This window comes from Bufo bufo, chromosome 6 (genome assembly GCF_905171765.1).
Source record: "Bufo bufo chromosome 6, aBufBuf1.1, whole genome shotgun sequence".
NCBI classification, from domain to species: domain Eukaryota; kingdom Metazoa; phylum Chordata; class Amphibia; order Anura; family Bufonidae; genus Bufo; species Bufo bufo.
In genome coordinates, this window is record NC_053394.1 from 166,788,855 (window position 1) to 167,897,464 (window position 1,108,610).

At 44.7% G+C, this 1,108,610-nt stretch overlaps 17 protein-coding genes and 3 long non-coding RNA genes across 47 annotated transcripts; 13 read left to right on the forward strand and 7 right to left on the reverse strand.

Annotated features, from left to right (window-relative positions):
* Positions 1-34,281: 34,281 nt before the first annotated feature.
* Positions 34,282-739,313, forward strand: LOC121004097 (gastrula zinc finger protein XlCGF26.1-like). Of its 9 annotated transcripts, none has more exons than XM_040436187.1 (10): positions 715,475-715,553; positions 721,244-721,367; positions 730,132-730,320; positions 732,309-732,420; positions 732,843-732,994; positions 733,960-734,151; positions 734,233-734,356; positions 734,671-734,762; positions 734,931-735,075; positions 737,187-739,313. In XM_040436187.1, exons 1-10 carry the CDS (start codon positions 715,546-715,548, stop codon positions 738,467-738,469), a joined length of 2,421 nt encoding a protein of 806 aa, XP_040292121.1. In that variant the 5' UTR covers positions 715,475-715,545; the 3' UTR covers positions 738,470-739,313. The 9 variants fall into 9 exon arrangements, with proteins under 9 accessions (XP_040292131.1, XP_040292123.1, XP_040292121.1 ...); XM_040436188.1 differs by having other exon boundaries at positions 737,190-739,313; XM_040436192.1 differs by having other exon boundaries at positions 734,970-735,075.
* On the forward strand, positions 76,751-100,831 carry LOC121004140. Its single transcript, XR_005779663.1, has 4 exons — positions 76,751-76,875; positions 80,664-80,714; positions 88,554-88,634; positions 98,598-100,831. It is a non-coding gene; the product is annotated as an uncharacterized LOC121004140 (long non-coding RNA).
* Positions 108,886-116,629, forward strand: LOC121004129. 3 transcript variants are annotated; one of them, XM_040436265.1, is made up of 9 exons: positions 108,886-108,969; positions 109,319-109,369; positions 109,437-109,555; positions 110,260-110,329; positions 110,646-110,892; positions 110,987-110,994; positions 114,455-114,512; positions 114,670-114,865; positions 116,466-116,629. In XM_040436265.1, exons 1-9 carry the CDS (start codon positions 108,911-108,913, stop codon positions 116,597-116,599), a joined length of 942 nt encoding a protein of 313 aa, XP_040292199.1. In that variant the 5' UTR covers positions 108,886-108,910; the 3' UTR covers positions 116,600-116,629. The 3 variants fall into 3 exon arrangements, 1 of the variants encoding a protein (XP_040292199.1); XR_005779660.1 differs by lacking the exons at positions 108,886-108,969; positions 109,437-109,555; positions 110,987-110,994; ... (1 more) ...; positions 114,670-114,865; positions 116,466-116,629 and adding exons at positions 109,951-109,998; positions 110,131-110,181 and having other exon boundaries at positions 109,158-109,369; positions 110,249-110,360; positions 110,487-110,892; XR_005779661.1 differs by lacking the exons at positions 108,886-108,969; positions 109,437-109,555; positions 110,987-110,994; ... (1 more) ...; positions 114,670-114,865; positions 116,466-116,629 and having other exon boundaries at positions 109,158-109,369; positions 110,249-110,360; positions 110,487-110,892.
* LOC121004142 lies at positions 112,561-116,554 on the reverse strand. Its single transcript, XR_005779664.1, has 3 exons — positions 116,476-116,554; positions 114,459-114,812; positions 112,561-112,867 (listed from the first exon to the last, which is right to left on the reverse strand). It is a non-coding gene; the product is annotated as an uncharacterized LOC121004142 (long non-coding RNA).
* LOC121004127 (zinc finger protein 79-like) lies at positions 117,407-123,248 on the forward strand. Of its 6 annotated transcripts, none has more exons than XM_040436258.1 (5): positions 117,407-117,468; positions 118,007-118,071; positions 118,170-118,209; positions 118,290-118,333; positions 121,515-123,247. In XM_040436258.1, the coding sequence occupies exons 2-5, from the start codon at positions 118,041-118,043 to the stop codon at positions 122,399-122,401; spliced, it is 1,002 nt and encodes a 333-aa protein (XP_040292192.1). In that variant the 5' UTR covers positions 117,407-117,468; positions 118,007-118,040; the 3' UTR covers positions 122,402-123,247. The 6 variants fall into 6 exon arrangements, with proteins under 6 accessions (XP_040292192.1, XP_040292197.1, XP_040292193.1 ...); XM_040436263.1 differs by lacking the exon at positions 117,407-117,468 and adding an exon at positions 117,482-117,616 and having other exon boundaries at positions 121,515-123,248; XM_040436259.1 differs by lacking the exon at positions 117,407-117,468 and adding an exon at positions 117,622-117,642 and having other exon boundaries at positions 121,515-123,248.
* LOC121004101 (zinc finger protein 883-like) lies at positions 150,409-189,087 on the forward strand. Of its 4 annotated transcripts, none has more exons than XM_040436205.1 (3): positions 150,409-150,467; positions 151,633-151,791; positions 186,722-189,087. In XM_040436205.1, exon 3 carries the CDS (start codon positions 186,835-186,837, stop codon positions 188,737-188,739), a length of 1,905 nt encoding a protein of 634 aa, XP_040292139.1. In that variant the 5' UTR covers positions 150,409-150,467; positions 151,633-151,791; positions 186,722-186,834; the 3' UTR covers positions 188,740-189,087. The 4 variants fall into 4 exon arrangements, with proteins under 4 accessions (XP_040292139.1, XP_040292136.1, XP_040292138.1 ...); XM_040436202.1 differs by lacking the exon at positions 186,722-189,087 and adding an exon at positions 176,044-179,523; XM_040436204.1 differs by lacking the exons at positions 151,633-151,791; positions 186,722-189,087 and adding an exon at positions 176,044-179,523 and having other exon boundaries at positions 150,418-150,467.
* On the reverse strand, positions 243,465-246,221 carry LOC121004115 (oocyte zinc finger protein XlCOF8.4-like). The gene is made up of 4 exons (XM_040436242.1): positions 246,160-246,221; positions 245,357-245,517; positions 245,034-245,277; positions 243,465-244,722 (listed from the first exon to the last, which is right to left on the reverse strand). Exons 2-4 carry the CDS (start codon positions 245,489-245,491, stop codon positions 243,665-243,667), a joined length of 1,437 nt encoding a protein of 478 aa, XP_040292176.1. The 5' UTR covers positions 245,492-245,517; positions 246,160-246,221; the 3' UTR covers positions 243,465-243,664.
* Positions 264,905-272,774, reverse strand: LOC121004117 (oocyte zinc finger protein XlCOF7.1-like). Its single transcript, XM_040436245.1, has 5 exons — positions 272,711-272,774; positions 268,816-268,942; positions 267,769-267,951; positions 267,181-267,307; positions 264,905-266,257 (listed from the first exon to the last, which is right to left on the reverse strand). Exons 2-5 carry the CDS (start codon positions 268,885-268,887, stop codon positions 265,248-265,250), a joined length of 1,392 nt encoding a protein of 463 aa, XP_040292179.1. The 5' UTR covers positions 268,888-268,942; positions 272,711-272,774; the 3' UTR covers positions 264,905-265,247.
* Positions 315,274-325,465, forward strand: LOC121004099 (oocyte zinc finger protein XlCOF7.1-like). Its single transcript, XM_040436198.1, has 3 exons — positions 315,274-315,532; positions 322,336-322,405; positions 322,573-325,465. Exons 2-3 carry the CDS (start codon positions 322,372-322,374, stop codon positions 324,810-324,812), a joined length of 2,274 nt encoding a protein of 757 aa, XP_040292132.1. The 5' UTR covers positions 315,274-315,532; positions 322,336-322,371; the 3' UTR covers positions 324,813-325,465.
* On the forward strand, positions 365,279-371,741 carry LOC121004123 (gastrula zinc finger protein XlCGF8.2DB-like). The gene is made up of 2 exons (XM_040436252.1): positions 365,279-365,382; positions 369,097-371,741. The coding sequence occupies exon 2, from the start codon at positions 369,204-369,206 to the stop codon at positions 370,335-370,337; it is 1,134 nt and encodes a 377-aa protein (XP_040292186.1). The 5' UTR covers positions 365,279-365,382; positions 369,097-369,203; the 3' UTR covers positions 370,338-371,741.
* On the reverse strand, positions 403,546-419,948 carry LOC121004095 (zinc finger protein 665-like). The gene is made up of 7 exons (XM_040436185.1): positions 419,393-419,948; positions 412,132-412,200; positions 410,912-411,045; positions 410,076-410,347; positions 407,531-407,622; positions 407,265-407,441; positions 403,546-406,849 (listed from the first exon to the last, which is right to left on the reverse strand). The coding sequence occupies exons 6-7, from the start codon at positions 407,328-407,330 to the stop codon at positions 404,312-404,314; spliced, it is 2,604 nt and encodes an 867-aa protein (XP_040292119.1). The 5' UTR covers positions 407,331-407,441; positions 407,531-407,622; positions 410,076-410,347; positions 410,912-411,045; positions 412,132-412,200; positions 419,393-419,948; the 3' UTR covers positions 403,546-404,311.
* LOC121004143 lies at positions 408,067-409,300 on the forward strand. Its single transcript, XR_005779665.1, has 2 exons — positions 408,067-408,871; positions 409,194-409,300. It is a non-coding gene; the product is annotated as an uncharacterized LOC121004143 (long non-coding RNA).
* Positions 419,674-481,228, forward strand: LOC121004093 (zinc finger protein 420-like). The gene is made up of 12 exons (XM_040436180.1): positions 419,674-419,771; positions 430,253-430,396; positions 430,520-430,711; positions 431,080-431,203; positions 431,897-431,994; positions 433,355-433,412; positions 435,360-435,526; positions 435,841-435,960; positions 436,041-436,164; positions 436,262-436,359; positions 436,615-436,726; positions 478,895-481,228. Exons 2-12 carry the CDS (start codon positions 430,319-430,321, stop codon positions 480,808-480,810), a joined length of 3,087 nt encoding a protein of 1,028 aa, XP_040292114.1. The 5' UTR covers positions 419,674-419,771; positions 430,253-430,318; the 3' UTR covers positions 480,811-481,228.
* LOC121004092 (zinc finger protein 420-like) lies at positions 505,780-572,701 on the reverse strand. 3 transcript variants are annotated; one of them, XM_040436178.1, is made up of 12 exons: positions 572,653-572,701; positions 548,648-548,799; positions 548,334-548,525; positions 548,128-548,251; positions 547,908-548,005; positions 547,716-547,812; positions 544,474-544,637; positions 533,780-533,971; positions 533,579-533,699; positions 533,378-533,466; positions 532,958-533,069; positions 505,780-508,973 (listed from the first exon to the last, which is right to left on the reverse strand). In XM_040436178.1, exons 2-12 carry the CDS (start codon positions 548,753-548,755, stop codon positions 507,031-507,033), a joined length of 3,240 nt encoding a protein of 1,079 aa, XP_040292112.1. In that variant the 5' UTR covers positions 548,756-548,799; positions 572,653-572,701; the 3' UTR covers positions 505,780-507,030. The 3 variants fall into 3 exon arrangements, with proteins under 3 accessions (XP_040292112.1, XP_040292111.1, XP_040292113.1); XM_040436177.1 differs by having other exon boundaries at positions 547,908-548,008; XM_040436179.1 differs by having other exon boundaries at positions 547,908-548,008; positions 548,593-548,799.
* On the forward strand, positions 551,376-973,672 carry LOC121004114 (zinc finger protein 566-like). Of its 5 annotated transcripts, none has more exons than XM_040436240.1 (6): positions 951,539-951,672; positions 966,330-966,505; positions 966,624-966,809; positions 967,882-968,005; positions 968,092-969,036; positions 973,291-973,672. In XM_040436240.1, the coding sequence occupies exons 2-6, from the start codon at positions 966,413-966,415 to the stop codon at positions 973,359-973,361; spliced, it is 1,419 nt and encodes a 472-aa protein (XP_040292174.1). In that variant the 5' UTR covers positions 951,539-951,672; positions 966,330-966,412; the 3' UTR covers positions 973,362-973,672. The 5 variants fall into 5 exon arrangements, with proteins under 5 accessions (XP_040292173.1, XP_040292174.1, XP_040292171.1 ...); XM_040436237.1 differs by lacking the exon at positions 973,291-973,672 and adding an exon at positions 965,623-965,891 and having other exon boundaries at positions 968,092-970,193; XM_040436239.1 differs by lacking the exons at positions 951,539-951,672; positions 973,291-973,672 and adding an exon at positions 551,376-551,498 and having other exon boundaries at positions 968,092-970,193.
* On the forward strand, positions 769,331-786,578 carry LOC121004104 (gastrula zinc finger protein XlCGF26.1-like). The gene is made up of 8 exons (XM_040436214.1): positions 769,331-769,369; positions 772,233-772,372; positions 777,090-777,213; positions 778,884-779,072; positions 779,156-779,261; positions 779,377-779,453; positions 782,542-782,653; positions 784,762-786,578. The coding sequence occupies exons 3-8, from the start codon at positions 777,136-777,138 to the stop codon at positions 786,129-786,131; spliced, it is 1,932 nt and encodes a 643-aa protein (XP_040292148.1). The 5' UTR covers positions 769,331-769,369; positions 772,233-772,372; positions 777,090-777,135; the 3' UTR covers positions 786,132-786,578.
* LOC121005598 (gastrula zinc finger protein XlCGF66.1-like) lies at positions 824,080-835,567 on the reverse strand. Its single transcript, XM_040438377.1, has 8 exons — positions 835,490-835,567; positions 827,922-828,110; positions 827,740-827,863; positions 827,527-827,627; positions 827,290-827,398; positions 825,247-825,303; positions 824,787-824,939; positions 824,080-824,502 (listed from the first exon to the last, which is right to left on the reverse strand). The coding sequence occupies exons 1-8, from the start codon at positions 835,565-835,567 to the stop codon at positions 824,426-824,428; spliced, it is 888 nt and encodes a 295-aa protein (XP_040294311.1). The 3' UTR covers positions 824,080-824,425.
* On the reverse strand, positions 873,889-880,699 carry LOC121004100 (gastrula zinc finger protein XlCGF26.1-like). 3 transcript variants are annotated; one of them, XM_040436199.1, is made up of 8 exons: positions 880,563-880,699; positions 880,156-880,334; positions 879,969-880,080; positions 879,748-879,845; positions 879,553-879,646; positions 879,216-879,313; positions 878,892-879,015; positions 873,889-876,592 (listed from the first exon to the last, which is right to left on the reverse strand). In XM_040436199.1, the coding sequence occupies exons 2-8, from the start codon at positions 880,273-880,275 to the stop codon at positions 875,037-875,039; spliced, it is 2,202 nt and encodes a 733-aa protein (XP_040292133.1). In that variant the 5' UTR covers positions 880,276-880,334; positions 880,563-880,699; the 3' UTR covers positions 873,889-875,036. The 3 variants fall into 3 exon arrangements, with proteins under 3 accessions (XP_040292133.1, XP_040292134.1, XP_040292135.1); XM_040436200.1 differs by lacking the exon at positions 880,563-880,699 and having other exon boundaries at positions 879,969-880,072; positions 880,156-880,284; XM_040436201.1 differs by lacking the exon at positions 880,563-880,699 and having other exon boundaries at positions 879,969-880,069; positions 880,156-880,256.
* A 26,102-nt stretch (positions 973,673-999,774) lies between the features above and the next one.
* Positions 999,775-1,038,925, forward strand: LOC121004090 (zinc finger protein Xfin-like). The gene is made up of 13 exons (XM_040436176.1): positions 999,775-999,941; positions 1,000,078-1,000,255; positions 1,003,415-1,003,559; positions 1,008,487-1,008,678; positions 1,013,395-1,013,488; positions 1,017,598-1,018,443; positions 1,022,275-1,022,372; positions 1,022,459-1,022,543; positions 1,025,210-1,026,055; positions 1,029,828-1,029,925; positions 1,030,012-1,030,123; positions 1,032,298-1,032,387; positions 1,036,531-1,038,925. Exons 3-13 carry the CDS (start codon positions 1,003,431-1,003,433, stop codon positions 1,037,571-1,037,573), a joined length of 3,633 nt encoding a protein of 1,210 aa, XP_040292110.1. The 5' UTR covers positions 999,775-999,941; positions 1,000,078-1,000,255; positions 1,003,415-1,003,430; the 3' UTR covers positions 1,037,574-1,038,925.
* An 18,077-nt stretch (positions 1,038,926-1,057,002) lies between these two features.
* Positions 1,057,003-1,067,951, forward strand: LOC121004121 (zinc finger protein OZF-like). 2 transcript variants are annotated; one of them, XM_040436248.1, is made up of 5 exons: positions 1,057,003-1,057,082; positions 1,063,186-1,063,386; positions 1,063,501-1,063,601; positions 1,063,676-1,063,781; positions 1,066,219-1,067,951. In XM_040436248.1, exons 2-5 carry the CDS (start codon positions 1,063,356-1,063,358, stop codon positions 1,067,319-1,067,321), a joined length of 1,341 nt encoding a protein of 446 aa, XP_040292182.1. In that variant the 5' UTR covers positions 1,057,003-1,057,082; positions 1,063,186-1,063,355; the 3' UTR covers positions 1,067,322-1,067,951. The 2 variants fall into 2 exon arrangements, with proteins under 2 accessions (XP_040292182.1, XP_040292183.1); XM_040436249.1 differs by having other exon boundaries at positions 1,057,021-1,057,055.
* Positions 1,067,952-1,108,610: the final 40,659 nt, after the last annotated feature.

Sequence of the window (1,108,610 nt, forward strand, 5' to 3'; positions counted from 1 at the left end):
GATCAATGACTGTGGTGATCACCCCATATAGACTCCCTGATCACCCCCCTGTCATTGATTACCCCCCTGTCATTGATTACCCCCCTGTAAAGCTCCATTCAGACGTCCGCATAATTTTTACGGATCCACTGATAGATGGATCGGATCCGCAAAACGCATCCGGACGTCTGAATGAAGCCTTACAGGGGCATGATCAATGACTGTGGTGATCACACCATATAGACTCCCTGATCACCCCCCTGTCATTGATTACCCCCCTGTAAAGCTCCATTCAGATGTCCGCATGATTTTTACGGATGCACTGATAGATGGATCGGATCCGCAAAACGCATCCGGACGTCTGAATGAAGCCTTACAGGGGCGTGATCAATGACTGTGGTGATCACCCCATATAGACTCCCTGATCACCCCCCTGTCATTGATTACCCCCCTGTCATTGATTACCCCCCTGTAAAGCTCCATTCAGACGTCCGCATGATTTTTACGGATCCACTGATAGATGGATCGGATCCGCAAAACGCATCCGGACGTCTGAATGAAGCCTTACAGGGGCATGATCAATGACTGTGGTGATCACACCATATAGACTCCCTGATCACCCCCCTGTCATTGATTACCCCCCTGTAAAGCTCCATTCAGATGTCCGCATGATTTTTACGGATGCACTGATAGATGGATCGGATCCGCAAAACGCATCCGGACGTCTGAATGAAGCCTTACAGGGGCGTGATCAATGACTGTGGTGATCACCCCATATAGACTCCCTGATCACCCCCCTGTCATTGATCACCCCCCCTGTCATTGATCACCCCCCTGTCATTGATCACCCCCCTGTAAGGCTCCATTCAGACATTTTTTTGGCCCAAGTTAGCGGAATTATTATTATTTTTTTCTTACAAAGTCTCATATTCCACTAACTTGTGTCAAAAAATAAAATCTCACATGAACTCACCATACCCCTCACGGAAACCAAATGCGTAAAAATTTTTAGACATTTATATTCCAGACTTCTTCTCACGCTTTAGGGCCCCTAGAATGCCAGGGCAGTATAAATACCCCACATGTGACCCCATTTCGGAAAGAAGACACCCCCAGGTATTCCGTGAGGGGCATATTGAGTCCATGAAAGATTGAAATTTTTGTCCCAAGTTAGCGGAACGGGAGACTTTGTGAGAAAAAAATTAAAAATATCAATTTCCGCTAACTTGTGCCAAAAAAAAAAAAATTCTATGAACTCGCCATGCCCCTCATTGAATACCTTGGGGTGTCTTCTTTCCAAAATGGGGTCACATGTGGGGTATTTATACTGCCCTGGCATTCTAGGGGCCCCAAAGCGTGAGAAGAAGTCTGGTATCCAAATGTCTAAAAATGCCCTCCTAAAAGGAATTTGGGCACCTTTGCGCATCTAGGCTGCAAAAAAGTGTCACACATCTGGTATCGCCGTACTCAGGAGAAGTTGGGGAATGTGTTTTGGGGTGTCATTTTACATATACCCATGCTGGGTGAGAGAAATATCTTGGTCAAATGCCAACTTTGTATAAAAAAATGGGAAAAGTTGTCTTTTGCCAAGATATTTCTCTCACCCAGCATGGGTATATGTAAAATGACACCCCAAAACACATTCCCCAACTTCTCCTGAATACGGCGATACCACATGTGTGACACTTTTTTGCAGCCTAGGTGGGCAAAGGGGCCCACATTCCAAAGAGCACCTTTAGGATTTCACAGGTCATTTACCTACTTACCACACATTAGGGCCCCTGGAAAATGCCAGGGCAGTATAACTACCCAACAAGTGACCCCATTTTGGAAAGAAGACACCCCAAGGTATTCCATGAGGGGCATGGCGAGTTCCTAGAATTTTTTATTTTTTGTCACAAGTTAGTGGAAATTTTTTTTTTTTTTTTTCATACAAAGTCTCATATTCCACTAACTTGTGACAAAAAATAAAAACTTCCATGAACTCACTATGCCCATCAGCGAATACCTTGGGGTCTCTTCTTTCCAAAATGGGGTCACTTGTGGGGTAGTTATACTGCCCTGGCATTCTAGGGGCCCAAATGTGTGGTAAGGAGTTTGAAATCAAATTCTGTAAAAAATGACCTGTGAAATCTGAAAGGTGCTCTTTGGAATATGGGCCCCTTTGCCCACCTAGGCTGCAAAAACGTGTCACACATCTGGTATCCCCGTACTCAGGAGAAGGTGGGGAATGTGTTTTGGGGTGTCATTTTACATATACCCATGCTGGGTGAGAGAAATATCTTGGCAAAAGACAACTTTTCCCATTTTTTTTATACAAAGTTGGCATTTGACCAAGATATTTATCTCACCCAGCATGGGTATATGTAAAAAGACACCCCAAAACACATTCCTCAACTTCTCCTGAATACAGAGATACCAGATGTGTGACACGTTTTTGCAGCCTAGGTGGGCAAAGGGGCCCATATTCCAAAGAGCACCTTTCGGATTTCACTGGTCATTTTTTGCAGAATTTGATTTCAAACTCCTTACCACACATTCGGGCCCCTAGAATGCCAGGGCAGTATAACTACCCCACAAGTGACCCCATTTTGGAAAGAAGAGACCCCAAGGTATTCGCTGATGGGCATAGTGAGTTCATGGAAGTTTTTATTTTTTGTCACAAGTTAGTGGAATATGAGACTTTGTATGAAAAAAAAAAAAAAAAAAAAATCATCATTTTCCACTAACTTGTGACAAAAAATAAAAAATTCTAGGAACTTGCCATGCCCCTCACGGAATACCTTGGGGTGTCTTCTTTCCAAAATGGGGTCACTTGTGGGGTAGTTATACTGCCCTGGCATTCCAGGGGCCCGAATGTGTGGTAAGGAGTTTGAAATCAAATTCTGTAACAAATGACCTGTGAAATCCGAAAGGTGCTCTTTGGAATATGGGCCCCTTTGCCCACCTAGGCTGCAAAAAAGTGTCACACATCTGGTATCCCCGTACTCAGGAGAAGGTGGGGAATGTGTTTTGGGGTGTCATTTTACATATACCCATGCTGGGTGAGAGAAATATCTTGGCAAAAGACAACTTTTCCCATTTTTTTATACAAAGTTGGCATTTGACCAAGATATTTATCCCACCCAGCATGGGTATATGTAAAAAGACACCCCAAAACACATTCCTCAACTTCTCCTGAATACAGAGATACCAGATGTGTGACACTTTTTTGCAGCCTAGGTGGGCAAAGGGGCCCATATTCCAAAGAGCACCTTTCGGATTTCACAGGTCATTTTTTACAGAATTTGATTTCAAACTCCTTACCACACATTTGGGCCCCTAGAATGCCAGGGCAGTATAACTACCCCACAAGTGACCCCATTTTGGAAAGAAGAGACCCCAAGGTATTTCGTGATGGGCATAGTGAGTTCATAGAAGTTTTTATTTTTTGTCACAAGTTAGTGGAATATGAGACTTTGTAAGAAAAAAAAAAAAAAAAAAAATCATCATTTTCCGCTAACTTGTGACAAAAAATAAAAAGTTCTATGAACTCACTATGCCCATAAGCGAATACCTTAGGGTGTGTACTTTCCGAAATGGGGTCATTTGTGGGGTGTTTGTACTGTCTGGCCATTGTAGAACCTCAGGAAACATGACAGGTGCTCAGAAAGTCAGAGCTGCTTCAAAAAGCGGAAATTCACATTTTTGTACCATAGTTTGTAAACGCTATAACTTTTACCCAAACCATTTTTTTTTTACCCAAACATTTTTTTTTTATCAAAGACATGTAGAACTATAAATTTAGAGCAAAATTTCTATATGGATCTCGTTTTTTTTGCAAAATTTTACAACTGAAAGTGAAAAATGTCATTTTTTTGCAAAAAAATCGTTAAATTTCGATTAATAACAAAAAAAGTAAAAATGTCAGCAGCAATGAAATACCACCAAATGAAAGCTCTATTAGTGAGAAGAAAAGGAGGTAAAATTCATTTGGGTGGTAAGTTGCATGACCGAGCAATAAACGGTGAAAGTAGTGTAGTGCCGATTTGTAAAAAAGGGCCTGGTCTTTAGGGGGGTATAAACCTGTGGTCCTTAAGTGGTTAAGGCATTTTATTCATATCGTATCACATAGAATTCATGATCCAGTAGTATCTCTGAAGCGCAATTGATTATGGGTATTAGATTATGTGACCGGACGTTTCGGCCTGTCAAGGCCTTCCTCGGCGGTCTATTATCTATGGTAAAACAATATAAATGCTATGAGACACTGGAAATATACACATTCAGGAGGACAAAAACAGAAAAAAGGGGAAAAAAACAAGTGCATGATCACATAGGTCAAATAAACTAAACATATAAACATACACTCACCTAAAGAATTATTAGGAACACCTGTTCTATTTCTCATTAATGCAATTATCTAGTCAACCAATCACATGGCAGTTGCTTCAATGCATTTAGGGGTGTTGTCCTGGTCAAGACAATCTCCTGAACTCCAAACTGAATGTCAGAATGGAAAAGAAAGGTGATTTAAGCAATTTTGAGCGTGGCATGGTTGTTGGTGCCAGACGGGCCGGTCTGAGTATTTCACAATCTGCTCAGTTACTGGGATTTTCACGCACAACCATTTCTAGGGTTTACAAAGAATGGTGTGAAAAGGGAAAAACATCCAGTATGCGGCAGTCCTGTGGGCGAAAATGCCTTGTGGATGCTAGAGGTCAGAGGAGAATGGGCCGACTGATTCAAGCTGATAGAAGAGCAACGTTACTGAAATAACCACTCATTACAACCGAGGTATGCAGCAAAGCATTTGTGAAGCCACAACACACACAACCTTGAGGCGGATGGGCTACAACAGCAGAAGATCCCACCGGGTACCACTCATCTCCACTACAAATAGGAAAAAGAGGCTACAATTTGCACGAGCTCACCAAAATTGGACTGTTGAAGACTGGAAAAATGTTGCCTGGTCTGATGAGTCTCGATTTCTGTTGAGACATTCAAATGGTCCGAATTTGGCGTAAACAGAATGAGAACATGTATCCATCATGCCTTGTTACCACTGTCCAGGCTGGTGGTGGTGGTGTAATGGTGTGGGGGATGTTTTCTGGGCACACTTTAGGCCCCTTAGTGCCAATTGGGCATTGTTTGAATGCCACGGGCTACCTGAGCATTGTTTCTGACCATGTCCATCCCTTCATGACCACCATGTACCCATCCTCTGATGGCTACTTCCAGCAGGATAATGCACCATGTCACAAAGCTCGAATCATTTCAAATTGGTTTCTTGAACATGACAATGAGTTCACTGTACTAAAATGGCCCCCACAGTCACCAGATCTAAACCCAATAGAGCATCTTTGGGATGTGGTGGAACGGGAGCTTCGTGCCCTGGATGTGCATCCATCAAATCTCCATCAACTGCAAGATGCTATCCTATCAATATGGGCCAACATTTCTAAAGAATGCTATCAGCACCTTGTGGAATCAATGCCACGTAGAATTAAGGCAGTTCTGAAGGCAAAAGGGGGTCCAACACCGTATAAGTATGGTGTTCCTAATAATTCTTTAGATGAGTGTATATACATATATTCATGTACGGTATAGGCAGGAGTACATGTGGTAACCAGTACTCGAATCAAATACATTGCAGAGTTAACCGAAGGGGGAGAAAATGTATTAACTTGTCATAATAGGTCTAGAGGCAAAAACACATTATTTGTACAAGAGGTATAGAATTTGGAGTATTGGATGTACACAGGGGTATTCCCAGTGAAGGTCCACTGGGAAAATATAATGTGGATGAAGTGGGTGATTTAAAAGGGAATCCAGGGGTCCCAGGTTGGTGGCCATTTCTAATATATCTGATGGCTGTAAATGGTAGGGGGTCCCAGGGTCACATGCTCCTGGCAGTTTGTGCATTATATGATGGTCATTAGTGGTACATATATTAAGTATGAATAGCCAGGGGTCCCGCAGTCTAACATACATGGCCGTACATACTGGCTAGTAAAGGTATATATACTAAGTGTAAATAGTGGGGGGTCCCAGGGTCTCCTGTTAGCTGTCTTAAATAAGTAGTTACCTTTATGTGGCTTCAATGCGGTCTCTGCGCTGGATCACAGTGTCTGTGTCCGTATGCGCGCCTTATTTCAAGTGTATGGGCTCCCCGGAGTGGCGATCACGTGACCCGGACGTCATGTGACATGGGCGGCGCAAGTGTGCGTTCCACCTAAGCGTCTCACGGCTCCGGATCCAGCGATCGGCAACTGCAAGTCCCCATAGGCGGAAATAGATGCAGTATGCCTCAAATTAGATATTATTGGGTGATTCTATATGGCGATAAAGGTGTCCTGAAACTATGTATTTGTATACTAACGAAAGTAACAGCAATAGGAGTGGCATGGATATGTCATAAAGTATTGGGTGTATATATATGTATTTCTCACCCTCACTAGATGTAATAAACGTATCATGAGCCTGGAAAAGAGATAAAGATCGAGTTAGTATCTTAATATCATAAACCCAATTTATGCATTTATAAAGAAGTCACATTCACAATTAAGTCCCTTTGGTGACAAAGTACCAAGCTTGTAAATTCAGTGGGTTTCCCAGTGCTTTAGGAATAAGGTCCGATTACTGCCACGTCTGGGTGGATCAGTCTGTTCCAGAATTTGAAATCGCAATTGCGAAATCTGATGTTTCTTTTCAATAAAGTGGTGTGGGATTGGTAGCATCACATGTCCGAGTCTGATTGTGGATTTGTGCTTACTTATGTGGTCACGGACATGTTGTGTGGTCTCACCTACATATGCAAGACCACACGGGCATTTCAGCAGGTGTACAACGAAACTAGAATCACACGTAAAGAATCCTTTGATAGGGTATGGTCGTCCGGTTCGCGGGTGAGTGACATATTAACCCCTAATCACACTCGAACATTGTGCGCAATGAAGGCAGGGGGATGTTCCTTGTCTTTGGCTTTTGAGGAACATTTGTTTCGGCAATCTGGTGAAACTACCTATATCCGCTTTAACGAGTTTATCCCTAATGTTCTGGGGCCGTTTGTAACATGTGAGTGGTGGCTGACGGAACTCTTCTATGTCAGGATATGCTTTCGTGAGGATTGGCCAATTCTTTCTCAGTGCCTGATGGATCTTGGGTGTGAGGGGATGATAAGTGGTGACACATGCCACTCGTTTGGATGCAGTCGTCTGTGGTGGACTTGCTGTCATCAAGTTGTTTCTTGGAGAATCAAGGAGATATTTTGGGTACCCCCTGGTTTGAAACCTTTGTGTCATCTCGTCTAGTCTCGCTATTTTTGTGTCATTATCAGATACAATGCGGTCTACCCACATGTACTGTGATTTAGGAAGGGAATTTTTGGTGGCTCTGGGGTGACAGCTATTATATTGGAGAAGACTGTTGCGGTTGGTGGGTTTATTGTAGAGGTCTAGTGTGATGTTGCCTAAATGGTCAACTTTGACCACCGTGTCCAGGAAACTGATTTCCTCTTGGTTCCTGGGCATGGTGAAGCCTAGTTCAGGAAATACCTGATTAAGGTCCTGGACAAAATCATCTATGGTAGATATTGGACATGCAAAAGATATCATCTATGAAGCGGAGACAAATGGCAGAAAACTGTTGGAACAAAGGGTGTGTATACACATGGTTCTCTTCGAATGCCATCATGTAGGCATTTGCATATGGAGGGGTCACATTCGACCCCTTCGCTGTGCCCCTTCTCTGGCTGTAGAAAGTGTCCCCGAACATGAAGAAATTCTCAGTCAGTATGATTTTTAATAATTCTTTACAAAATTCTTGTTGTTGGTCCTGTAATCCCGATTGTGTGTTGTGTGAGTAAAAGTCTAGTTGTTGCTTGTATCCCTTTGTTGTGTTCGATGGATGTAAACAGGCTGTTGACATCTAGTGTCAGTAGTACACAGTATGGTATATTGTCAAGTCTCTGGAGTTTAGAAATGAAATCAGACGTGTCGAGGAGAAAGGATCTAGATGTTTTGATAAGTGGAGTAAGAACTTTTTCCATGTAGACTGCAAGTGGAGAGAGGATGGAATCAGTGGAAGCCACTATAGGGTGTCCTGGAGGGTCATTAAGGTCCTTGTGAATCTTAGGTAGTGTATAAAATACTGGGATGATGGGGTCCTGTTTTGTAAGGAATGTAGCTGTTTTAGAGTCAATTATGCCAAGATTGGTGTATGTTTTAAGGGTATTTGATATCAGTCCCTGGATGTGTCTGGTCGGGTCACGGCTCAGGATTTCATATGTCGTGTTATTGCCAAGTTGTCACTCAATCTCCTTTAGATACTTTATTCTATCCATTACTACCAGGGCCCTACCTTTATCGGTGGGTTTAATAACGATATCCCTATGTGTCTGTAGGACATTTAGGGCCATTCTTTCTTCTGATGTTAAATTATTGGTGTGTTTGAATTGGCCTAAGACAGGCATGCTCAACCTGGGGCCCTCCAGCTGTTGTAAAACTACAACTCCCACAATGCCCTGCTGTAGGCTGTTAGGCATGCTGGGAGTTGTAGTTTTGCAACAGCTGGAGGGCCGCAGGTTGAGCATGCCTGGCCTAAGACATTCTCATTTAGGATTTCTTGTACCATGTTTTGGGAAAAGGAGATGAAAGTTTTCACTGGGTGTTTGTTCCGGGGGGGCATGAATGAACTTTTATTCCTAAGGCCTAGTGTTGATATAGATAAAGCGTTAGGAGATTCCGTGCTGGACGTAAGCTTTAGGTCTGTCTCGTTGAAGTGAACTTTCAACCTTAGGGTGCGGTAAAATCTTTGGAGTTCCTGTTGTAATGTAAATGTGTTTGGGGTGGGGCAAAATGACAATCCCTTTTGTAGTACATTAGTCTGTGCTGGAGAGAGGTTAAAGGAGGAGATGTTAACCACTAGGTTGTGTTCTCATTACCTGGGATCTCGTTTGGACTTGTTCTCCTTGCTCGCTTTCTACCCCCTCTCTTAGGCTACATACACATGACAGTGAAAAATGGCCGTGTGTCGGCCATCTAAGTAACAGCCGCCACGCGGCCATTTTTATCACCTGTGAAAGTCTATGGGGATATTCACATGTCCATTCTTTTAACGGCCAGTGAATAGCGTCCGTCCAAAAATAGGACATGTCCTATTTTTGGCCATTTTCATGGCCGGACGGACCCTATTGAAATCAATGGGACCATTTTTATGGTCGATTGACAGGAGTGCACCCGCCTAACGGCTGTTAAAAACGGATACACAGGCCATTTAGGGGTTAAAAAAACACATCATCCACTTGCTTGCAGTGCGGCAGTCTCTTCGCTGTTCATTCAGCAGGACCTGCGATCTGCGTGGTGACATAACCACGTGGGAGCGCGCAGTGACGTCATCGCACACCTTCGGCAGGTACCGTTCTGTGAAGAGAGAAGAGACTACTGCAGCGCCAGCAAGTGGATAAGGTGAGGGTTTGTTTTTTTGTTTTTTGGGCTGCGGGACACTATGGGGGCATTATATAAATCATGGGGGACATTATAAAGCTGGGGGCCCTAAAAAAAAGCAACACACACTATGGGGGACATTATTTAAGATGGGGCCCTACATTGGGGGCATTATTAAAGCTAGGGGCGGTTAAAAAAAATATATACACAGTGGGGGACATTTATTTAGCTGGGGGCCTACATGGGGGCATTATTAAAGCTGGGGACACTATAATTTTTTTTTATATACACCGTAGGGGACATAATTTTTGTTAGGGGCAATATGGAGGACATTATGGGCACTATTGTTGTGCATTTTCATAAGTGTACAATGTATCTGATGATACCATATTCAATATGGATGATCATTGCCTTTAACAACATGTGATCAGCATGAACCTGAAAAAAACCAAGATGGGTTCATAGCAAGTTCAATGTGTTAAAAGTGAATATATAGAGAAGACTATACTTTTATTATTGTTTAGAGACATGGATTTATCTACAGTGGTTTCTCTAAACTTGTCTGTCTGAGGAACAATGGGTGTTTCATGGCTAAACCATGATCTGATAAGAGACGTCCATAAAACACATCTGGTGTGTGCATTTATTTAGCGTTTGAACTTATTAATGATTCATATATACTATGTGATATTGATGTATTATAACCAAATATTATTAATGTATCTTTATATGTCTGTATCTCACTGAGAGGGTATATTCCAGGGGATATAAAATGTGTTTAAGTGGAAATTTCTTAAATAGGGTTTATTTTAGAGGAGCTGATGTTATCTCAAACATCATCACTCAATCGCTGAGACAGTTAAGATACACAAACCAGAAGAACTCCTATCTGCCCCATAAATTCAGGGATTAGGAAAACTTCTGATACCGCCAGTCAGTCTGAGCAAAGTGTCAGAAAGAGCCCCTCCTAATTGATTTAAGGTGTGAAAGGGCAAAGTTTAAGTAGTAATAAAACAAGCAATATAATATGTTAATTCTTAAAATATTCAAAATTGTTATATGATACAACAGTGCCATCAAGTGGTAGATGGGCAGAAGTTTCCTAGGAATGTCAATTAGTGACATCATCCCCATGTTTAACATACGTCACACCCACCTTATCTAATTGGTAATCCCTATTCCAAGAGGGGATGGGCATAGATAAGGATTGGGATATCTGATCCAGTTTTGGGAGAGCAGGAAAAAACTTCTTCAAACACTTCACAAACTTCACAAAAAGAAAAACTTCACAAGGACTTCTTCACAAGGAACATTTCACAAAGATTCATTCATCAGCATCACTCACACGTCAGGAACATACTGCAGGACGGGACATATCTAAATCTTGGAAAGCTGGGTCCATTCTAAAAGTTCTTTATCCCAAAGCCAGGGGTAATGTATAATCTATTTCATTTGCAGTAATTATAAATCGCTCCAATTGGCATATAGTTGAGACCCCATTATTAGTGGGTCAATAGTGTTAAAACAATAATTTTATGGGAAATTTTAATGAACGTGCACATCATTAGAATTCTTATAATATTGCTATCAGAGTGGAATCTCTGAGCGGATTTTATTATCCGTAGTTAGGCCAACGGGCGTATTTATAAGATGTCTCTTACTGCCATATTCTTTGATTGAGCATAAGGGATTTTCCACAGATTCATTTCTATTGTTTTATTGTCGTTGTTACATTATAATAATTTGATGATAATTTGAATAACATTATATTGTATTTGGTGTACTAAATTAAGTGAGCCCGGCGTAAACGGCGGAGCATCATCTTGTGGTCAATTTTGATATTATCCTTGTATTCATTTGTATGCCATTTTTACTGCATGTATTTATTTGTAATAAATTATATTTTATATAATTAATTGCACCCTGTTTCATTATCTGCACAAATTAACTTTAGATCTCATCAATAAAAGAACTGGCGTTTATATGTCCGCCAATAAAAATTTTAATTTTAAATTTTTCATATTTCATAAAAATATGAAATCATAATTTTTATGATTTCATATCTTATATGAAATAAATACCCGACATATTTTGGAGGTCCCACCGAGATCGATTGAGATATTTCTATAACCAATTTGTGCAATTAGTGAAAATATTCCTTAATCCTTATTGGCAAGTCAAATTGTTGTTGTTATTGATTATTGATCAAAATCATGAGTGTAACAGGCAGCGACCCAGGTAATGGCCAGGTTTTAGCAGATAGTCCATCTGACCCAGGAAAGATAATCTCTAAGGTTATCAATTATGTTTATTCCCGTTTGAAGTTAGATAAAAATATAGATGAATGGACTAATGAGCTGCAGGCAAGAGCCTATGAAGAACGTGGAGATATATGGAAGTTAGGTGGCATGGTTGATAGATACCTGACATATATGGATTTGGCAACTGATAATACCAAAAGGGACCAACACCTCTTATGTGCATTGCCACCTGTTTTGTATGCATTGTTGGCAGTCAGTACTCTCTCAAAAGTTAGGTATGAGTCTATAATGGGTACAAAAATATATGTATCCAAGATAGAATCAGAACTACAATCCGCAGAAGCGAAGATCAAAGACTTAGAGTACAACCTTAGTCACAGCCATGATGCATACCAAAAGGCAAAAAGTGATTTAGAGGATTTATATCTCCAGTATTCCAAAATTAAACAGACAGATGGATCAGCCCATAATATAGTCAATGCTGAAAGGGATCCATCTAACGCTGTGGGATATCCTGACCCTCCATGTCTTACTCCCCACTATCCAGACATGCCATCACATGCTCTTAAAGCAGACCCCATCCAAGATACTCAGCAACCTGAAAGTGTTGGCATGGTTACACGGGAGGCATTCACCCAATTGAGTCGGGCATTCCAAACTGCAACCGCTTTACTAGATGCCAATAACATGGAAGCCCCTAGAAGTTCCTCTCCACATGTTCCCCTGAGAAGAGATGTTAGGGTTAAATCACCTGTGCCGTATAAGTCTCATGAAAGTTGTGAAAGTGCATGTGAGTTTGACAGTGGTGTGGGGAAGCATGTGACTTATTCCTTGCCACAGGATCACAGGCGACCAACATATGCTGAGGTGGTTTCAAGGAATAAAAATTCCCAATATTCAGATAAAGATCAGAGCTCCGCCAGCATAATTAAATTTTTGAATACTACAGTATCCAAATTTTCCAAGAAAGGTTCTTCTCAGATAGCCAATCACTTGGAACTGTATGAATCCACTATGGATTCTTTAAAATTATACTCTGATGCTGACAGGATCAGATTCCTTCCATGGGCATTTGATGATAAGTATCGTCATTACTTTACCTCATTTGGGGAGAGAGGCATTCAAGATTGGCCAAGTGTTTTGCATGAGGTTAAATTGGAATTCGGACCGTACCGAACCACCACCGCTGCAAAACGGGACATATATAGCCTTACGTGTAGACCCAATCAGAGTCCCCGTGAATTCCTCTCTGTCCTCAAAAATGCCTATGGGTTGGCATATAGATCCCCAAATTGGGAATCTGAAGAATTCAAACAGTTATTCTATGACGCTATGCCAACCCAGATCAAATTTAACTTAGCCAGAGATCTGGATATTGATGCCCCCCTGGATTGGTTGGTGACGGCTGCCACCACGCTGTATAATATCAGTGAGTGCCATGCAATAGAGGAGAGAAGGTTTAAAAAATCCCCAGAGCAAAAGGTAGCTGAAGCTAAGGTAAACCCTAGCTTGGGATTTGAAAGCCAGCCACGAAGGTTCCCTCAGTCTACAGGACCTGCTCAACAAGCCAAGCAACAACAGGTAGGACCGCCCAAACAGACCAAACCCCAAAATACTAATGGATCCGAGGGGAATAATTCAGGTAATGGGAGGTCTAACTACCGTCCCTATTACAATAGAGGCCCCCAGGGGTACGGGCCCTATAACTATAGGAATTACCAGGGTTACAGGCGCTGGGATAATAGACCCAGACAACAGAGGGAAGATAGGCAGGAATCCTCAAATTCACCCAGGAGTAAGTCACCTACCAATAACCAGGGTGCCCAGCAAAGCCAAAATGTGCCCAGACCAAACAGGTTTGATCAGCTGGCAGAACAAGTGGCCCAGCTGAGCGACATTGTGAAAAAGTTGGTATCTCCAGGAAAACAGCCTGAGCCTTTTTTAGGGGCAACTCCAGGTCCCAGCTCAACATCATAAAACAAATTGGGCCGGGTCAGAACCCAGGCCACTGTAAGGATATTAAGTTGATTGTGGTAGAATCTGATATGATTCATAATTCAATATTTCCTTGCAGTACCTCTGACCCTGAAATTAGGGCCAGGGGGGAAATGTCTAATATGTCATTTGTCTTGCAGTCTAATGATGTCAATTCATATAACCAGATGTCTGTTCCAGTGTGTAATCCCATCGTTCCAGCATCTAGCCGTGAGCCAGCTGTGACTTGTGGTGTCACACAGCTTGTCCCAAAGGCGGGGGCTGATGCTGCTCCTTCAGCTTGTCCTGGGAGACTCAGGAATGCAGAGGTCACGGAGCTGCAAAGAGGTCAACCTCTCAGACAGCAGATGGGTAAACATCCTAACTTTCTCTGTGATTTGTTCCAGGTGGATGGCAGATACTTTATGGATATATATCTCCAAAATGAACTTATCGGACCAATCAAAGGATTAATAGACACTGGATCACAAGCCACCATTTTATCTTATAGTTATTTCCAAAAGACTTTGAATTTAACATCAAAGAAGCCACGATTAAGGTCATTTGATGGATCTTTGATAAGTGTAGGTGGAGATGCCTTACAGGTAAAAGGAACATCCTGGTTGACATTTAAGATTGGCAAGAAAACAATTAGACATCCCACATTGATTGTGGATCTTCCATATGATCGGATGATCATAGGAATCGATTTATTAAAAAGATTGAGTCCCGTAATTGATTTCATTAATGAAGCAGTATGGACTCAGGTGAAGGCACCCATTGCCTATGAATACTCTTGCAACACACAAGCACAACACAGTTGTCATGTGATTGAAGAGAAACCTAGCTCTATTGAAGTGCATTTCAGGAACAATCAAACACCGGAGGTCACAATCCTGAAGAATGGTAAGCCCGAGGAAGATGTCAATGGTGCCGCTCACATCATTACTATCCAGAGGGATAAAATCAAAAAGGTAACTCTGGATGATGATATATTAACCATTTCTCTTGAAAGAGGTAATCACGAAGTCGCGGACCTGACAAGGCACATTCAATCGATGGTACGGATTAAAAATGTCAATGACAATTTATTGATTCCCGTACAGGTAAACAATATAGCCCGGGTAAAATTTGCCAAGTTGGATTTGAAATCCGAAGCAAGTTACATAAGCCTAGGACTCTTGAAACAGATCACCAATCCTAAAATGATTAAAAGTTTCTCTCCACAGGACCAATGGGTTCATGATCTGGATGGAGATTCCCAAAGTCATAATGTGGTTGCAAGATGCGTTTTGTCTATCTCCATAGGAAACAAAACTACGGAGCACGTTTTCATCGTGATAAATGAACCACGGTATCAAATGTATATTGGTAATGACCTTCTGCACCGATTTGCCGTACAAATCGACCTGGTGAATAACACCTTATGGTCCAGATTGCCAGGAAACCCAGAGGGATTCCAGGATGTAGAACAAGCCTTACGATGGGGACAACAGATGCCCTATGCCGTAAGTATCATGGTTGCTGAGAAAGTTGAAATTCCTGAAGGATGCAAACCATTTCTTCTACCCATTAAAGTAAAGAAGGGACAGAAGCTGAAGAACACAGACGCGTTGATCTGTTTATCCAACAGAATACAGCAACTCGGCCTAAAGGTAAAGCCTACTCCCCTGATCAATATCCATCAGGATCCGTTACATATGGTAATTCATAACATGGTTTCCCATAGCATATCCCTACAAAAGGACACTGTAATTGGTTTGGCTATGGATTCGGAATACTACACATTTGGATTCCAAAATTATGTTATTGGAATAATTCCTGATGAATACCTGACAGAGGAACAAACAGTGGAACAACATTTTTCCTCAACCCCTGAGGGGTTATTTAACATCCACTCTGTTTATCCTTTCAGCTCTGAAGAAGGTACATGCCTCATCGAAGAATCATCATTGGTTTTCAACCATGAGATCGATGAAAAAGAGTATGAATCGTACCAGCAAGGAAAGGATAAGGTATGCTACACCCAGAACGATTTAACTAGTGAGCTTGAAGAAGCTTACGAGTTAAGTCAGCCTGAGATTTTCCCAGAATTTCAGGAGCGGGTGGAAGAACAAATCTCCATGGCTGACGCATGCTCCGATGAGTCGAAGCGTCAACGGCTAAAGGAGCTCTTCGCAGAGTTCCAGGAGATGTTCGCCAAGGATTCTTATGACTGTGGGGAAACAGACCTACACGTTACAAGAATCCAGACAGATCCCGATGCACCCCCTGTTTTTGTCAAACAATACCGACTTCCGCTGGCGGCTTACGAGTCACTATCGGAAATCGTCAAAAACTTGGAGAAGAAAGGTATCATCCGTCCAGTACACAGTTCATTCAATCATCCGATACTTGGAGTCCTCAAACCTAACGGTCAATTTCGTCTCTGCTCGGACCTAAGACAGTTGAACAAACGTGTTTATATGTCCGGATGGCCCGTGCCATATATTGACCAGTGTTTGGCACAAATACAAGGATCCAAAATCTTCACTGCCCTTGACTGTGCACAAGGATATTGGACGATTAAGGTAGATGAAAGGGATCAGTACAAACTGGCCTTTACATTTGGCAAACGACAGTATGCATGGACCCGACTGCCCTTCGGGTACATAAATGCGGGCCATGAGTTTGCAGTGTTCATGCATAAGGCAATGCCTGATGCCACTGAACGAGGTACCTTGTCTTATGTGGATGACATCCTGATAAAAAGTACAACTTTTGAGGAACATATTCAGGAGTTGAGGCATGTACTAACCCAGCTGAGGAAAGCAGGTGTAAAACTTTCTTTGCAAAAGGCTCAATGGTGCCGGAACAAGGTTAATTTCCTAGGTCATGAAGTCACTGCGGATGGAATTAACCCACAGAAAAAGAAGGTGGAAGCAGTGACTAATACAAAATCTCCTACAAATCTCAAAGAGTTGAGATCATTCCTGGGCATGATGAACTATTCACGTAAGTTCATAGATAATTATGCCGAAATTACAAAACCTCTTTTACAGTTGCTAAAGAAAGGAGTAAAATGGGAATGGAGTGAGCGTCATGAGCAAGCTGTAACCGAGCTCAAGGCCAAACTTATTCAGGCTCCATGCCTTGCTTATCCAGAAGGGGGAAAACCTTTCTTTGTGGAAACAGGTTTCACTGATAAAAGCATAAGTGCAGTTCTTTTCCAAAAACAGGAAAACCGAAACAAGATCATCGCCTATGCCAGCAAGTCCTTGTCACCGGTTGAGGTAAAATTCAATGATTGTGAGAAAGCATTATTGTCAACTGTGTGGGCTTTGCAATATTTTAGGAGTTTCATTCAAGGCGAAAGGATCATTGTGGAGACCGCACATCAGCCACTGCAATACTTGCAGAGTGATCGTATAAGAGATGGAAACTTGTCAAACAGCAGGATAACCGCCTGGACAATGTCCTTAATGGGATGGCCATTGGAAATCAGGTACAAACAAAATAATAAAAACCCAGTTGCTCAAGGATTAGCAGACCTCCATGACTGTATCCATACGGAACGTAAAAGTGAATCAACGGAAAATGATTTCCTGGATGAACAATCATCATCACCATATAAATCCTATGAAGAGGAGTATTGCAAATTGTTACCATGTGTGTACGTAGACGGCTGCTCCTTCCATATCGATGAAGGATCCGAACGTACATTGGTTGCAGGTATTGGAGTCGTATGGAATAATACATTCCTGGATGTATCCGTTGGATACAAGATTGGTTCCAAAAGCAGCCAAGTTGCAGAACTTACTGCTGTGTACAAAGCCGTACAAATGGCTATCGAATATGATGTTAAGGAATTTGTAATCATCACAGATTCTGACTATATTCGTAACAGCTTTGTGGAGTACTTTCCCGGATGGAAAAGGTCAGACTGGATGAGAAGTAATAACAAGCCAGTGAAGCATGGTAAGATGTTTTGTAAAATTGATGAGATGGTTACCGCCCACAGTCTTACTATTTATTGGAAGAAGGTAAGAGGTCATTCAAAATATCCAGGCATGGATAAAGAGGGGAATGACCTAGCGGATTCCCTTGCCAAGCAAGCAACCATTGATGGAGAAGTCTTTGACGTTGATGACCTCATGGGAACTATCCAAGTGGATGCTATGACAAGGAGTCAGGCCCAAAAGGGAGCTGAAGCCAATGTGGCGCAGTGGAGCCAAAATTTCCCTAGTGAGGATCTCATTGCAAGCCAAAAGGGGGATCCAATTATTGGTCTCTTTTATAAGCACATTGAGGATCCACATAGCTATCCCATAACCACGGAAGACTGTGTGGGTAAGGAGGAGTTACGAATTTTGATGAAAGGTAAGTCCCAATTTTCATTACAGGATGAACTGCTGATAAGAACCTCTAAGAATGGTATCACGCAATGGATAGTACCTGCAGCATACCGAGGTCTGATGTTACAACATGCACATGATGCCCCAACAGCTGGTCATCGAGGTGAGAAAATAACGTACGAGTTACTACGGGACTACGCTTACTGGCCACATATGTTACAAGATGTGCGAACATATTGTCAGGGATGTCTAATCTGCCCTCAATTCCAGCCACAAGGACCCACTCATCGGGCACCATTGATGAAAAGGGGGATGTCCATGCCATGGTCAGACATCCAAATTGACTTCATTGGACCAGTAACAACCTCATCAAGAGGCAACAAGTATATGTTAACCGTAACTTGTTTGTTCACCAAATGGGTGGAATGTTTGCCGTGCAAAACATGCAGTTCAAGCGCATGTGCATCTCTACTCATTAACCATGTATTTTCTAGATTTGGTCTTCCCCAGCGCATCGAATCCGATCGTGGAAGTCACTTCACCAGTGAGGTGATGACAAAGATGTGGGAAATCCTGGGGGTAAAGAGGAAGCTACATATAGCTTATCGACCAGCCTCTAGTGGTGGAGTAGAACGTTACAACCAGTCCATTGTGAACATCCTGAAAAAGTTTGTCAATGAATCTGGTAAGGACTGGGATGTCAAGTTGCCTTTGGTGCTTATGGCCATCAGAGCCACCCCAAGCACAGCAACTAAACTTTCTCCCTTCGAGATGATCACGGGAAGGAAGATGGTGTTACCCCAGCATTTACTTTACAGGACAACAGACCATAACTTGATCAATGCTACAACGTCGCATCAGTATGTGGAAAATTTACGCAAGCACCTTCAACATGCTTTTGCGTTCGCCCAGAAAAATATAGAGAAAGCCGCAGTGAGTGCTAAGACATACTATGATCTGAAGACTACACAGAAGGAGTATCAAATTTCCGATCGGGTATATCTCTATAACTTCGCTCGGGATCAAGTGAAGGAGAGAAAATTCCTACCTTCCTGGAAAGGTCCCTATGTCATCACTGACAAATTATCTCCAGTGGTCTACAAGATCAAAATCCCTAAGGGGGGTGAATTTATTGAAAAATGGGTGCACATTAATCAGCTACGTGTTTGTCATCCCAGTGCACGACTTCGAGAGATTGAAGGAGTTGGATGAAAAGAGGTGAAAAGACTTTATGGTTCCAGCTAAAGACGGAAATAAGGATTGGTATCGTATGAACGGAAAAACGTTATCTGTTATTCTACATCTTTAACGCATACTAACCCATCCTGATGTATGTTTCCTCTGTAACAAAATGTCTCCTAACTCACCTCTGAAACCAGAACTTACTCTGTCCAAGAAAAGAACTTATGCCAATCAGAGGTATATGGTATTAGTAACTCTTTTCTTGCAGGATAAAGTTAAAAAAAAATGTATATACTCATATGTGTCATACAATATTTTATAGACGTAAGATGTCATCAAAGATGATTGCCATTATCTACGTCGTCCTGATCTTGGGGAAGGAATTCCATGCAGAGCCGATTGCTGTGCCAGGTGCTTCGTCGGGGATCATGCTACAAGATACAGCGGGGTTCATCTTGACGAACAAGAGGATATTATCCCAGAAGGTCTACATCAGCCTGGATCCACGCGTTTTCGTCGAAAGGCAATTCAACATGTCCGAAATCCAGTCTCCGGAAATCCAAGCCTGGTACCAGATGCACATCGGATATTCCCAAGAACGGATTACGCAAATCCTGGAGCAAGCAAGGAAGACTTTGACCAGAGAACAGTTTTCTACAAACCAAAGTGATTCATGTTTTTGCAGTCGTAGCCGCCATAATCTTTGGCGTAGTGGGCACTGTTATTACTACCGGTATGACAGTTGCCGATTCCATCTCCATCAAGATATTGGAACTTGAAATTGGTTCATTGAAAAGGAACCTATTAAACATTCACGTGGAGATGGAGAATCAAAACAAACCTTTATCGAACTTATATCCTGTTTTGCAGGATCTATGGGATGGTTGAGTTTGTTGACCATCCAAATCATGCGTTAGATAAGGTTCTCCAGAAGAACTTTAGTCAAGCTCTGGTTGGAACATTATAAGCCAAGTCTACGCATCGAAGAAGATATATGAAAAGCCCTTTTAAGCATTCCAAATACATTCACATTTTATGGAATATTTTGGAATGAAGGGGGATTTGTTGTGCATTTTCATAAGTGTACAATGTATCTGATGATACCATATTCAATATGGATGATCATTGCCTTTAACAACATGTGATCAGCATGAACCTGAAAAAAACCAAGATGGGTTCATAGCAAGTTCAATGTGTTAAAAGTGAATATATAGAGAAGACTATACTTTTATTATTGTTTAGAGACATGGATTTATCTACAGTGGTTTCTCTAAACTTGTCTGTCTGAGGAACAATGGGTGTTTCATGGCTAAACCATGATCTGATAAGAGACGTCCATAAAACACATCTGGTGTGTGCATTTATTTAGCGTTTGAACTTATTAATGATTCATATATACTATGTGATATTGATGTATTATAACCAAATATTATTAATGTATCTTTATATGTCTGTATCTCACTGAGAGGGTATATTCCAGGGGATATAAAATGTGTTTAAGTGGAAATTTCTTAAATAGGGTTTATTTTAGAGGAGCTGATGTTATCTCAAACATCATCACTCAATCGCTGAGACAGTTAAGATACACAAACCAGAAGAACTCCTATCTGCCCCATAAATTCAGGGATTAGGAAAACTTCTGATACCGCCAGTCAGTCTGAGCAAAGTGTCAGAAAGAGCCCCTCCTAATTGATTTAAGGTGTGAAAGGGCAAAGTTTAAGTAGTAATAAAACAAGCAATATAATATGTTAATTCTTAAAATATTCAAAATTGTTATATGATACAACAGTGCCATCAAGTGGTAGATGGGCAGAAGTTTCCTAGGAATGTCAATTAGTGACATCATCCCCATGTTTAACATACGTCACACCCACCTTATCTAATTGGTAATCCCTATTCCAAGAGGGGATGGGCATAGATAAGGATTGGGATATCTGATCCAGTTTTGGGAGAGCAGGAAAAAACTTCTTCAAACACTTCACAAACTTCACAAAAAGAAAAACTTCACAAGGACTTCTTCACAAGGAACATTTCACAAAGATTCATTCATCAGCATCACTCACACGTCAGGAACATACTGCAGGACGGGACATATCTAAATCTTGGAAAGCTGGGTCCATTCTAAAAGTTCTTTATCCCAAAGCCAGGGGTAATGTATAATCTATTTCATTTGCAGTAATTATAAATCGCTCCAATTGGCATATAGTTGAGACCCCATTATTAGTGGGTCAATAGTGTTAAAACAATAATTTTATGGGAAATTTTAATGAACGTGCACATCATTAGAATTCTTATAATATTGCTATCAGAGTGGAATCTCTGAGCGGATTTTATTATCCGTAGTTAGGCCAACGGGCGTATTTATAAGATGTCTCTTACTGCCATATTCTTTGATTGAGCATAAGGGATTTTCCACAGATTCATTTCTATTGTTTTATTGTCGTTGTTACATTATAATAATTTGATGATAATTTGAATAACATTATATTGTATTTGGTGTACTAAATTAAGTGAGCCCGGCGTAAACGGCGGAGCATCATCTTGTGGTCAATTTTGATATTATCCTTGTATTCATTTGTATGCCATTTTTACTGCATGTATTTATTTGTAATAAATTATATTTTATATAATTAATTGCACCCTGTTTCATTATCTGCACAAATTAACTTTAGATCTCATCAATAAAAGAACTGGCGTTTATATGTCCGCCAATAAAAATTTTAATTTTTAATTTTTCATATTTCATAAAAATATGAAATCATAATTTTTATGATTTCATATCTTATATGAAATAAATACCCGACACTATGGGGGTCATGATTATAGTTGGGGACCAAAAAGGAGGACATTATTACTGCTAGGGGTCATAAGTAATGTTTACGGGGCAGTATGGGGTCTAACCTACTGCTTAGGGACAGTAGGGGGCTAAAACTACTGTGAAGGGGGCAGAGGGACCATAACTGCTATTTTTCAAAACCAATGTTAAATTGTTGTTATCTCTTTTATTTTTAACAGATCTGCTTTCGGACTACGACGGATTTGCTGGACTACATGAAAGAGTCATGTGGAGTTTATTGAATAAAATGGTCAAAGAGGGCTGTAGTTGGGGCGTGTTTATTTAAATAAAGATTTTCTTCATTGTGGTTTGATTTATTTCCATTTAATTGCTGGTAGTGGTAATAATGGAGGTATCTAACAGACGCTTCCATAACTATCACTGGGTCTTATTGTCAGCCAGTGGTGTTCTTCCACCCCAGAGCTGACATTAAACCCCCCTCCATTACCCCAGTACCCAAAGCCTCAGGGGTGCCGGGAAGAGCCGGGTTGCCGTCAGGGGTGGAACCATTTTGTATGATGGTTCTGCTCTTGAGGCGGCTGTGGGCTGGTGTTTTTAGGGTGAGAAGGGGCTAAGAACCATGGACCTTCTCATCCTGAAAATGTCAGCCCCCAGCTGTTGGTTAAACTTTGGCTGGTTATAAAAAAAAGGGGGGGGGGGGACCCTATGGCATTTTTTATTTTATTTGGGGTGGTTAAAAAGAAAGCTTACTTCTCTGTACAGCATTAAAATGCATAGGCTGTGCGTATGTGTAATGAGTTATCACCAAAGTCTCAGTAAATATCTTCGGAAATCGATTATTAAAGGGGTTGTCCAATATCTAAAATATACCCCCAAATGCCAGGTCCTCTTGTATGGATTATACTTACCTGCTCTCCAGCACTCGTGTCATTCCTTTTTCACTGCACGGACGCTGCTGCATCTCCCCAGGAGACCACGACGGGGACGAACCTCCCTAGCGTCATCTTCACCTGCTATTGGCTGCTCCCCCCGTCGCCGGATGTTTTGATCTAAGCAATGGGGAGATGCAAATAACAGGAGCGATGTGTGTGCCAGGGAGAATTCGGACAACCCCTTTAATAATTGATTTCCTTAGTTATTCACCAAGACTTCGTGATAACTCATTATGCATCCGCGGTGCCCATGCATTTTAATGCTGTACGGAGACGGAAGCTTGCTTCATTTATCTCTAGAACTTATGAAAAAAGTGGAGCCCCACTTCTTTTTAACCCAAACCAAAAAAAATTACATAGGGTCCCCCCTTTTTCATAACCAGCCTAGGTTTAAAGGGGTTATCCAAAACTATAAACTGCTCCCCCAAATGCCTGGGCCCCTCACACAGAATATACTTAACCCGCTTCCTGCACCGCTCCAGGTCCCCGTACTGCCGCTGCTGCTTTTTCCCCTGCACCTATGAAAACATCCAGTGTCGGGGGGGAGCTGCCAATGGCAGACAGGAACGAGCCTCCCTAGCATCATTGGTAATGTATGTATACATGTATTTTGTATCAACTTTTTCTATAAAACTTTATTAAATTTTTTTATTTTTTATTCCCTCTATCTGTTCATTTTTTTGTTTCTATATGTATATATATTTTTATACATATATATATATATGTTTTTCTCATGTGTATATTTTTTATATATATGAGGTTTTTGTATTCTTTATATATATATATATATATATGAGGTTTTTGTGTATTTATCTCTTACATATACTTCCTTTATTTATTTTTATAAAAAAAAAAAAATTATATTAATTTTTTTATATAAAAATTTTTTTTATATTTATTTTTTATATTAATTTTTTCATTTACTTTTTCTCTTTATTTTTTCTTTTGGTTAGGGCCTCCTAACGGATGTTTGTCCTGGTCGACATAATTATAATTATTATAATATATATATATATATATACGTATCTATCACACTATATTGTTCACCTATCTACTGCTGGTTTTTTATGTTCTAAATATTTATGGCATATAGGCAGCTCATTTTCTGTAAGCACGATCAACCGTGGTGGAACGCATCGCCTTTGATGCGTTCCATGCACCGGAACTTCCGCTTAATATGTTCTTTATGTTTCGTCCCAATTTGTTCATATCAGCATTTCCCCTATTCCTTAGGTCCCCATATACACCCTACCACCCGTTAAACATCCCGTTTCACTGTTATTCTCAGCCCTTGCTTGCCTTTTGCGACGGGCCCTTGGAACGCACTTCCGGTTCTTGCGTTCCATACACCGGAAGTTCTTTCTGCTGGGTTCGCATTCATTCCGACACCTTTTTGTGGCCCTTAGAATACTCACACCAGGTATTATTGGGACCGCTAGAGACGTATAAACAGTATAGAGTATATATGTTTTTCTATTTCTCTAATATTTGTATTATTTTTATGTTTTACATTTGCTACTAGTGAGGTCACTTCCGGAAGTGACACGTACGACTTTTTTGGCGCCAAATACGCCCCTTATTCTATTCTGATTCCGCTATTTATTGATGTCTGTTTGTTTTAACCCTTTGTATATGCCTATTACTTACTCTGCTCCTGAGGAAGGGGTTTATGTATCCCCGAAATGCGTTGAGCCCACCTGATTTATTTACCTATTAAAGGGATTATACCAGAAGACCCTTGGTGTGGACTACCGTATTTTCCAACCATTCTACATACAAACCAGGCGAGGGAGGTGGTTGTATTGGGTGTTTTGAGCTTTATCCCTTTACACCCCTCCCTGGTGAAGTGAGTTTCGGTGTTATTTCACCTTCTACTTTTTATTACATGTTTTTGCTTTTATGTACTTTACTGAATATTGACTTGCTGCTTTTGCGGCTCTATTTTACTAGACGTAGCATTGCTGCGTTCCGCCCCTATATCCTAACAAGGGGCTCATATTTATTATATACACCAGTTTTTATACTTTTTATATATACACTCACCTAAAGAATTATTAGGAACACCATACTAATACTGTGTTGGACCCCCTTTTGCCTTCAGAACTGCCTTAATTCTACGTGGCATTGATTCAACAAGGTGCTGATAGCATTCTTTAAAAATGTTGGCCCATATTGATAGGATAGCATCTTGCAGTTGATGGAGATTTGAGGGATGCACATCCAGGGCACGAAGCTCCCGTTCCACCACATCCCAAAGATGCTCTATTGGGTTGAGATCTGGTGACTGTGGGGGCCATTTTAGTACAGTGAACTCATTGTCATGTTCAAAAAACCAATTTGAAATGATTCGAGCTTTGTGACATGGTGCATTATCCTGCTGGAAGTAGCCATCAGAGGATGGATACATGTTCTCATTCTGTTTACGCCAAATTCGGACTCTACCATTTGAATGTCTCAACAGAAATCGAGACTCATCAGACCAGGCAACATTTTTCCAGTCTTCAACAGTCCAATTTTGGTGAGCTTGTGCAAATTGTAGCCTCTTTTTCCTATTTTTAGTGGAGATGAGTGGTACCGGGTGGGGTCTTCTGCTGTTGTAGCCCATCCGCCTCAAGGTTGTGCGTGTTGTGGCTTCACAAATGCTTTGCTGCATACCTCGGTTGTAACGAGTGGTTATTTCAGTCAACGTTGCTCTTCTATCAGCTTGAATCAGTCGGCCCATTCTCCTCTGACCTCTAGCATCCACAAGGCATTTTTGCCCACAGGACTGCCGCATACTGGATGTTTTTCCCTTTTCACATTATTCTTTATAAACCCTAGAAATGGTTGTGCGTGAAAATCCCAGTAACTGAGCAGATTGTGAAATACTCAGACCGGCCCGTCTGGCACCAACAACCATGCCACGCTCAAAATTGCTTAAATCACCTTTCTTTCCCATTCTGACATTCAGTTTGGAGTTCAGGAGATTGTCTTGACCAGGACCACACCCCTAAATGCATTGAAGCAACTGCCATGTGATTGGTTGACTAGATAATTGCATTAATGAGAAATAGAACAGGTGTTCCTAATAATTCTTTAGGTGAGTATATATATATATATATATATATTTACTTATCTCCAAACTCTTTCTTTGGGATACATTTTACTTTAGCATCTACTAGATTGCATTAAGCGATGGCGGTGTGGGGACCAGGAGTGGCACAGGGAGGGAGTGGGGTAAGTATATTCTGTGTGAGGGGCCCAGCATATGGGGGGGGGGGAGCAGTTTATAGTTTCAGATAACCCCTTTAACCAACAGCTGGGGGCTGACATTATCAGGATGAGAAGGTCCTTGGCCCCTTCTCACCCTAAAAATACCAGCCTACAGCCGTCTCAAGAGCAGAACCATCATATAAAATTACTCCACTCCTGACGTCAACCCAGCACCAGGGTAATGTGTGTGTGTGTGGAGGGGGGTTAATGTCAGCTCTGGGGTAGAACACTGCTGGCTGACAATAAGACCCAGTGATTAAATGGAAAAAAATAAAACCACAATGGAAAATATCTTTATTTAAAAAAACACACCCCAACTACAGCCCTGTTTGACCATTTTAAGCAATCAATTACACAAGACGCATTCATGCAGTCCGGCGAATCCGTCAAAGTCCAAAAGCAGATCTGTGAAAAATGAAATAACAATTTAACAAATACGTTAAAATTATAAACCTTTGCTTGCCTTTTTCATGATCTACTGTATTTTTCGCCCTATAAGACGCACCTAGGTTTTTGAGGGAAAAAAAATAAATAATTTTGAACCAAAAGGTGTGCTTTTGGTGGGTTTTGAACTAATGGTGGTCTGTGGATGACACTATTATGGGGGTTCTGTTGAGGACACTGTTATGGGGGAATCTGTGGGTGACACTGTTATGGGGATCTCTGGATGGCTCTTATTGGTGCCTCTGGATGCCACTGTTATGGGGGGGATCTGTGGATGACACATATATAGCATCTTATGCTATGTGTCATCCACAGATCCCCTCCATAACAGTGTCCCTGTAGTGTGAATGACCCCCAATACAGGGGGTGAGGGTCACATCTGGTTTTATAATAACAGCGGGGCCCGTGCAGTGACTGTATTCTACTACACGGGCCCCGCTCGCTGTATATAATCGGATCTGTAATTGTAGGCATTGTTAATGTATACAAATTCTGGGTAATCAGCGCCTGTATTACGGTACTTACAAGCGCTCGGTAGCAGAGAGGAGGGAGGAGGCAGGCCGGGTGCTGGCAGCGTGAGTCACTAGGTCACGCGCCTGCGCCGCCCACTTTATGAATGAAGCCGGCGGCGTGGGCACATGACGTAGTGACTCACGCTGCCAGCTCCCGTCCTCCCTCCTCTCTGCTACCGAGCACTTGTAAGTACTGTAATATAGGCGCTGATTACCCAGAATTTGTATACATTAACAATGCCTACAATTACAGATACGATTATATACAGTGAGCGGGGCCCGTGTAGTAGAATACAGTCACTGCACGGGCCCCGCTGTCATTATAAAAGCAGATGCCAGCTGCCAGCCCCTCCTCCCTCTTAGCTGATACACCCGCATCGCGGCATGGCGTATCATTGAAAATTCAGCAAAATGCAGCATTCGCCCCATAATACGCGTCTTATAGGGCGAAAAATACGGTATATGGACTAAAACGTGTATGGCCGTATCTGCAAAACAAACTTTCACCAGATAATTATTTGTTTAGCTACTGTTCAACTATTAAACAACTTGTGTCTAATGTGTATGGCCACCTTTAGATCTTGTACGTGTTTGCCCATTGCAGCTTCTTCTTGGATAGTGCACCTCACCACCACTGAGTAAATGACCATAGCTCAATAACTAGAAGAGTAGAGAGTCCTACTTGACTATTGACTTGATGAAAATGTCAACCCGGCATCTACCTGCATTATCAATAAAGCCTGACATCTACACAGGACCAGTCTTATGGCTGTGAGTAGAGCTCCCTACTCTAGCACCTATTCAGTTTTGTATTCTTGATATCATACAGGTCAGGATTAAAGTACTTCACACTTTTGTTGATGTCTGTACCGAAGACAGGAACCTTATTAGTTACCTAAAAACTTCTGATGAGTTTTGTGAGAGAGAACCTTCGACACACTCTTGTCTCCGAAGCTATCATTGTCATGTTTTTACCAAAATAAAGTCAGTTTAGTGACCATGGAGTTGGTGCAGTTCATATCATCTAATACTAGACTCAATGGGGGAGATTTAACAAAGAAATCTCCTGGGCTGCTGGTGGATGCGCCTAATTGTATGTGCCAGAATTAAATATACAGCTGTTCGGACCTGCCATAGATTTCTATCTTCATTTGTGCCTGAAAACAGGAGTACATGAGGATAAACGTGGTGGACTTGCTGACCATGCCCCCTTTTCAGAAAGTGGCAAGGGCAGTGCAGAAAAGCCACTTGCGACAAATTTGGCAATTAAAAAGTCGCAAACCCTGGGTTTGCGACTTTTTAGCACCAAAAAAGAGGTGCAGGGAAATGATAAATCTCCCCAATGTCTCTTAAATCCCACCCCTCAATGTGGATGTACTTTGACACATTTCAGATAGCCCTAGAGCTGTGATGGCTAACCTCCGGCACTCCAGCTGTGGTAAAACAACAACTCCCAAGATGCACACTTGCTTGGCTGTTCTCAGAACGCCATAGAAATGAATGGAGCATGCTGGGAGTCGTAATTTCACCACATCAGTGCCCTAGAAGATTGCGTAACTCAGTGATTGGATATGCAATTTCTTGTCCTTCTGTGGGGTGCCTGAAGTGAAACTCTTGTTTCTTCACCAGATTTTTCTAAATATGCTACAACCATTGTGAGGAAAAAACTGTTTTTATGCGTGATATGCAGGAAGTTCTTCAAGCAAAAATCCAAACTTCCAAGATACCAGATGATCCACACTGGGGCAAAATCCTACACATGCTCCAATTGCTCAAAATCCTTTGTTTGTAACGGAGATTTTGCTTAGCATCAGAAGGTCTACGCAGGAGAGAAACCATTCACTTCTTCTAATAGTGATAAAAGCTTCAGTCACTACTGTAACCTTAAAGAGGTTGTCTCATCATGGACAATGGGGGTATATCGCTAGGATATGCCCCCATTGTCCTATAGGTGCGGGTCCCAGCGGTATATCAAGAACGGAACCCCGAAAGGAGGAGCAATCATCAGGGGGAAAAAATGGCCGCCATCCTATTAGTACACACAAAACCTGTCCTAATCATACAGGGGGGGACAAGTTACTTCACAACACTGAGGTAAAGAGCTGCTTCATCCTCATCTCTTCTTGTCATAGATGATGATCCTGAATACAGATGATAAGATCTTCAGCTCAATCTCTGTGGGAATGGAGTTCATGAGGAGACATGAAGTACAGAGAGAACAGACAGATGGTGGTAATGGAGACTGCATACAAGTTCTGCTGCTCATCAGCCACATCCCCACCTTCCTCTCTGTACTTCATTCCCCAGAGATTCAGCTGAAGATCTTATCAGCTGTATTCAGGATTATAATCCCTGACAATTAGGAGAGGAGGATGAGGCAGCTCTTTACCTCAGTGTTAGGCTACTTTCACACTAGCGTTGTTTAAATCCGGCGTTCAATTCCGACACCGGAACTGCCCGCTGGATCCGGAAAAACTTGTGAAAACTGATTACATTTGAATCCTGATCAGGATTTTGATCACAATGAAAAAATGCATTGGAAAAAACGGATCCGCCATTTATGGACTTTAAAAATGTTTTCACATCTTTCGGGTTTAAAATGCAAAAGCCGGATCCGGTTTGACTGAACACACAGCGCCGGATCCGGCGTTAATGCAAGTCAATGGGAAAAAGACCGGATCCGGCGTTCAGTCAAAGTGTTCCGGATTTTTGGCCGGAGGTAAAAATACAACATGCTACGGTTTTCTGAAAAGCCTGATCAGTCAAAAAGACTGAACTGAAGACATCCTGAACGGATTAGGGCTCTTTCACACCTGCGTTATTGTCTTCCGGCATAGAGTTCCGTCGTCGGGGCTCTATGCCGGAAGAATCCTGATCAGGATTATCCTAATGCATTCTGAATGGAGAGTAATCCGTTCAGGATGCATCAGGATGTCTTCAGTTCCGGTACGGAACGTTTGTTGGCCGGAGAAAATACCGCAGCATGCTGCGCTTTTTGCTCCGGCCAAAAATCCGGAACACTTGCCGCAAGGCCGGATCCGGAATTAATGCCCATTGGAAGGCATTGATCCGGATCCGGCCTTAAGCTAAACGTCGTTTCGGCGCATTGCCGGAGCCGACATTTAGCTTTTTCAGAGTGGTTACCATGGCTGCCGGGACGCTAAAGTCCTGACAGCCATGGTAAGTGTAGCGGGGAGCGGGGGAGCAGTGTACTTACCGTCCGTGCGGCTCCCCGGGCGCTCCAGAGTGACGTCAGGGCGCCCCAAGCGCATGGATCACGTGATCGCATGGATCACGTCATCCATGCGCATGGGGCGCTCTGACGTCATTCTGGAGCGCCCCGGGAGCCGCACGGACTGTAAGTATACCGCTCCCCCGCTCCCCACTACTACTATGGCAGCCAGGACTTTAATAGCGTCCTGGGTGCCATAGTAACACTGAAAGCATTTGGAAGACGGTTCCGTCTTCAAATGCTTTCAGTACACTTGCGTTTTTCCGGATCCGGAGTGTAATTCCGGCAAGTGGAGTACACGCCGGATCCGGACAACGCAAGTGTGAAAGAGGCCTTACTCTCCATTCAGAATGCATTAGGATAAAACTGATCAGTTCTTTTCCGGATTTGAGCCCCTAGAACGGAACTCAGCGGCGGAAAAGAAAAACGCTAGTGTGAAAGTACCCTTAGGCCTCTTTCACACGGGCGTTGCGGGAAAATGTGCGGGTGCGTTACGGGAACACCCGCGATTTTTCAGCGCGAGTGCAAAACATTGTAATGCGTTTTGCACTCGCGTGAGAAAAATCGCGCATGTTTGGTACCCAAACCCGAACTTCTTCACAGAAGTTTGGGCTTGGGTTAGGTGTTCTGTAGATTGTATTATTTCCCCTTATAACATGGTTATAAGGGAAAATAATAGCATTCTGAATACAGAATGCATTGTAAAATAGCGCTGGAGGGGTTAAAAAAAATAAAAAAATAATTTAACTCACCTTAGTCCACTTGATCACGATGCCCGGCATCTCCTTCTGTCTCCTTTACTGAACAGGACCTGTGGTGAGCATTCATTACAGGTCAAGGACCTGTGGTGACGTCATTTCGGTCATCACATGATCCATCACCATGGTAAAAGATCATGTGATGACCGGAGTGACGTCACCACAGGTCCTTGACCTGTAATGAATGCTCACCACAGGTCCTGTTCAGTAAAGGAGACAGAAGGAGATGCTGGGCATCGCGATCAAGTGGACTAAGGTGAGTTAAAAAAAAAATTAACCCCTCCAGCGCTATTTTACTATGCATTCTGTATTCAGAATGCTATTATTTTCCCTTATAACCATGTTATAAAGGGGAAATAATAATGATCGGGTCTCCATCCCGATCGTCTCCTAGCAACCGCGCGTGAAAATCGCACCGCATCCGCACTTGCTTGCCATTTTCACGCAACCCCATTCACTTCTATGGGGCCTGCGTTGCGTGAAAAACGCAGAATATAGAACATGCTGCGATTTTCACGCATTGCACAAGTGATGCGTGAAAATCACTGCTCATGTGAACAGCCCCATATAAATGAATGGGTCGGTATTCAGTGCGGGTGCAATGCGTTCAACTTACGCATTGCATCCGCGCGGAATACTCGCCCGTGTGAAAGGGGCCTTAGGCCTCTTGCACATCAATGCGCATGTTACCCGCGTGATAAAAACTGAACGCAATCGCAAAGAATACTGACTGAACTTGCTTGCAAAATAGTGCGAGTTTCACTGAACGCATCCGGAGCCAATCCGTCACGCTCATGTGAAAGAGGTCTAAGGGTTACACAGCATTATAAGTCAGTATAATGCTGTGTGATCCGGTCAGAGGAGCAGAGGCCAGAACAGGACCTAACATGCAACTCGGTCGTGTGTGCCTGGCCTTATAGCATCCATAGACACCTATAAAGTGCAAATTCAACTTAAGAAAAAACATCCAGCAAGACTAAGGCCTCCTGCACACGACCGTATGGCTTTTTCAGTGTTTTGCGGTCCGTTTTTCACTGATCCATTGTTCAGTTTTTTTGTTTCCGTTCCGTTTTTCCGTATGGCATATACAGTAATTACATAGAAAAAATGGGCTGGGCATAAAATTTTCAATAGATAGTTCCGCAAAAACAGAACGGATACGGAAGACATACGGATGCATTTCCATATGTGTTCCGTTTTTTTTTGCATACCCATTGATTTGAATGGAGCCACGGAACGTGATTTGCGGGCAATAATAGGACATGTTCTATCATTCAAAGGAACGGAAAAACGAAATGCATAAGAAATACATTTCGTTTTTTGGCAGAACCATTGAAATGAATGCAAAAAACGGTCAGTAAACAGGAAAAAAAAACAAAAAACGGTTGTGTGGCCCCCCCTCACTCTCGCAGACTGCTCTCCATGGCCCCCCTCACTCTCGCAGACTGCTCTCCATGGCCCCCTCATAGACTGCTCTCTATGGCCCCCTCACTCTCACAGACTGCTACCCATGCCCCCCCTCACTCTCACAGACTGCTCTCCATAGCCCCCCTCATTCTCAGACTGCTCTCCATGGCCCCCCTCATTCTCAGACTGCTCTCCATGGCCCCCCTCATTCTCAGACTGCTCTCCATGGCCCCCCTCATTCTCAGACTGCTCTCCATGGCCCCCCTCATTCTCAGACTTCTCTCCATGGTCCCCTCACTCTCACAGACTGCTACCCATGGCCCCCCTCACTCTCACAGACTGCTCTCCATGGCCCCCCTCATTCTCAGACTGCTCTCCATGGCCCCCCTCACTCTCACAGACACAGACTGCTCTCCATGGCCCCCTCACTCTCACAGACTGCTCTCCATGGCCCCCTCACTCTCACAGACCGCTCTCCATGGCCCCATCACACGCACAGACTGCTCTCCATGGCCCCCCTCACACGCACAGGCTGCTCTCCATGGCCCCCCTCACTCTCACAGACTGCTCTCCATGGCCCCCTCACATGCACAGACTGCTCTCCATGGCCCCCCTCACACGCACAGACCGCTCTCCATGGCCCCTCACACACACAGACTGCTCTCCATGGCCCCCTCACACGCAGACTGCTCTCCATGGCCCCCCTCACACGCACAGACTGCTCTCCATGGCCCCCCTCACACGCACAGGCTGCTCTCCATGGCCCCCTCACACGCAGACTGCTCTCCATGGCCCCCTCACATGCACAGACTGCTCTCCATGGCCCCCCTCATTCTCAGACTGCTCTCCATGGCCCCCCTCACACGCACAGACTGCTCTCCATGGCCCCTCACACACACAGACTGCTCTCCATGGCCCCCTCACACGCAGACTGCTCTCCATGGCCCCCCTCACACGCACAGACTGCTCTCCATGGCCCCCCTCACACGCACAGGCTGCTCTCCATGGCCCCCTCACACGCAGACTGCTCTCCATGGCCCCCTCACATGCACAGACTGCTCTCCAATGCCCCCTCACACGTACAGACTGCTCTCCATGGCCCCCCTCATTCTCACAGACTGCTCTCCATGGCCCCCTCACACGCACAGAATGCTCTCCATGGCCCCCTCACACGCACAGACTGCTCTCCATGGCCCCCCTCACTCTCACAGACTGCTCTCCATGGCCCCCCTCACATGCACAGACTGCTCTCCATGGCCCCCCTCACTCTCGCAGACTGCTCTCCATGGCACCCTCACTCTCGCAGACTGCTCTCCATGGCCCCCCTTACTCTCAGACTGCTCTCCATGGCCCCCCTCATTCTCAGACTGCTCTCCATGGCCCCCTCACTCTCGCAGACTTCTCTCCATGGCCCCCCTCACAGACTGCTCTCCATGGCCCCCTCACAGACTGCTCTCCATGGCCCCCCCTCACTCTCGCAGACTGCTCTCCATGGCCCCCCTCACTCTCAGACTGCTCTCCATGGCCCCCCTCATTCTCAGACTGCTCTCCATGGCCCCCCTCACTCTCACAGACTGCTCTCCATGGCCCCCTCATTCTCACAGACTGCTCTCCATGGCCCCCTCACTCTCACAGACTGCCATCACTATTGTCCCGTCACTCCAAAGAGTAGAACTATGGTTAGCCCCTCCCCGTTCGGTCCGGTCTATGTTGGGAGACCGGCCAGAAAGTCTAGTCCAGACAGGACATGTGGAGTGGAACGCATAACCCGGAAGTGTTGTGATGACGTATTTCCGATGGGTACTAATGTTCTGGGAGAAAATCAGAGGAGATGCAGGTGAGTCTTCACTGATGCTGTTCTCCTCATCGTTTTGTAGAGTTCCTAACTACAAGTTCTAGTCATGTCATCCCCTTGCAACTACAAGTCGCAGTCCTATAATCCCTTCCTATCTACAGCCAGTCTCATCATCCCTAGTATCTGCAACTACGAGTCCCATCATCTCATGGAGTTCAAATGTACTCATCATCCTTTGGCAACAAGTCTCATCATCCCCTGACATTACCAATTAATTGTCATCTTACACTGAAATTGACAACTAAAATTCCCATCATCTCCTGGTGCATACTGTCATCTTCTGGCTCTACTAGTCTCATCTTCTACAGCTATCCATGGCTACAGATGATCAACCCCTGGAATGTACTATTAGTCCCATCGTCCCCTGTATTAGCAACAATCCATCCCATCATTACCTGCTGTCTCAAACTACAAGTATCAGCCTCATCATCCTTCTTGTCTCCAGCTATGAATCCAATAGCTAAGATCTGCGGTTACAGTCATCTGCAGCTACAAGTCCCATCATCCCCAATATAGTCAACCAGTTCCATAATACCCTGAGATTTCTGGGAAGCCCCATCACCCCCTAATATATAAAACAACCGCTTCAATTGTTCACCGATATCCACTTTTACCATCATCCCCTGATTCATACATATACATACACATATATTTTCCCTGAATTCTGTGACTTCTGTTATTCTCTGGTACGTGAAACTACCACCCCCACCTCCTTCTACAAGTCCCATCATCCACTTGAAACACCAACTGCAGGTTCCTACATTACCCACCATCCTAAGTACACACAGCTCCCTGTGAAACACATTTATTAAAATCTGAAACATTTAGCCACTTAAAGGGGTTGTCCATCCTTTATCCTCAAGATTGGTCATCAGTAGCTGATCGTTCGGAGTCCAATACCCTACACCCCTGCCGATCATCTGTCGCCAGAAGTCACCACTGAACGACACAACACTGTCAACTTTGTAGTAGTATTTTAACCCTTAGAATACTGGAGTTTTTTTATTTGTTTTTTTCGTTTTTTGCGTTTTCATTTTTCTTCCCCATCTTCTTTGACCCGTAACATTTTTTATTTTTCTGTTCACATGGCTGTATAAGGACTTATTTTTGAGGGGCAAGCTGTACTTTCTAATGCCACATTTAATATGGCATACAATGGGGCGGAATTGGAAGAAAATGCAATTCCTCCACCGTTTTACAGAGTTTTTCCCCCCACGGAGTTCCATTTGAGGCAAAACTGACCTGTGCCCTTCATTCTCTGGGTCAGTACGATTACAACGATACCACATATGTATAGGTTTTTATGTCTAAATAGTGTAAAAATAAATTGAAACTTAAAAAAATATATATATATATATATATTTTTACATCACCATATTCTGACCCCCATAACTTTTTTATAGTTCTATCTACTGAGCTGTATCTCATTTTTTGCAGGACAATCTGTAGTTTTTATTGATACCATTTTGGAGTGTGTGTGTGACTTTTTGATCACATTTTATAAAAAAAATTTGGGTAAGAGAAGCGATGAAAAAATGGTAAATTGGCAATGTTGGCCCTTTTTTCCATTACGCCATTTGCCGTATTTGGTTGTGGTAATACTCGTGATGTTTATATATATATATATATTTTTTTTTATTCTGTGGAAAGGGGGATGATTTAAACTTTTATTTTTTTTATGAAGCTCGTTTTTGAGCCTACAAAATCAATTTCTTTTATTATGAAAAATCATGGATTTTTTAGATCCATTATTTGTACAGAATTGCTCATTTCTTATGTTGGCCTGCCACCTGCTGGCCAAAATAAGAATTGCAGCTTCAATGCCCTGGGTCTCTTCAGAGAGACCCAGCGCATTGAAATCAATTACCGGCATCCTCTTTGGCCGCAGAGCAGAGGTTTTTCACCCTTTAGATGCTGTAATCTCACTTGATCACAGCATCTAAAGGCTTTAATGACCCCGATCGGCATTATTGACGCGGGTCTCTGCCATGTTTGCACTTCGCTCCAGCGCCGTACATGTACGGCGCTGTAGTGAAGGGGTTAAAGGCAGGGGACCTGTACATGTACAGCGCTTGTAGTGAAGGGGTTAAAGGCAGGGGACCTATTGAAATAAATATAAAATGTTATACATACCGTTCCATACCCCATCAAATAACACCTTTTAAGGGATATTCCCAACTGAGACATTGATGACATATTGCTAGGATATGCTATCCCACTTCTGGGATGCGCTCCTATCTCCAGAACGTGGTGCCCGAAGTAAAGGGGAGCACTCCGCGCATGTGTGGCTTGCCCATTCACTGCCATGTCAGTTCGAAAATAGCCAAGAGCCAAGCTCAGCTGTTTTTGGAAGTCCTGTAGCAGTGAATGAAGAGGAAGAGTGGCCAGTTCTCCATTCACCGCTTTGGGACTGCCGGGAAGAGCCAAGCCAGCACTCGGCTATCTTTGGAACTCCCATGGTGTTCCCATTCGCAGCTGCTCTCCCTTCACTTTGGAGGCCCCGTTCTAGAGATAGGAGCAGGTCCTACAGGTGGGATCCACACACATCTGACATTGATGGCATATTCTAGCGATACGACATCAATGTCCCAAATGGGAATACCCCTTTAAGGTGCTGATATATATACTGTAGGAAGTTGTCCCTGGAGATTGACTGGCTGATATATTACTGCTCCTGGTTTCTATGGGGAACATTGCTTCCCTGCTCTGTCTTGAGTGTATTACTGACATCAGTGTTAGGCCTCTTGCACACCAACATTTTTTTTTTCCGTTTACGTTCCGTCTTTTACGTTCCGTATACGGAACCATTCATTTAAATGGATCCGCAAAAAAAACGGAAGGTACTCCGTATGCCTTCCGTTTCCGTATTTCTGTTCCGTTCAAACATAGAACATGTCCTATTATTGTATGTACACATAATGGACAAGGATAGGACTGTTCTATCAGGGGCCAGCTGTTCCGTTCCGCAAAAAATGGAATGCACACGGACGTCATCCGTATTCTTTGCGGATCTGTTTTTTGCGGACCGCAAAATACTGAAAAAGCCATACGGTCGTGTGCAAGAGGCCGGAGAGGAAATCTCAGATGAAAGCTGTAGAAGTCCCTAGCTGAAGGCTGCATCATGATTTAGACTGGGGTGGTGACTGACAGCAATCTTCCACTTAATGAGGAGCTGTCACCACTCCTGAAATGTCTGTTCTATGAAATACTTGCATTCCCCCATGAAATGAAAGTGCTGAATCATTTTTAATTACTTTTGTGCTGTTCCTCTGTTATTCCTCCTAGACGTGACAACTGATCATTACCATTTCCCTTGTCAAAGGGGTGTGTCCCTATGCAGCCTGGCACTGATAGGCCAATGTCAGATTGTGTAAGGACACACCCTTTACTGTTAACACCCAGTTGTCTTATTCATACATTTCTAGGAGGAATTATAGGAGCAACGTTGTAGGAAAAGATGCTCCAGAATTCTTCTTTTATGGGGAATACAAGTATCTCGCATATCAGGAGAGCTGACACATCCTCTGTATAAGCATAGGGCAATGAAGAAACCAATCTTCCATACTTAAAGGGGAAATGTAAAAGTGAAACCCATAGTTCCTCCTGAATACTCAGGATGTCTGATGCAGTTGCTGTCTGTTGTAGGTTTCAAATGAATTTATATAACAATTCAAGAATGTGCTGAGTTCCTCCTCAAGTCTGCCCCACCCTGTGTATTAGGGATCGACCGATATTGATTTTTTTAGAGCCGATACTGATAATCTGTGAACTTTCAGGCCGATAGCCGATAATTTATACTGATATTCTGTGCATTTTCATTTTTGAAAAAATTCCTACACAAATCTGCTGAAAATGAACATGTTTATTGTTAACGTTTAGCTTTTTTTTGTAAATCTTTCTTTTTCATTTATACTTAATATTTTGGTGTTTGTTTGTTTTTTTACTTATTTTCTTTTTTTTTTTACTAACTTTTAGCTCACTTAGGGGCTAGAACCCTTGTCCTATTCACCCTGATAGATCTCTATCAGGGTGAATAGGACTTCACACTCTCCCTGCTGCCCTGTGCATAGTGCACACAGCAGCAGGGATGTTACCATGGCAGCCAAGGCTTCAGCAGCGTCCTGGCTGCCATGGTAACCGATCAGAGCCCCAGGCTTACACTGCTGGGGCTCCGATCGGAGGAGGAGGGGAGAGGGGATCCTGTGGCCACTGCCACCAATGTCTTTAATACTGGGGTTTGGGGGGCGCACTGTGCCACCAATGAAGATAACTCGCCCATTAATTCATATACAGGAGGCGGGAGCTGGCTGCAGAATCATATAGCCGCACCCGACCTCTATGAGCGGCTATATGCGGCACCTGAGGGGTTAACTACCGCAGATCGCAGCTACCGCTCATAGAGGTTGGGTGCAGCTATGTGATTCTGCAGCCAGCTCTCACCTACTGTTGAATGAATGAGTGAGTCAACATCATTGGTGGCGCAGTGGCCACAGCCCCTCCCCTTCCTCTTGTCCTCTCTCCTCTCATTGGTGGCAGCGGCAGCAGCGGCACGGGAGGGGGGGGGGGGGAGACACTGCTTTCTTCTCCCCTGTGCTGCTGAGGGAACACGGATCGCGCTGACAGCAGCGCAATCCTTGTTCCCGATTCGTTATCGGCATATCGGCAAAATAGATGCCGATACTGATAATATTGAAAATCCTGAATATCGGCCGATAATAGTGGTAAAACCGATAATCGGTTGATCCCTACTGTGTGTACTCTCATCCTGATCTCCAGGCTGCTTCTGATTTCCTGAGGCTGATGTAAGGCCCTTGCCAACCAGTCGTGTCTACCCCTGCCCCAGCACTTGCAATAGTGACGCGCCCTTCTCTTAGCTTTCACTAGGCCAAGTGATGTTCCATTCATCGATCACATGGCCTAGGTGTAGCTCAGCCCCATTGCAGTGAATGCGGCTGAGAGCGATACCAAGCACAGCCGCTATACAATGTACAGCATTGTGCTTGGTAAGCAGGGAGAAGACGGGAACGCTAATGCGAGCACTGGTACCTTCTCAAACAGCTGATCAGCAGGGGTCGTGGGTGTCCGACTCCCACCAATCAGATACTGATGACCTATCCAGAGGATAAGCCATGAGTATAAAAGTCTCTGAAAACCCCTTTAAGATATTTCTTTCCATGTAGAGATCATTACTCCTTCCATTCCCTGCCAGCAATTGCTACATACCAAAGCATGATTTTGTTGGGGCCCCTAAATCTCATATAAATCTTTAGTTATATGAAATGTCTATCCTCTAGTACAAGGCTCCGGCCACTGTAGACCCTGCACACGATCACTGTATTCACCTAATGTGCTGTCTTGTTTTTAGTCTTCTTATAAACCAGAACAACATGGAAGAGAGTCAAATGACTGAAAAGATACTAACCCTCACCCTGAAGATCATCTGTCTTCTGACCGGAGAGGTGAGGCATTCAAGGAATTATGACATTATTTAATAACACAAATATGAGTGGAGGGTATGTTGGAAATGTATACAGAGATATTTATAAGTGTTTTTCTCTGATACAGGATTACACAGTAGTGAAGAAGAGATCAGGTGAGTGTGTGACTCCCAGCAGCCATACTTCTGGGTCAGGAGGATGGAGCAAGACCCAAAGACCCATTACAAAGGAGTCTCCACCTCATTCACTGATACATGAGAGAAGTAATGATGAGAAGATCCTGGAACTCACCTACAAGATCATTGAGCTTCTGACTGGAGAGGTGAGTGTTCCTAGGAATAGTAGGACTACTTCCAGCGCTGTGACTGTGGATGCGCCTGTACACTTCCAGGTAGTGGCACATGGATAATCGCTGCTTTAGAAGCGGAAACAGAACCTCTGCACTCGTGCCTGTAATTGAAGCAGCGGTACAGGCACAAGATTGTCAGGATTGGTCGAGATGCCCAGCCCTGTCAATCAAGTGTCAAGGGGGAGCTTCTTCAGCAGCGGAGACAGCCCCTCACAGGTGAAGAACTCTTGTTGATGAGATAAATCGGTTTGTACATCTCTACCTAGGATACTATGCAGTGACACTAAAGGTGGCCATACTAATTTAATAGCTGTCGGCCAAAAAACAGCTATTGGTCCCAACTCTCCCAAGCCATGTTTGCATGTGTTTTTAGTGAGGAATGGGAAATAAGCGGCTGGTAGAATCCTCTAGCAGTGGCTTATCTCCTGTGGGAATTAAAAACTGGGCATGTTGAAATACAGCATGCCCCATTTATCATTCCCCCAAAAGTCAGGGAAAGTCCGTAGCACCACTAAATGAGTAAGAGAAATGTTCGATCCCAATGGGTTTTGCTAACTTTCCTGTAAAGTGTATTGGTACCTTGAGGGTTAATATGTCTGGGAAATGACTATATCATTGTATGTGTCAGGTTCCTATAAGGTGTCTGGATGTCACTGTCTATTTGTCCATGGAGGAGTGGGAGTATTTAGAAGAACACAAGGATCTGTACAAGGATGTGATGATGAAGGACCACCAGCCCTTCACATCACCAGGTAGGAGACATACTAATGACCACAAAATATAATAGAGAAACTGTGTTTTAAAACATTTAACTTATCTGCTATTCTTTACTCCAGGTTTACCACCTAAGCGGATAAAAGAGGAACCAGTCTTCGGTGATGGAGAAATCCTCCCAGAGCCCACCATTTATACATTCTCAGATCATACACAACACTATGCACTGCCTCGTATTAAGGCGGAAACAGCCTCTTGGGATGAAGAAAACATGCATGATCCCAAAAATTGTTTACCTAGAGATCATACTCAGCTATATTCACCTACTCATATTAAGGAGGAACCAGACTCACAGCAACAGAAATGTATCACAGATCCCATAATTTATACACACATTATGGAGGAAGCAGTCTCATGTGATGTAGGAAATTCTACGCCTACCAATGTTTACATTTCATCAGGAAATAAACAAGAATATCTTTCACCTCATGTTAGGGAGGAACCAGCCCCACGAGAAGAGGGCCAATTTACAGACCCTGAGATTTATACACTGACAGATCATATTAAGGGAAAACCAGTCTCATGTGATGATGGTGAACATTCTGCAGCCACCAACATTTCTACAGATTGTACTCATCAATATCCATCTGCTTATTGTATAAAGGAATCCGTCACATGTGAAAGGAGAAAACTCTCAGGCCCCACCATTTATACACCACAATACTCATCTACTCATATGATGGAGGAATCAGTTTCATATGATGCTGGAAACCTCACAGACATTAACATTTATTCATCCAGAGATCAACCAGTCTCATCTGAAGGAGAAAACCTATATAACAACTATGGATATATCTTCACAGAACATACATATACACATCTCAATAGAAATATATTTCCTTTAGGAGCCGAACGTTTTGTAGATGATTTTATGGATTCCTTACCTCATGTGGTTGGGGCTTCAACCTCATTGGAGGGATTTTGTACAGAAGAGGGACTTGCAGAGCTCCAATATGTTTCTAATCATGTTAGATCCCCAGACTGGAGCCCAGCTAAGGCTAAAAACCATGATGACTTCCTTTCAAAATGTATAGAATATGAAAAACATTTCTGCAAGGTATCACATGCCAGGATCTGTGGGACTCACCTCACTGAATGGTCATTTAACTGCTCTGAATGTCAGAACTGCCTAAACACTACTCTTAAGCTCATTAGACAAAGTCTAAAACATCAAGAAGCAAAAGAAAAGCCTGTTAAGAAATCTTCATCATTTGCTGAACGACACACAGAGAAAAAAGAATTTGCATGCCTCGTCTGCGGCAAACATTTTCCCAATAAACGTTACCTTCTTACACACAGGAGAGTCCACTCTGAAGAGAACCCTTTTCATTGCCCGGCTTGTGGTCAAAACTTTGAGGATCAGCAAGGTTTTTTGGCTCACCAGACGAATCCTGGCTGTGAGAGGCCATTTTCTTGTTCCGAATGTGGGAAGCAATTTAAGAGTAAATACAATTCAGAATATCACAAAAAAATTCATACAGAAAATAAAAAATATCTGTGCCCCGTGTGTGGGAAAAGTTTTCGAAAGCAATCTTGTTTCATTGTCCATGAGAGGACTCACACAGGGGAGAAACCATATGCATGCCCTGAATGTGGACGATGTTTCAGCCAGAATGCATCATTGATCTCCCACCAGAGGCTCCATACTGGGGAGAAGCCGTTCACATGTCTTGAGTGTGGACGGAACTTCACACAACGGATCAGCCTTGTGGTCCATCAAAGGGTTCACTCTGGAGATAGACCTTATAAATGTCAGGAGTGTGGGAAAGGATTTACCCAACGCATTGGTCTGGTCCAGCATCAGAGAAGACACACGGGGGAGAAGCCGTTTACATGTTCAGAGTGTGGAAAATCATTTACACTCCATGACAGTCTAGTGAAACACCTAAGGACTCACACTGGGGAGAAACCATACATCTGTTCTGAGTGCGGGAAACGATTTTGCCAGAGCTCACAACTCACGGCTCATAAACGGTTTCACCATGCCAGCCAACACAACATTGAAGATAATGTGTAGTATTATTGCCCGTTTAGATTATGCCAACTTGGGGAAGAACACAAGAAATGTGTTGTCCTGAAAGTGTTATTACGCTGAGAGTATTGTTAGCTTCTAAGGACATGTTGTGGGGCTCATTTCATAATAAAGGGTGATGAGACACTTTGGGAACATGGTTGACTACCTTTATTTATTTTTTGTGATGTGACATGGTTTAGTTTTGTTCCCAGGGGGAGATAAGCCTCCGCCAAAGGTGTTTGGCAGCAGCTACTCTCCTCTCCCCATTCAGAACACATGCATGAGGTGGTCAGGAAGGATACCGGACAGCTGAAATAACATTCAGCCAACTGCTATCTAATGTGTACTGCCAGCTTTACGGGGTTGTCCGGACTACAAATATTGATGACCTATCCTCAAGATAGGTCATCAATATCAAATCATGGGGAGCCGATACCTGGCACCCCCACCAATCAGCTGTCTCAGGCAACCGTGGTGCTAAAAACTATACAGTGCTTTGAGCTGGAAGCAGACCACTCCGTACATTGTGTAGTGGCCGTGCCAAGGTACTGCAGCTCATTTCCTATTCATGTGAATGGGAGCAGAAGTACAGTATGCCAGTGCTGGCAACTACACAGTGTAGGAGTTTCTGCCCAAAACAGCTGATCAGTGAGGTGCCAGGTGTCGGCTCCCCATGATCTGATATTGACGATCTATCCAGGGGATAAGTCAACAATATCTGTAGCACAGACAACCCCTTTAAGCAAGAAGGTGGATATGCTTCACAGATGTGTAGTCGATTTGATTAAAGGGGCATTATGAATAAAATAGTCTATCAAGGTCATATATAATAGCAGTAGTAGTGCTCTTTATGTCTTCCATAACTTAACCCCTTAAGTAGGGGTGCACCGAAATGAAAATTCTGGTCCGAAACCGAAAATTCAGGACGCCCTTGACCGAAAACCGAAACCGAAACTGCCTTTTTGCCCAAATACTTTTAAAATACTTTTTTTTAAATGATTTTATTAATAATTCTTTTTCATGAATGAAATTCATCTGTGGGTGGCGCTGTTATGGAGAGGGGGATCTGTGGGTGGCGCTGTTATGGAGAGGGGGATCTGTGGGTGGCGCTGTTATGGAGAGGTGGATCTGTGGGTGGCGCTGTTATGGAGAGGTGGATCTGTGGGTGGCGCTGTTATGGAGAGGGGGATCTGTGGGTGGCGCTGTTATGGAGAGGTGGATCTGTGGGTGGCGCTGTTATGGAGAGGGGGGATCTGTGGGTGGCGCTGTTATGGAGAGGGGGATCTGTGGGTGGCGCTGTTATGGAGAGGGGGATATGTGCACTGTTATGGGGAAGGGAATATGTGCACTGTTATGGGCATAACAGTGCACAGATCCCTTTCCCCATAACAGTGCACAGATCCCCCCTCCCCATAGCAGTGCCATAGACCGATCCCCCTACCCATAACAGCCCCGGCCCTGCTGCTCACAGCAGACTAATCACTCACTGCATCTTTATTTTACCTTACAATCGTGACGCTCCAGTAACAACTCTGCAGGCAGAGCGGAGGGCGGCGTAACGTCACTTACTCACGTGACGCACCTGCTCCGCCCACTTTATGAATGAAGGAGGCGGAGCAGGCGCGTCACGTGAGTAAGTGACGTTACGCCGCCCTCCGCTCTGCCTGCAGAGTTGTTACTGGAGCGTCACGATTGTAAGGTAAAATAAAGATGCAGTGACTTAAAGTAAACCGCCCGCCCGGCGCGGGTGACAAATCCCAAACCCCATATTTTCTGCCGATATGTACCAATATCGGCCGAAAGATTAGGCCCATTTTCGGCCGCCGGAATTTCGGTGCACCCCTACCCTTAAGGACTCAGCCCTATTTCACCTTAAGGACCAGGCCATTTTTTGCATATCTGACCAGTGTCACTTTAAGTGCTGATAACTTTAAAACGCTTTGACTTATCCAGGCCATTCTGAGATAGTTTTTTCGTCACATATTGTACTTCATGACACTGGTAAAATGACGTAAAAAAAATTCATTTTTATTTATTAAAAAAATACCAAATTTACCAAAAATTTGTAAAAAATTGCAAATTTCCAAGTTTCAATTTCTCTACTTCTATAATACATAGTAATACCTCCAAAAATAGTTATTACTTTACATTCCCCATATGTCTACATCATGTTTGGATCATTTTGGGAATGATCTTTTATTTTTTGGGGATGTTACAAGGCTTAGAAGTTTAGAAGCAAATCTTGAAATATTTCTGAAATTTTCAAAAACCTAATTTTTAGGGACCAGTTCAGGTCTAAAGTCACTTTGCGAGGCTTCCATAATAGAAACCACCCCTCAAGGTATTCAAAACTGATTTTACAAACTTTGTTAACCCTTTAGGTGTTCCACAAGAATTAATGGAAAATAGAGATACAATTTAAAAATTTAACTTTTTTGGCAGATTTTCCATTTTAATAATTTTTTTTTCCAGTTACAAAGCAAGGGTTAACAGCCAAACCAAACTCAATATTTATGGCCCTGATTCTGTAGTTTGCAGAAACACCCCATATGTGGTTGTAAACCGCTGTACGGGCACACGGCAGGGCGCAGAAGGAAAGGAATGCCATATGGTTTTTGGAAGGCAGGTTTTGCTGGACTGTTTTTTTTTACACCATGTCCCATTTGAAGCCCCCCATATGCACACCTAGAGTAGAAACTCCATAAAAGTGACCCTATCTAAGAAACTACACCCCTCAAGGTATTTAAAACTGATTTTACAAACGTCGTTAACCCTTTAGGTGTTCCACAAGAATTAATGGAAAATAGAGATACAATTTAAAAATTTCACTTTTTTGGCAGATTTTCCATTTTAATAATTTCTTTCCAGTTACAAAGCAAGGGTTAACAGCCAAACCAAACTCAATATTTATGGCCCTGATTCTGTAGTTTACGGGAACACCCCATATGTGGTCGTAAACCGCTGTACGGGCACACGGCAGGGCACAGAAGGAAAGGAATGCCATACGGTTTTTGGAAGGCAGATTTTGCTGGACTGTTTTTTTTGACACCATGTCCCATTTGAAGCCCCCCTGATGCGCCCTTAGAGTAGAAACTCCAAAACAGTGGCCCCATTTTAGAAACTACGGGATAGGGTGGCAGTATTGTTGGTACTAGTTTAGGGTACATATGATTTTTGGTTGCTCTATATTACATTTTTTGTGAGGCAAGATAACAAGAAATAGCTGTTTTGGCACCGTTTTTATTTTTTGTTATTTACAACATTCATCTGACAGGTTAGATCATGTGATATTTTTATAGACCAGGTTGTCACGGATGCGGCGATACCTAATATGTATACTTTTTTTTATTTATGTAAGTTTTACACAATGATTTCATTTTTTAAGCCAAAAAAATCATGTTTTAGTGTTTCCATAGTCTGAGAGCCATAATTTTTTCAGTTTTTGGGCGATTACCTTGGGTAGGGTATGATTTTTGCGGGATGAGATGACGGTTTTATTGGCACTATTTTGGGGTGCGTGTGACTTTTTAATCGCTTGCTATTACACTTTTTGTAATGTAAGGTGACAAAAAATTGTTTATTTAGCAGTTTTTATTTTAATTTTTTTACGGTGTTCATCTGAGGGGTTAGTTCATGTGATATTTTTATAGAGCCGGTCGATACTGACACGGCGATACCTAATATGTATACTTTTTTTTTATTTATGTAAGTTTTACACAATAACAGCTTTTTTTTATTTTTTTATTATGTTTTAGTGTCTCCATATTCAGAGCCAGAGTTTTTTTTCTTTTGGGGCGATTGTCTCAGGTAGGGGCTCATTTTTTGCGGGATGAGGTGACGGTTAGATTGGTACTATTTTGGTGGGCAAAAGCCTTTTTGATAGCTTGCTGTTGTACTTTTTGTGATGTAAGGTGACAATTTATTTTTTATTTAGCACAGTTTTTATTTTTTACGGTGTTCATCTGAGGGGTTAGGTCATGTGATATATTTATAGAGCCGGTCGATATGGACACGGCGATACCTAATATGTATACATTTTTTTCCCGCTATTTTTTACTTTATTTGGGGAAAATGACGTTTTTGTTTATTTTTACTTGAAACTTTTAATTTTTTGGGGGGAAAACTTAATTTCTTCAACTTTTTTTTTCACTTAATTTTTTGTCCCACTTTGGGACTTGAACTTTGGGGGGTATATTCCTTTACAATGCATTCCAATACTTCTGTATTGGAATGCATTGGCTGTATGAGTAATACTGTGTGTATTACTCATACAGCTTTCGGGGCCTGTGAGATCCAGGGGGCTGGATCTCACAGGCTCTTCACCAGAAGGCAGCGCAGATGCCTCAGGAAGGCATCGCGCTGCCTTCCATGCCATCGGGTCCCCCCCACAGCCCCATGGGGACCCGATGGCACCACCGCCGCACCAGGTAAAAGCCGCAAACCGCAGGTCTGAATTGACCTGCGGTTTGCGGCGATCGCCGACCGGGGGGGGGGGGGTCACGGGACCCCCCCCCCGCGCATTTAGCCGAGGTGCCTGCTCACTGGGCGGCGGTGATCGGAACAACACATGCAGTACCGGTACATAATGTGTCCTTAAGGACTCGGGAAACATGCCGTACCGGTACGTCATGTGTCCGTAAGGGGTTAAGACATGAAAATGGGATTTATTTAGTATAATTATTAGTTTTAGTGCCAGACTAAGGATCCATTCACACGTCCGCATTCGTTGCGCAATTTTGCGTGACGGGTGCAGACCTATTCATTTTCAATGGGGCCGGAATGTGCTGTCTGCATCCGCATTTGCGGATCCGTCTTGAACACCATTGAAAGTCAATAGGGGACGGATACGTTTTCTATTGTGCCAGAGAAAATGGTTCCGTCCCCATTGACTTACATTGTGTGCCAGGATTGATCCGTTTGGCTCTGCTTCGTCAGGCGGACAACAAAACGCTGCAGGCAGCGTTTTGGTGTCTGCCTCCAGAGCGGAATGGAGACTGATCGGAGGCAAACTGATGCATTCTGAGTGGATAATTTTCCTTTCAGAATGCATTAGGGCAAAACTGATCCGTTTTTGTGAGAGTCCTTGTCACGGAACCATGAACCAGACGTACAACAAGAGATAAGTGAAAATAAGAAGGCTTTATTGAAAATAAAGCTGTAAAGCAAAAGTCCAAACGGATGGTGAAACCGAGCAGAGTCTTTGCGAAGCCAGAGGTCAGGAACCAGAAGGGTAGTCAGACGAAGCCAGGATCAGGAACCAGCAGGGTAGTCAGACGAAGCCAGGATCAGGAACCAGCAGGGTAGTCAGACGAAGCCAGGATCAGGAACCAGCAGGGTAGTCAGACGAAGCCAGGATCAGGAACCAGAAGCAGCAGCAGTCTTAGAAGCATGTGAACACAAGAGGACCAAGCAAGGAACTGAAGCCACAGACCTCCTATATATATGAGCTAGGCATCCAGCTCCTCCCAGGGGAAGGAGGAGCCGCAGGGTGGAAGGCTACAAGAAACCCAGAAACCAAGATGGCCGCCAGCACATGTCAAACGAAGGAGAGCAGCAAGCAGGTAAGACCATGACAGTACCTCCCCCTCAAGGGCCCCTCCTCCGCGGAGCACAAAACGGTTTCTGAGGGAAGCGTGCGTGGAAGGCTCGGAGCAAGGCAGGAGCATGGACATCTGCGGAGGGAACCCAGGAACGCTCCTCTGGACCATAACCACGCCAATGGACCAAAAACTGCAACCGACCGCGGACCAGGCGTGAGTCCAGGATATTGCTCACCTCATATTCCTCACGATTGCCCACTTGGACCGGACGAGGCCGAGGAACCGAGGAAGTGAAACGATTACACACCAGTGGCTTCAACAGGGAGACATGAAACACGTTGGAGATCCGCATGCCAGGAGGAAGCGCAAGGGCATAGGCTACCGGGTTTACCCTGCGAAGCACTCGGAAGGGACCAACAAAGCGAGGCGCCAGCTTGGGAGTGGGCACTCGAAGGTTGAGGTTGCGGGTGGACAACCATACACGGTCTCCGACCTGGTAGGAAGGAGCAGGCGCTCGTCTGCGATCAGCCTGGAGTCTCTGGCGCTGCGCAGAGACCTCAAGGGACTTCTGGATCTGTACCCAAGAAGCACGTAGGACGGAAAGGTGATCCTCCACAGCCGGAATATCCTGGGGAGAGAATACCTCCGGTAACACGGCAGGTTGGAACCCATAATTGGCCATGAAGGGAGACGTCCCAGAGGAAGAGTTCACCGCCGTGTTCCTGGCAAACTCAGCCCAAGGCAGGAGGTCAACCCAATTGTCTTGGTGATCGGAGACATAGCAACGAAGGAATTGCTCCAAGGCCTGATTGGATCGTTCTGCGGCCCCATTGGACTGAGGGTGGTAGGCCGAGGAGAAGGAGAGATGAATCCCCAACTGGGAGCAAAAGGCGCGCCAGAACCTGGACACAAACTGACTCCCCCGATCCGACACAATCTCCTTAGGCAAACCGTGCAACCGGAAGACCTCCCTGGCAAAAATCGTGGCCAACTCTTGTGCAGAGGGTAACTTCTTGAGAGGAACACAGTGGCACATTTTGGAAAACCGATCCACAATCATGAGAATGACCGTATGGCCTCGGGATGCAGGGAGGTCCACAATGAAATCCATCCCCAGGTGTGACCATGGGCGCTCCCCGGTGGCTATGGGTTGCAGAAGGCCCAACGGAAGGTGCCGAGGGGTCTTACTCTGGGCACAAACGGAGCATGCCGCTACATATGCGGCGATGTCGGAACGTAGGGAAGGCCACCAGAACAGACGTGAAACAGCCCAGGACAGCTGATTCTTTCCAGGATGCCCCGCGGTCTTGGAGTTATGGTAGGTTCGCAACAACAGAGTGCGCAACTCCTCAGGCACAAAACATCTGCCGTTGGGTCTCCCAGAGGGAGCACCAGATTGAGCCGCCAAAATCTGCTCACCCAGGGGAGAGGTCAGGCTGGTGCGAATGGCGGCCAGGATCTGATTCGGAGGTATGACCGAAGTCGGAATCGACTCCTCCCTGGACAGCTCGGAGTACTGCCGTGATAAGGCATCCGCCCTGATGTTCTTGGAACCGGGTAGGTAGGAGACCACGTAATTAAAACGTGACAAGAACAGAGCCTGCAGAGGAATGGAATTGGCGGCAGCGAACACACTATCAATGAACAAACCACCAGCACCAGAGTCCACCAACGCCTGGGTCGTCACCGAGCCCCCGACCCAGGAGAGGACAACAGTGATCAGTGGTTTGTCAACACGGGAAACCGGGGACGAGGAGACTCCACCCAAGATCTGCCCCCGACAGGATCTCAGGGTACGAGCGTTTCCCGGACGGTTCGGACATGCCAACCGAAAATGCCCACCGAGACCACAGTACATGCATCGGCCCTCGCGTCTCCGGAGTGCCCTCTCCCCCTCGGACAGGCGAGCAAACCCCAGCTGCATGGGTTCACCCCCAGACAAGTCATCCCCAGGAGGCGTGGGAGGAGAGGGAGGCACGGGTGGGACAGCAAACGTAGGCACCAATCTGTTAGAAGACCTCCGCAGGTTCTCCTTAAAGGAAGGTCTCTCCCTGAGTCTGGTGTCAATCAAAATCAGGAAAGAAATAAGAGACTCGAGCTCAACTGGTAGGTCCTTAGCTGCAACCTCATCCTTCAAGGCATCCGAGAGACCATGAGAGAAAGCAGCGACCAGAGCCTCATTATTCCAGCCCACCTCTGCTGCCAGGGTACGAAACTCAATGGCGTATTCAGCTACGGATCGTGAACCCTGTCTGATGGACATAAGGAGCTTCGCAGCAGAGGCAGCACGAGCCGGCACATCGAATACCTTCCGAAGAGAAGCAACAAAACCGGAAAACTCGGCAACCACCGGATTGTTGTTCTCCCATAAAGGGCTGGCCCAGGCCAAGGCCTTGTCCGAGAGCAGCGAGATCAAGAAGCCCACCTTTGATCTCTCAGTAGGAAAGGCATGTGGCAGCAACTCGAAATAAATGCCCACCTGGTTAAGGAAACCTCGGCACTGAGTTGGCTCTCCCCCAAAGCGCTGTGGAAGAGGGGCAGAACCGGTCATACCCCGAAACACCGCAGGCGCAACAACAGGTGTCGGGGTAGACTCTGGCGCAACAACCGGAGCGGCAGTAGGAGCGAGCCCAGGAGCGACAACCGACCCATCGGCAACGGGAGCGAAATGAGCCGTGCGTTCAAGCAGGGTTTGCAACGCCACAGCGAACCGACCCAACAGGTGATCCTGCTGATCAAGTCTGGCAACCAGCGTGGGTAGCGAGGATGGCCCTGTACCGTCAGAATTCATGGCTTGGTCCTAATGTCACGGAACCATGAACCAGACGTACAACAAGAGATAAGTGAAAATAAGAAGGCTTTATTGAAAATAAAGCTGTAAAGCAAAAGTCCAAACGGATGGTGAAACCGAGCAGAGTCTTTGCGAAGCCAGAGGTCAGGAACCAGAAGGGTAGTCAGACGAAGCCAGGATCAGGAACCAGCAGGGTAGTCAGACGAAGCCAGGATCAGGAACCAGCAGGGTAGTCAGACGAAGCCAGGATCAGGAACCAGCAGGGTAGTCAGACGAAGCCAGGATCAGGAACCAGAAGCAGCAGCAGTCTTAGAAGCATGTGAACACAAGAGGACCAAGCAAGGAACTGAAGCCACAGACCTCCTATATATATGAGCTAGGCATCCAGCTCCTCCCAGGGGAAGGAGGAGCCGCAGGGTGGAAGGCTACAAGAAACCCAGAAACCAAGATGGCCGCCAGCACATGTCAAACGAAGGAGAGCAGCAAGCAGGTAAGACCATGACAGTCCTGAACGGATCTCACAAACGGAAAGCCAAAACGCTAGTGTGAAAGTAGCCTAAGCCATCGTGCCTCATCAGTAGTCACAGTAATGTGACATAATGCGCCAGGAATCCTCCAAAATTTTCAAATCACGTTAGTAAATATGGACCTGTATGTTTCTTTTCAGACTGGTCTGCGGTATAGCCTATTTGGACTCTAAATGTTGGCATCTGTACTCTAAGTATTTCACATACAATTGTGCATCACTTTACTTACTCCAGTTGTAGAGTGTATATATGGGATATCATCTCAGTGAGGTTACTATAACTATTGTTGGTCTTTGATGTTACAAGAGGCTTTATAAAAAAAGAAAGTCCTGACACATGTTGTTTATGCCTCAAAAAACATGAGGAAACTTACTTCAACCCCTATAGAATGTCCGCAAGTAAAGTATAGGAAAGGAAATGTCAGGGAGCCATTAAAGCACCTTAACTTTTATAGAGCCTCGTGTCTTTACTTTTTTGGTCTTTTTTTATTAAGATTTTTATTTTTTTTTTAAAGGGAGTCTATCACCTCTATTGAGCAGTGCTATATGAATAGTACTGCTCCTGCTGAGTCAGGATCATTAATTTTTATGTTCATACTCCCCCGTTCCACTGCTGTGCACTTGCAAAACGCTACAGTAATACATTTAGAGGACTCATGAGCTCACTGTCAGGAAGTCCTCTCCATTATGTGCATGTAGTTCATGAGTCTTCTCAATTGCATCTGTGTTTTGGGATTGTAGAGCTGTAGAGCTGGGGAATAGAGGGAGGAATATGAACATAAAATTAGCGATTCCCAACTCAGCAGAAGCAATACTATTCATGTAGTACTTCTAATAGCGCTCCAGGGAGGTGACGGATTCATTTTATTACAGTAGGAACCAATGGAACAGATATATTTGCGATGCAACTGGTTTTAATAATATGACTAGCAGAATTACACTTATTTATTTATTAAAATAATTATTTAATTATATTTAGCTGTTTTGCTTGTTTTTATTTAGTTCAGTGTACTGCACTTTACAGGGGTTTACTGGGCAACATATTTGGAGGATGGCTGGGCTTTATACAGCACACCTGTCAGCAGTTTCCATGATCAGAGACAACTCCAATCACAGACTTTTCAGTCCTCAAATGCTGTGGTCAACTGCAATTATCTGAGTGGTCATTTGGAGAAGGTGGGCTTGGCTCTCTGTAGCAGTTGAGGAAGGCTGGACGGGCCAAAACGCGTCCTGTGATATGGATTATATGATGAAATAAAGCATAATTTGAAAACAGAAACAAGTACGCTGCTGGGATTTATCAGATTTTTGAATTGGGAACGATCCCTTCCCGTGCAAGCATTTTCACTAAAGAGTGGTGAGCTGTCTAATTTTGATTGGCTCTCTGTACTGACCGAACAATCCCCACCGTGACAGGATTGCGGGAGCCATTTGTTGCTGTGGCAACCAGAAGCCTTGTGAAGACCTCTGTTCTGTCTTCTTACAGTGTGCAGTGTGACATTCAGCATAAACCATTCCTGTCTTCCAAATAAGAGGACTGTTCTTTGTAGTCTAACTTGTTTATTGGCAAAACAGGATTGTTTGGTAAAACTACAAGATTACAAATAACATGTATCAGTATTAAGTTTAGATAGCATGTACTATAACATTTACAGTCATCAGTGGAGGCACATGGTAAAATGGTTGTCTGTACATAAGATTGCATGGCTAGCTAACAGTAATAACAACTCCCTGAGTAACAATTACAACTAGCTGAACAGCTCTGCATAACATAATATCCCTGAAACAAAAGGTAGATCTCTCACCAGATATGCTTTTACAAGGATGGTGGAGTTAGAGAAGGAGACATGCAAAAGCACCGTTCTGCTGATGTGTCCTGGAGACTTCTCTTTCCCAGGATGCTTTGCACTCACAGAATGCAGCGCACCACCCACAATGCAGTAGTCTTTGTAACAGGAAAAAGAAAGTGCAATACAACTTAACACCGCTAGATGGTGCTAAAACCACACTAAACACTTCAGAATTACCCTGACCCTGGAAGAATTAATTAGAATCATTTTCTAACCCTGCTGGGCAGAACAACCTCCATGCTTGCCATAGTAAAGTTCCAGTTGAGTCCTGCAAGGACTTAATAGGAATGTTGCGATTTTACCATAGATTGCAGTGGTAAGCCACTGTTGTCTGTGGTAGAAGCAATCTTAACGATCACATGCTCAACTCCCCTAGGAGTATATAAAAAAAAAGTTTGCAAAAAAGTTTTTAAAACTATATAGGAAAAACATAAAAAACTTGAATAACCCCCTTACTTTTTCCCCATATTAAAAATAAAAAGAATAAACATTACTAATAATTTATAGTAATTATGAATTATCCCAAAAATAAAAAGTTATGGCTTTTGGAAGGCAGGGAGTAAAAAACTTAAATTGTATTCAATGGGAAGGAGTTAAGAGCCCATACTTATTGTTGAGCAGACAGTCCATTAAAGGGCTCATGTACACAAACGTATTTTTGACTGCATCTGATCTGCAATATGCGGACCCATTCACTTTAATGGGGCTGCAAAAGATGCGGACAGCTAACCGTATTCTGTCCACATCCATACGTCTGTTCCATGCCATCAAAAAAAATATAGAACATGTCCTATTCTTGTCTGCATTATGGACAAGGATAGGACTGTTCTATTATGGGCTGGACATTCTGTTCTGCAAAATGCGGAAAGCACAAGGCAGTTATCCGTGTTTTGTGGATTCGCAAAACAGGCTATGGTTGTGTGCATGAGCCCTAAGACCTGAAGCTTCAACTTTACTGTATATGGTTCTTTAGGCAAAAGATACTTGTGCGTTCTCAAGGAGATATGAATCGTATCTGTACATGTCCACTCTGAGACTGAAGTATTGAAAGGAGGAAAACCTACTCACTGGCCAATTACGACAGCAGTCGGTACTTCTGATAAAGAAATATTTGTAGTTGAAATCCGCTCGCATCAGACTTTGTGTAAGGAAAGGTAAATCTCTCAACCGCAGTCAGACAAAGGTGTTACCATCTTGAATTCTTGCTGAGCACTCCTCCCTTCTCCTGTCCAGTCTCCTTCTTTATTAAGGCAATAGCACGACGCCCAGTAGGAGATGGCTTTACAATTTCAGCCAGTCACCCGAGAAAGTACAGAAACATGTCAAAGGACAGGGGAGAGTATCAACATGGCCGAACAGTGCAATGCACACACCCCATCCCTGTATAAGGAAGGATGAGTCATGTCCATTGTCTGATCAGCCAGGTGGCCGCCCATCCCCCATCATTGTCAGCATGGACCCCATTCAATACTTCATTACTGCTCAAAGTGACCAGTATCTAGTGAAGATCATTCTACTGGTTCTTATAGGTTTGAGACTATCTGCGAGACATTGCTACGGCTATTATCAGTATACGGTACGAGTATACCGACAAGGCAGATATGCATATGTATCCAGAAAGGGATAGTGAAGCCGCAGCAGAGGTATAATATGTATCTCTCGTTATGCAGACTTCACTTCTCTAATGTGTATAGACATTTGAAGGGAAGAAGCCCAGCGCATTGCACTTAGTGCTCACAAACCGGCAAACGACCCCCCTACACACTGAGAACACGTCTCCAAGCCCATGAGAAGGTTTTCATACTGACGGTTTTATCGCTGGTCCCGATTCAACCCAAGTATCCTCTGCTAGAGCGTTCTTCGGTTAAATCCGACACAGGGAGACAGATGACAATCTATAAAAATAAACACACACACATCCTAAGATAAAATGTCCGCTTAATAAAATTTCCACAACAGTCCCTCCTCTTTGTCATATGCTCCCCAGTGTCCCTCGATGAATCTCGATCTTCCTCTTTGAAAAAAACTGTCTTGTCTACGAAAAGTCCTGAATCCATAAAACAAAAGAGATGATGGAAAACAGAAAGTCAATCTTGACACGTAGCTTCTTTTCTTCGGGAGGTGACTCAGGAGGTGGCGTTTCACGTTGGTCGCCGGCTGGTTTGGAATCCTCTGCATCTGGTCCATGGTTTGGTCTTCAGTGCGTCTTGTCTGTTCGGGCTTCGGTAACTCGGTCGATTAGACATCAGGAACATCTCACTCCGGCGTATAGAAGGAATGGAAACAAAAAAACATAAGTACATGTCCTATTTCCTTTCGCCCGGATCCAATGGAAAACCAGTGAGTCCCAAAGCTTTAAAAAGGATTCCGACCCTCACTAGTCATAGCTCCGCCTCTGCCCTGCTCCTGTCAGTATGGGCCTCACCCTTGTCAATGGTGTCTGCTAGCCAGGCATAACCATCATCTAATTCACATAAACCCTCCTTTGGACGCTCTACTGACGTTTCTCGGTGATCTCTCCCACTGCCTCAACGGTTTCTTTGAACATCTCATCCACTATGGACGAGAAATTGTTCAATCGCTTCATAAGTCCAACTCCCCATCCAGTCCAGCCAGAAAACAACATCCTTCCAGCTCTCCCAATCGGCTGCAACGTAAGATACAGGGACAAGCTTCACCGGGATACATGAACCTCTGGCATTAGGGGGAATTACCTTATAAGCGGCTAGCCTGCATGGGAAATAGTCCCTGAGTCTGAACGTCACACCCTTCTTTCCAGCAGATATAATCTGGTCTATGTGTGTTATTAAAGAGATGGGGGGTTTTATTAGTAAGGTTGACCGTTATACCTTCCTCACAACTGGAGGATCCCTCTAACGTATGACCTTTACCACATCTACGGGCCGCCTAGCTGCCCAGACACCCATACAGGATTAACAAGCGAGGAGCAAGAGCCAGAGCTGTTATTAAACCTATAGCTGATATTACCCTCTAGGAATGTAAAACCAGCGCTATCATCAAATGTCTCCTTGTGGCCCTGGCTAGTTTGAGGTGCGTTTCCCTCCCTAAAAATAAAACTAAACAAATAAACAAAAGTGATACTCTTCATTCTTTGATTTAGTTGAGCAGCTTCTTGCAATGACTGGTGTGATTCCAGTTGTCTCGTCCCTCGAACTTCAGAGAGGTTGGCGTCATCAGCAGCACCTGGAATGGCCCAAGATATCTCGGCTCTAGTTCCGTCCTCGGATATTTCTTTAGCACGACCCAATCACCTGGTTGACTAAGAATGAACACTGGTTATTGAGTCTGGGTCCGGGAGAAACTCCCGAACCCGGTGGTGGACATCGGGTGATAACCCGTGGGGCTGCCTGGGGGCATACCTGATGGAATAAAGGGTTACAGCGGAACATTCAGGCCATGAGGGAGGGATGAGAGAAAGAGATATAGAGAAAGAGAAAAGCGCTTCTATTGGACTCCGTAGTTTTAGTTGGACGGGAGTACATGACAGTCTTAGTTCGCACTGTCTGGGACTTTTGAATGCCCTGTTGCTGGAGATCGATGGATTCGTGCAGCCACAGTTCTGCTTTCTGGAGGGAACCATGGCTTTGGAGTCTAGTGGGGAATTCACGGACAAACTTTTTCCTAATACAGACCTCAAAGGTCCCTTCTTTGGGGATGGTCCACTCTGTACCTACAGTCCATTGGTGCCAATCTTTGAGGGGCTTAACAACTCCTCCTCCATAGATGGATTTAATGTACTGCTTGGCTGTCCTATACTCAGAAGTGGTACCCTTCTGTTCCCTAGATTTCCCTACACCCATGCTCGAGCCTTCTAAAAGTAGGTGCGTCCACCTACAGTGTCCCGCGACACATGCCTGGACTGTCCCGCGACACACGCCTGGACGGCTGCTACTCCCCTTCGTTCGCCTCTGAGTTGCCCTAAGATTGCAGGCACCGTCACACGGACTCCATTCACCCTAGTTAGACCTCAGGAAAAGGAGTAGCAGCGTGAGGAAAAGGGCTCTCATCGACACACGGCAGCCCTCTGAGTCTCCTAATGAGATATACCAGCCTCGGTTTTGGCTCTGAATAGTGACCTGACCACAGGCTACGGCTTCCAATTGACCTGGAGTGGAAAAAGGGGCGCACAGAGAACACACAGTACCTTCTGTGGGGACGAGGGCCGCACAGGAAACACACAGTACTCCTGTGGGGGAAGGATCAACAGAGAACACACAGTACCAGCTGTTGGAAAAGGGGGTACACACAGAGAACACACAGTACCTTCTGTGGGGACGATGGGCGCACAGGAAACAAACACACAGTACTCCTGTGGGGAAAGGGGTTACTCACACAGCTATTGGTATGCCTGGGTGATATATACCACCTTGTCTCCTTAAAAAAAGCTCATCAACTCACTTTTCTTTGCCTATATTATTCTATATAGTCAAGCTGAACAGCAGTACAAAGCCCTTTTTGCAGTGACTGATCAAAAACCGCTCGCTTAGCAGCAACCCTTGAATTCAGACAGTAGTTCCCACATAATATCACGAGACCCCCAGTACTCCCAACCAAATCTACAGAGAAGAGAGAGAGAAAGAGAAAAAGAAAGAGAAAAGCGCCAAAATATGGAAAATAAAAATGGGTTAGTAAAAAGGAAAAACTGAAAAAAAAAACATGATTACATCAATAAAAAAATAAAAATACAAAAATGGGTTAGTAAAAGAAAACGTATAAAACTTCAGTTACAGGAAGTCTTGCTATTTACATTGAGATTCAGTAAATGTTAACTTAAAACCAAACCTCACATACAAAAAAACAAAAACCCTTTGGAAAACATACAACTGTATAGGACTGAATTAACAAATCAATGTTTTGGAGGGTTTACCTGAAACCGTACAGGAGAATTTCTACCCACCCAGCCATTGAAATATTAATTTACCCAGCCCCAAACCAGCTTCAGATTCATTTTACCAAAGAAGCAGGATTTAACATTACAAGGTCCCAAAACCGTTTTTTTTTTTTAGGGGAAGGGAAAAATCTATTTAAATTAGGTCTTAGAGTTAAAATGGTTTATAAAGACCTTAATTTACCCTTCTCTGGCACACAAAAATTAGAAACTCTACTGAATTCTAGGAACCGATCTCTTTCCTCTCTGAGCTTCACATTTTCACATTTTAACCGTTCATATTGGGATTTAAAATCTGCTTCCTTGATCAAAGACCTTGGCTGTCCCTGGGTTCTCTGCCTTTGCAAAGAACCATGTCTGGGACCATTACCCCACCTTGCTAAATAAACCACTTTACTTCTAGGTGTGGTTCTGGGGTACTTAACATACCTGTGTCTGTTGCCATTAACAACATCACAACATCGTGCAATGTGCCCATATTTCCTGCATGCAAAACAACGAATAGCTTGCCTCCCTGCACAATACCTTGTCTGGGCACATGGTGATTTGACTTGGTGCACAACATTAACCATCCTAGCATGACTAGATCCCACACTACTATCTGTATTGAGTCCACTTACCACAGACTCATCTGAGGAATCTTCTGGCCTTGTGTTAATGCTTCCAACTCCAGGGTCAGACACATTGTCCATCTCCATCCCTGAGTCAGATCCACTCTATGACCCACAGTCCTCAGACTTCTCCATGCTTACAGCCCATACATTTCCTCTAATCCTAGACACATTACTCTCTAACGGTTGCTTCAATACCTCTGGCTACCTCTCGTTATGCAGACTTCACATCTCTAATGTGTATAGACATTTGAAGGGAAGAAGCCCAGTGCATTGCACTTAGTGCTTACAAACCGGCAAACGCCCCCCTACACACTGAGAACACGTCTCCAAAACCATGAGAAGGTTTTCATACTGACGGTTTTACCTCTGGTCCCGATTCAACCCAAGTACCCTCTAGAGCGTTCTTCGTTTAAATCCGACACAGGGAGACAGATGACAATCTATAAAAACACACACACATCCTAAGATAAAATGTCTGCATAATAAAATTTCCACAACACTTCCAACTGCTATGTGGCAGAGGCCAAGGACTTATATATGTGTGGCAGGGAACCAGAGGTGCTTGGTAAGAGACATACAGTGTACACAGAAGAAGGAGAGGCAAGATGTAGTAGAAGGAACCTTGAGATGTTCAATCATTACTCATATTATCAGAATCTTTTATTTCATAGACTCCCATAACAAAGTAGTGGCCAGGTTGCTTCTTATTTCATGTGGTCACATAACCTCTGGTTGATGACTGAACTCACATACTCACCCCTTCAGTAGTGAGTATGTAAAATATATTTCTCACAGAACTATCTCTAAACCTGATATAAGACTCCCAATTATCTCAGTGTGTAGCCTCTGTCAGTAGGTGTGAACACGTTCCACACTATGCAGGACTGGCTACAGCCCAACACCAAGTAATGCAGGGAATTTTAGTTCCATGGTGGTGTCTTGGAGGAGGAATCTCCCCACAGGACAGTACCCAAATTACTTCCAGTATAAGATCTGCAGAAATAAGGGGATTTTGCAGCCTGGAAAAGAAGAAAAAACAGATTCAATTCAAGGCTTTCTCTAAATACTCAATATTTTTCCTATATATCCTGTGACATACATTGACCTTACTTGGAGCAGCCGAGGCCTGGGAGAGAAGGAGCAGGGAGCCAGCATCAGGAAGTAGGTAACCAGCGGAGGGCTGGCAGCCTAAGTCCTGGGGGGCAAATCCAGTCAAGTGGCCCATTTTTAGCCCCACCCATTATTAAAAGCCCCTCCTTCATATAATAGGCCACTCCCAACAAACACTGTACAGCTGAAATTCTATTGTTGAGGCCTGTCTCTACACATCATACGGAAAGGGGAGGTCTGTCCTGGCTGCACTGCCTGCTTATACAACAAGCTACAGCCAGGAAGCTCCTCCACTCTCCTCCCTCCCCAGATCCTGCTCAAGGCCTGTGGTTCCCCCCCACCATCTGCCACCCGCCCGTGGCCTGCTGCCCCCTTTGGCCATCCTCACCCAGCTCTTCTGCAAATGGCAGGGGGTGGAGCCGGAGCATCTCCTCTCCTACATAGCACCACATACCTCTTACATCCAGCGATGTCACCTTTGTTGTAGACGTTCTCTTTCTTTATCTTCTCCATTCAGACCAGACCGCCATGATGATTTTTCAGCCATCTCCCGTCTCTGCAGAGATTAACATACAGACATTAGTTTCCCACATTTCCATCATCTTCACATCTTCTAAACACCCTTTCCTGCCACCCCCAATACTATACTGCAGAAACAATCCCCCTGGACATATTACTACCACACAGATAGTGTCCCTTTCAACAATTATTGGCACACAGTGCTCTAAAAAATAACTGTGCCAAGACACTAATAGTATAAAGATAATGTCCCCCAAAAATAATTGTGCTAAGCTGATACTATGCCAGGGTGCCCCCCAAAGTAACAGTGCTCCCCAAAATCCCACCAATATAAATAATTCTCTGCCAGAGCACACTTAGTAGTAATAATGCCCCTATAGTGCCCATACTAGTAATCATGTTCCTCATAGCCCCCAGTAGTAATAAAGCTCTGCATAATACCTCCTAGTAGTAGTAATAATTCTCCCTATAATATGACAGTAAATGAAATACCCCCGCTTACTGCCCACAGTTGAGCTAATGTCCCCATAATGTATGCCAGTAAAAAATACCCCTATATAGTGCCCCACTAAATGCCCTCATAGTACTCCTCTCCCCCTTCCCCATAGTGTCCCCCATAATATGCCAGTAAAAAAATGCCCCTTCTTAGTGCCCCCAGCAGATGGTCCTATAATGCTCCTCTCCCCCATAATGTGCCAGTAAAAAATGCCCCTTCTTAGTGCCACCAGATCCCCCAATAATGCTCCACTCCCCCATAGTGTCGCTCTCCCCTATAATGCCTCCCATAATGTGCCAGTAAAAAATGCCCCCTTAGTGCCACCAGATGCTATAGTGCCCCCCATAATGTGCCAATAAAAAAGGCCCCTTTAGAGCCCCCACTTCCCCATAGTGCCCCCAAATAATGCCCCTATAGTGCCAACAGATGCCCCATAGTGCCGCTCTCCCCTATAGTGCCCCCCATAATGTGCCAATACAAAAAAGCTCCTTTAGAGCCCCCAGATGCCCCCATAGTACTCCTCTCCCCCATGGTGCCCCCCCATAATGTGCCAGTGAGAAATGCCCTCATAGTGCCCCCCCCAAAATGGGCAAGAAATAAATGCCCCCAGAATGCAACACCCCAAAAAATGGGGCTGTAAGAAATGCCAGCTCCCCCCATAGTGCCAGCTCCCCCCGCAAAGAAAAAAAAAACACTAATACTTACCTCCATCAGCAGCAATGCAATGCAGGCCTCTTCCGGCCTGTGTCCCTGCTATGTGCTGCCCAGCTCAGGTGGCACAATGTTAATGACGTCATCGGACCGCCTGAGCCGGCCTCTGATAGGCTGCAGGCATTAGTGCCTGCGGCCTATCAGAAGAACAGGGAAGGGAGACGCCTCTCCCTCCCCTGCCCTGCCGCAGCACAGGCATCTGTATCGCTGTCCTGAGGACAGCGATACAGATGAATATGGAGATGAGCGCTTCCACAATGGAAGCGCTCATCTGCTACTGCCCGCCGCCACCACTGCCGCCGCAATTACATTCACGGCCGCGCCGCCTGATCGGCGGTGCGGCCCTAAGGAATACATTTTTTTAAAATTATTATTTGTTAAAGACGGCCCAGCGGCTGTTTTTTTAGGGCTGCCTGGGGGGGCAATTGCCTCCCTGCCCCCGTCCCAGCCCGCCCCTGTAGGTAACTATGCCTCTCTTCACAAGTCTGTGATGGTTCACTGTAATTATGTCAGGGGCCCCCCAGAGCGAATAGCTTGGGGGACACATGGTGGCCTAGTCACTGTCATGATAAATTGAAGGTATAATGGTTTGGTCCATACGGCTATGTATTCTATATGGCCGGTTTGGTGTCTCCCCCCTCTCTTGTGTTTCAGTGGTACTTACCGGCCTGGTCATCTAGAGGTCAACTGTGCTTGGCATGAGTGGTTAATTCGGGTCCTGTCCAGTTCTGAGGCGAGAAGATTCTGTGTTCCTGATTGGTGCAGGAGGTAAACGGCGGGAAGATTCTCCTTTATATTGGAGTGCTCCGCTGGGGTCCGTGCCTGTGAAGAAGAGAAGACCTGGATCAGCGCGGGAGGCCCTTGCGATGGAAGACCTACGAAAGGAGCTGATTTTGCAGGCTGAAGCTGAAGGCGGTGAACAGTGGCTGCGGTCGTGTCTGGAGCACCCTCATACAGCAGCAGAGGAGTTAGAAGATGGGGCACAAGCGCAGAGGTCCGGTCCTGTCAGCGAAGCTGGGGAGATAGCAGAGGAGGAGGATCGCAGCGTGAAGCCGACAAAGCGCCTCAGACAGGCTAGGGAAGTATATTCTCCCCCTTCAGATGTCAGCAGCAGGAAGAAGAGCAGCGGAGGTCGAGTGCCAGTGTCCAGAGCCAGGGGACGTTCGGAGAGGCGCTTCCCTGTCCTGTATCTGCTGGGGATCGCAGCGCTTCTGTCAGCAGAGAGCGGGGTCCTGGTGTCAGAGCTGAGCAGCAGCGGTAGCAGGCAGAGGGATCCTGAGCTGGCCGGACAGCTGCAGTGTGAGATGTCTCCCCCTCCTCTTCAGCGATACTTCCCCCCCTCCTTCAGCTGCCCAAAGATTGGGAGAAGATTTACTTACCTCTGCGACCCAGAAGACCTCTTCAAGTGCGATCCCCTGTCCTTCTAGTGTTGCGGGTGAAGAGCCTGCACACTGTTCCTCTGGACGAAGTCAGGAGGCGGCCCCTAGTGGTGAGAACATCAATGTGCAGTCTGTCTCTAATACAGTTCTTGATTTTATGAAAATCTTTTCACAATTCATGTCAAAGTCTGTTAACCCTTCGGCTGCTGGGGTTTGGGCTGGTCCTGGTGGTAGTGACGCGTTTTTGCCCGCCGCTGGGGCTAGTTCTGGACAACATTCAGTCGGTGGGTTACCTAGATTTGATAAAAGTTTAGGAGTAGTGGAAACATCTGTTAGGGAAGTCATTCCTTGTGAGGTTTGACCGTTAGGTTACCATCTGCCTTCCGGTATTAAAGAGCGTATTTGGCGTTTGGAATTTATCAACATTTTGTCGTTATTACCATCTGCCAAAGATTGTTTAAAAGTTGATAAGAAGGAAGATAAGGATGAGGATAGGAAGCGCAGTGTGCCCAGGTCAATTAATAATTGGTTACAAGGTTACTGCATTTATGCATTAGTATTAGGTGAGCGGTTTCCTGAGAAATGTAGTAGTTTATTTCGTTTTGGAGTTAAGGACGTCGGTCTTTGGATAAATTTAAAGATTCCGCAGAGGAGCACTCATGCTAAACCAGCGAATTCCCAAGGTCAGTTAAGAAAAGGAGTTTGCTTCGAGTTTAATGAATCGGTCTGCAAATGGCAGGCGAGCTGTAGGTATAGGCATAAGTGCTCCTTCTGCGGTGGATCACCTTCAATGTCCCGCTGTTTCAAAAGGAATGGCCAAAACCCACAGCAGCAGCTCAGTGTACGGGAGCAGCTTTCAAAAAGCCTTGAGTCCAGTGAAGCTGGAAAAAATGCTCCCTTGGTTAGAAATATATCCAAACAGGGAGATAGCTGAGTTACTGTTTAAGGGTTTTAAATTCGTTTTTGATGTGCCAGAATCTGAAGTCAGTTCAGCAGTTCAAGGAGGTAGTTGCGCAGAAAATCAGAAAAGAGTTAGATGGTGGTAGGATCCCTGGCCCTTTTGATTGCCCTCCCTTTGTTAATTTCCGTTTGTCTCCTTTGGGCATTGTTCCCAAAAAGGATTCTGGTGATTTCAGGTTGATACATCATCTGTCATACCCAGATAAGAGTTCCCTTAATGACGAGGTGGACAAATCTGAAGCCTCGGTAGAATACGTTTCGTTTGATCAGGCATTGGTTTTGTTACGTCAGTTTGGGCAGGGTGCTTTAATAGCCAAAGCCGATATTAAATCAGCTTTCAGATTGTTGCCAGTGAATCGTAATGGTTTCAACTCTTTAGGTTTTCAATTTGAAGGGAAGTTTTATTTTGACCGCTGTTTGCCTATGGGTTTCTCAAAATCTTGTAGTTATTTTGAATCATTTGCTAGTTTCCTGCATTGGGTTATTTATTTTGAGTCGTCAGGTGGAGAGATTTTGCATTACTTAGACGATTTCTTGTTTGTAGGTAGTTCAGGGTCAGATATGTGTTTTCAATTGTTAGTTAAGTTTGAAGAGTTTTCTCGTTTGTTCGGTATTCCTATAGCGTTAGAAAAGACAGTTTTACCTTGTGTTTGTTTGGAATTTTTGGGTATAGTTATTGATTCTGCTAAGATGGAATTTAGACTGCCTGAAGATAAATTGAATAGGATGCGTGTGTTGTTAGTGGTTATGTTGACCAGGAAGAAATCAACTTTGAAAGAGATGCAGTCATTGCTTGGGCAGCTGAATTTCGCTTGCAGGGTGATTCCATTGGGTAGGGTCTTTTCTAAAAGACTTTATTTTGCAACAAGGGGTTTAAAATCACCTTTTTCTCATATTCGTTTGACAAAGGAATTGAAAGAAGATTTAGGGTACTTTCACACTTGCGTTGTTTGATTCCGGCAGGCAGTTCTGTTGCCTGAACTGACTGCCTGATCAGGCAAACTGTATGCAAACGCATGTAATTTTTTCTGACTGATCAGGCATTTTTCAGACTGATCAGGATCCTGATCAGTCAGAAAAATGCCTGATCAGTCAGAAAAATGCATTGCAATACCGGATCTGTTTTTCCGGTGTCATCAGGCAAAACGGATCCGGTATTAATTTTTTTTCTCATTTTTAAAGGTCTGCGCATGCGCAGACCGGAAGGACGGATCAGGCATTCCAGTATTTTCCATACTTCTTCCATCATTCCCTGGTGCACAGTACGATCACTCCCCCGGGCAGTGCACAGTATCCTGTCTCTGACTATAAATATGAACAGTGCATAGTGTCACGGATGAACCGCGAGAAACCGCAAGATATCCGGAAATAAAACGCAGTCAATCGATTTTTTGATTGTCGCATCCAGGAATTACAGATTCAATTCCTGATGCCCAGCAGATAACGCAATAAAGATAAATTACAGATGTAATTACAAGCTGTTGTCCTAGGAGGCCAACGTTCTCTTAACGTAATTACAGCTAGTCTCCTTAATTTAACCCTACACAAAGAACTTCCTTGCTGCAGAAATCTCACAGCTAGGTGCGAACCGACACCTGACAAGAACATTTGGTCTGTCACTGATAGAGGGCTTGTAAGCCAGCCTGAGTCAGACTTTCTGGCACCAATGGAAAATGAATAGGTCATATCATTTTTACCCCTTTGTACGAATATCATATGTAGGATAGATATGTAAATTATATCATTTTGTTGGTCAGGATCCGCTGAGTATTCTGATATAAAACCTATACCGCTGGGATAAGCAACATCCAGGTTATTAAACTTCTCAGTAACCGAACATGATATAGTTCTCATGTATAGTGTCAATGAGATCGATATTTTCGGAGGATCGTAAATTTGTCATTATTACTTGTGTGCGACGGACGTGTGCTGAGATATGAAAATGTCATATTTTTGGGACCTGAACTTCCCTCCGAATAACAGCACCCAGCCCAGGGGCTGAGCCTGAGATCCCGCCCTAACAGCTGGACCCTTCATAAGGCCATGAGTGAAATCTAATGGGAGTCCTCCCTTGTGTAATATCACCTGAAGAAGCCAGCCGCGAGGACCAAGGTGGGCTGGCAGCCATATTTACCGGACTTTTTATTCCAGAACAAACTGACTTTCTTGGACTTTCCACAAAGGACATTCTTCTTCTGAAACTAAGTATTCCCTTTCATCTGGTTTCCCTCTTTATTTTACACTGGACTATCCTTCCTTATAATTGTTATTTTTAATAATTTCTGTATATGTTAATCATTTGTATTGTATGTATAATAAATGACGTTAAAATCATTTTCTTCAGCCTCATACCTGCTCGGAGCACCGCAGAACGAATCCTAGCCGTTTCTGAAGAGTCGCTACCCGGATAGTGTTTAGTTAAGGGTTTCCCTTGCCCTGTTACAAGGGATGGTGGCAGTCTACCTACATACTGCGTAGTGTATGTTTTCTGTAGTCCGCACGCTCCCTCTTAGCCTGTCTGCTGCCCAAATTCCGGTGGTTTCAGTTCACGATCGCATCCCCACAGTGGACGATCTGCGGTCTGAAACGTATTGGAAGGCATTGAGCGGTCAGGCCGATAGGGGGTGTGTGATAGCAGGGGCAGCACGTGTAACAGTGCTGGCCGCTCTTGGTGACAGTGTTTGGCAGCGTTTGGGATCTGTGTTGTGCTCAAAGCATCTATACAGTGTTGAACTAATTTAACCCTGTCAGAACCGAACAAATTTGGTGGTGTTGTGGCTGAGTGCAATATTTTTATTTACATATACAGAGGGACGGTGTAGCCCAGTACCCCTTCCCAAAACCTTGTTTTCTTTATCTGTCTTTTATTTGGCGTGAAAATGTCAGTGGATTACAAGAAAATGAATGTATCAGATCTGGAAAATCTGTGTCAAATTCGACGCATTGAAATCGGCCGCAAGACAAGGGCCGACCTGATAAAAGACTTGTTCAGATGGGATACCCAGCAAATGCGGGGGCTGGATGTGTCCACTGCGGAGGGCGCAAACCCATCTGTCTTAAGTCCGGGGGAACCGGAGACTGCAACTCCTGACGACAGTGAGAGGGAACATCCTGCGGGCCCTGTTACACCCTCTGCGTGGGAGGACGTCAGTACGGACCCTGGTGTCAGAGTTTATCCAAGTACTCACCTGGAACCAGCCAGTACGGGACTGTCCACGTGTATGGATCCTATGATGCAGCAGGCCCTCCAAAAGTTAATGGACACTGACCCGGTAAAATACCTTGTCGGTGGGTAATAATTCAATTAAGAATTATTAATTATGGTCATAAAAATAATTAACCATAAAAAAATTAAATTTATAAAATTTGTCATAAATTCTTAAAATCATGACCTGGTGAATTGTAGACAACCTAATTGATACAATTCACATCTGAGTCTGACTATTTCCTCAGATAAATAAGTTCTTTTTGACGTGAGATGACGTTAATGATAAAATGTAGTTCTGCATTATACAATAATACACAGGTATTATAAAAATATGCAGATTTATTGATTACAAGGTTATAAACATAAATAAGTAAATAAACACAATGATATATGCAAATGAATATATATAGCGTTAATATAAAGCATTACAAGCTTAACAATACATGTGAGTGGAAATAACTTGTCACATTATACACAAGCTATTATTAGGTTAGGATATCAAAATATGAACATAAGTTATATACATTACTTCTGTTCAGAGAAAACCTCATGATATCAGGATGGGCATGTCTAATCCTAGACATCAATATAGAATGATAAATACATTCTGCCCCCCCTAACCAACTACACATCACATGACCTCAAGATGGGAAAATCCATCCAAGGATATAACTTAGAAGAGATAACCATATCCTTCCGCCCCATCCTGGACTATTTTCACATACATGACTTTGGTAAGACTATTAAGACAAATAACAGGGATCTAGGATTTTGCTAGACCATATCTTAAATGGAAAGGACTTGAAATAAGTTCTTCCTGTGGGAATCCATCACTTAGCTTGGCGAAGAATTTTCTATCAATATAATATATATATATATATATATATATATATATATATATATATATAAAAGCAATCATTTTATGCTTTGCTAGATTATGAGTCTAGATTCTTCTGCAGGTAGAATGAAGTCTCACAATATCCTAAGACTACATCTCAATATGGAGATGATCAATTAATTTAATCATTTATTTATTCGCCAATCTAGATGGTATAATTTCATCCACACTATCAAATTAGTCTTAATAAAATGAAATATCATTTTCTGTGTCTCTTACCAAGTCCTAGTAGGAATCTCACTTCTGCTCCTAGGAAAGCTGGGTGGTCCATCATAGCACATCTCACCATGGCTTTCATCTTGATAGACCTCAGCTTCTCCTCTCCTCTCTCTTTCTACCTTTTTTCTCCTTTCTTTCTTCTTCACCTCCTGTGTATGGCTTATGATCCCAAACTTATCAGTTAGACACACCTTCCTGGTTTGGAACTTTCCAATCATTGTCGGATGGGTGTGACCATTGATAAAAATTTGACATCATAACCTTACCCAGAATGCACTTTTGCTACAGTTGTAATGTCACCTACTGATACCTAGGTGGCACTGCTGTATAAGCTATCTGCATCATAGTATAAAGGGTTAACTTATATAAGTCTGAATATACATTTTGACCTTAGAAGCTTTAATTCAAAGCCATAGGGATTAATTCTGACACTTGTAGTAATTAGAGACAGACCTCTAGGCGTCTCTTTTGAATGTTTCTCACACTTAATTTATGGTTCGTAAATGGCTTGTTTTCTCACAGAGATATCAGTACCTCCTCTGTCATACCAAAGATGTGATTAATTGTTACAAAATACACATCTTCACAGACACTCTTCTAATGAGAAATATATACAATATACTGGATACATGTTGCCTTCGTACATATAACAATATAATATAAACAAATATATATATATATATATATATGTCCTACTGATTGTTTTATGCAAAGGACTAAATAGGGATCATTAAATGAATACATGAATTATATATTTTGCTTCATTAATAAATGCCTAATTGTATAGGTAATTATCACCAGCTGCACAGAGCTTATCTTTATTGCCCGTCATAAATTTAAAAGTAAACAAGGATGCCTCTTCTCAGACTGGTATATTCATGAGAAGAATAACATTAAGCTTTGTGTGACCTTAATTTGGCCTACTCAAGACATACAAAATTGCAACTATAGTCGAGCATGGCTCTTAAAGGCAATGAACATCTATCTTGACAATATTTGAATTGGATATCAAGGCATTTACCTATGAAAAGGCACAACAACCTGCAGTACATGGCGGAGGAACGCCGAGCTGAGAGGGAAGCCGCTGCTGCAGAAAGCCAACATCGGCATGAACTGAGCATGGCCAGAGTACACCAACCCAGCCGAAGCTCATCACCCAACTTTCCTGCAGAAGGTGCAGCATCACATGTGAGTGCAAAATTTAAAATTGCTCCCATTGAAAAGGACACTGACATAGACTTGTTTTTGAGATCCTTTGAGAAAGCCTGCCGTCAATACCGTCTGTCCCAAGACCAGTGGGCCAGACACCTGACACCCTTGCTGAGCTACAAAGCGCTTGATGCTTTTGCGGACTTACCTATGGAACAGGATAATGATTATACTGCAATCAAAAATGCCATCATTGCCAAGTATCAGATGACCCCTGAGGTCTATCGTAAAAAGTTTAGGTCCTTGCAGAAGAAACATACAGACTCTTATCCGGATGTGGTCAGCAGTTTACTCACCACATTCCGCCAGTGGACTCTAGGCCTCACAAACGGGTCTTATGACATCTTAGAGGACTTAATGGTACTAGACCAGTTTCTGTGTATTTGCCCTGCTGATGTAAGACATTTTGTGCTGGAAAGGAAGCCTGCCTCAGCGACCGCTGCAGCCGAGCTCGCCGAGACCTTTGTGACAACCCGTGTGCCCGATACGCGCAGATCTGCACCATCTAGCTGGAGAGGAGGTCAGCCGAATACACGGGCAGACCCTCCTGCGCCTGTGAGCCGTCAACCACAGAGGACACCAAGTGCAGCTGCTGCTTCCAGACCTGGGCCACCGGACGGGGTCACCTGTCACTACTGCCACAGAATCGGACACATGAAGTTCAACTGTCCTGAGCGGAGGCAGACGTCATCAGCAGCTGGACCACCTGTACCTCGCCCACGGCAGACACAGCCAGCCAGGAACTACCTCAAATGCCTTTTTCGCCGGTGGGGAAGAGATCCACCCCATCTCTAGCAATCACCAGCTTGTTACGGTGAATGACCAGCTTGTCACCGGTTTCCGGGACACCGGAGCGGATGTCACTCTGGTGCAAGCGCACCTTGTCCCACCAGCGGACATCATTCCGGATAGATATCTTACCCTCACTGGAGTGGGGGGAACTCTTTCTCACATTCCCCAGGCCCGGGTGTCCCTCGACTGGGGGCTGGGGGTTCAAGAGAAGGTGGTTGGGATCCTGGACCAGCTACCGGTCCCTGTTTTGTTGGGGACTGACTGGGGCAAGCTCGTGTCCTATTATGAACCTGCCACAAACCCCTCGGAATCCCTGGAAGGAGTCGGACACCCTGCCCACACCCAGGTACTTTGCCCACGGGGCCAAGAGCAAGGGGGAGGGGGATTAAAGGTGCCCAGTCCAGGGGTACCCGAGGTTAATGTACAACCTGTTATGCATTAAGTACCTGTTAATGTCACCCCTGCAAGGGAAGATGATGAAACTGCTAAAATGTGCCATTCTGAAATTGTACCTGTTTTAGCAGTGACTCGCAGCCGCGCTGCTCAGAACTTGAGCTCAGAACAGGTGGAGGAGGTTCCGGCCTTCTCCCCCTCCTCTGACCACCGGGATTGTAACTCTCAGCTGCAGACCTCATATGCCACAGGGCAGCTGGCTGAAACAGATAGTGCTGCCTTCGTGCAAGCGCTACAGACTGACCCTAGCCTCGGGACACTCAGAAGACAGGCTTCTGAGCCTCTCGCAGACGGGGCGGCCTTCAAGGTGTATTGGAATGGTGGGAAGTTGTACAGTGAGCCAGTAAAACCCACCGAAGGTGAAACGAGTATGAGTACCAGGTTGCTTGTGGTCCCTAGTGCATTCCGGGGGCATGTACTGAAGTCTGCACATGACATCCCCCTGGCAGGGCACTTAGGGATTCGCAGGACACTTGATCGTATTCGGGGACAGTTCTACTGGCCTCGGATGCGGATAGATGTGACGAACTACTGCCGCTCATGTACTGTTTGCCAAAAAGTAAAAAGGGCTGGGAATCCCCGCAGGGCCCCGTTGTGTCCACTGCCAATCATAAGTGAGCCATTTCACCGAGTGGTGGTTGACATAATTGGACCGCTGCCAACTCCCAGCAGCAGTGGCAAAAGGTACATCCTGACGGTAGTGGATTTCGCCACACGCTACCCAGACGCCGTGGCGCTCTCCTCCCTGAGAGCAGACAAGGTAGCGGATGCACTACTTACCATTTTCTCCTGAGTAGGGTTCCCGGCGGAGATGCTCTCGGATCAGGGACCCCAATTTATGTCTGACCTTATGGAGGCTCTGTGTGCAAAGATACGGATGACGCACATTGCCTCCAGCCCATACCACCCGCAGACCAATGGCCTCTGTGAGCGATTTAACGGGGCGTTGAAGCAAATGCTGTCAACGTTCGCTGAATCACAGGGTGGGGACTGGGAGCGATACCTGCCTCATCTGTTGTTTGCCTACCGAGAGGTGCTGCAGGAGTCCACCGGGTTCTCCCCGTTTGAACTCCTGTATGATAGGAACGTCCAGGGACCCATACAATTGATGCGGGAGACGTGGGAAGGCAAGGGTGACCCCACAGATGTCTCCGTGGTCGATTATGTCCTCAAGTTCAGGGACAAAATGGAGTCCCTCACTGCGATGGTGACAGAAAACATGGCCCAGGCTCAGGCCAAGCAAAAGAGGTGGTACGACCGCACTGCTGGAGAGTGGTCATTCGAGATAGGGGACAAGGTGTATGCCCTGCTTCCCGTAAGGCAGAACAAGTTACAGGCCGCTTGGGAGGGACCATACACCATAGGGCAGCGGTTAAACCCCCTGACGTACTTAGTGAACATGGGAGGTAGGAAACAGAAGAGCTTCCATGTCAACATGCTGAAGGCCCACCATGACCGGACCCAGTATGTGCTGCCAGTGTGCAGCCGGTTAGAGCCGGAAGAGGCAGACCCTCTTCTAGATTTGCTGGCTGACATTCAAGAGTCGGACTGCGACATAAATGTCAACCCGCAACTCTCTCCGTCCCAGAACGAACAGTTACAGGAGGTGTTGGGCCCGTACCGCCACACTTTCTCAAGTATCCCAGGGCGGACCAGTCTGACAGTTCACCGGGTAGATACCGGAACCCATCCCCCCATCAAGCAATCTGCTTATCGGGTCCCTCCAGAGGTGCAAGCCGACATTCAGAGAGAGGTGAGGGAGATGTTAGAGCTAGGGGTTGTTCAAAAGTCCTGTAGCGCATGGGCAGCACCGGTTGTCCTGGTCCCCAAAAAGGACAGGACGACTCGGTTCTGCGAGGACTACAGGAAGTTGAACGCCATCACCACTACAGACGCCTACCCCATGCCTCGCATCGATGAGTTTCTAGACAAGCTGGCAGCCGCCAGCTATCTATCAATCATGGATCTGACCCGGGGGTACTGGCAGATCCCTCTTGCACCTGACGCGAGGCAAAAGTCAGCCTTCATCACCCCATTCGGCCTCTTTGAGTTCACGATGATGCCGTTTGGGATGAAAAATGCACCTGCCACGTTCCAGCGGGCTGTAAACGATCTGCTGGAGGGAATGCAAGAGTTTGCTGCAGCGTACCTGGATGACATTGCAGTGTTCAGCCCCACCTGGGAAGAACATCTCAAACACCTGTCCCAGGTACTAGAGAGGCTGTCCGTGGCCAATTTGACAGTTAAGCCAAGTAAGTATCAAATCGGCATGCCGGAGGTGCAGTACCTAGGTCACCGAGTGGGAGGTCACACCCTGAAACCTGACACAGGAAAGGTGGACGCCATCCTGGCATGGCCTCGGTCTATCACGAAGAAACAGGTCCAGGCATTTCTGGGGACCGCTGGCTACTATAGGAAGTTTGTTCCAGCCTACAGTACCCTCGCGAAGCCCCTGACAGATGCCACTAGGAAGAAGGAACCAAAAACCATTAGTTGGACACGTGAGTGCAAGAACGCCTTCCGGGCCTTGAAGCAGGGGCTAGCTAGTGCCCCTGTGCTCCAAGCCCCAGACTTCCGTCGACGGTTTATTGTACAAACCGATGCCTCAGACTACGGTCTCGGCGCAGTCCTCAGCCAGGTGGATGAAAAGGGGGACGAACACCCTATTCTGTACCTGAGCCGAAAGCTCCTGCCCCGAGAGGTCGCCTATTCCACCACTGAAAAGGAGTGTCTAGCGATTGTGTGGGCTCTACAGAAGCTACAGTCATATCTGTACGGCCGCTCCTTCACGATCGTTACTGACCATAACCCTCTCAGTTGGCTTAACCGCACCGCAGGGACCAATGGCAAGCTCTTACGATGGAGCCTGTCTCTGCAACAGTACGACTTTACTATCCAACACAAGGCAGGTAGCCGACACCAAAATGCAGACGGGCTATCCCGTTGCGATGGGGAGCCAGACCGGTCAGCACAGGTTAGCGGCAACGCCACACGTCTTGGTGACAGATGTCTAGCCGCAGTCCCAGGGGGAGGTGTCACGGATGAACCGCGAGAAACCGCAAGATATCCGGAAATAAAACGCAGTCAATCGATTTTTTGATTGTCGCATCCAGGAATTACAGATTCAATTCCTGATGCCCAGCAGATAACGCAATAAAGATTAATTCAATTCCTGTAATTACAAGCTGTTGTCCTAGGAGGCCAACGTTCTCTTAACGTAATTACAGCTAGTCTCCTTAATTTAACCCTACACAAAGAACTTCCTTGCTGCAGAAATCTCACAGCTAGGTGCGAACCGACACCTGACAAGAACATTTGGTCTGTCACTGATAGAGGGCCTGCAAGCCAGCCTGAGTCAGACTTTCTGGCACCAATGGAAAATGAATAGGTCATATGATTTTTACCCCTTTGTACGAATATCATACGTAGGATAGATATGTAAATTATATCATTTTGTTGGTCAGGATCCGCTGAGTATTCTGATATAAAACATATGCCGCTGGGATAAGCAACATCCAGGTTATTAAACTTCTCAGTAACCGAATATGATATAGTTCTCATGTATAGTGTCAATGAGATCGATATTTTCGGAGGATCGTAAATTTGTCATTATTACTTGTGTGCGACGGACGTGTGCTGAGATATGAAAATGTCATATTTTTGGGACCTGAACTTCCCTCCGAATAACAGCACTCAGCCCAGGGGCTGAGCCTGAGATCCCGCCCTAACAGCTGGACCCTTCATAAGGCCATGAGTGAAATCTAATGGGAGTCCTCCCTTGTGTAATATCACCTGAAGAAGCCAGCCACGAGGACCAAGGTGGGCTGGCAGCCATATTTACCGGACTTTTTATTCCAGAACAAACGGACTTTCTTGGACTTTCCACAAAGGACATTCTTCTTCTGAAACTAAGTATTCCCTTTCATCTGTTTTCCCTTTTTATTTTACACTGGACTATCCTTCCCTATAATTGTTATTTTTAATAATTTCTGTATATGTTAATAATTTGTATTGTATGTATAATAAATGACGTTAAAGTCATTTTCTTCAGCCTCATACCTGCTCTGAGCACCGCAGAACGAATCCTAGCCGTTTCTGAAGAGTCGCTACCCGGATAGTGTTTAGTTAAGGGTTTCCCTTGCCCTGTTACAAGGGATGGTGGCAGTCTACCTACATACTGCGTAGTGTATGTTTTCTGTAGTCCGCACGCTCCCTCCTAGCCTGTCTGCTGCCCAAATTCCGGTGGTTTCAGTTCACGATCGCATCCCCACAGTGGACGATCTGCGGTCTGAAACGTATTAGAAGGCATTGAGCGGTCAGGCCGATAGGGGGTGTGTGATAGCAGGGGCAGCACGTGTAACAGTGCTTGCCGCTCTCCCCTCATTCCCTGGTGCACAGTACAATCACTCCCCCGGGAACTGCACAGTATCCTGTCTCTGACTATAAATATGAACAGTGCACAGTACTTCTTCCCTCATTCCCTGGTGCACAGTACAATCACTCCCCCGGGCAGTGCACAGTATCCTGTCTATGACTATAAATATGAACAGTGCACAGTACTTCTCCCCTCATTCCCTGGTGCACAGTACAATCACTCCCCCGGGCAGTGCACAGTATCCTGTCTCTGACTATAAATATGTACAGTGCACAGTACTTCTTCCCTCATTCCCTGGTGCACAGTACAATCACTCCCCGGGCAGTGCACAGTATCCTGTCTCTGACTATAAATATGAACAGTGCACAGTACTTCTCCCCTCATTCCCTGGTGCACAGTACAATCACTCCCCCGGGCAGTGCACAGTATCCTGTCTCTGACTATAAATATGAACAGTGCACAGTACTTCTCCCCTCATTCCCTGGTGCACAGTACAATCACTCCCCCGGGCAGTGCACAGTATCCTGTCTCTGACTATAAATATGAACAGTGCACAGTACTTCTCCCCTCATTCCCTGGTGCACAGTACAATCACTCCCCCGGGCAGTGCACAGTATCCTGTCTCTGACTATAAATATGAACAGAGCACAGTACTTCTTCCCTCATTCCCTGGTGCACAGTACAATCACTCCCCCGGGCAGTGCACAGTATCCTGTCTCTGACTATAAATATGAACAGAGCACAGTACTTCTCCCCTCATTCCCTGGTGCACAGTACAATCACTACCCCGGGCAGTGCACAGTATCCTGTCTCTGACTATAAATATGTACAGTGCACAGTACTTCTCCCCTTATTCCCTGGTGCACAGTACAATCACTCCCCCGGGCAGTGCACAGTATCCTGTCTCTGACTATAAATATGAACAGAGCACAGTACTTCTTCCCTCATTCCCTGGTGCACAGTACAATCACTCCCCCGGGCAGTGCACAGTATCCTGTCTCTGACTATAAATATGTACAGTGCACAGTACTTCTCCCCTTATTCCCTGGTGCACAGTACAATCACTCCCCCGGGCAGTGCACAGTATCCTGTCTCTGACTATAAATATGTACAGTGCACAGTACTTCTTCCCCCATTCCCTGGTGCACAGTACAATCACTCCCCCGGGCAGTGCACAGTATCCTGTCTCTGACTGCTCTCCTGTATGTCTGGACAGTTGCACAGTGTGACTCCTCTGGCTCTGCACGTCAGGATACACATACAGTGTGCCCACCCCTTGTGCCCCCTCCACTCTTCATGCTCCACACCCTTCAGCTCCAGAGACGAGTGAGATGGGGATGTGTCTGCAGCACCAGGGAGGGACGGTGTCTGAGAGGTCCCCTGCACCCCACAATCCTGTGAGTAACCCCACCCTGCGTGTGCTGTAGAGTCCCAGAACCTGTTGCAGCCATATATAGACATTTAGTATGGGATGTCTGGGAAGGCCGGTATAGGAAAGCTGGGTAACCGCTTCAGACAGCTTTAAAATGGTGGGACCCTGGAAAATATATCAGGAGCATGTCCTGAGGCTGGATACACTTCAGGACTACTGTAGTTACAGCAGTAGGAAATAGTTTACATTGCGGCAGAATGAAGGTACATTCACACCACAGAATATTTTCCGCTTTATCTCCACAGTGGTGAAAGATGCTGGAAACCACATTCACAAGATATGGATTTTACACAGATTTCAACGCTGAATACTCGTCAAAATCTATGTGAAGTTCTAGCGTCAGTATCGTTTTAGGATTAAAGGGTTTTCCTTATATTGCACCTGCAGATCTTGCAGGCGATTGTTGGGAGGGAAGCGTTCCTTCCCGGCAATCGCCTGCTCGTTATATGGAACGATCTTCTCCAGAGTATGGGGAGGAGCGATCGTTATGCCATCATTCATCTCCATACTTGAATCACTCTTTGCCGGCAGAAGATCGGGATTAGACAGCACAATCTGCCGCTGGCAAACGACTTTCAAACCTGGTAAGAAGTGTTTTCTCGTTGATCGGGTAATTAATCGGCAGCAGTATTACACTGCCAGATGATGCAGCTTCAGTATTATCTGCAGGTGTAACATAAGCTTTAGACATAGTTTAGATTACTATTAGGTAACAATTGGGGAAGTCTCCAGTTAAATTGTAAGTATACGTAAAAAAAAAGAAGATATTTTATAGTGACATATCAAAGGTTTTGATCAGTGGGGGCCGAGCACTGAGACCTCCACCCACTGCGAAAATGAGGAGATAGAAACGCTCGCAGAGAGCACAGTTCTCAGGGTTAGGTTACTAGAAAGTACCAGTTAGGGGTAGTCCCAGGATTAGGTTAGTAGAAGGTTACAACTAGGAGTACTCTCAGGAGTAGGTTAGTAGAAGGTTACAACTAGGAGTACTGTCAGGATTAGGTTAGTAGAAGGTTATAACTAGGAGTACTCTCAGGATTAGGTTAGTAGAAGGTTACAACTAGGAGTACTCTCAGGATTAGGTTACAACTAGGAGTACTCTCAGGATTAGGTTAGTAGAAGGTTACAACTAGGAGTACTCTCAGGATTAGGTTAGTAGAAGGTTACAACTAGGAGTACTCTCAGGATTAGGTTAGTAGAAGGTTACAACTAGGAGTACTCTCAGGATTAGGTTTCTAGTATGTAACAATTAGGCCTCTTGTACATGAAAGTTGTACGTTCCGTGTATTCAACTTGAATGGCTCCATGATGCGTCCACTCCGCAAAAAAATAGAACAAGCCCTCCGTAGTGCTTCCGTGGGGTTCCGATCCGTGCTTCCGCTCCTCATCTCCGTGATTGCAGACCCATTCAAGTGATGCGGAGTGCACACGGGCCGGTGCCGTGTATTGCGAACCTGCCATATTCGGGCCGCAATATGGCCATGGGCACACAACGTTCATATGCTCAGGCAGATTATCGTTAAGAAATGTTCATAGGAACGCTGGTTAGTGATAATCTGCCTGTGTAAAGGTGCCGCTGATTACCCGATGAACGAGCGAAAAGATTTTTTATGGGGTGATAGGGTCGTTTGTGTGGACACCTAAATTATCATTTGCTGGCATCGGATTGTGCCGTAGAAACAGCACCCTGCTCCTGGCAAACAATGATTCTGTATGGGGACAAGCGATGGCATTAGGGAACAGCCCTCCCCATACTGTGGAGGAGATCGCTTCATGGAATTGCAGATTTAGGTTAGTATTAGATAACAATTAGGAGTAGTTCCAGGTTTAGGTTTACAGTAGGTAACAATTAAGGGTAGTCCTAGGGCTCGGTTTGTAATAGGTTAGGTTTATTTCTGACAAAGCAGAGCCTAACGGATCTGTCCTGGCACACAATTTAAGTCAATGGTGACGGATCCGTTTTCTCTGGCACAATAGAAAACGGATCGGTCTCCCATTGACTTTCAATGGTCTTCATTTAGGGCTAATCTCAGACCTATGTTAGCAGTAGGTAATAATTTGTGGGATTCTTAGGATTAGGGCTATGATTTAATATTAGGTTAGGATTACATTTCATATTTAGAAATACTGGAAGACTTAATATTTCTCCCTTAGGCCTCATGCACACTACCATGTCCGTACTTCGGTCCACAAAAAATGGATCTGAAAAATACGGACACCTTCCATGTGCAATCCACATTTCTCTCACTCACATAACTAGAAATGACTATTCTAGTTCACAATACGGACAAGAATGGGATAGGCTCTATAATTTGCGGAGTGAACATACGGATGCGGACAGCACATGGATGACATCTGTGTGCTGTCAGTTTTTTCTTTTGTGGATCCATAGAAATTAAATAGGTCCGTGTGTAATGCAGATTGGACACAGATGCAAAATACGGTTGTGCGCATGAGGCCTTATTTTGAGGAGATTCCTGGACAATACCGTGTACTTTGGCAACTGTGAGAAATTAGGGATGGGTGATGTTAGGGTTTTGTAGTGGGAGATTATGTACATGCAACTGGGGTTAGGGATAGAAGTAAGGGTCTTGCAGATATTTATTGACTTTTTGCAGGTCTGCAGCAGGTAGGTTGCAAATCAATTGTTCTCTGCTTTTTCGGAGGGCTGTATTACACTGCTAGACTTAGCAGACGATTGTCGGGTAGGAAGCATTCCTTCCAGGCAATCGTCTGCTCATCAGTAAAGGAGACCGCTGTATTTACATGCAGAGATCTCCTCCACAGTATGGGGAGGAGCAATTGATAATGCCATCGCTTGTCCCCATACAGAATCATTGTTTGCCAGCAGCAGAGCGTGATTAGACAGCATGATCTTTTTCTTGAGACCGCATAAAAGATGCGATTTCCTGTGGTCTGCTTCTTTCTGGCCAGTCCTCTCCTCTGCCTATAGGGCGCCCCTTTCTTACGGCTCTTATTGGGCCAGCATGCACCCTAAATTGCACCAGCCAATGGCTGGCCACATTGGGCTACTTAAGGCTCCTTCCCCTATGGGAGGGTGCCTGAGCAATATGTTCTTGTTCGCTAGTGTCCTGAAAAGGTGTACTGCTATACGATTGCCTGATCCCTCAGTGCTTCTTGGCACCCATGGGTCAGCTGTCAACCAAACAGAGACTACTTTAGGAGGTAGCAGTCTCGTGGGTTCCCTGTAGTTAAGGCTAGATCCCCTTGTGTAACAGAGGGGATTTATAGTGACACAACAGGAAGAATGCCACCATAAAAGCACCACTCAAAGTGCACCAATGAAGTTTCCACATAAAGAACAATGACCACTTGTCATGATAAAGAGGATAGTAGAAATGCAGCAACCTGCAGAGGTAGAGCTGGGAGGAGGAATGTGTTCCTTTCTGGCCTTGGGGATCACATGATGTTCGAGTGTCCTTGCAATGTGTATAGTTAGATAAAAATAACCAAGCCTGGCTCCAGAAAGGAAGCTTTGTCTGAGATACAATGTGGCCTCAGGTTACCCATGAAAGAGAACATATTGTAGGACATTAAACATTAGTAGGTCTAAGGTCAAGGTTGGCAACTGTTCATAAATTCCTGAACATTAATCTAAGGGACTTTTTCTACTCTCTATGATGTGTCCAGAATTTTTTTAAAATGCTTTTTATGATTCATTAGGGGTTTCCGGTGTGTCTGGACCAGATAGAAATAACATAAAGAATGTTTATTTGTATTATGTTCCTCTAGAAATTGAGAAGCACCCGTCCGACAAACACAAGAGGAGATAGGAAGATGGAGGTTAGTTTTTTATGTTATCTTATAGAGAATGGGTACAAGAATTATTTTGGTCACCAAATAGCAGGACTATGAAGTGTGTGATGTCTTGTGCCAGTCAGGCTGATACATAGTAACATTATGGCTATCCCAAAGACCACCCTCTGATTCCCTGGGAGGGTGTACAGTGGGTCTAGGAAAGCATTCCCAAACCAGTGGCTTGTGATATTTGTAGATATGTTCAGTGGCGTTTCACTAAAATGTGACTAAACACCAACTGTAATATTTGATTGTGGCTCTGAAGCTAACAAAGGTTAGGTGAAGGCTGGTTTGGGGCAGGGGCAGACTGGGAACTTAGTGGCCCTGAAAAAAATCTAAAAGATGCCCCATGCTGTAGACGGGGCCAAATAGATAGCAGACAGGAGCAACACAAGTAGATGGGGCCAGCAATACAGTAGTGCAGGACAAAATAACGCCCCCACAGAACTAAATATCACAGCGCAGCACTAAATACTGCCGCCCGCGCTGCAGTATTCAACACTATCACAGTCCTGAGGAGGGCGATACGGCTGAATTCAGAAGGGCACCTGCAGCTGCCAGTCAAGTGCATAAGTACCTGATGCTCCTACATTAAAGGGCTTATCCAAACTATAAAACATGCCCCCCAATGCCAGGGCCCCTCATATAGATTATACTTACCCCAGTCCCTGGTACCTGCGCCACCCCTGATGCCTGCATGGCCGCCGCAATGCTCGGGATGCTGGTTGGAGAGATGCAGTTGTAGCCGTGCGGGGATCAGGAGCAACGCAGGGTAAGTATAAGCTATATGAGGGGCTCTTGGGCCATGCGGAAGGCTCAAGTGGCCCCCTGGGCATCAGCCCACCAGAAAATTTCCCTGTAGGGTCTATGGCCAGTCTGCCCCTGATTTTAGGTTACATGATCTAGTAGTGCTGTTAGACGCAAAATTAGAGTCAAGCCCAGTTTATGAAAGATATGATTTAGAGGCAAAATCTGCTGTGGGACTTAGAGGTCCACATTCTTCTGAGGATTCCTCAGTGTGGAGGCAATGTCTCTGGATGTTTTATCTGGACAGATCTAAACTGAGCTCAAACACTCAACCTCACTGATACTTGTTAACCTATTCAGGTTTGAATCATCAAACTGCTTAAAGGGCATCTGTCAGCAGATTTGTACCTATGAAACTGACTGACCTGTTTCATGGCAGCTGAAGGCATCTGTGTTGGTCTCATGTTCATATGTGCCCTAATTGCTGAGAAAAAAGATGTTTTAATATATGAAATAAGCCTCTAGGAGCAACGGGGGTGTCCTCTGCACTTTGACAGGACCAGTAGTGAAAACGTGATCACGCACTTACATACATGTGTGCATCAGCAGGACAAGGCGACGGCCGTTTCGCACCTAAGTGCTTAGTCGGGCCTGTCATCAAGCGGTGAATTTCACCTGCTTTTAAAAGCCTGCTATGACGCGCTTCTCTCTGCGCCGCCCAGGCATTGCGCTCACCTGGCGCCTACCTGAGCGTCACAGAGGGGGAGCTGCGTCACTATGTGAAAGACATATTACATTAAAATAATAATACAAATAAACTTGCAATGAGTAGAGCATAATCAACGGCATTTACAAAAAGACTCCCATGTCGATCTTTTCATTGAGTCCCAGCGGACCCATTGCGCCTGCGTGCAAGATCCACTTACTCTCTCTCCTTAGTAGTTCTTTATGTCTATCTCCCCCTTGTGGTAGGCTGCGTATTACCTCAATGCCTGCAAAACTAAGGGTTTGATCGCTCCCTTCATGTTCCTGTCTTATATATTCGATGAGACGTGGGCAACCCTTGCCACTGGTGAGTGAATTGATATGTTCCCTAATCCTTTCTTGGAGACATCTAATTGTTTTCCCTATATAGAACCTGGCGCATATACATTTTAGCAAGTAGACAACGTATTTGCTTTTGCACTTTATAAGGGTATTAACCTTATGTTTGATCCCTCCGAAATTGAGGGTATCCCACTGTGGGTTTAGTTTACAACATAAGCAATGGCCACATATGCGGTTACCCTTGGGGCCCCAACTCTGTAGCCATGTCTCAGGTTTTTTTCCCTGAAATCTGCTGCGGACCAATCTGTCCTTTAGAGTGTGACATTTTCTAAATGCGACAATGGGTGCAATATTTTTTATCCCTGTCAAGGATTCATCTCTTTCTAGTATGCCCCAATTTTCTTTTATAACCTTTTTGATCTGATAGGCCATTGGTCCATACTTAAAGGAAAACACAAAGGGGTCTGATCTGGAGTTGTGTTTGTCCTCTTTTTCTTTATCAACACGGGTCACTCTTGGAGGTTTTAATTGTCTTAGATGGGCAGCCTTTTTCATTGCATCATTAAGTAATTTTATAGGGTAACCCCTAGCCAGAAGCCTGTTCTTCAGGTCTAAAGCCTGTTTGTTATAATCTTCCTCTAACTTGTTGATTCGTTTGAGTCTTACAAACTCTTCGTAAGGCACAGCTTTTTTAACGCTGAGGGCATGATAGCTTGAGTAATGGAGTAGGGAGTTGGTGGCCGTGGGCTTGCGATACCCCTCAGTCACCAACTCCCCTTGCCTCACTGAAATGGCCGCATCCAAGAATTCGAGGTGTGAACCTCCAAATTTGTGTGTGAATAACATATTCATGTCATTGGATGTATTAAGATGCTGTACAAAGCGCGTGAAATCAACTTCTGTGCCTGTCCATACTATGAACACATCATCAAATGTATGAAAGGTAGGAAGGGGTTTGAAAGTGCATAAATATATCTGTCCTCAAAATTAGCTAAATACAGATTAGCAAAGGTGCATGCGACTGGTGTGCCCATTGCTGTGCCAAACTTCTGCCTCCAAACACAATACCCGGCGTGACCTCTCTTCAGAGAAAGACAATGGCCAATTGCCCTGCACAGGCACTTAACCCTTAGTCGGTCATGCTCCTCCCTCGCCCTGGGAGGATCCCTCTCCCCCTCTCTTTGGCCCTGGTAGCCAAAAATCCACAAACCCATTATGGATCATAGCTCCTCACCGGAAGGTCATAGGGAGATGGTTCTAGTGCCAACAAAAATAGGGAGATGGTTCAAGTGCCAACGGATCCGCCTGGATCGCTGGTGCATTTGAAGACCAAACAAGGGGCTGCAATTTGGTTTCTACTAGGAGTTCTCCATATCTCCCTTTCCTTGCGTCCTATAAGCAAAGGAAGACCTGGAGAACGTCCGTCTCGGTGTCAGGGTCTCAAACACGTAAAATGTATGATCATTTCATAATTTCTTATGAACTCCCAGTTCCATGATGTCTGCTGATTTCTTTTTTGTTCTAGAAGAGCAACATGGCCCCCCAGCAGGCGGTTGTCTTGTCAGTGGAGCTTGCTTCCAGCTTGGCTAATGGGAGAGTGAAATGTAAACACTTGTTCTGCTTTGAGGCAGCGCCACCTGTGAAGCCTGCTTCCTCTGCCAACTGCCCCTGACCCAGAGGAAATGGGCAGGCATTAAATGATAACTCCAGATATTCCTCACACGCCCATTGTTCCTAGAGGCTCATTTGCATATATTAAAGGAAACCTGTCATCCCTTTCTAAGCCTATTTATCCTCTCACTTTTCTAAAAATACTTTTTAATACATTAATAATGAAATTAACCCCTTAGGGACCGGGCTCATTTTCACCTTAAGGACCAGGCCATTTTTTGCAAATCGGACCAGTGTCACTTTATGTGGTGATAACTTTAAAACGCTTTGACTTATCCAGGCCACGCTGAGATAGTTTTTTTCGTCACATATTATACTTCATGACACTGTTAAAATGGAGTCAAAAAATTAAATTTTTATTTATAAAAGAAATACCAAATTTGCCATAAATTTGTAAAAAAATAGCAAATTTCCAAGTTTCAATTTCTCTACTTCTATAATACATAGTAATACCTACAAAAATAGTTATTACTTTACATTCCCCATATGTCTACTTCATGTTAGGATCATTTTGGTAATGACATTTTATTTTTGGGGGACGTTACAAGGCTTAGAAGTTTAGAAGCAAATCTTAAAATTTCTCAGAAATTTAAAAAACACTACTTTTTAAGGACCAGTTCAGGTCTGAAGTCACTTTGTGAGGCTTACATAATACAAACCACCCAAAAATAACCCCATTTTAGAAACTACACCCTCAAGGTATACAAAACAGATTTTACAAACTTTGTTAACCCTTTAGGTGTTCCACAAGAATTAATGGAAAATGGAGATGAGATTTCAGAACTTTTTTGGCAGATTTTACATTTTAATAATTTTTTTCCTGTAGCAAAGCAAGGGTTAACAGCCAAATAAAACTCAATATTTATTACCCTGATTCTGCAGTTTACAGAAACACCCCACATGTGATCATAAACTGCTGTACGGGCACACGGCAGGGCGCAGAAGGAAAGGAACGCCATACGGTTTTTGGAAGGCAGATTTAGCTGAACTGGTTTTTAGATGCCATGTCCCATTTGAAGCCGCCCTGATGCATCCCTACAATAGAAACTCAAAAAAGTGACCACATTTTGGAAACTACGGGATAAGGTGCCAGTTTTATTGGTACTATTTTGGGGTACATATGATTTTTAATTGCTCTATATTACATTTTTTTGTGAGGCAAGGTAACCAAAAGATGGATGTTTTGGCACTGTGTTTTTTTTAGTTTTTTTTTTAACAACATTCATCTGACAGGTTAGATAATGCGCTATTTTTATAGAGCAGGTTGTTTCGGACGCAATTATATCAAATATGTCTACTTTCTATGATTGTTTCAGTTTTACATAATAAAGCATTTTTGAAAACAAAAATTAGGTTTTTGTATCTCCATTTTATGAACGCCCTATTTTTTTTTATTTTTCTGCCGATCGTCTTGTGCAGGGGCTCTATTTTTGCAGGAAGAGTTGACGTTTTTATTAGTACCATTTTTGGGTACATATGATTTTTTGATCATTCATTATTACACTTTATGGGGCAAGTTGACCAAAAAATTGGTTGTTTTGGCGCAGTTTTTATTTATTTATTTTTACAGCGTTTACCTGAGGGATTAGGTCATGTGACTTTTTTTATAGAGCATATCGTTACAGACGTGGCAATACTTAATATGTCTATGTTTTACACAATAATAGCATTTTGAAACCGAATTAATGATATTTTAGTGTATCCATAGTCTGAGAGCCATAGCTTTTTTATTTTTTGACTGATTCTCTTAGGTAGGGTCTAATTTTTTGTGAGATGAGGGGACGGTCTCATTGGTACTATTTTGGGGGGCATACACCTTTTTGATCACTTGCTGTTGCAATTTTTGTGATGTAATGTGACAAAAATGGCTTTTTTTTTATACCGTTTTTTTTATTTTTATGGTGTTCACCTGAGTGGTTAGGTCATGTGATATTTCTATAGAGCTGGTTGTTACGGACGTGGCGATACCTAATATGTATATATTTTTTTTTTATGTATTTCACTTTAGCACAATAATAGCAGTTTTGAAATAAAAAAAATGATGTTTTAGTGTCTCCATGTTCTGAGAGCTATAGTTTTTTTATTTTCTGGGCGATTGTCTTAAGTAGGGGCAAATTTTTGGCGGGATGAGTTGACGGTTTTATTGATACCATTTTGTGGGACATATGCCTTTTTGATCGCTTGGTGTTGCACTTTTTGTGATGTAAGGTGACAAAAATTGCTTTTTTTACACCGTTTTTATTTTAATTTTTTATGCTGTTTATCGGATAAGGTGGATCATGTGATATATTTATAGAGCCGGCGATACCTAATATGTGTGGTTTGTTTGTTTTTTTTCAGTTTTTTTAATTATAAAATAAGGGGAAAGGGGCGTTTTTTTTTTCGTTTTTTACTTTATTAATTTTATTACTTTATTATTTTATTAAAAACACTTTTTTTAACTTTTTTTCTTTACTTTATTTCTGATGTTCACTTTTGGGGGTCTGATCCCCTCTGCAATGCATTACAATACATCTGTATTGTAATGCATTGCCTGTTAGTGTATGACACTGAGTCATACATTAACAGTGAGGTGAACGCATTGCATCCGCACTGAATCCGGACCCATTCACTTCAATGGGGCTGTGTACATGAGCAGTGATTTTCACGCATCACTTGTGCGTTGAGTGAAAATCGCAGCAAGCTCTATAGTGTACGTTTTTCACGCAACGCAGGCCCCATAGAAGTGAATGGGGCTGCGTGAAAATCGCAAGCATCTGCAAGCAAGTGCGGATGCGGTGCGATTTTCACGCATGGTTGCCAGGAGACGATTGGGATGGGGACCCGATTTTTGTTATTTTCCCTTATAACATGGTTATAAGGGAAAATAATAGCATTCCTAATACAGAATGCTTAGCAAAGTCTAGATTGAGGTGTTAAAAAAAAGAAAAAATGATATTACCTGTTCCAATTGATCGCGCAGCCGGAATCGTCTTCTGGCTTCTTCTTTCAGGACCTGCAAAAGGACCTTTGGTGATGTAATCATTCTCACCGAACGTGGTGAGCGCGGTGAAGTCAGCGAAGGTCCTGCTGAATGAAGATAGAAGATCAAAAATCAAACCGTCATCTCATGCCGAAAAAAAGGAGCCCCTACATAAGACAGACACCTGGAAAAAAAATATAATAATACGGCTTTCAGAATATGGAGACCCAAAAAAAAAATTTTCTCAAAAATACCACATGATCTAACTTGTCAGATGAACATTGTAAATAACACAAAATAAAAACGGTGCCAAAACAGCTATTTTTTGTTACCTTGCCTCACAAAAAGTGTAATATAGAGCAACCAAAAATCATATGTACCCTAAAATAGTACCGACAAAACTGCCATCTTATCCCGTTGTTTCCAAAATGGGGTCACTTTTTTTGAGTTTCTACTCTAGGGGTGCATCAGGGGGTCTTCAAATGTGACATGGCAACTTAAAATTATGCCAGTGAAATCTGCCTTCCAAAAACCACATGGCGTTCCTTTCCTTCTGCATCCTGCCATGTGCCCGTACAGCAGTTTACGAAGACCACTTATGGGGTGTTTCTGTAAACTACAGAATCAAGGCAATAAATATTGAATTTTGTTTGGCTGTTAACCCTTGCTTTGTTACTGGAAAAAATAAATTAAAATAGAAAATCTGCCAAAAAATTCTTGTGGAACACCTAAAGGGTTAAGAAAGTTTGTAAAATCAGTTTTGAATACCTTGAGGGGTGTAGTTTCTAAAATGGGGCCATTTATGGGTGGTTTCTATTATGTAAGCCTCAGAAAGTGACTTCAGACCTGAACTGGTCCTTAGAAAGTGGGTTTTGGAAATTTTCTGAAAAATTTCAAGATTTGCTTCTAAGCCTTCTAACGTCCCAAAAAAATAAAATGTCCCAAACATGAAGTAGACATATGGGGAATGTAAAGTAATAACTATTTTAGGAGGTATCACTGTCTATTTTAAAAGCAGAGAAATTAAAACTTTGGAAATTGCAATTTTTTTTAAACAAATTGGTAAATTTGGTATTTTTTTATAAAATAAAAATGAAATATTTTGACTCTAATTTATCACTGTCATGAAGTACAATATGTGATGAGAAAACAATCTCGGAATGGCTTGGATAAGTAATAAGTGTTTTAAAGTTATCACCACATAAAGTGACACATGTCAGATTTGCAAAAAGTGTTCTGGTCCTTAAGGTGAAAAATGGCAGGGTCCTTAAGAGGATAAAGATCCTCTTTAAGAAGATAGGCAGCATTCTGAATTATTTCACATAGTAGTAACTACAGACTATATTGAGATAATGATGATCTGCCAATATCCCATGTATGTATGTGGTCTTTTTAAGATACGCACCCATCTAATGTGGAACCGGAGAAAACAACAAAGAAACAAGAGATGACGTGGCCCACCATGTGGAGGATGTGGGGTAGGTGGAGACATACACTTGAAGGAAGAGAAACCATTAGGGGATTTTATCACTGAGGTCAGTCCAGTAGTGGATCTTGGTCACCAAAAAGTTCCAACCTACCCATATTTGTTTTCTCCAGATCCCTCTCCAGAGCAGTTTTTGTGCTGAATTACCCTTTAAAGTGGGAAAAACAGTATATATTATCATCAAGGGACAAAATCATGTAGAGTTTAAAGTTTTCAGATTTTTTTACACTTTAAATGGAGCCTGTCAGCACAGTTTAGCATATTGAACCAAGCACAGTTACTGGTAGGGCTTTCATAGTATTAAAACGGCAACTTTATTATCGTAATCCGTGGCTGCTTTCCACCAGAAAAACCTTGTTAGAAATCTCTAAATTCCACCGTTGCCTGGCCCTGTAATCTTGCTCCTACACCAACTACTTCTACTGTACATGCGCCAAATTTGTGGCACATGGCACAGGTATAAGATTGCAGAGCCAGGTGAGAGCAGAATTTATACCCATGACTGTGTCAATCAAACAAGGGAAGGAGGGGCTTCCTATGTACAGGTGGAGCTAGTTTTTTTTTAATAGTATCTTTTTATTTATAAATTTAGCAAAAAGCATAACAAACACATCAAATACAGACAATCATCAATTGAGTCCAGTACAAATCAAATACATGGGATCAATCATAACAGCTCCTCATGACCCAAGTTCGGGACAGAAGAAAAAGATATCACGTTCAGGATGAACAGTACCCAACATATCAATCCTAAGGAAGATTAAAAGTACTGCACACACACACACACATTCACACACGCCTTCATTGGTCAGAACAGTCTTTCAGTCATCTATGGTACTAGAGTCTGGGCTCCAATCCAGGGGTCCCATATCTTCATGAAGCGATCAGGGGTCCCTCTTCTCTCATACACAAACTTATCTAATTCAAGATCAGCATTAACTAGATGTACCCATTGTTGCACAGTAGGATTCTTAGGAGGTTTCCAGTTGAGAAGGATAGTTTTCCTAGCATAATATAAGAGTATTCTATACAGCTTCCTGCCAAATTTGGTTGGAACAATCTCGTTGGCTACTCCCAACAGACTAGTGAGCTCAGTACAGACGTTAGGAAAGCCTAGTTTATCATTAAAATATTTATGGATCTCTTCCCAGAAGCCATGAATAATCGGACACTGCCAAACCATGTGTATAAGACAACCGTTTTCATGTCCACATCTTGTACAATGAGGGTTCGGCAATTTACCCATTTTAAATAGCCTCACAGGAGTATAATAAATCCTATGAAGCCATTTAACTTGAATCAACTGATCCCTAGCACTTACCACTGTAGATCTCCATGTACGGCTAGATTCTTTAACATGAACATCTTCCAAACCTTCAATGTCCCTTTTCCACCTAACAAATGCCCTGTCTAGGGGTAAGTCCTGCAACGCCATCAACGACGCATACAGGGTCGACACTGGTTTGACCAAAGGAGCCCTCCTAATCGCTGCCTCAACTGTACCACACTCCAGTTTTAAAGGTTCTCTACCAAACTGAGCCTGACAGGCATGCCTGAGTTGAAGATATCTATACAAACAACGCTGGGGCAAATTAAATTCCTGTTTCAAACTATTAAAGGTTCTAAATAGGCCCTTATCATATAGTTGGGTAAGGTAGCGCACCCCCCTCTGAGGCCAAAATTCAAACTCCAGTAATGAGAACAGCTCCGGAAGCACTCTGTTTCTCCACAAAGGCAAATATGGCGACCAAGTAATATCATTCTCATCAGGGTTACATTTCTGACCCCATTTGACCCACATCTGTACTGCAGCAGCCATTGATTGGGTGTAGTGTACTGTAGACCTAGCCCCCCTCCTATATGCCAAGTTCGTAAGTGCCTCATAGGACCCCAATAAAGCTGCCTTTAACACCACCGCCGGGTTACCTGAGTCAGCCCGTACCCACCACGCCACATAGCTCAGCTGTACCGCTACATAGTACATGTACAGGTTTGGCAAGGCAAGACACCCCCGCAGGTAAGACGCCTGGAGGGTGGATCTCGCTATTCTGGGAGAAGACTTATTACATAGAAAGGGAGCGATTATTCTATCCAAAGTAGTAAAATGTCTCTTGGGGAGTAACACTGGGGCAGCCCTATATAAGTATAGCAATTTTGGGAGAAGAATCATTTTTACCACATTGATACGCCCAATCAGAGTTAAAGGAAGGTTTTCCTAAGCCTCTAGCTTTCGAGTAATGGATTGCATTGTAGGAGCAACATTCAAATCATAAAATTTTGCCACTTCTTTATGAACAATAATCCCCAAATATGTAAATTGCTCCACAATCTGAAGCTTATTGTTCACCGAAATGCGAGCTGGGTCAACATCATCAACCAGACAGAGACTAGACTTAGCCCAGTTCACACGGAGACCCGAGAAACCCCCAAATTGATCAACAACACCTAAAAGGGTATCCAAGGATTTCCCTGAATCTGCCAGGTATACCAACATGTCATCAGCATATAATGAAAGCTTTTCTGATATTCCAGCTATTTCCCAGCCTTCTATACCTGAGTTAGAGGATATGAGTATCGACAAAGGTTCCATGATTAATGCAAATAACAGGGGGGAGAGAGGGCAGCCCTGTCTAGTGCCTCTACCCAAGGGGAAGGAGTCCGATGTGTACCCATTCACCCTGACTCTCGCCGAAGGGGATCTATAAAGCATTTGTAACCAGCACAAAAATTTCTCCGGAAAGCCCATTTGAGTCAGCACTGCCCACATAAATTCCCATTCTACTGAATCAAATGCTTTTTCATTGTCTAAGGACGCAAGAGCCCTCATACCTCTGTTATCATGTTTGACCTGAAGGTTAGTGAACAATCGCCTTAAATTAATATCTGTGGTTTTCCCTGGCATAAAACCCGATTGATCTACCCCAACCAAGGAGAGAATTACCCCCCGCAATCTTAACGCCAGTACCTTCGCAAAGATTTTGACGTCAAGATTCAGAAGTGAGATAGGTCGGTAAGAGCTACACTGGTCAGATGGTTTCCCCGACTTGTGAATCACTACTATCGTTGCCTCCAGAAAGGACGGTGGCAACGAACCACTTTCCAGTGCATACCTCAACAGCTTCCCAAATCTACTAACCAGGTCTTTAGAAAATCGCTTATACCATTCAGCAGGAAATCCATCGGGTCCCGGGGTTTTCTTGGTTGCTAAGGAACTAATGGCCGTTTCAATCTCCAGGTCAGATATGTCTGCCGCCAGGGCTCCCCTGTCATCTCTGTCCAAAGAAGGAATATTAATACCTGCTAAGAAATTGACAATTTCCTCCGAAGTACACGTGATCTTGGGGGCATACAATGTCTCATAATAGGAGGCAAACTGTCGGCAGACATCTTTGGGCTCCCTTAATAAGAGCCCCTGATCATTCAGAATTCCCCCCACCACCGTTTGCTGTGTCTCAGATCTAGTCAAGTACGCCAAGGCCCTGCCACACTTATCACCATCTGAAAAAATAGTTTGCCTCTGATTTAAAAGTTTCTTCTCAGTATATTCAGTTAAATGCAAAGTAAACCTACGCTGCGCCTCAAGCCACAAAGTCTGTTTCTCAGGGCACGGATCTAGTATATATAACCTCTCCTTATCAGCTAGTTCCGTCTCTAGTTTTATCCGTTTGATATTCAGTTCCTTTCTATGAGTTGCAATAGCAGCAATCAATGCCCCTCTCATTACTGATTTGAAAGCATCCCATTCTACCAGAGGATTCGTAGACCCTTCATTTTCTGCCCAGTAATTCCCCATTGCATCTAGACTCTCGCTCACCACAGGTAATACCTCGAGCCACATAGGGTTTAACCGCCACTGCTTATCAGTCGAAGCCAGCGGCTGTGACAGTATCAGAAGGAGGGGGGCATGGTCTGAAACTCCTCTCGGTAGATAATCACTAGACTTGATATAGGGGGATAAATCTCTGCTGACAAAGGCCAGATCTATACGAGAGAGTGAGCCAGTAGAAGCTGAATAGCAAGAGAATTGTGCATCTGTGGGGTGGAAATAGCGCCACGTCTCTACTAAATCATAAGTATTAGCCCAATGTGATAGGACATTGTTGTGTGAGGCCTGGGGAACCCTTCTGTCCCGTATAGGATCTAAAGTGGCATTGTAGTCACCCATAATAATATAAGGCATTGCTGGAAATCCTGCTATTTTAGCTGTAATTAAGTCTAGGACCTCTCTGCGGAATGGCGGAGGAATATATAGTCCCACAAATAGGTACTGCAGGCCTCTGACACAAGCATGTAAAATCACATACCTACCATAAGGGTCTAGCTGCACACATAGTATTTGAAACGGAAGACTTTTAGCAATTAAAATACACGCCTCTAGCGTGGTTTGAGTAAACCGCATGATATGTGGGGCCTATCCATGGGCGCCGCAAAGCTAGTACTTTCTGGCCCTGCAGGTGCGTTTCTTGCAATAACATTATGTCAGGGTTATACCTCTTCAGATAATTGAACACTAAAGACCTTTTAATCTTATCATTCAGACCCCGAACATTCCACGAAAGTAGCTTAATTATCGCCATTTATTCTTCCAAAGATAACATCTCCATAGTTTCTGACCAATGAAGGCACATTCACGGACACATACAATCCACATCAAAGAACCCCTCAACAGAGAAACTCTCTTCAACCCACCCATTCCCAACCTCCCTAACCCACCCTGCCCAAACCTTCCTAACATGGTTGAGCCTGACACCCCAAACTAGCAACTCCTGGGTACAATAACCTACCCTAACTCATTAGAACATATATACCATATAGGTACGTTGGTGATAGGAAGCAAGTATATACGTCTACCCACAACAGTGCATAGTCATACAGGGTGTTGCCACCCAGCATACCAATATGGGGTTAAACATCTGATCAATAGACAAAGTCAAAGAACAGGGAATCTAACAGGAGTAATAATGGTGCATTTAAACCAGATACTCCCCCCCTCCCCCAACCATCTTGTCAGCAAAACAATTTAACATTTAATCAAGTATTATATGCTTCAGCTGCCAACACTATAGTATAAACCATCAGCGGTGAGGCCTTGCATTTAGATTTCTCTCAATCCATTCAGTAGCCTCTTCAGGAGTACTAAAAAAACGGACTGTTTCACCATCCTGCACCCTCAAGCGAGAAGGGTAGATCATGGCATATTTCACATTTTTGTCCCTCAGCCGCGCTCGGACCTCAGTAAACTGCTGCCTTTTCTTCTGGACCTCTGCAGTAAAGTCCGGGTAAAAGGACAAACGGACATTCTCATAGCTGACATTCCCCTTCTGCCGAGCAGCTAGCAAAATAGCGTCTCTGTCCCTGTAGTTCAGGATCTTCATGATGAAAGGTCTAGCAGGGGATCCCGGCGGTAAGGGCCTGGTTGGAATCCGATGTGCCCTTTCTATAACAAAGCAACTGGAAAGTGAGATGGGATGTAACACTTCTTTTATGAGCTAAAGTTTCTGGGGTAGACCCTTCTGCTCGCTCCGGTAAGCCCAGGATACGGACGTTGTTACGTCTATTGCGGTTCTCAGCGTCCTCCGCCCTGGCTTGCAGCATCTGTACCTGTTGCAGCAGCTGCCTGGTGTCATTTCCAGCTGCTCTGGACGCATCTTCCACATCACTCACTCTTTGCTCCACTGCAGATGTTCTTTCACGTATTTTGTCAAAATCGTGTCGCAAACAGCTAAGGTCAGACTGTAGATGGTCTATCTTTGATGTAAGAGCAGCTTGACAGGCAGCTATAGCTTTCATAATTTGAGAGGCTTCAGCAGAGGCACCAGGGACAGGAGACCCCTCACTTTCCTGTTCAGTTTGACTCATGGCGTCCATGAATCGTTTAACAGATGATGGAGCCACAGAAGAAGTTTTGCGGCCCATAGAAATAGTCCACAGACACTTTAAAGATCTGCTGGGTTTGTCACTCATGCAGCAAATCAAGATAAGGCTTTATTAAATTCAGCAAGTCCTGCCACACAGCCAAGTAGACTGCCAGATGGGGAGGGGGATAAGTACACCAGCACCACCACTAAACTTTCATATAAACTGTGGTGAACTCTGCAGCTTTCATATATAAGGACTCCTAACAGGATTACCACTGCAGGACTTCAGGATAATAGTGGAAGTAGGGAGATACAGAGCGTTTCGCCGATCCACTCCGTTTGCTGGGGCAGAGAGGAGCGCCGCTGCACATACACTTAACGGCAAGATGGCACCCACCGCGCGGCTTCTTCCCGCCTCGGCCGTCGGGCTCAAGACTCCAGCAGGTATCGGCAGCAGTCCAAGGTAAGTTGTTAGCAACTTTCAGCAAGCCGTACCTGCGCTGTGTACCTTGCGGCGGATCGTGCCTCGGCCTCACTCCACACTCTCCTCAGTTTGCGTCCCTCCGCTCCTCTCCCTCAATCCGTCGGCATCCACAGCGCCACAGCCAAAACTCAGCAATCCAGCACCGGGCAGAGTGTCCCCAAGTATGAAGGGGTCCAACATATAATGAATGAGCTCAAGAAACCCCGATTATGCCAGGTGTATAAAGGATATTTCACAGGATTTTGTAGGAGCACTGCAATCCTGCTTCCTCACTCCATGCTGGCTCGGCCACGCCCCCAGGTGGAGCTAGGTTGCACTGAAGGGCTAGTTCCCACCTTTGGTGCACTAAAAAGGCAATTTACATATTTGAACAAAGTCCATTTTCTCTGAAAAGCAGCAACGGATTACAATAATATAGGTGCGAAGCCATTGATGAAAGCCATAGCAGTAACTGTGCCTGGTTCAATAAGCTAAATTGTGCTGTTTCCCTTTAATATTATATATACACAGTTCAGCCATAAAATTAAAACCACTGACAGGTAAAGTGAATAACAGTAATTATCTTGTGACAATTACACCGCCAGGATGTGATCCCACAGGGTTATGATCGCTATGTGGCCTAGAACCTCCTTGGCATGCAAGTCAGTGCAGTTTTCAAATTGGCTGTTAAAAATTGATGGCAACAGTGGTCGTGACCTCCTGACTTCCACTCCATGGGACCATGTTCTCAAGGTGTTTGATATAGTAGCAGCATGTGAACAGTTGTTTTTTGAAGGTGACAGTTTGGAAGCAGAAAGAATGGGCAAGCATAAGGACCTTCGTGACAAAGTGTACAAGGAAGATCAACCAGTAAATGGGTGACGGGGTCTTGAGCACCCAAAGGTCATTGATTTGTGTAGGGAGCAAAGACAACCTCATCTAGTTCAATGTTGACTATAATAGAAAGGTGTCGGTACATCATAGTTTGCTGTATATTGGATTGGGTTGTATACCAGTCCATGCTGGCCCCTGTCCAGCAGCAAAACCACATACAATGGACAGTTGAACATCAGAACCCAAGCATGGAGCAAAAGAAGAAGAAGTGGACGGCCAAGGTGCGCGTGTATGGAATTAAAGAAGGCAGTGTGATGCTCCTGCCAATGTTCTGCTGGGAAACATTGGTTCCTGGCATTCACATGGATATTACCACCTACTATGGCCTATTTCATCAGGATAGTGTGACCTTACTGCAAACATTGTTTAGGAAGGGTTAGCCTGTATCACAGGGGCAGATTTTCTCATGATTGCATTTGTTGTAATGCTCGTTATCGATCATTTGGCAGTGTAATACTGCCACCAACTACGCGATAAACGAGCAATCTGAAGAATCTGTGGTATCATAGTTGCCAACTGTCCCAACTATACTGATCCCTGTGCTTTCCGCATCCTTGCTGCACTATGATGGTTGGTCAGGGCCAGCGTTGTTGTCATCATCATGTCTGCCACAATGAGTGTCAACCATGTCCCCCTCTACCACCAACTCCTCCTCATCCTCAAGTCCTTGCACCTCATCCTCCTCCTGCATGCAAAATCATCCATTTGGGTCCCCAAAAGCCAGGGGCAGATTTGGTATGGGGGCCTCTGTCACATCTAAGCTCCACCCTGTCACACGTTAATATGGAGGCCCCTTTTGTGGACCACCACACAGTACAATGCCCCCTTATATTCCTCCAACACACTTTGATGCCCTTTTGTGTCCCCATGCAGTATTGTGCCTTCTGCTTTGCCTTTCATACAGTATAACATCCCCTACATGTGCCCCTCACAAAGTATATTGCCCCCTACATGCTTCTCACACAGTATATTGCCCCCTGATGGGCCATCATCCAGTAAAATTCCCCCTACAAGTGCCTCTTACACAGTATATTGCCCCTGTCTGACCCTCATACAGTATATTGCCCTTACTTTATGCTGTTTATACAGATGGTCCAGCATATGCAAGGTGGAATCACAGATCAAGTGGTGCAAAGGCACACGGCTCTGGAGGGCGTTCTAAGCCACATATGAATGACTGTCCAGTGTCCCATGCCACAGTAGTGGTCCACTGCTTAAAGAGTTAAAAATGTATTTTTCTGTATGTGACCTGCACAAGGAGTTAACAGGCCATAACAACCAATGCTAGGTGACGCTGTGCCCCCCTCACCATAGAAAGGAGCAGAAACAGCTAGTGATTCCAGCCAGGTTTTTAACCCCTTCCTGACATGGCGACACCATATTTTTCGCCCTATAAGACTCTTTTTTCCCCCAAAAGAGGAAGAAAATGTCAGTGCATTTTATAGGGTAGATACTAATGAGTGCTTCCATTATGCGCACACTGTGCGAAGTCGGGTCACAGCGCAGCAGGAAGAGTACTGGATCTGAGGAGTGGTGGGGGCGTCTGGAGCAGGAGAGGTGAGTAACATTGGGGGTCTGATCTGAGGTCTAATTAACATTGGGGGTCTGGTACCAACAGTGGCACTTTCCAATTTTCTTCATCTTCTCTGGGACAAGATCCTAGACTTCCACAGAAATAATGTACTCTTGATGAGCACATGGAGGACATGGCAAAAAATGTGCCTTATTAGAAAACGCCATCCCCTTTACTTTAATAAACAACCCGAATTTTAAAAGCTCTTAACACTTCAGCTTTTGGGTTTGTCGTCATGGAGGAATCTTGAAATACGCCTATTTTTGGTGGCACTATTAGATATATGCAAAACAGTGAGTTACATGCTCGCTATCAGCACCAGGATTTCCATTTAATTACATTAAATTTTTTTATTGTCTCTTGGACACAGACTGATGACTGAAATATAACAGCACACACAGCAGTGGCGGCCGGTGCCTGTCAAGTGACGGCTACATTCACATGTGGCACAAATACCGGGCAAATCCAGATGCTGCCGCGCACCGCCGGATCCCCGTTTAGTATAATGGCATCCGACAGGGATCTGGACGCTTTCTGATGGACAAATCCTTTCCTGCTTGGGCGTATAGTGGCTTTGACTATAGTCCCTCAAGAAAAAGGCTGCCAGGCCGCTGCCCGAGGTCATGTAATCCTTGTCATCTTTTCTGTCTTTTGAGTGATTTGCACGGGATGAATCTTAAAGGTTTTGGATTCACTAAAATCCAAAGATTTTGAGAAATTCGTAAATAATCTGATTTGTGACGAATTGATTGGCTCATCACTATTCAGAGGTCTTGTGGAGGCCATTTTTCGACAGACCAGAGCTATTTTTACAGCGAGAGGGACCTATGCAATATCAGGGAAGTGGTTTTAATGTTATGACTGATTCATGTATTTATTTACTAATTGCTATTATAATTAACCCCATCAAAGCCAGGTCAGTGGTTGCTGTAACCCCCACAATCAGCTGATTGAAGGGCCACAGCATGCCCCTTTATTGGTTAGCAGGAAGAATGATCCTAGCATGGAGAGGATAATAATTCCATTGCATCTATTCCATGGATCAATAATTCAGTTGCATCAATTGACCATCTGCAGGGGAAAAGCCTGGCTGACCAGGAGGGGGCTATTGTTATTAGTACTGAATATAATTTCACTTATTTTTTCTTTCTTCAATTCTGTTTTCAGACTTCCTACTAAGATCTGCGAACGCTCACCAATCTTCTTGGAAATCGGAATTCTCCATCCTCCAAATCTCTGTTTCACCAATAAGTGAAGTGGAGATTATGTTCCTCATGTCCACTGCCAAACTGGGAATGGACTCTAACATTCAAACTATTGACGAGAGAACACCTGCAAATCTATACATGCCTTAATCATATACTATAAAATAATATAATATGTTATAGAATTGCCTTATAATAGGGCTTCAACCTTTGAATGCTGGGTTCCCACATCCGTGAATGAAAGTGCCAAAGCATTTGCCCAACACAGCGACATCTATGTTAATGTGGCTGGTACTGCAGCTCAGCCCATTCAAGTGAAGGCCACAAAGCATGGTTGAGTTGCAGTACTTGGCAGAGCCATACCCACATGTCATTTTGCCTGGTACTGCAGTGTAGAAGTCTATGAACTGGCTTCTCTGTTTGGGTACTGCCCGAGGGTGAAGCTGGCAAAATTGTGTGGCCATTGGCTGCTGCAGGTGGGATTGGCTTGGCTGTATGCTGTCAGCTGCAAAATGTGGTTGTATCATTGGAAGGTGTGGGTATTCCTGCCATAAGGTGATGTCTGATGATGCTGCAAAAATGTTTTCTTTTTTTCAGTGTTGGAACTGTTACAGATGTTTATTTTATTTTTTTATTGTAATTTTCTAAATCTTCAGATGTCTTCCAAGGATTTTCGACCTATGCCGACAACCTGACAGAATTGATGGCAACGTTCCCCATTCCCCATCCTGTGTGTTCCCTAATCTTGGCTAACCTCTACTCAAGCTTAATGTCCTCTGCAATGCCTCCTCTGTGTCCATGTAACGGTCCTCAGCTTGTTTTCTTCCGGCGCTGCATGGGCATAGTCACATGCTCCACTGCAGCCAGTGAGCGGCTTCAGCAGTGACGTGCTGCTTCTGCCCATGGCACCATTGAAGTCAGTCATTGGCTGCAGTGGAGCATATGATCATGCAGCACCGAAAGAAAACAAGCCGTAGACCGGAACATGAACAAACTGGAGGCATTGTGGAGGACCAAAGAGGCAGGGAGCAGATAAGTATGAATCTTCTGTTTACGGTAGGCTGCAGGCACTTACAGAAAAATAAATCAGTATTCCTGGAGAACCCCTTTAAAAAAAAACACTGAAAAACAATTTATTGTACCAATAAAACTGCAGCTCATCCCACAAATAAACAAAGCCTCATACGGCTCTATCAATTAAAGAAAACACAATTGTTATAGATCTCAGGCTATGGCCAGAGAAAACAAACATTTTACAATTTTATATTTTTGTATTGTGCAAAATAGTAAACCTAGATAAAAAAAAAAAACTATCACTATTGTCTAGCATAACACATGCATAAATGGAAGGCAGGAAGGTGTTTAAAAAAAAACTTAAAAAAGATGATTCATATTGAAAAGGAATTGCTTCTTTCTTCTATTTATTGTATGAAAACTACTTCGTTCCATTTATTTTTACTTTTTGTTGTGTCGATGGTGGAACGCTGCGGGGGAGGCGGGTTGTTATTTAATAATCGGTCACCGACTTTTAGTCAGAATAACAGAATTTTGGACACCTTACCCATTTCTTTGTATGTTGACCTTGACTGACCTAATAAATAAAGTTAAAACAAAACCATCACTCACCTTTTAAAGTTCCGATGCTGCAGCTCCCGGTGGTACATGGAAGTGATAAGGTCTCGTTCTTGGTCACAAGACCACTGCAGCCAATCCCTGGCTCAGTGGTCACATGTGGAAAAACGGCACGTCACTGCTAAGACTCAGCAGTGGAATGGGGCTGGAAAAGGAAGTTTAAAAAAAGTGATATTTTTTCACACTTTGTGGTATCACGAGAATGTTTTGTATGGAATTTTTTGAACACCAGTACAGACTACAGTGCTCTGCAATAGATAACCATGATGTGATCCTACCTACGATATGCCTTCATGGCTGAGCAGCCTGACAGGAACGCTCACCAATGTGTAGTATATGCAAGTGCAAGAGAGTAGTGTATAGGGAGGCCCTACCCCCTTAGGCAGCTGTGCCAGAGGACGCATCCAGTCCTGCTCACATTCTAGGATAGGTTGCTTTGTGGCCACATTAAATCATTGCCGGAGAACCCCTTTAAGGGTACTTTCACACTTGCGGCATAGGATCCGGCAATACGGACGCAAACGGATGCATTTGTCAGATGGATCCTGATGCGGATCCGTCTGACAAATGCATTGCAATACCGGATCCGTCTTTTCGGTTGTCATCCGGAAAAACTAATCCAGTATTTATCTTCGTTACATTTTTAAAGGTCTGCGCATGCATCCGGAACACTTGGGCATTAATGCATTTCAAAGGAAAATAATGTGTTAAGGATTTTTGTCCGGAGAGAAAACTGCAGCATGCTGCGATATTTTCTCCAGCCCAAAAACGTAAGAGGGACTGAACTGATGCATCCTGAACGGAATGCTCTCCATTCAGAATGCATTAGGATAAAACTGATCAGTTTTTTTCTGGTATTGAGCCCCTGTGACGGAACTCAATACCGGAAAATAAAAACGCTAGTGTGAATGTACCCTAAAGAGTTTTTCACATAACATGTATAGTATAGGTGATACTTGTATAATTGCTGCCCAACCATTGGGACCACCACCAATTACAAAAATGGGAGTCCCCAAGTCCGCTACCCTATTCTTTGGGACAGACAGAGATAGCTGAACACTGTACTCATCAGTCAAATAGAAGTGAATGGAGCAGTGGTCACACATGTATGTTATTTAGAATTTGAAATCTATTTGTCCTTTAGATACTCCATGTAATTCCATCCAAAATAAAATTAAGTTTGAATGTTTTTTCTTCCTTATAAAAATCAACACATTTATAAATATTAATTGATTTTTTAAAACATTTTGAAAGCTTTTCCAAATGTGCCAGATGGATGATGAGTGCTATTATGATATTTGATGCCAAGGGCTTTCCCAGGTGTCTTCCAGTAGAATTGTCCCCCTACTCCCAAGATTTCATATATATATCACTTGTGTGAAACTTTAAAATGCATTTACACTGCCTGACAGTCTGGCAGATTATCGGGAACAAACTTTTCCCCTCACCCATGACGGCACCCTATGCGACTCAGGACCTCCCATCTGGACAGAAAAACCTGAGAAGATAAAATGAACACACCCCCACCAAGCACCAGTTCAGGTTTCCTGTCCTCCGGATGGGAGATCCTGAGAAGCAGGGCAGCAGGGATCCGCTGCAGAAGACATACCTCATAGTCAGCACCTGCTGCTGGAGTAGGTCTGTGGCCGGTTGCTGTAGGAGACCTTTTCCCTGGGAAGCGGTAGTTCTGTGGCCGTGCCGGAAGCCGCTCCCCGCAAGTCTGCCTCCTTCTGCGCTAATTTCCGGTCCTGCGGGGAGCCGCTGTGGCCGTGTTCAGGCGGCTCCCCTCTCTTGAGCCGGCGTGAGGGCCGCCGCCAGGACCCAAGATGACGGCCGCGTGCATTAAGCGCTTGTGCGCATGCGCGCGGCCGTACACAGGTTGGCGCATCTGATGACGTCAGCAGGGGGCTGGGCCTTCTCCCGAAACCGCGGAACCGGAAGTAGAAGCCGAGGCGTGTCTTTTGAAAATATAAATGCGGCTGCAGGAGCAGGCAGCCAGCGGAGAGGCACACAGTGTTTGTGCTGAAGAGGTTCCCAGCTTGGGCAGTATGACGGAGCCCTCGGATGGACGCGCTGAACCCCTGGAACCCTTGAGGCCCGCAAGCCCGGTACGGTCCTAAGGAGTGGGGAAGGAAAATTTCTTCGCTATGGATGAGAACGTTCTTTTCCTGACTAATGGGATATTATTTAATTGTTGTAGACCTCAAAGCCGCCTAAAAAATATTCTAGCAAGACCAAACATAAAGAGTGTGCAGGATGTAAAACGGCCCTATCTGCCTCATATCTTAAATCACTGTGTTCAGCATGCATAGATAAGATTGTGGCGGAAGAGTCCCAGAGTTTAACCAGGTCCATGAGATGTTTAATTAGGTCAGAAGTGAAGGCTCCGCTTAAAGCATTCAGTAAAGGCCATACCAAGTCCCCGGATAGATCTACGGAATATAAAAGCGTAGATATTGACTCTTCTGATAATGAAGATAAAGAATCAAGACAGTTGTTTTCCAGCGACTCTGATTCCTCTGATGATTAATATTCAGGAAGATCCTTTTTTCCCCCTGAGGATACGCAGCCATTACTGAAGGCTGTAAGATCCACTATGCAGCTGGAATCAGGGCTGGGACAAGGTCCACCACCAACAGAGGCTGAGCTGCCCAAGTGCGCCCCCCCGCCATTTAGATATGTATGTTTGTTATTAATCAAACATCCACCCCAACCCCCCCCCCCCCCACCATTCCTTGTAATTTTACCCCATCCAGAACCCCATCAGACCTCAGATCAGACGGAAAAGAATATTATCTTTATTTAAGAACTATCTTACTTCACTACAGGGCAGACTCTCACGCTCTATCCCTGCTGGGGCCTGGGCTGGGTCGTGACACAGTGCTGCTGCCTGCGCTGCTCCTGGTCTCCATAGGGCGCACATGTGAACTGACTGCGTACAGCGCGTCAGGTCAAAGTGCGCGCTGTACACAGCCAGTCAGGCAAGCGACTGAGCAGAGACCAGAGCAGCGGAGCGGGGAGGGAGCACGTAAGTCAGTGCCAACTAGTGCTCACTACTCCCTACGTCCTCCAGCGCGGCCGGCAGCGCGGCAGCAGCAGCGGGGTGGTCAGTGGCCTGCCTGCCGCCCAGAGGCTGGGGAGCTGGCCTGCGCCCTGAGGCTGGAGCCTTTCCAGCCTCTGTGTCGGCCCGGCCCTGGCTGGAAGATATTAAACAAACTAGATCTGCTGCGGACCAAGCCTTCCAAGCTCTAGGCCCTAAGAAACATAGGGTTTTTACTATGCACGAAAACTTAGTCAAAAAAATATAACCTGTCCTATTTTTTTCACGGAAAACGGATCGCGGACCCATTCAAGTCAATGATACCGTGAAAAAACGCGGAGGCACACAAGATTGTCATCCGCGTCCGTTTTTTTCCCATCATTTGCATGGCAAACTTGACTTAGACTTTTTTTATCTTTCCTTCATGTCTGGTGATCCTCCAAAAATAAAGGAAGACACATGGAAACAAAAACGGATCACGGAACAACGGAATCCCATTTTGCGGAACGGAACACAACAACGGTCGTGTGCATGAGGCCCTAAAGAAAAGAAACCTAGGGAGGAAATCCTAGCATCCTTACCTACATTCTCTAAAGCTGCAGATTTTTTAACTGATGCATCTACTGATGTTATCCGTTTTACTGCCAAATCCTCGGCCATGACTAATGCCGCTAGAAGAGCTATTTGGCTTAAATAATGGAAAGGAGATCAAGGTTCTAAGGCCAGACTCTGCGCCCTTTCATGTGAAGGAAAGAGACTTTTTGGATCTTGTCTGGATGAAATACTGGAGAAGGCCTCGGACAAGAAAAAAGGGTTTCCTACACCTCAGAGGAATCCCTTTTTTCGTAAACCCCAGCAGGGTTTTAGGAGACAGAAGGGCTGGGGTGTACACTCCGAAAGAAGATACTGGCAAGGAAGGTGGGATTTAAAAACAAGAAAACTTCAAACTTCAAAGAGCTCAAAGCAGTAAAGATGGCCCTAAAAATTGCAATTCCAGAAGTCTCAAACAGAAAACTGGTCTTCTACTCAGACAACTCAACAACAGTGGCTTATATAAATCGCCAGGGCGGAACAAGAGTACCATCCCTTCTCTCCCTCTGCCAGGAGATTTTTCAGGTAGCAGAAGAGAGGAGCCTTTTTCTATCCGCAATCCATCTAAGGGGGAAAGAAAATATTCTAGCCGACTTTCTAAGTCGAGTCAAGCTCAGTCAAGAATGGAGTCTCAACGAGGAAGTATTCTCTCAGATTGTGTCAAAATTTGGGTCTCCGACAATAGACCTCTTTGCCTCCAGGAAAAACAGGAAGGTGGAGAGATTCTTTTCCCTAAATCATTCAGAAAATCCTACAGCAATAGACGGTCTAGCTCAGGACTGGAATCAGGAGTTCGGATATGCCTTCCCTCCCTTTTTCCTAATTCCCCAAGTCCTGAAGAAAGTCCAGAGGGAAAGAGCCTCCATCATATTTGTAGCCCCAAGATGGCCAAAGAGAGTGTGGTATTCAACCCTGATAAACCTATCCAGGGAGCCCCCTTGGATCATTCCTCCAAGGGAGGATCTTCTCTCCCAGGGCCCCGTCCTACATCCCAATCCAGAGATTCTGCAGTTATCCGTATGGAAGTTGACAGGGATATCTGGTTAGGAAGAGGCCTTTCCGACAGAGTGGTTTCCACCCTTTTAGGCAGCAGGAAAGTTACTACGGCTAGAAAGTATAATAGAGTCTGGAAAATCTTCTCTTCTTTTTTGGGAACCAGTCCAGATCCGTTTAGTCCTCCAGAAATCCCTAAGATCCTGGATTTCCTGCAAGCGGGTCTGGATAAGGGGCTCAGGGCCTCCACCTTAAAGGTGCAGGTGACGGCTTTGAGCTACTTTTTCGACTTCCAACTAGCTGTCCACCCTTGGGTTAAGCGTTTTTTATCTGCAGCAGCTAGACTCCATCCCTCCCTAAAGACCCCTCTCCCCTCCCTGGGATCTAAACAGGGTATTGACAGCACTTGCCCAGGAGCCCTTTGAACCTATGTCTAAAATTCTGACCCCTTCCTACCTTTTTACCTCTGACTTTCACAGGAACCAAGATATTGTAATGCCGTCTTTCTTTCCTAACCCTTCCAACAGTTCAGAACAAAAATTCCACTGCCTAGATGTTAGAAGGTGCCTGCTGGCCTATTTAAACACCACTTCCCTTTGGAGAAAGGATGAAAATCTCCTGGTCCAGTTTCTAGGCAAAAACAAAGGGTGCAAGGTGTCTTCCGGGGTCATTGCTAGATGGGTTAAGAAGGCCATAGTTAAGGCTTATGTTTCCTTAGGGCTTCCTCCTCCATCAGGATTCGGGGCCCACTCTACTAGAGCTGTCTCGACCTCCTGGGCAGAGAGAGCAGATGTTTCTCTAGCTCAAATTTGTAGGGCAGCCACCTGGAGTTCTCCACATACCTTCCTTAAACATTAAAGACTGCAGCTTCATTCTGATGCATCCTTCGGAGAGAGGGTTCTTTAGGCTGTAGTCCCTCCCTAGGTTCCAATTTATAGTCTATCTCGCATAGGGTGCCGTCATGGGTGAGGGGAAAACAACATTGATTATCGGTAATCGTTTTTCTCGATACCCATGACGGCACCCTCCAAAATTCCCTCCCTAAAAAAAATAACTACAAATAAAATTTTATATATATATATATATATATATATATATATATATATATATATATATATATGTCTATATGAGGAAATATGGATATATATAAGTTGAATGTTCTTGTACATATGCACCACTTCTCTCTCCGGAGAACAATTTATTTCTTCCACTGGTGCTTGGTGGGGGTGTGTACATTTTATCTTCTCAGGTTTCCTGTCCAGATGGGAGGTCCTGAGTCGCATAGGGTGTCGTCATGGGTATCGAGAAAAACGATTACCGGTAAGCAATGTTGTTTTGTAGGATAATTTGCCTGTGTAAAGGTGCTGACGATCACCCAAAATGCTCGTTCATCTGGTGAAATAATTGTTGGTACAGACACCTCTATCATGGCTCCCTGGCAGCAGATCGTGGTGTCTCACCAGGGATCTGCTGCCCAGAAACAATGCAGCTATATGAGGACGATGGATAGCAGTAGCCATTTCTCGTCCTCATACAGTGGCGGTGATCACTGCTTGGAAATGCAACGCTTCACCTCTGTAACGAGCAAACAGTTGTCGGAAACTAACGCTTCCTTCCCAATAATTGTCTATTCGCTGCCCCTGTGTAAATGCAGCATCAGAGACATTGGCATGGTTATGCATACGCTTAGAAATGTTTTATTCTTTATAATGTTACTAGTATGTGGATCATCACAAGGAGGAGGGAAGAACGCAGAAATGTCTTATAAGATTTGGTTGTCATTAATGAAATAAAATAATTGAAAAAAAGTGAAAATTGCATACATGGCTATAAATTGAATGGTGAGAAACTGTCAGGAGCCAAAGAGAGCTGTGTGTGTGGAGACTGTCAGGAGCAGGGGCGTAACCGGGCCTGGCGAAGGGGTGTTGGACATCAGGAGCCAGGGAGAGCTGTATAGAGACTGTCAGGAGCCAGGGAGTGCTGTATTGAGACTGTCAGGAGCCAGGGAGAGCTGTGTATAGAGACTGTCAGGAGCCAGGGAGAGCTCTGCATAAAGAATGTCAGGGGCCAGGGAGTATTGTATAGAGACTGTCAGGAGCAGGGGCGTAACCGGGCCTGGTGGAGGGGTGTTGGGCGTCAGGAGCCAGGGAGTGATGTAAAGAGACTGTCAGGAGTAGGGGCGTAACCGGGCCTGGCGGAGGGGTGTTGGGCGTCAGGAGCCAGGGAGAGCTGTGCATAAAGACTGTCAGGAGCCAGGGAGAGCTTTGCATAAAGAATGTCAGGAGCCAGGGAGTGTTGTATAGAGACTGTCAGGAGCAGGGGCGTAACCGGGCCTGGCAGAGGGGTGTTGGGCGTCAGGAGCCAGGGAGAGCTGTGCATAAAGACTGTCAGGAGCCAGGGAGTGCTGTATAGACTGTCAGGAGCCAGGGATAGCTGTATAGACTGTCAGGAGCCAGGGAGTATTGTATAGAGACTGTCAGGAGCAGGGGCGTAACCGGGCCTGGCGGAGGGGTGTTGGGCATCAGGAGCCAGGGAGAGCTGTGCATAAAGACTGTCAGGAGCTATGGAGTGCTGTATAGACTGTCAGGAGCCAGGGAGAGCTTTGCATAAAGAATGTCAGGAGCCAGGGAGTGTTGTATAGAGACTGTAAGGAGCAGGGGCGTAACCAGGACTGGCGGAGCGGTGTTGGGGCGTCAGGAGCCAGGGAGAGCTGTGCATGGAGAATGTCACGAGCCAGGGAGTGTTGTATAGGGACTGTCAGGAGCAGGGGCGTAACCGGGCCTGGTGGAGGGGTGTTGGGCGTCAGGAGCCATGGAGAGCTGTGAATAGAGAATGTCAGGAGCCAGGGAGTGTTGTATAGAGACTGTCAGGAGCCATGGAAAGCTGTGCATAGAGAATGTCAGGAGCCAGGGAGAGCTGTATAGAAAATGTCAGGAGCCATGGAGAGCTGTATACAGACTGTCAGGAGCCAGGGAGTGTTGTATAGAGACTGTCAGGAGCCATGGAAAGCTGTGCATAATGAATGTCAGGAGCCAGGGAGAGCTGTGCATAGAGAATGTCAGGAGCCAGGGAGTGCTGTGCATACAGACTGTCAGGAGCCAGGGAGAGCTGTATAGAGACTGTCAGGAGCCAGGGAGAGCTGTGCATAGAGACTGTCAGGAGCCAGGGAGAGCTGTATAGAGACTGTCAGGAGGCAGGGAGAGCTGTATAGAGACTGTCAGGAGCCAGGGAGAGCTGGGCATAGAGACTGTCAGGTGCCAGGGAGAGCTGGGCATAGAGACTGACAGGAGCCAAGGAGAGCTGGGCATAGAGACTGTCAAGGAGCCAGGGAGTGTTGTATAGAGACTGTCAGGAGCAGGGGCGTAACCGGGCCTGGCGGAAGGGTGTTGGGCGTCAGGAGCCAGGGAGAGCTGTGCATAAAGACTGTCAGGAGCCAGGGAGTGCTGTATAGACTGTCAGGAGCCAGGGAGAGCTTTGCATAAAGAATGTCAGGAGCCAGGGAGTGTTGTATAGAGACTGTCAGGAGCAGGGGCGTAACCAGGACTGGCGGAGCGGTGTTGGGCGTCAGGAGCCATGGAGAGCTGTGAATAGAGAATGTCAGGAGCCAGGGAGTGTTGTATAGAGACTGTCAGGAGCCAGGGAGAGCTGTGCATAGAGACTGTCAGGAACCAGCGAGAGCTGTGCATGGAGAATGTCACGAGCCAGGGAGTGTTGTATAGGGACTGTCAGGAGCAGGGGCGTAACCGGGCCTGGTGGAGGGGTGTTGGGCGTCAGGAGCCATGGAGAGCTGTGAATAGAGAATGTCAGGAGCCAGGGAGTGTTGTATAGAGACTGTCAGGAGCCATGGAAAGCTGTGCATAGAGAATGTCAGGAGCCAGGGAGAGCTGTATAGAGAATGTCAGGAGCCAGGGAGAGCTGTATACAGACTGTCAGGAGCCAGGGAGTGTTGTATAGAGACTGTCAGGAGCCATGGAAAGCTGTGCATAATGAATGTCAGGAGCCATGGAAAGCTGTGCATAATGAATGTCAGGAGCCAGGGAGAGCTGTGCATAGAGAATGTCAGGAGCCAGGGAGAGCTGTATAGAGACTGTCAGGAGGCAGGGAGAGCTGTATAGAGACTGTCAGGAGCCAGGGAGAGCTGTGCATAGAGACTGTCAGGAGCCAGGGAGAGCTGTATAGAGACTGTCAGGAGGCAGGGAGAGCTGTATAGAGACTGTCAGGAGTCAGGGAGAGCTGGGCATAAAGACTGTCAGGTGCCAGGGAGAGCTGGGCATAGAGACTGACAGGAGCCAAGGAGAGCTGTGCATACAGACTGTCAGGAGCCAGGGAGAGCTGTATAGAGACTGTCAGGAGCCAGGGAGAGCTGTGCATAGAGACTGTCAGGAGCCAGGGAGAGCTGTATAGAGACTGTCAGGAGGCAGGGAGAGCTGTATAGAGACTGTCAGGAGCCAGGGAGAGCTGGGCATAGAGACTGTCAGGTGCCAGGGAGAGCTGGGCATAGAGACTGACAGGAGCCAAGGAGAGCTGGGCATAGAGACTGTCAAGGAGCCAGGGAGTGTTGTATAGAGACTGTCAGGAGCAGGGGCGTAACCGGGCCTGGCGGAAGGGTGTTGGGCGTCAGGAGCCAGGGAGAGCTGTGCATAAAGACTGTCAGGAGCCAGGGAGTGCTGTATAGACTGTCAGGAGCCAGGGAGAGCTTTGCATAAAGAATGTCAGGAGCCAGGGAGTGTATAGAGACTGTCAGGAGCAGGGGCGTAACCAGGACTGGCGGAGCGGTGTTGGGCGTCAGGAGCCATGGAGAGCTGTGAATAGAGAATGTCAGGAGCCAGGGAGTGTTGTATAGAGACTGTCAGGAGCCAGGGAGAGCTGTGCATAGAGACTGTCAGGAACCAGCGAGAGCTGTGCATGGAGAATGTCACGAGCCAGGGAGTGTTGTATAGGGACTGTCAGGAGCAGGGGCGTAACCGGGCCTGGTGGAGGGGTGTTGGGCGTCAGGAGCCATGGAGAGCTGTGAATAGAGAATGTCAGGAGCCAGGGAGTGTTGTATAGAGACTGTCAGGAGCCATGGAAAGCTGTGCATAGAGAATGTCAGGAGCCAGGGAGAGCTGTATAGAGAATGATAGAGACTGTCAGGAGCCAGGGAGAGCTGTATACAGACTGTCAGGAGCCAGGGAGAGCTGTATACAGACTGTCAGGAGCCAGGGAGTGTTGTATAGAGAATGTCAGGAGCAAGGGAAAGCTGTATAGAGACTGTCAGGAGCCAGGGAGAGCTGGGCATAGAGACTGTCAGGTGCCAGGGAGAGCTGGGCATAGAGACTGACAGGAGCCAAGGAGAGCTGGGCATAGAGACTGTCAAGGAGCCAGGGAGAGCTGGGCATAGAGACTGTCAGGAGCCAGGGAGAGCTGGGCATAGAGACTGTCAGGAGCCAGGGAGAGCTGTATAGAGACTGTCAGGAGCCAGGGAGAGCTGTATAGAGACTGTTAGGAGGCAGGGAGAGTTGTGTGCAAGGAATGTCAGGAGCCAGTGAGAACTGTATAGAGACTTTCAGGAGCCATGGAGAGCTGGGCATAGAGACTGTCAGGAGCCAGGAAGAGCTGTATAGAGACTGTCAGGAGCCATGGAGAGCTGGGCATAGAGACTGTCAGGAGCCAGGGAGAGCTGGGCATAGAGACTGTCAGGAGCCAGGGAGAGCTGGGCATAGAGACTGTAAAGCCAGGGAGAGCTGTATAGAGACTGTCAGGAGCCAGGGAGAGCTGTATAGAGACTGTCAGGAGCCAGGGAGAGCTGTGCATAGAGACTGTTAGGAGCCAGGGAGAGCTGTGCATAGAGACTGTCAGGAGCCAGGGAGAGCTGTGCATAGAGACTGTCAGGAGCCAGGGAGAGCTGTGCATAGAGACTGTCAGGAGCCAGGGAGAGCTGTGCATAGAGACTGTCAGGAGCCAGGGAGAGCTGTATAGAGACTGTCAGGAGCCAGGGAGAGCTGGGCATAGAGACTGTCAGGAGCCAGGAAGAGCTGTACACTGCGTGCAGAATTATTAGGCAAATGAGTATTTTGACCACATTATCCTCTTTATGCATGTTGTCTTACTCCAAGCTGTATAGGCTCGAAAGCCTACTACCAATTAAGCATATTAGGTGATGTGCATCTCTGTAATGAGAAGGGGTGTGGTCTAATGACATCAACACCCTATATTAGGTGTGCATAATTATTAGGCAACTTCCTTTCCTTTGGCAAAATGGGTCAAAAGAAGGACTTGACAGGCTCAGAAAAGTCAAAAATAGTGAGATATCTTGCAGAGGGATGCAGCACTCTTAAAATTGCAAAGCTTCTGAAGCGTGATCATCGAACAATCAAGCGTTTCATTCAAAATAGTCAACAGGGTCGCAAGAAGCGTGTGGAAAAACCAAGGCGCAAAATAACTGCCCATGAACTGAGAAAAGTCAAGCGTGCAGCTGCCAAGATGCCACTTGCCACCAGTTTGGCCATATTTCAGAGCTGCAACATCACTGGAGTGCCCAAAAGCACAAGGTGTGCAATACTCAGAGACATGGCCAAGGTAAGAAAGGCTGAAAGACGACCACCACTGAACAAGAGACACAAGCTGAAACGTCAAGACTGGGCCAAGAAATATCTCAAGACTGATTTTTCTAAGGTTTTATGGACTGATGAAATGAGAGTGAGTCTTGATGGGCCAGATGGATGGGCCCGTGGCTGGATTGGTAAAGGGCAGAGAGCTCCAGTCCGACTCAGACGCCAGCAAGGTGGAGGTGGAGTACTGGTTTGGGCTGGTATCATCAAAGATGAGCTTGTGGGGCCTTTTCGGGTTGAGTATGGAGTCAAGCTCAACTCCCAGTCCTACTGCCAGTTTCTGGAAGACACCTTCTTCAAGCAGTGGTACAGGAAGAAGTCTGCATCCTTCAAGAAAAACATGATTTTCATGCAGGACAATGCTCCATCACACGCGTCCAAGTACTCCACAGCGTGGCTGGCAAGAAAGGGTATAAAAGAAGAAAATCCAAAAACATGGCCTCCTTGTTCACCTGATCTGAACCCCATTGAGAACCTGTGGTCCATCATCAAATGTGAGATTTACAAGGAGGGAAAACAGTACACCTCTCTGAACAGTGTCTGGGAGGCTGTGGTTGCTGCTGCACGCAATGTTGATGGTGAACAGATCAAAACACTGACAGAATCCATGGATGGCAGGCTTTTGAGTGTCCTTGCAAAGAAAGGTGGCTATATTGGTCACTGATTTGTTTTTGTTTTGTTTTTGAATGTCAGAAATGTATATTTGTGAATGTTGAGATGTTATATTGGTTTCACTGGTAAAAATAAATAATTGAAATGGGTATATATTTGTTTTTTGTTAAGTTGCCTAATAATTATGCAATAGTCACCTGCACACGCAGATATCCCCCTAAAATAGCTAAAACTAAAAACAAACTAAAAACTACTTCCAAAAATATTCAGCTTTGATATTAATGAGTTTTTTGGGTTCATTGAGAACATGGTTGTTGTTCAATAATAAAATTAATCCTCAAAAATACAACTTGCCTAATAATTCTGCACTCCCTGTATAGAGACTGTTAGGAGGCAGGGAGAGTTGTGTGCAAGGAATGTCAGGAGCCAGTGAGAGCTGTATAGAGACTGTCAGGAGCCATGGAGAGCTGGGCATAGAGACTGCCAAGGAGCCAGGGAGAGCTGGGCATAGAGACTGTCAGGAGCCAAGGAGAGCTGGGCATAGAGACTGTCAGGAGCCAGGGAGAGCTGGGCATAGAGACTGTCAGGAGCCAGGGAGAGCTGGGCATAGAGACTGTCAGGAGCCAGGGAGAGCTGTATAGAGACTGTCAGGAGCAAGGGAGAGCTGTATAGAGACTTTCAGGAGCCAGGGAGAGCTGTGCATAGAGACTGTCAGGAGCCAGGGAGAGCTGTGCATAGAGACTGTCAGGAGCCAGGGAGAGCTGTGCATAGAGACTGTCAGGAGCCAGGGAGAGCTGTATAGAGACTAGAGTTGTTGCGATACCAAATTTTTGATTCGGTTTCGATACCATGAAAAAGTATTGCGATACTCGATACCATTCGATACCACGCGAAAAAAATAAACAAAAAAAGCCACGTGCATTCCTCATTTTTAAAAATGGCGAATCGCGCAGTTTTTATTTTATTTTTTCTGTTCCGGCATTCACCACCTAGATTTTTTTTTTATATTTTAATAGTTTGGACTTTTCTGACGTGGCGATGTAATATGTTTATTTATATATTTTATATGTGAAATTGGGAAAAGGGGGGTGATTTATACTTCATATTTTAGTGTTTTTTTTTTTTTCACTTTTTATTTAATAACTATTTCCCCCCTTAGGGGCTAGAACCTGGGATCTTTCATCCCTTTTCCTATTCACCCTGATAGATCTCTATCAGGGTGAATAGGACTCCACACTGTCCCTGCTGCTCTGTGCTTTGTGCACACAGCATCAGGGATGTTACCATGGCAACCAGGGCTTCCTGGCTGCCATGGTAACCGATCGGAGCCCCAGGCTTACACAGCTGGGGCTCCGATCAGAAGCTGCCACTGCACCACCAATGAGGGGGAGTGGAGAGGTCCCTGTGGCCACTGCCACCAATGATTTTAATACTGGAGGGCTGAGAGGGGCCGGCGCACTGTGCCACCAATGATTTTAATGGGATGGGGGGATTGAGGGGGGGGGCACACTGCACCACCAATGATTTTACCCCTTTATACAGGAGGCGGGTACTAGCAGATCAGCGGCAGTTAACTGCCGCTGATCGCAGCTCCCTGTCAGGGGCAGGGTGCCGGCAATGCGATTCTGCTGCCGGCACCCGCCTCCTGTATGTGTTAAAGACTACTGTATATGAGTCCAGACTTTCACTATTAGGCCACACAGAGCGGCGCCCAGCGATGTCTCAGCACTCACCATTTAGTCCTGGGCGCCGCTCCGTTCGCCTGCAGTGCCCCATTACTGTCTCCTCTCCTGCTCCACATGCTGCTGATTACTATCGGAGCGATGGGAGGAGACATCAGCTTCACTAGTGGGCGTTCCTTCTCCCTGGCTGTAGCGCTGTCCAATCGCAGCGCAGGAAGAAGGAACGCCCACTAGTGAAGCTGATGTCTCCTCCCATCGCTCCGATAGTAATCCTATCATTGGTGGCGCAGTGCGCCCGCCCCTCCTCCGCCCCTCTCTTCTCATTGCCGCCCCTCCTCCACCCCCTCTCTTCTCATTGCCGCCCCTCCTCCGCCCCTCTCTTCTCATTGCCGCCCCTCCTCCGCCCCTCTCTTCTCATTGGTGGCAGCGGCAGCAGCACAGGGGGAGGGAGGACAGCTTCCTTCTCCCCGTGCTGCTGAGAGAGAACATGAGCGCGCCGATAGCAGTGCGCTCATGTTCAGAGATACTAGACTGCGCAGAAGCGCAGCCCAGTATCGAAAAAACGGAAATCCCGGTATCGTATCGATACCGGGACAAAAGTATCGATTGGGTATCGAAATTTCGATACCCGCAACAACCCTAATAGAGACTGTCAGGAGCCATGGAGATCTGGGCATAGAGACTGTCAGGAGCCAGGGAGAGCTGGGCATAGAGACTGTCAGGAGCCAGGGAGAGCTGTATAGAGACTGTCAGGAGCCAGGGAGAGCTGGGCATAGAGACTGTCAGGAGCCAGGGAGAGCTGTATAGAGACTGTCAGGAGCCAGGGAGAGCTGTATAGAGACTGTCAGGAGCCAGGGAGAGCTGTGTATAGAGACTGTCAGGAGCCAGGGAGAGCTGTATAGAGACTGTCAGGAGCCAGGGAGAGCTGTGCATAGAGACTGTCAGGAGCCAGGGAGAGCTGTGCATAGAGACTGTCAGGAGCCAGGGAGAGCTGTGCATAGAGACTGTCAGGAGCCAGGGAGAGCTGTGCATAGAGACTGTCAGGAGCCAGGGAGAGCTGTATACAGACTGTCAGGAGCCAGGGAGAGCTGTATAGAGACTTTCAATGGGATATTTCCGCTGCAGATTTTAAAATCCCCAGTATGTTCATCATTAATAAAAATATTTATTTATATAGCGCCACCATATTCCGCAGCACCTTATAATGCAGACGGTTCATCATGTACAAAAGACATTGCAACCTAACTGGCTAATATACAACTGAAACATTAGAATCTCTGATCTACTATAGAAATCGTTAAGACACTCTAGTAGCAGCCTGAGATCTTTTATGTCATGTACGTTACATACATGGCGTTTGTTAACCCTGGACTGTCTTTGTTGTAGGATAACGGTGCACATCAGCATTTCCACAACGGAAATGAACAGATACAAAGATTTATACTTCATATTTTAGTGTTTTTTTTTTTTTTCACTTTTTATTTAATAACTATTTCCCCCCTTAGGGGCTAGAACCTGGGATCTTTCATCCCTTTTCCTATTCACCCTGATAGATCTCTATCAGGGTGAATAGGACTCCACACTGTCCCTGCTGCTCTGTGCTTTGTGCACACAGCATCAGGGATGTTACCATGGCAACCAGGGCTTCCTGGCTGCCATGGTAACCGATCGGAGCCCCAGGCTTACACAGCTGGGGCTCCGATCAGAAGCTGCCACTGCACCACCAATGAGGGGGAGTGGAGAGGTCCCTGTGGCCACTGCCACCAATGATTTTAATACTGGAGGGCTGAGAGGGGCCGGCGCACTGTGCCACCAATGATTTTAATGGGATGGGGGGATTGAGGGGGGGGGCACACTGCACCACCAATGATTTTACCCCTTTATACAGGAGGCGGGTACTAGCAGATCAGCGGCAGTTAACTGCCGCTGATCGCAGCTCCCTGTCAGGGGCAGGGTGCCGGCAATGCGATTCTGCTGCCGGCACCCGCCTCCTGTATGTGTTAAAGACTACTGTATATGAGTCCAGACTTTCACTATTAGGCCACACAGAGCGGCGCCCAGCGATGTCTCAGCACTCACCATTTAGTCCTGGGCGCCGCTCCGTTCGCCTGCAGTGCCCCATTACTGTCTCCTCTCCTGCTCCACATGCTGCTGATTACTATCGGAGCGATGGGAGGAGACATCAGCTTCACTAGTGGGCGTTCCTTCTCCCTGGCTGTAGCGCTGTCCAATCGCAGCGCAGGAAGAAGGAACGCCCACTAGTGAAGCTGATGTCTCCTCCCATCGCTCCGATAGTAATCCTATCATTGGTGGCGCAGTGCGCCCGCCCCTCCCTTCTCATTGCCGCCCCTCCTCCACCCCCTCTCTTCTCATTGCCGCCCCTCCTCCGCCCCTCTCTTCTCATTGCCGCCCCTCCTCCGCCCCTCTCTTCTCATTGGTGGCAGCGGCAGCAGCACAGGGGGAGGGAGGACAGCTTCCTTCTCCCCGTGCTGCTGAGAGAGAACATGAGCGCGCCGATAGCAGCGCGCTCATGTTCAGAGATACTAGACTGCGCAGAAGCGCAGCCCAGTATCGAAAAAACGGAAATCCCGGTATCGTATCGATACCGGGACAAAAGTATCGATTGGGTATCGAAATTTCGATACCCGCAACAACCCTAATAGAGACTGTCAGGAGCCATGGAGATCTGGGCATAGAGACTGTCAGGAGCCAGGGAGAGCTGGGCATAGAGACTGTCAGGAGCCAGGGAGAGCTGTATAGAGACTGTCAGGAGCCAGGGAGAGCTGGGCATAGAGACTGTCAGGAGCCAGGGAGAGCTGTATAGAGACTGTCAGGAGCCAGGGAGAGCTGTATAGAGACTGTCAGGAGCCAGGGAGAGCTGTGTATAGAGACTGTCAGGAGCCAGGGAGAGCTGTATAGAGACTGTCAGGAGCCAGGGAGAGCTGTGCATAGAGACTGTCAGGAGCCAGGGAGAGCTGTGCATAGAGACTGTCAGGAGCCAGGGAGAGCTGTGCATAGAGACTGTCAGGAGCCAGGGAGAGCTGTGCATAGAGACTGTCAGGAGCCAGGGAGAGCTGTATACAGACTGTCAGGAGCCAGGGAGAGCTGTATAGAGACTTTCAATGGGATATTTCCGCTGCAGATTTTAAAATCCCCAGTATGTTCATCATTAATAAAAATATTTATTTATATAGCGCCACCATATTCCGCAGCACCTTATAATGCAGACGGTTCATCATGTACAAAAGACATTGCAACCTAACTGGCTAATATACAACTGAAACATTAGAATCTCTGATCTACTATAGAAATCGTTAAGACACTCTAGTAGCAGCCTGAGATCTTTTATGTCATGTACGTTACATACATGGCGTTTGTTAACCCTGGACTGTCTTTGTTGTAGGATAACGGTGCACATCAGCATTTCCACAACGGAGGCGATGTGTGAACCGGATAGCAGCTCCATAAGAGGTGCACATAGTAGGGGCTATTATCGCCAGAATGCGTCAATCACGGTCCCCAGATTCAGGGAAGGAGTTCTCAGGGTCGCCAGATATCTGCCCGGAAGTGATCTCATGGCGCAATCAGGAAGTAATTCTGTGGAACGCATTCACAGGACGTAAGGGAAGACTGGGCGTGGCCTGCGCTGTACCGGAAGTTGGAGCTCTGGCGCTGTATAGGCAGAACTGGAAGGTAGTAGCTTTTCGGTAGTAGGACAATACCACCATAGTGTTCCTATATAATGCGGCCATCCCGGGCTGACGGGTGAAGGAGGCAGACATATTCATCCGCTCTGAGGGAGGGGCTACAGCCGCTGACTGACAGAGAGGAGGAGCCTCAGGTGACTGACAGAATGAATGAAACAAAGTAACTGACAGGAGGAGAATCGGGACGGGGACCAGCCGTCAGTGTGGATGAGAATCGGGGACCAGCCGTCAGTGTGGATGAGAATCAGGGACTGACAGGTAGAGAGTAGGAGAAACAGGGACTGCCTGGTGATGAGGAGAATCAGTGACTAACAAGTAGAGGGGTGAGACCAAGAGCATCCTTGACCGACAGAGAAGGGGTCACAATGAGTAGCAGGTAGTGAGAAGGAACCCCCAAGGATTGACAGAATGATGACTGTCAGGAGGGAGCAGGCAGAGAGGTGGGATTAGGGTTTGCTACCAGGTTTCTGTAACACTGAGCATATTATTATCACACTGAGCATATTATTATCCATCTCTTCAAGGTAAAAGACAGAGTGAGTATTGTGTGCACAGATCATGGAGACCCCACAGCCTCTGCACTCACTAGGTACAAGCACATGTGCTCCCCGTGTACACTACATGGCCTGATGTGTCTATAGATTGTATACTATTTATTAACTTACAGTGTCTATTATTTATCTGTAGACCCTGTACCGAGGAGGGAAGGTCTGGATGTGGAGGGCAGGTAGTATGATGGGGCTTATGGCGGGTTATGGTGCTGTGTGTAATTGTATCACTCACCCATGCTTCTCTTTGTCTGGACAGATACAAAGACTTTGGGATAACTCCAGACCGGAGCCAAGTATTAGGTGAGACGTTCTTATCAAAGACAAAACATGTAAAACAATGATCAAAAATGGTCTATGTAGGTCATAACTGTGACACGTTGAGGCATGGACATCATAAGACCTCTAAAGATGACTTTTTGGTATTTGGCACTAAGATATTAACAGCAGATTCCTTTAGTCCTGTAAGTAGCAAGGCGGCCTCCATAGATTTGGCTTTTTTCAGTACGTCCCACGGATGCTTGATCAGATTCAGATCTGGAGACTTTCGAGGACAAGTCAACACCTTGAACTGTTTGTCATGTTCATTAAACCATTCTGTAACCATTTTTGCATAGTGGACAACATATTAAGTCACCCACATGATGTACCGTATTTTTCACCCTATAAGATGCACCCAGGTTTTAGAGGAGGACAATAAGAATTTTTTTTTTTTTTATTAGACCTCAGGTCAGACCAGCAATTAGACCTCAGCTCACAGCTACTATCAGACCCCCAATGTTAATAAGACCCCAATAAGACCTCAGATCAGACCCCAATGTGAATGACCCCCATTCAGATCCCAGATAAAAGCCCCATGCCTCTCTTCAACCCCCATTGCTTCACATCAGACCCCATATGCCTCTCATGGCACAGAGAACTTTAAAATAAAAAATCCACTTACCTCTCCAGCACCGGATACCGCCGCACCTCACCTACAGCGCGATCCTCTTCTTCCTGCCATCGGCTGTGCTGTGAACCAGTGCGAACAGCGCGAGGTCACAGAGCGTCCTCATGCTGAGCGCAGCAACAGCACAGCCGACTGCAGTGGACCAGGAAGCGGTGAGTACAGAGCCCTTACCGCTACCTGGTCCTCCCATACTAAGGCCGAATGCACGCGGTCGTGAGCGGTCCGTGGTATGCCGGGCTGGATTCCTGTTCAGAGCAGGAGCGCACGGTGTCATTGGTTGCTTTGATGCCGTGCGCTTCATGCCGCAGCTGCACTACAGTAATACACTACGAGTGTACTACTGTACAGCAGTGGCGGCATGAAGCGCACGGCATCATAGCAACCAATGACGCCGTGCGCTCCTGCTCTGAACAGGAATCCAGCCCGGCATACCACGGACCGCTCACGACCGCGTGCATTCAGCCTAATAAGCACTTCCATAATGGAAGCGCTCATTAGTATTCACCCACCCCATAAGATGCAGAGCCATTTTTTTCCCCACTTTTGGGGGAAAAAATGCATCTTGTAGGGCGAAAAATATGGTAAAAGAAAACATTACATTCATCTGACCAGTCTACCTTCTTGCATAGCTCCATAGTCAAGTTCTGATGTTCTCATGCCCATTGTTGGTGCTTTAACCCTTAGAGTAACTTGCAATTTTCCGTTTTCGTTTTTCACTCCCAGCCTTCCCCGAGACATAACTTTTTTTTATTTTTCCGTTTACATAGCCTTATGAGGCCTTATTTATTTTGCAGGACAAGTTGTACTTTATAATTGCACCACTTACAGTTGCATACAATGTAGTGGGAAGCTGTAAAAAATTCCAAATGGGATGGAATTGGAGAAAAAAAAAAAAGGAATTCTGCCACAGTTTAATGTTTTTGGTTTTTACGGCATTTATTATGCGGTAAAATTGACCTGTTACCTTTATTCTTCAGGTCAATACAATTACAACGATACCACACTTGTACAGTTTTTATACAAGTGTGGTACCGCTGCTTTTAATACTGAAAAATGTAAAAAAAATAATATTTTTTTTAATCACCATATTCTGAACCGTATAAAATTTTTGTAGTTATTTTTTGGGGGAGTTGAAGTGACAAAAAAAATATGGCACATTTTTTTTTCCCGTTACGCCATTCACTCTGTGGGATAGTGTTATAGTTTAATGTTATGGGCGTTTTCGCACACGGTGTTGCCCATGATATGTATTTTTTTTATTGGTTATGTAGTTTTATTTTGATTTGGGGGAAAGGGGAGTGGATTTGAGCTTTTATATATTTTTTTAATTTATTTTATATATATATTTTTTTACTGTAGGTCACTCTGGGTGACTTTACCTGGAAATCATTAGATCGCCCATTATGTTCTGTAATGGCTATATAGCAATTACTGAACACTGCATTTACAATATACAATACAGTGCTGCCACCTGCTGGCCTGTATTGGTATATTTTAGTAATAGCTACTAAAGCCTGCTTGAGGCTTCCAGCTATTCTTATAATTTAACAGGTTCCCTGATCTCAGCGGCTCCTGCTTCCGGACTGCTCAGATTCCATGGTCACATTTGTCCATACCATCTGAGAGGTTAAATCTATGCGATCAGCCTTATGGATAATCGTATACATCTGCCATGGGTCTCTGCTGTTTAAAACAGCAGAAACCCAGCGGCTATGGCACCCACTGCACGTGCAAGCGGACACCATCTTTAAAGTTCCAACTTTAAAGATGTTTCGAAGGGGTTGTCCGCTGAGGATAGTTCATCAATAGTAAAAAGCGGACAACCCCTTGTGTCAGTGGTGGATAGGTGTCAGGATGGGACTTCCAACCATTCTAAAGCTATGGTGTCCTATAAGTACTGTTAGCCAGCATTAACTTTTCAGCAGTTTGTACTACAGTAGGTCTTCTGTGTGATCAGACCAGGTGTCTAGCCTTCATTCCCCAGTCTCATCTATGAGCTTTTGGTGTCCATGACCCTGTTGCTGGTTCACTGGTTGTCTTTACTTGGAACAGTTTTGGTAGGCACAGTATTAAACTCTGCATATCAGGAAACCCCGCAAGACTTGCCATTTTTGGGATGCTCTGACCCAGTTGTGTAGCCTTTACAATTTGGTCACTTAGACAGTCATGATTGCCCACTTTTCCTGCTTCCAACATATTAACTTCAAGAACTGACTGTAGACTTGCTGCCTGCATTTCATCCCTTACCACTTGCTATTGTAACAAGATAATTCATGTTATTCATTAGTGATTTTATTGTCATTTATGGTCAATGTACCATCCATAAGGTGTCTTATGTCTACATGGGACAAAACCTTATGGATTCCATACAGGAGATAGCCAGGAATGGCCCAGCTAGAATGTAGCCTTTTCAAAAATGGTCCATGAAAGAAAAAGCTGTATAAAGAATGGTCAGATTATGTAGCTGTAGGATGTGTTATCATATCACTTGACAAGACTGATGCCCATATAACCAGAATGTTCTTGGTCTTACAGGCACAGTGAAAGACACGTTTTTGTGTGATGAAGGAAATCTGATGGATAACGGCCAGTCTGAGAAGCCAGTCTCATTGGGAGATGGAAATCTTGCAGTCAATTACCCGGAAACTCTTGGTAACAAGCAGTGTACTCCATACAAAGATGAAGACATCCTAATCCCAACCCTCCACCCCCCTAGACAACACCTGCATAGACAGAATTCCTCTATTGCAGCGGTGGACGTCAGCAAAAGCAGCAATATTTTTGAGCATAACAAACACCGATTAGGCTCAAGAGGCAATAGGTTTGGAGAGTCCTATACGGACATAGCCTCTACATCCATCCCAAGCCCCACGTACTGTTCTAAGTGCAAAAAAATGTTTGCCACTAGTGAAGCATATGGCCGTCATGAGCCAATGCACGAGTTCAACTTCAAACTTTTTCCCTGCACAGAATGCGGCAAGTATTATCGACACAACACTGCTCTTGTGATACACCGGCGAACACACACCGGGGAGAAGCCATACTGCTGCAGCGAGTGCGGGAGACGTTTTAATGCCCGGTCAAGCTTGGTTACCCATGGTAAGATACACTCCGGAGAAAAACTGTACTCCTGCTCAGAGTGTGGGAAGAGTTTCTCCAAAACCGATGACCTCTTCAACCACCAACTGGTGCATTATCGCGAAAGGAAATATACCTGCAGTGACTGCGGCAAGTGCTTCAAGGTGGAGTCAGAGCTCATAGCCCATAGGAAAAATCATCCTATGGAAGAACTGTTTCTATGTTCTTGTTGTGGCAAAGACTTTACCCAATACTCCAAGCTTCTCCGGCATGAGAAGACTCACCCAAAGCTTCCACCTGTCTTTATCACCAGTGAGAAAATGTTAAAGGACCAGGAAGCCTAAAATTCCTGATATCCTATAAAACTGCCACCCATACTCGTAAGCATTTCTGTACATTTCTGGTCAGAGGATAAGGCTTTCCTGAAGATATTCATACAATGGGGAAGAGTTTGCTTTGCTTCAGGGAAAAGCAGTCATATTGCTGATGACTCTGATGGCACCCTACCCATCCCCTTCATGAAAAGCTCACATAAGCCGGCAAACCGAAAAATATATAGTCACCAATTAGCCCAACTCCCATGGAAAAAAATAAAATCTGGCAAAGTTGGTCACTAGTTTTCTCTAGATATCTGGTCAATGGATGTTAATGGTGTGTTGTGTCTGGTATTTCAGATCAGCTCCATTGAAGTGAATGGGCTGCAATTCCACACACAGCCCATAGAGAAATGTGGCACTATTTTTGGAAGAAAGCAGCCACGTTTTTCTATTCCTGGACAGCCCCTTTAAGTTTAGTCTCCTGCTGAAGATTTCTATTGATGGAGTGGTGGGGGCAGATCAGAGGTCTGAATTCTAAATTTGAGATGACTGATTTTTGAAAATTAAATTTATCTAGTAAAGGTCCAAAAAAACATTCAGACCAGTGTATTACACGCTGGTTTTAATCTATCCCCTCCTGGCATCAGATGCACATCTTGATAATTTTCTGTCCAGGCTCGTATACCTAAATGGAGATCTACAGCAGGAAGGGAGCTGGTATATACTTCCGCTATAAACTATGGCAGTTTCCTGGCATAGATTACAATAAGGGTCCATTCACACATCCATGTGTGTTTTGCGGATCCACAAAACACGAACACCAGCAATGTGCGTTCCGCATTTTGCGGACCGCACATCACTGGCACTTAATAGAAAATGCCTATTCTTGTCCGCAATTGCGGACAAGAATAGGACATGTTCTATTTTTTTCGGGATCAGAATTGCAAGTCCGGAAGTGCGGGTCGTTGCGGCCCCATAGAAATGAATGGGTCCGCAATTCCGTTCCGCAAAATGCGGAACGAAATTGCGGACGTGTGAATGGAGCCTTAAACTGACCAGTGTAATGCCTAAAACACAACTGAAAAGTTGGAAAATTTTGCCCTAAAACTTGACTTTTTGGTACCAGCTTTCTGGCACAGAGGGGATAATGAATGTCCCCCTTAGGCCCCTTTCACACGAGCGAGTATTCCGCGCGGATGCGATGCGGGAGGTGAACGCATTGCACCCGCACTGAATACTGACCCATTCATTTCTATGGGGCTGTGCACACGAGCGGTGATTTTCACGCATCACTTTTGCGTTGCGTGAAAATCGCAGCATGCTCCTCTTTGTGCGTTTTTCACGTAACGCAGGCCCCATAGAAATGAATGGGGTTGCGTGAAAATCGCAAGCATCCGCAAGCAAGTGCGGATGCGGTGCGGTTTTCACGCACGGTTGCTAGGAGACGATCGGGATGGAGACCCGAACCTTATTATTTTCCCTTATAACATGGTTATAAGGGAAAATAATAGCATTCTGAATACAAAATGCTAAGTAAAACAGGGCTGGAGGGGTTAAAAAAAAATAAAAAATCATTTAACTCACCTTAATCCACTTGCTCGCGATGCCCGGCATCTCCGTCTGACTCTTACTATATAGGACCTGTGGAGAGCATTAACCCCTTCACGTCTGCAATCTGTATATATACGTGATAGCTGCACATGCCCCGTGCAGCTACCACGTATATAAACGTTCTGGCAGCTCTTTAATCCAAGCGCTGCAAAGCGCTTGGATTTAAGCTTCTGCCCCTGCCCTGCTGCTGTCACGGACAGCATACAGTCTAGTAATGCCGGCAAGGGGCCAATCAGAGTGGCCCCTTGCCGGCAATCGATCCGATTGGTTAGTCTGTGCAGACTAACCAATCGGATCGCGGCAGTGTTAAAGTGCCGGTTTCAGGCTCTGATCTGCGCTCTGCAGATCAAAGCCTGAAAGCAGATAGTGTAACTCATGCCCCCCGATCTGTGCCCCTCCAAGCCCTTAATGCCGATCTGTGCCCCCCCATCTGTGCTCTGCTGATCTGTGCCCCTCTCCTGCTCGGATGGCATGCGGTCCGCTCCCTCCCCGCCCCCTGCATTAATTTTCAAGCCGCCCCTCCTGCCCCAGCCTCCCTCGATATCCTCGATATTGTGGGCAGCCTCCCGACCCCCCCCCCCCCTTTCCAGCGCTGCCCCCCCCCCCCCCGATCCCCCTGCTGTGTGCGATGGCGGCGGCTCATTTACTGAGCCGCCGCCATCAGCAGAGAGTGTCAGCTCTATGCTGACACTCTCCTGTAACCCCTATAGATGCCGCGGTTGCGGCATCCATGGGGTTAACAGAGGGAGGGAGCTCCCTCTCTCCACCATCGGGGCTGCAGCGCTGTGATTGCAGCACCCGATGGTTGCCATGGCAACCGGACGCTTTGCAAAAGCGTCCGGTTGCCATGGCAAAGGCGTCCAGTGCTGCCACCTACAGGCAATCTGGAAGTACTATACTTTGGAATGCAAGAGCATTGCAAAGTATAGTACAACTATCAGCCCCACTGGATCTTCAAGATCCAAGAGGGAACTAATAAAAAAAATAGTGAAAATAATAAAAGTAAAAATAAATAAATAAATAAAAATGTAAATTAGAAAAAAGAAATTGCCTTTTCCTATAAAAAAAATGAAAAAATAAAAAAAAATACACATATTAGGTGTCGCCGCGTCCGTAACGACCATCTCTATAAATATATCACATGATAGACCCCGTCAGATAAACACCATAAAAATAAAATAAAAAAAACAGTGCCAAAAAAGATATTTTTGTCACCTTACATCACAAAAAGTGCAACAGCAAGCGATCAAAAAGGCTTATGACCCCCAAAATAGTACCAATCAAACCATCACCTCGTCCCGCAAAAAATGATAACCTATTTAAGACAATCGCCCCAAAAAATAAAAAAAGGTATGGCTCTCAGACTATAGAGACACTAAAATATCATTTTTTGGGTTTCAAAAATGCTATTATTGTGTAAAACTTAAATAAATAAGAAAAAATATACATATTAGGTATTGCCACGTCCGTAACGATCTTCTCTATAAAACTATCACATGACCTAACTTTTCAGATGAACACTGTAAAAATAAATAAATGAAAACTGTTCCAAAACAGCCAATTTTTGGGTCACCTTGCCCCATAAAGTGTAATAATGAATGATCAAAAAATCCTATGTACCCAAAAATGGTACCAATAAAAACCTCAACACTTTCTGCAAAAAACGAGCCCCTGCACAAGACGATCGGCACAAAAATAAAAAACATATGGCGTTCAGAAAACCAATCCAGCAAAATCTGCCTTCCAAAAACCGTATGGCATTCCTTTCCTTCTGCGCCCTGCCGTGTGCCCGTACAGCAGTTTACGACCACATGTGGGGTGTTTCTGTAAATCGCGGAATCAGGGTAATAAATTATGAGTTTTGTTTGGCTGTTAACTCTCAATGTGTTAAAGAAAAAAAAATTATAAAAATGGAAAATCTGCCAAAAATGTGAAATTTTGAAATTTCATCTCCATTTTCCTTTAATTCTTGTGGAACGCCTAAAGGGTTAACAAAGTTTTTAAAATCAGTTTTGAGTAATTTGAGGGGTGTAGTTTCTACAATGGGGTCATTTATGGGGGTTTCCACTATGTAAGCCCCATAAAGTGACTTCAGACCTGAACTGGTCCTTAAAAGGTGGGTTTTGGAAATTTTCTTAAAAATTGTAAGAATTGCTTCTAAACTTCTAAGCCTTCTAACGTCCTAAAATAATAAAATGACATTTCCAAAATGATGCCAACATAAAGTAGACATATGGGGAATGTTAAGTAATAAATATTTTATTAGGTATGACTTTCTGTTTTAGAAGCAGAGAAATTAAAATTTGGAAAATTGTGAATTTTTCCAAATTTTTGGTAAATTTGGGATTTTTTCATAAATAAAGGTGAAATATATTGACTCAAATATATGACTGTCATGAAGTACAATGTGTTACGAGAAAACAATCTCAGAATGGCATGGATAAGTAAAAGTGTTCCAAAGCTATTACCACATAAAGTGACGCATGTCAGATTTGAAAATTTTGACCTGGACATTGGGGCATCAATGACCCTTGGTCATGAAAGGGTTAACTATAGTTTAAGGACCTGGGATGACGTCACTCCGGTCATCACATGGTACGTCACATGATCTTTTACCATGGTGATTCACCATGGTAAAAGATCATGTGACGTACCTTGTGATGACCGGAGTGACGTCATCGAAGGTCCTTTAGCCAGGTCCTAAAGAAAAGAATACAGAAGCAGATGCCGGCTGCGCTATCAAGTGGATTAAGGTGAGTAAAAATTTTTTTTATTTTTTTTAACCCCTCCAGTGCTATTTTACTTTTCATTCTGTATTCAGAATGCTATTATTTTCCCTTATAACCATGTTATAAGGGAAAATAATACAATCCACAGAACACCGATCCCAAGCCCGAACTTCTGTGAAGAAGTTCGGGTTTGGGTACCAAACACGCACGATTTTTCTCACGCGAGTGCAAAACGCATTACAATGTATTGCACTCGCGCGGAAAAATCGCGGGTGTTCCCGCAACGCACCCGCGCATTTTTCAGCAACGCCCGTGTGAAAGAGGCCTTAAAGTGAATTCAGAAAAAAATATTATCTTTTTAATATTAAATTTTTTAAAGAATGAAGTAATACAATGCGTTTGAAAAGTCTCCAGACGCTTACACTTTTTTGTTGCAGCCTTGTGCTAAAATAAAAAAAATCAAGTTATCCCTCATCAATGCCCCATAATAAGAAAGTGAACACAGAATTTTACAAATGTCTGAAAATGTATTAACCCCTTCCGGATCGCCTCACGTACATTTAGATGTCAGCTAAATGTCAGCTGTCGGGTATTTAAAAATGGCTCCCACTCACAGTGGCAGAGGGCGCCATAGCATGACCACTGCATCTGGAGTCGCAAAATCCCTGAAGCGCGTGTTTCCGGGTGTGTTCCAGCTCCCCCTGGCGAGGATCTGGGGGGCCAGAGTGTGTGCGGCAGCCTCTGTATTCCTCAATAATACGATGCTACCACACGTTAGTTCCTATGGAGCCCTTTCCTGTGGCAGTACTCCATAGGAGCTTATGGGGTCATTTATCAAACTGGTGTAAAGTAGAACTGGCTTAGTTGCCCATAGCAACCAATCAGATTCCACCTTTCATTTTCCAAAGGAGCTATCAAAAATGAAAGGTGGAATCTGATTGGTTGCTTCGGGCAACTAAGCCAGTTCTACTTCACACCAGTTTGATAAATGACCCCAATAGTGTGTTTCTAATAGATCCCAACGCTAATACATTGGAGTCTATGAGAGAGGCAATCTGATGACTGCTAACTATAAAAAAAAAAAGTTAAAAAAAATATACAAATTCCAATCACCCCTCCTTCCCCAAAATGAAAATAAAAATCACCTCCCGCTTCCTACAAAAATTAAATAAAAAGTCAAACACTCCGTAAAATGGTATCAAGGAAAGTACTATTGCAGTCAGAATATAGTGAAGAAAAAAAAATCTTTTCAAGGTTTTTATTAAAACGCAAGAAAATATGTGGTATTGTCATAATCATACTGACCTGGAGAATGAAAGTAACAGGTCAGTTTTCCCGCATAGGAAACGCCGTAAAAATAAAACTGTTGTGGAATTGCAAGTTTTTCTAATTTCATCCCATTTGGATATTTTTTTTTCCAGCTCCCCACATTATATGCAACATTAAATGGTGAAATTAGAAAGTGCAAATTGTCCTAAAAAAAAAAAAAAAAAAAGCTCTCTTATGGTTATGTGAATAGAAAAATAAAAAAGTTATGGCCGCGCAAAAAAACAAACAAAAAACCTCTGGGTCTGAAAGAGTTAAAAAGGAAAAACGGAAATATTGCATGTACATAAGTATTCAGGCCCTTTGCTATGGTGCTATGAAATTTTGCTCTGAGGCCACCCATTTCTCTTCATCTTTGAGATGTTTCTATGCCTTGATTGGAGACTACCTGTGGTCAATTCAGTTGACTGAACAGGATTTGGAAAGACACAGCCCTGTCTATATACAGTCTCACAGTGGATAATGCGTATCAGAGCAAAAAGTAAGCTGCGAGGAGGAAACAACTGCCTGTAGAGCCCAGAGACAGGACTGTGTGGAGGTACAAATCTGGAGAAGAGTAAAAAATAATTCTGCAACACTGAAGTTCCCAAGAGCACAGTGGCCTCCATAATTCTTAAAGGGTTTCTATCACTTCGTATCACATATTTAGGTGTCAGACACTAGCGATCCGCTAGTGTCTGCTCTAACAAACCATCCTAATATATTAGGTTTTGGGGCAGCCGTTTCGCTAAAATAAGAACTTATATCTATATGCTAATGAGCCTCTAGGTGCTATGGGGGCGTCATTAGCACCTAGAGGCTCCGTCTACCTTCATAAACTGCCGCCGCCCAGCGCGTCCCTCCAGCCCGCCCATCTCCTGCTGAATGCGATCCTCCCCGTGCGCGTCTGTATTCGGCGCATGCGCAGTGAATGTCTGACCGCTTCCCTGCACAGACATCTCCACTGCGCCTGTTCCTCGGAGCACTATGATGTCATCGCGCAGGCGCAGTGGAGATGTCTGTGCAGGGAAGCGGTCAGACATTCACTGCGCATGCGCCGAACAGAGACGCGCACGGAGAGGATCGCATTCAGCAGGAGATGGGCGGGCTGGAGGGACGCGCTGGGCGGCGACAGTTTATGAAGGTAGACGGAGCCTCTAGGTGCTAATGACGCCCCCATAGCACCTAGAGGCTCATTAGCATATAGATATAAGTTCTTATTTTAGCGAAACGGCTGCCCCAAAACCATATTAGGATGGTTTGTTAGAGCAGACACTAGAGGATCGCTAGTGTCTGACACCTAAATATGTGATACGAAGTGATAGAAACCCTTTAAATGGAAGAAGTCTGGAACAACCAGGACTCTTCCTAATGCTGGCCATTCCCTCCAAGCTAAGTAATCGGGGGACAAGGACCTTGGTAAGGGTACTTTCACACTAGCGTTTTTCTTTTCCGGTGTTGAGTTCCGTCACAGGGGTTCAATACCGGAAAAAAAACTGATCAGTTTTATCCTAATGCATTCTGAATGGAGAGCATTCCGTTCAGGATAAATCAGTTCAGTCCCTCTTACGTTTTTTGGACGGAGAAAATACCGCAGCATGCTGCAGTTATCTCTCCGGCCCAAAATACTGATCACATGCCAGATCCGGCATTAATTTCCATTGAAATGTATTAATGCCGGATCTGGTACTAAGTGTTCCGAAAAACTGGATCCGGTTTCCCGATCTGCGCACTTTTAAAAATGAGAAAATAAATAAATACCAGATTCGTTTTTCCGGATGACAACCGGAAAGACGGATCCGGTATTGCAATGCATTTGTCAGACGGATCCGCATCCCAGATGCATCCGTTTGCTTCCGGATCCGGCAGGCAGTTCCGGCGACGGAAATGCCTGCCGGAATCCTCTGACGCAAGTGTGAAAGTAGCCTTAGAGTACTGACCAAGAACCCAATGATCCACTCCAAAGATCCTGTTTGCAGATGGGAGAAACTTCTAGAAGGTCAACCATCACTGCAGCATTCCACCAATCTGGGCTTTATGGCACAAAGATGCCACTCCTGAGAAACAAGATTCTCTGGTCTGATGAAACCAAGATGAAACTTGTCGGCCTCAGTTCTAAGCATAATGTTTGGAGGAAACCCAGGCACTGCTCATCTCCCTCCTTCCCAATGCCATCCCTACAATGAATCATGGTGGCAGTATCCTGCTGTGGGGGGTTTTTTAGCGGCTGGGACAGGGAGACTGTTCAGAGCTGAGATGTAGCTAAATGGAGCAAAGTACAGAGATATTCTTAATAAAAACCTTATCCAGTGTGCTCTGGACTTCAGACTGGGCTGAAGGTTCACCTTCCAAGAAGACCATGACCCTAAGCACACAGCCAAGACAACACAAGAGTGGCTTGGTTGTGACACAACTATGCCCTTCAGTGGCCCAGCCAGAGCCCTGACATAAACCCAATCAAATATCTTTTGAGAGACCTGAAAGTGGATGTCCACCACTGATCCCCTCCAACCTTGCAGAGCTTGAGAGGATCTGCAGAGAGGAATGACAGAAAATCCCCAAATCCAGGTTTGCAAACCTTGTGGCATCAAGTCCTGAGTAAAAGGTCTGAATACGTATGTCAATGCAAGAGTTTAGTTTTTTCTTCTCAATAAATTGGCAGAGATTTCTAAGATTCCGTTTTTTCATTTTGGGGTAGGGTATTGAGTGCATGTTAAAGGGACGATGGACTTTGTTTTTGCTTCATATATTGGTACTGACTGCAGATTAATGGGGAAAAACTTGATATTTTTTATTTTAACACAAGGTTGCAACATAACAAAATGTAAAAAAAATGACAGGGTCTGAAGATTTCTGAACTCGCCTTACCAGTATCAGTTCCATCATAATCCTTCCTAGGTTAATGCTGGTCTTATTTCCTGGTCGTTATTGACACATAGGAAATGCCTGCCTAGCCAATCTCCGGCAGTAGTGGTGACTAAGCTTGAGCGAATCAAGTTCTGGATCATGGATTCAAAGTCAAAACTGTTTCCATACAGCATTAAAATGTATTGGCTCCACGGAGCCAAACTCTGTCTTTGCCGAAGTACTACCGTATTCCTATCTGCGCATTTAAAAACATTTTAAAATAGAAATCCAAAGTGGGCTTTGGTACTGGATGGTACCTCGGTACCAAAGCCCACTTCGGATTATTATTTTCAAATGTTTTTCAATATGCAGATAGGAATTTTGAAGTAATTCACCGAAGCCTCGCGCAACTTCAGCCGAGACAAAGTTTGGTTCCATGGAGCCAATACATTTTAATATGGTATGGAAACAGCATTAAAGGAAATCTGTCACATGGATCATCACTAATAAAGTAAAGCTATTGCCATGTAAAAGAAAATCATGTCCCTCTGGGCACCTTATTGCCTAATTTACATATCATACAAAGATGATTTTTCGCAAGATAGAAAATAAGAAACGCCGAATGGAAGGTACATCAGGGAAGGAGGTGTTATGTTCTACATGGCAATAGTTTTACTTTATTATTGATAATCCATGTGACCACCAACGTTTTTGAACCAATCAACTTTGTATCTATGATCCGAAGCTCGATGCTCTCAAGCCTAGTGGTGACTGTTGACCAGTGATTGGTGTAGAGAGGGACCAGAAAGAACAGACCAAGGGTGCATTCACACGTCAGTATTTTTACCTTTCCAGATAAACGTTCCTGTTTTTTGCGGATCCGAAAATCTGGATGACATGAGGATGCTTTTAGCATGTCATCCGCATTTTTGACGGATCCATTGACTAGAATGGGATGACGGAACGCAAAATCGGACAAATAGTAGGACAGGGTATATATTTTTTCCAGGATCCGAATAACGGAGCCCACGGAACGGAACGGAATCACGGAATCGGAGAGCACCATGAGTGCTGTCCGATTATTTGCGGATTCCATTGAAAATGAATGGATCCGCATAACGTTCCGTTTTTAATCGGAACGGATGCGGAACACCAAAACGGAATGGACCCTCACAGGGATCTGGGACTCATCAGAACAGGAGTGCTGGGGGATTGCTGCGATGTGTAGGACTTTGTTAATGCTATTCTGACCCTTAAAAGAAATAGGCATTAGGCAACCACTTTGAATTTCCATATTTTTTAGCCTACTCTATTTTATGAAAGAAAAGTGCAGGGCTCCATAGAGTTTTTTTTCCTTAAAGATATGATGTGTTCTATAACATTTATAGGAAACCTGTTATTAACCACCTCAGCCCCCAGTGCTTAAACACCCTGAAAGACCAGGCCACTTTTTACACTTCTGACCTACACTACTTTCACCGTTTATTGCTCGGTCATGCAACTTACCACCCAAATGAATTTTACCTCCTTTTCTTCTCACTAATAGAGCTTTCATTTGGTGGTATTTCATTGCTGCTGACATTTTTACTTTTTTTGTTATTAATCGAAATTTAACGATTTTTTTGCAAAAAAATGACATTTTTCACTTTCAGTTGTAAAATTTTGCAAAAAAAAACGACATCCATATATAAATTTTGCTCTAAATTTATTGTTCTACATGTCTTTGATTAAAAAAAAATGTTTGGGTAAAAAAAAAATGGTTTGGGTAAAAGTTATAGCGTTTACAAACTATGGTACAAAAATGTGAATTTCCGCTTTTTGAAGCAGCTCTGACTTTCTGAGCACCTGTCATGTTTCCTGAGGTTCTACAATGGCCAGACAGTACAAACACCCCACAAATGACCCCATTTCGGAAAATACACACCCTAAGGTATTCGCTGATGGGCATAGTGAGTTCATAGAACTTTTTATTTTTTGTCACAAGTTAGCGGAAAATGATGATTTTTTTCTTTTTTTTTTTTTTTCTTACAAAGTCTCATATTCCACTAACTTGTGACAAAAAATAAAAACTTCCATGAACTCACTATGCCCATCACGAAATACCTTGGGGTCTCTTCTTTCCAAAATGGGGTCACTTGTGGGGTAGTTATACTGCCCTGGCATTCTAGGGGCCCAAATGTGTGGTAAGGAGTTTGAAATCAAATTCTGTAAAAAATGACGAGTGAAATCCGAAAGGTGCTCTTTGGAATGTGGGCCCCTTTGCCCACCTAGGCTGCAAAAAAGTGTCACACATCTGGTATCTCCGTATTCAGTAGAAGTTGGGGAATGTGTTTTGGGGTGTCTTTTTACATATACCCATGCTGGGTGAGATAAATATCTTGGTCAAATGCCAACTTTGTATAAAAAAATGGGAAAAGTTGTCTTTTGCCAAGATATTTCTCTCACCCAGCATGGGTATATGTAAAATGACACCCCAAAACACATTCCCCACCTTCTCCTGAATACGGCGATACCAGATGTGTGACACTTTTTTGCAGCCTAGGTGGGCAAAGGGGCCCATATTCCAAAGAGCACCTTTCGGATTTCACTCGTCATTTTTTACAGAATTTGATTTCAAACTCCTTACCACACATTTGGGCCCCTAGAATGCCAGGGCAGTATAACTACCCCACAAGTGACCCCATTTTGGAAAGAAGAGACCCCAGGGTATTCGCTGATGGGCATAGTGAGTTCATGGAAGTTTTTATTTTTTGTCACAAGTTAGTGGAATATGAGACTTTGTATGAAAAAAAAAAAAAAAAAAAAAAAATCATCATTTTCCGCTAACTTGTGACAAAAAATAAAAAATTCTAGGAACTCGCCATGCCCCTCACGGAATACCTTGGGGTGTCTTCTTTCCAAAATGGGGTCACTTGTGGGGTAGTTATACTGCCCTGGCATTTTCCAGGGGCCCTAATGTGTGGTAAGTAGGTAAATGACCAGTGAAATCCGAAAGGTGCTCTTTGGAATGTGGGCCCCTTTGCCCACCTAGGCTGCAAAAAAGTGTCACACATCTGGTATCGCCGTATTCAGGAGACGTTGGGGAATGTGTTTTGGGGTGTCTTTTTACATATACCCATGCTGGGTGAGATAAATATCTTGGTCAAATGCCAACTTTGTATAAAAAAAATGGGAAAAGTTGTCTTTTGCCAAGATATTTCTCTCACCCAGCATGGGTATATGTAAAATGACACCCCAAAACACATTCCCCACCTTCTCCTGAGTACGGAGATACCAGATGTGTGACACTTTTTTGCAGCCTAGGTGGGCAAAGGGGCCCATATTCCAAAGAGCACCTTTCGGATTTCACTCGTCATTTTTTACAGAATTTGATTTCAAACTCCTTACCACACATTTGGGCCCCTAGAATGCCAGGGCAGTATAACTACCCCACAAGTGACCCCATTTTGGAAAGAAGAGACCCCAGGGTATTCGCTGATGGGCATAGTGAGTTCATGGAAGTTTTTATTTTTTGTCACAAGTTAGTGGAATATGAGACTTTGTATGAAAAAAAAAAAAAAAAAATCATCATTTTCCACTAACTTGTGACAAAAAATAAAAAATTCTAGGAACTCGCCATGCCCCTCACGGAATACCTTGGGGTGTCTTCTTTCCAAAATTGGGTCACTTGTGGGGTAGTTATACTGCCCTGGCATTTTCCAGGGGCCCTAATGTGTGGTAAGTAGGTAAATAACCAGTGAAATCCGAAAGGTGCTCTTTGGAATGTGGGCCCCTTTGCCCACCTAGGCTGCAAAAAAGTGTCACACATCTGGTATCGCCGTATTCAGGAAACGTTGGGGAATGTGTTTTGGGGTGTCTTTTTACATATACCCATGCTGGGTGAGAGAAATATCTTGGCAAAAGACAACTTTTTCCATTTTTTTATACAAAGTTGGCATTTGACCAAGATATTTATCTCACCCAGCATGGGTATATGTAAAATGACACCCCAAAACACATTGCCCAACTTCTCCTGAGTACGGCGATACCAGATGTGTGACACTTTTTTGCAGCCTAGATGCGCAAAGGGGCCCAAATTCCTTTTAGGAGGGCATTTTTAGACATTTGGATACCAGACTTCTTCTCACGCTTTGGGGCCCCTAGAATGCCAGGGCAGTATAAATACCCCACATGTGACCCCATTTTGGAAAGAAGACACCCCAAGGTATTCAATGAGGGGCATGGCGAGTTCATAGAAATTTTTTTTTTTTGGCACAAGTTAGCGGAAATTGATATTTTTTATTTTTTTCTCACAAAGTCTCCCGTTCCGCTAACTTGGGACAAAAATTTCAATCTTTCATGGACTCAATATGCCCCTCACGGAATACCTGGGGGTGTCTTCTTTCCGAAATGGGGTCACATGTGGGGTATTTATACTGCCCTGGCATTCTAGGGGCCCTAAAGCGTGAGAAGAAGTCTGGAATATAAATGTCTAAAAAAATTTACGCATTTGGATTCCGTGAGGGGTATGGTGAGTTCATGTGAGATTTTATTTTTTGTCACAAGTTAGTGGAATATGTGACTTTGTAAGAAAAAAAAAAAAATTCCGCTAACTTGGGCCAAAAAAAAGACTGAATGCAGCCTTACAGAGGGGGGGGGGATCAATGACAGGGGGGTGATCAGGGAGTCTATATGGGGTGATCACCCAACTGTCATTGATCACCCCCCTGTAAGGCTGCATTCAGACGTCCGTATGATTTTTACGGATCCGATCAGTCTATCAGTGGATCCGTAAAAATCATGCGGACATCTGAATGGAGCTTTACAGGGGGGTGATCAATGACAGAGGGGTAATCAATGACAGGGGGGTGATCAGGGAGTCTATATGGGGTGATCACCACAGTCATTGATCACTCCCCTGTAAGGCTGCATTCAGACGTCCGTATGATTTTTACGGATCCGATCAGTCTATCAGTGGATCCGTAAAAATCATGCGGACATCTGAATGGAGCTTTACAGGGGGGTGATCAATGACAGAGGGGTAATCAATGACAGGGGGGTGATCAGGGAGTCTATATGGGGTGATCACCACAGTCATTGATCACTCCCCTGTAAGGCTGCATTCAGACGTCCGTATGATTTTTACGGATCCGATCAGTCTATCAGTGGATCCGTAAAAATCATGCGGACATCTGAATGGAGCTTTACAGGGGGGTGATCAATGACAGGGGGGTAATCAATGACAGGGGGGTGATCAGGGAGTCTATATGGGGTGATCACCACAGTCATTGATCACTCCCCTGTAAGGCTCCATTCAGACGTCCGTATGATTTTTACGGATCCGATCAGTCTATCAGTGGATCCGTAAAAATCATGCGGACATCTGAATGGAGCTTTACAGGGGGGTGATCAATGACAGAGGGGTAATCAATGACAGGGGGGTGATCAGGGAGTCTATATGGGGTGATCACCACAGTCATTGATCACTCCCCTGTAAGGCTGCATTCAGACGTCCGTATGATTTTTACGGATCCGATCAGTCTATCAGTGGATCCGTAAAAATCATGCGGACATCTGAATGGAGCTTTACAGGGGGGTGATCAATGACAGGGGGGTGATCAGGGAGTCTATATGGGGTGATCACCTCCGTCATTTATCACTCCCCTGTAAGGCTGCATTCAGACGTCCGTATGATTTTTACGGATCCGATCAGTCTATCAGTGGATCCGTAAAAATCATGCGGACATCTGAATGGAGCTTTACAGGGGGGTGATCAATGACAGGGGGGTAATCAATGACAGGGGGGTGATCAGGGAGTCTATATGGGGTGATCAGGGGTGATCAAGGGCTAATAAGGGGTTAATAAGTGACGGGGGGGGGGGGGGGTGTAGTGTAGTGGTGCTTGGTGCAACATATTACTGAGCTGCCTGTGTCCTCTGGTGGTCGATCCAAACAAAGGGGACCACCAGAGGACCAGGTAGCAGGTATATTAGACGCGGTTATCAAAACAGCGTCTAATATACCTGTTAGGGGTTAAAAAAATCACATCTCCAGCCTGCCAGCGAACGATCGCCGCTGGCAGGCTGGAGATCCACTCGCTTACCTTCCGATCCTGTGAACGCGCGCGCCTGTGTGCGCGCGTTCACAGGAAATCTCGCGTCTCGCGAGAGGACGCACCGGCGTGTCCACCCAGAACAACAGGACCGCCGCAAAGACGCAATCCTGCGTACGGCGGTCCTGAGGAGGTTAAATGGGTATTCCTTTTTCAGAATATTGATCAATATTGGTGACCAGAGTGAAGCTGTAATTTTATTACATGACACGGAGGCTCCTATTGCATTCGCTTTCTTTACTGAAATTTCTATAGCAGCACAGAAAAAGAAGAAAAAACTTTACCACACAGGGTAACCATGGCAACAAGCCCTCCCCTAACCCAGTATAAGAGTCCTGGTATCAAACATCTCCTCCTCTTTCTTTGCTGCTCCACATCAGATAAGTAGCACTTTTTTCTCTTGTGTAGCTAGATTTATATATACTGTGATATTAATTTTGATATCTGTCAGGGGGGTTTTCTCCCCTTTCTGGGGTATTATTCCTTTTATCTAGGTTCCGTTTTACTGTGCCCTGCTGTGGTTTTATTAACCTTTTGGCTGCGTTTCTGGTTATTATCCCAGGGATTATTCCCTTTAGTCTGCCTTCCCCCCCTTATTCTTATTTGTTTTTTCCCCTCCTTGACTCCGTTCAGCGCTTCCCCCCACCTCTCTTCCTTGCGGCGCTCACCTTATTCGGCCGCTGTCTTCTGCTTCTGAATCCACTCCCCCTCGCCATCTTTGCCCGCCCTTCTTCTTCCCTGCTTGCTTTCCCGCTTCTTCTCGTCGGGCGGCGCGCTCTTTTCAGTCCTACCCGGAAGTCTCGTTTGTTCTCGCGAGACTACGCCTGTCTGTCCCTGCAGTTACCGGATTCGGCTGCTCCGATCCTCTCCTGCCGATTCACGTCTGTTATTCATGCTTAGTTTCTAAGTATTTATACTTTCTTCTGTTGTTCTTACTTTATATTGTCTACAGTCGGCTATTGCCTATTTTATTCCCATTATGTCTGAGGGAAATATTATTAACCCTTCCCTACCTGGGGGCCCTGAGGAGGTTGTATCCCCTCCTTCTCTAATCCATAGTGCCCCTGCTGTTTCTATGCCTCTACAGGCTGCTGATTTGCAGCGCTCTGTTACTGCTGCCATTCAAGCCGCCATGGGCTCTGTGTCCAGCGCCATATCCTCCTCTATATCTGAGGCGCTTAGGGGTCATTCATTTAAACGTCAGCATCGCCCTGCTCGTCAGCACAGTCACTCTGTGCCTGAGCCCACCGCCTCCAGAAACCCTATGACTGGTGTGCTAAAATCCACCACTGAGAGCGCGCAGATATCGCGCAAAAGAGCCCATGCCCGCCGGGCAGAAAAGGAGAGGCCTTGGAAATGCGCCAGAGCGCAGCCAGAACCCGATTCTGAATCAGATGTATTTTCTGATGAGGAGGCTAGTTTACAGGATGTTTCTTCTGCTGAAGAAGGGCTTGATTTTGTAGATGAGGTCCTCCCGGGCACCTCTTCCACCTTGGTGGACCCTATGGTCTCTCCTGTCCCACCCCCTACTTCTACTTCAGCGGTCCTTGACCCATCCGGAGAGTCCCTCTTTGACCCTGATGCTCTGCATCACCCTCGCTCTGCCGAGTGGCTGCCATCTGATCATGTGGCTAGATACTTGGAATCCCGGGTTCGCCATCCCTTATCCAAGGAGGCGAGAAATAAATTACGGGCTGAATGTCCCAGGCCCATTATTCCCAACAAAGTGGGCGAAACACCTTCGGTAGATCTGAAAATGACCCAGTTCCTGGCTAAGTCCGGGTGGAACCCGCGTAGGGGTTTGGAGTCGGCCCTGAAGGCCTGTCAAGATAAATTGCTTGACGTTTTAGGTCCTCTGACCAAAATATTTGAGATGGCAGAAGCTGCCAGAACCCAAAACCTGGCCATTGACCCAGAGGAGCTTAGTGGATGGGTTCAGAGAGCCGTGTGTATTACCGGCAATGTCAATACCTCTCTATCCATCGAGAGGAGAAAGGCCATATTATTTAAAATAGAGCCGAAGCTCTCAAATTTGGCTCTTACTGAGGCCGGCAAGGATGCCCAGGGCCTTCTATTCGGGGACTCCATTATTAAGGACCTCGGTCGCTTTGTAGGGGCCTTCACTGCACTCCATAAGGCTCAATCGTCCATGAAACGTGTTTTCCATGGGCGGGTCTCTTCTAGGGCCGGCAGCTCCAGGGGCCGCCTGTCCGGCCGTGCATCGTTCCAGTCCCGCGGCTCTGCGGGTCGAGGCTCCTACCCATTCCGTGCCTCCCAGGACTCAAGACAGCCTCCGGCATTCTTCCCGTCCCGTGGTTCCTCTTGGAGATCCAGAGGCCCCAGAGGTTCTTCCTACCGTCGACCCCTCGGTAAGTCATCCTCTGTATTCTTCAGCAATTTGGATAGGAGGCAGACTCCATCTTTTTTCCCATGTTTGGTTGACTGTCACCACAGACCCTTGGGTCTTAACTACGGTTCAGGGGTTTCATATAGAATTGATTGTTCCATCTGTTCAGATCCCTGTTCCCCATCCCGTTTGTCTTCCATTTCAGAAACAACGCCTTCTACACCTAGAATTGTTTTCTCTTTATCAGAAGGGCGCAATAGAACGTGCTCCCCCTACTCCTGCGGGTGTCATCAGCAGCATCTTCCTGGTGGCCAAGAAGGACGGCCAGATGCGTCCGGTAATAAATCTCCGTCCCCTGAATCGCTATGTCCGCTACCGCCATTTCAAAATGGAGGGCATTCATCTTCTCCGGGACATGCTCCTCTTCAACGATTGGATGGCCAAGCTCGATTTGAAAGACGCCTACCTGACGGTTTCGGTAGCGGATTCCTCGAGGGACCTGTTGCGTTTCCATTGGTGCGGCGAAACTTGGAGATTCGCATGTCTTCCATTCGGCCTATCATCAGCCACTTGGTGCTTCACCAAGCTGATGCGGCCGGTTGTGGCCTTCCTTCGCAGTCGGGATATTCGTCTAGTTATTTACCTGGACGACATCCTTCTCATGGCCCAGGATCGCAACCATCTTCTGGAGCATCTGTCGACTTCTATGGATCTTCTTTCCCGGTTAGGTTTTCTCATCAACCGGGAGAAATCTTGTCTTGTCCCGTCTCGTTCCATGGAGTTTCTGGGCTTCCGAGTCGACTCTGCCTCAGAGTCCCTCAGTCTTCCTTCCGCCAAGGTTCGATCTATTCGCAGGGAACTTCACCGGACGTTGACTCTCCCGCAAGTCTCGCTACGCCAGCTTGCCCGAGTGATAGGCCTTCTATCCGCTTCCATTCAGGCGGTCTTCCCGGCTCAGTTACACTACCGAGCTCTTCAACACCTCAAACTTGCACACCTTCGTGCCGGTGCTACGTACGAGGACCTGATTTTTCTGGACAGAGAGACCAAGGACGAGCTTCGGTGGTGGATCCACAATCTGGAGGCCTGGAACGGCAAGGCTATCTTCGGTCCGCTCCCGGACTTCACGATAGAGTCGGACGCCAGTCTCTCGGGCTGGGGTGCCTACTGCAACGGGGTGACCACTGGCGGGCGTTGGTCCCCTGCAGAGACGAATCTGCACATCAATTCTCTGGAGTTGCTGGCTGGCTCCTTCGCGATTCGCAGCTTCACGAATGGTATGGCCAACGCGTGTGTGAGACTGCGGATGGACAATATCTCGGCGGTGCGTTATGTCAACGCCATGGGAGGAACACGCTCTTCAGCTCTTTCCCAGCTAGCGAGGGACTTCTGGGAGTTTTGCCTGGAGAAGGACATCAATGTTGTTGCAGAATATCTTCCGGGTTTGCACAACACTCACGCGGACTGGTCCTCTCGTTTTCTGGTGGATTCCAGCGATTGGAGATTAGACGTGAAGATGTTCTCTTCTATTTCTTCTCGATGGGGTCCTATGTGCATCGACCTTTTCGCTTCTCGCCTGAATGCTCAGCTTCCGAGATTCTACAGCTGGAGGCCAGACCCGGAGGCGGTGGACGCGTTTCTCCAGAAGTGGACCAGTCGTCTGTCTTATGCGTTCCCACCGTTCATGATGATCCCTCGAGTCCTTGCTCAACTGCGTCTTCAGAGAGCCGAGATGGTACTTCTGGTTCCTTTCTGGACGGCCCAGTCATGGTTCCCTCAACTTCTGGAGTGTCTGATCCAACCTCCCCTGCTCCTGCTGTCTCTCCCAGACCTTCTACTCGATCCGTCAGGTCACCGACATCCGCTCGTTTTGGACGGGTCTCTACGCCTGATTCCGTGCAGAGTTTCAGGGGTTCCTGGGATGTCTCTGAGGTTACGGAAGCAACTAGACGCCTTTTGGAGAGCGCATGGGCTTCGGGGACTAGGAGATCCTACCGTGCTGCCTGGCGATCTTGGTCTGACTGGTGCCTGGCAGGGAACTTGGATCCCGTATCAGCCCCTGTAACTGAGATCTTGAAGTTCCTCACTTCACTGTTTGAGTCGGGTAAGGCTTACCGAACAATTATCTTGTTCTTTTCTTCCATTTCTGCCTATCATTCGGGTTTTGACGGTCGCCCGGCTGGGCAACACCCCTTGGTCTGTCGTCTTCTCAGGGGTTCCCGTCTTTCCCGTCCACCTCGTCCTCGATTTTCTTGTACCTGGGACGTTTCCTTGGTTCTTTCCCTTTTTTCTTCCTGGCCCTCCAATGAGCAGCTCTCCTTGCGTCAGTTGTCTGCAAAGTTGGTCACTTTGTTTTGTTTGATTTCATGTAAGCGGGTTTCCGATGTCAGGGCCTTAGATTATGATGCTAGATCTTTTACGCCTGAAGGTGTTGTTTTTAACATTTCGCGGCGTACTAAAACCAACATTAGATCGGTTTCTTACCCTAATTTTCCCGAGGTTCCTGCCCTTTGTCCAGTTGCGTGCCTACAGGTATATGAGGCCCGCACGTTTCCTCATCGTTCTTCGGCATCGCCGGAATTATTTCTGTCGTATCGGCGTCCATTCGCTCCAGTCACTTGTGTTACCTTATCCAGATGGGTTAAGTGGATTATGTCCTTAGCGGGTGTGGATACTTCTGTGTTCACGGCTCATTCCACTAGAGGCGCTGCTTCTACATCTATGGCGGTCGCTGGTGCCCGTTTGGAGGATATTCTTCGTGTGGCTAACTGGTCTAGAGTTTCCACATTTCGTGAGTTTTATTTCCGTCCATCCACTCATGTATTTTCTTCTGTTATTCAACAACTTTAAACTTGCAATAGGAGCCTCCGTTTCATGTAATAAAATTGCATGATTTTCCTAGTTTATGACGTAAAGTCATGATTTTATTAAGGACACGGAGGCGAGTATTGCCCCTCCCATATTTATATTCTCCCACCCTCATTGTCTATATTTGGTATTTTGTGATATTCTTATTATTACTGTTATGCTATATCATACTTCATGTTGCTTAATATTTATTTATATGCTTATTCTGCTTTACTACAGTACTGATCTGTTCTTATCGCTATGCAGTACATTTGGCTTGCATTGATTTTACATCATCTATGTTCTCTTGTCTGTTTTTTCCTTAGGATAACAGCACTGGCGTTCTTGGTGCCTGAGATCAAGTTTGGCTCTGTTGCCTTGTCTCTACAATCATCCCGGTTGGATGTTTTCGGATTGGGTTCTTCGTGTTTGGATTCGGTCTTGCTGTCATCACGGTTTTGAGGATGTGCCTTCATCAAAGAAAGAGGAGGAGATGTTTGATGCCAGGACTCTTATACTGGGTTAGGGGAGGGCTTGTTGCCATGGTTACCCTGTGTGGTAAAGTTTTTTCTTCTTTTTCTGTGCTGCTATAGAAATTTCAGTAAAGAAAGAGAATGCAATACTCGCCTCCGTGTCCTTAATAAAATCATGACTTTACGTCATAAACTAGGAAAATCATGCAATTATACTGCGCCGCTGCTACTGTGTCGATGGCGTGCACTTAAAAGGGTTTTTCTGAGATTTTTATTTAACTGATAACCTATGTAGAGGATAGGTCATCAGTAACTGATTGGTGGGGGTCCAACACCAAGTAACCCTGCCGATCAGCAGTTTCAGAAGGCATCAGTGCACGCAGTGGCGTCGCGCCCCTTTTGCAGCTTTCCCTAGGCCATGGGTGTCAAACACAAGGCCCGCGGGCCGAATCCGGCCCGCCAGACCTCGTCATGCGGCCCGCGTAGCCGCAGGCGGCCCCCGCTCCTCCCGGCTCCTGTATCGGGTGTATCGCATAAGGAGCGCTGTGTATTACCGGTACTTACAACTACAAGCGCTCGCCGAGAGGAGGCAGGCTGGGAGGACGGGCGCTGGCAGTGTGAGTCATACGTCACGCGCCTGCGCCGCCCACTTTATGAATGAAGCAGGCGCGTGACGCATGACTCACGCTGCCAGCGCCTGTCCTCCTGCCTCCTCTCTGCTACCTACCGAGGGGCGAGCACTTGTAGTTGTAAGTACCGTAATAAACAGCGCTCCTTATGTGATTACATTCAATTACAATTAACTATTAGACATAGGATTATACAGTGAGCGGGGCCCGTGTAGTAGAATAGTCACTGCACGGGCCCCGCTGTCATTATAAAAGCAGATGCCGGCCCCTAGCCCGTGTATTGGGGGTCATTCACACTACAGGGACACTTATGGAGGGGATCTGTGGATGACACATAGCATAAGATGCTATATATGTGTCATCCACAGATCCCCCCCATAAGTGTCACCCACAGATCCCCCATAAGTGTCACCCACAGATCCCCCATAAGTGTCACCTCAGATCCCCCATAAGTGTCACCTCAGATCCCCCATAAGTGTCACCTCAGATCCCCCATAAGTGTCACCCACAGATCCCCCATAAGTGTCACCACAGATCCCCCATAAGTGTCACCCACAGATCCCCCATAAGTGTCACCCACAGATCCCCCATAAGTGTCACCCACAGATCCCCCATAAGTGTCACCCACAGATCCCCCATAAGTGTCACCCACAGATCCCCCATAAGTGTCACCCACAGATCCCCCATAAGTGTCACCCACAGATCCCCCATAAGTGTCACCCACAGATCCCCCATAACAGTGCGTCACCCACAGATCCCCCATAACAGTGCGTCACCCACAGATCCCCCATAACAGTGCGTCACCCACAGATCCCCCATAACAGTGCGTCACCCACAGATCCCCCATAACAGTGCGTCACCCACAGATCCCCCATAACAGTGCGTCACCCACAGATCCCCCATAACAGTGCGTCACCCACAGATCCCCCATAACAGTGCGTCACCCACAGATCCCCCATAACAGTGCGTCACCCACAGATCCCCCATAACAGTGCGTCACCCACAGATCCCCCATAACAGTGCGTCACCCACAGATCCCCCATAACAGTGCGTCACCCACAGATCCCCCATAACAGTGCGTCACCCACAGATCCCCCATAACAGTGCATCACCCACAGATCCCCCATAACAGTGCGTCACCCACAGATCCCCCATAACAGTGCGTCACCCACAGATCCCCCATAACAGTGCGTCACCCACAGATCCCCCATAACAGTGCGTCACCCACAGATCCCCCATAACAGTGCGTCACCCACAGATCCCCCATAACAGTGCGTCACCCACAGATCCCCCATAACAGTGCCACCCACAGACCACAATTAGTTCAAAACCCACCAAAAGCACACCTTTCGGTTCAAATTTTTTTTTTCTTATTTTCCTCCTCAAAAACCTAGGTGCGTCTTATGGGCCGCTGCGTCTTATAGGGCGAAAAATACGGTAACCCTTACAGTTCTGGAATGTGTTGGATAACACTGACAGCATTATGTCAGTGTTATCCAACACGTTCCAGAACTGTAAGGGTTACATAGCATCATGAATCAGTATAATGCTATGTGACCCCAGTCAGCGCTTGCAGGTCAGGCCGGGACCGGCCCTTTGAGGGGGACCAAACTGCTGATGCGGCCCCTGATGAATTTGAGTTTGACACCCCTGCCCTAGGCCATGTGAAGTCACGTTCAGTCAAATGGCCTAGGTGCAGCTCAGCACCATTGAAATGAATGAGCCTGAGCTGCAATGCCACTGCAGTCACTGCACGGGGGTCACCCCACTGCTCCCCAGTAGTCACTGCACATGGGTCACCCCACTGCTCCCCAGTAGTCACTGCACAGGGGTCACCCCACTGCTCCTCAGTAGTCACCCCACTGCTCCCCAGTAGTCACTGCACAGGGGTCACCCCACTGCTCCCCAGTAGTCACCCCACTGCTCCCCAGTAGTCACAGCAGTAGTACCATAGTCTTGGCATTCAGGAGCCTTGGAGAGCCTAGTGCTGCTGCCACCCAGTTTTACCAGGCACAGATCTCTATGGGCAGCAGGCTTCCTACTTGTGTCTATGGTGAAGCAGATCCTGGCCAATGCCTCCTGGTGCTCCCCGGCCTCCAGCAGCTTGACGATATCCCGGTGCTGCCAGCTCTTCCTGGGCACACACTTGTCAGCTGCCTGAGCTGCACACAGGTCCGGCGGGGCGGGTGGCCCATGTCCCCCTGGCACAGCCGGCAGCGCTTTCTGGGCTCTCCCCGCAGACAGGGCCAGCAGTACGTGTGCCCGCACAGCACAGTGACCGGGTCCAACAGGAAGCCGCCACAGTCCTGGCACCGCAGCACACCACGACCGAGCCCCTGTACTGCCGCAACAGACGCTCCAGGGAGGCCACGGAGTGGTGAGTGAGAGGCTTCACTTTACTCACGCTCTGTGGTCACGTGATTTAGGCCTCAAGCACACGACCGTTGTGTGTTTTGCGGTCCGGAAATTGCGGATCCACAAAACACGGAAGGTGTCCGTGTGCGTTCCGCAATTTGCGGAACGGCACGGACAGCCATTGATATAACTGCCTATTCTTGTCCGCAAAACGGACAAGAATAGGACAGGTTATATTTATTTTTTTGCGGACCACGGAATGGACCAACCGATGCGGACAGCACACGGAGTGCTCTCCACATCTTTTGCAGACCCATTGAAGTGAAGAACTGCTCCGATGCTCAAGTCAGGGGGGCTGCCATGGTGAAATTATGGGTATGTCCGTGTTCAGCTCTGAACCCCTTTAAACAGCTATCTTTGGAAAGATGCACACAGCCATGAATCCCTTGAAGAGACCAGCCGTGTATGGAGACTTACTGGAAGTACTCCATGGTATGGAGACTTATTGGCAATGCTCTGTGGGAATATGCAAAGAGCTATCTCACAAGAAAGAAAACCCCTCACCAGCACCACCTGTGGACAATGGCTCCATATAAGTCAAGATCCAACTTTCCAACAAGCCTTGATATTTAACAAGGAAATATATTCAGGCCAGATATCCATCCGTACACAGCTGTTTCAGGTGCTTGCCCTTCATCAGTACAGAGTAGGATTCTGGCTGGCTTAGGCCCCTTTCACAAGAGCGAGTTTTCCGTGCGGGTGCAATGCGCGACGTGAACGCATTGCACCCGCACTGAATCCGGACCCATTCATTTCTATGGGGCTATGCACATGAGCGGTGATTTTCACGCATCACTTGTGCGTTGCGTGAAAATCGCAGCATGTTCTATATTCTGCTCTGTTTTTCACGCAAAGCAGGCCCCATAAAATCGCAAGCAAGTGCTAGGAGACGATCGGGATGGGGACCCGATCATTATTATTTTCCCTTATAACATGGTTATAAGGGAAAATAATAGCATTCTGAATACAGAATGCATAGTACAATAGGGCTGGAGGGGTTAAAAAAAATAAAAAATATATATATATAACTCACCTTAATCCACTTGATCGCGCAGCCCGGCTTCTCTTCTGTCTTCATCTGTGAGGAAAAGGACCTTTGATGACGTCACTGCGCTCATCACATGGTCCGTCACATGATCCATCACCATGGTAAAAGATCATGTGATGGACCATGTGATGAGCGAAGTGACGTCATCAAAAGGTCCTATTCCTCAAAGAAGAAGACAGAAGAGATGCCGGCTGCGCGAACAAGTGGATTAAGGTGAGTTATATTATTTTTTATTATTTTTTAACCCCTCCAGCCCTATTGTACTATGCATTCTGTATTCAGAATGCTATTATTTTCCCTTATAACCATGTTATAAGGGGAAATAATACAATCTACACAACCTTGAATCCAAACCGGAACTTCTGTGAAGAAGTTCGGGTCTGGGTACCACATTCAGTTTTTTATCACGCACATGTAAAACACATTGCACCCGCGAGATAAAACCTGAACAACGGAACGCAATCGCAGTCAAAACTGACTGCAATTGGGTACCTACTCACGCGGGTTTGCTGCAACGCATCCGTACCTTATCCGGACACGCTCGTCTGCAAGGGGCCTTAGTGTGTTGCCTTGGAAGCAGCTTAAGTAGGATGCTGAATCTTCTTGAAGAGACCAGTCCTGTATGTAGACTTAATGGAAGTATTCCATGGTATGACTTATTGGCAATGCTCCATAGGAAACCAATATACAAAGAGGTATCTCCCCAAAAAAAGAACCATCTCGCAAGCACCCCAAAACAGCTGTCTATGGATTGATATCTGAACTCGAACATAACCCCTTCTTCACCTATTCAGCCTCTATGAGTGACACACTGGAGCATTGGGGCTTTTTCTTTCGATCTGGTGACGTACCGGGCTTCTGATGGGCATGCTACGCGGAGGTTTTCGCCTAGCAGTGACCCTGGTAACATCACTGGCACTAATGAGTGGTCTTTAGCGCCACCCTAGACTGTAAAATAACCTAGACCAGTGCTAAAGACCGCCCATCAGTGTCGGTGCACTGCTAGGCAGAAACCTCTGCCTAGCAGTGTGTCAAAGTAAACAAAACAGCCCTTGCCCTGCGCAACGCTCCACTCATAGGGGCTGAATGGGTGAAAAAAGGGTTCTGTCCAGGTTCAGCTCTGCTGGGCACTCCGCAGGCAAAACCACAGTGTAAGGGGCACTCCGCAGATAAAACCACCGTGTGGAGGGGGCACTAAGGAGGCAAAACCACCATGTGGAGGGGGCACTAAGGAGGTAAAACCACAGTGTGAGGGGGCACTAAGGAGGCAAAACCACCATGTGGAGGAGGCACTAAGGAGGCAAAACCACAGTGTGAGGGGCACTCCGCAGGTAAAACCACCGTGTGGAGGGGGCACTAAGGAGGCAAAATCACCATGTGGAGGGGGGCACTCCGCAGGTAAAACCACAGTGTGGAGGGGGCACTAAGGAGGCAAAAATCACCATTGTGGAGGAGGCAAAACCATCAAGTGGAGGGGGCACTCTGCAGGTAAAACCACATTGTGAGGGGCACTCCGCAGGTAAAACCACCATGTGGAGTGGGCACTAAGGAGGCAAAACCACCAAGTGGAGGGGACACTCTGTAGGCAAAACCACAGTGTGAGGGGGCACTCCGAAGGCAAAACCACCATGTGAAAGGGGCACTAAGGAGGCAAAACCGAGGCATTGTGCAGGGGGGGCACTAAGTAGACAAAACCACCGTGTGGAGGGGGCACTAAAGAGGCAAAACGAGGCAATGTGAGGAGGGGCACTAAGGAGTCAATATCACAGTGTGGAGGGGGCACTAAGGGAGGCAAAACCACTGTGTGGAGGGGGCACTAAGGGAGGCAAAACCACAGTCTAGAGGGGGCACTAAGGGAGGCAAAACCATCGTCAAGAGGGGGCACTAAGGGAGGCAAAACCACAATGTGGAAGGGGCACTAAGGAGGCAAAACCACCTTGTGGAGGAGGCACTAAGGAGGCAAAACCGAGGCAATGTGAGGAGGGGCACCAAGGAGACAAAATCACTGTGTGGAGGGGACACAGAGAAGGCAAAATCACCATGTGGAGGGGGCACTAAGGAGGCAAAACCACCATGTGTATGGGGCACTAAGAAGGCAAAACCGAGGCAATGTGAGGAGGGGCACTAAGGAGTCAATATCACCGTGTGGAAGGGGCACTAAGGGAGGCAAAACCACTGTGTGGAGGGGGCACTAAGGGAGGCAAAACCACCGTCTAGAGGGGGCACTAAGGGAGGCAAAACCACCATCAAGAGGGGGCACTAAGGGAGGCAAAACCACAGTGTGAGGGGCACAAAGGTGGCAAAACCACCATGCGGAGGGGGCACAAAGGAGGCAAACCCAAGGCAATGTGGATTGGGCACTAAGGAGGCAAAACCGAGGCAATGTGAGGAGGGGCACTAAGGAGACAAAATCACCGTGTGGAGGGGGCACAGAGGAGGCAAAACCACAGTGTGGAGGGGGCACACTAAGGAGGCAAAACCACCATGTGGAGGGGGCAGTAATGAGGCAAAACCACCATGTGGAGGGGGCAGTAATGAGGCAAAACCACTATGTGGAGGGAGCACAGAGGAGGCAAAACCACAGTTTGGAGGGGGCACTAAGGAGGCAAAAACACTGTATGAAGGGGGAAAGGGGAGGCAAAAACACCATATGGAGGGAGCGCTCCTCAGATAAAACCAGTGTGGGGGGGGGGGGGGCACTCTGCAGACAGAATCACAGTGTGGGGGGGGGGGGGCACTCTGCAGACAGAATCACAGTGTGGGGGGGCACTCTGCAGACAGAATCACAGTGTGGGGGGGGCACTCTGCAGACAGAATCACAGTGTGGGGGGGGGGGCACTTCGCAGACAGAATCACAGTGGGGGGGGGGGCACTCTGCAGACAGAATCACAGTGTGGGGGGGCACTCTGCAGACAGAATCACAGTGTGGGGGGGGGGGGGGCACTCTGCAGACAGAATCACAGTGTGGGGGGGGGGGGCACTTCGCAGACAGAATCACAGTGTGGGGGGGGGCACTCTGCAGACAGAATCACAGTGTGGGGGGGCACTCTGCAGACAGAATCACAGTGTGGGGGGGGGGGGCACTCTGCAGACAGAATCACAGTGTGGGGGGGGGGGGGCACTCTGCAGACAGAATCACAGTGTGGGGGGGGGCACTCCGCAGACAGAATCACAGTGTGGTATGGGGGGGCACTCCACAGGCAAAACCATTGTGTGGAGTGGGCACAGAGGAGGCAAAACCACAGTGTGGAGGAGGCACTAAGAAGACAAAACCACTAAAGAGGGGGCACAGATGTATGGTGAGCAGTGTAACTGTAGGTGACTTTATAAGAGCTTACAGCAGCTCTCAGAACTCTTATATACTCCCCTACAATCTACATATAAATACAGCCCCCAGACCCCTCACCAGAGATCACTGACCACAGCAATGGAGCCTGCACTCCCCCTGCACTGGACACAGCAGTGCTGCTCTTGCTCTGGAAGAAGCAGTTAAATGATCTAATGACGTCATGCCCTCAAAGAGGCCAATGCATTCTAGGCTTTACCGTGACAGCATACCTACAAGGGGCAACTGTATTCTAGTCATGCCATGAGTTCCCACGTGACTACAGCTGGAATGCAACTCCGGATAAGTCGTGGAACGCAAAATGGGAAGTAGATGTCAAACAGCAAGTATAATATCCGGTCCAGTGCTTTTCCACAAAGAAGAGAAAGAAGAGCAGAGCTCTGAGGATATCAGCGTTTTATCAGGGTGAGGGCGGAGTCAGCTGTCATTACTGCACGTTATACCGTTATTATACTGCGGTACATGATAGCACTGTTAGATTACACTTTCCTAGGATATAATGATGTACTTTATATGCTCATTACACCAAACCCACCTCGCATAGAATAGTATAGCACGTTACCCCATTATTATAAAACAGCCCCTGTGGGGTATTATTGTACATTATACCATTATTGTTAATCGGGGTCCTATAATATAAAATACCAGTATACCATGCCATTATTATACTACAGCTCCGTATGATATATTGTACATCATATGCCTATTACACTAGAAATCCTGATAATACAATAAACTACTGTACATTATACCATTATTATACTACAGCCCCATATAATATAGTACATTATATGTATGCAATAAGCTTCCCATTGTTTTCTCTGGGAAACTGGCTGTTAGTGCATACAGAGCATTGTTTCCATGCAGATGTAGGCTGGTTGGTAATGTACTGGGGTGGAGGAGCTGGCTGTGCATTGTGGTAGCTTATAATGTGCACAAGTAGCTGCCAGGGTGGTATGGAGCTGGATAGTCATTTTTAGGGATGTTGGGTATGTACCGGCTCTACTGGTAATGTGAGAATATATCATGGTTAGGCCTCTTGCACACGACCGTATGGCTTTTTCAGTAATTTGCGGTCCGCAAAAAATTCGGATGACGTCCGTGTGCATTCCGTTTTTTGTGGAACGGAACAGCTGGCCCCTGATAGAACAGTACTATCCTTGTCCGTTATGCGGACAATAATAGGACATGTTCTATCTTTGAACGGAAATACGGAAACGGAATGCATACGGAGTACATTCAGTTTTTTTTGCGGATCCACTGAAATGAATGGTTCTGTATACGGAATGCAAAAAACGGAACGTAAACGGGAAAAAAAAAACGTTTGTGTGCAAGAGGCCTTAGATAGATATGTGCAGGGGTGTAGCTTCCCGGGATTTTGGACATGTGTGCTGGGTGCCGGGGCACCAGCAATCTACTCTCCACGAAACAACTTTGATGTACGAGTATAGGTGGTAATGTTCAGAGGTAGCTGGTAGGGTATGGACGAAGCTGGGTCTTGTATGATGAGTAGGTGGGAGGTTTATCTGCTAATGATTCTGGACTTCCCTACATATCTCTGTGCCTCCAGAACCACCGTGCAAAGACTACCTGATGTCTTCACTTGTTCAGAGGGGTGACCATGGCCTGAGGTCCTGCCTATGTTGCTCTTGACACCAGAACCAAGGAGTTCCAAAGGATCTGTATGAAGACGTGATGATGGAGACCAACCAGTTCCTTGCATCACTGGGTAAGCGGACATGTATTTCAGAATAGCCAGAGCTCATTAGAAGCTCAGATAAGGCATGGACGTGTCCAAGGCATCACCAAGTTTAGTTTCTAATTGATAAGGAGGTCCTCGTGATGGCCAGCGGCACAGTCACTCTCACAGAATACAGTCCCTGTAAATGTCCCCTTTATTCTGCTGATAGCACTTCAATTTATTACTGTTATTGTCTGGAGATCAAAACTGATGGATGGGTTATCCTTAGGCCTAGTTCACACGAACGTATGGCTTTTATAGTTTTTTGCGGTCTGTTTTTCACAGATCCATTGTTCTGTTTTTGAGTTCCGTTGTGTTTCCGTTTCCTTTCCGTTTTTTCCGTTCCGTTTTTCCGTATGCCATGTACAGTATACAGTAATTACATAGAAAAAATTGGGCTGGGCATAACATTTTCAATAGATGGTTCAGCAAAAACGGAACGGATACGGAAGACATACGGATGCATTTCCGTATGTGTTCCGTTTTTTTTGCGGACCCATTGACTTGAATGGAGCCACGGAACGTGATTTGTGGCCAAATATAGGACATGTTCTATCTTTGAACGGAAAAACGGAAATACGGAAACGGAATGCTTACGGAACACATTCAGTTTTTAAGGAGGAACCATTGAAATGAATGGTTCCGTATACGGAACACCAAAAAACGTCCCGTACACTCGCAAAAAAAACGTTCGTGTGAACTAGGCCTTACTCCGCATCGATACTTAGTACTTTGAGTGTATAAAGGTTTCCTGATGTAAATATGTCTAGGGTCTGATTAATTCAGCCAAGGACAACTGCTAAAGATGTATGTAATATGGGATGTCCTAATAGAGATGCCACAGCTAGAATATCCGGTATAGCCGGGCGTCAAAGCTCTGCTGCACTCCGCACTTATCTTGTGGAGAGCTATGTCATGTGTTAGAGGTCCCGTAGTATCAGTTTAGTGGCAGATTAGATTTTTTTTAATCTCTCCTGAATAATGTTAGTAAATACTTATATTCCCCATGAAATAAGAATTCTGGATCATATTGTCTAACACCTCCGCATTGTGCCATTCCTCCTCCTAGAAATGTATGAATACATTGACAGGTGGGTTTTACTCTTCTCCTTGGCAGTGGGGGTATCAACAGTGACTGGGCACTGTCCATGTGTGGGACATACCCCTAACAAGTAACAGTCAGCTGTCAATTTATTTATGCATTTCCAATAGTAGTAACAGAGGAATGGCACATTTAGGCCGAGGTCTGAGAAAAGATGCTCCAGAATTATTTCATGAAGAATAATAGATAATAGGTAATAGAAGTTTTTACACAAATCTATGTCAGAAGAGCTCAGGGTAAGGCCTCTTTCACACTACCGTATGGCTATTTCAGTGTTTTGCAGTCCGTTTTTCACGGATCCGTTGTTCGTTTTTTTGTTTCCGTTTAGGTTCCGTTTTTCTGTTCCGTTTTTCCGTATGGCATATACAGTATACAGTAATTACATAGAACAAATTGGGCCGGGCATTACATTTTTAATAGATGGTTCCGCAAAAAATGGAACGGATACGGAAGACATACGGATGCATTTCCGTATGCATTCCGTTTTTTTTGCGGACCCATTGACTTTAATGGAGCCACGGAACGTGATTTGCGGTCAAATATAGGACATGTTCTATCTTTGCACGGAACGGAGATACGGAAACACGGAAACGGAATGCATACGGAGTACATTCCGTTTTTTTTTGCGGACCCATTGAAATGAATGGTTCCGTATACGGAACGCAAAAAACGGCCCGCAAAACGGAAAAAAAAAAACAGTAGTGTGAAAGAGGCCTTAGGGATTCTTATTGAAATACCTTACACAAACCTGCTTGAATATTGAGGCGAGTGAATGTAGTCGTTTGATTGTATCTTTATAGATGGCTTTCTGAACAAATGTAGATGATGGTATATTAGTAGTTTGATCTGTCAGGTTTATATTTTTTAGCAAATATGCAGGCGATAAGAAACCGCATCACATTTGTGATATTTGGGAATTTTGCACCCCTTGATCTGGTATTTTTACCATTTTATATGTAAGCCTGTGCTAATGTACTAGTTATAGTGAACACTTCATGCATTGCTTTCCTGAAGTTCATGGTTGTTACAAAGTTGCATGAAGGTGTAAAGGACTAAAGATGGGAATTTTACATTTTTCGGGCTGTTTCTTTTGAGGAGATATATAAGGTGTGGGGTAAATGCTTAGATCAAGATTTTTACTGTCTTCGATTTTGCTGATTTATATTTAGATGTATATATGTAGATATAGGCTTACGTGGCAGGTGTGAACTTTTAGATTTCGGAGTTGTGGTCTTCACCTTGGAGAAGACTTACACTTTGATGTAAAATTGCATGCAGCCACCATCAATGTAAGGCTACTTTCACACTGGCATTTCTGGATCCGCTTGTGAGATCCGTTTCAGGGATCTCACAAGCGGCCCAAAACGGATTAGTTCAGCCCCAATGCATTCTGAATGGATAAGGATCCGTTCAGAATGCATCAGTTTGGCTCCGTTCCGCTCTGGAGGCAGACACCAAAACGCAGCTTGCCTGGCGATGCGGAGCCACACGGATCCGTCCTGACTCGCAATGTAAGTCAATGGGGACGGATCCGTTTTCACTGACACAATATGGTGCAATTGAAAACGGATCCGTCCCCCATTGACTTTCAATGTAAGTCAGGACGGATCCGTTTTGACGGACTTTTTTTTTTAAAGAGTAATGCAAACGGATCCGTTCTTAAAGGATACAAACATTTGCATTATCGGTGCGGATACGTCTGTGCAAATACCAGACGGATCCACACCAAACGCAGGTGTGAAAGTAGCCTAAGGTGTTGGAAGGAATTTTCAAAATGTCCCAAATGTCTGCTTTCAGCAGTTATGTTATGGGGTATACTATGATAATTTTTACATATACAATTCAGTTGTTTTTTTTTTTGTGTATGTTAAGTGTGAAAATTGCCCAGAAGTAATAAAAGGGTTAACACACAAATTCCAAATGGCAGGTATAATGTAAGGCGTACACATATGTTACACTAATGTGCATCAGACATTTATGTGTTATATGAATGGTTGTATTTTGGTGGTGATCCTGGATTTTCTCAGAATCAAACTACACACAGCCATAAATAGACCGGCTGACCTTCTTGTTGATGGTTTCCTGACAGTCTGATTAATAGCTGGACACATTATGAACTCAAAGTACTAAACAGAAGTGCATAATAATTAGAGATCTGTCAACAGCAGATTACTGATGGTTCTCATGCAATACATAGAGGTACCAATTTTTCAGACTTATAAGACGAACCTAGGATTTAGAAAAGGAAAATAAGAAAAACATTTTTCATCAGACCTCAGATCAGACTGCAAAATCTGACCGCAAGCCCCATCAGCCTCAGATCGGACCCCTATCAGCCTCAGATCAGACCCAACCCAACCCATAATAGAAGCAGTCATTAGCATTTGGACTATAAGATGCACACATACTTTTCCTCACTTTTGGGGGGGGGAGTGGGTCTTGTAGTCCGAAAAATACAATAATAATGCTAATATGATTGTTAATTCAGTTCTTCACCTGCTGTAAAATAATCTTTATGCAACCTGCTGCTTATGACTGTTACTGTTTAGTTATGTATCACCTTTTGTCATAGGAGCTTACAGTTTAGAGGGGTTGTGGTATAGATGCAGAAAATGGAGATTGCACTTGCTGTATCAACAGTAAAATACACCTTCCTTGTTAACCCCTTCCCGACTGCCATACTGCTATTTACGTCAACAGTTGAGACTTTTAAGATGGCGCAGGGTCCCTGCTGTGTGCTCCGGCTAACCACGGGTGGACATCGGGGGAGCCGGATTGTGTTAGCAGCAGCAGCCCCTGTCCTCCTGTGTGACAGGAGGCCGCTGCTTAGTAATTTCTATGGAGCCTCTGTCTGTAGCAGGGCTCCATAGAAATACAATAAAATGGTCATAGACTACAATGATAATGCATTGGAGTCTATGAGAAAATCAATCCAATCATTGCTCGTTACTGTTCCCTATGGGAACTATAAAAAAAAGTTTTATAAATTAAAAAGAAATTAAAAAAATATAAATTCAAATCACCCCCCTTTCCCCAAAATGAAAAAGAAAACCATAAAAATGAAAAAACACATCGTAGGTATCACGGAGTGCAAAAATGCCCATAATATTAAATTATTAAAAATGTAATCCCATACGGAAAGTAGCGAAATGGAAAAACAATTCGAAATGGCCGATTTGTCGTTTTTTGGTTGCCTCTCCTCCCACAAAATAATGATCAAAAAGTTGTACACGCCCGAAACTGTTATGACTGAAAAGTATACAGATCGCCCCTCAAAAAATGACTCCTCACACAGCTGCGTACACAAATGCAAAAAAGTTATAGGGGTCTGAAATATGGAGACTAAAATAATTTTATTTTTTTTAAAGGTTTATATTTTGTTTTCAGTAAAAAAAAAAATATATATATACATATGTGGTATTGCCGGATTCGCACTGACCTATAATCTGTCAGTTTTATGGTATAGGGAACGACGTAAAAACAAAACCCAAAAAACTGTTGTGGAAATGCTTTTTTTCCAATTTCACCCCATTTATAATTTTCTTCCCGCTTCCCACCACATTGTATGCAACCATAAATAGTGCCATTAGAAAGGGCATTTTGTCCTGCAAAAAATAAGCCATCATACAGCTATGTGAACAGAAAAATAAATAAGTTATGGCTTTCGGAGGGCTGGGATTAAAAAGGGTTAAAGGATACGGACACCTTTTTAAAAATTAAATAAATACATTTTTGCACTAATTAATTTATTTTGTGGAGAAAATAATTTCTCCAATTGGTTGTGTTTATTTTTATTTTTTTCGTTTTTCCTTGTACAGCCTGTTGTGCTTCCTGTGCACAGAAGGCTGCTCAGATGACGGATTCTCTGTAACTCCTCCCGGCTCCACACGGGAGCGCGTAATGGCTTTCTCCCTCCTCTACCCCCCCAGTTCTTTTCAGGATGGCAGAGCGATGCAGACTGCAGACATAACCCCTTCCATGCCAAGGTCATTAGGGACCTCAGTATGGAAGGGGCTAACCAACGGGCTGCTGCTCTGCTGTGGCAGCGGCCCGGTGGTTAATGTGGGGAACATGCCCCCAACCCCATTCTGTTCAGTATGGCCGTCTGTGACCCCCCACCCCTTCCCTCCCGGATGGCAGTGCAGCAGTCCTGCATTCCTCCCGACAACCCCCCACCCGTCAAGGCTGGACACATAAATCCCCCCCCCCCTAGTACAGGATCGCCAAGCTGTGCAAGTAGCCCCCCTCCCCTTTAGGCGCGACAGCACAGAGCCCCAGCCTACCCTTCCCCGTCCAGGATCGCTGAGCGAAGCCTCCCTCCCCTTCAGGACGACGCGGCAGCCAAGCCCACCCCCCCCCTCCCCCATGTACAGGATTGCCGAGGGGAGCAGATTGTCAGCATCGGCCGTTTAACCCCCTTTATGCCGCGGTCCTTAGGGCCCGCTGTATGGAAGGGACCAACCATGGTAACCGGACGCCTTCACAGCTTCACAGGCATCCGGCTTGCCGTGGTCTGTCTGAGCCTGAGCTAAAGGCAGGCTAAGTATAATTGTAAATGTACTGCAGTGTATTGTAAACCATCAGACCCACTGGATCTGCAAGAACCAAGTGGATCTGGGTCAAAAAAGTGTAAGAAAAAAAAACATACTTCTTCCTATATCCGCACATATAATTGGTAAAAAATAAATAATTATAAACATGTTTGATATCGCTGCGTTCGTAATAACCTAATCTATAAAAGGACCATGTTACTTTCCCCCGCATGGTGAACGCCATAAAAAAAACTATGATAGAATTGAAATTTTGCCCACCTAACTTCCCAAAAAATTGTATAAAAAGCGATCAAAAGGGTCATATGTACCCAAAGTTAGCACCAATCAAACTGTCACCTCATTCCTGCAAAAAATTAGACCCAAACTACGACAATCGCCCCAAAAATATAAAAAATATGGATTTCAGAAAATGGAGACACAAAAACCTGATTTATTTTTCAAAAATGCTTTTATTGTGTAAAAAAATAAAATAAAAATGCACATATTAGGTATCGCCGTGTCTGTAACGACCAAAAAATATCATGTGATCTAAGGCTACTTTCACACTCGCGTGTGGTGCGGATCCGTCTTGTATCTGCACAGACGGATCCGCACCGATAACGCAAACGCTTGTATCCGTTCAGAACGGATCCGTTTGCATTATTCTTTCAACGGATCCGTGCAATTGAAAACGGATCCGTCCTGACTTACATTGAAAGTCAATTGGGGGCGGATCCGTTTTCAATTGCACCATATTGTGTCAGTGAAAACGGATCTGTCCCCATTGACTTACATCGTAAGTCAGGACGGATCCGTTTGGCTCTGCATCAGCAAGCAGCGTTTTGGTGTCTGCCTCAAAAGCGGAACGGAGACCAAACACAGCCAAACTGATGCATTCTGAACAGATCCTTATCCATTCAGAATGCATTGGGGCTGAACTGATCCGTTTTCGGCCGCTTGTGAGAGCCCTGAAACGGATCTCACAAGCGGACCCAGAAACGCCAGTGTGAAAGAAGCCTAACCCGTCTGGTGAACGTTGTAAAAAAATAATATTAAAAATGTGCCAAAAAAGCAATTTTTTATACCTTTATCACAAAAAGTGTAATACCAATCAATCATAAAGGCGACCAACAAACATGGCTCAGTTACACCAGGTTTGTCAGGAGGAATGGGCCCAAATTCCGACCAACTATTGTGAGAAGCTTGTGGAAGGATATCCAAAACGGGCAATGGTACCAAATATTAATGAAATGTATGTAAACTTTTGACTTTGCGGAAAGTAATAAAAATGCCTTAAAACATTCTCTCTCTCATTATTCTGGCATTTGGCAAATAATAATAATTATAGTAATCCTAATTGACCAAAAACAGGAAAGGTTTATTCTGATTTCATGTCAGATATTGAGAAAAACATGCATATGTGTCTTTTTATATAGTGTATGTAAACTTCTGGTTTCAACTGTATACAGTATATATATATTGTAGGAAGGTGCAAGGGTCCGTCGTTAACGGAAGGTATGTGTCACCAAGGTTCCTGGCCTTGGTGAAGTAAAAGCCGGTATTTTCAAGTCAGCGGCATCTAATGCTGATTGACACTTTGCTATTTTAGTATGACTGTATAGCTGATCCGCGATGGCTCTTACTGGGAGTAGTCAAAAGTGATGGGTGGGTGACTACTCCCCACGTTCCAGGGTGGGTCTTGACTGGCCTATAAAAAACCCAGCCAGCAGTGTCAGCTGTGAGTGATTACCTCTCTCTGACAGAGGATCTCTGGCAGTCGCTGGTGTGGGAACTGAGCCCTGTGCTGGGCTGAAAAGCTGAGTGTGTGTTGGAGAGCAGGCCACCTAAAGCCTGCATTTTGACTGCTGGAGGCAGAACCGCCGACAAGGTGACGTTTTTTTGTTATGCACGAACTTTCTACTTGGTGTGAACAAACACCAACCATGCCAAGGTTTTTTGTTTGACCTTATGTGTAAATAAACATGTACTTTGCCTCTGTACTGCACCCGCTTATCCCAACTACCAGAGCGAATCCCCACAATTGGTGGAGGATGCGTGCATTGCAGTGAGGCTGGCGTGAAGGCCGAAATATTTTTGTTTTTCTGGGCACGGTTGTATGTCTTACATCAAACCAGCGAGATTACAACCTGATACAGCGGGAGGCCAATAAGCAACAGCAGGAAACAACCCAGCTGCTGTTACAACATGTGATGGCTTTACAAGCAACAGGAGCATCCCAGAGTGTCCACAATGCCCGGAAAGCAGTCCATGCGGCGATCCCCAAGATGACCCCCGCAGACGACGTCGAAACCTATCTGGTGATCTTCGAGAAGGTGGCCGTGAGAGAGAAGCTACCCTGGGAGCAATGGACTGAGGTCATCGCTCCGTTCCTGGCATCTGGATCCCAGCAGGTGTATTTTGACTTACCGAATGATCAAGCGGCTGATTACCCGACAGTAAAGGGCGAGATCCTGGCGAGACTGGGGTGAATGTATTAGTCCGGGCCCAGCGGGTGCATCAGTGGGAGTTTAACCTGGCTGAGCCCGTGAGGCCCCAGTATTATACCCTATTACACCTGTTGCAAAAATGGCTGCAAGCTGTCGTGCTGAGTCCCAATGCTATGTTTGACCATCTGTTGGCTGATGTGTTCTGGAGGGCTTTGCCGTACCCCCTCCAGCACTGGATCGGCCAGGTGTCTCCTGGTAATGCCCTTGTGATGATGGACCTGGTGGAACACTATTAGGGTACCGGGAATTTGAAAGGGGGTTCGTTTGGGAGGGGGGCAGCCAAACCCTAGCAATCTCCATCCCAGACCCAGGGACTTGTGCCAACCAAGCCCGCCCGGTAGACCCGGCTCCGATAGTATACTGGGGGTGTCAGGAGCCTGGCCACAGAAGGGCCGACTGTACCCATCGGGGCGAACCCGTGGAGACTAACTATGGATACCGCAACTCTTTGTACGCCAGGAAGCTGTGTGCATCAGGTATCCCAGAGACTATAGACAATAACCATCTTTGCCAGGTAGAAGTGGGAGACACTCTGGCAGTGGCTTTGTTGGACTCAGGGAGTCTGATGTCTCTGGTAAGAGCTACCCTGGTGCGGCCCGATGAGTATACTAGCCGAAAAATCGCGCTCATGTGCATACATGGAGATTTAAAGGAGTATCCCACCGCCCTGGTGTCTCTATCCATAGGAGGCGGCAAGTGGACCCACGAGGTGGCCGTTGCCACCACTTTACCTTATGAACTAATAATAGGGAGAGACTTTCTGGGCTTCCCGGCCCTGTGGCCGGCTGTGAGAGATGTTGATGCCCCTGAGTCAGGGGTAACTTCAGCAGAGTGGCCTGGCTCGGGTGGTAGGCCAGAACCCTGGGAACCCGAGGCCGAAGGGCCAGCATTAGGAGTGACCACCACTTCGGTGGAAGAGGGGGAGACAACCCCACTGAGTGTGTTGGTAGGAGACGTTGAGGACTTGCCACCGGGTCCTGAATTGGCAGACCTCAATGTCTCCGGTGAAAATTTCGGAACCGCACAACACCGGGACCCAACCTTATCCCGGGCATGGGAGAATGTGGTAATAATTGATGGTGAAGCACAATAACCTGGGGCCGAGTCGATATTTCCCCGTTTTGTCATTCACCAGGAAATGCTGTATCGGGTAAACCAACTATTGAACAGCTGGTGGTGCCCAAGGCGTATCGCAAGCTCGTATTGGAGTTTGCCCACCAACATGTTCTTGGGGGTCTTTTGGGGTGGCAGAAAACGCAGGACTGGATACTACAGCGGTTTTACTGGCCCAGTGTGTTCAGAGAGGTAGAAGAGTTTTTTAAGTCTTGCCCAACTTGCCAGATACATAGCCCCCAGCCACACTTTCGGAGCCCCCTGGTACCTCTCCCGATTATCGAGGTCCTGTTCGAGCGAATCGCTATGGATCTCATAGGCCCAGTACCAAAGTCCGCTAGAGGGCACCAACACATCTTGGTCTTCCTCGACTACGCCACTCGGTACCCGGAGGCGGTGCCACTGCAACATACATTAGCCAAACTCATAGCTAAGAAGTTAAAGTTAATGGAGATGTTTTCCCGAGTGGGACTACCTAAAGAGGTTCTGACTTACCAAAGGACCCCTTTTATGTCCAAGGTCATGAAGGAACTCTAAGTTTCTCCACATAAAACAGCTACGGACGTCCGTGTATCATCCGCAAACGGATGGCCTGGTAGAGAGATTTAATCAAACATTAAAACACATGTTATAAAAAGAGTGGTGTCTAAGGATGGGAGAGACTGGGACCTTCTTCTGCCCTATCTCATGTTCGTAGTGCGAGAGGTGCCCCAGGGCTCTACTGGGTTCTTGCCCTTCGAACTGCTATATGGGAGACACCTTCACGGTCTGTTGGACATAGCCAAACAAGGGTGGGAACAACAACCCACACCACACAAAAGTGTTATTGAATACTTCACCCAGATGCAAGGACGGATGGAGACAGTGTTGCCTCTGGTCAGGGAGCATATGGAGGCAGCACAGCGAGCCCAGAGTAGGGTCTATAATCGGCAGGCTCGGGTCTGGAACTTTAACACGGGTGATCAGGTTTTGGTTCTGATACCAACCGTAGACAGTAAGTTCCTAGCTAGGTGGCAGGGGCCCTACGAGGTACTCGAGAAAGTGGTAGAGGTAAATTACAAGGTACACCAGCCGGGGCGGTCGAAAGCCGGAGCAGGTGTACCATGTGAATTTACTAAAATCATGGAAAGATAGGGAGTCCTCTACTGAAGACAGTCTGCGGCCAGGTTTTGTAGGAGAAAAGGTTCAGGCTCCTCAGTCTGATGCAAGAGAAGCAGTTTCCACAGTAAAAATTGCTGACAGCTTCTCCTCTAAACAGGCTCAGGAAGCCAGGGAGTTCATTAGTCGGAAAACAGATGTGTTCTCGGACCTCCCTGAACGCACTTCCATAATTCAGCATGACATTGTCACTGAGCCTCAGGCAAAAGTCTGGTTAAAACCATACTGGGTACCCGAGGCTCGGCGACAAGCCATCGCGGAGGATGTGCAGCTAATGCTGCAACTAAACGTCATTCAGGAGTCCACAAGTGAATGGGCCAGTCCGATAGTCTTAATACCCAAGCCTGACGGGACGTTACGGTTCTGTTACAATTTTCGCAAACTAAACACAATCTCCAAGTTTGATGCGTATCCCATGCCCCAGGTAGATGAGCTTATCGAGAGGTTAGGACAAGCCCAATATTTTTCTGTTTTGGACCTCACGAAGAGCTACTTGCAGGTGCCCTTAACGGAGGCTGCGTTTGTCACCCCTGAGGGGCTGTATCAGTATAAAGTGTTACCCTTTGGTCTGCATGGTGCCCCCGCCACGTTCCAATGACTCATTGACATTGTACTTCGTCCACATCATCGGTACGCGTTGGCTTACCTGGACGATATCATTATCCACAGTACCGACTGGGAAAGTCATCTACCCAAAGTGCAGGCTGTAGTGGACTCCCTTAGGAAGGCTGGACTGACCGCTAACCCAAAAAAATGTGAGATAGGGTTAGAGGAGACTAAGTACCTGGGGTATGTCATTGGACGTGGAGTCATCAAACCCCAAGTGAATAAAATAGAAGCGATTCGGAATTGGCCCCGATCTGTCACCATTAGGCAAGTAAAGTCGTTCCTGGGAATGGTGGGCTATTATTTGAGGTTTGTTCCCCATTTTAGCGGCTCCTTTGACAGGGCTCTTGAAGGGATGGAAGTCCGTGATGGTCCGCTGGAATCACCAGGCGGAAGAGGCTTATTCCGCGTTGAAGTCGGTCCTGTGCGGGTCACCGGTTTTGGTGACGCCCGACTTCAAGAGGGAGTTTGTGGTACACACCGATGCCTCTGAAGTAGACCTCGGAGCTGTACTCTCTCAGGAAATCAATGGGGAGGAACATCCCATTGTTTTCCTGAGCTGCAAACTCACCCCAGCCGAGACTAGGTACATTATAGTGGAGAGAGAGTGCCTGGCCATCAAATGGGCACTCGAGTCTCTCCGCTGTTATCTGTTAGGGAGAAAGTTCTGTCTGGTGACCGACCACTCCCCTCTCAAGTGTATGAGCCAGGCCAAAGAGAGGAATGCTCGGGTCACCAGATGGTACTTGTCATTACAGAACTTCAAGTTCTCAATGGAACACAGAGCAGGCCGCTTACAAGGAAACGCGGATGCCCTGTCCTGAGTACACTGTTTGGAAAGTGTTCACCCCTCAGGAGTCGTTGACGGAAGGTATGTGTCACCGTGGTTCCTGGCCTCGGTGAAGTAAGAGCCGATATTTTCAGGTGTCAGTGGCAGCTAATACTGATTGACACTTTGCTATTTTAGTATGGCTGCATAGCTGATCCGGGACAGCTCTTACTGGGAGTAGCCAAAGTGATGGGTACGTGACTACTCCCCTTGTTTCAGGCCGGGTCTTGACTGGCCTATAAAACCCAGCCAGCAGTGTCAGCTGTGAGTGATTACCTCTCTCTGACAGAGGAGCTCTTGCAATCACTGGTGTGGGAACTGAGCCCTATGCTGGGCTGAAAAGCTGAGTGTGTGTTGGGAGAGCAGGCCACCTAAAGCTTGCATTTTGACTGCTGGAGGCAGAACCGCCGACAAGGTGATTTTTTTTGTTATGCACAAACTTTCTACTTGGTGTGAACAAACACCAACCTTGCAAAGAGTTTTTGTTGTTTGACCTTATGTGTGAATAAACACGGACATTTGAATTACGAACTTGTACTTTGCCTCTGTACTGCACCTGCTTATCCCAACTACCAGAGCAATCCACACAATATATATATATATATATATACAGGACGGGAAATTACATAGGTGTCTCCCAAAAGATAATAAGACGATGTACAAGAGCGCATTATTGTGGAAAAAAACATTTCTCAGCTTTTATTTACATTTGAGCAAAAAGTGTCCAGTACAAAATTATTCATACCCTTCACAAACTGTCACAGTCTGTGGGAAAATCCAAAGTTCTATACCATTCCAAATAGTCCAAGCTGTTCTAAAGCATCCTAATTGTGGTCAGGACCTAAACGAGTGGAAGATGCCCAACCACCACCCCCCTACCTAATTGGCCTGAGGTGTGCCTTGGCCTCACTAGGTCGGTATGCCTGAAAAAGGGGGCATACCCTGAATGTGATGGTTGAATGACTGAATGAAGAATGGGAATGGGTGGGCAGGGGACGTCCGAATGCCGATGTGCTGCCTGGGAGAGCCAGACTGCTTAAGACAGGTACCGGCCCCTCCCACAAATCCAGGCTAGCCTGCGGCCAGCCTTAACACTTGTGGTCAGGACCTAAACGAGTGGAAGATGCCCAACCACCACCCCCCTACCTAATTGGCCTGAGGTGTGCCTTGGCCTCACTAGGTCGGTATGCCTGAAAAAGGGGGCAAAACCCACCAGTGAGGGAAGGATTGGCCTGAGGTGCTACTCTGCCAATGTACTGAATGCTTGGACCAGCTCCGCTTGTGGCTCCGGGATATACCGTACAAAGCACCCCGAGCGCCAGCGCCCCAAGTGTTTAATGATATGCACAGGGACTCCATGCTTGGACGCTGCGGATGCCGCACCGATGCGGAAAGAATGCCCCGAGAATTGAGCCGGATTCAATCCTACACTGGTCAACAGGATGCGAATATGTTTGATGAACTGGCTGGACGTCAGTGGACCAACAGGGAATGGAAGTAATGGGTCGGTGGGGCTGTGAAGACTAAGGGCCAGCAAGAGGTTGTCCAAGACTGTCACTGGACACCATGCGTTTGTGGTCTGGAAGAACTTAACTACATGGCCGGGACCTACCTGCCTTGTTTTGTTGTGAGGCAACTGTGAATGAGTTACTGCCCATCCTGACTAAATCTCCCTTGCGGAGAGCCACCGCCCCTTGTCTGGCCTGTGTCACTTCACCTGGTCTTAAAAACCCGTAAAACGCCAAGTACATCGCCGCCTTGATCACCAGGCTGGGAAGGACTCAGAATGGTGACAATGTGAGAACTTCCGACAGGCTACGAAACGTGTCCCCCTTAATAGGTCGACGGACCGACTTGACCGTGACCTGGCTTTTTTGAATGCCTCTGAGGATGGCCTTGATCGGGTGAGCTGAAAATATAGAGGGTCTGTCTGGCTCTTGAAGTGCCAAAAAATGCTGCACCCCAGCCAAATGTAGCCTAATGGTGTTGTAGGATAAAGCCAATACCGAATGACAATAAGACACGAAAGCCACCATATACTTGACCTGACCTGTGTCACCTCTAGGATATGCCAACTTAAAGTTCGAAAAAACCACCCACGCTCGGCGGTACGACCGCAACGTACTGGCCGACAAAGACTTGGTAATGAGTGAACTGGCGACCACCATCAGAGAGTCTAATCCAAGACCAGCAGCCGCCAGTCCGGTACCGGGGTGCCCACTGAGTCTGCTTCTGGGTTCTGTAAGAAAAAGCGAGAAAAATCAAAACGAGATAAAGCATCAGCTGCAACGTTGCTGACCCCGTCCAAAAACAGGGCATGAAAATGAAACCCCTGTTCCAGAGCTATCCAGGTCAATCTACGCATGAAAAGACATGATGAGTAACGATTTAGATCTGCCCTTGTTAATGATCTCTGCGGTCGCCATGTTGTCAGTGTGGAAAACCACCGTGTGACCCGACCACCTATGCCCCCAGACTATAGCAGCTGCTACGATAGGATAGATCTCGAACAATGCCGACATCTGAGAAAACCCCGGCAACTGTAGCACGTGTGTGGGCCATGAGCCGGCGAACCAATGTGAGCCAAATATGGCCGCGAAACCTACCGAGGCAGCCGCGTCTGAAAATACGTGTGGAAAATCAGAAGTGGCCCTCGGAATAAACATGGAAATGCCGTTCCACCCACTGAGAAATCTGTCCCACATGAACAGATCTGCTCGGGCGTTCGCAGTAAGATGCACTGATGCGTCCAAATCACTGGTCTGTTGTAATAAGACTAGCAATCTTGAAATGAATGATCTACCCTGAGGAATGATCCTCATGGCAAAGTATAACATGCCCAACAGAGACTGCAATTCTCTCTTGGTGCAAACCTGATACATGAGCAAGGAACGGACACCTGATTTGATTCTGTCGAGTTTGTCTTGTGGCAGACTGGCTGACATGGCACGTGAATCCAGAGAGATCCCCAAGAACGTGACAACCTGCGCAGGCCCTTCTGTTTTGTGTTCGGCCACTGGAACGTTTAACTCCTTGAAGACCTGCAAGAGAACCTGCAAGTCAACAGGTGCCTGTGAGGGTTCTTCGATCAACAGAAAATCATCCAGGTAGTGAATGACATTCTGGCAACCCTGTTCCAACAAAATCTATTCCAGTGCCTGCGCTAACCTGTCAAACAGACTGGGGCTGCTCTAGGAACCAAACGTCAACTTGGTGGCGAAATAGTACGCATCTCTCCATTTGATGCCATGCCACTGCCAGAGAGATGGGCTAATGGGCAGCAGTTTGAACGCATCAGAGACATCTGCTTTGGACAGCCAAGCCCCCATGCCTGTCTGAAGAATGACCTGGATAGCCTGGTCTACGGAAGTATACTTCAAGGAAATTCCTCGGACGGAATCAACGAGTTGAGACTAGGAACATGGGAAGAATGTGGAGCAGACAAATCATAAATCAAACGAAATTTATTGGAATATTTTCCCTGCACCACCCCCACCGGGCTCACCCTCCAAGTGCAGAAAGGAGGGGACTGGAAAGGACAATGATGAAACCCTTGTCCAGCTCAACTGCCAAGAGTGAATCCACCAGACCAGCATGTTTAGAAGCCGACTGCAAGTTGGGGCATTCATGAGTCTGCTGGGGCAAGGTGATGAGCCCAGTGTGAAACCCCCGTGAAAACCCTTCCACCAGGAATGTACGGAACGGCTGAACCGGATGAAGCCGCAGCAGCTGGTCTAGTGCCTCCACATTCACCCGGCTCAGTCACGCCGGCTTCAATGTGCAGACAGTGACCGGATGTGCCCTAAAACATGTGGCACAGACATGCAGGAGCCTGCACTGGCTGAAGTTGCAGATGGCGTAGACCACTGCAAACAACACAACAAACATCACAAAACAACAACAACAACAAAAAAAAAAACGAAGAAAGAAAAAGAGAAGAGGAAAAAAAAACAAAAAACCTGTTAACCCTACGACCTGCTGCCCGTAAGCTGACAAACAAGATGACGGAATCTAAGCCCCTCCCCTTCCCCCCCCAGCAGCGTGAAACGATTGAACGAAAAGCCTTCGAGGCTGACAGGGAGTATGATAGTCGTTTCCACTGACGTATGAAGCGAGCCCGAGTTTGTGTGAATCTGTGACGTGGCAGATTAATTAAAAACGAATACTGCGGGCTAAAGAACCTACAGACGTGGTAGGTGATGTATGTAAGTATAGGATTTGTGGAAAACAGACCGTATGACGTATGACACTAGTCTACGAGATGAAACGGGGTGTGTATGTCGTGCGAGCGTGTAGCTGTATTGGCGGATGTACCTATGCTAGAGGTGTATGGATGAAGCTTGGTGGATACATATTTTTTTTTTTTCTTTATTTGAACAACCCACTCTTTTTTTTTTTTTTTTTTAAACTTTATTTAACAATCCACTTGTAGCCCTTTTTTTTTTTTTGTCAAACTGCCTGATGTGCGAACTATGTGTCTAAGGTATGTATGTAGTGTATGTGATGAGTGTCAAACATGTGCACAAGCAGCAACCTTGTAAGTAATCAACTCAGTAATGGCACCAGGACCCAGCTGCCAGAGTTTAACCTGCTGAGCCCAGATGACTCGCAGCCCCTGTATGAACTTAGATACAGGTTATGCTGAGAGTGCTGAACAGGCAATGAGCTCCAACTATGTGACAATGCTGCCCATTGGTGCCAAAACTTGAATTGCATGTGCCTAAACGCAGTGAGGAGAAGCGATCCTCCGGCACACTTCCCCCTCTCTACACACCCTCCTCCACGTTGCCACGCTCCCCAAACAAACCAGTTATCTTGGAAAACGACCTGAACAGCTTGCAGACTGAAGGGAAAGGTACACCCGGCTTCTCTGAGATCCGACTCGTGCAGGACGCTTGCTGATGACGTCACACCCGGAAGTAGCAGACGTCCGAATGCCGACGTGCTGCCTGGGAGAGCCAGACTGCTTAAGACAGGTACCGGCCCCTCCCACAAATCCAGGCTAGCCTGCGGCCAGCCTTAACACTTACCCTGATTAATTGTGAACAGCTGTTTTAATCAACTCAACAAGTGAAAAACAGCAGCTCTCTGCAGTTGGTTTGTGGACAGTCATGGCTAAGACAAAGGAGCTCAGTGAGGACCTGCGGCTGCACATTGCGGCTGCTTACAAGTCAGAAAAGGGCTATAAGGCCATTTCTAAATGTTTTCAAGTTCCAGTGGCTACAGTGCAAAGTATTATTAAAAAATATGTTCCGCACTGTGGAAAATCTCAGAGGACGTGGTCGGAAGCCAAAAGCGACACCTGTGCTGGCCAGGAGGATAGTTAGAGAGGTGAAAAAGAATCCAAGGATCACCACCAAGGCCATCCTGGTGAATCTGGACTCTGCTGGTGGCAATGTCTCAAGGCAGACAATCCAACGGACACTGCACACTGCTGGGTTCCATGGATGCAGACCAAGGAGGACGCCACTTCTCCAGATAAGGCACACAAAAGCTTGCTTGGCCTTTGCAAAAGCTCATCTGGACAAAGAAGAAGACTTCTGGTCTTCTGTGTTATGGTCAAATGAAACGAAAATTTAATTGTTTGGTCACAATGATGTTATCTTCATTTGGCGTAAAAAAGAAGAAGCCTTCAACCCATAGAACACCATCCCCACTGTCAAACATGGTGGTGGGAACCTAATGCTTTGGGGGTGTTTTTCCGCCAATGGACCAGGGAACCTAATCACAGTAAACGGCACCATGAAAAAAGAGCAATACATGAGGATTCTCAACGACAACATCAGGCAGTCTGCAGAGAAACTTGGCCTTGGGCACCAGTGGACATTTCAGCATGACAATGACCCAAAAGTAGGTGAAGAAATGGTTTGACACAGCAAAAGTGGTGAAGAAATGGTTACAACAACATTAACGTTTTGGAGTGGCCCATCAGAGTCCAGACTTGAATCCAATTGAGAATCTGTGGAGGGAGCTAAAGATCAGGGTGATGGCAAGAAGACCCCCCAACCTGAAAGATTTGGAGCTCATTGCTAAAGATTCCAAAGGAGAAGAAATCCAGCTTATAAAAATCTGATCCTTTATTCCAAAAAGTCAAAATCTTTTTCCGGACACAGGATAAAAGTACAAGGTCTACATGTTTCGGACACTCAGATTACGGTCCTTACTCATGACATGGTTATGAGTAAGGACCGTAATCTGAGTGTCCGAAACATGTAGACCGTGTACTTTTATCCTGTGTCTGGAAAAAGTTTTTGACTTTTTGGAATAAAGGATCTAAATTTGTGGAAGCTGGATTTCTTCTCCTTTGGAATCTTATTCGTAGCCGAGTCCAGGCAACGTCCGTGCATCTGAAAATCGGAGATAGGTGAGCGCTGCAAAGACTTTCTCATTGCTAAAGAGGAATGGGCAAAAATACCTGTGGAGACATGCAAAAAGCTGGTATGCAATTATAGGAAGCGTTTGATTGCTGTAATAGCCAATAAAGGCTTTTCTATTGATTATTGAGAAGGGTATGAATTATTTTGGATTGGACACTTTTTGCTCAAATGTAAATAAAAGCTGAGAAATGTTTTTTTTTTCCACAATAATGCCTCTTGTACATCGTCTTATTATCTTTTGGGAGACACCTATGTCATTTCCCGTCAAAAAATTACTTGCTGGTTGAATAAAAGTAACTTTAAAGGGCTTCTGTCACCCCACTAAACTGTTTTTTTTTTTTTTTGGTTACTTATAATCCCTATACTGCGATTTATGCATACATACTGTAATTAATCATTTTGGTTCAGCAGCTTATGTTAAAAACTTACTTTTAAAATATGCAAATTACCTTGCTACCAGCAAGTAGGGCGGCTACTTGCTGGTAGCAGCCGCATCCTCCTATCCTAAAGACGCCCCCTCCGCATGTTGATTGACAGGGCCAGCGGACGGGATCTTTCTCTGCTGGTCCTGTTTGCATTCAAAATCTGGCGCCTGCGCCGTACCTGTCTTCAGTCAGGCGCATTGAGGATGGAGCGGCTGAGCGAGCGTCTGCCTCTCAGTGCGCCTGCGCCGACTGAAGACAGGTACGGCGCAGGCGCCAGATTTTGAATGCAAACAGGGCCAGCAGAGAAAGATCCCGTCCGCTGGCCCTGTCAATCAACATGCGGAGGGGGCGTCTTTAGGATAAGAGGATGTGGCTGCTACCAGCAAGTAGCCGCCCTACTTGCTGGTAGCAAGGTAATTTGCATATTTTAAAAGTACGTTTTTAAATGGAACCTGTCACCTGGATTTTGGGTATAGAGATTTAGAAACGCTCAGTGAGGGCAGCATAGTAGAGGTGACAGGTTCCCTTTAACATAATCTGCTGAACCAAAATGATTAATTACAGTATGTATGCATAAATCGCAGTATAGGGATTATAAGTAACAACAAAAAAAAACTGTTTAGTGGGGTGACAGAAGCCCTTTAAGTCAAAATTTACCAGGGGTATGAATAATTATGGGCAGCACTGTGTGTATATATATATATATATATATATATATATATAAACAATGGCAGCACATCAGGCCAAATATAAATATGGAGGTGGAGGCCAATGGATCCGGCAACAAATCCAGGACAATATAAGAATTAGAAAAAATGGCAACACTCTCACAATAAATGAGTGAAAAGAAAAACACTTTATTCACCCCTGTGGTCACAACTAGGGATGAGCGAACTTGTGCTACCACGGACCATAACAAAGGGTCTATTCACACGTCCGTATAATGGGTCCGCATCCGTTCCGCAATGTTGCGGACTAATTCATTTCAATGGGGCTGCAAAAGATGCGGACAGCACCTTCCGTTCTGCGGCCCCGCAAAAAAATAGAGCATGTCCTATTCTTGTCCGCAGCCACAGACAAGAATAGGCATTTCTATCATAGTGCCAGCCATGTGCGGTCTGCAAAGTGCGGCTGGCACATGGCCAATGTCCGTGTTTGGTGGGTCCGCAATTTGCGGACCGCAAAACAGTTGCGGACGTGTGAATGGACCCTTATGGTAGCGGAATCCATAACGGAATTCTTAGATGACGTGAGCCTTGTACGCCGAACTCGAAGCACAAGTTCACTCAACACTAGTCACAACATTTTAGCTCATAGGTTGAAAAAAAGACTCTGTGAATGAGCTGAAAACAGTGCGACCACAGGAGTGAATAAAGTGTTTGAGAGTGCTGTAATTTTTTTCTGATATACAGTACAGACCAAAAGTTTGGACACACCTTCTCATTCAAAGAGTTTTCTTTATTTTCATGACTATGAAAATTGTAGATTTACACTGAAGGCATCAAAACTATGAATTAACACATGTGGAATTATATACATAACAAACAAGTGTGAAACAACTGAAAATATGTCATATTCTAGGTTCTTCAAGGTAGCCACCTTTTGCTTTGATTACTGCTTTGCACACTCTTGGCATTCTCTTGATGAGCTTCAAGAGTTAGTCCCCTGAAAAGGTTTTCACTTCACAGGTGTGCCCTGTCAGGTTTAATAAGTGGGATTTCTTGCCTTATAAATGGGGTTGGGACCATCAGTGGCGTTGAGGAGAAGTCAGGTGGATACACAGCTGATAGTTCTACTAAATAGAATGTTAGAATTTTTATTATGGCAAGAAAAAAGCAGCTAAGTAAAGAAAAACGAGTGGCCATCATTACTTTAAGAAATGAAGGTCAGTCAGTCAGCCGAAAAATTGGGAAAACTTTGAAAGTAAGGGCTATTTGACCATGAAGGAGAGTGATGGGGTGCTGCGCCAGATGACCTGGCCTCCACAGTCACCGGACCTGAACCCAATCGAGATGGTTTGGGGTGAGCTGGACCGCAGAGTGAAGGCAAAAGGGCCAACAAGTGCTAAGCATCTCTGGGAACTCCTTCAGACTGTTGGAAGACCATTTCAGGGGACTACCTCTTGAAGCTCATCAAGAGAATGCCAAGAGTGTGCAAAGCAGTAATCAAAGCAAAAGGTGGCTACTTTGAAGAACCTAGAATATGACATATTTTCAGTTGTTTCACACTTTTTTGTTATGTATATAATTCCACATGTGTTAATTCATAGTTTTGATGCCTTCATAGTCATGAAAATAAAGAAAACTCTTTGAATGAGAAGGTGTGTCCAAACTTTTGGTCTGTACTGTATATATACAGTCAGGTCCATAAATATTGGGACATCAACACAATTCTAACATTTTTAGCTCTATACACCATCACAATGGATTTGAAATGAAACTAACAAGATGTGCTTTAACTGCAGACTGTCAGCTTTAATTTGAGGGTATTTACATCCAAATCAGGTGAACGGTGTAGGAATTACAACAGTTTGCATATGTGCCTCCCACTTGTTAAGGGACCAAAAGTAATGGGACATAATAATAATCATAAATCAAACTTTCACTTTTTAATACTTGGTTGCAAATTCTTTGCAGTCAATTACAGCCTGAAGTCTGGAACGCATAGACATCACCAGACGCTGGGTTTCCTCCCTGGTGATGCTCTGGCAGGCCTCTACTGCAATTGTCTTCAGTTCCTGCTTGTTCTTGGGGCATTTTCCCTTCAGTCTTGTCTTCAGCAAGTGAAATGCATGCTCAATCGGATTCAGGTCAGGTGATTGACTTGGCCATTGCATAACATTCCACTTCTTTCCCTTAAAAAATTTTTGGTTGCTTTTGCAGTATGCTTTGGGTCATTGTCCATCTGCACTGTGAAGCGCCGTCCAATGAGTTCTGAAGCATTTGGCTGAATATGAGATAATATTGCCCGAAACACTTCAGAATTCATCCTGCTGCTTTTGTCAGCAGTCACATCATCAATAAAATACAAGAGAACCAGTTCCATTGGCAGCCATACATGCCCACGCCATGACACTACCACCACCATGCTTCACTGATGAGGTGGTATGCTTAGGATCATGAGCAGTTCCTTTCCTTCTCCATACTCTTCTCTTCCCATCACTCTGGTACAAGTTGATATTGGTCTCATCTGTCCATAGGATGTTGTTCCAGAACTGTGAAGGCTTTTTTAGATGTCGTTTGGCAAACTCTAATCTGGTCTTCCTGTTTTCGAGGCTCACCAATGGTTTACATCTTGTGGTGAACCCTCTGTATTCACTCTAGTGAAGCCTTCTCTTAATTGTTGACTTTGACACACATACACCTACCTCCTGGAGAGTGTTCTTGATCTGGCCAACTGTTGTGAAGGGTGTTTTCTTCACCAGGGAAAGAATTCTTTGGTCATGCAACTCAGTTGTTTTCGTGGTCTTCCGGGTCTTTTGGTGTTGCTGAGCTCACCGGTGCGTTCCTTCTTTTTAAGAATGTTCCAAACAGTTGTTTTGCCCACGCAATGTTTTTGCTATCTTTCTGATGGGTTTGTTGTGTTTTTTCAGCCTAATGGCTTGCTTCACTGATAGTGACAGCTCTTTGGATCTCATCTTAAGAGTTGACAGCAACAGATTCCAAATGCCAATAGCACACTTGAAATGAACTCTGGACCTTTTATCTGCTCATTGTAATTGGGATAATGAGGGAATAACACACACCAGGCCATGGAACAGCTGAGAATCCAATTGTCCCATTACCTTTGGTCCCTTAACAAGTGGGAGGCATATATGCAAACTGTTGTAATTCCTACACCGTTCACCTGATTTGGATGTAAATACCCCCAAATTAAAGCTGACAGTCTGCAGTTAAAGCACATCTTGTTCATTTCATTTCAAATCCATTGTGGTGGTGTATAGAGCCAAAACTGTTAGAATTGTGTCGATGTCCCAATATTTATGGACCTGACTGTATATATATATATATATATATATATATATATTTATTTCTTATATAAGTAATGTAAAGTACAACTAGCTTAGTTGCCCATAGCAAGCAATCAGATTCCACCTTTCATTTTTCACAGCTTCATTGTCTGTAAGTACTTCCTTTGAATCCATTCTGTGTGTGAAGGTTACAATCCACTCTAAGGAGCAGATTTATCACAGCCCGAGGACGTATACGAGTCTATGATAACCAAGGGCACTGCTGGATGCTACGCCTGATTTATGACGAAGCGTATGCCTCATCATAAATCGGGCGCAGTTTCCAGCAGTCCTTCTGCCTGAACCGAAATCTGTGCCAGCCAGAAAACTGACATAGAAGATGATAAATGTGGCTGGGCGACCGGCCACACCCCCCTTCTCGGGAAAGTGCCAAGGCTGGTGGGGCAACGACACAATTTTTTTTGTACATCTGCCATTGAAAAACAAAATTGGCGTATTTTATTGATAAATGTGAGCTTATATATGTAGGAGGCTGAATGCCTGATTGTACACACTGGATAGCTTAAGTGGATACTAAAGTGGGAGGTCTACAGTCCCAGGAAACCAGTTATGGTAGCTCTTTCTGAGATACGGACATTGTGGATTTCACTTACATTGACGGATAAAAATTAAAATGTAAGGAACGAAATTCAAACATGCACCAAATTTCCTGCAGCGATCAAATGAGTCTATTGTGAAGCCAACAAACTAAAGAAATCTGCAAGTTCTTTCTGTTATGTCTCTGCAAATATGGATCTGTGAGAACAATAGAAAATTCTCTCCAAACCAAAAAGTGAAAGCAAACAAGACCTACAAGTAGCAACACACTGCTTTATGCACAAAGACACATTCAAACACTGAAAACGTGAATAAAAGTAGATTGCATTACTGCTATACTTACTATATGCAAATTATAAGCTGTTTGTGCACATTTTTTAAAATCAAAATTGTGTTGGGCCCATCTACCAGCGACAAGGTGGCTTCCAAAAGACGGGACCTACACTAAATTACTTGCCTCTCTTGAGCTTTTAGCCTACAAAATTCAGGGCGAAAAGTGGATTTTTTGAGAGGAACTTTTAATGGTGCAGTAAATCCTTCAATTAATAGGGAGACATCTAGTTCATAAGGAGGAAGAATAAAAGAAAATGTTTTTGATAAGGTTTCCTCGACATTTGAAAAATGACAGGATAGAAGCTGTACATATGTCCAGAATATGGTCAGTGTTGCAGAAGAAGCACCAGTCTTCTTGTACTTCTTGATGGCAAAGGGAAAAGGCTTTACTTTCAAACCACAGGATGATGGCAACAAGCAAAGGATCTTAAAGGAGCATTTTTAATCCTTCAGTGTTTTCACATTTCTTGACAGAGATACCATTTTGGCTCTGTACCTATCCAATGAGCTCATTCACAGACCGTTACAAAATACATCAATAAATGAGAATGTGTTCATTTACTTATTCTTATATAATGAAACCTCTTTCGTAGTATTAACCAATTCTATTTAGACATGGGTTTGGATTTAAGATTTCGGTGAATGCGGGTTTACTGTTTATAAGTACTTATTTTATATTTCTTTCTAACAGGTCTATGAAAGGTCATCACGGAACTGGAAGACACCATTATTTAAGTCCACTGGTAAATTGAAGGTTGGTTAATAAACAAAGAATATAAAAAATTTAAAAAACACTACAAAAATTAGCAACTGCTTTCATGCGATGGAAAAGTCAGTAGCAAATGAAGAAAAAGACCTGAATATTAATGTAACCATTAAACAGATAGAATATAACCTAAAGGAACACGTAACATTGGAGCCATATGAAGAAAAAGGCCTATCAGATGATGACCTTCATAAAAACACTGCTCATGAACACATCTCATGTAAGAATCTTAATAAAGAACCGTTCTTAAAAGATGGAGTATACCTTTCAGATGCTGACATTAATACAGCCACAAATCCTACCCAACAATATCTATCTCAAATTAAGGAGGAACCACTCTTACAGTATGGAGAAAATCTTATTAAATACAATATTTCTCTACCATCAGATGATGCAAAACATCCATCTTCTAATATTAAAGAAGAACCAGTCTTACTTGACGGAGAAAGTCTTATTGAACGCAACATTTCTATACTCTCAGATCATACAAAACAACATCCATACTCAAATATTAAGGAAGAAACAGTCGTGTATGAAGGAGGAAACCCCTCAGACCCAAACATTCTGACAACTATGGATAACACACAACATTCATCTCTTTGTCTTAAGGAGGAATCCACCTCATATGATGGACAAAACCTCACAGACCCCAACATCTGTACACCCACAGATCATGCACCACAACAGCCAGCTACTCATATTAAGGAGGAACCATCCTTGTGTAGAAGAAATGACATAGACCCCAAACTGTATACACCCACAGATCATACCCAGTCTCCATCTACTCAAGTGAAGGTGGAATTGGTGTCATATGATGAAGGCAACCTCAAAGACACAATCAGCAATGCACCCACAGATCATACAGAACAGTGTGCACTCAAAATTAAGGAGGAACCAGAATATTTTGAAGCTGAAAACCTTGTGGATGCTGTTATTCATAAACATGTAGATCATATTAAACAACAATTCAAGCTCTGTGATGACAGGAGACTTGCAAACAACAGTATTAACTCTTTTACTATTACTGGTGAGTATATTGAAGGAATTGATCAAACCGAAGAGAAAAAGAAGGGCTCTGTACTAAAATCTGCTTCTCCATCCTTTGAGACATCAAAGACCCTGTATACCTGCCCTGTATGTAAGAGAGGTTTTAATAACCATGGTAATCTTGTGAGACATCGGGAGACACACAAAGGAAAGAAAATGACTTGCACAGAGTGTGGGGCCGACTTCTGTAATAAAACTGATCTCTCAGCGCACGTACGAACTCACAAAATTAGCAGAAGTCTATACTGCTCAGAATGTGATAAGATATTTGCCAGCAACTCTCATCTTATCATCCATGAGAGAATTCACACAGGGGAGAAGCCATTTGCCTGTTCAGAATGTGGGAAACGTTTTTCCAATAAGTCCAATCTTGCCGAACACATGAGGGTCCACACTGGATCAAAACAATTTGGTTGCACAGTTTGTGGAAAATCGTATGCGCGGAAAGACAATCTTATCAGCCACCAGCGAATTCATGAAGAAGTGACATTAACGTGTTCTAAATGTGGGCGCAGTTTTGTCAATGAGTACAAGTTTATCCGACATCAGAAATTCCACACATTGGACAGACCCTTCTCTTGCAGCCTTTGTGGGAAACGCTTTACCCATAAGGCTTTGCTCCTTAGGCATGAGCGAACGCACATAGATATGAAACCATTTTTGTGTTCAGACTGTGGGAAGTGTTTCCTGAAACAAGGTGAACTGATAAAGCATCAGAGATCTCACACTGGAGAGAAACCATTCACTTGTGTCGAATGTGGAAAGTGTTTTAGCACAGGGTCAGGTCTCATAAACCATAAAAAAATACACACCAGTGAAAAACCTTTTGCCTGTTCCGAATGTGGTAACAGGTTCAAGCAGAAAAACAACCTTGTTAGACACCAGAGAGTTCATACTGTGCAGAAACCATATGCCTGTGCCGACTGCGGCAAAGGATTTACTACCAAGTCAAACTTTAACATACATCAGAGGATTCACACAGTGAGAAGACAGCTCTCCTGCCCCAAATGTGGCAAACATTTCCCATATAAAAGCAAACTAAAGGAACACATGGAAAGTCATGAGAAGAGTGATGATCCACAGCTAAACTAAAATAAGACTGAGATTTTCAACCTCATGCGCTCTTCTGTCCATATAAACTGTCTGTAGGCATTTCATTAAAACCCATAGAGATGTATCAGCAATCAGTGGTACCCATGCAGTTCTGCCCGAACTTCTACTAACATGGCTGACGAATGTTATCAAGTTTTTACCCTCAGGCGCCACTTGCATGCTCTATTATGTTTGATTCTCCATCCATACTGTAGATGCCAGACTGCCAAAAGGGCCACAGAGTGGCAATTGGTAATTGATTTCTTGGATGGAAAAACATGACTGATCAGTCAAAAGTTGTCAATTTCAGCTGATGTTTATTTCATGTCTATATCCAGCTTTACTCGATACTTTACCAATCCCTTATTTTGTATTATTATTGCTGTATTAACGTCTGCGGTATAATTGCATCAATGCTAACAAGTGATTACCTTCTTACCTTTATGACCTCCACGCAGTAATGCATTGGTATGACACATAAAACTGTCTTCTGTGATGACAATAAATCTTTTTTATAAAAAAAAAATGCTTTTCCTTGTCTGATTACCATCCTCAGGGGCGGACTGGCTGTAGACCCTACAGGAATATTTCCCAGTGGGCCTATGCCAGAGGGCCACCTAAACCCTCCTCTTGGCCAAAAGCCAGGTACAAAAAGATCTGATGCGCTCAGCATTAATTAATTTAGGCAGTATTTTGTGCTGCACTGTGTTATATGTAGTATTTTGTACTGCACTGTGGTATCTGAGGCCACTTTTAGTTTTTTTTCCCAGGGCCACTTTAAGTTACCAGTCTGCCCCTGACCATCCTGGGGATCTATATCTATGAAAATGATTTACTGCAGTAAAATAAAGCAGGTCTCAGCTGTCATATCGTGCCATCAGAAACTACTTTTTAGACTGTCTGATTACCATCCTCAGGGGCGGACTGGCCATAGATAGTCCGCCCCTGAGGATATCTCCCGATGGGCCTATGCCAGAAGGCCACCTAAACCCTCCTCTTGGCCAAAAGGCAGGTACAAAAAAATCAGATGCTCTCAGCATTAATTAATTTAGGCAGTATTTTGTGCTGCACTGTGGTATATGGTTCTACTGAGGTAGTATTTTGTACTGCATTGTGGTATCTGGGGCCACTTTTAGTTTTTTTTTGCAGGGCCACTTTAAGTTACCAGTCCACCCCTGACCATCCTGGGGGATCTATATCTATGAAAATTATTTACTGCAGTAAAATAAAGCAGGTCTCAGCTGTCATATCCTGTCAGCAGAAACTAATTTTGTTGACTTTATGATTAAAGGGGTTGTCTGGTTAATTACACTTAAAGGGGTATTCTCATCTTCCCTTTTCATACTTACCTTCTTTGAGCGCGACGTTCACTTCCTGGATTCTTCTCCCGGCCGGGCCACGCTTGCGCAGAAGACTGAAGATTTTCTCCCGGCCGGGCCGCGCAATGTCCTGAACGCGCACGCCGCCGCGCATGCGCCATGGTGACTTATTCCTGGCCTGTATAGTACAGAGCCGGCGTGCGCGTTCGCGGCTCTGTACTATACTGGCCAGGAAGAAGTCATCATGGCGCATGTGCGGCGGCATGCGCGTTCAGGACATTGCCCGGCCAGGAGAGAATCTTCAGTCTTTTGCGCAAGCGCGGCCCGGCGGGATTCGACAGGAGAGGTGGCCGTAACCAGGGGAGACCAAAGACAACATCAGGTAAGAGGGGACTTATTTTCTAAAAAAGGGTGGGAATTGGGTAATAACATTTATTAATAACATGTATTTAGAAAAAGGATCACTGTCAAATCATTAACAGATTTAACAGTGATCATTAAGATGAGAATACCCCTTTAAAGGGATTCTGTCACCAGATTTAACCCGATTAAGCTAGCTGACATTAGTGATGTGCTAATGTCAGCTAAACCTAACTAGCCTATTCCTACTTTTATCTATGCCCCTACTTTTATCTATTACGAAATTTTACTTTTATAATATGCTAATTAGCCTCTAGGAGCAGGGGAGGTCGTTGTTCCTGCTCCTAGAGGCTCCGTTCTCCCACCTTTGTCGCCTCCCTCCAAGTCCTGATTGACAGGGTCAGGCAGCGCTCGCATCTGTCTGCCAGCCCTGTGCTCTGGTGAAATCTATCGCCGTTCAGCATTCGGCACAGGCGCGGTGAGGGATAGACGCTTGCAGGCTGACAGCTTCCTCACCGCACCTGCGAGCGTCTTTCTTTCAACGTGCCTGCGCCGAATACTGAACGGCGCGAGATTTCACCAGAGCACAGGGCTGGCAGACGGATGCGAGCGCTACCTGGCCCTGTCAATCAGGACTTGGAGGGAGGCGACAAAGGTGGGAGAAGGGAGCCTCTGGGAGCAGTAACAACGCCCCCCCCCCCCCCCGCCCCTGCTCCTAGAGGCTAATTAGCATATTATAAAAGTTAGATTTCTGGCGTAACGGGGGCATAGATAAAAGTAGGAATAGGCTAGTTAGGTTTAGCTGACATACATGATAAAAAATTGAGGAATGCAGGAAAGTGAGGATTAAACCCTCTAGACCCAAGGACAATGCAGTTATCAGTGTAATTGCAGATAATACTGTTGTGTATGCAGTGCACCAGAGCAAAAAGTATAACAAGTGTGGCCCTACACACATGTATATTAGTTCGCCACAAAAGTGGCATATAAATGAAAATGAATCATCTAACAGGGTGAGGGCCACCTAACCGTAGGTAACAATATCAAATATAATGCTGGCAAAAGCATAGACAAGAGTGAGCAACATGAGCATATATATCGTAACAAACCTGGCTGGAGGAGCGGCCCAACGTCCGTTTCGCAGTCGCGCTTTTGTTATTTGCAATTACACAGATAACTGCATTGTCCTTGGGTCTGGAGGGTTTAATCCTCACTTTCCTGCATTCCTCGATTTTTTTTATCATGTATGTCATTTTATTTGTTATAATAAAGATGGATTGATTTGTCATTTGCGTGTTGGTTTAAATTATATAGGAGTTGATGGTTGTACACCACGCGTTGTATTCTGCTGGTTTCAGCAAGTGTTGTTATTAGGTTTAGCTGACATTAGCACATCGCTAATGTCAGCTAGCTTAATAGGGTTAAATCTGGTGACAGAATCCCTTTAACCTTTTTAAAAAAAAGGGGTCAGAATGGCATTAAAATAAAAATAAGTGAAACGCACCTTATCGGTCCTGGGTCCCCACTGATCTCTACTTCCTCAGCACCTAACTGAGGGAAGTGACCACTGTTTCCAATGATTGGCTGGCTGAGCGGTAATTTTCTGTGTGTTGACCAAGAGGTAGAGACCAACAAGGACCTAAGGGGCATTGGTACGGGAGCGGCAGGGGATTGGAAAGGTGACTCACTTTTTTTATGTCATTCAGACCCTTTTTTCTTTTTTTTTTATATGTTACTGGCTGGACAACCACTTTAAAGGGAATTGCCTCCTTTTGCTGTCTTGATTCCTTTTTTTCATCACATTATACACTGCTTGTATCCAGGGGTTACGACCACCCTGCAACCCAGCAGCGGTGGCTGCGCTTTCACACTATAGGAAAAAGTGCTGGCCTATATGCACTCCTGATCTCCAGGAAGGCTAGCGCGTTTTCCTATAGTGTGCAAGCATGGCCAACGCTGCTAGGTTGCAGGGTGGTCGTAACCCCTGAAAACGAGCAGTGTATTATGTGATGGAAAAATGAGTCAAACTACCAAAGGAGGCAATATGGATAACAGTACATTAGTAAGTGCCTTGCCTTGTATTAACTTTATCTACATGATAAATGCTATTTGTTGAAGTGAGACAACCCCTTTAACGCACAGAACTTTTCACATGGTAAAGCCTCCCGAAGGTACGAGTTATTACAGTGACTTGTCTGTTGGCCAGCATTGTGCCAAGCTGCAGACACTCTGACTTCTTACACTTGAAAGTACTTCTGATGTGTAGCTTGGATATGAAGGTCACTATTTTAAACCAGTGTTGGCCCTGATTCCCCTATTAGCATTTGTAGGCCAAAAGTGCATGTTATTTTAGTAGAACTGAGTGGAGGGAAGGGAGGAACAGTGGCTAGTAAACATCTCTGAACCTGAATTGTCTCGACAGTATTTGTAGGCAAAGTCTGACCTAATATACTGTATAGTAGTAACACCTTGTCTGATTTAGGACTCCAACATCAAATCCATGTATTTTTTAAGACAATAACTTTATCTGGAACTGTTTCCATGACCATGATAAGAAAACAGTCTTATGATTGTTCTAGATCTTAAGGTATGCATTGCATACACCTTCAATACTTGTCAGCCCATACAGTCTACGTTTGGTTGAGCCACGTTTTAAAGGGAACCTGTTACCTGGATTTTGTGAATAGAGCTGAGGATATGGGCTGCTAGATCGCTGCTAGCACAGCCGTAATATCCAGTCCCCATAGCTCTGTGTGCTTTTATTGTCTCAAAAAAATGATTTGATAGATATGAAAATTAACCTTAGATGAGTCCTGTCCCTGAGATGAGTCCAGCGTGAAGGAGCCCAGCACCTCCCTGCATCCTCCGAATCTCCTCCTTGCTCCCCGACGTCACAGAGCTAGAGCGCCGTAATCTCGCGATGCGAGAGCTAGCGCATGCACAGTTCGTTCCCTGAGGCTGATGCCAGGACAGGGAAGGAACACTATGCCGACACTGCGCATGCGCTAGCTCGCGCATCGCGAGATTACGGCGCTCTATGTCTGTAATGTCGGGGAACACGGAGGAGATTCGGAGGATGCAGGGTGGTGCTGGGCTCCTTCACGCTGGACTCATCTCAGGGACAGGACTCATCTAAGGTTAATTTGCATATCTATCAAAACGTCTTTTTGAGACAATAAAAGCACACAGAGCTATGGGGACTGGGTATTGCGGTTGTGCTAGTGGCGATCTAGCAGCCCATATCCTCAGCTCTATTAACAAAATCCAGGTGACAGGTTCCCTTTAACCTCTTCAGGACACATGACATACTGGTACGTCATGTTGTCCTGGTACCTAAGGACACATGACGTACCGGTACGTCATGTATGGTTCCGATCACCGCCGCCCGGTGGGCGGTGATCGGAACCCGGTGCCTGCTCAAGTCATTGAGCAGGTACCTTGGCTAGATGCGCCGGGGGGTCCTGTGACCCCCCCATGTCGGCGATCGCAGCAAACCGCAGGTCAATTCAAACTTCAAATAAGCTTTATTTTAATGTTTAACCCCCCCCTGCTGCCCTCTTTGTTATCTGCCGGCGGGCGCAGCGGGGGGGGGAGTGCGGAAGGGAGGGCAGGATGGCCGAGCGGTTTTCAGAGTGTCAGCACATTGCTGACACTCTGCTCGAAACGCCTGACATCTGTGCTGGCACAGATGCCATGCGTTTAACCTCTTCCATGCCGCGGTCCGTAGGGACTGCTGTATGGAAAAGGTTAAGAGGGAGGGAGCTCCCTCCCTCTCCCATCAGGGGCTGCTGTGCCTTTTCAGCCCCCGATGGGAGAGGGAGGGGGGCCCCCCTCCCTCCCCATCACCCACTGCTCTGCTGTGGCAGCGAGTGATGGGTACCATGGCAACCGGACGCCCTCACAGGCGTCCGGCTGTCCATGGTACTGATCAGAGGCTGTCCATGGCGCTGATTAGACTTCTGCTAAAGGCAGAAATCTAATCAGACTTTGTAAAGTGAAAATACAGTACAGTACACAATATAGTGTACTGTACTGTATTATACAGACATCAGACCCACTGGATCTTCAAGAACCAAGTGGGTCTGGGTCAAAAAAAAGTGAAAAAAAAGTAAAAATCAAAAAACACATTTATCACTGATTAAAAATGAAAAAAATAAAATTCCCTACACATGTTTGATATCACCGCGTCCGTAACGACCTGATCTATAAAACAGTCATATTACTTTACCCGAACGGTGAACGCCATAAAAATAAAAAACTATGATGAAATTGAAATTTTGCCCACCTTACTTCCCAAAAAGGTAGTAAAAGTGATCAAAAAAGTCGTATGTGCGCCAAAATAGTACCAATCAAATCGTCACCTCATCCCGCAAAAAATGAGACCCTACCTAAGATAATCGCCCAAAAACTGAAAAAACGATGGCTCTCAGAATATGGAGACACTAAAACATGATTTTTTTGTTTTTGTTTCAAAAATGAAATAATTGTGTAAAACTTACATAAATAAAAAAAAAGTATACATATTAGGTATCGCCGCGTCCGTAATAACCTGCTCTATACAAATATCACATGACCTAACCCCTCAGGTGAATACCGTTTAAAAAAAAAAAAAAGGTGTAAAAAAAGCAATTTTTGGTCACCTTACATCACAAAAAGTGTAATAGCAAGCGATCAAAAAGTCATACGCAGCCCAAAATAGTGCCAATCAAACCGTCATCTCATCCCGCAAAAATCATACCCTACCCAAGATATTTGCCCTAAAACTGAAAAAACTATGGCTCTCAGACTATGGAGACACTAAAACATGATTTTTTTTGTTTCAAAAATGAAATCATTGTGTAAAACTTACATAAATAAAAAAATTGTATACATATTAGGTATCGCCGCATCTGTGACAACCTGGTCTATAAAAATATCACATGATCTAACCTGTCAGATGAATGTTGTAAATAACAAAAAATTAAAACGGTGCCAAAACAGCTATTTTTTGTTAGCTTGCCTTACAAAAAGTGTAATATAGAGCAACCAAAAATCATATGTACCCTAAACTAGTACCAACAATACTGCCACCCTATCCCGTAGTTTCTAAAATGGGGTCACTTTTTTGTCATTCCTTTCCTTCTGCACCCTGCTGTGTGCCCGTACAGCGGTTTACGACCACATATGGGGTGTTTCTGTAAACTACAGAATCAGGGCCATAAATATTGAGTTTTGTTTGGCTGTTAACCCTTGCTTTGTAACTGGAAAAAAATTATTAAAATGAAAAATCTGCCAAAAAAGTGAAATTTTTAAATTGTATCTCTATTTTCCATTAAATCTTGTGGAACACCTAAAGGGTTAACAAAGTTTGTAAAATCAGTTTTGCATACCTTGAGGGGTGTAGTTTCTTAGATGGGGTCACTTTTATGGAGTTTCTACTCTAGGGGTGCATCAGGGGGGCTTCAAATGGGACATGGTGTCAAAAAACCAGTCCAGCAAAATCTGCCTTCCAAAAACCATACGGCGATCCTTTCCCTCTACGCCCTACTGTGTGCCCGTACAGTAGTTTATGGCCACATATGGGGTGTTTCTGCAAACTACAGAATCGGGGCAATAAATATAGCATTTTGTTTGGCTGTTAACCCTTGCTTTGTTACTGGAAAAAATGGATTAAAATGGAAAATTTGCCAAAAAATTCTAATTCTCAAATTTCATCTCCATTTGCCAATAACTCTTGTGCAACACCTAAAGGGTTAACAAAGTTTGTAAAATCAGTTTTGAATACCTTGAGGAGTGTAGTTTCTAGAATGGGGTCATTTTTGGGTGGTTTCTATTTTGTAAGCCTCACAAAGTGACTTCAGACCTGAAACTAAACTTCTAAGCCTTGTAACATCCCCCAAAAATAAAATACCATTCCCAAATTGATCCAAACATGAAGTAGACATATGGGGAATGTAAAGTAATAACTATTTTTGTAGGTATTACTATGTATTATAGAAGTAGAGAAATTGAAACTTGGAAATTTGCAATTTTTTACAAATTTTTGGTAAATTTCTTTTTTTTTATAAATAAAAATGAATTTTTTGGACTTCATTTTACCAGTGTCATGAAGTACAATATGTGACGAAAAAACTATTTCAGAATGGCCTGGATAAGTCAAAGTATTTTAAAGTTATCACCACTTAAAGTGACACTGGTCAGATTTGCAAAAAATGGCCTGGGGTTTAAGGTGAAATAAGGCTGTGTCCCAAAGGGGTTAAATTGGGAAAGAAGTGGCTGAAAGTGGCTTATCTTTCAGGAGAACAAAAGGATTGTGCATTAAAATTCAATTCTTCAGATCCATCTCTTTCACTACATCATCTCTTGGAAGACAGTCAGGAGATCTTCATACACTTTAGATTGTTGCCCCATTTTGCCAAAAATGTTAAGCCGACTGTATTGTAAGGGTTAGGGTGTATGGAGGCCTTTAAAGCTCTTCTACCTGTCAAACAGCATCACCAATACAACGTTGACACTTAGATTAGACAGATATCTATTTAGATAAAGGTCTGTTCTTCCATGACAGGGAAGCAATCAGTCTCCGGATACTGGTATAGTTGCCATATATTTGCTGCTTGCATTGAAATACTTACTAGTAGGCTATGTCTTGCAACTGTGCATCTCCAGATGACCATCTGGAACAGACTGTGTTACCTGATACAGGATTTTAGATAATCATGTAAGTAACAGATAAATATTTCTTAAACCAGTGTCATTACATCCGTTTGAAGTTATGTGTATTCATCACTGTGTATTTTATTTAACAGATAAGACCAACAATGTACACAAGAAAACTAACCTATTCATGTTTTCATGAAGTTGTGCAAGAGTTAAATGCACAAGAAAATCTGAAACATATTTGGCAAACACTAAGAAGAACATGGCTGCTGAACACACGATCTTTCCTGAAGAGCAACCCAGAAGCAACAAGACCTATTCATCTGCTCTAGATGAGGAAGAATTTCCTCATATTAAGAAGCAAGTCTCAAGTGATTCCTATCTACCAGCTACTAATATTTATACACCCACAGGACATACACTTCTTCATTCTTCTCCTCATATTAAGGAGGAAGCAGATTCATGGGAGGATGTAGATCTTATAGACAGCAATTCCTCTGCTCATATTAAAGATACCCCAATCTCATTTTGTGGAGGAAACCTCATAGACCTCAACATGTCTACAGCCACAGATAATACACAATATCAACCTACTGATATAAAGAAGGAACCAGTCTCGTGTGATATAAGTACCCTCACAGACCCTGCCATTTATAGACCCAAAAATCAATATCTATCTACTCATATGAAGGAGGAACAACCCTTATGGGAAGAAGAAAATCTTACAAACACCAGTGTTTATACACACACAGGGCATACTCAACAGAATCAATCTCATATTAGGAATAAATCAACCTCAAGTGGAACAGGTAACCTCACAGACCTCACCGTTTGTACACCAACAAACCTAATGCAACAATATATACCTACAAATGTCAAGGAGGAATCATTATGTGAAGGAGGCAGTTTGGTAGAAAATGAGATTTATGCTTTTACTTATACTGGAGAGTACTTAGAAAGTAATGAGGCTACTGTAGGAACTGAGAAACCCTCACAACTAGTGCAAGGCAGCAATTACATAAAATTCTCATTCCCATCTTCCCAAACTGCAAAGACAATGTACACATGTCCTGTGTGCCAAAGAAGTTTCAAGAATCATGGGAATTTTGTAAAGCATCGAGAAGCTCACAAAGGAAAGAAGCCAACTTGTTCTATCTGTTGGGAGCAGTTTCTCTCTCAGTCAGATCTTTTTGTGCACCAGATCAAATCCCACAACATTGACAGGTCATTGAAGGCAGGAAAATCATCTTGCTCAAAGTGCGGAGCTAAGTTTTCTTTTAAGTCAGACCTGTTGGCCCATAGGAAAGTCCATAAAATTGACAAACATCCCTATTGCTCTCAATGCAATAAGCAGTTTTCTTGTACCTCTCAACTTATCATACACCAACGAATTCACACTGGAGAAAAACCATTCACGTGTTCCGAGTGTGGAAAACAGTTTTCCAATAAGTCAAACTTTGCAGAGCATAAAAGAATCCACATGGAAACAAAACTGTTTTCTTGCTCAGATTGTGGAAAGTGTTTCTCCAGAAAAGATAACCTTATCCGTCACCAGCAGACACATAATGGAGATAAGACTTTGACCTGTTCTGACTGTGGGAGGTGTTTTGTTAATGAGCACAAATTTTTGAAACATCAGAGATTTCATGCCCTAGATAAGCCATTTTGCTGTTCTATCTGTGGGAAAAGCTTCACTCACAATGCTGGTCTTCTTAGACATCAGCATTGTCATGCTGATGTAAAGCCATATATCTGCAGTGACTGTGGGAAGTGGTTTACTCACCAAGGGGAGCTTGTGAAGCATCAGAGAATTCACACAGGTGAGAAACCATTTCTGTGCCCTGATTGTGGGAAAGCCTTTAGTACAGTCTCTGGGCTTATAAACCATAAAAAGATCCACACCACTGAAAAGCCATTCAGCTGTTCTGAGTGCAGCAGCAGCTTCAAACAGAAAAACCATCTAATCATTCACCAAAGAGTCCACACTGGAGAGAGGCCATACAATTGTCCTGATTGCGGTAAAGGGTTTACCACAAAGTCAAATTATAATATACACAGGAAAATCCACACAGTCAGACGGCAGCTCTTCTGCATACAATGTGGTAAACATTTTCCGTATAAAAGTCAATTGAAGGAGCATTCAAAGAGTCATGGCCCACAGGAATGACCAACGATATCCAAAATGTCATACATTCATAGTATTAATGTACATGGGGCAATACAGTGCAGCCAGGAACTCTGAGAAGATCTGAGACAGAATGCAATAACCTCTTGGCTAACATGATTACAATATACTGTGATCCCTCAAGATACAATGGCCTCAGGATACAATATTTTTAACATACAATGGTCTTTTCTGACCCATCGTCAGTTAAAACTAGACTCAACGTACAATTCCTCAGACTCAGATCCAACCAATCAAGGCCACTTCTCTGGTAAACTAGCTGTATTAGTTAGTAGTTAGCAGCTATTCCTGACTGTTACATGTAAGGACTTATTCTTTCTGTCTTAGTTATCTGCTTATTTTTCTTAAATCTTAAATCATTTTCTCTTATCTTGGATGACATTTCGGGGCTTTGGAACCAATTACTCAACTTAAAACGGTTTCAACATACAATGGTCAACCTTGAACCAATTAATATTGTAACTTGAGGGACCACTGTAATTGATTTTGTAATATATATACAAAATATATCTGGTTATAATAATGTGTTGCTGTACCTCCATTACTTTATGCTTGGCTCATGTCTATATTCTTTTAAGGTAGCTGTGAGTCATCAAAGAGGTTGTGCCACTAATATAAATGTATCCTGCCCAACAGATATCACAATTATATCACTTTCCCCAGATACCACCATTTATCAAAACTGTCTTATTCTAAAATTATTAGTCTACCATTGCACCCTGTGGCAAATCAGTTTCGTTTTCAGTTGCTGTTGGTTACGTTCTGTAGTGGAGCCTTGTAATACAGGACGCACATGCTCACAGCACTTCTTTTCCTTCTCTTCAATAACCACTCTATGTGCAGTATCAGTTACATGTCAGTTATAGATGGATGGATAGACAGGCAGACAGATAATAGACAGAGAGGAAGATGAACATAAAGATGAATTTTGCTCTAACAAATGATGGACGTTAAGCCAAGTTGTGTCTATTATAAACCCAGTTACACAGAGCATTTTAAATATGTGGAGGTAGAAAATGAACTGGTTAGTGTCACATATTCTGATAATGTCAGGACGCATCTCACTGCCCTAAGGCATGATGGGTCAGCAGTCCTATGACAAACCAGGAAGTAAGATTCAAGCCTGGGGGATAAGAGAAAACAATTGGAAACAATCCAATGAGGAATGGGAGCTAGAATACTTGATGAAACTAAACTTTACCCTAAAAAGTAGGTTATGGCACAGAATTGCAAGAAAACAAAACACGTCCCTGTTTTCTTGCACTACTATCTTCTTGGGGGCTCCAGGCTTCTCCTTTTGAAGATCCCTCGTGGTCCCGAGGCTGCAGACCGCCATATCCAGACGTCCAGGCTTGTTTGAAAATACCTACAATAGTGTTGTGCCTATATCCGCACAACCACACAAGGTGAGCCTTGCCAATTCTTTTTGTTCACCATTATACACCCACAGAATTACCCTATGGTGCGCCCATCTGTTTCTCTACAGATTTAAAACCAGCCTGCTATGGCACAGAATTGACAGCATATCACCATTTTACAGTGTAGGTAATAAGTGTCTGATTAGTGACAGTTTGACTGCTAGGACTAGGGTTGAGTGAATCGGGTTTGGATTGCTGTATCTGTACCCGATTCATTTAAAAACGTCATTAATATGGGTTCTGTCCTATTGTAAAATGTATGTCCTCTGCAAAGGTCTTTCCGAAGTTTCTGTAAATATTGCAAGACTTATTTCGTCCCACTTTTATCACGTGTCTATTTATTTATTCACATAAATTACTGTATCAAAATACTAAGCTGAACTCTGCTTTGTGCCTCCTTACGAAGCAGAGTTCAGCTTCGTATTTTGATACAGTAATTTATGTGCACAGACACTGTATACAGGAGCAGCAGCCCCCTCCTACAACAAGTGGGCAGAAACACTACGGCAGAAATTTGCAGAAGATAACAGGAGCAGGGACATTAAATCAGTAAGTAACCTATAATTATTACAAAGTGGCCAACCCCTTTAAGAGCCGATTGGCAAAATATGTTTCAGTTAAGGAGATGAAATTGGAAGTGTGAGTTTCACAGATGCTTTGACCATTAAATAAGGGCTGGAAAAGCCAAGAATAATGGTTAGTGTGAACCGTGGCTTGAAGACATGTTATAGAGAAGCATGATGCTGCAAAAAATACAAAACATTGCTAAAGGCCTTGGTGTTCATCAATCCACAGTTAACTGAATACAAATGGAGAAGATTAAGGACGGTTGCCACTCTCCCTAGGAGTGGGCATCCTGTTAAGATCACTCCAAGAGCATAGCAGCCAATCCTGAAAGAGGTGAGAAAGAACCCAAGGAAACAGCAAAAGATGTACAGAAGACTCTACAAACTGCCCAAACATCTGTTCACATGTCCATTGTTAGAAAACCACTGGTGTTCATGGAAGGACACCAGGAAGGAAGCTGTTGTTATCCAAAAAACATTGTGGTTTATCTGACGTTTGTCTGAGACTACATGGATGTTCCACAATGCCTTTAAGAAATGTTCCATAGACAGATGAGACAAAAGTGGAACTTTTTAGCGCAAATGCTTATACTGACGGAGATTTATCACAACTGCTGTAAAGAATAAATGGCTTAGTTGACCATAGCAACCAATCAGATTCCACCTTTTATCTTCCAAATGTGAAAAATTTAAGGTGGAATCTGATTGGTTGTTATGGGCAACTAAGCCAGTTTTCCTTTACACATGTGTTTACAAGGGAAACATGGTGTGCACACCAACACCAAAACCTCGTCTCAACTGTTGAAGGATGGTGGAGGGAAGATCATGGTTTGGGGTTGCTTTGCTGCTTTTGGAATGGCCAAGTCCCAGTCCTGACCTTAACCCTATGGAGATGCTAGGTCATGACCTGAAGAGGGTTGTGCACTCAAGACATCCCAGAAATATGGAGGAACTGAAATACAGGAAGGAATGGCACAAAATTTATTCTCAATGTTGTATAAATCTTATTTGCAGCTAAAATAAAGGTTTGGTTGAATTAATTGCTGCTAAAAGATTATCTCAGGTTGTTAAGTTCAAGGGTTTACCGTACTTACTTTTTCTCTTTTTCAAGGACCAATACTCGCTGTTCTTTGGTTACTTGTCCTGTACTGATGATATGCTGTGATCTCATGCTGCAGCTATTGATTGACTGCCTGGGTCATGTCCATGTATGGCACTTTGTCAGTGCAGGACAAGTAAACAAAGACCAGTAACGCTGGAGTTGCATGGAATTAAGCAGGAGTATGTTATTTATCACATGTCCTGCCCTTAGTCAACATTTTTAAAACCTGTGGGTTGTCCCAGCATAAGAATTTATTACCTATCTATTCAACTCTGTGGAACTGCCAAGGAGAAGCCAAGAATCATAGAGATGCATGACCATCACTGTATTCACTCTGGGAACTCCGGCACACCATTTTTTACCAATTTTCTTTTTATTGGAAGAGTAGAAAACTCACGTTCATAAAATATCATCTCGGACACATGAAACAGTGCAATGATAGTTATAGGGTACAAAACATGAAGTATACAATCGCATGGTTCGATACATGGTAGTACACAAATAGCTCTAAATCATTAAAATAAGGCAAATAAAGAACCATATTTTCAAGAGTTTAGCATACATTCGGTGTCAGAGACTTTCGAGGAGACCAAGGCCTCGGATGGAGGACTATAGGCTGCAGGTAGATTATGTATAGAAATCACAACGACAATAGACAATGGCCAATTGAAGACAAGGGGGAGAAGAAGAGAGAAAAGGGGGGGAGAGAGAAAAGGATGTACAATATTGTGTGGGGGGGTGGGGGTTTTGCGGTCGCGCACAAATCAGCAGAGGCTCCTGAATTTTTTTCCAGTTTTCCAGTTCGAGGAACTTTTGACGAGAGCCCAGTTCCCAAGAGGCCAATTCCTCAAATCTGAACAGTTGGTCAACTTTTCCCATCCCGGCCTCAGAGGTGGTGAGTCAGATTTCCAGTTTAGTGGGATTAATAGTCTAGTTGCAGTGATGAGGGTTGTCAAAAGGCAGTTCTTCGCCGGAATGAGAATTGGGACACCATAGTAGGGTCAGCTTAGGGTCCAATTGGATCGGAGGTTGTGGGGAGCATATCTGGTTTATGTATTGCTCAATTTTGGACCAAAATGGGCGTATCTTGTGGCAGCTCCACCAAATATGAAGTAGAGAGCCTGAGTCTACTCCACACCTCCAGCAAGTGTCCGGAATGTCCGGATTTATCTTGTGTAAAAATACGGGTGTTTTGTACCACCTTGTTAAGAGTTTATATGAAACGGCGAAAAGCCGTGGGAGTTGGCTAAAATTGCAGCCTTTTCAGGTGCAGTGAGCTTTATAGAAAGTTCTTATTCCCAGGCATCTAGATAATGAAGGGCTGGAGGTGTGGAGGAGAGCAACTTTTTGTACATGATGGACAGGGTTCTACGTTCGGGAGGTTTAAATCCTATTTTTCTTTCTAGCCATGTGGGGGGTCAGCGGGGGTAGGGGGTAATTTAAGTGTTTTGATGTCACTGCGAAAGCTTATCAGGTGTAGGAACATGGAGTTTTTAACCTGGGGTAGATCTAAAATGACATTCCAATCCCGAACCCCACCTGACTTGCGAATGCAATCTAGGGTGAGCCCCTGGAGAGCAGCCCATACTCCAGAAGGAGCCTCTCTATCATCATGAAGATAAGCCTGTAAAAGTGTCAATGGGAGGGCTGGATGCGGGAACCTCAAGTCATTGCTCGCATATAGTTTAGACCATTCTGTCAGCATTCCTTTCCACATTGGCCAAATTAAACAAGCAGGGGCGAATACCCCAAAAAGAGAGTTGCTCTCTATAGGAGAGAAGGGTAGTTTCTAATTGTAAACATATTGAGGATGATTGATTTGCTAATAAGTTAAATCGCCTAATTAGCTGTGCGGCCTTATAGTATAAGCAAATGTCTGGCAACCGAAAACCCCCAAACCTTTTTTCCCTGGTGAGGGTTGTATAATCTATCCTAGCTCTTTTCCCCTTCCAAATGAAGGGTGTGAACATTTTCTTGAGATCTGTGAAGTAGGAGCCAGGCAACCAGATCGGGAGTGTGCATAGTAAATAGATGAACTTGGGAACTATATACGTCTTGAGGTAATTCTTTCTCCCTATCCATGATATAAAGGGTAATTTTAATGACTGTAGATGCTGTCTAGTCTCTTTAAGTAACGGGATGTAGTTTAAACTAAACAGTTTGTTGAGATTAGCCGATTTGTGAATCCCTAGATATTGGATAGAGCGAGACGCCCAGGCAAATGGGGCCGAACGCTTTAATGTTCGGACCGCACCTGGGGGGCAGGTGACGTTAAGGGCCTGAGATTTACTATAATTGATCTTAAAATTGTATATTCCTCCAAACTCTTCAAATATGCCGAGCAGTTGACTCTTCCGGCCGGCAGGGTGGGCTCCCGCGGCCGGCAAGCCGCCATTCTGGGCCCCTGACTCTTCCGGCCGGCGGGGTGGGCTCCCGCGGCCGGCAAGCCGCCATTCTGGGCCCCTGACTCTTCCGGCCGGCGGGGTGGGCTCCCGCGGCCGGCTTTGGGCTTGACTTCTAGGCCCAGCAGGCCCCGGCCGACGGTCGGTGACGGTCGGTGGGGCTCCGTAAATTTTGGCCCAGGCTTCGCGGCCTGCTGGGCCGCAATTCCGACCCGCCCGCGGGGTGGGTACCCGCGGCCGGTTTGATGCGCCGCTCCGCCTCAGGTCCCGGCGGTATATACCGGGCGCCGCAAAATTTAGACCCCGGCTTCACGGCCTACTAGGCCGCAAAATTCCGGCCTCTGGTGGAGGGGGCGGGAACTTCTCCAGGCGCAAATTCTTCCCGCCGGGAGGTTCCTCCGCCCCAGGGGATCGCAGCGCCGCCCTCCAGGCCGGATCCATGTTAACCCTTTGGGTACAGGCCGGATCCAAATGGGCCTGTATGGCTGGCCCCCCTTTTTCCTGACTACTGTGCCCCTATATGGTGGCCCCCTTTAGCCTCAGAGAGGCTGTGTTTTTAAAAAAAAAAAAAAAAAATGAAGAAATAATAATAAATACATATATATATATATATATATAATAATAACAGATTTCTTTTGGACTGCGCAGGACGCTGCAGCCTCATCAGTAGTGCTGCATGTCTGCATGCCCTCCTTCCACAGGCGGCATAGTGTTGCGCTCCCAACCTGCGTCGCTGCTAGGGCATTTCCCCTTTTAGGCGGTTTTCCTGCCCTCTTCCAGGATACGGCGCTGGCCAAGTGCATGCGGCCCTTCCGTAGGCAGCATTCGTCATCTCTCCAGTTATGGTGCCTGCCATGTGCATCCCCCCCTCCTAGGCGGGATACTGCACTCTCCCTGGCTGCCGGCTGGCCATGTTCATGACCCCCTTTTAGGCGGAATACTGCACCTTCACCGGATACGGTGCTGGCCATGTGCACGACCCCCTTCCATAGGCGGAATGCTGCACTCTCTATGGATTTGTTGCCGGCCATGTGCACGACCCCCTTCTCTAGGCGGAACGCTGCACTCTCACTGGATTCACTGCCGGCCATGTGCGTGACCCCCTTCCATGGGCGGAACGCAGCGCTCTCACTGGATTAGTTGCCGATCATGTGCATGACCCCCCTTTTTAGGCGGAATACTGCACTCTCACCGGATACGGTACTGGCTATGTGCACGACCCCCTTCCATAGGCGGAACGCTGCACTCTCTCTGATGGGCTATGATGTACTTATGTACTATGTTACTATGCTGCACTCTCACTGGTTTCGCTGCCGGCCATAGGCATGACTCAGGCAGCATACATACATCCCTCTGTCTGTGGTTGTTTTCTCGCAGGTACGTTACTGGCCATGTGCATGTACCCCATACATGGCGGGGTGCTTGCACTCTCGCTAGATCCGCTGTCGGCCATATGCATGACCCCTCTTCCGTGGGCGGTGTACGCACTCTCGCTGGATTCGCTGCCTGCCAGGGGCATGCCTTCCTTCCTCAGGTGACATACACACATTCTCACTGACTGTGTTTGTCTCTCACCAGTACGTTGCTGGCCATGTGTATGACTCCCATACATGGCGGGTGCACGCACTCTCCCTGGATGAGATGCTGGCCATGTGCATTACCCCCCCTTTTTTTCTGGGCGGCATGCTACACTCTCACCGGATACCTTGCTGGCCATGAGCATGGCCCTCTAGCATGGGTGGAACGCTTGCACTCCCATTGGATACGGTGCTGGCCTTGTGCGTGACCACCCCACATTCCATGGGCAGAATTTGGCACGTTCATGAGATTCACGGCTGTCCTTGTATGGCTGTGCTGGACTTGTACATGTCCCCCTTCATTGGCAGAGTAGTTGCACTCTCGCTAAGTCAGTGTTGGGTGTATTATTGCACACTCACTTAATGCTAGGATAACCCTGTGCATGTTCCCCTTTCACTAGGTGGACCTCCTGCGTTCCTGCTGGATTATAGGGTATGTCCTGCTTCTCTGAAGTAGGTACGGCCTTAGGCATCACTCCCTTTTGGGACCGGCCTTTGCACTCTTGCCGACTGCAGTTTGCCAGATACAATTTCCCCCCTTTCGGGGCGGACTGCTTGCGTTCCATCGCATGCTATACTAGGCTTGTGCATAACTCCCTTGCAGGTTGCACTTTGCAATTACGTACATGCTGTGGCACTCTGTGGTGAGCCCCCTTTTTCGCTGAATTAACCTTTTTGCAGTGAGCGGACGTTCTTGTGCGTTGTTTGGGCCGTGTATGCCTTCTCCTCCTGTAGGTGGGTTGGCCTTCTCACTGCTTACGGGCTGCTCGTACGTATGCCTCATCTGCTTCCTGCGGCATACTTTTGTTTTCTTGGGATAGGATGCTTGTCGCAAGCCTTGCACTCGTCTCTAAGGAGTTCATTCTGTCCACCTGACCCGGACGGGCTCTACTTGCTCTCTGCTGCACGGAGCTGGGTGGTACTCATTCATTTAGTTGGCCCTTCATCCCAGGGAGTGTTCGTGGTTCCTAGATGCGTGCCCATTCGTCCTTCCGCGGTATTGCTTCCCTGCGCTAGTGGTCACATGGTCGAGAGTGCTGTTGTCTGGAGCGCCCCTCGAATTCTTCGTTGGCTCTGGCAGGACTGCGGTTCCCTTGCCTGCTGCAATTTCCTCCTCTTCGGATGTAGTGTGGTATGAGTCCTTCCTCTTGGTGCCTCTACGCTTCAGTCTGATCTGCTACCAGGTGCGGGCCGCTTTTCTCGGGAAGGTCACCCAAATTCGCTTGGGTGCTCGATTACCCAGGTCGGAGGACCTCCACCTTGGGTTCTTCAGGATATTCGCCTTCTGCGAGGCGGTGAACCGGGCATCTCACAGTGTAGCAGGGTTCTGCTTTTGAGCTGTCCTATGGCTTCCCTGTTGCCCACTCCTCCGTTTGGTTGGAGGGGGTTATGCCGGCCTCTGTCTCGACTACCTTATCTCGCCGGCTCTGTTTGGCTCCCGCTCGGTACAGATCACTCCGATGTGGCTTCTGTCCCGCCAGACTTCAGAGGCTGTTCCTTCACTGTCCTCCCCTCTGGGGAGAGCATGGTTGTTCATGTGGATGGTTCCGGTGTTCCTTTTGGCCTCGTACTGTCTCCCTTGTTCACACTGGCTGTATTAGCTGTGCCTATTTACCGAGTCTACCGCGTTCTGTCCTCCCGCTGAGTGCAGATTGCGTGGTCCATTCTAAGACAATGGTCCTGCTGTAGATTTACCTTCTCGGTAACTTGGGGGGACTACCTTTCGGTCCAGATTGTCCTTTGATCTCCCACACCGGGACTGTAGAACATGGCTACATCAGCATGGACTTTAGCCTGTCTTGTCCTGGCATCTGGCGGATACTGGGCGGACCCTTTGGTTCCGTTCCGTCTGTCCTTCTGCTCCCCCACTCGGGTGGATACGGGACAACGTTGCTCGGGGGCTGACGGGACCAGTTTTGTCGACTTCTGCCCGTGTTACTGGTCTGCGCCTGATCACATTGGGTTTTCGCCCGCTTGCCAGGCGACTCCAGCGGGTTCGCTACTGTCCGCTCCTGGCTGTATTTCGTCCAGGATCTGTCGTAAGACTTATGTTTTTTTTGTCTGGGGTTCTGTGGGAAGCTGTGCATTCCCCACTCTGACTTTTTCTCTCCCCATGGTTCTGTCTTTTTTCCAGTCCGGCCTGGACCTGGGACTGGGATTCCTTTACTTGAGGTGTCAAGTGTCAGCGCTGTTCTTCCTCTTCCAGCGTTCCCCGGCCCTCTGGGCCTGTCAAGACCTTCTTACTCGAAATGGCTCTTTGGTTCCTCTGTACTGTCCTTCGGTACCGCCCTGGGAACTACATACTGAGCTCTCGGCGCTCCAATCTTTTCCTTGGAGCCGTTACAGAAGTTCTCTCTACCCCGCCTGTCCTGTACGGTTGTGTTTCCGTATCAGTCGTGTCTCTGACGGGTGCCTGAATGGCCCCTTTTTGTTCTGAGCCTTCTGTCTTTTCCCAGGACAGGGCTGTTTCTACATCCAGTTCCTTCCTTCTGAAGGTGGTGTTGCCTTTCGCTTCAACACTTCACCGATTTGGACGTTGTTTGGGCCTTGCCGGTTTTACTTGGAGATCTCCGACTCTTGTCGACGTTCGGTCTCTTGGGTTTCCTGGAGGTCCGCGCTTAGAGTTGACGGACTCCAGGGTGGTTTTCCTCCGCTTTATCAGATTGGCTATTACTGAGGTTACCGCACCGAGGGCAGGATTCTGCCTTTGCTGTCACCGTTCATTTCACCAGAGCGGTCGGTGCCTCCTGGGCCGGAGGCATTGGGCTTCGGCCATGCATTTGAGCAAGGCGGCCACAGGTCTTCCTTGCACGCTTTACAGAGTTCTACAGGGTGCATACTCTGGCTTCGGCGTATGCTGCCTTGGTCCGCCTGGATCTGCAGGCGGCGGTTCCTTGATGCCTTCGGGTGCTTCGCCTTGGAGCTGTGGTCCCTCCCCTTTTGGACTGCTTTTGAACGTCCCAAGGTCTTCTGTGTCCCCCAAGGAAACTGGGCGAGAAAACGAGATTTTTGTATAACTTACCAGTAAAATCTCTTTCTCGCTCTTTCCTTGGGGGACACAGCACCCACCTATTCATTGTTTTTCTCTACACGGTTTCCGAGTTTGTGTTACCCGTTGGGTAGTTGGCTTGTTGGTTCCTTGTTGGACTTTGCCTTTTCTCACTGCTTGGACACGCAACTGGCAGTCTCTCTCTCCAGGCTGAGGGTATAGCTGTGGAGGAGGGGCTTAACAGTCTTCACTTAGTGTCACGCCTCCTATGGAGATGAGCTATACCCAAGGTCTTCTGTGTCCCCCAAGGAAAGAGCGAGAAAGAGATTTTACTGGTAAGTTATACAAAAATCTCGTTTTTTCCCATACACCCAGGACAGCACGTAGAGAGCGAATTCACAGAGAAGACTTAGGGTGGGTTGACAAAAGAAAGGACTTTCTTCCCAAAGGATAGATCTGCAGGAGAAGAGATTAAGCATATAATGTCTGAAAAAGATGGAAGGAGATGACTACTTTGCCGCTTTACAGATGTCCTCAATAGAGGCATTACCCCTCTCTGCCCAGGAGGATGCTACTGCTCTGGTAGAATGTGCTTTAACTCCCTCTGGAGCCAGGAGACCAGAGGAAATGTAGGCCAAAGAAATAGCGGACTTGATCCCCCTTGCAATTGAAGATTTTGTAGCTGCTTTCCCTCTGTTGATTCCCTGGAAGAGAATAAACAGAGAGGAGGACTTCCTCCATTCTTTAGTGCATGCAAGATAATGAATCATAGCCCTTCTTTTTTTAAATCAAAAATAATTTTTATTGATTTTAAATAAAACTATCAATAAAATACACATTTGTACACAATGACCAAGATCCTGTCAGTTATTTACATGGACAGAAACTTGATGCAATGACATTACAGAGTAAGGCCTCATGCACACGACCGTTGTTGTGTCCCATGTCCGTTCCGTTTTCTGCGGACCCATTGACTTTCAATGGGTCTATTGAAAGCTCGGTTAATGCACCGTTTGTCAACCGCGTCCGTGATCCGTGGTTCCAGTCCGTCAAAAAAATATAACCTGTCCTATTTTTTTTCACGGAAAACGGTTCGCGGACCCATTCAAGTCAATGGGACCGTGAAAAAACACGGAGGCACACCCGATTGAAATCCGCGTCCGTTTTATTTCTATCTTTTGCCATGGTAAAACTGTCTGCCAAAACTTGTGCCAATAAAATGAAAAAAAATATATATACAGGAAGTTAAAGGTCACAGGTTATGCTAATTGCTAGCCACCTGTGCCGAAAATCAGTAGTGTGGTGTGGCAGTCATTGCTGATCTATTTTCTTCCAAAATGCCACGCTGGAATGTGGAAAAATTCATAAATTTGGTACAGGAGAGGCCCGAACTATGGGACACCCGATGCAATTCTTATCAGGACCGAGTCTGAAAGGATGCTGCCTGGGAACAAGTGTCCCGTAGTATGAGACGCGCCGAATGGGCCAAAGCAGATGGCCGAGGCCGGGCAGATTTAGGTAAGTGATAGCAATGTAGTTGTACTGTCCTTGCCCTGTGTGTGCCAAAATGATGTAGCTATAAATTCCATGAGGTCAGAATACTGTTTATTTTGTGGCCCAGCTTCATTTTGCATAAAGGCCAGTACATGGTTTTTTAATGAGTAGTGCACTAAATACCATACCCCACCATTTTTAACTTTAAATGGTTGTCCCTCTCTTTGCTACAGCATACAGTACTCATGTATAATAACATGTATGGGCACTTTTTATTTGGTGACACGTGTCCCTGTTGTAATTGAGCATCTTATAGTTGTCACCCTCACATATTCTAAAATATTTTAGTCCAAATGGCTTGCATGACTAGTATCCACACACCTGCGGTACTGTACCATGTGCTGTATAATCTTGCCAATTCAGACATTTATGAGATTTGTCTCCTTGATCTAGGTTAACATTTGCACTGTGTTTATTTGTCTACTTTTTTTATTTAGTTTTTGATTCTATTTAATTTTTAGTAATTTGTATATTATGTCATTTCTTTACAGTCAAACAGACTAAAACCCGCTGGTCAAGTTGCCGGGATCAATTTAGTCAGGAGGTTACAAACAAAGGCCATATCTGTACACTGCCCAGTTGCAGTTTTTGCGGCCAGTTATGGATTTGAGGCCGTAAGTATTTTTGATGGTTTTTTTTCCATTTAAAATGTTGGTTAAAATTAGTTTATAATCTTGGTGAGCAATAGTGGAAAATAAAGTAATGGGTTGTGTTGCGTTGTACTATTGATGACCTATCCTTTGAGTAGGTCAGGCATGTCAAAACTGAGGCCCTCCAGCTGTTTCAAAACTACAACTCCCAGCATGCCATAATAGCTGTAAGCTATCCAGTCCTGCTGGGAGTTGTAGTTGTGCAACAGCTGGCGGGCCACAGTTTGGACATGCCTGGTGTAGGTGGTCTCCATCATTTTTGTGGGGGAGTCACACCAGGCACCACCGCTGATGAGCTGTTCCTGTGAAGCAATATTTTCACGGTCAAGGAACATAGATGTTTGCAATCAGATCAGGAATAGAGAAGGGAGATGGCACGTGCTCACTTCACGCATTCTCTCATCATACAGTTGATCATCGTGTTTGACGGCTGTTGGTCACACACCAATATAATCTTGTGTACCTATCCTATGGATAGGTCTCAAATCTCAAAAGGTAGGATAAACCCTCCTTTTTTTTTGGCCCTGAATAGTGTAGCCATTTGTGTATGTTTTGGTTGGTTATATATTTTCGTACATACCTGCTATCTTACTTTTGTCTGTTTTTGAATTTGATACCCATTCTGTATTGTCATTGTCATTTACATAGGTTAAATGGTATACTAAAAACCACAACATGGATTCATAAAAGTTCCCATATAAAATGCCAATAACATAATCCTATGATAATGGAGTATAATGATGCTCCAACTACGTCCGACCAGCAGATTTTAAACTACTACTCCCACCATGGGCAAGTGTTGCCTGGTACATGTTGTTTCTCTGGAAATGATGTTCTATTAGGTTTACATTACATCAAGGATGTTTAGATGGTGGAAGCAGGACACATACAGACGAGATGGACTGAATATCAGCACTGGTTTTGGTCCTTGAATGAGTAAACCTCTTTTGAGGCTGGACAGCTCCAAACGCCAAACAACGCCAAATAGTTTCACATTAGGCCTTTACATGAAATATCCCAATGTTTTACAAAAATGGAAAAACATTTTTTTTGGACTAATTCACATTGAAGGTGTTATTCCTTGTTTAAAAACAAATATGTGATGTATGCAGCCACACCGTATACACTCACCTAAAGAATTATTAGGAACACCATCCTAATACGGTGTTGGACCCTCTTTTGCCTTCAGAACTGCCTTAATTCTACGTGGCATTGATTCCACAAGGTGCTGATAGCATTCTTTAGAAATGTTGGCCCATATTGATAGGATAGCATCTTGCAGTTGATGGAGATTTGAGGGATGCACATCCAGGGCACGAAGCTCCCGTTCCACCACATCCCAAAGATGCTCTATTGGGTTGAGATCTGGTGAATGTGGGGGCCATTTTAGTACAGTGAACTCATTGTCATGTTCAAGAAACTAATTTGAAATGATTCGAGCTTTGTGACATGGTGCATTATCCTGCTGGAAGTAGCCATCAGAGGATGGATACATGTTCTCATTCTGTTTACGCCAAATTCGGACTCTATCATTTGAATGTCTCAACAGAAATCGAGACTCATCAGACCAGGCAACATTTTTCCAGTCTTTAACAGTCCAATTTTGGTGAGCTCGTGCAAATTGTAGCCTCTTTTTCCTATTTGTAGTGGAGATGAGTGGTACCCGGTGGGGTCTTCTGCTGTTGTAGCCCATCCGCCTCAAGGTTGTGCGTGTTGTGGCTTCACAAATGCTTTGCTGCATACCTCGGTTGTAACGAGTGGTTATTTCAGTCAACGTTGCTCTTCTATCAGCTTGAATCAGTCGTCCCATTCTCCTCTGACCTCTAGCATCCACAAGGCATTTTTGCCCACAGGACTGCCACATACTGGATGTTTTTCCCTTTTCACACCATTCTTTGTAAACCCTAGAAATGGTTGTGCGTGAAAGGAGATTGTCTTGACCAGGACCACCCCCCTAAATGCATTGAAGCAACTGCCATGTGATTGGTTGACTAGATAATTGCATTAATGAGAAATAGAACAGGTGTTCCTAATAATTCTTTAGGTGAGTGTATATATTGTATACAAACAGCTGTTTTAACTTAGTAAAAATGATGTACTTTTGCAATGAGGTAGTCAAATGATGTACTATATATTTTTTTGTTTCTTTCAAATACAGTACTGTGGACAGTCTGGATGCCTCAGATGACTCGGAGACGGCGGGAAGTGAAACCCCGGCTGTTTTCTCGCTGGCCACAAGTCCAGCCCCAACACCAGCGGAGGAGCCGGAAGAGTCGTCACTGGCCCAGCCCACCCTACCACTGGCGAGCCCAGAAAGAGGCCATCAGCTGCAGCCCAGGCGTCGGCGCCATGTCCCTCCCTCTTCCTCTGGCCAAGCGAATCGTGAAATGATTGACGCACGAGTCATAGAATTCCTTGCCCAGAGGAGGAGTGATGGCTTGGAGGAGGCAATGCTAAGGGGACTAGGGCCATTAATGAAGCAGGTCACTCCGGAAAAGTACCATGAGTGCCTGGGTTCATTGGCCCTAGTCAGAAAGATGTATTCCTCCCCTTACCAGGCAGACATACATTCAAAAATAAATTTATTAAAAAATGAAATATTAAATGCTGCTCAGCAGCAGCAAACACGCAGCTATCAGCAGCCTCCCCAACCAACTCAAGGGCCATCTTCCCCCCCCCCCCAACCACCATACCACCATTCACAAGATCTGACACAGCATGTGGGTCAGCCGCATTACCCGGGCACTTTGGCAACTGGGGCCACACAACAGGCCCATGTACGGCCACTGTCTTCTTTTGGTCCTGGGTCATTTACCCAAAACCTCTTTGAACTTTAAAATATGTTTAAAAATGTTTTCTTAGCACTTTTTTAGTATATGTTTATTACTTATGTACATTGGTATGGTTTTTGGATTTGTGATCCACATATTTTATTTAAAGTTTGTTTGTGAAAAAACTATTTGACTTGTGTCTATTTTCGAAATACACAAAACATTTAGAGTTCAACACATCGCAAAAACACATCAACACGCACTATAGCTCACAAAGCAACACTTTATTTTGAAGAACAACATCTGTATTTTTCGATAATGTGATCATGAGGTATTAGAAAATTTTTTGGACCATATAAGCAAAATACTAAAGATGTTAATGTCAATTAACATTTTGAAGAAAATATCTTTAATATTTATTTATATGCAGTTTAAAATATGTGATGTCCAAAAAATCGCAGCCCGCAAGCCCACGTCAAGGGTCCTCATTCTCTTGCGAGTCCCTACACTCAACTACCACAATAAATTTTGATTAGCTATCTAGAAAAAATAAAAAAAAATAACGACGCCAGAAGATATCAAACACTGCCACGAATACCGTCCCTCTGCCATGGCAAGGACCCCTCTGGGCTGTAAAAGTAGTCTGCATAGAGTTCCCGAACTGCAATGCCTGCAGTCCCAGGTAGTCTATGCAGGGTCCTTTCCAAACCCAAATCTGATGACGTAGGAAGATCTTCCATGTCAACAGAGGAGGAAGCCTCGTGAATCCTGGTGAAGTTGTGTAGAACAACACAAGCTTGAATCACCAGGGTAGCATTCTCCGGATCCATTTGTATGGATGACAAAAACACGCCTCCTGACATCCAAACCACGCTTTAAAAGGGCCGCATAACATGGGGAGTCAATGCAAACCCTTCATCCGCCACGATGACAAATGGAGCCGGCGGACCAGCATATCCGGGCAGTCTTCTGGACTCAGGCAGGGCAAGCTGGTTGGCACGAAGCCGCTCACCCATTCTAGAAGCACTAAAGATGCGAGCATCCGCAGTGCTTCCATAGGCCCCGATATCAACCATTATAAACCGGTAGTTACTGTCAGCAACAGCCATCAGCACTACCGAAAAATTATGTTTATAATTGAAGAATCGTGACCCTGAGTGAGGAGGCTTCTTCACACGGATGTGCTTGCCATCCATTGCCCTGATGCAGTTTGGAAACTGCGCAGAAATATTGAAGCCCTCAGCAATGCGAATCCAATCGTCCGTCTTGGGCTGCGGCATCACAGTCTCTCGGAGTTGCTGCCAGATGACATGGTAAGTGTGATCCGAGAGATCGTCGAGGTTCCTAAAAGAAACCCAAAATGCAGGGATGCAAAAGAGTTCCCAGTTGCCAGGAATCTGTAGGAAAAAGAAAAAAAAACAGTAAGCATCAAATCAAAGGGAACATCAGATACATGATTCGCCTATAATGTTGTATACAAGACATGATTTAAAACTATCTATGTCCATTGTCGACTAAACATAATTTAAAAAAGTGAGTTTGTGTGTATGAACCAAACACTACCAGTGATTGGGGTGTGGGCAGTACTACCACAACTAAGTTACAACAACTGTTTAGACCCTTTACATGCAGAAGGTTATGGGCGCCTTAAGAATGATGAGAACATTATGCATGATGATGACGTTATCTAAACACAAATTGCAAATCTGCTAAAAAACAACGAGCTTTAATATTGCCATGTTATGTGTCAGGGATTCAAGTTAAAAAATAAAAAGGACATAACAATGTTCGCAAAACATTATGGGCAAAGAAAGGTTACTTCAGCAAACAGTAGCACATGTCTAACAGCAGCCATTTTCTAACACATGTTCCTGCTGACAGAAGCACTGCACATTACTGTTGAAACTAGAAACGTAAAATATTGCTTATCTCAACGTGACAATGAGCCTTTCCTCTGGAGAAATGCTGCGCCTCATATTGGTATCCATGAAGGTAAGGACAGTACGTAGAGACGTCAGCAAGCGATCAAATGTAGTCACTGACATCCTACAGAAGGAAAAAAACTTCTCAGGATGCAGGCGCAGATCTTTGTAGAGGGTATGAAAGTGTCCTTTCCGGTAGCGTTGATAAACAAATCGGATGGACCCAAAATCGCCGCCTTCTACTAGGTTCCTCATCCAACAAACGAGTGTGCTGTCCCCATAGCCGAGAAATAAGCCAATGCAGTAAGACCTCTTCCTCAGAGTCATCCGCCATGGTGAAACAGCAAAGACAAGCAACCAAAAGAACCTCTGTACCCTGTAAAGACTACAGAAAATGGCCACAAAACCAAACTCAGGTGACCAGCATATATACCAGTATCCTGGGTGGAGTTATTAAAATAAATTTTTTTTCACCATTCCTTGTTTTCTGACGGACACACGGAAACATAACGGAAAAAAAAACGGATACGGAATAACGGAACCCCATTTTGCGGACCGAGAAAAACAACTGTCGTGTGCATGAGGCCTAATACAGAGATTTTGTAAGATAACAAATTTAACTTTCACCCAACTCCCCCCCCCCCCTCCCTGGAGTTCGTCTTGCAGAGAGACCACCTTACCCTCGCTGTATTATGTTAAACAGTTCACAAAGGACGTCATATCCACAAAAGATAACAATAAGTTGAACACTCGATCCTCAGTGCTCGCAAAGCTAAGCTCCTAGATTCAATCCAGCCCTGCCATATTGACCAGAATTTGTTTGGACATTTTCTTTTGACATATACCACTCTTTCAAGACGTAGAATCGTATTCATCCTATTTATATTTGTGGTCGGATCGGCTATCAGAAAGGTGAACCTAACCTATCTAACCGTATCTACAACAAGCAGTGGAGTTATGCCATAACTGCTGTGGTAGGGCAGCCTAAAGGGGGCCACCCTAATGTGAAGTGACTGTGAGATGGTGTGGGTGGGTGAAATCAGCTGAATCGGCGTGAGCCTGGGCCCACAGGTGCCTATAAATAGCCTTGTAATCAGCCTCCCCTCCCACAAATGCAGCATTCCACATAACCCCATATATACCAACAGACAACCCCTATGGCTTATTGTCCCAACTCAGAAAGTTTGTCTATAATATTGCAAGTGATAACAAAGTTACAAATAACACCCCATGAGGAAAAATTGGGAGATAATAGGATCCGCTATTTATGTATTCTCGAATTTTTATTTTTATTTTTTTTATTTCATATTACATATTGTAATTTTAGCATTGGTATTTTAACATTGTATTTTACATAGGTATTTAATGCACCAAGAATATTGATCTAAAATGATTGCGGTTATGATACAGAGTTATAGATATCACATATTACTGTGATGTCAGATTTAAAATGTTATAACTTTTGAAGGCAACCACTAATCGAAATTCTGTTCATACAAGACGTCTATAAGGACATAAGGAGTATCTAGCACAAAAAAACGCATATGTACAAAAAAAGCCGCAGGAAAAACGCATGTACAACAAAAAAACGCATGGACATTTTTCCTTGCTCTAAAAGGAATTCCAGCTGTCCACATTTTGGGTGCTCTCTATGGAATAAAAGGCGGAGGCAACAGGTGTTACGGTACCACTGATGAAGGGAAGGCTAGTTCCCGAAACGCGTCTGGGCCGGATCGTACACCTGTAAAGCAGCACCTCCGCAAGTAAAAGCATGGCCATGCTATAAACTGCTCTAAAGGACAGTTGAAAACGATCGGAACCAAGATCAACAAATTGAAGCTATCTACCTTCCTGTTGTGCCGGATGATAAACTACACGGACTAGGCATAGACTGCAGTCCCGTCCGAAGTCCCGTTTGAACTCCCGCGAGATCTCGGGTAAGTCAGCCGGAGGAGTAAGGAGCGAGACGCCGGCAGTGTCCCGCGCCGCCCGACCCTCGCCTGAACAAACCGCCAACGCTGAGGAAGGTAAGAGGACTCAATCTACAAAACTAATTACGATATATATGGGATTGAAATAAATACACTGCTCAAAAAAATAAAGGGAACACAAAAATAACACATCCTAGATCTGAATCAATTAAATATTCTTCTGAAATACTTTGTTCTTTACATAGTTGAATGTGCTGACAACAAAATCACACAAAAATGTAAAAAATTAAATCAAATGTTTCAACCCATGGAGGTCTGGATTTGGAGTCACACTCAAAATTTAAGTGGAAAAACACACTACAGGCTGATCCAACTTTGATGTAATGTCCTTAAACCAAGTCAAAATGAGGCTCAGTAGTGTGTGTGGCCTCCACGTGCCTGTATGACCTCCCTACAACGCCTGTGCATGCTCCTGATGAGGTGGCGGACGGTCTCCTGAGGGATCTCCTCCCAGACCTGGACTAAAGCATCTGCCAACTCCTGGACAGTCTGTGGTGCAACGTGACGTTGGTGGATAGAGCGAGACATGATGTCCCAGATGAGCTCAATTGGATTCAGGTCTGGGGAACGGGCGGGCCAGTCCATAGCATCAATGCCTTTGTCTTGCAGAAACTGCTGACACACTCCAGCCACATGAGGTCTAGCATTGTCTTGCATTAGGAGGAACCCAGGGCCAACCGCACCAGCATATGGTCTCACAAGGGGGCTGAGGATCTCATCTCGGTACCTAATGGCAGTCAGGCTACCTCTGGCGAGCACATGGAGGGCTGTGCGGCCCTCCAAAGAAATGCCACCCCACACCATTACTGACCCAATGCCAAACCGGTCATGCTGGAGGATGTTTCAGGCAGCAGAACGTTCTCCACGGCGTCTCAAGACTCTGTCACGTCTGTCACATGTGCTCAGTGTGAACCTGCTTTCATCTGTGAAGAGCACAGGGTGCCACTGGCGAATTTGCCAATTTCGGTGTTCTCTGGCAAATGCCAAACGTCCTGCACGGTGTTGGGCTGTAAGCACAACCCCCACCTGTGGACGTCGGGCCCTCATATCACCCTCATGGAGTCTGTTTCTGACTGTTTGAGCAGACACATGCACATTTGTGGCCTGCTGGAGGTCATTTTGCAGGGCTCTGGCAGTTCCTCCTGTTCCTCCTTGCACAAAGGCGGAGGTAGCGGTCCTGCTGCTGGGTTGTTGCCCTCCTACGGCCTCCTCCACGACTCCTGATGTACTGGCCTGTCTCCTGGTAGCGCCTTCATGCTCTGGACACTACGCTGACAGACACAGCAAACCTTCTTGCCACAGCTCGCATTGATGTGCCATCCTGGATAAGCTGCACTACCTGAGCCACTTGTGTGGGTTGTAGACTCCGTCTCATGCTACCACTAGAGTGAAAGCACCGCCAGCATTCAAAAGTGACCAAAACATCAGCCAGGAAGCATAGGAACTGAGAAGTGATCTGAGGTCACCACCTGCAGAACCACTCCTTTATTGGGGGTGTCTTGCTAATTGCCTATAATTTCCACCTGTTGTCTATCCCATTTGCACAACAGCATGTGAAATTGATTGTCACTCAGTGTTGCTTCCTAAGTGGACAGTTTGATTTCACAGAAGTGTGATTGACTTGGAGTTACATTGTGTTGTTTAAGTGTTCCCTTTATTTTTTTGAGCAGTGTACAAACAGACATTGAACTGCTTCAGCGCAAAAACATCAGCGGTTGAATATTTATGATACTCCAAAGCCAGTGAAACCCTATTTGGCAATCTATATCTACACCTATACGTGGACTGCTATCCCTACGGGACTATTGAGAACTTTGATACAATTTAGTTAGCTTGCCATGTGCAAATAAGGAATATTGCGGCAAATAACCTCTGTGGATTTTATTGGACTTATCCAGTTGTAGGAGTCTATATGAAGTGTATTTTATCTACAACTTTATATTTTTTGTATTTTATTGTATTTTACAGCATATTTTATACCATTGTAATTTGTTATACACGTGTGGATTACTAAGTGTGATTTAATTAAATTTTATTGTAAGTCCAAATGAAGTGTGCTCGCCCTTTACTATAGCTTTTTTAATCTACAATACCAGAGAGTGGGTGTCCCTCTAATTTGGGCTAGTAGCACCTGTTCCGCAATCACGTTTGAAGTGAGCCACCATCTTGAAGTTTTTATTTCTATACTATAATCACCCATTTTGAGTGAGCTCCTCCAAGCGTCATTATGGACATTTGGCATCATTTAGAAACAAAGAAAATAAGAGTGGAAACTTATAAATTTAATGATACCAACAATGTAGAATTGGAAAATAGAGATATGACCGATATTTTCCGGGAACTAGAGGGCCTTTTACATAGGCAATTAAAACAGTACTGGGAAATAAGGTCCCTACAGCAATATTTGGAAAATAACAAAATCCCTAAAGGGCTGTTACTGCAAAAAATCCCGGCACAAGATTTATTCAGTGATAAATTTGAAGAAGAGTGGAATGCACTTTTGTTTGCACACTCAGTATCACTGACTAAACTAATTATCAGGAGACTAACTGAAATGTTGGAAGATTTAAATAGTAGAATATTAAAATTAAAAGAACAAATAGAGAAACTCCCTAAAAATGAAGAATTTGAAAATTGGCAGGAAAGACTGTGCAGAGGATTAGATAGAATTGAAAATGATATCATAAATAGGAAAGGGAGGAAACATATAAATCCTCAAAAAAATCCTCAAACAATAGATATTAGTGAAAATATAAATAGATCAAAAGACAATTTTCCCAAAAATAGGGAAATTAGAGAGGAATAGATTCAAAGTAAATATACAGTCACAGTCAATAATAGATATGATCAACTGTCTAATCAACATTTTTTAGACCACACCCCGGCACATCACAGGACCCGAACGAGGCACAAAGAACACACACCCCCCACTCGCAGCAGGGAATCACCAACACACCAGTACAATTTGAGGCACAAGCACCATCACCCATTACAAATATTAGAAGATCACCATCATCACAATGCACAAGAAAGAGAACACAGACTGTACCCACTAAGAAATCACAGGGATCCCCGAAAACATTACCATCAGGAACATGTGGAAGAATCAAAAAGACAAGAAGTCACAGGAAGAGGAAGACAATACAGGAGACACTAATAAATAAAGACACCACTATAATAAACTTAAGTTCAATCACACTCACTAAGTCACAAACCCAAATATTAGAAAAAGGTCTAATATTTGCACCCACTGAAAAGTTAGACAAATTCTCTGTCTATATAGGGATTCAAAAATTTATAAGAAATCTCTGTTTAAAAAAAACATTTTTTTAAAAGTCCACTAGTGAGGACTGACTCTATAGATCAATCAGGAAAAACTACATTGAAAAATTAGTGCGGAAATGTCCACTTTCCAAAAAAATGTTGAAGTGGATATACGTAAACTAAAAAGTAAATGTTTGGGACGGGACAATCTGACCAGACAGGTATGTCATGCAATAAAACAATTACAGAAGAATGAATCGATCACTATTTGCCCCGCGGACAAAGGGGGCGCAGTAGTGGTCTTGAATACATCTGATTATAATGAGGAATGTCTTAGACAATTAACGGATGTTGAGACATATATGTTGTTGAAAAATGACCCGCTAGAATGTTTTGATCAGGAACTCAAGTCGCTATGCAAAAGAGGCCTGGATCTGTCAATTATTTCCAATCAGGAACATGACTTTATTTTGGGGACACAGAGGAGACTACCTGTCTTCTATTGTCTCCCCAAAGTTCATAAATGTTTGGTGAGACCGCCCGGGAGACTAATAGTCTTGGGTATAGGATCTATATCTTCAAACCTGTCCAAATACATAGATGTACAAATACAACCTGTTGTGAAAAAAACTAGCTGTTACATCAAAGACACAACCCATATCCTACAAATATTAGAGGAGTTAGAAGTCGAACCAGGGTGGATTATGGGCACACTCGATGTACAGTCATTGTACACGATAATCGACCACCAACAAGGTATGACAGCAGTAAAGGAACAAATGAAGAAAGATGGCGTAATGAATGAGGCACATATTGACTTTATTATGGAGGGTATCAGCTATATTCTAACCCACAACTATTTTTATTTTGAGGGTAATTTTTACCTACAGAAATGTGGGACCGCCAAGGGGACCAGATTCGCCCCGAGTTATGCAAATTTATTTTTGGCAGAATAGGAAGAAAATTACATCAAACCCAAACTGGGGGCGGATCTGGCCCTATGGCGGAGATTTATAGATGATATTATTTTTATCTGGAAAGGTAGTAAAGAGGAATTGGGATCATTCCTAAGGGATATAAATCAGAACCAACTAGATTTAAAGGGACACTGACAGGCCAAATCAGCATATATAGTTAGATATATCACATTACAGGTCTTATAGAGTCTTTTAAAAGCATAACTATCCCCCCTGTCCACCTTATAAAGAGCGAAATATAAAGTTTTATAACCTGCTTCTGCGGTCAGCAATCTGCCCAAGGGGCGGCGTTTCATGTGAAAATGCGCCCAGCCAGCCTTCCCAACCGCCGTTTGTACCCCCGCCCAGCTCATCATTATTCACTTCGGCTGCAGCCATGCACTGTTCAGAGCAGCGCTTCAGAGCGCCGCTCACTCACATCATATAAGGGGTTAATTATAGTGCGTCCGACGGCACGGCGGGGCGCAGGCGCAGAAGATTGGGCATGAACGATGCCCGGAGGATTTAATTGCGCAGGCGCAGGATCGGGACTGGGGAGAGTTCTAGCCCCGCCCAGCGAAGTGAATAATGATGAGCTGGGCGGGGCTACAAACGGCGGTTGGGAAGGCTGGCTGGGCGCATTTTCACATGAAACGCCGCCCCTTGGGCAGATTGCTGACCGCAGAAGCAGGTTATAAAACTTTATATTTCGCTCTTTATAAGGTGGACAGGGGGGATAGTTATATGCTTTTAAAAGACTCTATAAGACCTGTAATGTGATATATCTAACTATATATGCTGATTTGGCCTGTCAGTGTCCCTTTAAGGTTCACCTCCAATATTATGGAAGAAACCGAATTCCTGGACCTAAAGATTAAGAAGCAAGGAAATAGGTTTATGTGCAATACATTCACTAAACCCACATCAAAAAACTGTTTTATACAATTTTCCAGCTGCCATCTGCCAAATTGGCTGATAAATATCCCTTTCGGCCAATTTCGCAGAATTAGAAGAAATTGTACACAGGATCAAGACTGAGACAGAAGCTAAAAAAAAAATGGAGAACCAATTTTTGGATAGGGAATATTCCGAGAAGATTTTAGAAAAGGCGTTAGAAAGAACTAGGAAAATAGACAGACGGACATAGCTTTAAAAGAAAGAACCAATAATTGAGAAACAACAAGAGTGGAATAATAAACACTAGAATTATTCTCCCATTCAATAATAATCACAAGAGAGTGCAGAAAATTATAAAAACGCATTGGCACCATATTTTGAGTGACAAGTTGATAGGCCATCTTTTGCCAACTATACCATCTCTAACATTCACGAAAGCACCCAATCTAGGCTTAAAAATAGCTCTATCCATTAAATCACCAAAACCAATAATGAAGGAGAATACCATTTTGGGTAGCTGGATGGGATTGAAAGGATATTTTAAATGTGGCAAATGTATGGCATGTAAGATTAATCCTACACCAAGGAAAATAACAACAATTTCTTCCACTCAAAATACATATAAATGGGAGATTAAGGAATGCCTCACTTGCAACACCGTTGGAGTCATCTACCTGATCCAGTGTCCATGTAAGAGACAGTACATAGGACGAACAAAACGACCTATGAAAACTAGATTGGCGGAACACATAGCTAACATAAGAAAGGGATATGACAAACACTGTCTATCCAAGCACTTTAGAGATGTTCACAATAAAGACCCATCTAATCTGATCTTCATGGCACTGGAAAAGGTAGAGAGGCACTGGCGGGGAGGCGATTACATCAAACAAATGTCCAAAACAGAGTCAAGACGGATATATGAGTTCGGATCAATGCTACCAGCGGGTCTGAACGCAGAACATGAAATTTTCGGGTTCTTGTAGGCCGGGTGCCCCAAAGTCGACTCATACGTCGCAGTTTGGCCATTAATTGGCACTGCGACGTTGACTCAAATTGGGGCCTCCGGCCCTATACAACTTGATCAACATTACACATAACCCCATATATACCAACAGACAACCCCTATGGCTTATTGTCCCAACTCAGAAAGTTTGTCTAAAATATTGCAAGTGATAACAAAGTTACAAATAACACCCCATGAGGAAAAATTGAGAGAAAATAGGATCCGCTATTTATGTATTCTCAAATTTTATTTTTTATTTTTATTTTATTTTATTTCATATTACATATTGTAATTTTATGGAAAAATAAGGGGCAGTAACGTATTAAAACCTAGAGTTTATTAGGACTATTAAGATCCCGAATGGGGAAGGAAAGCCCCTACCAGACAAACTAAACAAACAACTATGCGGGACCCACGTGGGTGAGTCACCAAAGGTCAAGTCCACTAACAAACAATATAAGGAAGCGGAACTGACCAACAAATAAACACTAAATTAAGTCTTCGGCAGTGTGCCATAGACCTAAGGTTATGCCAAAGGCGGGAAAAAGGGTAGATCTTGCCGGTGGTACCAATCAGGACCTTGTAGTCCAATACACAGGAGGTGGAGGAGCTTCTCGTGCCTGAAAAACGTCCTCTGGTCAGTTGTACCTTGGTGCCAGAGGGCTGCAGGGAAAAACTGTCCCTGTTGATGCCCTACTTGGCCTATGAATCCCTAAGGTAACCTCCTAACACGGGGTCCTTTCCCCGCAAGGGGTGGCCCCATCCGGAACCTGGCCCTAATAAATGAACCCTAAATAGCCCTATAGGGACAAGGGGATTGGCCCTATTAGTGATAAGAGCTACCAGAGTATGGGGAACTAGTATAATAGTTATATTCAAGGCCCCTCCGCGTTTCGTTTTTGGAATATATCAAACTTTAAAGGGTACCTCCACTTCAAAAGGGACCCCCTAACTCTTCAGGGGACAGGGGTCATAAGTGGAGGAAAATATCTCCACTCCTAACACAGTATAATAGTTATCTCGGTAAGAGGGAGGGATGGGAAGGGGGAACCATAAAGGTTGTGCAGACCTAGATAGACCAGTGTGGTCCAAATCAGCCCAGATACCTGTAGATAACAAAATGACAAAAAGGAATCCGTTCAGATACCGAACCTAACTGCAACCTTTACAAGCATGGCATATAGTGAGTGGGTTTACTTACTGTTTAGATCATGGAGCGCGTGTGGCATATACCATGAGGAGCGGCAGTGCAGTTTGGCATGCCGCCTGTGTATTGGCGTCTGTCGGCGCTGCTATGGGTGCCGATTAATTTAAATGGATGGAGCAAGCTGGTAGTGCGCCTGCGTGAGGAGTACGGCCGCCGTCATGTGACTATGCATATGTCAGCTGACGCGGCGGTCCGCCTCCTTCCCGGCGCATGCGCACTCGTCCAATGTGCAGCCCAACTACCGCGCGGCTTCAGTGACGTCATAATAGGCGTCATAGCCTGGAGACATAATGGATGTAGGAGTGTAGTACGTGTCTCCTGGGCGGTCGTCAGGTGTCACGTTTGTAGGGTTAGAGGTGATTAGGAAGCCACCACGTGGAGGGGACTGGGATAAGAGGATTCTCCAGAGGGAGTGTTGGTGGATATTCAGGTTGAAAACCACCAACCCCCATGGATTGAATGACCAGTTACAATTTGGTTGCTTCTTGTGACTCAGTCTAGTCTCCAACATATATATATTTCACCTAGCACCATCAAGGGTTAATAACTTTAGCCTTATTCCGTGGCCGCCTCTGTTTTTTGTCCTTGTGTTTGTCTGTGGTCTACCTGGTCTTTGGGCTCTGCTCTTGTCTCTTAGTAGCAGGGGCTACTTGATTTCATGACCGTACTATCCAAATGTTGATTTCATGACTGTACCATCCAAATGTTAATATCCTCTAATAGTTTAAACTATTCCAAGTTTTATATTGTCTAAACGCCTAATCATAGTCACTATACCCTGTTTGGGTCTAAGGGGGCTGCCTGCCATTGAATGCCCCTTCTGAGGTCCCATGTTGTTGGTGATATTTACTATCGCCGCCAGCATTAGCGTGGGTGAAGTAGTAGGAGTTGCTTGTACTTCTTCAGCGACTCCTCCCACCGCCGCTACTCTCATTGTACAGCCAACGCCGCGCCCCGTCCTGGATTATGTCTCCAGGCTATGACGCCTATTATGACGTCACTGAAGCCGCGCGGTAGTTGGGCTGCCCACTGGACGAGTGCGCATGCGCCGGGAAGGAGGCGGACCGCCGCGTCAGCTGACATATGCATAGTCACATGACGGCGGCCGTACTCCTCACGCAGGCGCACTACCAGCTTGCTCCATCCATTTAAATTAATCGGCGCCCATAGCAGCGCCGAAAGACGCCGATACACAGGCGGCATGCCAAACTGCACTGCCGCTCCTCATGGTATATGCCACACGCGCTCCATGATCTAAACAGTAAGTAAACCCACTCACTATATGCCATGCTTGTAAAGGTTGCAGTTAGGTTTGGTATCTGAACGGATTCCTTTTTGTCATTTTGTTATCTACAGGTATCTGGGCTGATTTGGAAGAGTTAGGGGGTCCCTTTTGAAGTGGAGGTACCCTTTAAAGTTTGATATATTCCAAAAACGAAACGCGTAGGGACCTTGAATATATCTATCATACTAGTTCCCCATACTCTGGTAGCTCTTATCACTAATAGGGCCAATCCCCTTGTCCCTATAGGGCTATTTAGGGTTCATTTATTAGGGCCAGGTTCCGGACGGGGCCACCCCTTGCGGGGAAAGGATCCCGTGTTAGGAGGTTACCTTAGGGATTCATAGGCCAAGTAGGGCATCAACAGGGACAGTTTTTCCCTGCAGCCCTCTGGCACCAAGGTACAACTGACCAGAGGACGTTTTTCAGGCACGAGAAGCTCCTCCACCTCCTGTGTGTTGGACTACAAGGTCCTGATTGGTACCACCGGTAAGATCTACCCTTTTTCCCGCCTTTGGCATAACCTTAGGTCTATGGCACACTGCCGAAGACTTAATTTAGTGTTTATTTGTTGGTCAGTTCCGCTTCCTTATATTGTTTGTTAGTGGACTTGACCTTTGGTGACTCACCCACGTGGGTCCCGCATAGTTGTTTGTTTAGTTTGTCTGGTAGGGGCTTTCCTTCCCCATTCGGGATCTTAATAGTCCTAATAAACTCTAGGTTTTAATACGTTACTGCCCCTTATTTTTCCACATATTTCCTGTCACAGAGCAGTACATCCCGGGAGAGTGCTTGTGCATCATCTCCCCTTAGGGACCATTCCTATTTTCTTCTCTTTCATATTGTAATTTTAGCATTGGTATTTTACATAGGTATTTAATGCACCAAGAATATTGATCTAAAATGATTGCGGTTATGATACAGAGTTATAGATATCACATATTACTGTGATGTCAGATTTAAAATGTTATAACTTTTGAAGGCAACCACTAATCGAAATTCTGTTCATACAAGACGTCTATAAGGACATAAGGAGTATCTAGCACAAAAAAACGCATATGTACAAAAAAAGCCGCAGGAAAAACGCATGTACAACAAAAAAACGCATGGACATTTTTCCTTGCTCTAAAAGGAAATCCAGCTGTCCACATTTTGGGTGCTCTCTATGGAATAAAAGGCGGAGGCAACAGGTGTTACGGTACCACTGATGAAGGGAAGGCTAGTTCCTGAAACGCGTCTGGGCCGGATCGTACACCTGTAAAGCAGCACCTCCGCAAGTAAAAGCATGGCCATGCTATAAACTGCTCTAAAGGACAGTTGAAAACGATCGGAACCAAGATCAACAAATTGAACAGCTATCTACCTTCCTGTTGTGCCGGATGATAAACTACATGGACTAGGCATAGACTGCAGTCCCGTCCGAAGTCCCGTTTGAACTCCCGCGAGATCTCGGGTAAGTCAGCCAGAGGAGTAAGGAGCGAGACGCCGGCAGTGTCCCGCGCCGCCCGACCCTCGCCTGAACAAACCTCCAACGCTGAGGGAGGTAAGAGGACTCAATCTACAAAATTAATTACGATATATATGGGATTGAGATAAATACAAACAGACATTGAACTGCTTCAGCGCTAAAACATCAGCGCTTGAATATTTATGATATTCCAAAGCCAGTGAAACCCTATTTGGCAATCTATATCTACACCTATACGTGGACTGCTATCCCTACGGGACTATTGAGAACTTTGATACAATTTAGTTAGCTTGCCATGTGCAAATAAGGAATATTGCGGCAAATAACCTCTGTGGATTTTATTGGACTTATCCAGTTGTAGGAGTCTATATGAAGTGTATTTTATCTACAACTTTATATTTTTTGTATTTTATTGTATTTTACAGCATATTTTATACCATTGTAATTTGTTATACACGTGTGGATTACTAAGTGTGATTTAATTAAATTTTATTGTAAGTCCAAATGAAGTGTGCTCGCCCTTTACTATAGCTTTTTTAATATCTTGCTTATACTTGTGGTTGGATCGGCTATCAGAAAGGTGAACCTAACCTATCTAACCCTATCTACAACAAGCAGTGGAGTTATGCCATAACTGCTGTGGTAGGGCAGCCTAGAGGGGCCAAAAAGAGCTGACCTTATAGTTTAGAGTAAATATATACATACCGTTACGATACCCACTTTTGAACGCAAAAGACCTTTCACGATTAAGGTGTGGAATATACCGTATATAACACAGTGACTTCCATCTACCTTACCTCTTTGTCATGTGCACCGGCACATCGTTCTTGGAGGTGGCTAATGCTGATGCGATTGAAAGAGTGGCCAGATTTACTCCTATGTTGACTAACAACATATGAACATATTACGAGAAGGTCTGAATCCTGAGAGCGGCAGACTGAAACAAACAATGGTGAATCTGTTGGAAGGGCCTAAATGAACTCCAACCATTCGCCAAGGGCCCTGATCGGACACCAACTGTTCCTGGTGGCAAAATACTTCACCTCTACTTATTCCCCAGGCCACACTTTTTTATTTATTTATTTATTTATATATATATATATATATATATATATATAAAGGACCCAAAAGTTAGAACATGGCGTATGCCGTCTTACTCTATTAGTAGATTAAGCGAAATGTGTAAACCCACCAGGCCTGGGGAACCATAAACAGGAATACATGGCTATTTCGATTAACAAGCTAATGTTGCCTGTAATAAGGACAGAACGTACACACCATATCTGCAGTTGTGACAGGAAATAAGCTTAAGGTCGTGATAAACTATGTATGCTGCGCCTGTAGTCGTCATAGGATTTGTCGTGTCTGTAGACGTGACAGACTTCGTAAATAGCGCCTTATTACTTATTACTATAGACAGACCGATACCCAGGACTTAGGCCGGACACCAACCCCTCAGCCCGAGTTTGTAGATGAAGTAAGCATGCCTGGGAGAAAGTGATGTCCGCAAAGGCAGGCTTGGGGTGACTGCTTATAAAGAAAACAATGAAGACCCAACAACCTAGAAAATAAAAAAGTCAGAGAAAAACAATAATGTGAGTGAGGCTCTAATGGCACAAGTCACGCGTGCGAGCCACCACAAGAAAAATTGTATTGTGAGCCACAGATGACCGAGCCATGCGAGCAGGTCTGAAGGCAGAAAAAGACATGTAACCTACTTGTGGCGGGACCACGCAGCCGGCCTCGAATGGCGGAGTTATGTGTGTAAAATTTAAACGAAGAAGCCATGCGCGGGAGACTCTAATGGCGGAGTCATATGTGTAAAACTAAAATTGGAGAAGCCATGCGTGAGCGACTCTAATGATGGAGCCATGCGTGCGAGACTCTAATGGCAGATTATTATATATTTTTTTTTATATAAACCACTTATGCAGCACCAGTATGACTTGGGGACTCGCATAACCATGACCCTCTCCGACAATGAACCTAGGACGCTAACCAGCCTACAACCATATTGTACCCCTAACGAACATGAAGAACGGTCATCGGGCCCCCGAAGCCACGAGGCCCCCCCGAAGCCAAGAGACTGAACTGGATGACCTTACAGTGACGATAAGTACCGTATATACTCGAGTTTAAGACGAGTTTTTGGCCACATATTTTTGTGCTCAAAAAGCCCCCTCGTCTTATACTCGAGTCTAGGTCTGTATTATGGCAACTTACATTGCCATAATACAGACCATGACATGTTGGGGGCCGGAGAAGCTGTTACTTACCTTTACAGCTGCTCCGGTCAGCTCCCAGCACATCAGCGCGGCACCTCTGTTAAGCTCCCAGTGTAAATCTCGCGAGACACGCGTGCCGCGAGATTTACACTGGGAGCAGACCGCGAGATTTACACCGACAGTAAGTACCGGCCCCTGCACAGCCTTCCCTCCCCCTGGACAGCCCCCCTCCCTGGCCAAGTATGAAGTAGGGAGGGGGGGAACAAAAATAAAAAATAAACAACCTGATAAATATAAAAAAATAAATAAAAAATAAATGCCCAGTTGATGGGAGTCTGACTCCCTGTATTTAATGCAGAGTGTGTGTGAGTCAGACTCCCATCAATCTGAGTCACCCTCTTGCAGATGTGTGTATATAATGTAGAGTGTGTGCATTATATACACATATATATGCACACACTCTGCATTTAGGTGGTATCTATTTTTTTTTTTTAAATTTACCAGTAGCTGCTGCATTTCCCACCCTAGTCTTATACTCGAGTCAATAATTTTTCCCATTTTTTTGGGGTAAAATTAGGGGCCTCGGCTTATATTCGGGTCGGCTTATACTCGAGTATATACGGTAATTAAAACGTGAGCCAGACCTAATGGAAAATGCATAGACATTAGTGATCCGAACCACGTGCATAAACGAAACATTAAACCAACCGCGAACCGTGAAATTGAAACAGATGGGAGAAAAACAAGAGCCAGAGGCATTGCAGTTCGTTAAGAGAAGACCCTTGTCGTGACAAACGAATAAACAACTGTGAAAACATAGTAGGAACTTACTCCTATTGGCCCACTGACCGCTAGGGAGCTATTTGGTTAACTGGGGCAGGAGACCAATCTGAGTGAATGCGAACCAGAAGTAAAGGAGACCAGTCTGAGTGAATGCAAACCAGGACTAAAGAACACCACAAAATTTTTATTTTTTTTTCCTCTCGAAGTGAACAGAAAAGGTAGGCCTATGGAATGTAACAAACCACCGAGGAAAGAAACGTAAGCCTGAAAAGAAAGCAGCTATGTTTATCGGAAGAGCAGTATCAGAGCGGTGTGCTGATTGCCCTAGTAAGAATACTGAGTAACCATAATGTAGCAATGAAAAGAAATGTAGCTTTAAGTGGAAGCAGAGTATAACACATGATGTAAGAACAAGTGGGTGAATGCAGCTCTGGATGTGATTGGTGCCTAAAAACATGGTATGGGCACAGCTCTGAGTATGAGCATGAAGAGCATGGTATAAAGCAGCCGTATGAATGCAATCTGAAAGTGAGCAGAGTATTAATGTAATGCAACAGCGGACGCATGAACGCAGCTCTAGTAGTGAATGGTGTATAGGACAAAATGTAAATGCAGACACACGGACGTAGCTTTGAAGGTAACAATCCTAACAACAATCATTCAACCATTAGCGCCCAACCCCCTTCGCCCCAGAGCACTACAAGTCACGGACCATGTAACCAAGTCCCTTCTGCCATTGCCCAGGCGCGAACCTCCACATGATGCTGCAGGAGTGTTTTTTTTTTTTTTATATCGATGGTCACCACAACACCACCTCATGTTGGCCTAAGAAAAACATAAACGTGGTTGAAACATAAACCCTGATGCAACGCCAATTAATTGACATATAGTGTACCTATAAACATAGCACGGAACCGCTGACACATGCTTACCCATAAAATAATGTTTATAGAAACGGCCGGGCAACAATCCTAACCACCATCATCCGACTATTAGCGCCCAACCCCCTTCGTCCCAGAACATTGCAAATCGCGGACCGCAGTGTGAGTCCTGTGCAGCAAGTTCGATCCTACCGTGAGCGCCAGCATTAGCCTGGCACCTTTTGCTGTTTACCCAGACGTGAACGAGCTGCCACACAAAGCTGCAGGGTTTTTTGTTTTGTTTTTTACGACCATTGATACATGACCCTTACAAAAACTAAATGAATAAAATACCATCACTTAAACACAGCGTGCGTAGCTTGGAGACACTCGTCCCGTATGTAACAGGTATCAGAAAACATGCGACCATACCTATTCTAGGCACATGCTTACACCAATAACAATATGCAATAGCCCCCAACAAGCCCCTAAACAGCCGGACAAAATATACTAACAACAGTCATTTGACCATTAGCGACCAACTCTGCTTCGTCCCAGCGTATGCGCAAACCGCAATGTGGGTCTCATGCAAACAAGTCTGATTCTACCGTGAACACCAGCACTCGCCTGGCACTTTCTGCCGCTGCCCAGGTGTGAACGAGCCTCCGCACGATGCTGCTGCATTTTTTTATTTTTATTTTTAAAATCGACCATTGATCCACATTTACCATCACTTAAACACAGCATGCAGAGCTTGAGCCAACTGCAGACACGCGCCCCGCATGTAAACCAGGTATCGGAAAACATACAACCATGCCTAAGCACATGCTACCCCAATAACTGTATGCAATGGCCCCACCAGGCCTCTGAATAGCCGGACAAACAATACTAACAACCATCGTTCGACCATTAGCGCCCAAACTCTGCTTCATCCCAGAGCGCTACATGTCGCGGACCACAGCGTGGGTCCCGTGCAAACAACTCCGATACTACCATGAATACCAGCGCCCTCCTGAGACATTCTGCCGTTGCCCAGCCGTAAGGAGCCTCCACACCATGCTGCTGTATCCTAGAGCTGACTCAGAGGTAGTGAAATCAGCTGAATCGGCGTCAGCCTGGGCCCACAGGTGCCTATAAATAGCCTAGTAATCAGCCAGCCTGGGCCCACAGGTACGTATAATTAGACTTGTAATCAGCCTCCCCTCCCACAAATGCAGCAATATATTTGCTTAATACATTTCTGCTTGCTAGGAGGCCTATTTCTCATCCAATGCTTAGTGATCCCTTGCCTGGAACAACATTCTGTGAATACATAAGGATAATTTATCATTTAATCCTTTGGAGTCTAGTATACCCAACACATAGATTCTGGGATCATTGGGCAATCGTATCTGAGTTGTTACGGCTATGATTTCTCGTATCTCTTCCCAGTATTTTCCCAACTCTCGGCAGTTCCATACCATATGAAGCAGTGTTGCTTCCGTTGCACCACATCTAGGGCATGTGGAGTCCGGTCGCACACCTATTTTGAATAGAAGTTTGGGGGTTCTTTACACTCTGTGTAGCAGGTACAGCTGAGATAGTCTCTGAGATTCATTCAATGTAAGACTAGGAGATATTGCTCTGGAGATATCTGGAGATATTGCTCCAACATCTTCTTTCCATTTCCGCTTTACCACCAGGGGGGTTGAGGGGGTACTAGTGTCAAGAATATATTTATATAGTTGGGATATCGGGCCTTTGGTAACCCCAGCTTCCAGTAATTGTTTCACCACAGGAGGAGAGGCGGCAATTACTATGTTTCTTTGAAATTGCGTTTGGTATGCATGTCTTAATTGAAGGAATTGGAAGAATGCCGTTTTGGGTAGGCCAAACTCTTCCTGGAGTTGAGTAAAAGAATTAAACACTCCATGCTATTGAATTTGGTCCAAAAAGAGTATGCCCCTCTCCTCCCATGGGGAAAAGCCTTCCAGCCTTAATATCTCTGGCAGTTGGGGGTTTCGCCATAAAGGCGTAATGTCATTGAATTCTGTCAGGTTCGTTAATTCTTAAAATTTTGCCCAAACCTTGGCCAAAAGGGAAAATGTGGGAAGTTTTTTACCCAGGGGTTGATGCCTACTTATTTCCAACGAGGCAATAGGCGCTTTTTGTTTCATAGTGTGGGCAACAATATCAGCTGAAGGGTCTAAATTAGTTGTATTAATCCATCCCCTGACTTGTTGTAATTGTGCAGCTATGTAATAGGACCATGGGTTCGGGAGAGATAATTCGCCCTCTTCCTTACTTTTTTGGAGTGTTTCTATGCGAATTGTCGTTTTTTTTTTTTTTCCATATCAGTGATCTAAAAATCCCCTGAATCTTATAGAAAATCCTTTGTGGGATCCATACCGGTGAATTGTGTAATATATATAATAGCTGTGGCATGAATATCATTTTAAGTAAGTTACAACTGCCAATTACCGTAAGGGGTAGTTTGCACCAAATATTAGTTTTGACTACAAATTTAGCAATTAATGGCTCTAGATTCAGTTTTATGTATTCAGCTGGTATCGGTGTTATCATCACCCCTAAGTATTTGAATTGAGTGGTTAGCTGCAAGGGAATACGAGTGAGGTCCAATTGTGGTGGGGTAGGATCCAATGAGAGAATTGTGGATTTGTCCCAGTTTATTCTTAGTCCAGCGTATTTCCCAAAATCTGTATTATGGGGTCTATAGACTCCTGTAGATCTCCCACATACAATAATAAATCGTCTGCGTATAACAAGACTCTTTCATCCCGGGGCCCTATTGGAAATCCCTTCCAGTCTGGGGAGGTACATAAAAGACAAGCTAGGGGCTCAATTGCTATTGCAAATAATAGGGGAAATAAGGGGCAACCCTGCCGTGTGCCTCTATGTAATGGAAATTGATTACAAAGTATCCCATTTGCCCTAATCCTTGCTAGAGGGGAGTTATACAGTAAATTGACCCAAGAGACAAATCCCGGGCCAAAGCCCATGACTTCCAAAACTTCCCATAGGTATTCCCATTCTACGCTGTCAAAAGCCTTGGCAGCATCTAAGGAAATTATTGCACGGCAACCCCTGGTATTTAATGGCCTCTGGATATTCAGGAATAATCGACGAAGATTACTGGCCGTGCTCCTATCTGGCATGAAGCCCGCCTGATCCTTATATTTTAAAGGAGTAATTACTTTATTAAGCCGATTGGCCAATACTTTGGCTAAAAGTTTTACATCATTTGATAGGAGAGAAATGGGTCTATAGGAGTCAGGTCTTATTGAGTCCTTATTGGGTTTTGGAATAACCACCACTATCGCTTCCGTCATAGATGTAGGTAATATCCCAGTTTGCAGCGCATCATTAAAGGTCTCTAAAAGATGTGGGAGGAGACAGTCTCGATACCGTTTAAAAAATTCCCTGGACAACCCATCTGAACCTGGGGCCTTTTCATTAGGGAAGGAGCTCAAGGCCACTTACAGTTCCTCCAAAGTAAGGGGTTCATCCAGGTATGCAGCAGATTCTGGGGACAATTTAGGGATTGATATTCGCCCAAGATACTCCTTTATATCATCTCCTCCCATGGTCATTTTAGAAGAATAGAATTCCTTATAATATTTATGGATAGCCACTGAGGAAGAGGGAGACCCCTCGAAACGCGTCTGGCTGGTCCTGCGAGCGACAAACTACCCACCTTAACCCGAGGAAAGAGACCTATACATTGTTGGTCAATATAAGTATCTCGATGTTGATCTGGACGCCAGTGAAAGAGAAGCTGGCTTGACTTATCGCGGGATTACGCGATCCCTGCATATTGCTTCCTGGAAGTTGACACGCACAGATACCACGTGGAACGCCGAGACCTGAGAGCAACAAGCAGGGAATTTAAAGTATCGAATCTCACATCGAGTGACATAAAGGACCTAGCGACCATCGGCAGCAAAAACTATACAAGTGACAGGCATTCTGAAGGGCAAGGTAAGAGGGTTTACAGATAGGGGGACGCCCCATTCTTAAAACCCGATCACCGTTTACACTTCAACATATGCCTTACTGAACCCTGAGTGCGGACTCTGTATGCTGGTGATATCCGCTGTTTTTCATTGCTACATTAGCGCTACAATATATTGGATATAACATCTATGCAAGAAAATTAACAAATTGCTACATCAGTTTGTATGGACACAATTGTCACATAAGAAGATATCACTAAGTATCTACAAGTTTTTTTCAGCTATTTAGCTGTTTTTTTCACAAGATATATTTTTTCACAGGTTATCATTCTTTATACAGGACAATTTATTCACAGATTCTTGACTTCACTTAATAGTGTACAGCTTTATCATTATTTTTTCTCATTGATCTAACAGATTGAAGCAATTATTATTATTTCTTGAACCATACTGCTATAATGTATTCATCCTGCTAACTATATAGAGCGAATGAGATTTAATATATGTGCCAATCTCAGTGTATATTAATTTTAGGATATATTGCATTTTATTCTGTATTTTATATTTATTTTATGTGAGATTTTATTATATAAATATTCTATTATAGACATACCAGCTGGTGAGTGCCTGTTTTTATTTTTCCTTTGCAATTGAGGTACATTTGTTACATTGGATGAACAGGTGAAACATCCAAAAAACAGAGCACCCTAACCACATTAACAGACACGGGTGAGCCACGATATAATTATATTCTATCTTTGAAAGATGCATTTGCCTTTCATGAGAGACCTGCCTCGTTGGAGTCTGCCATGTCTCTAGCTGTTCGTATTGACAGGCGTCTTAGAGAAAGAGGAGAGACCACTCCTTCCTGTCATATTCAGTCCAAGGACAGTGGGGCGATCTCATTCAGTGCGCAGGGGCCTCAGTCTCTCTCAATCCCCTCTCAGGAGGAGGCCATGCAGCTGGGTTTGCTTGCCTCTGATAGTAGAGGATTCAGCTCTCAGAGGAGGGTTTGTTTCTGTTGTGGGGGTATAAATCATTTGGCAAATGTTTGCCCCCCTAGGAGATTCAGGGAGTTTTCTGAGGGTAATAAAGAAACAAAAAGAAAAAAACCCTCTAAAAACTTTCCATCTGTTACTATTGGCAGGGTTGATGCGAAAATTGAAGGTTTGCCGTTTGCTTGTAGTTCCCGTTTTGTCCTACCTGCCAGGGTGGCGCTAGATAGCAAGAACATTGTTTGTGAGATTTTTGTAGATAGTGGAGCAGCTGTCAATCTAATTGATAATCAATTTGCTATAACACATGGTTTCCAGGTATGCACTTTGGGAAAGGATATACCGGTTTTTGCTATCGATTCCGCTCCACTTTCATTAAAGGGCATAGTTCACAATATCCGTTTGACTGTGGGTGATGCTCATGTTGAGGATGTGTCATGTTTCGTCCTAGGCGGATTGCCTGCTCCTCTAGTGTTAGGGCTACCCTGGCTCACTAAACATAACCCCACCAATGATTGGCAAGCAAGGCAAATAAATGGTTGGAGTGACTTTTGCACAGAGAATTGCCTCACGGCGTCTCTTTCAGAGGTTTCTACCAAGACTGTACCATCTTTTCTCTCTGAATTTTCGGATGTGTTTTCAGAGAGTGGTGTCCAGGAGCTGACCCCTCACTGGGAGTACGATTGCCCTAATAATCTCATCCCAGGCGCCAAGCTGCCAAAATCACGTTAATATAATCTCTCCCAACCTGAAAGAGTCGCTATGCGTACTTATATCTCTGAGAGCCTGAGAAAGGGACACATCCGACCCTCGAAGTCACCTGTTGCCGCAGTTTTTTATTTTTAAGAAAAAAGATGGTTCTTTAAGACCATGTCTGGATTTCAGGGAGCTGAACTGTGTCACAATTTGTGACCCTTATCCGCTTCCTCTGATCCCGGACCTGTTTAACCAGATTGTTGGGGCTAAAGTTTTTTCTAAGTTGGATTTAAGAGGGGCATACAACCTAGTCAGGGTCAGGGAAGGGGACAAATGGAAGACGGCCTTCAATACCCCTGAGGGCCATTTTGAGAATTTGGTTATGCCCTTTGGTTTGATGAATGCTCCAGCCGTCTTCCAACATTTTGTGAACAGCATTTTTTATCATTTAATGGGGAAATTTGTACTGGTGTGTCTAGATGACATTTAGATTTTTTCTCCTGATTTCAAAACTCATAGGGACCACCTACGTCAGGTCTTGCTCATTCTGCGGGAGAATAAATTGTACGCTAAACTGGAAAAATGTGTGTTTGCGGTTCCAGAGATTCAATTTCTGGGTTTTCTTCTCTCCGCTTCTGGTTTTCGCATGGACCCTGAGAAGGTCCGCGCTGTGCTTGATTGGGAGCTTCCTGAGAATCAGAAGGCGTTGATGCGGTTTTTGACAATAATTACAGGAAGTTCATTTTGAATTATTCTTCTGTTGTTAAGCCACTCACTGATATGACTAAAAAGGGGGTAGATTTTTCCTCCTGGTCGGTAGATGCGCTTAAGGCCTTTTCTAGTATCAAAGAGAGTTTTGCTTCAGCTCCCATCTTGATACAACCTGATGTCTCTCTGCCTTTTATTGTTGAGGTGGACGCTTCTGAGGTGGGTGTGGTCTTGTCTCAGGGTCCCTCTCCTGCCAAATGGCGACCGTGTGCCTTTTTCTCGAGGAAACTTTCCTCCGCAGAGAGAAATTACGATGTGGGAGACAGGGAGTTGTTGGCCATCAAATTAGCTTTTTAGGAATAGCGCCATTGGCTAGAGGGAGCCAGACACCCTATTACCGTGTTTACCGACCATAAGAATCTGGCCTACTTGGAATCAGCCAAGCGTCTGAACCCGAGACAGGCCAGATGGTCTTTATTCTTTTCTAGGTTTAATTTTGTTGTCACGTTCCGCCCTGGGGTTAAAAATGTGAAGGCTGATGCCCTGTCACATTGTTTTCCGGGAGGGGGGAACTTTGAAGACCCGGGTACCATTTTGGCTGAAGGGGTGGTCGTCTCTGCTCTTTATCCTGATTTGGAGGCAGAGGTTCAGGCAGCCCAGGCAGAGGCTCCTGATCTTTGTCCTCCTGGGAGGTTGTTTGTGCCTCTCGCTTTACGACACAAGGTTTTTAAGGAGCACCCCGATACTGTCCTTGCTGGGCACCCGGGGAGTAGAGCCACAGTGGATCTAATTACTCGGAGATTCTGGTGGCCGGCTCTTCGTAAGACGGTTGAGGGTTTTGTGGCAGCCTGCGAGACCTGCGCTTGTGCCAAGGTCCCTCACTCACGGCCATCGGGTTCTCTCCTCCCGTTACCCATTCCTTCCCTTCCTTGGACACATCTGTCCATGGACTTCATTACGGACCTGCCTCGTTCCTCGGGGAAGACTGTGATACTGGTAGTAGTGGACCGTTTTAGCAAAATGTCGCATTTCATTCCCTTTCCTGGGTTACCCCATGCTAAAACGCTGGCGCAAGCATTTGTTGATCACATTGTCAAATTGCATGGCATTCCTTCAGACATAATTTCTGATAGGGGCACGCAGTTTGTTTCCAGATTCTGGAAGGCCTTCTGTTCTCGCTTGGGGGTTCGGTTGTCCTTCTCTTATACTTTTCACCCGCAGTCGAATGGCCAGACCGAACGCGTCAATCAGAATCTGGAGACATATCTGCGCTGTTTTGTGGCAGAGAATCAGGAGGATTGGTGTTCTTTTTTGTCCCTTGCTGAGTTTGCTTTAAATAACCGTCGCCAGGAGTCCTCGGATAAGTCACCATTTATTGGTGCATATGGGTTTCATCCGCAGTTTGGGACATTCTCTGGAGAGTGGTCTTCTGGTTTACCTCATGAGGAGAGATTTTCCTCGTCTTTGTCATTTATTTGGCAAAACATTCAGGGTAATCCGAAGAGGATGAGTGAGAGATATAAGCGTGTGGCGGATAAGAGACGTGTGCCTGGTCCGGACCTGAATGTGGGTGATCTGGTGTGGTTGTCTACAAAGAAAGTCCTAAGTTTATTGGGCCTTACAAGATCTTGTCTGTCATCAATCCCGTTGCCTTCCGTCTTGATCTTCCTCAGACTTGGAAGATCCATAATGTTTTTCACAGGTCCCTATTAAAACCGTATGTCCAACCCACTGTACCCTCCTCTTTGCCTCCTCCTCCAATTGTTTTTGATGGTAATCTTGAATTTCAGGTCTCTAGGATTGTGGATTCTCGCATTATCCGCGGTTCTCTCCTGTACCTCGTTCATTGGGAGGGTTATGGTCCTGAGGAGAGGATGTGGGTCCCAGTGGCGGACATTAAGGCCACTCGTCTCATCAGGACTTTCCATAGGTCCCATCCTGAGAAGGTGGGCTCTGAGTGTCCGGAGTCCACTCGTAGAGGGAGGGGTACTGTCACCGCCAGCTCTCTGAGAAGCTCTGGCAGACGTTCTTCTGTACCTCTTGCATGATGTTCTTTGTTTTGGTTTCACTTTGTCATCTCTATTACTTCTCCCAGCTGTCATCTATTTACACTGATTGCCTCCCTTTATATTCCCTCCCATACTGCCTCACTTTGCAGTTTATACTACTTCCTGGATTGTGTTCACTGCTAGAGGCTGCAACTGCTGGTTCCTCAGATAAGTCTTTTTCCTTTATTTGTGTTTCCGTGCTGGCTTGATTCTAGGTGACCCTGACTCCCTCCGTATTAAGTGCAGGGAGCCGGTGGTCGTGTCCCCTCACTATTGCATGCAATCATCTATCATAAAGATCTTTGCATGGGCATAGCAGTCAGGGAGAGCTCTAGGGTTTTTTATAGGGCTCACCCATATGTTCCTTAGTTTGGGATTAAGTCAGTCGGATGTTTATTTAAAACTTCCAGTTTTCTGCAACACCATCCGTGACAGAATAATTGCGTGCATCATCTCTCTGCAGGCTCTGAGCCTAAGTGAATAATAAACATAATATCCCCAACAAAAAGAACTTGTAATGGTCCCAGAACAGGACATGAGGCACAGGAAAGGTTCCTGTAACCCGCAGCATAGAAGGCAACAACATATCCGCATTCACGCAACAGGTCTAGTAGAGACCCGGGCAGCAATAAAACAATATGACAGATGGCATTTTGGTACAGTTAACTCTTGGCGTTTCACCTAAACAAATGAACAGCACAAGTGTGGCTATTAAAGTCATTGCCAGAAGATGGCACCAAATTACTACTCTGGAGCATTGTGGCAGTAGTATAAACATGAACTCTCAACAAATATGGAACATTATACTCATCCGCCCATCCCCAGAGTCCTCTATATTGTCTTCAGTGAAGACCCAGGTACAGCAATTTCCACTTTTCTATCAGTCGTTGTCATAACTTTCGGATGGATAGGATTCCATTTGTTCAATCCACTGGTTGGCATCCTCCGGGGATTCGAAGAAGTGGGTTTTCCCTTTAAACACTACTCGGAGCTTTGAGGGATATAGCATGGCGTACTGTATATTCTGCGATCGTAGTCGCTTTTTAACATCCAAAAATCGTGCACAACGTCTCTGCACCTCCGCCGAAAAGTCACGAAAGATAGAAACTTTATGTTCAGCCATAGATAAATTCTGGTGCCCTCTTGCTTTGCGGAGAATGGTATCTCTATCTTGAAAATGTAAAATCCTCATTAGCATTGGTCTAGGAGGGCCGCCCAGTGGTGGTGGGTGAAATGGCACTCTGTGCGCCCTCTCTATGGCAAAGAAGGGAGACAGAGTCTTTTCCAAATATCTTTCTAAACCAATCCTCAAAGAATTGGACAGCATGGGGCCCTTCGGCTTTTTCAGGGACCCCCAAAATGCGAAGGTTATTTCGTCGATATCTGTTTAGGGGAGACTTGGTCTTCCAGTTGGCTTACTCGCCCCTCCGCTACAGTAATTCTTTCATTAGCCTAATTCTAATAAAATACACATTTTCTTGGAGGGACCCAATGGATGTGTTGAGGGTCATCAGAGCTGCACTACATTGGTGCACGGCTGCATATATGTCCTTGATAGTAGGATCTGCCAGTAGTGGCAATGTGGGAATAGAGGGGGTAGAGGGTTGTACACTGACATTTTGCAGTGAGCCAGACTCAGCAGCAGGGCCCCCCCCCCCCCTCCACTTGCCTCCAGCTCCTCCACGTGGGATCCGCCATCTTGGGAGCAGGCGCCTCGCTCCACCAGGTAATCGGCCGAAGCTTCTGTATGTTCTGTCATCGCTTCCGACAGAGCGCCCTCATGTACAGGGTCCTCTTTTGTTGGGGGGTCTCGGGCGTATTGTTCCAGGCCCCCGCCGCTTTAGACGATGCAGCCGCGCCATGTTGCTTTGCCGGGGTCGCTCCCGCCGCTTCCTTTTCTTTTCTGGCCGAGCGGGTCATACTGGCCTGGTGTCCAGAGAGGTTCCTCAGCAAGTAGCAGTGGTGCCAGGCTGTTTTAGTGTATCACAGCCACAGGATGACGGAGGATTCTGCTAGCGCTGCCCAGATCTGAAGCGCACACGTCCTTCTACATTGCCGGCCTGGCCACGCCCCGAATCACGGCCCTTCTGACATCTAAACAATGGAGAGTCTATTCCTCCCTATTCTTTGGATCCTGAAAAAAGGCCGGGAGAACAATGTTTTGAGATCTGTGAAATTTTGAAGCTACTTTTGGAAGGAAGGCAGAATCTGGTTTTATTAGAACCCTGTCTTCCAAAATGTTGGTATACGGAGGATTAGCTGAAATGGCCTGGATCTCGTTAACTCTTCGAGCGGAAGTAATGGCTACTAACAGACATAGCTTAAAGGTTAAGCACTTAACAGAGATTTCTTCTAAAGACTCAAAGGGAGGTTTGGTCAAAGCACCTAATACTAGGTTCAAATCTCACGGAGGAACCCCAGGGATCGACAGAGGTGTAGACCTCCTAGCTGCCCGAAAAAAACCTAATAATCCATGGAGACCTCACAATATCCTGACTGAAAAGGACAGATAGGGCAGAGACATGAACCTTAAGAATACTGCAAGCCCATGTCAAGATCCTTCTGTAAAAATTCCAAAAGCAGATCTATAGGGATAACTTCCGGAACACTATCAAATTTAATCCCTGAAAACTGCAGGAACTTATGCCAAACTCTACAGTAGATATTAATAGTAGTACAATTTAAATTTTTTAGGAGAGTAGAGACTAGATTATTAGAAAATCCCTTAGTTGTTAATAACCTCCTTAAGTTGTTAATAGATGGAGATTTTTCACTGACGGGTGGAATATTGAACCCTTCCTGAGAGGGTCCTGGGTTTTGGGGAGAACCCAGGGGTCCGAGATGGACATCATCCTGAGCCACGTAAACCAGGTCCTCCTCGGCCAAAAGGGAGCGATTAGAATTACTCTTGCCTCCTCCTCCCTGATCTTCCTTAGAACTCTCGGAATCAGCGGGATTGGAGGGAAGGCATAACAGAGAGTAAAGTCCCATTTCTGTAAAAGGGCGTCTATCCCATAAGAGGATCCCCTGGAATCTAGGGGAAAAAATTGTGGAACTTTCTTGTTGTTGACTGTAGAGAAAAGGTCTATTGCTGGACAACCCCATAGAACAGAAATCTGCTTGAAAACCCTTTGGCTTAAACTTCACTCTGCCTGGGACAGGGAATGGAGACTTAGAAAATCTGCCTCCACATTGTCTACCCCTCTGATACGGACAGCTGAAATTGATAGGTAGTTTTCTTCTGCGATAGTTAGTAACTTCTGGGTTTCTATCATTAGAATCGAGCTTCTTGTGCCCCCCTGTCTGTTGATATAGGATACTGTTGTTTTGTTGTCCGACATCACCCTTATATTTGACCCTCTTAGTCACGGGAGAGCTGCAGATAGGGCTTTCCGTACCGCCGTTAATTCCTTGAGGTTAGAAGAGCTCTCTTTCTCTTTTCCTTCCCAACTGCCTTGAAGGTAACATCCCTCAACGTGAGCCCCCCAACCCCATGGGCTTGCATCTGTTAGGCAAACTAGATTTTCCAGCTTCCAAGAGAGACCTTGATTTAGATTCTTTCTTTCTAATCACCAAGTCAGACTCTGGAGGGTCTGCTCTGGGATCTTTAATTTTTCTTCCAAAGGAATTCTTCCCTTCTCCCAAAAGGAGAGAATCTCCCATTGGAGAGTCCTTGTATGAAATTGAGCCCATCCTACAGCTGGGATGCAGGCTGACTGGGTCCCTAGGATTGACATTCCCCTCCTCAGAGAAATCACCTGATGGTGAAATAAGCCGGAAAACAAAAAGTACCCTCACAATATTTTCCTCTGTTAAAAAAGACTTCTGGACCCGGGAGTCCAAAAGAAGACCCAGAAATACCTGAGTCTAAGATGGGAAAGGTCGAGATTTTTCTCTGTTCAATATCCATCCTAAAATTTGAAGAACCACTGACACCGCCCGTCTGCATTTCTTTTCCGATTTTTCTATGATCAAAAAATCGTCTAAATAAGGAGCAAAAATAATTTCCTGTTCTCTTATGTGGGCGCTCATCTCGGCTACTATTTTTGTAAATACCCGAGGGGCCATGGACAGGCCGAAGGGCATGGCCTGGAACTGTAGGTATATTAACTTTCCCTTTATCTGTACTGCCACTCTTAGAAACCTCTGATGTTCCTTGTAAACTGGTACGTGGTAGTATGTGTCTTTTAAATCTAAGACTGCCATGAAACAAGAAGGGAAAAGCAGGTTTACCACTGATTTTATTGATTCCATCTTGAACTTTTTTAGATTTAGGTACAGATTTAATTTTTAATGTTAAGTTTATAATGGTCCTGTAAGATCCATCCGGCTTTTCACCAGAAATAAATGGGAGTAGAAACCTTTTCCTTCCTCTTCTACCGGTACTGGAATTAGAACATCTTTTTTAAACAATTTTAGGACTTCTTCTTCCATGGCTGAGGCTCCTGCTTTTGATAGGTGTACCTTTGTCACCAGAAATTTGTCTGGAGGATAAGAACGAAAATCTAGTTTTAGACCAGATTTGAGGATATCCAGGACCCAGCTGCTGTTGGCAATCTGGGCCCAGGCAGGGAGAATTTTTTTTAACCTTCCCCCTACCTGATTCCTGGTGTCATTGGGGGTCTGACTTCTTTTTATCACCGCCAGATTGATTAAAGAAGAAATCTCTCCCCTTTCTTTGGTTTCTGAATCTATCTTCTCTTTCTCTTTTATCTTTATCCCTATTCCTTTTGAAGGGACGAAAGGAACGATTTGTCCTACCCGCAAAAGAAGAGGAAGAAAATAAACCCGGAAATTTTTTCTTGTTATCTGCTGCTTTTTCAAGTAATTCATCCAACGCCGATCCAAACAAAAATTCTCTTTCACACAGAACTGCAAATAACTTCTGTTTAGAGGGAAGATCTCTCTTCCAGTTTTTTAACCACAGGGCCCTACGAGCTGAGTTAGATAATGCAGAGGACCTCGCGGCTAACCTGACAGAGTCTGCTGAAGCCTCAGCCAGAAAATCCGTCGATTTTTTAATGGTCTGCAGAGAAGCAAGAATGTCCTCCCTAGGAACCCTATTGCAAATCTGATTCTCAAGTTCAGAAAGCCAAACAATCATAGATCTTGCCGCACAAGTAGAAGCAATTCCTAGCCTAAAGGAGGACGTAGATGCTTCCCATGCACCTTTAAGAAATTCTTCTGCCTTTCTATCCAAGGGATCTTTTAAGACTCCTGTGCCCTCAAATGGTAACGCTACTTTCCTGGACACCTTAGAGATCGATTCGTGACATCTATTTTTGGAGCTTTATTCCATGTCGCGGAAGCATCCTCTTCTAAGGGATATTTTCTTTTAAGATTTTTTTTTGATAAAAACTCTTCTATTGTCACACCGGTGACAGGTTTTAGAAGGTCTGAAAGATTATCTGCATATTAGTGATCTGACAGCCTCTTTTGGTTTTGGTTTCACTTTGTCTGTGTGTTGCTTGTATGTCCACACCTCCTGTTCAGGTGTGGATCATGTGACCTTTACCTCCCCCTATTTAATCTGACTCTACCCATCACTCCTTGCTCTGGATAGCTTCATTTGTTTTTTTGGAAGAGCTGGAGTGTGGTTCTAGTTGAAGTCCTGTTCATCCATCATCCTCAGAAGTTAAGTGTTTCGTTTGTTGTATTTTGTATCCCCCCCCCCCACCTTTGTTGTTTACTAGGCCTCAGCGAGACGCTGGTTCCTTCACCAGGGAAGGAGCAGGTAGTCTCTGCCCTGTCATTAACATTAGGGCATCTGAGGGCCACCAGGGTTTTCTAGGTTCCTGTGTATGGGCATCTCTACCATCGGATAGGAGTTAGGGCCAGGAGCAGGGTTTATAGGTGGTGACCCTTTTCCTTCCCTAGCGTTGAGGCCTAGTGTCTTTTCCCTTCCTTCTTGTTGTCTTTTGGTGTTCTCCCCTACTACATCCGTGACATCTATTTGGTCTTTTCCATTCTCCTTTTATGAATTGGGAAGGTTTTATGCTTTCTGGATTCCAACCCTCCAAACATAATGTCCTGCATAGACCTAGGTTCTTTAGCTTCCTCAATCCCCATAGTAGATCTTATCGCTTTGACTAGTATATCTACATCTTCAATAGGAAAACACGGACTTCCTCCTTCTATTTCTTTACCAGAAGAGGAACCAGAGGAAATATCAGAATATTTTACATATTCCTCTTCTTCGTCAGAGTCAGAAGAATCCTGACCTAATGGGGAACTGTGGTGACCCTGCCTATGGCTTCTAACCAGTGTGGCTTTTTTGTTGGCTAAAGAAGAACTAACTTCCGATTTCACTAAGGCTTGCAAACAATTGTAAATGGAAGGTGACTCTTCAGCCACAGTCCTGTCAATACAAGACTGACACAGCCTCTTGTCCCAATCACGTGGAAAAGCAGCCTTATATAAGGCACATTCCATGTTCCTTCTTTTAGACACTGCTTTTTTTAGCTTAACCTATAATATTAAACAAAAGAAATACCATAAGAATTTGACCCCCATTAATCCATTAGACTCACCCATTTACTCAGGTACCGGGGTAGGGGTATCCTCTGCCACTTTGTCCTCCTCCATGACACTGGACTTCTCTGGTAGTTTTTCGTAGTCAGAAAAGGACTCCACAACTATCGCATGCCAATCACTGTCCTCAGATGCCAGCACCTGACCGCATGAGTACAAGATCAGTGCAACAGAGAACAGGACTAGAGAAAGTGATTATATAATGGCTTTTTATGTTAAGGAACTGTAGTGGTTGTCCAGGATTTTTAATTATCTAAGACAACCGCTTTGAAGGGGTTATTCACCCCTGAGGGCCTTTCGTGCAGACCCCCCAGTGTGGCCGCACCTGTGGAGGGAATCCTACTTACTTGATCCCTGTCGCTGGGTTCCGCCTCTGCACATCAACATCTGGTTTGACATGGGTAACGTGGCAGCTATGACGTGTCCCCCATGCGTTGTGTCATTGGGTCTTGTTACACAATGGGGAATATGTCACTGCTGCAGAGAGTCATTAGCTGCAGCAGCCATGTGACCCCTGCCTGATGCAGGCAGTGCAGAGGTGTGTGGGTAGCAGCTATGATTCCCTCCGCAGGTCTATCCATGCTGGGGGGGTGGTTCTGCCCAAAAGGCCCCCAGGGATGAACAACCTCTGTAAAGTGTAACTGTCCTTTCAGGTAGGGATCGACCGATATTGATTTTTTAGGGCCGATACCGATAATTTGTCAACTTTCAGGCCGATAGCCGATAATTTATACCGATATTCTGGGTATTTTTATTTTTGAGGAAAAAAAAAATTTCCTACACAAATCTGCTGAAAATTAATGTTTATTGTTAACGTGTATTATTATTTTTTTTTTTGAAAATCTTTCATTTATACTTAATATTTTTGTGGGCTTTTTTTTACTAACTTTTAGCCCCCTTAGGGACTAGAACCCTTGTCCTATTCACCCTGATAGATCCCTATCAGGATGAATAAGACCTCACACTGTCCCTGCTGCTCTGTGCTTTGTGCACACAGCAGCATGGAGCTTATCATGGCAGCCAGGGCTTCAATAGCGTCCTGGCTGCCATGGTAACCGATGGGAGCCCCAGGATTACACTGCTGGGGCTCCGATCGGAGGAGCCCCAGCAGTGTAATCCTGCTGGGGCTCCTCCGATTAATACTGGGGGGGGGGGGGGGGCGCACTGCGATTAAGCACCAATGATTAATACTGGGGGGGGGGGCGCACTGCGCCACCAATGTTTTTACTATTGGGATGGGGGTGGGGGGCGCACTGCGCCACCAATGTTTTTACTATTGGGATGGGGGTGGGGGGGCGCACTGCGCCACCAATGATTAATACTAGGGGGCTTGGGGGGGCGCACTGCGCCACCAATGAACATAAGTCTCTCATTCATATACAGGAGGCGGGAGCTGGCTGCAGAATCACATAGCCGGCTCCCGACCCCTATGAACGGTAGCTGCGATCCGCGGCACCTAAGGGGTTAACTACCGCGGACCGCAGCTGCCGTTCATAGGGGTCGGGAGCCGGCTATGTGATTCTGCAGCTCCCGCCTCCTGTATATGAATTAATGAAAGACTCATCTTCATTGGTGGCGCAGCGGCCACAGCCCCTCCCCTCCTCTTGTCTCCTCTCCTGCTATTGGCGGCAGCGGCAGCAGCAGCACAGGGGGAGGGAGACACTGCTTCCTTCTCCCCTGTGCTGCGGAGGGAACACAGAACGCGCTGAGAGCAGCGCGTTCTGTGTTCCCAATACGTAATCGGAATATCGGCAAAATAGATGCCGATACCGATAACGTTCAAAATCCTCAATATCGGCCGATAATATTGGCCAAACCGATAATCGGTCGATCCCTACTTTCAGGTAATATGTGTGTACGGGAAGAATAACACTATTTCTGCCCATTGTATAACTTGTATTATTTCCCTCTGCAATCTGTCTGTAATTCTCAGCATTTTCAGAGCTGTTGGGCGAAGACTAGCTCATCTTAATTTCTGCCCCAGTACTGAACATAGAAAAAGAGGAACACCTGCCCACTACCTGTCTGCAGCTTACTCTAAGGAGCAGCAGCCATAATGGAGCACGTTACACAGCAGAGCTATGCAGTTTAGGTGTGAAGCCAGCAGTGAAATAAGAGAGTAAATTACAAGTCTCTTGTCGGTCTTTCTATTTGTTCCTGTGTGTAGCAAACCCCTACACCTCCATAGACTTCTATGTATTCTGATCTTTTAGTAAGCAGGCAGTCCGTCTTCAGTCATCTTCACTAAAGACTTATCTAAGCATTGAATTCACATTTAGAAGACAGAGAGCAGGAAGGGAACCTAATAAGAGAAGGAAGCATGTTTCCCTGATAAGATATATTACAAAGTTTCTTGTGTTCGCCTCTGCTATTCATTCTACAAAAAAAAAACAAAAAAAAAAACTAGTTATTCTTTAAAAAGCCAGAGTTTAACCCATCTGCTGCATTATGCTGCTTGCTGTTGATAACAGTTGATGTTTGTGGACACACAATCCCCAGAGGAAGGTATGTGGCTTGCACTGAATAAATTGATATTGCTGGAAGCTTTGAGATGAAAAGCCTGCAGGATTGTGAATACAGTGTAAGACTGGTCCATGTGACGTGTGGCAAAACCATTGCCTCAAATGCCAAGCCACCTTCACCTAGCTGGGTGAGTGGCCTTTCAGTGGAATGTACACATTAGTTTCTGTATATACAGCCTATAGCAAATATTTGTGACGGGGATCTGCTCCTTCCTCACTATTCATTTGTGTCATTTCTGCTATCATCACCCCTGTGAGCATCTTCCAAGAACATCTGCCACACAGATAAAATGTCCCTGTGGCGAAACCGACCTCGCCACTGGGTTTTGGAGAGGACTGGCTGCTGGCCTCTTGCCCCAGGATTATGGGCCATATACTAACTTTTAAACCCCTGAACCGATTCAAGTGAATTTTGGATAGGTTTGTCCCCACGTTATACTGTTTGAATTAATGTAAGTTATATGTATGGCCAATGTAAACTCACAAAGTTGTAACAATCTATAATAATTGTACTTGTCAGCTTGGGAGGAAAATGCTGGGTGTGTTTCTATTGTGCCATTGTCCCATTGTGTGTTTAAATGGTGATGTCTGTCCTGTTGTATCTACATGTGTATTGGCGATCTCCCTTTGTTCTGAGAGATAATTGGATTGCTCCAAAGGTTGTCTCCAGACAGAGGGGAGGAGACCATGATGCATTGTGGGGATATGTTGTCCTATGTCCCAGTCTTCATTCTGGTCCTCTGGGGGCGTGAACGATTGGTTGCTGTAGTTACATTGTATGTGTTGTTAATTACTGATTGGTTGTATTTCAAACCCCTGTGGGCAGTACTATGTTTTGGTTTGTGAATAAAAGAGGCTGTACGTGAAGTACAGTCAGTTCCTGTTTCACCTTCAACATAGAGCCTCGTCTCATGTGTGTGGGGATTGCTATACGTGTATACTCCCCTGGCTATAACTACTAGCTCTTTTAAGGGCTGTTCCTGATCTCTGGTTTTAGGAGAGGTCCACCCACTGGAGCCTGGAGCCTTGTCGTAGGTCCAGGGTGGGTAAGAGACGGTGAGACCTCAACCAAGCTTCGGCGGTTTGTGGGGTCTGCAGTGCGTACGGTGTCAAGTGGAGTGCTTGGAGTCCTCGGAAAGCACTAGGAGCATTCATTCAACGGAGGTACCCGGTCGGTGTACCAGGTGATCCGTTACAGTCCCAAATAACAATTGTGGTTGACCCTTACATTAGAAACTTCACATTAGGGACAGCTCACCAGCCTTTTCATCTTGACACCAGACTCTACTCATAATGTAACCTCTTATGTACAAACTGCATTATACCGACTCTTAGTCCTAAGTCACAGGTCAGTCTTTGGCCAGTGATTTCCATCAGTGATTGTGTGCCAAAACCAGGAGTGAAGCCTCCTCAGACAAGGTATAAGGAAAAGATCTGCACCTGTTTTTGGCTGTCAGTGACTGATGCAAATCACTGACCAAAGACTGACTTGTTAGGCTTCGAGTTACAACTTTCTGGTATTTTGTTGCAGCAGAGGAGCAAAACCCTGGAACCACTGTATCCGGCATAGCCGGACACCACCAGATCCCTGTTCACGTATGCAGTGGTACTTTTCCAGCTAAAAGCTGACATTCACACTGGAAATCTAAAGGATGCTATTATAGTGAAACGGGATCCAGTAATTCTAGTATTTGGAATGCTGTAACGTAGATGTGAAAATTGCCTACATAACGCTTAAGTATGATTATTGAGTGGCAAAGAATGATGAAATCAATCTGATTAGATAAATCTGGGAACGAAAATATCTAGATGGAAAAATGTATGTATGGTGAAATGTAGATTCTATTGATCATTCAGTGTGTTACACATATAAATTTACAACCAGAATTTTAATCGGTTGTAAGTGAATTATACATTAAAAAACATAAAGCACAGGGTAATCCAGCCTATGGTTATCCTAATAAATACATTTTCTTTCGTTATGTTACCCTACTAAAAATGCAAATAAAAACAAGATAGGGAAGAGCTGTTTTATATATTGATGGCCTATCCTCTGAGTGCCTTGCCGAAGCTACACGGTAATTGATAGTGGTGAGGAGTGTTGGACCCCTGACGATCAAATACTGATGGCCTACCCTAAGGATAGGCCATCAGTAGAAAAATCCTGAACAGACCCTTTAAGAGTTCAAAAGTCAGGGATCCAACTCTCTGGATAGGAGAAGACATTTGAATGTAGATCCTTTGGTACAAGCCTCAAATACAGAAAATCAACAAACAGATGATGTAAGGATTGTTATCCAGTTTTGAGCACCGCAGTTTAGACCTTGGACTTGAAACTGACATTTCATTCACATTTCATTCCAGTTCTATAATCAGCCATAAAACTGGGAATCCCAGCAGGCGTACTTGTTTCTGAATGCTTTATTATAATCCATATAACAGGACGCGTTTCGGCCCGTCCAGCCTTCCTCAACTGCAGAAACAAGTACGCCTGATGGGATTTTTTGACTTTGGAATTGGGAACCATCCCTTCCCGTGCAAGCGGTTTTACCAATCAAGAGTGGTGAGCTGTCTCATTTTGATTGAATAAAACTGGGAATGTCCAATAGTGAGCATTGTCAGATGTAGTATTTCGCCCCAAACAATCCTACCACTCCTGATTCCCCCAACTATCCTTAAAGGGGTATTCTCAGCCCAGATGTTCACTGTATATACAGTCGTGGCCAAAAGTTTTGAGAATTACATAAATATTGGAAATTGGAAAAGTTGCTGCTTAAGTTTTTATAATAGCAATTTGCATATACTCCAGAATGTTATGAAGAGTGATCAGATGAATTGCATAGTCCTTCTTTGCCATGAAAATTAACTTAATCCCAAAAAAACCTTTCCACTGCATTTCATTGCTGTCATTAAAGGACCTGCTGAGATCATTTCAGTAATCGTCTTGTTAACTCAGGTGAGAATGTTGACGAGCACAAGGCTAGAGATCATTATGTCAGGCTGATTGGGTTAAAATGGCAGACTTGACATGTTAAAAGGAGGGTGATGCTTGAAATCATTGTTCTTCCATTATTAACCATGGTAACCTGCAAAGAAACGCGTGCAGCCATCATTGCGTTGCATAAAAATGGCTTCACAGGCAAGGATATTGTGGATACTAAGATTGCACCTCAATCAACAATTTATAGGATAATCAAGAACTTCAAGGAAAGAGGTTCAATTCTTGTTAAGAAGGCTTCAGGGCGTCCAAGAAAGTCCAGCAATCGCCAGAATCGTCTCCTAAAGAGGATTCAGCTGCGGGATCGGAGTGCCACCAGTGCAGAGCTTGCTCAGGAATGGCAGCAGGCAGGTGTGAGCGCATCTGCACGCACAGTGAGGCGAAGACTTTTAGAAGATGGCCTGGTGTCAAGAAGGGCAGCAAAGAAGCCACTTCTCTCCAAAAAAAAACATCAGGGACAGATTGATCTTCTGCAGAAAGTATGGTGAATGGACTGCTGAGGACTGGGGCAAAGTCATATTCTCCGATGAAGCCTCTTTCCGATTGTTTGGGGCATCTGGAAAAAGGCTTGTCCGGAGAAGAAAAGGTGAGCGCTACCATCAGTCCTGTGTCATGCCAACAGTAAAGCATCCTGAGACCATTCATGTGTGGGGTTGCTTCTCATCCAAGGGAGTGGGCTCACTCACAATTTTGCCCAAAAACAAAGCCATGAATAAAGAATGGTACCAAAACACCCTCCAACAGCAACTTCTTCCAACAATCCAACAACAGTTTGGTGAAGATCAATGCATTTTCCAGCACGATGGAGCACCGTGCCATAAGGCAAAAGTGATAACTAAGTGGCTCGGGGACCAAAACGTTGACATTTTGGGTCCATGGCCTGGAAACTCCCCAGATCTTAATCCCATTGAGAACTTGTGGTCAATCCTCAAGAGGCGGTGGACAAACAAAAACCCACTAATTCTGACAAACTCCAAGAAGTGATTATGAAAGAATGGGTTGCTATCAGTCAGGAATTGGCCCAGAAGTTGATTGAGAGCATGCCCAGTCGAATTGCAGAGGTCCTGAAAAAGAAGGGCCAACACTCCAAATACTGACTCTTTGCATAAATGTCATGTAATTGTCGATAAAAGCCTTTGAAACGTATGAAGTGCGTGTAATTATATTTCACTACATCACAGAAACAACTAAAACAAAGATCTAAAAGCAGTTTAGCAGCAAACTTTGTGAAAACTAATATTTTTGTCATTCTCAAAACTTTTGGCCACGACTGTACAGGATATGCTATGTCTGATAGTGGCAATTCACTCCTTTTGGACCCTCACCCATCTCTAGAATGAGAGTCCCACAACCCAGTCCCACATCATCCTGTTCTGCTGGCCTTCTCTCCAGGCTGACAAGGTAGCCACACAGCAGTGAGCTTAGCTCTTTCCATAACTCGCATAGAAGTGAATGGGAGTTACAGAACCAGAACAGCAGGACCCCCATCTATGACATATCCTTTGTTTATCCCATAAACGTCTGAGAGTAAAATACCCTTTTAAACATCAGTACACATTAAATTCTTTAGTGATACGTAATATTTTTCGCCCGGCTATGAATTCTCAAGTGATTATTCAAGTTGCTCTTCTGTGTGAAAGATTTTCCACATTCGGGACACTTAAACGGCTTCTCTCCAGTGTGGATTCTCTGATGCTCTAATAGATGAGATTTATTGCTGAAGAATTTCCCACAGCCCGTACAGGGGTATGGCTTCTCACCAGTGTGTGTCCGACGATGCGTCACAAGGTGTGAAGTACTGGTGAAGCGCTTGCCACACTCAGGACAGGAATATGGCCGTTCTCCAGTATGGATCCTCTGGTGTTTGATAAGGTTGGACTTGTTTGTGAAACATTTGCCACACAATGAACAGGGGAACGGCTTCTCTCCAGTGTGAATAATCTTATGCTTCACAAGATCAGAGCTGCTGGTAAAACATTTGCCACACTCAGAGCAGGAAAACGGTTTCTCGCCTGTATGGATTCGTTGGTGGGCCACAAGATTTGAGTTTGTTGTGAAGAACTTTCCACATGTTGAGCAAGCAAATGGCTTATCTCGGATCTGGATCCTTTGATGTCTGTTACAAGTGAAGCATTTCTCACACTCGGAGAAGCTGTGCATCAATTCTGTGTCTTCGAGAAATTGGTGGTGAGACGTTGAGGCCACTTTGACAGCTTTTTTTTCTGGTCCCGTATACATGACTGTCATGTTCTTCTCACCAGCTCTTTTACAGATGGAGGAATACTCTCTGGGAGAGTAGATATCCGTGTCTGTTAGATTTCCCTCGTCACATGATTCTTCCTCCTCTTTAACATAAGTGATTATATAATCTATGGGGGAGTTGTCTGTTGGAGTGGATGCATCTGTGAGAATTCCTTCCTTGTCAGATACCACCTCTTCCTTAATGCCCGTGGTTATGTACTGTGTATTTTCAGCTGGCATGGAAGTGTTTGTGCAGCTTTTGTCCTCATTGGACACCAACTGTTCCTTTTTAAGAGCTACAGTCTGGATATTTTTGTCTGAAAACTTCTCCCCATAACTGCCCTCATCTTCCTCTATCTCCGTGCAGTGGATGTTCCTCTTACCTGTTACAAATATACAAAGGGTTATGAAGCCAAGGTTATCTGTAAGACACATCATATGCACAAGGGTCTACCATTGCCCTGGTGTTGGCCATGAGATTAATCTTGAGATATGAAGTAAAATAGGTACTGCTTTGTCATTCAGTGCACTACATTTGAACAACCCTACAGTGCGATCCCTTTCTGAACAGGTCCCTCAACACTGAGCACACTAACAACGCAATAAATTGAGGTAGCCCCCCCCCCCCCCCCCTCCAGCCCAGGTGCTTGTTCACTCTACGCCAAACGGAGCACCAGAGATAATGAAGTCTCACCACGTAATTTTAGGCAAGGTGAGGAACATCTCTGACGTCTGTGTCTTTCCAGATGTTCCAGCTTGGTAGTTAAGTCACCAGACAATTCTCCAGTCAGTAACTGAATGATCTTGTTGGTGAGTTGCAGAATCTTCTGCTCATGCAGCCGGGAATGAGGTGACGAAACCATTAAGGGGTCCTTCAGCAACCTGCTGGAGTCTGGAGAGGTGGGGTCACTTTCTTTCCTCTTCACAATAACATAGTCCTGTGGAAAAAAGAACCCTACATTAAGGAGCTGTGTTACAATGTATCAGTGCATCCTTATGAATTGGAAGGATTCTCACCTCACCAGTGACAGTGTAGATGATTTCCAATGTCAATCTTAGAATACTCCCAGAAATCCGGTCCAGGTCCTCCTCCAGCATCACTGAGCCCACTGCTGGGGAATCCCTTTCTTCAGTCTCCACATCAGAGGACATTGTGTTGCTGCATCTAAAATATAACTCTGAAGAGAAATAATTGGGGAGGTTTGGTAAAACTGGTGTAAAGGAAAACTGGCTTAGTTGCCCATAGCAACCAATCAGATTCCACATTTCAGTTTCTAAAGGACCTCTGAAAAATGAAAGGTGGAATCTGATTGGTTGCTATGGGCAACTAAGCCAGTTTTACTTTCACCAGTTTTGATAAATCTCCCAAAATAAGTTTTGGCTGGAAGATGCCAACCTCCCGTGCCAGCATGGAGATCACCTATTCTGCTCTCCTTGGAGGGGCTTAAAGGGCTGTTTATAAAAACTGCCTTTTCTTCTAACCCCTTTAAAATGTAAGATGTAATATCGGTACTCAAAAACTGCGCCACCTTCAGGAGAGTTCTATGTAATTTAAATATTCTGGATAAGAGCCCCACCTGTTGGAGAGTTTCTTGTAATAATAATATGCTGGATGACAGCGCCACCTGCAGGAGAGCTTTATGTAGTAACAGTACAATGGACAGCGATGGCTGCAGCAGACTGCTATGTAATAACAGTACACAGAAAGAGAGCGCCACCTGCAGGAGTGTCAGCAGTTCTTCGGGGTATGAAAGTCATTATCTCCCCCTGAGATGCACATCTTATACCCTTCCTCAAACGGAACTATATCCTGCAGTTACCGTCATGGACCCAACTATCAGCGACTGCTCCTCTTTTTGCCTCAGCAGCAACAGACAACGACCGGAAGTAACTACTCGGAAGTGATAACGTATCTGCGTTCCACTTGACAATTCTTTGATCAGGGCCTGTACTTCCGGTTTGTGCGTTTCACCGCTTATTCCCAGCTTTGGAGGTTTCGTTATTGGATTCATCCACCGGCAGCAAATATGAAGGGATCGGTAGCGGGGAAGCAGTCACTCGGCTAAGGCTCTGGATGTGAAGGGTATAGGGGCACCAGTTACTGGGCTCATCCTCTGGCCCTGGATGTATAGGGGCACCAGTTACTGGGCTCATCCTCTGGCTTTACATATGAAGGGGAGAGCGGGCACCAGTTACTGGGCTCATCCTCTGGCTTTACATATGAAGGGGAGAGCGGGCACCAGTTACTGGGCTCATCCTCTGGCTTTACATATGAAGGGGCGAGCGGGCACCAGTTACTGGGCTCATCCTCTGGCTTTACATATGAAGGGGAGAGCGGGCACCAGTTACTGGGCTCATCCTCTGGCCCTGGATGTTAAGAGTATAGAGGTACCAGTTACTGGGCTCATCCTCTAGCTTTACATATGAAGGGGAGAGCGGGCACCAGTTACTGGGCTCATCCTCTGGCCCTGGATGTATAGGGGCACCAGTTACTGGGCTCATCCTCTGGCTTTACATATGAAGGGGAGAGCGGGCACCAGTTACTGGGCTCATCCTCTGGCTTTACATATGAAGGGGCGAGCGGGCACCAGTTACTGGGCTCATCCTCTGGCTTTACATATGAAGGGGAGAGCGGGCACCAGTTACTGGGCTCATCCTCTGGCTTTACATATGAAGGGGAGAGCGGGCACCAGTTACTGGGCTCATCCTCTGGCCCTGGATGTTAAGAGTATAGAGGTACCAGTTACTGGGCTCATCCTCTAGCTTTACATATGAAGGGGAGAGCGGGCACCAGTTACTGGGCTCATCCTCTGGCTTTACATATGAAGGGGCGAGCGGGCACCAGTTACTGGGCTCATCCTCTGGCCCTGGATGTTAGGGTATAGAGGTACCAGTTACTGGGCTCATCTTCTGGTTTTACATATGAAGGGGAGAGCGGACACCAGTTACTGGGCTCATCCTCTGGCCCTGGATGTTAAGAGTATAGAGGTACCAGTTACTGGGCTCATCTTCTGGTTTTACATATGAAGGGGAGAGCGGGCACCAGTTACTGGGCTCATCCTCTGGCCATGGATGTTAAAATAGAGGTACCAGGTACTGGGCTTATCTTCTGGTTTTACATATGAATGGGAGAGGGGTACCAGTTACTGGGCTCATCCTCTGGATGTAAAGGGTGTTGGAGAACCAGTTCCTGGGCCATTCTCTGGCCCTGGGTGTGAAGGGTATATGGGTAGCGGTTACTGGGCTCATCCTCGGGCTTTGGATGTGAAGGAGAGAGGGGTGCCAGTTACTGGATTCACCATCTGGCAGTGGAAGTGAAGGGTGTAGGAGAACCAGTTCCTGGGCTCATCCTCTGACTCTGGAAGTGAAGGGTTTGGGAGAACTAGATACTGGGCTCTGGATGTTAAGAGACAGGGGGGAGCACTAGTTAATGCGCTTATCCTCTGGCCCTGGATGTGAAAGGTATGGGAGAACCAGCTGATTACTATGTTGCTATGAAGGTCCTTACCAGCTTAAAGGGAACCTGTCATCAATTTTATGCAGAACTCACTCAGATCAGCATAAAGTAGTGACTGACGCGTTGATTTCAGCGGTGTGTCGCTCATGAGCTAAAAGTCAGTGGTTTCCGAGAACCAGCATCATAATCATTGCAACAAAGGCCTTGAAAAGAGTCAAATCTACGCGAGAAGAGTCAGTTATTCATAATCTCCTGCTCTCTCCGCTCATCTGCTGATGATTGAGTCTTTTCCTTACTTTTCTCCCTAGGAGAGAACTGCCAATCATCAGCAGATGGTTGGGGAGAGAGCAGGAGATTATGGATGATTCTGACTCTTCTCAGGTAGATTTGACTCTTTTAAAGCCTGTGTTGCAATGATTATGATGCCTGTTCTCGGCAACCACTGACTTTTAGCTCATGATCGACACACCGCTGACATCAGCGCGTCTGTCACTACTTTATTCTATCCTAGGTGAGTTCAGCATAGAATTCATGACAGGTTCCCTTTAAAAGACTGTATAAAGCAACATGACAGACAGGGTGTGTCTGGAAGCATGTGCTGAGGGCCACACCAAGGCAGCCGTGCCCACTGTTAATATCTCATCTAGACTGTCACCATGACTAGGAACCAATATGGGATATTATTCTGTACAATAAAGAATGAGAGATATTTTCATAGACTTCAGAAACATCAAGATTGGTTTCCTAATCACCAAAAAAGTTTCAGATTCCCAACATTGTAATTGTGCTTTACAAAAATGTGAGCACCAAGGCATCTCAAATCTCGATGACCCAGCACACACATCATGGGTTCAACCCCAAAGCTCCACAAGAGGATACCAGCTTTCTAAACGACACATGAAAGTTCGGGGCCCTGTTGCACACAGAAATCCGGAGCTTTGCATTCTCATTGCCTGGTAATGATTGCCACATATTTACTGATAAACTAGGTTGGGCAAGAGGGCCCTAATCGGTGTGTACACCCCTGTCTCTGACCCATTTGGGGAGCTCTTTGGTCTTCATGTTGCTTGCTTAGTAGTGTTGTAGACTCGGGCCCTTTCAGAACATTTATAGTTACATCATGTGACACTTTGGCACAGAAGAAGGCTTATGCAGCTAAGGCTATATGCACACGAACATGGTTTGGTTCCGCATCCGAGCCGCATTTTTTGCGGCTCGGGTGTGGATCCATTCACTTCAATGGGGCCGCAAAAGATGCGGACAGCACTTTGTATGCTGTCCGCATCCGTTGCTCCATTCCGTTGCCCCGCAAAAAAAATAGAAGATGTCCTATTCTTGCCTGTTTTGCGGACAAGGATAGGCAATATTACAATGGATCCGCAAAAAAAACTGATGCCATACGAACGTCATCTGTTTTTTTTACGGATCCGCAATTTGCGGACCACAAAACACATACGGTCATGTGCATCTAGCCTAAAACTACATGCACACGAACGTGCACACGAACTACATGCACACAACTGATGATGTCCGTTTTTTGAGGGGCTACGGAACGGAGCAACGGATGCGGACAGCACACGAAATGCTGTCCGCATCTTTTGCGGTCCCATTGAAGTGAACGGGTCCGCACCCGAACCAAACCACGCTTGTGTGCATGTAGGCTAAGTATGTGATTTAGGAATGTAAATGGTTGGACCAGACATTATTTAGGTTGTATAAAGTCAGTCCACCCATCCAACTCAGGGTCGTCACTTTGAAGATGTCCACTTAGGCAACACAAGAAGTTTTCCTACTTGCGTACAGAGACCGTTTTCAGACCAATCCAGGGAGGGATCACACTAGGAAACTCTTGAATAGAGAATCCTACTGGATGTTTGTACTGGGTACTCGGAAGCCAGAGGGACTCTGGCAGGATTTAAAGGGATTCTGTCACCAGTTTTTTACCCCCCCATTTAAAAATATGGTTATGTTCATGGAGCTCTAGCGATTCCTAATGTGGTCTTATAACCGAAATCTGTGGGCTCATTTTGTCTAAAAAACGTTATAACTAACCTGTCATTCATCTCACAAAGGTGCCCAAGGGGATGCTCATGTCTTCCAGATGCCGCCCGCACCCGCCGCCGTTCGTGCCCAGCTCCTCCTTTGCTGTCATCAGCGCCGCCTCAGAATCCTTTGCTACGCCTCCGTCTCTCCCTCACTCCCCCCTTCTTCTTCTCTAACATCCCGCGCGTGCACACAGGCCTGTGAGCTGTCAGGAGCAGCACGTCCGCCCACAGCTCATTTCAGAAACCCACCGGAGGATTCAATTCTATTGCTCTATTCCCACTTCAGTATTTCAAAGGTACTAACATAATTTTGCTCCTGACAGCTCTTCAGGTCATCGGGAGGTTGAGCGCTGGCGCATGCACACTTCGCTCCATGAAGCGGAGAAGTCCGCACGGGCGCATCAGGCACAGGCCTGTGCGCACGCGCGGGATGTTAGAGAAGAAGGAGGAGGGAGTGAGGGAGAGCCGGAGGCGTAGCAAAGGATTCTGAGGCGGCGCTGATGACAGCAAAGGAGGAGCTGGGCACGAACGGCGGCGGGTGCGGGCGGCATCTGGAAGCTGTGAGATGAATGACAGGTTAGTTATAACGTTTTTTAGACAAAATGAGCCCACAGATTTCGGTTATAAGACCACATTAGGAATGTTTAGAGCTCCATGAACATAACCATATTTTTAAATGGGGGGGGGGGTAAAAAACTGGTGACAGAATCCCTTTAAAGGCTATGTACACCTTCAAAGACAATTTTTGTTTATTATTGCATTTTACAAATTTTTGGCTAAAAATATTTAGCTATTTTGTCACAAAGGGTTAACTGTTTTTCTAAAGCTACTTTTACACTGGCGTTTTGGTTTCTGAGATCCGTTCAGGGCTCTCACAAGCGGTCCAAAACGGATCAGTTTTGCCCTAATGCATTTTGAATGGAAAATGTTCAGATCAGAATGCATCAGTTTGCCTCTGATCAGTCTCCATCCGCTCTGGAGGCGGACACCAAAACGCTGCCAAACGGATCCGTCCTGGCACACAATGTAAGTTAATGGGGACGGATCCGTTTTCTCTGACACAATCTGGCACAATAGAAAACAGATCCGTCCCCCATTGACTTTCAGGTCTGTCATGGCTATAGAAGACATAATACAACCAGATCCGTTCATGATGGATGCATGCGGTTGTATTATTGTAACGGAAGCGTTTTTGCAAATCCACAAAGTTACGGTTGGTACTCTGGCACACATGGCTGACCATGTTAGGCTGCCTTTCCCGCGACCCGCGTATTATACACATTTTAGACAACACGGATTACTGGTTGTTCACTCTTCTCGACCCCCTCTACAAAGAGAACTTCTCATCTCTCATTCCTCTGGTGGAGAGGATGAGCAAAACGGTGCTATACCAGAAGGTACTTGTTGGAAAATTGCTCCAAAAATTTCCATCTGACAACGCTGGCGGCAGAGTCCGTAGTTCCTTGGCCAACCGAGGAGGGGAGACAAGGGAAACACACAGCAGTTCCAACAGAGGCAGGGCAACACTCTCCAAGGCCTGGGACAGTTTCATGACACCCGCCAGCACCCTCACCCTGATGCGCGGCCTAGTGTCACAGGGAGGGAAACATTTTTGAAGATGGTGAAGGAGTACATAGCAGACAGTGTCAGCTTCCTCAATGATCCCTCAGTGCCTTAGAAATACTGGGTGTCCAAGCTGGACATGTGGCACGAACGGGCGCTCTACGCCTTGGAGGTGCTGGCCTGGCCTGCCCTGCCACCAGCGTTTAGTCTGAGCGGGTATTTAGTGCTGCTGGTGGCATTATAACAGATAAGCGTATCCACCTGTCAACTGAAAATGCTGACAGGTTGACTCTTATAAAAATGAACAAGGCCTGGATTGACCATGACCAAAGGAAAGCTGATGAACATAAAGGCACTTTACATGTGTTGTTTTTAATGTACTGAATACACTGTATTCCCATGCACCCCTTCCACCACAAACAAGGGTATATGGTTGAATCTCCCTTTCTCATCCGCTTTTTCCTCTTCCATCATATCAATACATGCTTATTCGTCGCATATAATGTTTTACAGGGTCAGCTCACCAGCAGGCCTTCACTTACAATCTTTTACAGGGTCAGCTCACCTGCAGGCCCTCACCTCCAACCTTTTAAAGGGTCGGCTCACCAGCAGGCCCGCACCTCAAATCTTTTACAGGTTCAGCTCACCTGAAGGCCCTCGCATATAATGTTTTAGAGGGTCAGCTCACCTGCAGGCCCTTACCTACAATGTTTTACAGGGTCAGCTCACCTGCAGGCCCTCACCTACAACCTTTAAGAGAGTCAGCTCACCAGCAGGCCCGCACCTAAAATCTTTTACAGGGTCAGATCACCAGCAGGCCCACACCTAAAATCTTCTACAGCTCACCAGCAGGCCCTCGAATATAATTTTTTACAGGGTCAGCTAACCTAATTATACCTAATAGGTAATTTGCGCGCATGCTTCCTTGCTTGGATGTGGTAGCCATAGCTGTTTCTCAGGCTCCCTCTCTGGAATTGAACCATGATTCCCCATGGTCACCATGGTTTGCGCTGAAAATAACATCGAAAGTTGATAGGGCAGACATCCGAATGGTTCGTCGCCATTACGGAGACGTGCGATCGGCCCCAGGTTATCTAGAGTCACCAAAGCGGCAGCAGGCCCTCGTCCATAATGTTTTAGATGGTCAGATCAGCAGGCCTTCACCTACAATCTTTTACAGGGTCAGCTTACCTCCAGGCCCTCACCTAATTATACCTAATAGGTAAATTGCGCGCATGCTGCCTTGCTTGGATGTGGTAGCCGTAGCTGTTTCTCAGGCTCCCTCTCTGGAATCGAACCATGATTCCCCCTTTACCCATGGTTTGGGTAATGTTTTAGATGGTCAGATCAGCAGACCCTTGCTCCAAATGTTTTTGAGGGTCACCAGCAGGCCATCAATCATAATTTTTCAAGGCTGTGTATGATGCCCTCCTTTATGTGTAACAAAGGGTGTATTGGAGTGCCGGTTCCTTGTAATTTTTGGCAGCTCTTTCACTTAGTGCATAGGCTTTATGAGTGTTGGAGTCCCACTACCTGAACAATTGTACCACAATGTGAATGAGGCCCTCCTTTATGTGATATACAGGTTGTATTGGAGTGCCTCTTCCTTGTAATTTTTGGCAGCACTTGCACTTTATATACAGGAAAGAATATTTCCTAACAAATTTTCCTCTAAAATTGATTTTACCTTCGATTTGGTGCGTATTATTGTCAGTCTGTAAAAGTGGCGTACTACTCGGACAACATCGTTCCCAGCAGCGACCTGGGAGTCCAAGATGCATCCAGATATCCTCCCCATGCTGTTCCCGAACCATTTCAGTGGTGTTTTCATCAATTTCTGCCCTTTTCCTATAACCCAAGCACCCTCCCCTCTTCAGAGCAGGGGTTGTCTGCTTTAATGCTCGGGTTCTCCCATTGACTTCTATTATACTCGGGTGTTCGGCCAGAGCACCCGAGCACTTTGGTGCTCGATCAACACGATTTATAATGTCAGAGAGCAGAGATAGGGAGTCTTGTCTGTTCCTCAGATGACGGAAAACACCAAAAATCCACATGCAGCTAGTAGAGCATGTCAGCTCTGTACAGAAAAAGAACTCTGTATTTTTAATAAAGGCAAATTGTAAAAATGGTTTTTAGCTCAAAATTATTACAATGCAATAATATTTAAAAAAATGCCCCGAAAGGAGTACACTGGAGTTCAATATTGATGGCATGTCCTCAGCATAGGTCATCAATAGCTGGTAGGTCCAGGTCTGACTTCAGCCTCGTCCTAGGGCTGTGACCTCATATTCATTGACCAAATGGCCTATTTGCAGCTAAATCGCATTCAAGTTGTAGGGGCTTGGCTGCATTACCGAGCACAGTCACTATAAAATGTACAGCATTGTTCTTTGTATGCTTTGAGAAGGCCGGAGTGCTGGTCATCAATATTGAACACCCGGAAAATATCTTTAATATTGCTATTAAAACATATTTTTTTCTATTCAGACTATGCTGTGCTCATTTTTAAACTGAACTTGTACTTAAAGAGGCTCTGTCACCAGGATCAAACCTATTAGGCTGCATTGACACGTCCGTGGAACACGGACCGTGAGATACCGGACTGGCATCCTGCTTAGTGCAGGAGCACACGGCGTCATTGGTTTCTATGACGCCGTGCGCTTCCTGCTGCAACCGCAGTACAGTAATACGCTCGTATAGATCATACGAGTGTATCACTGTACAGCGGCGGCAGCAGGAAGCACACAGCGTCATAGCAACCAATGACGCCGTGTGCTCCTGCACTAAGCAGGATGCCAGTCCGGCATCTCATGGTCCGTGTTCCACGGACGTGTCAATGCAGCCTTAAACTAGACATACAAGCGCACAGGTGCAAGAACTCAGCACTAGATGTAAAGTCTAGTGCTGTCAATGTGCTGAGGATGGGGGGGGGGGGGGGGGGCATGTTTGGAGCCCCAGGGGCATTACTGGAGTGGAGCTCAAACTGCATAAGCAATAGCTTATTTGCATGCAAATAAAAGTCTTCATTTCTCCCCAACACCACCACCTAGAAAGACGATACAGGTATAGTTTTACTCAGCCAAATCAAGCATACCATGCTATATGCCTGGTCTGACAGGGGCTCTTTAACCACCTGTTTTGCCCGAGCTCAGCTCAGGCTGTGGGAAAAGCACTTAACTGCTCTGCCCAAGCCGGGCTCGGGCAGTAGGGGGCGGGCTGCTTTAGCTGCTGTTTCCTGATTGGTAGCAGCTAGAAGCATGGTTTTAAAAGCTGGCATTCTAGGCTTTCATAAAAGACCAAAATGACAGTGTTAGCCCAAGATAAGCAAGAGATATCACTATTAGTAATTGAGTTGGGAATAATCCCAGGACAGGTCATCAATATTTATTCCCGGATAACCACTAGGATACCGGAGTTTTTTTCATCTTTGCGTTTTCATTTTTCTTCCCTATCTTTCTTGAGCCATAACTTTTTTATTTTTGCGTTGACATAGCCATATGAGGGCTTATTTTTTGCGGGACAAGTTGTACTTTCTAATGCCACCACACCATTTATGAAGTGGTAGGCGGGAAAAAAAAGAATTCCAAATGGGATGGAATTGGAAAAAAAAACACAATTCCTCCACAGTTTTACAGGTTTTGTTCCCATGGCATTCCCTTTGTGGCAAAACTGACCTGTGGCCTTCATTTTCTGGGTCAGTTCGATTACAACAATACCCCATATGTATAGGTTTTTTATGTCAAAATAGTGTAAAAAAAAATGTAAACCTTGAAAAAAAAATTATATATATTTTTTTAAATCACTATATTCTGACCCCATAACTTTTTTTTACAGTTATATCTACTGAGCTGTGTGGGGGCTCATGTTTTGCGGGACAATCTGTAGTTTTTATTGATACCATTTTGGAGTGCGTGTGACTTTTTAATTACATTTTTTGGGTAAGAGAAGCAATGAAAAAATGGCAAATTGTCCATTTTGACCCTTTTTTCCATTACATGATTCGCCGTATTGAAAAAATATTTTTAGATTTTAATAGTACGGGCGTTTTAGGACACTGTGATGCCCATGACGTTTGTATTTTTTGTTATTTATGTATTCATTTTTTGATTCTACAGAAAGGGGGATGATTTAAACTTTTATATATTTTTTTATATATTTTTTACATTTTTTATGATTTAGAAGGTCATATTTGAGCCTACAAAACCCTTTTTTTTTTTTATTCTGAACCCTCATGGGTTTTTTAGACCCATGATTTGTACAGAATTGCTCTTTTCCTATGTTGGCCTGCCACCTGCTGGCCAAAATAAGAATTGCAACTTCAATACTGTGTGTCTCTTCAGTGAGAGCCAGCATATTGAATTCAATTACTGGCATCCTCACTGGCCGCAGAGGATGCTGGTAAGAAGCCCAGAAGCGCGAACTTCTGGGTTTTTCACCCTTTAGATGCCGTGATAATGCCGATCGCGGTCATTAGCTGCGGGTCTCTGCTGTTTGAAACAGCAGAGACCCGCAAGATATGATGCCCGCACTAGCGGGTGCAATGTTTGCATTTTGCTCCAGTGCCATACATGTACAGCGCTGCTAGCAAACGGGTTAAAGAAAATCTGTAATCAGAAAATGACTTATTGTTTAAATCTTGAGGATAGGTCATCAGTATTAAAATCCCAGAAAATCCCTTTGCCGTGGAAAATCTCCATGCACATTAGACTATTGATGAGGATAGGTCATCAATAAATATAACTTGGACAACCCATTTAAGGTGAAGGCACCCTGAGAACCCCTAATACTGACATGATACAGCTATGTCATATATCCCCTCGTACAGCCTTCTTCGGAACCTAAAAAATTATCATTACGTACCGGTAATGTTGTTTTCCGGAGTCCATGACAGCACCAGGAGAGAGGGATCCACCTCCCAGGACAGGAAACCCACAGGTATAAACTTTCACAGACGCCCCTCCTCCTCAGTGGTTTTCATAGACGAGACAAGGGACATCTTCAGTACATCCGGACCAGCTCCATCTCATGGTTTCGGTCATTATCAGAGTTTAGTATTATAGTTATTATATATATATATTTTTTTATTTTTACTGCACACCCAGTGATGCAGGATCCAACACCAAAACAGAATGGAAGAGTAAGGTGGAAAGGAAGCAGGGGGGGGGGGGGATTAAAGTGGTGCTGTCATGGACTCCGGAAAACAACATTACCGGTACGTAATGATCATTTATCCCTTCGTCCTATGACAGCACCAGGAGATATCCCAGAGAGTAAAAAATTAGGGGGGCCCACAGCCTGAAGGACTTTGCGTCCAAAGGAAAGATTAGACACTTCTGACAGGTTTAATCTATAGTGTCTATAGAAGGTAGAAGCAGAAGACCACGTTGCTGCTCTGCAAATGTCTTGTATAGAAACCTCTGCCTTTTCTGCCCAGGAAGTTGCTACCGCTCTTGTAGAATGGGCCGACCAGCCAGACGGGACAGGTTCCTGCATAGAAAGATATGCCAAAGAAATAGCCTGCTTGATCCAACGGGCTAAAGTACTTTTACTAGCTGATTTCCCCTTATTCTGGCCTGAAAATAAGACAAACAATGAAGAGGACCTCCTCCAACCTTTTGTAGCCTCTAGGTACCGTAGGACACAATCCCTAACATCCAAAGAATGGAAATCTGCCTCTTCCTCGTATTCTCATAGAAGGAAGGAAGAATCACTTCCTGACTTCTATGGAACTCTGATACTACTTTGGGTAAAAATGCTGGGTCTGGCCTAAGATGGACACAATCATCTTGGAAAATCGTATATGGAGGGCTAATGGAAAGAGCCTGAAGCTCACTAATTCTCCTGGCTGATGTAATAGCTACCAAAAAAATACATTTCAACGTCAGGAACTTAATTGGCAGTGAGTCTACAGGACTAAACGGAGGTTTAACCAAGGCCCTTAACACCAGATTAAGATCCCAAGGAGGAGCTTTGAAATTCCTGGCAGGGAGACTCCTAGATATTGATTTACAAAACCTTATAATCTAAGGATGACACGCCAACCTGTAATCGAATAAAACACTGAGAGCGGCCACCTGGACCTTGATAGTACAGTCGTGGACAAAAGTTTTGAGAATGACAAAAATATTAGTTTTCACAAAGTTTGCTGCTAAACTGCTTTTAGATCTTTGTTTCAGTTGTTTCTGTGATGTAGTGAAATATAATTACACGCACTTCATACGTTTCAAAGGCTTTATCGACAATTACATGACATTTATTGGGGACAGTTGGATGCTAATGTCTGTAAAGCACTGCGGAATATAGTAGCGCTATATAAGTAAATAAATAAATAAATTTATGCAAAGAGTTAGTATTTGCAGTGTTGGCCCTTCTTTTTCAGGACCTCTGCAATTCGACTGGGCATGCTCTCAATCAACTTCTGGGCCAATTCCTGACTGATAGCAACCCATTCTTTCATAATCACTTCTTGGATTTTGTCAGAATTAGTGGGTTTTTGTTTGTCCACCTGCCCCAGTCCTCAGCAGTCCATTCACCATACTTTCTGCAGAAGATCAATCTGTCCCTGATGTTTTTTTTGGAGAGAAGTGGCTTCTTTGCTGCCCTTCTTGACACCAGGCCATCTTCCAAAAGTCTTCGCCTCACTGTGCGTGTAGATGCGCTCACATCTGCCTGCTGCCATTCCTGAGCAAGCTCTGCACTGGTGGCACTCCGATCCCGCAGCTGAATCCTCTTTAGGAGACGATCCTGGCGCTTGCTGGACTTTCTTGGAAGCCCTGAAGCCTTCTTAACAAGAATTGAATCTCTTTCCTTGAAGTTCTTGATGATCCTATAAATTATTGATTGAGGTGCAATCTTAGTAGCCACAATATCCTTGCCTGTGAAGCCATTTTTATGCAACGCAATTATGGCTGCACGCGTTTCTTTGCAGGTCACAATGGTTAACAATGGAAGAACAATGATTTCAAGCATCACCCTCCTTTTAACATGTCAAGTCTGCCATTTTAACCCAATCAGCCTGACATAATGATCTCCAGCCTTGTACTCGTCAACATTCTCACCTGAGTTAACAAGACGATTACTGAAATTATCTCAGCAGGTCCTTTAAGGACAACAATGAAATGCAGTGGAAAGGTTTTTTTTTGGATTAAGTTAATTTTCATGGCAAAGAAGGACTATGCAATTCATCTGATCACTCTAAATAACATTCTGGAGTATATGCAAATTGCTATTATAAAAACTTAAGCAGCAACTTTTCCAATATTTATGTAATTCTCAAAACTTTTGGCCACGACTGTACTTAGTGCTAGGCCCTTCTCCACACCTCTCTGAAGAAAATCCAAGATTTTACTTAACTGAAAAGGGTAGGATGTGCAATGAGGGACTCCTAGAAACTTAAAAAAGGTAATCCAAGTTCTAGCATAGATATTAGTAGTCACTGGCTTCCTACTTAACAGCATGGTAGCAACCACCGATTCAGAAAGGCCTCTATCTAGTAAAAGGCGCCGTCAAATGGAGCCTTTTCACAGGGGGGTGGACAATAGGACCCTGAAAAAAAAAGATCTGGGATCTCCGGAAGGACCCAAGGATCTGCTACTGACATCACTCTCAGCCAATAGAACCACGCTCGACGTGGCCAGAAGGGAGCAATCATGATGATTCTGGCTTTGTCTTCCCTGACCTTCTTGAGAACCCTCGGTATCAACTGAAGTGGAGGGAAGGCATATAATAGACCCTGAATCCAAGGCTGAACCAAAGCGTCTATCGCATCTGGTCGATCCCTGGGAGACAGGGAGTAGAATCTTTTTACCTTCCTGTTCTCCCTGGTGGCAAAGAGATCTACTTGAGGCATCCCCCATAACTTGACAATCTTGCTGAAAACAGAAGGGTTCAGAGACCATTCCCTCTGATCCAGAGATCGACGGCTTAGAAAATCGGCCTTCCAATTGTCCACACCTCTGATATGAAGGGCCGAGAGGGAAAAGGCTGCCCCCTCCACTAGGGAAAAAATCTGAACCGCCAGGGACACGGACCGGGTACCACCCTGATGATTCAGATATGCTACGACCGAGGCATTGTCGGATAAAATTCTCACGTGTCAACCCCTGATCAGAGGGAGTAACTCCTGAAGGGCCAGAAAAACCACCATAAGCGCTTTTAGATTTGAAGAACTGTCCAACATCCGGCAGTTCCACAAACCTTGAAGCAAGGTCTCTCCCACATGAGCCACCCACCCTACTGGGCTGGCGTCCGTGGTAACTATAAGGGGATCTTCGATCCTCCATGGGACTCCCTGCCCCAGGTTCTCTAGTGACGGCCACCACTTCAATGTCTGACAAGTCTGGGCTGATATCACTATACTGCTTTCCAGGTCCTCCATTTTTCCTGACCAGTTCCCCAAGATTTCCTCTTGGAGGGCTCTGTAATGGATCTGAGCCCATTGAACTGCAGGTATACAGGCGGTCAGAGTTCCCAGTACTGACATCCCCTTCCTTATGGACACACACGGATTGTTTATCAGGGTGTGAACCACTGACCTTATTTTCTGAATTTTTTCTGAGGTTAGGAAGGATCTCCGAGACACTGAATCCAGTAAGATTCCCAGGAACTATTGTTTCTTTTCTGGAATCAGTCTCGATTTTTCTCTGTTCAGGATCCAGCCCAGGGTTGTCATGATTTCTACCACCTGTTGGACCTGAAATAAGCATCTCTGGTAAGACAGTGCGACAATCAGAAAGTCTTCCAAGTATGGGACAAACAGGATATCTCTTTCCCTGATATGGGCTGCCATTTCTGAGACTAACTTCGTAAAAATCCTTGGCGCCATCGAGATTCCGAAAGGTAATACCTGGAATTAAAAGTGCTTCAGCTCCCCCTGGAATCTTAAGGCCACTCTGAGATACTTCTGGTGCCCTGGAAAAATCAGAAGGTGATAGTAGGCATCTTTGATGTCTAAAACTGCCATAAAACAATCTTTGTAAAGAAGCTGAGTTACCGTCTTTATAGTCTCCATTTTGAAGCGTTGGTATAACAGGTACTCGTTTAGAGACCCTTAAAGTTTATGATAGTCCTGTATTCTTCACTTGGTTTTCTAACTAAAAACAGAGTAGAATAGTATCCTGTGCCCCTTTCCTCTTCCGGACACTGAATGAGTGCACCTTTTTGAATGAGTTTTGAAACCTCCTTTTCTAAGGCAGTCTGAGTTGAATGATCTACTCGCGTAATTTTGAATCGTTGCGGAGGGAGCTTTTTGAATTCTAGCTTGAATCCCTCTTCTAATGAACGCAGGATCCATGAGCTGTTGGATATTTTGGACCAGGCTGGGAGAAAAGATTGTAATCTTCCTCCCACCCTGGCGTCATTGGGAGCTGTCTTTCTTAGGGGGGTCCCTGGATTGAATTTTGAACAGCAGCCCTTTGGACCTGGAGAATTTCCATCTGTCACTTCTATTTGCTGGACTCCTGTTCCTATCCCTATTTCCTCTGCCTCTCTGGGAAAAACGGTCCTGCTTACGAAAGGACGACAGAAAAGAAGACGGGAACCCCTTCTTTTTATCCCCTGCCTTCTCTAATATGTCGTCCAAGGAAGACCCAAGCAAATATTTCCCCTCACAAGGGATACCACATAAGCGATTTTTTGACGCCACATCCCCTGACCAATTCTTGAGCCAAATAGCCCTACGAGCAGAATTAGCCATGTATGAAGCCCTAGCGGACAACCTAACTGCATTCACAGAGGCGTCTGCCCAAAAATCGGCTGCTTTTCCAATAGCCTTGACAGATTCTAATAATTTATCTCTAGGGGTCTTATCCCGGATCTGCGTCTCCAGCTGTTTTATCCACAATATTTGTGCCCTAGCCGTACAGGTGGAAGCTATATTAGGTTTAAAGGATGCACATATGGATTCCCATGTTCTCCTTAAAAAGGTGTCAGCCTTTCTGTCCATCAGATCCTTAAGATTGATGATTTGGGCAAAGGGTAGGGATGACCTTCGAGACACTTTAGCTATGGGCACATCAATTTTGGGGGCCCTATCCCATAGAGAACATTCACCTTCTTCAAACGGATATTTTCTTTTAATCACTGATGGGTTAAAGCTTCTTTTATCCGGATGTTTCAACTCTCTATTCATTATGGCCCCTACATTCTTGTGGATAAAAAAAGGCTCTTCGTTTCTTAGTCTGCAGGCCCCCAAACATGATATCCTGAATCGAGCGAACCTCTTTTGCATTCTCCAAATTCATAGTTGCCCTGACTGCCTTGATTAATTGATCTACCTCCTGAACAGGAAAAAAGCGCCTACCACTGCATTTCTTATCTGAAGAGCATGTAACGGACTCCCTTCCACCGCTTTCAAGTTCGTCCTCTGAATTAGAGAGGTCAGAATTTCCCATTGAAAAAGATGCGCTATCTTTGGCGCTCTTTCGCCTGCATTCTTTATTTGACATAAGACTTAACTCTTCTCTGATCATTTTCTTCATACATTTGACCATACTAGGGGATTCTTCCGCTATGGTACTCTCAATACACCTTTACATTGGGGCTTAGTGTATGAGGCATCTAGTTTAGCCTTACAGATACCACATTCCTTATAACATATCTTAGCGGTAGCTTTTCTGGGTTTCTCAGTTATATCCTGGAAATTTAAACAAACAAAAAATCACGATCTCTTAGAGAAAGAAGATAAATGCAGATCATTTCTTCAGGCCCATACCCATTCCTACCATAGGTGCAGGGGTGACTGGGTCCTTAGGGTTCTCTCCAGAACTCTCCATGCTGGAAATATCCCTATAGCCCTGGATCTGGAAGACCCCAGCAAAGATCACAGGGGAGACTGGCTGGATACTGGCTTTATCCTTAGAGCTGCACACGAACGCCAGGCAGAAGCTGTGTGCTGCTCTGGACGCTCTGCGCTCCTTCCTTTTCAAACTTGCCGCCTCTTCACTAAGCTCCGCCCCTTCCTGCATCCTGGATCTTCACTTCCTTGTTGTTTCTTCCGCCCTGCGCTCGCTGCCCGCGCCGCACATGTCCTCGGGATGGCCGATCCTGTTCAGGTACAGAGCGGGGAGGGTTGAAGGGAGAATAGAGAGGCCTTCCGCACCCAGTATTTCAGCCGTCCGTCTCCCTCCACGGTGTGTGGAGCGGGGTCACCCGGCGCACACCTTCTCCAGCCAGCCTGCAATGTCAAAAGGGAGAAACTACTCCCCACCGAAAATAACAAACACCTGTAGGTTGTCCTCCTAGGACAGGAAACCACTGAGGAGGAGAGGCGTCTGTGAAGATTTATACCTGTGGGTTTCCTGTCCTGGGAGGTGGATCCCTCTCTCCTGGTGCTGTCATAGGACGAAGGGATAAAAGTGTAATCTCACAGTCTGCAGTGTGTTACTGTATATACTCATGACCACAATACACCCTTATAAAACCACCACTGAGCTTCAATACAGACCTAGGACCCAAATACAGCAGAACAGGCACTGTAACCCCTGGTCAAATGTAAAAAAGACACAGAAGGAGGCCATTTATTAAACTGCAATAGTGAATATACACAATGTAGTAATAGATACACATATGTTCTGAGCACATATATCATTTGAATGAAAGTTTAAGAGGAGGCGCCAGACATCTGCTAGCATCCCAGCAAGCCTCGCCAGTCTGTGTGATAAGTGCAATCTCCATGAACAGAAAGGATTCTTTTTGGCAACAGTGGTCTTCCTAAAGGATCTAGTGACAGGACAGGCAGGAAAGAAACGGTACATATTGGGGGTAATGTAACAGGCTGGCAGTATTGTTTTGGCAAAATGTAGGTCCTTCTGCCTGTGCAATATACATATAGGCCTAGTTCACACTATGGAACCACTAGCTCATTAAATGATAGAACTGGCCTGTTGCTCTAGTGGGATAATACTGATCTGGTTTTCTGTAGGAAACTACACTGCTCAAAAAAATAAAGGGAACACAAAAATAACAAATCCTAGATCTGAATTAAATATTCTTCTGAAATACTTTGTTCTTTACATAGTTGAATGTACTGACAACAAAATCACACAAAAATTTAAAAATGGAAATCAAATTTTTTAACCCATGGAGGTCTGGATTTGAAGTCACACTCAAAATTAAAGTGGAAAAACACACTACAGGCTGATCCAACTTTGATGTAATGTCCTTAAAACAAGCCAAAATGAGGCTCAGTAGTGTGTGTGGCCTCCACGTGCCTGTATGACCTCCCTACAACGCCTGTGCATGCTCCTGATGAGGTGGCGGACGGTCTCCTGAGGGATCTCCTCACAGACCTGGACTAAAGCATCTGCCAACTCCTGGACAGTCTGTGGTGCAACGTGACGTTGGTGGATAGAGCGAGACATGATGTCCCAGATGTGCTCAATTGGATTCAGGTCTGGGGAACGAGCGGGCCAGTCCATAGCATCAATGCCTTCGTCTTGCAGGAACTGCTGACACACTCCAGCCACATGAGGTCTAGCATTGTCTTGCATTAGGAGGAACCCAGGGCCAACCGCACCAGCATATGGTCTCACAAGGGGTCTGAGGATCTCATCTCGATACCTAATGGCAGTCAGGCTACCTCTGGCGAGCACATGGAGGGCTGTGCGGCCCTCCAAAGAAATGCCACCCCACACCATTACTGACCCAATGCCAAACCGGTCATGCTGGAGGATGTTGCAGGCAGCAGAACGTTCTCCACGGCATCTCCAGACTCTGTCACATGCTCAGTGTGAACCTGCTTTCATCTGTGAAGAGCACAGGGCGCCAGTGGGGAATTTGCCAATCTTTGTGTTCTCTGGCAAATGCCAAACGTCCTGCACGGTGTTGGGCTGTAAGCACAACCTCCACCTGTGGACGTCGGACCCTCATATCACCCTCATGGAGTCTGTTTCTGACTGTTTGAGCAGACACATGCACATTTGTGGCCTGCTGGAGGTCATTTTGCAGGGCTCTGGCAGTGCTCCTCCTGTTCCTCCTTGCACAAAGGCGGAGGTAGCGGTCCTGCTGCTGGGTTTGTTGCCCTCCTAAGGCCTCCTCCACCTCTCCTGATGTACTGGCCTGTCTCCTGGTAGCGCCTCCATGCTCTGGACACTACGCTGACAGACACAGCAAACCTTCTTGCCACAGCTCACATTGATGTGCCATCCTGGATAAGCTGCAGTACCTGAGCCACTTGTGTGGGTTGTAGACTCCGTCTCATGCTACCACTAGAGTGAAAGCACCGCCAGCATTCAAAAGTGACCAAAACATCAGCCAGGAAGCATAGGAACTGAGAAGTGGTCTGTGGTTACCACCTGCAGAACCACTCCTTTATTGGGGGTGTCTTGCTAATTGCCTATAATTTCCACCTGTTGTCTATCTATTTGCACAACAGCATGTGAAATTGATTGTCACTCAGTGTTGCTTCCTAAGTGGACAGTTTGATTTCACAGAAGTGTGATTGACTTGGAGTTACACTGTGTTGTTTAAGTGTTCCCTTTATTTTTTTGAGCAGTGTATTTTGGTCTTTTTATTTGCTCATAAAGTGGAAGAAGGATTCTTTTTATTCACTAAAACCATATAAAGACACGAGGCTGAGGCCCCTGGGCTGGGTAAGTAATCTGATCCGCCTTTTAGACCCTGAAGGAACAAAACTATATACTGACAAAGTAAAACCATACAGTACGGACAACAGGTAAGGTTTTCTAACAGCAAGAACAGGTAGTGTTCAGATCTCTTACGGCAAAGAAAATTGAGCATCTTCACTGAAACGGAGAGTCAACAAGAAGGGAAGACACTATAGTCCCGAGTCCCACATGGCTGCATGACTACATTACTCCCAGCTCGTGAGCAGGGTGGTAAAATATTATTCAGCTTTGGAGCCATCCCGCTTGAAGCCGTAGTGAGTTCTTTGATGTTTTGCCACATTGGACTGGTTGGAGAAGCGCTTCCCACACTCCGGGCAGGGGTACGGCTTCTCACCAGTGTGGACAACCTGATGCTTGATGAGATTAGACTTGATGGCGAAGCCTTTACCACATTCAGAGCACAGGAAAGGCCTTTCGCCCGTGTGGATTCGCTGGTGTTTAACAAGGTTGGATTTGCTGGTAAAACCTTTTCCACAGTCGAGACAACAAAAAGGTTTCTCACCGGTGTGGATTATCTGATGCTTGACAAGGTCTGAACTGCTTGTAAAACATTTTCCACACTGAAGGCAAGAATATGGTCTCTCCCCTGTGTGGATTCTCTGGTGTGCTACCAGGTTAGTGTTTGTGGAAAAACATTTCCCACAGGAAGGACAAGGAAATGGTTTCTCACCAGTGTGTGTTCTCTGGTGGGCCACCAGCTCAGAGTTACAGGTGAAGTCCTTTCCACAGTCTGGACAGGAGACTACTCTTCCGGCGTGCATTCTCTGGTGCTTGACAATACCAGACTTGCTGGTAAATGTTTTCCCACACAAAGCGCAGTCATAAAGTTTCCGAGAAGTTTCCTGAGCCGTAGAAGTTTGGTTGGCAATGAAGACAGAATCATAGTCAATGCGAACAAAGTCTTGCTGTGAATTTTTTGTCCCATCCTGGGGCTCATCTTTAACATGAGTTACAATGAAGTCTGTCTGAGTGTGCTCCGAGCGTGTGTAAACCTTTGCATCAAGCTCCTTTTCCGTATTTATGGACACGTGTTCCTCTTGTGTTTGTGCTGTGCTTGTGTCAGAGTTTACGAGGTTATCTTCACGGGAAGCAGAGCTGTCTGCTACATATCTTACTGGCTGTCCCTTCCTCTTCTGGCGCTTGCAGATGCTTGAATAGTGTCTAATTGGATTGATGCTGACCATGCTTTTCGTTTCAGAAACCACCTTGTCAAATGAATCACCCAGATCTGTGGGAGAGGCATGAATCATATTTGGTAATAGCATTAGCTACAATGACTTAAAGGGAACCTGTCACCGGGATTTTGTGCATAGAGCTGAGGACATGGGTTGTTAGATGGCCGCTAGCACATCTGCAATACCCAGTCCCCATAGCTCTGTGTGCTTTTATTATGTAAAAAAAAAATATTTGATACATATGCAAATTAACCTGAGATGAGTCCTGGCTCTGACTTATCTCACGTACAGGACTCATCTCAGGTTAATTTGCATATGTATCAAATCGTTTTTTTTTACATAATAAAAGCACACAGAGCTATGGGGACTGGGTATTGCAGATGTGCTAGTGGCCATCTAACAACCCATTACCTCAGCTCTATGCACAAAATCCCGGTGACAGGTTCCCTTTAACTATATCCAACCACTACAATAGCAGGGACCATCTTTTAAACCAGATGTGTCACCAGAATATGCTGCCCTTAACTATTATAGGGGAAAGTCTGCTGTATTATTTGCCCAAGTGCCACCATATATTGTGCTGTTTGGTTAATACTTGCTGCCACATAATACAATTATAGTTGGGAGCACTACCTGGCTGCCATGTATACAGGCGGATACACAGTGGCCATCAGTCAGTGGTGAGTGGGATGCCAAAAGACTGGGGAACATATTTCTATTCTGGTGACAGATCCGTTGTAGGTGTAGATACATTAAAGACATAGGGGGAGATTCATCAAAACTGGTGGAAAGGAAAACTGGCTTAGTTGCCCATAGCAAACTATTCCAATTCCACCTTTCATTTTCCAAAGGAGCTGTGAAAAATTAAAGGTGTAATCGGATTGGCTGCTATGGGCAACTAAGCCAGTTCTACTTTACACCAGTTTTAATAAATCTTCCCCATAGACTTTACATGTATATGTTAATAACATCTTACCCAGTGAACTTAGTGCTTGGTGGTTCTCCATAATCATCATGTCCATGTTACTAACTGACTCACGTCCTAAACGTTCCCACTCCTCCATGGAAAAATTTAGAGTCACATCTTCATCTCCTCTTGGAACCTGATAAATTATAAACCTCATAAAAATTATAATATGCTCATTTTTAAAGAGGTATTCTGGTTGTGACAAGTTATACCCTATCCACAGGATAGAGGGGGCAACCACCGGGGCCCCTACCAATCATGAAAATGGGCAGCCCTTACCTCCTGGGGCCCACCAAAATGAATGGAGCAGCAAATTGGGCATAAACACTGCTGCTCCATTTATGCCTATAGGACTGCCAGAAATAGCTAAATGCTCGTACTCGGCTATCTGCTGCAGTCCCACAGAGATGCATGCCCAACCTGCAACTCTATTCATATTGGGGGCCCCACTGGTTAAGGGTCCCCATTCTCCTGATTGGTTGGGTTCCCCGCAGTGAGGCTCCCACTGATCTAATCCTGTGGATAGGGGATAACATGTTACAACAGGAATACCCCTGTAACCAGTTATCCAGACACAGCATTCCCAGTGGCGCTCACCTCTCCAGTCAGCAGCTCAATTATCTTGTTGGTCAGTTCCAGGATCTTCTGTTCATTGTTTTTCTCATGTATCAGTGAGTGAGGAGGGTGTACTGCAATGGGGCTTTGGGTTCCGCTGCTGAAGTCACTGGAAGTTTTGCTGTCTCCACTTTGGTCAGAGGACTTCTTCACAACAATATAATCCTATGATTTATTTATATATATATAAAAAAAAAAATCATCCTTTGTGACAATGTGAGCGAGTGTCACTTCCTAATTAGTCAATGCCCTCTGATCTCCCCATGAATCACACCACACCTGAAGCAAGCGCCAAAGTGTATTTTTGGTCTACAAGCATATAATCACCTTTGTGTCTATATCTACATGCATTAGGGTCCCTCAGACCCCATCGTACTTTGAAGGGGTTTGCCGGGACATTAAGGGCTCATGCACACGACCGTTGCCTGTTTTGCGGTCCGCAAAATACTGATACCATCCATGTGCGTTCCACATTTTACAGAATGTCCGGGCCATAATAGAACAGTCCTATTCTTGTCCGTAATACGGACAAGAATAGGACATGTTCTAAATTTTTGCGGGTGCCACAGAATGGCCATACGGATGCATGCAGCACATGGTGTGCTGTCTGCATCTTTTGCGGCCCCATTGAAGTGATGTGGACAAAAAATAAGTTTCCTATCTTTAGGACACACTATCAATGCATCCACATCACTGTTTGCATAGGCTCAGAAGCTCATCTGCATACATGACTCTGCCGAATAATGCAGCTCATATCAAGCTATTCTGCTGATAAGAGGGTTCCAAGACATCCGAACCCTCCACAATCAATCAGTGATAGCAGGCAATCGATGTTCACGTGCCAGAGATCAATCACCTCCCCCACACTGGTGTTTGAAGTCACACCTCATCTTTTTGGTAGCACAGAGTCTTCCCTTGTCTAATCCTACAGTGATATCAACCATTCTCCAGTCTGTGCAATTCTGATCTTCTCTAGTGCAAAGACCTTAAAACAACCCGGCCATATGCCACAATCCCCACAATAATCACCTCTCCAGTCAAAAGGTAGATGATCTCCAGGGTGAGGTTTAGGATCCTCTCAGGGATCTGACCTCTGTCCATCTTCTGACGTGATGAGGACCCCCTGTATCAAGTGTGAAGTCCAGATATTTCCCACCTGTAGTAACAAAAGAAATGGAAATGTGTCAGTATGTGTCATGGCACACCACCTGGCATCAGATGAGAGAGACCTAATGGTACAGTAGAATATAATTGTGCAATGTTGTATGCAAGTTACAGTTACAAAAAGGAAAATAGGAAGGACAGAAACATAAAAAATAAACTGGTTTTTCGGCAGGTGAAGCTTGGCAATCCTTCACCCTAGGAGCTGTGGTGAGATGTTGCGGTGTGGACCTGCACATACACACTCTGTTAGTCTAAAGATCTGCTGTTGGTCTACTATATGGCCTAAATGGGCATTGGGTTTATTTTACCTTCATCCAGCCAATTCTTTTGGATGGACCTGTGGCTCACACTCTCTCTGAAGACAAAGGAGACTATGAATCTCATAGTTGTCTAATGGCCTCAAAGAATATGAGGCTGAAATCAACATTGTATCATCAACTGGCAAGACACAGAGAGTCTGTCAATAGTTTTGACCATGCAAAACAACTGACAGCATTAGGTAGGGACTGGAGAGAGTAGGACAAACATTACATTTGTAGAGCTTTTATTATCAGGAGCAATGTGAATATGATGCTTTATTCTGCCCAGGAGGAGGCACACTCTACATTGTGCCATGGCCCCTCCCCTCTGCTCTGACCGACTGCTATAGCATCCAATCAGGAGACCACAAAGTGTGGAGCACCGCACAGTATCTGCTGTAAAAGTTGGATTTAAAATTTGTCCTGTCCACGCTTCTTAATATCGTGGCTGTTGGAGAAAGCTTAAAAGTTGACAATTTTGTAACAAGCCAGCACTTGTGACAAGACTTTTCAACATCGCAAAACTGGCACAGAGCCATAAAATAATCTCCCTCACACAGTTCTGATCTCAAACCTAAAAGGGCTCTTTTACACGTCCGGACGCGATGCGTCATGTGTGGACTGAATCCTGACTCATTTAATTCGGTCTGTGCACATGAGCGTCGGTCTTCACACATCATCTCTGTGTTCAAGAAAAATGGCAGCATTTTCTTTAGGCCTCATGCACACGACCATGCTGTTTTTTGCAGTCCGCAAAAAACGGAAGCCGTCGGTGTGCCTTTGCGGAACGGAACGGGCGGCCCATTGTAGACATGCCTATTCTTGTCTGCAAAACAGACAAGAATAGGACATGCTATATTTTTTTTTGTGGGGCCACGGAATGGTGCAACGGATGCGGATAGCACATTGAGTGCTGTCCGCATCTTTTGCGGCCCCATTGAAGTGAATGGGTCCGCACCAGAGCCGCAAAAACTGCAGCTCGGATGCGGACCCTGTAAAACGGTCGTGTGCATGAGGCCTTATTGTGAGTTTTTCATGAAACCCTAGCTCCATAACAGTGAATGGGGCTCGCCTGGAAAATGGAAGGCTTCCGGATGCAATGCGTTTTTCACTGATGGTTGCTAGGAGGTGTAGATTATTATTCTTCAGTTTTTCTTCACACGCATGAAAAACACATCAATAATGATTGCATCTGTGTGGAAAAACGCAAACACTGAACGCAATCGCAGACAAAAGTGATTGAACTTGCGTGCAAAACCAGCGCAAAATAAGTTTTTCCCTGAAAAGATCCTGACCCAATCCATATTGCTTGTGTGAAAGAAGCCTTAAACACCTTTGCCATGAATTTGAACTCAGACTGCGCACCTGAACTTCTCTTTCACGTGAGGAATACGTATTCTGTTTGATGCATTTTTCACACGTGAAAAAAAATGAAGAATGACAATCTACATCTCCTAGCCACCATCACTGCATCCGGATGCCTTCCGTTTTTCGCACAAGTCCCATTCATTTCTATGGAGCCAGGGCTGCGTGACAAACACACAATATAGAACCTGCTGTGATTTTTCCTGATTGCAGAGATGATCAGGATTCAGTCCGGATCTGTTCACAACACACATCACATCTGGATGGAAAACTCGCTCCTGTGAAACAGCCACATGCTTTTGACAATATAGTGAAAAATCTGATATAAAAGCAGATTAGAAAAATGGATAGGGGGGATCTATCTAAGGCTATACACACAAGTGCTATTTTGCACAAACTTGGCTTTTCAATTTTCCGGCGCAGATTATAGCACAATCTATGCCTGCTCAGAGCATTTCATTTTCTGATGTACCAAACTTATTAAGAGGCATGCGCCTCTTGTATCTGCCGCAACTTCACTCCGATGAACATCTGTCCTCATATACATCCTACATACGTCAACCCAATCCTCTTGACCGTATTGCGTATCTGTGTCGGATCTGCATTTTTTTCCCACATGAATTCATTCATTTCTATGAGTCTGCAAACAAATGCACAGCAAGCGGATGTCATCCGTGTGCATTCCACATCCGCGCGTCCTTTCCGCAAATTATAGAGCATATCCTAGTCATTTCTAGTAATGGGTGTGAGAAAAATGCAGATTGCACACGGAAGGTGCCTACAGAGCGTGCGGATTTAGGAGATATATAAAGGCACGGATGGACGTATAATAAATGTATATAAGGACAGGGGTAATGGATACATATTTACAGGAGATATATAAGGGCAGGGATGAGGAGTATACACACACCAGGTATAAATCTATAGGACATGTATAATGGATGGACGTATAATAAATGTATATAAGGACAGGGGTGTCAGGGATACAGGAGATATATAAGGGCAGGGATAAGGAGTATACACACACCAGGTATAAATCTATAGGACATGTATAATGGATGGACGTATAATAAATGTATATAAGGACAGGGGTGTCAGGGATACAGGAGATATATAAGGGCAGGGATAAGGAGTATACACACACCAGGTATAAATCTATAGGACATGTATAATGGATGGACGTATAATAAATGTATATAAGGACAGGGGTGGTAGGGATACAGGAGATATATAAGGGCAGGGATAAGGAGTATACACACACAGGGTATAAATCTATAGGACATATATAATGGATGGATGTATAATAAATGTATATAAGGACAGGGGTGTCAGGGATACAGGAGATATATAAGGGCAGGGATAAGGAGTATACACACACCAGGTATAAATCTATAGGACATATATAATGGATGGATGTATAATAAATGTATATAAGGACAGGGGTGGTAGGGATACAGGAGATATATAAGGGCAGGGATAAGGAGTATACACACACCAGGTATAAATCTATAGGACATATATAATGGCAAGGATGAGTATTATGGACATATAAAGACAGGGGTGGCAGGGATACATATTCCTAGGTAGGGATGAGGAGTATACACATAGCAGGTATAAATCTATAGGACATATATAATGGCAAGGATGAGTATTATGGACATATAAAGACAGGGGTGGCAGGGATACATATTCCTAGGTAGGGATGAGGAGTGTACACATAGCAGGTATAAATCTATAGAACAGACAAGTACTATAGGCAAACATTCATTTACATATACAGAAGGTGCATATGGACAAGGGTGACAAGTACACATATATACAGGAACTATAGAAGCAGGGATGAGGTGTGTACACATACAGGAGGTATACGAGTAAAATAGTGTGTATCTATAGGATATGTAAAGGCAGGGAGGTATGCACATATATAAATCTACAGGAGGTCCATCATGGCAGGGATGAGGTGTGTACACACACAGGAGGTATATGGGGGCAGGTATGAAGCGTCTCCACAGGAGACATCTCATCATGGCAGCAATGAGAGGTACACACATACATACGAGATATATATCAGGCACAATATATCTCATATGACTAACCTGCTGTCCCTGTTATCCGCAGACTAGGAGCGGAAGGCTCAACCGGAAGCAGTCAGTGGTAGTCCTGCCCCGTGACCCGGCTCTCACACACAGGGCTACAACAAGATGGCCGATGTGTCTGCTCTTTGTTGAGCATAGATTGAGGTTCTTCTGCAGCCTGTTCAGTAGTGTGGTGCCTAGAATGTACCGGCTCCTTTGATTCTCGGCCCATACAGTTCACCCTCGACCCTTATCCCAGCTCACCACATTACTCATCATCTTTCCAATATGTCCTCAGGGTGCAGAGAGCAAACACCAAGCTATAAAAAGTCAAACTGAAATAAAAACGCGTATTTACCTGCATTCATCTTGTCTATTATATGTTAAATCTACTTTTTATTTCATATTGGGTAAATATCAATATTTGTAATCAATGGGGTGGTCCAACCGGTCTGGACCACCACTCCCCTCCTAGAAGTAGTACGATTTTTTTTTTATGATTCCTATCAGGGCCGCACTGCCAATTAGGTGAGGCGATCGCCTTGGGCGTTGCGGCCCTGGGGATAAGTGTGGGGTTGTGGTAGCGGCAGGGCAAAGGGAAATGAGCGCTTCCATTGTGGAAGCGCTCATCTCTATATTCAACTGTATCGCCGTCCTCAGGACATTACAGTATTAGTCTCACATCACCGTTCAACCTTTCCAAACGGAAAGGACGGATTCGTCACATAACTGAGCCCACGGGTCCCATAGACTATAATGGGGTCCGTTAGGTTTCCGCTCAGAAAAAGATTTTTTGAAGCGGAGATATAGAGATCTTCTTCTGAGCGGAAAATAACGGACCCCATTATAGTCTATGGGGCCCGTGGGCTCCGTTCGGCTCAGTTATGTGGCGAATCCGTCCTTTCCGTTTTTCTGCCCCTAAACGGAAAGGCTGAACGGTGATGTGAACGAAGCCTTAGTGCTTTTTTTTTTTTTTGCACAATGTAGGAGAGGAGCACTATGGGGGTATCTTGCATATTTCCCAACTTTTGAAAATCGCCAAGAGGGACAATATATGCCGACACGCATGGCAACAATTTTTGTTAGCACACAAATCATCAGACACAAGTCCAAACTGCACCAGATTATGAAGTTGTGGTCTAATATACAGGTAGCAACAATACAGTCACTTTAGTAAGGAGCAATTTAGTACATTTAAGCTACATTCACACAAACGTAATTTTGTTTCCATGTCGGTTCCGTTTTTTTTGCGGATTGGATGAGGACCCATTTATTTCAATGGGTCCACAAAAATGCGGACAGCACACCGTGTGCTATTCACATCCGTATGTCTGTTCCGTATCCCCACAAAAAATATAGAGCATGTCCTATTCTTGTGTTTTGCGGACAAGGATAGGCATTGTTACAATGGATCCGTAAAAAAAACCCGGATGCAACACAGATGTCACACGGACGTCATCCGTATTTTTTGCAGACCGCAAAATACGGTTGTGTGAATGTAGCCTTATTAACCACCTCAGCCCCCAGTGCTTAAACACCCTGAAAGACCAGGCCACTTTTTACACTTCTGACCTACACTACTTTCACCGTTTATTGCTCGGTCATGCAACTTACCACCCAAATGAATTTTACCTCCTTTTCTTCTCACTAATAGAGCTTTCATTTGGTGGTATTTCATTGCTGCTGACATTTTTACTTTTTTTGTTATTAATCGAAATTTAACGATTTTTTTGCAAAAAAATGACATTTTTCACTTTCAGTTGTAAAATTTTGCAAAAAAAACGACATCCATATAGAAATTTTGCTCTAAATTTATAGTTCTACATGTCTTTGATAAAAAAAAAATGTTTGGGTAAAAAAAAAATGGTTTGGGTAAAAGTTATAGCGTTTACAAACTATGGTACAAAAATGTGAATTTCCGCTTTTTGAAGCAGCTCTGACTTTCTGAGCACCTGTCATGTTTCCTGAGGTTCTACAATGCCCAGACAGTACAAACACCCCACAAATGACCCCATTTCTGAAAGTACACACCCTAAGGTATTCGCTGATGGGCATAGTGAGTTCATAGAACTTTTTATTTTTTGTCACAAGTTAGCGGAAAATGATGATTTTTTTTTTTTTATTTTTTTTTCTTACAAAGTCTCATATTCCACTAACTTGTGACAAAAAATAAAAAGTTCTATGAACTCACTATGCCCATCAGCGAATACCTTGGGGTCTCTTCTTTCCAAAATGGGGTCACTTGTGGGGTAGTTATACTGCCCTGGCATTCTAGGGGCCCAAATGTGTGGTAAGGAGTTTGAAATCAAATTCTGTAAAAAATGACCTGTGAAATCCGAAAGGTGCTCTTTGGAATATGGGCCCCTTTGCCCACCTAGGCTGCAAAAAAGTGTCACACATCTGGTATCTCCGTACTCAGGAGAAGGTGGGGAATGTGTTTTGGGGTGTCATTTTATATATACCCATGCTGGGTGAGAGAAATATCTTGGCAAAAGACAACTTTTCCCATTTTTTTATACAAAGTTGTCATTTGACCAAGATATTTATCTCACCCAGCATGGGTATATGTAAAAAGACACCCCAAAACACATTCCTCAACTTCTCCTGAGTACGGGGATACCACATGTGTGACACTTTTTTGCAGCCTAGGTGGGCAAAGGGGCCCATATTCCAAAGAGCACCTTTCGGATTTCACTCCTCATTTTTTCCTGAATTTGATTTCAAACTCCTTACCACACATTTGGGCCCCTAGAATACCAGGGCAGTATAACTACCCCACAAGTGACCCCATTTTGGAAAGAAGACACCCCAAGGTATTCCGTGAGGGGCATGGCGAGTTCCTAGAATTTTTTATTTTTTGTCACAAGTTAGTGGAAAATGATGATTTTTTTTTTTTTTTTTTTTTTCATACAAAGTCTCATATTCCACAAACTTGTGACAAAAAATAAAAACTTCCATGAACTCACTATGCCCATCAGCGAATACCTTGGGGTCTCTTCTTTCCAAAATGGGGTCACTTGTGGGGTAGTTATACTGCCCTGGCATTCTAGGGGCCCAAATGTGTGGTAAGTAGGTAAATGACCTGTGAAATCCGAAAGGTGCTCTTTGGAATGTGGGCCCCTTTGCCCACCTAGGCTGCAAAAAAGTGTCACACATCTGGTATCTCTGTATTCAGGAGAAGTTGAGGAATGTGTTTTGGGGTGTCTTTTTACATATACCCATGCTGGGTGAGATAAATATCTTGGTCAAATGCCAACTTTGTATAAAAAAATGGGAAAAGTTGTCTTTTGCCAAGATATTTCTCTCACCCAGCATGGGTATATGTAAAATGACACCCCAAAACACATTCCCCAACTTCTCCCGATTACGGAGATACCAGATGTGTGACACTTTTTTGCAGCCGAGGTGGGCAAAGGGGCCCATATTCAAAAGAGCACCTTTCGGATTTCACAGGTCATTTTTTACAAAATTTGATTTCAAACTCCTTACCACACATTTGGGCCCCTAGAATGCCAGGGCAGTATAACTACCCCACAAGTGACCCCATTTTGGAAAGAAGAGACCCCAAGGTATTCGCTGATGGGCATAGTGAGTTCATGGAAGTTTTTATTTTTTGTCACAAGTTAGTGGAATATGAGACTTTGTATGAAAAAAAATAAAATAAAAAAAATAAGCATTTTCCACTAACTTGTGACAAAAAATAAAAAATTCTAGGAACTCGCCATGCCCCTCACGGAATACCTTGGGGTGTCTTCTTTCCAAAATGGGGTCACTTGTGGGGTAGTTATACTGCCCTGGCATTTTCCAGGGGCCCTAATGTGTGGTAAGTAGGTAAATGACCTGTGAAATCCGAAAGGTGCTCTTTGGAATATGGGCCCCTTTGCCCACCTAGGCTGCAAAAAAGTGTCACACATGTGGTATCGCCGTATTCAGGAGAAGTTGGGGAATGTGTTTTGGGGTGTCATTTTACATATACCCATGCTGGGTGAGAGAAATATCTTGGCAAAAGACAACTTTTCCCATTTTTTTATACAAAGTTGGCATTTGACCAAGATATTTCTCTCACCCAGCATGGGTATATGTAAAATGACACCCCAAAACACATTCCCCAACTTCTCCTGAGTACGGCGATACCAGATGTGTGACACTTTTTTGCAGCCTAGATGCGCAAAGGTGCCCAAATTCCTTTTAGGAGGGCATTTTTAGACATTTGGATACCAGACTTCTTCTCACGCTTTGGGGCCCCTAGAATGCCAGGGCAGTATAAATACCCCACATGTGACCCCATTTTGGAAAGAAGACACCCCAAGGTATTCAATGAGGGGCATGGCGAGTTCATAGAAATTATTTTTTTTTGGCACAAGTTAGCGGAAATTGATATTTTTAATTTTTTTCTCACAAAGTCTCCCGTTCCGCTAACTTGGGACAAAAATTTCAATCTTTCATGGACTCAATATGCCCCTCACGGAATACCTGGGGGTGTCTTCTTTCCGAAATGGGGTCACATGTGGGGTATTTATACTGCCCTGGCATTCTAGGGGCCCTAAAGCGTGAGAAGAAGTCTGGAATATAAATGTCTAAAAAAATTTACGCATTTGGATTCCGTGAGGGGTATGGTGAGTTCATGTGAGATTTTATTTTTTGACACAAGTTAGTGGAATATGAGACTTTGTAAGAAAAAAAAAAAAAAATTCCGCTAACTTGGGCCAAAAAAATATCTGAATGGAGCCTTACAGAGGGTGATCAATGACAGGGGGGTGATCAATGACAGGGGGGTGATCAATGACAGGGGGGTGATCAATGACAGGGGGGTGATCAGGGAGTCTATATGGGGTGATAACCACAGTCATTGATCACGCCCGTGTAAGGCTTCATTCAGACGTCCGGATGCGTTTTGCGGATCCGATCCATCTATCAGTGCATCCGTAAAAATCATGCGGACATCTGAATGGAGCTTTACAGGGGGGTAATCAATGACAGGGGGGTAATCAATGACAGGGGGGTGATCAGGGAGTCTATATGGGGTGATCACCACAGTCATTGATCATGCCCCTGTAAGGCTTCATTCAGACGTCCGGATGCGTTTTGCGGATCCGATCCATCTATCAGTGCATCCGTAAAAATCATGCGGACATCTGAATGGAGCTTTACAGGGGGGTGATCAGGGAGTCTATATGGGGTGATCACCACAGTCATTGATCATGCCCCTGTAAGGCTTCATTCAGACGTCCGGATGCGTTTTGCGGATCCGATCCATCTATCAGTGGATCCGTAAAAATCATGCGGACGTCTGAATGGAGCTTTACAGGGGGGTGATCAATGACAGGGGTGTAATCAATGACAGGGGGATGATCAGGGAGTCTATATGGGGTGATAACCACAGTCATTGATCATGCCCCTGTAAGGCTTCATTCAGACGTCCGTATGCGTTTTGCGGATCCGATCCATCTATCAGTGGATCCGTAAAAAATCATGCGGACATCTGAATGGAGCTTTACAGGGGGGTGATCAATGACAGGGGGGTGATCAGGGAGTCTATATGGGGTGATCACCACAGTCATTGATCACGCCCCTGTAAGGCTTCATTCAGACGTCCGTATGCGTTTTGCGGATCCGATCCATCTATCAGTGCATCCGTAAAAATCATGCGGACATCTGAATGGAGCTTTACAGGGGGTTGATCAATGACAGGGGTGTAATCAATGACAGGGGGGTGATCAGGGAGTCTATATGGGGTGATAACCACAGTCATTGATCATGCCCCTGTAAGGCTTCATTCAGACGTCCGTATGCGTTTTGCGGATCCGATCCATCTATCAGTGCATCCGTAAAAATCATGCGGACATCTGAATGGAGCTTTACAGGGGGGTGATCAATGACAGGGGGGTGATCAGGGAGTCTATATGGGGTGATCACCACAGTCATTGATCACGCCCCTGTAAGGCTTCATTCAGACGTCCGTATGCGTTTTGCGGATCCGATCCATCTATCAGTGCATCCGTAAAAATCATGCGGACATCTGAATGGAGCTTTACAGGGGGTTGATCAATGACAGGGGTGTAATCAATGACAGGGGGGTGATCAGGGAGTCTATATGGGGTGATCACCACAGTCATTGATCATGCCCCTGTAAGGCTTCATTCAGACGTCCGGATGCGTTTTGCGGATCCGATCCATCTATCAGTGCATCCGTAAAAATCATGCGGACATCTGAATGGAGCTTTACAGGGGGGTGATCAGGGAGTCTATATGGGGTGATCACCACAGTCATTGATCATGCCCCTGTAAGGCTTCATTCAGACGTCCGGATGCGTTTTGCGGATCCGATCCATCTATCAGTGGATCCGTAAAAATCATGCGGACGTCTGAATGGAGCTTTACAGGGGGGTGATCAATGACAGGAGGGTGATCAATGACAGGGGGGTAATCAATGACAGGGGGGTGATCAGGGGCTAATAAGGGGTTAATAAGTGACGGGGGGGGGCGGTGTAGTGTAGTGTAGTGCTTGGTGGGACTTTACTGAGCTACCTGTGTCCTCTGGTGGTCGATCCAAACAAAGGGGACCACCAGAGGACCAGGTAGCAGGTATATTAGACGCTGTTATCAAAACAGCGTCTAATATACCTGTTAGGGGTTAAAAAAAACACATCTCCAGCCTGCCAGCGAACGATCGCCGCTGGCAGGCTGGAGATCAACTCTCTTACCTTCCGTTCCTGTGAGCGCGCGCGCCTGTGTGCGCGCGTTCACAGGAAATCTCGCGTCTCGCGAGAGGACGCGCCGGCGCGTCCAGGAGGAATGAATCAACCACCTCCAGGACGCGTCTGTGCGTACAGCGGTCCGGAGGTGGTTAAAGGGCTTCTGTCACCCCCAAAACACATTTTTCATTTTTGGGCTTGTTAAAATCCTTATAGAACGACTATTCCCTATATAGGGCTCTTACCTTGGTCTGTGGCTTCTTTTCATTAAAAATCAATCTTTTAAAATATGCAAATGACTTCACTACCAGCAAGTAGGGCGTCTACTTGCTCGTAGCCGCCGCAAAAAAAAAACGCCCCCTCCTCCAGTTGATTGACAGGGCCAGCGAGCGCTCTCCTCCTCCGGCTGGCCCTGTCAACATTTCAAATCCCGCGCCTGTCTTCATTCGGCGCAGGCGCTCTGAGAGAAGGAGGCTCGCCTCCTCAGCACTCCCTCAGTGCGCCTGCGCCGATGACGTCACTGAAAGAGAAGACGTCATCGGCGCAGGCGCACTGAGGGAGTGCTGAGGAGGCGAGCGTCCTTCTCTCAGAGCACCTGCGCCGAATGAAGACAGGCGAGGGATTTGAAATGTTGACAGGGCCAGCCGGAGGAGGAGAGCGCTCGCTGGCCCTGTCAATCAACTGGAGGAGGGGGCGTTTTTTTTTTGCGGCGGCTACGAGCAAGTAGATGCCCTACTTGCTGGTAGTGAAGTCATTTGCATATTTTAAAAGATCGATTTTTTATGAAACGAAGCCACAGAACAAGGTAAGAGCCCTATATAGGGAATAGTCGTTCTATAAGGATTTTAACAGGCCCAAAAATGAAAAATGTGTTTTGGGGTTGACAGAAGCCCTTTAATGCACATTTAAGCATTAATTTCGCAGGTCAAAAAGAGGGACATTTGAGGATTAAAGAGGGACTTGGGTCAAAATGAGGGACTGTCCCTCTTAAAGAGGGACAATTAGGAGACATGATCTAGGGACACTAAGAAGGGGCATTTTTTATTGACATATTAAGGGGGCACTATGGGGAAGGGAGGACAGAAGCACTATCGGGGCATCTACTGAGGGCACTAAGAAGGGGTATTTTATCCTGGCACATTATGGGGCACTATAAGGCCTCTTTCACACGAACGATACGTATTGGCTCCGCATGCGTTTAGGGTGCGTTCAGGGAAACTCCCACCATTTTGCAAGCAAGTTCAGTCAGTTTTGTCTCAGATTGCGTTCAGTTTTTTATGAGCGAGTGCAATGCGTTTTGATGCGCTTTTCATGCGCGTGATAAAAAACTGAAGGTTTACAAACATCTCTTAGCAACCATCAGTGAAAAACGCATCGCATCCGGACTTGCTTCCGGATGTGATGTGTTTTTCACTGATGCCCCATTCACTTCTATGGGGCCAGGGCTGCGTGAAAAACACAGAATATAGAACATGCAGCGTTTTTCATGCAATGCGTGAAAAAAAAGCTCATGTACTCAGACCCATTGAAATGAATGGGTCAGGATTCAGTGCAGGTGCTATGCGTTCATGTCACGCATTGCACCCGCACGGAAAACTCGCTCATGTGAAAGGAGCCTAAAGAAGCGGCTAGAGGAGCACTATGGGGGCATTTACTGGGGGCACTTGATAGGGGTATTTTATACAGGCATATATTATGGGGGCACTATGAGGACATTAGCTCAAATTCGGGCACTAAGAGGGAGTATTTTTTGTACTGGCACAAGGAACGGAGGCATTTTTGTACTAGTTCACATAATTAGGGGGAATTTTTTGCACTGGCACACATTTTAAGGGGGCGTTTTTAGTACTTTCTACTGTCACATTATAAGAAGAATTATTCATACAAAGGGTATTATGGTGAGTTTTACTATTACTGGGAGACTATTACTACTAATTGTAATATACTACTAATATTACTAGTAAGTGTGCTCTGTGTTACTACTAAGTGAAAGAGAAAGTGTACATCAAAGATGACATCACTGGATGTAAGAGGTATGTGGTGCCATGTAGGAGAGGCAATGCTCCGGCTCCTCCCCATGCCATCAGGATTCAGAGCTTGGCAGCTATAAGCATGGTGGTGGCTGCAAATAGGGCATGGGTGCTTTGTAGGGATCAACCGATATTGATTTTTCTAGGGCTGATACTGATAATCTGTGAACTTTCAGGCCGATAGCCGATAATTTATACCGATATTCTGTGAATTTTCATAAAAAAATAAAATAAAATCCTACACAAATCTGCTGAAAATGAATGTTTATTGTTAACGTGTAGTTTTTTTTTTGGTGAATCTTTCTTTTTCATTTATAATATATATATATTTTTTACTATTAGCCCCCTTAGGGACTAGAACCCTTGTCCTATTCACCCTGATAGAGGTCTATCAGGTTGAATAGGACCTCACACTGTCCCTGCTGCTCTGTGCTTTGTGCACACAGCAGCAAGGGAGCTGACCATGGCAGCCTGGGCTTCAATAGCGTCCTGGCTGCCATGGTAACAGATCGGAGCCCCAGCATTACACTGCTGGGGCTCCGATCAGAACTGCCAGTGAGGAGGAGGGGAGAGGGGACCCTGTGGCCACTGCCACCAATGATTAATACTGGAATTGGGGGGGGGCACACTGCACCACCAATGATTAATACTGGGTTTGGGGGGGGGGGGCGGCGCACTGCGCCACCAATGATTAATACTGAGGTTTGGGGGCGCACTGCGCCACCAATGATTAATACTGCGGTTTGGGGGCGGGGGGGGGGGGCGCACTGTGCCACCAATAAAGATAACTCATTAATTCATATACAGGAGGCAGGAGCTGGCTGCAGAATCACATAGCCGGCTTCCGACCTCTATGAGCGGTAGCTGCGATCCGCGGCAGTTAACCCCTCAGGTGCGGCACCTGAGGGGTTAACTACCGCAGATCGCAGCTACCGCTCATAGAGGTCGGGAGCCGGCTATGTGATTCTGCAGCCAGCTCCCGCCTCCTGTATATGAATTAATGAGAGAGGTATCTTCATTGGTGGCGCAGTAGCCACAGCCCCTCCCCTCCTCTTGTCCTTACATTGGTGGCAGCGGCAGCAGCAGCACAGGGGGAGGGAGACACTGCTTCCTTCTCCCCTGTGCTGCTGAGGGAACACGGAGAGCGCTGAGAGCAGCGCGATCCTTGTTCCCCATATGTTATCGGAATATCGGCAAAATAGATGCCGATACCGATAACGTTCAAAATCCTGATTATTGGCCGATAATATCGGTAAAACCGATAATCGGTCGATCCCTAGTGCTTTGGTCTCATGAGGCGGCTGAAGGGGGCAGCAGGTCACAGGTGGATGGTGGGAGGACCCACAGGCTAGCCGAACTCAGGGAGGGAGGAGCTTCCAGGATGTAACCTGCTATTGTATAATGTAAACCAGGCAGTGCAGCCAGGGCATGCCCTCCCCGCTCTGTATGATGTGTAAGCCCGGCTCCTCCTCCACTCCTCTTTTGGCCCCTTCAGGACTAGGAGGGAGGAAGTGAAGCTGCAACATCTCCTACCAGAGCCTGCTACGTGGTGGGCAGTGTGTGAAACAGAACTGGATGGTAATTCCTGTCACAGGGAGGGAAAAAGAACAGTTTGTGTATAGTAGCTTTATGTTGGGGTCCTGAGTATTAAGTACAGTGTGTCTATGTAGGATGAGGGTGAGATCCTTACCTATAATAATCAACTGTATGGTGTTTGTTGGGAGTGGCCTATTCTATGTAGGAGGGGCTTATAACAATGGGCGGGGCCGCCTTTATTATCTACACGGACCCGCCCTAGACAAAATTTCTGGGTGCCCCCTGTAATCAATCAATAGAGGGGGAAAAACACTTTTGCATCTTGATCTCTGAACCTGAAAGGAGCCAGTAAATTGTAAGCACTTCAGAGCTGAACAAACTAGAATGTATAGCTAATGAGAATCTCCAAGGAGGCTGCACATTCTAGGCTCCTCAGTAATGAATAGTCTAATATCTACAGCATACCAACCAACTTTTTGGACAGTCAAAGAGGGACACATGGTTTATTGTGTTAAAGATCCACTTTTCCTACATATTTATACACTTAAATATTTTTTTTTTTTACACAATAGCGCAAAAATTATCTGAATATAAAAATTTCTAAAATCCAAATTGCAGACGGGCTTTTATATATATATATATATATATATATATATATATATATATACAGTCAGGTCCATAAATATTGGGACATCGACACAATTCTAACATTTTTGGCTCTATACACCACCACAATGGATTTGAAATGAAACAAACAAGATGTGCTTTAACTGCAGACTGTCAGCTTTAATTTGAGGGTATTTACATCCAAATCAGGTGAACAGTGTAGGAATTACAACAGTTTGCATATGTGCCTCCCACTTGTTAAGGGGTCAAAAGTAATGGGACAGAATAATAATCATAAATCAAACTTTCACTTTTTAATACTTGGTTGCAAATCCTTTGCAGTCGATTACAGCCTAGTCTGGAACGCATAGACATCACCAGACGCTGGGTTTCATCCCTGGTGATGCTCTGCCAGGCCTCTTCTGCAACTGTCTTCAGTTCCTGCTTGTTCTTGGGGCATTTTCCCTTCAGTTTTGTCTTCAGCAAGTGAAATGCATGCTCAATCGGATTCAGGTCAGGTGATTGACTTGGCCATTGCATAACATTCCACTTCTTTCCCTTAAAAAACTCTTTGGTTGCTTTTGCAGTATGCTTTGGGTCATTGTCCATCTGCACTGTGAAGCGCCGTCCAATGAGTTCTGAAGCATTTGGCTGAATATGAGCAGATAATATTGCCCGAAACACTTCAGAATTCATCCTGCTGCTTTTGTCAGCAGTCACATCATCAATAAATACAAGAGAACCAGTTCCATTGGCAGCCATACATGCCCATGCCATGACACTACCACCACCATGCTTCACTGATGAGGTGGTATGCTTAGGATCATGAGCAGTTCCTTTCCTTCTCCATACTTTTCTCTTCCCATCACTCTGGTACAAGTTGATCTTGGTCTCATCTGTCCATAGGATGTTGTTCCAGAACTGTGAAGGCTTTTTTAGATGTCGTTTGGCAAACTCTAATCTGGCCTTCCTGTTTTTGAGGCTCACCAATGGTTTACATCTTGTGCTGAACCCTCTGTATTCCCTCTGGTGAAGTCTTCTCTTGATTGTTGACTTTGATACACATACACCTACCTCCTGGAGAGTGTTCTTGATCTGGCCAACTGTTGTGAAGGGTGTTTTCTTCACCAGGGAAAAAATTCTTCAGTCATCCACCACAGTTGTTTTCCGTGGTCTTCCGGGTCTTTTGGTGATGCTGAGCTCACCGGTGCGTTCCTTCTTTTTAATAATGTTCCAAACAGTTGTTTTGGCCAGACCTAATGTTTTTGCTATCTCTCTGATGGGTTTGTTGTGTTTTTTTCAGCCTAATGATGGCTTGCTTCACTGATAGTGACAGCTCTTTGGATCTCATCTTGAAAGTTGACAGCAACAGATTCCAAATGCAAATAGCACACTTGAGATGAACTCTGGACCTTTTATCTGCTCATTGTAATTGGGATAATGAGAGAATAACACACACCCAGCCATGGAACAGCTGAGAAGCCAATTGTCCCATTACTTTTGGTTCCTTAACAAGTGGGAGGCACATATGCAAACTGTTGTAATTCCTACACCGTTCACCTGATTTGGATGTAAATACCCTCAAATTAAAGCTGACAGTCTGCAGTTAAAGCACATCTTGTTCGTTTAATTTCAAATCCATTGTGGTGGTGTATAGAGCCAAAAATGTTACAATTGTGTCGATGTCCCAATATTTATGCACCTGACTGTGTATATATATATATATATGAACCAGGGAAACATATTCTGGATCAATATTGTAAATGTAATAATACAAGTCTACACCTCAGATCAAAATGATTGACATTTAGGGAGAAAAGAGGGACTTGGGTCAAAAAGAGGGATTGTCCCTCCAAAGAACACTGTACATTCTAGGCACTTCTCTGCTGAACTGGCTAGAACTCAACAAAGCCTGTACAATCTAGGCTCAACATATTGGGGCGTAACTAACATAGCGGCAGACCATGCGACTGCTATGGGGCCCAGGGCAAGAGGTGGCTGTCACCGCCAGATCTCTGAGAAGTTCTGACAGACGTTCTTCAGTACCTCTTGCATGATGTTCTTTTGTTTTGGTTTCGTTTTGTCTTCTCTCCTCCCTCTCCCAGCTGTCATCTATTAGCAGTGATCGCCTCCCTTTATATCCCCTCCCATACTGCTTCACTTTGCGGTTTATACCACCTTCTGGATTGTGCTCACTGCTAGATGCTGCAACTGCTGGTTCCTCAGATAAGTCTATTCCTTTATTTGTGTTTTCCTGTTGGCTTGATTCTAGGTGACCCTGACTCCCTCCGTATTGAGTGCAGGGAGCCGGTGGTCGTGTCCCCTCACTGTTATAGGGTTTTCAGTTGTCACTCAGTCTAGGTATGGGGGCATGCAATTTTCTATCATAAAGATCTTTGCATGGGCTGAGCAGTCAGGGAGAGCTCTAGGGCTTTTATAGGGCTCACCCATTTGTTCCTTAGTTTGGGATCAAGTCAGTTGGATCTTTATTTGTGACTTCTAGTTTTCTGCATAACCATCCGTGACATTATAAACTGCCGAAACCGTCTTAAGCATGGATCCGGTTTCAACCTTGATTGACCGCATGCAGGGTCTTTCATTGGAGGTAGCAGATCTCCGTAAAACTGTATCTCAGTTTCAGGTGACCGGTTCTGCTTGCGTTCATGGAGTTTGTTCTGAGCCTAAGATCTCGCTTCCGGATACTTTCTCTGGGGGTAGTGAGAATTTTGTTCATTTTAGAGAGGCTTGCAAACTCCATTTTCGCCTACTTCCCCATTCCTCTGGTGATGTGGAGCAGAGGGTGGATGTCGCTGCTCAGGGATAACGCTCAGTCTTGGGCCTTTTCACTGCCGGTGCGGGCACGGCCCCTCCGATCGGTGGATGAATTTTTTGTAGCCCTGGGTCAGATATATGATGATCCGGATCGTATTGCTCTGGCTGAATCTAAACTGCGTCTTTTATGCCAGGGTAAACTGTCTGCAGAGATATACTGTTCAGAATTTCGGAGATGGGCAGCTGATACTGGTTGGAATGATGCTGCACTCCGAAGTCAATTTTGCCATGGTCTTTCGGAGGGATTAAAAGATGCATTTGCCTTTCATGAGAGACCTTCCTCCTTGGAGTCTGCCATGTCTCGGGCTGTTTGTATTGACAGGCGTCTTAGAGAGAGAGGAGAGATCACTCCTTCGTGTCATATTCAGTCCAAGGACAGTGGGGCGGTCTCATTGAGTGAGCAGGGGCCTCAGTCTCTCTCAATCCCCTCTGAGTTGGAGCCCATGCAGCTGGGTTTGCTTGCCTCTAATAATAAAGGATTCAGCTCTCAGAGGAGGGTTTGTTTCTGTTGTGGAGGTATAAATCATTTGGCAAATGTTTGCCCCTCTAGGAGAGTCAGGGAGTTTGTTGGGGGTAATAATGAAACAAAAAGAAAAAAGTCCTCTAAAAACGTTCCATCTGTTACTATTGGCAAGGTTGATGTGGAAATTGAAGGTTTTCCATTTGCTTGTAGTTCCCATTTTGTCCTACCTGCCAGGGTGGCGCTAGAGAGCAAGAACATTTTTTGTGAGATTTTTGTAGATAGTGGAGCAGCTGTCAATCTCATTGATAATCAATTTGCTATAACACATGGTTTCCAGGTATGCACTTTGGGAAAGGACATACCTGTTTATGCTATCGATTCCACTCCCCTTTCTCAAAAATCGTTAAAGGGCATAGTTCACAATATCCGTTTGACTGTGGGTGATGCTCATATTGAGGATGTGTCATGTTTCGTCTTAAACGGATTGCCTACTCCTCTAGTGTTGGGGCTACCCTGGCTCACTAAACATAACCCCACCATTGATTGGCAAGCGAGGCAAATAAATGGTTGGAGTGACTTTTGCAGAGAGAATTGCCTCTCGACGTCTCTTTCAGAGGTTTCTACTAAGACGGTACCATCTTTTCTCTCTGAATTTTCGGATGTGTTTTCAGAGAGTGGTGTCCAGGAGCTGCCCCCTCACCGGGAGTACGATTGCCCTATTAATCTCATCCCAGGCGCCAAGCTGCCTAAATCTCGTTTATACAATCTCTCTCAACCTGAAAGGGTCGCTATGCGTACTTATATCTCTGAGAGCGCGAGAAAGGGACACATCCGACCCTCGAAGTCACCTGTGGCCGCTGTTTTTTTTTTTGTTAAGAAAAAAGATGGTTCTTTAAGACCATGTCTGGATTTGAGGGAGCTGAACAGTATCACAATTCGTGACCCTTATCCGCTTCCTCTGATCCCGGACCTGTTTAACCAGATTGTTGGGGCTAAGGTTTTTTCTAAGTTGGATTTAAGAGGGGCATACAACCTGGTCAGGGTCATGGGAAGGGGACGAATGGAAGACGGCCTTTAATACCCTTGAGGGCCATTTCGAGAATTTGATTATGCCTTTTGGTTTGATGAATGCTCCAGCCGTTTTCCAACATTTTGTGAACAGCATTTTTTATCATTTAATGGGGAAATTTGTACTAGTGTATCTAGATGACATTTAGATTTTTTCTCCTGATTTCAAAACTCATAGGGACCACCTACGTCAGGTCTTGCTCATTCTGCGGGAGAATAAATTGTACGCTAAACTGGAAAAATGTGTGTTTGCGGTTCCAGAAATTCAATTTCTGGGTTTTCTTCTCTCTGCTTCTGGTTTTCGCATGGACCCTGAGAAGGTCCACGCTGTGCTTGATTGGGAGCTTCCTGAGAATCAGAAGGCGCTGATGCGCTTTTTGGGTTTTGCCAATTATTACAGGAAGTTCATTTTAAATTATTCCTCTGTTGTAAAGCCACTCACTGACATGACTAAAAAGGGGGTAGATTTTTCCTCCTGGTCGGTAGATGCGCGTAAGGCCTTTTCTAGTATCAAAGAGAGTTTTGCTTCCGCTCCCATCTTGGTACAACCTGATGTCTCTCTGCCCTTCATTGTTGAGGTGGACGCTTCTGAGGTGGGTGTGGGTGCGGTCTTGTCTCAGGGTCCCTCTCCTGCCAAATGGCGACCGTGTGCCTTTTTCTCGAAGAAACTCTCCTCCGCAGAGAGAAATTACGATGTGGGAGAGAGGGAGTTGTTGGCCATCAAGTTAGCTTTTGAGGAATGGCGCCATTAGCTAGAGGGAGCCAGACACCCTATTACCGTGTTTACCCACCATAAGAATCTGGCCTACTTGGAGTCAGCCAAACGTCTGAACCCGAGACAGGCCAGATGGTCTTTGATCTTTTCGAGGTTTAATTTTATTGTCACGTTCCGCCCTGGGGTTAAGAATGTGAAGGCTGATGCCCTGTCACGTTGTTTTTTTTGGGAGGGTGGAACTTTGAAGACCCAGGTCCCATTTTGGCTGAAGGGGTGGTCATCTCTGCATTTTATCCTGAATTGGAGGCAGAGGTTCAGGCAGCCCAGGCAGAGGCTCCTGATCTTTGTCCTCCTGGGAGGTTGTTTGTGCCTCTCGCTTTACGACACAAGGTTTTTAAGGAGCACCACGATACTGTCCTTGCTGGGCACCCGGGGGGTAGACCCACAGTGGATCTCATTGCTCGGAGATTCTGGTGGCCGGCTCTTCTTAAGACGGTTGAGGGTTTTGTGGCAGCCTGCGAGACCTGCGCTCGTGCCAAGGTCCCTCATTCACGGCCATCGGGTCCTCTCCTCCCGTTACCCATTCCTTCCCGTCCTTGGACACATCTGTCCATGGAGTTCATTACGGACCTGCCTCGTTCCTCGGGGAAGACTGTGATCCTGGTGGTGGTGGACCGTTTTAGCAAAATGGCGCATGTCATTCCTTTTCCTTGGTTACTATGCTTCAGACATAGTCTGATAGGGGCACGCAATTTGTTTCCAAATTCTGGAAGGCTTTCTGTTCTCGCTTGGGGGTTCGGTTGTCATTCTCTTCTGCTTTTCACCCGCAGTCGAATGGCCAGACCGAGCGTGTCAATCAGAATCTGGAGACATATCTGCGCTGTTTTGTGACAGAGAATCAGGAGGATTGGTCTTCTTTTTTGTCCCTTGCTGAGTTTGCTTTGAATAATCGTCGCCAGGAGTCCTCTGATAAGTCGCCATTTTTTGGTGCATATTGGTTTCATCCGCAGTTTGGGACATTCTCTGGAGAGGGGTCTTCTTGTTTACCTGATGAGGAGAGATTTCCCTCGTCTCTGTCATCTATTTGGCAAAAGATTTAGGGTAATCTAAAGAGCATGAGTGTGGCGGATAAGAGACGTGTGCCTGGTCCGGACCTGAATGTGGGTGATTTGGTGTGGTTATCTACTAAAAATATCAAACTGATGGTTCCCTCCTGGAAGTTGGGTCCTAGGTTTATTGGGCCTTATAAAATCTTGTCCGTCATCAATCCCGTTGCCTTTCGTCTTGATCTTCCTCAGACTTGGAGGATCCATGATGTTTTTCACAAGTCCCTATTAAAACCTTATGTCCAACCCACTGTACCCTCCTCTTTGCCTCCTCCTCCGATTGTGGTTGATGGTAATCTTGAATTTCAGGTCTCTAGGATCGTGGATTCCCGCATTGTTCGCGGTTCTCTCCAGTATCTCGTTCATTGGGAGGGTTATGGTCCTGAGGAGAGGATGTGGCGGACATTAAGGCCTCTCGTCTTATCAGGGCCTTCCATAGGTCCCATCCTGAGAAGGTGGGCTCTGAGTGTCCGGAGTCCACTCGTAGAGGGAGGGGTACTGTCACCGCCAGATCTCTGAGAAGTTATGACAGACGTTCTTCAGTACCTCTTGCATGATGTTCTTTTGTTTTGGTTTTGTTTTGTCTTCTCTCCTCCCTCTCCCAGCTGTCATCTATTAGCAGTGATCGCCTCCCTTTATATCCCCTCCCATACTGCTTCACTTTGCGGTTTATACCACTTCCTGGATTGTGCTCACTGCTAGATGCTGCAACTGCTGGTTCCTCAGATAAGTCTATTCCTTTATTTGTGTTTTCCTGTTGGCTTGCAGGGAGTGAAGTGCAGGGAGCCGGTGGTCGTGTCCCCTCACTGTTATAGGGTTTTCAGGTGTCACTCAGTCTAGGTACGGTGGTATGCAATTTTCTATTATAAAGATCTTTGCATGGGCTGAGCAATCAGGGAGAGCTCTAGGGATTTTATAGGGCTCATCCATTTGTTCCTTAGTTTGGGATCAAGTCAGTTGGATCTTTATTTGTGACTTCTAGTTTTCTGCAGAACCAGCCTTTACAGTGGCCCAGTTTTAGTTTGGATTATCTCCTCTTCTACTGTAGGTGAAAACTTGGTTAGGACTCTATCCTGTAAAGGAGCAACTTTTAGCAAATGAGGCAGTGAAAAAATGGCCCAAGGGTCATTGAAAGGGGTTTAGGAGGAAGCCCTTCTGTCCTGTGTGGGGGGGCCTGGATTGATTGTCGCTATGGGGCCCTTACTTCTCTATGTACACCACTGTCTAGCCTGTATATGAAGTGCTCATAATGTATCTGGTGTTCCTGCAGACCATATGGTCTCCTTTGAGGTCCTCCCTGCAGAAGCACATATTGTGACCGGTATATGAAGTTCTCAGAATGTATGAGGCTTTCCTGCACACCATATGGGCTTCTTGGAGGTTGTCCCTGCAGACCATATACAGTATATAACCTGTTCAGTAGTGAAGTGCAGCCCACACAATTTATCCAATTATTAAATGGACTGTATGGGTCCTTGGATGTTTTTGATGGTAGTAGCTACCTGTAGCAGTTCTCATAGTAGCCCATTCATTCATTTATTTTTTTAAGTAACTACAATGTGTTTGCTCCTTGGAAATATTGATGGATATACCTGTATTTCTTAATGGTTTCATTCTGGGGTACATATACTGAACAGAACAAATCTGTAAAGTTTTTTCTTTTACTACTTTTGCACAAGATAGCTCCTTTTGTTATGGTCTGTCGCAATATTCTATGAGCTACAACTTTTTTTTGTGTTGCGTGAGGGCTAATTCTTTACAGGATGAGTTGACCTTTTCATTGGCACCAATTTAGGATGCAGAGATCTTTTAATTGCTTTTTATTCTGGTTTTTGGGGAGGCCTGATAGAACAAAAAAAATTGGTTTATAGTATTGGTTGTTACAGATATGGCGGTGTTACATTCAGGGCCAGTTCCTGGCAGTTTGGGTGAGCATGGGCACCTTTCCACTCACCATGTCTGTCGCAGGTCCAGCGCTCTGTTGCCTTGTGTGTCTACTGTGGATATTCTTCATTGAACCTCACCTCATTCTACAGTATTGCAAGGGTTAATCACGCCTTGGGTTCATTGTACAGCTGCTAAGTTGTTTTTATTGTGTAATCAACTTTCTGCCTGAGCAATACGTTTACTAGCTTGCTAGATTTTGCAAGGATGCTATAATCTGCTTGTCTGTGTACTGACTTCTACCGGATTCCTGGATTTTCACCCTCTGACATTGGGCCTGAGTCTTTTCACTATACTGACCCTGTGCTGCCTTCTCTGACTTCTCACCTGTTTCAGATTTGCACGTACTCTGCCGACCATGCCTGTGGTCTGTTGATGACTATGGGTTTTGCCTGATCCTTCAGTGCTTCGCACCTGTGTCTCAGGCCCCCATGGGTCACCTGTCAACCACACAGAGACTACTCCAGGAGGTAGAAGCCTGGTGGTTCCTCTGCAATGAAGTCCAGATACTTGTTTAAAGTGTGAAGACCAGAGGACTGACAGAATAAGGACCTTAGGTTTAGCCCAAGGTAAAACCAGTTGGTTAACACAGTGGTTCCACACACACTACCCGATGCCAGTTTCATATCTTATTTTTTGGCCCTCATAAACCTTTTAAATAAGGAACAATAATATATATTTTTTTAATTTATTTTAGTCCGACTTGAATGCTAGTAACATAGTTTGTAAGGCTGAAAAAAGACATACGTCCATCCAGTTCAGCCTGTGAATGTTGTGGGATGAGCAAATCGACTTTGGGTGAAACATCCAAAGTCGATTCGCATAAAACTTTGTTCTAATACTGTACGGAGCAGGATCTCCGTACTGTATTAGAATGTATTGGCTTCGATGAGCCGAAGTCGATGAGCCGAAGTTATTGCTTCACAAAGTTTCGCGAGACTTCGGGCAATAACTTCATAAATTAATTTGTACTGTACAAAACCATTTCCCAAACTTGGGTTCGGTTCCAAGTGTTGTAGAAATATTAATAGTAGAAATCCGCTCGCATCAGGCTTTGTGTAAGGACAGGCAAATCTCTCAACCGCAGTCAGAGTCAGACACAGGTGTTACCATTTTGAGTTCTTCTGAGCAACTGCCTTGATCCCGCCCAGTCTGTACACTTTTATTGTTTACTCACAAAAGGTGTAACAATAGAAAAGGGGCTGGCCCATCACCCGACCACTTACTTCATGTAACAAGGATGCAGGAAGTGATGACATACAGGAAGTCAAGACACCATCATTTAGAATAACATAGCCAGCTAACAAACACATGTATCCTATAACCACTGGCGTTAACTTTATCCAGCCTTGCTCAGTGATCAATGCCAGATAAAGTTACTATGATCCTCATGCATGTTTATTTACAGGACAACGTCATTATCTCCAGCGGCTGATCAGGCGCACTAGAGACAACAAATGCATTCACGCCAAGCCAATAAATCTGCGTCTTGCGCGGGGGGCCCTAGCCGGCGTCCATACATCAGCCAACAAAACACTGCTCTGCTGAACACATCAGTCTCCCCCGGCCCACAGCCCAGTGCTTGGCACATGGACCATTCGCCGACGGACACTTCTGCGACCAGCAGCTGTGACAGGACATACACAGGAAGATATCCACTCCAATGGTTTACCCTGACACTGAGAGACATGATGACAATACACAATGTATTAGAAACACATCCTATTAAAATTTCCACAACACAAGGTACCACTTGGAACCGAACCCAAGTTCGGGAAATGTTTTTTTACAGTACAAATTAATTTATTATTAATTTATTGCGCAAAGTTATTGCGCAAAGTCTCGCGAGACTTCGTGAAGCAATAACTTCGGCTCATTGGAGCCAATACATTCTAATACTGTACGGAGCTCCTGCTCCGTACAGTATTACAACAATGTTTTATGCGAATCGACTTTGGATGTTTCATCCAAAGTCGATTCGCTCATCCCTAGCTGTGAATATAAAAGCACTGTGGTACTTCAGTACTAGAGCATCAGGCTCTGTCATGACCTAACAGTACAAAAAGGGAAATTCTTTTAAGGGTGTATTCAGACGACCGTAGTGTATTGTGGATCCGCAAAACATGGAAACTGTGCATTCCGAAATTTGTGGACCGCACATGGCTGCAACCATAATAGAAAATGCCTATTCTTGTCCTGATTACTGACAAGAATAAGACATGCTCTATCTTTTCTACGGAGCCGTGAAACAGAACCACAGATGCGGACAGCTCACAGCGTGCTGGTTACGAATAGTCGGGCGGCACTGCGTGAAGGTATGGGTGCGCGGTTAGCGGACGTCACTCTGGATGCTTGAATGAAGGAAGGAACAGACACTCCTTTGTACTGCAATTATATCAGGTTTATTCGCCACTCATAGAAGAGGTGACGCGCGTTTCGACACATGCAAGTGCCTTTATCAAAGCAATGTGAGCAGCTCACATTGCTTTGATAAAGGCACTTGCATGTGTCGAAACGCACGTCACCTCTTCTATGAGTGGCGAATAAACGTGATATAATTGCAGTACAAAGGAGTGCCGATTCCTTCCTTCATTCAAGCTCACAGTGTGCTGTCCGCATCTTTTGCGGCCCCATAGAAATGAATTTGTCCACACCCATTCTGCAAAATTGTGGAACAGGTGCGGACCCGTTCATACGACCGTGTGAATGGCCCCCTAACTGTTGTTACTGTGCCATCATATTCAGATTGGACATTATCGCAGCACTTATATTTCATCCAGTTCAGTTTTGAGAGTAATATTAAAGGGGTTTTCTGGGAGTTTAAAGGGAACCTGTCACCTGGATTTTGTGTATAGAGCGGAGGACATGGGTTGCTAGATGGCCGCTAGCACATCTGCAATACCCAGTCCCCATAGCTCTGTATGCTTTTATTGTGTAAAAAAAAACTATTTGATACATATGCAAATTAACCTGAGAAGAGTCAGGGACAGGACTCCTCTCAGGTTAATTTGCATATGTATCAAATAGTTTTTTTTTTACACAATAAAAGCACACAGAGCTATGGGGACTGGGTATTGCTGATGTGCTAGCGGCCATCTAGCAACCCATGTCCTCAGCTCTATACACAAAATCCCGGTGACAGGTTCCCTTTAACACTGATGACCTATCCTCTGGATAGTGTAGCAAAAAGACCGGCACTTCGCAGAATTTCAATCAGGAATTCGGTTTATTGGTCACATATTATTTTTTCATAGTGACGCGTTTCAGCACCAGTGTGCTTTCTTCAGACTATATACAAACATCTCACATGCAATCTTTAAATAGGCAAATGAAATACAGAGGAACTGACATCATCCGTAAGACTCCTCCCCCTCATTGACAATAATGGCCATATAATGAAAAGTATATAGTAGGATGTTATCCAATTCGTTTGGTAATCAATTCCGCTAGGAAAAAAGGAAAGTACATTTGTAAACTATAAACAAGCATGATACATCAAAGGAAGCAAGACACATTGTATTCACGATTGGGGCCCCTGGGTTCCATATTTGTAAACGATGGATCCAGTAGGCCTCTCTCTTTAGTAACAATTTATTTCTGTCACCTCCTCGACCGGGTAACGAAACACCCTCAATAATTTGATACCGTAATTGTGCAATATAATGCTTTTTTTCGTGAAAATGAAGGGGTATTGGAAGCAATAAATTACCTTTTCTGATAGTAGATTTGTGCTTACTCAGTCTGTTTTTCATTCTCATCAAGGTTTCCCCCACATATAATAATCCGCATGGACACTTAAGAATGTAAATCACAAATCTACTATCACATGTAAATGTACCCCTTATCGAAATCCTTTCACCTGAATGTGGATGAGAAAAACATGGACCCTTAATGACACTAGAGCAATTCACACAGTTGAGACAGGGAAACGTACCTTGTCTAGGGGAAGACAAGGTGCTTTGTCTTTTTTCTATTTTATTACTTCCCACATCCGCCCGAACTATTTTATCTCTGATATTATCGGCACGTTAATAACACATCATAGGTGGTCTCTGAAACTCACCTATCTGTGGGTAGGATTTAGATAAAATGTGCCAATGTTGATTAACAATAGTCCTCAGGCGTTGGGTCCATGGGTGGTATTTAACCACTAAAGGGATCCTTGTCTCCTTTTTATTTTTAGCCACCTGTGTAATATCAACCTTATCTTGCTGTGCCTTCAATAACTCTAGGGGGTAGCCTCTCTCTCTAAACTTATGAGTCATGTCATATAATCTTTTTTGACATGTGTCTGTGTTACTAACAATACGTTTCACTCTTTGATATTGAGAATAGGGAATAGATTGTTTAATAGATGCTGGATGACTACTAGAGAAGGCCAGCAAACTATTTCTGTCCGTGTTCTTAGTAAATAAATCTGTCTGTACCTTACCATCTTTCCCCTTGATCATCCAAGTGTCTAGAAATGAGATCCTATCCATATCTTGGTGTACTGTAAATTTCAGCTCATCCCAGATGGAATTTAAAAACGTGATAAATTCTGTAAGGGATTGAACGTCGCCCCGCCAAACGCAAAAAATATCATCGAAAAAACGGCGCCAAAATATACAATGTTGCTGATACAATTAATTAGAATAGACGAACTGGCTCTCAAAATAAGCCATATATGTATTTGCGTATGGCGGTGCGACGTTCGATCCCATCGCGGTCCCACGGCACTGCTGATAAAAGGAATCTTGAAACAAAAAATAATTTTGCTCAAGTACTATTCTCAAAAGTTTCAGGAAAAATTCTTTCTCTTTTTCTTTATATGTGCTTGTGTCTAAGACGAGACCCGCGACTGCTCTAATACCATTCTCATGTATAATTGACGTATAAAGACTGCACACGTCAAGAGTGACAAGTATGCAGCCTTCATCCACCTGAAGTGAGCCGATTTCTGACAGAAAATGTCCGGTGTCACGTATATATGATGGTGCATGTTGAGTTAAAGGCGTTAATACCTTCTCAAGGAGGATAGCAGGAGATGAGACAATGGAGTTTGTGGACGCCACAATGGGGCGACCAGGAGGATTAGTAAGTGACTTATGCACTTTCGGCAAAGTATAGAACACAGGAGTAATCGGATGTTGATTAATGAGAAAGTCACCCAACTTGGCATCCTCATTTTCAGATTAAACGGCACAAAACTTAGTATTAAATTTGTCATCTAAGAGCCTCAGTCCTGCCCAGATGAACTTATTGAAAAAAGGCTTGTCCTTTAGCCCGACCGGTAGCTTTGATACGTTCACCTTGGACAGGTGAGTTTATGTGTTATAAACGTGCCGACAATATCAGAGATAAAATAGTTCGGGCGGATGTGGGAAGTAATAGAATAGAAAAAACACAAAGCACACAGGTACCTTTCCCTGTCTCAACTGTGTGAATTGCTCTAGTGTCATTAAGGGTCCATGTTTTTCTCATCCACATTCAGGTGAAAGGATTTCGATAAGGGGTACATTTACATGTGATAGTAGATTTGTGATTTACATTCTTAAGTTTCCATGCGGATTATTATATGTGGGGGAAACCTCAATGAGAATGAAAAAACACCAAGTTGGAGCTCACCTCACCATACACCACCGAGGAGCACGGACACAGAACCGGAACCAAGGCTGAGAAGTAGAGAAAAAAGTACATTGTCCAGCTTCACCTCGCAGTGCGTGTTTTATTAGGAAACGTGCTTAAAAACCAAACATCAGGCTCATTTCATCAACATGTTTCAGATCAACATATATTACAGATCCTTTCTCGTGACGAATGAAGGACAGACTGAGTAAGCACAAATCTACTATCAGACAAGGTCCTTTATTGCTTCCAATACCCCTTCATTTTCACGAAAAAAAGCATAATATAGCACAATTACAGTATCAAATTATTGAGGGTGTTTCGTTACCCCGTCGAGGAGGTGACAGAAATAAATTGTTACTAAAGAGAGAGGCCTACTGGATCCATCGTTTACAAACGATGGAACCCAGGGGCCCCAATCGTGAATACAATGTGTCTTGCTTCCTTTGATGTATCATGCTTGTTTATAGTTTATAAATGTACTTTCCTTTTTTTCCTAGCGGAATTGATTACCAAACGAATTGGATCACATCCTACTATATACTTTTCATTTAGTTGGCCATTATCGTCAATGAGGGGGAGGAGTCTTACTGATGATGTCAGTTCCTCTGTATTTAATTTGCCTATTTAAAGATTGCATGTGAGATGTTTGTATATAGTCTGAAGAAAGCACACTGGTGCTGAAACGCGTCACTATGAAAAAATATGTTACCAATAAACCGAATTCCTGTTTGAAATTCTGCGACGTGGCGGTCTTTTTGCTACATTGTTTCATCGGACGCCAATCCATTGACACGTGCACCGCAACTTCAAAAAGGTAGTGCCGACCTGTTATCTATTGAAACCTATCCTCTGGATAGGTCATCAGTATCTGTTCAGTGGGGGCTTCTCCAGCTTTGCCTAGGCCATGTGACGCCACATTCATCGGTCACATGGCCTAGGAGCAGCTCAGCCCCATTGAAGTGAATATCGTAGCCACTATACAATGGATGGCGCTGTGCTTGGTTTGCTCAGAGAAGGCTGATCAGCAGGGGTCCTGGGTGTCTGTTCCCCTCCAATCAGATCTGGGGTCATCAGTATAAAACTCCTGGAAAACCCTATTTAAGGATAGCTGACCCCCACCTCCCCCAGTATGTTCTCTTCCCAAGAGCATTTGAAAACAAAAATTTGTAATCTGAACTCCATATTTGCAGTACTACTCATGTACAGTATAACTGTTGATAATGATCCAAAATTGGTTGATTCGCTCAACACTATAGAAGATAGAAATAGCTTATTACCGCTTCTGCCTTCTCCTTGGTGCAGAGCGCTCAACTGTCAGTATACCCTAGACACTGCCCATGCCACCCAAAACCTTACAATAATCATCAAGAAACAATTGACAATATGGAACCCATTTATATTTATTTGGGTTTCAGTTTTTAAACTTAAAAAAGGAGCTATAAAGTTAGGACCGCTAAATAGTTACGTGCGCCAAATCACAAAAAGGTGTCTGGTCTTTAAGGTCTTTTCCATTTGTCCATGATATCAACCTTGGACAAAGCTATGTGAATTATATACCGTATTTTTCGCCCTATAAGACGCACCCAGGTTTTAGAGGAGGACAATAAGAAAAAAATATTTTTCATTACACCTCAGGTCAGACTACCAATCAGAGCCCCCAATGTTAATCAGACCTCAGCTGACAGCCCCAATCAGACCCCCAATGTTTTTTTAAATCAGATTGTTTTTATTGAGATTTTCAAAACATTTTATAAGACAAACGAAACAGTCCCCCCCCCCCCCCCCCCCCATACCCCAACGTCCTGGATCCAGGCAGATACCCTCCAAAAGTCTTTTCCAGAGAGCATTCAATATAGAAATGCATCAGTTATACAGTTTAGCTGGACATCCGGCACATACACCGCAGACACATATTGTATGTCATTACTTCAAATATATCAGTACATTACAGCATAATAGAACGTATATACCATTTCCTCATTCCAGTAGACTATACCCCATACCCTTTGGCAGCACACCTCCCGTACCTCCTCCCAGTAATCTATGACACCGCTGTCTCCTATGTGTGACCTCTAAAAATATGAGTGGATCCGGGACAATGTGGATTTCAGTATTTATTTTAAGCACCATTAGTCTACAATATTGTAGTATTGCCTCCACCTTCCCCAAATCCTCTCATACTTCTTACTGTTGTTTCTCTTCTGGTATACGAAGTTTTCCATTTGTAACAGTGTGTGGACCTTACGAACAAGCTCCCCCACCTCCGGAGGATCATGATCTATCCAATGGAACGCAATCACCTTTCTTGCTTGATACAATATGCGGGTTACCGCTAATTTCTGCTCCGCAGCTAGTTGTACTGACTCAGTGCAACCTAATACACATAATCTGGCATCTGCCTCCACTCTTATCTCGAACACTTTCCGTATTAGATCTATTATACCCTCCCAATATCTCCTCAGCCTGGGGCAGTTCCACATAAGGTGCATCAACGTAGCATTGGGTGCATCGCATCTAGGACACATGTCATCCGACCTGTACCCCATTCTCCTCAAAAGGACAGGTGTTCGATAAACTCTATGCAGCAACAGCAATTGTGACATTCTATGCGTTTCGCTAACCGCAACATCTGTGAACCCATCCAATACTGCACGCCATTGCTCTTCTGTCAGGTCGTCAATATCCTCCCGCCACTTATCATACAACCGAAGAGGTTGCTTTTTAAACTTCATTTCCATAAGGCTACTATAGTGCAATGATATGACCCCTCTGGTGGAACCCCCGGAACTAGCTAAATCAATCATCGGATTTCTGGAGGCCGGCGCAACTCCCCCCGCTGCATCCTGAGCACGTATAGCGTGTCGTATCTGCAAGTATAAATAGAATTGGGAGTGTGGGAGCATAAATTCCTTTTGAAGTTGGGCATATTCTTTCAGAGTATTCCCCTCATATAGCTGGTGCATGTAAGTGAGTCCATACCTACCCCAAACCTGGACACCAGGCACTTTATGTAATTCTGCATACAGAAGGTTAGGCCAAATTGCGGTGAACCTAGTATAACCCTGTACCCCAGCTATTGACCTGCCTTTCCACCATACTTTATGAATCACCCGTAGTAGCGGGATGTCGCTTCCCATTTTATCCAATGATCCATCTTCCAGTGCCGTCATCAGATTCTTGCCTTTAAGATAGTGACCCACTATTCTTCCTGCTTTATCAATTCCTTCCTCCACTCCCCATCCCCGCAATTGTTGAAGTTGGGCAGCTAAATAGTAAATCCACGGATCCGGAGCCCCGAGTCCCCCATCCGTTTTTGATCTGCACAGCGTTGCTAGTTTAATACGTGGAACTCCTCTCTTCCAAATCAGGTCCCTGAATATAGCATTAACTGTGACAAAAAATCTGGCAGGCACCCATACAGGTGCATTATGTAGCAAATATAGGAGCTGTGGCATTAAAATCATTTTTATAAGATTAACTCTTCCTATTACTGAGAGTGGCAACTTAGTCCACGTCTGCACCTTCTGTCGAAATCGCTGTATTAACGGAGTCAGGTTTAATTTTTCATAGTCCGCTACATCAATGGTGACCTGAACACCCAGGTATTTAAAGGATTTTACTAGTTGCAAGCCCTCCGTAGAGCCTCCACCTCGCCCCTCCTCAGTCGAAAGCGTCATAAGTGCAGACTTGGACCAGTTAATGCACAGTCCCGATAACCTACTGAACCCATTTATGATGCTCATAGCTGCCGGAAGGGAGGAGTTCCAATCATCAAGGAATAGAAGCATATCATCAGCATAGAGGGCCACCTTTTCAGTTATCCCCCCATATTTAAAACCTTGAACCTCCCGCGCCTCCCTCAATGCCGCTGCCAACGGCTCAATAGCTATTGCAAAAAGCAAGGGCGATAATGGACACCCCTGCCTTGTCCCTCTGTGTAACGAAAAGGAGTGAGAAAGAGCTCCATTAACCCTAATCCTAGCAGTGGGGATTTTATATAAAAGCTTGATCCATTGGATAAAGACAGATCCAAAGCCCATCCTCCCAAGTACAGCCCACAGGTAATCCCATTCCACACTATCAAATGCTTTGGCCGCGTCCAGAGACGCGACCGCCGCATTCAACCCGTGGAACCGGCCCGCCTGTATATTCAGGAAGAGGCGTCTAATATTAACAGCCGTTGACATGTTGGGCATGAATCCGGCCTGATCCGTATGTATTAGTGACGTGATCACAGTATTGAGCCTATTCGCTAATACTTTAGCCAATATCTTCACATCGACCTGCAATAATGAAATAGGCCGATATGATTCAGCTAACAGAGGATCTTTACCCTGCTTAGGGTTAACGACTATGATTGCCTCATTCATGCTAAGAGGCAACCCATCCTGACGCTGTGCCTCCTTGAACACTTCCAACAACTGGGGGAGCAGAATAGGGGCAAATGTTTTAAATATTTCGGCAGGTAATCCATCACTCCCTGGGGCCTTGGTATTTGACATTTCACTCAGGGCCCTTTCCAGCTCTGTAATTGTAATGGGTCCGTCCAAGGCTGATACCTGATCTGCCCCTAACGTGGGGAGTTGTATCCCATCCAGGAATCCTACAATTTCTGGCACTCCTACACTGGTCTTGGACTCATATAGGGATAAATAAAACGTATGCATAATTTCCACTACCCTATCCTGAGCAGTACAGACAGTCCCCTCATTATCGCAAAGAGCAGCGACATATGCAGAAGGCTGCTGTGCTTTAGAGAGCAGCGATAGCAATCTACCTGCTCTTTCCCCTTCTTCATAAAATGATTGTCTCTGAAAGAAACGTTTGTTCTTTGCCCTGAGGAGAATCTTATCATTTAGTTTACGCTGTGTTTCTTGCCACTGCTCCCTGAGCAATTCCATGGGCTGTCGAACGTATTGGGTCTCCGCATCCACCAACAGGCGCTCCAAATTCCTAATTGTTATTCGAGACTCATTCCGTTTTTTATTGACCTCCGCAATTAGTATTCCCCGCAGAAATGCCTTCATGGCATCCCATACTATCAATGGAGAAGATCCCACAAGATTAATGGTAAAAAATTCTGTCAGCACTGTCCCAATATTTGATACTGTAGGTATCACTGACAACCAGAATGGGTTGAATTTCCACAGTGGTCTCCCACTGTTCAAGGGGGTAAGGAAGTTAGCTGACACCAAAATGGGGGAGTGGTCAGAAATTTTCCTAGGTAAATATTCAATGTTGCAGATACGACACCCCATCGCCTCATTCCCCAGCGCTAGATCTATTCTCGACAGTGTCTGATAGGTACTAGAACAGCAAGAATACTGCCGTACAGAGGGATTACGCAGCCTCCAGAAATCCAATAGTGATGCCTCCTCCAGAAGTCTCCCAAATGGCGTAATTTGCCCCCCTGAATGAACATCAGAGGTCTGCAACCTGTCCCATTCCGTACAGATCACATTATTAAAGTCCCCCAAGATCAATGCAGGTACATCCGGATAGTCTGACATAAAGGCTATCAGCTTTTTAAGGGCAGTCGGGGAATATGGTGGCGGTATATAAATCCCACAAATAATACATTGAACATTAAAAAGTGTTCCATATAGGAAGACATAGCCCCCATTCGGATCAATCCTCTTATCTATACAGTTAAAACTTAGCTGTCTATGAATCAAAATACTTACCCCCCCTTGCATATGAGGAGTAAGTAGAATGATAACATTGAGATGTCCAACTAGGGGACAATAAGTGGGATTGCTCCGGGAGGAGATGTGTCTCCTGTAGACAACAAATTACAGGATAATATGACTTTATCGTTTCCATTACTGCCTTTCTTTTGATAGCGTCTTTAACCCCTCTAATATTCCAGCTCAGGAAATTCACTGGACTAGCCATATTCAAACATGCAAACCCATATATGTACCGGATGCTGTAAAACATACTTCTTCAGTGTCGGTCTTCCCTGGATCATCATCATGGACCTAAGATCCCCTTTCCCTAACTCCCCCCTTCCCCCCCCCATCCCCAAACATTCCCTCCCTCATTACCTAACCCTGGAAGTCTCACCTTCTAACAGACCCCACTAAAATACCTTAATATTAAGGCCCGTGGGTATTCCTAAAATCTGTCAGCAAAGCTGGCCTCCCAAACCCGTGACGTCTGGCGTAATCTCAAACTGTTGTATCACGCCAGGTACACTCACGTATAAAACTGTGTACCTTCCTGCACTAACCCCAAGTATAGTTGAACATAATAGACTATGTTAGCATTGCTCACCATCCTAGTATCACGTATATGCAGCTGGACCTCTTACTAAATCATATAAAAACATGTAAAACAAATATGAAAATTTAGCAAGATTCAAAACTTCGCTGTTACACAGAACATATTCACCCTACAGTGGGTGCATTGTCCCTTCTTCCAAATGGGCCTCTCAGTCGCCTTGATTCCCTTCCGCCCGGAGCTGCCGCTCATGTCGATCTAACCATCTGGATGCCTCTTTCGGGTCTTCAAAGAAGCTTGTGGTTCCAAGAGCCACTATTCTGAGCTTCGCCGGATATAGCATTGAGTACGATGTTCCAAGTACCCGCAGACGTCGCTTTACATCCAGGAAACGGGCGCGCCTTTTCTGGACCTCCATAGAAAAATCAGGAAAGAACGAGACTCTGCGACCATCTATGGAGAGATCAGGCATATCTCTGGCCTTGCGTAGAATGGAGTCTCTATCCCTATAGTGCAGTACTTTCATCAGGACAGGTCTTGGTGGCGCTCCTGGTGGCAATGGCCTCGACGGAACTCTGTGCGCCCTTTCAATAGCGAATAAGGGAGACAATACGCCCTCTCCAAACTGATCTTTGAGCCATTTCTCAAAATACTCGGTGGGATTTGGGCCTTCCACTTTTTCAGGCACACCCACTAACCGCACATTATTACGCCTCAGGCGATTTTCCATGTCATCTTGTTTGGCAGAAATAATGTCAAGCCGGCGAGAATGTTCCGCTGTTGCTCTTTTTAGCGGCTGCACCTCATCCTCCATGTCTCCCATGCGATCCTCCAGGGATGTAGTGCGGTCCGCCAGCTTTCTAATATCATGCCTGACAATAGAGATGTCCTCTTTAATAGCCCCCACCTGCATGGTCAGGGTAGTAAGTGCCTTGCCCCACTTAGAAATGGCCTGGAGGACGTCTTTTATAGTGGGCTCCTCTACATCTGAGTACATTGCATCAGAGTCCCCAGCGCCATCTGGGTCTTGAATGGCAGCGAATCTGTTAGGGTGCTGTTTCAGGCCCATCACTTCCTCAGGCCCTTCCCCTTCAGACTCCCGTCCCGCTCCAGTCAAGGAGGACTCACTGTGACCAGCGCCAGAGGTGCAACTCTCCCTGAGAAGCTCCGGTGTATGTGCAAACTGGCTCAGCCTCTCTGCCACCTCTTGCTGCATATCCGTCACTCTGTCTTTGCGTCGCGGTGTTGCGCTCCCGGCGCCATCTTGTGAGGCCTTGCTGTTTCCTTTCCCGGTCCCCCGTCTGGACATGGTGGCCGCTGAAAAGTCACTGAAAGGGTCGGATTCTGTTCCGGCAGTGTTGCCTATGCTGTGAGCGCTGAGATCCCGATATAATATCGATACACAGGTATGTTAGGCGGATAAAAGTTCGGGGTAGTGCAGGAGCTCCGGAGATCACGTCCGCTCACATGCCTGGCAGACCACGCCCCCCCCCCCAGACCCCCAATGTTAATAAGACCCCAATAAGACCTCAAATCAGACCTCAGCTCAGACCCCAATTTAAATGACCCCTAATCAGACCTCTGATAAGAGCCCTATGCCGCTCATCAGCCCCCATGCCTCTCAGCCCCCATTATCAGACATTATGCCTTAGCCCCCATTATGCCCCCAGCAGCCTCATGTTTTATAAAATAAAAAAACACTTACCTCTCCTGCTCCTGGATCCGCCGCTCCTCACCTACATCGCAGTCCTCTTCCTCCCGCTGTCGGCTGTGCTGACAGAGCGCCCTCACGCTGTGTGCAGCCTTCACAGCCAAGGACCAGGAAGCGGTGAGTACAGAGCCTTCACCACTTCCTGGTCCTCATTACTAATGAGCGCCTCCATAATAGAAGCGCTCATTAGTATTCGCCCCATAAGACGCAGGGGCATTTCCCCCCCACTTTTTGGGGAAAAATGCGTCTTATGGGGCGAAAAATAGTACATGCTCTCATGGCTAAATCCTCATTCACACGTCAGTGTTCAGTCAGTAATTTTCATCAGTGATTTTGAGACAAAACAAGGTGTGGCTCTGAACACAGAACAGGTGCAGATCTTTCCCTTATACATTATGTCTGTGGAGGCTCCAATCCTGGTTTGGGCTCACAATCACTGACCAAAACACTGACGTGTGAATGAGTCTTAAAAGGGTTGTGTCACTTCAGCAAATAGCATTTATTATGTAGAGTAGGTTAATGCAAGCCACTTACTAATGTATTTTTATTATCCATATTGCCTCCTTTTCAGGCTGGATTCATTTTTCCATCACATTATACGCTGCTCATTTCAATGCTTACGCCCATCCTGTAATCCAGTGCTTGCACACTATAGGAAAAATTGCCGGCCTATGCACGCTTCCATGGTCTCGGCCATCAGAGAGGACAGCTCCTTTTCCTATAGAGTGCAAGCACGACCACGACCGTGCAAGCACGTAACCATGAAAAAATGAATCCAGAAGGTGAAGGAGGCAATATGGACAATCACAATACATTAGTAAGTGCCTTGTTTTAACTTTTTCTACATGATAAATGCCATTTGCTGAAGTGAAACAACCCCCTTAATGCAGGGGATATGACGTCCTTAGAAGACGATACTAGTTCTTGGAATATAGACAGGACAGAGGAAAAGTGGACCAGTTATAGGAATGTATCGTATCAGGACTTTACCGTATTAGCTCATAGGCCAAAGTGTATGTACTAAGGGTACTTTCACACTAGCGTTTTTCTTTTCCGGCGTAGAGTTCCGTCCTAGGGGCTCTATACCGGAAAAGAACTGATCAGTTTTATCCCCATGCATTCTGAATAGAGAGTAATCCGTTCAGGATGCATCAGGATGTCTTCAGTTCAGTCATTTTGACTGATCAGGCAAAAGAGAAAACCGCAGCATGCTACAGTTTTAGGCCTCTTTCACACTTGCGTTGTCCGGATCCGGCGTGCACTCCACTTGCCGGAATTACACTCCGGATCCGGAAAAACGCAAGTGTACTGAAAGCATTTGAAGACGGAACCGTCTTCAAAATGCTTTCAGTGTTACTATGGCACCCAGGACGCTATTAAAGTCCTGGTTGCCATAGTAGGAGCGGGGAGCGGGGGAGCGGTATACTTACAGTCCGTGCGGCTCCCGGGGCGCTCCAGAGTGACGTCAGAGCGCCCCATGCGCATGGATGACGTAATCCATGTGATCACATGATCCATGCGCTTGGGGCGCCCTGACGTCACTCTGGAGCGCCCGGGGAGCCGCACGGACGGTAAGTATACTGCTCCCCCGCTCCCCGCTACACGTTACCATGGCTGCCAGGACTTTAGCGTCCCGGCAGCCATGGTAACCATTCAGAAAAAGCTAAATGTCGGCTCCGGCAATGCGCCGAAACGACGTTTAGCTTAGGGCCGGATCCGGATCAATGCCTTTCAATGGACATTAATTCCGGATCCGGCCTTGCGGCAAGTGTTCCGGATTTTTGGCCGAAGCAAAAAGCGCAGCATGCTGCAGTATTTTCTCCGGCAAAAAACGTTCCGTTCCGGAACTGAAGACATCCTGATGCATCCTGAACGGATTTCACTCCATTCAGAATGCATTAGGATAAAACTGATCAGGATTCTTCCGGCATAGAGCCCCGACGACGGAACTCTATGCCGGAAGACAAGAACGCAGGTGTGAAAGAGCCCTTATCTCCGGCCAAAAAAACTGAAGACTTGCTGGATCCGGCATTTTTCCCCATAGGAATGTATTAGTGCCGGATCTGGCATTCAAAATACCGGAATGCCGGATCCGGTCTTCCGGCCTGCGCATGCGCAAGTGGAGAGAAGGATCCGTTATTGCAATGCATTTGTGGGACAGACCCGCATCCGGATCCGTCTCACAAATGCTTTCAGTCACATCCAAATCGCTGCAAGTGTGAAAGTAGCCTAAGCCTTTGTCTGGCGAGGAGGCGACATGCTTCATTTACCTTCTGTGTTACATTTGTTTCTTAATACTGTCCAGACAGTTTTGCTTTAACCTACAGTCTGTGATATTTAACAAGGAGGAACCACAAAACCAACCTAAAGGCACATTACCTGCACCCTTTTGCTATATCCAGAGCATAAGTTTACATAAAAAAATAACACACATAAAGGCTGAACTTTTATTACAGTAAAAAAAAATTAAAAAATTAATAGATGCTTTCAAAATGACACCTACAATATTAGACAAAAATATAGATCCATAATTGTATAAATACAATTTTTAGAATATTAATGATAACATTGAAGGAAATGTGTCGGCCTGTTTCTGCCCTCCAGACCAACCAGAACACCTTAGTATCATGATGTGCTTCCCAATGTTGTTCTTATTTTTTTCTGATTCTATTCCGCGGCCGCACTCTATGCTGAGGATAAAGGAGGCTGGCAACTTCTGCCATGAGGTTGGCTCCTCACCGCACACTTCGGTTCTGGAGCATGCCCCAGACGTTCAGGCCGAGCATAATGAAGACCGCCAGAATGGGTGTGCCCAGCCTTACTGCTCATGTGCCAAGAGCGCTACACAACATAACATGAACGAGATATTGAGAGGCCAGTCAAGATCTCAGGAAGTAAAAAAATAATGGAAAATAATTAGAATTTTTTTTAAATCCACAATGTGAGCAGCAGAAGTTAATAAAGTAATTAGTCAGCTATCAATTATATGCGTAAATACATTTTACCTACTGTGGAATAATAATACATGATCAAAAAAATATAAACATGATTCCTATTATATAAAATACTAGCAGAAGGACCCGGCTTTGCCCGAGTATATTTCATCCATTTTATTTTATGTTTCCATGTGTCGTAAAAAGATATCAACAGTTTCCCCCATAACAGTGACCTCCACAGTGCCTGCCCCTTTAACAGTGACCTCCACAGTGCCTGCCCCTTTAACAGTGACCTCCACAGTGACCGCCCCTTTAACAGTGACCTCCACAGTGCCCGCCCCTTTAACAGTGACCTCCACAGTGCCCGCCCCTTTAACAGTGACCTCCACAGTGCCTGCCCCTTTAACAGTGACCTCCACAGTGCCCATCCCTTTAACATTGACCACCCCTTTAACAGTGACCTCCACATTGCCTGTCTCTAACATTGACCACCCCTTTAACAGTGACCTTCATAGTGGCTGCCCCTTTAACAGTGATATCTACAGTGTCCGCCCCTTTAACAGTGACCTCCACAGTGCCTGCCCCTTTAACAGTGACCTCCACAGTGTCCGTCCCTTTAACAGTGACCTCCACAGTGTCCGTCCCTTTAACAGTGACCTCCACATTGCCTGTCACTTTAACATTGACCACCCCTTTAACAGTGACCTTCATACTGGCTGCCCCTTTAAACTCGTTTTATTGAGAATAACAAGTGAAAATTGGTACATTAACACATGTGTCAATATTACATAGTATACACGTGAAGATACATACTCCGCAGTAGAGTCTATTGGAATAAGGAAGAATGACATACATTTCCTCAATTAGGACAATAAAAGCAGCAAGAATAATATAGTGTCTCCTAATGAAGTACAATCCCTTCTTATCCTAACTTTTCCCACACAAACAATGAAACACTGAGATAAACAATGTTATGCATTTTGCACTGAGTGCATGTGAGATGGCAATGCAGTGACTGGGGAAGAGCACCAAGGTCCCCAAATTTTCTCCAATTTCTGAGGGCACTTCCTGTTACTATACATTATTTTTTCATAGGGCAAGATTTGATTTACTAACGCTTTCCACTGACCTATGGTCGGCGGTCTGTCCGCCATCCAACGGAGAGCTATTGCTTTCCTGGCTAGGAATAGGGTCTCCCTCAAAAATGTACAAACATACAGGGAGCGGATATCACTATCCAGTATCCCCAAAAGGCAAATCTTAGGGCAGCAGGGTATCATCTCTGTGATCAATGTAGATAGAATATCCACTACCTTTTTCCAAAAGGGTTGCACATACCGACAGTCCCAAATAAGATGCCAGAAATCTGCATTATTTTGATCGCATCTGTGGCATCTCGTGTGGTCTATCCTGCCCATTTTGTGCAACCTGGTGGGTGTTAAATAGCTCCTGTGAAGAATAAATAGTTGAACTAGTCTGTTACTGAGAGAGGGCGATACACTTGATGGTGCACTCAAAGCCTCTGACCATTCCTCATCAGTGATTTGTGGCAACCTCTCTTTCCACCTAGTCTCCACCAACAGAGGTTTGGATCGTATTTTGAGATCAAGAAGGTGTGTGTATAAAGTCGAGATCATACCCTTTGGCCCTTGTGTCTTAAGTATGCCTATCAATGGGTATTTGGAAATTACTCTTGTGTCCCCATGAAATTGAGACTGAAGGGCATGTCTAAGGGCTCTTTCACACCTGCGTTCTTTTCTTCCGGCATACAGTTCCGTCGTCGGGGCTCTATGCCGGAAGAATCCTGATCAGTTTTATCCTAATGCATTCTGAATGGAGAGAAATCCGTTCAGGATGCATCAGGATGTCTTCAGTTCCGGAACGGAACGTTTTTTGGCCGGAGAAAATACTGCAGCATGCTGCGCTTTTTGCTCCGGCCAAAAATCCTGAACACTTGCCGCAAGGCCAGATCCGGAATTAATGCCCATTGAAAGGCATTAATCCGGATCCGGCCTTAAGCTAAACGTCGTTTCGGCCCATTGGCGGATCCGACGTTTAGCTTTTTCTGAATGATTACCATGGCTGCCAGGACGCTAAAGTCCTGGTTGCCATGGTAAAGTGTAGTGGGGAGCGGGGGAGCAGTATACTTACCGTCCGTGCGGCTCCTCGGGCGCTCCAGAGTGACGTCAGGGTGCCCCACGCGCATGGATGACGTGATCACATGGACACGTCATCCATGCGCATTGGGCGGTCTGACGTCATTCTGGAGCGCCCCTGGAGCCGCACGGACTGTAAGTATACTGCTCCCCGGCTCCCCACTACTACTATGGCAGCCAGGACTTTAATAGCGTCCTGGGTGCCATAGTAACACTGAACGCATTTTGAAGACGGATCAGTTTTCAAATGCTTTCAGTTCACTTGCGTTTTTCCGGATCCGGCGGGCACCTCCGGCAAATGGAGTGCACGCCGGATCCGGACAACGCAAGTGTGAAAGAGCCCTTAGCTGTAGAAATCTGAAAAAATGAGACCGCAGAACCCCCAACTTCTCCTGAAGCTGAGTAAATGAGTACAGAACACCTTTCTCATACAGATCCCTCAATGTGAGCACTCCATAGTTTTCCCAGACAGCTCTACCTTCACAGTGCATCAAATGTGGGAACATAGGATTATTCCATAGTGTGACATCATCAGGAAGGTCCTGGTATTGTTGGAGCTTAGCTGCTCTCCAGACCTGATGAGCTAACCTGTGTATGGGTAATATTCGGCCGTCTATAACCTGTAGGTTTTCTAGAACCGGCCATAAGGTTGAGAGACCCAAATGGCATTTCAAATAGAATTCAGAATTCGGTATGGGAGTCTGCGTAACCCAAGTGGTGAGAATTCTAAGCTGTCCTGCTAGGAAGTAAAGAAATAGATCTGGCATAGCCGCTATATAATGTATAGAGAGGGAGGAGTGAAGGAGGGTATGTAATGTTTATAGAGGGAGGACTGGAGGAGGGTATATAGTATATATGGGGGAGGGGGGTATATAGAGGGAGGAGTGGAGGAGGGTATGTAATGTATATAGAGGAAGGAGGGTATGTAATGTATATAGAGGGAGGAGTGTATGTGATGTATATAGAGGGAGGGGTTGAGGAGGGTATATAGTGTATATAGAGGGAAGTGTGTGGAGGGTATATAATGTATATAGAGAGATAACTGAAGGAGTGTACATAGTGTATATAGAGGAAGGAGTGGAGAAGGGTATGTAATGTATATAGAGGAAGGAGTGGAGAAGGGTATGTAATGTATATAGAGGGAGGAGTGGAGGAGGGTGTATAATGTATATAGAGGGAGGAGTGGAGGAGGGTATATAATGTATATAGAGGGAGGAGTGGAGGAGGGTATATAATGTATATAGAGGAAGGAGTGGAGGAGGGTATGTAATGTATATAGAGAGGAGTGGAGGGTATATAATGTATAGAGAGGGAGGAGTGAAGGAGGGTATGTAATGTTTATAGAGGGAGGACTGGAGGAGGGTATATAGTATATATGGGGGAGGGGGTATATAGAGGGAGGAGTGGAGGAGGGTATGTAATGTATATAGAGGGAGGACTGGAGGAGGGTATATAGTATATATGGGGGAGGGGGTATATAGAGGGAGGAGTGGAGGAGGGTATGTAATGTTTATAGAGGAAGGAGGGTATGTAATGTAGATAGAGGGAGGAGTGGAGGGTATATAATGTATAGAGAGGGAGGAGGGTATATAATGTATAGAGAGGGAGGAGTGAAGGAGGGTATGTAATGTTTATAGAGGGAGGACTGGAGGAGGGTATATAATGTATATAGAGGGAGGAGTGGAGGAGGGTATATAATGTATATAGAGGGAGGAGTGGAGGAGGGTATGTAATGTATATAGAGGGAGGAGTGGAGGAGGGTATGTAATGTATATAGAGAGGAGTGGAGGAGGGTATATAATGTATAGAGAGGGAGGCGTGAAGGAGGGTATGTAATGTTTATAGAGGGAGGAGTGGAGGAGGGTATGTAATGTATATAGAGGAAGGAGGGTATGTAATGTAGATAGAGGGAGGAGGGTATGTAATGTATATAGAGGGAGGAGTGTATGTGATGTATATAGAGGGAGGAGTGGAGAAGGGTATGTAATGTATATAGAGGAAGGAGGGTATGTAATGTATATAGAGGGAGGAGTGTATGTGATGTATATAGAGGGAGGGGTTGAGGAGGGTATATAGTGTATATCAGGGATCAGCAACCTTCGGCACTCCAGCTGTTGTGAAACTACAATTCCCAACATGCTCCATTCATTTCTATGAGAGTTTTTAGAAGAGCAGGGCAAGTATGCATACTGGGAGTTGTAGTTTCACAACAGCTGGAGTGCCGGAGGTTGCCTACCCCTGGTGTATATAGAGGGAAGTGTGTGGAGGGTATATAATGTATATAGAGAGATAACTGAAGGAGTGTACATAGTGTATATAGAGGAAGGAGTGGAGAAGGGTATGTAATGTATATAGAGGGAGGAGTGGAGGAGGGTATGTAATGTTTATAGAGGGAGGACTGGAGGAGGGTGTATAATGTATATAGAGGGAGGACTGGAGGAGGGTGTATAATGTATATAGAGGGAGGAGTGGAGGAGGGTATATAATGTATAGAGAGGGAGGAGTGGAGGAGGGTATGTAATGTTTATAGAGGGAGGACTGGAGGAGGGTGTATAATGTATATAGAGGGAGGACTGGAGGAGGGTGTATAATGTATATAGAGGGAGGAGTGGAGGAGGGTATATAGTATGGGGGAGAGGAATATATAGTGTATATAGAGGCAGGAGGGTATGTAATGTATATAGAGGGACGAGAGGAGGAGGAAATCTAATGTATGTAGAGGAAGTACTGAGGAGGGTATATAGTGTATGTAGAGGGGGGAGGGTATATAATGTATATAGAAGGAGGAGTGGATGAGGGTGTATAATGTATATAGAGGGAGGAGTGGATGAGGGTATATAATGTATATAGAAGGAGGAGTGGAGGAGGGTATACAGTGTATATAGAGGGAGGAGTGTAGGAGGGTATATATGGGGTCATTTATCAAACTGGTGTGAAGCACAACTGGCTTAGTTGCCCATAGCAACCAATCAGATTCCGCCTTTCATTTTCCAAAGTAGCTGTAAAAAATGGAAGGTTGAATCTGGCTGGTTGCTATGGGAAACTAAGACAGTTCTACATTACACGAGTTTGATAAATGACCCCAATAGTGATCATAGCGGGAGTACTGGGGAGGGTATATAGAGGTACGACTGGAGGAAGGTATATAGTATATATAGAGGGAGGACTGGAGGAGTGTATATAGAGGGAGGACTGGAGAAGGGTGTATAATGCATATAGAGGGAGTACTGGGGAGGGTATATAGTCTATATAGAGGGAGTACTGGGGAGGGTATATAGTGTATATATCTACTGTGAGGGGGCATTAATGGGACATTCCTTCTGTGAAAGTGCACTAAAGGGGCACATCTACTGTGATTAGCATAACTAATGTGTGAGGGCCCTTAAAGGGCATCACAGTGTGGGTCCACTTAAGGGGTCTTCAATCTGTGAGTGAGGCATTTAAGGGGGCATCACTGTGTGGGGGACACTTAGTGAACTACCTGCTATGAAGGGGGGGGGCCCTTGGGGGCATCATACTGTGTGGGGGAGGCACAAAGGGGCATCATATTGCTTGGGGGCCCTAATGGATATCACTCTTGTAGATGGCAATATGTGGACATTCTTATTGACCGACTACTGTGTGCTCAGCAGGCAAAACTACAATGTGGGGGCACTAAGCAGGCAAAGCTACACTGTGGGAGGCACTCCGCAGGCAAAACCACAGTGTGTGTGTGTGGGGGGGGGGAGCACAAAAGGGGCAAAACTACTGGATGGGGGCACTAAAGAGGCAAAAGTGCTATGTGGGGGCACTAGGAAAGCAAAACTAGCCTTTGGGGGGCCATTAAGGGAACAAAACTACTGTGTGGAGGCACAAAGGGTGCAAAAACTACTGTGTGGGGCACTAACAAAGCAAAACTAGTCGGTGGGGGGGGAACTGCAGTCAAAACTACCATGTGGGGGCACTCCGGAAGCAAAACTACCATGTAGGGGGCACTAAGGAGGCAAAACTACAGTGCAGAGGGGGCACAAAGTAGGGAAACTACCATGTGGAGGGGGCACTAAAGGAGGCAAAACCACTGTGTGGAGTGGGCATTAAGGAAGGCAAAACCACCGTGTGGAGGGGGCACAAAGGAGGCAAAACCACTGCGTGGTGGGGGCACTAGAGGAGGCAAAACCACCATGTGGAGGGGGCACTAGAGGAGGCAAAACCACGGTGTGGAGGGGGCACTAGAGGACGCAAAACCACCATGTGGAGGGGGCACTAGAGGAGGCAAAACCACCATGTGGAGGGGGCACTAGAGGAGGCAAAACCACTGTGTGGAGGGGGCACTAGAGGAGGCAAAACCACCGTGTGGAGGGGGCACAGAGGAGGCAAAACCACCGTGTGGAGGGGGCACAGAGGAGGCAAAACCACCGTGTGGAGGGGGCACAGAGGAGGCAAAACCACCGTGTGGAGGGGGCACTACCATATGGGGGTCACTAAGAAGGCAAAACCACAGTGTGGAAGGGGCACTAAGGAGGCATAACCACCATGTGGAGGGGGCACTACCATATGGGTGTCACCAAGGAAGCAAAACGACTGTGCTGAGGGGGCACTAAAGGTAGCAAAACCTTTGTGTGGAGGGGGCACAGAGGAGGCAAAACCTCAGTGTGGAGGGGGCACTAATGAGTTAAATATACCCTGTAAGGGGATGTATGGTGAGCAGTGTAACTGTAGGTGACTTTATAAGAGCTTACAGCAGCTCTCAGAACTCTTATATACTCCCCTACAATCTACATATAAATACAGCCCCCAGCAGACCCCTCACCAGAGATCACTGACCACAGCAATGGAGCCTGCTCTGGACACAGCAGGCTGCTCTGCTTCTCTTTACAGCTCTTGTCCTGCATCTTGCACAGTCTGTAAGGGGTGGGGGCAAAAGGAGTCACGTGATCTCATGACATCATGCCCTCAAAGAAGCCAATACATTCTAGGCTTTACCGTCTCACTAATCTCTATGTGACGGCTAGAGTGCTCTGTCTACGTTCATGGGTATGAAGACACCTCTCGCACTGTAGAGTCCGTATCCGGGCTACTCCGAGCTCTCCGGTATAAACACATTGCGCTGAAAGGGCTTTTTTGGGGCCAGAAACGAGGACATTTGTATTCCTCCGAACGCAGGATCCAGAAATGTCCTGTTGACCACTATGCAGAGCAGCGGAGCTGGAGGCTGAGGTGATTCGGTTCTGGAGGTGAGAGCCATATGGCAGGCCTTTAGAGGTAGCCTTCATTTCCAACATATACATGTGTGACCATTACTTACTAACTGCTGCCCTCCTGTCAAAAGGAAAGGTGGAATCTGAGGGTTGCTAGGGGCAACTAAACCAGTTTTCCTTTACACCGGTTTCGATAAATTCCCCCCTTCCCCATAGGTTTCAGGAAGGGCCTTCAGATGTTGAACTTGTTGGACCAGGTCTGTTATGTCAACAAAGGACTTTTTCCTTTAGCTCTATGCCAGGTATTCATATTAACTATTTCTCTTTAAGAAGGATGTGACACCAGCTTTCTTCATGTGCAAAGAGGACTAAGCGGAAGTAGACTGTCACAGATGCTCCCCCTTACTCACTGATACCTGAGAAGATCCTACACCAGTTTTATAATTAGTGTTTATAGAGGGAGGAGTGGGGAGGGTATATAATGTATATAGAGGGAGGAGTGGAGGAGGGTATATAATGTATATAGAGGGAGGAGGGTATATAATGTATAGAGAGGGAGGAGTGGAGGAGGGTATATAATGTATATAGAGGGAGGACTGGAGGAGGGTATATAATGTATATAGAGGGAGGAGTGGAGGAGGGTATATAATGTATATAGAGGGAGGACTGGAGGAGGGTATATAATGTATATAGAGGGAGGACTGGAGGAGGGTGTATAATGTATATAGAGGGAGGACTGGAGGAGGGTGTATAATGTATATAGAGGGAGGACTGGAGGAGGGTGTATAATGTATATAGAGGGAGGACTGGAGGAGGGTATATAATGTATATAGAGGGAGGACTGGAGGAGGGTGTATAATGTATATAGAGGGAGGACTGAGGAGGGTGTATAATGTATATAGAGGGAGGACTGGAGGAGGGTGTATAATGTATATAGAGGGAGGACTGGAGGAGGGTGTATAATGTATATAGAGGGAGGACTGGAGGAGGGTATATAATGTATATAGAGGGAGGAGTGGAGGAGGGTATATAATGTATATAGAGGGAGGAGGGTATATAATGTATAGAGAGGGAGGAGTGGAGGAGGGTATATAATGTATATAGAGGGAGGACTGGAGGAGGGTATATAATGTATATAGAGGGAGGAGTGGAGGAGGGTATATAATGTATATAGAGGAAGGAGGGTATATAATGTATATAGAGGGAGGACTGGAGGAGGGTGTATAATGTATATAGAGGGAGGACTGGAGGAGGGTGTATAATGTATATAGAGGGAGGACTGGAGGAGGGTGTATAATGTATATAGAGGGAGGACTGGAGGAGGGTGTATAATGTATATAGAGGGAGGACTGGAGGAGGGTGTATAATGTATATAGAGGGAGGACTGGAGGAGGGTGTATAATGTATATAGAGGGAGGACTGGAGGAGGGTGTATAATGTATATAGAGGGAGGACTGGAGGAGGGTGTATAATGTATATAGAGGGAGGACTGGAGGAGGGTGTATAATGTATATAGAGGGAGGACTGGAGGAGGGTGTATAATGTATATAGAGGGAGGAGTGGAGGAGGGTATATAATGTATATAGAGGGAGGTGTGGAGGAGGGTATATAATGTATATAGAGGGAGGTGTGGAGGAGGGTATATAATGTATATAGAGGGAGGTGTGGAGGAGGGTATATAATGTATATAGAGGGAGGAGTGGAGGAGGGTATATAATGTATATAGAGGGAGGAGGGTATATAATGTATATAGAGGGAGGAGTGGATGAGGGTGTATAATGCATATAGAGGGAGGACTGGAGGAGGGTATATATCTACTGTGAGGGGGCATTAATGGGACATACCTTCTGTGAGAGTGCACTAAAGGGGCACACCTTCTGTGAGAGTGCACTAAAGGGGCACACCTTCTGTGAGTGCACTAAAGGGGCACACCTTCTGTGAGAGTGCACTAAAGGGGCACACCTTCTGTGAGAGTGCACTAAAGGGGCACACCTTCTGTGAGAGTGCACTAAAGGGGCACACCTTCTGTGAGAGTGCACTAAAGGGGCACACCTTCTGTGAGAGTGCACTAAAGGGGCACACCTTCTGTGAGAGTGCACTAAAGGGGCACACCTTCTGTGAGAGTGCACTAAAGGGGCACACCTTCTGTGAGAGTGCACTAAAGGGGCACACCTTCTGTGAGAGTGCACTAAAGGGGCACACCTTCTGTGAGAGTGCACTAAAGGGGCACACCTTCTGTGAGAGTGCACTAAAGGGGCACACCTTCTGTGAGAGTGCACTAAAGGGGCACACCTTCTGTGAGAGTGCACTAAAGGGGCACACCTTCTGTGAGAGTGCACTAAAGGGGCACACCTTCTGTGAGAGTGCACTAAAGGGGCACACCTTCTGTGAGAGTGCACTAAAGGGGCACACCTTCTGTGAGAGTGCACTAAAGGGGCACACCTTCTGTGAGAGTGCACTAAAGGGGCACACCTTCTGTGAGAGTGCACTAAAGGGGCACACCTTCTGTGAGAGTGCACTAAAGGGGCACACCTTCTGTGAGAGTGCACTAAAGGGGCACACCTTCTGTGAGAGTGCACTAAAGGGGCACACCTTCTGTGAGAGTGCACTAAAGGGGCACACCTTCTGTGAGAGTGCACTAAAGGGGCACACCTTCTGTGAGAGTGCACTAAAGGGGCACACCTTCTGTGAGAGTGCACTAAAGGGGCACACCTTCTGTGAGAGTGCACTAAAGGGGCACACCTTCTGTGAGAGTGCACTAAAGGGGCACATCTGTGATTAGCATAACTAATGTGTGAGCACACTTAAGAGACATCACATCAATCTGTGTGGGGCACTTAAGGGGGCATCACTGTGTGGGGGACACTTAGTGGACATCCTGCTATGAGGGGGGGGGGGCACTAAATGTCCCTTAGTGCCCCTAGGCACCATGATGCCCATCACCCTTGTAGATGGCAATAAGTGGACATTCTTATTGACTAACGTGCACTCAGCAGGCAAAACTACAGTGTGGGGGGAATTCCACAGGAAAAAACCATAGTGGGGGTGGGGGGTGCACTCCGCAGGCAAGACCACAGTGTGGGGGGCACTTCCGTATGTGAGGGCACTAAGGAGGCAAAAGTGCTGTGTCGGGACACTAAGAAAGCAAAACTAGCCTGTGTTGGGCACTCCGCAGGCAAAACCACCATGTGGGGGGAACTCCGGAGGCAAAACTACAGTGTAGGGTTCACTAAGGAGTAGGGTTGTTTCGGGTATTGAACTTTCGATACCCACTCAATACTTTTAGCCCGGTATCGATACGATACCAGGATTTGTCTTTTATCGATACAAGACTGTGCTACTGCATAGCCCAGTATCAGAGAATATGGATCGCGCTGCTCTCGGCAGCACAGGAAAGAAGGAAGCTGTCACTCCCTCCCCCCTGTGCTGCTGCTGCCACCAATGATGACTAATGTTTAATATACAACTACAGCCGGCGGCAGAAACACATTGCCGCACCTGAGGGGTTAACTGCCGCGGAATGCAGCGCCCTGTCAGAGGCAGGGTGCCAGCAATGTGTTTCTGCCGCCGGCTGTAGTTGTATATTAAACGTTAGTTATCATTGGTGGCGCAGTCCGCCCTGCCCCTCCCCAGTATTAAAATCATTGGTGGCACTGTGCGACCCCCCCCCCCCCCCCCAGTATTAAAATCATTGGTGGCAGTGCCACAGAGTCCCCTCACCTCCTCCTCATTGGTGGCAGTAGCAGCTTCTGATCGGAGTCCCAGCAGTGTAATCCTGGGGCTCCGATCGGTTACCATGGCAGCCAAGACGCTACTGAAGCCCTGGCTGCCATGGTGAGTGTGAGCTCCTATTCACCCTGATAGAGCTCTATTAGGATGACTAGACAAGGGATTAAAAGATCCCAGGGGGAAATAGTTATTAAATAAACTGTAAAAAAAAAATAAAGAACACACCAAAATATTAAGTATAAATCACCCCCTTTCCTAATTTTACATATAAAATAAATAAACATAAAATATATTGCCATGTCCGAAAGTCCAAACTATTAAAATGTTAAAAAATATCTCCTATGCGGTGAACGGCGTAAAATAAAATAAAAACTGCGCGATTCGTCTTTTTTTTAATTTATTTTTTGTCACCTTGCACGCAGAATTTTTTTTTGCATTTTTTTTTTATTTTTTTGAAATGGTATCGAGTATCGCAATACTTTTTTATGGTATCGAAACCGAATCAAAATTTTGGTATTGAAACAACCTAACTAAGGAGGCAAAACTACAGTGCAGAAGGTGCACAAAGTAGGGAAAACCACCGTGTGGAGGGGGCACTAAGGAGGCATAACCACCAGGTGAAGGGGGCACGACCACATGGGGATCACTAAGGATGCAAAACCACCGTGTGGAGGGGGCACAAAGGATGCAAAACACCATGTGGAGGGGGCATTAAGGAGGCAAAAGCACCGTGTGGAAGGGCACAGGGGAAGGAAAACCACTGTGTGGAGGGGGCACAGAGGAGGCAAAACCACTGTGTGGAGGGGGCACTAAAGGAGGCAAAACCACCTTGTGGAGGGGGCACTAAAGGAGGCAAAACCACCTTGTGGAGGGGGCACTAAAGGAGGCAAAACCACCTTGTGGAGGGGGCACTAAAGGAGGCAAAACCACCTTGTGGAGGGGGCACTAAAGGAGGCAAAACCACCTTGTGGAGGGGGCACTAAAGGAGGCAAAACCACCTTGTGGAGGGGGCACTAAAGGAGGCAAAACCACCTTGTGGAGGGGGCACTAAAGGAGGCAAAACCACCTTGTGGAGGGGGCACTAAAGGAGGCAAAACCACCTTGTGGAGGGGGCACTAAAGGAGGCAAAACCACCTTGTGGAGGGGGCACTAAAGGAGGCAAAACCACCTTGTGGAGGGGGCACTAAAGGAGGCAAAACCACCTTGTGGAGGGGGCACTAAAGGAGGCAAAACCACCTTGTGGAGGGGGCACTAAAGGAGGCAAAACCACCTTGTGGAGGGGGCACTAAAGGAGGCAAAACCCCTGTGTGGAAGGGGGAAACAAGGGAGGCAAAACCTTACACCATTTTTTTTAAATATTGTATTTTTGTCAGGTCCTAATTGATACATATATTTAGCATCTCCATTTAATTGGCATTCAAGTTCTTTCTGTTGGCAACAACATATACATTCACATCCAGACAATTTACCTGCAGGATTCCCCATACTCAAATTACTCTTATTCTAGAAGGAGGGGGTATCCTTTTCGGATATTCCAAACAACTTTAAGCATTAAACATACAGGAAACAATGTTATGAGACAAGACTGAGACAAAGCCTTCAGCACAGTGGATATCAATTTACTTGAGATGAGGTTCACAGACACCAGGGAGGGTGTAGTTCATGGGGACATTTGCCTGTTTGTGTGTTCCACTTTTGTTTTGCCTCACAGACTTTCTCTTCTGTCCACGTGAAAACCAGACCTACTGGGATCTCTTATACACTTAGGATTTTATATATGTAACCCTCATACATTCACACAGTGAAGAAAGTAATTCAGAGGTCCTCATATGCTTGCAAAGAACAGATATTTTGTGGCCAGGTGGGATGAACTGAGGTCAGTTCGTGAGTAACCATGCTCGCTGCACCTTGTTTTTGGACTGAATCAAGGCCGCTTGATAAAACATTACTCTCCTGGCACTTTAATGCTCGCTGCAACCTGGATGCCCAGAAATGCTTACCAAAACACAGTCCTCAAACAGTTGTGTCCTTCACCTGGGATGACCAGGACTGGATTTGTAAGATACTGTCTTAACTCCTACTTTTGCAACATTAAAAAGAAGGAAAGACATACACAAAAAGACAAGACCACAATGACAACCAAATATCAACCTATAGATGTCTTTATCAACCAGTACTATCTTAGTTATATATTCCTGTAATCTTCTCACATAGACTATGGACTGCAATTCCTACAGTCCCTGACTCTGTATACAATATTCAATAGTCTTACACAATTTATCCAATAATCCTTATCTCTTACCTCAATTCAGATGAAAGGTATCCGATTTTCCAATGACTATATATCTACGAATCCATCAACTCGCCTCAGTCCAGATGGACCGGCCTCTGTTTAATGGCAATTCAGCTGGAGGACTTTTGACTCTAGAAGTCAGAGACTTCCCTGTGCACAGTTTTCCCTGGATGAAGAAAAAAGGAAGTTGGATTCCGGCTCGAAGGAACAAGTTGTTAGGGAAGTTTTTCTTTTACCAAGTCTGGATCGGAGTCATCTGCATTTTGAAGCAGTGACACTTGTTTATTTGCTAGCTAGCAAAGAGACAGCACAGATGACGATGTCATCAAAGTGATGTCTGGAAGTAGACAAAATACATACTTTTTTTTATACCTTCTAGCTGGCAGTGACAGTTATTACCATATTTCTATTTTAGACAAAAGGTATCGATCACATATTATGCACAGCTAATTTGCGGTTAGCTTAAAGGGAACCTGTCACTGGGATTTTGGGTATAGAGCGGAGGACATGAGTTGCTAGATGGCCACTAGCACATCCGCAATACCCAGTCCCCATAGCTCTGTGTGCTTTTATTGTGTAAAAAAAACAAAAAACGATTTGATACATATGCAAATTAACATAAAAGAGTCATATCTTACTTGTGTGACCAGAGAAGAGTCATATTTTCAAGCTCTGACTCATCTCAGGTTGATTTGCATATGTATCAAATCGGTTTTTATACACAATAAAAGCACACAGAGCTATGGGGACTTGAGTCTGCATGCTGCCTGTATCATTGTGTGTGTCAGGATCTTATTAGTCATCTTTCTTTACACAGGAGTGACTGTATTGAAAACCACATAAAGAGAACGTCATGATGGAGAATCACCAGCCCCTGAAATCTCTATGTAAGATATTCTACTATCCTTTACCATACATACATCCCACATCTGCACCTTTACACATTTTAATTTCCTAATATCTGTGAATGTCATATGTAGACACTTTGCATAAACTTGGTTAGATAGAATATTGCCTTAATGTCACCTCACCTTTTTGTTCCCTCCCCCAACAGGTGGATTTAAAGAGTCTGTCATTGAATATCAAGTCACTTATATTAAAGAGGAGCCTGTATCGTGTAGAAGTCATCTTGGTGATGCTGACATTTTTGTTCATACACAACAATATGCATCAACTCATATTAAGGAAGAACCATTCTCCTATGAAGATGAAAATCTAATTTACTCGCATAAGTATACACCCACAGATGGTATACAACAGTATTCATCAACTTGTATAAAGGAAGAACCAGCCTTTTATGATGAACTAACAGAGCAAGTCGGTTCTACCCCAAAAGTCTATACACATTGCATGTCTACTCGTATAAAAGAGGAACCAGTCTCAGGTGCTCAAGAAAACAGCACAGACCCCAACGTATACATGCGCTCATGTCATACACAGCAGTGTCTATCTACTATTAAAGAGGAACCAGACTCCTGTGATGGTGAATACATGGCAAGTCCTGATAATAATAGTCTCACAGATCATATTCAACAGTATCCACTCACTCATGTAAAGGAGGAACTGGTAACATCTGATTGTGGAAATCTTACAAACCTAAACAACTATGCACACACAAATTATACACAACAAAGTTCAACCACTCATATCAAGGAGGAACCACAGTGTCATGAAGAGGTACATTTTCCAGTGTCAAATACACATACTCCTACACATTATAAATTGCAGTACCAGACTCCTCATATTAAGGAGGAAGAGGTCTCACAGGATGGAGAAAACTTTGGAGACCTTGTCCTGTATACACCTATAAATCATACACACCATACATCTGCTAAGATTAAAGACAATCCAGACTTATGTTCTCAAGAAAACCTCAGTGACCCTATCATTTATACTGCGACAGATCATACACTACATTATCTGTCTACTCAAATTAAAGAGGAACCAGTTCCATGTGACATAAACCTCAAACACTCTGATATGTGTACCCCCTCAGATCATACACAACACTATCCATCTACTCATATTAAGGAAGAACCAGTCTCCCATGTTGATGGACCTCTCAAAAACATGGAAATGCCTACACCTAAAAATCATACACCGAAAACCTCTTCCAGTTTGGACAATGAGCAAACGGATTCATGCAGTGAAGCAGATTGCACAGACATTTATACAGCCCAAGAACAAATACCAGTGAATGTTGTCATCCAGCATGTGAATAGAGGCATTGGCTTACAAAAAAATAAGTTGGAATACAGTCAAAATGGTAATTGTTCTGTTTCAACATACTATCAAACTGCTCAACCTACAGACTTCACATTTAAGTGCCTTGAGTGTGAGGCATGTTTTACTAGTAAGTCAGACTTTGAAGAACATCTCATACTCCACAGGGGGAAGAAGACCCATGTATGTTCTCATTGTGGCAAGTGCTTTTCTTACCAGTCTCAGCTTCTTATACATGAAAGGACTCACACAGGCGAGAAGCCTTTTAAATGTTCCGAATGTGGCAAATGCTTCAACCAATATGTTCACCTCGCTATCCACCTCATGAGCCATACAGGGGAGAAACCATATATGTGTTCAGAATGTGGAAAAAGTTTTAATAGGAAAACTACTCTTACAATTCACCAAAGAATCCACACTGGTGAGAAGCCATTCCACTGTCCTCAGTGTGGAAAGTATTTTAATACAAGCTCAAACCTCATAAAACATCAGCGCGTCCACACAGGAGAGAAACCATACTCTTGTTCCCAATGTGGAGAGCTTTTTGTGCACTACACCCAGCTTATCAGACACCAAACCAACCATACAGCAGAAAAGCCATTTTCTTGCCCTGAATGTGGAAAATCCTTTTCACAAAAGGCACAATTTGTTAGACACGAAAGGTTTCACAAAGCAGATAACACCTACTCATGTTCAGAGTGCAACCAAAGTTTCAAGCAATACAAGGATCTCCTAGTTCACCAATCAGCTCACACAGGACAGAACCCCTTCAAATGTCAAGAGTGTGGGAAACAGTTTGAGAACAAGTTGACTCTGGTCTCGCATCAGAGATTTCACTGTGGGGAAATAACATGTGGTAAATCTTTTGGTTTAAACTCCAACCTTGCCAAACATAAACAGGTTCATATAAAGAGGTCTTGTCCAAAAGTTGGAGAGTCCCTTGATCACGAGACTCTGCTTGGTAGCTGTCAGGTTAGCTGCTCTGGAGAAGAGGCATGGTCATGTTCCGTGTGTGGGGAACAATTTGGAGAGAATATTGCTCTTTTTGAGCACATGATGATCCACAGATAATACAAAAATATTCCTTCCATTAGAATGTAAGAATGGTGTGATGACCTGTCCCAAGCAACAAACTCAGAGACACTGAGGAATGAAGCTGCTGGATCTTTTCATATGACTGTTTACAGCGAACTATATGTATAAAATACATTCATCTGTTTTGTCATTTGTTTTATAAATTTTCAATTGACCTAATATGTCTACAGCTATTCAGTTTGTTATATCACCAGGTAGGGTAAGTTAAGGGGTTTTCCACTAAACACTCATAACATTGTTGGGGTGAGATCACACATTTTGGAATTAAAGCTGTGGAATCTGCACTGAAATTCCAAAATAAATACAATATTAGCAAATTGGGTCTTAACAAATTCCATTCAGTCACAGCATTGAAACATATGCCGTGGACTTCAAAGCTGCAGCATACCCTATTCGTTGCGAAAATAATGCTGAGTTTCACAGCGGATTTAATTCATTACCATGCAGTAAGTGAATTCTACATGTTACAACACAAGTCTTTGTATTCAGAGTTGCTTCTGGAAAAGTACTCCATTCTACACATCAAAGTACAGTACTGGGATTTTCCAGTCCCCATCTACATGCAGCAGATTTGCAAATGCTGATTGGACTTTGAAATTTACAGCATTTCCTCCATTAAATTCTATAATGTTTAATCCCTTCCTGACAGAGCGATTTTCTGTCTTTCACTCCCTGCCTTCCCGCAGTCATAACTTTTTTTAATTTTTCAATTAACATAGACGTATGAGGGCTTGTATTTTGTGGAACAAGTTGTGCTTTCTAAGAGTACTTTCACACTAGCGTTTTTGTTTTCCGGTATTGAGTTCCGTCACAGGGGCTCAATACCGGAAAAAAACTGATCAGTTTTATCCTAATGCATTCTGAATGGAGAGCATTCCGTTGAGGATGCATCAGTTCAGTCACTCTTACATTTTTTTGGACGGAGAAAATGCTGCAGCATGCATGATAAAAACCGTGTAAAAAAGCCATTTCTTGTCACCTTTACATAAATACCAAGCGATCAAAAAGTCATACGCACGCCAAAATCATACCAATCAAACCATCATCTCATCCCGCAAAAAATTAGACCCTAGCTAAGACAATCGCCCAAAAAATAAAAAAAAATATGGCTCTCAATATGGAGACACTAAAACATGATTTTTTGTTTTGTTTAAAAAATGCTGTTATTGTGTAAAACTTTAATAAATTTTAAAAAAGTATACATATTAGGTATCGTTGCGTCCGTAATCGCCTGCTGTATAACAATATCACATGACCTAACCCCTCAGGTGAACACCATAAAAATAAAAACTGTCAAAAAAGCAATTTTTTTTTGTCACCTTACATCACAAAAAGTGTAATACCAAGCAATCAAAAAGTCATACACACTCTAAAATTGTACCAATAAAACCGTCATTTCATCCCGCAAAAAATGAGACCCTACATAAGACAGTCGCCAAAAAAATATGGCTTTATTATGTAAAACTGAAACAAACAACCAAAACAAGTAGTCATATTTGGTATTGTCGCATCCGTAACAACCTGCTCTATAAAAATAGCTCATGATCTAACCTGTCAGATGAACATTGTAAATAACAAAAAAAAAATTGTTACCTTGCCTCACAAAAAGTGTAATATAGAGCAACCAAGAATCATATGTACCCTAAAATAGTACCAACAAAACTGGCACGTTATCCCGTAGTTTCCAAAATGGGGTCATTTTTTGGAGTTTCTACTCTAGGGATCTTCAAATGTGACATGGCCCTCCAAAAACCATATGGCATTCCTTTACTTCTGCGCCCTGCCGTGTGGCCGTACAGCAGTTTACAATCCCAAATGGGATGTTTCTGTAATCTACAGAATCAGAGTAATAAATATTGAGTTTTGTTTGGCTGTTTACCCTTGCTTTGTTACTGGAAAAAATGGATTAAAATGGAAAATCTGACAAAGTGAAATTCTGAAATTTGATCTCCATTTTCCTTTAATTCTTGTGGAACACCTAAAGGGTTAACAAAGTTTGTAAAATCAGTTTTGAATACCTTGAGGGGTGTAGTTTCTAAAATGGGGTCATTTTTGGGTGAGTTTTGGAAATTTTCAGAAAAATTTAAAGATTTGCTTCTAAACTTCTAAGCCTTCTAACGTCCCCAAAAAATAAAATGACATTCACAAAATGATCCAAACATGAAGTAGACATATGGGGAATGTAAAGTAATAACTATTTTTGGAGGTATTACTATGTATTATAAAAGTAGAAAAATTCTAATTTGGAAATTTTCCAAAATTTTTGGTAAATTTGGTATTTTTTTTTATAAATAAAAATGAAAATTTTTGACTAAATTTTACCACTGTCATGAAGTACAATATGTGACGAGAAAAAAATCTCAGAATGGCCTGGATAAGTAAAAGCGTTTTAAAGTTATTACCACATAAAGTGACACTGGTCAGATTTGCTAAAAATGGCCTGGTCCTGAAGGTAAAAACTAGCTTGGTCTTGAAGGTGTTAAGCTCCCACGGATAGTGAAAGGATCCCTCCTTTATAGAAAAGACTATTTTCCTGCATTTCTGAATCAATGCTAAAAACCATATTAGGGAGAGTTCACATCACCGTTATTTTTCTGTTTTTCTGATCCATCAGAAAAATAAAGGAAAAAACAGGTCCGGTGCATCAGTTATGCACATTTGGCATCTGAGCCATTTCCGTCTGAGATCCGTTATTTTAGACGGAAAAAGAAGTCAAACGTGCAGGATCAGAAGAATGGCTGACATAATTACTAAAGCAGGATTGAATCCATGCCCCACTACAAAAAGAAGCAGGAACACAACTCTTCTTTGACACATGGAGGCCAGTATTTGAATATTACCAGCCTATAAAACTAGAATCTATGCTTCCAAAGCACGATACTTAGTGAAAACCTAAACCAGAGGGAAAAAACATAATGCAACAGCACTCTGCAAATACAAATAACATACAATAATGCCATAATTATCGAAAATATTCTGGTGCTAATGCTACACTTATTTTGTAAATTTGAGATTCTTGGCAAATACATTTTGTACAAAATTATTTGGGCCCGTCTGCCAAACGTCAAGGCGATCTCTATAAGACTGGAACCTAACACTAAATACTTACTGTTATGTGCCAAAATGGCCACCATAAAATTCAGGGAATGCAGGTTACACATGCATGCTGGGTCCACTCTGCCTTTTACCATTTTTTGTGCCGTAATGGCCATGGATGCAGATACCAACATGCATGCTGAGCCCACTCTATACCTCTCCTGGTGCCAGACGGCTTACAATGAATGCATGTCCTCACGTCTTTTTCAGACTCGACTGCTTGCCAGCAAGGTCTCTCCTCCTTTACCCTTAGGGCATGTGCTCACGTCTTCTCACCCAAATGTTCTTCAGTCAATGGCTGGCACCCCTGAGGTACATCTTCCCCTGTGGGAATATGCCTGAGCAACAAGATTCTTGCTAAGATGTGCTATATCTTGTTGCCTGCCTGTGATACCTCTGCCTGTTTACTGGATTCTAATACTCCACTGCCTGCCCTGTTCTCGGACTGTTTACCGTATTGCATGCACTCTGCCTACCCTGAGTCTTTCTACACTGGTGTCTCTGTCCCCTGTGGGTCAGCTGCCAGTCAGACAGAGACTATTCTGTAGGTAGCGGTCTGGTGATTCTCCTGCAGCGATGTCCACATCACTGTACAGGGGTTAAAGGGTAAAAATCAGGGGCACTTCCAGGATAACATACTTAGGCCAAGTTCCAACAGTGTTTGATCAATGATTTCCATCAGTGATTGTGAGCCAAAACCAAAAGTCAATCCCACACAGGTATAATGGAAAGATTTGTTCCTGTTCTGTGTTTAGACCCGCACTTGATTTTAGATCACAATCACTGATGAAAATCACTGATCAAACACTGACTGTGTGAACTAGGCCTTAGGAGTAGTCCGAAGTCATATCTGTTGATTCACACAGTGGTTCCTCTCCCACTGCTGTACCAACTTCTTTTGAAGTGCACACTGTCTTTTGAAGTGCATCAACTCTCCCTCAATTTTCCAGGTAGTCGACAGCAAGGTTACTTGTCTAGTCTGTTTCCACTTCAGTGATCTACTTAAAAACCTCTTAGGAGATGCAGAGGCAGATTTACTAAGAGTAACATGAGGCCAAATTTTGGAAATCTGAATGTCTCTTAATACCTTTGGAACACTTTTACTTATGCAAGCCATTCTGAGATTGTTTTCTTGTGACACATTGTATTTCATGATAGTGGTAAATTTGAGTCAATATAAATCACCTTTATTTAAAAAAAAAAAGAATCCTAACTTTACAGAAAATTTGTAAAAATTTGCTATTTTCTAAATTAGAATTTCTCTGCTTTTAAGGCAGATAAGGATAACTCACAAAATAGTTATTACTTTACATTCCCCATATTTCTATTTTTTGTTGGTATAATTTTGTAAATGTCATTAAAAAAAATTTAGGACATTAGAAGGCTTAGAATTTTAGAAGTAATTCTTAAAATTTTTAAGAAAATTTCCAAAACCCACTTTTGTAAGGACCAGCTCAGTTATGAAGTGTGTTTGTTGGGCTTACATAGTATATAGGGCTTACGTAGTATATAAACCACCCATAAATGACCCCATTTTAGAAATTACACCCTCAAGTTATTCAAAACTGATTTTACAAACTTTGTTAACCCTTTGTGTTCCACGACAATTAAAGGAAAATGGAGATAAAATTTCAATATTTTGGAACATTTTCCATTTTGATTTATTTTTTTCCTGTAACACAGCAAGAGTTAACATTAGGGATGTCCCGATACTGATACCGGTATTGGGACCGATATCGGACATTTGCATGAGTACTTGTACTTGTGCAAATGTCGCCGATACCTGATGGCCGTTCAGCGGCGGGTCCCGTGTCCCAGATGATCAGCGGTGGGGACGGCGGCGGCGGGTCAAATTGGTAGAAACAGATATACCATGGCAAGCTGGGATGCCTGCGAAGGCGCCCGGTTGCCATAGTAACCATTGGGACACTGCCACAACAGCGCATCGGCCTGATTGGGGAGGGAGCTCCTTCTGTTAACTCTTCAGCCATCGGGGCCACAGCAGCACAGCGGCCTGATGCAGAGGGAGGGGTCTCTATGGACTGCTGCATGGAAGGGGTTAAAAGGCTGACATCGGTGCTGGTATATTACAGCTGACACTCTTCTGCCACTCGGCCTCATTGAGGACTGGTAGGGTTGCCACCCAGCCAGTATTTCACCGGCCAAGCTGGTAATTTTTTTTTTTCTACCGCCAATAATAATTGCTGGTATTTTCCTTTATGGACTATTACTAATGAACGGATAGTATATATGTAAAACGGGCACTAAGAACATAGAGGGCTGCATCAAAGTGTGAATTTTATTAAACACAATAAAATGTAATATTAAAATCGAATATCATTAAAACATGTCACTTCATAATCGAGCAAAAAAATCTAATAATCAAATAATCGATTAGGTAGAGATGATCAATAAACAGTCGAACAATAAATCGAGTGGCTGATCAGATAATTGATTGATGAGAATACCACATAGAATAAAATTTTTTAATAAAAATGTTAAAGTCCTCTGGATCTTGTTCTCGGTGATGACGTGTATAACCACCTATATTGGTGAAATATATAACCACTTATTGCTTTGATGTGATTGCCATATCAGTAGAAGAATATAGTATAGCAGGCAGACATGTAAAGATGTGAAAAAAGGAGAGAGCAGTCTCTTTACCGTATCTTCACCATCTCCCGGTGGCTGTTCGGTTGAAAAGACCGCACGCCGAGTCAACGTAGATGTCCTTTGCCATGCAAACACCGGTAGTCTGGTGTAGGTTCGCGTTCGATTGGCGTGTTGCATTCAGTCGAAACTTTCGAATGTAGGTCACGTTTTCGATGGCATCTCACGTGGCATCCCACGTGGTTTGATACGTCACCAATTTAAATTTGCAGAGTGCTGTATCTTTTTAGATTGCATCATCCATATTTTTATTGTTAAGTTGCCATACTCGTTTCGAGGTTGCACACCTCTTCTTCAGTGGCTATTATAAGTCTCTATAGATTGCAATCCATATTATATATGGTATCAAGGAGGTGGAGTTAAATCCATTGGCCAAGCTTTAATTGGGAGGAGTGGTTCTCAGCAATCTCAGCTTTTGCATAATGTGGTTCTTTCTATCTCATCAATCGACATTATAAAACGCAAGTATTAGTTAAAATTAAAATGATCTTTTAAATATTACAAAAAAGAATATAGTTAAGAATAGGAAAAAATCGCAAAAGAATCGCAAACGCATCGAAATGCACATGCGATATCCATGCGATCCATACCTCATCATACATAACATCCATGCGATTTTTCTCTAAAATAATATCTAACCCAATTTCCAAATATTAGGTGATGCAATCCAATACTTCAAGGGAATTCCCTCCAATAGAAGATATATATGTATATATACATATTTCCCTCGAGAATTATCGAAAAACATTCTTTCGAATCTTTCCTCGAAGAATTTTCCTTATTATCTTCCTTATTATCAGCATATTATGAAAAAGATGGTAAGGAATATTCAACGGGAAGTTTCTGTCCAGATTGGAGTTGAATATAACATAGAGTCGCACCAAAAACGCATGTGTGATATCTGCGCGGTTAATGTGCGGCTCCCATATCATCATTCTAAACGGCTATAAAACTTATTTCAAGCTAATCTTAAACAGATAGTACACTTAATTTTCTCCAGGGAAACTTCCAAGATTTTCTCGAAAATTTTGTTCGAAGATTTCTTGAAATCTTTTCGAAATTTTTCCGTAATTTCTCGAGGGTCTTCCAAATAGTCTCCAAAGGTTTTAATAGTTTTACTTTATCATTAAGATACCATGGAAGAAATGATGGTTTATCCTGTGAGGGGTTTCTATATGCTTATAACACATCCTAACTGGATTATTAAGCTCCCGTATTTCCGGATAAAATCTGCCCAGGAGAGGCCAATGTTTTTGTATAATGCGCTGAATTTTTGGCCCTAGACACATGTGGTATAGTGCCAATCACATGATCGGACTTCCATTGCCAGGACTTCCCTTACAACACCTAGAATAACATTGCGCATGCGCACGTACTGATGACGTCAGACGTCGCTAAAAATATCGCACGATTAGAATCCTCTATATACTAGACATGCACAGTCATCCTAGTGCAACGCCACCTCTCTTCCGGTCAACACGATTCTTGAGGTATGTACGCTGCATCTAGGACCATACACTTTATCTAATACACATGGCCATATATATGTGATTTAGCACTTTGATGATCTTGACCTCAATGAAACTATAGTCTGGAGATATGCGGTATACAGGACCCTATATCCTATTTCATGCATACACAATGTGTCTATTGCATTTCATCTTGTACCGCATTGTCTCTTGCTTTTCCATTGATTTGAATATCATATGCCTATCACCAGATAATTATCGAGACACATATCGATTTGATTAAAATTGATAAATTCATGATTAATATTCTACCAATATGCTTTGATCATATCGATAATGTAGGATTTGATGATTCTGATGATCTTGATGTTTCTTTGCCATTGTGATGACCATCCCAGGATCAGTACATATGGTTTTGCACCTGTATGCAGACAACTTCTAGTTGTATATATTGTACATACTATTTTTTTGTATTTGCTTTCCTTTGGTTATTTTATAATTTTTTACTTTTTGTATTTGATAATGTCCTTTATTTTATTTTCTATACACTTATCTGCTACTATTGTAATTAACAGGCCGTGAACAAGGTCCGGGAGGACCGAAACGTTGGCCTAATTAAATTGACAAACCACTGGTGGCTTTCAAATAAATTTATAAGTCTGATTCTGCAAAAAATTGGAGTGCTGTGAATTGATTTATATAATTATTGGGATATCCTCCATCACTGAGCACCGAGTGAACACATGATCAAGTAGGGAGCCACATTATGACATAGCGACTTAACACCCTGTGGTAAACCACGTCCCCATAACCACACACCCTTCGGGGTGTGGCATAACTTGGCTGGTATTTTTTGTTGGGAAAGGTGGCAACCCTAGAGAAGACTGACATCTTAGGCGTTTGCACAGTGCAGATTTCAGCAGAGAGAACCTTGTGATGTCAACTGCTTATGCGGCGATGAAGTCTTGCAGGTACACGTGCGAGATTTAAAGGGGTTCTCTGCGAATAAAAAAAAAAATGAAAATACTTAAATATTATTTTATAATAAATATATTCACAAATACCTTTCATTACTTAGAATGGCTTCTTTTGTCTAGGGAGCAATCATTAGAAGAAATAAAATGGCCGCCATCCTATCGGTACACACAAAACCTGTCCTAATCACACATTACCACAGCCTGTCCTGTCGTCCTCTGTACTTCATGTACTTCTATTTTGTCACTAAGGGGCTTATGTGGTCTAAAGAATATAAGTGGTATATATTGTATTTATGATAGATTTTATGGAAGATGTTTAGTAAAACCTGCTGATCTTATCATAACTCACTGGACGATGGATTTTTTCTTCTTATATATTTGGTTGTTTGTTTAGTATGTGTGTGCAGCAGTGGATTGTTCACATAGAGGTTAGCTTGATTCCTTCCATTGTGCACTACACTTACAGACCCAGGGCCATATGCATATCTAAATGGAAAAGGAACAACCAATCAATCAAATCTGATGCCTTTGTGGCATCGACCAGTTACTGTCTTGTAATGTGCTATATTAGACTATTGATTGAACATTCCTGATGTTAATGGATATCCATCATATAGTAAAAAGTAGGAATTTCATTGTTTGTTTTTGCTTTGTTTTTAAACCCCAACCCCTACAGTGACCCCAGTATAAACAATGCTGAGGACACTCGCTCTTCACTGGATGCTGCAGGACCTGCTTTCCCAGCGTGATCATGTGACTTCACCACACTAGCAGCGTCAGGTCCTGATGCCAGTGAGGAGTGAGTGTCCCTGGTTCATTCAAGTGGACACAATGAGTATTTTTTCTTTTTAATTTTAACCCCTGAAAAGCCATTTTTTTTAACACTGTACCTATTGGAGTCCGTCTGGCTGTGAAAACGGCTAAAAATAGTACATGTCCTATTTTTTAATGGCCACTATTCACTGGCCGTTCTTCACATGTGAATGATACCTAAATCATAGACTTCAGGGGTCTCATTCAGTCACATTTCCATATATACATATTACCAAACTTACTGTTTTGGCCTCCACTTGGCAAATGGGTTTCAATATAGATAAGTGTAAAGTTATGCCCTTGGGGGCTAATAATCAGCATGCAGCATATGTCCTAGTTGGAGTAAAACCGGGAGAGTTAGGCCTCTTTTACACGGGCGCGATTTCCGCGCGGGTGCAATGCGTGAGGTGAACGCATTGCACCCGCACTGAATCCGGACCCATTAATTTCTATGGGGCTGTGCACATGAGCGGTGATTTTCACGCATCACGTTGAAGTGAATGGGGCTGCGTGAAAATCGCAAGCAAGTGCGGATGCAGTGCGATTTTCACGCATGGTTGCTAGGAGATGATCGGGATGGGGACCCGATCATTATAATTTTTCCTTATAACATGGTTATAAGGGAAAATAATAGCATTCATAATACAGAATGCTTAGTAAAATAGGGATGGATGGCTTAAAAAAATAAATTTAACTCACCTAATCCACTTATTCGCGCAGCCCGACTCCTCTTCTGTCGTCTTCTTTGATGTACAGGAGGAAAAGGACCTGTGGTGATGTCACTGCGCTCATCACATGGTCCGTCACATGATCCATCACCATGGTGATGGATAATGTGATGGACCATGTGATGAGCGCAGTGACGTCACCACAGGTCCTTTTCCTCCTGGACATCAAAGAAGAAGACAGAAGAGAAGCCGGGCTGCGCGAACAAGTGGATGAGGTGAGTTAAATTATTATTATTATTATTTTTTATTTTTTTACCCCTCCATCCCCATTTTACTTAGCATTCTGTATTAAGAATGCTATTATTTTCCCTTATAACCATGTTATAAGGGAAAATAATAAAATCTACACAACACCTAACCCAAACCCGAACTTCTGTGAAGAGGTTCAGGTTTGGGTACCAAACATGCCGATTTTACTAACGCGCGTGCAAAACGCATTAAAACGCTTTGCACTCGCGCTGAAAAATCGCGCAATTTCCCGCGACGCACCCGCATCTTATCCGGCCCTCACACGCAATGCCCGTGTGAAAGAGGCATTACTTTTTAAGAAGGATCTGGGTGTACTAGTAGATCATAGACTAAATAACAGCATGCAATGCCAGTCAGCTGCCTCTAAGGCCAACAGAATTTTGTCTTGTATTAAACGAGGTATGGACTTGCGGGACAGGGATGTAATATTGCCACTATACAAAGCATTGGTACAACCTCACCTGGAATACGTAGTTCAGTTCTGGGCACCAGTGCATAAAAAGGATGCCCTGGAGTTAGAAAAAGTACAGAAGAGAGCGTCTAAACTCATAAAGGGCCTTGAAGATCTCTGCTCTGAGCAAAGATTAAACAAACAGTTTAGCCTTGAAAAAAGATGTCTAAGGGGGAACATGATTATGTCCTTTTATACAAATGTATAAAAGGACCATACAAAAAATATCAAGGGAAGCTATTCTGTGATAAACCCCCTCAAAAAACAAGGGGCAATGCCCTACGCCTGGAGAAAAAAACATTCAGTCATAAGAGGCGACAAGCATTCTTTACTGTAAGGGCTGTGAATGGTTTAGATGACTTTTTAATTCAATATAACATTGACGCTTATGACAATGTATAGAAATCATGTTCTACACACCCTTTCCCTTTGGCCCAACCCCTTTTTAAAAGGAAGATTGATATTGATCAAGGGATTTGTTCCTTGGATCAATATAGCAGGATTACAGGTTAGACTTGATGGACTTTTGTCTTTTTCCAACCTGAACAACTATGTAACCACAGGTGTATAACATCCAGCCCCTCGCCATGCCTTTACATACTATATACACATTACTCCAGGTGTATAACATCCAGCCCCTCGCCATGCCTTTACACACTATATACACATTACCCCAGGTGTATAACATCCAGCCACTCGCCATGCCTTTACATACAATATACACATTACCCCAGGTGTATAACATCCAGTCCCTCGCCATGCCTCTACATACTATATACACATTACTCCAGGTGTATTTCATCCAGCCCCTCGTCATGCCTTTACACACTATATACACATTACCCCAGGTGGATAACATCCAGCCCCTCACCATGCCTTTACACACTATATACACATTACCCCAGGTGGATAACATCCAGCCCCTCACCATGCCTTTACACACTATATACACATTATTCCAGGTGTATAACATCCAGTCCCTCGCCATGCCTTTACACACTATATACACATTACCCCAGGTGTATAACATCCAGTCCCTCGCCATGCCTTTACACACTATATACACATTACTCCAGGTGTATAACATCCAGCCCCTCGCCATGCCTTTACACACTATATACACATTACCCCAGGTGTATAACATCCAGTCCCTCGACCATGCCTTTACACACTATATACACATTACTCCAGGTGTATAACATCCAGTCCCTCGCCATGCCTTTACACACTATATACACATTACCCCAGGTGTATAACATCCAGCCCCTCGCCATGCCTTTACACACTATATACACATTACCCCAGGGGTATAACATCCAGTCCCTCGCCATGCCTTTACACACTATATACACATTACCCCAGGTGTATAACATCCAGTCCCTCGCCATGCCTTTACACACTATATACACATTACTCCAGGTGTATAACATCCAGCCCCTCGCCATGCCTTTACACACTATATACACATTACCCCAGGTGTATAACATCCAGTCCCTCGACCATGCCTTTACACACTATATACACATTACTCCAGGTGTATAACATCCAGTCCCTCGCCATGCCTTTACACACTATATACACATTACCCCAGGTGTATAACATCCAGCCCCTCGCCATGCCTTTACACACTATATACACATTACCCCAGGGGTATAACATCCAGTCCCTCGCCATGCCTTTACACACTATATACACATTACTCCAGGTGTATAACATCCAGCCCCCTGCCATGTGGTCTGCTGCCACAAGTCACTTCCTGAAATGTCTTCCCCTAATGTAAAATCATGGTGATCACATTCCCTCACACACTTTTCCCTCATACTCTTGATAAAGGGTAGAATTGCCCAAAATGTTACTTCATTGCTTTGTTTTCTGGTGACTCTGAAATCCTCAATAAATGATTTAATTGCATTTGAACTAAGGAGTTCTGTACCTCTTTCTGGATTTGTGGATGTCCCAGGGCTAAGGCTGTGTTCTGAAGCTGTGACCACGGCTGCAACCCCTCCCACATACACTGCATGGCCATGTGATTATGCAGTAAAATTGTGAGAACATTGGCCACTGCATGTGAGTCGTCTGAGGCTGCTCCACCCTGAGAACACAGCCTAAGATTGCTTGGTTCTACTTCACAGCAAGTAATACAAAGCCATAGACAAGAATATATTATTAATTCCAGATGAATAAGGCATCATAAATAAGAAGGAAGAGAGGTGACCAAACCTCTATGTGATGAGAGAGCCCCCCTTAAGATTTATCGAGCCATTTGGCCCAGGTGGTCATATATCTATCATGAGACAGAGACTCCCAACTAGACAATTCCTCGAATCTACATATTTCTTGCACTTTCTCTTTCCACATTTGTACAGTTGGGGCCTGTTCAGAAAGCCATTTTAATGGAATAAGCAGCTTGGCCGCTGCTATTAGATGAGAGAGCAAAGAGTGTTTTCTAAGGGGACAGTGAAGTTCTGGCAAATTCAAAAGAACAGCTGTGGGTGTTAGGGTCGTATTGGCTGGACAGATTCTTTTAATCTCATTTGCCACTCCGTCCCAAAATGGGCGGATACCAGGACAAGACCACCAAACATGCAGGGCTGTACCCTTTTCTGCAGAGCATCTCCAACAATTCGCAGATACCTCCGGAAACATCTTATTCAATAAATCTGGTGTGCGATACCATTTAGTTACTATTTTAAAAGCGTTTTCTTGCATAGTTATGCAGAGGGAAAAACCGTGTGAGTGATTGAGAATCCTATCTACATCAGTGTCCGAGAGGTTAATGCCAAGGTCCGATTCCCACCCAGAATATATGAAGGTCTCTTACTGCACCGAGGTTCAAGTATTTTATTGTATAGAAATGAGAGTAGTTTGTTTCTAGGGATGGGGGACTGTAAAATGACATCATACCAGGAGGGAGTATAATCTACTCGAGCTTTGCTCAGATAATCTGTGCATACTTTACTGAAGTGTAGGTAATGTAAGTGCGACTATTTGTGTAAATGATAAGAATCCTTCAATTTTTCTAACCCCGGGACCTTGTTGCCCTTCAACACGTCACCCACAGCTATGTTCCCGAAGCCAGGCCACAGATTGAAAGCGTCATCAAATCCCCTATGTAGGTGAAATGGGACTAAGCGGATAGGCATGAAAGGAGAGGGTCCTCTAGGGAGAGCCAGCTGAGAAGAACATTTCTTCCAGGCCCTATACACCCCTGCAAATATAGGATTCAACGAATTATCTCCAACAACAGCCGAGGACGAGGTCTCCCATAGTCTGGCTAGTTCTGAGGGGTCTTACGAGTCCTTGACTATCTGACAGCCTAACTTACAGGAATAAGGGTTCAGAATTTCTGAGTGCAACCTAATCAGATTGGCCAAGTAGTAACTTTTGACATCAGGGAGGCCAAAACCACCTTTGGCGATCGGTTGGGATAAGAGACTATAAGATATCCGAGGTCTAGACTTCCTCCATACGAAAGCCGAGAAGAGTTTTTGTGTCTGAGACAGATAGGAATTGGGAAGGGAAATCGGCAGGGTCTGGAAAAGATATAATAATTTAGGGAGAACGTAAGTCTTTAAAAGGTTTTTCCTACCAATCCAGGACAGGAAGGGGATCTTTAAATCATCCAATTGTGTCTTTATACCTGATAGTAGAGGGGAATAATTTAAGTGAAAAATTTGACTGGGGGCAGGTGATATATTCACCCCTAGGTATTTAATATGTGATGCAGACCATTGGAAGGGAAATGAGCTGGACAAAGCAGTGATGGTGCTATTTGGCAAATTGATACCCATGGCAGAACATTTTGGGAGATTTATTTTAAAATAGGACATATGGCCAAATTCTTCCAATAATTTCAAGACTTCTGGGAAAGCTGTGACGGGATCAGACATAATCAACAGCATGTCATCGGCAAAAGCCGCCACTGTATGTTGCGTGGTGCCAATTTCAACCCCCTTGAGGATGTCATTCTGTCTGATTTCTTGTATAAGAGTCTCCAGGCAAAGTATGAAAAGGGAAGGGGACAATGGGCATCCCTGGCGAGTACCATTAGAGATATCAAAATATGGGGAAAGTATACCATTGACCCTCACTCTTGAATGAGGGGCTGAGTACAGGGACATCACTGCATCCACAAATTTAGAGTGAAAACCAAACCTGTGAAGAGTGGCCTCCATAAACTTCCAGTCTTCTCTATCAAACGCCTTTTCGGCATCCGTGCTCAATAGGGTCAGGCTATTCTTATACCGCAAAGCATGCTGTATTAACATCTGAACTCTAAATGTGCTGTCCCTGCACTCACGCCCCCCAACAAAGCCTGTCTGGTCAGGGGAAATAAGGTTTTTTAAGAATGGGGCTACTCTGTGTGCCAATAATTTGGCCCAGAGTTTTATGTTAGTATTTAAGAGGGATATGGGCCGGTAGCTAGATGGAACTTCTGGATCCTTATTTGGTTTTAGGAGGACCACAATATGAGCTTCAAGTGCCTGTTTAGCCGGAGAAGCACCATCCAGCAAGGAGTTGAAGTAAGACACAAGGTGAGGGCCAAGGACATGGAAAAATTTCTTATAGTAAGCAATCGGTAGGCCATCAGGGGCCGGGCTTTTACCTGAGGGGATGGAGTTGAAAAATTTTTGAACTTCTAAAAGGGTGATAGGAGTAGTTAGGGATTCGCTGTCCTCTTGTGATAATGTCGGTAAATTAAGCGATGTTAAAAAATTGTTAGAAAGAATATTCCTGTCACGATTGGCAGTGGAGGATTCATTTTTACGTAAGTTGTACAGAGCGGCGTAGTATGTATTAAATATCTTGGCTATGCTTGGGGTGTCCGACACTGCTATACCTTTGTCACTACGCAGTTTGGCTATATAGGACTGATCGTTTCTCTTTTTAATAAGGGCCGACATTAATCTGTTCCCTCTGTTCCCATGGGCGTATTGCTTATGTCTAATTTTGAGGTAAGCCTTAGCTGCTTTAACATTTAAAAGATTCTTCAGTTCCTCCCTTAGAACTGACAAAGCCTCTAGGTCTGTGGCTGACATGGAGTTTTTATGGGCTTGTTCTAGTGAAGAAATTCTGGAAAGCAGTGCGTTCAGACGTATTTCACTTTTCTTTTTTAGGTAAGAACCCAAAGCTATGAATTCACCGCGCACAACGGCTTTATGAGCTTCCCAGATTGAAGCTGAAGAGGTCTCAGCCATAGCATTGAGTGTGAAATATTCTGTCAGCTTATTCCCAAATGAGTCAGCATCAGTGTGGGTATTCAGAAGCGTAGGGTTAAGAGACCAAACCCACTCCTTGCCAGAGGCCCCAGGGACAATGAGGGAGAGGGATACCGGGGCGTGGTCTGAAATTGTGATATTGTGTATTTCAGCTTTACTAACCTGGGGCAGTAACCTGTCAGAGATAAATAAGTAATCGAGGTGTTGGTAAGATTTATGGGGGTGCGAATAATAGGAATATTCCTTTCTATCAGCGTGAATGGATCTCCAAACGTCACATAGACCCATATTTCTAATCTTACTGAGTATCCCCTTCAGCGCCCCAGAGGAGACCGCGGACCTGCGAGTAGAAGCATCCAAAAGGGGATTCAAGCTTAAATTAAAGTCCCCACCTATAATCAGCATACCAGAGGTAAAAACTGATATTTTATGTAAGATCTTAGATAACCATTTTGAAGTGTTGTTGTTAGGGGCATACAGATTACATAAAGTGACTTCTGTTCCACCCAATTTTCCCTTTAAAAGTAAATACCTCCCCTCGGGGTCCGCAATCTCTGCCATTACACACAAGGGGACACTTTTGTGCACACCAATACTAACACCTCTGGATGATGCAGATATATTACAGGAATGAAACCAAGTTTGAAAGGAGGAGCGAGCAAGGCTAGGGACCTGACCTTTCTTAAAATGCGTCTCCTGAAGCATAACTATTTGCGCTTTGCTCGACCTCAACATCTGAAATATACGGCTTCTCTTAATCGGATCATTGCACCCATTTACATTAAAGGTGGTCACATTTAGTTTTAGAGCTGTCAACTGATTTGATTTAGTAAAACAAAAGGCTGTTTGACAATAGCTCTATGATCCAACTGTGAAAAACAAACAATAAGTTAAAGGAGCATTATAGAACTTAAAGCTCCATAGATGCGCAATCCAACTGTGCGCATGTGTGTATGGATTGGGGAGAACACCAACTTGTGTTAGCCTGATCTGCCCAAGCCTCAACAACCTTCGCCCATATCAAATGGCGAAGTAAATGGACTAACGCAATAAGATCAATAAACTGTCACAATACCAGAACATATAAACTCTGGTCAAACGAGTACGAACGGTCCTAGTGCCAGATACACGATGTGAGGGAATAATAAGAGGGGGGGGGGGGGGCGAGAGGGGGGGGGGGGGGAGACTGGACCTTTGTAATTGGACCTTTGTGACCTAATCACAGATGTACGACTTCAGTAGGAAGGACTAGGGTGAAAGGGGACACTAGACTGTGTCAGCATCAGATATGATGACGCAAGCAAATTCAATCATTAGTGTCCATCCTCGAGGGGCCACCATTTCTTCTGTTCTTCTGTCTTTTAACCGTGGACCATTTCGATGGGACTTGAAGCGGAGGTAAGTCCTCATCCAGGGGAACCGGCATCCAAGAAGATAGGACCATAGGCTCCAGGTTCAGTGGCTCCCAAATCTGTCTTAGGTCCTCTGGAGCGCGGATGGTGTAGCGTTTGTTCCCATGGGTGATGAGGAGGCCGAAGGGAAACAGCCAGCGGTATATAATTTTAGAGGAGCGCAGGAGATCCGTAAGGGGTTTCAACAGTCTCATTTTCTGTAAAGTGGAGGATGCAAGGTCCTGATAAATCTGAATCTTGGAGCCCATAAGCTGGATTTCTCCCATAGATCTGGCTCTTTACAGGATAGCTTCCGTGTCTCTGAAGCTTAACAGCCCACATATAACGTCTCTGGGGTTATCAGAGGGGGGAGGCTTTGGTCGCAAAGCTCTGTGAACTCTCTCCACCACCACTTGACCAGCTCTGTCAGGGCCCAGTAGGAGCTCAAACAGGTCCCCCATGACTCTGAATAAGTCCTCTTTATCTGTAGCTTCTGAGAGGTTTCAGAGTCTCCGATTTTTCCTGCGGCTCCTATTCTCCTGATCTTCTAGGAGTAATAGGGAGCAATTTATAGCTGTGCGATGGGAATCCAGGGTGACCCTGACTGCTGTATTAAAAGTTAATAGTGCGTCCTGGTTCTGTTCCAGGGACTCCACTCTCTCCCCAATATGGCGGACCTCTGATTTAATGACCGTTAGGTCAGCAGCTATAGGGGCCAGAGCCCTTGACAAAGCCTCGTCCAGATAGTTCCTGGTGAGGGTGGTGGGGTCGCTCACCTCTGGATGTGAGGAGGAGAACTCCGCTGCAGCGTCGGTGTCCGGCGCTCTACATTCAGTGAGAGGAAGCACTGTGTCTTTCAGCCGAGGCACCATCTTAGAAGCGCGCCCAGCCTGCTGGAGCGGTTGCCGGCTGACGAACTTCTCCATATCTTCCTGGGGTTGAGAGTTCTTCGGCTGCATTTTCACCATTCCGGAGTGTTAGTATGCTTAAATAGAGGCTTAGAAGAGGCTTGGTGGCGGGAGCTCTACTCTCTGGCTTCCACCATTCAGCGCGGTCAGGCTCCGCCCCCCCCCCCCCCAATGGAGTGTGATATCAATATTAAAGGGGTTGTCTCATCTCAGACATTGATTTAAATATCTTTAGGATATGCCATCAATGTCAGATATGTTTGGGTTCCACTCCTATCTCCAGAAGGGGGCCCCTGAAGTGAATGGAGAGTATGCACGGCCACCCTCCATTCTCTACTAAGGGAGTTCCGAAAATAGCTGCGTACAGTACCATAGCGATGAATGGTGCAGTGACCACGCTTGCACGGTTTGCTCTCCATTAACCGCTATGGGACTTCTGAAAACAGTTGAACGTGCTTGCCCTGCTATTTTCATAACTTTCATAGTGATGATTGGAGAGTATACCCAGCACGCACAGCATGCTCTATTTCATTTGGATGCCCCGTTCTGGAGATAGGTGGGGGACCCGCTCCAATCTGACATTGATGGCATATCCTGGTGATATGACATCAATGAGTAAGATAAACCGAACCCTTCAATGATCATATGTACAGTATATATAACGTTGGAGCCTTTGCCTATTGTATGGAAAACTTAAAGGAGTATTCCAGTTATGGAGATAACTATCAGATCAGTGGGGGTCCTATACTGCTGTGACTCAATAGACTGGAAGTGACTCAATAGGATCCTGGTAGGTTGTCATAGGTATCTGGAGCCACACTGACTGTATTGCATCCCACAGCTGCTGGAGGATCCATAGACCAAACATGGACGATTGAGTTGGTCCTACAGATGCTCAATTGGGTTCAAGTCTGGGGAACTGGAGGCCAGGGTAGTACTTGGAAGAATTAGTCATGCTCTTCCAACCAATGTCAGACATTTCTAGCCATGTTACTTGTCTCATTGTCTTCCTGGAAGATCCCATCCGACCCAGGGAAGACAATCCGCATGTATGGGTGTATGTTATCTCCAAGGATGGATTCATAACCCAATCAGTTGAGAGTGCCATCCACATGGATGAGTAGGCCCAGAGAATACCACACAAACATTCCCCAGGCCATAATTCTGCCACCACCAGCTTGTCTTCTTCCAGCAATGGTTGCAGGGTGCTTGTTCTCTGATGTTTCTCTCCTTACACGCAAACATCCATCTGGTCAATGAAGCAGAAAACGTGACTCATCAGAAAAGACAACCCTTTGCCTATCAGCGGAGGTCCAATTCCGATACTGCCATGAACATTTAAGCCTTTTCTGTTGATGGATCTTCGTTAGCAGAGATGCAATGTCCATTGTTCTGCTTCAGAGTGCCATATGCAGTAGGGTTCACTGAACTGTTGTTTTACACACGTCTGGTGGCCCCCTGGATCATTTTGGTGGTGAGCTTCTCCACTGTAGGGTGTCAGTCCGCCCTTGCGAACTTTAGTAATCAACGTTCACCGCTCACATCAATGGCTCATGGTGCTCTGCAGTATCTACATTGCTTATTTGCAATGGTGCCATTTATTCACTCACGATAGACTTTTACCACAGCAGCATGCGAACAGTTCACAAACTACAGTTTCAGAAATACTGCCACCCTTGGCGTGAAAGCCAATAATCATCCATTTATGTAACTCTGCTAAATCACTCCTTTACCCATGATAGCAACGAGGGATGTGCGTACAGATAGCCTATCACAGACCTTATATACCCACCAAGCCAGCTCACAACACATGACTTTCTTCATGGGCTACACACTGCCGACATTGAAAGTAGGAAGTGGTCATAATAATGTGACTCGACTATGTAGATTTTCCCTCTATGCCTAACTGCTCTGCAGCAATATTAGCAAATGTGCCACATTGCTCCCAGGCCCTCCATTCAGGAAATCAACTCTAGCCTCTTCTTTAAGTTTCTATGAGTAGGTCCTGCAAGAAACTCCTTTCTCTTCATTTCAACAATGAACTGTTTATATTGGAGTTGCTACTTGCAGATCCTCCCTTCAACAACTCCATTGTAGCATCCTCACTATTGAACTGTCTACAGTAGAGTTGCTATAGGGAGGACCTGCCATAGGAACTCTATTCTAGATGCTAACCTCTTGAGATGCAGTTGTGCCTAGAATGTATGGGCTTCTGAGAGAAACTAGGCACACCCCTAAATCGTTCTGAGAAATAATGTCCACCAAAGCAAACCTTACTCTAAGGGCTCATTCAGACAACTGTATGAGTTTATGCGGATCCGCAAAACACGGATACCAGCTGTGTGCATTTTGCAGAACGGAACGGCCAGCCCTATGATAGAAATGTCTATTCTTGTCCACAACTGCTATTTTTTTTAAAGATGGTATGGATATATAGATCGTAGGAGCATGTTTGATGCTCTTGAGTCATGGGAACAGATGGGGTGCTCTTGGAGGTAGCGCACACCGAGCATCTGGTTGTTACTATATGATGTGCGCTCCTACGACAATCACTCCTACTTGTCTGTATATTTTATGTACTTTATATATGTGTATGTACTCTCCTTCCTTTCCCTTCTCCCCTATTTATGTGAGGCTTTTGATTGCCTAATAGGGCAAGCCAAGTATGTAGGAGGTCCCTATTAGATAACAGGATGTGATGTTGTGCGTTCCACCCTGGAACGCACGCATTGGACATCCTGGAAGCACATGTGTGGCCACACATGATAAGGTATTTCCACAGACTTTTTAATTTACACTAATTGGGATGGTATATAAGGCCAGTGAGCACAGTATGCATTCATCCCCTGAGGAAGCGAAACACGAAACGCGCGTCGGGGTCTGAACCACACTGGTCGGTATTATTTATCTTACTAAGTACTCCTTGATGGATTTTGCATAGGATGTATTGTATTAGGCACTTCATATTCATACATTTTATGTAGCAACTGGATTTTCCCAGTTTTTTGCCTTTCTTTGTACTTGGAGTTTATTGTATATAAAGGTTTCACTTTGCGATTTAAGGTGGGGGCCTTTAGGTGGGGCAAGGGAGATTAAACATCAGCACCACCTGTCTAGGGGTCTGGTTTTTTGACATTTGACATATTATTTGTGGTTCTGTTTCTTTCCTGTGTATGTATGCCGCTGCTACTGTTTTTAATTGATACATTTTTCTAGTATGTGATGAATAAAATATTTCTTTAGATTAACTATATGCTGTGTACTGTGTTTTGGTGTTGTGGAGATCATTTATATATGCACAGCAATTACTCAGTTGGGAGCTATTGAATTTTTGGTGCTATTTTTTTTTTTTTGCGGGTCCACGGAACGAAAGTATGGATGTGGACAGCACACAGTGTGCTTTCTGCATCTTTTGCGGCCCTGTTAAAATGAATGGGTCCGCATCCATTCCACAAATTTGCAGAACGAAAACGGACTCAAATATACGGTCGTGTGAATGGGCCCTAAGCCTAAGAGCCCATATATTCTAGGCTTTACCCTTCGGTTCCTTGTCTCTTCTACAGTGGTCTGTCAAGTTACAATATTAATTGCTTAAATAAGTTAAAACCAATGTAACTTGAGTCCATAACTCTAAGGAGAACTAGTAATTGATTTCATAAGCCCAAGTGTCATCCCAAGATAAGAAAAAATTAAGATTTAAGGCTGCTTTCACATCTGCACTTTACATTGCCATTCTTCTGGTCTGTTATAGGAGCAGAAGAATGAAAATAACGAAAGTGCCAGATTCAGCACTTAACTGAAGCGGATGAAGCCTACGGTTTATGTTCAGGAGAAGGTTTTTGTAGCGGAGAGAAAAGTCCTGCATGCTTCTGGAAGAACGGAAATGTAAAGTGCAGATGTGAAAGCAGCTTTACATACATCACTATATACTCATCCTAAGAAGTTTTTTTGTCCCTTAACGGTCTGCACCTGTCCAGCTAAAAGCTAAGATACAGTAGATATAAAAAGCCTACACACCCCTGTTAAAATGTCAGGTTTCTGTGATGTAAAAAATGAGACAAAGATAAATCATTTCAGAGCTTTTTCCACCTTTAATGTGACCTATATACTGTACCACTCAATTGAAAAACAAACTGAAATCTATTAGGTGGAGGGAAGTAAAAAAAAAAAAAAAAAAGAATTTCCAAGGCATTAGATATACCATGGAACACAGTGAAGACAGTCATCATCAAGTGGAGAAAATATGGCACAACAGTGACATTACCAAGAACTGGACGTCCCTCCAAAATTGATAAAAAGACGAGAAGAAAACTGGTTTGGGAGGCTACCAAGAGGCCTACAGCAACATTAAAGAAGCTGCAGGAATATCTGGCAAGTACTGGCTGTGTGGTACATGTGACAACAATCTCCTGTATTCTTCATATGTCTGGGCTATGGGGTAGAGTGGCAAGACGAAAGCCTTTTCTTACGAAGAAAAACATCCAAGCCAGGCTACATTTTGCAAAAACACATCGGAAGTCTCCCAAAAGCATGTGGGAAAAGGTGTTATGGTCTGATGAAACCAAGGGTGAACTTTTTGGCCATAATTCCAAAAGATATGTTTGGCGCAAAAACACTGCACATCACCAAAAGAACACCATACCCACAGTAAAGCATGGTGGTGGCAACATCATGCTTTGGGGCTGTTTTTCTTCAGCTGGAACTGGGGCCTTAGTTAAGCTAGCGGGAATTATGAACAGTTCCAAATACCAGTCAATATTGGCACAAAACCTTCAGGCTTCTGCTAGAAAGCTGAACATGAAGAGGAACTTCATCTTTCAACATGACAATGACCCAAAGCATACATCCAAATCAACAACGGAATGGCTTCACCAGAAGAAGATTAAAGTTTTGGAATGGCCCAGCCAGAGCCCAGACCTGAATCCGATTGAAAATCTGTGGGGTGATCTGAAGAGGGCTGTGCACAGGAGATGCCCTCGCAATCTGACAGATTTGGAGTGTTTTTGCAAAGAAGAGTGAGCAAATCTTGCCAAGTCAAAATGTGCCATGCTGATAGACTCATACCCCAAAAGACTGAGTGCTGTAATAAAATCAAAAGGTGCTTCAACAAAGTATTAGTTTAACCTCTTAAGGACACATGACGTACCGGTACGTCATGATGTCCTGGTACTTAAGGACACATGACGTACCGGTACGTCATGTGTTGTTCCGATCACTGCCGCCCGGCCGGCAGTGATCGGAACCCGGTGCCTGCTCAAATCATCGAGCAGGCACCTAGGCTAAATGCGCGGGGGGGTCCCGTGACCCCCCCATGTCGGCGATCGCGGCAAACCGCAGGTCAATTCAGACCTGCGGTTTTCTGCGATTTCTGCAGTTTCTGATCCCTGCGGTCCCTGACCGCGGGGATCAGAAACTTTAGTATTCCTAAAATAGATCTGTATCCCTCCCCCTGCACCCCCCGAGTGATTTTAGCCCGGTGGGAGGTGCAGGGGGAGGGTTGCGGGCAGTGTGGGCGGTGCGGGAGGCGGGCGGTGCGGCAGGCGGGATCGCGATCCCCCGCCCGCCTCCCCTTGTATAATCGTTGGTTTCTAGTGGGGATACCAGGGTGCCAGCACATTGCTGGCACCCTGGTATAAACGGCTGACATCTGCGATGCGATGTCAGCCGTTAACCCTTTCCATACAGCGGTCCGTACGGACCGCTGTATGGAAAAGGTTAACAGCGCAGGGAGCTCCCTCCCTCTCCCATCGGGGGGCTGCTGTGCCTTTGCAGCCCCCCGATGGGAGAGGGAGAGAGCCCCCAGAGAGCCCCCCTCAGCCCTGTGCTTACCCTTCCCCGTCTGCGCAGTTCTGAGCAGACGGGGAAGGTTCCCATGGCAACAGGACGCCTCTCAGGCGTCCTGCTGTCCATGGTGCTGAACAGATCTGTGCTAAAAGCATAGATCTGTTCAGTGTAAGTAAAATACAGTACAGAACAATATATATTGTACTGTACTGTATTATACAGACATCAGACCCACTGGATCTTCAAGAACCAAGTGGGTCTGGGTCAAAAAAAAAGTTAAAAAAAGTGAAAAAAAAGTAAAAATCAAAAAACACATTTATCACTGATTAAAAATGAAATAAATAAAATTCCCTACACATGTTTGGTATCGCCGCGTCCGTAACGACCTGATCTATAAAACGGTTATGTTACTTTACCCGAACGGTGAACGCCATAAAAATAAAAAATAAAAAACTAGGATGAAATTGAAATTTTGCCCACTTTACTTCCCAAAAAAGGTAATAAAAGTGATCAAAAAAGTCGCATGTACGCCAAAATAGTACCAATCAAACCGTCATCTCATCCCGCAAAAATCATACCCTACCCAAGATAATCGCCCAAAAACTGAAAAAACTATGGCTCTTAGACTATGGAAACACTAAAACATGATTTTTTTTGTTTCCAAAATGAAATCATTGTGTAAAACTTACATAAATAAAAAAAAAGTATACATATTAGGTATCGCCGCGTCCGTATCAACCGGCTCTATAAAAATATCACATGATCTAACCCCTCAGATGACCACCGTAAAAAAATTAAAATAAAAACGGTGTAAAAAAAGCCATTTTTTGTCATCTTACGTCACAAAAAGTGTAATAGCAAGCAATCAAAAAGTCATATGCACCCCAAAATAGATGCCAATCAAACCGTCATTTCATCCCGCAAAAAATGAGACCCTACTTAAGATAATCGCCCAAAAACTGAAAAAACTATGGCTCTTAGACTATGGAGACACTAAAACATTTTTTTTGTTTTAAAAATGAAATCATTGTGTAAAACTTACATAAATAAAAAAAATAGTATACATATTAGGTATCGCCGCGTCCGTGACAACCTGCTCTATAAAATTACCACATGATCTAACCTGTCAGATGAATGTTGTCAATAACAAAAAATAAAAACGTGCCAAAAAATCTATTTCTTGTTACCTTGCCGCACAAAAAGTGTAATATAGAGCAACCAAAAATCATATGTACCCTAAACTAGTACCAACAAAACTGCCACCCTATCCCGTAGTTTCTAAAATGGGGTCACTTTTTGGGAGTTTCTACTCTAGGGGTGCATCAGGGGGGCTTCAAATGGGACATGGTGTAAAAAAAAACTGTCCAGCAAAATCTGCCTTCCAAAAACCGTATGGCGTTCCTTTCCTTCTGCGCCCTGCCGTGTGCCCGTACAGCAGTTTACGACCACATATGGGGTGTTTCTGTAAACTACAGAATCAGGGCCATAAATAATGAGTTTTGTTTGGCTGTTAACCCTTGCTTTGTAACTGGAAAAAAAATATTAAAATGGAAAATCTGCCAAAAAAGTGAAATTTTGAAATTGTATCTCTATTTTCCATTAAATCTTGTGCAACACCTAAAGGGTTAACAAAGTTAGTAAAATCAGTTTTGAATACCTTGAGGGGTGTAGTTTCTTAGATGGGGTCACTTTTATGGAGTTTCTACTCCAGGGGTGCATCAGGGGGGCTTCAAATGGGACATGGTGCCAAAAAAACAGTCCAGCAAAATCAGCCCTCCAAAAACCAAACGGCGCACCTTTCACTCTACGCCCCGCTGTGTGCCCGTACAGTAGTTTACGGCCACATATGGGGTGTTTCTGTAAACAGCAGAGTAAGGGCAATAAAGATACAGTCTTGTTTGGCTGTTAACCCTTGCTTTGTTAGTGGAAAAAATGGGTTAAAATGGAAAATTAGGAAAAAAAATGAAATTCTCAAATTTCATCGCCATTTGCCAATAACTCCTGTGCAACACCTAAAGGGTTAACGATGTATGTAAAATCAGTTTTGAATAGCTTGAGGGGTGTAGTTTCTTAGATGGGGTCACTTTTAGGGAGTTTCTCCTCTAGGGGTGCATCAGGGGGCTTCAAATGGGACATGGTGTAAATAAACCAGTCCATAAAAATCAGCCCTCCAAAAACCATACGGCGCACCTTTCACTCTACGCCCCGCTGTGTGGCCGTACAGTAGTCTACGGCCACATATTGGGTGTTTCTGTAAACGGCAGAGTCAGGGCAATAAAGATACAGTCTTGTTTGGCTGTTAACCCTTGATTTGTTAGTGGAAAAAATGGGTTAAAATGAAAAATTAGACAAAAAAATGAAATTCTCAAATTTCCTCCCCATTTGCCAATAACTCTTGTGCAACACCTAAAGGGTTAACAACGTATGCAAAATCAGTTTTGAATACCTTGAGGGGTGTAGTTTCTTAGATGGGGTCATTTTTGGGTGGTTTCTATAATGTAAGCCTCGCAAAGTGACTTGAGACCTGAACTGGTCCCTAAAAATTGAGTTTTTGTAAATTTCTGAAAAATTTCAAGATTTGCTTCTAAACTTCTAAGCCTTATAACATCCCCAAAAAATAAAATATCATTCCCAAATCAATTCTAACAAGAAGTAGACATATGGGGAATGTAAAGTCATCACAATTTTTTGGGGTATTACTATGTATTACAGAAGTAGAGAAACTGAAACTTTGAAATTTGCAAATTTTTCCAAATTTTTTGTTAAATTAGGTATTTTTTGGTGCAAAAAAAATAATTTTTTTGACTTCATTTTACCAGTGTCATGAAGTACAATATGTGACGAAAAAACTATCTCAGAACGGCCTGGATAAGTCAAAGCGTTTTAAAGTTATCAGCACTTAAAGGGACTCTGGTCAGATTTTCAAAAAATGGCCTGGTCCTAAGGTGTAAAAAGGCTGTGTCCTTAAGGGGTTAAGGGTGTGCACACTTATGCAACCATATTATGTTATTTTTATATTTTTTCTTCCCTCTACTTAAAAGATTTCAGTTTGTTTTTCAATTGAGTTGTATGGTTTATAGGTCACATTAAAGGTGGAAAAAATTCTGAAATGATTTATCTTTGTCAAATTTTTTTACATCACAGAAACCTGACATTTTAACAGGGGTGTGTAGACTTTTTATATCCACTGTATGTCAAAGTAAAGGGAGGAGAGTTCCAAGCGTTCCCTATCTACTGTATAAACAGCAGCAGCCAGCAACGCAACTGATCGCAGGAACATTTGTCAGGCAGCCCCATGTGGAATGCATATGCTCTGTAGCGCACACAGTTGAAGATTTGTCCAGAACAAAGTAAGGTAATACAGTGTTCCCTCAAAATGGAATGGCCTCAGGATACAATATTTTCAACTTACAATGGTCTCTCCTGGGCCATCGTATGTTGAAACTAAACTCCACATCCAATGAATTGGACACACACTCCAGCCAATCTATATAAAGTGCAATGCCATGCTACATGTCCTGTACTGCCCTCTGTCTGACAGGATGACCTGCTCCTTTGGATGTCCATTGGATCCATTTTATTTTTCTGGTACACTGTATGCTATACAAGACCATCTGCCCTCATCGTAGAAAGTGATTTAGAGCTTCCAACATCTATTACTGACTCTTATTTAAGGGTTTGCATGATCTGTCCTGTTTTTCTGCTTATTCTTCTTAGGATAAAACAGGACACGAGACAGACCTCATGATGCAAAATCAGATTGTCACCTGGATCATCAGATAAGTGGGCTTTGAAAAACATGTTTGGTGGAGTTGTGCTCTTTTTCTAAAGAGATGTGTGTATCCATGATGCAACATCTTCCTGGTTTCATTAGAAGACTTTGTCTTGAATTAGCTGTCATCAACAAGATCTATCAAATTCTAGAGATCTCGGCTATGGCTACACGGGAACATTGGTCATGTCACATTGCACTGCCAAAAATTGCAATCCTCCCTTGTTGGCATTGCCGCTAATAAAAAAAATAGAATAGTGGTTGAATTGTGACTAGCAAGTTACTGTGGCACAACATTTGTCAGACAGCCAGCTTGTGGGTCACAATGTGACCACATTCACTTTCATTAGTTCTGATGCTTTTAAGGCAACACTGTGGTCTTTAGTCGTGCTGCCAAAGCCGCCACGTAACCCTACCCTTGGTCGGCATTGAGAATTAAGAAAGTTGTATGCTCTGTTCCCCTAGCCTTTGAGCTTTTAGTTGCTCTGGTTTCTGAAATAAAGGACTATGACAGCATTCATTATCTTCCCTATGTGGAAATATTTCCAAGTTTTCTCTAACATTCAATGAGTATCATGTAATGCTTCAATTTTCCCTGCAGATTAATGCTGGCCATTGGGTCCCAGGCCCAGCAGCAAGATAACCTGTGATCAGATATTTTTGATGATCCTTCTACAAAAAAAAAGGATATCGAATGTCAACCCTTTTTTTTTTTTTTTTAAATCCCTGCCAATCAGTTGTTCTGCAGTAGCTCCGGCGCAGGAAGTAGGCGCTGGAACTACACAGCTCCGTCCGTTGTGTAGCTGGTATTACGTACAATGTCTGCTCTGTAAATGTTGCTCTTTTGGTGTGAGACTTCTGTAAACAAGTCTTAATGTGACCCACACAACCCCCCTAAGGGTCTGCCTGGGATTTCAAGAAATTTTCCCAAGAGCATGAAATTGTAAATGAAAAACAGAAAAATAAACTATAGTAATTAACCCCTTTGCAATATCCATCATACGTGTACAGTGGTTGTCAGAAGTTTAAAGGGATTTTCTGGGATTTACATATTGATGACCTATTCTCAGGACAGGTCATCAATATGAGATCGGTGGGGGTCCGACTCCCAAGACCCCCTCCAATCAGCCGTACAAAGAGACCGAGGAACTCCGTGAGTGCTTAGGCCTCTTCCTAGGCTATGTGACATCACGTTCATTGGTGACATGGCCTAGGCACAGCCCAGTCTCATTCAAGTGAAGGGGGTTGAGCTGTGATACCAAGCACAGCCACTATCAAATGTTAAGCACTGTGCTTGGTAAGCTGCAAGGAGGCCACGCTTTGGCTTTCTCAAACAACTGATCTGCCAGGAGACCCCCGCCAATCTCGTATTGATGACCTATCCCGAGGATAGGTCATCAGTGTATAAATCCTGGAGATCCCCTTTAAAGGTGGTGCCATAGCTGGTGGATGAAAGCTGTGGTACGTAGCTGAAACCCACAGGTTTGGATATAAGGATCCAAAATTTAAGTTAACCCCCTCAGATACTGCGGCCAATAGTGACTAAGCTTCTGACTGGTTAGACAAAGGGAGCCCAATTGTGGAAGACAGGGGAATGCAACCATGTATTTGTAATCGCAGCCAAGGGCCTGTGATGTCTTGACCGCCACTAGATCATGCCTGTCAGAATAACTATAATGGACTCTCTCTTTTTTTTAATAGTATCTTTTTATTTATTAATTTAGCAAAAAGCATAACAAACACATCAAATACAGACAATCATCAATTGAGTCCAGTACAAATCAAATACATGGGATCAATCATAACAGCTCCTCATGACCCAAGTTTGGGACAGAAGAAAAAGATATCACTTTCAGGATGAACAGTACCCAACATATCAATCCTAAGGAAGATTAAAAGTACTGCACACACACACACACATTCACACACGCCTTCATTGGTCAGAACAGTCTTTCAGTCATCTATGGTACTAGAGTCTGGGCTCCAATCCAGGGGTCCCATATCTTCATGAAGCGATCAGGGGTCCCTCTTCTCTCATACACAAACTTGTATAATTCAAGATCAGCATTAACTAGATGTACCCATTGTTGCACAGTAGGATTCTTAGGAGGTTTCCAGTTGAGAAGGATAGTTTTCCTAGCATAATATAAGAGTATTCTATACAGCTTCCTGCCAAATTTGGTTGGAACAATCTCGTTGGCTACTCCCAACAGACTAGTAAGTTCAGTACAGACGTTAGGAAAGCCTAGTTTGTCATTCAAATATTTATGGATCTCTTCCCAGAAGCCATGAATAATCGGACACTGCCAAACCATGTGTATAAGACAACCGTTTTCATGTCCACATCTTGTACAATGAGGGTTCGGCAATTTACCCATTTTAAATAGTCTCACAGGAGTATAATAAATCCTATGAAGCCATTTAACTTGAATCAACTGATCCCTAGCACTTACCACTGTAGATCTCCATGTACAGCTAGATTCTTTAACATGAACATCTTCCAAACCTTCAATGTCCCTTTTCCACCTAACAAATGCCCTGTCTAGGGGGGAGTCCTGCAACGCCATCAACGACGCATACAGGGTCGACACTGGTTTGACCAACGGAACCCTCCTAATCGCTGCCTCAACTGTACCACACTCCAGCTTTAAAGGTTCTCTACCAAACTGAGCCTGACAGGCATGCCTGAGTTGAAGATATCTATACAAACAACGCTGGGGCAAATTAAACTCCTGTTTCAAACTATTAAAGGTTCTAAATAGGCCCTTATCATATAGTTGGGTAAGGTAGCGCACCCCCCTCTGAGGCCAAAATTCAAACTCCAGTAATGAGAACAGCTCCGGAAGCACTCTGTTTCTCCACAAAGGCAAATATGGCGACCAAGTAATATCATTCTCATCAGGGTTACATTTCTGACCCCATTTGACCCACATCTGTACTGCAGCAGCCATCGATTGGGTGTAGTGTATTGTAGACCTAGCCCCCCTCCTATACGCCAAGTTCGTAAGTGCCTCATAGGACCCCAATAAAGCTGCCTCCAACACTACCGCCGGGTTACCTGAGTCAGCCCGTACCCACCACGCCACATAGCTCAGCTGCACCGCTACATAGTAGATGTACAGGTTTGGCAAGGCAAGACCCCCCCGCAGGTAAGACGCCTGGAGGGTGGATCTCGCTATTCTGGGAGAAGACTTATTCCATAGAAAGGGAGCGATTATTCTATCCAAAGTAGCAAAATGTCTCTTGGGGAGTAACACTGGGGCAGCCCTATATAAGTATAGCAATTTTGGGAGAAGAATCATTTTTACCACATTGATACGCCCAATCAGAGTTAAAGGAAGGTTTTCCCAAGCCTCTAGCTTTCGAGTAATGGATTGCATTGTAGGAGCAACATTCAAATCATAAAATTTTGCCACTTCTTTATGAACAATAATCCCCAAATATGTAAATTGCTCCACAATCTGAAGCTTATTGTTCACCGAAATGTGAGCTGGGTCAACATCATCAACCAGACATAGACTAGACTTAGCCCAGTTCACACGGAGACCCGAGAAACCCCCAAATTGATCAACAACACCTAAAAGGGTATCCAAGGATTTCCCTGAATCTGCTAGGTAAACCAGCATGTCATCAGCATATAATGAAAGCTTTTCTGATATTCCAGCTATTTCCCAGCCTTCTATACCTGAATTAGAGGATATGAGTATCGACAAAGGTTCCATGATTAATGCAAATAACAGGGGGGAGAGAGGGCAGCCCTGTTTAGTGCCTCTACCCAAGGGGAAGGAGTCCGATGTGTACCCATTCACCCTGACTCTCGCCGAAGGGGATCTATAAAGCATTTGTAACCAGCACAAAAATTTCTCCGGAAAGCCCATTTGAGTCAGCACTGCCCACATAAATTCCCATTCTACTGAATCAAATGCTTTTTCATTGTCTAAGGACGCAAGAGCCCTCATACCTCTGTTATCATGTTTGACCTGAAGATTAGTGAACAATCGCCTTAACTTAATATCTGTGGTTTTCCCTGGCATAAAACCCGATTGATCTACCCCAACCAAGGAGAGAATTACCCCCCGCAATCTTAACGCCAGTACCTTCGCAAAGATTTTGACGTCAAGATTCAGAAGTGAGATAGGTCGATAAGAGCTACACTGGTCAGATGGTTTCCCCGACTTGTGAATCACTACTATCGTTGCCTCCAGAAAGGACGGTGGCAACGAACCACTTTCCAGTGCATACCTCAACAGCTTCCCAAATCTACTAACCAGGTCTTTAGAAAATCGCTTATACCATTCAGCAGGAAATCCATCGGGTCCCGGGGTTTTCTTGGTTGCTAAGGAACTAATGGCCGTTTCAATCTCCAGGTCAGATATGTCTGCCGCCAGGGCTCCCCTGTCATCTCTGTCCAAAGAAGGAATATTAATACCTGCTAAGAAATTGACAATTTCCTCCGAAGTACACGTGATCTTGGGGGCATACAATGTCTCATAATAGGAGGCAAACTGTCGGCAGACATCTCTAGGCTCCCTCATTCAGAACTCCCGCCACCACCGTTTGCTGTGTCTCAGATCTAGTCAAGTACGCCAAGGCCCTGCCACACTTATCACCATCTGAAAAAATAGTTTGCCTCTGATTTAAAAGTTTCTTCTCAGTATATTCAGTTAAATGCAAAGTAAACCTACGCTGCGCCTCAAGCCACAAAGTCTGCTTCTCAGGGCACAGATCTAGTATATATAACCTCTCCTTATCAGCTAGTTCCGTCTCTAGTTTTATCCGTTTGATATTCAGTTCCTTTCTATGAGTTGCAATAGCAGCAATCAATGCCCCTCTCATTACTGATTTGAAAGCATCCCATTCTACCAGAGGATTCGTAGACCCTTCATTTTCTGCCCAGTAGTTCCCCATTGCATCTAGACTCTCGCTCACCACAGGTAATACCTCGAGCCACATAGGGTTTAACCGCCACTGCTTATCAGTCGAAGCCAGCGGCTGTGACAGTATCAGAAGGAGGGGGGCATGGTCTGAAACTCCTCTCGGTAGATAATCACTAGACTTGATATAGGGGGATAAGTCTCTGCTGACAAAGGCCAGATCTATACGAGAGAGTGAGCCAGTAGAAGCTGAATAGCAAGAGAATTGTGCATCTGTGGGGTGGAAATAGCGCCACGCCTCTACTAAATCATAAGTATTAGCCCAATGTGATAGGACATTGTTGTGTGAGGCCTGGGGAACCCTTCTGTCCCGTATAGGATCTAAAGTGGCATTATAGTCACCCATAATAATATAAGGTATTGCTGGAAATCCTGCTATTTTAGCTGTAATTAAGTCTAGGACCTCTGTGCGTAATGGCGGAGGAATATATAGTCCCACAAATAGGTACTGCAGGCCTCTGACACAAGCATGTAAAATCACATACCTACCATAAGGGTCTAGCTGCACAGATAGTATTTGAAATGGAAGACTTTTAGCAATTAAAATAGACACGCCTCTAGCGTGGTTTGAGTAAACCGCATGATATGTGGGGCCTATCCATGGGCGCCACAAAGCTAGTACTTTCTGGCCCTGCAGGTGCGTTTCTTGCAATAACATTATGTCAGGGTTATACCTCTTCAGATAATTGAACACTAAAGACCGTTTAATCTTATCATTCAGACCCCGAACATTCCACGAAAGTAGCTTAATTACCGCCATTTATTCTTCCAAAGATAACATCTCCATAGTTTCCGACCAATGAAGGCACGTTCACGGACACATACAATCCACATCAAAGAACCCCTCAACAGAGAAACTCTCTTCAACCCACCCATTCCCAACCTCCCTAACCCACCCTGCCCAAACCTTCCTAACATGGTTGAGCCTGACACCCCAAACTAGCAACTCCTGGGTACGATAACCTACCCTAACTCATTAGAACATATATACCATATAGGTACGTTGGTGATAGGAAGCAAGTATATACGTCTACCCACAACAGTGCATAGTCATACAGGGTGTTGCCACCCAGCATACCAATATGGGGTTAAACATCTGATCAATAGACAAAGTCAAAGAACAGGGAATCTAACAGGAGTAATAATGGTGCATTTAAACCAGATACTCCCCCCCTCCCCCAACCATCTTGTCAGCAAAACAATTTAACATTTAATCAAGTATTATATGCTTCAGCTGCCAACACTATAGTATAAACCATCAGCGGTGAGGCCTTGCATTTAGATTTCTTTCAATCTATTCAGTAGCCTCTTCAGGAGTACTAAAAAAACGGACTGTTTCACCATCCTGCACCCTCAAGCGAGAAGGGTAGATCATGGCATATTTCACATTTTTGTCCCTCAGTCGCGCTCGGACCTCAGTAAACTGCTTCCTTTTCTTCTGGACCTCTGCAGTAAAGTCCGGGTAAAAGGACAAACGGACATTCTCATAGCTGACATTCCCCTTCTGCCGAGCAGCTAGCAAAATAGCGTCTCTGTCCCTGTAGTTCAGGATCTTCATGATGAAAGGTCTAGCAGGGGATCCCGGCGGTAGGGGCCTGGTTGGAATCCGATGTGCCCTTTCTATAACAAAGCAACTGGAAAGTGAGATGCGATGTAACACTTCTTTTATGAGCTGTTCCGCAAAAATTTCTGGGGTAGACCCTTCTGCTCGCTCCGGTAAGCCCAGGATACGGACGTTGTTACGTCTATTGCGGTTCTCAGCATCCTCCGCCCTGGCTTGCAGCATCTGTACCTGTTGCAGCAGCTGCCTGGTGTCATTTCCAGCTGCTCTGGACGCATCTTCCACATCACTCACTCTTTGCTCCACTGCAGATGTTCTTTCACGTATTTTGTCAAAATCGTGTCGCAAACAGCTAAGGTCAGACTGTAAATGGTCTATCTTTGATGTAAGAGCAGCTTGACAGGCAGCTATAGCTTTCATAATTTGAGAGGCTTCAGCAGAGGAACCAGGGACAGGAGACCCCTCACTTTCCTGTTCAGTTTGACTCATGGCGTCCATGAATCGTTTAACAGATGATGGAGCCACAGAAGAAGTTTTGCGTCCCATAGAAATAGTCCACAGACACTTTAAAGATCTGCTGGGTTTGTCACTCATGCAGCAAATCAAGATGAGGCTTTATTAAATTCAGCAAGTCCTGCCACACAGCCAAGTAGACTGCCAGATATCTTTACATTCCTCAGGGGGGAGGGGGATAAGTACACCAGCACCACCATTAAACTTTCATATAAACTGTGGTGAACTCTGCAGCTTTCATATATAAGGACTCCTAACAGGATTACCACTGCAGGACTAATGGACTCTCTCTTACCTCCGATTGCCCCATGGCAAAGTTACGGGATAGGTTATTAATAAGAGATTGGCAGAGGTTTGGCTCTCGGTACCCCCACCAATCAGCTGTTTGAAGAGGCAGAGGTGCTTGAATGGGACAAGCAGATGTAGTTACACTGTACCTCCGCTACAAGTTAGACAGCATGCAGTTAAACACAGGAGCGCCATGGCCTCTTCAAATATCTGATCGACGGGAGTGCCAGAAGTTGGACCCCTGCCGATCTGATATTGAGGTCATCAATATACTAGAGCTGAACAAACCCTTTAGCCATGCCTGTGGCAGTGATGTCACTTTGCAAAATGTAACCTTTGCTGCAGTGGTCATACATTATTGCCATGATATCACTGCTACAGCCAGGTAAACAAATCTTGACCGGGAGGGCGGCGTGTAATCTACCCAGTAAGGAATGATCACTTCTGAATTGCAGGCGGATCCACTGTGTTGTCTGGTTTTCTTGTGAAATCAAACACCTTTAATAGGAAGACCGCACAGTCTCTATAGACTGCAATAGCAAACAATTGCAGTCTACGGTATGAGCGACTAAACAATGTTCTGGGGGGCAAAAAAAATTAAATTCAATTTAAAAAATAATTATATATATAAAAAAGTATTAGAATTAAATTCACCCCTCTCACAATTTTATATATATATTTAAAAAATACAGTGAGTAAAATACACAGTGAACAAAGTGAAAGCAAAACCCAGAAAACAATGGCAAAATTGCAGGTTTGTTTCCTCAGTTTAATCCCACAAAGTTAGTTTAATACATAGTTAGATACACTATATGGACAAAAGTATTGGGACTCCTACACATGACATCCCAATCTAAATCCATAAGCATTACTATGGAAGCATATAATTGTCCATACTGTCTTGGTATGCTGAAGCATGAAAAGGGTTGTCTCACTTCAGCAAGTGGCATTTATCATGTAGAGAAAGTTAATACAAGCCACTTTCTTATGTATTATGATTGTCTATTTTGCTTCCTTTGCTGGCTTGATTCATTTTTCCATTGCATTATACACTTCTCCACCCTGCAATCCAGCAGCGGTGGCCATGCTTGCACACTATAGAAAAAACTGTAGGCCTTTCTGGTGGCCAAGACCACAGGAGTGAGCATAGACTAGTGTTTTTAACCTACAATGTGCAATTACGACCACCGCTACTGGACTGCAGGGTGGTCGTAACCATAGAAACAAGCAGTGTATAATGCGATGTAAAAAGGAATCCAGCCAGCAAAGGAGGCTATATTGACAATCACAATACATTAGTAAGTGCCGTGTATTAACTTTCTCTACATGATAAATGCCATTTGCTAAAGTGAGACAACCCCTTTAAGTGTTCCCTTCACTGGAACTAAGGGCCTCTTTACACTGCTTAATGGAGCCGACGAATTTCAGGAAGGAAGCGTTTCTTCACGACAATCGCCTGCTTGTCAGTGGAGGAGAAAGCTGCATTTACATACAGAGATCTCCTCCACAGTATAAGGTTGCTAATGCCATTGCTCACCCCCCATACAGAATCATTGTTTCTGGGCAGCATAGTGCTGTTTAGATAATACCATTATCCCTCCTCCGCCAAACTTTACAGCTGGCACAATGCAGTTAGGCACGTAACTTTCTCTTGCCATTCGCCAGATAAAGAAGTGTGAACTGTCACTACACAGAAAATGTTACCACTGCTCCGGAGTCCAGTGGCGATGTGCTTTACTCCACTCCATCTAACGCTGGGCATTGTGCTGGGTGATGTAAGGCTTGCATGAAGCTCCCGGATGCCCCATTTTTGTGCTGATGTTTATGCCAGTAGAGATTTGGCGCTCTGCAGTTATTGAGTCAGCAGAGCTTTCATGATTTTTATGCACCATGTACCCCAGTGACCTCGCTGTGTAACTTCACGTGGTCTCCACTTCGTGGCTGTGTCACTTTGGTCCTTTTCCCCCCAGGTCCACAAAAAAGAAGAAAGACAAGCCGGGAGGCGCGAACAAGTGGATGAGGTGAGTTTAATAATAATTAATTTTTTTAACCCCTCCATCCCTAATTTACTTAGCATTTTATATTAAGAATGCTATTATTTTCCCTTATAACCATGTTATAAGGGAAAATAATAAAGATCGGGTACCCATCCCGATCGTCTCCTAGCAACCATGCTTGCTGCGCATCCGCACTTGCTCAATATAGAGCTTGCTGCGATTTTCACGCATTGTACCAGTGATGCGTGAAAATCACTGCTCATGTGCACAGCCCCATTGGAGTGAATGGGTCCGGATTCAGTGCGGGTGCAATGCGTTCACCTCATGCATTGCACACGCACAGAATTCTCGCTCATGTGAAAGGGGCCTAACAGTAGATCATGGAATATCTAGGGGGAAGAAATTTTTCAAACCCTTTGGACCCATTGACATTGTCAACATAGTAGCATAGTTTATAAGGCTGAAAAAAGACAATTGTCCATCCAGTTCGGCCTGTTATCCTGCAAGTTGATCCAGAGGAAGGCAAAAAAAAAACTGTGAGGTAGAAGCCAATTTTCTTCATTTTAGGCCTCATGCACACGACCGTATTTTTTTGCGGTCCGCAAAACGGGTTTTGGTGTCCGCCTGGCCGTGCGGAGCCAAACGGATCCGTCCTGAATTACAATGCAAGTCAATGGGGACGGATCCGTTTGACGTGGACACAATATGGTGCAATTTCAAACGGATCCGTCCCCCATTGACTTTCAATGTAAAGTCAGGAGTTAATATACCATCGGATCAGAGTTTTCTCCAATCCGATGGTATATTTTAACTTGAAGCGTCCCCATCACCATGGGAACGCCTCTATGTTAGAATATACCATCGGATTTGAGTTACATCGTGAAACTCAAATCCGACAGTATATTCTAACACAGAGGCGTTCCCATGGTGATGGGGACGCTTCAGGTTAGAATATACTAAAAGAACTGTGTACATGACTGCCCTCTGCTGCCTGGCAGGTGCTGCCAGGCAGCAGGGGGCAGCCCCCCCCCCCTGTAGTTAACACATTGGTGGCCGGCCCCCCCCTCCCCTGTAGTTAACTCATTGGTGGCCAGTGCGGCCGGCCCCCCCCCCTCCCCTGTAGTTAACTCATTGGTGGCCAGTGGGCCCCCCCCTCCCCTGTAGTTAACTCATTGGTGGCCAGTGGGCCCCCCCCTCCCCTGTAGTTAACTCATTGGTGGCCAGTGCGGCCCCTCCCCTCCCCTGTAGTTAACTCGTTGGTGGGCAGTGGGCCTTCTCCCCTCCCTCCCCCTCCTAATTAAAATCTCCCCCCTATCATTGGTGGCAGCGGAGTGTACCGATCGGAGTCCCAGTTTAATCGCTGGGGCTCCGATCGGTAACCATGGCAACCAGGACGCTACTGCAGTCCCGGTTGCCATGGTTACTTAGCAATTTGTAGAACCATGATACTTACCTGCGAGCTGCGATCTCTGCGTCCGGCCGGGAGCTCCTCCTACTGGTAAGTGACATGACCTGTCACTTACCAGTAGGAGGAGCTCCCGCACAGACCTGTCACTTACCAGTAGGAGGAGCTCCCGGCCGGACGCAGAGATCGCAGCTCGCAGGTAAGTATCATGGTTCTACAAATTGCTAAGTAACCATGGCAACCGGGACTGCAGTAGCGTCCTGGTTGCCATGGTTACCGATCGGAGCCCCAGCGATTAAACTGGGACTCCGATCGGTACACTCCGCTGCCACCAATGATAGGGGGGAGATTTTAATTAGGAGGGGGAGGGAGGGGAGAAGGCCCACTGGCCACCAACGAGTTAACTACATGGGAAGGGAGGGGGGGGGGCCCACTGCCCACCAACGAGTTAACTACAGGGGAGGGAGGGGGGCCGGCCGCACTGGCCACCAATGAGTTAACTACAGGGGGGGGCCCACTGGCCACCAATGAGTTAACTACAGGGGAGGGGAGGGGCCGCACTGGCCACCAATGAGTTAACTACAGGGGAGGGGGGGGGGGCCGGCCGCACTGGCCACCAATGTGTTAACTACAGGGGAGGGAGGGGGGGGGGGGCGGCCACACTGGCCACCAATGTGTTAACTACAGGGGGGGGGGCTGCCCCCTGCTGCCTGGCAGCAGGGGGCAGTCATGTACACAGTTCTGTTAGTATATTCTAACCTGAAGCGTCCCCATCACCATGGGAACGCCTCTGTGTTAGAATATACTGTCGGATTTGAGTTTTCATGAAGTGAAAACTCATCTCTGAAAAAGCTTTTATGCAGACGGATCTTCGGATCCGTCTGTATAAAAACTAACCTACGGCCACGGATCACGGACACGGATGCAAATCTTGTGTGCATCCGTGTTCTTTCACGGACCCATTGACTTGAATGGGTCCGTGAACCGTTGGCCGTGAAAAAAATAGGACAGGTCCTATTTTTTTCACGGCCAGGAAACACGGCTCACGGATGCGCTGCCAAACGGTGCATTTTCCGATTTTTCCATGGACCCATTGAAAGTCAATGGGTCCGCGGAAAAAAAAACGGAAAACGGCACAACGGCCACGGATGCACACAACGGTCGTGTGCATGAGGCCTTAGGGGAAAAAAAATTCCTTCCCGACTCCAATCAGGCAATCAGAATAACTCCCTGGATCAACGACCCCTCTCTAGTAGCCCTAGCCTGTAATACTATTACGCTCCAGAAATACATCCAGGCCCCTCTTGAATTCTTTTATTGTACTCACCATCACCACCTCCTCAGGCAGAGAGTTCCATAGTCTCACTGCTCTTACCGTAAAGAATCCTCTTCTATGTTTGTGTACAAACCTTCTTTCCTCCAGACGCAGAGGATGTCCCCTCGTCACAGTCCTGGGGATAAATAGATGATGGGAGAGATCTCTGTACTGACCCCTTATATATGTATACATGGTTGTTAGATTTCCCCTTAGTCATCTTTTTTCTAAAGTGAATAACCCTAATTTTGATAATCTTTCAGGGTACTGTAGTTGCCCCATTCCAGTTATTACTTTAGTTGCCCTCCTCTGGACCCTCTCTAGCTCTGTTATGTCTGCCTTGTTTACAGGAGCCCAGAACTGTACACAGTACTCCATGTGTGGTCTGACTAATGATTTGTAAAGTGGTAGGACTATGTTCTCATCATGGACATCTATGCCCCTTTTGATGCAATCCATTATCTTATTTGCAATTTTCATTTGTCTGCTTTCATTTTTTTTCTTTCCTGTTTAGTTAGGAAAGTAGGGAGGTGACCAGGAATAAAGTGTATCTCCCAAAAAAGCAGCGCTGTTCATAAAATGAGATGTCTGCTGGGGAACGCAAATAAAATGGATGAACTGGAACTTTTAATGACAGCCATAGATTATGATATAGTGCACAGAAACCTAGCTGGACTAAAGCCGGTAATAAATGTAGAGATTTATACAGCATTTATAAAGGACAGAAAAGAAAAAAGAGGGGGAGGGCTAAATGACATTATTGGGGAAGGCTCAGACATTGTGGTGTCCTTATGGGTTAATATCTATGGAGCAGGTGATAATGGTAAACTACTGTATTTTCCTGAGATCTGCAGTTACCAGATTGTCACAGTAGATGGCAGCAGAGCGCAGCGTGTGCCATACAAGTGAACACACAGAGCTGGTGACAGCTGGAACGCAAATACAGAAATAGACGGGAAGTGATTGCTGTAGGTGTGGTCTTTACAAGAAATGGCCTCCTTCTAAGGTAAGTGCTGTCATATGCAGCATCCTCTGTAACCACAGAGCGGACTTCTATGTCTGGAGGGTGATAACACATATAATAATAATATCCTGGTCAGTGTTTAATGCATACTTAAGGCCCCTTTACACTGCCCAGTGTTCGGGCAGATTATCGCTAGCGAGCATTTGTACAAAAGCTCAGTAGCGTTTATCTGCTGTTGTAAAGATGCTGCTGATTACCCAATGAATGAGCAAAACGCTCGTTCATCAGATAATAGGATTGTTCGTGGGGACACCTAAATCGTCGTTTGCCAGCAGCAGATCATGATGTCTGAACAGCCTCTGCCGCCTGCAAACAATGATTCTGTATGGGGATGAGCGATGACATTAACATTCACAGCAACCTATACTGTGGAGGAGATCACTGCATGTAAATGCAACAGTCCCCTCTACTGACAAACAGGCTATTGTCAGGAAGGAACGCTTCCTTCCCGACAATTGTCTGCCCAATTGAGCAGTGTAAAGGGGACTGTAGTCCAGGACAGTAGCAGGTAAAGAGAGACATGGCAGGTACAGTGAGGACAGTCATGGATACAGACATCACAAGCACATATAAGGTAGGTGGCAGATATGTACTTATATTAGGTAGACGTAAAGGGTACAGATATGGTAGTTATAGACATTAGAGCAGATTTATGAAACCTTTTTTAAAAAAAAAAAATCTTTGTTGCTCATAGCAACCAACCTCAGGGGCAGAATATGAAATGAAACCTGTGATGATTAGTTGCTTTGGGCAAAAGAGACTGTTTTTCTTTTGGATTCCTAAATTTTCCCCCGTCAGAATGTTATAGAGGATCGTAGTAATATGCCATAACATAACATTTAACGATAGTAAAAAAAAACTAGCCTTTTACCTAGGAAATTAATGGAAACCATACTGAGCCTCATGCACACGACCGTCGTTTCATTCAGTGTCTGTTGCTCCGTTTTTCGTAATTTTCTGCGGACCCGTTGATTTTCAATGTGTCCGTTGAAAACTCGGCTAATGCACCGTTTGCCATCCGCGTCCGTGGTTCCAGTCCGTCAAAAAAATATAACCTGTCCTATTATTTTCGCGGACAACGGTTTGCGGACCAATTCAAGTCAATGGGACCACTAAAAAATGCGGAGGCACACAAGATTGTCATCCGCGTCCGTTTTTTTCCTATCATTTGCATGGCAAACTTGTCTTAGACTTTTTTTACATTCCTTTATGTCTGGTGGTCCTCCAAAAATAAAGGAAGACACACGGAAACAAAAACAGAAACGGATCACGGAACCCCATTTTGCGGAACGGAACACAACAACGGTCGTGTGCATGAGGCCTTAAGGAGAGGATTGTGGAACATCTAAAATCCCATGGATTGAAAGATGAAAAACAGCATGGGTTTACTTCAGGGAGATCATGTCAAACTAATCTTATTGATTTTTTTGATTGGGTGACTAAAATAATAGATGGAGGAGGTGCAGTAGACATCGCTTATCTAGACTTTAGTAAGGCTTTTGATACTGTCCCACATAGAAGGCTTATCAATAAATTGCAGTCTTTGGGCTTGGACTCCCATATTGTTGAATGGATTAGGCAGTGGCTGAGGGACAGACAACAGAGGGTTGTAGTCAATGGAGTATATTCAGACCATGGTCTTGTTACCAGTGGGGTACCTCAGGGATCTGTTCTGGGACCCATATTGTTTAATATCTTTATCAGCGAAATTGCAGAAGGCCTCGATGGTAAGGTGTGTCTTTTTGCTGATGACACAAAGATTTGTAACAGGGTTGATGTTCCTGGAGGAATACACCAAATGGAAAAGGACTTAGGAAAACTAGAGGAATGGTCAAAAATCTGGCAACTAAAATTTAATGTTGATAAGTGCAAGATAATGCAACTGGGGCGTAAAAACTCAAGAGCAGAATATAAAATCAGTGATACAGTCCTAACCTCAGTATCTGAGGAAAGGGATTTAGGGGTCATTATTTCAGAAGACTTAAAGGTAGTCAGACAATGTCATAGAGCAGCAGGAGATGCTAGCAGAATGCTTGGGTGTATAGGGAGAGGCATTACCAGTAGAAAGAGGGAGGTGCTCATGCCGCTCTACAGAGCACTAGTGAGACCTCGTTTGGAGTATTGTGCTCAATACTGGAGACCATATCTCCAGAAGGATATTGATACTTTGGAGAGAGTTCAGAGAAGAGCTACTAAACTGGTACATGGATTGCAGGATAAAACTTACCAGGAAAGATTAAAGGACCTTAAAGAGGACCTTTCACCGATTCTTACCCTATGAACTAAGTATACAGACATGTGGAGCGGCGCCCGGGGATCTCTCTGCACTTACTATTATCCCCGGGCGCCGCTCCGTTCTCCTGCTATGCCCTCTGGTATCTCCGTTCCCTAAGTTATGGTAGGCGGAGTCTGCCCTAGCGCTGGCCAATCGCATTGCAGAGCTCACAGCCTGGGAGAAAATAACCTCCCAGGCTGTGAGCTCTGCGCTGCGATTGGCCAGCGCTAGGGCAGACTCCGCCTACCATAACTTAGGGACTGGTATCTCCGCCTACTATAACTTAGTGAGCGGAGATACCGGAGGGCATAGCGGCAGAACGGAGCGGCGCCCGGGGATAACAGTAAGTGCAGTGAGATCCCCGGGCGCCGCTCCACATGTCTGTATAGTTAGTTCATAGGGTAAGAATCGGTGAAAGGTCCTCTTTAACATGTATAGCTTGGAAGAAAGACGAGACAGAGGGGATATGAAAACTTTTAAATACATAAAGGGAATCAACAAGGTAAAAGAGGAGAGAATATTTAAAAGAAGAAAAACTGCTACAAGAGGACATGTTTTAAATTAGAGGGGCAAAGGTTTAAAAGTAATATCAGGAAGTATTACTTTACTGAGAGTAGTGGATGCATGGAATAGCCTTCCTGCAGAAGTGGCAGCTGCAAATACAGTGAAGGAGTTTAAGCATGCATGGGATAGGCATAAGGCCATCCTTCATATAAGATAGGGCCATAGTATTCAGTATATTGGGCAGACTAGATGGGCCAAATGGTTCTTATCTGCCAACACATTCTATGGTTCTATGTTTACCTTTGACTCTTGCAAAGACATATGGAATTTGCAGCATGTCTCCTGCATATGGCAGGGAATAAAATGCAGGGAACCTTTATGTAGCCCACCTCCACAAGCCCATGACTGACTAAGGCTATGTTCACATCTCCAGTGAAAGTTTTCAGCAGGCTGTTCCGGCAGAGAGACGAGCCTGTTGGCGTTCACTGGATCCGGCATTGCCAGATTCAATAGCCGTATCCCTTATGACTATAATAGCATGGTTTATTTCTGGCCGACAGCCGCCATTTATGCCTTACACAAGCATTCATCTTAGTATTTAAGCCATGCGGTTCTGGCAGTTTTGCAGGAGACTGCCGGCCCTGTATGAACAGGTTAGCCCTGACACAGCACAGTCGTAGAGAACCAACATGCCATCAATGATTATCACATGTTGTGTGATGTAGAGACATGCACATAGGACCCTACATTTGCTAGAAATACATGTAGAAAAACAAGAGTCCCAAAAAAAAGTGTAAGATAAAGTCCCACAACATCTGAACTTGATTAATTTGTAGGAATACACATCATGTTAGTGATTTAGTATTCTTATTTATCTGAATTAATATGAAGTTGTCACTGTATGTTTCCTTCCCCAGTTTCCAGATTCTTGAAATGTTCCTGGGAAAATGTCCTGAATCTATGTTATTAAAACTGAAAGCTACAGGAAAGTGAACAGTAGTGGCTATAAAATATACAGAACATAATGCACTATGTCATAGAAGACATGACTGAGAAGATTCCATTTCGAGAAGAAACTCATCTGAAGGCGACACACATACCCACAGAATCACAAATTGGTTCAGTTCATATTAAGGGAAAACCAGTCCCATATGACAGAGGAAACCTTTCAGACACTGGTGATAACTTTTTTACAGATCGTGTACCATATACATATGTTTGTATTAAGGAGGAACCAATCTCATGTGATAAAATAAATCTCACAGAACTCACAGATTATTTAAAGCCTCCCCCTATTCATATTAAGAAAGAGCTAGTCTCATGTAATGGAGGACAATCCACTAACCCAGGCATGTTTATTCCCACAGATCATCCACCATATCCATTTTATTATATTAAGAAAGAACCAACCTTATGTGATGGAGAAATCAGTGATCACTACATTTATACAACCACAAAGCAAAACCAACAATATCCATCTACTCATGTTAGGAAAGATGAACATTTTGCACAGAAGATAAACATTGACACCCATCAGAACATCTACACTCAGCAGAGGTCATTTTCAAGTGAGTGTGGGAATGGTTTTACTGGTAGAACCCACTATATCACCCATCAAACAATTCACACTGGAGAAAAGCCATTCTCTTGTTCTTACTGTGGGAAAGGCTTTTCCCAAAGGTCCTATTTCCTTTCACATCAGAGAATACACACGGGGGAACGACCCTTCTTTTGCATCAAGTGCAGTAAAAGTTTTCGAATAAAGAGTAGCTTGAGCAAGCATTTGAGGACTCACAAACTTGACAATCCATATATTTGCCCTCTGTGCAAGAAAACCTTCATCCACAAGGGACATTTTGTGGCCCATCAGAGGATTCACATGGAAGAGACAAGATTCTCCTGTCTTTTCTGTGAAAAGGTCTTCATTCATCATGGACATTTTGTTGCTCATCAAAGAATCCATACAGAAGAGAAAAGTTTTTCATGTTCCTACTGTGACAAAACTTTTATCCATCATGGACATTTTGCAGCTCACCAGAGAGTTCACACTGGTGAAAAGCCATTTCCATGTTCTGATTGTGGAGCTTGTTTTAGTACTCACCATAATCTGGTGGTCCATCAGAGACTACACTCAACTCCAGCCATTAGCTTTTACTGATCATAGCTTATTCTAATGATGAAAGGTGCTTCTTTCATATACAAAATTGAGCAATTTACTGGTGAACATGCATCTAATCAATATTGAACATGTCTGTGTTAAAAATATTTCTGGTACATGAATGAACCTACCGAAATGTCCTTTTCAATTTAGAAGAATTAAGTGTAAATGATAAACCAAGACAGTATTTATTAGGACACTGCTTGACTACAGTTGGATTCCTATTTATGAATCTTCTAAAGCTTAACATTTTGAGAATACATTCAAGGCTAACTCCTCTCTTTTTAACTCAAATATCCCTCTTCCTTGAATGCACCGCTTACAAGCCTCTATGATGCTGAGATATAGGGAGATGATCGTGGGGTATCACACTGTAGTACTAGTGAAGATATGCCTGTGCCATGGAGGGAACACTGAGGGGCAGTTATCAATGTATGTACGCCACTTTTTGGCATTAAAAAGTCACAAATGGTGCTATATGACGCTATATTTGCGCCATCATCTGCAACGTTTTGGGTTTCTTGACACTTTTCTAAAGTAGCAAAAAAGGGTTAGGTTTAGTGGGAGAAGTGGAGCCTATCCCTGCTCCCTAGATTTACTATCACTCACCGCAGAAGCTACGAGGCTTCTGTCTCTTAATAAATTAGGCACGTCTTACTCCAGTGCACAGGGAATCAAGTCTTAATAAATCTACCCCCCACCCCCAACTTTTTTTTAATACCTCTAACCTGCAAAACCATTGTTAGTTTAATTGACTTATGAAATCATCCTCACAGAGAGATAATGAACACACAGTTGATACATCTCTTGGTATGAAGTTAGAAACCATTGTAACAGGGTATGTTCACATCTGCACTGGATGCTCTGTTCAGCGTCTCCATTGCAGAATTTGTTAAGAATGCATGCAGGAATTTTTTCTCTGCTAAAAAAGCATTTTCCCAAATGCCAATGTAATCATGGGATCTGTTCATCTCCTTTCCTGTCATTTACAGTATGTGCCGAGTTCAACACTTCCATTATTTTTGTTGTTCTGCTCCTATAACTGAGCAGAATAATGGAAATAACTGATGTGAAAGAGGGGGCACATAACTTTTATAATGTACATAGGAGTTTCTAGGTTATAGGCAATTTTTTATTTCTTAATAGTGTCTTCCTTTAGTGTAGAAGGTTATGATCCCATTATTTAAAGGTGTATGCCACTGTAAATACTCCTGTCAGGAATGGAAGCTACACAGCTACCCTTTTACTTAGGTTGAACTGTAGTGACATCAGAACCAGGATAAGGGATCATTTATTACCAAAATAACTGATTCAGTTGTGTTTTTCCTGTTATTTGGATTATACACTCCCCATATATTCCAACATATTGTTTTGTAATGTTTGTGCATGTTTATGTGTCATGTACAGTTGCAATAAAAAGTATGTGAACCCTTTGGAATGATATGGATTTCTGCACAAATTGGTCATAAAATGTGATCTGATCTTCATCTAAGTCATAACAATAGACAATCACAGTCTGCTTAAACTAATAACACACAAATAATTAAATGTTACCATGTTTTTATTGAACACACCATGTAAACATTCACAGTGCAGGTGGAAAAAGTATGTGAACCCCTAGACTAATGACATCTCCAAGAGCTAATTGGAGTGATGTGTCAGCCAACTGGAGTCCAATCAATGAGATGAGATTGGAGGTGTTGGTTACAGCTGCCCTGCCCTATAAAAACATACACCTGTTCTGGGTTTGCTTTTCATAAGAAGCATTGCCTGATGTGAATGATGCCTCGCACAAAAGAGCTCTCAGAAGACCTACGATTAAGAATTGTTGACTTTGCATAAAGCTGGAAAGGGTTATAAAAGTATCTCTAAAAGCCTTGCTGTTCATCAGTCCACGGTAAGACAAATTGTCTATAAATAAAGTTCAGCACTGCTGCTACTCTCCCTAGGAGTGGCTGTCCTGTAAAGATGACTGCAAGAGCACAGCGCAGACTGCTCAATGAGGTGAAGAAGAATCCTAGAGTGTCAGCTAAAGACTTACAAAAGTCTCTGGCATATGCTAACATCCCTGTTAGCGAATCTAAGATACGTAAAACACTAAACGAGAATGGATTTCATGGGAGGATACCACAGAGGAAGCCACTGCTGTCCAAAAAAAACATTGCTGCACGTTTACAGTTTGCACAAGAGCACCTGGATGTTCCACAGCAGTACTGGCAAAATAATCTGTGGACAGATGAAACCAAAGTTGAGTTGATTGGAAGAAACACACAACACTAAATGTGGAGAAAAAGAGGCACAGCACACCAACATCAAAACCTCATCCCAACTGTAAAGTATGGTGGTGGGGGCATCATGGTTTGGGGCTGCTTTGCTGCGTCAGGTCCTGGACAGATTTCTATCATTGAAGGAAAAATGAATTCCCAAGTTTATCAAGACATTTTGCAGGAGAACTTAAGGCCATCTGTCCACCAGCTGAAGCTCAACAGAAGATAGGTGTTGCAACAGGACAACGACCCAAAGCATAGAAGTAAATCAACAACAGAATGGCTTAAACAGAAGAAAATACGCCTTCTGGAGTGGCCCAGTCAGAGTCCTGACCTCAACCCGATTGAGATCCTGTGGCATGACCTCAAGAAAGAGATTCACACCAGACATCCCAAGAATATTGCTGAACTGAAACAGTTCTGTAAAGAGGAATGGTCAAAAATTACTCCTGACCGTTGTGCACGTCTGATCTGCAACTACAGGAAACGTTTGGTTGAAGTTATTGCTGCCAAAGGAGGTTCAACCAGTTATTAAATCCAAGGGTTCACATAATTTTTCCACTTGCACTGTGAATGTTTACATGGTGTTTTCAATAAAAACATGGTAACATTTAATTCTTTGTGTGTTATTAGTTTAGAGGATAACTGTCGTATTTTTTATTTTTTTTGGAGTATTGGATTGTGGTGATTAATATCTCCTTGATGGCCCTATTTCAACTTTTCACTGTGTATTAAATTACCCCTTAATTCCACGTTTTGTTCCCTGTACTGTCTATTTTTACCTGTGCTTAAAATAGGGTTGCTAGGCATGGTCCGTCTATCTGTTGATAGACGGAGTACGCAGAAGCAGACTGCGTGCAAGGTCACAGTACTGACAGCCAGGGACTGTAAGTAAATGATTAAAGCCAGCTGATAACAGTGCCTGGGTTGTGTGCACTTCTCCCTGTCCCTGCGCTTGGCAGACGCTCCCTCACTCAGCAGAGCTGGAGAATGCAGAGTTGAAGCAGCGCCGACCAGGGAAGGGAGATCTGCTATCTGCTCAGTGTATAAATGAAAGCAACATGTGGTACATGTGTGTTTGTGCTGCAGGAGATTAACCCTTTAGGGGGGAGGGCTCTGGTTACTGACACTTTTGGGGAGCTATTGTTACTGGCTAGTGAGGGCAGACGGGATTAGCCTCAGGGTGAGCGCAGTGGCGGCCATCTTAACTAATAGTGAAATTGCAGTTTTATGCAGACTGGTTGCTAAGGGCTGAATCTTATTAAATATGGGGTGTGTCAGTCTAATAGTAACTGATTCTGAAATATCATGTTATTAGTAACTACATATATGAAAATTGAAATTAGGGTCTAAATGTGACAGTTATCCTTTAAGCAGACTGTGATTGTCTATTGTTGTGACTTAGATGAAGATCAGATCACATTTTATGACCAATTTGTGCAGAAATCCATATTATTCCAAAGGGTTCACATACTTTTTCTTGCAACTGTATATAATGGGGGAGATCTATCAAAACTGGTGAAAAGGAAAACTGGCTTAGTTTCCCATAGCAACCAATCAGATTGATTAGGTGGAATCTGATTGGTTGCTATGGGCAACTAAGCCAATTTTTCTTTATGCCAGTTTTGATAACTCTCCCCCAAAATCTCTTGTAACCTATATGGGCTCTGTATGTTTTATATTAAATCATCTAATCTGAACACATTTTGTGCATCTACTATTACTTTATTGTGTTCAAGAGCCTCTGTCAGCATGATCAACCCTATTAAACCATATTGCCTGGTAGGGTTGATCATGCTGATGAAACCAATATCTTTCTTTTCTCTGTAGCTTGCAGCATTGTGGAGATATTATTACTTTTATCTTTATATAAATTAGGCAGTTTGAGCACTGAGGGGCCGGCATAGCTCTTGGAGCACCACTACTGCTACACCCCTCAGTATTAAGTACACTCTCTCCTCCCCTTTGATTGACAGGGCTAGACAGCCCTGTCTAATAGTGGTGCCTGTGCTGTGGCTCGCTAATAATCATAGGTGGTCCAGCTTAATATGTTATACCCAGTCATTGGTGTCGGTGTCTTATAGCAAAATCAAGCATTCCCCCAGGAATGCATGATTTTCCTAATGAGCTGTGGCCAATATGTAGGTATTCATTCAAAACAAGGTCTAATATGTAGGCATTCAAGAGAGTGAGCCGGTTCTTAAAGGGTCAGTGCCAGGGGCGGACTGGGAACTTAAAGTGGTCCCATGTTGTATGTGGGTCCAAATTGACAAAAGGCGGGGATAACACAAGTAGGTAGGGCCAGCAACACCATAGCACAGCACAAAATGCCACTCCACGAGAACCAAAAACCACAGTGAAGCATAAAAGACTGCCCCAGCAGAACCAAGTACCTCCCCAGAAGCTGCTCTTCTGTTGTGGCCAGCACCACCTGCCTCATTCTGTCCCTTTCATCCTTCTCCAGTTGTCTTTAATTAAGATATGAAGCAAGGGGCTCTGAGGGGATGAGAGTCATCCCTACCTTCAGCATGCTGCCCGGTCTTTCAGCACTACCAAACATACAGAATAATACAGCTCAACATACCTATTACATTCAGTGATGTTTCCTCTGATGTAGATGTTATCTTTTCTCATCTTCTCCTACAAGGATGGCTTCTTTTAGCAATGTCTCGACATACAGTTCCCTATAGTGTCCCCCCAGTAGTAATAATGCCCCTAATGACCCCCAATAAGGCCTGCAGTAATAATGCCCCTATTGTGAAAAAATTCCAGTGCTACCAACCTATCCTCATGATGACGAGAGGGAAGAGAAGTTTAAAGCCACAAGGAAAGCTGGATTTCTTCTTTGGCCAAGAACGGGGCAAAGATGGCGCCAGCCAAAGGAATGAGTGCGCCGGCGCGGGATATCGGCAGCATAACAAGTTAGTACAAAGGCGGTCAGAGGGAAAGGATGGGCGGGCAGAGGGTAGGAAGGGGCGGGGGGATGCAATGAGAAGGCTGAGCAAGCAGGGCACCTAAGAGAGTAACGCCGCCCTGGGCACTTGCGAGCTCTCATTTGCATATCTTTTAAAGATCGTTTTTGAGGGTTCTATAAGTCCAGGATTGATGCCAGAGGTAACGTTTTTATTAACTGCAAGCATGCTAGGGAGCTGTGGGAAGGGTTAAAAAAGTGAAATGCTGGTGACAAACTCCCTTTAACACCCAGACAGCTCCCCGCGGCAAATTACATCAGGCAGGGTCGCAGTGGAACAGGGAAGGGGAAACGCCGCTGGTCTGAGCTCATTACAAGCGGGAACCAGAGCGCAGGACTCCCCCAGGCAGGAGCCTTCCGAGGAGGAGAATGGCGATGAACTGCGCCTTAGTCAGAAGGACTCCACTACCATAGGCATGCGCACAGGGTGTGCCTGGGCACACCCTAATCAAGCCTGCTGGCCAGCGAATACTAATGAAGCGCTTCCATTTTGGAAGGAGGACCAGGAAGCAGTGAACGTTATGTACTTACAGCTTCCTGATCCTCAGCTGTCGGCTGTGCAGGGCTGCACACAGCGTGAGGCGCTTTGTGACATCACGCTGTGTGCGCAAGTTCAGAGCACAGCCGACAGCAGGAGAAAGAGGATCGCGGGCGGCGAGGAGCGTCGTCGTCCAGGAGCAGAGAGGTAAGTGGTTTTTTATTTTATAAAAAATTAGGCTGCTGAGGGCATAATGGAGGCTAATGAGAGGCATAATGGGGGCTAATGAGGCACAATTGGGGCTAATGAGAGGCATAATGGGGCTAATGAGAGGCATAAGGGCTGATAATGGGGGCTAATGAGGCATAATGGCTGATAATGGGGGCTAATGAGGCATAAGGGCTGATGATGGGGCTATGAGGCATAAGGGCTGATGATGGGGGCCAATGAGAGGCATAATGGGGGCTAAAAATGCAATAGGCTGTGCACGCCTATGTCCACTACGCTAACAGAGGTACTGCAAAAGTTCCCCACTAATGATAAACCAGCGACAAGTATTCTTTTAAAATATATGCTAATAGCATTTAATCACTCTATGTCAACACATCTATCCCAGCTAATTGTACCGAACCAATCATCTGTTGCCGAATTGGGGAACAGGGTACAACATGTGGAAGTCAAGATGGGGGAGTTTGCGGCTTCCCACAATAACCTTATAGACTCTCATGACCTCCTGACTGAGGAGATGGCAAAACTTTGAGCAAAAGTGGCTGACCTGGAGGATCGGTTCCGCAGAAATAACTTTAAACTGCGAGGGGTGCCAGGGCGTATTCCACCTGCGGGCCTCCAAGATTACATACAAGGGCTAATTAAACTGCTCTTACCAACATGTACCGAGCAAGACTTAATCATAGATAGAGCCCACAGGATAACTAAGCCAAAACACCTGTCTGAGGACGTCCCAAGGGACGTATTGGCTAGAATCTACTTCTACCACATTAAGGAGGGTGTCCTGACCAATGCTAGGAAACTGGAAACCTTACCGGCATCTTATCAGACAATCAAATTGTTTGCCGACCTCTCAGTGGCTACTTTACAACTACGCCGCAATCTGGCCCCGATAATTTCCACCCTGAGAGCACACTCCATTGCCTATCGCTGGGGTTTCCCAATTAAGCTTCTAGTCCATAAGAATGGCTCCTTCGTGGTGATCCGATCAGTGGATGAAGGAAAGGCGGTGCTGGCCTCATGGAACATTGATGTGGAGGATTCTCAAATCTGCAAGACTCCCCCACGCATTACAGATTACAACGAGTGACACCGGGTGGATAGCAGACGCAAGAAGAAGAATCGTTGAAGGGTTCAATAACTCTAGCTACCTGTACACTACTAGAGCGGATGAGTTTCCCCTCCCTCGGTGTGCATGACTGAACTTCCCCCGCAAGTACAAAAGGGGCATTTTCACAAGCCTCTTGTTCTTTTCCACATCTACCCCTTTCTTTGGGTAGAGCGTTTCTGTTTTTTATGTTTTTCATGTTTTCTTCTCCGGTTTACCTTTTGTATCTAATGTTTGATCGAGCCTTGTCTATACAAAAATGTATGTCCATGTACTGCCTTGCAAAGAAGGGTACACCCCCTTCCACCTCAGACGAGAGCTTATCTGTTACAGCAATACTTCTATCACCATGGTGCTGAAAATAGGTTCTCTAAATGTACGCAGCCTTAATAGCCCTTACAAGCGTTGGATGATGTGGAAGGAGGCCCTCTCACTTAAATGTGATATCTTTTGTGCCCAAGAGACACATATTATTGCTACAGAAGCCGAAAGTTATACACGTTGGTAGGGATTTATTCCCCAAATGTGAGACCACAACACTTTCTAAATAGACTACTCAACAAGGTGCAGTCAGTGTGGAAAGGTAGGATCATCATATGCGGGGACTTCAATATGGTCCCAGACCCCTCCCAAGACTCCTCCACCTCAGCTAGGAATAGCCCAAAACTTTTTAACACAATCTTTATATGACGTTTGGCAAATTCACCACGCTTCCGAAAGAGACTACTCTAACTATTCGCCCGCCCACCACTCCTATTCACGCATTGACCTGATCCTAGTGGATAGAGAGACCCTTTCAGCTGCAGTAAATTCCAGTATAGGCCAGATTACCTGGTCGGATCATGTGCCCGTAGCACTAGACGTCACTGAGCAATTTACAACTCTAAAGAGTATGTATTGGCCAATACATTATACCAGGCTGAGGTGACCCAAGCCCTGGAAGAATACTTCCAGTTTAATGCCGGCTCAGTGTCAAACCCGGCAGTAGTCTGGGTGGCTCATAAGGTCTTCATCCGGGGAATCCTCATTAAAATAGGGCACAGGGATAAAAAAAACTCAGGAAGAGGTTCCAAGCGGACCTACTCTCAAATCCAAATCACTGAATCTCTAAATGAAGCCTCTCCATCATCGGAGCTTTCAGAAAAGCTGAGATCCCTTAGACTGCAGCTTAGGGAAAGTTTTCTACATAAATATGAACTTTCACTGAAGAAAGTAAAAGCTATGTATTACTCTCAAGCCAATAAGGCTGGCAGCTTACTAGCGAAGAGAATTAAATCCAAAGCCCTAAAATCACGCATTGCGTATCTTTGGGACCCCTCTAAAACCCAGTATCATCCCAAGAGATAGAGGATTTTCTAGAGTCCCTAGCACTACCATCCCTTGATAAACAGCAACAAGATTCATTATGTGACCCCATAAGCCTGGAGGAGATCACTCGAATAATAACTCAGCTGCCTCACCATAAAAGTACTGGCCCAGACGGTCTCTCCAACTCATATTATAAAATTTTCTCAAAAGTTTTAACCCCTCACCTCCACGCATCCCTGTCTCGCCCCATGACAGAGGGGAGAATGCCCAGCGAAATGCTAGAGGCAGTCTTTTTAACTTTGCCAAAATCAGGGAAAGAACCATCGGTCCCCCAAAAATTCCGACCAATCTCCCTATTGAATACAGACCTCAAGATTTACGCGAAACTACTTGCGAATAGACTAGCAAAAATCATACCATCCCTAGTGGCCCCTGACCAAATGGGATTCGTACAGCGTCGGTAGATCACAGATAATTCTAGAAGAGTATTAAACTTAATAGACTTCGTCAACCGGGATGCCTCAGTGTTTGTTACTCTGGACGCTGAGAAGGCATTTGACCGCGTTAATTGGTCTTTTGTCTTCTCGGTGCTCCACAAGATGGGATTCCCGGAACACACGGTAACGGCGATAAAAGCGCTGTACACCGGACCGTCTGCCCGAGTCCTGGCCAATGGGGTTTTGTCTGACCCGTTTATCTTGTCCAACGGCACCAGGCAGGGGTATCTTCTATCACCTCTCATATTTATACTATCACTTGAACGTTTAGCTCAAGCAATTCGCCAGACATCTGAAATAGAAGGGGTACACATTGTACGCGGATGATATCATCCTTACCTAAACCAGCCTCGCTTCGTCCTTGGAATCAGTGATGAGAATTATTCACTCATATGGGACTCTCTCATACTACAAGGTTAATGAGGGTAAATCTCAGGCCCTTCCCTTATGGCTTTCGAGTAGATCCTTGGCACACTTAAAGAAACAATTCCCCTTAGATTGGCAGGAGTCTGAAGTGTAATACTTGGGATTTAAAGTAACCGCTACTCCCCAGAGTTTATATAAAGCTAATTTCCCTCCTAACCTTCAGGCACTGCAAGCAGAGCTAGACAATATGGCTAAGACTGAAATGTCAAGGATGGGACGCATTGCTGCTTTCCAACAGCATACGCTCCTGAAGCTGTTGTACTTATTTAGGACCATACCCATACCGATCCCTTCTTCCTTTTTTAACGCAACCAATAGGATGTTAAAGGGAACCTGTCACCAGGATTTTGTGTATAGAGCTGAGGACATAGGTTGCTAGATGGCCACTAGCACATCCGCAATACCCAGTCCCCATAGCTCTGTGTGCTTTTATTGTGTAAAAAAACTATTTGATACATATGCAAATTAACCCGAGATGAGTCCTGTCCCTGAGTCCAGCGTGAAGGAGCCCAGCACCGCCCCGCATCCTCAGAATCTCCTCCTTGCTCCCCGACGTCAGAAAGCTAGAGCGCCGCAATCTCGCGATGCGTCATAGTGTTCCTTCCCTGTGCTGGCATCAGCCTCAGGGAAGGAATTGCGCATACGCTAGCTCGCGCATCGCGAGATTACGGCACTCTAGCTTTCTGATGTCGGGGAGCAAGGAGAAGATTCTGAGGATGCGGGGCGGTGCTGGGCTCCTTCACGCTAGACTCATCTCAGTGACAAGACTCATCTCAGGTTAATTTGCATATGTATCAAATCGTTTTTTTTACATAATAAAAGCACACAGAGCTATGGGGACTGGGTATTGCGGATGTGCTAGCGGCCATCTAGCAACCCATGTCCTCAGCTCTATACACAAAATCCCGGTGACAGGTTACCTTTAAACAAATTTGTTTGGAACAAAGGCAGACCACAGATAGCTAAAAGCATTATGTGTAAATATAAAAGGAATGGTGGTCTGAGTCTACCCAATATTTTTGATTACTATTTAGCCTCAAGAATAAACCAACTGAGGGACTGGTGGGTGGGTGATACAGGCAAACACTGGGTACACTTTGAGCAGTCACAAGCCCCAGTGCGGAACATGCAGGCACTTCTCATGGCCTCTATGCACAACGGTTTTTCTTGTCTCATCCCGCCTACTTCATATCGACCTCTGTGCCCTATGGAAGACCTATCATGAAAGAGGTAAAGGCACAACAGTTTCTATGGCCCACCTTACACCGAACGAATCCCTACAATGCATTGTCCCGGACCTGTCTTTGAAGTCCTGGAGGGACAGAGGAATCAGTAAAGTGGGTGACTTGCTGACTCACTCCTCCTTACAGTCCTTTGAAGAAATACAAAGGACATATAATATTCTACACCAAGAATTCTACAAATACCTAAGAATTAGGCATCTTTTGACAGATAACCCCTCATTCAAAACTAAGGGGAACCTGCAACTCCTAACACAATGGTCCCTGACAGGTGCTGTTCAATCAGGGATCAAACCAATCTACTCATATTTGGACGATAAAGAGTCCTTTACCAAAACGACCCCTTTTTTAGCGTAGGAAGCAGACCTGAAACAGAATTTCTCCCCAGCTCAATGATCCACGGCAATCAGATTTGCAGAATCCAACCTTAAATGTACATCAAACTTTGAATCTTACATGAAAACAGTGCTCAGGTGGTATTTCACCCCAATGAGACTTAGTGCAATATTTCCAGGTTCGTCTTGCATTTGCTGGAGGGGATGTGGTAGCAAAGGGTCATTTGTTCATATACTATGGGAATGTTCTCAGATATCTGCATTGTGGTCCCAGGTGTTTAATGCTGTTTCTGATGCGGCTGGATGTCAGATAGCCCCAGACCCTGCCCTGGCTCTATTGCTGATTGATCTCATAAAAATACCTTACAGATTTAGGACAATCCCGATGCACTTATTCCTCGCCACCGAGCTTGCAATCACAACAAAGTGGAAAAGCACAACTACCCCTGATTATCAGGAGATAGTGAGAGCTTTAGAAGTAACCAGATTGTACGAACAAATGTTAGCTCACAAAAATTTTACAATCAGCATGTATGAAAGGGATTGGTCATCCTGGAGCTGTCTGTATCCAACATCAACCACTGAGTCAGGCTCTGAAGGCAGGGATTCTCGGGAGGTGGTGAGGGACATGACAGAGCCAACGGACTCCATAATAACAGTTTAGTTTTATACATATCACAGATTATTAAGGATTTGTTGATGGCACTGCTCTATATGTTTTTGTTTCTTCCTGTTTATTTCTTTTTGTTTATTATGCTGAAAAAATAAATAAAAGGAGAATATTGCTCAGATGTAATCCTCTCAATTCGGGACTCGAATGATACCATATGCTTATTGTACATGTCCATGTGACAGAGCATATACTCTAATAAAAAACTATTGATCATAAATTGTCCCCTATAGTAGACCCAGTAGTCGAAGAAAGGGAAAAAAAATATTCCCCATTCGGGAGGGAACTTGTGGCCACAGGCCAGGAACATAAGTACCTGATGCTCCTAGTATTAATTAATGCTAAGACTGGCAGATTGATCTGTACCCGACCGGTGGCCATGATGAGGACTTGCATGTCATCACCTTCACTCCCAACGAGATGACATCATGTGCTTCCAGCCCAGGAAAGAGGACCATGGAGCGGTGAGTAAAGCCATAACCACTACACTCACTGCTCCCTGGGCTTCCCGTACTAATTAGCACTTCCACAATGTACACCAATGCCTCATCCAGCATGGAGGCAGGGCAGAATGCTGGATGCAGAGTGCGATCACATTTGTATTTTCCGTTTGTATATGTATTTTGCCATAGTGATGTGCACCTACATACAGGTTGTGCTGACTCAATCCCCCACATTTTTTCTTTGTAGTATATATTGGAGGCGTGGCGATCTCCTTGGAGTCATGCACACCTGACCAGTCAATCTGTCCTGGAGGCTGGTTTTAAAGTCAGTATAAAACTGAGTCTGCTTTTATAGAACCTACCAGTAGCCATTTGGCTCCAGGAGAAGTATATGGTGGGCTCAGCGTGCATGTTGGTACTTGCATCCCTGGATCTGATGAAAGCTGTAATGGCACCGGACGGGGTTAAAAGCAGAGTGTGCTTGGCGTGCACGCTGACCTGCATTCCCTGGACTTTGTGTGGCTGTCATGGCCCATAAACAGGTAGGAACTAGTGTTAGGGACCACTCAATAGAGGCGACCTTGACGTGGTGAGTGGCTTATTACGCTTTGGCCAAAATGTACACCAATGCCTCATCCAGCATGGAGGCAGGGCAGAATGCTGGATGCAGAGTGCGATCACATTTGTATTTTCCGTTTGTATATGTATTTCGCCATAGTGATGTGCACCTACATACAGGTTGTGCTGACTCAATCCCCCACATTTTTTCTTTGTAGTATATATTGGAGGCGTGGCGATCTCCTTGGAGTCATGCACACCTGACCAGTCAATCTGTCCTGGAGGCTGGTTTTAAAGTCAGTATAAAACTTAGTCTGCTTATATAGAACCTACCAGTAGCCATTTGGCTCCAGGAGAAGTATATGGTGGGCTCAGCGTGCATGTTGGTACTTGCATCCCTGGATCCGATGAAAGCTGTAATGGCACCGGACGGGGTTAAAAGCAGAGTGTGCTTGGCGTGCACGCTGACCTGCATTCCCTGGACTTTGTGTGGCTGTCATGGCCCATAAACAGGTAGGAACTAGTGTTAGGGACCACTCAATAGAGGCGACCTTGACGTGGTGAGTGGCTTATTACGCTTTGGCCAAAATGTACACCAATGCCTCATCCAGCATGGAGGCAGGGCAGAATGCTGGATGCAGAGTGCGATCACATTTGTATTTTCCGTTTGTAAAAGGAGAATATTGCTCAGATGTAATCCTCTCAATTCGGGACTCGAATGATACCATATGCTTATTGTACATGTCCATGTGACAGAGCATATACTCTAATAAAAAACTATTGATCATAAATTGTCCCCTATAGTAGACCCAGTAGTCGAAGAAAGGAAAAAAAAAATATTCTCCATTCGGGAGGGAACTTGTGGCCACAGGCCAGGAACATAAGTACCTGATGCTCCTAGTATTAATTAATGCTAAGACTGGCAGATTGATCTGTACCCGATCGGCGGCCATGATGAAGACTTGCATGTCATCACCTGCACTCCCAACGAGATGACATCATGTGCTTCCAGCCCAGGAAAGAGGACCATGGAGCGGTGAGTAAAGCCATAACCACTACACTCACTGCTCCCTGGGCTTCCCGTACTAATTAGCACTTCCACAATGGAAGCTCACATTAGTTAAAAGTAGAACTTTCTTTTATTTATAATAATCTTTATATTACACCAACATATTTGCAGCAGAATCATACATTACATAGCAACAAACATGTCAACAATTAAAACAAGAAGAATGAAGGCCCTGCTCACAACAGCTTACAATCTATGATGACGAGATGGCAGTGGCGTCTCTAGCTTTCAAATTTTGGGGGGGCACACTGGGGGCCAGTACAAAAGTATGGGGGGCAGCTATAACAACGATACATTTATACAAGTACGCTTAGAAATGCTGCGATACTTTACCCAATACCTAAAACCGCAACAGGGAAGAAAAGTCCTGCTATCTGTGGATGACACTTTTATAGAGAGGGGGATCTGTGGATGACACTGCTATGGGGGGGATCTGTGGATGCCACATACCGTATATAGCATCTTATGCTATATGTGTGATCCACAGATCCACCCTATGACAGTATTATCCCCATTTCCCCCTCCATAACAGTGTCATCCACAGATCTCCCTCCCTATAACAGTGTCATCCACAGATTCCCCTCCCTATAACAGTGTCATCCACAGATCTCCCTCCCCGCCTCTCACAGGAGTGTACATTTGACATTTCTAAACTGTAATCCATATCCTGCAGTAACTTTAACTTTAAATCAGGATTAAGCGGCCGCTCATCTCTACTAGTACCTTAACCTTACACCACTCAGCTAGCTTCGGTAACAGGGCCAGGCTACAGCCAACAGGTACTGCCTGTTAGTTGTTATCGAGCGAGTGCTGATTTCTGCAGGTCAGAGCATACAGATTACAGTTTAGAAGAAATGTACACTCCTGTGAGCGGTCCAGACCAGTGGCGGATCCAAAGCCTGGTCTCGGGAGGGGCACTTCCAGATTATTTTCTGTCCGCCGCCACAGAACAAGGGTTGTTATAGAACAGACTACACAGTGTAGAGGTATACTGTACATTCTGTGGCACAGTGTAGAGGTATACTGTGTGGCACAGTGTAGATGTATACTGTACATTGTGGGGCACAGTGTAGAGGTATACTGTATATTGTGTGGCACAGTATAGCGGTATACTGTATATTGTGTGGCACAGTGTATGCTATATGTCTATAACATAAACATATTTCACATGAAAACTTACTGTTACTTGGCTTGGCCCTTGGGGATCTCGGACACCACTTCAACACTTGGCTGGGGGGCTGATGTTGTGTTTTTATCCTAATGAGAGAGAGAAGGATTTGGAGAAGGGGCTGAGGGGTCACAGAGCAGGGAGAGGCTGGTGCTGCTACTAGGGGGAAAAAGGGTCATACCATGGGGGAGTAATAAAGCCCACCATAATGCCCCCCAGTAGAAATAATTCTCCTTATAATGTGACAATGCAAAAAATACCCCCTTATGCCCCCAGTTGAGCTAATGTCCCCCATAATGTGATAGTATAAAATATCCCTATATAGTGCCCCCAGTAAATGCCCCCATAGTGCTCCTCTCCCCCTTCCTCCTAGTGCCCCCCATAATGTACCAGTATAAAATGCCCCATATATCGTGCTCCAGTAGATGCCCTCAGTGTCCCCCATAATTTGCAAGTATAAAATACCCCTTCTTAGTGTCCCCGTAGATGACTCCATAGTACTCCTCTCCCCCCTTCCCCATAGTACCCACCATGTGTCCCAGTATAAAATGCTACTGTACAGAGCCCCCCATATAAAATACCCCTTCTTTGTGGCCTCAGTAGATGCCCCTATAGTGCCCACCAATAATGTGCCAGTAATAAGTGCCCTCAATAACGTGCCACTGCCAGTAATAAATGCCCCCATCACGTGCCAGTAATAAGTGCCCCCATCACGTGCCAGTAACAAGAGCCCCCCAATGTGCCAGTAATAAGTGCCCCCATCACGTGCCAGTAACAAGAGCCCCCCAATGTGCCAGTAATAAGCCCCCCATCACGTGCCAGTAATAAACCCCCTTCACGTGCCAGTAATAAGCCTGCCATCACGTGCGAGTAATAAGCCCCCATCACGTGCCAGTAATAAGACCCCCATCACGTGCCAGTAATAAGACCCCCATCACGTGCCAGTAATAAGCCCCCATCACGTGCCAGTAATAAGCCCCCATCACGTGCCAGTAATAAGCCCCCATCACGTGCCAGTAATAAGCCCCCCATCATGTGCCAGTAATAAGCCCCCCCATTACGTGCCAGTAATAAGCCCCCCCATTACGTGCCAGTAATAAGCCCCCCCATTACGTGCCAGTAATAAGCCCCCCCATTTTGTGCCAGTAATAAGCCCCCCATTTTGTGCCAGTAATAAGCCCCCCCATTACGTGCCAGTAATAAGCCCCCCATTACGTGCCAGTAATAAGCCCCCCATCACGTGCCAGTAATAAGCCCCCCATTACGTGCCAGTAATAAGCCCCCCACCCATCATGTGCCAGTATTAAGCCCCCCCATCATGTGCCAGTATTAAGCCCCCCCATCATGTGCCAGTAACACTATTGTAAAAAAAAATAAAAAAAATTATACTTACCTCAGTGTCAGCGATGCGATGCAGGCCTCTTCCGGCCTGTGTCCCACGCTGTATGGCTCAGGCGGCGCGATGACGTCATCATGCCGCCTGCGCCGGCCTCTGATAGACTGCCGGCCTAGTGCCTGCAGCCTATCAGAGGAAGGGACACGCCTCTCCCTCCCCTGCACCTCCGCAGCACAGGCAGATTACTATGGAGATGAGCACAATGGAAGCGCTCATCTCCCTGTGCCCGGCGGCGGCTCACTTGGGGGGGGGGGGGGCATTTTAGTTGGGGGGGGCACATGGGGGGGCACAGCGTGATGTAGGGGGGGCCGTGGCCCCCTCTGACCCCCCCCTGGCGACGCCACTGCGAGATGGGGCGACACAAATGGTAGAAAGTGCTCGTTTTGTACAAAGAGGTTTTTGTTTGAGAGAGAAAAGGAGTTTTGTTTAAGAGAAGTCTTGAAGACGGGAGTGAGAGGTTCGGATTATGGTGGATGACAGTTATAAATAATTGGCCACACAAAGAGCACAGGTAGGGTGGTAGACAGAAATAAGGGAGGAGATGTAGGGAGGTGCAGCACTGTGGAGAGCTTTGTGGGAGAGAATGAGCAGTTTAAATTGAATCCTGTGCTGTATGGGAAAACAGTGCAATGACTGGCACAAGGTGGAGACATCAGAGTAGCGGTTAGACAGAAAAATGAGCCTGGGTGCTGCATTAACCTCCTCAGGACCGCCGTACGCAGGATTGCGTCTTTGCGGCGGCCCTGCTCTTCTGGGTGGACGCGCCGGCGCGTCCTCTCGCGAGGCGCGAGATTTCCTGTGAACGCGCGCACACAGGCGCGCGCGTTCACAGGAACGGAAGGTAAGAGAGTGGATCTCCAGCCTGCCAGCGGCGATCGTTCGCTGGCAGGCTGGAGATGTGTTTTTTTTAACCCCTAACAGGTATATTAGACGCTGTTTTGATAACAGCGTCTAATATACCTGCTACCTGGTCCTCTGGTGGTCCCCTTTGTTTGGATCGACCACCAGAGGACACAGGTAGCTCAGTAAATATGTTGCACCAAGCACCACTACACTACACCCCCCCCTGTCACTTATTAACCCCTTATTCACCCTTGATCACCCCTGATCACCCCATATAGACTCCCTGATCACCCCCCTGTCATTGATTACCCCCCTGTCATTGATCAACCCCCTGTAAAGCTCCATTCAGATGTCCGCATGATTTTTACGGATCCACTGATAGATGGATCGGATCCGCAAAACGCATACGGACGTCTGAATGAAGCCTTACAGGGGCGTGATCAATGACTGTGGTTATCACCCCATATAGACTCCCTGATCACCCCCCTGTCATTGATTACACCCCTGTCATTGATCAACCCCCTGTAAAGCTCCATTCAGACGTCCGCATGATTTTTACAGATCCACTGATAGATGGATCGGATCCGCAAAACACATACATGCGTCTCCCTGGAGCCTTCCAGGGGGGGTGATCACCCCATATAGACTCCCTGATCACCCCCCTGTCATTGATCACCCCCCCTGTCATGCTGCATTCAGATGTCCGTATGATTTTTACGGATCCACGGATACATGGATCGGATCCGCAAAACACATACGGACATCTGAATGGAGCCTTACAGGGGGGTGATCAATGACAGGGGGGTGATCACCCCATATTGACTCTCTGATCACCCCCCTGTCATTGATCACCCCCCTGTCATTGATCACCCCCCTGTAAGGCTCCATTCAGACATTTTTTTGGCCCAAGTTAGCGGAAATTATATATTTTTTTCTTACAAAGTCTCATATTCCACTAACTTGTGTCAAAAAATAAAATCTCACATGAACGGAATCCAAATGCGTAAAATTTTTTAGACATTTATATTCCAGACTTCTTCTCACGCTTTAGGGCCCCTAGAATGCCAGGGCAGTATAAATACCCCACATGTGACCCCATTTCGGAAAGAAGACACCCCAAGGTATTCCGTGAGGGGCATATTGAGTCCATGAAAGATTGAAATTTTTGTCCCAAATTAGCGGAAAGGGAGACTTTGTGAGAAAAAAAAAAATATATCAATTTCTGCTAACTTGTGCCAAAAAAAATAAAATTCTATGAACTCGCCATGCCCCTCATTGAATACATTTGGGTGTCTTCTTTCCAAAATGGGGTCACATGTGGGGTATTTATACTGCCCTGGCATTCTAGGGGTCCTAAAGCGTGAGAAGAAGTCTGGGATCCAAATGTCTAAAAATGCCCTCATAAAATGAATGTGGGCCCCTTTGCGCATCTAGGCTGCAAAAAAGTGTCACACATGTGGTATCGCCGTACTCAGGAGAAGTTGGGGAATGTGTTTTGGGGTGTCATTTTACATATACCCATGCTGGGTGAGATAAATATCTTGGTCAAATGCCAACTTTGTATAAAAAAATGGGAAAAGTTGTCTTTTGCCGAGATATTTCTTTCACTCAGCATGGGTATATGTAAAAAGACACCCCAAAACACATTCCCCAACGTCTCCTGAATACGGAGATACCAGATGTGTGACACTTTTTTGCAGCCTAGGTGGGCAAAGGGGCCCACATTCCAAAGAGCACCTTTGGGTATATGTAAAAAGACACCCCAAAACACATTCGTGATGGGCTTAGTGAGTTCATAGAACTTTTTATTTTTTGTCACAAGTTAGTGGAATATGATACTTTGTATGAAAAAAAAAAAAAAAATCATCATTTTCCGCTAACTTGTGACAAAAAATAAAAAGTTCATTTGTGGGGTGTTTGTACTGTCTGGGCATTGTAGAACCTCAGGAAACATGACAGGTGCTCAGAAAGTCAGAGCTGCTTCAAAAAGCGGAAATTCACATTTTTGTACCATAGTTTGTAAACGCTATAACTTTTACCCAAACCATTTTTTTTTTACCCAAACATTTTTTTTTTATCAAAGACATGTAGAACAATAAATTTAGAGCAAAATTTATATATGGATCTCGTTTTTTTTGCAAAATTTTACAACTGAAAGTGAAAAATGTCATTTTTTTGCAAAAAAATCGTTAAATTTCGATTAATAACAAAAAAAGTAAAAATGTCAGCAGCAATGAAATACCACCAAATGAAAGCTCTATTAGTGAGAAGAAAAGGAGGTAAAATTCATTTGGGTGGTAAGTTGCATGACCGAGCAATAAACGGTGAAAGTAGTGTAGGTCAGAAGTGTAAAAAGTGGCCTGGTCTTTCAGGGTGTTTAAGCACTGGGGGCTGAGGTGGTTAAGGACAGATTGGCTTTCAGAAGGACAAAAAATGCTACACGCAACATTTTTTGTCCGACGGAAAATGGCATATATGTCGGAAAGCGGCCAGATCACTGCTGGATCCAATTACAGTGAATGGGGTCAACGGAACCGACTGCCAGCCTAATCCAGACAGGCAGTCACAATGAGAGCTTTTGTTTTTTCAACAGTAAGAAAGGGGCGGATTCGAGAGATGTTTTTGAGGTGCAGGCGGCATGACCGGGCAAGCAGTTAAATATGGAGGGTGAAGAATAGATCAGTGTGAAACTCTGGATTAATCTCTGGATGAAGTTCACATTTGCACTGGTTGTTTCTAACTGTTTGTTTATGAAAATACTGTAAAGTTAGACACACTAAACATAGAACTCCAGGAACTGCAACACAGGCCCCCATCTCATATATAGCAACCTCTCTCTACTACTCTTGTAACGTGCTTCTACAAGACTTCTCTTGTTCCTCTAATCTCCTTTAAAGTTTTGTACTTCATGTATCTGACACTTTCCAATCCTCAAAAGAATCAATCTAAGTCAAAGAATATCTCTTCTGAAAAACATATAACCTGGCCTAAAAGTTTCCCTTATCAAGTTTTCCACCTCCTCCAATTGACAAGCCTAGAGCTACTTCTTTCTTGACCTCTTGTGTCTGTTCCCTATTTTAAATTAATGTTATAATGGGTTAAATTGCGCTATATAAAAGAAATAATGTATGCAGAGTGTACTTTAACTTTGCTTGTACTATTCACAGCTATCTGTTGTGAATAGCAATTACACCGGCATTCTAGTACACTCTGAGCAGGCACTTTGGCTAAATGCACGGGGGGGTCCTGTGACACCCCCGTGTCGACGATCGCCGCAGACCGCAGGTCAATTCAGACCTACGGTTTGCGGCTTTTTATGGTGCGGCGGCGGGCGCAGGTGCCATCGGGTCCTCGTGAGGCTGTAGGGGGGACCTGATGGCATGAAGGCAGCGCGATGCCTTCCTGAGGCATCGGCGCTGCCTTCCTGTGACGAGCCTGTCAGATCCAGCCTCCTGGATCTCACAGGCCGGAAGCTGTATGAGTAATACTCACTGTATTACTCATACAGCCAATGCATTCCAATACAGAAGTATTGGAATGCATTGTAAAGGATTAGACCCCCAAAAGTTGAAGTCCCAAAGTGAAAAAAATAAAGTTTCAGGTAAAAATAAACAAAAACGTCATTTTCCCCAAATAAAGTAAATAAAATTGACATATTAGGTATCGCCGCGTCCGTATCGACCGGCTTTATAAAAATATCACATGACCTAACCCCTCAGATAAACACCGTAAAAAATAAAAAATAAAAACTGTGCTAAATAAACAATTTTTTTGTCACCTTACATCACAAAAAGTGGAATAGCAAGCAATCAAAAAGTCATATGCACCCCAAAATAGTGCCAACCAAACAGTCATCTCATCCCGCAAAAAATGATACCCTATAATAAGAAAAAACTATGGCTCTCAGACTATGGAGACACTAAAACACGATTATTTTTTTGTTTCAAAAATTATATTATTGTGTAAAACTTACATAAATAAAAAAAGTATACATATTAGGTATCGCCGCGTCCAGGACAACCTGGTCTATAGGAATACCACATGATCTAACCTGTCAGATGAATGTTGTAAATAACAAAAAATAAAAACTGTGCCAAAACAGCTATTTCTTGTTACCTTGCCTCACGAAAAGTGTAATATAGAGCAACCAAAAATCATATGTACCCTAAAATAGTACCAACAAACTGCCACCCTATGCCGTAGTTTCTAAAATGGGGTCACTTTTTGGAGTTTCTATTCTAGGGGTGCATCAGGGGGGCTTCAAATGGGACATGGTGTCAAAAAAACAGTCCAGCAAAATCTGCCTTCCAAAAACCGTATGGCATTCCTTTCCTTCTGCGCCCTGCCGTGTACCCGTACAGCGGTTGACGACCACATATGGGGTGTTTCTGTAAACTACAGAACGAGAGCCATAAATATTGAGTTTTGTTTGGCTGTTAACCCTTGCTTTGTAACTGGAAAAAAATTATTAAAATGGAAAATCTGCCAAAAAAGTGAAATTTTGAAATTGTATCTCTATATTCCATTAATTCTTGTGGAACACCTAAAGGGTTAACAAAGTTTGTAAAATCAGTTTTGAAGACCTTGAGGGGTGTAGTTTCTAGAATGGGGTAATTTTTGGGTGGTTTCTATTATGTAAGCCTCACAAAGTGACTTCAGACCTGAACTGGTCCTTGAAAAGTGGGTTTTTGAAAATTTCTGAAAAGTTTCAAGATTTGCTTCTAAACTTCTAAGCCCTGTAACATCTCCAAAAAATAAAATGTCAATCCTAAAATGATCCAAACATGAAGTAGACATATGAGAATGTAAAGTAATAACTATTTTTTTTAGGTATTACTATGTATTATAGAAGTAGAGAAATTGAAACTTGGAAATTTGCAAATTGTTCCCAATTTTTGACAAATTTGGTATTTTTTTTATAAATAAAAATGAATTTTTTTTACTCCATTTTACCAGTGTCATGAAGTACAATATGTGACGAAAATACAATCTCAGAATGGCCTGGCTAAGTCAAAGTGTTTTAAAGTTATTCACACATAAAGTGACACTGGTCAGATTTTCAAAAAATGGCCTGGTCCTTAAGGTGAAAATGAACCCGGTCCCTAAGGGGTTAAAAATTGTTATTAATATTGTGTAATACATTTTTTTACTTTCATAGGAGTTTAGAAAAGTTTAATATATTTTATATCACTCTAAGGCCTTTATTTATCAAAACTAGTGATAAGCAGGGTGTTCTAGTGGTGATAGTTAATCAGTTCTCACCTCTCCTGTCTTTATACTACAGTATAATCAGTGATAATCAGGTTGTTTTAGTAGTGATAAATGATCAGTTCTCACCTCTAATATGTTCTCTCCTGTCCCTTATACTAGAAAGTGATAACCTGTCCTTATACTATAAACAGCGATAAACAGGGTGGTATAGTGGTGATGGATAATTCAGTTCTCACCTCTCCTGTGTTCTCTCCTGTCTTTATACTATAGTCCGTGACAAGCAGGGTGTTCTAGCGGTGATAAATAATCAGTTTTCACCTCTCCTATGTTCTCTCATGTCTTTATACTATAAACAGTGATAAGCAGGGTGTTCTGGTGGTGCTAGATGATCAGTTCTCACCTCTCCTGTGTTCTCTTCTGTCATTTATACTAGAAAGTGATAACCTGTCCTTATACTATAAACAGTGATAAGCAGGGTGGTATAGTGGTGATAATCAGTTCTCACCTCTCCTGTGTTCTCTCCTTTCTTTATACTATACTCAGTGATAAGCTGGGTGTTGTAGTAGTGATAAATATTCAGTTCTCACCTCTCCTGTGTTCTCCCATGTCTTTATACTATGATAAATACAGAAAGAAGACCTTGTGTGGCCATATGCCAAGACTTTAAATACTGTCCCAATAAATATTACCTTACGTCCTACCAGCAGCACAGACGGGATTAATTGCCCCCTGTGGACTGGTAGGACTGGCGGAATTTTTAATGAGCCCAAGAACCAATAACAAAGTTCCCACTCCCTCAAAAGGAGGGAACTACCCCCCAGCCACCGTGTTTTTTTCTGTCCTTTTGGACAGGTGGACTGGCGTGTATCTCCCCCCTTTTTTTCTTTTGGGGAGAGCAAAGAATGGGGGGATATGGTTTCCTCATATATCTTTCCCCTCGTATTTAATTATCTTTAGGGCTTCTTTGTGCGATTGCCCTTTTTTTCTATCCCCCCCCACCCCCCTCCTATCTGGTTGCGAAGGGTGCCTTCTCTAGCAGGTTTTCTTTGGTCTAACCTGCTTTACTTTTGCCTCCAGGGGATCTCCGGCTGTTTACGGTCCCCTCGTCGCTCTTTTTGTTGCGAGGAGCCGCCCGCCGCTGCCTTCCCTGGATGACGTCACCAAGGACGTCACTTCCGTGTGTCTCCTCCTCTACTACTAGTAAGGGGGGGGGGATTAGATAGACTTTATATTTAGTGTTTAGGCAGGGATATTATTAAATCCCCTGTTTTAGTGGGGAATGACATCCCCATTGGGAAAAAAAAAAAAAAGAGGGAAGCTAGGCAGCTGCATTAACAGTGGTTTCATCGGCCTGTAATAGCCCTCGGTTGCCTTTACTCAGTCTCTGGTTGCGCAGCTATTCAAGCAAGCCTCCAGAGCCCTATTGCGCTGAGAGAGAATTTTCTAGTTCCTCTTGTGATTCTGAAACTTCGGAGCTTCGTTCCAGTTTGTCATGTCTTCTCCGCGAGACTCTGACCAGCGGAAATCCACCACCAAACGCAAGCACTTGGCCTGTTTAGAGTGTAATATCCCCTTGGACAACAACTGCCCGTATTCAAGATGTGACAGCTGCCGTGTTATGTGGATGACTCAATCAAGGGGGTAGTCAAGCTGTTGAATGAGAGGTTGCCGGGACCCTCCCATACCCCTATGGAGGTTACCGCACCAAGCGAGAGACCCGCTGTCTTTTCTGTGGGCTCATCATCCTCTGACGAAGAGGAATTAACCTCATGTTTTTTCCCTCCAGAAAAAACTCAAAGACTTTTGAAGTCCATCAGGTCGGGGGACCATGATGTTGACGTTGGGGAGTCCTCCGATCCCGCCGGTCGGGCACAGCGTGTCTTTAAGGCGGATGAGACCCTCCGTTCAGTCATGCATACTGAGTGGAAAAAAACGGAGAAAGGACCAGTCTTGACTCGCAAATTCAAGATGATGTTCCCGATGGCAAAACCCTTGATGGAATCGTGGGGTTCCATTCCCAGGGTTGACATGGCCATAGCCAAATTGTCTAGACGCACTGTGGTGCCTGCAGATGATGGGTCGAGTCTGCAAGACCCTCTTGATAGAAGGGCGGAGTGCACACTAAGAAGAGGTTATTCAGCCGCAGCAGCTTCAGCATCCACTGCCATAGCAGCATCTGAAGTGTCGTCCTTCTTGAGGAATAAGCTGAATCAGATCCAGACCGACGTGGATCAGAGTGTATCCCGTGATGACATCCTGGCTGCCTTTAAAACAGTGAATCTGGCTATGGACTTTCTATGTGATACTACGTAAGTACAGCTAAAGCTTGCAGCCAAGACCATGTGTTTAGTCTCTGCAGCTCGTAGACCGTTATGGCTGAAACCTTGGAAGGCAGATAATGCCTCAAAATATAATTTGTGTGGGCTTCCGTTTGAGCCCGACCGGCTTTTCGGTTCCGAACTGGACAAGATCATGGAGGGCCTCTCCGATAAGAAGGGCAAGAGTCTTCCTCAACAGCCCTTTCGAGGACGCTCCAGACAGCATCGAGGGGGCAGACAGGGCCAGCAGTCTACTTCCCGTAGAAACTGGGGGGGGGCAGTGAAGATCTTCGAGGCGCCCCCGCAGACCCACTAAGGAGGCCAATCCCTCCTGACTACGGGCCTCCCAGAGGCTCTTGGTTTCCCCCTGCTGTTCCTGCCGTTACGCCTCTGGTTTTTCCCGTACCTTCTTCCCACATCTCCGTGGGGGGGCGTCTTTCCCATTTCAAGGAGGTTTGGACCCAGGAGATAGCGGATCCCTGGGTTCTAAGCATCGTTTCCTCCGGGTACCTTATAGATCTCGTCTCTCTTCCCCAAGAAAGATTCATTATCAATCGAGGCTTTCAGCCTGCCAAACAGAGGATTTTAGAATCCTACATCCAGGACTATATTTCAAAGGGTGCTCTGGAGGAAGTTCCGGCAGGGGAGCAGGGCCTAGGGATCTATTCTCCAGTTTTTCTGGTTCCCAAGAAAACAGGCGATCTCCGGATGATAATCGATTTGAGATTTCTCAGTCGATTCATAAGAAGGCCAAGGTTTTGTATGGAAACCATAAGGTCAGTTAGCCACATCCTCAGACTTGGAGATGTGATGGCCACTCTGGATCTCAGGGATGCTTACCTCCATATTCCGATCCATCCCGTTTCTCGGAAATACCTCAGGATCGCGGTCCAGATTTCTGGGGTTCTCAGGCATTTTCAGTTTGCCGCCCTTCCCTTTGGAATCTCATCCGCCTCCCTTATCTTCACCAAGGTGGTGGTGGGCAGTGGTGGCAGCTCTGAGACTTCAAAGACTGACAATTGTCCCTTACCTGGACGACTGGCTCCTTTTGGCGGCCACCGTACCAGTTCTGACCCACCATCTTCATCTGGCAATTTCCTTTCTGCTCCGCCTAGGGTGGATCATCAACTGGCAGAAGTCGACTGTGAGCCCTTCGACTTCAATACAGTATCTAGGTTTCGTAATCGACTCTGTGGAGATGTCCCTTCAGTTGACACCAGAGATAAAACCCGGGTACAAGACCTGGCAAGGTTCCTATCGGTACCACGACGAGTATCCATTCGGACTCTCATGAAGATGCTGGGGCTCATGTCAGCGGCTGCGGACGCAGTCCCTTGGGCATTATGGCACCTCTGCCCTCTTCAAACAGAAGTTTTGAACAAGTGGGACGGCAGCCCTACGGGGCTAGATTCCCTATACTCTCTATCCTCCCAAACCCGGAATTCCCTGAGATGGTGGTTCCATCTCCCTGCAGGGAAGTCTATGACCCAACCATCTTGGCTCATATTGACAACAGATGCGTCTCTAGTAGGCTGGGGCGCTCATCTAGACAGTTCCACAGTTCGGGGAACTTGGTCTCCCATGAAGCGGCGTCTCTCCTCCAATCTCCGCGAGATGTGAGCTATCCGGCTAGCCCTCCTTCACTTCGCCCCTCAGATCCGGGGCAAAGCGGTGAAAGTCCAGTCAGACAATATGACTGCGTTTTTTTACATAAACAAACAGGGGGGTACAAGATCCCCACCCCTTCTTTCAGAGATCGGGGTAATTCTACGGTGGGCAGAGTTGAACCTATCCCATCTATCTGTCACCCACATTCGAGGGTCCCTCAACATGATTGCAGATTGTCTAAGTCGTGGATTACCGACTATGGAGTGGTCTTTGCATCCGGAGATCTTCAAGCAGATAGTCCTCAGGTGGGGATTACCGGAGGTGGATCTCATGGCAACCAGGTTCAACGCCAAGGTACAGAGGTTCTGCTCTCTATACAGGGAGGACAATCCCCTGGCGATAGATGCTCTGTCGATACCGTGGAGGTTCGGGCTGGCTTACATCTTCCCTCCCTTTTCCATGATACCGAGGGTATTGATGAAAATCCGTCAGGATCGGGCCTCGGTAATAGCCATCATTCCATTCTGGCTCAAAAGATCCTGGTTTACCCAGCTCATTCAGATGAGTCGGGGACAGTACTGGAGACTCCCCCCGGAGCAGACCCTGGTGTCATGGGACACACATCTCTGCCCAGATCTGCACAGATTCAACCTGACAGCCTGGAGGTTGATCAGTCCCTTCCCAGAGTAGAAGGACTCTCTGAGGCAGTCCTGAAAACGTTATCACATTCAAGAGCGGAGTCCACTAGGAAGGCCTATTCCAGAGTGATGAGAATCTTCACCTCATGGTGTGATTCCAACCAGGTGGCGTCTGCAGATCCGCTCCTTTCCGCCATACTACAGTTCCTTCAGGATGGACTAGACAAGGGCCTTGCTCTGGCCACTTTGAAGGTTCAGGTCTTTGCCATCTCGGCCTGTCTAAACAAGCCATATTCTCGGGATCCGCTCATCAAACGCTTCCTTAAAGGAGCCGAGAGATTGAAGCCTACAATACTGAGACCCATTCCTCAGTGGGACCTTTCAGTAGTGCTCAACGGGTTAGCATCTCCTCCCTTTGAGCCATTAGAGGAGGTCGGTTTCAAGTTTGTCACCTTAAAGACAGTTTTTTTGCTAGCTGTGACCTAAGAGGGTTTCGGAGTTACAAGCCTTCTCGGCTCTGCATCCGTATATCACCTTTTTGCAGGACCGAGTACTCTTAAGATTCTTACCCTACTTCAGACCTAAAGTTTTATCTTTTCAGAATATTAACCAGGTAATTTCTTTACCAGTTTTATTTTCTTCCGCCTCCTCCGATGCTCCTGTCAGACATTCTCTGGACATATCGAGATGCCTCCAGATCTATGTGGATAGGTCCAAGGAGTTCAGGATTGATGAGAATCTCTTCATCCTGTTTGCCGGTAAGTCTAAAGGCTGCAAAGCGTCTAAAGTCTCCATTAGTCGCTGGATCAGAGAAGCCATTAGAGAATCCTTTGTGTCTCAATCTTTAGACCCTTCGGAGTTTGTTAGGGCCCATTCTACTAGGGCCGTTTCAACCTCTGTGGCGGAAAGAAATCATCTTCCCTTAGAATTGATCTGTAAATCGGCTTCCTGGAGCTCTGAATCGACCTTTATCTCGCACTACAGAGTTGGTGCTAAGTTTGCGGAGTTTTCGGCCTTTGGGCAGACGATTCTTAATTCTGCCAGGCAGGAAGGCCCTCCCTAGGGGTTTCTTCTTATTATCTCCCCGTCTGTGCTGCTGGTAGGACGTAAGGGAATCATTCATTTCTAACGATAATTTGCTTTCCCTTAGTCCTAACAGCAGCACACAAATTTCCCACCCTAAGTACGTATGCTTGCTGAAATCACGGTGGCTGGGGGGTAGTTCCCTCCTTTTGACGGAGTGGGAACTTTGTTATTGGTTCTTGGGCTCATTAAAAATTCCGCCGGTCCTACCAGTCCACAGGGGGCAGTTAACCCTGTCTATGCTGCTGTTAGGAATAAGGGAAAACAAATTATCGTTAGAAATTAACGATTGTGGCTAAGTAAGGGGCCAACTACACAAATAACCCGGTACAAGCTCCCAGACATAGAACCAAACTCAAACAAAAAAAATGGAGCTCACAAGGTACCCATATAAAATATAATATTTTATTGAATTAATCTTCACATATAAAAGGATGTTGATGTTAAAAAGGAAAAAGTGACAGAAGAAAACACCATCCTGGTAGCACACACAATACAGGGGTATATAGTATGTGTATAATTATGTAAATACATATTAAGACATGATGCAGCAAATATAGTGATCTATAGTTGCATAAACAATCATTATACATAAATAGAGGATACTAGCCACCAAAGTATCAAGAGACAATCACCTCTCATTATATTGACCAGAATATCTACAACATGCTACATTAAAAAAAACTCACCTAAGGGTGCGGACAAAGGCACACCGAAATGCGCATCGGGGTAACGCCATCCTGGTTTGCATCTATAATGATTGTTTATGCAACTATAGATCACTATATTTGATGCATCATGTCTTAATATGTATTTATATAATTCTACGCATACTATTTACCCCTGTATTGTGTGTGCTACCAGGATGGTGTCTTCTTCTGTCACCTTTTCCTTTTTAACATCCTTTTATATTTATTTATTTTTATTTTATGCACTAAAGTGCTACTATATTCTGCAGCACTTCACAGACATTTTATGCACTAAAGCGCTACTATATTCCCCAGCACTTCACAGACATTAGCATCCAACTGTCCCCAATGGGGCTCACAATCTAAGGTCCCTATCAGTATAGAGTGTGGGAGGAAACCGGAGAACCCGGAGGAAACCCACACAAACACGGGGAGAACATACAAACTCCATACAGATGTTGTCCTTGGTCGGATTCGAACTAAGGACCCCAGCGCTGCAAGGCAACAGTGCTAACCACTGAGCCACCGTGCTGCCCATATATATGTGAAGATTAATTCAATAAAATATTATATTTTTTATGGGTACCTTGTGAGCTCCATTTTCTTGTTTAAGTCTGGTTCTATAAACAATGATAAGCAGGGTGTTCTAGTGGTGATAGGAAACCAGTTCTTACCTCTCCTCCTTACCTCTCTCTTGTAGACACATCACTACTGAATCCAGTCATTGGCTGCAGCAGAGCAGATGGTCATGCCAGATACGAAGAAAACAAGCTGCGGACCAGAAGATAGACATACGGGAGCAAGTGTGCAGGACCGAAGCTGTGGTTAGCAGGTTAGTATGAATCTTTCCATAGTGAAGGCAGGCTGTGGGCACCAGTGAAAAGTTTTTTATACTTAGACAACCCTGTTATGACAAACACTGTATATAGCAGCTGTACTTTTTACATGTTTCTTTTATTCCCCTTTAGTCTTGCACATGATTCTCTGCATTTCCAGGACATACATATACAGTTTATAGCTTTTCTAACTTTTTCTGAGGATAAATTAATAGGTTTCTTACAATTAAGGGTGCAAGTGTTTTCCAGTTATTAAATGCATAGTGTATTACCTATTTACTTACAGGAATTTTGAAAATTTCAGAAATCATGTTCCAATAAATGTGGTTTAGGTTCTATCCATGTAGCCTGATTTAATTACATGATGGTGAGAAAAAGTAAATTTGTTATTACTAAATTATTGGCCATTCATGAAGGAGCTGGAGTTGGAGCAGGATTGAGATAAAATGCAGGAGTTGCAGTCAGAACTTTTGCTGATAAAGCTCTAAAGTCAGGCCTGGTGGCCTTCAGAAGGCCCCTGATTGCCATAGAGAGGGTGCGGTTCATCAGTCTAACCATTCAAATGCTGCAGTCACTATTAACTCCGCAATCTGATAGATTAAATGGCCGAGATTGGAGTTATTTCTGATGCCAGACACTGTTGGTGTCATCTTTGTAACACACCCAGCACCCATCTAGTATGGACCGGGCTCAGCTCTCAAGCTTGCTCCAAACATTCCTTAGTGACCACTGATATACATGTAGGATCATTGGTTGCTAAGAGCTTAAAAAAATTCTTTATTTGAGATCTGTTTAAATAAAAAGCTGGTCATCATGGTGGTGAAATGTAGGAAGGTCTGGTTTAAAAAACTCCTTGCTTCAGAGGTTTGTGTCATAACTTCTAATTTTTGGTGGCCTGCTAGCAATCAAAGAGGTGATCTGCAAGCATAGAGTGATTTGTTGTTTCACATTATCCCCTTCCATCCCAGCGCCCTACATGTACGGTGGAAGGAGAGGCTTTAAATATGATGCCCACTCAAAAGCACAGCAGGCACCATAGCCACCGGGTTCCTGCTGTTTTACACAGCAGAGACCCTGGGGCTAATGTCTGCAACCGGCAATAACGTCAATTGCACACATTTAACCCTTAAGATGATGTTGTCAAATGTGACCACGCCATCTAAATGTAGAAAAACCAGAAAAGCAATCGGGAGAGCAATTCCTTGCTAAGGAGCAATGCTAAGGAGCATATCAGAACTGTAGTTCCTATGGAGGCCAGCAAATGAGCATAGATTGTATCTCTACTGAACTATAGCATAAGCTAAAAACGATCTGAAGATCGCATATTCTAACGTCCATAAAAATCATGGTCATTGCAACGTCCCAAAACGCCTGAACTATTAAAGTATATCAATATTTATCCCATACGGCGAATGGCATAACAGCAAAAAAAATCTAAATGGCCAATTCACAATTTTTTCATTACTTCACTTACAAAAAAACTTGATTAAAATATGATCACACACACTCCAGAATGGTGTCAATAAATATTATGTGGGTCAGAATATGGCAATGAAAAGAAAAAATAAATAAATATGTTTACTTATTTTTTTCTTTTTTCAGTAATTAAACACAAGAAAAACTGTGGTATCGTTATCGTACTGACCCAGAGAATGAAGGGCACAGGTCAGTTTTACTGCATAGGGAACACCCTAGAGACAAAACTTGTCAAACTGTGGTAGAATTGCATTGTTTTCCAATTCCACCCCATTTTTCCCACCTCCAACTGCATTGTATGCAACATTAAATCGCTTATCCAACCCATAAAATGCTCCCCCATGTACTTACATCGCTTTCGTTTTGTCCTCCCTGCTTTCCCGTAACAGTTTTTTTTCCTGTAACAAATTAGTTTGATTACAGCAATGCCATATTTATATGTTAGCCTGGTGGTCAGTGTCCGCCGCTGTCCTGCTTTCCCAGGCTCACGTGGGCTTCGCTCCACTCAACCTGTTTGTATAGGACTAGTGCTCAGTGAACTTTTTTTACAGCGCTTCAAGAGTTAATCCTTCCCTTTTGCTCCCCTGTCCAGCTTCTAAGGTGCTGATCCTATTTAGCTGGCTGTGGTTCCACCTCTTTCCCTGAGCTTTGACGTTTTCTAATGTCTAATAACCAGCGAAAGTGTGATTTCATCTGACTACTGTACTGTACCTTTCCTAATTGCTGCTTCTACTTTTTACTGCCTACCACGACCATGGCATTGCTATCTGCATTATGTACACACTCAGCTTGCCCCGATCTTGTAATTGTATTCAGACTATGCCTTTTGCTTGATCCCTTGGTACTTGGCACTGGTGTCTATGACCCCCAAGGGTCAGCTTCCAACTACACCAGGACTTCTCAAGGAGGCCTGGTTGATTCCCTGCAGTGAGGGCCACATCCCTGTACAAGGGTTAAAGGGTGAATACCAGGGAACAGCCAGGACAATGCCCTTAGGTTTAGCCCAAAGTCAAACTGGTTACTTTGCACAGTGTGTCCACGGTAGTTGCTATTTTACTATTTGAAAAATCAAAACCTTTAAAAAAAATTTTTTTTCTTTGCATTGGCATATTCTGGCTAATTTTTTGGGGTACATACAACTTTTTAATCACTATTTTTTTTTGGGGAGGGGGCAAGGTGACCAAAAAACAGAAAATTACATATTGGTATATTTTAATAGTTTGGGCATTTTCAGATGCGGCGACACCAACTAAGTTTATTTTTTTATTACTTGTATTTGTAAAATTGCCAAAGAGGGGGTGATTTGAATTTTTTATACTTTTGTGAGAGTTCTATTTATATATTTTAACTTTTTACTGTATTTTTCAGGGGACTTGTTCTGATTGATATCCTGACAATAAGTGTTGTGCTCAATGGCAGTCTGTATTGAACAATGTACTTACGTCAGACTCTTGGCAAAGTTCAGCAGAACATGAGACATCAGTGCAAGCTCATAACCAAAATGGCTACTACAAACAATAAGGGAGGAGGGGCTGAAAACATAGAGCACACATTCAGGGAGACAAGGGGGGGCAAACTTAAGAAGCAATACAGTGCAATACAGAGATGACATTAATGATAATAAAGTATGAAGACATGGGACATGACAGGACTTGTACATGCTATCTTCTGATAGCTTGTCCAGTAGACTGAAATAGAATACTACTGCATGTACCGGTCCATCATATTGTGTTAAGGGTTTAAAATAAAAAATCATCTTCTACTTTACCAAGCGGGGATTTGCTGGTATAGGGCATTAGGTAGCACAATGACTCAGTGGTTAGCACTGTTGTCTTGCAGCGCTGGGGTCCTGGGTTCCAATAAGACCAAGGACAACATCTTCATGGAGTTTGTATGCTCTCCACGTGTTTGCGTGGGTTTCCTCCCATACTCCAAAGACATACTGACAGGGACCTTAGATTTAGAGCCCCATTGGGGACAGTGTGATGCTAATGTGTATAAAGCGTTGGAATATGTCAGCAATAAGCAAGTATGATAAATAAAATAAATGTCACCTCTACACATTCCTCAGTGGTCTAACACTGAGGACGTGAATGGCTGCAGTGGTGATATTTTGCATACTGGAACATCCTGTAGACAAGCAGTAGTAGGAGGACTCGACCAGCACTGATAGAATGGCACAGGAGAAAGCGAGTATAAGATGATTTTTTTTTATTTATTGTAAGCTATTGCAGGGCTTGTCTGGGATGTAAATCTCTTGGACAACCCCATTAAGGTGTGCTGAAACATTTTTTTTCTAAAATAACTAGTTTTAAGTGGCCAAATGCGAATGGCTCCACTAAAATTCTAATAACAGTGTACTGAAATGTATCTCCAATTATGCAGCTGATTGTGTCTCCAGATAGAAGTAAAAAAATGCTGATGGGGGATGTGGCCCACAGTAAAGGCAGTCAGATAGCTTAGGCATTCATACAATACCTGAGGTCTCTACTGTGAAACTCTATTCATTCTCGCACCAAGCATCTTAAACTACAGGCGAAAGAGATGGTCAACAACATTTGTGCAACACCAAAAGTTTATGCTTTTTACCCATATCGATGGGTCTTGATTTTAAAAAGGTTTCATAAACCTTGAGTACATACGGGTTTTCAGTGATCTTTTGCAGGCTCTAAAATATACACAATATACGTTATTGGTTGTACATGAGATGTGAATGTCCCGATTAGTTAAAAGATATTTTTCAAAGGTGAAACAGTGGTAAATATTATAGGACACTACAGAATGACTGTAGATCTGTTCTAAATACTGCAATCTAGTCTTGGCATAACTGTGTAAGCTCTTACCAGCTCTTTAAGGGTTTGTCAATTTTTTACAACTTTTTTTCATTTGAAAAGTTACTGACAATAAGTTGATTGCAAAGGGTCCAGCTGCTTGGATTCCTTGGGAATTAACCCTTAGTGATATGGGCCAATTCTCAGTCAGATGGCACATCTAAAAAAATGGTTGTGATATTTCAGAAACATGTTTAAAGCCTGACATATAATATGTTTAGGAACATTATAATATAAACTCAGTAATATAAATCTGTACAGCAGAAAATGTTCATCTTTTATTTGGAAGAACGTCGTTTTTCCCCCTTATGTATTTTCACATGTCTATTCAATGTGCATTTCTGACCAAAAGTTTTACCGCACTCGGAACACAAATATGGTTTTTCTCCTGTATGAATTCTCTGGTGCAAAATGAGATTTTGATGAATGCTAAAACTCTTGCCGCATTCTGAACATGAGTATGGCCTCTCCCCTGTGTGTACCCTTTGGTGGATCACAAAATCAGACTTCCGAGTAAAACATTTTCCACATTCTGAACAAAAACAAAGTTTCTCTCCGGTGTGGATCCGTTGGTGTAGGACAAGGTTTTGGTGGATGGTAAATCGTTTTCCACATTCGGAGCATGGGTAGGGTTTCTCCCCAGTGTGGACCCGCTGATGAACAACAAAGTCTGCCTTACGGGTGAAACATTTACCACATTCTGGACACTCAAATGGTTTTTCTCCTGAGTGGATCTTCAGATGTTTTACCAACTGAGACTTATTGGTATAACTTTTTTCACAGACAGTACAAGGGTATGGTTTCTCTCCAGTATGTAGTCTTTGATGAAAAACAAGACTAGACTGAGTGTTAAAACTATTCCCACATTCTGAACATGAAAATGGCTTCTCCCCAGTGTGAATTCTTTGATGGGTCACAAGATGTCCTTTCTGAGAAAACTTCTTTCCACAATCAGAACATGAGAAAGGCTTCTCACCTGTGTGCGTCCGCTGATGTGCTATAAGTGGAGCCTTCTGAGAAAACCGCCTGTCGCATACAGTGCATGAAAATGGCTTCTCGCCTGTATGAACTCTTTGATGCTTGCTATAGACTGACTTGTGGGTGAAGCATTTCCCACATTCTGCACAAGAATATGGTTTCTCTCCTGTGTGCCCTCTCATGTGTAGAATCAGACTTGTTTGGGTGTTGAAACATTTCTCACAGTGAGAACAAGAGTAAGGTTTTTCTCCAGTGTGAATTCTTTGGTGGGTAATAAGGTTAGATCTTTGGGAGAAACATTTTCCACAGTCCGGACAGGAGACTGGTTTCTCCCCTGTGTGGACTCTCTCATGTATAATAAGCTGTGCTCTTTGATTAAAGCCTTTCTCACAGTATGTGCATGGATATGGCTTCTCTCCAGTGTGCGTTCTTTGATGAGCCTCACACTGTTCTTGACGTAGGAAACATCTCCCACAGAAAGAGCATGAAAATCTTTTATCGTCCGTATGGTATTTTTCATGGACAACCAGTCTTGCCTTTTGAGAAAACCTTTTTCCACAATAGAAACAAGCGAATGGTTTGTCTCCTGTGTGAGACCTCTCGTGAACAGTCACATGGGACTTCTGAGAAAATCTCTTCTCACAATACGAACATGAAAATGGTTTTTCACCAGTATGGATCTTTTCATGTGTTATGCACTGTTCTAGATGTGAAAAACACTTCCCACAATAAGTGCAAGAGAATGGTTTCAAACCACTGTGGGCTTTATTGTGTCTACAAAGATGTGATTTACGACTAAACTGCTTGTCGCACACTAAGCAAGAAAATGATTTTGTTTCTGATTGACTCAAGTTTCCATCGTCACTTTGTGACCATTCTTCATTTAACTGTGAATCTATACATTCAATGGACAAATAATTATCATTGTCTGTAGTGCTGTCATCGTCACCAGAAACCGACTCTTCTTTGATACACACTAGTTTATACTCTGACAGATTATCGTCTTCATATGAAAGTGATTCCTCTTTAACATGAACAGTATAAAGAGGTGTCTCTGTATGACATGAGGAAACATCTGTGTGGTTTTCTCCATCGCCTGACCCTGTTTCAGCCTTAATATGAGCAGGAGAGAATATTGTATCATCTGTTGGCATATCAATATCAGTGTCTTCCTCAGTTGTGTCTAATTTGTCTTTAATATGACATAATGAATATTGTGTAATAACTATAGGTGAGTCAGTATCATTGTTTTCTTTACCTGCGGCTGATTCCTCTTTAATGAGAGTAGATGGATATTGTATATTATCTGTGAGAGTGCAAGTGTTAGTGTGTTCTCTTTTATCATTTAAGAATGGTTCCTCTTTAACACAAGTAGATGACCCCTGTGTATGGCTTTTAAGCACATCAATGTCAGGGACCATGAGCTTTCTTCCATCACAAGATTCCTCCTTAATATGAGCAGATGGATATTCAATGTCATCTATGGGTGTATTAGGATTTCTGAGGGCTGTTCCATCAGAAGCGACTGGTTCCTCCTTAATGTGATCAAGCTGATTTTCTTGTGTAGGATCAGTAGGTGTATAAATATTGGGGGCTGATTCATTTCCTCCATCACACAAGAATTGTTCCTCCTTAAAATGGCTAGATAGATATTGTGTCTGTCCATGATTTATTGGTGGGATGTTGCTCTCAACAGATGAGGCGGACTCCTGACTCCCCTCATTGTTCCATTGTTGTCTGTCTACGTTTGAGCTCTGGTTAGTTGGTTCCATAACACTTTGATCCTTAGAAAACAGAAAAAGGATTGAACCAAATCCTCTAATCGGTTTTTGACAGATCTAAAAGACAGAAAATAAAAGAAATAAAAGTTGATAGGGAATAGTCTTGCATAATCTCTTTACACAAAGAAAATTTAGTATACCATGAGGGTGCGGCCACACAGTTATTTTAGACAAGGTTTGAGGAAGATTTGCGTAAAAGATTTTTTGCCAAAGTCAGAAGTGGATTTGAGAGGAATCGGAAATATAAAGGAAGAATTTATACTTCTTCCAGGTGGATCCACTTCAGCCTCAAAACCTTGTCCAAAAAACTCTGTGTGGCCGATCCCTAACTGTTGACAATGAGTATTTATCATCATGGCTTCAGCAATTGCTAGGACGAGACTTGATGGTGCAATATTTTGTTACAGTGGCGGCCTGTGGCTGCTGCTGCTGCTATGCTCACTCACTCAGAGTCCCTGTAGAGTGGACTCACCTCCTGCTCTCCTCTCCTTCCTGGCGAGCCTAGTTTCCGGGATAGCTCTTCCCCCCCTCCCCCCATAGGCTGCGGCCTGCTTACCGGCTAAGCTTCTCTCACTCTGCCTATAGGGTGTGCGTATGTGCTTCGTCTCGCACTTAAAGTTTTCATATCATATATACTTCATAATGAATGCTGTAAAATTAAAAAACATTGACAGAATTAAAATTTTTGCTCACCTCCCAAAAAAATGAAGTAAAAAGTGATCAAAGGGTCATATGTACCCCAAAATGGTACCAATAAAAACTACAGCTTGTCCCACAACAAAACAAGCCGACATAAGGGGGACACTGGGTATATTGCTTTTGCAAAGAACCTCTATAAGAACAAACCAGGAAGACACTGGAACACCAGGGAGAATAAGAATATGTCGTGTTCAGTTATGTTTAATAAAATCGAGCACACTGAGGTACAGAAGGATATTAATGAAAGTGTACCTTAAAGGATGTGCTATAACTAGATATTGCTTGTACTTCTATGATATGGTATTTGTGTACCCTAATTGTACGAGATATTGTTTAGGGTCTGCGTACTCTGCTGTTGTTATTAACAATAAAATATTATTTTAAAAAAAGCTGTCAAACAGCAATGTAAACAAAAAATTAAAAAACCTTTCAGCAAATTCTATGTTTCAAAATCCAGATGTGGCTCCTTTCCTTCTGAGCACTGCTGTGTTACAAAACAGCAGTTTATGACCACATATGGGGTATTTTCGTACTCAGGAGAAATTGTGTAACAGATTATTTGGTGTTTTTTTTCTCCTTTCAAACCTTGCAAAAATGAAAATGTGGGCTAAAGCAATTTCTATTGGAAAAAAATAATTTTGAATTTTCATGCTCCAATGTTAATTAAGTTTATGAAATGTCTGTGGTGTCAAAACCATCACTACATCCCTAGCTGAATTGCTTGGGGGTGGGGTGTAGCTTAAAAAATGGGGCTACTTCATGGAGTTTCTACTGTACTAGTACTTCAGAGGTGTTGCAATAAAATCTGAATTTCAGAAGCCAAATGGTGTTCCATCCCTTCTGAGACCAGCTGCATACCCAAACAGCTGGTTAGGACCTTATATTGTATTGCTGTACTCGAGAGAAATGGCATAACAATTTTTGGGATGCTTTTTCTCCAGTTAAACCTTCTTAAAATTTAATATTTTGAGCGACAAACTACATTTCATTGTTTTAATATGTAATTTGTTATTGTACTCCTTCAATTCTGAGGCAAGAATTTATGTTCAATAGCATACTAGGGCGACATATGGGATATATCTATACAGTACCTCCATAAACTGAAGATTCATACTTACCTGCTCCCTGTTGCATGTCCATGTTCCAGTCCCCGTGTGGTGTTTACATCCGTCAAAGCAAGGGCACGATTTCATGCTCTACTGCAGCCAATGACTGGCCTCAGCGGTGACAGGGCCACAAGCAGCATGTCACAACTGAAGCCAGGAGGACCCCACCTCAAAATATTAATGTACCACAAATCCTTACTTCCATATAGCAGCATGCAGGCCAGGAGCTGCCTTGATGACTACTGTCTGTCACTGAGATGAGCCTTTAGGCTAGGTCTACACGACGACATTTGTCGCGCAACATTTTGTTGCACCAATGTCGCGCAACAATTTTTATAATGGCAGTCTATGGTGTCGCACTGCAACATGCAACATGCTGCGACTGCGACGCAACAGTCGCAGAAAAACCAACGAGATGGATTTTTCTGCGACTGTTGCGTCGCAGTCGCAGCATGTTGCATGTTGCAGTGCGACACCATAGACTGCCATTATAAAAATTGTTGCGCGACATTAGTGCAACAAAATGTTGCGCGACAAATGTTGCGCCTTATTTGTCGCGCAACAAATGTCGTCGTGTAGACCTAGCCTTAGGCTAGGGCTACACAACAATTTTGGGTGTGACCAAAGATCGCAGGGTAGACATAGAAATGGGGTTGCAGCGAGACTCGCATGTTTGCTGCAACCACGACCCCAGAACTGAAAAAAATAAAATAAACAATTGCAATTCTGGTTAAAATGTGAGTCGTTCTGCGACCTCATTCATTTCTATGACTGCCCTTCACATCCAAGATTGCCATGTAGTCCTTAGAGCTGTGATTTAGCTATAAAATACAGCCGAATCGCATGCGACTTACATTAACGTTAAGTCATGTGCAACTTGTGAGATAAAATCCATCAAGTCTGGATCATAGTCAAAGCTAGGGATGAGCAAATCGACTTCGGATGGAACATCCGAAGTCGATTCGCATAAAACTTAGTTTCAATACTGTACGGAGCGAGCGCTCCGGACAGTAGCGTTGGCTCTGCTGAGCCGAAGTTATAACTTCATAAATTGATTTCTACTGTTAAAAAACATTTCCCATACTCTGGTTCTGTTCTGTCACTGTGGGGAGTGGGAGAAATCCCCCACCGTACAATATGGGAAATATAAGGTAGCAGCTAGGCCTGGAAAAAGGGAAAAGGGAGCTGGAAACCAATTAAGCATCCCTAAATCCTATCGCTGATCTCCTGACTATATGAGCTGCCCTCAATGGTAGGGGGGCTCATACTCTCAAACCTGGGCCCTAATGATCCTAACGGTCCCTGCAATATGGCATCAGAAGGTGGAAACAACCGATTCCTCCAAGACACGAAGGAACCGGAGTCTCCAACAGGCCTAGCAACAAAGGGTAAGAAAACAGCCAGCAGTGGACGACACGACAGGTAAGTGTCCAGAGGCAGAAAACACCACTGTCAACAGGACCAACATAAACACCTACCTGACACAGCTGCAACAGGAACTCGAGCCATCCACGCCGCTACCACTGGATCCTGGAAATGCGCATAGGCCCAAACACACACACCAGGCAGGACCCAGCACAAACACCAAACACAGAATCCAGTAGAAACAACCTGGACCACCATGAGGCAAGTATCATGGTGGCACTAGGCCGAGCTGCATGTAGTTCCCCCTCTGGGGAACTCCATGGACCCCCTTCCGGAGGTATAGGACATACAAAGGATATGTCTGGCATCAGGCATCCGTGCTGATCTAAAACACCAAACAGGCCAGACATGAAACACCAAACCAGACATAACAACAACCCCAAACATAAACCCATACCAAACATACAAGTGAGGTAGGGTGACAGAAACAAACACAAAGGGGTGACATCAGGTGACATCGCTGTCCCATAAGGTGGCCCTCAAGGACTGGGCAGATGCAAAGCACCAGCTCCTCAAGACAATCTCAAGTCAGGCTCACAACTCCAAACAATAAGAGCCAAGAGGCCACACCCAGCTCCACCTAACACACCTCTTAACCCTGTGCAAACCAGAATGGGAAGGAAGACACCTTAAAGGGGAAGTGCACACGCATGCATAACAAACAACATGTTGCCACCGGCAACAATCATGCCTGGTGAAAGTGTCACAGCAAACTACTACCAAGCCGTGACAGGTTCCAAGTGGTACCGTTTATTTGGCTCCATTATTGGCGTTTTTTCACTCCCAATATAAGGTATATTGATGTGAGCCCCATAGAAATCATTCAACTGCAGGAACAGTATATAATACATGCAGTGGACGGGGCCTAAGAAGAGAAAGAGTCACTAACCTGCTGCACATCCCCAAACACATGAAAGAGAAGCCGAACACCGGAAGCGCTTCCAGTCCACTTCTTCTTCATGCACTCCACCTGTGGGTTACCCCGCTTCCGCGTTCCAGATGCTTTGTTTTCAACTTCCAGTCCTAAATGGCGAGCGTAACTTTAAACAAACTATTGTTCTCATGATGTCTGCACACATTAATAAACCAGACTATAAGGGGCGCTGCAGCACGGTTACATTTACGTAGGGATGCAAAGGAATTATTTAACTTAGATGGGTGTGGGCCGCATTTTCCAGACTGACTGCGGCAATTTATGCTGTACTGTACTCAGATGGTGAAAGTACAGTATAACAGAGCCGCGGTCAGACAGATATTAAAGAGCTTCATAAATCAATCTGAATTTGTCCTGCTTTTACTTCAAGTTGAACCATAACAAAATGGCCTCCGTTGTGCATTACATAACACTACAAGAAAATGTCCGCTCTATTGCTTACTTTTCGATCATGCGCGTTAGTAAAGTCGAATTCAGTCGCCATTGTGGAATTGGGCAGGAACCCGGACTGTGCTTGAGTGCTCTCTGAAGCCAGTCAGGCACTGGTAGCATTTGGGTTGTGCAAAGCGGAAGTCTCAAATAAGGACAGAGGATTATTGAGATGGTGAGTCGGTGGCGGCACAGTGTGTGCTCAGTGCAATTGCGAGAGACCCGTCCTCGATAATGTCTTGTCTCATCCTACTTTCTACAGTGTCTGGTTGAGGAGTTGAGCAGCTTATGCCCGGCACCTCCTACTGCAGCAGCTTCTGCACCATTGCTGTGCTATGTTCAGGGCTGTAGCAGTAGGGGAAGCGGTTACCCATCCAGGAGGAGGAGGACTAAAAGATTTTGTCAGGGCCCCCTCAACAGTATTACACAATGAAATTATATACAGTGACATTATAGACAGTGTAGAAAACGGATGGAATAGCTGCCAGGCCTGATCTGAGAGAGTGATCTTTACTAGCCACAGGAATGGGGGCGGCATGAAAGGAAGTGGTTGCGAAAAAATTACTGAGGGAGGGGGGCCCATTCAAAAATTTGCTGTGGGGCACAGTCATTTCTAGCTACGCCACTGACTATGTTATTATGTTATAGTCTGACTAATCCATATTTGCAGATGCAAATAGGGGGGACATGGTGTCTTGAACCCACTATTTACATGCGCAAATATTACAGTTAATTTTATTACTCACCTGGATTCAGATGGGGATAGTACTGGCAGAGGCCACCACTGTAGAAACTTGATTGGATGAGACAGCAACCTATAAAAGAAGAGAAAAGACTGTTACTGCGCACTCAAGTAAGTGGAAGTGAAGAAACCTGGAAGAAGAAACATAACTTGCACTTACAAGAAAATGGAAGATTTACTACAACAATTCATTAAAAAGGCAGAAACTAGGGGGCGTGGCTAATGGCCGACATGAGCGCACGCACTTGAAGTCTGCTCCGAGCCCCGTACTGAATCCTGCAACATCCTGACATACTGGCCGCTCCGAACATCGAGTGGCAGGTGCAGAAGAGGAGGAGAAGAACTGGGAAGTCGATGATGGGTCCCAGCAAGGCACAATCAGCGGCTGAAAAGCTTAAAGAATACGTTAGGCAAAAGGCCCAAAATGGCGCCACCGCGAGCGGTGGTTACGCGAGGTCAGGCAGCGCAGCAGACAGAGGCGGAGGGCGCGGGGGAGCCAGAGGTAACCCTAAAAACTGTCTCTCATCAGCTCCTGACAGCAATCTCCACCTGCCAGACATCGCTTACCTGCAAAATAGAGGAAGTGAAGGTGGATTTGGGCCTGCTGAGGCAAGATGTGCAGCAGCTCAGGGAGCGTGTGTGCCATACAGAAGACAGGGTCTCGACTCTAGAAGATCTTACTAGGCCACTTGCAAGCAGAGTGCATGATGTGGAGAGGTCTGTGAGCTTATGGCAGCAAAAGTGCGATGATCTTGAGAACAGAGCCCGAAGTAACAACGTCAGGATCCTGGGGCTACCAGAGAGAGCGGAGGGCTCAGATCCGGCTACTTTTCTGGAACTTTGGTTCAAGGGACAATTTCCTGAAGCGCCATTTTCTGGCGCCTACGAAGTTGAAAGAGCGCACCGGGTTCCCGCCAGACCTCCCCCTCCAGGAGCTCCCCCAAGGCCCCTATTGGCGCGAATGCTTAATTGGAAAGACAGGGATCTTATCCTGAGCCAAGCAAGGAACAAGCGTGACATCAAACATGAAAGTGCGAATATATCGCTGTTTCCCGATTTTTCAGCTGAGCTGCAAAAGAAAAGAGCCACCTTCATCTCTGTTAAGCGTCGACTCCGTGATCTAAACCTGCAATACTCCATGGCCTATCCGGCACATCTCCGGATGATAGATGGAGAGAAGACGGTCTTCTTTGTGGATACTAAGGAGGAGGAAATGGGTCCTTATTTGCCTGAGGATGGAGGATTGATCTGTTTGGAGAAAAAGCTGATGAAATACAAATGGCAGATTTTAATGTTGTATCTTGGAATGTAAGGGGACTGGGTAGCCCTAGGAAAAGGATTGCTGTATTCTCTCATCTCCGACAGTACAATCCCCACATCTTGGGGCTGCAGGAAACCCACCTGACGCCAGAAACAGGGAATAGAATCAAGAAGCCATGGGTCCAGTGGTCTCTGAATGCGTTTGGATCAACGCACTCCAGAGGGGTAGCTATACAGGGAGTGCAGAATTATTAGGCAAATGAGTATTTTGACCACATCATCCTCTTTATGCATGTTGTCTTACTCCAAGCTGTATAGGCTCGAAAGCCTACTACCAATTAAGCATATTAGGTGATGTGCATCTCTGTAATGAGAAGGGGTGTGGTCTAATGACATCAACACCCTATATTAGGTGTGCATAATTATTAGGCAACTTCCTTTCCTTTGGCAAAATGGGTCAAAAGAAGGACTTGACAGGCTCAGAAAAGTCAAAAATAGTGAGATATCTTGCAGAGGGATGCAGCACTCTTAAAATTGCAAAGCTTCTGAAGCGTGATCATCAAACAATCAAGCGTTTCATTCAAAATAGTCAACAGGGTCGCAAGAAGCGTGTGGAAAAACCAAGGCGCAAAATAACTGCCCATGAACTGAGAAAAGTCAAGCATGCAGCTGCCAAGATGCCACTTGCCACCAGTTTGGCCATATTTCAGAGCTGCAACATCACTGGAGTGCCCAAAAGCACAAGGTGTGCAATACTCAGAGACATGGCCAAGGTAAGAAAGGCTGAAAGACGACCACCACTGAACAAGAGACACAAGCTGAAACGTCAAGACTGGGCCAAGAAATATCTCAAGACTGATTTTTCTAAGGTTATGGACTGATGAAATGAGAGTGAGTCTTGATGGGCCAGATGGATGGGCCCGTGGCTGGATTGGTAAAGGGCAGAGAGCTCCAGTCCGACTCAGACGCCAGCAAGGTGGAGGTGGAGTACTGGTTTGGGCTGGTATCATCAAAGATGAGCTTGTGGGGCCTTTTCGGGTTGAGGATGGAGTCAAGCTCAACTCCCAGTCCTACTGCCAATTTCTGGAAGACACCTTCTTCAAGCAGTGGTACAGGAAGAAGTCTGCATCCTTCAAGAAAAACATGATTTTCATGCAGGACAATGCTCCATCACACGCGTCCAAGTACTCCACAGCGTGGCTGGCAAGAAAGGGTATAAAAGAAGAAAATCTAATGACATGGCCTCCTTGTTCACCTGATCTGAACCCCATTGAGAACCTGTGGTCCATCATCAAATGTGAGATTTACAAGGAGGGAAAACAGTACACCTTTCTGAACAGTGTCTGGGAGGCTGTGGTTGCTGCTGCACGCAATGTTGATGGTGAACAGATCAAAACACTGACAGAATCCATGGATGGCAGGCTTTTGAGTGTCCTTGCAAAGAAAGGTGGCTATATTGGTCACTGATTTGTTTTTGTTTTGTTTTTGAATGTCAGAAATGTATATTTGTGAATGTTGAGAGGTTATATTGGTTTCACTGGTAAAAATAAATAATTGAAATGGGTATATATTTGTTTTTTGTTAAGTTGCCTAATAATTATGCACAGTAATAGTCACCTGCACACACAGATATCCCCCTAAAATAGCTCAAACTAAAAACAAACTAAAAACTACTTCCAAAAATATTCAGCTTTGATATTAATGAGTTTTTTGGGTTCATTGAGAACATGGTTGTTGTTCAATAATAAAATTAATCCTCAAAAATACAACTTGCCTAATAATTCTGCACTCCCTGTACTTGTTCACAAGAACATTAGATGGGAAGTCCAGCAATCGATGGTGGATCCTGAGGGGCAGTATATTCTTGTGTATGCATTCATCAATTGTGCTCCATATGTTGTGGTCAATATATACAGTATAATCCCCCCTGCCACTATAGCCATATTCCAGGTGGTGTTGAGCTTTGATGCGCAATATCCCAATGCTAAACTCCTTTGCATGGGGGATTTTAATCTAGTGATGCATGAAGACATGGATAGATTTCACTCAGTGGGGAGAGAGGGTGGATACACTCAGCAAGACACTAACCTATCTAGAATGATTAAAGAACTTGGATGGCTAGATATGTGGAGACTGCAGCATCCACTTCAGAGGGAGTACTCCTGCTTCACTCCAGCCAGGGGTGCACTGTGCAGAATTGACTATCTTCTTGGCAGTGCTGCAGTATACACAGATCTCAAAGATATTAGGTATGGATCACAGGGGCCCTCGGACCATGCACCGGTTTTTGCTCAACTTAGACTTTATAATGGTATCAAACAGAGTGTCAAAATGCGGGTTCATCCATTCTGGTTGTCTCTTATGACCACGAATGATAGAATTCCTGATCAGCTTCAGATATTTCTGGAAGTGCAGGATGAGATGACGGACGATTTGTTAATCTGGGAGACATTGAAAGCCTACTTGAGGGGATGCCTAAAATCTTCTATATCCTATATCAAAAGAGATTCGGCACGCAAAGAACTGGAACTACATGCTAATTGCAAGGAGGCAGAGAACTCGTTCAGGTCTAGTCCCTCTGAGGTGAATAGGCAGGACTGGATGCTTAAGGGAAGGCTTTATATGATGCATCTCAGGGAAAAGAGTGAGCGTAAATTATTCTTTTTAAAGCAGCAATCCTTTGAGTCGGGTAATCAGGCGGGTAAATTACTTGCTCACATTGTGCGTAGTAATAGTATGTCCCCTCCGGTCATCAGAATAAAGAACTCTGAGTGCGCGGTGGTAGAATCAGTCGGCGATATACTGGAATGCTTTAAGGGGTTCTACCAAGATCTCTACAAGTCGATTCCCCGTTACTGGTTATCTGAAGAAAACCCACCCATACTCCAATGGCTAGCTAAAATAGATCCTCTATAGATTTGAAGAATTAGCCTCATGGGAAAACAACAGAAACATCACATTCAAGAAATGTTGGCTACCCTGGTCTTCTTTCAGGAACTATTAACAATGTAGCAATTATACTGTATACTCTTCTTTGTGTAGATTATTTCTGAAATGAATCACTTGTCTTTCACTTAGATCCTTGCAAGATTATCCTTACACCATGATTTGTAAAACCATTTTAGTAATGTACCTGAAAAAGTAGTTTTTTCATACTATGTTTATTGTCTCTTAACAGACTTTTCTGTAATACCACAATTTTTCTACAATAAAGAAATGAAAATTAAAAAATAAATAAAATAAAAAGATATCTACAAGTCCGCGGCTCAATACACCACTCAGGAGTTAGGGCTTTATTTAGCGCAGGTAGCACACCCCCAGATTAGCGATGAGGACAGGAAATTGCTAGAGGCGGATATTTCACTAGACGAAATTCAAATGGCAATAAAGGAGCCAAAAGCGCCTGGCCCGGACGGAATTCCGGTAGAAGTGTACACTAAATATGCTGATATAATGGGGCCCGAACTTCTTAAACTATATTTAGCTTCTCAGCAAAGACATCGGCTACCAGAATCTATGTATGATGCTACTATAGTGGTGATCCTGAAGCCAGATAAAGACCCTTTGGAGTGTGGGTCTTATAGACCGATATCGCTCCTGAACCTAGATTATAAAATACTTACAAGACTACTGGCTACTAGATTAAACAAGGTAATTACCACTATAGTGCATAAAGATCAGTCAGGATTTATACCGGGTAGGTCGACATCTGATAACATTAGGAGAGCGCAGGCCATCGCGCAGATAGGTGTGGCAAGGGATAAGCACTGGGCTCTGGCTTCGCTGGACACAGCCAAAGCTTTTGATTCAGTGAAGTGGATGTACTTAATAGAAGTGCTGCAGAGTTTTGGATTTGGCCCTAAGTTCGTCAAGTGGGTGGAGATACTTTACCAAATTCCCAAAGCTAATATACTGGTGAAAGGGTCGCTCTCAGAGTCCTTCAAACTTCACAGAGGCACTAGGCAAGGATGCCCCCTGTCGCCGCTCTTGTTCGCCATAGCGATAGAACATCTTGCCCTAAGAATCAGGCAGGACCAGGTCTTTAAAGGGGTGTGCATGGGAGACAGAACAGATAAAGTTGGATTATACGTGGATGATCTCCTTCTTTTTATGGATGAACCTGACAATACGCACCCCAGAGCGATTGATATAATAGAAAGGTTCGGGGAATACTCGGGTTTGCACATAAATTGGATGAAATCAGCAATTAAGCCCCTATAGACACATTCGTGGCCCTCGCAATACTGTAACTTGCCGGTTGTAGACCACTTCAAGTATCTGGGAATTGTAATTACCAGGGACCCACAATTGGCATATTCATTAAATATAGCACCCCTGGAACCCCTGTTCGTCAATAAATTCAGAATATGGAAGACCCTACCGTTATCAACCATAGGAAGATTAAATCTGGTCAAAATGATCCTCTTACCCAAAGGGCTATACCTCCTAGCGCATGCATGCACACCGGTATCACAGGGATTCTTTGGTCGCATCCATTCACTGGTAGCTAATTTCATTTGGGGGGAGTCTAGACGGAAACTTTCCCTTAATGTTCTGCAGAGATCCAAGCTAGAGGGTGGTGCTGCCCTGCCTGATTTCTTCCTATACTATTTAGCTGGTCAGCTGAAATTCTTAACCCCCTGGATTCTAACGTCAGAATTGCCAAATGCGGAATATTATCTCAGGGAATATCCCCTGTGGCCAGTGCTGGAAGGATCACGTTCTGTTCCTATGCGCCTGCTTCCTATACACAAATTGGCTCACCAGGTATGGAGTGCTGGCAAGATGCAATCATTTAAGGATCTCCCGGATGATATACCGATATGGGATAACCCTATGTTTGCCCATCTGAAAGAATTGGAGGGAGGGAATCTGTGGAAGGCCCACGGGGTTCTTACCCTGAGAGACCTATATGTTGGGGGCACTCTATGCTCCTTTTTGCAGATGCAGGAGAAATTTGAACTACCTCGCAACTTTTTGTTTAGGTATCTGCAACTGAGGCACGCGTTAACAGTTCAATTCGGGGCAGGAGGTAGGAAAATTTCAAAATACCCCCTAATAGGTGTTCTAAGATCACAGGGTCCGAGAGGAATTATCTCTGTGCTTTATACGCATCTGCTCAACAACCGAATGCTGATGAATTCTGTTGCTGTTGAGGGAAGGTGGAGGAACTCAATACCTTCTCTAATGGCTGATGATTGAAATGAAGCCCTGATGGCTCGAGCAAGGGTCTCTCCATCAATTAATAACAGGCTGATTCAGCTGTTTATTCTGCACAGAAGTTACCTAACGCTCACTAGACTACACAAAATGGGCAGGATATCACACAATAGATGCCATAGGTGCTCGCAGGATGGTGCTGACTTCTGGCACCTCATGTGGGATTGCACGTACTTAAAAGGCTTCTGGAATGCAGTAATAGAGGTGCTGACAACTATGGTTCCCACTGCAGTGCCGTTATGCCCCAAAATTTGTGTTCTGGGGATATTAGATGAAGAGGTTTGGGGGCATCACCACAGGGTATTCTTGAGTGAGACTTTATTCTTTGCTAGAAAAGCCATTGCTCTGAGGTGGATGGCTGATAGAGCACCCACACTAGGTCAATGGAAATCATTGGTCAATCACGCTGTGAGTATGGAAATTTTTTTATTTATTCACAGAAAATGTCCACAAAAGTTTCACAAGGTATGGGGAGAATGGTGCTCATCTCCTTTGACATTGCACAATGCATGTATGTATTCGGTTGTCGGTATCGTCCATATGCCTGCTGTATGATAATATGTGGATTTCGGGCTCTAAATTAATGCCTCAATACTCCCGCTGTTTCCTTATGTCTGATCGAGAAAAGATTCCTCTTTAGACCTGATGCAAGATTCTTGAGTTATATTATGATGTCAATGTGTCCCCTGCGTGGGATTTACCCCTGCTTTGTCCTGTTGTAACATGCCTTATTTGTTAAACTTCAATAAAACGAGTAAAAAAAAAAAAAAAAGGCAGAGACTTACGGTGGGAAACAGTGGCTCCGCAGCTGTCTTCAGCAGGAACGATCCAGAGCTGAGCCTGCTCTGCAATCAACTAATCCGGTCTGTGCACCAGTCTTATGCAGGAGCACAGAGCCGGACACAGAGGATGACATCATCACTGTGCCTCAGCACAGCAATGCACCGCTCTCTCCCCTGCCAGCAGAAAGAGCTAGGAAAGAAAAGAGGAGCTACTCACCCCCTCTAGATTCAACAAAACGCAGGATAAGAAATTATCCTGCATCAGCCAGCACAAGGAACAGTTTCAGGAATTCATCTTCTCTTCACCAATGGACCCCAGCTTCAATTGCCAGGAATGCACATGCTTCCAACCGTGACAGGACCGCAATTAATCCACAGGAGGGTGAGATTACATACACTACACCCACAGATCATAGTGACTGCAATTTGCACTGCACTGACACTTTTATTAATGACACTTCTATTAATGACACTTCTTTTAATTCAATTTTTTATTTATGTTTTTGGTGTAACATACATGCTTTATGAAGAATCACGCATAACAAACAGTGCTCAAAAAGTAATAAGCCACGCAACGGCATGGATAGGGACAATTAAAAAAACATGGATTATAACAACTGATGAAATAACTTAAAGAAAAAGAGGGACAGACAAAGACAGTATGGAAGGGGGGGGGAGGTAAGGAGGGATAAGGAGTTAAGCAAAGAGAGTCACATTTGTATATTCATGTAGATTGTAAGCCTTCACGGGCAGGGCCCTCTCTCCTTCTGTACCAGTTTGTCTTGTTTATGATTAGTGCAATTGTCTGTATTATGTATGTGCACCGCTTATCATATGTACAGCACTATGGAATGAATGGCGCTTTAATAAAAAAATAATAATAATAATAATATTCCAGAACGTCTCTGAAACTCGTCTCAAGGGCCCTAAGTCTTCAAGAATCTTGAAGCGTCTAAGGGTGTCACACTAATAAGGTCCTCCATTCTCTGGTATAGAGTGATTTCCTCAAACCATTCTTCTGGTGAGGTAGGGTAGGGGGATTTCCAGTGTCGAGGAATGACTGCTTTAGCTGCTTCAATAATGTATTTCAGAAGTGAGTTTTTGTAGACAGGATTATTTAGGTCAAGCACAAAAAGTAGGAGAGCTTCAGGGGAGTTCTGGACAGGGATGTCACTTCTCTGATGGTTTTGTCTACAAAGTCCCAAAAGGGGCACAGGACAGTACAGTTACCCCAAATAAGGATCATCGTACCTTCCTCTGTGTGACATCTCCAGCAGCGGTCTGACACTGTGGGAAACCATTTATGGAGAAGCGTGGGTACCCTATACTATCTGGACAGAATTTTATAACTCGTTTCCTGGGCCTTAGTAGAAATCAGCGCTTTATGAGACAAGAGGAAACTCTTATTCCACTGAGATAGGGTGAAATGGGTACCTATATCCCGCTCCCATGCCTGACAAAAGTGGGGGAGGTGTGAGGAGCATTGATTTATTAGTAGTTTGTATATAGTTGATATGCTTCTAAACACCGCTGAGGGGGCTATGCACATTTGTTTGAATGTTGTGAGTAGGGATGAGCGAATTGACTTCAGATGAAACATCCGAAGTCGATTCGCATAAAACTTCGGTCCAATACTGTACGGAGCGAGCATTAGCCCAGCTGAGCCGAAGTTATTACTTCTCGAAGTCTCGCGTGACTGTTTTTTTATTGATCATGATCTCCAATTTCTACTCCAGAGATGTCCGGGTTGGTGCGTAATAGAGGACATAAGATGCTCCATAACAAGGATGTAGAGCAGGGGGGACAATGGACAGAAAGAGTGCCATTGATTTTGAGTCGTGCTGAGGGTTGTTGGTACATACTGAAAATCTTTGATAGGAATCCCGGACCTATTGTCACTCCTGTGACAGGTCTTAAAAGGTCTGAAAGATTATCTGCACATTAGTGATCTGACAGCCTCTTTTGGTTTCACTTTGTCTGTGTGTTGCTGGTATGTCCACACCTCCTGTTCCGGTGTGGATCATGTGACCTTTACCCATCCCTAGTTAGTCTGACTTTACCCATAACTCCTTGCTCTGGATAGCTTCATTTGGTTTTGGAAGAGCTGGAGTGTGGTTCGTGTTGAAGTCCTGTTCATCCATCATCCTCAGAAGTTAAGTGTTCCGCTTGTTGTTTTGTATTCCCCCCTACCTGGTTGTTTACTAGGCCTCAGCGAGACGCTGGTTCCTTCACCAGGGAAGGAACGGGTTGTCTCTGCCCTGTCATTATGTTTAGGGCATCCGAGGGTCACCAGGGTTTTCTAGGTTCCTGTCTATGGGCATCTCTACCATTGAGAGTTGTCCATACAGATAGGAGTTAGGGCCAGGAGCAGGGTTTTATAGGTGGTGACCCTTTTCCTTCTCTAGCGGTGAGGCATAGTGTCTTTCCCCTTCCTTCTTGTTGTCTTTTGGTGTTCTCCCCTATAGCATACGTGACACCTATACCCAGTTGAGAAAGTACAGTGTGAATAGAGTGCCAAGAGATGCGGTCGAAGGCCTTTTCAGCGTCTAAGGACAGGATCATGAGGGGGATATTGTTTGTTTTTGCATGGTGGATGATATCCAATGTTTTGCAGGTGTTATCCCGAGCCTCCCTCCCCGGCAAGAACCCCACCTGGTCAGGGTGGATGATCTAGGGTAGAAAGGCGTTCAGTCTATTGGCCAGAAGTTTGGCAAATATTTTAAGATCTACATTTAGGAGAAAGATAGGACGATAACTGGAGCATAGGTGCAGATCCTTCCCAGGTTTGGGGCTAACTGCAATATGTGCTTCAGTGGTCTGTGCCAGGAAGGAAAGCCCAGGAGAGACCGCGTTAAAGACCTGGAACAAGAAAGGGGAGAGGGATGACAAGAAGGACTTGTAAAACCTGGCCGTGAACCCGTCAGGACCTGGGCTCTTGCCACCTGGCAGGGACTTGAGGACCGCTTGAAGTTCGGTTTCCTTGAATGGTGCCTCCAAGCTAGCAGATTCCAACTCATATAGTTTGGGGGGCCGAAGGAGGGGTTCGGGCATATGGTTAGGTCGCGCTGGGGAGGAGCGAGGCGGGTTGTATAGCTCAGAATAGAAAGAGCGGAAGGAGTAGGCAATTTCTGAGGTGGTGTTTTCCAAGCGATCTGCAGAGTTTTTGATGGGGAATGTGAGAGACAGCAAATTTTCCTCAGAGAGACCTTGCCAGCAAACGCCCACTCTTGTTTCCATATTCATAGAATTTACTACGACATGCTTGGATCATACACTTGTAAGACGTCTCCAGGAGGTGTTTAGCGTCTAGACGTATGGAGATCACGGAGAGTCGTCAAGGAGAGTGCTCGCTTGTGGGCAAGCTCCAAAGAGGCGACCTTCTGTAGAGCAAGTTTCAGGGAATGTGCTCTCTCCTTCTTGAGACGGGAGCCATGTTTAATGAGAATCCCGCACCGAACACATTTCAAAGCTTCCCATTGTATTGGAAGAGGCGTGGGGTCTGCGCTGTGGTCAGAGAAAAGGTTTGTGACAGTGGTAGTCAGATCAGCAGCGCACACTGGGTCAAGAAGGAGAGATTCATTCAAGCTTCAAGTCCACTCACGTTTTGTAAGGAAAGGGCGGTTTAAAGAGCAGTATAACGGGGTGTGGTCGGACCACAGAATATTGCCTATTTGTGTGGAGTCCAACCATGAGAGGGCCGGTTGTTGAAGCAAAATATAATCTATTCGACTATAGGAGGAATAAGGAGCGGAATAAAAAGTGTAGTCTTTATCCGCTGGGTGTTGGAGGCGCCAAGAGCAATGCTCTTTTAACTTTTTTAATGGTCGAGTAGGGAAGGGAAGCGCGTCCAGTTGAATTGTCAAGCGTAGGGTCCAGGGTTAGATTAAAGTTGCAGCAAAATACGACTGTTCCGCGAATGAGGGGCAATGCCATATCAACTAAGTCCAGAATAAAGGAGGCCTGATTTTGATTGGGAGCGTAGGCATTAATAAATGTGAATGGGAATTCACGTCAATCAAAAGTATAAGAATCAGGTATCTGGCCCCAAGATCGACAGTACAGCCTAGCACCTGGTGGGGCAAAGATTTATGGATCGCTATGGCGACTCCTTTCGTCTTATTCACCGGATTATTTGCAAGGTGTCAGGTGGTATAGTGCCAATGGCGAATGTCAGGAGCCCCTCCCTTCTTAAAATGTGTTTCCTGAATGCATATAATGTGTACCTTCTGGCGATGGAAATGGTGCTCTCTTTTCTGGGGTGTTGAGGCCCTTCGTGTTGAAGGACGCTATCTTGAGTGACGTCATGCCTGTGGAGGGGAAAAACACAAGGAACAAGGGGAGGGGGACAAAACAGATAACTAGAAAAGAATAAAGGAAAAAAAAGAGGCATTAGTAACTAAAGTAACCAAAATGTCAGATGTCAGGGGTGTCGATGGGGGCTAAGTTCTCTCCCTCCATTGCTAATATTTTTATGGCATGGTGGGAGAGGAGCTTTCTCCTCATCGACACCCACCCCTACTGGGAATGCATAAGATGTTATGGTCGCTACATCGATGACCTGTTGTTTATGTGGTCTGGCGATGTGGCGGCCAAATCACACTTCACCCAATACCTCAATTCATGTTTGGAGACCATATCTTTTCATGTCCATCATGGAAAGAAGGAGGTAAATTTCTTGGATTTGCGCCTGAGGGGTGACTCCACCACCTCCATCATTCACACGTCCACCTATAGGAAACCTCTGGCGGGCAATACAGTATTGCACGGATCATCTTGCCATCCACTACATGCATTGCGGAATATACCGAAAGGCTAGATGATCCGTGCGAGACGGAATTGCTCAGATATGGAGACACTTGTACAGGAGGCGAGAGATATAACCAGTAGGTTATCTCAGAGGGCCTTTTCAGTGAAACATGTCACCAGCTGTATGCATCAGAAACTGGAACTTGATAGGAAGTCACTAGTATAACCTCAGAATAAATCAGAAAACATTGAATCTCTTATGCCTCCAGTGAATAAGCCCCAAAGCACTTTTGTGACACAATACAGTGTTGAATTTCCAGAAATCTGCAGCATAATTAAAAAACATCTCCCAATATTAGCGTATGATAAACAATGGGCGAAATAGCCCAAGGAGGTGTAAAATGTGCAGCCAGAAGGGCCCCTACCATAGCAAACTCAGTTAATCCCAGTCTGTATCAGGATGGAAAGAAATCACAATCTACATGGCTGAGTACTAAAGGCAGCTACAAGTGTGGCCATGGCAAATGTGTTTGCTGTGACCACACAGTGACTGCTAAAACATTTAAATCCACTGTGAATGGTTAAAATCTTACCTTAAAGGGTTTCTATCACTTCATATGACATAATTAGCTGGCAGACACTAGCGATCTGCTAGTGTCTGCTCTGGCCAACCATCCTACTATAATCACTTGTGGGGCAGCGGTTTTGCTAAAAAACTAACTTTTATAAATATGCTAATGAGCCTCTAGGTGCTATGTGGGCGTCATTAGCACCTAGAGGCTCCGTCTACCTTCATACACAGCGGCCGCCCAGCACGTCCCTCCAGCCCGCCCATGTCCTCCTCCGTGTGACGCAGCGGCCGAATTCTCGCGCATGCGCCGTGCGCGGCTGTATTCGGCGCATTAGAGATGTCTGAGCTCGGAGCGGTCAGACATTCAATGCGCATGCGCGGCTGTATTCGGCGCATGCGCATTGAATGTCTGACCGCTCCGAGCTCAGACATCTCTAATGCGCCGAATACAGCCGCGCACGGCGCATGCGCGAGAATTCGGCCGCTGCGTCACACGGAGGAGGACATGGGCGGGCTGGAGGGACGTGCTGGGCGGCCGCTGTGTATGAAGGTAGACGGAGCCTCTAGGTGCTAATGACGCCCACATAGCACCTAGAGGCTCATTAGCATATTTATGAAAGTTAGTTTTTTAGCAAAACCGTTGCCCCACAAGTGATTATAGTAGGATGGTTGGCCAGAGCAGACACTAGCAGATCGCTAGTGTCTGCCAGCTAATTATGTCATATGAAGTGATAGAAACCCTTTAATTGTAATACTACATTTGCTATTTATTTGATAACCTGCACAATCTGTGAACTACAGTATGTCGGTTGCACGACCAATGCGATAAAAGTGAGGGCACGCAGACACATATCTTACATGCCACACTATGGGAGCCGCAATGTGTCAGCAGTTATTCTGCATTTTGCGGTGGCTCATGGTGGGGACACATCAGGTATGTGCATACAAGGAATAGAAAGGGTTAAGATGCCAGCTAGGGGAGGTGATCACAAAAGGAAACTACTAAATAGGGAATCCTTTTGGATTTTTTAACTGGATAGCTGTCAGCCAAAAGGTTTAAACAAAAGATTGGATCTAAATTTGCAACAATGATATGATATAACTCCCACCACACATTATGTATTGATATGGTTTTCTCTGTACAAGATTTTTTAAATAGAGGAGTGTTTTTGTACCTTATTGCCGGCATGTTCTCTAGTCACATGACGCCCTAATCATAGGTGCAGCTGTGTGGCTGGCTTATATGCTGGAATCATAGGTATCCTCAGTATGTCATGAGTAAGGGCAGACATCACAACAGCCCGAAACCAGTAGACAAGGATTTTGTTTAACTGGATGTTTGATTTTTAACCGCTGAAATAAAGTACCGTTGCACCGTCTGCGTATTTAGCTGGATTAACTTTCTTTCTACTGGATTTCTACTTACCCGCATCTGCTCATAGCAGATGAAGAGCAGGTGAGAGCCGTTTCATCTTTTTTGCTGTAAATTGACCAAAAGGTCAATGAAGAAAGTCACCGGGGCCCGAACAGCCCCGGGGGAGTGTCCCAAACTATTGGGGGAAAGTAACAGCCAGAGAAGAGCAGGCCCGTACATTCCCTGTCAATATCAGGTCGATATCGCCAATTGCTGAGAAAGAGCAAGAGAAACAGAGAGGTGCAAGGCGAAGAAAGGGGAAAAGCCACTGCGGCTACAAGACTTAGTCTTGTATTAGTCCCAGTGAGGAACAGCAGGCATCCCTCAGGTGACAGAGTTGGATAGGGATCCTAGTCGGGGACCAGCTGATCGCCGTTGTACTCATCCACGAGGAGTTGACATGGTCGGTCCAGAGGTTTCAGTGCTGGCGATCTGGGAGAGGTGAGGTTGTCTCCACGTCGTTGGAGCAGGTGGAATGATGGGTCATTGGCCCATTGGTGACAGGTCTAGTTGTTGTAGAAAGTGTGGTAAGTCTGAGGGGTGATGTAGAACAGCAACCTGACCTTTAGGGCCTGCAAAAAGGGTGAATGGGTAACCCCAACGATAAGGAATTCCACGGTCCCTGAAGAGATCCAGTAGTAGGCGTAAGGCAGCTCGTTGTAATAAAGTGTGACGTAAAAGGTCCTGCAGTACCGTGATGGGGGTCCCTTCATGAGACAGAGGGGAGGATTGTCGAGCTTTGTGTAGGATTTGTTCTTTAACCATAGAAGTAAATTCTGCGAAAGACATCTCTTGGGTTGGCGCAATAAGGGTTAGGAGGCCTAAGGGCTCTGTGCGCTCTGTCGATCTCTATATGAAAAGAGAGCAGACGTCCTAGGATTCCATTAAATATTCTCACGATCGTGGGCAGTAGGTCTGCTGTCGTTACTGATTCTGGAAGGCGTCTAATCCGTATGTTGTTATGGCGACTATGGTTTTCTATATCGTCCAGATGTTATTGTAAAATATAGAGTTGCGTGTCATGAGTTTGGGCCTTATCTTGTAGAGCTTAGACGGTTGCAGACAGAGTTGCATGGTCTTGCATGACAGAGTGCAGCCAGCTCAAAGCAGACCTGAGAGAATTCCCCTTTACATTCTTGTAGGATGCTGGTAGCAAAACTGGATAGGTCTGCTTTAGAAGGTAGAGAGCAAATAGGGGTACGCAGGTCTGTCATAGTTGATGGTCTGGTATCTTCATCAAATAGGTCTGCAAAGGGCAGAAGTCTCAATGAGGGGTACAGGGGAGATCTGTAGGGACTTGGGACTAAGTGGGATTGCTCCATGTGGTCGTCCAATGAAGATCCAGTGAACCAACATGGAGATGCTGCCAGGAAGGGTCCAGGGGAGCGGGAAGGGGGGTGAGGGGGGTCTTGCATAGCGAGAGGAGAAGGGACGTGAAGTGTGACCAAAGGTCAGGGGACCTTTGGTAACGATCCAAGGGCTGTCCCTGTAGACCCAAGTGGGATGATGACTGGCCACAGAGGGGTCCCTGGTGTATGTCTAAGTTATTTAGCATGTCTGATACTTTAGGCGAATGCCCAGTGGGCCTGGAAGGGTTAACCACAGTCCCCAGGGTAATGTCCACTGGAATGGCAGGGCTAATGGCCGGTGGTGCTGCAGCCTGTGAGGAGTGGGGTGAGCTCCCAGGACTGACCTGATGCACAGCCATGATCTGTGGTGTTGTAGAGGAGTGCAGCACAGACAGCCTGGGTTCCAGCACCTGAAGCTGAGCGGCGCCTGAATACTTGTGAAGCAGGGCTCCCGGGTGCTCCTGACACCGCTGCTGTGGACTGCATGCCCTGGGTGCTGGCGCCATCTTGAGAGCGCATGGCACGGGAGTGTAGAATTATGCCCTGCCAAATATCTCCTTTTGGGCTTTAATCTTTCAAGCCAGATAAAAGAAAAAATTTGGAATAAAGAATTCATTGATATTATGTCTCTTCTCCCATCGGCAAAAGAAACGTTAAAATCAGACAATAAAGATGAGGATGAGAGAAAAAGAATTCAACAAAAAACTTTCTTTAATTGGTTACAAGCCTTCTGCATATCCTCAGCAGTTATAGGTGAGAAACATCCAGACCTCTGTTGTGGATTGTTTCATCATTTAGATAGCATATTGGAAGCTTACAAAAATTTCTGAGGTACTGTATGGTATAAATACAACGAGTCTTTCCATCAAAAACTTGCGGTATATCCAGAATTAAATTGGGGGGCAAAAAGCGTCTAGATTAAAGGGGACCTTTCATCGGTCCAAACATTGCAAGATAATTATCGGGCTACATAGAGCGGCGCCCTGGGATCTCACTGCACTTACTATTATCCCTGGGCGCCACTCCGTTCGCCCGCTGTGTCCTCCGGTATCTTCACTGAATTGGTTCGACTAGGCGGAGTCTGCCCTGTTTCACCCTGGGCGTTCCTTCTCCCAGGCTGTAGCGCTGTCCAATCGCAGCTCAGAGCTAATTTTTTGTGGGATGAGTTGATGGTTTGATTGGTACTATTTGAGGGGGGGGGAAGTAATAGGCCTTTTTGATCGCTTGTGATGTAAGGTGACAAAAATTAAAAAATTTTTACACAGTTTTTATTTTTTATTTTTTACCGTGTTCACCTGAGGGGTTAGGTCATGTGATATTTTTTTATAGAGCTGGTTGTTACGGACGTGCCGATACTTGTAACAACGTGGCGATACCTAATATGTATACTTTTTTTTTTTTTATTTCACTTTAGCACAATAATAGCAGTTTTGAAGCAAAAAATAATCATATTTTAGTGTCTCTATTGTCTGAGAGTGATTTTTTGACCAATTCTCTTAGTTAGGGTATCATTTTTTGCGGGATAATGTGACGGTTTGATTGGTACTATTTTGGGGCGCATACGTGTTTTTGATCACTTGCTGTTTCAATTTTTGTGATGTAATGTGACACCTGAGGGGTTAGGTCATGTGATATTTTTATAGAGCTGGTTGTTACGGACGTGCCGATACTTAATATGTATATATTTTTGTTATGTATTAGCACAATAATAGCAGTTTTGAAACAAAAAAATTATGTTTTAGTGTCTCCATGTTCTGAGAGCTATAGTTTTTTTTTTTTTTAGGGCGATTGTCTTAGGTAGGGGCTCATTGCGGGATGAGGTGATGGTTTTATTGATACCATTTTGTGGGACATACAACTTTTGGATCGCTTGGTGTTGCACTTTTTGTGATGTAAGGTGACAAAAATAGATTTTTTTTACACAGTTTTTATTTAAAAAATGTTATGGTGTTTATCGGACTGTGTGGATCATGTGATATATTTATAGAGCCGGTCATTACGGATACCTAATATGTATGGGTTTTTGTTTTGTTTTTTATGTGTTTTTTTATTATAAAATAAGGGGAAAGGGGCGTTTTTTCTTTTTCTTTTTTTTTCTTTATTAATTTTATTACTTTATTTCTGATGTTCACTTTTAGGGGTCTGATCCTCTCTGCAATGCATTACAATACATCTGTATTGTAATGCATTGCCTGTTCGTGTACTACAGTGAGTAGTACACAAACAGGTTGCCTAGGAGACCCAGCCTGAGGCTTGACAGAGGACAATGTCTGGCTGCAGCAGTGATGTATTCACCAAGTGGCATGTGACTGCTGCAGCGGTGCACGTGCCGTCCCATAGAAGTAAACGGTGATGCCATAGTTGTAATTAGACAGCTCGTCATTGCAGCGAGACGGTAAACAGAGAAGAGTGCTGCTTTCTCTTCAAACAGCTGATCATATATTGATTAACTATCCTGAAGCTAGGTCATCAATAGAAAAAAAGCGGACAACCCCTGTAAGTCCACTGCGTGTCAATTTATGTTGCAGAGATTTGCAGCAGATTTACCCTTTGCAATACAGGGGGTGAAATCTGTGGGTAACCCACAGTGTATCCACAGTAGTTCAGTGCAGATCTTTCTGCAGAAGAATACCGGCAGATCCACTGTGGATAATCTGCAGTGGGCTTGACACATGTGGCCAAACCCTAAAGTGGGAAAATAACATGTCAAGTGAGTATAACCATTAAATATGCAGTTATTCATTTTCTTTCTTTTTTTTCTTTCTTTTTTTTTTGCATCTAAGCATCTATGTTGAAGTTTCATATTCTGTCCTTAAAACTTGATCCTCACAATTGGTGAGCCTCTCAGGATGGAAATTGGCCAAATCAGAATATTCTACAGTATATTTAACCTCACTCAGGAGATCATCAACCTGCTGACTGGAGAGGTGAGGAAATGTAGCAGTTATTTCACATGACATCTCATCCATATTTATTAATAAAGCAACAGTGTGATTGGACTTGTGACTCTAGGAATATATATAATCCTATCGGTGTCTCTCTCAACACAGGATTACACCTTAGTGAAAACATCTAGTAAGTGTGTGACCCCCCTCGGACATCACAGAGGGTCAGGGGGATTGAGCAGGAGGACCCAGAGCTCAGGCAGAATGCATCAACTTCATAGACTGATATATGATAGAAACAATGCTCAGAAGATCCTAAAACTCACCAACAAGATGATTGAGCTGCTGACTGGAGAGGTGAGCATTGACATGACCTTCTACAATGACACCAGGGGATACTGGCCCACATTTACTAATGTGAGCACACCTAGATTTTGGCATAAATTGCTCATCTAGGGTCAAAGAAATTTTCTGCGCCAAGCTGACAAAGTGGCGCGGCCTAGTATACAACATTTTGGTCCAAAGTTAGTTCACAATTCTGGCTTAAAATTCTATCTCTAATGAAGCTAATTATTAGGTGTCAGACAAAATTGTCTAGCCATGCACCAAATGTGTCATCCAGCATGAGCCACCGTGATTTGGTGCATGTCTAGACAGCTGTCGCCTGTAGGGTTAGTAAATCTGCCCTAATGTGTCTGGATAATAACAGTATGATTGTATGTCAGGTTCCTATAAGATGTCAGGATGTCACTGTTTATTTCTCTATGGAGGAGTGGGAGTACATAGAGGGACACAAGGGTAACTACAAGGACATCATGATGGAGAACCATGAGACCTTCACATCACCGGGTAAGAGTAGCCTCTCATTGAATGGAGCAGTTTTGAGGATCATCTAGATACCTCCCTCCATCATCTGATTATTCAGATATAAACAATGTACAGGATGAGTCAAAAGTCTCAGGGCACCCTTTTATTTCAGAAAGGAAAGCATGTAATAGGTGAGGGGGCCTGTCTTTTAGGCTATGTGCAAAACATGGCCGCCATCTTGAAAGCCACCATATTGGATCAAGGGCAAATATTTCCAATGGGAAGGGGGTCATGTAATGCATCAAAGAAGACAAGAGGTTTCCAAGTAATCGATTGCAGCAATCGGATATATCTTGTGGTTTAAAAGTTATCAACACAGAAATTTCAAAACTTCAAAGTTCTGTGTTCAGCACTAGGGATATTGAACACGTCAAATAGCTGTGCATCCCAGGTAACATTCCCGGTAGTTGTTACAGCTTTCTGTGTTAATAACTTTTGAACCACAAGAGATTCTGGTCTTCTTTAGTAAACTACATGACCCCTTTCCCATTGGAAATATTTGACCTTGATCCAATATGGCGGCCATGTTCCGGACATAGCCTAAAAGATAGGGCCCCCTCACCCATAACTTGCTGGGGTATTAAGATTTTTCCTTTTCCCTTCCATTTCTGAAATAAAACAGTCTCCTGCGAGTTTTGACTCGCCCTGTATTTAGCCACTGCCTGTTTCCTACAGATGGATCCAGTAACAGAAATTCAACAGAGAGATGTCCCAGTCGGCTGTATTCCCAAGAATATCATGAGGAAAATAACAGCATCTTTCATAATCATCAGGTAGTTAGACCTTTACCTTTCCAGAGATCTTATATGTAGAAAAGTGGTGTGAACCTGGTTTATACCTTTTATATCACAGTGTATAGGGAGGGAAAATCAGCAGAATTTAGGTATCCTTTATGCTATTCTACTATTATTGACTGCAGTTAGTATTATTTGTTTCCTTAAAGGGCATCTGTCACCACATATGCCTAAATAAAACTGGCTGACCTTTGAGATGTGCACTGGTCGGCTGAACGCCAGAGTGTTTGTCCCATCTTCCTCGGTGCCCACAATGCCAAGAAAACTGCTGTTTTATTATCTGCAAGTAGGCCCCTGGGAGCAATGAGGTCAGTGCCACTGCACCTTGTTGCTCCCAGTGGTTCTACTGATTGCCGTTCATGCCGTGTCCCCACCGCTAAGACTAACAGGCCACGCAGTGAAAACATATTTACGCCTGGCCCTGAAGTATCACGGGATCGCATTTGGCATGGGCACAGTAAAGGGATGATGATTGCCCAGAAGTCTCCATCCCTTCACTGCGCATGTGCAGAACGCCTTCCCGCAATACTTCAGTGCTAGGCGTGGATATGTTTTCACTGAGTGGCCTGTCAGTCTTAGTGGTGGGGGCTTGGCATGAATGGCAGTGAGCGAAGCCCTAGGGGCTCATTTGCATGTTATAAAACAGCAGTTTTCTTTTATTTGGACATGTGTGGTGACAGAAAACATTGTACTGCACAATGCTGGCTCCAAGTTTGTTGTTCGTTGAGTGACAGTTGCAGTAATTACCCTTATGCCCCAACCTCTTTCACCTGCACAGTATACGGTACAGTAAAGGCTGTAAAATAAATTCTAAAAAGCAATCACAAAACTGTGTTTTTTTTCACAAAAAAAAATAAGTGTGTATGTTATTGCTAATATACAGGTGAAACTCGAAAAATTTGAATATCGTGCATTTAAGTTAATTTATTTCAGTAATGCAACTTAAAAGGTGAAACTAACATGTGTGATAGACTCATTACATGCAAAGCGAGATATTTTAAGCCTTTATTTGTTATCATTCGGATGATTATGGCTTACAGCTTATGAAACCCCAAAGTCACAATTTTGAGGTACCCTTTGCTCAGGGGGTATGGATTAATTAGCTGACTAGAATATTGAACCTTTTTACAAAATTCGAATTTTAAGCTGCATTAATGCAATTCCTTTTAACTTGCATTGCTGAAATAATTGAACTTTTGCACGATATTCTAAGTTTTCAAGTTTCACCTGTATATATTTATTTTATTTTATTTTTTTATTTGAATGTGCATTGTTTTTTGTCTTTTAGAAACATTAACACTTGCATGCCCTGACCAACTGTCTGTTGAATTTGTTTAAGGGTGTGAAGGTTGACCAGCAGTGTAAGAAAGGGGAAACCTCCAAAGGTGTCAGCTTAGGTGAGTGATGCCTGGTGGGTTGTCAGGGCTATGTGACACGTGGACTCGCTAATACAGTCTGGTCATGCTCCCTCTGCAGTCTGTTAACTACAGTCAACACATCCAATAGCTATTAATGCAAGGGTGAATAAATATTTCAGTATTAACAATTTAGAATCCAAAAGGGCCAATCATGGACAACATTCAGCTGGAGCTAAGGGATAAGGACAAGGTATAAGGACCAAGCAATTCTAATAAGACTGTTCCTTTATTCGCTCAATAATAGAGTACAGCTAACATCGCCATTTATTGTACATTATGGGGTCAACTGCTATAGTTTTATTTTCTTTTGACATCTTACTTTCTCTGTATTTTTAACTATAAATTTTAACAATTAACATTAGCAATTTTAAAGGGACTGTCTCACTTCAAGCAAATGGCATTTATCATGTAGAGAAAGTTAATACAAGACACTTACTAATGTATTGTGATTCTCCTTATTGCCTCCTTTGCTGGCTTGATTCATTTTTCCATCACATTATACACTTCTTATTTCAATGGTTACGGCCACCCTGCAATCCAGCAGCTGTGCTTGCACACTATGTGGCTTGTACACTAAGTGGATTGTATTAGCTCTACATGATAAATGCCACTTGCTGAAGTCAGACAAACCCTTTAAAATTGCTATTATTAATCGTTACACAGCCTGAATTAATATTGTATATGATTGGTCCTTGTGGATTTTGAAATATAGTTAAAAAATCTAGTTAAATATATAGTTTTAGTGTGCGCCATAAATATAAAAGTTAATATACAGATAAGCCATAAAATGAATAGCATTGACATGTTGTGACTATAGAACCTGTCAAGAGCTGGGATATATTAGACGGGAAGTGAACATGCAATAATAGTTCAGGAATGGTTTGAGGAACATGACAAAGAGTCCAAGGTGTTGACTCTAAATTTCGCAGATCTCAGTCCATCTCTGGAATGTGGCAGATAAACAAGTCCAATCCATTAAGGCTCCACTTTGCATCTTATAAGACTTAATGAATCTGCTGTTTGGTCTTGGTGACAAATATCATAGGACACCTTCAGAGATCTTGCTGAGTCCATCTATGCCTCAATGAGTCAGGGCCTCTTTGGCAGCGCACAGAGAACCCAAACGACATTACTTGGTTTTCATGTTACGGATGATCAGTATATCTACTTGATGGGTTCAAACTAAAGCTCTAGATTAAGCTTTGTGATCTCTTATGATAGGGATAACCATTCGGGCTTATGTAACTGTAAAACTGGTCCCAAACAGAGCAGAACACTAGAAGGTTGAGGAATGTATTCCACTTTATATGTGTGTTTCCAATGGCAAACCGATAGGAGGTAAAATGATCTTTGTATGACTATTGTCCTTAGGACTGCTTTCTAGCCAGCAGAGTGTATTTCATACCTGCAGAGTCATACATAGACAGAAATATCTACACAGAACATATGCACACACACTTTTACCAATTTTGTAAGTGGTCACATCCTATATGTGAGCTGATGTTTCGGTAGTACCATGAGTAGTGGTTGTAGGGACATCCTATACAAATTCTAGTACCAGTAATGGACCAGTTTTGAAGCAGTGGTGAAGTTCATTTAGAAACATGTATGCTATGTGCATTAAGTGTTGCAATTAGCTATGTGTATTTGATATCCTGTAACTAATGTTGACTCACACCCAGGGTGGTAGAGAGGTAGATATTCTGGTGCCAGCGAAATGTTATGTGACCATTACTAGGGCATCCTAAATTCTGACTGCTATAGAAAAAGCTCTGAACGCAAGAACTTGCCTAATCATTTCTAAATTTCTCTAGTATGACTTATATTCTCATTCCATGGTTATACCTAAATATAAGCTGATCTCATAACACGACTGCACATTCTTTTTAGTGTAATACTATATTTGTATATGTTTATTACATTCAGGTGCTTACTGTTCAAAATCCTCCGAGTTGAATTTTCCTCATAGTGTCCTCCACAAGACAGCACTCCTCTTCCATACTGACCATTCAAAAATGGAGAGGTACAAGGAGCTGATGACAGAAAGAGTGCTAAATTTTTCCTTGGAGATCATCTACCTGCTTACCCGAGAGGTGAGGGACTTCTTTGAATTATATAACATGACCCGGGTTTGGCTGTTTTCCTGCATGCAAGTTTCCTCCACCAAAGCTAGGAGAGGATGCAATAAAAATAAAATTACCAGTCAAAGACTTCTCTCATATGTATCCATAAATGATTTGTAAACTTTGTCCATCATGCTAACCTCATATTCAATAGTAGTACAGTATATGGTCAGTTATTGTGTTTTGGCTGAAAATCCTCTTTAATAACACATGAACATTATTGCAGACATGAGGGATTTTGGGAATATATATGATGATGGTTGTGATCATCTCGTTATACACAGAATTTTACAGTAGTGAAGAAAGCATCTACGGACTCCTCTCACTCACTCATACATGAGAGGACCAATGAGCCGAAGATCTTAGCACTCATCAACAAGATCGTTGAGCTGCTGACTGGAGAGGTGAGGGCTGCCACGAATGCTGGGACATTATACAGTGATACAAAAAAAAAATAAGGCTAGATGATGACTGTGTGTTTCAGGTTCTGGTAAGGTGCAAGGATGTTGCTGTCCATTTATTCATGGAAGAGTGGGAGTATTTAGAAGGACATAAGGATCTTTACAACAATGTCATGATGGAGGACCACCAGCCTCCCATGTCACCAGGTAAGATGAGAATGTTATTATAATGAAATAAAGGATCATCCAGATGCCTCCATCATCTGATCACATAGGATTTACTCAGTATGTGTTTTTCCTGCAGATGGATCCAGTAAAGAGAATCTGCCAGAGATATATCCCAGTCAGCTAAATTCCCAATATTGTTTCGAGGAAAATCACAGTGTCCCACAGGATTACCAGGTAGATAGTTGAGCCATCATCATATCCTTTTTATGAGTTGTAGAAAAGCTCTTTGCAGCTAAGTTTCAGTTTATTTTCAACATTATTTTATTATTTCTATTTAAATAGTCATATAGTTAGATAATATAAAGAATTTTGGTTTGGGTGGTTGTTAAAAATTTGGTTTCCTGGTGATTTAACTTCTGCTTTACCTTCAACTGTAACTTCTGCCAAACTTCCCCAACTTTGACATTACTTTTTCACTTCTTGTGGAAGGGTGAAGATATCATTGATCTTAAAGTTGAAATTATAGAGAGAGAAGAGGAGATGTATATGAACAGTGATCAGCAGTCCATGGAGGAGGAATTTTCTACAGACATTGGCACTGGTGAGTAATCTCTCTCTCAGGTCCTTCAGTCTTGACACACACAGTTACAACAGGTTTCCATAACAACTCAGCCATTTTTCTTCACTGTTAAAGGTCAATGTTAAGTGAGCATAGTGCTGTGGAGGTCACTGTTAAAGGACGAGGTGCTATGGATGTCACATTTTAAGAGGGCAGGGTACTATGGTAGTCTTATATTAAGGGGATTGGGTGCTGTGGAGGTCTTATATTAAGGGGGCATGGTGCAGTGGGTGGGTTCACTGTTAAAGGGGAGTGGTCACTGTGTAGGGCACTGTGAGGGGTCACTGTTAAGGAGGCGGAATGCTGCAGAGGTCGCTGTTAAGGGGGTGGACCGCTGTTGGGGGTTCACTGTTAAGGGGACGGGCTGCTGTGGAGGTCAATGTAAAGGGGGTGGGGTACTGTGGAGGTCAATGTTAAGGGGGAGGGGTGCTGTAGAGGTCACTGTTATAGGGAACACTATGGATATCTTTAATCTCATACACAAACATTAATTGAAATAGTCAAAATATACCTGTGCAAAGCCGGGTCATCCTGCTAGTACTATTTATATATAAAACTGAATTTCTGTCTGTTGAGTGTTCTTTATACACGGGCAAATGACTGGACCGAACTACACCAAATTTGGCACATAGGTACATTGGGTGTCTGGGAAGGTTTTTGTAAAGGTCTCAGCTCTCTAGGACGTACGATTCTTGAGATATTCTCAAAAAATTTATTAGCCAATAGGAGCTTGCAGCTTTATTCCTATCCTAAATGCCATTCACAGTCATATGACCCTTATTATCCAATAGAGGCTCGCAGGTCCTTCAGTCTTGACATCCACACAGGTCTACACCAGGTTTCCATAACAACTCAGCCATTTTTATTAACTGTTATAGGTCACTGTTAAGGGGGCATGGTGCTGCCTTTAAGGGGGAAGGAGTGTTGTGAAGGTCAAATATTAAAGGAAAGGGGCACTGTGGAGGTCACTGTTAAGGGGGCGGGCCGCTGTGGAGGACAGTGTTAAAGGATGGCCACTGTGGGGGTCACTGCTACGGGGCAGGGTACTGTGGAGGTCACTGTTAAGGGGGTGGGGAGCTGTGGATGTCACTGTTATACGGGACACTGTGGATATCTTTTGCCCACACACAGAAACATTAAATGAAATAGTCAAAATATACCCCTGAGAAGCCGGCTCATCCTGCTAGTAAGCTATAAGTACTAAATAGACTGAATGAATGAGTGAATTTCAGAGGTGTCCTAAGAATCATTTTTGGTTGAGATGGTCAGACATTGAAGGTTCATCATAAAAGGAAATACATGTTTCCTCTGAGCTAATAGTTTTTTAAGCTCTATGCAGCTCTTTTATTAAGATTTCTCTTTATCTATGATAGAAATTTGCAGCAAAATATAACAATTTTCACAAATGGAGACTGGAAAGGTTTTGCATTCTGAACAAGGCAGGTGGTCTAGTAGTACTTTAAGAGTAAAGTCAAGCTAAAATGATCTTCTCACAAATAGATATGTGTCATATGGTCAATGATGTTTGTGAATTCATTCACCATTTAGAGTTCAAAAGCCTGAGGAGACCTATAGGCCAGGGAACGCTGCTGGAATTCTGGGAAGAAAGGGATGTAAATGAGCTCTTAACAAGCTCTGTCTCTAATGTTAACAGATGTAAGGCAGCTATCCTATAAGTAAATTTTCAGCCTTTTAAAAGTTTTGAATGATTCAGGGTAATAGGTTTTAGTGTCAGATGCCTATTTCAATGTGTTTACAGTATTGGCCTGTGTTGGTCATATATAATTATATTTCCTTTTGATTAGTGGGTTGTCATAGAATTGAAAAGTACAGCACATACTCTAAGTAATTTGTGACCTATAAGAAGTCCTGCTTGTTTAGGGTTCTGCATATCATATTTTATATTGCAGTAATCCCTTTTGTGGATGTAATGGCAGGTTTACACAAATAACAAAAAGATGTAGGCTCCAGCACTCACTTTTGTTGAAGTGTCTTTTCTCCTTCTTTATTTAGCAAGTATTTACAGACATACAAACAGGACACAATTTCTCTCTGGTGTATTGGCTGTTGACGTGTTTCGAAAACTTCTTATTCGTAACAGCCAATACACCAGAGAGAAATTGTGTCCTGTTTGTATGTCTGTAAATACTTGCTAAATGAAGAAGGAGAAAAGACACTTCAACAAAAGTGAGTGCTGGAGCCTACATCTTTTTGTTATTTGTCGTACCTGTATAAGGAGGTTGAAAAACCAGGCACCGAGCACACGGGTATATTTCAACTGCAGACACAGTGAGCTGGTATCTGTGTTGCAGGTTTACACACCCTGATTGTCGGGCAGAATATTGGGGACTAATGTTCCTACAAATGCTCTTTGCCAATAATCTGCCCATCTAAAGGTGCAGCCAGTAAATATGAGCCTCACCACCACTGAATGAGCAACCAGTTGTCAGAAAAGGATACTTCCTTCCCGATAATCGGCTGCTTCTCTGGCTGAGTAAACCTGGCATAACTGTTAGTTTATTTTTTAACTTGTATTTATTGAAGGTTAATTCGTACATAGGAATAGAACATGAACTGTAAATACAAAAAAAGACAAATCGGAACATAAAATCTATAGTACAGTCCTGATCAAAAGTTTAAGACCACTTGAAAAATGGCAAAAAAATCATATTTTACATTGTTGGATCTTAACAAGGTTCCAAGTAGAGCTTCAACATGCAACAAGAAGAAATGAGAGTGAGACAAAACATTTTTTGAGCATTCAATTAATTGAAAATAACGATTAAACTGAAACAGGCTGTTTTTCAGCTAATCCAAATTTTAGGACCACATGCCTTTAAAAGGCCAAATCTGTGCAAAGATGTGGATTCATTGTCATTTTCTGTCAGGTAGTCACACGTTGTGATGGCAAAGGCAAAAAAACTCTCCCTTTTTGAACGTGGTCGGGTTGTTGAACTGCATAAGCAGGGTCTCTCACAGCGCGCCATCGCTGCTGAGGTGGGACGCAGTAAGACAGTCATTTGGCATTTCTTAAATGATCCTGAGGGTTATAGAACAAAAAAGTCAAGTGGAAGACCAAAAAAATTTCATCAGTACTGAGCCGGAGGATCCAATTGGCTGTCCGTCAAGACACTGGACGATCCTCGACCCAAATTAAGGCCCTTACTGGTGCTGACTGCAGCCCCATAACCATCAGACGGCATCTGAGACTGAAGGGCTTCAAAAACAAAAAACGTCTTCAAAGACCTTGTCTCCTTGAACGCCACAGAACTGCTCGTTTGGACTTTGCAAGAGAGCACCAAACATGGGACATTCAAAGGTGGAAGAAAGTTTTATTCTCTGATGAGAAAAAATTGAACCTTGATGGTCCTGATGGTTTCCAACGTTACTGGCATGACAAGCAGATCCCACCTGAGATGTTTTCTACGCGCCACAGTGGAGGGGGTGCCATAATGGTCTGGGGTGCTTTTTCCTTCAGTGGAACAATGGAGCTTCAGGAAGTGCAGGGGCGTCAAACGGCTGTTGGCTATGTCCAGATGTTGCAGAGAGCATTCCTCATGACTGAGGGCCCTCGTCTGTGTGGTAACGACTGGGTTTTTCAACAGGACAACGCTACAGTACACAATGCCCGCAGGACAAGGGACTTCTTCCAGGAGAATAACATCACTCTTTTGGCCCATCCTGCGTGTTCCCCTGATCTAAATCCAATTGAGAACCTTTGGGGATGGATGGCAAGGGAAGTTTACAAAAATGGACAACAGTTCCAGACAGTAGATGGCCTTCGTGCGGCCGTCTTCACCACTTGGAGAAATGTTCCCACTCACCTCATGGAAACGCTTGCATCAAGCATGCCGAAACAAATTTTTGAAAGTGATAAACAATAACGGCGGAGCTACTCATTACTGAGTTCATGTTTGGAAGTTGGATTTCTGTTTTGGGGGGGTTTAGTTTTTTTTTGGAGGTGTGGTCCTAAACTTAGCTGAAAAACTGCCTGTTTCAATTTATTCGTTGTTTTCATTAAATTGAATGCTCAAAAAATGTTTTGTCTCACTCCCATTTCTTCTTGTTGCATGTTGAAGCTCTACTTGGAACCTTGTTGAGATCCAGCCATGCTAAATATGATTTTTTGCCATTTTTCAAGTGGTCTTAAACTTTTGATCAGGACTGTACCAGATAGGGTTGTCACAATACCAAAGTTTTGATTCGATTTCGATACCATAAAAAAGTATTACGATACTCAATACCATTCGATACCATGAGAAAAAAATAAAACACCAAAAAAGCCACGTGCATTTCGCATTTTATTGAACGTCCGGCCCATAATAGAATAGTCCTATCCTATTTTTTGGGGGGGACAAAGTGACTAAAAATGGAGAATCGCGCAGTTTTGATTTTTTTTCTGTTACGGCGTTCACCGCATAAGAAATATTTTTTAATACTTTAATAGTTCACACTTTTTCGGGTGTGGCGATCTGTAATATATTTTAATATTGCTATATATTATATTGTAATTTTTTTTAATTGTTTATAAATTTTATATGTAAAATTGGGAAAGGGGGTGATTTAAACTGTTAGTATTTTGGTCTTTTTTTTTACTTTTTATTTACTAACTATTAGCCCCCTTAGGGGCTAGAACCATTGTCCTATTCACCCTAATAGAGATCTATTAGGGTGAATAGGACTTTACACTCTAATTAATATGTTAATTACATTCATTGGTGGAGCAGTGGCCACAGTTCGTCCCCTCCTCCTCCGTGCTATCACCCCATTGGTGGCAGCGGCACAGTGGGGAGGGAGGGAGAGACTCCCTCCTTCTCCACCACTGTGCTGCTGAGGAGAACATGGCGCGTGCTGAGAGCGACGCGTGCCATGTTCTCTAACTGATACTAGGCTGCGGAGCAGCGCAGCCTAATATTGTTATATATTAAGACCCGGTATCGAATCGATCCGGGTATAAAAGTATCTATTGGGTATCAATACTCTTCGATACCCGGTGCAACTCTAGTACCAGAGTACATTCATGCATAAATAGACATTTAGAAATATATACAGTGCTGCCCATAATTATTCATACCCCTGGCAAATTTTGACTTAGTTACTTTTATTCAAACAGTAAGTAATTTTTTGACGGGAAATGACATAAGTGTCTCCCAAAAGATAATAAGACGATGTACAAGAGGCATTATTGTGGAAAAAAAACATTTCTCAGCTTTTATTTACATTTGAGCAAAAAGTGTCCAGTCCAAAATTATTCATAGCAGCAAACAAATTAGGAAAAAAGGTTTCCGGAGACGATAAAGATCCTCTTTTAGCTCTTCTTTATTGATAAATGCATAAAACCGACACAATCACTGAGTCCACGGCATGGTCGCTAACGCGTTTCGGGTGAGTACCCTTAGTCGTAGCACCATGTTCAGTGTGACCCCATATTATAAAGGATTTAGAGTGCACCTCGTCAGAAAACTCTGAGGGGAGCATCCAATCTCATTGGCTGCCACAGCTAAAGCACACCTTTTCCTTTAATTCATCAATTAAACATACAATTGGAAACACACTGTGAAGATATCCCATGGACAAATTAACCCCATAGTCAACTTATTCTGTGCTTTTACAAGACAAACCGCACAGTGTGAATACCTATTCATTCAACTTATTAAAATCGTAATACAAACAACCAAAATGGCGGCCTTCCAGCCTGGAATATGTTACAATTGGTTCTGAACCGACAAATAATATGGAAATTTCATAGTAAATCCTTATAATTGAAACAAGGCAATTTGGTATAAAACGTTTTGTTGCAGAGGTAAGTAGCAATTAAAGTGTTCCTTGCCATCTAGCATATCTTGTGTCAAAAGAAACTGGCAAGTCCGCTTGTCTCAGGCATAAAGGTCAAATTAAATAAATAGGTATATAGACATACAGACTTGCCAGCAGAGATTGTTCTTCCGACACTTTAATGCTATGAATAGATTCTCTTATGGGAAGCCAGAACCGCACCGTGTGATCCCTGTCCTAAACAGCGTCCAGCTAAACTACTCCATTTTATCAGACACTGTGGATTGTGTCCACCTTGCCTACTGAAAAGGGAAATAGATTCAACTACGCTGGAATCGGGCCTCCATATTAGACTGTTGATAAATATCTGCCCTTTCTTTTATCCATATGTTCTCTAAGTCAATGGTAGATATACATTAGTTCTTTGCGCAGATTGAGGCCTGCTGGAATTCTAGATCCAAGTCTAAAGATCCAGTAGGCCTCCCGGAGAAGAATCTTTTTACGGTGGTCACCTCCCCTTTTGGGTGCCAAAACTTTCTCTATCCCAAAGGATTGGAAAAATGACACTCTACGGGCATGTTTCTGAATAAAGTGCCTCGCTACATTTGATATATTAAGAATATTGGGATTCCCGATGTAGTTCAAATGTTCGAGAATCCGACTCTTAAATTTGCGGGCCGTGCTACCTATATACATCAGATCACATTGGGTGCATCTGATGACATAGACTACACCCTCAGTATTACAGTTGATATAACTGCGTATTGGAAATGTGACAGTATGTGTTGAGTTGTCAAAAGTCTGAATAGGTACTACGTAACTGCATGTTTTGCAGCGATTGCTTCCACATTTAGTGAAGCCCTGATAACCTAGCCACCTGGATTTGACATCATGTTTGGTAATACTGGCAGTGTAGAGGGACGGTGATAGTGAGCAGGACAGAGTGGTTGCTCTTCTGGAGACTATCCTGCAACCAGACTTCAATGCTTGATATAAAATATTGTCCTCAAACAATATTGGCAAGCATTTTTTAATAGATGTACTAATAGCGTTGAATTCTCTGCTATACGCCAGGGATAAAGTGGGAATACTGTCCTGCCCGTCATCTCCGCAATCTCCCGCAGCATTAACAGAGGCCCCTCTACCTTTCTTATGCTTGGGCTTGCCAAATAGCATTTCCTCTCGATTTTTGAGTGAAGCAATTGCTCTTCCCCTTTTGATCATCCAAGTTGGATAATTTCTATCTTTTAGTCTTTGAGCTACCTTTTCAAACTCTTCATCTAGTTTTTCCCTGTCACTACAGTTTCTTGCTGTGCGCATAAATTCACCCACGGGGATCGCTTTAATGGTATGCATTGGGTGGTGGCTTTTTGCATTTAGGATTGAGTTGCCGGATACTTCTTTTCTGTATGTGATGGTGTGCACTATTTCTCCCGGACACCCCCGGAGCGTCAAATCCAAGAAGTTGATATGGGACTCATGTGCAGTACAGATGAATCGCAAGTTGTAATCATTGTTGTTTAGATAGGCCTGGAGGTCCGTGACGGCAGACACATCGCCCGCCCACACCATAAGTATGTCGTCGATGTATCTGCCGTACCAGACCAAGCCAGGCCCAAACGGATTCTCCAAACCGTAAATGTGCTTCTCCTCCCAGTAAGACATGGTCAGATTGGCCAAAGACGGTGAGAACTTTGCTCCCATTGAGACTCCGCGGGTCTGCAGGTAGTGCACACCATCAAAAACAAAGTAATTGTGAGTTAATAAAAATTTGGTGACTTCACAAATGTAATCTATATAGCCAAAACTGAAACCGGTATATCGATGTAAATGAAATTCTAAAGCCAGAAGAGCGACCCCGTGGGGAATAGAGGGATATAGAGAAACTACATCCGCTGTGATCCACCTATAATTATCGGTCCACACTAATTTGTACATAGCTCTTAATACATCTGAGGTATCTTTTAAAAACCCTGGAGTGCGCCTGACCAGTGGCTGGAAAATATTGTCCAGCCAACTGCCCAAGCGCTCAGTCAGGGAGCCTATACCCGACACTATAGGACGAAGGGGGGGTGGATGAGTCCCCTTATGGATTTTGGGCAGGGCATGCATAATAGGGGTAACGGGCACTTCCACATTCAAATATCTGTATTCACTATCTCCGAAGGCTCCACATTCCTTTCCCTTTGATAACAGCGAACCATAGCTAACCATATACTCTGGTAGCGGGTCTCGCAATAGTTTCTTATATGTGGAAGTGTCCGCCAACATTTCCCGTAATTGCTGGCCATACATGGCCCTGTCCATAACGACCACTGCCCCCCCCTTGTCCGCCATTTTAATTACTATAGTGTCATATTGTTGTAATTGCTGGAGAGCAAGGGCTTGGGATGCATTAAGGTTGTTATGGTTACTGGTCTTTTTAGTATTTGATTCTATATTTCTTAATTCTTTCTCCAGGACCTCCTGAAATACATCCATACTGCCCGTACGTGACATAACGGGATAGAACTTAGTATTGCGGGTACAAAATTTGTTAGGCGGTTTGGGCAGATCTCTAATCCCCTGGTCATCCTGAAGACCCTCAAGACAGCACAAAGCCACCTGTTCCTTGAACAGGAGGTTTTTGTATGAATTTTCCTCATAAGTTTCTATGTCGTCCTGAGGGGGTTCAGGAGAGGATGAAATATCATGAAAATGTCGGGATACAGTCATATTGCGTACAAATTTATTTATGTCCAATAATGTGGAAAACATATCAAAGTGACAGGTAGGTGCAAAATTAAGACCTAGTGAAAGTATGTTTATCTGTTCTCTGCTCAGAACGACACTGGATAGGTTTACAACATTTAACTGATTGGAGTTCACTTTTGTTTCCTCTGCAGCCGAGTTGATCGTTGATGCCGCTGACCGGTGTCTCCGTCCCCTCCCTGCTCTGCGTTTTTTGAGGCACTGGTCATATCCTCTTTATCTTTAGCAATTTTTGTCTTTTTATAATAAGACACAAAATTACTGGCCTCGTCAGATACAGGATGGAGTGCGGAGACATCGGATCCCGGCTCCAACTCGCTAGTCTCATGTGAAGGTTCAGTCCCCTCCATATCCGAGGAGAAACTGACCCTGGACACCCTTTTTGATATTCTCTTATGTTTGCGGTTAGGTTGGGATTTAAGGATGGATTTAGGTGTGGAATACACATTATCCCTCCTCCCCCATTCATAGACCTGATTGTGGGTGTAGTCATATAGATCACGTTGGTATTTGGAATGTTTATAGTCCATTATATTTTCTTCTAGTTTCGTGATGGATGACTTGATATCTTCGTCGATAGTGATGAATTCCTTGCTGCTGCTGTATTTTGCTAGAGATTCTCTAGTAGATTGAATTTCTTCTTGTAAAGTTAACAGCTTTGCATTTTCAAACTCTATAATAAGTTTCATCAATTCAATCGAACAGTCAGACAAAATATTGTTCCATCTCTGTACGAAATCATCCGAAAACACAGTGGTGGGTACTTTCTTAATTCTTAAGCCCCGTGGAATCATGCTTTTTTCTGTGTATTTTGTTAAGGTGGTGCAATCCCACCAAACCCGGGTTTCTTGGTTCAGTAGCCGTTCCAAATTCAACATTATGCTTTTGACGTTAATATCTCCAGAGCCAGTCTGATCATCCATAGAAAATACCGAATTTGCCTTCGATTGACGGTCAGGCAGGATGGAATAAGCCATAATGGAAAGTGTGCACGTGGAAAACACAGTGATAGTCCGTAATAAAAAATGGATACACTTGAAGAGCCAGAGGTAATGTATTCTCTTCGGGTAACCACAGGCGTAGCACGGAAATCAACACTTGTATAAATAGAAAAACTTGTAATCCAGCTCACCTTCCTGGTGTGGTATATGAACCCGGCTCCAGAGGCCCTGGGGGAGTGTTCCCGTGACAGGCAGCAAACAAATTAGGAAAAAAGGTTTCCGGAGACGATAAAGATCCTCTTTTAGCTCTTCTTTATTGATAAATGCATAAAACCGACACAATCACTGAGTCCACGGCATGGTCGCTAACGCGTTTCGGGTGAGTACCCTTAGTCGTAGCACCATGTTCAGTGTGACCCCATATTATAAAGGATTTAGAGTGCACCTCGTCAGAAAACTCTGAGGGGAGCATCCAATCTCATTGGCTGCCACAGCTAAAGCACACCTTTTCCTTTAATTCATCAATTAAACATACAATTGGAAACACACTGTGAAGATATCCCATGGACAAATTAACCCCATAGTCAACTTATTCTGTGCTTTTACAAGACAAACCGCACAGTGTGAATACCTATTCATTCAACTTATTAAAATCGTAATACAAACAACCAAAATGGCGGCCTTCCAGCCTGGAATATGTTACAATTGGTTCTGAACCGACAAATAATATGGAAATTTCATAGTAAATCCTTATAATTGAAACAAGGCAATTTGGTATAAAACGTTTTGTTGCAGAGGTAAGTAGCAATTAAAGTGTTCCTTGCCATCTAGCATATCTTGTGTCAAAAGAAACTGGCAAGTCCGCTTGTCTCAGGCATAAAGGTCAAATTAAATAAATAGGTATATAGACATACAGACTTGCCAGCAGAGATTGTTCTTCCGACACTTTAATGCTATGAATAGATTCTCTTATGGGAAGCCAGAACCGCACCGTGTGATCCCTGTCCTAAACAGCGTCCAGCTAAACTACTCCATTTTATCAGACACTGTGGATTGTGTCCACCTTGCCTACTGAAAAGGGAAATAGATTCAACTACGCTGGAATCGGGCCTCCATATTAGACTGTTGATAAATATCTGCCCTTTCTTTTATCCATATGTTCTCTAAGTCAATGGTAGATATACATTAGTTCTTTGCGCAGATTGAGGCCTGCTGGAATTCTAGATCCAAGTCTAAAGATCCAGTAGGCCTCCCGGAGAAGAATCTTTTTACGGTGGTCACCTCCCCTTTTGGGTGCCAAAACTTTCTCTATCCCAAAGGATTGGAAAAATGACACTCTACGGGCATGTTTCTGAATAAAGTGCCTCGCTACATTTGATATATTAAGAATATTGGGATTCCCGATGTAGTTCAAATGTTCGAGAATCCGACTCTTAAATTTGCGGGCCGTGCTACCTATATACATCAGATCACATTGGGTGCATCTGATGACATAGACTACACCCTCAGTATTACAGTTGATATAACTGCGTATTGGAAATGTGACAGTATGTGTTGAGTTGTCAAAAGTCTGAATAGGTACTACGTAACTGCATGTTTTGCAGCGATTGCTTCCACATTTAGTGAAGCCCTGATAACCTAGCCACCTGGATTTGACATCATGTTTGGTAATACTGGCAGTGTAGAGGGACGGTGATAGTGAGCAGGACAGAGTGGTTGCTCTTCTGGAGACTATCCTGCAACCAGACTTCAATGCTTGATATAAAATATTGTCCTCAAACAATATTGGCAAGCATTTTTTAATAGATGTACTAATAGCGTTGAATTCTCTGCTATACGCCAGGGATAAAGTGGGAATACTGTCCTGCCCGTCATCTCCGCAATCTCCCGCAGCATTAACAGAGGCCCCTCTACCTTTCTTATGCTTGGGCTTGCCAAATAGCATTTCCTCTCGATTTTTGAGTGAAGCAATTGCTCTTCCCCTTTTGATCATCCAAGTTGGATAATTTCTATCTTTTAGTCTTTGAGCTACCTTTTCAAACTCTTCATCTAGTTTTTCCCTGTCACTACAGTTTCTTGCTGTGCGCATAAATTCACCCACGGGGATCGCTTTAATGGTATGCATTGGGTGGTGGCTTTTTGCATTTAGGATTGAGTTGCCGGATACTTCTTTTCTGTATGTGATGGTGTGCACTATTTCTCCCGGACACCCCCGGAGCGTCAAATCCAAGAAGTTGATATGGGACTCATGTGCAGTACAGATGAATCGCAAGTTGTAATCATTGTTGTTTAGATAGGCCTGGAGGTCCGTGACGGCAGACACATCGCCCGCCCACACCATAAGTATGTCGTCGATGTATCTGCCGTACCAGACCAAGCCAGGCCCAAACGGATTCTCCAAACCGTAAATGTGCTTCTCCTCCCAGTAAGACATGGTCAGATTGGCCAAAGACGGTGAGAACTTTGCTCCCATTGAGACTCCGCGGGTCTGCAGGTAGTGCACACCATCAAAAACAAAGTAATTGTGAGTTAATAAAAATTTGGTGACTTCACAAATGTAATCTATATAGCCAAAACTGAAACCGGTATATCGATGTAAATGAAATTCTAAAGCCAGAAGAGCGACCCCGTGGGGAATAGAGGGATATAGAGAAACTACATCCGCTGTGATCCACCTATAATTATCGGTCCACACTAATTTGTACATAGCTCTTAATACATCTGAGGTATCTTTTAAAAACCCTGGAGTGCGCCTGACCAGTGGCTGGAAAATATTGTCCAGCCAACTGCCCAAGCGCTCAGTCAGGGAGCCTATACCCGACACTATAGGACGAAGGGGGGGTGGATGAGTCCCCTTATGGATTTTGGGCAGGGCATGCATAATAGGGGTAACGGGCACTTCCACATTCAAATATCTGTATTCACTATCTCCGAAGGCTCCACATTCCTTTCCCTTTGATAACAGCGAACCATAGCTAACCATATACTCTGGTAGCGGGTCTCGCAATAGTTTCTTATATGTGGAAGTGTCCGCCAACATTTCCCGTAATTGCTGGCCATACATGGCCCTGTCCATAACGACCACTGCCCCCCCCTTGTCCGCCATTTTAATTACTATAGTGTCATATTGTTGTAATTGCTGGAGAGCAAGGGCTTGGGATGCATTAAGGTTGTTATGGTTACTGGTCTTTTTAGTATTTGATTCTATATTTCTTAATTCTTTCTCCAGGACCTCCTGAAATACATCCATACTGCCCGTACGTGACATAACGGGATAGAACTTAGTATTGCGGGTACAAAATTTGTTAGGCGGTTTGGGCAGATCTCTAATCCCCTGGTCATCCTGAAGACCCTCAAGACAGCACAAAGCCACCTGTTCCTTGAACAGGAGGTTTTTGTATGAATTTTCCTCATAAGTTTCTATGTCGTCCTGAGGGGGTTCAGGAGAGGATGAAATATCATGAAAATGTCGGGATACAGTCATATTGCGTACAAATTTATTTATGTCCAATAATGTGGAAAACATATCAAAGTGACAGGTAGGTGCAAAATTAAGACCTAGTGAAAGTATGTTTATCTGTTCTCTGCTCAGAACGACACTGGATAGGTTTACAACATTTAACTGATTGGAGTTCACTTTTGTTTCCTCTGCAGCCGAGTTGATCGTTGATGCCGCTGACCGGTGTCTCCGTCCCCTCCCTGCTCTGCGTTTTTTGAGGCACTGGTCATATCCTCTTTATCTTTAGCAATTTTTGTCTTTTTATAATAAGACACAAAATTACTGGCCTCGTCAGATACAGGATGGAGTGCGGAGACATCGGATCCCGGCTCCAACTCGCTAGTCTCATGTGAAGGTTCAGTCCCCTCCATATCCGAGGAGAAACTGACCCTGGACACCCTTTTTGATATTCTCTTATGTTTGCGGTTAGGTTGGGATTTAAGGATGGATTTAGGTGTGGAATACACATTATCCCTCCTCCCCCATTCATAGACCTGATTGTGGGTGTAGTCATATAGATCACGTTGGTATTTGGAATGTTTATAGTCCATTATATTTTCTTCTAGTTTCGTGATGGATGACTTGATATCTTCGTCGATAGTGATGAATTCCTTGCTGCTGCTGTATTTTGCTAGAGATTCTCTAGTAGATTGAATTTCTTCTTGTAAAGTTAACAGCTTTGCATTTTCAAACTCTATAATAAGTTTCATCAATTCAATCGAACAGTCAGACAAAATATTGTTCCATCTCTGTACGAAATCATCCGAAAACACAGTGGTGGGTACTTTCTTAATTCTTAAGCCCCGTGGAATCATGCTTTTTTCTGTGTATTTTGTTAAGGTGGTGCAATCCCACCAAACCCGGGTTTCTTGGTTCAGTAGCCGTTCCAAATTCAACATTATGCTTTTGACGTTAATATCTCCAGAGCCAGTCTGATCATCCATAGAAAATACCGAATTTGCCTTCGATTGACGGTCAGGCAGGATGGAATAAGCCATAATGGAAAGTGTGCACGTGGAAAACACAGTGATAGTCCGTAATAAAAAATGGATACACTTGAAGAGCCAGAGGTAATGTATTCTCTTCGGGTAACCACAGGCGTAGCACGGAAATCAACACTTGTATAAATAGAAAAACTTGTAATCCAGCTCACCTTCCTGGTGTGGTATATGAACCCGGCTCCAGAGGCCCTGGGGGAGTGTTCCCGTGACAGGCAGCAAACAAATTAGGAAAAAAGGTTTCCGGAGACGATAAAGATCCTCTTTTAGCTCTTCTTTATTGATAAATGCATAAAACCGACACAATCACTGAGTCCACGGCATGGTCGCTAACGCGTTTCGGGTGAGTACCCTTAGTCGTAGCACCATGTTCAGTGTGACCCCATATTATAAAGGATTTAGAGTGCACCTCGTCAGAAAACTCTGAGGGGAGCATCCAATCTCATTGGCTGCCACAGCTAAAGCACACCTTTTCCTTTAATTCATCAATTAAACATACAATTGGAAACACACTGTGAAGATATCCCATGGACAAATTAACCCCATAGTCAACTTATTCTGTGCTTTTACAAGACAAACCGCACAGTGTGAATACCTATTCATTCAACTTATTAAAATCGTAATACAAACAACCAAAATGGCGGCCTTCCAGCCTGGAATATGTTACAATTGGTTCTGAACCGACAAATAATATGGAAATTTCATAGTAAATCCTTATAATTGAAACAAGGCAATTTGGTATAAAACGTTTTGTTGCAGAGGTAAGTAGCAATTAAAGTGTTCCTTGCCATCTAGCATATCTTGTGTCAAAAGAAACTGGCAAGTCCGCTTGTCTCAGGCATAAAGGTCAAATTAAATAAATAGGTATATAGACATACAGACTTGCCAGCAGAGATTGTTCTTCCGACACTTTAATGCTATGAATAGATTCTCTTATGGGAAGCCAGAACCGCACCGTGTGATCCCTGTCCTAAACAGCGTCCAGCTAAACTACTCCATTTTATCAGACACTGTGGATTGTGTCCACCTTGCCTACTGAAAAGGGAAATAGATTCAACTACGCTGGAATCGGGCCTCCATATTAGACTGTTGATAAATATCTGCCCTTTCTTTTATCCATATGTTCTCTAAGTCAATGGTAGATATACATTAGTTCTTTGCGCAGATTGAGGCCTGCTGGAATTCTAGATCCAAGTCTAAAGATCCAGTAGGCCTCCCGGAGAAGAATCTTTTTACGGTGGTCACCTCCCCTTTTGGGTGCCAAAACTTTCTCTATCCCAAAGGATTGGAAAAATGACACTCTACGGGCATGTTTCTGAATAAAGTGCCTCGCTACATTTGATATATTAAGAATATTGGGATTCCCGATGTAGTTCAAATGTTCGAGAATCCGACTCTTAAATTTGCGGGCCGTGCTACCTATATACATCAGATCACATTGGGTGCATCTGATGACATAGACTACACCCTCAGTATTACAGTTGATATAACTGCGTATTGGAAATGTGACAGTATGTGTTGAGTTGTCAAAAGTCTGAATAGGTACTACGTAACTGCATGTTTTGCAGCGATTGCTTCCACATTTAGTGAAGCCCTGATAACCTAGCCACCTGGATTTGACATCATGTTTGGTAATACTGGCAGTGTAGAGGGACGGTGATAGTGAGCAGGACAGAGTGGTTGCTCTTCTGGAGACTATCCTGCAACCAGACTTCAATGCTTGATATAAAATATTGTCCTCAAACAATATTGGCAAGCATTTTTTAATAGATGTACTAATAGCGTTGAATTCTCTGCTATACGCCAGGGATAAAGTGGGAATACTGTCCTGCCCGTCATCTCCGCAATCTCCCGCAGCATTAACAGAGGCCCCTCTACCTTTCTTATGCTTGGGCTTGCCAAATAGCATTTCCTCTCGATTTTTGAGTGAAGCAATTGCTCTTCCCCTTTTGATCATCCAAGTTGGATAATTTCTATCTTTTAGTCTTTGAGCTACCTTTTCAAACTCTTCATCTAGTTTTTCCCTGTCACTACAGTTTCTTGCTGTGCGCATAAATTCACCCACGGGGATCGCTTTAATGGTATGCATTGGGTGGTGGCTTTTTGCATTTAGGATTGAGTTGCCGGATACTTCTTTTCTGTATGTGATGGTGTGCACTATTTCTCCCGGACACCCCCGGAGCGTCAAATCCAAGAAGTTGATATGGGACTCATGTGCAGTACAGATGAATCGCAAGTTGTAATCATTGTTGTTTAGATAGGCCTGGAGGTCCGTGACGGCAGACACATCGCCCGCCCACACCATAAGTATGTCGTCGATGTATCTGCCGTACCAGACCAAGCCAGGCCCAAACGGATTCTCCAAACCGTAAATGTGCTTCTCCTCCCAGTAAGACATGGTCAGATTGGCCAAAGACGGTGAGAACTTTGCTCCCATTGAGACTCCGCGGGTCTGCAGGTAGTGCACACCATCAAAAACAAAGTAATTGTGAGTTAATAAAAATTTGGTGACTTCACAAATGTAATCTATATAGCCAAAACTGAAACCGGTATATCGATGTAAATGAAATTCTAAAGCCAGAAGAGCGACCCCGTGGGGAATAGAGGGATATAGAGAAACTACATCCGCTGTGATCCACCTATAATTATCGGTCCACACTAATTTGTACATAGCTCTTAATACATCTGAGGTATCTTTTAAAAACCCTGGAGTGCGCCTGACCAGTGGCTGGAAAATATTGTCCAGCCAACTGCCCAAGCGCTCAGTCAGGGAGCCTATACCCGACACTATAGGACGAAGGGGGGGTGGATGAGTCCCCTTATGGATTTTGGGCAGGGCATGCATAATAGGGGTAACGGGCACTTCCACATTCAAATATCTGTATTCACTATCTCCGAAGGCTCCACATTCCTTTCCCTTTGATAACAGCGAACCATAGCTAACCATATACTCTGGTAGCGGGTCTCGCAATAGTTTCTTATATGTGGAAGTGTCCGCCAACATTTCCCGTAATTGCTGGCCATACATGGCCCTGTCCATAACGACCACTGCCCCCCCCTTGTCCGCCATTTTAATTACTATAGTGTCATATTGTTGTAATTGCTGGAGAGCAAGGGCTTGGGATGCATTAAGGTTGTTATGGTTACTGGTCTTTTTAGTATTTGATTCTATATTTCTTAATTCTTTCTCCAGGACCTCCTGAAATACATCCATACTGCCCGTACGTGACATAACGGGATAGAACTTAGTATTGCGGGTACAAAATTTGTTAGGCGGTTTGGGCAGATCTCTAATCCCCTGGTCATCCTGAAGACCCTCAAGACAGCACAAAGCCACCTGTTCCTTGAACAGGAGGTTTTTGTATGAATTTTCCTCATAAGTTTCTATGTCGTCCTGAGGGGGTTCAGGAGAGGATGAAATATCATGAAAATGTCGGGATACAGTCATATTGCGTACAAATTTATTTATGTCCAATAATGTGGAAAACATATCAAAGTGACAGGTAGGTGCAAAATTAAGACCTAGTGAAAGTATGTTTATCTGTTCTCTGCTCAGAACGACACTGGATAGGTTTACAACATTTAACTGATTGGAGTTCACTTTTGTTTCCTCTGCAGCCGAGTTGATCGTTGATGCCGCTGACCGGTGTCTCCGTCCCCTCCCTGCTCTGCGTTTTTTGAGGCACTGGTCATATCCTCTTTATCTTTAGCAATTTTTGTCTTTTTATAATAAGACACAAAATTACTGGCCTCGTCAGATACAGGATGGAGTGCGGAGACATCGGATCCCGGCTCCAACTCGCTAGTCTCATGTGAAGGTTCAGTCCCCTCCATATCCGAGGAGAAACTGACCCTGGACACCCTTTTTGATATTCTCTTATGTTTGCGGTTAGGTTGGGATTTAAGGATGGATTTAGGTGTGGAATACACATTATCCCTCCTCCCCCATTCATAGACCTGATTGTGGGTGTAGTCATATAGATCACGTTGGTATTTGGAATGTTTATAGTCCATTATATTTTCTTCTAGTTTCATGATGGATGACTTGATATCTTCGTCGATAGTGATGAATTCCTTGCTGCTGCTGTATTTTGCTAGAGATTCTCTAGTAGATTGAATTTCTTCTTGTAAAGTTAACAGCTTTGCATTTTCAAACTCTATAATAAGTTTCATCAATTCAATCGAACAGTCAGACAAAATATTGTTCCATCTCTGTACGAAATCATCCGAAAACACAGTGGTGGGTACTTTCTTAATTCTTAAGCCCCGTGGAATCATGCTTTTTTCTGTGTATTTTGTTAAGGTGGTGCAATCCCACCAAACCCGGGTTTCTTGGTTCAGTAGCCGTTCCAAATTCAACATTATGCTTTTGACGTTAATATCTCCAGAGCCAGTCTGATCATCCATAGAAAATACCGAATTTGCCTTCGATTGACGGTCAGGCAGGATGGAATAAGCCATAATGGAAAGTGTGCACGTGGAAAACACAGTGATAGTCCGTAATAAAAAATGGATACACTTGAAGAGCCAGAGGTAATGTATTCTCTTCGGGTAACCACAGGCGTAGCACGGAAATCAACACTTGTATAAATAGAAAAACTTGTAATCCAGCTCACCTTCCTGGTGTGGTATATGAACCCGGCTCCAGAGGCCCTGGGGGAGTGTTCCCGTGACAGGCAGCAAACAAATTAGGAAAAAAGGTTTCCGGAGACGATAAAGATCCTCTTTTAGCTCTTCTTTATTGATAAATGCATAAAACCGACACAATCACTGAGTCCACGGCATGGTCGCTAACGCGTTTCGGGTGAGTACCCTTAGTCGTAGCACCATGTTCAGTGTGACCCCATATTATAAAGGATTTAGAGTGCACCTCGTCAGAAAACTCTGAGGGGAGCATCCAATCTCATTGGCTGCCACAGCTAAAGCACACCTTTTCCTTTAATTCATCAATTAAACATACAATTGGAAACACACTGTGAAGATATCCCATGGACAAATTAACCCCATAGTCAACTTATTCTGTGCTTTTACAAGACAAACCGCACAGTGTGAATACCTATTCATTCAACTTATTAAAATCGTAATACAAACAACCAAAATGGCGGCCTTCCAGCCTGGAATATGTTACAATTGGTTCTGAACCGACAAATAATATGGAAATTTCATAGTAAATCCTTATAATTGAAACAAGGCAATTTGGTATAAAACGTTTTGTTGCAGAGGTAAGTAGCAATTAAAGTGTTCCTTGCCATCTAGCATATCTTGTGTCAAAAGAAACTGGCAAGTCCGCTTGTCTCAGGCATAAAGGTCAAATTAAATAAATAGGTATATAGACATACAGACTTGCCAGCAGAGATTGTTCTTCCGACACTTTAATGCTATGAATAGATTCTCTTATGGGAAGCCAGAACCGCACCGTGTGATCCCTGTCCTAAACAGCGTCCAGCTAAACTACTCCATTTTATCAGACACTGTGGATTGTGTCCACCTTGCCTACTGAAAAGGGAAATAGATTCAACTACGCTGGAATCGGGCCTCCATATTAGACTGTTGATAAATATCTGCCCTTTCTTTTATCCATATGTTCTCTAAGTCAATGGTAGATATACATTAGTTCTTTGCGCAGATTGAGGCCTGCTGGGATTCTAGATCCAAGTCTAAAGATCCAGTAGGCCTCCCGGAGAAGAATCTTTTTACGGTGGTCACCTCCCCTTTTGGGTGCCAAAACTTTCTCTATCCCAAAGGATTGGAAAAATGACACTCTACGGGCATGTTTCTGAATAAAGTGCCTCGCTACATTTGATATATTAAGAATATTGGGATTCCCGATGTAGTTCAAATGTTCGAGAATCCGACTCTTAAATTTGCGGGCCGTGCTACCTATATACATCAGATCACATTGGGTGCATCTGATGACATAGACTACACCCTCAGTATTACAGTTGATATAACTGCGTATTGGAAATGTGACAGTATGTGTTGAGTTGTCAAAAGTCTGAATAGGTACTACGTAACTGCATGTTTTGCAGCGATTGCTTCCACATTTAGTGAAGCCCTGATAACCTAGCCACCTGGATTTGACATCATGTTTGGTAATACTGGCAGTGTAGAGGGACGGTGATAGTGAGCAGGACAGAGTGGTTGCTCTTCTGGAGACTATCCTGCAACCAGACTTCAATGCTTGATATAAAATATTGTCCTCAAACAATATTGGCAAGCATTTTTTAATAGATGTACTAATAGCGTTGAATTCTCTGCTATACGCCAGGGATAAAGTGGGAATACTGTCCTGCCCGTCATCTCCGCAATCTCCCGCAGCATTAACAGAGGCCCCTCTACCTTTCTTATGCTTGGGCTTGCCAAATAGCATTTCCTCTCGATTTTTGAGTGAAGCAATTGCTCTTCCCCTTTTGATCATCCAAGTTGGATAATTTCTATCTTTTAGTCTTTGAGCTACCTTTTCAAACTCTTCATCTAGTTTTTCCCTGTCACTACAGTTTCTTGCTGTGCGCATAAATTCACCCACGGGGATCGCTTTAATGGTATGCATTGGGTGGTGGCTTTTTGCATTTAGGATTGAGTTGCCGGATACTTCTTTTCTGTATGTGATGGTGTGCACTATTTCTCCCGGACACCCCCGGAGCGTCAAATCCAAGAAGTTGATATGGGACTCATGTGCAGTACAGATGAATCGCAAGTTGTAATCATTGTTGTTTAGATAGGCCTGGAGGTCCGTGACGGCAGACACATCGCCCGCCCACACCATAAGTATGTCGTCGATGTATCTGCCGTACCAGACCAAGCCAGGCCCAAACGGATTCTCCAAACCGTAAATGTGCTTCTCCTCCCAGTAAGACATGGTCAGATTGGCCAAAGACGGTGAGAACTTTGCTCCCATTGAGACTCCGCGGGTCTGCAGGTAGTGCACACCATCAAAAACAAAGTAATTGTGAGTTAATAAAAATTTGGTGACTTCACAAATGTAATCTATATAGCCAAAACTGAAACCGGTATATCGATGTAAATGAAATTCTAAAGCCAGAAGAGCGACCCCGTGGGGAATAGAGGGATATAGAGAAACTACATCCGCTGTGATCCACCTATAATTATCGGTCCACACTAATTTGTACATAGCTCTTAATACATCTGAGGTATCTTTTAAAAACCCTGGAGTGCGCCTGACCAGTGGCTGGAAAATATTGTCCAGCCAACTGCCCAAGCGCTCAGTCAGGGAGCCTATACCCGACACTATAGGACCCCGTGGGTGAATTTATGCGCACAGCAAGAAACTGTAGTGACAGGGAAAAACTAGATGAAGAGTTTGAAAAGGTAGCTCAAAGACTAAAAGATAGAAATTATCCAACTTGGATGATCAAAAGGGGAAGAACAATTGCTTCACTCAAAAATCGAGAGGAAATGCTATTTGGCAAGCCCAAGCATAAGAAAGGTAGAGGGGCCTCTGTTAATGCTGCGGGAGATTGCGGAGATGACGGGCAGGACAGTATTCCCACTTTATCCCTGGCGTATAGCAGAGAATTCAACGCTATTAGTACATCTATTAAAAAATGCTTGCCAATATTGTTTGAGGACAATATTTTATATCAAGCATTGAAGTCTGGTTGCAGGATAGTCTCCAGAAGAGCAACCACTCTGTCCTGCTCACTATCACCGTCCCTCTACACTGCCAGTATTACCAAACATGATGTCAAATCCAGGTGGCTAGGTTATCAGGGCTTCACTAAATGTGGAAGCAATCGCTGCAAAACATGCAGTTACGTAGTACCTATTCAGACTTTTGACAACTCAACACATACTGTCACATTTCCAATACGCAGTTATATCAACTGTAATACTGAGGGTGTAGTCTATGTCATCAGATGCACCCAAAGTGATCTGATGTATATAGGTAGCACGGCCCGCAAATTTAAGAGTCGGATTCTCGAACATTTGAACTACATCGGGAATCCCAATATTCTTAATATATCAAATGTAGCGAGGCACTTTATTCAGAAACATGCCCGTAGAGTGTCATTTTTCCAATCCTTTGGGATAGAGAAAGTTTTGGCACCCAAAAGGGGAGGTGACCACCGTAAAAAGATTCTTCTCCGGGAAGCCTACTGGATCTTTAGACTTGGATCTAGAATTCCAGCAGGCCTCAATCTGCGCAAAGAACTAATGTATATCTACCATTGACTTAGAGAACATATGGATAAAAGAAAGGGCAGATATTTATCAACAGTCTAATATGGAGGCCCGATTCCAGCGTAGTTGAATCTATTTCCCTTTTCAGTAGGCAAGGTGGACACAATCCACAGTGTCTGATAAAATGGAGTAGTTTAGCTGGACGCTGTTTAGGACAGGGATCACACGGTGCGGTTCTGGCTTCCCATAAGAGAATCTATTCATAGCATTAAAGTGTCGGAAGAACAATCTCTGCTGGCAAGTCTGTATGTCTATATACCTATTTATTTAATTTGACCTTTATGCCTGAGACAAGCGGACTTGCCAGTTTCTTTTGACACAAGATATGCTAGATGGCAAGGAACACTTTAATTGCTACTTACCTCTGCAACAAAACGTTTTATACCAAATTGCCTTGTTTCAATTATAAGGATTTACTATGAAATTTCCATATTATTTGTCGGTTCAGAACCAATTGTAACATATTCCAGGCTGGAAGGCCGCCATTTTGGTTGTTTGTATTACGATTTTAATAAGTTGAATGAATAGGTATTCACACTGTGCGGTTTGTCTTGTAAAAGCACAGAATAAGTTGACTATGGGGTTAATTTGTCCATGGGATATCTTCACAGTGTGTTTCCAATTGTATGTTTAATTGATGAATTAAAGGAAAAGGTGTGCTTTAGCTGTGGCAGCCAATGAGATTGGATGCTCCCCTCAGAGTTTTCTGACGAGGTGCACTCTAAATCCTTTATAATATGGGGTCACACTGAACATGGTGCTACGACTAAGGGTACTCACCCGAAACGCGTTAGCGACCATGCCGTGGACTCAGTGATTGTGTCGGTTTTATGCATTTATCAATAAAGAAGAGCTAAAAGAGGATCTTTATCGTCTCCGGAAACCTTTTTTCCTAATTTGTTTGCTGCCTGTCACGGGAACACTCCCCCAGGGCCTCTGGAGCCGGGTTCATATACCACACCAGGAAGGTGAGCTGGATTACAAGTTTTTCCAAAATTATTCATACCCTTCTCAATAATCAATAGAAAAGCCTTTATTTGCTATTACAGCAATCAAACGCTTTCTATAATTGCAGACCAGCTTTTTGCATGTCTCCACAGGTATTTTTGCCCATTCATCTTTAGCAATGAGCTCCAAATCTTGCCATCACCCTGATCTTTAGCTCCCTCCACAGATTCTTAATTGGATTCAAGTCTGGACTCTGGCTGGGCCACTCCAAAACGTTAATGTTGTTGTCTGCTAAGCATTTCTTCACCACTTTTGCTGTGTGTTTTGGGTCATTGTCATGCTGAAATGTCTACTGGTGTCCAAGGCCAAGTTTCTCTGCAGACACCAGTAGACATGTTTTCAGAAGCCACCCAAAAATGACCCCATTTTAGAAACTACACCCCTTAAGGTATTTAAAACTGATTTAACAAAATTTGTTAACCCTTTAGGTGTTCCACAAGAATTAATTATATGCCGGCGTCCCGGCTTGTGAAGTCGTTCGCGTCCCACGTGAGACACGAACGACTTCACAAGCCGGGACGCCGGCATATAGCGTGGAGCACAGATCTACTTACAAGTCCCCGCAAGGTTACAGGCAAAGGTAAGCCCACATAGTGGGTAAAGATTGTGACGTGTCAAACAAAAGGAATGTGAAAGAACTATTTATATTATAAATCACATACTAAGGACTTTCGTCATAGCGATCTAACCTGGATGCAAACATAACAGTCTTCTATTGATACAAAACAACTGGTCACATTTGCAACAGTTTCTTGTGGATATTTAAAGAGACTGGTTACAACTTACCACCAAATATAGAGGAAATCTTTTATGTGCAACTATAGAAATAGAATGTACTGAGTGGCAATATTTTTTAGGACCAATTACATCACCATAGGTATTATATGTTTTTATGAATATGTGAATATACATTGTGAAATTACAGTTAATGAACATTGATCGGAGCGGGGATTGATTACCTCATTTATCCCACCTGTATCATATTATCCAGACCCCCAGGACCTCACAGTCCTGTGAATACAAGTGGGAATTAAATTGGGATACCAACCCCAGCCCATACAATTTATATTCATTGTATCAATTATCTTTTTTTTTTATATATATTGTGGATTTATATTGTGCATGTATTAAGTTTTAATAATAAATTGTGTCCTACGTATCTCCATATACGAGTGCCCATCCACATTTATTCTATTATCTATCTGCTTTTGAGGGGTGTACTCAAATAGTGGTTGGTGCACCTACCCTGGGGGAATAGAGGTGAGCGGGTCTCTTAACCTTTTTATATCCCTATAATGTGTTTGCATAAAGGTATAAAAGTTCCTTAGGCAGCGCTCACCTGGTCAGTCTTGCAGTGGAAGCACGGACGGTGCTTGGAAGGGGCACCAGTTGCAAACTGTATGAAAATAAGACGGGATGTCCAGCTTTCCAAAAAAGACGTTGTTCTTTATTCCAAAATAACACAGGATAAAAAACAATCCAACACGGCAAGCAGGTCTACATGTTTCGGATGCTCTAATACTGATCCTTATTCATGACACAATGGTTGCTGAATGGCTACATACTTAAATAGCTGAACTTCCTAGCACTCACAGGTGGTTTGGATTAGCAGGAGTGGACACACAAATTGGGTTCTGCCTACTATCCAAATGCCATGTGAGTATAGGAGCAAAGATACATATAGAAATAAAAAGTTGGATATCTCAAAAAACACATAAACTGTTTTAAAAGTATATCTGAGCAAAGATCAGTAATGCAGGATTAAATCTTGTTTGCGATTTAACCCTGCTGGGACTCGGGAACCCATACAAAAAATCCAGTAGGACTCCCTGTTAAGGAGCTTACGCTTATAGTCACCACCTCTGGCAGGAGGATTAAACCTTCTCTTGGATCACAGCGGATGTTACATCCTTATATACGGTCATCCCCCACAATTTGGCTATGGTTTCCTTAGCTTGGTTTCTGAATGTCTATTCTGACTTTTCTCCTACTTTCCAGGATTTTGTTTGTCGGGTTGTGCTTTTTCTGTTAAAACATAATGTCTTTATGTTCTCGCAACGTTACTTCTTGCAATCGACAGGAGTTTCCATGGGGGCGAAATTTTCGCCCTCCATGGCAAACATTTATATGGCATGGTTGGAATGTCACTTTTTATTTTCAGCTGAAAATCCTTGGAGTGGCTCCCTGAGATGGTACGATCGCTATATCGATGACCTGCTGTTCGTGTGGTCAGGCGATTCTGCGGCCGTGCCATCTTTTGGGACCTTTCTCAATAATAACCATTGCTGTCTAAAATTCACTATTTTACACGACATTACCATCATTGCTTTCCTTGATCTTTCTTTGGAGGGTGACTCTGCGACTCACCCAGTCCACTCCAGCACCTATCGCAAGGACACGTCAGGTAACACAACTCTCATGGCCACATCTTGCCATCCTCCACATGTGGTCCGTAATATCCCTAAAGGGGAATTTATTCGGGCCAAAAAAAATTGTTCTAAAGATGACAAATTAAAAATGGAGATGGAGACAGTGGCCATGAGACTTGCGGAGCACAGGTACCCTCCTTGGACCCTAGATCGAGCTAGGGCCAACATATTTAATAGACCCAGAGACAGGCTTGTTTTTCCGGAAAAAGCGCAACCCGACGCACTCTCATGTATAAATAGACAAACCAATGCAACCGCAAAAAATGTTCCCTGTTTTGTCACCAACTATAGTTTGGAATTTGCGCCATAGTCACTAAACATCTATCTGTTCTAAATTGTGACGAACAGTGGTCTGACATCAGCTCAGCAGGTGTCAGATGCATTGCACGTCGTGCACCGACTATTGCGCCAAAAATTAGCCCAAGTCTTTTCACTGATAGTGACACCAGTAAAAAAGAAAAAAGTGCTTGGCTGAGACACAAAGGCACATTTAAATGCGGCCACCGCATTTGTACGTGCTGCAATTACATTAAAACAGGTTCAGTAGTTGTTTGAACAGCAACTCACAACTCCTTTAATAACAAACAATACGTAAATTGCAACACGAACCATGTGGTGTATTGCATTACTTGCTCTATATGTAGTTTGCAATATATTGGATGCACAACCAATAGTTTAAAAGTCAGAATCTGTAAACACCTTTCAGACATTCCACATACCAGAGAGAGAAATGTTTCAGCGGCCAGTCTACATTTCGCGGTCTCCCATCAGGGAGATACCGCAGGTTTTCAGGTTCAGGCCCTAGAAAGGGTTAATCCTCCTGCCAGAGGTGGTGACTATAAGTGTAAGCTCCTTAACAGGGAGTCCTACTGGATTTTTTGTATGGGTTCCCGAGTCCCAGCAGGGTTAAATCGCAAACATGATTTAATCCTGCATTACTGATCTTTGCTCAGATATACTTTTAAAACAGTTTATGTGTTTTTTGACATATCCAACTTTTTATTTCTATATGTATCTTTGCTTCTATACTCACATGGCATTTGGATAGTAGGCGGAACCCAATTTGTGTGTCCACTCCTGCTAATCCAAACCACCTGCGAGTGCTAGGAAGCTCAGCTATTTAGGTACCGTATGTAGCCATTCAGCAACCATTGTGTCATGAATAAGGATCAGTATTAGAGCATCCGAAACATGTAGACCTGCTTGCCGTGTTGGATTGTTTTTTATCCTGTGTTATTTTGGAATAAAGAACAACGTCTTTTTTGGAAAGCTGGACATCCCGTCTTATTTTCATACAATGTGTTTGCATGGCATGTCTTAGCTGCAGGAACCTATAGAATGTATTCCTGGGAAACTCATGTCTATGACTCAAGGACTCAAAATCATTAAAAACATTATTATTATAATATAAGTTCCCCAGTGTGACAACCCCATGCTCCTTCCAGAATGCACCGTCCTGCAGTACCATCTCTTGTCTGCATAGGGTGCCATTTGGCAATAGCCATGATTTTATATTTCTCAATTGCCCAGCTAGGTAATATAAGTGTATATCAGGCAGAGACATGCCACCTTCCTTTTTAAGACGCGTCAGATTTAATATAGACAACTTTGGTCTATTTGTACCCCAGATGAAAGGTGACATTAAGGATACGAGCTTCTGAAAAAATGCCTTTGGGACTACATATGGGGCGTGTTGCAGTATATATAGACACTTAGGTAGAATAATCAATTTTTATTAAATTGATTCTCCCAGGTACTGAGAGAGGTAATCCCTGCCATACCCTAAATTTATCTTTGCAATACTCTAGGAGAGGATGGATATTCATAGTGTGGAAGGATGCAGCATCCTTTGTTATATATATACCCAGGTATTTATAGCTAGGTACAACAGGTAATTCTCCCTGGGGGAATGTATCATCTAGGATATAAAGGACATAAGGTCGATTTGGACCAGTTTATCCTAAGTCCAGAATACCAGCTGAATACTTCAATTATGGTGATTGCTCTAGAAAGTGTGGCTTCCGTCTGTGACATGAATAGCACCATGTCATCAACATATAAGCCGACCCTATCCTCCTGCTCTCCTATTCTAATTCCATGGAATTGTGAATCCGCTCTGATTTGCATAGCCAGCGTGTCACGGATGGTGTACAGGAAACAAGACAATAATATAAACAATGACTCACTGGATCCACAACTAAGGAACAAAAGGGGAGACCCCTGCAAGAGACCTGCCGCTCTCCCTTATTGCTCAGCCTATGCGACCACCCCAAAGGTGGATGGGCGCATATCCACGTACCTCGACTATCTTACACCTGAAGACCCTACAATAGTGAGGGGACACGACCACCGGCTCCCTACACAGACACGGAGGGAGTCAGGGTCACCTGGATCCAGAAAACAGAAAATCATAAATACATAAACAGAACTTATCTTGCAGACGACTGGGGACTGTGGACTGGGAACAAGGAACAGCATGCACACACACTCCAGGAAGTTGTATAAGCCGCACACTACTGCATTCTGGGGAGGAACTTAAAGGGCAGCAATCAGTCCAACAGCATGACAGCTGAGATAGACTAACGAGATGAGGAACTAAACCAAAACAAAGAAATTCAAGGAGGAGGATCTGAAAGGCTCCTGTCAGAGCTTCTCAACTGTCTGGCTGTGACAGTACCCCTCCCTCTACGAGTGGACTCCGGACACTCAGGGCCCACCTTCTCAGGATGGGATCTATGGAAAGCCCTGATGAGACGAGAGGCCTTAATGTCCGTCACTGGGACCCACATCCTCTCCTCAGGACTATAACCCTCCCAATGAATGAGGTACTGGAGGGAACCGCGGACAAGACGAGAATCCACAATCCTAGAGACCTGAAATTCAAGATTTCCATCAACCACAATCGGAGGAGGAGGCAAAGGCGAGGGCACAATAGGTTGAACATAAGGTTTCAATAAGGACTTATGAAAAACATTATGGATCTTCCAAGTCTGAGGAAGATCAAGACGGTAGGCAACAGGATTGATGACAGACAGGATCTTGTAAGGCCCAATAAACCTAGGACCCAACTTCCAGGAGGGAACCTTCAATCTGATATTCTTGGTAGACAACCACACCAGATCACCAACATTCAGGTCCGGACCAGGCACACGTCTCTTATCTGCCACACGCTTATATCTCTCACTCATGCTCTTTAGATTATCCTGAATCTTTTGCCAAATAGATGACAAAGACGAGGAGAATCTGTCCTCATCAGGTAAACCAGAAGACCCCTCTCCCGAGAAAGTCCCAAACTGCGGATGAAACCCATATGCACAAAAAAATGGTGACTTATCAGAGGACTCCTGACGACGGTTATTTAAAGCAAACTCAGCAAGGGACAAAAAAGAACACCAATCCTCCTGATTCTCCGCCACAAAACAGCGCAGATATGTCTCCAGATTCTGATTGACGCGCTCTGTCTGGCCATTCGACTGCGGGTGGAAAGCAGAAGAGAATGACAACCGAACCCCCAAGCGAGAACAGAAAGCCTTACAGAATCTGGAAACAAACTGCGTTCCCCTATCAGAGACTATGTCTGAAGGAATACCATGCAATTTGACAATGTGGTCAATAAATGCCTGCGCCAGCGTCTTAGCATTGGGCAAACCAGGAAAAGGGATGAAATGCACCATTTTGCTAAAACGGTCCACCACCACCAGAATCACAGTCTTCCCTGAAGAACGAGGCAAGTCCGTTATGAAGTCCATGGACAGATGTGTCCAAGGACAGGAAGGAATGGGTAAGGGAAGGAGAGGACCTGAAGGCCGTGAATGAGGGACTTTGGCACGAGCGCAAGTCTCGCAAGCTGCCACAAAACCCTCAACCGACTTACGAAGCGCAGGCCACCAGAATCTCCGAGCGATGAGATCCAGTGTGGCTCTTGCCCCCGGGTGCCCAGCAAGGACCGCATCGTGGTGTTCCTTAAAAATCTTGTGTCTCAAAGCGAGAGGCACAAACAACCTCCCAGGAGGACAAAGATCAGGAGCCTCTGACTGGGCTGCCTGCACCTCTGCCTCCAATTCAGGAAAAAGAGCAGAGACCACCACACCTTCAGCCAAAATGGGACCCGGGTCTTCAAAATTCCCACCTCCCGGAAAACAACGTGACAGGGCATCTGCCTTCACATTCTTAACCCCAGGGCGGAACGTGACAACAAAATTAAACCTTGAAAAGAACAAAGACCATCTGGCCTGTCTCGGGTTCAGACGCTTGGCTGACTCCAAGTAGGCCAGATTTTTATGGTCAGTAAACACAGTAATAGGGTGTCTGGCTCCCTCTAGCCAATGGCGCCATTCTTCAAAAGCCAACTTGATGGCCAACAATTCCCTATCTCCCACATCATAATTTCTCTCTGCGGAGGAGAGTTTCTTTGAGAAAAAGGCACACGGTTGCCATTTGGCAGGAGAGGAACCCTGAGACAAGACCGCACCCACCCCTACCTCAAAAGCATCAACCTCAACTATGAAGGGTAACGAAATATCAGGTTGTACCAGGATGGGAGCGGAAGCAAAACTCTCCTTGATATTAGAAAAGGCCTTACGCGCCTCTACCGACCAGGAAGAAAAATCTACCCCCTTTCTGGTCATATCAGTGAGTGGTTTAACAACAGAGGAATAATTCAAAATAAATTTCCTGTAATAATTGGCAAAGCCCAAAAAACGCATCAGCGCTTTCTGATTCTCAGGAAGCTCCCACTCAAGCACAGCGCGGACCTTCTCGGGGTCCATGCGAAAACCAGAAGCGGAGAGAAGAAACCCCAGAAATTGAATTTCTGGAACCGCAAACACACATTTTTCCAGTTTCGCATATAATTTATTCTCCCGCAGGATGAGCAAGACCTGACGTAAATGTTCCTTATGAGTCTTGAAATCAGGAGAAAAAATCAAAATGTCATCCAAATACACTAATACAAATTTTCCCATTAAATGATAAAAAATGCTGTTCACGAAATGCTGAAAAACGGCTGGGGCATTCATCAAACCAAAAGGCATAACCAAATTCTCAAAATGGCCCTCAGGGGTATTGAAAGCCGTCTTCCATTCGTCTCCTTCTCTGACCCTAACCAGGTTGTATGCCCCTCTTAGGTCTAATTTGGAAAAGACTTTAGCCCCAACAACCTGGTTAAACAGGTCCGGGATCAGAGGAAGCGGATAAGGGTCACGAATAGTGATACTGTTCAGCTCCCTGAAATCCAGACAAGGTCTTAAAGAACCATCTTTTTTCTTAACAAAGAAAAAACCAGCGGCAACAGGTGACTTCGAGGGTTGTATGTGTCCTTTTCTCAGACTCTCAGAGATATAAGCACGCATAGCGACCCTCTCAGGTTGGGAAAGATTGTATAAACGAGATTTAGGCAGCTTGGCGCCTGGGATGAGATTAATAGGGCAATCGTACTCCCTGTGCGGGGGCAAATCCTGAACTCCACTCTCAGAGAAGACATCCGAAAATTCAGAGAGGAAAGGTGGTACAGTCTTAGTAGAAACCTCAGAAACAGATGTCATGAGGCAATTCTCTCTGCAAAAGTCACTCCAACCATTTATTTGCCTCGCTTGCCAATCAATGGTGGGGTTATGTTTAGTGAGCCAGGGTAGCCCCAACACTAGAGGAGTAGGCAAACCGCTAAGGACGAAACATGACACATCCTCAACATCAGCATCACTCACAATTAAACGGATATTTTGAACTTTGCCTTTTAATGATTTCTGAGAAAGTGGAGTGGAATCAATAGCAAAAACAGGAATATCCCTTCCCAAAGTGCATACCTGGAAACCATGAGTTATTGCAAATTGATTATCAATGAGATTGACAGCTGCTCCACTATCCACAAAAATCTCACAAAAAATGCTTTTGCTCTCTAGCGCCACCCTAGCAGGCAGGACAAAACGGGAACTACAAGCAAACGGAAAACCTTCAATTTCCGCCTCAACCCTGCCAATAGTAACAGACGGAACATTTTTAAAAGATTTTTTCCTTTTAGTTTCTTTATTACTCCCAGAAAACTGCCTGAATCTCCTAGAGGGACAAACATTTGCCAAATGATTTATACCTCCACAACAAAAACAAACCCTCCCATGCGGGCTGAATCTTCTATCGTCAGAGGCAATCAACCCCAGCTGCATGGGCTCCTGCTCAGAAGGGGCTGACAGCGACTGAGACCCCTGCGCACAGAAAGAGACCGCTGCACTGTCCCGGGACTGAGTATGACAGGAAGGAGAGATCTCTCCTCTCTCTCTAAGACGCCTGTCAATATGAACGGCCTGAGACATAGCAGAATCCAAGGAGGTAGGTCTCTCATGAAAGGCAAATGCATCTTTCAATCTCTCTGAAAGACCATGGCAAAATTGACTTCGGAGTGCAGCATCATTCCAACCAGTATCAGCTGCCCATCTCCGAAATTCTGAGCAGTATATCTCTGCGGATTGTTTACCCTGGCATAACAGACGTAGTCTAGACTCAGCCAGAGCAATACGATCCGGATCATCATATACAGTCAGGTCCATAAATATTGGGACATCGACACAATTGTAACATTTTTGGCTCTTTACACCATCACAATGGATTTGAAATGAAACTAACAAGATGTGCTTTAACTGCACACTGTCAGCTTTAATTTGAGGGTATTTACATCCAAATCAGGTGAATGGTGTAGAAATTACAACAGTTTGCATATGTGCCTTCCACTTGTTAAGGGACCAAAAGTAATGGGACAATTGGCTTCTCAGCTGTTCCATGGCCAGGTGTGTGTTATTCCCTCATTATCCCAATTAAAATGAGCAGATAAAAGATCCAGAGTTCATTTCAAGTGTGCTATTTGCCTTTGGAATCTGTTGCTGTCAACTTTCAAGATGAGATCCAAAGAGCTGTCACTATCAGTGAAGCAAGCCATCATTAGGCTGAAAAAACAAAACAAACCCATCAGTGAGATTGCAAAAACATTAGGCATGGCCAAAACAACTGTTTGGAACATTCTTAAAAAGAAGGAACGCACCGGTGAGCTCAGCAACACCAAAAGACCCGGAAGACCACGGAAAACAACTGTGATGGATGACTGAAGAATTCTTTCCCTGGTGAAGAAAACGCCCTGGTGTCATGGCGTGGGCATGTATGGATGCCAATGGAACTGGTTCTCTTGTATTTATTAATGATGTGATTGCTGATAAAAGCAGCAGGATGAATTCTGAAGTGTTTTGGGCAATATTATCTGCTCATATTCGGCCAAATGCTTCAGAACTCATTGGACGGCGCTTCACAGTGTAGATGGACAATGACCCAAAACATGCTGCAATAGCAACCAAAGAGTTTTTTAAGGAAAATAAGTGGAATGTTATGCAATGACCAAGTCAATCACCTGACCTGAATCCGATTGAGCACGCATTTCACTTGCTGAAGACAAAACTGAAGGGAAAAGGCCCCAAGAACAAGCAGGAACTGAAGCCAGTTGCAGTAGAGGCCTGGCAGAGCATCACGTGGGATGAAACCCAGTGTCTGGTGATGTCTATGCGTTCCAGACTTCAGGCTGTAATTGACTGCAAAGGATTTGCAACCAAGTATTAAAAAATGAAAGTTTGATTTATGATTATTATTCTGTCCCATTACTTTTGGTCCCTTAACAATTGGGAGGCACATATGCAAACTGTTGTAATTCCTACACCGTTCACCTGATTTGGATGTAAATACCCTTAAATTAAAACTGACAGTCTGCAGTTAAAGCACATCTTGTTCATTTCATTTCAAATCCATTGTGGTGGTGTATAGAGCCAAAAATGTTACAATTGTGTCGATGTTCCAATATTTATGGACCTGACTGTATCTGACCCAGGGCTAAAAAGAATTCATCCACTGAACGGAGGGGCCGTGCCCCCTCCGGCAGCGAAAAGGCCCAGGATTGAGCGTTACCCCTGAGCAGCGATATAATGATCCCCACCCTCCGTTTTTCATCACCAGAGGAATGGGGAAGAAGGCGAAAATGGAGTTTGCAAGCCTCTCTAAAACGCACAAAATGCTCACTACCCCCGGAGAACGTATCCGGGAGCGAGATCTTAGGCTCAGAACAAACTCCATATACGCAAGCTGAACCGGTCACTTGAAACTGAGAAAAAGTCTTAAGGAAATCAGCTACCTCCAATGAAAGACCCTGGAAGCGCTCAGCCAAAAGTGAAACCGGATCCATGCTTGAGACGGTTCTGGCGGCTTATAATGTCACGGATGGTGTACAGGAAACAAGACAATAATATAAACAATGACTCACTGGATCCACAACTAAGGAACAAAAGGGGAGACCCCTGCAAGAGACCTGCCGCTCTCCCTTATTGCTCAGCCTATGCGACCACCCCAAAGGTGGATGGGCGCATATCCACGTACCTCGACTATCTTACACCTGAAGACCCTACAATAGTGAGGGGACACGACCACCGGCTCCCTACACAGACACGGAGGGAGTCAGGGTCACCTGGATCCAGAAAACAGAAAATCATAAATACATAAACAGAACTTATCTTGCAGACGACTGGGGACTGGGAACAAGGAACAGCATGCACACACACTCCAGGAAGTTGTATAAGCCGCACACTACTGCATTCTGGGGAGGAACTTAAAGGGCAGCAATCAGTCCAACAGCATGACAGCTGAGATAGACTAACGAGATGAGGAACTAAACCAAAACAAAGAAATTCAAGGAGGAGGATCTGAAAGGCTCCTGTCAGAGCTTCTCAACTGTCTGGCTGTGACACAGCGGCTCTATAACTAGGACGAACAGCAATGGTGACAGAGGACATCCCTGTCGCGTACCTCGCCCCAAGCTGAAGCCATCTGACATCAACCCATTAACTAATATACCCGCTTTGGGATGTTTGTATAACATAGCTATCCATTGGATAAAATTAGGACCAAATCCAAATTTGTGAAGAACCTGAAACAAATAGGGCCATTCAACGGAGTCTAACGCCTTTGCGGTGTCCAAAGACGCTATAGCCCATCGCTCTCCTTTCTGTACTCCAATTTGGGTCACCACCTGCACCCGTCTGATATCAGTGGTAGATCTACCGGGCAAAAATCCAGATTGAACCGGATGAACCAAGGTACTAGCCACTTTCCCAAGGCGTATGGCCAAAATATTTGCTATAATTTTATAGTCGATATTCAATAAGGATATCGGCCGATACGACCCACACTCGTCTGGATCCTTGCCCGGCTTAAGGAGAACCACTATGGTGGCGTCATACATTGATGGTGGTAAGCATCTTTTATGAAATGCATCCTCATACATATGGATTAGCAATGGGTTGATGTGGGCAGCATATTTAACGTAGACCTCTAGGGGTAATCCATCGGGGCCAGGAGATTTACCCCTAGCTAGTTGTGCTATAGCATCTTCTATTTCCTGAGTGGATATAGGGGCTTCTAAACTGTCTATTGCCTCCAGCGTTAATGTAGGAAATTCCAGGTCATCAAGATACTGCATGACGTCATCCGTCTCATAATTTACTTTGGTCTCATATAAGTCCTTATAGTACTCTTGAAATCTACCCCCTATGGTTTCCGGCTCTGACAATATCTGACCATCTGAGGCCTTGATACGTAATACCGTCGGGGATGCCCGATTCTGTCTGACAATATGAGCGAGTAGTTTGCTAGATTGATTGCCCAATTCAAAATATGTTTGTTTTGTGAAGAACATTTTCCGTTGGGCCTTTTCTTTGAGTAGGGTCAAATACTGACTCCCTAATGTTAACCAAGATTCTCTATTCAAGTCATTGGGGTCAGCAACATATGCTGCTTCTAGTCTAGTGCATTCCGCTGCTAGTCTCTCCTCCTGTCTAGCTGCTGATTTTTTGATGAATGATATAGTAGATCTCAGGCATCCCCTAAGATATGCCTTCTTGGTTTCCCAGAGTAATGAGTAGTCTGTAACTTCTCCATGCCCCTCCATAAAAACCTTCAATTGGTCAGGAATGTGATCAGAAGGTCCAAACAGGGACAGCCAGAAAGGATTAATCCGTGTTGAGCGTCTGATCCCATCCCCTCCCAGCCTCAACACTAGTTGTATCGCGAATGGTCAGAAATGCCCCTTGGTCCGTACTCTATACAGTATGTCAGACAGCACATAGCCGAGTTACCAAAAGCATAATCTATTCGTGATAGTGTGTTATGGCTAGTCGAGTGGCATGAGTACTGTCTAGTATTAGGGTATTTAAGACGCCACATGTCTATCCATCCTACCTCTCCCATTAATGCGGCTAGGGATGTCTTATTACTAGGGCGGTTGTCAGAAGCCTCAGCCAAGTGATGTCTATCTAAGTCCTTATCTAAGGTCGTATTAAAGTCACCAAGACCTACTATAGGGGCCGATGGATATGAGGCTGCAAAACTCACTGCCTGCTGAACAATCTCTAAGGAGAAAGGCGGTGGAATGTAGATACCTACAATATACATACAGTATACAGTTAATGTATGCAGCTATGAACACAAATCTCCCAGCCGGGTCTATCTGGCTGGCCTCCATTTTCCACCTAAGGGATTTATGTACCAGCAACGACACCCCCCTAGACAAGCTGGTATAGCATGAATGTTGTCCCCATTGAACCCAAGGCTTTTGGGTACGTCTAGTAGTATCTGCCGTTAAATGGGTTTCCTGCAAACAGAGTATATGTGGATTAAATCTTCTGATTGCAGAAAAGACCATGGTGCGTTTCCTGGCGCTACCAGTCCCCTAACGTTCCAGGACATTATACGTATTTCCGACATGTCAATCTTGTGAAAAGGACCTTGTTGCCCTCCTGTCTCCCTCTCTGTAATTTACCCTTCCCGACCCGGCACATAACATATAACATTCGAACAATCAGGTGTACCTTGATATAAGTGATAAGTGCCTGCATGGTAAAACACTAAACCAGCTATAACACTCTTGGCTGTTAAAGACAAGACACTTCACCAGTTGTGTGGCACTTCAGATGAACAGGGTGTGCGTATGGTGAGTTACCAGTAGCACCATATAACTAGTATCTTACTTATAAAAGATATATAACATAGTGACAAAGGACCCAATCCCTAACTTCTAATGGGATCCAGACCTAGGACTCGAGTAAGTAGTCCAACAGGGACACCCCCCTCACTCACACTATCTCCGCTTTGCCCAGACAGTAGTTGTGACATACAAGATCATTACACTATCATATATAATTCCCTTGCTAATCTCACATTTCCCTTCTTAACTAACTATGGGCTTAATCACTCTATCTCTTGTGAGGTTTAGCTGAGAAGTGAAATCAATGATAAACAATGACATTAGAGAGTACTGATACTTAATCAGTGTAAGTGTCCCCGCAGGTCCCATAGTCCAGGTCCAGAGAATCCCCTCCTTGACGTTGGCGGTGAAGGACTATGCGGGCTTTCATCTTGGAGGTCTGGCGTTTCTGCCCCTGCCATCCAGCCAGTTTGTGGCCTCTTCAGGATTGTTGAAGAACCGGCTCACTTCCCCATCCACCACTCTTAATCGAGCCGGATATGCCATAGAGTAGGATAGGTTCTGCTCCTGGAGTCTTCTTTTCACCGTGCTGAATGTTGCCCTGCGCTTCTGTAATATGGACGAAAAATCATGATGTTGTTATCATACTTCAGCTCCTGCTTGTTACGCCCCATTTGCAGCACATATTCTCTGTCCGTAGAGTAGCAATCTCCCCAGTAGAGGTCTTGGAGGAGCCCCCGGTGGACGGGGTTTGACAATGAAGGCCGATGAGAATGTCGCCTCTGGGAAGGTGTTACGGAGCCAGGTGGTGACGAATGCACATGGGTTGTTACCCTCTGATTTTTCAGGTAAACCGATGATCCGCAAATTATTGCATCTTGTGCGGTTCTCGTAATCATCACATTTTTTCTGCCAGAAGTTGACTTTCTGCTCCAGCTCTTGAATTTTTGCGGGGAGAGGCTGTACACGGTCTTCCACTTCTGAGATCCTATTTTCGGTCTCTTTGATGCGTTCACGCATGGCCTGCATATCATGGCGAAGTAGGCCTATATCCACCTTCACCTCCTCCAGCTTGCCCACCATTGATGTGCGGCAGGTAGCTATCGCTTGCAGTAATTGGTTGGAAGCTGACATGAGCGGACGCACTTAGCTGAGCCCTGGACCCAAGCCCTAACTGCATCTCTAATCCCGTCCGGAGGTGGTGAACGGGAGACTGCGCTATCTTGATCTTCCACGCGGGCAAACTCCCGGAGTCGGTCAGCGGCCGACTGTGCTCTGTTACGAGCCATGGTTGTGCTGCGGGTCTTTCCCGACCTCCTGCCCGATCTGGATGAAATTTTTGCGGCAGATAAAGTACAGGATTAACATGCAGTTAGGGCTTGGGTCCAGGGCTCAGCTAAGTGCGTCCGCTCATGTCAGCTTCCAACCACGCCCCCCAGATTTCCCATTTTAATCCATTTTTTCCACTAACAAAGCAAGGGTTATCAGCCAAACAAAACTCAATATTTAATGCCCTGATTCTGTAGTTTACAGAAATACCCCATATGTGGTCGTAAACTGCTGTACGGGCACACGGCAGGGCGCAGAAGGAAAGAAGTGCCATATGGTTTTTGGAGGGCAGATTTTACTGGGATAATTTTAAGCTGCCATGTCACATTTGAAGACCCCCTGATGCACCCCTAGAGTATAAACTCCAAAAAAGTGACCCCATTTTGGAAACTACGGGATAAGGTGGCAGTTTTGTTAGTACTATTTTAGGGTACATATGATTTTTGGTTGCTCTATATTACACTTTTTGTTGTACTAGCTGTTTTGGCACGGTTTTTGTTTTTTGTTATTTACAATGTTCAATTGACAAGTTAGATCATGTGGTATTTTTTAGAGCAGGTTGTTATGGACGCGACAATACCAAATATGACAACTTTTTTTGTTTGTTTGTTTCAGTTTTACATAATAAAGCATTTTTTCAAAAAATTGCTTATTAGCGTCTCCATATTCTGAAAGCCATAGTTTGTTTTTTTTTTGAGTGACAGTCTTATTTAGGGGCTCATTCTTTTCAGTATGAGATGACGGTTTGATTGGTACTATTTTAGGGTGATCGCTTGGCATTACACTTTTATTGATGTAAGGTGTCAAAAAAAATTGCTTTTTTGAAACACTATTTTTTTACGGTGTTCACCTGAGGGGTTAGGTCATGTTATATTTTTATACAGCAGGTTATTACGGCCGTGGCGATACCTAATATGTATTCTTTTTTTATTTAAGTTTTATACAATAACAGCATTTAAAAAAATAAAAAAAAATCATGTTTAAGTGTCTCCATAATCTGAGAGCCATAGTTTTTTATATTATTTGGGCGATTGTCTTAGGTAGGATCTCATTTTTTTGTAGCATGAGATGACGGATTGATTGGTACAATTTTGGGGTGCGTATGACTTTTTAATCACTTGGTATTACACTTTTTGTGATGTAATGTGACAAAAAAAGTCTTTTTTGACACCGATTTATTTTTCTTTTTTTACGGTGTTCATCTGAGGAGTTAGGTCATGTGATATTTTTATATAGCAGGTTGTTACGGATGTGGCAATACCTAATATGTATACTTTTATTTATTTATTTAGGTTTTACATCTTGCGGGATGAGATTACAGTTTGATTGGCACTATTTTGAGGTGCATAGGACTTTTTTTTGATTAGGTCATGTGGTATTTTTATAGAGGAGGTTGTTACGGACGCGGCGATACCTAATATGTATACTTATTTTATTTATTTAAGTTTTACACAATAACAGCATTTTTATAGTCTGAGAGCCATATATATATTTTTTTGGGGCGATTGTCTCAGGTAGGGGCTCATTTTTTGTGGGATGAGGTGACAGATTGGTACTATTTTGGGGGTATACGCCTTTTTTATCGCTTGGTGTTGCACTTTTAGTGATGTAAGGTGACAAAAATTGCACAGTTTTTATTTTATTTTTTGACGGTATTCACCTGAGGGGTTAAGTCATGTAATATTTTTATAGAGCCGGTCAATACGGACGCGGCGATACCTAATATGTCTACTTTTCTTTGTTTCCCTATTTCTTTTACAATTTTTTATTTCATTTTCTGAAAAGGACACTTTTTATTTTTTTACTTGAAACTTTAAATTTATTGGGAAAACTTAATTTTTCTAAACTTTTTTTTTCACTTTCTTTTTTGTCCCACTCGTGGACTTCAACTTTTGGGGATCTGATCCCCTTTACAATGCATTACAATACTTCTGTATTGTAATGCATCATCGGTGCATACAGCAGGGGTCCGGCTATCAGTGACTGCTGGACCCCTGCCGCTCCTGCATCCGCCCGATCATCATGATGTACATGTACAGTGGATATAAAAAGTCTACACACCCCTGTTAAAATGTCAGGTTTCTGTAATGTAAAAAGATTAGACAAAGATAAATAATTTCATAACTTTTTCCACCTTTAATGTGATCTATAAACTGTACCACTCAATTGAAAAACAAACTGAAATCTTTTAGGTGGAGGGAAGAAAACAAAAAAATATATATAGTGTGGTTGCATAAGTGTACACACCCTCTTATAACTGCGGATGTAGGTGTGTTCAGAATTAAGCAATCACATTCAAAATCATGTTAAATAGGAGTCAGCATACACCTGCCATCATTTAAAGTGCCTCTGATTAACCCCAAATAAAGTTCAGCTGCTCTAGTTGGTCTTTCCAGAAATTTTCTTAGTCGCATCCCACAGCAAAAGCAATGGTCCACAGAGAGCTTCCAAACCATGAGAGGGATCTCATTGTTAAAAGGTATCAGTCAGGAGAAGGGTACAATTTTTTTTCCAGGGCATTAGATATACCGTGGAACACAGTGAAGACAGTTATCATCAAGTGGAGAAAATATTGCACAACAGTGACATTACAAAGTACTGGACGTCACTCCAAAATTGATGAAAAGACGAGACGAAAACTGGTCTGGGAGGCTACCAAGAGGCCTACAGCAACATTAAAGGAGCTGCAGGAATATCTGGCAAGTACCGGCTGTGTGGTACATGTGACAACAATCTCCCGTATTCTTCATATGTCTGGGCTATGGAGTGGAGTGGCAAGACGAAAGCCTTTTCTTACAAAGAAAAACATCCAAGCCAGGCTACATTTTGCAAAAACACATCTGAAGTCTCCCAAAAGCATGTGGGAAAAGGTGTTATGGTCTGATGAAACCAAGGTTGAACTTTTTGCCCACAATTCCAAAAGATATGTTTGGCGCAAAAACAACACTGCACATCACCAAAAGAACACCATACCCACAGTGAAGCATGGTGGTGGCAGCATCATGCTTTGGGGCTGTTTTTCTTCAGCTGGAATTGGGGCCTTAGTTAAGCTAGAGGGAATTATGAACAGTTCCAAATACCAGTCAATATTGGCACAAAACCTTCAGACTTCTGCTAGAAAGCTGAACATGAAGAGGAACTTCATCTTTCAACATGACAACGACCCAAAGCATACATCCAAATCAACAAAGCAATGGCTTCACCAGAAGAAGATTAAAGTTTTGGAATGGCCCAGCCAGAGCCCAGACCTGAATCTGATAGAAAATCTGTGAGGTGATCTGAAGAGGGCTGTGCACAGGAGATGCCCTCGCAATCTGACAGATTTGGAGTGTTTTTGCAAGGAAGAGTGGGCAAATCTTGCCAAGTCAAAATGTGCCATGCTGATAGACTCATACCCAAAAAGACTGAGTGCTGTAATAAAATCAAAAGGTGCTTCAACAAAGTATTAGTTTAAGGGTGTGCACACTTACGCAACCATATTATTTTATTTTTATATTTTTTGTTCCCTCTACTTAAAAGATTTCAGTTAGTTATTTTATTGAGTTGTACAGTTTATAGGTCACATTAAAGGTGGAAAAATGAAATGATTTATCTTTGTCTCATTTTTTTTACATCACAGAAACCTGACATTTTAACAGGGGTGTGCAGACTTTTTATATCCACTGTATGTCACTGGGCTTTAAGTCACGTCCAGATATGACGTACAGTACATGTACGTCATCGAGCGTTAAGGGGTTAAAGAGATAAAAAGTGGTGCAAATGAAAACTGACTAAGTTTCCCATAGTAACCAATAAGATTCCACCTTTCATTTTTCAGAACTACTTTTGTAAATGAAATGATCAATCTGATTGGTTGCTATGGGCAACTAAGCCAGTTTTCCTCTGCATCACGTTTGATAAATTTCTAAAATGCCTATGTCCTAATGAAGGTCTGTCTGTGACAGTTGATTTTCTTGCAGAAGTGATATACTTTACACCTCTGTGATCACTGCAGCCAATCACTGTCCTTAGCAGTGATGCTGACATATACTTCAAAAGAACACCATTACCAGTGATTGGCTACAGCAGTCACATGAGTATTTGGCACTTCATTGCTGCAGGAAAATCAGTAGAGGCCAGTGTGGACCACTGGAGTTACAGGTCATTTATCATAGGATTAGCACAAATATTGTATGTCTAATAAAAAGTTTTAAAAAATCCTATTTCCCAACAGCTGACCACAATTTGTTATCAGAGGGACATCAACTTTCATCTCCAGACTGTGAAATTGAATATATGATACAAGATTTTCCAGAAGAAATTTCCAGTGCCCTAAATGTATCCCCAGGACTTCTACATACACATCAATTCTCTGAGCCCGGTTTTCAAGAGGAACATTCAACTAATGTTACACAAAGTTCTCAACATAAAGATGATAAACTGTTTTCATGTTCTGAATGTGGGAAATGTTTTACACGTAAGTCCAATCTTTTTAGACATGAGATAACACACACGGGACAGAGACCTTTTGTGTGTAATAAGTGTGGCAAATCTTATACTCAGAAGGCACATCTTGTAGAGCATCAAGTATATCACACTGGAGAAAAGCAGTTTTCTTGCTCCACAGGTGGAAAATGTTTTACGCAGAGGGCCATTCTTTACAGACATCAGAGAATTTACACTGGTGAAAGGCCGTTTACATGTGGCAAATGTGATAAATCTTTTACTTATAAATCCTACCTGTTAGAACATCAGAAATTTCACATGAGAGAGAAACTATACTCCTGTTCAGAAGGTTGGGAATCTTTTGCAAATAAATCTGTTCTTGTTAATCACCAAGGCATTCACACAGGGGAGAAACCATATTTGTGCTTAGAATGTGGGAAATGTTTTTTTAAGAAATCAGTTCTTGTTGATCATGAGAGAACTCATACAGGAAAAAGGCTGTATCCATGTTTGGAATGTGGGAAGTCCTTTTCAAAAAAGTCAGGACTTGAAAAACATTATCAGACTCACACAGGGGAGAAACCGTTCCATTGTTTGGAATGTGGGAAATGTTTTGCTAAGAAGTCAATTCTTGTTGTCCATCAGAGAACTCACACAGGAGAAAGGCCGTATCCATGTTTGGAATGTGGGAAACGGTTTTCAAAGAAATCAGGTCTTGATAAACATCATCGGACTCACACAGGGGAGAGGCCATTTCAGTGCTCTGAATGTGGGAAATGTTTTTTCCAGAAATCAGGTCTCGATAAACATCAGAATATTCACACAAGGGGGAAGTTGTTTTCATGTTTGAAATGTGAGAAAGGTACATGTATCCTTCCTGAGAGACATCATGGACTTGACAAAGAGTATAGGCCTTTTCCATGTGTAGAATGTGGGAAGCGGTTCACCCAGAAAGCATATCTTGTTAAACATCAGAAAATTCATACTGGCGAGAAGCCATTTTCATGTTCAGAATGTGGGAAAAGTTTTATGCAGAAAGACCATCTTGAGCGACATCAGAGAATTCACACAGGGGAGAAGCCATTCTCATGTTCAGAATGTGGGAAAAGCTTTACCCAGAAAAAAACTCTTGTTCAACATCACACAACTCACACTGGTGAGAAACCATTTTCATGTTCAGAATGTTGGAAATCATTTACACGTAAATGTCAGCTGGAGATACACCAGAGGAGTCACACAGGGGAGAAGCCATTTTTATGTTTAGTATGCGGTAAATTTTTTATTCAGAAATGGGATCTTGTCAGACATCAGAAAATTCACCCAGAGAGAAAACCATCAGAAACTGAATATGGTGGTACCTATGAAGTTCTTCAGAGAAATGACTGCGATGAGCAGCTGTTTTCATGTTCAGAATGTGGGAAATGTTTTAACATGAAATCCAGTCTTGTCACACATCAGAAAATTCACACAGGCATGAAGCCATTTTCATGTTCCGAATGTGGGAAATGTTTTACACGTAAATCTCCACTCACAATGCACATGAAAACTCACACAGGAGAGAGGCCATTTTCATGTTCAGAATGTGGAAAAGGTTTTATCCAGAGATCAGATCTTCTTAGACATCACAGAATTCACACACGAGCCCCCACTGTCTTGGATGGATTTACCATTGACCTAGTACAACCCCAGATCATAGTTACATGAAGAGTATATTAAGTATAATATGAGAGGGGAAAAGAGTTAACAATGTAAGTGACTGTCCACTCCTTATTATCTCAGTAGGTTCAAAATTCTGATCTGATTCATGTCTTAAAATATCCAGATACACTATGTAGATATAAATGTATAGTTACACATGCTGGATACACTCAGCAACCAGTAGAGAAAGCTTAGGCTACTTTCACACTAGTGTTTTTGCTGGATCCAGCAGGGTTCAGCAAAAACGCTTCCGTTATTGATAATACAACCACCTGCATTCGATCTGTTTTCTATAGAGACAGATTGTGTCAGAAAACTGATCAGTCCCCATTGACTTGCATTGGGAGTCATGCCGGATCGGTCTTGCTCTGCATCCCAGGACAAAAAGCAAACTACAACATGTTGCGGTTTACTCTCCGGTATGGGAACAGAATGCATTTTGGAGCAATTGACAATGAATGGGGACAAAACTGAAGCGTTTTTTCTTTCCGGTATTGAGCCCCTATGATGGGTCTCAATATCGGAAAACTAAAATGCTAGTGTGAAAGTAGCCTTAGGAGGGTATGGCATGCTGTTTATACTGTACACTGAACCTACATTTTGACTCTGTCTATGCTTTGGATTCAGAGTTACAAATAAGAGGTTGATCAGCATGGAATTTTGCAAATTATCTGGTGTTATAAGGTGGAGATTGACTTTAAAGGGGTTATCCAATTTTAAAAGTGACCCTACAACGATATGGACTCCAGCACTTGCACGAGTGCTGCGGCCACTTTAAACAGCTGATCAGCAGGAGGCACCATACAGATTCATTTTAGTGACTATGCTAAATATTTAATTACATGCAATTAGAAAAGGTGGTGGTTTGAAAACTGTAGAATATTGTTCATGGGACAACACCTAGAAGGGTTCATTTTTTATACATTTGCCCAATGTTTTTTTTTTTTTTTCTTTTTAATACTTAATGGTACCAAAGAATGACTGGTATCTTACTTTAAAATTTGGTATGTAAATTAATATTAGTTTTCAAAAATGTATATTACAGTAGAATGTGTTTTTGGGCAAAATACATAGTCACCCTGAGAACAAAGATCCTTATATTAATTGCTTTGTATCTCCTACTCTCCTATCTGATATGTGAGATCTGTCTAAGTATATTTATTGTAGACATTAGAGAAGGTAGGAGCTGGGAAGATAATTTATGTGAGTTTTGAGTTAGAGTTTGCATGTATATTATCCAAATATTAATTAAAAAGAAGTATCAACATTTGTTTGTGATTGTGGTTTAAATAAATAATTGGTATCTGATAAATGAATATGAGGTGAAGTACCCCAGACACCTTGATTGTATGTAGGTAGGAGTGTAAAAATCATAGCATGCTCCACCGTAGAATATCAATGCTGATTTTCCCCTAGAGAAGTCATTTGACTTCTACGTTGTGAGATCATTTTTCTTCAGAACAGTAAAAATCTGAAAATCTAAGAAAAGGACTGTGTTAACATTGTGCAGCCCTTTTAGCTATTTACTGTTAAATATACTTCTAATGGGATGAAGGGGGTCATTGGTAAGTATATTTTTACTTGTACAGGTACATCTTAATAAATTGGAATATTCAAGGTTAATTTAATTCAGTAATTCAATTCAAAAAGTGAACCGCATACATTTTATAGATTCATTACATACAGACTGATCTATTAACATCGTTTATAACTTTTAATGTTGATAATTATGGCTTACAGCTAATGAAAACCCAAAAGTCAGTATCTCAGAAAATGATATGGTGTAAAAGTTCAATATTGTAGACTCATGGTGTCACACTCTAATCAGTAGTCATCACAAAATACCTGCAAAGGGATCTTAAGCCCTTAAATGGTCCCTCATTCTGGTTCAGTAGGCTACACAATCATGGGGAAGACTGCTAACTTGACAGTTGTCCAGAAGACAGTCATTGACATCCTCCACAAGGAGAGTAAGCCACAAAAGGTCACTGTTAAATAAGCTAGCTAGTAGAAAAAGGTGTTCAAGCAACAGGGATAACCACAGCCTTGAAAGGATTGTAAAAAAAAAGACCATTCAAGAATTTGGGGGAGATTCACAAGGAGCAGTTGAAGTCAGTGCTCCAAGAGTCATCACTCACAGACGTATCCAGGACTTGGACAACTGTTGCATTCCTTGTCTGGTAGCAGGATGTCAAAAGGAAGTTGAGAGACACCAGACCCAACAAACAAGCTGAAGACCATTATCATGGAAATCTGGGCTTGCATAACACCTCAGCAGTGCCACAGGCATTGATGCAGTAATTCGTGCAAAAGGAGCCCTGACCAAGTAATAGTGCATATACTCTACATAGTAAAAAAAAATCCTGTGGATAGGGAATAACTTGCTACAACCAGACTACCAGTTTAAACTGTGGAAAGAACCAGCATCAGTAGATTACTAGATTTCTTTAAATCTGTTTTCATGCTAACCTGATGCAAGTGAACTGCTTCTGCTGTCATTTGCTACCTGTTAATTGCCACCCCTCCCTCTTGTGCAAAAACACCTTTGAGGTATAAAATATTTAGCACCATCCATCTCACTTTTTCTCCCTCCCTCCTTCCTCATATTGCTGCTGCTTGTGAAATTCCTTCTTGCAGTCCTGGGATCCGGCAACAACATCATCCACTCTTCTACACTTCCTGGTGATGTCTTGTCTTTGCTTCAACACTTGATTGCTGTACAAAATGGACGTTTTGTGACTAGTTTTGCCTTTGTGGCCTTTCCACGAGTCCAAAGACAGCACAGGAAAGAGTACAGAGTACACCTCCCACTACTTAGACAGAAGAACATGCAAAATTAAGTTGTAATTAATTTGTATAACTAGGCTCCCTATACCTCCTTGGACACAAGAACCAATTCCTGGTAAGCAGTAATATTTATTGGAGTGGGAAATTGTGCTGCCTAGGACTATAGGAAAATTTTGGTCAGTAAATTGTAGCTTTCAATATCCTCCTTAGGCAGAATACAGGGACTACAAAGGGATTCAGAAAACAATAGTTGGGATGTCTTCCAAAAAACTAATTTCTAGAAGCAACACTGTCCAGCTTACAGCGCATGGTGATGCCCAGCAGCACGGTGGGCTAGCATTAGCACGGATCCGGCAGTCAGTTCCCCCGCCGGAACAGCCTGCTGGACCTGCTACTGCAAGTGTAAAAGTAGCGTAAATCGACACCGAACCTCCTTCCATGCTGCTATAGTATCTTTTAAAAAAAATAAATGTATGTCCCCCGGGAGTTCCGAATAAGGGAGATGCAATAGGGACACCAAATCCCATGGCCGTGCAAGATTACTCTCTAGGCTATAACTGGAGTGGGTGTTAGTATGACCCAGCCAATATGAGACATGTTGCATAAGGCATGCCAGATTATAGCTCCTGCAATGTAGATATCCTATGCCTCCCTGAGATTTTGGAAGTTATAGCTTTGCTATAGAGATACAAGGTCTTTCACTCTCCATATAAAGGCCGAAAAAGCCTCCTGTAAGCTAGAAACATCCTTGTGTGTGAGTAAAGGGATTGTCTGGAGAGGATACAGTCAGGCAAAAGATATCATCCTAACTAAATAAATTCCCCCCAGAAACGATAATGGCAGATTGCCCTAACCTTTGAGTTCCATCACTATCTTCCTGATTAGAGGGGGATAATTGAGATGATAAAGAGACTCTGGCGTCTTGCCCACCAATATCCCCAAATATCTAATATGGTTCTTAGCTAGGGAGACCGAAATTCCTGTTTGTGACAACTCATCACTGTGATGTTAGCCTTTAAACATAGAAACTCGCTTTTTGAGGCGTTCACTGTAAAACCAGCCACTTGCCCAAATTCCTCCAAGATCCTAAATATCCTTTCCAAATCACTAGACGGGTCCTCTAGAAATATAAAGATATAATCTGCAAAAAACGCCAATTGGACTACCTCCTCCCCACCTGCCACACCCGATAGAGAAACCTCCCGGAGCAGACACCGACCAGGGGTTCCAATACCGGATTGAACAAAAGCGGTGAAAGAGGGCAGTCCTGGCGCGTTCTCTTCTCCAGTAAAAAAAAGTATCCAAGTGGATACCACTCGTGCACACTCAAGCTCTAGGAGATTGGTAAAGGACACTCGCAACCTGACGGAAGATACTAATGAATTTCATGAAGTCCAATACCACTCCCAAGCACCCCTACCAGATGTTGTGAAAAGCTTTTTCCGCATCCAGTGTGAGCAGGGATGGCTGGGAGGGACACTCAGGATGCAATTTCACCTCATCCGACACCGTCAACACTTTTCTAATGTTGACCAATGCAGATCAAAGCCTACTTGGTGAGCTCCCACTGAGGTGGGGACGGGGGAGAATTGGAGCAAGATGGTTAGTAGCCATTATCTTAGAAACTATTTTCACGTCCATGTTAATTAAAGATATTGGACAGTATGATGCCTGAGGATAATAAGCCTTAATCTGGTTTTGGCAACAGTTAGATGTGTGCCATGTTAACTGCTTCTGAGAGGGGCTGGCCCTGTAGCAAGTCATTGTACCAATTCAGTAAATTAGGGACAATTTACTCATTTAACATTTTATACTACTCCCCTGAGAACCCATCTGGACCTTGACCGCTGGTAGTTCCTTGATTACCCCTTGTACCTCCACCAGTGTGATCAGTTTATTCAAGGATGCCGTCTGTTCAGGAGTAAGTGGAGGGAGAGACGGTCCAAAAAGCCAGTCACTCTCTGTGAGTCAAAAGAGTCTCCTGAATATAGTGCCTGGAAATAAGAATGACAGAGGTTGTTAATCTTTAGGGTTGGAGGTCAAGTGATGCTCTTCTGACCTTTAAGCTGGTCACTGGTCTAATACCAGATGCTTCCTTTGCCAGATGTGACATCATCCTACCCATTTTGTTCCCAAACGGAAAGTATTTTGCTTTTCTAATAGATCCCTTGTACTGCTGTTTATCCGTCAAAATTTGCTCATATGTCGCCTTTGCCGTGACCCAAGAAGTTTTATGAGCTGATGTAGGGTCATTTGGTTATTTGAGCCTCTCTCAATGCATTACTAGCTTGCGCATACTGCGTCTGGAGAGTTGCATAGGATATTAAGCGACCTCGCAGGACCGCTTTAGAGGTCTCCCAGAATAAGGCCGCTTGGTTACTATGGGCTGCATTGTCAGATGCATATTCCAACCACCATCCCCAGATAATATGAAGAAATTCCTCATTTTCATGTAACCACCCGGGGAAACGACAAAACATACTCCGAACTTGTGGGTAGCTGGTCCCACAGATCCATATTCACTGGGGCATGATCAGATCTATAGAGGTAAATGCTACCCTTCGTTCCAACTGCGAGCTAGAAAACAAATAATCTATTCTTGACCATGAGCTAGCTGCGTGAGAGAAATGAGTATATTCTCTATTGTCAGGGTGATCCCTCCTTCATATATCTATCAGGTGGTTAGTGGCCAAAAATGTGGGTAGAACTGTATCTCTTTCCCTCGGTACCATATTGTCTCTCAGAATCCCCCTTCTATCCTCCCTAGCATGAAGTACAGTGTTCAGGTCTCCTCCTACCACTTTAAGGGGGATTGGATCTGCCGCCACCCTCCTTGTCACCATAGAAAATAAAGATTGGTTAGATCTGTTATAGAGTAACAGGTTATAGAGACTAGAATTTCCCATTGGGGTGGATATCAGCACTTTTGCCATGCAGTCCTCCGCATCACAATCTTCCCCTAAAACATGCAATTGAGCTTATTTGTGCAAGAGAATTAACACTCCCGTCTCCTGGAGCATTGCAATATCTGCTTTTACTCGTTTTAAATGTTGCAAGGCCAGTGTGAGCTTCTGCGGGAACCTCAGCCCCTTCACGTTCCAGGAGACAATCCGTATGCTCGCAAAACAAATTTAAGAAAAACCTGATGTGGCAATACATGAGACATTGGCATTTGGACTGGTATCAGCAAACAGCAGGATTCAGGCATTATATAGGATCACTGGGGTCTTGCGCTGTTGGTACACTCTGAGTATAACTGTTTTGTCTGTGTAATCTAAGTACTGGACCATCACCTGCCGCGGTCTCCCGGTGGCTTTAGTCCCAGAAGTTGTCAAGTTCTCCTCTGAGGGTCCTTGTGGGCGATAAGGCCCCACCTGGTGTGCCTGCTCTACTCCACATTTATACTCTAGACCCAGCAATGAAGGCAAGGAGTCGCACAAATGCCACAGCTCTGAAGGCGATACTGATTCTAGTATGTTTAAAATCCAAAATAACAATAACTTTTACAAAGACAGGTGCACTCTGCGGTCTTACTAAACCCTCATACTGATGTAAAATTTAGAGATTAGCCAACATATCCTACTGGTTTCTCAAGTAGCTCGGGACCCAACGCTAAACCTACCTGTGCCGTATAGGCAATACAAGGAGCCAGTGGGCAAATTACAGGAGCGCAAGATCTGACTCACAGCAAACTCCCAGTTACCTCCAGCATGCAGCCATGCTTACAATGGGAGGAGGGATAGAGCTCTGAGCCCCACCCAAGACTGCCGGATAAAGCCCAGGCCTCACATGTGCACCAGAATGTTGCCTGTAGATGGAAATAAAATCACATTCAGACTAGATTTCACACCTCCAAACAATTCTATATATGAACTACAAATTTGTCGTTTATATGTTTAAAATACTCAAATTTATACGGCGAGACCTATTTTCTAGATCATCCACTTTTGCCCACAGTGCCCGATTCTCTTTTTGAGTGTCTTGATACGTGCATATTCTGCATCAGTCTCAGCTGTTCAAACTCGCCGTTCCAGTTCCGTTATTCGCTGCTCCTGTTCTTGCATTTCTTTCTGCGTGCTCGCCACTGTGCGGGCTAGGGTCTCTGAAATATCTGGGGCCATGCGCCGGGCTACCAGTTCAGATAGTTTCTTATAGTCTACCGGTACCTGCTGTGAATCTTCCTGCTCTGACAATTCAGAGTCTGCTTGGGTCTCCAGTAGCGAGGTCTGTGATGCCGTCAGGGAAGAAGGCGCCATCTTGGCGAGTCTTCCTGCCTTAGAGCGGCTAGTTGTTGTTGAGTTCTTTGTCCTTTTCTTCATTATAAAACGATCCATATAGCTTCGATCTTTTTCAGGATCGGGTCAGGTTTCCTCCGGTGTGGAAGATTGGGAACAGATGTATGTGTGATAAGCTGAGGATGGGCTTGGATTGGCATGGAGCGTCCTGCACCACACTCCTACATCTCTGGGGCCGGAACCGGAAGTCCTCGATACTGATTTTTATGCCAGAATTGTGGCACAATTTTGTCACAAAATAGAGTAATAACCACCTGTAAAGGTCCACCCCTTGTTGAGCATGTCTGAAAAAACTGTGCCAAACTGTTCCAATTTGCACCAATGTTTTAGACTTTTGTCACAGACACATTAGTAAATATGGGCCACTGTCTGCCACAAAATGTCCCGAGAAGAGGTCATCAATATGCCAGTGCTCACCAACAGACAACTTTGTTTCCAACTATTTCAGCCTGTCCACCAATGCACACTGAGAAGTGGCAGAAACGGCATTCCCAGAGAGGCCAACTTAGTTGGTCCCTAAAGTAAATTACAGGAACAACTGTAAACCAGCACCTGATTACTGGTGCCCGATTCTGACATAATGAGGGAATGGGGACCACAGCTACGCCTGGACACTCTTCAGATGCTGCATAATAGAAACATATAGCTTCAGAGAAGAATAAACATGACTGGTTTTTGTGTCCAGGGGAGTTTATAGGGGACCGAATTATACTAATTGATTTCTAAATAAGGCAGAGGCTTCATGCACACGACTATGTCCGTTTTGCTGTCCGCAAACAGCGGATACACAAAATATGGATGTGGTCCATGTGCTATCCACATTTCTTCATTGATTCTATCTGTATGCGGAACAGACATACATAGGTGGAGAGCACATGGATGATCCAGGTGTGTTTTCCACATCCATATATCTGTTCTGCAAAAACATAGAATATATATTTGGCTGAAAACCTTTGACTACCGACCCATTGAAGACAATGTCTGTAATTTGCTGAACACAGAATACATACGGTCGTGTCCATGAGGCCTAAGTTCACATCTCCAGTAACCTAATGCGGCAGAGAAAATAGTGCTGGAGTTCAACAGATCCTGCATTGCCGAATACTGCTAGACCCCATAGACTATAATGTGATACGATTGCTTTCCGGCATGAGTGCTGGTTTTTGGACATCAGTAACTGTGAACTCTGGCAGGCTGTTCTCGGCCAGAACAGGTTACCGAAGATGTGTACTTGGCCTAATCTGTGTGCCCTTCAGTCCTTGTAAGGGTACTTTCACACTAGCAGCAAGGAACTCCGGCAGGTGAACAGCCTGTCGGATTCATGCTGCCGCCAGTGCACACGTGCCCCCGGACTACCGCTCTGGCCCCATTGACTATAATGGGGGCAGGCCGGAGTTCCGGCGGCAGCATGGCAAACATGCCGAGAGGCGGCCAGAATAAAAATAGTTCCTGCCAGAGTTCCTTGCTGCTAGTGTGAAACTAGCTTAAAGAAAGCATATGCTTCTAAATGGTGCTGATCTGCACAATCCATGGGCATTCATATACATTTTTCAGAAAAAAATCCTTTTAAACAAAAAAAATAATACAGATACGCCATTTCCATCAGTGGAAAAAAGTTAGTGGCTGTAATACCTGGTATTTATTGGTACAAAAATGCCATACACATACATCATTGTGATCACATGGACACAGCTATACTTGCATGATCATCAGTGATTGTCAGCCACTTTCACACACTAGTAGCTGGGTTGAAAGAAAACAGATCCTCATTGTCTACCCTGTGAGCTCCATGATTAGTAATGGGGCTCCACTGAGGTTAGTTTTTAGAAATGGCTTTAGCACTAAATAACTAGACAAATTTGGCATCCAACAGTCTGGGAAAGCTAGGTAACAACTGCAACAGAGGTACACTTAGTACGTACAGTGGAATGCAAAAGTTTGAGCATGCCAATCAAAATTACTGTTACTGTGAACAGTTAAGCAAGTTGAAGATGAAATGATCTTGAAAATTCAGAAAGTTAAAGATTACACATTCACTTTGTATTTTAAGCAAAAACTATTTTTTATGTTCATCCTTTACATTTTCAAAATAAAAAAGGAAAAGGGCCCAAGAAAAACATTAGGCACCCTGCATGGTTAGTACCTAGTAGCATCCCCTTTGGCAAGTAACATCTTGTAAATGCTTTTTGTAGCCAGTCCAGAGTGTTTCAATTCTTGTTTGAGGGATTTTCATCCTTTCTTGCTTGCAAAATTCTTCAATTTCTGTGAGATTCTTGGGCCATCTTGCATGCACTACTCTTTTGAGGTCTAGCCACCGATTTTCAATGTTAAGATCATGGGGCTGTGAGGGCCATGGTAAAACCTTCAGCTTGCGCCTTTTGAGGTAGTCAATTGTTAATTTTGAGGTGGGTTTAGGATCATTATCCATTTGTAGAAGCCATCTTCGTTTTAACTTTAGCTTTTTTACAGTTGGTGTTATGTTTGCTTCCAGAATTTGCTGGAATTTCATTAAATCCATTCTACCCTCTACCCATGAAATGTTCCATGCGCCATTGTCAGCAACACAATTCCAAAGTACGATTGATCAACCCCCATGCTTAATGGTTGGAGAAGTGTTCTTTTCATGAAATGCTGTGCCCATTTTATCTCCACACAAACCTTTGCTCTTTGTGGTCAAAGAGTTCTGTTTTAACCTTATCAGTCCACATTATTTGTCTCCAAAATGCATCAGACTTGTTTAGATGTTCATTTGCAAACTTCTCATGCTGAATTTTTGGTGAGGACACAAGGGAAGTTTCCTTCTGATTTGGGTTTTGATTTGCATTTCTAGCAATCCTACGAGCTGCTGTCTTTGAAGTTTTTCTTGGTCTTCTAGACCTTCTCTTGACCTCCACTGTTCCTGTTCACTGCATGTTGTTTTGAACTGAGGAAATGGCAACCTGAAAACTTTTTGCTATCTTCTTATACCTTTCTCCTGCTTTGTGGGCCTCAACCATTTTCAGTGTTCGGCAGCTGCTTAGGAGTACCTATGGCTGCAAATTTTTGGGATAAGGTTAGAGGAGTCTAGGTATTTTTAAAGCTTTAAAATTTGCATCATCTGGCCTTTCCTAATGATGACTGTGTACAAGCCTTAAAACTAACAGGCTATTTAAGGTCTAAGACCTCGGTCAAAGTTATCTGAGCACTCAAATCTCCTTGGGTTTCCATACTTTTGCAAGGTACTCTTTTCCTTTTATTTCACTCTAAAATTGTACAAAAACCAAAAGGATACGTTGATATTGCTTAAAATGTTGAAAAGTGTGTTTCATCTTTAACTTTATGTCTTTAGGAGATCATTTCATCTTCAACGTGCTTAACTGTTCACAGTAACAGTGTTTTGACCAGGGGTGCCCAAACTTTTGCATACCACTATATAGCAGTATGTACATTCGTGGCCAAAAGTTTTGAGAATGACACAAATATTAGTTTTCACAAAGTTTGCTGCTAAACTGCTTTTAGATCTTTGTTTCAGTAATGTAGTGAAATATAATTACACGCACTTCATAAGTTTCAAAGGCTTTTATCGACAATTACATGACATTTATGCAAAGAGTCAGTATTTGCAGTGTTGGCCCTTCTTTTTCAGGACCTCTGCAATTCGACTGGGCATGCTCTCAATCAACTTCTGGGCCAATTCCTGACTGATAGCAACCCATTCTTTCATAATCACTTCTTGGAATTTGTCAGAATTAGTGGGTTTTTGTTTGTCCACCCGCCTCTTGAGGATTGACCACAAGTTCTCAATGGGATTAGATCTGGGGAGTTTCCAGGACATGGACCCAAAATGTCAACATTTTGGTCCCCGAGCCACTTAGTTATCACTTTTGCCTTATGGCACGGTGCTCCATCGTGCTGGAAAATGCATTGTTCTTCACCAAACTGTTGTTGGAAGAAGTTGCTGTTGGAGGGTGTTTTGGTACCATTCTTTATTCATGGCTGTGTTTTTTGGGCAAAATTGTGAGTGAGCCCACTCCCTTGGATGAGAAGCAACCCCACACATGAATGGTCTCGGGATGCTTTACTGTTGGCATGACACAGGACTGATGGTAGCGCTCACCTTTTCTTCTCCGGACAAGCCTTTTTCCAGATGCCCCAAACAATCGGAAAGAGGCTTCATCGGAGAATATGACTTTGCCCCAGTCCTCAGCAGTCCATTCACCATACTTTCTGCAGAAGATCAATCTGTCCCTGATGTTTTTTTGGAGAGAAGTGGCTTCTTTGCTGCCCTTCTTGACACCAGGCCATCTTCCAAAAGTCTTCGCCTCACTGTGCGTGCAGATGCGCTCACACCTGCCTACTGCCATTCCTGAGCAAGCTCTGCACTGGTGGCACTCCGATCCCGCAGCTGAATCCTCTTTAGGAGACGATCCTGGCGCTTTCTGGACTTTCTTGGACGCCCTGAAGTCTTCTTAACAAGAATTGAACCTCTTTCCTTGAAGTTCTTAATGATCCTATAAATTTTTGATTGAGGTGCAATCTTAGTAGCCACAATATCCTTGCCTGTGAAGCCATTTTTATGCAACGCAATGATGGCTGCACGCGTTTCTTTGCAGGTCACCATGGTTAACAATGGAAGAACAATGATTTCAAGCATCACCCTCCTTTTAACATGTCAAGTCTGCCATTTTAACCCAATCAGCCTGACATGATCTCCAGCCTTGTGCTCATCAACATTCTCGTTAACAAGACGATTACTGAAATGATCTCAGCAGGTCCTTTAATGACAGCAATGAAATGCAGTGGAAAGTTTTTTTTTGGGATTAAGTTGATTTTCATGGCAAAGAAGGATTATGCAATTCATCTGATCACTCTTCATAACATTCTGGAGTATATGCAAATTGCTATTATAAAAACTTAAGCAGCAACTTTTCCAATATTTATGTAATTCTCAAAACTTTTGGCCACGACTGTACACAATGCTTCTTTATAATGTATATAGAAAATAAACAAGTATAGTGTCAAGACAACAATGAGTATGCTTCATGCCCAGCATAACTCCACATTTATTGTTACACAGCTTTCCAAAGATCCTGACAGGCAAAAATGCTTAATTACATAGCAACATAGGAAGCAAGAATTATAATGGTGTAATTGGGCAGATTCACCTTTCAGGAGCTTTGGAAAGCTGTAGAGGCCACATATGGTTGTGTAAACACAGTTGTACTGATAAAATATGTGTGTACAATTACACTACTCACAAAAAGTTAAGGATATTTGACTTTCTGGTGAAACTTATGGAAAATGTAAAAAGCTCATGCTACAGTGATATTATATCATGAAAGTAGGACATTTAAGTATAAGCATGCAATGGTGATTTCCTCATCTCAAACAATTTATTGAAACAAAAGCCAACACCAGTGGTGGGTATACCCCCACAAAAATGTCAATGTCTCAAAAACTTGTCATGTGGCCTTGATCATCAATTACAGCTTGACAACATCTCAAGCTGTTAACAAGTCGACTTATTGTCTGCTGAGGCATGGCATCCTACTCTTCTTGAAGGGCAGCTCTCAGGTCATTGAGGTTCTGGGATACAGAGTTAAGAGTAAAAAATACAATGCAACAGCACTCTGCAAACCAAATAAAGGACAAAAAGGTATTCTAACGCTTATGCTATGCTTATTATGTAAATTAGACATGCTTGGCAAATACATTTTGTACAAAATTATTTGGGCCTGTCTGCCACACGTCAAGGCAAACCTAACACTAAATTCTACCTGTTATGTGCCATGACAGCTACCATAAAATTCAGGGAGTGTACAGTCGTGGCCAAAAGTTTTGAGAATTACATAAATATTGGAAATTGGAAAAGTTGCTGCTTAAGTTTTTATAATAGCAATTTGCATATACTCCAGAATGTTATGAAGAGTGATCAGATGAATTGCATAGTCCTTCTTTGCCATGAAAATTAACTTAATCCCAAAAAAAATCTTTCCACTGCATTTCATTGCTGTCATTGAAGGACCTGCTGAGATCATTTCAGTAATCGTCTGGTTAACTCAGGTGAGAATGTTGACCAGCATAAGGCTGGAGATCATTATGTCATGCTGATTGGGTTAAAATGGCAGACTTGACATGTTAAAAGGAGGGTGATGCTTGAAATCATTGTTCTTCCATTGTTAACCATGGTGACCTGCAAAGAAACGCGTGCAGCCATCATTGTGTTGCATAAAAATGGCTTCACAGGCAAGGATATTGTGGCTACTAAGATTGCACCTCAATCAACAATTTATAGGATCATCAAGAACTTCAAGGAAAGAGGTTCAATTCTTGTTAAGAAGGCTTCAGGGCGTCCAAGAAAGTCCAGCAAGTGCCAGGATCGTCTCCTAAAGAGGATTCAGCTGCGAGATCGGAGTGCCACCAGTGCAGAGCTTGCTCAGGAATGGCAGTAGGCAGGTGTGAGCGCATCTGCACGCACAGTGAGGGGAAGACTTTTGGAAGATGGCCTGGTGTCAAGAAGGGCAGCAAAGAAGCCACTTCTCTCCAAAAAAAACATCAGGGACAGATTGATCTTCTGCAGAAAGTATGGTGAATGGACTGCTGAGGACTGGGGCAAAGTCATATTCTCTGATGAAGCCACTTTCCGATTGTTTGGGGCATCTGGAAAAAGGCTTGTCCGGAGAAGAAAAGGTGAGCGCTACCATCAGTCCTGTGTCATGCCAACAGTAAAGCATCCCGAGACCATTCATGTGTGGGGTTGCTTCTCGTCCAAGGGAGTGGGCTCACTCACAATTTTGCCCAAAAACACAGCCATGAATAAAGAATGGTACCAAAACACCCTCCAACAGCAACTTCTTCCAACAATCCAACAGTTTGGTGAAGAACAATGCATTTTCCAGCACGATGGAGCACCGTGCCATAAGGCAAAAGTGATAACTAAGTGGCTCGGGGACCAAAACGTTGACATTTTGGGTCCATGGCCTGGAAACTCCCCAGATCTTAATCCCATTGAGAACTTGTGGTCAATCCTCAAGAGGCGGGTGGACAAACGAAAACCCACTGATTCTGACAAACTCCAAGAAGTGATTATGAAAGAATGGGTTGCTATCAGTCAGGAATTGGCCCAGAAGTTGATTGAGAGCATGCCCAGTCGAATTGCAGAGGTCCTGAAAAAGAAGGGCCAACACTGCAAATACTGACTCTTTGCATAAATGTCATGTAATTGTCGATAAAAGCCTATGAAACGTATGAAGTGCGTGTAATTATATTTCACTACATCACAGAAACAACTGAAACAAAGATCTAAAAGCAGTTTAGCAGCAAACTTTTTGAAAACGAATATTTGTGTCATTCTCAAAACTTTTGGCCACGACTGTAGGTTCCACATGCATGCTGGGCCCACCTTAATTTTTGTCATCTTTGGTGCCAAAATGGCCTCCATTAAATCCAGGGAATGCAGGTACCAACATGCATGCAGGAGGTATAGGGTGGACTCTCATTGCATTCGTTGGTGACCATTTGGCACCAAGATAGGTGTGGAGTGGGCTCGACATGCATGTTGGTACCTGCTTTCCCTGGATTTATTGGAGGCCATTTTGGCACCAAAGATGACAAAAATTAAGGTGGGCCCAGCATGCATGTGGAATCTACACTCCCTGAATTGTATGGTAGCTGTCATGGCACATAACAGGTAGAATTTAGTGTTAGGTTCCCGTCTTACAGAGATCGCCTTGACGTGTGGCAGACGGGCCCAAATAATTTTGTACAAAATGTATTTGCCAAGCATCTCTAATTTACATAATAGGCCTAGCATTAGAATACTTTTTTGTACTTTATTTGGTTTGCAGAGTGCTGTTGCATTGTATTTTTTACTTCGTGTTTTCAGCCATGGCAACGTGCACCTGTGCATTGGGATGTGCTGACTGACCCCCCCCCCCCCCCCCCCCCTTTTTTTCTTCGCAGTTTGTACAGTTAAAAGCCTCTACACAGCAACTCAGCTGATCACATAGATTTTCAATGGGATTCAGGTCTGGAGAGAGTGCAGGCCACTCCATTTGAGGTACCCCAGTCTCCAGCAGCCATTCCCTAATGATGCGACCTCGATGAGCTGGCGCATTGTTGTCCATGAAGAGGAAATTAGGCCTGTGTTGTTCATGCAGAGGCACAATGATTGGATTGATGCAGTATGTGCTTCTCACTGCACTATTCACAAAGTGTAGGGCAGTTCGGTATTGACTAGACACACCTGTCCACACTGTAATACCACCAAAGGCTCGTCTGGTGACAACAGTAGCGTTCTCCTCGACATCTCAAACATCACTGGCAGCCATCATTTAGGCACAGTGTGAACTGACTTTCATCCATTCAAGACGGCACCTGTGCCTGGTGGTGTGGTCAGGTACCTTTGCAGGTCGTCTAGCACGCAGACTACGCTGATGTAAAGTTTCGAATGGCCTGACGTGACACTTGGGAACCTCTCACCTCCCTTAAATGTGCCTGGGGTTGTTTGGCATTCATAATCCGGTTCGGCAGGTCATTCTTCACAATGAAGCAGTCATCAGTGTGGGATGTGGCCAAAGAACGTCCACTTCTAAACCTTTCTGTGATTCTTCCAGTCTCTCTGTTGCAACCTGCTGATAACACTCTGTGACACTCTAAGCTCAGTGGCCACTTCTGTCTGAGAACATCCTGCTTGAAGCCTTGCAATGGCTAGGTACTGTTGATCAATTGTTAGGTGTCATCTTGGTCTCATGATGTCCAAATGTGAACATAAGGAGGACTGTTTAAATACCAATTTTAATTGAACCAGTAAATTAATTAGGCACTTCATGGAATAAACACCTGTTGTGAATTTTGCTGTTAACCCCTTAATGACCGGGCCATTGTGCACCTTAGTGACCAGGCTTATTTTGACATGCATCACTTTATGTGGTAATAACTTTGGAACACTTTTACTTATCCAAGCCATTCTGAGATTGTTTTCTTGTGACACATTGTACTTCATGACAGTCATAAATTTGAGTCAATATATTTCACCTTTATTTATGGAAAAATCCCAATTTTACCAAACATTTTGAAAAATTCGCAATTTTCAAAATTTCTATTTATCTGCTTTTAAAACAGAAAGTGATACCTCATAAAATATGTATTACTTAACATTCCCCATATGTTGGCATCACTTTATGTTGGCATCATTTTGTAAATGTCATTTTCTTTTTTAGGACGTTAGAAGGCTTAGAATTTTAGAAGCAATTTTTAAGAAATTCCAAAATCCACTTTTTAAGGATGGGTTTATCATGTGATATTTTTATAGAGCTGGTTGTTACGGATGCGGCGATACCAAACATGTTTAGGGTATTTTATTTTCTTCATTTTTACCCAACTATAAATGTGCGTATATGGGAAAATGTTAGATTTTTTTAAAACTTTTTTTGCAATTTATTTTTTTTACACTTTTTTGACTCAGACCCACTTGGTTCTTGAAGATCCAGTGGGTCTGATGGCTCTACAATACACTGTATAGTAGAGTATTTTCATTCACAGTAAGCCTGATCAGATTCCTGTCTCTGGCAGGACCCTGTCAGGCTTACATACTATGGCAAGTCTGGATGACTGTGTAAGGCATCCAGTTGCCATGGTAACCATCGGGACGCTGCCACAGCAGAGATGGGAGGAGGAAGGAGGGAGCTCCCTCTGTTATGATCAATCGGGAAGCTGCCACAGCAGCGCAGCACCCGATGAGGGAGGGAGCTTCCTTCCTGTTAACCCCTTCCATACAGCAGTCCCTACAGACAGCAGCTTAGAAGGGGTTAAACGGCCGACATTAGTGCCAGCACCGATGTCGGCCGTTACAGTAGATTGTTAGCTGTATCTTACAGCTGACAATCTACTATCGCTTGGCCATCCTGAATAATTGTGGGGGCAGAGAGGGGTGGGGGTCGGCTCCCTTACTTATACCTGGTCCCACTCGGCTATCCTGAAGGGAAGGGGGGCGTGATTGGGGCACAGTAAACACAGACCCGATCGCCTCAACACTCACTGAGGAGATCGGAGCTGCACTGCGATTGGTCAGTCAAATCTGACTGACCAATCGCAGCAATCCAAAGGCAGGGACCACTGTGATTGGTTTTCTGCCGGGTGCACGGACAGCTCAGCTGTCTGAAGCACCCCTTTAGATGCCGCTGTTACCGCAAGTATACTTACAGTGACGCTTTGATCTCATGACGTACTTTGCACGTCATGATGCGGTAACTAACACTACATCATGACGTACACAGCACGTCATTAGTCACTAAGGGGTTAAGCTCCTTGTTAGAGAAGAGCAAGTTGTGCAAAAAGTATTGAACCATTGAACAGTTGGATATGTGCATTCAAAAGTTTAGACAAGGTCACATTAAGTTCACCTGTAAAGGTTAGAGTGCAGTTTATATTCATCCTGAAATTTCACCCACAAGCCAAATATCCCTAACTGAATGTACAGGGAGTGCAGAATTATTAGGCAAGTTGTATTTTGGAGGATTAATTTTATTATTGAACAACAACCATGTTCTCAATGAACCCAAAAAACTCATTAATATCAAAGCTGAATATTTTTGGAAGTAGTTTTTAGTTTGTTTTTAGTTTTAGCTATTTTAGGGGGATATCTGTGTGTGCAGGTGACTATTACTGTGCATAATTATTAGGCAACTTACCAAAAAACAAATATATACCCATTTCAATTATTTATTTTTACCAGTGAAACCAATATAACATCTCAACATTCACAAATATACATTTCTGACATTCAAAAACAAAACAAAAACAAATCAGTGACCAATATAGCCACCTTTCTTTGAAAGGACACTCAAAAGCCTGCCATCCATGGATTCTGTCAGTGTTTTGATCTGTTCACCATCAACATTGCGTGCAGCAGCAACCACAGCCTCCCAGGCACTGTTCAGAGAGGTGTACTGTTTTCCCTCCTTGTAAATCTCACATTTGATGATGGACCACAGGTTCTCAATAGGGTTCAGATCAGGGGAACAAGGAGGCCATGTCATTAGATTTTCTTCTTTTATACCCTTTCTTGCCAGCCACGCTGTGGAGTACTTGGACGCGTGTGATGGAGCATTGTCCTGCATGAAAATCATGTTTTTCTTGAAGGATGCAGACTTCTTCCTGTACCACTGCTTGAAGAAGGTGTCTTCCAAAACTGGCAGTAGGACTGGGAGTTGAGCTTGACTCCATCCTCAACCCGAAAAGGCCCCACAAGCTCATCTTTGATGATACCAGCCCAAACCAGTACTCTACCTCCACCTTGCTGGCGTCTGAGTCGGACTGGAGCTCTCTGCCCTTTACCAATCCAGCCACGGGCCCATCCATCTGGCCGATCAAGACTCACTCTCATTTCATCAGTCCATAAAACCTTCAAAAAATCTGTCTCGAGATATTTCTTGGCCCAGTCTTGACGTTGCAGCTTGTGTGTCTTGTTCAGTGGTGGTCGTCTTTCAGCCTTTCTTACCTTGGCCATGTCTCTGAGTATTGCACACCTTGTGCTTTTGGGCACTCCAATGATGTTGCAGCTCTGAAATATGGCCAAACTGGTGGCAAGTGGCATCTTGGCAGCTGCACGCTTGACTTTTCTCAGTTCATGGGCAGTTATTTTGCGCCTTGGTTTTTCCACACGCTTCTTGCAACCCTGTTGACTATTTTGAATGAAACGCTTGATTGTTCGATGATCACGCTTCAGAAGCTTTGCAATTTTAAGAGTGCTGCATCCCTCTGCAAGATATCTCACAATTTTTGACTTTTCTGAGCCTGTCAAGTCCTTCTTTTGACCAATTTTGCCAAACGAAAGGAAGTTGCCTAATAATTATGCACACCTGATATAGGGTGTTGATGTCATTAGACCACACCCCTTCTCATTACAGAGATGCACATCACCTAATATGCTTAATTGGTAGTAGGCTTTCAAGCCTATACAGCTTGGAGTAAGACAACATGCATAAAGAGGATGATGTGGTCAAAATACTCATTTGCCTAATAATTCTGCACGCAGTGTATACTGCACCTCTCACTGTATAGTCAGGAAGATTGCTTCTGCCACAAAAACACCTTGTATTATTGCCACCATGAAACAGTGAGGTACAGCTGGATGGTACTAATGGTACTACATCTGGTACTGTTTATTTGGTACTATTGGTAACTAAGAGATTCCTTCCAACAACATGGCCACGCTCACTGTACAGACAAAGTATGAAGCCTAAACCTTGCCCCTTCCTCCTAAACTGGCTCACGTGTATTAGCATCAGAGAGGGGATGGAGAGAGGACATTGCTGCAGCCTAAATTGTGTATCAGACACCCCAATCACGCAGACTATTGTCGGGAGGGAAGCGATCATTTAGCATGACAGCTACAGTCCAAGCAACAGAGGAGAAATCACTGTTAGAAATCGAGTTGGGAATAATGGCAGGTAAAACCTGACTTTACTTTCAGCTACATTCAAAGCATCCCGATTTCTATCAGTGATATCTTCCCCTGTACTGAACCTATTGCTGTCATTCTGGTATTGTCTGAAAGCATGGAATGCATGTTTCTAGCTGCTACCATTCAGGAGATAGCAGCATCTAAAGCAGCCCGCCCCCTCCAGTTAGCTACTTTTCTGGACTCAGGCAAAACAGTTAGGTGGTTAAAGGAGTGTTCTTTTCAGAGAATAGTATCCCCTATCCACAGAATAGGGAATAACTATTAGATTGGTGGGGGTCTAACCACTGGGACCCCCCACTGATCATGAAGGCCCTGTGTGATGCTTTGCGATCTCAGCAATACGAATAAATCGCGAATGAGCCCTCTCATTCACACAAAGAGTTAAAACTTTCAGTTACAGCTCACAGAACAGAGGTAAATTAGCAAATCCTTGCCAGAGATTCTTCCTGACCCCATGCCGGGTTATACATCTATCAATCTGATATTGTCTTGACAAAACCCCATAAAAGTGCCTCCTCTATAGTCTGAGCGGGAAAAGAACTGCCCCCTGTTCCAATTACACAAGGCTGGACTTGTGCGTGTCATAGCCACTCCCAGCTACAGAGTGGGTAAAACACAGCGACCCAATCAGGTCCTGGTCCTTTATCTACCATCTGAAGTCGAATAACATCACGACCGCCCGCTGGACATGGGCACCCCACCATCTTGGATTATTCCTTGCAAAGACTATCTTTTACTGGACTCTACCACTGTAATTCTGAACTTACAGACATTCTATTCCCTTTCATCTCTTACTTATTTCTATCCAACCAATCTGTTCGACTGGCAGGTATATTTACCTGTCCGCTTTAATGTATATTTCTGTGTATAGTTTTTATAATAAAACTAACGATTTAATCGTTCCAGTTTTGCCCTCGTTACCTGATTATTTGGTCTATGCTAAGAACTCTGTCCTCAGAAGAGACATTATAAATTGTTGATTTGTTAGCTAGGTTGCAAATAACTGTTTCTTCCCTTTAGGAATAGCTAGCCGGGGTATCTTCGCCTCGATTCAATACGAAGAGTGGTGGCAGCAAATTTAATTGATTTCCAGCGCAAAATCAATAATTTTATTTTACCAATTGTACATACAATCGCTATTGTATCATGTATGGGCACACCAACCAATCTTAAACGTCTAGCTGTGCTCACAGTGGATTAGCCTCTAGAAGTTCTAGTGGACGACACCAGTATAGCAACTGTGGCATAGTACGACGGGATTGGCGGGTGGTTGTCACACCCTGTACCCTGTGGGCCCCCCTGAAATGGACATAGCAGCTGGTTGGAAATGCGCGCCACTGCTCCATTAATTTTGGGTATCGCTGGTGTTCACACAACAATAAATAGAGCAACAGCGTGTTTTTATGGCCAACCTTTCCATCCAAGGGGTCTCCACTGGGTACAGGACCCCCATTCTCGTGACCCAAGGAGTAGGACCCCCACTGATTTGATATCCTGTAACCGTAATACCCCTTTAAGCCATCTTTCACATAAACATGAGATGTTAAAACCAGGACGTAGAATGAAGAAAAAAAAAAATCTCCTGTGGATAGGACATAACTTTCTCTAACCAAGATACCCCTTTAAGTTAACCCAAATCAAATTTTTTTTCAAACCCAGCCCCCTCTTCCTAAACTTTCTGTCTCACATTTTCATTCTGATAAATACAGAATAGATTAGCAGTGAGCACTACGAAAACACTGCACAAGGGAAGAAGAAAAGCATTAGCTATAAATAATGTGATACAAGGTCAATGCTTACACTTAATTCCCCTTTTACGTACACACACAAAGCACAATGCCTATACAAAGGATGAATTAGCTTTGTGGAGGAAATTTACAAGTTAGCGGAGCTGTCACCATAAGGCCTCTACATTCACACAAAACTGACTAGAATAGGGCATGTTCTCTCTCGTTTGCGGGGCCGCAGAATGGAAGTGTGGATGCGGACTGCACATGGTGTGTTCTCTGCATCTTTTGCAGCCCCATTGAAATGAATGGGCCCGCATCCATTCCACAACAGATACAGACAGAAAAATACAGTCATGTGCATGGGTCCTTATTACCCAAACGGTGCAAAAATATATCAATATGGTGATGGCCCCAAACGTATAGCATGTAACACACAATACAGCGTACTTTGTGGTGTTGATGACGGAAGTCTGCCTCACTAGTTACTGACACCTGCCAGGTATATATGTGGTAACATATCAGCTGACAATGGATAGTAGGAGGCAGGGAGAGTGCTCCCTCATTAATGCAGCACAGTGGAGTTAAAGGGAACCTGTCATCAGATCTAGGCTATGTAATTACCTGCTGCTGCTCTCATCAAACAGTTCCTATAGGTAACTATTGGTTTTATCTCCTCATAGCCGTTTTGAAAAAATCACTTTTATAAAATTTACCTGACATGCCCCTGGAGTCACTGGGATGGCTCCATGCTATCTGAGTAACGGAGCCACTGCCGTAAGCCTGTCAGGGGCGGACTGGGGACTTAAAGTAGCCCTGGAATAAATACTAAAAGTAGCCCCGTTTTGTAGTCGGGTCCAAATTCATGGAAGGCAGGGCCAACAATACCATATTGTGGAACATTATACCACCCCAACAGAGCCAAACACCACAGTCCATCACAAAATACTGCCAGCAGTACAAAATACATCCCCAAAAACTTCCACTGACCGGCCGTGAGGAGGGCACAGGTGGCCCCCTGGGCATCGGCCCACCAGAAAATTAACCTGTAAGGTCTACGGCCAATCCACCCCTGAAGCCTGTCCATCCAGCTCTAGAGCACTACTACTTGTAACCAAAATACTCTAGTCCATTTCTTGTTCTCCTGTCCCGTTTTATTCTATTTAGGCCTCTTTCACACGACAGTATGGCTTTTTCGTATTTTGCAGTCAGTTTTTCACAGATCCGTTGTTCCGTTTCCGCTTTTCTGTATGGCATATACAGTAATTACATAGAAAAAATTGGGCTGGGCATAACATTTTCAATGGCTGGTTCCGCAAAAACGGAACGGATACGGTAGACATACGGAGAACATTCCGTTTGTGTTCCGTTTTTTTTGCGGACCCATTGACTTGAATGGAGCCACGGAACATGATTTGCGGGCAATAATAGGACATGTTCTATCTTTCAACGAAACGGAAAAACAGAAATAAGGAAACCGAATGCATACGGAGTACATTCTGCTTTTTTGCAGAGCCATTGAAATGAATGGTTCAGTATACAGACTGTATACGGAACGCAAAAAACGGCCCGCAAACGGGGAAAAAAAAACGTTGTGTGAAAGAGTCCTTAATGTGTACACAGTCATACAATTAATGTGCCTAGGTGCATTACTTTACATTTATCTACATTAAAATTCATCTTTCTGTAATGTGTGACAATCAAGCTTGGTTTTAAGTGTCCCAGAAAACCCTTTTAATCCCTCGAGGTCCCGGTGATTTTTCACTTCCTGCCTTCCCAGAACCATAACTTAAATTTTTGGTCACATAGCTGTATGAGGGCTTGTTTTTTGTAGGAGAAGTTGTACTTTCTAATAGCACCATTTAATATTGCATATGACAGTGGGGAGCTGGGGAAAAATCCAAATGGGTGGAATTGGAATTTTTTATTTTATTCTGCCAGTTTTATAGGTTTTGTTGTTGCGGTAAAATTGACCTGTTACCTTCATTCTCCGGGTGAGTATGATTACATAAAGCAATAGCACATTTGTATAGCAAAAAATACATAGTATAGAGACATATGTGTTAATATGTGATACATTTTTATGGAAGAGTAGTGCGTGCATAACAGGTCATGATATCTTAGCTTCCTTAAAGAGGACCTTTCACTAGAATAAAACATCTAAACTAACTATACAGACATGGAGAGCGGCGCCCAGGGATCCCCCTGCACTTACTGTTATCCCCGGGCGCCACTCCGTTCTCCCGTTATAGCCTCCGGTATCTTCATAGTTAGGCTCCACCCAGGGGAACCTGCCGGGGTCTCCTTCTCCCATGCTGTAGCACTGGCCAATCGCAGCGCTCAGCTCATAGCCTGAGAGAAAAAAAAGCCTCTCAGGCTATGAGCTGAGCGCTGCGATTGGCCAGCGCTACAGCATGGGAGAATGAGACGCCGGCAGGTTCCCCTGGGTGGAGCCTAACTATGAAGATACCGGAGGCTATAACGGGAGAACGGAGCGGCGCTCGGGGATAACAGTAAGTGCAGGGGGATCCCTGGGCGCCGCTCTCCATGTCTGTATAGTTAGTTTAGATGTTTTATTCTAGTGAAAGGTCCTCTTTAAAATCCAGGGGGTACAAGTAATAGATGGAAATAAACATAAGAATAAAACATAAGGGGCCTCATCTGTCAAAAAAGTCTGAAAGAAAAACTGTTATTGTTACCTATAGCAACCAATTTATTTCTTAAAGGGGGTGTCTCAATTCAGCAAATAGAATTTATTATTTAAAGAAAGTTAATACAAGGCACTTACTAATTTTAGTATTATTATCCATATTGCTTCCTTTGCTGGCTGGATTCATTTTTCCATCAGATTATACACTGCTCATTTCCATGGTTACAACCACCCTATAATCCAGCAGCGATGGCCGTGCTTGTACAATATAGGAAAAAGCATTAGCCTATGTGCACTCCCACGGTCCTGGCCACCAGAGAGGCTGACGCTTTTTCCTATAGTGTGCAAACACGAGCACCACTGATAGATTGCAGGGTGATCTGTAACTATGGAAACGAGCAATGTATAATGTGATGGAAAAATGAATCCAGCCAGCAAAGGAAGCAATATGGACAATCACAATACATTATTAAGTGGCTTGTGTTAACTTTCTCTACATGATAAATACCATTTTCTGAACTGAGACAACCCCTTTAAGCTGCTTTGGTAAAACAAAATCTACACCGAGATCAGTCACTATGGGCAGCAATGACTGCCCCGAAGTTCCGATGAAAAAAATATGACATGAGTGCATTTCATTTGTAATAATGCATCCATACCACACAACATACTGTATATGTTACTCCATATCCCTAGGATTTCACCATCAATGTGTGATTGCCGAGGGCTCAACACCCAAGACCCCCAAAGATGAGCAGAACAAGGGGTAGCTTGTCATTTCATTAATAGATCCTATTACATATTGCCCATAGAAGTCTGTGGAGAGGGGAGTATGAGTGAGCTGACAATCCGTCTCTCGGTCTAGGACCATGTTAGTTTAGGAGGTAGTAAAAGAGCTGTTAAGTTGAGAAACAGACATTTTCTTCAGATATTACAAAGTTTCTTAAATTCACCTCTACTACTGATTTATGCAGAGTTGTGTGAAATGTTAGTGACCATTAAAATACCAAACTGTGAGATTCAATATGGCAGATCAAAAGGCAATGGACCTAATTTATAAAAAATAAAAATGTTTCACTCATTATTTCATTCCAGAGTAGTTTAAGACATGATGCCTGCTATCTCAGTGGATGCTACAAGCAATAAGACCAGTTTGTCCTCTTTTACAGATTTGATAAAGGTCAATCAAGCTCAAAGGCATTTTTCTATTATTACACTGAACTCATTTGGAGCTAAAAAGATTTTTTTTCAATTGGCCATTAAAAATATGGAGTCCTTTTTGTAGCAGCCTCTGGATTTTCTCTTTTGTCCGTCAGTTGAGGAGCCAACAGGCTCCTTATCTCTGCTCTCTGAAATTATAAACATTATAGCATAGCTCTTATTTTATAAGATGATCTACACAAAGTGAAAGTACCAGTCACACAGTTAGAAAAACAGCTAACCCTTTGTGACAGAACGGCTCAATAGTTTTTATATAAAGGCCAACTGAAAATATGATTTGTAGCCTAAAATGACAAAAATGCAATCATAAACAAAAATTGCCTCCAATGGTGTACATAGCCTTTAATTCTTAACATCCTTTTTCCCCGCTTAGGGTATGTTCACACACAAGAAAAATCAAAACAGGTACATGCCGGTGGAATCCACAGAAGAAATCTGAGGCTCTTGGACTTCTAGTTGTACATGCCACAGATCTATGTAGGGCATCTCAGTTTCCATCTGGAAACAGCCACAATAATTGATATTTTTTTCTTGCGTCTTCGGATCAAAAAACGACCATGTGAACAAACCATATTAAATGGGTTGTTTGATTTCAGGAAGAAACTGGACAACACTCAGGGCATGCCTGTAATAAAATATAGACCAGGGATGCTCAACCTGCGGCCTTCCAGTTGTTGCAAAACTTCAACTCCCAGCAAGCTTGGACAGCCTAAAGCTTTTAGGGCATGCTGGGAGTTGTAGTTTTGCAACAGCTGGAGGGCTGTTTGAGCAGGTTAAGCATCCCTGATATAGACAATTACTTATCTAGCAGATGCTGCGTCATTGCTCCAGTTCTATCAGCCGGGCTTTGTTGACTGGGTTGCAGTGGTGACGCCATCTGAACAACACATAACCACTGCAGCCAATCACTGCCTTCAGCAATGCACTGCTTGAGGCCAGAGATTGGCTGCAGCGGTCATGTGGTGTTGATTTGACATCACTGCAGCAGCCAGGCCAATAAAGCCCGAATGGGAGAACTGGATTGGCAATCTGCTAGTCAAGCAATGGTCTGTAAGCCCGGGTGTTGTCTGGTTTCTTCCTAAAACCCATTTAATTGTGTTTTTATGTGGCTATCATTTGGGAGTGTAGAGGATCAATGGTAAATCCATCCAAAACGGTGATATTGGGAGCTTTAGAGACACATGAAGATGTGTGAATCCTGTGATGTCTAATAAGATCTGATCTCTGGATAAAACACTTCCCACATTCTGAACATGAAAAAGGCTTCTCTCCTGTATGAGTTCGTTGATGCATCTCAAGTTGAGATTTGCGTGTAAAACATTTTCCACAATCTGGACATGAAAACGGCTTCACTCCTGTGTGAATTTTCTGATGCTCAGCAAGACCTGATTTCATGGTAAAACATTTCCCGCATTCTGAACAAGAATATGGTTTTTCACCTGTATGAAATTTTTGATGCTTAACAAGATATGATTTGTGGGTAAAGCATTTCCCACATTCTGAACATAAAAATGGCCGTTCATCTTGGTCATGTAGCCGATGAATTTCACCATTGCCAGTTTTTGAAGATCGCCCTTCTGGGTGAATTTTCTGATGTCTGACGAGATCAGATTTCTGAATAAAAAACTTTCCACATTCTGAACATAAAAATGGCTTCTCCCCTGTGTGACTCCTCTGGTGTATCTCCAGCTGACATTTCCGTGTAAAACATTTTCCACATTCTGAACATGAAAATGGTTTCTCACCAGTGTGAGTTTTGTGATGTTCAACAAGAGATTTTTTCTGGGTAAAGCTTTTCCCACATTCTGAACATGAGAATGGCTTCTCCCCTGTGTGAATTCTCTGATGTCGCTCAAGATGATCTTTTAGCATAAAACGTTTCTCACATTCTGAACATGAAAATGGCTTCTCCCCAGTATGAATTTTCTGATGTTTAACGAGATATGCTTTCTGGGTAAATGCTTTCCCACATTCTGAACATGAAAATGGCCTTTCTTCTTCATCTACCCCATGCTGTCTCACGGGATGGATACATGCATTACCTTTATCACATTCCAAACACGAAACTGTCTTTTCTACTGTGTGAATTTTCTGATGTTTAACAAGACCTGATTTTTGAGAAAAACATTTCCCACATTCCAGACATTGAAAAGGCTTCTCCCCTGTGTGAGTCCGATGATGCTTCACAAGACCTGATTTCTTAGAAAAACATTTCCCGCATTCCAAACATGGATATGGCCTTTCTCCTGTATGAGTTCTCTGGTGGTCAACAAGAACTGACTTCTTGGCAAAATATTTCCCACATTCTAAGCACATATGTGGCTTCTCCCCGGTGTGAATTCGTTGATGGTTAACAAACATGGATTTCTTGGTAAAACATTTTCCACATTCTGAACATGCAAACTTATTCTGCTCTGAGTGAAGTCTAAGATGTTTAACAAGAACAGATTTCTTGACAAAAGATTTCCCACATTCTGAACAGGAGTATGGTTTCTCACTCATGTGAAACCTCTGATGTTCTACCAAGTAGGATCTATAAGAAAATGATTTACCGCATTCGCCACATGTAAATGGCCTTTCACCAGTGTGAATTCGCCGATGTCTATAAAGAATAGCCCTATGTGTAAAAGATTTTCCACATATGGAACACGAAAATGGCTTTTCTCCAGTGTGAAACACCTGATGTTCTATGAGATGTGACTTCTGAGTAAAAGATTTGCCGCACTTATCACAGGGAAATGGCTTCTCTCCTGTGTGCGTTCTCTCATGTCTAAAAAGATTGGACTTCTGGGTAAAACATTTTCCACATTCAGAACATGAAAACAGTTTATCACTTCTATGTCCCATACTTTGTGTAACATTATATGAATTAATAGGTGAAGGTTCCTCTCCATAACAGAGCTCAGAGAACTTATGTACACTCAGAACTCCTGGGGGTACATTAGGAACAAAAAGGATTTCTTCTGTAAAATGTTTGATATTCTCTTCAATTTCAGAATCTGGTGATAAAAACAAATGTTCCTGTAACAACGTGTTCTGATCAACTGTAGGAAATAAAAAAGATATAGACTTTTATAAAATTATGCACAGAATACAGTTTATATTTCATAATGTTGAAACTCTAAAATCTTTACATAGACGGACATGTGCTGAAACATTAAAGTGGCTGTCCGAGTTATTTTTTTGTTCTTTGTTTCTAACTAGGTAAATGAAAGAGCATTACAATGCACCTACTTTATCTGCAGTGGCTCCTTTCTCAGATTTCAGAGGGTTACATGACCTATGATGTCAGCTTATCTCCCTGCTCTGATGATGTTTTGTGCACAAGCCTGAGAGAGCAGATATGTGCCTGTACACGAGAGGTCACTGTGCTGGCCAAACACCCCTGCACTTCCATCTACTGCTGTGTTTGCTCTATCTTCTTCAGGAAACTTTAACCCCTTCAGCAGCAGAGAGGGCTGGAGGCTTTCATGAGTAGCTGCAGGCAGTGAAGAGACACAGGATCTTTCCTTCTCATCCTGCAGACACAGAGCTGACAGACTGTAGGAGTTCTGCAGAGCATTGCACAAGAACAGGTAGGGGGAAGATCCTGTGTGTATCAGCAGTGTCATTGTAAAGCTGGTACTTGTAGTCCTACACATACAACATGCTGCTGAGTATCCCAGCAGGCAGACATGTCACTTAGGACAGCATTTGTATGCACTACCTTTGCAGAGCAGGGGGAGGGGCACAAACATTCATGAGGAAAACCTCAGAGATTGTTCTTGTTGCAGGTAAACAAAGGGCCAGAAGAGAACCAGGGAAATGAGGAAATATAATTTTTTTGGCCTTAACCCCTTAAGGACTTGGCCATTTTTTGCAAATCTGACCAGTGTCACTTTAAGTGCTGATAACTTTAAAACGCATTGACTTATCCAGGCCGTTCTGAGATTGTTTTTTCGTCACATATTGTACTTCATGACACTGCTAAAATTGGGTCAAAAAAGTTAATTTTTTGCATAAAAAAATACCATATTTACCAAAAAATTTAAAAAATTAACAAATTTCAAAGTTTCAGTTTCTCTACTTCTGTAATACATAGCAATACCCCCAAAAATTGTGATGACTTTACATTCCCCATATGTCTATTTCATGTTTGTAGCATTTTGGGAATGATATTTTATTTTTTGGGGATGTTACAAGGCTTAGAAGTTTAGAAGCAAATCTTGAAATTTTTCAGAAATTTACAAAAACCCAATTTTTAGGGACCACTACAGGTCTGAAGTCACTTTGCGAGGCTTACATAATAGAAACCGCCCCAAAATGACCCCATTCTATAAACTACACCCCTCAAGGTATTCAAAACTGATTTTACAAACTTCGTTAACCCTTTAGGTGTTGCACAAGAATTGTTGGCAAATGGGGATGAAATTTGAGAATTTCATTTATTTGCCTAATTTTCCATTTTAACCCATTTTTTCCACTAACAAAGCAAGGGTTAACAGCCAAACAAGACTGTATCTTTATTGCCCTGACTCTGCCGTTTACAGAAACACCCCATATGTGGCCGTTAACTGCTGTACGGGCACACAGTAGGGCGTAGAGTGAAAGGTGCGCCGTATGGTTTTTGGAAGGCAGATTTTGCTGGACTGGTTTTTTGACACCATGTCCCATTTCAAGCCCCCCTGATGCACCCCTAGAGTAGAAACTCCATAAAAGTGACCCCATCTAAGAAACTACACCCCTCAAGGTATTCAAAACTGATTTTACAAACTATGTTAACCCTTTAGGTGTTGCACAAGATTTAATGGAAAATAGAGATACAATTTCAAAATTTCACTTTTTTGGCAGATTTTCTATTTTAATATTTTTTTCCCAGTTACAAAGCAAGGGTTAACAGCCAAACAAAACTCATTATTTATGGCCCTGATTCTGTAATTTACAGAAACACCCCATATGTGGTCGTAAACCGCTGTACGGGCACACGGCAGGGCGCAGAAGGAAAGGAATGCCATACGGTTTTTGGAAGGCAGATTTTGCTGGACTGGTTTTTTTGACACCATGTCCCATTTGAAGCCCCCCTGATGCACCCCTAGAGTAGAAACTCCAAAAAAGTGACCCCATTTTAGAAACTACGGGATAGGGTGGCAGATTTGTTGGTACTAGTTTAGGGTACATATGATTTTTGGTTGCTCTATATTACACTTTTTTGTGCGGCAAGGTAACAAGAAATAGATTTTTTGGCATGTCTTTATTTTTTGTCATTTACAACATTCATCTGACAGGTTAGATCATGTGGTAATTTTATAGAGCAGGTTGTCACAGACGTGGCGATACCTAATATGTATACAATTTTTTTTATTTATGTAAGTTTTACACAATGATTTCATTTTTAAAACAAAAAAAATGTTTTAGTGTCTCCATAGTCTAAGAGCCATAGTTTTTTCAGTTTTTGGGCGATTATCTTAAGTAGGGTCTCATTTTTTGCGGGACGGTTTGATTGGCACTATTTTGGGGTGCATATGACTTTTTGATCGCTTGCTATTACACTTTTTGTAAGATGACAAAAAATGGCTTTTTTTACACCGTTTTTATTTTTATTTTTTTACGGTGGTCACCTGAGGGGTTAGTTCATGTGATATTTTTATAGAGCCGGTCGATACGGACGCGTCGATACCTAATATGTATAATTTTTTTAATTTATTTAAGTTTATTTAAGTTTTACACAATGATTTCATTTTTGAAACAAAAAAAATCATGTTTTAGTGTTTCCATAGTCTAAGAGCCTCAGTTTTTTCAGTTTTTGGGCGATTATCTTGGGTAGGGTATGATTTTTGCGGGATGAGATGACTGTTTGATTGGTACTATTTTGGCGTACATGCGACTTTTTTGATCACTTTTATTACCTTTTTTGGGAAGTAAGGTGGGCAAAATTTCAATTTTCTCATAGTTTTTATTTTTTTTATTTTTATGGCGTTCACCGTGCGGGGAAAGTAGAATGACCGTTTTATAGATCAGGTCGTTACGGACGCGGCGATACCTAATATGTGTAGTGTATTATTATTTTTTTATTCAGTGATAAGTGTTTTTTTTTTTTAATCTTAACTTTTTTCACTTTTTTTTACATTTTTTTGACCCAGACCCACTTGGTTCTTGAAGATCCAATGGGTCTGATGTCTGTATAATACCGTACAGTACATTATATAGGGTACTGTACTGTATTTTACTTACACTTTGTCTGAACAGATCTATGCCTTTAGCATAGATCCGTTCAGCACCATGGATAGCAGGATGCCTGAGAAGGCGTCCTGTTGCCATGGGAACCTTCCCCGTCTGCTCAGTTGTAGCCACAACTGCGCAGACGGGGAAGGGTAAGGACGGGGCTGTCTGGGGGCTCTCTCCCTCTCCCATCGGGGGGCTGCAAAGGCACAGCAGCCCCCTGATGGGAGAGGGAGGGTGCTCCCTGAGCTGTTAACCTTTTCCATACAGCGGTCCGTACCGACCGCTGTATGGAAAGGGTTAAACGGCTGACATCGCATCACCGATGTCAGCCGTTTATACCAGGGTGTCAGCAATGTGCTGACACCCTGGTATAACCACTGTCCACCAACGATTATTCAAGGGGAGGCGGGCGGGGGATCGCGATCCCGCCTGCCGCACCGCCCGCCTCCCGCACTCCCCCTGCACCTCCTGCCCACATAATATCATTCAGGGGCGCAGGGGGGGGGGGGTTAATAAAACTTTATTTCGGGCATTTTAAAGTTTGATGCCACGGGGATCAGAATTGGCTAAAAGCGCAGCAAACCGCAGGTCTGAATTGACCTGCGGTTTGCTGCGATCGCCGATACGGGGGGGTCACATGACCCCCCCGGCGTTGTGACAGGATGCCGGCTGAATGATTTCAGCCGGCATCCCGTTCGGATTAATCCCCGGGGCGCCGCAATCTTATTTTAAACTCATGACGTACCGGTACGTCATGGGTCCTTAACCCCTTAAGGACGCAGGGCGTATCGGTACACCCTATTTCCCGAGTCCTTAAGGACTCAGGACGTACAGGTACGTCCTAACTTGAAATCGGTATTCCGGCGCCCCAGGGGTTAATCGGAACGGGATTTCGGCTGAAATCATTCAGCCGGCATCCCGTAACAATGCAGGGGGGGGGTCATTTGACCCCCCCCGTATCGGCGATCGCAGAAAACCGCAGGTCAATTCAGACCTGCGGTTTGCTGCGCTTTCTGCAGTTTCTGATCCCCGCGGACCCTGACCGCGGGGATCAGAAACTTTAGTGTCCCTAAAATATGGATTTTACACCCCCCCTGCACCCCTGCATGAGGCGGGCGGTGCGGCAGGCGGGATCGCGATCCCCGCCCGCCTCCCCTTGAATAATCGTTGGCTACTAGTGGGTATACCAGGGTGCCAGCACATTGCTGGCACCCTGGTATAAACGGCTGACATCGATGATGCGATGTCAGCCGTTTAACCCTTTCCATACAGCGGTCCGTACGGACCGCTGTATGGAAAAAGTTAACAGTAAGAGGGAGCTCCCTCCCTCTCCCATCGGGGGGCTGCAGTGCCTTTGCAGCCCCCCGATGGAGAGGGAGAGAGCCCCCAGACAGCCCCCCGACAGATCCCCTCCTTACCCTTCCCCGTCTGCGCAGTTCTGGCCAGTACTGAGCAGACGGGGAAGGTTCCCATGGCAACATGACGCCGTCTCAGGCGTCCTGCTGTCCATGGTGCTGAACAGATCTGTGCTAAAAGGCATAGATCTGTTCAGACAAAGTGTAAAATACAGTACAGTACAATATATATTGTACTGTACTGTATTATAAAGACATCAGACCCACTGGATCTTCAAGAACCAAGTGGGTCTGGGTCAAAAAAAAAGTAAAAAAAAAGTGAAAATAAAGTAAAAATCAAAAAACCCATTTATCACTGATTAAATATGAAAAAAATTAAAATTCCCTACACATGTTTGGTATCGCCGCATCCGTAACGACCTGATCTATAAAACGGTCATGTTACTTTACCCGAACGGTGAACGCCAAAAAAAATAAAAAATAAAAAACTATGATGAAATAGAAATTTTGCCCACTTTACTTCCCAAAAAAGGTAATAAAAGTGATCAAAAAAGTCGTATGTACGCCAAAATTGTAACAATCAAACCGTCATCTCATCCCGCAAAAATCATACCCTACCCAAGATAATCGCCCAAAAACTGAAAAAACTATGGCTCTTAGACAATGGAAACACTAAAACATGATTTTTTGGTTTCAAAAATGAAATCATTGTGTAAAACTTAAATAAATAAAAAAAAAAGTATACATATTAGGTATTGCCGCGTCCGTATCGACCGGCTGTATAAAAATATCACATGACCTAACCCTTCAGGTGACCACCGTAAAAAAATTAAAATAAAACGGTGTAAAAAAAGCAATTTTTTGTCATCTTACGTCACAAAAAGTGTAATAGCAAGCGATCAAAAATTCAAATGCACCCCAAAAGAGTGCCAATCAAACTGTCATCTCATCCTGCAAAAAATGAGACCCTACTTAAGATAATCGCCCAAAAATTAAAAAACTATGGCTCTTAGACTATGGAGACACTAAAACATTTTTTTTGTTTTAAAAATGAAATCATTGTGTAAAACTTGCATAAATAAAAAAAATTGTATACATATTAGGTATCGCCGCGTCTGTGACAACCTGCTCTATAAAATTACCACATGATCTAACCTGTCAGATGAATGTTGTAAATAACAAAAAAAAAAACGTGCCAAAAAATCTATTTCTTGTTACCTTGCCGCACAAAAAAGTGTAATATAGAGCAACCAAAAATCATATGTACCCTAAACTAGTACCAACAAAACTGCCACCCTATCCTGTAGTTTCTAAAATGGGGTCACTTTTTTGGAGTTTCTACTCTAAGGGTGCATCAGGGGGGCTTCAAATGGGACATGGTGTCAAAAAAACCAGTCCAGCAAAATCTGCCTTCCAAAAACCGTATGGCATTCCTTTCCTTCTGCGCCCTGCCGTGTGCCCGTACAGCGGTTTACGACCACATATGGGGTGTTTCTGTAAACTACAGAATCAGCGCCATAAATAATGAGTTTTGTTTGGCTGTTAACCCTTGCTTTGTAACTGGAAAAAAAATATTAAAATGGAAAATCTGCCAAAAAAGTGACATTTTGAAATTGTATCTCTATTTTCCATTAAATCTTGTGCAACACCTAAAGGGTTAACAAAGTTAGTAAAATCAGTTTTGAATACCTTGAGGGGTGTAGTTTCTTAGATGGGGTCACTTTTATGGAGTTTCTACTCTAGGGGTGCATCAGGGGGGCTTGAAATGGGACATGGTGTCAAAAAACCAGTCCAGCAAAATCTGGCTTCCAAAAACCATACGGCGCAACTTTCCCTCTACGCCCTACTGTGTGCCCGTACAGTAGTTTACGGCCACACATGGGGTGTTTCTGTAAACTACAGAATCAGGGCCAGAAATAATGAGTTTTGTTTGGCTGTTAACTCTTGCTTTGTAACTGGAAAAAAAATATTAAAATGGAAAATCTGCCAAAAAAGGTGAAATTTTGAAATTGTATCTCTATTTTCCATTAAATCTTGTGCAACACCTAAAGGGTTAACAAAGTTAGTAAAATCAGTTTTGAATACCTTGAGGGGTGCAGTTTCTTAGATGGGGTCACTTTTATGGAGTTTCTACTCTAGGGGTGCATCAGGGGGGCTTCAAATGGGACATGGTGTCAAAAAACCAGTCCAGCAAAATCTGGCTTCCAAAAACCATACGGCGCACCTTTTACTCTACGCCCTACTGTGTGCCCGTACAGTAGTTAACCGCCACATATGGGGTGTTTCTGTAAACGGCACAGTCAGGGCAATAAAGATACAGTCTTGTGTGGCTGTTAACCCTTGCTTTGTTAGTGGGAAAAAATGGGTTAAAATGGAAAATTAGGCAAAAAAATGAAATTCTCAAATTTCATCCCCATTTGCCAATAACTCTTGTGCAACACCTAAAGGGTTAACAAAGTTTGTAAAATCAGTTTTGAATACCTTGAGGGGTGTAGTTTATAGAATGGGGTCATTTTTAGGCGGTTTCTATTATGTAAGCCTTGCAAAGTGACTTCAGACCTGTAGTGGTCCCTAAAAATAGTTTTTTTGTAAATTTCTGAAAAATTTCAAGATTTGCTTCTAAACTTCTAAGCCTTGTAACATCCCCAAAAAATAAAATATCATTCCCAAAATGCTACAAACATGAAGTAGACATATGGGGAATGTAAAGTCATCACAATTTTTGGGGGTATTACTATGTATTACAGAAGTAGAGAAACTGAAACTTTGAAATTTGCTAATTTTTAATTTTTTTGGGTAAATATGGTATTTTTTTATGCAAAAAAATTAACTTTTTTGACCCAATGTTAGCAGTGTCATGAAGTACAATATGTGACGAAAAAACAATCTCAGAACGGCCTGGATAAGTCAATGCGTTTTAAAGTTATCAGCACTTAAAGTGACACTGGTCAGATTTGCAAAAAATGGCCAAGTCCTTAAGGTGAAATAGGGCTGAGTCCTTAAGGGGTTAAGGACTCGGGACCCATGCTGTACCGATACGTCCTAAGTCCTTAAGGGGTTAAAATTGCTTAGCTTATATTGCTGACCGTCAGATTTACAGTGCTATATTATTTTTTTTCCATAAGTCTACTTTCACACTTGCGCTTTCCCATTCTGCTATTGAGATCCGTCATAGGATCTCAATAGCCGGGAAAAACGCTTCCATTTTGTCCCTATTCATTGTCAATACGGACAAAACTGAACCAAACGGAATGCACCAGAATGCATTTGGTTCTGTTTGGTTGCGTCCCCATTGTGGACAGAATAACACTGCAAGCAGCATTTTTCTGTCCGTGATGTGGTGCGGAGCAAGATGGATCCGTTATGACCCACAATGTAAGTCAATGGGGAAGGATCCGCTTTCTTGGAAACTTTCAATGGAGTTCATGCTGGATCCTTTTTGGCTATGTTAAAGATAATACAACCAGATCCATTCATAACGGATGCAGATGGTTGTATTATCAGAACGGAAGCGTTTTTGCTGATCCATGACGGATCCAGCAAAAACGCAGGTGTGAAAGTAGCCTAACTCGGACAACCCCTTCAACTCATTAACCAGCTCCCGATGCGTCCTGCGGGCGGCCGGGTTATTCCTCCTTGACGCATCGGCGTGTCATCTCGCGAGACTTCATGTGAACGCGCGCACACAGGATCGCAAGGTAAACAAGTTGATCTACAGCCTGCCATAGGCGATCATTCGCTGGCAGGCTGTAGATGCGATTTTTTTAACCCCAGAAAGGTATATCAGACGCTGTTTTCTTAACAGCGTCTGATATACCTTCTACCTGGTCCTCTGGTGGTCCCTTTTGCTTGGATCGACCACCAGAGGACACAGGCAGCTCTGTAAGTAGCACCAAACTACACTACAGTCGTGGCCAAAAGTTTTGAGAATGACAAAAATATTAGTTTTCACAAAGTTTGCTGCTAAACTGCTTTTAGATCTTTGTTTCAGTTGTTTCTGTGATGTAGTGGAATATAATTACACGCACTTCATACGTTTCAAAGGCTTTTATCGATAATTACATGACATTTATGCAAAGAGTCAGTATTTGCAGTGTTGCACCTTCTTTTTCAGGACCTCTGCAATTCGACTGGGCATGCTCTCAATCAACTTCTGGGCCAATTCCTGACTGATAGCAACCCATTCTTTCATAATCACTTCTTGGAGTTTGTCAGAATTAGTGGGCTTTTGTTTGTCCACCCGCCTCTTGAGGATTGACCACAAGTTCTCAATAGGATTAAGATCTGGGGAGTTTCCAGGCCATGGACCCAAAATGTCAATGTTTTGGTCCCCGAGCCACTTAATTATCACTTTTGCCTTATGGCACGGAGCTCCATCGTGCTGGAAAATGCATTGTTCTTCACCAAACTGTTGTTGGAAGAAGTTGCTGTTGGAGGGTGTTTTGGTACCATTCTTTATTCATGGCTGTGTTTTTGGGCAAAATTGTGAGTGAGCCCACTCCCTTGGATGAGAAGCAACCCCACACATGAATGGTCTCAGGATGCTTTACTGTTGGAATGACACAGGACTGATGGTAGCGCTCACCTTTTCTTCTCCGGACAAGCCTTTTTCCAGATGCCCCAAACAATCGGAAAGAGGCTTCATCGGAGAATATGACTTTGCCCCAGTCCTCAGCAGTCCATTCACCATACTTTCTGCAGAAGATCAATCTGTCCCTGATGTTTTTTTTGGAGAGAAGTGGCTTCTTTGCTGCTCTTCTTGACACCAGGCCATCTTACAAAAGTCTTCGCCTCACTGTGCGTGCAGATGCGCTCACACCTGCCTGCTGCCATTCCTGAGCAAGCTCTGCACTGGTGGCACTCCGATCCCGCAGCTGAATCCTCCTTTAGGAGACGATCCTGGCGCTTGCTGGACTTTCTTGGACGCCCTGAAGCCTTCTTAACAAGAATTGAACCTCTTTCCTTGAAGTTCTTGATGATCCTATAAAATGTTGATTGAGGTGCAAGTTTAGTAGCCACAATATCCTTGCCTGTGAAGCCATTTTTATGCAACATTGCGATGGCTGCACGCGTTTCTTTGCAGGTCACCATGGTTAACAATGGAAGAACAATGATTTCAAGCATCACCCTCCTTTTAACATGTCAAGTCTGCCATTTTAACCCAATCAGCCTGACATAATGATCTCCAGCCTTGTGCTTGTCAACATTCTCACCTGAGTTAACAAGATGATTACTGAAATGATCTCAGCAGGTCCTTTAATGACAGCAATGAAATGCAGTGGAAAGGTTTTTTGGGGATTAAGTTAATTTTCATGGCAAAGAAGGACTATGCAATTCATCTGATCACTCTTCATAACATTCTGGAGTATATGCAAATTGCTATTATAAAAACTTAAGCAGCAACTTTTCCAATTTCCGATATTTATGTAATTCTCAAAACTTTTGGCCACGACTGTACACTACACCCCCCCCCTGTCACTTATTAACCCCTTATTAACCCCTGATCACCCCATATAGACTCACTGATCACCTCCCTGTAAGGCTCCATTCAGACGTCCGTATGTGCAAAACATGGACACCGGCAATGTGCTTTCCGCATTTTGCGGATCTGCACATTGCCAGAAGTATATAGAAAATGCCTTTTCTTGTCCGCAATTGCGGACAAGAATAGGACATGTTCTATATTTTTGCGGAACGGAAGTGCGGACCCGGAAGTGCAGATCCGCAATTCCGGATCCGAGCAGGACAAAGTCTGTCCCAATAGAAATGAATGGGTCCGCAATTCCGTTCCGCAAAATGCGGAACAGAATTGTAGACGTGTGAATGGGGCCTAAGGGTCCCTTATCACCGCCAGTTAGTTAGCCACTTGTTAGTTAGCGCCCTCCGCAGTCACTGATTTGTCGCTGATTAGCGTCATCGTTGTCGCTAATTAGCACTAGTACTATATAGTATCTGTAAGTGATCAAGACTGATCCAAATCAGATCTACAGTACAGACCAAAAGTTTGGACACACCTTCTCATTCAAAGAGTTTTCTTTATTTTCATGACTATGAAGGCATCAAAACTATGAATAAACACATGTGGAATTATATACATAACAAACAAGAGTGAAGGCAAAAGGGCCAACAAGTGCTAAGCATCTCTGGGAACTCCTTCAAGACTGTTGGAAGACCATTTCAGAGGACTACCTCTTGAAGCTCATCAAGAGAATGCCAGGAGTGTGCAAAGCAGTAATCAAAGCAAAAGGTGGCTACTTTGAAGAACCTAGAATATGACATATTTTCAGTTGTTTCACACTTGTTTGTTATGTATATAATTCCACATGTGTTAATTCATAGTTTTGATGCCTTCATAGTCATGAAAATAAAGAAAACTATTTGAATGAGAAGGTGTGTCCAAACTTTTGGTCTGTACTGTATATCAGTACATTAGGGTCACCTTAGGCTCTACAAAAAATGCAGTGTTCGCCCGATCAGGCCTGATCTTGTGCGCACACTTGCGTTCAGTCCGGCCCACCGCAGTGACAGAAATGTTTTTTTTTTCTGATCACTGCAAAAACACCGTAAAATCGCTGCGGCGCTATAAAGATCACTTTTGAGCTTTTTGGATCTTTATTAGCAATCACAGCTTTTTTTTTTTTTTTTGCACATTTTTTGGCAGAGATTTTTTCATCCACATTGATCGATGCAAATGAAATCTGTGCCGTTCATTTTTTCTTTCAGCCCAGAGGCTGAACGAAAAAAAAAATCTCATTACCCGTATGCTCAATATAAGGCCTAATGCACACGACCGTGCCTTTTTTGCGATCCGCAAACCGCGGATGCGCAAAAAACGGAAGGCGCCCATGTTGACTTCCGCAATTTGCGGAACGGAACGGGCGCTGGCAATATAAATGCCTATTTTTGTCCGCAAAGTGCGGACAAGAATAGGACATGTTATATTTTTTTAGCGGGGCCGCGGAACGGAGCCACGGATGCGGAACTTGCCATGCCCCCCACGGAATACCTTGGGGTTTTTTCTTTCCAAAATGGGGTCACATGTGGGGTATTTATACTGCCCTGGCATTTTAGGGGCCCTAAAGCGTGAGAAGAAGTCTGGAATCCAAATACCGAAAAAATGTCCTCCTAAAAGGTACTCGTTGGACTTTCGGCCCCTTTGCGCATCTTGGCTGCAAAAAAGTGTCACACATGTGGTATCTCCGTACTCAGGAGAAGTAGGGCAATGTGTTTTGGGGTGTCTTTTTACATATACCCATGCTGGGTGAGAGAAATATCTCTGTAAATTGACAACTTTGTATAAAAAAAATGGGAAAAGTTGTCATTTACAGAGATATTTCTCTCACCCAGCATGCACCCCAAAACACATTGCCCTACTTCTCCAGAGTACGGCGATACCACATGTGTGAAACTTTTTTGCAGCCTAGGTGCGCAAAGGGGCCCAAATTCAAATGAGTTTCACAGGGCATTTTTTACGCATTTGGATTCCAAACTACTTCTCACGCTTTAGGTCCCCTAAAATGCCAGGGCAGTATAAATACCCCACAAGTGACCCCATTTTAGAAAGAAGACACCCCAATTTCGTGAGGGGCATGGCGAGTTCATGTAAACTTTTATTTTTTGTCACAAGTTAGTGGAATATGAGACTGTATGGGGAGCAGCCCGGTCCTTAACCACTTGCCATCTGGGCCATTTGCCCCCTTCCTGACCAGGCCTAATTTTGCAAAACTGACATATCTCACTTTATGTGGTAATAACTTTGGAACACCTTTACTTATCCAAGTCATTCAGAGATTTTTTTCTCGTGACACATTGTACTTCATGAATTTTAGTCAAAATATTTCACCTTTATTTATGAAAAAAATCCCAAATTTACCCAAAAATTTTAAAAATTCGCAATTTTCTAAATTTCAATTTCTCCGCTTTTAAAACAGAAAGTGATACCTCATAAAATATTTATTACTTAACATTCCCCATATGTCTACTTTATGTTGGCATCATTTTGGAAATGTCATTTTATTTTTTTAGGACGTTAGAAGGCTTAGAAGTTTAAAAGCAATTCTTAAAATTTTTAAGAAAATTGCCAAAAACCACTTTTTAAGGACCAGTTCAGGTCTGAAGTCACTTTGTGGGGCCTACATAGTGGATACCCCCATAAATGACCCCATTGTAGAAACTACACCCCTCAAGGTATTCAAAACCGATTTTACAAATTTTGTTAACCCTTTAGGCGTTCCACAAGAATTAAAGGAAAATGGAGATCAAATTTTTAAATTTCACTTTTTTGGCAGATTTTCCATTTTAATCAATTTTTTTCTTTAACACATCGATGGTTAACAGCCAAACAAAACTCAATATTTATTTATTACCCAGATTCTGCGGTTTACAGAAACACCCCACATGTGGTCATAAACTGCTGTATGGGCACACGGCAGGGCACAGAAGAAAAGGAACTCCACATGGTTTTTAGATGCCATGTCCCATTTGAAGCCCCCTGATGCACCCTTACAGTAGAAACTCCCAAGAAGTGATCCCATTTTGGAAACTAGGGGATAAGGTGCCAGTTTAATTGCTACTATTTTTGGGTACATATGATTTTTTGATCATTCATTAGAACACTTTATTGGGCAAGGTGACCAAAAAATTTGTTGTTTTAGCACAGTTTCTATTTATTTATTTTTACAGCGTTCACCTGAGGGGTTCAGTCAAGTGACATTTTTATAGAGCAGATTGTTACGGACGTGGCGATACCTAATATGTATACTTTTTCTTATTTATTAAAGTTTTACACAATAATATCATTTTTGAAACAAAAAAATTATGTTTTAATGTGTCCATGTTCTGAGAGCTATAGTTTTTTTTATTTTTTGAGAGATTTTCTTATGTAGGGGCTCATTTTTTGCAGGATGAGGTGACGGTTTTATTGGTACCATTTTGTGGGACATACGCGTTTTTGATCACTTGGTATTGCACCTTTTGTGATGTAAGGTGACAAAAATTGCTTGTTTTGACAGTTTTTATTATTTATTTTTTTACGGTGTTCACCTGAGGGGTTAGCTCATGTGATATTTTTATAGAGCTGGTTTTTACGGACGCGGCAATACCAAATAGGTCTATTTTATTTTTTCTATTTTAAATTTTTTTTTTTTATTCCTTACTTGGGGAATTTTTATTTTATTTTTTCAACCTTTTATTTTTTTTATTTTACACTTTTGGTCCCCCATAAGGTCATACAAGACCTCTGGGGGACATTTACTTCACTTTTTCTTTTTTTTTTCACAGTTGATTTCTCCTGTAACTGGGGCTGACATAGTAGCCCCACTTACAGGAGAAATACACCCCCCAGAGAGGCTGTACAGCATAATTCTGCGCTGTACAGCCTCAGTGCAGGGCTGACCGAGGTCTCTGAAAGACCTCACACAGCTCCTGCACTCTCCGGTCACATGACCGCCGGGCCGGAAAAGGAAGCGCATAGCATCACTCGGTGAGCGCTGTGTATGCAGCGATCCAGAAGGCAGGGACACCTAGGCACTGTCCCTGCCTTCTCTCTGGGTTGCCCTGCTGTCACTGACAGCGGGCAACCCGCTCTGCAGCTGCACGATTAGCGTGCAGCTGCACTTTCTGAATGGATGTTCTGGAACGTCCATTCAGAAATAGAGAACCACCATTATTTTTCCATTCTTTAAAAAAAAGAAAGAAAAAAAAAAAGGTCCTGTGCATCCGTTATGCACATCTTCCATCCGTTTGAGCTGCATGCAGTCCTTTTTTTTCCGTATAAAAAAACTGATCTCAGACGGAAATGGCTCAAACGGATGCCAACTGTGCATGACGAATGCACAGGATGATGTTGTTTTTTTCAGGATACGTTCAGAAATCACTGTTAGAAATCGAGTCCGGAATAATCGCGGGTAAAACCTGCTTTTACTTTCACTTTCAGCTGCATTCACAGCATCCCGATTTCTATCAGTGATATCTTCCCCTGTACTGAACATATTGCTGCCATTCTGGTATTGTCTTGGAATGTCCGCTTTCAAACAAGAACAGTTGCATGTTTCTAGCTGCTACTATTCAGGAGATAGCAGCATCTAAAGTAGCCCTCCCCCCTCCAGTTTGCTACTTTTCCCACTGCTGGACTGGCAAACCAGTTAGGTCAGGGATGGCCAACCTGAGGCTCTCCAGCTGTTGCAAAACTACAACTCCCAGCATGCCCAGGCTACCTACAGCTATCAGCCTACAGCAGGGCATGGTGGGAGTTGTAGTTTTACAACAGCTGGAGAGCCACAGGTTGGCCATGCCTGAGTTAGGTGGTTAAAGGACTTCAAAGCATAACAATGAAAAATTGGAAATAACTCAACCCTCCTGGCGTCGGGACCTGTACATTAGGAATAAATTTTTTACATTGTTATAATACATAGTATGGTTGAAAAAAGACATAGGTCCATCAAGTTCAACCAAGGGATGGGAATTTTCAGAAAGGGGCCTGAGAACCAGATTTCTACACATTTTCATAAGGAAAGAAAAGAAAGGGGAGAGGAGGGGAGATTGGATAACCAGGCAACACCATAGAGCCAAAAAGTCAATGTTTAACTTTTCAACAAGCAATGGAACATAAGGGATAATAGCCAAGCTATATATCCATGCCCTTCATAAGTTAAAGGGGTTGTATCACTTCTGCATAGAGAAAGTTAATACAAGGCCCTTACTGATGTATTGTGATTGTCCATATTGCCTCTTTTGCTGGCTGGATTAATTTTCCATCACATTATACACTGCTCGTTTCCACGGTTACGACCACCCTGCAATACAGCAGTGGTGGCCGTGGAAAAAGCACCTGTCTATGTGCACTCCTGCGGTCTTGGCCACCAGAGAGGCTGGCACTTTTTCCTATAGTGTGCCAGCACGGCCACCGCTGCTGGATTGCAGGGTGTTTGTAACCATGGAAACGAGTAGAGTATAATGTGATGGAAAAATGAATCCAGCCATCAAAGGAGGCAATATGTATAGTAACAATACATTAGCAAGTGCCTTGTATTAACTTTCTCTACATAATAAATGCCACTTGCTGAAGTGACACAACCCCTTTAAGAAAAGGATTCTGGCTAGCTGAGTGTGATGCATTAGATGCAGCTTAGGGGAGGTAATGACTCATCTTAAAAGGGTTGTCCAGTATTTTTATATCGTTGGCCTATCCTCAGGATAGGTCATCAAGATCTGATTGGCAGGGGTCAGACAGCCCACAGCCAGCTGTCACTGAAACTACACAGATCCATCTACTGTGTAGCGGATGAAGTCAATTACTGCAGCACTGTTCTCATTCAATCTACTTCAATGGAAGCAGAGGTGCAGTAATACATTCTGTCCAGTACACAATGAACAGAGCTGTGTAGTTTTGGCACCAGAGCTATTCCAGCAACAGCTGATCGGCAGGGGTTGCTGGGTGTCAAACTCCCACCAATCACACATTGATAGCCTATCCTGAGTATAGGCTATCAATATAAAAATACTGGACAACCCCTTTAATCCCACTATTATTCCTTTTTATGGCGGTCAGTAAGGGGCCTTTAGCTGGGCCCTTTTATCGTGGCCTAGTCTAAACGCTGCACAGGTCTACCGTGCAGCAGAGTGTGGGGGCTCGGCTCTCACAATAGCCATGCTCCTGCTGTAACCGCTGAGCAGAAGCGCAGATCTGGGCCATTTAACTCCTTAGATGCTGCATACGGGAAAGAGATTGTGGGGTACTGATGTCTCTGTACGGCAGGCTGGAACCTAATGAAGGCCCCAGCCAATCCTGTTGGTGGATGTGGATGTTATATAGAACTGACAGACTAATACACTGCATAAGCAACTGAAGATAATATAGAAAAAAGGTGGTTAATTCTGCAAATGTAGTAAAACTTAAAAAACCAAACAAAAACAAACCACTTAATGTATTTGGCATCACTGTAATCATACTGAACCAGAGAATAAAAAGGAGATTTTTGTATAACTTACCAGTAAAATCTCTTTCTCGCTCTTCATTGGGGGACACAGGAACCGTGGGTATAGCTATGTCCTCTAGGAGGCGTGGACACTAGTAAAAGCTTTTAGCTCCTCCCCTTGCAGCTATACCCCCTCCAGCCTGGAGAGAAAGCTTCAGTTTGTGAGAAGCAGTAGGAGAAGCAAGTAACCCAACAAAAAAACGTGGAACAGCAACCATGCCAAGAACCGAACTAGGTTCTAACCAGCAACAGCCACAACTGTGGACGAACAACAATACTGGGTGGGTGCTGTGTCCCCCAATGAAGAGCGAGAAGGAGATTTTACTGGTAAGTTATACAAAAATCTCCTTTTCTCGCCCATATTCATTGGGGAACACAGGAACTGTGGGCGTTCAAGAGCAGTACACGGGGAGGGAAAAACCACAAACCCATGGAAGCAAGCGTCCCTGCTGGTAGGTAAGAAACTACCGCCTGCAAGACCTGCGGGCTAAGCAACGGCCGCAGATGCATAAGAATGCACCTGGAAATTTTTTTTAATGTGTGTAAGGAGGACCGGAAGCCGCGTTACACAACTGCGCAGCCAAGGCGCGATGCCTCAGAGTCCAAGAAGCGTCCACCGCTCAGGTGAGCGAGCCGTGACACTTAAGGGCGGAACGGTAAGGCATTTGCAGACCGAATCAATCGTGCAATTTGCCCCTCGGAGGCCGCCAATCCTTTCCGTGGAACCTCCGGATGACAAAAAAGGGGGGTTCCGTACGCCGGAAGGGACTGGAGGCTGCCAATAATGACGTAGCTCCCTGCCTTAGGGAGTGAAGGAGAGGGACAGTGAAGGAAGGACAATTCCTACATTGAAGTGGAAGACAGAGACCACCTTCGGGAGAAAAAAGGAATGGCCCAGAGAACCGCCTTATCCTTGTGAAGACCCATGAAGGGTTCTCTGCAAGAGAGCACCCCCAACTCGAAACACCCGTCTGAAGGATGAGAGCCACAAGAAAAAACTACCTTCTAAGACAGGAGCCGGAGAGAGATGTCTCCCCAAGGGCTCAAAGGGATAAGACTGGAACTCTGAGATAACTATATTCAGATGCCAAGGCGGTACAGGACAGTACGGAGGAACCGTATGTGCCACTCCCCGAAAGAAGGTTTCCATGGGCACCAGGGGAGGCCACGCCGTCAACCAAGACCCTAAATGCCAATGTAAGACCGGACCCTAAAGGAAGGTCGTCTCTGAGATCGGCGTACCACGCGCGACGGGGCCAATCCGGAGAGACTAGTATTTGACGGAATGCCCTCCATCTGATCCTTTGTAGAACCCTGGGTAGGAGAGAAGAAACACGTAAGGAGGGATAAACTCCCGCCAAGGAGATGTCAGGGCATCCATGTCGTATATTTCCGGAACTCCTGCTCGGGAGAGAAGGTGGGGAGCTTTCGTGTAGTATACCATTAGCACACCCAGACCAATGGAAGGAGTCCCTATAGGAGGGAGGTGGAGGGGCCCACAGCCCACCAGTTGGGACCGGAGCAAGCCTGGAATGGAAGACCACTAAAAGAATACCCCGTGCAGATGCAGATGAGGGAAGGTAGTAACATAGGAACTACCAAGGCATGCGGGGTGTCTATGAATCATGATCCAGAGGAGGAAAGGGACAGGGGAAGAATAGGCTAGGTCCAAGCCCATTTCCCTTAGAGACTGGCGCTATACAGAAGTAGCCAAGGATTTCAGTTGTAGAAGAGTCCGTCACCTGACGAAAAAACTAAACAGACAGACCCCAAGTATGTAGTGGTATGCAATACCGCTCCCACAGTAATAGCCAGTGCTCGCTTGTCAGCGCAAAAAAACTGAGAGGGAGGCCTGAGACTATCTGTAGAAGCCACGTACCATACTGCCCCAGTTTAAGTAGAGCAACCTTAAGAACTCTACCTGGAAAGGCGCTGAACGGGAGCAACTGCCAAGCTGGCGCCAGGGTAGGGCCCCTACCTGAGGGGATGTCCCACTGCAGCGACCACGAACTCAAGCATTAGCGAAAGGCTGCACCTGTGGAGGAAAACACGCTGTAGCTGCTACCAGAGCGCCAGCATAACCACTTTCCCAGAGAAGGAGGAGTGGTGGATAAAGAATACGGTCAGTGAAGCACTCCCGTTGGAATGTACTCACCATATATGTGCAATGGTGTACGCACTACCACTGATGCAGACAATATCATGACCGACTGGAACAATGAAGACCCATGGAGATGGGAGTCCCTAGAACACAAGTGATGCTAGTAAACCCCCTGAAAGACAGAGGAGTTATAATCATGGCCAAAACCAGTACCAAAAAGAACACAATGAGCATAGCCACCGTATCCACTGGCGGCACTAATATAGCACTAGAGTAAGAGTACCGGGCACCGTTGAGTACCGACTGTTGAATTGCCGTATCTGAATATATTCAGTTATTCCCCCGCTAGTGAATCACTTGCGAAAGGGAGGGAGGCAGGCAGGAAGCACAGTGATGTGTAACACTCTGGCTATGGGAGGATAGCGCGACAGTCGGTCCGTATCCAAAGGTGGTGCAATTACCCTACCTATGGAAGGTGGAATGCGTACGGAGTACTTAAGCCAGTGGTAGGGAAAATACCCCACCTATAAAGGAGGGTTAATGCCCATGGCGAGAACTAGTGCATATGGCGAGTCCTGTACCCTGTGGGAGTGCAATTAGCACCTAAGTAAGGGGGTAATGCATACAGCACACCTTGTAACCAGTGATAAGGTCATCCTGCCACCTGTGGAAGGGGCTAATGAATACGTCAGGTACTGAACCCAGTGGAGATGCAATTCCACCACCTACAGAAGGGGGAATGTATACGTCCGGCACTGAAATCAGTATTATTGTACTTAGTCCACCTATGACAGGGGACAATGTATAAGGTCAGTACTGTATCCCAAGTAGTGCAATTACTCCGCCTAAGGAAGAGGGTAATGCCTACGACAAGTGCTGCTGGCCACCGTAGACGCAATCTTAGGAGATTGCTCCCCCCCCCCCCCCCCCTCGGAAGGACCCGCTCCTGTGAGAGAGGATGCGCCTGAGCGTGACCCGGGGATGAAGGGAGAGGGTGCGGAGATGTTCGAGGAGAAGATGACCTGCTATGGTCCGCTAGCACGCAGGTCTGCCCCTCAGAATCTTTCCCCTGGCAGATGCGGACTGCGCAGGAGGGGGCTTAGCAACCAAACCACCCAGGGGGTGGAATGGGAACAGAGGTCCTGTATAAAATTGCGCCGGCAGAGAATTATGAACCAAACGACCCAGGAGGGTGAATTGGGAATCCAGAGGTTCTCCACTGTATGGCGCAGGTGGAGAATTATCAACCAAACGGCCCCGGAGGAATCCTGCAGAGATCCTTCGCTGAATTTCGCAGGTGGAGAATTAGCAACCAAACGACCCGGAAGGTGGGTTTGGAATGCTTCAGCTGTCCTCCACGTGATGTACGAAGGTGGAGAATTATTAACCAAACGACCCCGGAGGGTGGATTTGGAATTCCAGAGGTTCTCCGCTATATTGAGCAGGTGGAGAATATTCAACCAAAACGGCCCAGGAGGACGGATTGGGATCCTGCAGTGGTCCGTCACTGGATTGCGCAGGTGGAGAATCATCAACCAAACGGCCCCGGAGGGCGGATTGGGATCCTGCAGTGGTCCGTCACTGGATTGCGCAGGTGGAGAATCATCAACCAAACGGCCCCGGAGGGCGGATTGGGATCCTCCAGTGGTCCGTCACTGGATTGCGCAGGTGGAAAATCATCAACCAAAACGGCCCCGGAGGACGGATTGGCAACGTGCAGAGAATTATCAACCAAATGGCCCCGGAGGACGGATTGGGATCTTGCAGTGGTCCTTCACTGGACTGCGCAGGTGGAGAAATATCAACCAAACGACCTGGAGGGTGGATTGGGAATATGAGAGGTCCTCCCTATCCGAGATAGGACATGGCCCAGTGTAGTACCACACAGACAGGTTGGTCCCGCGGTAGTGAGGGCTGAGGAGGGGGACCCGTATGGCGCACATTTATTTATTTATTTTTATTTTATATACGATGCCGGCCTCAAGCGCACAAGAGGCAGGAAAGGGTTAAAATCCTCTGCATTACCAGCGTGCACCAGGGGTGGATCCCCAGATATGCCAGCCTAAAGAGCTGGCTGGGCATGAAAGGGTTAAGGCCATTTTTTAGGACCGGGGCTTCTGGGGGAGGGGGGAGCAGGGCGGGAATAATTTGCGCCAGAGTGTCCACCCCCAGCCCCCCCCCCCCCCCCGCAGGGAACGAAGTTTGCGGCAAACCGAGCCCCTGCGCACAGCAGATTAGGGCATTGCCACAGAGACCAGAGCCGGCAACGGACGGGGAGTGCACCCGCGGGCCAGGCGGACACCAGTGCGGGCTGGACCAACAACATCGCGGCCGGAACACCAAACACATGGTCAGTTAACCCCCTCTGGAGCGGCGCGCCCGGTGTCCGCTCCCGAAAGGGGTGGTAATGTGTTAGGTACCGCTCAGGAAGATTCCTGTGGAGGTGGAAGTGGCGTCTCCATCCCGCGGGCTGGCAGACACAGCAGGGGCGGGCAAATAACATCATGGCCGGCACCGAAGCGGTGCCGGCCGAATCGCATGGCGGTTAACCCCCTCTGGAGCGGCGCGCCCGGCATCCGCTCCGAAAGGGGTGGCAATGTGTTAGGTGCTGCTGATTCCTGTGGAGGTGGAAGCGGCGTCTCCATCCCGCGAGCTGGCGGACACAGCGCGGGCGGGCAAATCACATCGTGGCCGGATCGCATGGCGGTTAACCACCTCCAGAGTGGCGCGCCCGGCGTCCGTTCCGAAAGGGGTGCAGAATGGCGGAAGATGACGGCCCCAGGAAGAGATCGGGAGCCTTCTGAGCTCCCTTCTCAGCATGTTCCTTGGAGAGCCGAAGCGCAATGCCAGTATTAACCCCTTATGTGCAGTTGTCCCGCCTGGAGGACAACAATGAGCACTGTGCCAGGGGTTATACCAGAGGGGGAGTGAGGTGCTGGGCTTGCTAAAAACCCTGTGCCTGTAGAATCTATTGCCATCAAGAGGGAGGGAGAAGACCAGACGACGCAGGAGGGTTAATCCATGTCAGAATGGACATACTTACCTAGTCCCGTGTACTCACCTCATCTTCTGACTTGCCGCCATCTTCACCCCTCTTCTGGTCCAGCAGGGTCACCCCTTCAGCTACTGGCACCGTAGTGGCAGGACGCTAGAAAAGGGGGACTTGGATGGGTGACCCCTTGGCTGGCGGGATGCAGGGGAGCGAGGCTGCCCTGGTCCACCTTGTCTTCTGTGGGGGAGGCAGCAGTGCGGGTGACCGGCACTGGCGCAACTCAACCCCGGGAGAACAGGAAGGCGAGGCGTCCACTGTTTTCCCATCTGAAAAAAAGAAGGAAAAAAATAAAAAAATCTTCAGGAGATCCCTGCAGAGCAGGGAAGTCTTGCCTCCTATTGACACTAGAAAAAACTGAAGCTCTCTCTCCTGGCTGGAGGGGGTATAGCTGCCAGGGGAGGAGCTAACAGCTTTTACTAGTGTCAACACCTCCTAGAGGACATAGCTATACCCACGGTTCCTGTGTCCCCACGGTTCCTGTGTCCCCCAATGAATATGGGCGAGAAATTGTAAAATTGTTATTTATGCTGAAAATGAACGATGCAAAATTTATCACATAAAAACTCAATGGTGGTATTGCTTTTTTTCTCATCCCCCCAGAAAGGGTTAATAAAAGTTAATCAGTAAGTTATGTGCAGCACAAAATTGTGCCATTAAAAGCTACATTATAACTACTTGTCAGCTACATCAATGGAAAAATAAAAAAGTTATAGCTATGCGAATGTAATAATTACCAAAAGAAAAATCCACTTGGTCACTAAGGCCTACAACAGGCTGGTCAATAAGGGGTTAAGGAGACCAGCTGTATATGGAGACTATGGCATTACTCACACTTCAGTGTTTGGTCAGTGATTTTCATCAGTAATTTGTGAGCCAAAACCAGGTTCGGGTCAAAACCACAGAGCAGGTGCAGATCTTTTTCTTATACCTTATCTCTGTGTAGGCTTCACTTCTGGTTTTGTCTGTAAAGAATAAATCAGGGCAACTGGACGTACTGTAGATTTCTTGAAAACGTTTCACTCGTTCTTCCAACGAGCTTTCTCAATTCTGAGTGACTGTACAAGAATTCTCTGGGAATAAATATAGCAAATTTGGCTAAATAAACGGGAAACAAGGCGCTCATAGGGTAGTAATTTTTGGTATCAGATTTAGAGAGTGTGCGGTTTCAATTGTTACACTCACCTTCTGGTGTTGTGCTTGTGTCAGTACAACACTTGCAAAGGCGGAGGGGGTCGATCAGAAGGGGGTATGCTGCCGGTATCTTCTCAATCCTTGGAGTTGCCAGCACTCCAGAGGAGTGATGTAGAATACTGTAAAAGAACTGTGTAGTAGATCGTACACAATGTGATACCTCTTGGCGCAAAACCACAATTGCGAGTGACGTCTTTTTAAAAGTTATTTATTCATTCGGGTGACAACGCGTTTCGGAGTGAGAATACTCCTTTATCAAGTCTAAAAGAAACAGTAGTATATAAAGTAGTAATGCCAAGAAGTAAAAATGAAGATAAAAATATAAATAAAAATAAATATATAATATATATTTTTATTTTTATTTATTTTTATTTTAATTATATATATTTTTATCTTCATTTTTACTTCTTGGCATTACTACTTCATATACTACTGTTTCTTTTAGACTTGATAAAGGAGTATTCTCACTCCGAAACGCGTTGTCACCCGAATGAATAAATAACTTTTAAAAAGACGTCACTCGCAATTGTGGTTTTGCGCCAAGAGGTATCACATTGTGTACGAGCTAGTACACAGCTCTTTTACTGGGAATAAATATGTAACTGAATCAACATCTGGTAATTATACCCAGCATGGGGTCATAGGTCATTATACCCAGCATGGAGTCAAAGGTGTTGATTCAATTATCCTAATTGGAGTCAGTAGGTGATAATGACCTCCCAGAAAAAGGTGTCAAGACAGCATTGTATGTGGCAGACAATAGATGTCTAACCCCCCCGCCTCTATTCAAACTTGGCTTCTCAATTTATACGTAGATGGCCTCCTTCACACCTCGTTTGTACCAATCTACAGTAAGTCCAGTTGCCTTGATTTATTCTTTACAGATATACCATGACCTGGATAAATGAGAACCTTCACAGACACTTCAGGTTTTGGCTCACAATAGCTGATGGAAATCACTGATCAAACAATGACGTGTGAACCAGGCCTAAGGGGCAATGTGAAAATAATATGATAAGAAATGTCTCTATCATACAGCTTCATAGATAACACACTCTTTGTAAAGTTTGACCCAAAAACAAAAGGATTTTTAAGACCTCTCAGCTTTCTTTTAAGCCTCATGTTGTCATCCAGTATTTAGGTTATTACTCACCAGCGCTAATATCTGTAGGAATTTTCTCCTCCACTGACTGCTCATCACAATTGACAAACATTTCTTCTTCTTCTTCTATAATTTCAACTTTAACATCAATAATATCTTCACTCTAATCCAAGATGTGGAAAAAAATTAAATTCTATTTAGACACAAAAGTTTGACGCTGGAATTACACACGCAGTTTTTGATGCTGTTTTAGTTGTAGTTTTATGAGCAAAAGTCTGAAGTTAATTTTGCAGTCCTTTCATTCTAAAACAGGATCAAAAACTTCATGTGTGATAGACTAAGGTCTGGGTAAACATTAGGAATAAAAAAACACCCAAAACAAATCAATAGGCAGAAGTAGAAGCTGAAACTCAGCTCCAAGCAGCTGCTCTACAGATCATATAAAGTTTAGGATGACTCAGCTCCATCTACCTTTGAGACACAATGATTTTCCTCTGGACAGTTCTGTGAATATAGCCGATTGGGACAGATTTCTGGTGGATTTATTTCACTGGATCCATCTGTAGGATACACACAGTGTCTGAACAAATCCTTTATATTAATGATCAGATGATGGAGGTATCTGGATTACCCTTAAATCTGCTTCTTTACTGAGTGAAAGTCTTCTCTTACCCGGTAATGTAGACGGGCAGTGGCTCAAAATAACATCCTTATACAGATCACTGTGTCCTGCCAAATACTCCCACTCCTCTATTGAGAAATAGATTATAATATCTTCACACCTCATAGGAACCTGTCACAGAATGATACAGACATCATCCAGATATCCCTTGTATTACTGCATAATATCCCAACATTCCCAGCAGCGCTCACCTCTCCAGTCAGCAGCTCAATGATCTTGTAGGTGAGTTCTAGGATCTTCTGCTTACAGTCTGTCTCATGTAGTGGTGAGTGAGATGCAGGTTCTGCGATTGGGCTCTGATTCCGGCTCAGTTCTCCTGACACATGGGGATGGCCGCTGGGGCTCAAACCCTCAAGAGATGTCTTCTTCACCACTTTGAAATCCTATGTATGGAGAGATAGTGATTAACATCATCATGCACATTGCCAGAACCTGGCATCACTTCACTTATACCCCTGTGTTAAAGATTATGTGACCTAGAACCTAAAAGTATCCCTATACTAGTGTATCAGATGTCAGAGCTATTGTCAATGTTCATTATTTCTCGTTTACTTAAAAAGATATAAATTTTATTTTTTGTCCTACTAATCCCTGTATTTTAGGTGGAAATTCCATTTTTCACTGCAGTGTTTTTTGCCAAACACAGGAACAGATAAGAAAGAAAAACGAATAGGTCCTTTCTTTATATTAATTAAACCTACAAATGAAATGTTGTTTCTACATAATATCAGAATGAATAACAAATAGTAAGTCTACTTTCACACTAGCGTTTTGGCTTTCCATTTGTGAGATCCGTTCAGGGCTCTCACAAGCAGTCCAAAACGGATTAAGTTTGCACTAATGCATTCTGAATGGAAAAGGATCCGCTCAGAATGCATCAGTTTGCCTCCGTTCCGTCTCCATTCCGCTCTGGAGGCGGACACCAATGCACTGCTTGCAGCGTTTTGGTGTCCGTTTGACGAAACTGAGCCAAACGGATCCGTTCTGACACACAATGTAAGTCAATGGGGACGGATCCGTTTTCTATGACACAATCTGGCACAATAGAAAACGGATCCGTCCTCCATTGACTTTAAATGGTGTTCAAGACGGATCCATCTTGGCTATGTTAAAGATACTACAAACGGATCCGTTCTGAACGGATGCAGACGGTTGTATTATCTGAACGGATCCGTCTGTGCAGATCCAAACATAAGTGTGAAAGTAGCCTAATATATACACCACAAAAATGTTATTAGAACATATAATAAATAATATACAACATCCATATAAAAACTGATTAAAACCAATAATTATACTGCATATTATTGTTATCAAAGAACGATTATACAAGTGCATCAGGTTCAGATCAAATCCAAGAATCCCAAGGATTGTAATTAAAAAGTCCACATACATATAATGGTATATATGAGAAGGAGCCAGTATTAAGCCTCATTCACATGTCAGTGTTTTGGTCAGCGATTTCCCTCAGTGAGGGCTCATTCAGACATTTCAATGGGGACGCAAAAGATGAGGACAGCACACCGTGTGCTGTCTGCATTCGTAGTTCCATTCCACGGTCCCGCAAAAAAGATAGCGCATGTCCTATTCTTCGTGTGGACAAGAAAAGTAATTTCTATTATAGGGCCGGCCATGTGCAGTCCACAAAATGTGGAACGCAAACGGCTGGTATCCGTGTTTTGTGGATACACAATTTGCGAACCACAAAACACTATGGCCGTCTGAATGAGCCCTGACTGTGAGCCGAAACCAAGATTGGAGCCTCCACAGACATAAGGGAAAGATCTGCTCCTGTTCTGTGTTTAGAGCCGGACCTGGTTTTGGCTCAAAATCACTGATGGAAATCACTGACCAAACACTGACGTGTGAATGAGGCATTAAGGGAAAAAAAAATCTCAAAATGCATTAGAAAATCAATATGCAAACAGACAGTTAAAGTGCATCAGTGCTTCCACAAACTCACCCAAAAAAGGGTTAGTAAAGTGAACATAAGGACTCAGACAATAAGTATCCAAAAATGCCTAACAATATACAGACCCATATGGAATAACTAACAATGCAGCAGCAGACCGACGACTTGTTACTGCTTTCTTTATATTAAACCTCTCCTTAACCTTTAAAGGACCTCGCGATTTTCAGTTTTTTTGCATTTTCATTTTTCACTCCCCGCCTTCCCAGAGCCATTATTTTTCTGTTTATGTTGCCGTATAAGGGCTTATTTTTTGCGGGACAAGCTGTACTTTCTAATGGTACTATTTAATATTGCATATGATGTAGTGGGGAGCTGGAAAAAAAAAGCAACTGTACCACTGTTTTATGGGGAGGTTACTGCATTCCCTACGCTTTAAAATTGACCTGTTACCTTCATTCTCGAGGTCGGTACAATTACAATACCACACTTGTATAGTTTTTCTTGTGTTTTAATACTGAAAAAAACAACATGAAACATAATTATTTTTTAATTTCATCGCCATATTCTGACCCTTATAAATTTTTTGTAGTTATGTGTACGGAGCAGAGTGAGGGTTCATTTTTTGTGTACTTTTCAGTGATACTATGAAGTGTGTGCCACTTTTTGATCACTTACATTTTTATTACATTTTTGGAGGGAGTTGAAGTGACAAAAATGTTTTATTTTTTCCCATTACGCCATATGGGATAAATATTGTCATATTTTAATAGTACAGGCATTTTCACATGTGGCAATGCCCACAATGTGTATTTTTTAATTTTGGGGAAACAGGTGATTTGAACTTTCATCTTTTTTTTTTTTTACTTTTTTTTTTTTAAGTCGCCCTGGGTGACTATAACTGCCAATCAATAAATCGCTTATTGTGTTCTGTGATGGCTAAATAGCCATCATGGAACACTATTTACAATATATCAATACAGTGCTGGCCTGTATAGCTGTATTCTAGTAATAGAAAAAGAAAATAAAAAAGCAGCACACAATAAACGCGGGTGCAATTCCTTGTGGGGGCCTGTGACCGAGGTCCCAAATGCATAGAGAAGAAAAAAGGCAGCACTACAAATTTGTGATGAAATAGTGGATGGTTTATTCACCCATCTAGCAGCAACGTTTCAGCTCTCTCATTGGAGCCTTTGTCTAGCTGAGTAACATGTGCACAGTGACATACATAAATAGTGCAAGCACTTTACAAAATCACAAATCCATAATTAAGTAATAAAGTGCAAATGCATCAAGATATAGCAACAATAAAAACATAATTCATCTGTGGCCATGATCATACCTAAAATAATTGTGAACATCATCTAATAAAGTGCATAACGTGATCAACACAGTAATGATATCAATGTGAATACATAATTATCAATAAATATATAAAAAGTGCACAGTGGGAATCAATATCAAATTCATTAAAACCTTAAAAAAACATTGGATCAGTCACGTTGAATCGTGGAGACACAGTGGAGTCTGCTTGGCGTCCGGAAGAGCGGTCTGAGCATGCGCCGCTACGCGTGCTCTCACGAGACACGTGACAATGTGAGAAGATGTGGGAACCACAGTAAAGGTGGCCGCTGTCTATCTTTCGTACAGGGCGCATGCTCATGCCCAAACAGGCCAGCAAGTTCCTTATACAGAATCACAAAGACACACTAAATGTGTTAAAAGCTCCACAGTATAAGCAGACAAAAGCCGATCTGCAAACGGAGGACCAGAGGGCGACCACCAGTCTCCGTGCCGGAATGTCTGTACCAGGGGGGCATCACGGAGTGTCAAACCGCACATACCTCCCTGCCCAGACCTGTCAGCATATCTGCTCCATGTCATAATCCCACAGTCATAGGGATGGGCATCAGGGTGTCACAGTGATGTGACCCCGGATCCCTCTACATGCAAGGGAAAGTCACGGATGAACTGAGTCAGAGCAATACATAATATGCTATTAGAATTGTGGACAAACCAACCCGTCGTGAGTCAGTGTCACCCAAGCCCCATTGGGGGGCAAGGGAGGCACCGAGTCAGAGACAGGGGTGTCCATGATCATGGTTCCATAAAAGTGGTATCCCAACAATACAAATATACTGCGTTCTGCTATAATAGCGGATCGCCTGCATAGTCCCTCCAGTCTTCACCAAACGTGACCATTCCTGACAATAGAATCAATGATTGCTGTCCGACAAAAAAAAGGAGCACATGTTGTTTTCCACACGAAAAGGCACAGGTAAAAAACATGCATGACTGGTGACTAAATGACCCTAAACTCTACATTTAGACTCTGTGGCTTCAGAGTTTCTAATGTGTAAATCCAGAAAAGTTCTCTTCCCTTTAATAATTTGGTCCTATCACCACCTAGTCTTAGAGAAGGTATCTGTTCCAAAATTCTAAACCGTAAATCCCTTTCTGAATGTTTCGCCTCAGTGAAGTGTTATGATACTGGAAGATCCATTTTTTGTTTCCTAATGGATATCTATGTTGGTTGAGTCAGGTTTTTAAGTCCCAAGTAGTTTCACCTATGTATAGGAGGTGACAAGGACAAGTCAATAAATAAATAACATGGGACGAATCACATGTTAGATATTGTTTAATTTTGATCATTTTGCCCGAAACGGGGTGAGTGAACGAGTCACTTCATAACATAAAGGTACAATTAATATCTAGAAAATTGGCGCTCTTGGGTGGGTTATAGAACGGGTTTTACCCGGTGGGTTAACCTCCAGAACCCACTGCTTTCAACCCATTTGTTCTTTCTTTTTGTATACCACTGAAAGCAGTCATTGGCTGCAGTGGCGTAAGTGAGCACGTCCGCACCTCAGCCAGAAGTAAACAAGCCAAGACCCAGAAGATGATCGAACAGAAGCCAGACTGCAAGACCAGGGCAGCTGGGAGCAGGCAAATGTGAGGACCTGCAAATTAGGGAAGATAATAAAAATGTAGAAGAATTCCTAGAAAACCCCATTAAGATCAACCAAATGTATACAAAAATTGGAACAGCTAACCCACTGTGGATATGCTTCTCCAGGTTGTCGGCAGTCCAGGTTATAGCGACTACAAATGGCAACATGTACAGTAAAGGAAAATTTTCATATGACCTGTACCATCACTTTTAAAATCCAATATTGTTGTTTTAAATGTTTAAAAACTTGACAGTACATGGTAGCTAAAAAAAGGTTTTACACATCTGAAATAACAAGATTTTTGTGAAACTCACCTGTAAAAGCTCTTTCTCGCGTGGTTCATTGGGGGACACAGGACCGTGGGTATAGCTTGCTGCTGCCACTAGGAAGCAACACTAGGCTGAAAAAAGCTTCTCCCCTGCAGGCTATACCCCCTCCAGCCCGGAGAGAGCATGTCAGTTTGTGCTCAAGCAGTAGGAGCAGTAGAAAACATATGTAAAAGAGAATGCAACAAACGCCAGGGGAAGCAAACCCGCTAAACACCCGAATGGCAACCAGGTGGGTGCTGTGTCCCCCAATGAACCACGCGAGAAATATTTTACAGGTGAGTTTCACAAAAATCTATTTTTCTCGCTGGTATCATTGGGGGACACAGGACCGTGGGACGTCCTAAAGCAGTCCACGGGGAGGGAAAAAAATCCACGCCCATGGAAATAGCACTCTCGAGAATGCTTAATGCACTGCTGCCTGCGAGACCCGGCGGCCCAGAGCAGCACTGGCGATGCCTAGGAAGCACCTGGCAAAAAAACTTGGTGAACGTGCGCTAGGAAGACCAAGGCGCTGCTTTATACAACCGCGAAGCTGATGCAGGGTGAAACATGTATCTCACGAAGAGCTGACCGCTGATCAGATGTCTCGAACTCCACTGGGCAGTGCCTTGCCACGGGAGCGGAATGCCTAAGCAGCCGCCACAGATCCACCTGGAACACCCCTTGGAGACCATCGAGCCCTTCCAAGGACCTCCAGGAATGACCAGGTAAAAATCCGCACGGCGGAAAGAGCTAGTCATGGACAAGCAAACCTCCGAACTCGAATTTATTCTGATGGAGAGCTCACTCTCTCTCGAGGGAGAAGGAAAAAGAAGGGAAAACAATGTCCTGTCGACGTGGAAGGCGGCGACTACCTTCAGCAAAAAAGAAGGTAATGGGCGGAGCACTGCCTTATGCGACGTACAAGAAAAGCGCTCCCAACTCCCAAATTCGTTGGGCAGAAAAGCCTGCCCCCAGGAATGCCACCTTCCCAGAAATAAAAAGGAGGGGAAGATTTGCAGGGAGGGGAAGATTTGCAGGGAGGGGAAGATTTGCAGAGAGGGGTCATGTTCCTCAATGAAACGCCACCAAACGACCCATCGGTCTTCTGGACGAAACCAGGTACTTGGCCCTAACTCTGGATGCAGAACCAAAATCCCAGACCACAGGATACCCCTCTGCAAGAGAGACGCTCCACAGAAGCTGTCGATTGGCAGACCGATGCCCCCAGAGCCGAAGAGGCTTGCAGGGAGACTGAAAAGCTGGTTGATAACCCATAGAGAAAAATGCCTGAATCAGACACGCCCCACCGCAGGCCAAGGAACCAATACATGTGAGATAGGTAGAGTAAAGCCGGAGCGAGAACTGCCGACAATGAGGAGCTCCGCCAGTGACCATATATTGACAGCGTGGCAACTCCGCTCAACGAAAATTTCGACTAGGCCAAGATAAGAGAAAAACCCCTTCTGGATGGAGTGCGATGACGACGTCCAACGCCCCACCCGTACCAGAGAACACTGGTCAGATAGGAAAAAAATGATGAGGGGAGTCCAGAGCAGTGCCACGCATGGCTACTGGTCAGGTAGATAGAAGGGAGAGACAAGCAACCAGCGGCTTGAGGAGGAAGAAGAAATAGAAAAGGTGTTCCGTTCCAGGAACTAAACGTCCATCAGCGGTGTTAAGGCATGACAGGACCCCCGCTCCGCCTGGCGTGGTGAGTGTCGTAGTCTACCCACAGAATGGGTAGTGAAAAGGTATGATCACCATCGGACTGACATGACAGACATTACTCATGCCGTAAGAGAGATAATTACAGATACAGGTAGCACACCCAGAATCAATAGGAAGGATTCACCTGTAGAAGGAGGGTGTGGAGGCGTCACAGTCCACCAGCCGGGACCAGAACCAATACCCCGTGCCAATGCAGATGAGGGGAAAGTAGTAACGTAGGAGCCACCAAGGCTTGCGGGGTGACCGTGAACCCGGAGCCAGAGAAGGAAAAAGATGAAAGGAGAAAAAAAGTCAGGGCAAAGCTCATTCCCCATCTGGGACTGCCACTATACAGAAGAAGCCACAGGATAATAGTGGTGGTGCCATCCTCCACCTAAGAAGGAACCCATGCAAGGGGAACCACAAGTATATTGCTAGCATCACATTCCAGCTGAGGAGGGGGCCACACGCAGAGGCCACCGAATGCGGCGCTAGAAGAATCCGCCACCAAACGAAGGAGCTGTGGAGGAAGAACCCTAGTATGTCGTGACAACGTAAAGACCCCTCGTGTCATTTTAGTCACAGCATGTCCCATCAATGCTGAGGGGAAGGTCTGAGGACTTGCAGTATAAGTCATGGAACCCTACTGCCCCAGTTAAGTAGAGCTAGTCTAAAGCACCCCACCAGACAAGGGCGCCGAACAGGAGCAACTGTCAAGCTAGTGTCAGGGAAGAAGCTCTACCTGAGGGGGGACACCCCACTGCAACAGCTACGACCCTTAGCACCAGCGTAAAAGGTGCACATGCGGAGGAGAACACACTGTAAAAACTTAAACTTAAGTCAGTGCGACCCTCGACTCACTGGAGCGGAATCACAATAATATGTGCAATGGAGTACGCCCTTCACCTTGTTGAGAACAAATACCATGACCAAATGAGATGTGGGTCTCTAGGATACTGAAGTGTTGCCGGGTAACTCCGAGAGGACAGAGGATGACATATTCAAGCCCCAAACCAGTACCGGCAAGAAAAAGGGCCACAACGGGGAAATAGCCACGGTATCCACTGTAGGCATCCATAGTTACCAGATGAATAGTCTAGGGCCCAAAAGCAGCTAAGGCATCTAGAGCCCTGGCACAGTGGAGGTGCAGCATCTCAAGATGCTTAGTTATCCACCCGTTATCTATCACTAACGAAAGGGTAAAATAACAGTAAGCATGGAGATGTCGATGTGACTGAAGAAATAACCTCCAGTGGTAGTGCAATATTCCACTTAAGGAAGGGGGTAGCGCAACCTTCAGAACCGTATCGAACACCACCAATGGAGTTTGACAATGCGTACGTTGAGCACTGCCTCAGTGGTAGTGCAAAAATTCCGCCCTAAAGGGGGAAAAACGCATACGGCAAGAACTGTATCCCGAAGAAGTGAAAGCAACCCGCCTAAGGAAAGGGGTGATGCATACTGCAGGAACTGAATCCAATGGCAGAGAGATTATGCCACGTAAGGAAAAGGGTATGCATATCGCGAGTCCTATACCCGGTGAGAGTGCAATTACTAGAGAGGGGTAATGCATATGGGAAACACTGTGCCATAACGCCACCTATGGAAGAGGCTAATGGATATGGTAAGTATTGTACCCATGGAAATGCAATTCCGCAACCTAAAGAAGAGGGAACACCTACCGCCGGCACTGAAGCCCGTGCTAGCGCCGTTAGTCCACCTATGGAAGGAGGTAATGTCTAAGGCAAGTACTGTATCCAGATACTCCGCCTAAGGAAGGGAGCAATGCATACGACAAATACTGCTGCCTACCGTGAACGCAAACTTGGAAGATTGCGCTGGGTAATGACAGAGTCCAAATCAGTGATCCCCCCCGGACAGAACCTCTCCAGGGAGGAAGGGTGCGTCTGAACGTGACCCTGGGGAGGAAGGTTGGGGGTGCGGGAGTGACCGAGGAGGAAATACATCCTGCTCTGGTCCGCTTGTGTGCAATCTTGACTCTCAGAGTCTTGTCCATGGCAGCCGCAGACTGCCCTGGTGGGATTTATCATCCAAACTACCCGGGGGGTGGAATGGGAACTTCCAGAGGTTCACTCAACGGACTGCGTAGACGGTGTCTTATCAACCAAACGACCTTGGAGGGTGAGTGGGAAGGTCCGGAGATGCTCCACTGGAGTGCGCAGGCAGCGCTCATCAACCAAGCAACCCCGGAGGGTGATTGGGAAGGTTCGGTGGTCCTCCATTGGATTGCGCAGGCAGTGCTTATCAACCAAGCGACACCGGAGGGTGATTGGGAAGGTCTGGGGGTCCACCATTGGATTGCACCGGAGGTGCTTATCAACCAAACGACCCCTGAGGGTGATTGGGAAGGTCCAGAGATGCTCCACTGAAGTGCGCAGGCGGAGCTTATCAACCACACGACCTCAGAGGGTGAGTGGGAAGGTCCTGCGCAGTCGGTGCTCATCAATCAAACAACTCAGGATGGTGGATTGGGAAACCACAGAGGTCCTCCTCTATCCGGGATGCACTTTAGTTTTTATTTTATTTATTTATTTTAAAATGGATGCCCAGCCTCAAGTGGGCAAGAGGCAGAGAGGGGTAAAAATGTGCAGCAATAAAACCCCTTGCACCGGAGATAGTATAATACTGTGCCAGCCTCAAAGCGGTGGCTGGCCAGGAAGGATTAACCTCCTGGAGGACCGGGGGCAGGGCTCAGCGAGCTACTGGGGGAGGGGGAGGCTAGGCGGGAAGGATTCGCACCAGACCGCGCCCCCCCCCATAACCGGACAAGGCCTAATAGGCCGTGAAGTGGGGCCTAAAGTTGTGGAGCATGGCCGACCGGGATGCCACTGCCGGCCGGCCGGAGTACAGAGCGACTTGGAGCTGCTGGGACCGGAAAGGGAAGGGAGGTAGGCTCAAGTGAAGCCAGGGTCCAGTTGTCCTTTGCGGAGTTTAACCCTTCCGGAGCAGCAGGCACGGCGCCTGCTTCCTAGAAGGGTGGATAATAGCTCTGGGGAGCGGGAAGCCTTTTCCGCTCCTCTCCCTGCATGACCGCTGGCAGTAAAGGTCCGGACTGCAGCAGCCCAGACGGCCACCCGCTGTGTGCGGACAGTGTCTGTGGGACGTGGCCATTAACCCCCTATGCGCCGTGAGGGGTAGTGGAGGGATGCCCTCAGAAATCTTGGGCACAAAAATTAGAGCCCGGTGTCTGCCAAAGAAAAAGTGGGGGGAGAGTGGAGCCCGGTGTCCTGGCCGAAGAGAGAGAGGGAAGAGGGAGTCCGGTCCAAAGAGGGAGGGAGGCAGGGAGAGGGTTAAACCTACTTACCTAGTCCCGTGTACTCACACCATCTTCCTCCTCCTCTCTTCACCCTCCCTAGTGGACCGGCAGGTCAGCTTTTCCAGCAGGGTCACCTCCTCAGCTGCTGGCACCGGAGTAGCAGGAGTCTGACATGGCCGGGGGGTCTTCTTCTTTGGTGGACCTAGGTGACCCTTTGGCTGGTGGGAAGCAGGGGAGCGAGGCTGCCCTGGTCCACCTTTTTCTTCTGTGGGAGGTAAGCGGTGGATTTTCTCACCGGTCTTGCTCCCTGGTATAACAGAGAGGCTGGGCAACTCTGTTTCCCAACCTAAAAGGAAAAATATAAAATAAAAAAAAGAATCAACTAAGAAAGCCGCCCTGCATAAAGCAGGGAGGTCTGCCTCCTACGACACTAAGATAAAAACTGACATGCTCTCTCCAGGCTGGAGGGGGTATAGCCTGCAGGGGAGGAGCTAAGTCTTTTTTCAGCCTAGTGTCGCCTCCTAGTGGCAGCAGCAAGCTATACCCACGGTCCTGTGTCTCCCAATGATACCAGCGAGAAAAAGATACTGGTTATTAACCCTGATGGTGCTGGGCCTATTAATTTTTTTCTCCATTTAAAAACCACTTTTGGGTTTGGCAAAATTGTACTTGTTATGGAACAGCAAACAGATTGAAGTTAGATAATGTGATCATTCTCAGAATCCCTCACCTCTCTGGTAAGCAGACAGAAAATGTCCAGGAAAAGGTTTAGTACCCCTTCGGTCATCATCTTGTAGCTCTCCATAGTTAGAGGGTCGGTCAGGAAGAAGGTGGCAGTCTTGTGGAAAACACTAGGAGGAAAATTCACCTTGGAAGATTCTGACCTGTTATAACCTGAGAGAGGGGTAAACAATAAATACATTTAAGAAACAAAAGAACAAGGGAGACATTTTTTGTGAACTATACACAATCAGTTTTACCCACAGGTACCAATGGCATGTGTCTATAGATGACCCTGTTTCAGCTAAAAGTTACAGATGTGCCTTTTTATGTAAGTCACGCGTCTGTAAGGGTTAGGCTCTGTTCACACATTGTGGTTTCCATAACCAGATCTGTCACATGACAGAACCAATGACTTACAATGCGTTCCTTCGGGTTCTACTGAGATGTCCGTTGTTTTGACCAAAATAGAATTTCATACAGCACAATATTTCTCATCAAATATCTGAACTGACTATGCAGATGTGAACATAACCTTCTTTACAGTGCGGTGGCATTATGAGGAGGACATACAGGGAGGGAAATGGGGAAAGCTGTATAGGTGCTAGATGTTCAGAGAAACATCTCACATTATGCTTTATTTTCTAAGTGTTAATACAGCCATACATGACAGCATGTGGCCGTCCTGATGGGTAATGTCTGACGTGCCAGAATATACACTGCTCAAAAAAATAAAAGGAACACAAAAATAACACATCCTAGATCTGAATTAATTAAATATTTTTCTGAAATACTTTGTTCTTTACATAGTTGAATGTGCTGACAACAAAATCACACAAAAATAAAAAAATGGAAATCAAATTTTTCAACCCATGGAGGTCTGGATTTGGAGTCACACTCAAAATTAAAGTGGAAAAAAACACTACAGGCTGATCCAACTTTGATGTAATGTCCTTAAAACAAGTCAAAATGAGGCTCAGTAGTGTGTGTGGCCTCCACATGCCTGTATGACCTCCCTACAACTCCTGTGCATGCTCCTGATGAGGTGGCGGACGGTCTCCTGAGGGATCTCCTCCCAGACCTGGACTAAAGCATCTGCCAACTCCTGGACAGTCTGTGGTGCAACGTGACGTTGGTGGATAGAGCGAGACATGATGTCCCAGATGTGCTCAATTAGATTCAGGTCTGGGAAACGGGCGGGCCAGTCCATAGCATCAATGCCTTCGTCTTGCGGGCCAGTCCATAGCATCAATGCCTTCGTCTTGCAGGAACTGCTGACACACTTCAGCCACATGAGGTCTAGCATTGTCTTGCATTAGGAGGAACCCAGGGCCAACCGCACCAGCATATGGTCTCACAAAGGGTCTGAGGATCTCATCTCGGTACCTAATGGCAGTCAGGCTACCTCTGGCGAGCACATGGAGGGCTGTGCGGCCCTCCAAAGAAATGCCACCCCACACCATTACTGACCCAATGCCAAATCGGTCATGCTGGAGGATGTTGCAGGCAGCAGAACGTTCTCCACGGCGTCTCCAGACTCTGTCACGTCTGTCACATGTGCTCAGTGTGAACCTGCTTTCATCTGTGAAGAGCACAGGGCGCCAGTGGCGAATTTGCCAATCTTGGTGTTCTCTGGCAAATGCCAAACGTCTTGCACGGTGTTGGGCTGTAAGCACAACCCCCACCTGTGGACGTCGGGCCCTGATATCACCCTCATGGAGTCTGTTTCTGACCGTTTGAGCAGACACATGCACATTTGTGGCCTGCTGGAGGTCATTTTGCAGGGCTCTGGCAGTGCTCCTCCTGTTTCTCCTTGCACAAAGGCGGAGGTAGTGGTCCTGCTGCTGGGTTGTTGCCCTCCTACGGCCTCCTCCACGTCTCCTGATGTACTGGCCTGTCTCCTGGTAGCGCCTCCATGCTCTGGACACTACGCTGACAGACACAGCGAACCTTCTTGCCACAGCTCGCATTGATGTGCCATCCTGGATAAGCTGCACTACCTGAGCCACTTGTGTGGCTTGTAGACTCCGTCTCATGCTACCACTAGAGTGAAAGCACCACCAGCATTCAAAAGTGACCAAAACATCAGCCAGGAAGCATAGGAACTGAGAAGTGGTCTGTTGTCACCACCTGCAGAACCACTCCTTTATTGGGGGTGTCTTGCTAATTGCCTATAATTTCCACCTGTTGTCTATCCCATTTGCACAACAGCATGTGAAATTGATTGTCATTCAGTGTTGCTTCCTAAGTGGACAGTTTGATTTCACAGAAGTGTGATTGACTTGGAGTTACATTGTGTTGTTTAAGTGTTCCCTTTATTTTTTTGAGCAGTGTATAAGCCTAAGATGTCCATCCAGTACTGAAAATATTGGGCAGCTTTACTGATGACACTGGACGAGAACTCTAGTGCACATTTAGTAAAGTGATTTTCCAGGTGTTTAATATTGAAAACCAATCCTTAGGATAGGTCATCAATACCTAATCTGTTAGTGCCGCGGCCTCTTCCTAGGCCAGGGACGTCACATTCATCGCTCACATGGCCTATGTGCAGCTCAGTCCTATTCAAGTGAATGGACCTGAGCTGCAATACTAAATACAGCCGCTCGCAATGTAAAGTGCTGTGCTTGGTAAGCTGCGAGGAGGCAGCAGTGCTCACTACAGCCGCCTTCAAATAGCTAATCGGTGTGTGGGGGCGGAGGTAACGGAATGGAAATCGGACCCCCGCTGACCAGATTTAAACACTCAGAAAACCCCTTTAAGAAAGCAATTATTCGATTTAGCGAGAAAGATGTGGCTTTTCACAAAGGAAGTGGGTATTAAAGGGGTTATCCCATGACTAATGTAAAAAATGGGACCTAAACGTTTGCTGAAACTACAGATATGCAGTGCACCTTCAGCTTTCATCGTCTCTGCTCAACTTTTGCAGCGTGCAGAGTACAGATCCATACTCCATACACTGGAAAAGCCAAGCAGAACCAGTCAAAAGTAAAAGGTGCTGAGAATTCTGAGAAGAGCTGATGCGCCTCATTGTTTCAGTAAAGGTTTAGTCATCCTTTAAACATCTAGCAGCAGTTAACAAATACAGAAAAACAATGTGCGGGATGTTTTCCATAGCACAATAGAAGGGTCATTCAGAAGTACTTCATTTTTTTATTTTTAAATAACAATGTAACTTACATTTCAGTTCCAACACGCATCATTTGAGGAGTCTTATTGGACCTAATGGTCCTGAGAGGCCGGCTCTTTACTCACCTGGGGTTTCTAACTTATGCTGCTGGTCATCCCTCACAAATGTATCTTCTTCATCTTCTGTAACTCCAACTTGTATTCCAGTGAAATCTTCAAAAATCTTAAAAAAATAAGCAACATGAGAGATGGTGATAAGGAACCCAAGTTCTGCATTAGATCATATAAGGAAGCCAGCAGGGCCTGAACTCCAAATACCTGATGATCCAGTGGGACCTTGTGATTTTCCTCTGGAAAATCCTGGGAACAGAGAAGATTCGGAAACCTTTCTGATGTTTTACTCCTACTGGATCCATCTGCTGCAAACACAAGCTCAGTGACTGAATACATGGTTTATATGTGATTACAATATGTGGGGGATGGGGAAGACTAGGTGACCTTTAAAATTGCTCCATTAAAATACAGACGCCTCTCCTACCTGGTGACGTGAGGGTCTGGTAGTTCTCCATTATGATATTAATGTACACATCCATGTGTCCTTCTAAATACTCCCACTCCTCCATGGAGAAATAGATACTGACATCCTGACACCTTATGGGAACCTGACACAAAGATACAGTCAGCAATCAGGCACTGTATCCATTAGCATTACCGTAAACACACAGCATTCCCAGCGGCGCTCACCTCTCCAGTCAGGAGCTCAAGGATCTTGTTGGTCAGTTCTAGGATCTTCTGCTTTTTCATTCTATCATGTATATGTGAATGAGTTGGAGTCTCCAAGATGGAGCTCTGGGTCCTGCTCCATTCTCCTGACACACTTTGATGGCTGACTGGTGAAGCAAACTCTCCAGACGTCATCTTCACTACTGTATAGTCCTGTTTATGGAAACTCCAATATAACTACAGATATTCCCAGGATTACAAAATCTAATCAAACTCTTACTTGTTAATAAAGAGAAGTGTGATGTCACTTGATATAATTCCCAAAAACAGCCCACCTCTCCAATCAGTAGGTAGATGATGTCCCGAGTGAGGTTAAATACACTCTTGAATATTTTAGTTTCGCCCATGTCCATCCTTAGAGGGTTGCTCAGAGAGAGGACCATGTCTTATGGAGAGACTATAAGACTTCACCATAGATGTGTCTGTACTGTAGGAATATAAATGCAAAAAATTGACTGTGTGGTCCAGGTTTTCTGTTTGTCTCCATAAAAACCTTTAAAAAAAATACATCAGAAAATTAACTACTGTTAATACAGTATATTTTTTTGTAATATCACTATCTATTAAAAACAAATTCACACTGACCACTCAAGCCCTCTATAGACTGACAATTGCTGTTATGTAAAGATCACTTCTCAGCAGTCATCTCATTACTCTCACAAGCAGGATCACAATCCTGCCTATAAAGCTGGAGGCAGCTACAATGCATTTGGAAAGTCTTCAGACCTTTTCACTTTTTTAAACTTTTATCTTGCAGCCTTGTTCTAAAAAATAAAGTTTTCCCCTATCATTCTGCATTCAATACACGTTAAAGGGTTTCTATCACTTGGTATGACATAATTAGCTGTCAGACACTAGCGATCTGCTAGTGTCTGCTCTGGCCAACCATCCTACTATAATCACTTGTGGGGCAGCGGTTTTGCTAAAAAACTAACTTTTATAAATATGCTAATGAGCCTCTAGGTGCTATGTGGGCGTCATTAGCACCTAGAGGCTCCGTCTACCTTCATACACAGCCGCCGCCCAGCGCGTCCCTCCAGCCCGCCCATGTCCTCCTCCGTGTGACGCAGCGGACGAGTTCTCGCGCATGCGCCGTGCGCGGCTGTATTCGGCGCATTTGAGATCTCAGCTCGGAGTGGTCAGACATTCAATGCGCATGCGCCGAATACAGCCGCGCATGCGCATTGAATGTCTGACCGCTCCGAGCTGAGATCTTAAATGCGCCGAATACAGCCGCGCACGGCGCATGCACGAGAACTCGTCCGCTGCGTCACACGGAGGAGGACATGGGCGGGCTGGAGGGACGCGCTGGGCGGCGGCTGTGTATGAAGGTAGACGGAGCCTCTAGGTGCTAATGACGCCCACATAGCACCTAGAGGCTCATTAGCATATTTATAAAAGTTAGTTTTTTAGCAAAACCGCTGCCCCACAAGTGATCATAGTAGGATGGTTGGCCAGAGCAGACACTAGCAGATCGCTAGTGTCTGACAGCTAATTATGTCATACCAAGTGATAGAAACCCTTTAATGACAAAAGGAAAACCCAATGTTCAAAATCTTTTCTAATTTATTGAAAAGGAAAAACTAAAGTTCCGCATGGACATTAGTATTCGGCCTCATGCACACGACAGTTGTTTTTTTGCGTCAGCAAATTGTGCGTCCGCCAAAAAAAAACGGATGAGGCATCCGTTTTTTTGGGAGGATCCGTTTTTTTCCACAGATCCCTTGTAATAAATGCCTATCCTTGTCTGCAAATGTGAAAAAAGGAGGACATGCACTATTTTTTTTGCTGAAGGGAAATACGGACAACGGACGAGGAACACAAACGGATGAACTATCAGCATTTTTTTGCTGACCCATTGAAATGAATGGGTCCCCATCCTATCCGCAAAAAAAAAAAAAAACGGAACGGAGGCCGAGAAAAACAACTGTCGTGTGCATGAGGCCTTCAGATCCATTGCAATGACTAGAAATTTAGCTCTGGGGGTTTCCCATTTCTCTTGGGGTAAATTAAATTGAATGAACATAATCTGGAAAGATACACCCCTGTCTATATAATGTCTCACAGTTGACAATGCTTATCAGAGCAGAAACCAAGCCATGAGGAGGAAAGATCTGCCTGTAGAGCCCAGAGACAGGACAGTGTGGAGGCACAGATCTGGAGAAGGGTACAAAATGTTCTGCTGCACTAAAAGTTCCTAAGAGCACAGTGGCCTCCATAATTCTTAAATTAAAGAAGTTTGGAACAACCAGGACTCTTCCTAGAGCTGGCTGCTCCACTTAACTAAGTAATTGGGGGAAGAAGGGCCTTGGTAAGAGAGGTGACCAAGAACCCAATGGTCAATCTGGCTACGCTCCAAAGATCCTGTGTGCAGATGGGGGAAACTTCCAGAAAGTCAGCAATCAATGTAGCACTCCACCAATCTGGGCTTAATGGCAGAGTGGCGAGAAAGAAGCCTCTCCTCAGTAAAAGATATATGAAAGCCTGCCTGGAGTTTGCAAAAAAAGCACCTTGCAGACTATGACAAACATGATTCGCTGCTCTGATGAAACCAATAACTTTTTGGCCTCAATTCTAAGAGTCATGCTTGGAGGAAACCAGGCACCACTCACCACCTGCTCAATGCCATCTCTACAGTAAAGCATGGTGGTGGATTTTTCAGTGACTGGGATAAGGAGGCTGGTTAGAATTAAGGTAAAGCTGAATGAAGCGAAGTACAGAGATATTCTGGGATAAGGAGGTTGGTTAGAATTGAGGTAAAGATGAATGGAGCGAAGTACAGAGATATTGTTAATGAAAACCTGATCCAGGGCACTCTGGACCTCACACTGGGCAGAAGGTTCACCTTCCAACAAGACAATGAACCTAAGCACACAGCCAAGACAACACAGAAGTGACTTAGGGACAACTCTATGAATGTCCTTGAGTGACCCAACCAGAGCCTATACTTGAACCCAATTGAACGTCTCTGGAAAGACATCTTCAGACGGTCCCCACCCAACCTGACAGAGCTTGAGAGGATGTGCAGAGAAGAATGTCATAAAATCCCCAAGTCCAGGCAAGCAAACCTTGTGGCATCATACCTGAGAAGACTGGAGGCTGTAATCACTGCCAAAGTTGCTTCAGGTAAGTCCTGAGTAAAGGGTCTGAATACGTATGTCAATGCAAGAGTTTAGTTTTTATTTTTCAATAATAAAGCAACGAATTTGATTTCTTATTATGTGGCACTGTGTGCAGACTGATGGGGAAAAACTAGATTTTTTTTTATTTTAGCACTAAGCTGCAGCATAAAATATAGAAAAAGTGAAAGTGGAAAGACTTTCTGAATTTATTGTACATTCCATTGTTGACTATGACAACGGCACTGCATGACCACACCACAATGGGGGGAATTTATCACAGAGCAGAGTAGAGTTGTTGTGGGTATCGAAATTTCGATACCCAATCGATACTTTTGTCCCGGTATCAATACGATACTGGGATTTCCATTTTTTCAATACTGGCCTGCGCTGCTGCGCAGTCTAGTATCACAGAACATAAGCGCGCTGCTGTCGGCGCGCTCATGTTCCCTCAGCAGCACAGGGGAGAAGGAAGCAGTCTCTCCCTCCCCCTGTGCTGCTGCTGCCACCAATGGGGATAGAGGGGAGGAGGAGGGGCGGGCGCACTGCGCCACCAATGATAGGAGGACCTTTTTTATGGGTTCGGACTTTGTTAAGTTAGCAGGACATGTAGAGCGGCGCCCAAGACGAAATGTCGTCTTTAACACATAATACAAAAGGCAGGTGCCGGCAGCAGAATCACATTGCCGGCACCCTGCCTCTGACAGGGAGCTGCGATCAGCGGCAGTTAACCCCTCAGGTGCGGCACCTGAGGGGTTAACTGCCGCTGATTTGCTGCCAGTACCCGCCTCCTGGATTAAAGGTTAATTATCATTAGTGGCGCAGTGTGCCCCCCCCCCCCCAGTATTAAAATCATTAGTGGCCACAGAGTCCCTTCACCTCCTCTCATTGGTGGTGCAGTGGCAGCTTCCGATCGGAGCCCCAGCAGTGTAATCCTGGGGCTCCGATCGGTTGCCATGGCAGCCAGGATGCTACCATAGTCGGCTCCCTGCTGCTTTGTGCACAGAGCACAGAGCAGCAGGGAGAGTGTGAAGTCCTATTCACCCTGATAGAGCTCTATCAGGGTGAATAGGACAAGGGATGAAAAAATCCCAGGTTCTAGCCCCTAAGGGGGAAAATAGTTATTAAATAAAAAGTTTAAAAAAAACAAAAACAAAAAAAAAACACACCAAAATATTAAGTATAAATTACATAATTACATATTAATTATATAAACAATAAATAAATAAACATATCACATATCACCACATCCGAAAAGTCCAAACTATTAAAATAGAAAAAAATCTATGCGGTGAACGCCGGAACATAAAAAAAAAAAAATGCACGATTCGCCATTTTTTAAAAATGCGGAATGCAAGTGGCTTTTTTTACTTATTTTTTTCGCGTGGTATCAAATTGTATCGAGTATCGCAATACTTTTTTATGGTATCGAAATCGAATCAAAAATTTGGTATCGCAACAACTCTAGAGCAGAGATTTACGGTACTCATGAGTAAGGATCAGCATTTCATGATCCGTAACGCGTAGACATGGACTTCAATTTTGTTTTTTAATGCACTATTTCAATAAAAGCTGCCACGTTTGTATTGGAAACTGGATCTCTGCTCTTCTTTTTGGATAGAGATTTACTCCGGCCCATGATATCCCCAGCCTATTGCAAATGTATTATTATTATTTTTTTACGCCAGAAGAAGAGAAGATATAATGTCAAAGTCTCAAAAACAGTGTTAGGCCTCATGCACACGACTGTTTTTCGGGTCCGCATCCGAGCCGCAGTTTTTGCAGTTCGGGTGCGGACCCATTCACTTTAATAGGGCCGCAAAAGATGCGGACAGCACTCCGTGTGCTGTCCGCATCCTTTGCTCCGTTCCGTGGCCCCGCAAAAAAAATATAGCATGTCCTATTCTTGTCCGTTTTGCGGACAAGAATAGGCATTTCTACAATGGGCCATCCGTTCCGTTCCACAAATTGCGGAAGGCACACGGGCGGCTTCCGTTTTTTGCGGATCAGGGTTTGCAAACCCCAAAAACGGCACGGTCGTGTGCATGAGGCCTTAGCGGATTTTTAATGCCAGAAAATGTGGGGGAATGACAAATTAGTAATCTCTAGACTAGGGATCGACCGATATTGATTTTTTAGAGCCGATACCGATAATCTGTGAACTTTCAGGCCGATAGCCGATAATTTATACTGATATTCTGTGCATATTCATTTATGAAAAAACTAAAAATTCCTACACAAATCTGCTGAAAAATGAACATGTTTATTGTTAATCTTTCTTTTTCATTTATACTTAATATTTTGGTGTTTGTTTATTTTTTACATTTTTTTTTTTTTTTTTACTAACTTTTAGCCCCCTTAGGATACTTTCACACTGGCGTTTCTGGGTCCACTTGTGAGATCCGATTCAGGGCTCTCACAAGCGGCCCAAAACGGATTAGTTCAGCCCCAATGCATTCTGAAGAGATAAGGATCCATTCAGAATCCATCAGTTTCGCTCCATTCCGCCTCCATTCCGCTCTGGAGGCGGACACCAAAACTCTGCTTGCAGCGTTTTGGTGTCTGCCTGGCGATGCGGAGCCAAACGGATCCGTCCTGACTTACAATGTAAGTCAATGGGGACGGATCCGTTTTCACTGACACAATATGGTGCAGTTGCAAACGGATCTGTCCCCCATTGACTTTCAATGTAAGTCAGGACGGATCCGTTTGACTTACACTTAGATTTTTTTTTTTTACAGGGTAATGCAAACGGATCCGCATTATAGGTGCGGATCCGTCTGTGCAGACACCAGACAGATCCGCACCTAAACGCAGGTGTGAAATTAGCCTTAGGGGCTAGAACCCTTGTCCTATTCATCAAAATTTAAACAAACAGCAATTCAACCATTTAGTATATATTCATATAATCACAATTTTTATTTAACATTTCATAAATACAAAAATCTGGCTTCACATCATTAAGAACATTTAAAATCTCATAGGTTGGAGGTATATGGTGATATTAGTTCATCAATGTAAAGTGCAAAACATATTCATAAGGTAGTATGAGCAATGCATACATATAATAGTATTGCTGACCACAGTATATAAATATCAACAGATATCAAATGTTGCTTCTACTAGGCTTACAGATACTCTGTAAGATGCTTAAATAAAGTTGTTCAATGGGCATCACAAAAACGTTGTTACATTGATGCATAATACTAGTATTATGCAACAGATAATACTGAAAGATCAGAACATTATACTAAGCCATACCAAGATACAATGTATGGTTAACATAATGCAATACATACCAACCCAAGATATACACCACACCACTGCCAGACCGTGCCCCGACGCACGTTTCGCCGTCGGCTTTTTCAAGGGGTTATAACATCTACTTAGATAGCCGGATACTTATAGTCATAGCATACATTCAACCAATGGAGCCGGATTGAGTCCGATTTGAGCTGAGTGACATTATCATTCTCACCTGAGTTAAAGCAAATTTTGTGCACCGCTGTGTATATTGAACCAAATCTAAAGCCCTATTAGGGACCCTCTGGATGTGATAATCAATGCAACATACGGTCAGAAGACCAATAAAATCCCTTTAGGGGTCTCTAACTAATATTAAAATATATCTTTATTCGTTCAATACTAAAATAATAAATTCTATAAGGAAAATCTAATGTTAAAACTATCAGAATACAGTCGAGAGGTTAAATATATGTTCTTGTCTTCTCATATATTGAACTAACCACTGTTGCTTTAAACTAGCAACAATTCAGGGATGTAGTTACATTAAATGTATATTCCTTTAGATTCCTATCTTGGTATTGCAACCATGTAGGTACTTGATGCAGGGAATCAGTTTAGTGTGCTCATGTGTGTACTGGTGCCACCAGGGATGCATATGGCTAGCACTGTCTAGTCATATCCCTCAAATATGGGCCAAAATAAGTTGGTTGATTCTGATTTTATGTGATTTGTACTGTCGCTCAGTACACCGTGTTCCTACACCATCGCCACTTGATCAGTAGAACGTGTGTCTCAACTGTTCAAACACATCCAGTGTTACTGCCACTTGTTATCTTAGAGGAGATTATACTTTGTTGCAACAACTGTCAATGTTTTGCACCAGTTGGCAACACTTCTCTCTCTTATATCAGTGATCCTGTGTGCTGGCAGTTGATTGGTATCACAGTGACTGCGTATGAAACTCGCTCTTATATTGAATTCACTCTAAACTGCGCCTCATATTGCTATTCAGCTAAGCTTAAGCTTACTGAGTACTGACAAAGTGCCTTTGCACAATCGCTATCTGGTCTGGAACTAGTCCTGTATTCACCTGCTGATTCACTCTCTGTATTCGATCTAAAACTAAACGCTACACTATGGCACCCCTCCCGACATGTTTCGCCACTGGTGTGGCTTCGTCAGGGGAAGTGGGGTCCTAAGCGTACACGCGCTCATAGTGACCACTATTTATGCATAGCAAGTCTCCACCCTACCACTACCTACAGCCAATCATCAACTTCCTAGTTACAATGGGAGGTGCGTCTACCTATCAGTTGCCGGTGCGTCACGGTACTGACATACCGTGCGCTCACTTCTCCTGGAAACGTCACCAGCTCTGCGACGCTGGAATCTCCTCCCTTCCACTCACGTCGGCCGTCCACCACAACGAGCAGACCTCAAACTCCACCTCTTGAAGTTGGTATCTCCTACCCACCACTTGCATTGGCCGTCCATCGCACTGAACAGACCTCAGACTCCTCCTCCCAACACATTTATCTGTCATCCTAGATAGGATTGACAGCAATCCATATTAGTTGTAGATCCGTAGCACTGGACTCACATAGCAAAGCTGCCTCCTATATATAAGCTGGCAGTCTCTTTTTATAGTTATATCGTATGTTACTCATCATTCTACAGGGTGGGCCATTTATATGGATACACCTTAATAAAATGGGAATGGTTGGTGATATTAACTTCCTGTTTGTGGCACATTAGTATATGTGAGGGGGGAAACTTTTCAAGATGGGTGGTGAAATCCAAAAAGGAGAAATGGGTCAAACCGACCTCTACAAACAGTCTCCTCCACTGGTCTAGTTGGCACCCAACCACATTGAAAAAAGGAATACCAGTGGGACAATATTTGAGAGCGAGGAGAAACTGTACCACCGAAAAGGCCTTCAAAAAAGAAGCCGACGAACTCTTCAAACGGTTTAGAGCGAGAGGGTATCCGCGGAAAAGTTTAAAAAGGGCATTTAATCGTGCAAAAAACGTAAAAAGAGAGGATTTACTATCCCAAAAATGACCCAAAGGAGGATACCAAAAAGGTAAAGTGCATCGGAACCTATGACTGTAATCATCAACAAATAATGACAATTTTAAAAAGACATTGGAAAATACTCACCAGTGATGGAGAACTGAACACGGTACTATCATCATACCCCAGTGTCACATACAGAAGGGGACAGAACATCAGGGACAAACTTGTCCATAGTTTTTACCTACAAGAGAAACAAAAGGTGAAAACTGGTTAAAATCCAGCATTGTGGGCTCCTTCCCATGTGGCAATTGTACATTTTGTAAATATATTCCGAGAATAAAGAAATTTAAGAACCCAGTTGATGGACGTGAATACACAATCAGAGACTTCTTTAATTGCCGCAGCAGTGGAATCATTTATGTGGCGTCGTGCACTTGCCCTAAATTATATGTGGGCAAAACTATACAGGAGCTCAGACGGAGGATATCGGGGCATATCAGTGCCATTAACACAGAAAAGGATACCTCACTGTATAGACATATTACATATACCCACAGTGGTAACTTAGAAGTCCTAAAATTCTGGGGACTGGCTAAAATTAAATTGGGACCGAGAAGTGGCAATTTGGACCAGAAACTTCTTCAGGAAGAAGCGAAATGGATCCATAGATTACAGACCCTTAGCCCGAAGGGCCTGAATGAGGGTTTCTCATATACGGCCTTCATTTAAGATGCCAATGCCAATACTGCACTATCAAGAAAATAATACAAACATATGATAAAAATTCATAATATGGGATCATTATGGACCATTGTATATTGGCAAAAATTCACACCCACCCATTAAATCTACAGTTTCTATCAATCCCATTGTTAGAGCAAAATCAGCCATATTTCCTGAGGGTAATAGTTACACACTGTACAATTGCAAAAGTAATGTATACAAAAATTACCCCGCTAGAAAGAGGTTCGGCCATTCAGGGAGTGTAAAAAAGAACTGAGGCGGTGTTTCAAAAATGATCTGGACAGTATCAGACACTGCCAGGATCAAATCTCTCCATTTTCCTGTAAACCCCCCCCCCCCCCTTCCAAGAATAAACCGTGACATGTGATTAAGCAAATTAGAGTGTGTAAACATCAAAATACTCCACCACTGTGAATAACAAGCAGGTATATCAGTATGCAGAGTGGTAAGCAGAGAGTATAGAATGATGAGTAACATACGATATAACTATAAAAAGAGACTGCCAGCTTATATATAGGAGGCAGCTTTGCTATGTGAGTCCAGTGCTACGGATCTACAACTAATATGGGTTGCTGTCAATCCTATCTAGGATGACAGATAAATGTGTTGGGAGGAGGAGTCTGAGGTCTGTTCAGTGCGATGGACGGCCAATGCAAGTGGTGGGTAGGAGATACCAACTTCAGGAGGAGGAGTTTGAGGTCTGCTCGTTGTGGTGGACGGCCGACGTGAGTGGAAGGGAGGAGATTCCAGCGTCGCAGAGCTGGTGACGTTTCCAGGAGAAGTGAGCGCACGGTATGTCAGTAACGTGACGCACCGGCAACTGATAGGTAGACGCACCTCCCATTGTAACTAGAAAGTTGATGATTGGCTGTAGGTAGAGGTAGGGTGGAGACTTGCTATGCATAAATAGTGGTCACTATGAGCGCGTGTACGCTTAGGACCCCACTTCCCCTGACGAAGCCACACCAGTGGCGAAACATGTCGGGAGGGGTGCCATAGTGTAGCGTTTAGTTTTAGATCGAATACAGAGAGTGAATCAGCAGGTGAATACAGGACTAGTTCCAGACCAGATAGCGATTGTGCAAAGGCACTTTGTCAGTACTCAGTAAGCTTAAGCTTAGCTGAATAGCAATATGAGGCGCAGTTTAGAGTGAATTCAATATAAGAGCGAGTTTCATACGCAGTCACTGTGATACCAATCAACTGCCAGCACACAGGATCACTGATATAAGAGAGAGAAGTGTTGCCAACTGGTGCAAAACATTGACAGTTGTTGCAACAAAGTATAATCTCCTCTAAGATAACAAGTGGCAGTAACACTGGATGTGTTTGAACAGTTGAGACACACGTTCCACTGATCAAGTGGCGATGGTGTAGGAACACGGTGTACTGAGCGACAGTACAAATCACATAAAATCAGAGTCAACCAACTTATTCTGGCCCATATTTGCTTTAACTCAGGTGAGAATGATAATGTCACTCAGCTCAAATCGGACTCAATCCGGCTCCATTGGTTGAATGTATGAGATCCCGCCTACTCCTATGACTATAAGTATCCGGCTATCTAAGTAGATGTTATAACCCCTTGAAAAAGCCGACGGTGAAACGTGCATCGGGGCACGGTCTGGCAGTGGTGTGGTGTATATCTTGGGTCGGTATGTATTGCATTATGTTAACCATACATTGTATCTTGGTATAGCTTAGTATAATGTTCTGATCTTTCAGTATTATCTGTTGCATAATACTAGTATTATGCATCAATGTAACAACGTTTTTGTGATGCCCATTGAACAACTTTATTTAAGCATCTTACAGAGTATCTGTAAGCATAGCAGAAGCAACATTTGATATCTGTTGATATTTATACAGGGAGTGCAGAATTATTAGGCAAGTTGTATTTTTGAGGATTAATTTTATTATTGAACAACAACCATGTTCTCAATGAACCCCAAAAACTTATTAATATCAAAGCTGAATATTTTTGGAAGTAGTTTTTAGTTTGTTTTTAGTTTTAGCTATTTTAGGGGGATATCTGTGTGTGCAGGTGACTATTACTGTGCATAATTATTAGGCAACTTAACAAAAAACAAATATATACCCATTTCAATTATTTATTTTTACCAGTGAAACCAATATAACATCTCAACATTCACAAATATACATTTCTGATATTCAAAAACAAAACAAAATCAAATCAGTGACCAATATAGCCACCTTTCTTTGCAAGGACACTCAAAAGCCTGCCATCCATGGATTCTGTCAGTGTTTTGATCTGTTCACCATCAACATTGCGTGCAGCAGCAACCACAGCCTCCCAGACACTGTTCAGAGAGGTGTACTGTTTTCCCTCCTTGTAAATCTCACATTTGATGATGGACCACAGGTTCTCAATGGGGTTCAGATCAGGTGAACAAGGAGGCCATGTCATTAGATTTTCTTCTTTTATACCCTTTCTTGCCAGCCACGCTGTGGAGTACTTGGACGCGTGTGATGGAGCATTGTCCTGCATGAAAATCATGTTTTTCTTGAAGGATGCAGACTTCTTCCTGTACCACTGCTTGAAGAAGGTGTCTTCAAGAAACTGGCAGTAGGACTGGGAGTTGAGCTTGACTCCATCCTCAACCCGAAAAGGCCCCACAAGCTCATCTTTGATGATACCAGCCCAAACCAGTACTCCACCTCCACCTTGCTGGCGTCTGAGTCGGACTGGAGCTCTCTGCCCTTTACCAATCCAGCCACGGGCCCATCCATCTGGCCCATCAAGACTCACTCTCATTTCATCAGTCCATAAAACCTTAGAAAAATCAGTCTTGAGATATTTCTTGGCCCAGTCTTGACGTTTCAGCTTGTGTGTCTTGTTCAGTGGTGGTCGTCTTTCAGCCTTTCTTACCTTGGCCATGTCTCTGAGTATTGCACACCTTGTGCTTTTGGGCACTCCAGTGATGTTGCAGCTCTGAAATATGGCCAAACTGGTGGCAAGTGGCATCTTGGCAGCTGCACGCTTGACTTTTCTCAGTTCATGGGCAGTTATTTTGCGCCTTGGTTTTTCCACACGCTTCTTGCGACCCTGTTGACTATTTTGAATGAAACGCTTGATTGTTCGATGATCACGCTTCAGAAGCTTTGCAATTTTAAGAGTGCTGCATCCCACTGCAAGATATCTCACTATTTTTTACTTTTCTGAGCCTGTCAAGTCCTTCTTTTGACCCATTTTGCCAAAGGAAAGGAAGTTGCCTAATAATTATGCACACCTAATATAGGGTGTTGATGTCATTAGACCACACCCCTTCTCATTACAGAGATGCACATCACCTAATATGCTTAATTGGTAGTAGGCTTTCGAGCCTATACAGCTTGGAGTAGGACAACATGCATAAAGAGGATGATGTGGTCAAAATACTCATTTGCCTAATAATTCTGCACGCAGTGTATACTGTGGTCAGCAATACTATTATATGTATGCATTGCTCATACTACCTTATGAATATGTTTTGTACTTTACATTGATGAACTAATATCACCATATACCTCCAACCTATGAGATTTTAAATGTTCTTAATCATGTGAAGCCAGATTTTTGTATTTATGAAATGTTTAATAAAAATTGTGATTATATGAATATATACTGAGTGGTTGAATTGCTGTTTGTTAAAATTTTGATCCATATATTTTCTATTATTGGTTCCAATGATTCTGATATTGGGTCTCATATACATACAGTGCTACCCATAATTATTCATACCCAAGGCAAATTTTGACTTAGTTACTTTTATTCAACCAACAAGTAATTTTTTTGACGGGAAATGACATAAGTGTCTCCCAAAAGATAATAAGACCATGTACAAGAGGCATTATTGTGGGAAAAAAAAATTCGCAGCTTTTATTTACATTTGAGCAAAAAGTGTCCAGTCCAAAATTATTCATACCCTTCTCAATAATCAATAGAAAAGCCTTTATTGGCTATTACAGCAATCAAACGCTTCCTATAATTGCAGACCAACTTTTTGCATGTCTCCACAGGTATTTTTGCCCATTCATCTTTAGCAATGAGCTCCAAATCTTTCAGGTTGGGGGGTCTTCTTGCCATCACCCTGATCTTTAGCTGCCTCCACAGATTCTCAATTGGATTCAAGTCTGGACTCTGGCTGGGCCACTCCAAAACGTTAATGTTGTTGTCTGCTAAGCATTTCTTCAGCACTTTTGCCGTGTGTTTTGGGTCATTGTCATGCTGAAATGTCCACTGGTGCCCAAGGCCAAGTTTCTCTGCAGACTGCCTGATGTCGTCGTTGAGAATCCTCATGTATTGCTCTTTTTTCATGGTGCCGTTTAGTGTGATTAGGTTCCCTGGTTCATCGGCTGAAAAACCCCCCCAAAGCATTAGGTTCCCACCACCATGTTTGACAGTGGGGATGGTGTTCTTTGGGTTGAAGGCTTCTCCTTTTTTACACCAAATGAAGGAAACATCATTGTGACCAAACAATTAAATTTTTGTTTCATCTGACCATAACACAGAAGACCAGAAGTCGTCTTCTTTGTCCAGATGAGCTTTTGCAAAGGCCAAGCGAGCTATTGTGTGCCTTATCTGGAGAAGTGGAACCCAGCGGTGTGCAGTGTCCGTTGGATTGTCTGCCTTGAGACATTGCCACCAGCAGAGCCCAGATTCACCAGGATGGCCTTGGTGGTGATCCTTGGATTCTTTTTCACCTCTCTATCCTCCTGGCCAGCACAGGTGTCACTTTTGGCTTCCGACCACATCCTCTGAGATTTTCCACAGTGCGGAACATCTTGTATTTTTTGCTCAAATGTAAAAAAAAGCTGAGAAATGTTTTTTTTTTTACACAATAATGGCTCTTGTACATCGTCTTATTATCTTTTGGGAGACACCTACAGTACAGACCAAAAGTTTGGACACACCTTCTCATTCAAAGAGTTTTCTTTATTTTCATGACTATGAAAATTGTAGATTCACACTGAAGGCATCAAAACTATGAATTAACACATGTGGAATTATATACATAACAAACAAGTGTGAAACAACTGAAAATATGTCATATTCTAGGTTCTTCAAAGTAGCCACCTTTTGCTTTGATTACTGCTTTGCACACTCTTGGCATTCTCTTGATGAGCTTCAAGAGGTAGTCCCCTGAAATGGTTTTCACTTCACAGGTGTGCCCTGTCAGGTTTAATAAGTGGGATTTCTTGCCTTATAAATGGGGTTGGGACCATCAGTTGCGTTGAGGAGAAGTCAGGTGGATACACAGCTGATAGTCCTACTGAATAGACTGTTAGAATTTGTATTATGGCAAGAAAAAAGCAGCTAAGTAAAGAAAAACGAGTGGCCATCATTACTTTAAGAAATGAAGGTCAGTCAGTCAGCCGAAAAATTGGGAAAACTTTGAAAGTAAGGGCTACTTGACCATGAAGGAGAGTGATGGGTTGCTGCGCCAGATGACCTGGCCTCCACAGTCACCGGACCTGAACCCAATCGAGATAGTTTGGGGTGAGCTGGACCGCAGAGTGAGGGCAAAAGGGCCAACAAGTGCTAAGCATCTCTGGGAACTCCTTCAAGACTGTTGGAAGACCATTTCAGGGGACTACCTCTTGAAGCTCATCAAGAGAATGCCAAGAGTGTGCAAAGCAGTAATCAAAGCAAAAGGTGGCTACTTTGAAGAACCTAGAATATGACAAATTTTCAGTTGTTTCACACTTGTTTGTTATGTAAATAATTCCACATGTGTTAATTCATAGTTTTGATGCCTTCCTAGTCATGAAAATAAAGAAACTCTTTGAATGAGAAGGTGTGTCCAAACTTTTGGTCTGTACTGTATGTCATTTCCCGTTACTTGCTGGTTCAATAAAAGTAACTTTAAAGGGAACCTGTCACCAGTTTTATGGTGTCCTAACTAAGGGCAACATAAATAAGTGACTGATTCTCTTAGCAAAATGCTGGCTCACTTTCTTTAATTGACCCAGTCAATCTGACAACATCTTGTATTGAAAAGATCCAGCTCATAATGATGAGTCCTGAATATTTATGAGCTCCTGACTATCCCCGCCTACCTGATGCTGAATGACAGTTATTTTCCATATGAATCAGTAGCAGGTGGGCAGGGGAGTGGCTATAGCTCTGAATAAAAAAAACGCTGGACTCAATGACATCCCGCTGGACTCAAATCAGCTCATTAGCATGCGGCATCTTTGTGTGTATTTTATGATGTAACCATCTGTCACACCAGTAAGTGAATACATCTAAGGTACTTTTTAGTAGTTAATGATTGTTTATAATTAGTTAGATTATAATCAAATATCCACATGACAGGTTCCCTTTAAGTCAAAATTTGCCAGGGGTATGAATAATTATGGGCAGCACTGTAGATGGGAAAAATATTCATTGGTTGCCTTGTCCTATTCACCCTGATAGAGCTCTATTAGGGTGAATAGGATCTCACACTCTCCCTGCTGCCCTGTGCTTTGTGCACACAGCAGCAGGGATGTTACCATGGCAGCCAGGGCTTCAGTAGCATCGATCAGAAGCTGCCACTGCATCACTAATGAGGAGGGGAGAGGGGACCCTGTGGCCACTGACACCAATGATTAATACTGGGGGGCTTGGGTGGGGGGGGAGCACTGCGCCACCAATGTCTTTAATACTGGGGTTGGGGGGGCGCACTGCGTCACCAATGAAGATAACCAATGATATAGCCGCACTCAAGCTCTATGAGCGGTAGCTGCGATCCGCGGCAGTTAACCACTCAGGTGCGGCACCTGAGGGGTTATCTACCGCAGATCGCAGCTACTTGTCATAGAGGTCGGGAGCCGGCTATGCGATTCTGCAGTCAGCTCCCGCCTACTGTTGAATGAATGAGTGAGTTCTCAGCACCTCCCCTCCTCTTCTCCTCTCATTGGCGGCAGCGGCAGCAGCACCACAGGGGGAGGGAGACACTGCTTCCTTCTCCCCTGTGCTGCTGAGGGAACACGGATCGCGCTGACAGCAGCACGATCCTTATTCCCGATTCGTGATCGGCATAATAGATGCCGATAACATTGAAAATCCTGGGTATCGGCCGATAATATCAGTAAAATTGATAATCAGTTGATCCCTACTCTAGACTACAGATTCCTATTGCCAAGTGGCTGCTATAAAGCATTTTTCTGAACTACTGTTAACAAGGCTCTGCATGTGGCTCGGGCGAGATAACTCCCCAAGTATGTAAGGAAAACAGAATCAGTAAATAAAACCAAATTAGGAAAAAAAGGACCTTGTTTAGTATATTGTTTTAATAAGTACAAACTATAAAAGAGAATAGGTTCTCATTAACCCAGGGATGGCCAACCTGAGGCTCTCCAGCTGTTGCTAAACTACAACTCCCAGGATGCCCAAACTACCTACAGCTATCAGCCTACAGCAGGGAATGGTGGGAGTTGTAGTTTTAAAACAGCTGGAGTTCCGCAGGTTAGCCATGCCTGCATTAACCCTTTCTACCCCAGGTAATTTTCTGTTTACGTTTGTTACTCCCGGCCTTCCCGGAGCAATTTTCCATTGACATAGCGAGGGCTTGTTTATTTGCGGGACAAGTTGTTCTTTCCCAAAAGTGGGGGGAAAATGCATTTCTACTCCGCTAACACTGATACAGCACCAGCTGCAGTCACTGTACTCTAATATACCGGGCCCCGCACACACCAGTATTCATATGTAAACTGTAGGCAATCCATATGTAAACTGCAAGGTAGGGCAATCCACATAGTACTCACTTCCTCACGCGCATGCTCCTCCCACTTTATTAATGAAGCAGGCACGTGAGGAAGTGAGTGACCGGCCAGGCTGCAGTGCCTGCTAGTACGGGAGTTTCATAGTGAGTACCATGTGGATTGCCCTACCTTGCAGTTTACATATCGATTACCTACAGTTTACATATGAATACTGGTGTGAGCGGGGCCCGGTGTAATAGAGTACAGTGACTTCACCGAGCTCCGCCGAGATTTCAACACCAGTTGCCAGCCTCCACCCCCTGTATTGGGTCACTATTTACCATACACAGAGACACTGTTATGGGGGATATCTGTGGATAACACATATATAGCATAAGATGCTATATAGGATATATGTCATCCACAGATGCCCCCATAACAGTGCGTCATCCACAGATCCCCATAACAGTGCGTCATCCACAGATCCCCATAACAGTGCGTCATCCACAGATCCCCGTAACAGTGCGTCATCCACAGATCCCCGTAACAGTGCGTCATCCACAGATCCCCGTAACAGTGCGTCATCCACAGATCCCCGTAACAGTGCGTCATCCACAGATCCCCATAACCAGAGGTCGCGCTACATTTTTTCTGGAAGAGTAAAAATACTCCTCTTACCATTTTTGAGGAGTATTTTTAGCCGATGAGGAGTACGAAAGTTACAGTAATTCAAATATCTAATACGAAGGGATCGGCACCACTGAGGTCACTGTTGCGCTGAGGGGTCGGTACCACTGAGGTCACTGTTGCAGTGATTTTATGAGGTTTAAAGAGTTTGTCCTAAGATCTATATTTCTCACCTGTCGTTAAACTACTTGCACCCCCCCCCCCCCCCACCTCCCATGTAATAACAATCCTGAAGCATCTATTCTTATGACCTTATGTTGCACAATTCCTCTGTTATTCCTGTTATTAGTTATGAAAGACTTGCTGGCAGTTTTCAGTGAAGGTCCAGATGGGGGTGTCCCTGCACAGCCTGACATTATTCAATCAGTGCTGTCAACAGGTAACATCCAGCTGGACCCTTATTGCAGACTACTAGTAATTCGTTCATAAGTTCTAGTGGGAATAATAGAGGAATGGTACAATATAGAGTCACAAGAATTGACTCCCCAGAATTGTTATTGCGTCATCCACAGATCCCCCATAACAGTGCGTCATCCACAGATCCCCCATAACAGTGCGTCATCCACAGATCCCCCATAACAGTGCGTCATCCACAGATCCCCCCATAACAGTGCGTCATCCACAAATCCCCCCATAACAGTGCGTCATCCACAGATCCCCCCATAACCGTGCGTCATCCACAGATCCCCCCATAACAGTGCGTCATCCACAGATCCCCCCATAACAGTGCGTCATCCACAGATCCCCCCATAACAGTGCGTCATCCACAGATCCCCCCATAACAGTGCGTCATCCACAGATCCCCCCATAACAGTGCGTCATCCACAGATCCCCCCATAACAGTGCGTCATCCACAGATCCCCCATAACAGTGCGTCATCCACAGATCCCCCCATAACAGTGCGTCATCCACAGATCCCCCCATAACAGTGCGTCATCCACAGATCCCCCCATAACAGTGCGTCATCCACAGATCCCCCCATAACAGTGCATCATACACAGATCCCCCATAACAGTGCGTCATCCACAGACCACCATTAGTTCAAAACCCACCAAAAGCACACCTTTTGGTTCAAAATATTTTTTATTATTTTCCTCCTCAAAAACCTAGGTGCGTCTTATGGGCAGGTGCATCTTATAGGGCAAAAAATACAGTATTTTCATTTTGGGGAAGGGTGGGGATTAGAATTTTTATATTTTTAATAATTATAGTTTTAAAACTTTTTTTTTTTTTTTACACTTTTTAAAAGTTCACCTAGGAACTTGCAAAAGCTATCATCAGACTGCTTTTCTCAGAAAAGATTAGAATTTCACTATGTTCCTATTAGGGCTGCAGCTATCGACTATTTTTGTAATCGAGCATTCTATCAATTAATCCAACAATTAATCAAGTACTCTAATAACATAAAACTAATTTAAAAAATGTTTTCCTTTATAAAAACTCATCAGCCCCCCACCACCCCAGTGCCATCAGGTTTCGCACCAGTGCCATCAGCTGCCCCCTCAGTGCCATTATATTCCTCCCGCCACCATACAGTCTCATGTAAATAACATCACACCATCTCTCCAGCCCCCTCCAATATACAGTCCCATGTAAATAACATCCCTCTCTATCTACAGTCCCCTCCAAAATACAGTCCCATGTAACATAGTAACATAGTATATAAGGCCGAAAAAAGACATTTGTCCATCCAGTTCGGCCTGTTATCCTGCAAGCTGATCCAGAGGAAGGCAAAAAAACAAAAAAAAAACTGTGAGGTACAAGCCAATTTTCCCCACGGGAAATTCCTTCCCAACTCCAATAAGGCAATCAGAATAACTCCCTGGATCAACGACTCCTCTCTAGTAGCCGTAGCCTGTAATGTTATTACACTCCAGAAATACATCCAGGCCCCTCTTGAACTCTTTTATTGTACTCACCATCACCCCCTCTTCAGGCAGAGAGTTCCATAGTTCATAGTTCCATAACATCACCTCCTCCCCAGCCGCCTTCATAGAAACATAGAATGTGTCGGCAGATAAGAACCATTTGGCCCATCTAGTCTGCCCAATATATCTGAATACTATGGATAGCCCCTGGCCCTATCTTATATGAAGGATAGCCATATGCCATATGCCATATTAAACAAAATTGGTCCCAGTACAGATCCCTGTGGAACCCCACTGGTAACATGACCTTGTTTTGAATGTTCTCCATTGACTACAACCCTCTGTTGTCTGTCACTCAGCCACTGCCTAATCCACTCAACAATATGGGAGTCCATGCTCAATGACTGCAGTTTATTGATAAGTCTTCTATGTGGGACAGTGTCAAAAGCCTTACTAAAATCTAGATATGCGATGTCTACTGCACCTCCACCGTCTATTATTTTATTCACCCAGTCAAAAAAATCTATCTAAGATTTGTTTGACATGATCTCCCTGAAGTAAACCCATGTTGTTTTTCATCTTGCAATCCATGGGATTTTAGATGTTCCACAATCCTATCCTTTAACCCCTTAAGGACACAGCCTTTTTACACCTTAGGACCAGGCCATTTTTTGCAAATCTGACCAGAGTCCCTTTAAGTGCTGATAACTTTAAAACGCTTTGACTTATCCAGGCCGTTCTGAGATTGTTTTTTCGTCACATATTGTACTTCATGACACTGGTAAAATGAAGTCAAAAATTTTTTTTTTTTTGCACCAAAAAATACCTATTTTAACAAAAATTTGGAAAAATTTGCAAATTTCAAAGTTTCAGTTTCTCTACTTCTGTAATACATAGTAATACCCCCAAAAATTGTGATGACTTTACATTCCCCATATGTCTACTTCATGTTTGAATTGTTTTGGGAATGATATTTTATTTTTTGGGGATGTTACAAGGCTTAGAAGTTTAGAAGCAAATCTTGAAATTTTTCAGAAATTTACAAAAACTAAATTTTTAGGGACCAGTTCAGGTCTCAAGTCACTTTGCGAGGCTTACATAATAGAAACCACCCAAAAATGACCCCATCTAAGAAACTACACCCCTCAAGGTATTCAAAACTGATTTTGCATACGTTGTTAACCCTTTAGGTGTTGCACAAGAGTTATTGGCAAATGGGGAGGAAATTTGAGAATTTCATTTTTTTGTCTAATTTTTCATTTTAACCCATTTTTTCCACTAACAAATCAAGGGTTAACAGCCAAACAAGACTGTATCTTTATTGCCCTGACTCTGCCGTTTACAGAAACACCCAATATGTGGCCGTAAACTACTGTACGGCCACACAGCGGGGCGTAGAGTGAAAGGTGCGCCGTATGGTTTTTGGAGGGCTGATTTTTATGGACTGGTTTATTTACACCATGTCCCATTTGAAGCCCCCCTGATGCACCCCTAGATGAGAAACTCCCTAAAAGTGACCCCATCTAAGAAACTACACCCCTCAAGCTATTCAAAACTGATTTTACATACATCGTTAACCCTTTAGGTGTTGCACAGGAGTTATTGGCAAATGGCGATGAAATTTGAGAATTTAATTTTTTTGCCTAATTTTCCATTTTAACCCATTTTTTCCACTAACAAAGCAAGGGTTAACAGCCAAACAAGACTGTATCTTTATTGCCCTGACTCTGCTGTTTACAGAAACACCCCATATGTGGCCGTAAACTACTGTACGGGCACACAGCGGGGCGTAGAGTGAAAGATGCGCCGTTTGGTTTTTGGAGGGCTGATTTTGCTGGACTGTTTTTTTGGCACCATGTCCCATTTGAAGCCCCCCTGATGCACCCCTGGAGTAGAAACTCCATAAAAGTGACCCCATCTAAGAAACTACACCCCTCAAGGTATTAAAAACTGATTTTACTAACTTTGTTAACCCTTTAGGTGTTGCACAAGATTTAATGGAAAATAGAGATACAATTTCAAAATTTCACTTTTTTGGCAGATTTTCCATTTTAATATTTTTTTTTCCAGTTACAAAGCAAGGGTTAACAGCCAAACAAAACTCATTATTTATGGCCCTGATTCTGTAGTTTACAGAAACACCCCATATGTGGTCGTAAACTGCTGTACGGGCACACGGCAGGGCGCAGAAGGAAAGGAACGCCATACGGTTTTTGGAAGGCAGATTTTGCAGGACCGGTTTTTTGACACCATGTCCCATTTGAAGCCCCCCTGATGCACCCCTAGAGTAGAAACTCCAAAAAAGTGACCCCATTTTAGAAACTACGGGATAGGGTGGCAGTTTTGTTGGTACTAGTTTAGGGTACATATGATTTTTGGTTGCTCTATATTACACTTTTTGTGCGGCAAGGTAACAAGAAATAGATTTTTTGGCACGTTTTTATTTTTTGTTATTGACAACATTCATCTGACAGGTTAGATCATGTGGTAATTTTATAGAGCAGGTTGTCACGGACGCGGCGATACCTAATATGTATACAATTTTTTTTATTTATGTAAGTTTTACACAATGATTTCATTTTTAAAACAAAAAAAATGTTTTAGTGTCTCCATAGTCTAAGAGCCATAGTTTTTTCAGTTTTTGGGCGATTATCTTAAGTAGGGTCTCATTTTTTGCGGGATGAAATGACGGTTTGATTGGCATCTATTTTGGGGTGCATATGACTTTTTGATTGCATGCTATTACACTTTTTGTGACGTAAGATGACAAAAAATGGCTTTTTTTACACCGTTTTTATTTTAATTTTTTTACGGTGGTCATCTGAGGGGTTAGATCATGTGATATTTTTATAGAGCCGGTCGATACGGACGCGGCGATACCTAATATGTATACTTTTTTTATTTATTTATGTAAGTTTTACACAATGATTTCATTTTTGAAACAAAAAAAATCATGTTTTAGTGTTTCCATAGTCTAAGAGCCATAGTTTTTTCAGTTTTTGGGCGATTATCTTGGGTAGGGTATGATTTTTGCGGGATGAGATGACGGTTTGATTGGTACTATTTTGGCGTACATGCGACTTTTTTGATGACTTTTATTACCTTTTTTGGGAAGTAAGGTGGGCAAAATTTCAATTTCATCATAGTTTTTTATTTTTTTGGCGTTCACCGTTCGGGTAAAGTAACATAACCGTTTTATAGATCAGGTCGTTACGGACGCGGCGATACCAAACATGTGTAGGGAATTTTATTTTTTTCATTTTTAATCAGTGATAAATATGTTTTTTGATTTTTACTTTTTTTTCCCTTTTTTTTTGACCCAGACCCACTTGATTCTTGAAGATCCAGTGGGTCTGATGTCTGCATAATACAGTACAGTACAATATATATTGTTCTGTACTGTATTTTACTTACACTGAACAGATCTATGCTTTTAGCACAGATCTGTTCAGCACCATGGACAGCAGGACGCCTGAGAGGCGTCCTGTTGCCATGGGAACCTTCCCCGTCTGCTCAGAACTGCGCAGACGGGGAAGGGTAAGCACAGGGCTGAGGGCTCTCTGGGGGCTCTCTCCCTCTCCCATCGGGGGGCTGCAAAGGCACAGCAGCCCCCCGATGGGAGAGGGAGGGAGCTCCCTGCGCTGTCAACCTTTTCCATACAGCGGTCCGTACGGACCGCTGTATGGAAAGGGTTAACGGCTGACATCGCATGGCAGATGTCAGCCGTTTATACCAGGGTGCCAGCAATGTGCTGGCACCCTGGTATACCCACTAGAAACCAATGATTATACAAGGGGAGGCGGGCGGAGGATCACGATCCCGCCTGCCGCACCGCCCGTCTCCCGCACCGCCCGCAACCCTCCCCCTGCACCTCCCACCGGGCTAAAATCACTCGGGGGGTGCAGGGGGAGGGATACAGATCTATTTTAGGAATACTAAAGTTTCTGATCCCCGCGGTCAGGGACCGCAGGGATCAGAAACTGCAGAAATCGCAGCAAACCGCAGGTCTGAATTAACCTGCGGTTTGCCGCGATCGCCGACATGGGGGGGGTCACCGCGCTTTTAGCCTAGGTGCCTGCTCGATGATTTGAGCAGGCACCGGGTTCCGATCACTGCCGGCCGGGCGGCAGTGATCGGAACAACACATGACGTACCGGTACGTCATGTGTCCTTAAGTACCAGGACATCATGACGTACCGGTACGTCATGTGTCCTTAAGAGGTTAATAGGGTTTCCATTAATTTGCCTACTATTGATGTCAGACTCACTGGTCTATAGTTGCTCAATTCCTCCCTACTACCTTTCTTGTGAATGGGCACGACATTTGCTCATTTCCAATCTTCCGGGACGACTCCTGTTACTAATGATTGGTTAAATAAATCTGTTAACGGTTTTGCCAGCTCACCACTAAGCTCTTTTAATAATTCTGGGTGTATCTCATCAGGCCCCTGTGACTTATTTGTCTTCACCTTAGACAGCAAACTTAGAACATCTTCCTCTGTAAAGATACATGCATCAAACGATTTATTAGTCATCCTTTCTAGTGGAGGTCCTTCTCCTTTTTCTTTTGTAAAAACTGAACAGAAGTATTCATTAAGGCAGTCGGCTAGCCCTTTATTCTCTTCTACATACCTTCAACATACAGTCCCAAGTAAATAATACCCCCCCTCCCCAGCCACCTCCAACATGCAATCCCATGTAAACATCACCCCTCAACATTCAGTCCCATGTAAATAACATCACTCCTTCCCTCAGACCCCTGTAACATACAGTCCCATGTTAATAACATGACCTCAGCCACCTCCAACACACTGTCCCATGTAAGAAACATCCCTCTCTTCAGCCCTAACATACAGTCCCAGTTAAATAACCACAACTCCCAGCATTGCTCTTCCTCTCCCTTCACTTACCTCTCCTCATGTAGCAGACATCACCACAGCTTCTTACCCCAGGTCTTCTCCTCTTCACTGCCCTCCTCTCCTGCACTGGTCACATAATGGTGATATCATCACAGGTCCTTCTCAACCACTGACTGTTTTACTGGTCACATGACCTGTGATGCCACCACAGGTCTTTCAGCTCTTCCAGTGCATTAGATTGAATTGTATTGCCATCCTCAGGATGGCAATATAGTTGTATCTAGCTGGCAGGCAGGACATTCGGGGCCTGGGGCAAAACATTAGGGTCCCAGGTCCCGAATGTTATAACCTAGCAAAGCCCCTGCCACGCGCTGCATTGTCGTCATAAAGTCACACAGCGTCAGGTCATAGTGCGCGCTTACGTGCACTATGACCTGACGATGTGTCAAGAGGGCAGTGCAGTGTGGTACGGGCCGGCAGGGGACCACAGAGCGTGAGAAATAGCAAGCGCTTTACTAACGCTCTGTGGTCACATGACACAAGCGAATCCTCGATGCCAAAAATTGGCATCATGGATTTTTTTGTGTCGATTTAGGCTACTTTCACATTAGCGTTTTCAATTCCGCTATTGAGATCCGTCATAGGATGTCAATAGTGGAAGAAAACTCTTCAGTTTTGTCCCCATTCATTGTAAATGGGGACAAAACTGAATTGAATGAAACGGAATGCACTAAAATGCACTCCGTTCCGTTTGATTGCGCTTCCATCGCGGACAGAATAACACTGCAAGCAGCGTTTTTTTCTGTCCGCGATGTGGTGCGGAGCAAGACGGATCCGTCTGGCACACAATGTAAGTCAATGGGGACAGATCCGTTATCTCTGACACAATATAAAACGGATCCGTCCCCCATTGACTTTCAATGGAGTTCATAATGGATTTGTCTTGGCTATATAAGACATAATACAACCGGATCCGTTCATGACGAATGCATGCAGTTGTATTATTGTAACGGAAGCATTTTTGCAGATCCATGACAGATCCGCAAAAAAACGCTAATGTGAAAGTAGCCTTTCTCGAGTAATCGTTTCAGCCCTAGTTCCTGGGGAGCCTTGCCATAGACAGGGATTCCACAACATAGCTGTAGCAGTCTGGGATCAAGAGGTTGACACAGGATATAAACGGCTCTCCCGACTGCTGCTAGGCAGAGGCACTCCAGTCCCAGGAGAGCGTGTTCCTGTTTTTTTTTAGCTCTCAGATGTTGTGGTCACATTTTACCATGGCATCTGAGGGGTTAAATGTCTGCAATTAGCGTTATCATCGCAGCTAGGGATGAGCGAATCGACTTTGGATGAAACACCTGAAGTCGATTCGCATAAAACTTCGTTCTAATACTGTAAGGAGCAGGAGCTCAGTACAGTATTAGAATGTATTAGCTCCAATGAGCAGAAGTTATTACTTTGCGAAGTCTCGCGTGACCGCATATTAACTTCATAGATTAATTTTTACTGTAAAAAAAAAAAAAAAAAAAACATTTCCCAAACTTGGGTTCGGTTCCAAGGTACCACTTGGAACCTAACCCAAGTTTGGGAAAAAAAAAATTTTTTGCAGTAAAAATTCATCTATGAAGTTATAGAATTAATTATTTAAAAATCCCACAATGTGATTTTCTGGATTTTTTTTTTAAGTTCTGTCTCTCACAGTTGAAGTGCACCTATGTAAAAAATTACAGACCTCTCCATTCTTTGTAGGTGGGAAAACTTGCTAAATCCCCACTGTATCAAATACTTTTTTTCCCCACTGTATATCAAGAATGATGCTATGTTTTGGGATCCGCCCCATTGTTCAAGAATACTGCAGCCCGAAACAGAGCATCTTCTCCATGATTCACGTATTTAGATTTTTTGCCATTACGACTGTTATATTTTACTAGTTTGCACATGGCAATATCAATTATGTTTATTGTATACTGTTGAATTTTGAATTCTTTGAGGGGGTTTATATTTTGAAAATGTTTTATTTTTTTACTTTATAGGCCTGCTAGAGGACTTATACCATAGACTTCAATAGTATAGTAATACAGTCTATAGGAATTCTCTGTTCTTCCTATTATGCTCCGCTCCTGGGCCCGCTTGATGGGACTTTCTGGTAAACCCACTTACAAATATAATATTAAAGCAGTCTGGGTTACTAGATGATTCCCCCCCTCCTGGAGAATATGACAAGTGGATTGGGTATCAATGGGAACTGTGCAGCTTCACTTTCCCTGTGATGCCAACTATGAAAAAAAACAAAAAACATTTGCCATTTTCTTTTCCAGTATATTCAAATTGATTCCTGAGGGGTAATGCAACAAACCCCTCGGATCCATCTACTAGTGTGGGAAATGGGACTGTCCAAAGCCTTCCACACTGGTCATCCCGCTGCGCCAATGTACCCTACATAAACCGGGAACTGCAGGCAACTTGAGGGCAACTACTAAAAACTATAAAAATCGGAATGTCCCCATGACAACCCTGACCAGTAGGTGCTGAGGATCAGTCCTTGTCACCCGAGCAGCTGAGAGAAGCATAAGCCTGGATGTAATGGCCACATAGTAACCCACAGAAGGCCGAGCAATAAGCATCAATTACTGAACTAATATCCATGCAACCATACACTATGACACACAGGCGGGCGTTAGGCGCCGAGCATCTTCAGCACGGCAGTCCCTAGAGCGGTACAATGCAGGGGTATGGAGGACGGGAGAACGTCTGTCAGGAGCCTCCGAGCACACTCACATACACTGAGCACTTACTGAGCGCCACTGACTCATGCCGGAAATTACCATCTCCTCAGAAGCGCAGCTTCGGCTCATTACCTAAAACTTCCTGTCTGGGCGCACCACGTGACTCGCTAGCTGTGCCTGACTGGCCTCTGACAGAGCACCGGAAGTACAGTTAGTGCTCTACCTGATCCCGCCTTGATGCGCATGCTCATTACAGTCTTTTCTAAAGGGCATTTTTGTTGTTGTAGTCTTCTCGGGGTGCCATATTGTTATGGCCACTTTCGAGACAGAGCAACTGCAGGAAGAATTGGGCATAGCAGACAGCCAGGCTAAAGGGCCACTAGGAGCCAATCCTGTCTGTATTTTCCATAGGTTATATTTATTGCTTTTAAAGGGAATCTGTCAGCACCTACCTTGGTCCTTGATGTAAATTCAGCTGCATGGGAAATGTGCCATGTAGATCCGTGTTGCTGATTCAGAGATGTGTGCTGTTTTATATTATGCTAATTAGTCCCTTGGTGCAACTAGTGTGTTGTCGTTGCACCAGAAGCTCCAGTCAGTGTATGCACCGACCATTGCCCCCTCCGCTGTCATCTGGGCGTGCATCTCTTCTATCGCTATACATGCTGTACAATAATGAGGCTCACAGAGTGGACGAAACCTGTACTGCGCATGCTGCCATCTGCCTTGCAAGCTTCATTATTACATAGTACCGTAGTTTATAAGGCTGAAAAAGACATCTGTCCATCCAGTTCAGCCTGTTATCCTGCAAGTTCATTTATAGGAAGGCAAAAAAATCCTGTGAGGTAGAAATTCCTTCCCGACTCCAATCAGACAGTCAGAATAACTCCCTGGATCAACGACCCCTCTCTAGTAGCTATAGCCTGTAATATTATTACACTCCAGAAATACATCCAGGCCCCTCTTGAATTCCTTTATTGTACTCACCATCACCACCTCCTCAGGCAGAGAGTTCCATAGTCTCACTGCTCTTACCGTAAAGAATCCTCTTCTATGTTTGTGTACAAACCTTCTTTCCTCCAAACGCAGAGTATGCCCCTTTGTCACAGTCCTGGGGATAAATAGATGATGGGAGAGATCTCTGTACTGACCCCTGATATATTTATTATATCTCCCATCAGTCGTCTTTTTTCTAAAGTGAATAACCCTAATTTTGATAATCTTTCAGGGTACTGTAGTTTCCCCATTCCAGTTATTACTTTAGTTGCCCTCCTCTGGACCCTCTCCAGCTCTGCTATGTCTGCCTTGTTCACAGGAGCCCAGAACTGTACACAGTACTCCATGTGTGGTCTGACTAGCGATTTGGAAAGTGGTAGGAATATGTTCTCATCACGGGCATCTATGCCCCTTTTGATGCAACCCATTATCTTATTGGCCTTGGCAGCAGCTGCCTGACACTGTTTTCTACAGCTTAGTTTGCTGTTTATTAAAATTCCTAGATCCTTTTCCATGTCAGTGTTACCGAGTGTTTTACCATTTAGTGTGTACGAGTGACTTGCATTATTCCTTCCCATGTGCATAACCTTACATTTGTCAGTGTTAAACCTCATCTGCCAATTCTCTGCCCAAGCCTCCAATCTATCCAGATCCCTCTGTAGCAGTATACTGTCCTCTTCAGTGTTAATTACTTTACACAGTTAAAGCTACTTTCACACTAGCGTTCGGAGCGGATCCGTCTGATGTTTCATCAGACGGATCCGCTCCGATAATGCAGACGTTTGCATCCGTTCAGAACGGATCCGTCTGCATTATAACTTAGAAAATTTTCTAAGTCTGAAAGTAGCCTGAGCGGATCCGTTCAGACTTTACATTGAAAGTCAATGGGGAACGGATCCGCTTGAAGATTGAGCCATATAGTGTCATCTTCAAGCGGATCCGTCCCCATTGACTTCCATTATAAGTCTGGACGGATCCGCTCGCCTCCGCACGGCCAGGCGGACACCCGAACGCTGCAAGCAGCGTTCAGGTGTCCGCTCACGGAGCGGAGGCTGAGCGCTGGCAGGCGGATGCATTCTCAGTGGATCCGCCTCCACTGAGAATGCATTAGGGCCAGACGGATGCGTTCGGGGCCGCTCGTGAGCGGACACCCGAACGCTAGTGTGAAAGTAGCCTTAGTGTCATCTGCGAAAATTGATATTTTACTATGCAAGCCTTCTACAAGATCATTAATAAATATATTGAAGAGAATAGGGCCCAATACTGACCCCTGAGGTACTCCACTAGGGACAGTGACCCAATCTGAGTATGTACCATTAATAACCACCCTCTGTTTTCTATCATTGAGCCAGTTACTTACCCACTTACAGATGTTTTCTCCCAGTCCGAGCATTTTATATACTAACCTTTTATGTGGTACAGTGTCAAATGCTTTGGAGAAGTCCAGATATACGACATCCATTGATTCGCCGCTGTCAAGTCTAGAACTTACCTCCTCATAGAAACTGATTAAATTAGTTTGACATGACCGATCCCTCACGAAGCCATGTTGATATGGCGTTATTTGCTTATTTCCCTTGAGATGCTCTAAGATAGCATCTCTCAGAAAACCTTCAAACAGTTTACCCACAACAGATGTTAAACTTACCGGCCTGTAGTTTCCGGCAGGGCCGCTGATAGGCCAGTACAGCTGGCCCAGTTGTACCGGGCCCGGCTGGCAGGGGGGCCCGGGCTGCCGACTCCCGAGCCATTTTAATTTTTTTGCTGTCAGTGGGCTGGCTCCAGTAACAGCAGGCAGTGTGGGGGGCGGCGCTCACTCACTGACGTCACACGCCTGCTCCTCCCACTAGGCGGCGCAGGCGCGTGACGTCAGTGAGTGAGCGCTGCCGCCCGCACTTGTTACTGGAGGGTGGAGGGAGGAGGCAGGAGCTGAATGTAAGGTAGTATTTTAGTAAAGAGATGAGCGCTGTGCCTGTGCTAAAATTAAAGTTACTGTCTGCAGCCTGCACGGCTGCACCGATTTATTAATGTATACTACTGTGAGTGGCGGGGGGGGATCTATATGGATGACGTCATGACGGCACTGTTATAGGGAGGGCGGGGGATCCGTGGATGGCACTGTTATGGGGGGGGGGGGGGTCTGTCATGTGGATGACACTTATGGGGGGGGCCGGGGGGTCTGTGGATGACACTTATGGGGGGGATCTGTGGATGGCACCATTATGGAGGGGGATCTGTGGATGACACTGTTATGGGGGGGATCTGTGGATGACACTGTTATGGGGGGATCTGTGGATGACTGTTATGGGGGGGATCTGTGGATGGCACTGTTATGGAGGGTATCTGTGAATGGCACTGTTATGGAGGGGTATCTGTGGATGACACATAGCATAAGATGCTATATACGGTATGTGTCATCCACAGATCCCCCTCTATAACAGTGCCATCCACAGATCCCCCCATAACAGTGCCATCCACAGATCCCCCCATAACAGTGCCATCCACAGATCCCCTCCATAACAGTGCCATCCACAGATCCTCTCCATAACAGTGCCATCCACAGATCCCCTCCATAACAGTGCCATCCACAGATCCCCTCCATAACAGTGCCATCCACAGATCCCCTCCATAACAGTGCCATCCACAGATCCCCTCCATAACAGTGCCATCCACAGATCCCCTCCATAACAGTGCCATCCACAGATCCCCTCCATAAAAGTGCCATTCACAGATCCCCTCCATAACAGTGCCATTCACAGATCCCCTCCATAACAGCGCCATTCACAGACGACCCCCAGCGCCATAAATATCACTTGTAGACAAATCTGCATGTTGTTTCAAGGCGGCGTCTGGGGAGGGGCCAAGGGCGGGGCCAGGGGTGTGGCTGAAGGAGGGATCAGGGGGTGGAGCTGAAGGGGGCCCCGTCATGTATGCTGTACGGGGCCCCATGATTTCTATCAGCGGCCCTGGTTTCCGGGCTCTGTTTTTGGACCTTTTTTTGAATATTGGCACCACATTTGCCATGCGCCAATCCTGTGGAACATTCCCTGTCATTTTACATATACCCATGCTGGGTGAGAGAAATTTCTTGGCAAAAGACAACTTTTCCCATTTTTTTATACAAAGTTGGCATTTGACCAAGATATTTATCTCACCCAGCATGGGTATATGTAAAATGACACCCCAAAACACATTGCCCAACTTCTCCTGAGTACGGGGATACCAGATGTGTGACAATTTTTTGCAGCCTAGGTGGGCAAAGGGGCCCACATTCCAAAGAGCAACTTTCGGATTTCACCGGCCATTTTTTACAGATTTTGGTTTCAAACCACTTCTCATGCATTCGGCCCCTAAAATGCCAGGGCAGTATAACTACCCCACAAGTGACCCCATTTTGGAAAGAAGACACCCGAAGGTATTTCGTGATGGGCATAGTGAGTTCATGGAAGTTTTAATTTTTTGTCACAAGTTAGTGGAATATGAGACTTTGTAAGAAAAAAAAAAAATCATAATTTTCCGCTAACTTGTGACAAAAATAAATAAAATTCTAGGAACTCGCCATGCCCCTCACGGAATACCTTGGGGTGTCTTCTTTCCAAAATGGGGTCACTTGTGGGGTAGTTATACTGCCCTGGCATTCTAGGGGCCCTAATGTGTGGTAAGTAGGTAAATGACCTGTGAAATCCGAAAGGTGCTCTTTGGAATGTGGGCCCCTTTGCCCACCTAGGCTGCAAAAAAGTGTCACACATGTGGTATCGCCGTATTCAGGAGAAGTTGGGCAATGTGTTTTGGGGTGTCTTTTTACATATACTCATGCTGGGTGAGAGAAATATCTCGGCAAAAGACAACTTTTCCCATTTTTTTATACAAAGTTGGCATTTGACCAAGATATTTATCTCACCCAGCATGGGTATATGTAAAATGACACCCCAAAACACATTGCCCAACTTCTCCTGAGTACGGTGATACCAGATGTGTGACACTTTTTTGCAGCCTAGATGCGCAAAGGGGCCCACATTCCTTTTATGAGGGCATTTTTAGACATTTGGATCCCAGACTTCTTCTCACACTTTAGGGCCCCTAAAATGCCAGGGCAGTATAAATACCCCACATGTGACCCCATTTTGGAAAGAAGACACCCCAAGGTATTCAATGAGGGGCATGGCGAGTTCATAGAATTTTTTTTTTTTTGGCACAAGTTAGCGGAAATTGATTTATTTTATTTTTTCTCACAAAGTCTCCCTTTCCGCTAACTTGGGACAAAAATTTCAATCTTTCATGGACTCAATATGCCCCTAAGCGAATACCTTGGGGTGTCTTCTTTCCGAAATGGGGTCACATGTGGGGTATTTATACTGCCCTGGCATTCTAGGGGCCCTAAAGCGTGAGAAGAAGTCTGGAATATAAATGTCAAAATTTTTTTACGCATTTGGATTCCGTGAGGGGTATGGTGAGTTCATGTGAGATTTAATTTTTTAGCACAAGTTAGGGCCCTTTCACACTTGCGTTGTCCGGATCCGGCGTGTACTCCATTTGCCGGAATTACACGCCGGATCCGGAAAAACGCAAGTGAACTGAAAGCATTTGAAGACGGATCCGTCTTCAAAATGCGTTCAGTGTTACTATGGCAGCCAGGACGCTATTAAAGTCCTGGTTGCCATAGTAGTAGTGGGGAGCGGGGGAGCAGTATACTTACAGTCCGTGCGGCTACCGGGGCGCTCCAGAATGACGTCAGAGCGCCCCATGCGCATGGATGACGTGTCCATGCGATCACGTCATCCATGCGCGTGGGGCGCCCTGACGTCACTCTGGAGCGCCTGGGGAGCCGCACGGACGGTAAGTATACTGCTCCCCCGCTCCCCACTACACTTTACCATGGCTGCCAGGACTTTAGCGTCTTGGAAGCCATGGTAACCATTCAGAAAAAGCTAAACGTCGGATCCGGCAATGCGCCGAAACGACGTTTAGCTTAAGGCCGGATCCGGATTAATGCCTTTCAATGGGCATTAATTCCGGATCCGGCCTTGCGGCAAGTGTTCAGGATTTTTGGCCGGAGCAAAAAGCGCAGCATGCTGCGGTATTTTCTCCGGCCAAAAAACGTTCCGGTCCGGAACTGAAGACATCCTGATGCATCCTGAACGGATTTCTCTCCATTCAGAATGCATTAGGATAAAACTGATCAGGATTCTTCCGGCATAGAGCCCCGACAACGGAACTCTATGCCGGAAGAAAAGAACGCAAGTGTGAAAGAGCCCTTAGTAGAATATGAGACTTTGTAAGAAAAAAAAAAAAAATTTTCCGCTAACTTGGGCCAAAAAAATGTCTGAATGGAGCCTTACAGGGGGGTTATCAATGACAGGGGGGTGATCAATGACAGGGGGGTGATCAGGGAGTATATATGGGGTGATCACCCCCCTGTCATTGATCACCCCCCTATAAGGCTCCATTCAGATGTCCGTATGTGTTTTGCGGATCCGATCCATGTATGTCACGGAACCATGAACCAGACGTACAACAAGAGATAAGTGAAAATAAGAAGGCTTTATTGAAAATAAAGCTGTAAAGCAAAAGTCCAAACGGATGGTGAAACCGAGCAGAGTCTTTGCGAAGCCAGAGGTCAGGAACCAGAAGGGTAGTCAGACGAAGCCAGGATCAGGAACCAGCAGGGTAGTCAGACGAAGCCAGGATCAGGAACCAGCAGGGTAGTCAGACGAAGCCAGGATCAGGAACCAGCAGGGTAGTCAGACGAAGCCAGGATCAGGAACCAGCAGGGTAGTCAGACGAAGCCAGGATCAGGAACCAGAAGCAGCAGCAGTCTAGAAGCATGTGAACACAGGAGGACCAAGCAAGGAACTGAAGCCACAGACCTCCTATATATATGAGCTAGGCATCCAGCTCCTCCCAGGGGAAGGAGGAGCCGCAGGGTGGAAGGCTACAAGAAACCCAGAACCCAAGATGGCCGCCAGCACATGTCAAACGAAGGAGAGCAGCAAGCAGGTAAGACCATGACAGTACCTCCCCCTCAAGGGCCCCTCCTCCGCGGAGCACAAAACGGTTTCTGAGGGAAGCGTGCGTGGAAGGCTCGGAGCAAGGCAGGAGCATGGACATCTGCGGAGGGAACCCAGGAACGCTCCTCTGGACCATAACCACGCCAATGGACCAAAAACTGCAAACCGACCGCGGACCAGGCGTGAGTCCAGGATATTGCTCACCTCATATTCCTCACGATTGCCCACTTGGACCGGACGAGGCCGAGGAACCGAGGAAGTGAAACGATTACACACCAGTGGCTTCAACAGGGAGACATGAAACACGTTGGAGATCCGCATGCCAGGAGGAAGCGCAAGGGCATAGGCTACCGGGTTTACCCTGCGAAGCACTCGGAAGGGACCAACAAAGCGAGGCGCCAGCTTGGGAGTGGGCACTCGAAGGTTGAGGTTGCGGGTGGACAACCATACACGGTCTCCGACCTGGTAGGAAGGAGCAGGCGCTCGTCTGCGATCAGCCTGGAGTCTCTGGCGCTGCGCAGAGACCTCAAGGGACTTCTGGATCTGTACCCAAGAAGCACGTAGGACGGAAAGGTGATCCTCCACAGCCGGAATATCCTGGGGAGAGAATACCTCCGGTAACACGGCAGGTTGGAACCCATAATTGGCCATGAAGGGAGACGTCCCAGAGGAAGAGTTCACCGCCGTGTTCCTGGCAAACTCAGCCCAAGGCAGGAGGTCAACCCAATTGTCTTGGTGATCGGAGACATAGCAACGAAGGAATTGCTCCAAGGCCTGATTGGATCGTTCTGCGGCCCCATTGGACTGAGGGTGGTAGGCCGAGGAGAAGGAGAGATGAATCCCCAACTGGGAGCAAAAGGCGCGCCAGAACCTGGACACAAACTGACTCCCCCGATCCGACACAATCTCCTTAGGCAAACCGTGCAACCGGAAGACCTCCCTGGCAAAAATCGTGGCCAACTCTTGTGCAGAGGGTAACTTCTTGAGAGGAACACAGTGGCACATTTTGGAAAACCGATCCACAATCATGAGAATGACCGTATGGCCTCGGGATGCAGGGAGGTCCACAATGAAATCCATCCCCAGGTGTGACCATGGGCGCTCCCCGGTGGCTATGGGTTGCAGAAGGCCCAACGGAAGGTGCCGAGGGGACTTACTCTGGGCACAAACGGAGCATGCCGCTACATATGCGGCGATGTCGGAACGTAGGGAAGGCCACCAGAACAGACGTGAAACAGCCCAGGACAGCTGATTCTTTCCAGGATGCCCCGCGGTCTTGGAGTTATGGTAGGTTCGCAACAACCGAGTGCGCAACTCCTCAGGCACAAAACATCTGCCGTTGGGTCTCCCAGAGGGAGCACCAGATTGAGCCGCCAAAATCTGCTCACCCAGGGGAGAGGTCAGGCTGGTGCGAATGGCGGCCAGGATCTGATTCGGAGGTATGACCGAAGTCGGAATCGACTCCTCCCTGGACAGCTCGGAGTACTGCCGTGATAAGGCATCCGCCCTGATGTTCTTGGAACCGGGTAGGTAGGAGACCACGTAATTAAAACGTGACAAGAACAGAGCCCATCTGGCCTGACGTGGTGTCAATCTCTTGGCCTCAGAAAGGTAGGTCAGATTCTTGTGGTCCGTCAGGATGAGAACCGGAACCACCGAACCCTCGAGCAAGTGCCTCCATTCTTTAAGGGCCTGCACGATGCCCAATAACTCCCTGTCACCAATCTGATAGTTGCACTCCGCGGAAGACAGTTTCCGGGAGTAAAACCCACAAGGAAGCAGAGGACCCTCTGGTGTTCTACGCTGAGACAGAAGGGCGCCTACTCCCGTCTCAGACGCGTCCACCTCGAGGACAAAGGGCAACCCAGGGTTGGGGTGTGACAGAATCGGAGCTGACACAAAGGCGGACTTTAGGGCCTCAAAAGCTCGGATGGCCTCGAGCGGCCAGACCTGGGAATTACTGCCCTTCCTGGTCAGATCCGTGAGAGGCTTGGCCAGCATGGAAAAGTCCCTGATGAACTTCCGATAATAATTGGCGAAGCCCAAAAAGCGCTGCAGGGAACGAAGACCACTGGGCTGGGGCCACTGTAAGACAGCCGAAACCTTCTCAGGATCCATGGAGAACCCCTCAGCGGAAATGATGTAACCTAAGAATGTTACCTGGGATCGGTGAAATTCGCATTTCTCAAGCTTACCGAACAGCTTGTTCTCTCGTAACCGTTGCAACACTCGTCTGACATCCAGAATGTGGGCCTCCATGGATTCAGAATATACCAAGATGTCATCCAAATAGACTACCACACACTGCTGCAACAGGTCACGGAAAACATCGTTGATGAATTCCTGAAAGACTGCGGGCGCATTGCACAACCCAAAGGGCATAACCAAGGATTCATAATGACCGGTCCTGGTGTTAAACGCGGTCTTCCACTCATCGCCCGCCTTGATCCTTACCAGGTTATATGCCGCCCTCAGGTCGAGTTTGGTAAAGACCGTGGCCCCTTTAAGGCGATCGAACAGCTCGGAAATCAAGGGTATCGGGTAAGCGTTCTTGATCGTGATGCGATTGAGACCCCTGTAATCGATGCAAGGCCTCAACTCACCGCCCTTCTTTTTCACAAAGAAAAATCCAGCCCCTGCCGGGGACGAAGACTTGCGAATGTGTCCGCGTGAAAGCGCCTCCCTCACGTACTCCTCCATGGCCTCATTCTCCGCTACCGACAGTGGATAGACTTTGCCACGAGGAGGAACGGCACCAGATTGTAACTCTATGGCACAATCGTATGGGCGGTGCGGAGGTAGGGCAACCGCGCGCACCTTATCGAATACATCCCGGTACTCCTCGTATTCAGGAGGCAACAGAGAGTCCGAGGAAGTACACAGCAACTTGACAGACCCATGGATGCAACTAGCCCCACACTGCGGTGACCACGAGAGGATCTCGACCGATCTCCAATCGAAAGTCGGATTATGCTTCTGGAGCCAGGGGTACCCCAAGACCACCGAGTAGTGTGGAGACGAAATAACCTGGAGGCAGACCGACTCTCTGTGAACGGCACCAATGGCTATCCCCACTGGAAGGGTCTCATGAGTCACGTGTGGCGGCAGAAGGGGTCTGCCGTCTATCGCCTCAAGAGCCAGTGGGGAACCTCGAGCCTGCAGAGGAATGGAATTGGCGGCAGCGAACACACTATCAATGAACAAACCACCAGCACCAGAGTCCACCAACGCCTGGGTCGTCACCGAGCCCCCGACCCAGGAGAGGACAACAGTGATCAGTGGTTTGTCAACACGGGAAACCGGGGACGAGGAGACTCCACCCAAGATCTGCCCCCGACAGGATCTCAGGGTACGAGCGTTCCCCGGACGGTTCGGACATGCCAACCGAAAATGCCCACCGAGACCACAGTACATGCATCGACCCTCGCGTCTCCGGAGTGCCCTCTCCCCCTCGGACAGGCGAGCAAACCCCAGCTGCATGGGTTCACCCCCAGACAAGTCATCCCCAGGAGGCGTGGGAGGAGAGGGAGGCACGGGTGGGACAGCAAACGTAGGCACCAATCTGTTAGAAGACCTCCGCAGGTTCTCCTTAAAGGAAGGTCTCTCCCTGAGTCTGGTGTCAATCAAAATCAGGAAAGAAATAAGAGACTCGAGCTCAACTGGTAGGTCCTTAGCTGCAACCTCATCCTTCAAGGCATCCGAGAGACCATGAGAGAAAGCAGCGACCAGAGCCTCATTATTCCAGCCCACCTCTGCTGCCAGGGTACGAAACTCAATTGCGTATTCAGCTACGGATCGTGAACCCTGTCTGATGGACATAAGGAGCTTCGCAGCAGAGGCAGCACGAGCCGGCACATCGAATACCTTCCGAAGAGAAGCAACAAAACCGGAAAACTCGGCAACCACCGGATTGTTGTTCTCCCATAAAGGGCTGGCCAAGGCCTTGTCCGAGAGCAGCGAGATCAAGAAGCCCACCTTTGATCTCTCAGTAGGAAAGGCATGTGGCAGCAACTCGAAATAAATGCCCACCTGGTTAAGGAAACCTCGGCACTGAGTTGGCTCTCCCCCAAAGCGCTGTGGAAGAGGGGCAGAACCGGTCATACCCCGAAACACCGCAGGCGCAACAACAGGTGTCGGGGTAGACTCTGGCGCAACAACCGGAGCGGCAGTAGGAGCGAGCCCAGGAGCGACAACCGACCCATCGGCAACGGGAGCGAAATGAGCCGTGCGTTCAAGCAGGGTTTGCAACGCCACAGCGAACCGACCCAACAGGTGATCCTGCTGATCAAGTCTGGCAACCAGCGTGGGTAGCGAGGATGGCCCTGTACCGTCAGAATTCATTGCTTGGTCCTAATGTCACGGAACCATGAACCAGACGTACAACAAGAGATAAGTGAAAATAAGAAGGCTTTATTGAAAATAAAGCTGTAAAGCAAAAGTCCAAACGGATGGTGAAACCGAGCAGAGTCTTTGCGAAGCCAGAGGTCAGGAACCAGAAGGGTAGTCAGACGAAGCCAGGATCAGGAACCAGCAGGGTAGTCAGACGAAGCCAGGATCAGGAACCAGCAGGGTAGTCAGACGAAGCCAGGATCAGGAACCAGCAGGGTAGTCAGACGAAGCCAGGATCAGGAACCAGCAGGGTAGTCAGACGAAGCCAGGATCAGGAACCAGAAGCAGCAGCAGTCTAGAAGCATGTGAACACAGGAGGACCAAGCAAGGAACTGAAGCCACAGACCTCCTATATATATGAGCTAGGCATCCAGCTCCTCCCAGGGGAAGGAGGAGCCGCAGGGTGGAAGGCTACAAGAAACCCAGAACCCAAGATGGCCGCCAGCACATGTCAAACGAAGGAGAGCAGCAAGCAGGTAAGACCATGACAATGTATCCGTGGATCCGTAAAAAACATACGGACATCTGAATGCAGCCTTACAGGGGGGTGATCAATGACAGGGGGGTGATCAATGACGGGGGGTGATCAGGGAGTCTATATGGGGTGATCACCCCCCTGTCATTGATCACCCCCCCTGTAAGGCTCCAATCAGATGTCCGTATGTGTTTTGCGGATCCGATCCATGTATCAGTGGATCCGTAAAAATCATACGGACGTCTGAATGGAGCCTTACAAGGGGGGTGATCAATGACAGGGGGGTGATCAATGACAGGGGGGTGATCAGGGAATCTATATGGGGTGATCACCCCCTGTCATTCATCACCCCCTATAAGGCTCCATTCAGATGTCCGTATGTGTTTTGCGGATCCGATCCATGTATCCGTGGATCCGTAAAAAAACATACGGACATCTGAATGCAGCCTTACAGGGGGGTGATCAATGACAGGGGGGTGATCAGGGAGTCTATATGGGGTGATCACCCCCCTGTAAGGCTCCATTCAGACGTCTGTATGTGTTTTGCGAATCCAATCCATGTATCCGTGGATCCGTAAAAAACATACAGACATTTGAATGCAGCCTTACAGGGGGGTGATCAATGACAGGGGGGGTAATCAATGACAGGGGGGTGATCAGGGAGTCTATATGGGGTGATCACCCCCTGTCATTGATCACCCCCTGTAAGGCTCCATTCAGACGTCCGTATGTGTTTTGCGGATCCGATCCATGTATCAGTGGATCCGTAAAAATCATACGGACGTCTGAATGGAGCCTTACAAGGGGGTGATCAATGACAGGGGGGTGATCAGGGAGTCTATATGGGGTGATCAGGGGTTCATAAGGGGTTAATAAGTGACAGGGGGGGGTGTAGTGTAGTGTGGTGCTTGGTGCTACTTATTACTGAGCTACCTGTGTCCTCTGGTGGTCGATCCAAACAAAAGGGACCACCAGAGGACCAGGTAGCAGGTATATTAGACGCTGTTATCAAAACAGCGTCTAATATACCTGTTAGGGGTTAAAAAAAATCGCATCTCCAGCCTGCCAGCGAACGATCGCCGCTGGCAGGCTGGAGATCTACTCGCTTACCTTCCGATCCTGTGAACGTGCGCCTGTGTGCGCGCGTTCACAGGAAATCTTGCGTCTCGCGAGATGACGCATATATGCGTGACTGTGCGCAGGGCTGCCGCCTCCGGAACGCGATCCTGCGTTAGGCGGTCCGGAGGCGGTTAATCTCTCGGCCTCTAGTTTGGCGGCTTTTATTTGTCTTTTACATATTCTATTATTTTTCCTTATATTTCTTCAATGCTTCCTCGCTACCCTCCTGTTTTAGTGATTTAAATGCTTTCTTTTTGTCTTTTATTGCTTTTTGTTCAGTTATCCACATTGATTTTTTCTTGTTGCTTAACATTTTAAGCCCTGCTGTGTGCCCATACAGCAGTTTACAACCACATATGGGGAGTTTCTGTAAACTGCAGAATCAGGGTAATAAATATTGAGGTTGTTAACCCTTGCTGTGTTACAGAAAATATGGATTTAAAGAGGACCTTTCACCGATCCTGACATTGTGAACTAAGTATCATGACATATACAGCGGCGCCCAGGGATCTCACTGCACTTACTATTATCCCTGGGCGCCGCTCCGTTCTCCCGTTATGTCCTCCGGTATGTTCGGGGACTTGGTTATGGTAGGCGGAGTCTGCCCTTGTTCTGCGGGCATTTCCTTCTCCTAGGCTGTAGCGCTGGCCAATCGCAGCGCAGAGCTCACAGCCTGGGAGAAAAAAAACTCCCAGGCTGTGAGCTCTGCGCTGCCATTGGCCAGCGCTACAGCCTAGGAGAAGGAGATGCCCGCAGAACAAGGGGGTGTTTCTGTAAACTACAGAATCAGGGCCATAAATATTGAGTTTGGTTTGGCTGTTAACCCTTGCTTTGTAACTGGAAAAAAATTATTAAAATGGAAAATCTGCCAAAAAAGTGAAATTTTGAAATTGTATCTCTATTTACCATTAATTCTTCTGGAACACCTAAAGGGTTAACGACGTTTGTAAAATCAGTTTTGAATACCTTGAGGGGTGTAGTTTATAGAATGGGGTCATTTTTGGGTGGTTTCTATTATGTAAGCCTCGCAAAGTGACTTCATACCTGAACTGGTCCCTAAAAATTTGGTTTTTAAAAATTTCTGAAAAATTTCAAGATTTGCTTCTAAACTTCTAAGCCTTGTAACATCCCCAAAAAATAAAATATCATTCCCAAAATGATCCAAACATGAAGTAGACATATGGGGAATGTAAAGTAATAACTATTTTTTGAGGTATACTATGTATTATAGAAGTAGAGAAATTGAAACTTGGAAATTTGCAATGTTTTAAATTTTTTTGGTAAATTTGGTATTTTTTTATAAATAAAAAATGAATTTTTTTTACTTAATTTTACCAGTGTCATGAAGTACAATATGTGACGAAAAAACAATCTCAGAATGGCCTGGATAAGTCAAAGCATTTTAAGTTATCACCACTTAAAGTGACACTGGTCAGATTTGCAAAAAAATGGCCTGGTCGTTAAGGGGTTAAACTCTGTATACTACACAATGGACAATGTAATTCCAGTGCAGATTTCCACTCTAAAACAGCTAATTAGCAGGAGCATATTGATAGGCCATCTGTTTAACCCCTTCCAGACACAGACATTTTTTACCTTCCTGACCTGACCAAATTTTGCAAATCTGACGTGTCACTTTATGTAGTAATAACTTTGAAATGCTTTTACTTATTTATTTATGTTATGCACTTATATAGCGCTACTATATTCTGCAGCACTTTACAGACATTAGCATCAAGCTGATCTATGTTCCCTATCAGTATGTCTTTTGGAGTGTGGGAGGAAACCCATGCAAACACGGGGAGAACATACAAACTCCATACAGATGTTTTCCTTGGTCAGATTTGAATCAAGGAGCCCAATGCTGCAAGGCACCACTGAGCCCTATCCAACTGATTCTGAGATTGTTTTCTCGTGACACATTGGACCACATGTTAGTGGTAAATTAGAGTCGATATGTTTTAGCTTTATTTATAAAGAATCCAAAATTTACATAAAATTTGGAAACATTCACTAGTTTCTAAATTTGAATTTCTCTACTTTTAAGACGACTAGTGATACCTCTTAAAATAGTTATTAACCTTCGCCATATTCTACTCTATGTTCACATCATTTTGTAAATGTCATTTATTTTTTTAGGCCATTAGACAGCTTAGAACTTTAGAAGCAATTTTTAAAATTTCCATAAAAAGTTCCACAACCCACTTTTTTAAGGACCAGCTCAGTTATGAATCACTTTTTGGGGCTTAGGCTACTTTCACGCTTGCGGCAGCAGGGTCCGTGCTAACGCTAGCCCACCGTTCTGCCAGAAGTCTGCTCCAGCCCCATTCACTATAATAGGAGCAGGCCGGAGGTCTGATCGCAGCACGGCAAACAGGCCAAGAGGCGGACAGACAAAAACCACCGTGTGCTGTAGTTTTTGTCCGGCCGCCTCTCGGCATGTTTGCAGTGCTGTGGCTGGACCTCCGGCCCGCCGCCATTATAGTGAATGGGGCCAGAGCAGACTTCCGGCTGCACGGTGGACTAGCATTAGCACGGATCCGGCAAGCTGTTCCCCCGCTGGAACAGTGTCACATCTGTGACAGGTCCCAGAAGGTCTGAAAGATTATCTATGCATTAGTAATCTGACAGCCTCTTTTGGTTTCACTTTGTCTGTGTGTTGCTGGTATGTCCACACCTCCTGTTTAGGTGTGGATCATGTGACCTCTACCACACCCTATTTAGTCTGACTTTTCCCATCACTCCTTGCTTGGGATAGCTTCATTTGGTCTTGGAAGAGCTGGAGTGTGGTTCGTGTTGAAGTCCTGTTCATCCTTCCTCCTCTGAAGTTAAGTGTTCCGCTTGTCGTGTTTTGTATCCCCCCCCCCGGTTGTTTACTGGGCCTCAGTGAGACGCTAGTTCCTTCACCAGGGAAGGAACAGGTGGTCTCTGCCCAGTCATTATCTTTAGGGCATCTGAGGGTCACTAGGGTTATCTAGGTTCCCGTGTATGGGTATCTCTACCATCGAGAGGTGCCCATACGGATAGGAGGTAGGGCCAGGAGCAGGGTTTTATAGGTGGTGACCCTTTTCCTTCCCTAGCGGTGAGGCCTAGTGTCTTTCCCCTTCCTTCTTGATTGTCTTTTGGTGTTCTCCCCCCTACTTCATCCGTGACATTATCCCAAGCCTATACCGCCATTTTTTTGTTCTGATCTGTGCAGCTATGGATGCTATGACTGCACTGGTCGAACAGATGCAGAATCTGACTTTGGAGGTAGCAGACCTCCGCGCAACTGTCTTCCAGATTCAGAGTCCCACAGGCTGCTGGTTCCGGTGGTGGGTCCCAGGCCTGTCCTGAACCGAAGGTGGCTCTCCCGGACCAGGTTTTCCGGGGGTAGTGACAATTTCATCCAGTTCAGGGAGTCATGTAAATTATACTTTAAGCTGCATCCATACTCTTCTGGGGATGAGTGTCAACGTGTGGGTATGATTATTTCTTTGCTTAAAGAGGACGCCCAATCTTGGGCTTTTTCTCTGCCGACCGGATCACTGTCCCTCCGGTCGGTAGATTAATTCTTCAGAGCCTTGGGTCTCATCTACGATGACCCGGATCGGATCTCTCAGGCCGAGACCAAGTAACTTTGCGCCAGGGAGATCGTTCCGCGGAGACCTATTGCTCTGAATTTAGGAGATGGGCTACCGATACTGAGTGGAACGATCCTGCTCTCTGCAGCCAATTCTGTCAGGGTCTCTCTGAGAGACTGCAGGACGTGTTGGCCTTTCATAAAAATCCTGTGTCATTGGAGGCAGCTATGTCCCTTGCTGTACGTCTAGATAGACGCCTGAGGGAGAGATCTAGGGGTACTCACCTTCAGGACGTACTGTCCAATAAGGGTACTGCTTCCTTTGACACTTATGGTGGAGAGACACTGGTAGTTGCGCCTTGTGATGAGCCATGCAGTTAGGAGGAGCTACTCCTGGCAAAAGCTTGAGTCATGTGAAAGGAGGTGTGCTTTTATTGTGGCAAAAAGGGACATTTTGTGAACATTTGTCCGTACTTGCAGCATCAAGGTGTAAACAAAAAGAAAAAAACCTTTTAATCCTCAAATTACTATTGGTGGTGTGGAGCAAGAAAACCTACATTTGTCTTTTACTGGTAGTACCCGTTTTCTCCTGACTGCCGAGGTGGCGCTAGAGTCCAAAACTGTGAAAATCAAAGCATTTATCGACAGTGGGGCAGGAGTTAACTTGATTGATGGAGAGTTTGTACGCATTCATGGGTTGACTACTAATGCATTAGAGAAAATTATTTCTGTCTTTGCAATTGACTCAGCACCTCTCACCCAAAAATGTCTGTCGCAGGTAGTGAATGACATTCATTTAAGAGTGGGTGATTTGCATCAGGAATCTATCTCCTGTTATGTATTGGAGGGTCTGCCTGCTCCGTTGGTGTTGGGCTTACCATGGTTAAGCAAACATAACCCTAACATCGACTGGCAAGCGAGACAGATTCTCGATTGGAGTGATTTTTGCATGGATAACTGTCTAAATGCATCATTCTCTATGGTGACCACTAAAAACTGTTCCCTCGTTCCATTTCAGAATTTTCTGATGTTTTCTCTGAGAGTGGTAATCAGGAGTTGCCTCCGCACCGGGAGTATGACTGTCCCGTCAATCTTATTCCCGGAGCTAAATTGCCCAAATCTCGGTTGTATAATCTTTCGGAACCCGAAAGAAAGGCCTTGCGAGAGTATATTACCGAGAGTTTGGCAAAGGGACATATTAGACCATCCAAGTCCCCAGTGGCTGCTGGGTTTTTCTTTGTAAAGAAAAAAGATGGTACCCTGAGACCATGCCTGGACTTCCGTGAGCTCAATCGTATTACCGTCCGTGATCCTTACCCCCTTCCTTTGATTCCGGATTTGTTTAGTCAGATTGTCGGTGCCCAAGGTGTTCTCTAAGTGGATCTGAGAGGGGCATATAATTGGTAAGGATCAAGGAGGGGGATGAGTGGAAGACCGCATTTAATACCCCTGAGGGTCATTTTGAAAACCTGGTCATGCCCTTTGGGTTAACCAATGCTCCTGCGGTTTTTCAACACTTTGTCAATGACATCTTTCATCATCTGGTGGGGAGGTTTGTCGTTTTATACCTTAATGAAATACTAATTTATTCGCCTGATATAGAGACTCATCAGGATCATGTGAGACAGGTGTTACAGATCCTAAGAGAGAATAAGTTGTATGCTAAGATGGAAAAGTGTGTATTTGCTGTACAGGAAGTGCAATTTCTGGGTTACCTGCTCTCATCCTCAGGTTTTCGTATGGATCCCGAGAAGGTCCGTGCCGTGTTGGACTGGGATCGACCCGAAAATCTGAAAGCGCTTATGCGGTTTTTGGGGTTTACCAACTACTACCGTAAATTTATCTTGAACTATTCATCGGTGGTTAAACCTTTAACAGACATGACTAGGAAGGGTGCGGATATTTCTGTCTGGTCTGATGCGGCATTACAGGCCTTTTCTGCTGTGAAAGAATGTTTTGCTTCGGGCCCCTATTCTGATGCAAACCGGACTTGACTCAGCCATTTATTGTTGAGGTTGACGCGTCCGAGGTAGGGGTAGGAGCAATCTTGTCGCAAGGTCCTTCACCTAGTAAATGACGCCCATGTGCATTTTTCTCTAAAAAAACTCTCTACTGCTGAAAGGGAATTATGATGTGGGGAATAGGAAATTACTGGCCATTAAGTTGGCGTTCGAGGAATGGCGGCATTGGTTGGAAGGAGCAATCACCCTATTACAGTAATTACAGATCACAAGAATCTGGCCTACCTGGAGGTCGGTTAAGCGCCTGAACCCAAGGCAGGCCAGATGGTCATTGTTTTTCACCAGATTTAACTTCATCTCACTCAACGCCCCGGGGTTAAGAACGTCAAGGCGGATGCTTTGTCGCGTAGCTTTCCTGGGGGGGGGGGGGGGGTGAGTCTAATGACCCTAGTCCCATTTTATCTGAGGGGGGTTTGTCATATCCGCTCTTTATCCTGATCTTGAGGCCAGGGTGTTGGAGGTACAGGAGGATGCTCCGGACTCTTGTCCTCCGGGAAGTTGTTTGTTCCCTCCGAATTACGTCACAAGGTGTTCGAGGAACATCACTGTACGGTGCCTGCTGGGCACCCTGGGAGCAGATCGACTGTCGATCTCATCTCTCGCAGATTTTGGTGGCCAGGGTTTGCGTAGTATGTTGAGGACTATGTGTCAGCCTGTGGTACCTGTGCACGTGCTAAGGTGACACATACTCGGCCTTTCCGTATCTCTGCTTCCATTGCCCACCCGTCCGAGACCTTGGACCCATTTGTCCATGGATTTTATCACGGATTTACGGAATTCTTCGGGAAAAACTGTGATTCTGGTGGTTGTAGATCGTTTTAGTAAAATGGCACACTTTATTGCATTACCTAGTCTACCCAATGCTAAAACTCTTGCACAAGGTATTTGTCGACACATCGTGAAACTACATGGCATTCCTCTGATGTGGTGTCCGATAGAGGGACTCAGTTTGTTTCCAGATTCTGGAAAGCGTTCTGTACTCATCTGGGTGTACAATTGTCCTTCTCTTTGGCTTTTCATTCCCAGTCAACGTTCAGACGGAGCGCACTAATCAGAATCTGGAGACTTACTTGAGGATGTTTTGTTCAGAGAATCAGGAAGAGTGGTCTTCATTTTTGTCGTTAGCTGAGTTTGCTATAAATAACCGTAGAAAGGAATCCACTGATAAGTCGCCGTTTTTGGGGCATATGGGTTCCATCCACAGTTTTGGTACATTTTCTGGTGCTCAAAATTCTGGCATTCCTGAGGAGGAACGATTTTCCTCTTCTTTGTCTTCTATTTGGCGGAAAATCCAAGATAACCTGAAAAAGATGGGCAACAGGTATAAGCGTGTGGCTGACAGGAGACGTATGAGTGGTCCGGACCTGAGAGTGAGTGATTCTGTGTGGTTGTCTACAAGAAACATTAAACCAAAAATCATATGTACCCTAAACTAGTACCAACAAAACTGCCACCCTATCCCGTAGTTTCTAAATAGGGTCACTTTTATGGAGTTTCTACTCTAGGGGTGCATCAGGGGGGCTTCAAATGGGACATGGTGTAAAAAAAAAAACAGTCCAGCAAAACCTGCCTTCCAAAACCGTATGGCATTCCTTTCCCTTCTGCACCCTGCCGTGTGCCCGTACAGCGGTTTACGACCACATATGGGGGTGTTTCTGTAAACTACAGAATCAGGGCCATAAATATTGAGTTTGGTTTGGCCTGTTAACCCTTGCTTTGTAACTGGAAAAAAAATTATTAAAATGGAAAATCTGCCAAAAAAGTGAAACTTTGAAATTGTATCTATTTTCCATTAAGTCGCCGTTTTTTGGGGCATATGGGTTCCATCCACAGTTTGGTACATTTTCTGGTGCTCAAAATTCCGGCATTCCTGAGGAGGAACGATTTTCCTCTTCTTTGTCTTCTATTTGGCGGAAAATCCAAGATAACCTGAAAAAGATGGGCAACAGGTATAAGCGTGTGGCTGACAGGAGACGTATGAGTGGTCCGGACCTGAGAGTGGAGTGATTCTGTGGTGGTTGTCTACAAGAAACATTAAACTTAAGGTACCTTCTTGGAAGTTGGGCCCAAGATTTATTGCTCCATATAAGTTCACTGCCATTGTTAACCCTGTAGCCTTCCGTCTTGAACTTCTCAGGCCATTGAAAATCCATAACGTATTTCATAAATCGTTGCTAAAGAAATGTGTCTAAACTGTTGAGCCATCCTCCTTGCCTCCCGCTCCTGTCATGGTGGACGGCAATTTAGAATTTCAGATCAGCAGGATTGTGGGACTCCTGAGTTCTCCGGAGATCCCTCAGTATCTCGTTCATTGGAGTGGGTACAGACCAGAGGAGAGGATGTGGGTTCCAGTGAACGATGTTAATTCTAGTTGTCTGGTGAGAGCATTCCACAGAGCTCATCCTGTAAGGTCGGTCCTGGGTGCCCGGAGGTCACCCGTAGAAGGGGGGGTACTGTCACATCTGTGACAGGTCCCAGAAGGTCTGAAAGATTATCTATGCATTAGTAATCTGACAGCCTCTTTTGGTTTCACTTTGTCTGTGTGTTGCTGGTATGTCCACACCTCCTGTTTAGGTGTGGATCATGTGACCTCTACCACACCCTATTTAGTCTGACTTTTCCCATCACTCCTTGCTTGGGATAGCTTCATTTGGTCTTGGAAGAGCTGGAGTGTGGTTCGTGTTGAAGTCCTGTTCATCCTTCCTCCTCTGAAGTTAAGTGTTCCGCTTGTCGTGTCTTGTATTCCCCCCCCCCCCCCCCCCGGTTGTTTACTGGGCCTCAGTGAGACGCTAGTTCCTTCACCAGGGAAGGAACAGGTGGTCTCTGCCCAGTCATTATCTTTAGGGCATCTGAGAGTCACTAGGGTTATCTAGGTTCCCGTGTATGGGTATCTCTACCATCGAGAGGTGGCCCATACGGATAGGAGTTAGGGCCAGGAGCAGGGTTTTATAGGTGGTGACCTTTTCTTTCCTAGCGGTGAGGCCTAGTGTCTTTCCCCTTCCTTCTTGATTGTCTTTTGGTGTTCTCCCCAACTTCATCCGTGACAAACAGCCTGCCAGACCCTGCTGCTGCAAGTGTGGAAAGTAGCCTAACATAATAGAAAACATCCATAAATGGCCCCTTTTTAGGACTACATCCCTCAATTATTCAATACTGATTTTAACCCTTTAATTTCCCACCAAGAATTAAAGGGTTCTCCGGGTTTAACCTTTTTTGGCTCTTAAAAGTTAACCTGTTGAGAAAAGATTATTGCTCACATACTTACCTTCCAGAGTGCAGTCGTTCTTGAGATCTGCCTCCCGATCACGTGGTCCCTCCAGATGGCTTTTCTGTGCTTCTGGGCAAAGTCCGTCTTCTTCTCTTCCTGTCTTCTCTTCCTTTCTCCAGCAGGAGACAGATTGTCACGAGTGACGTCACCGCCTCCTGCTGGAGAAAGCTCTGGCCGGCAGTCTTCACAGCGCACTAGGCTGAACACTAGTGCGCATGTGCAGGACCGCCGACCGTCAGTTGCTTTATCGTACAGGCTTCTATGTGAAGCCTGTACTGACTCCTGCACAGCGCAATGTAAGCTCTGTGCAGGAGTGACAGCATAGCGATCAACCACAGAGGCTAATCGCTTTACTGTGCATGTCACAGGGGGCACTGTATGGTAAACAGGGGCAGTGGATGGCAAACAAGGGGGCACTGAATGGCACAAGGGGGTACTGGATGGCAAACCAGGGGCACTGGATGGCCCCATGGAGTAATGTTTGGAACAATAAAGAAAATAGATGGCACAAGGGGGCAATGGATGGCACAAGGAGGCAATGGATGGCACAATAGGGGAACTGGATGGCACAAGGGGGTCAATTGATGGCACAAGTGTGGCACTGGATGACACAATGGGGCACTATATGGCCCACGGAGGCACTGGATGGCACATTGAGGGCACTGGATAGCACAAGGGGTCAATTAATGGCACAAGGGGGCACTGGATGGCAAACAAGGGGGTACTGCATGGCATAATGAGGGCAATGGATGGCACAATAGGGGAACTGGATTGCACAAGGGGGTCAATTGATTGCACAAGTGGGGACACTGATGACACAATGGGGCACTAGATGGCCCACGGAGGCACTGGATGGCAAACAAGGGGACTGGATGGCAAGCAGGGGCACTGGATGGCACAAGGGGGTCAATGAATGGGCACAATGGGGCACTTGATGGCACAAGGGAGGCACTGGATGGCAAACAGGGGCACTGGATGGCAAACAGGGGCACTGGATGGCAAATATGGAGCACTAGATGGTAAACAAGGGGGCACTGCATGGCACAATGAGTGCACTGCATGACGGTTGCTTCAGGGAATACCACACCTCCATGGGAGTACAAAATTTATAATCCGCATTCCCCAATTTTAATTCTATTTTAGCCACAGACAATCATCCAGAAAAAAAAAAGAAACTTTGGAGACACATTTTTTCTAAAATGATATTATTTTGTTAAAACTAAAATAATTTAAAAAAAGTTGACATATTAGGTATTGCCACGTCCGTAACCCCTCAGATGAACACAGTCAAAAAAAAAAAAAAGACCGGTGTAAAATAAAAAAAAATTTGGGTCACCTTACATCACAAAAAGTGTAATAGCAAGCGATCAAAAAGTCATATGCACCCCAAAATAGTGCTAATAAAACCGTCCTTCATCCCGCAAAAAATCAGCTCCTACCTAAGACAATCGTCCCAAAAAAAAACTCTCAGACTATGGAGATACTAAAATGTTTCTTTTTTGTTTAAAAAAGGATATTATAGTGTAAAACCTAAATAAATTTAAAAAAGTAGACATATTAGGTACTTGCCGCGTCCCGTAAGAATCTGCTCTATAAAAATATCCCATGACCTAACCCTTCAAATGAACACAGTCAAAAAAATAAAATCAAAACGGTGCCAAAACAGCTATTTTTTGGCAAATTTTCCATTTTACATCCATTTTTTCCAGTAACAAAGCAAGGGTTACAGCCAAACAAAACTTTATATTTATTGCCCTGATTCTGCAGTTTACAGAAACACACCATATGTGGTTGTAAACTGCTGTATGACCAAACGGCAGGGCGCACAAGGAAAGGAGCGCCATACGGTTTTTGGAAGGCAGGATTTTGCTGGACTGATTTATTTACACCGGTACATCATAAGTTTAAATCGCGATTGCGGCGCGGCGGGGGTTAATCACAACAGGATGTCCGCTGAAATCATTCAGCGGACATCCTGTCACAACGCCGGGGACCCGTGACCCCCCCCCCCCCGTGTCGGCAATTGCCGCAAACCACAGGTCAATCAGACCTGCGGTTTGCGGCTTTTACCTTATCCGGCGGTTGCGGGCAGCGGTTGCCATCGGGTCCCCATGCGGCTGTAGGTGGGACCCGATGGCATGGAAGGCAGCGCGATGTCTAAGGAAGAAGAGCCTGTGAAGTCCCAAAGTGGGACAAAATATAAAGTAAAAAAAAAGTTTAAAAAATTACGTTTTCCCCCCAAAAAATTAAAAGTTTCAAGTAAAAAATAAACAAAAACGTCATTTTCCCCAAATAAAGTTTAAAAAAATAAGTATACATATTAGGTATCACCGTGTCCGTATCGACCGGCTCTATAAACATATAACATGACCTAACCCCTCAGATGAACACCGTTAAAAAAATAAAAACTGTGCTAAATAAACCATTTTTTGTCACCTTACACCACAAAAAGTACAACAGCAAGCGATCAAAAAGGCGTTTGCCCACCAAAATAGTACCAATCTAACCGACACCTCATCCCGCAAAAAATGAGCCCCTACTTGAGACAATCGCCCAAAAAATTGGAAAACTATGGCTCAGAATATGGAGACACTAAACATAATTTTTTTTTGTTTCAAAATTATATTATTGTGTAAACTTACATAATAAAAAAAAGTATACATATTAGGTATCGCCGCGTCCGTATCGACCGGCTCTATAAAAATATCACATGACCTAACCCCTCAGATGAACACCGTAAAAAAAAAAAAAAAAAAAAAATTGTGCTAAATAAACCATTTTTTGTCACCTTACATCACATAAAGTGTAATAGGAAGCGATCAAAAAGTCATATGCACCCCAAAATAGTGCCAATAAATCTCAATTTCATCCCGCAAAAATCATACCCTACCCAAAGTAATCGCCCAAAAACTGAAAAAACTATGGCTCTCAGACTATGGAAACACTTAAACATGATTTTTTTTGCTTCAAAAATGAAATCATTGTGTAAACTTACATAAATAAATAAAGTATACATATTAGGTATCGCCGCATCCGTGACAACCTGGTCTATAAAAATATCACATGATATAACCTGTCAGATGAATGTTGTAAATAGCAAAAAATAAAAACTGTGCCAAAACAGCTATTTCTTGTTACCTGTCACGAGGGTATCAAGAGCCACGTCTGACTCCGTTATACCCGGGGTCAGGAAGTCGCAGCGGGTGGCTGCGCGCTCTATATCTAAAGATCACGTTGTTTTTTAGTGATTGTTTTCTGTGTTTGCCTTGCTATCCTTTTTGTCTCTCTCAGGGATCCGTAGCTTCTCCTCCTCAGCTGTTTCTTGTCTGCCACTCCCTACCTCCTTATATTCTCCCTCACACTTCTCTAGTTGCCAGTTATAGAGCTTCCTGCCTGGACATCTATACTGACCCACTGGAGTGGTGAATCCTGCTTGTCGTTCCTGAGTGCTACCCTCCGGATCCCTGTTGGGCTTATTGTTGTCTCCTGTTGTCGCCCATCTGGGAATATATGTTGAGTCTGTGTTGTCTGTCCTCCCCTTGGTGTTTTCCCTTAGAGTTAGTGGTGCGGACTAGTGTTCCCATCGCCCTGTTCACTACCTAGGGCTCAGCTCAGGGAAAGCCAGGGCTTTAGGCACGTGATCGGCGTACGGATGAGGAACCCGTCTAGGGACGTCAGGGCAGCCAGGTGCCAGCCGCCAGGTGAGTCAGGGGTCACCATCTTCCCTCTCACTTGGGCAGGGCCTTCCTCGTTCCCTCCCTCTGTGTCACGTATGTGATAGCCACGCCGACCGTGATATTACCTTGCCTCACAAAAAGTGTAATATAGAGCAACCAAAAATCATATGTACCCTAAACTAGTACCAACAAAACTGCCACCCATATCCCGTAGTTTCTAAAATAGGGTCACTTTTATGGAGTTTCTACTCTAGGGGTGCATCAGGGGGGCTTCAAATGGGACATGGTGTAAAAAAAAAAAACAGTCCAGCAAAACCTGCCTTCCAAAAACCGTATGGCATTCCTTTCCTTCTGCGCCCTGCCGTGTGCCCGTACAGCGGTTACAACCACATATGGGTGTTTCTGTAAACTACAGAATCAGGGCCATAAATATTGAGTTTGGTTTGGCTGTTAACCCTTGCTTTGTTAACTGGAAAAAAATTATTAAAATGGAAAAATCTGCCAAAAAAGTGAAACTTTGAAATTGTATCTATTTTCCATTAATTCTTGTGGATCACCTAAAGGGTTAACTACGTTTGTAAAAATCAGTTTTGAATACATTAAGGGGTGTAGTTTCTTAGATGCGGTCACTTTTATGGAATTTCTACTCTAGGGGTGCATCAGGGGGGCTTTTAATGGGACATGGTGTCAAAAAAAACTGTCCAGCAAAACCTGCCTTCCAAAAAACCGTATGGCATTCCTTTCCTTCTGCGCCCTGCCGTGTGCCCGTACAGCGGTTTACGACCACATATGGGGTGTTTCTGTAAACTACAGAATCAGGGCCATAAATATTGAGTTTGGTTTGGCTGTTAACCCTTGCTTTGTAACTGGAAAAAAAATTATTAAAATGGAAAATCTTCCAAAAAAGTGAAATTTTGAAATTGTATCTATTTTCCATTAATTCTTGTGGAACACCTAAAGGGTTAACTACGTTTGTAAAATCAGTTTTGAATACCTTGAGGGGTGTAGTTTCTTAGATGGGGTCACTTTTATGGAATTTCTACTCTAGGGGTGCATCAGGGGGGCTTTTAATGGGACATGGTGTCAAAAAAACAGTCCAGCAAAACCTGCCTTCCAAAAACCGTATGGCATTCCTTTCCTTCTGCGCCCTGCCGTGTGCCCGTACAGCAGTTTACGACAAAAATATGGGGTGTTTCTGTAAACTACAGAATCAGGGCCATAAATATTGAGTTTGGTTTGGCTGTTAACCCTTGCTTTGTAACTGGAAAAAAATTATTAAAATGGAAAATCTGACAAAAAAGGTGAAATTTTGAAATTGTATCTCTATTTTCCATTAATTCTTGTGGAACACCTAAAGGGTTAACGACGTTGTAAAATCAGTTTTGAATACCTTAAGGGGTGTAGTTTCTAGAATGGGGTCATTTTTGGGTGGTTTCTATTATGTAAGCCTCGCAAAATGACTTCAGACCTGAACTGGTCCCCAAAAATTGGGTTTTTGAAAATTTCAGAAAAATTTCAAGATTTGCTTCTAAACTTCTAAGCCTTGTAACATCCCCAAAAAATTAAATATCATTCCCAAAATGATCCAAACATGAAGTAGACATATGGGGAATGTAAAGTAATAACTATTTTTGGAGGTATTACTATGTATTATAAAAGTAGAGAAATTGAAACTTGTAAATTTGCAATTCTTTTACAAATTTTTGGTAAATTTGGTACTTTTTTATAAATAAAAAAGAATTTTTTTGACTTCATTTTACCAGTGTCATGAAGTACAATGTGTGACGAAAAAACTATCTCAGAATGGCCTGGATAAGTCAAAGCGTTTTAAAGTTATCAGCACTTAAGTGACACTGGTCAGATTTGCAAAAATGGCCAAGTCCTTAAGGTGAAATAGGGCTTAGTCCTTAAGGGGTTAAGGTGAAAATGAGGCCCGGTCCTCAAGGGGTTAAGGAAAATGGAGGTAAAATTAAAATATTTCACCTTTTTTTGCAGATTTTCCATTATAATCCCATTTTTCCTGTAACACAGCAAGGTTAACAGAAAAAACAAAAATCAATATTTATTACCCTGATTCTGCAATTTACAGAAACACCCCATATGTGGTCGATGAACTGCTGAATGGGCACATAGCAGGGCCCAAAAGGGAAAGAGCACCATATGGTTTTTAGAGGGCAGATTTTGCTGGAATGGTTTTTTGGCACATGTCACATTTGAAGAGACCTTCACGTACACCCTACAATAGAAACCCCCTAAAAAGTAACCCTACTGACGGAATCTATATTGGGAGAAACCATGCAGAAACTCCGTTCTAGGATGAATTTATATAGGCAAACAATGAAAGAAAAATTGGACACACCTGTGGGAAACACTTCTGTGGACCAGACCGCAGTATCATGGAACGAAAATGTCTTAGGCTGCTGCACACTAGCGGCAGCCATCTGGTAGGCTGTTTTTGGCATATTTGCTGAAATGCGCCTGGATCTCCACCGGTCCCTATTATAGTGAATGAGGCCAGACAGAGCTTTACAACCCTAGAATAGTTTGAGAGATCCGCTCACCTCTGTTACCCTCAGGGTAGGTGCACCAACCAAAGCTTGAGATCACCCCTCAAAAATGGTTAAAATGTAGAATAGGTATGGATGGGCACTCGTATATGGAGGTATAGGACACAATTTATTGATAAAACTTACAATAAAAACACAATGTGAGATGACAATATAAACATAAATAATAAATGAAATAAAACACTATGTTAAAATACAATAGGAAACATTTGGTCTTATTTGTATGTCGTTTTAGACCGAGATTGGCGGCCTAAATATCCTCAAATTGATGCTTGGTACAAGTCCTGGTTACAGGAAGAGGATAAATAAAGCAGCCAGCCTCTGTTCAATTCAGCAATACTTTCCTATAATTAAGTGCATAGGATTATCACACATTTGTCTATATATCCTATAATAATATATTTGGTCCTATTAGAATGTACAAATGTCACTGGGTATTCGATATCAATTTAAACCTATGTCCAGAAATGGCGTTCCACATATATACTGTTTCTTCTATGTTTAGCGATCTCTGCAGGATATGTATGATCTCTTTTGTATCTATAAGATACTGCTACATTTGTATCAAGTTCGATCATTGAAGGCAAGTCCTAGTATAATTTGTTATCTCTCCTAATGATGTCTTGATGTTCAACTTTACAAGTTTTGACCCACTGTGTGGGCTTACCTTTGCCTGTGTTTCTTTGCTTGCTAAATGGGTTCACACTCCGCGATGTGTGCCAGCGTCCCGGCTGTGGAGTTGATCGCGTCCCCACGTGTCTCTCAGCTGGTTGCAAAGTATGTGTAACGGATCCGCTTCCGTTAATGGACGCTCCTAGCTTGCGCCGAGGACCACAAGCACCGCACTGGACACCACAACCACCGCAGACTCCACAAACCGCCGTAGCTTAACTGGAGCCGCGCCGTCTTCCTTCCACCCTGAATGAACCTCCAGCATTCAGGACCGTGTGGGAAAGATCTCTCCTCCAGGGAATATGCAGGCATAGCAATCCCAGCGTGATGCAGCAATTCCCTCCAATAAACGAGACAAGGCTGCGTTTTGAAGGGTTAGAAAAACATGAACTGAACTGAACTCATTATTGAGGGCTACCCGCCCGTATTTATGCAGGTCCCCACAATGCATCATGGTTTCCTCCTCTCTGCCCTGGAGACACCGAAGGCAATTCAATTATCTCCCACGACAAAGGGAATCACCAATACACCTGTGGGAACAATAGGAGAGGAATCACCACCCAAATACACAAAATCCTCCCTTCTGTCTGGGATATAATTATGGATTAACATAACTATCACAGAAAGTAAAAATACAGTTTTTAAACATACACTGGGGACTTAGTCTCTGGAGCTGAAAGTTCAGTATGGAAGAAGGTAAGGGTCAGGCAGCGTTCGTGTATCTGCGCATCCGATTCCAGCTCCACAGAATCCCCAGCATACACCGCGGACCGCGTTCGGTCCCACCAACAGTCCAGACATGCGGCACAGTTCTGTCACACTGTTCCTGAAGGGCAACATGTCCCAGGGCCATAGTCGTAGGGCAGGAGGCAGCCATAAGTCCTCTACAATGCCCAGTGGCAAATGGCAGTTTGTCACACATCTCCCCTTTGGGGGAAGACTAACCAGGCACCTGACCTTCTGTCGGTCAGTGCCTCGTTAGGTCGATCCACCAACCCACAGTAACCAGATGCCCGAGTAGCCCACCCACAACAAACAGGTACAAGGGTGACCCACCCACAAGAAACAGTTACTGCACCTGGGTATTTTGCTGTGGTGATGGGGCAACATGGCTGTGGGGACTTGAGGGAGGGCAGAGGCCGACTGCACTCTGCCCAGCTGCCAGCTCTTCTGCTGGGGTGCTTGAGACCATAGTCCGCTCAGTAGCCGAGAGGGACATGGGAGTCAGCAGGGGTTAACATCACCTCTGTTAACCCTGAGGCCACGTTAGGAGTTAACTGGGGAGGGGAATTTGTACTTACCCCCTCCTCCTGCTGTCCTGGTGAGGGTAGTGGGGGATCTGGACAGGCTGTCCAGCATCCCGGTAGGTCAGGCGCAGAGACCACGGTCCCATCTGCGCCGTCTGGGCGATTGGTGTCTCCCCTTGTTATGGTAAGCTGCCGCTGGGGAGAGAGGGTGCTTCGCTCCTCTCCCTGAAACACAGGCTGCCGCTGGGGAGGAAGGACGACACCTTCAGCTCCCTGGGGTACACACTGCCGCTGGGGGGGAAGGAGGACACCTTCAGCTCCCTGGGGTTCACACTGCCGCTGGGGTGAAGGACGACACCTTTGGCCCCCTGGGGTGCACACTGCCGCTGGGGAGGAAGGACGACACCTTCAGCTCCCTGGGGTACACACTGCTGCTGGGGGGGAAGGAGGACACCTTCAGCTCCCTGGAGTTCACACTGCCGCTGGGGGGAAGGACGACACCTTCGGCCCCCTGGGGTACACACTGCCGCTGGGGGGGAAGGACGACACCTTCGGCCCCCTGGGGTACACACTGCCGCTGGGGAAGAAGGACGCCACCTTCAGCTCCCTGTAACACACACTGCCGCTGGGGAGGAAGGATGCCACCTTCAGCTCCCTGGGGTTCACACTGCCGCTGGGGGGGAAGGACAACACCTTCAGCTCCCTGGGGTTCACACTGCCGCTGGGGGGGAAGGACAACACCTTCGGCCCTCTGGGGTACACACTGCCGCTGGGGGGGAAGTACGAAACCTTCAGCTCCCTGGGGTTTACACTGCCGCTGGGGAAGAAGGACGACACCTTCGGCCCCCTGGGGTACACACTGCCGCTGGGGGGGAAGGACGACACCTTCGGCCCCCTGGGGTACACACTGCCGCTGGGGGGGATGGACGACACCTTCGCCCCCCCTGGGGTACACACTGCCGCTGGGGGGAAGGACGACACCTTCGGCCCCCTGTAACTCACGTTTTTGCTGGGGCGCAGGGACGGAATAATTCGCTATCTCTGCCCGATATTCTGATTCCTGCTGCAGATACTCCGCCAGTTCTCTCCTCACTTCCGGTACAAGTTCCTCTGTTAGGTGGGGCCTGTAGATAGCCAACCGCCTCTTCAGCATAGCGTCAAACCGTACGTGACTATACCAATAATCCAGCTCTGCTTGGTGTTCCCAGGATGCTGCTCCTCGCACTAGGGAAGCCATCCCACCGCTTGCCACCAATGTAACGGATCCGCTTCCGTTAATGGACGCTTCCTAGCTTGCGCCGAGGACCACAAGCACCGCACTGGACACCACAACCACCACAGACTCCACAACCGCCGTAGCTTAACTGGAGCCGCGCCGTCTTCCTTCCACCCTGAATGAACCTCCAGCATTCAGGACCGTGTGGGAAAGATCTCTCCTCCAGGGAATATGCAGAGCATAGCAATCCCCAGCGTGACACAGCAATTCCCTCCAATAACGAGACGAGGCTCCGTTTTGAAGGGTTAGAAAAACATGAACTGAACTGAACTCTTTATTGAGGGCTACCCGCCCGTATTTATGCAGGTCCCCACAATGCATCATGGTTTCCTCCTCTCTGCCCTGGAGACACCCGTAGGCAATTCAATTATCTCCCAGGACAAAGGGAATCACCAATACACATGTGGGAACAATAGGAGAGGAATCACCACCCAAATACACAAAATCCTCCCTTCTGTCTGGGATATAATTATGGATTAACATAACTATCACAGACAGTAAAAATACAGTTTATAAACATACACTGTAACTTTAAAACCATACATTCCATCTCCATAAAAATTACATATTTAAACTCAGCATACATCAAACATAAACACTTCCAAAAATCACACAAATCCCTCCAGCGGATCAAAAGTTTAGTGGAAGTCCTTTATGACCGACCGCAAGCACAATTTCCTGCCCAAAACAGTTCCATAGATTTGGGCTGTGCGGTCGGTCAATTTCATGCAGAAAAACAACTAAGTCCCATCTTCGAACGGGACTTAGTCTCTGGAGCTGAAAGTTCAGTATGGAAGAAGGTAAGGGTCAGCGGCGTTCGTGTATCTGCGCATCCGATTCCAGCTCCACAGAATCCCCAGCATACACCGCTGACCGCGTTCGGTCCCACCAACAGTCCAGACATGCGGCACAGTTCTGTCACACTGTTCCTGAAGGGCAACATGTCCCGGGGCCATAGTCGTAGGGCAGGAGGCTAGCCAATAAGTCCTGTACAATGCCTAGTGGCAAATGGCAGTTTGTCACAGTATGACTCAGTAGGAGGATTGCGTACCTCTCAGGCGCAGGTTAGTGACGTCTTAAGGTCTTTTTCTCACAAGTAGAGGAATTCCTTTTTCTTTACAGTGCACTTGCATCCATAGACGATGGGGTATTTATCCATGGTATTACGCCAGATGCGTTTCGGGGAAGACGCTGTCCCCTTCCTCAGTGGATACCCCAATTCTTTCAGTAGTTGTAATTTATACTAGTCATCGGTCTATCTCAAGAACCGATCTGGATTTCAATTGTGTCTCAAAAACCGGTCTGGATCTGGTTTTTGTATGTCATTGTATATCCCTATGGTTTATTTGCGATTTTGATGCAGCATTTTTTGCAGAGATGCGTTTTTGTTTTGTTTTTTTTCTTTCCAGGTTGGTAACATGATCCACTTAACGTTATTTCAAAGCTTTACAACCCTCTGTTAATGCCAGAATGCGAAGAGATCTGGCAGGCTGTTTCCCTGCTGGAACAACCTGCCGGATCGCACCACTAGTATGCAACTAGCTTAACATAGCCAATAGCAGGCCACATCGGGGACGAGCCTTCCTAGTATAGCGGGTGATTAAATTATTCTTTGTTGGTTCCATTCTTGCTTTTGGCTATATTGAAGCATAATAATATTAAAGCAAAATACTCAATATACTGCTGTGTAAAAGTGGTCGTATTTAGTACTTGGCTTCTGATATTTGTTCAGCTCTGCTATACAATATGCTCTAAAGCAATGTTTACCAACCAAGGTTGACTCCAGGGGTTCCATGAACTCAGGGGTTCCCCACAAGACTTGTCACTTTTACACCAAGCTTTGAGGAAGGGATAGAATAAATCTATCATGTTATTTATAAAACAACCCCCCAAAAAATGATATGTACCCCAAAATGCCGCTATTAAAAATGCCACTAAAATGCCTCACCCGATTAAGTCAACAAATTATGTGTGACCACAGTAGGCAGGAATACACAGACAGTGAGCCCTAATTAGAAACCCGCCCACTTTCCCTGCCTAATTGCAGTGCAAGCCCTACGCAGCAAGCCCACAACTGGTCGATGTTCCCTACTCTGCTAAAGTGCAAAACATACACACAGAGACAGAATGATAACAGAGATAGAGTCGTATGAAAATGGGTTGGAACCGAGTGGACAATACAGTATCAAATCTCAAGACTGAGGGGCGCAAATAGCCAAGCCAAATTTAGAACCAGACGAGAAACACAGTACCAAAACACAAGACAGAGAGTGGTCAAAGGCAAGCCAAAGTCAATAATAGAAGCAATCCAAACTCAGAACTATAACCAGGAGCACAGCTAGAGAGTAAATGACGAGCAGGTATAAGGCCAGGAAGGGGTTTAAATAGAGCACCGAGTCCCAGGATCAGAACCATGAATCGGCAGTCCATTAGTCAGAACACTAGCACATAGGAATAGATCAGCTAAGCAATCAGCCCGCTGCTAGTCTCCTCCAGCACATGCCCGCTGTGGGGAGAAAGAGCATTGCATATTGTTGCTAATGATGCTGCCCCGTCATCAGAGGTCGTGATTTAGCAGTGTGTCGTGGTTTAGCAGTGTTCAGTCACTCTGAAGCTGGAGATCTTGGCGCTGGAGCCCGGACAGGTAAGTGTCACGCCCTGCCCTGTGAGAGGCCTGAGAAGATCTGACAGACTTAAAACACGTGAGTCTAACTGACAGATTTTTCTGTTTCTCTTTGTTTTGGGCAGGATCCCACCTCCCCACAGGTTCTGCTCATTAGCTATTTAGTGGTGCTATTTATACCCGCCTCTCACTATAGCCCTTGCGGTTTATATTTGCTTCTGAGTTCTCAGCTGGTGTTTCGTGGATCTTCTACTCCCCGTCCGTCTTAAGCTAAGTCCTATTCCTTCCCTTTTGTTGTTCTGGCTAGGCCTCAGGAAGACACTGGTTCCTGCACCAAGCGCTAGGAACGGTTGTCTTTTCTCCAGCTCCCTAGCTGAGGGTTTGTTACAGTTTTCAGCTAGGCTTAGTTTCAGCGCATGAGCACTTCCACCTTTAGGATTTGCTCTTGTTGTCAGCAGTCAGGGAAAGACTCAGGGATTGTCAGGTGGTGACCTTTCCCTGTTTCCCTAGTTTTGGGGCCTAGCCTGGTGTGTTGTTGCTTTTGTTGTATTTGGTTTGCTTACCTTCCCTCACCTACCGTGACATTATAAATTGCCCATACCGTCATTCCCCCCTCCCCCCCTTCCTTGCTCTGTGCAAAATGGAAGCTGTTGATGCACTGGTGGATCGCATGCAGAAATTATCTTGGGAGGTAGCTGACCTCCGTAATTCTGTTGCACTGTGTCAGAGATTCCTGGCGTCTGGCTCTGCTGGTGGGAACCAGGCCAACCTTGAACCTAAGGTCGCTCTCCCAGATAGGTTTTCTGGGGGCAGTGATAACTTTGTTCTGTTCAGGGAATCTTGTAGATTGTATTTTCGTCTACATCCAATTTCATCTGGAGACGAAAATCAAAGAGTGGGGATTATCATTTCTCTGCTAAAAGGTGATGCTAAGTCTTGGGCCTTTTCTCTGCCGATCGTTTCTCTGTCCCTCTGATCGGTGGATGAATTTTTCAGAGCACTGGGCCTGATTTATGATGATCCAGACCGGGTCTCTCTGGCTGAATGTAAGCTGCGTAGCTTGAGTCAGGGAGAACGTTCTGCTGAGTCATATTGTGCTGAATTTAGAAGATAGGCGATTGACTCGGAGTAGAATGACCCAGCTCTCCATAGTCAGTTCTGTCAGGGGCTGTCTAAGAGACTAAAAGACGCCCTTGCATTTCATGAAAACCCTGATTCTTTGGAGGCAGCCATGGTTCTAGCCGTACGGATTGATAGACATCTGAGGGGAGGTGCAAGGTCCCCTCAACCAGGATGCACTATCATGTGGAGAAATTGTTCCTCCTGTCCCTCAGGGCACAGTGACACTTGAACCAGTGCCTGGGGATGAACCTATGCAGTTAGGTCAGGTCTCTATTTGCCCTGGTAATAGGAACTCTAGAGGTCAGAGAAGATTCTGTTTCTTCTGTGGTAAAGAAGGCCATTTCGTTAATGTGTGTCCTTTTAGGAAGCTTCAAAGTGGAAAAGAAAAAAAAGGGGGTTCTTTCCAATAAAACGAGTTCCATTACCCTTGGTAGCGTGAATGGGGAGTCAGAAAAGGTATATTTGTATTCTACCCACAGTAACCGATTTCTCCTGCCTGCCATGGTGGCGCTAGACTTTGAAAATATTGAGTTAGAACTATAGTTGCAAGAAAAAGTATGTGAACCCTTAGGAATGATATGGATTTCTGCACAAATTAGTCATAAAATGTGATCTGATCTTCATCTAAGTCACAACAATAGACAATCACAGTCTGCTTAACCTAATAACACACAAAGAATTAAATGTTACCATGTTTTTATTGAACACACCATTTAAACATTCATAGTGCAGGTGGAAAAAGTATGTGAACCCTTGGATTTAATAACTGGTTGACTCTCTTTTGGCAGCAATAACTTCACTCAAACTTTCCTGTAGTTGCAGATCAGACGTGCACAACGGTCAGGAGTAATTCTTGACCATTCCTCTTTACAGAACTGTTTCAGTTCAGCAATATTCTTGGGATGTCTGGTGTAAATCGCTTTCTTGAGGTCATGCCACAGCATCTCAATCAGGTTGAGGTCAGGACTCTGACTGGGCCACGCCAGAAGGCGTATTTTCTTCTGTTTAAGCCATTGGGTCGTTGTCCTGTTGCAACACTCATCTTCTGTTAAGCTTCAGCTGGTGGACAGATGGCCTTAAGTTCTCCTGCAAAATGTCTTGATAAACTTGGGAATTAATTTTTCCTTCGATGATAGCAATCCGTCCAGGCCCTGACACAGCAAAGCAGCCCCAAACCATGATGCTTCCACCACCATACTTCACAGTTGGGATGAGGCTTTGATGTTGGTGTGCTGTGCCTCTTTTTCTCCACACATAGTGTTGTGTGTTTCTTCCAAACAACTTAACTTCGGTTTCATCTGTCCGCAGAATATTTTGCCAGTACTGCTGTGGAACATCCAGGTGCTCTTGTGCAAACTGTAAACGTGCAGCAATGTTTTTTTGGACAGTAGTGGCTTCCTCTGTGGTATCCTCCCATGAAATCCATTCTTGTTTAGTGTTTTACATATCGTAGATTCGCTAACAGGGATGTTAGCATATGCCAGAGACTTTTGTTAGTCTTTAGCTGACACTCTAGGATTCTTCTTCACCTCATTGAGCAGTCTGCTCTGTGCTCTTGCAGTCATCTTTACAGGACGGCCACTCCTAGGGAGAGTAGCAGCAGTGCTGAACTTTCTCCATTTATAGACAATTTATCTTACCATGGGCTGACGAACAGCAAGGCTTTTGGAGATAGTTTTATAACACTTTCCAGCTTTATGCAAGTCAACAATTCTTAATCGTAGGTCTTCTGAGAGCTCTTTTGTGCAAGGCATCATTCACATCAGGCAATGCTTCTTGTGAAAAGAAAACCCAGAACTGGTGTGTGTTTTTTATAGGGCAGGGCAGCTGTAACAAACACCTCAAATCTCATCTCATTGATTGGACTCCAGTTGGCTGACACCTCACTCCAATTAGCTCTTGGAGATGTCATTAGTCTAGGGGTTCACATACTTTTTCCACCTGCACTGTGAATGTTTACATGGTGTGTTCAATAAAAACATGGTAACATTCAATTCTTTGTGTGTTATTAGTTTAAGCAGACTGTGATTGTCTATTGTTATGACTTAGATGAATATCAGATCACATTTTATGACCAATTTGTGCAGAAATCCATATCATTCCAAAGGGTTCACATACTTTTTCTTTCAACTGTATTTGTGGACAGTGGTGCAAGGGTTGATTATCAATTTGTTCAGAGTCATGGTTTTATAACAAGCGCATTAAGCAAAGAGATATCAGTATTTGCTATTGATTTCGCTCCTCTCTCGCAAAAGTATCTAGGTCATATTGTGCAGGATATTCATTTGAGGGGGGGTGATTCTCATGTTGAGTCCATTTCTTGCTTTGTTCTGAAAGGTTTGCCTGCTCCTCTGGTTCTGGGTTTACCATGGTTGATCAAACATAACCCTACCATTGATTAGCAAACTAGATAAATCAGTAATCGGAGTGATTTTTGTGTGGACAACTGTCTCTGTGTCAAGGGAATCAAGATAGAGCGGAGGTGCACCCCCTGAGCTGCCACCCGGTCCCCTGTCCCTGCCTATTTGCACCACCCGCCCTAGGTGACGGAGCGCAACTGGGCGACAGTCCCTAACCTACTAAGTGCAAGCAGAGAGAAAGAGACAGCAGGGAAGAGGACAGCCACTGAGAAGTTACAATAAGCGGACAAGAGGTAGAACAAAAACGGAAGGCGAGGCGGGTCAACTAGCCGAGGTCAGTCCAGGAGGTCACGTCAGAACAAGGGAAGAGGCAAAGACAAATCCGTAAACAAGCCGAGGTCAAAATCCGAGAGATAGCATCAAGGTACAGGGAGCAGGCAGAAGAGGTGTCAAGAGGCGGATCGAGGTTCAATTCCAGAGGTAGCTTAATAACAATAAAGTACACAGCCTATAGGACGAAAATCACAGGCAACCTGTAGCCAGCAGGCCACCTGTATTTATAGTGGGGAGTGAGGGTCATGTGACGTGGCCAGCGTCACATGACCGACAGACAGACAAGCCGAGCACCGAGTGATCAGCTCAGCTAAAGGCAGACCTAAGAGCAGGGAGCCTCCCAGCTAGCAAAGCCGCCCTGGGAATGAAGCCAAACACAGATCCTCGCTCCCGAAGCTAAGCAGCAGGTCTGCGGCTGATGGGAGACAGAGTGCGCCTTCGGCGCCCCTTTACAGTACCCCCCTTTTACTAGGGGCCCACCGGACCCAAGCATTGTGGACAAGGTTTCTCAGGGTGTTCCCGGTGAAATTTTGTAATTAACCTGGAAGCATGCATCTTAGACATAGGTATCCAGGACCTCTCCTCAGGTCCAAAACCTTTCCAGTGGACCAGGTATTGAAAGGAATTTCTAATCTTTCTGACGTCTATTATTTTAGAAATAATGAATTCCTCCTGACCCTTAACCTCCACAGGTGGAGGAGGTTTTTTAACCGAAACCACTGGTGACACATATTTCTTAAGTAACGACTTATGGAACACATCATGTATACGGAGGGAGTCGGGTAGCTTAAGTCTAAAATATACTGGGTTAATAAGCTCAATAATATTGTATGGTCCAATGAAACGCGGCGAGAATTTCTTAGAACATTGTTTCAAAGCAAGATTTTTAGTCGACAACCACACCTTATCGCCGAGAACAAAATTTACCCCCTTGGAACGTCTCTTATTGGCATGTTTACACTGGGTTTCCTGGGCCTTTTCCACGTTCGATTGAACCTGTGCCCAGACTGTGCACAGTCTAGAGGTAAAAGAATCCGCCTGCGGGTTGAGTGAGGATACAGAGGGATTAGAACTAAAGCGAGGATGTAAACCACTGTTACAAAAAAAAGGAGACACCCCCGTGGAAGAATTAACCCGATTGTTGATGGTGAATTCTGCCAACAGGAGGTATCTCACCCATAGGAGTTGATTATGCGATACATAGCACCTTAGAAAAAGCTCCACTGCCTGATTTAACCGTTCTGTCTGCCCATTGGTCTGTGGATGGAAAGCAGACGAAAAGGACAAAGAGATGTCGCATCTTCTACAAAAAGCCCTCCAAAAGCTAGAAACAAACTGAACGCCTCTATCAGAGATGATATTCTCAGGGACACCATGCAGACGTACCACATGTTCAATGAACAAGGATGCTAAAGGTCTTTGCATCATGGAGCTTACTTAAAGGAACAAAGTGCACCATCTTGCTAAAACGGTCAACCACTACCCACACCACTGACTTCCCCTCGGAGAGGGGCAGATCAGAAATAAAATCCATGGAGATGTGAGACCATGACTTACAGGGAATGGGTAGTGGTTGTAGTTCCCCAGCGGGATGTGTTCTTGGAGTCTTAGACCGGGCACAAACATCGCAAGCTAAAACATAAGACCGTACATCTTTAGACCAGAAAGACCTCAGCAGCAATTCCTTAGTGGCAGCAATACCTGGATGACCACAGAGCACGGAGTCATGACATTCACCCAATAATTGAACACGAAAGCATTCAGGAACAAACAACTTATCTGCCGGTGTTTGTGGAGGAGCAAGTTGCTGAGCCTGTTGAATCTCAGAGGAAAGATCCGCAGAAACTGCTGCCACAAAGATGTTTGTTGGCAAGATGGGTTCCGGGGGGGTATCAGGAGGTTGGACGGCATTAAAACTCCGGGACAAGGCATCTGCCTTAACATTTTTACTTCCTGGTCTGAAAGTAACAGAAAAGTTAAAACGAGTAGAAAACAGGGCCCATCTGGCTTGTCTAGGATTAAGGCGTTTGGCCGCCTCAAGAAACACTAAGTTCTTATGATCAGTGAGAACAGTAATACGGTGTCTAGCCCCTTCTAAAATGCCTTCACTCCTCAAATGCCCATTTAATGGCCAGTAACTCGCGGTTTCCAATATCGTAATTTCTCTCCGAAGGAGAGAACTTGCGAGAGAAGAAGGCGCGTGGCCTTAAATTAGTGAGGTTAGAGGACCCCTGTGAAAGGACGGCCCCCACACCATCCTCTGAGGTATCAACCTCAACCACAAAAGGTTCCTCGGTATCGGGCTGAACCAAGACTGGAGCCATTTAGAAATTTTTTTTAGGATATCAAAGGCTCGACAGGCCTCCAACGACCAGTTAACCAGATCCGAACCTTTTAAGTTAGATCCGTGAGGGGTTTGGCAATAACAGAAAAATTCTTTATGAATTTACTATAAAAGTTGGCGAATCCTAAAAAACGTTGGAGTGCCTTTAACCACCTCAGCCCCTATAGCTTAAACACCCTTAATGACCAGGCCACTTTTTACACTTCTGACCTACAGTACTTTAACCGTTTATTGCTCGGTCATGCAACTTACCACCCAAATGAATTTTACCTCCTTTTCTTCTCACTAATAGAGCTTTCATTTGGTGGTATTTCATTGCTGCTGACATTTTTACTTTTTTTGTTATTAATCGAAATTTAACGATTTTTTTGCAAAAAAATGACATTTTTCACTTTCAGTTGTAAAATTTTGCAAAAAAAACGACATCCATATATAAATTTTTCTCAAAATTTATTGTTCTACATGTCTTTGATAAAAAAAAAATGTTTGGGTAAAAGTTATAGCGTTTACAAACTATGGTACAAAAATGTGAATTTCCGCTTATTGAAGCAGCTCTGACTTTCTGAGCACCTGTCATGTTTCTTGAGGTTCTACAATGCCCAGATAGTACAAACACCCCACAAATGACCCCATTTGGAAAGTAGACACCCTAAGGTATTCGCTGATGGGCATAGTGAGTTCATAGAACTTTTTATTTTTTGTCACAAGTTAGCGGAAAATGATGATTTTTTTCTTTTTTTTTTTCTTACAAAGTCTCATATTCCACTAACTTGTGACAAAAAATAAAAAGTTCTATGAACTCACTATGCCCATCAGCGAATACCTTGGGGTGTCTTCTTTCCAAAATGGGGTCACTTGTGGGGTAGTTATACTGCCCTGGCATGGCATTCTAGGGGCCCAAATGTGTGGTAAGGAGTTGGAAATCAAAATCTGTAAAAAATGGCCAGTGAAATCTGATAGGTGCTCTTTGGAATGTGGGCCCCTTTGCCCACCTAGGCTGCAAAAAAGTGTCACAAATGTGGTATCTCCGTACTCAGGAGAAGTTGGGGAATGTGTTTTGGGGTGTCATTTTACATATACCCATGCTGGGTGAGAGAAATATCTTGGTCAAATGCCAACTTTGTATAAAAAAATGGGAAAAGTTGTCTTTTGCCAAGATATTTCTCTCACCCAGCATGGGTATATGTAAAATGACACCCCAAAACACATTGCCCAACTTCTCCTGAATACGGAGATACCACATGTGTGACACTTTTTTGCAGCCTAGGTGGGCAAAGGGGCCCACATTCCAAAGAGCACCTTTCGGATTTCACCGGCCATTTTTTACAGATTTTGATTTCAAACTCCTTACCACACATTTGGGCCCCTAGAATGCCAATGCAGTATAACTACCCCACAAGTGACCCCATTTTGGAAAGAAGACACCCCTTTATAGAACAAACCTCTCCTTCCCCATGGGACAATGTGCAAAGCGCAAATCGCCCAAAGATGTGGCGAAGTACGTTATGCACTTTATCCCAGGTGAAAGGAGAGGTTTGCAGCAGCTGTGAGAGAAAGGGCCCTAATAGCCCTGTGTGCCTGTCCTGTGAGATGCAATCCCTATGCTAAGTGTACCTGTGTGTGGTACTTCCGGAAACACTCTCCTAAGCATAGGGCAGGGTGGTCAGGACAGTCAGGACAGAAATAGCAGGTGTCATGCCTTATTCCACTCCTGCTACAGACACGACATTGAGGTACCAGGAACGACACTGGGTTGGGGCCACGGAACCTCCTGGATACAGGAGGTTCTCGATGATCTCTTCCTGAAATTTTAGGAAGGATCGTGTTCTCCCAGCCTTACTGTAGAGAACAAAACTATTATACAGAGCCAATTGAATTAAATATACAGACACCTTCTTATACCAGCGTCTGGTGCGTCGGGAAACTAAATAGGGAGCCAACATCTGGTCATTGAAGTCCACCCCTCCCATGAGCGCATTATAGTCGTGGACACAGAGGGGCTTTTCAATGACACGGGTTGCCCTTTCAATTTGGATTGTCGTGTCTGCGTGAATGGAGGAGAGCATGTAAACGTCACGCTTGTCTCTCCATTTCACCGCGAGCAGTTCTTCGTTACACAAGGCAGCCCTCTCCCCCCTTGCAAGACGGGTGGTAACGAGCCGTTGGGGGAAGCCCGCGCGACTAGTTCGCGCGGTGCCACAGGCGCCAATCTGTTCTAGAAACAAATGCCTAAAGAGGGCCACACTTGTGTAAAAATTGTCCACATAAAGATGGTACCCCTTGCCGAATAAGGGTGACACCAAGTCCCAGACTGTCTTCCCACTGCTCCCCAGGTAGTCAGGGCAACCGACCGGCTCCAGGGTCTGATCTTTTCCCTCATAGACACGAAATTTGTGGGTATAGCCTGTGGCCCTTTAACAGAGCTTATACAATTTGACCCCATACCGGGCACGCTTGCTTAGGATGTATTGTTTGAAGCCAAGGCGCCCGGTAAAATGTATTAGGGACTCGTCTACGCAGATGTTTTGCTCTGGAGTATACAAATCTGCAAATTTCTGGTTGAAATGGTCTATGAGGGGCCGAATTTTGTGGAGCCGGTCAAAAGCTGGGTGGCCTCTGGGACGGGAGGTGGTGTTGTCGCTAAAATGCAGGAAACGCAGGATGGTCTCAAATCGTTTCTTGGACATAGCAGCAGAGAACATGGGCATGTGATGAATCGGGTTCGTGGACCAATATGACCGCAATTCATGCTTTTTAGTTAGACCCATGTTGAGGAGAAGGCCCAGAAAAATTTTTAATTCGGAAACTTGGACTGGTTTCCACCGGAAAGGCTGGGCATAATAGCTTCCCGGGTTGGCGGTTATAAATTGTGTGGCATACCGATTTGTTTCTGCCACGACTAAGTCCAAGAGCTCCGCAGTCAAGAACAGCTCAAAAAATCCCAGGGCCGAACCGATCTGAGCTGTCTCAACCCGAACTCCAGACTGGGCGGTGAAAGGGGGAACTAATGGTGCGGCTGAAGTTGGGGACTGCCAATCAGGGTTTGCCAGCACCTCAGGGACTCTAGGGGGTCTACGGGCCCGTCTTTGCGGTGGCTGCGACGGGGTAACTACTGCACGTGCCACCTTACCAGCTTCAACTGCCCTTCTGGTGCTCGCTACTTCACCATGTTGTACGGCAGTGCTGGTACTAGGTCCAGGAAGGGCTGCGCTGCTGGTGTATGCCTCACCGCGTGATCCGACAGCGCCAGCCCCACTCTGCTGCTCTTGAAGCGGATCCTGCGCAACCTGTGGTCTAGCGACACGGGGCCGGGTACGCCTGGTTCTATCAGGGACCTCCACCTCCTCGTCCGAACTTTGGGTCAGAGAGCCACTGCTTTCTACAGGTTCATATTCTGACCCGCTATATTCGTCAGATGAGGGTTCCCATTCCTCATCCGACTGGATCAGAATCCTGTAGGCCTCTTCAGAAGAATACCCCCTGTTTGACATTTGGGCAACTCAATTTAGGGGTATTCCCTGAGACTACCCAAGAAAAAAAGCAAGCCTGTCTTACAAAGGGGAGGCTAGCGAAGTACCGGAGGCCGCTGTGGTTGATAAAAAATATCAAAACTGATTTTTTTATCGCTGCAGTGCGTGTAAAGTGAATGTGCAGTGATCAAAAAAAAGAAAATTTTTGTCACTGCGGTGGGGCGGGCGTGGGTGAACGCACGTGTGGGCGACCGATCAGGCCTGATCGGGCAAACACTGCGTTTTGGGTGGAGGGCGAGCTAAGGTGACACTAATACAATTATAGATCTGACTGTGATCAGTTTTGATCACTTACAGATACTATAAAAGTACAAATGCTGATTAGCGATACGCTAATCAGCGAATAAAAGTGACTGCGGTGCGGTGCGGTGGGCGCTAACTGACGCTAACTACCTAACCAAGGGGCCTAAACTGTCCTAAAACCTAACAGCCAATACTAGTGAAAAAAAAAAGTGACAGTTTACACTGATCACTTTTTGTCTTTCACTAAGTGATTGACAGGGGGCGATCAAGGGGTTAATTTGGATGATGGGGGTGATGGAAGGTGATCTGGGGCTAAGGGCAGTGTTTGGTGGGTACTCATAGTTCAGTCTGCTCCTCTGCTGGATCCAACCGACGAAAAGGACCAGCAGAGGAGCAGACAAGCCATTTAACACCTTATATTTACTAATATAAGGTGTTAGATGGCTTCTGATTCGGTTTTTTAAAAATCAGCAACCTGCCAGCAACGATCATTGGCTCGCAGGTTGCTGATGCAATACTCCTCGAACTTTTGCCGGCCCGCGATGCACATGCGCGGGCCGGCTGTGACCGAAATCTCGCGTCTCGCGAGAGGACGCGCCGGCGCGTCCAGGAGGAAACAATCAACCACCTCCAGGACGCGTCGCTGCGTTCGGCGGTCCGGAGGTGGTTAAGGAGGATGGTCTTACCCAGTCTTGGATAGCCTGAACCTTACTGGGATACATTTTAAATGAATGAGGAGTAAGAATATAGCCAAGATAGGGGATCTCTTGAACTCCAAATACAAATTTCTCTAATTTAACAGACAAATGGTTTTCCCTGAGGATTTTAAGAACCAGTCTGATTTAAGACACATGAGAATCCCAGTCAGGTGAAAAGACAAGAATATCATCGAGATAAACAATCATAACTTTGCCAATAAGTTCTCTAAAAATATCATTCATGAAATTCTGAAACACAGCTGGGGCATTGCAAAGACCGAATGCCATAACCAGATACTCAAAGTGTCCCTCTGGAGTATTAAAAGCAGTTTTCCACTAATCTCCCTCCTTAATACGAACTAGGTTATAAGCTCCTCTCAAATCAAATTTAGAAAACCACGAAGCATCCAAAATCTCGTTAAACAAATCAGGAATCAATGGGATGGAATACTGATTCTTAATCGTAATTTTATTCAAATTTCTGTAGTCAATGCAGGGCCTGAGACCACTGTCTTTTTAACTAAAAAGAATCCTGCTCCCAGGGGAGAGATGGAGGGCCTAATATGTCCCTTCTTGAGACTCTCCTGGATGTAGTCTTTCATGGACTTGCGCTCAGGACTGGACAGATTATAAATCTGTCCTTTAGGAAATTTGGACTCAGGTATCAAGTCAATAACACAGTCATAAGACCTATGGGGAGGGAGAGTATCTGTCTCAGTGGTGGAAAAAACATCTCAATAATCAGCAATAAAATGAGGAATATCTGATGAGACCCCAGCTTGAACTACGGTTAAGCAAGAATTACAGTTAGGCCCCCATCTCTCTTACTCGCCCGAACTCCAGTTAATAACCGGATTGTGTTGCTGAAGCCAGGGCATACCAAGGACTACCTGAACTGAAAGATTCTCTAAAACAAAGAAGGAACATTTCTCAGAGTGGCAGATCCCTACAGATAGGGTAACCTCCGGAGTACGGAGTTTTACTGTGCCCCCTAGCAGGGGGGGGTAGAATCGATGGCGACAACCTGGATCGGGGTGGGTAATTCTAGTATAGGAATTCCCATCTGATCAACGAATTTGTAATCAATAAAACTAAAAGCTGACCCTGAATCCACAAAGGCATTTCCTGACCTCCGGGAGTACCATGTCCTTGAATCCCTCAGACTTGGAGGATTTTCCAGAAGGCGGAGCTTTAGGACACTGACGGATCCAGTGTTCGGGATCCCCACAATAAAAACAAGAGCCGCGACAACGACGTAGTTCTCTTCGCGTCATCCCGAGTTGCATGGGCTCGTCCGAGTGGGCCTCCATCCTGGGTTCAAGGGGGTGGAGTCTCAGGTTGAAGAAGGGTATGAGGAGAAAACAAATGCTCCCGCTGTCTCTCTCTGATCCGTCTATCTAGTCTGATGGCTAGCGTCATGGTCTCTTCTAAAGAGTCAGGACAGGGATAACAAACCAACATATCCTTTAACTTTTCAGTCAAGCCTGCCCTAAATTGACATTTGAGCGCTGGTTCATTCCAGCCCGAAGGAACGCACCACTTGCGAAACTGCGTACAATAATCCTCCACGGGACAATTTCCCTGAGTGAGGGCCTTAAGATTGGATTCTGCCACAGAGGCTCGGTCAGGTTCATCATAAAGAACCCCTAACGCCTGGAAAAGAGGTCCACAGAGCTAAGACAAGGGGAATCTGGTGGTAAAGAAAAGGCCCATTCCTGGGGGTCCCCTTGAAGCAAGGAAATGATAATACCAACCCTCTGTGGGTCAGGGCCAGAGGAGTGGGGTCGTAGTCGAAAATAAAGTTTACAGCTTTCCTTGAAAGCTAAAAAACTTCGGCGGTCACCCGAAAACCGATCGGCAATTTAATGTGAGGTTCCACCTGAACGGTGGCGGGAGCAAGAATAGGGGGAGTTCGGACGGTCTCCTGAACTTGTAGTCTCTCCCCAAGTTCCTGTACTATTTGAGCAAGACCCTGCACATGTTCGGTGAGGCTCTGTATAGGGTCCATGCTGAATTTGGGCCTGTGATTCTGTCACGGGTAGAGTCACGGGAATCAAGATAGAGCGGAGGTGCACCCCCTGAGCTGCCACCCGGTCCCCTGTCCCTGCCTACTTGCACCACCCGCCCTAGGCGATGGAGCGCAACTGGACGACAGTCCCTAACCTACTAAGTGCAAACAGAGAGAAAGAGACAGCAGGGAAGAGGACAGCCACTGAGAAGTTACAATAAGCGGACAAGAGGTAGAACAAAAACTGAAGGTGATGCGGGTCAACTAGCCAAGGTCAGTCCAGGAGGTCACGTCAGAACAAGGGAAGAGGCAAAGACAAATCCGTAAACAAGCCGAGGTCAAAATCTGAGAGATAGCGTCAAGGTACAGGGAGCAGGCAGAAGAGGTGTCAAGTGGCGGATCGAGGTTCAATTCCAGAGGTAGCTTAATAACAATAAAGTACACAGCCTATAGGATGAAAATCACAGGCAACCTGTAGCCAGCAGGCCACCTGTATTTATAATGGGGAGTGAGGGTCATGTGACGTGGCCAGCGTCACATGACCGACAGACAGACAAGTCGAGCACCGAGTGATTAGCTCGGCTAAAGGCAGACCTAGGAGCAGGGAGCCTACCAGCTAGCAAAGCCGCCCTGGGAACGAGGCCAAACACAGATCCTCGCTCCCGAAGCTAAGCAGCAGGTCTGCGGCTGATGGGAGACCGAGTGCGCCTTCGGCGCCCCGTTACACTCGGTGCATCTATTTCTGTGGTTTCCACTAAGGCGTTACCTTCGTTCCTTTCTGATTTTGCTGATATTTTCTATGAGGGTGGAGATCAGGAGTTGCCCCCTCACCGAGAGTATGATTGTCTGATCAATCTTATTCCCGTAGCAAAATTGCCAAAATCTCGGCTATATAATCTTTCCCAACCCGAATGAGTAGCTATGCGGGAGTATATTGCCGAGAGTTTGACAAAAGGACATATTAGGCCATCTAAGTCACCTGTGGCAGCTGGCTTCTTTTTTGTTAAAAAAAAAAGACGGGACCCTTTGAACATGTCTAGATTTCCGGGAACTGAATCTCATTACTGTCTGTGATCCTTATCCTCTTCCCTTGATCCCGGATTTATTTGATCAGATTATCGGAGCCAAGGTGTTTTCTAAATTGGATTTAAGAGGAGCTTATAATCTGATAAGAATCAGGGAAGGGGATGAATGGAAGACGGCCTTCAATACCCCTGAGGGACACTTCGAGAACCTGGTCATGCCCTTTGGTTTGACTAATCCCCCGGCAGTCTTCCAGCACTTTATCAATTACATTTTTCATCATTTGGTGGGGAGGTTTGTTGTTATTTACCTCGATGACATACTAATTTACTCACCCGATATGGAGACTCATCAGGATTATTTAAGACAAGTATTATCGATCCTTCGGGAGAATAAATTGTATGCTAAGTTTGAGAAATGTGTGTTTGCTGTCCAGGAGCTGCAGTTTCTGGGTTACTTTCTTTCTGCCTCAGGTTTTCGCATGGATCCTGAAAAGGTCCGTACGTTACTGGAATGGGATCGGCCGGAGAATCAGAAACCTCTGATGCGGTTTTTGGGTTTTACTAATTACTACAGAAAATGTATCCTGAATTATTCCACTATTGTCAAGCCTTTGACTGATATGACTAGGAAGGGTGTGGACTTCTCAGTCTGGTCGGAAGAAGCATTACAGGCTTTTTCTGCTATAAAGAAATGTTTTGCTTCCGCTCCCATTCTGATGCAACCTGAGGTGTCTCAACCCTTCATTGTGGAGGTTGACGCGTCAGAAGTGGGAGTTGGAGCAGTTTTGTTGCGGGGTGTCCCTCTCCTAGCAAATGGCGCCCGTGTGCTTTTTTTTCAAAGAAACTTTTTGCTGCCGAAAGAAATTATTACGATAATTACTGACCATAAGAATCTGGCTTACCTGCAATCAGCAAAGCGTCTGAACCCTAGGCAGGCCAGATGGTCATAGTTTTTTTTACCAGATTTAATTTTGTGGTCACCTATCGCCCTGGGGTCAAAAACATCAAAGCGGATGCTTTGTCACGTAGCTTTCCTGGGGGGGGGGGAATTCGGAGGATCCTGCTCCGATTTTGGCTGATGAGGTAGTTGTATCCGCTCTTTATCCCGAACTGGAGACGGAAGTTAGGGGGCTCAAGGTGAGGCACCTGATTGCTGTCCTTCAGGGAAGTTGTTTGTTCCTTCTGAACTTCGACACAAGGTGTTTAAGGAAAATCATGATACTGTCCTTGTGGGACACCCTGGGAGTAGATCCACGGTGGATCTTATTTCTCAGAGATTCTGGTGGCCAGGTTTGCGTAAATGTGTTGAGGGCTATGTAGCAGCTTGTGAGACCTGTGCACATGCTAAGGTGGCTCACACTCGGCCTTCAGGATCTTTTCTTCCTTTGTCCATCCCGTCTTGTCTTTGGACACATTTGTCCATGGACTTCATCACTGATTTACCGAGTTCCTCTGGGAAAACTGTGATTTTGGTGGTGGTGGACTGCTTCAGCTCATATTCAGCCAAATGCTTCAGAACTCATTGGACGGCGCTTCACAGTGCAGATGGACAATGACCCAAAGTATACTGAAAAAGAAACCAAGGAGGCTGGGTCACATGGTGCATTTGGCCAATCACAGCCATGCCAATAGTATGCATGGCTGTGATGGCCTCTTGGGGCAAGTAGCATGACGCTTGTTGATTGGCTGCTTTGCAACCTTTCAAAAAGCGCCATAGAAATCGCCGAACACCGAACCTGAACTTTTACGTAAATGTTCGGGTGGAAAAAATCGTAAAGTTCAGTACGAACCCAAACTTTACAGTTCGGGTTCGCTCAACTCTATCCATGACGGATTTGTCCATGGACTTCATCACTGATTTACCGAGTTCCTCTGGGAAAACTGTGATTTTGGTGGTGGTGGACTGCTTCAGCTCATATTCAGCCAAATGCTTCAGAACTCATTGGACGGCGCTTCACAGTGCAGATGGACAATGACCCAAAGTATACTGAAAAAGAAACCAAGGAGGCTGGGTCACATGGTGCATTTGGCCAATCACAGCCATGCCAATAGTATGCATGGCTGTGATGGCCTCTTGGGGCAAGTAGCATGACGCTTGTTGATTGGCTGCTTTGCAGCCTTTCAAAAAGCGCCATAGAAATCGCCGAACACCGAACCTGAACTTTTACGTAAATGTTCGGGTGGAAAAAATCGTAAAGTTCAGTACGAACCCAAACTTTACAGTTCGGGTTCGCTCAACTCTATCCATGACGGATCCGCCAAAAATGCTAATGTGAAAGTAGGCTATTCAGTTTAAAAAAAGATGACTGAGGGGAGATCTAATAACTATGTATAAATATATCAGGGGTCAGTACAGAGATCTCTCCCATCATCTATTTATCCCCAGGACGAGAGAAGGAAAGAAAGTTTGTACACAAATATAGAAGAGAATTCTTTACGGTAAGAGCAGTGAGACTATGGAACTATCTGCCTGAGGAGGTGGTGATGGTGAGTTCACTAAAAGAGTTCAAGAGAGGCCTGGATGCATTTCTGGAGTGTAATAATATTACAGGCTATAGCTACAAGAGAGGGGTCGTTGATACAGGGAGTTATTTTGATTGCCTGATTGGAAGGAATTTTCCCCCCTAAAATAAGTAAAATTGGCTTTCACCTTGTAGTTTTTTTTGTCTTCCTGTGGATCAACTTGCAGGATAACAGGCTCAACTAGATGGACGTATGTAGCACATTGCCGTGGCCTGGACTGTGGCATGCCGGAGGGGGATCCATGGCAAAACTCCCATGGAAAATTACGTAGTTGACGCAGAGTCAGGTTTTAATCCATAAAGGGCATAAATCACCTAACATTCCTAAATTGTTTGGAATAACGTGCTTTAAAACATCCAGTGAGTGTATACGATCAGGTATGATGTTATATCGATCAGGTAGTGTAAGGGTTACGCCCGCTTCACAGTGACAGACCGAACTCCCCGTTTAACGCACCGCAAACAACCGCAAACAGTCCATTTGCACAACCGCAAACTCCCCATTTGCACAAGGTTGGATATAAAGCTAGCCATGTCCCGTTCCTTGTCCTCACTGACGTCATTGAAGGTCTCTTCCTCCACCCAGCCACGTACAACACCAAGGGTCCCTGAAAGGTGACAACAAGCCCCCTGGGACGCCTGCTGTGGTTGGTCTTCCACCTCCTCAAAGCCACCTTCCTACTCTGACTCCTCTTCTTCAGACTCCTCTCTCTGCATTGCCGCAGGTCCAGCAATCGACGACGACAAGGCTGCTTCTGGTGGTGATGGTGACCACAACTCTTCCTCTTCATGCTCATCTATGGCCTGATCCAGCACTCTTCGCAGGGGACGCTCGAGAAAAAACGCATATGGGATGAGGTCGATGATGTTGCCTTGGGTTTGACTGACCAGGTTTGTCACCTCCGCAAAAGGACGCATGAGCCTACAGCCATTGTGCATGAGCGTTCAGTAACACGGCCAAAAAATACCCAGCTCCGCAGAGGCTGTCCTCTTTTTTTTTTTTATTAAAAAAAATCAGTTCTTAACAGTTTCATCTCTGTTTTGTCCCCTATCAGGGGCCGGTGTATGGAATAGATTTTAGGAACCGGGAGATGGAAAAAGATGCTTGGTCGGTCCTCTTACTTCCAATTTGGGGCACTGCGCGTACGCCTTGCAATGTACTGTGCCACCAGATATGAGTGGTGTGTTTAAGTAGTACTATTCCTATCAGTTTAATCCCTGTTACGTCCTCTATCAGGGGACGTGTATGGAATAGATTTTAGGAACCGGGAGATGGAAAAAGATGCTTGGTCGGTCCTCTTACTTCCAATTTGGTGCACTGCGCGTGCGCCGTTTAATGTACTGTGCAATCCCAATATGAGTGGTGTGTTTAAGTAGTACTATTCCTATCAGTTTATTCCCTGTTAGGGGACGTGTATGGAATAGATTTTAGGAACCAGGAGATGGAAAAAGATGCTTGGTCGGTCCTCTTACTTCCAATTTGGGGCACTGCGCGTACGCCTTGCAATGTACTGTGCCACCAGATATGAGTGGTGTGTTAAGTAGTACTATTCCTATCAGTTTAATCCCTGTTACGTCCCCTATCAGGGGACGTGTATGGAATAGGTTTTAGACAACCGCAAAGAGTTGTCAATAGTTGATACACTGATGACATAAATGTTATTCCTCTATGCGTCAATCTTGGTGTAGTGATGACTGTGCTCGTGCGCTTGTTTGGGAGATTGCAGCCGATGGGGTTTTTTCAAAGTCTATTGTCATGCTGAGGTAGTTCAGTGACAGTTAAGTGACCCAGAAAACAATGATTCTGCAGTGTGGGCCCATTGTTGGCCTAGTAGGCTTTAATGATCACCTTAGATGATCACAAACAAAATTAATGTTTTTTCTATGCAAAATTATCCAGCCGATCGCTTTTGGTCTGTTCACAATGAAGCAATGACCTTATCATCTGGGGTGTGCCAACATTGCCATTGCCAACACACTCATAGAGGTGGTCGCTTCATTGTGATACGCAAGCCCCTTCACCACAACAAGGTAACGATCACGAAGGGGAATTAACACATGTATGTGCCTTTTTTTTTGTTTTGTTTTTGCAGCCACAGTGCAGCACCAGAGGCCAGAAAAATTAGGCATGTACACATGCCTGAAAAATTAGGTATTGTTGCAGCCGCTGCTGTTTTCCAGGCAGAAAGTGCACTAAAACATTGCGGCTTGAACCCTAGTTGGTGGCAGATAAGTCACGCAAGTCATCCGGCATGCAGAGATAAAATACAGCAGCGTGTGGACCATTTTTAGCCCAAGGCAGCTCATCTCATCACCAGGTCTTTTTTAGTCAAATGTATCGCCCACTGTCAGTCCCTTCGGGATCCATGCCTCATTCATCTTAATAAAGGTGAGGTAATCTAGACTTTTTTGACCTAGGCGACTTCTCTTCTCAGTGACAATACCTCCTGCTGCACTGAAGGTCCTTTCTGACAGGACACTTGAAGCGGGGCAGGCCAGAAGTTCTATCGCAAATTGGGATAGCTCAGGCCACAGGTCAAGCCTGCACACCCAGTAGTCAAGGGGTTCATCGCTCCTCAGAGTGTAGATATCTGCAGTTAAGGCGAGGTAGTCTGCTACCTGTCGGTCGAGTCGTTCTCTGAGGTTGGACCCCGAAGGGCTGTGGCAATGCGTAGGACTTAAAAAGCTCTGCATGTCCTCCATCAACAACACTTCTGTAAAGCGTCCTGTACTTGCCGACGTGGTAGGAGGAGGATTACTTTCACCTCTTCCCCTGTTAGATTCCCGTTGTGCTGTGACATCACCCTTATACGCTGTGTAAAGCATACTTTTTAATTTATTTTGGAACTGCTGCATCCTTTCCAACTTGCGGTAATTCGGTAACATTTCAGGCACTTTCTGCTTATACCGGGGGTCTAGTAGCGTGGCCACCCAGTACAGGTCGTTCTCCTTCAGCCTTTTTATACGAGGGTCCCTCAACAGGCACGACAGCATGAAAGACCCCATTTGCACAAGGTTGGATGCCGAGCTACTCATGTCCCGTTCCTCGTCCTCACTGAAAGTCTGTTCTTCCCCCTAGCCACGTACAACACCACGGGTACCAGATAGGTGACAACGAGCACCCTGGGATGCCTGCTGTGGTTGGTCTTCCTCCTCCTCCTCAAAGTCACATTCCTCCTCCGACTCCTCTTCCTCACACTCCTCTTCCAGCGTTGCCGCAGGTCCAGCAAGCGATGCTGATAAGGCTGTTTCTGGTGGTGATGGTGACCACAACTCTTCCTCTTCACGCTCATCTACGGCCTGATCCAGCACTCTTCGCAGGGCACTCTCCAGGAAGAAAACAAATGGGATGATGTCGCTGATGGTGCCTTTGGTGTGACTGACTAGGTTTGTCACCTCCTCAAAAGGACGCATGAGCCTACAGGCATTGCGCATGAGCGTCCAGTAACGTGGCAAAAAAATTCCCAGCTCCGCAAAGCCTGTCCTAGCACTCCGGTCATACAAATACTCGTTGATGGCTTTTTCTTGTTGGAGCAGGCGGTCGAACATTAGAAGTGTTGAATTGCAACGTGTCGGGCTGTCGCAAATCAAGCGCCTCACTGGCATGTTGTTTCGCCGCTGGATATCTAAAAAGTGCGCCATGGCCGTGTAAGAACGCCTGAAATGGCCACACACCTTCCTGGCCTGCTTGAGGATGTCCTGTAAGCCTGGGTACTTATGCACAAAGCATTGTACAATCAGATTCAACACATGTGCCATGCACGGCACATGTGTCAACTTGCCCAAATTCAATGCCGCCAACAAATTGCTTCCGTTGTCACACACCACTTTGCCGATCTCCAGTTGGTGCGGAGTCAGCCACTGATCCACCTGTGCGCTCAGGGCGGACAGGAGTGCTGGTCCGGTGTGACTCTCTGCTTTCAGGCAAGTCAACCCCAAGACGGCGTGACACTGTCGTATCCGGGATGTGGAATAGCCCCTGGAGAGCTGGAGGGGTGCAGTTGATGTGGAGCAAGATGCAGCAGCAGAAGAGGACTCAGCCGAGGAGGTTAGCGAAGAGGATGGAGTAGGAGGAGTAGAGGAGGTGGCAGCAGGCCTGCCTGCAAGTCGTGGCGGTGTCACCAACTCCTCTGCAGAGCCACACATTACATGCTTGGCAGCCGTCAGCAGGTTTACCCAATGCGCAGTGTAGGTGATATACCTGTCCTGACTGTGCTTTGCAGACCAGGTATCAGTGGTCAGATGTACCCTTGCCCCAACACTGTGTGCCAGACATGCCATGACTTCCTTTTGCACAATCGAGTAAAGATTGGGGATTGCCTTTTGTGCAAAGAAATTTCGGCCGGGTACCTTCCACTGCGGTGTCCCAATAGCTACAAATTTTTTGAAGGCCCCAGACTCCACCAGCTTGTATGGTAAAAGCTGGCGGGCTAAGAGTTCCGACAAGCCAGCTGTCAGACGCCGGGCAAAGGGGTGACTTTGTGACATTGGCTTCTTACACTCAAACATGTTCTTGACAGACACCTGACTGTGGGCAGATGATCAGGAACTGCTCAAGGCGAGAGACTGAGTGGCGGATGGTTGAGAGGGGGCAAGGAGGACAGCAGTGGTTGACGTGGCTGAAGATGCTGGACCAGGAGGAGGATGGCGGCTTTGAGTTTGTGTGCTGCTTGTACTCATGTGTTGATCCCATAGGCGTTTGTGGTTTGAGATCATGTGCCTTCGCAAAGCAGTTGTACCTAGGTGGGTGTTGGACTTCCCATCACTCAGTTTCTTTTGGCACAGGTTGCAAATGGCATCGCTGGTGTCAGAGGCAGACACACAAAAAAAATGCCACACTGCTGATCTCTGCAATGACGTCATTCTGGTGGTGGCAACAGCATGCGTTGATTGGCGTGCTGTCTGGCTGACCCCGGGTGCCGATGCATGCTGTCTGACTGTGCCACTAGCTCCTTGCGACGACCTCTCCCTGTTTCCAACTCGTCTCCTCCTCCTCTCTGTCTCCCCATCTGAACTTTCCCCCTGTTCTTCTTCTCTTCGAGCGGGCACCCACGTGACATCCACGGACACATCGTCATCATCAACCGCTTCACTTGTATCTGACAACTCAGCAAAGGAAGCAGCAGTGGGTACAACATCATCATCATCACACCGTACGTCCATATGTGTAATGCTGCCTGACTGAGACATATCCCTGTTATCTACATCCGCTGGCAATAATGGTTGCGCATCACTCATTTCTTCCAACTGATGTGTAAATAACTCCTCTGACAGATCAAGTGAAGCAGCTGTGGTGCTAGTGTTGGTGGTGGCGGCAGGCGGGCGAGTGGTAACTTGAGAGGTGCCCGAAGCTGAGCTGGAGGAGGATGGTGCGTCAAGGTTCCGAGCGGAAGCTGTAGAAGATTGGGTGTCCTGTGTTAGTCAGTCAACTATGTCCTCAGAACTTTTCGAGTTCAGGGTACGTGGCCTCTGAACAGTGGGCATTAATCTAGGGCCAAAGGGAATTACAGCACCACGACCACGACGGCCCCTGCGGGGTGGCCTGCCTCTGCCTGTCATTTTTTTTTAGATTAGTTTAGTTGTACTATGCGTGCAAGCTACTGTGACACCAGATATGAGTGGCACTGTGCACTGGCCGAAGTTGGCAGAGTAGACGCTGTAGGCCTGACACACACGCTATTACAGTCAAAATTGTTGTTGTTTTTTTAAATGTAATCTACTGTGACACCAGATATGAGTTGCACTAGTGACACTCTGCACTTGCAGGGCATGAAACACACACGCGTGCAGGCAACTGACTGCTATTATATTACAGTCAAAAAAGTTTGTTTTAAAAAAAAATGCTACTGTACCTCAAATTGCAGTCCCCAATGCATGGAACGGCCGTGTGCATGATGCCTTAGGCTGTGGCTAAACTGCAACTTTTTGTTTCGCGACTGATTTTAACTATTGAACTACAGCTGCAATCCAAATGAAAGCATTTAGTTGAATGCAATCTTATGGACTGCAGCTGTCATTCAATAGTTAAAATAAATCAGATGCGTTACAAAAGGTTGCAGTGTAGCCCTAGCCATACACATTATATTACTATGTTATTAATGTATGGGGGTAATACTGATTTTCCTACAGGGGTCTTTTAGTAACAGTACGGTGGTAATATTCATTCACTATTTAGTTGTATTGCTAGTAGTCATGGTGCGGCATTATTTGGATTGGGGGCCACTCAGGTGACGGGTGCTGACCCCCTATCTTTGCCCCGCAGTCATGCCACTGATTATGACACTCAGACTCTCTAGCCGATGACATCACAGATAGTGTTTCTAAGGAAAAAATAAGCGTTATCGTGCCAGGATTCTAATGGTGACATCACAAAAAGTGTAACCATGCCAGGATTCTAATGATGACATCACAAAGGGTGGCTTAGCATCAGAGCGGCCATCTTGAATGTAATGGGCTCACACTTTATTAACATACCCTTAATGGAGATATCACTAGTGGATAGAGTATTAACTGGGGGATCATTTATTTTGAGACTTGTACTAGTTTTCTGGCTATAAAAACAGTCACAAACTTTAGCACATGCAGATTTTGTGCAAAAATTTGTGACTTTAAATATTATGCTTTTAAAAATTGGTAACTCGCCTCCTCAGGATTCAGCTCTGAGCTTACTTAATATACCCTTAGAATACCCAGAGAAAATAGATGCTGAGTACGATTTATGCAATTTGATAATTAAGAGAAATAAAACACAATTTTTTCTTTAAAAAAACACTATTTTTATTTGTAAAAGGTTTTAGGTTTTAAATGATTTTTTTGCGGCTCTGGCTCCGTCTTCAGGATTGGCTGGATTCAGGTCCGCTAACTTGTAGAGAGGAGGTCGGGGGTCGCACCTCTGGCAGATTTTCAGGGACAGAATATTGTCACCAGTGGTTCCTGATGTTATTTTGTAATCGGATCCTAGAAGAGAAAATACCCAAATAAAAAAAAGGTTTACAAAAACACAAGGAGAAGACGGAGGGAAGCGGCCAAACTTACCGGGCCTGGTGGTGCTCTGCTCGTCTTCATTGGAATTTCAGATGGTTTGGATGGTAGAAACCATCTATAGATGGTAAGCGGGCCCCAAGGGGTAGATGGTAAGTGGGCCCCAAAGGGTAGATGGTAAATGGGCCCCAAGGGGTAGATGGTAAGTGGGCCCCAAGCTGCAGATGGTAAAGCGCCCCAAGCCGCAGATGGTAAATGGCCCCAGGCGGCAGATGGTAAGTGGGGCCAAGCAGCAGATGTTATATGGTGGCCAAGGGGCAGATGGTATAGGAAGGGCCTATCGGCAGATGTTATAGCCGGCGGCAGAGTATACAAGATGGCCGCTTTCTCTTCCGGGTACTTGAGGCCCTGATGTTGGTGGTGTTACCCGGAAGGTCCTCCATCTCCACATCGTCCGGATACTGGCGAGGGCCAACATCCATTTTCTCATCGTCATCGTGATCGGACTTCATGTCAACGTCATCGGGATACTGTCGAGGGCCGACATCCATTTTCTCTACAGCATTCACCATCGTCTTTGGCATCAACCTCCTCTTCTTCCCCATGGTGAGAGCCAGCTAGAGATACTGACACTGCTGTCAGGGCGTGACCCCAATTTATGGGATTAGACCACACCCCCTGATTATTATGTCATAAGTAAATGAGTCATGCCCCATTATGACATCACAAGTTAAAAGGTCATGCCAGAGGAGGGGGGGCCAGGGGGGCAAGCATCTATTGATGACATCACAAGAAGTGCCTTAGCATGAGAGCGGCCATATTGGATGTACTGGACTCACACTTTTTTAATATCATATCATGTACATACATGTTCTTGCCTGAAATTTTCTTCATGTTTTTTCCTTCTTTTCACATATTTGGGATGAGGGGTGGGATATATGACCCCAGAGGACTTTGGTCCCTGTAGTAGCCAATCACAGTGCGGATTTCATTTCGTATTCTGCTCTTGGAAAATAAAAGCTGCGCTGTGATTGGTCGCTATGGGCAACAAGGACTGTTTTTCTTTATGACCATTTCACCACATCTATCCCATCTCCATCTAAATCTCTCAACCTCTCAGTTTTCACTAATAATATTGCTTTGGACAAATGAAAGCTGCGCTGTGATTGGTTGCTAGGGATTGTTTTACTGTTAATCTGACCCGATTTGTGAGATGATGGGAGTAATAGATTGTGTGAGATGATAGGAGTAATACATTGTGAGATGATGGGAGTGATATATTGTGCATGAGAAATAGATGACGGGAGTGATACATTGTGAGATGGTGGGAGTGATAAATTACATACAAGATGATGGGTGTGACATACATTGTGTGTGAGATGATTAAAGATATTTAACAATAATGTAACATTTTCACAATAAAACTTTTTAAAGATGTTTCTCATAGAGTGGATTATTGCGTAATATACAGGACTATACATGGGGTGCAGTGTAATATACAGGATTATACATGGGGTGCAGTGTAATATACAGGACTATACATGGGGTGCAGTATAATATACAGGACTATACATGGGGTTCAGTGTAATATACAGGACTATACATGGGGTGAAGTGTAATATACAGGACTATAAATGGGGTGCAGTATAGTATACAGGATTATACATGGGGTGCAGTGTAATATACAGGATTATACATGGAGTGCAGTGTAATATACAGGACTATACATGGGTGCAGTATAATATACAGGACTATACATGGGGTGCAGTATAATATACAGGACTATTCATGGTGTGCAGTATAATATACAGGACTATACATGGAGTGTAGTATAATATACAGGACTATACATGGGGTGCCGTGTAATATACAGGACTATACATGGAGTGTAGTATAATATACAGGACTATACATGGGGTGCAGTGTAATATACAGGACTATACATGGGGTGCAGTATAATATACAGGACTATACATGAGGTGTAGTGTAATATACAGGACTATAAATGGGGTGCAGTATAATATACAGGACTGTACATGGGGTGCAGTATAATATACAGGACTATAAATGGGGTGCAGTATAATATACAGGACTATACATGGGGTGCAGTATAATATACAGGACTATTCATGGTGTGCAGTATAATATACAGGACTATACATGGGGTGCAGTATAATATACAGGACTATACATGGGGTTCAGTGTAATATACAGGACTATACATGGGGTGAAGTGTAATATACAGGACTATAAATGGGGTGCAGTATAGTATACAGGATTATACATGGGGTGCAGTGTAATATACAGGATTATACATGGAGTGCAGTGTAATATACAGGACTATACATGGGTGCAGTATAATATACAGGACTATACATGGGGTGCAGTATAATATACAGGACTATTCATGGTGTGCAGTATAATATACAGGACTATACATGGAGTGTAGTATAATATACAGGACTATACATGGGGTGCCGTGTAATATACAGGACTATACATGGAGTGTAGTATAATATACAGGACTATACATGGGGTGCAGTGTAATATACAGGACTATACATGGGGTGCAGTATAATATACAGGACTATACATGAGGTGCAGTGTAATATACAGGACTATAAATGGGGTGCAGTATAATATACAGGACTGTACATGGGGTGCAGTATAATATACAGGACTATAAATGGGGTGCAGTATAATATACAGGACTATACATGGGGTGCAGTATAATATACAGGACTATTCATGGTGTGCAGTATAATATACAGGACTATACATGGGGTGCCGTGTAATATACAGGACTATACATGGGGTGCAGTATAATATACAGGACTATACATGGGGTTCAGTGTAATATACAGGACTATACATGGGGTTCAGTGTAATATACAGGACTATACATGGGGTGAAGTGTAATATACAGGACTATAAATGGGGTGCAGTATAGTATACAGGACTATACATGGGGTGCAGTGTAATATACAGGATTATACATGGAGTGCAGTGTAATATACAGGACTATACATGGGTGCAGTATAATATACAGGACTATACATGGGGTGCAGTATAATATACAGGACTATTCATGGTGTGCAGTATAATATACAGGACTATACATGGAGTGTAGTATAATATACAGGACTATACATGGGGTGCCGTGTAATATACAGGACTAAACATGGAGTGTAGTATAATATACAGGACTATACATGGGGTGCAGTGTAATATACAGGACTATACATGAGGTGCAGTGTAATATACAGGACTATAAATGGGGTGCAGTATAATATACAGGACTATAAATGGGGTGCAGTATAATATACAGGACTATACATGGGGTGCAGTATAATATACAGGACTATTCATGGTGTGCAGTATAATATACAGGACTATTCATGGTGTGCAGTATAATATACAGGACTATAAATGGGGTGCAGTATAATATACAGGACTATACATGGGGTGCAGTATAATATACAGGACTATTCATGGTGTGCAGTATAATATACAGGACTATACATGGAGTGTAGTATAATATACAGGACTATACATGGGGTGCCGTGTAATATACAGGACTATACATGGGGTGCAGTGTAATATACAGGACTATACATGGGGTGCAGTATAATATACAGGACTATACATGGGGTGCAGTGTAATATACAGGACTATACATGAGGTGCAGTGTAATATACAGGACTATAAATGGGGTGCAGTATAATATACAGGACTGTACATGGGGTGCAGTATAATATACAGGACTATAAATGGGGTGCAGTATAATATACAGGACTGTACATGGGGTGCAGTACAATATACAGGACTATACATGGGGTGCAGTACAATATACAGGACTGTACATGGGGTGCAGTGTAAAATACAGGACTATACATGGGTGCAGTGTAATATACAGGACTGTACATGGGGTGCAGTGTAAAATACAGGACTATACATGGGTGCAGTTTAATATACAGGACTATACATGGGTGCAGTGTAATATACAGGACTATAAATGGGGTGCAGTGTAATATATATGCGCTGTGATTGGTTGCTAGGGACTGTTTTACTGTTAATCTGACCCGATTTGTGAGATGATGGGAGTAATAGATTGTGTGAGATGATAGGAGTAATACATTGTGAGATGATGGGAGTGATATATTGTGCATGAGAAATAGATGACGGGAGTGATACATTGTGAGATGGTGGGAGTGATAAATTACATACAAGATGATGGGTGTGACATACATTGTGTGTGAGATGATTAAAGATATTTAACTATAATGTCACATTTTCACAATAAAACATTTTAAAGATGTTTCTCATACAGTGGATTATCGCGTAATATACAGGACTATACATGGGGTGCAGTGTAATATACAGGATTATACATGGAGTGCAGTATAATATACAGGACTATACATGAGGTGAAGTGTAATATACAGGACTATACATGGGGCAGTATAATATACAGGACTATACATGGGGTGAAGTGTAATATACAGGACTATACATGGGGCAGTGTAATATACAGGATTATACATGGAGTGCAGTATAATATACAGGACTATACATGGGGTGCAGTGTAATATACAGGATTATACATGGAGTGCAGTATAATATACAGGATTATACATGGGGTGCAGTGTAATATACAGGACTATACATGGGGTGCAGTGTAATATACAGGATTATACATGGGGTGCAGTATAATATACAGGACTATACATAGGGTGCAGTATAATATACAGGATTATACATGGAGTGCAGTATAATATACAGGACTATACATGGGGTGCAGTGTAATATACAGGATTATACATGGAGTGCAGTATAATATACAGGACTATACATGGGGTGCAATGTAATATACAGGATTATACATGGAGTGCAGTATAATATACAGGACTATTCATGGGGTGCAGTATAATATACAGGACTATACATGGGGTGCAGTATAATATACAGGACTATTCATGGGGTGCAGTATAATATACAGGACTATACATGGGGTGCAGTGTAATATACAGGATTATTCATGGGGTGCAGTATAATATACAGGACTATACATGGGTGAAGTGTAATATACAGGACTATACATGGGTGCAGTGTAATATACAGGACTATACATGGGGTGCAGTGTAATATACAGGACTATAAATGGGGTGCAGTGTAATATACAGGACTATACATGGGGTGCAGTGTAATATACAGGATTATACATGGAGTGCAGTATAATATACAGGACTATACATTGGTGAAGTGTAATATACAGGACTATACATGGGTGCAGTGTAATATACAGGACTATACATGGGGTGCAGTGTAATATACAGGATTATTCATGGGGTGCAGTATAATATACAGGACTATACATGGGTGAAGTGTAATATACAGGACTATACATGGGTGCAGTGTAATATACAGGACTATTCATGGGGTGCAGTGTAATATACAGGACTATACATGGGGTGCAGTGTAATATACAGGATTATACATGGGGTGCAGTGTAATATACAGAACTATACATGGAGTGCAGTATAATATACAGGACTATACATGGGTGAAGTGTAATATACACTCACCTAAAGAATTATTAGGAACACCATACTAATACGGTGTTGGACCCCCTTTTGCCTTCAGAACTGCCTTAATTCTACGTGGCATTGATTCAACAAGGTGCTGATAGCATTCTTTAGAAATGTTGCCCAAATTTATAGGATAGCATCTTGCAGTTGATGGAGATTTGAGGGATGCACATCCAGGGCACGAAGCTCCCGTTCCACCTATTGGGTTGAGATCTGGTGACTGTGGGGGCCATTTTAGTACAGTGAACTCATTGTCATGTTCAAGAAACCAATTTGAAATGATTTGAGCTTTGTGACATAGTGCATTATCCTGCTGGAAGTAGCCATCAGAGGATGGATACATGTTCTCATTCTGTTTACGCCAAATTCGGACTCTACCATTTGAATGTCTCAACAGAAATCGAGACTCATCAGACCAGGCAACATTTTTCCAGTCTTCAACAGTCCAATTTTGGTGAGCTCATGCAAATTGTAGCCTCTTTTTCCTATTTGTAGTGGAGATGAGTGGTACCCGGTGGGGTCTTCTGCTGTTGTAGCCCATCCGTCTCAAGGTTGTGCGTGTTGTGGCTTCACAAATGCTTTGCTGCATACATCGGATGTAACGAGTGGTTATTTCAGTCAACGTTGCTCTTCTATCAGCTTGAATCAGTCGGCCCATTCTCCTCTGACCTCTAGCATCCACAAGGCATTTTCACCCACAGGACTGCCGCATACTGGATGTTTTTCCCTTTTCACACCATTCTTTGTAAACCCTAGAAATGGTTGTGCGTGAAAATCCCAGTAACTGAGCAGATTGTGAAATACTCAGACCGGCCCGTCTGGCACCAACAACCATGCCACGCTCAAAATTGCTTAAATCACCTTTCTTTCCCATTCTGACATTCAGTTTGGAGTTCAGGAGATTGTCTTGACCAGGACCACCCCCCTAAATGCATTGAAGCAACTGCCATGTGATTGGTTGACTAGATAATCGCATTCATGAGAAATAGAACAGGTGTTCCTAATAATTATTTAGGTGAGTGTATAATATACAGGACTATACATGGGGTGAAGTGTAATATACAGGACTATACATGAGGTGCAGTCTAATATACAGGACTATACATGGGGTGCAGTATAATATACAGGACTGTACACGGAGTGCAGTATAATATACAGGACTATAAATGGGGTGCAGTATATTGTACAGGACTATACATGGGGTGCAGTATAATATACAGACCTATACATGGGGTGCAGTGTAATATACAGGATTATACATGGAGTGCAGTCTAATATACAGGACTATACATGGGGGGAAGTGTAATATACAGGACTATACATGGGGTGCAGTATAATATACGGGACTATACATGGGGTGCAGTGTAATATACAGGACTATACATGGGGTGCAGTATAATATACAGGACTATACATGGGTGCAGTGTAATATACAGGATTATACATGGAGTGCAGTATAATATACAGGACTATACATGGGGTGCAGTATAATATACAGGACTATACATGGGGTGAAGTATAATATACAGGACTATACATAGGGTGCAGTATAATATACAGGATTATACATGGGGTGCAGTGTAATATACAGGATTATACATGGAGTGCAGTATAATATACAGGACTATACATGGGGTGCAGTATAATATACAGGACTATACATGGGGTGAAGTATAATATACAGGACTATACATAGGGTGCAGTATAATATACAGGATTATACATGGAGTGCAGTATAATATACAGGACTATACATGGGGTGCAGTGTAATATACAGGATTATACATGGAGTGCAGTATAATATACAGGACTATACATGGGGTGCAATGTAATATACAGGATTATACATGGAGTGCAGTATAATATACAGGACTATTCATGGGGTGCAGTATAATATACAGGACTATACATGGGGTGCAGTATAATATACAGGACTGTACATGGAGTGCAGTATAATATACAGGACTATAAATGGGGTGCAGTATATTATACAGGACTATACATGGGGTGCAGTGTAATATACAGGACTATACATGGGGTGAAGTGTAATATACAGGACTATAAATGGGGTGCAGTATAATATACAGGACTATACATGGGGTGCATTCAGTAAAGACAAGTTGGATGATATTTCATGTCTGGATCTCATTCCTTACTACCAAAGTTCCTCAGTTACTCCTACTAACAACACTCAAATTTATTGCAAGTGAGCCAGGATCCCGGAGTCCAGCCGTACCAAGGTAGGAGACACCGCGCTGGCCCCAGTTGCGTAGGGCGAGGCGTGTAGCATGGCGTAGGGCGTGCTGCGGGCTCCTCCCCCCTGCTACCTTGGGCCGCCCCGTCTCTCCTCGCCTCTAACCAGCTGATCGCTCCATGGCGGTTACGGAAGGACCGCTAGGCATCTGAGAATTCTGCACACTATTCAGCGGCATGTCCGGTATGTCCGGACCGGTTCGTGCTGTACCCCTGCCCGATGCTTGATGACCGGGACAAGCAGTTGATGAATCTTGTGGCACTGGACGGGATGATCTGCGAGCTGTGAGAGGGCATCGCAGCTGTCCCGTGCGGCGCATGAACTCCTAAGGGGACGTCAAGCTGGCTTGTTGTATGGAGGGACGCACTGCGGGACGTGAGAGGAAAACCGCAGTTGCCTCGGGAGATTTATGATCCTGCATGAACTGCTGATGAACCCCGAGCTGGCGTGCCGCCCAGGTGTAACACATGCAAAGCAGTAAAGTAATAAAGCAGCAAACCAGCAAAGCACCGGGCCATGGAGATGTTGGTGTGAGGTGTACCGCATGGACCGCGTCTGACCTGGAACCATTTCGCTGACCTTAACCTACCCAGGACGGGCAAGTTTGGTGAAAGTCATCTGTATAACTATATAACTGTACCATTAACACTTAATTAACTGAACTCTAGGCCGGACAGCCCATTAACTGTGGGGGTAAACTGGTTAAAACACTAATCCACTAACAATATTAACAAGTTGAATATCTCCGAACGACCTAAGCGACCCCCTTGGTTCAGGTAGAAGGGGCTATCAATATACTGTATGTTTGAAGCGCCACTGTGAAGTTCTTGTGGATCCGGGGGGGGCTTTGAGGATTAGGTAGAATTGTGCTCTTGGAGCTATATCCTTATGCGATAGATTCATTTTTTAGCTATAAGTTGGAATATGGCCCCAAAAGCACAAAATAGGAAATCTTTGGGCATTACGTCCCCAAAAGGCCCAGAAAATAAAAGCCCTAAACTTAACATAGAGAGGTACTTAAGATCTTCCCCCACTAAAACAAGAGGTACACTTAAACCCCTTGCCCGCCCAGAGGAAAAGGAAGAGCCTAGAAATGCCGCAATGTTTCCTGACAATATTGGAAAGGAGGCTATGGATAATCGGATACATATGCACATGGTAACAATCGAGCAAAAATTGGGGGATATTTTGGAGACTCTAAAAATCACCAACCAACCCTTAGAAACACTGACAACCACTGTGTGTTCAATGCAATCTGATATCTCTCTCATCAGGGACGATATGGACAAAATCCGCTCCAGGGCCAATGAAACGGAATCATCCCTAATTGCCACAAAAAAAGAAGTTTCCTTATTGGGCAAAAAAATTGAGACGATTGATATAGAACATAGGGCCCTTAAGGAAAAATTTACGGATCTGGAGGACAGGTCACGCAGAGGAAATATCCGACTGATAGGTTTCCCTGAAGGATCCGAGGGGGGCGACCCAGGGGGATTCATTCAGAAATGGCTGATGGACTCCCTAGGCCCAGAATCTTTTTCATCAGTATTTATGGTTGAACGGGCACACAGAGTCCCTAATAAAAAACCGCCTGTTGGAGGCCCCCCACGCAGCTTCCTTGCTAAAATTCTGTGCACCTGCGACCGGGATAAAGTATTGAGGCGAAAGAGAGAATTAGGTGACATGATATATAATGGAAACAAAATCTTGATCTACCCTGACTATTCTTTTTCCACTCAGCTTAAAGGGGTATTATCATCTTTATAATCATCTCTCATCCACCCCCCCTGAGGCTTTTCCTAAATATATTGCTTTTTCTAAATGTTATAGTTTTTAATAAAAATGAAAAATCATATTTTATTGTTTATACTCGCTGCCCATGGATCCTATCGCCGGCCGTATCCATGGGCCGCGCCTGCGCACCGCTTACCCTGGTGATCTAGTGGCCGGCTTGCATTATAAGATGTGAACGCGCACGTCGGGCGGCCGCGCATGCGCAGATCAAGTATACTTCGTGCCGCGGCTCCGAACAAGATACTTCTGCGCGGGCGCCTGAACACTTCGGTGGATGAAGAAAGGAGTCGGACGTCTTTAGAACAGCCAGCGCAGGACATGGGTAAGTATTGTTTGTAAATGCCCCACCAATTCCACCAACGATTTAATAATAAGAGCATCATCAATGGGGGGGGGGGGCATCATCCTAACTGGGGGGGGGGGCACTAATGGGGGCATTATTTTACATGGGGGCATAACAGGAGGCATCAATCTAACTGGGGGGAACTAAAGGGGGCATTATTTTACATGGGGGCATAACAGGAGGCATCATTGTAACTGGGGGGGCACTAAAGAGGGCATTATTTTACATGGGGGCATAACAGGAGGCATCATTTTAACTGGGGGGGCACTAAAGGGGGCATTATTTTACATGGGGGCATAACAGGAGGCATCATTCTAACTGGGGGGGCACTAAAGGGGGCATTATTTTACATGGGGGCATAACAGGAGGCATCAATCTAACTGGGGGGGCACTGAAGGGGGCATCATTTTACATGGGGGCATAACAGGAGGCATCATTCTAACTGGGGGGCACTAAAGGGGGCATTATTTTACATGGGGACATAACAGGAGGCATCAATCTAACTGGGGGGGACACTAATGAGGGCATTATTTTTCCTGGCTGCACTAATGAGACAGTATTATTCTTATGGGCACTAAAGGGGGCATTATTATTCTTGGGGGCAATAATGGCATTATTTTTCCTGGGGGCACTAATGAGACAGTATTATTCTCAGGGGCACTAAAGGGGGCATTATTTTACCTGGCACAACTGAAGGCATTATTCTAACTGGGGGGGGCATTATTTTACCTGGCATAACAGAAGGCATTATTCTAACTGGGGGGGCACTAAAGGGGGCATTATTTTACCTGCCACAACTGGAGGCTAGTGCTAGTGCTAGTGGTAGAGACAGATGTAGCAGAGCTGTATATGAAGTTGATCACTGCTGTGAGATCCGAGGTAAAACCGGGATGGGGAGCGGACAACCTTGACCATTTACCATTATTGCATAAATGCCACGTATTTTAACATGGAATGTCCGCGGACTGGCGGACAAGTGTAAACGGAGGGTGGTCTACGATACCATCTCCAGACATTTATCTGCTATAGTGGGGTTGCTAGAGACTCACTTAACTGCTGAAAAACTGTATTATATGCGAAAATCTTGGACACAGTACGAATATCACTCCCACTATTCGGCCTATGCGCGAGGAGTCAGCGTATACATTCATAGAAATGTGGATTATGAACCATTTGACCAATGGATTGATAAGGAGGGCAGATTTGTATTTTTATATGGCCGATGGATGGGACTGATATGCGTGCTTGCGTTCGTATATATCCCGCCCCCCCCCCCTTCTCCTCTGAGGTCTTGAGGAAGCTCGCGGAGTATGTATGCAAGAGGGATCCGTGCCCTATATTAGTGTCGGGCGATTTCAATTCTGTTATGAATAATAATGATAGAGTATCCGCCCTTAGTGGAGGGGGGAGTGTCAATGGCCCGCCCACGATCCTTAGCAGGATCTGCCAGGAGATGGGCCTTTACGGATATGTGGCAGTTTCTGTATGGGAAAAAAAATCGCCTTCTCCTGTTTTAGCAGATCTTGCAAGGCTATGTCTAGGATAGATCTGTCCCTGGCAAGCTCAGAATTCCTGGAACGGATACAAAAAATGAAGTACGAGCCACATGGTATTTCCGACCATACTCCAATGTTGTTGTCGACGGTCGACCCAGCGTCTTTAGATGGTAGAAAACCCTTCAGGTTAAATCCACACTGGATCCACTTGGTTGGTGACCAAGAAAGGATTGGGAAAGACATCTTAGAATTCTGGGCACTAAACTATGGATCCACACATGTACATTTCGTGTGGGATTCCCTGAAGGCTATGATAAGAGGGATATACTGTATGAGGATCAGAAGAAAAAGGGCAGAATATGCTAAGACTGAAAAGGAACTGGCAGAAAGGGTTGGGGAGTTGGAGGCAGATCTGGCTAGACAGAATGTGGAAACTGTTTGATTATCATTAATGGAGGCTAAGAGGAAATACCAGACCTTCCTATATGAAAAAGCGCAACATAAGTCTTTTTTTGCGGGACAGCAAGTCTTTCTGGAAAAGGGCAAAACAGGTAGAATGCTGGCATCAGTGATTGCTAATCAAAAGACCCAAACTCCAATAAAGCAAATTAAGCTGCCCTCTGGTGTCTTAACTAATAACCATATAAATATTAAATCAGCTTTTATAGAACATTTCACTAAGCTATACCAGTCGGATCTCGGGATTGACGATGGAGCCCTGGCTCTGTTTTTAGATAGCATGGCTCTCCCTCGTCTTTCCGATCCAGATTGCTTTGAATTAAACTTACCAATTACCCTCGATGAGCTAGAGACGGCTGTCGATAGTATAAAAAGTAATACGTCTCCGGGCAGAGACGGCTTACCCTTTGAATTCTATAGAGTATATCGTAAAGCGGTACTTCCTCTCCTCCTTCAAACACTTAATGAATCTTGGAGTAGTGGCTCTCTCCCTCCTTCTTTGAGGGAGGCTTCTATTTCTTTAATCCTGAAGAAGGACAAAGATAAGAATGAAATTGGGTCATATCGCCCAATTTCATTACTTAACACCGATTACAAGATACTAGCCAAACTGCTTGCTAACAGGTTGAGGGGGGTCATTCACCGCCTGATCCACCCGGATCAGACGGACTTTATCCCAAAACAAAATATGCAATCCAATATCCATAGGGCCTTTCTTAACATCTATACTGGGGACGGGGAGGACCGCTCCATCCTGTCTCTGGATGCTGAGAAGGCCTTTGACAGGGTGGAGTGGCCCTTTTTGTGGGGAACTTTGGACAGAATGAACTTGGGTGAGCACTTTACCAAATGGATACAATTGCTCTATCGTGGATCTACTGCTAGTGTTAAGATAAATGGGATTGATTCCGAACAGTTCCCCTTACAGCGAGGCACTCGGCAGGGATGTCCCCTCTCACCTTTGATCTTTGCCCTGGCCTTAGAACCCCTTGCATCCAGAATTCGACAATCTAATCAGATCGCCGGCTTCGGAGGGAGAGGAGAGGAAGATAAAATTAGTCTGTATGCGGACGATATTCTTGTATTTTTGAAGCAGGGGTGGAAAGCAGTTCCACCTGTCATGAGCATATTGGAAGAGTATGGTTCACTATCAGGATACAAAGTAAATTGGGATCAATCCGAACTCCTCCCCCTCGTTCGAGCACCCCCCGATAGCTCTTTAGGCATTAGGCCACTTGGACCTACTGATTCTATCCGATATCTGGGTATTAGAATTAGTGCGGATTTGACTAGATATAATCAGCTAAACATCATGCCCATGATCAATAAGGTGAGGGAGAAGATCCGCACTTGGCAAAAGTTGCCTTTGTCACAGGCAGAAAGGATTGCATTGGTTAGGATGGTGGTCCTCCCTATCGTTCTATACCCCCTGACAGCGTGTCCGATATGGATCGACGATACATATTTCGGGCTGCTGGATAGATTGTTGAATGAGCTAATCTGGGGGAGGGGAAGGGTTAGGATTAAGCAAAAATATCTTTGGCTCTCAGAGAGATGGGGGTCTGTCCATCCCCTTCCTTCAGGGATACTATATTGCAGCTCAGGTAATGTGGTGGGTGGGACGGGGGGGGGACGACCGCCAGCCTGCCTCATTGTTAAATATTCTGTTAAAGGATTTTCATGGGCCGTACGGGGATATTTTCTCGATCTTGGAGACTGGTCACCCAGGGAAAAGAAATAAACAGTGCTTAATCAGCGATACGTTAAATAAGGTTTGGAATAAGATTAAAAAGTTATTGGGTGTAATCAGGGGCGTAGCTAGAAATGCATGGGCCCCATAGCAAAAATAATTTTATGGCCCCCCCCCCCCCAGTGCCATCCACAGATCCCCCTCCCCTAAACAGTGCCATCCACAGATCCCCCTCCCCTAAACAGTGCCATCCACAGATCCCTCTCCCCTAAATAGTTCCATCCACAGATCCCCCTCCCCTAAACAGTTCCATCCACAGATCCCCCTCCCCTAAATAGTGCCATCCACAGATCCCCCTCCCCTAAACAGTGCCATCCACAGATCCCCCTCCCCAAACAGTGCCATCCACAGATCCCCCTGCCCCAAACAGTGCCATCCACAGATCCCCCTGCCCTAAACAGTGCCATCCACAGATCCCCCTCCCCTAAATAGTGCCATCCACAGATCCCTCTCCCCTAAACAGTGCCATCCACAGATCCCCCCTCCCCTAAATAGTGCCATCCACAGATTCCCCTCCCCTAAATAGTGCCATCCACAGATCCCCCTCCCCTAAACAGTGCCATCCACAGATCCCCCTCCCCTAAACAGTGCCATCCACAGATCCCCCTCCCCTAAATAGTATCATCCACAGATCCCCCTCCCCTAAACAGTGCCATCCACAGACCCCCCTCGCCTAAACAGTGCCATCCACAGATCCCCCTCCCCTAAATAGTAACATCCACAGATCCCCCTCCCCTAAATAGTGACATCCACAGATCCCCCCTCCCCTAAATAGTGGCATCCACAGATCCCCCTCCCCTAAATAGTGCCATCCACAGATCCCCCTCCCCTAAATAGTGCCATCCACAGATCCCCCTCTCCGACGCTCACAGGAGCACATTTATAAACTAATTAGTAACTTGAACTTTAATCATTGACATTGCTGAATGCTGATCTCTTTACTTGCATTGGATACCTTACTCTGTCTTAGCTCTGGTAACGGTACAGCAGGCAGTGCGGGCGGGCGGCGCTCACTCACTGATGTCACGCGCCTGCGCCGCCTAGTGGGAGGAGCAGGCGCGTGACGTCAGTGAGTGAGCGCCGCCCGCACTGCCTGCTGTACCGTTACCAGAGCTAAGACAGAGTAAGGTATCCAATGCAAGTAAAGAGATCAGCATTCAGCAATGTCAATGATTAAAGTTCAAGTTACTAATTAGTTTATAAATGTGCTCCTGTGAGCGGCGTGGCCCTGTATATTCTAACCCCCAGGCAAGCGTCCCTGTCACCATGGGAACGCCTGGGGGTTAGAATATACCATCGGATTTGAGTTTTCACGCTCTCACTGAGAGCGTGAAAACTCAGATCCGATGGTATATTCTAACCCCCAGGCAAGCGTCCCCGTCACCATGGGAACGCCTGGGGGTTAGAATATGATCGGATCTTCCTTACTCAGTGGCCTGGATGGAGCCTCCCCAGCCTCTGTGTCGGCCCGGCCCTGCATGCGCCCTGCTCCAGTCCAGTCCTGACTCCTCCCCAGCCAAGCCTGAGCCGCGGACCGCCCGCACCCCGCCCACTACACTAGTGTAGTGGGCGGGTGGTCCGCGGCTCGGGCCTGGCTGCCTGTTTGTAGTGTGTGTGTGTAAAGAAAATAAAAATAAAAAAAATCAACAGAAAGCGGCCCGGACGGGCCCCCAGTGGCGTAGGGCCCCATAGCCACTGCTATGGTTGCTATGGCGATCCCTACGCCACTGCGTGTAATAGGCCCTACTCACTTTACCCCACTTTGGCACAATCATAATTTAAAAGAATTTATGTTAATTGAAGATTATAAATATTGGAATTCACGCGGTATTAACCGCTTAACTCATATAATATCACACGGTAATATCACCCCCTTAGATGAATTAATAAAGAGCCCGATTGTCACGCCTTTAGATAGATATAGATATGCACAAATTAGGCACGCATTTATGAGCACTCAGAATAAATCCCTTTTGACTATTAGGGCAAATTCTTTTTTGGATTATTGTTTTAAGTTTAAGGATACACAACTCACACTTTCTCAAATATATCGCAGATTGCAGGACTGTCTTGGGGAAATAACAACATTCAAAAGCGAGGGAGGCTGGGAAGGTGAATTGGGCGATGGGAGTAGCGTAGATTGAGATATAATATACCAAAATATAAAAAAAGTATAGATTTCCCAAAAATATAGATTGATGCAGTTCAAGATTGTACATCGCCTATACTACTCCCCCGCCTTCCTCGCCAAAATATATAAGGAGAAGAGGGATGTGTGTTAGAAGTGTTCAGCAGAAAATGCTTATCTGAGTCATCTATCATGGAACTGCCCAGGAATAAGTTGTTTTTGGATCAGTATTTATGAGGAATTATACAGAAGACATACGATCAAATTGAATCGTTGCTTTATGCAGGCAATATTGGGTCTTTTCTCCCCTATTGATTTAACCCCCTCTGAGATACGAATTTACCTGGAGGGGTTCATGGCCGCAAAGGCCTTGATTGGTAAATATTGGGGCACTAAAAATAGCCCTACCTTCTCTGAGTGGAGGGCTTTGATAGATACTATCGATTCCTATAGAAGAATAGCAAGAAAAAAAGAGTGACTTTGAAAGGGTAGGTTCTCCGCTCCAAAAATCCCGGTCATAGATAGATAGAGTAATAAAGGTTTGATCAGATCACGCAGCAGTGAATTAATTAAGGGAGTGGGGTGGGTAATAAGGGTTAACTGTATTAGTCTGTGTATAACTGTATTTCATTATTTATCATTTTCAAACTGTATGTCATCGAATTTTATACACTTGGCTTAGAAAACAATAAAGAATAAGTAAAAAAAAAAAAAGTAGGAGACACCGTTGACATTATACAGAGACACTATCCCCACTCTGGCATTCCTCACCTGGTACGTGAGTTATAACATCTTAAAGGGCCCTGCAACAATACCCTGTGCAAACTGCAATTGGCGTCACGAACAAACCATAGACTTATATACACATACTCTGACCCACCGCATAATTGGCCACCGTACCAGTGTCCTGCTCATTGCATATACATGACTATACATGGGGTGCAGTGTAATATACAGGAGTATGCATGGGGTGCAGTGTAATATACAGGACTATGCATGGGGTGCAGTGTAATATACAGGACTATACATGAGTTGCAGTGTAATATACAGGATTATACATGGGGTGAAGTATAATATACAGGACTATACATGGGGTGCAGTGTAATATACAGGACTATACATGGGGTGAAGTGTAATGTACAGGACTATACATGGGGTGCAGTGTAATATACAGGACTATGCATGGGGTGCAGTGTAATATACAGGACTATACATGGGGTGCAGTACAATATACAGGACTATACATGAGTTGCAGTGTAATATACAGGATTATACATGGGGTGAAGTATAATATACAGGACTATACATGGAGTGTAGTATAATATACAGGATTATACATGGGGTGAAGTATAATATACAGGACTATACATGGGGTGCAGTGTAATATACAGGATTATATATGGGGTGAAGTATAATATACAGGACTATACATAGGGTGCAGTGTAATATACAGGACTATACATGGGGTGAAGTATAATATACAGGACTATTCATGGGTTGCAGTATAATATACAGGACATTACATGGGGTCCAGTATAATATACAGGACTATACATGGGGTCCAGTATAATATACAGGACTATTAATGGGTTGCAGTATAATATACAGAACTATACATGGGGTGCAGTACAATATACAGGACATTACATGGGGTCCAGTATAATATACAGGACTATACATGGGGTCCAGTATAATATACAGGACTATTAATGGGTTGCAGTATAATATACAGGACTATACATGGGGTGCAGTACAATATACAGGACATTACATGGGGTGCAGTATAATATACAGGACTATACATGTGGGGCAGTATAATATACAGGATAGACATGAGCTAATTTCATATTTTGAAATTTGTTCACACTTCGTTTGGTGGTAAAAGAGTGGTGGTTACCTTCTTGACCTTTTTTAAATGTGATTTTATTGTTATTTATTTTTAATATGATTTTCTGTATCATTAGGTCATCTTTGTTTACAAATCATTTGGACATATGCTCATACTATCACCCAAAAAGTTGGATTGATGAAAAATTAAAAACAGAGGGGAGGAAGTTATACGGAAGGAGAAAGAGAATAGAACCAAGGAGGGAGTTAAATGGAGAATATATACATGTATAAAAAGAAGCCGCCTTGATCGTGAGAAGATTTAATAGCAACACACTTTGCAGCATCACTAAGGATTGCAAATATCGAATATATTTATTCCTTAATCATGATATTATGTTTATACAAGCATATGCTTCTTACCTGCTTTTATCACCTGTCACTAGTTCACGCATTTTTTTAATTATTTTTTATTTTTTGTTCCTTCTCTTTTCACGTTTATTTCACTTTTTTCACCTTTTTATTATTATTTTTTCACTCACTACACTAATGAAGTTAATACACATAATCCATATAAGTGTGAATCCCCTCTTGGGATTGCTTCATTTATATTTATTATTTTTTATTTTAGTCATATATTGATCATTGTGGTATTTCATGTAATGTGTTTTAAATATGTTATTGGTTATCATATAATAATTCAGTTAATAATATTTATATTTATATATATATATATTTTTAATAACAGTGACTTCTACTGACATCTATATTTGTTCGATTGATAGTACCTCTGTGACACATTAATAATACACCCTATTGTGCCAATTGTGAATATAAGCGAACGGCAATGTACAGATGATTGCAGAGGCTCTTGCGTTCCATAGTGGAATGCATGTGGTAATCGCGTACTGCCAGTCTCGCGGGACTGGCGGCATAAGTTTCTAAGACGCGGAGGATGTGTGGGGTTGGATCGGATGCGATGCGCTCCATGGTGGACCGCATGCCGGATATCCTGGAGTGGAGTGCCCCGCATCCGCCCACCCCCCAGGATGGTTATACCGTACTTGATTTAGGTTCAACTCACATTTCTCTCCTGCGTCTGCTCCATCTTGTTTTGTTTTATTTGGATGTATGATTGATGTGAGTGTTTTTTCTGTATGGTGTCTGGACACTGAAGGAACCGGAATTGATGTTGTGCGTTCCAAGCTGGAACCAGGGCTGGGACAAGGTCCACCACCAACAGAGGCTGAGCTGCCCAAGTGCGCCCCCCCCCCCCCCCCCATCCCCACCATTTAGATATGTATGTTTGTTATTAATCAGACATCTACCCCGATTTTTCTCCTATATGTATTTTTATCTTGTGGCACTATACACTTAATGTATTGATTTAGGGCTGGGGCTTATGGTCACCCATAGCCAAGGAGAATAATTGCTAATTATATGTACTTTTAGTGACAGATCTATGGACATTATTCCTGTGTGACTAATGATGCTAATATATACAGTACAGACCAAAAGTTTGGACACACCTTCTCATTCAAAGAGTTTTCTTTATTTTCATGACTATGAAGGCATCAAAACTATGATTTAACACATGTGGAATTATATACATAACAAACAAGTGTGAAACAACTGAAAATATGTCATATTCTAGGTTCTTCAAAGTAGCCACCTTTTGCTTTGATTACTGCTTTGCACACTCTTGGCATTCTCTTGAGGAGCTTCAAGAGGTAGTCCCCTGAAATGGTCTTCCAACAGTCTTGAAGGAGTTCCCAGAGATGCTTAGGACTTGTTGGCCCTTTTGCCTTCACTCTGCGGTCCAGCTCACCCCAAACCATCTCGATTGGGTTCAGGTCCGGTGACTGTGGAGGCCAGGTCATCTGGTGCAGCACCCCATCACTCTCCTTCATGGTCAAATAGCCCTTACTTTCAAAGTTTTCCCAATTTTTCGGCTGACTGACTGACCTTCATTTCTTAAAGTAATGATGGCCACTCGTTTTTCTTTACTTAGCTGCTTTTTTCTTGCCATAATACAAATTCTAACAGTCTCTTAAGTAGGACTATCAGCCCCGCATCCGCCCACCCCCCAGGATGGTTATACCGTACTTGATTTAGGTTCGACTGACATTTCTCTCCTGCGTCTGCTCCATCTTGTTTTGTTTTATTTGGATGTATGATTGATGTAAGTGTTTTTTCTGTATGGTGTCCGGACACTGAAGGAACCGGAAGTGATGTTGTGCGTTCCAAGCTGGAACGCACCACAATTCCTCTTCCTCCTCCCTGTTTCTGATATGGGCGTTTGTTTGATTTCATGTGCTGCCAATTGACCTAATCTACAGACTATATATTACCAGTGAATACACACCACTAGTATCCCTTGAGAAAGCGACCGCAAAACACGTGTCGGGATCCAGGACTGTCTTGGTCTGTATATCTCACTGCATTTTTTATCTTGTGGCACTATGCACTTTATGTATTGATTTAGGGCTGGGGCTTATTGTCACCCATAGCCTGACAGAATAATTGCTATTTATATGTACTTTTAGTTACAGATCTGTGGACATTATTCCTGTGTGACTAATGCTGCTAATATATATGTATTTTCAACAAATGTTTTAAATAATTATATGTTCAATAAAAACTTGTTAATTTGTACTACACAATTGCTGTCCTGATTTTTCAGTTTTGGGTATTAATTTGAAGCTATAACGGACAGCTCCATACCAGGCGTTTTTCGTTCTGTGATTTGGGTGTGAATATACATCTGGTGCATTTGCAGGATTAGTCAGTGTGCAATTTAAGCTAGAAATACAATCATAATTTTCTGGCAAAATACACAATTGTACAGCCCTTGCAGCATCAGCACGTGTGAAATTCAAGGGTTATATACTACTGTCATATTCAGTTATTAAACAAACTCCCGTTTTGGGCCAAAAAGTTTGTTTTGCAGCCTTTGCTGCATATTTCATTGTGAGATTCACACTTTAGATACTGTGGTTATATTCATTTATTTGAAAAACACCTATTTTGGGCACAAATCTTTAATTGCGGCTTAGTCTGGATCAGGGCGTGTGAGATACACCCTTTAGATACTGTGGTTCTATTCAATAATTTGTAAAACAGCCATTTTTTGCCAAAAACTTTAATTGCGGCCTAGTCTGGATCAGGGCGTGTGAGATACACCCTTTAGATACTGTGGTTCTATTCAATAATTTGTAAAACAGACATTTTTTGCCAAAAACTTTAATTCCGGCCTAGTCTGGATCAGGGCGTTTGAGATACACCCTTTACATACTGTGGTACTATTCAGTTATTAAACAAACACCCATTTTGGGCAAAAAACTTTAATTGCAGACTATTCTGCATCTGTACATGTGAGATCCAACCTTTATATACTGTCGTTCTATTCTGCTATTAATTAAACACCCATTTAGGGCAAGATCCTAAATTTGAGAAATATGAGGAGAGCGTCAAATAAGGGACGTGGCCCAGTGTAACGGTTGCGTACACACACACAGGGGGGAGGGAAGTGACCACTGCGCTCCACCCTCACCCCTGGCCCTGCCTACTTGCCTCGCGAGTCCTAATGACAGGGGACAACTGGACAGCAATCCGCGCCGTGACAGTACCCCCCCTTTTATGCGGGGCCACCGGACCCAAGGACTCAGGTGACAGCTTCTCGGGATGATCCTCATGAAATTTCTTAACCAGTCTAGGGGCATGAACCTCCCTAGCTGGTACCCAAGACCTTTCCTCGGATCGATAGCCCTTCCAGTGCACCAGATACTGCAAGGAATTACGCACTCTTCTGACATCCACAATTTTAGATACCACATACTCCACAGAATCCTTAACCAGAACAGGCAGAGGCGTGGCTTGTGACGGTACAACAGGTTTGATGTATATTTTTTAGTAGGGACTTGTGAAATACATCGTGAATGTGGAACGAGTCGGGCAATTCTAACCTAAATGATACAGTGAAAGATTTTTAGAGGACAACCACACCTTATCCCCCACCTGAAAGTTCACCCCCGTGGAACGTTTCCTATTGGCCTCGACTCTTTGAGTATTTTGAGCTTTTTCCAGGTTCGATTGAACCCGAGCCCATACTGTGCACGGTTTTGATGAGAAAATTAGGGTTAGATCGTCGCTTGGACCTTAGCGTGTCTCTGCAGCCTCTCTGACTGATATTACTAAAACTAAATCTTTATTGTGACTATATTAAAATACATATAAGCTTCTTGGGAACATATTTTAAAACTCTCAGGAAGTGGTTGGGTCCGGGATATAAACGCTTGTACTTGTGTGTGTGTTCACATGTCAAACAATGTCGACCCTGAGGGGTTAGCTATCCTCTAAATCCCAAATATTCTCAGATTCTAGATCCCTGCCTACTTTTCCTGACCTAAAAGTTAAGAGCCTGTATCCCTACATGTTTCGCCGAACGATTCGGCGTCTTCAGGGGATACTATACAGGTCTGAGAATTTTTGGGATTTAGAGGATAGCTAACCCCTCAGGGTCGACATTGTTTGACATGTGAACACACACACAAGTACAAGCGTTTATATCCCGGACCCAACCACTTCCTGAGAGTTTTAAAATATGTTCCCAAGAAGCTTGTATAGTCACAATAAAGATTTAGTTTTAGTAATATCAGTCAGAGAGGCTGCAAAGACATGCTAAGGTCCAAGCGACCACCTAACCCTATTTTTCTGTATCAAATAGAGTGGCAACCTCCTGTGGGATCCTATCGTATGTCATAATAACAGTTTTGAGGAGATCTCAGCCGCCTCGGGATTACACGAGGAGACGGATGACCGAGAAAGAAAATGAGGATGAAAGCCATAGTTACAAAAAAAAGGAGAGACCCCAGCAGAGGAATTAACACGGTTATTCAGAGCAAACTCGGCTAACGAAAGGTATTACACCCACAACTGTTGATCATCTGCAACATATGCCCTGAGAAATTGTTCCACCGACTGATTGAGGCGCTCAGTCTGTCCATTACTTTCAGGGTGATAAGCAGATGAAAAGGACAGAGAAATCTGGCATCTCAGACAGAAGGCCTTCCAAAACTTGGACACAAACTGCACACCCCTGGCAGATACAATATTTTCTGGAATGCCATATAAACCTACAATTTGTTCTACAAACAAAGATGCTAGGGTCTTCACACTCGGGAGTTTAGGCAGGGGAATAAAGTGAGCCATCTTGCTGAATCTATCAACCACTACCCAAACCACAGTCTTACCCTCCGCAGGTGGCAGATCAGTGATAAAATCCATCGAGATATGAGACCAGGGTCTACTGGGAATGGGTAAGGGTCGTAGGTCCCCAGCCGGGCGAGTCCTAGGGGTCTTGGACCTCGCACAAACCTCGCAGGCCAACACATAAGACTTGACGTCTCTAGTTAAAGTAGGCCACCAGAATGATCTGGAAACCAGCTCTTTAGTGCCCTCAATGCCCGGATGTCCACAAAAAACAGAGTCATGACACTCACTCAGCAGTTGGAGACGAAGCTGTACGGGAACAAACAACTTATCTGTAGGAGTGGACAACGGAGCTAGGTGTTGTTCAGCCTTGATGAGAGTCGTGATGTCCTGAGACAAGGCTGCTAGGAAGACCTTAGCTGGTAAAATGGTTTCAGGTGGAGTCTCTGTAGGCTGGTACGCACAGAAACTCTGAGAGAGTGCGTCGGCATTCACGTTTCTACTTCCTGGTCTGAAAGTGATGGAAAAATTAAAGCGAGTAAAAAACAATGCCCATCTAGCCTGACGTCGATTTAACCTTTTAGCCGACTCGAGAAACATTAGGTTCTTATGATCGGTAACAACAGAAACACAATGTTTTGCCCCCTCAAGAAAATGTCTCCATTCTTCAAATGCCCACTTAATGGCCAGTAACTCCCGATTTCCTATGTCATAATTTCTCTAAGAGGGGGAAAACTTTCTGGAAAAAAAAGGCATAAGGTCTCAGGTTAGTGAGGGTAGCAGGACCTTGCGAGAGGACTGCTCCTGCCTCGTCCTCAGAAGCATCCACCTCCACGATAAAAGTCTTTTCCTGATCTGGCTGGGTTAGAACTGGAGCGCTACTGAAAGCCTCCATTATGGTTTCAAATGAATCTAAGGCCTCAGTAGACCAATTTTCCAGATCCGCCCCTTTCTTAGTGAGGTCGGTCAGTGGTCTAGCGATTACCGAGAAATTCTTTATGAACTTACGGTAGTAGTTAGCGAAACCAAGGAAACGTTGTAAGGCCTTTAAGGATGATGGTCTTACCCATCCCTTAATCGCTAAAACCTTGCTAGGATCCATCTTTATGGCGTGGGGAGTCAGAACATGTCCGAGAAATATAATCTCCTGCACCCCAAAGACACATTTTTCCTGTTTAGCAGATAATTGGTTCTCTCTTAACACCTCCAACACCTGTCTAACATGAAAAACAGGACTCTTAAAATCAGGGGAAAATATCAAAATGTCGTTGAGATATACAATAACACATTTTCCCAAGAACTCCCTAAGAATATCGTTCATTAAATTTTGGAACACAGCCGGGGCATTGCTGAGTCCAAAAGGCATAACGAGATATTCAAAGTGACCAGCCGGGGTATTGAACGCTGTCTTCCACTCGTTCCCCTCCTTGATTCGGATTAAATTGTATGCTCCTCTTAAATCAATCTTAGAAAACCAGGCCGCCCCTAATACCTGGTTAAATAAATCCGGAATCAATGGGAGGGAGTAAGTATTCCAGATAGTGATCTTATTTAATTTCCGGTAATCTATACAGGGTCTAAGACCACCATCCTTCTTCTTAACCACCTGCCATCTGGGCCATTTGCCCCCTTCCTGACCAGGCCAAATTTAGCAAAACTGACATATCTCACTTTATGTGGTAATAACTTTGGAACCCCTTTATTTATCCAAGTCATTCAGAGATTGTTTTCTCGTGACACATTGTACTTCATGATAGTCATAAATTTGAGTCAAAATATTTCACCTTTATTTATGAAAAAATCCCAAATTTACCCAAAAATTTGAAAAATTCGCAATTTTCTAAATTTCAATTTCTCTGCTTTTAAAACAGAAAGTGATACCTCATAAAATATTTATTATTTAACATTTCCCATATGTCTACTTTATGTTGGCATCATTTTGGAAATGTCATTTTATTTTTTTTAGGACGTTAGAAGGCTTAGAAGTTTAGAAGCAATTCTTCAAATTTTTAAGAAAATTGCCAAAACCCACTTTTTAAGGACCAGTTCAGGTCTGAAGTCACTTTGTGGGGCCTACATAGTGGATACCCCCATAAATGACCCCATTGTAGAAACTACACTCCTCAAGGTATTCAAAACCGATTTTACAAACTTTGTTAACCCTTTAGGCGTTCCACAAGAATTAAAGGAAAATGGAGATCAAATTTAAAAATTTCACTTTTTTGGCAGATTTTCCATTTTAATAAATTTTTTTCTTTAACACATCGATGGTTAAGAGCCAAACAAAACTCAATATTTATTACCCAGATTCTGCGGTTTACAGAAACACCCCACATGTGGTCATAAACTGCTGTATGGGCACACGGCAGGGCGCAGAAGAAAAAAGAACTCCACATGGTTTTTAGATGCCATGTCCCATTTGAAGCCCCCTGATGCACCCTTACAGTAGAAACTCCCAAGAAGTGACCCCATTTTGGAAACTAGGGGATAAGGTGCCAGTTTTATTAGTACTATTTTTGGGTACATATGATTTTTTGATCATTCATTATAACACTTTATGGGGCAAGGTGACCAAAAAATTGGTTGTTTTAGCACAGTTTCTATTTATTTATTTTTACAGCGTTCACCTGAGGGGTTCAGTCAAGTGACATTTTTATAGAGCAGATTGTTACGGACGTGGCGATACCTAATATGTATACTTTTTCTCATTTATTAAAGTTTTACACAATAATAGCATTTTTGAAACAAAAAAATTATGTTTTAATGTGTCCATGTTCTGAGAGCTATAGTTTTTTTTTTTTTGAGAGATTTTCTTATGCAGGGGCTCATTTTTTGCGGGATGAGGTGACGGTTTTATTGGTACTATTTTGTGGGACATACGCGTTTTTGATCACTTGATGTTGCACCTTTTGTGATGCAAGGTGCCAAAAATTGCTTGTTTTGACAGTTTTTTTTTTTTTACGGTGTTCACCCGAGGGGTTAGGTCATGTGATATTTTTATAGAGCTGTTTTTTACGGACGCGGCATGTAATATGTATACTTTTTTTTTTTTTCTATTTTTAACTTTTTTTTTTCATTCCTTACTTGGGGACTTTTTTTTTTTACATGTGAAACTTTTTTTTATTTTTTATTTTCAACCTTTTATTTTTATTTTTTTTATTTTACACTTTTTGTCCCCCATAACGTCATACAAGACCTCTGGGGGACATTTGCTTCACTTTTTTTTTTTTTTTTTCACTGTTGATTTCTCCTGTAACTGGGGCTGACATAGTAGCCCCAGTTACAGGACAAATACACCCCTAGAGAGGCTGTACAGCAGCAATCCAGCGCTGTACAGCCTCAGAGCAGGGCTGATCGAGGTCTCTGAGAGACCTCACACAGCTCCTGCACACTCCGGTCACGGCAGTCACATGACCGCCGGGCCGGAACAGGAAGCGCACAGCTTCCTTCTGTGCATACACAGCGCTCGGTGAGCGCTGTGTACGCAGCGATCTACAAGGCAGGGACACCTGGGCACTGTCCCTGCCTTGTCTTAGGGTTGCCCTGCTGTCACTGACAGCGGGCAACCCGATCAGCAGCTGCACGATTAGCGTGCAGCTGCTATTTCTGAAAGGACGTTCTGGAACGTCCATTCAGAAATAGACGTCCACCCATAGGACGTTTATATCCTATGGGCGGACGTAAAGCGGTTAACAAAGAAAAACCCCGCCCCCATAGGAGAAACCGAGGGTTTCTCCTTAATGTAATCTTCCATGGCCTCACGTTCAGGTTTGGAAAGATTGTAAATACGCCCCTTAGGAAACCTTGCCCCCTTCTCCAGGACTATGGCGCAATCATAAGGTCTATAGGGAGGAAGAGCCTCCGGGGACGATGACGAGAACACATCCTTTATGACTGCGGGTAATACCTCAGACTCCACAGAGAACCCAACCCGTATTCTAGACAAACACGAGCCGCACTCAGATCCCCAACTCACCAGTTCCCCTCTGGTCCAATCAATCGTACGATTGTGCAATTGGAGCCACGGCATCCCCAATACCACCTCGACAGGTAAATTCTCCAGGACTAACAGGGAACATTTCTCTAAGTGCCACACTCCCACAGCTAAGGAAATCTCTGAAGTTCATGACCTCACAGTACCCCCTACAAGGGGAGTGGAGTCGATGGCCATGATATGGATGGGCGTAGGTAAAACAGAAATTGGAATACCCAGTCTAGTAGCATACCCATGGTCAATAAAGCTGGCCACTGAGCCCGAATCTATAAAGGCCTGACCCGACCACTTATTAGAACCCAGAGAAATGGTTATAGGAACTAAAAGCTTACTCTTAGTAATAACAGGGAGTACCTGGTCCCTTGGTGGTTTTGTCTTGGAAGCTTTATCAGAAAGGATCCTCTTTGGACACTGATTGATCCAATGGTCAGGATCTCCGCAGTAGAAACAGATCCCACGTCTGCGGCGCTGATCCCCTCTGGTCCTGCCAATTTGCATAGGTTCTTCTGAGGAGACCTCAGCGCCACTCCTGGTACAAACCTCAGACTGGACCAGCACCTGAGAAGAGAACTGTCGTTCCTGTCGTCTTTCTCTCACACGTCGGTCGAGTCGGACTGCTAGGGTCATAGTCTCCTCAAGAGTCTCTGGGAGCTGATAACTCACTAGTAGGTCTTTTAGATTATCAGATAGGCCTGACCTGAATTGACACTTAAGAGCTGGCTCGTTCCACCCTGAGGGAACACACCACCTTCTAAATTGGGTGCAATACTCCTCCGCAGAAAGGTTGTCTTGAACCAATGCTTTCAGCGCGGTTTCGGCTACCAGGGCCCTGTCTGGTTCATCATACAGGGTACCCAGAGCCTGAAAAAAAAACTCTACTGTGGTTAAACAACTAGCATCAGGGGGAAAAGAAAAGGCCCACTCCTGGGGATCCCTCTGTAAGCGGGAAATAACAATGCCCACCCGTTGGCTTTCCGACCCGGAAGACAAGGGGCGTAAACTAAAATACAATTTACAGCTCTCCTTAAAGGAGTGAAACTTCCTCCGATCTCCAGAGAAGGGTTCTGGAAGCTTGATCGGTGGCTCCATATGAGGGCTCAAGTTCGGACCAGAGGCCTGAGGAGCAGCGGCGTCAGGTTTGACACATGCTCAGTCAGGGTCACTAGAGGATTCATGGTACAGTGGTTTCAGTTGGCCTGTTATTCTGTAACGGTCGCGTACACACACACAGGGGGGAGGGAAGTGACCACTGCGCTCCACCCTCACCCCTGGCCCTACCTACTTGCCTCGCGAGTCCTAATGACAGGGGACAACTGGACGGCAATCCCTAGCTTGGATCAAGTGCAGGGAGGACAGACCAGACAAACAACAGAATGTGAACGGACCGAGTCTATACCAGGAAAGCTACGAAGTACAAATAGAGCAAGCAGAGAATAGTCAGGAGAAGCCGGGGTCATAAATACCAGGAGATCCAAGGAAGATACAGGCGGCACTCCGCTGTCAGGGATGCGGTGCGCGTGTCCAGGGTAGGTCCACAGATACTTGTATAGAAAGGACCGGCACTCGCTTTAGTTGTAATTTTCAAATGATTTTAATGGTCACATACATGTGGTAAGTGACGCGTTTCGGCTACTATGAGCCTTTGTCAAACATGATAGTTACAGGTAACAAACAAGTTTAAATAGCCCGCGATGGAGCCGGAAATGACGTTGGTAACCATGGCAACGTTGTAAACAAAGGGCGCAACAATACAGAAATAACATATTTACAAAGGAATGTCATTGCTTGTCAGGGCACCATACTTTATAGTGCTATATTTTGCTGCACATAGTTATAATAGTGTTGACTGCTAAAAGCTGCATGCTGCAAGAAATGTGATTAATAAACAGGACACCATGCTTTACACTGCTGTAGCCTACTAGACAATATGATGATGGTACACAATACTGAATATTAAACACTATATGCTGAATGGTAAACTTGTACCATACTATACTATACTTTATAGTGCTGAACACCATGCTTTACAGTGCTATATTTTGCTGCACATTGTTATAATGGTGTATAATGCTAGATGCTAAGAGCTACATACTGCAATAAATTCGCAGGAAGAATGTCATAAATACACAGGGCACCTTGTTTTACAGTGCTGCAACATACAAAGCATTATTGTGATGGTACAGAAAACTAAATATTAAGTACTATATGCTAAATGGTGAACTTACGCCCTGATCAGGCACTAAATGACAGAGGTTTTGGAATGCATCAAGTTCTCTGTGGAAGAAAGAAAAAGGGAACATGTTGAAAGGGTAACTATACACTATACCTTAAAGGAAACTGTTTAGATCATAGTCACGATTTAACCCCGTAGGTTCTAGGGTTTGCAGGCGATGAATCCAGTAGGCTTCTCGTTTTTTGAGCATTTTAAACCTATCTCCTCCTCTCCTGGGTAGTGACACGTGCTCTAATATCTGGAAGAGTAATTGGGAAATGGCATGTCGGTGTTTATCGAAATGATACGGTATGGGAAGTAATAGGTTTTTCTTTCTAATTGTAGATTTGTGCTTACAGAAACGATCTTTCATCCTCATAGAGGTCTCGCAGACATACACAAGTCCACAGGGACACTTCCAGAGATAAACCACGAAGTTACTATTGCAGGTAAAGAAACCATTTATTTTAAATTTTTCTGGGGACGCCCGATTGTTGCACTCACAGATTCCATCCTGTCAGCCCCAGCCATTATCCTAGAAAAAGCCCTCACTCCGCTTACAAAAAAGGCACCGTCATATCTCCTTGATACCAATGATTTTTTTAAACAAATACGTGACCTAAAGCTAAGGGAGAGTGACATATTGGCTACATTTGATGTATGTAGCCTTTACACATCCATTGAACACCAGAAAGGCATCCGAGCAGTAGAATGGCTTTTGGCATCATCCACGCATAATGCTAATGAAAGGAATTTTTTCCTGAGTCTGCTCACCACCATACTATATGAGAACTACTTCCTATTTCAGGACACCTTTTTCCGCCAGCGGCGGGGGACCGCGATGGGTTCGAATGCCGCACCGCCTTACGCTAACTGTTATATGTTATGGTTCGAGAAAGAATACATCTATGAAACTAACTTATACAAGGATCACTGCATTTTCTGGCGACGGTTTATCGATGACATATTTTGCGTGTGGCGGGGCGACATTCGAACCCTCGAACAATTCATGCAGCACATGAACTCTATATGGAAAGAACTGCAATTCACCATACAATCAGATGTGTGCAGAATTAATTTTCTAGACACATGGGTCATAAAGGATGAGAAGGGTCAGATACACACAGACCTATATACCAAGAACACTGACCGTAACAGTCTGCTACACTTCACGAGTAATCATCAACCTGCAGTCAAAAAATCACTACCCTATTCACAACTTCAGAGGGTGAACAGGATAGTATCTGACACTGACATGAGAACAATACGAGAGGAAGAAATGTTGGGCAAGTTCCGTAACAGAGGCTATCCAAATGACCTATTAAATTCACAACGGGCAAAACAACCTAGTGGAACCATCACCACTAGTAATAAACAACCACGAGCTCCCTTTGTGGTAAAATACCACCCTTGGGTAAATAAATGTAAGACCATCATCAATAAGCACTGGAACATCATCAGCAGAGCTTACCCGAATGTTGCAGAATTCCAGTCCCCTCCTATGTTGCGCTATAAAAGGTCCAAAAATATCTGCGACATCTTAGAGCTGATGTAGGCAGTGACAGACTAAATCTTCGTCAGGCCACCCTCTCCACACCTGAAAATGGGACATATCCATGCCTTCAATGCATACATTGCTCCAGTGCCATCAAAGGGGAATATTTCACTCACCTGTACACAGGGGAAAAATTTAAAATAAATGGTTTCTTTACCTGCAATAGTAACTTCGTGGTTTATCTCTTGAAGTGTCCCTGTGGACTTGTGGTGAGCAGACTCAGGAAAAAATTCCTTTCATTATCATTATACGTGGATGATGCCAAAAGCCATTCTACTGCTCGGATGCCTTTCTGGTGTTCAATGGATGTGTAAAGGCTACATACATCAAATGTAGCCAATATATCACTCTCCCTTAGCTTTAGGTCACGTATTTGTTTCAAAAAATCATTGGTATCAAGGAGATATGACGGTGCCTTTTTTGTAAGTGGAATAAGGGCTTTTTCTAGGATAATGGCTGGGGCTGACAGGATGGAATCTGTGAGTGCAACAATCGGGCGTCCCCAGAAAAATTTAAAATAAATGGTTTCTTTACCTGCAATAGTAACTTCGTGGTTTATCTCTTGAAGTGTCCCTGTGGACTTGTGTATGTCTGCGAGACCTCTATGAGGATAAAAGATCGCTCCTGTAAGCACAAATCTACAATTAGAAAGAAAAACCTATTACTTCCCATACCGTATCATTTTGAGAAACACTGACATGCCATTTCCCAATTACTCTTCCAGATATTAGAGCACGTGTCACTACCCAGGAGAGGAGGAGACAGGTTTAAAATGCTCAAAAAACAAGAAGCCTACTGGATTCATCGCCTGCAAACCCTAGAACCTAAGGGGTTAAATCGTGACTATGATCTAAACAGTTTCCTTTAAGGTATAGTGTATAGTTACCCTTTCAACATGTTCCCTTTTTCTTTCTTCCACAGAGAACTTGATGCATTCCAAAACCTCTGTCATTTAGTGCCTGATCAGGGCGTAAGTTCACCATTTAGCATATAGTACTTAATATTTAGTTTTCTGTACCATCACAATAATGCTTTGTATGTTGCAGCACTGTAAAGCAAGGTGTCCTGTGTATTTATGACATTCTTCCTGCAAATTTATTGCGGTATGTAGCTCTTAGCATCTAGCATTATACACCATTATAACAATGTGCAGCAAAATATAGCACTGTAAAGCATGGTGTTCAGCACTATAAAGTATAGTATGGTACTGTCACGAGGGTGTCAAGAACCACGCCTGACTCCGTTATACCCGGGGTCAGGAAGTCGCAGCGGTTGGCTGCACGCTCTATGTAAGATAGGGCTGTTTCCTTATGGTAGCTTTCTGGGTTTGCTTTGCAACCCTTTTTGACTCACTCAGGGATCCGTAGCTCTTTCTCCTCAGCTGTTCCTTGTCCAGCACTCCCAACCTCCTTATATTCCTCTCTCACACTTCTCTGGTTGCCAGAGAACGCTACCCTCCGGATCCCTGTTGGACCTTTGTGGTCTGCTGTGGTCACCCACCTGGTGTATGTGTTTGTCTGTATTGTCTGTCCTCTCCTTGGTGTTTTCCTCTTAGTGTCAGTGGTGCGGACTAGCGATCCCACCGGCCCGTTCACTATCTAGGGCTCATTTTAGGGAAAGCCAGGGTTTAGGCACGTGATCGCCGCACGGGTGAGGAACCCGTCTAGGGACGTCAGGTGCCAGCCGCAAGGTGAGTCAGGGGTCACCACCTTTCCCTCTCCCTTGGGCAGGGCTTTCCCTTTTCTCTCCCTGTGCGTAACGCCGGTCATTACATTATATCTGGCCCTTATTTTGTGTAGGTAAAAAAATAAATAAAATAAAAATATATATTTTTTACCTACTTAGACTCCAGTATGGATCAAATTGCTGCTCTGTCCAAACAATTTCATGGCCTGTCTTTGGAGGTGGCAGGATTGAAGGCGTCGGTCTTCCAGCAACAGCAGCAATTACAACTGACCGCAAGCCCAGCGGTTGCTACTGGTAACCAGGTTGTTGCGGAACCCAAGGTCCCTCTCCCTGACAGATTTTCTGGGCGAAGGGACAAGTTTTTGACATTCCGTGAGGCCTGTAAATTATATTTTAAACTGCGCCCTTACTCCTCTGGTAATAAAGAACAGCGGGTGGGGGTTGTTATTTCCCTGCTGCAGGGGGACCCGCAGTCCTGGGCATTCTCTTTACCTACTGATTCCCAGGCTCTTCGGTCAGTGGATGAGTTTTTCGGGGCCTTGGGTCTCATATATGACGACCCTGACTGAGTCGCACTGGCTGAATCAAGATTACGGAGACTCCTACAAGGAGAGCGGCCGGTAGAGGAGTATTGCTCTGACTTCCGTAGGTGGGCTACGGATACCCAATGGAACGACCCGGCTCTCAGGAGTCAGTTCTGCTCTGGGTTATCCGAAAGGGTTAAGGATGCGCTTGCATTATATGAGACCCCCTTTTCCCTTGATGCGGTTATGTCCCTTTCTATCCGAATAGATAGATGCCTTAGGGACAGGTTGAAAAAACCGGAGCAATTGGTAACCCCTCCCAAGCAGCAGTTAGTCTGTACGGACTTAGACGAGCCTATGCAGCTAGGAGGAACTACTCGTCAGGTCCGTCCTCCTGAGGCTCGCCGTAGGCGTGGGGTTTGTTTTTTTTGTGGGGAGAGGGGTCATTTCATTAATGTCTGTCCTTCTTTCCTCAGAAACAAAAGACCGTCGGAAAACTACTAACCCCAGGCTGTGTGGAGGATGTCAGCCGGGGGGTATACGTTTCCTCCATACGTACATCGCAATTTGTGTTGCCAGCGGTTATTGTTTTTGGTGATAAGACGGAGACTATTTCTTTCTTTCTAGACAGTGGAGCAGGGGTAAATTTGATAGATGCCCATTTTGCCCGCACTATGGGTTTGTCTCTCTGTATGCTACAGAGACCTATTCCCATATTCGCTATTGATTCTGCTCCTCTGTCTCAGAGAAACCTCACCCGCATTGTTCATAATTTACACCTTCGGGTAGGGGACCACCATAACGAGATGCTTTCATGTTATGTTCTGGAGGGGCTTCCCACTCCGGTAGTGCTGGGTCTTCCCTGGTTGGTAGCGCACAATCCAGTGGTGGATTGGCAGGCCAGGGAGATATTGGAGTGGAGTGAGCAGTGCAGAGAAAATTGCTTAAATAGCAATTTCTTAGTCGCCTCCATAACTACCCTACCTACATTTATTTCGGATTTTGAGGACGTTTTTTCTGAAAAGGGTTGTCAGAAGTTACCACCTCATCGTCCTTATGATTGCCCGGTTAACCTTATTCCCGGCGCAAAATTACCCAAGACCAGGTTATATAATCTTTCGGGTCCAGAGAGACAAGCCATGAAAGATTATATCTCCGAGAGCTTGGCTAAGGGACACATCAGACCCTCTTCTTCATCCGTGGCTGCAGGGTTTTTCTTCGTTAAAAAGAAAGATGGGGGCCTGCGTCCTTGCCTAGATTTTCGCGAATTAAATCGGATAACCATCCGAGACCCATACCCTCTTCCTCTCATTCCTGACCTGTTTAATCAGATTGCGGGTGCTAGGTGGTTCTCCAAACTTGATCTTAGGGGGGCCTACAATCTGATTCGTATTAAGGAGGGGGATGAGTGGAAGACAGCTTTTAACACCCCTGAGTGGCATTATGAAAATCTTGTTATGCCTTTCGGTCTGACCAATGCTCCTGCCGTCTTTCAACATTTCGTTAATTACATTTTTAGTCATCTAATCGGCAGGTTTGTGGTAATATACCTAGATGATATTTTAATTTATTCGTCTGATCTGAGAACACATGAGGTGCATGTCAGACAAGTTCTGCAGGTCCTACGGACGAATAAATTATATGCTAAAATTGAAAAATGTGTCTTCGCCGTTCAGGAGATACAATTCCTAGGTTATTTTTTATCTGCTTCAGGTTTCCGTATGGATCCTAGGAAGGTCCAGGCAATTTTAGATTGGGATCTTCCTGAGAACCACAAAGCACTGCAACGGTTCTTGGGCTTCGCGAATTTCTATAGGAAATTCATTAAAAATTATTCACTTATTGTAAAACCCCTTACTGACATGACTAGGAAGGGGACTGATTTTTCTAAATGGTCGGACGCCGCTAAAGTTGCTTTTTCCTCTCTAAAAGAGAGGTTTACCTCGGCACCTGTACTAGTCCAACCTGATGTCTCTCAGCCTTTTATTGTTGAAGTCGATGCGTCAGAGGTGGGAGTGGGGGCGGTGCTGTCTCAGGGTCCGTCTCCTGGCAAATGGCGTCCTTGTGCTTTCTTTTCTAAAAAACTATCTGCAGCAGAAAAGAACTAAGATATTGGCAATAGGGAACTATTAGCTATTAAACTAGCGTTTGAAGAATGGCGTCACTTTTTAGAGGGGGCAGTCCACCCCGTCACTGTGATTACGGACCACAAAAATCTTCTGTACCTCGAATCAGCTAAGCTTCTCACCCCTAGACAAGCTAGGTGGTCGCTATTTTTTACCAGGTTTAACTTTGTGATTACCTATCGTCCTGGGGCAAAGAATACCAAGGCTGATGCACTATCTCGTTGTTTCCCTGGAGGGGGTAATGTGAGTGATCCGGTGCCCATTCTGCAAAGAGGAGTGGTTGTTTCTGCGGTACACTCTGTTCTGGAGGGGAAGGTGTTAGAGGCCCAGGGGGACGCCCCGGTCTCTTGCCCCTCAGAGAAATTGTTTGTACCGTTGAACCTGCGTTTCGAATTATTAAAGGAACATCATAATTCGGCACTTGCTGGGCACCCGGGTAGTAAAGCAACCTTGGAGCTATTGTCTCGTCGTTTTTGGTGGCCAAGGTTGCGTCAGGATGTATTGGATTTTGTCCCTTCTTGTTCTACCTGTGCGCGCGCAAAAGTTTCACATACACGTCCTGCAGGGTCTCTATTACCACTCGTCATTCCCAATAGACCATGGACACATCTGTCAATGGATTTTATCACTGACTTACCTTTGTCTGCGGGTAAAACTGTTATTTTGGTAGTAGTGGACAGGTTTAGCAAAATGGTACACTTCATTGCGTTACCCGCACTACCTAATGCTAAGACTCTTGCTCAGGTATTCGTCAGTGAAATCGTGAAGCTTCACTTGGTCCCCTCCAATGTTGTTTCGGATCGGGGTACCCAGTTTATTTCTAAATTTTGGAAAGCTTTTTGTTCCCGTTTGGGGGTACACTTGTCCTTTTCCTCAGCTTTCCATCATCAGTCGAATGGACAGACTGAGCGTACCAACCAAAACCTGGAGACATATCTAAGATGTTTTGTGTCTGAAAACCAAGAGTTGTGGTCATCATATTTACCGTTAGCTGAGTTTGCCATAAATAATCGTTGTCAGGAATCCACTGGCAAGTCACCATTTCTTGATGCATATGGTTTTCATCCCCAACTCTGTACTTTCAAAGAGGGGGGGTCTTCTGGGGTTCCCGAAGAGGAACGGTTTTCGTCATCTCTTTCATCGGTATGGCAGAAGGTGCAAGCTAACTTGAAAAATATGGGAGGTAAATACAAATGCATGGCTGATAAGAGACGGTCGCCAGGTCCGGACCTAGGAGTGAATGACTATGTGTGGTTGTCTACTAGGAATATTAAATTGAAGGTTCCCTCTTGGAAACTGGGTCCTAGGTTTATTGGTCCTTACAAAATTGTAGCCATCATCAACCCCGTGGCTTTTCGCCTGGAGTTATCTCAGACTTTTAAAATCCATAATGTCTTTCATAAGTCGTTACTCAAAAAATATGTTCCACCTCTAGAACCGTCACCGCTGCCACTCCCTCCTGTTGTTGTGGATGGTAATCTAGAATTTCAGATATCCAGAATTGTTAATTCTCGTCGGGTCCGCCGCTCTCTTCAATATCTGGTGCATTGGAGAGGTTACGGTCCCAAGGAAAGAATGTGGGTTCCTGCGTCTGAGGTAAACGCCGACAGGCTGGTTCGGGTTTTTCATGCCTCTCATCCTGAGAGACCTGGTCCTGAGTGTCCGGAGACCCCTCGTAGAGAGGGGGGTACTGTCACGAAGGTGTCAAGAACCACGCCTGACTCCGTTATACCCGGGGTCAGGAAGTCGCAGCGGTTGGCTTCGCGCTCTATGTAAGATAGGGCTGTTTCCTTATGGTAGATTTCTGGGTTTGCTTTGCAACCCTTTTTGGCTCACTCAGGGATCCGTAGCTCTTTCTCCTCAGCTGTTCCTTGTCCAGCACTCCCAACCTCCTTATATTCCCCTCTCACACTTCTCTGGTTGCCAGATATACAGTAGAGCTTCCTGCCTGGACATCTATTCTGACCCTCTGGAGCTGTGTTGCTGCGTTCTCTGGTTGTTGTCCAGAACGCTACCCTCCGGATCCCTGTTGGACCCTTGTGGTCTGCTGTGGTCGCCCACCTGGGTGTATGTGTTTGTCTGTATTGTCTGTCCTCTCCCTGGTGTTTCCCTCTTAGTGTCAGTGGTGCGGACTAGCGATCCCACCGGCCCGTTCACTATCTAGGGCTCATTTTAGGGAAAGCCAGGGTTTAGGCACGTGATCGCCGCACGGGTGAGGAACCCGTCTAGGGACGTCAGGGCAGTCAGGTGCCAGCCGCAAGGTGAGTCAGGGGTCACCACCTTTCCCTCTCCCTTGGGCAGGGCTTTCCCTTTTCCCTCCCTGTGCGTGACGCCGGTCATTACAGGTACAAGTTTACCATTCAGCATATAGTGTTTAATATTCAGTATTGTGTACCATCATCATATTGTCTAGTAGGCTACAGCAGTGTAAAGCATGGTGTCCTGTTTATTAATCACATTTTTCCAGCGAATTTCTTGCAGCATGCAGCTTTTAGCATTCAACACCATTATAACTATGTGCAGCAAAATATAGCACTATAAAGTATGGTACCCTGACAAGCAATGACATTCCTTTGTAAATATGTTATTTCTGTATTGTTGCGCCATTTGTTTACGACGTTGCCATGGTTACCAACGTCATTTCCGGCTCCATCGCGGGCTATTTAAACTTGTTTGTTACCTGTAACTATCATGTTTGACAAAGGCTCATAGTAGCCGAAACGCGTCACTTACCACATGTATGTGACCATTAAAATCATTTGAAAATTACAACTAAAGCGAGTGCCGGTCCTTTCTATACAAATAAATACCAGGAGAGTCGTGAAGTACCAAAGGAGTCAGCAGAGGATCGTCTGGAGGAAGCCGGAGTCAGAAAACCAGGAGAGCAGCAAAGTACACAAGGAGCAGGCAGAGGATCGTCAGGAATGCAGCAGGAGGTAAGTACGCCAGGAAAGACAAAGTCGCAGGTGGAACCTAAATAACAGGCAATCTGTGGCCAGCAGACTGCCTGTTTAAATAGGGAGCCAGAGGGGTCATGTGATGTGGCCAGCGTCACATGACTCCACACAGACTACACAGCCGAGCGCCGAGTGATCAGCTCGGCGCTCAGCCCTAAAACCATTCTCATGAATGCACATAGACGCGCGGGGGGCGTGCATAGTATTATCAGGATCGCGGGCGACGCTGGACACGCTGATGATGCGTGCGCGCTCCGGACGTGCCCGCCTCCTAGACCGCGCCGTGACACCCAGGTCGTGGTGCTGCTGCTGGAGCTCCTGTTGCAGGGAGAGGACGTGGTCAATCTGTGCCAGCTACACGCACAAGTGAAACCCCTTCCTCAGGTGCGAGGAGGCGACAGAACCTGCAGCAGTATTTGGTCGGGCCTAATGCAGCTCTACGAATGGTGAGGCCTGAACAAGTACAGGCGATAGTAGATTGGGTTGCTGACAGTGCCTCCAGTTCCTTCACATTGTCTCCCACCCAGTCTCCTGCTGGAAGATCAGAGTTGGCACCTGCAGCCGATGTCCATCAGTCTTTCACCTCAGCCCCTTGCAAATCAGCCAAGCAGTCTGAGCCCCAAGTCATGCAGCAGTCTCTTCTGCTTTTTGATGACTCTGTTAGCAGGGTTTCCCAGGGCCATCCACCTATCCCTGCCCCAGAAGTGGAAGAGATTGAGTGCACTGATGCCCAACCACTTATGTTTCAAGATGAGTACATGGGAGGACCATCACAGCACGTCTCGGATGATGACGAAACACAAGTGCCAACGGCTGGGTCTTTTGAAAGTGTGCAGACCGACAATGGAGTTCAACCGTCTTACGAAGAGCCGGCCACCAGAATCTCCGAGCAATGAGATCCACTGTGGCTCTACTCCCCGGGTGTCCAGCAAGGACAGTATCGTAGTGCTCCTTAAAAACCTTGTGTCGTAAAGAGAGAGGCACAAACAACCTCCCAGGAGGACAAAGATCAGGAGCCTCTGCCTGGGCTTCCTGAACCTCTGCCTCCAAATCAGGATAAAGAGCAGACACGACCACCCCTTCAGCCAAAATGGGACCCGGGTCTTCAAAGTTCCCCCCTCCCGGAAAACAACGTGACAGGGCATCCGCCTTCACATTTATAACCCCAGGGCGGAACGTAACAACAGAATTAAACCTAGAAAAGAACAAAGACCATCTGGCCTGTCTCGGGTTCAGATGCTTGGCCGATTCCAAGTAGGCCAGATTCTTATGGTAGTAAACACGGTAATAGGGTGTCTGGCTCCCTCTAACCAATGGCGCCATTCCTCAAAAGCTAATTTGATGGCCAACAACTCCCTATCTCCCACATCGTAATTTCTCTCTGCAGAGGAGAGTTTCCTTGAGAAAAAGGCACACAGTCGCCATTTGGCAGGAGAGGGACCCTGAGATAAGATCGCACCCACACCCACCTCAGAAGCATCCACCTCAACCATAAAAGGTAGAGTGACAGTATCACACATGACAGGATTAGATACACAGCTCAGCAGACAGTATCACACATGCGACACCAGAGCCTATCATTAAAAATTGTTGAGACAAAAAGTCGTTTGACACACATGTCGTCGTGTAGCCCTAGCATTAAAGGGGCAGGGCACAGTGGAGGTCATTGTTAAGGGGGCATGGGCCACTATTAAAGGGGCAACTCCTGTGGATCTCACTGTTAAGGCAGCAGGGTAGCCTTATTTCACCTTAAGGACCAGGCCATTTTTTGCAAATCTGACCAGTGTCACTTTAAGTGGTGATAACTTTAAAACGCTTTGACTTATCCAGGCCATTCTGAGATAGTTTTTTCGTCACATATTGTACTTCATGACACTGGTAAAATGGAGTAAAAAATAATTCATTTTTATTTATTTATAAAAAAAATACCAAATTTACAAAAAATTTGGAAAAATTAGCAAATTTCCAAGTTTCAATTTCTCTACTTCTATAATACATAGTAATACCTACAAAAATAGTTATTACTTTACATTCCCCATATGTCTACTTCATTTTAGGATCATTTTGGGAATGACATTTTATTTTTGGGGGACGTTACAAGGCTTAGAAGTTTAGAAGTAAATCTTGAAATTTCTCAGAAATTTTAAAAACCCAACTTTTTAAGGACCAGTTCAGGTCTGAAGTCACTTTGTGAGGCTTACATAATAGAAACCACCCAAAAATCACCCCATTCTAGAAACTACATCCCTCAAGGTATTCAAAACTGATTTTACTAACGTTGTTAACCCTTTAGGTGTTCCACAAGAATTAATGGAAAATAGATACAATTTCAAAATTTCACTTTTTTGCCAGATTTTCCATTTTAATATTTTTTTTCCAGTTACAAAGCAAGGGTTAACAGCCAAACAAAACTCAATATTTATGGCCCTGATTCTGTAGTTTACAGAAACATCCCATATGTGGTCGTAAACTGCTGTACGGGCACACGGCAAGGCGCAGAAGGAAAGGAATGCCATACGGTTTTTGGAAGGACTGTTTTTTTTGACACCATGTCCCATTTGAAGCCCCCTTGATGCACCCCTAGAGTAGAAACTCCATAAAAGTGACCCCATCTAAGAAACTACACCCCTCAAGGTATTCAAAACTGATTTTACAAACGTCGTTAACCCTTTAGGTGTTCCACAAGAATTAATGGAAAATAGAGATACAATTTTAAAATTTCACTTTTTTGGCCGATTTTTCATTAAAAATTTTTTTTTCAGTTACACAGCAAGGGTTAACAGCCAAACAAAACTCAATATTTATGGCTCTGATTCTGTAGTTTACAGAAACACCCCATATGTGGCCGTAAACTGCTGTACAGGCACACGCAGGGCAGGAGCAAGGATTTTTGCCGCCCTAGGCAAGATAAAAATTGCCACCCCCCCCTTATCAGATGATCTGCCCATATCATGACATCACATATGTTCCACCCCTTTCTCAGCGTTTAAATTAAAAGAACTGCTATGTTTCCCTTAGAGTTAATCCAGCTTCTTGTAGCTGTCTCCCTGACAGCCGCTAGAGGTGCTTCCGCGATTCTCACTGTGAAAATTACAGTGGAAAGACGCGGAACATAGTTTTGAATTTGCAGCAGAGAGGAGGATCAGGGAGAAGAGTTCCCAGTGTCGGCGCTGGAGAAAGGTAAGTGGCTGAAGGGGTTTTAACCCCTTCAGCCCAGTGGGAGGGGGACACGAGGGTGCCCCACTCCTAACAACTATATAGTGCCAGGAAAATGAGTTTGTTTTCCTGGCACTATAGTGCTCCTTTAACACCAGTACTGCACAGTGTCTTTTCTCTGAAGGAACAGGCTATAGACACCGGTACCACTACATTAAACTGTAGTGGTTCTGGGACTATAGTGTCCTTTTAGGCTCCATTCACACGTCCGCAATTTCGTTCTGTATTTGGCGGAACGGAATTGCGGACCCATTCATTCCTATGGGGCAGCACGATGTGCTGCCCGGACACGGAATTGCGGATCCGCACTTCCGGGTCTGCACTTCCGTTCCGCAAAAAAATAGAACATGTCCTATTCTTGTCCGCAATTGCGGACAAGAACAGGCATATTCTATTAGTGCCGGCAATGTGCGGTCCGCAAAATGCGGAACGAACATTGCCGCTTTCCGTGTTTTGCGGATCCGCGGCTCTGTGTATCCGCAAAACACGTTGCGGACGTGTGAATGGAGCCTTAATGTGAGGTAAATTAGTTTCCAATGTAGTATTAATAACTAAACAATTAAATAATAAACATATTGCATTGTCTACTTACCACCAGGACAATAAGATGATCTGGTCTCTGGCTGCAGTCTGGCTCTTGGTCTGGCTCTGGGGACTCCCTTGTCACTCTCTTCTCCCCCCTCCCTGCCTAGTTGTCACTCTCTCCCCCCCCTCCCTTGTCACTCTCATCTCCCCCCCTCCGTCCCTTGTCACTCTCTTCTCCCTCCCTCTGTCCCTTGTCACTCTCTCCCCCCCCTTGTCACTCTCTCCCCCCCCTTGTCACTATCATCCCCCCCTCCCTTGTCACTCTCATTTCCCCCTCCCTTGTCACTCTCATTCCCCCCCTCCCTTGTCACTCTCATTTACTCCCCCCTCCCTTGTCACTCTCATTTACTCCCCCCTCCCTTGTCACTCTCATTTACTCTCCCCCCTCCCTTGTCACTCTCATTCCATTTCCCCCCCCACCTCTAGTGTAGCGTGGCCGAGATCCGTTCGGTCCGCGGTACAGGAGCATTTGTTTCCTGTACCCGGCTGGACTGAAAGGAAGTGCACACTAAGTGAGCACTTCCTGTCAGTCCGGCCGGGTACAGGAAACAAAAGCTCCTGTACCGCGGACCGAACCGAGCTCGGCCACGCTACATTAGAGGCGCTTCCCTCCTGTCAGTCCCTCTCTCTGGGCAGTGCGGCAGCCGCCGTACTTAAAAGAAAACTTGCGGCAATGCTTTTTTTTAAAACCGCACTAGGTCGCCTTACAGGTGGCGCCGGCCCTGGGCACACGGCAGGGCGCAGAAGGAAAGGAATGCCATACAGTTTTTGGAAGGCAAATTTTGCTGGACTGTTTTTTTGACACCATGTCCCATTTGAAGCCCCCCTGATGCACCCCTAGAATGGAAACTCCAAAAAAGTTACCCCATTTTAGAAACTACGGGATAGGGTGGAAGTTTTGTTGGTTCTAGTTTAGGGTACATATGATTTTTAGTTGCTCTATATTACACTTTTTGTGAGGCAAGGTAACAAGAAATATCTGTTTTAGCACCGTTTTATTTATTATTTACAACATTCATCTGACTGGTTAGATCATGTGGTATTTGTATAGAGCAGGTTGTCACGGACGCGTGGCGATACCTAATATGTATACAATTTTTTTATTTATGTAAGTTTTACACAATGATTTAATTTTAGAAAACAAAAAAAATCATGTTTTAGTGTAGTGTCTCCATAGGCCCCTTTCACACGGGCGAGTTTTCCGCGCGGGTGCAATGCGTGAGGTGAACGCATTGCACCCGCACGGAATCCCGACCCATTTATTTCTATGGGGCTGTTCACATGAGCGGTGATTTTCACGCATCACTTGTGCGTTGCGTGAAAATCGCAGCAAGCTCTATATTCACATGACGCAGGCCCCATAGAAGTGAATGGGGTTGCGTGAAAATCGCAAGCATCCGCAAGCAAGTGCGGATGCGGTGCGATTTTCACGCACGGTTGCTAGGAGACGATCGGGATGGAGACCCGATCATTATTATTTTCCCTTATAACATGGTTATAAGGGAAAATAATAGCATTCTGAATACAGAGTGCATAGTAAAATAGCGCTGGAGGGGTTAAAAAAAAATGTAAAAAAATTTAACTCACCTAATCCACTTGCTCGCGCTGCCGGCTTCTCGTCTGTCTCCTTCTTTGCTGAACAGGACCTGTGGTGAGCATTCATTGCAGGAACAGGACCTGTGGTGACGTCACTCCGGTCATCACATGATCCATCACATGATCTTTTACCATGGTGATGGATCATGTGATGGACCATGTGATGACCGGAGTGACGTCACCACAGGTCCTGTTCCTGCACACAGCTAAGATGAAGACAGAAGAAGATGCCGGGCTGCGCGATCAAGTGGATTAAGGTGAGTTAAATTCTTTTTTATTTTTTTTTAACCCCTCCAGCGCTATTTTACTATGCATTCTGTATTCAGAATGCTATTATTTTCCCTTATAACCACGTTATAAGGGAAAATAATACAATCTACACAACCCGATCCCAAGCCCGAACTTCTGTGAAGAAGTTCGGGTTTGGGTACCAAACATGCGCGATTTTTCTGACGCGAGTGCAAAACGCATTACAATGTTTTGCACTCGCGCGGAAAAATCGCGCGTGTTCCCGCAACGCACCCGCACATTGTCCCTGAAAGAGGCCATAGTCTGAGAGCCATAGTTTTTTCAGTTTTTGGGCGATTATCTTAGGTAGGGTCTCATTTTTTGGCGGGATGAGATGACGGTTTGATTAGCACTATTTTGGGGGTGCATATGATTTTTTGATCGATTGCTATTACACTTTTTGGGATGTAAGGTGACAAAAAATTGCTTTTTTTACACCGTTTTTTTTTTTTTTTTTTTTTTTTTTACGGTGTTCACCTGAGGGGTTAGGTCATGTGATATTTTTATAGAGCAGGTTATTATGGATGCGGCGATACCTAATATGTATACTTTTTTTTATTTATGTAAGTTTTACACAATAATATCATTTTTGAAGCAAAAAAAATCATCTTTTAGTGTCGCCATAGTCTAAGAGCCATATTTTTTTTTAGTTTTTGGGCGATTATCTTAGGTAGGATCTCATTTTTTGCGAGATGAGATGACGGTTTGATTGGCACTATTTTGGGGTGCATATGACTTTTTGATTGCTTGCTATTACACTTTTTGTGATGTAAGATGACAAAAAATTGCTTTTTTTTACACAGTTTTTATTTTTATTTTTTTACGGTGTTCACCTGAGGGGTTAGGTCATGTGATATTTTTATAGAGCCGGTCGATATGGTCGCGGTGATACCTAATATGTATACTTTTTTTAATTTACTTAAGTTCTACACAATAACAGCTTTTTTTTTTTTTAAATGAAGTTTTAGTGTCTCCATATTCTGAGCCATAGTTTTTTTTTTTTTGGGCGATTGTCTTAGGTAGGGTCTCATTTTTTTAACGGCATGAGGTGACGGTTAGATTGGTACTATTTTGGTGGGCATACGCCTTTTTGATCGCTTACTGTTTGTGATGTAAGGTGACAAAAAAATTGTTTATTTAGCACAGTTTTTATTTTTATTTTTTTACGGTGTTCATCTGAGGGGTTAGGTCTTGTGATATGTTTATAGAGCCGGTCGATACGGACGCGGCGATGCCTAATATGTCTATGTCTTTTTTCCCCCCTATTTTTACCAATTTTTTTTTACTTTATTTGGGGAAAATTGCGTTTTTATTTATTTTTACCTAAAACTTTTAATTTTTTGGGGGGAAAACTTTATTTTTTTAACATTTTTTGTCCCACTTTGGGACTTCAACTTTTGGGGGTCTAATCCCCTTTACAATGCATTCCAATACTTCTGTATTGGAATGCATTGGCTGTATGAGTAATACAGTGAGTATTACTCATACAGCTTCCTGCCTGTGAGATCCACGGGGCTGGATCTCACAGGCTCTTCACCGGAAGGCAGCGCAGATGCCTAAGGAAGGCATCACGCTGCCTTCCATGCCATCGGGTCCGCCCTACAGCCGCATGGGGACCCGATGGCACCGCCGATCGCCGCTGCTGCATAAGGTAAAAGCCGCAAACTGCAGGTCTGAATTGACCTGCGGTTTGCGGCGATCGCCGACACAGGGGTGGTCATGGGACCCCCCCTCGCATTTAGCCAAGGTGCCTGCTCAATGATTACTGGTACGCCCTATGTCCGGAACAGGTGAAGGGAGCGGGGTCCTGTAGAGGTCACTGTTAAGGGGGTGGGCCCCAGAGGAGGTTACTGTCAGGGGAGTGGGGTGCTGTGAAACTCACTGTTAGAGGGGTGGGGCTGCTATGGAGGTTCCATTTTAAGGAGGCTGGGCACTCTGGGGGGTCAGTGTTAAGGGGTGGGGGACTGTGGAGTTCACTGTTAAAGGGGTGGTGTGCTGTAGTCGTTACTGTTATAGTGGATACTGTCGATATCTTTTAACGACACACACAAACATGAAATTAAATAGATTAAATATACCCATGCACCCTTCTGCTAGTATATATATATATATATATATATATATATATATATATATATATATATACCCACCCTATGCAGCTAAAAAAGTTTGCACACTTCTGGAAAGGCTTTCCACAATGTTTTGTTTGTGGGATTTTTTCTCCATTCACATTTGTGAGGTCAGATACTGATATTGAAAAAGAAGTCCTGTCTCGCATTCTATGCTCTCATTCATCCCATTCTGTGGGATGGAGGTCAGGACTCCGCACCAAACTCCAGCAGTCATGTCAGCCATAGACCTTGTGCACTGGTGACCAGTCAGGTAGAAACAGGAAAGGGCTATATTCAAAATTGCGGATACGCAAAAGAAAAAAAACGGATGACATCCGTATGCCATCAGTTTTTTTAGCGGATCCATTGTAACAATGCCTATCATTGTCTGCAAAACAGACAAGAATAAGACATGTTACATTTTTTTTGTGGGGCTACGGAACGCACATACTGATGCTTACAGCATGCGGTGTGGTGTCCACATTTTTTGCTGACCCATTGAAATGAATGGGTCAGCATTCTATCCGCAAACTAAACGGACATAGAAACAAACAACGTTCGTGTGCATGTAGGCTTAGGAGCATGAAATTATCCAAAATTTCTGGTTATTCTGAAGCATTAACATGTACATGACAGTGAAAAATGGACAGGTGATAGATGGTTTTTTTCACCGGCCATTACATGTCCATTTTAAAACCAATGGTAGTCTATGTGGTTATTCTCATGGTCAGGCTCGGACTGGCCCACAGGGGTACAGGGGAATCCCCCGGTGGGCCCCTAGTCTCCCACCCCCTGCACAAGTGGCACATAACACAGTAGACTTACTGCACTACATACATATATTCAATGCAGGGCACCACAACCAGCAGATGTTCATATAAAAACTTGATAAATTATTTATTATATTGGAATGTATCCGTACGGTGGGCCGCCAAAATAAATTTTACAGGTGGGCCCTAGGTACCCCAGTCCGACACTGCTCATGGTAATTCTTTTAATGGTCAGTGACGTCCAAAAAGTAGAATATGTTCTATCTGGTCTGTTTTTCACGGACAAACTGCCCCCATACAATTGAATGGATCAGTTTTTAACATCTGTTCCTCAGAAAGGCATCAGTGAAAAAAACTTCTGGTAAAAATGGAAAGTTTATCCCTTTTTAATGGACTTTTTTTGTACTGTCATGTGCATGAAGCCTAAGAATTCCTTTCACTGGAACTGTTACTTTCCCTCACCATGATCCAGACTCCACCAGGCTGTACACATGAGACAATGCAGTCAGACAAGTACTGTGTGCAAACAGAGAAGTGTGATTGGTTGCTCTTCTTTTCAATTACTTCAGTTTTGATAAATCTCCCCAACGTGTTTGGAGTATTGCTTATGTGCTGTGTTTATGGAAACTGTATGTTTCTGTGCCATTTTTGCAGATATGTCCTCATACTTTACTGTTATTACATGGGACTGCATACACTGATGATAATGATTGTGTATAAATAACATCTACATTTAGGAAATAAATGGTTATGCTTTTTTGAATTGACTATACAGTTTAAATAATCTGATGATATGCATAACAATGTAATTCAAATCAATATGTGTTTATTTTCATTCTTGAACAGAAATGGGCACGTGTTTACCGACATGGTGTATTACAAGTTGCCATACACACAAACAATGGACTTGAGCGACAGCATGAAATCCTGAAATATAGTCACCTAGAGGGTTACAAAAACTGTTCTCTTAGTGATATGATCACAGTACTTCATTCAAGTTTCTTCCCAAACACATACAAGAAGTAAGATCTTGAGCTGTTTAATCGAATGATGCAATATTCATTTTATTACACAATTTTTTTATGCTTAAAAGGGTTGTCCCATCTAGGACATTTATGGCATGTTCACAGACCCTTATCGTGTATCGACATCTCAGGTTCTACCCGGAGGGTGCAAGTGAGTGCCCCATTGTGAGCTATGTGATTTATTATCTGAACGCATGTACTTGTAGTTCTACTCACCTTTGTTGATGAGCATGCTTTCTTCTTTGTGATTGCTATGTAATCCTAACCGTCTTCTGATGAACCAGTGTCACGGCGGGGAGTGAGGGGAACCCCCCACCGTGCCTCGACGTTCGCTGCAACACAGGAAAGCAGGGAACAGGGAGCAGGTCACCACCTAGTGCAACCCTGAACTCTCCCAAGACTCCTAGCGCATGAGCCGCATCTGAAGGTAAGGGGGCTCATGCTCACCAACCTTGGACCCTGCTATCCCTGCTATGCCCTAGGCCTGATGACAGGGCAGAGACCACCCATTCATCCTACACCACGGATGAATGGTGTCTCCAGAGGCCCAGTAGCAAACAAAAAGCAAGACCATGGGCTAAACAGTACGGAAGGTAACAGCAACATAACAATGCTATGAACACTTACCTGCCGCAGCCGAGATGGGCGGAGACTCCAAGCTGGGAAACCCACAGTCTTGCCTTCGCTTAACCCCTCCGAGAAAGCACGCCCCTTTCGGAGCCATCACATCACCATGTTCACCTCCAAACAGGGACCACACCAAAACTACATACACCAGGTGGGGGAGGGAAAACAGAAACACACCGGAGGGGACAACAGACAGAGCAAGGTAGACATAATAATAAATAAAGGCTCCGCAGTCGCGGTGCCTTCGAAAGAGGGTGCAGCATGTATTGCCTGCTGTTTTCGTCATACATGCGAGTTCTCCGGAGGGAGAGCGTCAAGGGGTTCACCGTTAACGACGCGGTTAGGGGCTTTTTCCCCGCCACCTTGTTAACCGTTGTCCGTGTTGGTATCCCCTGGTTCCGTTCTCAGTAGTTCCTTGCTCTTGGGCTGGTTGCTGGCAGCATTCTTTTGGTGTACTGGCTGTGTGCTGGTTGGGAATGCTTGCTCATAGCCGCCCAGAGTGTGAACTGTGTCTGAGATGGACCCTGTGTTCAGTATTGTTTCTCCTTACTGCTTGTTGGCTGGCTGCCAGGGACCTTGTTGTTGGTCCTGGCATGCTGGCGGCAGTTTTGGAGGGATGTGCTGACACAGAATCAGCATTTTTTTTTTATTCCCCGTTATTTTTTAGGGAGGGCTTTTGAGGGGAGGGAGTGTCACGGCTGTGTCAGGGTCTGTTATTGTGGACCATGACACTTTTGCCGTGCATACTTGTTGCCGGTGGCAACATGTTGTTTTGCATGTTTTGACACTTCCCCTTTAAGTTGTGTGTCCCTTCCCATTCTGGTGTGCACGGGGTTAAGTTGTGCTTGGTAGGTGTGGTGGGTGTGACCTCAGGCCTCCTATATGTTGGTGTGGTGGAGCCTGAGTGACAGTTTGGTTTGTTTGTCAGCTTGGTGTGGAGCTCTGCTCCTGGGCTGAATGATACGGTCTGTGTGAGCCACCTTTATTTATTATAATGTCACGGCGGGGAGTGGGGGAAACCCCCCACCGTGCGGTGTCAAAGGGTAAACGGGTAGCTGCTAGGCCAGGACGCCGGGATCAGGGAGCAGGTCACCTCCTATTGCATACCCAATCCTCTCCCTAGCTCCTAACCGTATGAGCCAACCCAGATGGTAGGAGGGCTCATACTCCGGAACCTCGGGGCCCTACTAACCCTCAGGAAATCCCTGGACTAGGAGCAGGGTAAGACGACCTGTTCCTCCACAACACGGACGAACAGGAGTCTCCACTGGCCAAACTGCAAGGAGAGGGGAACACATACAGCATATGGAGATGGCAGGTAAGTGAAACCAGTAACACACCTACCTGCCACAGACACACTGACTGGAACCCGTGCACAAGTGCTGATGTCCACACCAACATAAAAGGACACAGCACACACCACAAACCACACAGGGACCCAGGACACCATAGCTGCAATAACGTCAGACACCACAAGAACATCTACTATCTTCTATTACCACAAGGGTGGCCCTCACTGGACAGGTGGCATATGAAGACCAGGAGGATAACTCCAGCATACACCATGGCTGGAGTACCCCTCAGCTTCAGGCATCCAGCAGAGGCTAAATAGCCCAAGCAGCCACACCCACACACACATAAACCCAATGTTAAAACACTAGGAAGGGAGTTAACCCTACCAACACCAGACAAGGGGAGGAAGCCACTTAAAGGGGAAGTGCACACACAAGCATGGAAAGCTACACGTTGCCGCAGGCAACAACATGCGTGGCAACCATGTCACAGCAATCACCCAGAAGGCCGAGACACTGCCACCGCATGCACACACAGCAACACATTGCCGCGGGCAACTGCAAGTGTAGCAACAGTGTCACAGCGCACACCATAGGCCGTGACAACCAGGGGGTAAACCTGTGAGCTATATACGCCGTATTTGTAATATATAATTGGGAATTTGTATGTAAGATCTGTTTCTATCTATTTTCGTAACTGTGGTTTAATTCAATGGGATTGTTGCAAACTGCATAAATCCGTGTTGTGGGCTATTTTAACACTCCTGACAACCTCAAGTGGCTTAAGAGAACCAGATTCTCATGATAGTTACGGTCCGGCACTTACAGTATAAGATAATTATAGCATATTCTGTTAATAAGTCATAAAATAAATGTCCCAAGTGGAACAACTCCTTTAGACCAGCTTTTCGGGTTATTTGTGATGCCATGCCAGAGAGAATTTGGTGTTAAAGGATAACTGTCACTTTTTTTTTTTTTTTTTTTCCAATATTGGATTTTGGTGATTAATATCACCTTGTTTGCCATGTTTTAACTTTTGGCTCTTTAGTAAATAACTCCTAAAAACCACATTTATGTCCCCAGTATATGACAGGTAGGGGTTGTTCGCTTTTTGCTTTGGACAGTTGATTGTCTGGTCTGTTTGTGTATATGATGATACAATAGTGTCAAAGGTTACTTTGCTTCAAATATAAACATGTAACATGTTTTTGTCTCTTTTTTATTCTAGATTGTCCTTTGTAATATTTATTCAGCGTGCCTGAAGAGGTCCTTGGTGTCCGCATGGTCTGGCTGTTACACTTCATCGCTCTGGACTGAATATACATCAGTGGATTTGTCTGTTTGTGATTTATTTATTTCATATTTTGCTACAATATGTTTTCTACTATGCTCCACAGGACGTTAAGTGACTTGGTACTTTGTGACTGGTAGGCATGTGGAGTGTGTTGATGTTTACCTCCAGGGATGGGGCACTAGCGTGCCTAGTCACCTGTAGACACATCTGCGTTTGATTGATTGTCCTCAACAGGATGGTCTGGGCACATGTGGTGTTTCATGTGGTGACGTGCCGCCCCGCATTGATGTATTGGGTACTTTACAATTGGGTTTCGCAGGGCCCCTTCAGTGGGTGCCCCGTGGAGCCCCTGATGCATCGCATGCAAAGCCCTACCCATATTCACTTTATTCTTCTATATATCTACAAGCGATTCCACTGATGTTATTGTATTCAGCGCCCTTATGGCATAAACTACATGGTCACCTTGGTGACCGACACACCCCTGTCTTTGATTGGCCAAGCCGTAGTCATGTGACTCGCCCTCTCCCTCTGACGCGGACTGCGTCCTCTCGTCAGCGCGTCCTCTGTCATGTGGACATTGCTGGGGAGGAGCGCCGCCGCGGCCGTGGGAGTAGGTTGATATGGGTGACTTCGCGCTTGCGCAGTGACTACAGAGGAACGTCGATTCCATGCTGACACGCTGAACCACCAATGGTACGCTGTTTTGTTATTTCTTTATATCGAATATAGGTCAGCTGTGCAAGTTCAACTGAGTCTATCCTCTTTTTTAACCCTTCACTTACTTGATGCACCAGCACTTTAGATTGTTTTATGTATAAATATCGACATTATATATGTATTTTTAATCACATCTGTAATCATGGAGATACTGTGTTTATTCATTGTAATCATGCACTTTCTATATTAATTGTTATGTTGGATTGTACAATTATATGCTGTAATTACTGATACACTGAATGGTTAAACTGTTCACTTTTATCACATGACTTGAATCGGGTATTTATACTCATGTGTGACACTATTGTAATTGCTTGACAAAGGCCCCAGTGGGCTGAAACGTTGCCTGGGAATAAACGGGTCATTACCTTTTACCACATTTGGAGTGCTGCCTATTCTTTGGATATACTGTCCCCAGTATATGCTATTCTTACCTAAGATTAAAATCAGGTTGCTATGACTCATCCGTCTTCCAATTGTGCTCAGATGGAAGACGAAGGACGCACAAGGAGGACGTCCTCCTGCGTGCGTGCCCGTTCATGTTGCTGGCCGGAACTGACATGTGAACGGCGGCTCCACCCTGAGTGCGGTAGGTGTGCGGATCCCTGTCACGCCCACTTTGCTATCATCTGATTCTAGCAGTAGACGTGTCGCACCTCCTTGAGTTCCTTCTGGTGAGGTGTGCGGGCTGGACGTGAGAGCGGTGGGCGGCCGAGAGTCAATGTGTCAGGTGATGAGGCCTGGGTGATGCCCATGATCCTGTGCTGCGGCACCGGCCGGGAGGAGGGGGAGGAGGTTTGCAGTAGCCGCACCTGCCTGCTTTGTGTTTATATACGGGAGCGGGCAGAGCCGCTGTGTGTTGCCATGGAGACACAATGCGTCCTCCTGTCTAGAAACCTCTGTGGAATGGGCAGGATGATATCCGGCAGAGCGGCCCCTTTCATTGCTACGAGCGGTCTAGTAATTGTCATGTGCGACGTTTACTGTTGTGTGGGGTAGATGAGTCGCAGATGCTGATGTCATACAAGTGCAGCAGTAGGGCAACGGTAAGTGATCGCTGACCTGTGCTGGTTGGTAGTTATGCAGTCACTTACCAGAAAGCAGGAGTGAATATGATGATGGAGAATTTATTTTGGAGCCTCCCCTCATGACCCCCTAGCAGTCCTGCCCTCTACTGACATCTTGCAGCACAGCGTCTCCTGACGAGTCTTGCCACCACTGTATATAAGTACAGGTACCCGGCCAATCCAGCCACTTACTAAAGTGTATGTGATAGAAGGAGGAGGAGGGCGTGTTTAAGTGTGGAGAGCAACCATTGGTTGAGGTGCAGAAGCTAGTGCACAAGGAGCTCAATGCATTGTGGGTAGTGAGGGCAGGTGGGATTAGCCTCAGGGTGAGGGCAGTGGCGGCCATCTTAACAGAATAGTGAAATTGCAGTTTTATGCAGACTGGTTTCTAAGAGCTGAATCTTCTGAAATATGGTGTAAGTCAGAGTTAGTGATTCTGGAATATCATGTTATTAGTAACTACATATATGAAAATTGAAATTAGGGTCTAAATGTGACAGTTATCCTTTAAGGGAAAGAAGATTGTTTTTCCTGTATGTGGTGTAATTTGCATTAGTATTCCTGAATAAATACTGACAGAACTCCTAGGATAGACAGTAAGCTGAGGTCCTCACATGACAACAGATCTGTAGCGTTTACAGTACAAGTATAGTGGATGGTTTGAACAAATTTCATCCATATTCTGCCTACAATATCAACATAGCAAAACCATCCATATTTGAAGGTTACCGAAAGTTTTTATACCCACAGCATGAATGTATACTGGGGGTATGTTTTCATAGGGATATATTAACATAATTATTAATATAAATAAATATTTCACTAAATGATTCTTGTTATAACACAGAATGAGCTTGAAGATGTTTGCAGCATGAAACTGTATATGTTAAAAAATGAATATTTAATTTAAAGTAGAGCACTGTACAATTAGCACTGTTAATGACTATTTATCTATTTATTATCTAGGTATGTGGAGCTAAATGTGCAAAGCTCCAAATATTATCGGAAGTACAAACAGGAAATTCCGAGTTTTCTGACAAATCGCCCAAGGGAAATAATTAGCCACATTATGCAAAGAATGAATAGCACACTGGATCTAACCAACATTGTATGTGTGAACAGTACTAGTGGGATTTTTAAGGTGGACAGTGAAACTAATAAAGGCAACACATATACAGTGAATTTAGGAGGGCAAACTCCATTCTGCACGTGTAAAGACTGGGGAAATTTTGTACTTCCGTGTAAACACATATGCTGCATTCTAAAATCCATCAGTGAATGGGGATGGCATAGACTGAGTAAGGCTTACACTGACAACCCACTGTTTTCACTGGACATACATTGTTTTTCCAAAGAAGTAAAAGAGGAGACATTTGAGGGCCAGACCCATTTTCCGGACTTAAAACTACCACCTGCTGAACATATACTGGACCTAGCACCTCGGCGGAGAGCATTGCTCTGAAATTGTCATATAATTATTGAACAACTAGTAGACGCCTTGTATCTAATAAAAGATGTTTGTGACTTAAATAAAGCAGAGGAGGACCTGGAGAGCTTGGTCACCAATGTGAAGAGTTTGGTGCCAAAAGATGAAGGTTTACCATTGTTAGAGTCCCCAAAGAGAAAAAATGATGCATTAGTGAATTTCGAACCACTGCCAAAGCGTGCATATGGCCGGCCAAAACATCCATCTTCTCAAAGAGTTGGTACCAAAGCTGATATGCTTAGGGAAGATGTATGGGATATTGGAGAGGAAAGAACATCCCTAAACCAGTTTACCACTTTGGACAGTGGTATCGGACAAGATACCTGCAATGACACCTGGAAAATAATAAATGGCATCAAATTAACTTACCAGGATAAGATAGATATTGAAGGGAACAAGTGGCTTGACGACAAAGTAATTAATGTTTGCCAATATCTAATTTCTGTTCAATTCCCTCATGTGCTCGGTCTATTTGACACCTTGCTCCTGGCACACAATAAAGTCGGCCAAGCTACCCAAAAAGAAAACATTATTAAAATTCATCATTCAGGAGCACATTGGCTGGTATCTCATGGATCTGCAGCTGATGTCACAGTGTATGACTCACTGAAAACAACGCTCACAGACACTTTAAAAAACCAAATTGTACATTTGTATAAAAAATTTTTTGAAGGTGAATATTCAGTGCTTGACATTCCAAAAATCAAAAGGTGCAAATGACTGTGGGCCATTTGCAATAGCAAATGCGGTTTGTTTGGCATATGGAATGAGGTTGAGCGATGTTGTCTTTGACCAAAGTGAAATTCGAGCTCATATTGTTTATTGCCTTGAGACACAAGAAATTTTAATGTTCCCCCATTCAATGCTGACAAAATCACGCACCCCAATTTATTGTAAAAAAATTACACTAAGCACCTACTGCTTATGTCAGCTTTATAACCCTAAAGATCAAACGTGGAATGCTCAGCTTGTGAAATGTGGTACCACTTTCAGTGTGTTGGAGTCAGCCAACTTTCTTCTTGCATTAAAACAAAAAAAAAAAAAATTATATTTGCAACAAATGTGGTACTTCCTGATTTAATTGTGTATGGTAAATCCATATGTTAAGTTATTACCCACAGAGGGTTACCAAATGTTATTATATGTTATATATATTTTATATAATTAAATGTTTTATAAAAAAATAAAAAAGTTTTTTTATTTTTTAAAAAATGTAATTAATTTAATTAAAAAAATAGAACATAGGGACATTTAGATTAAAGAGCAAATTTAAAAGTGGTTTTCCAGTTTATACAAGTGTGCCATGTACAGTACTGTGGAATCACTCGACCATAGACTTCTTCGGGAGAGCAATCTATCCCATAGAAGTCTATTGGAGAGTGGCTGAAGTACACAGCCATGCCACAGCATAGTTGATTTGTTTATTCTAAAAATACTTATAAGGATACTCGCTTGCGAAAACTGGAAAACATCTTTAATGATCAACAAGGTTGACTACATTTTAATGGTATGTCCTGCATAAGCTCAAGTTGGTTTTTAAATATTTGTTAGAAGTAGGATTGAGCAAGCACCTGGAAGTTCGGGTTCGCTGGGTTCGGCCGAACTTCGCTGCAAAGTTCAGGTTCTGGACCCGAACTTGTCCCCGAAACCCATTGAATTCAATGGGGACCCGAAATTTGGGGCACTAAAATGGCTCAAAAAAAAGTCATATAAAAGGGCTAGAGGGATGCAAAAGGAACCAAAATGTGGGTAAGAGCAGGACAATTGCCCTGCAAACAAATGTGGATAGGGAAATGACTTAAAATAACATAGAATATAAAAAAAAAAAGAAGGATCTAGGGAGGCGGAGGTCAAAGTGGAGTAGGAGGTTGAGGCGGCGATGGACGGGTAGGTGGAAGCGGTGGTGGAGGAAGAGGAGGTAACACCACTGTTTTTGTAGTTGTTTTATATATTTTTTTCCTTTATAAATTTTTTATAAATTTAGGAAGACACCAAAAAATTGGGAAATAGAAAAGAGAATGCAAAGAGAAAGTGTGCTGGAGTATAACAATGGCTGAGTGCGGCCGTTATACTTGTCTATTCAGCACAAGGTATGGACATGTCCTGTGGGAGCCATGCCTGGTTCATTTTAATGACCTTGAGCTTGTCCACGTTGGCTGTGCTTGTCTGTGATCACCCCCCCCTGCCGTGCTAAAAACATATTTGGACAATACAATTGCTGCAGGGCAGGCCAGCACCTCCAAGGCGTAAATGGAAAGCTCAGGCCATGTGCAGAATTTGGAGACCCAGAAGTTGAATAGGACAGATCCATCAATCAGTACGTGTAGGCGTGTGCACGCATACTGTTCCACCATGTTGCTGAAATACTGCCTCCTGCTAAGACGTTCTGTATCAGCTGGTGGTGCTGACAAAGGCGTGCTGACAAAGATTTTCCACATTTCGGCCATGCTAACCCTGCCGTCTGAGGTGCTGGTGGTGCCCCAGCTGCGTTACAGACTTCTTCCTCCTCCTCTGCCTTCGCATTGTGCTTCCACTGAGCCCGCGGTGTCAGGTGGGAATGCCATCAGCAGTGTGTCTACCAGCATGCGCTTGTACTCGCGCATCTTCCGATCACGCTCCAGTGACCGAATTAAGGACAGCACATTGTCCTTGTAACAGCGATCCAGCAGGGTGGCCACTCAGTCAGGGCCGGCGCTACCATAAGGCAGACCAAGCGGCTGCCTTAGGGCGCGCCCTGCGCAGGGCGGAAGAATGAATGAATGCCTTTTTTTTTTTTGCACTTGCTTGTGAACCCGCCCTGCGTGTGCCGGCTGGCCGCAGCGCTCGTCGTAGTCAGGGCAACATACAACCCACCCGCCCCCAGCCTGCGTGTGCCGGCCGTCGTAGTCAGGGCAACAGTAGTGTACACAACAGAAAGTTTCAAAGATGAGATAGGCATTCTTCATTAGGCTCACTCAGGCTGCCTCAAGTCACCTGCACAGGGGCCGGGCCAGGGGCGTGACTGGTGTGAGAGCGGCGCCGGGTAGCGCAGCGCAGGTACCATAGGCGAGGCTCGAGCTGACTGATTGTGTCTGAGTCAGCAGGAGACGTGGTCAGGACTCAGGACAGGACAGGTCAGGACTTGTTAGGGTAGGTCCGAATTGAATTTTGAATGTTATTTTATAATAATTAATATGATCATTTGATTTAAAATTAATTCAAAATGATGAGATGAGCGCCCATGAGCGCAAAGCGCTAGGCTAGCGCACACACTGACTAGCGCCAGAGCAGAGGCACTCAGGCTTAGCACGGCATCAATGATGTGTTTAAAAAAAATTATTACAAAACAACCCGCCCGTTCACCCCCCAATATTAATGATTGTTGTTTTGTAATAAAAAAATTTAAACACATCATTGGTGCCGTGCTAAGCCTGAGCACCTCTGCTCTGGCGCTAGTTTGTGTGACCGTGACATGATGGAGGGAGGGCCGGGGGGACAATGTAAATGTCTGTACTCTGAGTATGTCACTGTATGTGACATGGGAATGGGGCCAGGCCGCCAGGAAGGGTCGGCTGGGGGCCGGGGGGGTAAAATGTGACACAATAGGGGGTAATGATGTGATCATGGATGGGGCCATAGCCGTCAGGGCGGGGGGAATGATGTGCCATGGGGGGGAGGGGAAGAAATGTGACACAATAGGGGGTAATGATGTGATCACATTCCGGGGGGGGGGGGGGGCGCCAAAATGTAGCTTCGCTTGTGTTGGCAAAAATCCTTGCACCGGCCCTGCATCCAGTAATCAGCACTGGTTAGAATGTGAGCAACTCAGCAGTCATTGCGCAGGCACTGCAGCATGTAGTTGCTCAAGTATGCCAGGCTGCCCAGAGGCAACGACAAGCTGTCCGCTGTGTGAAGTGTATCGTCTCTGTCTTCAGTATCCCCCCAGCCACGCTCCAATGATGCCCATGAGCTGCTTTGGGTGCCACCCTGCTGTGAAAATGGTTCCTCCTCCTCAGGCTTGGACTGGCCCACAGGGGTACAGGGGAATCCCCCGGTGGGCCCCTAGTCTCCCACCCCCTGCACAAGTGGCACATAACACATTAGATTTACTGTACTACATACATATATTCAATGTACAGCACCTTAACCAGCCTATGTTCATATAAAAAACTTGTTAAATTATTTATTATATTCGACTGTACGGTACGGTGGGCCCCCAAAATAAATTTTACTGGTGGGCCCTAGGTACCCCAGTCCGACACTGCTCCGACTCCTCATCCTCCATAACTGTGCCCTGGCTGTACTGTTGTGTACCTGGCCTCTGTTGGTTCAGGAACCCATTCTCCAAGCCACTTGTGAATGACTGGCCTGATAACCATGAAAATGATCCCTCTTCCTCCTCCTCTTCCTCCTGTGCCACATCCTCTTCCATCATCGCCCGAAGCATTTTTTTCAAGGAGACATAGAAGTGGGATAGTAACGCTGAGGACTGTGTCATCAGCACTGGCCATGTTGGTGGAGTACTCGAAACAGCACAACATGGCACACACGTCCTGCATGGAGGCCCACTCATTGGTGGTGAAGTGGTGCTGTTCCGCAGAGCGAATCACCCGTTCGTGCTGCAGCTGAAACTCCACTATCGCCTGCTGCTGCTCGCACAGTCTGCCCAGCATGTGCAAGGTGGAGTTCCATCTTGTGGGCACATCGCATATGAGGCGGTGAGCGGGAAGGCCAAAGTTACGCTGCAGCACAGACAGGCGAGCAGCAGCAGGGTGAGAACGCCAAAAGCGCAAACAGACAGCCCGCACTTTATGCAGCAGCTCTGACATATCGGGGTAATTTTTCTGGAACATCTGCACCACCCAATTCAGCACATGCGCCAGGCAAGGGATGTGCGTCAAACTGGCTTGGCCCAGAGCTGCTACGAGATTTCGCCCATTATCGCACACCACCTCCCGGGCTTGAGGCTCAGTAGCACCAACCACTCATCGGTCTGTTGTTCTATGCCCGTCCACAGCTCCTACACGGTGTGGGGTTTTTCCCCCCAAACAGATACATTTCAAAACAGCCTGCTGTCGTTTACTCCTGGCTGTGCTGAAGTTGGTGGTGACGGTGTTCCACTGACCAGATGAGGAGGCGTTAGAGGAGGAAGCAGAGTAGGAGGAGGAGGCAACAGGAGGCAAAGAGAAATGTCCTGTAATCCTAGGTGGCGGAAGGACATGCGCCAAACTGCTATCCACCTAAGGCCCAGCCGCCACTGCATTTACCCAGTGTGCAGTTAGAGAGATATAACGTCCCTGCCCGTGCTTACTAGTCCACATATTGGTGGTTATGTGGACCTTATAACAGATGGCGTTGTGCAGTGCACACCTAATTTTGTCCACCACTTGGTTGTGCAGGGCAGGGATGGCTCGCTTGGAAAAGTAGTGGTGGCTGGCAACCACGTACTGTGGGACAGCCACTGCAATAAGGTTTTTAAAAGTCTCCGTCTCCACGATACAGAATTAAAGCATTTAAAAGGCCAGGAATTTTGAAATGCTGGCATTCAGAGCCAGGGATCACGGGTGGGTAGGGGGTACTTCATCTTCTGCTCCATTGTTTGGGAGAAGTGTAAGAGGCAGCCCTGAATCAACCAGCAGCATTTCCAGCACTTATTTCTATGCAGACTGTCATGTTTCCCTCCGGCCACCAGAGGCCACTGTGACTAAACAGGAATCTGAGTAGTGCTGGCCAGAGGCTAAGAAAGAGTTAAGAAGTTTCCCGGGCTGTTCCAGAAGTTGCTGGGACCTTGCTGAGATAACAGGGAGAGATGGACTGCTGAGAGATAACAGAAAAAGACTGTAGCAGCAGGAGGCTATATTAGCTGAGATTTTCCTGACAGCTGTGGAGCTGCACACAGAGGACTTCACTGTGTGTTCCAGAAGAAGTGGGACCGTGTATAGAGACCTGCCGGATCCTTCCTGCCAGAGCTGAAGATCTGCATCTGCTGTAACCAGAGAGAGAAAGACAGACAAGCAAGCGACCGGACCTGGAGCCAGACTGCATCTTATTGGATCCAAGAGAATCTGCAGAACTGTGAGTGGCACCGGTGCTTATCTGTGATAGGTTATAGAGTCAGGGACTTAGTCAGTGCGCTGCAGAAGCGTCCCCTGGGTAGCAGGGCTAGATAGGGGTATACTGTGGAACGCATTTATTCTAACTCGTGTTCATGTAATCTGTGTAAACCTTTTTATACCGATTTTCCGGCAGTTACATCTGGTTCTTTAATAAAGCCGGTTTTTGCTTCAGTCCCCTTGTCCGCTGTACTGTACTTGAATCCTGCTTTGTGGTCTCTCCCTCCTCTGACCGCTAGAAGTGGCGCTGCGAGCAGGGTACAGTCACAGAGATGGAGGCGGCTGAAGGCAATGTGCATAATGCTAATGTAAGCACCTCAGGCAATGGTGGAACCCCTGCAAGGGCCCTCCCTATTGGCACGTTGTTTAACTTGCTACCTAAATCTGATGGCCAGAACATGTCACTGTCTGACTGGGTGTCAAGATTACAGAGCGCTGCTAGGATTTACAATGTCAGCCCAGAACTACAAGTAGAAATCTCTTTGGCCGCTCTAGAGGGTGAGGACCGACAAAATGTCCTACTACAACCGGAAGCCACGCGCAATACATTAAAAGAGATTCCTGGAAGAAATATACGGGGAAACAGCCAGCACAGGGCACCTCAGGGCGAAATTCTTTTACCAAATTCAGCGGGAAGACGAAGGTGTCTCGCAGTATGCAATGGCAAAAGAGGCGGACGGAGTAACCGCCATGGGAACTGCAGATCGGATCCTGCGGGAACAATTCATTCTGGGACTCTACAGCACTCCCCTGAAACGGGCCCTGCAGGAACGAATTAGGGTGGACTCTAAACTAACCTTTAGACAAATATTAGCAGAGGCAGTGGCACGGAGCAAAGAAGAAAGTTATGTGTCCGGAGTGATACGGACCCAGACCGTCACCTCCCCCGGGGTTTCAAAGAGCGAAGAGGTCCTAGTCAGAGTAGTACAAGACTTACAGAGCTCTCTGAGTGCTATGCACAAAAAGTTGACACACCTTGAAAAACGGATGGAGTCGCACTATACCCCTGAAACTGCCTACCCGGCCCGACAACTAATTTATCAGGCGCCCCCATGGGTTCGAATATCAGAATATCCTCACCCTAATTTACCTTCTCACCAAGCTCCTCAATATCCTCCAAGGAGGCCCGTCAATCAAGTCCTAAGGGCACCCCCCATACGCCGACAAGGAGAAGGCCGTCAAGGGGCACAGTGTTGGCGGTGTGGAAATTATAGACATTATGCCAGAGAGTGTCGGAGTGATGTAGCTAGACGCCCAGAGCCACAGTTAAACTTCCTGCCCCCGCAGTAGTGGGGCGTACTGCAGGGGAGGTGGAGAGCCAAGATACCCAGTATGGCTCCGAACATCTGGTCGCAGGGTGTCCCACCATTCGAGCTGAATTTGAAGGCATTCCGTTCGACTGCTTAGTGGATACCGGGTCACAAGTAACGACTATGCCCGAGTCACTTTTCTACCGTTACTTCCAAGCGCTGGCCAAGCCAGAGCAAGAGACGCTGGTCCGGGTTACAGCGACCATTCAACAACAGATCCCTGTCACAGGAGTCGTGTGGATGAATGTACGGCTATGTGGGCAAGAAGTGGGACGGAAAGGTATCCTGGTGGTCCCTGAGACGTTCAAAGAAGATGTGCCTGTGATAATGGGCATGAACATTCTGCGAGAATTAGATCAAATAATGTTCAAACGGGGACCAGGCTATTGGAAGCAAGCCACTCCGCACAAACCTACTCAGAAAGCGTTTCAACGGCTGATCCGATTCTGTGGGACACAGAAAAGTGTCCCAGCATACCAGCCTGTGCATACCAGCACACCAGGAAAGGCTACCCTCACCATCTCCCCTGGATGGGAGACCGTGTTGACGTTACCCGTGGGATCCTTCCGCAATCTTGAAGGTGTGGAGGTGTTCATCAAACCGACGGCCCTAGGAGAGTTGGGTCAGGATGTCCTGGTAGCCCGAACACTGGGAGTGGTCCAGAATGGACGAGTACCCATAAGAGCTGTGAATATGGGACATCTAGAAGTTTCCTTGACGCCAGGAGTGGAACTGGCTCGTGAGTATTGAGTCGGAGAGAAGTGACTCTAGCTCCGGTAGGTGATGCTGTTTGGACCCTGGCAGTTACTGCCAGTGTAGAAGAGATGCCGACCCCAGAATGGAATGGGAGAACCATCTTGGATCAAATGGAAATAGATGTGAAGGCTCTCAGTTCAGACCAACGGCAAGCAGTTGAAAACATGCTATGGGAGAATCAGGCTGCATTCGCCTGTCACGCCGATGACTTTGGCTGCACGGATGTCATCACACGTGAGATACCGACGGGGGACGCTCCTCCAATTCGGGAAAGATATCGGCAGATTCCGCCCAAGTCTTACCAGGAAGTGAAAACGTTGTTGAAACAGATGATAGATTCCGGAGTGGTGCGGAGTAGCCAGAGCCCTTGGGCGGCCCCAGTGGTGCTTGTTAAGAAGAAGGATGGCACTATTCGGTTTTGTGTGGATTACCGGCGTTGAATGCATGCACCGCGCGAGACTTATATCCTCTGCCACGTATCGAGGAGTCTCTGACTGCTCTAGGACGAGCCAAATACTTCTCTACCTTGGACCTGGCAAGCGGGTACTGGCAGGTACCAGTGGCTGAGCAAGACAAGGCAAAGATGGCGTTCATACTCCCCATGGGACTATTCGAATTCAACAGGATGGCATTTGGGCTGACTAATGCCCTGGGGACCTTCCAGCGGCTGATGGAGAGATGCCTGGGAGACCTGAATTTTGAAGCCACTCTGATATACCTGGACGATATCATCATATACTCTGCTACTTTTTAAAAACACCTGAATCGGCTAGGGCAGGTACTCGAGCGACTGCGATCCCATGGCCTGAAGGTAAAGCCAAAGAAGTGTCATCTCTTCAAGAGGGAGATCGAGTACTTGGGCCATAGGGTGTCCCAAGACGGAGTGTTGCTGTCCCAAGACAAAGTGGCTGCAATACGACAATGGCTAGTGCCCAGAACGCTGCGGGAGTTGAAGGCCTTCCTTGGACTGACCGGGTACTACCGGCGGTTCATCAAAGACTATGCCAAGATAGCGGGCCCTCTGAATGAGTTGTTGAGAGGAACAGCTGGGCAACCCAAGGGCCAAAATATTCCCTGGGGGCAGAAGCACGAAGAGGCCTTCCAGGCCCTGAAAGAAGCTCTGACATCGGCGCTAGGGTTGGACGATATCAAAAATATTCCCACGATAACGATATTAAGAAATTTATCGCGATAACGATATATATCACGATAAATGCCCATTTAGAAGAAAAAAACACTTGGGGCCACAAGGAGACATTATACTGTATGGGGGCAGCCACAAGAAGAAGTTACACTGTATGGGGGCAGCCACAAGGAGACATTATACTGTATGGGGGCAGCCACAAGGAGACATTATACTGTATGGGGGCAGCCACAAGGAGACATTATACTGTATGGGGGCAGCCACAAGGAGACGTTACATTGTATGGGGGCAGCCACAAGGAGACGTTACACTGTATGGGGCAGCCACAAGGAGACGCTATACTGTATGGGGCGGCCACAATGAGACGTTATACTGTATGGGGGCAGCCACAAGGAGACGTTATACTGTATGGGGGCAGCCACAAGGAGACGTTATACTGTATGGGGGCAGCCACAAGGAGACGTTATGCTGTATGGGGCAGCCACAAGGAGACATTATACTGTATGGGGGCAGCCACAAGGAGACATTATACTGTATGGGGGCAGCCACAAGGAGACGTTACATTGTATAGGGGCAGCCACAAGGAGACATTACACTGTATGGGGCAGCCAGAAGGAGACGTTATACTGTATGGGGCGGCCACAATGAGACGTTATACTGTATGGGGGCAGCCACAAGGAGACATTATACTGTATGGGGGCAGCCACAAGGAGACGTTATACTGTATGGGGGCAGCCACAAGGAGACGTTATGCTGTATGGGGCAGCCACAAGGAGACGTTATACTGTATGGGGCAGCCACAAGGAGACACTACTGTATGGGGCAGCCACAAGGAGACACTACTGTATGGAGCGGCCACAAGGAGACGCTATACTGTTTGGGGCGGCCACAAGGAGACGTTATACTGTATGGGGGCAGCCAGGCAGCCACAACGAGACGTTAATTGTTATACTTTTATATGTCATTTTTCACCATTTCGGGTATCTGTAACTAGTCAATTGACTTCTAGTAACAACAAAAACATTACAGGGTTAATTCAGCCCCCCAGCCTCTGATCAGCCCCCCAGCCACTCATGTGCCCCCCAGCCTCTGATCAGCCTCTCATGTGCCCCCCAGCCTCTGATCAGCCCCCCAGCCTCTCCCTCTTATCAGCCCCCTCTGGTAACTAAACCCCCCCCACCTAGCAGTGTAATGCTGGGGCTCCAATCGGTTATCATGGCAGCCAGGACGCTACTGAAGTCCTGGCTGCCATGGTATGTTAGTGAGCAGCATTATACTCACGTGCGCCGTGGCCGCCGGTCGCTCCTTCTTCTGTCTGTGCGGCGCATTGCTAATGCTTGTAGCATTAGCAATGCGCCGCACAGACCTATGAGAAGAAGGAGCGCCCGGCGGCCACGGCGCACGTGAGTATAATGCTGCTCACTAACATGCTGCTCACTGCCCACTAACATGCAGAGACTGAAGAACATTACCGGCACCCGACCTCTGACAGGACGCTGTGATATGCGCAATTAACTCCTCAGGTGCCACACCTGAGGGGTTAATTGCGCGGATCACAGCGTCCTCTCAGAGGTCGGGTGCCGGGAATGCGAGTCACAGAATTCCTTCCCCCACGCTGAACTTCTAAGAGCGCCACCGCAAGCGGCCAGCAGGTATTGGGGACATTTGCACGAGTACAAGTACTCTGCAAATGTCCAGTATCGATTCATGCTGGGGCGGGCGGCCGCGGACGCAAATATAGAAGCGGTCAGCGCACATGACTGCTTCTATGACATCACGAAATACCGCGGTAATTAGGAAACAGCGATATCGCCATATTGCCGTTTTTTTAATACCGCGGTATATCGTGATACCGGTATATCGCCCAACCCTACATCGGCCCCCATATTGGCTTATGCCGACTTTGATAAACCATTTCTCTTATCTACTGATGGCAGTCTCTACGGACTCGGGTCAGTCCTGTCGCAGGTACAAGATGGACATGAGAGGGTGATCGCCTACGCCAGTAGATCCTTGCGAGAGACAGAGCGAAACCCCCATAACTACAGTTCCTTCCGGCTAGAACTCCTTGCCCTGGTGTGGGCCATGACGGAGAAGTTTGCAGGATATTTGACAGGAGCTAAGATCTTTGTACGGACTGATAACAATCCCCTGGCCCATCTGGACACTGCCAAGTTCGGAGCCCTGGAGCAACGCTGGGCAGCTCGCCTTGCAAAATATGACTTCTCAATTCGCTACCATTCCGCTACGGAGAACACTAATGCCGATGGCCTGTCGAGGGTTACTTTTGAGACCCCAATAGGGGATGTCGATGAACAAAAAGAAGAGGATGAAACTCCGGATTTCCTCAAGTTCGTTCTGCCCACAGTTGCGGCCCAGACAAGTGGGGAGGCCCGTAAGCTACCCAAGGCATTGAGGAGGACTAATGAGGACTGGGGCCGATTACAGGATGAAGATGTTGGACTGTGGCAGATGAAAAGCTGGGTAACCCAGCGAAGGAAGCCCAACAAAGAAGTAAGGACTGACCTGGATGCCGAGATGAAGTCCGTTCTACATCAATGGGACAGACTGGAAATGCACGGAGCTGTTCTGTACCGCAAGTGGCAACAGCCTAATGACCTAGAGGCGAGGTGGCAAGTAGTCATACCCGGAAGCGTGGCATGTGAGATAGCCAGAGAAGCCCATGAATTTGGAGCTCACTTCGGGCCCGCCAAGACTTACCAGTGGCTGCAGCGTTATGTGTATTGTCTGCGACTGGAGGCAGTGGTGGAGGAAGTTTGCCGACAGTGTCGAGTGTGTGAACTCACTAAAAGCATGGAACTGAGGGCACCCCTCCAGTCTATACAGACCAAAGAACCGCTGGAATTATTGATGATAGACTACCTCCTCGTGGGACAATCATCGAGAGGTCCACAGTACTGCCTGGTCATGGTTGACCACTTCTCCAGGTTTGCAGTAGTCTACCCAACTCGGGATCAGACGGCTGAGTCCGCAGCACGTGCTATCTGTCAGGATTTCATCCGGGTCTACGGGTGTCCAAAGCGGATCCACTAAGATCAAGGCGCGTGCTTTCAAGGGAAAGTAATGGAGGAGCTACACCGACTGTACGGTATTGAAAAATCCAGAACGACCCCCTTTCATCCCCAAGGGAATGGGGCCTGTGAGCGCTTCAACCGGACGCTGCTACAAATGCTGAGAACGCTAGAGGAAGACAAGAGGGCACACTGGCCTGATTACCTGCCGGAACTAGTCTGGGCCTACAATAATCGGGTCCATACCACCACCGGTAACACCCCGTATATGTTACTGTTTGGGAGAGCTGGTAGAGAAATCGTTGAATTGAACCTGGAACAGCCAGAAGACCTAATGGAGCGATCAACTACCTCATGGGTGAAAGAACACCGTCAGCGACTCCTGACCATCCGCCGTTTGGCAGGCCAGCGGTTACAGGACAGAACTCATACGGACCGTCCTCCAGTCCAGGAGGTGCCACTGAAGCCTGGAGACCAGGTCCTGGTACGAGAGAAACGCCCCAGAGGCAAATTGAGTGAGCGTTGGGAAGTACAGCCATACAAAGTGATCAAGAGAGTGTACCCGAATGGTCCGGTTTACGAAGTGCAAGTTGAAAATGTGGAGTTTGCTTCACAGACTTTTCATAGGAATATGCTACGGCCATGCCGGTCCGCAGATCCTGCACCTATTCAGAGGACACCTTCTCCTCCTGCCCCATACCCAGAATGTGTTATCTCAGATGGAAACGAATGTGAAGACTGGTGGACGGTTCCTGACACTGCGGAAGGTCCCCAGGCCGTACATGATGAGGCTCCTGCTACAGAACCACTACCGTCTCGCAGTGAGAAGGAACCCGCGACCACACCCAGATCTCCTGCTGTAATGGAAGAGCCCAGGTTAACAACTCCCAGTGGAGAAAGTCAGGTCCTAGCAGATAGTCAAGACCTCCGGAGATCCAGTAGGTCTACTGCTGGGGTTCCACCAAACAGGTACACTGCTGACGAGTTCATTTGGTCCGCCTGTAGGTATTGTGGACAATGTTGTACTGCCGTTTAAATGTTTCATTAACCCCTCTGTTTTCCATGGACTATATAGTGAGGCCGAGGACGGCAACCTTTAAGTGGGGAGGCATGTAAGAGGCAGCGCTGAATCAACCAGCAGCATTTCCAGCACTTATATCTATGCAGACTGTCATGTTTCCCTCCGGCCACCAGAGGCCACTGTGACTAAACAGGAATCTGAGTAGTGCTGGCCAGAGGCTAAGAAAGAGTTAAGAAGTTTCCCGGGCTGTTCCAGAAGTTGCTGGGACCTTGCTGAGATAACAGGGAGAGATGGACTGCTGAGAGATAACAGAAAAAGACTGTAGCAGCAGGAGACTATATTAGCTGAGATTTTCCTGACAGCTGTGGAGCTGCACACAGAGAACTTCACTGTGTGTTCCAGAAGAAGTGGGACCATGTATAGAGACCTGCCGGATCCTTCCTGCCAGAGCTGAAGATCTGCATCTGCTGTAACCAGAGAGAGAAAGACAGACAAGCAAGCGACCGGACCTGGAGCCGGACTGCATCTTATTGGATCCAAGAGAATCTTCAGAACTGTGAGTGGCACCGGTGCTTATCTGTGATAGGTTATAGAGTCAGGGACTTAGTCAGTGCGCTGCAGAAGCGTCCCCTGGGTAGCAGGGCTAGATAGGGGTATACTAGCTGAGTGTAGCTTGGTCTCTGATGTTTATACTGTGGAACGCATTTATTCTAACTCGTGTTCATGTAATCTGTGTAAACCTGTTTATACCGTTAATCCGATTTTCCGGCAGTTACATCTGGTTCTTTAATAAAGCCGGTTTTTGCTTCAGTCCCCTTGTCCGCTGTACTGTACTTGAATCCTGCTTTGCGGTCTCTCCCTCCTCTGACCGCTACAGAAGGATAGCTGAATGCTTCCATGGGACATTGTGGAGATGCTTGGTAACGGTGACGGAAATGGTGGTGTTGTTGGCAGGTGCCACTGTCACTCCAGAGGGTAGGAAGAGGCTAAGACTACAGCAGATGAGGGAGCCTGGAGATCTTTCAGGGTTTTTGAGGGGTGGAATCCACTGCAGCTCGTGCTTTGCATTTAGATGCCTGGTCATGCAGGTGGTGCTCAGGTTTAGAACCATTATGCCTCACTTCAGACTCTGATTGCGCAGCGTACAAACCGCTCGTGTCTTGTCATCAGCACATTGTCTGAAGAACTGACACGCCAGGGAACTCCTTGGAACTGGCTTTAATGTGCTCAGTCCCTGAGTGCGGTGGGCAGTAGCAGGTGTACTGGCTAGGGGACGGCCACTCTGCTTTTGCACCTTGCTCCCTCTTTTGCTCTGCAGCTGGCGCTGTGTGACCACCACCTCTTCCTCCGAGCTGCACACATCACTCGCATGACCTTGATTCCATGTGGGGTCTAGGACCTCATCACCCTCCACATCATCTTCCAACCATTCTTCACCCCTGCCCTCCTTGCCGGTCTGCACACTGCAGAAATCCGTAGCAGTTGGCACCTGTGTTTGGTCATCATCAGAGATGTGCTGTGGTGGTCCTCCCATGTCCACATCCTGAAACATAAGTGGTTGGGCAATGTGAAGTAACTGGAGGCACTGTCAGCCACCAAATCTACTACCGCCTCTACTTGTTCTGGCCTCACCATTCAATTCGTACACCGCCTACAAAATAACGCTGAACGGTCTGTCACCTACGTGCACCTGAGGAAGGCATTTCATATGGGCGTGTAGCTGGCACAGATCGACCACGTCCTCTCCCTGCAACAGGAGCTCCAGCAACAACTGCAGCACCAAGACCAGGGCCACGTCCCTTATTTGATGCTCTCCTCATTATTTGAGGTCACCCACCGATCTAACAGATGGATTAACTATATTATTTTCCCTGTCACGTATGCAGTACAGGTGTACTTCACACAATAAATTGGTATATGTCACCCACCGAACTAACAGACGGATTAACTATATTATTTTGCCTGGCATGTATACTGCAGGTGTACTTTACCAAAAAAAATGGGTATACTGTATGTCACACACAGAACTTACAGACGGATTAACTATTATATTTGTGTGTAAGGGTTACAAAGTACAATGTTGCATTGCACCCAACAAAAAATCGCTGTAGGTCACCCACAGAATAAACAGCCAGATTTATTATTATCTTTCTGTGTCAGGGGTGCAAAGATGGTGTATTGCACCCACAAAAAAATCGCTATAGTTCACCTACAGAATTAATAGCCAGCTAAAATTCCTGACACCCTACCTCACTTCAGCTGCCTGCTTCCTGTCCCTGCACTACTCAGAAATGATTGGCGGTGCTACACGTGATCCAGCTTATATAGAGGCTGGGTGACATGATGCACTGGCCAATCACAGCCATGCCATTAGTAGGCATGGCTGTGATGGCTTCTAAGTGCACACAGCTTAAAAGCTTGTTGATTGGCTGCCCTGCAGCCTTTCAAAAAGCTTTATTAAATGGCCGAACACCAAACTCGAACTCGTACTTTTCCGGCAAAGTTCAGGTTCGGGTCCGGGTACCAAAAATCTTAAAGTTTTGTACGGACCCGAACTTTACAGTTCGGGTTCGCTCAACACTAGTTAGAAGAAACAGAGGGCAAGTTCATAAAGTGTATCATCGGTGCATATACGTGCTGCTAATATTTCAGAAGATTCACGGCCTAACCACCAGCATAACATAGTCACTTCTATGTAAGCTAGCTATATCTTATCCTATAAATCAGAGGGACCTCTCCTACATGTCACCTTCTCAGTATGTAATAGATAGAAAAGGTCCTCACAGAGTCCGGGAAAGAGTCACTTTGATATGAGCCAGCTAAATCCCATGACTCAGAGGGACCTCTCCTACATGTCATCTTCTCAGTATGTAATAGATGGAAAAGGTCCTCCTGGAGTCCGGGAAATAGTCATTTCTATATGAGCCGGCTAAATCCCATGACTCAGAGGAACCTTTCCTACATACAGTCCTGATCAAATGTTTAAGACCACTTGAAAAATGACAAAAATCATATTTAGCATGGCTGGATCTTAACAAGGTTCTAAGTAGAGCTTCAACATGCAACAAGAAGAAATGGGAGTATTGAGCATTCAATTTAATGAAAATAACGAATAAACTGAAACAGGCTGTTTTTTAGCTGATCAAAAGTTTAGGACCACACCTCCAAAAAAAAAACTAAACCCCCCCCAAAACAGATCCAACTTCCAAACATGAACTCAGTAGCTCCGCCGTTATTGTTTATCACTTCAAAAATTAGTTTCGGCATGCTTGATGCAAGCGTTTCCATGAGGTGAGTGGGAACATTTCTCCAAGTGGTGAAGACGGCCGCACGAAGGCGATCTACTGTCTGGAACTGTTGTCCATTTTTGTAAACTTCCCTTGCCATCCATCCCAAAAAGGTTCTCAATTGGACTTAGATCAGTGGAACACGCAGGATGGGCCAAAAGAGTGATGTTATTCTCCTGGAAGAAGTCCCTTGTCCTGCGTGCATTGTGTACTGTAGCGTTGTCCTGTTGAAAAACCCAGTCGTTACCACACAGGCGAGGGCCCTCAGTCATGAGGAATGCTCTCTGCAACATCTGGACATAGCCAGTGGCCGTTTGACGCCCCTGCACTTCCTGAAGCTCTATTGTTCCACTGAAGGAAAAAGCACCCCAGACCATTATGGCGCCCCCTCCATTGTGGCGCGTAGAAAACATCTCAGGTGGGATCTGCTTGTCATGCCAGTAACGTTGGAAACCATCAGGACCATCAAGGTTACATTTTTTCTCATCAGAGAATAAAACTTTCTTCCACCTTTGAATGTCCCATGTTTGGTGCTCTCTTGCAAAGTCCAAACAAGCAATTCTGTGGCGTTCAAGGAGACGAGGACTTTTTTTGTTTTTGAAGCCCTTCAGTCTCAGATGCCGTCTGATGGTTATGGGGCTGCAGTCAGCCCCAGTAAGGGCCTTAATTTGGGTCGAGGATCGTCCAGTGTCTTGACGGACAGCCAATTGGATCCTCCGGCTCAGTGCTGATGGAATTTTTTTGGGTCTTCCACTTGACTTTTTTGTTCCATAACCCTCAGGATCATTTAAGAAATTCCAAATTACTGTCTTACTGCTCTCCCACCTCAGCAGCGATAGCGCGCTGTGAGAGACCCTGCTTATGCAGTTCAACAACCCAACCACATTCAAAAAGGGAGTTTTTTTTGCCTTTGCCATCACAACGTGTGACTACCTGACAGAAAATGACAATAAATCCACATCTTTGCACAGATTTGGCCTTTTAAAGGCATGTGATCCTAAAATTTGGATCAGCTGAAAAACAGCCTGTTTCAGTTTAATCGTTATTTTCAATTAATTGAATGCTCAAAAAATGTTTTGTCTCACTCTCATTTCTTCTTGTTGCATATTGAAGCTCTACTTGGAACCTTGTTAAGATCCAACAATGTTAAATATGATTTTTTGCCATTTTTCAAGTGGTTTTAAACTTTTGATCAGGACTGTATCACCTTCTCAGTATGTAATAGATGGAAAAGGTCCTCCTGGAATCCAGGAAATAGTCATTTCTATATGAGCCGGCTAAATCCCATGACTCAGAGGGACCTATCCTACATATCACCTTCTCAGTATGTAATAGATAGTAAAGGTCCTCATGGAGTCCAAAAAATAGTAATTTCTATATGAGCTGGCTAAATCCCATCACTCAGAGGGACCTATATACAGAGAGTACCCCAGAGGATCCATGTGCCAGCCTCTCCATCACTGCTGTACGCCTGCCCAGGGTCTTCTACAAATTGTGAGTACCAAGAATAACCCTCGGTCTGCTAACTGACCCCTGTGACCTCACATTCGCTCACCCTGCAGGACTGGCGTACTGCATATTTTGGCGTCACGAACAGGATGCGAAATATTCTATAGTGAAATTTGAACTATCTATGCCCTATCTGTTTATTTGAAAATTGTTGGGCCAAAGAACGGTGAAAAATCGCGGTGTGAAAACTGTATATTGTGGACTGTTTGCCGCTTCCTAAGTCACCGCTTGCTGTCAGTGAATTGACAGCCTTATGCTTAAAGATGGCTGCCTAAGCTACTGGAATTATTGCTGCGCCATCGCTGTATTTTGTTGGCGGGAAGAATTTGGCACCTTCTGCTAGAAAAAAAATGTTGTAGTACCTAGGGGGCGGCCTCCCGGAGCAGTAGGAGGTCTTGTGTGAAGTCCTACGTGCCGCCCAGTCGTGTGCAGAAAAGGGATCGAGCATGTTGCAGAGTGGAGAGTCTCCTGCCGGAATGGCCTTACCTGCAAACAAGTACCCAGAGCCTACAATGATTGAAGAGGGGGAAGCACCGCCTGCCTATACTCCGGGACCGGAGAGGCCACCCTGCTTTCCACCGTGGGTCGCAGCCTGAGCCGTGCCTTGGTTCGCGGGATAGATTTATAAAGCCCTCTGCGCAATGGCCCCTGTTGATGGCCGAGATACGCGCTGCGGCAATACAAAAAACGACCAGAAAAAAAATCTACTTCGAGGAGCTTGCGAAAACTGTCTACAAACGTCACGCGAATACTCAGCCCCGTCTGGAGAGAAGGGTGGGGGTAGTGGTGGCGTTCGACAAAAACCGGGGGTTCGGATTTGTAACGGACCGTTTCAGCAGACAAGGGGTTAAAATCCGTTTAGGCGATATGCCCCTTTCTGAGAGACAGGCACAGTTACTGCAGAACACCAAACTCCCAAACTGGATACAAAATAGCACTCCAAACTGGGACCTCACGAATAGCTGTTAGCAGACGAACAGGAATCAGCTTACACTCCTGGCAATCAGTCTCTAACAGCATACAGTGGATCCCCCCAATAATGAGACAAGGCTCCGTGTTGAGGGTCAAGCAGTGGTCTGAGGTGCTGGCACACCCAGCCTGGTTTTTATTACAGTTGTTGCAAATACAGGTCCGCCCACAGGGAGGTATAAAACAACCAAGCCCATCTGGTGTACACGCCCCTAGGGGACCAGAAGGAAGACTGGGACACAGGACAGATATGCAGCACTGCAGGATACACAGAGACAATACATCCCCACAATGCATCATGGTTTCCTCCTCTCTGCCCTGGAGACACCCGAGGAGTAATCCAATTATCTCTCAAGACAAAGGGAAATCACCAATACACATGTGGGGACAACAGAACAGAAATCACCATTTAAACATACAATGTCACAACCCTTTTCAATACACAGACATTTAACATCCCAAAATGGCACGAATTAGACCAGGAGTTCAAGTTAGTTCAAGTCCTTTGTGAACAAATGAGGCCTGGCTGATGAGAGGGCCCATAATCCTGGGGCAAGAGGCCAGCAGCCAGGCCCCTCCAAAACCCAGTGGCGAGGTTGGTTTCGCCACAGGATTCATTAAAGACTACTCCACAGGCCGAAACCTTTTTGTGAACCGGAGGTCTGTGAAGCGCAGCTACCTACCTGAACATTTGCACAACCTCCGCAAAGGAGAGGAAGTGGAGTTCACCCCCGCTGAGGGCCTGAGAGGTCCGTATGCCACAGCAGTAGTCCGTCCCAAGCCGAGATCGGAGGATTGGAAAGAGCCTGAGGAGCCCACCAGTCCGAAATGTGAGCAAGAGCGCCCGGTGGAACCGGCTCACAATACGTACCAGGAGAGGGGTTCCTTCACCGGCTCCAATGTCTTCTGGCAGCCTACAGTGCTGGAGAAATGGGCGAGTCCCTATCCCTCACCTGAGTTGCCCCGCAGGGAAAAGACACAAGCAGAGATGGAGAACATGCAGAGATTCCACGAGACCCTTGATGCCCTGCGACGAGGAAAAAGTTGCGACCCCGCACCTGAGCCTGCTGCGACAGTGCCGAATCCCTGCAGCGGAGCATCGCCCGAGAGACTGGAGGATCAGATCGCCAGGTTAGAGATCCCTCTTCATGGCCTGCGCCAACTTGCTGCGTCCAGAGTGGCACCAATACCACCGGACAATAGCGGTTCCTCTAAGAACTTTGATGTCCCCGGGCCTGCAGTAAAAGATCCCGTCGCCACCAGCTCGGCGACCACCATCGCTGTGCCCACCGTTGCTGTACCTGAGAAACTTTGCTATACCAGGAGTTCGGTCCGTCGCCTAAAGCCGGCGCCACCCAGACCTATGGAGCCTCCTGCAGCATCAACCCTCAGGCTTGCGAAGCCTATACCAGTGACAGGCCCATTTATTATACAGTTGCCTGCCAATACCATTTTGTGGGCCCAGCCAAGTATTGATCCACACAGGCCACAACTCAGAGCGGAGCCAGGATGCACCACATCTGATGACCAGTATGAACTGGATACGTACCTGTGAGTAGGCCTGCTAGGCCATAACTGCTGAAGGACCCATATATGTTGAATTTAACTGTTTCAGGACAGGAGTCCTTTGTTTTGTCCCAAAGAGCTGCTGCCAGTTACCCACGGCCCAGTGGTAGTTGAAAGACCACTGAGAATACCAAGTGCTCTACTGCCATACTGTTTACCAGGACATCCTGCCTGCCTTAGGTGCCAAATCCAAGTTGTGCCTGCTGTTGTCAGGGGAAAAGTATCCCTGAAATGTAGAGTTCTGTGTTGGGACTTTTATGTGCAATCTTGATTCAAGAACTGTGCCCAGAGATGACCACAATGCCTGTGGGCCTCTGAGATGCTATTTTATGGGACTATTGTATTTTATTATTATGGACTATCCTGGTTATTCCTGATACGCTGTACCAGGTCAGCGCCCCTGTTCCCTATATTATCCTGTGTGAAGAGAATGACGCCCCTTTTCACCGCACTTGTTCCTTTGCCAGCGGAACTGCCTGATATTTTCATTGCAAATGTAGATGTATGTGCCTACTTTGCATTTTTGTCTTTCAGGTTGCAGTTTCCAGCTGGGCGGGCCCCCTATGTTGCGCCGAGGTCGGGCAACCTCAAAGTAGCGGGGTATGTAGTGTCCCACTACGTAAGGGTGGGCACTACACAAGGGTCAATTGTGTCACGTTGTTCTCCACCTCCTGTGGAACATGGTTATGGTATTTTATATTGCATTGTAATGTATAATGTAATGTTATCTCCTGTGTACCAGGCCTGTTAGGGGTGTAGTTCCTCCTCCTAGGCAGTAGAGGGAGCTAGGGAACCCCTAGTATATATAGTCAGGTCCGGACCAGAGAGGGTGTGTGTAGTCAGAAGCCAGTGTGCACTTTAACCAGAGGATAGCTGGGAAGCAGCTTCTGACATGCAGCTAGATAGCCCAGGCTCCTAGCTTGCTTCCAGGAGAAGAGGTTCCCTCCTGAAGATATCTAGCACCTTATCAAGTACAGTGCAGAGCCACTTTTATCCAGCCAAATAGAAAGCTGAAGGGCAGAAGGATATTTAAAGTAAGAAGATATATACCAGAGGAAGTTTTCCCTACCCAAGGATAAAGCCAGCAATAGGGCATACGGGCCTTGGTGAAAGCCAGACAGGATCTGAGGAAAGTACAGCCTGATCTGTAAGTGTTATTCCCTCTGAGTATCTTGCAAAGACTTTGCCTGCCAATTGTATGAAGCCTGCCTGTATTCAACATTATACATATGGAACTAACTGAAGACTGTACATAGTTGAACTGTTCAGTAAAAAGAAGTTCTGGTTCACTGCAACTGTGTGTACCTCAATTCTTCCTACAATAAATCGGTGTGCCACCGTTACCGGCACTGACGTCACTAACTATAAGGGATCTTGCCACAGGCACACTAAACTTCCAACACCCAGGGCACCTCACCTACCACCCGGCATGGTCCCTATATACAGAGAGTGCCCCAGAGGATCCATGTGCCAGCCTCTCCATCACTGCTGCGTACTGCACCTCTCCTACATGTCACCTTCTCAGTATGTAATAGATGGAAAAGGTCCTCCTGGAGTCCGGGAAATAATAGTTTCTATATGAGCTGGCTAAATCCCATGACTCAGAGGGACCTCTCCTACATATCACCTTCTCAGTATGTAATAGATAGAAAAGGTCCTCCTGGAGTCTGGGAAACAGTCATTTCTATATGAGCTGGCTAAATCCCATCACTCAGAGGGACCTCTCCTACATGACACCTTCCCTGTATGTAATAGTTAGAAAAGGTCCTTCTGGAGTCCGGGAAATAGTCATTTCTATATGAGCCGGCTAAATCCCATGACTCAGAGGGACCTTTCCTACATGTCACCTTCTCAGTATGTAATAGATGAAGAAGGTCCTTCTGGAATCCGGGAAGTAGGAAATATGTATAAAGACTTTATTATCCACCGTTGACCGGTGTTACTTTAGGGTCCATTCACACGTCCGCAATTTCGTTCCGCATTTTGTGGAACGGAATTGCGGACCCATTAATTTCTATTGTGCGGCCCGGATCCGGAATTGCGGACCCGCACTTCCGGGTCCGCAATTCCGATCCCGAAAAAAATAGAACATGTCCTATTCTTGTCCGCAATTGCGGACAAGAATAGGCATTTTCTATTAAGTGCCGGTGATGTGCGGTCCGCAAAACACACAAGGACGTCACTGAAGCTTTACCAGAATGGTTTTTGGGGAGAGAATGGGATTTAGCTAATTCACTGTGAAGCTAAATACTATGATAGATCAGGTCCAGGTCAAAAGGAGAAAAAATGGTTCCTGCAGATTATAGGAAATAGTCGGCTGCTATAGAGCTGGCCATTCTCCATTATTAGTGAGGACCAGGTCCTTCTGAGTCATGGGAAATAGCCAATTCACTGTGCCATGGCTAAATACTGTATCTATGCAGGACCTCACCACTAGGGGGCAAAAAATTGGATTTTTTGTACTCACCGTAAAATCCTTTTCTCGTAGTAGGCATTGGGGGACACAGCACCATGGGTATATGTCCAACTACCACTAGGAGGCGACACTAGACATAAAAAGTGTTGGCTCCTCCCCGTTGGGCTATACCCTCTCCACAGACACTAGGCAGCTCAGTTTGTACCAAAAGCAGTAGGAGAGAGAAGAAAGGCAAGGAACCAACAACTCCCGTACCGGGAAAGATCAAGAGACCAGCCCGGAGAAGCTGAAGTAAAACAACATAGGGAGGGATCTGTGTCCCCCAATGCCTACTACGAGAAAAGGATTTTACGGTGAGTACAAAAAATCTAATTTTCTCGTGCATGGCATTGGGGGACACAGCACCATGAGACGTCCCAAAGCAGTCCCCGAGGGTGGGAAGAACAACCATGCCACCTGTGGGCATACAGGTGCGGGAGAACCATGTGACCCAACAGGAGAAAAGCACGGAATAGGCAGGAAGCCTCATAACAAGGGAGAAACTCCAAGGAGGCCACAGTGACGACTGCCAGCACCCCAGGACAAATGCCTGGGAGAAGGTCCCAAATGCAAGAAGAAGGCAAGGAACACCCAGCTCAGCCGAAGGCTGGAGTGAAAGTAGGACAGCATCGCGTATCGGATCTACCCAACATCCCAATTGTCTCAGGCGAAAGCACAAACACCCTGAGGTCAACCCCTGAAGGGCCAGGGGAGCAAGGGAAATTGGAACCACTGAAGGCCAAACGAGAGAGTGAAGCTATAGCAAGGCTCACATGTGAGTGGAGCAGGTCTCCTCTCACCGCAAAGCAGGTGAAAAAACTAAGCGCCCTATTGAAAGGAAAAGATCCTAAAAGGCACTAAGGGAAACAGCCAACCCCTGGAAGGGGAGGGGGTTGTAGGTAAAAACCAGGAAAAGAGAAAAGACAAGACCTGCATCCCCAACCAGGAGACGAGGAACGAGCCTCTGAAAACAAAATATCGCTGAGAAGCGCAAGACCGGAGAAACTCTGGCGAAACTCATTATCAGGGAAGAAGGGAACCAGATGCAAGCCCAGGAAATCTCAGCAGGGGCACACTGGAGAGAGGGAAGCCATAGCAAGGCTCACATATGAAGGGAGCAGGACTCCCCCCACCGCGAAGCAGGTGATGAAGATAAACATCCAATTGGAAAGAGAAAACTCCCAAAGGCGCTAAGGGAAACCGCCAACCCTTGGAAAGGGAGGGGGTAGGAAGTAAAGGCCAGGTAAAAAGAAAAAAATAAGAGAAGACCTGCATCCTAAAACCAGGAGAGGAGGAACGAGCCCCTGAAATAAAATAATCGCTGAGAAGCGCAAGACCGGAGAAAACTCCGGCCAAATGAAGTATCAGGGAAATGCAGGGCAAGGAAATCTCAGCAGGGACACACTGGACTGAGAGACATGGGAGGGGAAGGAGAGTACTCCCAAAAGTCTAAGGAGGAAGGCTCTACAAACAGGAGGAGTCCCTCCCGAAGGATACCATAAGGTGGAAATGCAAACTGTAGCACTAAACCACTCAACACCAGGTACTTGAAGTGGGAGGATGGGAAGACAGACATGAACCCCATGAGGTCCAAAAGGCTATTGGAACCCGCAAGGGGAACAATCAACCCAGGCCCCTCCCAAACAACGATAATCCTACAGAATCTGTGTGATCAAATGAACGGGGACAGGGACTCCAGAAAGGAGTTACCCGCAATGGGCTCACAAGGAACCAGGAACTGAACCACCAGAGGACAACAAAAACCAGAATATCCAAGAAAAAATGAAAAGAACCACCCTGTGGGAAGGAATTGGCCATGGACAACTAGCCATTCCAAGAATAGTGGCTAGCAATCAGCATACATTGTCCCGGGGAGGGCAAATACAGCGGCTTGGGTTGTACCACTAAAACAACAGACGCCCATATGCATAAGAAATGGTGAAGTCGCTATAAAAGAAGCGGGGGTGACTACACGAAATGTAGAAACCAGCTGTGACCGACATACAGAAGGCTCCCAGGGGGAGAGAGTACCAGATGGGCGAGGACAATAGCAAGGTCCCAAAGGACTGCCCTCTGTTAGATAGTACAACTAAGCATAGATATAAGGGAAAACCCGGACCCAGAAGGAACTACGGAACCCTGTCCTATGTCAGAGCAATCAGCAGAAAATTCACCTACCAGGCAGGTGTGTGACGCTCAGTGGTTCTGTCCCTGACTCATCAGGGAGGACGTCCAGCGAGGAAATGTCGCTGACCCCAGGAGGATTCCGTGTGGCGGAGGACATCAAGTGATGGCTGAAAAACTACCGCAGCGGCCGGAGCTCAGCAAGCTACGTATCCCAACAAGGAGAAGATCCAGTGGAGATCACTGTACTCCACGAGGAATGGTCCGCCCTGTAATAGAAAACAGCGCGGATACTCCTTTATAATATGTGGAACGCGGAGTGCAGCCGAAAGTAGTATTTGATAAGGATGGCAATAGCAACCCTAGCACAAAAACCAACAACCACCAGGCCATGGTGTAGGGAGCGTGGTTGTATGTGGACCACCCACCAGATCAGAACAGATCAGTCATATACTGGGTACACCAGAAGTAGAAGTAGACCGACAAGGAGGAGGTTGGGCTGGCCCACCCCTGCCAGATATGGCTACCATATTCGTGCTGAACCAGGATGCCGAAAAGGGAAGTAACCAACATCCGCAGCACAGAGTAGAGCCCGGGGAAGGAAGCACCCAGTAATACAGAAAATGTATGGGCCACAGATTGCACCATAGGGCCCAGCACGTGGGTACTAAAAATACACGCCCAAAACCGAGGTAAAGTGGCTGCATGTTGCACACTAAGGAGGGTGGAAACAAAACCACAGCATCCAGGAATGCGACCGCATTTGGAGGGTACAGGTAGGTCCTCAACCTGTAAGGTAGACATGAGGCTGTGTAGTGCAGAGATACGACCAGACCGGTGCAATGGGTACAGCATCTGGAGATGGCCGAGGTACTAGGTCTAAGATTAGAGCGAAGGGTCCACATGGAGCACCCTAGGACCAGAGAAGTGCAACGGCTGCCACGTTAGCTATGGCACCTATATTTCGCTCGGGAAGGGAAAAATAGGGCCACACGGTACCACAAGGAACGACAGGTGCACACCACAACAAGGTAAGTGCAATGGCAACTGAAGAATGCCCTCTATTTCACCTAAAAAGAGGGAAATAGGGCCGCATGGCACACCATAGAGCCCGACAGGTGTAACGGCTGCAGCATCAGAGACGGTGCAGGAACTCACCTAAGAAGGGAGTAAGATGGTTGTTTGGTGCACTCTAGATGAGGTTGCAGTGGCAACAGCACTACAAAGTGGCCTCAATATCTCGTCCAGTAAGGGAGAAATAGTGCCGCAAGGTACACCATAAGGCCAGACAGAAGCAACGGCAACAGCTCCTGGAGATAGAGAGGTTAAATAAAAATGAAGGGCACAAGGTGGCAGCCTGGTGCCCACTAGAACCAAACAGAGGCAATTGCACAGCAATTGAGAGTGGCCTCTATATCTCGCCGGGAAGGGAGAAATAGTGCCGCACGGAACAATAGAGCCCGCCAGGGATACTGGATACAGCATCAGGAGATGGTGTAGGGACTCTACCCATGAAGGGAGCAAGGTGGCTGGAAACAGACAGGTGCAATTGCTACGGCAATTGAAGGCGGCCTGTGTATCTCGCCCGGCAGGGGGAAATAGTGACGCATGGAACACCTAACCAGTCAGCAGGAGCTCTACCTATGAAAGTAACAGGGCAGCTGGAAACAGACAGATGTAATCGCCACGGCATAGAAGCCGGCCTGTATTCTCTGGTACAGGCATTACAAAAGAACCTTTAGAGGCCGAGAAGGGGAGCCAACCCTACAAGTGGCGTTTGCCTGAATTATCAGCTTGCCTAAAACATAGCCCCTGGATAGGGGCCAGGAAGGTCTGTCGTGCACAGCCTACGAGGGCGTACATACCAGAGACACCGCGTAGGTGTCCCAGTTGCTAAGCACGGTGACGGCTGCCTTACCTGTGCGGTAATTACCTGTGCAGGCAGGAGGGCGCCATCTGAAAGTCCACTAGAGGGGCACCAAACCTGGTAGGGTAGGTACCACCATGCACGTTTGACTTGACCACGCAGAGGGATTCTGCACGGTGGAAGACCGCCTGATGCTCTGTTCCGAGGGAATCGGTGCAGAGGTGTCCCCAGAGGCAACTGACAGAGAAGGCTTCGTCACCAGCCTCCGGCCTGTCCTGGGGGACCCGAGGATGCCGGGGAGGGGTGGAAGCTAGTTGAGACCACCCAAGGGTGGTCCATGGGCTACTCCTTGCGTGACCCTGTATCTTAGCGTGCGCGTGGCTCAGGGGGGGGGAAGGAGACCGCAATTTGTAGGTAGCGCTCCAGCCATGGAGAGAGCCCATTCGCGGGGGGGGGCCTTACAACGTGGAAACCTCCGTAGACAACGGACGCACGAAAATCGTGGCGATCCGATACGGAGGCTGGGAGAGGAGGCCCCATAGAGCAGCAGGGCTGACCTATCTAACCCCGGAAACAACAGTTCCCAAGAGGTGCTGCAGCAGCTATATAGTAGGCAGGACTGCAGGAGAATGCAGCAATAGAGAGGGGAGAGAGGGAAGGGGCCTGTGGAGCAATTCAGCCAGAGGCTGCCTACCGGACCCCAGGAGTTATGCAGCGCACCCAGCGCAGAAGCTGGTGACCGGAGATAGCAGGAGCCGGCGACCGGAGAAAGAAGGAGCCGACAGCCGGAGAAAGAACCGCCCCTCAGAGAGAGAGCAGAGAACCTGGGGCCGGCTTGGCAGGCAGAAGAGGCCCCTCCCAGGCTCCCCCCACGGAGGGGAGGAGACGGAGTAAGCCCGGGAAGAGAAGAAAGTGGGCGGGGAGTTGCGGCCTAGTAGGCCCGAAAAGCCGGGGACTAAAGTAATGGAGCGCGGCCGGGAGCGAACGGCCGCGACCGCGATAGTGCCCCAGAATTGCCGCGACGAACGGGGGCCAGGTGGGGGAGAGAGCTGAGGAAGAGACCCCCAGGGAGAGAAAAAAACGGAAGGCCAGGGGTTTCAGGGCCCAGGATACAGCTGAGAGAAAAAACCCACAAGCTATGTAGCAGAGGCAAGGCAGCTTATCAGAGGCAAGGCATTGTCCCACACAGCAATCCGGGTAGGGAACATGAGGGGGGAACGCGTCCAGGCCCGGGAAGGAGGGTGGGATCCCTAATGTAACATACTCACCCTCAGACGTCTTCAGGCGGGAACCGTGGGACTGCCGGAATTCCACTGCGGAAGCAGATTTGGGGACTGGGTGGCTGCCAGGTACCTGAGTACGCGCCCGCAGGGGGGCAACTAAAGTGGAACACGATGGAGCCACCCCTGCCGCAGGCCGAAACCTGCAGAGAAAGAAAAAATGATTAAAGAAAAAAGTAGCAGGATGACCTGCACAAAAAAGCAGGTCAGGTCTGCCTCCTATGGACACTAGAACAAAACTGAGCTGCCTAGTGTCTGTGGAGAGGGTATAGCCCAACGGGGAGGAGCCAACACTTTTTAGGTCTAGTGTCGCCTCCTAGTGGTAGTTGGACATATACCCATGGTGCTGTGTCCCCCAATGCCATGCAGGAGAAAGGTCCTTACCAGTTATGGGAAATAGACAGCTGCTGCAGAGCCGGCTATTTCCCATGACTGGGGAAGACCAGGTCCCTCCGAGTCATGGGATTTAGTCCCAACCATCATAGAACACACACTACACAAGAGTGAAGCGGTTACCCATAGCAACCAATCAGGAGGCTGCTTTATAGACCATTCAATTTATTAGCTGCGGCTGCAATACAGGTTTGCGCATGTGCAGTAGTCCAGAGCGGCACCGCGGCCATAGTGAGTTTGGGCAAATTGAGGGCGACGCTTGCAGACAATCGGACACAAAGTCACGTGTTTCCAACAGACACCATCGGGAATTGGGCGGAAGTGGCCCGGCAGAGGGGAAGATTACATCCGGGGAATGAGTCGGTGATGGTTGAGTGAGTGGTCAGTGTATGTATTGTGCTGTGTATCACATCTTGCATTGCACGGTATCCGGTGGAGCAGTCCGGGAGGGTGCTGAGCTAGTTGTGTCCGGAACCTCCTGCTGCAGCAGCAGCTTCTACTCCACTGCTGCAAGATTCAGTTATGTGTCATCGCTCATTACACAGGACCTATCTTCTGTATCACACCTTCCTCTATACACATCCCTTCCTATATAGTGCGTGGGGGAGATTTTTAGGCAAAATAAAAACTGTATTTGTTGCCCATAGCAACCAGTCACAACTTGGCTGTCACCAGAGAGACCGTTCACATTTCCCCCACAGCCTCTGTCAGGTGTATAAGTAACAGTCTGACTGTCCGACCATTGGGACCCCCAGCAATCATGAGTTTAGGTGTCTGATTGGAATGGAGCGGGGTGCGCATGTGTCCATTCACTTCTATGGAATGGATGCCAGCGCTCAGGGCAGAGTGCAGGACGCACAGACACTACCAGCCCATTCTCATGGGGACCCAAAGTTCTCGTGACCACAGTCAGACCCCCAGCAATCAAACACTTATCCTGTGGATAGGGAATAAGTGCTATTCGTGGCACAACCCCTTTAATTGCTACTATTTGGGGATAAATAACATGTATTGGGTGAAATGAAAACACTGCAATTCCACCATTATTTTTAGAATCTAGTTTTATGGCGTTTACTGTGCAGTAAAAATAACACATTAACTTTATTCTGCAGGTCAGAATGATTACAGAGATACAAAATGTATCGTTTTTATTATGTTATACTACTTTTATACAACTTGCTTTTTGTCTGACACCCATAACTTTTTTTTTTTTTTCTGTTGATGGAGCTGCTGCCTTTTGTGGGGCGAGCCGTAGTGGTGCACGGACTTCTTAAATATGTCGTATACCGAGCATGTAAGGCCCCTTTCACACGGGCGAGTATTCCGCGCGGATGCGATGCGTGAGGTGAACGCATTGCACCCGCACTGAATCCCGACCCATTCATTTCTATGGGGCTGTGCACACGAGCGGTGATTTTCACGCATCACTTGTGCGTTGCGTGAAAATCGGAGCATGCTCCTCTTTGTGCGTTTTTCACGTAACGCAGGCCCCATTGAAATGAATGGGGTTGCGTAAAAATCCCAAGCAAGTGCGGATGCGGTGCGATTTTCACACACTGTTGCTAGGAGACGATCGGGATGGAGACCCGATCATTATTATTTTCCCTTATAACATGGTTATAAGGGAAAATAATAGCATTCTGAATACAGAATGCATAGTACAATAGGGCTGGAGGGGTTAAAATAAAAAAATAAAAAAAATTAAACTCACCTTAGTCCACTTGATCGCGCAGCCGGCATCTCCTCTGTCTCCTTCTTTGCTGATTGCAGGAAAAGGACCTGTGGTGACGTCACTCCGGTCATCACATGATCTTTTACCATGGATCATGTGATGGACCATGTGATGACCGGAGTGACGTCACCACAGGTCCTTTTCCTGCAATCAGCAAAGAAGGAGACAGAAGAGAAGCCGGGCTGCACGATCAAGTGGACTAAGGGGAGTTTAATTAGTTAAATTATTTTTTTTAACCCCTCCAGCGCTATTTTACTTTGCATTCTGTATTCAGAATGCTATTATTTTCCCTTATAACCATGTTATAAGGGAAAATAATACAATCCAAGCCCGAACTTCTGTGAACAATGTTTTGCACTCGCGCGGAAAAATCGCGCATGTTCCCGCAACGCCCGTGTGAAAGAGGCCTAAGGGTCCACATGGATTAAAATCCTATCTGTATTTCCACAACAGAAAGCCTAGGCTGTACCCTCAGATTTCTGCTGTGTATGCGCTGTAAGTGTGCAGCAGATTTGCTTGAGGATTAGCACCACTGTCATTTAGGCCTCATGCACACGACCGTTGTGTGCGTCCGTTCCGTCATTTTTCACAGTTTAGCGGAGGTCCCATTAATTTCTATGGAGCTGTGAAAAAAAACTGATAGTCCTCCGTTTTTTCTCTGCGTCCGTGATTCCAGTCCGTCAAAAAAATATAACCTGTCCTATTCTTGTCAGTGGAAAACGGAGGACGGACCCATCCAAGTCAATGGGTCCGTCAAAAAAAACTGATGCACAACTGGTATGTCATCCGTGTCCGCGTCCGTGTCCGTTTTTTTCTACAAGACCTTGGTGCAATAAAATTACACTTTTCATTAACTTTCTTTTTTTTCCTCCTGTCAGACAAAAAAAAAGGAAGACACAAGGAAACACAACTGAAGCAAAATCGGACACGGACCACTGAAGCCAAATCACTGACAGTGAAAAAACACTGTCGTGTGCATGAGGCCTTAGTAGGGTTAGGGCTCATTCACACGATTGTGTGCAGTCTGGGAAACACTCCCTAAGTGTCGACCATGTTTCCTGGACCGACACCAGCTCATCTGACCTGAACTCTCTGCATCATAGTGCGTTTTGATGCAATCAAGTTCTTATGTGACCACGGGTCTGTAGTACTGTACTCATATGATGATGTGAACACAGTACAATAGAGCTATGGTCAGATGAGCTGCCCTTGTTCAGGAAGATGCAGCTCACATATGGTCTGTGTTTCCCGCTTTTAGCTTTTTTTTTTTTTTATGGTTATGTGGACCCAGTGAGACCCATCAGCCTTTCATGAAGGGGTTTCCGAGACGTTTATACAGATGACCTATCCTCTGGATAGGTCATCAGTATCTGATCAGTGGGAGTCCGACACCCGGGACCTCCACCGATCAGCTGTCTCTTGTGAGAGCTGCGGCCTTCTCTCTGCTTTTCCTAGGCCAGTGACGACACGTTCATCTGTCACGTGGCCTAGGCAATAGGGTTGTAGCGGGTATCGAATTATCGATACCCAATCCATGCTTTTGTACCGGTATTGATTCAATACCAGGATTTGACATTTACCGATACTAGGCTGCGCTACTGCGCAGCCTAGTATAAGAGAACATGACGTGCGCTGCTCTCAGTGCGCCCATGTTGTTCTCAGCAGCACAGGGGAGAAGGAGTCTCTCCTCCCCTGTGCCACCGCTGCCACCAATGAGGAGAAATAGGGGCAGAGGAGGGGAGTGGCTGTGGCCACTACTCCATCATTGAAGATAAGTAACTCAATAATACAAATACAGGAGGCGGGTGACGGCGGCAGAATCACATTGCCGCCACCCGGCCTCTATGAGAGGGCGCTGCGATCCGCAGCAGTTAACCCCCTCATGTGCCGCACCTAAGGGGTTAACTGCTGTGGATCGGGTTTCGGCTATGTGATTCTGCCGCCGGCACCCGCTTCCTGTATTTGTGTTAAAAGGTTACTTATCTTCATTGATGGCGCAGTGCGCGCCCTTCCCCCAGTACTAAAAACATTGGTGGCGCAGTGCGCCCAGCCCCCCCAGTATTATAATCATTTGTGGCAGTGGCCATAAGGTCCCCTCTCCCCTCCTCCTCATTGGTGGTGCAGTGGCAGCTTCTGATCGGAGCCCTAGCAGTGTAATCCTGGGGCTCCGATCGGTTACCATGGTAGCCAGGATGCTACTGATGCCCTGGCTGCCATGGTAATCTCCCTGTTGCTGTGTGTACTATGCACAGGGCAGCAGGGAGAGTGTGAAGTCCTATTCGCCCTAATAGAGCTCTATCAGGGTGAAAAGGATAAGGGATGAAAAGATCCCAGGTTCTAGCCCCTAAGAGGGGAAATAGTTATTAAATAAAAAGTAAAAAACAAAATGAAAAAAACACCAAAATATTAAAGTTTAAATCACCCCCTTTCCCAATTTTACATCTAAAGTATATAAGCAATAAATAAATAAACATATTACATATCGCCACGCCCAAAAAAGTGTTAACTATTAAATATTTAAAACAAATATCTTCTATGCGGTGAATGCCGTAACAGAAAAATAAAATAATAATTCGCCATTTTTTCACCTTGTTCCCACAAAAAATAAGATCGGACTGTTCGATTATGGGTTGGACGTTCCATAAAATGCGGAATGCACGCTGCACGTTTTATTTTTTTCGTGTGGTATCAAATCGTATCGAGTATCGCAATACTTTTTTATGGAATCGAAATCGAATGAAAATTTTGGTATCGCAACAACCCTACTAGGCACAGCTCAGCCCCTTTGAAATGAATGTGCTTGGTATTGTGCTCAGCCCCAGCCGCTATACAGTGTACAGAAAGCAGCAAGAATGGAGAAGGCAGCAGTGCCCACAGGAGGACCGGTGCCTTCTCCAACAGCTAATCGGCGCATAGGTCAGAAAATCCCTTTTACGTAATCCCAATTTGCCTACAGAAATGTTTCCAATATACTTACCGTCTCTAAGTTGTATGTATCGTCAGATCTGGAACATGGTCACGTGATGCAATTTAAGAAATCCTACATCCACTGATACCATGTCCTTCAGTGTGATTCCAGGTTTCCAGTCTGGTCTATGGAAAGGGATATCACGTCCACCTTCCAGGACAGAGAACGTGCTGTGGACGAGGCCAGAACCATTTGTCTCCCTGGAACATGCGCAGATAAGATGGATTTAGGAGTTTGCACATGCCCCAGGGAGATGAAGAGGTCTGGCCTGTTCTACAGCACCTCCCTGTCTTGGGCTATGGACTGGTAAAGAATGTGACGTTAGCGGATGCAGGAGTTTGCAGAGGAACATCACGTGACTGGGTTCCAGAGCAGCCGATCCACACACCTTTGAGATGGTAAGTATACTGGAAACTTTCTTCTGCAGGTAAGTTAGGATTTATTAAAGTGGGGCGATGGGTCCCACTCTATCCCGGAACATCCCTATAAAAGCAGTAAAGCATAAGGAAAAACGATGTTAATTTGGAGTTGCTGTAATTGTCCTGACCCATACAATAAAGGTAGCACAATCACCGGGAAAGCGGTAAAAACAAAACCCCAAAACAATGGTGGAATTAGCCAAGTGGTTGGTCCTACTTAGTGATTGACATCTATCTCAGGTCTTGAAGGCCTATTATGTTTATGTTCTATTATTTGATCTCTGGGTTGCACCTTTTTTTAATAGCATAGAAGTGGCATAAAAGCAATGATAAATCTACCCAAAGTCTTTCAACTCTACCGTCTGTAAAGTTTCAAATGACGCTTCTGTTTTCTTAGTAAGTGCTTGACAGAGGAGGCAGAGTTACAGAAATGGCCAAGCGGTCTGTGCTCCGCTGTTTCCGTAACTTTCACAGCAGTCAATGGGAGCTATGCAGACAGGGTAGCACCGCAAACTAAGCCTTTTCCCGTTACAGCACTCCAGCTTCCCTGGTTAGCGCTTACTACAGTGGCTGAGATGGGACAACCCCTTGAAAGGTAGTTTAGTACATGTACATTCATATATTGCACGTCATCCAACTAAGTAATGTATAGTGATGATGGGTTGAAATGACTGAACAGACACTTCATTGTAAGTACTTGGTTTTAAACTGCTGATGTTATCACTGGTTCAGGCTAAGGAACCCTGCTTTCTCACATGGCAATCATATCACGCTGCTAGGCACTGTAGATGCAGCCGGCTGTGGCAGATTTTTATATTATATATATATATATATATGTGTGTGTGTGTGTGTGAATATAGAGCAGTAGATGTGTGTATGGCTGCTATAAAGTATAGTTTAGTGCTTGTAAATCAGAACTTTTCCTAACTTTTCTTTTCCTCATAGTCTCTTTTGCAAGACAATGGTCCTCTCCCTGTCTGATCCACAAATCATGGACAACGACACGAACAGGATGACAGAGAGCGTACTTCACATCAGCCTAGATATGATCTTCCTGCTAATAGGAGAGGTAAGGAGTTCTGGCAGTGATGTCACATCACTATCTATTATCCCCTTAAAGGGGTTGTCCTACAAAAATATTCTACAGTTTTCAAACCAGCACCTGGATCTGAATACCTTTGTAACTGCATGTAATTAAAAATGTAGCATACCTACTGAGTTATTCAATAAAATATATCTGTATAGCGCCACCTCTCTTTGTTTTTTAACCCCTTTCCGACTGCCCACTGTGTATATACGTCCTATCTGCACATGCTCCGTGCAGATAGCACGTATATACATGTGCAGGCAGCGCTTTAATCCCAGCGCTGATCAGCGACGGGATTAAAGCTCCTGCTCCTGCAATCTAGCAGGAGCAGGTCGGCTCCCGGCTGACAGACACAGCAGGGACCCTGAGGAGAAGACAGAAGCAGTTTATTACCGCTTCTGCCTTCTCCTGTGCCTGCAGGAGAGCGCTGAACGAGCACATGGTGGAGGGAGCAGGAAGCCGCAGAGCTGCTTCATCTTTTAGTCCTGGCGGTCACGTGACCGCCTGGGTGTCTGGAACAGGGGCAGGAGCAGAGCTGCAGGGTCTAAGGAGACCCTGATCAGCTCTGCCTGTGTGTCATACCCCCCACAAGGGGCTGTTTTCCCCTGTAACTGGGGCTCCTGTGGATGTCCCAGTTAGAGTGGAAACAGTGAAAATAAAAAAAGTCAGTGTCCTCCAGAGGTCTTTTAATGACTTCCTGGGGAATATAAGTAAAAAAATGATAATAAAAAATACAAATAAAAAAAAGTAAACATTATTTTTTTTTAAATGCAGTCGCTAACAGAAACCGTCACCATAGTCGCCCCGTTCTCTCAAACCTATACATGTTATATATGAAAACGATCATCACAAAATAGGGAACCCATTGCAATAATTAATTTTTGTTTCAGTTTTAATATTTAAGAAACAAAAAGTTATAATTAAAAAATATATACTTTTTAATAATAATTAGCAGTTTTCTTCCAAATGAAACCTAAAAAAACGAAAAAAAAAACATTCTAATAAAAAGTGCTACGTATCAAATAAAAAAAAATCGCAAACATTATTTTGGTAGTCAAACAAATAAAAAAGCTACAGTCACTAAACCACCACTTGCACAAAATCACAAAAAGTTGCCTGGACGTACAGGCCTTTTTTGGGCCCGGTCATGAAAGGGTTAATTTCTTTGTCTTGCTCAGTTTCAGCCTTTAACTGCCTCCTGAGCTGTGATAGGGAGAGCATGGACACACCCCCTGAGCTGCAGTAGAAAAGACACTCCCCTTGTGCTGTCTGCTTGATATAAATCTAGCAGAGCAATAAATGGGGAGATCTCTGAACCTATGTGAGGTATAGGGCTGGTTCTAGCTTTGTTAGAAAGAGACTGTTATGTACTACCCATAAGACGCACCTAGGTTTTAGAGGGGGACAATAAGAATTTTTTTTTTTTTCCGCTTATATCATTAAAGGACACAGACCATGGGTATAGCTGCTTGCTGCCACTAGGAGGCGACACTAGGCTGAAAACTGTTAGCTCCTCCCCCGCCAGCTATACCCCCTCTGGCCAGGAGAGAGCCTTCAGTTTTTAGCTTAGTGTCGTAGGAGGCAGACCCCTGTTTATTTTTATTTTCTCTTTTAGGTTGGGGGTCCAGGGCTACTAAGAGCTCTGCATCCCCGGGGGGGGGGGGGGGGCTGACCGGTGACGCTTATTCCACCGCTCTGCCCCCTACAAGAAGACAAAGTGGACAAGGAGGGCTTGACCTTCCTGCTCCCCCCAGCCATGGGGCCACCTATACCCGGCCTCCAACCCGGTCCCTGTCACTTGTGCCAAGGACTGAAGAGGTGGCCCCGTTGGTTCATATCTGTTGGGCGAAGAACACAGATGAAGACATGTCTGTCTGTGTTCCCAGAGATGCTTAGGGGCTGGACTCTCTATCTGGAAATCTCTCTGGTCAGCCCTCCCCCCTCATTTTCTGACCCTGGGAGACATCTCCCATTCATTCTTTGGCCTCAGCCGGGACCCCTTCTCCCCCGGATAGCGGCAGCGGGGGACGGGGCTTCGCGCCGTCGATCCATGCTTCGGCCGAGCTGCTGGAGGGGGGCGGGGCCTAATCTTCCCGCCGCCCTTTTCACCGCGCTTCCGTCTGCCTGCTCCGTTCGGAAGTGCATCGGCAGTGTGCGCATCTCCCACTTAGAGGATCGTCCTTCTCGCCTCAGACCACCACGCCGCCGCATCCTGCACCTGGGGACACGTTCTGACAAGGGTTACTCTGCTCCACTCTGGTAGGACCAGCGCTGCTCCCCTTCTCTATACCCCCTCTGGCTCCCTGCCTCCGGTCATGTCGGACCCAGCGGATCCTGCGCCCCAGGTCCTTGGTAGGGCTACCCATTATGCCTGCTCTTCATGCAATCTGAAGTTTCCTAGGGGTCAGACGAACCCCCTCTGCGCCTCATGCCAGGCCACCCAGAGCGTGCCACCTCAGTCGTAGTCCACTGACATGCACCCTGCTGCTGGAAGTATGGAGCCGGATTGGGCCAAATCCCTGTCCTGGGCGGTGACTGACCTGTCTAAGATCTCCCAATCCACCCTTTCCTTAATGGGTCGCTTGGTGGAGACGTCGTCACCTGCGCAACCTGCTCTCTCCCAGGGCGCACCATCCAGGAGCAGGCACCCCAGCAAGCGTCCCAGGCAGGAACGCCCCTCCTACTCGGATGCATCGCCTTCTCCTCCTCCTCCCCCCGGTTCGCTGTCCAGGGCGTCCTCGTTCGTTGGGGACCATTCGTCCGGAGGAGAACTCGCCGAGTCGGACACGGATCTAGATCCGGACTGCTCATCCCAGATGGCCGACTTAGTGGACAGTCTGGTTTCAGCAATCCGGGACACCTTTCAACTTCAAGAGGAGGGCCCCTCTTCCAGTCACCAGGGAGTTTCTTTCCTGCGTAGCAAACAGGCTCTCAAGTCATTCCCGGTACATGACGACTTTTCCCTTCTCACCGCTAAAGCATGGGAACAGCCGGGTTCACGTTTCCTGATCCCCAAGCGGCTGGACCTTCTTGTAAGTGGTCTTCCCCTCCAGAGGTGGATCCGCCGGTGGCTCGCTTGGCCAAGAATACCACTATTCCGGTTGCGGACGGCTCCTCTCTGCAGGACCCCATGGACCAGCTGGTCGAATCGCTGGCGAAGTTGGTTTTTTTCCTGCCACTGGTTCGGCACTCCATCCCATTTTCGCTTCGGCGTGGGTGGCTAAGGCGGTTTCCGAATGGGCCCTGTGCTTACATCAGAATTCAGATTCGGACCTTTCCCGCACAGACCTCCAGGCTCTGGCGGCCCAGATATCCCAGGCGGGGAAGTACCTTTGCGAGGCGGCCCTGGACGCGGGCTCCATGGTCGTGCGTTCCTCCGCCTTTGCCGTCTCTATTCGGCGGGAACTCTGGTTAAAGGCCTGGCAGGCCGATTCTTCCTCCAAGCGTTCCCTTCTCTCCCTTCCCTTCGCTGGTTCTCTTCTTTTTGGGCCCAAACTTGACAAAATCATTTCTGAGGCCACGGGTGGCAAAAGCACCCATCTTCCGCAGCCCAAACCCAAGCGTTCTTCTCGACCACGTCCTTCCGCGCCTCGCCAGTCCTTTCGCCGCTTCACAGGCACCCACCCGGCGGCTCCCTCGACCGCGAGGCAGCCCACCCAGGAGCAACGGCAGAAGCCTTCGTTCAAGCCCGCCTGGCGTTCCCGAGTGCAGCCTCAGCGCTCTTCCGCTGACAAGCAATGCCCTGCATGAAGGTGCGCCCCCACCTTCCTGGGTGGGGGGTCGGCTCCTTCATTTTCAGGAGGTTTGGCAGGCCCACATCTCAGACGCCTGGGAGCTCGAGGTGGTCACTTCGAGCTACAAGTTGGAGTTCAAATCCATGCCTCCAAACAGTTTTTTCTGTCCCGTCCCAGGAAGCCGTCTCGTGCGGGAGCCTTCTTTCAGGCGGAGTGATCTCCCCTGTTCCGGCGAGGAAGCGGTTTTCCGGTTTTTACTCCAACCTCTTCATTGTGCCCAAGAAGGAGGGAGCGGTCCGCCCGGTGTTGGACCTCAAGAGTCTCTTTGCTCCGTGATAGCTTCCTTGGCGCAAGGGGAATGGTTAACTTCTGTGGATATCCAGGACGCCTACCTGCACGTCCCCATCACGGACCACTACCAGTTTGTCGCCCTGCCATTCAGTCTGGCGACTGCGCTGAGGGTGTTCAGGGGCATCACCTTGATTCTGTACCTGGACGACATTCTCATCAAAGCGTCGTCATTCCGGCAGTGCGAGGAGAGTCTGCGGATCATCTTGGACACTCTCGCCCGCTTCGGGTGGCTAGTGACCCTTCGGAAATCCTCCCTGGTCCCGTCCACTCGAATTTGGTTCCTTGGTATGATGCTGGACTCCGGGGCAGCTTGGGTGTGTCTTCCAGCGGACAAGGTGAAGGACCTTCGCAGCGCGGTGCTCCGTTTGCTTCGGCAGCGCACAGTCTACATCCGGACTTGTATGCAAGTGCTGGGCCTTATGGTGGCCTTGTTCGAGGCGGTACCATTCGCTCAATTTCACACCCGGTCTTTTCAGCGGGCGATCCTCTCGACCTGGGACAAGTCCCAGGTGTCCTTGGATCGTCGGTTTTCCCTTCCTCAACAGGTTCGGTCGGACCTCCATTGGTGGCTCTCCCCAACTCACCTGGAGATGGGGAAGTCTTTCCTTCCGATCAGGTGGACGGTCATTACGACCGACGCCAGTCTTCAGGGTTGGGGAGGAGTCTTCGGCACTCGGACTGCCCAGGGCATATGGTCTCCGTCGGAGTCCAGACTATCCATCAATGTCTTGGAGCTTCGTGCAATTTTCCTCTCACTGCGCCATTGGTCTCCCCTCCTGCGGGGCCTTCATGTCCGAGTCCAGTCGGACAATGCCACAGCGGTGGCGTATGTCAACCATCAGGGGGGGACTCGCAGCTCGAACGTCATGTCGGAGGCGGCGAGGATTCTCAGGTGCACGGAGGCCCATGTTCCGGCCCTGTCGGCGGTCCACATTCCCGGCGTTGTCAATTGGACGCCAGATTTCCTGAGCCGGACGACGATAGACCCCGGGGAATGGTCTCTCCATCCGGAAGTGTTCGACGCTCTCTGTCATCGCTGGGGACGGCCGGACGTGGATCTGATGGCCTCTGGGCAAGGGATCCTGCATCTTGCGGTGTGGATGCGCTCGTGGCGCCGTGGGACAGGTTCACGTTCCTTTATGTCTTTCCGCCGCTGTCGTTCCTGCCTCGGATTCTCTGCAGGATCAAGTGGGAGGGCGTTCAGACCCTGCTGATCGCTCCGGACTGGCCACGCCGGGCATGGTACTCGGATCTTGTCCTCCTGCTAGGGGACGTTCCGTACCCGCTCCCTCTCAGACCCGATCTTCTGTCGCAAGGGCCCGTCTTCCACCCGAGTTTAGATACTCTTCGTTTGACGGTGTGGCTCTTGAAGCCTTCCTTTTGAAACAGCGGGGTTTTTCCGATGCAGTGGTTCGGACGCTCATTCGGGCTAGGAAACCTACTTCTTCCAGGATATATTATAGAACCTGGAAGTCCTTCCTTCGTTTCTGTGAGGAGCGGGACCTATCTCCCAGATCCTTCTCCCTGCCGGTCGTTTTGGCCTTCCTTCAGTCCGGACTGGAATTGGGCATGGCGCTCAGCTCCTTAAAGGGCCAGGTGTCGGCCCTTTCCATTTTCTTTCAGCGATCCTTGGCGGGACTAGGTCCTGTCAGGACCTTCCTTCAGGGCATTGCGCACTCCGTTCCGCCTTACCGTCCTCCGCTTCATCCATGGGATCTCAACTTAATATTGGGAGTTCTGCAGGCTTCCCCTTTCGAACCCTTGCGGGAGGCTTCCCTCCGCCTGCTGTCCTGGAAAGTTGCCTTCCTGGTGGCCATCACATCCATACGAAGGGTTTCAGAATTGGCAGCTCTGTCATGCCGTGAACCATTCCTGGTCTTTCATCAGGACAAGGTGGTCCTCCGTCCGGTCCCTTCCTTTTTACCCAAGGTAGTGTCGGCTTTTCACCTCAATGAGGACATTGTCCTTCCGTCCTTTTGCCCTAGGCCCTCCCATCCAAGAGAGGTGTCATTACACCGTCTGGACGTGGTGCGGGCTCTGCGGATTTACCTTTCGGCCGTGGCCCCCTTTCGGTGCACGGACGCCTTGTTCGTCCTTCCGGAGGGGTCTAAAAAGGGATTGGCAGCTTCAAAGGTGATGATCTCCCTGTAGATTCGCTCCACTATTTTGGAATGTTACCGCGTTCGGGACAGGATGCCCCCTCTGGGAATCACGGCCCATTCTACCAGGGCACTTGGGTCTTCCTGGGCTCACTTCCACCGGGCGTCGGCGGCTCAGTTGTGTAAAGCCGCGACCTGGTCTTCCCTCCACACTTTTACAAAGTTTTACAGGGTTCACACTCTCGCTCCTGCGGACGCCGCTCTGGGCTGCCTGGTTTTGCAGGCCGCGGTGTGATGACTGTCACGAGGGTCTGTACCTTCTTCGCTCTGTTTGGTGTTACCTCCCCAAGGACTGCTTTAGGACGTCCCATGGTCTGTGTCCCTCAATGATCTAAGCAAGAAAACGAGATTTTGTGAAACTTGCCTGTAAAATCTGTTTCTTGCTTGATTCATTGGGGGACACAGCACCCACCCCCGTTTGGGTCCGTTGACCGTGGAGTTAGTTGATGTGGTTATATCCTTCTGCTTCTCCTACTGCTTTTGCACAAACTGAAGACTCTCTCCTGGCCGGAGGGGGTATAGCTGGCGGGGGAGGAGCTAACAGTTTTCAGCCTAGTGTCGCCTCCTAGTGGCAGCAAGCAGCTATACCCATGGTCTGTGTCCCCCAATGATTCAAGCGAGAAACAGATTTTACAGGTGAGTTTCACAAAATCTCGTTTTTCATTACACCTCAGGTCAGACCACCAATCAGACCTCAGCTGACAGCCCCAATCTAACCCCCAATGTTTTTTTTATTTTTTTTCAACACTTTATTGATAATCCAACAATAACCAATATATAAAACATATCATTATTAACATATATCAACATATTTTCCCTTAACCCCCCCCCCCCCCATCCCCTGCGATACGTCTACCTTCAGCCCCACCCCTCCGTTCTAAGACCGAGGAGTGGGGTTGACGGTTGAAGAGCGGAGGAAGCTTCTATAAGATCCAGTCTCCCCAGATTCCAATCCATTTTTTCCTCAGTATTTCTTTGCTTATACAAAATGTATTCATATCTCTTAGTAGTACTCACCAGATTTAACCATGTATTCACAGTGGGACTATTTTGCAAAAACCAAGAACGTGCTATCAAAAGTCTTGCCAAAAACATTATCTTAAATAAAAGATTTTTTTTTATATTGCTGACAGCTTACCTTGGCAAGCTCACCCAATACCCAACATTCAGGGGAGAAAGGGATCCGCACCTTCAATTTTCCCTCAGTATATTTATGGATAGCCCTCCAATAGGGTTTCAACTCTGCACAGGACCAAAACATATGCAAATAGTCCGCTTCAGGAGCATCACACCTAGGACAGTTGGAGTCGTTCCTAATCCCACATCTATTAAGCCAGAGAGGTGTAACATAAAGTCTATGTAAAATATTAAACTGCACCACCACGTGATTAAAATTATGTGAAACCAATTTTAAATTCAAAGTTACCTTCTGCTGGTCATCCAAATGAATCATTGGACACTCATTTTGCCAACTCCTCTGGCCAGCAGAAGAAACCCCTCCAAATCGAGTTATAAGTAAATTTTTATAAAAGTGAGAAATCTTCAACTTGTGTTCCGAGTTCCCTATCCACTCATTAAATTGTACTGAAGTGTGTATATGAAACCTAGTTTTTTCCTTTATACTCAAAAGTGCTGAATGCCAATCTTAACTGTAAATACCGAAACCATAATCATTTCTGTGATTTTTCTCTCTGTGATAATTCTACAAATGAAATATTATCTCCATTACTTACTACCTGTGTCAAATAAAAAATATTACTTTTTTGCCAGTATTGTTCCTTAGCTAGTTCATCTAACGTCCGAAAGTGCTGGTTATGCCATAAGGGAGTGCATCCCAACGAACCTTTCACTCCACACCATAGTTTAATAGAATACCAAGACTTCCTAAAAAGATTCCTAGCTGATCTAAATTCCCTATCGGAGTTGATCAATTGATCAGACTCCAGTAGAGTAAAAAAATTATCATATGGAGATCTGTTCACTAAGTCCCTGCAAAGTGGGATATCTTTCCATTCACGGAGAAAACAAAACTGTGCAGCTAGAAAGTATCCCCTAAAACAGGGGAGGTTAACTCCTCCCTTCTCCAGGGGCATATACCAATGCTCTAACTTAAGTCTTACCCGTTTCCTCCCCCAAAGTAGATCATTAATAATCCTTTCGACTACCTTAAAATATCTATCAGGGATCCAAACTGGAGAATTCCTAAAAAAAATAGAGTAACTGAGGGAGAATCACCATCTTAACTAAAGATATACTATCAGCCTTTTGACAAAGGTAAACGTAACCATGTTGTTATTTTTAACCTTAACTTATTTATCAATGGCATCAAGTTAAGCGGGATAAAATCTTGCACCCTAGGGGAGACTGAAAAAAGATATAAAAATAAGTTATTAATAATTTGATAAATGGTACTAAAAACAAGCTGTCATACTGTTATTATGTTGAAGCAAAAATAAAAAAGTGAATGCATGTAGTGTTATCAGTACCTCTTTCTGTATTCAGGATTATATAGTGGTGAAGAAGACATCTGGTGAATGTGTGATGCCTAGCAGCCATCCCCGAGGGTCAGGATGGGGCAGGACTCGGAGCCACAGCCTGGAACCTGCATCTCACCAACTGATGTATGAGAAAAGCAATGAGCAAAAGATTTTAAAACTCTCCAACAAGATCATAGAGCTGATAACCAGAGAGGTGAGCGCTGCTGGGTCCACATGGACATTAAATACTGAATGTAAACATATCATCCACCTGACTAGTAATTCAACCGATGTTACATGTCCTCCCCTTTTTTCTGAAATTCACCAACTTCAGCCAGTAATCATTCATAGCACAACTTCTTACAGTGCTTTTAATATGAAGATACAAACTACTCACAGCTGAGTAGTCATCTTCTGGACTTTTGCCTCATAAAAAGTTTGCGAACTCTGGATCATGACTATTAAACTGTGAGGTGTTCATATCTGCTCATACCTACATGTGTTTTTTTTTTTGTTTGTTTTTTTACCCAGTCAAAAGATTTCAGGGCCACTACGTCCGGTGCCTGATATACTATTGTGGTTTTCCAAGGGAGCGACCTACATTCATTTCTCAAGTGACAGTGTTTTTCACTCTAAAGATGTCCATCCTGTTGGAACAGTAGTTTGCCAGGCTCACCTTTATGCTGATACAGAGCTTCTCCTAGACAACGTCTTCTGCTACTGGATCTTCTCCTTCATGGCTGGAGATCTGTCCATCTGCTCCATGATGCTTCTGGCTGCAGTAAGAACATGACACATTGTGGTCTCACCAGATCACTTATCTTGTGAGACCATGTTGTGTTCTGTTGTGTCCAAAGGCATTGTGGAGGAAATGGACAGATATCCAGCCATGAAGGAGAAGATCCAGCAGAAAATCTGGCAGGTAGTAGCAACACTGACGGAGAAGTTCCAGCTCTGCATAAAGGTAAGTGGGTGGCAGCCCCCTTGGAAAACCACTACCTCAATATTATATCTGGTGCCGGAACAAGCAGGCCTGATATCTCAAGAATGGGTCCATACACAGCGGAAAAAAAGAAAGGAAAAATCAGAAGAACTGCTTGAGCTCATGTAGGAAGGAAATTTAAAATATTTAGATTGGTGACAGGTGCTCCCTAAAGGGGTGGCACTGTTTAGAAAACTAATTTTCATTAACCCATTAGGGAATTATGAGTTAGGCCCCATGCACATAACCACATGTGTCTCTCTCTGGGGACCTGTCATGGCCTGCATTACACAGATTTATTTCCCTTTGATTTAAATGAGCACTGTGTAATTCTAGTGCAGGTTTTCCCACAGATTCCAGCAGATTGCTGGAGGGGTTTCCAAAGCGGAAAACAGTAACACTAAAGGAAAATGTCCCACTTGTGTTGTCAGTGCTGTATTTTGCACGAATGACATGGAGAAGTTTAGTTGACAAATATTTATTAATTAATTTAAGGGTACTTTCACACTTGCGTAGTTGGATTCCTGCAGGCAGTTCCGTCGTTGGAACTGCCTGCCGGATCCGGAAATCCGTATGCAAACGGATAGCATTTGTAGACGGATCCGTCTCACAAATGCATTGCAATAGCAGATCCGTCTCTCTGGAGTCATCTGGAAAAATGGATCCGGTATTTATTTTTTTCACATTTTTAAAGGTCTGTGCATGCGTAGACCAGGAAACCGGATCCGCGGCATGGTGCGGTATTTTCTCCAGCCAAATACCATAAAAGTGATTGAACTGAAGACATCCTGATGCACACTGAACGGAATGCTCTTCCTTCAGAATGCATTAGGATAAAACTGATCAGTTTTTTTCCGGTATTGAGCCCCTAGGACGGAACTCAGTACCGGAAAAGAATAACACTAGTGTGAAAGTACCCTTAATATATGTGGTGCATTTGGAATTTTGTCTCTGAATTTCTTTTATGCCTGCTACGTGCAGCGATATATTTGCTCATTTTGTAACCTTTATCTTTGATATAAGAAGTACTTAAATACATTTACATGTTGACCACAAAGACTTTTCTTTTTTATTCACAGTGAGAAGACAAATATCACACATTTGGTACAATTTTAGATGTGACTTTTTAACCTGTGCGACTTCCACCGAAATCAGGCATAAATTAATAATGCATGTGGGCCAATGTTTGTAGATGGTGACTATATTATTCTATGTGTCAGGTTCCGGTAAGGTGTCAGAATGTGTCTGTTCATTTCTCCATGGAGGAGTGGAAGTACATAGAAGGACACAGGGACATCCTGAGGGAGAAATACCAGTCCCTCACATCACCAGGTAAGTCACACGACACTGAAGTTCTCAAAATTGATTTATGGGGGTATTTATAAAACTGTCCAAAAGAAGAAAGCCCCATAACAACCAAACACATCACAGTTTTCATTTCTTACAGTGTTCTTGAAAAATGATGACATAGCAATTTCTCTTAGTTTCTCAGAAATATGCCCAGTATACGTAATTCCCAAATGTCTCCTGTGTATTTACAGTGTTTCTGCCATGGCTGAGGGCACCATTTGATCTAAAATTATTTGTTTCCAGGCCTCCTTTCCATCATCTTGTTGATACTTCATAAATGTTGGCTAAGGAAAGGCCAGCGCTTGTTATCACTATGCGCTATGTTTTCTCCCATGTTAGAAGACTCCTATTGAACAATGGATGTTCTTTACTCTGTGATTTTCCTCCTACTTTCTTCTATTCAGTTTCTGAATACTCTGAATACTTAGAGTATCCTTACAGTCTTCTCCATAGAAGAGTGATCCTTTCCCTGACTGACCCACCATGGATAAACAAGGAGATGACTGAGAGGATATTAAGCATCACTTTGAAGATTATCTACCTGTTGAGTGGAGAGGTGAGGAACTACATCATTCTTAAAGGGGTTTTCCGTGATTTTATTATTGATGATCTATTCTCATGATAGGTCATCAATATTAGATTGACGAGGGTCTGACACTCAGCACCCCGCCGATCAGCTGGTTGAATAGAAGCTTCCCTTCATTGTTTACCTGCTGGCTGTCCACATCGCAGCAGCGATCAGGTGTAATTACAAGCCGTCCCATTCACTCCTATGGGACGGCTCATTCCTATACAGTTGAATAGGAAGTAGCGGTCCCATTGAAGTGAATGTGACGGCTTGTAATTACACCTGCTCACCGCTGCGATGTTGATTGTGAGCAGGTAAACAATAAAGAGAAGCTTCTCTTCAACCATCTGATCGGTGGGGTGCTGAGTGTCAGACCCCCGCCAATCTGATATTTTTTTAAAAATCAGATCTTATTTGTGTTTCATATAAAATAAAAGTATACACCAGACATAGTCATAAGAAGTGTAGAAGTGCACATCACGCACAGAATAAAGATATCATTTATCACAATTGCGTACTGTCATTCTTTAATCAATAAAAGAAAGAAATCCAATTACCCTCCCCCTCTCCGTGTGGCCACACTCCCCAAAAAGGAAGTTATCACTCCAGTATATTAATCACCTAATATCACGTTTAAGTGTTACAACAACCTGTTACGCTAATAGCTTCATATACCATTTGTACTTCTGTGTTCCTCACCTCAACCCTCCAAATTCCCTGAGAACCATACCATTCCAGATATGCACCAATCTGAGACCACATACCAGGGCCAGCCAACCACGTCTTCCACTGCTTCTCGAATTTCTTTACAGTGCCTCCCGCCAATCTGATATTGATGACCTATCATGAGGATAGGTCATCAATATTAGAATCGCAGAAAACCTCTTTAATGACACTGGAAAAGTGAGGAATACTGGGAATGTATTTAATACTATCACTCTTTCATTGCAAAGGATTACACCATAGTGAAGAAGACATCTGGTGAGTACGTAACCCTCAGCAACTATTCTTGTGTACCAGGAGAAAGGTACAGAGCCCAGAGACCCATTCTAAGAACTCCATCTAACGCGCCAACACATGAGGGGAACAATGATGAGAAGGTCCTGGAACTCACCTACAAGATCATTGAGCTGCTGACTGGAGAGGTGAGTGCTGCTGGGAAATTCTAGAGTAACACTAGGGTTAATGTGTCTGGATGATGACAATGATGTCATTGTATGTGTCAGGTTCCTATAAGGTTTCAGGATGTCACTGTCTATTTTTCCATGGAGGAGTGGGAGTATTTAGAAGAACACAAGGAACTGTACAAGGACTTCATAATGGAGAACCACCAGACCTTCACATCACCAGGTATGAGGAGACTTCTATATGTATGTATGTATGTATGCAAAGAAGTATCTCCCAAGGACAAGAAGCATCCTTGGAAAATACCTCTTTGCATATTTGTTTCCCATGGAGCATTGCCAATAAATCTCTATACCATAGAGTGCTTCCAGAAAGTCTCCATAAAGGATTAGTCTCTTTAAGAAGATTCAGCAGCCTGCCCAAGCCATTGTCTGTATGTAAAAGAGAAAATATATCGTTTTCCTGGTCACCTGTATACACCCATGATCTGGTTATCCCATATCAACAGTGTGTTCTGTTGCTTTTTGTATTTTCTTTAGATGAAGCCAGTAAAGAAAATCCACCAGAGAGCTGCCCCAGTCCCACTTGTTCCCAGAATGAGGAAAATCACAATGTCCTAGAGGATCATCAGGTTAATAAATCTTAGGTTTAATCTCATTTGACTATATTTAACACTACTATGAAGGGTGTGGAGACTGAAACCTCCGTTGTAACTTGGTTGTCATGGTTCTTGGATGTAATTCTTTTTTCTATGTAGTTAATATGTTGTGCTGAACTTTACTAACTGTATTGTGGTTAGTTTGTGTGTTACCAGAAATTTGTCCTGGTTTTAAATCAGGGGGAAGACCTCATTGATATTAAAGTTGAAATTATAGAAAGCGAAGAAGAGACCTATGTGATGTCTGATCAGCAGTGTGAGGAGGAAATTGGTACCGATAGCCCAGGTGAGCAATAAGCACTAGACATGAGAAACCAACAGATATTTAATTGATGACGGAATATAAAGGCCCACATACACATTAGACTATTGTTGTCCGAACTCGCTGTTTTGGCAGTACCCGACAACAGCCTTATGTGAATGGGGTGAAAATTATTGTTTGTTGTATTGGTGTCATACAACATTCAACATTTACAGTGTATATATTGCTATGATCAAATTTACTTTTGAAATTGGCGCCATGTGTACAGTGATTGCACTGAAAAGTCTATCAGATGCTCGGATTGATTTCCCAAACTACCAATTGTTTGTGAAAAATTGCAGTGTGTAAACATGCCTTAAAGGGAGTCTGTCACCAGTGACCTCCATATCCAACAAGTGGTATAGGGAACATAGTTGTGGTTCACCTGATTAAAGTGCTTTGTTCCTGACCTATAACACTTTTGGCTAACATGCAGATTAGGCCTTTGGTGCAATGAGGGCGTCACTATGACTCTCATTGTAGGCTCCGCTCCTTTCTGTGACCAGGCCCTCCCTCGCTGCTTTGCCACTGTCTGGCCCTGGCAATCAAAGACGTGAGGGAGGGGCTGGCCACAGGAAGGAGAGGAGCTTGAATGCAACAAGAGCCACGGTGATGCCCTCATTGCACCAAACGTTAATAAATAATTTGCATAATAGGAAAAGGTATCATAACTCGGAAAGGAGTCTTGGATCCACAAAAGAAAAAACGAGTTCTGAACAGGTGATCAACTGTTTGCACAGACGCATCGCTGTAGGATAGTGTGGTCGCTGGTGACAGACACTCTTTAAAGGGGTTGTCTCACTTCAGCAAATGCCATTTATCATGTAGAGAAAGTTAATCGAAGGCACTTATGTATTGTGATTGTTCATATTGCCTCCTTTGCTGGCTGGATTCATTTTTCCATCACATTATACATTACCTGTATACAGGGGTTATGACCACCACCAGCAGCGGTGGTCATGCTTGCACATTACAGAAAAAATTGCTGATGTCTCTGGCGGCCGGGATCATGAGAGCGCCTATATGCACACATGCACAGTGGCTCCTGTCCCAGCTACCTCGTATCTGCTCTGCAGCGGTGGCCATGACCCCTGGAAACAAGCAGTGTATAATGCGGCAGAAAAATGAATCAAGCCAGCAAAGGAGGCCATATGGACAATCACAATACATTATTAAGGGGGTTTTCTGTGACTTTTTTTTTGTGATGACCTATCCTCAGGATAACCCCTTTAACAACCCTATTGACGTCTATAGGGAAAACCACTCTACATAAGGTGTAGAATCACACAAACAATTGAAATGCTGCGGATTTTAAAATCTGCACAGCAGGTCAATTTTCGGGCATACAAAATATGCAACATATACACAAGATTTGGCAAATCTCATTCACTTTGCTGATACTGTAATACATTGTATTTCTGCATTAAAATGGGAGTTACAGAAACGGCATAGTAGAGCCTACTTGACTGTTTCCATAACTGTGGTTGCTGCATAAGGGTACTTTCACACTAGCGTTTTTCTTTTCCGGCGCTGAGTTCCGTCCTAGGGGCTCAAATCCGGAAAAGAACTGATCAGTTTTATCCCCATGCATTCTGAATGGAGAGTAATCCGTTCAGGATGCATCAGGATGTCTTCAGTTCAGTCTTTTTGACTGATCAGGCTTTTCAGAAAACCGTAGCATGTTGCATCCTGAACACTTTGACTGAACACCGGATCCGGTCTTTTTCCCATTGACTTGCATTAACGCCGGATCCGGCGCCGTGTGTTCAGTCAAACCGGATCCGGCTTTTGCATGTTAAACCAGAAAAATGTGACAAAAAAGTTAAAGACCATAAATGGCGGATCCGTTTTTTCCAATGCTTTTTTTCATTGTGATCAAAATCCTGATCAGGATTCAAATGTAATCCGTTTTCACACGTTTTTCCGGATCCGGCGGGCAGTTCCGGTGTCGGAATTGAACGCCGGATTTAAACAACGCTAGTGTGAAAGTAGCCTAAGATGGGTATTCCAATCTCAGCCGTGAATGGTCAAGTTGGGAATACCGCTTTTAAGAGGAAAAAAAAAAAAAAAAAGTAATAAGCTACCTTATCTCCTAGCAGATGTCAACACCAGGAGCTCAACAGGATTGTTACAAGTTTGCACAGTGGAGGATAAAAACATCAGCCCAGGTTCTTTAGAAGAAAACTCTGCTACCGTAATACCCACAGGACCTCTTTTAACGAATGCTTCTAATAATGTGGAACTGTCAATGGCCAAATCGCATGTCCCTACACAAAGAGCAGGGACGCAGTTTATATGTTCTGAATGTGGAAAATGTTTTACACGTTCCCAGCTGTTTAAATATGAGTCGGCACACACTGGACAAATACATTTTTTATGCGTTATCTGTGACAAGTCTGTAGCTCAAAAGACTCATCTTGGAGACCAGGTCATTCGGACAGTTGGCAAACCATTTTCTTGTTCAACATGTGGAAAGTGTTTTGCACTCAAGGCCATTCTTTTTAGACATCAGAAAATTCACTCTTCGGAAAGACCGCTTACATGTGAAGAATGTGGCAAATCCTTTCCTTATAAATCCAGTCTTCTCGAACATCAGAGATTTCACACTGGTCAGAAGCCATATTCCTGTGCAGAGTGTGGGAAGTCATTTACTAGAAAGCGTGTTCTTGTTGAACATCAGCTAATTCACACAGGGGAGAAGCCTTTTCCATGTCTGGAGTGTGGGAAATTCTATGCCCGTAAAAGTCAGCTTGAGATACATCAGAGAAGCCACACAGGGGAGAGGCCATTTACATGTCAGGAATGCGGGAAATGTTTTACTCAGAGGTCACATCTTGTAAAACATCAGAGAATTCATAAAGGGGAGAAACCGTTTTTATGTCTGGAATGTGGGAAATGGTTTACTAAAAAATCTAACCTTGTGGAACATCAGAAAATTCACACAGGGCAGAATTTGTTTTCATGTCCAGATTGCGGTAAATGTTTTACTAGGAAATCCGTCCTTTCCGATCATCAGAGAATTCATTCAGGCGAGAAGCCGTTTACTTGTCTAGATTGTGGAAAGCGCTTTAACCAGAAATCTGCTCTCGTTAGACATCAGAAAGTTCACACAAAGGAGAAGTCGTATTCATGTTTAGAGTGTGGGCAATGCTTTACCTGTAAAGTCCAGCTTAAAATACATCACCGCATGCACACAGGAGAGAAGGTCTTTTCATGTTTGGAATGTGAGAGATGTTTTATCAATCAGTCAGATCTTGCCAGACATGAGAGAACTCACACGGGAGAGAAGATGCCGTCATATCCAGAACATGTCAAACAAGAAGATGATTTTGATGTGGATGAAAGCAGCAACAAAGAGGAGACACCATCATCATGTTAAGAATGTCGGATTGAAAATCAAAGAATTCACACTACAGGGGATATATTCCCATGTTCAGTCTTACATGTAAAACTTATCTCGTGATGTACCTGAGAACTCACACAGGAGAGATATCATTTACATGTCTGCTATGTATGAAATATCTTAACCCTTCTCCACACTGATCAGCCTAAGCAGAGTTTGGTCAAGCAGCAAAGGACAGTATTGTTCTGGAGAACTCCAGCTTGGGCTGTGGGGCTTTAAGGGTTCCTTTCAGGCTCAAAGTGAGCTTGAGCCACAATCGGGATCTTGTTTTAAAGCCAAGAATCTTAAATGTGCAGCCAAGAACGTGGCTCTAGTTGCACTCTAGTCTGAGATAGAACAGGTTGAAGTGAGAGTTGCATATACTGTTCTTCCACCTTTCACTACAGGCTGTGTGGAGCTGGGAGTTGGAGGAAGACAAGCAGGTGGCATGGAGGGCAAGAAGGAGGCTCACAGACCTTCCTCCTGGCCCTGTATGTGTTGTTATTATTAAAGCGCCATTCATTCCATGGCGCTGTACATATGAAAAATAGGTGTACATACATAATACAAAACAATTGCAATACACATGAACAAGACGAGTTACAAACTGGTACAGAAGGAGAGAGGACCCTACCTGCAAGGCATTACAATCTACAAGGAATGGGTGAAGGATACAGTAGGTGAGGGACACCCTTCATGTTATATTATCAACCATAGGGCATAGTTACGCTCTAAGGGTCCATTCACACATCCGTTGAATGGGTCCAGATCCTTTCCACAATTATGCGGAAGGGGTGCGGACCCATTCATTTTCAATGGGGCTGGAAAAGGTGCGGACAGCACACAGTGTGCTGTCCGCATCTGCATTTCTGGTGCACGGCCCCGAACTTCCGGTCCGCAGCTCCGGAAAAAAAATAGAACATGTCCTATTCTTGCCTGCAGCTGCAGACAAGAATAGACATTTCTATTGGGGTGCCGGCCCAGTGTTATGGGGATCCGCAAAACACTGCGAATGTGTGAATGGACCCTTATTGTCACATTTATTTATTCTCAGAAAAGGAGTAAGAGGCTGACCACAAAACCTAAGTGGTTTTATAGAAAAAATTAAAACTGAACAAATAACTTTTCTCCCATATTATTTTAATATTGAAAAAGCTAAATAAAAAGATATGCCTCATCTGTAACGACCCATGCTATAAACGTAATATTTTATGTCACAGTAAACCAAAAAACTGAAAAACAATACCACAATTTTCTTTTGCATTCATCACACGCAGCAAAACAGGCCAAAAAAACTAACTGCAACTTCCCAAAAAACTCAACACCTTACACAGTTACGCCATTGAAAAAATAATATGGGACTTGGGGTGACACAAAACAAATAATTTTGTTAAAAAGAAAAAGGTGTTATTATGCAAGTATAAATTTGGCATCATCATAATTTTACTGACCTACAAAATCAAGTTATGTTATTTATACTACACAGTAAATCCTGTACAGACAAATCCCCAAAAATAATGTTATCCCCCCTAAAAACAAATAAAATATTAATAAAGTTATTTTATAAACTATCGTGTACCCAAAATAGTTCCTATAAAAACTACAGCTCGTCCCAAGGTCTTTTACAAGTACATCAATAGAAGTAGGATTGGATTGGCTCACCCTCCAATTTATACGGAATGGGTGCTCCCCCTAAAAGAAAGATATCCCCAATCTTCTAGGTAGGTAAATAAACTATATGGAGGAGAGGGGCACACCTCATATGATGATCAAATGGAACTGCAGCCAATGCGTTTGAACTATTTATTAGTTACAATAAAATAATATACGGTACCTGAATAGCATAAAATACATTCACTAAAATACAATTAATACATAAATAACTATCTGTGTAAATTGAGAAAGCCAGTATAAGTGTCACTGATATCCAATAAGATTGGTAAATTTGATGGTATTCAAGTTCAAATGCGCAATAGTATATGCGCTATATCTCTCCTATTGTCGGGAAATAACTAGCAGCTATGGCTAGTATGTTGCAATGTGATACAAAGTCTCGTATATTGCTTGCTGTTTGTTACAGCATATCAATTAATGCGATATAATGGCTGGGTGTGTATGAACACACTACTCACTGTTTGAAGCGGTATAATGTCCGGTCACTCGTGCTTGGCGTGGCGTCCCACGTGTTGCAGCACAAGAAGCCTCAGTTCCGGTCCGCTCTCGATATATGTGAGTAAGGTACTGTAGCAGGCAAAGAAACTGTCCGTTTTAGACGCCGGGGTATAATTGTTTTGACCCACTTGATTATCGGCGTTACTTTGGTGTCTGTTAGTTTAGACACAGATGGACTTGCATTTCTTCCTGATTGATATGTAGAAAGCGCTCCAGAAAAAACTTCAAATGTTGCGCAGATAATACGCTGCGGTTTCTTTCTTGCTTTACTTGAGACAAGTCTCAAGTAAAGCAAGAGACAAGTCTCAAGTAAAGCAAGAAAGAAACCGCAGCGTATTATCTGCGCAACATTTGAAGTTTTTTCTGGAGCGCTTTCTACATATCAATCAGGAAGAAATGCAAGTCCATCTGTGTCTAAACTAACAGACACCAAAGTAACGCCGATAATCAAGTGGGTCAAAACAATTATACCCCGGCGTCTAAAACGGACAGTTTCTTTGCCTGCTACAGTACCTTACTCACATATATCGAGAGCGGACCGGAACTGAGGCTTCTTGTGCTGCAACACGTGGGACGCCACGCCAAGCACGAGTGACCGGACATTATACCGCTTCAAACAGTGAGTAGTGTGTTCATACACACCCAGCCATTATATCGCATTAATTGATATGCTGTAACAAACAGCAAGCAATATACGAGACTTTGTATCACATTGCAACATACTAGCCATAGCTGCTAGTTATTTCCCGACAATAGGAGAGATATAGCGCATATACTATTGCGCATTTGAACTTGAATACCATCAAATTTACCAATCTTATTGGATATCAGTGACACTTATACTGGCTTTCTCAATTTACACAGATAGTTATTTATGTATTAATTGTATTTTAGTGAATGTATTTTATGCTATTCAGGTACTGTATATTATTTTATTGTAACTAATAAATAGTTCAAACGCATTGGCTGCAGTTCCATTTGATCATCATATGAGGTGTGCCCCTCTCCTCCATATAGTTCTTTTACAAGTACAATAGAATTTTTTTTTATTAAAGGGGTTTTCTGAGACTTAATACTGATGACCTATCCTCTGGATCGGTGGGGGTCTGACACACAGGACCTCCGCTGATCAAGAAGACACCAGTGCTCATAGTAGTGCCGCTGCCTTCTCTCAGCTTTCCGTGACGACACGTTCATCATGGTGTAGGAGCATCTCCGCCCTGTTTAAAATTAATGAGGCTGAGCTGCAATATCAAGTACAGCAGTTATACAATGTAGGGCACTGTGCATGGTGAGCACGGAGAAGGCCATGATGTTCAGAGGCGTGCCAATGCATTCTCAAACAGCTGATTCAGCACTGGTGCCCTTTCCCTGGTCTCTTGTGTCGGTGGTCACATAACCTAGAACAGCATGTCCCTAGCAGTGGTCAACCAAGCCACTTACAGTCTGGAGGAGGCCAGAACTGGATGGGAACAGGACAGTAGCATGGGAGTGGCAGAATTAGATGGGCGTTTTTTTTTTTTTTTTTTTGTTTTTTTAATTGGCCTCAGTTTGCCACAATTGATGTTGTCGGCTCCAAGGTTGGAAAACCTCTTTAGGCCTTGTTCACACGAACGTGTGAAGCCCGTGCAGTGGACCGCAAATTGCGGTCCGTAATGCACGGGCACCATCCGTGGGGCAGGCGCATGGGGATCGCAGACCTGTTCACTTGAATGGGTCTGCAATCCTTCCGTTCCGCAAAAAAAAAAAAAGAACTTGCTCTATCTTTTTGCGGTGCGGAAGCACGGAACGAAACCCCAGAAAGCACTCCGTAGTGCTTCCATAGTGTTCCGCATCTCCGGATTTGCGAACCCATTGAAATCAATAGGTCCGCATCCGTGATGCGGAATGGTGCCGGTGTATTGCGGATCTGCAAATGTGGTCCACAATATGGCAACTGGCATCACACGAGCCCTAAAGCTAAAAGTATTAATGTCAATTAGTGGTTAAAATGCACTTTTAGATGTGCGCCAACAATATTTATGGAAGACACAATTTCAAAATATATAATAAAAAGGTGAAACTTTTGGGAGGGGATTAATTTAAAATCTCTAGCTAGACACCAGAAATGTGAAAACCTATGCAAAAGTCATTGCCGTTCCTTAATTTTGAGTTCTTGTAATTACTATTGATGTCCATCTCGATGCATTTTATATTCCACAGTGGATATCAGAGAAAGGACACTCGATGGAAGAATTTATCACACTCTGCGCTCCAGAAATCTAGCTTCAAAAATGAGCTTTGAGGCTTTTTGGACTTATTTGTGTAAAAATTTGGTGAAATTTTTTACTTTGAAAAGTGGTATTGGTGAACTTTTCAAAGTGATAACTTTTGCATACAGATTTTTCTCCGCAGTTTAACATTTCCACTGTTGCTTTTAAAGCAGCTGCACCAATGATTCCTAGGCACTATAAAATATATCTCCACAAAGATGGAAGTTTTCATGGAATGAGATACCCTCTGGGGTGACCACATCCTTTTTAAGAAAAGTAGCAGTTGTAATTTATAGGTTTTTTTTTATACTAGAATATACTCCTGGACTCTGCATTAATCTCTGCAGTTGGTTTCCTGGGAGGATCTCTGATGTAACATATTTCAGTTCTTGATGTGAAAATGTAGATTTTTTATGCTGTGTTTTATATTTATTGTATAATGTGTGTTGACACCAGCTGTGGGTGCCTTCTTTGAATTGCAGTTATCCCACAATGTTTGGAAAAACTGGTTGTGAAAAATAAAGAGACATCTTTGAATGTGTTTCATCCTAAGTTATGCCTCAAGGCCTGTTTAGAAGGTCAACCATTGACCTAGCTACCTTTTTAGATGGTGGCACCAGAAGCACAGCTTTCTTTTCCAAGAAGAGAGCTAAATTGCATAGTGTTTTCACCTAGTATTATGTGTGTGGTCAGGGATCAAAAATGTTATTTAGTGATAAAAACTGACAACAGGCTGTGTAATCTATCATTTAGACGTTTGTAAATGGGAATAGGCGTCATTGTAATTCAGTGATTGGGGGAGCAGAGCTGTAAGAGTGAGCTCCCTCCACTAAAATGTTGACAGTGTTGTGTTGTGTTCTGCCGACAGAGCCACACCAAATAGCCTATTGTTGGGGGTGTTTGATTTCTGCCGATCAGTTACTGATGGCCAGGATAGGCTATCTCTTACTAAAGACTGGACAGCCCCTTTAACCAAAGTATGTTTATACTGCCAGACACCAGAAGGTGGTTTAATACTTTGCTTGGCAGTTTCCACCTCAACGTCCATTTTGCACCTCCGCAGTCTGGGCAGAATGTTGGTCAGGGACCTCTGTTCTTGCATAGATTCAGATCTCAGAAACTATTAGACATTTATGACATATCCTGTGATGGAAATACCTCTTTAATAGAATACATAATAAGGTATCACAAAATATTTTACAGGAAAAAGCTTGATTTTTTTGCTGACTTACTTTTAGTGGAAACTCGATTGGAGCAAGATGTGCCAAAAATATTAAAGGGGTTTTCCAGGATTCTTATACTGATGACATATCCTCAGGATAGGTCATCAGTATCTGAGCGGTGGTGGTCTGACACCCGGGATCCCTGACGATTAGCTGTTTGAGAAGGCACGGGTACTCCTGTGAGCGCCTTAGCCTTCTCCGTACTTACTAAACACATTGCCATACATTGTGTAGTGTCTGTGCTTGGTATCGTGCTTAGCTCCATTCAGTTACAGTATATGGGGCTGAGCATGATACCAAGTACAGCCTCTATACAATGTACGGTGCTGTGCTTGGTAAGCACGTAGAAGGTTGTGGCCCTCACAGGGGTACCCGTGCCTTCTCAAACAGCTGATCGGTGGGGTCCTGGCGGTCGGGATCCCACCGATCAGATACTAATGACCTATCCAGAGGATAGGTCATCAATATAAAAAAGCAGACATTGACAGATCATCTTAGCAAAATGCTGGGTTCTTTAATTGACCCAACCATTCTTCCAAAACGTGAGTTCTGATCCACGTCTTCTACTTGGCTGTATGGGCCTGCAACCCAGGGTACGAGCACCACCTTCTTCCGAGTGCTGACTGATTTATTTATACAGTATATAAATTGATGTATTTTGTTAGGTCCCTTTATGCATCTGTACCAGGCTCGACTCTATTGGGAAGGCTTTCCACAAGATTGTGAATTTGGTTTATTGGAATTTGTGCCCATTCACTCAAAAGATAATTTTTTAGATCCAGGCTTTGATGAAGAACAAGAAGAACTGACTCTCAAACAGCATTTGAAATTTTAACAGGCGGTGTTCAATGGGGTTGAGGTCAGGGTTTAATATAGGCTACTTGGGCTCCTCCACACCAAACTTCCACCAAAATGTTGCCACAAAGTTGGAAGCATACATCTGTGTAAGAGTCTTTGCATGCTGTGCATTAACATTATCCTTCACTAGAAATAAAGGACCTGTCCTACTGAGAAACTATTCCACACCACTATCCCTTTTCTACCACATTTTACAGTAGGCTCCATGTTTTCTATTAGATAGTGTCCGTAGGCATGTGCTAAACCCAATTTGTCTACCAGACAATGAAATGTGATTCACTGGAAAACCTGGTGTGCTTTACCACACCAGAAAACCCTGTGGCATTGTACATGGGATTGTGGGCAGCGGCTGGAACATGGAAATCCATTTCAGCAGGTTCCAGATACATAGTTCTTGTACTGATGTCACCTCCAAAAGCAGTCTAGAACTCAGGAGGGGACCTACTAAAAGGAATGACAGAATGGAATGCCCATAGACTTTAACAGGAAAGTGGAATGCCCATAGAGAATAATGGACCAGAGTGGAATGCCAATAGAGAATAATAGACCAGAGTGGAATGCCCATAGAGAATAATGGACCAGAGTGGAATGCCAATAGAGAATAATAGACCAGAGTGGAATGCCCATAGAGAATAATGGACCAGAGTGGAATGCCCATAGAGAATAATGGACCAGAGTGGAATGCCCATAGAGAATAATGGACCAGAGTGGAATGCCCATAGAGAATAATGGACCAGAGTAGAATGCCCATAGAGAATAATGGACCAGAGGGGAATGCCCATAGAGAATAATGGACCAGAGTGGAATGCCCATAGAGAATAATGGACCAGAGTGGAATGCCCATAGAAAATAATGGACCAGAGTGGAATGCCCATAGAGAATAATGGACCAGAGTGGAATGCCCATAGAGAATAATGGACCAGAGTGAAATGCCCATAGAGAATAATGGACCAGAGTGGAATGCCCATAGAGAATAATGGACCAGAGTGGAATGCCCATAGAGAATAATGGACCAGAGTGGAATGCCCATAGAGAATAATGGACCAGAGTGGAATGCCCATAGAGAATAATGGACCAGAGTGGAATGCCCATAGAGAATAATGGACCAGAGTGGAATGCCCATAGAGAATAATGGACCAGAGTGGAATGCCCATAAAGAATAATGGACCAGAGTGGAATGCCCATAGAGAATAATGGACCAGAGTGAAATGCCCATAGAGAATAATGGACCAGAGTGGAATGCCCATAGAGAATAATGGACCAGAGTGGAATGCCCATAGAGAATAATGGACCAGAGTGGAATGCCCATAGAGAATAATGGACCAGAGTGGAATGCCCATAGAGAATAATGGACCAGAGTGGAATGCCCATAGAGAATAATGGACCAGAGTGGAATGCCCATAGAGAATAATGGACCAGAGTGGAATGCCCATAGAGAATAATGGACCAGAGTGGAATGCCCATAGAGAATAATGGACCAGAGTGGAATGCCCATAGAGAATAATGGACCAGAGTGGAATGCCCATAGAGAATAATAAATAGACCAGCGTGGAATGCCCATAGAGAATAATAAATAGACCAGCGTGGAATGCCCATAGAGAATAATGAAAATGTAATATTTGAATTAGAGACAAAACCATTTGACATATCTAATAATTATTTAGCAGGCTTACTCTTCAAGTTCAGTGGGATTATTTAATGTTCAGATTAAGGGGAATTATCACGGTTTTCTGCAGAATGACGAGGGTGAATGACACAAAGGAATGCCCATAGACTATAATGGAAAGTAAAATATGAGCTCATTTGCAGGTAAATCTGTGTTATGTAGGACATTAACCTTTACCGCAAGTGTTCCCTGGGTAAAGTAGCATATTGTAAAATGAAAATTACCTTGGATTATAACCGTTTTCTATAGAATGCAAAGGTGATGGAATGCCCATAGGCTATAATGGGAATTAAAACGTGATTTGGTGCCTGAACCATTCAACATATCAAATAAATCTGTAGCAGGCTTACTCTTCAAATTCAGTGGGATTATTTTAAATTGAGATTAAGTGGGATTATCATTGGTTTCTATGATATGAGAAGGGGAATGACACAATGGAATGCCCATATATGGAATTGAAAAAGCATTCTGCCAAACGGAAACAAAAAACGTTTGTGTGCAGGAGGCCTAACTGTTTAATATCACCATAAAACATGAATCCATATCATGGACACACTTCACCCAGAGTCCTGTGAGAACAAAGTTTGAGCTCCTCTAATCACTGAGAAATGTCCGCCTTCCATTGTACGAGAAAACTAAAGTATCGGCTCAAATTTTCGATTCATCAAGAGTTATCTGTGAAATGTTCCCATCAAAGTATACACAGACTCGGGCGGTAACCTGTGATTTCACCATAATCATGATCAAAGGAAAGCTCAGCATGTTTTCCCATCAGTTTTCCTTCAGGTGAGGTCCTCTTCAGGCATGGAGTTTAGCATGCTAACAGTGTAATGTCTATTTCCCATACACCAGACGGACCTTTTCTATGTGTTATATACAGAGAGGTTCTCCTGCTGGTGAGGTCCTCTTCAGGTATGGAGTTTAGCCTGCTCACAGTGAACTGTCTATTTCCCATACCTCAGAGGGACCTTTTCTATGTATTAACTACAGAGAGGTTCTCCTGCTGCTGAGGTCCTCTTCAGACATGGAGTTTAGCCTGCTTACAGTGAACTGTCTATTTCCCATACCCCAGACTGACCTTTTCTATGTAAAAATTATTATTATTATTTTTTTTAAATGGCCTTTCAAAATGTATTCATTTATGAGGCGCAGGTCCTAAATACATTTCCAATACAGAAGAGATCAGGGCAGACATAACGGCGACAGATAACTGGCTGTGGGATGGTGATAGCGGCAGTGACAAGTTGTCATCAGCGGCAATACAGTTTGGAACATGATGCAGGCAAAGCAGCAGATGTCTGGCTGTGTAGTAAGAATGGTAGAGGCACTAGTGGTAGTAGTAACTGGTGGCAGCACAGTATGGAACATGATGGACAAGGTGCAGAAGATGGAACAGGAAAAGAATCCCAGCAGTCGTGTCTTGATGCAAATAAGGTATCTTTTTATTCCATAAATAGTCCTATAACCAGGACGCGTTTCGGCGATGTGCCTTCATCAACAGGTACATCCAAGAATAATTTAGACAAGCTATATATACTAAAGGTACCACCCACAGGGGCAGGAAGTCCATCCTGTAAAGGGAGTGGTTACAAAAGGATATAATCGACATAAATGTAATACCATGTACTATAATGGTGAACAAGCACAAAAAACAAAGCACTTTGATAAATATTCTATCTTACATGTTGATAATTTTTCTTGTGCAATACAGATATTCAACGTCTGAAAAATAAATGATAAATACATTGTAAATGCGTAACGGAATTATTTCTTTACAAATGCATAACCTCATATTCCCTATTGAGGCCTCTAGGGTGTAATGTGTCCAGCGTGTGGATCCAAAAGGCTTCCCTCCGTAGCAAAATTTTCTTAATGTCACCCCCCCTCCGTGGTCTGGTCACCTGTTCCAGAACCTGAAATTTCAGCTGGGCTATGGAGTGTCTACATTTTTCAAAGTGGCTTGGTATGGGTAATAACAGATTTTTAGTTCTAATGGTCGATTTATGTTTATTAATTCTGTCCCTCACTGCCTGCATTGCCTCCCCAATGTACAGCAGACCACAAGGGCATTTAATAAGGTAGATGACGTTTGAAGACTCACATGTAAAGAAACCCTTTACTTCAAATGGACGTCCAGTGTGTGGATGATAAAATATGAGGCCCTTTATGATGTGTGAACATTGGAGACAATGCAGGCAGGGGAACGTACCTTTGCGTGGTGTCGATGGTACACTTTGGCGCAACCGATGTTTGGTACCCCCTATATCTGCTTTAACTAACGTCCCTATAACTAGGGTTCTTCCTATTGCAGATTAGGGGTGGGCTTTTAAATTCCAAAACCTCTGGATAAGCCTTGCCCAACAAATGCCAGTGTTTTCTGACAATGTTATCGATCTGTATATTGAATGGATGGAATTTATGTATGAATGCTATCCTAGCATCATCCTTTTTATTGGGGTTTACCCTCGCAGTCGACTGGTCAGCACCACTATTAGATAATATATTTAAAGAATATCCTCGTTCTTGAAATCTAGTAGTCATTTCCCCCAGCCTCTGATTCTGTATAAGTGGTTCTGAAACAATCCGTTTCACCCGCTGATATTGGGATTTAGGTATTGATCTCTTTAGAGATGGGGGGTGTGCACTTGTATAATATAGAATGCTATTTCTATCTGTCTCCTTCCTGTAGAAGTCAGTGGATAATTGACCCTCCTGGTTTTTTTATGACCAGTGTATCCAAAAAGCTAACCTTGTCTCTATCACATGACATGGTAAACCGCAGACCCTCACATGCTGCATTCAGATCATCCATAAACGCCAACAGGGTCTCACATGGCCCCGCCCATATGCAAAAAATATCATCGATAAACCTTTTCCAAATTAAGATATTTTCACTATATAACTCATTAGTATAGACATATGCTTCTTCAAATGCAGCCATAAATATATTTGCATAGGGCGGGGCCACGTTCGACCCCCATCGCGGTCCCACGCTTCTGAAGATAATAATTATCCCCAAATAGAAAATAGTTTTCCATCAGAACAATCTCCAACAGATGTAACAAGAAGTCATGTGTAGATGGTGTATATTCACTGGTTTCCAGGATCTTAGAGACTGCCTGAATCCCCTCCCTGTAGCCAATCGACGTGTAAAGACTAACAACGTCAATGGTCACAAGGAGGCTATCCTCAGGAACATGACCCAAATCATAAATCATTCTCAAAAAATGGGGTGTATCTAATAAAAAAGACTTTGTGTTCTTAACCAGTGGCGTCAGGGCTTTTTCTAATACCATAGCCAATGGGCTAAAGATAGAATCGACTGAGGACACAATTGGGCGTCCTGGGGGGTCTATAAGGGTCTTATGCACCTTTGGCAAGATATATAGTATCGGGGTGATTGGGGATTGCTTAATCAGGAATCTACTCATATCTGAGTCAATAGTCCCAGCTGTTTCAAAACACTTGACCAGGGTGATGATCTTCTCTTTAATTCTCCAAGGTGCAGAAGATGTCTGGTTTTGCAGTTGTAGAGGCAGTTGGTTGCAGCAGTGACAGTGTGGAAGCAGTGACGAGGTGCAGGAGATGTCTGGCTGTGTGGTGCTAGTAGTTGGTGGCAGTACACTATGGAACATGACGGACTGGCTGTGGTGGGTTTGCAGTGGAGGCAGGAGCGGACATGTTACTAGTGGACGAACCTAGAAATGACTGTTATTTTCTTTTGCCAAACATTTGCTAACCAAATATCCCTCTGTCTAGCACACACCAAATCTGTCTGTGATGCAAGAAGTGTAGCTTTTTTTTAAATACACACATAAATGGTGTTTGTTCACAGCCTGAGGCAAGAAATTTAATTACCACTGAAAATACAATTTTAAAATGTAAGTTTTCTCAAATACTCACCAAAATAGCGTGTGATGATTACCTGCTGTATAAAAATGCAGCAAAATTTTTTGAAAAAGACAATTTTGTCTGGCACTGCACTAAATACAGAGCGTGCAGTCACTACAGTGTCAGATTTCTTTTGCGCAGATAGATTGTGTGGGAATTTGTGAATGTGATGCAGAGCAGTCAGTGGCACACAGCCTGTGTAAATGGCTGCTATGACCCTGCCTGGCACACTGTGCAGAAACTGCAGGGGCGACAGTGTAAATGACTGAGACTCCCCTCCCTCCCTAACACATCCCTCCCTCCCTAACACATGGGGTCATTTATCTGGTGTAAAGTAGAACTGGCTTAGTCGCCCATAGCAACCAATCAGATTCCATCTTTCATTTTTACAAAGAAAAAATGTGGGGGATTCAGTCAGCACAACCCTGTATGCAGGTGCACATCGCTATGGCGAAATACACATACAAACGCAAAAACACAAATGCAATAGCACTCTGCAACCAGCACTCTGCCCTGCCTCTATGCTGGATGTTGAATGAGGCATTGGTGTATATTTTGGCCAAAGCGTAATAAGCCACTTACCACGTCAAGGTCGCCTCTATGAGTGGTCCCTAACACTAGCCCATAAATGGCCCATAAACAGGTAGGAACTAGTGTTATGGACCACTCATAGAGGCGACCTTGACGTGGTGAGTGGCTTATTACGCTTTGGCCAAAATGTACACCAATGCCTCATTAAACATCCAGCATAGAGGCAGGGCAGATTGCTGGTTGCAGAGTGCTATTGCATTTGTGTTTTTGCATTTGTATGTGTATTTCGCCATAGCGATGTGCACCTGCATACAGGGTTGTGCTGACTGAATCCCCCACATTTTTTCTTTGTAGTATATATTGGAGGCGTGGCGATCTCCATGCAGTCATGCACACCTGACCAGTTAGTCTGCCCTGGAGGCTGGTTTTAAAGTCAGTAAAAAACTGAGTCTACTTTTACAGCACCTACCGGTGGCCGTTTGGCTCCAGGAGAAGTATATAGTGGGCTCAGCATGCATGTTGGTACTTGCATCCCTGGATCCGATGAAAGCTGTAACGGCACCGGACGGGGTTAAAAGCAGAGTGTGCCTGGCGTGCATGCTGTACCTGCGCTCCCTGGACTTTGTGTGGCTATCATGGCTCATAAACAGGTAGGAACTAGTGTTAGGGACCACTCATAGAGGCGACCTTGACGTGGTGAGTGGCTTATTACGCTTTGGCCAAAATGTACACCAATGCCTCATTCAACATCCAGCATAGAGGCAGGGCAGAGTGCTGGTTGCAGAGTGCTATTGCATTTGTGTTTTTGCGTTTGTATGTATCTTTCATTTTTGACAGCTTTGGAAAATGAAAGGACGGACCCATTTTACAGCCCATAGAATTCTATTATGATGGAATAAATAACAGAATGCCTCTAAAGGCATTCCATCATGCATTCCGTCATAGAATTGCGTTATGATCCGTGGTAACGAAATCCATAACGCAATTCACCTTTTACTACCAAACAAAGTGTGAACGAATTTCATAAGCGAAAATTCGCTCATCTCTATTTACAACGTTCCCTATGAGATAAAACTGACCTGTTCTCTTCATTCTCCAGGTCAGTATGATTACAGCGATACACATTTATATAGTTCTATGGGTTTCGTTTTTACAGCGTTCCCTATGAGATAAAACTGACCTGTTCTCTTCATTCTCCAGGTCAGTACGATTACAGTGATACCACATTTATATAGTTTTATGGGTTTTGTTATTACAGTGTTCCTTATAAGATAAAACTGACTGTTCTCTTCATTCCCCGGGTCAGTACAATTACAATGATACCACATTTATATAGTTTTATGGGTTTTGTTATTACAGCGTTCCCTATGAGCTAAAACTGACCTGTTCTCTTCATTCTCCGGGTCAGTATGATTACAGTGATACCACATTTATATAGTTTTATGGGTTTTGTTTTTATAGTGATATCGCCGTTTGCTCCTTTGTCTCGTTCTCACAACCGAAAACAACCGCCAGAAGTACAATCTGGAAATCCTTGGTGCAGTGTGCGTCGATGTGTGCGTAATTCCTCCAAAATAACATCACAGAGACGTTCTCAAGTAGGATCCAATAATGTGCCTGCTTCCAACAGCTAGGCGTGGTTTATTTATACCAGAAGATGGAAGGCGGTCTTACAATCATGACCAATGGGGAGACAGGTTATGGTATGAAATGATTGGCTGGTGAAGATGTGAATGATCGCGCAAACTTATGTTCGCACACTTATTCGCGCCCTTTTTGTTGCCGCGCTTATGCTCGTGAATGAAGAAACCTTTGTGCGACGGTCCCCATCCCTCCCGGATGCCATGACACTGGTATACTTCAGTAATACCAGGCCGGGCACAAATCGGCTACAGGTCGGGATGACCAGACCATTGTGCGAAAGTTTCTACGCGATACTAACGCGAATGAATCTGCGCATCTCCATAGGCTGATGGCAACCATACGGCGAACAATAATTTTTCCACAACAACAGCGTTCCCTATGAGATAAAACTGACTGTTCTCTTCTTTCTCTGGGTCAGCACAATTACAGTGATACCACATTTATATAGTTTTATGGGTTTTGTTTTTACAGCGTTCCCTATGAGATAAAACTGACCTGTTCCCTTCATTCTCCAGGTCAGTACGATTACAGTGATACCACATTTATATCGTTTTATGTGTTTCGTTTTTACAGCGTTCCCTATGAGATAAAACTGACCTGTTCCCTTCATTCTCCAGGTCAGTACGATTACAGTGATACCACATTTATATAGTTTTATGGGTTTTGTTTTTACAACGTTCCCTATAAGATAAAACTGACCTGTTCTCTTCATTCTTCGGGTCAGTATGATTACAGTGATACAACATTTATACAGTTTTATGGGTTTTGTTATTACAGCATTCCCTATGAGATAAAACTGACCTGTTCTCTTCATTCTTCGGGTCAGTATAATTACAGCGATACCACATTTATACAGTTTTATGGGCTTTGTTATTACGGCATTCCCTATGAGATAAAACTGACCTATTCTTTTGGAAAGGTGAGATGACAAAAAGTGCTTTTTGATGTTTTTATTTCCCCATTATGCCATTCGCCAAATGGGCTATTTTTATATTTTAATAGTATGGGTGTTTTTGCATGCAGTGATAGCTATGATGTTTATTTTTTTTAATTATGTATTTTAATTTTGGGAAAATAGTGTGATTTGAATTTGTGTGTGTGTGTATATATATATATATATATATATATATATTTTATAGTTCCCCCCCCAATAGTCTTCAAATCAGAGGTAGGGTCTTCATAGGAAGACAGCTGTTGCAGCCTTGAATCATTCAGGAGCAGGAAGGGTCAATAGGGGGAGCCGATGCATGGTCACATTTCCCCAAGGCACATGAGGGGGTTAAATGTGTGCAATCAACGTTATCGTCAATCACATACATTAGCCCCAGGTGTCTGCTGTTTAACCCCTTAACCACTTCAGCCCCCAGTGCTTAAACACCCTGAAAGACCAGGCCACTTTTTACACTTCTGACCTACACTACTTTCACCGTTTATTGCTCGGTCATGCAACTTACCACCCAAATGAATTTTACCTCCTTTTCTTCTCACTAATAGAGCTTTCATTTGGTGGTATTTCATTGCTGCTGACATTTTTACTTTTTTTGTTATTAATCGAAATTTAACGATTTTTTTGCAAAAAAATGACATTTTTCACTTTCAGTTGTAAAATTTTGCAAAAAAAAAACGACATCCATATAGAAATTTTGCTCTAAATTTATAGTTCTACATGTCTTTGATAAAAAAAAAAATGTTTGGGTAAAAAAAAAATGGTTTGGGTAAAAGTTATAGCGTTTACAAACTACAGTCTTGTGAAAAAATTAGGACACCCTTTGAAAGCATGTGGTTTTTTGTAACATTTTTAATAAATGGTTATTTCATCTCCGTTTCAACAATACAGAGAGATTAAAGTAATCCGACTAAACAAAGAAAACTGAAGAAAAGTCTTTTCAAGATCTTCTGTAAATGTCATTCTACAAAAATGCCTATTCTAACTGAGGAAAAAGATAGGACACCCTTGCCCCTAATAGCGAGTGTTACCTCCTTTGGCTGAAATAACTGCAGTGAGACGGTTCTTGTAGCCATCTACCAGTCTTCGACATCGGTCTGAGGAAATTTTACCCCACTCCTCAATGCAGAACTTTTTCAGCTGTGAGATGTTTGAGGGGTTTCTTGCACGTACAGCCCTTTTCAAGTCACCCCACAGCATCTCAATGGGATTCAAATCTGGACTTTGACTTGGCCATTCCAGGACTCTCCATTTCTTCTTTTTCAGCCAATCTTTGGTTGATTTACTAGTATGTTTTGGGTCATTGTCATGTTGCATGGTCCAGTTCCGCTTCAGCTTTAATTTTCTAACTGATGGTCTCACATGTTCTTCAAGCACCTTCTGATACACAGTAGAATTCATCGTGGATTCTATGATGGTGAGCTGACCAGGTCCTGCTGCAGCAAAGCAGCCCCAAACCATGACACTTCCACCTCCATGCTTCACAGTTGGTATGAGGTTCTTTTCTTGGAATGCTGTGTTTGGTTTACGCCAAACATGTCCTCTGCTGTTGTGTCCAAATAATTCAATTTTGGACTCATCTGTCCAAAGAACATTATTCCAGAAGTCCTGGTCTTTGTCAACTTTATCGCTGGCAAATGTCAGTCTGGCCTCGATGTTTCTCTTGGAAAGCAAAGGTTTCCTCCTTGCACACCTCCCATGCAAGTTAAACTTGTACAGTCTCTTTCTGATTGTAGAGGCATGTACTTCTACATCAACAGTAGCCAGAGCCTGCTGTAGTTCTCGAGATGACACTTTAGGGTTTTTGGATACCTCTTTTAGCATCTTGCGGTCTGCTCTTGGGGTGAACTTGCTGGGGCGACCAGTCCTGGGCATGTTGGCAGTTGTTTTGAAAGCCCTCCACTTGTAGACTATCTTCCGGACAGTGGAATGGCTGATTTCAAAATCTTTTGAGATCTTTTTAAATCCCTTCCCAGACTCATAGGCTGCTACAATCTTTTTTCTGAAGTCCTCTGACAGCTCTTTTGCTCTCACCATGGTGCTCACTCTCACTTCAACAGTCAGGAGCACACCAAACTAAATGTCTGAGGTTTAAATAGGGCAAGCCTCATTCAACATGCAGAGTAACGATCTACTAATTATGTGCACCTGGTGTGATATACCTGTGTGAGATCTGAGCCAATTTAAGAGGGAATACATGTGAGGGTGTCCTATCTTTTTCCTCAGTTAGAATAGGCATTTTTGTAGAATGACATTTACAGAAGATCTTGAAAAGACTTTTCTTCAGTTTTCTTTGTTTAGTTGGATTACTTTAATCTCTCTGTATTGTTGAAACGGAGATGAAATAACCATTTATTAAAAATGTTACAAAAAACCACATGCTTTCAAAGGGTGTCCTAATTTTTTCACATGACTGTATGGTACAAAAATGTGAATTTCCGCTTTTTGAAGCAGCTCTGACTTTCTGAGCACCTGTCATGTTTCCTGAGGTTCTACAATGCCCAGACAGTACAAACACCCCACAAATGACCCCATTTCTGAAAGTACACACCCTAAGGTATTCGCTGATGGGCATAGTGAGTTCATAGAACTTTTTATTTTTTGTCACAAGTTAGCGGAAAATTATGATTTTTTTTTTTTTTTTCTTACAAAGTCTCATATTCCACTAACTTGTGACAAAAAATAAAAAGTTCTATGAACTCACTATGCCCATCAGCGAATACCTTGGGGTCTCTTCTTTCCAAAATGGGGTCACTTGTGGGGTAGTTATACTGCCCTGGCATTCTAGGGGCCCAAATGTGTGGTAAGGAGTTTGAAATCAAATTCTGTAAAAAATGACCTGTGAAATCCGAAAGGTGCTCTTTGGAATATGGGCCCCTTTGCCCACCTAGGCTGCAAAAAAGTGTCACACATCTGGTATCTCCGTACTCAGGAGAAGGTGGGGAATGTGTTTTGGGGTGTCATTTTATATATACCCATGCTGGGTGAGAGAAATATCTTGGCAAAAGACAACTTTTCCCATTTTTTTATACAAAGTTGTCATTTGACCAAGATATTTATCTCACCCAGCATGGGTATATGTAAAAAGACACCCCAAAACACATTCCTCAACTTCTCCTGAGTACGGGGATACCAGATGTGTGACACTTTTTTGCAGCCTAGGTGGGCAAAGGGGCCCATATTCCAAAGAGCACCTTTCGGATTTCACTCCTCATTTTTTCCTGAATTTGATTTCAAACTCCTTACCACACATTTGGGCCCCTAGAATACCAGGGCAGTATAACTACCCCACAAGTGACCCCATTTTGGAAAGAAGACACCCCAAGGTATTCCGTGAGGGGCATGGCGAGTTCCTTGAATTTTTTAGTTTTTGTCACAAGTTAGTGGAAAATGATGATTTTTATTTTTTTTTTTTTTTCATACAAAGTCTCATATTCCACAAACTTGTGACAAAAAATAAAAACTTCCATGAACTCACTATGCCCATTAGCGAATACCTTGGGGTCTCTTCTTTCCAAAATGGGGTCACTTGTGGGGTAGTTATACTGCCCTGGCATTCTAGGGGCCCAAATGTGTGGTAAGTAGGTAAATGACCTGTGAAATCCGAAAGGTGCTCTTTGGAATGTGGGCCCCTTTGCCCACCTAGGCTGCAAAAAAGTGTCACACATCTGGTATCTCTGTATTCAGGAGAAGTTGAGGAATGTGTTTTGGGGTGTCTTTTTACATATACCCATGCTGGGTGAGAGAAATATCTTGGTCAAATGCCAACTTTGTATAAAAAAAATGGGAAAAGTTGTCTTTTGCCAAGATATTTCTCTCACCCAGCATGGGTATATGTAAAATGACACCCCAAAACACATTCCCCAACTTCTCCCGATTACGGAGATACCAGATGTGTGACACTTTTTTGCAGCCTAGGTGGGCAAAGGGGCCCATATTCAAAAGAGCACCTTTCGGATTTCACAGGTCATTTTTTACAGAATTTGATTTCAAACTCCTTACCACACATTTGGGCCCCTAGAATGCCAGGGCAGTATAACTACCCCACAAGTGACCCCATTTTGGAAAGAAGAGACCCCAAGGTATTCGCTGATGGGCATAGTGAGTTCATGGAACTTTTTATTTTTTGTCACAAGTTAGTGGAATATGAGACTTTGTATGAAAAAAAAATAAAAAAAAAATAAGCATTTTCCACTAACTTGTGACAAAAAATAAAAAATTCTAGGAACTCGCCATGCCCCTCACGGAATACCTTGGGGTGTCTTCTTTCCAAAATGGGGTCACTTGTGGGGTAGTTATACTGCCCTGGCATTTTCCAGGGGCCCTAATGTGTGGTAAGTAGGTAAATGACCTGTGAAATCCTAAAGGTGCTCTTTGGAATATGGGCCCCTTTGCCCACCTAGGCTGCAAAAAAGTGTCACACATGTGGTATCGCCGTATTCAGGAGAAGTTGGGGAATGTGTTTTGGGGTGTCATTTTACATATACCCATGCTGGGTGAGAGAAATATCTTGGCAAAAGACAACTTTTCCCATTTTTTTATACAAAGTTGGCATTTGACCAAGATATTTTTCTCACCCAGCATGGGTATATGTAAAATGACACCCCAAAACACATTCCCCAACTTCTCCTGAGTACGGCGATACCAGATGTGTGACACTTTTTTGCAGCCTAGATGCGCAAAGGTGCCCAAATTCCTTTTAGGAGGGCATTTTTAGACATTTGGATACCAGACTTCTTCTCACGCTTTGGGGCCCCTAGAATGCCAGAGCAGTATAAATACCCCACATGTGACCCCATTTTGGAAAGAAGACACCCCAAGGTATTCAATGAGGGGCATGGCGAGTTCATAGAAATTTTTTTTTTTTTGGCACAAGTTAGTGGAAATTGATATTTTTAATTTTTTTCTCACAAAGTCTCCCGTTCCGCTAACTTGGGACAAAAATTTCAATCTTTCATGGACTCAATATGCCCCTCACGGAATACCTGGGGGTGTCTTCTTTCCGAAATGGGGTCACATGTGGGGTATTTATACTGCCCTGGCATTCTAGGGGCCCTAAAGCGTGAGAAGAAGTCTGGAATATAAATGTCTAAAAAATTTTACGCATTTGGATTCCGTGAGGGGTATGGGGAGTTCATGTGAGATTTTATTTTTTGACACAAGTTAGTGGAATATGAGACTTTGTAAGAAAAAAAAATAAAAATTCTGCTAACTTGGGCCAAAAAAATATCTGAATGGAGCCTTACAGAGGGGTGATCAATGACAGGGGGGTGATCAATGACAGGGGGGGTTGATCAATGACAGGGGGGTTGATCAGGGAGTCTATATGGGGTGATCACCACAGTCATTGATCACGCCCCTGTAAGGCTTCATTCAGACGTCCGGATGCGTTTTGCGGATCCGATCCATCTATCAGTGCATCCGTAAAAATCATGCGGACATCTGAATGGAGCTTTACAGGGGGGTGATCAATGACAGGGGGGTGATCAGGGAGTCTATATGGAGTGATCACCACAGTCATTGATCATGCCCCTGTAAGGCTTCATTCAGACGTCCGGATGCGTTTTGCGGATCGGATCCATCTATCAGTGCATCCGTAAAAATCATGCGGACATCTGAATGGAGCTTTACAGGGGGGTGATCAGGGAGTCTATATGGGGTGATCACCACAGTCATTGATCACGCCCCTGTAAGGCTTCATTCAGACGTCCGGATGCGTTTTGCGGATCCGATCTATCCATCAGTGGATCCGTAAAAATCATGCGGACGTCTGAATGGAGCTTTACAGGGGGTTGATCAATGACAGGGGTGTAATCAATGACAGGGGGGGTGATCAGGGAGTCTATATGGGGTGATAACCACAGTCATTGATCACGCCCCTGTAAGGCTTCATTCAGACGTCCGGATGCGTTTTGCGGATCCGATCCATCTATCAGTGGATCCGTAAAAATCATGCGGACATCTGAATGGAGCTTTACAGGGGGGTAATCAATGACAGGGGGGTGATCAATGACAGGGGGGTGATCAGGGAGTCTATATGGGGTGATCAGGGGTGATCAGGGGCTAATAAGGGGTTAATAAGTGACGGGGGGGGGGTGTAGTGTAGTGTAGTGGTGCTTGGTGGGACTTTACTGAGCTACCTGTGTCCTCTGGTGGTCGATCCAAACAAATGGGACCACCAGAGGACCAGGTAGCAGGTATATTAGACGCTGTTATCAAAACAGCGTCTAATATACCTGTTAGGGGTTAAAAAAAACACATCTCCAGCCTGCCAGCGAACGATCGCCGCTGGCAGGCTGGAGATCAACTCTCTTACCTTCCGTTCCTGTGAGCGCGCGCGCCTGTGTGCGCGCGTTCACAGGAAATCTCGCCCATCGCGAGATGACGCATATATGCGTGACTCTGCGCAGGGCTGCCACCTCCGGAACGCGATCCTGCGTTAGGCGGTCCGGAGGTGGTTAAAGACCCTGCCATTTTTTATCTTAAATGCTTCTGTCACCCCCCAAAAGTCATTTTTCATTTTTGGGCTAATTAAGATCCTTATAGTGCGATTATTCAATATATAGGGCTCTCACCTTTTTCTGTGGCTTAGTTTCTTTAAAAACCGCACTTTTATAATATGTTAATTACCTTGCTACCAGCAAGTAGGGCGGTTACTTGCTGGTAGCTGCCGCATCCTCCTTTAAAAAAAACGCCCCCTCCTCCTGTTGATTGACAGGGCCAGCGAGCGCTCTCCTCCTCCGGCTGGCCCTGTCTGCAATTCAAATCCCGCGCCTGCGCCTTACGTGTCTTCATTCGGCGCAGGCGCTCTGAAAGAAGGACGCTCGCTTCCTCAGCACTCCCTCAATGCGCCTGCGCCGATGACGTCACCTCTAAACCCGAAAGAGAAGACGTCATCGGCGCAGGCGCACTGAGGAAGTGCTGAGGAAGCGAGCGTCCTTCTCTCAGAGCGCCTGCGCCGAATGAAGACACGTAAGGCGCAGGCGCGGGATTTGAATTGCAGACAGGGCCAGCTGGAGGAGGAGAGCGCTCACTGGCCCTGTCAATCAACAGGAGGAGGGGGCGTTTTTTTGAAAGGAGGATGCGGCGGCTACCAGCAAGTAACCGCCCTACTTGCTAGTAGCGAGGTAATTAACATATTATAAAAGTGCGGTTTATAAAGAAACTAAACACCCCAACAATGACTTTTGGGGGGTGACAGAAGCCCTTTAAGGACCAGGCCATTTATAGCAAATCTGACGTGTCAATTTATGTGGTGATAACTTTAAGCTTTTACTTATCCAGGCCATTCTGAGATTGTTTTCTCGTCACATATTGTACTTCAAGACAGTGGTAAAATGGAGTCCAAAAAATTCATTTTTATTTATAAAAAAATACCAAATTTACCAAAAAAAATTGAAAAATTAGCAAATTTCAATTTCTCTAAATACCTTCAAAAATAGTAATTACTTCACATTCCCCATATGTCTACTTTAAGTTAGAATAATTTTGAAAATTACTTTTTGGGGACGTTTAAGATTTTTAAGAACATTTCCAAACCCCAATTTTTTCAGGACAAGTTCAGTTATGAAGTCACTTTCTGGGACTTACATATTAGAAACCACCCATAAATCACCCTATTTTAAAAACTAAACCCCTCAAGCTATTCAAAACTGATTTTTACAAACTTTGTTAACCCTTTAGGTGCCCCACAAGAATTAAATTTAAAAAAAGGAATGACATTTCAAAATTTCACTTTTTTTTTTTAGCAGATTTTACATTTTAATCTATTTTTTCTTCAACACATTAAGGGTTAACAGCCAAACAAAACTCAAAATCTATTACCCTGAATTTGGAGTTTACAGAAACACCCAATGTATGCTAAAAAACCGAAGTATGGGTGCACAGCAGCCTTCAGAGTGGAAGGAGCACCATATGGCTTTTGGAGAGCGGATTTAGCTGGAATGGTAATTGGGAGCTATGTCACATATGAAGACACCCTGAGGTGGCCCTACAATGGAAACACCCAAAAAGTGACCCCATTCTGGAAACTACACCCCTCAAGGAATATTTCAAGGTGTGTAGTGAGCATTTTCACAGAATTAGGAAACGCTTGGCTGTGGAAAAAAAAAAATTACAATCTTTTCCAGAAAAAGTTGCTTTACACCCACATTTTTCAATTTCACAAGGGGTAACAGGACAAAATGCACCCCACATTGTGTTCCCCATTTCCCCCCGAATACGCCAACACCCCATATGTGCTCACAAAATGATGTATATATGCGCACAGCAGGCTTCAGAGTGGAAGGAGCACCATATGGCGGTAAGGAGAGAGGATTTTGCTGGAATGGTAATTGGGAGCTATGTCACATATGAAGACACCCAGGTGTGGCCCTAGAGTGGAAACTCCCCAAAAGTGACCCCATTCTGGAAACTACACACCCGTACGAACATTTTAAGTGTGGAAAGGGTACTTTTTTACCAAACAAGTGTCTCACAGAAGGCAGAAATACTAGAGAGGATTTCAAAGCAGACCCCAATTTTTCACTTTCACAAGGGATTAAAGGAGAAAATGCACCCCAGTATATGTTCCCCATTTTGCAAACACCCCATATGTGCTCGTAGCCTGCTGTATTGGCGCACAGCAGGCCTCTACAGGCAAAGTACAAAATATGTTTTTTTCAGGCCTGAATTGGCAGACATGGATTTTAGCTGCCATTCAAATCGCTTCCGGGTCATGGTGTGACTGTAAGGCCTCTTTCACACGACAGTATGTCTTTTTCAGTGTTTTGCGGTCCGTTTTTCACGGATCCGTTGTTTGCTTCCGTTGTGTTTTCCGTTTCTGTTCCGTTTTTCCGTATGGCATATACAGTAATTACATAGATAAAATTGGGCTGGGCATAACATTTTGAATAGATGGTTCAGCAAAAAACGGAACGGAAACGGAAGACATACGGATGCATTTCCGTATGTGTTCCGTTTTTTTTGCGGACCCATTGACTTGAATGGAGCCACGGACCGTGATTTGCGGGCAATAATAGGACATGTTCTATGTTAAAACGGAACGGAAAAATGGAATGCATACTGAGTACATTCCGTTTTTTTTGCGGAACCATTGAAATGAATGGTTCCGTATACGGAACGCAAAAAACGGCCAGTAAACGGGAAAAAAAAAACGGCCGTGTGCAAGAGGCCTAAATTGGAGTCTGGTAGAAAATGTCCGAACTCCAATATTGCCTAATGTTTGGCTTGTTTACTATGCCCATATGCAGCATGAGTCCCCAAAACGTCTTCATCTGAGCAATGAATTGTTGGGCGTACAAATTGGTTTGAAAAAATCTAGCTCAGTGAATCCCGCACTATCAGAATTCCTGAGTGGCCCACAAACTCAGGAATTTGGGGCTGATAATTCTCAGGGGGTGGGGTCCATGTGGGCTCACGCTGGGAGGCTGCATCAGCTGCTACCCTGGGGCGCCTTCTAGAGGGTCCCTCATCAGCAGATGATGATGATGATGATTATCAGGAGGTAGAGAAGTAGAGAAAAGTGGCATCCTCTTCTCCCTCACTGACAGACTCGGTAGAGGCAAGCATGGCGTATGCCTCTTCAGCTGAGTATAGTCGTTGGGATGAATGGGACATTTTTATTTTATTGGTGTGTGAAACGTGTAAACCTTTATTTAGTATGAGGGATGTGTATGTAGTGTTTTCACACGTGAAGGGGCTTGTAACAAATTTGAAATTAAATGTAGAAGAAAAGTTGTAAAAAAAAAAAAACTTTCTGCAAAAAATAAAATAAAAAAAATTGCAGAGCAGACGCGATCAGTAATGGACACAAAATGCACTTACGCAGATGGTGCGTTCGTGCAAAAATCTAAACTGACACTAACTGAAATTGAGATAGATAGTTTATATATATATATATATATATATATATATATATATATATAGAAAAAGAAAGTCCAGCAGGAGCACCAACCGGGATGTGGGTGCAAGGTCCAACGTAGGGTAACGGCAATACCCAATAATATAAAAGCAAAAAAGTAGGACTGCACTCCGGAATAGTGGTAAAGTGAAGGTTTTTATTCACCCATAGTATGGCAAACAGCAAGTTTGCCATACTATGGGTGAATAAAAACCTTCACTTTACCACTATTCCGGAGTGCAGTCCTACTTTTTTGCTTTTATATATATATATATATATATATATATTAAACCTACTACCACTAACTGCAGTTATTTTTTCACACACAAATGTGCAGATGCTACTGAGCACACTACTGATTGTGTGCGCACCACAGATCGAATAAAACTTTACTACATTGGCTAAAAACTTCACATATACATATATTTATATAAAGCCCTAACTACCAGTTCTTTTTTAACAAATTTAAAAAAATATATATATAGAAAATATGGCAAAAAAAACAGCACAAATAATCCGCAGGTGCTGATCAGGCAGGTACGCACTGAAAAGCACTTGGCAGTCACAGCTCGCACGCAGAAAAAGTGATGCAGAGCTGGAAAATGGTAAAAAAATAAAATACCAAGAAAAGAGCACGGACCAAATAGTGTCTGTAAAAAAAAGGATGGGTGGGAAGGGACAGAGGGATCTGGAACAGCTGCAAATGAAAAAAAAATCTTTGCAGCTTTTCCAGATGTTGTTCTTTTCAGCAGCAAAGGGGTTAAATTCGTAGTGGTGGTACAGCACAAAACCTCTGCATGCAGTCATCAGCTAGAATGGCTGCTTGCAGGGAAGTTCAGCCTCTTCCTGTGCAGCTATAGCGCTGCCATTGGCTGGAGCGTTGTTCCAGCCAATCGCAGCGCTGGCAGGGGACCCAAAACACTGGTGTCCCCTGCCTCACCTCAGAAGTGACCTGTGCTGACCAGTTCAGCACCGGCCACCGTCCTCTGATCTCCTCCCGACCCTCCCTGCAGCTGCTGACAGCTTCATGCGCTGCGATGTGACCAACACATTGATCAGCCAATCGCAACGCTTGGAGCTGCAAGGGGATGGATCAGCACCATGCTGCTCTTTCCTGGCATGGCCTGGCCTGCTAGTAAGAGCAGCCATGGTGCAGCGATTCCACCCCGATCTTCCCCCAGACCTCATGAAGTACATGTATGTCATGGGTCTTTAAGTCCCGTCAAGATATGACGTACATGTACGTCATGGGTCCTTAAGGGGTTAAAACAGCACACAGCAGCTATGGTGCTCGCGAGCAGCCGCCATATTTAAATACCCACCCACCGAGATATATTTATGTTGGGTGGTCAGGAAGGGGTTAAAGCATTGTACCCTTGTAGCAGTAAACACTGCTCCTCACGGATCAGCAGGGCGGTGTAATGTGCGCGTCTGTTAGGCCATTGTTGGTGTCGAGGGCAGTGAGCGTTGGAGGCTTCATCCGAAGTCGCTTTGTTCTAAACTTAGGAGTAATACTGTACAGTGATTCGTCTCTGTACAGTATTAGAATGTATGGGCTCCGAGGAGCCGAAGTAAGTGATTCACAAAGTTGCACAAGACTTCATTGAATAACTCAGGTAGTTGATTTTTAAAATGGAAAAACACTTTAAAACTTGAAACTGAACTCTGCTTCGGTTCAGAGATACTGTACTAGACGGGACCAAAGCAGAGTTCAGTTTATAGTTTTAAAGTGTTTTTCCATTTTAAAAATCAACTACCTGAGTTATTCAAGAAGTCTTGCGCAACTTCGTGAATCACTTACTTTGGCTCCGAGGAGCCCATACATTCTAAGACTGTACAGTATTACTCCCAAGTTTTGAACGAAGCGACTTTGGATGAAACATCTGAAGCTCGCTTCGCTCAACACTGACCATTATAGACGTCTGCGTCCATCTCTACGCACAGCTACAAGCGCCTAGAACACAGAAGAACTGCAATAAAAAAAAAAGAGAAATGAACAAAAATATATAGAATACATTTTTTTTTGGTTCAACAATAAGTTTTTAATAAAAACAGTAAAACCGGCAGCTTTCAATTCGACTTGTACAGTAGAAAATATATAAGAATAAATATCGGGTGCGGAGAAGATAAAAACCTGTTCTATTCAGTAAAACATGTCACATACAACGTGGCCTCCCCAGATAGCAGCCCGCAGACAAAATCACACTGCCCCCCCCTCACATACACCATCACACTGCGCCCCCCCCTCACATACACCATCACACTGCGCCCCCCCTCACATACACCATCACACTGCGCCCCCCCTCACATACACCATCACACTGTGCCCCCCCTCACATACACCATCACACTGCGCCCCCCCCCCTCACATACACCATCACACTGCGCCCCCCCTCACATACACCATCACACTGCGCCCCCCCTCACATACACCATCACACTGTGCCCCCCCTCACATACACCATCACACTGCGCCCCCCCCCCCACATACACCATCACACTGCGCCCCCCCCCCCTCACATACACCATCACACTGCGCCCCCCCTCACATACACCATCACACTGTGCCCCCCCTCACATACACCATCACACTGCGCCCCCCCTCACATACACCATCACACTGTGCCCCCCCTCACATACACCATCACACTGCGCCCCCCCCCCCTCACATACACCATCACACTGCGCCCCCCCTCACATACACCATCACACTGCGCCCCCCCCCTCACATACACCATCACACTGCGCCCCCCCTCACATACACCATCACACTGCGCCCCCCCACATACACCATCACACTGCGCCCCCCCCCACATACACCATCACACTGCGCCCCCCCCCACATACACCATCACACTGCGCCCCCCCCCACATACACCATCACACTGCGCCCCCCCCCCACATACACCATCACACTGCGCCCCCCCCCACATACACCATCACACTGCGCCCCCCCCCCCCACATACACCATCAAAATCCCCCCCCCTCACATACACCATCACACTGCGCCCCCCACATACACCATCACACTGCGCCCCCCCCCCCCCACATACACCATCACACTGCGCCCCCCCCCTCACATACACCATCACACTGCGCCCCCCCCCCTCACATACACCATCACACTGCGCCCCCCCTCACATACACCATCACACTGCGCCCCCCCCACATACACCATCACACTGCGCCCCCCCCACATACACCATCACACTGCGCCCCCCCCACATACACCATCACACTGCGCCCCCCCACATACACCATCACACTGCGCCCCCCCACATACACCATCACACTGCGCCCCCCCCCACATACACCATCACACTGCGCCCCCCCCCCACATACACCATCACACTGCGCCCCCCCACATACACCATCACACTGCGCCCCCCCCACATACACCATCACACTGCGCCCCCCCCACATACACCATTACACTGCGCCCCCCCCACATACACCATCACACTGCGCCCCCCCCCCACATACACCATCAAAATCCCCCCCCCCCCCCTCACATACACCATCACACTGCGCCCCCCACATACACCATCACACTGCGCCCCCCCCCCCCCACATACACCATCACACTGCGCCCCCCCCTCACATACACCATCACACTGCGCCCCCCCTCACATACACCATCACACTGTGCCCCCCCTCACATACACCATCACACTGCGCCCCCCCCCCTCACATACACCATCACACTGCGCCCCCCCTCACATACACCATCACACTGCGCCCCCCCTAACATACACCATCACACTGCGCCCCCCCCTCACATACACCATCACACTGCGCCCCCCCCTCACATACACCATCACACTGCGCCCCCCCCCTCACATACACCATCACACTGCGCCCCCCCCCCTCACATACACCATCACACTGCGCCCCCCCCTCACATACACCATCACACTGCGCCCCCCCCCCTCACATACACCATCACACTGCGCCCCCCCCTCACATACACCATCACACTGCGCCCCCCCTCACATACACCATCACACTGCGCCCCCCCCTCACATACACCATCACACTGCGCCCCCCCCTCACATACACCATCACACTGCCCCCCCCCTCACATACACCATCACACTGCGCCCCCCTCACATACACCATCACACTGCGCCCCCACCCCTCACATACACCATCACACTGCGCCCCCACCCCTCACATACACCATCACACTGCGCCCCCACCCCTCACATACACCATCACACTGCGCCCCCCCTCACATACACCATCACACTGCGCCCCCCCCTCACATACACCATCACACTGCGCCCCCCCCCCCCCACACCATCACACTGCGGCCCCCCCCCTCACATACACCATCACACTGTGCCCCCCCCTCACATACACCATCACACTGTGCCCCCCCCCCCTCACATACACCATCACACTGTGCCCCCCCCCTCACATACACCATCACACTGTGCCCCCCCCCTCACATACACCATCACACTGCGCCCCCCCCCTCACATACACCATCACACTGCGCCCCCCCCCTCACATACACCATCACACTGCGCCCCCCTCACATACAAAATTACACAGCGCCACCCCCCATGCATACAAAATTACACGGGGGACCCCTCTGCACAATATTTCAATGCCCCCCCCACCCCTCTGCATACAATATTAAACGGGGCCCCCCCTCTGCATACAAAATTACACAGCGCCCCCCCCCCCCTCTGCATACAAAATTACACGGCGCCGCCCCCCCCCCCCCCACAATATTACACTCCCCCCCCCCACACACACACAATATTACACCCCCCACAATATTACACCCCCCCCACACACAATATTACACCCCCCCCACACACACACAATATTACACCCCCCCCCACAATATTACCCCCCCCCCACAATATTACACCCCCCCCCACAATATTACACCCCCCCACCCCCCCCACAATATTACACCCCCCCCCCCCCCCCCCACAATATTACACCCCCCCACCCCCCCCCACAATATTACACCCCCCACCCCCCCCCACAATATTACACCCCCCACCCCCCCCCACAATATTACACCCCCCACCCCCCCCCCCACAATATTACACCCCCCCCACAATATTACAACCCCCCCCCACAATATTACACCCCCCCACAATATTACACCCCCCACCCCCCCCCACAATATTACACCCCCCCCCCACAATATTACACCCCCCCCCACAATATTACACCCCCCCCACAATATTACACCCCCCCCACAATATTACACCCCCCCCCCCCCCCCACAATATTACACCCCCCCCCCCCCCCCACAATATTACACGCCCCCCCCCCCCCACAATATTACACCCCCACCCCCCCCCCCCCACAATATTACACCCCCCACCCCCCCCCCCAATATTACACCCCCCCCCCCCCCCCACAATATTACACCCCCCACCCCCCCCCCACAATATTACACCCCCCACAATATTACACCCCCCCCCCCCCCCACAATATTACACCCCCCCCCCCCACAATATTACACCCCCCCCCCCCCACAATATTACACCCCCCCCCCCACAATATTACACCCCCCCCCCCCCACAATATTACACCCCCCCCCCCCCTACAATATTACACCCCCCCCCTACAATATTACACAGTCCGTCCGTCCCCGCATAAAATATTACACTCCCCCCCTGCTACAACACAGTCAGGCTACAACACAATGGCGTATGCGCGAGCAAGTTACAACACAAAGGCGCTGATCTCTAGCAGATGCTCGAGCTAGTCACGTGCTGTGTCCGGACCGGAAGTACCCGGGACATCACGGGAGTGGCGTTGGAGAAGAGCTCGTCCTTCCGGGGTAAGTCGGCAGCGGCTCAGTGTGTCACCTGTGTGATTGTCCTGACTCCTGCATTACACCGTATCCACTGGAGGAGGTCTAGAAGGCGCTGAGCGCATTATTCCTGGCACATCCTGCTGCTGCAGCATCTTGCAGTTTGATTGTGTGTGTAGTTCATATAGGAGGGCTCCACGGACCCCCGCATACAGGATGCGCTCCCGTGGCAGTAGTGAGGTTTGTGTAGGCTTTCTTCTCCCAGCCATCACTCTTCTTGTCTCCCCAGGCTATGTTATTTGCTGCCTTGAAACATTTCTAGAAGTTAAAGGGCCATTCACATGATGATTGAGAACAATTTCAGGCAAAGAGTGGCATTAATTATTTTTAGCCCATGATTTGCCATTGATGTATTCTCATTGGGGTAATTTATCGAACTGGTGTTATGGACTATTGATACAAAATAGATACTTGCTTGTTGAGAACTATACTGTGGTTAAAATGGTGGCCAGGTACCCAGCCAACGCCTAGAACAAGAATCCTGCTCTTTGCTTTATCATGTGTCGCAAGACTGTTTCCGTTCAGCTCAAGCAAGCAGCTTCAAAGAGACGGAAAGAAGCAGCTTCCCCTATCTGGAAGGGGGAGGGGGGAACTTTCTCTTGCACATAGATGTGACAGAAAATACAGCGTTTATAGCCAATAGAAAAGATGCACGCCACCTTACACCCCCCACTACTTTCCGTCCTATATACTGTCTACGGTTCCGCAATAAACCAGAGATCCTGTTATAACCCAGCTGTGTGTTGTCTCAGTATTGATCTCTCAGTATACGTATACTTTAACATTTTTTTAATTTGGAGCAGTACATCAACCGAACTGGCAGCTTGACCAGAACCAGAACACTGGTGTAAAGTAGAACTGGCCTAGTTGCCCATAGCAACCAATCATTTTTTCAAAGGAGCTGTCAAAAATAAAAGGTGAAATCTGATTGGTTGCTATGGGCAACTAAGCCAGTTTTGACAAATCCCCCCCCCCCCCCCCCCCCCCCCATTTTTCTTATGTGGACCTCTGTAATAAGTTGATCTTTTTTTTTTTTTCTATGAATGGCTACAAGAAAAAGAATATTATAGAGCGGTTAAATAAAGAAATGTTGTCCTTGCAGCAGTTACAGATGGGTAGCTTTCCGTAATGAAATTGGGAGTTTTGTTCTTTATTATGCACTAATATACCGTAATTCTTGCCATGACTACCAGAAGGTTGCTGGGCACCTATCCACATGTGTCGTGCGGCAGAAAGGGTTGCAGCTACACAGGAACATTTCTGCAACAAGACGTCGTGCAACAAAAGTTACTCAACTTTTTTTGTAAGGATAGTTAATGGTGTCGCAATGTGACGTGCTGCTAAAAATAAAAATCCGAGCATGTGGCACTGCAACACCATTAACTATCGTTACAGAAAATGTTGCGCCCTTAAGGGTCTGTTGTTGGTTCATGTGTCTGGTTTTTCTTCTCCTTGTGTCATCCATGTTCCACTTGCACTGCTAGGCTGAAAAACAGATTTCCAGAGCATCTCCTATCAATGGTCAGTGAAAACCACTGACAGAACATGGATGCCATCTGTATCCTGTCAGTGGTTCTTCACTAACCCTCGGCCTTATATGCACTTGTTTGGTTTTCATGAAGGACAGAAGTAATGCATGTCTCCGTTGTTTTTCTACTGAACCACAGTCAGTGGAAAACCGATGTATGAAAAAGCACAATAAAGTCAATGGACCCATGTGCAGTCCGTGGAGAACAGTCAGCACATGTCCGGGACTCATTGATGTGTAAGTCCTTATTCATGGATGTTCAAAAGTTATTCCTCCAGATGGTCATCTCATACTTGATCAGCTGATTTATAACCTTTTAGAGAACCCAACATTTTGGGGCAGATTCACAAGTCTGTTGATAAATTAGTTGTTTCTTGTGCTTTTTGGATCACAAACTGAAATCTGCTCCAGCTATGACCTAGTTTTCTGGTGGAGAGGTGGTCACCCATGGGTTCAGGTCTTTCTATTGTAGTTTGAGTTTAGCTGTATGCGTAACTAATGAACTCCACTGGAGATAATTGTGCGTGTGCTTCCACCTCTGCTGCCTTACTCTGGGGTGCTGGACAAGGCAGCAGGGACCCCCATTGTCCCGATAGGTGGGAGTTCCATTTCTGGGTCTCCTATTCATCACACATTTCCAGCAGTTGGCCACTTCAGAAGAATATTTCCCACATGTCCATGCTGTGGTAAAGTAAACTTACCACATGCCTTTATGTGGCTACTTTCCTGGCCATTCATGGCCGTATCTTCTGCATAGGTGCCTGAAGTAACTTAAGTGGTCCAGCATCTGCACAGAAGAGGATGCAGCCATGGGTGGCTAGCAACGTGGCCACATGGGTAAACCATGTGACCTCCTCCATTTTGTTCATGGACGGTGGTGACACTGCTGTTTGCCTAGCCCTTAAACGAGCTGTAAGGGGCCTTCAGACCAGCAGCTCAGTTGAGATACAGCATGGCCGTTTAGGATATATTCTTATAAAGAAGCACTAACCCCAGCTCAGCTACAGCCCTTTTCATTATGGGATCTAAAGTCTGACCACCAGCCCAGAGCTTGCTCTCCTGTGTCGAAAGCAGTGGTCAGTCTCTCTGTGTCAACTACAGGATGACATCATCACCTATCAGATTGCTCCTGACAGCTCTCGGGCCCCTCCCTTCCCCACCCAACTCCACCCTTCTTGTTCCTCTGTATATCCCAGTATACATAAAATTCTGCTGAAGATATATGGGAAGATTTACCAAAACGAGTGAAATCTGGCTTACTTGTCTATAGCAACTAATCAAATTCCACCTTTTATTTTTCAGAGCTCCTTTGCAAAATGAAAGGATCAATCTGATTGGTTGCTATGGACAACTAAGTCAGTTTTCCTTTAAACCAGTTTTGATAAATCTGCCCCCATGATGTCTACCTTATACAGTGAACCAGGAGTACAGATATATAGTAGGTAAGTGTATATAGTGAGTGACTGCAGAGTTTTATATAACCCTCCTGACTCGCATTACCTTTCTGTACTATCTGTGTGTGCTGACTTTCCAGTAGGGATCGACCGATTATCGGTTTGGCCGATATTATCGGCCGATATTGAGGATTTTGAACGTTATCGGTATCGGCATCTGTTCTGTGTTCCCTTCGCAGCACAGGGGAGAAGGAAGCAGTGTCTCCCTCCCCCTGTGATGCTGCTGCCGCTGCCGCCAATGACAGAAGAGAAGACAAGAGGAGGGGAGGGGCTGTGGCTGCTGCGCCACCAATGAAGATAAGCCTTTCATTCATTCATATACAGGAGGCGGGAGCTGGGAGCTGGCTGCAGAATCACATAGCCGGCTCCCGGCCTCTATGAGCGATAGCTGCGATCCGCGGTAGTTAACTCCTCAGGTGCCGCGGATCGCAGCTACCGCTCATAGAGGTCGGGAGCCGGCTATGTGATTCTGCAGCCAGCTCCCGCCTCCTGTATATGAATGATTGAGAGACTTATCTTCATTGGTGGCGCAGTGCACCCCCCCCCCCCCCCCCAAGCCCCCCAGTATTAATCATTGGTGGCGCAGTGCGCCCCCCACCCCAATCCCGGCCAATAGTAAAAACATTGGTGGTGCAGAGATCTATCAGGGTGAATAGGACAAGGGTTCTAGTCCCTAAGGGGGCTAAAAGTTAGTAAAAAAAAAAAAACACAAAAATATTAAGTATAAATGAAAAAGACTTATAAAAAAAAAAATACACATTAACAATAAACAAAAAAATACACATTAACAATAAACATATTAATTTTCAGCAGATTTGTGTAGGAATTATTTTTTTTTTTCTCAAAAATGAAAATTCCCAGAATATCGGTATAAATTATCGGCTATCGGCCTGAAAGTTCACAAATTATCGGTATCGGCCCTAAAAAATCAATATCTGTCGATCCCTACTTTCCAGTGTAGGTTTAGGAAATGCAGCTTCACCCTGCTTCTCCTGCGTGTGAGAGCTGACACGGGAAAGAGGGCAGACAGGCTCAAACTGTGTTCTGTAGGAGTACATGGAGACTGCAGTGTGAGGGGACAGCAGTGATGTGTCGCTGATCTGTCATGGCTGCCCTTACACTGGATACAGAGCAATACAGTGTGATGAGACTCAGCCCCCTCAGTCTATGCAAAGCCAAGCATGATTGGAAATGTAGGATTTATTAGGAGAACCATATCTGAGGGGAAGAAAAAAATCAAGATGACAGACAACCCACAAATAAAACAGGTATTCACAAGACAAACAGAAAAGTCTCTATCTGATTCTTTTTAATAAAGGCGTGTCCTGCACTATATAGACCAAAAAAATCAGTGCTTCTGTAAATAGTGGGGTTGTGCCATATATGGTAATACTTTTCACTCTAAAGTGTATTTTCATCAGTTACTGTAGTTCTAATTCCTCTTTGATTCGTTTTTTTATTTTACCTTATTTGCAGTTTTCGCTTATCCCCAACGCTTCAATCCTGCTTTTTTGTTTTTCATATGTCTGCTGTTCCATCATGCCTTAGGGCAGAGATATGTGTCCATTAGTAGATCATGTGACTCTAACGGTGCCACGTGTTCTTGCCAACGACTTTTCCTACGTTCTACATTACAAGGCTCCAATGCAGGGCGTAACCTGCAACCGATTTGCCACTGGGTACAATGGTAGGCTAACAACTTTAGGCCTCATGCACACGGCCGTTGTTGCGGCTCGGATGCGGACCCATTCACTTCAATGGGGCCGCAAAAGATGCGGACAGCACTCTGCGTGCTGTCTGCATCCGTTACGTAGCCCCTAAAAAAATATATAACATGTCCTATTCTTGTCCGTTTTGCGGACAAGAATAGGCATCTCTACAACGGGCCTTCCGTTCCACAAATTGCGGAAGGCACACGGGCGGCTTCCTTTTTTTGCGGACCGCAAAAAACGGAACGGTCATGTGCATGTAGCCTTAGAATAAGGCAGTTTTGATAAATGGTGGTATTTGGGGAAAGTGATTTAACAACATATCTGTTGGGCAGGATACATTTCTGTTAGTGGCACAACCTCTTTAACCACCTAAGGCTCCATTCACACGTCCGCAAATGGGTCCGCATCCGTTCCGCACCCATTCATTTTCTATGGGGACGGAATGGATGCAGACAGCACACAGTGTGCTGTCAGCATCCGCATTTGCGGAGCGCGGCCTCGATCGTCAGGTCCGCAGCTCCGCAAAAGAGAAAACACGTCCTATTCTTGTCTGCAGCTTGCGGACAAGAATAGGCATTTCTATAGGGGTGCCGGGCGGGTGTGTTGCGGATCCGCAATTTGCGGGTCCGCAACACACCACGGACGTGTGAATGGAGCCTAACTGTTCTCCCCGAGTCCAACTTGAGCAGAAGTGGGGAGGGGTAGGCTGCTTTAGCTGCTGATGTCGCCTGATTGGTAGCAGCTAGAAGCATGGGCCTGGCCTTGTTTGAAAGCTGACATTTCAGGCTTTCATACAAGACCAAAACAGTTGTGTATAATATGCAGTAAAAACCTGCTTTTACTTTCACTTAAAGCTGCATTCACTGCATCCTGATTTCTAACAGTGATATTTTCCCTTGTAGTGAAGATATTGTTGTCATTTTGGTATTGTATGAATGATTGGAATGTCAGCTTTCAAAGTATACAAACCAGAGATATAAGCAGCTAAAGCAGCCCCCTCCCACACCTTTTAGTCTGGAGGAAGAGGGCAGTTGGGATGCTGACAGCTGCAGGAGGAAAGGAAAAATAATAAAAATATATAGAAATTTGTCATTATCATCATTTGTACTGACCCACATAAAATAAAATGTTATTTATACCACACAGTGAACCACATAAATAAATTCCACAAAATGTTAAATGTTTCCTCCTAAAAATAAAATAATAAAAGTTATCTACTACACTATATATACCCCAAAATGCTTCCTAAAAAACCTACAACTGATCCTGCAAAATAAAATAAAATATTAGAAGAAGAAATTAAAAAGTTATGACTGCTGAAACACAAATGGGGGAAATATTATTGGTCCTTAATGCTAAAATTAATTATGTCACTAAGGGGCTACAATAAAAAAGTGACATTTTTGGGAGTTTTTATACAATTTTAGGCTTCATTCACACGACCGTATAATAAGTCTGCATCCGTTCCGCAATTTTGCAGAATGGGTGCGGACCCATTCATTTCAGTGGGGCCGCAAAAGATGCGGACAGCACACTGTGTGCTGTCCGCATCCATAGTTCTGTTCCGCGGCCCTGCAAAAAAAAAAAAACATGTTCTATTCTTGTCTGAATGGCGGACAAGAATAGGCATTTTCTATGATAGCGACGGCATGTGCAGTCATTTTTTTTAATTTTTTTTGGGCTAGTTAAATTCCTTATACTGCGATATATGAAAATATAATGGTCTTACTTACTTTGCTTCAGCAGTTTCTTATAAAAACGAACTTTTATAATATGTAAATTGGGTCTCTACCAGCAAGTAGGGCGTCTACTTGCTGGTAGCTGCCGCAAAAAACTGCCCCCTCGTCGTGTTGATTGACAGGGCCAGCCGCGATCTCCTCCTCCGCCCGGCCCTGTCAGCATTTCAAAAATCGCACGCCTGTGTTCATTCGGCGCAGGCGCTCTGAGATGAGGAGGCTCGCATCCTCAGTGCGCCTGCGCCGATGACGTCTTCTCTTTCGGTGATGTCATCGGTGCAGGCGCACTGAGGGAGTGCTGAGGAGGCGAGCCTCCTCATCTCAGAGCGCCTGCGCCGAATCAACACAGGCGCGCGATTTTTGAAATGCTGACGGGGCCGGCCGGAGGAGGAGATCGCGGCTGGCCCTGTCAATCAACACGACGAGGGGGCGGTTTTTTGCGGCGGCTACCAGCAAGTAGACGCCCTACTTGCTGGTAGAGACCAAATTTACATATTATAAAAGTTCGTTTTTATAAGAAACTGCTGAAGTAACACCATTATATTTTCATATATCGCAGTATAAGGAATTTAACTAGCCCAAAAAAAAAAAAAAGACTTTAGTGGGGTGACAGAAGCCCTTTAAAGAGGTTGTCTTACTTCAGCAATTGACATTATACACTGCTTGCATCCAGGAGTTATGGCCTCCAGTGCAGGGCAAATACAAGGTGGCCAGGCGGGAGCTGCTGCACATGCGTGCCTACATGCACTCCCATGGTCCCGGCAACCAGAGAGGCATGGCCACCATGATGCCATTTGCTGAAGTGAGACAACCCCCTTAAAGAGGTTAAACGGCTCTGAACCCGGACATACTCACAATTTTATCCAGACAACCCCCTGATGTTAACATTCTCTCCTTTGCCCTGCGCTGAATTGAGCAGGACAAAGGCATTTTCTTTGTGACGTACCAGGCCCTCCATAAGGACTGCTAGGCGGAGGCTTGCGCCCAGCAGCGAGCCAGGTGACGTCACCGACACTTATGGGCGGGCTATAAGGCTGCCCTTGTATGTAAAATGGCTAGAGCAGCGCTAAAGCCCACCCATCAGAGCTTCCGCCCAGCAATGTGTTATAAACGGGAAAGCACCTCCGATGCTCACATCAGAGGCTGCCTGGGTGAAAATGTGGGTATGTCCAACCCATTTAAGGCTGTAAAAACATTTAGAAAAAGATACTTAAATATATAATTGTCAATGCTGATTTTCTATTTGTGTTTCTACAGTATCTTCCATTAGACATTGCTCTTCACCCTTGCTGAACCTCTGGGGATGAGCAGACATAGAAAAAGGATGGGTGAGACAATATTAAATCTCACCTTGGAGATTGTTTACCTGCTGACTGGAGAGGTAAGGGTTTCTGGGAATTGGGTTGTACCAGACATGTGGTTGCATGTGCTCATATCAGACATTTGTTTACTCAACTCCTCTCAACTGGAAGATCAGGAGCTCCTGTAGCCAGGACACTTGTAGGACATCAGAAGTCTTTATTTCAAAACATCAGTGGGAGCTTGATAAATATAGCAGGATTCCTTTTGAGAATTTTCTGAACTTTTTATTTAAATTCCGGACAAATCTTAGGTGAGTCAAGGAGTCGGCTCTAAAAGTGATGAGCCAGTAACAGAACCTGGTTGAGAAGCAGTTGATTAACTGACATTCACCATACAATTGTCTCAAGATTTAGTTCAGCTCTACTTTGTAGTATTATTTCTCCTCTGCCCCTGGACAGGAAATGGGGGGACCTCTGCAATGCTTTCAAGGAGAAAGCCCTCTTCACACCTTGGTTCCTCTATCTGTCAGGATACCTGTAGATTTAGAGTAGACCAATTCCAATGAAGTTAGAGGGCCACCTGTGGGTATAGATCTCCAAATAGGAGCCCCCTTGGTGTCTGTGATATACTGTTCCCCTCTTTATCCCCCCTGAAAGTTTTTATGGTGTGAACACTGGGGCTGCTCTGGGGAGCTTACCTTCTTAGTGTGCTGGAGCATCCTACCATGTGGGACGCGTGCTGGAGCATCCTGACAGATCTACTGTATGCTGTAGTTACTGGTCCTCCGCACACTTCAGTCTGATGGACTGCCATCAATCGGATTAAGCAGTTTTCATCTTGCTATTCTCTCAGGATGCTATCATGGGTGTAAGGGAAAGCTAGGATTACACTTAGGGTTCATGCACACAACCGTATGTACCGTATTTTGCAGTCTGCAATAAATACGGATGACGTCCGTGTGCATTCCGTTTTTTGCGGAACAGAACAGCTGGCCCCTAATAAAACAGTCCTATTCTTGTCTGTAATGCGGACAGTAATAGGACATGTTCTATTTCTTGCGGAACGGACATACGGAAATGGAATGCGCACGGAGTAACTTGCAGTTTTTTTGCGGACCCGTTGAAATGAATGGTTCTGCATACGGTCCACAAAAAAAGCTGAAAGAACACGGAAAGAAAATACGTTCGTGTGCATGAGCCCTTAACGGTAATTATTTTTTCATGAACCCGTGACAGCACCAACCTTATACCCTGCCTTTGTATATACTGTATATAATTAAAAAAATTCACGCCACATAGAAACGATCCAAAGAATGAGGCATTCTTCATTTAAAATACAAGAGGTGTAGAATGCGATACAGGCCAAGAGGCTGGTTTCGCATATTACACCACTTGTATTTTAAATGGTGAAATAAAGAGAAGAAGTTTTTATGGTGAGTGGCGCATTCTTTGGATTTTCTACAAAGTATATATGCTGCCATCACCGAACCAATAACTAGATCTCCTGTGTGTCCTGGACTCCTAGTGACGGTTTGTTAGCTCAGCTGTGCTGTCAGTTACACATTTATTTCATTTTTGTTTTATAATAAATAAAAAAATTGTAGTAGAGAATATTTTACCTGTATATACGACGTGTTGAGTTTTATGACTGAGGTTTGGAGAGGGGCAGAGCTGGTCTCTCTCTCCAGGTACTTTCATGGGTTCACGTAAAAATGTAGCGTAATCCGAGCTCTCCTCTTACCATACACAGGAATGCATAGTAGTAAAGAAGTCTGGTGAAAATGTCACTCTATTCGACCGCCGCCATGCATCAGCAGGATGGAGCAAGACCCAGAGCCTCGTCACAGGGTCTCAAATCCAATCAGTGGTCCGTGATAGGAAAAGTAAGCAGAAGATCCTAGAACTGACCAACAAGATCATTAAACTGCTGACTGAAGAGGTGAGCGCTGCTGGGAATGCTGGGGCATTGCACACTAACACAAGGAATGATGTGTCTGGTTAATGACTATCATTTTGTGCCAGGATGTTGCAGATCATTTTTCCACAGAGAAGGGGAAGTATGCAGAAGGACATACTGATCTATACAAGGATTACATGAGTGAGGCGCACCGGCCTCTCGCTTCACCTGGTAAGAGGATAGATTGTAAAGGAGAGCAATTTTAAATGTCATAAACATGACTCCATCGTCTGCTCATAACGTATGAACAATGGTCTCAATCATGGACTGTGTGTTTCCTCTACAGATGGATCCAGTAGTAGGAGTACACCAGACAGAAGTTCCAGTCCACTATATTCCCAGGACTGTGTTGAAGATCAACAGGTAGATGGAGTTGGGATTTCACTAAATGTTCTGTATGATCTGTAGAGGAGCCTTCTGAGCCTCTCATCCACTTTAGACAACAGGTGCGAACAGGTTGTTTCACTGCTAAGTACACAACTGTAATTTGCAATAGCAGCTGGTAGTAAGGTAGTGTTGAATCATTACATAGTATCTACTAAAATGAATGGGCTGTCTACACAATGCGCAAACATGCAAAGGGAGAGGACGGATGAGAAATGGTTGTAGTAAAAAAAACTTCTACACTACAACCACAATGTAAACTTAAAGGGAATCCGTCACCTCCTCTGAACTCTACTAAATGTAGTACTGCATGAATAGTACTGCTGACTCTGAGTCCAGCTTGCTAAGTTATTTGTCCATGCTCACCCCTGTACCCACGCTGTGTATTGTCATACAGGCGCTGGAATACATTGAGAGGACTCATCCTGGAGTCCTTTCCATTATGTGAGTAGGCTAATGAGTCCCGCAGTGTATTCTAGCAGGCACACAGTGGGGGAATTGGGGTGAGTATAGACATCTAACCTAGTGATCCAGAGTCAGGGGTAGCAGTACTATTCATGGAATACTGCACTTAATAAGGCTTAGGCCTCTTGCACACGGCCGTAGTGCTCCAGTGGCCGTGTTGCGGGCCGCATACGGCGGTTCCACAATACACGGGGCACCGGCCGTGTGCACTCCGCATCACGGATGTGGACCCATTCACTTGAATGGGTCTGCAAATTGGAGGTGCGGTGAAAAACGCAACCGTTCCGCAAAAAAATAGAACTTGTTCTATCTTTTTGCGGAACAGACGGATTACGGACCCATTCAAGTTGAATGGGTCTGGATCCGTCCCGGCCGCCACACGGACGTTGCCCGTGCATTGGGGACCGCAAATTGCAGTCCCCAATGCATGGAACGGAACCAATATGTTTGTGTGAAAGAGGCCTTAGGGGGGGTGTAAGATTCCCATAAACCCCTTCCCAACATATGACGTCATATTAAGTCATAGCGGTCAGTGACTGCCGGGCCTCTGCTGTATCCACCGACATCGTTGTAAAAGCCTATGCTGGCGGATTAGCCCCTTTTATGCAGCGGTCATAAAAATATCACATGATCTAATCCCTAAAGTGAATGCCGTAAAATATTAAATAAAAACTGTGCCAAAATAACCAATTTTTTTGGTCACCTTGCCCCATAGTGTAATGTTGTGGATCAAAAAAAATCATATGTACCCAAAAATGGTACCAATGAAATGTCACCCCCTACACAAGACGATCGGCAGAAAAAAAATATAAAAAAATAGGGCTTTCAGAAAATGCAGACACAAAAACATGATTTATTTTTTTTAGATTTTTTTTTTTTTTTTTTTTATGCTTTATTATGTAAAACTGAAACAAAGAAAATGGACATATTTGGGTTGTCCATAACAACTTGCCCTATAAATATAACCCATGATCTAACCTATCAGGTGAACATTGTAAAAAACAAAAAATAAAAACTGTGCCAGAACACATACTTTTTTTTTGTTACTTTGCCCCACAAATAGCGTAACATAGAGTAATAAAAAAATCATATTTACCTCAAAATAGTACCAACAAAACTCCCGTAGTTTCCAAAGTCTAGTTGGAGCCTAAAAATCAGTCCAGCAAAATCTGCCCTTTAAAAACCATACGGTGCTCCTTTCCTTCTGTGCCTGCTGTGTGCCCATACAGCAGTTTACGACCACATATGGGGTGTTTCTGTAATAAGAGTAATAGATTTTGAGTTTTGTTTGGCTGTTAACCTTGCTGTGTTACAGAAAAAAAATTAAAATCTGTCAGTTAAATTTTGAAATTTCATCTCCATTTACCTTTAAATCTCGCTGAACACCTAAAGGGTTAACAAAGTTTGTAAAATTAAATTTTAATAACTTGAGGGGTGTAGTTTCTAAAAATTCTAATATGTAAGCCCCACAAAGTGACTTCATAACTGAACTGGTCCTTAAAAAGTGGGTTTTTGGAAATTTTCTTAAACATTTTAAGAATTGCTTCTAACGTTCTAAGCCTTCTAATGTCCTAAAAATAAAATTACGTTTACAAAATTATCCAAATGTAAAGTAGAGATATGGGGGATGTTGAGTAATAACTATTTTGAGGTATCACTATCTGTTTTAAAAGCAGAGAAATTGAAATTTTTAAAGTTGCAAATTTTTTTTTTTTTTTTTTGTATATCTACTCAAATTTTACCACTGTCATGAAGTACAGTGTGTCACAAGAAAACAGTCTCAGAATTGCTTGGATAAGTAAAAGCATTCCAAAGTTATTACAACATAAAGTGACACATGTCAGATTTGCCATGTCAAAAATGGCTCGGGCAGGAAAGGGAAAACTGGCCTGGGGTAGAAGGGGTTAAAGACTATGAACACCCACTGGCAATTTTTATTTGTGACTGCATATTACTCCTTTTGGGCTAAATAATTTTCTCAATTGTTTTTTATAAAAAAAAAGTCAACAGTTTTTGTGCTCCAGGGTTAAATTTCAGTCCAGCTGTAGAGAATCCCAGTTTCAGTTTCAGACAGAGCAGTCATGTTTGTCTTCTGAAGGTTGTGTATAGCCCTTATTTTTGAACTCCTGGCAGCTCAAAAACCATAAGCCATATTTTTAGCAGTTTAATAATAATTTTGCTTAAGGTCCCATTCACACGTCCGTAATTTCATTCCGCATTTTGCGGAACAGAATTGCGGACCCATTCATTTCTATGGGGCCGCACAAAAAAAAATAAATAGAACATGTCCTATTCTTGTCCACAATTGCGGACAAGAATAGGTATATTCTATTAGTGCCGGCAATGTGCGGTCCGTAAAATGCAGAACGAACATTGCTGGTGTCCGTGTTTTGCGGATCGGTGGATCTGCAAAACACACACGGACCTGTGAATGGACCCTTAATGAACTGTCAGGAGTTCAGAAATAAGGGCTATTACATAGCCATCAGAAGAGCAACATGAGGGCTCAGTCTGGCTGATAAGTATAGACCTTTTTGGGTTAAAGCTTTCTGTTTCGGTTGCATGTCTGATTAGAACTTTATCTAATCCGATGTCGAATCAGGCTGAAGATCTTATTGATATTAAAGTAGAAGTTATGGATGATGATGAAGACATATATCCCGTGGGTGATGTGCAATGTAAGGAAGAAGAAATACCTGTAGAAATCAGTGCACGTAAGTAATAGGCATCTGTGTTGGTCCTATGTTCATATGTGCCCGCATTACAGAGAAAAATGATTTAATATATGCCAATGAGCCTCTAGAAGCAACAGGGGAGTGGCTGTTACACCTAGTGGCTCTGCTCTCTCTGCAACTGCTGCACCCTCTGCTCTTTCACAGGGCCTGGTGGGATGTTTTCGCTGCCTGGCCTTGTCAATTAAAGAGCAGGTGATGTGGCAGAGAGAGCGGAGCCTCTAAGTGTAACCACAACGCCCAGTTGCTCCTAGAAGCTCATTTGCATGTAATAAAACATCATTCTAAATTACACCCCCAAGAGCTGAACTTGGGAAATTTGGGGTGTTCACACAAAAGTTTCTTTAAAACTGTCACAAATACATGTTGTAATATACTATATTGATTGATTTTTATTTTTTCCTATCAAAACAGGCCCCTGAAGTTCGGGCCTATCTCGAGCGCTGTTCACTGCAGCACATGCAGAATCCGTACACCACAGCCAGTACACTTTAAGCAGGGTAACTGGGACAATCCTTGTCCTTATGACAAAACAAACATTTTCTGCTCATGTGCACTCAGCTTGACCATTTATTACATGGTCGCCCTATAGGCTTCAAGAAATGAGGAGTATGCAGCATATGGTCGATCAGGAACACGAGAGAGTATCAGAATTAGAGAGGTAAATTTGGGTGTTGTGAATAAAAACACTAAATGACCAGTCCAGTCTACAGAAAGCTGACCTGGAGATTTGTATATAGATTATCACAGTCTACTTCTTACAAGTATTCTACTATTACAAGGCCACTAACTTTTTGCACAATTTAGGTGACCTTTCATGGGATTATGTATTACAAACGGGTATGCTTACAAAATGGTGCAAAGGCTTTTTTTCTTTTCAAAAATACTCCTCTATTGCCACTGTGCCCCCCACTCTTTTTGGCACCCGATATGCTAATTCAGAGTATTGGTACAGGAAGGAGCAGACCTATTGTTTCCTCGATGGCGTCTGCTTCTCCCTGGCTGTGATGCCATCCAATCTCAGCAGACCGTGTCACAGCCAGGGTGAAGGTGATCTGTTCTGGTGAGATTACCAAATCTACTATACTCATGTACATAGCCTGTTCTCGTAAATCTCACAAGAACAGCTCATCTTCTCTCTGGCTGTGTCAATATAATGGCTCTTTTCCCAGTTATCAGCTATCAGTTATCTTCCCTCTCTGAAACTAATATTCGCTGAGACAGCTTTCTGCTCACTAAAGAATTAGATTACATGTTGCCCATAGAAGTCTATGGAGAGGGGAGGTGGGAGGCAGAGTGAGCTGTCAGTCTCCATCTCAGAGAGTGTCAGTTTAGGAGTAGGGAGAGTGAAAGAGCAGAACCTCCCGCTCAATTAGGATGGAGGAACGAGACCCTTGTTCTCCCAATCGGTGGTGGCCCCAACAGTCAGACCCCCACATATCAAGATGGTCTCTCCTATCCTGTGAGTAGGGGATAAGTTTTAGAAATTGCACAACCACTTTAAAGGAGTTTTTGGAAACTTTTATACTGATGACGTATCCTCTGGATAGGTCATCAGTATCTGATTGGTGGGAGTCTGACACCCAGGACCCCCAGGCTTGCAGTAGCGTCACAGCCTTTTCTTCTCGCCAAGCACAGAGCTGTACATTGTATAGCGGCTGTGCTTGGTATCACAGCTCAGCCCCGGTCACTTCAATGGGGCTGAGCTGCGCCTAGGCCAGGTGACTGATGAACGTGACGTCACATGCTCTAGGGAAAGCTGCTAGAAGGACTTGTTTGTACTGCGAGTGCTGCTGCTTTCTCAAATAGCTGATTGGCAGGGGCATAGGTGTTGGACTTGACAGATCAGAAACTGATGACCTATCCAGAGTATAAAAGTCTCAGAAAACCCCTTTAAATCCTGTAAGTCATGTAGCTTTGTCAAGAGGTCTGCATCATACTTCCAGCAGCAGAATTTTTTTGGGCACAATAGTTTGTACAATGGCGATATACATGTCTTTTGTACACAAATCTTCATCATAGAATAATTTTTAAAAAGGACGTATGGTTGTATGGAAAAAGCAGGCATATTAAAATTCTTTTATTTCCAGCAGATGAATTCACTAAGAATTCGGAAGGAAACCTTTCACCAGATTCTAAAACAGAAGTCAAAACTACCTCACAGAACAATTCAAAAGACTGCTTGACCAACCCAAATGTATCCTCTGCCACTCAAAGCAGCAATCGGTTACCTGATCCCTGCACTTATGAAGGAACTTCATCTGATCGATCTCACAAAGCTAAAAAAAATGCCGATCCAAAAGGGGACAAATTGTTTCCATGTTCCCAATGCGGGAAATATTTTAAAAGCAAGTCAAGTCTAATTAAACATCGGCTAATTCATTTAGATAAGAGACCATATTCATGTTCGCAGTGTGGGAAAGGTTTTACCCAGAAATCAGGTCTCATTAAACATCAGAGAATTCATACAGACGAGAGGCCATTTTCATGTTCAGAGTGTGGGAAATGTTTTACACAGAAATCGATTCTTGTTGAACATCAGAGAGGTCACTCAGGAGAGAAGCCATTTTCATGTTCAGAGTGTGGGAAATGTTTCACTTGGAAATCTGTTCTTTTTGAACATCAAAAAACACATACTGGAGAGAGACCATATACATGTGCACAGTGTGGCAAGTGTTTCACTCAGAAATCCAATCTCGCTGACCATCAGAAAACTCACACAGGGGAGAAGCCATTTTCATGTTTCGATTGTGGGAAATGTTTCACCCGTAAATCCGGCCTCGTTCAACATCAACGACTTCACACAGGAGAAAATCCATGTATGGAATGCGGCAAATGTTTCACTCAGAAATCAGATCTTCTTAAACATCAAAGGACTCACACAGGAGAGAGACCATTTTCATGTCTGATTTGTGGGAAGTGTTTTACCCAGAAATCATCTCTTGTTGGGCATCAGAAATGTCACACCGGCGAGAAGCCATTTTCATGTTCAGAATGTGGGAAATGTTTTACTCGAAAATCAGTTCTGGCCGATCACCAGAAAACTCACACAGGGGAGAGGCCGTTCCCGTGTTTAAATTGTGGGAAATGTTTTGCTCAGAAATCCGATCTTGTTGTTCATCACAGAGTTCACACGGGAGAGAAACCATATACATGTAATGAATGCGGGAAATGTTTTACCCAGAAATCTTCTCTTGCTGAACATCTGAAAATTCACACAGGGGAGAAGCCGTTTTCATGTTCACAATGTGGGAGATGTTTTACCCAGAAATCTTCTCTTGTTAAACATCAGGTGACTCACGCAGGACCAGAATCCTTTTCATACTCCGAAAGTGAAATGTATTATCCAGACATTGGCTATGGTTTACCAGCAGACGATTCCGTTAAGGAAGAAGGTTTATGTAATGTTCAGACCATGGATAATGATTTGCAAGAGGATCAAAATGATCAGGACAATTGATTCTTTGTTTGTATTTTAAGAATCGTCCAAATGTTCCGTTTTTTTACCAGCACAGAGTCGCTGAGATCAAAAGAGTGGGGGTGGGATCGAGCTTAAGATTTTTTAAGCCATTTAACTACTGATATCCCATTCTCCTTCACTATATTAATAAGGCCAACAAGAAGGTACAATTTTCCTTAGCCTTCCTCGTGCACCTACAAATGACTGTTTTGGGTGTGGAGTGTTGAGTATAGCATCACCATTTCTAAGATTTCAGTTGAACAGTTTCTCTATAACATAGATAAAACTGTTATATTTCTCATTAATCCAAACAGGATTAGATTAGTTACAATTGTGGTGTCCATGCTGTACACCCATCTAGCTTCATGCTTTTTTTTTTTCTTAGATGATATTCAAATATATAAACTGTAAACTAATAGAAAACTATATATTTTTATGTGTGTGTGTATATATGTGTGTGTGTGTATGTATGTATATGTATGTGTATGTGTATATATATATATATATATATATATATATATATATATATATATATATATATATATATATATATTATATATATATATATATTATATATATTAGGGATCGACCGATTATCGGTTTGGCCGATATTGAGGATTTTGAACGTTATCGTTATCGGCATCTATTTTGCCGATATACCGATAACGTATTGGGAACACAGAACGCGCTGCTCTCAGCGCGTTCTGTGTTCCCTCCGCAGCACAGGGGAGAAGGAAGCAGTGTCTCCTCCCCCTGTGATGCTGCTGCCTCCAATGACAGGACGGAAGACAAGAGGAGGGGAGGGGCTGTGGCCGCTGCGCCACCAATGAAGATGAGTCTTTCATTAATTCAAATACAGGAGGCGGGAGCTGGCTGCAGAATCACATAGCCGGCTCCCGGCCTCTATGAACGGCAGCTGCGGTCCGCGGTAGTTAACCTCTTAGGTGCCGCGGATCGCAGCTACCACTCAGAGGTCGGGAGCCGGCTATGTGATTCTGCAGCCAGCTCCCGCCTCCTGTATGTGAAAGAGAGGTATCTTCATTGTTGGCGCAGTGCGCCCCCCCCCCCCCCCCCCCCCTCAAGCCCCCTAGTATTAGTCATTGGTGGCGCAGTGCGCCCCCCACCCCCATCCCAATAGTAAAAACATTGGTGGCGCCCCCCCCCCCCCCCCCCCCCCAGTTCTAATCATTGGTGGCAGTGGCCACAGGATCCCCTCTCCCCTGCTCCTCCGATCGGAGCCCCAGCAGTGTAAGCCTGGGGCTCCGATCGGTTACCATGGCAGCCAGGACGCTATTGAAGCCCTGGCTGCCATAGTCAGCTCCATGCTGCTGTGTGCACAGAGCACAGGGCAGCAGGGAGAGTGCGAGATCCTATTCACTCTGATAGAGATCTATCAGGGTGAATAGGACAAGGGTTCTAGTCCCTAAGGGGGCTAAAAGTTAGTAAAAAAAAAAACACAAAAATATTAAGTATAAATGAAACAGATTTACAAAAAATAAAAAATAATACACGTTAACAATAAACATTAATTTTCAGCAGATTTGTGTAGGAAATTTTTTTTTCCCTCAAAAATAAAAATACCCAGAATATCGGTATAAATTATCGGCTATCGGCCTGAAAGTTGACAAATTATCGGTATCGGCCCTAAAAAATCAATATCGGTCGATCCCTAATATAAATATATATATATATATATATATATATACACATATACACACACACACAGATGTAGCTAATGTAACATGTTAAATACACTGGTTAATTTAACATTTGCTTCAGCTGTGTATTTAACATGTTAAAGCGGTTTCTGGCCTTGATGCTGACAACCCCTAGGGGGCTCCCTCTCCCCCTGAACATAAGGAAACCATCACTGATTTTTCTGTGGTCCTGCCAACTGCTTTCTGTTCCTGCAGGACCAGGAGGTGGTTGGGTCCTGTGACTTCTGCAGCCAGTCACAGGCCTCAGCGGTCACAGCAGAGTGAATGTGACATCACAGCCGTTCAAGCCATTGAGGTCTCTGGTCGCAGTGGTCACAGTACCAAGCCAATTACTGGTCCTGCAGGTACTGGAAATGGCCAGGAACAGAGCAGTGGCAAGACCATGGAGTGAGTTTGGTTTTATGTTCTATAGGAACAGGGGAGGACCCCTGTGATTGTCAGCTGCAAGGTTGGACAACCCCTTACGGCTGTTACACGCGAGCGGATGCCGTGTGTGTCATCCGCTGCGTGAAAGAGTGCCAAGCCCTGCACAGGACAGCAGAGACACAGAGCATTAAAATGATTGATAATGCTCCGTGTCTCTCTGTGATCTTTTTACTACAAATTCATGGTGACCACTTTATCTTACTGTTATGTTGTAGTAAAAAGATCACAGAGAGGCACAGAGCATATCATAGTAACATAGTACATAAGGCTGAAAAAAGACATTTGTCCATCCAGTTCGTCCTGTTATCCTGCAAGTTGATCCAGAGGAAGGCAAAAAAAAACCTTGTGAGGTAGAAGCCAATTTTCCTCACTTTAGGGGAATAAAAAATTCCTTCCCGACTCCAATCAGGCAATCAGAATAACTCCCTGGATCAACGTCCCCTCTCTAGTAGCTAAAGCCTGTAATATTATTACGCTCCAGAAACACATCCAGGCCCCTCTTGAATTCCTTTATTGTACTCACCATCACCACCTCCTCAGGCAGAGAGTTCCATAGTCTCACTGCTCTTACCGTAAAGAATCCTTTTCTATGTTTGTGTACAAACCTTCTTTCCTCCAAACGCAGAGGATGTCCCCTCGTCACAGTCACAGTCCTGGGGATAAATAGATGATGGGATAGATCTCTGTACTGACCCCTGATATATTTATACATAGTAATTAGATCTCCCCTCAGTCGTCTTATTTCTAACGTGAATAACCCTAATTTTGATAATCTTTCAGGGTACTGTAGTTGCCCCATTCCAGTTATTACTTTAGTTGCCCTCCTCTGGACCCTCTCCAGCTCTGCTATGTCTGCCTTGTTCACTGGAGCCCAGAACTGTACACAGTACTCCATGTCTGGTCTGACTAATGATTTGTAAAGTAGTAGGAATATGTTCTCATCACGGGCATCTATGCCCCTTCTGATGCAACCCATTATCTTATTGGCCTTGGCAGCAGCTGCCTGACACTGTTTTTTGCAGCTTAGTTTGCTGTTTATTAAAATTCCTAGATCCTTTTCCATGTCAGTGTTACCGAGTGTTTTACCATTTAGTATGTACGGGTGACTTGCATTATTCCTTCCCATGTGCATAACTTTACATTTGTCAGTGTTAAACCTCATCTGCCACTTATCTGCCCAAGCCTCCAATCTATCCAGATCCCTCTGTAGTAGTATACTGTCCTCTTCAGTGTTAATTACTTTACACAGTTTAGTGTCATCTGCGATAATTTATATTTTACTATGCAAGCCTTCTACAAGATCATTAATAAATATATTGAAGAGAATAGGGCCCAATGCTGACCCCTGAGGTACTCCACTAGTGACAGTGACCCAATCTGAGTATGTACCACTAATAACCACCCTCTGTTTTCTATCATTGAGCCAGTTACTTACCCACTTACAGATGTTTTCTCCCAGTCCAAGCATTCTCATTTTATATACTAACCTTTTATGTGGTACAGTGTCAAATGCTTTGGAGAAGTCCAGATACACGACATCCATTGATTCACCGCTGTCAAGTCTAGAACTTACCTCCTCATAGAAACTGATTAAATTAGTTTGACATGACCGATCCCTCACGAAGCCATGCTGATATGGCGTTATTTGCTTATTTCCGTTAAGATGCTCTAAGATAGCATCTCTCAGAAAACCTTCAAACAGTTTACCCACAACAGATGTTAAACTTACCGGCCTATAGTTTCCAGGCTCTGTTTTTGGACCCTTTTTGAATATTGGCACCACATTTGCCATGCGCCAATCCTGTGGGACATTCCCTGTCAGTATAGAGTCCGCAAATATCAGAAATAAGGGTCTGGCTATGACATTACTTAATTCCCTTAGGATACGGGGGTGTATGCCGGTCCTGGCGATTTGTCTATTTTGATCTTTTTAAGTCGCTGTTGTACTTCTTCCTGGGTCAGACGGCACACTTTTAATGGGGAATTTATTTCAACATTCAGCATTTCATCTGACAGTTTATATTCCTCAGTGAATACACTGGAGAAAAAAATATTTAACAGCTTTGCTTTCTCCTCGTCGCTCTCTGCGAATCCCCCCTCATTACTCTTTAAAGGGCTGACACCTTCAGATTTATACTTTTTTAACATTTATATAATATTATATATATCAATCATGTTAATGCTCTGTGTCTCTGCTGTCCTGTGCGGGGCTTGGCACTCTTTCACGCAGCGGATGACACGCACGGCTCGTGTGAAACAGGGAAGAGAGATTACTTTAGTGCTTTTTTTTTTTTCACTAAGACAATGGCCCAGATTTTCTAATGTGTCTTCACCAAAAAAAAAAAAAAAAAAGTTGTCCAATTTGGCGCTTCTATGGTTTCTACACTTTTTCCAACATGCGTGGCAAGAGGACAGGGCCTAAGATGTGCCATTTTGCGCCAAAATTTCACCACAGTTCTGGGGTAACAGTCTGTCTGGAAGTAAGCCAACTAATGGTATAGAGTCAGAGAAAATTGTCTATCCCTGCACCAGATTTATCATTCAGCCTGAGCCCCTGCGATAAATCTGCTGCAGGTCTAGACAGCTGGTCTAAGATTACACCATCTATAGGATTAGGACATCTGAGCCAATGTTCTGTTGCATTTCCTACTATGATAGCAATTGGTCAATTTATGGTTTACTGTATATGTATAATATGAATTTTGTGTTTGAAGATATCAATAAATTTCCTCATCATAGTGGAGAAACTGTAGTAAAATTGAATCAAAGTTAAAGGGGTTGTCTCACTTCAGCAAATAGTATTTATTATGTACAGTCGTGGCCAAAAGTTTTGATAATTACATAAATATTGGAAATTGGAAAAGTTGCTGCTTAAGTTTTTATAATAGCAATTTTCATATACTCCAGAATGTTATGAAGAGTGATCAGATGAATTGCATAGTCCTTCTTTGCCATGAAAATTAACTTAATCACAAAAAAACCTTTCCACTGCATTTCATTGCTGTCATTAAAGGACCTGCTGAGATCATTTCAGTAATCGTCTTGTTAACTCAGGTGAGAATGTTGACGAGCACAAGGCTGGAGATCATTATGTCAGGCTGATTGGGTTAAAATGGCAGACTTGACATGTTAAAAGGAGGGTGATGCTTGAAATCATTGTTCTTCCATTGTTAACCATGGTGACCTGCAAAGAAACGCGTGCAGCCATCATTGCGTTGCATAAAAATGGCTTCACAGGCAAGGATATTGTGGCTACTAAGATTGCACCTCAATCAACAATTTATAGCATCATCAAGAACTTCAAGGAAAGAAGTTCAATTCTTGTTAAGAAAGCTTCAGGGCGTCCAAGTAAGTCCAGCAAGCGCCAGGATCGTCTCCTAAAGAGGATTCAGCTGCGGGATCGGAGTGCCACCAGTGCAGAGCTTGCTCAGGAATGTCAGCAGGCAGGTGGGAGCGCATCTGCACGCACAGTGAGGCGAAGACTTTTGGAAGATGGCCTGGTGTCAAGAAGGGCAGCAAAGAAGCCACTTCTCTCCAAAAAAAAACATCAGGGACAGATTGATCTTCTGCAGAAAGTATGGTGAATGGACTGCTGAGGACTGGGGCAAAGTCATATTCTCCGATGAAGCCTCTTTCCTATTGTTTGGGGCATCTGGAAAAAGGCTTGTCCGGAGAAGAAAAGGTGAGCGCTACCATCAGTCCTGTGTCATGCCAACAGTAAAGCATCCTGAGACCATTCATGTGTGGGGTTGCTTCTCATCCAAGGGAGTGGGCTCACTCACAATTTGGCCCAAAAACACAGCCATGAATGAGGAATGGTACCAAAACACCCTCCAACAGCAACTTCTTCCAACAATCCAACAACAGTTTGGTGAACAATGCATTTTCCAGCACGATGGAGCACCGTGCCATAAGGTAAAAATTAATAACTAAGTGGCTCAGGGACCAAAACGTTGACATTTTGGGTCCATGGCCTGGAAACTCCCCAGATCTTAATCCCATTGAGAACTTGTGGTCAATCCTCAAGAGGCGGACAAACAAAAACCCACTAATTCTGACAAACTCCAAGAAGTGATTATGAAAGAATGGGTTGCCATCAGTCAGGAATTGGCCCAGAAGTTGATTGAGAGCATGCCCAGTCGAATTGCAGAGGTGTTGAAAAAGAAGGGCCCACACTGCAAATACTGACTCTTTGCATAAATGTCATGTAATTGTCGATAAAAGCCTTTGAAACATATGAAGTGCATGTAATTATATTTCACTACATCACTGAAACAAAGATCTAAAAGCAGTTTAGCAGCAAACTTTGTGAAAACTATTATTTGTGTCATTCTCAAAACTTTTGGCCACGACTGTAGAGGAAGTTAATATAAGCCACTTACTAATGTATTGTGATTGTCCATATTGCTTCCTTTTGCTGGCCGGATTTATTTTTCCATCACAGTTTCCATGGTTATGACCACCCTGAAATCCAACTGCGGTGGCCATGCTTGCACACTATAGAAAAAAAGCTCTGACCTATATGCACTACTGGCCACTAGAGAGGCTGGCACTTTTTCCTAGTGTGCAAGCACTGCCACCGATGTTGGATTGCAGGGTGGTCGTAACCATGGAAACGCACAATATCCAATGTGATGGAAAAATTAATTCAGTCAGCCAAGGAAGCAATATGGATAATAACACATTTATAAGTGGCTTTTATTAACTTTCTCTACATGATAAATGCCACTTGATGAAGTGAAACAACCCCTTTAAGAAAGCACAGGATTGCAGCAGGGAGGTGGTAAACTGCAGGCCTATTACTGTCCTCTCTCTTCCCATGTACATCTCTGACTACAGGGAGGGTGCAGGATACATGAACTTTTCCTTATGTTCGATATGTGTTCTCTGATTGTCACAGAGTACATGGGCTTGATCTTGCTTTTTATATGTGGTTCTACACCCTTAAAGGGTTTGTCCAGGCTTCAGATATTGATGACATCCTCAGGACAGTTTGACTGGGGTCTTACTCCTGGAATCCACACCCATGAGCTGTTTGGAGGGTCCACAGTGTTGTGCTAGCACTATGTCCTCTTCACTACTTTGTAGTGGTGGCGCAGTGTCATTACACTGTACTGCCATTACAAAGTCGACGGTGTGCAGCTAAACATTGAAGAAGATGCAGCACTTCAAACAGCTGATTGCGATGGGAATCGGAAAGCTTTGGTTTTAAGCTGTATTTTTTTTTTAAAGGAACAACTAATAAAATACAAGACTAACACATCTTTAAAAGTTAGTGCACCCCTAAACCGTATAGATTCCCTGAAAGCAGGAAACCTGACGATTGTACTTGTTATTTTAGCTATAGTGCCTCTGTTGTTTGGCTTCACTCTCATGCCTTGAAAACGGTCTTTGTCCGGCCATTCCTGCTGGGTTTATATTTTTTGGAACCATCTTCCAAGCTTTTCTCCTGAGGATCTTTCACCGACTTCTTTGCTGTGCTGACTGATTCCTTCAGACTATCAGTACAGTTTCACCAGTAAAACATTGATAAAGCTTTAATAGCACCACCTACCCTTGAAGAGACAATTTTCTGCCTCGGACAACACAGAGACTCCCCATATGGAAGACTGTGGAAGCTAAATTTCTTTCCTGGAAGAAGTGGGAAAAAGAGAATCTTGACTGTGGGAAAAGCCTGTACCTTGGATCCAGTGATCGACCATATTGAAGGATCTTTCTCTGCATACCTTTTTCATCATCATCATCTTTCCTATGGATATAGGGCTAGGAGCTGCACGGTCTCTTCTATGAAATACTTGTTTTGATGGCCTGTTGACAGCCATGTCCATCGTCATGTAACAGCAATTAAAAAAACATCAAAACAAATTGGGGGTAAGTAGAACTGGCTTAGTTGCCCATAGCAACCAAACAGATTCCACCTTTCATTTTTTACAGCTCCTTTGGAAAATGAAAGGTGGAATCTGATTGGTTGCTATGGGCAACAAAGCCAGTTCTCCTTACACCAGTTTGATAACTGACCCCAATTGTGCCTAAAACTCACATGCAAGCAGAGGTTTACACACAAAACAGTGTAAAAATAATATATCCAGGTGTGCAAAGTTCATTTATACCAGAAGTGTATACATCAATAAGAACTTGCGCTCTCAAAAACATTGAAGCAGAGGCCATGCAATATGTAGTCATCATCCACATATTAAAAAACACTCTAATGTTACCAAAATCAGCATTTTTTTTTTTTTTTAGAGTGCACAATACTATATTTAAAAATACAACTTAAAAGGAACCTGTCACCGGCATTTTGGGTATAGAACTGAGAACATAGGTTGCTAGATGGCCGCTAGCACATCCGCAATACCCAGTCCCCATAGCTCTGTGTGCTTTTATTGTGTAAAAAAAACGATAGGATACATATGCAAATTAACCTGAGATGAGTCCTGTCCCTTAGGATACATATGCAAATTACCTGAGATGAGTAAGGGACAGGACTCATCTCAGGTTAATTTGCATATGTATCCTATCATTTTTTTTTACACAATAAAAGCACACAGAGCTATGGGGACTGGGTATTGCGGATGTGCTAGCGGCCATCTAGCAACCCATGTCCTCAGCTCTATACACAAAATCCCGATGACCGGTTCCCTTTAAAGGGGTTTTCTAGGAGTTTGATAGTGATGACCTCATTTATAGGGGAGCTCAGTGGTTAGCACTAGTGCCTTGTAGCACTGGGGTCCTAGGTTTAAATCCATCCAAGGACGACATTTGCATGGAGTTTGTATGTTCTTCCTGTGTTGCGTGAGTTTCCTCCCACACTCCAAAGACATAGTGATAGGGAACTTAGAATGTGACAGTGAGTGATGATAGTGTCTGTAAAGCTCTGTGGAATATTTCAGCGCTATATAAGTGCGTAAAATAAATAGGTCATCAGTATCTGATCGGTGGGGGTCCAACACACGGAACCTCCGCCAATCAGCTGTTTGAGAAGGCATCAGCAACAGCTGTGCTTGGTATGGATCCCGGCTCCATTGAAATGTACAGCACTGTCCAGTATCAAAATCCCAGAGAACCCCTTTAAAGGCCATGTACACCTTCGGGTCATTGCATTTTACTCATATTGGGCTAATAACTGTACTCTTCCGTTCGTTGGGGGACACAAGCTTGACCATGGGTATAGCTGTTACTGCTAGGAGGCGGACACTAAGCACAAAAAGTGTATGCTCCTCCCCTTCAGCTATACCCTTCCTACAGGGACTAAGCTAAATCAGTTAGTGCAAAAGCAGTAGGAGAGCAGGAGAAACAGACACCCTTTTGGGGGAGGATGTTCTGCCCGTTTTGCGGGACGGCCACGATGGGCATGCGCCCCATGATCCCCAGAGTCGGACCGGTCAGAGGACTGCCTTGCCGACAAACGCCCCAATATTTCCACAATGGCTTTATTGGTATTGGAGACATCCTGTACCACCCTAGACAGGAACGTGCCCATTCCGGTTCTACCATAGGCTGGGCAGCAGGGACCATTGGGTCCGGGCCAAGCCACTTGATGGTGAAGCAGCAACATGCAAAGCAGAGTAAGTCTGACTGAGGGGATGGAAATTTTGCGCGACCCGACGCACAGGCAAAATTACGCACAGAAGGGACCGCCTGCTTCGGGACCTGGTGTCTGGGCTCGGATATAATGACCACCCTGCCGTTCTAAATGAGGAAGAGGGGGAAGGTTAGGCCATGTAAGAAGGGACAAACAGCACTTACCCAGCCTGTGTCCCTCCAAGCAGCAAGACCAGCTTGTCAGCGTCCCGCCAGGTGCCTTTAAACACTGGATGCCCACACTCCCTCTGCTCAGCTGCCGGCGGGGAGAACACAGGCCCCGACACCAGACCTAACACCCCCCCCCCCCCCCCCGACAGAAGCAACGTCCTGGAGGGGACCAGGTAAGTTGGGGAGGGGATCAACTTTTTGGCACATTTCTTGTAAATTTAAGTTTTATTAAAGTTTTCAAAATAGTAAATTATAACATGAACCAAATCATATTGGTATAAGAAAGCAGGTATTAAGTTCAAGAATTTTCTATAATAATCATTAGTCAAAGATTCTTACATTTTGTCAAAAAGTACAATTTGAGTAGAATATCTGTTTGAGCGTTCAATTAAAACAACCTGTTATAACAGGCATGAATATCTCTTATTCTTTATCTTTATAATCTGCATACACATCCACATAAAGTGGAATCACGTTCAGCATTTCAACAATACTACTTAATCTGTTTCCAAGAAGTCTTATAGGGCCCGCTCAAGATAAAAGGCTATCTAACCACATGCAAATTTACATTACTAAATATGCTTTACCCTTTTTACCATACCTACTATGTAGGATTAGTACCTTTATTAGTTTGTATTATGTTAGTACATACTTGAACTTAACCAAACTTGTTACAATAAAAGTTTAACTGAGAATAAGAGAAACCTATCACATGTATTTCTATGTAATAGTCGCCTTGAACCTCGAACTAATAGTAGTTCTACGGAAGTACCTGCTTAGTGTGGGAAAGTAAGGAAGGAAGTGGTGGGGGGGGGGAGGGAAGATGGGGAAAGGAAGTGAAAACGAAAGATAATTAAACAGAAACAAAGAACCATGTCACATGTGTGTCATTACTTTATCACAAGATATTGAAATACGGGGATAACCCGTTAATCTAAATAATTATTAATCTTGTCAGTGGAAATAAAATCGTTCCACTTGGACCAGATTTCCAAATACTTTTTATATTTACCTATTGATGACCATTGCATTTTTTCAAAACCGTTGGTTATATTCATTTCTAATAGCCACTCATTTATAGTCGGGATATCAGCACTCATCCAATGTTTCGGTATTAAAGTTTTAAAAGTGGTAATTAAGAAGGGAAATAGTCTGTCTTTTGTTAGACGACTATCTTGATTTGCTAGACCCAATAAAATCGTATCTCTGTCTAATTTAATAGCGTTACCATAGATTTCAGTTAAGATATGGTTAAATTTTTCCCATAAAGGGACAATTTTGTGGCAGTAAACCCAAATATGTGAGAGGGATCCCTCCTGTCCTCCACATCTCCAACACTTCGCTGAAATATTCTCATTTATCCTGTTAAGAAGAACAGGTGTGCGGTACCATCTGGAAATCAATTTATAATGTACTTCTTGCAACCTAACTGAGGTGACATTAGGTATCGATGAAACCAGTATTATTTGTTTTTCTCTTACATTAAAAAACTTTCCTAGCTCCTTAGCCCAACTGTCTAGATATGATGGTGGAGGGCTCTCCTCAATAAGCATCAAATAAATAATGGAGATGCTATGAGCAATGGGACATTTTGCTAAAATCATTTTAGTAATTCCTTTAAAGTTTGAGAGTGGAGCAACTTTAGTATTTAATGACGTAATATGTTTATGTAGTTGTGAGTGTTCCTTTTCTGAGAACTGCGGTAGTAAAGTAGATTTCTTAAAGGAGTCTAGATCTAGTAAATGATCTCCTACTAAAACATCCTTTAAAGTAATATCCTGTCCTGACTTCCATTTTATGATTTTATTTCTGATAGACCTAAATTTTTTAGGAATTAAAGTAAGAAGTGGTAGATTCCCAGGATCAGGTGTAACTACACTGCTCAAAAAAATAAAGGGAACACAAAAATACCACATCATAGATCTGAATTAATTAAATATTCTTCTGAAATACTTTGTTCTTTACATAGTTGAATGTGCTGACCACAAAATCACACAAAAATAAAAAATGGAAATCAAATTTTTCAACCCATGGAGGTCTGGATTTGGAGTCACACTCACAATTAAAGTGGAAAAACACACTACAGGCTGATCCAACTTTGATGTAATGTCCTTAAAACAAGTCAAAATGAGGCTCAGTAGTGTGTGTGGCCTCCACGTGCCTGTATGACCTCCCTACAACGCCTGTGCATGCTCCTGATGAGGTGGCGGACGGTCTCCTGAGGGATCTCCTCCCAGACCTGGACTAAAGCATCTGCCAACTCCTGGACAGTCTGTGGTGCAACGTGACGTTGGTGGATAGAGCGAGACATGATGTCCCAGATGTGCTCAATTGGATTCACGTCTGGGGAACGGGTGGGCCAGTCCATAGCATTGCCTTCGTCTTGCAGGAACTGCTGACACACTCCAGCCACATGAGGTCTAGCATTGTCTTGCATTAGGAGGAACCCAGGGCCAACCGCACCAGCATATGGTCTCACAAGGGGTCTGAGGATCTCATCTCGGTACCTAATGGCAGTCAGGCTACCTCTGGCGAGCACATGGAGGGCTGTGCGGCCCTCCAAAGAAATGCCACCCCACACCATTACTGACCCAATGCCAAACCGGTCATGCTGGAGGATGTTGCAGGCAGCAGAATGTTCTCCACGGCGTCTCCAGACTCTGTCACGTCTGTCACATGTGCTCAATGTGAACCTGCTTTCATCTGTGAAGAGCACAGGGCGCCAGTGGCGAATTTGCCAATCTTGGTGTTCTCTGGCAAATGCCAAACGTCCTGCACGGTGTTGGGCTATAAGCCCAACCCCCACCTGTGGACGTCAGGCCCTCATATCACCCTTATGGAGTCTGTTTCTGACCGTTTGAGCAGACACATGCACATTTGTGGCCTGCTGGAGGTCATTTTGCAGGGCTCTGGCAGTGCTCCTCCTGTTCCTCCTTGCACAAAGGCGGAGGTAGCGGTCCTGCTGCTGGGTTGTTGCCCTCCTACAGCCTCCTCCACGTCTCCTGATGTACTGGCCTGTCTCCTGGTAGCGCCTCCATGCTCTGGACACTACGCTGACAGACACGGCAAACCTTCTTGCCACAGCTCGCATTGATGTGCCATCCTGGATAAGCTGCACTACCTGAGCCACTTGTGTGGGTTGTAGACTCCGTCTCATGCTACCACTAGAGTGAAAGCACCGCCAGCATTCAAAGTGACCAAAACATCAGCCAGGAAGCATAGGAACTGAGAAGTGTCTGTGGTCACCACCTGCAGAACCACTCCTTTATTTGGGGTGTCTTGCTAATTGCCTATAATTTCCACCTGTTGTCTATCTTATTTGCACAACAGCATGTGAAATTGATTGTCACTCAGTGTTGCTTCCTAAGTGGACAGTTTGATTTCACAGAAGTGTGATTGACTTGGAGTTACATTGTGTTGTTTAAGTGTTCCCTTTATTTTTTTGAGCAGTGTATATTAGCTTTCTTCCGTTTTTTCTGCCAAATTTTTAATGTGTGACTGGTATAAATCTTGGTTGTACGCTGTCTTCCAAGTCACATTCCACTTGAGTATTCTAGAAATGGTCGCCGCGTCTCCATATCTCTCAAAATCTGGTAGGCCAAGGCCTCCTGTCTTTTTGGGTTTAGTTAAAATATTGTAGGCGGTTCTGTGTTGACCTTTTTTCCATATGAATGAGAGTATCATTTTCTTCAACGATAAGTAGAAGCTTTTGGGGATGTTCATGGGAATACCTTGCAGGAGGTATAGTACCTTAGTGAGTGTTATCATTTTAATTAAATTGACCCTTCCTATCTCAAATTTGCTAAAAGAGGGGGAAAGTTCAAGTCATGGATATCTTTCTGGGAAGAGGCAATTTTAACCCCAAAATATTTGAAGTGTGAGATAGAAGGGCTTAAGTGTCCTATGGACCTTACTTTATTCCAAGTATGCTTTTCTATGTCAACATTGAAGATTGTGGATTTGTTCAAGTTAACTTTGAAATAAGAGAGTTTACCATATGTTTCTAGTTCCACTAGTATATTAGGGATTATTGATAGGGGATTCGTAACAAAAAATAAAATGTCATCTGCGTATGCGGCTATCTTGTGAGACATACGAGATGTTTTTATTCCAATGATATTCTCATTTTGTCTTATTTTAGCTAATAGCGGTTCCAGCGAAATAATAAAGAAGAGGGGGGGAAAGGGGACATCCTTGTCGTGTACCATTGTGTATACTAAAAGGTTTTGACATTGTACCATTAACACTTACTGAGGCCGAAGGTTTTGTATACAGGGCTTTGATTTTACTTATGAAAACCTCTGGAAGGCCAAATCTGGTCAGAGAGGCCATAAGAAAATTCCAATTAAGGCGGTCAAAAGCCTTTTCCGCATCAGTTGAAATTAACGCGGTTGGGATGCAATTATTTTTACTGTATTCTATAGCTAGCAGCGTCTTCATAATATTATCCTTGGCCTCTCTTCTCGGTGTGAAGCCTACCTGATCATAATTAATAAAGTCCGGTAAAACTTTTTGAAGTCTATTGGCAAGGGCTTTTGTGAAAATTTTTAGATCATTGTTCAAAAGGGAAATTGGCCTGTAATTTTGGCAAAGGGAGGGATCTTCTCTTTTGGTATTACGGTAATATTTGCTGTAAGAGTTTCTGATCTAAAGTCTAAATCTTGTCCAACACAATTAAAGTATTTAGTTATGTGTGGTGGTGAGAGAATCTTTTTAAATTGTTTATAATAGGCTATGCTAAAACCATCTGGGCCTTGACTTTCGCCATTAGGAATGGAGCTTATAACTTCCTCTTATTTCCTCTTGTTTCAGAGGTTCTGAAAGAAGTGTCTTCTGGGAGTCATTTAGTTTAGGGAGTTCTATTTTATTTAAGAATTCGTTAATTTCTTGGGTAGATGGAGTCGGGGTTGTAGATTCTGCGTCAATATTATAAAGTTTCTTATAATAATCATTAAATGTTTCAGCGATGTTTTTAGGTAAAAACTCCATACTACCTTTATCATTTTTAATTTTGTGGACTATTGTTCTGTGTCTCTGTTTTTGAACCAGTCTGGCTAATTCCTTGCCGCATTTGTTAGCATTTAAGAAATGTCTGTATTTACTAAAATAAAGGTATCTCTCTGAAGTATGGTTAATGGTGTCGCTCAAATCATTTCTGAGCATTATTTTTCTTTTTCTCTGGAACATGCCATTTTGTGTTATTTTTCTAGTGTTCGTATTTTAGCCATAATATTATCTACTTTAATGTTTCTTTCCTTTTTCTTCCTGGCCCCTAGTTGCATGAGGTGCCCTCTAATTACGGCCTTGTGGGCTTCCCACAGTGTAGCCCAATTAATATCTGTGGGTTTATTTTCTTCAAAAAAGTGTAATTTGAGTAGCTATAAAGTTTTGGTCTACTTCTAATTTTAGTAATGATTCGTTGAGCTTCCAAGTTGGCCCTTTGTGGGAATCTTGTGTAATATTGATTGTAGCTAGTAATGGGGAGTGGTCCGAATAAGAATAAGTGTCATATAGATTTTTTCTTACTTTGTCTAGGTTATTTTGTTTAATGTATATGTGGTCAATTATAGAGTACTGGTTTAGGGTAGACAAAAAGTGTGAATAATCTTTTTTCTCCTGGATTTTCATATCTCCAGATATCTACTAGTTGTCTCTCATGAAGTAGGTTCTTGACCGCTTTAAGTCTTTTGTAGGGAAGAGATGTTTTGCCCCTTGAAGTGTCTAGAGAAGGGTCTAAGGAAATGTTAAAATCTCCCCCTACAATTAGTACTCCCTCTTGGAATTTATTTATTATGTCAAATACATGTTTAAGAAAACTAACTTGGTTTCTATTTGGCACGTATAGATTAACTATTGTATGGAGAACTCCATTTAGCTGGCCTTTGAGTAAGACAAATCTCCCCTCTTCATCCACTACCTTGTCAATTTCAATGAAATTAACATTTTTATGTATCAAAATTGCTACTCCCTTTCTTCTTCTGAGAGGTGTGTTTGAATTGTACCACCGTGTATAAACCCCTTTTTTAATTAGTGAAGTATAGGATTTTTTAAAAAATGTGTCTCTTGGATGAGTGCGATTCCTACCTTTTCTTTCTTAAGATATTCCAAGATCTGGTTCCTTTTCTTTGGGACATTCAACCCATAACATTATAGGTTGCTACTATCAAGTCTTGCATACTGAAAGGGTAATGTAAAGATAGAATTTAAACATGTGACATTTAAACAGTAAATTAACCATTAAGAATGAACATGTAAAACCATAACAAAAGATTGGTTGTTGGGCGCTGTACATCTCGCAAATTGCAAGCCTAAAGTACAACTCTAGAACTAGAGAAAATAAGTCACCAGCAACACTTGAGCTAGCCCTTAAAGCTCAATGGATGCTGGGTTAAGAACTGACTTATAAAAGAGGGAACTTCCTGGGGGGGAATGATAATTCCCTCTAATGTTGATAGGCTGCAGCCTCCGCCTCATCTCCAACAGTTAAATGAGCGTTGACAGGAATGGGCCAAGGTCTACCAACCTACATAGGTGAGCAGGCCTCGTGGCCCTATCAAAAATATAACAAAAGAGGACTTATAAGTCCCCAGCGTCTAGTCTAGTAACTATGCATCAATTGCAACAGAAGTATAATGATATGACAAACATCTATTACCATGCAATGAAAAACATTACATCATTAGATCTATTTAAATGCCATAAAACCAGGAATGAACTTTGACCTCGATACTGAGGTCTGAATAGTAGGCATTTACAGGAAAGTGATTTATCAACCATCTCCCTCTTGGTCGTTGGCTCTTTGCAGGAGTCTTGAGGAACACTTTTTCCGTGGATCTGTGTCTTCTGGGTTGAGTAGGTCTGACAGTATTCCAATGTTCCACCTGTGGCAAAGCTGGAAACGGTAGCTCTCCTTCGTTTAATAGTGTCCAGTCATTGATTTGGATTTCAGTTAATTCCAACTTGTTGAGGACTGGGATAAGGTCTTCTAGTGTCCTTATTGTGTAAGATCTACCATGTATCGTAGTGAGTAAGCCTACTGGGAACAGCCATCTGTACTTAATGTTTTGTTTCTCAATTCGTTTGTCAAAGGGAAGAGTCTGCTTCTGAATTGAAGTGTAAATCTGGAGATGTCTTGATATAGAGTAATCTCACTTTCTACCCATTCTATTCTTTTGGCTATTCTAGCCTTCTGAATTATATTTTCTTTTGTCCTAAAACTCTGTAAGCAGCAGAGGACATCTCTAGGAATGTCTGTTTTAACATGTTTGGGCCTGTAAACCCTGTGGGCTCTCTCTATGAAAAGAGCAGTTCATTGAAGAGTTGGGTAAGGACTGAGTGTATATCCTTATCTTGAACCGTTTCAGGAAGGCCCTTAATTCTAATATTATTCCTACGGGGCCTATTTTCCAAGTCGTCTAGATGTATCCTCATGTTGTAGAGTTCTTTTCTTTGGTTGAGTATAGTTTTTTTCTGTAATGTCTGCATGAGCAATAAGCGTAGAGGTTGTTTCCTCAATTGCCATTGTTCTGGTATATATTTGACGTATATCAGCTTTAATTTCAGTTAATTCCTCTTTGATAGTGGATGAGAAATCTTTGAGTAACTATTTAATGCAGTCCTTGGAGGGAAGGGCTTTGATATAATTTTTCACCTCCGTAAGGGTGCTGGGAGTACTGTCATCCTCACTCTGAGTCTCTCGAAGTGGCCTCAGTTGTTTTGCTGATTAATTGTTTGGCAACCTCCGATGATTTTCTGGAGTATTTAGGACCCTTTGGGGTGGCTTCCACGGTAGTTTTATGTTTGCCCATCTTAAATGTTAATAGTGTCGGGTACATAAAAGTTAGTGTCTATTTAATGCATGGCAAAGTTAATCCTTTTAGTGTAGAAAAATTTGCTGTTAAGAGAAAGCATGTCTTCTTTAAATAAACAGTGTTGTGGTCATGGCCTCAGAATCTTATTAAGTCCACAGTGCCTTTTGTATTTCAGTAGCAGTTAATAGTATAGTAGTATATGGACTTAAATACAAGTTTAGCTCTTCACTATTTGATCAAATGCCAGTATTAGTGCTGTATGCTGTGATTAGACAGTCAAATATGACTCAGCGGCTCAGTCCTGAGTCAGCTGTGCTTTTGTAGCTTTAGCTAATGGATCCACACTAGTGTTAGGGATTTCTCCTGTATGCTAGCAGTCGCTTTGTGTATCTTATGCAAGCAGTCCAGTACTCAGACCTCTAGATCAGAGCCCTGTTCCCACCACTGTCTGGGTCCCTATATAAGTATAAAGCAGTATGAGCTTACCAGCCGGTCGGGTGCCCTATATAGTGGATCACCGGTTGGGGATGATGGTTCTCCTCTGGCTCTGTGGTTCCTTCAGTCGCAGATTAGCTGGGTGCTTGAATCTTTCTTCTGTCACCTGCGATCCTTTTGAAAGGTGCCGCTTTCCTTTAAATCAGATGAAGATCGCAGTCCCCGATTGTTTGCAGGGCTATTCAGCTGTGGCAGGACAATTTTTTAGTATAACGCTGTCTCAGGCTCGATTTATCTGTAGAGCTCTAGCGGAGTGATAAGGTGGCACTTATCTTCATCACCGGCTATTGGCCATGTTGCGATATTCTGCATGCGATTTATTTGTTAGCGCTGTCTGACCGTTCTTGAAGCACTATGAAGTCAGCAGTCACTTGCCGTATATACGATTTCTCCCCTGTATGCGATGCTTTGCCTGTTCTTTCTTGTCAGCGCCGCCTGATCGCGCTTGTTGCGCTGTGAAAATTATCGACCAGCAGCCTTTAATCACGCTCCGAAACTATTTTTAAATCGGATGATCTTTTCCGGAGCCGGCGGATTATCTAAATCAGGGTACGGGACCAGACTCCCCACTTAAAGGGGTTGTCCGGGATTGGGGACATTTGTCTATTAGTAATCTAATAACATAAACATTACAAACATGCATGTGGTACCTTTAGAACATATTGCTGAAGCCCTGTTTTCCTCCTTTCAATTCATGGCCGGAAGTGAGTCTTTTCTTATCTTCAGTGACGTACCGGGTCCCTAGCAGGCGAGCATAGCTTCCTCTTCCTCTGCCAGGAAGCCCGGTGACGTCACTGGCAGTCTAGATAATTATGCAGAGAGGTTGGAGGGGCGGTAACTTGTCCGGCCAGCATTGCGCTAAGCCCCGCCCCCAGTCGGTGACATCACCGGCCCTTCAGCATTACAATGAATAGAGGAGGATTACTATGCTTGTTAGCATAGAAAACTCCTCCCATCAGAATTACTAGCTAATGGGGCAGAAGGCTTTAGAAAGGAGTAATTCCTTTCACCACAGGATGACATGGCCATGCTAATTGCATATATTGCATTTAGACAATGGCATGTTGATTGTGTAAAAAAAAAAAAGATAAAACAATGGCTCAGTTGAAAGAAAAGGTAATAATAGTGTAATCAGTCAGCTTTTTTTTTATTTGAAATAAACGGATAATCCTATTTATGTAATGAGGCTGCTTTTGTCTAGTTTAAAATCATTTTTTTAGCCCCGTACTTGTGTTTTGGAATGAATCTTTTTAGCACATTCTCCTTTTGGAGTTGCAGTGTGTGCATTTCACTTTCCTGTGGTTAGGGTACTTTCACACTTGCGGCAGGACGGATCCGACAGGCTGTTCACCATGTTGGATCTGTCCTACCGCTATTTCGCCGGACCGCCGCTCCGTCCCCATTGACTATAATGGGGGCGGAGCTCCGGCGCAGCACGGCAGTGCACGGCGAAGGACCGCCGGACTAAAAGTCCCGCATGTCCGACTTTTTAGTCCGGCGGCCTCTCAACGCGAACTGCCGTACTGCGCCGGAGCTCCGCCCCCATCCTCATTATAGTCAATGGGGAAGGTCCGGCGGCACGGCGAAATAGCGGAAGGACGGATCGGACAGGGTGAACAGCCTGTCGGATCCGTCCTGCCGCAAGTGTGAAAGTAGCCTTATACATCGATTTTAACTGATTGCCAGGTCAGTATATAAGGTTTACCTTGGAAAAAAAAAAAAAAATATATATATATATATATATATATATATATATATACACGTGCCCCTTACAGTGTGACGGTGTCCGATATGTTTATGGATGCATGTGGGAGCGTGCCCCTTACAGTGTGACGGTGTCCGGTATGTTTATGGATGCATGTGGGAGCGTGCCCCTTACAGTGTGACTGTGTCCGATATGTTTATGGATGCATGTGGGAGCGTGCTCCTTACAGTGTGACTGTGTCGGGTATGTTTATGGATGCATGTGGGAGCGTGCCACTTACAGTGTGACGGTGTCCGGTATGTTTATGGATGCATGTGGGAGCGTGCCCCTTACAGTGTGACTGTGTCCGATATGTTTATGGATGCATGTGGGAGCGTGCTCCTTACAGTGTGACTGTGTCGGGTATGTTTATGGATGCATGTGGGAGCGTGCCACTTACAGTGTGACGGTGTCCGGTATGTTTATGGATGCATGTGGGAGCGTGCCCCTTACAGTGTGACTGTGTCCGATATGTTTATGGATGCATGTGGGAGCGTGCTCCTTACAGTGTGACTGTGTCGGGTATGTTTATGGATGCATGTGGGAGCGTGCCCCTTACAGTGTGACGGTGTCCAATTGTCTCTAAGCTCTGCAAACACTGAGCACATGACAGATGCCAGAGATAGAGCAAGGAGAAGTTTATGGGCGTACATATGGGGGAGGAATATGAGGCAGGAGGATGAATATGTATGAGGGGGCGGATCTAGGGAGGAGTGGAGGCTGTGCAGGATGCATGAATATATATGAGGGGAGCGGGTGCAGGGACATGATGTTAGACAGGAGAAATCAGCAGATGCCGCCCTGCACTGGGACCCACAATGCAGTGCGGCAGGAAGTGAAGGAACAGATAGATATGTAAACAATGTGTTCAGGGCTGTAGGAGCCATGCTCCAGTGTAAAAGATACCTCAAACCACCTTGGGAACATAGACTTGGCTACTAAAGGTGAGTAAGATGTTTTTAAAAAAAATAAGTTTGATCCCGGACAACCCCTTTAACAGGAGTATCAGAGTCGGCGGGCCAAACAAATTTCCCACTTAGTACCTTATGTTAATCTTTATCGGCACCGGTGTTGTCCCAATCTTCTGCCGTCCGAACGGGGGCTCCAGGCACTGTAGAGCGGTCCCGCTCTCCTTTGGCCGGCCTCGGCTCCCGGCCGGATCTTCATTCGCCGGGCTCAGCTGAGGTTCGGATCCGGGAAGAGTAGCTGTATTAATTAAAAGTAAAGTCCTTGCCCAGTACGGGGCCGTGCAGGTCAATCACTGGTGCTGTAGGAGCGGCAGTAGAATGGGGAACGGCCCCTGATTCACGGCTGAGCGCCTGATAGCTGCAGCCGGATGTTAAAATAGAGGCCGGTGCTTCAGCTTGCTCTGTAGGCCGCACAGTCTATCTTCTTCAGAATCCAATAAAATTGATATCTTTCGAATCTGTGTGATGCCTTGAGTCCTTTTCTGTTATTTTCGCAATTGTAAGTCCAGATTTTGTGGAGCTATCTTGGTTTGAAATCAAGCTACATGCAGAGCTCACACAAGCTGCTTCCACTCTTTTTGGCACATTTTCTAGCCCTTTTTTTTTTTTTTTCTTCTTTTTTTTCCTTTTTTTTTTATACTCTCCTATCCGGCGTCTTCTGCTTTCCTGGCTCCAGCCGGATCACCACGTTCGGTGTGAGGCCCCTTGGGGAGGGTCGCTACATCGGAACAAAGGGGAATTGTGGTGGATGTCTGAGGTGATTATAACGCTGGCGGGAAACAGAGGCTTTGTAGGAACCTCTGGTCCTCCTTTGCTTCTGGAAAAACGGAAGGAACAGGGGGTTTGGGGGACCCCCTGGTCTCCCGGGTAGGAGTGCAGGCAGATTTTAGGACTGCCTGACACTTCCGCTAGAAGAAAAATAAAAACCAGCAGACCTGTAATGCAAGGGAGGTCTGCCTCCTACAGATACTAAGCTAAAACTGATTTGGCTTAGTCCCTGTAGGAAGGATATAGCTGAAGGGGAGGAGCATACACTTTTTGTGCTTAGTGTCCGCCTCCTAGCGGCAACAGCTATACCCATGGTCAAGCCTGTGTCCCCCAATGATACGGATGAGAAATTATTGTTTCTGTTGATCTTCATTAAAAATGTTAATCCCTTTCTGAGATACAGGTTAAAAATGACTATTTGCAACTGTTTATTTGTGTTTTATGTGAATCACATCATTTGACAGCTCGTGTAGTTCTTATCTGTCATCTCCTGACCTAATGAACACCTATTTAGGCCATGTTCGTATCAGTTTGATAAGAATTCAGCTATGAGTGTTTGAGATTAGGAAATCCAAGATTAGAACTACACATGAGCCTTCAGATGAAAGGATTGAAAGAAAACACTAAATGACAGTTGCAAATAGACAGATTTTAACCCCTGTATTTCAGAAATGAACATTTTTAATAAAGACCAGTTAGAAAAATGGTTGAGTAAAATGCAATCATAAAAAAATATTTCCCTGAAGGCGCCCATAGCCTTTAACTAATGCACACAACCACCTTATTAATTCAGCATTGTAGCAAACAGTAAAAGTAAAAACTGCATGAAAATTAACGTTTGCAACTAAAATGCGTACTCAGGAGTTAATTCATACCACACATAAGTGCATTCACTGTTGCATGTGTTAAATGCCAAAAACCACAGGAATGTGCCATCCAGTTTTTGCATTCAAATACTGCAGATTATATAGGTAAAAATATAGAAACTCATTGAAAAAAATCTTTGATTATAAATCCCCAAATCTACTATAATGCATTAAAGGGATTGTCTGCTTTTTTTATATTGATGACCTATCCTGAGGGTAGGTTATCAATATCATCTGAAGAGAAAGCAGTGCTTGTACGAGAGCAGCCTTCCCTTTGTTTACCTGCTCACCGTCGCAACTGCAGGGGCGAGCCGGTGTAATTACAACTATGGCGTTCCCATTCACTTCAGTGGGACAGCTCCTTCTGGTTCTCTGCCAGAACGTTCCATAGTCTCACTACACTTACAGTAGTTACGGTAAATGTGATGTACTTCATTAACCCCTTTATGCGTCATGCCGTACTTGTAAATAATGCGCCCACATTTGTATGGAGCAGGCTGCTGCGGTGAGCAGGCACCTGGCCGCAATGACTAGGATCGGTTATTGCACCGAAACCCCTTATTTGACCCTTCAGATGCCGAGTTCAACGCATATTGCAGCATCTGTGAGGTGAAGCAGAGGGATGCAGTGCCTTCTGCTTACCGATTGGAGCCCACGCAGTGAAATTATGAGGCTCCAATCGGTTACCATGGCAGCCTGGACACTTCTGAAGCCTTCCAGGCCTGCCATGGTAAGCTCCTTGCTGAACTATGCACGAGGCAAAGCTCAGCAGGGACAGCGTAAGAATCCTTTTCATCCTTCTAGATCTCTATTATGGTGAATAGGACAAGTTATCAAAAGATCCCAGGTTCTAGCCCCCTAAGGGGTCTAATAGTTATTAAAAAAAAAAATTAAAAGAACCCCACCAAAATATTAAGATTAAATCCCCCATTTTGCAATTTTACATCTAAAAATATATAAACAAAAAATAAACATTAGGTATCGCCGTGTCTGAAAATGAATGTGATAAAGGAAAAAAAGTGAAAAACATGTGATTCACCATTTTTTTTTGTCATCCTGTTCCACCAAAAAACTGTGATTGAAAAGTCGTATATACCACAAAAAATGCAATAAATACTACAGTTTGTTACACAAAAAGCAAGTCCTCATACAGCTCTGTAGACCAAAATATAAAAAAAAGTTATGGCTGTCAGGATTTTTTTTTTTTCCTGTATTCCAATACAAGATATGGTGAATTACATGGTGGCTTTAAAGAAAATGCATCTTGTCACGTAAAAAATAAATAAACCCTCATTGCTATGTAAATGGGAAAAAAATAATTATGACTATTGAAACGTGGGGAGGAAAAATGCAAAAATGGTCTTTTAAGGGGTTAAAGGTAATCTGCTAGCTCTGGAACAACCCCTAAACTAGAGTAAGTGGTGTATAATGTAAGTGACACAGTCAGATTATGTAATTTTTATCTTCATACTCACCTGCATTCAGACACTGCTCCAACAAACCAGCAGCAAAATGTATTAAAGGGCATCTGTCAGCAGATTTGTACCTATGAAACTGGTTAACCTGTTATATTTACGCTTGGCAGTTGAAGGCATCTGGGTCGGTTCCATGTTTATATGTGCCCGCATTGCTGAGAAAAATGATTTCATGTATGCAAATGAGGCTCTAGGAGCAAGAGGTTCAACTCTCTGCAACTGCCGAACCCTTTCCACTTTGATTGACAGGGCCAGGCAATGTAAATGTAATTACACCTGACCTTGATCTTCTAATGTCTTGCTCTGCGTGTGAATGAAATGCCTGAATTATCCGGCAGGGGAGCAGTAAAGAAGAGAACTGCGGGCTAGCCCCTGTCTTGTACTGCACCTGTGCCAGATAATTCAGATGTTTTTTTCAGTCCCATTACCACAGATATATAAAATCCAGCACCTAACGGTGCAGTTTGCCTTTACAAACATGTGTAGAAGAGTTCACACTTGACTCTGGAGCAGTGGAAAAGTGTTCTGTGGATTGATGAACCACGCTTCTTTATCGAGCAGTCTTATGGACAAGTCACCTACCAACTGTAAAGTGTGGTGCAGGAGAAATAATTCTATGGAGTTGTTTTTCAGGACCTGACCTAGGCCCCCTAGTTCCAGTGAAGGGAAATGTTAATGCTTCAGCATACCAAATTAATTTTGGACAATAGTACGCTTCCAACTTTGAGGGAATAGTTTGGGAAAGCCCCCTTTCTGTTCCAGCAGGACTGTGCCCTAGTGTTGGTCAAGCACCAAAGTGCTTGTGTGCAACAATTCCACAGTGGGAGAGCCCGAGCATTAAACCAGGCACCCATTGCTCTGAAGAGGGGAGGGTGTCCCTGCTCTGACACCCAATGTATTTAAATCTAATTTAGCCTCTGTTTCTGAAAAGTTTCTGGCAGGATTCGAACTTACAACCTTCTACATTACGGCCAAGAATCTTAACCACTACACTATAGAGCTGCACAGCCATTTACTTAAAAAAAAATATATATATATATCTGCTGTATAGGAATACTTACTACTAGTAAGTAAAAAATGTATTTAAATCTAATAAGCTCATAGCCAGGCTATGAGCTGAGCGCTGCGATTGGCCAGCGCTACAGCATAGGAGAAGAAGACCGTGGCAGGATCAAGTGGGTGGAGCCTAACTACAAACATACCGGAGGCTATAACCGGAGAACGGAGCGGCGCCCGGGGATAACAATAAGTGCAGCGGGATCCCTGGGCGCTGCTCTACACTTCTGTATAGTCAGTTTAGAGGCTTTCTTCTGGTGAAAGGTCCTCTTTAAACACGCCTTTAGGTGCCGCAGTACTCTTGTCCATATACTGTATCTTTACAGAACATTTATACACACACACACACCATATGGCTAAGTATTTGGACACCTGACCTTTCTAAACTTGTTGGACCTCCTAAACTAAATGTATACTTACTGCAATACAAAATTGATTTATTTTTTCAACTACTTTTGCACAATAAAAATACCATATGTTTTTATGTGGCCATATTATGAGGCATAACTTTTTTAGTTCTTTATAGACTAATCTGTATGAGGGCTTGTTTCATGGGATGAACTAATATTTTCATTGGTACCAATTTAGGATACATGCCTTTGATACTATATTTTCCATTTGTAGGGAGGCAATGTGACCAAAAAAAGCTATTCTGGCATTCTATATTTCATTTTATTTTACTGTGTTTACATTGTGAGATAAATAATGTGATAGTTTTATCATTTGGGTTGCTATGGCCGCAATACAAATTTGTACAGTATTTTACATTTCCAAGGGGCTTTATACAGGCCAGTCATGTTCCTCCATGCCAAACTTGTCAAACTATGTCTTTATGGTCCTCATTGCACAGGGGCACAGTCGTGCTGGAACTAGAAAGGACTCAAAGAGGTTATCTCGCGTCATCAAGTGGCATTTATCATGAAGATAAAGCTAATACAAGGCATTTACTAATGTATTATTATTAAGCATATTGCCTCCTTTGCTGGCTGGATTCATTTTACCATCACATTATACACTGTTCGTATCCAGGGCTTGCACACTATAGGACAAAGTACATGCCTATGAGTGCTCCTATGGTCCCGGCCACCAGAGAGGCCGTCTCTTTTTTCCTATGGTGTGCAAGCACTGCCACCACTGCCAGAATGCAGGGTGGTCATAACCATGGAAACGAGACATGTATAATGTGATGGAAACATGGATCAAGTCAGCAAAGGAGGCAATTTGAACAATTACAATACATTAGTAAGTGCCTTGTATTACCGTTGTCTTTGTGATAAATACCACTTGCTGATGTGAGACAACCCCTTTAATCAAAATTGCGTCACAGAGTTGGTACTGTACAAATTCACAACTGGAAATAAGGGGCCTAGACTAAAAAAATTGAAATACGGCCACGTACTATGGATTCCAATAGGTAATATACTCCTAGAATCTATTAAACCCAAATTTAAACCAAGCTTTATAAGCTTTGATAACCTGTTAGCCCTGTTGGAAAATGGTAGGACAAAACATGGCATATTGAAAATGTATAAGAAATTATTACCGTCTTGTAGGAAAGTGGGGACCTATGTCAGACCAAGAATGGCCCAGTATGTTCGTCAACTCCATATGGCAGGGGTGGGGTGCACAACTTGTTGATCGGCGCTCGTTTGCATTGGCCTATTACACAGGCAGATGCAAAGTGAATGGGGGAGGTGGATGATTGCTACCACAATCGCTCCTCCCTCATTCGGTTCTGATTTTCAGCTGCACATCCCCTTTTACACAGAGAGATGTGCTGCAGATAATTGTGCATCTTTCATCCTGAGTGTTTTCTCATTAATTGGCTGATCGGCTGCTAGATTATATGGGCCAGTTATTGGGAATGGGCATTCTTATGAACACTTGTTCCCAGTAATTGGCCCAAAAAAAATGAAGTATAATAGGGGCTTAAAGGGGCTTTTCTGGATTTTCATATTGATAGCCTATCGGAATAGGTCGTCAATATAAGATTGGCAATTACTTATTGCATTATACTCATTTTGAGCTAAAAAAAAATATATATATTTTTCAATAAAAAAAATAAAATGTCAGCCCCTTTCTCTGTACAGGGTTGAAATTCTCTGTTAGGCTTTTTGTTCACTCTGCATACCTCTGATCTCCTGAGGGCTCATAAACACTCATTGTAAGGCTGCTTTCACATTAGCATTTTTGCTTTCCGTTTCTGGGATCCGTCATGGGCTCTCACAAGCGGTCTAAAATGGATCAGTTTTACCACGCTGCAGATTTCTAAATCCACACTCCAGATCAATTTCCGCACCTAAGAAAAAACAATACACACCAAATTATAAACTCGGACGTTAATAAATACATGGGCTGGAGGAAATAGAGTCCATGAGACAAACCCCACAAAGAATAAATTACCTCTGTCAATTTTAGAAAAAATATACTTTATTCAATTCATATAATACATATAAAAACATGTAGGTAGAATAGCAGCAGATGATACCCCCAAGAGAGGACAAAGAAGAAACTGCAGAGTCCGTCAGCCTCAGAATATGATCAAATAATTGGATCACTATCACAATATGCCCGATCAAACCATTACTAACACCCAGGGCACAATGGCCACATATAAGGGCAGGATAGAGAATCAATTCATATCAATACCATCTGTAGCACGCCGACTCTGCAGCAGCCTCCTCTCAACGCCGTTTCGCCACACAGATTTCTTCCGGGGACAAAGAATCAATAGAACACCTCCTCCTTTTATCATCATGTAACATCATTAAAAAGTACAAGGCTGTTACCAGTTCATAATGATTCAAGACGTCTGTGGCGTATCACATAATGGAGGCCATGGAATAATGGACACAGCGCATTAATAAAAACAGTCCACAATAACATATACAATTAATCAATACTATCCTGTAAATACAATTAAATCTCTAATCATGCATGTATCAAATTAATTCAACTATATCATTACCAAAAAGGGTGACATGATTGTGCAATAACATGATTATCCAGCTCTAATAGACATTTTAAACTAAAAATAATAATGCAAATATACCGTATTATATACTTTATAAGACGCACTTTTTTTTTTGGGGGGGGAGAAATGTCTGTGCGTCTTATAAAACGAATACTAGTGAGCGCTTCCATTATGGAAGCGCTCACTAGGTATGTATTAGGAGCGGGGAGCGAAGCGCCGCAAGCGCAGGTAATATTTACCCTCCTGGTCTGCGCCACGGCTCCTCTTCAGCTGTCGCGCTCCCATCTTTCTAGCCTGCGCTGCACTGTCCTGACCCCGTACAGCATCAGAACGTAGTGCGCGCATTATGACCTGATGCTGCACGCAGTCATGTGACAGTGCAGCGCAGGCTGGGAAGATGGGAGCGCGACAGCTGAAGAGGAGCCGCGGAGCAGGACAGGTAAGATGATTTTTTAATTTTAGTCTGATCTGAGGTCTGATGGGCTATTCTGAGGTCTGGGGGTACTAATGGGCTAATCTGAGGTCTGGGGGGTACTGATGGGCTAATCTGAGGTCTGGGGGGTACTGATGGGCTAATCTGAGGTCTGGGGGGTACTGATGGGCTAATCTGAGGTCTGGGGGGTACTGATGGGCTAATCTCTGGTCTGATTGGGGGTACTGATGGGCTAATCTCTGGTCTGATTGGGGGTACTGATGGGCTAATCTCAGGTGTTATAAGGCTCTGAGTGGGCTGATATGAGGTCTGATGAAAAATAGTTTTTCTTATTTTTCTACTCTAAAATCTGGGGTGCGTCTTATCATCGGGTGCGTTTTATAAAGTGAAAAATACGGTATATGTGAACGCTAATAATGCATGTGATAGTTCATATATAATAACCAATCAACACTATATACATGCCCATGATAAATAAATACTTAAAATACTGAAGGAATAAATAATAAAACAATATATAGTATATACTACTCATCCCTTTACACAGCGTACAATATGCATAATCCTAATCCGCTATTTAGCAGAAGCAAATCATATAATTAACACCTATACAAAAATACTTAAAAAAAACGTGCATGCAAGAAAATGTGAAATACATAGGAAAATAAAAGGATAAAATTAAACGGTGACAATAATCCATACTGATGTGTCATGCAGTGCAACCCATTAATAAATTGATAAAGTGCCATAGTGCTCATATATTCCGGGAATAAGAGTTCACTTCCAAAAAACATACAGTACAGACCAAAAGTTTGGACACACCTTCTCATTCAAAGAGTTTTCTTTATTTTCATGACTATGAAGGCATCAAAACTCTGAATTAACACATGTGGAATTATATACATAATAAACAAGTGTGAAACAACTGAAAATATGTCATATTCTAGGTTCTTCAAAGTAGACACCTTTTGTTTTGATTACTGCTTTGCACACTCTTGGCATTCTCTTGATGAGCTTCAAGAGGTAGTCCCCTGAAATGGTCTTCCAACAGTCTTGAAGGAGTTCCCAGAGATGCTTAGCACTTGTTAGCCCTTTTGCCTTCACTCTGCGGTCCAGCTCACCCCAAACCATCTCGATTGGGTTCAGGTCCGGTGACTGTGGAGGCCAGGTCATCTGGCGCAGCACCCCATCACTCTCCTTCATGGTCAAATAGCCCTTACTTTCAAAGTTTTCCCAATTTTTCGGATGACTGACTGACCTTCATTTCTTAAAGTAATGATGGCCACTCGTTTTTCTTTACTTAGCTGCTTTTTTCTTGCCATAATACAAATTCTAACAGTCTATTCAGTAGGACTATCAGCTGTGTATCCACCTGACTTCTCCTTAACGCAACTGATGGTCCCAACCCCATTTATAAGGCAAGAAATCCCACTCATTAAACCTGACAGGGCACACCTGTGAAGTGAAAACCATTTCAGGGGACTACCTCTTGAAGCTCATCAAGAGAATGCCAAGAGTGTGCAAAGCAGTAATCAAAGCAAAAGGTGGCTACTTTGAAGAACCTAGAATATTACATATTTTCAGTTGTTTCACACTTGTTTGTTATGTATATAATTCCACATGTGTTAATTCATAGTTTTGATGCCTTCAATGTGAATCTACAATTTTCATAGTCATGAAAATAAAGAAAACTCTTTGAATGAGAAGGTGTGTCCAAACTTTTGGTCTGTACTGTATATGCATAATTGATTACTAAATAAATACGAAGATATTTTTTTTCTCAATTCATCCGACGTTTATATGACGCCAAGAAAAGAACGCAGTCCCAACATCTCTGTGCCAGTCTGTGCTCCAGCCATTCCTAGAACAGTCAATCCTATCATATTCCAAACAGCCACCGATAGCAAAAATCACAACAGACTAAATAAAAACACAGAGTTAAAAAAACTTCAATAGACAACAAGAGAGAGGAAAAAAAAGAAGACACCAAAGAAAGAAACATCAATACAGTATTAGGCCTCTTGCACACGAAAGTGTGTGCCCCGTGGCCGCAATGCACGAACACCCACCGTGGGGCAGCCGCAGCGGATCGCAGACCCATTCACTTTAATGGGTCCGCGATCCGGCCGTTCTGCAAAAAGATAGGACATGTTCTATCTTTTTGAGGGACGAAACCCCACGGAAGCACTCCGTAGTACTTCCGTAGGGTTCCGTGCTTCCGTTCCGCATCTCCGGATTTGCGGACCCATTGAAGTGAATGGGTCCGCATCTGTGATGCGGAATGCACACGGAACGGTGCCTGTGTATTGCGGATCCACAATACGGCCACGGAGCGCACACTGTTTTTTTTTTTTTTTGTTTTGTTACTTATCCCTATACTGCGATTTATGCATACATACTGTAATTAATCATTTTGGTTCAGCAGATTATGTTAAAAATGTACTTTTAAAATATGCAAATTACCTTGCTACCAGCAAGTAGGGCGGCTACTTGCTGGTAGCAGCCGCATCCTCCTATCCTAAAGACGCCCCCTCCGCATGTTGATTGACAGGGCCAGCGGACGGGATCTCTCTCTGCTGGCCCTGTTTGCATTCAAAATCTCCATCCTCAATGCGCCAGCGCCGATGACGTCACATCTACACCCGGCGCAGGCGCATTGAGAAGGGGGACACTCGCTCGGCGCTCCTTCCTCAATGCGCCTGCGCCGGGTGTAGATGTGATAATCAACATGCGGAGGGGGCGTCTTTAGGATAGGAGGATGCTGCTGCTACCAGCAAGTAGCCGCCCTACTTGCTGGTAGCAAGGTAATTTGCATATTTTAAAAGTACGTTTTTAACATAATCTGCTGAACCAAAATGATTAATTACAGTATGTATGCATAAATCGCAGAATAAGGATTAAAAGTAACCAAAAAAAAAAAAACTGTTTAGTGGGGTGACAGAAGCCCTTTAAGTATATTTTTTTTCTAAAATTGACGGACCTAAGAAAAAAAGCAAAGTCTACATTAGATTTCTCGAATCTCATACACTTTGCTGGTACTGTATAAGGAGCGAAACGTACGTCGAGTCTTGGCTCTCCTTACACTGGTTCGTATAGCTATGTTTTGAGCTGTTGCTTGCCCTGCTGTGGCTTCAGGACTGCTGCATGTTTTTCAGTGGTAGATTGGTGATTGTGCTGACTATATGGTCTGTTCTTACACCATGTGTATCTCCCACTTGGGATTTATGATACTTCCATTATTGGAATGTCAGCTTCATATCTCCCATTGAACACATGATAACATCATGGTATTTATATACTGATTGCATATTGGCGGTGTGGCATATTTACTGTCTCCCCTGTCTTTGCTGGCTGCTTAATATACTGTTTAGTTGGTGGATCGGGGTGTTATTTTCTATGTACGGCTCATTCGGCCTGTTGGTATATATTGTATTTGGAACCCCGTGTTATTTAAAGCCACTATTGGGGGCAGCATATTTACCCTATTGACTCCAGTTTATGTGGGGAGGGCTTTCTTCCATAGCACTTTTCGCAAGGTTTTATCATTATTGCTTATGATTATGTATATGATGTTCTTTTTGGATGATTTAATAAAGATTGTATTGTCATTTGTGTGGCTCTAATTATTTAGGAGTTTTTTTTTACTATATAAGGCCTCTTGCACACGGCCGTGGTTTGGTTCCGTATCCGAGCCGCATTTTATGCGGCTTGGGTGTGGACCCATTCACTTCAATGGAGCCGCAAAAGATGTTTTGCGGATAAGAATAGGCATTTCTATAATGGACCGACTGTTCCGTTTTGCAAATTGCGGAAGGCAATTTGTGGACCGCAAAACACTGCACGTTCATGAGCAAGAGGCCTTACTCTGCGGTTTTTCTGCATGAAAATAAGCACGGAAAAACTAAGTGTGATCGGCAGTGTGTGCAGCCACCTTTATGGTATGTCCACGGTCCGTGATTCTTGTTTTATGTGGTCTCATCTAGGGGTGGGTGATATGGCCTAAAATCTATATGTGTGATATATATCGCGATATATTCTATATTTCAGGGGGGTTAAACTTTTTTTTTTTTTTTTACTTTTTATTTAATAACTATTAGCCTCCTTGGGGGCTAGAATCCTTGTCCTATTCACACTCATAGAGCTCTATCAGGGTGAATAGGACTTCACGCTCTCCCTGCTGCTCTGTGCATAGTACACACAGCAGCAGGGAGCCGACTATGGCAGCCAGGGCTTCGGTAGCGTCCTGGCTGCCATGGTAACCGATCGGAGCCCTGCAATTACACTGCTGGGGCTCCGATCAGAAGCTGCCACCCTAGGGCCACTGCCACCAATGATTTAATCGTGTGGAGGGGGGGCGGCCGCAATAAATATAATACTTCGAAGAGGGGGAGTAGAAGGGAGGGGCTGTGGCCACTGCACCACCAATGAATATAGTTAATAAGCCTGAATACAAACGTAGCCTGCATGTGCCGGCCATATTCCCATACCTGGCCTCTATTACTGCGCGTCGTGATCCGCCGCAATTAACCCCTCAGGACCTGAGGAGTTAATTGCGGCAGATCACGGTGTGCAGTAATAGAGGCCGGGTATGGGATATGGACGGCATATGCAGGCTACGTTTGTATTCAGTCCCTCCCCTCCTCCTTGTTCTCATTGGTGGCGCAGTGGCCACAGTCCCTCCCCTCCTCCTAGTCTGTTCTCATTGGTCGTCAGCAGCAGCCACACACAGTGGGGAGGAAGGGACTCCCTCTTTCTCCACTGTGCCGGCTCAGGAGAACATGGTGAGTGCCGAGAGCGGCGCATGCCATGTTCTACTGCGATATGGCCCACCCCTAGTCTCATCTATGTAAGTGAAAGCACAAAAACATAAAGGTCTGATGCACACGGAGTTATCTATCCCTAAACACTTTCTGAAGAAGGCACGTAACCATCAGCCACATGCATGTCCCCCCATTGTAGAGAGAAGTGACAGACTGTGGCTTCTGAAGAAATATTGTGACGATGGCTTCATACTGTAGACTTCAGCCAAGGGGATTGAATACTGACGCTAAAGCTTGTATTACACATGTCGATTGAGCAAGCGATTGTCGGGAGGGAATCGCCTGCTCGCTAGTGGAGGATTCCACTGCTATTACATGCAGCAATCTCCTCCGCAGCATGGGGAGGAGCGATCGGTATGCCATCACTCATCTCCATGCTGTATAGTAGTTTTCTGCCGGCAGGTCAATTTGGGCAATCGGCGTTCATCAGGCTCGTTCATTGGGCAATCAGCAGCAGTATTGATGATCGCTAGAAAGTATTCACACCAACTTTCTTTAGCGATCATCAGCCACAGTTTCATCAGTTTTGTCTCGATTGCGTTCAGTGTTTGTTTTTTCCGTGCTGATGCAATCAGTTTTCATGCGTTTTTCACGCGGGTGAAAAAAAACTGAAGAATAACAATCTACATCTCCTAGCCACCATCAGTAAAAAACGCATTGCATCTGGATGTAATCCAGATGCCTTCAGTTTTTCACGCAAGCCCCATTCACTTCTATGGAAACAGAACTGGGTGAAAAGCCCAGAATATAGACGCAGAACATGCTGCGATTTTTCCTGAATGCAGAAATGATGCGTGAAAAACAACGCTGATGTGCACAGACCCATTGAAATGAATGGATCAGAATTCAGTCCGGATGCTGTGCGTTTGCTTCACGCATCGCACCTGGGCGGAAAATTCGCTCGTGTGAAACCAGTCTGTGAGATTTTTCGTGTGCTGCAGATCCTTTTCTTATTGCGTCCATTTGGTGGATTTTGCATGTGGCAGCAAAGTGGATGAGATTTAAAAAAATGTCATCCACGTGCAGGAAAAAGAAAAGCTACTGCTTAGTGACCTGCATTGTGGATTTTGAATCCACAGCATGTAAATGTACGCTGTGCATTGCACAGGGTGAAATCTACAAATCTGCAGGTAACCGATACAGATTGTGACATAGATTTCTCAGCTGCTAATGCACGCCGTGTGGACCTGCCCTCTGGATAGGTCATCAGATCGGTGCTGGTCCAGCATTCCGACTGTTCAGTGGATGGAGCCAGAAGCAGAAGATTACATCTATTGTGTAGGGGCCATGCCGGCATATTGTAGCTCCCATTCAGAAGGATAACAAAAAGCTGGAATACTACTTTAAGGTCCTCACGTTTAACGCTGGGAGAAGAGATAGGTATAGTGAGCATGATGATTCAACGGTATATATACTATGTAATGACACTGAACGTGCTGGGAACCTGATATGTGTATACACAGCTCTCTCCAGTATCTTTCCTTCTCTTTGTATTAGTGCCCTCATACACATTGCCCCTAGTTTTAGGGCAATATCACACATGGAGCGTATTCAGTCCGTGAAATATGCTCCATGTGAGAGCAGTACCTCCCAGGCTGAACACTGCTCCTGTGACATGAACTCGCGGCATTATAATGATTTGTAATGCTGTGGATTCCTGCCCGACATCGCAGTTACTGAACTGTACTCACATAATGTCATGAGTACAGTTCAGTACAGCTGCGGTCAGACAGGAATTCACAGCATTATAATGCTTCAGCTCTCAGAGGAGCAGTGTTCAGCATGGGAAATACTGCTCTCACATGGAGCGTATTGAATACAGTCGTATGAAATTGCCCTTAGTACCAGTATTGTGGGCGGCGAGAAGCTTATTCCTTTAACATCCTCACTGGGAGCTGCTGCTGTAGAGTCTGCTTCCCAGAGGAATCATGACAGGAAATGTAGAAATGGTACAGCAGTCATTAAAACATCCCAGAAAATACAGCGACAATACAAAGGACAGTACATGAATATATTTGGGTGTTGGTAATCATGTGCCTGACCAACAAGTCAGGGGTCAAGGGAGCCTATTCAATCCTCTTGTATCTCTGGATGAAGAAGCCTGTGCCAATAAATCTATGCCAGACGCATAGAGCTTGGTGCTCATCAGTTGCATTTTCCACGTGCATACCAAGACATCCATGAAATAAGGTATGGCATCTTCAAGCTTTTAGCCCTGGTTAAAGGGGATTCTCCAGGCATAATGTAAAATGATCGCCAGCAACATATAAGAATGTGAGGAGAACTGGTACCACTCTAGGGGGCTGAGACCTTATGTCACTGCAGCCTAACAGGAATGCTCACCAATATGTAGTATATGCAAGTGCCAGAGCATAGAAAAACTCACCAATATGTAGTATGTGCAAGTGACAGAGAGTATTGTGTGGTGAGGCCCCAACTACAGTTGCACTGGGTATCGAAGTTTCGATACCCAATCTATACTTTTAGACCCGGATCGATTCGATACCGGGTCTTACTATTTAACGATTTCTGATGAATTTATGATTTTTGAAGAAAAAACTAAAGAAATTCGAAGAAATTTTAATTAAAATAAAAAAGTTGCCCTTGTCCTCACACACTTTATCCAACTTCAACCATATTTCTCACTGTACATCAGGAAACTGGTATAAATACATTGATAAAACTCCCCCATACAGCTGTAAATCATACTCGCCGCAGGTCCCTTGGCGGGTTTTCCTAAATCAAGACGGGAGTGGATGGCCGCTCTGTGAGCAAGTGGTTGAGGTATTTTTAATTTACTCCTGAAAGGCTTAATGGGAGTAACAGTTGCCGCTCATGTTGGACGTGGCATCTGAGAGGTTAAATTACAGGTGGGGGGGGGGGGGCAGCATCTGCTCAATACAATGGAAAGCGTTTTGTGACGAATCAAATTTCGGGCAAATTCCTCAAGTTCACAGGAAGTCAGCCACAGGGCATGAACCGAGTTCCTGTTTACACATTAGACTAGAGCAAGGAGTCAAACTTGAGATCACATGACCAGGTTCCTATAATGAAACTGTTCAAAATGTATGGATGCAACTGAGTTAGGTGGAGACAAATGACACTGCTAGAATACTGGTTGTGAGTTAGATATACAGTGGTCTCTCAAGTTACAATATTAATTGGTTCCAGGACAACCATTGCATGTTGAAACCATTGTAAGTTGAGTAATCGGTTCCAAAACCCCAAAATGTCATCCAAGATAAGGGATGATGAAGATTTTAGAAAAATAAGCAGATAAGATAAGACAGATAAAACAAGTCTATACATATAATAGTCAGGAATAGCTGCTAACTAGTAACTAATACAGCTAGTTTACCAGAGAAGGTATCCTTATTGGTGCATGAGCGCTGTCCCTCACACAGTATAACACACCTCTTAGCCGGCCTCGCTATCCTCTGTCTCTCCGATGCTCTGCGTCATGTCCGGTCACATGATCGGGAGCCCTAGTCGTCACATGGTCATGGTTTCCTGTCTGTGGAACGCATATGCGTGCCATTGTTTTTTTTTTTTTCTCCATGACACGCACAGCCCACCACTGATCCTCCACAGACAGGAAACCATGACCATGTGACGACTAGGGCTCCCGATCATGTGACCGGACATGACGCAGAGCATCGGAGAGACAGAGGCTAGCGAGGCCGGCTAAGAGGTGTGTTATACTGCGTGAGGGACAGCGCTCATGCACCAATAAGGATACCGGCACACCAACACACCCACCGATGGGGGGCGTTACTATACAGATGGCGCCAAAAGGCCTGCTATTTAAACTCTGCCAGAAGGCAGTAGAGGTTGCGTATCATCAGCCTCTGTTACCGCCAGAACGTATAGCCACTATCCTTCGGCTACGGATTATCAACATAGTCCCCTGACGAACCATGCTTTTGTACTTGGGGAAACGCGTCGGGACATTTCTTTTTGGACATTCCATATCGGAATTCACCATCCACAGGACAATCCCTCTTGTCCTATTTACCAGCAGCCTACCTGAGAAACTTGAGAAAGCATTAGGGTCATGTAGGGGTAAGTAAAGGGTTAGTCATCACATATCCTTCAGGATATTGAACCCTCCACACTTGCATATATCATCAAAACGTAAGTGCTGAGTCTTTACCTTCTATTATATCAATTGAACCTCCTTCACCTTGATGTTCAGGATAGGTCTGCCTGTAATCAAATCTGGCATACTAACCAATATCATAGAAATAATTGGAATGATGCTCGTTTATTACTATTGATTAAAAGTTATTTTTTAATAGGTAGCTATATAATTCTGTGATATTATTTATTGATGATAGCGTACCACTACAATATATGACACTCTGTGATTGCATATCTTGTACCTGCTGTAGCCTAGTGCATTGTGCTTGGTTACCATGGATGAAAAAGCTGTTAATATATGCATATGTGGTCTGGATAGTAGAGAAGCTCCTAATAGGTATTCATGAGAATCGCTTTCAAGAAACACAGAAATAAACTTTACACAGTAAAAAAAAAAAAAAAAAAACAACATACAATTTTATATCATTGACTTGTATCTCAATTTTTGGTAACATATTTTGTCATATGTCAGATGTAAAGATGGCCTCTCCCTTGTATGAATTCTCTGATGTTTGAAAAGATCTGATCTCTGAATAAAACATCTCCCACATTCTGAACAGCAGAAAGGTTTCTCTCCTCTGTGAATTCTTTGGTGTCTTTCAAGGTTATCTTTTCGCTTAAAGCTTTTCCCACATTCCAAACATGAAAATGGCTTCTCCATTGTGTGAATTTTCTGATGGTTAATAAGACCAGGTTTTTGGGTAAAACATTTGCCACATTCTGGACACTGAAATGGCTTCTCCCCTGTGTGAATTCTCTGATGTTCTACCAGAGATGCTTTCTGGATAAAAGTTTTGAAACATTCTGGACATGAAAATGGCTTATTTCCTAAGTGAATTTTCTTGTGTTCAATAAGAGCCGATTTCCGGGTAAAACATTTCCCACATGTGACACATGAAAACGTCTTCTCCCCTAGGTGAGTTCTCTGAGGGTCAAAAGGAGATGATTTCAGGGTAACATTTCTCTCACTTTTTGAACATAAATTGGGTTTACCACCTTTGTGATGTTTCACAAGATCTGATTTTCTAGTAAAACATTTCCCACAATATGAGCATGAATATGACCACTCATCATAAATTTTCTTGCGCTTGGATAGGTTATTTTTAAAAGGTTTACCAGATTCTGAATTAGGAAGAATGCCCCTTTTGCTATGACCTGTGCTTTCATTAACACACTGTGACATATTAAGAAAAGCTTCCTTGTGATTACCAGGATCGATTGATAGCACTTTGCTGTGACTGACTCGGGTTATTTGATGGCTATTGTGATGTTCTTCAGATATATCTTGTGAGGTACAGTTTTCTTCTGTTTCATAGTGTGGAGATAAAAGGAGATATCTCTCCGAGTCCTTAGTGCAGTCATCTGCAGGAGAAAATATAAGTTAGGGGGTATTCACACGACTGTAAGTACAGATACAGTCCCTGCACTTTTCATGGGACCCACCGAAACAAAACCTATTCTTGTCCACAGAATGACAAGAATAGGAAATGCTCTATCTTTTTTGAGGGGCCAAGGAATGGACATACGGAATGTCCGCCTTTTTTGCATTCCCATTGAAATGAACATGTCCACGTGTGATTCACACCAAAAATAAATAAAAAAAATGCAGCTTGAACACAGACCGAAAACATGGACACGTGAATGGGCGCTAACTGTAAGAATACAACACCTTCAATTAAGAATCTGTTCTCCAACATCGCCACTGTATCTTTGTTCCTAAAGCAGTCTATGAAAAAGGTTCAAAAATGAGTTCAAATAAAATCAGACCTTAAAGGGTTATTCCCATCTAGGACATTGGTGGCATATTGCTAGGATATGCTCTTAATGTCTGATAGGTGTGGGTCTAAGTCTATACTTAGTGCGCCCTCTGGCTCTTTGCGGACTCCATTCTGAGCATGCGGGCCGTCCTCCATTTATTTCTTTGGGACTGCCGAAAATAGCCAAGCAGTGCACTCAGCTATTTTTGGAAGTCCCATTGATATGAGTGGGAAGCGCATGGCGCAAGTGCGGCCACCACTCCATTCACTTCTATGGGTCTTTCGGAAATAGCCGAGCCAGTGCACGGCTATTTTCGGCTGTCCCATAGAAATGAATGGAGGCACTTTGCGGGCTTCGTTCTAAGTATAGGTGCAGGTCCCAGAGGTCGGACCCACACCTATCAGACATCGCTAGGATATGCCCCCACTGTCTAAGATGAGAATACCCCTTTAATATACCCAAATTTCTTCAGTGGGTGTAGTAAAACATAAAATATTTTATACATATACTTGGTATCACCTTATTTGTACCGACCCCGAGAACAAAGGTAATGTTATTTTTGCTGAACAATAAACAGCAAGAAAAAGGATAATGGTGGAATGGCTGGGTTGTTTTTTTCTGTTCTCTCCCAAATGAAGAAAAGCTAACCAATAAATTATAAGTATACCAATAAGGTGCCACTGAAACAATACAACTCCTAACTCAGCTATACTGATGAAAAAAATGGAACAGTTATGGGTTTTGTAATGCGACAGTGAAAAAGCAAAAACAAAAATACAAAATTACTTGGTCATTAGAGAGGACCCGTCACCGTGAAAAAGGAGTGCAATCTGCAGGCAGCATATTATAGAGCAGGAGGAGCTGAGCGGATCTCTAGAGAAGTTATGAGGGAAAAGATACAGTAAAATTTGTCATTTATTCATTAAAGTCTCTTCTCTTTCTGAGCAGAGTAGCCAAGTGGATGGTCTTATCAGTGACTGACCGCTATCTGATATGATAACACAGCCTTCACGGCTACTAAGATTGTCTCTCCTGCTCTATAACATATCATCCCCCTATGCCACGGATGTGTGTTAAAATCTGGTTTTGTAACTTTTTAAATGCCATTACTTCTAGATTTAGTTGCAACTGGCTTTTTTACACCGCCATTGCCGTTTTCTGAAAAGGAGGCGTGGTGTGCATGGGGCCATCGGCCACAAAACATTCACCATCATTTATGGCAGAAACTAGGCCAACTACACGCCGGAGTAGATTTCAGTCTTTTGCACGGCCTGCTCCTCATCATTAATTGCCTGCTCTAGCAGTGCATGGCCCAACCAGATCAGCGTACCACACGCCAGTCTTGATTCATTAGGGCCGTGGCTGTAGACTGCACTGCATTTTCATGATGACAGGTTCCCTTTTACATGATAAACAGGCCTGGTTGTTAAGGGGTTAACAGGGTGTCCATGGTGACAAAAATTAGTTAGAAAGGGCTCAGGGTGGTATAAAAAAACACTAAAGCAAGAGATACTCATCACCCTCCCTAATTCCCTGCTGTTGTTCCAACACTTAACGGGTATCTGCTGGTTTCTGCTTCCTGGTTCACTCTTGACATGTGGTAAATGCCTGTTCAGCCAATCGCTGTAGATCAGTGTTCCTCAACTCCAGTCCTCAGGGCCCACCTGCCGGTCATGATTTGAGAATATCCCACAGAATGAATACCCGTGGTAAGTCCTGATGCAGACACTAATTATATCACCTGCTCAATACTACGGAAATCCTGAAAACATGACCGGCAGGTGGGCCCTGAGGACTGGAGTTGAGGAACACTGGTGTAGATGATAGGAGGATGCCCTCCAACAGTTTCTGTGCAGTCACTTCTCAAATGTCCTCCTGCCATTCCCCCCTCTTCTGCTGGTCCTATTCACAGGATGTGGAGAACATGTGACTGTATTTAGTGGTCACTACTCACCTGTGATGATATCTACAGGATTTTTCTCTTCCTTATACTGCTGACCTCCCATCACATATGTCTCTTCTGCTTCTCTAACTTCAACTTTAATATAAGTTTGATCTTCACCCTAGATTTGTGTGTTGATAAGCAACATCCAATTCAGTATAAGTTGTAGAAGTAATATTTGTTGAAGAACAACAAAAAGGTTTTCATTCCAATAAAGATGACAATACTTTTTTTTTTACTTTCATCTACCTGATCATCTTGTGAGTCACTGTGAGCTTCTTCTGGACAACCCTGAGAGAACAGAGAACTGGAGTGACAGCTCTCTGGTGGACTTCTCTTACAGGATCCATCTGCGGGAAACAAGAAAACCCTGTATATACATTATGTGATCATATAATGGGGTTTTATAGGTGACAATCAAAACTGCTCCCTTCTTTACCATCAATGAAAGTCTCCTCTTACCCAGTGATGTCATGGGATGGTGATTCTCAATCATGATGTCCTCGTAGAGATTCTTATGACCTTCTAAATAATCCCACTCCTCCGTGGAGAAATAGACAGTAATATCCTGACACCTTATAGGAACCTGATACAGTCATTATCAAGACACGTTATCCCTAGTGTTATTGTACAGCAGCGCTCACCTCTCCAGTCAGCAGCTCAATGATCTTGCTGGCGAGTTCTAGGATCTTCTCATCATTGCTTCTCTCATGTATCAGTGAATCAAGTGGAGGCTTCAAGATTGGACTCTGGTTCCTGCCCCATCCTCCTGACACACAGGAACAGCTGCTGGGGGTCACACATGCGCTAGATGTCTTCATTGACGTGTAGTCCTAAAAATGGAGAGAAATTACAGTATACATTTCTTTGTGTTAGGTGCTTACGGTAGTACAGAGAAGAGCCCTGGAATGCAGGGAAAGAAATGCAGTCGGTTGTGGTGTGCCGAAACCGAGGACGAGGTAGGCCTAAGAAAGAAGAGGGCCCACCCAAGGAAAAGACATAAAAGAAATGAGTTGTAAATGAGTGGAGTGGTGGGAGGGACAAAGCTCAGACCTCAGACGGTGCAGGAGCCAGGTAAGGGGGGTGCCCTAAATAGGCTGGAGGCGGACCTCAGCCCCTCCCACAAATCCAGGCAAATGCCTTAATACTTGTGTTAGGTGCTTACGGTAGTACAGAGAAGAGCCCTGGAATGCAGGGAAAGAAATGCAGTCGGTTGTGGTGTGCCGAAACCGAGGACGAGGTAGGCCTAAGAAAGAAGAGGGCAAAAATGGAAATAAACCAGTTTATTTGTAACCAATAAAACATGTAAACAGCTCAACCCGACATGCTTTGGAAAGCCACCCTTAACTCTTGCGCTGGATTGGGAATGTATCGTGCGTAAGCGGACGACTTCCAGCGTCCCAATTTCTTGATAACATGGGCAGGGATGTTGGCACTGGAGGCCGTGGATGCAGCTCCGATGCGAAAGGAGTGCCCCGAGTAGTTGGCCGCGTTAAGGCCCAGTTGGGTGAGAAATGATCTGACATGGATCATAAAGGTGGTCGTGGTGAGCACCGATCCATGAAGTTGAAGTAGCGGTTGAGAGGGTAGGAACCTGTGAAGCTGACTGTATGTGTCCAGCACCCTCACCGGACACCATTTGTTGTGCGTGGGGTAATATGAGATGTTGACAGGTGAATGCTGACTACTCTTGGAGTGAGGTAAGGTCAGGACGTAGTGATCCAGGTGTTTAGATAAGTGGGAGACAAGGAGACAAGATGAGGTTTGGGATGTGGAGGTGGTAGTGAATTCCCCGGGCCTCAGGAACCCGTAGAAGGCTAAGTAAATAGCAGTTTTGATGACCGCGTTGGTATTTGTATCAAAAGGCGTGGCGTCCAGCAGGTCGGATAATGCCTTGAAAACATGACTGTTGATGGGCAGCCTTTGGGCTGGACGTGCGGGTTCCGTCTTCTGAATGCCTCTGAGTATTGTTTTGATTTGGTGGGAGGCCATGAAGCTGGTGTAGTTAGGGTGCAAGATTAGCATATGATGTTGAATGCCAGTAAGATACAGTTTGATGGTGTTGTATGACATTTTTAGTTTGAGGTGGCAAAAAGAAGCAAATCCCAAAACAGACGTCATGATGAAAGGGTGCGTGATGTTGTGTTCTACCAGGAATCTGTTGAATAGCGTGAATGCTCTGTTGTATGCTCTATGTGTATTGACTGATAGTGAAAAGTGGGACAAAGACTGGCTATGCCGCATGATGGCCTCTAGTCCAGAATGAGTTGCTGAAATGACGGGGTGCTGGAGGCAGTGGGTGATGCTGATGGGAGATCCTGATGAAAAGCCTGAAATTTGAAGCGAGACAAATTGTCAGCAGCCGAATTGCACACCCCCGGGACATGGAAACAATGCAGGAAAAAATTGTTGCAGGCGGCCAGCCAAGTAAGTCTTCGCATGAACCTCATGATTGTGAGGGATTTAGAACGACCTTTGTTTATGATCTGGCAGGTTGCTTGGTTGTCCGAGTAGCAGCGGACCGCCAGATTTGCCCATAAATGACCCCACGCCACGGCAGCCGCTACGATGGGATAGATCTCAAAAAGCGCTGAGGTAGTGGAGAATCCTTCCAGACCCTGGACCTCAGGAGGCCAGCTGCCCCACAGCCAATCGTCCCCAAATATGGCCGCAAAGCCTGTGGTAGATGCCGCATCTGACCAGATAGAGGGGGAAGAGTCCGACAGCTGAGGGAGAAACAAGCTCCTACCATTCCAGGTGGACAGAAATCTCCTCCACATTCCCAGATCCGCCGCAGCGTGGGCATCCAGGGGAAATCTGTGCGAGTCGTGTAGGAACAAGGGGAAGAGGTGCAGAAGCCGTGAAATAAACGAGCGACCCTGGGGTATGATGCGCATGGCAAAGTTCAGGGAGCCCAGCAGGGACTGTAGTTCTCTGCGGTTGCAGGTGCCGAGTTGAAGATAGCCGTCTATGTGGGTGAGGATGTCCTGGATCTTCCCGGACGGCAAACTGGCTTGCATTGAAGCTGAATCCAACTGGATACCCAGGAAGGTGATGATCGTGTCCGGCCCCTCTGTCTTCTTGGTGGAGAGGGGGACCCCCAGTTCCTTGAACAGCTTGATGGTGGCTCTGAGGCTGGAAGGAGGGGAAGTGTTTTCTTCCACCAATAGGAAGTCATCAAGGTAATGTAAAACCAGCGGGCATCTTGCTATATTCAATAGCAACCAGCATAATGCTTCCGCAAACACGTCGAAGATGGCCGGGCTGCTTTTGGACCCGAAGGTCAATCGGGAGAAAAAATAATAATCCCCAGACCACTTGATGCCATGCAGGTGCCACAGTGTAGGGTGAATCGGAAGTAATTTGAAGGCGTTGGCGATGTCGGTTTTGCTGAGCCATGCCCCCACCCCTGCTTGACTGATGGCCGTGATGGCGTGATCTATGGTGGTATACTGCAGAGAGAATTCCTCCGAGGGAATGAGGGAGTTGAGACTGGGGTTGCCCGTCCCGTGAGGTGCCGATAGGTCGATGATGAGCCTCTGTTTCTGGGAAGATTTCCCAGTGACGACGCCAATGGGGTTGGTGCGCCATGTGGCGAATGGGGGAGTCTTGAAAGGACCTAGCACAAAACCCTCTGTTACCTCTTGGGCTATGAGGGCGTCAATGGCGGTGGGGTTGTGTAGAGCGGATAAAAGATTGGGACATTCCAGGGTGCCTGTTGGCATATACAGGATGCCCGTGTGAAATCCTTCTGTCAATCCTGAAACGAGGAAATCTGATAGATGCCTGGAGGGGTGTTGCGACATGAGCGCGGTAAAAACTGGCATGTTGATGGTTGTTAGATACGGTTTTGTAAACATTTTATTTGGACACATGGACTTGGCATGTGCCCGGAAACATTTGGTGCATATATGTAACAATTTACATCCGTTATAATTACAGGACCCCTCATTGAAATTATTGCAAATCATGGATTTGCCTAGAGATTTGATCGGCCGACCCAGCTTGTCCCGGGCCAGTCTTTCCGGGACCCCGGAGGGACCAGCTGCCTGGGAGAGGCCCTGTCTGACCGACGTGTTCAGGCAGAAATTGGTGGTGTGGGCCGTGGAGGAGCAGTGCGCACAGGCTGGGGTCCTGAGGCCTGCGAAGTGGCGACAGAATATGACCGTGTCGATCCTCGCCCAGTTGGAGCGGACTCCGTACTGGGAGAAGGCCCCCGCCACCTTCGCCGAAAAAGACCTGTGATAGTCATAAAACGCTGACCCTCCGTATTTGTTGCCCAAGTCCACCAGTTTGTGTAAGTAGAGGTCGAATTCCTCCCTCCTGTTGGGGTAGACCGCACAGATGACCTCTCTATAGATTCCGATGGCCAACACGAATTCGGGAATGGTCAATTTCCTATTGAGCCGGGCATCCCTGGACTTGACCACAACTGATACCTCGTCGTAGGCATAAGTCGTGTTTTCGACCACGTCCTGGGAGGCAATCAGAAGGGAGGCCAGGTTTACATCCTTACCTTCCAGGATATCCCGTTTCAAGTGCTCAGGAATCATATGCGCCGGGTTGACTTCCTGGTCCTCCACGCTAGTGGACGGCGTGATCACCGGTAAACCGGCCGGTGCCGGTGATGCCGCCGGTGGCGGACCTGCCAAGGAGAGGGTCGTGGTGACCGATTCTAGCCTCTCCAACCTGGCGTTGACCGTTGACATAGACGTCATCAGAGAGGCCAGCATGGCATGGATGTCCCCGGTGCCGGACTGGCTGGGTCCTTCCCCCGCATCCCTATTATTGCCCGATGCGCGCAGCAGCCGGAACAGTTCAGCTTTCCTTGCCGTGGCGGGGAAGGGAACATGCCGTTTCCTCAACTCCGCCGTGATGCGTGGAATTGTCCAGGACCGGATGGACGCTGGACTGGCTAGATCGTCTCCCGGGGCGGCAGTGACCGATCTGGCAGGGGTGCCAGGTAGGGAGAAGTTGTCTAACCCATCCAGTGACATACTAAAAATAAAAAGTGGATTAGTATGAGGACACGCGGGATCGTGCTGGCTAGCTAGGCCGAACGGCGAAAAAATTATACTTGCATGGTGACAGATGAGGCCCTGCTAATTGCCAAGCGGCTTGAGAGGCTCTACCTATGATTTGGCGCGAGGGGATAATGAGGCCACTCGTGGTAGTGGCAGGAGCGTTGGCCTCTCGGTGACTGTAAGACAGGACTAGGGGAAGGGAGTGACAGGTGAGGCCCTCTCTATGCAACACGCGAGGCGGCTTACTAACGAGGTGGCGCGTTGGGCAGGTGCCTCTGTACGTTTGAGGCGGGGTGTCGGCCTCGCGGGACCACTAACTGCCGGCGAAGCCAAGAAGGGGGAGTACCTAGTGGGGTGATAGAGCCCCTAAAGCCAGCACGCTGAACCTAACCGGACCATCCGAAATGTAAGGAAGATTTTTGGTAAATGAGCAGGCGACCGTACCTGGCAGCAAGAAAAATTCTCCGGATACATGGTAGTGTAAAAACAGTATAGGTTGACCGCCTAAAACAAAAAGGGGGGGGTAGACATAACATAGTGTGATGAAAATGCGCAAATGTATATGGTACATATATATGACCCGGAGGATCATGATGGTCGTTTATGAAATGACAGCTTGCGCCTGGTGTGACAAAACCCCGCGCCGCGTAGCCATGCCCAGGTGGAATATGCGTGCTTGCAATTTAATAGAACGTTTTTTTTTTTTTTTTGTTTTTTTTGGTCTGTGTCCCTGCACTCCCCTCCTACTTATATATTATGATGCAACTTTATAATGTATATATTTTTTATTCTTTCCCGCCGATAACTCCCCCCTGTGCTTGATAATTATTACTATCTTTGTGGGGGCTGCCGGGGTGATATTTAACTTTGAGGGGCGTGCCCTCCGCATCAGATGCGGCGCGCACGGCCGCCGGGACACTGCGCATGCGCCGACGATTCGCCGCGCATGCGCAGAACCCCGGCCGCGCATGCGCAGACCAGGCACCGAGACGCGGCCGGGCGCCATCGGCCGCGCGGCAGGAGGAGCGGTGACAGGCAGGAGGCGGCGGGGAGGGTATGTCTGTGCCGCCGCAAGCCCCCATGGAGTCTGAAATGACTAGGGGGTGTGTCGGCTGCACCGCCGCTGGCCCCTATGCTGTGCACGTGAATGCACGGGGGGGGGGAGCATGAACGTTAGTTGGCGAAGTTTGAGTAATTGTGTGATCATGTTTGGAAGTTTTTTATTGTTTGTGAAAAGTGTTTGTGAATGAAACCATTTATTCTGATCCCATCCGACCGGAGTACTTCCCCCCCCCCCCCCACGCCGCCGGGACACCGCGCATGCGCCGACAGAAGCGCCGCGCATGCGCAGAACCCCGGCCGCGCATGCGCAGACCAGGCACCAAGACGCTGCCAGGCGCCATCGGCCGCGCGGTAGGAGGAGCGGAAAACAGGCAGGAGGCGACGGGGAGGGGATGACCATGCGGCGGTAAGCCCTAGTGGAGTTGAAAAGAATGGGGGGTGCCGGGTGTGCCGTAGCTGGCCCCTGCGCTGAGTACATGAATACGAGGAGAAGAGAGGAGGGCATGAATGATGGATGTGAGGGGTGAAAAGAACCAACCAGAAATGGGGAATGGGGTTGGAACCATCAGGGAGCTGACCGGAGTGACGGTCCTGTGGGGAGAAACCAGGATAGGCATGAGCAATGAGCTGCCGGTGATTGCTGTGAGAAGCCGTGACATGGGTGCAGCGTATGTGAAAAGAACAACAGAAATAAAGGGGGATTTAATCCAGGAATCATTGGCCGCATGCTGCCAGAGCTAGTGACCGGAATGGTGGTGGTTTATGAACCAATACGTATGACAGGTGTGACAGAAATGAATGCTGGTGACTTGTATGAAAAACCGTGACATGGTGCGCATTGATGAAATGAAATGAACCGTAACAGGGGCAACCGTGAGGCCCTGCTGACCCGTATGAAATAACTCACAGTTTGACGGGCAAACGCGACCCACAGTGAACCGAGTGAAGCTGGGAAAAGAACAGCAATGCTCCAAAACCAGAACCAGACGGCGACGAAAAAAGCTCTCAGAAAATCAGCGGCTCGCAGGTAAATTCCTCAGAACTCCAACAAGCGACTTCCTCTCACAAAGCTCAGACCTCAGACGGTGCAGGAGCCAGGTAAGGGGGGTGCCCTAAATAGGCTGGAGGCGGACCTCAGCCCCTCCCACAAATCCAGGCAAATGCCTTAATACCTATGGTTGTATTCCTGTTTTATAATATCGATAAAATTGATCTCCTAAATCCCTGGTCTCCAGTCATGATGGAAATGCAGAGCAGTGATGTGATGTGACACAACTAATTCTAGCAATAACCCTCTAAAATGATACACTTTAATATTAATACTTAAAAGTATGACATACGGAACACAAATTACTAAGGTAGATGCACCGCAGGCAGAATTGATAATCAATAATAGGCGGGGAAACTATCCCTATAGTCTCACCCTAGTCTTAAGCTCTGCCCAGGGACGGCCCCTGATGGTGGGGACTCCCTGTCCTCGAACCTGGACTAGATAACTCCTAATAAACCCTACTATGGATATCAAGGGAAGGTAGGGTAATAGCCTAACGGTGGGAGACAAAATACACAAAAAACACTAAACACATACACTCCCCTATAAACATAGGGTAGGTGGGTGGACTTTGTATACAACCCTATTGATACAACTGAGGATCAAAGGTACAAAGTACACCAAGGTATATGAGAAACACCCCAAACATAAAGCACAGAAAGGAACCCCAAAGCGTTTCCCCCACTGTGTGGGATCATCAGGGGGTAGATAAGAACAAGTAACCGATATCAAGGATAGCGGATACCCATGCTATATAGTGGTATCCGTCATATAGATAAGGATCACCGACATTAATGAATCGGTGTCCATTATGAATTCAAATTGACAAAGGACCATCATTTGATGAATGAAGGAGGGCGAGTCAGTTGAACTATATGGCGACCATAGAGTAGAGAGAAGGTTACTTCAAACAGTCACATTTTTAAAGACACATAATCTCAACCGAGATAAGCAGTGTCCAGCAAGGTCGCAGGTGCCAACAACCAAAAAGGATATCAATTAGTTGTCAGGCTGTTGGGTAACCATACCGGCTCCTCCAGAGGTCCGATCTGACACAATTCCCAGAAGCCCTCACCTCACCAGTCAGCAGGTAGATGATCTCCAGGGTGAGATTGAGTATCCTCTCGGTCATACGTTTTTTGTCCTTGCCCATTCTGTATGAATCAATCATGAAAGGGATCATTTCTTTTGTCAACTTCAATGGTCCTTAACTGGAAGATATAATGGGAGTGTAGTATACAATAGGAGTGTAGTATTTTATATGTATAAAAATAAATTTCTGTCTGTTCTTTATGCACGGCCAAACAACTGGACCAATCTGCACCAATTTGGTGTATAGGTAAATCAGGTGCTTACAAGGGTTTTAGCTCTCTAGGACGTACAGTTCATGAGCACATGGCCTCTATTAGGCAATATAAGCTGGCAGGTCCTTCACTCATATTGTGACATACACAGCCAAGAGACGCTCACAGGTCCTTCAGTCTTTGCCTCACTGAAATAAATGCAGTTTTATACCAGGTTTCCATAACAACTAAGTCAGTTTTCTTTATTGTTATAGGGGCTCTGTGGATGTCACTGTTGTGGGCAGCTCTGTGGATGTCACTGTTGTGGGCAGCTTTGCGGATGTCACTGTTGTGGGCAGCACTGCGGATGTCACTGTTGTGGGGAGCTCTGCGGATGTCACTGTTGTGGGCAGCTCTGCGGATGTCACTGTTGTGGGGAGCTCTGCGGATGTCACTGTTGTGGGGAGCTCTGCGGATGTCACTGTTGTTGGGAGCTCTGCGGATGTCACTGTTGTTGGGAGCTCTGTGGATGTCACTGTTGTGGGGAGCTCTGTGGATGTCACTGTTGTGGGGGCATTCTGGAGGTCACTGTTATGGAGGCACTGTGGATGTCACTGTTGTGGGGAGCTCTGTGGATGTCACTATTATGGGGGCATTCTGGAGGTCACTATTATGGAGGCACTGTGGATATCTTTTAACAACACACAAACAACAAATGAAATAGATAAAATAAACCAGTGTGAAGCGGAGTGATCCTGCTAATATATATATCTAGGTCATACATAACAGATGGGTCGGAGACTGACTTTCAGCACCCCACCAATCAGCTGTTTCAAGGGGCCAAGACACTCGTGTTGTAGCCTCCTCAATGATTACTTGGACACCTTCTACACAGTAATGGTGGTGCAGGGTAATTACATTAATATTGTGACGTTGGAATACCCCTTTAAGCAATATGTTGTATTTACGCTAAAATGGAGCCAATGAAAAGCACAATTTGTCTCACAAAAATAGTCCCCTTATACAGCTTGACATATCCAACTATACAGGCATACCGTTACACACTATTGGGGAACTTTCAGAAATGCACACCTAAGGCAGGGGCGTAACTACCACAGCGGCAGAGCATGCGACTGCTATGGGGCCCAGGGCAAGACGGGGCCCAGTTGGGATTATCACCTCTTCTACTTGGGGTGAAAACTTGGTCAGGACTCTACCCTCTAAAGCAGGGGTCTCCAAACTTTTCAACAGGAGGGCCACATTGAAGATTTTACAAGTATTCGGGGGCCGGAAAAAAAAATCAGTTATGTATTAAATTAAATGTATATATTTTACATGGATCGTTTTTGTAATCAGCATGATATGACTGAGAACAAAAGAGAAAAAACTTTAGCAAAACAACGCAAAGACACCCGTGTCCCTATCAGCGGTGTCCCCATCAGCACAAAAATGTCCCCATCAGCACAGCAATGTCCCCATCAGCACAGCAATGTCCCCATCAGCACAGCAATGTCCCCATCAGCACAGCAATGTCCCCATCAGCACAGCAATGTCAGCATCAGCACAGCAATGTCAGCATCAGCACAGCAATGTCAGCATCAGCACAACAATGTCCCCATCAGCACAGCAATGTCCCCATCAGCACAGCAATGTCAGCATCAGCACAGCAATGTCAGCATCAGCACAGCAATGTCCCCATCAGCCGTGTCACCCTTAAGCACAGCAATGTCCCCATCAACGATGTCCCCATCAGAACAGCAATGTCCCCATCAGCGGAGTCCCCATTAGCAGCTGATAGGGGCCACCACTGATGGGGACACTGCTGTTGGGGACGCGGCTGATGGGGACACCATTGATGGGGACACCCGTGTCCCTATCAGCGGTGTCCCCATCAGAACAGCAATGGCCAAATCAGAACAGCAATGTCCCCATCAGAAAAGCAATATATTACCATAAAAAAAAAAATATTCCCATCAAAAAAACAATATTCCCATCAGAAAAACAATATTCCCATCATGGGGACACCCACTGATGGGGACGCTGCTGTTGGGGACATTGCTGTGCTGATGGGGACACCACTGATGGGGACGCTGCTGTTGGGGACATTGCTGTGCTGATGGGGACACCACTGATGGGGACACCATTGATGGGGACACCCGTGTCCCTATCAGCGTTGTCCCCATCAGCACAGCAATGTCCCCATCAGCGGTGTCCCCATCAGCACAGCAATGTCCCCATCAGCGGTGTCCCCATCAGCACAGCAATGTCCCCATCAGAACAGCAATGTCAGCAAACTCAGAATACATTTTATTTTGCCCCCTCTCACTCAGAATACATTTTATTTTGCCCCCTCTCACTCAGAATACATTTTATTTTGCCCCCTCTCACTCACAATACATTTTATTTTGCCCCCTCTCACTCACAATACATTTTATTTTGCCCCCTCTCACTCAGAATATATTTTTATTTTGCCCCCTCTCACTCAGAATATATACAATGTGAGAGGGGGCAAAATAAGATATATACAATTTTGCTCCACAGGTGGGGAAAGTGGAATATCGATAAAGAGGGGAAAATGGAATATATACAGAGGGGGCAAAATGGATATAAATAGAGGGGCCCTGTATATATCCATTTTGCCCCCTCTGTATATATTCCATAATCATTTATCCCCTGTGTGTATATATTGCATTTTTGCCCCCTCTGTTATCTGTTTAATTTTTTTTCCATTTTTTTTGCCTTTTTTTCTTATTGAAATATATTTTTGTTCCCCATTGGTCCCCTGTGGAGGATTTCTTGCCTGACATTTAGTTCCATGCCAGGTGCCCCCCTGTGAGTTATAGCCAGGCAGTGGTGGTGTGCACATTTAAAAAAAAAAATACTTACCTCGTCAGACTGCTCCGCTCCCGCCTTCTTGCTCTTGCTTGCAGCCCACAATCCTGTCTTCCAGCGTGCGTTGTGTGATCCCGCGAGACCTGGCTGGCGCGATATCACAGCGCCACCAGGCCTGAATGGGTGGAGGCGGAGCCCGAATGGATGGAGGCAGGTCTGGGGTTGGTGGGGCGGCGCAACTACTCACAGAGGCCGGGGGCCCAAGCGACCAGCCATTTACATAAAAATGTTAAAATTACTTGCGATGGGGCGACGGAGCTGCGGGCCCCCCCCACCGCCGGGCCCGGTCGCGGTCGCATCCTCTGCGACCGCGATCGTTACGCCCCTGGGCGGTTGTGCGGATTTGGTTCCTGCAACCTGCCAGCTGCGGGCGGGCCGGATCGAACGCACAATCGGGCCGGATGTAGCCCGCGGGCCGGGGTTTGGAGACCCCTGCTCTAAAGGAACTACTTTTAGCAAATGAGGCAGTGGAAAAAAATGGCTCAAGGTTTATTCAAAGGGGTTTATGCGGAAACCCTTCTGGGGCCTGGTTTGGTCCTTGCTATGGGGCCCTTACTTCTCTATGTACGCCACTGACCTAAGGTAATGCCTAAATGTGGTGTAAACCTCCTCCGGGAAGTCATTTCCCTTCTTATTGATAACGTACAGACGGCAGATGGCTAAGAAGCACACTACGCAAGGTTTGTTAGTAGCCTGTAAACCTGGAGACACATAGGTCTTCATGGAAGCTGCAAGCATACCACAGCAGAACAGAATACTAGCAAAACTGGTGCTTTTCCTTCATCTTTATTTTTTATTTTAAAAAATGTTGTAAAAGTGAAGTGTATGTGAGGCTTAACAATCACCCGGATAAATCTCCTACCTCAGAAGGAAACCAACAACCACAAGGCATTGTCAGTCAAATAAACATTGCATGAACTAATACAAACATATAATATTTCCACCAAATACACAGGGCACAGTATGGGCATCCTGTATTTTGGGGACACAGTGTAGGCATCTCGTATATAAGGGGACACAGTATATCCTGAATATAGCAGAATGCTCTATATATGAGACAGCTGGGGTGACCTGTATGTAGGGGACAGTGGAGACATCCTCTATATGAGGGACAGCTAGGGTGACCTGTATGTAGGGGACAGTGGAGACATCCTCTATATAAGGGACAGCTGCGGTGACCTGTATGTAGGGGACAGAGGAGGCATCCTCTATATAAGAGACCGCTGGGGTGACGTGTATGTAGGGGACAGTGGAGACATCCTCTATATAAGGGACAGCTGGGGTGACCTGTATGTAGGGGACAGAGGAGGCATCCTCTATATAAGGGACAGCTGGGGTGACCTGTATGTAGGGGACAGTGGAGACATCCTCTATATAAGGGACAGCTGCGGTGACCTGTATGGAGGGGACAGAGGAGGCATCCTCTATATAAGAGACAGCTGGGGTGACCTGTATGTAGGGGACAGTGGAGACATCCTCTATATAAGGGACAGCTAGGGTGACCTGTATGTAGGGGACAGTGGAGGCATCCTCTATATAAGGGACAGCTAGGGTGACCTGTATGGAGGGGACAGTGGAGGTATCCTCTGTATAAGAAACAGCTGGGGTGACCTGTATGTAGGGGACAGTGGAGACATCCTCTATATAAGGGACAGCTGGGGTGACCTGTATGTAGGGGACAGTGGAGGTATCATCTATATAAGGAGACAGCTGGGGTGACCTGCATGTAGGGGACAGTGGAGACATCCTCTATATAAGCGACAGCTGGGGTGACCTGTATGTAGGGGACAGTGGAGGTATCCTCTATATAAGGGATCAGCTGGTGTGACCTGTATGTAGGGGACAGTGGAGGTATCCTCTATATAAGGGACAGCTGCTGTGACCTGTATGTAGGGGACAGTGGAGGCATCCTCTATATAAGCGACAGCTGGGGTGACCTGTATGTAGGGGACAGTGGAGGTATCCTCTATATAAGGGATCAGCTGGGGTGACCTGTATGTAGGGGACAGTGGAGACATCCTCTGTATAAGAGACAGCTGCTGTGACCTGTATGTAGGGGACAGTGGAGGCATCCTCTATATAAGGGAAAGCTGGGGTCACTTGTATGTAGGGGACAGTGGAGGCATCCTCTATATATGGGACAGCTAGGGTGACCTGTATGGAGGGGACAGTGGAGGTATCCTCTGTATAAGAGGCAGCTGGGGTGACCTGTATGTAGGGGACAGTGGAGACATCCTCTATATAAGAGACAGCTGGGGTGACCTGTATGTACAGGAAAGGGGAGGTATCCTCTATATAAGGGACAGCTCTGGTGACCTGTATGTAGGGGACAGTGGAGGCATCCTCTATATAAGGGACAGCTAGGGTGACCTGTATGGAGGTGACAGTGGAGGTATCCTCTGTATAAGAAACAGCTGGGGTGACCTGTATGTAGGGGACAGAGGAGACATCCTCTATATAAGGGACAGCTGGGGTGACCTGTATGTACGGGAAAGGGGAGGTATCCTCTATATAAGGGACAGCTCTGGTGACCTGTATGTAGGGGACAGTGGAGGTATCATCTATATAAGGGACAGCTAGGGTGACCTGTATGGAGGGGACAGTGGAGGTATCCTCTATATAAGAGACAGCTGGGGTGTCCTGTATGGAGGGGGCAGTGGAGACATCCTCTATATAAGAGACAGCTGGGGTGACCTGTATGTAGGGGACAGTGAAGGTATCCTCTATATAAAAGAGACAGCTGGGGTGACCTGTATGTACGGGAAAGGGGAGGTATCCTCTATATAAGGGACAGCTGGGGGTGTCCTGTATGTAGTGGGCAGTGGAGGTATCCTATAAACAGGGAGTGCAGAATTATTAGGCAAGTTGTATTTTTGAGGATTAATTTTATTATTGAACAACAACCATGTTCTCAATGAACCCAAAAAAACTCATTAATATCAAAGCTGAATCAAACTAAGTTTTTAGTTTGTTTTTAGTTTTAGCTATTTTAGGGGGATATCTGTGTGTGCAGGTGACTATTACTGTGCATAATTATTAGGCAACTTAACAAAAAACAAATATATACCCATTTCAATTATTTATTTTTACCAGTGAAACCAATATAACATCTCAACATTCACAAATATACATTTCTGACATTCAAAAACAAAACAAAAACAAATCAGTGACCAATATAGCCACCTTTCTTTGCAAGGACACTCAAAAGCCTGCCATCCATGGATTCTGTCAGTGTTTTGATCTGTTCACCATCAACATTGCGTGCAGCAGCAACCACAGCCTCCCAGACACTGTTCAGAGAGGTGTACTGTTTTCCCTCCTTGTAAATCTCACATTTGATGATGGACCACAGGTTCTCAATGGGGTTCAGATCAGGTGAACAAGGAGGCCATGTCATTAGATTTTCTTCTTTTATACCCTTTCTTGCCAGCCACGCTGTGGAGTACTTGGACGCGTGTGATGGAGCATTGTCCTGCATGAAAATCATGTTTTTCTTGAAGGATGCAGACTTCTTCCTGTACCACTGCTTGAAGAAGGTGTCTTCCAGAAACTGGCAGTAGGACTGAGAGTTGAGCTTGACTCCATCCTCAACCCGAAAAGGCCTCACAAGCTCATCTTTGATGATACCAGCCCAAACCAGTACTCCACCTCCACCTTGCTGGCGTCTGAGTCGGACTGGAGCTCTCTGCCCTTTACCAATCCAGCCACGGGCCCATCCATCTGGCCCATCAAGACTCACTCTCATTTCATCAGTCCATAAAACCTTAGAAAAATCAGTCTTGAGATATTTCTTGGCCCAGTCTTGACGTTTCAGCTTGTGTGTCTTGTTCAGTGGTGGTCGTCTTTCAGCCTTTCTTACCTTGGCCATGTCTCTGAGTATTGCACACCTTGTGCTTTTGGGCACTCCAGTGATGTTGCAGCTCTGAAATATGGCCAAACTGGTGGCAAGTGGCATCTTGGCAGCTGCACGCTTGACTTTTCTCAGTTCATGGGCAGTTATTTTGCGCCTTGGTTTTTCCACACGCTTCTTGCGACCCTGTTGACTATTTTGAATGAAACGCTTGATTGTTCGATGATCACGCTTCAGAAGCTTTGCAATTTTAAGAGTGCTGCATCCCTCTGCAAGATATCTCACTATTTTTGACTTTTCTGAGCCTGTCAAGTCCTTCTTTTGACCCATTTTGCCAAAGGAAAGGAAGTTGCCTAATAATTATGCACACCTAATATAGGGTGTTGATGTCATTAGACCACACCCCTTCTCATTACAGAGATGCACATCATCTAATATGCTTAATTGGTAGTAGGCTTTCGAGCCTATACAGCTTGGAGTAAGACAACATGCATAAAGAGGATGATGTGGTCAAAATACTCATTTGCCTAATAATTCTGCACTCCCTGTATAAGAGACAGCTGGGGTGACCTGTATGTAGGGGGCAGTGGAGACATCCTCTATATATGAGACAGCTGGGGTGACCTGTATGTAGGGGTGTCACGGATGGTGTACAGGAAACAAGACAATACAATATAAACAATGACTCACTGGATCCACAACTAAGGAACAAAAGGGAGACCCCTGCATGAGACCTGCCGCTCTCCCTTATTGCTCAGCCTATGCGACCACCCCAAAGGTGGATGGGCGCATATCCACGTACCTCGACTATCTTACACCTGAAGAACCTACAATAGTGAGGGGATACGACCACCGGCTCCCTACACAGACACGGAGAAAGTGAGGGTCACCTGGATCCAGAAAACAGAAAATCATAAATACATAAACAGCACTTATCTTGCAGACGACTGGGGACTGTGGACTGAGAACTAGGAACAGCATGCACACACACTCCAGGAAGTTGTATAAGCCGCACACTACTGCATTCTGGGGAGGAACTTAAAGGGCAGCAATCAGTCCAACTGCATGACAGCTGAGATAGACTAACGAGATGAGGAACTCAACCAAAACAAAGAAATTCAAGGAGGAGGATCTGAAAGGCTCCTGTCAGAGCTTCTCAGCTGTCTGGCTGTGACAGTACCCCTCCCTCTACGAGTGGACTCCGGACACTCAGAGCCCACCTTCTCAGGATGGGACCTATGGAAAGCCCTGATGAGACGAGAGGCCTTAATGTCCGTCACTGGGACCCACATCCTCTCCTCAGGACCAAAACCCTCCCAATGAACGAGGTACTGGAGGGAACCGCGGACAAGACGAGAATCCACAATCCTAGAGACCTGAAATTCAAGATTTCCATCAACCATAATCGGAGGAGGAGGCAAAGGCGAGGGTACAATAGGTTGAACATAAGGTTTCAATAAGGACTTATGAAAAACATTATGGATCTTCCAAGTCTGAGGAAGATCAAGACGGTAGGCAACAGGATTGATGACAGACAGGATCTTGTAAGGCCCAATAAACCTAGGACCCAACTTCCAGGAGGGAACCTTCAATTTGATATTCTTGGTAGACAACCACACCAGATCACCAACATTCAGGTCCGGACCAGGCACACGTCTCTTATCTGCCACACGCTTATATCTCTCACTCATGCTCTTTAGATTATCCTGAATCTTTTGCCAAATAGATGACAAAGACGAGGAGAATCTGTCCTCATCAGGTAAACCAGAAGACCCCTCTCCCGAGAAAGTCCCAAACTGCGGATGAAACCCATATGCACAAAAAAATGGTGACTTATCAGAGGACTCCTGACGACGGTTATTTAAAGCAAACTCAGCAAGGGACAAAAAAGAACACCAATCCTCCTGATTCTCCGCCACAAAACAGCGCAGATATGTCTCCAGATTCTGATTGACGCGCTCCGTCTGGCCATTCGACTGCGGGTGGAAAGCAGAAGAGAATGACAACCGAACCCCCAAGCGAGAACAGAAAGCCTTCCAGAATCTGGAAACAAACTGCGTGCCCCTATCAGAGACTATGTCTGAAGGAATACCATGCAATTTGACAATGTGGTCAATAAATGCCTGCGCCAGCGTCTTAGCATTGGGCAAACCAGGAAAAGGGATAAAATGCACCATTTTGCTAAAACGGTCCACCACCACCAGAATCACAGTCTTCCCCGAGGAACGAGGCAAGTCCGTTATGAAGTCCATGGACAGATGTGTCCAAGGACGGGAAGGAATGGGCAAAGGGAGGAGAGGACCTGATGGCCGTGAATGAGGGACTTTGGCACGAGCGCAAGTCTCGCAAGCTGCCACAAAACCCTCAACTGACTTACAAAGCGCAGGCCACCAGAATCTCCGAGCGATGAGATCCAGTGTGGCTCTTGCCCCCGGGTGCCCAACAAGGATAGTATCGTGGTGTTCTTTAAAAATCTTGTGTCTCAAAGCGAGAGGCACAAACAACCTCCCAGGAGGACAAAGATCAGGAGCTTCTGACTGGGCTGCCTGCACCTCTGCCTCCAATTCAGGAAAAAGAGCAGAGACCACCACACCTTCAGCCAAAATGGGACCCGGGTCTTCAAAATTCCCACCTCCCAGAAAACAACGTGACAGGGCATCTGCCTTCACATTCTTAACCCCAGGGCGGAACGTGACAACAAAATTAAACCTTGAAAAGAACAAAGACCATCTGGCTTGTCTCAGGTTCAGACGCTTGGCTGACTCCAAGTAGGCCAGATTTTTATGGTCAGTAAACACGGTAATAGGGTGTCTGGCTCCCTCTAGCCAATGGCGCCATTCCTCAAAAGCCAACTTGATGGCCAACAATTCCCTATCTCCCACATCATAATTTCTCTCTGCGGAGGAGAGTTTCTTTGAGAAAAAGGCACACGGTTGCCATTTGGCAGGAGAGGAACCCTGAGACAAGACCGCACCTACCCCTACCTCAGAAGCATCAACCTCAACTATGAAGGGTAACAAAATATCAGGTTGTACCAGGATGGGAGCAGAAGCAAAACTCTCCTTGATATTAGAAAAGGCCTTACGCGCCTCTACCGACCAGGAAGAAAAATCTACCCCCTTTCTGGTCATATCAGTGAGTGGTTTAACAACAGAGGAATAATTCAAAATAAATTTCCTGTAATAATTGGCAAAGCCCAAAAAACGCATCAGCGCCTTCTGATTCTCAGGAAGCTCCCACTCAAGCACAGCGCGGACCTTCTCGGGGTCCATGCGAAAACCAGAAGCGGAGAGAAGAAACCCCAGAAATTGAATTTCTGGAACTGCAAACACACATTTTTCCAGTTTTGCGTATAATTTATTCTCCCGCAGAATGAGCAAGACCTGACGTAAGTGTTCCTTATGAGTCTTGAAATCAGGAGAAAAAAATCAAAATGTCATCCAAATACACTAATACAAATTTTCCTATTAACCACTTAAGGACCACAGGTTTATACCCCCCTAAAGACCAGGCCCTTTTTTACAATTCTGCACTACACTACTTTCACCGTTTATTGCTCGGTCATGCAACTTACCACCCAAATGAATTTTACCTCCTTTTCTTCTCACTAATAGAGCTTTCATTTGGTGGTATTTCATTGCTGCTGACATTTTTACTTTTTTTGTTATTAATCGAAATTTAACGATTTTTTTTGCAAAAAAATGACATTTTTCACTTTCAGTTGTAAAATTTTGCAAAAAAAACGAGATCCATATAGAAATTTTGCTCTAAATTTATAGTTCTACATGTCTTTGATAAAAAAAAAATGTTTGGGTAAAAAAAAATGGTTTGGGTAAAAGTTATAGCGTTTACAAACTATGGTACAAAAATGTGAATTTCCGCTTTTTGAAGCAGCTCTGACTTTCTGAGCACCTGTCATGTTTCCTGAGGTTCTACAATGGCCAGACAGTACAAACACCCCACAAATGACCCCATTTCGGAAAGTACACACCCTAAGGTATTCGCTGATGGGCATAGTGAGTTCATAGAACTTTTTATTTTTTGTCACAAGTTAGCGGAAAATGATGATTTTTTTTTTTTTTTTTTTTTCTTGCAAAGTCTCATATTCCACTAACTTGTGACAAAAAATAAAAACTTCTATGAACTCACTATGCCCATCACGAAATACCTTGGGGTCTCTTCTTTCCAAAATGGGGTCACTTGTGGGGTAGTTATACTGCCCTGGCATTCTAGGGGCCCAAATGTGTGGTATGGAGTTTGAAATCAAATTCTGTAAAAAATGACCTGTGAAATCCGAAAGGTGCTCTTTGGAATATGGGCCCCTTTGCCCACCTAGGCTGCAAAAAGTGTCACACATCTGGTATCTCTGTATTCAGGAGAAGTTGAGGAATGTGTTTTGGGGTGTCTTTTTACATATACCCATGCTGGGTGAGATAAATATCTTGGTCAAATGCTAACTTTGTATAAAAAAATGGGAAAAGTTGTCTTTTGCCAAGATATTTCTACTGCCCTGGCATTCTAGGGGCCCCAAAGCGTGAGAAGAAGTCTGGTATCCATATGTCTAAAAATGCCCTCCTAAAAGGAATTTGGGCACCTTTGCGCATCTAGGCTGCAAAAAAGTGTCACACATGTGGTATCGCCGTATTCAGGAGAAGTTGGGGAATGTGTTTTGGGGTGTCATTTTACATATACCCTTGCTGGGTGAGAGAAATATCTTGGCAAAAGACAACTTTTCCCATTTTTTTATACAAAGTTGGCATTTGACCAAGATATTTCTCTCACCCAGCATGGGTATATGTAAAATGACACCCCAAAACACATTCCCCAACTTCTCCTGAGTACGGCGATACCAGATGTGTGACACTTTTTTGAAGCCTAGATGCGCAAAGGTGCCCAAATTCCTTTTAGGAGGGCATTTTTAGACATATGGATACCAGACTTCTTCTCACGCTTTGGGGCCCCTAGAATGCCAGGGCAGTATAAATACCCCACATGTGACCCCATTTTGGAAAGAAGACACCCCAAGGTATTCAATGAGGGGCATGGCGAGTTCATAGAAATTTTTTTTTTTTGGCACAAGTTAGCGGAAATTGATATTTTTAATTTTTTTCTCACAAAGTCTCCCGTTCCGCTAACTTGGGACAAAAATTTCAATCTTTCATGGACTCAATATGCCCCTCACGGAATACCTGGGGGTGTCTTCTTTCCGAAATGGGGTCACATGTGGGGTATTTATACTGCCCTGGCATTCTAGGGGCCCTAAAGCGTGAGAAGAAGTCTGGAATATAAATGTCTAAAAAATTATACGCATTTGGTTTCCGTGAGGGGTATGGTGAGTTCATGTGAGATTTTATTTTTTGACACAAGTTAGTGGAATATGAGACTTTGTAAGGAAAAAAAAATAATAATTCCGCTAACTTGGGCCAAAAAAATGTCTGGAGCCTTACAGAGGGGTGATCAATGACAGGGGGGTGATCAATGACAGGGGGGTGATCAATGACAGGGGGGTGATCAGGGAGTCTATATGGGGTGATAACCACAGTCATTGATCATGCCCCTGTAAGGCTTCATTCAGACGTCCGGATGCGTTTTGCGGATCCGATCCATCTATCAGTGCATCCGTAAAAATCATGCGGACATCTGAATGGAGCTTTACAGGGGGGTAATCAATGACAGGGGGGTGATCAGGGAGTCTATATGGGGTGATCACCACAGTCATTAATCATGCCCCTGTAAGGCTTCATTCAGACGTCCGGATGCGTTTTGCGGATCCGATCCATCTATCAGTGGATCCGTAAAAATCATGCGGACGTCTGAATGGAGCTTTACAGGGGGGTAATCAATGACAGGGGGGTGATCAGGGAGTCTATATGGGGTGATCACCACAGTCATTGATCACGCCCCTGTAAGGCTCCATTCAGACGTCTGGATGCGTTTTGCGGATCCGATCCATCTATCAGTGGATCCGTAAAAATCATGCGGACGTCTGAATGGCGCTTTACAGGGGGGTAATCAATGACAGGGGGGTAATCAATGACAGGGGGGTGATCAGGGAGTCTATATGGGGTGATCACCACAGTCATTGATCACGCCCCTGTAAGGCTTCATTCAGACGTCCGGATGCGTTTTGCGGATCCGATCCATCTATCAGTGCATCCGTAAAAATCATATGGACATCTGAATGCAGCCTTACAGGGGGGTGATCAATGACAGGGGGGTGATCAGGGAGTCTATATGGGGTGATCACCACAGTCATTGATCACGCCCCTGTAAGGCTTCATTCAGACGTCCGGATGCGTTTTGCGGATCCGATCCATCTATCAGTGCATCCGTAAAAATCATGCGGACATCTGAATGGAGCTTTACAGGGGGGTGATCAGGGAGTCTATATGGGGTGATCACCACAGTCATTGATCATGCCCCTGTAAGGCTTCATTCAGACGTCCGGATGCGTTTTGCGGATCCGATCCATCTATCAGTGCATCCGTAAAAATCATGCGGACATCTGAATGGAGCTTTACAGGGGGGTGATCAGGGAGTCTATATGGGGTGATCACCACAGTCATTGATCATGCCCCTGTAAGGCTTCATTCAGACGTCCGGATGCGTTTTGCGGATCCGATCCATCTATCAGTGGATCCGTAAAAATCATGCGGACATCTGAATGGAGCTTTACAGGGGGTTGATCAATGACAGGGGGGTAATTAATGACAGGGGGGTGATCAGGGAGTCTATATGGGGTGATCACCACAGTCATTGATCACGCCCCTGTAAGGCTTCATTCAGACGTCCGGATGCGTTTTGCGGATCCGATCCATCTATCAGTGGATCCGTAAAAATCATGCGGACATCTGAATGGAGCTTTACAGGGGGTTGATCAATGACAGGGGGGTAATCAATGACAGGGGGGTGATCAGGGAGTCTATATGGGGTGATCACCACAGTCATTGATCACGCCCTTGTAAGGCTTCATTCAGACGTCCGGATGCGTTTTGCGGATCCGATCCATCTATCAGTGGATCCGTAAAAATCATGCGGACGTCTGAATGGAGCTTTACAGGGGGGTAATCAATGACAGGGGGGTGATCAGGGAGTCTATATGGGGTGATCACCACAGTCATTGATCACGCCCCTGTAAGGCTTCATTCAGACGTCCGGATGCGTTTTGCGGATCCGATCCATCTATCAGTGGATCCGTAAAAATCATGCGGACGTCTGAATGGAGCTTTACAGGGGGGTAATCAATGACAGGGGGGTAATCAATGACAGGGGGGTGATCAGGGAGTCTATATGGGGTGATCAGGGGCTAATAAGGGGTTAATAAGTGACGGGGGGGGGGGTGTAGTGTAGTGTAGTGGTGCTTGGTGCTACTTTACTGAGCTACCTGTGTCCTCTGGTGGTCGATCCAAACAAAGGGGACCACCAGAGGACCAGGTAGCAGGTATATTAGACGCTGTTATCAAAACAGCGTCTAATATACCTGTTAGGGGTTAAAAAAAACACATCTCCAGCCTGCCAGCGAACGATCGCCGCTGGCAGGCTGGAGATCAACTCTCTTACCTTCCGTTCCTGTGAGCGCGCGCGCCTGTGTGCGCGCGTTCACAGGAAATCTCGGCTCACGCGAGATGACGCCTATTGGCGTTAGTGTGACCTGGGAGCGCCGCAGAAATGACGCCTTTCGGCGTTAGCGTGACGGTAAGTGGTTAAATGATAAAAAATGCTGTTCACAAAATGCTGAAAAACGGCTGGGGCATTTATCAAACCAAAAGGCATAACCAAATTCTCAAAATGGCCCTCAGTGGTATTGAAAGCAGTCTTCCATTCGTCTCCTTCTCTGACCCTGACCAGGTTGTATGCCCCTCTTAGGTCTAATTTGGAAAAGACTTTAGCCCCAACAACCTGGTTAAACAGGTCCGGGATCAGAGGAAGCGGATAAAGATCACGAATAGTGATACTGTTCAGCTCCCTGAAATCCAGACAAGGTCTTAAAGAACCATCTTTTTTCTTAACAAAGAAAAAGCCAGCGGCAACAGGTGACTTCGAGGGTCGTATGTGTCCTTTTCTCAGACTCTCAGAGATATAAGCACGCATAGCGACCCTCTCAGGTTGGGAGAGATTGTATAAACGAGATTTAGGCAGCTTGGCGCCTGGGATGAGATTAATAGGGCAATCATACTCCCTGTGCGGAGGCAAATCCTGAACTCCACTCTCAGAGAAGACATCCGAAAATTCAGAGAGGAAAGGTGGTACAGTCTTAGGCTACTTTCACACTAGCGTTCTGCTGTCCGCTCGTGAGCTCCGTTTGAAGGGGCTCACGAGCGGAGCAGAACGCTTCCGTCCAGCCCTGATGCAGTCTGAATGGATGCGGATCCGCTCAGACTGCATCAGTCTGGCGGCGTTCAACCTCCGCTCCGCTCGCCTCCGCACGGCCAGGTGCCCGCCTGGCCGTGCGGAGGCGTGCGGATCCGTCCAGACTTACAATGTAAGTCAATGGGAACGGATCCGCTTGAAGATGACACCATATGGCTCAATCTTCAAGCGGATCCGTCCCCCATTGACTTTACATTGAAAGTCTGAACGGATCCGCTCAGGCTACTTTCGCACTTAGAAATTTTTCTAAGGGCTCTTTCACACCTGCGTTGTTGTGTTCCGGCATAGAGTTCCGTCGTCGGGGCTCTATGCCGGAAGAATCCTGATCAGGATTATCCTAATGCATTCTGAATGGAGTGAAATCCGTTCAGGATGCATCAGGATGTCTTCAGTTTCGGAACGGAACGTTTTTTGGCCGGAGAAAATACCGCAGCATGCTGCGCTTTTTGCTCCGGCCAAAAATCCGGAACACTTGCCGCAAGGCCGGATCCGGAATTAATGCCCATTGAAAGGCATTGATCCGGATCCGGCCTTAAGCTAAACGTCGTTTCGGCGCATTGCCGCATCCGACATTTAGCTTTTTCAGAGTGGTTACCATGGCTGCCGGGACGCTAAAGTCCTGGCAGCCATGTTAAAGTGTAGTGGGGAGCGGGGAGCAGTGTACTTACCGTCCGTGCGGCTCCCCGGGCGCTCCAGAGTGACGTCAGGGCGCCCCAAGCTCATGGATCATGTGATCACATGGATCACGTCATCCATGCGCATGGGGCGCTCTGACGTCATTCTGGAGCGCCCGGGGAGCCGCACGGACTGTAAGTATACCGCTCCCCCGCTCCCCACTACTACTATGGCAACCAGGACTTTAATAGCGTCCTGGGTGCCATAGTAACACTGAACGCATTTGGAAGACGGTTCCGTCTTCAAATGCTTTCAGTACACTTGCGTTTTTCCGGATCCGGAGTGTAATTCCGGCAAGTGGAGTACACGCCGGATCCGGACAACGCAAGTGTGAAAGAGGCCTAAGTTATTAATGCAGACGGATCCGTACTGAACGGAGCCTCCGTCTGCATTAATATGATCGGATCCGTTCAGAACGGATCCGATCAAGCGCAAGTGTGAAAGTAGCCTTTTAGTAGAAACCTCAGAAACAGATGTTATGAGGCAATTCTCTCTGCAAAAGTCACTCCAACCATTTATTTGCCTCGCTTGCCAATCAATGGTGGGGTTATGTTTAGTGAGCCAGGGTAGTCCCAACACTAGAGGAGTAGGCAAACCGCTAAGGACGAAACATGACACATCCTCAACATGAGCATCACTCACAATTAAACGGATATTGTGAACTATGCCCTTTAATGATTTCTGAGAAAGTGGAGCGGAATCAATAGCAAAAACAGGAATATCCTTTCCCAAAGTGCATACCTGGAAACCATGAGTTATTGCAAATTGATTATCAATGAGATTGACAGCTGCTCCACTATCCACAAAAATCTCACAAAAAATGCTCTTGCTCTCTAGCGCCACCCTAGCAGGTAGGACAAAACGGGAATACAAGCAAACGGAAAACCTTCAATTTCCGCCTCAACCCTGCCAATAGTAACAGACGGAACATTTTTAAAAGATTTTTTTCCTTTTTGTCTCTTTATTACTCCCAGAAAACTGCCTGAATCTCCTAGAGGGACAAACATTTGCCAAATGATTTATACCTCCACAACAAAAACAAACCCTCCCATGCGGGCTGAATCTTCTATTGTCTGAGGCAATCAACCCCAGCTGCATGGGTTCCTGCTCAGAAGGGGCTGACAGTGACTGAGACCCCTGCGCACAGAATGAGACCGCTGCACTGTCCCAGGACTGAGTATGACAGGAGGGAGAGATCTCTCCTCTTTCACTAAGACACCAGTCAATACGAACGGCCTGAGACATAGCAGAGTCCAGGGAGATTGGCCTCTCATGAAAGGCAAATGCATCTTTCAATCCCTCTGAAAGACCCTGGCAAAATTGACTTCGGAGTGCAGCATCATTCCAACCAGTATCAGCTGCCCATCTCCGAAATTCTGAGCAGTATATCTCTGCAGATTGTTTACCCTGGCATAACAGACGTAGTTTAGACTCAGCCAGAGCAATACGATCCGGATCATCATATATCTGACCCAGGGCTAAAAAGAATTCATCCACTGAGCGGAGGGGCCGTGCCCCTTCCGGTATTGAAAAGGCCCAAGACTGAGCGTTACCCCTGAGCAGCGATACAATGATCCCCACCCTCCGTTCTTCATCACCAGAGGAATGGGGAAGAAGGCGAAAATGGAGTTTGCAAGCCTCTTTAAAACGCACAAAATTCTCACTACCCCCAGAGAACGTATCCGGGAGCGAGATCTTAGGCTCAGCACAAACTCCATGAACGCAAGCTGAAGCGGTCACTTGAAACTGAGAAAAAATCCTATGGAGATCAGCTACCTCCAATGAAAGACCCTGGAGGCGTTCAGCCAAAAGTGAAACCGGATCCATGCTTGAGACGGTTTTGGCGGCTTATAATGTCACGGATGGTGTACAGGAAACAAGACAATACAATATAAACAATGACTCACTGGATCCACAACTAAGGAACAAAAGGGAGACCCCTGCATGAGACCTGCCGCTGGATCCAGAAAACAGAAAATCATAAATACATAAACAGCACTTATCTTGCAGACGACTGGGGACTGTGGACTGAGAACTAGGAACAGCATGCACACACACTCCAGGAAGTTGTATAAGCCGCACACTACTGCATTCTGGGGAGGAACTTAAAGGGCAGCAATCAGTCCAACTGCATGACAGCTGAGATAGACTAACGAGATGAGGAACTCAACCAAAACAAAGAAATTCAAGGAGGAGGATCTGAAAGGCTCCTGTCAGAGCTTCTCAGCTGTCTGGCTGTGACAAGGGGGCAGTGGAGGTATCCTCTATATAAGAGACAGCTTGGGTGACCTGTATGTAGGGGGCAGTGGAGACATCCTCTATATAAGGGACAGCTGGGGTGACCTGTATGTAGGGGGCAGTGGAGGTATCCTCTATATAAGAGACAGCTGGGGTGACCTGTATGTAGGGGACAGTGGAGGTATCCTCTATATAAGGGACAGCTGGGGTGACCTGTATGTAGGGGACAGTGGAGGTATCCTCTATATAAGAAACAGCTGGGGTGACCTGTATGTAGGGGACAGTGGAGACATCCTCTATATAAGAGACAGCTGGGGTGACCTGTATGTAGGGGACAGTGGAGGGATCATCTGTATAAGAGACAGCTTGGGGGGCTTGTCACTGTACCATTCACAAAGTGTGGGGCAGTTCTGTATTGACTAGACACCTGCCCCCACTGTAACAGCACCACCACCAACGGCTCGTCTGGTGACAACAGTGGCTAATGCATAGCGCTCTCCTTGACGTCTCCAACATCGTTGGTGGCCATAATTTCTGCTCAGCATGAATCGACTTTCATCAGTGAAAAGCACTGAGACCAACTGATCCCTTGTCCAGCATAGATGCTCCCTGGCCCATGCAAGACGATGACGCCTGTGGTGTGGTCAGGTACTCTTGCAGGTCGTCTAGCATGCAGCAACGCTAATGTAAATGGTTTAGAATGGTCTGACGTGACACTTTAGTATGTCTCTCACTTTCCTTAAATGTGACTGCAGTTGTGCGGCATTCATCATCCAGTTCCGCAGGGCATTGTTCACAATGAAGTGCTCATCAACCTGGGATGTGGCCAAGGGACGTCCACTTCTACGCCTTTCTGTGAATCTTCCAGTCTCTCTATGGCAACCTGCTGATGACATTCTAAGCTCATTGGCCACTTCTGCTTGAGAACATCCTGCTTGAAGCCTCGCAATGGCGAGGTACTGTTGATCAGTGGCCACTTAAGTCTGAGAACATTCTGCTTGAAGCCTCGCAATAGTGAGGTACTGTTGATCAATTGTTATGCGTCGTCTTGGTCTCATGATGGTAACATGTGAACAGCATAATGAGGAGGACTGTTGTGTGGCATTCATCATCCGGTTCCACAGGGCATCGATTACAATGAAACGGTCATCAGAACATCCTGCTTGAAGCGAGGTACTGTTGATCAATTGTTAGGTGTCGTCTTGGTCATGATGTCAAAATATGAACAGCATGATGAGGAGGACTGTTTAAATACCAATTCTAATTGAACCAGGACATTTATTGGTCGATTCATGGATCAAACACTTCTCGTGAATTTTGCCATTAAGCTCCTTGTTACATAACAGCAAGTTGTGCAAAAAGTACTGAAACACTAAACAGTTGGACATGTGCATTGAAAAGTTTAGAGATGGTCACATTAATATGAAAACACCAATGCAAGAGCATTAACCATAGCTGTGCCGCAATCAGCGTGGACTGCGGCACTTGCAATGTCTTTAGAGGGTCCCTATCGGGTCCCCGCCCTGCGAAGATGGGGACCCGATGGTTGGGAAGGCAGCCTGATGCCTTCCATGGAAGCCTGTGAGACCAATCCACCTGGGTCTTACAGGAAGCAAGCTGTAAGTGTATTACTGTCACGCTTCTGTGTGGGAGGAAAACACCACACAGAGCATAGGAGGGAAAGGGGATACCGGAATAAGGCCTGGAAACTAGGGAAGGAAGATGGATATCTCGAGGAGAAAACCCTAACTCCAGTCCTGACAGACTACCAGTATGAACAGGCCCCAAAGGTAGGCAAGTTCATACACCGGATACCTAGAATTCTATTTACCCTATAGGACCCTGGAACTAATGTCAGGACTGAGTCTACCTGTTCCTCCAAAGGGAAGGACGAACAGGAGTCTCCCTCAGGCCTAATGACAAACAACAGGGAAAGGCAACACACACAAATATATAAACAAAATACAAAAGGGAAAGGAAACACTTATCTTCAATGACGCTTTGGTAGCACCAGGAACTCAGCCGAGAACCAAACACAAGCTAACCACAAGTCCAACAGAAGCTATAAACCGCATAGCATAGTGGGAAAAACAATAAATAGAGAACGTTAAATGACAACCATAGCCACACCTGGGGAAAGAAGGTGTGGCAATCACCAGAAACACAGACGTCATTTGATCCAAAAGGAAAACATGTCAGATCAAACCACGTGTTGCCAGTCTCACAGATCTCCTGCCACCTGTCGCGGGAACGTCTGTATGTCTTGGTACGTCCGTGACAATTACATTGTGTATTACACTTACAGCCAATGCATTACTGAGGATAAGATGCACCTAGGTTTTTAAGAAATTAAGAAAATAAAATATTTTGAACCAAATGGTGTGCTTTTGGTGGGTTTTGAAGTAATGGGCGGGGGGGGGGGTCTGTGGAGGGGACATTGTTATGGGGGATCTGTGGATTACACTGTTATAGGGATCTGTGGAGGACACTTATTGGGGATCTGTGTATGACTGTTATAGGGGGGGATCTGACCCCATTACACTGGGTCCCAGTCATAGCAGTCATCACATGTAAAGTGTATGCAGCAGCCCCTAGAAATGCTGCTTTGCTAAACTAGCAGTAATCACTTATCCGTAAGCAGTACCCACTATGCACACAGCGCACGTCACTCAGTCACGCTCCGCTTAATTAAGTGGGCGGGGCCGAAGCGTGACAGAGTGAGTGACGTGCTCTGCCGGCCTGCCCGCTGTGTGCATAGTGGGTACTGCTTATGGATAAGTGATTACCGCTAGTTTAGCAAAGCAGCATTGCTAGGGGCTGCTGCATACACTTTACATGTGATGACTGCTCTTAATGAAGTTCAGTGACTGCGCCAGGCCCCATCTCCAGTGCAACAGCTACTACCCTAATAGCACCCCTGTTTACATGTCACTGGTACATCGCAGGCTGCTATGCCTATGCAGCACAGCACGGCCTGCTATGTGCCGGCCATATAATACTGCTCTATTCGCTTTATAAGATGCATGACCATTTCCCCCCCACTTTTTGGGGAAAAAAGTGCGTCTTATAAAGAGGAAAATATGGTAAGTTATAAAAAAAAAATTGTAAAAAATAGGAAAGAAAAAAAGTAGACACATTAGGTATGTACCCCAAAATGGCACCAAACAGTCATGTCATCCTGCAAAAAATGAGACCCTAGCTAAGACAATTCTTCAAAAAATAAAAAAATATGGCTCTCAGAAAATGGCAACACAAAAACAAGATATTTTTCTTGTCAAAAATGCTTTTACTGTGATATTAGGCTAGTTTCACATTAGTCCGGCTGCCTCTCACTGTGTGCTGCCGTAACTCTGCCCCCACCATTATAGTCAATGGGGACGAAGCGGCAGTCCGGGGGCACACGTGAACTAGCGGCCGGACGGATCAAACAGGCTGTTCACTCGCCGGAACAGCCTGCCGGAGTCCCCTGCCGCTAATGTGAAAGTACCCTTAGGTAATGCTTTGTCCGTAACAACCTGCTCTATAAAAATATCACATGATATACCCTGTCAGGTGAACGCTGTAAAAAAAATTAAAAAATTAAAAAAAAACTGTGCCAAAACAGCCATTTTTTATCACCTTGCTTCACAAAAAGTGTAATACCAAGTGATCAAAAAGTTGTATGTACCCCAAAATGGTACCATTTAAACAGTCATCTCATCCTGCAAAAAAATGAGACCCTACCTAAGATAATCGCGAGACAAATAAAAAAAATATGGCTCTCAGAACATAGCAACACAAAAACAAGATTTTATGCTATTCAAAAATGCTTTCACTGTGTAAAACTACAAAATCGCCGTATCCATAACAACCTGTTCTATAAAAATATCACATGATATGCCCTGTCAGGTGAACGTTGTAAAAATGAAATAAATAAAAACTATGCCAGAACAGTCATTTGTCACCTTGCCTTACAAAATGCATAATATTGAGTGATCAAAAAGTCATATGTACCTCAAAATGGTACCAATGAAAAAGTCACCTCATCCCCCAAAAAATGAACGCCCACATAAGACTCAATCACTCAAAAAATAAAAACCAATGGCACCTGTAAACCAATCCATCAAAATCTGCGGTGCAAAAGCCATATGGCGATGCTTCCTCTCTGAGTACTGCCATGTGCCCCCAGAGCAGTTTACCACTACATATGGGGTGTTGCTGTATTCGGAAGAAAATGGGTAACAAATTATGGGGTGCTTTTTCTCCTATTACCCCTTGTGAAAGTGAAAAATTTGGGGCTAAAGCAACATTTTATTGGAAGAAATTAAACAAGTGTTTCCAAATTCCATAAATGCTTATGGAGTCAAAGTGCTCAGTACATCCCTTAATATATTATTTTAGGGGTGTAGTTTCCAAAATGGGGTCACTTTTTGAGGGTTTCGACTGTAGGGGTACGTCAAGGTCTCTTCAAATACAAAATGGTGCCCAAAAACCATTCTAGAAAAATCTGCCTCCAAAATCCATATGGCATATTTCCTTTTGACCACTGCCACGTGCCCCTACAGCAGTTTACCACCACATATGGGGTATTTCTGTAGATTGCTGTCACGGATGAAGTAGGGGAGAACACCAAAAGACAATCAAGAAGGAAGGGGAAAGACACTAGGCCTCACCGCTAGGTAAGGAAAAGGGTCACCACCTATAAAACCCTGCCCCTGGCCCTAACTCCTATCCGTATGGGCACCTCTCGATGGTAGAGATACCCATACACGGAAACCTAGATAACTCTGGTGACCCTCAGATGCCCTAAAGATAATGACTGGGCAGAGACCACCTGTTCCTTCCCTGGTGAAGGAACTAGCGTCTCACTGAGGCCTAGTAAACAACCGGGGGGGGGGGATACAAAACACAACAAGCGGAACACTTAACTTCAGAGGATGAAGGATGAACAGGACTTCAACACGAACCACACTCCAGCTCTTCCAGGACCAAAAGAAGCTATCCCAAGCAAGGAGTGATGGGAAAAGTCAGACTAAATAGGGTGTGGTAGAGGTCACATGATCCACACCTAAACAGGAGGTGTGGACATACCAGCAACACACAGACAAAGTGAAACCAAAAGAGGCTGTCATATTACTAATGCATAGATAATCTTTCAGACCTTCTGGGACCTGTCACAAATGTGACAGTACCCCCCCTTCTATGGGTGACCTCCGGGCACCCAGGACCAACCTTATCAGGATGAGCTCTGTGGAATGCTCTCACCAGACGACTAGCATTAACATCGGTCGCTGGAACCCACATCCTCTCCTCTGGTCCGTACCCTCTCCAATAAACAAGATACTTGAGGGATCTCCGGAGAACTTGGGAGTCCACAATCCTGCTGATCTGAAATTCTAAATTGCCGTCCACCATGACAGGAGCTGGAGGCAAGGAGGACGGCTCAACAGGTTCGACACATTTCTTTAGCAACGATTTATGAAATACGTTATGGATTTTCAATGCCTGAGGAAGTTCGAGACGGAAGGCTACAGGGTTAACAATGGCAGTGATCTTATATAGACCAATAAATCTTGGGCCCAACTTCCAAGAAGGTACCTTAAGTTTAATGTTTCTTGTAGACAACCACACAGAATCACCCACTCTCAGGTCCGGACCACTCATACGTCTCCTGTCAGCCACACGCTTATACCTGTTGCCCATCTTTTTCAGGTTATCTTGGATTTTCCGCCAAATAGAAGACAAAGAAGAGGAAAATCGTTCCTCCTCAGGAATGCCGGAATTTTGAGCACCAGAAAATGTACCAAACTGTGGATGGAACCCATATGCCCCAAAAAACAGCGACTTATCAGTGGATTCCTGTCTACGGTTATTTATAGCAAACTCAGCTAATGACAAAAATGAAGACCACTCTTCCTGATTCTCTGAAACAAAACATCTCAAGTAAGTCTCCAGATTCTGATTAGTGCGCTCCGTCTGTCCGTTCGACTGAGGATGAAAAGCCGAAGAGAAGGACAATTCTACACCCAGACGAGTACAGAACGCTTTCCAGAATCTGGAAACAAACGGAGTCCCTCTATCGGACACCACATCAGACGGAATGCCATGTAGTTTCACGATGTTGTCGACAAACACCTGTGCAAGAGTTTTAGCATTGGGTAGACTAGGAATGCAATAAAGTGTGCCATTTTACTAAAACGATCTACAACCACCAGAATCACAGTTTTTCCCAAAGAATTCGGTAAATCCGTGATAAAATCCATGGACAAATGGGTCCAAGGTCTGGACGGGATGGGCAATGGAAGCAGAGATCCGGAAGGCCGAGTATGTGTCACCTTAGCACGTGCACAGGTACCACAGGCTGACACATAGTCCTCAATACACTTACGCAACCCCGGCCACCAAAATCTGCGAGAGATGAGATCGACAGTCGATCTGCTCCCAGGGTGCCCAGCAAGCACCGTACAGTGATGTTCCTCGAACACCTTGTGACGTAATTCGGAGGGAACAAACAAGGGAACCCTAATTCCTTTCAGCAGTAGAGAGTTTTTTAGAGAAAAATGCACATGGGCGCCATTTACTAGGTGAAGGACCTTGCTACATGATTGCTCCTACCCCTACCTCGGACACGTCAACCTCAACAATAAATGGCTGAGTCAAGTCCGGTTGCATCAGAATAGGGGCCGAAGCAAAACATTCTTTCACAGCAGAAAAGGCCTGTAATGCCGCATCAGACCAGACAGAAATATCCGCACCTTTCCTAGTCATGTCTGTTAAAGGTTTAACCACTGATAATTAGTTCAAGATAAATTTACGGTAGTAGTTGGTAAACCCCAAAAACCGCATAAGCGCTTTCAGATTTTCGGGTCGATCCCAGTCCAACACGGCACGGACCTTCTCGGGATCCATACGAAAACCTGAGGATGAGAGCAGGTAACCCAGAAATTGCACTTCCTGTACAGCAAATACAAACTTTTCCATCTTAGCATACAACTTATTCTCTCTTAGGATCTGTAACACCTGTCTCACATGATCCTGATGAGTCTCTATATCAGGCGAATAAATTAGTATGTCATCAAGGTATACCACGACAAACCTCCACACCAGATGAAAGATGTCATTGACAAAGTCTTGAAAAACCGCAGGAGCATTGGTTAACCCAAAGGCCATGACCAGGTTTTCAAAATGACCCTCAGGGGTATTAAATGCGGTCCTCCACTCATCCCTCTCCTTGATCCTTACCAGATTATATGCCCCCCTCAGATCCAACTTAGAGAACACCTTGGCACCGACAATCTGACTAAACAAATCCGGAATCAAAAGGAAGGGGGTAAGGATCACGGACGGTAATACGATTAAGCTCACGGAAGTCCAGGCATGGTCTCAGGGTACCATCCTTTTTCTTTACAAAGAAAAACCCAGCAGCCACTGGGGACTTGGATGGTCTAATATGTCCCTTTGCCAAACTCTCGGTAATATACTCTCGCATGGCCTTTCTTTCGGGTTCCGAAAGATTATACAACCTAGATTTGGGCAATTTAGCTCCGGGAATAAGATTGACGGGACAGTCATACTCCCGGTGCGGAGGCAACTCCTGATTACCACTCTCAGAGAAAACATCAGAAAATTCTGAAATGAACGAGGGTACAGTTTTAGTGGTCACCATAGAGAATGATGCATTAAGACAGTTATCCATGCAAAAATCACTCCAATCGAGAATCTGTCTCGCTTGCCAGTCGATGTTAGGGTTATGTTTGCTTAACCATGGTAAGCCCAACACCAACGGAGCAGGCAGACCCTCCAATACATAACAGGAGATAGATTCCTGATGCAAATCACCCACTCATAAATATATGTCATTCACTACCTGCGACAGACATTTTTGGGTGAGAGGTGCTGAGTCAATTGCAAAGACAGAAATACTTTTCTCTAATGCATTAGTAGTCAACCCATGAATGCTACAAACTCTCCATCAATCAAGTTAACTCCTGCCCCACTGTCGATAAATGCTTCGATTTTCACAGTTTTGGACCCTAGCGCCACCTCGGCAGTCAGGAGAAAACAAGTACTACCAGTAAAATACAAATGTGGGTTTTCTTGCTCCACACCACCAATAGTAATTTGAGGATTAAAAGGTTTTTTCTTTTTGTTTACACCTTGATGCTGCAAGTACGGACAAATGTTCACAAAATGTCCCTTCTTGCCACAATAAAAGCAGACTCCTTTCACATGACTCAAGCTTTTGCCAGGAGTAGCTCCTCCTAACTGCATAGGCTCATCACAAGGCGCAACTACCAGTGTCTCTCCACAATAAGTGTCAAAGGAAGCAGTACCCTTATTGGACAGTACGTCCTGAAGGTGAGGACCCCTAGATCTCTCCCTCAGGCGTCTATGTAGACGTACAGCAAGGGACATAGCTGCCTCCAATGACACAGGACTTTCATGAAAGGCCAACGCGTCTGCAGTCTCTCAGAGAGACCCTGACAGAATTGGCTTCGGAGAGCAGGATCGTTCCACTCATCTCCTAAATTCAGAGAAATAGGTCTCCGCAGAACGATCTCCCTGCCACAAACTCCGTAACTTGGTCTCGGCCTGAGAGATCCGATCCGGGTCATCGTAGATGAGACCCAAGGCTCTGAAGAATTCATCTACCGACCGGAGAGACAGTGATCCGGTCGGCAGAGAAAAAGCCCAAGATTGGGTGTCCTCTTTAACCGCCTCCGGACCGCCTAACGCAGGATCGCGTTCCGGAGGCGGCAGCCCTGCGCACAGTCACGCATATATGCGTCATCTCGCGAGACGTGAGATTTCCTATGAACGCGCGCACACAGGCGCGCGCGTTCACAGGATCGGAAGGTAAGCGAGTGGATCTCCAGCCTGCCAGCGGCGATCGTTCGCTGGCAGGCTGGAGATGCGATTTTTTTTAACCCCTAACAGGTATATTAGACGCCGTTTTGATAACAGCGTCTAATATACCTGCTACCTGGTCCTCTGGTGGTCCCTTTCGCTTGGATCGACCACCTGAGGACACAGGTAGCTCAGTAATAAGTAGCACCAAGCACCACACTACACTACACCCCCCCCTGTCACTTATTAACCCCTTATTAACTCCTGATCACCCCCCTGTTATTGAACACATACGGACATCTGAATGGAGCCTTACAGGGGGGTGATCAATGACAGGGGGTGATCACCCCATATAGACTCCCTGATCACCCCCTGTCATTGATCACCCCCCTGTAAGGCTGCATTCAGATGTCCGTATGTTTTTTACGGATCCACGGATACATGGATCGGATCCGCAAAACACATACAGACGTCTGAATGGAGCCTTACAGGGGGGTGATCAATGACAGGGGGTGATCACCCCCCTGTCATTGATCACCCCCCTGTAAGGCTGCATTCAGATGTCCGTATGTTTTTTTTACGGATCCACGGATACATGGATCGGATCCGCAAAACACATACGGACATCTGAATGGAGCCTTATAGGGGGTGATCAATGACATATAGACTCCCTGATCACCCCCCTGTCATTGATCACCCCCTTGTAAGGCTCCATTCAGACATTTTTTTTGGCCCAAGTTAGCGGAATTATTATTTTTTTTCTTACAAAGTCTCATATTCCACTAACTTGTGTCAAAAAATAAAATCTCACATGAACTCACCATACCCCTCACAGAATCCAAATGCGTAAAATTTTTTAGACATTTATATCCCAGACTTCTTCTCACGCTTTAGGGCCCCTAGAATGCCAGGGCAGTATAAATACCCCACATGTGACCCCATTTCGGAAAGAAGACACCCCAAGGTATTCCGTGAGGGGCATATTGAGTCCATGAAAGGTTGAAATTTTTGTCCCAAGTTAGCGGAAAGGGAGACTTTGTGAGAAAAAAAAAAAAATAATCAATTTCCGCTAACTTGTGGCAAAAAATTTTTTTTCCGATGAACTCGCCATGCCCCTCATTGAATACCTTGGGGTGTCTTCTTTCCAAAATGGGGTCACATGTGGGGTATTTATACTGCCCTGGCATTTTAGGGGCCCTAAAGCGTGAGAAGTAGTCTGGGATCCAAATGTCAAAAAATGCCCTCATAAAAGGAATGTGGGCCCCTTTGCGCATCTAGGCTGCAAAAAAGTGTCACACATCTGGTATCGCCGTACTCAGGAGAAAATGGGCAATGTGTTTTGGGGTGTCATTTTACATATACCCATGCTGGGTGAGATAAATATCTTGGTCAAATGCCAACTTTGTATAAAAAATTGGAAAAGTTGTCTTTTGCCGAGATATTTCTCTCACCCAGCATGAGTATATGTAAAAACACACCCCAAAACACATTGCCCAACTTCTCCTGAATACGGCGATACCACATGTGTGACACTTTTTTGCAGCCTAGGTGGGCAAAGGGGCCCACATTCCAAAGAGCACCTTTAGGATTTCACAGGTCATTTACCTACTTACCACACATTAGGGCCCCTAAAATGCCAGGGCAGTATAACTACCCCACAAGTGACCCCATTTTGGAAAGAAGACACCCCAAGGTATTTCGTGATGGGCATAGTGAGTTCATGGAAGTTTTTATTTTATGTCACAAGTTAGTGGAATATGAGACTTTGTAAGAAAAAAATAAATAAAAAAATCATCATTTTCCGCTAACTTGTGACAAAAAATAAAAAGTTCTATGAACTCACTATGCCCATCAGCGAATACCTTAGGGTGTCTACTTTCCGAAATGGGGTCATTTGTGGGGTTTTTCTACTGTCTGGGCATTGTAGAACCTCAGGAAACATGACAGGTGCTCAGAAAGTCAGAGCCGCTTCAAAAAGCGGAAATTCACATTTTTGTACCATAGTTTGTAAACGCTATAACTTTTACCCAAACCATTATTTTTTTTTACCCAAACATTTTTTTTTTATCAAAGACATGTAGAACAATAAATTTAGAGAAAAATTTATATATGGATGTCGTTTTTTTTGCAAAATTTTACAACTGAAAGTGAAAAATGTCATTTTTTTTGCAAAAAAAAAATTTTTTACATTTCGATTAATAACAAAAAAAGTAAAAATGTCAGCAGCAATGAAATATCACCAAATGAAAGCTCTATTAGTGAGAAGAAAAGGAGGTAAAATTCATTTGGGTGGTAAGTTGCATGACCAAGCAATAAACTGTGAAAGTAGTGTAGTGCAGAAGTGTAAAAAGTGGCCTGGTCATTAAGGGTGTTTAAGCTAGGGGGGCTGAGGTGGTTAAGCAAAGAAATAATCATACCCACACGATGACACTATGGACGCAGCTTAAAGTATAATTTACATAACTCCCTGAACCGGATGAAATTGTCACTACCCCCGGAAAACCTGTCCGGGAGAGCCACCTTCGGTTCAGGACAGGCCTGAGACCCACCACCGGAACCAGCAGCCTGTGGACTCTGAATCTGCAAGACAGTTGCGCGGAGGTCTGCTACCTCCAAAGTCAGATTCTGCATCTGTTCGACCAGTGCAGTCATAGCATCCATAGCTGCACAGATCAGAACAAAAAATGGTGGTATGGGCTTGGGATAATGTCACGGATGAAGTAGGGGAGAACACCAAAAGACAATCAAGAAGGAAGGGGAAAGACACTAGGCATCAACGCTAGGGAAGGAAAAGGGTCACCACCTATAAAACCCTGCTCCTGGCCCTAACTCCTATCCGTATGGGCACCTCTCGATGGTAGAGCTACCCATACACGGGAACCTAGATAACCCTGGTGACCCTCAGATGCCCTAAAGATAATGACTGGGCAGAGATCACCTGTTCCTTCCCTGGTGAAGGAACTAGTGTCTCACTGAGGCCTAGTAAACAACCGGGGGGGGGGAAGGGAATACAAAACATGACAAGCGGAACACTTAACTTCAGAGGATGAATGATGAACAGGACCACACTCCAGCTCTTCCAGGACCAAAAGAAGTTATCCCAAGCAAGGAGTGATGGGAAAAGTCAGACTAAGGTCTAGTTTACACGAACGTATGGCTTTTATACTTTTTTGCGGTCCGTTTTTCACGGATCCGTTGTTCCGTTTTTGAGTTCCGTTGTGTTTCCGTTTCTGTTCCGTTTTTTCGTTCCGTTTTTCCGTATGGCATATACAGTAAACAGTAATTACATAGAAAAAATTGGGCTGGGCATAAAATTTTCAATAGATGGTTCAGCAAAAACGGAACAGATACAGAAGACATACGGATGCATTTCCGTATGTGTTCCGGTTTTTTTGCGGACCCATTGACTTTAATTGAGCCACGGAATGTGATTTGCGGCCAAATATAGGACATGTTCTATCTTTCAACGGAACGGAAAAATGGAAATACGGAAACGGAATGCATACGGAACACATTCTGTTTTTTTTGCGGAACCATTGAAATGAATGGTTCCGTATACGGAACACAAAAAAACAGCCCGTACACCCGCAAAAAAAAACGTTTGTGTGAACTAGGCCTAAATAGGGTGTGGTAGAGGCCACATGATCCACACCTAAATAGGAGGTGTGGACATACCAGCAACACATAGACAAAGTAAAACCAAAAGAGGCTGTCAGATTACTAATGCATAGATAATCTTTCAGACCTTCTGGGACCTGTCACAGATGTGACAATTGCAGAATCAGAGTAATGGATATTGAGGTTTATTTGGCTGTTAACCCTTGCTGTGTTGCAAGAAAACATTGATTAACATAAAAAAATAAAATCTACAAAAGAAATAAAATTTTGAAATTTCACCTCCATTTTCCTTTCTTCTTGTGAAACACCTCACAAAGTTTTTAACATCAGTCTTGAATAATTTGAGGGGTGTTGTTTCTAAAATGGGTGGTTTCCATTACGTAAGCCCCTCAAAATCACTTTATAACTGAATTGGTACTTAAAAAAATGGTTTGGGAAATTTTGTTGAAAATTAAAAAAATTAATTCTAAAATTCTAAAGCTTCTAACGTCCTAAAAATTTTTTATGACATTTACAAAAGGATGCCAACATAAAGTAGACAAATGGAAAATGTAAAGTAAAGTAATAACTATTTTGTGAGGTATCACCATCTGCCATAAAAGCAGAGATTCATATTTAGAAAATAGTGAATTTTTCCAAGTTTTCCAAAATTTTTTGATTTTTTAAAATAAATAAATAAATGGTAAAACGTATTGACTCAAATTTATCACTAACATGAATTACAATGTGTCACAAGAAAACAATCTTAGAATGGCTTGGATAAGAAAAAGTTTTCCAAAGTTTTTACCACAAAAAGTGACGTCAGATTTGCAAAAATTAGACTGGGATTTAAGGTGAAAAGTGGCTCAGTACTGAAGGGGTTAAATATACAGGGGTATACATTTGTCAGAATGCTAAGTGTTTGGGGATACATATATGGAAATAACCATATATGGAGTCAGGGAGGCGATTCCTTAGCAAAAGAGAACATCAGCCAACTGCATGTGAAAGGCAGTCGGCCCATTGGGAATTCCCGATAGGGAGACAGTTAAAAATAAAATCACTGTAATAATTACTATGATACTGCGCTTTTGGGACTGTGGGCGTATTAAGGTTAAAACACGGGTATCATCAGTGAGTTGTCTCCAGCACATGGGTATACATCAATACACAAGTATCTAACTGGCTTAACCAGTGTACCTGAAATGTAGACTTCTATTCATGCACTGGTGCTCCTGCTTGTGCTCCCGTGCTTGATGCGGAGGTTTGCTTTCCTGCACTCAGAGATTGTCGATTAGGTGAGTGTTGTTCGTCGAATCATCGATGCTGTAGTTCAAGGAATGAGTCCAGGTATCGTGTAGTTTGGCGTGCTGCCTCGCGCCCCGGCCGGTGGCGCGCTGTTACAGCAGGTAAAGATTGCACAGAAAGTTATTAGCGCTCGCTCGGAGCTGTGAGTGACGTCACTGCCACGGTCATCAATGACCACCGGTGCCAGGTATCTCTTCACCAACGCGTTTCGAACAGCCGCTGTTCTTCCTCAGGGAGTATTACTTGGCTGTTCACGCTCTTTCTATTTATGCGCTCATCTGAAAACCTTAACCCCTTCCATGCCAAACCTACATAGAGTTGTTTGCCTTTGAATGATGATTGGGGATAGATCTATGTAGGTTTGGCATGGAAGGGGTTAAGGTTTTCAGATGAGCGCATAAATAGAGAGAGCGTGAACAGCCAAGTAATACTCCCTGAGGAAGAACAGCGGCTGTTCGAAATGCGTTGGGGAAGAGATACCTGGCACCGGTGGTCATTGATGACCGCGGCAGTGACGTCACTCACAGCTCCGAGCGAGCGCTAATAACTTTCTGTGCAATCTTTACCTGCTGTAACAGAGCGCCACCGGCCGGGGCGCGAGGCAGCACGCCAAACTACACGATACCTGGACTCATTCCTTGAACTACAGCATCGATGATTCGGCGAACAACACTCACCTAATCGACAATCTCTGAGTGCAGGAAAGCAAACCTCCGCATCAAGCACGGGAGCACAAGCAGGAGCACCAGTGCATGAATAGAAGTCTACATTTCAGGTACACTGGTTAAGCCAGTTAGATACTTGTGTATTGATGTATACCCATGCGCTGGAGACAACTAACTGATGATACCCGTGTTTTAACCTTAAAGGGACACTGACAGGCCTTCTGAGCATAATTAGCTCTTTATATGCCCCCCTAGGTCTTATAATAAGTTCCCAATTCATATAAGTATTATCCCTGTGCGCATTATAAAACGTTAAAAATAATCTTTATAATCACCTCTCCTTTCTGCCCAAGGGGCGTTCTTTGTGCCACATTTGTGCCCAGCCGCGTCCCAACTGCCGGATCCTTAGACACGCCCATCTCATTAGTATTCACTTCGCTGGGCGGTATTTTCCAGTCCCCGACATTCGGAGATCATGCGCATGCGCCCTGCACCCTCGCTCGCCGGGATCACATTGCGGCAATTGAATACTAATTAGATGGGCGTGTCTAAGGATCCGGCAGTTGGGATGCGGCTGGGCACAAATGCGCCACAAAGAACGCCCCTTGGGCAGAAAGGAGAGGTGATTATAAAGATTAATTTTAACGTTTTATAATGCGCACAGGGATAATACTTATATGAATTGGGAACTTATTATAAGACCTAGGGGGGCATATAAAGAGCTAATTATGCTCAGAAGGCCTGTCAGTGTCCCTTTAATACGCCCACAGTCCCAAAAGCGCAGTATCATAGTAATTATTACAGTCTCTCTCCTTGTGCGGCAGACTTTGTGGTTCTGCCGCAATACCGCTGCTGCTACATATAGCGTTCACGAAGCGCCTCTGAAGCAACCTTTTAGTCTCTAAAAATAAAATCAACATTATGTAACTGCAGGGTACATAGGGCTACTAGCAATTTCCCTAGCAAGAGGGCATGGATTGTCCTCCTGAGCACCCTTTGGAACAAATCCAATAAGCACACAAACAAACTAACAGTTCATACTCGAGCAGTGCAGGGTACTTTTTCTAGTTTATACATAGTTATTAGATCTCCCCTCAGTCTTCTTTTTCCTAAACTGAATATCCCTAATTCTGATAATCTTTCAGGGTACTGTAGTCCACCCATTCCGGTTATTACTTTAGTTGCCCTCCTCTGAACCCTCCCCAGCTCTGCTATGTCTGTCTTGTTCACAGGAGCCCACAATTGTACACAGTACTCCATGTGTGGTCTGACTAGTGATTTGTAAAGTGGTAGGACTATGTTCTCATCACGTGTATCTATGCCCCCTTTGATGCAACCCATTATCTTACTGGCCTTGGCAGCAGTTGCCTGACACTGGTTTCTACAGCTTAGTTTGCTGTTCACAAAAATTCCTAGGTCCTTTTCCATGTCAGCGTAAGGCTCCATTCACACGCCCGCAAATGGGTCCGCATCCGTTCCGCAAACCCATTCATTCTCTATGGGGACGGAATGGATGCGGACAGCACACAGTGTGCTGTCCGCATCCGCATTTGCGGAGCGCGGCCCCGATCTTCGGGTCCGCCGCTCCGCAAAAGATAGAACATGTCCTATTCTTGTCCGCAGCTGCGGACAAGAATAGGCATTTCTATAGGGGTGCCGGGCGGGTGTGTTGCGGATCCGCAACACACCACGGACGTGTGAATGGAGCCTAAGGGTACTTTCACACTAGCGTAGTTAGAATCCGTCAGGCAGTTCCGTTGCCGGAACTGCCTGCCAGATCCGTAAATCCATATGCAAATGGATCTCTCTTTTTTCCAGATCCGTTAGACTTATTCATTAAAATACTGGTATCATCCGGAATAACGGATCCGGTATTTAATTTTTTCAAAGCTAGAAAGAACTGCGCATGCGCAGACCTGATTAATACATTTCAATGGAAATTAATGCCTGATCCGGCAAGTGCGGTAGTGTTCTGGAATTTTGGCCGGAAAAAATACTGCAGCATTCTGCACGATTTTGTTTGGTCAAATACCGTACAAGGGACGGAACGGAAGACATCCTGATGCATACTGAAACGGATTGCTTTCCATTCAGAATGTATTAGGACAAAACGAATGCTTTTTTTTCCGGTATGGAGACCCTTTATCGGATTTCAATACTGGAAAAGAATAACGCTAGTGTGAAAGTACCCTTACCCAGTGTTTTACCATTAAGTATGTACTAGTGACTTGCATTATTCCTTCCCATGTGCATAACCTTACATTTGTCAGTGTTAAACCTCATCTGCCACTTCTCTGCCCAAGCCTCCAATCTATCCAGATCCATCTGTAGCAGTATACTGTCTCTTCCGTGTTAATTACTTTACACCGTTTAGTGTCATCTGCAAAAATTTATATTTTACTGTGCAAGCCTTCTCCAAGATCATTAATAAATATATTGAAGAGAATAGGGACCAATACTGACCCCTGAGGTACTCCACTAGTGACAGTGACCCAATCTGAGTATGTACTGTTAATAACCACCCTCTGTTTTCTATCATTGAGCCAGTTACTTACCCACATACAGACGTTTTCTCCCAGTCCGAGCATTTTCATTTTATGTACCAACCTTTTATGTGGCATAGTATCCAGATAAAATCTTTTGGAGAGTGGATCACCCAAGAGAACCTCAGGTGACACACTGTGAAGCATTTCCACAGGTTCCATGTCCCACACTCCAGACTTCGGTACACCTCCTCTATCGCAATGGACAAGCTGCCCTGGCCTCATAGCCTATTGATCCTTCCCTGATAGACAAGCAGGCTCTGGCCTTCAGTTCATCTCCAGTGTTTTTCCCCATTTTTCTACATCTGTTAACATTTTATTAAACTACATTTTTCAGTCCGAGATACTTTTACTGATGACCTATCTTCCTGTGTAGTGCTGTGGCCTTCTCCCTGCTCACCAAGCACAACGCCGTACATTGTATACCAGCTATGCTTGGTATCGCAGCTCAGCCCCATTCACTAGGTCATGTGAACAATGAACGTGTGGTCAATCGGCCAAGGGAAAGCTCAGAGAAGGCCGCAGTGCTACAGTGGGCACCGATGCCTTCTCAAACAGCTGATTGGCGGGGGGTCTCTGGTGTCAGACCTACACCTATCAGATGCTAACGACCTATTCAGAGGATAGATCATCAGTAAAAATATCTTGTTAAACCTCTTTAAATCAGTAATTTTCTTGAGTAGTCGGCAGATTATGGGCAGAGTTATCAAGGAATATTATCCTTACTAATATATGTTCCCAATCATCCACCAGGGCTGGAGTGAGGGCTGTCTAGGGCCCCAGTGTATGCTATACTTACCCCAAATAGATTGATTACAGTGTTGAGAGCCAAGATAGCCACTTTAATAATCTGATATCCCCTGCATGAAAGTGCTGAATAGGGATTACCCCCATACAGCTTTTTGGCTTTGCCGCCCTGCTAATGGAAATATTTTTAGTGTATTCTTAAATGTTGTAGCCTAGGCTATACATACTAGGTTACAGCTCTGATAGGAGTCTTTGTAACATACATCAATAAAATTAAGTGTTTTATTACAGCTTTTCCCACTTCAGGTAGGAAGAACAGAGAAATGGTACAACATGGAGTCATAAGAATAGATACTGCAGATTTATTACGATATCGGGACATGTCACATGAGGTGACAGGTCCCTTTTTAAAGCCTTTACTCCAGAGAATCTGCCTGTTTCATCATAGCCAGGTGTTTGGTTTATAACCAGGTTGTTCTGTGGATTATATTGCTATATACTGGCTTATGTTTCAAGCTACCTTTTTCTCCTCCTGACAAGGCTGTCATCAGGAAAGCCATGTGGGCACCTCCTTCTGACATTCATATGCATAAATTTTGTGTGTCAAGCCATTTTGCCATACATATATTATGGATTAAATGAAGAAAAAAATGGTGTAATTTTTACTTACGCTGGTTACTCTTCACGATAATGTTTACTATATTGTATGGGTTATAAAGGTTACAGGGATACAAACTACTGTTTTGTTATATTTAAAGAGGACCTTTCATGTTTTTTTATTAATTGAGATAAATACCTTTACTTGGGGGAACCCCCCGGTGATGCTGCCACCCTGCCTGATTTTAAAAAATATCGCTCCTACGCCCAGCTGTGCCCCCCTGCAGTTTTCGCGCTCAGTATGCTAATACTGAGCATCGGTACAGGGAGGAGGAGCTACCAGGGTTTCTCAATGGGTGTCTCCTTCTCCCTGGCTGTGCCGCAATCCAATCACAGCGGAGAGCATCATAGCCAGGGAAAAGGAGAGCTTTTTTTTCTACCTGATCGCGGCACAGCAAGGAAGAAGGAGCCCATTGAGAAACCCTGGCGTCTCCTCCTCCCTGTACCGATGCTCAGTATTAGCATACTGAGCGTGAAAACTGCAGGGGGGCACAGCGGGGCGTAGGAGCGATATTTTAAAAAAATCAGGCAGGGTGGCAGCATCACCCCGAAAGTAAAGGTATTTATCTCAATTTATAAAATACCATGAAAGGTCCTCTTCAAGTATGCTACAAGAATGCATTTATTGGAAGGGTTTTTGCTCTGTTATTTTAACTTACAGAAACATAACTTTAGTTTACCTTAGGCTAGTTTCACACTAGTACTAGCAAACCTGCAGGCTGTTCTGGCAGGAAATAGCCTGCCGGATCACTTAGCATTAGGGCATTGTCGGAAGCTTGTAAGACTCCGGTCGGCCCCATTAGCTATAATGGGAACTGACGGAGATCCGGACGTGTTTTGGTAAATAAGCAGAGAAACGGCCAAAAGAAAACCGCTGCACTAAGAAACTAACCTCAGTAATTGTCAATGACACATCCTCTGGTTTTGATTCCAAAAAGACGACCCATCCAAGTTTTAATCTTGACCATGTTATACGATACCTGTGCATATGTGCAGTAGTTCTTATCACATCAGTTGTAACCCAGCTTTCTTTCAACTCTGTATCAGAAAATGTTGAGTTCCTACTGACTGATAGGGAAGCTTTGTTACAACTGTTCTCAAAGACTCAGCATTCCTGGAACCCAGCTATCCATCTCATTATTGGTATGTTAGTAATCTTAGACTATGGGAAGTCATCAGTTGGTAAGATTACAAAGATAATGATAATCAGTTGGAAAGCTGGGATCCAGCAGAGCTGAGTCTTTCAGATCAGATGTAACACAGCTTCCCCAAGTCTATGAAGCATTTGTAACACATTACAAGACATTCAGTGGTTAGTAGTAGGGTTGCCATCTGGCTGGTAACCCACCATCCTAACCAGTATTCCTAGCAGGAGGCTTGTGCCCATATTTAATTTTAACTGGCACTTCTAAAAAAATACCACTTTGCTACAAATGACTGTATCTCAGTCCATATAGAACCTAGAGTTATGCAGGTGCTGCAGCATTATATCTCGGGCTGTATGGCAGCTAACACTGCGATCCTGGTCTTGTTTTAAATCTTAGACCTGGCTAATACATATGTATAGGTTCTATACAAGCTGAGATATTCCAGGTTGATGCAGCTCCCACAGCCAGCCTGGAGGACAGCGGGTGCAGTGGTGCAAATGCTGACAGGCTGCAGGGACAGAAAGAAAGGTATGTGTTCTTGGATTTCCAGTAAGACTTCAGTCAAGCACCAGAAAGAAACTGACCAAGCATTTAATTGTATTGAGAAAAAAAACTACTTTTTTTTCTAATTTATTCTATAATATACCTGAAATGGTACAAACAAGCATTTAAAAATCAACTTTTAAGATATCTGTCAAAATGATGGTAGACATATTGATAGAGTTAATTTTATCAAATGTTCAACTTTCACTTGCAACAGTAGAAAAATGTCCGGTTAATGGATTTTGAACGTTACATCTATTTTGCTCCATCAGACCAAATTATAGTAATGAACTTAATGCAAAAGCATTCCAAGTTTCCCTGCTTAGGGTAGTTTACAAACACAGATTTTGTGCCTAACCAGTCAGTAAATCTGAGCAACAAGCCGTCTGACCTGGCAGAAAGTCTATTTAGTCTGAAAATCTGTCTGAAAATCATTATTATGACTTTGATTTGTAACAACAGGTTTGTATATGAACAAAGTGAAAACTTCTTCATAACTACTTTTGTGTAGAGCATTAAAATATATGTATGTGTAAGTGGCCATGGCTGACAACCATCCAGATATTTTTTAACCATTTCAATCTTGCCGTACTCTATAAATGCTATAAACCTAATCCAACAAGCATAACAATATATATCCCCCCCCCCCCCCCCCCAGGGAGTAATCAATAAAGTGGCATAAACAAATGGTAATATTTCACAAAATAAAAATAAAAATTCCCATGGAAATACATCCATATGGGGGGCAGTGCCTACCCTTGCATTGCTCCTCAGCTATATTTCATTATTTTTTGTGACTAAAACACTACAGGAATTTTTTTTTTAAACTGGAGCAAAAGGAAAGAAAGTGTAGCAGTTACCCATAGCTAATTAAATTCATGTCAGAATACAACTATTATTGTATAGCAGCGGTATCTTTAGTCTTGAAATATTTCAGGAGTGCCACATTCATTTCTGTTTAATTATGTGCTGCTGTGTGGATGGAGTGCACAGAGAACCACAGCTTTTACCTACGGTAAGTCACAGTGGAAATATCTGAAACTATATAAAAGAAAAAAGCTCCAGGAGACACCGCATATTGAGGGAAATCTCCTGGTCCCTTAAGCAGAAGTCATGGTTTCGCCACTTCAGTAAACAGTAAGGCTTTCTGCGATTCTTTATCCCTTTTTAGAGTATCATAGATCTAGATAAGTTTAGGTGTGAAAGGTCAAAGAAAATGAAACGACAAACTAAAATACAGAAATTGGCGAGACTTGATTAAGCATGAAGAATATGATGTCCTAAATCTGATTCATCCTTAAATCATTTTCCGGACTTTGATGCTTCGGTGTCTCCTCTGTGTGAGTTTTCTGATGGTCAGCAAAAATGGACTTCTTTGAAAAAAATTTCCCACATTCCAAACAAGAAAACTGCTTCTTTTTTGTGTGATTTTTTTTATGATCAACAAGGACTGATTTCTTAGAAAAACATTTGCCACATTCCGAACATGAAAATGGCTTCTCCCCAGTGTGACTTCTTTGGTGTTCAACAAGATCTAATTTCCTGTTAAAACCTCTCCTACAATCCAGACATGAAAAGCGCTTTGTTGCTGTATGAATTTTTTGATGGTCAACAAAAACCGATTTCTTGGAAAAAGATTTTCCACATTCCAAACATGAAAATGGCCTCTCCCCAGTGTGAATCCTCTGATGTTCAGCAAGAACTGACTTCCGGGTAAAACATTTACCGCAATCCAAACATGAAAATGGTTTCTCTCCCGTGTGAGTTTTCTGATGGTCAACAAGACCAGACTTTTGGGTAAAACATTTACCACATTCTGAACATGAAAACGGCTTCTCTCCTCTGTGAATTTTCTGATGTTCAACAAGACCCCACTTCTGGTTAAAACCTTTTCCACATTCCAGACAGTTATACGGCTTTTCCCCTGTGTGAAGTACCTGATGTTCAACAAGCGATGATTTCCTGTTGAAACTTTTTCCACATTCCAAACATGAAAATGGCTTTCCTGTATGAGTTCTCTGGTGATCAACAAGACTTGATTTCTTCGTAAATCGTTTCCCACAATCCAAACACAAAAATGGCTTCTCCCCTGTGTGCATTTTCTGATGGTCAACAAGACCTGATTTCTGGGTGTAACATTTTCCACACTCTGCACATGAAAACAGCTTCTCGCCTGTGTGTATTCTTTGATGCTTAACAAGATCAGATTTCAGAGTAAAACATCTCCCACACTCTGAACATGAAAATGGCTTCTCCCCTGTGTGAATTTTTTCATGTTTAGCAAGGTCTTGTTTCTGGGTAAAACTCTTCCCACATTCAGTGCATGAAAACGGTTTCTCCCCTGTGTGAATTCTGTGATGTCTTACAAGATCTGATTTATGGATAAAACATTTTCCGCATTTTAAACATGAAAATGGCCTCTCTCCTGAGTGAATTTTTTGATGTTCAATGAGACATGACTTCTGGGTAAAACTTTTGCTACATTTCAAACATGTAAATGGTTTTTCTCCTGTATGAGTTTTTTGATGCCCAAGAAGTCCTGACTTCTGGCTAAAACATTTCCCACAAAGCGAACATGAAAATGGCTTCTCCCCCGTGTGTGTTCTCTGGTGCTGAACTAGATTTGATTTTCTGGCAAAGCTTTTCCCACAGTCCAGACATGAAAATGGTTTCTCTCCTGCATGAATTTCTTGATGTTTTGCAAGATCTAATTTTTTATTAAAACATTTCCCACATTCCAAGCATGAAAATGTATTTCCTCCTGTAGAATTTGGTGTAATATCATTACCTCCTCCTTCAGAATCAGGGGATAAGAACAGGTTCTTGCTGTGACCATCTGTGGAACAAAATATTATTTTCCGCTTTAGTAAAACTTAATGTAATAAAAAGTCATTCTAAGCTCATCCACACGAACACCCTCAATGAGTATGTAATGTGCCTATAGTCTAGAGAAGGAAAGAGGAATTTCTGACTACAGACTAGGAGATACAAAGTTTTCTAGGTTAAAAAACAAAGGGCTACAGTACTTAAAGAACACACACTGCTTCCAGTGACATATTTTGATATAGTGCGATAGTGATTCACAGACTCTGACACTGGCATAAGGCAGTGAGGGGGCTCTGTTACCCAGTTTTCATGTAAGTTCCAGTACTTCAAGTAATCTGATCTTCACTACTCTCTAATTATATCAACTCTTCTTTGCCACTCTGAAATAAAAAAATTTCCCCTTTACCATGCTGTTACCTACCTGCCCAAAACCTACCTTTTTATTTTTTTCCTACACAAAGTTATACAACACATGCATAAACTATCCTATTGTTTACTATGGGTGCAATATATGCCAAAGTGTGTTATTTAGGTACCGTATGTTTCTTCCTAAATTTACACTAATATTACGCATCTTTTTTAGGATACAAATAAAGTCATGTTTGCATACATTTGCTTCCATCATAAGGAAAAAAAAAAAAGTTATTCAGAATGATTGTATATATATATTTTTAAATATGTGACAAAAAGAGCTAAGTGTACATACGCATCTGCAGCATGCTTGATCTGGCACCTAATCCAGCACAAATGCCGGCTGGACAAACATTGCACGCAACAGTATTTGTCCAACTGAAACGCAGCATTTATGCCGGAAAGCGGCCAATAACTTCCGGACCCCATTATAGACAATGAGGATCCGGCAGTGAATTGTAGGATCTTGCGAAATCCAGAAGGCTGCTTATTGCTGGAACAGCCTGCCGGATCTGCTGCCACAGATGTGAACGTACCCTAGTAAGAACGTAGTAAGGGTTGGCCTACAGTTGCACCTCTTTTTGCAGTATATCATATATTACTACACTTTTTACTTGTGGAAACCTACCCCAACATGTACTGAAATCTACATTCTACTGACAAGGAACAAGTAAAAACAACATTACATCTGCTTTGTCACCTATCTTCCCATATTCTAAAAATGTTGTTTGGACTACATTGCACCCTTTGCTCTCAGTACCTCCAGACACTGTAGACAACAGCATTGCTAAGGGTCTTTTTAGAATGGCTGCTGTGCTGCCATGACAAGCACTAATCAACAATATGACTTATACAGCCTTTTCACCAACCCATGTAAAGAGATATCCCCAAGTACATGTATGTACTGATATGTTGTAATTTCTACATGCCTGACCCTGTAACAGAAGATGCTCATTTGGCTTCCTTTGCACTTCTCTCCCCTGCCCATTTAAACAGATTCTCACTTCAGTCCATTTTTTCTCGCCTTGTTTGTGATCGGTCACCAGTTGTTACTCCCTGTTTGACTAACAATTTTAACTTACCGAAATTTTGTTTTCTTTTAAGAAACTCATCTTCAGTAACCCCACTCTTGATCCAATCTCTATTGACTATGGCCCTGATTTACTGGGGCTGTCTCACCTCATCTCTAGAACGGTGGGACTTGCACCTATCTGACATCGGTGGCATATCCTAACAATATGTCACCAATGTCTGAGGTGAGACAACCCCTTTAACACACTCTCTAATCATTTGGCTTGAAGGACTCGGTTTTCTCCTAATTTGCTTTCTATCACTGACAACACCTTAAAAGGCTTCTGTCAGAAGATCTGTACCTATGAAACTGGCTAACGTGTTGCATGTGCTCTTGGCAGCTGAAGGCATCTGAGTTGGTCAGATCATATGTGCCCGCATTGCGGAGAAAATAAAAAAGATGTTTTAATATATGCAAATGAGCCTCTAGGAGCAATGGGCTCAGCTCTCTCTGCAATGGCAATGCCCCCATTGCTCCTACAGACTCATTTGCATATATTAAAACTTTATTTTTCTCAGTAATGCAGGCACATCTGAACATGGGACCAACACAGATGCCTTCAGCTGCCAAAAGCAAATGCAACAGGTCAGCCAATTTCATAGGTACAAATTTGCTGACAGATGCCCTTTAAGGGCACACAAAGAATCCTTATGGGATTGGCCATCAATATCAGATAAGTGAGGGTCCTCCACCTGGATGACTGTGTACCATTTATTGTTCATCAGACACAGCTCCATAATTTTAGTAGTAGGTCTGTCTGGTATTACAATTCACTACATCTTCAGCCTCACATGTTTCAGCCCTTCTTTTTGAACTTGATACCAACCTACACCAATAAATACAGGAATCTCCTCCTCCTCCTCTTTACATTGCCGTTCACCCATTAAATACATCTCCTCCTCTTCTTCCTCATTGACTACTTCAACTTTAATATCAAGGAGATCTTCATCCTGATTCAACAAAAGAAAGAAATAAAGGTCTAGTACACAACAGCAACAATGACTAGATACAGGCAATAATTAAGCTTATTTGCACCAGCCCTTCTAAAGGCTGCGTGTCTTCTTCCCTCTCATTTAAGAGAATTTTCACATCAAGTGGACTACACATCTCCGCTATAGATCACGCAGCATTCATTGTAAGCAACATGTACCTGTTGATCCTCTGAAACACTGGCATCTTCATCTAGACCTTCAGGGGAACACAGAGGACTGGAACATGTCTCTGGCGGATTACTCTTACTGGATTCATCTGTAACAAGCACAAACCACATAATGAGGTGCCTGAATTATTTGTAGCCAGTGTTTGAAGCTCAGCATTTTACAATTCATGATATAGGGTAATGTCCTCAACAGTAACAGGAGAATTTGGTCCATAAATGCAAGTCTTCTAATAAGTATCTTTTGTATAGACAGCCTTTACACAATGGTTCCTAAACAATGAATTACAGGAAATAAGATAAAATTCTATATATAGCGATTATTACTCACATGTTATATTATCTGTAGGATGTTCCATCTCTATATCATATGAGTCATTTTCATCATCAAAATCTTCAACTTTAATATTGAGGAAAACTTCATCCTAAATAGTGTATATTCAACAGGAAAACGGAGGTTAAGAATCACATAGCATCTCTATAGAATAAGTATACAATTATATGGTGACACTTCTGCTCCATGTACCTGATGATTTTGAGGGTCACTGAGGTCTTCTGATGTACAATCCTGCGAATAGTGAGGACTAGAACATCTCAATAGTGAATTTTTCTTATTGGATTTATCTGCAAGAAACGCACCCACACAGTGGCTGAATTACCTTGAACATGTCTTATATGTTGTGATAGATGCATCCAAGTAACTCCTCAAAACTTCTCTCCCCTTTACCATTAATGAAATTCTCTTACCCTGTGATGTGAAGAGCTGGTGATTATCCATCATGACCTTCTTGTATATATCTTTGTATTGTTTTAAGCACTCCCACTCCTCAATGGTTCTATCTTCACGCCTTCTAGGAACCTGACAAACAATGATACAGTCATTATCCAGATACATTATTTCTTGTGATATCTCAGCATTCCCAGCAGCGCTCACCTCTCCAGTCAGCAGCTCAATGATCTGTTTGGCGAGTGTTAGGATCTTCTCATCATTATTTCTCTTACGTATCAGGGCTTTCTTAACAGGGCTCTTGGTCCTTCTCCATTCTCTTAACATACAATGACAGCCTCTGGGGGTCAAACACTCATCAGATGTTTTTTCACTACTGTGTAATCCTGTATGTGGAGAGAGACTCATAAATATCACTATATACATCCTAAGTATCGCTAACCTCTCTGGTAAGGTCACTATGATATTAAAAGGGGTGTTAAAGGGAATTTTTTAAGGGACACAAGATGTTAAAAATAACATCTTCTGGCCTTTTTTAAAAAAAATATCAGTGTAAAACCCCTTTAATACAGCTAGGATTGATGCTCTGAGACATAATTCCTAGAATCCCTTACATCTCCAGTAAGCTGAAAGATAATCTCCAGGGTGAGGTTAAATATCTTCTCAGATATCTTGCTCCTGTTCTGGTGCATCCTTGGTGGGTCAGGCAGGAAAATTACCATTTGTAGAGGATCCTACACTGTAGGAACCCGATTGGGAAAAAGAGGACTGATTCTAACACCACATCATAGACAATTGGGGGTATGTCTTACAACTTGTGCAAAGAGTGGAACAGTTCCCCACATCAACCAATCAGGCCATTGCTTTCATTTTCTAAACGATCTCTGAAAAATAAGAGGTTGGATCCGGTTCTTGTGGGCAACCAATCAGGCCATTGCTTTCATTTCCTAAAGGATCTCTGAAAAATAAGAGGCTAGGTCCGGTTCCTGTGGGCATACATAATGTCACTAACTGAAAATTCTAACAGAAATTATTTAAGGAAATACATAAGTAACTGTATATTAGTTGCTCTCTATTATATACTCTGGAGATGGAAACAATGCCATTGAGATATGCTTAAAATGTAGACTTTCAGCTATAATTCAAGGGGTTTTAAAGAAAATGTAGCACTAACCATTAGGAATTACAGCCACAGCAATTTTTTAATACTTGGATGCACATACATTACTGTCAATGACTGCCTGAAGTATGGAATGCATTATGTCACCAAATGGCAAGTTTACGCCCTTAAGAGGCTTTGCCAGGCCTTTACGGGAGACATCTTGTCTTCAGTAAGTGAAATGCATGCTCAGTCAGGTGGAGTTCAAGTTATTGACTTGGCCATTGAAGAATGTTCCAATTCGTTGCCTTAAGAAGCTCTCATTTTCCTTTTGTGGTCTGTTTTGGGTCATGTTCCATCTGTACTGATTTTGCAGCATTTGAACCTGAGTAGAAAGTATAGCTCCAGGTACTTCAGAATGTATCCTGTTGTTTCTATCACTCCATCAGTGAACATCAGTCAGGCAGTGGCTTTGGCAGCCATGCATGTCCATGCCATAGCACGACATTTGATAAATTATGTGGTATACTTTGGATCATGAAACCTTCTTTTCCCATCATTCTTGTACAAGTTTCCATAATCTTGTTCTCCACCATCTATAGAATCTGGTTCCAGAACTGGGTGGCTTTTCTAGCAACGTGTAATCTGTTCTTGAGTAATACCAGTAGTTCTCGTCTTGATACAAACCCTATGGATTTACATTCATGAAGGGGTCTCTCAAATGTAGACTTGAGAATTATACACCCCCTTCATTGAGAGCGACCTTGACTTAATTGGATGTTGTGAAGAGGTTTTCTTTACCAAGGAAGGAATTGTCTGACCATCCACTTTAACTGTTCTCCATGGTGTTCCAGGCCTTTTGGTCTTGCTGAGCTTGGCAGTGCTTCCCTTTGCTTAAGATTGTACTACATTTTTTATTACCCTAATCGTTTTTTTTTTTCAGCCTAATTGTGGTGTCCTTCACTTGCACTGATATCTCTGGGCTACGTATTTATAATCCTTATGAACAGCTACCAAACACAAAGTCACAATGACACTTTAGAAAAGTCTTCATGCCAACCACGGGGGCCAACACGTTACTACTATGAGAGACATTCTGGCTTTATAAGTGGCTATCTAGGGGGAACTGATGCAAACATAGTGGAGCGAGAAGACCCACAGCCATGAATGTTACACTGTGCAGCTGATAAGATGAACCACAGTAATCCTGAGGTAAATGTGTCCAGGACTGAGCACAGCAGTGACTGGTACGGGCTGGTTGTCAGGCAGAACTGACCCTAGAAACTAGCCCGTCTCTACTATAATACATATAATAACCAGGGGCGTGCAGAGAAATCATAGGGCCCCATCGCAACAGGGGACAGGATCTTTCTTTAAATACCAGTCCCACTTGCTACAACTTCATAAATATAGCAATCAGTAGTAACATCATATTTCTCAATGTATTTACACCAAAAAAAAAAAATCACTGATAAATCTTCTCCTTCCACCGCAAAAGGCGTTTTTTTTTCAGACCGGATTTGGCACAGCCAAAAAGCTGCTGCACAGCCATTAACTGCCACCACTTTCATGACATGTTCTTCCTTGGAACGGTCGCAGACATAAACTGCAGTCTCCCATTGGAAAACAACCATGGCTTTTTGACATGTAATCTGTATAAAATTCTGCCTGTAAAAGACTCTATGTGAATTAAAGGGGTTGTCTCACTTCAGCAAGTGGCATTCATCATGTAGAGAAAGTTAAAGGGGCTGTCTTACCAAGCCATTTGCAGTCATTCTCAGTCAGTATAGCATGCATTTTCAGGCTTGATGTGGGCGTTTTCATCACAGTGGATTTTACCTAATGGGGAGCCAGCCCTCTAATCCCCCCTTCCTCTGTACGTGCACGCTCCCGACAAGAAATCATTGTCAGACTGTATACTGAGGGAGTCTTGGAGTCTTCCTGCCACAGATTGTGACAAGCCACTGAAATTCAGCTCCAGGCACTTCAGAATTTAACAGCTGTTAACATCTGTCTTCAGGGCCATCCAAGGGCTTTTAGGAGGTTCCTGAATACGGGATCTCCCCTTATCGGGGCGGCTATTCCGTTTTATAGGCAGGGGTTTATAGAATAGGGTGAGGATTAGGGAAAGACCCCGTATCAGACCATCACCACCCTACATACAATATTGCCCTATCTTGTATTGCGGAATAGCTATGAACCCTAAGTATAATGGGCAGAGACCATGTCATCTGTCATTTTTTAATCCACTCCTGGGTGTCGGACCCCCGCCGATCAGAAGCTGATGATCTATCCAGAGGATAAATCATCAGTTAAATGAAAGTGCAGAACCCCTTTAAGGGTATGGCCACATGGTCAAGTTACCTGATGCCGCTTTGGAAGCCAAAATCAGAAGTGGATCATAACAGGAGAGCAAGTATACAGGACAGATACAACCTTCTTTCTTTAAAGAGGACCTTTCACCGATTATTACACTATGAACTAACTATACAGACATGTAGAGCGGCGCCCGGGGATCTCACTGCACTTACTATTATCCCCGGGCGCCGCTCCGTTCTCCTGCTATGTCCTCCGGTATCTCCGTTCCCTAAGTTATGGTAGGCGGAGTCTGCCCTTGTTCTTCTGTAGCGCTGGCCAATCGCATTGCAGAGCTCACAGCCTGGGAGAAAATAACCTCCCAGGCTGTGAGCTCTGCGCTACGATTGGCCAGCGCTAGAGCAGAACAAGGGCTGACTCCGCCTACCATAACTTAGTGACTGGAATCTCCGCCTACTATAACTTAGTGAGCGGAGATACCGGAGGGCATAGCAAGAGAACGGAGCGGCGCCCGGGGATAATAGTAATACATGTCTGTATAGTTAGTTTATAGGGTAATAATCGGTGAAAGGTCCTCTTTAAAATTCACTCCCGATTTCGGCATCCAAAATGGCATTAGAATACCCGACAGTGTGTCCGCACCCAGAAAATGAGAGTAAGGGCTCATTCAGACGGCCGTATGTTGCTTTCCGCATCTGATACGCAATTTTGCGGATTAGATGCAGACCCATTCACTTCCATGGGGCCCCAAAAGATGTGGACAGCACTCTGTCTGCATCTTTTCTTCCGTTCCAAGGCCCCGCAAAGAAAACAAAATGTCCTATACTTGTCAGTGAAAATCGGGACGTGGACCCACTGAAGTCTATGGGTCCGCAAAAATGTGGAATGCAATCCGTTTTTATTTTACGGACATACTGAACTGACCGCAAAAAATGGATCTGCATTTTTGCGGACTGCAAAAAGCATACGGCCGTGTAAATGAACCCTAAGTATAATGGGCAGAGTCCATGTCATCTGTCATTTTTTAATCCACTCCTAGTTTGCTTTAAAACTACATCAGGAAATCTGAATGTAGAAACCCAGCCTCAATCTCCTGCTTCCTCTGTTTGCTGCCACCACTAGGGGGAGCTCAGTGCATGTGAATTTATACAGCTCCCATTGAATTCAATGGAAGAAGTAAAAAATCTGTATGCCCTAGAGATTGCTAGGTCTATGTGTCAGAAACAGAAGGAGGCCCCCTCTCTCCATGGGTCCCACAGCTGTGGCATGGTCTGCCTCCATGGTGAGGCTGCCACTAACAGTGAGCAGCACTTGAGAAGATCTCTATAAAGCAGATTACAGGGTGCTCTGTGCTCTCTGTTGAGATGTGAATATATACATACCAGGAGATGGAGTATTCACAGATGTATTACATATAACAAGCCCATATATGTTATTTCATGTATAATACACACATCTCACACCTATAGCATATATCAGTGACTACACTCATACATACCCAGCTCACAAGCTTATCTTTATCTGTTCAGACTGGCTGAAGGACCTGTGATGATGTCATCGTCATGTGATCGGTCACATGACGGGGTGGAACTTAGCAGTGGCGGGTATAAGTAGGGAGTGAAGGACCTGTGATGATGTCACTGTGATGTAATCAGTCACGTGGCCGGGGCGGGGCTCAGTGGCTCCATGTGAGGAGCTGCGCTTTATGTAGAACACTAGGGCCATTACACGATTCCCAAATGTGAAACTAGCCATGTTTCCTCCCGGTGTAATGCTAGAACATGGCAGCCAGCCAGTGTAGGAGGAGGGGATCGGCGCAGGTTGCGTCCTTCTTGTCTGCACAGTAAGGCAGAATCCTATAGATCAGGGATCAGTTTTGAAACTACAAGTCCCAGAATCCTCCTTTACTTTTTTGGGAGTTACAAGAACAGCTGAGCAAATGTGCAGGCTGGGAGTTGTAGTTTCACAGCAGCTGAAGTGCCGAACCCTACCATAGATGAATACGTTTACACAAGCTGTCTAGACCTGCAGCTGATTTATCACGGGGCTCAGGCTGGAAGATGAATCTGGTGCAGGGTTAGACACTTTGGGGTAGATTTATCAAAACTGGCTTAGTTGCCCAGAGCAACCAATCAGATTTCCCCTTTTATTTTTCGGAGCTGCTTTGAAAAATGAAAGGTGTTAGCTGATTGGTTGCTATGAGCAACTAAGCCAGTTTTCCTTCACACCAGTTTTGATAAATGTCCCCTTTTGACTCAACACCAGCTGTATTGTGACAGATTTTTTTAATTTCCGAATTATGATGCAAAATGTAACATATTAAACACCCCTTGCTTGATAAGCCACGCCTCCTTATTGGGATAAGTACAGTTAAATTCTCTAAATTTAGAGGTGGTAAATTGCTCCACATTTAGAGTTTAGGTGCACAAAATAAAAATACTCCAAAAAATAAACATCATAGGCATCGTCTTGTCTGAGAACGCCCACGCTATTAAAATATAGAAACATTTATCCCATACGGTGAATGGTATAACGGGGAAAAAAATCAATATGGCTGATTCACGTTTTTCACTTCACCTACCCCAAAAAATTGAATAAAAAATGATCAAAAAGTCATACAGATCTGCAAATGGTATCAATAAAAACTACAGATCGTCCTGCAAATAAAAACATGCCCACACGGTGATGAAGTAGGAGCGTTCTGTGACCTCGTTGTGCATTGTCAGGTCAGCACAACGCGGCAGGAAGAGCACCAGATCTCGGGCGTCGACCAGAATAGGAGAGGTGAGTTGATGCTTTTCGTCTGATCTGAGTTTTGATTAAGGCCTCATGCACACGGCCGTTACCCGGCTGTGGCCTTATTGCTGCCCGCAAACAGCGGGTCCACAATATGCGGCCACCGGCTGTGTGCTCCCCGCATCATGGATGCGGACCCATTCACTTGAATGGGTCCACAATCCGGAGCTGCGATGCGGAACAGAAGCACGGAACCCCACGGATGCACTATGGAGTGCTTCCGTGGTGTTTCTGTCCGTGCCTCCGCACCGCAAATAAATAAAACATGTTCTATTCATTTTATGGTGCAGACGGATCACAGACCCATTCAAGTTGAATGGGTCTCAATCCGTCCCAGCCGCTGCGCGGATGTTGCCCATGCATTGGGAACCGCAAATTGCGGCCTCCAATGCAAGGAACGGCCGTGTGCATGAGGCCTAACATTGGGGGTTTGAACTGGGGTCTAATAAACATTAGGGGTCGGAGCTGGGGTCTGTTTGTGGGGTCTGATTAATATTGGGGGACTGAGCTGGAGTCTATGATGAAAAGTATATTTTTTTCTCTCATTTTCCTCCTATAAAACCTACAGTATGCACCTAAGAAAAACGATATCAATGTGTGAAGAATGCAAATAAACTCTTAACAAGCTCTGCCTCTGATGCCACCAGATGTAAGGCAGCTGTCCTACAAGTCAGTGTTCAACCCTTTAAATAGGCTGACATGACTCGGATATTAAATAAGCCAGCACCTCATCTGCAGACAGCTGTTTCGGGGTTATAGGCTTATAGGCCATACATGCTCCTCTATCTGCAGGTGGTGGCTTATTTATTATCTGAGTCATGTCTCAAGGTCTAGTTAAAGGATTGAACACTGACTTGTAGGACAGCTGCCTTACATCTGGTGGCATTAGAGGCAGAGCTTGTTAAGAGCTCATTTGCATCCCTTTCTTCCCAGAAGAGCATGTATGGCCTATAAGTCTCCTCACGCCGATTAAGACTGGGTTCACACGAGAGTTGCGAGTGACGAGCGGGAACAGATGCGGGTGCGTTGCAGGAAAATGCGTGATTTTTCCCCGCGAGTGCAAAGTGTTTTAATGTGTTTTGCACGCGTGTGAGAAAAATCGGCATGTTTGGTACCCAGACCCGAAGCAGGACTTCTTCACAGAAGTTCGGGTTTGGGTTAGGTGTAGGGATCGACCGATATTGATTTTTTAGGACCGATACCGATAATTTATGAACTTTCAGGCCGATAGCCGATAATTTATACCGATATTCTGGTAATTTTCATTTTTGAAAAAAAATTTAATTCCTACACAAATCTGCTGAAAATGAATATGTTTATTGTTAACGTGTATTATAATATATATTTTTTTTAATCTTTTTTTCATTTATACTTAATATTTTGGTGTTTTTTTTTACTAACTTTTAGCCCCCTTAGGGACTAGAACCCTTGTCCTATTCACCCTGATAGATCTCTATCAGGGTGAATAGGAGCTCACACTGTCCCTGCTGCTCTGTGCTTTGTGCACACATGGCAGCCAGGGCTTCAATAGCGTCCTGGCTGCCATGGTAACCGATCGGAGGATTACACTGCTGGGCTCCGATCGGAGGAGGAGGGGAGAGGGGACCCTGTGGCCACTGCCACCAATGATTAATACTGGGTGGGGGGGCGCACTGCGCCACCAATGTTTTTAATACTGGGGTGGGGGGCGCACTGCGCCACCAATGATTAATACTGGGGGGCTTGGGGGGGGGGGCACACTGCGCCACCAATGAAGAGAAATCTCTCATTAATTCATATACAGGAGGCGGGCGCTGGCTGCAGAATCGCTGCAGAATCGCATAGCCGGCTCCCGACCTCTATGAGCGGTAGCTGTGATCCGCAGCACCTGAGGGGTTAACTACCGCAGATCGCAGCTCCCGCTCATAGAGGTCGGGAGCCGGCTATGCGATTCTGCAGCCAGCTCCCGCCTCCTGTATATGAATGATTGAGAGACTTATCTTCATTGGTGGAGCAGTGGCCACAGCCCCTCCCCTTCTCTTGTCCTCCTTCCTCTCACTGGCTGCAGCGGCAGCAGCATCACAGGGGGGAGGGAGACACTGCTTCCTTCTCCCCTGTGCTGCTGAGGGAACACGGAGAGCGCTGACAGCAGCGCGATCTGCGTTCCCCATACGTTATCGGAATATCGGCAAAATAGATGCCGATACCGATAACGTTCAAAATCCTGATAATCGGTCGATCCCTAGTTAGGTGTTCTGTAGATTTTATTATTTACCCTTATAACATGGTTATAAGGGAAAATAATAGCATTCTTAATACAGAATGCTTAGTAGAATAGTGATGGAGGGGTTAAAAAATAAATAAATTAAACTCTCCTCATCCACTTGTTCGCGCAGCCCGGCTTCTCTTCTTTCTTCTTCTTTGATGACCTGGGAGAAAAGGACCTGTGGTGACATCACTGCGCTCATCACATGGTACGTCACATGGTCCATCACCAGAAGAAAGAAGAGAAGCCGGGCTGCGCGAACAAGTGGATGAGGTGACTTTATTTTTATTTATTTTTAACCCCTCCATCACTATTTTACTAAGCATTCTGTATTAAGAATGCTATTATTTTCCCTTATAACCATGTTATAAGGGAAAATAATAAAGATCGGGTCCCCATCCCGATCGTCTCCTAGCAACCATGCGTGAAAATCGCACCGCTTCCGCACTTGCTTGCAGATGCTTGCGATTTTCACAAAGCCCCATTCACTTCTATGGGGCCTGCGTTGCGTAAAAAAAACGCATTATATAGAGCATTCAGTGATTTTCACGCAACAGACAAGTGATGCCTGAAAATCACCGCTCATGTGAACAGCCCCATAGAAATGAATGAGTGCGGATTCAGTGCGGGTGCAATGCGTTCACCTCACGCATTGCACCTGCGTGAAAAACTCGCCCATGTGAAAGGGGCCTAAGGCGCTCTCTCCAAGGAGAAATATTAACCCCCAAATATATAAATATGGTATCACTGTAATCATACTGACCCGAGAGAATAAAGGGAACAGGTCAGTTTTATAGCATAGTGAATGCTGTAAAAACAAAACCCATAAAAATGCAGAATTGCATTTTTTACACATTTGGAATTGTTTTCCAGCTTCCCACTACATCATATGCATTATTAAATGGTGGCATTAGAAAGTACAACTTTTCCCACAAAAAAAAACAAGCCCTCATATGGCTATGTGAATGGAAAAATAAAAAGGTTATGGCTCTGAATGGCGAAAGTGGAAAAATCACCATGTCAGGAAGGGGTAAATCACTCCTGCTAATTCCAGTCACTGTAAAACATGTTGCATAACTTATCAAAGCAGGATCCTGGACTTAGAAAACCACTGCATGCACCGCTATTTGTCTGGCTGAAACCTGGCACTTATGCCAGAAAGCAGCCAGATCACATTACAGTCAATGGGGTCTAGCGGTGAATGGCAGTATCCAGCTAGGCTACTGGATCTCGGAACGCATATGTGAACCTACCCTTACTATGGTTTTTAACAGGTATGGTCATGCCGCTGCTTGCCTCCTGTACATATTCCCATGCTTTTTCTTTTTCTGAATTCTTTTCATACAGCTGACAGAGTCGGACCTCTGCTGATCTGATATTGATGACCAGTCCTGAGGATAGCGGACCCATTGGCCTCAATAGATCTGTGGTCTGCATTTTGCAGACATATTCATCATATTCTAGCACACAGATGATCCACGTGGTTTCCACATCCATGTGTCCATTCTGCAAACAGATGGAACATGTCCTTTAATTGTCCGCAAAATGTAGACCACGAACCCACAGAAGTCAATGGGTCCACAAAAAAAGCAGGTCCAACACAGACGTCATCTATCTTTTGCGGTTTGTGGATTGCAAAATACATATGGTTGTGTGCATGAGGTCTTACTCCTGGGAAAGGGGGTTCAATCTCAGGTCCAGTTTATTTTACTAATTTAGATGGCACCAACATATTCTGCAGATTGTCATCATTCACTGTCCCTATTGGGGTTCACAGTCTAATACATGCACACGACCGTATGTGTTTTGCGGTCCGCAAATTGCGGATCCACAAAAAAAATGGATGATGTTCCGTATGGCATCCATTTTTTTTGCGGATCCATTGTAATAATGCCTATCCTTGTCCGCAAACTAGAAAAAAATAGGACATGCACAATTTTTTTTGCGGAGCAACGGAACGGACATACTGATGCGGACAGCACACGACGTGCTGTCCGCATTTTTTGCGGACCCATTGAAATGAATGGGTCTGCATCATATCCACAAAAAAAACAGAACGGATACGGAAACAAAATACGGTCGTGTGCATGAGGCCTAAATGTGGGAGAAAACTGAAGTTTCAGGAGGAAACCCAAACAAACACAAGATGAACATCCAAAATCCATGTAGCTTTTGCCTCTGGTCAGGTTCACACCTAGGACCCCAGTACTACAAAATCCCAAGAAGGACGTAGAGTCCTTGCAACACAGACTCCTACCTTACCCTGGCAGCTCTGAACAAGCAGAACTCTTCTGTAGCAGCACGTCCCTGGCAAGGGCTGCTTGCATGATACAATACGTGCTCCACACCCATCAACCATTAGCAGATCCACGTGTCTGTCACAACTTAAAGTTGATAATAGGTTCCCTTTAGGGCTCATGCACACGACCGTTGCCTGTTTTGCTGTCTGCAAATTGCAAAACACGGATACCGGCTGTGTGCGTTCCGCATTTTGCAGAAAGGATAAAACAGTCCTATTCTTGTCCTTAATGCGGACAATAATAGGATATGTTCTATTTTTTGCGGCATGGCCATGCGGACATGGACTGCACATGAAGTAATTTCCATTGTTTTTGCGGCCCCATTGAATTGAATGGTTCTGCATACAGGTCGCAAAAAATGCGTCCGTGTGCATGAGTCCTTAAGGCTCCAGAATACACTTGTTGCATGGCCAAAGATCACAGTGTAGTCCTGCCTGCACTGCAGCTAATGAAGGTGAATGGGGTCCTGTTGGGACCTAAAAGTTTCAGCGCATGTGACACAGCAGTCGCAAGAAATCCAGACCTGCTGTATTTCCTTCCTGTCTGCAGTAATCGACAGTACACTGTGTTTAAAAGTCCCCAAGTGGATATACTTTAAATAAAGTACAAATTTAAAATATATCACACCACAATTAAAATAAATACAAAACACTTTTTTTTTAAAATAGATCAATTTTATTTAATTTTAAATCACAAAAACATAATATCACATACATATTATACATTGCCCCTGTCATGCTGACTTGTACAATGAAGTTTAAGGGGTTGTCTAAAGCCAGTAAATGCTATAAAGTAATACAGTATATCATCCTATACCCTGCCTTTCTCAGCTCCAGTCCTCCTCTCATGTTTGTGTAAGCCGTGTACCGGGGTCGGCTCCCCAGGATACAGCGAAGTCACAGACACGGAAAGCGACACTGACACCAGCTTCATATGCAAGAATAGAAACTTTACTTTGGAAACAGTATTAACACAAGTACAAACAGTATAAGTAATACCCCAGGCCCACAGTCACCGTCCCTGTCTGAGGGACAGGCCTAGCCCGTTGGCGCACACAGCAGAGCCTACAAGTCGTACTGTGCCGCTATAGAGGACACACCTAACCGGTGGCAGACGCAGCAGAGCCTGCAAGTCAATTACTGTGCTGCAGTCCAGTACAGTAAGGCCTAACAAAGCTATAACCCTATCTAACTAGCTAATACAAGGCCTAGGCTAGTCTGTTACTTTAGGCGCCAAACAGTAAAGTACAATTGGTAATCAGGTGTACTGACCTGCGTCCGTTCTGGGCCCTAGGATGCCGCTTACCCGGGTTGGCCACCAAGCTCTCAGCAACCGTGCGGCCTTGCTTGATGATAAGGTTTTCTGTCCATACACTGGAACTGGTCTTCCTGGGACAACCTCTCTTTCAAAGAGCTGGATCCAGAAAGGGGACAACAGATACTCTCCTTCCTTTGAGTGTCCATTCACTGCCGGACATCTGCAAGCCAGGATGGAATCGGATTCAGTCCCTTACAGCACAATCCTTCCACCATATCAGATCAACACTTCCTGGTTCACTCAGAAGCAGCCAGATGAGTCATCACCTGCTTTACATATGCAAATCCCAGAGTGTGCTGGTTGTAGCTGCAAAACAGTGGCCACTAGTGCCCGGAATGCCAAATGACAGTTTAAGTACAATTTAGGCACAAACATTATGCAGGAATAGCTGTTCCACAATCTCACATGCCACCCCACTAGAGGTTGTCGTCCTCAGCAACTCTCCCCATACAAACTCATCCTGTGCATAGCCCTGTGGAGGAACACCAGAATTGGGCCTCATTGACCTTCTCAGATTGAGGTTCTCAGAAATACTGGGGACATCAGGCATATCTGACGAGAGAGGAGCTGTTGACTGTTCAGCATTGCACCTGAGTGGCAAACCTGTCACAGCCGGAACCTCTGTGGACACCTGGGCAGGGACAACCCACCATTCCTCCTCTTCCTCATCTGAGGGACTTTCCTCCATACTCTGAGCGTGAGGAGGCACCCTCTCCACGCACACCAGCTCATCAAAATTGCAACGTCTCAACATATTACGGTGTAAGTTCCGTGAGGGTCCCCCTGTCCCTACTGGCTCTACCTCAGAGACCGGAATAGCGGGGTCTACCCTTCTCTTCACCGTGTATGGAATTGCCTCCCACCGCCCATCCAACTTCCCAGACGGCCGTTTGGCTTTGACCATCACCCGATCACCCGGGACATACCCATCTTTATGCACTGGTCTTGGGTTAGGGTGTACCACCTGTCCTAGGTGCTCCCCCACAACCTTGTGGACCACTCTCAGCCGGCGGCAGTGCTCCTGCACCCATGCGGTGGTACTTCTCGTGGGGGCTCCATCGGGTTGGGCATGTGGAGATCTTCAATCTCCCATCCGGCTCGTCCAAACATGAGCATATATGGAGAGTATCCAGTGGTACTGTGTACTCTGTTGTTATAGGCCTACATCAACTCAGGTAGGTACGCGGGCCACTGGGCTTTTTGACTGTCTTCCAGAGTCCGCAGCATCTGAAGCAAGGTGCGATTGAAGCGTTCGCACGCCCCGTTTCCTTGTGGGTGATATGGAGTGGTGTGGAAGCATTCAATCCAATGCAGTTGGTACAGTTCATTCATTGGAGTACCCTGAAAGCATGCTCCCTGGTCAGAATGTATCCTCCGTGGACAACCGAACACCTGTATAAAGTGTTTACAGACAGCTTCGGCGGCCGACTCTGCGGTTTGGTCTCTGGTGGGCACAGCCACCGCATACTTGGTAAAGTGATCTGTCATAACTAGACAGTACGAGTGTCCCGAGGTAGAGTACCCAATCTGTACATAATCGATCATCAGAAGTTCTAGGGGCGCTGAGATGCGGATGGTCTGCACAGGAGCCTGCTGTTCAGTACTCTTACTCAACGCACAGGATCGACACTTAAGACATGCCGCGGCCACCATGTCGGCCAGATCTGGACAGTATACCAGTCGTTGGAGCCACTTGAACGTTTTGTCGCTCCCACAATAAGCTCCCTTTTAATGAGTCTGTGAAGGTTCTATTGTCTGCCACATACAATGCTGTCTTGCAGTCTTGACACCTTTTTCTGGGAGGTCATTATCACCTACTGACTCCAATTAGGATAATGGAATCAACACCTTTGACCCCATGCTGGGTATAATGACCTCTGACCCCATGCTGGGTATAATTACCAGATGTTGATTCAGTTATATATTTAATCCCAGAGAATTCTTGTACAGTCACTCAGAATTGAGAAAGTTCATTAGAAGAACGAGTGAAACGTTTACAAGAAATCTACAGTAAGTCCAGTTGCCTTGATTTATTTACAGATATCCCTTTAATGAGCTTCCCTGGCGGCCTCCGGTCCCAACGACATGGGAATGACAATCTGTTGCCTATACTGCAGCTCTGACTGTAAGTATATGATCCTGCACAGGAGGCCCTGGGTAATTGTCAGCTTGTCCCACTGCCTTAACAACTTCTGACCCTCTGGGGTCAGGCGGGCTCGTTCTTCTGGCCGAGGCCAGATCTTGCTCTGAACCCATTCTTTCACTTTCCACAAATCCCGGCAGCTATCCTGGACTCTCTCCCAATCAGTTAACGTTTTCCCCAGCACCAGCGTCATTCCAGACGCCAACCCACTTGAATGTGCCACATCCAGGAACAGAGGTAAGCGACCAAGGTCAGGAGTTTCAGCTCTCTGAGTCGACTGTACTACTGGAACTCGAGAGAGTGCATCGGCGTTGCCGTTCTCCCTACCGGACCGGAACTTGATGCAGTATTGGTACTTAGAGAGGCGGGCCAACTATCTTTGCTCGAGTGCACCGAGCTTGGCATTCTCCAGGTGTGCCAACGGGTTGTTGTCTGTCATCACGGTCACTTCTGCACCAGTCAGGTATTCTGCAAACCTTTCAGTTATGGCCCTCACCAGTGCCAGTAGTTCCAGTTTAAAGGAGCTATAGTTATCAGGGTTGCGTTCTGACTCTCTTAGGGACCGGCTCCCATAGGCGATGACTCTCTCCCGTCCATCCTGGACTTGGGACAATACGGCCCCCAGACCATGTAGGCTTCCATCAGTATACAGCAGGAATGGGGTATCAAACCGCGCATAAGCCAGGATCGGGGCATTGGTCAGCGCCTCTTTCACTCCTTCAAAGGCCTCTTGTTGCCGGAGCGTTTCTTTGGGCCCCCAGCCGTGCCTCTTAGAAACTCGTTTAACAGGCCCACCAGATGAGCGAATTTGGGTATAAACCTCCTGTAGTAGCCGGCCAGTCCCACGAACACTCGTACCTCCCGTAGCGTACTTGGCCGGGGCCACTTCTGAACGGCCTCCACCTTGCTGGGGGCCGGTTTTACCCCCTCCTGGGTGACCACATGTCCTAAGCACTCTATCTGCTGTTGGAACAGCTGGCATTTTTTTGGCTTGATCTTGAGCCCATGGTCTCGTTTCCGTCCCAAGACTTGTCGCAGCTTCTGGAGGTGATCTTCAAAGGAAGCCCCGAACACTACTATGTCATCCAGGTATATCAATACTGATTCGAAGTTGAGGTCCCCCAGACAGTGTTCCATCAATCGCTGGAATGTCCCCGGAGCATTGGAGAGGCCGAAGGGCATCTGGTTGAACTCGTAGAGTCCCATAGGTAGTATGTAGGCCATCTTGGCTTTGTCCTTCTTGGCCACCGGCACCTGCCAGTACCCACTAGCCAGGTCAAGAGTTGAGAAGAACTTTTCTTGGCTTAGGGCTGATAATGACTCCTTAATCCGCGGAAGGGGAAGGCATCCAGGACGGTCTGAGCATTGAGCTTCCGATAATCCACGCAGAAAAGGAGACTCTCGTCTTTCTTCCGCACCAAGACTACCGGAGCAGCCCACGGACTTTGACTCTCCTGGATCACCAGGTTCTCCAACATGCTGGCCACCATATCTTTCACCTCCTGATACATCTTAGGTGGGATCTGCTGGTAACGTTCCCTAATCGGCGCAGCATCGCCGCTTGGTATTTCATGTTCGATGGCAGTAGCACACCCAAAGTCCTCATCATGTCTTGAGAAGGCCTCCTGAAATTCCCAGAGGGTGTCTTCCAGCAGTTTTTGTTCCCCCGGGGTCAGGGTTCTGCAGTCCACCCCCATATGGGCCATGATCACTCGACCGTTCCACATTTCCGGAGGCCGGGACGGTTCTGCCTTCATCTGGCACACTTCCAGCCGCATGGCCTGGACCCCATCCTTTAAGGACTCCGATTCTTCAGATCCCGGCCGGTCCCTTGTAACATGCTTGCTATTAACCACTCTCGCTGCCACAGGTATGGGCTCTTCCTCTCTCTCTACGGCGGCTGTAGAATGTTAGATCGGCCATTGTTCGGGTCATCTCTTGTAATTTATCTTGCAAGAATTTATTGGAGAGCCCCACTATGAACTGATCTCGTAGAAGCCGGTCCACCTCCCGGAAGGCCCCCATGGTCTCAGGGTCTCGTCGTCGTATCTCATTCAGCGTTTCCTGTAAAGCATTGGAATATTGCATCAGGGTCTCGCCCTCTCGCTGGGGTTGGTTAAAGAAGTGACTCGGTAACTGTACCACTTTGGCCCGCCCCCCTTGGGCTCTCTCTAGCAGGGAGAATATCTTCTCTAGGGTATCTCTCTGAGTCAGGCCTTACCATCACTGTCCGCCTGACGTCACCCTCTAGGGCTCCCAACGCAACCTCTGCCCGCAGTTCGGGGGTCAGGTTACACATTTTAACTGCACTTCGCACCCTTTCAGTCCACTCCTGCAATGTCATGTTTCTACCGTCATACTTTGGCAGATGACGCAGCAGTGCCCCTACAGGGATGTATCCTACTGGGGTAGCCATATTGTTGGGGGCAAGCTGGACTTGCGCCTGCGCACCCTGGGCTGGGTCCTGATCCGGCACCAATGGCGCCGGGGGATGATCTCCCGCCTCGTTCCCGTCCATAACGGTCGCTGTATCCTGCCGACTATGCCAAGTTGTAAGCCGTGTACCGGGGTGGGCTCCCCAGGATACAGTGAAGTCACAGACAAGGAAAGCAACACTGACACCAGCTTCATATGCAAGAATAGAAACTTTACTTTGGAAACAGTATTAACACAAGTATTGATGAAGTCTACTATGGAACTCAATCTTTTCAGGAGGTCGATTCCTATGATCAGCCGATCATAGGGAAGGTCCACAGTCACTGTGGGATGTCTAATGACTTTTTTGCCTATTTTAAATTTTAACCATTTTGTACCTCTTACCTGCAAAGCGTCTCCACCTACACTTATCAAATTGCCATCAAACGATTTCAATTTTGGCCTCTTTGCTGTCACATCCATAACCTGTTGGAAATAACTACAGGGAGTGCAGAATTATTAGGCAAATGAGTATTTTGACCACATCATCCTCTTTATGCATGTTGTCTTACTCCAAGCTGTATAGGCTCGAAAGCCTACTACCAATTAAGCATATTAGGTGATGTGCATCTCTGTAATGAGAAGGGGTGTGGTCTAATGACATCAACACCCTATATCAGGTGTGCATAATTATTAGGCAACTTCCTTTCCTTTGGCAAAATGGGTCAAAAGAAGGACTTGACAGGCTCAGAAAAGTCAAAAATAGTGAGATATCTTGCAGAGGGATGCAGCACTCTTAAAATTGCAAAGCTTCTGAAGCGTGATCATCGAACAATCAAGCGTTTCATTCAAAATAGTCAACAGGGTTGCAAGAAGCGTGTGGAAAAACCAAGGCGCAAAATAACTGCCCATGAACTGAGAAAAGTCAAGCGTGCAGCTGCCAAGATGCCTCTTGCCACCAGTTTGGCCATATTTCAGAGCTGCAACATCACTGGAGTGCACAAAAGCAGAAGGTGTGCAATACTCAGAGACATGGCCAAGGTAAGAAAGGCTGAAAGACGACCACCACTGAACAAGACACACAAGCTGAAACGTCAAGACTGGGCCAAGAAATATCTCAAGACTGATTTTTCTAAGGTTTTATGGACTGATGAAATGAGAGTGAGTCTTGATGGGCCAGATGGATGGGCCCGTGGCTGGATTGGTAAAGGGCAGAGAGCTCCAGTCCGACTCAGACGCCAGCAAGGTGGAGGTGGAGTACTGGTTTGGGCTGGTATCATCAAAGATGAGCTTGTGGGGCCTTTTCGGGTTGAGGATGGAGTCAAGCTCAACTCCCAGTCCTACTGCCAGTTTCTGGAAGACACCTTCTTCAAGCAGTGGTACAGGAAGAAGTCTGCATCCTTCAAGAAAAACATGATTTTCATGCAGGACAATGCTCCATCACACGCGTCCAAGTACTCCACAGCGTGGCTGGCAAGAAAGGGTATAAAAGAAGAAAATCTAATGACATGGCCTCCTTGTTCACCTGATCTGAACCCCATTGAGAACCTGTGGTCCATCATCAAATGTGAGATTTACAAGGAGGGAAAACAGTACACCTCTCTGAACAGTATCTGGGAGGCTGTGGTTGCTGCTGCACGCAATGTTGATGGTGAACAGATCAAAACACTGACAGAATCCATGGATGGCAGGCTTTTGAGTGTCCTTGCAAAGAAAGGTGGCTATATTGGTCACTGATTTGTTTTTGTTTTGTTTTTGAATGTCAGAAATGTATATTTGTGAATGTTGAGATGTTATATTGGTTTCACTGGTAAAAATAAATAATTGAAATGGGTATATATTTGTTTTTTGGTAAGTTGCCTAATAATTATGCACAGTAATAGTCACCTGCACACACAGATATCCCCCTAAAATAGCTAAAACTAAAAACAAACTAAAAACTACTTCCAAAAATATTCAGCTTTGATATTAATGAGTTTTTTGGGTTCATTGAGAACATGGTTGTTGTTCAATAATAAAATTAATCCTCAAAAATACAACTTGCCTAATAATTCTGCACTCCCTGTATATGTCAATGTAGTGACTTGTGATCCTGTGTCAAGTACACCCCTAATTGGCCCGATAAGTTAATCTTGGAGATAAGAATCAACAAAATATCGGCCTTCAACCTGAAATAAATCACATACGAAATTAGAATGTATACTCATCTGACGCTTTTTGAGGATTTGATCCTTTTGCAGCGGTGCGACTTCTGGAGAAACCCGGACATTCTTACTGCACGAGGCAGCAGCCCCCACCTTTGGGGAAGACTGGATTACATCACAGCTCACAGACGGTAGCTCACAGATTGACGCTGAGATGATGGGATCACTCATTGGAGAAGAGGCATTAGTGCACGAATCTACATGGTTAGACTGCAAGATAGACAACACGTTAGACACCTCCTCTTTGGCCTCAAATTTAGGGTCAAGAACGCTGCCAGGCATTAAAGGATTAGGAATCACATTAGATTCTTTTACAACCAGTTCGGTAGCCTTGCGTTGGCCTGTGCTCTGACCCCGCCCTGCCTGCTTTATAGGGCTGATCTGGGACCTGCAGCCGCCCCTAAAATCGGCTCAGTTTTTTTTTCGATGGACACCTGGGACATCTTATTAACTATTTCAGTTAATTTAGCCACTTGATCTGCCAACTAATCAAACCGATCATTTGATTTGTGCACAGTTTGTTTTTGTGGTGTACCCTTACTAGAGGTGGGAGACCGACTTCTAGGTGAAGTAGAGGGTTCAGGCCTACCTCGCTTCTGTTGTCTGGACCTGTTTTTCCAGCGCCTGTATCCCGAGGGACCCCTATTGTAATATTAGGGACGGTAGTTAGATCTCTTATCACCATTGTTGTCCCCCTCTGACCCGTTAGGGCTATGAGGTTTTGTTTGCTTGGGTCCTACCTGGTGTCGCTGGGTTTGTTGGAAAGGTCCTGTAGACAGAGGGTACCTGCGTGGCTGCGTTTCAAATCCCAGATTAGGGTTTATTTTAGCTTCTGCTACGTTTTGATCTGGGGACCTTTTGTATCTCCTCTCACCCGTAGCATGGCACTCACTGATATTATACAGTAAAGTGGCAACCGTCACCAATCTGTCCAATGGAGCTTTAACCCCTTAAGGACCAGGCTCATTTTCACCTTAAGGACCAGGCTCATTTTCACCTTAAGGACCAGGCCATTTTTTGCAAATCTGACCAGTGTCACTTTAAGTGCTCATAACTTTAAAACGCTTTGACTTACCCAGGCCGTTCTGAGATTGTTTTTTCGTCACATATTGTACTTCATGACACTGCTAAAATTGGGTCAAAAAAGTTAATTTTTTTGCATAAAAAAATACAATTTTTACCGTAAATTTTGAAAAATTATCAAATTTCAAATTTTCAGTTTCTCTACCTCTGTAATACATAGTAATACCCCCAAAAATTGTGATGACTTTACATTCCCCATATGTCTACTTCATGCTTGAATTGTTTTGGGAATGATATTTTATTTTTTGGGGATGTTATAAGGCTTAGAAGTTTAGAAGCAAATCTTGAAATTTTTCAGAAATTTACAAAAACTCAATTTTTAGCGACCAGTTCAGGTCTGAAGTCACTTTGCGAGGCTTACATAATAGAAACCACCCAAAAATGACCCCATCTAAGAAACTACACCCCTCAAGGTATTCAAAACTGATTTTGCATACATTGTTAACCCTTTAGGTGTTGCACAAGAGTTATTGGCAAATGGGGAGGAAATTTGAGAATTTCATATTTTTGTCAAATTTTTCATTTTAACCCATTTTTTCCACTAACAAACCAAGGGTTAACAGCCAAACAAGACTGTATCTTTATTGCCCTGACTCTGCCGTTTACAGAAACACCCAATATGTGGCCGTAAACTACTGTACGGCCACACAGCGGGGCGTAGAGTGAAAGGTGCACCATATGGTTTTTGGAAGGCTGATTTTTATGGACTGGTTTTTTGACACCATGTCCCATTTGAAGCCCCCTGATGCACCCCAAGAGGAGAAACTCCCTAAAAGTGACCCCATCTAAGAAACTACACCCCTCAAGGTATTCAAAACTGATTTTACATACGTCGTTAACCCTTTAGGTGTTGCACAAGAGTTATTGGCAAATGGGGATGAAATTTGAGAATTTCATTTTTTTGCCTAATTTTCAATTTTAACCCATTTTTTCCACTAACAAAGCAAGGGTTAACAGCCAAACAAGATTGTATCTTTATTGCCCTGACTCTGCCGTTTACAGAAACACCCCATATGTGGCCGTAAACTACTGTACGGCCACACAGCGGGGCGTAGAGTGAAAGGTGCACCATATGGTTTTTGGAAGGCTGATTTTTATGGACTGGTTTTTTGACACCATGTCCCATTTGAAGCCCCCTGATGCACCCCAAGAGGAGAAACTCCCTAAAAGTGACCCCATCTAAGAAACTACACCCCTCAAGGTATTCAAAACTGATTTTACATACGTCGTTAACCCTTTAGGTGTTGCACAAGAGTTATTGGCAAATGGGGATGAAATTTGAGAATTTCATTTTTTTGCCTAATTTTCAATTTTAACCCATTTTTTCCACTAACAAAGCAAGGGTTAACAGCCAAACAAGATTGTATCTTTATTGCCCTGACTCTGCCGTTTACAGAAACACCCCATATGTGGCCGTAAACTACTGTACGGGCACACAGTAGGGCGTAGAGTGAAAGGTGCGCGGTTTGGTTTTTGGAAGCCAGATTTTGCTGGACTGGTTTTTTGACACCATGTCCCATTTGAAGCCCCCCTGATGCACCCCTAGAGTAGAAACTCCATAAAAGTGACCCCATCTAAGAAACTACACCCCTCAAGCTATTCAAAACTGATTTTACAAACTTTGTTAACCCTTTAGGTGTTGCACAAGATTTAATGGAAAATAGAGACACAATTTCAAAATTTCACATTTTTGGCAGATTTTCCATTTTAATATTTTTTTTCCAGTTACAAAGCAAGGGTTAACAGCCAAACAAAACTTAATATTTATGGCCCTAATTCTGTAGTTTACAGAAACACCCCATATGTGGTCGTAAACCGCTGTATGGGCACACGGCAGGGCGCAGAAGGAAAGGAATTCCATACGGTTTTTGGAAGGCAGGTTTTGCTGGACTGTTTTTTTTGACACCATGTCCCATTTGAAGCCCCCCTGATGCACCCCTAGAGTAGAAACTCCAAAAAAGTGACCCCATTTTAGAAACTACGGGATAGGGTGGCAGTTTTGTTGGTACTAGTTTAGGGTACATATGATTTTTGGTTGCTCTATATTACACTTTTTGTGCAGCAAGGTAACAAGAAATAGCTTTTTTGGCACGTTTTTTTTTTTTGTTATTTACAACATTCATCTGACAGGTTAGATTATGTGGTATTTTTATAGAGCAGGTTGTCGCGGACGCGGCGATACCTAATATGTATACATTTTTTTTTATTTATGTAAGTTTTATACCTTTTATGTAAGTTTTATACCAATAACTTCATTTTTAAAACCAAAAAAATGTTTTAGTGTCTCCATATTCTAAGAGCCATAGTTTTTTCAGTTTTTGGGCGATTATCTTGAGTAGGGTCTCATTTTTTGCGGGATGAGATGACGGTTTGATTGGCACTATTTTGGGGTGCATATGATTTTTTGATCGCTTGCTATTACACTTTTTGTGACGTAAGATGGCAAAAAATGGCTTTTTTTACACTGTTTTTATTTTTATTTTTTTACGGTGGTCATCTGAGGGGTTAGGTCATGTGATATTTTTATAGAGCCGGTCGATACGGACGCGGCGATACCTAATATGTATACTTTTTTTTATTTATGTAAGTTTTACAGAATGAGTTCATTTTTGAAAAAAAAAAAATCATGTTTTAGTGTCTCCATAGTCTAAGAGCCATAGTTTTTTCAGCTTTTGGGCGATTATCTTGAGTAGGGTCTCATTTTTTGCGGGATGAGATGACGGTTTGATTGGTACTATTTTGGCGTACATGCGACTTTTTTGATCACTTTTATTACTTTTTTTGGGAAGTAAGGTGGGCAAAATTTCAATTTTCTCATAGTTTTTATTTTTTTATTTTTATGGCGTTCACCGTGCGGGGAAAGTAACATGACCATTTTATAGATCAGGTCGTTACGGACGCGGCGATACCTAATATGTGTAGTTTATTTTATTTTTTTAATTTTTATTCAGTGATAAATGTTTTTTTTTTTATCTTAACTTTTTTCACTTTTTTTTACATTTTTGTGACCCAGACCCACTTGGTTCTTGAAGATCCAGTGGGTCTGGTGTCTGTATAATACAGTACAGAACAATATATATTGTTCTGTACTGTATTTTACTTACACTGAACAGATCTGTGCTTTTAGCATAGATCTGTTCAGCACCATGGACAGCAGGACGCCTGAGCAGGCGTCCTGTTGCCATGGGAACCCTCCCCGTCTGCTCAGAACTTCGCAGACGGGGAAGGGTAAGCACGGGGCTGAGGGGGGCTCTCTGGGGGCTCTCTCCCTCTCCATCGGGGGGCTGCAAAGCCACAGCAGCCCCCCGATGGAGAGGGAGGGAGCTCCCTGACCGATGACAGTTAACTTTTTCCATACAGCGGTCCGTACGGACTGCGGTATGGAAAGGGTTAAACGGCTGACATCTGCACAGATGTCAGCCGTTTATACCAGGGTGCCAGCAATGTGCTGGCACCCTGGTATACCCACTAGAAGCCAACGATCGTTCATGGGGAGGCGGGCGGGGGATCGCGATCCCGCCTGCCGCACCGCCCGCCTCCCGCAACGCCCCCACCGCCTGCGACACCCCCCCCGCACCACCCTCCGGCATAAAATCGTGCAGGGGTGCAGGGGGGGGTGAAAAATAATGATTTTAGCCACTCTAAAGTTTCTGATCCCCGCGGTCAGGGACCGCGGCGATCAGAAACTGCAAAAAGCGCAGCAAACCGCAGGTCTGAATTGACCTGCGGTTTGCTGCGATCGCCGATACGGGGGGGTCAAATGACCCCCCCCTGCATTGTTACGGGATGCCGGCTGAATGATTTCAGCCGAAATCCCGTTCCAATTAACCCCTGGGGCGCCGGAATACAGATTTTAAGTCAGGACGTACCGGTACGTCCTCGGTCCTTAAGGACTCGGGAAATAGGGCGTACCGGTACGTCCTAGGTCCTTAAGGACTCGGGAAATAGGGCGTACCGGTACGTCCTAGGTCCTTAAGGGGTTAAGATCGAGATCTCTAGATAGGCTAAATTTATTTTGGATAGGCATTGCATCATAAAACAGCTGTTTGAATTCTGCTAGATTCCTAATTTGGGGAGCTATACGCTAACCCATAGGCATTTTTAAGGATAGAGAGGAATTCCCGGGGACTTTGATTGGGTCTACATGTGAGTTTATAAATATCACGTTTTGCAGCAGTAATAGTCCGGTAAAGGCAGAATTCTAATTTCACCTCGTGCAAAACATCCTGCCAATCCCGGATCCCCCTGTCCTTGAAGAAAATAAAGTAGTGGCGATACTTATTTTCAAATGCCCATGGTAGGAATCTGATTCTATCCGCATAGAATACAATTTTAAAGAATCCATGGTGGACTGGTACAGTTCTAAGTGACCAGCAATTTTAGGAGAACCTCTTTTAGAGAATTTAGGTACAGTGGCATTTAGAAATTTAATGATACTCGAGGAACTCTGATCCCCACCTGCACACTGAGCATTTTTCTTTCTAGAGACCACTTCAGCATATGACAGTCGCCTGGAACTCTCATCCACCTTGTGGGCAAACCCATGCCTGCGCAGTGGGGAATAAGCCACACGCTTCTCAACATCACTATCATAATTACTCATACTCCGCACACTTCCATCGTACCCACTTGGCACAGGTGACTTAACCCTAACATCCCTCTCTAGAGGAAGGTGTGGGGGGACACTTCTATGGATTTTGGCGTCGCTAGCGCCTAGTAAGGCGGTTACAGCTTGAAACGCCTGACTTAATTGGGTTAATGCCTCCTGTATAATCATGCCATCACCCTCGGGTGGCTTAGGGTCCCGGATGGATTCCGCTTTAAGAGCACGTGATGATGACATATCTATATTTTGGGGTGTGAGAGCTGGAGGATCCAAAAATTTCTCATTATCAGGTAGATCACTTTCAACATTGACTATAGAATGACTTGGTCTGTCTGTTTGCTGAAGTCTGCAATAACGGAGGTTGACCTTATCTGCCTCCCTTTTTAGTTGATGATAGGCAGCATGGCTGAGATCGAGCTCACGCTTTAAGTCATCAATCGATGCTTTTGCAGATTCGAACTCTGTTTCTATATGGGATATATTGGCCTGCATGTTCGTTATATGCACATCTCTACTCTTTAAGAGGGTAATGACTTCTAATATTACATACAGGATTGGTGGCAACATCTTTAAGAGGTGTTGGTCTTTACTGGCGTTACTTTTAAGCACACCAAAATAGGTTAGATGTCTCCTGACTGTACCAAGTGATGTCCATACAACCACACATTCTCTCTTGGCTTCTGCCTGCAGCTCACTTAACCATGCAGTATCATCCTGACCCAGACACAACCGTGAATTTACATATTCAACAATGTTATGGATTAACTGTTCCGGGCTAGATGGACTACCTCTTGTAGGTTCACCAGAACCCGCTTCACTACTGGCTGTGCTCATTTTCCCTACCAATAATTAGTACACAGATAGATGAATAATCTGGTTAGCCAATATTCATGCACAGTAAACCTAGGCCCTAGAAATCCTGAAAATCCCTAGGATTGGTGACAGGGTCTGAGACTAATGGTTCCTTCCCAGATGAACAAACCAGCGTCTCCCTGAGGCTTAGTAAACAACAAGCAAATGGGAGCAACAAAATACCAAGAGAAGTACATTTATCTTCAATAGAAAATGGATGAGCAGGAACTCAGATAAGGACAACACACCAGCTCTTCCAACTCCAGGCAGAGAATATCAACCGCATGGTATGAAGTGTGAGTCCAGACTAAATAGAGGAGCAGTAATGACCACAAGCTACACCTGAGACAAGAGGTGTGGTCATTACCAACAACAACACTGCAACAAGTGAAAACAGATAGTGTTGATCACGAATATTCAAATTTTTTATTTTTTTTAATCAGTACACATGATCCCTCACTGCTTCTAGCCTGTGGGCCAATAAGAAGGGTGCAATATACTTGACTTTAGGAGTAGTAGTGTTTGCGAATTTTGCTCTATATTCGTTTTTTTTTGAATATTCGCTATATTGCTATATATTCTTGTTTTAGAATATTACGAATATTCGAAAAAACAAAGTTATAGCAATATAGAGAATATTCTAAAAAAATCGAATAGAGCAATTTAGCTAATATAGTGATATAATCTTCTTTGTCTAATAGTTGTAAATTGAAAAATTCGCAATAAAAAATTCGAATCCGAAAATTCGCATATTACACAATCATTACTTTCCAATTTTTTGAGTAAAAAAATAAAAAAGAGAATTTTCGAATTTTCAAATTTGCGAATTTTCAACGAATATTCTACTAAATATTTGCGAAATATCGCGAATTCGAATATGACCCCTGCCGCTCATCACTAAAAACAGTCTGTCAGGTAACCTAACGTGCAGCCAGTCTCTCAGATCTTCTAACCTCTGTGTCACGGATGGTGTTGCAGAAAGCTGGAACTTATAAATAAACATCCGACTGGCTTGATCACAAACTAAGGAGCATATGGGTGAGCCCTATACAACCCCTAGAGCTCTCCCTGACTGCTATGCCCATGCAAAGGTCTTTATGGTAGACGATTGCATGCCCACGTACCTTATACTGTGTGACACCTGAAAACCCTATAATAGTGAGGGGACTCGACCACCGGCTCCTTGCACTTAATACGGATGGAGTCAGGGTCACCTAGAATCGAGCCAGCAAGGAAACACAAATAAAGGAAAGACTTATCTGAGGAATCAGCAGTAGCAGCCTCCAGCAGCGAAAAACTCATCCAGGAAGAAGTATAAACCGCAAAGTGAGGCAGTATGGGAGGGAATATAAAGGGAGACAATTAGTGTAAATAGGTGACAGCTGGGAGAAGGAAAGGAGATGACAAAGTGAAACCAAAACAAAGAACGTCATGCAAGAGGCAGAGAAGAACGTCTAACAGACCTTCTCACAGAACTGGCGGTGACAGTACCCCTCCCTCTACGGGTGGACTCCGGACACTCAGAGCCCACCTTCTCAGGATGAGACCTATGGAAAACCCTGATGAGACGAGTGGCCTTAATGTCCGCCACTGGGACCCACATCCTCTCCTCAGGACCATAACCCTCCCAATGAACGAGGTACTGGAGAGAACCGCGGATAATGCAAGAATCCACAATCCTAGAGACCTGAAATTCAAGATTACCATCAACAACAATCGGAGGAGGAGACAAAGAGGAGGGTACAGTGGGTTGGACATAAGGTTTTAATAGGGACCTGTGAAAAACATTATGGATCTTCCAAGTCTGAGGAAGATCAAGACGGAAGGCAACGGGATTGATGACGGACAAGATCTTGAAAGGCCCAATAAACTTAGGACCCAACTTCCAGGAGAGATCCTTCAGTTTGATATTCTTTGTAGACAACCACACCAGATCACCCACATTCAGGTCCGGACCAGTCACAGATTACCCTGAATCTTTTGCCAAATAAATGACAAAGATGAGGAAAATCTCTCCTCATCAGGTAAACCAGAAGACCCCTCTCCAGAGAATGTCCCAAACTGCTGATGAAACCCATATGCACCAAAAAATTGTGACTTATCAGAGGACTCCTGGCAACGGTTATTTAAAGCAAACTCAGCAAGGGACAAAAAAGAACACCAATCCTCCTGATTCTCCGCCACAAAACAGCGCAGATATGTCTCCAGATTCTGATTGACGCGTTCGGTCTGACCATTCGACTGCGGGTGAAAAGCAGAAGAGAACGACAACCGAACCCCCAAGCGAGAACAGAAGGCCTTCCAGAATCTGGAAACACATTGCGTGCCCCTATCAGAAACGATGTCTGAAGGAATGCCATGCAATTTAACAATGTGATCAACAAACGCTTGCGCCAGCGTCTTAGCATTGGGTAACCCAGGAAAGGGAATGAAATGCGCCATTTTGCTAAAACGGTCCACTACTACCAGAATCACAGTCTTCCCCGAGGAACGAGGCGGGTCCGTAATGAAGTCCATGGACAGATGCGTCCAAGTATGGGAAGGAATGGGTAACGGGAGGAGAGAACCCGATGGCCGTGAATGAGGGACCTTGGCACGAGCGCAGGTCTCGCAGGCTGCCACAAAACCCTCAACCGTCTTACGAAGAGTTGGCCACCAGAATCTCCGAGCAATGAGATCCACTGTGGCTCTACTCCCCGGGTGCCCAGCAAGGACAGTATCGTGGTGCTCTTTAAAAACCTTGTGTCGTAAAGCGAGAGGCACAAACAACCTCCCAGGGGGGACAAAGATCAGGAGCCTCTGCCTGGGCTGCCTGAACCTCTGCCTCCAAATCAGGATAAAGAGCAGAGACAACCACCCCTTCAGCCAAAATGGGACCCGGGTCTTCAAAGTTCCCCCCTCCCGGAAAACAACGTGACAGGGCATCCGCCTTCACATTTTTAACCCCGGGGCGGAACGTAACAACAAAATTAAACCTAGAAAAGCACAAAGACCATCTGGCCTGTCTCGGGTTCAGACGCTTGGCCGATTCCAAGTAGGCCAGATTCTTATAGTCTGTAAACACAGTATTAGGGTGTCTGGCTCCCTCTAACCAATGGCGCCATTCCTTAAAAGCTAATTTGATGGCCAAAAACTCCCTATCTCCCACATCATAATTTCTCTCTGCAGAGGAGAGTTTCCTTGAGAAAAAAGGCACACGGTCGCCATTTGGCAGGAGAGGGACCCTGAGATAAGACCGCACCTACACCCACCTCAGAAGCATCCACCTCAACAATAAAAGGTAGAGAGACATCAGGTTGTACCAAAATGGGAGCGGAAGCAAAACTCTCTTTGATACTAGAAAAGGCTTTAAGCGCATCTACCGACCACAAAGAAAAATCTACCCCCTTTTTAGTCATATCAGTGAGTGGTTTAAGAACAGAGGAATAATTCAAAATGAGCTTTCTGTAATAATTGGCAAAACCCAAAAACCGCATCAGCACCTTCTGTTTCTCAGGAAGCTCCCAATCAAGCACAGCGCTGACCTTCTCAGGGTCCATGCGAAAACCAGAAGCGGAGAGAAGAAAACCAAGAAATTGAATCTCCGGAACCGCAAACACACATTTTTCCAGTTTAGCGTACAATTTATTCTCCCGCAGAATCAGCAAGACCTGACATAGGTGGTCCCGATGAGTCTTAAAATCAAAATGTCATCTAGATACACCAGTACAAATTTCCCCATTAAATGATAAAAAATGCTGTTCACAAAATGTTGGAAGACGGCCGGAGCATTCATCAAACCAAAGGGCATAACCAAATTCTCGAAATGACCCTCAGGGATATTGAAGGCTGTCTTCCATTCGTCCCCTTCCCTGACCCTGACTAGGTTGTATGCCCCTCTTAAATCCAACTTAGAAAAAACTTTAGCCCCAACAATCTGGTTAAACACGTCCGGGATCAGAGGAAGCAGATATGGGTCACGAATTGTGATACGGTTCAGCTCCCTGAAATCCAGACAAGGTCTTAAAGAACCATCTTTTTTCTTATAAAAAAAAAAAACAGCGGCAACGGGTGACTTCGAGGGTCGGATGTGTCCCTTTGTCAGGCTCTCAGAGATATAAGTACGCATAGCGACTCTTTCAGGCTGGGAGAGATTGTATAAACGTGATTTTGGCAGTTTGGCTCCTGGGATGAGATTAATAGGGCAGTCGTACTCCCGGTGCAGGGGCAACTCCTGGACACCACTCTCGGAAAACACATCCGAAAATTCAGGGAGAAAAGATGGCACAGTCTTAGTAGAAACCTCTGAAAGAGACGCCGTGAGGCAATTCTCTCTGCAGAACTCACCCCAACCATTTATTTGCCTTGCTTGCCAATCAATGGTGGGGTCATGTTTAGTGAGCCAGGGTAGCCCCAACACTAGAGGAGTAGGTAATCCGCTTAAGACGAAACATGACATATCCTCAACATGAGCGTTACCCACAGTCGGATATTGTGAACTATGCCCTTTAACGATCTTTGAGAAAGTGGAGCGGAATCGATAGCAAAAACAGGTATATGCTTTTCCAAAGTGTATACCTGCGTTATTGCAAATTGATTATCAATGAGATTGACAGCTGCTCCACTATCTACAAAAATCTCACAATGTTTTTGCTGTCTAGCGCCACCCTGGCAGGTAGGAGAAAACGGGAACTACAAGTAAATGGCAAACCTTCAATTTCCGCATCAACCTTGCCAATAGTAGCAAATGGAAAGTTTTTAGAGGGTTTTTTTATTTTTGTTTTTCTTTTGTTACCCTCAGAAAACTCCATGAATCTCCTAGAGGGGCAAACATTAGCCAAATGATTTATACCCCCACAACAGAAACAAACCCTCCTCTGAGAGCTGAATCCTCTACTATCAGAGGCAAGCAAACCCAGCTGCATGGCCTCCTCCTCAGAGGGGATTGAGAGAGACTGAGACCCCTGCGCACTGAATGAGACAGCCCCACTGTCCTTGGACTGAATATGACAGGAAGGAGTAGTCTCCTCTCTCTCTCTAAGACTCCTGTCAATACGAACCGCTAGAGACATGGCAGATTCTAACGAGGCTGGTCTCTCATGAAAAGCAAATGCATCTTTCAATCTTTCCGAAAGACCATGGCAAAATTGACTTCGGAGTGCAGCATCATTCCAACCAGTATCAGCTGCCCATCTCCGAAATTCTCCACAATATATCTCTGCGGACTGTTTACCCTGGCATAAAAGACGCAGTTTAGATTCAGCCAGAGCAATGCGATCCGGGTCATCATATATCTGCCCCAGGGCTACAAAAAATTCATCCACCGATCGGAGGGGCCACCGGCAGCGAAAAGGCCCAAGACTGAGCGTTATCCCTGAGCAGCGAGACGATGATTCCCACCCGTATCCGAAAGCGAGATCTTAGGCTCGGAACAAACTCCATGAACGCCAGCAGAACCGGTCACCTGAAACTGAGACACAGTTTTACGGAAATCTGCTACCTCCAGCGAAAGACCTTGCATGCGGTCAATCAAGGCTGAAACCGGATCCATGCTTAAGACGGTTATGGCTCACCCATATGCTCCTTAGTTTGGGATCAAGCCAGTTGGATGTTTATTTATAAGTTTCAGCTTTCTGCAACATCATCCGTGACATTATAAACAGCCATAACCATCTTATTCATGGATCCGGTTTTAGCCTTGATTGACCGCATGCAAGGTCTTTCGCTGGACGTAGCAGATCTCCGTAAAACTGTGTCTCAGTTTCAGGTGACCGGTTCTGCTGGCGTTCATGGAGTTTGTTCCGAGCCTAAGATCTCGCTTCCGGATACGTTCTCCGGGGGTAGTGAGAATTTTGTTCGCTTTAGAGAGGCTTGCAAACTCCATTTTCGCCTACTTCCCCATTCCTCTGGTGATGAGGAGCAGAGGGTGGGAATCATCGTCTCGCTGCTCAGGGATAACGCTCAGTCTTGGGCCTTTTCGCTGCCGGTGGGGGCACGGCACCTCCGATCGGTGGATGAATTTTTTGTAGCCCTGGGGCAGATATATGATGACCCGGATCGTATTGCTCTGGCTGAATCTAAACTGCGTCTTTTATGCCAGGGTAAACAGTCCACAAACAGATATTGTTCTGAATTTCGGAGATGGGCAGCTGATACTGGTTGGAATGATGCTGCACTCCGAAGTCAATTTTGCCATGGTCTTTCGGAAAGATTGAAAGATGCATTTGTTTTCATGAGAGACCAGTCTCGTTAGAGTCTGCCATGTCTCTAGCTGTTCGTATTGACAGGCGTCTTAGAGAGAGAGAGGAGACTACTCCTTCCTGTCATATTTAGCCCAAGGACAGTGGGGCTGTCTCATTCAGTGTGCAGGGGTCTCAGTCTCTCTCAATCCCCTCTGAGGAGCAGGCCGGGAGCTCCTCCTACTGGTAAGTAACATGACCTGTCACTTACCAGTAGGAGGAGCTCCCGGCCGGACGCAGACATCGCAGCTCGCAGGTAAGTATAATGGTTCTACAAATTGCTAAGTAACCATGGCAACCGGGACTGCAGTAGCGTCCTGGTTGCCATGGTTACCGATCGGAGCCCCAGCGATTAAACTGGGACTCCGATCGGTACACTCCGCTGCCACCAATGATAGGGGGGAGATTTTAATTAGGAGGGGGAGGGAGGGGAGAAGGCCCACTGGCCACCAACGAGTTAACTACAGGGGAGGGAGGGGGGGCCCCACTGGCCACCAACGAGTTAACTACAGGGGAGGGAGGGGGGGCCCACTGGCCACCAACGAGTTAACTACAGGGGAGGGAGGGGGGCCCACTGGCCACCAATGTGTTAACTACAGGGGGGGGGCTGCCCTGGCAGCAGGGGGCAGTCATGTACACAGTTCTTTTAGTATATTCTAACCTGAAGCGTCCCCATCACCATGGGAACGCCTCTGTGTTAGAATATACTGTCGGATTTGAGTTTCACGTTAAAATATACCATCGGATTGGAGAAAACTCTGATCCTATGGTATATTAACTCCTGACTTTACATTGAAAGTCAATGGGGGACGGATCCGTTTGAAATTGCACCATATTGTGTCAACGTCAAACGGATCCGTCCCCATTGACTTGCATTGTAATTCAGGACGGATCCGTTTGGCTCCGCACGGCCAGGCGGACACCAAAACGACTTTTTTTTCATGTCCGTGGATCCTCCAAAAATCAAGGAAGACCCACGGACGAAAAAACGGTCACGGATCACGGAAAAACGGAACCCGTTTTTGCGGACCGCAAAAAAATACGGTCGTGTGCATTAGGCCAAAGGGACATATCCGACCCTCGAAGTCACCTGTTGCCGCTGGGTTTTTTTTTGTTAAGAAAAAAGATGGTTCTTTAAGACCTTGTCTGGATTTCAGGGAGCTGAACCGTATCACAATTCGTGACCCATATCTGCTTCCTCTGATCCCGGACGTGTTTAACCAGATTGTTGGGGCTAAAGTTTTTTCTAAGTTGGATTTAAGAGGGGCATACAACCTAGTCAGGGTCCGGGAAGGGGACGGATGGAAGACGGCCTTCAATATCCCTGAGGGTCATTTCGAGAATTTGGTTATGCCCTTTGGTTTGATGAATGCTCCGGCCGTCTTCCAACATTTTGTGAACAGCATTTTTTATCATTTAATGGGGAAATTTGTACTGGTGTATCTAGATGACATTTTGATTTTTTTCTCCTGATTTCAAGACTCATCGGGACCACCTATGTCAGGTCTTGCTGATTCTGCGGGAGAATAAATTGTTGTCACGGCTGAGGATGGGGGAAACCCTCAGCCGTGAGGTGCCAGGTGTTGAAGTAGCTACTCGGCCATGAAGCCACAGGACAGGGAGCAGGTCACCTCCTACAGCGTCCCTACCCTGACCCTAACTCCTAACCTGCATGGGCCGACCCTTAAGGTAGGAAGGCCCATGCGCCGGAACCTCGGAGCCCTATCTTACCCTCCGCAGATCCCTGAGCTAGGAGCTGGGTAAGGCAACCTACTCCTCCTTGACACGGAGGAGCAGGAGCCTCAATGGCCAAGCTGTTGGGAAAAGGGGGACAGAAACAGCAATACGGAAATGGCAGGTGAACAGACATTCACCAACCTGCCACAGCCCTGCTGACTGGATCCCTAAACAGACAGGGATCCAGAACCGTTATGCTGCACAAACACATATGAAAATCCCAACAGACAAACTTGCTACAACACACACATAAAGACATAGGCATGCATAAAACTTTAACTTAAACCTATACTATGAACTATGACCACAGTGGTGGCTCTCACTGGCGGATGACAAACACAGGAGGCTGCTATCAGCAAGCATGCTGAAGCAACCTCCTGAGCTCTGCAAGAGAGAGGGTCTTTATAGGCCCAAGTGGCCACACCCAAGGATTGGACACACCCAGTGACATCACACACACACTGGGAAGGAAGTTAACCCTTCCAGTAACACAGAAGGGAAAACACAACTTAAAGGGGAAGTGCACACAAAACATAATACACAGTGCACACAACACACACACCTAACAAAAGGGTTGCTAGGTGTGACCGCATGCCAGGGCAGCAGCTGCCTAAGAACGTTCAGGCTGCTCTGCTGCAAATTGCAACACTGGTTGTCCGCGGCAACCACAAGTGAGACCACAAACGAGCGGCCCTCACCCGTGGTTGAACGCCCATAATAAAACCGCAGGCAACCGCATGCGGTAAAGGAGTCACGGTCATGGGCATGGCCGTGACAATTGTACGCTAAACTGGAAAAATGTGTGTTTGCGGTTCCGGAGATTCAATTTCTTGGTTTTCTTCTATCCGCTTCTGGTTTTCGCATGGACCCTGAGAAGGTCCGCGCTGTGCTTGATTGGGAGCTTCCTGAGAATCAGAATGCGCTGATGCGGTTTTTGGATTTTGCCAATTATTACAGAAAGTTCATTTTGAATTATTCCTCTGTTGTTAAGCCACTCACTGATATGACTAAAAAGAGGGTAGATTTTTCCTCGTGGTCGGTAGATGCGCTTAAAGCCTTTTCTAGTATCAAAGAGAGTTTTGCTTCCGCTCCCATTTTGGTGCAACCTGATGTCTCTCGACCTTTTATTGTTGAGGTGGATGTTTCTGAGGTGGGTGTGGGTGCGGTCTTATCTCAGGGTCCCTCTCCTGCCAAATGGCGACCGTGTGCCTTTTTCTCAAGGAAACTCTCCTCTGCAGAGAGAAATTGCGATGTGGGAGATAGGGAGTTGTTGGCCATCAAATTAGCTTTTGAGGAATGGCGCCATTGGTTCGAGGGAGCCAGACACCCTATTACCGTGTTTACCGATCATAAGAATCTGGTCTACTTGGAATCGGCCAAGCGTCTGAACCCGAAACAGGCCAGATGGTCTTTGTTCTTCTCTAGGTTTAATTTTGTTGTCACGTTCCGCCCTGGGGTTAAAAATGTGAAGGCGGATGCCCTGTCACGTTGTTTTCCGGGAGGGGGGAACTTTGAAGACCCGGGTCCCATTTTGGCTGAAGGGGTGGTTGTCTCTGCTCTTTATCCTGATTTGGAGGCAGAGGTTCAGGCAGCCCAGGCAGAGGCTCCTGATCTTTGTCCTCCTGGGAGGTTGTTTGTGCCTCTCGCTTTATGACACAAGGTTTTTAAAGAGCACCACGATACGGTCCTTGCTGGGCACCCGGGGAGTAGAGCCACAGTGGATCTCATTGCTCGGAGATTCTGGTGACCGGCTCTTCGTAAGACGGTTGAGGGTTTTGTGGCAGCCTGCGAGACCTGCGCTCGTGCCAAGGTCCCTCATTCACGGCCATCGGGTTCTCTCCTCCCGTTACCCATTCCTTCCCGTCCTTGGACGCCTCTGTCCATGGACTTTATTACGGACATGCCTCGTTCCTCGGGGAAGACTGTGATTTTAGTGGTAGTGGACCGTTTTAGCAAAATGGCGCATTTTATTCCCTTTCCTGGGTTACCCAATGCTAAGGCATTGGCGCAAGCGTTTGTTGATCAAATTTTTAAATTGCATGGCATTCCTTCAGACATCGTTTCTGATATGGGCACGCAATGTGTTTCCAGATTCTGGAAGGCCTTCTGTTCTCGCTTGGGGATTCAGTTGTCGTTCTCTTCTGCTTTTCACCCGCAGTCGAATGGTCAGACCGAACGCGTCGATCAGAATCTGGAGACATATCTGCGCTGTTTTGTGGCGGAGAATCAGGATGATTGGTATTCTTTTTTGTCCCTTGCTGAGTTTGCTTTAAATAACCGTCGCCAGGAGTCCTCTGATAAGTCACCATTTTTTTGGTGCATATGGGTTTCATCAGCAGTTTGGGACATTCTCTGGAGAGGGGTCTTCTGGTTTACCTGATGAGGAGAGATTTTCCTCGTCTTTGTCATTTATTTGGCAAATGATTCAGGGTAATCTGAAGAGGATGAGTGAGAGATATAAGCGTGTGGCGGATAAGAGAAGTGTGCCTGGTCCGGACCTGAATGTGGGTGATCTGGTGTGGTTGTCTACAAAGAATATCAAACTGAAGGTTCCCTCCTGGAAGTTGGGTCCTAAGTTTATTGGGCCTTACAAGATCTCATCCGTCATCAATCCCGTTGCCTTCCGTCTTGATCTTCCTCAGACTTGGAAGATCCATAATGTTTTTCACAGATCCCTATTAAAACCTTATGTCCAACCCACTGTACCCTCCTCTTTGCCTCTGTTGAGGAAGGGTTGAGACGTATGCATATATATCCATGCATGCCTGCAAACACGTGCGGGCATGTATGGTATATATATGCATACATTAACCACCGCATCATGGGGTGATGTGCGCAGATGTGCCCAGCATCTGCGCACGTCTGCCCATGGTGATCCCCAGGGGCTCATGGTGGCCCCTGTGGGAAATATGTGGTCCCTGGAAGCTGTGCCCCTTTATAATCCCCCTTATATTAGTATATATATGTGCCCCCTTATATGTGTCCCCTTATAGTTAGTATATATTTCCTGTATGACCGTGTATATATTGGCCCTGTATGGCAAGTGGGGACATATGCATGTCCCCTGTATGTGATGCCCCAGATATATGCGAGGGTGTGTGTATATATAGATATGTGTGTATGTATTTGCACACGTGTCTATGTATATACACTTATGTCAGCATGACAGTATGTATGTGGGCTTATTGCTGCCCCTTCCTACCCCCAGTTTTGTATGTGTATGTGTTTATAGATGTGATATATGCAATTCCAACTCTTATCAACAGAGTTGTTTAGAGAAAAACTTGTGCTGATAGCCTGTAGGATAACAGCTGATTAGCATCTAGTCCCCTTTTGTTCAGGCCCAAAGCAATCAGACTCTTTGGCACCGTTTGTGAGGGGACTTTCTAACCAGAGACATCAAGAACCTGTTTTTCCACACCTCTGCCCATGGCTAAAACTCCATGCCCCTACTGCCAGCATTTTTGGGACTGGGGGGGGAGGACTCTGGGGATTGTAGGCAGGCATACGTCACAGTGACACTATGATGTCACATCCCTGAGGAAGGAGGAGGGGGGCTGGTTTTGGGCTATAAAGCCCCAAACAGAGCAGAGGTGCGGCCTCTTGCAACCAGACTAGAATCAGAAACACATGGGAGAGAGCAGCTCCATGATGACCGCCTGGAAAAGGCCTACTAACGCTGGAAGGATTAAGTATATCCCCTGACCCCCGACCGCTATATATCTCCCCTGGTTAACCCACACCCCTGGTCCTGTAACCCCTATATTTGTGTCCCTGATGTGCACCTTGGGCCCTGCCTTATAACCCTTGCCCCTGATGTGTACCCTGGGCCCTGATTTACCCTTGCCGTGTTACTGGACACCCTGATCCCCCAAACCCTTGCCTTATTGTATCCTTGTTTGTACCCCTGATCCTGTGCCACTGGTTCCCCTGATTGTATTTGTGGTTCAGTTACACCCCCCTGATGACCCCCACTGTATCTCACCCCTATTACTGTATTAGTGTCTGTGGACTACATACACTCCTGTATTGCCACCGTGTAACCCTTTCCCTACCCTGATTAACCCCTGGTGGTAACCCCTGCTCAAACCCTGCCACCCCCCCCCCCCCTCACTGTACACTTGCAGGGTATTTACCCTTGCATTGCTGTACAGTTCTGATATTATCCCCATTGTTAACCCTTTGTGTTTGTGGTCGGTTTACACCCCTGTAAGGCCACCATTAACCCTCGTCGTACCCCGTAGGGACAGTGAATAGTCAGGTGGGGTGGGCTGTTATTACTTATATGTGCGAATTGTCTAGTTAGTTTATGGGTGGAATATGGGAATGTGTAGTGTAGTTTAGGATTGTATATTTAGTGCTGTATTGCTAGTGTATTGCGTGCATTGTGTATTGTAAGTAATAAATACTGTGTTACTTGTAACTATCTGTGTAACGTGTAGTTATTGGCGATAGTTAGTTAAGCGCATGCAGCTAGCATAGTGATCAGTGTAAAGCATAGCGAAAGTATTGTTGTTATATAAAGGCATAAATGGGAGGAGTTATCAATAGACGGCTCCTCCCATTTATGAATATTAATTATCGATATTTGCATAAATATTGGTGATTAATATTCCCCCTTTACAGCCTCCTCCTTCGATTGTTGTTGATGGTAATCTTGAATTTCAGGTCTCTAGGATTGTGGATTCTCGCATTATCCACGGTTCTCTCCAGTACCTCGTTCATTGGGATGGTTATGATCCTGAGGAGAGGATGTGGGTCCCAGTGGTGGACATTAAGGCCACTCGTCTCATCCTGAGAAGGTGGGCTCTGAGTGTCTGGAGTCCACCCGTAGAGGGAGGGGTACTGTCACCGCCAGTTCTGTGAGAAGGTCTGGCAGACGTTCTTCTCTACCTCTTGCATGACGTTCTTTGTTTTGGTTTCACTTTGTCATCTCCTTTCCTTCTCCCAGGTGTCACCTATTTAGACTAATTGTCTCCCTTTATATTCCCTCCCATACTGCCTCACTTTGCGGTTTATACTACTTCCTGGATGAGGTGTTCACTGCTGGAGGCTGCTGCTGCTGTTTCCTCAGATAAGTCTTTTTCCTTTATTTGTGTTTCCTTGCTGGCTTGATTCTAGGTGTCCCCTCACTATTATAGGGTTTTCAGGTGTCACACAGTATTAGGTACGTGGGCATGCAATCGTCTACTATAGAGACCCTTGCATTGGAATAGCAGTCAGGGAGAGCTCTAGGGGTTTTATAGGGCTCACCCATATGCTCCTTAGTTTGGGATCAAGCCATTTGGATGTTTATTTATAAGTTTCAGCTTTCTGCAACATCATCCGTGACAGACTCCTTCCTTTTCATCGGATATCTCGTACGTGATCTGGTGGAGTTAGCAGACTCTCCTCCTGTTGAGATACTGGATGACACTGAATTCGATCTAGACCTTACTTAGTTCTCTATGGAGCGGCACTTATAAACACAATTATTCTCAAAGTTTTGTATATCCCTCAGAAATTTTTTGGTCTTAGTAGTTTTAATCTGTTTCTCCCAGGTATTGTAGAGATCATTGATTTATTTTTACCATTGTTCTTTATCAGTGGCTGACATAGCTGTTGTTAGCTGTTCCATTTCGCTTCTGATATCATTTTCCAGCCCACTCAACATCCTCGTATTAAGATCGATGATGAGTTGAATCGGTGATCTCGAGCATTTATTGCAGATGTCCTCCCAGTTTGTAACAAAATCCATGTCCTGACCCCCTTTAATGTTCTCTTCGGGAATATTGTGATAGTGTTTTCATTGCGGGATTACACTCTGGGGCTGGCGGACTCTGCAGTTTCCTCTTTGCCCTCTCTTGGGGTTTCACCTGCTGCTATTCTATTTACATGTTTTTATATGCATTATATGAATTAAATAAAGTATATATTTTTCTAATCTTTATGGAGGAAATTTTTCTTTGGTGGGGCTACTAGTACACAGGGGGAGAAATTCCCCTCAATATTTTTTTTATCTTGCCTTAAATTTGCATTTGACCTTATTACACTATGGGGTCTTTTTTTGACATATGATATCAGAAATAAATACCAGTATTCAACATCCTGACTTTAATCTGAATACCAACAATTCATATATAATGAATATATATGTAATACTCAGGCTACTGCTTCTCCAGAAAGGCAACAGGGATAAATGGATAGTCTGAGATATTATTTAGGCAGTACATGGGGTAATATGCAAGTTTGGTTTGTTATGTCATATTTGCACTGTACACCAGCAGGTGAGGTATGGTTGGCATCAGGAATGGGGTTAACCACCCCTTTGCTCCCCTCTTGGTAGGAGTGGACTGGTCCTACTTCCTGCCAGGAGAGGGAAATGATCTAGTAGTCTAGATAGTAAAGAAGCATATCCTATTGCTCCTGGTCCAAAGTCCTTTGGGACCAGAGAACCAACTCATCTGTGAGACCACTACTTCAGAGAGACTGCAAGAATACAAAACTACAGATATCTTCAAAGCTACAGAGTTTACAAACAGCAGAGTGACCAGCAACCATAGCTATCCAGACCATGCAGCAGGTGAGGGACTACGGCTCAGATATCCATCACCTTAGATGACTCAAAAATGCCTGCATTACACACTGGACATCTGTGGTGGCTCACTGCATGTACAGTTTCTAGACATCTGTATGCTGACGTCAGCATTGTGTAAGTGAATGAAGTGGGCACAGCTGGTGATGTTCCTCACTATTGTCTGTCCACCTACTCAGTTTTGAAGTAAAGAGCCCAAAGAGGTAAGAACTGTTCTATTTAAAAAAAAAATAGGTGTATTTTAAGGGTCAGTTTGCTTGTAATGTGTTGTGTATCTGTGTGCGGAGAGTACAGGTAGTAAGTGAATGTTAGCAGTGTCGGACTGGCCCACCAGAGGATCCTCCTGTGGGCCTAGGCTCTGATACCATAGTGGGCTTCAAAGGTCCAGAGAAAAAAAACATTTGGAGCTGCTTTGGAAACAATAAATTGCCACTACAGTCTATTTCTTTAAATCAAAATCCCTAAGGCTAGGATCACGCCTGAGCATTTTACAGCGCGTTCCTATGCGCTGTAAAACACTCAACAGGCAAAAACCAATGTTTCCATATGGGCATGGTTCTCACCTGAGCGTTTTACAGCGTGTACGAACGCACTGTAAAACGCCCTATGCCCCAAGAAGTACGGGAGCTTCTTTGGGGCATATTGTCGCGCGTATTGTGGCAGTTTTTCATTGGAGGCCTCTGTGGTTAATCACACAAAAGCGTGTACTACGCGCGTTTCCAAAATACAAAAACGCCCCAAAATACGCTCGATAAAAACGCCTGTAAAAAGCGCTTATCGAATACGCTCAGGTGTGAACCCAGACTTCATTGATGATAAAGGGGTTGGACTCCGAGAATAATTTTCTCTGATGGGCCCAAGGAATCTCAGTCTGACCCTGAGTGTTAGCAAGTGTCTTGAGTAGGGTTCAGCAACCTCCAGCACTCCAGGTGTTCTGAAGCTACAACTCCCAGAATGCTTCATTCACTTTCATATGAGTTAGAAGTATGTTTGTATGCTGGGAGTTGTAGTTTCACTGCAGCTGAGGTGCTGAAAGTTGCTGATCCCTGGTCTAGAGTGTGTGTAATGTGTCCATTGTGGGTGTTAGATGTATTGCAATTGGTAAAATCCATGGAAGACATCCGCAGCATAAATTACTATGCTACGAATTTAACATTTGCACTGCAGTTCAATTTCCACTGCTGATTTGTTATGCAACATGTGAATATGATTTTGCTACATAGAATACACTTTGCTAGTACTATATTACGCAACAAATTATCTGCCGTGTATAAACAAACCATAAACAAGTGAATAAGATGTCTCTGCAAATGTGCATGGTGTGTATGCCAGGTGTGCAGAGTGTGGGTGATGTGTGTATACAAGTGTGCAGAGTGTGTGATGTGTATATACAGGTGTGCAGAGTGTGTGTGATGTGTGTATTGTCATCACAATTCATGCGATTCTCATCTTCTTTGTGTGGTGCCAAATCAATTAGAAGTATAAGTATGCACGTGCCATACTGCTTTTATAATGAGACCAGACAGACAAAGTTGGTTTCATAGAAAAGCACTTTCTCATCCCCCTGAGCCAGAACAAGAAAGCGACCCTTTATTCAAGTTACATTCACTTAAATAGCACACATGACATCACAAAAGGGGTGTTCCTTAAGAAGAGCCTATTGGCTCCTTAACTTGATAGAAGTGGTTTCAGCAACTTCAACTCTGAGTTCATAGGGAGATTTTAAAACTGTAACCTAACTCCCCCCTTCCCCCTCCCCTAGTGACCTTAAGACAAAGGAATGCACACGTGGCTCATACATCTGTTTTGCGGCTATCTAGTGGACAAAAATGTGTACTACAGAATGTTAACATTATATATATAGAGAGAAATAAAGCCTATCTCTCACAAATCCCTCCTTTTGCAGGAAATAGACCAAAGGTGAACAGGCAAAGTGAGGTACTCTCCCAACACCCTAAACAGCGAAGAGCTGGATTTTCCTTATTGCTTCACCAGGTCCCCTCAACTCCCTTTCAGGTTTGCATTCACCTTGTCCTATTTACTCCACAACCATCAACAAGGTTTTATTTACTTCAGGATGGAATAATCTTTGTCTTTGACAGGGGCACAGCACATATACATAGTTTGGGCATGGATGTATTAAACATTTTTAAATACAATTTTCCCAAAACTGAGAACTATATATAACAGCCTGTTAAAGCCAAATGCTAAAAACACTGTAGTCACTGAACCAGTTCCCAAAACATTATTCTAGCCATGATATTATTAATTTCAGAAATTTTCCCATCAGTTCATTTGATATTTGATAAAGTCCATCAGTTTCTTCAGATCCTTGGTGATCCTTCCATCAGGGACAGTGTTGTCCAGAATGTAGATGCGGCAGTAACTTCCAACGATCTTGTAGACTCCTCCTTTTTCTGCTGTCAACGACCAGTCGGTTCTGTAGAGTCATCACTGGAAAAGAGCTCAGTTGTTCCTCCGTTCCCTTCGCAGCATCACAGGTGTCTGTTAATGACAATAGAGATGTTAATCCAATCTACATTTTTTATTTTTTTATTACTACTAATCGTGGGAATTAATAACGCAAATCCTGCAGCTATCTGACTTTTAGCTTTAAATTCGTCAGAAACTCCTTCTACAGCATCCTATGGCATCCATGTATACAAACCGGATTCCAAAAAAGTTGGGACACTATACAAATCGTGAATAAAAACTGAATGCAATGATATGGAGGTGCCAACTTCTAATATTTTATTCAGAATAGAACATAAATCACGGAACAAAAGTTTAAACTGAGAAAATGTACCATTTTAAGGGAAAAATATGTTGAATCAGAATTTCATGGTGTCAACAAATCCCCAAAAAGTTGGGACAAGGCCATTTTCACCACTGTGTGGCATCTCCCCTTCTTCTTACAACACTCAACAGACGTCTGGGGACCGAGGAGACCAGTTTCTCAAGTTTAGAAATAGGAATGCTCTCCCATTCTTGTCTAATACAGGCCTCTAACTGTTCAATCGTCTTGGGCCTTCTTTGTTGCACCTTCCTCTTTATGATGCACCAAATGTTCTCTATAGCTGAAAGATCTGGACTGCAGACTGGCCATTTCAGAACCCGGATCCTTCTCCTACGCAGCCATGATGTTGTGATTGATGCAGAATGTGGTCTGGCATTATCTTGTTGAAAAATGCAGGGTCTTCCCTGAAAGAGATGACGTCTGGATGGGAGCATATGTTGTTCTAGAACCTGAATATATTTTTCTGCATTGATAGTGCCTTTCCAGACATGCAAGCTGCCCATGCCACACGCACTCATGCAACCTCATACCATCAGAGATGCAGGCTTCTGAACTGAGCGTTGAGAACAACTTGGGTTGTCCTTGTCCTCTTTGGTCCGGATGACATGGCGTCCCAGATTTCCAAAAAGAACTTCGAATCGTGACTCGTCTGACCACAGAACAGTCTTCCATTTTGCCACACTCCATTTTAAATGATCCCTGGCCCAGTGAAAACGCCTGAGCTTGTGGATCTTGCTTAGAAATGGCTTCTTCTTTGCACTGTAGAGTTTCAGCTGGCAACGGTGGATGGCACGGTGGATTGTGTTCACTGACAATGGTTTCTGGAAGTATTCCTGAGATTCCATTCTGTGATTTCCTTTACAGTAGCATTCCTGTTTGTGGTGCAGTGTCGTTTAAGGGCCCGGAGATCACGGGCATCCAGTATGGTTTTACGGCCTTGACCCTTACGCACAGAGATTGTTCCAGATTCTCTGAATCTTCGGATGATGTTATGCACAGTTGATGATGATAGATGCAAAGTCTTTGCAATTTTTCGCTGGGTAACACCTTTCTGATATTGCTCCACTATCTTTCTGTGCAACATTGTGGGAATTGGTGATCCTCTACCCATCTTGGCTTCTGAGAAACACTGCCACTCTGAGAAGCTCTTTTTAGACCCAATCATGTTGCCAATTGACCTAATTAGTGTTAATTGGTCTTCCAGCTCTTCGTTATGCTCAAATGTACTTTTTCCAGCCTCTTATTGCTACTTGTCCCAATTTTTGGGGGATTTGTTGACACCGTGAAAATTGGAATCAACGTATTTTTCCTTTAAATTGATACATTTACTCGGATTAAACGTTTGATCTGTCATCTACGTTCTATTACAAATAAAATATTGACATTTGCCATCTCCACATCATTGCATTCAGTTTTCATTCACAATTTGTTTAGTGTCCCAACTTTTTTGGAATCCGGTTTGTACATGTGAGTCAAAGGATGTAGGGAGTGACCTCCTTAGTCATGACCGGACATTGTTTTGCTTACTGATTTGATCTCACTCAGGAGGTGAGAATAGAAAAAATGGCATCAGTACTTGATCAGAGTACATTGGCCACTTCATTCTACCTGCATCCTGGGTCAGAGTTTAAAATCTCCACACGATCACCAGATACCTGTGTTTTGATCATTTTGGTTGATAAACCAACTGTCAGGAACTATCAGAGTCGCTACTTGTTTTATTCAGCTGAATTATGTAAGAACAATATCCTGGAGGGAAAACACCAAAGGGCTTTCCTGTATAATATCCTGTCTCTAAGGCCAGTTTGTCTTCATATTTTTAAATTGGCCAAATATTTAATGCCAATTATAGGTAAGGATGTAGGAGCCACAGATGTAGCTGAACTTTGAGGTTTTTCCCTTACCAACATTCTAAATTTGCCTAGGGGATCTTTGTCACTTACACATGCTCCTAAAACATATATCCCCGAATCCTGTTGGATAGGATTTGTAATGGACAGGAACAGAGGATTACACTCATTATGTTTACAACTGTTTGGTGGTGTTCCCTTCAGGCCAGTCATTCTTTGCAACAAACCTTCAGCTTTACTGACTCTAGAGGTAGTTTCCACTGGTTTATATTCCCAACACTTCAGACTAGTACTCCATTCTGTTAATCTCCAATATCCACAGTTAGTATGGTCATATTTAAACACAATTACCATAGACTGGGTCAGTTCCAGTCACACAGATGTACTTATCAGACCAAAACCAAGTGTCCTATCTGTCATCTGTCTTACAGTCCACTATACTGCAAAAGTCAACTTAGTTGTTCCTGACTCATCTTGATAATATAACACCGTTGGAATTTGATTTGACTGTGATTTCCCCTTTGTACAATATGGAACAAACAATACGACATGCAAAAACATTATGGCTCTTATAGTCCTGGCACTTGATTGCAATATGACACGTAGATCCAATCATGGACTTTCCACACATCTCTCGTTTTACCACTACCCAATCTCCTGATTGCAAAGAATGAATTGCCTCTATGCAGTCTGTATTCTAGAAAACAACTAAAACTTGGAAATACACATTAGACAATCAATTTGTGCAACAGACAACGTAATTTGAAAAACTACTATGCTGCATCTGGAGCTGTTGGGGAAATAGAGACCTAATCTAGGGGCATTCCCAAAAAGTACTTCATAAGGTCTTAGGCCTATCTTCCGGTTAGGGGTGTACTGGATGGAGAAAAACCCCAGGGGTAGGTACTCTTACCTCAGTCAATATCTTTTAGCTGTAGCCTTTGCTACATGCCAAATCTTTGAATAAGTGAAGGGAGAGGCAGAGCAATGCTGGGAGTTGTGGTTATTTAACTGGGACTGTATGTTAGGGCTGAAGGGAGGGATGTTATTTACATGGGACTGTGTGTTGGAGGTGGTTGGGGAGGGGGTGGTGTTATTTACATGGGACTGTATATTGGAGGCAGCTGTGGGAGGGAGTGATGTTATTTACATGGGACTATATGTCAGAGGGGGCTGTGGGAGGGAGTAATGTTATTTACATGGCACTGTATATGATGGCGGCTGTGGGAGGGAGTGATGTTATTTACATGGGACTGTGTGTTGGAGGTGGTTGGGGAGGGGGTGGTGTTATTTACATGGGACTGTATGTTGGAGGGGGCTGGGGGAGGAAATTATGTGACATGGGACTGAATGTTGAAGGGGGCTGGGGAAGGGTGATGTTATTTACATGGGACTGTATGTTGGAGGCAGCTGTGGGAGGGAGTGATGTTATTTACATGGGACTATATGTCAGAGGGGGCTGTGGGAGGGAGTAATGTTATTTACATGGCACTGTATATGATGGCGGATGTGGGAGGGAGTGATGTTATTTACATGGGACTGTATATTAAAGGTGGCTGGTGGGGGAAATTATGTTATTTACATGGAACTGAATGTTAAGGGGGTGATGTTTACATAAGATTGCATGTTGGAGGCGGCTGGGGGAGGGCGATATTATTTACTTGGGACTGTATGTTGAAGGCGGCTGGGGAGGAGGTGATGTTATTTACATGGGACTGTATTTTGGAGGAGGTTGTAGATAGAGAGGGATGTTATTTACATTGGACTGTATATTGGAGGGGGCTGGAGAGATGGTGTGATGTTATTTACATGGGACTCTATGGCAGAGGGAGGGAAATAGTGTTATTTACATGGGACTGTATGTTGGAGGGGCTGAAGGGAGGGGAGAGATGTTATTTACATAGGACTGTATTTTGGAGGGGGCAGGAGAGATGGTGTGATATTATTTACATAGGACTATATGGTGGAGGGAGGAATATAACTACAGGGGGCACTGCAGGGGGCATTATGAATACAGGGGCACTTCAGGGTGAGCATTATAACAGTAGGCGGCAATATAAATACTGGGGGCACTGTAGGGGTATTATAATTCCAGAGGACATTAGGCGTTCTTATTACTACTGGGGGCTATATAGGAGGGACTTATAGATCTGCCATATTTCTACTAAGAACACTATGGGGGCCTGTAGAGGCCTTTATTACTACTGGGGAACAATAGGGGCATTATTTTTACTGGGGCCTATGTGAAGACATTATTAATACTGGAAGGCTCTTCTTCTAATGGAGGCACTCTTGGCGTAGACTTCAGGTAATAGTTTAGCCTTTACCTTCTCAGGCAGCATCAGGGCATCAAACATCTTTCATACACTCAGCATTCTGTAATGACTGGCGACACGCACAGGAAGGGAAAAGGGAAAGCCCTGCCCAAGGGAGAGGGAAAGGTGGTGACCCCTGACTCACCTTGCTGCTGGCACCTGACTGCCCTGACGTCCCTAGACGGGTTCCTCACCCGTGCGGCGATCACGTGCCTAAACCCTGGTTTTCCCTAAAATAAGCCCTAGATAGTGAACGGGCCGGTGGGATCGCTAGTCCGCACCACTGACACTAAGAGGGAAACACCAGGGAGAGGACAGACAATACAGACAAACACATACACCCAGGTGGGCGACCACAGCAGACCACAAAGGTCCAACAGGGATCCGGAGGGTAGCGTTCTGGACCAACAACCAGAGAACGCAGCAACACAGCTCCAGAGGGTCAGAATAGATGTCCAGGCAGGAAGCTCTATATCTGGCAACCAGAGAAGTGTGAGAGGGGAATATAAGGAGGTTGGGAGTGCTGGACAAGGAACAGCTGAGGAGAAGGAGCTACGGATCCCTGAGTGAGCCAAAAGGGTTTGCAAAGCAAACCCAGAAAGCTACCATAAGGAAACAGCCCTATCTTACATAGAGCGCGCAGCCAACCGCTGCGACTTCCTGACCCCGGGTAGTCAGGCGTGGTTCTAGACACCCTCGTGACAGTACCCCCCTCTCTACGAGGGGCCTCCGGACACTCAGGACCAGGTCTCTCAGGATGAGAGGCATGAAAAACCCGAACTAGCCTGTCAGCGTTTACCTCAGACGCAGGAACCCACATTCTTTCCTCGGGACCGTAACCTCTCCAGTGCACCAGATATTGAAGAGAGCGGCGGACCCAACGAGAATTAACAATTTTGGATATCTGAAATTCTAGATTACCATCCACAACAACAGGAGGGGGTGGCAGCGGTGACGGTTCTAGAGGTGGAACATATTTCTTGATAACGACTTATGAAAGACATTATGGATTTTAAAAGTCTGAGGTAACTCCAGGCGAAAAGCCACGGGGTTGACGATGGCTACAATTTTGTAAGGACCAATAAACCTAGGACCCAGTTTCCAAGAGGGAACCTTCAATTTAATATTCCTAGTAGACAACCACCCATAGTCATTCACTCCTAGGTCCGGACCTGGCGACCGTCTCTTATCAGCCATGCATTTGTATTTACCTCCCATATTTTTCAAGTTAGCTTGCACCTTCTGCCATACAGATGAAAGAGATGACGAAAACCGTTCCTCTTCGGGAACCCCAGAAGACCCCCCCTCTTTGAAAGTACAGAATTGGGGATGAAAACCATATGCACCAAGAAATGGTTGTTCTGGTTCTGGCCAAGCTGCCAGTTCGGTTGATGTACTGCTCCAAATTAATTAATGTACGTGCACGGAGAGATCAAATCTGAGACAACACACATCTCGGAGTTATAACAGGATCTCTGGTTTATTTTTCTGAAAACAGCAGACAATACATAGGTTTTACGACATGAAGAAGTGGGAGGGGGGGGGGTGTGAAAGATAGAGTATATCTTTTCTATTGGCTACGAACTCTATACTTTTCTGTAACCTTGACGGCTCAGAGGAAATTCCTCCCCCCTCCCCCCTTGCTCGTGGGTGAAACCGTTACTTCTTCTTTCTTTGTAACTGCTTGCTTGAGCTCAACGGAAACCACAAAGAAACACATGATAAAACACAAAGTAAGATTCTAGTTTATAGGTGTTGGCTGAATGCCTGGCCGCCATCTTAGCTAAACATAGTCCTCAACAAGCAAGTATCCATTTTGTATCAATAGTCCATAACAGTCCCCCCTTGGAAACTTGATTGTAGACTTTCCCTTCGCCTAGCGAATCCCCTGGGCATACCATTCGTATCCTCTTCACCCGCAGTGGCGACAACCTACCCCTTATAGGTAGGCTCCCGGTTGCTCGGACTTGTGGTAATACCCTGGGATTCATCTCACCCTATCTCAGCCAGGCATGATTGTGAGGAGGGGGAGCTGTGTTGAACGATGTTTCCTTCTGTCCTTCCTCATCGTAGAGGAGCATAATAGGTCGTTTATCAGTTTTCTTCATTCTTTTTGAAAAGCGGGTCACACAAATAAGAACGAGCTTAATCACTACATATATCACCAATATTATTAGGGCTACCTGCAATATTACTTGGACAATTCCCATGAACCAACCCCCAATACCTTTGAACCAGTTATTGGGGTTAAGGGAAGAGAAGGTATCAGACCACCATGTATCTTTATCAGCTTTATGTGCATCCAGCCATTTATCTCTTAAATCCGCCATCTTCTCTATATCCACCTTAACTTGCAAATTACCCTGCGGGTCTATGTAATGGCAACAAGAGGGTCCCACAATCTGGCACATACCTCCATCTTTAGCTGTAACATAATCTAGAACTAATGTGTGTTGGTTGGTGACGATGATTAACTGGTTTTGCACAATGTTTGAGGTATTCATAAGTCTCATCACCTCCCATATTTGGTCATCCAGGTAGTCTGTTGCTACTACCAGATGATCCCACATCTGCATTATCATGGGATATATGAAGATGGAACTAACAATTTTGTTGGTAATGCTCATCTCTACTACATGTGGCTTGCCATTTGGTCTGGGTGTGTTATCTTTGGCCCTACGATACAAGGTGTGTTTAGGTACTGCATTTATGTCAATTTCAGAGTGTGGTACTATAAAGGTAGCAGGAGTAAGCCTGGCGATGGTGCACAGTCCTGTGACATTCTCGGATAACCATTTGTATGCTTTGTGTCCATAAACTAAGTATATGTCGTCTGGAACTGCTACTGCTGTGCCATTGAATAATCGGGTAATTAGTTTGGCTAATTGTGTCCCTTTCGCCAACTCATATCCTTTTGACTGACTTTCGGTGTCGTTAGCTAATATACCTGTCCGGAGATCCTGTACAGTACGGTTGTTACAGGGCAGATCCTTTCCGTTCTCAGCATCTACACCAATACACTGCACGTGGCTGTCTGTTTTTGAATCATTGCAACCTGAGTGTATGTGTGGACTAAATGTCATACCTTTGGTTTGTACTTGGAGACAATAACAGTGTGTCCAGCTAGGAAAACATGTGACATTAGCCCAGTGTCCCTCTTGCCAAGGAGTAGAGCTATGATCTACCGAGGGTCCTGATCTGTTTATCATGAGCCATGGGGCATCTGCCCACCCTGCAACAGGTAAGGCTACTTCCCTGTCCTTGTTTGTACTGGATTTAACTTGGTGTATACTAGTGAGAAAGATGGTAGAATTAGACAGGTCAATCAGTTCAGAAAGGTCCAGGGGTATTGCAAAATAAGGCATACTGGTTGAACTCACGGGACTGTGGGTACAGATCCAACAATCTCTCAGAGTTTCAGTCTCCTTCAACCCCTGGACTAAAATTTTATGGTGCCGTATCAGTGAATTGTCCCATTCATCACCCAGTGGGGTGAATACTGCAGATATGCCCACTGTCAAAGTCATGATCAGTATGTGAATCCTCATGGCTTATGGTTCCTGGGACGGTGGGACAGCCTTCACTCTTTTACAATGTGAAGCGTGGATCCAGGTGGGTCTCCCTTCGAGTTTCACAGAGGTTGGGGTGGTCAGCAACACCTTGTAAGGTCCCTCGTATCGTGGTTCGAGGGTGCTTCTGACGTGTTTCTTGACCACCACCCACTCTCCAGGTTTGAGAGTGTGGCTTCCCTCCAGGGAGTTAGGATCTGGAATGTAAGAGAAAACTTGTGCATGTATATTAGACAATTGCTTGCTCAAGGCTATCACATATTTTGCAACAGATTCATAATGCATTTGTAACTGTTGTGGGAAATACTGTCCCATTCTTGGCCCTGTTCCAAATAAGATCTCATATGGGGTTAGTTTGTGTGGGGGCCTTGGTGTATGCCTAACTGAAAAGAGGGTTATAGGCAAACACTGAACCCAATTAAGCCCTGTCTCCCTGGTCATCTTCAGCATTTTAGATTTTAACACCCCGTTCAATCTTTCGACTTTGCCGCTGCTTTGTGGCCTGTATGGGGTATGATACGCCAGGTGGGACCCTACCATCTTCCAGACCTCTTGGGTTAGACTAGCAGTGAATGCTGGGCCCTGATCACTCTCAATGACCTCAGGTACTCCGAACCTACAGACAAGCTCCTGCATCAGTTTTTTTGCAGTAGTGGTTGCTGTCTGGTTTCGGACGGGGTAGGCTTCTGGCCACCCAGAGAACAAGTCTATCACTACTAGCACATATTGAAACCCTTGGCACATTGGCATCTGGATATGATCGATTTGTATCCTCTGAAAGGGATACAAGGCTTTCGGGAGACATTTTCTGGGAGTGGGCTCGGTTCTGCCGGGGTTACATTCTGCACAGATGAGACACGCTTGAGTATGTCTCACCAGGACAGGGGTTATCCCTGGGGCCACCCATATTTTGTCAATTAGTTCTTTCATGATGGTTTTGGATTGGTGGGTGGGCCTATGGGCCACTGAGGCTATTAGGGGATAAAGAGCTCTGGGTAGGCAGACTCACTTTCCTTGTGTCCAGAGTCCAGATTCTTCTTCGAGTGTTGATTCTTTCAGCCAGATTTCCTTTTCCCTGGGAGTGACCTGTTTCTGCATTTGTTTCAGTAGGTCCCATGTGATTTCTTCTTGTTCCAGGTCTTCCTGTGTTATCATAATCTGGTCTGACTGGACTCTTTCCTCTTTCACTGCTGCTTCCTTGGCCGCTTGGTCAGCTAGGGCGTTTCCTCTGGCCTCAGGGGTGTCAGCTCGAGTATGGGCCTTTACTTTGATCACTGCCACTTGGTTGGGCAGGAGTACTGCTGCCATTAGGGCTGCTACTGCTGCAGCATTCTTAATCGGGGTTCCTGCAGCTGTGATGTAATCCCGGGCCTTCCATATTAGTCCAAAGTCATGAACCACTCCAAAGGCATATCTAGAATCTGTGTGTCACGGCTGTATGTGAGCAACAAAAGTATACACAGTAAAAGAGCTACTGACCGGACCCAAACTAGGGAGGATAAAGGGTGACCCCTGTCAGACCCTCAAAGCTCTCCCTATGCTGCTAAAGCACATGCCCGGATCCAAATGGCGGAACGAGGCATGCCCACGTACCTAAGACTGATGACCACTGTAACCCCTACAATAGTGGAAGGGGCACGGCCACCGGTGCCCTACTCAGTATATGGAGGGAACCGTGGCCACCTCAGATCCAGTCAGAAAATAATCAGGTACACAACAATGTCTGTACACTTAGCTGAAGGTGCTGCAGCCGCAGAGAAGACGGATCCAAGGACAGCTGGCAATATCCAGAGTGCTTGCTGCAGCAGAACACAGGTCCAGTGAACTGATAGCTACAAGTGAAGATACTAAAGCAAGAGCTACAACTAAAATGAGAACTATAATCCACGCCCTACAATAGGAGGAGGGGTGATATAAAGAGAGGGAAATCAAACGCATGAGGAACAGCTGGGAGGAAGGAAACCAAAAGTAAACAGAGCAGTGAGAACTCCTCCCAGCTCTAGTAGTGACATGATCACAGGGGTGGAGAAACAGAGCTGTGAGAACGTCCCAAAGCTCTGGTAGTGACACTGTGTAGATATTGGCGGTAGAGTCTTTTGCCATGAGGCAGGCTTCAGTGAGGGCAATGAGTTCAGCTTCTTGTGCTGACTGGTCTGGGCGCAATTGTCTTGCACACAGCACTTCATGTTCACTTGTGACTGCCATGCCTGTATGGAACTTCCCCTTGTCATCGGCGTACCTTGAGCCGTCCACAAAGAGAATCCAATGAGGGTTTGTCAGAGGAGTGTCTTGGACTGATGGTGGTGTCCCTACTTCAGCTTCCATCATTGTGATGCAATCATGTTCTTGTTCCTTGTAAAGAGAGTCGGTTGAGGCCCATAGTTCTTCTTCCTGAAGATCCTCTTCAGCATGTAGATCAATAAAATCTCCATTATACTCCCCCCTTGGAAGAGGAAGGAGTGCAGCAGGATTGAGGATGTGGCACCTCTGAATGGTGACATTATCTGGCAGAAGCAAACTACACTGAAGCCGGAGGTGGCGCTGTGCAGTGAGGTGTTTAGGTTGAGTCTGCTGGAGGATGGCAGAAATGTCATGGGGAGCCAGAATAGTGAGGGGATGACCCAGCACAACGTCAGATGTGACGTTTAGAAGAGAGCTGGCAGCATGGATAGCTCTGACACAGGAAGGGGCAGCTCTGGCTACCGGGTCAAGACGCTTAGAATAGTAACCCAAGGGTCGATTGCGGCCACCATGAGTTTGAGTGAGGACTCCAGTGGCGTGACCTTGGCGTTCCATGACATACAGCCGGAAAGGAAGGTTGTAGTTGGGGATGCCAAGAGCAGGGGCAGATGCAATGGCGGCCTTCAATGACTGAAAAGCTTCTCCGGCCTCCATTGTCATCTGGAAAGGAGTAGCAGCATTACGAGGTATACAGTCATATAAGGGCTGCATGAGGACAGAAGCATCAGATATCCAAGGCCTGCAGTAGGAGATGAGTCCCAGAAAGGTTTGCAGCTGATGAGGAGTGTCCGGGAGTTGGATGTCAGAGATAGCCTTCTTACTCGCCTCAGTTAGGTGCTTGTGACCTTGAGAGATGCAATGACCTAGGAAGACAACTTTGGGGAGACACAGTTGTAGTTTGGCTTGTGAGACTCGACATCCAGCAGAGGCTAAAAACTGGAGAAGTGAGACAGATTTTGTCATGCAGATTTGGGGAGAGACCGCACAGAGGAGAAGGTCATCCACATACTGGAGGAGTTCCACATCCGGGTGATCTGCTTGCCAGGGTTGCAGAACAGAGGACATAGCCTTGCTGAAGCAGGAAGGGCTGTTTTGAGCCCCTTGAGGCATAACAGTCCAGGTGTACTGTTTGCCTGCATGTGTGAAAGCAAAAAGAAACTGACATTTCTCATGTAAGGGAACAGAAAAGAATGCATTGGCCAGATCAATGACAGTGAAAGTAGTGGCAGTGGGTGGAATGCCAGCAAGGAGTGTGTGCCGATTGGGGACAATAGGTGTCTCAAGAACAGTAGCCTCATTGACAGCTCGGAGGGCCTGCACCATGCGGTACATTGGAGGCTGTCCTTTCTCCCTTTTCTTCCGTACTGGGTAAAGGGGTGAGTTACAGGGAGAAGTAGTGATCTTGATTGCCCCATTCTGCAGGAGGGCCTGCACCTGGAGGGTAATAGCATCCTGTTGTGAGATAGAAAGCGGATATTGCGCTTTGTATGGCAGAACCTTGGGATCCTTCAGGGTCACTGTGACCGGTGGGACATTGAGGCGTCCGATATCATGGGGTCCTTTGGTCCAGAGAGTATTGGGGATGAGGTGCAAAATGGTTTGCAGCGAATCCCCTTGTTCATATGAGTCAGCGTCCTGAAGTGTGGTTAATGCCATAAGGAGGCAAGTATCCTCTGGGTGTAGGGCTGTACCGAGGGTGACTGTTCCATCCTCTTTGAACTGTATGTTAGCCTGGATTTTCTGAAGAAAATCAGAGCCTAACAGATTGAAGGGGCATGTTTGGCTGACAACAAACTGCGACATGACTCCTGCAGGGAGGTGGAGTTGGGGGGTTTTAGTCCGGGAGAATCTAGGAGAAGTGACTGTGAGTGGCTTGGTCACGGAGTTATGTTGCACAACCCCCTCTAGTCCAGAACAAGGTAATTGAATGTCAGTGAGCCAAGAATGAGGTACGGCAGTCTCACATAATACACTGCGGGTTGCACCAGTGTCAACAAGAAATGAAAGTTCCTTCCCTGCAACCTCGAGCGTCACTCGAGGGGTGGGACCGGTAGGAGGGGTAGAGACTGTCATATATGGAATGTCCCCTCCCTGCACTGGTTTGCCAGCGTCCTATTCCGATGAAGGGGGCTGAGTGCCCCCCTGTCGCCGTTGATTGGTTGGCCACAGATGTTTGCTACGGCAGTGTCGTTTTTTTGTGACCGGGCTTGCCGCACCCATAACAGACATAAGGGGGTGGGTGTTCTCCACCATCTTCTCCTGACATTACGGCTATCACTGCAGCACGGGTTTTCTTTGTGTTACTCTCTAGACCCTTTGCAATCTGCTCCAACATATCTAGTGTCAAGGATTTCCACTCGGGGCGACAGGTCACAAGGGCTTTGTTTATCTCTGGTCGTAGACCATCGACAAACGAGCGGGCCAAGAGTCTGAGATGAACAGGCTCATTCTGACTAAAACCCATGTCTTTGTAATTTTGTTTAATCCTCTGAGCAAATTTCTCGACAGTTTCAACTTTTTCCTGTGTCATATCCTGTAATGTCGTGGATTGGTCTGCTAATCTTGCTTTCGCCCATTTCTGCAGTTGTTCTATAAAGAATTCTCCAGACTCATGATCCCGGGGGTCAAAGTTAGCACCTTTAAGTTCAGGGATGTGGATTTGATCCATTATCAGTGTGGAGTATTCACCTGTCTTGTTTTCCACTATACTTTGCAGGTCCGACCATGTGCACCCATAGGTTTGATGCACTTGGGACAGTTTCCTGAAAAAGGGCATGGGATGGGTCTCAGAGTCAGGCAGTAAATTCACTATGGTGAATAACTGTTGTGGGGTGAAAGACACATATTTTGGTGGTCCCTGTGGCCGGTTAAGTGCTAGGGCTTCCGGGGTATCCCGCGAAGGAGTCTGCATATTACCCGGTGCATTTTGTATGCCCATTGTGGATTCTGCAGCACCGTCTGCATCCCCCTGTTCTGCTTCATCAGGTTGCCCTCCTACCATTATAGGAGTAAGGGTGGCAGGTGAGTGTGGTAGCATGAATGTACCGTCCGGGTTAACCATGGGGTACAAGGTAGTAGGAAGGGGCAAGGGTGACATAGGAGTGACGGGGGGGTCCGGACCGAATGATATTAAAGGTCCGTTCATGGGCGTTGCCTGGGGACAAGATGGCGCGGTAGCTAACACGGGAAGTGATGGGACGTGCTGGGGAGTAGTTACAAAGGTGTGGTTTTGTGGGTGGGGAACCCCACAGGGAAGGCACGTATCACGGGAGGAGGGATTCTGTTGACCACATGTTTTGCAGGTCCACCCACCTGCTTTCTTCCCGGCGCCATTATCGGGTGGTGGCAAGTCATGTATCAATGCAACACCAGGCTTACAGAAATATCTCTGTCTTTTCTCATCAAAATTTAGTTCCCCCCCGGTCTGTTCAAATTCTTTACTACAGTCCAACCACACACGGACCATGTCTGTCAATTTATCATCTTCTAACATCCCCCTCTTCTCGTTTAACAACACTTGCCAGGTGGCACTACAAAGGATGCCTCCTTTACAGACACTATAACTCTTCTCCAACTTAGTTAATCCTTTTATGAAACGTTTGCCTCTCCTGTCCGCCACGTACTGTTCAGGTAAACAGTAGCCCTTCGGGACACTTTCCTCATTTCCCATTATCTCTCGTACCTACTGAAGCCGCCTAAAGACCTCTGTATAGAGTAATCACTGGACGTGAAGACCTTTGAGTCCCAGTCAGCACACTCTGGGCTACCGCGAACCGCTCTCCCCCCTTCTGTGATCGTCCCTTTATGGAGATTCGAGTCAGACACCGGGCTGAACTCCGATACAGGCACACAGGAGAACTCCGTGTCTCAGTCAGTGATACTTGTCAACAGGGTCTTCACAACTTATAGGCACAACACAGTACATCAAGACTTTAAAAAACATATGGGGTTCTTACTTTCATGCCCTCGAGGACGTCCCAGACTGCTTCCGCACCCCTCCCTCAGACGAACACCAAGAGGCTACACGAGGGGACACTTTATGGGCAAGATGACTCAATTTTCTTACCTCATATCACGGGTTGCGATCCCGGTGTCCGTTAGTGCGCCTCTCCTCGTCTGGTCTCTGGGGGTACGGGAACAGAGGGTCCAATCCTCGAGCCCCACGATTGGACGCCAAAATTGTTCTGGTTCTGGCCAAGTTGCCAGTTCGGTTGATGTACTGCTCCAAATTAATTAATGTACGTGCACGGAGAGATCAAATCTGAGACAACACACATCTCAGAGTTATAACAGGATCTCTGGTTTATTTTTCTGAAAACAGCAGACAATACATAGGTTTTACGACATGAAGAAGTGGGAGGGGGGGGGGTGTGAAAGATAGAGTATATCTTTTCTATTGGCTACGAACTCTATACTTTTCTGTAACCTTGACGGCTCAGAGGAAATTCCTCCCCCCTCCCCCCTTGCTCGTGGGTGAAACCGTTACTTCTTCTTTCTTTGTAACTGCTTGCTTGAGCTGAACGGAAACCACAAAGAAACACATGATAAAACACAAAGTAAGATTCTAGTTTATGGGTGTTGGCTGAATGCCTGGCCGCCATCTTAGCTAAACATAGTCCTCAACAAGCAAGTATCCATTTTGTATCAATAGTCCATAACATGGTGACTTGCCAGTGGATTCCTGACGACGATTATTTATGGCAAACTCAGCTAACGGTAAATATGATGACCACAACTCTTGGTTTTCAGACACAAAACATCTTAGATATGTCTCCAGGTTTTGGTTGGTACACTCAGTCTGTCCATTCGACTGAGGATGGAAAGCTGAGGAAAAGGACAAGTGTACCCCCAAACGGGAACAAAAAGCTTTCCAATATTTAGAAATAAACTGGGTACCCCGATCCGAAACAACATCGGAGGGGACCCCGTGAAGCTTCACGATTTCACTGACGAATACCTGAGCAAGAGTCTTAGCATTAGGTAGTGCGGGTAACGCAATGAAGTGTACCATTTTGCTAAACCTGTCCACTACTACCAAAATAACTGTTTTACCCGCAGACAAAGGTAAGTCAGTGATAAAATCCATTGACAGATGTGTCCATGGTCTATTGGGAATGACGAGTGGTAATAGAGACCCTGCAGGACGTGTATGTGAAACTTTTGCGCGCGCACAGGTAGAACAAGAAGACACAAAATCCAATACATCCTGACGCAACCTTGGCCACCAAAAACGACTAGACAATAGCTCCAAGGTTGCTTTACTACCCGGGTGCCCAGCAAGTGCCGAATTATGATGTTCCTTTAATAATTCGAAACGCAGGTTCAACAATACAAACAATTTCTCTGAGGGGCAAGAGACCGGGGCATCCCCCTGGGCCTCTAACACCTTCCCCTCCAGAACAGAGTGTACCGCAGAAACAACCACTCCTCTTTGAAGAATGGGGACCGGATCACTGACATTACCCCCTCCAGGGAAACAACGAGATAGTGCATCAGCCTTAGTATTCTTTGCCCCAGGACGATAGGTAATCACAAAGTTAAACCTGGTAAAAAATAGCGACCACCTAGCTTGTCTAGGGGTGAGACGCTTAGCTGATTCGAGGTACAGAAGATTTTTGTGGTCCGTAATCACAGTGACGGGGTGGACTGCCCCCTCTAAAAAGTGACGCCATTCTTCAAACGCTAGTTTAATAGCTAATAGTTCCCTATTGCCAATATCGTAGTTCTTTTCTGCTGCAGATAGTTTTTTAGAAAAGAAAGCACAAGGACGCCATTTGCCAGGAGACGGACCCTGAGACAGCACCGCCCCCACTCCCACCTCTGACGCATCGACTTCAACAATAAAAGGCTGAGAGACATCAGGTTGGACTAGTACAGGTGCTGAGGTAAACCTCTCTTTTAGAGAGGAAAAAGCAACTTTAGCGGCGTCAGACCATTTAGAAAAATCAGTCCCCTTCTTAGTCATGTCAGTAAGGGGTTTTACAATAAGTGAATAATTTTTTATGAATTTCCTATAGAAATTCGCGAAGCTCAAGAACCGTTGCAGTGCTTTGAGGTTCTCAGGAAGATCCCAATCTAAAATTGCCTGGACCTTCCTAGGATCCATACGGAAACCTGAAGCAGATAAAAAATAACCTAGGAATTGTATCTCCTGAACGGCGAAGACACATTTTTCAATTTTAGCATATAATTTATTCGTCCGTAGGACCTGCAGTACTTGTCTGACATGCACCTCATGTGTTCTCAGATCAGACGAATAAATTAAAATATCATCTAGGTATATCACCACAAACCTGCCGATTAGATGACTAAAAATGTCATTAACGAAATGTTGAAAGACGGCAGGAGCATTGGTCAGACCGAAAGGCATAACAAGATTTTCATAATGCCCCTCAGGGGTGTTAAAAGCTGTCTTCCACTCATCCCCCTCCTTAATACGAATCAGATTGTAGGCCCCCTTAAGATCAAGTTTGGAGAACCACCTAGCACCCGCAGTCTGGTTAAACAGGTCAGAAATGAGAGGAAGAGGGTATGGGTCTCGGATGGTTATCCGATTTAATTCGCGAAAATCTAGGCAAGGACGCAGGCCCCCATCTTTCTTTTTAACGAAGAAAAACCCTGCAGCCACGGGTGAAGAAGAGGGTCTGATGTGTCCCTTAGCCAAGCTCTCGGAGATATAATCTTTCATGGCTTGTCTCTCTGGACCTGAAGGATTATATAATCTGGCCTTGGGTAATTTTGCGCCGGGAATAAGGTTAACCGGGCAATCATAAGGACGATGAGGTGGTAACTTCTGACAACCCTTTTCCGAAAAAACGTCCTCAAAATCCGAAATAAATGTAGGTAGGGTAGTTATGGAGGCGACTAAGCAATTGCTATTTAAGCAATTTTCTCTGCACTGCTCACTCCACTCCAATATCTCCCTGGCCTGCCAATCCACCACTGGATTGTGCGCTACCAACCAGGGAAGACCCAGCACTACCGGAGTGGGAAGCCCCTCCAGAACATAACATGAAAGCATCTCGTTATGGTGGTCCCCTACCCGAAGGTGTAAATTATGAACAATGTGGGTGAGGTTTCTCTGAGACAGAGGAGCAGAATCAATAGCAAATATGGGAATAGGTCTCTGTAGCGTACAGAGAGACAAACCCATAGTGCGGGCAAAATGGGCATCTATCAAATTTACCCCTGCTCCACTGTCTAGAAAGAAAGAAATAGTCTCCGTCTTATCACCAAAAACAATAACCGCCGGTAACACAAATTGCGATGTACGTATGGAGGAAATGTATACCCCCGGCTGACATCCTCCACACAGCCTGGGGTTAGTAGTTTTCCGACGGTCTTTTGTTTCTGAGGAAAGAAGGACAGACATTAATGAAATGACCCCTCTCCCCACAAAAAAAAAAAAAAAACACGCCTACGGCGAGCCTCAGGAGGACAGACCTGACGAGTAGTTCCTCCTAGCTGCATAGGCTCGTCTAAGTCCGTACAGACTAACTGCTGCTTGGGAGGGGTTACCAATGGCTCCGGTTTTTTCAACCTGTCCCTAAGGCGTCTATCTATTCGGATAGAAAGGGACATAACCGCATCAAGGGAAAAGGGGGTCTCATATAATGCAAGCGCATCCTTAACCCTTTGGGATAACCCAGAGCAGAACTGACTCCTGAGAGCCGGGTCGTTCCATTGGGTATCCGTAGCCCACCTACGAAAGTCAGAGCAATACTCCTCTACCGGCCGCTCTCCTTGTAGGAGTCTCCGTAATCTTGATTCAGCCAGTGCGACTCGGTCAGGGTCGTCATATATGAGACCCAAGGCCCCGAAAAACTCATCCACTGACCGAAGAGCCTGGGAATCAGTAGGTAAAGAGAACGCCCAGGACTGCGGGTCCCCCTGCAGCAGGGAAATAACAAGCCCCACCCGCTGTTCTTCATTACCAGAGGAGTAAGGGCGCAGTTTAAAATATAATTTACAGGCCTCACGGAATGTCAAAAACTTGTCCCTTCCCCCAGAAAATCTGTCAGGGAGAGGGACCTTGGGTTACCAGTAGCAACCGCTGGGCTTGCGGTCAGTTGTAATTGCTGCTGTTGCTGGAGGACCGACGCCTTCAATCCTGCCACCTCCAAAGACAGGCCATGAAACAGTTTGGACAGAGCAGCAATTTGATCCATACTGGATTCTAAGTAGGTAAAAAAAAAAATATATAATTTTTTTTTTTTTACCTACACAAAATATGCGCCAGATATAATGTAATGACCAGCGACGCGCACAGGGAGGGAAAAGGGAAAGCCCTGCCCAAGGGAGAGGGAAAAGTGGTGACCCCTGACTCACCTTGCGGCTGGCACCTGACTGCCCTGACGTCCCTAGACGGGTTCCTCACCCGTGCGGCGATCACGTGCCTAAACCCTGGCTTTCCCTAAAATGAGCCCTAGTCCGCACCACTGTCCGCACCACTGACACTAAGAGGGAAACACCAGGGAGAGGACAGACAATACAGACAAACACATACACCCAGGTGGGCGACCACAGCAGACCACAAAGGTCCAACAGGGATCTGGAGGGTAGCGTTCTGGACCAACAACCAGAGAACGCAGCAACACAGCTCCAGAGGGTCAGAATAGATGTCCAGGCAGGAAGCTCTATATCTGGCAACCAGAGAAGTGTGAGAGGGGAATATAAGGAGGTTGGGAGTGCTGGACAAGGAACAGCTGAGGAGAAGGAGCTACGGATCCCTGAGTGAGCCAAAAGGGTTTGCAAAGCAAACCCAGAAAGCTACCATAAGGAAACAGCCCTATCTTACATAGAGCGCGCAGCCAACCTCTGCGACTTCCTGACCCCTGGTATAACGGAGTCAGGCGTGATTCTAGACACCCTCGTGACACATTCATTATTGATGGGCTTACCCATGGATCAAACAAAATCTCTGCTTCACCAGATTAGACCATAATAATGAGTGATACCGAAGGCATACCTGGATTAATATTGATGTTAGCAATATTACCCTCAGCCATCTTACAAACCTCAGCGAGTGTCTTCAGCTCTGTCTCCTGCACTAACATTGCTTGAGAGAGTGGTTCTTTCTTGACAACATCAGATTAAGTAGGAACAGCATCTCCTGTCCGAGATGATCCATCTTCCAAGAACCTGAAATTATCTACCAAAAACTTAAAAATTTGGCTATTAATTGGAGACAGTCATGTGAATTTAAATTTTTATTCTTATATTTTAGAGGTGGGAAGGCACTACTACTCCCTCCCCCCTCCAGAGGCAGCAGAGTAGTCGGATCTAAATTTTTACACCCTTAAGTGATTAATTGGTGAGAGGAGTAGGAATTGCATTACTATCTACTCCTACACATGTGATACTACACTTAGCCATGAGAGATCATGGAACATGTTTGCTATGAGGCAATGGATTCTGGATTGTTAATTCCCTATGGGCGTCGAACTTTAAGGGCTGAACATTTGTAGCTCCTCCCATGGGCGAGGAAGTGGGCAAGTACATACAAAGTCTTCCTTCCCCCCTCTAGTGATAGGCAGTCACGCCCGCCTTAGGCCTTTGTTCAATTCAACTTCAACAAAATGGAGGGACAAAATGAACTTCACTCAGGCCTAGCCAACACTAGACCTTTCCAGATGATCCTTAAGACCATCCACAAATGCAGCACTTAGGATTTTCTCATACATATCTAAGGTAAGCTCAAAAACCCAAATCCACCCAAAAACTTTCCTAGAGTCTAGTGAAAACTTTCTCCACACTCTCTGCCCTGTCCTGATGCTTTTTCAGATAATGTGAAAGTCAGGATAATCACTAAAAGCTTTCTCCCTGTTGAATCCCCAGCTCTACATTGGACTAAACCTTCTAAATCTCACAACATGAGAAAACTCAAAATTTTTCCAACTGCTTCTCTACAAAACAGAATAGATAAGTCCCCTGAATTGGAAATTCTACTCATCGGGTAAAATTGATGTTACTACTGGGGATACTGGGTGCAGCAGATTTCATACATCATAAAATGGTACTAGAAATCTCACATTTTCACTCATATCTGAATAAGGACTTAGAATGGGTGCAACCTTAGATTGACTGGATTGGTCAGGGATACTTCCAGTTGGCATCATAGGAATAATCACTGCAGGCACTTTCTTAACTAGTGAAACATAGAATTGGGAAAGGTTATTTGCAGACATCATTGGATCTAATCCAATGCTGGAGCCTATAACCTGAATTGGCCCTTGCAGATGCATTACCAGCCCCCCACCCCCAACCCCCATATGGAGGGGGGGGGGGTTGAATTCCTGAGGAGGGGGTTTCAGTAAGAGCACAGGAGGGGGATGTGAAGGAAGGAGCAGAAACACAATATGGGTGGAGTTCCTGTAGAGAAGCACATTCCAAAGGGGGAAGAAAACAGGAAAAGTTATTGTGGAACTACAAGACACAGAAGAATCAGCAGATTTTGAGAAAGGGGGATAGGATGCCACATGGTTACTTCTTTGTTCTCTATAGGATTCAAAATCCTCCATCTTGCAATAGAAATGCTGCTCATTTCATTTCTCCAACTTACTTCAACTTCTATCAATCACTTTCATAGACAATTTTGACCATAATTCAGCTTGCACCAGCCTATTACTCTTTAATTAAATTTCCTTTTCCTTCAATACTTTTATCCACAAACTTTCATTTAATCTACAGGTTTCTGGCATACCAATTGCAGGCATGAACGATTTTCACTTAACTGAAACTTTCCATTCTTATGCAGTTTGATATGCAGCCTCTAGGGGGAACTCTTACACAATACTACGTATTTCCGGATAATACCGGATATCTCTGCTACACAGTATGACAAAATGCTTCCATCTTTTTAACTGAAACTTTGCCTCTCTTTCTTGCATTTGCTGAGCCGCTGTTAACAACTCCTCATTATATCCTGTAACATTAGAATTGCCCTGTTTTGAGGATACACACTGATCAAATGGTTGTCACCGCCAGTTCTGTGAGAAGGTCTTGCAGACGTTCTTCTCTACCTCTTGTATGATGTTCTTTGTTTTGTGTTTCACTTTGTCATCTCCTTTCCTTCTGCCAGGTGTCACTTATTTAGACTAATCGTCTTCCTTTATATTACCTCCCATACTGCCTCACTTTGCGGTTTATACTACTTCCTGGATGAAGTGTTCACTGCTGGAGGCTGCTGCTGCTGCTGCTTGCTCAGATAAGTCGTACTTTATTGTGTTTCCTTGCTGGCTTGATTCTAGGTGACCCTGACTCCGTCCAAATTAAGTGCAGGGAGCCGGTGGTCGTGTCCCCTCACTATTATAGGGTTTTCAGGTGTCACACAGTCTTAGGTACGTGGGCATGCAATCGTCTACCATTAAGACCTTTGCATGTGCATAGCAGTCAGGGAGAGCTCTTAGGGTTTTATAGGGCTCACCTACGGTATATGCTCCTTAGTTTGGGATCAAGCCAGTCGGTCGTTTATTTCAAAGTTCCAGCTATCTCCAAATTTATCCGTGACAATGGTATCTGATTACTATATCTAATCACTACCGAACCTACAATTCCTTTGGTGAAGACCCTTGGTTCTATTCACCTCTGTAGGGATACAAAATCTTGATAACTTCCAATTGCTTATTATTCTTCCTAATAGGGACACACAGTCCTAAAGATATGCAGCCGTTATCAACCCTTCGGGACTCATATAATCTTAAAGATATCCAAGCGATATCTTATCCTACGGAACACACAGTTTTAAAGATATTCGGCTGCTATCTAACCTAATTAGGGTACTCACACTACTATTCAATTAGTGTTAATCCTACTCATGCCCGTAATTAGCATTAATCCTACTCAATTCCCATCATGAGGACCCTTAGTCACTACTCATGAATCTCCAAAAACTCTCGTCAGAGCTTGGCTTAGGTCCAATTCTATGTCACGGATATCTGTCTCAGCTGTCTATCAATTCCCACATAGTTTCAGCACGTCCTACCACATGAAAAGCCACACAAAGAAGGAATATTCAAATGGGTTCTTTCGTTCTAAAGGACAGATCAGCTATAATTTGAACGCATCTATCGTGATAACACCAATTCAACTCTTGAGAACCCACAAAAGCAGAAGTTTCAGAGGAGACTCGTAAGAAAATAAAGCTTTCTTACCTTGCTTGCATGTGATCTTGTCTGATGGTTCAGTTTAAGTTGCTCTCGCGGCATTTGAATCGGAAGTTATGCAAGCTGTCTGCCCAACCAGGGACGCCAAAAATGTCATCGCAACTCATGCGATTCTCAACTTTTTTGTGTGGTGCCAAATCAATTAGAAGTATAAGTATGCACATGCCATACTGCTTTTATAATAAGACCGGACACACAAAGTTGGTTTCATGGAAAAGCACTTCCTCATCCCCCTGAGCCAGAACAAGAGAGCGACCTTTTATTCAAGTTACATTCACTTATATAGCAGACATGACATCACAAAAGGGGTGTTCCTTAAGAAGAGACTATTGGCTCCTTAACTTGATAGAAGTGGTTTCAGCAACTTCAACTCTGAGTTCATAGGTAGATTTGAAAACTGCAACCTAACTCCCCCCCTTCCCCTAGTGAATAAAACAAATGAACTGTTTAAGTTAAAGACTTTGTGGTTGCCTCTTTACTGCGTCCGCTAGCCTGTCTACCAGAGCAAATCCCCACAATATAGAGAAATAAAGCCTATCTCTCACAGTATACAGGTGTGCAGAGTGTTTGTGATGTGTGTATACAGGAATGCATGATGTGTTTGTACAGGTGTGAAGTGTCTATACAGATATGCAGAGTGTGGGTGTGATGTGTGTATACAGGTGTGCAGAGTGTGTGTGATGTGTATACAGGTATACAGTGTGTGTGTGAGGTGTGTATACAGGTGTGCAGAGTGTGATGTGTGTATACAGGTGTGCAGATTGTGTGATGTGTGTACACAGGTGTGGAGTGTGTGTGTGTGTGTGTGTGTGTGTGATGTGTGTATATAGGTGTGCAGAGTGTGTGTGATGTGTGCAGAGTGTGTGTGTGTACAGGTTTGCAGAGTGTGTGTGATGTGCATATTAAGGCTCCATTCACACGTCCGTGGTGTGTTGCTGACCCGCAAATTGTGGATCCACAACACACCCGCCCGGCACCCCTATAGAAATGCCTATTCTTGTCAAGCTGCAGACAAGAATAGGACATGTTCTATCTTTTGTGGAGCTGCGGACTTGAAGATCGGGGCCGCGCTCCGCAAATGCGGATGCTGACAGCACACTGTGCGCTGTCTGCATCCATTCCGTCCCCATGGAAAATGAATGGGTCCGCATCCGTTCCGCAAAATTGCGGAACGGATGCGGACCCATTTGCGGACGTATGAATGGAGCCTAAAAGGTTGTGAAATAGCAAGGGTATGTATACAGTGCTCTGTACCAAGAAACAATACTCTGTCCTCCTTCTCCTTGACGTGCCCTCTGCCTTCGACACTGTTGACCACTCCCTGTTGCAAACTCTCTTATCTCTTGGCATCACTGACCTGGCCCTCTCCTGGATCACATCATACCTCACAGAACGGACATTTTGTGTCTCCCACTCCCGCACCACCTCCTCGTCTCATTCCCTCTCTGTTGGTCTCCCGCAAGGCTCTGTCCTAGGGCCCCTGCTCTTCTCTATCTACACTTTTGGCCTGGGACAGCTCATAGAGTCCCATGGCTTTCAGTATCACTCTTATGCTGACGACACACAAATCTACCTCTCTGGTTCAGACATCACCACCTTACTATCAAGAATCCCACAATGTCTATCTTCTATATCATCCTTCTTTGCCTTTCGCTTTCTAAAACTTAACATGGATAAAACAGAATTCATCATCTTTCCCCCATCTTGCTCAACTTCCCCAACAGACCTATCTATCACGATCAATGGCTGCACACTATCCCCGGTCAACCAAGTCCGCTGCCTTGGAGTGACCTTGGATTCTGCCCTTTCCTTCCGACCGCACATCCAAGCCCTTTCCACCACCTGCCGCCTCCAACTCAAAAACATCTCCCGCATCCGCGCTTTCCTTAACTTTGAATCTGCGAAAATGCTTGTACATGCCCTCATCTCCCCCCTAGACTACTGCAACACTCTCCTCTGCGGCCTTCCATCTAGCACTCTCGCACCCCGCCAATATATCCTCAACTCTGCTGCCCGACTAATTCACCTCTCACCCTATTATTCCTCTGCCTCTCCCCTCTGCCAATCCCTTCACTGGCTCCCCATTGCCCAGCGAATTCACTTCAAAGTACTAATAAATACATACAAGGCCATCCATAACCTGTCCCCTCCCTACATCTCTGAGCTACTTTCCCGATACATCCCCACACACACTCTCCGATCCTCACAAGACCTCCTTCTCTCCTCTTCTCTTATCACCTCTTCCCACAATCGCCTCCAAGATTTCTCCCGCGCATTCCCCATACTCTGGAACTCGCTACCCCAACATAGCAGACTCTCACTTACAATGGAATCCTTCAAAAGAAACCTGAAAACCCACCTCTTCAGACAAGCCTACAACCAGTGACCCTGCTGCCTCTATACCCCCATGACCAACTTCACCCACACCTACTGTGTCCTTCTCCAATACCATGTAGATTGTAAGCCTTCACAGGCAGGGCCCTGTCTCCTTCTGTACCAGTTTGTAACTCTTTGTTTATGATTAATGAAATTGTCTGTATTACAGGGAGTGCAGAATTATTAGGCAAGTTGTATTTTTGAGGATTAATTTTATTATTGAACAACAACCATGTTCTCAATTAACCCAAAAAACTCATTAATATCAAAGCTGAATATTTTTGGAAGTAGTTTTTAGTTTGTTTTTAGTTTTAGCTATTTTAGGGGGATATCTGTGTGTGCAGGTAACTATTACTGTGCATAATTATTAGGCAACTTAACAAAAAACAAATATATACCCATTTCAATTATTTATTTTTACCAGTGAAACCAATATAACATCTCAACATTCACAAATATACATTTCTGACATTCAAAAACAAATCAGTGACCAATATAGCCACCTTTCTTTGCAAGGAAACTCAAAAGTCTGCCATCCATGGATTCTGTCAGTGTTTTGATCTGTTCATCATCAACATTGCGTGCAGCAGCAACCACAGCCTCCCAGACACTGTTCAGAGAGGTGTACTGTTTTCCCTCCTTGTAAATCTCACATTTGATGATGGACCACAGGTTCTCAATGGGGTTCAGATCAGGTGAACAAGGAGGCCATGTCATTAGATTTTCTTCTTTTATACCCTTTCTTGCCAGCCACGCTGTGGAGTACTTGGACGCGTGTGATGGAGCATTGTCCTGCATGAAAATCATGTTTTTCTTGAAGGATGCAGACTTCTTCCTGTACCACTGCTTGAAGAAGGTGTCTTCCAGAAACTGGCAGTAGGACTGGGAGTTGAGCTTGACTCCATCCTCAACCCGAAAAGGCCCCACAAGCTCATCTTTGATGATACCAGCCCAAACCAGTACTCTACCTCCACCTTGCTGGCGTCTGAGTCGGACTGGAGCTCTCTGCCCTTTACCAATCCAGCCACGGGCCCATCCAGACTCACTCTCATTTCATCAGTCCATAAAACCTTAGAAAAATCAGTCTTGAGATATTTCTTGGCCCAGTCTTGACGTTTTAGCTTGTGTGTCTTGTTCAGTGGTGGTCGTCTTTCAGCCTTTCTTACCTTGGCCATGTCTCTGAGTATTGCACACCTTGTGCTTTTGGGCACTCCAGTGATGTTGCAGCTCTGAAATATGGCCAAACTGGTGGCAAGAGGCATCTTGGCAGCTGCACGCTTGACTTTTCTCAGTTCATGGGCAGTTATTTTGCGCCTTGGTTTTTCCACACGCTTCTTGCGACCCTGTTGACTATTTTGAATGAAACGCTTGATTGTTCGATGATCACGCTTCAGAAGCTTTGCAATTTTAAGAGTGCTGCATCCCTCTGCAAGATATCTCACTATTTTAGACTTTTCTGAGCCTCTCAAGTCCTTCTTTTGACTCATTTTGCCAAAGGAAAGGAAGTTGCCTAATAATTATGCACACCTAATATAGGGTGTTGATGTCATTAGACCACACCCCTTCTCATTACAGAGATGCACATCACCTAATATGCTTAATTGGTAGTAGGCTTTCGAGCCTATACAGCTTGGAGTAAGACAACATGCATAAAGAGGATGATGTGGTCAAAATACTCATTTGCCTAATAATTCTGCACTCCCTGTATGTATGTATACCTCTTCTCATATGTACAGCGCTATGGAATGAATGGCGCTTTAATAATAAATAATAATAATAATACCTTACATATGTGTTATAAGGTACTGCAACAGCTGAGGTGTGTATTGTCAGTTTCTGCAGGAGCTGGGTTTGTAATGTAAAGTTATGCAGCAGCTGCTTGGAGGTGTATTATTAGGTTGTGTTGTAGCCAGGATGTGTGTAATGAAGTTCTGCAGCAGTTAGGTGTGTATTAAGAAGTTCTGCAGCAATGGGGTATATTAAGAGGTTTCTTACGAGGCTGAGTAGCAACTGGGGTGTGTATAAGGATGTGCAATAGCTGGAGTATGTATTATGAGAAGCTGCAGCAGTTGGCTGTGTATTATGGTATTGTTCAGCAGCTGGATGTGTCTATTATGAGCATGTATAGCAGCTGTAGTATGTAGTAGGAGGTTCTGCAGCAGATGAGTATTTCTTATGAGGCTCTGCAGCAGCTGGATGTTTATTACAAGGTTGTACAGCAGCTGGATTTGTATTATGAGGGTTGTTTGCCAGTTGGATATGTATTGTGAGGTTGTGTAGAAGCTGGATGTGTATTATGAGGTTGTGTAGCAGTCGAATGTGCATGATGAGGTTGTGTAGCTGTTGGATGTGTATGATGAAGCTGTGTAGCAACTGGATGTGTATTATGAGGTTGTGTAGCAGTTGGATGTGTACTATGAGGTTGTGTAGCGGTTGGATGTGTATGATGAGGTTGTGTAGCAGTTGGATGTGTATTATGAGGTTGTGTAGCAGTTGGATGTGTACTATGAGGTTGTGTAGCAGTTGGATGTGTACTATGAGGTTGTGTAGCGGTTGGATGTGTATGATGAGGTTGTGTAGGAGCTGGATGTGTATTATGAGATTGTGTAGCAGCTGGATGTGTGTTATGAGGTTGTGTAGCAGTCAGATGTGTATGATGAGGTTGTGTAGGAGCTGGATGTGTATTATGAGGTTGTGTAGCAGTTGGTGTGTATTATGAGGTTGTGTAGCAGTTGGATGTGTATTATAAGGTTGTGTAGCAGTTGGATGTGTATTATGAAGTTGTGTAGCAGTTGGATGTGTAGTATAAGGTTGTGTAGCAGTTGGATGTGTATTATGAGGTTGTGTAGCAGCTGGATGTGTATGATGAGGTTGTGTAGCAGTTGGATGTGTAGTATAAGGTTGTGTAGCAGTTGGATGTGTATTATGAGGTTGTGTAGGCTGGATGTGTATTATGAGGTTGTGTATCAGTTGGATGTGTAGTATAAGGTTGTGTAGCAGTTGGATGTGTATTATGAGGTTGTGAAGTAGTTGGATGTGTATTATGAGGTTGTGTAGGCTGGATGTGTATTATGAGGTTGTGTAGCAGACGGATGTGGTATGATGAGGTTGTGTAGCAGACGGATGTGTATGATGAGGTTGTGTAGGCTGGATGTGTATTATGAGGTTGTGTATCAGTTGGATGTGTAGTATAAGGTTGTGTAGCAGTTGGATGTGTATTATGAGGTTGTGAAGTAGTTGGATGTGTATTATGAGGTTGTGTAGGCTGGATGTGTATTATGAGGTTGTGTAGCAGACGGATGTGTATGATGAGGTTGTGTAGCAGACGGATGTGTATGATGAGGTTGTGTAGGCTGGATGTGTATTATGAGGTTGTGTATCAGTTGGATGTGTAGTATAAGGTTGTGTAGCAGTTGGATGTGTATTATGAGGTTGTGTAGTAGTTGGATGTGTATTATGAGGTTGTGTAGGCTGGATGTGTATTATGAGGTTGTGTAGCAGACGGATGTGTATGATGAGGTTGTGTAGTAGTTGGATGTGTATGATGAGGTTGTGTAGCAGACGGATGTGTATTATAAGGTTGTGTAGCAGTCGGATGTGTATGATGAGGTTGTGTAGCAGACGGATGTGTATGATGAGGTTGTGTAGCAGACGGATGTGTATTATAAGGTTGTGTAGCAGTCGGATGTGTATGATGAGGTTGTGTAGCAGACGGATGTGTATGATGAGGTTGTGTTGCAGGGATCAGCAACCTTTGGCACCACAGCTGCTGTAAAAACTACAACTCCCAGCATGCACCATGAGTGGCTGTTCTTCTAACTCCTATAGAAGTCAAAGGCGCATTACAGGAGTTGTAGTTTCAGAACAGCTGGAGTGCCGAAGGTTGCTGTCATCCCTGAGCTAGGGTATGGCTTATAAGGTTCTGCAGCAGCTGAGACATCTGTTACAAGACACAATTGGGGTCATTTATGAAACTGGTGTAAAGTAGAACTGGCTTAGTTGTCCATAGCAACCAATCAGATTCCTCATTTCATTTTCCAAAGGAGCTGTCAAAAATGAAAAGTGGAATGTGGTTGCTATGGGCTACTAAGCCAGTTCTACCCCACATGCACCTACTACTGTGAATGGTTTTAGTAATTATCTCAGTGACAGACTGACAGCCATGAGTTCAAGCTTCTGTGTGAGCTAGGCTCCAGCACTGACATGGTCCTCAGGCTTGTATGTTTTTTACTTCCCTGCGCATCTCCCATAATGCACTGTGACATTTCGATGCCTGGAAAGCTTATCCGTAGATTGAGGGAACACCCACTAGGCATCATGGGAGTTGTAGTCTCCCAGCCTCTGGTGGCAGCTCTGCTCCCTGCCTGAGCTCTTCAGGGTGGGATAGAGGCTTGGGTCATACAACCTGGAAGTGAAGTGAAACGCAGCAACAGGAAGTGGAGAAGGCAGGAAAAAAAGAACTTTTATCTCTCAGTGACTGAGAAAAAGGAGCTGCTCCCAGTTGCAGGTAATGTGCTAATAAAATTCTCCACATAAGATGTTCCCTCAGCCTGGTACAACCCTCACAGCAGATGAAACACATGGAATGAGAGGGGAGGGTGCATGCAGCAGCACAGTAAGCAATGAAGAGGTTAATCCACATGGTGCACCAGTCCAGGAGGTTGTCCATTCAGTGCAATGGTGCAAAGATGTCAGCTGCACTGGGCCTGACTCCTGGGGTGTCCAAAGAGCTTTTCTGAGAAAAAAGCAGAATACCGTATGTGGTTGCAGTGTGATATCATTATAATGTCACAATTAGAGATGAGCGAATTTCATATCTTGAAATTCGTTTGCAATTCGTTTTCTGGTAAAAGCGGAATTGCGTTATGGATTCCGTTACCACGGACCATAATGCAATTCTATGACTGAATGCAAAACGGAATGCCTTTAGAGGCATTCCGTCATAATAGAACTCTAGGGGCTGCATAACGGATCCGTCCCGTTTGCATTATGCAGGAGAGGACTCCCCTGCATAACGGAAATGGGACGAATCCGTTTTGCAGCCCACAGACTTCCATTATGATGGAATGATTATCGGAATGCCTCTAAAGGCATTCCGTTTTGCATTCCGTCATAGAATTGCGTTATGGTCCGTGGTAACGGAATCCATAACGCAATACTTTTACCAGTAAACGAATCGCAAACGAATTTCATAAGCGGAAATTCGCTCATCTCTAGTCACAATAATGTAATAATTCACACCTGGTTGACTATAAAAGTCTACCATCAAAGGGTTAATCCACAAGAGCTATAGGAGGCTTGTCCAGCCCTTTCAGTCACAAGTAATGCATAGTAACCAGAGAAGAACAGGTTAATCCAGTGGTAGATGCACAGAGGCTGATTAGTGGTCCATTCTATCCAGCATCTGCAATGTAAGGGGCGTCCACACGGGGCGCAAGTGCTGTGGAGTTTCTGCCATGGCTTTGCATGCGGCAGATCAACAGTGTTTTACAGTACAGGCAATGTGGATGGAAAATATCCGCAGTGTAATTGACCTGTGGTGCGGATTTTAAATCTGTAGTATGTAAATTTTTGCTGTGGATTTTTACTATGTATTTCACCCTCTGCTATACATACAGAGAAATCCACACCAAATTCGCAGCAATGTCCAGAGCAGAGTTTCCCACTGTCCAAGTGCAGCAAAGTTCATCTGCAAAAAACAAACAAACAAAAATATCATTAAGGGCTCATGAACACGGCCGTGGCCGTATTGCGCATGCGGCGGGTCTGCAATACACGGGGCACCGACCGTGTGCACCCTGCATCACGAATGCGGACCCAATCACTTGAACTGGTCCGCAAACCTGGAGATGCAGTGCGGAAGCATGGATCGGAACCCCACGGAAGCACTACGGAGTGCTTCCGTGGTGTTTATGGCTGTGCCTCTGCACCGCAAAAAAGTAGTGCATGCACTACTTTTTAGCGGTGCAGACTGTCGGATGCGGTCCACAAGGGAATGGGTCCACAATCCGCATGCGCCTGTCCCACGGTCGGTGCCCGTGCATTGCGGACAGCAATTTGGGGTCCGCAGCACGGCCCCGGCCAGCACATGGTCGTGTGCATGAGCTCTAACACTTAGGCCTCTTGCAGACGAGCATGTCTGGATTAGGTCCGGATGTGTTGCGTCTGCGATCAGGGAAAACCGTGCGAGTAGGTATACAATTGCAGTCAGTTTTGACTGCGATTGCGTTCCGATGTTCAGTTTTCATCGCGCGGGTGCAATGTGTTTTGCACAAACGTGATAAAAAACTGACTGTGATACCCAGACCTGAATCCAGACTTCTTCACTGAAGTTCGGGTTTGGGATCGGTGTTCTGTATATTTAATTATTTTCCATTATAACATGGTTATAATGGAAAATAATAGCATTCTTTAATTCAGAATGCTAAGTAAAAGGTCCATTGTGGGGTTAAAAATAAAAACAAATGTAACTCACCTCATCCACTTGATCGCGCAGGCGGGCTCGTCTTCTTTCTTCTTCTTCTTGCAGGACCTGGCTAGAAAAGGACCTTCGGTGACGTCATCGCGCTTACCACGTGGTGAGCGCGGTGACGTCAGCACAGGTCCTGCTGAATGAAGATAGATTCTTCTATCTTCAGTCAGCAGGACCTGCGCTGACGTCACCGAAGGTCCTTTTCCAGCCATGTCCTGCAAGAAGAAGAAGAAAGAAGACGAGCCCGCCTGCGCGATCAAGTGGATAAGGTGAGTTACATTATTTATTTTTTTAACCCCACAATGGACCTTTTACTTAGCATTCTGAATTAAAGAATGCTATTATTTTCCATTATAACCATGTTATAATGGAAAATAATAAATTAAATGGGGTCCCGGGTAACTCATCCCTCGTCCTCTTAGCAACCATGCATGAAAATCGCATTGCATCCGCACTTGCTTGCCGATGCTTGCAATTTTCACGCATCCCCATTCATTTCTATGGGGCCTGCATTGCGTGAAAAACGCAGATTATAGAACATACTGCGATTTTCACGCAATGCACAAGTGATGCGTCAAAATCACCGCTGATCTGAACAGCCCCATTGAAGTGAATGGTTCCGGATTCAGTGCGGGTGTAATGCGTTCACCTCACTCATTGCACCCACGCGGAATTCTCACCTTTGTGAAAGGGGCCTTAGGATACCGGAGGTTGCGTTTCCTTTTTCTTCCCTATCTTCCTTGAGCCATAACTTTTTTTATATTTCCAATCACATAGCTGTATGAGGGCTTACTTTTTGCGGGGCAAGATGTACTTTCTAATGCCACCATTAATTATGGCATAAAATGTAGTGGGAAGCAGTAAAAAAAATCCAAATGGGGTGGAATTGGAAAAAAATAAAAATTCCTCCACCGTTTTACGGGTTTTGTTCCCACGGCGTTTCGTTTGTGGCAAAAACCTTCATTCTCTGGGTCGGTACGATTACAATGATACTCCATATGTATAGATTTTTTATGTCTACATAGTGTCAAAATAAATGTAAACTTTGAAAACATATATATATATACACTGCTCAAAAAAATAAAGGGAACACAAAAATAACACATCCTAGATCTGAATGAATTTAATATTCTTCTGAAATACTTTGTTCTTTACATAGTTGAATGTGCTGACAACAAAATCACACAAAAATTAAAAATGGAAATCAAATTTTTCAACCCATGGAGGTCTGGATTTGAAGTCACACTCAAAATTAAAGTGGAAAAACACACTACAGGCTGATCCAACTTTGATGTAATGTCCTTAAAACAAGTCAAAATGAGGCTCAGTACAGGGAGTGCAGAATTATTAGGCAAGTTGTATTTTTGAGGATTAATTTTATTATTGAACAACAACCATGTTCTCAATGAACCCAAAAAACTCATTAATATCAAAGCTGAATATTTTTGGAAGTAGTTTTTAGTTTGTTTTTAGTTTGAGCTATTTTAGGGGGATATCTGTGTGTGCAGGTGACTATTACTGTGCATAATTATTAGGCAACTTAACAAAAAACAAATATATACCCATTTCAATTATTTATTTTTACCAGTGAAACCAATATAACATCTCAACATTCACAAATATACATTTCTGACATTCAAAAACAAAACAAAAACAAATCAGTAACCAATATAGCCACCTTTCTTTGCAAGGACACTCAAAAGCCTGCCATCCATGGATTCTGTCAGTGTTTTGATCTGTTCACCATCAACATTGCGTGCAGCAGCAACTACAGCCTCCCAGACACTGTTCAGAGAGGTGTACGGTTTTCCCTCCTTGTAAATCTCACATTTGATGATGGACCACAGGTTCTCAATGGGGTTCAAATCAGGTGAACAAGGAGGCCATGTCATTAGATTTTCTTCTTTTATACCCTTTCTTGCCAGCCACGCTGTGGAGAACTTGGACGCGTGTGATGGAGCATTGTCCTGCATGAAAATCATGTTTTTCTTGAAGGATGCAGACTTCTTCCTGTACCACTGCTTGAAGAAGGTGTCTTCCAGAAACTGGGAGTTGAGCTTGACTCCATCCTCAACCCGAAAAGGCCCCACAAGCTCATCTTTGATGATACCAGCCCAAACCAGTACTCCACCTCCACCTTGCTGGCGTCTGAGTCGGACTGGAGCTCTCTGCCCTTTACCAATCCAGCCACGGGCCCATCCATCTGGCCCATCAAGACTCACTCTCATTTCATCAGTCCATAAAACCTTAGAAAAATCAGTCTTGAGATATTTCTTGGCCCAGTTTGTGTGTCTTGTTCAGTGGTGGTCGTCTTTCAGCCTTTCTTACCTTGGCCATGTCTCTGAGTATTGCACACCTTGTGCTTTTGGGCACTCCAGTGATGTTGCAGCTCTGAAATATGGCCAAACTGGTGGCAAGTGCCATCTTGGCAGCTGCACGCTTGACTTTTCTCAGTTCATGGGCAGTTATTTTGCGCCTTGGTTTTTCCACACGCTTCTTGCGACCCTGTTGACTATTTTGAATGAAACGCTTGATTGTTCGATGATCACGCTTCAGAAGCTTTGCAATTTTAAGAGTGCTGCATCCCTCTGCAAGATATCTCACTATTTTTTACTTTTCTGAGCCTGTCAAGTCCTTCTTTTGACCCATTTTGCCAAAGGAAAGGAAGTTGCCTAATAATTATGCACACCTAATATAGGGTGTTGATGTCATTAGACCACACCCCTTCTCATTACAGAGATGCACATCACCTAATATGCTTAATTGGTAGTAGGCTTTCGAGCCTATACAGCTTGGAGTAAGACAACATGCATAAAGAGGATGATGTGGTCAAAATACTCATTTGCCTAATCATTCTGCACTCCCTGTAGTGTGTGTGGCCTCCACGTGCCTGTATGACCTCCTTACAATGCCTGTGCATGCTCCTGATGAGGTGGCGGACGGTCTCCTGAGGGATCTCCTCCCAGACCTGGACTAAAGCATCTGCCAACTCCTGGACAGTCTGTGGTGCAACGTGATGTTGGTGGATAGAGCGAGACATGATGTCCCAGATGTGCTCAATTGGATTCAGGTCTGGGGAACGGGCGGGCCAGTCCATAGCATCAATGCCTTGATCTTGCAGGAACTGCTGACACACTCCAGCCACATGAGGTCTAGCATTGTCTTGCATTAGGAGGAACCCAGGGCCAACCGCACCAGCATATGGTCTCACAAGGGGTCTGAGGATCTCATCTCGGTACCTAATGGCAGTCAGGCTACCTCTGGCAAGCACATGGAGGGCTGTGCGGCCCTCCAAAGAAATGCCACCCCACACCATTACTGACCAAATGCCAAACCGGTAATGCTGGAGGATGTTGCAGGCAGCAGAACGTTCTCCACGGCGTCTCCAGACTCTGTCACGTCTGTCACATGTGCTCAGTGTGAACCTGCTTTCATCTGTGAAGAGCACAGGGCGCCAGTGGCGAATTTGCCAATCTTGGTGTTCTCTGGCAAATGCCAAACGTCCTGCACGGTGTTGGGCTGTAAGCACAACCCCCACCTGTGGATGTCGGGCCCTCATATCACCCTCATGGAGTCTGTTTCTGACCGTTTGAGCAGACACATGCACATTTGTGGCCTGCTGGAGGTCATTTTGCAGGGCTCTGGCAGTGCTCCTCCTGTTCCTCCTTGCACAAAGGCAGAGGTAGCGGTCCTGCTGCTGGGTTGTTGCCCTCCTACGGCCTCCTCCACGTCTCCTGATGTACTGGCCTGTCTCCTGGTAGCACCTCCATGCTCTGGACACTACGCTGACAGACACAGCAAACCTTCTTGCCACAGCTCGCATTGATGTGCCATCCTGGATAAGCTGCACTACCTGAGCCACTTGTGTGGGTTGTAGACTCCGTCTCATGCTACCACTAGAGTGAAAGCACCGCCAGCATTCAAAAGTGACCAAAACATCAGCCAGGAAGCATAGGAACTGAGAAGTGGTCTGTGATCACCACCTGCAGAACCACTTCTTTATTGGGGGTGTCTTGCTAATTGCCTATAATTTCCACCTGTTGTCTATCCCATTTGCACAACAGCATGTGAAATTGATTGTCACTCAGTGTTGCCTCCTAAGTGGACAGTTTGATTTCACAGAAGTGTGATTGACTTGGAGTTACATTGTGTTGTTTAAGTGTTCCCTTTATTTTTTTGAGCAGTGTATATTTTTTACATCTCCATATTCTGACCCCTATAACTTTTTTATAGTTATATCTCCTGAGCTGTGTGGGGGCTCATTTTTTGCAGGACAATCTGTAGTTTTTATTGATACTATTTTGGAATAGTGTGTGACTTTTTGATCACATTTTATTACATTTTTTTTGGGTACGAGAAGCAATGAAAAAATGGCAAATTGGACATTTTGACCCTTTTTTCCGTTAAGCCATTTGCCGTATTGGAAAAATATTTTAATAGTTTTGCCATATTCGAAAAAATATTTTTATATTTTAATAGTACGAGCGTTTTTGGTCGAGGTGATACCCACGATGTTTATATGTTTTGATATTTAAGTATATTTTTTTTTTTATTATACAGAAAGGGGGTTATTTAAACTTTTATATTTTTTATATATTTTGCTTTTTTTTATTTTTATTGTAATGATCAGGGATTTTTATAATGAATTTATTACTGTATATTGCTCATTTCTTATGTTGGCCTGCCATCTGTTGGCCAAAATAAGAATTGCGGCATGAATGCTGTGAGCCTCGTCAGTGAGGCTCAGCCCGTTCAAAGCAGCTACCGACATCCCCATTGGCCATGGAAGTGTCGTTAGGAAGTGCAAGCCTCTGGGTTTTTCACACTTTAGATGCCGTGATCTCACTTGATCACGGCATCTAAAGCCTTTAATTACCGCCATCTGCATTATTGCCAGTCACGGTAATTAGCCGCAGGTCTCTGCTGTTTGAAACAGCAGAGACCTGCCGGCCTTGACGCCCCCCGGCAGGAGCGAGCGGGCACCATGTTTACACATCGCTCCAGCGCCGTAGCGAAAGGGTTAAAGGGATTGTCCCACGAAAACTATTCTGCAGTTTTCAAACCAGCACCTGGACCTGAATACGTTTGTAATTGCATGTAGTTAAAAATGTAGTATAGCCATAGTGTTATTCAATAAAAATATATCTGTATAGCGCAACCTGCTGTTTGCTCTTTTTTCTTATTTCTTTATCCTCCTCACTGGCACGGACACACATGCTCAGTTCCAACCTTCAGCTGCCTCCTGAGTTGATAGGGAGAAAGCTGCAGCGGGAAGGACACACCCCTGAGCTGCATCAGAAAGGGCACACCCCTGAGCTGCCAGCTTGATATCTAGCAGAGCAACTGGATCAATGAATGGGTAGATCTTTTGACTCATGTGAGGTACAGGGCTGGTTCTAGCTTTGTTAGAAAAAGACTGTCGTGTACTATATGATGTTTCCATTTGTTACATTAATCTTGGAATAACCCTTTTAACCCCTTAACGAGGACCTTTCACTACTCTACAAACTAAAAACTAACTATATCAGTGGTCAGAGACTGGCTATGAGCTGTGCGCTGCGATTGGCCAGCGCTGGAGCAAGGGACACGCCTCATACAAGAAATCACTCCAGTACAACAGAGGGAGCGCAGACACCGGAGCCTATACCGGGCGAACGGAGCTGCGCCCAGACATACTAGTAAGTGCAGGGGGACCCCTGGGCGCCGCTCTGCCCACTGATATAGTTAGTTTTTAGTTTGTAGAGTAGTGAAAGGTCCACTTTAAGGACTCAGCCCTATTTATCCTTAAAGGGAGTCAGTCATCAACATTTCACCTTTGTAACCCTTCCCATAGGTTTCTAGCATCCTTACAGTTAATAAAAACGTTACCTTTAGCATCAATCCTGGACTTATAAAACCAGCAAAACACATCTTTGTAGCATATGCAAATGAGGGCTCGCAAGTGCCCAGGGGCGGTGTTACCCTCGTAGGTGCCCTGCTAGCTCAGCCTTTTCTTCGCTTCCCCCCCGCCCCTTCCTTCCCTCCACCCTTTCCCTCTGACCGCTTATCTACTAACTTGTTGTTTCGCCGAGATCCCGCGCCTGCGCACTCAGTCCGTCGGCTGGCGCATGCGCACTGCGATGCCCATTCCTTGTACGGCATCACAGTAATTAATGCGCATGTGCATTAATTACTGTGATGCCGTACAAGGAATGGGCATCGCAGTGCGCATGCGCCAGCCGACGGACTGAGTGCGCAGGATCTTGGTGAAACAACAAGTTAGTAGATAGGCGGTCAGAGGGAAAGGATGGGCGGGCGGAGGGAAGGAAGGCGCAGGGGGAAGCGAAGAAAAGGCTGAGCTAGCAGGGCACCTACGAGGGTAACGCCGCCCCTGGGCACTTGCGAGCCCTCATTTGCATATGCTACAAAGATGTTTTTTGCCGGTTTTATAAGTCCAGGATTGATGCTAAAGGTAACGTTTTTATTAACTGTAAGGATGCTAGAAACCTATGGGAAGGGTTACAAAGGTGAAATGTTGATGACAGACTCCCTTTAAGGACTTGCCCATTTTTTGCAAATCTGACCAGTGTCACTTTAAGTGCTGATAACTTTAAAACGCTTTGACTTATCCAGGCCATTCTGAGACTGTTTTTTCATCACATATTGTACTTCATGACACTGGTAAAATGAAGTCAAAAAAATTCTTCTTTTTTTTATAAAAAAATACTAAATTTACCAATTTTTTTTTAAAAATTGCAAATTTCCAAGTTTCAATTTCTCTACTTCTATAATACATAGTAATACCTCCAAAAATAGTTATTACTTTACATTCCCCATATGTCTACTTCATGTTTGGATCATTTCGGGAATGATATTTTATTTTTTGGGGATGTTACAAGGCTTAGAAGTTTAGAAGCAAATCTTGAAATTTTTCTGAAATTTTCAAAAACCCAATTTTCAGGGACCAGTTCAGGTCTGAAGTCACTTTGCGAGGCTTACATAATAGAAACCACCCAAAAATGACTCCATTCTATAAACTACACTCCTCAAGGTATTCAAAACAGATTTTACAAACTTTGTTAACCCTTTAGGTGTTCCACAAGAATTAATGGAAAATAGAGATACAATTTCAAAATTTCACTTTTTTGGCAGATTTTCCATTTTAATAATTTTTTTCCAGTTACAAAGCAAGGGTTAACAGCCAAACCAAACTCAATATTTATGGCCCTGATTCTGTAGTTTACAGAAACACCCCATATGTGGTCGTAAAACCGCTGTATGGGCACACGACAGGGCGCAGAAGGAAAGGAATGCCATACGGTTTTTGGAAGGCAGGTTTTGCTGGACTGATTTTTTTGACACCATGTCCCATTTGAAGCCCCCCTGATGCAACCCTAGAGTAGAAACTCCATAAAAGTGACCCCATCTAAGAAACTACACCCCTCAAGGTATTCAAAACTGATTTTTACAAACGTCGTTAACCCTTTAGGTGTTCCACAAGAATTAATGGAAAATAGAGATACCATTTCAAAATGTCACTTTTTGGCACATTTTCCATTTTAATAATTTTCTTCCAGTTACAAAGCAAGGGTTAACAGTCAAACCAAACTCAATATTTATGGCCCTGATTCTGTAGTTTACAGAAACACCCCATATGTGGTCGTAAACTGCTGTACAGGCACACGGCAGGGCGCAGAAGGAAAGGAATGCCATACGGTTTTTGGAAGGCAGATTTTGCTGGACTGTTTTTTTTTTTACACCATGTCCCATTTGAAGCCCCCCTGATGCGCCCCTAGAATAGAAACTCCAAAAAAGTGACCCCATTTTAGAAACTATGTGATAGGGTGGCAGTATTGTTGGTACTAGTTTAGGGTACATATGATTTTTGGTTGCTCTATATTACACTTTTTGTGAGGCAAGGTAACAAGAAATAGCTGTTTTGGCACCGTTTTTATTTTTTGTTATTTACAACATTCATCTGACAGGTTAGATCATGTGATATTTTTATAGACCAGGTTATCACAGATGCGCCGATACCTAATATGTATACTTTTTTTTTTTTATTTATGTAAGTTTTACACAATGATTTCTTTTTTGAAACAAAAAAAATCATGTTTTAGTGTTTCCATAGTCTGAGAGCCATAATTTTTTCAGTTTTGGGGCGATTACCTTGGGTAGGGTATGATTTTTGCGGGATGAGATGTGCGTGTGCGTGTGACTTTTTGTGATGTAAGGTGACAAAAAATGGTTTATTTAGCACAGTTTTTATTTAAATTTTTTTACGGTGTTCATCTGAGGGGTTAGGTCATGTGATATTTTTATAGAGCCGGTCGATACGGACGCGGCGGTAATATAATATGTATAATTTTTTTTATTTATGTAAGTTTTACACAATAACAGCTTTTTTAAAACAAAAAAAATTATGTTTTAATGTCTCCATATTCTGAGCCATAGTTTTTTTTTTTTTTTTGGGCGATTGTCTCAGGTAGGGGCTCATTTTTTGTGGGATTAGGTGACGGTTAGATTGGTACTATTTTGGTGGGCAAACGCCGTTTTGATCGCATGCTGTTGTACTTTTTGTGATGTAAGGTAAGGTGACAAATAAATGGTTTATTTAGCACAGTTTTTATTTTTTATTTTTTACGGTGTTCATCTGAGGGGTTAGGTCATGTGATATGTTTATAGAGCTGGTCGATACGGACGCGGCGATACCTAATATGTCTACTTTTATTTTTCCCCTATTTTTTACCATTTTTTTTTTTACTTTATTTGGGGAAAATTACGTTTTTGTTTATTTTTACTTGAAACTTTTAATTTTTGGGGGGGAAATTTTTTTATTTTTTCTACTTTTTTTTTACTTCATTTTTTGTCCCACTTTGGGACTTAAACTTTTGGGGGTCTAATCCCTTTTACAATGCATTCAAATACTTCTGTATTGGAATGCATTGGCTGTATGAGTAATACTGTGTGTATTACTCATACAGCTTCCGGCCTGTGAGATCCAGGGGACTGGATCTCACAGGCTCGTCACCGGAAGGCAGCGCAGATGCCTAAGGAAGGCATCGCGCTGCCTTCCATGCCACCAGGTCCCCCCTACAGCCGCATGGGGACCCGATGGCACCGCCGCCCGCCAGATAAGGTAAAACCGCAAACCCGCAGGTCTGAATTGACCTGCGGTTTGCGGCGATCGCCGATGCAGGGGGGTCACATGACCCCCCCCCGCGTTGTGACAGGATGCCCGCTGAATGATTTCAGCGGACATCCTGTTCCGATTAACCCCTGCCGCGCTGTAATTTTAAAGTTAGGACGTACCGGTACGCCCTGGGTCCTTAAGGACTCGGCAAACATGGCGTACCGGTACGTCCTAAGTCCTTAAGGGGTTAAGGCCTATATTAGACGGGCACATTTTTCCATCCGTGTGAGCAATGCATTGCACAGATACGGTAGTGGTTCAATTTGCATAGTCCAAAAAATTTGCAGCATGCACTGGTTTATTTTCTATCTAAAAAGACTATTTCATTCATTCATTCAGTGTATGGATGCACAAAAAAAAAAAAACTACAGATGCCATACAGGCTTCCACTCGGTCTGACATATGCCCATTTTTTGCAGATGTAAATCGGAATGGTAATCTGAATCAGGCCTTATTCCGCTTTCACACAATCAGTGTTCAATAAGTAATTGTGAGCCAAAACCAGTGAAGCTTCCTCAGAGATAAAGTACAATGGAAAGATCTGCTCCTGTTCTGTGTTTTGGACACACACCTGGTTTTGGCTCACAATCGCTGATCAAACACTGAGGCCTCATGCACACAAACGTATTTTCTTTCCGTGTCCGTTTAGTTTTTTTGCGCACCGTATGATGAACTATTCATTTCAATGGGTCCGCAAAAAAACGGAAGTTACTCTGTGTGCATTCCGTTTCCGTATGTCCGTATTTCCGTTCTGCAAAAAAATAGAACATGTCCTATTATTGTCCGCATTACGGACAAGGATAGTACTGTTCTATCAGGGGCTAGCTGTTCCGTTCCGCAAAATACGGAATGCACACGGACTTCATCCGTATTTTTTGCGGATCCGTTTTTACGGACGGCAAAATACATACGGTCGTGTGCATAAGGCCTGACTGTGTGAAAGTGGCCTTAGGCAGTAATTCAGAGTGCAGTGATTCAGTGCAAATGTTATTCAGACCAGGCCAAAAAAAGTCAAGAGAGATATGAAGAAACTGAAAAGGTTGTCTTGTGAAAAGTATTGTTTATAGTTAAGAGCCAGATTAATCCAGCAGAAAATTATGTTCTCCCATACTTCATAATGAGAAAATGAAAACAGTGAAAACTGAATGTTAGAAATGTGTGCAAATTTATTAAAAAGGAAAAACCAAAATTTTGCATGGACATAATTATTCAGACCCTTTGCTATGACACTTGAAATTTAGCTCTGGGGTCTCCCATTTCTCTTGATCATCTTTGAGATGTTTCTGCACCTTGACTGGAGTCCACTTGTAGTAAATTCAGTTGCTTGGACATGATTTGGAAAGACACATCCATGTCTATATAAGAGCTAACACCTGACAATGCATATCAGAGGCAGGATTGTGTGGAGGCACGGATCTGGAGAAGGGTTAAAAAAATATTCTGCTGCACTGAAAGTTCCCAAGAGCAAAGTGGACTCCATAATTGTTAACTGGAATACTTTTGGAACAACCAGGACTCTTCCTAGAGCTGGCCGCTCCACTTAACTAAGTAATCGGGGGAAAGGGGCCTTGGTAAGAGAGGTGACCAAGAACCCAATGGTAACTCTGGTTTCAAAGATCCTGTGTGCAGATGGGAGAAACTTCCAGAAGGTCAGCCATCACTGCAGTACTCTACCAATCTAAGCCTTTTGGCAGGATGGCCGTAAAGAAGCCTCTCCTCAGTAAAAGACACATGAAAGCCCAAAACAGCACCTAAAGGACTCTCAGACTGTGAGAAAGAACATTCTCTGGTCTGATTGATTGGACTTTTTGGACTCGATTCTAAGAGTCATGTTTGGAGGAAACCAGGCACCACTCACCACCTGCTCAATACCATCTCTACAGTAAAGCATGGTGGTGGCAGCATCATGCTGGGGGGTGTTTTTCTGCAAATGGAACAGGGAGATTGGTCAGGGTCGAGGGAAGGCTGAATTGAACGAAGTACAGATATATTCTTAGTGAAAACCTGATCCAGGGCACTCTGGACCTCGGACTGGGCCGAAGGTTCACCTTTCAACAAGACAATGACTTTTTAAAGGATAACTGTCGTATATATATATTTTTTGGAGTATTGGATTGTGGTGATTAATATCACCTTGGTGGCCCTATTTCAACTTTTCACTGTGTATTCAATTACCCCTTAATTCCACATTTTTGTTCCCTGTACTGCCTACTTTTACCTGTGCTTAAAATAGGGTTGCTAGGCATGGTCTGTCTATCTGTTGATGGACGGAGCACTCAGCGTGCAGGCTCACATTACTGACAGCCAGGGACTGTAAGTAAATGATTAAAGCCAGGTCCTCCCCAGCAGCTGATAACAGTGCCTGGGCTGTGTGCACTTCTCCCTGTCCCTGCGCTTGGCAGACGCTCCTTCACTCAGCAGAGCTGGAGAATGCAGAGTTGAAGCAGCGCACAACAGGGAAGGGAGATCTGCCATCTGCTCAGTGTATAAATGAAAGCAACATGTGGTACATGTGTGTTTGTGCTGCAGGAGATTAACCCTTTAGGGGGAGGGCTCTGGTTACTGACACTTTTGGGGGGCTATTGTTACTGGCTGGTGAGGGCAGGTGGGATTAGCCTCAGGGGGGGCAGTGGCGGCCATCTTAACTGAATAGTGAAATTGCAGTTTTATGCAGACTGGTTGCTAAGGGCTGAATCTTATTAAATATAGGGTAAGTCAGTCTAATAGTAAATGATTCTGGAATATCATGTTATTAGTAACTACATATATAAAAAATTGAAATTAGGGTCTAAATGTGACAGTTATCCTTTAAGCATACAGCCAAGAAAACACAGGAGTGGCTGAGGGACAACTCTGTGAATGTCCTTGAGTGGCCCAACCAGAGCCCTGACTTGAACCCAATCAAACAGCTCTAGAGAGACCTGAAAATTTGCTGTCCACCAACAATCCCCATCCATCCAGTCAGAGCTTGAGAAAAACTGCAGAGAAGAATGGCAGAAAATCCCCAAGTCCAGGTTTGCAAACCTTGTGGCATCATACCTGAGAAGACTGGAGGCTGTAATCGCTGCCAAAGGTGCTTCAGGTAAGTCCTGAGTAAAAGGTCTGAATGTCACTGCAATATTTTAGTTTTTCCTTTTCATAAAATTAGCAAAGATTTGGAAAATTTTGTTTCCACTTTTTCATTATGGGGAAAAACTAGATTTTTCTATTTTTGCATAACAAAATGTATAAAAAGTAAAAGAGTCTGAGGACTTTCTGAATGCACTGTATTTACCAAACCACCACTACTGGGATCTGGTGTGAGAGGGATCTGACAGCATAATCATCAAGTCAACACACAGGCGGCCTTACTTTTTTATGCCTAGCCTAGGGAAAATAATTACATATTGTTTGCTTTGGACAAACCATCAGTTTTTTGTTTTTTTTTGTAGATGGTGTCCTTTACATTTATAGATAGAGCTCTGAGTGAACCGTATATATCACATTTTGGTTATACTAATATTGTATTTATCACTTTAAGGACTCAGAAAGTTGTCTCCAGCCAAGGTAAAATCAAAGTGAATCCTATGTTCATGCTGGACAGCCTTGTGGACATCATCTGACATGGATGGACAGAGGATAGACAAGTACCAGAGCCACCTCACTAACAGGATACTAAACCTTACACTTGAGATAATCTTCATTCTAACTGGAGAGGTAAGGGATTATGTGAACTGGGTCATATGGCACCACTTATCTTCATCAATAACTTGATAGGTAATGGGTTCTGCGAATGTATATAGTGATTTTGATCAGCGCCTTTCTCTATACACAGGATTATGCAATAGTGAAAAAGAAATCTGGAGAGCATGTAACCCCAAAAAGCTCACCCATTATGTTAGGAGGAAGGAGTAAGACCCAGTTCACAGACCCTTCATCTCTCTTGCTGATACATGAGAGGAACAATAAGCAGAAGATCCTAGAACTAACCAGCAAGATCACTGAGCTGCTGACTGGAGAGGTGAGCGCTGCCGGGAATGCTGGGACATTAAAGTAATCCTAATGGTGTCTTTACACATTGGATGAAAGACGGCAGGACTGACCCATACCAAGCAGCGGATGTCAGGGGAAAGAAGGATCAGCTATGTTAGCTTTCAACATGCCTGATTCTTGTTCTCACCAGAGATAGGCCGTTGCCAGACATATTTTGAAGATTCATACTACTGGCTAGACACACCAATTGTAGGTTCGCAGTTTTTGAAGGAGGTTTTGAGGCAGATTTTTCAGCCAAAGCCAGAAGTGGAACCATCAGGAAGAAGTAAAGGTCCTGTGTTTATACTCCGATTCCTTTTGAATCCACTTCTGACTTTGGCTGAAAAATCTGCAAGAAAATCTGCCTCAAAAACGCCTCCAAAAAACGCAGTGTGAACTTACCCTAAGATGAAAAGTCAGCTGAAACCAAGAATGAGCTGACAACCTTATGTGTATGGTGGTCTCCTGACATATGCACTCAGGAAAAGGGGGATCCGCATGTTAGATTTCACCATGCCCAATCATTTTATTCCAGTGGGAGATAAGCCTCTGCCAGCGGGGTCTGGTAGTGGCTTTCCCCCGTATCTTCAATGAAAACTCATGCTGAGCTGAAAGGGACAACTGTTGGCTGACATCTATATAAAGTATATATGGCAGCTTAAAGAGGTTGCCTCACTTCAGCAAATGGCATTTATCATGTAGGCAATATTAATCTGCTGTGATTGTCCATTCATTAATTTTTCCATCGCATTATACACTACTTGTTCCAGGGGTTATGGCCACCACTGCAGCACAATCACAAAGTTTCCTGTATGAGAGCTGCTGCACATGCGTGCCTATGCACGCTCCACTACTTCCTATAGCAGTGGTGGCCATAACCCCTGGAAATGAGCAATGTATAATGCGATGGAAGAATGAATCAAGCCAAAGAAGGCAATATGGACAATCACAATACATTAGTAAGTGCCTTGTATTAACGTTGTCTACATGATAAATGCCATTTGATAAAGTGAGACAACCCATTTAAGAGAGGTATCTGAATGCTACATTATGTGTGCCAGGTCCCTTTAAGGTGTGAAGATGTTACCGTCTATTTTTCCATGGAGGAGTGGGAGTATTTAGAAGGACACAAGGATCTCTACAAAGATGTCATGATAGAGAAACAACAGGCCCTCACCTCACCGGGTAAGAGAACTAACCACCTTCAGTAGAATCTGTATAAACTGAATACAATTGTAGATGTTTTACCTTTTTTGCTTTACTTCCAACAGATTTACCAAAAAATGTCCAATTTGAATATCAATGGGCTGATCGTAAGAATAAACCAGTCCTGTGTGATGGAGCAGACACTAGAGACACCAAAATTTGCACACCTAATATACCTTTAGATGACTTAAAACAATATAAATTTCCACATATTAAAGAAGAACCAGTGTCATTTGAAGAGGGAAGTCTTCTACACTCTGAAATATATACACCTTCAGATCGTATACATTATAAATCATTTCATATTGAGGAGGAGCTATGTGATGAAAGGTACCTCACAGCCTCAAAGATGTTTACACCTACAGAACATATCCAAAAATTCTCATCTCCATACATTAAGGAAGAACAAGTCTCCTGGGAGGAAGATCATCTTCTAGACATTGACATTTATACTTCCAGAGATCATCTGCAATACCCACCTACTCTTGTTAATGAAGACCCAGGTTCATTGGAAGAACGGAGGCTCAGAGATGCCAACATTTATACACCTGTAATGAACACAAAAACGCGATTTATGGCTGTGAACCAAGCAACTCATGCCTCAGGTCAAACATATTATATCTTTGAGGATCAAAAACATCTCAATGACAGCTCAGAGTTCTTAGGACATAAAGCTTCTCAACTTTTTGAATGTTCCAAATGTGGGGATTGTTTCAGAACAAGGTCACTCTTTGATGTCCATCAGAGAATTCATAAAGGGATGAAAATATATCCTTGTCAGGAATGCGGAAAATGTTTTAGTTGCAGTGCCCACCTTACACTTCATCAGCGGGTTCATACTGGGGAGAGACCTTTTTCCTGTTCGGACTGCGGCAAATGTTTCAACCGTAATGCTCACCTGACGGTGCACCGTAGGATACACACAGGAGAGAGACCATACTCTTGCAACATATGTGAGAAGAGTTTCAATTGTAGCGCCAGCCTTATTGTTCATAGGAGAATTCACACAGGTGAGAAACCTTATCCTTGCCTTGTATGCGGTAAACGTTTTTCCACCAACTCTGACCGTGCAAAACATCAAAAGGTCCATACTGGTATGAAATCTGTCTCTTGTTTGGACTGCAAGAAAAGCTTCAATTGCAAGTCGCATCTGATTAAACACCAGAAAATTCACATTAGTGAAAAGCCTTATTCTTGTTCTGTCTGTGGTAAACGTTTTGTCCAGAAGCCACTGCTGACGTTGCATTTAAAGACACATACAAACCAGTGACTACATCTTATTTCTCCTTACAAAAATGTAAACTATATCATACCCGCTGTAGAATGCTTTAGTAAAGCTATTAGGGGTAATTGCTCCTAGTAAATGCCTTCCGAGGTCCTCAGCAGGAAGCCAAAGTGAGGCCTCTAAGTACATCAGAGCACTTTCTTAAGCGTCATAAGATGCCCTGCGTTGTGTATGGCGATGTGGCATGTGCTGAGTTGAACTATATACAGTATATGGGAAAGGAAAGATGCTCTGCACTGTGTATTTGTAGGTCTCTGAAGAACCTTATCTTATGCTTGGCAGACATGAGATGCTTCAGACTGTGTATTCTGGAAAATATAATGTAATGGGAAAGATAACAAAAATATGGTGCTTCTGGCTGGTCAACAGGGCTCTCTGTAGGGCAGAATAAGTCATCAATATCAGAAATGCGGGGGTCCGACACCTAGGACCTCCGCTGATCAATTGTTAAAAGAGCCCAGGCTTTCTGTTAATGCCGCAGCCTCTTCCAAGACCAGTGACTTCACCGTACAATGGTCACATGGCCAGCTGCAACTCAGCCCCATTCAAGTCCATGGGGCTGAGCTGCAATACCAAGCACAGCCGCTATACATAGTGCAGCATTGTGCTTGGAAAGCTGCCGGGAGCCCACAGTGCTCACTATAGCTAGGGTGAGCACATTGGCTCTCTGAAACAGCCGATCGGTGGGGGTGCCGGGATCTGGACCACAGCCAATGTGATAATGATGACCTATCCAGGGGATAGCTCAACATTATCTTTTCCAGGATAACCCCATTAACATTTAGGGAGCATTTAGGTGGACAATTAAAGGAGTTGTCCACCTTTTAGATATTCATCATGACCTGCCTTCAGATGTTATTAATATCAGATCATTGGGGATCCAACACCAGACATCCCAACCTGCAAAAACTCATTTCAGGGAGGTGTACTTCTCATTTCAGGGAGGTTTTCTTTTTTTTTCTTTCACAAACTTTTTATTACATTTTCCAAACATATGCAGTATCTGCACACTTTGCTCTATGGTGTGGAGGACTGGGCTCATTACCCTGCCCCAAATTATTATATTTATGTATATGATTAAAGGGATTCTGTCACCACCTAGAAGCCCTGTGAGCTAATCATACGCTCATGTCCAGGGTAGCATTCTGATTTCTAAGGTGGCCTTATAAAAGCTATTTGTGGCTTTATTCTGCAGAAAAACAGGTTTTACTAACCTGTCAATCATTGAATTAAGGTGCCCAAGCAGGGGAGGTCTGTGGATGCATGGTGCCCGGCCGCACGCATCGCCGTTCGTGCCCAGCGCCGCCTTCTACTCCTCAGTGCCGCCTCGCCCTCCCCTCCTCCCGCTTTGAGATCCCGCGCGTGCGCACAGGCTCAGCCTGATGCGCCGTTGCGGACTGCTGGCATCGGCTTCTTCTTGCACTGTGCGAACGCGCCGAGAAGGGGACACTGCTACAGGTTGCCGGAAAGGTTTACTGCGAGTAAACTAGAGATGGGAAGTTCGGATCTTTCACATGAATCGGTTCATTTGAATCAGTTCATTCAAATGAACCGATTCATGAATCGAATCTTCGGTTCATTCATTGAGCTGACAAGAAGCAAGTGAACTGAAGCTTAGGTTGCGCAATGCGCATGCGCGGATGCTTCCATTCACTTGCTGACTCGCTGAGTCGGCTCTTGGTCTGAGTCAGGAAGTTTATTCTTTAAAACCCTGTGTGTAATTATCTACCCCACTGTAGGAAAAAACCAAGTATCCAGGGGGGGTGAATTTAACACTGGGGTAAATAATATAATTAAAATGGAGGGTTAAATGTGTAAATGTATTTTAAAAAAATACATCTCTCTCAATAGTTCTATAGCTACTGAATGAGACAGAAGAAGGGATGCCTTTAACATATATATCTCCTTGAGAAGCCAATTTGACCCTAAAGGGTTAATTCAACCTGTAATCTAAACTCTGTCCTGTCACTTCTCTTATCTCTCTGCTCTGCTATCGGTAAACCTTTATGGGATATATTGTCTCACATGGGGTGTCAGGGAGCCGCTATCTAATAGCGGGAGACTCCCTGAACCTCCGGGAGACTTGAGATCCCTGCAACACCCAGCACCTCAAACGATCACCTGTTTCTGACTAACTCTGGAAACAGGGCAGAGCAGGAAGCAGAGGGCTCCATTCACTGTCTAGTGGCTGTGCCAGTGTACTGTTTCCTGTGGCAGCTGGAAACGGCTGATTAGTGTGGGTGCTGGGTGTAGAACCCCCACTGATTTGTTCATTAATATCTAAAAGGTAGATGCCCCCTTCAAAGGGGTATTCCAGTTTTGCCATTTTCAGCATCAATTGACAGGAAACAACATGATAACACTTACTAATGGTGATTGTTTATCTGTAATGCCTCATTTTCCTGCACTGCATCGTGGTCACTGTGTTGGTTCCCTATCATGATGACATCACGTCTACATCTGAGGCGTGGCGAAGCTTGTAAGGCTGTACCTTATAAAGACAGCATCATCAATGATTTTGCCTCTCAGGGCGGTGTTCTGTCCTGTAGATGTGATGTCAGGAATGATTCTGGGTCTTAGGGCTGGGTTTTTCCAGCTGGGCTTCAAGCAGGCATGGATCTGTGACATTCGAGCTGGGGGGGGGAGAGGCAGAGACCTGATGCTACAGATACCATGAGTCTAGCGCCGGGAACACAGGGTGTGCGTCACAGATCACAATTATGCTGGGGGAGTAAAAATGCACTCACATTACAATATTATCATAGGACTTATATAATGCAGTACGGTTAAATGCTGGTGTTATTATTTTTTGTGTGTGTGTGTTTAACCGGAAAATCCCTTTAATGGCTCTATTCCTTTAGCTTTATTGAAGCATTCTACTGATATTCTAATAATAAACCTAAAACAATTCCACCAATTTTACCTCTGTTCTTACATTGTTTGGGCTATTATTACATTTTGTTTCATTTTGACAAACTGCAGATCTTTAGCTGCTAAGGCTAGTTTCACACTATTGCTAGGGAGTTGGCAGGCTGTTTCCTGTCGGATCTCTCTGCATTGCTATACTTGAACGTCTCCATCCGGCACCATCAACTATAATGGGGACCGGTGGAGATCTGGCCGCACCCCGGCGATAGTCAGCCGCAAGAAAACTGGAAAGACGGCGGGCTGTTCCCTGTCGGATCCCTAGCGCTAGTATGAAACTAGCCTAAGCAAAGTGTCATGTAGAGCTTACAGAAGTAATGAAATCCTTGCCCTTTCTTTTTGAAATCTGTTACAGAATTTGGCAGAAAAACACTGGGGTACATTTACTAAAATGTTTGCACCTTTTTTCAGTCTAAAAAATGCTGTTGTAGACAGTCTTATTGTTTTAATTGCATTTACTACTGAAATTGAGCCTGTTTTTGAGGTTTTTGCACCTCGTTCGCCTATTTTGAATTTTAGACCAATTCTAAAGTTTTGAGCCTTTTTTCTGACCTATTTATGTAGGTGCGCCTTTTTTTTAACCTGAATTTGTTCCAAAAACTCTCTAATTTCTACTCCAACCCCAGGGCTGGCATACTTTTCTTTGTCTGTTTTCAGTGGTGAAGAGCGACTTTCTATTAAAAGTCCCAATTTCCTGGAGACATGCGACTTTTCTCTGCAAAGATGCAACTTATTTCATGCGCAAAAAAATTTGGCCAGTCTAAGTGAATATGAACCTGTCCTACTGAAAAATAACCACCAGAGGTCAGACAAATAGCAATACGCCGAGTCTAATTCATCAACGGCTGTGCGACTTTAAATAAATACTCAGCAAAAGAAAGATAGATGACTGAAATACGCCTGTATAATTTTAAGCCTGAAAACAGACGAGCTTGATAAATGTGCCCTATTTCGTTTTAAATATGCAAAATGAAATGTTCGGTGCACCAAGGGCGGATGGCCCTCCATGTAGTCCAGTTCTGTTCTTCACAGTAAGCACTTCCTTTCCCAACAGGACCAGACGCCTCTATGCTGCTCTCGCTTAGACCCATAAGCTTTTGCCTGCAGAGTGTGCCAGAATTTTAACGTATGCTCAGCACTATTCTTCTCCAGGGCCCGCCCTTGTACAGAGAACATCTCATTTGCATAATTAGCATAAAATGCTAAGTGCAGCAACCGATTTCAGAAGGAAAGGTAATGATTTAATTAGCTCTTCAAGCCATACATGCCACGTAGCTTAGTTTACTATGGCAAAACAGCCTGATGGTCTACGAGGATGGTGACTGACTGCAGCGGCAGAAGGACCGGACCAGCGCCACACAGAACGGTATAAAGGTATAATATGATTTTTTATTTTAGCCAATTGAGGGGCTTCTCTGATACTTTTAATTTTCTCTGACAACCCCTTCAATGTAAATATGTTGATATATACATATTTTACCTAAAACAATAAAAAGTAAGGTTTAAAAGGGGTTTTGAACGTGTGTTTCGTTCTGTTTTTATGTCAAGTAGACACAAAGGTCTATCCTTTTTGAATAGTAAAATTTGTCTGACCTGTAATTCGATGACAAAATAAGCATACAACGATCAGCCATAACATTATAAACACCTACCTAAGGGCTCATGCACACAAACGTATTTTTCTGTTCTGTTTTTTTGTGAACTGTATGCGGAACCATTCACTTCAATGGGTCCGCAAAAAAATGGAAATCACTCCGTGAGCATTCTGTTTCCGTATGTCCGCATGGCCATTCCGTGAGGGTCGACCAGGGCTGTGGAGTCGGTAAGCCAAAGCCCCGACTCTGACTCCCTTGTACATGGCTCATGTTTAAGCGATAACTTAATTTAAGCTTTTTCCTATTTTGTGTTTCTGTATTTCTGAATTTGAGATGTTAGAAAACCGTTTTCCCCCTTATATTCTACTAGCTGAAGGACCCGGCTTTGCTCGGGTATATTTAATCTATTTCATTTAATGTTTGTGTGTGTCGTTAAAAGATATCAACACTATCCACTATAACAGTGACATTTACAGCACCCCACCCCCAAAACAGTGACCTCCACAGCCCCCACCCCTTAACACTAACGTCCCCCACAGTGCCACGTCCCTTTAAAATTGGACCTCCACATCAGCCCACCCCCTTAACTTTGACAGCAGCCTTCCCCTTTAACAGTGACTTTCACAGCACACCACCCCCTTAACAGTGGCCTTTACAGCAATCTGCCCTTTAACACTGACCTCCATAGCAGACCATCCGCTTAAGGCCGAATGCACACGGCCGTGTTCCGCGGCTGAGAGCGGTCCGTGGTATGCCGGGCTGGAATCCTGTTCAGAGCAGGAGCGCATGGCGTCATTGGTTGCTATGATGCCGAGTGTATTACTGTACAGCAGCGGCGGCATGAAGCGCACGGCGTCATAGCAACCAATGACACCGTGCGCTCCTGCTCTGAACAGGAATCCAGCCCGGCATACCACGGACCGCTCCCGGCCGCGGAACACACCCGTGAGCATTTGGCCTAAGGGTCCATTCACACGTCAGTATTTTTACCTTTCCAGATAAACGTTCCTTTTTTTGCAGATCCGTTTTTCAGTACAACCTTCCGTTTTTTTACTAAAGTGCTTCCGAATCCGCTCCGTGTTTCCGTTATTCCGTTTTTTTTTGTGTTTTTTTCATCCATTTTCCTGCCACGGATCCGCAAAATCGGATGACATTCGGATGGTTTTGTGCATGTTATCCGCATTTATGCGGATCCATTGACTTGAATGGACAACGGACCCGAAAAACGGACAGAAAGTAGGACAAGCTTAATTTTTTTTCAGGATCCGCATACTCGAAAATAGGAAAACGGAACGGATTCCGTGATTCGGACAGCACTATGATTGGTGTCCGCATTTTTGCAGAGGCAATTGAGATTAATGGATCCGAAAAAACGTTCCGATTTAAATCGGAACGGAAACGGAGTGTTATAACGGACGTGTGAATGGACCCTAACTGTGACCTCCACAGTAGCCTGCCCCTAGGGTGGCCAGAGTTCCAGTTTTAGGCGGGACAGTCTGGCTTTCAGACCCCATGTCCTCCGTTGGCTTTACTTCAATAGCGATTATCCTGGTGACAGATTTTCTTTAAAGCTCACCTACAGCAGTGAAGAAAAATAGCTGGGTTGTTATGGAAACCTGGAGTAAAACTGTGTATGTGGAGGATAACGGCCTGTGAGCTTCTATTGGCTGATAAGGGTCATGTGACCAAGCTTCTATTGGCTAATGCATTTTTTGGGAATATCTCAGGAACAGTACGTCCTAGAGAACTGAGACCTGGCCTAAAACATTCCCGGACACCTGATGTACCTGTGTGCCAAATTTCGTGATTGTAAATGCGACGGTGCGGATTCCTTTAGCAGACATACATACACACACACAGATACACTCAGCTTTATATATTAGGGTACTTTCACACTAGTGTTAGGCCTCTTTCACACTTGCGTTGTCCGGATCCGGCGTGTACTCCACTTGCCGGAATTACACTCCGGATCCGGAAAAACCCAAGTGTACTGAAAGCAGTTGAAGACGGAACCGTCTTCCAAATGCTTTCAGTGTTACTATGGCACCCAGGACGCTATTAAAGTCCTGGTTGCCATAGTAGGAGCGGGGAGCGGGGGAGCGGTATACTTACAGCTCCAGAATGACGTCAGAGGGCCCCATGCGTATGAATGACGTGATCCATGCGCTTGGGGCGCCCTGACTTCACTCTGGAGCGCCCCGGGAGGCGCACGGACGGTAAGTATACTGCTCCCCCGCTCCCCGCTACACTTTACCATGGCTGCCAGGACTTTAGCGTCCCGGCAGCCATGGTAACCATTCAGAAAAAGCTAAACGTCAGATCCGGTAATGCGCCGAAACGACGTTTAGCTTAAGGCCGGATCCGGATCAATGCCTTTCAATGGGCATTAATTCCGGATCCGGCCTTGCGGCAAGTGTTCCGGATTTTTGGCCGGAGCAAAAAGCGCAGCATGCTGCGGTATTTTCTCCGGCCAAAAAAACGTTCCGTTCCGGAACTGAAGACATCCTGATGCATCCTTAACGGATTTCTCTCTATTCAGAATGCATTAGGATAATCCTGATCAGGATTCTTCCGGCATAGAGCCCCGACGACGGAACTCTATGCCGGAAGACAAGAACGCAAGTGTGAAAGAGCCCTTTATTCTTTTCCGTCCTAGGGGCTCTATACGGGAAAAGAACTGATCAGTTTTATCCCCATGCATTCTGAATGGAGAGCAATCCGTTTCAGGATGCATCAGGATGTCTTCAGTTCAGTCTTTTTGACTGATCAGGACAGAGATAAAACAGCAGCATGCTAAGGTTTTATCTCCGGCTGAAAAAAACTGAACACTTGCCTGAATGTATTAGTGCCGGATCCGGCATTCAAAATACTGGAATGCCGGATCAATGCGCAGACCGAAAAAGAGGTGAAAAATATAAATGCCGGATCCGTTTTTCTGGATGACACTGGAAAGACGGATCCGGCATTTCAATGCATTTGTAAGATGGATCAGGATCCTGATCAGTCTTACAAATGCCATCAGTTGGCATATGTTTTGACGGATCCAGCAGGCAGTTCCGTAGTGTGAAAGTACCCTTAGGCTACTTTTACACTTGCGGCAGGACGGATCCGACATGATGTTCACCATGTCGGATCCGTCCTGCGGCTATTTCGCCGTGCCGCCGGACCGCCGCTCCGTCCCCATTGACTATAATGGGGACGGGGGAGGAGCTCCGGCGCAGCACGGCGGTGCACGGCGAAAGCCGCCGGACTAAAAAGCCTGACATGCAGTAATTTTAGTCCGGCGGCCTTTCGCCGTGCTGCGCCGGAGCTCCGCCTCCGTCCCTATTATAGTCAATGGGGACAGAGCGGCGGCACGGCGAAATAGCATGAACAGCATGTCGGATCCGTCCTGCCTCAAGTGTGAAAGTACCCTTAGATGTATAGCATATAGAAGCCATAAGAGCAGCTAACCTCTCCAAACATGACCTCAGAGGAAAAGCAAACTAAAACATAAAGCATACAGAGAGAACATGCACTGGACAATTGATTGATGCACAGTTTATTGAAAGTTTAGATATACAAAGTAGTACTTGCCTTTAAGGGGTTTTCTCAGCAGTTGGCTGACAGTTTGCACTTACTCTGTCTCCTCAGGCTGTGTGTGTGGGGGAAGGGGGGGGGTCTCCAGCATATATTAAAGGGAACCTGTCACCGGGATTTTGTGTATAGAGCCGAGGACATGGGTTGCTATAAACTATTTGATACAAATGCAAATTAACCTGAGATGAGTCCTGTCTCTGACTCATCTCACATACAGGACTCATCTCAGGTTAATTTGCATATGTATCAAATCAGTTTTTTTACACAACAAAAGCACACAGAGCTATGGGGATTGGGTATTGCGGATCTGCTAGCGACCATCTAGCAACCCATGTCCTCAGCTCGATACATAAAATCCCGGTGACAGGTTCCCTTTAACTTACTCTGACAGAGCAGGAGATTGAGATCTCTAACACAATTGCAGGTAAAGCCATGCTTCTTAGTCCTCACAACACCTGGACCTTTTTGCTTACTGTAGGTAACCTTGCTAAACCTTATTAGGCTACTTTCACACTTGCGTTTTGGGCGGATCCGTCATGAATCTGCAAAAACGGATCCATTACAATAATACAACCGCATGCATCCATCATGAACGGATCCGTTTGTATTATCTGTAACATAGCCAAGATGGATCCGTCATGAACTCTATTGAAAGTCAATGGTGGATGGATCCGTTTTCTATTGTGCCAGATTGTGTCAGAGAAAACGGATCCGTCCCCATTGACTTACATTGTGTGCCAGGACGGATCCGTTTGGCTCAGTTTCGTCAAGCGGACAGCAAAATGCTGCAGGCAGCGTTTTGGTGTCCACCTCCAGAGCGGAATGGAGACTGATCGCAGGCAAACTGATGCATTCTGAGCGGATCCTTTTCCATTCAGAATGCATTAGGGCAAAACGTGCAGTGTCCCACTTGGTACCCGTGGCAACTGCAAAATAGCTTAAAACGGCATTATCCTACTGCATGTCATTTTGTATTGCAAAACCTGTTTTATCCCAGTTCATAGGCTGGCTAGGTGTAATTTATACATCCCACCACTAGATGGGGATAGCACTTAGGTCATATAAATACTTAGGTCAGGCCTAGTGTAGTGTGGAAGGGGAGAAGGAGTAAGAGAGTAGTCAGTAGAGAGATAGAGTGAGAAGCAGAGTCAGGGGGCGGAGCCTGACCTCGCTTCATGGTGGCTGCATCTGAGTAGAGCTCCTGCCACAAAGCTCTCCATAAACCTATTATCAGCACGTTCTACCTACTATGGTGAAGATACAGCCTAAAGAACTAGCAGTGGCGATGTTCAGCACGGGCAAAAGCACCAAACAGGACAAATCCATGGAGAAATTCCTGAATAAATCGAGACCTCGCGCAGATAGAGGACAACCTAAGATGGCGCAGGCCGGTGCACCGCCGCAAGATACAGAGGCGGGAGGCCGATTAGACGGCTCAGATGTCGAAGATGATCCTACTGCTGTCTCTTTGGGGGTGAGTGTTGAGGTCCCCCTAACCACAGCTTACCTAGACAGATCCTTGAGCAGGGCCTTAGCCCAGTTGGCTGCGGATCTTTCTCACATAAAAGCTGACGTCCGCCATATTGGCGACAGGGTAGAAACCCTGGAACAGCAATGTGAGGTCCAACTGCAGCGTACTCAAGTTAGGGTTAATAGTGTTCCTGGGTGTTGTAGTGCAATAGACACTAACCTGAGACGGCTGACTCTCTGCAAGGGCAGGTGATGATGAGAAATGTTCGTGACGCCAGTGCCAATTAAACGGTGGCACGCCGTTTGCTGATAGCAGGAATAATTGAGGAACCACGTGATGTTAAAGCAGAACTCAAACTTTAGTAGTCATCATATAGGGACATTAACGGAAACGCAGTTCCTTTGCAGACAGTTGATTTTCAATACAGTTGATGCAGGCAATATATGTATAGCAAGGTGACTTCAGAGTGTTAAACACAGGACTTGTAGTACAGGCAGCTTGCACTCTATTCCTGACTGATCCTGGAACATATAAACTCTTCTCCAAGGTCCAATGCCCTAGCTCTGGCGTATATCCTTGGTTTTATCTTTATCAAGTACCTCCTCTGTTGTCTTGAGTACCTCTTGCTTTCCTTGACATGCCTCTGTCTCTCTCTCAGCTTCCTCAGGCTCTAGAAACTTCTGAACTCCCAGGCTGTTTAACAGTGGTCTTCCTGCTCCTGCTTCTGCATATATAAATTCAGGAGGGGAACCTTCTCCTTGGATCTGGAACCCGGTTACAGGGACTGCAATACCCTCTCCTGGTCCGCAGGCTTCAGGCCTGGACTTGTCTCTGACATAGTCTAAGCTCCAACTTCAGACTACAGGCTGCAGCTTTAGACTCCCACTTAAGACTGACTTTCCTTTCCCTGACTGGGCCTTATATAAACTAGGGCTCCCTAGCTCCCTCTAGTGACTAAGAGCTGGAATGACACCCCTAGCAGGCCTGTACATGCAAGTTTCACAGTAACAGGGAAATACATAGCATTACATTACATGACATTTTATAAAGATGACATATACCAACTTCCCCATAAATAAGGGGGGACGACAGAACACCAAGTGACCCTTTTGTAGTGACGGGCATTACAGTCCCCGTACACTACATACCCCACTGCTTTAAGCTGAGTACGACCTCGTACTCCATCAGGGCTCGCCCAACTGGAATCTCTACCTGAAACAGAAAAAGAGACATGCAGGCATACATATATGTAATTCATCTGCATTTACATTCATATCAGGTCCAATTGGCAAAGGTGAAGGTTGGTGACAAGGGGCGTCGTTCTCTTCTTCTCAGGATAGTAAATGGAACTGGGGCGCTGACCTGGCACAGCGTAACATTATAACCAGGATAGTCCATGACAATGAATAAGTCCATAATAGAACAGCAAAATAGATAAAACAGTATAAAAGTTCTTGGAGGCTCAAAGAACAAACATGAGTCCGTACCCAGGTTATTTTCCTATTAAATCACAGAGGCTCTCGTGCGGTGGAGTCCATCTCTGGGCACATTTCCTTTAAAAAGAGTAAGAATCTCAGAGGCTCAGGTTCTTTTGAGTCTGTCTCCGGGCACGGTTCCTTAGTATCAAGTTGCACAATAAAGTTGTAGAATATAAAACAAGTGCTGTAATACCCCTGATCAACCTGAAAAGGGGGTTAAGGTAAAAGGTGCAACAAAGGAACAGGCACAACTTGGCGTGGGATAGCAAAAGCAGGCAGGAGATCCTGGAAACAAACTTGGCTTTGTTGACCTTGTGATTTCAGTGGTTAACACCTACCACTGAGCCGTGGATAAACTGGCAGCAGCAACAAACGACCAGGAAACATAGGACTCCTGTCCTGGAAGGGTTAATAACATCATTCTTTGGTGAAATAAATCAAAGGCCTAGCAGGCTGATTCACAGGGGTATATCGTCATTACCCGGCTCTGCTGGCAAATACGGCCTGTAGTAGTCCTCTACGGGAGGATGGGCCCACATAACGGTGTTAGGGGGCAGCTGCAAGGTAAAGGGGCCCCTAATAGGTATTGGCCCCATGGGCCTAGGGGTAAACCCTTGGGTGGACCGTACTGGTCCCGGCATGATAATGGTGGGATGTAAGACAGTTGGTACCGCCGCCGCAAGCGGTCCGGTGGGCTCGGTGCAGCAACTCACAGGAATAACGGGTCTTCCTTGGGGCCTTGACGGAGCAACATTAGCAGACGGTGGTTTACGGGTGGTGACAGGCACCCTTACCTCGTCCTTCTTTGGCGGCGTCTGGATCCTGGCGGTCGCGATCTTGCGCAGCTCCCGCAACTTCTCCTCCAGCCGGACAATCTGTTCACCGATGCTCCCCGTGTCAGAGTCGCTGTCATCTGCTGGCGCCGCCGGCGCAGGTACAGTCAACGATGGCGCGGACTCGGCCTCTGCAGGTTCTGGTGGTGAATCGGGTCTCCGACCCCTCCGGATGTTCTCAAAGGTATTGCGAAGTCCTTTTAAGTTTTCCATATCTTGTATGGTCTTCTCCCGACGAGGCAGCTCGGGGGAAGGATAGGGGCTCACCCATTTTTCCAACACGGTTGGCTGCCAGAAGACGTTAGGCCCAATGAAGGAGCTCCGCTCCTGGAAGGCGTGATGGGCCGGCTCTGGAGAGCGCTCCGGTTCCCGCTCGCAGCCAGAGTAGTCTTCTTCTTCTGCCTCCCAGTCCTCAGGTTCTCGCTTGGGACGGGTCACAGCAGTCGCATAAGGGCCTCTCAGGCTCTCGGCAGGGGTGAACTCCACTTCCTCTCCCTCGCGGAGGCTGTGCTGATAGGAAGGGAGGTAGTCTCTCTTGACAGATCTTCTGTTAACATATAGATCTCTGCCAGTCAGGTAATCTTGTATGAACCCGTAGCCACGGGTTTTGTCAAAGGACACCACCAACCCCTTTCTCCTTTCCAGGCGGGGTTGGGTGTTGGTGTGTCGTTCATGGATAGTCTTGGTCAGTTCCTCATAATAGATTTTAGTCTTTGTATTCCGCTTTATAGCGGCCTCCCGGATCTCTGCCATTAGTGAAGACCACTTGAAAGAGGGCTGAAAGAAGTCTCTCCAGGAGCCATAGCAGGGCTCCGGTTCTTTCTCCCGTGGCGGGCAGGCGGGTTTCTCCGGTCCCGGAGAGTAGGCCGGTGGAGCCTCCTCTGGCTCTACACCAATATCACTCCTTTTTGGGATCTCAGGCGCGGACGTTGCAGCAAAGCTCTGTTCACTCTACAACATGCTCGATCCTTCTCTGGAGAGCGATAGGGTGGCGCCAATAAGATCAGCCAGCTCCTCCCCTTGCACTGGGAGGCCGCCCCCCAGGTATTCCAGTATATGGAAGGCGGAGTCCATGCTGGCCGACATGCAAATGTCCAGATAAGCAGTGGCGCCTGACCTTGAACTCCTTCCCGCTATTTCCTCAGAAAGGCGCAAATTTTTCCCGCCTTTTCGGGATGAAGATGACGCAGCAGCTATTTCAGTAGCCTCAGCGGCCATCTTTGGGTATAAACGCTGTCTATTCACTGACAGCAAGCAGGATGATGAAAAGTCCATAAAACCACACTCCGGTGTGGCGATTTCTTTCCTCTTGATAGCGCAACACTGTACAGCGCTTTTTGGAGGTTTTTGGCACACTTTGGGTAGGATTTTCAGTCCACAAAGTCCACTTTAATAAAACAGGCAATTTGTCACTTTGGTCACAGGGCAACTGTATAAGGCACAAAGTTCACGCTTCTTGCACTAGAAAGCGTGCGTATCCTGTTCGTGACGCCAAAAGAGAGGTGCAGCGTACTCAAGTTAGGGTTAATAGTGTTCCTTTGTGTTGTAGTGCAATAGACACTAACCTGAGACGGCTGACTCTCTGCAAGGGCAGGTGATGATGAGAAATGTTCGTGACGCCAGTGCCAATTAAACGGTGGCACGCCGTTTGCTGATAGCAGGAATAATTGAGGAACCACGTGATGTTAAAGCAGAACTCAAACTTTAGTAGTCATCATATAGGGACATTAACGGAAACGCAGTTCCTTTGCAGACAGTTGATTTTCAATACAGTTGATGCAGGCAATATATGTATAGCAAGGTGACTTCAGAGTGTTAAACACAGGACTTGTAGTACAGGCAGCTTGCACTCTATTCCTGACTGATCCTGGAACATATAAACTCTTCTCCAAGGTCTAATGCCCTAGCTCTGGCGTATATCCTTGGTTTTATCTTTATCAAGTACCTCCTCTGTTGTCTTGAGTACCTCTTGCTTTCCTTGACATGCCTCTGTCTCTCTCTCAGCTTCCTCAGGCTCTAGAAACTTCTGAACTCCCAGGCTGTTTAACAGTGGTCTTCCTGCTTCTGCATATATAAATTCAGGAGGGGAACCTTCTCCTTGGATCTGGAACCCGGTTACAGGGACTGCAATACCCTCTCCTGGTCCGCAGGCTTCAGGCCTGGACTTGTCTCTGACATAGTCTAAGCTCCAACTTCAGACTACAGGCTGCAGCTTTAGACTCCCACTTAAGACTGACTTTCCTTTCCCTGACTGGGCCTTATATAAACTAGGGCTCCCTAGCTCCCTCTAGTGACTAAGAGCTGGAATGACACCCCTAGCAGGCCTGTACATGCAAGTTTCACAGTAACAGGGAAATACATAGCATTACATTACATGACATTTTATAAAGATGACATATACCAACTTCCCCATAAATAAGGGGGGACGACAGAACACCAAGTGACCCTTTTGTAGTGACGGGCATTACAGTCCCCGTACACTACACAACAAGCCTTTAACGTTGCGGTCAGTAAATCCCTGACCTCATATCAGTCAGCCCTGAACGAATCCTTCGCATTGATAGAGGACCAAGAAAATAGGAGCCGTAGGAAGAACTTGCGGATAAGGGGCTATCCGGAGGCTTCTGATAAGAAAAATTTGGGCAAAACTATGAAAGAACTCTTTACTTTCTTGGTGGGAGCTGATCGGGCCACTTCCATAGTGGTGGAACGCGTTCACCGAGCCCTCAGGCCCAAGCCTTTACCCTCGGACAACCCGAGAGATATCATATGTGGACTACTGAGTTATAGGGATACGGAGGTCTTATTGGAAAAAGCGCGGGACCTACCTGACATCTTTATTGGTGGCGCAGAAGTCCAAGTGTTTCAGGACATCTCGCCCGCCACGCTACAGAAGAGAAGGATGATGAAGCCCTTGACTGTAGCATTGAGAGAAGCTGGGATCAATTACCGCTGGTTGTTCCCGTTCGGTCTCCTGATCATCGCAAGGAATAAGAGATACACCATCTGAACCCCGAGTGATCTGGAACAACTTTGGGAGCCCCTGGGACTAACTCCGATGAAGCTTCCTTCATGGCTACCGGTCCCCCTTGACAGGGCCGGATTAACATAGGGGCTGATGGAGCTGCAGCTCCAGGCCCCTGAGTGAAAATAGGCCCAGCAGTGCTGCCAACACATCAAGCAGCAGCCCGCAATTGCCCCTCTTCCCGGCCGAGCTGGCGGTGCGGCCGCCCCGGCCCTGGACCCTGTTGTCCCTCTTGAAAACTTGTGTGCGGTGCGGGGCGCCGGCACAGGGAGATGAGCGCTTCTATTGTGGAAGCGCTCATCTCCATCTGTATAGCGGCAGGGCAGGGGAGAGGCGTGTCCCTCCCCTGTGTCTCTGATAGGCTGCCGGCCTAGTGCCTACAGCCTATCAGAGGCCGGAGCAGACGTCATCGTGCGGCCTGAGGCCTGCATCGCATCGCTGAGGTAAGTATACGTTTGTTTGTTTTTTGATAAATACTTTTACTGCCACTTTTACTGACACATGATGGGGCCATGGGGGGCCCTCTTGTTATACTGGCACATGATGGGGGGGCCCTTCTGTTACTGGCACATGATGGGGGAATGGGGGGGCCTCTTGTTATACTGGCACATGATGGGGGGGCCCTCCTGTTACTGGCACATGATGGGGGCATGGGGGGGCCCTCTTGTTATACTGGCACATGATGGGGGGCCCTCCTGGTACTGGCACATGATGGGGCATGGGGGGGCCCTCTTGTTATACTGGCACATGATGGGGGGGCCCTCCTGTTACTGGCACATGATGGGGCATAGGGGGGGCCTCTTGTTACTGGCACATGATGGAGCATGGGGGGGTCTCTTGTTACTGGCACATGATGGGGCATAGGGGGGCTCTTGTCACTGGCACATGATGGGGGGGCTCTCTTGTTACTGGCACATGATGGGGCATAGGGGGGGCTCTTGTTACTGGCACATGATGGGGGGCTCTCTTGTTACTGGCACATGATGGGGCATAGGGGGGGCTCTTGTTACTGGCACATGATGGATGGGGGGGGCCCTCTTGTTACTGGCACATGATGGGGGGGCCATCTTGTTACTGGCACATGATGGGGGGCTCTCTTGTTACTGGCACATGATGGGGCATAGGGGGGGCTCTTGTTACTGGCACATGATGGATGGGGGGCCCTATTGTTACAGGCACATGAAGGGGGGGTCCTCTTGTTACTGGCACATGATGGGGGGCATCTATGGGGGCACATTTTACTGGCACATTATTGGGGGGCATCTATGGGTGCACTTATTACTGGCACATTATTGGGGCACTTTTTACTGGCACATTATTGGGGGCACTTTTTACTGGCACATTCTTGGTGGGCACTATAGGGGCATCTACTGAGGCCACAAAGAAGGGGTATTTTTTATGGGGGGCTCTGTACAGTAGCATTTTATACTGGGGCACATTATGGTGGGTACTGTTGGGGAGAGGGGTACTATGGGGTTATCTACGGGGGCACTAAGAAGGGGTATTTTATACTTGCAATTTATGGGGGACACTGAGGGCATCTACTGAGGCATTTTATACTGGTAAACTATGGGGGGCACTAGGAGGAAGGGGGAGAGGAGCACTATGGGGGCATTTACTGGGGGCACTATATAGGGGTATTTTATACTGGCACATTATGGGGGCACTATGGGGACATTAGCTCAACTGGGGGCATTACAAGGGTGTATTTTTTGCACTGTCTATTATAAGAAGAATTATTACTACTTGGGGGGGGGGGGCATTATGGTGGGCTTTATTACTCCCCATGGTATGACCGCCTAGTAGCAGCACCAGCCTCTCCCTGCTCTGCTATCCCTCTGTCCCTTCACCAAATCCTTATTATGAAATCTTTCTCATTAGGATAAAACACAACATCAGCTCCGCCGAGCCCCCCAGCCAAGTGTTGAAGTGGCGTCCGAGATCCCCAAGGGCCAAGCCAAGTAATTGTAAGTTTTCATGTGAAATATGTTTGTTATACACATATAGCCTACACTGTGCCACACAATATACAGTATACCTCTACACTGTGCCACACAATATACAGTATACCTCTACACTGTGCCCCACAATGTACAGTATACCGCTACACTGTGCCACACAATGTACAGTATACCTCTACACTGTGCCACACAATATACAGTATACCTCTACACTGTGCCACACAATATACAGTATACCGCTACACTGTGCCACACAATATACAGTATACTGCTACACTGTGCCACACAATGTACAGTATACCGCTACACTGTGCCACACAATATACAGTATACCGCTACACTGTGGAGTCTGTTCTATAAGCACCATTGTTTTTGCCCTGTGAGTTCATGCCTGCACCTTCTTTGACACACACACATCCCGTATGCGCTGTGAATGGGGATTGCGGTGCATGCACAGTCTCAGGTTCCTACAGACTCCACATTTGTGTACCACAATCCCCGTTCATGGCACATGCGCAGGATCTCAACACGTCGCCGTCAAGTGAGCCGTTGGTGTCAACCAAAGGAGCGGGCATGACTTCACACGGGAGAGGTGTTACGGTCTGGAGGACACAGAGGACCCCCTACCACACCTCTTTTGACACTCTGGGCCCCCATAAGTGTTTTACTTAAAAAGGTATGCAAGGTATCAATACATCAACATCTATTCAGCTATGCTGGTGATTTCATATGCATAAAACATATGACAGATGCACTTTATTTGTGTTATAAAAAATTGCTCTGCATTGCGTTTTCATTTTCTATAAAAAAGGCCCATTAAAATCTTCAGCACCAGGCCCATGATGCTCTTAATCCGGCCCTGCCCCTTGAGCCCGACCTACCTGCTATCAAGATTCCGACCGACTGGTCCACGGTCAGGAGACAAAGGCGCCTCAAATTTCAGCGCTCTTCCCTACCAGACTCCAACGACTGAGCAGCGGGCGGAGGTGTCCTACGTCCATCTTCCTTTCTGAAATAGCGGAGATCCAGAGTTTCGTTTTTTCCTGGTTAGACTCTTATTGCTAATTATACGCCTGAGTCAGCTACTTGTGGTAGTATTGTCAGTCATAATGTTCCTAGTATCTCCGTATAAGGAATCATAGAAAGTAGTATTTGAACTACTGTTTGTCAACAGTCACTGTGCTTTATTTGTACCCTGTTTGATTTTTATATTATTAAGTCGCGACACAGCTCATATAGAGCAATATAATGTGAGTTGTTTAACCTTTAACATCTCATTGCTTTGTCCATATCGAGTCAGATAGTAGGGAATCATACAGGTCCCTCTCTCCCTTTTTGTCGTCGTTGTTGTCCCCCCCCCCTGTTTCTCCCTTCTTCGCCCCCCCCCCCTGTTTCTCCCTTCTTCGTACCCCCCCCTGCCCCTAGCACCATCATTCCCTGTATACCTATGTGACCTGAGCCACCCTAGAGTTGTGGATTCGATCTAAGTGCTTAAAATAAGTGTTTTATATACATACCATAGAGGAGAACTCTTCTTATAGCTAACATTAGCGGGTTTATATGTGGAGAGTTTGGGCGGATCAGGCCACCTTTCTCTCTCTCTCTCGTATTATTTGCCCCTTCTCCAGCTCCATCGGAGCCTTGTGTCTTATTAATCACCTACTGTACTGTTCATTATGTTCATACTGTTTACACTGTTTATCTATGTGTTAACACAGTTTAGGATCACTTCTGCGGTGAGCATATCACTGGCAAGCGGAATCTTTTCTGAGAGACCAATATGGCCCCAGTGAATTTAACAATAGCCTCCCTTAATGTTAAGGGCTGCAATCACCCTGTCAAAAGGAGCCGAATTATGCAGTTGTTGAGGAGGGAGTCGGCAGACATCCTACTATTACAGGAGACCCATTACAAGAAAGGACGTACCCCCAATATGAACAAATCAGGCTACTCCACTTGGTACCATGCCTGCTTTGACACAGCCTCCAGAGGAGTCAGCATAGGTATTCATAAAAATCTACCATTTGTTATGACATCTATTATATCAGATCCGGAGGGGAGATATATTTTATTAAGAGGTAAATTGGGCTCCAAGGAGCTTACGATCTGCAATTTGTATGCGCCAAATAATGGTACGGTAAGTTGGCTGTGCAAAATGCTCACCACCATTTCGCAGTTTTCATCAGGTCTTTTACTAATAGGAGGAGACATTAATCTCACCTTGAACCCAGCACTTGATTCCTCAGCGGGTAGATCAACTGTCCCACTTTCGTCATTGAGAAAATTAAATAGGCAATTACTTGATATGGGGTTGTGTGACGTGTGGAGGTCTACACATGGTGACACTAAAGACTACACGTTCTATTCGGTCACAGATTGGACTACATGTTTATACCTGACAGAACACTTATTAATGTAAGTAGGTCGGACATACTTGGGATCACAGTTTCTGACCATGCCCCTGTAGTGTGTGTTATCATCATTCCAGGAACGGAGGGGTGTGAGTGGACCTGGCAGTTAAACCCCACGATTTTAGAATCCACTTCACATGTCACAGCTTTATGCGAGAAACTGTCAAATTACTTCCAGACTAACGAAACACCCGACGTCTCCCCAGCTTCCATTTGGAAAGCCCATAAAACTGTAATTCGAGGCGAATTGATCTCCCTAGGCTCTTATCTTAAAAAGAAGCGACAGGAACAAGTCACCTCACTACTTACTAAAATTTCAGAATTAGAAGCAACCCATAACAGTTCTCTGACCTCTGAATTGCTTAACAAGCTGTCTGAACTGAGGAATGAGTTAAAATCTGTCTTAAATGTGAAAGTAGCTCAAGCTTATTTACGCCTTAGGCACAGACAATATGCTCATGGCGATAAAGGCAACAAGCTCATGTCAGCTCTGGTAAAGAAACAGATGCAACGCTCCTTCATTAGTCAGATGGTAGACGCAGAGGGCAAAAAACACACCTCTTCCTCAGGCATAGCAAATATCTTCGCTAAATATTACCAGTCCCTCTATAACATTAGATCGGGAGACCGTGAAGTTGAGACTACTCTCAGATCCCAATCAATAAAAACCTTTTTGGATGGCCTCGATCTACCAGTTGTACCCGAAGAAGCCAAAGGCCCTCTAGTTGCACCAAGTACCAAGAAGAAGTTAGCAAAGTTTTATCCTCTGTCCCTAAAGGCAAAAGCCCGGGCCCTGGTGGGCTACCTGTGAATTATTATAAGAAATTCTTTCCAACCATTGGCCCCTATCTAGTTAAATATTTTAACTCGCTGCTCTCAGGAGCCCTCCCAGCGAAACAAATGTTGGAAGCTTATATAGTCGTCATACCTAAACCTGATAAGAACCCCGAATCTCCAGCAAGCTATAGGCCGATTTCGCTGCTCAACGTAGACCTGAAGTTATGGGCAAAAATCCTGGCCCACAGGGTAGCCCCATGGTTGCCTGGATTGGTGTCACCGGAGCAAACAGGTTTTGTGGGGGGTAGGGAGTGCAGGGACAGTACATTCCGTGTTTTGCAGGCCTTCGACTTTGCGCTAAAATTTAGAACCCCTCTCGCTCTGCTCAGTACGGATGCTGAAAAAGCATTTGACAGAGTGGATTGGGGTTTTATGCAGGCTGCCCTGCTTAGGTACGGCTTTCCCCAAACCTTCGTCTCTGCGGTGCTCTCCCTGTACTCCTTCCCCCATGCAAGAGTTCGAGTGAATAGGCTACTATCCCCCTCGTTCCCTATAACTAATGAGACTGGGATTTTTAAATGCCAATTTTAAAGAGCGTGTTTGTGAGTATGTGCAAATAAATTTTTTTTATCAAACACCAACGGAGCTTCACTATTGCAGAAGCCATTTTTATTCACAGAAATCTCTAGGAAAAGAAATCGAAAGAAAACACAGCAGATTCACCTGGGGTATATCTGAATTAAGTCCGTGTGCAGATCCTGCGGTATTGCATGAGAACGTGGATCTCCGCTAAAATAAGAGCAGCAAGCTACGGAGGGATTATTAACAACGCCTTGGTTGACATAGCGCTGTGTAAGTATAATCTGTGCAGCGCAGGTCACCTGTGGCAAAACCAACCTCGCCACTGGGTTTTGGAGAGGACTGGCTGCTGGCCTCTTGCCCCTGGATTATGGGCCATATACTAACTTTTAAACCCCTGAACCTATTCAAGTGAATTTTGGATAGGTTTGTCCCCAAGTTATACTGTTTAAATTGATGTAAGTTATATGTATGGCCAATGTAAACTCACAAAGTTGTAACAATTTATAATAAGTGTAACTTGTCAGCTTGGGAGGAATATGCTGGGTGTGTTTCTATTGTGCCATTGTCCCATTGTGTGTTTAAATGGTGATGTCTGTTCTGTTGTCCTCACATGTGTATTGGTGATCTCCCTTTGTCCTCAGAGATAATTGGATTGCTCCTCAGGTTGTCTCCGGGACAGAGAGGAGGAGACCATGATGCATTGTGGGGATATGTTGTATCTGTCCTGTGTCACAGTCTTCATTCTGGTCCTCTGGGGGTGTGAACGATTGGTTGCTGTAGTTACATTGTATGTGTTGTAAATTACTGATTGGTTGTATTTCAAACCCCTGTGGGCAGTACTATGTTTGTGGTTTATGAATAAAAGAGGCTGTACGTGAAGTACAGTCAGACCACTGCTTGACCCTCAACACGGAGCCTTGTCTCGTTATTGGGGGGAATCACTGTATGCTGTTAGAGGACCGATTGCCAGGAGTGTAAGCTGATCCCTGTTCGTCTGCTAGCAGCTATTCGTGAGGTTCCAGTTTGGAGTGCTATTTTATATCCAGTTCGGGAGTTTGGTGTATCCTGCAGTAGCTGTGCCTGTCTCTCAGAAGGGGGCTTATCGCCTAAACGTATTTTAACCCCTTGTCTGCTGAAACGGTCCGTTACATCACCTAATCATACGGACTTACACTATTTTAAACTTTTATTAGTTGCAGGATATCCACATATAGGGTATTTGCAGCCCTTGGTTCTCTGTCAAAAGGCAGAAGGGAGAAAGAAAAATTGTTTGCATACTGACCTTGATGATATGCGCGGTCCGAACTCTATATTTTTAACTAATGAGACTCGACAGGGTTGCCCACTGTCTCTCTCGTTTTTTATCCTCTGCCTGGAGACACTGATCCAGGCGATACGACAGGATGAGAAAGTGGCAGGCCTACACGTGGGCCCAGTGCCGCATAAAGTGGCAGCATTTGCAGATGATATGCTCCTGATGCTGTCGAATCCTACTGAAGCCTTCCCAGCTCTACTCAAACTGCAGGAGACATTTGGGGATATGTCCAACTTTAAAATAAACTTGGCAAAATGTAATGCATTAGCCATTAATATTCCCCAAACTACCGTTACAAACTTAGGCTACTTTCACACTAGCGTTCGGAGCGGGTCCGTCTGATGCTCCTATAATGCAGACGTTTGCATCCGTTCAGATCGGATCCGTCTGCATTATAACTTAGAAAAATTTCTAAGTGTGAAAGTAGCCTGAACGGATCCGTTCAGACTTTACAGTGAAAGTCAATGGGGGACGGATCCGCTTGAAGATTGAGCCATATGGTGTCATCTTCAAGCGGATCCGTCCCCATTGACTTCCATTATAAGTCTGGACGGATCCGCTCGCCTCCGCACGGCCAGGCGGACACCCGAACGCTGCAAGCAGCGTTCAGGTGTCCGCTCACTGAGCGGAGCGGAGGTTGAACGCTGGCAGACTGATGCATTCTCAGCGGATCCGCCTCCACTGAGAATGCATTGGGGCCGGACGGCTGCGTTCGGTGCCGCTTGTAAGCCCCTTCAAACGGAGCTCACGAGCGGACACCTGAACGCAGGTGTGAAAGTAGCCTAAGCTGCTAACTACCCATTTCAGTGGGCTACATCGCATATTCGATACTTGGGAATAAATATCTCCTCAAAACCTTCGCAACTTTGTGACCTCAACTATACCCCTATCCTGAAAGAGGTTAAAAAACAACTGGATGACCTGCGGGTTCCCTTCATGTCCTGGCTGGGTAGGGTTCACATGATTAAGACTTATATTCTCCCTAAAATCCTTTATACTATACAGACGCTCCCGATGTTTGTACCCGACCCCTACTTCAAGGCTTTGCGCAAAATTCTCTCTTCCTTTATCTGGAAACAAACCAAACCACCAGTGGCGTAACTAGAGTGTTATGGGCCCCAGTGCAAACTTTGGATCGGGGCCCCCCCCCCCCTTTTTACAAAGAAGCGGCAGATTTTCTTACGAAGGGCTCTTTCCCTTGTGGTTAGTCCGCTGCGTGAATGAGGGCCAAGCTCCATTCCGGACAGCAGAGACACGGAGCAGTAACATGATTGATAATGCTCTGTGCCTCTCTGTGACCTTTTTACTACAAAATCACAGTGAGATAAAGTTGTCACTGTGAGTTTGTAGCAAAACGATCATAGAGAGGCACAGAGCATTATCAATTATGTTACTGCTACGTGTCTCTGCTGTCCGGAGCGGGGCTTGGCACTCTTTCACACAGCGGATTAGCCACACGGGATCCGCTTGTGTTAAAGAGCCCTAAGCCCAATGCATGGCTACACTAACCCAGTCCTAATAAAATCTGGTCCTACCTCATCCAGGGTGTCGCTGGCTTCGGCGTGATATCCACTGGATCCAGAACAAGGTCCCTGTGGTGATAGAGAAAAAAATGAATAATCACATAAGGAAGGGATGGTGACTGCCCCTATGAAATCACCAGCAGGGGGCGCTGTGCTGGCCTGGTAGACTGAGCTATGCCAATGTATAGCAGGGTAATTTAGGACATTTCCCCTAAGTGCTACCACACAGTACTAATGCCCACATTGTGGCCCCTCACAGTACTAATGCCCACCTTGAGGCCTTTCACAGTAATTAAGCCCACCTTTGTTCCTGTCACAGTAGTTATGCCCAGATATGTGCCCCCTAACAGTAGATATGCCAAATATGTGCCCCCTAACAGGAGTTATGCCAAATATGTGCCCCCTCACGGTATTTATGCCAGATATGTGCCCCCTTCACAGTAGTTATGCCCAGATATGTGCCCCCTTCACAGTGGATATGCCCAGATATGTGCCCCTCACAGTGGATATGCCCAGATATGTGCCCCTCACAGTGGATATAGCAAGATATGTGCCCCTCACAGTAGTTATGGCCAGATATGTTCCCCCTCACAGTAGTTATGACCAGATATGTGCCCACTCACAGTAGTTATGCCAGATTATTTGCCCCTCACAGTAATGACCAGATACGTGCCCCCCTACAGTGGTTATGCTAGATTATGTGCCCCTCACATTAGATATGCCCACATATGTACCCCTCACAGTGGTTATGCCAGATTATGTGCCCCCCCTCACAGTAGTTGATATATGTGCCCCCTCATAGTAATGCCTTTATATGTGCCCCCCTCACAGTAGTTATGACAGATTAGGTGCCCCCTCAGTAGAGATGCACACTTTTGTGCCCCCCCTTCCCCTTTGCCCCCAGTCTGCAAAAAAAAAAAAAAACATACTTATCCTCTTCCCTGATGTTTCACTGCCACACTCACATCGCGCTGCTGGCTGTACTGAAGGCAGTTTCCCGGGCCAGCAGCGCGATGTGCGGCAAGCAGAGGGAGCGCTAGAGCTCCTGCTTCACTGATGATCTGGAGACAGCCCGGCAGTGACAAGAACTGCCGGGCCGAGTGTATATGAGTGAGTGCGCGCGTCCCCCCTCTTCCTCCTCCCCCTCTCTGCGCAAACCTCCCCCACCTTGCCTCATAATATTAAACGTGTAATGGAGCGCCCTGACGGGGCTGGCATTGTCACTGTACTTCATGCCGGGCCCCGTCACAGCTCTTCATTACATGTTAGTACAGCGGGCCCCCTCCCCCCGCCGGGCCCGGTCGCAGTCGCACCCCCTGCGACCGCGATCGTTACGCCCCTGCAAACCACGTTTATCTTATAATTTGCTGATCCGCCAGAAACACAAAGGTGGTATCGGCATGCCGGATTTTAAGTTTTACTATTTATCCTCCTTCCTTCGGCTACACTCAGAAATATTAAACCCTAATAACCACAAATTAGGCTGTCAAATCGCAAGACAGGTTCTCTCCCCAACTGACGTAGCTAGCTTATGGAAGGTTAAGACTGCCACCACCCCAATCACACAGGGACACTGCCGGGCCTTCTCAAACGCCTCACCCTTCTATCAGGGTGTCCTCTCTACATGGCAGACTCTGTCGACCCTATTCGATCTCCAATCACAACCTTCGCCTCTCATGCCGATTAAACTCCTCCCATATTACCTGCTGAATGGATACTCTGATACATACAACATGTGTATGAGACTTGGAAACTATACTACTGGTGACATACTGAAAAACAGATTAGTCCCACAGGAAGGTGATCTCCTGGCGTCACTCAAGTTGGACAACTGGTCCACACTGCATTACGCTCACTTTAGTTTTTTCTGCAGACAATATTTGGACCTGACTCACCTTAATTATCTCCCCTCCTGGTATGATGTCCTTTTGACATCTGGCTCCCCAGCGAAGAAAGTACTTTCCTTAATATATAACAAAATCCTAGCGGCTAACTCTAGGAATATACCCCATTTCATTTCTCAATGGGAAAAAGACATGGGAGTCCCCTGGTGGCAACAGACATAGAGGAGATTCTCCGACATTCCCACAGCTATTCTAGATAGTCTATGTAGTATTTGCTTGAGGGAGTGGCACCTTCAAGTGTGAATGCGCACCTATTTTATCTTGGCAGTAGCATATGTGCGGCGTCTGTGCTCCTGAACATAGAAGCCCAATGGCTTAGGTAGGTTTAGCGTAGGACTCGCCTGACCTGAGACCACCTTGGCGCTTGGTAGGCGGGCTTAGATGTGTTTTGATCAAAATATATTGACTAAGTGTCTCAGATATTATCATATCAGAGTGAGGACTTTGTCCATGTATAATGTTTGCATCTACTTTACTAAGTGCCTTATTATCTTATTTCTGTGGTTTTCTTGTCACGACAAATACCATCAAGGGACTCAGCTGCAACAAGCACCCTAAGCACCCCTAACATCAAGGGCACCTCAACCACCATCTTGGCTGATGCCTACCACAGAGCATGCCCCGGAGGATTTCGTGCTTTCTTCCTCAAAACTGTGCTGCCAGCCCAGGGAGGCTTTCTGCTAACCGTGAGTAAATCGATGAACTGTGTTATTGTTTGGCCCCTCATCGGCCCACCGTGCACCTCACGTGTTGCCCCTGCGCTACTGGCTGGCTGCAAACAGATCAGTTTTGGACCACTTGTGAGAGCCCTGAACGGATCTCCCAAACGGAAAGCCAAAACGCGAGTGTGAAAGTAGCCTAAGTTCCCTCTGAGCTCAGTCCCATCATTCCGTGGGGGTGAGGTCACTTGACTCTCAGCTAATCAGATAACAGTCTTTCTGGCATGCAGGTTACCATAGAAACCGGTGCGCAGTGAGAGATCTGCTGAACTGTCCAGACTCTACAGTTCATGACTAAAGTAAAATCTACTGACCAATGGATTTAGAAAATGTCTTCTTTTAAAGGGCTTCTGTCACCCCCAAAACACATAATTGGGCTTGTTAAAATCCTTTTATAACGACTATTCCCTATTTAGGGCTCTTACCTTGTTCTGTGGCTTCTTTTCCTTAAAAATCGATCTTTTAAAATATGCAAATGACTTCACTACCAGCAAGTAGGGCGTCTACTTGCTGGTAGCCGCCGCAAAAATCCGCCCCCTCCTCCAGTTGATTGACAGGGCCAGTGAGCGCTCTCCTCCTCCGGCTGGCCCTGTCAGCATTTCAAATCCCGCGCCTGTCTTCATTCGGCGCAGGCGCACTGAGAGGAGGACGCTCGCCTCAGTGCGCCTGCGCCGATGACGTCTTCGCTTTCGGTGACGTCATCGGTGCAGGCGCACTGAGGGAGTGCTGAGGAGGCGAGCGTCCTTCTCTCAGAGCGCCTGCGCCGAATGAAGACAGGCGCAGGATTTGAAATGCTGACAGGGCCAGCTGGAGGAGGAGAGCGCTCGCTGGCCCTGTCAATCAACTGGAGGAGGGGGCGGTTTTTTGCGGCGGCTACCAGCAAGTAGACGCCCTACTTGCTGGTAGTGAAGTCATTTGCATATTTTAAAAGATCGATTTTTAAGGAAAAGAAGCCACAGACAAAGGTAAGAGCCCTATATAGGGAATAGTCGTTCAATAAGGATTTTAACAAAAAAAATATGTGTTTTGGGGGGTGACAGAAGCCCTTTAACTGTCCCTTTATGTTGAAAGTTAATATTTGTAACTAGTGAGAAAACCTCTTTAATCCTGTTTTCTCCAGTAGATCTGAGTGCAGCCATTCCTTCCCAGTGCCTTTTTCCTCAGAGCTTCACTACTGAGCATCTACATAAAGGGCAGCACACATTCATCTCAACTAAAAGCCTAGATCCTTAGGTCAGGAATAGAACAGACATTTATAGGACATTTCATCATTTTCCCAAATTTTTATGAAAATATATTCAGCTCATGCACATAAACGTATTTTCTTTCCGTGTCCGTTCAGTTGTTTTGCGAAAAATGGTAGTTACTCCGTGTGCATTCCGTTTCCATATGTCCGTATTTCCGTTCCACAAAAAAATAGAACATGTCCTATTATTGTCTGCATTACGTTTAAGGATAGGACTGTTCTATTAGGGGCCAGCTGTTCCGTTCCGCAAAATACAAAAAATGCACAAGGATGTCATCCTTATTTTTGCGGATCCGTTTTTTTTCAGACCGCAAAATACATACGGTCGTGTGCATGAGCCCTAACACTTCATTGTACTAACTTAACCAATTTATTATATATTTTTGGAGTCGGTCCATTTTATAACGACTCCGACTCCACCAAAATGGACTCCGACTCCACAGCCCTGGGGGACATCCTCTGCGTCTGGAGGAAAGAAGGTTTGTACACAAACATAGAAGAGGATTCTTTACGGTAAGAGCAGTGAGACTATGGAACTTTCTGCCTGAGGAGGTGGTGATGGTGAGTACAATAAAGGAATTCAAGAGGGGCCTGGATGTATTTCTGGAGTGTAATAATATTACAGGATATAGCTACTAGAGAGGGGTCGTTGATCCAGAGAGTTAGTCTGATTGCCTGATTGGAGTCGGGAAGGAATTTTTTTCCCATAAAATGAGGAAAACTGGCTTCTACCTCACAGGGTTTTTTGTTTTTTTTTGCCTTTCTCTGGATCAATTTTGCAGCCTTATAAATGTTTTGTTATTATCCATATTTCTTCCTTTGCTGGCTGGATTCATTTTTCCATCACATCATACACTACTCATTTGCATGGTTACGACCACCCTGCACTCCAGCAGCAGTGGTGATGCTTGCACACTATAGGAAAAGGTGTCGGCCTCTCTGGTAGCCGGGACTGTGGGAGCTCGCATAGGCTGGTGCTTTTTCCTATAGTGTGCAAGCACGGCCACCGTTGATGGACTGCAGGATGGTCGTAACCATGGAAATGATAGCATATGTGGCAATATGGACAATCCCAATACATTAGTAAGCGCCTTGTATTGACTTTCTCTACATGATAAATTCCACTTGCTGAAGTGAGACAATCCCTTTAATACTGACAAATTGACAGGTTACAATTCTGCTGTAGTGACTAGTTAGTTCACTTTTAGCCATGTTGTTGTAAGTGGCCAAATGTGGACATCCCTTTTAATTTTTACTGATCAGTCAGCCCCTCTCTAAAGAATCTGTACAAATCTATAAAAGTCACCTACAGCTCAAAAGTCTGGAAAATAGTTTTGGTGTTTAATGGCCATTGCAGGCAGGCAGATGTAATCATCAACCACTGGTTGAGATGAAGGCTGACATCCTCAACTATTTACTATCCATTTCTATGAATGGTAGGATGGGGTGCGTACAACACTGAGAAGAAACCATGGGCTGAATATGGCAGCAATAGACCTGTCTCTCATTTAAAGACGACCTGTCACCACTCCTGATGCATTCCCCATATAATAACCATCCTGGAGCATCTATTCTTATAGCTCTGCTATGTGCCATTCCTTTATTATTTCTGCTAGAAGTCATGAATGAATTGCTAGCAGTCTGCAGTAATGGTACAAAAGGGGTGGGACCAGGGTTGACAACTGTCCAAAAATTTCTGGACAGTCAGTAAAAATAGGTGACTTTTTCCCTGTGTCTGCATTTTTATATATTTTTTGAGGCTGGAGGTTCTTGATTAGTTTATTTTGGTGGTAATTATCATCATTTTACAGCTCACAGTAAATGAGTTATTATCAGTATATTGAGCTGGATTACTTATAATTTTTATCATTCATTATGGTTTTCCAGTTTGTCCGTGAAAAATGTTGCCTGTCCGTGATTTTGGGATAAGTTGTCAAGAAAAAAGAAAAATTTTGGGTGGCAACAAGTTGGAGGTGTGTACCTCCACAGTCTGAGAATGGCAGCACTGAATGAATAGAGTGAGCCTGTGCAGTCACACCTCCATCTGGTTACCAACTCTCTGTACCCTTACTGCAGACTGCTAGCAATCCATCCATAACGTCTAGTAGAAATAATAATGGAATGGCAGAACACAGAGTCATAAGAATAGATGCTCCAGGATTGTTATTACATGGGGGATGCATGAAGCTATTAAAACCGGCATGTCAGGAGTGGCGAAAGATACTCTTTAACGTGTAAGTTAATAAGTGATTATATACTTGTGACTAACGTTATTACAAATAATGATAGTATTCATGTTAATAACGGCCCTTGTCATCTTGGATTCAGCAGATGGTCTTGGCTTGGAGGACTTGTTCCAGGAATGGCTGTCACTGTTAAAGGGGCATTCCAACATGTATCAGATATCCGTAGGGTTGCCACCCAGCTAGTTGGTATCTCACTGGCAAGGCCGGTATTTTTGTGGCCCTGCCGGTATTTTCCATTATGGATCGCTCAATAGTGCAGCCTTTACCCCCCCCCCCCTTTCCTTGTGTTAATAAAAAAAAAAAAAACGCTCTCCTCCTCCATTTGCTTGCACTGCTCACTGGATGTACAGGACAGGACCTGCGAGACGTCATCACGTTGGAGCACAGGTCCTGTCCGGAGCTTCCAGTGAGCGTTCACCGCAGTGCGAGCAAATGTAGGAGGTGAGTGTTCTTTTTTTTTTTTGCAGACGCAGAGAAGGGGGCATTATTTTTCCTGGGGGCACAAATGGGTGGCATTATTCTTCCTGGGGACACAAATGGTGGAATTATTCTTCCTGGGGGCACAAATGGGGGGTATTATACTTATTGGGGCGCACTAATGAAGGCAATTTTTCACTGGGGGGGGCACTAATGGGGCCATTACTCTTATTGGGGGGCATTAATTCTGGAGACCAGTGCTTGTCACGGCTATGGGGCAACTGTGAGTGAGACGCTGTCATTGAGAGCTGGGAGACAAAAGAAAACTACAATACCCGACAGCCTGTGCGCGCAGCCTGCCGCTGACGTCATTAGTCTGCGCGGTAGCGTCCGCCGACGGGCGGGACAGAGACGTCACCAGGGAAGCGATGATTGGATAAAAGCTGACCGGGGCGGAGCGGTACGCAGGTCAGTGCTCGGTGGCTTTATCTGCTAGTAACTTCATGCATCATAAGCCCTTAGAATGATGCGTGGATGGACGTTGTATATAGAGGTCACCCCCTCCAGACTGTTCCGGATGCTGCCGGATTATAAGGCTGCATGATCGAAATCTCATTTCTCAGGTAGGGGTGCCTTACCTACTGGACAGCCACTGACATGGGGTCCAGGGACCTCAACAATAAATAGAAATATAAAAGTCATGAATTCTAGTCCTAGATTTACTATAAATGAACCCTTTCTTCTTCTTCTAACTACCAGATGCCGTGCGGAGCATCTTCCCGGCCTCTGAAGCGTAGAACGCGATCATGGAGGGTCTGCAGAAGCCCAGTGCTGCACGCTGCTCATGTAAATGGACGTCGTCCAGACAGGACAACGAGACGCAGACTGAAGCCTCATGGCTCCGACTTGGAGGCACCTCATCGTCCTCCTCCAAGGAAATGGTAAGAACCTCTGACAATATACTGTATACTATACTTGCTGTGCTGATGGGGACATTGCTGTGCTGATGGGGACATTGTTGTGCTGATGCTGACATTGCTGTGCTGATGGGGACATTGCTGTGCTGATGGGGACATTGCTGTGCTGATGGGGACATTGTTGTGCTGATGCTGACATTGCTGTGCTGATGGGGACATTGTTGTGCTGATGCTGACATTGCTGTGCTGATGGGGACATTGCTGTGCTGATGCTGACATTGCTGTGCTGATGCTGACATTGCTGTGCTGATGCTGACATTGCTGTGCTGATGGGGACATTGCTGTGCTGATGGGGACATTGCTGTGCTGATGGGGACATTGCTGTGCTGATGGGGACATTGCTGTGCTGATGGGGACATTGCTGTGCTGATGGGGACATTGCTGTGCTGATGGGGACATTGCTGTGCTGATGGGGACATTGCTGTGCTGATGGGGACATTGTTGTGCTGATGGGGACATTGCTGTGCTGATGGGGACATTGCTGTGCTGATGGGGACATTGTTGTGCTGATGCTGACATTGCTGTGCTGATGGGGACATTGCTGTGCTGATGGGGACATTGCTGTGCTGATGGGGACATTGCTGTGCTGATGGGGACATTGCTGTGCTGATGGGGACATTGCTGTGCTGATGGGGACATTGCTGTGCTGATGCTGACATTGCTGTGCTGATGGGGACATTGCTGTGCTGATGGGGACATTGTTGTGCTGATGGGGACATTGTTGTGCTGATGCTGACATTGCTGTGCTGATGCTGACATTGCTGTGCTGATGCTGACATTGCTGTGCTGATGCTGACATTGCTGTGCTGATGGGGACATTGCTGTGCTGATGGGGACATTGTTGTGCTGATGGGGACATTGTTGTGCTGATGGGGACATTGCTGTGCTGATGGGGACATTGCTGTGCTGATGGGGACATTGCTGTGCTGATGGGGACATTGCTGTGCTGATGGGGACATTGCTGTGCTGATGGGGACATTGCTGTGCTGATGGGGACATTGCTGTGCTGATGGGGACATTGCTGTGCTGATGGGGACATTGCTGTGCTGATGGGGACATTGCTGTGCTGATGCTGACATTGCTGTGCTGATGGGGACATTGCTGTGCTGATGGGGACATTGCTGTGCTGATGGGGACATTTTTGTGCTGATGGGGACACCGCTGATAGGGACACGGGTGTCTTTGCGTTGTTTTGCTAAAGTTTTTTTCTCTTTTGTTCTCAGTCATATCATGCTGATTACAAAAACGATCCATGTAAAATATATACATTTAATTTAATACATAACTGATTTTTTTTTCCGGCCCCCGAATACTTGTAAAATCTTCAATGTGGCCCTCCTGTTGAAAAGTTTGGAGACCCCTGCTGTATAGAATATATTAAGCTTCTCTAGGTCAAAACAAACAAACGTATTGTTCAGATCCCAGACTGAAAATGGGAAGTCTGGTGGGTTTTCAGGGTCCAAGCAGGCTTTAGTTTGCCACAAGATGTCTGTGGCCATCTAGTGGCTGTGATGTGAATTGCAGCCTGGCAAGGGTTTTTCTTTTACTAGCTCATGGAAATATTTTATTGAATTTGTTTTGTAAGTGGTTTTAATCAACTTGATGCATCTGTAGTTTCCCCTTTGAGAACTACCACTGCCTAAAAAAATTATCCCAGATCTAGTGCTAGGAGGATTGTCCCTGGCTGTCTGGAAAAGCAGTCATGAGTCGTAATCTGCAGAGGTATATTGCACATGCAGTTCCCTAGAATAGAGTCACTGAATTGCTGTAATGTTATACTGTTAAGCAAAATGCTCAGATTTAATATATTTGCATAACCAACAGCATTGTATGGATATGTCAGGGTTAACACCTGGGTCTGCCCCTGTGTTAGTGCAGCTAGCGTAGAGTCTAGTGCTAGCTGAGGAAGAGATAGGCCCTACATGTGCTTAATCCTCAGCTCAGAGATTTCTACATCCAGAGAACACCTTCTGCATTAAAGGGGTTGTCTCACTTCAGCAAATAGCATTTATCATGTAGAGAAAGTGAATACAAGGCACTTACTAATGTATTGTTATTATCCATATTGTTTCCTTTGCTGGTTTGATTCATTTTTCCATCACATTATCCACTGCTCGTTTCCATGGTTACGACCACCCTGCAATCCATCAGTGGTGGCTGTGCTTGCACACTAGAGAGGCCGGTGCTTTTTCTTATAGTGTGCAAGCACGTCCACGGCTGCTGGATTGCAGGGTGGTCTGTAACCATGGAAACGAGCAGTGGATAATGTGAAGGAAAAAGGAATCCAGCCAGCAGAGGAGGCAATATGGACAATCACAATACATTAGTAAGTGCCTTGTATTCACTTTCTACATGATAAATGTCATTTGCTGAAGTGAGACAACCCCTTTAAGGAGAGAAGAGGAAGAAATTAGAAGGTCTAGAGTCTGCAAGGTATTTTGCCCATTTATGTCAAAAGAGACTTTGCTGCTGTGAGAGGGGATACCCTGCGAACGCACCCGTCTACACTTGGGCACAGTTTGACCATCTGTATCTCAATTCTGTACCCCTCAGCACGGAAATTACAGAAACCTCTGCTAAGATCTTTATTGCCAGCCTACGATTCTACAGAGAGGAGTACCACAACTCCCATCATTGCTGGAGGGGAAGAATTGCACTATGATCTGCTTGATACTGTTGGATGTATTACTACTCCTATCCTGTACTTTAGTAAAGAGAGACTTATTGATTTATAGCTACTGACTCCTCCATCATCCGCTGGGCACCTAATTCACATTCCTGCCTTACCCCCTGCCAAAACACGGGCACCCAGTCACCACCAGGCCGGAGCCCCAAGACCAGGGTGTGCCCTTCTGTCACTGCGCGGTCAGAGGGGGAATTGCCACTGTGAGTACTACTACCACCTTCAGGGCCAAAACTGCCATCCTTGGCACCCTTCTCCTAGGCGGTCTGCTGCACACGAGACATCCACTTTATTACCTCACTTGGTTCCATTGTTACGCCGTCTTCTCTATGGCTGATGATTCATAGGACTATATGTATCACTGATACTGTGGCACATTCCGAACCTTTAATGGCCCCACTTAAGACTGTGCTCATTAGGTGTGTTTTGTATTGTACTTGTAGACGTCCTCGATGGCTCCGTCATTCCCATCCCAATTAGAGGACATCAAAAGAATTCTAACGCTTGAACAGGACCACAGTCATTTTACTGAGGAAATATTGAAACTGGCTCTGAAGATCATCTACCTGGTGACTGGAGAGGTGAGTGCGTCTGGGAATGTTATTGCACGGCATCACCCTTATTTCTAATAACAGTACATCTGCTCCTGACTCCCAAAACTTTCCTAAGGGTGCAGTCACACACAGCTTTTGGTTGAAGTCAGTTAGAATTAAATGAGAAATATATATAGGAAGTATTAATTCTTCTGGCTTTGGCTCAAAAATCTTCATCAAAAACTGCCATAGAAAGCTGTGTGAGAACACCCTTAACCCCTTAAAGACACGGCCATATTTCACCTCAAGGACCAGGCCATTTTTTTACAAATCTGACCAGTGTCACTTTGTGTGAATAACTTTAAAACGCTTTTTCTTATCCAGGCCATTCTGAGATAGTTTTTTCGTCACATGTTGTACTTCATGACACTGGTAAAATGGAGTCAAAAAAATTCATTTTTATTTATAAAAAAAATACCAAATTTACCAAAAATTTTGAAAAATTAGCAAATTTCTATTTCTCTACTTCTATAATACATAGTAATACCTCCAAAAGTAGTTATTACTTTACATTCCCCATATGTCTACTTCATGTTTGGATCATTTTGGGAAAGCCATTTTATTTTTTGGGGACATTACAAGGTTTAGAAGCAAATCTAGAAAATTTCTAAAACCCACTTTTTCAGGACCAGTTCAGGTCTGAAGTCACTTTGTGAGGCTTACATAATAGGGTCATTTTTTGGTGGTTTCTATTTTGGAAACTACACCGCTCAAGGTATTCAAAACTGATTTTACAAACTTTGTTAACCCTTTAGGTGTTCCACAAGAATTAATGGAAACTAGAGATAAAATTTCACTTTTTGGGCAGATTATCCATTTTTCCAGTTACAAAGCAAGTGTTAACAGCCAAACAAAACTCAATATTTATGGCCCTGATTCTGTAGTTTACAGAAACACCCCATATGTGGTCGTAAACTGCTGTACAGGCACACGGTAGAGCGCAGAAGGAAAGGAATGCCATACGGGTTTTGGAAGGCAGATTTTGCTGGACTGTTTTTTTGACACCATGTCCCATTTGAAGCCCCCCTGATGCACCCCTAGAGTAGAAACTCCAAAAAAGTGACCCCATTTTGGAAACTACGGGATAGGGTGGCAGTTTTGTTGGTACTAGTTTACGGTACATATGATTTTTGGTTGCTCTATATTACACTTTTTGTGAGGCAAGGTAACAAGAAATAGATGTTTTGGCACCTTTTTTTGTTATTTACAACATTCATCTGACTGGTTAGATCATGTGGTATTTTTATAGAGCAGGTTGTCACGGACTCGACAATACCAAATAATTTTTTGGGTTATTTGTTTCAGTTTTACATAACAAAGCATTTAAATAAAATAAATGATTCTTTAGTGTCTCCACATTCTGAAAGCCATAGTTTTATTTATTTTTTGGGCGACTGTCTTGTGTAGGGGCTCATTTTTTTCGGGATGAGATGACAGTTTGGCACTATTTTGGGGTGCGTATGACTTTTTGATCGCTTGATCGCTATTACACTTTTTGTGATGTAAGGTGGCAAAAATGCCTTTTTTTTTTTTTTTTTTTTTTTTTTTTAGTTTCTTTTTTTTTTTTTCTACGGTATTCACCTGAGGGGTTAAGTCATGTGATATTTTTATAGAGCAGGTTCTTACGGATGCGGCGTTACCTAATGTCAACTTTTTTATTATTTATGTAAGTTTTACACAATGATTTCATTTTTGAAACAAAAAAATGATGTTTTAGTGTCTCCATATTCTGAGCCATAGTTTTATTTTATTTTTTGGGAGATTGTTTTAGGTAGGTGCTCATTTTTTGCGGGATGAGGCGACTGTTAGATTGGTACTATTTTGGGGGGCATACGCCTTTTTGATCACTTGGTGTTGCACTTTTTGTGATGTAAGGTGACAAATGGCTTTTTACAGCGTGTTTGTGTTTTTTGTTTTTTTTTATGGTATTTATGGGACAGGGTGGATCATGTGATATATTTATAGAGCCTAGGGGAAAGAGGTGTTTTTTTTTTTTTTGTTTGTTTTTTTTTCCTTTATTAATTTTTTTACTTTTATTAACTAACCCTTTTAAAAAAAAAATGTATTTACTTTATTTCTGATCACTTTTGGGGGCTGATGCATTACGATACGGGGGGGGGGGGGGTGTTTCACTCTATTAGGGCAAATAGGACTTGACACTCTCCCTGCTGCCCTGTGCATAGTGCACACAGCATCAGGGATGTTACCATGGCAGCCAGGGCTTCAGTAGCGTCTTGGCTCCATGGTAACCGATCGGAGCCCCAGGATTACACTGCTGGGGCTCCGATCAGAAGCTGCCACTGCGCCACCAATGATTAACCTTTAATACAGGAGGCGGGTATTGGCAGTTAACCCCTCGGGTGCGGCACCTGAGGGGTTAAGTGCAGCTGAACACAGCTCCCTGTCAGAGACAGGGTGCCGGCTATGTGATTCTGCTGCCGGCACCTGCCTCCTGTATTAAAAGTTAAAGACCACCTTTCATGGGTTCGGACTTTAAGCTAGCAGGCTATGTAGAGCGGTGCCCAGGGATCTCCCTGCTCCTACTATTATTCCTGGGCGCCTCTCCATTCGCCCGTTGTGCCCCCGTTACCGTCTCCTGCTCTATATGCTAATTACTACTATCCGAGTGATTGGGAGGAGACATCAGCTTCTCTCCTGGGCGTTTCTTCTCCCTGGCTGTGACGTTCTGCGCTGCGATTGGACAGCAGTACAGCCAGGGAGAAGGAACACCCAGGAGAGAAGCTGATGTCTCCTCCCATTGCTCTGATAGTAGTAATTAGCATACGGAGCAGGAGACGACGGTGACGGGGGCACAGCGGGCGAACGGAGCGCCCAGGAATAATAAGTGCAGGGAGATCCCTGGGCGCCGCTCTATGTAGCCTGCTAACTTAAATTCCGGACCCATGAAAAGTCCTGCTATCATTGGTGGCGCAGTCCGCCCGCCCCTCTCTCCTCATTGGTGGCAGCGGCACACGGGGGGGGGGGAACACCTGCTTCCTTCTCCCCTGTGCTGCTCAGGGAACATGAGCACGCTGATAGCAGCGCGCTCATGTTCTGTGATACTAGACTGATACCGGGACAAAAGTATTGATTGGGTATCGAAATTTTGATACCCGCAACAACCCTACCCCTGACGCTGTAAACCATTTTCATTTTTCACTTTGTTTTTTGTCCTCCCTGTCTTCAAAGAACCATCATACCTGTATATTTTTTACTTTCCTGTTCAGATAACTTGTGTGTATGTATGTATGTATGTATGTGTGTGTGTGTGTGTATGTATATATATATATATATATATATATATGTATATATGTGTAATCTTTTTTTTTTTTTTTATTGAACAAATTACTTTATGATATCATGTACTGAAAAAATTCTTTGTAGGTTGAAAATGGGGGAAAAAACATTGTCGTCATTGTTCTTGAGTTTTGGTTTTACGGCATTCAGTGTGTGCCAAAACTTTGGGAAAAAAATGTGCCTTATGTCACCATAACAGTTTTATATATCTACAAAGCTTTGTGATCTTTTTTTTTTTTTTTCTTGGTGGCATTTTGATTTTCTTTCCATTGCAGGGTTCACTTTGCAAATACTTTTTGGAATTTAATAGTTCAGATGTTTTTGGACCAGATGATACCAATTATGTTTATTTTTTGTTTTTGTTTATTTCTATATGTAAAATTAGTGCAAAGAGGTGATTAGAATTTTGAATACTTTTGATTTTTAAATATTTAAAAAAAAAACTTGGGCTTTATAGTAAGATTACAGTAGCAAGCTTCACAAGGCCCCAGGCTACACGACAACCAGTCATCAGAGAGGTTAAATGTCTGATTGCCTGCCAACTATGGTTACGGCTTAGACACAGTCTCCAAATTCCTAAAATTTGCCATAAATATACTGTGGATGTTGACAAGGATTTAAAGAAAGCAGACCTTTATTTTCTAATCCTATAAACCCCCTTTTAAAGGGAATGTGTCTGGTAATTATGGTGCCCTATCCGAGAGCATGATATGATAGAGTAAAGCCTGACAGGACTCCTCGGAGAGACAGTGAGTCCTGATTACCCCGCCCGCCTAGCATGATTGACAGCTCTTCATGTATCGGTGAGAGTACACAGCAGGCTGTGAATCCTGTGTGGGAGGGATAATCAGGACTCTCTGTCTCTTCTAGGAGTCCTGTCAGGATTTACTTTGCTTTTTACTCTGAAATCCTGATCCAAATCCAGTAATGCATATCACAGACCTCAGGTTCTCTCCTTCTTTCCTGCTCTTAGATGGGACAGCAGAACTCACCTGACAGGTTCACTTTAATGATTGGGCAGAGCAAACTTTTCTACCCCAATATCAGGGTATGGGTGGGTGTAGACAACTTTATGTAGCTCCCTGACAGAGTTTTAAGAGACACCACTAGGGTCTGCGGAGTTGAGTCAGTTGTTAGACCTCGTCCCGTCACTACCCTAGACCAAGAGGGATTTTGACTTCAAAGCTGTAAACCACGGTTCAAGTTGGCATTAGCCAGGGACGTTGGCAGTAACCACAGTACTGCCCTATATCAATTGGAAATTTGAATCCCTTACTACCATAGACAACTAGGAATTTTAATAGTAACTACCTCACACTAGGCAGCCAGGGTTGTGAACATTAACAATTTATCTACCCAGACTACCAGGGAGAACACCATCAACTCTTGATCCACTTAGACCACTAGAGTGGCAATATTATGTTGTGTGTGTGACATGGTGTATCGCACTGCTGTATGGCTAATACTATTGGCATTATATGTCAATATCTATCTGGTGCTATTTTGGATTAGTACATTGCCCCAAATTTTACCGCTCACTAGCTACGAAGCCTTACACACAGTAACCATTGCTTCTTGGAATGCATACAATGATATTGAGCACGCTCTCTGTACACAGGACGACACAGTAATGAGGACATCTGGTAAATGTGTGATCCCCGGAAGAAGTCCCCAAGTGTCAGAAGGATGCAGGAGGGCCCAGAGCCCCATCACAAAGGAGTCTGCACCTTGGTCACTGATACATGGAAGGAAAAACGAGCAGAAGATTCTAGAAGTGACTTACAAGATCATTGAGCTCCTGACTGGAGAGGTGAGTGCTGCTGGGACATCATGTAGTAATACAAGGGATGATGACTATCACTGGGTGTCAGGTTCCTGTAAGGTGTCAGGATGTCACTGTCTATTTCTCTATTGAGGAGTGGGAGTACATAGAAGGACACAAGAACTTGTACAATGACGTGATGATGGAGAACCACCATCCCACCACACCACTGGGTACGAGGAGACTTCCATAATTTGTAAAGAACAGCACAGATTTGAGGGTCAACTAAATGCACCCATCATCTGATCATCACGTCATGTATGTTTCTACAGATGGATTCAGTACCGCAAATACACCAGAGAGAAGTCCCAGTCCTCTGTATTCCCAGGAATGTCCAGAGGAAATTCACTGTGTCCAACAGGATAATCAGGTAGATGGAACTGATGTCTTACATAGTAAGGCTACTTTCACATCTGCGCTTTCCCTTTCCGCTACTGAAATCCGTCATAGGATCTCAGTAGCGGGGGGAAACGCTTTCGTTTTGTCCCCATTCATTGTCAATTGGGACAAAACTGAACACCAGAATGCATTCCTTTCCGTTAGGTTGCGTCCCCTAAGCAGCGTTTTTCTGTCCGCCATGTGGTGCGGAGCAAGACAGATCCGTTATGACTCACAATGTAAGTCAACGGGGACAGATCCGTTTTCTTTAACACAAAAGAAAACGGATCCGTCTCCCATTGACTTACAATGGTTTTAGAGATGGATCAGTCTTGTCTATTTTACAGATAATACAACTGGATCTGTTCATAACGGATGCAGACGGTTGTATTATTATGACGTAAGCATTTTTGCTAATCCATGACGTTTCCAGCAAAAAACGCTGGTGTGAAAGTAGCCCAGCCAACGCCATTCTACTGCATATGATCTGTCTACATACAGGATTGCATATGCACAACCCTTTATACAATTTTGGGCTCTTGTACGTATTGAGCTCTGTAGTTCTGAGTTGGTCCTCCAATGCTAACTAATACCAGCAGCGGGGAATCTCATATGTGAAACACGTCTGACCCTAACCTAAACAGAGTTTGTGTTTTACTTGAACTTTGGGACGCAGTAAGGGTACTTTCACACTAGCGTTATTCTTTTCCGGCATGGAGTTCCATCCTAGGGGCTCAATACCAGAAAAGAACTGATCAGTTTCATCCCCATGCATTCTGAATGGAGAGCAATCCGTTCAGGATGTCTTCAGTTCAGTCTTTTTGACTTTTCAGGACTGAGATATTACCGCAGCATGCTGCGGTATTATCTCCGTCCAAAATTACGGAACACTTGCTGGAATGCCGGATCTGCACATAGCCGTCACTCTCATAGAAAATGGCTATTCTTGTCCGCAGTAGGACATGCTCTATATTTTTTGTGGGGCTGTGGAACAGAACAATGGGTGCGGACAGCACATGGTGTGCTGTCCGCATCTTTTGCGGCCCCATTGAAATGAATGGGTCCGTAAAGATGCGGAACAAAACATACGGCCGTCTGAATAAGCTTTAAAGGAAAACATTGTGAAGGAGACACAGCACTTAACTGGTACTTTAACCCTCCATTGTAAGGATCATGGGGTCCCTGAGGTCGCACCCTCACCCATCATAAAATGATGGAATATCCTAATGATGTGACATCATGTACTATCCATATACTAACTGTATTGATGGATGAAAGTCATGAAAATAAAGTGCTTGTTTTACAAAATTATAATTAATCCATTTTTATAATATACATTGGTCAATGTTTAAGGGTACTTTCACACTTGCGTTGCCAGAACTGCCTGCCAGATCCGGAAATCCGTGCGCAAACTGATAGCATTTGTAGACGGATGCGGATCTGTCTCACAAATGCATTGCAATAACTGTCATCCAGAAAAACGGATCCGGTATATTATTATTTTATTTTTTTTCCCACATTTAAAGGTCTGTGCATGCAGAGACCGGGAAACTGGATCCGTTTTGCTAGAAAACTTGGTGCCGGATCCGGCATTAATGCATTTCAATGGAAATTAATGCTGGATCCGGCATTCCGTCAAGTGTTCTGGAATTTTGTCCGGAGAAAATACCGCAGCATGCTGCGGTATTTTCTCCGACCAAATACCGTAAGAGTGACTGAACTGAAGACATCCTGATGCATACTGAACTGATTGCTTTCCATTCAGAATCGGGGTGGATTTGATTTAAATCACTAGTCAGTAAGGCTTGATTTAAATCGTAGTTTTCTACATAAAGACTAATTCTTGCTGGTATAACTTATAATATGCAAGTAGATGAAGATTTAAACAACTTTTCATATTAGTTTGATTAGGTTGATTCTGTATTCATAGGTTTGTAGATGTTAGGATTAAGGTCTTTTTCTCAACTCTGTTCATGTTATAACATTTTTCTGTGAAGAAGAGGCATGTGATCTCTGCTGAGTCAAACCAAGCATCTGTGATAATATCTTGTAGGCAGAGAAACTGCCCAATAATCTTACAAAAACCTCTGGAAGAGCATGACATTGTGAATGGATTAATGGAATTTATTTACCAAAAAAAATACACATATAGAAACATAGAATGTGTCGGCAGATAAGAACCATTTGGCCCATCTAGTCTGCCCAATATGCTGAATACTATGGATAGCCCTTGGCCCTATCTTATATGAAGGATAGCCTTATGCCTATCCCATGCATGCTTAAACCCCTTCACTGTATTTGCAGCTACCACTTCTGCAGGAAGGCTATTCCATGCATCCACTACTCTCTCAGTAAAGTAATACTTCCTGATATTACTTTTAAACCTTTGCCCCTCTAATTTAATACTATGTCCTCTTGTAGCAGTTTTTCTTCTTTTAAATATTCTCTCCTCTTTTACCTTGCCGATTCCCTTTATGTATTTAAAAGTTTCTATCATATCCCCTCTGTCTCGTCTTTCTTCCAAGCTATACATGTTAAGGTCCTTTAATCTTTCCTGGTAAGTTTTATCCTGCAATCCATGTACTAGTTTAGTAGCTCTTCTCTGAACTCTCTCCAAAGTATCAATATCCTTCTGGAGATATGGTCTCCAGTACTGAGCACAATACTCCAAATGAGGTCTCACTAGTGCTCTGTAGAGCGGCATGAGCACCTCCCTCTTTCTGCTGGTAATTCCTCTCCCTATACACCCAAGCATTCTGCTAGCATTTCCTGCTGCTCTATGACATTGTCTGCCTACCTTTAAGTCTTCTGAAATAATGACCCCTAAATCCCTTTCCTCAGATACTGAGGTTAGGACTGTATCACTGATTTTATATTCTGCTCTTGTGTTTTTACGCCCCAGGTGCATTATCTTGCACTTATCAACATTAAATTTTAGTTTCCAGAGCTCTGACCATTCTTCTAGTTTTCCTAAGTCCTTTTCCATTTGGTGTATCCCTCCAGGAACATCAACCCTGTTACAAATCTTTGTGTCCTCAGCAAAAAGACACACCTTACCATTGAGGCCTTCTGCAATTTCGCTGATAAAGATATTAAACAATATGGGTCCCGGAACAGATCCCTGAGGTACCCCACTGGTAACAAGACCTTGGTCTGAATATACTCCATTGACTACAACCCTCTGTTGTCCCTGAGCCACTGCCTAATCCATTCAACAATATGGGAGTCCACGTACAGCCTTATTCTACATAATTAAAAAACTAATCTTTATTTCATGATGGAATAACCTTTGGATGGTAATATATTTTCCTCAAAAAGCATTTTATATAAAAAAAATCTGATTTAAATCCAAAAAAAAAAAATCTGATTTAAATCAAACAAATCTGATTTTTTTTTTTTAAATCATTGATTTTTATCCTCCCTGTTCAGAATGCATTAGGATAAAACTGAAGCGTTTTTTTTCCCAGTATTAAGCCCCTAGGACGGAACTCAATACTGGAAAACTTTAACGCAAGTGTGAAAGTACCCTAATAATGTATATGTATACCACACAGACATGTATATGTGCATACACACAGGAACATTTATACTGGAGATTGCTTCCAAATGGAAACCAAACTAGGAGTTACCATTCTCCTTTGTCAGTGGGGCATGTGCAGACACCGTGACTCCTTATTGACAAGGAAAATGGTAACACCCTTTTGTCAGTTAATTCATAGATTTTCCATTGGTCTATGGGCAGATTTTCCAGCATTGTTGTTTTTAAAGGAATACAAGCGTTTACTGAAGCAGACATGTCAGGAGCACTGACGGGTCTCCTTAAAGTGTAACTGCTGTTTTATTTTTATTTGTGTAATGTATAGGGGCAGTGATACTGACCATTTTTGTAGCATACTTTTAATTACTGAAATCATACATTTCTTTTAGAAAAGTAGCTCTAAAGTGGCCCATTTTGAGCCTCAGCAACGCTCCTGTCTTCTGTTTACATAAGTCAGTGTTAGCAAGTCTCCACAGTTATGTAAACAGAAGACAGAGGAGCGTTGCTGAGGCTCAAAATGGGCCACTTTAGAGCTACTTTTCTAATAGAAATGTATGATTTCAGTAATTAAAAGTATGCTACAAAAATGGTCAGTATCACTGCCCCTATACATTACACAAATAAAAATAAAACGTCAGTTACACTTGAATTGGTGGCCGTTCTGTACATGGACATTGATGCAGTGGTAATTTGGCTTACAAGGTTGAGTAAGGCCAGATAAGTTATCTGGCAAGTACCGTATATGATAAAACGTATTACAGCTGATGCACTGGTGCTCTTATTTTTAGGGTGAAGATGAGAACAGTATAAAGGTTGAAGCTACAGAGGGAGAAGACACTTGCCGTATCGACGGTCGGCAGTCTGAGGAGGAGATCCCTATAGGTATCGGCAGAAGTGACTAATGAAATTGGTTTATTTATGCACCTACCTGTGTCATTAAAAAAAAATAATTTAAAAGGTTTTTTTTCAGAATATAAAATTTTTGCTTATTCTTAGGATATGCCATCAATGTGCCCAGCAGCCATGGTCCTTTATCTGTAGTTACCGATAAAGTAAGGCTAGGCACATTAGACCGCTGTCATTCAGCCCTCAGCCAGGCTTTCAGGTATCCTGATCTCAGAAAGAAGAGGAAGCCATATCTGTAACCTCCCGCACTGATTTATATCCCCAAGAACAAAAAGATTGGGCAGTTGAAATTCATCTGCTTTCAGTAGACTAACATGAGATGTTCAGCCGCTCCCCATGGGTTTGGACTACATGTATCTAATGTGTACGGACACCTTACTGCCCTACCTATAAACTCTTCTTTCTTCTGATCAGTGAGGGTTCTGGGGTAGGACCTCCACCTGCACTAATTGTACATGGGGTTTTCATATAAAGTTACAGAGAGGTATTTTTCCTTCATGATGTGACACCCATGTATCAACTCATGTTTGTCACTGTGCAGGTCCAGGTCCTTTATCACTCGGCTTTTCTATAAGCCCCCTCTATTACCTGGAGCAGAAAGAAATCTGTAAGAATCAAATCTTTATTTAGTAATGTAGTACAATTTGTTATCTTTCCCAGCAAATGGGTAAGCAGGAGCCAAGCTACTTTTTCTGTAGAAACATATCTCCGGCCATGTGCCATCCCTTTAAATTCTGTGACTGCTTTTGGAGGGCTGTGACTCATTCAGCCATCTGATGGCTGGGGTAGAACTTTCTGGAATTCAGCCCTTCATACTGTGACGAGGGGCTACTTTGCTGTTATTACCTACAATTAATCAAGAATGACTATACTGTGGTTAGCCCTTCACAGCAATACCCTGGAAGGCTAGGAGATGGTTTAAAGGGGTTGTCCGAGTGTTTTAGAGGAATGACATCCTGAGGCTAGGTCATCAGTATCTGATCAGTGGGGTCTGACTCCCGGAACCCCCACAGTCAACTGCTTGAAGAGGCTCCAGGTCCTCTCAGCTTATCCTAGGCCAGTGACATCATGTTCATCATCGGTCATGTGATCTCAGCGCAGCTCCGTTCCATTAAAGTGAATGCGGCTGAGCTGTGATACCAAGCACAGCCAGTATCCAATGGACGGCTCTGTGCTTAGTAAGCTGCAAGGAGGCCACAGCGCTCACCTTATCACGGAGTCCTCCTCAAGCTGCTGATTGACTGAGGTCGCGGGAGTTGGACCCCTACCCATCAGATACTGATTGGCCTCAAGCAACCTGCCCTAGAATGTGAGCAGTACTGGTGCCTCCACTTGCTGAGCGGGGTGAGGGGACGAGGCCACACTACACTGCTCTACAATGGATGGTAATGATGTGATCCTGCCTACGATCTGCCATCATAGCTGAGCAGCCTGACAAGAATGTTCACCAATGTGTAGTATATGCAGGTGCCAGAGGGTAGTGTGTAGTCAGGACCTGATCCCTCACCCTCCTAGGCAGCTCTTTAAGTGGAGTCAACCAGTCCTGCTCACATTCTTGGGGTGGTTGCCTGCAGACATTTTAAATCATTACTGGAAAACCCCTTTAAGCACCAGTGCTCTGTGACGTAATAGTACATCACAGAGCATTATTGTCTTAAGCCATTGCCTCTGCGAATCACTTTGTAAATGGCCACTATTGCCCCTTTGCCACATTGTTGGGTATGATTGTGAGATTTTACCTGCTTAGCTTCCTGATCTGTGTATGCTGTTTGCTTATATATGTTTCTTTTTTTTCACATATCCCTTAATATATTGTCTAATTTTTTGTCATGCCTACAAATATCTAAAGAAATTACCGTATTTTTCGCCCCATAAGACGCACTCCCCCCCCCCCCCCCCCCAAAAGTGGGGGGAAAATGCCCCTGCGTCTTATGGGGTGAATGCTTCCATTTTACATCGCAGTCTGCAACGCTGCAGCATCGCAGACTGCGATGTATGAGCAGGGAGAGAGGAGGGGCTGGAGTCCGTAACTAGGGGCGGGGCCCGGTGCAGTCACTGTACTCTTACATCGGGCCCCGCCACTCACCGCAGTATTTAAAAACATGATTCCTTATCCTGTTATTAAGTTTAACTAACGCTGCGCTCTCCCCTGTTCCCATGTCCCCCCTGTATCCCCACAGCACTTACGAACACGCTTCCATAGCAGGCAGAGCGGACGGCACCAGTAACGTCACTCACTGACGTCGAGCGCCTGCTCCGCCCACTTTATGAATGAAGCAGGCGGAGCATGCGCGCGACGTCAGTGAGTGACGTTACTGGTGCCGTCCGCTGTGCCTGCTATGGAAGCGTGTTCATAAGTGCTGTGGGGATACAGGGGGGACATGGGAGAGCGCAGCGTTAGTTCAACTTAACAGGATAAGGAATCATGTTTATAGATAATTCGGCGAGCAGAGGGCTGGTGTATTTTGGGGGACACTGTTATGAGGGGGATCTGTGGATGACATATAGCAGTGTCATCCACAGATCCCCCATAACAGTTCCATCCACAGATCCCCACCCCATAACAATGCCATCCACAGATCCCCCACCCCATAGCAGTGCCATCCACAGATCCCCCCACCCCATAAGTGCCATCCACAGATCCCCCCACCCCATAACAATGCCATCCACAGATCTCCCACCCCATAGCAGTGCCATCCACAGATCCCCCATAACAGTGCCATCCACAGATCCCCCATAACAGTGCCATCCACAGATCCCCCATAACAGTGCCATCCACAGATCCCCCATAACAGTGCCATCCACAGATCCCCCATAACAGTGCCATCCACAGATCCCCCATAACAGTGCCATCCACAGATCCCCCATAACAGTGCCATCCACAGATCCCCCATAACAGTGCCATCCACAGATCCCCCATTACAGTGCCATCCACAGATCCCCCATAACAGTGCCATCCACAGATCCCCCATAACAGTGCCATCCACAGATCCCCCATAACAGTGCCATCCACAGATCCCCCATAACAGTGCCATCCACAGATCCCCCATAACAGTGCCATCCACAGATCCCCCCATAACAGTGCCATCCACAGATCCCCCCCATAACAGTGCCATCCACAGATCCCCCCATAACAGTGCCATCCACAGATCCCCCCATAACAGTGCCATCCACAGATCCCCCCCACAACAGTGCCATCCACAGATCCCCCATAACAGTGCCATCCACAGATCCCCCATAACAGTGCCATCCACAGGTCCCCCACAACAGTGCCATCCACAGGTCCCCCACAACAGTGCCATCCACAGGTCCCCCACAACAGTGCCATCCACAGGTCCCCCACAACAGTGCCATCCACAGGTCCCCCACAACAGTGCCATCCACAGGTCCCCCACGACAGTGCGTCATCCACAGGTCCCCCACGACAGTGCGTCATCCACAGGTCCCCCACGACAGTGCGTCATCCACAGGTCCCCCATAATAGTGTCATGCACAGACCACCATTAATTCAAAACCCATCAAAAGCACACCTTTTGGTTAAAAATATTTTTTTCTTATTTTCCTCCTCAAAAATCTAGGTGCGTCTTATAGGCCGGTGCGTCTTATAGGGCGAAAAATACGGTATATCAAAATAAAAAACCCACAATTTCTTTACACCTACAAACAAAACTCAAATTTTGATGTAAATTACCATCTGGACAAAAACAAAGAAAATATACCGTAATCCTTTGAATCCCAACAAATAGTGTTTTTTAAATCAGCGGAGAATGCTATAAAATAATAGAATGGATGCCTTATCAATACGAGCTGCTCCTGTTTAAGCACTTCTGGGGTCCTCTGCCCATCTCTGTATCCTGGCCTCCAGCGATGGCAGGGTGACAGACATGTGGCTGCAGCAGCCAGTCACTGACTATAGTGGTGACCTGACAACGCCATTGCTGGAGGCCAAGGGACTCTGTGTTAGAACAGCTGCAGTGTGGGTCGTCAATGTATTACTAAATAATATAATTATTGACCATTGGATAAAATTAAAATACCTTTAAAATTTTTGCATTAAAGTGTGAATATTTTCTTATCTCTAACAGTTCCACTAATGTGTTCACCTATCTCCGAAAGACACCCTGTTTGGTCTCCGGACATTGTAACCGAACACAACATTGATGTCCAAGATTCTTCTAGAGATATTCTCACTACTCAAGCTATATCTCCAGTTCTTCACAAAGTTGATTTATCATCTGATCCTTCTAATCACAAAGAACATTTTCCTGAAGTTTTCTCTGTTAAGGCGGAAACCCCCATTACAAAAAATATACCCTCAGTCCTGTACCCTGGAGATCTATCTTCTGATCCCTCTCATGACCTGTCCCATATTTCTACCGGAAGCACAGGTCAAAGAGGGGGGAAAAGGTTGTCATGTTCAGTATGTGGGAAATGTTTTACACAGAAATCCAATCTCATTGTGCATCAGAGAATTCACACAAGAGAGAAGCCATATTCCTGTTCGGAATGTGGGAAATGTTTTAGTCACAAGTCAAATCTTGTTCAACATCGGAGAATTCACACAGGCCAAAGACCACATACATGTTCCGAGTGCGGCAAATGTTTTATTAAAAAGTCTGATCTGGTTAAGCACCAGAGAACACATGGAATGGGAATGCCATTTACTTGTTCAGTGTGCGGGAAATGTTTTTCTATGAAGTCAGACCTTGGGAGGCATGAGAGAATCCACTCCGGCCACAAGCCCTTCTCGTGTTCCTACTGTGGAAAGTGTTTCACCCTCAAATCCAATCTTCTTACACATCAGAGGATCCACACAGGAGAGAAGCCATTTTCCTGCCCCGAGTGTGATAAAGCTTTTACTCACAAATCAAATCTTGTTCAGCACCAGAGAATCCACGCAGGAGACAGGCATGTTCCTTACACTGAATATGGTAATTGTTTTATTCAAAAAGTTGTTCTTATTCAACGTCCGAATAGTCTGAGTCTAGTGCAATACTCACCCAGTCCTTTCTGGTGTTATATATATATATATATATATATATATATATATATATATATATATATATATATATATATATATTTTAATATAGTAGGAGGAGGTTGAGGCCCTTATGCCTCATTCACACGTCGTCAGTGATTGTGAGCCAAAACCTTATACCTTATGTCTGTGGAGGCTCTAGTCCTGGTTTTGGCTCACATTTACTGATGGAAGTCACTGACCAAACACTGTGTGAATGAAGCTTTACTGTCTGGTTTTCTGCAATGCTTCATATGTGAAAAGAGCAGGACGCTAATGTTAAAAAGACGTTTCACTTGTGCCATTATACCAGGCACTCGGGTTGTGGGTTTAAATTTCTGCCATTGTGTTAAATGGCGGTTCATGTTGCCACTGTTCTGTGTATTCTGGCCTGTTAGTTTATGCCTATGTGCTTGTTATTTCTCCTCAGTTCTATATTGCGAGGGTTAGTCTTTCCCTGGCTGAGTGTGTGTGCGCATCTGCCTGTTTAATGAGTTTAAGCTATATATTCCCTGATATCTGTGTCTGTCTGGTATATGTTAAGTTCTGTGACCTGCCCTGGTTGTGCAACATGTTTTCCTTGAATCTGCTTAGTTCCTGTCTGTGTCCTGTGTTGGGCTTTGTCTGCCATTACCGGTAGAGTCTGAACTGTGTATTATTGACAGTGTGGGTGTCTGGTGCTTCCTCCCACCTAGACATATTGACCTCTGCTGTCCAGTATCTACTGTGTCTGTATGAGTTCCAGTAGTCCGTATGTCTAGTTGTTGTACTCTGTTTGTTTGTCTGGGTTCTTGATCATTCTGTCACCAGTGCTCCATGTTTTGTCGAATTCCTGTATCTGTGTTTGCCTTGGATTCACCTGTATTATACCTGGTTCGGATTTAGTGCCTTGTCTGTGCCTCTGGTGCACTAGTGTCTCTGACCTCCATGGGTCAGCTGCCAACTACACTGGGACTATTCCAAGAGGTCATGGCCTGGTGGCTTCCCTGCAGTAATGTTCAGATCCCTGTATAAGGGGTTAAAGGGTGAATACCAGGAGACTGCCAGGAAAACCCCCTCATGTCTAGCCCAAGACAAAACTGGTAACTTGGCACAGTAGTTCCACAACCATTTTCTGTACACCTGTCTGTAACATTTAATATATGCTTTTTAAAGGTCTTATCAGATAAACATATGTCTTGTATATGAAAAAACATAGGTCGATACATAAACCATAAAGCTGCAGATTGATGATTAAGTTGTGTAGATCACTAGATCTATGTTACCATTTATGTATTGAAATGGATCAATTAAATTGATTGTGCATTGGCATAATATTGATGCATTATCTCCAGGATAGTTAAACAGTATGGTGGGGGGGGAGACTAAGACATATGACTCGCAGCACCCACAAGCAATCTGCTGTTTAAAGAGATCATGGGGCACCATAAGCGCTGCTTCCTCTTCAAAGTTTACGTGCGCCTCATCTACTTTGTAGTGGTGGTGGTACTTTCATGGGATTGAGAAGTTGTAATTAAACCACTACAAATGACACAACATGCAAGTGAATTATGAAAAGGAAGCGGCTCTTACACGAGTGTCGCAACCCATTCAGACAGTTTATTGGCGGGGGTGCCAGGAATCTGACCCTGCAGATCTGATATCGATGTTACCTATGGAACTCCAACTGTGGTAAAACTACAACTCCCAAGATGCACACTTGCTTGGCTGTTCTCAGAACTCTATAGATATGAATGGAGCATGCTGGGAGTCGTAGTTTCACCACAGCTGGAGTGCCGGAGTTTAGCCATCACTTGTCCTATACTGAGGATAGGTCCTCAATATTATGCCACTACACAATCCCTTTAAGTAATACAACTAGAAGAGCCAGGCAGGAGAGATGCCCAGTTCTTCTGACTTTGGGGGTACTTTCTACATGGCTCATACCACACTTTTGCAGATATACTAAAACTCATTGCACGACAAACCTCATTAAACACACCTTATTTTTCAACCAGGTTTCTCACAAGGATGTCATTTGAGATAACATTCTTTACGATATTGATTTTTGTAACCATGGAGTCATATGCCTCGTCATAACTTGGCGGCCGCCTCCTGCAATGTGCGGGGTTATCATGGATAAATCAGGGCCTTTAGCTTTATCTGAAATTTTTTATTTTTTTTAAATGTATACATTAGCAGTGGAGGGGATCCGTAAGTTGAGTATTTCGTTTTACACCATTCTGAATATTGTTTTGTTAATGTAATTGGTCGGACAACCCCAATAATGTAAAGCTAAATCCCTGCAGAAAATTGAGAAATTAGATAATAGCCATTAGGGATCGACCGATTATCGGTTTGGCCGATATTATCGGCCGATATTGAGGATTTTGAACGTTATCGGTATCGGCATCTATTTTGCCGATATACCGATAACGTATGGGGAACATAGAACGCGCTGCTCTCAGCGCGTTCTGTGTTCCCTCCGCAGCACAGGGGAGAAGGAAGCAGTGTCTCCTCCCCCTGTGCTGCTGCTGCCGCTGCCACCAATGACAGAAGAGAAGACAAGAGGAGGGGAGGGGCTGTGGCCACTGTGCCACCAATGAAGATAAGCCTTTCATTCATTCATATACAGGAGGCGGGAGCTGGCTGCAGAATCACATAGCCGGCTCCCGGCCTCTATGAGCGATAGCTGCGATCCGCGGTAGTTAACTGCTCAGGTGCCGCGGATCGCAGCTACCGCTCATAGAGGTCGGGAGCCGGCTATGTGATTCTGCAGCCAGCTCCCGCCTCCTGTATATGAATGATTGAGAGACTAATCTTCATTGGTGGCGCAGTGCGCCCCCCCCCCCCCCCCCAAGCCCCCCAGTATTAACCATTGGTGGCGCAGTGCGCCCCCACCCCAATCCCGGCCAATAGTAAAAACATTGGTGGCGCAGTGCGCCCCCCACCCCCACCCAGTATTACTCATTGGTGGCAGTGGCCACAGGATCCCCTCTCCCCTGCTCCTCCGATCGGAGCCCCAGCTGGGTAAGCCTGGGGCTCCGATCGGTTACCATGGCAGCCAGGACACTATTGAAGCCCTGGCTGCCATGGTAAGCTCCATGCTGCTGTGTGCACAAAGTGTGAGATCCTATTCACCCTGATAGAGATCTATCAGGGGGAATAGGACAAGGGTTCTAGTCCCTAAGGGGGCTAAAAGTTAGTAAAAAAAAAAACACAAAAATATTAAGTATAAATGAAAAAGACTTATAAAAAAAAAAATACACATTAACAATAAACCAAAAAATACACATTAACAATAAACATATTAATTTTCAGCAGATTTGTGTAGGAATTTTTTTTTTTTCTCAAAAATGAAAATTCCCAGAATATCGGTATAAATTATCGGCTATCGGCCTGAAAGTTCACAAATTATCGGTATCTGCCCTAAAAAATCAATATCGGTCGATCCCTAATAGCCATGATAAGAGTCAAGAGTAGATTTACAGACTGATGTTCTGCCATTACTGTTCACACTAGCTAAAGTCTGAGAAGTGAAAAAGATTGAGAATTTTTTTTACGCTGCCCCAGCTTTGTCTTGCATAATGCTTGCGTTAGCTTTGCAGCAGTCAGTAAAAGGAGATGCCTCCTATTTTCAGTGTGCGTAAAACAATGTACAGGGCCTAATAGACTTATGGCACCAGGTTGCCCTTGAACTTGTACATCCACAGTCTGATAATCGCCTATAAACAATGCAGTCAGTCACTGTGTCTATTCACTGCAGATGGAAACCGTAAGCGACATCCACCAGAGAGATGTCCCACTCCTCTCTACTTCCAGGATGGTTCACATGAAAATCACAATGCTCCTCAGGATTATCAGGTAGTTTGATTTGATGTGTGAATATGTACTCTATAGAAGCGGTGTGATTCTTAAACAGTATTTTTCTGTTAAATGTCTGTATTTAGAATGAAGGTTTCCTCAATATTAAAGTTGAAGATCTAGATGATCATCAGTTTATTGAGACTGAACATCCTTCTGATATCAACAAAGGTGAGTAATAACTGCTAAATGCAGAAATCATTGTGGTCTCTCCAGTGCTTCCTCTTGTCAGGAGCCATGATGTACCACTGTCATTGAGATCCAACATTTATTATGAGTTTTATTATGTTAATACTTTATGAATGACTAAAGGCCCCTTAACACGGGCCAGTGATGGGAGCAACTATCGGGGTGGAGCGTTCTTAGGAATCCTCCTTCCTGATAATTGCCCTGTCTAAAAGGTGCTACTGATCATTTGATGCTCATTCATTGGGTGAAGGCATCACTGGTGCACTCACCCAAATCATTGTTTTAGGCAGCAGGAATCTGCTGCCCAGAAGCAGTGTATGGGGATGAGCGATCTCCCTGTCCCATACAGCAGAGGTGACTGCAGAGTTCTTGTGCCCTGTAACAAACAGCAATTATCAGGAATGAACGGTTCATTCCCAATAATTGCCCAGGTAAAAGGGCCTTTAGTAGAGGCCACTTACATTGCTAGAATTTGTTAAGGTTCAGTGTGGGAATGGCGGATAAACCTGTAAAGGTGGCCTTCCATATCCAGGTAGGCTGGAATTTAATTAACCTTAAAAGTTTTTATGTATATAGTTTGGGTTTAAATGTAGTTTATTAGAAAACATTTTTGTGCCTTTTTTTTCTCTTTTAAATGTAACATTGTGAAAAACTTACTTAAGGCTGCTATGTTGGAGACAAACACGGCCGTCATGTGTCGTCAGTATAGACAGTACATCTGGGTCTGTTTACTTTGGGGTATATTTGCATTCAACAGATTTGTTGCCGAAATATCTGTGACTGAAAATCTGTTTTATTCAGGGGAATGGGATTGTTTTGGAGGAAGCAAGTGGATTTATGCAAGCTCCATTCAAATGAATGGGACAGTTGCAGAAACTCCTGAAACTGTTCTGCCATGTGAATATAAATCTAAGTTGGCTATATACCATGGATAGATGTTGGCTTTACCCACCTACTAGTGTGTCACCAGACACTTCCCCCAACAGTAGGTGTTGTGGGAAAGGAGGATGGATTATAACAAACTCAGTGCTTAGTTCCCACAGGCTAGAAGGGTCTGGTATGAGCCTGCTCCCCCTCCTTATTAAAAAACCTGCACATTTAGCTGAGTTTGCATGTTATGAGAGAGTTGGTAGAAGTAACAGTTCACCCTACTGCTAAGATCAAGGGGTTGTCCAATGGGGAAAAACTTTCTCAAATGTCTGACTGTTTAAGAAAAATAAAAGTAAGTGATACCTCACCATCCCCTGACAGCTGACCCATCAGTTCCATTGAGTAATGTTATCCCTTTCATCTGAAGGTGGCAAGGGGTCCTGCATGCCACATAGGATTGTTTTAAGCTGGTTGGGCGACATCCTACACAGGGTTAGGTTCTGATTCTGGTGAGGTGAAAACCTTTTCCCTTCCTTAATATAGATTAAGGCTTCTAAACGATCTGTTTGTATTTGGTCATTTTCTCCCCCTTTTCATCACTCTATTTCCCTTCCCAAGTGACAAGTTATCTTTTTATGATGACATTGCCGAGAGGCAAACCTGGAACTGCATTCCCATATGTGCACATATAGTATATGAGGTTGAATAAAGACACAGGTCTATCAAGCCCAACCTATAATCCTACTGTGTTGATTCAGAGGAAGCAGAAAAACACCCCATGAGATTGTTGCCAGTCACCACATATTAGGGGGAAACCTTTCTTCCCATCTCCAGAAAAGGCAATCACAATGAATCCCTGGATCGACGTCTCTACCAGAAATCTTGTACTCATAACTTGTGATATTATTTTCTTCAAGAAAGACATATAGGGCCCTCTTGAACTTGTCCAGTGAATCAACCATCACAACCTTCTCTGGCAGAGCTTTTCTATAGTCTCTGCTCATACAGTAGAGAATCCCATCTGTATTAGGGTTGAACCTTCTTCCCTCTAGGTGTAGAGGATGCTCTCTTTTCATGGTTACAGGCCTAGGTATAAAACAATCATTATAAAACTCAAACATCTTTCTAAGGTAACCAAAGCTAGATGTTGCATAAGCATGTGGTGCACCAGGTAGTATGCCCTTTCCCCACTGGTCTCTGTATCCTGGCCTCCAGCAATGATTTGTCAACACTGCTGTAGCAATGACCTGTTAACTGTGCTGAGGTTACCTCTGCATGATATACAGACCAGTAGGGAATCTGAAAAAGGATGATACAGGATTGAAGAGCGATTTGCTAAATATTGATTTTTTTTTTTTTTTTTTTTCATTCTAAGCATTTATATAAATATAAGGTCCCTGGACAATGCTGTTAATTTTTGTTTTTATAAAACATGACAATATAAAATATATGCTGCAGGTTATTTAGCATTGTATGCAAACGTATAAAACAGTTTGGGGGACTTGCAAAATTTTGTGGTGGACTTTGCTGGGCTGTCTTGCTGGTGTAGATTTCAATTCTGGCACATGGACTTGCATAGATGCACACCAATTAAGAGGCATGTAACATCTAATGCCAGTAGGGGGTAGATTAAGACCAGTGTGTAAAACTCCAGTCTTCATAAATCTTCCCCTTTTGAGCCTTAAAGAATACGTTGTGCTGTTATTTACCTATTAATTTGTTCTGGAAACACTTAAAAATATTGCATTAAACTATGAATATTTTCTTATCTCTAACAGGTGAACACATTAGTGGGACTATATCAGAAAGACACCCTGTTTGGTCTCCAGACAATGTGACTGAACACAACATTGATGTCCAAGGTTCTTCTAGAGATATTCTTACTACTCAAGCTATATCTCCAGTTCATCACAAAGTTGATTTATCATCTGATCCTTCTTATCATATAGAACATTTTTCTGAACCTTCATCTGTTAAGACAGAAAACTTAATTACCAAAAATATACCCTCAGTCCTGTACCCCGGAGATCTATCATCTACTCCCTCTGCTGACCTGTCCCATATTTCTGTCGGAAGCACAGGTCAAAGAGGGGGGAAAAGGTTGTCATGTTCAGTATGTGGGAAATGTTTTACACAGAAATCCAATCTCATTGTGCATCAAAGAATTCACACAAGAGAGAAGCCATATTCATGTTTGGAATGTGGGAAATGTTTTAGTCACAAGTCAAACCTTGTTCAGCATCAAAGAATTCACACAGGCCAAAGACCACATACATGTTCCGAGTGCAGCAAATGTTTTATTAAAAAGTCCGATCTGGTTAAGCACCAGAGAACACATGGAATGGGAATGCCATTTACTTGTTCAGTGTGCGGGAAATGTTTTTCCATGAAGTCAGACCTTGGGAGGCATGAGAGAATCCACTCCGGCCACAAGCCCTTCTCATGTTCCTACTGTGGAAAGTGTTTCACCCTCAAATCCAATCTTCTTACACATCAGAGGATCCACACAGGAGAGAAGCCATTTTCCTGCCCCGAGTGTGATAAAGCTTTTACTCACAAATCAAATCTTGTTCAGCACCAGAGAATCCATGCAGGAGACAGGCATGTTCCTTACACTGAATATGGTAATTGTTTTATTTAAAAAGTTGTTCTTATTCAACGTCAGAAGAGTCTAGTGCAATACTCACCCAGTCCTGTCAGGTCTTTTGTTTGTGTGTAAAATATATATATATATACACTGCTCAAAAAAATAAAGGGAACACTTAAACAACACAATGTAACTCCAAGTCAATCACACTTCTGTGAAATCAAACTGTCCACTTAGGAAGCAACACTGAGTGACAATCAATTTCACATGCTGTTGTGCAAATGGGATAGACAACAGGTGGAAATTATAGGCAATTAGCAAGACACCCCCAATAAAGGAGTGGTTCTGCAGGTGGTGACCACAGACCACTTCTCAGTTCCTATGCTTCCTGGCTGATGTTTTGGTCACTTTTGAATGCTGGCGGTGCTTTCACTCTAGTGGTAGCATGAGACGGAGTCTACAACCGACACAAGTGGCTCAGGTAGTGCAGCTTATCCAGGATGGCACATCAATGTGAGCTGTGGCAAGAAGGTTTGCTGTGTCTGTCAGCGTAGTGTCCAGAGCATGGAGGCGCTACCAGGAGACAGGCCAGTGCATCAGGAGACGTGGAGGAGGCCGTAGGAGGGCAACAACCCAGCAGCAGGACCGCTACCTCCGCCTTTGTGCAAGGAGGAACAGGAGGAGCACTGCCAGAGCCCTGCAAAATGACCTTCAGCAGGCCACAAATGTGCATGTGTCTGCTCAAACGGTCAGAAACAGACTCCACAAGGGTGATATGAGGGCCCGACGTCCACAGGTGGTGGTTGTGCTTACAGCCCAACACCGTGCGGGACGTTTGGCATTTGCCAGAGAGCACCAAGATTGGCAAATTCACCACTGGCGCCCTGTGCTCTTCACAGATGAAAGCAGGTTCACACTGAGCACATGTGACAGAGTCTGGAGACGCCGTGGAGAACGTTCTGCTGCCTGCAACATCCTCCAGCATGACCGGTTTGGCATTGGGTCAGTAATGGTGTGGGGTGGCATTTCTTTTGAGGGCCGCACAGCCCTCCATGTGCTCGCCAGAGGTAGCCTGACTGCCATTAGGTACTGAGATGAGATCCTCAGACCCCTTGTGAGACCATATGCTGGTGCGGTTGGCCCTGGGTTCCTCCTAATGCAAGACAATGCTAGACCTCATGTGGCTGGAGTGTGTCAGCAGTTTCTGCAAGATGAAGGCATTGATGCTATGGACTGGCCCGCCCGTTCCCCAGACCTGAATCCAATTGAGCACATCTGGGACATCATGTCTCACTCTATCCACCAACGTCACGTTGCACCACAGACTGTCCAGGAGTTGGCAGATGCTTTAGTCCAGGTCTGGGAGGAGATCCCTCAGGAGACCGTCCGCCACTTCATCAGGAGCATGCACAGGCGTTGTAGGGAGGTCATACAGGCACGTGGAGGCCACACACACACTACTGAGCCTCATTTTGACTTGTTTTAAGGACATTACATCAAAGTTGGATCAGCTTGTAGTGTGTTTTTCCACTTTAATTTTGAGTGTGACTCCAAATCCAGACCTCCATGGGTTGAAAAATTTGATTTCCATTTTTTTATTTTTGTGTCATTTTGTTGTCAGCACATTCAACTATGTAAAGAACAAAGTATTTCAGAAGAATATTTAATTAACTCAGATCTAGGATGTGTTATTTTTGTGTTCCCTTTATTTTTTTGAGCAGTGTGTGTGTGTGTGTGTGTGTGTGTGTGTGTGTGTATATATATATATATATATATATATATATATATATATAATCTCTGATAGGTGGGGGTTTGACACCGGGGACCCCCACCGATCAGCTGTTTGAGAAGGCACCAGCACTCCCAGTAGCGCCATGGACTTCTTGCTGCTTAACAAGCACAGTGTTGTACATTCACCAATGAACATGACATCATGTGGCCTAGGAAAAACTGCAAGAAGGTTGTGCTTTCTCAAACAGCTGATAGGCGGGAGTCCCAGGTGTCAGATCAGATACTGATTACCTATCCAGAGGATAGGTCATCAGTAAAAAAGACTTAGAAAATCTGTTGGCAATTAAAAAAAAACATCTGGTCCTTAGAAGGTCTTCTAATTAGGTAAATGTAACCTCAGATTAAAAAAAAAAACACACAGCAGATTCCAACGTTTCATAGTTTATTCAACAAAACCTAGGCCAAAATGGGAAACCCTAAGTACACCCCATGAATGGTTTGTTGAACCACCCTTAGCAGCAATAATTTAAAGTAATCTTTTTCCCTATGACTTTTTCAGTCTCTCACGATGTCATGGAGGAATTCTGGCCCACTCTTTGCAAACGTTGCTTCAGTTCATTGAAGTTCTTGGGCATTTGTTTAAGGTACCACCACAGCGTTTCAGTTGGGTTGAAGTCTGACGTTTGACTAGGCAATTGCAACACCCTCATTCTTTACTTTTTTCACCCCTTCTGTTGTATATTTGCTGGTTTCCTTGGGATCATTGTCCTGTTGCATGATCCAGTTTAAGCCCATCTTTAGCTGTTGGATAGATAGCCTTACATTTGACTATACAGAGGAGTTCATGGTTGACTCTGACTGCAGGGTGCCCAGGTTCTCATAGCTTTTCCTAGGCCAGTGATGACACGTTAATCGGTCACGGGGCCTAGGCGCAGCTCAGCCTCGTTCAAGTGCTGGGGGCCGAGCGCAATACCAAGTACAGCGCTATACAATGTGAAGGTAAGCACAGACAAGGTTGCGGCGCTTTCAAACAGCTGATTGGCTGAGGAGACGTAATCAGTTTAAAGGTTTTATAAAATCCTTTTAATTGTTCACACAGTTTCTGCATTTTGGCTTAGTTTTTGCTAAATAATGACATAATTTGTCATGTGTTGTTCATTCAAAGAGGGGTGTACTTTGTTTTTCTCATGGCTGTATGTATGTATATGTGTGTGTGTGTGTGTGTAATAAATATATATATATATATATATATATATATCATTTTATATTATATCCCTCACTAAATATAAATATGCAACTCTATAATGAATTTTCTAAAATGTATAGATTACGCAGTTAAAATAAATAAATCAAAGCTGAAAAAAAGACTGTTACTATTAATCCCAATTTTAAAGGATCCATTTTAAATAGCTGCATTATATGTCATTAAAGGGGTTCTCCGGCCTCTTCATAAAATCCTGCCATCTTCTGCCCTGTGTGGTCAATACTTGTATGTCTATTATGCCGCTGATGCAGCGGTCTCCTCATACTGGCTGCGGGCTCTTCCTCTCAGGTCTCACCGGATTGGTTCCCAGTCACCCTGTTCAGCTGCATATACAGTATTGTTTTCTGGGTTACGTTTTTTTTTATGGTGTTCACTATTTGGTAAAAATGACTAACTTTATTTTGTGGGTCAGTATAATTACAGCAGTACCAAGTTTATACGTTTTAATACCTTTAAAAAAATCTGCGACTGGCGGTAATCCCGATTTTTGGACATTTAACCCCTCAGATGCCATGCTCAAATGTGGCCTCAAAAACCCAGAAGCACGTGCTTTCCGAGCAGGAACGCCTCCCCCAGGCAGAGATGGGAAAAGGAGTTCCACTGCAGTAATAAGCTAGAGCCTTTACTAAGTTTATTACTTGCATATTACAATTCAGGCCAGCAGGTGGCAGCACAGTATTGTAATATACCAATCTTTGTATATTGTAATAGATATAATACTATTAAATTATACAAATTGCAAGTTGGGGGCCTACAAAAAAGTCTGATCACCTATAAACAATGCATTCAGTCACTGTATGTCTATTCACTACAGATGGAAACCGCAAGCAAAATCCACCAGAGAGATGTCCCACTCCTCTCTACTTCCAGGATGGTTCACATGAAAATCACAATGCTCCTCAGGATTATCAGGTAGTTTGAGTTGATGTGTGAATATGTACTCTATAGAAGCGGTTTGATTCTTATACAGTATTTTTATGTTAAATGTGTGTATCCAGAATGAAGGTTTCCTCAATATTAAAGTTGAAGATCTAGATGATGAAGTAGACACATTCATGAGGGGTAATCATCAGTTGATTAAGATGGAACATCCTTCTGATATCGACAAAGGTGAGTAATAACTGTTAAATGCAGAAAACTATCAAAATTTCAAAATGACTGTCCGTTGTGGGGATAGACAATAAACCTGTAAGGGAGGCCATATACATCCATACAGGTGGGAATTTAATTAACCAAAACCGTATAACATTTGAGTTTGTATGACATCTCGGTTTCTGAAAAGGGAATGTCTCAATTTTAGTTTAACTAAATTAGGTTGGCATAGCCCATGGCTTTAAGACAGGCTGCTTGAGCGATCCAACCGCCTCAGGGGATTCCCTCAGGATTACACATTCTTTGCCTTACTTTTCTAACCCCAATGTCCTGGAATGCAAAATCTCAATTCCTGCATCTTTCCCAACTGTCTTCCACACCACCTTATAGGTGGTGTAAACTTAGACTAGACCATTTTTTTCTTGCACAAGGACAGATTTTTCGCTCAGACAGAACTGTAGCGTAAATCTGGCACAGGATTTGCGTTACTCTAAATTTACAAAGGTCTAGGAGCTAGAAAAATACAATAGTCTAATATGAAAGGCTAAGTACACCTTCGGGTGCAATTTTATTTTTATGATTGCATTTTATTAATTTTTAGCTATAATGAATGTTTAGAAGATCAGAGATAAGAAGCGGTCAGCTGAGCTGCCTGACTGAACACACTGAAAACTCAGGGCCTGCTGCTAGAGAATCTCAAGGCTGTACAGAGAGAGTGGTTCAACATTTTTAATAAAGACCAAGTGAAAAAATTATTTTTACCTCCAAAAAGAATACAATACAATGCAATAATAATAAAAATGCCCCAAAGGTCCACATAGCCTTTAAGATTGTGACTCATATTCTTAAACAGTTTAACACTTACTAAATCTACACCAGTATTCTGATAAGAGATGGTTTTATTAACAAGCAATCTCCATTGAGACAGAATGGGGAAGGGAGCCATCCCTATCCATCAAAGGACTGTAGCTTTTCTAGCTAGGAACAGTGCTTCTCTGAGAAATATCCTAATGTGATGAGGCCATTGCTCCTTCTACAATAAACCCAATAATGGTAATGGAAATAAGCTGCTCAAGAATCTCTAGGGACAGTACTTCCTCCCAGAAGGTCAGAGCAATCCCAAAATGCCAACAATTGTGGTCCATATTATGACCTATATGACACCGGGCATGTGATAGGTGCCCTAATCTATGAAGGCAGACTGAGTAACTCTGATGCAGTATATAACAGTTTGTTATTCTCTGATGGGCTTCTGCCCAATCCTCCACAGTTAGGCTGACTCAAAAGATAGGACTTGGAAATCCATTCTAGAGCCCAGTAAATCAACATACCCAGTAGATGTTTGGAATGGTTATCAATGGATAAACAGAGATGAATCGCTTATCTTCAGTGAACTGGGCATACAGCATGTGGCACAACTGCAAAAATCTATAAAAGCTTATACGTGACACACCAAGTTTCTTCTGTATTTGAACAGAAGACAGAGCTCCATTTACATACACATCTTTCAAGGTAATCCTGCCATGGAGTAATTTCTAACAGTCCACAAATTTCTGGACAGTCCTTAAAAATAGGTGACTTTTTTCCTGTGTCCGTGAAAAAAAAAAATTGGTATGTCCGTGATTTTTATTTATTTATTTCTTTTTTGAGACTTTTCATTATGGTTTTCCAATTTGTCTGTAAAAATGTTGGCTGTTCATGATTTTGGGTTAAGTTGTCCAGAAAAGAAAAATTCTGGATGGCAACCTTGCCCCATGAGGCTGGCAGTGTCCACTCTAAATCCTACAGTTATGAGAACATTGGATTATCTCACGTTAGCACATTGTGGCAAATCTCTATACTCGTACAAATCCTCAGCCAGCCTATGCAAGAGAATAGGCTTCACAGGAAGTAAGGATATTCATTCCAGGACTGGCCATGGTGTATATAGGCCCAGAAGGTGCTTTGAGTTGGGTACATATGCAGTTATAGTCCGAGAGGTCAGATACCTAAGCTGGCCCACAAGGAACACAGAGCTTCTGAACATATGGTGTTGCAATGGCTAATTGACCAGAAACGCCTCATGTATAAGGTCCTAACAACAATAGTCCTGCAACTATCTTATTCTCTTTTGTATTGATACTATACTAAAATCAGACATGCACCTAGACACCTTGCACATACACATTTAAAGGAGTACTTTACTTCTACAGTGCTTCCTAGACTCCCCCTCAAGATTATAGATTCGGAAGGTGAAGTCACCAGGAAGGAACTAACAAACATCATCAAAACGACTCCTGCAGGTAAGAACCCTGGCCCACTTAGCTATACCTAATATATTTTTTTTAAAAACCTATAGGAACTAACTGTCACCATCTCTCACTAATGTGTTTAAAGGGGTTGGGCACTTTCTGGTTAATGTTGACCAATGTGTAGCTAAGATTACTATATGGCTCTTACCAATATAGCCTTTGCTGACATTCTGCCCCATTTTCTATATTTCATGAGATATACCCCTTGTTGGCCATGTATTTTATCTATCCACTCGGAGGTCCTGTCCATAAAATGGTTGCTCGCAAATCACTCAGTATCCTCCAGTCAAATACTCTGCACGGGCCATCTGCACTTGCATTGTTGGGAGTTTAGTTCAGTTGCAATGTGTTTGAATGGAGGAGGCTGAGTGATGTGTCTGGTCACATGCCTCTCCATCAGCAGCCATTTTATGGACAGGACCTCTGTGTGAAAAGCCCAGAAAATTTGACCAACAAGGGGACAGGGCTTATGAAACATGGCAAATGGCTATATTAATAAGTGCCATATAGTCATCTTACATACGTATTGGTCACAAGTAGCCAGAAAGTGGCAAACCCCTTTACTTTGATTACCTCTTCATCCATCACTGTGCTCGAACTACTGCCCTATTTCGCTTATCAATTGATGTCAAACTGTACTCTGGGATTTTGGCAAACAGATTAACACCAGTCCTCCCTAGTATTACTAATAATTAAGTAGATTTCATATTCATACTACAGACAGTACTATTAAATCTATTCCTATATCCCCAGCTAGAAAACAATCCACCCAGCTGTGAGTTCTGTTGACACAGAGCAAGCCTTTTGATAGGGCCAACTGGACCTTGATGCAAGCCTCAAATGAACAAATCAAGTTGATGTAGCACGCCCTCAAAAAAAAAAAAATATTCTTTGACCTGTAGCGAAAGTAATTTTCTGACTAAAGACTGTATTTGTGAGTAATAACCTCCCTTCTGATCCTCAGCAGTATCATGTGAACCGCACTCTGACCCTTCAAATAAAACAGCATCTTATGTGTGGACAGGAAGCCAGTTTCTCTATGCATTCCTATGGGAGCCTCAATGTCCGTCTCATAGGAATGAATAGAGAAGTAAATGACTTCCTGTCTTGTGTCAATTGGAAATCAGTCACGTGACACAGCTGAGGATCAGAAGGAAGGTTATAACTCACAAATAGTCTTTGGTAAGAAGATTACCCTCCCTACAGTTTACATCGTGTACCTTTTGTAATTGACCAGAGAATAAAGAATCTTGTGGGAGTGCTTCTTTAAGGTCCCTTTCACACAGGTTTTGTGGAAGAGGTCTGGATGCGTTGTGGGAAATCCGTGCGAGTATGCACGCAATTTCAGTCAGTTTTGTCTGCAATTGCGTCGTTCAGTTTTTTTCTGCGCGAGTGCAAAGCACTTTAATGCGTTTTGCACGCGCATGATAAAAAACAATGTTGGTACCCAGACCCGAACTTCTTCACTGGGTTTGGTGTTCTGTAGATTTTATTATTTTCTATTATAACATGGTTATAATGGAAAATAATAGCATTCTTTAATACAGTATGCGAAGTAAAATGACCATTGAGGGTTAAAAAAAAAATTACTCACCTCATACACTTGATCGCGCAGCAGTTATCGTCTTCTTTCTTCTTGCAGGACCTGCGCTGATGTCATCGCGCTCACCACATAGTGAGCGCAATGATGTCAGTGCAGGTCCTGCAAGAAGAAGAAAGAAGACGATAACTGCTGCGCGATGAGGTGAGTATTTTATTATTTTTTAACTCTCAATGGTCATTTTACTTAGCATTCTGTATTGAAGAATGCTATTTTCCATTATAACCATGTTATAATGGAAAATAATAACGTAAATGGACTTCAATGGGGTCCCGGGGCTCATCCCTGATTTATTCACATCATCTCCTTAGCAACAATCCGTGAAAAATCGCATTGCATCCGCATTTGCTTGCGGATGCAATGTGATTTTCACACAGCCCCATTTACTTCTATGGGGCCTGCGTTGTGTGAAAAACGCAGAATATAGAACATGCTGGGATTTTCACGCAACGCACAAGTGATGCTTGAAAAAGATTGCTCATGTACACAGCCCCATTGAAATGAATGGGTCCGGATTCAGTGCGGGTGCAATGCGCGGAAAACTCGCCCATGTGAAAGGGGCCTAAGGGCTCGTTCACACGACTGTTTTTTACGTTCCGTATACGGTACCTTTCATTTCAATGGTTCCGCAAAAAGAAATTAACTGAATGTACTCCGTATGCATTCAGTTTCCGTTTTTCCGTTCCGTTGAAAGATAGAACATGTCCTATTATTGCCCGCAAATCACATTCCAGGGCTCTATTCAAGTCAATGGGTCCGCAAAAAAAATAAAACACGTACAGAATGTACTCCGTATGTCTTCTGCATCTGTTGCGTTTTTGCGCAACCATCTATTGAAAATTTTTATGCCCAGCCCCATTTTTTCTATGTAATTACTGTATATGCCATACGGAAAAACTGAATGGAACTAGAAACACTACTGAAAAAAAATAAACTAAAAAACTGATCCGGGAGAAACTGCCTGCAAAACACTGAAAAAGACATACGGTCGTGTGAACGAGCCCTAAGTCTTACTTTCCTATAAAAAATATTGGCTTTATGAATGACACTTCCTAGGGGTGCCCTGTACCTGTGCTTTTTAACTTGGAGAGGTCTGACACCCGGCAGCCCCACCAATTGGCCGTTTACTGCAGCCATTACAATTTGAATGGAGCTGTGACTGAAACTACTACGTTGAATGGGACAGCTGATCGGTGGAGGGGTCAGACCCCCACTTATCTGAGACTGAGGACCTATACTGAAGACAGGCAATCAATATCTGAAGCTTGGAAAACCCCTTTACTTTAGTTAATTACTATGTAATGTCTTATTTTATTTGTGCTGTAGAATATGTTGGTGCCATGTAAAGCCTATTATTATTGCTACACACATAGAATACAGAGTTATCCAGTTGGCATTGTTGTGATTTGTGTCATTTACTAGGATGGTTCTTCTTATTCCTTTCAATTTTTGACCATCGTCATCATCAGTTGGTACATAGGCTGAAATTTCTCAATACTGAGCTCTCTAAGTGATGTTTCGGGAGGACACCATGGCGCGTGTCAACCGGAAACATCGCATGGTGAGGGTGTTGGGTATTGAGAGTTCAGCCTATGTACCAACTGATAATGTTTGTCAAGTTGTGAACACTAAATGGAAAAATTCCAAAAAAAGGTACGGTATAGTGGGTAGCTTGATTTATGATTGAAACCTGTGTTTTGACCATCATTTTATAATTACTGTTTTAACAGTGCCTTTACATGGCAGTTGGGGGTCTAATAAATGCCACAAGTCTTTCTTTTGTGTATGCTTGGTTTTTTCACTGATGGTATCATACACTGCACTACATAAGTACTGTAGTGTATTATGTAAGTGATCAAATGATCACATGTCAGTCGTCTGCTAGTACCGACATATTATAAATTAGAATTCAATAACTTTTAAAGAACCCCAAGTAAAGAGAAATCCATGTTTTTCCCAGAATTTTTTAAATGCTCTCTTTATTTTCTGCACATGGTGAATGAACGTTATAAAAATACAAACCAGAACTGCTGTTTTTTGTCTTCCACCCAAAAAATAAAAAGTGATCAAATAGTATTCTGTACCCCAAAATGGTACCGATTTAAAAAAAAAACCTCAAACCTTCAGACAGCTCTGTTGATTGAAAAATAAAATGCTATGGGTCTTGGGATGCAGTGATACAAAAACAATAAAGAAAAAGATGTTAGTTTTTTGTGCTAAACTAAATGAAAATATGTAAATGTGTTATAGCTGTAATCATATTTACTCAATCATACCCAAAATCACTTTCATCATGGCCACATGCATACTATTTCCATAGAATAGGGCAAGGTAAGGGACAGCCAGACATCTCTGGCATTATGGTTTGGATAGGTATGGTTGGACGTTCAACCTGTTGGGTGAGTCATGCATTTGTTATTGATTTAACATTGTCTTGACTACGAATCACATAATTTCAACATTTTAATAGAATGTATTTGCATTTTACATAATTTTGTGCAAATTAATTTTTTATTTTTTTTTATCTTTCTTAGGTGAACCATTCAATGGCAGTATTTCAAAGCGACACCATGTTTGGTCCCCAAATGATGGAACAGAACACAAAGTCACAGGAGATTTTTTTCCAAGAGAAAATCTAATCCCAGTCATTGAAAGTAAAGATCTGCGATCTGGTGCTTCTCAAAACCTCATGACCCAGGATATATCACCAGTGCTTTACAGTGGAGTTCTGTCTTCTGATTCCCCAGATCATGTGGAGTGTTCTCCTGAAGCTTCATATATTATGAAACAAAACATCATTACTCAAAGTATACCCCCAAGTGTCTATAGTGGGGATCCATCATCTGAACAGTTGGATCATTTTCTGGATCCGACCAACATTTATATTGAAAATACAGGTGTTATGGGGGGTAAAATGTTTCCATGTTTAGAATGTGGGAAATGCTTCACAAGTAGAGCAAATCTCGTTGAGCACCAGAGAATTCATACAAGCGAGAAGCCGTTTTTGTGTTCGGAATGTGGGAAATGTTTTAGTCACAAGCAACAGCTTGTTGAGCATTGTAGACTGCACACAGACCAAAAACCACACTCCTGTTCAGAGTGTGCCAAATGTTTCGCTCTGAAATCGGACATGGTGAGACATCAGAGAATCCACACAGGGCAGAGACCATTTTCTTGTTCAGTGTGTGGGAAATGTTTTTCCTTGAAGTCAGACCTTGGGAGGCATGAGAGAATCCACTCTGGCCACAAGCCCTTCTCGTGTTCCTACTGTGGAAAGTGTTTCACCCTCAAATCCAATCTTCTTACACATCAGAGGATCCACACAGGAGAGAAGCCATTTTCCTGTCCTGACTGTGATAAATCTTTTACTCACAAATCAAATCTTGTTCAGCACCAGAGAATCCACGCAGGAGACAGGATGTTTCCCTGTGACCAATGTGGCAAATCTTTTAGTCAAAAATCCAGCCTTCTTCAGCATCAGAAGAGTCACTTGGAAGAGAGGCCCACATTACTGTATTCAGACTATGCAAGGTATTTTCTACAGAGGCCCAATCACACTTTTCTGGAAAACTCTTAAGTTAGTGGACAGTTTTGAACTCTTAAAACCTAAATTATTGGTTGTAGAGTTCCATCTTGTGCCATCGATATCTTGGAGGATGTATAAAGACAATTCATCTGGTCACTGAAAGGTACAATCAACTTGAAGGAAGCAGAGAAAATAAGAACAGTGGAACCTCCAGTGATTAGCTCTAGTCTTCGGGTGAACTTAGATGCTAGTGTTCAGTTCTGTCATGGGACACTTTTTGGTGTTCTTTGAACCTGTAATATGGACAACCTCTCGCACTCTGCATAAGCAATACATTTTAGTAAATGTGGTGTAAAGCACCTGCAACAAAAATATTTCTGGTTTATGCACATAGTCTAGTGTACACAGTATGCGGACGGTACTGCTCCTTAGCACACAGATGTGGAGATCTTGTCCTCAAGCAATACATGTAGAGCTGAATACCTCGGCACATACAGTATGGCATCCAATGGAACCTGCCACATTGTTTTCTGTCAGGTTACACACAAATATTATCTAAAACCTTCCACATCTCCATACAAAATAGTTTCAATATGGCCATATCAATGTGCTATCTCATTAAAAAGTTTGCTGTCAACTTGCAGACAGGAAGAAAATAAGGCACTTACTAAATGTAAGCTGAAGTGCCTCCTATGTTTTTTTTTTTTTTTCCCCATTCTTCTACCTCACTTTGCTTGTTGTCAGGGAATAAGAGCACCCTTGCACTCTAGCAAGGTAGTGCTTGCGCAGTGGAGGGAACAATTCCTACATGTGTGGTCATGACTGTGCGCCAGCTCCCACCTCGCATCTGGCTGTCGAGTTGCTATAGTACAGCTCCAGAGCATGTGCAGTAGCACTAGAGCTGTATTACACTGTTCCTGTCCCAGCCGTGCCAATACAGCTAATCCAAAATACTTCAAGAACAGCGTCAGCAGTGCAATGGCACCATCAAAGAAAGGCATCTGCCCTCAGCAGAGGTAGGAAGAGCAGAGCTGGGGACTAGCTTCAGGTCCAAGTGGGGAGATGGGACAACCCTTTTAAGTTATGGTAAGCTGGTTCTTCCTGCAGACTGACCTACTATTATGTCATGGTGATGGTGGGGGCCCAAGAGTGGTGTCCACACTATCAGGTTTGGGTGCTGGCTATAACGATCAACTGACCTCACACTGTAATGGCCGGAATTGGAGGGAACAGTGCTAGAAACAAATTGTGCTTCACTGGAAAAATTGTAGTGTATTACTGCTGTCAATCCAGAAGGTCCATGTAGAGAACTTCAGATGAAGGAAAAGATGGATGATGTCTATGGGCGGTGCTGCTTGTGTGACGAATTGGGAAAGATTGATTTATTGTATTAAAAGGTGCAGTGACAGCAGATCGATCCCTTTCTCAGAGGGTGACAAATAAAATAAAAATTCTGTATTAAACATATTATTTAAAAAAACAAAAAGTTAGAGGCGAGTGCAGCAGCCTCTTCATTGCTTACACTGGCCTGGACAGGTTTACTGCAGCATGCCACCCCTTTAGTTGCCGTGTTACAATGTAGTCACTTAATGGGACAAAGCTTCATTACCCTGCACTTTTAATAGCGGCTGTGCAATGTCTGATCAAGGAGGAGGCCGTAGCCCATTCTAACAGCTGATTGGCAGGAGGGTCGAGTCCTTCACCAATAAAGTGCTGATGGTTTATCCTGTGGGGAGTGTAAAGTTAAATCTGGCAGCAGTTTTGCCCTTGCTAAACTGCTGACAGCACTAGGTAGGGGAGAGCCATACAAACATGCCTTTTGGGGAGCTTTTCTCATCACTTTTCTTGTCAGGAGTAGTGAGCACATGAAATTTTATTCTGCCAAATTCTGCTCTCTTAAAGGAGTTATCCTATATATAACTAATGTAAAAAAATGAAAACCGGACATCATATCGTACAGGGATCAGCAACCTTCGACACTCCAGATGTTCTGAAACTACAACTCCCAGAATGCTTCATTCATTTCTATTGGTGGTAGAAGAACAGCCGAGTATTTGCATGCTGGGAGTTGTAGTCTCCAAGCAGCTGGAGTGCTGAAGGTTGCTGATCCCTGATATAGCACATGGCAGTCTCTTTCTAACAAAGCTAGAACCAGCCCTGTACCTCACATGGGTCCAGAGATCTCCTCATCCATTGCTCTCCTAGATTTACAGTCGGGTCCATAAATATTGGGACATCGACACAATTCTAACATTTTTGGCTCTATACACCACCACAATGGATTTGTAATGAAACGAACAAGATGTGCTTTAACTGCAGACTGTCAGCTTTAATTTGAGGGTATTTACATCCAAATCAGGTGAACGGTGTAGGAATTACAACAGTTTGCATATGTGCCTCCCACTTGTTAAGGGACCAAAAGTAATGGGACAATTGTCTTCTCAGCTGTTCCATGGCCAGGTGTGTGTTATTCCCTCATTATCCCAATTACAATTAACAGATAAAAGGTCCAGAGTTCATTTCAAGTGTGCTATTTGCATTTGGAATCTGTTGCTTTCAACTCTCAAGATGAGATCCAAAGAGCTGTCACTATCAGTGAAGCAAGCCATCATTAGGCTGAAAAAACAACACAAACCCATCAGAGAGATAGCAAAAACATTAGGCGTGGCCAAAACAACTGTTTGGAACATTCTTAAAAAGAAGGAACGCATCGGTGAGCTCAGCAACACCAAAAGACCGCGTGCAGACACGTAGTCACTGGGGCAGTGTTTGTGTGTCCTAAAAAGCTCCTGATGAAGTGGTTGCACAGTAAAGAGGCAGCCAGAGAAAGGCGTCGAGCTGGGCAAGTCTCCCTGAAAGAGAGGGGGCAGCTCTTATAGGAAGGGACATTACTGTAGCCATCTTTATTCTTAACATAGGGTAGCAGTGCTAGTGGCTCTGAGTCACTGGAGTTAGGTTGTGTGAGTGGAGGAGCTTTTTGTGCAATCAATCCACCTCCCCCCTAATATCCAGTTAGTTCACTGCTCATAGACTTAGGTGAAGGGGTGAGTGCCACACAACATACTCATACCCGGCAACTACGCCACCTAGGACGTTCTGTGCACATTGTGTGTTTATATGTTTAGTGGAGAAATCCTTTTTATATTATGTATTAATAAAAGTTATATTTTAGCAACAACATTTGGATAGTGAAACGCAGTATTGTGGGTTGTCTCTCACCCTTTACAAGATTAATGAGTTAACCCATGAACTCTGAAGTGTTTCGGGCAATATTATCTGCTCATATTCAGCCAAATGCTTCAGAACTCATTGGACGGCGCTTCACAGTGCAGATGGACAATGACCCAAAGCATACTGCAAAAGCAACCAAAGAGCTTTTTAAAGGAAAGAAGTGGAATGTTATGCAATGGCCAAGTCAATCACCGGACCTGAATCCGATTGAGCATGCATTTCACTTGCTGAAGACAAAACTGAAGGGAAAATGCCCCAAGAACAAGCAGGAACTGAAGACAGTTGCAGTAGAGGCCTGGCAGAGCATCACCAGGGATGAAACCCAGCGTCTTGTGATGTCTGTGCGTTCCAGACTTCAGGCTGTAATTGACTGCAAAGGATTTGCAACAAAGTATTAAAAAGTGAAAGTTTGATATATGATTATTATTCCGTCCCATTACTTTTGGTCCCTTAGCAAGTGGGAGGCATATATGCAAACTGTTGTAATTCCTACACCGTTCACCTGATTTGGATGTAAATATCCTCAAATTAAAGCTGACAGTCTGCAGGTAAAGCACATCTTGTTCGTTTCATTTCAGATCCATTGTGGTGATGTATATAGCCAAAAATGGTAGAATTGTGTCGATGTCCCAACATTTATGGACCTGACTGTATATCAAGCTGACAGCTCAGGGCCGTGTCTCTTCTGCCGCTGTTAAGGGGGCGTGTCCATCACAATTCAGGAGGCAGTTGAAGGATAAAACTCAGCCTGTGCAGCCATCTCAGTGAGCAGGACAAATAAATAAGAAAAAAAAAACAGCAGGTGGCGCTATACAAATACATTTTATTGAAAAGTATTCAGATACAGGTGCTGGTTTGAAAACTAGAATATTTTTTGTGGGACAACCCCTTTAAGTGCCTGGGAGGAGGAGCTCACAGCCCCTCCTTGTTCTGAGTGACAGCTATAGCATCCAATCAGGACACCACTATGGCTGTCACTTTAAGCAGAGGGGAGGGATTGGGTCGCAGCTCAATGCAGAGAACAATTCACATTGAAGCTCTGCACGGCACAACTTTTTAATTTTCAAGAGCACTATAAGAAATGAAAGCTGCACTGTGACTGGTTGTTATGGGGAACAAAGGCCATTTTCTTTTAGACCGTTTTGTCTAAATGATCAGTATAGGTCTGGTTGAAGATGTAGCGGTGCTCGTCAGTGTTTACCTGAAATGACAACTGTTCGCCTCATTCAAGTGAATAGGCGAGGAAGTAATTATACTATATCGGCATGCAGGTAAACTATGAAGAAAGCCGCAGCTGATCAGAGGCGGTGCAGATATTGATGACCTATCCTGACCTGAGGATGGGTCATCAATATCACGAAAAAGGAATAACCCTTTAACTGCTAATAGCGTATTTATTAAAAGTACTTTTTCTCCAGAATAAAGCAACTGACTGAAAGATATCTTTACATTCAGCTGAACTATGCCTACAAGCCATTGGGGGATACAACTGGGGTAAAGGAAAACTGGGTTATTTGCCTATTGCAACCAAATTCTATCTTTCATTTTCCAAAGGAGCTCTGTAAAATAAAAAGTGGACTCTGATTGGTTGCTATTGGCGACTAAGCCAGTTTTCCTTTACACCAGTTTTGATGAATCTCCCCTTTGTGTCTGATTTAAACAGTGAATTTCCTGGTGATCCCTTTCATCACTTACCTACTGCCAAGTAGATTAGTTTCACACGAGCGAGTGTCACGCTCCGGCCTCTCAGCGCAGCACCCATCCTGAACTCCCAGGGTCAGATAGCATTATATTGATTTAGGATGCTATGTAACCCTTAGGCCCCTTTCACACGGGCGAGTATTCCGCGCGGGTGCGATGCGTGAGGTGAACGCATTGCACCCACACTGAATCCGGACCCATTCATTTCTATGGGGCTGTGCACATGAGCGGTGATTTTCACGCATCACTTGTGCGTTGCGTGAAAATCGCAGCATGCTCTATATTCTGCGTTTTTCACGCAACGCAGGCACCATAGAAGTGAATGGGGGCGCGTGAAAATCGCAAGCATCCGCAAGCAAGTGCGGATGTGGTGCGATTTTCACGCATGGTTGCTAGGTGATGATCGGGCTGGGGACCCGATCTGTATTATTTTCCCTTATAACATGGGTATATGTAAAGTAAAATAGTGATGGAGGGGTTAAAAATAAAAAAAATTAACTCATCGAGTCCACTTGATCGCGTAGTTGCGGATCTCTGTCGTCTTCTGTAATGTTGAGCTGCCGGCTAAGGACCTGTGGTGACGTCACATCACATGGTCCCTCACCATGGTGATTGGAGCATGTGATGAGCACAGTGACGTCACCACAGGTCTTTTGCCAGGTCCTGAAGATAGAACAGAGATCGGCAGCTATAGAGCAGGTAAGTTCACTTTTTTTTTTTTTTTTAACCCCTCCATCCCTAACTTACTTTGCATTCTGTATTAAGAATGCTATTATTTTCCCTTATAACCATGTTAAGAATGCTATTATTTTCCCTTATAACCATGTTATAAGGGAAAATAATAAAATCTACACAACACCTAACCCAAACCTGAACTTCAGTGATGAAGTCCGGGTACCAAACATGGCGATTTTTCTCACGCGCGTGCAAAACGCATTAAACCGCTTTGCACTCGTGCGGAAAAATTGCGCATTTTACCACAACGCACCCGCATCTTTTTTTTTTTTTTTAAATTGTTTATTTTATTGATTTTTTTATCAATGAAAAAATAGTACAGGTACATTGTCTCATTGCACAATCGTAAGAGGCAATACAGGTACATTACTATGTTGCATAACGTCAATACCAACAAATGTACATTAGTATACAAAACATACATTTTGCATCTGAGGCCAATAAACGCACTAAGGGCTGAAACCACAAAAGGACATAAGACAATTACAATGACACGACACATGGGGGAAATTAGAGGAAGGGGGAAAAATAATAATCTAACTGGTAATCAAAGGTCTTTTATTGTAAGTGATCAAAAGCGTCATCCCATGTTTGCCAGATCTTTGTAAATCTATCGACTGAGTTAGTAATACATGCAGTTAAGTATTCCATTTTCCTAACTTCCCTTACACTATGTATAAGGTCCATTCGGGTAGGCGCGTCTGCCCTCAACCAAAACCTCGCAATTAGGCGTCTGGCCGCCGTTAACACCTGAAGGACTAGTAGGAGGAATTGTTTTTTTAATGACATTTTTGGCATATTCAATAAGTAAAAAAAAAGGTGTAAAAGGAAAACGAATTGCGAGGAGTTGAAAAAAGACAGACTCCACCATTCTCCAAAAGGGCACAATCACAGGACATTCCCAGAAAATGTGAAGGTGGGTCCCCTCACCTATCATACACCTCCAACATCTATCAGAGATATCTTGGCTAAAGTGTTTTAATAGCTGTGGGGTATGATACCAAAACATAAGCACTTTATATGTGTTTTCCCTATATGTGATACATGAGGACGACTTCGCTGCTCGTTCCCATATCTGTTTCCATTCTGCATACGTTATAGGATGGCCTAGAATTACTTCCCATTTAGACATGTAGGAGTGAGTGACAGAGGAGGATGATAGGATAAGATAAATGTCTGAAATGAGACCCTTCGTTGTAACAGTCAATTTACAAAGTTTCTCAAACGGCGTGGGGGTTGACACCTTCATTGAGTGAAAGAGGTCCGAAAAAAAAAAGGCAAATCTGCAGATATTGATACCCAGAGGACTCCGGCAATTGATGCAAGGATCGTACCTCGTCAAATGAGAAAAAGCCCAGAGACCTATAGTTTACAACATCCGCAAATCTGAACAACTTCCTGGGAAACCATGTTTTAAGAAAAGCTGTGCTCATTCCCAACTTAAATAGTGGGTTATACAGAAAGGAGACCATAGAAGATTTTTCCGATGCAAGTGAAAACAGTCTGTTACATCTCGACCATATGTTACATGTAAAAGACATGGGGCCCAGTAGCTCAGGTCTAAGTGAGGGTTGTAGAGAGTACCAAATGAGTGAGTTCGGATGTACAGGGGCTATCCACAACTTCTCTATTTCCATCCATCTGGAGTACGCGTACATATTGGACCAGGCTGGCAGTCTTCTAAGGTGTGTAGCCCAGTAATATTTTTTAATATTTGGAACTGCTAATCCACCTTGAGTTTTGGGTGACATTAAAATTGAGCAAGCTATACGATGCCTCTTTCCATTCCAGATGAACCTGAATATGGATGACTGAAAATCACGCAGCTCCTTCTCAGGGACAGGAATTGGGAGAGTTTCAAACAAATACAGTAATTTAGGCAAAATATTCATCTTAACTGAAGCTATACGGCCCAAAAGGGAAATGGGAAAAGGCATCCATTTAATCAATAAGGCCTTGAGTTCTCGGAACATAGATGGAAAATTTTGAGCGTACAACGAGGAATAAGTAGGGGTTAAGTTGACCCCCAAATACGCACCCGCATCTTATCGGGCCCTCATACGCCACGCTTGTGTGAAAGAGGCCTTAGAGGTCTGGAATGTATTGGATAACACTGACATAATGCTGTCACTGTTATCCAATACATTTGAGAACTGTAAGGCTCCATTCACACGTCCGCAATTTCTTTCCACATTTTGCGGAACGGAATTGCGGACCTATTCATTTCTATGGGGCAGCACGATGTGCTGCCCGGATACGGAATTGCGGACCCGCACTTCCGGGTCCGCAATTCCGTTCCCCAAAAAAAATAGAACATGTCCTATTCTTGTCCGCAATTGCGGACAAGAATAGGACATGTTCTATTAGTGTCGGCAATGTGCGGTCCGCAAAATGCGGAACGCACATTGCCGCTGTCAGTGTTTTGCGAACACTGATGTGTGAATGGACCCTTAGCGTTACATAGCATCATAAATCAATATAATGCTATGCGACCCCAGCAGTGCTGGAAGTTCAGGACGGGTGCTGTGCTGTAAGGTCTTTAAATATGGCACCTGCTCAGAAGCTGGGCAGGTGCCAAAGACTCAGACTGCCTGCACTTTTACACCGCAGACACCTGGAGCCAGGGCTGTGGAGTCGAAGTCTGAGGCAATTTTGGGTACCTGGAGTCGGCAAAAATGAACCGACTCCTACTAAATTTAAATTGGAATAAAAAATAAAAAAAGCTAATTGTTCCGCCCCCTCGCCACGTCATCTTCTACCTTCAAGAAATGCCCCGTTCTTCTTCCTGTCGGCCACCAGAAATCTCGCGCAGGCGCAGTACTGCCTGCACGATCATCAAGCTCTTGAGGCAACAGCGCTCAGATTACGTCACTGGGCTCGGCGTATGCCCAGTGAGACTTTTGAGGCCGCTGCCCTCAGGAGCTTGATGATCACGCAGGCGGTACTGCGCCTGCGCGAGATTTATGGCGACCGACAGGAAGAAGAACGGGGCGTTTCTTGAAGGTAGAAAATGAGGGGGCGGAACCGTTTGCCGAGGCTGTGGGAGGTTATTTCCGGATCAGGAGGTGTTCTTGGGCTTCAAATTAAGGTGGGCTGGGCACTGCAGGGGGGCGTCACTGGGATCCAGAGAGGAAAAAAAACGCCCCTCTGGGCACCACGGAGCTTCATTAGCATATCAGAAAAATATCTTTTTTTATCAAAACGAAATAAAGTAAGAAGACCACTGCAGGAAATAAGGTACTTTATTGAACATAGCAATGTTGAAAGCTAAAAATGCTAAAAGCAGGTGACAGATTCCCTTTAATTACTTCTCTACTGTAAGAATAAAGACCAGAAGAATAAAACTCAGATTGTTAGCTTAAACTTTAAACATGACTATGGGATTCTACTAGGGAAATCATGTTTTACAATAAATGCTCCTTCCTGGAGTCTCAGCAGAAGATCAGCACACAAAGGAGAACGCAGCAGCTTCTGCCCAACTACCTCTCTCTGCTATAAGAGCTTAGAAGAACTTGGTGGAACAGCCGTATGTTGCCTTTCTTTCCTTCAAGGAATGTATAAAATACATTTGCATATTAAATACGTCGGAGTCGGAAGTACGAAAAACTGAGGAGTTGGAGCATTTATCTACCGACTCCACAGCCCCGCCTGGAGCTAATGTCTGTGATCGGCAACAGTGCCGATCGCAGACCTTTAACCCCTCAGATGCCATGGTCAAATTTTGACCATGACATCAGAGAGGCTTTTCCACGGAGCGCAGCACTCCCAGAACCCGAACGGCTCCCCTGCACCTGAGCTGTCTGTTCTTTGTGGTAGCCTCGGTCACTGTCAAACGTCCAAGGCTACCACAGCAATAGTTGCTATGGAGCCCTGCCTGTGAGAGGGCTCTATAGGAACCTAATGAATCTCCAGAAGACTGCAATGCTAATTCTGATGTTCTGATGATCGCATGTTCAACTCCCCTAGGGGGACTTTAAAAAGTTGGAAAAAAAGCCCCAAAGAAGTGTTAAAAATATATAAATAAATTTAAATCACCACCTTTCCACTTTTATTTTTTATAAACTATTAATAAAAATAGATCATTTTTACAGCCGCATCCCAAACGCCCGTACTAATAAAATATAATTATAGTCTGCACAGAGAACATCGTAATGGAAAAACAATGGTCAATTCAGCAGGTTTTTGTCGTTGCTTCATCTTATAATAATTTATCAAAAAGTCATACTCCAAAATTGTGTCAATAAGGCTACGGCTACACGATGACGTGTCACGCAACAATAAGTCGGACACAACTACACTGCAACATATGTCACATGACAATTTTTATAATGATAGTCTATGGTGTCGCACTAAAAATCCTTTTTTTTTTTGCGACACCATAGACAACCATTATAAAAATTGTTGCGCTACATTGGTGCGACAAATGTCGTGTAGCCCTTGTCTAAATACAACAGATCATGCCACAAAAAATGAGCCCTCACACAGCTCAATATATTTAAATCTAAAAAAAAATTTATTATGGGGGAAGGGTCAGAATATGGCGATGCAAATTTTTTTTTTTTGTAAAGTATTAAAACACAAAAACTATATAAATGTGGCATCGCTCTGATCAAACTGAGCCTCAATAAGGAGTGAACATATCATTTTTACTGCATAAGGGAACGCCTTAAAAACCAGACCCAAAAAACTTGCATTTTTTTCAGTTCTACCCTATTTGGATTTTTTTTTTACCAGCTTCCCACTACATTGTCTGCAATATTAAATGGTGCCATTACAAAGTACAACTTATCCTACAACAACAAAAAACAACCTCTTATATGTGAAATAAAAGTTATAACTCTGCGAAGGCAGCGAGTGACAAATGCTAAATTGGAAAATTGCTTGGTAATGAAGCAAGGCAGCATTAGTCATAGACTACATAACGTATACTCATCTGCAGCGGTGACATGCCCGTATACGGGTACTTTCACACTAGCGTTTTTCTTTTTCGGCGCTGAGCTTCGTCCTAGGGGCTCAAATCCGGAAATACTTCAATTACTCTTACCGGTAATATGTTTTCCATGAGCCCATGACAGCACCTGTGAGAGATCCTCCTCCTTCCGGACAGGAAACAGGAACTTCCCAGATCTTTAAATTGGTCCTATGCCTTCCACCTTCAGTATTTGACAAGATTCCTGGGACCAGCAACGCACCTATATATAGTAAAAACTAACAACATAGGCGAGAAAACATAATAGAAAAAACTCTGCGCCAAATATATGCCAGGCATATCTCTTTTTTGGCACTATACTAAAGAGTAAATTTCTCCTTCTCTCTTTTTTTTTTTTTTTTCTTTTTTCCCCTCATCATTCTTTATAAATAAAAGTCTTATTATTATTATATATATATATATATATTTTTTTTTTTTTTTAAATAAGGGAGGGAATTATGTAGGTGCTGTCATGGGCTCATGGAAAACATATTACCGGTAAGAGTAATTGAAGTATTTCCATTACGCCCCATGACAGCACCTGTGAGAGACTAGACTAGATAATTATTAGGGAGGGACTACAGCCTGCAGCACCTTTCTCCCAAAAGACATATCTTGCACAGATGAAAGGTCCAACCTGTAGTGCTTGTAAAACGTAGAGGGAGAACTCCACGTTGCAGCCCTAGAGATCTGTTCTATAGTAGCACACCCTTTTTCTGCCCAGGAAGAGGCTACTGCCCTGGTAGAATGGGCTGAAAAATCTGAAGGGACCTGACACTCTGATAGTGAATATGCCAAACCTATCGCTCTCTTGATCCATCTGGCTAAGGTACGGCTTGTAACCTTTGAGCCCCTGTTCTGACCCTGAAATTGAACAAAGAGTTGCGGGGTCTTTCTAAAGTCCTTTGTAGACTCTAAATACTCACAGACACACCTTCTAACGTCTAAAGTATAAAAAGATCTTTCTCCCTCATTCTTTGGGTCCTGACAAAAGGAAGGGAGAACTATCTCCTGAGACTTATGGAATACAGACACTACTTTGGGCAGGAATGCAGGGTCTGGTTTGAAAACAATCCTATCCTCCAGAATCTGAGTATATGGTGGGGAAGAGGACAAGGCGGACAGCTCTCCTACTCGTCTGGCAGATGTAATGGCCACTAAAAATACGGTCTTATAGGACAACATCTTTAAGGGGATGTCCCCCAGAGGCTCAAACGGAGCCTTGGTAAGAGCAGAAAGAACCAGGTTAAGGTCCCAGGGGGCTGACTTAGATCTAACTATAGGACATAGTCTAGAGGACCCCCTAATGAACCTTTTGACCCAAGGATGAGTAGCCAATCGAAAGTCAAACAGGACACTCAGAGCTGAGACCTGCACCTTGAGAGTGCTGGGTTTAAGCTTTTTGTTAAGGCCTTCCTGCAAAAAGTTCAAAATTAACGGGATGTTGGGTGAGCTCAAGTCTAAGCCTGGACCTGCAAACCGAAGGAAGGTTTTCCATACTCTCAGATAGATTTCGGAGGTGACTTTCTTCCTACTAGCTAGGAGAGTCCCGATGACCTGTTCTGATAGGCCTCTAGACCTGAAGAATGTCCTCTCAAAATCCAAGCCGTCAGGTGGAGGTTCTTGACTTCCGGATGATGTAGAGGGCCCTGATATAATAGGTCCTGTCTTTCCGGAAGCACCCAAGGATCGGCTATTGATAGTCTCCTCAACCAAGCAAACCAGACTCTTCTTGGCCAGAATGGTGCTATTAGTATCACCGTCGCCTGCTCCCCTCTGATCTTCTGGATCACTCTGGGCAATAGACTGATGGGAGGAAACGCATAGACTAGGCCTTTCCCCCACGACTGTGAGAGCGCATCTGTGCCTATCGACTGATCCTCCCTGCTGAGAGAAAAGAACTTTTTGCACTTTTTGTTTTCCACTGAGGCGAATAGATCTATCGTAGGGGATCCCCATAGGGCCTGTATTTGGTGAAACACTTCCTGATTCAGACACCAATTCGCCTGACTGAATCTGTGTCTGCTGAGAAAGTCCGCCTGGTGATTCTCTGAGCCTTTCAGGTGCACCGCTGAGAGGGACAGAACTTTCCTCTGTATCAACAAGAAAATCCTGGATGCCAGCTCCATTAGTCGATAGGATCTTGTCCCCCCTTGTTTGTTTATATAAGCCACCACCGAGGCGTTGTCTGATAGGATCCTGACATGCTTTTGGGACAAAAAAGGGAGACTTTTCTCTAGTGCGCACAGGACTGCTCTTAATTCCCTGGCATTTTGGGACTGAGCACTCTGGTCTCTTGACCAAGGACCTTGGAAAAACCCCAAAACTGAATGGGCCCCCCATCCCCAAGGGCTTGCGTCGGTGGTAATTATCAAGGGATCGTGTCTCACCCACTCTACCCCCTGACCGAGGTTCGAAGCCTTTAGCCACCAAGCTAGGGACCGGGTTACTGAACCCGGGACCACAATCTTGTGATCCAGGGATAGCGACCTCCCATCCCATTTGGATAGAATGAGCCGTTGCAGTATTCTGGACCTGAATTGGGCCCACCTCACAGCCGGAATACAAGCCGTCATCAGACCCAGAATAGACATAGCTTTTCTTAAGGGGACTTCCTTGACCTTGCTGAAAGACCTGATCTTCTGCTGAATCCCCTCCTTTTTGTCTGCTGGAAGATAAGATTTCTGAGTCTGAGAGTCTAACAGGATGCCGAGGAAAACGCATCTGGATGTTGGAATCAGGGATGATTTGTCCCAATTTATTAACCAGCCCAGGCTCATGAGGATCCCCAGGACCTTCTGTATGTGAGATTTCAACTGCTCTGGGGACTGCCCTACCAGGAGAAGGTCGTCCAGGTATGAGACTATAATGATGTCCGACCTCCTTACTTCCGCCATTACCTCCGCCATCAGCTTTGTGAAGAGCCTCGGCGCCTGTGATACCCCAAAAGGAAGTGCTCTGAACTGTAAATGGACGATTGATTCCCCCATCTTCACTGCCACCCTCAGGTATTTTTGGGACGAGGGATGGATGGGCACGTGGTAGTAGGCGTCCTTTATGTCTATTGAGGCCATCACGCAGTTGGGAAACAGATGGAGGACCGTGGAGGAGATGGACTCCATCCTGAACTTCTGGTAGGACAGATACTGGTTGAGACCTTTTAAATTTATAATCAGTCTGAACGTACCGTTGGGCTTGGGGACCAGAAATAGGGTTGAATAGAAACCCTCTCCTTGTTCGTCCATGGGGACTGGGACAAGGACTGCCTTTCCCAGGAGGTTGTTTATTTCCTCCGAAAGTGCCACCTGTTTTGGAGAATTTTGATTTAAAGAAGTAACTTTGAATGTCCTGGGTGGTAGTCTCTTGAAGTCTAGGCGATAGCCTTCCTTTATAATATCCTTTACCCAGGCGCTTGCGGTAATATTTCGCCAGGCTGGAAAAAATAAAGAAAGACGACCGCCCACCTGGGGTCTGGCGTCATTGTTGAGTGGAACCTGATGTTTGAGGTCTGGGTTTAAACAGGACACTTTTTGATTTATCAGATCTCCACTCCCTCCTTTTCTTTGGATCCCCAAAAGCCTTCCTTCTTTCATTATTCCGAAATGGCTTCCCCTGTTTAGGAAAGGACGGTGCTGGAAATCCTTTCTTTTTATCGGATGCCTTATCTAAAATGTCATCTAAGGCTGATCCAAATAAAAAATCTCCTTGGCAAGGCAAGGCGCAAAGCTTAGATTTTGAAGCTACGTCGCCCCTCCACCCTTTCAACCATAAGGACCTTCTGGCTGAATTGGATAGGGCAGCCGCCCTAGCGGAAAGCCTCAATGCATCAGCAGAGGCATCAGAAATAAAGTCCACTGCCCTGGACATAGTTGGTATTGCCTCAAGCAGCTGATCCCTAGGAGTCTTATTCTCTATATGAGACTCTAATTCCTCCAACCAGAGCTTTAATGACCTAGCCACCGAGGTAGTTGCTATATTTGGCTTAAAGGCAGAGGTGGAAGCTTCCCAATTCTTCCTTAAGTATGCGTCAGCCCTTTTGTCCATGGGATCCTTAAGGGACCCTAGATCCTCAAACGGAAGGGCTGACTTTTTATTTATTTTAGCTACAGGAGCGTCTACCCTTGGTACCTCCTGCCAAGCTGAGACCTCCTGATCATCAAAGGGGTACTTTCTCTTGACCGCTCTAGGGATAAAGAATTTTTTATCGGGCTTCTCCCATTCACGTTTAATCAGGTCCTTTATACAGTCCTGAATGGGGAAAACTCTAGACCTTTTGGGCTTAAGGCTCTCAAACATCAGCTCTGGTCTAGACCTGGACTCCTTTTCCTCCCCCAGCTCCATCGTGGATCTAACCGCCTTCAATAATAGGTCCGTATCTTCAGCTCTAAACAACGGCTTCCCTGTCAAATCCTCGGAAGAGGAATCTGAGTCTACAATAGCGCCCTCCTCAGACTCGGAGTCCGTAGTATCCTCCGCTACCGCCTGGGCCTTCTTATGCCTGGATGAGCTAGGCAGGGATTTTCTTAGGCCTCTTTCACACTTGCGTTGTCCGGATCCGGCGTGTACTCCACTTGCCGGAATTACACTCCGGATCCGGAAAAACGCAAGTGTACTGAAAGCATTTGAAGACGGAACCGTCTTCCAAATGCTTTCAGTGTTACTATGGCACCCAGGACGCTATTAAAGTCCTGGTTGCCATAGTGGGAGCGGGGGAGCGGTATACTTACAGTCCGTGCGGCTCCCGGGGCGCTCCAGAATGATGTCAGAGCGCCCCATGCGCATGGATGACGTGATCCATGCGATCACGTGATCCATGCGCTTGGGGCGCCCTGACGTCACTCTGGAGCGCCCGGGGAGCCGCACGGACGGTAAGTACACTGCTCCCCCGCTCCCCGCTACACTTTACCATGGCTGTCAGGACTTTAGCGTCCCGGCAGCCATGGTAACCACTCTGAAAAAGCTAAATGTCGGCTCCGGCAATGCGCCGAAACGACGTTTAGCTTAAGGCCGGATCCGGATCAATGCCTTCCAATGGGCATTAATTCCGGATCCGGCCTTGCGGCAAGTGTTCCGGATTTTTGGCCGGAGCAAAAAGCGCAGCATGCTGCGGTATTTTCTCCGGCCAACAAACGTTCCGTACCGGAACTGAAGACATCCTGATGCATCCTGAACGGATTACTCTCCATTCAGAATGCATTAGGATAATCCTGATCAGGATTCTTCCGGCATAGAGCCCCGACGACGGAACTCTATGCCGGAAGACAATAACGCAGGTGTGAAAGAGCCCTAAGCTCCTCTACGGACGAACGGACTTCATTTTTTACTAAATTCTGGATACTCTGTAATAAAGATGGCGACTCCTCTGCCACTAACTTATCCAGACATGGCTGACAACATGTCTTGGAGTAAGATGAATCCAACTTCCTCTTGCAGATTCCACACTCCTTAGCTCTTTTGTGGGAAGCTTTCCTTGGGGCCTCTTTAGCCTGCATTTAATAAAACATCCCATCAGTTTAACCTGGCCAAAATAATAACTCCCCAAAGGGAGATGGTGGGGGTTAACCCCTCTTACCCCCAGGAGTACCATGCTGGGTTCCAAAAGCTGCTCCTGTCTGTCGGTGCGCTGTTGTACATCCCCTTCTTCCTGCATTATCGTGCTGTGTAAAGGGGGGCAATCGAGGGCTGTAGGTGCCGCTTGTGCCAGTCGATCCTGCTGCTACTCCCTCGACGCTGGCTGGCCGGCGTTCCCTTTTTCAAATGGGCCGCGCAGCGCCCGCCATGTTTTAGCTTCTCCCCTTCCGGCCGGTGGAACGCACGCGTCACTTCCGGCGCGACGCGCGCGTCCAGCACAGCCAGCCTCAATGAGAGGGAAGACGCAGCTCCCCCCTCATGCCGCGGCTTCGCCGGCAGGCAGGGACACGAGGCAGCCCAGGCATCCCCCCATGGCTCCGAAGAAGGGAAGAAAATGCAGACGCCGGACTTCTCAGCGGCTCCTAGTGGAGACTTACGCCGACAGGTACCTCCACTAGGTTTCGTCTTAACCCTAGAGGTCCTGCAGCCACAAAATAGACCTGGAAAGAAATCCTCCTGTCCCTGGACAGGAAACAGGAAAGAACTGAAGGTGGAAGGCATGGGACCAATTTAAAGATCTGGGAAGTTCCTGTTTCCTGTCCGGAAGGAGGAGGATCTCTCACAGGTGCTGTCATGGGGCGTAATGGAAAAGAACTGATCAGTTTTATCCCCATGCATTCTGAATGGAGAGTAAGGCCTCTTTCACACTTGCGTTGTTGGGATCCGGCATGCACTTCCGTTGCCGGAGGTGCCTGCCGGATCCGGAAAAACGCAAGTGTACTGAAAGCATTTGAAGACGGAACCGTCTTCCAAATGCTTTCAGTGTTACTATGGCACCCAGGACGCTATTAAAGTCCTGGTTGCCATAGTAGGAGCAGGGGAGCGGTATACTTACAGTCCGTGCGGCCCGGGATCCATGCGCTTGGGGCGCCCTGACGTCACTCTGGAGCGCCCGGGGAGCCGCACGGACGGTAAGTATGCTGCTCCCCCGCTCCCCGCTACACTTTACCATGGCTGCCAGGACTTTAGCGTCCCGGCAGCCATGGTAACCACTCTGAAAAAGCTAAATGTCGGCTCCGGCAATGCGCCGAAACGACGTTTAGCTTAAGGCCGGATCCGAATCAATGCCTTCCAATGGGCATTAATTCCGGATCCGGCCTTGAGGCAAGTGTTCCGGATTTTTGGCCGGAGCAAAAAGCGCAGCATGCTGCGGTATTTTCTCCGGCCAACAAACGTTCCGTTCCGGAACTGAAGACATCCTGATGCATCCTGAACGGATTTCTCTCCATTCAGAATGCATTAGGATAAAACTGATCAGGATTCTTCCGGCATAGAGCCCCGATGACGGAACTCTATGCCGGAAGACAATAACGCAAGTGTGAAAGAGCCCTAATCCGTTCAGGATGTCTTCACTTCAGTCTTTTTAGAAAACCGTAGCATGCTGTATTTTTACCTCCGGCCAAAAATCCTGAACACTTTGACTGAACGCCGGATCCGGTCTTTTTCCCATTGACTTGCATTAACGGCGGATCCGGTGCCGTGTGTTCAGTCAAACCGGATCCGGCTTTTGCATGTTAAACCCGAAAAATGTGAAAAAAAAGTTAAAGTCCATAAATGGCGGATCCGTTTTTTCAAATGCATTTTTTCATTGTGATCAAAATCCTGATCAGGATTCAAATGTAATCCGTTTTCACACGTTTTTCCGGATCCGGCGGGCAGTTCCGATGTCGGAATTGAACGCCGGATTTAAACAACGCTAGTGTGAAAGTAGCCTACGCCAGACACTGCTGTGGGCAAGTACTGGTCTCGGCGGTATATAGCACACGATAAACACAGCCCGGCCGGAGGATTCTTTTATCACAAAACGCTGCTTTGACTTTTTTTTTTTTTTTTAAAGACGCACAAACCTTTAGGCCTAGTTCACACTTTAGTGTTTGGTCAGTGATTTCCATCAGCGATTTTTTGCCAAAACCAGGTGCAGATCTTTCCATTCTACCTTATCAGTGGAGGCTCCATTCCTGGTTTTGGTTTAAAAATCACTGATGGAAATCACTGAAGTGTGATGCCTCCCATGGTCTTATAGGTGCGGGTCCCACCGCTGGGACCTGCACCTATATCGAGAACGGAGCTCCCATTAATTTCTATGCTAGGCTATTTTTGCTGGCCCCATAGAAAATGAATGAAAATGAAGGAAGTGCAGCTGCGCATGCACAGTGCGCTTTCCTTCACTTGTGGGGCTCCGTTGTCGATATAGGTGCGGGACACAGTGGTGGGATAATCCTGGATATGCCCCCATTGTCCAAGATGAGACATGAGGATAGGTCATCCGTATCAGATTGGCAGGGGTCCGACACCCGGAACTCCAGCCTTTCAGCTATATGAGGAGACGGTAAGTGCAGCACACATGTGCGGTCGCCCTTTTCTCCGCTGTATGTCTATGGGACAGCAGCTGCGTGCGCCATCTCCCTGTACAGCTGATCGGCTGGGGTGCAGGGTGTCGGACCCCCACCGATCTGAAATTGACCTATCCTGAGAATAGGTCAATAGAAAAAAGCCTGGACAACCTCTTTAAAGGGATATTGCCATCTGTTAAGGCATATTGCTAGGATATGCCATATATGTCTGATACTGGTTCTCACCTCTGGGACTTGCTCCTGTCTCAAAAATGGGGCCTAAAATAAAGGGAAAGCAAGCCGCACATGTATGACCGCCCTCCAGTCCCGGTTATCGGAGTTCTGACCATAGTGAACTGCTGGATCGGCTATTTTCTTAGTCACATAACGGTGACCGAGGCACCGGTCACTCCATATAAACTCTATCGGACTGCAGGTGATGGCCAAGCCATGTACTCCGCTATCTCTCCTGAGCAGTTTAAAGGGGTTGTCCAGTTTTCAGATATTGATGACCTCACCATAGGTCATGAATATCAGATTGGTGGTGCCTGTTGGAAGGGCTGTGGAGCTATTTCCTACCTATCTTCTGAGGTTAGGGTATCAGTAAAGCAGTGGACAGGCTGAACTGCTGCTCCAGCTGCACAGGGGGGCACAGAAGTCCTGAGGTTGTGCCCCCACTGATACACTGTTACCCTCTATCCAGTGGACAGGTGCCTACTGGAACGCCTGAGCAGATACTGCCACAGTAATGAACACAGCCCCCCCTACTTGGAAGTGATTCGTCGCCGAGACCCCAGAGCCTGCACCACGTGGTTTCAGACGTCACCAGCTCGTGGAAAGGAAGGGACGGGAAACAGGACTTCAATTCCCGACATGCACCGTGGAGTCCCTGTCCTGGGGCGGTGACCTCATCACTGTGCGGTGCCCGGAGCGGTGAGTGGCCCTGGCTGACCTACCTAGGTATGTGACCGTGCACCTAGCGTCCTCCACTAATTACAGGCAGGTGACGGCAGCCTGTGCTCTCGGGATCGTCAGTGGTGACGTCACTGGGCAGCTGTTACATTGCTGTGTATTGCAGGGGGTTGTTACTTGGCATCAGTGTCATGTGTCAATTGCTAGACGTCATTATTCTGTTACTTTCCTATCCTAGTACCACTTCATTAAAGGGCTTGTGGTATTTATTATGGAAGCCACTTACTAATGTATTGTGACTGTCCATATTGCCTCCTTTGGCTTGATTCATTTTTCCATCGCATTATACACTGCTTGTTTCCAGGGGATATGGCCTCCGCTGCAGCACAGATACCAGGTGGCCATGTTTATGCGCACTCCTGTGTCCCGGCCACCAGAAAGGCCAGCGCTTTTTCCTATAGTGTGCAAGCATGACCACCTCTGCTGAATTGGAGGGTGGTCGTAACCATGGAAACTAGCCGTGTATAATGTGATGAAAAAATATATCAAACCAGCAAAGGAGGCAATATGAAAGTACATTAGTAGGTGCCTTGTTTTAGAGTTCATTGCTTAAAGAGGTTGTCTGCTTTTTTTAAAATTTTAGACCTATCCTCAGGATAGGTAATCAATATCAGATCGGTGGGGGTCTGACTCCCGGAGCCCCTGCCGATCAGAATGCAGTGCTCTGTTTACCTGCTAACTGCAGCAGTCAGCAGGTATAATTACAGCTCCGCCATCTCATTGGTCATAGGTCAATGGGACGGCATAGTTGTAATTACACCCGCCAGCCGCTGCAGTTGCGACAGCGAGCAGGTAAACAATGAAGAGAAGGCTGCGCTTTTATGAGTGCTGCTTTCTCTTCAAACAGCTGTTCACCAGGGTGCTGGGAGTCGACCCTTCCCCCTTCCGATCTGATATTGATGACCTATCCTGAAGATAGATTATCCATATAAACAGGCTGCACAACCCCCTTTAAAAAAACAATGGGCCGCTTCTTACTTCTTGTAGCACCTGCCTATCTCCAGTCTCGCACACAAAAGTCTATGGAGACAGGAGGAGGGACGAGGAGGCAGCTGCCGCAGAGTAAGTTATTTATTACCTCACTCTGAACAGTGTTGGAGGCTTATCTTACTAGATATAGTAGAGACTAAAGTACTGCAGTTGGTGTGTCTCTCATCCTCTCACGCGTGCAGCAGGCACCATATTTAACCATTGCTCCAGCACCGCACATGTATGGCACTGGTAGCGAAAGGGTTAAGGGGTTTTGTCATCAGGTACATCACAATAAAACGGTCTCACATGAGACTTGTGCTTGACAGTTGAACATAATGGTCTTGGTCCCTTGGTCTTGTGGCACCTAGGAGCCACAAGGGTGATGCTGTTGCACCTCAAAGTTCACAGGAGCATGTTCAAGGGCCTCCATTCATGTACAGCGCGTGCATAGAACAAGCTCCCGCAAGACTTCGTGGCCAGGAGTGAGTACGTCTTCACTGCCTGGCCTGTCAGTCAGTGGTGGGGTACTGGCTGGTATCTTGGTACCAAAGCCCACTTCGGCATCCTATTTTAAAATCTTTCTAAATATGCGGACATTCACTGAAATCTCGTGCAACTTTGGGCAAGACTAAGTTTGGCTACACAGAGCCAATACATTTTAAATGGGTTATCCAACGCCAAAAATGCCTTCCCCCCCCCCCCCACTCATGTATCTTAGCATGTACATGTTATATACAATACTTACTATAGCCTTACCTTGTTGAGACTAGAGTTTTTTTATGCTTAGAAAGCTAATACATACTACTGGTTTATTCACAGGTATGATTATAAAGAAACAAGTAATATGTATTAGCATGGCAAGTATAGAAAACCACTCTTGTCAATATGATAAGGCTGTAGCCTTGTGGTAAGTGATCTGTTTTGCATGTCGATGTTCCAGGTTTTCCTAAATGGCTATAGTTCTACTATATTGAGAATAGAGCTTTTCTATACTTGGAAAGATAATGCAAATTACTGGTGTCTTTATAATCATCTAAGGCTACTTTCACACTTGCGGCAGTGTGATCCGTCAAGCAGTTCCGTCGACAGAATTGCCTGCCGGATCCGCCAATCTGGATGTGACTGAAAGCATTTGTGAGACGCATCCGGATGCGGATCCGTCTCACAAATGCATTGCGAGAACGGATCCGTCTCTCCACGGACAGACGGATCCGTCTTGTATCTTTTTTCACGTTTTTACCGGTCTGCGCATGGACGGATCCGGTATTTTGAATGCCGGATCCGGCATTCAGGCAAGTCGTCAGTTTTTTTCGCCGGAGATAAAACTGTAGCATGCTGCGGTTTTATCTTTTGCCTGATCAGTCAAAAAGACTGAACTGAAGACATCCTGATGCATCCTGAACGGATTGCTCTCCATTCAGAATGCATGGGGATAAAACTGATCAGTTCTTTTCCGGTATAGAGCCCCTAGGACGGAACTCTACGCCGGAAAAGAAAAACGCTAGTGTGAAAGTACCCTTATGCCTGTTAGGCCTCTTGCACACAAATGTTTTTTTTTTTTTCATTCCGTTTTGTTTTTGCGGATTCCGTATGCGGAACCAATTATTTCAATGGTTCCGCAAAAAAAACGGAATGTACTCCGTATGCATTACGTTTCTGTATTTCCGTGTATCCGTTCCGCTGAAATATAGAACTTGTTCTATTATTGCCCGCAAATAACGATCCGTGGCTCCATTCAAGTCAATGGGTCTGCAAAAAATACGGAATGCATACAGAACACATCCATATGTCATCCGTTTTTGCGGATCCATGCCCACTTTGCCCATGTGTATACTGTTAAAACACATTACTGTACATTATATTAATGATTAAAAATGTTATGTTTCTGTTTGTGATCCGCAAACAACGGATCGCATACAGAAACCATACGGAGATTTTTTACGGAATGGAAACAAAAAACGGAACAACGGATCCGTTAAAAACGGACTGCAAAATACTGAAAAAGCCATACGGTCGTGTGCAAGAGGCCTTACTCTGATACCTCCACCCTGTGCCAGTCATTGCTCCAAGGATTCAGCCCCGCCCTCTGGTGCTCTAATGTGCTAATTTGCATATGAGTAAAAACAGATATCTCTGCAGCTGCTTAACATACAGACAAAAGAAATGTATAATTTTAATCAGCACAATCAACCTTATGAGGCAGTATGCCCCGGTTAAAATGGTTGATCATCCTGATTAAAATTATTACTTTTTGCATATCCACATCCCAAGACCCATAACCCATTTATGTTTCATTCTATGGATCTGTTTGAGGACATGATTTTTGTGGGATGACTTGTATTTTTTATTGATATCAATCTGGGGTACATAAAATTTTTTGATTCCCTTTTATTAAATGTTTTTGGTGATTTTTTTATTTTCTTTATTATTTAATAAAACTTTTTTTTAACCATTTACTAGTCCCACAAGGGGACTTTAACAGTCAGTCTTTTGATTGCTTCTATAATGCATTGTACAGCTTATGCTGTAGAATGTCAGTATAGCATTGCTAGTATAATGCAGTCACCATTAGGGTGCGCCAGAGAGGCGCAGCCTGATGGAAAACACTGCAGGCAGGCCTGAGGCCTTCATTAGGTCCCAGGCTCCTATGCACAGACATTGGCACCCCACAATCTCATTAATAGGGTGCCGATAGGAAATAGAGTGAATCCACTCCATGGTCACTATATACAGTCAGGTCCATAAATATTGGGACAGAATTCTAACATTTTTGGCTCTATACACCACCACAATGGATTTGAAATGAAACGAACAAGATGTGCTTTAACTGCAGACAGTCAGCTTTAATTTGAGGGTATTTACATCCAAATCAGGTGAACGGTGTAGGAATTACAACAGTTTGCATATGTGCCTCCCACTTGTTACGGAACCAAAAGTAATGGGACAGAATAATAATCATAAATCAAACTTTCACTTTTTAATACTTGGTTGCAAATCCTTTGCAGTAAATTACAGCCTGAAGTCTGGAACACATAGACATCACCAGACGCTGGGTTTCATCCCTGGTGATGCTCTGCCAGGCCTCTACTGCAACTGTCTTCAGTTCCTGCTTGTTCTTGGGGCATTTTCCCTTCAGTTTTGTCTTCAGCAAGTGAAATGCATGCTCAATCGGATTCAGGTCAGGTGATTGACTTGGCCATTGCATAACATTCCACTTCTTTCCTTTAAAAAGCTCTTTGGTTGCTTTTGCAGTATGATTTGGGTCATTGTCCATCTGCACCGTGAAGCACCGTCCAATGAATTCTGAAGCATTTGGCTGAATATGAGCAGATAATATTGCCCGAAAAACTTCAGAATTCATCCTGCTGCTTTTGTCAGCAGTCACATCATCAATAAATACAAGAGAACCAGTTCCATTGGCAGCCATACATGCCCAAGCCATGACACTACCACCACCATGCTTCACTGAGGTGGTATGCTTAGGATCATGAGCAGTTCCTTTCCTTCTCCATACTCTTCTCTTCCCATCATTCTGGTACAAGTTGATCTTGGTCTCATCTGTCCATAGGATGTTGTTCCAGAACTGTGAAGGCTTTTTTAGATGTCATTTGGCAAACTCTAATCTGGCCTTTCTGTTTTTGAGGCTCACCAATAGTTTACATCTTGTGGTGAACCCTCTGTATTCACTCTGGTGAAGTCTTCTCTTGATTGTTGACTTTGACACACATACACCTACCTCCTGGAGAGTGTTCTTGATCTGGCCAACTGTTGTGAAGGGTGTTTTCTTCACCAGGGAAATAATTCTTCGTCTCCACCACAGTTGTTTTCCGTGGTCTTCCGGGTCTTTTGGTGTTGCTGAGCTCACCGGTGCGTTCCTTCTTTTTAAGAATGTTCCAAACAGTTGTTTTGGCCACGCCTAATGTTTTTGCTATCTCTCTGATGGGTTTCTTTTGTTTTTTCAGCCTAATGATGGCTTGCTTCACTGATAACAAAAAATGTATGGTAGGACAGCACCACTTACTTGAAAACATTCAAGAGACTTTGCGGCGGTGCTCGTGGCGTCAGGTCTCGGCCTCAGAGACCCCCAATATACCAGCAAAGATGAAGAAGGTCACGGCACTCCAGAAGCAAATTCAATGTGTTTTAATCCACCAAATGTACAGCAGCAACGTTTCGACAACAGTCTTTTTCAAGCTACATACCATGTAGCTTGAAAAAGACTGTTGTCGAAACGTTGCTGCTGTACATTTGGTGGATTAAAACACATTGAATTTGCTTCTGGAGTGTCGTGACCTTCTTCATCTTTGCTGCTTGCTTCACTGATAGTGACAGCTCTTTGGATCTCATCTTAAGAGTTGACCGCAACAGATTCCAAATGCAAATAGCGCACTGAAAATGAACTCTGGATCTTTTATCTGCTCATTGTAATTGGGATAATGAGGGAATAACACCCACCTGGCCATGGCACAGCTGAGAAGCCAATTGTCCCATTACTTTTGGTCCCTTAACAAGTGGGAGGCACATATGCAAACTGTTGTAATTCCTGCACCGTTCACCTGATTTGGATGTAAATACCTTCAAATTAAAGCTGACAGTCTGCAGTTAAAGCACATCTTGTTAGTTTCATTTTATATCCATTGTGGTGGTGTATAGAGCCAAAAATGGTAGAATTGTGTTGATGTCCCAATATTTATGGCCCTGACTGTATACTGCAGCGTCTAAGGGGTTAAACTGCCTTGCTTCGCACTTCTGACGATCAGGGCTGTAGGAGCAGGAACCTCGCCTCTGCATAGAAGACTCGTGCAGTGCTTAGACTGGGCCACCTAAGGCCCCTTAGTGTCCACTGTAAAAAGGCTTAATGGTGGTCACTAAGGGGTTATGCAGCTTTCTTTAATACAGATTTTGGCAAGGAAAACACGCTGGCATGCTTGTCAAAAATCCACCATGAACATGCCCTAAATTTGTGGAACCTGTGTTTACTTGCTTACAAGGCATTTCAGGGATCCTTGCAAATCTCTCAAACATGACTAGAGAGGTGAAAGATTCTGGAAAAAGTGTTCTCCTCAAATCTCGTTCCTGTCTGTATACGTGGTATTAACCAGTGTTTTCTTCTACACAGGATTCTGCAGTGTTAAGATTCCTATAAATGTTTGACAAATGCCAAAGATGGATCTGGAGTAGAGCGTAAGATCTAGAGACTCCATGTGCAGCAACGATCAATGAGAACTAATAAGCACAAGACCTCTAAAACAAGTGTCAGACATTAGGATCTGTCCGAAACCATTATATATGGAGGACCAAAGTCTCCCCACGTCACCGGGTAAGAATAGGCATTTATTTTGAAGGTTGATCATCTTATGATGAGAGCCACAGTCTGGCTGCTATGGGCAACTGCTCTTCCCTCCATTGTGTTCACTGTGCCTGTTTCCTGTAGATGGATCTAGTAAGAGCAATACACCAGAGAGATGCGAGAGTCCTTATTATTCTGAGGATTGGTCAGAGGAAGATGAGGATGACGACCCACAAGATGAACAGGTACATCATTGAAATAGACATGCTGAAGAGTCCTTACATGAGACGTAGTGTAATCTTTTATGCTTCCGTTTTAGGCAGGTAACCTGGTTATTGTAAAGGTGGAAGAAACAGAGGGTGAAGAGGAGTATGCAAGAAGTGAAGTGCATTACAATGAGGATTACCTTACAGATATCAGCCAAGGTGAGATCTCACGACAGCCGCTTTAGGCCACTTTCTCGCAGTGTTTGGTGAGTAATTTCTGTCAGTGCTTATGAGCCAAAACCCGAGGCAGAGCCCATACAGAAATAAGACATAATGGCAACATTTGCACCTGTTCTGTATTTTTGACCTGCACCTGATTTTGTCTCCGAGTCACTGACAAAGCACTGGTCTAAGGCTTCATGCACACGAGTGCATGTATTTTGCAGTCTGCAAATTGCGGGTGCACAAAATACGGATGCCGACCATGTTGCATTTTATGCAGGCCCATTGACTTCAACGGATCCGTGGTCCACATTTTGAGGCCAGGTATAGGACATGTTCTATCCTTGCGCTTTCCACATCCGTATGGCCGTTCTGGAGAAAGATAGAATATGTCTGCAAAATGCAGACCACAGACCCATTGAAATCAATGGGTCCAAAAAAAAGTGAGGACGGCACACAGACCGCAACCAGTATTTTGTGGATCTGTGTTGTGTGGACCCCAGAACGGATATGGTCGTGTGCATGAGGCCTAATAATGAGGAGCTTCATTACTTGCAACAGGGGCGGCTAAGACCCAAACCTGACATTGATGGCATGTCTTAGCCAACCCCTTTAAATACATGGCTCATATGTCCTTAACCCTCTCGCTACTAACACCGTACATGTATTGCGATGGGTAAACATGGCGGTGGTTACCGGCAATAATGCTGATTGCGGTCATCAAAGCCTTTAGATGTCATGATCAAGTGTGATCACAGCATATAAACCTTGAAAAATCCGGAAACGCGCGCTTCAAGGTCATTATTGGCATCCCCTTGAGGGCAATGGGGATACCCAGCGTATTATAGCTGCAATTCTTATGTTGGCCAGCAGGTGGCAGGCCTTTCATAAATAATTAACATTTCACATATTACCATGCACCTGTATGGAACATGGTAATATTGAAAAAGGAGTTACAGCCAGCTCACCTTCCGATCCTGTTGACGGTGCACGGGGCGGACTCAAGCCAGTCCAGCAGTAAGTAGATGAAGTAGAAAAATGCTCCAGCACCAAAGGACGCTTTGTACAAAATCCCGTTCTTTATTGAATTTTTCACCAGAATACAGGTACAGACAGCGACAGTGGCACGGGGACCCACTGCTTCCCACGACCTACGCGTTTCGAACGGTGTCGTTCTTACTCATGGTCTCATGAGTAAGAACGACACCGTTCGAAACGCGTAGGTCGTGGGAAGCAGTGGGTCCCCGTGCCACTGTCGCTGTCTGTACCTGTATTCTGGTGAAAAATTCAATAAAGAACGGGATTTTGTACAAAGCGTCCTTTGGTGCTGGAGCATTTTTCTACTTCATCTACATGGTAATATTGAATAGAAAGAAAATTGAGTATTGTAGACTCCTAGACTGGCTACCAAAACATAAAAAAAAAAAGTATCAAAATTGCAGATTTGCCATTTTTTATCGCTTCTCTTACCCAAAAAATGTAATAACGTGATCAAAAAGTCACACACACTCCAAAATGGTATCAATAAAAACTACAGATCGTCCTCTGCAAAACAAATGAGTCCTCACACAGCTCAATAGACATAACTCTAAAAAAAAAGTTAGAGGTCAGAATATTGTGATGTAAAAAACAATATTTTTTTCAAAGTTTTAATTTATTTTTACAGTATTTAGACATATAAAACCTATACACATGAGGTATTGTTGTAATCGTACTGACCCAGCGAATGAAGGGCACAGGTCAGTTTTGCCGTCGTAGGGACAAAACCATTAAAACAGTGGAGGAATTTTTTATTTTTTTTTCCCCACTACATTGTATGCTATAATAAATGGTGGCATTACAAAGTACAACTTGTCCTGCATAAAACAACCCCTTATATGGATATGTGAATGAAAAAATAAAAAAGTTATGGATTTATGAAGATGGGGAAGAAAAATACAAACGAAAAAACCTCCGGTATCCAAAGGGATAATGTGCAACATCTGTCACCAGTTTTCTACTGCCCTCACTTTTCAATCCTAACAGCTCCAGCGCAGGCCAATGAGTCCCTGTATTCATGCGCTCACAGCTCTCCCTGCCCACCTGCCGCTGATTTCACATTTTTTTTTCCCCAACTGAATCAGTGGCAGGTGGGCAGGAAGAGCTATGAGCTCATGAATATTCCGGACGCGTCATTATGCACGAGAGCAGTTCAATACAAGATTTTGGTAAAATGGCTGGGTCAACAACTAAAGAAAGAGACCCAGCATTTTGTCACCATTATTTATTGCCCTTAGGACACCATAAAACTGGTGACAGATTCCCTTTAAGTGGTTGAACAGACAAAACTGGGAGTATGGTAACTAAGTTGGCTTGTTTAAGGGGTTTTATTGCTGAGGCGGTTCGCTTGTATGATGAAATTAACGGGTACTTCAAATTACCTTATTTTCAACAGATGGAGAAAGTAGTAGTAAGACCTCCGATTTTAAGACTGAAGAGAACGATGGAGATTACCCCAGTAGTCCAACTGATTACCCTAACCATGAAGATGTTTGCCCAGATACGAATGATGTTGCTGATACATTCTTTTCATGCACCGAATGTGGCAAGTGTTTTACCCAAAGAATAAATCTCATGAGACATCAGAAGATCCACAAAGGAGAGAAACCATTCCCATGTTCCATATGTGGGAAGTGCTTTACCAACAAGTCTGATGTGGTTCGGCACCAGAGAATTCATACTGGGGAACGGCCATTTCCATGTCTGGTATGTGGAAAGTCTTTTTCGCAGAAATCTGTTCTCATACAACATCAGAGAATTCACAATGGTGAAAAGCCGTTTTCGTGCTCTGAATGTGGCCGTTGTTTTACACAAAAATCTATTCTTATTAAACATCAGAAAGTTCACGCAGAAGAACGGCCATTTTCCTGTCCTGTGTGTGGGAAATTCTTCACAAAGAAATCTGTTCTTCTCGAGCATCAGCGCAGCCACTTCTCCGAGAATCCCTTCCCTTGTTTTGATTGTGGCCAGTTTTTTCTGGAAAAATCTGACCTTGAAGAACATCAGGTGATTCACAATAGTGAGAAGCCTTTTTCATGTTCTCAGTGCGATAAATACTTTAAATTCAAATCTGATCTAGTGCGACATGAGAGAATCCACACTGGGGAGAAGCCATTTTCCTGCACGGAATGTGGGAAGTGTTTCTCTCAGAAGTCTGATGTTGTCATACACCAGAGAATTCATAAAGGAGAGAAGCCTTTCCTGTGCATAGAGTGTGGAAAATCCTTCACACAGAAGTCTGTCCTCCTCAATCATCAGATTATGCACACAGGACAGAAGCCCTTTTCCTGCACCGAATGTGGCAAGTTTTTCACTCGGAAATCCAATCTCATTAAACATCAGTCCATGCATACGGGGGTTAAGCCATTTTCATGTTTGGACTGTGGTAAAAGCTTTACGCGAAGATCTCGTTTCCTCAAACATCAGGAGAATCACAGAAAGCCTGACGAGAGCCAGATACAAGAACTCTTGTATGACAAGACCGAAATTCATCAATAGCAACCTGGGACCTACGCTGATATGTCTTCCACTCAGTGTTTCTTGGCATCCTCAATATGAGGATGTATTCTTCTGGCAGACCAGAAACCTGCTAAACTGAACTTTCTGCCTTTTCCGCAATCAAACAGATTGACTTTTGAAGGAATTAACAAAAATTATCCAGTCCTCCAAACCTTGACGCACACTAAAATGTTCTGATTGTCAGGATTGGCCCACAGAAGTCTTGTGATCTTTGTCAAATTTATTGTATGATGTTTGGAAAGATGTCTACACCGTTGACTCAATGGAATTGTAGTGTTTATCTATGTCAATATCTATTTCATGTTAAATTAAGTATACTGATTGTTTTACCAGTCCTATAGGTGACTTCTACGCAATGATCATGAGGGGAATTTTTTTTTAACTCTGTTTTGCGCGAGCCAGAGTTGACTTAATTTATCAAGCATTGCATGTTGTATGATATATTTGGTGCATCTTTACAAATAATACATGTCTAAAGATGATACCTCATGTTTTATGCCACTCATTGCCCAAGTTTGCCCGTTTTTTGCACTTAGTTGACAAATCTGGTGTACACCTAATTATCGGTAATATGGCTACCCACACCTACTTTTCGACCCAGAGGGGCATAAAATGACAAATATAAAGATTTGTGTCAGAGTTCGTGGCCTTTTTTACCGCAGAAAATCGATGCGTAAGTTTCTCCCCAAAAGGTTTTGTCCCAGCACAAATCCAACCATAAATTTCCTCCCAAATGTTTTGGGCTTCTGCATAACCAGTATCCATATACCTGCACCACTGGTTATCACAGAGAACCATAAAACAGGTGGTTTTGTGAAAAAGTTAAACATAGAAACTATATAAATCCACAAAATATATGTAATTGTACTGACCTACAGAATAAAGTCAAAGGGCATCTGTCAGCAGATTTGTACCTATGAAACTGGCTGACCTGTGGTATGTGCACTTGGCAGCTGTGTTGGTCGCATGTTCATATGTGTCACATTGCTGAGAAAAATTATGTTTTAATATATGCAAATGAGCCTCTAGGAGCAACAGGGGCGTTGTCGTTACACCTAGAGGCCCTGCTCGCTCTGTAAGGGCTCGTGCACAACCGTGTTTTTTGTCCACAACCCATTCACTTCATTGGGGCTGCAAAAGATGCAAACAGCACACCGTGTGCTATCTGTATGTCCGTTCCTCAGCTCCACAAGAAAATAGAACATGTCCAATTTTTGTCTGTTATGCTAACAAGGATAGGACATTTCTACAGAGAGTGGGATGTTCCGTTCTGCAAAATGAGCCCCACATCCTACCCACTTTGATGGACAGGGCCAGACAGTGAAAACATCATAATGTCCTGTCCATCAAAGTGGGACGGGTGCGGCAGTTACAATGAGTGCAGAACCTCTAGGTGTAACGGCAACGCCTCTTTTCCTCCTAGAGGTTCATTTTGCATATATTAAAACATTTTTCTCAGCAATGTGGACACATATGAACATGGGACCAACACAGATGCCTACAGGTCAGCCAGTTTCAGAGGTACAAATCTGCTGATAGATGCCCTTTAACATCATTTATACTAGATGGTGAGCAATTTCCAAAATGTCCCAAAATCAGTAGAATTGCTGGGTTTATTTCCACCTGTCCGCAATAAAAAAACGTTTTGCAATAAATTATATGTAACCCAAAATCCAGATGGGTGTTACCAGTTAGTTGGAGATGTGTCCCTGCAATATTACACTATTCAGTCACTGGATAGTGTCAGGGACACACCTCCATCTGCTTTTAGTAACTGCCAGCATCCCCTTTGTAATATCAATTCTGGAGCATCTATTCTTATGACTCTATGATGTGCTTTATTATTCCTGCTGGAAATGAATTGCTAGCAATTTGCAATAAAGGTCCAGATGGGTGTTGCCAGTTAGAGGTGTGTCCCCACACAGTGACTGGATAGTGTCACGCTATGCAGAGACACACCTCCAACTGGTAACTCCCATCTGGACCTTCACTGCAAACTGCTAGCAATTTATTTCTAGCAGAAATAATAAAGCACATAATAGAGTCATAAGAATAGATGCTCCACAATTGCTATTACAAAGGAGATGCTAGTAGTTGCTAAACAGATATGCCAGAAGAGGTTACAGGTCCTCATTAAAGGGTTTTTAAACATAAAAAATATTAAAAACCCTCAAAATGGTGTGTGTTATTTATTAATCATTGAGTTGATTTACAGAATTTTCCGTTTTGATTGCAGTGGCTGTTCTGAGCATTGACAGAAAATATTGTTTTACAGAGAGTAATAGATGCTTTAAACAAACTTCCAGCAGATGTGGTTGGAAAATCTATGGTAAGTGAATTTAAACATGCATGGGACAAACAGATCTATCCTAAGAGAGCAATAAAGGTAAATCTAAGGGCAGTCTAGATGGACCATGTGGACTTTTTTTGCCACCATTCTTCTATGTTTCTATGTAACAATGCATGTTATGTAGACTGATTACAAGAGCCAACCCTCTTGGACAGATTGTTACTGATGACATACCATACAGTTGGGGAGTGAAATTTAAGAAAGGACCCACACGATCACTTTATTGTAAGTTATTTCTATATGAAATACACACAGCCAGAGTGTTGGTCCACTATTGGATAACAACACACAGCCAGTTTTCAAATGGCAAGTGCAATAACTCCTTCCCAACCTTCTGCATACATGTACGGCGGAAGTTGGGTCTTTAAACATGGCACCTGGTCAAAAGCTAAGCAGGCCACCATAGCTGCCGAATTTCTGCCGTCTTAAACAGCAGACACCTGGGGCTAATGTCTGTGATTGGTAATAGCGCTGCGCAGAGACTTTAACCCTACGATGCCGTGGTCAATTGTGACAGCAGTATCTGAGAGTGCTTTCCCATGGAGGGGGGCAGAGATCGGGGGAGCCATTCATTCGTGGTGGTAGCCTTGAGCCTTCTAAAGACTCTCTGAGGCCATCATGATAGTTCCTATAGGAAAATAAAAAACTCCCATAGACTAATAGTAATCCATTGCAGTTTGTGGAAAATGTTACCTAACTACTGCATGTTCAATTCCCCTAAGGGGACCTAACTCTTAGGATGCCGGAGGTTTTTTCATTTTCCTTCCCTATCTTCCTTGAGCCAAAACCTTTTTATTTCCGGTCACATAGCTGTATGAGGGCTTATTTTTTTGCGGGACAAGTTGTACTTTCTAATGCCACCTTTTATTATGGCATACAATGTAGTGGGAAGCAGTAAAAAAAATTCAGTTTGTTCCCACAGTGTTCTGTTTGCGTCAGAACTGACCCATGCCCTTTATTCTCTGGGTCAGTACGATTACAACGATACCCGATCTGTATAGTTTTTTTTTATGTCTAAATAGTGTAAAAATAAATTTAAACTTTGAAAAAAAAAAATATTTTTTTTTTTACATCACCATATTCTGACCCCCATAACTTCTTTATAGGTATATCTACTGAGCTGTGTGGGGGCTCATTTTTTTGCAGAATAATCTGTAATTTTTATTGATACCATTTTGGAGAGGGTGTGACTTTTTGATCATATTTTATTAAATTTTTTGGGTAAGAGAAGTAATGAAAAAATGGCAAGTTGGCCATTTGACCTTTTTTCTGTTATGCCATACGCAGTATTGGAAAAATATTTTGATATTTTAATAGTATGAGTGTTTTCGGTCGCGGTGATACTCATGATATTTTTTGTTATTTAGGTATTCTACGGAAAAGGGGGTAATTTAAACTTTTATATATATTTCTTTCTTTTATTCATTTTGAACACTCTCATGGATTTTTTAAATCTAGTTATTGAATCAGAATTGCTAATTTCTTATGTTGGCGCTTTAATGCCCTGAGCCTCTTCAGCGAGGCTCAGCATATTAAAATCAATATCCGGCATCAACACTTGCCGCAGTGAGGGTTTTTTACCCTTTAGATGCCGTGATCTCACTTGATCCCGGCATCTAAAGACTTTAATTACCGCAATCAGCATTATTTTGGGTGAAAGAGCTGACTTTCTCTGTTCAGTATGCATTCCAGGGATGAGAGAGTCTGTAGAACCAGATCCACATGTGCTAACAGAATATTCTGCAGCAGCTGTCAGGATGCCTTTGAGATGAAGGATGCTGGAAACCTTGATCATTATTTTGGTAAATATTCTGGGAGCAGAGGATGGACTGAAAGATGGGGCTTAAAACTGTAAATGACAAATGTGGCCTTTGAACCTATGTGGGTCTAGAGCAGGGGTGGAGAACCTTTTTGCTGCTGAGGGCCATTTGGATATTTGTAACATCGTTCGCGGGCCATACAACATTCCAGCGCGCTATATTCTCAGGGATAACAGAAATGCGTCAACGGAGGGTTAATACACGTCTTGCAGGACAAATACTACTTTTATGTTTATAATTAACCAAACTGGTTTGGCACTAGCAGACAGAATTTGCGTTTCAATGGAAAAAATCCAGAGCGCTGTATTCTTGCAGCACGCAATGGCGCCTGCTAGATATAGTTCTTTATTTGGTTTTAATGGCAGCCAAGCTCATCCCAGAGGAGTCCAGAGAGGGGTTCACCCAGCTTTCAGTCTCCTGCCACTGTCCCTCAGTCCCGCAGTTAGAGCGGGATATCACCAGAGGTGATTTGATGACTAGTGATGAGTGGCAGAGGCTATATTCGAATTTGCGATAATTCGCGAATATTCGTCATATATTCGCGAAGCTGCTAGCAGTTTCCTGAGACTGGAGAAAATGGTTGGCACGGCAGAACATTAAAAATGGCTTCATATGCAGTTAGAGTGCTCCAATATATTTGCAATTGCGCTAATCTGCACTAATGATGCGAATATTTTGGCACAATACGTGACACTTCACATTTTAGCAGGTCTGCATGTATGTATGGACAGCAGAACCTATCACACTACCTAAAACACTGCACTGCAACAGCTACACTATATCAGGATATAACCTACACTGACTATCTCCCACTAACTATCTGTATTAAAGGGGTTATCCGACTTAAATAAATCTATTCTAATTGCATTTATTGTAGACCAGTGAAAGATTCTTAAAATCACTTTCATCACCTATCTATCACTGTTTGGCCAGTTCAGTTCAGGGTCATGTTACACCTGACGTCAGTAAGCCTGCTCTGCTCTGCTGATGACGTTTCGTTTACAAGCTTCTCCCTGCTTGAGGGAGTGTCCAGGCTGTGTAAACGAGACGTCAGAGCCTCTGTGCCCTCCCCCCTCCAGCTCTCCTCACACTGCCCGGCTCTGCTCTGCTGCTTTGTTTACAGCCGTCTCCCTGCTTGAGGGAGTGTCCAGGCTGTGTAAACGAAACGCCAGAGCCTCTGGTGCCCTCCCCCCTCCAGCTCTCCTCACACTGCCCGGCTCTGCTCTGCTGATGATGTTTTGTTTACAGCCGTCTCCCTGCTTGAGGGAGTGGCCAGGCTCTGTAAACGAGACGTCAGAGCCTCTGGTGCCCTCCCCCCTCCAGCTCTTGTCACTGCCTCGGCTCTGCTATGCGATCGCTCATGTGCAGTACATACCAGAGCCGAGGTGATCTCTTCTCCTGCAGCACAGGGTATGTTTGTCCCTCCTGCATTCACTGGGGCTAGAGGTGGCAGTTTGTAAACGTTCCCCTCTGCATCTGGGGATTGTTATTACAGCCCTGGTTCCCCCCCCCCCCCCCCACACTAGTACACATTGAACACCCCCTGGGAAATATAAATAAATTATTGGCCATCATCATTATTCAGCTATATAAAATCCTTATCTGCCACCAATATATGTATTTATCTAAGCAATATCAATATTGAATATATATTTGAATAATATAGATATTGCTTAGATACATATAATGCTAATTATATTTTCACACTAGCGGCAGGACGTATCCGACAGGCTGTTCACCCTGTCGGATCCGCCCTGCCGCTATTTGACGGTGCCGCTGGACGGATCCGTTATTGCAATTCATTTCTAGACGGACCCGCACCTGGATGCAAATGCTGTCACTTGTCACACTGATCTGCGGATCCAGCAGGCACGCAGCTCCGACGACGGAGCTGCCGTGCGGATCCGGCGTTGCAAAACAACTGAAGGACGGATCCGCCCTTCCGGTCTGCGCATGCGAAGAACATGAAAAATGTGAAAAAGACTGACAGAGGGATCCGTCCATCCGCATGACAAGCGGATAGACGGATCCTTTATTACAATGCATTTCTAGACGGATCCACACCTGGATCCGTCTACAAATGCTGTCACTTGTCACACTGATCGGCGCATCCAGCAGGCACGCAGCTCCGACGACGGAGCTGCCTTGCGGATCCGGCGTTGCAAAACAACTGAAGGACGGATCCGCCCTTCCGGTCTGCGCATGCGCAGAACATCAAAACTGTGAAAAAGACTGCAAGAGGGATCCGTCCATCGACATGGCAAGCGGATAGACGGATCCGTTATTGCAATGCATTTCTAGACGGATCCGCACCTGGATCCGTCTACAAATGCTGTCAGTTGTCACACTGATTGGCGGATCCGGCGGGCAGCTCCGATGATGGAACTGCCTGCCGGATCACACTAACGCTAGTGTGAAAGTACCATAAAAAGTCGAAAATCCAGGACTTTTAGTCAAGTGGCCGCTCGCTGTGCACTGCCGTGCTGCGCCATAGCTCCTCCACCGTCCCCTTTATAGTCAAGGGGGACAGAGCGGCAGTCCAGCGGCACGGCAAAATAGCGGCTGGCCGGATCCGACAGGGTGAACAGCCTGTTGGATCGATCCTGCCTCTAGTGTGAAAGTACCCTTAGGCTCCATTCACACATCCGCAAATGGGTCCGCATTTGTTCTGCAATTTTGCGGAACGGGTGCGGACCCATTCATTTTCTATGGTGACGGAATTTGGAATTAGTGCAAATACGTCCTCCTTGATATACTGTAATGACAGAAAATTTTTAGACTAGAAACAAAACCAAACATGAAGGAAATGTATGTAAAATAACATAACTTACACTGTGCAGCTGCAATGTGACAGGGAGGTCTTCTGCCCTGTGTGTATTTTTTATTTATTTTTTTGCAAAGTGCAGAGCAGGGTGAAGGAAAGGTCAGGTTGTTCACGCCCAGAAATATTCATGAGGCAGAGCTCAGGCTTTGTTGTTATACGCCCCCTCAGCATGTACTGCAGCATGTAAACAAAGCAATGACAGGACCATGAAAAGGTGCAAATATGGGTTTTAACTTGATGAAATCAAGCTTAACCAAATTATATGTATATCCTGATGGATTTTAAGTGTTTTTTTATTTATTTTTATTAACTCGGCTAACCCCTTTAACATAGCGCATATATATATGCCATCTAACTATCTATCTAATGTAGTGTGGAAAGCACAGAGCACAGAAATGACACTGCTGTCTCTTTCAGAACTTTAAAAAACGAGAAAATGGCTGCTGAGGAGGTTCTTATATAGTAAAGGGTAGGCAACTTTCCTATTGGTTGTTAGGGATGTTGCTAAGCTCAGACAAAGACATTGCAACCTTCTCATTGGCCCACAAGCAAGAAGGGAGTTTACTGATAAAAAAAAATCTAGAATATGTGAAATTACGATATATATATCACTATATTCTAAATATTTGCAAATTCTCGAAGTGCCGATATTCGCGATTAATATTCGCCCCCAACACTATTGATGACTTCTGTCATCATATCACATCTTGCAGCATTACCTGCTTCTAGTTGGCGGATGGCCGAGTAGGAACATCGCTTCTACAAACGTCGCGAGAAGTGATTTGATGACAGAAGTCATCACAACACTTCTCACGGTAATATTAGTTTATAGCTAGCATCAGTGAATGCTCTGGCAGGGAGTGGGGGCCATATGAAATGATCCCGCGGTCCATATTCCCCACCCCTGGTCTAGAGAGACCTAAGAAAAGACTTGTTTATGTAAGAGGATTGAGACTAGGCCTAGTTGACATTGCTTTGGAGGATGTTTTTTGTTTACCATGAAGCGATGAGGAAGGAGGGAGACTAACTCTATTCTGTAGCCATTTCAAATGGTGTTGTGTACTCTAAGCTGGGAGAAAATATTTTAACCTGCTGTCTACCTGAAGCCTGGCATCATTGTGAAGCACAGTGTGTAATGTCTAGGTTAAAGAGAACACCTTTCCCCTTAGATATTTGCTTCTTAACTGTACCTTCCTTTCTTTTCTGATCTTGTCTGATTTTCCTTTGATTGTGAAAGGAACATCTCTGAATATAGTATTTAGTCTCAGAAGGACATCTTTTCTTTTTATCAGAGGCTGTATCGAAAATATCAAGAGCCAGAGTCCATTTCTCTCACAGGGAATAGAACATAATTAGTTCTTCGAGCTTTTGTCACCAGACCGAGATCATAGCCAAACAGCTCAATGGGTAGCATTAGACAGGACAAAGGACCAGGCTGAGGGTCTTACTAAATCTACCGAGGCATCAGCTAGAAAATTTGAAGCTTTTTTAAGCATGGGGACATGTGAGAGATGGGCTTTATTTCTCTTTAGCGCCACACAAAGAAGATGAGAATCGCATGAATTGCGACTACATTTTGGCGTCCCTGGGTGGGCAGACAGCTTGCGTAATTTCCGATTCAAATACACAAGAGGACTTGCGCAAAACCATCAGACGAGGTCACAAGCTGCAGAAAAAGGTAAGAAAGCTTTATTTCTTACAAAACCTTCTCTGAGCCTTTTGCCCAAGTAGATTCTCAAGAGTTGAATTGGTGTTATCGCGATAGAAGGGTTCAAATTATAGCTAATCTGTCCTTTAGAACGAAAGAACCCATTTGAGTATACCTTCTTTGTGTGGCTTATCATGTGGTAGGACATGCTGGAACTAAGCGGAAACTGGTAGATAGCTGAGTCGGATATCTGTGACATAGAATTGGGTCCCAGCCAAGCTCTGATGATTGAGTCTTGGACCAAGCTCCGACGAGAGTTTGAAGACTCATGAGTAGTGACCAGGTGTCCTCATGAGTAAGTAGGATTAACATCAATTCGATTGGAAGTTATTAAGATTGTGTATCCCTACGGAGGTGAATTGGACCAAGGGTCTTAACCAAAGGAATTGTGGGCTCGGTGGTGATTAGATATTGTTTGATCTTCGTGCAACTGCTCTAAGCTAGCGGGTTCGATAGTAATCAGATACATTTTGATCTGTGTGTAACCACAAAAAGGGGGCAATTCTAATTTTATAGGATATAGTGAGGAGATGTTAACAGCTGCTCAGCAAATGCAGGAGAGGAAAAGTTGAAAGCATTTTGTCATATTAAGTAGCAGAGATTTCCGGTATTATCCGGAAATACGTAGTATTGCGTAAGAGTTCCCCCTAGAGGCTGCATATCGAAACTAAAGTTTCAGTTATTCAGTTAAAATCGTTCATGTGTGCAATTGATATGCCAGAAATCGGTAGATTAAATAAAGGATTGTGGAAAGTGTATTGAAGGAAAAGATATGTTGATTAAAGGGTAATAGGCTTGTGCACGCTGAGTTATGGTAAAAATTGTTTATGGAAGTGACTGTTATAAAGTTTAAGCAAGATTGGGGATTTTGAATCCCATATAGAACAAAGAACAAAAACCATGTGGCATTCCATCCCCCTTTCTCAAAATCTGCTGAAACCCAAACTGGTTAATCTGTGTTTTGTAGTATCACAGTAACTTTTCCTGTTCTCCCTCTTGAATGTGCTCCTCCAGAGGGAAACCCTGCCATCGTGTATTCTGCTCCTTTCCATGTGCTCTTACTGAAACCCCCTCCTCAGAAATTCAACCTCCCTCTTTATATGGGGGTGGGGGGAGGGGGGCTGGTAATTGGTAATGCATCTGCAGACTGTGAAGATACTAACGTGTGTTATCTATAGATCTTCCAGATAGGGCTCCAGCATTGGATTAGATACAATGATGTCTGCAATTAACATTTCCCAATTGTATGTTCCACTAGTTTAAAATGTGCCTGCAGAGATTATTCCTATGATGCCAAGTGGAAGTATCTCTGAGGAATCCAGTCAATCTAAGGTTGCACCCATTGAAGATCATTCAGTCTGGGAGGAAGCATTTAGGTGATTAGCCTGTCACATTGTCTAAATATGCATCAGGACAGAACAGAGAGTGTGGAGAAAGTTTTCACTAGACTCCAGGAAAGTTGGGTGGATTTGGGTTTTTGAGCTTACCTTAGATATGCATGAGAAAATCCTAAGTGCTGCCTTTGTGGATGGTCTTAAAGGGGTTCTGCACTTTGTTTTAACTGATGATCTATCCTCTGGATAGATCATCAGCTTCTGATCGGCGGGGGCCTTCTCACTGTTTCTCACCGCAGGCCCACTGACGTCACGACTAGTATCAACTAGCGTGGGCGGGGCTAAGCTCCATTCAAGGGAACAGAGCTTAGCCGCGCCCACACTAGTTGATACTAGTTGTGACGTCAGTGGTAAACAGTGAGAAGGCCGCGGCGCTGCTGCCTTCTCAAACAGCTGATCGGCTGGGGTCCCGGGTGTCGGACCCCTGCCGATCAGAAGCTGATGATCTATCCAGAGGATAGATCATCAGTTAAAACAAAGTGCAAAACCCCTTTAAGGATCATCTGGAAAGGTCTAGTGTTGGCTAGGCCTGAGTAAAGTTCATTTTGTCCCTCCATGTTGTTAAAGTTGAATTGAACAAAGGCCTAAGGCAGGCTTGGCTGACTATCAGTCCTCCCCACTAGAGGGGGGAAGGAAGACTATGTATGTACTTGCCCACTTCCTCATCCGTCGGAGGAGCTACAAATGTTCAGCACTTCAAGTGCAACGCCCATAGGGAATTAACAACCCAGAATCAAATGCTGGATCCCTATTATCTATACAATCCTTAGGATCTAATTCCATTGCCTCATAGCAAACATGTTCCATGATCTCTCATGGCTAAGGTTAGTATCACATGTGTAGGAGTAGATAGTAATGCAGTTCCTACTCCTCTCAACAATTAATCACCGTCTTAAAGGTGTGCAAAATTAGATCTGACTACTCTGCTGCATCTGGAAGGGGTAGTAGTAGTAGCAGTGCCTTCTGGGAGTAGTAGTGCTTTCCCACCTCTATAAATAAAAATTCAATGCTGTTCCTAATTAATCTGATGTTGTCAAGAAAGAACCACTCCCTCCAGCAATGTTAGTGCAGGAGACAGAGCTGAAGACATTCGCTGAGGTTTCTAAGATGGCTGAGGGTAAGACTGCTAACATCAATATTAATCCAGGTATGCCTTCGGTATCACTCATTATTATGGTCTAATCTGGTGAAGCAGAGATTTTGTTTGATCCATGGGTAAGCCCACCAATAATGAATGCTGAGTGTATGAAAGATGTTTGATGCCCTGATGCTGCCTGAGAAGGTAAAGGCTAAACTATTACCTGAAGTCTACGCTAAGTGGAAATCTGTGTGATACAGGATGGCTTAGGGCCAGTGGACTTCCAAAAAGTTTGTCTTTTTCAGATACAGGTTACAGAGACTGAAAGGAAACATCAAAGGAAAAAGGTAGAAGTGATGATTGAGAATGAACTCTGGAGGGTTGTTAAGAAACTCTTCCTTTAGAGGGCACTCTACCTAAAGAGGATGGATTTAGAACATGGGCAAATCAAGAGAGAGAAGGTGTGATTGGGTTCTGTGGTGGATGGCTCCTGGGTTCAACAATGCTGCCACTAGGTTAGTTGAAGGTGAATGCTGTAATAATAATGGGAGAACTATGGGAGTTCCAGGAAGGCATATGTCAAGGTCATCTTACCCATTTCAGAGACTGTGGATTGACTACATTCAGAACAAAGGTGGAAAAGTATGAATGTGTCTGTATTGATCTCTTTCCAGGATACTCGTCGATTTGGCCTGTAGCAAAGGCTATAGCTAAAAGATACTGACTGGGGTGAGAGTAGCTACCCCTGGGGCTTTTCTCCATCCAGTACACCCCTAACCGGAAGATAGGCCTAAGTCCTTATGAAGTACTCTTTGGAAATGCCCCTAGATTAGGTCTCTATTTCCCCAACAGCTCCAGAAGCAGCACAGTAGTTTTCAAATTATGTTGTCCGTTGCACAAATTGATTGTCTAATCTGTGTATTTCCAAGTTTTAGTTGTTTTTCTAGAATCCAGACTGTATAGAAGCGATTCATTCTTTACAATCAGGAGATTGGGTAGTGGTGAAACGAGAGACATGTGGAAAGTCCTAGAGCTACGGTTTAAAGATCTACATCAAGTCCTGATAACTGCCGCCACTGCTGCGAATTGGAAGGAGAAACTGATTGGATCTACGTGTCGAATTGTAATCAAGTGCCAGGACTATAAGAGCCATAATGTTTTTGCATGTCGTATTGTTTGTTTCATATTGTACAAAGGGGAAATCACAGTCAAAACAAATTCCAACTGTGTTATATTATTAAGATGAGTCAGGAACAACTATGGCTACTTTCACACTCGCGTTCGGTGCGGATCCGTCTTGTATCTGCACAGACTGCTCCGCATCAATAATGCAAACGCTTGTATCCGTTAATAACGAATTTTAGTGACCGTCTAATAAACGCAACGGAGACCAAACACAGCCAAATTGATGCATTCTGAACGGAACCTTATCCATTCAGAATGCGTTGGTCTGAACTGATCCGTTTTGGGCCGCTTGTGAGATCCCTGAAACGGGCGCATTTAGCCAAGGTGCCTGCTCAATGATTTCAGCAGGCATCGGGTTCCGATCACCGCCCGCCGGGCGGCGGTGATCGGAAATACACATGACGTACCGGTACGTCATGTGTCCTTAAGTACCAGGGCAACATGCCGTACCGGTACGTCATGTGTCCTGAAGAGGTTAAGACTGTAATAAATGTGGTTTGACGGTAGCAGTTTATCCGTCAGTAAGCGGCTTTACAAAAGTCGCACATCTTTACGCATGTTCCAATAAAAAGTCGCATAAGATAAGCATGGTCCCCACTGGAGTAAAAAATTGCGCAATTTTTTTGCGACTTTTTAAATAGTTGTAATAGTAAATCTGTCTAGAGATTCATTTACATAAGAAAACACGCCTACTTTCAGAAAACTGGCGAGCATAGCGCAGAGCCAAAAAAAGTCGCAAATTTTTGCGCAGTTTTAGCGATTGTGCAACAATATGTGACTTTTTCACTCCATTATTCTGACTTGAGCTAATGATAAATCTTGCCCAATGAGTGTAATCCTCTGTTCCTGTCCATTAGAAATCCTATCCAACAGGATTCGGGGATATATGTTTTAGGAGCATGTGTAAGTGACAAAGATCCCCTAGGCAAATTTAGAATGTTGGTGAGGGAAAAACATTAAAGTTCAGTTGCATCTGTGGCTCCTACATCCTTACCTATAATTGCCATTAAATATTTGGCCAATTTAAAAATATCAAGACAAACTGGCCTTAGAGACTGGATTTTATACAGGAAACACGCCTACTTTCAGAAAACTGGCGAGCATAGCGCAGAGCCAAAAAAAGTCGCAAATTTTTTGCGCAGTTTTAGCGATTGTGCAACAATTGTGCAAAAATTTGCGACTTTTTTTGGCTCTGCGCTATGCTCGCCAGTTTTCTGAAAGTAGGCGTGTTTTCTTATGTAAATGAATCTCTAGACAGATTTACTATTACAACTATTTAAAAAGTCGCAAAAAAATTGCGCAATTTTTTACTCCAGTGGGGACCATGCTTAACTTTTTATTGGAACATGCGTAAAGATGTGCGACTTTTGTAAAGCCGCTTACTGACGGATAAACTGCTACCGTCAAACCACATTTATTACAGTTTTATTACATTTGGTGTTTTCCCTCCAGGATATTGTTCTTACTTAATTCAGCTGAATGAGACAAGTAACATAGAAACATAGAATATGTAGGCAGATAAGAACCATTTGGCCCATCTAGTCTGCCCAATATACTGAATACTATGAATAGCCCTTGGCCCCATCTTATCTGAAGGATGGCCTTATGCCTATCCCATGCATGCTTAAACTCCTTCACTGTATTTGCAGCTACCACCTCTGCAGGAAGGCTATTCCATGCATCCACTACTCAGTAAAGTAATACTTCCTGATATTACTTTTAAACCTGTGCCCCTCTAATTTAAAACTATGTCCTCTTGTAGCAGCATTTCTTCTTTTAGATATTCTCTCCTCTTTTACCTTTGTTGATTCCCTTTATGTATTTAAAAGTTTCTATCATATCCCCTCTGTCTCGTCTTTCTTCCAAGCTATACATGCAGTGGCGTCTCTAGCTTTCAAATTTTGGGGGGGCAGACTGGGGGCCAGGACAAAAGTAGGGGGGGGGGGGGGCAGCTATAACAACGATTCATTTACACAAGTACGCTTAGAAATGCTGCGATACTTTACCCAATATCTAAAACCGCAACAGGGAAGAAAAGTCCTGCTGTCTGTGGTTTAAAAAAAACAAAAAAAACTGTCACTCAGATTTCAACATGTCCTAGTTGCCTGTGGATGACACTTTTATAGGGAGGGGGATCTGTGGATGACACTGCTATGGGGGATATCTGTGGATGACACATACCGTATATAGCATCTTATGCTATATGTGTCATCCACAGATCCACCCCATGACAGTGTCATCCCCCTCCCTATAACAGTGTCATCCACAGATCTCCCTTCCCGCCTCTCAGAGGAGTGTACATTTTACATTTCTAAATTTGTATTTAGAGATGGCTCACTTCTTGGACAATTATTGGAATGGGTGCACCTACAGAGAAGATTACACCCAATCTTCAGAAAATAATATATAAATAAAAGAGTAGTAGGGCACACCTACACTTGGATACACATAGGAGATTGGATATAGTACAATTTATTCAAACAAACACTGCATAGGCCCCAGATGGAGGGTATTGCCAACAAGGGGTGCTTTTTTAAACCCAGAAAATTATTGCCGTATTTCAAGCTTGTATGTTACAATCACAGATGCAGCAAACAACGCAAATTTAGTATTTTGCCCAAAATGGGTGTTTTTTTTAATAACAGAATATGACACTTGCATCTAACGCTTGTATTTCACACTGACAGATGCAGCAAGGGCTGTAAAATTTAATCTTTTGCCCAAAAAGGGTGTTTTTTTAAAACCCAGAAAATTATTGCAGTATTTCAAGCTTAAATTTCACACTGTCTAATGCTGCATAGGCCCCAGATGGAGGGTATTGCCAAAAAGGGGTGCTTTTTTAAACCCAGAAAATTATTGCTGTATTTCAAGCTTATATGTAACAATGACAGATGCAGAAAACGCTGCAAATTTAGTATTTTGCCCAAAATGGGTGTTTTTTTAATAGAATATGGCAGTAGTATCTAACGCTTGTATTTCACACTGACAGATGCAGCTAGGGCTGTAAAATGTAGTCTTTTGCCCAAAAAGGGTGCTTTTTAAAACCCAGAATATGATTGCAGTATTTCAAGCTTAAATTTCACACTGACTAATGCTGCATAGGCCCCAGATGGAGGGTATTGCCAAAAAGGGTGTTTTTTTAAAACCCAGAAAATGATTGCAGTATTTCAAGCTTGTATTTAACAATGACAGATGCAGCAATCGCCACAAATTTAGTCTTTTGCCCAAAATGGGTGTTTTTTTAATAACAGAATATGACAGCAGTATATAACGCTTGTATTTCACACTGACAGATGCAACAAGGGCTGTAAAATGTAGTCTTTTGCCCAAAAAGGGTGCTTTTTAAAACCCAGAAAATTATTGCAGTATTTCAAGCTTAAATTACACACAGACAAATGCTGCAAAGGCCACAGATGTAGGGTCTTGCCAAAAATGGGTGATTTTTTTAAACCCAGAATATAATTGCAGTATTTCAAGCTTCTATTTGACTGTCACAAATGCACATATGCTTGCATAAAATGGCCGCCGCCGCCCACCTAACTAACAGACGGATAAAAGGATTTTTTCTGTGTCACTGGGCTCAGGACAGGGTAAAAAGATTGTGCACTGCACCCACAAAACAAAATCTAGGTAGATCGCTGAGTTAACAATCACTTCAGATTAAAGATTCTGTCCTATTCTCTCCCTCACAGCAGCAGCATCCTATCCCTACACTAATCAGAGCAGAGTGATGTGCAGCCCTACGTGACTCCAGCTTATATAGAGGCTGGGTCACATGCTGCACTGGCCAATCACAGCCATGCTGTAATGGCTTCTAAGGGCACACAAGTTAAACGCCATTAAATCGCCGAACATCGAACCTGAACTTTTACTGAAAAGTTTGGGTTCGGGGTCCAAAAATCCTAACGTTCGGTACGAACCCGAAATTTACAGTTCGGGTTCGCTCAACCCTAGCTAAAATGTTTTTAGCATTTGGTTTTAACAGGCTGTTATATAGTTCTCCGTTTTAGAAAAATTGTTTTTAAAAATGTTTAATACATCCATGCCCACACTATATATATATATATATATGTACTGTGCCCCTGTCAAAGAAAAAAATGATTCCATCCTGAAGTAAATAAAACCTTGTTTGCGGATATATTCCGAGATAGAGGACTTTCTGCACTATATGAGGTTGAACGGGCTCATCGGGTCCCCACCAGACCTCTGCCACCAGGGCGTCCACCACGCCCAATACTCGCTAAAATCCTGCACTATCGCGACAGGGACACTATACTGAGGGCCGCGAGGTCCCACCCTGATCTGAAAATAAATGGGGTACAGGTGTCACTGTTCCCGGACTATTCGTCGGATGTACAGAAGAAAAGGGCTCGCTTTGTGGATATTAAAAGGAAGCTGAGGGATTTGCAAGTCCAGTATTCCATTATGTTCCCGGCCAGGCTCAGAGTGGTGGCGTTTGGATCCGCTGTGTTTTTTGAAGATTCGGATGCTGCGGTCAAGTGGCTAGATCAAAATGAGCGTCGCCTTAGGATCCCATCGACTGACACCTGAGACTGTTGGATATGTTTGATCTTGGATAGAGTTTCAATGTCCCATGGACTATCTATTCACCGCTGTTGACATTTCTCTTCTGTCTTTAGCCGGTTGCTGGAGACACTTGGTGGGTAGAGCGTACGCCCTTGGTTGCTCCCCACTTTCTCATTGTGCCTGCGAGTGGTATCGTGTTGGATGCTGTGCTGCTCCAGGCGATGTTGGGCCAGGTTCACACTATTGGCCCCAGGTTTACTAGCAAATCTGGTTATGCTACTTATGTTTCTTGTGAGGGTATGGATAGGTGGGTGGGGGGAGGGGGGTGAGGGTAGGGATAGGGGGGTGGGGGGGAGGGTTTATTGAGGATTATTACTGCCAAATGTGTCAAAGATAGTACAGTCCTTGTTCACCTAGAAGGGGGAAATGAGGAAGAGATGGGAGACTATACTATGTTGATTAACATTGCTTTTTCTTGCAGCTTGTGGGACTTGGTGATGTATGTGGCCCTAACCTACTTTTATTTTTGTATACACTCTTATGGGATCTGTTACAAGAATACTTAGCTGGAATGTGAAGGGAATGGCGGATGCTACAAAAAGACACGGTTTATTTCGCTACCTATCTAGATATCAGCCAGCAATAATATGCTTGCAAGAAACGCATATGACCAAACAATCTATACATGTTATGCAAAAGCCGTGGTTGGGTTATTCGGTGCATTCCGTCTTCTCCTCACATTCCAGGGGGGTTAGTATCCTGGTCCATAAAAATATTAAATTTGAATGCCTTAGGGAATGTGTGGATGAGGAGGGAAGGTTTATAGGGGTGCATTGTGTGGTCCAAGGGTTGAGAATGGTGTTGGCAACGATCTATATACCCCCACCATTTTCCTCGGTACCTTTGAGAAAGCTTCTGGGTTTTATGGCAGAGTTTTCTGAGCTTCCAACGCTAATAGTGGGAGACTTTAATAACGTGCTCAATAGCTCGCTTGATAGATGTCAGGTCGCACCTAGTGATGGTAGTACTGGTTAAACTCCGTTCGCGAGACTACTGAGGGAAGTAGGTCTGACGGACGTATGGAGGGAGACCCACCCCGTGGACAGAAAGTACTTGTGTTGCTCCTCGACTTATGGCTCCTTATCGCATATAGATATGGGTTTGGTGAATGCTCCCATGTTTCCACTTGTACGGAACTCAGAGTATCTTGCCAGGACCTTATCGGACCACTCCATATTTAGTGTCGCCCTTGACATTTCTGAGACAGCCAGACGGGGGCAAAATACTGGCGTTTGAACGCTTTCTGGTTAACACTGATGGGTGATATGTCTGATACGTTTCAATCCCTTAGGGAATATTTCCGCATAAATGTGGGAACTGCATCTCCGATAGTTGTTTGGGAGGCGATGAAGGCCTTCCTCAGGGGCTCCCTAATTAAATCAGTCAGTCGGATTAAATCTAAATCTAGAGAGCTCGATCTACAAAAACATGTGAATATGAAGCTTGCGGAGGAAGCCTTTGTGCTGACCCCATCTAACCTAACAAGTAATGCTTTAAAGGCTAGGCAGGAGGAGCTGAGATGTCACCTCTTGAAGGTAGCGGAGAGGAAACGGCTCTTTTACAAGCAAAAAATTTTTTACAGAAGGGGAAAGTGTCGGTCATATGCTCTCGATTATAGCGAAAGCTCAGAAAGGTTCGCAATGTATTACTGGCCTGATAGATTCCAATGGCATCTTGAGGCGTGATACTGAGAACATCTTAAATATACTAAATAATTTTTATTCCTCTCTGTATACTTCTAAGGTGTCATGTTCAGATGAGGAGATTGACGTCTTTTTGAATACATTGGATCTTCCTAAGTTGTCAAGGGAGGATAGCATGCGATTAGAGGAGCCGATTGAGTTGGAGGAAATGAGGGCGGCATTGGGTGCTATGGCTAATGACAAAGCGCCAGGACTAGATGGGCTTCCAGCGGAAGTATATAAAACTTTTGCGGAAGTACTGCTCCCGGAACTTTTGAAGGTACTTAATTATTCTAAGGAAAGGGGGGTGTTACCTCCGTCTATGCAGGAGGCGCTCATAGTCGTCATTCCTAAGCCGGACAAGGATCACTCTCTCCCTGACTCATATAGACCGATCTCTTTGCTCTCCACTGACGTTAAGTTGCTTGCGAAGGTATTGGCCACCCGTCTATCTAAAGTTATTTTGTCTATCATACACTCTGACCAGACTGGCTTCATGCCTCAGAAATCTACGTCAATCAATATAAGAAGAGTGTTTGCCAGTATTTAACTCCCAGCTGAAAATGTTGGAGATAGAGCAATCCTTTCTTTAGACGCGGCCAAGGCCTTTGACAGCATGGAATGGCGCTTCCTGTGGAGAGTTTTGGTGCATATGGGATTTGGAGATGAGTACATATCCTGGGTCAGGGTGCTATACTCTAGTCCAAAATCATGTATTAGGGCGAATGGTGGGGTGTCCCCCAAGTTCTGTTTGGGCCGGGGCACTAGACAGGGGTGCCCGTTGTCACCTCTGCTATTTGCAGTTGCGATTGAGCCTCTAGCTGCAGCGATTCGCAGGTCTTTAGACATTCGGGGGTTCCAATATGGGGCAGTTAACAATAAAGTGGCGATGTATGCAGACGACACGTTGCTCTTTTTAGGGGACACTCGTCCATCCCGGGCAGTGGCTATGACAATTATTGACCGCTTCGGTGCCCTGTCGGGTCTGACTATAAATTGGGGTAAGTCGGCAATTATGCTGCTTGACGGGCAAGCGCAGTCACAGATTGTGCGAGAGAGGAATATTCCGTGCGTAGTATCCTTTAAGTACTTGGGTATACATGTATCCCCCAGACTTCGGGACTTTGAGCGCCTTAACTTTGACCCGCTGGTTATTAAGTTTAGGAGTAAAGTTAGGGCGTGGTGTAAACTATATCTATCGGTGGCGGGAAGAGCAAATCTTATTAAAATGGTGTTGATGCCCCAGTTACTTTATATTTTGCATAATTCTTCGGTCTGGCTGTCAAAGTCTAAATTTGATCAGATTAATGCTATTTTCAGGGAGCTCATATGGCGCAAGGGGCAACCGAGAATTAAACTTGAAACACTGCAATATCCTAAAACGGAAGGGGGTCTTGCAATACCAAACCCTTGGGTATATTTCCTAGCTGCACAATGCCAACACTTTAAAGGGTGGACGGACCCGGAGCCGAGTGAGGTGACATGTCAGTTGTTTACTCATTGCTTGTCATCTAGTGACCTAATGTTGCCCTTGGAGACTAAAGGTGCCGGGAAAGATGGTCCGATCTGGGGTATTTGATGCAGTCTAAATGGAATAGGGTTAAGCAGCTAAGGGGAATTGTTGGCAATACGGAATACACTCCACTGTGGGGCAATCCTGTGCCGCCGGAGTTCCTTTCTTTGTCAGATTTTGGAGCATGGAAAAGGAAGGGAATCCTGAGATTAGGCCACCTTCTGGAAGATAAAAAGTTCATGTCCTTCTCCAGGCTGCAAGAAATGTATGAGCTACCTAGGACTCACTTCTATAAGTACCTTCAAGTGAGACACGCATACAATTCCACATTTAGGGGTCCGACTGTGATGGCTGGGAGGGATATCACGCTACATCAGATTCTGTCCAAAGGGGCGAAAAGAGGGATGATCTCCAGTGTATACAAGTTGCTACTAGATAAGTTTTTATTACACCCGCTGGTGGCTAGGCGCAATTGGGAAAAGGATGTAGGCAAACTAACAGATGATCAATGGTCTGACATACTAGAGGCAATACCTCTCTCTTCCTTGAGCGAGGGACGTAAACTCTCGCAGCTGTTTATAGTCCACAGGGTCTACAAGACACCGTTTTTTTTGTTCCGCATTGGTTATAGACCTACGGCTGACTGTCCAAGGTGCTCTGTAGAGTCTGCGGACTTGATGCATATGCTGTGGAAGTGCGAGAGGCTAGGGAGATACTGGAAAATGATAACTCAGACTATACATGACGTATACGAGGTACGGATACCGCTTGACCCTAGAGTGTGTGTGTTGGGTTATGCCTCTGAACTGGCCACTAGTCAGGTACATAAAATAGCGATAGGCAGAGTGCTATATGTAGCTAGGAAATTAATTTCCTTGCATTGGATACAGACAGCGCAGCCAACCTTAGGTGAATTCTTAGGTACAGTAGACACTATGTTAAGTTATGAACAGGTGGTATACCAGAAGCGTGGATGCCCATCAAAATTTAAGAAATTATGGGAACCCTGGCTGTCGTTTCGACGTCTGAATAACAATGTCTAATATTGTATTTCTGTACTTCTGTGCTACAGTTGGGCGGAAGGGGAAGGGTGGGGGGAAGGGTGAAAATTAGAGTATTGCTGATTGTTTGGTAGCCTGATTGATGTCAGCAAAAGTTATGTCTGTATATCCTTTTTTTGTAAGATCTGTTCAACAATGTATTTACATGGTAAACGCTCAATAAAAAAGATCTGATTCAAAAAAAATAAAACCTTGTTGATGGTTGCGGGGTAAATAGGACAAGGTGAAGGCAAACCCGAAAGGGAGTTGAGGGGACCCAGTGAAGCAATAAGGAAAGTCCAGCTCTTCGCTGTTTAGAGTGTTGGGAGAGTACCTCACTTTGCCTGTCCACCTTTGGTCTATTTCCCGCAAAAGGAGGGATTCGTGAGAGATGGGCTTTATTTCTCTCTATATATAATATGAACATTCTGTAGTATACATTTTTGTGTAGTACACATTTTTGTCCACTAGATGGCAGCAAACCAGATGTATGAGCCGTGTGTGCATTTAGGTCATTAAGGGAGGGGGAAGGGGGTATTAGGTTGAAGTTTTCAAATCTACCTATGAACTCAGAGTTGAAGTTGCTGAAACCACTCCTATCAGGTTAAGGAGTCAATAGTCTCTACTTAAGGAACACCCCTTTTGTGATGTCATGTCTGCTATTTAAGTCAATGTAACTTGAATAAAGCTCTCTTCTACCATGGCTCAGGGGGATGAGAAGATGCTTTCATGAAACCAACTGTGTGTCTGGTCTCATTATGAAAGCAGTATGGTGTGCACATACTTATACTTCTAATTGATTTGGCACCACACATAGAAGATGAGAATCGCATGAATTGCAACGACATACACCTCAGCAAACTTGGTGTTAAAGTGGTCAATGACAGGTCTAACCTTGAACAGACGGTCAAATGTTTGGTCGTTTTGGGGTGGGCACTGTGCATTGTCGTTGTAGTGTAGGAATTTCCTAATTGACTCAAATCGTTTGCGGGTCATGGTCTTACTGTAAATTGGAGTCTGGTAGAAAATGTCCGAACTCCAATATTGTCTGACGTTTCGTTTTTTTTATAACGCCCATATGCAGCACGAGTCCCTAAAACTTCATCATCTCTGCTGCACTTACTGGGGTCCAACCTCCCCTAGGTAGCGTATGCTTATGTAGGGTTCTGATCAATAAATTGTTGGGCGTATAAATTTGTTTGAACCACCATTAAATTTACAAAATCTTCAGGGAAGAAGATTTGGAAAAAATTTAGTTCAGTGAAGCCTGCACTATCTGTATTCCGGACCTGCCCTCAAAATCCACAATTTGGGGCTGATAATAGTCAGGGGGTGGGGTCCATAAGGGTTCACTCTGGGTGGCTGCCTCCGCTGCTACCCTGGGGCGCCTTCCAGAGGGTCCCTCATCAGCGGATGATGATGATGATGAGGGGGTAGAGGAGTAGAGGAAAGTGGCATTCTCTTCTCCCTCACTGGCAGACTCAGTATCAGAGGCAAGCATTGCATATGCCTCTTCAGCTGAGTATACTCTGTGGGATGGACGGGCCATTTTTGTGACGTGTGAAATGTGTAAACCTTTATTTAGTATGAGGGGTGTGTATGTTGTGTTTTCACACGTGAAGGGGCTTGAAATAAATTTGATATAACCCAGGCCTCGCATGTGTACCAGAATGTTGTCTGTAAATGGAAATAAAGGAACATTCAGACTAGGAGTTTTTACACCTCCAAACAATTCTATATATAAACTACAAATTGGCTTGAGCCCATGTGAGGCCTGGGCTATATCAGCCAGTCTTGGGTGGGGCTCAGAGCTCTCTCCATCCTCCCATTGTAAGCATGGCTGCATGCTGGAGGTAACTGGGAGTTTGCTGTGAGTCAGATCTTGTGCTCCTGTAATTTGCCCACTGGCTCCTGGTATTGCCCATACGGCACAGGTAGGTTTAGCGTTAGGTCCCGAGCTACTTGAGAAACCTTGGCGCGGGCTCAGACATGTCCTCCACGGTAGAATATGTTGGCTAATCTCTAAATTTTACATCAGTATGAGGGTTTAGTAAGACCACAGAGTGCACCTGTCTTTGTAAAAGTTATTGTTATTTTGTTTGGTTACTTGCCTAAAGTGTGAATAAAACACTGAACTGTTTGATCCAAAGAACTTGTTGTTGCCTCTATACTGCGTCTGCCAATCCTGTCTACCAGAGCGAAACCCCACAATTGTTGGAGGATGTGGGCATGAGCAGTGAGGCTGGTGTAAACGGCGATTTATTTTTTTGGTTTCTGCAATTTTTCAGGCACGGTTGTATGTCGTATATTAAACCAGCTGTATTACAACTGTTGTGAAGGCCCTCATGGAGGCTAATCTGCAGCAGCGAGAGACAAACCTGCAGCAACGCCACGATAATAAGCAGCAGCAGGAGACTAACCAGTTGCTGGCTTTGCAGACAGCAGGAGCAACCTCGAGCATCCACGATGCCCGGAAAGCAGTCTGTGCCGCGATTCCTAAGATGACGCCCGCAGACGACATCGAAACCTACCTGTCGATGTACGAGAAAGTGGCCATCAGGGAAAAGCTACCCCGTGACCAGTGGGCTGAGGTCGTCGCTCCGTTCCTGGCATCCGATTCCCAGCGGGTGTATTTCGACTTGCCGGACGATCAAGCTGCCGACCACCAGAAAGTTAAGGGTGAGATTCTGCCAAGACTGGGGGTGAATCTGTTGGTCCAGGCCCAGCTGGTGCATCAGTGGGGGTTTAACCCGTACCCCAGTATTTTAACTTACTTCACCTCTTGCAAAAATAGCTACAGCCTGACGTGCTGAGTCCCACTGCTATGCTGGATCGTATGTTAGCCGATATATTCTTGATATATTCTTTACCATACCCTCTCCAGCACTGGATCGGTCAGGTGTCTCATGGCAATGCCCTTGAGATGATGGACCTGGTGGAACGCTATGAAGCTACCAGGAATCTAAAGGAGGGTTCTGTCGGGAGGGGGGTCGGCAAACCCATGAAATCTTCAGCCCAGGCCCGGAGATTTGAGCTGATAAAACGCGCCCGGGATGTACCCACGGCAGACCTGACTCCGATAGTCTGCTGGCGGTGTCAGGAGCCTGGCCATGTAAGGGCTGACTGTCCCCATCGGGTTGAGCCCATGGACACTAACCATGGCTACCGTCAGTCGCTATATGCCAGGAGGCTGTGTGCAACAGGTACCCCAGAGTCTCTAGATCATTTGTGCCAGGTGGAAGTGGGAGACACACCGGCGGAGGCTCTGCTTGACTCGGTTTCCTGTGTATACTGGCCGGAAAGTCGCCCCTGCTCCTAGAGGCTCCGTTCTCCCACCTCTGGCCACGCTCTGCTACACTAGATTGACAGGGGCAGGCATCGTTTGTCTCCTACCTTGGCTCTGTCTGCAGTGTAAATCTCTTGCCGTTCAGTATTCGGTGCAGGCGCAGTGAGTGAAGGGTGCTCGCCAGCTTCCTCACTGCTCCTGCGCCGAATACTAAACAGCGTGAGATTTACACTGCAGACAGGGCCGGAGGTAGGAGACCAACGATGCCTGCCCCTGTTAATCTAGTGTAGCAGGGTGTGGCCAGAAGTGGGAGAACGGAGCCTCTAGGAGCAGGGGCAACACCCCCCCTGCTCCTAGCGGCTAATTAGCATATTATAAAAGTTTTTCTCAATAATGGCGGCAGGCAGTGAGAAGGCACTAATATAGTTATGTTTAGCTGACATTAGTACATCGCTAATGTCAGCCAGCTTAATACCCATTTTTCGGGTGACAGAAATCCTTTAAAAGACTACCCCACCGCACTGGTGTCTCTAACTATGGTGGCCGGTAGATGGTCCCACGAGGTGGCTGTCGCCACAAATCTACATTATGAACTCATAATAGGGAGAGACTTCCCGGCACTGTGGCCTACTATGAGAGTGACTGATACTCATGAGCAGTGGCGTCTCTAGCTTTCAAATTTTGGGGGGGCAAACTGGGGGCCAGGACAAAAGTAGGGGGGGCAGCTATAACAACGATACATTTACACAAGTACGCTTAGAAATGCTGCGATACTTTACCCAATATCTAAAACCACAACACGGAAGAAAAGTCCTGCTGTCTGTGGTTTAAATTTTTTTTTTAAATCACTCAGATTTCAACATGTCCTAGTTGCCTGTGGATGACATTTTTTTAGGGAGGGGGATCTGTGGATGACACTGCTATGGGGGATATCTGTGGATGACACATACCGTTTATAGCATCTTATGCTATACACTCACCTAAAGAATTATTAGGAACACCATACTAATACGGTGTTGGACCCCCTTTTGCCTTCAGAACTGCCTTAATTCTACGTGGCATTGATTCAACAAGGTGCTGATAGCATTCTTTAGAAATGTTAGCCCATATTGATAGGATAGCATCTTGAAGTTGATGGAGATTTGAGGGATGCACATCCAGGGCACGAAGCTCCCGTTCCACCACATCCCAAAGATGTTCTATTGGGTTGAGATCTGGTGACTGTGGGGGCAATTTTAGTACAGTGAACTCATTGTCATGTTCAAGAAACCAATTTGAAATGATTCGAGCTTTGTGACATGGTGCATTATCCTGCTGTAAGTAGCCATCAGAGGATGGGTACATGGTGGTCATGAAGGGATGGACATGGTCAGAAACAATGCTCAGGTAGCCCGTGGCATTTAAACGATTGCCAATTGGCACTAAGGCCACCGCCAGCCTGCACAGTGGTAACAAGGCATGATGGATACATGTTCTCATTCTGTTTACGCCAAATTCGGACTCTACCATTTGAATGTCTCAACAGAAATCGAGACTCATCAGACCAGGCAACATTTTTCCAGTCTTCAACAGTCCAATTTTGGTGAGCTCGTGCAAATTGTAGCCTCTTTTTCCTATTTGTAGTGGAGATGAGTGGTACCCGGTGGGGTCTTCTGCTGTTGTAGCCCACCTTTCTTTCCCATTCTGACATTCAGTTTGGAGTTCAGGAGATTGTCTTGACCAGGACCACAATCCTACATGCATTGAAGCATCTGCCATGTGATTGGTTGACTAGATAATCACATTAATGAGAAATAGAACAGGTGTTCCTAATAATTCTTTAGGTGAGTGTATGTGTCATCCACAGATCCACCCCATGACAGTGTCATCCCCATTTCCCCCTCCATAACAGTGTCATCCACAGATCCCCCTCCCTATAACAGTGTCATCCACAGATCCCCCTCCCTATAACAGTGTCATCCACAGATCCCCCTCCCTATAACAGTGTCATCCACAGATCCCCCTCCCTATAACAGTGTCATCCACAGATCCCCCTCCCTATAACAGTGTCATCCACAGATCCCCCTCCCTATAACAGTGTCATCCACAGATCCCCCTCCCTATAACAGTGTCATCCACAGATCCCCCTCTCTATAACAGTGTCATCCACAGATCTCCCTCCCTGCCTCTCACAGGAGTGTACATTTGACATTTCTAAACTGTAATCCATATCCTGCAGTAACTTTAACTTTAAATCAGGATTCAGCAGCCACTCATCTCTACTAGTACCTTAACCTTACACCACTCGGCTAGCTTCAGTAACAGGGCCAGGCTACAGCCTACAGGCAATGCCTGTTAGTTGTTACCGAGCGAGCCCTGATTTCTGCAGGTCAGAGGTTACGGATTACAGTTTAGAAGAAATGTACACTCCTGTGAGCGGTCCAGACCAGTGGCGGATCCAGAGCCTGGTCTCGGGAGGGGCACTTCCAGATTATTTTCTGTCCGCCGCCACAGAACAAGGGTGCTTATAGAACAGACTACACAGTGTAAAGGTATACTGTACATTGTGTGGCACAGTGTAGAGGTATACTGTACATTGTGTGGCACAGTGTAGCGGTATACTGTACATTGTGTGGCACAGTGTAGAGGTATACTGTAGATTGTGTGGCCCAGTGTAGAGGTATACTGTACATTGTGTGGCACAGTGTGGAGGTATACTGTATATTGTGTGGCACAGTGTATGCTATATGTGTATAACATAAACATATTTCACATGAAAACTTACAATTACTTGGCTTGGCCCTTGGGGATCTCGGGCACCACTTCAACACTTTGGCTGGGGGCTCGGCGGAGCTGATGTTGTGTTTTATCCTAATCAGAAAGATTTCATAATAAGGATTTGGAGAAGGGGCAGAGGAGTCACAGAGCAGGGAGAGGCTGGTGCTGCTACTAGGGGGTCATACCATGGGGGAGTAATAAAGCCCACCATAATGCCCCCCCAGTAGAAATAATTCTCCTTATAATGTGACAATGCAAAAAATACCCCCTTGTAATGCCCCCAGTTGAGCTAATGTCCCCCATAATGTGCCAGTATAAAATACCCCTATATAGTGCCCCCAGTAAATGCCCCCATAGTGCTCCTCCCCCCTTCCTCCTAGTGCCCCCCATGATGTACCAGTATAAAATGCCCCATATATCATGCCCCAGTAGATGCCCTCAGTGTCCCCCATATTTTGCAAGTATAAAATACCCCTTCTTAGTGCCCCCCGTAGATGACTCCATAGTACTCCTCTCCCCCCTTCCCCATAGTACCCACCATAATGTGTCCCAGTATAAAATGCTACTGTACAGAGCCCCCCATATAAAATACCCCTTCTTTGTGGCCTCAGTAGATGCCCCTATAGTGCCCACCAATATTGTGCCAGTAATAAGTGCCCTCAATAACGTGCCAGTAATAAATGCCCCCATCACGTGCCAGTAACAAGAGCCCCCCATTGTGCCAGTAATAAGAGCCCAGCCCCCATCACATGCCAGTAATAAGAGCCCCCCCAATGTTCCAGTAACAAGAGCCCCCCATCACATGCCAGTAATAAGCCCCCCATCACGTGCCAGTAATAAGCCCCCATCACATGCCAGTAATAAGCCCCCATCACGTGCCAGTAATAAGCACCCATCACGTGCCAGTAATAAGCCCCCCATCAGGTGCCAGTAATAAGCCCCCCATCAGGTGCCAGTCATAAGCCCCCCATCAGGTGCCAGTAATAAGACCCCATCATGTGCCAGTAATAAGACCCCCATCAGGTGCCAGTAATAAGCCCCCCATCAGGTGCCAGTCATAAGCCCCCCATCAGGTGCCAGTAATAAGACCCCATCATGTGCCAGTAATAAGACCCCCATCAGGTGCCAGTAATAAGCCCCCCATCACGTAGCAGTAATAAGCCCCCCATCAGGTGCAAGTAATAAGCCCCCCATCAGGTGCAAGTAATAAGCCCCCCATCAGGTGCAAGTAATAAGTCCCCCATCAGGTGCCAGTAATAAGCCCCCCATCAGGTGCCAGTAATAAGCCCCCCATCAGGTGCCAGTAATAAGCCCCCCATCAGGTGCCAGTTATAAGCCCCCCATCAGGTGCCAGTCATAAGCCCCCCATCAGGTGCCAGTAATAAGACCCCATCATGTGCCAGTAATAAGCCCCCCATCAGGTGCCAGTAATAAGCCCCCCATCAGGTGCCAGTAATAAGCCCCCATCAGGTGCCAGTAACAAGCCCCCCATCACGTGCCAATAATTAGCCCCCCATCACATGCCAGTAATTAGCCCCCATCACGTGCCAGTAATAAGCCCCCCATCAGGTGCCAGTAATAAGCCCCCCATCAGGTGCCAGTAATAAGCCCCCCATCAGGTGCCAGTAATAAGCCCCCCATCAGGTGCCAGTAATAAGCCCCCCATCAGGTGCCAGTAATAAGCCCCCCATCAGGTGCCAGTAATAAGCCCCCCATCACGTGCCAGTAATAAGCCCCCCATCAGGTGCCAGTAATAAGCCCCCCATCATGTGCCAGTAATAAGCCTCCCCATCATGTGCCAGTAATAAGCCTTCCCATCATGTGCCAGTAATAACCCCTCCCATCTTGTGCCAGTAATAAGTCCCCCCATCTTGTGCCAGTAATAAGCCCCCCCATCATGTACCAGTAATAAGCCCCCCATCATGTGCCAGTAATAAGCCCCCCATCATGGGCCAGTAATAAGCCCCCCAATGTGCCAGTAATGCTGTATGGCAGGTTTACCATGTGAATTTACTCAAACTGTAAAACTGTAAAACTATTGTAAAAAAAAAAAAACACTTATACTTACTCCATGTCAGCGATGCGATGCAGGCCTCTTCCGGCCTGTGTCCCGCGCTGTATGGCAGGTTTACCATGTGAATTTACTCAAACTGAGCAGGGCAACTCTGCTAGGGTTACCCCTGTCTCATGAGCAGTGGCATCGCCAGGGGGGGGCCAGAGGTGGCCACGGCCCCCCCTACATCACGCTGTGCCCCCCCCAACTAAAATGCCCCCCCCCCCAAGTGAGCCGCCGCAGTCGGGCACAGGGAGATGAGCGCTTCCATTGCGCTCATCTCCATAGTCATCTGCCTGTGCTGCGGCGGTGCAGGGGAAGGAGAGGCGTGTCCCTTCCCCTTCCTCTGATAGGCTGCCAGCCTAGTGCCAGCAGCCTATCAGAGGCCGGCGCAGGCGGCCCCCCCTGGCGACGCCACTGCTCATGAGACAGGGGTAACCCTAGCAGAGTTGCCCTGCTCAGGGGGGAGACCAGAACCATGGGAACCTGAGACCGAAGGGCCAGCGGTAGGGGTGACCACCACTTCGGTGGAAGACGGGGAGACAACCCAGCTAAGTGTGATGGTGGGAGACGTGGAGGACTTGCCGTCGGGTCCTGAATTGGCAGACCTCAATGTCTCCGGGGATAATTTTGGTACCGCCCAATGTTGGGACCCAACCCTATCCCATGCCTGGGAAAATGTGTTAATAGTAGATGCTGAACCACAACAGAGAGTCAGTGTTTCCCCGTTTTGTGGCTCATCAGGATATGTTGTATCGGGTAAACCAACTACGGGGTGAGCCTATTGAACAGTTGGTGGTCCCCAAGGCTTATCGCAAGCTTGTGTTAGATCTAGCCCACCAACACGTTCTCGGGGGTCACCTGGGACTGCAGAAAACTCAGGATCATATTCTACAGCGGTTTTACCGAGTAGGACTACCTAAAGAGGTTCTGACTGACCAAGGGACTCCTTTTATGTCCAAGGTGATGAGGGAACTCTGTAAGTTGCTGCACATAAAACAGCTACGGACGTCCGTTTACCATCCGCAAACGGACGGTCCGGTAGAAAGGTTTAACCAAACATAAAAAAATATGTTTAAAAGGGTGGTGGCTAAAGATGGGATGGACTGGGACCTCCTTCTGCCCTATCTCATGTTCGCAGTGCGAGAGGTACCTCAGGCCTCTACTGGGTTCTCGCCCTTCGAACTGCTATATGGCAGACACTCTCGCAGTCTCTTGGACGTGACCAAAGAGGTGTGGGAACAACAACCCACTCCACATAAAAGTGTCATTGAGTACGTTACCCAGATGCAAGATCGGATAGAGACAGTGTTGCCTCTTGTTAGGGAGCATATGGAGGCACCTCAGCGAGCCCAGAGTCGGGTATATAATCGGCAGGTTCGGGTCCGGATCTTTAAGCCGGGTGATCGAGTTTTGGTTCTGGTGCCGGCCGTGGACAGTAAGTTCCTGGCTAGGTGGCAGGGACCCTACGAGGTACTTGAGAAAATTGGAGATGTAAACTACAAGGTACACCAGCCAGGGTGGCGAAAGCCAGAGCAGGTTTACCATGTAAATTTACTCAAACCGTGGAAAGATAGGGAAACCTGTACAGAAGACTGTAGCTAGGTTTTCTAGGAGAAGAGGTAGCGGCCCCTCTGTCTGATGCAAGAGAGGTGGCTGCCATGGTAAAAATTGCTGACAGCCTCTCCTATAAACAGACTCAGGAGGCCAGGGAGTTCGTTAGTCGGAACACGGATGTGTTCTTAGACCTCTCTGGACGCACTTCCATAATTCAGCATGACATTGTCACTGAGCCTCAGGAAAAAGTCTGATTAAAATCATACCGGGTACCCGAGGCTCGGCGACAAGCCATATCGGAGGAGGTGCAGCTAATGCTGCAGCTAGACGTCATTGAGGAGTCAAAAAGTGAGTGGGTCAGTCCTATAGTATTGATACCCAAGCCGGACGGGACGTTGCGGTTTTGTAACTACTTTTAAAAACTTAACGAGATTCGATGCGTATACCATGCCCCGGGTGGATGAGCTCATCGAGAGGTTAGGACAAGCCTGGTATTTTTCTGTTTTGGACCTCACGAAAGGGTACTGGCAGGTGCCCTTAACAGAGGCTGCCAAAGAGAAAACTGCCTTCATCACGCCTGAGGGGCTGTGTCAATATAAGGTCTTAGTTAGACCAACCAATAAGAAACCTCAATAAAGTGCATAGATACACTGGGGTCTAGTAGAAATTACTATAACCAAAAAAGAACAAAACTATTAACGCCATAAAAAATGAGGAGAACACTCATATAAAATATATGAAATTTATTAAGACATGAAATAAACATACAATAACAAAAGGCACAAGGTACTGGGAGGATGGGGCGCCCCGTGTAATGGAGCCACAAACCCTCACCCTCACAAATACCGTATTGACAGGGGAACATGCCAAGAATACCGGGTGCTGAATCACATAAACATAGGTGAGATGTAACCTCACCCAGAGTAACATATAGCTGCATGCATCTCACAGATGTACCAAATTTTCCCAATAACACACGCCATAGCTGCCAGCCACAAGAAGCGTCCAAGGCCTGCCCTAGATATGGAGCAGGCAGGGCCGGCGCCACCTGTAAGGCGACCTAGGCAGCCTCCCAGGGCGCAATTTAGCAGGGGGTGCCGGCCCCGTGGGGTTTAAAAAAAAAAGCGTTGGTTAAGTGGCGGCCGGGCTGGCGCGTCTATGATTGTGCACCGCCCGGGCGCAGCCTGAAGAGAGGGACTGACAGGAGGGAAGCGCCTCTAATGTAGCGTGGCCGAGCTCTGTTCAGTCCGTGGTACAGGAGCTTTTGTTTCCTGTACCCGGCCGGACTGACAGGAAGTGCTCACTTAGTGTGCACTTCCTTTCAGTCCGGCCGGGTACAAGAAACAAATGCTCCTGTACCGCGGACCTGACAGAGCTCGGCCACACTACACTAGAGGTGGGGCGGGGGGGGGGGGGTGAGAGTGACAAGGGAGGGGGGGAGGAAATGAGAGTGACAAGGGAGTGGGGGGGGAATGAGAGTGACAAGGAGGGGGGGATGAGAGTGACGAAGGAGGGGGGGAATGAGAGTGACGAAGGAGGGGGGGAATGAGAGTGACAAAGGAGGGGGAATGAGAGTGAGAAAGGAGGGGGAATAAGAGTGACAAGGGAGGGGGGATGAGAGTGACAAGGGAGGGGAGGGGAATGAGAGTGACAAGGGAGGGGGGGAAATGAGAGTGACAAGGGGGTGAATGAGAGTGACAAGGGAGTGGGGGGGTGAGATCGACAAGGGAGTGGGGGGGGGAATGAGAGTGACAAGGGAGGGGGGAATGAGAGTGACAAGGGAGGGGGGATGAGAGTGACAAGGGGGTGAATGAGAGTGACAAGGGGGGTAGGAAATGAGAGTGACAAGGGAGGGGGGGAAATGAGAGTGACAAGGGAGGGGGGAATGAGAGTGACAAGGGAGGGGGGATGAGAGTGACAAGGGAGGGGAGGGGAATGAGAGTGACAAGGGAGGGGGAAATGAGAGTGACAAGGAGGGGGGATGAGAGTGACAAGGGAGTGGGGGGGATGAGAGTGACAAGGGAGTGGGGGGGTAAGAGTGACAAGGGAGTGGGGGGGAAAGGAGAGTGACAAGGGGGGTAGGAAATGAGAGTGACAAGGGAGGGGGGAGTGAGAGTGACAAGGGAGGGGGGATGAGAGTGACAAGGGAGGGGGGGAATGAGAGTGACAAGGGAGGGGGGAATGAGAGTGACAAGGGAGGGGGGGAATGAGAGTGACAAGGGAGGGGGGAAATGAGAGTGACAAGGGGCGGGGTGAGAAAGAGAGTAACAAGGCGGGGGGGAATGAGAGTGACAAGGGAGGGGGGGAAGAAATGAGAGTGACAAGGGAGTGGGGGGGGAATGAGAGTGACAAGGGAGGGGGAGAGAGTGACAAGGGGCGGGGTGAGAAAGAGAGTGACAAGGGAGTGGGGGGGGGGAATGAGAGTGACAAGGGAGTATGGGGGGAATGAGAGTGACAAGGGAGTGGGGGGGGGGGATGGGAGTGACAAGGGAGGGGGGGAAACCTCAATAAAGTGCATAGATACACTGGGGTCTAGTACAAATTACTATAACCAAAAAAGAACAAAACTATTAACCCCATAAAAAATGAGGAGAACACTCATATAAAATATATGAAATTTATTAAGACATGAAATAAACATACAATAACAAAAGGCACAAGGTACTGGGAGGATGGGGCACCCCGTGTAATGGAGCCACAAACCCTCACCCTCACAAATACCGTATTGACAGGGGAACATGCCAAGAATACCGGGTGCTAAATCACATAAACATAGGTGAGATGTAACCTCACCCAGAGTAACATATAGCTGCATGCATCTCACAGATGTACCAAATTTTCCCAATCACACACGCCATAGCTGCCAGCCACAAGAAGCGTCCGGGGCCTGCCCTAGATATGGAGCAGGCAGGGCCGGCGCAACCTGTAAGGCGACCTAGGCAGTCTCCCAGGGCGCAATTTAGCAGGGGGTGCCAGCCCCGTGGGGTTTTAAAAAAAAAGCGTTGGTTAAGTGGCGGCCGGGCTGGCACGTCTATGATTGTGCACCGCCCGGGCGCAGCCTGAAGAGAGGGACTGACAGGAGGGAAGCGCCTCTAATGTAGCGTGGCCGAGCTCTGTTCGGTCCACGGTACAGGAGCTTTTGTTTCCTGTACCCGGCCGGACTGACAGGAAGTGCTCACTTAGTGTGCACTTCCTTTCAGTCCGGCCGGGTACAGGAAACAAATGCTCCTGTACCGCGGACCTGACAGAGCTCGGCCACACTACACTAGAGGTGGGGCGGGGGGGGGAATGAGAGTGACAAGGGAGGGGGGGAGGAAATGAGAGTGACAAAGGAGTGGGGGGGGGGAATGAGAGTGACAAGGGAGGGGGGGTGAGAGTGACAAAGGAGGGGGGAATTAGAGTGACAAAGGAGGGGGAATAAGAGTGACAAGGGAGGGGGGATGAGAGTGACAAGGGAGGGGAATGAGAGTGACAAGGGAGGGGGAAATGAGAGTGACAAGGGGGGGAATGAGAGTGACAAGGGAGGGGGGGAATGAGAGTGACAAGGGAGTGGGGGGGTGAGAGTGACAAGGGAGTTGGGGGGGAATGAGAGTGACAAGGGGGGTAGGAAATGAGAGTGACAAGGGAGGGGGGCAAATGAGAGTGACAAGGGAGGGGGGCAAATGAGAGTAACAAGGGAGGAGAGGGGAATGAGAGTGACAAGGGAGGGGGGAAATGAGAGTGACAAGGGGGGGAATGAGAGTGACAAGGGAGTGGGGGGGGGATGAGAGTGACAAGGGAGTGGGGGGGGAAATGAGAGTGACAAGGGGGGTAGGAAATGAGAGTGACAAGGGAGGCGGGAAATGAGAGTGACAAGGGAGGGGGGGAATGAGAGTGACAAGGGAGGGGGGGAATGAGAGTGACAAGGGGCGGGGTGAGAAAGAGAGTGACAAGGCAGGGGGGAGGAAATGAGAGTAACAAGGGAGGGGGGGAGGAAATGAGAGTGACAAGGGAGTGGGGGGGATGAGAATGACAAGGGAGGGGGGGAATGAGAGTGACAAGGGAGGGGGGAATGAGAGTGACAAGGGAGGGGGGGAATGAGAGTGACAAGGGAGGGTGTGAGAAAGAGAGTGACAAGGGAGGGGGGAAAAGAGTGACAAGGGAGGGGGTGAATGAGAGTGACAAGGGAGGGGGGGGGGGGAATGAGAGTGACAAGGAAGAGTGGGGGGGGGGAATGAGAGTGACAAGGGAGTGGGGGGGAATGAGAGTGACAAGGGAGGGGGGTGGAAACCTCAATAAAGTGCATAGATACACTGGGGTCTAGTATAAATTACTATAACCAAAAAAGAACAAAACTATTAACCCCATAAATAATGAGGAGAACACTCATATAAAATATATGAAATTTATTAAGACATGAAATAAACATACAATAACAAAAGGCACAGGGTACTGGGAGGATGGGGCGCCCCGTATAATGGAGCCACAAACCCTCACCCTCACAAATACCGTATTGACAGGGGAACATGCCAAGAATATCGGGTGCTGAATCACATAAACATAGGTGAGATGTAACCTCACCCAGAGTAACATATAGCTGCATGCATCTCACAGATGTACCAAATTTTCCCAATCACACACGCCATAGCTGCCAGCCACAAGAAGCGTCCGGGGCCTGCCCTAGATATGGAGCAGGCAGGGACGGCGCCACCTGTAAGGCGACCTAGGCAGCCGCCTAGGGCGCAATTTAGCAGGGGGCACCAGCCCCGTGGGGTTTAAAAAAAAAAGCGTTGGTTAAGTGGCGGCCGGATCGGTCCTGGCGCAAGTTTTTTTTAAAAGTGGGCCCTCCCCCGCACCGGGTGGCTGCCGCACTGCCCGGGCTGGCACGTCTATGATTGTGCACCGCCCGGGCGCAGCCTGAAGAGAGGGACTGACAGGAGGGAAGCGCCTCTAATATAGCGTGGCTGAGCTCGCTTCGGTCCGCGGTACAGGAGCTTTTGTTTCCTGTACCCGGCCGGACTGACAGGAAGTGCTCACTTAGTGTGCACTTCCTTTCAGTCCGGCCGGGTACAGGAAACAAAAGCTTCTGTACCGCGGACCTGACAGAGCTCGGCCATGCTACACTAGAGGTGGGGCGGGGGGGGGGGAATGAGAGTGACAAGGGAGGGGGAATGAGAGTGACAAAGGAGGGGGGATGAGAGTGACAAGGGAGGGGGGAATGAGAGTGACAAGGGAGGGGGGGAATGAGAGTGACAAGGGAGGGGGGGAATGAGAGTGACAAGGGAGTGGGGGGGAATGAGAGTGACAAGGGAGGGGGGGGAATGAGAGTGACAAGGGAGGGGAGGAATGAGAGTGACAAGGGAGGGGGGAATGAGAGTGACAAGGGAGGGGGGGAATGAGAGTGACAAGAGAGTGGGGGGGAATGAAAGTGACAAGGGAGTTGGGGGGGAATGAAAGTGACAAGGGAGTGGGGGGGGAAATGAGAGTGACAAGGGAGGGGGGGGAGATGAGAGAGACAAGGGAGTGGGGAAGAAATGAGAGTGATAAGGGAGTAGGGGGGAAATGAGAGTGACAAGGGAGGGGGGAAATGAGAGTGACAAGGGAGGGGAATGAGAGTGACAAGGGAGGGGGGGAATGAGAGTGACAAGGGAGGGGGGGAATGAGAGTGACAAGGGAGGGGGGAATGAGAGTGACAAGTGAGGGGAGAGAGTGACAAGGGGCGGGGTGAGAAATAGAGTGACAAAGGAGGGGGGATAAGAGTGACAAGGAAGGGGGGAGGAAATGAGAGTGACAAGGGAGTGGGGGGGGGGAATGAGAGTGACAAGGGAGGGGGGGAATGAGAGTGACAAGGGAGGGGGGGAATGAGAGTGACAAGGGAGGGGGGAATGAGAGTGACAAGGGAGGGGGAGAGAGTGACAAGGGACGGGTGAGAAAGAGAGTGACAAGGGAGGGGGGATAAGAGTGACAAGGGAGGGGGGAGGAAATGAGAGTGACAAGGGAGTGGGGGGGAATGAGAGTGACAAGGGAGTGGGGGGGGGGAATGAGAGTGACAAGGGAGTGGGGGGGGGGAATGAGAGTGACAAGGGTGGGGAATGAGAGTGACAAAGGAGGGGGGGAAATGAGAGTGACAAGGGGGGGAAATGAGAGTGACAAGGGAGGGGGAGAGAGTGACAAGGGGTGGGGTGAGAAAGAGAGTGACAAGGGAGGGGGTATAAGAGTGACAAGGGAGGGAGGGGGAGAAGAGAGTGACAAGGGGGGGGAGAAGAGAGTGACAAGGGAGTGGGGGGAGAAGAGAGTGACAAGGGAGGGGGGAGAGTGACAAGGGAGGGAGGGGGGAGAGAGTGACAAAGGAGGGAGGGGGGAAGAGAGTGACAAGGGAGGGAGGATGGGGGAAGAGAGTGACAAGGGAGGTAGGGGGGAGAAGAGAGTGACAAGGGAGGTAGGGGGGGAGAAGAGGGTGACAAGGAAGGGGGGGGCGAGAAGAGGGTGACAAGGGAGGGAGGGGGAGAAGAGAGTGACAAGGGAGGGGGGGAGAAGAAAGTGACAAGGGAGGGGGGAAGAGTGTGACAAGGGAGGGGGGGAGAAGAGAGTGATAAGGGAGGGGGGAGAAGAGAGTGACAAGGGAGGGGGGAGAAGAGAGTGACAAGGGAGGGGGGAGAAGAGAGTGACAAGGGAGGGAGGGGGGGAGAAGAGAGTGACAAGGGAGGGGAGGAATGAGAGTGACAAGGGAGGGGGGAATGAGAGTGACAAGGGAGGGGGGGAATGAGAGTGACAAGAGAGTGGGGGGGAATGAAAGTGACAAGGGAGTTGGGGGGGAATGAAAGTGACAAGGGAGTTGGGGGGGAATGAAAGTGACAAGGGAGTGGGGGGGGAAATGAGAGTGACAAGGGAGGGGGGGGGAATGAGAGAGACAAGGGAGGGGGGAGGAAATGAGAGTGATAAGGGAGTAGGGGGGAAATGAGAGTGACAAGGGAGGGGGGAAATGAGAGTGACAAGGGAGGGGAATGAGAGTGACAAGGGAGGGGGGGAATGAGAGTGACAAGGGAGGGGGGGAATGAGAGTGACAAGGGAGGGGGGAATGAGAGTGACAAGTGAGGGGGAGAGAGTGACAAGGGGCGGGGTGAGAAATAGAGTGACAAAGGAGGGGGGATAAGAGTGACAAGGAAGGGGGGAGGAAATGAGAGTGACAAGGGAGTGGGGGGGGAATGAGAGTGACAAGGGAGGGGGGGAATGAGAGTGACAAGGGAGGGGGGAATGAGAGTGACAAGGGGGGGAAATGAGAGTGACAAGGGAGGGGGAGAGAGTGACAAGGGGTGGGGTGAGAAAGAGAGTGACAAGGGAGGGGGTATAAGAGTGACAAGGGAGGGAGGGGGAGAAGAGAGTGACAAGGGGGGGGGGGAGAAGAGAGTGACAAGGGAGTGGGGGGAGAAGAGAGTGACAAGGGAGGGGGGAGAAGAGAGTGACAAGGGAGGGGGGAGAGTGACAAGGGAGGGAGGGGGGAGAGAGTGACAAAGGAGGGAGGGGGGGACAAGGGAGGGGGGAAGAGAGTGACAAGGGAGGGAGGGGGGGAGAAGAGGGTGACAAGGAAGGGGGGGGGCGAGAAGAGGGTGACAAGGGAGGGAGGGGGGAGAAGAGAGTGACAAGGGAGGGAGGGGGAGAAGAGAGTGACAAGGGAGGGGGGGAGAAGAAAGTGACAAGGGAGGGGGGAAGAGTGTGACAAGGGAGGGGGGGAGAAGAGAGTGATAAGGGAGGGGGGAGAAGAGAGTGACAAGGGAGGGGGGAGAAGAGAGTGACAAGGGAGGGGGGAGAAGAGAGTGACAAGGGAGGGAGGGGGGGAGAAGAGAGTGACGAGGGAGGGGGGGAGAAGAGAGTGACAATTGAGGGGGGAGAAGAGTGTGACAAGGGAGGGGGGGAGAAGAGAGTGACAAGGGAGGGAGGGGGGAGAACAGAGTGACAAGGGAGGGAGGGGGGAAGAACAGAGTGACAAGGGAGGGGGGGGGTAGAAGAGAGTGACAAGGGAGGGGGGGAGAAGAGAGTGACAAGGGAGTCCCCAGAGCCAGACCAAGAGCCAGACTGCAGCCAGAGACCAGATCATCTTATTGTCCTGGTGGTAAGTAGACAATGCAATATGTTTATTAAGTAATTGTTTAGTTATTAATACTACATTGGAAACTAATTTACCTCACATTAAAAGGACACTATAGTCCCAGAACCACTACAGTTTAATGTAGTGGTACTGGTGTCTATAGCCTGTTCCTGCAGAGAAAAGACACTGTGCAGTAAAGGAGCACTATAGTGCCAGGAAAACAAACTCATTTTCCTGGCACTATATAGTTGTTAGGAGTGGGGCACCCTCGTGTCCCCCTCCCACTGGGCTGAAGGGGTTAAAACCCCCTCAGCCACTTACCTTTCTCCAGCGCCGGCATTCGGAACTCTTCTCCCCGATCCTCCTCTCAGCTGCGAATGCGCATGCATTCAAAACTATGTCTTGCGTCTTCCCACTGTAATTTTCACAGTGAGAATCGCGGAAGCACCTCTAGCGGCTACAGCTACAAGAAGCTTGATTAACCCTAACGGAAACATAGCAGTTCTTTTAATTAAAATGCTGAGAAAGGGGTGGAACATATGTGATGTCATGATATGGGCAGATCATCCAATAAAGGAGGGGGGGCGGCAATTTTTATCTTGCCTAGGGCGGCAAAAATCCTTGCTCCGGCCCTGGGAGCAGAATACCCGTTAACAAGGGCAATAGCAACAGAAGCGTGCGTGAAAGGTAACCAAATAGACGGACAGAATGAAAATACTATGAGAAGCATAAGTTACCCATAACATATGAAGGCACCAAGTATCTAAGCAGAGCTGCACCCTGACGCGCGTTTCGCCAGGAAAAGGCTTCGTCATACATCATGGGTAACTTATGCTTCTCATAGTATTTTCATTCTGTCCGTCTATTTGGTTACCTTTCACGCACGCTTCTGTTGCTATTGCCCTTGTTACCGGGTATCCTGCTCCATATCTAGGGCAGGTCCCGGACGCTTCTTGTGTCTGGCAGTTATGGCGTGTGTGATTGGGGATATTTGGTACATCTGTGAGATGCATGCAGCTATATGTTACTCTGGGTGAGGTTACATCTCACCTATGTTTATGTGATTCAGCACCCGGTATTCTTGGCACGTTCCCCTGTCAGTACGGTATTTGTGAGGGTTAGGGTTTGTGGCTCCATTACACGGGGTGCCCCATCCTCCCAGTACCTTGTGCCTTTTGTTATTGTATGTTTATTTCATGTCTTAATAAATTTCATATATTTTATATGAGTGTTCTCCTCATTTTTTATGGGGTTAATAGTTTTGTTCTTTTTTGGTTATTAATATAAGGTCTTACCCTTTGGTCTGCATGGCGCCCCCGCCACTTTTCAGTGACTAATGGACATTGTACTTCGTCCACATCATTGGTACGTGTCGGCTTACCTGGACGATATTGTCATCCACAGTACCTACTGGGAAAGTCACCTACCCAAAGTGCAGGCTGTAGTGGGCTCCCTCCGGAAAGCTGGCCTAAACGCTAACCCCAAAAAATGTGCGATAGGGTTAGAAGAGACTAATTACCTGGGGTATGTTATTGGGCGTGGAGTCATCAAACCCCAAGTGAACAAAATAGAGGCGATACGGAATTGGCCCCAACCTGTCACCACTAGGCAAATAAAGTCATTCCTGGGAATGGTGGGCTATTACATGAGGTTTGTTCCCCAATTTGCTACTCTAGCCGCGCCCTTGACAGGACTCTTGAAGGGACACAAGTCAATGATGGTTCGCTGGGATGATCGGGCGGAAGAGGCTTTCTCCGCTTTGAAGTCGGCCCTGTGCGGGTCCCCGGTTTTGGTGACGCTCAACTTCAAAAGGGAGTTTATAGTACAGACCGATGCCTCCGAAGTAGGCCTCAGTGCTGTACTGTCTCAGGAAGTCAACGGGGAGGAGAATCCCATTGTCTTCGTCGGCCGTAAGCCCAGCCGAGACCCGGTATAGTATAGTGGAGAGAGGTTGCCTGGCTATCAAGTGGGCACTAGAATCTCTCCGCTATTATTTATTGGGGAGAAAATTCCGCCTGGTGACTGACCACTCCCCTCTCAAGTGGATGAGCCAGGCCAAGGACAGAAATGCCTGGGTCGCCCGATGGTTTCTCTCCCTACAAAACTTTTAAGTTTTTGGTGGAACACAGGGCAGGCCGGTTACAGGGAAACACAGATGCCCTGTCCCGAGTATACTGTCTGGCGTGTGTTCACCCCCTCAGGGTTGAACAAAGGGGGGGTATGTGACACAGTGAGAGGTTTTGTCTGGGAAAACAGGTATTTTCCTCCCAGCATGTGCTGCTGGGTTGATTTAAAGCCAGGTGAGGTCAAATACCGGACCGGATTTTAAGTGCCACTCCGGGTTTTGGCAGCACCTGGCTGTCCTTAGA

Excerpts from the sequence above, each read along its gene's own strand:
- LOC121004129 (XM_040436265.1), top strand. The coding sequence starts at position 108,911 with ATGAATGTCAGGAGCCAGGGAGAGCTGTGCATAGAGAATGTCAGGAGC. Across the intron at positions 108,970-109,318 it reads GTCAGGAGCCAGGGAGAGCT|CTGTATAGAGACTGTCAGGA; the intron begins GTATAGAGACTG and ends AGGCAGGGAGAG. Across the intron at positions 110,330-110,645 it reads GTCAGGAGCCAGGGAGAGCT|CTGTATAGAGACTGTCAGGA; the intron begins GTATAGAGACTG and ends AGCCAGGGAGAG.
- LOC121004127 (XM_040436258.1), top strand. The coding sequence starts at position 118,041 with ATGGAGACCCCACAGCCTCTGCACTCACTAG. Across the intron at positions 118,210-118,289 it reads GGTCTGGATGTGGAGGGCAG|ATACAAAGACTTTGGGATAA; the intron begins GTAGTATGATGG and ends TTGTCTGGACAG. Across the intron at positions 118,334-121,514 it reads AGACCGGAGCCAAGTATTAG|GCACAGTGAAAGACACGTTT; the intron begins GTGAGACGTTCT and ends TTGGTCTTACAG.
- LOC121004101 (XM_040436202.1), top strand. The coding sequence starts at position 176,176 with ATGGAAAAGTCAGTAGCAAATGAAGAAAAAGACCTGAATATTAATGTA.
- LOC121004115 (XM_040436242.1), bottom strand. The coding sequence starts at position 245,491 with ATGTCCTCTGATGTGGAGACTGAAGAAAGGGATTCCCCAGCAGTGGGC. Across the intron at positions 245,278-245,356 it reads TCTACACTGTCACTGGTGAG|GACTATGTTATTGTGAAGAG; the intron begins GTGAGAATCCTT and ends TTTTTTCCACAG. Across the intron at positions 244,723-245,033 it reads ACCTTGCCTAAAATTACGTG|GTAAGAGGAACATCCACTGC; the intron begins GTGAGACTTCAT and ends TATTTGTAACAG.
- LOC121004117 (XM_040436245.1), bottom strand. The coding sequence starts at position 268,887 with ATGGACAGAGGTCAGATCCCTGAGAGGATCCTAAACCTCACCCTGGAG. Across the intron at positions 267,952-268,815 it reads TCTACCTTTTGACTGGAGAG|GATTATATTGTTGTGAAGAA; the intron begins GTGATTATTGTG and ends AATAAATCATAG. Across the intron at positions 266,258-267,180 it reads CCAAGCACTAAGTTCACTGG|ATCTGGGTGATTCATTTGAC; the intron begins GTAAGATGTTAT and ends CCTCTCCCACAG.
- LOC121004099 (XM_040436198.1), top strand. The coding sequence starts at position 322,372 with ATGATGGAGAATCACCAGCCCCTGAAATCTCTAT. Across the intron at positions 322,406-322,572 it reads CCAGCCCCTGAAATCTCTAT|GTGGATTTAAAGAGTCTGTC; the intron begins GTAAGATATTCT and ends CTCCCCCAACAG.
- LOC121004123 (XM_040436252.1), top strand. The coding sequence starts at position 369,204 with ATGCACTATGTCATAGAAGACATGACTGAGAAGATTCCATTTCGAGAA.
- LOC121004095 (XM_040436185.1), bottom strand. The coding sequence starts at position 407,330 with ATGGGGGGAGGGGGGGAAGAGCTATCCCGGAAACTAGGCTCGCCAGGA. Across the intron at positions 406,850-407,264 it reads GAAGGAGAGGAGAGCAGGAG|ATCTGTCAAAAACCGATTAG; the intron begins GTGAGTCCACTC and ends TCTGTCTTTTAG.
- LOC121004093 (XM_040436180.1), top strand. The coding sequence starts at position 430,319 with ATGGAAATTGGCCAAATCAGAATATTCTACAGTATATTTAACCTCACT. Across the intron at positions 430,397-430,519 it reads TCAACCTGCTGACTGGAGAG|GATTACACCTTAGTGAAAAC; the intron begins GTGAGGAAATGT and ends CTCTCAACACAG. Across the intron at positions 435,527-435,840 it reads TCTACCTGCTTACCCGAGAG|AATTTTACAGTAGTGAAGAA; the intron begins GTGAGGGACTTC and ends CGTTATACACAG.
- LOC121004092 (XM_040436177.1), bottom strand. The coding sequence starts at position 548,755 with ATGGTCCTCTCTCTGAGCAACCCTCTAAGGATGGACATGGGCGAAACT. Across the intron at positions 548,252-548,333 it reads TTGAGCTCCTGACTGGAGAG|GTTCCCATAAGGTGTCAGGA; the intron begins GTGAGCGCCGCT and ends TCTTTGTGTCAG. Across the intron at positions 533,972-544,473 it reads TCTGTCTGCTTACCAGAGAG|GATTTCAAAGTGGTGAAGAA; the intron begins GTGAGGGATTCT and ends CTCCATACATAG.
- LOC121004097 (XM_040436187.1), top strand. Across the intron at positions 732,995-733,959 it reads TCTACCTGTTGAGTGGAGAG|GATTACACCATAGTGAAGAA; the intron begins GTGAGGAACTAC and ends TTCATTGCAAAG. Across the intron at positions 734,763-734,930 it reads ATGTCCTAGAGGATCATCAG|TTTGTGTGTTACCAGAAATT; the intron begins GTTAATAAATCT and ends TATTGTGGTTAG.
- LOC121004104 (XM_040436214.1), top strand. The coding sequence starts at position 777,136 with ATGAGCAGACATAGAAAAAGGATGGGTGAGACAATATTAAATCTCACC. Across the intron at positions 777,214-778,883 it reads TTTACCTGCTGACTGGAGAG|GAATGCATAGTAGTAAAGAA; the intron begins GTAAGGGTTTCT and ends TACCATACACAG. Across the intron at positions 779,454-782,541 it reads ACTGTGTTGAAGATCAACAG|GCTGAAGATCTTATTGATAT; the intron begins GTAGATGGAGTT and ends ATGTCGAATCAG.
- LOC121005598 (XM_040438377.1), bottom strand. The coding sequence starts at position 835,567 with ATGGGCAAGGACAAAAAACGTATGACCGAGAGGATACTCAATCTCACC. Across the intron at positions 828,111-835,489 it reads TCTACCTGCTGACTGGTGAG|GACTACACGTCAATGAAGAC; the intron begins GTGAGGGCTTCT and ends CTCCATTTTTAG. Across the intron at positions 827,399-827,526 it reads GTGACTCACAAGATGATCAG|GGTGAAGATCAAACTTATAT; the intron begins GTAGATGAAAGT and ends ACACAAATCTAG.
- LOC121004100 (XM_040436199.1), bottom strand. The coding sequence starts at position 880,275 with ATGTTAAGAGAATGGAGAAGGACCAAGAGCCCTGTTAAGAAAGCCCTG. Across the intron at positions 879,314-879,552 it reads TCCTACAGATAATATAACAT|ATGAATCCAGTAAGAGTAAT; the intron begins GTGAGTAATAAT and ends TGCTTGTTACAG. Across the intron at positions 879,016-879,215 it reads GTGTTTCAGAGGATCAACAG|GATGAAGATCTCCTTGATAT; the intron begins GTACATGTTGCT and ends TTGTTGAATCAG.
- LOC121004114 (XM_040436239.1), top strand. The coding sequence starts at position 966,413 with ATGGATGGACAGAGGATAGACAAGTACCAGAGCCACCTCACTAACAGG. Across the intron at positions 966,506-966,623 it reads TCTTCATTCTAACTGGAGAG|GATTATGCAATAGTGAAAAA; the intron begins GTAAGGGATTAT and ends CTCTATACACAG. Across the intron at positions 966,810-967,881 it reads CTGAGCTGCTGACTGGAGAG|GTCCCTTTAAGGTGTGAAGA; the intron begins GTGAGCGCTGCC and ends TATGTGTGCCAG.
- LOC121004090 (XM_040436176.1), top strand. The coding sequence starts at position 1,003,431 with ATGGCTCCGTCATTCCCATCCCAATTAGAGGACATCAAAAGAATTCTA. Across the intron at positions 1,018,444-1,022,274 it reads TGTTCCTTACACTGAATATG|ATGGAAACCGTAAGCGACAT; the intron begins GTAATTGTTTTA and ends TATTCACTGCAG. Across the intron at positions 1,026,056-1,029,827 it reads TGTTCCTTACACTGAATATG|ATGGAAACCGCAAGCAAAAT; the intron begins GTAATTGTTTTA and ends TATTCACTACAG.
- LOC121004121 (XM_040436248.1), top strand. The coding sequence starts at position 1,063,356 with ATGGAGGACCAAAGTCTCCCCACGTCACCGG. Across the intron at positions 1,063,602-1,063,675 it reads ACGACCCACAAGATGAACAG|GCAGGTAACCTGGTTATTGT; the intron begins GTACATCATTGA and ends CTTCCGTTTTAG. Across the intron at positions 1,063,782-1,066,218 it reads CCTTACAGATATCAGCCAAG|ATGGAGAAAGTAGTAGTAAG; the intron begins GTGAGATCTCAC and ends TATTTTCAACAG.